Genomic DNA, 1,153,433 nt, shown 5'->3' on the forward strand with positions numbered 1-1,153,433 from the left:
AATTTTATAAACTTCTTATCTCAAGGTGAATGGGAAGAATTTCTAGAAGACAGGAAATAGCACTTACTAGCCTTTATGTCCATTATTATGTATTCCTCAGTACTTCAAAGGATCTATTAACTTTGTCATTTAGAATATTCATTCCATTCACATACATCACATTCCCTCAGTGCCTTCTAATATTGTGATTATTATTTATTTTCTTTAAAAAATACATAATTGATTTATTTTTACATATATGAAGTCATCTTTATACCCTTTTAACAGTTTATGTCTCCTCTTCTTTCATTGGATGCAGTACTTATCGTTATATAAAGGTATTGAATCCACTTCCATTAAAAGTAAGAACAGATTGTTATAGAAACACTTGTAATGCTCTTGTAATTCTCCACTATTTGTTGTCTTCTGGATTCATATTCAAATATGCTTTGTTTGATTTTGTTTACTTGGCTTTGCTTCTCTGTTGGTAGATTAGTAGTGCAAAGTATAGAGTACTGAGGGTAGAGTCAGGAAGACCTGTGTTCAAATCCAGACTCAGAAACTAAATAGCTGTGTGATCCTGGAAAAATTACTTAACCACTGCCTCAATTTCAGTGATTGTAAAATAGGGATAATAAAGCACCCATTACCCACAGTTCTGGAAAAAAAATAAAGGGAGATAAGGCTTATAAAGCCCTTATCACATTTTCATTTTAGGTACTGTATAAATGGTAACTATTATAATAACTTCCCCCTATACTTTTTTTTTTTTTAAGTAATACTGCTTGTACTATTCTTTCAGTATTGTATCTTATATTTCTAAATGGGCTTGTATTCTAAACTGATATCTTTGAATGCCATATTTCTCTGATTACCACAGAGATAATGTTTGTAGCATAAATGGTTGGGTTTTCTTCCCCTAATTATAGTAATTGTCATACATAATTAAGCATTTCTAAAAACTGGTGACAGGCATATTCTTTTTTCATTTCCATTTTCCATTTCCTATTTTTCAATGTCAACAATTTGTTTAAATGGCTTTATTGGTGTTGCATTTGCATGTAAAGGTTTTTTCAGCTTTACTCTTTCTTTGAAGTTTCTAAATTTTTACTTCTATAAGACCTGAAAAATTTGAGAGGCAACTACTCTGAAATAAACTCTTTGAGTAAAAACTTATTTCTTGTCTATTAAAATATAATCATTTTCATTTTTGGTGGTATTACTTAATATTTACCATGGCCAGAGAGGTTGATTGCCCTTGTAAATATCTTTCTAAATAAGATGTGATCCATACTTAATAATAAAGCCAGAAGAGGAGTGAGTATAGTTACAATAATAAAGAAGTCTTCCTCTGGATCTTTTTGAATTTGAATGCTATCAATACACTGTTTGTTCAGCGCATCTGTGTACTCTCGATCCAACTTCATCATATTCCTTCATGCTTTCTCTCTCATTTTTTCCTTAATAATGTCTATTACACTATTCCTTGGATTGAAATGCAAAGTGTACCAAAAGTTTTAATGCAGTTTAAGGCTTTAATAACTTCATCAATACACATATTAAAAACTTGCAAAATTGTAACTTTACTCATTTTATTTTGTACTTGTTTATTCTTCTGAGTTTTGAAAAATAATTTTGAATTCTAATTTTAATGAGATAGGATGCCTGGTCATGGTAGCTTGTTTTTGTGCCATAACTTCAGGATGACACTTTCTGAAACAGTTGATATATAGAAGAGGTTCTCTGGCATATTATCTGCTTTGTTTCCTTACAAATTTTTTGTGGGATCACCTTTCAGATATGCTTCAACTATATATGTTTCTCATTCTTTAGTTAATAAGACTAGATTCCATTCAGTCAGTGGATAACAGCAAATGAAAGTTTTTACAATATTTGGGAATTAACCAGAGTGATATAGCATAAAGCAGAGATTATATTGATAAGTAATACATCAGTGTTTTAAATGTTGATGAATAACTAAATATCAAATATTTCAAGTGGTTCTTTTTGTAAGTTTGTGACCTTTAGTCTTCTCAGAGTATTAAAACAGCACTAAATCTTTTGGAACATGCTGTACTCATTGTTAAAATGCTGTAGCCTATTCATTCCCAAACTATTGGCCTTTCTATTTCTGTTTCCATTCTTTTTATATTTTATTCTTCTAAATAATCAATATATCAGGAAACTACACTTCTTCATATATTTAATTACATGTAGAAAAAAACCTCTGTTTAAGAGATATCCCTTTACATTTTGATTTTTACACTGACATGCATTTACATTTTGATTCTTTTCTTTTCAAGCCTCTAATAATTCCTATGGGTTCTCTCAATTCCCCTCCTATCCCACTGTGAAGCTGCATATATTGCTACATTAAACTGTATGTGTGTACAATCTTCCCCTATATTTTCAGTTAAGAATGAGATGCATATGATGCTTACTTCCTTACCCACCCTTTACCTCACAACATATTGCTCTCATGTGCCCATAATATGTGAAATTAAGAGTTCTGCTTCCTTCTTTCTACAATAGTGATTTTTTTTTTTTTTACCATGTCTTCCCTTCTCACTCTAACTCCTCAAAACAACCTCATTCTCCCTTTGGAAATTCTGGGGTTTTCATTTTATTTAACTTGGAGATAATAGAGTTCTCTCTCCCATTAGAATATTAGTACAGCAACATCATTCAATATCTTCCAGTTGATCAAGTATATATAAATATATAGTCTTCTAGATTTTTTTCAAGATTCTTGGATTTATTAGGTAGACTAGTTATGAACTGATCCAAACATTCTGGAGGACATTTTAAAATCATGATCAAAGGATTATGCACACTTTTTGACTCAGTAAAACCACTAATAGATCTATATGCTAAAAAAAGATTTTTTTTTAAAAGGACTTATTTGTACAAACGGTTTTTGGGGGCTCTTTTTATATGGTGGCAGAGAATTGAAAGTTGAAGGGATCCCCATCAATTGCTGGAAATTATTGAATAAATTGTAGTATATAATTGGGTCAATCTACCATTAGATTATCAAGCTGTAAGAAATACAAGCAGAAATGGTTTCATAAAAAGCTGGGAAGACTTTAATGAGCTCATCTATAGTAAAGTGATCAGAAGCAAAAAGACGTAAACAATGAAAGCAATGTTTTAATTATTATCAGCTGTGGAATGCTCAGCTATTATTGCCACTCAAATCTTTGACCCTTGTAAATGGTTCACCATTAGAATTTGATATTTAATCAAAGAGGTATAGAAGAAGAGGCATTAAATATCTTCTTTGCTATTGTACCCTAAAACCCCTTCTTCTTTTTCATCTGACTTCAGGCTAAACCTTTCCTTATATTTTTGTCCCTCCCTTTAGAATGTAAGCTCCTCAGCTGGGATGACAGGAAAAGATAATGATAAATGTTGGAAGGGATGTGGGAAAACTAGGACACTAATGCATTGTTGGTGGAGCTGTGAAATGACCCAACCATTCTGGAGAGTGATTTGGAACTATGCTCAAAAGGCTATCAAAATGTGCATAAGCTTTGATCCAGAAGTGCCACTTCTGAGTTTGTATCCCATGAAGGTCATAAAGGAGGAAAAAGGACCCACATGTACAGAAATGTTTGTAGCAGCCTTTTTTTGTGGTAGCAAAAAATTGGAAAATGAGTAGATGCCCATCAATTTGGGAATGACTGAATAAGTTGTGGTATATGGAATTTTATAATATATACATATAATATGTAATATTATAAATGTATTTTTAATAGTATTACAAATATAAATATCATTATAATAAATATAATAATGGAATATTATTATTCTATTAAAAATAGTATTGTTCTATGAACAAGCTGATTTTAGAAAGGCCTGGAAAGATTTACATGAACTGATGCTGAGCAAAACAAGGAGAACCAGGAATATATGGTACACAACAAAGCAAGAATTTGTGATAATCAACTATGAGACTTACTTCTCCTCAGTGATTTATTGATCCAAAGCAATCCCAATAGATTTTGAACAGAAAATGCCATCTGCATCCAGAAAAAAAATAATTAAGGACACAATGTAAATTAACACATGCTATGTTTACTTCTTCTTCTTCTTCTTTTTTTATCTCTCCCATGGTTTTTCTTTTTTGCTCTGATTTTTTCCTCCCAATATGATTCATAAAGCAATGTATATTAAAATATATTTTTTAAAAAATGCAAGCTCCTTGACAGCAGAAATTATCTAAATTTCTACTTGTATCCCCAACACAGAATACAATTTTCAATGTGATGAGTGTTTAATCCATGCTTTATTCATTTACTTTTTCTTTTCTTTGGCAAGTTTTCTCTTCTAATTAGAATCTCTAATTCTCTTCTAAAATCTTGCTTCAAGAACTGTTATTTCAAGGACAGCTAGATGGTATGGTAGATAGAGAACTGACCCTGGAGTCAGGAGGATCTGAGATCAAATATGACCCCAAGTACTTAACACTTACTAACTATGTAACTGTGTGACCCTGGACAAGTCACTTAGCCACAATTGCCTCAAATAAAAAAAAAAGAGCTGGGTTGTTTGTTTTTGTAAAAAATTTTCAAATTTTGTAAAATTCTTCTTTCATTGCTTCTAGGTATTCATGTAGTTTTTTTTTAATTTCTTTTCTTTTTAGTGGAATTATATTTGCAATAATTTTCTATACTAGAAGTCATTTTCTTTTATTTCTTTTCCAGTTTTAGTTCCTGGTCTTAAGCTTGGTGCCAGCACCAGCTTCACTCCCTCTTCCTTTTTGATGGAGTTAATTGTCCTTTACCAGTCTCCCTGGATCGTTGTCTATCAAAGCCCAGAATTATTAAAGTTCTCTCTAGTATTGTTAGGGATCTCAGGACACTATCCCTGACCCCTGGTCAGGTTTTAGCATTAGTGCAGTTTAATCTGCTGGCTACTATTTTGGTCACTGTCTGTTTCCATCCTTGAAATTTCCAATGTTTCTATACTAGGGCATTTTGACCACCCTGGGATATCTCACAGAATCCTTTTTCTCATGTTTTCTCCATATACAAAAAGTTACAAATGGCTTTATTAGTCTCAAGTTGAGCTTCGGGCTACTCTGTACTTAAGGTTGTTACTACAGATAATTCTGTGACCCCAAACTCTCTTAATGTTGAGATAAAATGTGGTACTTGTGAATCATTGAACAAAGGTTAATATTGTTCAGACACAACAAAGATACTATGACACAACTTCTCTGAACACAGTCCCTCAATGATTCCACTTATTTCCATCTGTGAATATATTTGTTCAATATGTCATCAGGATGCAGTAACTAATCTGGTTTTAGGCACCCACCCATTCTTAGAGCAACCTAGGACCATTTATGCCACTAAGACTAGGAAGCCAGAGCCATTTAGGTCCCATTAAGTCAAGGAAATCAGGAATACTGCGTTTAAAAAAATTGGTACTATCACAGTATCTTTTCTTGATGGGGGTATGATGACAGAATACTGATGTTTTGTGCAGTTCTTAGGTAGAAGAGGTCATTCTAATTTTTCATTGGATTTCAGGATCATTAATTGATCTGCTAAAAGCATCATGATTTTTCTATATTAGTTATATGAGAACTGGGTAGTCTATTTCCATTCAAAAAGCCTTCTTGGCAGAAAGCCCAATCTGTCTTTAACTGCTTTTAACACACCATGCCTCTGTTTCCTCTCTTTATTGGGGATAACAAGATCTGCATTACCACCATGTAATAATAGTGAGGGCCACATAATAACTATCTTTGAAAACTTAAATACCTAGCAGATAGTAGGAGCACAGCTAGGTGGCACAGTCGTTAGGACTCAGAACCTGGAATAAAGAAATCTATATTCAAATCTGTTCTTTTTTACAAAAAAAATAATTCTTTGCAATGCCCATGTTTGGTGGGAAATATAAATGGTATCATCTCTAATCTTACACTTGAAAACATTGAGGCTTAGAGAGCTAAAATGACTTGATGGAATTTTCTAATTATTAATATATGAATCAAGATAGAAACCCAACTTTCTTGGTCTAAATTAACGATTTTCTATGTCATAATATCTCTTCTCACAGTTCTTTGTAAATCTAGATTCTATAACTAAAGGCTCAAGGATGGGGGAAAATAAGCAGATGATTATATAATACATGTTCATTCTTCAAGGACTTTTAAAGGTGGTCATGAACATAAATATATTGAATTTAAGATTCTTTTATATTTCAGTCACTTTAAACTCAGCCTGTATCACTACTTTAAAAATTATGGAAAGAAAAATGCCTTCCTTAGAAATCTAATCCAAATTTAACAGTAAGGATTAATTGTTTCAATCAATGTTTCAATACAATATTTAGAATCTGCATCTCAAAGAATCCCTACAGATAAGGTTCAATGGATTAGGTATAAATTTCAATTTTCCATTATTGCTAATACACAATTAATAAAAATGTGACAATTAGACTAAACTTGGAAAAGGAATCTTTTTTTAAGATAGGTAACATTATTCCTCCAGACTTTCAAGATAGCTAGAGTTAACAAAAGGAAGAAAAGTACAAAAGGAAATAATTCTTTTAAGAAAGATTTTGAAGATAAAAGAAAAGTTAGAGAGAATAATCCCATTGGTAAATTGAAAGGGCCATGCAATTTAAAAAATAGCAGGCCTTTATAAAAGGAATAATATAAAAGGAATTAAATAGGTTATGAGAACTTTGCTGCTGAGAAAGAATTGATATCCAAATAAATTCCTTAAAATTTTCTACATCATACAAAGTATTAGTCCTAATGATAAACAATCATTAAATGAACACTTTCTGAAGATCTAGGGAAAGAATAAAAGATTGGGGGTGGAAATCAAGTATAGTCAAAATTCCATACTGGTAATCCTTAAAATCTGATTACTGAAGGTTAGTGGACAATACATAAAAAACTGGTATAATGAAAATAAAGAGATGAAGAATGAGAGGATATAAAGAAAAATGGAAATCAGAATGAGTAAAGATAAATCATGATCAAAAAACAATTCTTTGATCTTGTAAAGGTAAATCATACCACATATAATAAGTAGTTTGTGATTTATTTTCTCAAGCATATAAGCAAAAATTTTATATACTGATTCTGAAGAGTAGATACATCATTAAGTATTTGATTCATTATGTTCTAAAATGCTTTCCTTCTTACCATTCCATAATCCTAATAAGTTTTATGTCTAGTATTAAATTTTTATTAATAAAGTATTAGGTATATGTTTTATTTTTCCAAATTTTATCTCTAAAATTAATATTTTATTTTCTGGATGCAAAAAAAATCTTTGATTATGTAAAAGACTACACATTAAGGAAGGAAAATTGAAAATATATCACTTAATCATGATGATATGACACTGAGATGACAGTAGAGGGATCTCTTCACATATTTTGAAATAAGATATCAGCAGTACTTTTAGAAATTATTTTAAAATGTCACAAATATTTTGCTCTTTGATGTATACCATGATCTAATAACCTTAATATTTTTGCTCTTTTAAAATTAATGTATTTAAGTTAAAATTCTGAACAAAGACACAAATGCATGTTACATAATTTTAATCTTACTGCTACTATAGTGTGTTCCTTTTTAACCAAGTAAACTACAGAATAAACAAATATCCATAGAAATAACCATTTGAAGTAGACATATGTTGGCCAGGAAATCCAGGAATAAAAATAGTTATGATGATAATGCTTTTCATATAGTATTTTATATGGAATACAGGACTATTAAAAACATACAAGAGTATCAAGTGGAAAAAAAATCACAGATGACATAAAGTGCCATATAATATAACAGAACTATAATTATCATGTTCCTTCCATGGCAACGCATAATATCTATGGCATAGCCTTTTTATATTGTAGAAGAGAGGTATTCTATATGTAGGAAATGTGCTCCAATTCATAGTACAGAAAGCTATATGATAGAACAAAATGCAACGTATTCGTGTGTAATGTTTTTTTTTTTTTTTTTTTTTTTTTTGTTTTTTGGTGTGTGTATGTATGTTTAAAATCAAAAGAAAGAAAAAGGTAAGCAAATACCAAGAAAACAGATGATTTTCATTGTCAAAAGATATAATGTGAAATTATTTCAGTTGGGTGCTTTATATAATGCATTTTCTCAAAAGAGATCCTTAAAATGACATCATAGAAACTATAATCAAAGGGGGTGGCTTTACAACTTGTTCATAAAATGTCAAAGAATGAAGATAAAACCCTGTTATGTCTGTTGTATGTGTATATGTACATACATGCAATGTATATTTTATGTTTGTGGGGAGTATAATTGCCATAGGAATAATGAGGTTGAAATTGTGGAAATATAGATTTGTAGATCAAAATATATATGCATATGAATATATAGATGCCTTATATAAATATGTTATAGATTAAATACAAATATACATATTACTTATACTAACTCTACTATTTTATCATTATTTTCTATTTTGGTAGACCTAGTAATGATACTGGGTTTGAAATAAAATCTGTAACTAATCACACTGATTATGAAATTCTTATCTTGGTGAGTCATTTCTACTTTTACCCATCAAAATGTTATTTTTAATGATTTTTTGATGTTTTTAAAGCTTGAGAAGCTTTGCTGAGATTCTTCTCTGTTAATCATAAAATCAGAGGAAGAATGACAAATCTGCAGGGGGACAGTAGAGCAAAAGGGACAGATAGAAGACTCCCTTAAGCAAAAAGAAAGAATAGTATGAGAAGAGACAAGAAATTCTATTATATCACACTGAGAGCCATGAGAGTCTTTAAATCCCAGGATTTTTCTAGTTGATGCAAGAAAAAAAACCCAAGTTATCCAGTGGTGTGATGTTCATTTGTTTTGTTTCCTTTCATTGTGTTTGTGTGTGTATGTATTAGGGAAGAGATGAAAATGTAAAAGATGAAAATGTAAAAAGATTGGAGACAAGAAGAGAAAACCAATGAATATATTAGTATTTTAACAAAATATTTTTATGATTTTTGGAATTTTGGAAGATGACAGTCTTTCAATTCAGTTTGAAACTCATCTTATCTGTAAACCAACTTACTTCATGGAATATTAGGAACTGGAAAGACCTGAAAGTCAAATACTGTTCAAATAAACACCCACTATGTCCCAGGTAATGAGCTAAAATTTAAAGATACAAAGAAAAGGATGATTATAGGCTTACATTCTATTAGAGGAAATCAGATTTATGTATTTATTAATCTATTAAATATGTAGCAAAATAAATAAAAGATAAATTTGTTCTCATATATTAAACTTCATATGGAAATAATCTGGGAGAAAGATCCTATTCTTTTAATCTTTTTATTTAATACTCTACAAAGGGAATCTGGAGAGAGTACATCTAGAGAGAGTGCTTAGAAGTTAGTGATTATTGAAGAGTTAGAAGAAATAATTATGGTTGAAATAAGTATTGGAGAGGTAGAGCCAAGATGGTAAAGTACTGACTGGGTCTCAGTTAAACTCTCTCAATATTCCCATACAAACCTTTAAAATAAAGGATCAAATAAAATTTTGGAGCATTGGAGTCAATAAAAGGTCCAAGGCAAATATTTTCCCCGCCTAAAAGAACTTAAGAGGATAACAAGAGAGGTCTGCAATACTTTGGTAGACACAGGCTCACAGAATAGCAGAAACACTAGCAGTAGGTCTGGGAGGTAGTCATGATGACAGCAATAACAGCTTCATGACTTCTCAATATAGAGATAGTAAGAGGGGTAGACAACTACCGGGTCAGGAAGAGATTACAGAGGAACCATTACTGGCATTAATTTTAGCTGCTATGATTGTCAAATCTATTGCCTATAAGCAGTTCACACCACTTTGGATTTAAAGATTTCTAAAACTAACTCTGAAAATAGCAGTGCAAAAAATCCTGGAGCTTGGCATAGTAATTCTATAGTGTGAGCAGATTCAGCTTTAACATAAAGTTGAAAATGAAAACAATATGAAAAAATGAGCAAATAACAACCCAAAGTAACTTGACTACTAAAAATTACTATGGTGGCAGAGAAGACCAAGTCATAACCTTAGGAGAAGGAGGTGATAGGAAAATAGCTATAGGTGAAGTCTTAGAGAAAATAATATTAATTTGACCCAACATCAGCAGGAATTCCTAGTAGATTTAAAGAGATAAGAATAGTAGAAGAAAATTTTGAGAAGAAAGTGATACAAGAAAATTATGAAAAGAAAATTATCAGCTTGGTAAAAGAGGCACAAAATATTGTAATAAAATACCATCTTAAAAAGCAAAATAGACCAAATGGTGAAGGAGGCATAAAAATTCACTCGAGAAAAGAACTCCTTTAAAAAAAGAATAGGCAAAATTTAAAAGGAGATAGAAAAGCTAACTTAATAAAATAATTCCTTAAAAATTAAAATTTGGTAAGTGAAAACTAATGATTCTATGAGACACTGGTGAAAAATAAAACAAAATCAAAAGATTAAAAATATAAAAAAGGTAAAGTAACCCCTTGGAAAAACAACTGATATTGGACACTGAAAAAAAACAGATCAAGAAGAGATAATTTAAAAATTATTGGACAACCGGAAAGCCTTAATCATTAAAAAAAAAAAAAAAAAAAAAAAAGCCTACACATCATCTTTCAAGAAAGTATCATGAAAACTTCTTTGATATTTTAGAACTATAGGGTAAAATATAAATTGAAAGAATCTATCAATCACCTCCTAAAAAAGATTCACAAAATGAAAATTACCAGAAATATTATAGCCAAATCCAGAGTCCCCAAGTAAAAAAGAAACATAATATGAAGCCAGAAAGAAACCATTCACATAATTATACAGCCAAAGTCAGTGTCATACAAGATTTGGCAACATCTATGTTAAAGGAGTTAAAGGAGGGCTTGAAATATAACATTCTGGAGGACAAAGGACCTAGCAACAACCAAGAATCACCTACTCAGCAAAACTGACTATAATTAATCCAAGGAAAAATATGAATATTTAATGAAATGGAGGATTTTTAAATATTCCTGGTGAAAAGACCAGAGCTAACTAGAAAATTTGACATTTCAACAAGCCTCAAGAGAAACATAACATGGTAAACATGAAAAAGAAACCATAATGCATTCAATGGAGTTTAAGTGTTTACATCCTTATATAGAAAAATGACATATGATTACTAAGAATTTTGTGCTTATTAGATAAGAATTTAAAATGACAGAGGGTTTAGGTATGAGTTGATTATGTTGGGATCATCTCCATAAAAAAGATGTAGAAGTGAAAAAGAAAGATGATGCACTGGGAGAAGAGGCAAGAGAGATAGAATGGATGAAATTTTCCAACAAAAAGTCACACAAGGAAGAGCTTTTATAGTGGATGGGAAAATGGAAAGATAGAAGATAGTGGGCAATTATTGAACCTTACTATTATCACAACTTGTTCAAAGTGGGAAGAGGATATACACATACTAAGTTTGTTATAGAACTATTTTTCACAATAGGGAAATAAGAAGGGAAAGAGGAATAGTGATATGGGAGGTACAACAGAATAAATTGGGGGAGGTAGTGATGAGAGCAAGACAGACTTTTGAGAATACTTAGGATAAAAAGAGAAGGATAAATAGAGGAAAATATGAAGAAGTAAGTGCCTCATTAATTATCATACCAGTGAATGTGAATGAATATATAACAGAATAAATTGGAACTCAAAATCCAACAATAAATTGTGTAGAAGATACATCCTTGGGACACAAAGATATATACTTAATTGAAATGAAGGACTGGAGCAAAATCTATTATATATCAGCTAAAATGAAAAGCTCAGGGACAGAAATCTTTGATGACCACATATTTAAAATCAGCCAGAGTCAGGAATTTAAGGGAAAAATCTTCAATCTTTATTCTCAGTAGAGGTAAAGAAGGAATGCGATAGCAATATGGGCAGCTGCGACAGGAAGCCAGCCAGCAGAGGTGAAGGGGGATTGCAGGTGAAGGGGGATCGGAGGTGAAGGAGGGTCAGGATAGCAACGTGAGCAGCTGTGTCAAGAAACCAGCCAACAGTCTCTCTTTCTGCTTCCCTTTCCACTCCCCTGCCTCCACCCACCAAAATCGTCATTTCCTATACAACACATCAGGACTTGCACAAAGAGTGGGTGGGGCCATTCTTTCTCCAAGATTATATATTAATAGAGTATGGTCCAATTACTATTTAGCCTCACATGCTTGGGACCTCAGTGCATCAATTTGAGCCTCAGCCCATTACAGAAATCATCTCAAATAAAGCAAAACTAAAAATAAATCTATTTGAAAGAAAATCAGGGAAATATCATTTTGATTAAAGATAGTGCAGACAATGGGGCAGCTAGGCTCTAGTCAGGAACACTTGAATTCATATGTGGTTTCATACACTTACTACTTGTGTGATCCTGGTCAAATCACTTAATGCTGTTTGCTTCAGTTTCTTCATGTAAAAATGAACTAGAGAAAGAAATGACAAACCACTCCAGTATCTGCCCAAAAAACTCCAGATGTGGCCATGAAAAAAATAGCATGTGATTGAGCAGCAGCATAACCAACAGCAATAGTAGCATGTACAATAACAATAGCAACAATCTCTCACCAAAAAAGAACTTACTTTCATTATTTTCCCTTTCCTGTTTTTGTTTTATCACCTTCAAAAATAGCAATTATATTTTTAATGAAGATCTAACATGGAATCTAAACTTTAATAGCAACAATAACTTCAACACAAGTCAAGACAAATAAACTAGCATTTGTCATATTTTATACAAGTAATATGTATCCTCACTAAGAGAAGTGAAGTAGATTTCTGAGAGCAGGTCTACGCAAACAAGCGTATTTGTTATTTGATGAATGTGAATACTAATGGATTTTTGCATTGTTTTGCTTTTAACTATTGTTAACAACTTTGTATATATGCTCTTAGTTCTGATTTAATCATTCTGTGCTAAGTAATACAACTTTTTTTTTATTGTCATATATTAAGAGCTGGAAATAATTTCAAAAGTCAAATAGTTGTGGAAAGAATTCTGGAAGATGAGTAGGTCAGCAAAATTCTAAACTCTGTAGATTTACCCCCCAAGCAAAACAAAATTTTACCTCAGGGCAAACATTGATAGTGATAAACAAATAAGAGTTGGGGCAGAACAATGGTCCTCCTAGGATATCCAGAGAAGATCGAAAAAAACATAAGACAGAGGTCTGGCCTGTACAAAGTGTAAATACCTCAAAGCTAGTTCCTTTGAAACAGTCGGTGATAAATTCTGAAGTTATCTGGGTTCATAGGTACTGTCAGCCCCAACTACAGGAACTTTTTTATCTCCAGGACAGTATGGGAGTCAAAAGCCTGAATCTAGGAAGATTCCATATACTGAATGCCAAGCCCAAGTGTACTGCTGAGATATGGCTCTGGGTGCAAAAAAAACATACCCACTGTGTGTAGAAGCCATAGGGCAGGGAAGCTGTTGGCTGTGGGTACTTACAGGAGTGTGAAGTTATTGGTTAGGGGTTTCAGGCCAAAAGGGAAAACTAAAGAAACATCTGAAACCAGAGGAATGCCCCACCTCAACCCCAAAGCTGGAGATAATTACACTAATAAGCTCTTTTTTTATTTTTTTAAATGGGCAGTAAAAAGAGAAAGAATCCAACTAGATAAGTTACTGTGAGAATAGAGAAGAGCTGGGTTCATCTTCAGAGAAAGATACTGAAGTATAAAAAAGACCTTTCTTAATCCAAAATGTAATGTCATTTGGTTGAGTGCCCAAAAAGAATTGATATAAGAACTCAAAAAAGACTTTAGAAATCAAATGAGATCTATTTAAAACCAGCAGTAAGCATTATATGTAACAGGGACAAACTGCAACCATTCCCAATAAGATCAGGAGTAAAACAAGGTTGCCCACTATCACCGTTACTATTTAATATTGTATTAGAAATGCTAGCTTTGGCAATAAGAGTTGAGAAAGAGATTAAAGGAATAAGAATAGGCAATGAGGAAACCAAATTATCACTCTTTGCTGATGATATGATGGTATACTTAGAGAACCCCAGAGATTCTACCAAAAAGTTATTAGAAACAATCTACACCTTCAGCAAAGTTGCAGGATATAAAATAAACCCACATAAGTCATCAGCATTGTTATATATCACTAACAAAACCCAACAGTTAGAGTTACAAAAAGAAATTCCATTTAAAGTAACTACTGATTGTATAAAATATTTAGGAATCTATCTGCCAAGGGAAAATCAGAAACTTTATGAGCAAAACTACAAAACACTTTCCACACAAATTAAGTCTGATCTAACCAACTGGAAAAATACTAAATGCTCTTGGATTGGGCGAGCAAATATAATAAAGATGACAATACTACCTAAATTAATCTACTTATTACTTATTACTATATTAATCTACTATACCAATCAGACTCCCAAAAAACTACTTTGATGAATTAGAAAAAACAACAACAAAGTTCATATGGAAAAACAAAAGATCAAGAATTTCAAGGGAATTAATGAAAAAAAAATCAAATGAAGGTGGCCTAGCTGTACCAGATCTAAAATTATATTATAAAGCAGCAGTTACTAAAACCATCTGGTATTGGCTAAGAAATAGACTAGTTGATCAATGGAATAGGTTAGGTTCAAAGGACAAAACAGCCAATAACTTTAATAAGATAGTGTTTGACAAACCCAAAGACACCAGTTTCTGGGATAAGAATGCATTATTTGACAAAAATTGCTGGGAAAATTGGAAATCAGTATGGCAGAAATTAGGCATTGACCCACACTTAACACCATACACCAAGATAAGGTCAAAATGGGTTCATGACCTAGGCATAAAGAATGAGATGATAAATAAATTGGAAGAGCATAGGATAGTTTACCTCGCAGACCTGTGGAAGAGGGAGGAATTTATGACCAAAGAAGAGCTAGAGATCACTATTGACCACAACATAGAAAACTTTGATTCTATCAAATTGAAAAGTTTTTTGTACAAACAAAACAAATGCAAACAAGATTAGAAGGGAAACAATAAACTGGGAAAACATTTTTACAATCAAAGGTTCTGATAAAGGCCTCATTTCCAAAATATATAGAGAATTGACTCTAATCTATAAGAAATCAAACCATTCTCCAATTGATAAATGGTCAAAGGATATGAACAGACAATTCTCAGATGAAGAAATTGAAACTATGAATAGACATATGAAAATATGCTCCAAATCATTATTAATCAGAGAAATGCATATTAAGACAACTCTGAGATACCACTACACACCTGTCAGATTGGCTACAATGACAGGGAAAGATAATGGGTAATGTTGGAGGGGATGTGGGAAACCAGGGACACTGATACATTGTTGGTGGAATTGTGAACACATCCAGCCATTCTGGAGAGCAATTTGGAACTATGCTCAAAAAGTTATCAAACTGTGCATACCCTTTGATCCAGCAGTGTTTCTACTGGGCTTATACCCCAAAGAGATACTAAAGAAAGGAAAGGGACCTGTATGTGCCAAAATGTTTGTGGCAGCCCTGTTTGTAGTGGCTAGAAGCTGGAAAATGAAAGGATGTCCATCAATTGGAGAATGGTTGAGTAAATTGTGGTATATGAATGTTATGGAATATTATTGTTCTGTAAGGAATGACCAGCAGGATGAATACAGAGAGGACTGGCGAGACTTACATGAACTGATGCTGAGTGAAATGAGCAGAACCAGGAGATCATTATATACCTCAACAACGATACTGTTTGAGGATGTATTCTGATGGAAGTGGATCTCTTCGATAAAGAGAGCCTTAATTGATCAAAGATGGACAGAAGCAGCTATATCCAGAGAAAGAACACTGGGAAATGAATATAAACTGCTTGCATTTTTGTTTTTCTTCCCGGGTTATTTCTACCTTCTGAATTCAATTCTCCCTGTGCAACAAGAAAACTGTTCGGTTCTGCACACATATATTGTATCTAGAATATACTGCAACCTATTCAACATGTAAAGGACTGCTTGCCATCTGGGGGAAGGGGTAAAGGGAGGGAGGGGAAAAATCGGAACAGAAGTGAATGCAAGGGATAATGCTGTAAAAAAATTACCCTGGCATGCGTTCTATCAATAAAAAGTTATTAAAAAAAAAAGAAATCAAATGAGAGATTGAGGAAATTTTTTTTTTAAAAAATAAGAAGAATCCAAGAAAAATGAAAAGAAAGTCAACCAATTAGAAAAGGAGATTCATAGCCTTAAAGAAGAAAATCAATCTTTAAAAATTCGAATTGAATCAGGGGAAACTAGTAAAGTTATGAGACCAAGAAATAATAAAAGAAAACATAATGGAAAAAATAGAAGAGAATATGAGATAACTCCTAAGAAAAACAATTTATGTAGAGAACAAATAAAGAAGAGAAAATATAAGAATAATTGTACTACTTAAAATATATGACCAAAAAAAAAAAAGAACCTTGTTACAATAATACAAGAAATAATTAGAGAAAATTGTCTTGCAATGATAGAAAGAAAAGTAGAAATACAAAAAATCCACCAATCATCAACTGAAAGATATCCTACAAAGAAAACCCACAGAAATATCATTGCTAAATTCCAATCCTCCCGAATTAAAGGGAAAATTTCACAAGCAACAACAACAAAACAAACAAACAATTCACATATGTTGGAGCTACAATTAGGATCACATAGATCTAACAGTGAATTATTGTTCTTCTTTTCCCTGTTTTCCTTCTCTTTGGAAATCATTGACTATATTTCTAAGCACATTAAACTTTGACTTGTTTTCTACCATAATCCTGTTTATTTCCTATATTAACATTTTGATCTTAATTTCCAACATTTCATTGTTTTTATTTGGTTATATGATTTCTTTGGCCTACAGCATTAATAAAATTTTCTTATTAATGTTTTCCTTAGGAGGACAGAAATTCTAAGATTTTTTTTTCAAATTGCTTCCCTATAAAAAAAATAGAGTTCTCTAGTGATCCTCTAGTATTTTTGTCTTTTTTATCTTGTCCTAATATTCACCACTCTTTAATGTTCTAATTCTATTATTCTAGTTGTGAAATGATACAGTGCTTCGTTATGATTCCCCATTGTCTATTAGGGGAAATTGATTCCATTCTTTAGAACAGTAATTTTTTTTTTTCCTATATCTGCCTTTCTAGGCATTACATGACCTAGATAGCTATGTCTCTGATTCAGGAAGTTACAAAACAACAAACATTAACTACCTGCTATGTTGAGCACACAGTACTAAGCACTGAGGAGATAAAATAAAAAAAACAACAACCAAAAAGTTCCTGCTTTTGAGAAGACAATAGTCTTATGAGATAATGTGCAGTTATGTACAAACAAGGAATAGATAGATAAATTGTAGATGTTATTATAGGGAAGACACTGAGATTAAAGGAATTGGAAGGGGAGAAGGGGACTTCTGGCAGAAAGTAAGATTTTAGCTGAGACCTGAAGGAAATAAGGGAAGATAAAAAAAAAAATAGGAAGCCCACTGGATATGACTAATTAATGAAAATGTCCAAAGGTAGAAATACAAATATTATATGTAAGGAGTAGTATAGAGCCCATTGTCACTGAATTGCAGGGTTTAGGAAAGAGAGTACCGTGTAAGAAAAATGGGAAAGCATGAAAAGACTAGATAATGAAGGGTCTTAAAAAGCAAACAGAGGATTTCCTGTTTAATCTTGAAGATAATAGTGGACCATTAGAAAATTCAGAAACATATATCCAAATTCTCCCCCAGATATATATATTACTTATGAGATCATATAAAGGTTATTTAACTTGTGTCCCAAGTAATTATATAAAATCATAAGCCAAAGACCATGACATATTATCCAAATTATCATGTAGAAAGTTCCATACAGGCAAAATCACAGGTCTGAACTGAAACAAATAAATTAGAATATTCCATCAATTATTTTATCAGTTTGTAAGGAAACTGTAGGTGTTCTTGCATTTTGTTTTTTCTTGTTGGAAAAATTAATTATTGTTATAATTATATTAGTTATCATTTTATTGCAATTTCATGTTTGCTTAATTTATTTCTTCAATTTTCTTCACTGATTTTCTTTGAAGGAAGGATTTCCCAATGAGGATTTCTTTGCTCTTCCTCTTTTTCTTTCTATTCTCCTTTTACATTGTCTCATTCATTCATTGATTTTTCTGTCATGGTTTTATCCAGGATTACAAATGACCACATATTCAGCTACATTACAAAAAGGATATCAGATTTTAATAATTGAGTAATGGAATGGCATCATTACCATTCGTTTTTGTTCCCTGAAGCATTTTGTTTATGGTGAATTAAGGTTGCAACATCAGCAATATGCAATATAATAGCCTCATTGCAAATAATAATAATAATTCTGTGTATGGAATTCCAGTGAATTATTATTATTAAAATGCAACAGAACTATTTCTCAGTTAGCTTAGGGGTCTAAAGAAAGTTCCTGAAACTTGATGAACAAATATGATGGCAAAATCATACCACAAATGCGAAACTGATTCTTTTCTTTGGTCTATAGGAAAGATTTGCTGTTAGTAAGGTTTCAGTTCTAACACTGAGAAAGTAAATTACATACAACTATCTTGAAAAATGTGGTTTCTCCTTTTCTAGGATATACTGGGTGAATACCATGGAAGATGTATGAATTGCCACTTCCATATCATACAAGTTATTTTCATTCATAATGCTTTGAATGCCTCTTATATGATAGCTCATTTTGCCAAGTAGGAAAACTGAAATCTTCAAAATAACTTGGATCCACTTTTTAAGTGTAAAAGTCTCCAATTCAATACCTTATGGATATGATATGCCCTTGAAGTGAGGAATTATTAAATTTGAGCACTAGATTTAGAGTCAAAGGATCTGGGTTAGAATTCTAATTACACCACTATATAGTTCAAATGCATCCTTGAAAAATTCCATTGCATTCTCTGGGACTTAGTAGCCTCATAGTAAGATGAAAGGATTGAAAAATGATCCCTAAAATCCCTTGCAACCTGAAGTCTGTGTGCATTAATTCTTAGGCTATTGGAAAAGACTGATTTGTGTACATTTATTCAGCAGAAACACTATCTTACACATTGAGGAGTAACAATCATTCTTTTGTATAGGCCATGGCTTAGATTAATTGGGGAATATTAATACATTAAATTTGGGAAGTCATTACATTTTTAGTCCTCTATAGGATGTGGAATGTAGGAAGGATAAAAAAAAAAAAACCTGCTTCTTATACAAGCTTCTTCAAAATAAGAGAGAAGTCTATGAAAAGTCCAAAAAGATTCAAAATATTAAAAGAAGACAAACTTTTGTCAAAGAAAAAAAGGTGCTCTTTTCATTATAAGAACAAAATGGGGGCATTTTAAGTTTTAAAGGGGTTGATGGTCTGTTGGCAACTTCACAGAAAATTTTTTTGAAGACTTATTTTAAAAAGCTAGAAATCACTGTAAAAGAACTGACTCATTGGCAAAATATGGAGGATATTGCTTATGTAAGAAAAGGTCATAGGGGAATATTAATTATAAAATGATGTTAAAAGCATTTTGTCACTCAGCATAATATATATATCAACACTAAAGAATCTGAGAAAAATGGCAAATTTTTAAATAGTTATGATTTAAAATTATTGATTTTTTTTTACTTGAAAACTGTTTCCTCCTGCTAAGATACACTTACAAAAATCTAGAGATTAAATCAAATAAAAATAGTGTGGCTTCACATTTGGTATGCTGAAATTATACCATTTACTAAAAGAACAGGTGGGGAACGTATCTGATCCTGAATTTAACAGATTCATTTTAGCTAACTAATTAAAAGGAGGAATATCAGTATTTTAAAAGGCCCATTCTGTCTTATAAAGTAGAAGCAACCAAATTTTTCCTTGGATCTAGTGAAAGAGTTTATCATTTCTTTGGGAACTACTCTAATTTTAGTGATTGGGACCCACTTAGCAAATTCTCTAATACAATTTTACTAGGGAATGTCTTTGAAAATACTCTAAGAAACTATGCCCAATGCTTTTTATACATCTGTTGAGATAATCATATGTTATTTGTTAGTTTGATTATTGTTGTAGTCAATTATATTAATAGTTTAACTAATAGTGAATTGGCCCTGCATTCCTGCTTGGTCATGGTATATTATTTGGGGGATAATTTGCTGTAATCTCTTTGCTAATACTTTTTTTTAAAGACTTTTGCACCAATATTCATTAGGAAAATTGGTCTATAATTTTCTTTCTCTGTTTTGACCCTGTCTGGTTTAGGTTTCAGCATTTCTGGTCTTATGAAAAGAGGCTCTAAATCACTATTGATCAGAGAAATGCAAATTAAGAGAAGTCTGAGATACCACTACACACCTCTCAGATTGTCTAAGATGACAGGAAAAGATAACGATGGATGTTAGAGGAGATGTGGGAAAACTGGAACTCTAATACAGTGTTGATAGAGTCATGAACTGATTTAGCTGTTCTGGAGAGCAATTTGGAACTATGCCCAAAGGACTATCAAATTATGCATAGCATAATTTTGATCTAGCAGTGTCTCTATTGGGCCTGTATCCCAGCAAGATCTTAAAGAAGGGAAAGGGACCCACATGTGCAAAAATGTTTCTGGCAGCTCTTTTTGTAGTAGCAAGAAACTGGAAACTGGGTAGATGCCCATCAGGTGGAGAATGTCTGAATAAGTTATAATATTTTAATGTTATTGAATATTATTTTCCTATAAGAAACAATGAGCAGGATGATTTCAAAGAGAGCTGGAGAGACTTAAATGAACTGATGCTAAATGAAATGAGCAGAACCAAGAGATCATTGTACATGGAAAAAGCATGTGATTATATGATGATCAATTTGGTTGGATGTGTCTCTTTTGAACAATGAGATGAGAGAAGCAAATAATACTGGATTACTTGTTATCTAGGGGAGGTGATGGGGGGAAGAGAGGAGAAAATGTGAATACAACATTTTGCAAAATTGAATGTTGAAAATTATCTATGCATATTTTTTGAAAATAATAATTTTAATAATAAACAAGAATTTCCACAACCATAACAAAAAATAAATTATGTCCAAAGCCCTATAAAACTGTGCATACCTTTTGATCCAGTATTCTCACTACTAGGTCTTTATCCCAGAGGAAATATAAAAGAGGAGAAAAAAACCCTTGCAAAAAGGGGGAAAAAACCCTTTCAAGGGGAAAAAAATGTGCAAAACAATTTGTAGCAGATCTTTTTGTAGTGAAAAGGAACTAGAAATTGAGTGGATGTCCATCAGTTGGAGAATGTCTGAATAAGCTGTGGTATATGAGTGTAATGGAATATTATTGCCATATAAAAACTGATGACCAGAGTAATTTCAGAAAAGCCTAGAAAGACTTACATGAACTGATGCTGAGTAAAATAATCAGAATTAAGAAAATATTGTATATAGTAACAACAAAAATATGTGATAATTGTGATGGAGTTGGTTCTTTTCAACAATGTGGTGATTCAAGGCAATTTCAATAAACTTGGGATGGAAAATGCCATCTGTATGCAGAGAGAGAGTGCTATAGAAAATGAATGTGGATTGAAGCATACTTTTTTCACCATTTTTTGTTGTTGGTTTTTTCTTTCTCATTTTTCCCTTTGTATCTGATTTCTCTTGTACAACCTGACAAATATAGAAATATGTTTAAAATAATTACATATATTTAACCTATATCAGATCACTTGCTGTCTTAGGGAGAAGGAAGATAAAGGAGAGAGGGAGAAAAATTTGGAACATAAAGTCCTTCAAAAATAAATGTTGAAAATTATCTTTACATATATTTGCAAAAAAAAATGAAATACCATTGAAAATTTAAAAAGATAAGAAAAGACTACAAGAATTCAGTACTAATAGAATTCTCCAAGACCCCCAGTAGAGATTTCTCTTTGGTTGGAGATGGTTACTCTATGCTACTTTAGCATAAATGTCATCTGGATAGCACCATTGTGAAATAGACACTATCTCTCACTTTACCCGGTCCTACAAGTGAATATTTCTATCATGTATGAACTTATATGCCTCTCTCTCATTGAATTATTGTGACCTCAATAATCCTTGTGCAAATTTTATCTTTTCTATTTGAGGGAGATAGTCTTGTTAGAAATAGATAAAAAGAAGTGCCATTTTCTATGTAGATTTTCAAAAGGGAAGGTTGAAAGTTTTGCTTGAATTTTTAACATGCATTTTAATAAACCTTCTCTAATTCCTTCTTGACTTTCTAAGAAGACAAAAACATTTGGGAGTAAATGGAATGCTAATTAATCAGTGCAACGCTCCATTGCCAGGATAAGCAAAATAGTTATAATGTAGGAAAATCAAGAAACCCATTTCTACCTACCCCCTTAATTATGCAGCCTTCCTTTTGTTTATTATCTTCATTTTTTCCTAAGCATATCTTACTTGTAGATAGGTATTTATATGTTGTTTTCCTCTTTATACTGTGAGCACATTGAGAAGAAATTGACTTCTAACTTTTTTTGTATTCCTGCCATTTCCTACAGCATTGGGCACATGGTGGATGTTTAATAAATATTTATTAATTTATATGTGACTTCATAGGTCCTGAAATATTTTTCCATATCCTTAATCAGAAGTCAACTTCAGATTCTTAAAAATGATCAGAAAAGCAGTAGAATTCTGTCACTATCATTACATTCTGATCATAAGTAAGAGTCTGGTAATGTGTTGTGGTTGAAACAGAAATATACTCCGCAGATAATAAAAACTGGATCCCTGAATGGCAGGTGACTCCTTGGTTTGAAGAAAACAAAATAAAATCTGACATAGATGTTAGAGCTGTCCCTGGGAAACATGGCAAATCAAAACAAGAACACTAAGATAGTCACACAGGGACATGTGTGGGAGACAAAGACATCAATAGAATCAAACCTCTCCAAAACAATGACAGACATTGAATGCCAGCTCTGAGTTACTAATAATACTGTAGAGACTGGAGTCTTTATTTAGCACTTTGATGGATGCATTAGCTATTCTCTTATAATAAACTTGTTAAATGCAGTTTAGCATTCATTTTGTGACTCTCTGCTAATCTGCCCACCAACAGAGATTTTTTTCCTATTAGAGATGCTATTTAAATTGTTCAGAGAAGATCTACTTGAACTTGAAAAATGAATAAAATATAGATTATAAAATTGTATATATCAAGTATTATTCCAAACATTCAAACATACTACAATGCATAAAAATAAGAAATTAATCTCTGCATAGAAATGATCAAAGATTTTTTTCTTTGAAATTACTATACATTTGTAAGTAATAAAAATGTAAATGACTATGACAAAAAAAATCACAAACTAGGCAAAATACACTTGAATGGAAAAAAAAAAGTATTATCTACTTTATATAATAAAATCCTCTTAAAATGAACCAGGGGAAGTAGTATAATTCCCAAAGTTCAAGAAGAAGGTTTTTTTAAAGCACCTATTATGTATCAGACAGTAAGATCAACTGAAATATTAGAGATCTCTCGCTAGATATTTTGCTTTATATTTAGCAAATTTAGCAAATCTACAAGGATGACAAATATCAATTTCACCCCATGCATGTGCCATCCAGGCAGTTAGAAAGTTAAGTGAATAGAGCATTGATCTTGATGTCAGGAATGCCTGAGTTTAAATCCATCCTCAGACAAATATTAGCTGGGTGATCTTGGTCAACTCATGGACCATATTGTCCATGAGGTAAAAGAGATGGTCACAACTGAATAAATGAGCATTATTAACATGATTATCTTCTATCACATTCATATTCAGAGACTATAGATTCATAAGACAAATGGCAAGAAGGTTATTTTATGGTAGTTAATTTCTTTATTTCTTCTCACCTAAATCCATGTGTCTTGAACTCTGATTATCATACAAAAATCTCTCTCACAAGCATGTGAACATATATATTATTTCAAATAAATGTAAAGAAATGGAAGAGGGGGAATGTGGTGAGCTTTTTCTTCTCAAAGCACAGCCAGGTGATAAAAGTTCAGATCTTTTATTATCTCCAACATAGCCCGGTTAGCTTAGAGGTCTATCTCTCTGCTTGGTTCCAAGAGCTCCCTCCGAATGTCACCAAATCCAAAGCTTTTGTCCTTCAGCCTCTGCCTCTGCTTTCTTCAGCCTCCAACCAACACAGAGATGGAATGAATCTCTTGTCTCCACTTGGGGCTCGGCTAGCTTTCTGGTGAGTCTTTCAGACCATCTTGGTCTCAGTGGGGGGCGTGCAGGAGCCCAGCCACCTACCACAGTCGTGTGAGATGAAGATGAATCTGGTTGTCCACTGAACTCTCGACTCGTAGCGTCTTCCTCTGAAAACTCTTCTTCTGCCACCAGCCAGCCAAGTGGAAAATATTCTGCCTTGCCTCGGAGAGAGGGCTTCTGGCGTAATTCCGCTGAAATCTCGACTTGTAGCTTCTTCACTTTGAAGAACTTCTTTGACTGGCCCATTGAAGCTCTATTTATGCTCCTTCAAGAGAGGGATTGTGGGTTTTCTCCCATAGTGCTCTCTGGCCCAAAGAGCTTCAAGGGAGGTGTGAACTCCCTTGAAGTTACAAAGTTTACTTTATGAAGCTGGCATACTTGTGAACTCCAATGAGTAAAGGTGTGAACACAAGCCTTGTATTAATTAGTTCTACTTAGTACCTTGTTTCAGGTTCTGGCCAAAATCTTCTTGTAAGATTAGATCAACTCTAATTAGTTAGCAGTTAGTAAGGATTCCAACAGGGGAAGATATTTCTTTGCTTCAAGCACTTTTTCTGAAATGCTTAAAGCAAAGAAACCTTTCTGTGTGGAGTTCTTAACCTAGCAGATGAAGACAATACTTGCCCTTTTCCACTAGATTCATGCACTTTGATTAGCAATTTATTCTGGGGTTGAAAGATGAAATGATCAGCATTTACCAGTTGTAAGATCATGGTTATTTTCTTAATTCCTTGGGCCTAAGTTTCTTTATTAATAAAACAGAGATATGCTAGTAATATTTATGCTACCAAGCTTTGTAAGTTAGCTCACAAAGTGAATGTAAGTTGTTATTATTATGGTGTTAACAATAATTTTAAAAATCTAGGGGATTGGAGCCAAGGTGGTGGAGAATAAACAGATCTTTATCTGAGCTCTTCCTTGAATCACTCAGATCAACACCAGATCAAACCTCTGAATTGGTTTTAGAGTTCAGAACCCACAAATATTTGGAGTATAACATATTTCTAGCAAAAGATATTTTGGAAGAACTTCAGAAAAGATCTGTTTCAGTCAGGCATGGGGGAGTTAGCCAAGTACAGATGCAGGGCAGTGTGGTGTCCATGCTGGGGAATTTACCAGGATGCTCTTAGCCAAAATACAGCAGCATTGGTTATTCTGTCCTGGTTCAGAAGCCAGGAGAGAAACAGATTAGCTGTGAGACATCGAGTGCAATCACAGTGAATTTGGCCACACCCATCCAACACCAGAAGGAAGTCAGCAGCACCAGCCCAGGGCAGTGTAACTTCTGGCATCTGTAGAGGAGGCTTGGAATAGTCTTCCTTTTGCCTTAAAAGCAGATCTCAACCATTAAAAAATTAAGCAAAAATAACTCTGACCATAGATAGCTTTTATGGTGAGAGAGAAGAAATCGCAAACGCTCAGGACACTAAAGATAAATCATCTCCAGATGAAGCCCCAATGAGTGATATGAGTTGGTTCCCCATCTCACAAGACTCTCCTGGAAGAATTTTTAAAAATCTTAAAAGAGATTTAGAAAACAAATAAGGAAAGGAAATAAGAACTTTGCAAGAGAGTTTGGAAAAAAAAGCAGGGAAATTATCTGAAGAAAACTCCTTAAAATAGATTTAGTGAAATGGAAAAATCATATAACTCCTTAAAAATAGATTTGACAAATTGAAAAAGCATATAAGTTCTTACAATATAGGTTTGAAAAAGAAAACAACTTACTGCAAACAGAATTTGTGAAGTGGAAATAAAATTTCAATGAACAAAACCTTTCATTCAATAGTTCAATTGGCCAAATACAAAAGGAGACAAAAAAACTAATTGAAGAAAATAATTCACTAAAAATTACAATTGAACAAATGGAAATGAATGACCCCATGAGATATCAAGAATCAGTCAAAACAAAAGCAAACCCTCCAAAAAAAATTGAAGAAAATTTTAAATACCTTATAGGAAAAAGAACAGATATGGAAGATAGATCCAATAGAGCCAATCTAAGAATTATTGGAATACCTGAAAAACATGATGAAAAAAGAGCCTAGATATCATCTTTCAGGAAACCATCAAGGAAAACTGCACTGGTGTCCTAGAACAAGAAGGTAAAAAAAGCCATTGAAGCACCAGTCACTGCTTGAAAGATGATATGTTTAACTCTTGAGAACTGGTATCTCTGTTATGGATATACTTAGACAGTATATGTAAAAATTGATTTTGTTGTGATGATATAAAAAAGAAACTAGAGATGGAAAGAGGATTGTACTGGAAGAAAAAGAAAATGAAGTTTAAATGGGGTAAATTACAACTCATGAGGAGGCAAAAAAGACCTATTACAATTGAGGGGAAAAGAGAGGGGAATGAGCATTGTGTAAATCTTATTCTCATCAGATTTGGCTCAAACAAACAATATAAGGTATATTTAGCTTCATAGAGAAACTTATCTTGCCCTATATGGAAGTAGGAGGGGAAAGCAGAAAGGAAAAGGGAGATAAATAGAAGGGAGAACAGAAGTAGAAGAGGAAAGATAAAAAAAGGGGAAGAGTTTTAAAAGGGAAGGGCTGTTTGAGGGAGGAGGTGTTCAGAAGCAAAATATTGGGGAGGAAAGAAAGGGGGAAAGGAAAGAAGACATAAGTTGGAGTAAACAAGATGGCAGGAAATACAGTAATTTTAACTATGAATGTGAATGGTATGAGCTCTCCTGTAAAACAGAAGCAGATAGCAGACTGGGTTAAAAACCAGAATCTTATAATATGTTTTTACAAGAAACTAAAAACAAGAAACACATTTAAAACAGAGTAAAGGTAAAAGGCTACAACACAATCTTTTATGCTCCAGCTGATGTTAAAAAAACAAACAAACCACCACAACAACAACAACAAAAAACAAACCCAGAGGTAGCAATCCTGATCTCATATCAAACAAAAACAAAAATAGATCTAATTAAAAGAGATAAGGAAGGAAATTACATCTTGTTAAACCACAGATAATGAAGTTATATCAATACCAACCTTATATGCACCAAGTGATATAGCATACAAATTATTAGAGGAGAAGTTAAGAGAGCTATAAGAAGAATCAGGCAACAAAACTATATTAGTGTCGGATCTTAACATTGTCCAGAACTAGATAAATCAACCACAAAATAAATAAGAAAGAAGTTAAGAAGGTAAATAGAATTTTATAAAAGTTAAATATGATAGACCTTTGGAAAAAGTTGAACGGAGACACAAACAAATATACTTTTTTCTCCATGGTACATGGAACCTACAGAAAAATTGGCCATGTATTAGGGCATTAAAACCTCAAAATCAAATGCAGAAAGGTAGAAATAGTAAATACATTTTTTTTTCAGATCATGATGCAATAAAAATTTTCATGCAATAAAATGCCAGGGGTAAATAGACCAAAAATTAATTGGTAAGTAAATAATGTAACCCTAAAGACTGCCTGGGTGAAACAACAAATCCTTAGCATAATATATAATTTCATCTAAAAGAATGACAATAATGAGACATCATACAAAGATTTTTGGGATGAAGCCAGTGCAGTTCTTAGGCGAAGTTTTATTTCTCTAGATACTTACTTGCATAAAATAGAGAAAGAGAAGATCATTGAATTAGTCATGCAACTAAAAAAGCTAGAAAAAGAACAAATTAAAAACCCAATTAAATAACAAATTTGAAATTCTGAAAATAAAAGGGCAGAATAATAAAATTGAAAGTAAGAAAACTATTGTACTAATAAACAAAACTAAGTGTTGGTTTTATGAAAAAATTAACAAAATAGATCAACCTTTAATTAATTTGATTAGAAAGCAGAAAAAAAATCAAATGATTAGTAAAAAATGCAAATAGTAAATTTTTCACCAACAAAGAGAAAATTACAACAATAATTAGGAGCTATTTTGCCCAACAATATGTCAATAAATCTGATAATCTAAATGAGTATGATGGATACTTACAAATATATAGATTTCCCAGATTAATAGAAGAAGATAGAAATTATTTAAATAATCCCATTAAAAAATTGAACAAGATATTAATCAACTCCCTAAGAAAAATCTCCAGAGGTAGATGGATTTACATGTGAATTATATCAAACATTTAAAGTATAATTAATTCCAGTACTATGCAAACTATTTGGAAAAACAGGGAAAGAAGGATTCCTGCTATATTCTTTTTATGATACAGATATGATACTCATACCTAAACCAGGTAGGGTCAAAGCAGAGAAAGAAAATTATAGAACAATTTTCCTAATGAATATTAATGCAAAAATCTTAAATAAAATATTAGCAATGAGCTTATAGCAAGTGATTCCCAGGATAATACATCTGGTCTCAGACACAACAAACAAACTGGAAACTGAGTGGATATCCATCAGTTAGAGAATCCCTGAATAAGTTATGGTATGTTAATGTTATGAAATATTATTTTTCTGTGAGAAATAATGAGCAGGATGGTTTCAGAGAAGTCTGGAGATATTTATAATAACTGATGCTAATTAAAGCGAGCAATACCAGGAAATCTTTGTACATGGCAACAGCAAGACTATATGATGATCAATTCTGATGGACATGACTCTTTTGAACAATGAGATGATTCAGGCCTGTTCCAATGGTCTTGTGATAAAGAGAGCCATCTGTACCCAGAAAGAGGACTGAGGGGACTGAGTAAGCATGACAATATAGTATTATCACTCTTTTGTTGTTGTTGTTGCTTGCTGGCATTTTGTTTTCTTTCTAATATTTTTTTTTTCCTTTTTGATGTGATTTGTCTTGTGCAGCATGACAATTGTGGAAATACATATAGAAGAATTACACCTGTTTAACATATATTGTATTATTTACTATGGGTGGGGTCAGGGAATGAGAGGGAAAATTTTGTGGTACAACATTTTGCAAGGGTAAATGTTGAAAATTATCAATGCATGTTTTGAAAATAAAAAGCTTTAATTAAAAAAAAATCCAGATTATAACCTGTTCCTCCTTCTATTCCCTTTCTTCTCCCTTTTCGTGACTCATGAAATAGTTATGAGTTGCTGGATCCCTGTAAGGACAAATTGGAAAAAGGACTAAGAGAGAAAGAGAGAGCCCCCCAAGTTTTGAAGCAAAGACTGTGAAAGAAAATATGCAAAAGAAGGAAATTTTAGGTCAGATAGGAGGAAGTTATGTAGGAAGTTGTAAGATTTCAAGAAGGAAAAGAATGGGGGAAATAATAGTACTATAATAAAAATACTACTATACCGCCATAGCTCCATCCCCATCATAAGCCTATAATAATATGGTTGATTTCTGAGTCAAGATCATTATCAAGAGCTAGAAATAGAAATATATCAGTAAAGCTAAAGTTAAAATCAGAGCAGAGGTACAAGTGGTGAAGACAATATTGTTTAGAGAAAGAATGAATGTTACACCAAGGTTTGTACTTTCAATCAACAAGTTGTTTTTGTAATCTGAGCATTCAAATGTGAATTTTGTTGAACTATTGGGTTTGGGTGGTTTGTAAACAAAAAGAAACTTCCTTCTGATCATCCAAATAATATTTCTTGATGTTCTGAAGTTTTCTGCTTCACTTCAGATAAAGGAAAGCTTTTGAATCTGAGATGAGCTACAAATTTCAAGAACACCATTTATCGTGTCTATGTGTATGTGTATTTTTAAAATATTTTTATTCTTTATTTCTTTCATTTTTAAAAATTTATTTTACATGAAAAAAGAGTAAGAGAAAAAGAAAAAGAAAGAACAGAAAAGGAATACAAAACAAAATGAAGCAAAACAAAAGAGAACATTGTCATGGGCCCAGAAGAACATCAGGAGGATTCAAACAAAATATATAATAACAAATTACCAGATCACAAAGTATGTATATTAGTAGAGGAAATTACATTCACAAATGTCCATTTTTTTCTTTACTTCCTTATAAATTGTTCTTTTGCTCTTTGTACCTTATATACTTTATTCTTTTTTTCTCTCTTTTATTCCCCCACCCCCAAGCAAGCTGCAGTTAAGAAAGACATATTCATGTATACATTGTATAGATATATACATACATTCACACACACAAATATAACACATACTCACCCATCTTTCCTATCCCTGCTGACTCTTTAATTAAATTCTGCTCTATAAATTGCCTTGCTATTACTTATAACATGATTATCACTTAACTCTGTCAATCTTTCTTTTGAGCTGCCCTATTGTTGATGTGAATCTTAAACATATAAACATGTAAAAAAAATAATTTATCGATGTTTAAATAGTTTAACCCTTCTGAGTTCCTTTAAAGTGATCTTTGATATTGATCTTTATATGTTAAATTGCCTGTTTAATTTGAGTTTGATTGATAGAAAGTTCTAAAAATCTAAAAGTTCATTGAAAGTCCATCTTTTCTTCTTCAAAATTATAAATAATTTTGCTGGATGTGATATTTTTGGCCACAGGCCTAGTTCTTTTGATTGTCAGTAGATATAATTCCAGGATCTATCATCTTTTATTGTAACTGCTGATAAAGCTTACACTGTTGTAATTATAGCTCTAGCATATTTGAATTATGTTTTTCTTGTTTCTTTCTCTTTGAATCTGGGGGTTTCTGAATTTGACGATAATGTTCCTGTGTGTTTTTCACAAAGGATCTCTTTGAAGTGGTGATTGGTGGATTTTTTTCTATGTCTACTTTCTCCTCATGTTCTATCACTCCAGGATAATTTTATTGGATTATTTCCTGCATTATTCTGTCAAGGCTCTCTTTTTGGTCAGAATTTTCAGGCAATCCAATTATTCTTATATTTTCTCTTCTTAATCTCTTCACATTTTTCTTATAAAATGTTTCACATTCTGTACAAATTCTGCTGCTATTACTACTTCCATTTGAGCAAATTATTTAATCAAACTGGATTTCAATTCTCTGATATGTGATTGAAGGAGTTGAACTCTTATCTCTGCATTTTTTTTTTACCTTAGTTCTTTAATCAACAAAGCAAGGGAAAGTATTTTAGGCTTATTCCTTTAAAATTCAATAATAATATATACATATATTATATTTAACATATACTTTAATATATTTAATATGTATTGGTCTACCTGCCATCTAGGGGTAGAGGGTAGGGGGAAAGAGGAGAAGTTGGAACAGAAGATTTTGAGAGGGTCAATGCTGAAAAATTACCTATGCATATGTCTTGTAAATACAAAGCTAAAATTAAATCAATCAATCAAACAATAAAGAAAGAAAAGAAAAAAGCAAACAAAAAAAGTTCAATATTAAGATGTTACCAAAATAAGTAGGTCACACTATATCCTTATCATTCACAACAATATGTAAAGCTCTGAGAAATGCCAGTTAATTATAAGGATTGTCATTGAGTTTGTGGTCACTGAAGGCTAATCTAGGTCAGTACAGAAAGGCCTAATATTGCTGATTTTTTTTTAAAAGTAAAGACTTGGTAGGCTATTTGAGTTGCTGGATAAAATTATAGTTTTATTGATTTTCACATTCTATTGTCAGATGATAAACTTACTATCAGTGTAAAGTATAACCAAAAGTAGGATTCAAAGGAAGTAACATGATATATGAAGGAGGGGAAAAAGAGAATGCTTACTCTAAAATCTCTGTCTTTGATGTTTATTATGTGTATTTGGACAAGTCATTTAACACCATAATTCCTCAGTTTTCTCAGCTATAAAATGAAAAGTGTAGTCTAGTTGGAGTAGTACTCAGAGTTTTTCTAAATCTGCATCTATAATACTCAGGAAATTCACATTGATACAGTCATAGATGTTTTTAAGTATTACAATATTGATGAACGATACAAAAGATAACATGATCTAATCTCAGTCCAATTTGAAGATTGGCTATCTTTTTATTTCCTGTTCTGCTGATTCTTCTTTGTTTATTGATTGTCAGGTCAGTATTATTCAGTGTTCTTCTACACTACCAAACACTTAACCTAAGTTATGAGATATTGATTTAAAAAACAATGTATTTGGAATATATATATATATATATTTACTAAATATGGACTGTGGTCTTCTCTTCTTTTGTATTATATGATGGTTCTCTGGGAGCAGGTTTCTTGGGGAGGTTTTCTGGAGGCAGCCTTAGTTTCAGTTCAGAGTAATAATCAACTCAAATGCAGCCAGGGATTTAAGTACAGTCTTTTATTGTCTCTTCCAAAATAGCCCAGTTAGTTTTCTTAGAGGCCTATCTCTCTGCTTGGTTCCAAGAGCTCTTGCAACTTGTCCTTTGTCACCTTCAGCTCTCTCTGAATCTTGGTTCTACTCCTCCTTCGTTCTGCTGTACTGTAGTCTCTAACTTGTCAATCTCCCAAACTGAACTCACTTCACTAACTCAGCTCTTTTTATCTTCTTTTAGAGGTATAAACTCAAAGGTTGACTCCTCTTCCGAGAGTGGGATTATGGGAGGTGTGAATTCACAAAGTTACAAAATTAACTTTGTGAATCTCCAGTACTTGTGAACTCCAACATGTGAGCTCTAATGTGTGACCTCTAATGTGTAAACTCTTAAAGGTGTAAACATTGTTTCTATCAATTCTAGTGACTTAATACCTTGTAAAGATTCGCTCTAATGTGTGAACCAATGAGCATTGTTTCTATCAATTCTATTGAGTTAACACTAGGATTCTAACAATGGACTATCTGATTTGTTCTCTATTTCAAAAGCAAGGAGTCTACTTTAGTGTCCTCCAAAATATTTGTGTGCCTATTTAAGAATTACCAATTCTTCACATTTGTAATATAAGATGGGAATGGTAGAATATATTAGAAAAAAAGCCCTGAAGATCAGAGTTTTAGTGTAAGCTCCAACTTCCCTTTGATTCCAAAAATTGTATCCTATTACTTAGTAAGGTAGATTACTCTATCATATTAATGCATATACAAATGCATGACATTGCTTTTCAGTTTTTAACAGACCAAGTATTTATTGAGGACCTATTAGGTTCATGGATTTTTTTTTATTTATTAATGAATATACAAATGCATGACATTGCTTTTCAGTTTTTAACAGATCAAGTATTTATTGAGGACCTATTAGATTCATGGATTTATTTATTTATTTATTTATTTATTTATTGTTATGATTCTTTAGAGATCACAAACTCAATGACGATCTTTATAACTGATTGATACTTAGACCTTTACATTCTACTGTAGAAGATTAAAGCGTTACCAGAGTTAACACGTTAATATGGAATTTTAAAGGAGTGAGTCTAAAAATATTTTTCCATTGCTTTTTTTGTATATACAGGATCAAAGAGTTAAGGTAAAAAGGGATTGTAGGGATAATAGTCCAACTCCCTCAATTACATGTCAGAGAATTGAGACCTACATTGATTACTTACTCAAAAGGAAATAGTGACAGCAGTAGAATTTGTTTATAGGCAATTTAACTTAAATCCTTCACTCTTTCTGTTATATCATATTGCCTGAGACATTGGAAGTGCTACCCTCAAATTTTTGATCATTACAATCTACACCCTTTTATTCACCTTGTGTTACTCATCTATAACTTCCCATGAGAATTCCACAGGAATATTGAGATGGGATGAGATTCCTTTAATTAGGACATTTTGTGTATGCTAATGGATTAAATATATTATCCATTGATTATCTCTTGGATTATTTTAATGGATATCAGTATATTTTCCTTTCTACTCATAAATCTTGATGACAGGAATCTTTCTTTAACCAAATAAGAATTATTGTTACATAATAAATAGAATATCAAACATAAGAAATCTGTCACCATTTACAAATTCAAATTTATTCAAGTATTCACACAAGAATTACTTTAACCTTTGGAAAAACAAAAAGTTTCTCTTTTTATGATTAAGACATGTCAAAGTATCTATTTAAAAAGGGACTTAGGGAATTCAAGCTTATTTTTATGTTTGGATTATCTTATTTATCCTCTTTTCCCTTTTAGGTATTTACTTATGGATAAATATTATTATTGTCATAATTTTATATCTGTCATTCTATATTTCATTCATTTCAACAAACATAGATTAGGAATCTTATAAGTAAAGTACTGTGGTAGATTCCTGGCATACAAAATTATTTATTTTTGTTTGTTTATTTTAACACATGAAGCTTTATGAATTATGTTGGGAGAGAAAAATCAGAACAAAAGAGTACAACCATGGGAGAGATTAAAAAAAGAGAGAGAGAGAGAGAGAGAGAGAGAACATATCATGTGTTGACTTACATTCAGTCTCCTTAGTTTTTTTTTTTTGTTGTTGTTGGTTTTTTTTTTTTTTTTTTTTTTTTTTTTTTTTTTGTAGCTGCAGGTAGCATTTTCTGTCCAAAATCTATTAGCATTGCTTTGAATCATTGAACTATTGAGAAAAACCAAGTCTTGCTGTTATTGTATATAGTGTATTCCTGGTTCTGTTTGTTTTGCTCAGCATTAGTTCATGTAAATATTTCCTTTCTAAAATCAGCTTGTTCATCATTTTTACAGAACAAAAATATTCCATTAACTTATTCAGCCATCAACCACAACTTATTCAGCCATTTCCCAATTGATGGGCAACTATTCCCTTTCCAATCCCACAAAAAAAAAAAAAAAAAGAGCTGCTATAAACATATTTGAACATGTGGGTCCTTTTCTCACCTTTATGATTTCCTTGAGATTCAGAACCAGTAGTGGCACTGCTGAATCAAATAGTATGCACAGTTTGATAGCCCTTTGAGCATAGTTTCAAATTGTTCTCCACAACAGTTGGATCTTCTTGTAACTCAACCAATAATGCATTAGCTTTCCAGTTTTCCACATCCCCTCCAATATTTGTCATTATCTTTTTCTGTCATCTTGTCAATCTGAGAGGTGTGAGATAATACCTCAGAATTGTTTTAATCTGCATTTCTCTAATCAATAGTGATTTAGAACATTTTTTTTTCATATTACTATAGAAGGCTTTAATTTCATTATCTGATAAGTGTTCATGTCATTTGCCCATTTACCAATTGATAAATGACTTGTATTCTAATAAATTTGATATAGTTCTTTATATATTTCATAAATGTATTTCAGAATTTATATATTTATCAGAGACTGTCTGTAAAGATTTTTCCCAGCACTGTACTTCCCTTTTAATCTTGTTTCTGCTGGTTTTGTTTGTGCAAAAACTTTTTAGTTGTTTTTAAATATGTCCATTGTGCCTTTAGTAATGTTCTCTATTTCTTTTTTGGCCATAATTTCCTCCTTCTCCAAAGATTTATTATTTAAATTATCTCTTGTTCTCATAATTTTTTTTTATTGAATCATCCTTTATGCCCAAATCATGTGCCCTTATTGACCTTATTTTGGTATAGGGTATGAGATATAATAGGTCTAGCCTGAGATGCTGATATTTTATTTTACAATTTTCCCAACAATATTTGTCAAATAGTGAATAGTTCTTATTCCAAAAGCTCAAGTTTGGGAGTTTATGAAATACTAGATTGCTGTATGCCTCCATTATTGTGTCTTGTTTATCTAATCTATTTCACTGATACCCTACTCTATTTCTTAGCCAGTACCAAATAGTTTTGATGATTGATGCTTTATAATATAGTTTTAAATTTGCATTGTTAAGCCACTATCCTTTGTATTTTTTTAAATTAATTCTTTTGATATTCTTGACCTTTTGTTCTTCCAGATGAATTTTGTTATTGTTTTTTCTAGTTCTATAAAATAATGTTTTGGCAGTTTGATCGGCATGGTATTGAACAAGTAGACCAATTTAGGCAGAATTGTCATTTTTATTCTATTTGCTTGGCCTAGCTGTGAGCAAATGGTATTTTTTTCTGTTGTTTAGATCTCACTTTATTTGTGTGAGAAGTGTTTTAAAATTGTGTTCATACAGTTCTTCTATTTGTTTTGGCAGGTAGATCCCGAAATATTTTATTTTGTCTATGGTAATTTTAAATGGTATTGCTCTTTCTATGAATTATCTTACTGATAGGCTTTGTCAGAAATACATAGAAATTCTGATGATTTGAGTTTATTTTATATCCTGTAACTTTGCTAACACTGTGAATTGTTTGCAATAGGTTTTTGGATGATTTTCTAGAATTCTTTAAGTGTATCATCATGTCATCTGCAAAGAGTGATAGTTTTATTTCCTCATTGCCTGTTCTAATTACTTTAATTTCTTTTTTTTTTTTTTCTTTTCTTATTGATAAAACCAAAATTTCTAGTACAATGTTAAATAATAGTGGTGATAATGGGTATTTTTTTTTCATCCCTGATTTTATTGGGGATGCATCCAGCTTCTCTCCATTACAAATAAAGCTTCTGTAGGTTTTAGATAAATATTGCTTATTAAAGCCCTCTATCCCTATGCTCTCTAGTGTTTTTAGTAGGAATGTGTGCTGTATTTTATCAAAAAAGCTTCTCCTGGATCTATTGAGATGATGCTGTAGTTTATGTTGGTTTTATTATTGATATGATCAGTTATGGTAATAGTTTTCCTGACACAAAACCAGCCCTAAATTCCTGGTATAAACCCCACTTGGCCATAGTGTATTATCCTGATGATAAGTTGCTGTCATCTCTTTGCTAATATTTAATTAAAATTTTTTTGCATCAACATTCCATAGAGAGATTGGTCTGTAATTTTCTTTCTCTGGTTTATCTCTTCCTTTTTAGGTAACATTATCATATTTGTATCATAGAAGGAATTTGGCATGATTCCTTCTTTTCCTATTTTCCCAAACAGTTTACCTAGTATTTGAATTACTTGTTCTTTAAATGTTTGGTAGAATTAACTTGTGAGTACATTTGGCCTTGGAGAATTTTTTCCTAGGGAATTAATTAATGGCTTGTTCAATTTCTTTTTCTAAAATAGGAATATTTAAGTAATTTATTTCCTCTTCTGTTAACCTAGGTAATTTATATTTTTGTAAATATTCATCAATTTCTTTTAGATTGTCTTGCTGCCATACAATTAGGCAAAATATCTTCTAAATCTTGCTTTCATTTCTTTTTCACTGGTGATAAGGTCACCCTTTTCATTTTTGAAGCTGGTGATTTGGTTTTTTCTTTCCTTTTTCTGATCAATTATCCTATTTTGTTGTGTTTTTTTTTTCATAAAATCAACTCTTTCTTTTATTGTTTAGTTCAATAGTATTCTTAGTTTCATTTTTATTAATCTTTCTTTTGGGTTTCAGAATTTCTAATTTGGTATTTAATTAGTTTTTTTCCTTTTTCTAGATTTTTTATTTTCATGCTTAATTTATGGATTTCCTATTTATATATTTTATTCATGTAGCTGTTTAGAGATATGGAATTTCTCCAAAAACTGCTTTGTCTGCATCCTAAAACTTTTGGTATATTGTCCCATACCATTTCTCTGCTGAAAAAAAAAAAAAAAAAACAGTGTATTCATTTCTGTTTCTATTCAATTTTCTCCAGAGATCTATGTTATCTAAGTTTTCTAAGATCTTTTTAATTTCCATAGGTTCTTTATTATTTATTTTGTGGTTAGATGTGTCTTATTCTGAGAGGGGAAAGTTGAGGTCCCCTACTAAAAGAGTTTTGGTTGACTATTTCTTGCTGTAACTCACTTAAAATTTTCTCTAGCAATTTGGCTGCTTTACCAATTCATGCATACACATTTAATGTCATCGCTACTTCATTATATTTATTAACATGTACTTTTTTCCTTATCCCTTTTAATAAGATCTATTTTTACTTTGGCTTTATCTGAGATCAGAATTGCTAGCTCTGCTTTTTTTTTTTTTTTTAACTGCAGCTGCAATATAATAAATTCTGTTTCAGCCTTTTACCTTTATGCTGTATGTGTCTGTGTTAATGTGTTTCTCATAAACAACATATTGTAGGATTCTGCTTTTTAATCCACTCTGCTATTTGCTTCCATTTTGGGAGAGTTCATCCCATTCACATTCACTGTTATGATTACCAGTTCTGTTTTCCCCTCCATCCTATTTTCTCCCCTGTAGATTCTTTCTACTCTGTCCTCAATCCTGTTTTTTTTTTTTTTAACCCTCCACCTACTATTTTATCTCCTATCACACCTTCCCCTTCTTGTGTTTTTTTTTTTTTTTTACCTACCTCACCTACTTCTGTATCTAGCCATCCCTCTCCCTATTCTTAATAGTATTTTTTTTTCTTTCTCATTTCCTTTTTTTTTTTTTTTTTGGCTGAGGCAATTGGGGTTGAGTGACTTGCCCAAGATCACAAGGTTAGGAAGTGTTAAGTATCTGAGACCAGATTTCAACTCAAGTTCTCCTGAATTCAGGGTTGGTGCTTTATCCACTGTGCCACCTAGCTACCCCCTTAGTAGTATTTTTTAACCCACTCTACCTATTACTTTCTATTCTATCACCCAGATTTTCCCCTTTTCTTACCATTTTTTCCTAATGTTTCCACCCTCCCTTCTATTTTTTCCCTCCCTTTTCTTTCCTCTTTCTCCTTCTGCTATTTTATAGGGTTAGATAAATTTATGTACCCAACTGAATGATTAAGTTATTCCCTCTTAAAACCAAAACTGATGAAATCAAGCTTCAGACAACACTCACCCCCCTACTTTCTCTCCATTGTAATAGGTCTTTTGCATCTCTTCATGTGAACTAATTTTTCCATTACACCTCCCCTTTCTTCTTTTTTTCAGTACAGACCTTTTCCCACAACTTAATGTCTTTTTCTTTGATGTCATAACATCAGAGTCCATTCACAACCACACCTTCAGTCCATGTGATGCCCTCCCTCTGTCTTACCCAGTGACAGATAGTAACTCTTAAGATACAGATATCTTTTTTTCATCTAGTATATAAACAGTTTCATCTTTAAATAATATATATATTTCTTGATTTCCTTTCTATGCTTCTCTTGCATCTTGTGATTGTAGATTAAATTTTCTGTTTAGTTTTGTTTTTTCAATATAAGTGATTGAAAGTCTCTTACTTCATTGAAGCTCCCTGGCCTTCCCTAAAAGATATCTTGCTAGATAGTTAATTCTTGGTTATTATCCTAGGTACTTTGCCTTTTAGAGTATGGTACTCCAGGACCATCAGTTCTTTATTGTAGAAGCTCCCAGATCCTGGGTAATTATGATTTCTGCTCCTTGATATTTGAATTGTTTCTGTCTGACAGCTTGTAATATTTTTGCCTTGAGGTTGTAGTTTGGAGTTTTTCAATAATATTCATTGGGGTTTTCCATGTGGGATCTCTGTGATCTATGGATTCTTTCAATAAGTATTTCCCTCTCTGTTTCTAGAATATTAGGACAATTTTCCTTCACAAGCTCTTATAAAATATTATTCAGGCTCTTTTTTTGATCATGGTCTTAAGGTAGGCCAATTAAATTTAAATTGTCTTTTGTGGATCTATTTTCCAGGTAGTCTATGTTTCTGATGAAATATTTTATATTTTCTTCCTTTTTTTTTCTTTTTTAATTTGTTTGACTGATTTTTGTCTTACAAAATCATTAATTTCCATTTGCCCTACTGTAGTTCTTAATGTGTGATTTTCTTTAGTTAGCTTTAGTATATCTTTTTCCATTTGGTTAATTCTAGTGTTTAATTCCTTTTCCAATCTGTTGACTCTCCCATGAATATCTCTTATTTCCTTTCTCATTTTTTACTTCTTCCTCTCTTATTTGTCTTTTAATGTTTTTTATGAGCAATTCCAAGAAGGCCTTTGGGCTTGAGACCAATTTATATTATTCTTTGAGATTTCTTCTGTTGGTATATTGTCATCATCTGAGTGTGTGGTTTGGTCTACCCTGTTACCATTAGCTTTCTATGGTTAAGGTTCTTTTTTGGTTCTTGGTCATTTTCTTTCCTTTCCTTTTGGTATTACCTTTTTTTTTTTTTTTACTTTTAAGGTGGAGTTCTGCTTCTAGGGTAAATGGGGCACTGTCCCAAGCTTCCTGTGCAGCTTTGAGCCTTAGCTTTGAGCACAGGGCCTCTTGTGTTTAAAAGGAGTCTCTTTGCTCTTTTCAGGAAACAACCTGGTTTCCCAGAGTTTATGAAATGTGCCCCACTAATTTGCTCTTCTACTAAGTCAGGAACAAGGATCTTAGTTGCTAATTTGCTCATTAAGACTTTCTCACTGGCTTTCCCACAATCTCTCTGAGCTGCACTGAATACCCTTTTCATTACAGTAAGACTGACCTTTTTTTTTTTTTTTTTGAAATTTTTCCATTCTGTCTTGAGCTGGAAAGTGGTTTCATTCCATTAGACTGTTCAGAGGTTGGTTTCATGTTGTTTTCCAGGGAAACTGGGAGAGTTTGTGCAGCTTCCTGACTTTAGTCTGCCATCTTCCTGGTATACAAATTTACACAAAGTTATTGCTGCAGTTAATGTGTATTGTTTTCTTAGCTCTACTTATTTCACTTTGCTTCACTTCATATAGATCATCCGTGCTTTTCTGTATTATCACAGACATTTCCTACTACATTCATATATCACAATTTATTTAGTCATTCCCAAATTGATGGATATCTGTTTTGTTTCCAATTCTTATCTGTCAAAAAGTATTATTATAAATATTTTGGAATACAGGGGGAGTTTTTTTTTTGTTGTTGTTGTTGTTGTTGTTGTTTTTTCTTGGTGATGGCTTCTTTGGGGTAAGAGTCCAATACCACAATCTGTTTCAAAAGGCATGAGCATTTAAGGCACTTTATTTGCATAATTAAAAATTGCTTTACAAAATGGATCTACTATTTCACAGGTCCCTGCATAATATATCAGTGTACCTATTCTTTCACAACCTCCTACACTGACTCATTTCTGTATTCATTTTTGTCAATTTGCAGAGCATGTACTAAAACCTCATGATTGTTTGGATTTCCAGAGTCTGGATAATTATCAATAGAAAGAGATTAGAAAAATATGGAGGTAGTTTTACTGGAGGAGAGGTGTGTGAAATGAGGACTCTTTAATGTGTTTAATTTTAGGTGACTATTTTGGCTTGAAATGTTAATATAAAAATTAAATGAAATATAATATTACACATACACATACACATACATACACACAAATTCATATAGTGTATGTATGTGATACTAGAGTTATATAGAAGAAAGATGATACTTTTCTAGTGAGTTTGGGCACATGAATATATGTTTTATGTTAGTAAGTTTTCAACATAATTAACTGTTCAACTCTCTATTTTTTTATTTTTTTTCTATTTTTTTATCTATTTTTTTTTCAACTCTCTATTCAAATGTAGTAAATGGATTCCTATGTACAATTAGGTATGATTTATGTAAAGGCCCTCTATACCTAATTCTTTTCTATTAATTTGAAAAAAATCTGTTGACTAGTTTCATTTTGAAGTAATTTCAAAATCATTGCTATTATGCAGTATATATTAAACAAGTAGGAACTGATTTTTTCAAATGAATAACTTTTGGTATTTTTGATTGAGAATAATTATTTCTCAGGTATTATTTTTGGCAAGTTATCCTAACTTATTTTTATATACTTGAAGAATTTAAAATGGACCAGATTTTAAAGCTGGGTTTTCATTATATGATAATTAAAATGTCTTTCATCATCATAGTGTTGAAATTCTATTTGTCATTGATTATTTTTTCTTAATTAAGATACAATTGAAATGCAAGAAATCAAACACAGAGATACCTTCAATTCTTCCTGAAGCATTTCAAGTGAAAAAAAAAAGTTATATGGCAAACCTGTTAAAATTACATTTTCTTTTTTAGATTGTGCTACAGATATTAGTTATTTACTAAATTTCACATTGTAGCTTTAAGATATATTTAAAAATAGTCACTTTTTTTTGTAAAGAATAAGTCCAAGCTGTTTGAATTATTCAACAAGGCTTACATGCAATAGTCTTCAAAGGTCCTCACTTCATATTCAATTAAATATTTCTACATTAGAAAAATATTTTTAGAATTATATATTTCACTATATTACTGTAAGGCAGTGGATATGCATGGGAAAAAAATCCTAGTGTATCCAGAGCTACTGGAATTTTTTTTCTTGATTAGGCCTCTATGTATGTGAAACATTTAATTAAACATGTATTACAAAATTCATGGGCCTCTGTTAAATATACTGATTTATTGATGAAGCCTTAGAAAAATAACTATTCAACGACAATAACAAATATACACATATATATCATTTATATATCTTGGAAATTAAAACTTTTTCAGAGAAATTTGATATAAGTAGTTCTTCTCATTTGAACATTTCACTTCTTAAGTACATTATGTTTTTCAGTTTCATGTCTTTAATTTCATTTTATCTGCTTCATATTGTATAATTGCCAATATCTTTTGTTTGATTAAGAATATATCTTCTCTTAAAGAAGGGAAAAGGAGCTGTATATACAAAAATGTGGCAGCCCTTTTTGTATGCTAGAAACTGGAAATTGAATGGATGCCCATCAATTGGAGAATTGCTAAATGAGTTGTGGTATATGAATGTTATAGAATATTATTGTTCTGTAAGAAATGACCATCAGGATGATTTCAGAAAGGCCTGGAGAGACTTACATGAACTAATGCTGAGTGAAATGAGCAGAACCAGGCAATCATTATACACTTCAACAACAATACTATATAATGATCAATTATGATGAACATGGCTCTCTTCAACAATGAGATAAACAATCAGTTCCATTTGTTCAATAATGAAGGGAACCAGCTACACCCAGTGAAAGAGAACTGTGGGAAATGAGTGTAAACCACAACATAGCATTTCCACTCCTTCTGTTTTTGTTCACTTGCATTTTTTATTTCCTTTTCAGGTTATTTTTATCTTATTTCTAAGTACATTTTTTCTTGTGCAGCAAAATAACTTTATAGATATGTATGCTCATATTGTGTTTAACAGGTACTTTAACATATTTAACATGTATTGGTCTACCTGCCATCTAGGGGAGGGTGTGGAAGGAAGGGGGGAAAAAGTTGGAAAAGAAAGTTTTGCAAGGGTCAATGATGAAAAATGCATATATCTTGTAAATGAAAAGATAATTTAAAAAATGTAAAAATAATATATCTCCTACAAATGTGTTATAATTATGCCTATCAAAATCTTTATAACATGGTAATTTTCAAAACTAACAACTAGATAAGAAATTGAGTTGCAGAACTTTTGGGATAAATAACATACACAAGACCTAACAGTAAATGACTATGTAATCTAGTGGGATACTTGAGATAAAAACTAATTTTTTGACAAGAACTATGGAAAAAACTGAAAAACAGTATAGCAGAAATTACATATAGACCAACATTTTATACAGAATACTAAGATAAGGTTTTTTAAACTGGGGAAATGAGTTGGTCATAAAAGGTGATACCAGGAAGCAAAATGCGAGAACATGGAAGAGTTTACTTGTGAAATCTATGGAGAAGATAAGAATTTATGACCAAAGAAGACATTAAGAGCACTTCAGGAATGTAAAATGAATAATTCTGATTATGTTAAATTAAAAAGGTTTTGCACAACCAAGTCAACCAAGATTAGAAGGAAAGCAGAAAGCTGGGAAACAATCTTCACAGCAAGTATCTCTGATGAAGGTTTCATTTATCAAATATTTAGAGAACTGAGTTAATTTTATAAAAAAAAAAACAATAGTTACTCCCCAATTGAGAAATGGTCAAAAGATTTGAACCAGGTGTTTCCAGATAAATAAATCAAAGAATGTATAATCATAAGAAAAATGCTCTGATTCAATATTGATCAGAGAAATGCAAATTGAAACAAGTATGAGATATCATCTCACACCTATCAGATTGACTAATATGACAGAAAATAAAAAATGATAAAGATAAGAAAGGATGTGGAATAATTGATACACAGATGTATTGTTGGTGGAATTATGAACTAATGCCATTCTGCAGAGCACTTTGGAATGGCACCCAAAAGGCAATCAAATTGAGTATATCTTTTAATCCAGCAATACCACTACTAGGTGTGTATCCCAAATACATCTTTTCCAAAAGAGGAAAGTATCAATATGTATAAAAATATTTGTAACATCTCTTTTTTTGGTGAGTGGTGGCAAAGAATAGAAAATTGAGGAGATGTGCATCTGAATGGCTGATTAAGTCTTTATATATGATGTTATAGCATATTCGTGGAAAGGCTGACATGAATTGATTCTGAGTGAGGTAAACAGAATTAGAACACTATGTATAGTAAAAGCAGCACTGTGTGATCATCAACTAGGAAGGATTTAGTTATTCTCCACAGCACAGTAATCTAAGACAATTCCCAAGGATTGAAGAAGGAAAAAGTTGTCTAAATCCAGAGAAAGAATTGATGGAGTCTGAATTAATTCATACAATACATACTATTTTCGGGGTCTTAATTTTTTTGTACTTTTCTTTTTTCTCCTGTTTCTTGTTTCATAGCATGACTAATATGGAAATACATCTTGTATGATTGTACATTTATAACTATCATAGGGAAAAGGGAAATGAGACAAAGAAAAAATATGGAACTCACACTTTGCTTTTTAAAATTTATTTATTTTTAATACATATTGCTTTTGTATTATATATTATGCTTTATGAATCACTTTTGGAGAGAAAAATCAGAGCAAAAAAAAAAAACATGGGAGAGATTTAAAAAAAAAAGAAAAAGAAATGAACAAAGCATGTATTGATTTACATTTAATCTCCATAGTTCTTTTTCTGGATGCACATGGCATTTTCTGTCCAAAGCCTATAGATTGCTATGGATCACTAAGCCACTGAGAAAAATTAAGTCTTTCTTAATTGATCATCACACATCCTTGCTGTTATTGTGTATGGTTTATTTCTGATTCTCCTTGTTTCCCTCAGCATCGGTTCATGTAAATCTTTCCAGGTCTTTCTGAAATCAGCTTGTTCACTATCTTCATATACCCTCTTATACCACAACTTGTTCAGCCATTCCCTAATTTATGGGTGTCTATTCATATTACAATTCTTTTCTACCACAAAAGAGCTATAATAAATATTTTTGCACATGTGGGTCCTTTTCCCATCTTTATGATTTCCTTGGGATAAGGCCCAGTAACTGCACTGCTGGGACAAAGGCTATGCAAAGTCTATAGCCCTTTGGGCACAGCTCCAGATTGCTGTTCCATAATGGTTGGATTATTTCACAACTCAACCAAAAGCACATTAGTATCCCAGTTTTCCCATGTCCCTTCCAATATTTATCATTATCTTTTCCTGTCACCTTAGTCAATCTGAAAGTTGTTAGGTAATATTTCAGAGTTTTTTAATTTGCATTTCTCTAATAAGTAGTCATTAAGAGCATTTCTTCATAAGATTATAGATGGCTTTAATGCCATCATCTGCAAATTTTCTGTTCATACTCTTTGAACTTTTTGCAAGTTGGGAATGAGTTGTATTCTCTTAAATCTGACACAGTTCTTTATATATTTTAGAAATGAAACCTTCATCACAAATACTGGCTATAAAGATTTTTCCCCTAGCATTGCATTTCCCTTTTAAACTTGTTTCTGTTGCTTTTATTTGTGGAAAATCTTTTTAATTTAATGTAATCAAAGTTGTCCATTTTGCCTTTCATAATGTTCTCTAGTTATTCTTTGGTCATAAATTCCTCCCTTCTCCAAAAATCTGATAGGTAAATTTTCCCTTGCTCTCCTAACTTGTTTATGGTACCATCCTTTATGCCCAGATAATGTACCTATTTTCATTTTATTTTGGAATGGGGTGTGAGATGAAAGTCTATCCCAAGTTTCTGATATATTATTTTCCAGTTTTCCCAGCAATATTTGTCAGATAGATAGTTCTTTTTCCAGAAGCTGGAGTTTGGCTGTTGATCAAATACTAGATTACTTTAGGCCTTGATTATTCTGTCATATGTATCTAATATATTCCACTGATCCACCATTCTATTTCTTAGCCAGTGAGAAATGGTTTTGATGACTGCTGCTTTATAATATATTTTTAGGTTTGGTACTACTAAGCCACCATCTCTTGTATATTTTCATTAATTTCCTGATATTCTTGATGTTTTATTCTTCCAGATTAAATTTATTATTTTTTCTAGCTTTAAAAAATATTTTTTTTGCAGTTTGATTGGCTTGCCCCTAAACAAAGACACCAATCTAGACAGAATTGTCACCTTGTTCTATATTAACTCAGGCTACTCATGAATAATTGATATTATTCTAATTGTTAAGATCTGACTTTATTTGCATAGGAAGTGGTTTGTAATTGTGTGCAAATAGTTCCTGTGTTTGTCTTGGTGGGTAGACCCCCAAATATTTCATTTTTGTGTATAGTTATTTTAAGTGGAATGTCTCTTTCTATCTCTTACTAAGAGATTTTAGGTGACTATTTTGGCTTGAAATGTTAATATAAAAATTAAATGAAATATATAGAAATGCTGATGATTTGTGTGGATTTATTTTATATTCCATAACTTTGCTAAAGCTGTAAATTGTTTGCAATAGATATTTGGATGATTTTCTGGTATTCTCTAAGTATATCATCATATACTTTATAGCTAAAATATCTATAAAGAGAGACAGTATTAACTCCTCATAGCCTATTATAATTCCTTATTTTCTTTTTCTTTTCTTATTGCTAAATAAGAATAAAAGTGATGATAATGGTCATCCCTGTTTCATCCCTGATCTTATTGGGAATGCATCTAACTTCACTCCATTATAAATAATGCTTGCTATTGGTCTTAAATAGTTACTGCTTATATCTGAAGGAAAGCTCTCTTTATCCTTATGCATTTTTAATAGGAATGGGTGCTGTATTTTGTCAAAAGTTTTTTCTGCATCTGTTGAGATTAACATGATTTCTGTTGGGTTTTTTTGTTGATATGGTCAATTGTGGTAATAGTTTTCCTGATATTGAACCAGGCCTGCATTCCTGGTATAAATCCTACTTGGCCATAGTGTATCATCCTGCTGATAAGTTGTGGTAATGTCTTTGGTAATATTTTATTTGTAATTTTTGCATCAATATTACTTAGGAAGATTGGTGTGTAATTTTCTTTCTCTATTTTGTCTCTTTCTGATTTAGGTATCAGTATCATATTTGTGCCATACGAGAAATTTGGCAGGACTCCTTTACTTATTTTTCCAAATAATTTAGTATTGGAATTAATTTTTCTCTAAACATTTTTAGAGCTAGAAAAAAAATAGTAATATTCACTTGTGAATCCATCTAGCTCTGGAGATTTTTTCTTAGTGGATCCATTATTGGCTTGTTCAATTTCATTTTCTAAAATGGAGTATCTAAATAAATTATTTCATCTTCTGTTAATCTAGGGGATTTGTATTTTTGTAATTATATATATATATTCATTCAGTTATACAACATTTCAGTTGTAATTATATATATTCATGTCAGATTTACTGCAATAGAGTTGGGCAAAATAGCTCATAATTATCACTTTAATTTCTTTTTCGTTGGTGGTAAGTTCATTCTTTTCATTTGGATATTGGTAATTTGGTTTTTTTTTTCTTTCCTTTTTTCTAATCAAATTAACCTTTTCAGGTTTAACTGAATTTTTTAAAGGTTTAACTAATTTATTGGTTTTTCATAAAACCAATCCGTAGTTTTATTAATTTAATAGTTTTCCTAGTTTCAATTTTATTAATTTCTCTTCTGAGTTTCAGAATTTTTAATTTGATAATTAGATGTTTTTATTTTGTATTTTTCTAATTTTTTTTTTAGTTGCATGCCCAAATCACTGGACTTCTCTTTTTCTATTCTATTAATGTTGCTATTTAGAGATGCAAAATTTCCTCTAAGAAGTACTTTAGCTTTCTCCCACAGATATTGATATGTTTTTCATTATTGTCACTGACTTGGATGAAATTAAGGATTATTTCTATAATTTGTTGTTTAACCCACGCATTTTTTTACAATTAGGTTATTTAATTTCTAATAGGTTTTTAGCCTATCTTTCCTTGGCCCTTTATTGAATATAATTTTATGGCAGTGGAGTCTGAAAAGGAAGCATCTACTATTTCTCCCTTTCTGCATTTAATTGAGAGGTTTTTATGCCTTGATAAAAGAACAGTTTTTGTTTAGGTGCCATATACTGCTAAGGAAAAAGCTGTATCCTTTCTGTCACTATTTAACTTTCTCTAGAGGTCTATCATATCTAGGTTTTCTATGATTTTATTCTTCTAGATTCTTTCTTGTTTATTTTTTGGTTAGATTTGTCTGATTATGAGAGGGGAAGGTTAAGGTGCCCCACTATTATAATTTTTCTATTTCTTGCTGCAACTGGCTTAAATTTTTCTCTAGGAATATGATTGCTTTATCACTTGGCCCATACATATTTAAAACCATTACTACTTCATTATTTATGGTATTCTTTATTAAGATATACTTTCTTTCCTTATCTGTTTTAATAAGATCTTTTATTTTTTACTCTTGTTTTGTCTGAAATCAAAAGTTACCCCTGCTTTTGTTACTTCAGCTGAATCACAATAAATCCTCTTCCAGTCTTTACATTTATTCTGTATTTGTCTCTCTGTGTCTAACATGTTTCTTATAAACAAGATATTGTAGGATTTGTTTTTTTTAATTCATTCTGCTATTTGCTTCCATTTTATGAGAGTTTATCCCATTCACATTCACAGTTAGAATTACCATCTCTATATCTCCTTCCATCCTATTTTGTCTTCTGTATAGACTTTTGTTTTCTCTTTCAACCCTGTCCTTAATAATGTTTTTTTTTGCCCACCTCATCCACTACTTTATCTTCTATCACTCTTTCCCTCCTTCTCCATAGTGTTTCTTCCCTTCTTTCTATCCTGCTCCTTCCCTTTCTTTGCTATTTCTATTTCTATTTCTATTTCTTTATAGGTCCAGATAAATTTCTATACCCAATTGAATAATTAGGTTATTCCTTCTTAGAGCCAATACTGATGATATCAAGCTTCATACAATTCTCATTCCCCTCCTTTTTTCCCCTCCATTGTAACAGGTCTCTTGGAAGTGTGTTATTTAACTGTCCCATTATGCCTCTACTTTCCTCTTTTTTCCAATACAGACCTTTCCCCAACCCTTAATGTCTTTTGCTTTGGTATCATCACATCAGAGCCTAATCATAACCACAGCCTTAGTCCTTCTGTCTATTCCAGTGACAGTTTATCATTTTCCCATCTAGTGATATAAACAATTTACCCTCTAAATAATATATATATTTTCCTCCGTTTACCTTTCTATGCTTCTCTTGAGTGCTGTGTTTGTATATTTTCTGGTTTTTTTATTTTCAGTAAAAATAATTGAAAGTCTCTAACTTCATTGAAAATCCATTACCTCCCTTGAAAAATGATGCTGAATCTTGCTGGGTAGTCAATTCTTTTTTTTAAGCTTTAGATTTATTTTTTTTCATTTTAAGTTTATTTTTAATACACTGCTTTATGAATCACATTGGGAGAGAAAAAAATCATAGCAAAAGCGAAAAAAAAATCTTTTGAAAAAGAGATAAAAAAGCTAAGGGTTACAATCAAAAATTAACTACCCAGGAGCCAACATGGCAGAGTAAAATCAGGAAGCTGCTCCAGCTCTCCCTGTTTTCAAGGAAAACATTCTTGCTATTATTGTGTACAATGTATTTCTGGTTCTGCTTTTTTCCCTCAGTATCAGTTCATGTAAATAATATATTAGAGAATCAGCTTGTCCATCATTTTTATAATACAATAATATTCTATTACCTTCATGTACCACAACCTGTTCAGCCATTCCCCAATTGATGGGCATCTCTTTCCAGAGGTGATAGATGGATTCTTTCAATGAATACTTCACCCTCTGTTTCTGTAATATTGGATCAGTTTTCCTGAATGACCTCTTGTAGAATTCTATCCATTTTTTTTTGTGGGGGGGGGGGTAATGACAGGTAGGCCAATAATTTTTAAAATTTCTCTGCTGGACCTATTTTTCAGGTCAACTGTTTTGCCAATGAGTTGTTTCACATGTTCTTCCATTTCTTCATTCTATTTTGTTCATTTGACGTTTTTCTTGCAGTCTCACAATCATTAGCTTCCATTTGCCTTGTTTTAGTTTTTAATGTGTAGATTTTCTACAACTCTTTTCTATCTCTTTTTTCATTTGGCTTATTCTACTATTTAAGGAATTGTTTTCTAATCAAAACAGAAGTGAATGCAAGGGATAATGTTGTAAAAAATTATCCAGGCATGGGTTCTGTCAAAAAAAGTTATAATTATTAAAAAAAAATTCATGCCTACATCACAAATGAAACATATTTGTCATCTTGTCCTCCCAAGTCTGCTTCTCCATTACTTCCCTATATGTTCCTAAATATATGTCAAAGTTTAATTTTCTATTAATAGCACCAGCATTCTTCCTGCATAATTCTAAAAAGTTCAATTCCATAGATATTTATTAGGCAATTATTTTTTTATAGTGCTACAATATAAAAAGACTCAAAAAAGGTCTTACTCTCAAGAATTTGTTAATCTAATGGGGAGGGAGAGTAAAGATGCAAAGGAGACACACAAAGTGCTAAGAAAAAAAATGAAGGAGCAAAGATCATTTTTACCTGAGGTGAAGGTGAAAATGAAGGGATTAAGGAAAACTTCACGTAGAGTTTGAATGGTACCTTCATTGAAGGATTCCAAGAGAAGGAGTTGGTTTGGAGCAAAAAGAGAGAAATACATTGTAGGCATGAGGAGAGGAAGATGGCATAAACCTCCATAGAAAGAAGATAGCAGGACAGTAGTGGAAAATATTCTAGCTTTGATGAAATATAGAAATTGTGAAGTATTAACGTGTAATCAGTTAGTAAATAATGTTTTATTAAGCACCTAGTATTTCTCAGGCATTGTGCTAAACAATGAGAATATTAAAAAATGCAAAATTGATCTCAAGAAGCTAGTGATGTAATAAATGTCTCAATAAATAAATTTGGACAAGTCAGCTATATAAAAAAATAAAAAGAAAATAATTAAGACAGGAAAGATATTAGAATTAAGAGAGGTTTGGAAATGCTTCCTGCAATAATGGGATTTTAGTTGAGAATTGAAAGAAGCCAGGAAAGCTAGTAGGGAGGACTGAGGAAGGAGAACATTTCAGGAATGAATGACAGTTAGAGAAAGTTCCAAGAGCTGAGAAGTATGTATTTTGTTTATAGAAGAGCCAGGAGGCAAGCATAATGTGGCAGGGAGTAAGATATAAGTGGACTGAAAATGAGGGAAGGGGTTAAATTATGAAGGATTTTAAATATCAAATAGAACACTTTATATTTGATCTGGAAGTAATCGGGAGCTATTATAATTCATAGAGTAGGGGGTGTGAGATAGATGTGTGATGATTTAAGAAAAATAATTTTAGCAACTAAATGGAAGTTGGGTTGGAATAGAGTAGGACTTGAAAAAGAGAAGCTCTTATCAATAAATTTGCCAATAGGTTTTTATCAGTAGTCCTGTTGTGAAGTGATAAGGCCTTATATGTAGTGACAGCATCAGAAGAGAGAAGAGGATATTTTAAAGAGATGCTGCAGAGGTGAAATTAATAGGTCTTTTTAGCAGCTTAAATATGAAAGGGGTAGGGTACATAAGAGAAAGTGATGGCCTTTAGATTGCAAGCCTAAATGACTAGTATAATAATACCCTCTAATAGTGGGATTATGTTATAAGGTTATTTGAATATCAAAATCAAGATTTTATATGGCTTTTTAAATTTTATTTTTGGTTTTTTATTGATTTTTTTTTATTTTCAAAACATATGCAAGGATAATTTTTCAATATTGGCCCTTGAAAAACCTTGTGTTCCAATTTTCCCTCCCTTCCCCCTACTCCCTTCCCTAAATGGTACGTAATATGTTAAATATGGTAAAAATATGTTAAATTCAATATAGGCATACATATTTATACAATTATCTTGCTGCATAAGAAAAATAAAAAAAAATCAAAAGATTAAAAAAAAAAAAGAAATTGTTTTCAGACAAATTTTCCCTAGATTCTACTTGACCTGGGCTGAACACCCTTTTCACCCAGTGAGACTGATCTTTCTTGAAGTTTTTTAAAGCCTGTTTTGAGATGGAGAGTGGTCTCATTCCATTAAACTCTATTCAGAGACTTGATTTCAAGTGGTTTTAGAGAGAAACTTGGAGACTTTGCCATGCTGGCTTCTGGGCAGTTAATTTTTGGATATAACTTTTGATCCTTTGATCATGGTATTCCATGATATTGAATATAGTATTCCAGATTCTCTGATCCTTTATTGTAAAAGTTTCCAGGTTATCTTGACTGTTGCTTCTTGATATTTGAAGTGTTTTTATCTGGAAATTTGCAGGAACTCACACTTAAAAAAATAATAAAATTGTATTCACATAAAACTGAAAAAAATATTTTTTTAAGAGGAAGAAAAAAGAATCTCTCTTACCTTTAAGTGTGAGTGATATAAGATTTGCTTCTTTTCTATTTTTTGGGTACAATATTTACTATTATGGTCATGCATCCATTTAGAATATTGTGGAATTTGTCTTCAGATATTTAACTAATTACCATCAAACTACTTTCCAATTTTCCCTAGAATTTGTGCTATTGTTGTAATCAAATAAAGAATTGTTTTCTGATATAATTTTTCTTTTCAATTTTATCAGACATTATATTATTGAATTCTATTTGTCTGATTCTTCCTCATCTAGTCTTTCCAGTTTTTCTCTATTTTTTTTCTAAATCATAATAAGATGGTTTTGATAGATGGTATTTTATAGTATAGTTTGAAGATTGAAATCACTATTCTACTTTTATCCCCACTTGATATTTTACAACTTTTTTTTCTAAATGAATTTTGTTACTATTTTATCAAGTTCTTCAAAGTATATCCTTTGTCATTTCTTATAGCATTACAAGTATAAATTAACTTTGATGTTATTATCATTTTTATTGCTGAGTTCTAGCCATGAATAATGAATACTCAATTCAGATATTTAAGTGGTTTTTTTTTAAGAAAATTTTGCAACTTAATCTGTACAAGTCATCTTTGTGCTTTGGTAGACTGATTTCCAGAAATTTTATGTATGCTGTAGTTATCTGGAATATGGTTTTCCTTTACATTATTGCTTCCTAGATTTTATTAATGTCATACAAAATTGTGATTGATTTTTGAGGATTTCTTTTATGGCCTACAGTTTGCTGATGCTTTTAATTGTCTCATTTTGTATCTTTGTTGATACCCTAAGATTTTCCATCAAGTCATCAACAAATAGAGATAGTTTTATCTCCTTATTATTCTTATGCCTTTAATTTTTTTTCTTATCTAGTTACTGTTGTTAGTATTCCATATCTATCTATGGAATTCTATCCTCTCTATCTCCATTGATATTGGGGAGAGTGAGTATTTTTACTTTTTCCTATTTTCTTTTGATAAGTTTCTTGTGTATCTAAATTTAACATAATACTTGCTCTTGGTCCATGCATATATATTATCAATAAACAACATCATTATTGGTAGATTGCATTGTCAAAATAGTTTATTCCACTTTTATTCCTTCCCCTTCACTGCCTTTGTATCACCTTCAAAATTCATGGCCAAAGTTTATTGGCTGGCATATTCAGATGCTCCCTTATTCAATACCAATAAGGTATAGACCATTTATAATTTTTTAAATGTCTTACCATTTCGTGTTTAATAGATAATTATCATTTTCTTTATTAAATAATAATTGTTGATCTATCTACTAAGTAGTGATATCCTCCAAAATTTATATCCTGGGTCCTCCTCTTTTCTTTCTGCCCCCCCCCAGTTGAGCTCATTAATTTCTATTCAATTATCATCTCTAAACTTATGATTCCCAATTTTCTATATTCAGCCTATCTTTTCTAAGTTCTGACTCCACAATATAAATTTCTTCTTCAACATATCCACTACAGAAAAGGCTTATCAAACTGAACATATTCAAAATATAACTCATATTTCTTGTATGAACTATTTTTCCTTTTTCCTGTTTTTCTGGAGAGCCTGTCACCTTTCTAGCAACCTTGGGTTCATCCTTCACTGTTGCTTCTTCCTTAGTTCCCATATCCAATAACTTATCAATCTAATATCTTCTAAAACATAACTCTTTAACAAATTCTTATCTACTCCCTCCTCTCTATTCACATAGTCACTTGTACATTTCAGGTTCTCATCATCTTTCTCTTGGATTATTATGAAAACCTATCATTATGAAAACCTATAATTCATCCTATCATCATTTTATCCCCTCTCTGGTCTATTCTATATATAGCTGTCCAATTGATACCCCTAAAATAAATATCTGACATTATATACCTTATCATATTCTCTTTTAAAGAAGCTTCAGTGACTCTCTTTTGACCGTAGGATACAATATTACTTCCTTTCCCAGGCATTTAAAGTCCTATTACATGTTTACTCCCTCCATGCAACTTTTATTCTTATCAAATTGGCTTCGTAGCTCTCTTTATAAAAATTTAACCTTTTATTTCTATGTCTTATTCTTGGAATGTACTACATCTCCACTCCTCTCATAGATTTTTAAAAATTTCTTTCACCAAAGTGCCACCTCCTATAGTATTTGATTTTTGTAATTTGCATATCATGTTACATTTTATAATTTGTAATTAATTATACATCTATATGTTGCATACATTAAATAGAGTGTAAGCTCTATGAGGGCAGAAACTGTTTCTTTTTTTTTTCTTTTGCTCTTAATTCCTTTCATAGTACCTCTCCTATAATAGACAGTCAAAAGCTGCTTGAATTTAGTTGACTATGGTTTCTTACCATTCTTCCCATGAAAAATGCTTGATTTATCAGCCTAAGGACATACCAACACTTTTAGAGACCCATGTGTACAAAAACACTTGTGGCAACTCTTTTTGAGGTAGGAAAAAATGGTATGTGAAGGGATCAGTCATCAGTTGGGAAATAGATAAACAACTTGTGGTATATGTGATTCTCATAGAATACTATTGTGCTCTGAGAAAGGGTATTGAAGATAGTTTCAGAAAAACATGAGATTATTTATATGACCTAATGCATATGAAGTGAGCTAAAACTAAGAGAACATTGTATACAGTAACAGTACTATCATAACAATGAACTATTGGGAATGACTTAGATACTCTGATCAATACAATTCAGAAACAATTCCAAAGATTGCATGATTTAAAAAAAAAAAACTACTTCCAGAGAGAGAACTGATGAACTATGAGTAAAAATTTAAGCATATTTTCTTTCACCCTCTTTATTTTTCTTGTTTTTTTGATAAATATGTTTTTGAAAATATGTTTTTTATGGCTTCATATATACAGTGTATATCACATTTCTTTCCTTCATGTGTGTTTGAGGGATTAAAAAGAGGGAATTTTGGAACTATATTTTTTAAATAAGATGGAAAAAAACCCTCTTAGTATCTATAATTTTGTTATTATAATATTTCCTTCATAGATGTAGAGCAATTTAGTTGGTAGTTTTTAAGAGTCTTGACCAGAAATGATGGTGCACACTTATAATTCCAGATACTTGGGATGCTGAGGCAAGTAGATCTCTTGAACTCTGGAATTTTTAGCTACAGTTGAACTAAGTTGACGAGGTATTTGTATTCATTAATAAGATGAACTCACTAGAAATTGGAAGCTTGCCTAAGGAGTAGTGAACCAGCCCACTTTAGCAATAAAATAGGTCAAAATCCCAATTCCAGTCAGTTTTGGGATTAGTCTGTTGAGTATCCTCTATACTTCCTTTCAATTCTCTATATAACTCTATGACTATCAATCACAAAGATGTTATAAGCCCTTATTTGTAGAGAGAATTTGGGAAGAAAATGGAATCTCAGTCTCAAAATAAAGAAGTCTCTTTGGCACAAAAATTAATCATCCTCAGTCTACCCTAATGGCGAAATTCTATAACCTTAGCTATAATGGTCTTCAGATAATGAAAATATAATTTATCACTAAACCTATACTCAAATCCTTTCTTCCTTGGAAGGAACTATCACAGGTTTTACTCCTTTACAATAGTTTGGATCAATCCAGCTCCTTTCTAAATGATGATAAAACATTAGAGCAAGATGCTACTAGAAATGCAAGAAGGGAAAAAATAATTAATTCAACATCCTGGATAATTCTATGCTAAAGTTTAATTTGGTTCTATCTACAGAGCCATGGCAGATGGCTGGACTTAATTGATTTGACAGTATGGCTGAAGGGAATCTTTATTGATGTAACCATCCTTATGTTGGCTAAGACATAAAATAGTGTCACACCCCAGGAACCCAACACTTTTTTGCCAGAGCAAAATCTTTTTGGCCATTATTCCTGTGGCCTAGCAGAAGTACCATTTGGAAGAGGCAGTCCATATATGCCTTAAAGCATGGATAGTCTCACTTATAAATCCCAGTGCGATAGTCTCACTTATAAATCCCAGTGCAATATTGAGAAATCTTAGGTTGATTCACCCTTTGGACCTAGTGAACTCATTTTAAGAGCTATTCTCACTAGTATCTTGAACTCAGTATACCCTCTCCTTTCCTCATTTGTGAAACCTACCATGTGATCAAATCAAAATCATTAAAAATAAAATATTCCAGTTATTATGAAAAATCTTCACCTTATTCATTGACAGAGTTAAGTAGTTGTAGCTGGATTCTCTCCTTAATACAGCTATTCCAAACATTTTAGTGCCTCATCCTTTGATTTCTTACTTCCTGTTTTAGGTCCAAGGCTGCTTCAGTCTGCCTTTATCCATCACTGGGTCAACTAGAATAAACTTCTAAGACCTAAGAAAATTCAAATTCAAATAAATATATTTATAAGTGAAGAGAGGCTCATCACTAGTATAAGGTCTCAGTCATATATATTTCATCTATTTGACTGTGCCAGGCTTTCAAGGGAAAACAGAAAGAAATGTGGATAATGGAATTATGTTCTGTATTTATTACATAAAATATGAAACCTACATCTTTAGCCTCCTATCTTATACCACTGGTTTTAAAAAATGAGTATATAAGCTAAAGAATGAAGTTAAATTGAATTATTTAAAAGGAGTTCAATAAGAACAGTTGAACAGAGGAACTCGCTGTCAATCTACAGCTTTTTCTGCATCCTAGAAAATCAGAAATGGTAATAAATTGATGATGGAATTATGGTTAGGCTATTTGCATTTCAAAGATTATCTTCAAAAAGCTCCATAGGGTAAAAACCAAAAAGAATTCTTTAGCCCATGTTTTCATGACTATACTATTAAAGAGAATATTACAGATCCTTGAATTTCATTTCAGGATTTCATTAAACAGTACAATTCAGAGAATTTCAGAGCTGGGAGGACTTCAGTTGTCATCTATTCCAACTAACCCTAAATAAGAAAAGTCTGCATAATATATTCTGCTATGATGATTGTCCAGATCATCACATTTAAAGTCCCATCTATAGATAAATCCCCTACCTCCCTATATAGCTCAATTCATTTTTATATAGTTCTAATTGTTGACAAGTTTTTCTTCATCCCAAAATCTTCCCCTTTACAACTTCCCATTTGTCTCACTTCTGCTTTCAGACAGAAAAAGGAAAAATAATCAAATCTTTCTTCCACATGATCTTCCTTCAAATACTTGGGTATTATGCTCTCTCCCCTAATCCCTTAGGTCTTCCCCTCTCTCGGTGCTATAAAACAATCATTATACTGCATGAAAAGCACAATTCTATTTTCCTTCATATATATATTTTGAAAATTATAATTATACTTCCTAAAATACTTCTCACACTATTGAACAACAATGAACATTTTCCCTTCTTGGGAAGTTTATTTACATGGATTTGGACTTACTCTGGGATAGAGTATCTAGATTTAAAGGTAAGTACATTTTCAATACTTTTTGTACCTAGTTGAACCCATATTCCATATAGTGATCCATTCAATCAAGTCATCCACCTGGACACAAGTAGTTTAGCTAGCATAGATATCTTACCCTTCTATCATTCATAATTCAGCTCACTCTCAAATCTTCTTCAATTCTTTGCACCTCTGGTTCAAGGAATAATAATCTAATCAGTATTGCCATTTCTATTATTGAAAAGACATGACAATCTGCTGCACTCTTTTATTTCACAATTTTTATGACTTCCTAGAACAAAATGATTTCCCTTAGTTACCATTGTATTTTATATGTTGTATTCTCCAGTATACCTTAAGAACACTTTTGCATTTGTATACCCATCATAGTGCCTGACACATAGTAGATGCTTGATGAATGCTTGTTGATTGACTGATATAGTCTACCTAACGCAGAAGTCTTTAGATTCTTTTACTTGCCAAATCCTAGATGAAATAGTATTTGGTTTCTTAGTTATGATATTTACTGTCTTAAAATCCTTTAAAACCCCTATTTTTTGGATGACTTCTGTTCAACTGTATCTTCTTCATCTTATATTTGCATTTTTAATGCTAAGAGCTTACATTTAGGCTCATATCATTTTATCTTATTAAATATGTCAGATTTTTGAGAGGCACAAAATATGTTTTAAACTTGTCTTTAATCAGATATGTTATGGATCCCTCTAGGTTTGTGTACTCTGTAAATTTTATAAGCATTCCATCTATGCCTTTATCAAAGTCCTTAGTAAATATGTTAAACAATAGAAAGTCAAACTCAAATCCCTGGTGCACTCAAATGGAGAGATCTTACTGGGTTAATATTCAGCCACTGATTATTTTTTGGGTCTTAGACTTGTTACCAGTTTTAAAACTACCTAATTATATAGTGGGAAGGTCATTTCTTTTCATGTTTTTTCATAGTTACAGTGTAATAGACTTTACAATGTTTTCCCAAAATCTTATTAAGCTATAGCTAAAAAATTCTAGTGCTATGTCTCCATCAATAATCTACAAATCTCAATAATCTATAAATTGTTGCTAAATATTATAGGGAGAGATTCTATAGAAAAGTGAATTCTCTAAGAATTCTCCTAAAGCAGAGGTTCTTAAACTAGACTCTAGAAATCTGTAGGCCATGAACTTCAAAAGGAAAAAAGGCACTTTCATTTTCTTTTTATATTTTCTTTTTTAAAGATTATTATTTTCAAAAATATGCATCGTTTTCAACAGTTACCCTTGTGAAAGCTTGTGTTCCAAATTTTTTCTCCCTCCCTTCCATCAACCCCTCCACTAGAAAGGAAGTAATACCATATATGTTAAACACGTGCAATTCTTCTAATCATATTTTTACAATTGTCATGCTGCACAAGAAAAATCAGATCAAAAAAGAAAAAATGAGAAAGAAAAAAGTGCAAGCAAATAACAATAAAAAAGGTGAAAATATTGTGTAGTGATCCACACTCAGTTCCCACAGTTCTCTCTCTGGGTACAGATGATTCTCTTCATCACAACTCTATTGGAACTAACCTAAATCACCTTGCTGTTGAAAACAGCCACATCCATCAGAATTGATCATCATATAATTTTGTTATTGTTGAACATGTTCTCCTGGTTCTGATCACTTCACTTAGCATCAGTTCATGTAAATCTCTCCAGGCCTTTTAGAAATCATTCTGCTGATTGTTTCTTGTAGAAAAATAATATTCCATAACATTCATATACCATAACTTATTCAGCCATTCTCCAACTGATGGGCATCTACTCAGTTTCCAGTTCCTTGCCATTACAAAAAAGGTCAATACAAGCATTTTTGCATATGTAGTCCTTTTCCATTTTTTATGATCTATTTGGGATACAGGCTCAGGAGAGACATGGCTGGATCAAATGGTAAATCCAGTTTGATAGTCCTTTAGTCATAGTTCCAAATTGCTCTCAAGAATGGTTGGATCAGTTCACAACTCCACCAACAATGTATTAGTGTCCCAGTTTTCCCACATCCCCTCCAACATTATTTATTATCGTTCCCTGTCATCTTAGTTAATCAGACAGGTGTTTAGTAATCTCCCAGAGTTGTCTTTGTATTTCTCTGATCAATAGTGATATAGAGCATTTTCTCATATGACTAGAAATGGTTTTAATTTCTTCACCTGAAACTTGTCTATTCATATCCTTTAATGGTTTATCAATTGGAAAATGGCTTGTATTCTTATAAATTTGGAGCAATTCTCTACATTTTAGAAATGAAGCCTTTATAAGAACCCTGGGTTGTAAATTTTTTTTTTCCCAGTTTACTGTTTCCCTTTAATTTTGTCTGCATTGGTTTTCTTTGTACAAAAACTTTTTAATTTAATATAATAAAAGTTATCCAATTTGCATTCCTAATATATTCCAGTTCTCTTTTGGCCATAAATTCCTTCTTCTTCACAGATCTGAGAGGTAGACTATCATTTATTCTTCTATTTTGCTTATAATATCACTCTTTATGTCTAAATCATGAATCCATTCCAACCTTATCTTGGTATAGGGTGTTATGTGTGGGTCAATGCATAGTTTCTACCATATAAATTTACAATTTTCCAAGCAATGTTTGTCAATGTTTGTCTTTGGATTTATGAAACACTAGGTTACTACTGTGTCTTGTGGACCTAACCTATTCTACTGATCATCTACTCTATTTCTTAGCCTGTACCAAATGATTTTGATGACCGCTGCTTTATAATATAATTTTAGGTCTTTTATTATTCACCCAGCTTCATTTATGGATATTCTTGATCTTTTTTCTTCCAGATGAACTTTGTTATTGTTTTTTTCCAACTTTGTTAAACAATTTCTTGAGACTTTGATTGTTGTGACACTAAACAAGTAGATTAATTTAGGTAGAATTTTCATTTTTTGTTATATTAGCTCAACATACCTATGAGAACTTGATATTTTTTGACTTGATTAGATCTGTTTTAATATGGAAAGTATTTTGTAATTGTGATCATATAGTTCCTGACTTTTCATTGACAAATAGACTTCAAATACTTCATATTATCTACAGTTATTTTAAATGGAATTTCTCTTTGTATCTCTTTGCTGGACTTTGTTGGTAGCATTTAAAAATGCTGATGATTTATGTGGATTTATTTTGCAACTTTGCTAAAGTTGTGAATTGTTTCTAGATTTTTAATCGATTAAATTCTCTAATTATAACATTATATCATCTGCAAAGAGTGATAATTTGGTTTTCTCATTACCTATTCTAATTCCTATAATTTGTTTTTCTTCTCATTGCTAAAGCTGATATTTTTAATGCAATATTGAATGGTAATGATGATAGTGGGCAAACTCTTGATCTTATTGGCAATGGTTCTTATTTATCCCCATTACATATGATACTTGCTGGTGGTTTTAAGTAGATACCACTGATCATTTTAAGCAAAACTCCTTTTATTCCTATATTTTCTAGTGTTTTAAATAAGAATGAGTGTTGGATTTTTCAAGTGCTTTTTCTGCATCTATTGATTTTTGTTAGTTTGGTTACTGATATATTCAATTAGGCTAATAGTTTTCCTAATATTGAATGAGTCCTGTCTTCCTGGTATAATCCTACTTGGTCATGGTCTATTATTCTGTGGAAAACTTACTGTAATTTCTTTGGTAATGTTTTATTTAAGATTTTTGCATCAATATTCATTAAGGAAATTGGTCTATAATTTTCTTTCTCTGTTTTGAACCTACCTGGCTTAGATATCAGCATATATTTGTGTCATAAAAGGAATTTGCTAAGACTTCTTCTTTCCCTAGTTTTTCAAGTAGTATCCAACAATTAATTGGAATTAGTTATTCTTTAAATATTTGGATTAATTCACATATAAATCTATCTGGCCCTGGAGATTTTTTTAGGGAGTTGATTAAGGCCTTGTTCAATTTCTTTTTTCTGTGCAATTTCTTTTTTCTAAAATGAGATAATTAAAGTAATGTATTTCCTCCTCTATTAATCTAGGCAATCTATATTTGTGTTAAGTATTCATCCATTTCACTGAAATTATTATATTTGTTGGCATACAGTTGGACAAAATAGTGCCTAATTATTGCTGTAACTTCCTCTTCATTGGTGGAAAATTCCGTGTTTGCATTTTTGATACTAACAATTTGATTTTTTTTTCTATTTCTAATCAAATTAAGTAGAGGCTTGTCTATTTTTTGTTTTTTGTTTTTTCATAAAAAACAACTTTCAGTTTTGTTGATTAGTTCAATAGTTTTCTTAGTTTAAATTTTATTAATCTCCCATTTTATTTTTAGAATTTGAAATTTGATATCTAATTGGAGAATTTAATTAGTTTTTTTCTAGCTTTTTAAATTTTCATGCCCAATTCATTGATTTTCTCTTTCTCTGTTTTATATAAGTAACCATTCTGAGATATAAAACTTCCATTAAGAATTGCTTTGGTTGCATCCCATAAATTTTGGTATGTCGTCTCATTATTATCATCACTTGGATGAAATTATCAATTGTGTCTATGATTTGTTGTTTTACCCATTCAGCCTTTAGGACTAGATTATTTAGTTTCCAGTTAATTTTGGTTTGCTTTTTCCTGGCTCTTTATTACATGTAATTTTTATTGCATCATTATCTAAAAAATATATGCATTTAATATTTCTTCCTTTCTGCATTTGATTTTGAGGTTTTATGCCCTAATATTTGGTCAGTTTTTCTGTTGGCTCCATTTACCACTGAGAAAAAAACATACATTCCTTTTTGTGTTTCCATTCAATTTTCTTCAATTATCTATCACACCTAACTTTTGTAATTTATTTTGTGGTTCAATTTTTCTACTCATGATAAAGCAAAGTTGAGATCATCCACTGGTATAGTTTTGCTAACTATTTCTTCTTGCAGCTCTTTTAACTTTTCCTCTAGGAACTTAGTTACTATCCTGTTTGGTACATATATATTTAATATTAATTTTACTTCATTATCCATGGTACCATTTAGCAAGGTGTATTTTCCTAACTTATCCCTTTTAATTAGATCTATTTTTACTTTTGTTTTATCTGAGATCAGGATTGCCACCCCTGATTTTTTTTTCTTTAGCCAAAGCTTAATAGATTCTGCTCCAATCTTTTACCTTTACTCTCTATATTTCACTCTGCTTTAAATGTTTTTTTTTTCCTTGTAAACAGCATATTGTAGTATTCTGTCTTTTAATCTACTCTGCTATTCACTTCCGTTTTATGGGAAAGTTCATCCCATTCATATTCACAGTTAAAATTACTAACTGTATTTCTCATCATCTTCTTTTCCCCAAATTATATTTTTCTCTTTCCTTTCCCCTTCCCACCCCTTACCACTGTTTTACTTCTGACTACCACCTCCCCTTTTATAGCCCTTCTATGCTTTCTTATCTCCTTCCCCTTCTTCTTCCATTTATCCTTCTATTACTTGTCCCTTTCCTTCCCCCTTTCTCCTCCTACTTCCCTATAGGGTGAAACAAGTTTCTATGTCAAACTAACCATGTCTGATATTATCTCTTTGAGCCAAATTTGATGAGATTAAAGTTCGCACAGTGCTCATCCCTCTCCCTTCTTTCACTCAACTGTGACAGGTTCATTACGCTTCTTCATGTGATGTTATGTAAACTACTTTTTCTTCCCCTTTTCTTTTCTTCCAGTATAATCCCTTTTCCATCCATAGCTTCTTTGTTTAGATTTTTTCTATTAAATTTATTTATATTTAATACACATTGCTTTATGAATCATGTTGGGGAAAAAAAGAGCAAAAGTTAAAAAAAAATAGGAGAGGAAAAAGAACAGAAAAAAAAGAAGTGAACAAAGCATGTGTTGATTTATAATTAATCTCCTTAGTTCTTTTTCTGGATACAGATGACATTTTCTGTCCAAAATATTTTGGCATTTCTTTGGATCACTGAACTACTGAGAAGAAAAGTTTTTCATATTTGATCACCACACATTCTTGCTGTTGTGTACAATGTATTCCTTGTTTTGTTCATTTTGCTCTGCATCCATAAGTGTAAATCTTTCCAAGCCTTTCTGAAATCAGGTTGTTCATCACTTTTTAAAGAACAATAATATTCCATTATCTTCAAATGTCACAACTTATTCAGCCATTCCCCAATTGATGGGCACTATAGATGCCTTTAATTTTGTTGTTTGAAAATTATCTTTTCATATCCTTTGACAATTTATCATTTGGGGAATGAGCTGTATTCTTATAAATTTGACGTGGTTCTTTATATATTTTTGAAATGAGATCTTTATCAGAAACACTGGCTATAAAGATTTTTTTCCCCAGCTTTGTACTTCCCTTTTAATACTGTTTCTAATGATTTTGCTTGTGCAAAACCTTTTTAACTTAATGTAATCAAAATTGCTATGTTTACCTTTCATAATGTTCTCTTGTTCTTGGATCATAAATTCCTCCCCTCTCCAAAGATCTGATAGGTAAATTATTCCTTGCACTCCTAATTTGTTTATAGTATCATCTTTATGCCCAAAGAATGTACCCATTTTGACTATATTTTGATATGGGGTGAGATGTAAGTCTATACTGAGACTCTGACATATTATTTTCCAGTTTTCCCAGAAATTTTTGTCAAATAGTGAGTTCCTATTCCAGAAGCTAGAGTTTGAAAGATTATTAAACACTAGATTACAATAGACATTGATTATTGTATTGTGCATGTCTAATCTATTCCAGTGATTCAACTCTCTATTTCTTAACCATTGCCAAATGTTTTTGATGACTGTTGCTTTATAATATAATTTTAGGTTTGGTACTGCTAAATCACCATCCTTTGGATTTTTATTTCATTAATTTATTTGATATTCTTGATGTTTTATTCTTCCCTATGAAGTTTGTTGTAAATGGCAGGAACTTGGGAGAAATATACTTAAGCCTCAGTAAGATTGATTTAGTCCTACAAAAAGGTATTAACTCAGTGGAATTGATAAGACAATGGTATCTAGTTTAGCATGTGAGTTCTCTAGTTCAGTATGATTGATTTAATCTTATAACAAATAATAGTTCCCTAGTGATATAATGATTGGTTTATACTCAGTATACTATAATGATCTAATTGTAATAAAGTATATAAATAAGCTGGAGCTCAAGCTCTCAGACTCAGAGAGACATTCCATCTTCATCAGCCTCTTGGTGGCTCTCCACTTCCCCCACTGAGACCAAGGCTGGTCCCAAGTCCTCCAGAAAACTAACTGGGACATTACAATTTGTTATTATTTTTTATGATTCTATAAAATATTTTTGACAGTTTGACCATAGCTTCTTTTTTATATCATCAATAAAGTCAAATTATGCCTATGTCCTCTATGTATACTCCTAACAAAAATACAGTTCTTGAGTTAAACATGTCATCTTTCCCATATAGGGATTTTACCCTTTAAAAACATAGATTTTTTTTCCTTCTCTTTTTCCTTTTTATGCTTCTCTTGAGTTTTATATTTGTAGATCAAACTTTCTGTTCAGTTCTAGTCTTTTTATCAAAAATAAATGAATATCCCCTATTTCAATGAATGTCCATCTTTCCCCCTGAAAGTTAATGCTTAATTTTACTGAGTAGTTTATTCTTGTCTGTAGTCCAAGTTCCTCCACCTTCCAGAATATCACATTCCAGGTCCTTCAATCCTTTAAAGTGAAAGCTGCTAGATTTTTGCCAATCCTGATTGTGGTTCCTTGATATTTGAGTTGTTTCTTTTTGGCTGCTTGCAGTATATTATCCTTGATCTAATAATTCTGGAATCTAGCTACAATATTCCTTGAAGTTTTTATTTTGGGGTGTCCTTCAGGAAGTGATTGGTGGATTCTTCTTCTTTTTTCTTTTCTTCTTTTTTTTTTCCTGCAGCAATTGAGGTTAAGTGATTTGCCCAGGGTTGCACATCTAGGAAGAGTTAAGTGTTGGAGATCAGATTTGAACTCAGGTCCTCCTGACTTCAGGAATAGTGCTCTATTCATTGCACCACCTAGCTATCCCTTGGTGGATTCTTTCTATGGCTATTTTATCCTCTGGTTCTAGGACATCAGGGCAGTTTTCCTAAATTATTTCTTGTAAGTTGTCGTATAGTCTCTCTTTTTCATCATGGTTTTCAGGTAGTACAATAATTCTTAGATTATCTCTCTTAGATATATTTTCCAGATCACATTTTTTTTTTTTTTGCCAACATGGTATTTTACATTCTCTTCCTTTTTTTTTTTTTTTTTTTAGTTTTTTGGCACTGTTTGATTGATTCTTGATGTCTTATTGAGTCATTTTTTTTCATTTGTTCAATATCAATTTTTAGTGAATTATTTTTCATTTAGCTTTTTAAAAAAAATCTCTTTTTGCATTTGGCCAATTGACCTTTTAAATGAGTTGTTTTGTTCACTGTGTTTTTTTCCATTTCAGAAATTCTGTTTTTCAAGTTGTTTTCTTTTTCCATTTCAGCAAAACTATTCTTTAAGGAGTGATTTTCTTCAGACAATTTCTGTATTTTCTTTTCTAGAACTCTCATTTCCTTCCCCTCATTTTTCTTCTAACTTTCTTTTAAAATTCTTTTTGAATTCTTCTAAGAAAACCTTGTGAGATGGAGACCAACTTATATTTTTGGGGTTTCATTTGGACATGTTTTCCTTTAGTTTCCTCAGGGTTTGAGGTCTGTTCTTCCCTGCCTCCATAAACACTATATGTGGTCAGAGATCTTTTTTGTTTTTTTTGCTCATTTTTAAAGGTTGAGAGGACAAAGGGTACATTGTCTCAAGGTTCCTTTACAAGTGACAGCAGCTTCATGCTACCTTGGGACAGCTTATTTCTGGTGTTAGGTAGGCATGGCCAAGTCCTGAGCTATTTGCCTTCTGCAGTTGCATTAGAGGTCTCACAGCTAGTCTGCTGCTGCACTGGCTTCCGAATTAGGACAGAGTAGCAAATGATGCTTTGTTTTGCCCATAAGCTCCCACTAGATTTCCCCAGCACATGAAAACTTTTCTTTGCTGGGTTTCCCTACACTGCACTGTTCTGCAAGGCACCTGTGCTGACTGGCATAACTGCCTGATTGAAGATAGACCTCTCCTGAATTTCTTCCAAAATATCTTCTGCTGGAAATTTGTTACTTTCCAAATATTGTTGGTTCTGTCACTCTAAAACCTTTCAGAACCTTGAATAAGTGTTGATCTGAGGAAAGCTAGGAATAACTCTGTCATCTTGGCTCTGCCCAGGCACTTTCATTTTCACTAATCTTTTCTTTCTTTCTTTTTTTTTTTTTGTAATCCTATCCTGTTTCATACATTTAAGAACATTATTCTGAGTAGGGTTCCATGGGTTTCACTAATGTTATTAAAGGGGTTCATGGAACAAATTGATTAGGAACTTATAAATCCTGCTTGAGAGAATGCCTCATCTATATATTTTTATGTCTTGATGTATATATAGTATATATAATGAAAGTGTAAATTAATTGGGTGCAGAATTCAAAAGGAAAAAAAGAGAGTAAGTTAAATTACATTTGAAAAATTGTGCAGTCCTTTTGATCCTAAACTTCTCCCTGAAACAAAATTCTAACTTTTGACAGCAATATTATTTCAATTTCTCTGTATGGCTGCAAAACATTTTTGGAAATGAGAACTTACATAAAAATACAAAACTAAATATGAAAAATGTATAAATTTTTTTCCACATGAAAAGTTCAAATAGCAGCAGTTGTAATTGGGTTTTGCTAAGTCCTATTTGACTATGATAGCTTTCCAGTGAGAGAAGAAGTAAATAAAGACTTAAATTGAAAAAGGTGTGGAAAGTAGGAAGAAAAAACAAGCCCCACCCCCAAATGAATTGAAAATAAAAGTAACATCCTATTAAATACTTTAAAAACCTTATACTTCAAAAGTGGAAAGGCATTAGTGATAATATATAATTCTTTATCTATTCAGGGCCATTACACCAATATCAAAATAACCTATTAATGCATTACATCCTGATCTGACATGAATAAAAATTGTTTTAATGCTACATCTCTTATTATGTATACCATTAACGATAAATAGTTCAAGGTTTGAAAGTTCACATATTCAGAACATAGTTAAAATGTTTTCTTGGAATTTTATTTATTAGAGTTTAAATAGGGCACAAGATCTCAGACCTGGTGTCAGCTCCATTTCCTATATGCTTATTTATTTATTTGCTTTATGACAGTAGCATAAAGGGACAATAAAACATTCCTTCTAATAAAAAAATGAAACTATTAATTATTTCTATATTTATTTTTGTTTGCCAGCATAGCATTGTTATTCATTAAATATTTAAATCAAGCTAGCAAAAGGGTATGAAATGATCTGCTATGGAAATAATAATAAAAAATGTGATCAGGAATTTTTTATGTGTACCAATTAAAAGTTTGGTCTGTACAAAATCCAGTTAGTTTTACTTCTAGAGGAGAATGTGAAAACATTGGAGGGTTATCTCTTTTATCTAGACCTTGAAGGAGAATGAACTGTTCAGGGAAAAAGTGGAAGAGGTACTCAAAGGGCAAACTAAGAATCTGAAGAAATAAGGAATTTTTTTACATTGTGTTTGGAGGTAGAGAGATCAAAATATGGCAGACCAAAAAGAAGTTATAGAAGACTAAGAACCCTGGATACATTAAATATATAGGACACTCACTTAGTAAAGAATTTGACTTTATCAGGATAAAGAAGCTGCTTTTTCTTTAGAGTATGATAAGATACAGAAATTCACAAATATCAGCAGAAAGGTGATTCAAATCTTATATTCAAGCACCAAATTCTTAGCTAAACAGTTCATATTTTCAATATACTATTTCTATTTTGAAATTCCTAACTTTAACAAGTGATTTTAAAATAATCTGCATGTTATGACCCTAATTTCCTTAGTTTCTTGGAAGGACTTTTCTATCTCCAGGAATGACCCAGATTTGGGGGTTTCAATTATTTCCTTTGTAAAATAGAGGTAATAATATATGTAGTTTGTAGCAAAGGTACTTGTTAAGCTCAAATGAAATAATACATGTAAAGGGAAATGAAAAATTCAAAAAAGTTTTAGCAGACATAATTATGATTATGAAAATGGATAATATGCATGAAATCAACTGCTTATACAAAAATGCAAAGTAAAAAAAATGCAGTTAAAACTCTGAAAATTCACAACTTTTATTATCATAAAAATGAAAATTTAAAGAGTTAATCTATTTCCATTTGTTATCCATTAAAATGATATAGTCAAAGTATAACACAATTTATTACTGGCATGAATATGGCAATTATACTGTTTGGTGTAACAGTATAATTTATCCCTATGGATATCAGTGATACTTGGTGATCTATTTCTCATAACAGAAATAGTTATTAAATATCATACATCATTTAATAAGAATAGGTTAGATTACATAAAATGTGTAGTATAACAGCATTGTATATTAAGAATATATATTTCAATGAGGATGTCCACAAGAAAACAGAAGCATAGTGGTAAGCATTTAGGCTGAAATCTACAGAGTGAGAGGTGATTGTATCAACTAGTTTATAATATTTTATGAACGATAGATAGGAATTGGTATCAAGGTTTATGATCTCTGGGATTCATTACTCCCCTTTAAAATTTGAGACTTTTAATCTCTTTTTTCCCTTCTCTCTCCTTTATCATGGTCCCTCAAAGATTCTTCAGTGTTTCTGCAATTACATCTGCTAATTTGTTCAGTGTGTTGTGATATAATTCAGTTATCAAGGGATTCAAACTCAAAGTGAGCAATTAGATGTTTTGGTTTTTGTTTGTTTTAACTATCTGATCCATTCATACTTCTTGGGGTTAAAGTCCTTCCCAGCTATGTTTATACTTTTACATTGGAAGGTCATTGCTTCTTATAGGATGACGAAAACAAAGTGTGAATTTATCTCCATTGCCTCTGTCTTCTACTAATATTCTATTCTCATAAAAAAGCAATAGATACAGCCCGTTTTTTGATTTATCCTCATGTATATGTGTGTGTGTGTGTCATTTTAATTATCTTCAGAAAAAATTGAATTTATCTAGGCTCAGACCTTTCCAGCACTATTTAACAAATAAATTCTACTCCTTTCCCCTGATTTGTCCTTGATTTTATGTTTCTCTTTCCATCTTTTTATATGTACTTTTAAAAACAAAGCTCAAAATAAAGAGGTCTTATAAAATCATATTTATTTAGTTAATTTCCTCATATTTGTCTTCCCTCATAAGAATCACTTGCAATTGTACTGAAGAATTTCATTTTTCAGCTATCTTACCATTAGGAGTTTATGGCCATGAGAAACATCAGGAATCTCCTCACAAACGGATGTAGCAATCTATAAGTAAAGAGATAAAAATTAGAGTGCTGATAGACTATTGAACTTTTAGTCTGCTCAATATTGAAGAGGAGATTCTTTGCTACTTACCCTTACTCACTGAATGGGTATGGTCTCAGTCAAAATGAGACTGTGGCAGACCTTTACATTGTACTTGGAGGTAGAGGGGTCAAAATATGGCAGATCAAAAAGAAGTTATAGAAGACTAAGAACACTGGATCCATAAAATAGAAAGGCTAAAGTCTCCCATTGCATATAGAGCCATATCCAGTCATTCTTACCTGTAATGGGACAGTTAACCTAGATGGCTGGGGAGGAGAAAGTGAGGGAAGTGATCTTAACACAGCCCTGATCACGTAAATGCAGTTTAGTTGCATGTCATAGCATCATCTCCCTGATATCATGGTCCTCTTCAAGAATGAAGGAAAACTAACAAGACACATTTGAGTCTGGGAGTTATGTGTTTAGAGTTGATGTAAAAAATGTTGGACATTAAATTAGGCACAGGAAAGTAATCTTGTAACTCAATTTGTAGTCAGAGATAGTAGCAGATTGTAGAGGGCTGAACTTTGAAAAAGGTATACTTAAGACTCAGTAGAGTTGATGAGATAATAAATCTCTAGTTATTGATGTATTCATTCTAGTCAAATACATATACTTAAAATAATATGGTGATGTAATGACTCCCCACAGCTGGTGCAGACTCAATGTGATGTAACAAACATGAATTATACATGCAAGTAGTGATATAACAAACTATGAATTAACATGGTATTGTAAAAGATTTCCATAAATCCCAGAAAGAGGATATATAAATAACAATGACACTTATACCTTCTTCAGCAGCCACAAAATAGTCTAAAACAAATCTATTGTCCATTACTTCATGTAAAGGAATCCAAAGATTTCTATGAGTTTTAAAGTCCCACAATAGTCTCATCATGTTAGGGAATCCAATGATAGCTGAAGGTTTTCAAGTTCTGCCATAATCTTATCATGTCTCAGGGTATTCCTGAGGATTTTGATGTTCTGCAACAGTCTTATCAACGATTTTTGATGTTCATGAGTCAATTGTCATAATTGCCATGCTCTTTCAGTGTTAGGCAGTCAGAGATGGGACCACCCAATGTTTCTTGGATCATCTTCATTCCAAGAGCCTTCTCCATCTCTTTCCAATGGACTAGGCAAATATGGCTCATTGGCATCCATCTGATTCCTTCTCCATCTGTAGAGATACAAGCAAACCCTCAGCCCCAAGCAGTTAGTCTATCTGATCCCTTCCACTTTCTGAATCTCTCCACATCACCTGGAGATTATCTAAAGATAGTGTTGCTGCTCACACTGGACACTGCCCTTCCAGTGGGTTATATAATGTTTGTTACTTTTAAACTACTGCCAAAAAAATTAATAATGCCTCTTTATTTTCAAAATACATGCAAAGAAAGTCTTCAATATTTACTCTTGCAGAACATTTTATTCCACATTTTTCCCCTTTCCTTTCTTCTGCTCCTTCCCCAGACAATAAGTAATCCTATGCAGTTTAAATATGCAATTCTTTCAAGTACATTTCTACTTTTATCATGCTGCACAAGAAAAAATCAGATCAAAAAGGGGAAAAAAATGAGAAAAAAAAAACAGGGAAGCAAACAACAAAGAAGCTGAAATACTAGTTTGGGATCTAGCTTCCATTGTCTTACTCTTCTTTCTAGATGTAAATGGCTCTCTTGACCACAAGTCTTTTGAAATTGGCCTAATCACCTCAATGTTAAAAAGAGCCATCAGTCTTGATCATTACATTGTTTTGTTGTTATTATGTGCAATATTCTCTTGGTTCTACTCACTTTACTTAACACCAATTTATATAAAACTCTCCAGGTCTTTCTTGAAATCATCCTGCCAATTGTTTTCTTATACAACAATAATATTCCATTACATTCATATACCATAATTTAATCAGCCATTCCTCAATTGATGGACATCCACTTAATTTCTAGTTCTCTGCCACCACAAAAAGGGCTGCTACAAAAATTTTTGCACATATGGATCTTTTTCCCTTTTTAATGATCTCTTTGGGATACAGACCCAGTAAAAGCACTGCTAGATCAAAGGTTATGAACAGTTGGATAGCCTTTTGGGCATAATTCCAAATTGCTCTCCAGAATGTTTGGATCAATTCATACCCCAGTTTTCCCACATCCCCTCCAAAATTTATCATTATTTTTTTTCCTGTCATGTTAGTCAATCTGAAAGGTGTGAAGTGATACCTCAGAGTTGTCTTAATTTTCATCTCTCTATTCAATAGCGATTTAGAGCATTTTTTTTTTCATGTGGCTACAAATGACTTTAATTTCTTCATTTGAAAATTGTTCATATTCTTTGTTTATCTATTGGAAACTGGCTTATATTCTCATAAATTTGAGTCAATTATATGTACACACACACACACACACACATACACACACACACAGAGAGAGAGAGAGAGAGAGAGAGAGAGAAAGAGAGAAAGAGAGAGAGAGATTTGGAATGAGAACCATTATTAGAATCCTTTGATGTTAAATGTTTTCTCATTTTTCAGCTTTCCTTCCAATCTTGGCTGCATTGGTTTTATTTGTACAAAAACTTTTAAATTTAATATAACCAAAATCATTTGCACTTTCTTTTGCATTTCAGTTCTTCTTTGGCCATAAATTCCTTCCTTCTCCACTGATCTGAGAGATAGACTATCCCTCGTTCTCCTAACTTCTCCTAAGTTCTTTATAGTATCACCCTTTCTATCTAAATCATGAACCCATTTCAACCTTATCTTGATATAAGGTATTTGGTGCTGGTCATTACTAAGATTCTGGAAAACCATCTTCTAATTTTCCAAATAATTTTTGTCAAATGATAGTTTCTTATCCATGAAGTTAGAGTCCTTGAATTTATGAAACACTAGATTACTATAGTCACTGACTATTGTGTCTTATCAATCTAACCAATTCCACTGATGAACTACTCTCTTTCTTAGCCAGTACCAAATGATTTTTATGACTGCTGCTTTATAATGTAGTTTTAAATCTGGTATAGCTAACCTACCTTCATTTGCATTTTTCATTAATTCCCTTGAAATTCTTGACTTTTTTTTTTCTTTCAGATGAATTTTGTTATTTTTTCTAGTTCTATTAAGTTATTTATTGGCAGTTTGATTGATATGGCATTGAAAAAGTAGAATAATTTAGGAAGAATTGTCATTTTTGTTATATTAGTTTGGCATACTCATGAGTACTTGATATTTTTTCCAATTATTTAGATCAAGCTTTATTTATATGGCAAGTGTTTTGTAATTGCATTCATATAGTTCTTGGTATTGTCTTGATAAGCAGCTCCCAAATATTTTATATTACATACAGTGACTTTAAATGGAATGTCTCTTTGTATCTCTTACTGCTGGAATTTGTTGGTAATATATAAAAATGATTATGATTTATGTGGCTTTATTTTATATCCTGAAACTTTTCTAAACTTTTGAATTGTTTTTAGAAGATTTTTAGTTGATTCCTTAGGATTCTCTATAAGTATACCATTGTTGCCATGTGTAAAGAGTGATGATTTTGTTTCCTCATTACCAACTATAAATCCTTCAATTTATTTTTCTTCTCTTATTATTAAAGCTATCATTTCTGATACAATATTAAATAGTAATAATGATGTGGGCAACCTTGTTTTATTCCTGATCTTAGTGGAAATGGCTCTAGTTTATCCCCACTATATATGAAATTGCTGATGGTTTTAAATGTATGCCACTGCTCATTTTAATGAAAACTCCATTTATGACTATACTCTTAAGTCTTTTTAATAGGAATGGGTGTTGGATTTTGTCAAGAAAAAAAAGTAGATTCTCTTTCTATTCCCATTCAATTTTTTCCAAAGGTCTATTCTACTTAACTTTTCTAAAATTCTATTTACTTTCTTAACTTCTTTCTTATTTATTTTGTAGTTCAATCTATTTAATTCTGATAGAACAAGATTGAAATTCTCCACTAGTATAGTTATTCTGTTTATTTCTTCCTGCAAATCTCTTAACTTCTCATCTAGAGGAATACCACTTGGTGCATATTGGTTTAGTACTGATATTATTTCATTATCTATGGTATTCTTTAACACTATATAGAGTCCTTCCATTCCTTATCACTTTTAATTAGATATATTTTTTGTTTATGCTAGATCTCAGCCCATGATCATTACTCCTGCATACTTTCTTTTTTTCTTATTTTTTTTTTTACTCAGCTGGAGCATAATAGATTCTGCTCCAGCCTTTTACTTTGATTGTATCTTTGTCCTTCAAATATGTTTCCTATAACAACATTTTATAGGAATCTGGCTTTTAATCCTGTCTGCTATCTGCTTCCATTTTATGAGAGGCTTCATCCCCTTTACATTCACAGTTAAAATTATTAATTCTGTATTTCCTACCATCCTATTTCCCCCATTTATACTTTTCTCTTTCCTTTCCCCCTTTCTCTTCTTACCTGTGTTTTGTTTCTGACCACCACCTCTCTCAATCTGCCATCCTTTTTTTTTTTAGCCCCTCTCCCTTTCTTATCCATTTTCCCTTCTAATTCTGTTTTCCCTTTTATTAGCCTTTTCCATTACCCTCCTACTTTTCTATAGGATGAGATAAGTTTCTATTTTAAACTAACTAACTAACTAAATATATATATAATATTCCCTCCTTGAGCTAAAGGTTCAAATAATGCTGATCCCCCCACCTTTTTTCCCCTCAACTGTAAAAGGTATTTTTTGCCTCTTCATGTGATGTGATTTACCTCATTTTACCTCTCCTTTCCTCTTCTTTCAGTAGAAATGTCCTTTTCTACCCCAAATTTCTTTTTTATATGATTTCATTAAAGTCAACTTATAACTACACTCTCTAAGTATACCCCTAAAAAAGATACAGTTCTCAAGAATTGCACATATCTTCTTCTCATGTAGGGAGGTAAACATTTTAACCTTTAAAAAAAAACATAGTTTAATTTATTTTTTTCTTTTTACCTTCTTATGCTTTGTTATGAGCCAGAACTTGAAACAAGATAATAACTCACTGGAATTGATAGAAACAATGATTGAGTTTACACCTTTGAGAATTCACACATTAGCTCACACATTAAAGTTCACAAGTTTGGGAGATTTACAAGTCAGAAACCCACAATCCCACTCTCTCAGAGGAGAAGTCAACCTTTGGGTTCATACCTTTAAGAGATCATATATAAGGAGCTCCTGGAGTCAGTGGAGAAGAGGAGAACCAAGATTCAGAGGGAGCTGGAGATGACAAAAGACAAGCTGCAAGAGCTCTTGGAACCAAGGAGAGAGAGAGAGGCCTCTAAGAAAACTAACTGGGCCCAAAGAAAGAGATAAGACTTGGAAAGAGAAAATAAATGTTTGGATTTTATCAGCTGGCTGCATTTGAGATGATTATTACATGGAACTGAAACTAAGGCTGCCTCCAGAAAACCTCCCCAAGAAACCTGCTCCCAGAGAACCATCATATTATACAAAAGAAGAGAACACCACAATGCTTCTCTTAAGCTTTGTATTTAAACATCAAATTTTCTATTCAGCTCTGGTCTTTTCATCAAAAATAATTGAAAATCCTCTATTTCCTTCTTCTGAGTAGTTGAAGCTTAGCACCAGTCCAAGCTTCTTTACTCTCTGGAGTGTCATATTCCAGGCCTTTAGATCTTTTAAAGTGGATGCTGTTAGGTCCTGGGTAATCCTGATTGTGCCTCTTGAATATTTGAACTGTTTCATTCTGGCTGCTTGTGGTATTTTTCCTTGATATGATAATTCTGAAATTTAGTTACAATATTTCTTAGTGTTTTCATTTTGAATCTCAGGAAGTGATCACTGGATTCCCTCAATGGCTTTTTATCTTCTGTTTCTAGGATATCCGGGCAATTGTCCTTGGTGATTTCTTGAAAGATGTTGCCAAGGCCTTTTTTTTTCCCAGTGTGGTTTTCAGGTAGTTCAATAATTCTTAGCTTTTCTCTCCTGGATCTATTTTCTAAATCAATTGTTTTTTTTCCAGCGAAGCATTTTACATTTTCTTTTCTTTTTTATTCATTCTTTTTTTGTTTTTGTTTTTGTTTTTTTTTGTTTGTTTTGCTTCATGAATTCTTGATGTCTCATTGATTCATTCACTTCCATTTATTCATTGCTAATTTTTAGTGCATTTTTTTTTTTTGGTTAGGGTTTTTTTTTTTTTTTTTTTTGGCCTTCTTTTGCCTTTAATCAATTTGAAGTTTTAAAAGAAGTCTTTTATTCATGGATTTTTTTTCCATTTCACCAATTCTATTTTTCAGAATTATTTTCTTTTTCCATTTTGCCAAATCAGTTTTTAAGTGATTTTTTTCATTTTTTTTATTTCATCAATTGTATTTTTAAGAAGTTGTTTTTCTTCAGACAGCCTCTGTATTTTTTTTCCAAATATTCCTGCAAAGCTCTCATTTCCTTTTACCATTTTTCTTCTAACTTTTTTTAAAGATACTTTTTGAATTCTTCTAAGACAACTTTTTGAGTTGGAGACCAGTTCAATTCCTCCTTTGAGGTGAGTTCTGTTCTCCCTATCTCCATAATAGTTATGTATGGTCAGAGCTCTTTTTTTTTTTTCTTTTTTGCTCATTTTTTTAGGTTGAGGTCTGCTCTTAGGACACAGGAGAGATTGCCCCTAGCTTCTTCTACAGGGTGACAAGGGTTTTACACTGCCCTAGGCCATTGGTGTTCTAGACTAGGCAGGCCTGGCAGAGTTCTGACTGTTACCCTGGGATTTAAGGGTTCATGATTCACCTTCTTTCCTTGAAACAGTTAGTTAGCTTCTAAACCAGGACAGAGTAGCCAATGCTGCTGTAATTTGGCTAAGAATCTCCTTCTAGATTTCCCTGATGCAAGGTCTCTCCTCCCTGGGCCTTTCTGCATTTACACTGGGCTGCATCCCCATCCCCATCCCCTCTTGGATTGAGACAAACCTTTCCTGAGTTCTTCTAAGATATCTCATGCTGGAAATTTGTTATACTCCAAATATTTGTGAATTCTTTAACTCCAAAATCCATTCAGAGTTTTGATGTGGTATTGTTTCTGAGGGAAGCCAAGAAAAGCTCAGGCAAAGTCCTGTCTACTCTTCAACATCTTGGCTCCATCCCTGCAAGTCTTTTAAGCTACTTTTTGGACTTGATATTAATTCTTACTCCTCTTTGAGGCTTTACATGTAGGTATTTTGACATTGTGATACTCTTTTGAGTTTGTGTTTTGATCTTCCATGTTACCATGGTAACTTTTTATGGTTAGGTCTCTTTGTTGTTTTATTTTGTTTTTGTTTTGTTCATTTTAAAAAAGTTGAACTCTGCTCTTTGGCTTTAGGGGCAATATCCCAAGTTTCTTTCACTGGGATCCAGGAGTCTAGGCACTGAATTTCTGTGCTTGGGCCTCTAGAGTTTGTGGTTTTCTCCTTGTGCTAGGGTGATATACTCTAGTCATACCTGTTGTCCCTGGATTCTAGGGCTGACAGTTTAAATGATGTACTGAGATTGTATGTCTTACAGCTGGTTACTGTTAGCTGCTGAACCTGGAGGACGCTCTGGTTGCTATGTGGTTAAAAGCATCTCACTTCATTGCTTGGGCACTTCCTGTTCTGGGCTATGCTTTTCTTGGATCCAAGTGAGACAGACCTTTCCTAAAGGCCTTTCAAATTGTCTTGTGCTGGGAAATTGTTTGATTCTGTCTTTTTTTGTGGATTCTGTCACTGCAGAATTCTTTCTATTTATTTATTTATCTAAACATTCATTCATTTATTTTTATTATTACTAAAGGTTTATATTTTTAAAATGTATGCATAGTTAATATTCATCATTCACCCTTGCAAAACTTTGTGTTCCAAATTTTTCCTTTCCTTCTCTGCTTCCCATAAATGGCAAGTAATCCAATATATGTTAAACATGGGCAACTCTTCTATACATATTTCCACAATTATCATGCTGCACAAGAAAAATCAGATCAAAAAGGAAAAAATGAGAAAGAAAACAAAATACAAGCAAACAATAACAAAAACTGAAAATACTATATTGTGATCCACACTCCAGAATTCTTTCAGAGGCTTGATAGACAATTTCCTAACTTCTATCTGCCATCCCAACTTTGCCCCCAATTTTATTTGTTTGTTTAACATACATCATCTTATTATAATCCTGTAACAATCTTCTGAACTAAGTATTCCAGCTACCGGCTATTAGTTTCTCCATTTTTACAAAGATTTTGAAGCTCAGAGAAGTGAATTTGTACTAATCATCACATACCTAATAAATATTGGGAGGGGTCTCCAGTATAAATCATCCTTTTTATTATCATTCTTATAAAACAAAAAGTACACTCTGATATTGCATCTTGTCTTCTAATACAATGAAAGGAAAGAACAATTTTGGAAATTGAATTGTAGAAAATTTAAAGTCAGAATATCTTCTCTACAGTTTTAGCTATGTTATTTCCTGTGTTAGTAAAGTCACATGATTTCTCTGGGTCTTGGTTGGTTTCTTTTTCAGTATAATGAGGGGTTTAAGCTAGGTAACCTCTGAGATGCATTCCGGCTATAAGTACTATGCTTTCTCTTTGTCAAACCTTATTCTGACATTTCAATTAAGATTTTGGTTTCATGTGTGGCATCATAGAAAGGAAAATAATGCTGAATTCAGAGCAAAGATTCTTTAGCTTCTACTCTGGGTTTTAACCTCTGGGAATAAACAATCAATCTAATATGTGCTTTATATAAAAGACCTTCAAATAAGTGAACATAGTTGTCATGTTATCCCTGAATTTTCTTTAATCTAAACAGGCATATATTTAATGTGGTTCATGATCTTGGTTGCCCTTCTCTGAACCTCTTCAGTCTATCATTGTTCTTTGTAAAAAGTGAAATCTAGAACCAAACACAATATTGTAGATGAGATCTGAACAGGGCAGAGTACAATGGGATCATCTCTACTTTTTATCTAAGAGTATGAAGCTCTCTCCTATTATTTTTACCTGGTAGTTATTGAATTTACCCTCTTTTATGTATTTACCCACTCAGTACACACACACACACACACACACACACACACACACACACACACACATCCCTATTCTCTTACATGACATCAGCTTTAATATTTTTTCTTAGAATTTTTTTCATTCCCCTTGAATTTCAATTGAAATTTCTTCCCAGGGTTCATAAAATTAACTCTGTCTCTTGCCAGAAGTCTATTATTCTGGCCCAGAAAACCAGATAGTGTTTGACACTATCTATGTGGTTAGATGTTAACTTCTCATAACCTTTTTCTTCAAAAGACATGACCTTCAACTGAAAGAAGAGATGAAAACACCACCTATAGTCCTTATCCTTGAATGTCATAAACCATTAGTTCAATGTCACTAGAGATACATTCTGTATTTATTTTAGCAATATCTTCCACTTCCATATGAATCAGCAGAAAAATTGGTTAGGGTTTGATAAGAAATGACAGATATTCAGTCATATTCTGGATGCATGCTCCAAGAAGAGAGTATCTCTCTCAATTAGCAACATCAGACCCACATATGACCACATCTTTATTCCTTAATCTTAAGCTATAACTATATGCCCCTTCCCTTTATAGTAGGAAATAGAATTCCTCAAATAGTTAATAGCTGTGAATAATTACTATTCTGTAACACATGGGGTTCTACTGCTACTGCTTCAGCATGTCAGCCTCATCCTTTAAAGAAAGGGTTCTTAACCTTTTTTATAGCATGACTCCTTTAGCAAACAAGTAAAGCCTATGAACCCAAATCAGAATAATATTTAAATGTAAAATATAACAAATAGTATTGTAATTTAAATCAATTATGTTGAAATGCCTACATATGTGTTTATGTATGTATTTGTGAGTTTCAGATTTAGGATCTCAGGCTTTTGTGGCAAAACCTTCCTTTATAAGTCTTTTGACATAGACCTTCTTTATCCTATATCATATGTTGATACATGTCTATCTTTTAACAACCTATAGCACATACTATATTCCTGGTATTGAGCTAAGAACAGAATGTACAAAAATGACCAAAAATTCACACACATACACACACATACTCTCACAACTTTCTTTAGACAGTTCTTGCCTCTGAAAAGAATACAAATCTATAAGGATTTTTAATTTCTCTTTTGATAAACCAGCTTGTATTTAGAGCACAAAATAATAAATAGAACACTAGATTGTCTTCCAATAATCTATCCTACAGACAGAAATGGCAACAATGGGAAGTGTCTTGGCAACATGGGAACATCAGCTCTGCAAGTTCTGAAGCAGGACACAATTATTAGATTCTCCATCTAGACCCCATTGAGGTAAATGAAGGGAGTATGTGCTACAAGTTGATAAGATTATATGGCATTACTTTTATTAATTACTGGGAACAGCCACAGTGGCGATCAATAAATCAACAGCCAAATATCTCTTAAGGAACTTCTATGTTCCAGTCACTTGAATAGGTGCTGGGGAAACAAACAGCAATTGAAAGAATCCCTTTGGTGTGCTTTTGGGGATAGGAGGAAATCACAGATTCCTCACAGAAAACAACAGATGAAATGAAAATAGTCACAGATCTATCTACTTACAATTTAAGACCAGATTGGATAAAAGGACCAGGTGTAGGAAATCACCAGAGAGGCACTGATAAAATAGGTCATATATGCCACACTCTAGCAGCTCACCTGCAGAGTCAATACTACCTTTTGGTGGATGGATTTTTCAACTCTTCCAACCTAAGGGGCTGCAACTGTGATGCAAATTGGTCTTGACACATCTTCCTTTTTGTCCTAAAGATGAAGAATAGTCCTTTGATACACTACTTCAGTCTTCTCATATTTATTCCTTGTTCAACACCGATCCTGGGTATTTGTAGATACATTGCTGGAAAGGAGCCTTTAAATCATTTTGGCTACTCTCTTCCTGCAAGTCTCTGATAATATCAGAAGTTAGCAATCAGTGATTATTTGTGTGAGGTATCAGCTTATCCAAATAAATACTAAACACAGAGAGATGCTCTATTAGGATTTCTACAATAAAGTGATGGGGACCTATATCTTTATTTTGTATCCACTCCTATCTCAGAACAAATGGTATACAGGCATATCTTATGTAATATTAGTTCACTGAACATTATTTCTCAGGAAACTTGTAACATTATAACCAAACCACATCTAACATTCTAAAAGCCTTTTCTAAAGATCTTTCTATTAATTTTATTAATAACATGCACAACATTGTAACTAAGTAACCAACTCCCCCCCCCATGCTGTTTCACTTAATGCCATATTTTCAAGTAACCAATTAAGAGCATTATGTAGAAAATGCCTATAAACTGAACATATCAATAAGAAAACTTGTAGGGTAAAGTGGTGAAGGGACTACAAGGTAATAATAGAAATGGAATTTTAAAATTTAATGTTCTCATTAGTCAATATGTTATATAAATCCTTTCTGATAAAAAGTAGCATAACTTATTTTCCATTTTTTGATCACAAATGGCCTGAATGAATATAATTTTATTTAAGTTTTGTATTCTTGATTTGTTAGGTTATGTACTCATAAATATGTGATCTGTCTGACTGCATATTGAACTGTGACAATTAGTTTGCATCCATTTACAATCATTGACTATACACACAAATATGTGTGCATACATACATATGTGTGTGTGTATACATAATGTCCTGGTTAGCTCTCTGGAGGGCCTTTGAACCAGTCTTGGTCTCAGCAGAATAATCACCATGAAAATAATCAGAGATAAAGTCCAAAGTCTTTATTGTCTCCTTCACAGTCTGTCTTCTTTGCCTGGGGCTAGGCTAGCTTTCTAGAGGTCTTCCAGAATGGGTCTTGGTTTCAGTGGAGGAATGCAGGAGGCAGGAGAGCCACCACAAAGCCGATCAAAGATGGAATATCTATGGCTGACTTTGTCTTCAGTTTAAATACTCTATTCCAATTACAGCAACTGTAGAACTATTACATCACCATGCTAAGTACTAAGTATATGTAAATTAGATAACCATTGTCTTATCAATTCCACTGAGTTAACACCTTGTTGTAAGAATCCTTATTTCAAGTACATTTTTCCAGAGTTCTGGCCCATTACATCTCCCACTTTCTTTTGTTTTAGAACATAGGTGGTCATGCCCTCCCTGACTTCTCAGAAAGGGGGATGAAAACATCAAAAAGGAAGTGATCACACCCTCTCTGCTGTCTCAGGAAGGGAGGGGAAAACACCAAAGGGAAATGGGGAGTCAAACCAGATTTTGTTAGCAGGTTTCTGAAGGATCTCACTTGAAATAGGTATACATAAATCCATCAGCATGGAAGGTATTACATAAGCACATAGTAATATAACACAGGCTAGTAGTGATTGTAACAAACACTATGAATCAGCATGAGGAATTATACATGTCCATAAGTCTTAGAAATAGTCCAAAACCAATCTATTGTCCATTACTTCATGTGTCAGGAAATCCAATGATTCCTGCCGATTTTGAAGTCCTGCAACAGTTTCTGCATATATTAGGGAATCCAATGATTCCTGATGGTTTTCAGGTGCTGCAACAATCTTATCATGTCTCAAAGAATCCGATGATTCCTGTGCATTTTGAAATTCTGTAATAATCTTATCAACAATTTTTGATGTTTATAAATCAATTGCCATATACATTGGGTTAACAGTCACCCTTTTTAATGGCACATGGAGTCAAAGATGGAACCACCCAATGTTTCTGATGTTTCTTGAGTTTTCTCCTTATGGGTGTAACCACAGCTGCCATCAGGCCCCACTTGTTTTTTTTGCCTGGGTCCCTGGAGCTGGGCCCCACCTTTCATTTTCCTGAGTCAATCTACATTCTGATGTCCAATGGAAGCATCTGTTGCATTTTGGATATGGGGTTTGGGGTCTTGCTATCACACCCTGTCTTCTCACTTTATCTCTATGCCAACTTTACCACATTGAAAGCACTGACAAATCTCTCTGGAAGTCCCTTACTAAGAGGGACCCTGTCTTCCCATGTTCTGCATCATAGCCTGGGTATAAAGGGCATTTGTATTCAATGTGGCACAGCATTTTATAATCTCATCTAAAGGAGCATTCTTGTAAAGTCCTAATATAATTCTTCTACAAACCTCATTAGCATTTTCTCTAGCAAGTTGTTTTATTATTATTCTTGTTGCTGCATTTTCACCAAAGTTCTTATGACAGCTGTTTGCAGATGTCCCATGAAATCAGCAAAGGATTCATTTGAACCTTTCTCTATTTTCATGAAGGCTTCCACTCTATCTTGTTTTCCTGGGAGGGTGCCCCATGCTTTGATAGCAGCAGCAATTTGCTCATATGCTATCACATTTGTGTTACACAAATGGGTGTACATATAAAATGATTCATTCATTGGCTCTGCAGGATTCAGAATTGCATCATTCAGAGTTGTTTTTAAGACAAAAAACTTCTAATACCATAGTTATAGTGTTCAATATATGGTTAATATTACTTCCTCTATAATATCTCAGACTCTTTACTGCAATCATCTTAATCTTTCTTCTTGTTATTACCTGCATATAATACTTCTCTAAGCTTTTTGCATACTATTTATATGACATATTCTTTTTTTTTTGCCAAGTTATAACTTTTTTTCTTACTTTTTACATCAATAATCACTTTCTATTGTACATCATTTTATTGTTGAATCTGATCACCACATCATAAAAGTGATCTTAATTTTTTTTTTTTGTTGTTGTTGTTGTTGTTATTATTTTTCTCTCCATAAGTTGCTCTGGTTTTCTATTTGTTCATCCTTCAATGCTTCTATGAAGTGTCCAGGAGGCATTTGAATATGGAGTACCCAAATGTAGATTTTTTTTTCTTTTTTCAAATTGTTTTCTTTTTTAAATTGTGGTTATATACATACATTCTTTAAAAAAAAAAAAAAAACACCCATTTCCTTATGAATCATGTTGGGTGTGGATTTTAAACTTTAAAAAATGAATTTGTATTTCAACAATTTAGGTCCAAATCCTAACTCTTTTATTTATTGTCAGTATTACCTTGAACATGTCAGTCATTTATGATTTTTTTTTTTATGATTTGACTTTTGATTATGATTTTTTTTATCTCATTCTTTAAATGAGGTCATGAGGGTAGAACATATCATTCTATGACCCCTTCCAGATCAAAATTTTATAATTCAAATATTCTCTATCAAATTTAAGATATTACTTTCCATTCAAAAATAAATAGTTATGAAGAACATTTATACTCAAGTCACTTGAGAGGCAAAGACAAAAAAAAAAAGTACATGGTCTTTGTCCTCAAAGAATTTATGATTCAATTCAATTCAATGGGCCTTCAGTCTAAGAGCATGATATGGTCTATGTACAGATAACATTGATATAAGAAATATAAATTAATTAGTAACCTAAACTTAAATCAAATGAGGTACAAGGAGAAAAGATCTTTATTGTTTATTTTGAGAGAAAAGAGAATTTAAAAAAGAATTCAGATATTCTAGGGAGATATCATTTGATCAGAGTTTAAGAAAAGGATGCTAATAGATGTCAATGAAAAAAAACAGAAGTAGGAAAACATGGAAAATATTTGGATAACATTTGGCCTCATTTATGAAAATGATAAGGAAACGTGAAGGGATGCTATGTTATGGAAGGCTTAGGTGATTTTTTTTTAAAGGGGATGTTTGAGCTTTATTTGGTAAGCATGAGGGAGTCACTGGGGATTTTTGAGCAGAAGAAGGACATGACTAAATTTATGCTTAAGAAAAATTAATTTGGTTATAATATAAAGGAAAAATTGAAATGGAGAGAACAAATATTGGGTAATCCTTTGAGAGATTTTTAGAAAAGACCTGAATGATAACCCATCATAGGAAGAGGATAGGAACAACAAAGAGAAGGTGATAGATGAGGAAAATATTGCTTAGATAGAACTGATAGGATTTTGTGAATGATTGTTTTTGAGAATGAAAAAAGAAAGTATCATTTTGCTGAAAGAGCTACGCTTCTAGAGTTAAAGTACTGAGGTTCATTTTCACCTTTGCTCTTACCACCTTTGCAACCATGTATATATTTAACCTCCAAGGTTTTCACTTTTTCTTTTTTCTTTTTTAATTTTCATTTAATAATTACTTTATATTGACAGAATCCATGCCAGGGTAATTTTTTTTTTTTTACAACATTATCCTTTGCACTCGTTTCTGTTCCAATTTTTCCCCTCCCTCCCTCCACCCCCTCCCCTAGATGGCAAGCAGTCCTTTATATGTTGGATATGTTTTAGTATATCCTAGATACAATATATGTTTGCAGAACCGAACAGTTCTCTTGTTGCATAGGGAGAATTGGATTCAGAAGGTATAAATAACCCGGGAAGAAAAACAAAAATGCAGATAGTTCACATTCATTTCCCAGTGTTCTTTCTTTGGGTGTAGCTGCTTTTGTCCATCATTTATCAATTGAAACTAAGTTAGGTCTCTTTGTCAAAGAAATCCACTTCCATCAAAATATGTCCTCATACATTATCAGTGTTGAAGTGTATAATGATCTCCTGGTTCTGCTCATTTCACTTAGCATCAGTTCATGTAAGTCTCGCCAGTCCTCTCTGTATTCATCCTGCTGGTCATTTCTTACAGAACAATAATATTCCATAACATTCATATACCACAATTTACCCAGCCATTCTCCAATCGATGGGCATCCATTCATTTTCCAGTTTCTAGCCACTACAAATAGGGCTGCTACAAACATTTTGGCACATACAGGCCCCTTTCCCTTCTTTAGTATTTCTTTGGGATATAAGTCCAATAGAAACACTGATGGATCAAAGGGTATGCACAATTTGATAATTTTTTGGGCATAATTCCAGATTGCTCTCCAGAATGGTTGGATTCGTTCACAACTCCACCAACAATGCATTAGTGTCCCAGTTTTCCCGCATCCCCTCCAACATTCATCATTATTTTTTCCTGTCATCTTAGCCAATCTGACAGGTGTGTAGTGGTATCTCAGAGTTGTCTTAATTTGAATTTCTCTGATCAATAATGATTTGGAACACTTTCATATGAGTGGTAATAGTTTCAATTTCATCCTCTGAAAATTGTCTGTTCATATCCTTTGACCATTTATCAATTGGAGAATGGCTTGATTTCTTATAAATTTGAGTCAGTTCTCTATATATTTTGGAAATGAGGCCTTTATCAGAACCTTTAACTGTGAAGATGTTTTCATAGTTTGTTGCTTCCCTTCTCATCTTGTTTGCATTAGTTTTGTTTGTACAAAGGCTTTTTAATTTGATGTAATCAAAATTTTCTATTTTGTGATCAGTAATGGTCTCTAGTTCATCTTTGGTCACAAATTTCTTTCTCCTCCACAAGTCTGAGAGATAAACTATTCTATGTTCCTCTAATTTATTTATAATCTCGTTCTTTATGCCTAGATCATGGACCCATTTTGATCTTATCTTGGTATATGGTGTTAAGTGTGGGTCCATGCCTAATTTCTGCCATACTAATTTCCAATTATCCCAGCAGTTTTTATCAAATAATGAATTCTTTTCCCAGAAGTTAGGGGCTTTGGTGTTGGAATCCTTACTAACTGCTAACTAATTAGAGTTGATCTAATCTTACAAGAAGATGTTTTGGCCAGAACCTGAAACAAGGTACTAAGTAGAACTAATCAATACAAGGCTCGTGTTCCCACCTTTACTCATTGGAGTCCACAAGTATGCTAGCTTCACAAAGTACACTTTCTAACTTCAAGGGAGTCCACACCTCCCTTAAAAAGCTCATTGGGCCAGAGAGCACTATGAGAGAAAACCCATAATCCCATTCTCTCAGAAGAGGCAGATAAAAGGCCAGCAATGAGGGATCTATGGCAGAATACATTTTTTCCTCTTGGCTGGCTGATCGCGCTGGACTCGAGAGGAATGACTCTGGTGCAGAGAACACTTTGATGGATTTCAGTGGAGCTACGCCAGAAGCCCTCTCTCCGGGGCAAGTTGGTGGCTGGGCTCCCCAGAAGGAGATAAGAGAGACCTTCCATCTCTGTCTTGGTTGGAGGCAGAAGAAAGCAGAGGCAGAGGCTGAAGGACAGAACCTTTGGATTTGGAGACATCCGAAGAGCTCCAAGCCTCTAAACCGGCTTTGCCTTGAGAAGAACAGGAACTCCAACATTTGAACTCATAACCCTTTGGGTTTGTCAAACACTAGATTGCTATAGTTGACTATTCTGTCTTGTGAACCTAACCTTTTCCACTGATCCACTAATCTATTTCTTAGCCAATACCAAATGGTTTTGGTGACTGCTGCTTTATAATATAATTTTAGATCAGGTACAGCTAGGCCACCTTCATTTGATTTTTTTTTTCATTAATTCCCTTGAGATTCTCGACTTTTTATTGTTCCATATGAATTTTTTTGTTATTTTTTCTAGATCATTAAAATATTTTCGTGGAAGTCTGATTGGTATAGCACTAAATAAATAGATTAGTTTAGGGAGTATTGTCATCTTTATTATGTTCGCTCGGCCGATCCAAGAGCACTTAATATTTTTCCAATTATTTAAGTCTGACTTTATTTGTGTGGAGACTTTTTTATAATTTTGCTCATATAATTCCTGACTTTCCTTTGGTAGATAGATTCCCAAATATTTTATGGTATCAACAGTTATTCTGAATGGAATTTCTCTTTGTATCTCTTGCTGTTGGGTTTTGTTGGTGATGTATAAAAATGCTGAGGATTTATGGGGATTTATTTTGTAGCCAGCTACTTTGCTAAAATTATGAATTATTTCCAATAGCTTTTTAGTAGAATCTCTGGGGTTCTCTAGGTATACCATCATATCATCTGCAAAGAGTGATAGTTTGGTTTCCTCATTGCCTACTCTAATTCCTTTAATTTCTTTCTCGACTCTTATTGCCGAGGCTAGTGTTTCTAATACGATATTAAATAATAATGGTGATAGTGGGCAACCTTGCTTCACTCCAGATCTTACTGGGAAAGGTTCCAGTTTTTCCCCATTGCATATGATGCTTACTGATGGTTTTAAATATATGCTCCTGACTATTTTAAGGAAAAGTCCATTTATTCCTATGCTCTCAAGTGTTTTTATTAGGAATGGATGTTGGATTTTATCAAATGCTTTTTCTGCATCTATTGAGATGATCATATGGTTTTTGTTTGTTTGGTTATTGATATAGTCAATTATGCTAATAGTTTTCCTAATATTGAACCAGCCCTGCATTCCTGGTATAAATCCTACTTGGTCATAGTGTATTATCCTGGGGATGATTTTCTGTAATCTTTTTGCTAATATTTTACTTAAGATTTTAGCATCAATATTCATTAGGGAGATTGGTCTATAATTTTCTTTCTCTGTTTTCAGCCTACCTGGTTTAGGTATCAGTACCATGTCTGTGTCATAAAAGGAATTTGGTAGGACTCCTTCAATCCCTATTTTTTCAAATAGTTTATTTAGCATTGGAGTTAATTGTTCTTTAAATGTTTGGTAGAATTCACATGTAAATCCATCTGGTCCTGGGGATTTTTTCTTAGGGAGTTGATTGATAGTTTGTTCTATTTCTTTTTCTGAGATGGGACTGTTTAGGATATTTACTTCTTCCTCTGTTAGTTTGGGCAAGCTATATTTTTGGAGGTATTTTTCTATTTCATTTAAGTTGTCGAATTTATTGGCATAAAGTTGGGCAAAGTAACTCCTAATTATTGCTCTAATTTCCTCTTTGTTAGTGGCGAGTTCTCCCTTTTCATTTTTAAGACTAACAATTTGATTTTCCTCTTTCCTTTTTTTAATCAGATTTACTAAGGGTTTGTCTATTTTGTTGGTTTTTTCATAGAACCAACTCTTAGTTTTATTAATTAATTCAATAGTTTTTTTTTTTTTACTTTCAATTTAATTGATCTCTCCTTTTATTTTTAGAATTTCAAGTTTAGTGCTTGACTGGGGGTTTTTAATTTGTTCCTTTTCTAGCATTTTTAGTTGCAAACCCAATTCATTGACCTTCTCTTTCTCTATTTTATACAAATAGGCCTCTAGATATATGAAATTTCCCCTTATTACCGCTTTGGCTGCATCCCATACATTTTGGTATGATGTCTCATTATTATCGTTTTCTTGGGTGAAGTTATTAATTATGTCTATGATTTGCTGTTTCACCCAATCATTCTTTAGTATGAGATTATTTAGTTTCCAATTATTTTTTGGTCTACTTCCCCCTGGTTTTTTGTTGAATGTAATTTTCATTGCATCGTGGTCTGAAAAGGATGCATTTACTATTTCTGCCTTACTGCATTTGAGTTTGAGGTTTTTATGTCCTGATATATGGTCAGTTTTTGTATAGGTTCCATGAACTGCTGAAAAGAAAGTATATTCCTTTCTGTCTCCATTACATTTTCTCCAGAGATCTATCATATCTAACTTTTCTAGTATTCTATTTACCTCTTTGACTTCTTTCTTATTTATTTTGTGGTTTGATTTATCTAATTCTGAGAGTGCAAGGTTAAGATCTCCCACTATTATAGTTTTACTGTCTATTTCTTCTTGCAGCTCTCTTAATTTCTCTTTTAAGAATTTAGATGCTACCCCACTTGGTGCATATATGTTTAATATAGATAGTGCTTCATTATCCATGCTACCCTTTAGCAAGATATAGTGCCCTTCCTTATCTCTTTTAATTAGATCAATTTTTGCTTTAGCTTGATCTGAGATCAGGATGGCTACCCCTGCTTTTTTGACTTCACCTGAAGCATAGTAGATTTTGCTCCAACCTTTTACCTTTAACCTGCATGTATCTCCCTGCTTCAGGTGTGTTTCCTGTAAAGAACATATTGTAGGATTCTGGCTTTTAATCCATTCTGCTAACCGCTTCCTCTTTATGGGGGAGTTTACCCCATTCACATTTTTGGTTAGAATGACCAATTCTGTATTACTTGCCATCTTGTTAACCCCGGTTTATGCTTTTCTCCCTTCTTTCCCCTTTCCCCCCTTCCCAGTATTAAGCTTGTGAGCACCACTTGCTTCTCACAGCTCTCCCTTTTTAGTATCCCTTCCCCCGCCTTAGGGTTCCTCCCCCTATCTTACCCCTTTCCCTCCCAGTTTCCATATTCCCTTCCACTTAGCTTATTCCTTCCCTTTTCACTTTTCCCTTCTCACTTTTCAATGAGGTGGGAGAAGTTTCACCATAGATTGAATATGTCTTAAGATTTTTCACTTAAAGCCAATTCTGAAGGCAGTAAGATACCCACTATATTCATCCCCCTCCCTTCTTTCTCTCAGATATAATAGGTTTCCTATGCCTCTTCATGAGATGTACTATCCCCACTTTACCCTTTTTCTGGTACAATGTCCTTTCCACATCAATTTCTAGAACAAGGTATACATGTATTCTTTATACATCTAGATAGTCGAAATATAGTTCCCAAGATTAATCTTTACCTTTTTAGATTTCTCTTGAGTTCTATATTTGTAGATCAAACTTTTTGTTAAGTTCTGGCTTTTTCATCAGAAATAGATGAAATTCACTTACTTCGTTGAATGTCCATCTTCTTCCCTGGAAAAAGATGCTCATTCTTGCTGGGTAAGTTATTTTTGGTTGCATACCAAGTTCCTTAGCCTTTCGGAATATCATATTCCAGGCCCTTCGATCTTTTAATGTGGATGCTGCCAGATCCTGGGTGATCCTTATTGTGGCTCCTTGATACTTGAATTGGGTTTTTCTAGCCGCTTGCAATATTTTTTCTTTCATCTGAGGGTTCTGGCATTTGGCCACTATATTCCTTGGGGTTTTGGTTTTAGGATCCCTTTCAGTGGGTGATCGATGAATCCTTTCAATGTTTATTTTTTCCTCTGTTCCTATGACTTCTGGGCAGTTCTCTTTGATAATTTCCTGGAAAATAGTGTCCAGGCTCTTTTTTTCATCATGTTTTTCTGGAAGTCCAATGATTCTCAGATTGTCTCTCCTGGATCTGTTTTCCAAGTCTGTTGTCTTCCCCAGAAGGTATTTCACATTATTTTCCATTGTTTGATTTTTTTTGGATTTGCTTGACTGATTCTTCTTGTCTCCTCGAGTCATTCAATTCCAATTGTTCAATTCTGATTTTCAGTGAAGTATTTTCTTCACTCACTTTTTAAAAGTCTTTTTCTAATTGTCCCATTGAGTTCTTTTGTTCTGTGGAATTTTTTTCCATTTTGCCAATTTTGTTTTTTAGAGAGCTATTTTCTGTTTTCAGTTCACCAATCCTATTTTTAAGGATTTTACTTCTTTATCCACTCTCTTTTTAACTGACTTCTCCAGGCTCTTTTGCCAAGCCTCCCTCTCCTTTTCCCATTTTTCTTCTAGCTCCCTTGTGAGAGCCTTTTTAATTTCCTCCATGAGATTCATCTGTGCTGAGGAACAGATGCTCTCCTCCTTTGGGGATTCACCTGGGGACTGTCTGTTTTTAGTCTCCTCAGGATTTAGAGTCTGCTCTCTATCTGTATAGAAGCTGTCAAGGGTTAAAGTCCTCTTCAGTTTCTTGCTCATTCTGTCTAATAATCAAAGACAAACTAGCAAAGAAAAACAGAAAAAACTGGAGTCTTTCTTTGGGGGAGTGGCTGGGTGTGTTACCGAGCTTCCTCTCCAGACTGCGGGGGGCAGCAGTGAGGCACTGGCAGGACTGTGCTGCGCCTGCGCTCTGAGATCCCAGAGCATGCTGAGTCACTGTGGGGGAGGAAAGGGGGGGTGGCCAGGTCCCGGGAGACTCCAGCTGTTTGGGGTTGTATTCTTCACCCCCGGTGTTTTTAGCTTCTCTGCTGGGCTGCTGACTTGCTGCCGGAGCAAAGTATCCAAACCTGTAGCGAAGCTCTCCCCGCAGAGACGGCTGCGATCACTCCCCACCCCCTCTCCAGTCTGCTCCCGTGCTCTCACTGCCGCTGCCCGCCGCCTGCGCCCGATCTAAAACTGTCCCAGCCCTCCAATAAAGACAGACCTTTCTTGGCGAATCTCAAGGATGGCTTATCTTGGTAACTCTTTGTGGGTTTTTTTTCAGTCAAGCATTAATTCAGAGGCTTGTAATGAAATGGATAGTGAGAGAAAGCATGGAGCTTACACAACTGTGTGCCTCCTCTCTGCCATCTTAACCGGAAGTCCCACTTTTTCTTTTATAAAACTAGGGGCTGAACTTGACAGCCTTCAAAGTTCCTTTGAGCTAGATATCTAATATCCTTTAATCCTATAGAAAAAAACCACTGCATTTGTAGTACCGGAATCTGACCTTTTTCACCTACTTAATGTATATTTTTGTGCAACAATATCTGTTCTGAATTCCAAATCTTGCAGGACTTAGTTTCCTCATGTATAAAGACAGATTTGTGCTGGATGATTATTTAGATTTTTTTTCTAGTTCTAAAATCTATGAGTCTCTCCATAATTTCTTCCTGTTTTTTTGATTATCCATACTCTTATTTGTGACAGCATGATTGAAAATGTTAAAATATCACTATAGGGCTACACACAAAAACCTATCTTGTTCATTTATTTTCAGGGTCCAATATTTCAGTCAGTAAACATGTATTTTATGTGTAAAATGCCAGGGATACAAACAAAGGCAAAATTCACTTCTTTCCATGGAGGAGCTCACATTCTATTGGAGAAGACAAAATGCAAAAAACTATGTACACACATTATATGTACAGAAGAAATTGTAAATAACCAACAGAGAAAACAAACTACAATTAAAGGGTGATAGTGATGGAAAAGACTTCCTATAAAAAGTGGGATTTTCATTATGATCAAAGAAATGCAAATTAAAACAACTCTGAGATACTATTACACACCTCTCAGATTGGCTAAGATGACAGGAAAAGATAATGATAAATGTTGGAAGAGCTGTGGGAAAACTGAGACACTAATACATTGTTGGTAGAGTTGTGAACTGATCCAACCATTCTGGAGAACAATTTGGAACTATGCCCAAAGGGCTATCAAACTGTATATACCAGCAGTACCTGTTGGAATTTTTACAAATTATTAAGTCATTAGAGTTGATAGAGACAATAATTATTTTAATTTGGAAAAAATTAAAGATTTGAAAAAGGGTTATACTCTTTATGGGGTTACATCCTCTTATGTCAAGCTGTTACCAGATAATTTGTCTTATGAAATCTTAACCCTGAATGATTGGAAATCCATAGCAAGGACATGCTTAGAACCGGGATAAAATTTTTTGTAGCTTTTGGAGTTTCATGAATTATGCAGGATTCAAGCCCAATGCAATAGGCAAACAGGAGCTATTGGACAAGTCACTTTTGACCAGCTAGCTGGTGAAAGTCAGTATGCAGAGAATTCAGAACAGATTTATCATCTCATAACAGTGTATGAACAAATTTTTAAGGCTGCAATAAAAGCTTGGAATTCTCTCCCTGGACAGAAAGATGGAAGTAAAGCTTTCACAAAAATAGAGCAAAGTCCCAATGAACCTTTTGCAGATTTTGTGGGATGTTTGCAAATAGCTGTAATAAGAACCTTTGGAGATATTGCTGCCACAGAAATAACGACCAGACATCTGGCTAAGGAAAATGCCAATGAGGTTTGCAAAGGAATTATATGGGGACTAGACAAAGATGCTCCTTTAGAGGAGATCATAAGGTGCTGTGCCACAGTGAGCACAAATACTTATTATAATGATGAACATGGGAAGACAGGGACCCTCCTGGCAAGGGACTTCTAGAGAAAATCGTCAATGTTTTCAGTGTGGAAAAGTTGGACATTTGAGAGCTCAATGTAGATATGGAGATAGAGTGAGAAGACAGAGTGAGAGAAAATCCAAAATCCCATGTCCAAAATGCAACCAAGGCTTTCACTGGGTCTCAGAATGTAGATTGATCCAGAGAAATGAGAGGCAGGGCCCAGCTCCAAGGTATCAATCAAAAGACAGATGGGGCATGATAGAAGCTGAGGTTACACCCAGAGAGTTTTTAGAAATTCAGGACTCTGATGTCATCAACCAACAGAAAAGCAATCAGGATTACAGTTGGGGAGAATACAGGCCTTTTAACCCAACAAAACAGTATCCAGTGCAAACAGCTCCAATCTAATTGCCAGAAGATGAGGAAAAATCCCAAAAGTGGTAAATAGAAGGGAATTAGATAGGTTAACAGCTTGGGGAAGAGAGTTTGCTTGTATCTCCACAAGAGGAGAAGGAATCAGATGGGTGCCAATAAGCCGTATTCTCCTTGTTCATCAGAGAGAAACAGAAAAAGAGAAAAACCTCAAAACAAAGGAGATTTAGAAAGAGCATGGCTGACAATGAGACTGTTAAAAGAACTTTAAAATCTTCAGCTTTCAGTCCCTGAAAAGCCAGCAAGAATCATTGGATTCCCTGAAATGAAAAATTGTTAATGAGACTATTGTAGTACTTCAGAGCTTATTATTGGATCCCTGGCACATGAACTAATGGAAAATGGATTCCTTTTGGACTATTTCTAGGACTTATTGACATGTATAAATTCTCATGTTGATTCATATTATTTGTTATATTACTACTAGCCTATGTTATATTGCTATGTACGTATGTAATTATGTGTAATGTTATCCATATTGATAGATTTATGTGTACCTATTTCAAGTAAGACCCTTCAGAAACCCGCTAATCTGATCTGACTTCCTATTTCCTTTGGTGTTTTCATCTCCCTTCCTGAGATGTCAGGGAGGGTGTAACCACCTTCTTTTTATGGTATTTTCACTCCTTTTTTGAGCAGTCAGGGAAGGTGTGATTACCTTCTTTTGGGGGTTCTCACCTCCTTGAGAAGTCAGGAAGGTCATGACCACCTTATGTTCTAAAACAAAAGAAAGCAGGAGATGTTGGAATCTTTACAAACTGTTAAGTCATTAGAGTTGATAGAGACAATAATTATCTAATTTAGCATGGTTCAATATGATTGATCTGATCTTACAAGGAGATGTTATGGGCGAGAAGAAACAAGGTACTAAATGAAACTGATAGAAACAATGCTTGTGTTCACACCTTTAGAGAGCTCATATAAGCAAGAAGCATTTAAGTACTCATTAGAGTTCATAAGTATGGGAGATTCACAAAGTTAAATTTCTAACTTTGTGAATTCATACCTCCCTTGAAGCTCTTAGGGCCAGAGAGCATTCTGGGAGAAACCCATAATCCCACTCTCAGAGGAGATCATATAAAATAAGCAGATAGAGGCTCTCTCGGGGAGTATAGCTGAAAAGATTAAGAGAGGAGCATCAAATCAGTTAAGAGAGAAGCCCTCTCTCGGAGGCAAGAGAGTTTCATTCCATTTTCCAAGTATCTCTACTGGGCTTGTATTGGAAAGAGATCATAAAAAAGAGAAAAAGACCTATATGTTCAAAAATATTTGTGGCAGCCTTTTTTGTAGTTGAAAGAAACTGGAAACTGAATGGTTGTCTATCAGGTAGAGAATGGCTGAATAAGTTATGGTAAATGAACATTATGGAATATTATTGTTCTATGAGAAATGATAAACAGGATAATTTAAGAGATGTCTGGGGAGATTTACATGAAGTGATACTTGGTAAAGTGAGTACAACCAGGAAAACATTGGACACAGCAACAGCAAAATTATATGATGATCAGTTCTGATAGATGGCATGATATAGGCCAGTTCCAGTGGTCTTGTGATGAAGAGAGCCATCTACATCCAAAGAGAGGACTATGGGAACTGAATGTGGATCACAACATAGAATTTTCACCTTTTTAATTGTTGTTTGCTTGCATTTTATTTTCTTTTTCATTTCTTCCTTCTTTGATTTTAGTTTTCTTGTGTACCATGATAATTATGGAAATACATATAGAACTGTTCATGTTTAATATATTGCATTACTTGCCATGTAGGGGAGGAGGGGGGGAAAGGGAAGGAAAAAAAAATTGAAGCACAAGGTTTTACAAAGGTTAAAGCTGAAAATTATCTGTGCATATGTTTTGAAAATAAATAGCTTTAATCAAAAAAAAAGTGGGATTTCATTTGAGATTTTAATAAGCTAAAGAAAGTGTAGGCCAAGATGAGAAGGAATACTATTCAAGAATGGGGGATAACCAGTGAAAATACTCAGAGTATCAAAATGGAGCATTTTGTGTAAGAAACAGCAAGTTATAAAAGCATATACTCAAAACTGCTGTCGTTGGAAAAGATAGAAAAGAATGGTTTTGTGTTAAAGGACAGGTCAATTCTCCAAGAACCTCCACAGCTGTAGATCATAACATCTGAAGGAGTTGCAAGGCAGCCTTTGCTGACACAAGTGTTGTGGATGAGATAAATTGGAGGCAGAGGGAAGAGGAGAGAGGTCAGAGAACAGCAACTGCCTCTCAGTCTCCTTGTATCATCTTCTCACAAGAGGAGACCCGTTCTGGGTTGGCTCTCCAGCAACCACTGTCAAGTGGCTCCTGTATATTCCAACAGCTCTCCCATGTATTCCAACAGTTTTGAATAGAGACTTATTTGGTTGCAATCTTGGCTATCATTTTACAGCTCCAGATACAAATGTGTTCACTGCTATATAATAAAGAAGAAAAACCTCTGTCTAGATTAAAAAGTAGAAATTATCTGAGACACCACTCTCTTCTCCAAATCATAGCAAATAGCAAAAATGTAGGGTTCTAACAAATATTGCAAAAAATAATTCAGAGAATTAATTAAATTTCCATTTATTTACAGTAGACAAAAATTTCAGGTTACTGTGGACTAATTATTACATAGTTTATCAAGAAGTATTTCTTGAATTGTGTTCAAACTTCCACATCTCTTACTATGATTAAAATGTCTTTCTCTGATGTCTTGACAAAAGATCCCAAAGAATAGGATTCCTCTTCCTCATGTTAACTCAGTGACTATGAATTTAAATCTCTCCAAGTCCATCTGTTCATCATGGGATAATTTCATATAAAACCCAATAACTGACAGGGTAGGACAACCCTCTACGTCTGACCTTGTGTTCTTGGCAGAGATTAGTGGATTTAGTTGTATCAAATTTTTGTCTTGACAGCTGGACAATTGTTCATATTAGCCAAAAGAGAAACCTGTTTCAGGCACTAGACAGGCTAGATGAATAAAAATTTGTTTCTAAAATTCTCTAAATAGTTGTGAAGAATGTATATTATATTTTTCTCCCAAATCTTTCTTCACTTCCTTAACCAAATCTTCTTCACATATTCTATAGAGGTAGCCTATGGTTGTATCTAGAATTATTGAATGTTTTGAATTTTGTAACTTAATCATATATAATAACCTATATTCTGGGCAGTTACTTGATTAAAGTGGATATAATCCTGTACCTGATGTCAAGAAGACTTCAAATCTGTCCTCAGAAACTTACTAAACGAATAATCGTGAACAAAAATAACTTTTGTTTGCCCCTGTTTCTTTATCTGAAAAATGGGTATAATAACAGCATGTACCCCAATGGTGGCATGATAATAAAAGGACATAAAAATTATAAATTACTCTATACACATTAAATCACTACATAATTGCTAGCTATTATTATTCTGTTAATCTTGATAAGATAGATGATAGATAGATGTGTATATAGCTTATCCCTTTTTCCTTTTCTCCTGCACATCCTTTCTACTTTTTTCCCTTTACGTCTCATTCCACTGCATTCATTATGAGTTCAACTTCAACGTTAGAGTATCGTAGTGAACTCTGGATTCTTCTAAATGACAAATTTTTGTGGGGAGGAAGGTGATAGCATAAGTCAATTATTCTTGGCCCCTTACTATGCTCTTGAGAAGCCTACTCTGCTTGTTGAATCATTAGTTCCAAGTTTATAAAGGGAAACCAAGAGATTTAAAGCTGAATTCATCTCAGGGATTATCTAACTAGATATTATCTGGGCTGCACTTACTACAAATGGCATTAAGGAATAAGTTTAGTCTTTTCATTTCAAATCCAGAGCAAGTACAGAATTGAAGGTGTGTTTTATTTTTAATAGTATTATCTAAGTGAAATAAATCATATGTGAAAAGTTTTTCAATAAAAGCATTTTATTGTCTATGGTGTTTTTCTTCTTTAAAATATAATATATGATGGTTCTCTCTGGGTGAGGCAGGTTTCTTGGGAAGGTTTTCTGGAGACAGCCTTAGTTGCAGTTGAAAGTAATAATCACCTCAAAATACAGTCAGGTGATAAAAGTTCAGATCTTTTATTGTCTCTAATATAGCCTGGCGAGTTTTCTTAGAGGCCCATCTCTCTGCTTGGTTCCAAGAGCTCTTGCAGCTTTGTCCTTTGCTTCTGCCTCTGCTTTCTTCAGCCTCCCATTCAGCTGAACTCTCTTCTGCCACCAGCCACCCAAGTGGAATGAATCTCTCTCTGAGAGCCTCTGTCTGTTTCTTATATATGAGAGAGAGGAATTGTGAGATACGAGAGAGAGGGATTATGGGTTTTCTCCCATAGTGCTCTCTGGCCCTAAGAGCTTCAAGGGAGGTGTGAATTCACAAAGTTACTCCCATACTTGTGAATTCCAATGAGTAAAGGTGTAAACACAAGCATTGTATCAATTACTTCTACTTAGTACCTTGTTTCAGGTTCTGGCCCAAAACATCAACTCTAATGAGTTAGCAGTTTGTAAAGATTCTAACAATTGTCATTTAAAATTATTTAGTCTATATCTATCTCGATCTCAATCTCTACCTTTTTATCTCTCTATAGCTAAAACCTATTTGCAATCTCTGATTTACTTTCTTACTGAAAATGAATGCAAAATATACAGGCAGACTGTTCACTGGTGATATTAGGCTAGTTGTTAAAGAGTTTCAGTCTTAATTTGGCCTACCATCACCTTTCAGTATACTCATAGGGCATTATTAATATAAAGAGAAATTATAATTTTGACTTTGGAATTATATAGGAAAATAAAAATTAGAGCATATTTAACATGTAAAATAAATCATCTGTGGTATTTCCCCCCTTTTGCAAATTTTAAAAAACTGTAAATAAGGTTAGCAACTTATAGAGATTTTGACTAAACATATTTCAGTTTTCAAAAATTGACAGTGTCAAAACCAAATGCACTTATCCATCAATGAAATACCAAACACCAGCTAATATGACCTATTCTGTATAATTCTATATAAAATTCTGTATAAAATAAGGTTTGTCATCTAGTAAGAGAATCAGAATGAATAAACATAACCAAAAGATAATTATTTATAAAGATAAATAAATGGAAAATGAGAGATATCCATTGGGGAAGGCTGTTTAAATATATTTACAAATAATGTTATTTGGAGATTGAAATGAGAAACTTGGCCTATAATGTCCTTATGTTTATAATGAAGGAGTTAATTTCCCCTCCCTCCCAATTAGAATCCTTTGGCATTTGGTGAAACATGGAATCTTTCTCAGAAAAATGTTTTTAATTATATAAACATTACAATATTATAAATAAACCAATTATAATGAAATAGTCTTCAGCTTAAATTCATAGATACTAAGAGACATTAGAACTTGTTAACTCCTAAGAAGTAGAAATTGCCATTATAATTTCAAAAAAGCAACAATATAAGTTTTACAATTTAAAAAGAAAAATAAAAAAGTTACAAATGTTTTTAAAGATATTATAGATAGTACAATTCTATTATTATTAAATATATGTTTAATAACAGGTAGCATGTTAAAATTCTTAATGAAAAAAGCTGAATTACAAATATAAAAAAAATAGCAAACTAATAATTCTAAAAGACTAAATTTCCTCATTCAAATGTAGATAAATTTTAGAAAGATAAAAGAAAAAGGAAAACAGTTGTGAAAAATCAGTTTTGAAAAATGTGGTATTTATGAATGGAGATGCTAAAGAATATACATATTTCATGGCATTTCATAACAACAAAAATTATGTGCTGGAGTATAAATAATTTTAAAATGTAAAAATCAAAAACAAAATATATAGACCACAAAAAATAAAAATCATACAGAAGTTAAAAAGTAATCTATGTAAAAAAAAAGTGATTACAAATATGGACTAAGTAATTAAACCCTGAATAACAAACAGTTTTTTGAATATAACCATTAAAATAATTATATTAAGAGAATGAAAATTATATATATATAAACCTATAAATACATATGTACATATATGTGTGTGTGTATAAATTTGTAATAGTTAAAGGGATCCTAAGAATAAGATTGAACTTTAAAATAAATATATCTTAAGAAAATGGGGTAAGGAAAGATTTAATGGAAAAAGTGATTTTTTTTAATCTAGAAAATAAATTAAGACCAAAGCTACCACAAAAGAAAAAAAGAGAAATTGGAAAGTAGAGAATAAAGGGTGAAATTAAAACAAAACTTTATAGATATAACCATCAAAACTTAGAACTGTTTTTTTTTCTGAAGACTTACAAAATGTATAATCCATTAACTATCTATGAAAAGAGAGAATAGAAAATCAAATTGCCAAAATAAATGAAGTATTTTTAATGAAGGAGTAAATCATTCCAAGAACTTTTCTCCTTGATTACATACCAACAAAACTGAGAACTTATAGGGAATGGGTTATTATCTCCAAAATTATAAAATGCCCATAATAACAAAACAGAAATAAAGATATTAACTATATAGCAGAATGTAGCTTCAAAGAGAAAGATAACAACCAAAGCTAATCTAGATTATTTAACATTGAATCATATCAAATATTTAAAAATAAATTTATATGTAACAATTTATTTTAGTAAAGAAAATAACCAAAAAATGTTCTGCATAACTTTTATGAAACAATTATGTTCTTGATACACAATTAAAGGAAAGATAAAATTGTGAACAAAATCTATTCTACAAGTTCATTAGTGCAACTTGAAGCTCAGATTTCAAAGAAAATATTATTAAAGCTATTACACCAATAGGCATAAAATGTACACATTATGTTTATCTTGTACTATATAACTGTATAATAGCTAAAAAAAAAAAAAAAAAAAACTTAACAAATTAATAAGGTCAACAGACTACCAAAATAAATAAATAAATAAATAAGCAGCCTGAAAGTGTAGTCACCAAAGAACACTTCCTTAATAGGATGAGGGCTTTTATTACCTGTTTTGAAGAAATACTGGAACCTTCCTATTTAGTTCAAATACAAAGAAAAAAATCCCTCTCTCCTCACTATTATGTGAAGTAGTTTTAAAAAAATCTGTCTATAAAAATATATCAAAGGAAAAATTAAAATTTTAACTTCAGCAAAAATAAAATTGTCTTTTTTTTGCAGGTAAAGTGATATTTTACTTAGAAAATATCTACTTTTTTTTTTCCTTTCTACAAATTAAGAGAATATTTTAGTATATTGATTGTCTAATTATTGGCTGGGACGTTTATCTTTGGACAGATTCTCATTTTGGTCATCTTAGAGCTGTTCTAAGTAGCTATTCTGTTTCAGATTTGAAACACTGTATTGCGATGTCAAGGAGAAGTTAAATAAAAATGACTTTTCAGCATAAGATTTTATAAACATTTGCTTAAGTTTACCTTAGCAAAAATATCTTCTCTTTGACTATCTGAATTTTTTTTAAACCAATAAACCACATCAGTTAATTTAACTATTTTGAAAATTTTCAGATTATCAAAATCAAAATCAGGACTAACCGTCAAACTAAATAGAAACTAAATAAATTTAACAGAAATAATCATTGAAATGCTAATAAAACTGAAAATGTAAAGGGAAACAAAACAAAATATATGTCCAGATTTCTAATACAATTCTTATAGTACATACATTGTTTGGGGAAAAAATATCAAAAGGCATCTTATCAATATCCTTCTATGAGACAAATAGGAACTTGATTCCCAAACCAGCAATAGAAAAAAGAAAGAAATGAAACTATAGACTACTTATGGCTAATGATACAAAATTAACTAATTAAAATATTAGTAAAGAAATTACTGCAATAAGTTAAAATATATATCCAAAATGGAAGAGAATATTTCCATATTAAGGAACTACTAACATAATTAACATTAAACATAAAAATAATTCAGTTGGCTGATGAAAAAATTCTACAGCACTAGTTTATGTTACAATATGAAAAAAAACACAGTAATAAAAGTTGTTTCTTAATTCAAAAGCATCTGTTTGAAACAAAGAGCCTTCATTGTTTGCAATGAATAAGTATTAGAATGTTTTCCAATAATATGGGGTGAAGAATTTTATTTTGAATCAATATTATTTGACATAGAACTAGGAATAGTAGCCATGGTGATTGGAAGAGAAAAAAAAGGGGCACTAAGCATAAAGAAAAAAGACAAAATATTCCTACTTTCAGATGATATTATGAAAAGCTTAAAGAACGAGAAGGAAACAACTTGAATATTAGCTGAAATAATAAGTAGATTTAGTAAATTAGCATGATATAAATTGATAGAATAGTTAACCTTTTTCTATATTATTATCAAACCCCAGGAGAAAATAGAAAACAGAATTCTATCTAAGATGACAACAAAACATAATACATATCAGGAAGTCACCAGTACAAGACAAAAACATGTTTTGTAAATATCTCTAAGGAATGGATTTCTCCAAAAAATGAAATACAGCAATAAGTATTGCTACTGCATCCAAGAATATTGTATTTACTTTATCTGCTTATAAAATCTCTCTGCTCTCAGCAAAAGGGAGTTAGTGATGCCTGTTTATACTTTAAAAATGGCTTGAAATATAGATTTTTATTTATCTTTATAAAGATGATGAAAACCTATGGAAAATGATGAAATAGAATAAAAAGTGAAAAAGAAAAAAAGTAAAATATCTGGTATACAGTCTTGAAGGATTCTCAGATTAAAGGAATGACTTTAGAAGATAGATCTATCATCTAAATTTTAGATTAAATGATATTTAGATAAATGATAAAGCAGCAATAGTTATACTGCAAAAAATATATCATGTAAAAGGAGAACAATGACAGAGAATGGGAGGTGAGGAACGGAGAGAGGAATATTATATGAAAAGGGCAATGTCAATTGCACTGTAATCTACAGAGAGGTCAAGAAGAATGTGAAGAGGAGAGAGAATCAGGTGTAGCGGTTAACATCATTGATATTATTTAGAAAGTCTACTTAAAGAAGATTAGATATAAATCCTGGATAAAAGGAATCAAGAAGTGAGAAGGTGTGCAGGAAATGGAGAGTAGTAGTGATTTTTAGGACCTTGGCTTCTAAATCGTGATAATAAAAGAATGATGGTTTGAGGAAATGTCAGGATTGAATGAAGTGTTTTAAAGAGTTTCATAGAGTTGGCCATGTTTATAAATAGCACAGTAGAGCTAATCAATAGGGGGAGATGGAAAATGAAAGAAAAAGAATAAACAATGGGGCCCAAAGGAGCAAAGGAGACCAAAAAGGATAGAATTGAAAACATTAGTAAAGGGATTAGCTTTGAAAAGGGAGAAAGGTCATTTCTTCCTTAGAGACTAAACAGAACAAATAGTATGTAGGTCAATTAGAGCTATATAAAGAAAACACATTACAAGTCTAATTTTGACCTATACTCACTAAAGAGCTTGACCCTGCTTCTTTTATTGTCTTCAACAATGACCATCAATTGGCAATAGGCCTTTGTATAATTTGCTGATGGATAATGTGTTGTTAGGCAGAGATCAGCTTAAATCCGGTCTCTACCTTCACCCCAAATCTGTATTGAACTGCCTTTTTCATCATATTAGCTGTGAAATAGGACAAGCTCAATACCCATAAAGTTATTATGCATATAAAGTCCATAATCATGTGATATGAATTAATATATTGTAGAACATATTTAGTGACCTTTGTTTGGGGGAAGATATTTTCCCTTTTAAAAGTTAAATTTATAGATAGAAATAGTTAATATATATATATGTGTGTGTGTGTGTGTGTGTGTGTGTGTGTATTCCTTATATACTGATTATATCAACAATATGATTACCTTGAAACTTTTTTATTTGATATGTTGTCTTTAATATTAACCATTTATTTAATGAGATCCCATAAGAAACATTTTATGAGTATGTTAAAATTATTATCAAAGACTATAACAATTAAATTTTTTAGTTATCCCCAAATTTGACATTCATTTTTGAAAACTTTTTGGTTAATATTTCAAAATGGTTCAGAATCCCAAAAATCATCAATAGTTTTGATGAGAGATTTTTATTCTTTTTTGAAGAAAAGGATCCTTTTATAGTCTGGTAACTCTCCTAGACTCCTTAAAATAATTGCTTATTGTCTGTATTCATAATGGAGAGAAATACCAACTCTTATCTGCACATAATTTAAAAATGTGTAATTTTTCTCTATCCATGTTCATGAATCTCTTGAAATCTAATGGTTCTTTCATAGGCTGTTGTGAATGTTTGGGTGCGCTTATTTCAAGAAACTTATTGTTATTTTCATTGTGTTTTTTAAATGTTTTTAAGTTGGAATCTTCTCTTCACCTATAACTTTTTGCCAGTAGTTATTTCTTTTTTCTAAATACTCATTTATAAGTATAAGGAGCCACTTAAAAATAAATCACTTAAAAATTCAACTCTGAACTGACCAATACTAGTACAGATATATTTGGAAAAAAAATTACAAATTATGATTTTTCCCCCTTTTCATCCTACACTTGGAGCTTCCATATTTTTAATATCACAGATGGTAAGTTTTGGACCTTGAAAAAAAATGTTCATTGGTTAAGTAGCAGATTTATGGCTAATTGAATTGTGAAGTTCATCTGTTTTTAAGATGCTTCACACTTCTTAGACGTTTATTTTTGGCCACCAGTCCTAGAGGGAAAAAAAAAAAGCCAGGGAAACTCCCAAAGGAAATTGACTACATAAATTCAAAATCAGTATTTGATCAAAAATTTTGATTCCCACATGATTTCAAAATAACTAAGTCAATTCAGAGGAAGATATGATCTTTTCCATGAGGTTTAGTATATTTGTAATCATGGAAATATTTGAGATTATATATTGTCCTAAATATTGATAATGCTGAAATTAAGAAAGGAAATGATATAGTTGTGTTGAAATAACTAAAATTAAGGTGTTGTATGTTGTGGTTATACAACTTAAAATACTGCACCAACTCATAACAACTACTCATAGTTAATAGGGAAACTTTTTTCACTTGTGTAAATATTTTATTTTGTGATCTCATAGAAATCATAAACAATGAAATTTACTATATCACATCCTTGTAGGAGTTTACAGGTTCTAGAACTCCATGCAACCTATAAATTTCAGAGTAATGACTAATATTTTCAATAGAAACCTAATTGAGACTTCAGAAATATGCTTTAGTTGTATTTTTATTGTTTTAGTATCACACTGACTTAACACAGCAATCTCTGTTAACTTAAATATTAATATTCTAAATTTGAAATCTTTTTTTAAGGACCAAATAGATCTAAGTAGAGAATGGAAAGGAGAAAACTTAATAGAATTGCATGTAATTGGAACGCTGGCTCATTATGTCTCCTTAAAGAAGCTACTGGAATTGATTGCATTCTGAAAATCAAGGTGCCAAAGAATCATAATTTCTTTGGAAATTTCTTTATCTCTTCCATAGGGATATAATGACCATAATTAAAAATACTACCATAAATAAAATTACAAATTATCTTGTTATCTGTTCTAAATTTTGAAGAAATAGAATAATGCTATGAAGAACTTGACTGAATATCACATTCTTCAGAATCAAATCAACAATATAACTTAATAACTGGATGCAAAAGAAAACTTTACAAATAATATATCGGAAAAGATGCTTCATAATTAAGAACAGAAAAAAGCTAAAACCCATACAGATTCTTGTGCATTTTGTGACTCTTTTGTTTCAGAAGATAGTGGTGCTAGACATGAGGGAATAAGCAATATAAACATAAAATCGCCAATATATGAATCAGACACCTACTATTAAATACTTATTATTTTCCAGGACTAAGCTATGATCACTGACACAGAAAAGTGTATAGATATTAAAGGGAAAAAAGAAGTTCTTGTCATCAAGGAGAATATATCTTCATTTGGAATTTGGAATGTATATATGTATGCATTAAAAGATACATACAACTTAAGAGAAAGGTGCATCTCAAAGGGAGAAGACAGTGGAAGCTACAGAAACTACAAAAGGCCTCCAAAGCTACTTTCCAAAATTTGCCAGTGATCTCTTACTTGTGAAATTTAACTTTTAGCATTTGACTTTACTGACTATATATTATAGTGAACAGGACATAGCTGGCTACAAATACTAGACAAAAAGTCATAAAGCTAACAAACCCTAAAGAAAAAGAATCAGAACCAATACCAAATGAGAAGAAACTATAAAGAAGCTACTCTAATCTTACCCATGTAGCCTATTCAAACAAGATGAAATATGATAAAGTTTAACCAATATAAAACAATTGTCACAATAAAGAAACCAAAAGTTCTCCAAAGCCATTTTAGCCAGCAAACAGTTGATTTTCATGACAAACTAAGCCAAAGACAGTTTTTCCTTAGAACATAAATACATTTTCAAAATTTTATGGCTAAGGATTATAGAAGATTAGGAGCAGCATTGTCGCATAACACAGGGAGAAATAATAGTGAAGGAAATGAGTTTACAGAAAACTTGGCAGAAGAACCAGCAAAGCTAGATTATCCAACAAACATTTATAGATGAAACTGGAAGGGAGACAGCACATAGATTAAAGAGAAAAATAGAACAGTTCTACTAAGGTTTCTATGGTGATCTATTTTAATCATTGATGAAAGTGGAAATACCACATTTGGACTCTAGCGCCTCAATGCTCATGTATGCTATATGAGGAAATGGAAATGGAACCTAAGAAAATGAAGTCAGTAAGAGCACCAAGAGTAGAATTAGTATGCACAGAAGAAAGGCATCCTGTAGCCAAGGAACTTTTGAAAGCATTATGAGATGGTTTTTAAGAAATAAGAAAAAGGAATATGTTAAATGACTGAATCAAATCACCCAATGAATACGATTTTTTAAAGAGACTAAGAGGACATCAGTGACTACTGACCAATCTGTTTCCTTCTTCACCTTTATCTGTATACATGGACTGAATAAATTTTTTGATAAAAATATAAGAAAGGAAAAGAAAGGCTTTCAAGGATATCCTTAAATCCTTATTTAGGTCTTTCAAGAAATTCAAAATCTTCTCAAGATATTCAATTGCTTTGATTGTATACCTTTGGTACAGATCAAAATTAAGATCATTGCTATTTAAATTAGTATTTTTGGTATTTAAAACTTAGTATCATTTAAATACATTTGAATTTTTTCTCAAGAATAAAAGGAACTAATAATAACAGCATGTATATTTGCCTTTATTTTTCAGTCAGGACAGAATGTCTAGCTTTAAATCCTGCCTCTAATACTAAGTAGCTAGTCATTTAACTTCTATGAACCTCATTGTCCTAATCTAGGGGAAAAAAAAGGTGCAGATGGACTACAGAGTTTCTAAGATCTCTACCAGCTCTAAATTTGTTATTTAGATATGTATTATCTCATTTGAGCCTTAAATAAAAACTTGTAAGGTATATTTTTATCCTTACTTGGTAGATAAAAAAAGAAAGCCTAGTAATATTATGACTTTGATAGGGTCCCATAGCTAAGTAAATATTAGAGGCAAGATTCAAACATAGGTCTTAACTTTACATCTAATACTCTAGATTCTAAAGAATACCACCTTTAAAAGGCCAAGGTCTCTTATTTCATTCAAGGCCATCTCCATTTATTTTGATCTGTATCTTACCTTTAGCTCCAAATGGTCTTAAGTGACATAGTTGACTTTGCACAGCCCTCTCTCACTTAAATCCAATTCATGTGCATATCATGGTTTCACCTCCCTGATGACATAGTCCTCTTTGAAAACAAAGGACAAAACAATAACAATAACAATGGAAAATTAGTGGTAACAAAGTCCATAATTTTTTCTTGTTTTCCTTAGTAATTTAGAGTATCTAGGGTAAAGATGTAGAACAATAAGGTGATTAATTCTTAGGCCAATTGAAATCTTGAAATAAGGGGACGGAGCCAAGATGGCAGAGAGGACACGCATGTTTTTCTGAGCTCTTCTCTACCCTCAAACTATTTTATGAAATTCAGCCTCAGAATTAGTGCTTAACTGTCAGAACCCATGAATATTAGGAGTACAACACATTACCAACCGAAGATAATCTAGAAACTTACCAGAAAAGGTCTGTTTTTGCTTGTGTGTGGGGACAGAACAGCGCTAAGCCAGGTGCAGACACAGGCAGATAGGCAATAAGAGCACAGGAAACAGCTCACATCTGAGCAAACTGGAGAGGGGCAAAGTATGGTCTCAAATCTGCAGGGAGAATTCTACCACAAAATCAGCTACTGTGCTCTGGCAGCAAGCCAGATCAGTAGAGAAACTATAAACACAGGAGGTAAAGACTATAACCCCAAATGCTAGAGTCTCTCGGGACCTGGCCATACCAACCCAGCACTAAGAGGGACTCAACACAATCTCCACGTGCAACCACTGATACCAGAGCAGGTGCTGATCCCAGAACAGCCATTGCTGTCCTACTGCCTCTTTACTGCTACTTCCTATTGTCTGTAGAGGCAGCTTGGAAATACCCCACTATCCCATAAGCAGTCTGCAGCATTTGGGGAGGGGGGGTGTTGTTTTGTTTTGTTTTGTTTTATTTTGTTAAAATGAGTAAAAAAGGCAAAGTGGGCTCTAACTATACATAGCTTCTATACTGATAGAGAACAGATTTCAAATTGTAAGAAGACTAAAAGCAGATTATCTTCAGATGAAGCCCCAAATGATGATATAATCTGGTTTTCATCACACAAAGCTCTCATAGAATAAATTTAAAAGGCTCTAAAGAGAGCTAGAAGAAAAATGGGGAAAGAAAAGGGAAGCTTTGGAAGAGGGTCTAGATAAGTCATCCTACTCATTAAAAGATAGAGTGGATAAAGAAACCAATTACCTGAAAACCAGAATTAGTGAATTGGAAAAGCTAAACAACTCCCAGGAAAACAGAATTTGTGAATTGGAAAAGATAAACAATTCCAAGGAAAAAAGAATTTGTGAATTGGAAAAAAAAATAATTCTTAAAAAAAAAATTGGCAAAATGGAAAAAAAAATCCATAGAACAAAATGACTCATTAAAAAATTTAATTGGAAATATACAAAAAGACATTTAAAAAGTAAATGAAAAAATTCATTCATTTAAAATCAGATTTGAACAAATGGAAATGAATGACTCAAGGAGACACCAAAAATCAGTCAAGCAAAAACAAAAAAAAAAAAAAAAAGAAAAAATAGAAAAAAATGTTAAATATCTACTTGGGAAAACAACACACCTGGAAAATAGATCAAGGAGAGATAATATAAGGATTATTGTACTCCCTGAAAATCATGATGAAAAAAGATCCTAGACACTATTTTTCAGAAAATCATCAAAGAGAACTGCCCAGATGTTATAGAAACAGCAGCTTAAAATAGACATTGAAAGAACTCATCAATCACCTACTGAAAGAGATCCCCAAATCAAAACTCCAAGAAATATTGAGGTTAAATTCCAGAACTATCAGATGAAAGAAAAAATACTACAAGCAGCCAGGAAAAAAAAAAACAATTCAAATACCGAGGAGCCATAATAAGGATCACTCAGGATCTAGCAGCATCCACATTAAAGGATCAAAGGGCCTGTAATCTGATATTCTGAAAGTCAAAAGAACTTGGTATGCAGCCAAGAATAACTTACTCAGCAAAACTGAGCATTTTCTTCCAAGGAAAAAAGATGAGCATTCAAGGAAATGGATGAATTCCATGTATTTCTGATGAAAAAACCAGAACTAAACAAAAAGTTTGACCTCCAAATATAGGACTCAAGAGAAGCATAAAAAGGTAAAAAGAACTCTTGAAAACTGTATTTCTGTTATGGGTATACATAAAGAGTACATGTATAATTTGGTTTTGCTGTTATAATAATTTTTAAAAGGAACTAGAGGTAGAAAAGAAATTGTTCCAGAAAAAGGCAAAAGTGGAGGTAAAAAGAGAGAAACTACATCTCATGAAGAGGCAAAGGAAACTATTATATCTGAGGAAAGAAGGCAGGGGGCTGAATATAGTGTGAATCTTACTCTCATCAGAATTGGCTCAAAGAGAAAATATTAGACATATTTGGTTTACATAGAAACTTCTCCCTTCCCCCCCATTGAAAAGTGGGAGGGGTGAAAGCAAAAAGGGAACTGGAAGGCTAAATAAAAGGGAATACAGAAATAGTAAGGGAAAGGTTTAAGAAAAGGGGAGGAACTTCAAGGGGGGAAAAGGGATTCTAAAGAGGGAAGGCTGCGTGAGGGCAAGTGGTGCTCAAAAGTCTAATACTGGGGAAAAGGGTAAGGGGGAAAGGAAAGAGAAAAGCAAAATTTGGGGATAATAAGATGGCAGGAAATACAGAATTAGTAGTTTTAACCATAAATGTGAATGGGGTAACTCCCCCATAAAGTGGAGGCGAATAGAAGACTGGATTAAAAGTCAGAAGAATCCTACATTATGTTGTTTACAGGAAACACACTTGAAGCAGGGTGATACATATAAAATAAAGGTAAAAGACTGGAGCAGAATTTACTATGTTTCAGGTGAAGTCAAAAAAAGAAGGGGTAGCCATCCTGGTCGCAGATGAAGCAAAAGCAAAAATTGATCTAATTAAAAAAGATAAGAAAAGAAACTATATCTTATTAAAGGGTAATATATATAATGAAGAAATATCAATACTAAATATATATGCACCAAGTGGTATAGCATCTGAATTCCTAAAGGAGAGATTAAGGGAGCTGAAAGAAGAAATAGACAGCAACACTATAATAGTAGGAGATCTCAACCTTGTACTCTCAGAACTACTTAAACCAAACTACAAAATAAATAAGAAAGAAGTTAAAGAGGTAAATAGAATACCAGAAAAGTTAGGTGGGATAGATTTTCAGAGAAAAATAAATGGAGACAGAAAGGAGTACACTTTCATTTTGGCAGTTCATGGAAACTATACAAAAATTGACCATTTATTAGGACATAAAGACCTCAAATTCAAATGCATAAAGACAGAAATAGTAAATGCATCTTTTTCAGATCACAATGCAATAGAAATTACATCCAATAAAAAGCCAGGGGAAAATAGACCATAAAGTAATTGGAAACTAAATAATTTCATCCTAAAGAATGATTGAGTGAAACAGCAAATCATATACACAATTAATAATTTCACCCAAGAGAATGACAATAATGAGATGCCATACCAAAATGTGTGGGATGCAGCCAATGTGGTAATAAGAGGAAATTTTATATCTCTGGAGGCTTACTTGCATAAAATAGAGAAAGAGAAAATTAATGAATTAAGCTTGCAACTAAAAAAGCTAAAAAAAAAACCAAAACAAAAACAAAAAACAAATAAAAAAAAAACCTAATCAAGCACTAAACTTAAAATTCTAAAAATAAAAGGAGAGATCAATAAAATTGAAAGTAAAAAACTATTGAATTAATAAATAAAATTAAAAGTTGGTTTTATGAAAAAACCAACAAAATAAATAAACCCTTGGTAAATTTGATTAGAAAAAGAAAAGAGGAAAATCAAATTGTTAGTTTTAAAAATGAAAAGAGAGAAATTTCCACTAATGAAGAGGAAATTAGAGCAATAATTAGGAGTTACTTTGCCCAACTTTATGTCAATAAATTTGATAACAAATGAAATGGATAAATACCTTCAAAAATATAGGTTGCCCAGATTAACAGAGGAAGAAGTAAGTTGGTCAAATAGTCCCATTTTAGAAAAAAAGAAATAGAACAAGATATTAACTCCCTAAAAAAAAAAAAAAAATCCCCAGGACCAGAAGGATTTACATGTGAATTCTACCAAACATTTAAAGAACAATTAACTCCAATGCTATATAAACTATTTTTAAAAATTGGGAATGAAGCAGTCCTACCAAATACCTTTTATGACACTGACATAGTACTGATACCTAAACCAGGTAGGATGAAAACAGAGAAAGAAAATTATAGACAAATCTCCCCAATAAACATTGATGCAAAAATCATAAATAAAATATTAGCAAAAAGATTACAGAAAATTATCCCCAGGATAATATATCATGAACAAGTAAGATTTATACCAGGAATGCAGGGCTGGTTCAATATTAGGAAAACTATTAGCATAATTAACTATATCAGTAACCAAATTAACAAAAAACATATGTTCATCTCAATAGATGCAGGAAAAGCATTTGATAAAATGCAACACCCATTCCTATTAAAAAACACTAGAGAGTACAGGAATAAATGAACTTTTCCTTAAAACAGTTAACACCATCCATGTAAAACCATCAGTAAGCATCATATGTAATGGTGGTAAACTGGAAGCATTCCAAATAAAATCAGAAGTGAAACAAGGTTGCCCACTATCACCATTACTATTAAATATTGTATTAGAAATGCTAGCTTCAGCAATAAGAGATGAAAAAGAGATTAAAGGAATTAGAGTAGGTAATGAGGAAACCAAATTATCTTTCTTTGCAGATGATATTATGGTATACTTAGAGAATCCCAGAGATTCTATTAAAAAGCTATTAGAAATAATCCATAACTTTATCAACATTGCAGGATACAAAATAAATCCACATAAATCATCAGCATTTTTATATATCACTAACGAAATCCAACAGCAAGAGATACAAAGAGAAATTCCATTTTAAATAACTGTCGATTGTATAAAATATTTGGGAATCTATCTGCCAAGGGAAATTCAGGAACTATATGAGTAAAACTACAAAACACTTTCCACACAAATAAAATCAGATCTAAGCAATTGGAAAAATATTCAGTGCTCTTGGATAGGTCTAGTGAATATAATAAAAATAGCAATACTACCTAAATTAATCTATTTATTTAGTGCTACACCAATCAGACTCCCCAAAAAAACTATTATAATGACCTAGAAAAAATAACAACAAAGTTCATATGGAAAAACAAAAGGTCAAGAATTTCAAGGGAACTAATGGAAAAAAAAATCAAATGAAGATGGCCTAGCTGTACAAGATCTAAAATTATATTATAAAACAGCAGTTATCAAAATCATTTGATATTGGCTAAGAAATAGAGAAGTTGATCAGTGGAATAGGTTAGGTTCAAAGGACAAAATAGCCAATAACTTTAATAATCTAGTATTTGACAAACCCAAAGACCCCAGCTTTTGGGATAAGAATTCACTGTTTGACAAAAACTGCTGGGAAAATTGGAATTTAATATGGCAGAAACTAGGTATTGACCCACACTTAACACTGTACAGCAAGCTAAGGTCAAAATGGGTTAATGACCCAGACATAAAGAATGAGATTATAAATAAATTAGAAGAATACAGGATAATTTACCTCTCAGACCTGTGGAAGAGGAAGGAATTTATGACCAAAGAAGAACTAGAGATCATTATTGATCACAAAATAGGAAATTTTGATTGTATCAAATTGAAAAGTTTTTGTAAAAACAAAATTAATGCAGACAAGATTAGAAGGGAAGCAATAAGCTGGGAAAACATTTTTACAGTTGAAGGTTCTGATAAAGGCCTCATTTCCAAAATATATAGAGAATTGATTCTAATTTATAAGAAAGCAAGCCATTCTCCAATTGATAAAATGATCAAAGACTATGAACAGACAATTTTTGGATGAAGAAATTGAAACTTTCTACTCATAAGAAAAGATGTTCCAAATCATCATTGATCAGAAAAATGCAAATGAAAACAACTCTAAGATACCACTACACACCTCTAAGATTGGCTAAGATGACAGCAAAGGATAATGACGAATGTTGGAGGGAATGTGGGAAAACTGAGACACTGATACATTGTTGGTGGAGTTATGAACAGATCCAACCATTCTGGAGAGCAATTTGGAACTACACTCAAAAAGTTATCAAACTGTTCATACCCTTTGATCCAGCAGTGTTTCTATTGGGCTTATACCCCAAAGAGATATGAAAGAAGGGAAAGGGTCCTTTATATGCAAAAAATGTTTGTGGCAGCCCTTTTCATAGTGGCTAGAAACTAGAAATTTAATAGATGCCCATCAGTTGGAGAATGGTTGAGTAAATTATGGTATATGAATGTTATGGAATATTATTGTTTTATATGAAATGACCAGCAGGAAGAATACACAGAGGCTTAGAGAGACATACATGAAATGATGCTAAGTGAAATGAGCAGAACTAGGAGATCATTATACACTTCAACAACAATAGTATATGAGGATCAATTCTGATGGAAATGCTATCTTCAATGATGAAAGGATCCAAATCAGTTTCAACTGATCAGTAATAAATAGAACCAGCTACACCCAGAGAAAGAACACTGGGAGATGAGTGTGGACTACAACATAGCATTTCCATTCTTCCTGTTATTAGTTTGCTTGTATTTTTGTTTTTCTTCTCATGTTATTTTTACTTTCTTTCTAAATCTGATTTTTCTTGTGCAGCAAGATAACTATAAATATGTATACATATATTGTATTTAACATATAAGTTAAAATTTTTAACATGTATGGAACTACCTGCCATCTAGGGGAGGGGATGAAGAGGAGGGGGAAAATTGGAACAGAAGTTTTTGCAAGGGTCAATGTTGAAAAATTATGCATATGTTTTGTCAATAAAAAGCTATAATAAAATGGAAAAAAAAAAAGAAAAGAAATATTGAAAGGAAAGGAGAACTTTATGTTATATTATCAGGATGATTTTTTTCCCCCAACCACAATTGAGGCCATAGCTATTGAACCTACAAGCATTTTCAAGTAACTATTAAAAGATAATATATATGATTTGCAGTACTCAGTCTGTCAAAAATAGATAGTATAAGTTTTTAATAATTTTTATAGTCATAATACTTTTTATAGAACATTTTCCTTATTGTTCAGTCAAATAGTTCACTATATTTAATCCATAAACTTCAGAATATATTTAAGAATTACCTCATGATAAAAAGGAATGAATTTAGACAAATACAGTTTAAGTCTACAATATTGCCTCTTGTACAAAAACTAAATTGGCTTGTTTATATGTATTATTCTTTACCCTGTCATAATTTATAGTATTTTCATCTGAATAGTGAATAGGCATCACTTCTGATTAGATTGCAGATTTCAGGATTGTTATTTAGTGAATTAGTTGAGCAAAACAATTTACCTTATTAGGTCTTTACTTCATTCTGGACTCCAATTTCTCTCTACCTGAATATGACATGATTACATTCAAATTCTTTAAGTCATTTCCCAATAGGAAAAGGACAAGCCCAAATATAACAAATAGGCCAGTTTAATAGAAGCTGAAAGAAAAATCTTTCCTACAGAAGGAATATATATATCCAGACTATCCAAGTCTGGATTTAAAAGAGCGAACAAGGTACTATTTTAAGTCATCATAATTCTCAGGAAAATGCCAAAAGATCATATAGTAAAGGAGAATGCCATAGCAGCTCAACATGAGAGAATATTATGGGAGAATGGGAAGAATATTGATTCTAGAATCATTAGATCTTGTTTCAAAACCCACTTGGACCACTTTTTGGCTTCTGTGGCCATGGGAAAGTCATTCATTTCTCTAAACCACAGTTTTCTTAACTCTAAAATTAAGAGCATTGACTAGATATTTTCTAAGGTCTCTTTTATCTCTTAATTCTATTATCCCAAATCAGCATAGTCAAGGAGAATATTTTATAAAGAAAAGCAGTTAAGAATGGGCAAAATGAGTATTACTTATATGGCCTCTTTGCTGAAAACAACATTCTTTTATAGCAGTTATATGCTAATCATACCCACTATTGACTTTATAAATTGGCATTATTGAGATTCTGGCTAAAAATCCTCGTGTATAAAGAGGAGAAAACAAAATGATAAGAAACACTTAGGAATAGAAGAAAGGAATAAAGGGAGAATGTTTTTTTTTTTTTGAAGAATATAGACCCTCACCTGTCCATTATTTTTCTCTTTCTCTTCGTAACCACTAGCATATCTTGTATAATTATCTCTATCACTGTCTCTGTTTCCATATCTCTGTGTATCCCTGTCTATTGCTTCCTTTTATCTCTTCTATTATGTATTTCTATTTCTGGGTCTCTTTCTCTCTCACTCTCTGTCACATACACACAGAGAGATGTGTAATGAATAATTACACATGAGTAATATGTGTATATTGATGTATAACCTCAATATGATGAATAATATGACATATAACTTCAATGACTAATAACAGTTTTCACATTTCAATCCTATATCTGCAACTATTTTACTGCCTCAAGATTATGGCAAATCCTGATTGGACAGTGTGTAATCCTACAGTCAGAGTTGGAAAATATTATTTTTTAGATAATTTGTTGGCAGACAGGTTGGCACTAAGGGTCTATTTTGTTGTTGTTTTCATAGAATCAATTTTTAATGTTATTTACTAATTAAATAGTTTTTCTTTTCTTTTCTTTTATCTTCTTTTCTTTTCTTTTCTTTTCTTTTTTCTTTTTTTACTTTGGGAGTTCACACTCATTTTACAGAGGAATGCAAATACAGAAAACCACAAAAGGACCTATGACTAAATTATCCTGTGGTTCCCAGTATCTTATAGTCCCACCAAAACGCATATCATAGCTGACCTTTGCTTAATAGTTATTGTAAATCACAGGAAACTGTTTGAAATACATAGAGATCAGAGGTGGCTTTCTGACTATAGAGATGTTGGAATGGTTTCAGGAAAAATTGTTTACCCATGAAATTAACTCTGTTAGCATTTGTTTATATTTTAGTGAGACAGATATTTGAATAGAAGTATTTGCATCATTAATGCTATATCAATTTTATAACCTTTTGCCCCTTTAATCCCTATTCCAACCAACCTCACCAATTAGTTTGATGGGCAGAAAAAGTCAGTAATATGCAAAATCAATTAATATAAAAAGTTTATTTGAGACTTTTATTGGTTTAGATAGTCTTGAGGTTAGTGAGTGGCGTGCCCTTACCAGAAGTAATGATTCCAGTAATTTGATTATTATGCCTATGGTAACAGATTAGTAGTAGGATTTAAAAAAACAAACCAAAAAAAAAAGTATTTAGCCTCAAGCAGATTACAAGATAACTTGGGTGAATCACACTGTGGATGTGAAGAGGAAGCATATTCTGAAGTCTGAGGCCAGCTAGATATAATGGATTAAGCAAAATAGTTGGAATAGTTGGCTTTCCCTAGATAACTGCTGACATTGTCTGAGACTCACAATTGGAGTTGCAAGTATCACTGGATTAACTTCTCCCAGAAACCTGAGGGTATAAAGGGTAGAAGTAGCAGGTGCAAATGGTTAGGTACGGTGGGTAGGGTTCTAGTCTGTTGGAAGAAAGAAGTTTGATAATCAAATGTAATTTTATTTTTGACATATATTTTCTTTTCATGGAAAGCTCACCAAAATCAAATTAATCATTTGGTCTGTTTTTCAGTTTAATTCAGTTTGAATTCAAATTCAAAAGATTTGTTACCTGATAGATGATTATGACTATGTAAATCCCAGTAAGTCAGTTCCTTGCAAATAGAACTGATGGTTATATAAACCTTTATTTATTACAAATACTTAAATTTAAATATTCTCAGGCTGCTCTCCTGATCCTAGAATTAGTTCTTTCCAGAGTTTATGGTAGAATTGTCCCTCACAGACTTTTACATTTTGTTATTACAAAGCTATATCCTTCTTTTTTAATGGGGAGAGTTGTTTTTACTTTACTTTTTTGATTTTATAGCTTTCATGGAACTGGAACCATCTACATTATCTATTTCAATTCAACTCAGCAAATATTTATTAAGTATCTACTCTGTGTCTTCCACCTTCTACCTCTAAATAATGATGGCATGATAAATAATATTGTATGAATATTAGTGGAACACAGTGGTTAGCTATAGACTATTTGTACCCCATGCCTAGAAATTTTCAAAAGTGCTTTGTCTTCTTTATTTTGACAAATATGTAATTGAATCATCAAGTATTGGCAAAAGGAAGCAAAACTGTAGTTGTAGTAAAAATAGATATGTGTTTAAAAAGTAAAACGTGCAGTTTAAGTTTGAGAATACAGAGGTTTGTAAAAATCTACTTAATTGTTTTTTCAGGAAGCATTTTTGTTACCAATGAAATAACTAATCCACATCTCTATGATTTATTTATTTGTTTAAGAGAAAACTGTCAAAGATGATGATGACTAGTGATTTTTGCCTCCAGACATGTTAAATAGGACAGAAAAAAAAAAAGTAAAATTCACTGAAATGTTACTGAAGGACACACATGATGTTTATCTTCCTCATATACTGGACTCATACAATTCTTGCAAATTGGTATATGTCCCAAAGAATAACAACGCAACAGGCATGAGTTTTGAGTTGTCCTTCTTCAGACCCAAGCAATATTTTGGGGATATTTTGGCTGAGGATGGAAAAGACTGAGGAAAATCAAATCATGATTTATGCTTAATCAACATCATATTTTAAGAGCTCTTTCAAGATAAATGATTTATGTCATTCCAATTAATACTGCAGCTCATATTCTTGCCTAATCAATTATCATTTATCATAATGGGAAATTTGTTTTAACTTGAAAAAAATAATGCTCTATTATACTTTTAAACCTGAGGTTAGGAGTTGAGAGGGGAAAGAATGGAAAGCCTATATACTTAGGATTCGAATTGGAATAAAAGAAAAAGATGAAGCAAAATTTTATACATATGTTGATTAGAAATAAATCAGCATTTTCCATTTCTAGCTCCCCAAATTGCCTTTTGCAATTTGAATCTTTGTATTATTTATTATACTATCTTGATGGCATATTATAATAACTACTGTATCCCAGGAGAGCCACTTACTGCTTAATGAAATGACCGAGAAAAGAGAGAGAAAGAGAGAGAGAGAGAAAGAGAGAGATGGAAAATTCACCCACTCAGAAAATATTACTATGAGAAATTTTGTCTAAGTGTGCAGTACATTTGAACTTCATTTGAACTGTATGGAGTTCTTGGTATTTTATGACAAAGAAAGCAATTGCTCACAATGTATTGGGTTTGCCTTTGAAACAATACCACAAGACCATTGACAAAAGGCTCAACTAACAGAAAAGCTGAGATTAGATGCTGAGGTTATTGTTTCACTCAAATCCCAAAGCTATGTGAAATGTCAGTTAATTGAAAATGGTAATTATCCCACATAACAACATAAACTGTTTCATTCTAGAAAATGTGTTGCTTTTAAATTAATAGCCATCGATCTCCAGTTTTTTCACAATTCTTCCCCATCTTTTTCTCAAATTATCTAGCCATCACTCCTTGGGACAAAACCTATTTCGCTATTTTTATTGACCACAGTTTAATGAGTGACCTGGCATTCCTGTTTAGATAGACTGTAATAGGTCCATCCATCTGAGTGTCTGTCAGTTAGACTGAGCTCTATAACCTTTCCTGAACATCTAGCTTTGAACCAAAAGTTTTTAAAATAAAAACTACAAATGGTGTTACTGCAACTATTTGAATTTCTTTAAACACTGTTTGAGAAAAATTTTATTAATCACAACAGCGAGATATTGTAAAATCATGATATATAAAACAATACTCTTCCAAGCAAGTTATATATAATAGTGAGACAAAATGCTTGATTTATTTCTAACATTCAGTGTTATTGGACAGTTATGTGGAAATATATGATCTTGGATTTTCAATTATATATCTACATAGGCTCAGCAATTAAATTCTGTGCAAAATGTGGGAGGGAGCAATATGATTCAGTGAAAGGGGACTGGTTCAATGACAAAAAACAAATATTCACATCTCTACTTGTTTGACCATGGTCAAGTTATCTAGTTGCTTTGGGCCTTGATTTTCTCATGTGTAAAATAAAGTGTTGGTCTAGATCTGTTATGAACTCAAGATTGGGAAATGGGAGAAAGTGAAAAGCAAGAGTTAAAAATATGTATCAATCATAATATGAAATAAACTGCAAATAAATTTTATTCATAGATGGAAGGGAAAGAAAGGAAAGAAGGTCTGTGCTGTCTTTTTTGTGTTTTAACCCTTGTAGCTTGTCTTAGAGTGAGATTTTAAAAAGTGTATATTCAGTAAGTTATTCAAATATGGCAAAAATACTTGAAAGGGAAACTCCTTTTAGTAGCTCCAAAATGTGTTTGTCTCTTGGGGAAAATAAATGCCATAAGATGATAATATAAACCTGAGATGGATTTTGTAGAAGGGATAGAAATTCAAAAGAATGGCAAAAAGTTTCCTCCTTTAAAAAATATACAACAGTGTTTTATGTAGCTATTTATGGTTTGTTGTTTTCAGTGAATCTTTTATGTCTTACACATTTTTATAAAGTGAACCATAGATTGTCTACCATATACATTAACTTGAGTATGTATATGTTATCCATATTTGGGATCAGAATTAAGTTGCATTTGGAGATTTTCCTGTAATAGCTGAAATAAGATTTCTTAGAGGTGAGGATACTCATCTTTCTAATGAACCAAAGAAAGAAAATGGATAGTTCCAATTCTTGTGATGGGGCAGAGAAAAAAGAGTAGGAGAATTACATATACAAAAACAGTTCATGGACAATTTTATACTTTTTTTGTGAACTCAATGGAAAGTATGCTAGAAAAGTAATCCCTCTTTTCCCTTCCATAACCTGTTTTTGGATAGATTTTTTCCCTTAATTTATGTTGTAACTAGATGACTTTTGTGCAATCTGGCAAGATTGATTGAATAAAGTGAAGAGAATGGAAGCCTTTCTACTTTCTTGAGCATATATACACTTGGAATGAGGGAGTGACTAGGTTTACTAGTTACTCTTTCCTTCTTTTCTTTCCATCAGGTCAGTTCAACTGACTATTTAGCACTGCCCTATCTCCATTCTTAAAAAGAGATATCTCCTGAGTACATACAGAAAGAAAACAATACAGTAAGCAGAGAGGGTGCTTTAACAGTAATTATCTTTCCTCAATAGACAATAATGTCCAGTCAGCTTTTGTTGAAAGCAGAAAAACCGTGGAGAAGCTTAGAGACATTATCAAAATAGATAAATATTATTTGCTTTCATTTTGGTCCTTTGCCGTTAAGTCAGATGGTTTGTGAAGAGAAACACCCCTCCCCCAAATTTTTCATATTGATAATCCAAATAGATCATCTATTCTCTGTCACTTTTGGTATCCCAATACTAAGACTATTTTGCCACTATCTACTCCTAAATAAATCTGTAAAATTCAATATAATTATGACCAATCATAATTTTATAAAATAGTAAGCTTTAAAATACTAAGTAAAAAATGACGAATAGACTTAAAGAATAGAGAAATTTGGAATAAAATTCTGAGATCTGGGGATGGAGGGAAAGAAGGAAGGGAAATTAAAGCACTTTACTATATTTCTCAGATCTCTCAGAGAGAATGGCTCAGCAAGATTCAATCATTTCTAGCCATATGTTAAGTCAGAGTATCAAGAGATGGTGACAATAATTGAGGAAACAAGCTATTCAACACCCCAGTTTCTAGTCCCAGTATTCAGCCTTTTTTATCCTTTTTAACTCTTGCTCACTCTTGAAATTCTGCTACTCAACATTCTTTCTCCCAAACCAAAAGTGGTCTCCAACTCCAGCCACTCATATTACTAATATAGTGCTCTACCTACTCAGGCCCTTCAAACACAAGAAGAAATAGCACTTTCCATTTGAGACTTAGAAACTCACACAATTAGATTCTGAAAAGTTTTCACCAGAAACTCACACAATTATGTTCTGAAAAGTTTCCTCTCCCAGCAAACAATTGTCTCCAAAATCCTATCTTAAAGTTGAGTTTGAAATTGATTCCTGCTATGGAGTTAGCAGCTCATATAACAATGAACAAGTAACAAGATAACTATTGGCAAATTGCTATAAAAAGGAGTCACAATGGCACATCAGGGGAATATAGGTAACTGAGACCGCCCCCCCCACCAATTCTTTCTAAACTTCCCTTCCTATCAAATCAGTCACTGAAGCCTAGGAATGTTCCTTTCCAACTTGTCTATGGAGGGGAGACCTGTGATTTCATTGGTATGATCACTGAGAGTTTCAGAAATTTGCTCAGATCACATAGCCAGTATATATGTTAGAAAGAGGACTTCATTCCAGGTCTTCAGTAATACCAAAATTAGACCTCCATTTAAAACACTATATCTATCTGATCGCATTTGAATAAACTATCCTATACAATGTTTCTTATATCATGTTTGTTTTCAATAAAAATATATAGTAAACTATTGTTACCCACTATAGTAAGGGCAGATGGATCACTAAGAGAGTAGAAAAAAATCGCTATTAATTAAGGTATGCAAGAGTTTCAAAACGTTCCATCACCACTTAACCCACTTCTCTCTTTTGAAATTCCCTTGTGATTTTTGTTTTTGTTTTTTTTTAATATATATATATATATATATATATATATAATATATATATATATATATATATATATATATATATATATATCTTACATTGTATACATGGCAGATTCTTTGGTTCCGTATACCTTATTTTTCTGTGTTAGATCATCAAATCCCTAAGACAGTAACTGTTTGATATTCACTCTTTTTAACTTCTATTACTTGCAATTCTACTAGGTCCAACCAGAACAAATCTAATCTTCATTAGTCTTGCAAGCATTACCATGCTAAGCATACAGTAGTGGAATGATCCCTATGCTTGGCATTTGGAAACCGTGAGTTTGAATTTTTCCCCTGAATAGATCTCCACCCTTTATCAGCTACTCTAGTTAAAACTTCAGGATGCCAGATACTTCTAGATTAAGCTCATGCCCTCTGATCTCATAAGCATGCTTAAGACTTAAATGACTTCCCTCAGCCTCCTCTGCCTTTTGATTGAAGATCTGGAGGATAGAATACCAAACTCTTCCTAATGTCTTCCTCCATAAAAGTCAGGAATTGAACTTTTTGGCTCATTCTACTCTGCATCTGCTACTCTGCCTGGTTTCAACTCCACCAAAATATTGCCTCCTTTGCCAACTACCCTCTTGTCCCACTTCTGCCTTATATATTGTCTCTTCAATAAATTATAGGCTCCTTGAGGTCAGTGATTGTCTTCATTTTTATTAATTTCATCCCCAGAAAACAGCACAGTGCCTGACACTTAGTAAGTGCTTAATAAATTAATGAATTTGGATTGAGTTAGTCTTTGTTTCTCTAGCATCTAGCACAGTACCTGATGTTAAGGAGGTGTTTAATGAATGCTTGCTAAATAAAATTGATGCAGTCTTTGTTGGCCTGATATATATTTAGGTTTTCCCTAGTCTGATTATGGGTCATTCTATTGATTATCACTCCAGTGGAAAGGTTATCCTCAAATTATCCCATCAGAAAGTTAGTGTTCATTTCGAGCTTTGGGGGATTAAAATCACTTATGCAAATTCCTAAATCCTCAAAATTCAATTCAGATTATCTGAGCATATTTGAATGCAGAAATCTATATCACTCTGCTTTTGAACTGCCTGTACTGACAAGCCTTTTAAAGATCAAAGAGTCATTTTGAGCTTTGGGGCTTATTGTTTAAACCCTTACATTAACCATTAAAAGATGGCTTTTCCAAATTGTCTGTCTGTATAGTAGACCCAGTACAATAACATTAATCATAAAGATGAACAATTCACAAGGAGATTACAGCTAAAAGCTAAAGTGGCTAAACAAAATATAGTGGTGATGACTCAATTAAAACAAATTGCAGCCATATACAGTGTTGCTACAGAAAACATCAAAATAATCAGAGAAATAGCCTCTATCCAAAAGATGCTATTTAGTCAAAACATTTAAGACTACTACAAAGTAGTTTGGCTTCTATAAATGACTCAACTGCCAATATTGAACAATTACTATCATTGTACATTCCAGCAACTTAGAATATTTAGTATTTTGCATGCCATAGTTTACTGGAGAACTAAAAATTAAAGGAATATGGGTGGTATATAATAGTTATCACTTTTATACTATTTAGCCCCTCCAGACCCGGTCCCAAATAACATTACATATTATTTCATTTCAATGTTTTACAACAGTAATATCATATTAAACTGTTCTTTTTGTTCTGATTTTCCATTTCCTCCACAAATATAATCACATTTCAGCATCCAAAATAGACAAACAAAATTATGATCATGGTTTTGCTAAGCCCCTATTAAAATCATGTTTTCTTCAAACAAGTTTTTTTTTTTTTTTAACTTAGTCTCATCCCCATCATACTTCATCTCTCTCAGCAGGATATTGTGTTTCCTTTTCGAAGTTACATCTTTATTTTCCCCCATGATAATGAATTATTCTAGTTCTCCAACTTTTATTCTGACTTTCTATTCAAAATCATGGAATTTCAAACTTGGAAGTGCCCTTAGTGTCCATTAAATCAAATTCATACCCAGAAAAGCATCTACTCCTCAATATATCCCATAACTGTCAACTGTCATATAAATAGGATTAGGAAGTTTTCATATCATTCCTAAATTTCATCTAAATTTGCACTTTTACAAACTTCTATCTATTATTTATAGTTCTGCTAAGTCCAAATAGAACAAGATAAATCTTCATCAGTTTTTCAAAGAGTTTTGGACTTAGAATTTGGAAAACCAAAGTCTGAATCCTACCTCTAATATTAGTTCTGTGGCCTTATATAAATCATTTAATTTTGCTCAACTTACAAACAGTTTTGCCAAATGTGTTTATACATACACACACACACATTCTCACACACACACAAACATGCACATACATACACACATATAACACTTGTCAAAATGAAAAAAAAAAAAATATATATATATATACCCTGTATTATGTAGAGAGAATATAGATTCCATATATTCTCTCTCCATTTCTCTCTCTCTCTTTCTCTCTGTCTCTCTCTCCCCTTTTCCCTCTCACCCTACACACACATACAATCTCCCCCTGTTTTAGTAATATATTTTCAAAAATTTGGAGTAATTTTTTCATTCTAAACTTTTCTACTTTCCTCTTTAACAGAAAATCAATCATTGTCTCCTAGGGATTCTTCTTTCCTATATATATGTATATGTATGTATGTAATTCTATTACTTTATTATTATTCTTACTTGAAGACACCTCAGAGTTTCCCTAAAGCCTACATTTTTCTAGCATAAACATACTTAGTTTCTTCAAATGATTTTTGTGTATTATAAACTTAAGGCTTTTCATTATTCACATATCATTTATCTTATTAGGGTCTCATTTTCCTTATCTGATGAATTCTAATGTGCCTTCAAGCTATATGTATATGAGGTGATGACATATTTTGTCATAGGGGGAGAGGTAAACAATTCAATAAATCTGCTAATTAACTTGAAGACATTAGAGGTCATAGAACTTTGTATTAAGGGTCCCTATTTGTATTACCTTTCTGAAAAGGTTCAAGGAACTCCATTTTCTGAACCCTAATGATGAGGATGGCAGGGAAAGGGAAGTCATTTTCAAAATGATTGGCAAATGTCTTGGAATTTTTTTCTTCCTGCAATAAAATTAGATAATATATGGAAAATACCTTACAAAATTTGAACCATCTTGTAAATATTGGCTATTATTACTAACTGCAGCTGACTCTAAGGTCTTTGGACCTATGCTTTTCTTGACTTCTATTTTCTCTCTTTTAAAAATCATCCTCTCCCATTCCCACCACAGTTATACCTATGTAGATAGCCTCTCACTTGATTAACTTATTCTAGTTTCTCAACTTTACTTTTGGTTCTACCTTCTCAACTGTGTCATTTTCTTTGTCATGACTCACTGTGAGTTTTCAGACTAATCATGTTCCTCAAAGGAGCTAATAATCTTCCCTCAGCCCCAAATGAGATTCCTTTCCTATTTCCCCCTATTTTTATCAACAAAACAAGTCATTCTCAAAACTTTGGAAACATTTTTGAATCAAAACTTTCCTCCTTTCATCCTTCACAGCAAATCAATCACTGTCCCCTAGAGATTCTCTTTTCCAATATTTCTCACATTCTCTCTTCTTTATTCCACTTAGCACAACCCTGAGCTATGACCTTATCACCTCATGCCTACCATTGTTGACATTATCATGTAGCTGATATTTCTCACTTTTTTCTTCTGTATGACACAAGCAAATGCATAACATCTATTAATCTCTATATACTGTCTTCCTATAGTACAAATTTTGAGAATCACTTAATAAATTTTAATCATATACTTATTTTTCTTTGTTAACAATCATTCTATGTAGGTATAACCCTTGTGTCAGTGACTCATGAAGTAAGAAGTTCAGTAGTCTACAATATACAGAAACCAATTTCCTGCTACATGGTACATGGTTCATAATACTAGAGAATAAAATTTTAAAGAATAGAGGGAAAAAATCCTTGATAGAGTATCCATTGTCTCCCCACCGACCCTAATTTAAATAATTTGCCTGAATTACTTAAATTTGTAACTAAGATTTATTCTGAAATTCTCTGAAAAGAATGCCACACTAGTTCTATATAGGCCTTGAGGTCTTTGTTATTAACAATAAGAATTTTGTTTTGTATTTTTAGCAGGATCTTTGTCTTTTTAAGCTTCTACTGGTCTTTAAACACTTATAGCAGGGAGTCTTAAGCTTTTTCACATGTGGGACCCCTTTTTGCCCAAGAAATTTTTACAGGACCTTGGATATAAAGGTAAATAAAATAGGTATGAAAATCAAATATCTACTGATAATAAATCGTAATTTCATGACAGTTATAGATCATAACCCACATTTTAAGAAGCTTGCTCTATAGCATACAGTTTCTTAGATTCAGAGATCATTGAATTAAATAGAGTCTCCCAATCTTTAGTGTGGGACAGTGAAAACTGAGCTAGATTGTAGTTGAGACCATATGAATTTAAATTTTTGCAGTAGTGTTCAGTGTTTGTATGATCTTAACCAACTCACCTCACTTCTTGTCCTTGAATTCTTATCTGTAAATTGAGAAAAATAAGTTCAAACAGTAAGTCAAAAGTTCCTCAATATAATTTTCTTATTTTGGTTTTTCATCACTAGCAGCCCTTGAACATCTTGTGCTCTTGTTCTTGCCCTCTTCTCTCTCTCCCTCTCCTTTTCTCTCTCTCTCTCTTCTCTCTCTCTCTCTTTCTCTCTCTCTCTCTTTCTTTTTCTTTCTCTCCCTCTCTCTGTCTCTCTGTTTCTTGCTGTCTCCCCTCAAAGAAACTGTTGACTTTCCAGTGGGCAAGGAAAGACTGTTTTGTTTTATTTTTCCTTTATCTCTACCTCAGGGATTTGGTATAGTGCTATGAACAGAGTAAGTGATCAATAAATACTGAATGAATGAAAAATGCCCTTAAGTGCCATTGTCAGATTTATCTGTCTTAAACACCACTTTCATCATGTCACTCTTTTAATTAAAAAATCTATAGTGATTGCCTTTTCAAATCTAGTCCCCACTTCTCTGTGTAGTGTTCAAGATACTCCATAATTGGGTCCCACTTATCTAATCACATTTGTTTCCTATTACTTTCACACACAAATTCTTGCAGAAAGGTTTTCTTATAGTCTGTTTGATAAATGCTACACCGTACTGTGTTTGTTCAGGGAACCTCGACCTCGAATATACCCTATGATCATCCAAGACCTAGGTCAGCTTTTTTCCCCTGATGTTTCCAAACCATGTAGACTTCTTCCCTAATTCTTTTTGCATTTATTCTCAGTAATACTGTGTAGGATTTGGAGTTATAAAGAACTTTAGAGGTCAAGTCTTATTTTACAAATGAAGGAAAAGTGGACCAAAGAGATTAAATGTTTCAAATTTATCCAAGTAGTTCCTGACAGAGATAAGTTTATAATACAATTCTCTTTCTCAGTCAGATTCTCTTTCTCTCTCTCTCTCTCTCTCTCTCTCTCTCTCTCTCTCTCTCTCTCTCTCATATCACAGTATTATAATTCTCTAGGATTTTTGTTTTTGTTTTTATTTCTACAATTAAATTATGAGTGCTTTGAGAGCAAGAAGCAACATTATTTATACTTTTCTTGCATCCCACAGCATTGGTCCTTAAAAATGATTGCCCTAGTATGTACCTAATAAATGTTTGTTGGTTTAATTATTGACTTGATGGGAAAACTAGGTTTTTTCTTAAGAACCAACAATAAAGAAAGAGTTTTCACATATCTGGGATTGTTTAGTGTGCACTATTCTCAGAGGTTACAGATGAATTCCAAGAGGGGCCTTTAAGATCTTCTTCTAAAACAAGTTTATACAGGTAAAGCATGGAATTGAAAATCCATGTAGTCAACTTGATCAGTGTAGACAACCACTCTGGATCACTCAGGGTGAAAAATCTATGATGGGGCCAAAGAAGTTCAGATTGGCTTTCTATTTTGATCATATTAACTGGAGAAATATAATTATGGAACTATCTACTTCACTTTGTATTTTCTGAGAGTATCTTGAATGACTGCATCAGAGCATCTTAGTATAATGGGAGCATTTAATATGGTTGAGCCTGAAGTTTCCCTGACCTGATTGTCTGACCTGTCAATAAAAACTGACAGAACTCAATGACAGCTGAGCTCATTCTATTTTGACTGGCTTAGAGTTCCATAATGAGAAATATATTTTCCAACCCCAGTATTCTTAGAAATGAGTTCATGCAGCGGTTAGCACAACCATTTGTGGGTGTGCAATATGTGCCTGCATATTATTACTATAGCAATTATTTAACATTTACAGAGTCTAAATAGAACCGGATGCACTTGCAAAGGCATGATTCCTAACCTCTGGGACTTTTCTTGTAAGAAAGATGAACCACTCAATTGCAAACATCCCTAAATAATTTCGTGGTATGTTTTGGTGCCCCGAGGAGGTGAAATCAGAGAACTGAAGTGAACAATAATAATATGCATTTGTAGGGAACTTTCATTCCTGAAGGCCAAAACCCTGTGAGCGCACCATTTATCTTGTCACCAATTCAGTACTAAATGTTCATATAAACTTCCATGGAAAATTAGGTGTGGAAATTGAGAAAAAATACATGATAGATTATAGAGACACCTAATTGTTTGTATGTCATCTCCCCCTTTAGATTATGATGTCTTTGAAGACAAGGATTGTCTTTTGTCTTTGCCTTTCTAGGGAATCCCCTGTGCTTAGCATAATAATATATGGCTCATAAGTGTTTATTAAATGTTTATGATATGAATGGTACATATATACAAGTGTGTGAATATGTCTGTGCTATACATATGCATTAATATATGTTCACACATATAGAAGATTTTTCTCTAAAGTAATATACAGATATATAATTACATATTTCATATATTTCATAAATATATGTATATATTATCTATATTATATATGTTCTATATATGTGTTGTACATAGGTATATATTATGTATATATATACTGCATATATATACTTATACATTTATGTATACATATATGTATATGTACAAATATATATATATATATTTATATCTATACAAGTACCACTTACATATACTACTTAAAAGAAAATACAAGTTGAGTTGCATAGAAATCACAACAAGTTGAGAGACTTAATGAAGAAGACAGGCTATCAATAAAAAAAAAAAAGGTAAATAAATACTCTGACCCCTTAAACTCTAGAGTTTGAGACTTGTAGCTCATTATCATGATATCAAAAATTTTATGATGTCTATTTCTCTGTTCCTACATAAGAAAATAAATGCTATAAATATATACATACACATAAATACAATACAATTATATATATATATGTACATATATATATATATATATACATATATATATATTAGACATCAGAATATGTACACATGTAGAACATTAAAGATATAATTGCCAATTAAATTAACTTTAGTCCCAGATTAACTCCAGAAATAGATATTGAGAAGAATCTCAGCCAAGTTTTCCACTGGATTCTTTTCTAGTGCATCTCCTAAGAGTTTCAACAATGCACTAATGTCAAAGCCCAAGTAGGAGAAATCACTGAAGCAAAATTATTGTCACCAGTTTGGGGCTTCATCATAGACATCCCCAAAGAGTCTATCTGTACCTGAAAGTTATTTTTTCTGCTATTCTTGCCTCATGGATGAGCATCAAAGTTTAAGTGTAATATATATATACATATATGCATGTTCATGGAGGAGGAAGATGACATTTAGAAATTCAGAACTCAATGGGATTAAAATTAAAGTGCTAGATCAGAGAATATTTTAGAGTTAGAAAGGACTTCAGCATCTAGACTAACCTGCATATAATGGGGAAATATTTACTATAACAAAACAGCTACTTAAAGACTTGTTAAGGTGAGACTGCTATTTAATAACTTCATTTTTTTTTGGTAACTATTTAATTTGTCATTACAATTTGTATATTTTATTCATGATTTTGGCTTTTAGAACCAAACAAAACAAGTTTAAGACACTTACTTGACAACCTTTTGAATATTTGAAGATGTTTATCATGTATCCACTCTTCCCACTTCACTTCTTTCACAATGTCCATTGAGTCTGCTCTAAGCATCACATCTCTGTTCTTTCAACTGACACTCATGTGACATGGTTATGGTCTTGTGATTTTTTACTACCTGGGTTCTCACTCTTTGGACATTAATATTCTTCCTCAAGGGTGAAACCCAGAACTTAAAGAAATATTATAGAATCACCATTTCCCCCTTATTATATAGTAGAAGGCTTATAGAAATATTTTAACTATGTATATTCACTCTATCTTCATTTTACTTTTCCCTATAAAAGTCTACTAGAAATAAAGATATAATCTGAAAAGTTATGTAATAGTTGCTACATTGGTTAACTTATCATTGTACCACCTTAGTCAAGTAAAATTTCTGAACATGCTGACATGTCATGCTGACATGAAAACTATTCTATGTTTTGAAAGAAAACTTCAAAGTTCACTTTTTTGAAGCATAAAGCCAATAGATATAGAAAAGAAGGTCACGTCTGCTAAGTCCAGATTCCTGTTATATAATGATTGAATTGAGCCTGCTGTTCCTTGGGACTCATACTTTAATTCTTATCTTTGAATGGTGAACAATTGATATTATTTGTAGCAGTTAAAGTTTCTTAAATATGTACCTCAACCATAAGAGAAATAACAAACTTAGAAAATTGTATTTTATCTATCTGAAAACAGTTAAGTTCCCATAAAGTTTCATTTATATAATAGGCTCTTTATTTCATTCCCCACATCATATTTCCATAAATTTTCCATGAGTTTTCATGAATTTATTCAATTGTTTAACAACTGTTGGCTACCTTTTACTAACTGCCACATTTTTTCTTAACATGAATTCCTCATCTGTAAGAGACTAGAAAAATTCAGGGGTTCTCAAACTTTTTTAATAGGGGGCCAGTTCACTGTCCCTCAGACTGTTGGAGGGCTGGACTATAGTGAAAACAAAAACTTTGTTTTGTGAGCCTTTAAATAAAGAAACTTTATTACCCTGGGTGAGGGGGCATCTGGCCCACGGGCTGTAGTTTGAGGACCCCTTGTAGTCCTAGATTATCTCTAAGGGTTCTTATATTTCTGATATCTTAGTTATCTTTTGTCTATGCTATTTTTCCTTGACAATATCTGTTAATGAAGAGGCTTCATAGATGCAACACAGAAGTCATATGAATATAATTTTAACAAATTTGTGATATATCTGATAATTGATGAAATAATACATTTTCCAATACCATTGTATTTCTATTTACTATTAAATTAACAAAATTAAATAACAGACAGTCAAACATTTGATTTGCATTAAAATCAAATTCAGACAAAATGAGGACGTTTGCATTTCAGTGATGTATTCATTGTCTCCTTTTTCATAATTCTTTGTAACCATTGTAGGAAAAGAGAGTTTTATTGATCAAAATATGTAGGTTTTTGAGATTTCAAATTCTTCTCCATTCTTTATGTCCCAATCCCATGCTGCGACCATCCACAAGTATTGCTTTTCACATTGCCGATCTAGAGGATTGAAATTTATGTTGTTTGGCAGTTCCATAAGTCTGTTTCTTGTTCTTGGTGTTAAATATGTTTATATTTGTTGGCACTTCTCTAGTTAATTTTGATTAGATTGCCTTCACTGTCATCATTCCCTTATAAGGTTGTGAGTCTGAAAAAGGTTAATGCACAATGTTTTCAACTAGACAGAATGCCTGCTTTCAGTCTTTTTCTTGTTTTTTATCCTTATGAACTGGACTTAACAGAGTAGAAGGAGATATACAGAATTGTTTCTAGTCTTCTTTTGACTTAAAATCTTTAACAAGCCTAAGCAAATAAATCACTATTTTTTAACATCATCCTGATTTTAGAATTCATCCTGACTTTTCTAAAGTTTCAGTATTAAAAGCTACTTTCAAGCAAAATGCACTACCCAAGATCCTAAAAGCTCCTGTCTTATACTATCCAAAGATACTTCTAGCTTAAATAGATGGACATCTTCATATATTTAGTATATGTCTATCTGTGTATATATATGAATACTGTATATGTATACATTTATATATATGTGTGTGTGTGTGTGTGTGTATATACATAATTGTATTTTGTATGTGTATATTCATTATTCCTCCCAAAGGCCTCAACCTCTGATTTTGTAAAGTCTGCAAATAAAGAAATACCTGACACTTCTTATATTCCCTTTCAGTTCAATTCAGCAAACATTTATGTTTGTACCTCCTGTGTTCAAGATATTGTGTGAGATACCTGTGATATAAAGATTCAAAAAACCCTTTTCTTCTTAAGGAGCTTAGACAGCTTCTATGATGTTTTCCCCCATCTGCTCATAGATTTTCTTCTTTCCAAATTTTTCATTATGATATCATTTCTAAGAGGATTCCTTCAATCATGTGTTCTTCATTTCTATCTTTGGCGGTTTTTCAGGACTCCTGAAGAATGTAGGCTACTTTAAGAAGAATAAGAGACTTTAAAAATTTTTTTCTTCTGGTTCTTTATTGGTTCTTCTTCCTCCTCCTAATTTTACTTTAGGCACAATACTGCTCTTTGCTTCTAACTTTAAACATACTCTCTCAACCTTTTTTCAAAGGGCCACAAAATATGTTATTCTGTCTTATTGTTAAAACTTTTAACTTCTCTCTAACCTATAGCACAGTGGAATGGAGTCTGTTTCCCAAAGGCTGTTAGAGTTGCTGGAGATTTTAATAAATCATTTCCAAGTATGAATTTGACCATTAGCAAATTTCACATTAAACCCACCTTTTTATTTGGCTATTATATTATTTGGCTACATTATTGGGTTTCAAGCATAAATTGTCTAAAGCTTTTGAGATACAAAATGAGAAGTCCCCAGTTTCCCAAACTAATTTATATTAAAACTATCATTTTATTGAGAGAATTAGGTTTATGCCTCACTATGCTGTGATAGAATGCTAAGTAGTTTCTATTCAATGCTTACTTCAGAGCCACTTCATTTCCAAAATGTCACCAAGGCATAAGTTAATTAAATTACATAAATTCCAGGCAGTGACGGGAAAAGTAATATTTGATATAAGTGGCTGTGAGTCCTTACAGAAATCCCTATTTTGCAAAGTGTGGTGATGCATCATCAGTGTAATTGCTAGCTTTTTATATGTCCAAGGGGAAGATACAGCAAAAGTAGGGTTGTTATCCTCAGCTTCTAAAGTAGGATGGTTTAATACTCCTGTAGGGTAGAGCTCATTCACTAGTCAGACAGAAAATTTAATGATGTACAGTCGAGTGTTTATGGTGTTATCTACTCAGGGTTCATGGTAATAGTGTGTCATAGGTGGTAGCCTCCTGCAGGTATTTCATTCCACTTGATTCATGATAATGATTTGAGGCTCCCAAAGTGGAAGCTGCTAAAAATAATTCTACTTTGTGAACTGCCCTCTGGAATACCGGTGGTATCTCTGTGTATAAAGGCAAGGAATGATAAAGGTGGCATTGAATTCTTCAGAAAAACTCAGAGGTTGCTGACAGTGACCAGATGCACATTAAGAAATGCCTTTTAAAATAATGGTTTTAAAGTAATACAATTCAGTTGTTATTGATGAAATTAAGAATGGTACAGAATTTCTATCCAACTGTCCAGAGATACATGTTGGTAGCAATAATTTTGTCAATTATTATTTTTCATAGATTTACTAAATATTTTAGGGTTAACCATTTCTTTTATTTTGCTTTTTGTCTGTTTCTTTGATCAGTAAATTAGGAGAAGAGAATATGAATGAGGCAAAATTCAAGTGGATTGTGTATTCTGGGTGCAGTTCTAATAAAAAAAAACATAGAGAAGTGGGTCTTTAATTATTGGCAAAATAATCATCATTTTAAATTTATCACCAAAGTCTCATGTTCTTCAATAAACTACAAATTATTGAGAAATAATGATAATAATAATAATGTATATATACATATGTGTATATGTATGGACATTTACATATACATATGTATATATCACCTTACATATATTATCTCTTTTGATTTTTATTTGATATTTTTGTGATATCTTCCTTTTGAAGAGTTTAATAGACTCTCACAATATGATGACAAGTATGGATAAATAAATATCATCATTCTTTGTCACTGGTGAAAAAAAGAGGGGGAGGAAGCAAAAAAGAAAAAAAAAATATTTGTCATTGGCATCATTGCTGAAATACAAATGTAGCTTCATTCATTTCCAAATCAGTGTTTTTTCTAAGTGACTATTTAAGTTAGAAAGATGGAATATATCTGAAAACATACAAAAAACCCATTACTGTGTCTGTAAAACCAAACTATACTGTTAATTAAGGGCTAATAAAAAGAAAGTTTCTTGGTGAAATTCAAAAGTTGCTTGCTACAATAAAATAGATTATTGCCACTAAAAATGCTCAGAATGAAAATCTAAATTTATGAGTTCAGGATACATATGGCAATGAGTAAAAAAACTGAGACTATAATCTAAGGATTATATTTAGATTATAACTGCCACGGATTATGCCAGTAGGCTTAATGTTATTAGGATTATGCATAGAGTTAAATTTTAAAACATGATGAAGAAACTAAAATAATATATAGATGTGAATCTGCGAATGTGTTAGGGAAAAAAATAAAAACCTATGTATTGAGGAAAATAAGAGACCTTGTAATAGATCTGTGTAAATAAAAAAAAAAAAATGAGACTTTATGATTTTTGTAAAAATAAAAACTGCAATGAGATTTTTTTTGTATGATTGTCTCATCTAATCCAAATATCCAAATGTCAAAGACAATCAAAGAGAGAAAATCAAATAACAGAGGAAATAAAGGAAATTTAGAAATTAGGGCCTAATAAGCTTGCTAGGTTTCTTAGAGTAACTTATGAGACCTCAGATGCATCTATAAGACATTGTGTAGCCCTTATAACAAAGTGTTGGTGAAAAATAAAAGACTGATATCCCTAGACAAATTATATTAATAGACATTTGTTATCTAACAATGATATATAATATTCTCTAGTAAGAACTGAGATTATATTAGATTTGTATGACTTTAAAATGGAAAATTCAAAGTTGAAAGGAACAGACAGGACTATGATTTTGTGAGATTGCAGCCAATTGAAGCCATAGTATAGCTTGTTTCAAAAGGGCCTACATAATCAAAGGCAATTTAATGTAGAAAGTTGTCTTTTAAATTGTATTTCAATGAAATCCATCTTATCAAACTACAAAGTAGAATAAGGCCCATTCTTTTAAAAGGGAGGTCAAATTTTCAGTAGACAGAAATAGTGTCTGAAGGATACATTTCACATCCTTCAGTACCTCAATATTTCAAGGATCCATGATTTCATTATTATGAGTACTGCTGCCATGAATGCAAAATAAAAAGCCTCTATGCCTCAGTAAAGGAAGTTCATGAATTGCCACAGGGGATGGGATCCTGGATCAGTGATTTAATTTGTATTCAGAATTCCCACATATAAAAAAAAAAGCTCCTCCTACAATAAGTTAGTACCTTCTCTATTCTCTGTACCTTTTAGTCTCAGAAATTTTTCTAGAGCACTAAGCTAAACTCCAACCCAGGTCATTCTTGTTTCAAGATCAACTCTCCATCCAATATATAACACATTTTATTCAGATGATGGCAAAATTCTGCTAATTAGCCTTTAAAATTATATTCTTTCAGTTGAGAAGAAGTTACCAGGTAACCATTCAACTTGTATTACCTGGAATAGATTTGTTTTTCAGAACTCAGGATAGCTTCAATGTCATGAAGGGGCATCTAAGTATGGCACTGATCTATCATGATTTATATACACATTCATGCCTCTTTGTACATTCTCAAGAAAAGCTGAAGGTAACTGAGTTTTAAAAGACTTGCTTGAGGAAACTAGTTCACTTAGGTTCTACCATAATTAAAAAAAAAAAACAAAAAAAACTAGTATGCTCTCAATAATGACTACAATCTGAGTGTCATTCAGCAAAGGAAAGAGATATGTACATATCTGCACATGTAACTTGATACATGATACAGATATACATATAACAATTCTATACATACCAATTTGTTATTCACCTACCTATATACACAATGTACATGTATATATTTAATATACACATATGTTTATACCTAGGTACATTTACCTAGGCATAAACATTTGTATATGTTTTTGTAAGTATTTTTGACAGGGAATACAAAGGAACAATAAATTGGGCACAGATTTGTTCCAAAAGAGGTAGCTAACTGGTTTAACTACAGAAGAATTAAGAGGAAAAACATGCTGAATTTACTTTAGTAAATTGCCAATTTTTTAAAAAATAACTCCAAACTTCTCCCTGAAACATCATTTTTATTCACCCAGTTAATGTTATATTACTATGAATTATGTTGCAATACTGTTTTAGAGGACTTAAATGAATATAACTAAGTGAATAGAAATTCCATCATGGTAGTGAGAAACCAGTAACATAAGAAATAACTAGAATAATAGATAGAGTCAAACTTGTCATAAATTAAAAAAACAAACAAACAAACAAAAAAAAAAAACTATGATTAAGAGGTGGATAGACTGCTTGCAAGACAAGGATATTATATAACACATGGACAGCCTATGTATTTTACAAGTATCTTTGTGATGTTATGGGGGAATCAAAAAAAGCACCAAATATATTATTTGGATCTCTTTGTGAATTTATGAGAAGAAATGAAAGACTCACACAAGACTGGCAAGAGTAGTTGTTAGAAGGGACTTGTATCTCAGTAAAATCATAGAACCATTTGGGTATGAGTGTTTTTGCTAGTAAGTGAGATTAATGACTATAAATCATGGTTGTCCCAATTTTCTTTGAAGAATTAATATTTTAGAAGTAATAAAGGTTGTGGTTCATTACCAATTGAAAATCACTCACCAAAAGTTGCATGTTCTGTCTTCAACAGTTTATCATTTAAAAAAATATATTATTTATAATGTTCTCTTGTGGTGACTAAGAAAAGAAAATTTAAGGAATAATCTTCAATTGAGGAGTGGCTGAACAAATTGGGTTGGAATATTATTATGCTAAAAGAAAGGATGAGCAGGATGGTTTTAGGAAAAAAAAACTGAGATTTATATGAAGCAATTCAAAATGAATTAAGCAGAACCAAGAGAACATTGTACACTGTAAAAGCAAAATTGTAATGATGATCAGCTGTGAAAGACAGCTTTTCTGATCAATACAATGATCCAAGACAGTTCTGAATGCCTGAAATGATGAAGCCTGAATGGAGATTGAAATATATATATATATTTACTTTATTTTTCTTGCTTTTTCTGGGCAACATGGCTAATATGAAAATGTTTTGCATGATTTCACTTGTATATGATATCATATTGCTGATGGGAGATGGACTAAAAGAGGATTCAAGAATCACTTTTTTAAATGAATGTTAAAAATAATAAATTTGTTTTAAAATATGAAAAATTATAATTTCTATTTGCTATACAATATATTAAGGTAAGCCTAAATAATGTATTTTTTATTTTTATTTTTTCAATTAAAGTTTCAAAGGAATGGCTTTTTGTTCTACTCTTCTTAGTTTTAGTGAGCAAAGTTCAAATTTACCTTATCTATCTCATGTGTATGAGTTGATTTCACTACTATATTTTCTTTTGCATCATTGTTGTAGTTTGAAGATAGTTTGTTTTTTGTATTACTTCTTTAAGAGTAGCCTCTCTCCCCTAATTCTGGCTACTTCTCTCCCATCCCTCACTGTACAAAAGGTATTTTCTATATTTTTGGGGGTATTTTTTTGGATGGTTTCAAGTCTGCTAGCAAAAGTAAAACAGTTGCTTTAGGGAAATATGTTGCTCAGAGGGTAGGGAGGAATATTGTTGGTTTTTTGTTTGTTTGTTTGTTTTCTCTTCAGATATTTTAGCAATGCTCAACTATGCAAAGTTACCTGCTTGATATCCATTAATGTATTTTTTATTTTTATTGTTTCAATTAACTCATCCCCAATCTCTGCTTTATTCTCTTTTCTTCATCCCCTTAATATTCTCATAAGTAGGCTCCTTTCCTCCTTCCTTTGCTGGAAAGATTATTAATGGATTAGAGATGGTTAGCCTGGAAATAGGACTATCATTCCATCTTATTCAGGAGTTTCCAAGGTTCTAAGGCAGAAATGGGGAAACTCCAGTCCACAGGTCATATAAGGCCCTTGAAATCATTTGCATAATCAATCACAGGCTATCTGTGAGCTGAAAGGTAGGTAAAACAACCTCCTATTGATTGAGTTCTATAAGATGATAATTCTATATGATCTTCTAATGATGTTATAAATATCCAAATGACACACACACACACACACACACACACACATATATATATATATTTTTAAGTATCACACTATATATTTGTTTCCCTTTACAGAGAAAACTCCCACCTCCAGGAGTGTTTTCTGGGTATTCCCTCCCTTTCCTACCTTCCCACACCCCGCCCCCCAAACATACACAGGCCTTTCAGTGTAGGGCTCCCAACAAATATACACATACTTTCATCCTCCTTGGAATCTAAGAAATTCAAACATTTTGTCCGGGTGCATCAGATCTATTATTGCCTCTCACTCAATCACCATTGAAAATCCCTAGCAAATATTTCGTAAGAGCAGATATAATTATTTTTGTAAACATTTTTTTCAAATAAACCTGTATTCTTTATAAAAAATAGTTTTCTAGATCTTAATGTTCACAGGTTTTATTCAGGTTTCATTTTTGCTTATTGTTTTACTTTCAGGATCTATTCTAAAGATGTTCAAATGTTTGCTGGCCTTATTTTTATAGCAGTATACTGATGTGTTCAGGACATGAGGGTTATTAAAGAGAAGAAAACTATGTATATATGGCTTCATGGAATGGAAGGTATTCTACTGGGGAATTTCCAGGAGTATCTTAGAATAAGATATGGTTACAGGGAAACAAATATATAGTGTGATACTTTAAAAAAATGCTCAAATTCACTAGAAAAAACAGGTGAATATAAATGAATAGTCAATGTTTTCTTGAATAATAACGATTCATTTCTGAGATACAGTGAACAGAGAAAGCTTTACCTCTCTCAAGCCCTCTGAACACACTTGTCCAGCTTGTTATTCATATCTACAAGTAGAAATCTCCTTGACTTTATATGAGTAGGACAGGAAATCTTGTTCCCTGTCTGGTAGTTGTTGAACAAAGCTACTTCACCCTGCGTCTGCCTTTCACTGTGTCAAGCAAATGAGTGTTCTTCCACAAACAGATGAAAATAAACCTGCTGGTGCCTTTTGAATTCTCACAAACCAGGCTCCCTTCTAGTTCCCCAAGTGTGCAGCTGTCCTCTTATCCTACTGATTTCACTGAATCACAGTATGACGTTTTTGATATTATGTACAAGATTAATTTTTTTAAAAAATTTTTGTTCATATGCCACATTTTGAAGCAAACTCATTTTTAAATAGTACTTTCTCCTCAGTAATAGAGATGAATAGTTACTAGTTAAATCTTTTCATATATTTCCAGTTTGGTGGGGAAAAGAAAGTTTAAACATATGTAAATTTAACTACATAGTACTGTGAATTGGGAGGGGGAGTGGTATTTAAAATAAATCATATCCATTCTTTGCTGAGAGAAATTACTATTAATAAGGAATTTTGGAAGATCCAGAGTGTCCCTCTTTTTTCTAAAGTTTTAAATTTAAAAGTTCAGTGTCCTGAAGGACATAGCTGATAATGAAACTGGAGTCACATTCCGTCCAGATGGGGATGCCATTATACCCTACACAAGTTTAAGTGGGGATGAATTCTTTAAATGTGTTGCTCAAATGGAGATAACTTAAGAAGTAAATGACATAAAGTTCAGGTCTAGCCCCTTATTGTAATATTCATTTTCTCATTAATTCTTAACCACTCAGAATTGATTGCCACCTTAGAGAACACTTGTTTTCTAATGGATATATAATCAGTGAGCTTGCAGTCATGATTGTCATTGATCTAAGAGATAACTAAATCATCATTCTTTTATTAATAAGTATACTAGCAATATTAATAAAATGTTAATTATCCAGAAATTATGTCTCTTGAACCTTTTTTAAATGTCACATCTTAACCTAAATCTAACCTAAACCTAAAACATTGGTTAATTGTCCTTTTCAAAAATTATGCACAACACTAGCACTTCATTTTTTAATTAGGCAATGAGAAAGGAGATGTCCACACAAAAATGACCAAGATGATGAGAAGTTTTGAATCTTTGCCAGAGGAAAGATTATTAATGGATTAGAGATGGTTAGTCTGGAAATTAGGAAGAAGAAAGTCTTTTTTCACTTGTTTAAAGAATCATCATATAGAAGTAAGGTTACATGTATTAATTCAGTTTCTTAAAAAAAAATATGTTATTAATGTTGTAAAGTAAAACACATACAAGAAAAAATAAGATATAAAAAAGTATGCTTCAATCTATATTAATTCCTATCAGTTCTTTCTCTGGAGATGCATAGCATCTTTCAATATATACATTTTTCAGGTTTGTCTTGGATCATAGTATTGCTAAAACTAAGTAATTCCCAGATGATCATCATATAGTATTGCTGTTACAGTATATAAAGTTTTCCTGATTCCGCTCATGTCACTTCCCATCAATTCATGTTAAGTCTTTCCAAGTTTTTCTGAGAGCATTCTGCTTATCATTTCTTATTGAACAATAGCATTCCATCACAATCATATAAAACATCTTGTTCAACCATTCCCCAATTGATGAACATGATCAGTTTCCAATTCTTTGCTACCACTAAATGAGCTGTAATAAATATTTTTACATGTGTAGGTCCTTTTGGTTTTGGTTTTTGTTGTTTTTGTCTTTGAGATATAGGCTTAGTAATGGTATTAACACAAATTCAAAGAGCAAAAATGGGAATTAACTAGTAAAAGCTACAGGGAAGCAGATATATCTAACTTAAAAACATTTATAGTATTAGAGCTACTCTGCTTATGCTTCAATATTTCAATAGATCCGTGATCTCAACCCATTAGAATTTCTAATTCTGTGTATTTTTGTTTATGTCTTTATATAAATCTCTACAGAGGATTTATTCAATATGCTCAAAGACATCTTCTGGAGTTTTGCTTTTTTTCATGAATACCAGTGTAATATTCAGGTAGTCCTCTAGTTATCTTTTGGTCCTGAACTTCCTGACCAACCTACCTCCTTTTATAGTCATATAAAACATGAGTTTGATAATATCTTTTATACATTTTTGTCCACATACCATCACAATCAATATGCTACAATTTTATTATATTCAATACAAATATTTCCTCTTTTCTCTGGGTCATTTGCATTGTGATTCCTATGACAGGTTCACCTTTCTTCACTCCTCTTATCCATTGGGATGAAGGTACCAATGGCATTGTAAAGGGAAGAGATCACTTTTTTGAGCCTTTTCTACTAAATTTATTTTGTTTTTTCTCTGAGTTTCACAGCATAAAAGTAGTACTGGACTCTAGTTGTTTTCTGGAAGGTGAAATAAAGACAGAGTGGTTGCATCAAAGCAATGATTTATTTAGCAATTCATGAGGTTGTAGAAGCAATTCAGGTCCAAGGCTTTTGGCTTTTGGTTCAAGAAAGACACAAAACCTTGGTTTCTAGACAGTTTGTTTATAGTTAAAAGATTAAAAAACAGAATGCAAGGATTGAGCCACCTTTTTCCTTATTGGGGAAGAGGATCAGGAGATGCTGAGGTATGTGTGTGGGGTAATTTTGTGACTTTTCTGTGTTCAGATAACTTACAACTTGGAAATCAATTTCACAAAATAACTGATAAAGGCAAGATGGATTTTCTCAGGCTATTTTTAATGTAACATGGTCAAAGTTTCCCAATATACAGTGCATTAATAAGCATGATTTATCTGCACCTTCCTTTTAGATTCTCTTTTTTTTTCCCCCCCTCCTTCAGGTCTTTTCAGGTCTATGTCCTTTCTGCTACAATTTGTGATCTTATAACTCTTTTTTTTTCTAGCTTGTTCTTCACTGTTTTATTACAATCAACTAATTGTCAAAGACTTTTCCCTCTCATTCTCCTTTTACCACTTCTAGAAATGTCTTTATCACCCCCTTCTTAATCTCAAACCCTTGCTCTTTACCTTCTTCAGTCGTTCAAGAAAACATTTTTCAAGTAAAATATTTATCATCAGATTTTTTTTTTTTTTAGAGCTTTCTTTTTGCTCTAACATCTTTCTCATTTCCCACAATTTCTTCTCCACAGGGGCCGGATACTTGTAATCCTATTCACTCACTCTTCAATTTCTCTTCCTGGGTATGTTTAACATCTTTTTATCATATTCAGGGGTCAGGCATGTCCAATTGACTTTGATGGTGGTAGACACTGCTAATTTTAATGCTTCTTATTTTGCACAATAGTGATAGTTCCCTTTCAGTGATTCTGGACTCTCATTGCAGCTCCCTAATACTGACATGTTTGCATGGAAATGAATTCATAATCTCATATCCACAGAATCTTCACTCTGCTACCAAAAATCCCTTGCCGAGATTAAGGGAGCTCATAAATTTAAGATGGTTTAAAAAAAACACAATTATATCTTTCTTTTCAGTAACCAAAAATTAGCTTTTCCTTCAACTATGAATGTAGGCACAAACCAGAGCTTTAATGCTTAAAAATAACTTTATCATCTGTAGGAATTACATATATTTTATATAATATTATATTTGTCTTAGATACCCTAAAATATCATTCATACTTGTCATTACTTTGGCACAACTATTGTAATTAGAAATCCTGCCATTTTATGTATTATGTTATAATTTTAAAAACTGATAACTATTTCAATATAGTTACTTTTGTAATACTATACAAAATGTTGTTTTGAGAAAGAATCCATAGCTTTTATCAAGTTTGCCAAAAGAGTCCCTGACACAAGAAAGATTAACAACCACTGGAATAGAGTCTTCTCCCTCAACAGAGCACAACTCCTGATCCTTGTATTGCCATTTGCATTCAGCCTTTCCAATAAGACACTAGACCTCCAAATTTTCAATGATCTCTTACATTTTGTCTCTCTTCCCATTTTTCTCTATACAAACATGCTCTCCTTCTTCAGCTTCTTTCTGTCCACTCAGGGCTAGTCTCTCTGCTCCCTCTCATACCTCAAACTCTGACAGAGAAAGTGCATCCCATTGCTTCTTAAACAAACTCAGCACATAACTGACCACTGTGAGCAGCTGTGTGCCCTTATCACTTTGCAGAATATTTACAGACATTCTCAGAGTTTATTTTTAGACACAGAACACAAAGCATTTGAATCAAATTAAAATCAAGGAAAAATAAACAGTGCACAAAATTACAATGGTTACCTTAATTCAACAAATAAAAATAAATATTTGTTAAGTGCCTTATATAGTAAAAGCATTGTGTTAGGAAAAAATGTTCAAAGATCCTGTAGAGGAATGTGGTAAGAATACAGATGAGAAAACAGAAAGTGAGTAGTAATGTAGGACAAGGAGAATATACAGTGAAACTACTTTAGACAAATCTGAGGAGAGGTAGAACAATTTTGACATGGGGAATGCATCAATCAAGGAAAACTGAATCTTGATGGGGAAAAAAAGATTTTGAAAGAAAGAAGGAGCACATGCAATCAATCAAAAAACATTCATTAAGTGCTTACTACATGCCAGGCACAGTGCTAAGTACTAGAGAGACAAAGAAAAAAATTTAAAAAGCATTACCCACATTTAAGGAATTGTTATTCTCCTGGGTAAGTGAGGGAATCATTTCATTGATACAGAGAATGTCAGAAAGAATAAACTCATTTTTCCTACCCAAATCAGAATTTTTTCTGCTCTTGGAATACTAGCAACTTGCTAGGTTAAACTGGCAACTTGCTGTTTAAAAGTTGGTTAAAAGTTGCACTTGAACCTAGATCTTTCAGTCTTTTAGAATATTTCTTCATCCAGAGATCCAAGTGCTAGTGCAAGTACATTGCTGGTATTCAGGAGTTCTGAGTTCTAATGGGGCTAAAACTTGTTACAAGTTTGGAATCTAAGTAGTGAGGTCCTTGGAGAGAAGAAGGGGGCAGCCTAAACAGGAGAAAAATGGAGCAAGATTAGAAATAGAGTAGGTCAAAGCTTCCAGATTGATCAACATTCTGGGGCCACTACTCTTCAGTCTGAGCAAGATATGGAGATTTGCTTTAAATAATATTTGAAAAGGTTTATTTTTAAATGTATGCATCATGCATTAATCATAATAACCTTGAAAGAGAGATAATGCAAGTTATTATTATTATTATTATTATTATTATTCTCTGGAGGGGAAAATTGAAATTAGAAGAAGTTAAGTGACTTGGATTGTAAGCTCCTTGAGGGAGGAAATTTCTTTGGCCTCTTTTTATATCCCCTGTGCTTATTGATTGATTGACTTGCTCTGCACCATAGAGTAAATATCTATTAGATTTTAAATGGCCTGACAAGTCTATCAATATTCAAAGTTCACCTCATTGGAGATCTTCAAGTAGAGTCTAGATGGCCATTGTCAAATAAATTGTAGGGTTCTATTTCAGGCATGTTTTGAACTAGATAATTGCTAAGATCTTTTCCAACTTTAAAATTTTATGATTCTGTCATCTGATTCTCCTGGCATCAAGCTCAGTGTTCTATCTGCTACATCATTCTGCCAGCCTATAATCTAAAACTGTCTTTTTAACCTGTTTTGTTTGTTTCTCTCTTAACTATGTATTTTTATTGCTATAACCTACTACTAATCACGAGCTCTAACCCAGCAACCAGACCATCAACTGGAATGTCAAAACATCTCGAAAGCCCCTCATAAACATGTAAAGTTAAAGCACTCTCTGATAACTTTAGCTAAGCAAAATAAACTGAGGAAATTCTCTTCCCTAAGTCTTACACATAAAGAAAAAAAGAAAGCTTCAGGCATTTAAAAGGGAAATATTATTTCTTTTATAATTCCATAGCAAAAATTAATGAAGTTTGATTAACTATGCAAAAAAAAAAAAAAAAGGAATTAAGTTCTAAAGAAAGGAGTCAGGAAATTGGAATGCACTTGCTAAAATAACCAGTGATCAAAATGTAAAATTTAGGTTGCCTCCCGGATCTCTTAGCCAGCAGAGGAAACAGTCATTTTTTCCCCTTAGATCAAAATCACAGCACTAGAAAGCAAAATAAACATTAGAAGGTCTCAGACATGACTGCTCAAATATAACTCTCAGTTATTCTTATCTGAACTAAAAAAGACTTTGTATATTTTCAAGGGCCACACCAGCTTCATACAGTGAACCAACCTTTGCTCACCTTGCTTTGTGTCTCTTGGAAATATGGAATGTCTATCAAAGTAACTTATCATAGCTTTTTTCTTTGTCCGAGATCTTCAGACAGGCAGCTCTGGGGAGCAAATCCGTGAATCTTCAAGGTTTTGATGAGTTTTTGTTTCTTTTTATTTTACTAATTTATGAAAGTCTTAGTTGTTTAAGAGTCTCAGCTGTCTAGATTCTGGTTAATTGGTATATCATACTTTAACAACAGGAAGAAGAGGTAGTAAATTGGAAAATGGATTAGGCTTGGAATTAGGAGACCTGGTCTACAGTCCCTCCTCTGCCACCATCTGAGATGGTGAGACTATTGTTTGTCCTTTGTTCTCGAAAAGGACCATGACATCAGGCAGAAGATGTCACAACATGCAAGTGAATTGATTTAAGTGAGAGAGGGCTGTACAGTTGCTAGCTTCACTTCTTCCCCAAAACCTTTTGGATTCAATGGCTATATCATACAAAGAGACAAACAGACATACAGACAGACAGCTAGAGATGATCCTGGGTATACTGGGATATACTTTTTAAGCTAAGGTCTTTAAAAAATCTCAGTTTGAGTGATGGAAATGAGCTAATAATAAAACCTAGCACAGAAAGGAAATTTAAAGACCAGCAACTCCAAATCTCTTTATTCTATAGGAATTTGAATTCCAAAGGATGAAAGTGATTTGCTCAAGTCACATCCATAGTTAAAGACCCTGAAATTGAATATAGGTTTTCTGTGTTTTATTCTCTTATTTCCACTGCACCACTCCTTGTGACTGCTTTGGAAAAACTATTTAACATCTCTGGACCTTAGTGTCTTTACCTGGAAAGTAAGATAGTTGTACTGCATGATCTGGAGAATTCCTGTCAGCTTTAATATTTTATATTCTCTATAATACCTATGGAACTACCATCTCTCTTATTTTTCATTTTTTACCCCTAGGTAAATAGGCAGCACAGTGGATAATATTTTGTACCTGGAATCAGGAATATCTACATTTGAATCCTGCAATAGAAGTCTACTAACTCTGAGGCCCTGGGCATTTAACTCTTTCCTAGCCTCTATTTCTTCATTTGTAAAATAGGCTATGATAACACCTACCTCATAGGATTCTTTTGAACTCAAATGAATTAATATTTGTCAAGTACTAGGCAAACTTTAAAGTGCTGCATAAATGTAAGCTGTAGCTATTACTGTTATTATAATTTATTTTAAAAAAACACTTAATGGTTCAGAATGTAGTAATGGTGATAACCTTTCTTTTTTCAATATTTTAATACTTCAATTTTCCATGATTCCCCTGGGTGGATAATCTGTCTATACAGATTGGAGCCACTGTATGAAAAAGCTCACCATCCTTCTATCAATAGTCTTTCTGAACTTATTTAGACTGGTTTTGAATGACAGAAATACAGGGAATCATCCTGTTGGTAGGTAGACTTTTCTAGTTTTGTAGGACCCACTAGAGATTGTATGTTGCCAACACTATCTTCCCAAACTCAAAATCACTTCTATACTATGATGAAACAATAGACTAGAATCAGAAAAACTAGTGCAATTTTTAGATGTGTGACCCTGGGCAAGTGACTTAATCTTTCAGCCTCAGCTGCTTCATCTGTAAAATGAGATGGTTAGACTTAGTACCCTTCAAAATCCCTTCCAGATCTAAATCTATGATGCTGAGTCCTTTGTCATTTCCTTGAATTCTGTCTACAAATACACCTACATCTTCCCTATCTTTAAAAAACCTCACTAAAGCCTGTAAGCTCTTCAATTTATCACTGTTTATCTCTCTTATTCAGCTACATTCTTTGAAAAAGTGTTCCAAACTCAATGCCTCCTTTTCCTCTGTTTTCACTCTCCTCTAAAACTCTTTTCTGAAGTCATCATTCAAATGAAACTTCTCTACAACTTTAGCAATGAAATTTTCAAGTAATTTTATTTGTTTTTGTTTAGCTCTTGAATAACCTACCTCAGAGCTCCGGGCACTGAGTCTGAGATCTTGGCTTACCCTCATTACATAGATTCTATCCTGGTCACTTGCCTGTAGGTCAAATTTGTGATCTTGTACTTGAAAAATTACCCATTAAAACTTTATTTTTTGATTGTCCTACATTACTTGGTCTAGTTTTCCTCTTCAATCATTGTTCTAATAATTGTGAAAAAAGGTTTACTCTGTTCTTACTCCCACCCAGCTATCTTGAGTATGTCTCCACAGTGACCTCTTTATTGGCAAATTGAATTGGCTTTTATTATTTCTCATCCCTCTTGACCTCTCTGCAACCTCTGAAATTGCTAAATAGCTTCTTAGCTTAGATGCTTTCTTTTCTCTGGGTTTTTGTGATTTTTTGCTGTCTTAGTTCTCCTCCTACCTGTCTTTTCTTTCTCTTTTTCAGAATCAATTGCTAAAATTTCATCTATGTCAGGCCCACTAATTTTACACACTCCTCAAGCATTTATCTTTGGACTTTTCTTCTTTCCTCTTTATGATATTTCAGTAAGTAATCTCATCAAATATCATGGGTTTATTTAGCACTTTTATAAATAATTCCCAGATCTATGTCTAGCCCTAATCTTTCACTTGAGTTCAAGTGCTATATTAAAAAAAAAAAATAAAAAAAAAAAACAACTTAGCTAATGGGCATTTAAACTGGATGCCTATGAGATAGGCTTCTCAAACGCAAAATGTCTAAAAATACGTGATTATCTCTTTTCTCCTCCCCACCCAGTCCTCCAAACCTTCCCATTTTCTAGATTCTTTTCATCACTGTCAATAGCACCAGAATTATTCTAGTTACTCAAGTTTATCTTTCATATATCATCCTCAATTCTTCATTTTCACTCACCAACATAGCCAATAATTTGCCAAATCTTGTTAGTTTTTTTTTTTTTAAACAACATCTAGCATATATATTCTCTTCTCTCCATTTCTCTCTACTCAGATAGTCACTATCCTATACAGGCCATTGCCATTTTTGGCCCAAACTGTTGCAATAGCCTCCTAATTATTCTCTTTTTCAGATATATCCTTTCATTAACCCATTTTCTAAAAATATTGCCAAAGTTATTTCCCCAAAGCACAAATATGATCTTCTTTCTCTTTACCTCTTTATTCAATAAATTCCAGTGCAAACCTATTATTTCTAGGATTAAGTTTGAACTGGTCAGCAGTTTGAAATTTTTTACAATGTGGTCTCTTCCTACCTTTTTAGTGTCTTTATATATTATTCCCTTTAAATAAGTTCTCAGATTCCACCCATCTGACCTATTTTCTTTCCCCCATACATAATGTTACATCTTCCATCTAAATAAATGCCTTTGTACTTTTTGTCTTTCTGAAATACTCCATCTCTCCTCATTGTCATCTCTTAGAATCTTTGGCTTTTCCAGTTCTTCAAATATTAGAGTTTTGTTTTTTTGTTTGTTTGGTTTTTTTGCCTTAAATTTTTCCTTCTATCTTGTGCATTTTTTGTTTATACTTATTCATGAGCATGTGATCATCTCCATTCAAAATAAGTTTCTTGACATCAGTAATTTTTTTTTTTGGCCTTCTACATCTAATGCATAGTTTCTGACACATGGGTAAGTACTTAGTAAATGCTTAGTGATTATTATTTGGTTGACCATCTTTCTTGTTTGTTTGTATGTATGTGTGTATACATATTTATATTATATATTTTTATTTACATACAGTAAACAGATATATAGCATTCCCAAATATCTTTTTTTTTTCATTTTAAGAGCTTAAAAATTTTGCTAAAGTTTTTTTTTAATATTCTACATGTTAACATAAGTGTATGTATGTATATATAAATGAGAGTGCGTATATGGAAATGCCTAGATGACTGGATGAATAGATGGATGGATTTCCCACAGTAAAAGTTTAATTGCCAAATCTAGTAATCGTTTCTCCATTCTCATTCTTCTTGACTTTTCCGAAGACTTTGATACTATCAGTTACTATCTTTTCCTTGATACTCTTCTCTTCAAGTTTCCAGGATACTGCCCTAAACTAATTTTCCTTTTACCCATGTAACATCTCAATCTCTTTTGGTTGCTCTTCATCCAGGTCACGCTCACTAACCAGAGGTATCCCACAAGGCCCTCTTATCTAGAGATATTACATCACTTAGTAATATAATTATCTCTCATGGATTCAATTATCATCTACATGGTTGCAATTCTCAAATCTACTTGTTCAGTCTTTAACTCTTAGCTATCTTAACTATCTGGCATCTTCGACTGCCTACTGGACATCTGCAACTGGAGTTTCCATGGTTATCTTAAGTTTAACATGTTCAAAACTGGGCTCATTAATCACTCCCCCAACCCCATACATCTATGTTGCAAAACCTCCTTACTACTATGAAGGGTATCAATATCCTTCTAGTCACCCAGGCTTGAAATCTAGTTGTTATTCTTGACTTTTCACTGTCTCTAACTCCTCATATCCAATTTGTTAGAAAGACCTGTCAATCACCTCTGCAACTTCTCAGGCATATGTCCCCTTCCTCCAATACTGCTACCACCTTGATGCAGTTCTTCATCGCCTCAGGCTTACATTATAGAATTAATTTAGTGATAAATCTGCTTCAAGTCTCATCCCTTTCCCTAAGTTTCATTTGACTGCCAAAATGATCTTCTTAAAATACATATCTTATTTTGTCAAACACACACATATACATTCTGTCCCCATTCAATAGACTTGCTGCCACCTCTTAGATTAAATATAAAATATTGTATTTGATGTTCAAAACCCTTCATAACCTAACTCTCCCCCACAGTGCCTTTCCAGTTTCCTTAAATATTACTCTTCAATTTTTTTTTTTATAATGCAGTGACACTTAACACTGACTGTCTTACTATTCTTCAAACAAGGCACTCTCTTTCCCAACTCCAGGGATTTTTATTGGTTATCCACAAAATTGAAATATTCTCCTTTCTCATCTTCTGCTTCCTGGCATCCCTGACTTCCTTCAAATCTCAACTAAAATCCCACCTTCTATAGGAAACCTTTTCTAATCTGTCCAAATTCTAGTGCTTTCCTAAATTGAGTATTTCCATTTTATCCAGTGTAAGGTTTGTAAAACAGTTACTTGAATATTATCTCTTCATTAAATTATGAACTCCTCAAGGGCAGAGATTCTTTTTTACCTTTCTTTCTATACTCCACACTTAACATGGTGCCTCTATATAGCAGAAACTTAATAAATGTTTATTGGCTAAGTGAATGAATGGTAGAATACTGATAAGATTTGTATAGGTTTGGCAGGCATTCCCAAGTTGCTGAGTATATGACTTTAGGATATTCCCACATCAATGTAATTATAGGCACAAGGGAATATTAGAAAGAGACTTTCATAATGATTTTCAACAATCAGAGGAAAAATATGCCCAGGGAATTTCTTGGCAGCCACAACTTCCAAAAACAAAGTAATAAATTGAATTTAAAGGTATACTTTTGCTACTTGAAATTTTTAGGGAAAAACAATCATGTCACAATACTTTTACACAATATTAAATAGAAATAGTTTTACTAGCTTTTAAATGCAAAAAAAAAAAAAAAAGTGGTGAATGATCTCTTGTATGGGATAGTCAGATTTGCGTTTCAGGCATGTCTCACTCTTCATGACCCTATTTGAGATCCTGACCTGTTTCAATCTGTTTTCAGGTACAATCAGTTATTTCTCTGCGTTTGATGATGATCACATGATGACTACTTCAGAGTAGTCATGGATGATGATACTACTGAGACTAGGAAAATCATTCATAGCTGGTCATCCCAGAACACTGCTATTACTTTATATACACTACATTTCACTTTGCTTGAGTTCATGAAGGACTTTCCAGATTTTTTTTCTTCCTGAGAGCATCCTGCTCATCATTTCTGAACAACAATATTCCAATATAAACACATACCACAGTTTATTGAACCATTCTCCAATTGATAGGCATCCCCTCAATTTCCAATCTTCTGCCCTAAGAGTATCTTTTGTACATATAACTCATTTTTCCTTTTTTTTTTCCTAATCCATTTTGGCATTCATCCCAATTAGTAGTGTTTTTAGGTCAAAGTTCATGTATGAATTTATAGCTTTTTAGGCACATATCATATCATTTGGTCATTCATCAATTGGGGTATTCCTCTTATTTTTTATATATTTGACTCAGTTCCCTCTCTGTTTGGGAAATGAGATCCTATCAGAGAAATTTACTTCAAAACTCTTCCTACAACTATCATTGCAAACTGTATTTCCCCCCATTTATTATGTCCTTTCATTCTGTCTCTCTCCAAAAGTGTTTTGGTACTGACCACTCCTTTCCCTAATATGCCTTCTCCTCCATCACCCTCCCCTCTTTCCTTATCCCATTGCCCTCCCATTTTTCTGGAGGGCAGGATAGATGCCCACATCCTATTTGAGTATATATGTTATCTCCTCTTTGAGCCAATTCTGATGAGAGTAAGGTTCACTTTCTCGCCCTCTCATGTGCCTCTTCCCCTTCACTGTAAAAGATTTTTTTTTCCCCTTGTCTTTTTTTTTTTTTAATGGCAGATAATATGCACCATTCCACTTTTCCTTCCCTTTCTTCTAGCACATTCCCCTCTCATCCTTTAATTTCTTCATTTAAAAAAAATAGTATACTTTTATATTCAACTCACACTTGTACCCTTTGTCCATATATACTCCTAATTGCCATAATAGTGAGAAAGTTCTAATGAGATTCAAGTATCATCCTCCCAAGTAGGATGTAAACAGATAAATCATAAGTTCCTTATTTCCTGATCACTTGTCCTGTATTTGAAAATCAAATTTTCCATTCATCTCTGGTCTCTTAATCTCACATGTTTGAAAATTCTCTATTTTATTGAATGACCACCTTTTCCTCTAAAAGAGTAGTTTTTCAGTTTTGCTTGGTAGTTGATTCTTGGTTGTAATGCTGGCTTTGGTGCTCTTTGGAATATCATATTCCAAGCTCTCTGGTCCTTTCATGTAGAAGCTACTAAATCATATGTTATCCTGACTGTGGCTCCACTAAACTTGAATTGTTTCTTTCTAGATGCATGCAATATTTTCTCCTTGACCTGGGAGTTCCAGGATTTGACTATAATAAATTCTTAGGAGTTTTCATTTTGGGATCTTTTTGAGGAGTTGATCACTGGATTTTTTTCAGTTTCTATTTTACCCTCTAGTTCTAGACTATCAGGGCAGTTTTTCTATATAATTTCTTGAAAGATGATGTCCGTGCTCTTTTTTTTTTTTGATCATGACTTTCAGGTAGGCCAATAATTTTTAAATTATCTCTCCTAGATCTATTTTCTGAATCAGTTTGTTTTTCTAATGAAATATTTCACATTCTTTTCCATTTTTTATTGTTTTTTGTTTTGGTTTATTGTATCTTGATTTCTTATAAAGTCATTAGCTTCCATTTGCTCAATTCTATTTTTATGAGGAATTTTTTTCTGCAGTGAGTTTTTATATCTCCTTTCCCAATTGATCAATTTTGTTTTTTAAGGCATTCTTCTCCTCATTAGCTTTTTGTATTTCCTTTTGCACCACTCAATTCTTTTCCTAATTTTCCCTCTATCTCTCCTACTTGATTATCAAAATTTTTTTGAGTTCTTCCAAGGTCTAAGCTCACTTCTTATTTTTCTTGGAGATTTGGATATAGAAGCTTTGACTTTGTTATCATCTTCTGAATGTGTATTTTGATCTTCCTTGTCACCAGAACAACTTTCAATGGTCATAACCTGTTTTTGTTGTCTGCTCATTTTCATAGCCTATTACTTGGCTTTTAACTCTTTGTTAAAATGGGGCTCTGTTTCCAGGGTGGAGGCTGCAGCTCTTTCCAGAGATCCTTCCAGGAACTTGACTACAAACACTCTATTCTGTCCTGGAGCTCTTAAGAGTGTCCATGTTTTACTGTACCATTGAGTTCTGTTTTGCTAATGGTCCCATTTGGGATTGGGGCTGCATCTTGCACTAGCACGACCTGCACTGAGACTGCATTGGGATTATACACCAGACTTTTACTCTGTTGCTATAGACATTCTCCACTTTCCTTTTGAGTCCTTCCTGATGTTTCCGGGGCCTAGAGGTCCAGAAGCCTATTGATGATTCAGAGTCCTGCCTCACTGATGCTGGGATTCAACTGAGGCTGGGTCGGACCAAGCTGTTTCTAGGATTGAGGCTGAGGCTGAGCCTGGGGTTGTCCTGGTGCTGACTTTCCAAGTCTTTTATGGTGTCTCCAAGCTGAGAGTTTGGAAGCCACCAGCACTACCACTGATTTAGAGGTTGAGCAGGGGTGGGGCCAGTACTAGGGCTGGGGCTGGGACTGTGTCAGGGTAAACCAGATGCTGGACTCCCACCCTAGTGTCACAGACTTTTCCTGCTGACCTTCTAAATTCTTTTTGGCTGGAAAATGTTCTGGTCTGTCTTTAGTGGTATTCTGATGCTCTAGAATCTTTTTAGAGTCATTATTTAAGGTAATTTGGAGTGGTTTGAAGGGAGAGGTTAAGCAAGTTCATACCATCTGCCATCTTGGTTCCATCTCTACTGAAAACTTTTAAATGAAGTTTATTAATAATATTAAATAGCCACAACTTATTCTACTGAAGTCAAATTGAAATGACTTTTCAATTCCTTTCATGTATCTATTACTTTAAAATAAATTTCTACAATATATTAGTTTATTAAGAATATTTTTAAATAACATATACTTATCTAGAATTCTATGGCATACCAAACGTATAGTGTTATACCCATTTTTCAACTGAAGAAATAAGATCTTCATTTGTGAGATGTCCAAGTGGCTTTGATCTAGATAAATGGCTAGAAACTAGTCATTCTGAGATGTAAACATTTTTTTTTAAATCTCTAATTTGAATATTGCCTTTTTTTTTCTCTGAATATCTAGACCATATGTGCATGTATTTAAGTCTGGGACTAGGATTGGTGGAAGTGACACTGTGATTTGAAAGCATCTTAAAGGCTACTTGCCCAAATGTATCTTCCCTGCTAAATAGAAATACTCATCATTAGGATCCCATTTATGGGTTAGATATTTAATAAGTGGGTAACAATTAGTCCCCAAATGTATGTATGTTACCTAGACACAGATTTCTAGTCCTTTCCATTATTATATTAGCTAAGATTCATTGAACACATTTTAAATTTATATTTTGGTCCCTGATGAGTTTCAGTAAAGATATAAGGTGAATTAAAGTGGTGGCTGGACTACAGCCAAAATTATAAAACAGTCAGGATAGTCTGGTGGGTTAAATCAATCAGTTTTCTGTGCTACATACAAATAGCTTTATAGTGTTGGTGTAGGTTTTCCATATAGTAAAACTTCATGATTAATTCTATTACTATTATGTATGAAGATGCACGATCTTCAGAGCATTTATTGTCTGTTTACTGTCAAAAGTTTTGGAAGATTTTATAGAACCCAATTTGACCAAACAACTAGACTTCCTCTTTCTCCTCCAAACTACTTACCTGCTTGCCTGAGATTCTTTCACACAAATCTCTGCCTATTTGAGATAGTTCCAATAGATGTGATAGCTGTTCTTTTCAACAATTATTAAATGCATAATGCATTTCCATTAGTTTGTTTTGCCCTATTTTCAACATTACCACTACTCCTTTTTCTTCTATTAGTCTCTCAATGAATGCCACAAATGATCAGTAATATCTTAGTTGATATCTTACTTTTTTAAATAAAATCAACCTGTCTGAACAAATGTTAGATTAAAGATTAAAAGTGAATGATACTATCATCTATATGGAATGCCTAAAGTAGTTTTTAACATGTGAGATCTCAAGAATTATGTGAGACTAAAGAATCAAAACCCTTCAATATACTCAAAAACCAGACTCCTGACATCAATGGATGCTCTACTGTTCACCATTATGCAAAGAGCAGCAAGAATTCCATCTGGTTCACTAAAACCTAAATGAAGTAATCTCTCGGCTATCTAAATAACTAATGAAAAGTTGAGTAGATAGTGGAAAAGGAATTGAAGGAGAAAGGCAATCAATGACATTGTTGGGCAAGAAAGGAGAAAAAATTCAGAGAATTAGAAGATTTTTCATTTGGTATGGAAAGGAGAAAATGAACTTAATTTAGAGCATTTCAACATCAAATAAAAAGGTTTTCTGAGTAGCTAAATGTTCAGTTCATATGAATCAGTGAGTATGAAAAGGTTAGGGTTGTATTTCATTTCAGGTAAATAAAAGTCAAGATCTAAATCCAAAATATAGTCTGTGAATAAGAAGTAGGGTCATTTTGCTAATCCTAGGTCAATAACATAAAAGCAAAAGAAGTAAAGAAGACAGGAGTCTTCACAGGAGTGAAAACACACACACACACACACACACACACACACACACACACACACACAAAACCCCGAAACAATTCCACATACCAGCAGAATCTGGCTTTTTTGCAGCCTTTAAATTTCTACTTTGATTTAAAAATTAACATTACTTCCTCTCCTTTAATAAGTAGGAGTACTCCCTAGAAGAGCTCTGATAAGCATACCTAATTTCATCTTTTAGTCAAATCATGGCTACTCTTCACTGGTTTCAGCACCCAAACCACATCACAAAAAGAATCACTCCCCACCTCATGGTGCCTGTTTAATTGCAAAAATCACATTTAATTTCACCTTTTTTTCAGTGACCATAACCAACTAATTGAAAGAAAATATTCATAAGACCTAATATAATAAAGTGGGGTCATCAGAAAAATGAGGACATTAAAAATAACCATTGTATAAAGAACTTGACAAAAGCAATATCCCTAAGTGTACAGATGTATTCCTGAAAGGCTATAGAAAAATAGTTGTTCCTTGTTTGTTTGTTTTTTTAATTGGTTAAGATCATTACTTAAATTATGATTTTTCTAATCATAATTTAAATGGTGAGAATGGTAAAGTTTTCTGTAGGGATTTTCTTTATATTTGGCATGACTGTTTATTTGTATTTCCTAGGATTCTGGAATTTACAATGAAAAGAAAAAAAAATATCATCTCTTGTGTCTGCCTTCCTCTTCTGTTCTTCCTTGTTTATCTGTTCTATCACCAAGTGCTCTCCCTCACAATTTTCTCCCATAAATGCTTTAAATAAGAGAGCTGACATTTGTCCTGCTTCTGAAGTATAAGGACACAGTGATTCCCAAACATTTATGAATCATTTCTGCATTTATATTACATCATTCTTAATTAGGATGGTGAGAGTCAGTTGTAAAGGGCATTTAGTCAACTAGTCTTAAGCCTCTGGTGTTGAAAGGTTCATTTTGCTTCTTATCACAAGAATCTTGCTTCACCAGACTCCTGTCATTAAAGCTTTGAGAGTTTCATTTTGTTCATAAACTCTAATAAATGGACATAAGCATGTAGACATGTCATTTGTGGGCTTGTTTTCATATGCCAATTGTTTTTTCCACAGATGTTCAGGTGTATCTCCAAATAATATGTGTGTGTGTGGGGGGGTGCACTTCTACCTCTGTACTGATGGTTTGAGAGGGGAATTGGGGAGAAAATTACAAATGCAAGATATTCCTCCTGAAACCAAATCTTCCTGTTGCTCTGCTGTGGGGAGTAAGGGAAACAGCAGGCATTTTATTCCAAATAATATAAATCAGCAGGAATATAGCACTTTTCATGTTCAAAGCTCCTCACAGTAAAATTTAAGAATCAATGACAGGGTACTTAGTACATTAAAAAAAAAAACATAGGGGAAGAAATAATTCTTGTCTAGTTGGTGTACAAGGTGAAAAGGTGAATTTATCATAATCATCATTGAAAGCATTTATTAGGCACTTATTCACATGGAATGGTGTGATAGTTGTCATACTGAAGAAATTAAGCATCCACCCTGACTATTTCTCCTCTCTCTGAGACTTTAAAATATAAGGAATTTATTTTAATTTTTTTTCATAGTTCTTTTTAATCATATCATGACAAAAGAACTGAAGGCTTTAATGAAAGGATAGGATATTAAGCATATGAGCATAACAAGTCACTTAATTTGTTGGGCAGATGGAAGAAGAAATAAGTCACTTTACGTCTCTAAGGCTCAGTTATTTTATCTATAAAATGGAAAGCTTAGACTGAGAGAGCTCTAGATGCCTCCCAGATTTAAACTTAGGCTCTTATAAATAAATGATCTCTAAGATTTACTCTACCCATTTCCTAATGTCTGTTCTCTCTGTGTCCCTTTCTCTGTCACTGTTTCTGTCTCTCTATCTCTCCATTTCTCTCTTACACATACATACACATAGCAAGTCTCAGTCTCTTTGCTGATTATCTGATCTCCTGGCCTCAAGTTTAAGAAACAAGATCCCATCTACTATATGAAAATATCAGAATTAAGGTTTCTATCATTCCAAACTAAACCCTAGTATGTAAAAATCCTTTATTCATAATTTATTCTTGAAGAGAACCAATGACATCAAGAGGGTGAGATCCTGGCCTATAAGTAAATTGGATTTAAGTGAGACAGAAATGTGTAGGATCACCACCCTCACTCTTTCCTATGAAGTCATAGGAGTCTAAGGGCAAGACATAGATCAAAATGGCTATGGCCCCTGATACAATGGGGGAACTCAGCCTTTTTGATCTAATGTTTTTCCAAAATTTCAGTTTGTCTGGGGCAATGATGCATTCAGTAATTAAAGACTAGATAAGAATTCAGGCAAAAGGGGATAATAAATGGTGCGGTGAATACAGCACTGGCCCTGAAATCTGAAAGATCTGAATTCAAATGCACCCTCAGATAGTTAACATTTAATGGCTGTGTGATCTCAATTGCCTAGCCAAAAAATAAAAAAATAAATAAATAAAGAACTGAGGCAGAAATTGATACCACTCATCCAGGTATCCTCAGCAGATGTTCACTATCTCCACAAAGGTCCACTACCTCCTGAAGATCTTCTACCTCAGGAGTTATTAAACTTTTCCCATTCACTACCCCTTTTCTCCCAGGAATTTTTTCACCTGTTCCTTGGTATATAGATATATAAAACATGTATACAAATCAAACATTTATGGATAGTAAATCATAATTTCATCACTCCCACATTTGGATAAAAGACCCCATATGGGATCATGAGCCACAGTATAAGAAGCTGAGTTATACTTGAAATATTTAAACTCCCATATTTCATAACCAGTTTCTAAGAAAATTTAGAAGACAATTGTAGTGGTGTTCCAGTGAGATATTTTGTTCCATAATACTGTTGTTGTTTTTGTTATTTAATCATTGTAGTTGTGTCTATACAATTTTACTGCAACCCCCCCCCATATATATATATTCTTTTCTTTTTCCGTAAAGTTTTTACTTTTTTTGTGATCCCATTTGGAATTTGCCTAGTTAAGTGATTTGCTCCAAATCAGACAATGTCTGAGATCTGATTTGAACTCAAGTATTCTTTACTTCAGCCTTTGTGCTTTATCCAATGTGCCACCTAGCTTCTAAAAACATAGGAATTAACATATCAGACATTGAAACAATCCTATATTCTTTGTCTCATGGATGGTCCAAATAATATAATAGAAGAATAGTAAGTTTACCTTCTGTAACATTAACTTTAAAAGTATAAACATGTATCTGAGTTTATAAAACTCCACATTCTTTTCAATTATATATTCTTGTGCCTGAATGAATACAATGCAATAGATTGTACATATAAACATATACATACACAAATGTGAACACATATATGTGTCTATGTGTATATACATGTATCTGTGTGTGCAGACATATTATATATATATACATATATATACGTATATATATACGTATATATGTATGTGTGTGTATATATATATATATATATATATATAATATATATATATATATATATATATATATATATATATATATATATCTTTGTACACAGATGCATAGACAAAGACAAAGAGATAGATCTAGGATCAGAGGTAGATCCTGTGTGTGCTAGGAAGTGAGCCTGGAATTCCACAAGGTATCTAGCAAGCAGGGAGTCCCTTCCCTGGGGATACCACCTAAGCAGAACCCAGAGGCAAAGGATAAAATGTCATGTAGCGAATAGTCTACAACACATTCTCCCTGGAAAGGAGTACGCATGAAAGGGAGTAATATGAAATAAAATGGGCAAGGTAAGGGAAAAACGTTATCATGGAGAGCTATAAATGTCATGTTGAAGACTTTGTATTTTATTTTAGTGACAAAAGGGAACCACTAAAGATCTGTGAGTAGAGGAGTGTTTTTAAAATATTATTCTGCCAGCTGAGAAGAGGATAGATTAGAGAGTAGAGATACTAAACCAGAAAGATCAATTAAGAGGCTCTTGTACTACTTCAAAAAACAAGGAGATCCTGAGCTAACAGAGAGGTTATGTGAGTAGAAAGAAGAGGAAGAAGGCAAAACTTGACAAACAGTAGGATTGGAAAAGGAAGAAGGAAAAGAAAACATAAAAATGTGATCAAGATAGTGAACCTGATTGGCTAGAAGTATGGCAGTATCCACAGAAATCAAATTTAAAACCTGTCCAAAAAAGTGAAGACTTGGGATAGGAGGGGTGATGCTAGTGAAGATAACAAAGACAGCATAAAACCTTTATAGAAAAAAAAAAAGATAGGAGCAATATTTTTGCAGTAAAGTTGTGTGTCATTCTTCAAAGTGTGTATTTTTAGCACAGCGCAGGAGCTGGAAAAATGACACATATTATGTGTGTTGTCCTGAACTTGAATTACATCTTTATCAGTTACTTAATTGTGGCAATTTAGATAAATTGCTGGCATAGTTTCAGAGAGGCATAAAATCCCTTTAATGAATTTATGAACCCATTCCTATTTCATGGACAATATTTCTCTGGGCTTTAGAGGCATAATGCCTTTTGTATAGTATACAATTTTGTCTTACCACAAACCTTATTTTCACTTTAATGACCTAGGGTTACTTTTAAAGAATATCGTATCATGTTTGGTATCATCATCAACAGGTTGTTAAAACTCACCAAAATCACCATGATCAAAGTATTATTAGCTGTATCAGAGCCCAGAAATACAAAGCAAAAACAGAAGATAAATGATAATATCTCTCTCATAACCCTCACTGACAAGAAACAGTATAAACAAAAGGAGATGCAATATCACCTTGAACCTCACTATTCAACTACTCAGCAACTCCCCTAAAATGAGGAATTCTGGGAAATGTTTGCCACTAACTGATCAAACTGGCATGCAAAGACAGAGATACGATAGCTCGCTTTGAAAAAAGAGATTATCATTGATCATTTCAGCCTGCAAGACCAAGAAATACAGTTGTACACAGCAGCAGCCTCCCTAAACAGCAGCTCCAACAAAAGCTTTCTTCAAGGATCTATGATATCATTGATGTGGTACATCCCCTCCCACTGATCCTGATCACAATTCTCCCCTCTCTACTTAAATAGATGATCTTTTTAAGAATTTCTGCTGTAGCTGAAAGTAACAATGCATCACTTAAAAGCCATTCTTTTGATGGACTTCTCCAAATTCAGTCAGGCTACTCCTCTGACAACAAGCAAAAGATCAGCCTTCAAAGGTGTAGCAGGAATGACAAACATCTCCCCTTCTCCCAAAACAGCTTATTCTGCACCTCCTTACTTTCTTTTGGAGATCTTTCCAGAGCTAACCTGAATGTTCAAATTCTTTCACATTTGAACAAACCACCTCAGTGAAAGATAAGGATGGAAAGAGAGAATCAATCAATACACATTTATTAAACATCTACATTGCAATGGGGATGCAAGTACCAAAAATAAGACAATTTTTACTCCGTAATAACTTACTTTCTAGTGGGACAGACATATAAATGCTATATGTGTATATCAATACAAATAGCACAATTTCTTATACACACTAAGCCATTACTTTCTTAGCCACCTATAAATACAAAACAGCTATGTGCATATTTGTATCTATGTGAATATAATTATACAAATAATTATATGTATATAAAAGAGAAAATTGTCTACAGTATCTGTATTTATAAAACAAATATACTTCTCATACCTTCTAAGCCTCTCACAGTACATTTATAAGAAGAATATGTTAACTCATTCATCTTGAATCTTTCTCCAGGCTCAATTTAGTTTGTGGTGATTATTTGACCTTCTAAGTGTTCTAGCATATAAATCTAGCATCTGCCTCTGTCTCTGTCTCTGTCTTTGTCTCTGACTCTCTCTGTCTCTATAGTTCTCTGTCTCTCTCTCTCTTTCTCTTTCCCTCTCTCTCTTTCTCTCTAAAAAAGAAACAGGCACAGAGTGAGAGTGAGTGAATAAGTTTAAGACTAAGGGGAAGGTGTACACACTCTTAAATTTTGGCCTTGTACAATCTTGTTTAGTCAGCTACTGTCCTGAGTTAGTTGTAAAGAGTATCAAAGATTGTGGAAATGTTGGAGGTTGAGTTTTATCTGTGAGGAAGAACTGAATTTAAGAAAACAGCCAATTTGATCTATAGGAAATAAGAATATAAGGAGAAGAGAGATGAAAAGTATATTAGCCAATATACTTTTGGGAGTTGAAAAAGGATACACTGGAGTGGAAAAAAGGATATCAATGGGAACATATATTTTGAGGTGGAAATCAGGGATATGACAGAAGCATCAAGTGATATGTCAAACCTAAAACATATCAAAATATATAAAAAGTAAGCAACACAGTTCAGATAGACAAGTCTTAGATGGCAGATACTATATAAAAAAATCTACTTTTATCTTCTATATGGCATCCCATCCATGAAAGTACTTTAAGTTATAGAAATAGTACACATCTCTGGGGTTGAATTATTCCCTAAGAATTATAATCACTTTCAGTAGGCTCAGATAAATATCATGTATTTCAGAAAAAAAAATCTTCTTTTGAGTTTTGTGAGATCATATGCTTTTAAGGAGAGCTGAGCTCATATTTTAATTATGTAGAAAAGAATAATAATTTACATATTCTTGTTCTCTGATCCTTCTGCAACTGTGGCATTCCAGAGTCATGAATTAATATATAAGCAATAGAGATTTATGAAAGTAGTTGATTGAACCCATATATTTAGAAGCTATGGGGAAAGGAATATTGCACCTTCTTATTGTAGGCCATTATACTTAATTAAGCCATGTAACCATCATTGCATATACTTAGAATACTGACTGGTTTCACCTCCCCTTCATTTCTGTAAGTATGTAGTCCTACATGTCTCAGCCATTTTGTTTTGCTTTTTTTTTTTCTACTTGGTCAGGGCATGCTTTGGCACAGTTTGTACTTGACCAGTCTAAGCTACATGGGGCAAAAAAGTCTTCTGCCATCCTGACAGCAATCTTACTGGGCTTGCCTATTAGTAACTTTGTGCATTATTAACATTAATTTGATCCCTATTGGTCTGGTAATCCAATGCTCTTTTGTGGTATAGTTTCCTTCCTATTTCTCTTCTAACAATCCAGCCGAGTCATTTTTTTAAGGCTCATGGCAATATTAAATATTTGGGGAAAATAATGAGTATGTACATTGCTAATGATGAGGGAAAAGTTAGCATATTCTCATCCTTGAACCTGAAGCATCTATTGCCCAGAATCTTTCTTCCCTCTCAATGTTTTTCCAGTAGACTTTAGCTTGTGGTGCTTAATTACTGGCAAGTTTAACCTCTTAGCTACAGTATTATGCAGTAGCTTTACCTTAATATTTATATAAGCAACGTGTCATTGAGAAAACAACAACAAAACAAAGACAATACCTAAAGATATTTGTTGTAAAGGCAGATAACAGAATGTTAAAGAAAGTGTCAATAAGGAAATAAATCTGAAAAACTCTTGTTCCTCTTTTGTGACAAATAATGCTAGATGGTTAGGTGCATAAGATCTGATAATCACCTTCTCAAAAGAACAAAGATTTATTAGTGCCTGTCAAATGAGACATGCCAATTTATACCATTAATCTTTGTACTATGCTTGAGCCAAAATTGTTGTCTAGGTTGTTACAGTTCAAAAGCCCTTCTTTTTTTTAAGCCCCATGTTGAGATAAATCCAGCTCTACCCATAGCAGCTTTCACTCAAATTTCCTTCAGTATTCATACTGGATGACTTCATTTTGGCCTTACAGCCTCACTAAAGTAGGTGTTTTCCCTGCTATTATTACCAGTTTCTTTTAGCATAACTAACACACTGTGTAGACTTTACAACATTTTCTTTGTGTATTTTCTGTCTGAGATATTGATAATGTAATTGTGAGTTCTATATCATAAGTGGAAGCTTTTGAAAACTGTCATCATGATCTTCATTCAGAATAAGCTTGTCAACCTTACTTTCATAAGATAATATGAATCCTTTTTTCTTTCTTTTTTAAGTTTAAAGTACTATTTCTATTATCACGTCATGTTCATTTAAAGTGGTCCTTTTTTGTTTCAAATAAAATCTGGGTTTTTTTAATTTTTATTTAATAATTACTTTATATTGACAGAATCCATGCCAGGGTAATTTTTTTTACAACATTATCCCTTGCATTCGTTTCTGTTCCGATTTTTTTCCCCCTTCCTCCCTCCACCCCCTCCCCTAGATGGCAAGCAGTCCTTTATATGTTGGATATGTTGCAGTATATCCTAGATACAATATATGTTTGTAGAACCGAACAGTTCTCTTGTTGCATAGGAGAATTGGATTCAGAAGGTATAAATAACCCAGGAAGAAAAACAAAAATGCAGATAGTTCACATTCGTTTCCCAGTGTTCTTTCTTTGGGTGTAGCTGCTTTTGTCCATCATTTATCAATTGAAACTCAGTTAGGTCTCTTTGTCAAAGAAATCCACTTCCATCAAAATATGTCCTCATACAATATCGTTGTCGAAGTGTATAATGATCTCCTGGTTCTGCTCATTTCACTTAGCATCAGTTCATGTAAGTCTCGCCAGTCCTCTCTGTATTCATCCTGCTGGTCATTTCTTACAGAACAATAATATTCCATAACATTCATATACCACAATTTACCCAGCCATTCTCCAATTGATGGGCATCCATTCATTTTCCAGTTTCTAGCCACTACAAATAGGGCTGCTACAAACATTTTGGCACATACAGGTCCCTTTCCCTTCTTTAGTATTTCTTTGGGATATAAGTCCATTAGAAACATTTTGGATCAAAGGGTATGCACAATTTGATAATTTTTTGGGCATAATTCCAGATTGCTCTCCAGAATGGTTGGAGTCGTTCACAACTCCACCAACAATGCATTAGTGTCCCAGTTTTCCCGCATCCCCTCCAACATTCATCATTATTTTTTCTTATCATCTTAGCCAATCTGACAGGTGTGTAGTGGTATCTCAGAGTTGTCTTAATTTGCATTTCTCTAATCAATAATGATTTGGAACACTCTTTCATATGAGTGGTAATAGTTTCAATTTCATCCTCTGAAAATTGTCTGTTTATATCCTTTGACCATTTATCAATTGGAGAATGACTTGATTTCTTATAAATTTGAGTCAGTTCTCTATATATTTTAGAAATGAGGCCTTTATCAGAACCTTTAACTGTGAAGATGTTTTCCCAGTTTGTTGCTTCCCTTCTCATCTTGTTTGCATTAGTTTTGTTTGTACAAAGGCTTTTTAATTTGATGTAATCAAAATTTTCTATTTTGTGATCAGTAATGGTCTCTAGTTCCTCTTTGGTCACAAATTTCTTTCTCCTCCACAAGTCTGAGAGATAAACTATTCTATGTTCCTCTAATTTATTTATAATCTCGTTCTTTATGCCTAGGTCATGGACCCATTTTGATCTTATCTTGGTATATGGTGTTAAGTGTGGGTCCATGATAAAATCTGTTTTAAAATAAGAATTAAAACCAATAAGAAGAAGAGATACAGTGACAATATCCAAGAATTTGATTTAGTCAATAAGCATTTAGTAAGTATTTAATATGTGCCAGACACAATGCTATATTCTGGAAATACATAAGACCACACACACACACACACACACACACACACACACACACACACAAGCTGGAACAAAAATAGTCCTTACTCTTATGGAGCTCATGTTTTAATACAAGGGAACACATGCAAACAGCTATGTACACACAAGACAGGGAATGGATGACAGCTAATTTCGGAGGGAAAAAACTAGTGTTAGAGGAGACTGGAAAAGTGTAATATTCCACCCAAATAATCCACTGTTCATGAGGAAAAGGCAAAAAAACATATTTGTGTTCATAATATGTAAGATATGTTAAAGATATAAACACAAAAACAAAATAATCCCGACTCTCAGAAAGCTTACATTCTGTTATCCTAGCTAGGACTATAACCACAGAGAACAATTTGCGAGGTTTATCTCATTCAGTTGATGCATTTAAGAATGTTATACTAGTGCTTCTGGGGTGGAACCAGATTGGCAGAGTGAAGTCAGGAAACTGCTCCAGCTTGTGTGGGGTACAGAGACCCTAACCCAAAATGACTACTTGGAGGTCTCTCAAATTGAAGGTAGAAAGGTTTTGTTAGAATCTCTTAAGAAGCAGGCAGTCCTTATCTCTGGAAAGTCTAGAAGGAGGAGGCTGAATTCACAGAAGGAGAGCTCAGTTAAATAAACAATCACTATCTGACCCCTCCCTCAAGTCCCCTTATGCAAAGCTTTTAGTTTAGTTGGCTCTTGCAGTTACTTTTCCCTTATATGGTGGATGGGGTAATAATGAGCTTACTAGAGATGAGGTAAGTACACAAAAAGTTTTATTTCTTCAAGGTCACAAAGAAAAAGCAAAAAGCTTCTCTTACTTCAACAGACAAGTTTCTGAGAATCCACATTGCTTGCCCCACACAATCTCTCCTCTTCTATACTTACTGAAGTGTCTCATTAAAATTTTTCAACATTCTTTCACATTCCTTATCCTCAAATAATCGAAGCTTATTTTCACAATGTCTCTCTAAGTCATCGATTCCTTCTGGTTCATCCCTTCTGGCGGCAGGTACTGTTTCCCAAAATGATTCCTCAAATCAAAAAGCCAGATAGAAATCTGCACACAAAGTCCATCAATCTCCTCCCAAAATTAGTGACTCTTTGTTTTCAAATGTAATTTCAATTCTTCTGTAGGGTCAGGTTCTACAATCCATCTTTTTGGAGCATCCACAGGTCCTGTGACTCAAGTGTGATGAATTCACTCACATTCCTGGGTCCTTACTGTGGTGAATGAGGTCAGAAGGACTTGGAAAGGTGCTTCCCAGGTTGGGATCAATTTTTCCTCCTTCCAGGTTTGGATCAGGACCCAGTCTCTGGGCTGGTATTTATGCATGGCAAATCCTAGAGGTGGGGTCTGAGCAATAAGTCCTTTTAATTATACTTCATGTAAATGCTTAACAAGTTGTAAGACATATTTTCTAATAAACAAGTCTTTAGTGTCCCATATGGGGTCTACACCTTTTTATCCTCTTCCTCCAGGATATGGATGTCTGTATAAGAGTTCATATAGTAACAATCCAATATTCTTCTGAGGTTTAGTCCTAATTCTAAGCAAGGCAAGGGGAAGACATTTGGTCCAAGGTAACCCAGTTTCTAGGCCCAATTTAGTCAGTTGCCTCTTTATTTCCTGATTCATTCTTTCTGACTTGTCTAAAGAGGGAGGATGCCAAGAGGTTTGAAATTCCCAAGAGATCTCCAGGGCCTACACTAGACTATGGAGAACTCTTGCCATGAAATGGGTGTTCTAGTCTGAATCAATGCATTCCACCATCGCATACCTGGGGATTATATTTCCCAATAAAATTCTGCTCTGCTTAGAGGCAGTAGCCTGGGACAAGGGAAAAGCTTCAATCCATGAGGTCAGGTGGTCCACTATGACCAACAGATATTTGAGGCGTCCCACTGCAAGCAGCTCAGTAAAGTCCACCTGTATTCTCTGAAATGGTCTCGATCCTGGGGATCTCCTTCTGGCTTGCATATGGCGTGAGTCAGCCTTATTTGTCCTTCAATAGATCAGGTATCCCTCCACCAATTGCCAGGCTAATGTGTATAACCCAGGAATCACAAACAGTCAGCAAGCATCACACAGGTTTTGGACATCCCAATGGCTGCCTTGGTGTAGATGACATAGAATTTGTCTCCTACCTGCTTTGGTCAGTACCTCTCTGCCATCTGGAAGAAACCATCATCCCATCTCATCTTCTCAGGCGCCTAAATCATGGGCTTTTACTTTTTTCTCCCTGGTAAAGGATGGGGAAGATGGATTGGGTGACAGAGCAGGCATTAAAACCATCATTCCTTTAGTAACATCTCCTTCATTTCTAGTTTTCTTTACCTCTTCACCAGCAAGGTTACCCCAGGCCTCAAATGTGTTCCCCACCTATGTCCTTTGACATGTACAATAGCAATAGCTTTAAGTAGTGAGGGACATGATTTCTTTAAAGTAATTTTACTTCAGGTAACTGTCCTAATTTTTAACAATTCCACTTTAAAACTTTTTTTGTTATTATATTCCTTAAACAAGGAGGCCACTATACACTTAGATAAACATTCAATCAATTAGCATCATGTAAAAGTAAACTGTCTCTTTAAATAACAAAAGTGCTTTCTGCCTGCAGTGAGTCAGGGAGTTGATTTCCATTTCCAAAGAAGCATTTGAAAGTAGTGGGGGGAAGAAAGGGAGGTGAGTTAAATTTTCACCTTGAAGCCAAAAGATCCTTTTCTGTTCCACCTTTCTCCACTCAATTTCTCTTTATAATTAACTGTTAGGATGGCAAATCCTTTTCAGGATTTAGTGTATTTTTCCCTATCCAGACAAATGGCAAGTTCATTAAAAGACCTGCCTCTTTCTTTTTTTTTTTCTTTTTCACGTCCTCTTTCCATTTGTGATCTGCTCTTTCCTTCTTTATACTGTCTCTCTCCTATCTAGACCTTGCTTCCTCCTTTTTCCCACACTATCTCTTCCCCTGCCCCATCTTTATTTCCTCCCAATCCCTATGTACTCAATCCTTCTCTGATATACTTTAAACACACTCCCAAACCAATAATCCTTTTAACTAAATGTTCCATTTAAACTATTAATTGCTTTTTCAAATCAATCTTTCTTGTCCCTTGTCTTCAAATCATTTTTTTTTCTATAACTTTAAACTTTAAGATTCACAATTAAATAACTTTGAACCAAATTTCATAAAACATACATATATCCAGTAGAGCTGACAAATTTTAAAGCATAACTCATCATGTTTACAAATTACCTAATATATGTTGAAGAAGATAGCATACTTCATCTAATTTTAAGGAGGTATTTGACCTCTTCATATAAGTTATCAGGATTTTGTTTTAATAAGCTATTGTTAAACTGAATTAAATGCAGCTTATTTTTTTTTCTTTCAGTATTAAAGGTCCAATATTCAAACAAATTCCTAAGATCACATACCCAGAATACCCAGATCTAGCATGCACAAGGCAATATATCTCCCACAATTTCAGAATCACAGTACCACATAAAAATGAAGTTCTCAAAATTCAGTAGAACAGTAATCCAAAAGGATATGGTTTTAACAGCTAAATTTTTTCTCTGTTCCTTTGTCTTTAAAATTAGTGCAAACAGGTTACAAACAAGTCCAATAAGAAGTTAAAAACTACAAGATTTTTTTTTATGCCAAGCACCTTTACAATGTTAACTAATTGTCAAATTTCTTAAATTCCCAATAATACAGAACTGCTTTTTCTATCATATCTCAAATAACAAATTTCACTAAGGTGATTAAACATAGTTTCTTCCTCTCCCTCTGGCTCCACATGGCCTGATGCAGTCAGGGAATGAGGAAGGAAAAGAAAGAGACCATCTTCACTCTTTGCATAATCCTCCCCAATTTAATTGAATTGCTTTGGGATTTTGAAATGACCAGTTGCCAAATTCCCCAACAATTATTCCCAATGGACTTTCCCTAAAGCTCCAACTTTGCCCAGAATAAAATCATGAGCTCTTTCTTTCTTTTTCTAGCTCACAGAATAAACATGACAAAGACATTCTGTACAGAAACAAACACACACAAAAATTACATGAAAATTACACTTTTCCACATACAATAGAAATACCCAAGTGGACTTCATTTACTTATCTATTTTGCTCCTGATTTTGGGTTTTGGACTGTGCTTTCCCCATAATTTAGCAAGGACTGCCCTTAGAACTCCTCTATATTCCAAATTATTCCGACAGAGATTGCCCTTCTGTCTGCAGTTACCCGACAGTGTTCTCAGAGAGTCACTTCCCTGAGGTCATTTGCAGTCCATTTCATCACACAGTTTATGTGAGAGGCTCTTCCTCTCAGGTCTCTTTTGACTCAGCCAATTGACCACCAAACTCCTGAATGCTTACCTTCAGGCTACATGCGTGTAGGTTCTCCTGACTGCAAGTTCAATCAACATCTGCACAGGAGCTTTGGATCCCTCTCTTTCCTTTCTCCTTCACTAAGTCTCTCCCTTTGGGCACTTTTCTTAGCAGAGAGAAGAAACACCACTCACTGTCAAGATCACAGGCACAAAGTGTCCCATGGGCACCTGCCCCCAAATAGGGGTAGTGGTCATTTCCCACTGAGCCACATGATCCCGGATGAGCCCCCAAAACTGTGTGGAGCACACAGATCTTAACCCAAAATGACTACTTGGAAATTTCTCAAAGTGAAAGTTAAAAGGTTTTATTAAAATCTCATGAGAAGCAGGCAGTCTTTACCTCTGGGAAATTCAGAAGAAAGAGGATCACAGAAGGAGACCTCAATTAAATAAACAAGCAGTTCCCGATTCCTCCCCCAAATCCCTTTATGCAAAGCTTTTAGTTTAGATTGGCTCTTGCAGTTACTTTTCCTTTATATGGCAGGTGGGGTGATAATGAGCTGATTAGAGATGAGGTAACTACATAAAAAGTTTCATTTCTTCAAGGTTACATGAAAAAAAAAAAAAAAAAAAAGCAAAACTGAGGCCTAAGGCACTCTTCCAATTTCCTCAAAAATCACATAAAACCAAGGCTCTGAACAGAGATTGACAGATTGAAATCATTCTTCAGTTCAAGATTGCTTGGGAAAACTTTAAGAAAGGTCTATGTCACTGGGGTGAAAAGGGTGTTCAGCCCAGCTCAGAAAGACTCTGGGAAAACCACTGAGAGGGTCTTAATCACAGCAAATCTCCAAGACACTCAGTCTTGTTTCAATAGAGGAGAAAATCAGTGAGACAGCCCTCAGTCCCAGCTCAGAAGGGAAACTCTTTCCTGAAAAGAGCAGGCAATGCTGAACCTTGCAAATAAAAAAGATGCCTGTCCTCAAAGCCAAGGCTCAGAGTTGCCTGGGAAGTTTGGGTCAGCTTTCCCTTTACCCTAGGAACAGAACTTAACCTTAAAAGTAAAAAAAAAAAAAAAAAAAAAAAAAAAAAAGAGGAAATACCAAAAGAAAAGGAAAGAAAATGGGGCAGCTAGGTGGTACCATGGATAGAGTAAGGATCTGAGTTCAAATTTGGTCTCAATCACTCAACACTTCCTAGCTGTGTGACATTAGGCAAGTCACTTAACCTCAATTGCCTCAGCACACAGACACACACAAAAAAATTTTAAGGAAATGAAAAAAAAAAAAAAAAAGAGCAAGAAACAGAAAAGAACTTTGATCTTAGAAAGCTACTATGGTGACAGGGCAGACCAAAATACAAACTCAGATGAAAACCATACATTAAAAACTAGAACAGTAAAATGGAAATTAATGACTTTGTAAGATAGCAAGAATTAGTCAAACAACCTAAAAAGAATGGGAACATTGAAGAAAATGTGAAATGCTTCATTGGAAAAACAGCGAACCTGGAAAATAGATCCCGAAGAGACAATTTAAAAATTATTGGCCTACCTGAAGGACATGACCAAAAAAAGAACCTAGATAGTCATTATGGAAAACTGCTCCAATATTCTAGAAACAGAAGGGGAAGTACTCATTGGAAGAATCCATTGATCACCTCTGGAAAGTAATTTCACAAGGAAAACCCCAAAGAATATTGTTTCAAAACTCCAAAACTATAATCTCAAAGAAAAAAATACTGCAAGCTGCCAGCCAAAATAACTCAAATATCAAAAAGCAATAGTCAGAATTACCCAGGATCTGGCAGCTTCTACAATAAAGGAATAGAGGGCCTGGAATACCATATTCTGGAAGACAAAGGATGTGGAGTTATAACCAAGAATTAAATACCTATCAAGATTCAGCATCATCTTTTAGAGGAAAAGGTAGAATTTAAATGAAATAAGAAACTTTCAATCATTTCTATTGAAAAAAAAAAAAAAAACAGAAATAAACAGAATCTACAAACACAAGACTCTAGAACAAAGAAAGTTAAATAGGGGGAAAATATATTATTTAAGATACATCCCTAGATAGGAAAACTGTATCTGTTACTCTTGAGAACTGTATCTGTCACTGGGGCAGACAGTGATATCTGTGGACAGAGGATGTAGTTGTGAATGGACTCTGAAGTGATGACATCAAAGAAAAAGGTATTAAAGGGGTGGGAAAAGGTTTGTAATTGAGAAAAGGGGAGATATAATGAAAACATTAGTTCACATGAAGAGGTGCAAAAGACCTACTACAATTGAGGGAAAGAAGGCAGGGAGATGAGCATTGTCTGAAGCTTGATCTCATCAATTTTGGCTCTAAGAGAGAATAATTATTAATTATTTAATATAATTAATAACATTAATTATATAATATAAATTAATCATTCACTTGGGTGTAGAAATTTATCTAATGCTATAAAGAAGTAGGAGGGAAAAAAGGAAAGAAAAGGGAGGGCAGAAACACTTAGGGAAAAAAAGATAAGAAGTGGAGAAAAGGGTTGAAAGAAAAGAAGGTATCAAGTGGAGTAAGTTAAAAAAAAAAAACTACTGAGAAGTAGGGAGGGGTGGTAGGAGATAAGGTAATAGGTAGGGTGAATAAAAAAAAAAACAGTAGTAAAAGAAAGGGGAAGGGTTATAAGAGATAAGGTAGTGAGTAGAGTGGGTAAAAAAGCACACAAATAAGGACAGGGTGGAAAGAGAGAACAAAAGTGTATATATAAGGGAGAAAATAGAATGGAGGGAAATACAGAGTTGGTAATCAAAACTGTGAATGGGAATGGGCTGCACTCTCCCATCAAACAAACAAATAACAGAGTGAATTAAAAAACAGAACTTTTACAATATGTTGGTTACAAAAAGGGATTCGACACAAAGAAAAACATATAAAGATAAAAGACTAGAACAGAATTTATTATGTTTCAGCTGAAGTTAAAAAAAAAAAAAGCAGGGACAGCAATTCTGATTTCAGATAAAGCAAAAGTAAAAATAGATCTTATTAAACAAGATAAGGAAGGAAAGTATGGCTTGATAAAGGGTACCATAAATAATGTAATAATAATACTACTAAATGTGCATGCACCAAGTGGTACAGCAGAAAAATTCCTAGAGAAGATTTTAAGCAAGTTATAGGAAGAAACAGACAGCAAAATTATTCTAGTGGGAGAACTCAAACTTCCCCTCTCAGAATCAAATAAATCTAATCACAAAATAAATAAGAAAGAAACTAGGGAGATTAACAGGATCCCAGAAAACTTAGATATGATAGATCTCTGAGAGAATTGAATAGGAACAGAAAGGGAAACAGCTTTTTATCAGCAGTAAATGGCAGTTACACAAAAATTTATCACATGTTAGGACAGAAAAACCTCAAAATCAAATGCATACAGAACAAGTAAACGCTGCCTTTATACACTACAATGCAATAAAAATTATATTGAATAAAGGCCAAAGAAAGATAGACTAAAAACCAATTAAAAATTAAATAATTTAATGCTAAAAAATGAATGGGTCAAAGAACAAATCACTGAAACAATCCATAATTTCATTCAAGGGAATGACAATAATGAGCCAACATACCAAAATGTATGCAGCCAAAGCAGTTCTTAGGGGAAATTTTATATCTCTAAATTGTTACATGAATTAAATAAAAAGGAGATCAATGAATTAGGCATGCAACTAAAAAAGCTAGAAAAAGAACAAATTAAAAAGCCTTAATTAGAAATTCTGAAACTCAAAGAAACTAAGAAAACTATTGAATAAATAAAACTACGACTTGGTTTCATGAAAAGACCAACAAAATAGATAAACATTTTGTTAATTTGATTACAAAAAAGAAATAGAATAACAAATGACCAGCATCAAAAATGAAAAGGGAGAACTTTCCACAAAGAAAGAGAAATTTAGAGCAATAATTAGGAGTTATTTTGCCCAATTATATGTCAATAAATCTGACAATCTAATCAAAATGGATGAATATTTACAAAAATATAAATTGCCCAGGTTAACCAAAAAGGCAATAAGTTACTTACATAGTCCCATTTTAGAAAAATAAATTGAACAAGTCATTAAGGAACACTCTAAGAAAAAAGCCCTAGGGCCAGGTACATTCACAAATGATTCCTACCAAGCATTTAAAGAATAATTAATTCCAACACTAAGTAAACTATTTGAAAAAATAGGGTAAAGAAGGAATCCTGTCAAATTCCTTCTATATAACAAATATGGCACTGATACTTAAAGCAGGAAGAGCCAAAAGAAAGAAAATTAGAGAATAATCTCCCTGGTGGAGTTGTGAACGAATCCAGCCATTCTGGAGAGCAATCTGGAATTATGCCCAAAAAGTTATCAAACTGTGCATACCCTTTGATCCAGCAGTGTTTCTATTGGGCTTATACCCCAAAGAGATACTAAAAAAGGGAAAGGGACCTGTATGTGCCAAAATGTTTGTAGCAGCCCTGTTTGTAGTGGCTAGAAACTGGAAAATGAATGGATGCCCATCAATTGGAGAATGGCTGGGTAAATTGTGGTATATGAATGTTATGGAATATTATTGCTCTGTAAGGAATGACCAGCAGGATGAATACAGAGGCTTGGAGAGACCTACATGGACTGATGCTAAGTGAGATGAGCAGAACCAGGAGATCATTATACACTTCGACAACGATATTGTATGAGGATGTATTCTGATGGAAGTGGATTTCTCTGACAAAGAGACTTAACTGAGTTTCATTGGATAAATGATGGACAGAAACAGCTACACCCAAAGAAGGAACACTGGGAAACGAATGTGAACTATTTGATTTTTGATTTTCTTCCCGAGTTATTTTTACCTTCTGAATCCAATTCTCCCTGTGCAGCGGGAGAACTGTTCGGTTCTGCAAATGTGTATTTTATCTAGGATATACTGCAACATATTTAACATATATAGGACTGCTTGCCATCTTGGGGGGGGGGGGGAGGAGAGAGGGAGGGGAAAAAACGAAACATAAGTGATTGCAAGGGATAATGCTGTGTAAAAATTATCCTGGCATGGATTCTGTCAATACAAAGTTATTATTAAATAAAATTAAATTAAAAAAAAAAAGAGAATAATCTCCCTAATGAATATTGATGCAAATTTTTAAATAAAATATTAGCGAAGGGATTACAACAACTTATCAGCAGACTAATACACTTATGACCAAGTCGGATTTGTATCAGGAACACAGGCCTGGTTCAATATCAGGAAAACTATCAGCATAATCAACCATATCAATAACAAAATCAACAGAAATCATATGATAATCTCAACAGAACAAAAAATAACTGTTCATGACTAGGCCAAGCTAATATAATAAAAAATGACAATTCTGCCTAAATTGGTCTACTTATTCAGTGCCATACCAATCAAACTAACAAAACTTTATTTTGTACAACTTGAAAAAATAATAACAAAATTCATCTGTTAGAATAAAAGATCATCAATATTGAGGGAATTAGTGGGGAAAAAAAAACCAATGATGGTTTAGCAGTAACAAACATAAAACTACATTATAAAGAAGCAGTAATCAAAACCTTTTGGTATTGGCTAAGAAATAGATTGTTAGGTCAGTGGAATAGATTAGATACACAGGAAACAATAATCAAGGTTAATAGCAATCTCATATTTGATAACCCCCCCAAACTCCATCTTCTTGAATAATTTGACATTATTTGACAAAAATTGCTGGGAAAATGGAAAATAATAAGTCAGAAACTTGTCACAGACCTATATCTCACAGCCATGCCAAAATAAGATCAAAATAGATATATGATTTAGGCATAAAAGATGATATCATAAACAAATTAAGAGAACAAGGTATAATCTCTATCAGATCTTTGGAGAAGGGAAGAATTTATGAAAGAACTAGAGAACATTATGAAAGGTAAAATGGACAACTTTGATTGCATTAAATTGAAAAAAATTTTTTTTTGCAGAAACCAAATCAAAAGAAACAAGATTAAAAGGGAAGTACAAAGCCAGAGGAAATATCTTTACAACCAGTTTTTCTGTTAAAGGTCTCATTTCTAAAATATATAATGAACTATATCAAATTTATGAGAATTCAAATCATCCCCCAGTTGATAAATGATCAAAGGATATGAATAGACAATTTTCAGATGATGAAATTAAAGTCATATATGTTGACATATAAAGAAATTATATGAAAAATGCTCTAAATTATTATTGATTAGAGAAATGCAAATTTCTTACCTCACACCTCTGAGATTGGCTAAAATGACAGGAAAAGTTTGGAGAGGTTGTGGGAAAGCTGGGACACTGATGCATTGTTGGTGGATTTGTAAAATAATCCAACCATTCTGGAGAGTGTAATGGGCTGAGACTTGAGTTGATGCACTGAGGTCCCAAGCACATGAGGCTAAATAGTAATTGGACCATACTCTATTAATATATAAGCTTGGAGAAAGAATGGCCCCCCGCCCACTCTTTGTGCAAGTCCTGATGTGTTGTATAGGAAATGATGATTTTGGTGGGTGGAGGCAGGGGAGTGGAAAAGGAAGGGGAAGGAGAGACTTTTGGGATTGCCTTGCCACGGTTTGCTCAGCTCACATCTCTCTCTGTTAGCTGGCTTCCTGTCGCAACTGTCCATATTGCTATCACAACCTTTCTTGCCTATATTTGCTATCGCAATCTTTATTTACCTCTTCACTTCAATAAATATTGAAGATTTTCCCCTTATCCTGAATTCCTGACTCTGGCTGATTTTAAATACGCGGTCATTACAGGAGAGTAATCTGGAACTATGTCCAAAGGCTATAAAACTGTGTCTACTCTATGATCCAGCAGGGTCATTACTGTGTCTATATCCTAAGAAAATCATAAAGGAGGGGAAAGGATCCACATTTGTAAAAATGTATACAGCAGCTCTTTTTGTGGTAGCAAAAAATTGGAAAAAGAGTAGATATTCATCAATTGGGAAATGGCTGAACAAGTTGTGGTATATAAAGGTAATGGAATAGTATTGTTCTATTAAAAATGATGATTAATCTGACTTTAGAAAGGCCTAGAAAGATTTATATGAACTGGTGCTGAACAAAACAAGCAGAACCAAGAATATATTGTATGCAATAATAGCAAGAATGTGTGACGATCAATTATGAAACACTTGGTTCTTCTCAGTGGTTCAGTAATTTAAAGCAATCCCAATAAACTTTGGAAAGAAAATGCAATCTGCATCCAGAAAAAAAAAAAAAAAAACTAAAAAACTAAAAAGACTTAATGTACACCCAGACATTCTCTGTTCATTTCTTTTTTTCTTTTTCTTCTTTTTTTTTAATTTCTTCCATGGTTTTTCTATTTTGCTCTCATTTTTCTCTCTCAACATGATTCATAAAATGTCTTTAAAATGAACTAATAAAATTTTAAAAAGAAAAAAAAGAGAACATTATAATCTAATTCTGTTTTGCTTTCTCTTGTTTAACCCTTTAAATTCAACCATGTCAAATGTCATTAATTTCAATTCTTGTTTTCATATTTCATCAGAAGCAGTGAATTTTAGATTTTATTTGAATTTAGTATTTATTTAGATCTTTCTGAATCAAATTAAATATCATGCTGTTTTATTTTACTTTTTAATCAATTATGTAACTTTTCAAACTTTTTGAGGAAGTCAAGATTTTGGGGATTGTTTTTTTTTTTTCAATACTATGTCTGTTAGTTTACTATATAAAGTTACTCTAGCAGGAGAAAATGAACTCTATTTTGTTTTGTTTGTAATTTTGATTGTCAATTCAAATAAAGAACAATAGCTCCATGAAATGTTTCTATGTTTTATATTGATGATCATAAAAGTAACTTTAATTTGGATTTTCTCATTTTTGAAACATGTATCACATATTTACAACTGGAAGGTATAGTAGAAATCCCAGGACCAGGATCCTTTATTTAAAAATGAAATAACTGAGGCAAAAAAGGCTAAATGACCTATTTAGACTTAACATGGCTTGGAGATATGTGAGGCAGCTTTTGAACTAAGCTCTTTCTGAATCTAACTTCCCCTTTCTATCTACACTCAAAAATATGAACTTTATTTTAAGATTTACCAATCAATTGACCAATAATTTTTACTTTACAAGCCTTGTTTGCCTATGTATCTAATAAATGGTTGAAAATCTATACTTGTTTAGGCAATTACTATTGCCTTAACTGACTGAAGAGTTAACAAGATTTTGTTATGTTTTAGGACCACTGGGTGCTGAGTCAAGAAAATTTATTTTCTTGAGTTCAATCTGGTCTCAGACACTTATCAGCTATGTGATCCTGGGCAAATCACTCATAAAGATGAATCTTCTCTATCCATTGTCTGTCTCACCTGTCTCTGTAATTTCCTTAACAGTAACAATTCTTAATTTCTTTAAGTGTCTCCCTTAAATGAAGATATCTTTTTGGAATTCATAGGTAAATTCTGTTCCCATTTACATTAGTTATTTGTTAACAACACTCTTCATTTTATGCATTATTTTCTTGTCTGTTTTTTTTTTAGAAGATTTTTTTCTCTTCATTAATCACTGTCTCTCTTTTATTTATTTTTATTGCATTTGTCATTCCAACATCATGGATCTATACTTCTCAACTGAGGCTTTTGGAAAGAGTTTGTCAAAGATAGCTCCTCACTAACAAGTAGAACTGGGGATGGAAGTCAGGAGAAGCAGAAGTCTACAGTCCTGGGTTTATCCCTAAAATATCTTTTAGAGATTGAGTTGGCTACCATAGCCAAGAAGGTTTTCTGATCCAGAAATAAAGAGTCTTACACTTTTTATTACTTACAGAGAAAAATTCTGAGCCATCCTAAGAGTTTTAAGTTAGACCCTAAAACTTTCACTGCATATCATAGTTGTTTTCTTGAAAATCTGTATGAAAAGTGAATATTATTTTCCCCTCTAACTTACATAGGACTTTCAGAGACTTTTTAGTGTCAATCTGATCAAGCCTCAGGTGGCAGTAACTTCTGATTTTTTTTGGTTAAATTTTTGTTTCCATTACTTCTCTTTAATTCCCTCTCTCAAGGAAAATTATAACAAATAAATATAAAATATACTATTTAAAAAAACCTTTATATGAAAAGCTTTTGTAAAATCATATCTCTGTGTGTATATACATACATACAAATATATGAATAACTCACCATTATAACAGTTTTACAAACTTAAAATTCTCCACATTGTTTTCTTGAGGTACTGCAATTACTTGGCATTCCTTGAGCTCTTTGATATAAAATAAAAATGAATGTTTTCTTCCACATTTAAGAAGAAAAGATATAAACAAGGGAAGTATTTGATAAATTATCATTCTTTTTTTTTTTTTTCCTTTCACAGTATATCATGATATAAAAAGGATATTTTTCTTCAGTCTAGTGATAGGGATTTGCCAACTATTTTATGCATTGAACACCTGTAGGTAGTTAACAACTTCTCTATGAAGCCACTGTCACTTCATTCAATAATAATTACTAGCAAATAATAATGAAGAACTAATCAATAACTGCCATTCTCATTTGTAAATTGGAGAAAGAATTTTATTGAAGTTGATAATCTCTGATTATAGGAATTCATCATTACCAAGTGAAATGTTTTTAATTCACTTCAAATAAAGGATCTATGAAATGAGGTTAAAAAAAAAAAGATTCATTTGGGCAGTGTCAGCTCTGTGACATTGGCATAAACTATAAGAACATGCCCATTTTGATAAGAGAATGCTATTCTAAACCTGCCCTTCTGCATTTCTGTTATTTGGGAATTATTAAATCTTGGCTACTAGTCCTCCAGATTTTGGAAAAGAACCTTGACTGACTAATTTTTGCTAAATGACATAAAGTCATTACCAAATGGAAAGAATTTTCTGAACTTACAGACTCCTACTGTGCACAGTGTATTGTAGCATCCTATTGGGAGAGAGAGAGACAGAGCCTACATGCCAGAAAAGTCAAATTCCAAAATCTTGGATTTTTCTCTTTGTGACATTTAATAAGATTGATGATCTAGACAATTGATGTGATTTTCTCAGCTCAGAATCATACAATGTCTGGGAAATTAATTCATCATTTCAGAAACACTGAAAATCTAAATTCTTACATGAACATCAAAACTGTTGATAGAAAGGCCATCTCTCATCCTCCAAAATTTAAATTAGCTTGTCCCACTATGATATACAATATACATTTCATTAGTATAAAATGTATTCCAGAAAGGAGGGCTATTTGGAATGGAGTGTAAAAAATGTTCTATACTTTATTATAGCACAGTAAGAAACATCTGATTTAGTACACATTATTTTTGACAGAAGCAGTTGGATCTATCTGAAGTACCTCTTTTAACAGTGTTTGAAATTGTTCTTCAAAAAGGCTTTAGTCATAATAAGGCATCTCATAATGTATTGTGACATAGGCCATGACTAGCCATTGAATTGACAGAAATGAGAATGTTCTCATGACTAGAAGCTTTGCAGCCTTAAAGAATTTGCATGAGAGAATTGCTCTGAGAAACCATGAGAACTAAAGTGAAATGTAGTTTAAATGAAAGCTGTAGCATTACTACTGGCCTGCTGTGAAACCTCTTTGTTGTAGAGAATAAAATATTACTGTGAGTTCATTATATATTTATGTTTCCTTTTCAAGTTGGAAATTCAAACCCCAAGGAAAGTTGCTATTCCAGTTTGTTTAGAAAGAAAAAAAGGGCCAGAAATATCATGGTCAGTTGTAATTGAAAATATTTTAACTCAAATTTACAGTATTTTAAACTTTATTGCTTATACTTCGTTGTAAATTTTTTTTGTAAGTCTGTGTCTATCATAAATATGTGAGCATCAACCTTGATGCCAAATAATTTAAAGCCATAGCCCCAAGGGTCTAAAATCAATAATTCAAAATAAAATAAAATAAAATCAGTAATGCATAACTTTGAAACAATAATTAGGAGAGATACATAAGGAATTTACAATATTCCCATAAAACAGCTATCACTTTAGAATTAATTGAAGCTTTACGATGCAATTTTATAATGGAAAAAAAAATCAGTAAATAGTGGAGGGAAATCACTAAAAAACTTGTTTTAAGCCCATGTAAATGTGTTATATAAAAACTTAGTAGTAACAGGAGAATTAATAAAATCTAGAAAATATAATCAGATAACTCACAGGAATGTATCACAGTATAAATTCTGTCCAAGTGGTAAATCATTTTTCATGATTGAGCTTTACTATATTATTTTTGAAAAGGTTTCTCATAAAAAGCCTATGTCATAGGCAGTACGATTGTTTATTACACACACACACTATTTTCTTTGCTAAGTGCTTTATAAATCTTATATCATTTGTTTCTAGGTTCTACTCCTACCATACCCACTTCTTCCACTGGTAGCTCTGGATTTCGTATTTCTTAATTAACTAAAACTTAAATGAACATAAAAAATGAACTAAACTTAATAAACTTAATGAACTAAAATAAAACCAATGAACTTAGTTCATTCTGTACCTATTTCTCTGCACCCCTTTCATTTGTAAGCTCTCACTAAGCCCTGACTTTTCCTTGATATTACTATTTGCCAGATCATCTCTCAAGCACTGACAGTGCTTTCCCTTATACTCCATTTATCACAACCAATCCTAAAATGATTATTTGTATACTCCTTGTTCCCCATTTCTACTTCCCAAATTCCTCCTTACAACTATTGCTTAGCAACCTGTCTTCTTCTGAAGTCCACTTAATCAAAATCTACCATATAATCCATTGCATGTTGGCTCCATAGCAGTCCAAGAAGTCTTTTCCCCTTCTGTCTCAAGGGGTTTTACATCTGGTTCACAGTTTCCTTTCCTTCTTAGTTCCTGTGTTTAAGCTTCAACCTTTACATGGATTCTCCCTCAAACTAATCTTCCAATATATCTATTTCTTTAAATCCCATGATCACTTCCTTCATTTTATAGCAGGCAAGCCTAATCACACACATTGGATCTCACTGCTACCAATAAGTATTCTGTTTTAATTAAAAACTCTGACATTCATCTAAACAACAAACTCCTATTATTCTTTTGCCCTATACTTCACCTCTCCTAAATCTATTGTTCATTCTCAACAAAATTTCCAATTTGTGTTGCTCTCAGCAATATCTCAAGTTATTAATTCTTCTTTGACTTCATTTTCCTCACCTTCTGATCTTTATCTTATACTATCGTTTCAACTCTATACTTTCCTCAAACTCTTGAATTGCTTGTCCTATTTGTCTTGTCAAACTTGTCCCTACAAGCTCCTTTCACCTTTCAGTTCCTCCAATTCTACTCACCAGCTATTATAATGGAATTACAATAACTATACAACCATGATCCTTAGGTACATCATACTAATTATCCAGATGTAACAAATTCTCATTTAATTGAAGTAATTGGTTTATTCCTCACCCATATAAATTTCCCTTTTCATTCCCCTAAAAACTATTTAAAACTTATTTCCCATTCTCAATCATTCCCATACTAGTTTTCTACTTTGTTTCCTAAGAAAACTTCAGTCATGCAATATAAGTTCTATTTTCTGCCATCATCTGCATTTTAATACACCTTGACATCATCCCCCTCTTGCTTTCTCTCTTAGATTTCTGTCAATAAAGTAGGCCTTCTCTATGCCAAGGTTAACCTCTCTATGTGTGCCTTTAAACTAATGGTATAATGTTTAACATCTGGATCTCTGAAAATGCAAGAAACACTTTAAAAATTAATTTGCATTACTCACATTTTTCTCTATCCTTTTCTTAAGTCTAGAAAATCATTAAAACAATAAATCAGGACTTATTTTTGTAATGTTTGCTATTTTCTGTGTTGTAAATGCTCATTCTGAAAAATTTACAATCAGCTAAGCCAGTATAAGCTGGATCCAGCATACCCTTCCCTTGAGCTCATTTTCTGCCATATTCTCTATCAGACTGCAACCTCAATCATTTTCACTCTCTTGTCCTCAATGGTTCCTTTATACTGGTCTCTTCCTTATTGCTTACAAATATATTGATGACACTCCATCCTTAAATCTCTCCAATAGATCCTACCATTCTCTAAAACTAATTACTCTTTTATACCAACCATTTATCAGCAAATTTCTCTTCTCTCTCTATACTTGCTAGTAAATTCAACAGGTCCCTTTGAATTCATTGTATTTTCTATGCAAATAAATCATAAATCTATATATCCATCCCTAGTCTTTCTCCTGAGCCTCAATCTCATACCAAGTGCTTATTATTTCAAACTGTATGTCACAGAGAAATCCCAAATTCTGAATTCTGCTAATTAAGTATATTAAACCTTAAACCTTCTCTTCTTTCAAAATTCTTTATTTCTATGATAGGTACCATCATCCTTCCAGTCTCACAAATTTGTAACCATCACATTAACAGCAACTCTTTATTCTCCTCCCCAAACGTTGAATCAAGTGCCAAAAATAATTGTTTCTATATCCATATTTTATATCTTAGTTCTTCTCTTTCTACTCACCTACCACTTTAGTTCAAACCCTCAATGCAGCTTTCCCTGATTTTATTTCAACAGTTTACTAACTGCTCTGTTTCAATTCTCTATCCAACTTAGTTAATGTTATTTTTTTCAGTACAATAGTATTCTTCTGTCACAATCATTTACAACTTGTTCAGCAATTCCCTATCTGATGGGCATTCTGTCAATTTCCATTTCTTTGCTACAACTAAAAGAGCTGCTATAAATATTTTTGTATATATATATGTCCTTTCCCTTTAAAAAAATCTATTTGGAACACAGATATAGTAGTGATATTGCTGGATCAAAGGATATGCATGGTTTTGGGATATAGTTTCAAGTTGCTCTGCAGAAAGGTTGTCAGTTTACAACTCCACAGTGAATTTTCCCACACCCCTTCTAACATTTGCTCTTTTTCTATTTGAACTTCAAAACTTAATCACAGATTGTCTTTCAAGCTTCAACAGATGCTGCATTATATTCTTCTCTATAACCAAATTGGCCTTTTCTCTGTTTCTCACATATAATACTATGTCTTTTATTTCTATGCCTTGCCTGGAATGAATTTCCTCCTCGCTATTTCATAGCATCTTTACTTTCCTTTCAGATGCTGCTCAATCTGTACATTAAGCCTTTTCTCTTGGTTATTGTCCTTCATCAGATAGTATCATCATTCCCAAACTACCTTGGATAGAACTACTTTGTATTTGTTGTCTTTATATTTATTATTTGCATATTTGCAAATACTAGTCTCTTCCATTAGCATATAAGCTCCTGGTAAATAAGAATTGTCTAATTCTTCATAATATCTTTTAAAGTGGAAATGTGGTTCAATGCTTGGCATTCCTATCACTTTTCTACTTGATTTATTTAATAAAACAATAGCTTTATATAGAGGTAACACTTCCAACAGCTTTTAAATAACAAATTCAGGACTACAGGATTTTTGGCCTCCAAATCAAAAGCTCTATTGACTGCACATGCTACAAAACAAATATCACTTGGCTATTTACACAGTATGAAGTTAAGAGATGCTTATACAATAAAACCAAATATCTTCCAAATATGATTTTTTTTCTTTTGAAAACTTCCTTACTTTTTATGAGTCTCCATATAAGTGTATATTTGCAATTATTTCCTGTAGTCTTCTCTTTGTGCTGTAAATTATATCCACAGATTTTGTCCTAGGTAAAAACCTTTAAAAAGAGCCCATTGTTAGGTAATTCACAAAATCCAAAACAAGGTGAAATTGATTGTTTCCTTGTCACTGTGAATAAGGAAGCAAATATGAAAATGTACCTAGCAATCCACACTTGCATAATAGGAGAAGCTTTCCACTGGAAAAAAAAAAAAAAGCAACATAAATATAAAGAACACCCTTTGGGGAAATAATAAAAGGAACCATAAGAAGATACCAAGTACACTATGTCAGTGTTATTGTGTATCTTTTGAAAAGAATATCATGCAGTGCTATACATCACCATTCCCTTCACTTGTCAGAACACATGAGGATTGCAAAACTGAATTGTTAGCAGATACAACTGTTGCTAATAATAGAATGCCTTCGCATACAGTAACTAGTAGTTTCTTTCTTTAATTTAAACTCTAAACCACTATATATAGATTATTCTGTTGCCTATATTTTGTTAAAAAGGTGTTCCTGCTCTATCAGTATGCTGGTATGGCTGAAATTCTATTTCTTAGGCAACTATTATTGTGAATAAAGGCAATGAATTTCTTGGAGAGCCTTGTTTTAAAAATTAACAATTCAAAACAGCAATAATAATGGAAATAATCAAAGCAATATCCCAAAAGAGATAGCACCTTAAGTCATTGTTAAATTATTATTATTATTTTTTTTACAGAGTAGCCTATTTCTTAAGAAGAGTTCTGAGGTTTATCCAAATGGGACATTTAGTTTTGATAAAAGGAAATTTATGAGATTAAATTGAGGTTACCTAGCATTATGGTCAGAGAGAAAATAGAAGTAGGTGAGAATATGGGGAAGCCAGGGGTCAATATCAGATTTCCAATAGAGTACTAAGCCCTGGGATCAATAAGCACAATGGGGAACACTGAAGAGTAGTGAAGAACATTGTTTTCTACTCTATGATTTAGTGATAACTAGTCCTGAATTTAGTATACTTCACAGATTTAATCGAAACAAGGGTATAAGATTTCCTGTTTGTTTGTTTTACTGCTTACATTTATGTTATTATAATAGCATTACAATTTACAAAGGGCTTTTGTTGGAATCCTTACTAACTGCTAACTAATTAGAGTTGATCTAATCTTACAAGAAGATTTTGGCCAGAACCTGAAACAAGGTACTAAGTAGAACTAATTAATACAAGGCTTGTGTTCACACCTTTACTCATTGGAGTTCACAAGTGTGCCAGCTTCACAAAGTAAACTTTCTAACTTCAAGGGAGTTCACACCTCCCTTAAAGCTCTTTGGGACAGAGAGCACTATGGGAGAAAACCCATAATCCCATTCTCTCAGAAGTTTCACATATAAGGTGAGAGAGCCATTCCAGAATACATTTTTCCTCTTGGCTGGCTGGTCACAGAGGAGAGTTCAGCTGGACTCGAGAGGAGCGACTCTGGTGCAGAGAGCACTTTGACGGATTTCAGTGGAATTACGCCAGAAGCCCTCTTTCCGAGGCAAGGCAATTCCACTTGGCTGGCTGGTGGCAGACGAAGAGTTTTCAGAGGATAAAGCTACGAGTGGAGAGTTCAGTGGACAACCAGATTCATCTTCATCTCACACCACTGTAGCTGGTGGCTGGGCTCCTGCACGCCCCCCACTGAGACCAAGCTGGTCTGAAAGACTCACCAGAAAGCTAGCCGAGCCCCAAGTGAAGGAGACAAGAGATTCATTCCATCTCTGTGTTGGTCGGAGGCTGAAGAAAGCAGAGGCAGAGGCTGAAGGACAGAACCTTTGGATTTGGAGACATCCAGAGGGCTCTATGCTAAACCAGCTGTGTTTTGAGAAGAACAAGAACTCCAACATTTGAACTCATAACAGGCTTTTTTTTTTTTTTTTTTTTTTATCTGACCCACCACCAATGGTACAGAAAACTTGCTCCAAATCTAACTTTAACCATAACTTGAATGATTTCCCTAAAATTACATAATACATTACTATAAAACAAGAACTTGAAGCCTGAATTTCTTGACTTTTATCCAATACAATATCAAAAACACTTATATAATATTTCAACATGATAAAATATACAAATAAAGTGTAACTGTAGCTTTCATTTCATTAAAAATACCATAATTTTTTAAAAAATCAGAATTTCAAGGATTGGAATAGAATGAAAAGTTAAATTAGTCCAAACTAAACAATATACCCTCATACAACATCATCAAAAAACATTTATCCACATTGTTTAATGACCTCCTTTGAGAGGAAATAAAAAGGGTAAATTGTTAAATCAGAGCATAAAGACTGAGTTGAGGCTTTTTGTGAAGAGGAGAGAGCTAGATGCTCTGAAGTGGAATAAATTGCTTTTCCTCCCCAAAATGATATAGTAGAATCAGAGCTGACAGAATATCCCTTAAAGAGTAAAGAAATAAAGAAAAGTCATAGTAGTTTAATATCCTTCCTAGAGGTACTAAGCAATTATTTGTTAATCTAATAATTGGATCCACTAAAATTTTTTGTTAGCTGATCCCAATTTTGTCTTCAAGGCAATCTTTTTATGCCTCTCTAATTGATTCACTATCCCACTCTACATGGCAGCTCTTGCAAACCTCTCCTTTTCTTCTCAAACTTCCCACAGAACCTCCTCCTTTACTATCTCAGCCAAAACACTTGTCTCACTTCACTGAAAAAAAACTGAGGCCATTTGCTGTGAACTTCTCATCTCACATCACTAGTTTTACCTTCTTCCACTTTATCCTCCTGTGCCCTGGTCATATCATATCATATGAAGAGGTGATCCTTCTCTTTGCCAAGATTAACTTTTCTAAAGATACAAGTGATACCATTCTATCCTGTCACCACCAGCAGATTGTCCTCTCTGTCATTTTTACTCTCTATTTCAATCTCTTTCTGTCCATTGACTGCTTTCCTACTGTTCACAAACCCAAGTTTTCCTGAGCCTCAAAAAAACCTCACTGTTTCATCAGTCCTTCCTGCCTAGTGTCTTATACATCTTCACTCATTTCTGTCTAAGCTCCTAGAAAAGTCTATTAATTCTAATTATTGCTAGAACTTCCTTCTTAACTCTCTGCAGTCTGGTTTCCAACTTCATATTCAATTTAAACTATTTGAGTTTTTAATGATCTCTTAATCATAAAATATGGCTGCTTCAAACTGCTTGACCTCTTAGAAGCTTTTCATGCTGAAGTGGATAAAGCTTTTCTCTTCAACACTCCCTTTTCTATGCATTTCCATGAGATGATTTTGCTCTAGTACTCCTCCTTATTAATTACTCTTCCTTCTTAGTCTACTTTGCTCAATATTCATCCAGGACACAACTGTTAAACACAAGGTTCCCCAAAGTTCTGCTTTCTCTTCTCCTTCAATAATATTTCACATAGTGATGTGTCAGCTTTATATTCAATGAATATATGCCCCAAATTCTCAGATTAATTTACCCAATCCTAATCCAATTTTACATCTGAACATTTTAAGCTTCTTATCTTTTCAATATCATAAAGCCAACAACTCCAAACTTTAACTTATTACCTCCCCCAAAAAAACCTTCTCTATTTCCTTTTTACTGAGGAGGCTAACACCATCCTTCCATTCATCCATAATCACAATACAGATATCATCCAAGACTTTTCACACTTTTTCTCTTATCCAACATGTTTAATCGGTTTCCACTTTATGTCATTTTTATTTTGACAGAATTTCTTATATATTCCCCTTCTCTTCTCTTACACGAATTTATTGCCAGTCCTTGCTTCATAGCTAGACAATTGCTATAGCATGCTTTTTTGCCTTCCTTCATCATATCTCTCCCCACTCCTACCCATCTTCCACTCAGCTATCCAACTGACTTTCCCAAAGTATACATTTGACCAAGTCACCTTCACCCCTCTCCTTAATTCAACCAGCATCTTTGGTTCTCTAAAATCCTCTGTTTAGCTATGAAATCCCTCCATAATATAACCCCTTCCTAATTGCCAGCCTTTTACTCTTTTGACTTCTCCCTTTCCCATAGGCACTGCAATCTTGTGACACTTATCTCTTTGCTGATCTTAGTTCTATGCTCCCTGTCACCTGACTTAAACCATTTTCTCTTAATTTTCCTCTAAACTTGAAACTCCCTCCTTCCACATCTCTCCATTCAAACTTTCCTAACTTCATTCAAATCTCAGCTAGTATCCATCTTCTATAGGAAACCCCTATTCATACTCCTCAGTGTTAGTATTTCCCCCCTCCTTTTTTTTCAATTATCTTGTATTTATCATGTTTATATATCATGTTTATCATATTATAAACAAATATATATAACATATTTGTTTGCATGTTGTCTCACCCATTAAAACTATGCATTCCTTAAAAGCAGTGATTATCATATCTTTCTTTTTATCTCCTATCTACTAATGTTTAATAGGTAACTATTACCCTAGGGTAAAAATATAAGCTCTTTTAGTGTTCTCTATTTAATATGACTTCTACCTACCTTTCCAATTTTATTTCCTATTATATCCCCCCTCTCCATGTACTGTGGTTTGAAATATCAATTCTCCATATTTATTGAGACTTGTGCCCCAACAATCCCCATACTCCTAAAGGCTAAGTGTTCACCCAGGTTTCTGTCCATTTCTAAGGATTTGCTGCAAATAGAATAATTTTCTTTGGATTTCTTTTGGCCCCACCTAGGAAAATTTTGGAGAAATCTATGGAATAAATTTTAAGCATAACTAGTTTCCTTCCTCATTTATCCTTCTCTATTCCTTCCCAAATTTAGAAGCTGCTCTTCTGCAGTCTTTCTTGGTCCTTTCAATTAAACGTGTTCTCTCCCTCCTCTAATTTTCCTGGTTTATTCTTTGCTTTCATTCTTATATCCCTAGTTTGGATTACTTGCATCTTGAATCTATTGTAGTAGGATAGAAGTTTCTCAAGTATTAAAAAAAAAAAAAGTCTTTCCAGTGCCTAACACATAATAGAAACACTTAAAAAAGTTTACCAAATTAAATTGTAACAAGAACTCATAATGAAAACTGTTGAACTCTAAATGCACATTGAAATATATTTTTTAAAATATTCTTCATTTTTCTTTTTATTTTGCAACATAGTAATTATATAAATATATTTTGCAAGACATGTGTATAATGGGTAATGAGTGACATTATTTGTCTTCTTAGTGGGGCAGGAAAGAGCCACAAATGTGAGAGAATTTGGAACTCAATTTTTAAATGATTGTTAAATTTTTTTTAATTGTGTGTGTGTGTGTGTGTGTGTGTGTGTGTGTGCTTGTAATGAAATGAATATATACAATTCTACTGTAAAATGATATACTGATGCAGGAGTTATAATTACATGCATTGGGACGTAATGGTATGGAAAAAGAAGCAAATTCAGAACAGAATTCTGAGTAAGCTTCACTTTGTCACAGAATTACATCATAGGCTCCAAAACACACTGCTCTTGTATTTATTAATGGGATTATTTATGACTTAATGACCTTGCATTATACTCCCATCCTTCTTTGTTATCAGCCTGGTTTGTTTACAGAATGGCTTGGGATTTCCTGTAATGGTCACCTTGCCATGACAGTTAAATAGAAGCCCAGTCCTGTGTGGTCTATTCATCTAAACTCTTTTTCTTTTAGACCACTAAGGTATTGTGCTAGGTTAAAAAAAATTAAATTTTAAAAAAAAACAATTTTAATTAAATGACATTCACTTTCAAAGATATTTGGACCACTACTACTATCATGGCCTGACTGTTACTGGCTGGCTATGTAACCTTGAACATAACTTCTCAGTGAGATAGGGAACTCTCTAAGACTATAAGTTGCAGGGAAATTTCTGACCTGCTTTGATGAAAAGAGCTTCCTTATCTGGGATTTCCTTATATCAATGACTTGATCATAGATCAAGTCTCTATCTTGCATTTCCATTTTGTGAAAAAAGTGCTCATTTTCTATTATATAATTATAAAAGTTTTCTCCTATTCTTACATGTCATTTAATTGTGATAGGTTATTTCTTTCCTTTTCTTTTTCTTTTTCTTTTTTTTTCTTTTTTTAAATTTTTATTTAATGATTACTTTATATTGACAACATTATCCCTTGCACTCGTTTCTTTTCCGATTTTTTTTTCCCCTCCCTCCCTCCACCCCCTCCCCTAGATGGCAAGCAGTCCTTTATATGTTGGATATGTTACAGTATATCCTAGATACAATATATGTTTGTAGAACCGAACAGTTCTCTTGTTGCATAGGGAGAATTGGATTCAGAAGGTATAAATAACCCGGGAAGAAAAACAAAAATGCAGATAGTTCACATTCATTTCCCAGTGTTCTTTCTTTGGGTGTAGCTGCTTTTGTCCGTCATTTATCAATTGAAACTCAGTTAGGTCTCTTTGTCAAAGAAATCCACTTCCATCAAAATATATCCTCATACAATATCGTTGGCGAAGTGTATAATGATCTCCTGGTTCTGCTCATTTCACTTAGCATCAGTTCATGTAAGTCTCGCCAGTCCTCTCTGTATTCATCCTGCTGGTCATTTCTTACAGAACAATAATATTCCATAACATTCATATACCACAATTTACCCAGCCATTCTCCAATTGATGGGCATCCATTCATTTTCCAGTTTCTAGCCACTACAAATAGGGCTGCTACAAACATTTTGGCACATACAGGTCCCTTTCCCTTCTTTAGTATTTCTTTGGGATATAAGCCCAATAGAAACACTGCTGGATCAAAGGGTATGCACAATTTGCTAACTTTTTGGGCATAATTCCAGATTGCTCTCCAGAATGTTTGGATTCGTTCACAACTCCACCAACAATGCATTAGTGTCCCAGTTTTCCCGCATCCCCTCCAACATTCATCATTATTTTTTCCTGTCATCTTAGCCAATCTGACAGGTGTGTAGTGGTATCTCAGAGTTGTCTTAATTTGCATTTCTCTGATCAATAATGATTTGGAACACTCTTTCATATGAGTGGTAATAGTTTCAATTTCATCCTCTGAAAATTGTCTGTTCATATCCTTTGACCATTTATCAATTGGAGAATGGCTTGATTTCTTATAAATTTGAGTCAATTCTCTATATATTTTAGAAATGAGGCCTTTATCAGAACCTTTAACTGTGAAGATGTTTTCCCAGTTTGTTGCTTCCCTTCTAATCTTGTTTGCATTAGTTTTGTTTGTACAAAGGCTTTTTAATTTGATGTAATCAAAATTTTCTATTTTGTGATCAGTAATGGTCTCTAGTTCCTCTTTGGTCACAAATTTCTTTCTCCTCCACAAGTCTGAGAGATAAACTATTCTATGTTCCTCTAATTTATTTATAATCTCATTCTTTATGCCTAGGTCATGGACCCATTTTGATCTTATCTTGGTATATGGTGTTGAGTGTGGGTCCATGCCTAATTTCTGCCATACTAATTTCCAATTATCCCAGCAGTTTTTATCAAATAATGAATTCTTTTCCCAGAAGTTAGGGGCTTTGGGTTTGTCAAACACTAGATTGCTATAGTTGACTATTCTTTCTTGTGAACCTAACCTTTTCCACTGCTCCACTAATCTATTTCTTAGCCAATACCAAATGGTTTTGGTGACTGCTGCTTTATAATATAATTTTAGATCAGGTACAGCTAGGCCACCTTCATTTGATTTTTTTTTCATTAAATCCCTTGAGATTCTCGACTTTTTATTGTTCCATATGAATTTTGTTGTTATTTTTTCTAGATCATTAAAATATTTTCTTGGAAGTCTGATTGGTATAGCACTAAATAAATAGATTAGTTTAGGGAATATTGTCATCTTTATTATGTTCTCTCGGCCGATCCAAGAGCACTTAATATTTTTCCAATTATTTAAGTCTGACTTTATTTGTGTGGAGACTTTTTTATAATTTTGCTCATATAATTCCTGACTTTCCTTTGGTAGATAGATTCCCAAATATTTTATGGTATCAACAGTTATTCTGAATGGAATTTCTCTTTGTATCTCTTGCTGTTGAGTTTTGTTGGAGATGTATAAAAATGCTGAGGATTTATGGGGATTTATTTTGTAGCCAGCTACTTTGCTAAAATTATGAATTATTTCTAATAGCTTTTTAGTAGAATCTCTGGGGTTCTCTAGGTATACCATCATATCATCTGCAAAGAGTGATAGTTTGGTTTCTTCATTGCCTACTCTAATTCCTTTAATATCTTTCTCGACTCTTATTGCCGAGGCTAGTGTTTCTAATACGATATTAAATAATAATGGTGATAGAGGGCAACCTTGCTTCACTCCAGATCTTACTGGGAAAGATTCCAGTTTTTCCCCATTGCATATGATGCTTACTGATAGTTTTAAATATATGCTCCTGACTATTTTAAGGAAAAGTCCATTTATTCCTATGCTCTCAAGTGTTTTTATTAGGAATGGATGTTGGATTTTATCAAATGCTTTTTCTGCATCTATTGAGATGATCATATGGTTTTTGTTTGTTTGGTTATTGATATAGTCAATTATGTTAATAGTTTTCCTAATATTGAACCATCCCTGCATTCCTGGTATAAATCCTACTTGGTCATAGTGTATTATCCTGGGGATGATTTTCTGTAATCTTTTTGCTAATATTTTATTTAAGATTTTAGCATCAATATTCATTAGGGAGATTGGTCTATAATTTTCTTTCTCTGTTTTCAGCCTACCTGGTTTAGGTATCAGTACCATATCTGTGTCATAAAAGGAGTTTGGTAGGACTCCTTCGATCCCTATTTTTTCAAATAGTTTATTTAGCATTGGAATTAATTGTTCTTTAAATGTTTGGTAGAATTCACATGTAAATCCATCTGGTCCTGGGGATTTTTTCTTAGGGAGTTGATTGATAGTTTGTTCTATTTCTTTTTCTGAGATGGGACTGTTTAGGATATTTACTTCTTCCTCTATTAGTTTGGGCAAGCTATATTTTTGGAGGTATTTTTCTATTTCATTTAAGTTGTCGAATTTATTGGCATAAAGTTGAGCAAAGTAACTCCTAATTATTGCTCTAATTTCCTCTTCGTTAGTGGTGAGTTCTCCCTTTTCATTTTTAAGACTAACAATTTGATTTTCCTCTTTCCTTTTTTTAATCAGATTTACTAAGGGTTTGTCTATTTTGTTGGTTTTTTCATAGAACCAACTCTTAGTTTTATTAATCAATTCAATAGTTTTTTTACTTTCAATTTTATTGATCTCTCCTTTTATTTTTAGAATTTCAAGTATAGTATTTGACTGGGGGTTTTTAATTTATTCCTTTTCTAGCATTTTTAGTTGCAAACCCAATGCCTTCTCTTTCTCTATTTTATACAAATAGGCCTCTAGAGATATGAAATTTCCCCTTATTACCGCTTTGGCTGCATCCCATACATTTTGGTATGATGTCTCATTATTATCGTTTTCTTGGGTGAAGTTATTAATTATGTCTATGATTTGCTGTTTCACCCAATCATTCTTTAGTATGAGATTATTTAGTTTCCAATTATTTTTTGGTCTACTTCCCCCTGGTTTTTTGTTGAATGTAATTTTCATTGCATCGTGGTCTGAAAAGGATGCATTTACTATTTCTGCCTTACTGCATTTGAGTTTGAGGTTTTTGTGTCCTAATATATGGTCAATTTTTGTATAGGTTCCATGAACTGCTGAAAAGAAAGTGTATTCCTTTCTGTCTCCATTACATTTTCTCCAGAGATCTATCATATCTAACTTTTCTAGTATTCTATTTACCTCTTTGACTTCTTTCTTATTTATTTTGTGGTTTGATTTATCTAATTCTGAGAGTACAAGGTTAAGATCTCCCACTATTATAGTTTTACTGTCTATTTCTTCTTGCAGCTCTCTTAGTTTCTCTTTTAAGAATTTAGATGCTACCCCACTTGGTGCATATATGTTTAATATAGATAGTGCTTCATTATCCATGCTACCCTTTAGCAAGATATAGTGCCCTTCCTTATCTCTTTTAATTAGATCAATTTTTGCTTTAGCTTGATCTGATATCAGGATGACTACCCCTGCTTTTTTGACTTCACCTGAAGCATAGTAGATTTTGCTCCAACCTTTTACCTTTAACCTGCATGTATCTCCCCGCTTCAGGTGTGTTTCCTGTAAACAACATATTGTAGGATTCTGGCTTTTAATCCATTCTGCTAACCGCTTCCTCTTTATGGGGGAGTTTACCCCATTCACATTTATGGTTAGAATGACCAATTCTGTATTACTTGCCATCTTGTTAACCCCGGTTTATGCTTTTCTCCCTTCTTTCCCCTTTCCCCCCCTTCCCAGTATTAAGCTTGTGAGCAGCACTTGCTTCTCACAGCCTTCCCTTTTTAGTATCCCTCCCCCTGCCTTAGAGTTCCTCCCCCTATCTTACCCCTTTCCCTCCCAGTTCCCGTATTCCCTTCCGCTTAGCTTATTCCTTCCCTTTTCATTTTTCCCTTCTCACTTTTCAATGAGGTGGGAGAAGTTTCACCATAGATTGAATATGTCTTAAGATTTTTCACTTAAAGCCAATTCTGAAGGCAGTAAGATACCCACTATATTCATCCCCCTCCATTCTTTCTCTCAGATATAATAGGTTTCCTATGCCTCTTCATGAGATGTACTACCCCCACTTTACCCTTTTTCTGGTACAATGTCCTTTCCACATCAATTTCTAGAACAAGGTATACATGTATTCTTTATACATCTATATAGTCAAAATATAGTTCCCAAGATTAATCTTTACCTTTTTAGATTTCTCTTGAGTTCTATATTTGTAGATCAAACTTTTTGTTAAGTTCTGGTTTTTTCATCAGAAATAGATGAAATTCGCTTACTTCGTTGAATGTCCATCTTCTTCCCTGGAAAAAGATGCTCATTCTCGCTGGGTAAGTTATTTTTGGTTGCATACCAAGTTCCTTAGCCTTTCGGAATATCATATTCTAGGCCCTTCGATCTTTTAATGTGGATGCTGCCAGATCCTGGGTGATCCTTATTGTGGCTCCTTGATACTTGAATTGGGTTTTTCTAGCCGCTTGCAATATTTTTTCCTTCATCTGAGGGTTCTGGCATTTGGCCACTATATTCCTTGGGGTTTTGATTTTAGGATCCCTTTCAGTGGGTGATTGATGAATCCTTTCAATGTTTATTTTTTCCTCTGTTCCTATGACTTCTGGGCAGTTCTCTTTGATAATTTCATTAAAATTATACAGCTTTTAGCTTTGTTTCAATACTCTTGTCAGTTCTATTTTTACATTCCTGTCCAATAATATAGAAATGTTATCAATTCTTTCTATTTCATACTGCATCTGTTCATGTTTTCCCATGTTTCTCTAAATTCATTGTGTCCAATCACAAGTTGCACGCTCAAAGTCTCTCTGTCATGGCAGAAATAATAGTTTAAACTATATTAAACTATATTAAATTGACAACCAAAGGCTTAATACAAGACATTCAGGTAGAGCAATGACATCAAATAGGTTTCTGCTTAGTATGCTGAACCATACAATTGGGTGTTCTATAGAACAATATTAATCTATGATTTTCTAAGTGAATGTGTTTTATTCAATGATCCTTACCTTGATTTAATGTCCCCTACCTTTATATTTGAGTTTGATACTATTGAAGTGAAGAAGGTAATTGTATGTCTTTGAATTGCCTATAGCATTGTAGCTTGTATGTAATAGGAAATTAGTAGGTATTCTTTGAAATAAATTAAATCAACTTTGAGGTTTTTTTCTATGTATAATATACTATGCTATGGGAGATACTTCAGTTGCAATCCTGTCCTGAAGATACTTAACTAGTATTAGAGAGAAAGTGATATACAACTATATACAACCAACTATAACACAAAGCAAAATAACTACTAATGTACTAGAGCAAATGTAGAAACAAGGTATTATGGGAATCTGGAAAAGGAAGTGACCACTCCAAATGTGAAGGAATTTCATTTGAAGGAAGAACTTCTTATTAGAACTAACATTTGAGCTGGGACATGGTGGTACTTTCTATATTTTCATAGTTTTTTTTTAGATGGGCTGAGCTTACTATTTATGAGAAGACATATCTGTCCCTTTGAGTTTGTCTCTACTGTAAAAAAGTATTCTGAGAGCTGCAACCACATTGTGAATTCCTATGTATTAAAAGGAAGGGCCTCTAAAGCATGATATATTTCCCTTTTAAGTGAATAATATATTAAAGGCAAATAGTTCAAGTTTATATTCCAAAGCTTTGTTAAAAGAAAATAAAATCCAGGTATATTCCAAAAGTAGACTTTCAGTGCTACAATTGACATAGATTCCTGTGAAGATAATTTATGAAATCTAGAAATAATTGCAAACCCTTCAGAAAGGTTATTAAGAAAAACCTTTTTATCTGTGACTTAAACAAATATTTCACATTTCAAAGATAGTTCTAAGTATCCTGTATAGTTTAACTGATCAATTAAATGAGGTAAATAACTTCTTCAAGGAAGCTTCATTTTTATGTGATTTGATTTGCTCAATGAGTATAAATCCTATTTCTAGACCTAAACATATGCATACTCTTATCTGAATTCCTGAATTCCAGCTATCTGGTAAAATATGATCATGTCACTAGCTTCTTTCATGTAGTGTTTATCATCATCTTGCTGATTGCCTAATATAAGTTTACAACCAGTCTCCTAGGTGTACTAGTATATTACAGCACTCCCACAGACATCATAAACAGGGACATCTTTGGTAATGAATGTCAGAAACAAACTACCTTTACTATGCACTATCTATCTTCATGACTCATTGCCAAAATACCAAGTAAGAATCTTATTCTAAAGTTCTTACAAAGACATACCTTATTAACCAAAGGATGGGGTTGCTGGTGAAAGGGAGGTATTCTATGTTGATAATTATTGGTATTAATAATAATTATTTGGGTTCTCAAATATAATTTCTCCAAAAAATTCTATTTTCTGAATTTTGTCCCTCAGATTTTCCTTTCTTCTACAATTCATTTCTAGTCAAAAATTCCATCCCCCTTCATGTTTTATTTTATCAATTTTGACTTCATTCCTTAGAATATAAGCCAGCAAGTTGACTCTCAATTTAGGATAATTCCTTTTATTTATTTATTTATTTATTTATTTTTATTTTTTTAAACTTTTTATTGACAGAATCTATGCCAGGGTAATTTTTTACAGCATTATCCCTTGCACTCACTTCTGTTCCGATTTTTCCCCCTCCTTCCCTCTACCCTCTCCCCCAGATGGCAAGCAGTCCTTTATATGTTAAATAGGTTATAGTATATCCTAGATACAACATATGTGTGCAGAACCAAACAGTTCTCTTGTTGCACAGGGAGAATTGGATTCAGAAGGTATAAATAACCTGAGAAGAAAAACAGAAATGCAAGCAATTTATATTCATTTCCCGGTGTTCTTTCTTTGAGTGGAGCTGCTTCTGCCTATCCTTGATCAATTGAAACTGAATTACTCTCTTTATCGAAGAGATCCACTTCCATCAGAATACATCCTCAAACAGTATCATTGTTGAGGTATATAATGATCTCCTGGTTCTGCTCATTTCACTTAGCATCGTTCATGTAAGTCTCGCCAGTCCTCTCTGTATTCATCCTGCTGGTCATTTCTTACAGAACAATAATATTCCATAACATTCATATATCACAATTTACTCAACCATTCTCCAGTTGATGGGCATCCATTCATTTTCCAGCTTCTAGCCACTACAAACAGGGCTGCCACAAACGTTTTGGCACATACAGGTCCCTTTCCCTTCTTTAGTATCTTTTTGGGGTATAAGCCCAGTAGAAACACTGCTGGATCAAAAGATATGCACAGTTTGATAACTTTTAATTTAGGATTTGCCTTCCATCAAAGATCACTTCAGGCACCATCTTCTACATAAAACATTTTCTTATTTCTCTCAGTCATTAGTATTGTCTTCTTTGTAGATGTAATTAATATGTATGTATGTATGTATGCATGTATATGTGTGTGAAGTGTATAAATATAGATATATTTGTGTTTATATATATATATATATATATATATATATATATATTATTTGTTTGTGTAAAATATTCTTGAGTATTGGAAAAATTTCACTTGTTTGTGCATCCCTAGCACCTAATGTATTATCTTGAAAACATCAGGCACATAATAAATCTTTGTAGAATTGAATTGTACTGAATTAAGCAGTCAAGAGAATTTATAGGAAAAACATCCTGTATTAGATATGTCAGTGATCATCATGGGTTTACCTGCACTCTGGTTATGCTGAAGAACTGGATTAAAATAGCTATGACAGCATTGTATTATTAGTACAGTCTTGAACTTGGGATGTAAAAATTCCTAGTTGAATGTCTGAACCATCTGAAACTCAAAGTAACTATCTGACTTTGCGCAAGAAATTTGTTTTGTCCACTCCTCAGTTTTCTCATCTATAAAATGGAGAGAATGGTATATGTACTACCTACTCTAGAAGATTATCTTAAAGAAAGTGCCACGTAAGCTACAAAGTGTTATATAAATGTTAGTTATTACCACAGCATATGTTAGGCATATGCAAAAACTGGTCCATTTGCAAATTGGCATATGGGATCTTGTTAACAGATGCTGCAGTGTTTGGAAATCATTGCTGGGGTATTTGAAACTCTTAAAATAAATTCCAAGAAGCTCAGTTGCTACTAGACAGCATATGAACCATAGGGGAGAGAAATCCCATCTCTTATTGAACCCCTAAGCATCATTAGAACTAACTCATCTTAATGAGATATCAACATGTAGGCAGGTAGGCTGAACATTTATTTCCCTATTTTCCCATTCTTTAATTGATGAGATGAGGGAGTTACCACCCCTTTCCTTTGAGAGTTCTCATGAAGAATTTCTGCTTCTGCTAAGCATTTTTCCCACCTGCACATGCTGCTGACCTCTCCTATTCTATATATGAGAAGGAAAGTCTTGGATTAAGATCTATGCTTTCTTGTATTATTTTAAAGGACTACTTGCATTTCTTTGAGGGATGATCCTTGTGTTGATTAATTATCAAGATTAGTGTGAATCTTGTAGTCTAGCTCCTCCATCATTATTAAAAAGAATGCTTATAGTAATATTTCAGTTCAGTACTTCAAGGATCTATGATTTCAGCAATGCGGGGGCTCCCTTCACTGATGCAAAACCCTGTTACAATTAAGTAGATTCTTTGTGAGAATTGCTGAGGTGGAAACCTTCATGAACCTCCATGAGTATAAATAGACTAGTCTTAAGATGAGAGACATGCACTTCGTGGAATGATAGTCTCAGAGAAGGAATAGATCCCAGGGGTCATCTCATTTGAATTCCCTTGTTTTTTTTTAGTTGGGAATAGAGAAACTCTGTGAAGGTCAGTAGCCATGGTTACATAAGTAGCTGGTAACACTTAGGATTAAAACCTGGATTTTTTTTACTCCAAATTTTGTACTTTTCCAAATCTGGAACTGTAGACAAACAGTTTTCTAGCTGATAGAATTTGTCAGAATTATCAGCAATCCCAGGTCACTTCAAAACCTTGATGTCATCAGAGGAGAACTTTAGAGTAAGGTATAAAAATAATTTGAATCTGAGTAACATTTTACAATTCACACAGGGCTTTCTTCATTCCTGCATAATAAATAATGGCGCTATTGAGATTCGTAGGAACTTTCCCTTGTTTGACTATTTCTGTGTCACTCTTGATAATCTTAGTGGGTGGTTAGAAAAGCTATTTAGGGTCAAATTGCCATAGATTTAGAGCTGTAAGGAACCTTAGACACTATCCAGTCTAATAATCTCATTTCACAAATGAGAATCTGAAGACTAGAGAAGAAAGATTATCCAGGAAGACAAGGTTGCCAGTAGTTTAATTATTTTTGCCACGGGGGGATTATTCCCTATGACAAAATCATTCCAAATTGAAATTATAAAACCAGAACTGTTTTTAACCTAAAAGCATGGATATGCTAAAACCAACTGTTAAATATTGTATGAACATTTATACCCCAGAAATTTGCAAATTCTATAAATCAAAGTTGATTTATTATTTTATTGATTTCTAGATTTAAAAGGTGATGGAAAAATATTAGAAATGTAGATTAAATTTAAAAATAAAAAGCATATAGAAATACTTATGTATATATATACATACATGTTCATTTAAACAAACATAGGAGAACCAATCGTTGAACATTTATCAGCATAGCCTTGCAGGAAAGGTGTCATCAATTTTTTACTAGCTAAATTCCTTGATTTTACATTCAAGAAATGATGCCCAAAGCATTTAAATTATATCTGTGCTTAAGAAAATGTAACATGACAATTCTCAGATGAAGAAATTGAAACTATTTATAGACATATGAAAATATGCTCCAAATCATTATTAATCAGAGAAATGCAAATTAAGACAACTCTGAGATACTACTACACACCTGTCAGATTGGCTAGAATGACAGGGAAAGATAATGGGGAATGTTGGAGGGGATGTGGAAATACAGGGACACTGATACATTGTTGGTAGAATTGTGAACACATCCAGCCATTCTGGAGAGCAATTTGGAACTATGCTCAAACAAGTTATCAAACTGTGCATACCCTTTGATCCAGCAGTGTTTCTACTGGGCTTATACCCCAAAGAGATACTAAAGAAAGGAAAGGGACCTGTATGTGCCAAAATGTTTGTGGCAGCCCTGTTTGTAGTGGCTAGAAGTTGGAAAATGAAAGGATGTCCATCAATTGGAGAATGGTTGAGTAAATTGTGGTATATGAATATTATGGAGTATTATTGTTCTGTAAGGAATGACCAGCAGGATGAATACAGAGAGGACTGGTGAGACTTACATGAACGATGCTGAGTGAAATGAGCAGAACCAGGAGATCATTATATACCTCAACAATGATACTGTTTGAGGATGTATTCTGATGGAAGTGGATCTCTTCGATAAAGAGAGCCTTAATTGATCAAAGATGAACAGAAGCAGCTACACCCAGAGAAAGAACACTGGGAAATGAATATAAACTGCTTGCATTTTTGTTTTTCTTCCTGGGTTATTTATACCTTCTGAATTCAATTCTCACTGTGAAACAAGAAAACTGTTCGGTTCTGCACACATATATTGTATCTAGGATATACTGCAACCCATTCAACATGTAAAGGACTGCTTGCTATCTGGGGGAAGGGGTGGAGGGAGGGAAGGGAAAAATCTGAACAGAAGTGAATGCAAGGGATAATGCTGTAAAAAATTACCCTGGCATGCGTTCTATCAATAAAAAGTTATTTAAAAAAAAGAAAATGTAACATGCCAGGCTAAAGATGAACTATAGAATTTATAAAGGAGGCATAGTCTTATAATATAATAATGATTTTTACTTACATAAAGTTTTGCAGTTTACAAATTACTTCCCCTATAATAGATGTTTGGTTGGTAATGTAAATATTAGCATTCCCTTTGGACAAAGGGATATGTTGCAGGGAGCATTGTACCCTTTTGGTTAGGGAACTTCCTATACGAATGCAGATTATTAACTGTTCTGAAACAATTTTAAGAGAGTTTTCTGGTAAAACAACAAGTGACTCAATTAGATAGACAACCAAGACTTGATTTGAAACCAGGTCATTCTGATGCTGAATCTGGCTTTCTATACAATATGCAATGTCATTTCACCCTTCCATGGATGATGAAAATAAGCCTAAGAAGGTTAAATACTCACCAGAGTGTGCAGTGACACAAATCACTAAGCTTCACTAAGTGGATTCAGCATACTCTAAGTATGTTGTAGCTGATAGAATTTGTCAGGACTATCAGCGATCCCAGGTCACTTCAATACCATGATGTCATCAGAGGAGAATTTAGAGTAAGGTATAAAAAGATGTTTAGTTTCTCTCTTCTAACTCACTCTTTTCCTGCTACATTAAAAAATGCTGAAGTCCATCTTCAGTACAATACTCTTTGAAGTCCTTGAAGACCATGGCTTTTTCATCTTCCTCATTGTCTTTACTGACTGATGACATAATTGGCACGTTTTATGTACTTTAAGAAGTCATTGTCAAATTGATCACATTGGATTGCATTTTTTAAAAAATTCTTCTGCAGTAGTAAATTTAAATGCCATTAAAAACAAAGTTTAGAGAGGAGGGAAAAGAATAAAGGTGACTTTCTTTTTTTGTCTCTAAGGAATTTGTTCAACTCCTCTAAGACTTTTTGTTGCTATGATATTGTGTAAATCTTGTAGTCTAGCTCCTCCACCATTATTAAAAGAAGTGCTTATAGTAATATTTCAGTTTAGTACTTCAAGGATCTGTGATTTCAGCAATGCAGGGACTCCCTTCACTGATGCAGAGGAAAATTTCAAATTCCAGGTGGTTCAGATTGATCATGACTATTCTAAGTAACCATATTTGAGAACAGGCAAAAAGAACAAATGATGTTTGTTTGTTTGTTTTTTACAGATACTATCCTTCATACCCAGTTTTTAAAGTTGACCATTATCAATCAAACCAATATTACTACCTACTTATCAATATTATGTATAGCTAGTAAAGAGATATGATTCATAAGCAATTAAGCTAATGTTAATCTTCCCTGATTTTTTCTCTAAGACTAATGCTAAATCATAATTTACTTTGTGGTTTCCAAATTAAAAATATTATACCCTTGTTTCATTTCGTTTCATTTTGAGCTGTAGATCTGAAGACAGCTTAAATGCAAAGCAAAACAATAGAGCTATGAGTATATGTATTAGAATTGGCATGACTGACTTCAGAACATTTAATTTAGATTCAGAACAACTGAATTAAATAAATTCTCTGTCATTACCTGCATGACCTAGGGCAAGTATTTTTTAACTTCTTTAAGCCTCAGTTTCCCTACTTGTAAAATGAGTGAGTTGGATTACATGGTCTCCTAGGTCACTTCCAACTCTAAAATCCTAAGATTCTAAAGTCTAGTTCCTCTTGCTTTTTAGGAAATTAAACATTTTGTCATATAAACATTCAGAATAGCTGCATTTTGTTGATTAAAGGAAAATTTTAATATACTCCGAATACGGTACTAAAAAGTAAGTGCTGAGCCAAGAACAAAGAATCATAGATAACTCAACTTTAGCAGGGGGTGTTTTTGCACCTTGCTAAAGAAGTTTTAGACTTTTTGAAAAAATGACAAGGGAAAACTTCACTTATTACTAAAAATTAGATTACTAAGGTTAGATTACTAAAATTACTAAAAATAAGAAAATGAATTTCTACCTTTTAAAAGAGTATTGTGTCAAGAATATTTACTGATTATAGAAACCATCAGTTTTAGTAGGAACAGAAAGCAATATTTAAAATGCCCCAAAATGTGTGTGCATTCATTCTCCTCTCTCTCTCTCTCTCTCTCTCTCTCTCTCTCTCTCTCTCTCTCTTTCTCTCTCTCTCTCTCTCTCTCTCTCTCTCTCTCTCTCTCTCTCTCTCTCTCTTCCTCTCCTCCCCCTCTTTCTTTTCTCTTTTACATACAGATAGACATTATTATTTCTACTCCTCTTCGACAACATGTCCACTAAGATTTTTTCAACTCTAATTCTCTGACACAGATTTTGTTGAATTTAAAACAAGATATAGAAAAAGTAATTTTTAAGTTTATAGCTATAAATTTTATTTGTATTTTATTATTTCTATTACTTTTTTTTTTAATGATCATCATTGTGTCTTATCCTCCAATAAATTATAGTTCATCAGAACAGGAAGCCATGCCTTGTTTAATCTTGTTATCTCAGCATCAAGTGCTTCATGGTAAACATAGTCAGTACTTAATGAATATTTAAGTCAATAAAAATGATAGTTATAGCTTCACACTCACTTATTTTATCTTTTATTCTTGACAAACTCTTCCACTCATCTTGGAGGCAATTTATTTTGTGCACTCTTAATTTGCTTATGATGTTGCCTGTTATGTATATGGACCTGTTCTGTGTTTTTCTCCACATATGGTGTGAGATGATGATCTATACCCATTTTTCTAACAAACTAATCTCCAGTTTTCCCAATTTTTTTCAAATAATGAATTCTTCTTCTAAAATCTGGACTCTTTGAATTCATGGAATATTAGACTTCTATGATAATTTGCTTTTGTCTATTGTGTACCTAATCTGTCACATTAATCTAATTCCTCCATTTCAAATTGTTTTAAGGACTATGGCTTCATATTGTAGTTTGAGGTCTGATAGTGACTGGTTCCTTTCCTACTATTTTTTTCCTTAATTCCCCAGGTATTCCTTTAATAAAGGATTGATAGGGCACTGATTAAGTAAATTACTTTAAGTGGTATCACCTTTTTTTATATCGACTCTGCTATCCATGCTCAAGTAACATTTCTCTAATTGCTTATGTCTATCATTTTCTGTATGGAATATTTTATAATTATGCTATAGTTCCAGTTCTTGTCTTAGCAGGTAGACTTACAAGCATTTAATACTCTATATAGTTATTTTAAGTGACATTTCTATTTCTATTTCTTCCTGCTAGATTTTGTTGGTAATATGTACTATTTATTTGTATGGGTTTATTCCATAGACTACTACTTTCCAGAAATTGCAAATTATTTTCATTAGGTTTTTAGCTGACTCTCTAGAATTTTTTAAGTGCACCATCATATCATTTGAAAAGTGATACTTATGTTTTTTTCTTTATCTGTGCTTATTCCTTCAATTACTTTTTTTTATCTTCACAATACTTGAATAGCAATAATTATATTTGCTTTATTACTGATCATATTGAAAAAGCCTTTAGCTAATCCCCATTACAAATAATGCTCAATATTGTTTTAGATGCTACTTCCCATCTTAAAGAAAATTATTTTTATTCCTATGATTTTTGTGTTTTCAAGAGAAATAAATATTGTGTATTGCTCAAATTTTTAAAGTTTTTTTCTATATTTATTGATACAACATATGATTTTTGTTATTTTCATTATTTTCTTATTAATACAATCAATTGTTTATAGTTTTCTTGATATTGAACTAGCACTATATTCCTACTACAATTCTAGCCTAATCATTGAATAAAACTTTCATAATACAGGCTGGTCTCTAGTTTTATTTGTCTGTTTTGACTCTCCTTGATTTAAATGTCAAAACTATATCTGTGTCATAGAAGGAATTTTACAAAATCTGTTTTACAAAATCTATTTTTAAAAATAGTTTATTTAGTGTTAAAATTATTTATATTTTAAATGTTTGGTAGAATCTGCTTGTAAATCCATCTAGACTTTTTAAAAAGTTCATTGTTGGCTCATTTATTTTATTCAAGATAGGATTACTTAAGTAGTTTGTTTTCTGGTCTATTAAATCAGATAAATCTACTTTTTGCAAATGTTCATATATTTCCTTTACTTTGTCAATTTTATTGGCATGGAATTGGGCAAGATAACTCCTAATCATTTATTTTGTTTCTTTATTAGCTGTGAATTTTTCCCCTTTGATGAGGATATATATTTTTTCTTTTTTAAAAAAAAATCAAGTTAGCTAACAATTTATTTAATTGTTCTTTTAAAAATTAACTTCTAGTTTTATTTATTAAATAACTCATTGCTGGTTTTGCTTTTGTTTTATATTTTGTTAATTTCTTCTTTGATTTACATTGAAGTTTTATATCATTGGAGTTCCCAGGTTTAAAATCTATATTTATCAAAAAAAATGGGAACAGGTACTAGACCTTTTGATATCAGGTACAGGAAAATACCAGAAGAGAAAATAATCTACTCTCAATGCAGGCCAGCATATCCCTTATAATTTATAATCTTAGCAAGAGTTGCCTAGACCTAGATCACTGAGATGTTAACTAACTCACACATAGGCATTCAGCCAGAACATGTTGTAAGCAATATGTGAGCTTTAATTAAAATTCTCTACCTACTATGTCAAGATAACTTTCTAATAAATAGAATTAAGCTAGCATCTGTGTTGAGTACATACATATGAGAAGAAGTTGACTTCTAATGAGGTCTCTTAGGTAACTCAATAATAAAATTGCTCAAACAGGAACCTAAGAGGCTCACTCTTCATTGAATTGCATTTTTTTGATAATTATTCAGAAAAGATTATATTATATGATCAAATTTAATTATGTGTTTCTTTCCCCCTCTTGCCTAAATAGAATATTCAGAATTAAATATAAGAACTTCAGAACTGTACAAATATGATTATAGGGTTGAAAGTAACCTTGAAAATCCATTGTGGCCATTTTTCTCTGTGAAGACAGAATATAAAATCTTTGAAGCCAGAGATTATTTCATGATGTGTTTATTTGTTTGTCCTTGTATCCCGAAAGCCTTGGATAGTACCCTGATCATGGTTTGTATTTAATAACTGCTTGTTGAAATGTAAATGGAAAGAGCAATTTCAAAATACTCAGAAACAAATACTCTGAAATTTCAGTGACCAAGGTTGTTTCCAAAGAAATCAGTAGGTATGTCCCCCCGATTTTTTGATAAGTGGGGCATTGTGGGTAAGAAATATTTTACATAATGAAAGTCTTTTTTTGTTGTTACTTACTTTTTCTGACCTTTTTTATTTCTTTGTAATTATTTCTTTTTATAATGGAAAGATTTCTGTGTTGGAGGTAAGTGTAGGCATAGGAATATTGGTGATGTGGGTGTTGTCAAAAGAAACTATAATTTTTTTTTTTTTTACAAATAAATGATACTTTAATTATCTATTTTGCCACCTTTATTGAAAAAAAAATTTTCTGGATTCCCTTTCCAGTATTTGTCAGTCTTTCTGTACACTAAACTATTTTATTGAATCTAAATATGTTTTCTATACTAAGTGCTTATTATGAACTAGTGCTAAGGCTGGGATATACAAGGATAAAACCAAAAGAGTTCTTATCCTCAAAGAGCTTACATTTATTATACTATAACTTAGCTACATCATAATTATTACTTTGTTCTTTTTCTTTATCTTAATAGCATATGAATCATAGCAATGATTCTGGGTGAGTCATTATTCTGTCATCATTTTATGTTTCATTAACTGTGATCAAGTGCATTTAAAAAAAAAAAACTATTGATTTTTGTAGTTGAGTGAAAGCAGTGGTTGCATTTTCATCATCACTAGTCAACAAATAGTCACTGTCTTACATAAAAAATTTCTAATGCATATTTTAAAACTGACAGTAAATGTTTCCTCAGTCTTTTTGTTATCTATATTAAATAACCATAATTCAAAGGGAATTATGACTAAAAAAAGACCAAAGAGTATTTTCTACTCATTAGAGTAGGCCTTGTTTTCCAAATCTTCATTTCTCTCTCTGATTTTCCATGAGGGATATTTTCTCTATCCTTCCAAAAAAATGTAAAGCTGTAAAACTAAGATTGGATGTGAAGCACAATTATAATATCAGAAAAACTTTGGAACATCACTTCTATTGATTCCACTTTTTGTATTTCCCCAACTCACTGGCATGCTCTAGTTTTGCTCATCTTTTCTTTGAGCTCAATTTTTAAGATTACTGAATTAGAGTTAGAAGTCATCTTAGAAGTCTTCCAGTTAAAATCCTTCATTTTTACATATGAGGAAATTGAGGCTCAGTGAGGTTATGTCACTTGCAAATGGTCATTTAGCTAGTAAATATTTTAGGTAGGATTTAGACCCAGATTTTCTTAATACTAACCCCAACAACCAAGCTCAACAACTTTTTCATGTGCTTCTTAAAATTCCAGCTTGACTTGAAATGAGAATGTAGACTTTTTTTTTCTTCCTTCCTTCCATTTTTGAAAATAGTAAACAGCATTCATTTATTCATATTAAAGAGCTGTGCTGTTATTGAGATATATGTGGTTAACAAGTGAAAAGGGAAGAATTTAGGATTTAAGTTTATGAAGGTTTGTGTTTATTTGGGTTTTGGGGGAGGAAATAATTGGTTAGTACTTGCACTCCATTAATAACTTTGATATTTGAATAAGTATCAGAAGGTCTGTGAAATTGAATGGGAAATTTTTATGTCAGCATTTTTTTCTATTGTAATCCTCCATATTTCATCTATTTAAAAATATAAATGCTCCACTCTGGAAAGGCCTCCATAGATTTCAACATACTATCAAAGGAATACATGATACACATTAAAAAAAAAAAAAAGTAAAGACCCTTTGATTTATACTTACTATTAACTAATAAGTAGGCCTTCATTTCTCCTTGTTTTTCTAGTTAATTCCCTTCCTCTACTAGATTTTGTCCTTGACATCATTCATAATAATTTTTTCACCTAAATCATTCACCAATTTATAGCCATTGGTTTTATATTTGGGTTGGTTAGCCAATGGTTTTGTAATGGCATAGCCAAATAAGTCTCAATCCTTCAGGATTCTTAAATCTGGATGCATGAATCTGTATCCAGGAAATACATATTTTTTTTTCATTTCTCCCACCTTTTTGTCAGAGGAACTATCCTCCATTCCTTGTCAGTTCAACTAGAATGGAGTGTTCATATTGTTCCCTTGACTTTCTAGATGAGAACATACTTTTCCTTTTTTCCCTTGGGAATTAAGGCCAAGAGAACCTTCTTATTACCTCCATCACCCTTTTTGGAGATATTCAATCACTAATCTATTGATTTAAAATGTTTTGGCTAGGTTAGTATAATAGCTAGTCTTGTTCTTTTCACACACACACACACACACACACACACACACACGTGTGTATATAGAAATACAATGTAGAGATATTTTTTAAATCATCAGAGTTTTTTCCAATGTCTTTCCTCCTTCTTTCTTTCATAGAGCCATCCTATTTAACTATATTTTTAAGGGAAAAAAAAAGAAAAGAAGAGAGGAATAACACATCATCCAAACTAAGCAATCAAGAGAAAAAAAAATTCTGAATATATATATGGAATGTTCCACAACTATAGACCTCCCACTTCTGCAGAAATTTGGGTAAAGGAATCTTCCTATATCTTTTCCTCCCTTCCTGTTCAAATTCATGAACTTGGCCTCTGTGCCCTATGATTCTAAAATATTAATTAGATTTTCTCTTCTTTGAATACCACATGATTCAGATCATAATATTCCTCATTCCCTATACTCATTTCCTTCCTAGTGATCCTATTACAAAGCCTTCATACATGCATCCATTCAGCCATCTATGTAACAGATCTATATTATGCATTATTAGATTCAAAATACTCCATTTTACAGGGAACAAAGTTTAGTTAAGAGAAAATTCCCTCCCTTATGGAATTTAAAGTCTACTTTCTGTTTCAGACTGAATATATCTTCCTAATACAAATAGTGATTACAGGTGAGGGCTTCTTGTTCCCTCTCACTGGGGACATGAAGATCATAGAAATATTTTAGGATAGTAAGCAAAGGTTTTACAGCAAAATGGAGGGAAAAGTAGCATATGTCATATATCTAATACAAACTAGTTCCTACTCTTCAGTGATCAGGGTATGGTTATAGCACCATTAAATATATTTAGACATTTGAATCTAGTAGAGATGATATTCTTATATCAAGTAAATAGCTTTTCTTCATCAAACTATTTTCCCTCTGACTTTCTCTAAATTAAGAGTCGCAAGCTTATTTCAAAAATGAAAAAAGATGAAACAATATAACTAGCTATACCTGTCCGTTGAAAAGCTCATCTCCTATTGAGGTATTCTCAATGTACAAAGACCTGAGAATTAAATGTAAATTTCCTGAACAATAGTTCAGGTCAATAACAGTAAACCAGGAAGTTGGTGCTTCTCTAGTACAACTCATTTTTGTACAGTTTAATTACATATTCTGCTGTGCCAGATGAAATAGAAAGCCCTCTTTATAGTTCTGACGCCGTGAGGTCTAAACAGTATATACTTCCTAAGGAAGAACTTTTCTTCTTTTTGACTGCAATTAATAATCTCCATTTATGCAAAGCCAAAAGGTGTTCACCTCTTTACAAGCTGTTTTCTCTGTGGGCTTGAAGATGAGATTTGGCTTCCCTTGGAAAGCTTGAACCAAGGCCAGGCTACTTTAAATTTTGCCCATTCTTTATGCAATATATATTATGTCACCTAATAGTTTTGAAATAACTAAAGGGTTATGTTGACTTCTATGATATGCTAAAATATTTGGATTTCTAATGTTCAGCAAATGGGAGCAATGATACAACAAAAAGAATTCTGATTACTCATTAACAACTGCTATAAAATTAAGTGTGCCGCAACCATTAATGTGCTGCTTCTACTTTACACCTGGAGCTGCTCGATAAACAGCTTGTACTCTCCTTCACATTTGATTATCTGATTCAAAGTACCCCCTGATGAAAACAATCACCTTGAAAAACAGGTTGTTTTTATCCTTTATTTATTTCTTTTTGTCAAATTTCTTGAGAAAAGTCCTTTCTTGTGTTTCTTAGCCCAGAAGGGTTGACGCAGCAATTTCTGTACAAAATGAAATATTACCAGCACTATAATCAAAGCACACTGTGTTTTCCCCCTCTCCTATTACCAAAATTGTTATTCAGAGAGAAGGCAGAATTTCAACTTTCATAAATGTCCTATTTTACTTTTAGTGTATTAAACCAATCGTCTTTTTTTTTTTTTTTAACACAAACTTCATGCCTTCTATGATCCTATTGGGAAAGATGTACAGTTCATTAAAAGAGCTTATGTAAGCAGAAACAAATAAGAATTTTATCTCTTGTGTTAATCCATACTTAAATGAATTGAGCTAAGAAACATTATTTATTTATTTTCAACTTACCTTTAAGCTATCCTTTAAGAGCAAACTCATTTACCTTATAAAGTAGATCTACCCTAGACTAGTTAGCTGATGAAGGACAAATGTTTTACCTGATTAATTGAGGCCCATTTTAGAATAGAGTCATAAACTATTTAGAAGGTTGGTAATTTAACATAAAGTAGATGGTTACCAGGATAAGAGGACAGATTTGGCCTTCAATTTAATTTTGTCTAGCTTACAGAATTAGTTCAGGAGGTAAGATTAATTATTTATTATTTAATCATTATTTAATTGTTTTTAAAAGGTAACCACATAGTATATTATAGTAACATATTTACATGTGGTATTATATATATGGTATTATAATTATAGTAAAGAATTTATGTATAGTATATATAATACATGTAGCATTATGTATTATATATCTAATATACAGTATTATAATTATAGTTACATTTAAATATATAGAGTAATGTTTTTTAAAGGGTATAAATAATTGTTACCATATGAAAAGTAGTTTTTTCCTTCAATAAAATGAGATAAAATACTCTTTTCACACAAGAAACAGAAGAAAAGGGTTTTTCCCCCCCTCTATTGAAAAGAAGGAATTGAAACAATTTTAAACACAAAGTATATCTCCATACAGTTGCCTCTCAGTAAATATTTGAAATGGTGATGAAGATGAAGTATATATTCATTTTTGTATCTTTTTCTCTTTTCCTCTCTTTTTATTTTCCACAATATATTTTTTTTTTCTTTCCCTGCCTTTTTCTGTGTCTGTTTGCCTAAATCAGTTTGGCTTTCTTTCATTGTCTATATTTCCATCTTACTTTTTGTGTTCCCCTTTATTTTTTCTCCTTTTATCTAGATCTCTTTCTTACTCATGCATAATACTGAAGGGAAAAATAATTACATTTTATTTCTGTCTGTATCAAAAGCGTATTGCTGACCAGAAAAAATGTAAGGTGATCAAAAAAAAAAACATTTTGTATTTATCTTTTAATAAAATTTTAGGTTTGTTTGTTTTTGTTTTAATTAACCTGAGATTTTTTGCTGGTTTGCTAAAAGTCAAATAACAACTTTAAATCCATATTTAGCTCTTCCCCCTTTTAATTGATAACTCAGCATTAACGCAAACATTTCTATATACAAAAATAAACACAAAAAAATATGAACCTCTGTCATGAATAATTGTTTTCAAAGTGTAAATACAGATGTATATGAATTTTATCAATAAAAATGGAGATAGAGATATCAGTCCCATATGATTGTAACAATACTAATTTTATTTGGGTTCTTTCCTGTCATTTAAAATGTTTTATTAACTTGTGAGTGTGTATCTCTGAATAGCCCCTAATCTAGCACATTACTCTTTGTGTGAAGTACTAGCCTTTTCTTTCAGTACATTTATATAATCCAGTGAAACAAATCAACATATGTTTTATGTAGATCCAGAGCCACTCCATTTTGAAAATCACTCCATTTTGTTCATGCATTGTCTTTACTCTACCATTACTGTTTGCAAAATATAGTGACTTAATATAATATTAGTTATGGTATCATATACAACCTCTTCTGAGAAACAGCCTATTTCCATGTACCCTGTGATGCACAAATCCCTGATCCTGAAATTGGGTAAAAAGGACTTTGACTATTATACTATTTTCTCTTCCCCATTCTTCTCCAGCTTTATAAAACCATTCCTCCATGAGTAATACAATTGCCTAAAGATGGAAGCAACCGTCATTGGCCAATATAGAAATATTTGCCTTGGTTTACAAATTTGGTTTACAAAAATTACAGGTCCAGTTACTTGATTATTCATATCTCCCAACATTTAGTTTAAACTTCAATGACATCATAATGTCATTATAAGCAAACTCTTTTTAGTACTTTCATATCCTAGTTAATTATTGACTATGTCCTTCTATAAAGCTTTCACAAAAGACTTACCTAAATTATTAGAGACCTTTCAGTAGGACTTTCAATATTTTAGGATTGCTATACATCACAATGGCTGACCTGTTATTCTTCATTTGATGCTCAGTTCATATTTTTGTCACGCATTATCTAATACCACTCCTTTTAGAAAGGTATTTGTTTTAAGTTAAATAAAAATCCATAATTATGGATGATGACTGGGGTTGGGGCTGGAGCTGGGGCTGAGTCCAGGGTCAAACTGCCTGCATAGGGCTTACATGCTGGATTCTCACCTTGGTGTCACATACTTTTTCTGCTGACCTTCTAAATTCTTTTCAGCTGGAAAATAGTCTGGTCCGTCTTTTGGGGTGTTCTGACTCTCTAAAATTTGTTTAGAGTCATCATTTAAAGGAGTTTGGAGTGCTTTAGGAGAGAGGTTAGACAACTCCTACTTCTACTCTGCCATTTTGGCTCTGCCTACTATTCATGTAAATTATTCTTGACAATGTGCTTTTGCTTTTTTACACCTACCATATTTTTCCATTGTACTTTAGATCAGCATCAATTTTGATCCTTCAAATATTACACTATTCTTTGAGTCACAGTCAAATAGGATCACTGGCAGAGGATTAATAGTAAAATCATGGCTTTTGAAACAACAATTTTGGTTTAGATAGATCATATCTGATCATATCAGCCCTTCTGTTTAACCTTGGGTCAACAGCATGTCCATCTTAGGCAGAAAAAATTCACAAGAATTCCTTATCTCACTTAGCTAAATAATTTCGCTCCATCATATTGTAAAATTAAAAAGATATTAAGAATAATTAAATAAATATTAGCACTAATAGATACAAATATGAAAGTTATCCAAAATATTAATATAGAAGCATAGTGAGGAATTTTAAGTTAACTAAGAAAATTCAAATAATTAAAATGCTCAAATATGAAAATTAATGAGGCAAATTTGACTCAGATTGTTTCCCAGAGAAAGAATTCTTTGGGAAAAGCAAGATGATCTGGGGAAGGCAAGATGACGTCATGAAAAAAAACTGCTAACTTTGAAGTCAGGGAATATGACTTTAAATATTAGTTGTGATATTTATATCCTTTGTAATCCTTCACAAATTATTTTATTTTCCTGTGCCTCTATTTCCTCATCTATAGAGTAGAAATGTCGGATTTTATGTCCCCTGAAACCTTTTCTAGCACTAGACTTCTAAATTTAGGATTCCTGAGATTTTTCCTGAAGAGCCAGTTGAAATAATTAGAATTTATTTGTTTGTAAGAGTTAAGGTGAGGAAGAACAGATCACTTAGAGTTTTCAGAAGAGAATTCTTAAAAAGGTAGACAGGAAGAAAAGATGATCAGAGAATATCAGTACAGTAAGGAAGGAAGGAAAAGAAGACACACTATTAGTAATTGTTGTTACTCTTGGTTCATAGTTTAAGGTTTGTTTTTTTAGTGGAGAGAAGTGATAGGATTCTTGTGAGAAGAGGATAGATGGAACAATGGGACAAAGAAAAATTCATAGCAAAGATCAGATTTATGAGTAACATCAACAAATGCTCTTGTGAAACGTGTTGTCAAAATATTAGAAATAACTCAAAGAGATAATACAAAGATATGCACAGTGATTTCAATTCTAAAAATGAAGGAACATGATATACAATTCTGAAATGAAGCAGTACATAGTTTATTTGGGGAGAGAGAAAAAGTCATAAAGAAGACTATCAAAAGAACTTTATGATGATCATAATTGTTTATGTTCTTTCCCAAACAGAAGTAGCAGGAGACAATTTGTTTGGTAAGGTTACAGGAACAGTATAAAGTGTAGGATCAATCAGAAGTTCTACAGAATTCATGCAGGAACATCAATATCCAGATGTGCTATAAACTTATAGGATGGCAGGAAATGAATTGCAGTATAAGCATAGTCTTGAAGAGTGGGGCATCCCAGAAAGAATTAAGTCCCTAATTACCTAGAGTTTCCTGAGCTGATTTCTAACAATCAGGCTTAGTGACCATGGTTAAGATTCTTGACTCACTTTCTTTTGATCTAGAATTTATCATTTAACCGTATTATAGTCAGTGAGAATGGTTACTATTAGTCACTCTAAATTCAACTTTCTTTGTGTCTAATATTAGCTCAGCAATTTATAGTTAATCATAGTGTTAGGGAGTTAGAAGGGAAAAAATCCTCAACAAGGAGTCATAAGCCTTTAGTTTAAGACTTAACTTAATCATTTACTTCATAGGTAATTTTGAAAAAAAAATACTTAATTTCTTTGACTATTTTCCTAATTGGTAAAATGAGAGGGCTGAACTAGATGAATTCTAAAGTATCTTCTAGCTTTCTTCCTTTTTTTTTGGCTTTCTAGATAGTATCAATGACCTGATATTATCTCATAGCTAAAATGAAATTAATTAACTAGTTAAACAGCATTTTATATGTGAATAAGTTTATTTCATTATTTGTGATATTTGACATAATTATCATTAATATGAATTGAAATAGGAAAATATAAAGCTGAAGTATTTTGAGAGATTATATCTCACCATTTGAGAGATTATATCTGTCATGAAGAACTTTGAATTTAAGGACAAAAGGAATTATACATAAATGGGTTATTTGCTTGATATACATAAAGTTATTTTAAGAAGATGCAAAAGTAACACTTTTTCCTTTGGGGCAAGAAAATATTTGCATACTGGGGAGAAACTTGGTAAATTAGATTCTATCCTTAATGAAAACTAGTCTGACAGGAATATAAAGATTGAATTGGAAGTTAAAAAGAAGGATGTGTGAAAAGGGAAATTCAAATTTATTTTAGTGTCCATGTGAGATTGGAATCTAGTCAAGGAGAGACAGAAAAGTTGCAGAGAGACTATCTCCAAATATATAAGAATTCCATTAGAGGCTCACTAAGTAATTTAAATTATCTTAATTTGCTTTATGACTGTGGACAAGTAATTTGACTTCTATGAACCTCGATAACTTCATCTGTAAAATAAGGATAACATGAGCATCATCTGCCTTATTGTTAACAGGAAAATATTTTATGAAGTATAAAACTGTATGAAAAGTGATTTTTTTCAAGAAGGTATAGGAGGTAAAGGAGGACAAGAAGAAAGGAGAAAAAGAAGGAGAGGAGGAAGCAGCCTTAGTTTTAGTCATGGTTATAATGATAGTGGTGCTTTGGGAAATGAAAGAATGGAATAAAATGAGAAAGGAGTATAGATAGAGAGTATAAATGCATAAAAACAAAATAAAATGTATTCAGAAGATAGCATAAGTGAATTTTTAAGACTAAAATAAGAATAGAGAAATGAATTAAAGGTGCTTAGAAAAAAAATTTGGGCTCATGAAAAATCAGGAATAGCAATAGTTTCAAAGAACAACTGTGTTCAACCTTGTTATTCTGAGTATTTTAAATCCTCAAATCAGCTACAAATGACTTATGAAGGCAGATACTATTTACTTTCACAAAAATGAATTGTTAAATAGAAGTATGAGATATGTAGTTTTACATATATTATTTGTCAAACGGTGGCTTTTCTTGTATGGGATGGGGAGGAAGGGAGGAAGACAGTTAAGAACTTAAAACATAGTAATGAATGAATAAATAAAATGTTAAAAAGAAATGGTCAGGAAAAGAAAAATTTTTTCCCCACAGGAGTATGCCTTGAATAAAACATTCATTTCAGAAAACAAAAACACAGAAGAAATTTGCTAAAGTTTAAAATATTGAAGAGAAAAAAAAATTCTTCCTTCCATGGATTTTTGATGGTAACCTAGCTAGTATATCGTCATAGGTGAGACCTGGAGTCAGGTCTTTCTGACTACAAAGTTGCCTCTTTACTTATTATCCACACTGCCTCTCAACTGCTTGGTAAATTCCAAAAAAAAAGTTTGTTTGTTTTTTTCATCCATTTGTATATTATTAGGATGAACTCTCTGAGTAATTATATATCTATATTGCATTGTCTTGAAAAAAATCAGTATTGTGTAATTTAAAAACAAAATCCAGTAGATTACATATGTTGGGAAAAGCTCTTCCAATTAGACACTGTCACACACATCCTTCTGGCAGCTAGATGGTGTAATGGATAAAAATCCAAACCTGGAGTCAAGAGAACATGAGCTTAATTCTGTCCTCAGATATTTAGTAGCTATACTTACTTGGGGAAGTCACTTTATGCTATTTGCCTCAGTGTCCCCATTTATAAAATGAGCTAGAAAAGGAAATGGCAAACCATTCTAGTATCTTTGCCAAGAAAATGCCACATAGGGTCATGAAGAATTGGACACAACTAATCAGCACAATAAAATGTATATTCTTTAGAATAGTCCTAAACATCCTTAACATGTATATGTTAACCTGTCATACTTCACTTGGTATTATCAGAGAGCTATCAAACAAGATTATTTTTGCTACAACATCATGTGATTTTTCCATATTTATGGAAAATCCTTTAAGGGGGCACCTATCAAATGCTTGCTCTCTCCAAACAAATTTTTAAAAAATATAGTCAACAAAATAGGAGCATAGTGAGATGCTATAATATTCCTTGTACCCTTCAATATTCTCTGAAAAGAAACAGGAAAAGCAAAAGGAGACTTAGGGAAAACAGAAATGGAAGAGTAAGAGAAACTTCTGATTATAGCCAAGCAAAGAGGTTGTTTATGTGTGCAATTAAAATAAGGGATATCAATGAGGTGATTCCAGCCATTTCCAATAGACTTGTGATGCATCCAGAGAGAGGATTATAGAAACTAAATATGGATCACAACAGTATTTTCACCTTTTTTGTTGTTATTGTTTACTTGTTTGTATTTTTACTTAACAATTTTTCCCTTTTTAATCTGCTTTTTCTTGTGCAGCATGAAAAATGTCAAAATATGTTTAGAAGAATTGTATGTGTTTAACGTATATTGGATTGCTTGCTGTCTAGGGAGAGAGGAAGAAAGGAGGGAGGGAGAAAGATTTGGAATACAAGGTTTTGTAAGGGCAAATGTTGAAAATTATCTTTGCATGTATTTTGAAAAATAAAAGGCTATTATTAAAATAAGGATGCTAAATATAAATAGTTTGGTTTCTCAGAACACCCAGAAAATAGTTATCATAAGTTTTTTGAGGGCAGATTCCATCCCCTTAATCAAAGAAACTAGATAATTTGAAAATAGAGTACAAAAGTGGTAAGGGAAAGTTTAAATAAAAGTTTTTGGATAAATTTGTCTTAGAGCAAATCATTCATATCAGTTTTCCTTATGGGTAACTGAGTGGCACAGTGGATAGAGCACCATGCCTAGAGTTAGGGATTACTCATCATCTTCCTGTGTTCAAATCTAAACTCAGATATTGAGCAAATCACTTAACACTGTTTGCCTCAGTTTCTTCATCTGTAAAATGAGTTGAAGAAGGAAATTGCATCTATAATAGTGACATCTACAAAATTTAGAATGAAATTCAAGAGAATTTACTGAGGATCTATTGTGTGTATATAGCACTGTGGTAGATCCTAGGAGTGATAGAAAATTAACAAAATGTTGGAAATCAAAGCAAATTGGCAAATCTTGCAGACATTAATATTTGTCATAAGCCAAATATGATTAGTAAATCATTTTATATGTCAAATTGAATTGTTTGTTTCTTTTTTAAACTAGGAAGTTATTTGTTTGAAAGTATACTGTCATTTTTATCCTTTTCATTAACAGAATAGCATTGGTTCAAGGTAAAATGTAAGGTTTAGTGTTTAATCATAGGATGCAGTCATATAAATAGCCGCCTGCCCAAAATGAGAGAATTAGCTGAAAGTATAATTCAAAACTTTGGTGTCCCTTTCTTATTTATTAGTTGCCCAAAAATAACTAAAATTGATTATGAATTTATTTGAAAGGCTATCTAAGAATTTATCTACTAGGTACATATTATTTAATCTCTAAAGTCACTAAAGTAATTTCTAAAAAAGATACATTTTGATAGATATAACAATGGGGTACAGAAAAAAATAACTGCTGTAAGATGTAATAGCTAGATTTTTGTTTTTTGCTTTTTGGGTTTTTTTTAGTTATGTCTTTTAAAAAGGTTAGGAATTTCAAAACTCAGTCAAGTAGTGAAGGTGATCTGAAGGATAAATAAGCAATTGTCAGTAAAGGAGGAACAGTGAGTAATTTGCTGTGAATGCAAAAAATTCTGTGGGAAGAAAATCAAATAACATCTAATTCACTTGGTATAAATGATGGGGTTAAGGATAGCAATACTTAGTTCAAAATAAATACATGACAAATTCAAAATGGCCATTCTATTTATATTAAAAAGAGCCAAAAATGAATGTTGCAGAAAGAGCAGTGTATCCTACCTGCTAACATTTCTGGGATATCCAGAAAGTATCTTTTTCACTTATCAGCGGATGCCCCCAAATCTATACCTATTCACTCGTCTTCTCTAGCCTGTTTCAGTCATAACATAAACATATACATATACATATATATGTGTGTGTGTATATATATATACACACACACACACACATACATTCATACAAAACAGTAGTCTTTTTTTTTCTGCTGTCATTTAAAAAATTTTTCTGAGTTACATGTAAAACTAATTTTTACATTGTTTTTACAACTTTGAGCTCCAGGTTCACCTCTTTCCTCCCTTTTCATCTCTTTCCCCATTGAAAAAGAACATGTGGAGTCATGCAAAAGATTGCTATAAAAATTATGTTCCAAAAGAAAATATAGACACCCCCCAAAAATTCCATCAAAAAATAAAGTATTAAAAAGGAAACTTCATTCTTTATTTAGACACAGTCAGTTCCTTCTCTGAATATGTATGTCACTTTTCATCATAAGTCCTTCAGAGAAGTCCCAAATCTTTGTATTGCTGGGAATAGCAAAGTCATTTTCAGCTGATCATTCCACAACATTGCAATTACATTGTATACAGTACATTTAACTTTGTATGAGCTCATGGAGGACTTTCCCAGAAGCAAAATGTTTATCATTTCTTATAGAACAATGGTATCCCATCACAATCACATACCACAATTTATTCACTCATTCCCCAATTGATGGGCATCCCCTCAATTTCCAATTCCTCTTCCTGAGAAAAGAGCTGTTATGAATACTTTTGTACATACAAGGTCTTTTCCTTTTCTTTTTAAAAAAATCTCTTTTTGGGACATATGCCTAGCAGTGATATTGTTATCTTGAAGGGTATGCATAATTTCATAATCCTTTGGGCATAGATCCTATCTTTTGATCATTTATCAATTGGGGAATGGCTCTTATTTTGTTTTTCATAAATTTGATTCATCTCGTTATATGTTTGAGAAATGAGGCCTTCATCAGAGAAACATACTTCAAAATCCTTTTTACAAGTATGCTGACTCTATTTCCCTATTTTCTGTCTCCTTTCATTTTGTCCCCCATCAAAAATTTAACCAGTGGTGTTGAAAATATTTTGCAATTTCAATTTTTCACAAAATCAAACTATTTTTCTCTAACCTATCTCCCAATTAATTTTAGTTAGTGTGATTATACAAAAAAAGAACATTTAAATGCTTTTTTATTTATTAAAGATAATATTACAGGAAGGTTCAAATAGGTGAATACATCTACAATTAGTGCACTAAAAAAGTATCGTACCTTTGGAATCAAAAGACCTAAATTCATCCTAGACTCTTAATATTAATTATGGTTTGGGATGATTCATTTTATTCTCTGGACCTCAGTTTCCTAATCAGATTAATATGTTTACTTCCAGCTCTAATTCTATAATCCTATATCTCCTTTGACTAAAGACTAACATTCTTGTATTCATTCTATTAAGACATACATACCTTTGTTTTATGGAATTGTAGATTTAGAACTAGAGAAAACCTTACAGGCTATTTAGTTCAATCCTTTCATTTTGCAAACGAAATCCTTAAGCACAAAAAAGTTAAATATTTGCAGATAAATAAGACAATTCAATTCAAACCCAGGTCCTTTGATTTCAAATATGTTATTATATATGTGTGTGTGTGTGTGTGTGTGTGTGTGTGTGTGGTTTTACTAAACCTCTTGAAGATAAATATAATGTCTTATTTATATAACCTTCTTTTAGGTCAGCTATCCCCAGAGGCAAGCCAATTTATCTTTAAATAACCCCCAAGAATTTAATACTGCCCATTATATGTGGTGGAAGCCTTATAAGTTTATTCATTAACTGCTACTCCACTATCAGAGAACATTGTCCTCTTTTAAGAAAGAGGACCCTTTGAGTAGTCTATGAAGAAGGGGATACCAATGAAAATAGCTTTAACTAAACAAGACCTAGACAAAAGGTTTAGTTAGACTGACTCAGATCCCAGAAGTGAGGAAATAAAAGAAGTGTACTTCTCTGCCCTTTAAACATTCAAAACATAGACATTTGTCCCTTTATTTGTGATATATATCAGTGGGTGAGTATGAACTAAACAAATATTTCAAACAAAAATCGTGCTCAAGTCTTATGAATGTATGGGAGCTCAGGGAAATCAGTAATGCACTCGCTGAATTTGTTGCTTGTATTTCCTAAATACACAACTGTCCTTACTGTTTATGCTATAAACTATAATTTTAAATAAGCATAATCATTTCAAGACTTTTACATACAGAAGCTATTAATGACTGGTGACTTCTTATTAGTTTATTGTGTTCTATTCTATGGCAAGACAGAGTGATACAAATAGTGCTTCAAAAAGGTTTATTTTAGTGAAGGCCAAACCAAAATTGTGCTCTCATGTGATTTCCCTCGTAACAACAGAAAAAAAAAAAATAAAAGGTTATAAATACCCCATCACCTGTGGGTAGCAGGCCATGTCATTTTTCATCTACTACCTTAAGAGAAAAGTGGAGCTAGTATGAGAGATTCGGCAGAGTAGCGGCATGCAGCTTAAGTAATTTCAATTCTGTCCCCTTCTGTGTTTCAATTTTGGAATTTCCCTTTCCTCTAAGCACTTCAGAATTAGCACTTCAACATAAACTGTTTCTCAGTTGGGAACACCAGCTTCTGCCTACAGTGAATGATGTTTGCAGCAAAGAGCCCAACAAAAGGCAAGCTCTCTTATTTTGGTCCCCTCTGTCTATCAATGTAATTCCCTTTAAAGATGTGGCTGAGGAGAAATAGCTAAATGCAAAGGAAATCAATCACTTTCTCTTAGCTATGCTGATCACCAGGATTAAATTGTAAGGGCTTGTTTTTATCTGGCCAAAAAAAAAAAAAAAATCTGTTATAATTTGGCTGTCAGTGCAAGTACTTAATACATTGATAATTTAATCTGGCCAATTTAAATTAGGTTTTAATTATTTGCATAAATTAACTTTTAAAGAATTATCACTTTATAAAACCACAGACCACAAAATGGGAAGGCTCCTTAGAGGTCTTCCAAGGCAATTCCACCTCAAAGGATTGACTTCACCTCTCAACTAGACACCATCTCAAACTAGAATCCTCTACTCTCTACTTGATGCTTTTTATTTCCTTCCCACTATCCACAAACTCAGACATTAGGCAATAAAATCCTTTCTTATTTGAAATAGTAACTGTTTCTCTATAACTTTAACCTGTGCCTAGGACTTTTTCCCAATGTGAAGGAAATGGAGGTGAGTAGGACAAGATGAAAATATTTGTAACTTCTTTCATATCTTTTAAATAAAATAATCATAAAGTCAGTACAGATAACCTCTAAGATCTTTCTCTGAGAAACTTTCTCCTCCCACCCCCACCCACAGGATAAATGTAAATTGTTCCTTAATGAAGTATTTTATCTTATGCTTTTGAGTTCTCTCATCTTTCTGGGAGCCTTAATTTGGATTTACTCTAGTCCATGCTGTAGGAACTCCAAAGTTAAGTGGAAATTTTCTAGATGACTTAGTCTGACCAATCTTACAAATCTCTTTCATCCTTCAGTGGTTTATATTATCATAATGTTAAAAAAAAAATGAGCTTGAAGTATACTAAAACATCAACATCTTTTTTTTTTTTTAACTATGATTGTAAGTTATCTATGCATCTTTTATCCTTTTATTTAAAAATATATATCCTGTATAAATTTTTTTTATATTATGTATATGTGCATTACATATATATGTGTGGAGATAATATCAAATATATCAATATTTGTTTGTATATATATATATATATATATACTTACATAGAATTTCATTTGGATTATTCTTTAAATTCAAATAAATTTTCTGTTGAATATTATCATTCTTATAATAATTACTGTTTTAGATCTATTTAGTAATATTACTTAAGGTAATACCTTTTGTATTATCATAAAGGGCAAAAATAGTTTAATAAGTTTCTAATTCCATAGTAATTAAATTATATAATTTATTTTTTTTCATGATAGGAAACCTTTCATTTAAATGCATGTATGTATGTAAAAGTATGTAAGTTCTTGGACTGCTTATTTGATATATCTTCTACTAGCCTGAAAAATAATCTAGTTGAAAATGTGATCTTAGTTAAGTATCTATTGATGTAAAGTAATTTTGTACCATTTTTTATCTTTTCTAATTAACAATGAGTAATTTATCATGAAAATTTAATATGATATAGGGATAGATTTATAATTCTATATTTGTTCTATAATATAATTTCTATTTCTGCCCATATTACAGGGAGAAGCTAGTCTTACAGACACAGTAAATACATTTACTGGGTCATATAAAGGCTTTTTAAACCTCTGTGCATATTAAAAATGTTTACAAAGAGTTTGTTGTTCAAATGTTATTTGGGAGATAATAAGTTCCACTTCTGTAGGAAATAGAAATCCAAAGGAGTCTATTCTCTTCTCAAAGTTAATCGGTATAATGTGTATATCTGTGGAAGAAGAGACCTCTTCTTAGTTGTCTGTGTCCTAGATAACAAAATTACAAAATTATACCTTTTCTATTAGCTTAGCTTTTCACTAGCCTAGTTAGAATCTAGATAGTAAAAATCATTTTAATGTGACAGAGACAGCATCATTATCCTGAGATTTCAATCATTTCAAATAAATTGAGTTGCAGTCCCAAAGAGGAGTCAGTCTTTCTTACCCATTCTGATGAAAACCATAGGGATTCTTTAGAGAATTGGTGGGCAGATTAACAACAGTAAAATGAATCATAAAATATAGACAACCATCCAGTAACCCAGATAAATGCAGGATATTCATCTTGGAGAGCTTCATGGTATTAATTGTTGTAGATAACAGAGAATGGTAGACACTAGGTGATGTGGTAGGCAACAAATGTTAAGGGGTTCGGCCATGTGAAGAATTTACAATGGTGGCCATTCTCTTTGGCAAAAGGTAGGCTTATTTAGAAGAAGAGGTTTCAGACAAAATGATGGGGAAAGTAGGTACCAGAAATGGTAAATATAGCAGGAGAACATATAAAAGACAATTACCCAGGAAAAAGGGAATACCCCCTGAGGTTGAACATTCTCTTAGCTGGCAGGCTAAATCCTGAAAGGGACTTAGTACTCTAAAAGAATTAGTTAGCTATAAAGAAACAAAATGGGATTGAAAAGCATAGTAGGATTAGGGAGAGACACCATATGGCATGGAAAAGGGGAAAGGGGAAAGATACCATGAAGCAGAGTACCATGGCTACCTAACTCAAAGGAGGGGCAGTGGCCATGACATAGGTCACAAGCAAAATTATAAGGGAAATTTAACTTCAGGGACATAACTGGGATTTCTGATAAGGCATAACAAGGTGAGACTATCCATGACTATGACTCCTCCCAATGATGGTCCTTAGAGGTTTGACATCAGTTTCATTTTTGATTGGATGACCACCCAGAAGGTGGGACCACAGCAATAAATTGATCTCTAACAGAGTCTTCTCCCTGACTGCCCCAAGATTGATTTTATCACTTCCTCAGTTGCTCTCATTGTTCAGGATCTCATTATCTATTCTAACAACAGAAAAAAAAAATTAAGTCATGCTCAAATGGGTATATGTTGTCCTATATATATTTTCCCATGAATGCCCATTGAAAATATTTATATTATTCAAAAAAAAAGTTTTAAACTTTTTTTTTTCATCTGAAATATGAAACTGTTTAGAACAGAATGTTTCAGGACTACTAATGTAGTGATATCATTGCCTCTCTCTAACTTGATTTGTTGGCATGGACTTTGTCATACACTAAATAAGTATTTTAAAATGCCTTCTATTTTCAAGAGATAACATGAAACACAGAATTGATTTTCGTTTTTGTTGTTCAAATATTTTTCAGTCATGTTCAACTCTTTGTGACCCCAGTTTGGGTTTTCTTAGCAAGAATACTGAAATGGTTTGCCATTACCTTCTCCAAGTCCTTTTACAGATGGGATGGGGAAACTAAGGCAGACAGGGCCCAAGGCTCCTACCCAGGGCCAAACAGCTTTTAAGTGTCTGAGGCAAGATTTGAACTCAGGAAAATGAGCTTTCTTGACTCCAAGTCCAGCACTCTTTATACCACCATGATCACATTGACTTTAAGTTTTCTAGTATATTTGAAATGTTCTGCAAATGTTAAAGCTCTTGATGAATGATACTTCTTGTTTGTGGTTTAGCATTACTGTTATTCTAATTTTTATTTTTATTTTGACAAATGAAAAAATTGTGACAGAAAGAAAAATAGATTTGTGCAAATTCATATCACCATTAAATCTCAGAAGTAGCATGTAAGCTAAGGCCTGTTGGCTCTTAAAGTTGTTCTCATTTTCACTGAGCTACATAAGACAAAGCATATGCATTAAAAAAAAAAAAGACATAATATGAAGTATAAGAGGAAATGCATTTTACAAGACAGAGTGCTAAATTTGAAAGAGGACTTACTTAGCATAAATCCTGGCTCTTGTAATTACTGACTGCACAGCCAAGAGGGATCACAGTATAGCATCAGGAAGACCTGGGTTTAAATTTAAATTCAGACAATTAACAATCATGTAACCTTGGTCAAGTCATTAACCTCTGTCTGCCTCAGTTTCCCTAGAATGGGAATAATGAGACCTGCCTTATAGGTTTGTTATAGGGATAAAGAATATAATTATTATAAAATACTTATCATCATACCTAACACAAAGTAAGTGCTACTTAAATGTTGGCTATCATTATCACTATCATTATTATTATTATAAATTCTTTCGAACACTATATATCTCAAACAACTCTCTAGAACTTATCTACTAAGTTATAGATAGGTGATCTTCATTTAGAGAAAAAAAAATCTGTAAGGGAAATTATATGTTAAAAAAAAAAAAAAGCATAGGCTTTTTTCACATTCAATATGTAATACAGAGAAATCCAAATTGACCAGTCAGGGAATGGAGCCAAGATGGTGGAGTAAAGTTAGGAAGCTGCTCAAGCTCTCACAGTTTCCTTAGAAAACCACATGAAACAAAGCCTCTTTACAGAGTCTGACAGAATGAAAGCATTCTCCAAATCAAGATAAATTGAAAAAACTCCAAGAAAGATTTGTTTTACTGAGGTGAAAAGGGTGTTCAGCCCAAGTCAGATAGACTCTGAGAAAGTCACCGTGAGGTTCTTAATCCCACCAAATCAGCAACTAAAATTCTCAATCCTGGGTCACTAGAGGAGCAAAACAGTGGGGCAGCTTCCAGTGCCAGCTCAGAAGGCAAACTCTGAGAAACCAGACTGTTTCCTAAAAAGAGAAGACAAAACTACCCCCTACAAACATAAGGAGTTCCTGTGCTCAAAGTTACCCTTCAGAGGAAGCTTGGGACAGCACCCCCTACACCAGGAGTATGTGTATTTCACCATAAAAGTAAAAAGTAAAAAAAGAAAAAGAAAAAAAAAGAGGAAGAAACAAAAGAAAAGGAATGAAAAGAGCAAGAAACCAAAGAGAACATTGACCATAGAAAGAGACAGGTGACAGGACAGACCAAAACACAAACTCAGATGAGAACAGATTGTCCACAGAAGAAATCTCAAAGAATGAGATAATTGGTTTTAAGCCCAAAAGAGACTTCATAAGATTTCAAAAGGCAAATAAGAGAGGCAGAAGAATAAATGAGAAAAGAAATGAAAGGTATAAAGAGTTAAAAACTTGGAAAAGGAAGGAAAAAAATTGTCTGAAGAAAACAACTACTTAAATAATAGAATAAACCAAATGGAAAAAAAAAAGATAGAAAAGATAGCTGAAGGAAACCAGACATTAAAAACTGGAACAGGGCAAATGGAAGCTAAGGACTTTGTGAGACAGCATGTAACAAATAAACTGAAAAGAATGAAAAAAAAAAACAAAAAACAGAAGAAAATGTGAAATATTTCATTGGCAAAATAGATGATCTAGAAAATACATCCAGAAGATTAATCTTTGGTTAATTTGATAAGAAAAAAGGAAAGAAAAATACCAAATTGCCAACATCAAAAATGAAAGGGATGAACTTACCAGCAATGTAAAATAAATTAAAACAATAATTAGGAGCTATTTGGCCCAACTATATGTCAATAAATCTGACAATCTAACTAAAATGGATGAATATTTACAAAAATACAAATTGCCTAGGTTAACAAAAGAGAAAATAAAATACTTAAATAGTCCCATTTTAGTAAAGAATTTGAACAAGTCATTAATGAACTCCCTCAAGAAAAAAATCTTCAGGACCAGATGAATTTGCAAGTGAATTCCACCAACATTTAAAGAACAATTAATTCCAAAACTATGTAAAATTCCAAAACTAGTAAACAAATTTACTGTGTAAATCCTGTGTATGGAAAAATAGGTAAAAAAGTAATACTGCCAAATTCTTTTTATGGCACAAATATGGCACTGATACCTAAACCAGGAAGGGCCAAAACAGAGAAAAAAATTATAGACCAAATTTTCTAATGAATATTGATGCAAAAATTTCAAATAAAATATTAGCAAAGAGATCATAGCAACTTTTCATCAGGATAATACACTATGACCAACTAGGATTTATACCAGGGATGGGAAGCCCATTCAATATCAAGAAAACTATTACCATAATCAACCATATCAATAATAAAGCCAACAGAAATCACATAATAATCTCAATAGATGCAGAAAAGGTTTTGGACAAAAGACAGCACCTATTCCTATTAAAAACACTAGAGAACATAGGAATAAAGAGAGCGTTTCTTAAAATAATAAACAGTATCTTTCTAAAACCTACAGCAAGCATTATTTGTAATGGAGAGAAACTGGACACATTCCCAGTAAGATTGGGATGAAACAAGGATGCCCATTATCACCATTATTATTCAACATTGTGATAGAAATGTTAATGTTAGCAATAAGAAAAGAAAAACAAATTAAAGGAATTAGAATAGGCAATGAAGAAATAGAAACTATCACTCTTTGCAGATGAAATACTTAGAGAAGTCTAGAAAATCATCCAAAAACCTACTAGAAATAACGAACAGCTTTACCAAAGTTGCAGGATATAAAATAAGCCCACACAAATCATCAGCATTTCTGTATATTGCTGATAAAGCCAGTCATCAAGAGATAGAAAGAGAAATTCCATTTAAAATTGCTATAGACAAAATAAAATACTTGGGGGTCTACCTGCCAAGATAAACCCAAGAACTGTATGAATCCAGTTACAAACCACTTCTCACACAAATAAAATCAGATCTAAACAACTGGAAAAATGTTAATTGTTAATGGCTAGCCCAAGCTAATAAAATAAAAATGACAGTTCTGCCAAAATTGGTCTACTTGTTCAATGCCATACAAATCCAAAACCAGAAAATATAATAACAAAATTCATCTAGAAGAACATTAAAAATCAAGAATATCAAGAGAATTAATGAAAAAAAAAAAACCACAAAAGATGGTTTAGGAGTACCAAACCTAAAACTGTATTATAAAGCAGCAGTCATTAAAACCATTTGGTACTAGTAAGAAATAGAGTAGTGGATCAGTGGAATAGATGGCACAATAATCAAAGCCTATAGCAATCCAATATTTGATAAATCCCCAAACTCCAGCTTCTGGAATAAGAATTCACTATTTGACAAAAATTGCTGGAGAAACTGGAAAATAATATGTCAGTTACATCTCAGACCTACATCTTAGACCCTATACCAAAAAAGAGCCAAAATGGATACACGACTTGAGCATAAAGGATGATACCATAAATAAATTAGGAGAACAAATGATAGTTTAAATATTAAATCTTTGGATTAGATAGGAATTTTTATCCAAAGAAGAACTAGAGAACATTATGAAAGGCAACATGGACAACTTTGATTACATTAAATTTAAAAGGATTTGCACAAAGAAAACCAACAAAAACAAGATTAAAGGGAAATACAAAGATGAATTAAAAATCTTTAGAGCCAGTATTTCTGATAAAGGTCTCATTTTTAAAATATATAAAGAACTGTGTCAAATTTACAAGTCATTCCTCAATTGATAAATGGTCAAAAAATATGAGCAGACAATTTTTAGATGACAAATTAAAGCCATTTATAGTTATATGAAAAAAAATGCTATAAATAGCTATTGATTAGAGAAATGAAAACTGAAACAACTCTGAGGTACCACTTCAACAACTTTCAGATTGGTTAAGAGGACAGGAAAAAATAATGATAAATGTTGAAGGGGATATGAGAAAACTGGGGCACTGATGCATTATTGGTGGTGTTTTGAAATGACCCAACCATTCTGGAGAACAATCTGGAGCTATGCCTAAAAAGCTAACAAATTGTGCATACCTGTGAACCAGCAGTGCTATTCCTGGGTCTGTATCCCAAGGAAATCATAAGGGAGGAAAAAAGACCTACATGTACAAAAATGTTTGTAGCAGCTCTTTTTGTCACTGCAAAAAATTGGAAAAGGAGCATATGCCCATTAATTGGGAAACAGCTAAACAAGTTGTAGCTAAACATAAAGGTAATGGAATGTTATTGTTCTATAAAAAATGATGAACAAACTGATATAGAAAGAAGATATAGATATAGATTATAGATTTACATGAACTGATGCTGAGCAAAACAAGCAGAACCAGGAATACATTGTACACAATAGTAGCAAGAATGTGCAATGATTAACTATGAAAGATTTGATTCTTCTCAGTGGTTCAGTGATTCAAAGCAAAACCAATAGAATTTGAACAGAAAATGCCATCTTCATCCAGAAAAAGATCTAAGGAGGCTAAATGTAAATCAATACTTGCTATGTTTATTTCTTTCTTCTCTCTTTTTATCTCTCCCATAGTTTTTCCTCTTTCTGATTTTTTGCTCCCAACATGATTCATAAAGCAATGTGAATTAAAAATAAATCATTTAACTGAACCAGCTACACCCAGTGAAAGAACCCTGGGAGATGACTAAGAACCATTACATTGAATTCCCAATCCTTATATTTTTGCTTGCCTGCATTTTGGATTTCCTTCACAGGCTAATTGTATAATATTTCAGAGTCCGATTTTTTTTTATACAGCAAAATAATGGTTTGGTCATGTTTACTTATTGTGTATTTATACTTTAATATATTTAACATCTACTGGTCATCCTGCCATCTAGGGAGGGGGTGGGGGTAAGGAGGGGAAAAATTGGAACAAAAGATTCGTCAATTGTCAATGCTGTAAAATTACCCATGCATATAGCTTGTAAATAAAAAGCTATTTAATAAATAAATAAGTCATTTATTACAATTAAAAAATATATAAAACACAAACAAAATGCACAGGAACCTTGAAAAGAGAGTTGAGTTTTGGCTGAGAAAGCCAGAAATAGGTTTTTCACAAAGGAGGTGGGTTTATGAACTGAAATGAAGAATGAGAGGAATTTGGAGAGGAAGAGCTGAGTGGAAATACAAAGGGAGCAACTTTGAATATGAGAATTTGTGAGATATGTTTAGGGTTAAAATATAGGGTATGATTGTTTCAGAATAACAGATAGACAATTTCTTAGTGATTTTCTTAGGTCTACCCCTTTTTGAGGACAGAATCATATACGTCAAATGTTTGGTCGCTTTCAGGTGAGTACAATAGGGAAAAGGTGACAATCCCTACATAAAGGAAAGAAAGATCTAAATTGGCACCAGAGTAACCACAGACCAGCCTGGTATACTATCAGGGTTTCTTCAGATTTCAAAAATTCAAATATTTAGATAAGAGGTGAAAATGTTTGAAGAGTAGAGATTCAAAAATAAGAGGTCGGTACTAAATCAGGTAATAAAATTAAGGGCATGTGAGAGAAGTCATCCATATGTTTCACACCCTAAAATATTATATTATTCTTATTCCTATTCTTTGTTTTTCCATTCCTGCCCTGAACCAATGTATTAACCCAGTTCTAAGTCAGAATCCACTGTGCCTTTCCCTGACTTAATTATACTAGGTTGAACTTGACACCATTTCTTCCTTCAGGGATCTGAATGCTATTGTTAACTAAACAATAGTGGGATGTCATTGATGAACATTCTTTAGCAAATTATTTGCCAGCTTTCTACTCTTTTCCTTGCATACCTACTCCAGTGAGTTGATAAGATAGGCATTAGAGATCTCATTATTTCTATGAATTAATTTCTTGAACAATTATCTTTTGGCGCCTGATAATATACAGAAAGTTTATTCTATACTTCTACACCTGCAATTTTCCTAAAGTTATTGTTTAATTACTTTTTAGCTGATTCTTTAAGATTTTCTTTCTTTTACTTTTCTTCCTTCCTTCCTTTTTTTTAAGACAATCAGAGCTGAGTGACTTGCAGAATCACACATTTAGAAAATAACTATGACCATTTTGAAACTCAGGCTCTTCTGACTCCAGGGCCAGTGTTCTATTCACTGTGCTACCTAGCTTCCCCAAAAGTTTTCTTAGTAAACTATCATATACAAAACAAGTGGTCATACATAAGACAGAAGACACAGTACAAAAACATGCCTGAGGTCTCTCTGAAGAATGTCAGTATTGATTGTGAGACATAGCAGACATTGTCCTAGGCCCATGATGTGTTTGCATGAAAGAAGGTGTTGTGTTCTATGGGCAAAGAAGAATCACAGTAGCACAAGGGAAACTTGAGATGCACAAATCTAATGACATATATGTCCCAAATGTTCAGACTATTTGTGCCCAACCTGTGGTAGGGATTCAAAGCTTATATCGAACTGATAGTTGAACACACTGTATCTTAATTCAAACACTGTGGTATCATTGTTACTCTTCTAATACAAAGAGCAAACAACGTTATTTATAACGTTGGTCTTTGCTTTTATATAGATTTTAATTACCATACTAAGGAAATATATATTTATTTTTATACTTTTTAGTGCTTTTTAATAGATATGGGTATTATATTTTGTCAAAAGCTATTTCTACATCTCAGTATAAATATATAAATGTTATTTCTTGTTCTTAATATTAATATTTATCAGTCAGTCAACTATCATTTATTAAGTATTTGTTTTGTGCCAAACACTATGTCAAGTCCTAGGAACACTAATATAGTTAGAAATAAAGATAGTCTCTGCTTTGAAGACCTTATATTCTATTGAGGGAACAAAAGGAAGTTGAAAAAAAGAGATTATAAATGTCTTTGGCCTAGAAGCATGCGAGATACTTCCAGAATATAGTCGGGGCTTCTTCTTAAATGGAAGTTCTTTTGGGGCAGTTTCTTAAGTGGAAGGAGTTATCCAATCAAAGCAAGAGATCACAGGGAGGAGGAAGACCTTGAGAATGATAAAAGAAGTTCATAGTACAGCTTAGTGCAGAATAACAAATAGCTGCCTTGAATGTCTTCCTTTCCTATAGGCTTTATATGTTCTGTTATTGAACAATTTATCCATCTCACCTCTCCAAAACTGGTGGTGATAGACAACAACTTAGAAGATGTAGTTGATCTTGAAGTGAGACCAACATAAACAAAGAAAAAACAATATTGACAGAATATAGGATAAATGTCGAAATCACAAAAGGTAACATCTGAGTGACACAGAAACAAATGATTATTTTTTCTGTTGATTTCCTGTAAATTTGATTGATATATAATGGACAATAGTTTGACCCAGCTATCTTGATAGTCAGAGATGTGGTACTAGTAATGCTATTATAGAGTTCAATTTTTGCATTCTATTTACTGCTAGGATTCATAGAGTGAATCTTTATTTGCTTTATCATGATTTGATACACTTCAGAAAAATGAGATAAATGTAGATCTTTATCAGAGGTAATCTTAAAGAAATGAGATATAAATTCTTTACATTAAAATATTTCTTGAAAGCTACAAAGAATTATTCATTTCTTTCACACTCTAGTAATATGTTAGATATTGGAAATATATCTCTATTGTTTAGCTTTGGATTAAAAATTGGTAACAATTAGAATTCTAGCCCTTAGGGATAGCTACACTATATTCTTTCTTTATGATAGTCTACAACTAATGTTAAAACTATATAAGTTTCTCTGAAGCTCTAATAGAAAAAATTATCTAATAGAAATAACCTTGTTTTAGGCTACTTTGATCAATAGCAAGCAAAGCAAGAAAACATGGAGACATTTGCTTGCCAAAGTAATTCTCCACTGTCATTAAAGAGATCCAGAAGTCCAGATTGAGAAGGGGGTCACCAAAGTTATCACCTGATGCCTGTCTTTGCTGATAATAAATTGTTCTGATTACATGAACACTAAGAAAATTGTAGAACTTCATAGAACCATAATAATTCCAGTGTTTTATCTAGCTATTCACATAGTAAAAACCAAACGGATAAAAAGCAGCTGTTCACCAGATTATGTTATTCAATTGAAGAAAGCCTATAAATCTTTTCTCAGGCCCCAAAATGGTCAGTAAGCTAAACTAAAAATTGAACAGTAGATGAAGACTGAATTACTTTTGGGACACTGCAAAATTCTTTCAAAATTAATAAGCTTCTCCCTGAAACAGAAGTCTATTTTTTTTGTAACTACATTCTCCCCTTGATATTGTAGGGCTATTAGATATAGTACACAATGATCTCCAAAAAAACCAAAACTGATAATCATCCAAAGGGCCATAGAAAAATGGATGGTTGTCATTAACAAGCTATGACACATTACAAAAGAGTAATTGTGTAGCAAAAGAATAATATTTTACAGAACTTCATCTAGAAAATTTATGCTAAAAAAGGGCAGCTAAGTGATGCAGAAGTTAAATTGCCAGGCTTAGAATCAGGAAGATTTATCTTCATAAGTTCAAATCTGGCCTCAAAAAACCATCAGCTATGTGACCCTCAGAAAGTCACATAACTCTGGTGGCTTCAATTTCCTCATCTGTAAAAATGAGCTGGAGAAAGAAATGACAATTCCAGTGTCTTTGCCAAGAAAATCACCTCAAATGGGCTCATGAAGGGTCATACATGACTGGACTTAAAAAACAAGATGGGCTAGTCATGTAGAAAGTCAAAGATATAATGCATGGAGAGATGATAAACACCATGAACCTGTGGTTAACATACGCGATATCATAAGCAATAGCCATACAAGATGGGCAGGAAGAATTGGGTTATGATATTCTTTGATGGGAGGAATATCTCTATATTCAGGATCACAGATCCATTTGAATATCTGAGTTATGATCAAATGAGGAAGATTTAAGTCTGCAATTTCCAGTGTAATTATTGTCTTCATTTGAGGTATTAAATTGAGCTGCATTTCTAAAGCAACTGAGTCCTCCTTGTTCAGGACTGCTTGTAGCCATCTGTTTGAAATGATTTTCAACATCTGTTTTTAGGAAATTGTATTGCCTTTTTCCTAGTTGGTGCAGGTAATATTTGAAAACTATAAAAGCAGTACAGAATTGGAGTAAGCTATAAAACTCAAAGGGAATCAGCCTTTATAAAGACATGTTTAAAAGCCTTAGGATTAGAAAAGCTTATAGCACACCCTTCTTATCTCTTCTAAGGAGAAATATGTTTTGCAAACAAATTTCATGTGTTAAATAATATAAACATTTAGGAAAAAATTGTGACCTATGATGAATTTATATTCATTTTAGAGAGTTTCAAAAAGATTAACATTGAACAAGTGAAGATGTCATTTTTTATTAGTTTTTAATACATGAGCTTCAAAATTGAGGGGGGAAATGAAAATAAATTATTCTACATATTCAAAATCCTGCTCATACTCTCAAACCCAAACCCTTCAGATTGGTGTTATATAAAATTAAATGTGAATGCTTTTAGCAAAATAGTTTGTTGTTCCAAAAAGTCTGTCTGTTTTTTTTGTTAAAAGTTTTTATAATTTACTTAGTCAAAATAGTTAACTTTTATCTCATGGATACAATTTTTTAAAAAAAAGTAATAGCTTTATATTTTTTTCTGGAGGTGGAGGGTGGGGATGGGGAGAATGTAGTGTCTTTGTTCTAGATCAAGAAAATAGACTAAAAAAAATCCAATACATTGTACATAATTCAACATTGTGTGTGGTTCCAAAAATAGTTAACTCAATTATTCTCAGGCAATTAATTATATTAAAATTTACTTGTTAAGAGCTCTTACCATAAAATCAAGAAAAATACAAAATGGTTCTTAATCCTATGGAATCTCCTACTTCCACAGTGAAGGTATCAGAATCACAAAAAAGAAGAAAGCTGATACTAAGAACCATACTATTCAAAAACCATAGAGGAAAAAGAAAGAGGTTGTAATTGAATTGAAAAATGGCTTTCAAGTTCTCCTTTGAGAAGGAAATAAATGAATAGGTAGAATTGGTTCTCTTATACACTCAAAGGCAACAAGAAATATTTCTGTGAAGCAATTGCTATTTCATATTACGGTACTTATGATCACTATTTGTAAAAAGAGTAGCATGAATACATATCAATATTTATTGTACAGCATAAAAACACAGGGAAAAAAGCTTGAAAAAAGTTCCAAATTAAACAAATCTACACTTTTATTCTTGACTACTGCCTTTGAAAAGTAGGGAAATAAGTTTAAAAAATGAAGGATGATATTAAGGAACAAGAAAAGTCAAAGATTTATAAACTATATAAAAGTTACATGCAGCTACAACATGGATATTTTCTTCAAGAAAAGAATCAATGGGTTCTGGAAATAGCAAGAGAGGAAAGCACAAGCACAAGCAAGAATGATCTATTTAATTGACAAGAAAAAAAATCTATTACTGATGTGAGAGCAATTTTTGAATCAGCTATCTATATCCAATTTGCCCCATGACCTATTAGGTTAAAAATCAACATTAAAATGAAGTTAGAAAAAATGAGAAAAAGCCATTACATTCAATTGAAACAGTGTAATCTATTGAAATTGTCATTGACAATGAAAAATAGGCAACACATATTAGAATATCCATATAACGCAATAAATTTATATAGTAATTAACTGCTATAAATTAAATATCATAGCATATCAAAAGAACCTAAAAACATTTTTGTCAGCAAAGACTTGATGTTCTTGCTAAATAAAGAGTGATGGTTTCCAAGTCCAGCACCAGTTTGGCATATAAATTTGTAAAGAATTTAATGGCAAAGGATAACAGAAAATTCTGGGCAAAATATTCTAGTAAAGCACAGAGAAGGAATGTAGGGCATAGCCTTTTAAAAATGGGCCTGCATATGAAAATAGGAGAAGGATAACAAATCAGTAAAAATATATTAAGTGCTTACTATGTGGTAGCCAGTATGCAAAACTCTTTGAATTAAAAAAAAAAAATCAAGAGTCCCTTCTGTCAAGGGACTTACATTCTATTGGAAGAAAACATGCACAATGAAAGTATATGAAAAAAATATATAAAACAAATATTACATAATTTTAGTGAAAAGCACTAGCAATTAGGAGGAAAAGAGGTAAATTCCAGAAACACTTCTTGTAGGAGATGATATTTTTGCCAAGTATAAAGGCAGCTGGACATTTTATGAGAGATAAAAATAATAAAAAAGATCTCTAAAGATTTTTATAACAACTTTTATCACCATCAAGGATTATGAAACTACTACATGCAGGCTGTAATGTCACTAATCCCAAAGTGTACTTTTGGGTTTTTGTTCAGTTGTTCAATCATTTCCAATTCTTCATGATCTCATTTGGAGTTTTCTTGGCAAAGATTCTGGAATAGTTTGTCATTTCTTTCTCCAGCTCCAGCTTTACAAATGGGGAAACTGAGGTAAATAAGGTTAAGTGAGTTTCCAGAGTCATACAGCCCATAAGTATCTCAGTTTAGATTTAAACTCAGGAAGATGAATATCCCTGACTCTAGGCTTGCCACTCTATCCATTATCACCTAGCTGCTTATAAAAGTGAATTAAGGGGAATCAATAGTAGTGATGATCAGAGTAGACCAAATGCACACAAAGAAAGAAAAGTTACATTTCTATAGAAGATACATTTATGAGAATCTAAAGGGATTGACTCAAATGGTTTCTCATGGATGAAAAGATAACAAAGTTATTTCAGATCTTATTGAAGCCAATAATAATAATAATAACCTAGAGCTCAATTGCAAACCATATGCTTACTTTTTCATTAAATTTTACAGTAATCATCTACACATGCATCAAAGGCATTTTTAAAGCAGCATTCCACAGTGAACCATATCTTTACTGTCACAATTCACTGGAACAAAAGACACCACTGTATTAATTATATTTTCAAGTGATTCAGGAAAGCAACTCATAAATTTAAAGGCTCTTATAAAGCCTGCTCTCCCCCCTTCCCTTTTTTATACATATGTCAATGTCATTCATGATTCCTTGAAAGATATGAGAACCTTTGTAATGACTCTATAATAAACATGTAATGACTTGTAATAAACATCAGTTGTTAAGGTATTAATAAGTCAATATATGTTCATCAAAGGTATTTACCACTATGGTAAAGGAGATCTAAGCAGAGTTTAAGTAAAAGCAAAATTTCCTAAGGATAGTAAGGTCCTCTATACATTTCAGATGATATAACTGACTTCATAAAACAGATATATGACTATTTATACATTGAAATGGCCATCTATTGAGAAAAACAAAAACAATTATAATAAATATGCTTTATCCGATTATGACAATTGAGTAGATGCAATAGGTTGTCAGGTCCCCACTCCCCTTGCTGCTTCCCCAATATTCACAGAATAGTTGTTGCTAGTGGAACAGTCTAGTTTCGTGTCAGAAGGTCTTGAAACTATCTTTACTTCTTAAATGAGTCAAAGCACTAGAGAATTAGGCTATTGATACCACTCCCTGATACTTCAGGTCAAAAAAAAACCAAACAAACAAACAAACAAACAAACAAACAACAACAAAAAAAAAAAAAACAAGGAACACTAGCCTTTCTCTGAAGCTTGGCCAGCAGACCAGCATGGGCAACTCGGAGAGGAGAGCCACAGTTAGCTAAAATCAACAGTTCTTTTCTTATTGCATAGCATTGTTTAAAATTCTATCAATTTAATTCTAATCTTCAGATAAATGAAAATTAATTACTAGGCACTGAAGGGCATATCATGGTTGTGTGCCAGCTACAAATTTTAAGAAATTTATTTTTTAAAAGAATAAAATAAAATAAAATGTCATGAGAGAAATGTATAATCATAACAAATGAACTTCTAGGATAGAACCAATATCTATCAGAGCTCCTCTCTGCATCCTTTAAATGGATTTTTAAAAGGGGATGAAGTCAAAAATTAATTGGCCAAGAGGTTAGGCAAGGCTCAAGTTGTGCCCCACTTAATGAGTTTTCTGGTTGTGTCTGGCTGTGTTGTCTTCATGTAAGGAAATTAAAAGTCCTATTTACATAGGATCACTACCTCTCCTATATTGTAGATTTCTGAAAATCAGGTAAGTCTCCATATCTTGCTCTCCTGATTAAATATATTTCCATATGGTTATACTGGTCTGCAAAAGTTAAGGGCTATTCTATACTTGTTGAATATCCATGCTATGTTAAAATTAAGTGTAAAAAATAACTATTGAATTCAGGAGGGGTGAAGTTAAAAGTCCATTTTACTATGCAACTGCATCAGTAGGTGTCTTAAAGAGTAGATACACTTGGGGTTAATAGACATCTCTTTTAATACCCTTTCAACCAAGATGCAATTCTTCCCAATTCCCCATTGATGGGGTACTATAGAAGTCACAGCCTATCTGGAGCATCTTATTCTCTCATATGAGTATAAAGTCCCATTCCAGATTTCCCCTTGGTGTTCCCCTTATTTAGAAGTTCAATTCCTTCCCTCATTTTCTTTTATCTGGGCATTTCAGAAGTTAGTCTATCTAAAGAGCTTAAATTCCCCACCTGAGTCTCCATCCTCGATTACATCTCACAATATGTTTCTTATTCTAATTTATAGTTTCTCTCCATAAGTTTTATAACTTTTAGGTTTCAGTTTTGTTTCTCTGATTTATTTCATTTTTTTACATTTCTCTACTTTAAGTTTCGCAATTCTGTGGAAACTAAACACTTATCCAATTCATACAGTAATCATCATATGAATTGTTTTTTGAAGGGGTCATTTTGAGACAACATTGAACTGAACTAACTAGCTAGTATCAGGCCAGTCCTTATCATATGGCAAAACTAAGAAGTAACAAGTCAGCGCTCTGGAATGTTCCACTACTATTTCCATAACACCATGAGAAAAGAAGGAAAGAAGATCTATCTAGAACTTTGGATAGTCTCCCTAAAATGAAGACTAGACAAGAGTCAAACAAAATAAAAAGGAAATCCAAATTGATGAGATCCTAGCTCCATTTTATGATTGGAGAATATAAAATTAATTCCATAAAAATTAGAAATGGAATTTTTAAGACTATTCATCATTTCAGTTTCTCTATCCACTTCTTGTTACTCATGTGGATAATCAAGATTTTATTGAAATTGAAATGAACTTTATTGACAAAAACTGACTTTATCCACTTTACATTCCTGAATTCCTCCCCAGTTTTTGTGAGAGGAAAGATGTAGGCTGTAGGAAATATTTTTATATTAATGATTGCAGGAAATAGTTATGGGACATATTAAAATATAAGTAACCTGGAGTGGAGCAAGGGAACATCCCAACATAGAAAAGATATCCTCAAATTGTGACAATGCCCGATATTCCTGAGTTTAGTTACAAACCAAGCAACAATGTGATGTTATTAGGAAGGAAAGAAATATTGCTTTCTCAATGAGTTTATATAACTTATTAAAGGTCTTAATGAAAGTTATAAGAAGTTAATCATATATGAATTATGTGACTTATAAAGTGTTCAGGTTTTGATTAAGAGATTTAGAAATAAACCTGATATACATGCAAGTCTCTCTATATAAATATATAAATAAACATATATAAATATGTTAATTTATTTATAGTCCTATATAAAAACAACCTGGTTAACATTTTCTTCAAGTTAAAGTATCTCTTCCATCTGGCAAAATGGGATTACTACTTATTTCTTCATTTGTAGTAGAGATATTGTAAGCTAATAATTGAAACTCAATGCACACTACTTTTTTTTTTCTTTTTTTCTTAAGTCTTCTTGAGTTTGCACTTCATCCTACATACTATGCATATACTACTCATCTGTGATGACTGTGTATTTAAAATCAGCCGGAGTCAGAAATTCAGGTTAAGGGGAAAATCTTCAATCTTTATTGAAGTGAAGAGGTGAAAAAGAATTGCAATAGCAATATGGGCAGCTGAGACAGGAAGCCAGCTAGCAGAGGGGGATTGGAGATGAAGGGCCGCCGCAATATCAAAGCAAGCAGCTGTGACAAGATGCCAGCCAGCACTCTCTCCTTCCTCTTCCTTTCCACCCCTCTGCCTCCACCCACCAAAAACGTCATTTCCTATACAACATATCAGGACTTGCACAAAGAGTGGGCAGGGGCCATTTTTTCTCCAAGCATATATATTAATAGAGTATGGTTCAATTACTATTTATCCTCACATGCTTGGGACCTCAGTGCATCAACTCAAGCCGCAGCCCATTACACTCATCCATGTTGTATTCTATTAATCTTCATTTTTGTTGCTTTTTGAAACTTATTTTCACTTTTGGTTTATGTTTGCTTGTTTGTTTTTTGGAAATGCTTATACCAAGCTGCAATTCTGGCATTTTGTTAAAGAGCAAATAATAATATCACACTTGGAACCTTTTATTATTTTATGCTCCGGGTTTAATGAGAAAAATAGTTTTGCTTTAAATGATGTGTTCTTTTAAAGAGCTGTGATTTCATGAAGAGATTTCTCCTAATCTTCACAAGTTCTTATAGTTAATTTTTTCATGTTCTATTGCCCAAATCCCTGGTAGTACACTTAGCTAAGTTGATCCTTTACTGTCAGACCTATAGTCTATCATTGAATTCATACTCAAATTCTTTTTAGCTTGGAAAGAATTTTATTTTTATTGTGACGGTATAGCTTCCAAACATCCTAAGAATCATCTCTGAATAAAGATTTGGAGACTTCATTTATCTTCTGTGCCTACAAATGGCTATTTTGTGTACCATGCCAATTTCTATACTAGCAAATGAAAAAGAACTCACATGTAAAACATGTATCTGAAGCCAAATTTATTGAGACTAAATTTTGGAGTGAAATTGGCTGATCATTGGTGTCAAATGGATTTCCATCCACATGGCTATTGATGACATCCAATGTATTTACAATTTACAAATATTCACATATATATATTTTAAAGTATTCTTTATCTTTCCCTGATCTCATAACCCTGCCCTAATTGACCTGATTTTCTTCCACACTATTGGGGCTATTTTCTAAAAATAAATTCCCTGCCCCTCCCAAGATAATTTGCTAAACAAATTTGTCTCAGTCCTTTAAGGCAATTCCCAATTAATCCTCCATAAAAGATCTGATTTGGCTATTTAACAATTAGTCTTATTAACTTGTTGTTAATAACACTTCATCTAATATATTTATTCACCATCAATAGGAATTCTATAGGAGCAGCTAGGTGGTACAAGGGATAGTAAATTAGGTTTTGATGAGGGGAACCCCAAAACTCTTTCTCTTCCTCTCTGACTTAGGGGGTGAGCCATGAGATAAAGCACGTAAGAAGCTCCTTGAAGGAGAAAGTCTCTTTGAATCCTGGCCTCTGTAAAGACTGCACCCAGGGAAACAAGACAAACAGCTTTATTCTGTTATTTAGGTGGGGTTAGTTAAGTCCAGAGTTGGAGATTCTCACCCCATTGAAGAGATAGTCAAGAAACACTCATTCACCACCAGCACCCATCAATAGCAACCCCAGCTTGTAGCCAATATTTCTATTATAAAAAAAGCCAATTTTAAACTCAATCCTTGCAGAAGACATAATATGCCATGACATGACATGCCATGTCATGCTATACCAAGGAAACCTCTACCTGCTGAATTAACATTCTCTTTCAGCATTACCCTCTCTTTATCCTCACCTATTTCCCTAACAAGACTTTATATCTCTCTGTCAGGACCTTGCCACTAAGGAATTCAATCTTTCTATTCATGCATAGCAAAGGCTTGACTTCCCAATGCCAATAATAAACTTATTTTTAATCAGTCTAGCTTTTTGGGTTCAGAAATTCCTTTATAAAGGACCTCTGCACTGTCAAAAGGGGGTTCCTACAATTCCCTTCCTTGCGTGAATCCTAAGGGGATTTAAGCTTCTTCATTTGGTTCCCTGAACCCCAAACCTACCACCAACCTTATTATTTAACTCCCTGACTACTAGGAACCCTAATCTCATCATTTTGTTTCCCTGAATCTAATTTCATCAGTTTGAAATTCAAATATGGCCCAGACACTTTTTTATCTGAGTGACACTAGGTACATCACTTAACCTTTTGGTCTCCTCATTTGTAATAATGAACTGGAGAAGGAAGTGGTAAATCATTGTAGTAACTTTGCCAAGGAAACCCCAAATAACATCACAAAGCACTGGATACGACTGAAACATCTGAACAACAACAAATGACTCTATGCTACTTCATAGAAAGAGAAGAAATATGGTATTTAAAATTTGACTGTCCCTGTTAGGTTCTTCCAGATTAAAGGCAAATCTATAAAAATGAAGATCTTACCTAAACTTTGCATTTCTTCAGTAATTGTCATATTATTCAGGAATTACACATAGCAATCACTAAATATTTGTTGAACTGGACTGAATTCTATTCCTTTAAAATTTGAAAGAATCCTCTATCATTTTCAATCCCTACAGAAATGGCATAAAAGAAAGAAAATCTGTAAATACTTTTCAGTGAGATTTTCAAGCAAAATTAATAAAAGTTAACTATATTTTCCTTACTGCTATGTAAAGAAGTTGATTTTTCATTTTTAGAAAATATATTTAAATGACAGTCTGTTTTCCCTGACTTCCAACACAAGAGTTACATTTAATCTTTCTTAAGATTATGAACTCCAGCCCTAGTACAACCTCATAATAATATTCCAAATCAGTGGGAACACAACATTCAGAGTAGACTAGTGGTTAGAGACACTTGAGTCATTCTAGGCTTAGACATCTTCCATTGAATAAAAGACCTACTTTTTATTTTTTTAAATTAATAACTTATTTAATATACATTGCTTTATGAATGATGTTGGAAGTGAAAAATCAGAACAAAAGGGGAAAACCATGGAAAAGAAAAGAAAAACAGAAAAAAGAGGTGAACATAGCATATTTTGATTTACATTCGAACCTACATGGTTTTTTTTTTTGTTTGTTTGTTTGTTTGTTTTTGTTTTTGTTTTGTTTTGTTTTGTTTTTTTCTGGATGCAGATGGCATTTTCTGTACAAAGTCGATTGGAATTGCTTTAGATTACTGAACCACTGAGAAAAATTAAATCTTTCACAATTGATCACTGCATATTCTTGCTATTATTGTGTACAATGTATTCCTGATTCTGCTTGTTTTGCTCAGCATCAGTTCACATAAATCTTTCCAGGCCTTTCTAAAATCAACTTGTTCATCAATTTTTATAAAACCATAATGTTCTATTACCTTCATAAAACGCAGCTTATTCAGAGATTCCCCAATTCATCGGAGTTTATTCATTTTCCAATTCTTGTTACTACAAAAAGAGCTAATACAATATTTTTGCACATGGGGGTCCTTTTCCTTCTTTTTTAATTTCCATGGGATACAGACCCAGTAGAAACACTGCTGGATCAAAGGATATGCACATTTTGATAGCTCTTTGGGCATAGTTCCAGATTGCTCTCCAGAATGGTTGAATAGGTTCAGAACTCCACCAAAAATACTTTAGTGTCCCAGTTTTCCCACATCCCCTCCAATATTTCTCATTATCTTTTCCTGTCATCTTAGCCAATCTGAGAGGTGTGAGGTAGTACCTAAGAGTTGTTTCAATTTGTATTTCTTTAAGCAATAGTGATTTAGAGCATTTTTTCATATGATTATAGATGACTTTAATTTTGTCATCTGAAAATTGTCTGTTCATATCATCTGACCATTTATCAATTGGGAAATGACTCATATTATTATAAATTTGACAAAGTTATTTATATATTTTAGAAAGGATTACTTTATGAGAAACACTGATTATAAAGATTTTTTCCTCAGCTTTGTACTTCCCTTTTAATCTTGTTTCTGTTGATTTGGTTTGTGCAAAACCTTTTTAACTTAATATAATCAAAGTTGTCAATGTTGCTTTTCTTAATGTTCTCTAGTTGTTCTTTGGTCATAAATTCCTCTCTTCTTTGAAGATCTGATAGGCAAATTATCCCTTTTTCTCCTAATTTGTTTATGGCATCATCCTTTATGCCCAAGTCATACATCCATGTTGACCTTTTTTTTGGAATGGGGTGTGAAATGTAGATCTATGCCATGTTTCTGACATATGTTCCAGTTTCCCCAGCATTTTTTGTGAAATAGTGAGTTCCTATTCCAGAAGCTGGAGTTTGAGGGTTTATCAGTGATTAGATCACAATATGCCTTGATTATTGTGTTGTGTGTATCTAATCAATTACATTTTCTGGTTTAAATATCAGTACTATATTTGTATCACAGAAGGAATTTGGCAGGACTCTTCTTTGCCAATTTTTTTCCCCAAATAGTTACATAGTATTGGAATTAATTGTTTTTTAAATGTTTGGTAGAATTCATTTGTGAATTCATCTGGCCCTAGAGATTTTTTTCTTAGAGAGTTCATTAATGGTTTGTTCAATTTCTTTTTGTAAAATGGAACTATTTAAGTTATTTATTTCCTCTTGTATTAATCTAAACAGTATATATATATATATAGATAGATAGATAGATAGATTGTTTTTTTTTTAATAACTTTTTTATTGACAGTACATATGCATGGGTAATTTTTTACAACATTATATCCCTTGCACTCAATTCTGTTTCGACTTTTCCCTTCCCTCCCTCCACCCCTTCCCTTAGATGGCAGGCAGTCTTATACATGTTAAATATGTTATAGTATATCCTAGATACAATATGTGTGTGCAGAACCTAACAGTTCTCTTGTTGCACAGGAAAAATTGGATTCAGAAGGTAAAACTAACCTGAGAAGAAAATGCCAAATACTCATTTCCCAGTGTTCCTTCTTTGCGTGTAGCTGATTTTGTCCATCATTGATCAATTGGAACTGAATTAGGTCTTCTCTTTGTTGAAGATATCCACTTCCATCAGAATACATCCTCATACTGTATTGTTGCTAAAGTATATAATGATCTCCTGGTTGACAGTTTATATTTTTTTAAATGTTCTTCCATTTTGGTTAGATTGTCAGATTTGCTGCCATAAATTTGGGCAAAATAACTCCTAATTTGCTTTAATTTCTTTTTCATTGATGGTAAGTTTCATTTTTGAAGCTGATGATTTGTTTTGTTTTTTTTTCCTTTTCTTTTTCTAATCAAATTAACTAAAAGGTTATCTATTTTATTGGCTTTTTCAGAAAACTAACTTAGTTTTATTAATTAGTTCAATAATTTTCTTCATTTCAATTTTATTAATCTCTCCTTTGAGTTTCAAAATTTCCAATTTGGTATTTAATAGGAGTTTTTAATTTTTCCTTTTTCTAGCTTTTTTAGTTGCGTGTCTAATTCATTGATCTCCTCTTTTTCTATTTTGTTCATGTAGCTATTTAGAGATATAAAATGTTCCTTAAGAACTCTTTTTGCTGCATCCCATAGGTTTTGGTATGTTATCTCATTATTATCATTCTCTTGGATGAAATTCTGGATTGTTTCCTTGATTTGTTGTTTGGTCCACTAATTTTTTGAATTATTTAATTTCCAATTGTTTTTTAGTCTTTTTTTCTAGACCTTTGTTACATGTAATTTTAATTGCATTATGATCTGAAAAGAAAGCACTTGCTCTTTTTATCTTTCTGCATTTGATTATAAGGATTTTTTGTGTAATACTGCAAAAAAAAAAAAGAAAAAAGTATATTCCTTTCTATCTCTACTTAGTTTTCTCTAGAAATCTATTACATCTAGGTTTTCTAAGGTCTACTAATCTCCCTAATTTCTTTCTTGTTTATTTTGTTAGATTTGTCTGATTCTAAGCAGTAAAAGTTGAGATCCTCCACTAATATAGTTTTGCCCCTATGTCTTCCTATAACTGACTTAATATATTCTCTAGGAATCTGTATGCTCTACCACTTGGCTCATACATATTTAGTATTGTTACTGCATCATTGTTTACAGTACCTTTTATCAAGATGTACTTTCCTTCCTTATCTCTTTTAATTAAATCTATTTTTCTTTTCCTTTTTCTGAGATCAGAATTGCTACCCCTGTTTTTTTTTTTTTTTTTTTTTGTTGTTGTTGTTGTTGTTGTTGTTGTTGTTGTTTTTACTTCAGCTAAAGCATAATAAATTCTCTTTCTGTCACTTTGCTCTTTATGTGCCTCTATGTGTCAAATGTGTTTCTTGTAAACAAAGTATTATAGGATTCTGCTTTTTAATCCGCTCTGCTATTCACTTCCATCTTATGGAAGAGTTCACCATATTCACATTTATAGTTATGATTATCAGATATGTAGTTCCCTCCATACAATTCTCCCCTGTATATAATTTTGTTCTCTCTTTCCACCCGGTTCTTAGTAGTGTTTTGTTTTGTTTTTAACCCATCCCACCCATTACCTTGTCTTCTGTAACCTCTCCCCTTCTCTTCTTAGTGTTTTTTTTTAAACCCATACAGTCCACTACTTTTTCTATCACCCTCCCCCATTCTCTTACTTTTTTTCCTAGTGTTTCTGCCCTTTCTTCTATCCAGCCCCTCCCTTTTCTTTCATCTTTCTCCTCCTACTTCTTTATAGGGTTAGATAAATTTCTATGCCCAATATAATGATATCATTGCCTCTTACAGCCACAACTGAAAAGATCAAACATCAGATGATACTCATCCCCTCCCTTCTTTCCCTAGATTGTTATAGGTCTTTCTGTGCATCTTCATGTGATCTAATTTGTCCCATTATGTCTTCCCTTTCCTCTTTTTCCAATACAAACCTTTTTCCATTTCTTAATATCTTTTTTTTTTTGATAGAGTCCCTTCACAACCATACCCTTAGTACATGTGATGCTCCCCCTCTTATTGACCCAAAAACATACAGTTCTCACGAGTTACAGATATTGTTTTCTTATCTAAGGGTGTAAACAGTTTAACCTTTAAATTATATGTATTTTCCCTCTGTTCACCTTTCTATGCTTCTCTTGAGTCCCGTGTTTTTAAATTAAATTTTGTTAATTCTGTTTTTTTCAGTAGAAATGATTGAAAGCCTCTTACTTCATTGAAGATTCAGATCATCTCTCTTGATTTCCTGCTCCATCTCACTAGGTAGTTAATAATTAGTTGTAATCCCAGGTCCTTTGCCTTCAGGAGTATGGCATTTTAGACCCTTTAATGCTTTATTGCAAAAGCTGCCAGATCCTGGGTAATATTGACTGTTGCTTCTTAATATTTGAATTGTTTATAGATAGCAACTTGCAGTATTTTCTCCTTGAGATTGTAGTTTTGGAGTTTTGTAACATTGTTCTTTGAGGTTTTCCTTGTGGGATCTCTTTGTCAAGGTGATCATTGGATTCTTTCAATGAGAATTTCCCTCTCTATTTCTAGAATTTCTAGTTTTCTTTGATGATCTCTTGAAGAATGCTATCCAGAATCTTTTTTTTTTTCTTTTTTCTTTCTTTCTTTTTTTTTTTTTTTTTTTTTTTGGTTAGGGCCTTCAGATAGACTAATAATTTTTCAATTGTCTCTTCTAGATTTCTTTTCCAGATCAGCTATTTTTCTAATGAGTAATTTTACATTTTCTTCCATTTCATTTTTTTTTTCAGTTTGTTTGACTGTTTCTTCATGTCTCATAGAATCATTAGCTTGCATTTGTCTCATTCTAGTTTTTAATGTTTTCTTCAGTTAACTTTTGTATATCTTTTTCCATTTTGTTAATTCTACTTTTGAAGGTATTGATTTCTTCAGTGGATTTTTTAATTTTTTTTTTTTTTTTGCATTTGGCCAATTGTATTTTTTAAGGAATTGCCTTCCTTTTCCAAGCTATTGACTCTCTCTCGCATATTTCACACTTCTTTTTCTCATTTTTTTCTTTTACCTCTCTTATTTGCCTGTTAACATCTTTTAGAGCACTTCCAAGAAGCCTCTTTGGGCTTGAGATCCAATTCATATCACTCTGAAGCTTCCTCTGTGGACATTTTGTCTTCATCTGAGTTGGTGTTTTGGTCTTCCCTGTCACTACAGTAAATTTCTATGGTCAAGATTTTTTTTTGTTTCTTACTCATTTTCTTTTGGTATTTCCTCTTTTTTTTTTTTTTTTTTTTAAACCTTTATAGTAGAGTTCTGCTCCTGTGGTAAAGGGGGCATTGCCTCAAACTTCTTTTGCAGCTCTGAGCCTTGGTTTTGACCACAGAGGTCCCTTGTATTTTCAGATGGTAGTTTTGCCAGCTATTCAGAAACAGCCTGGTTTCCCAGAGTTTGCGGTCTGAGCTGGGACTAGAGGCTGCCCCACTGATCTGCTTTTCTACTAGCCAGGACCTATGGTCTCAATTGCTAATTTGCTGCAATTAAGACACTCTCACAGGCTTTCCCAGAGCTGAGCTGAATACCCTTTTCATCCCAGTGAGAAGAATCTTTCTTGAAGTTTTTCCAATCTATCTTTAACTGGAGATTGGTTTCATTCCATCAAAGTCTTGATTTCACGTGGTTTTCAAGGAAAACTGGGGAGTCCAAGTAGCTTCCTGGCTTCTCTCTTCCATCTTGGCTCCCTCCTAAATCTACAAAAGGCCTACTTAAGAGCAAAAGACTCACTTAAAGCTGAAATGATCCTATCACTATTCTTTCATGTTTGACTTAGGGAATAGCTAGGCTTCTAGACTGTATATAATAATTCAGGCTCTCTATAAAGGCCCATCTAGCTATCTTGGACCTCATGAATAATAATTGGCAAAGAGTGGAAGTGGTGACTAGAGAGGAAGAAGTAAAGTAAAGCTTATTTGGAGATTTCCTGAACTAGGAGCAGGAGAAGTGGTCACCAATCAGGAAAGCCATGATCCAAAGGATCAAAGTCTCTTCTTAATTTCTACTAAGTAGGGTACTAACCAAGAGAGTTATTAGTTGCCATTCCTTTTTGTTTTCTTTAATACAAAGGTCTTTTCAAGCAAAAAAAAAAAAATGAAAATAAAAATTAGTTTAGACAAAAAAGGCAGGAATGAAAAATTTCTTTATTTCCCTTATTGGGAAATGAAAATGGAGGCCAATTTATAGTTCTTGCATTATTCAGCAAAACAAAGATTTCTCTACAAATACACACCTACACCCACACAGAGTCTTTCTTTGTATTTTCAGGGCTAAGCACAGTGCCTAGAGTTCATTTAATTTCATGTCATTAATTCCCAAGCATTTATCAGAAATCTATTTTGTGCCAGAAATTGCTAAGTGTTGGAGATACAAATACAAAAGTAAAACAGCCCTAGACCACAAAGAACTTATATTTTTCAAGGAGGATATAGCATGTTCACAGATACATTAATATGGAACATAATTTATGCAAAACAAGTACATCATGACTGTGGAGAATAGAATTAATAACTGAGTAAGTCACAAGGTCTCTTGGGTCTAATGAGCAACTAGGAGTTTTAAAAGGTTCAGGTAAAGAAGAATATTCCAGATACAGGAAATAAAAGCTAGAATGATAAAAGCATCTATTTTTTTTAGTCCTGTCCAGCTTCTTGTTTTTAAAAGTATCATAAGAACTCCCTTCTTGATGATTATCTTTTGAAAAAAGAGTAATCAGTGATAACCACCATCTTAGAAAATGGAAGATTGTTATTTGGTATTCCTTCATGATGTTTATATTAAACAAAATTTAGTACGAGAGAGAGAAAAAAAAGCCACAATTCATACTAATTACTGTTGGTAATTAAATAATTAATAAGTAAAAAAAAAAACAATGGAAGGAGTTTATTTTGAGAGAAATTATCATCTGAAATTAGAAAAAAAAAGAGTAAATGGAGATTTCTTCACTTGATAACAAATTACCATTTTACAGATGAGGAAACTATGATTAAAACATACTAAATTACTTCACCAGAGTCATAGAAGTTGTAACAATATGCCTTACTAAGAACTCCACTGACTCGCTAATGAATCCAGGAAAAGGTTTTATTTCCCTTCTTGCAAGAGTGGGTGTCTAAGCTAGTAGGCATAAACTTGAAGCACAAAAGCACCTTCTTTTATTCTCTATCCAATAAGGCACGTCTCTCCCCTGCTTCCCTGATTGATTGGATACTACAGAGATTAGAATCTACCCAAAGCCCCTAATTTCCCTATATGGATCTCTAACCTTCATTAAACTTCCCCTTGTCCCCAACTTATTTGACATAGCTGGGTCTCTATCTTGATTCTCCATTAGCTGGGAACTATAGAAATTACAGTTTATCTAAAAAGCCTAATTTCCCTATGTGAGTCCCCACCTCTAATTACATTTTTTTATTTGAATTTTCTTATTTTCTTATGTTTCTTACTCTAATTTTTGTCTTCCCGCCATAAGTTTTGTTTCCCCTTGTTCTACATCAGCTTAACCTTTAGATTCCATTTCTTAAGTTTCAATTTCTTTCTTTTTTCTTTTCTTTCTTTTTTTTTAAATGATTTGTTTCATTTCTCTCTGTTTCTCTAACTTAAATTTTTTAACTTTGGAAACTAAAACTCTCATTCAATTCTCACAGGCATGATACTACCTGAAGTGGGATTTGAATGTAAAAGAAATAACTAATTCAAATATTAATAATAAACTATTAAGATTAAAAATTTCTCTTTCTATTTACTCACTGCATAATCAACCCATTGTAGGTTAAGACTGAATCTGAAGGATATTGCTGCTGATAGATAATATTGCCCAAATTCTGTTACACATGTTTTTCGATCTTTCCATCTGCAGACTCCACCCACTGGGAGAAGCATTGTTCTTATTAAAGAGTAAAAGAGTAAAAATTTATCTAAGTAAATTCTAGCCCATTTTGTTCTATCCAAACAAGTTTGGTAAAGGATAAATCCTTTTGCTTAGATCCTCCAGGCTGGGGGTGGTCTGGAGTTAAAGTAACATAATCACAATCATAGGACTGGAGCATTTCATTAGAATAAGTCCATCTCACATTCATTTTCTTATTATTTTTTTAAAATTTAAGTTATTTAAAGAAAAAGAAAAAGAAAAGGAATGCAAAACAAAAGGAAAAGAACCAAAGAGAACATTGTCATGTTCAGAATATCAGGGAGGATTCAAAATATATAAGAAATACCAATTCGAGACAGTATATATATATTAGTAGAAGAAATTATATTTATGAATATCCGTCTTTTGTTTACTTCCCTATAAACTGTTCTTTTATTCTCTGCTGCACACCTTTTTTTTTTACTTTATTCTTTATTCTGCCTTTCTTCCTCTCCTCCCCCATCTCCAAGAAGGCTAGTTAAGAAAAGATATATTAACCCCGCACTGATTTCTGCTACTTTAAATGTTGGGTGGGGTAAGAATCTTTTGTCTTCAAAGGTGAAGATTAAACTCACCCTCCAATGCTCTCTGCTACTTCAAGTATAGAGCATCTAGTTAGCCTGGGTTGCAGTTTAGTTAGCCTTCCCTCCCCCCTGCCTCTTTGGAGGTGGAGTGGGGGGAAGGGCAACCATGTGGAATTCTCTCCTCCCCCACTCCCAAACTGTTCCAGCCATTTTTTTTTATCAAGTTGTAGCCACCTGGTTCTTGGCTAAAAGGAGCAAATTGATTTATATAAATATAAGGTTATCATAAATATCTGTTTAGGATTTATCTGAAACTTTGGTTAATGGGATTTGTTATTGGAGGTAAAATTTCTTGGGTTTGTAGTTTATGTGTCACTGCATTTTTTTCCCTCCTATAACTGATTTCTATAATCAGAGCAATGGTCAATAAGAAACTGTTAATGCAATCCAATTATGACATACCTTGCTGTTTCCAATCTGGCTATTTGTAATCATTATACCCTAAATACTTGAGCAAATAAGTATTTACTTTGGTCATCTATCAATTACTAAATATTGTGCCTGGATATTCAAGTTTTGTTTTGTTTTTTATTTGTTTGTTTGCTTGTTTGTTTTTAAGATTTATAACTAATGAGAGGCCACATCTTGTAGCAGTCCTTGTGGATCAGTCTTTCTATCTCAGACTGTTCTTTATTAGATTTGTTTTTGTTTCTAGATTTGGTCAAATTACAGATATATTGACTTGCTTCTGAGACCTAGATCAGTTTTGATTGTCAGCACACTACACTACACCCATTCCGCTCCCTGGACTGAGCATCTCTGCCCATCTTCAGCCTGAAGCAGCTTTTGATGTAATTTGGACTGATATGGGAGAGTGAGAAAGTTGCTGAATTGTTAAAATTTTAACTGTATTATTGTGTTTAAGGCTTGGGATGGAAATTGTTAAATTTGTGTAACTATTGCTGTTATGTTTGAGGGATTTTTAGTCTGTTATGTTTATGTATATGTATATGATTTATATGTGGGATGGTTATTTGATAATTCCTTTCTGTGAGAAAAAAAAGGGAAAAAGAAATAGGAAATTGGGGAAACTGGTGTATTTTTTTTAGGTACTTCTGCCCCACCCCCTATCTTACTAGTTCAGATTTAATTTAAAGTCCTTTAAACAGTCTTTTTCATATTTTACTCCTTGCTTAAATTTACTGGAGTATGATTTGCTGGTTATGCTTTAACTTTGAAATCCCTTGATTCAGTTGGAATTGCCCTGGCAGACTCAGTTTTGGGGATTATTTTTTTAGAAACAACCAGAAATCAAATACTTGTCTTGGGACTGGCAGTCTCTCTGATCTGTTTCTCCATTCCTGTTACCCCAGTTCCTTAATTAGTATTTCAGCATACTTAAAAGGACCTTGTAGTTGATATCAGACCTCTAAAAGTTTGGGGTTTGCCTGCCTTGGTCTCACTGTGCATAATTTGCTCAGAAATCTGATCCTTTCTGCAGACCTGTCTGTTCCTCTGGGCGGGGACAGGTGGAGCTACTCCAAGCCTCACTCTTCTCCCCTGGAGTGGGTTGTCCCTCTGAATGGGCAACACAACTGGCTTAAGTCCTGCTACTCTGTAAGCAGAGGTCGAGTCATGCACAAATGACCACAGATCTAAATCACAGTGAATTGTCCATATACTCCCCAACTGCAGAGGACCTGACATGATTGCAATGAGGGGCTTTGTATATTGCTGGTTAACTCTGGAGTTATCAGGGAGAGACTTGCCCTTGCCATAAGTCCTTGCATTGTTCTAGCTTTATTTTGGTTTTTATTTGGCTTATTTATTTAAGATAGGATTGTTCAAAATTGTTATGCTAAGACCTTTTAGAGGAAAGTAATTCAATGATTTGAATGCTCAGAAGAGAGAGCGTGTGGAATGTTGGGCCACAGTTCTCTTTTAATGTCCTGACCCAATTTCCTTATTATGTTATTTCCCCATTATGTCATTGTTCTTATTACCCTATAAAAGAATCTTGTATTTGACATTTGCTGCTGGATTCTTTGAGACAATAGTCTCATTCAGCCCTGGGACCAAACCATGGATCCATTTGGTCCCAGTAAATCTCTCCCTTTCAAATAAATTATTAAATTGTTCTCTAATCTCTATCTTGCTCAGTTTCTCTGGCATTACAACCTGAGTGAAAAAAATATATATTCTCATTCTAATAGTTGTGATCTCACCAATATGATTATTCTGCCCATTAGTATAGATTATAACCTATTCATACCTTTAAAACTTCTCATGACAAACACACCATCAGTTGTGTTTATATTCTTAAGTTTTTCCACTTTGGGAGTTCTCAAAGCTTTTATTCTACATCATCTTCAAAAGTCCAGGTCACCTTCATGCCACAATTAAGCATGAAAGTAGGTCTTCAGCAGTTTAGAAGATGGGAGAAATTGTATTATTTAAATTAAAAGTAATTTCTTTTCTTCAAACATGAATTGGTTGTTAGCAAAATCCTTATAAACTGCTTGAAATATAATACCATAACTGAAGATATAAAGGTACATTTTCTTTTTTATACTTCCATACTCACGAGGAATAGAGCACAAATAAGGTAAATTTCTTTTGGAATGGCACTTTGTTTTTGTGTTTTGTTTCTTTTCCAGATTTTTCCTTATATCACCAACTAGCCATATGAATGGAAGCAAGTCTGTAGGTTTCATTTCATTTCCTTCTCTGTCAAATGAGAGAATTGGACTAGCTTATCACTTCTAGATCTACAATTTTTAAGATTTATGATGTCACGTACAACCAGAAGCAAGAGAGATTTGTCAGGATGATAAAAGCATGCATTGCCCAAAGAGAACATGGAATCTCTATTCCATGTTTTATTTCTTTCCATGAAAGCATCAAAAAGGAAATGAATATTTATTTATCCTATATAATTTAGCTTTCTGAAAGCAGTGGGGCCAAATGAACTCTTGAGATTTCTTTCTTTATGATATTCTGTTTCCAAGACAATATGATTAAACATTCTCTTGAATCTAGTTTTGCTGCACAGTTTACAATTTTATTTTTTTAAGATATCATCTATGTCTCTTGTAGTGACAAACTATGGCAGAACCAGGTTGGCCAAAAATCATTAGATTACAGATCAAAGGAATCTCTGAGGTCAGAATAGGTGCTTAATAAACACTGTTGCAATAAACTAATTAGTCCAAAATTCCCATGTTTCATGGATTAGAAAACTATCTCAAGAATTAAAAGGATGACAATGGATCACAAATCACAAGAGAATTGATCAAGGTCCTCAAATTAGTACCATTTCCACAATTCAATCAAATTAAAGCACTTGAGCAAGTGATGACCAGCTATAATTACCTAGTTACTTATGTAATAGCAGAGAAACTGGGGCAGACAGAGATTAGTTTTTAATCTCTAACGTGCAGAGTTTAGGCTAGCCAACTGAATGGGACTCTAGTCCAAAACATTTGGTGCAGATTAACCAAGGCAGGGAGCTCATATAGGGTTTTAGCTAACTAGGCTTTGCAAACAGAATACATAACCTGAGTATACAATCTTATAGGGAAAACAAAGGGAGATAAGCAAGGACACTGAGTGGGTGGACAAGCCATAATTCCAGGAAAGGATCATAACTTAAACCTGAAAAAGGATAGGGGTCAAGATAAGAAGGTCAAGGGCAGGAGACAGCAAGGGAAGGGGAAATACTCAAATGGAGGGGGAATTATCCTAGCAAGGATCAATAATGTACCTGGAGTTTATGACACAATGGTATGTAAAGGTGATTGAAGCTCCAAGGTTTTTCCTAACTCAATCTTCCTAGTCCAAATGGAAAGGAAGGGGAGGTGGCTATGACCCCAATATATCCAGCGCCCAACCTTTACTATAGGAATAATAAATGTCTGCACTGACCAAAAGCTATGGCATATATACACATGGCATATGGTGTATATATCTACACACATATATGCAAATATACATAAAAGAGAGTGAAAGAGAGAAAGGCAGAGAGACAGACACAGAGGGAGAGAAAAAAGACAATCAGAGAGTGAGAGAGGGAGAGTGAGAGCGAGAAAGAGAAGGGGGGGGAAGAGAAAGAGAGGGAGGAAGGGAAGGAAAGGGGAGAGTTTTTGTAACATTTTTTGCCATTGTACCTTTTGAAATAGGCTATTTTACATGACCAGTTATAAAAGGGAATTTTTTCTACCCTTTCTTACCTCTCTCATAATTCTATAATTAGTCTCTGTAATTAGGGTATCTAAAATGGAGTCAACATGGAACAATGAAAAAACCCTCCTTGTGTAGTTCAGGTTAAAAACCCTGCCTCTACAACTTATTAACTAGGAGTCCTTAACACACTGTAGCTCTCTGACCTTAGGCAAATCAATTAAATTTCTCTGGATTTCCATTTCTTTATCTGTTAGTTGGGAATAATATTTACACTATCTACTCCCTAGGGCAATAGTGAGGATCAAGCAAGATAAGGAGTATTAAAAATATTTATAAGGCATTAAGTGCTGTGGAGGATAATAAATTAGGCAGTTAGATGGCACAATGGATAGAGTGCTAGAATTGGAATCAGAGAAACCTGAGTGTCCCTCTGGCTATATGATCTCAGGGAAGGGAGGACTCCTTTAAGCTATAGTTTCCTCAGTAAAATAGAAATAATAGTAGAACCTATCTTACAGGTTTGTTGAGAGGATCAAATGAGAGAATGTGCATAAAGTGCTTCAGAAATTTATAATGCTGAATAAATTCTAACTTGTTATTGTTGTTGAAAGAAGGGACCTAAGACACTATCTGATCATTTTATAGTTAGGATAACTGGCCCCAAATCTTTCAGTGGCTTTCCTAAATGTACATAAGTTGTCAGTATCAAAGATGGTTTGAAAGAAAGATCACTGAATTCAGAGCAAGTACTCTTTCCATTATATCATGTTGCCTTCCTAGAAGCAATACCACCTCGGAATTATTATCATAAACTGTGGGATGAATGTCAGAAACATGGAGGAAAGTTTGGTGATTTTGAGTTTTCCAATTTTTACTCTTACTTTTCATTTCTGTAGTCTTTGTATGAGGGTCAATTCTGCAAGGAAAGGCATTTTTAATTGAACATACAATGGCTATTATTTTGCTGGCTTGTTGAATAAGAAAAGATTTTGAAACATTTGAATACATTCTGTTAGCATTTATTCAGCAAGGCTCAAGCATTCCCTCAAGCCTATCTTCCTCAATCTTGTTCTGACTCGCAGACTTTAGCTGTTTAACCTTTATAGATTCAGATTTAGATATGGAATCAGATTCAGGAAGTGTTTGGCAAGAAAGCTTGAGCATTTTTCAGACAATTGTAGGGCTCAATATTTTTTATGAGCAGTAATTAAGAGTGACTGGCTTGACAATTGACCTTCTCTCTATCATCAGTCCCTTTGCTAACATCATTCACTCACTCATGATTGACCCATACACACATTTCTGAGGGGAGAAACCTATTTTTTTTTCATTTGTGTGGTTTCACAAGGTCCCCTCTGAAGGATCTAACATGCATTTTAATTTCACTCAAGATGAGTATAAAGCAGTTCTCTTTAAAAGGCTAATTTTAAACTTCAAAACCTTTAGAGACCTAAATATGTTTTACAAAATCCTCTTCCATTTCTTTCCTCCAGCAAAGATCACACAGTGTTATGTTTCTGCCTGTAAAGGATTGGGTATGTAAATTGAAATAGGATATTTGAAGGCAGACACTATCTAGAAATAGACAAAAATGGTCACAAGGGTTCTTCTTCATTAAGACATTTTAGAATTTAGTACTCAGTATGAAGCTAATTTAAACTGAAAGAATTTTTGTACCTTGCTCCTAGAATAAGTTGTCTATAAATGCATAAAGTTTTACAAATGAGATGTGTGTGCTTCAGATATAGCGAGGTGCTCAGCACTAAGGGTACAGAACATTCCTTAAATATCTTCTTTGATGTTAGTTCCTGCAAATTAAGCATTAAAAATGAAAATACTGGAAACCCTAAGAAAAATTAGAGCAAGTAAAATATAATTTAATGAATCCCCATGTGTCACAAATGGTAGTTCAAATAATTTGATTTTTTAAAAAAATAAAATACTCTATGTCCCTTATTCCTAAGATATGATTCAAGCCAACTCAAATCCCTGTTCCTCTAGTTTCCACAAGTCACATTGATTTCTCTTCCTCTGACACCCAAAGAACTTATTATCTATTTCACTTACCTTGCAACTTAATTCTAAATTATCTTTAATTACTATCTAAATTATTTCATGTACATGCACATATGCAAATGTTTGTTTTTTTAATTCATAAAGTCAAAAATCTCAAGCTTCTCGTTTTGTAGATGAAGAAATAGAAGCGAAGAAATTTACCCAAGATCACAAAGGAAATGGCTATAAGAAATGAGATTTGAAGCTGAACAAACTGTCAAGCATATCATAGCTCCTAGACTATACTATAGTTATTTCAAAGATATAACATAATAAAGATAACTGGGTGGTAGAGCATACAAAGTCTTGGGCCTGGAGTTAGGATCAGAGATCAAATCCAGCTCAATAAACTTACAAACTGGATAATTCTGGCCAAGCCATTTACCTTCTGTTTGCCTCAGTTGTCTCAACTGTAAAATTGTTGTAATAACAGCAGCTACCTCCCAGGATTGTTGTGAGAGTAAAATGAGATATTATTGTAAAGCACCTAGCAAAATTCCCACTACATGGTAAACAATATATAGTTTTTAGTTGCTAATGCTGCCGCTGCCGCCGCCACCACCACCACCACCACTGCCACCTGTTGTTCAGCCACTTTTTTTTTGTATACTATTGTTCATAACTCTATTTGGGATTCTGTGTTTTGTTTTGTTTTTGTTTTTGTTTTTTTTTTAGCACAGATACTAGAATGGTTTTCCATTTTCTGCTCCAGCTCATTTTACAGATGAGGCAAACAGTATTAAGTGATTAGACAAGGATCATACAGCTAATAAGAGTCACATTTGAACTTCTTTACTTTATGCCTTTCACTATAACTACTGTGTAACTTAGCTGCCTACTACTACAGATACTACTATTATTACAAGTACTACTACTTGTAATAATAGAGTTAAAATCATGATGGAATTAAGAATTTAGAGTTAAAATCATGATGGAATTAATTATAGAGTTAAAATCATGATGGAATTAAGAAGTCACTTGGTCCAAAGACTTCATATTATAGCTGATACTGATACACAAAGAGGTTATATAATTTTCCCAAATTCATATTGCTAATAGATGGCCAGGTTTTGAACACATCACCTGTTACTTCAAATTTACTGTCACTTCCACTATACAGTGGTATATTTCCTTCTGTGTTGTGCATCTAATTTAGCACTGTGTTCAAGGAAAAAAGGTAACCAATAATATTTGTTGAATTTAAATCAATTGAATTAATAATTACAATGTAAAATGTGTTAGATACATTAGGAACATTTAAATCTCTAGCAATGCAGTAAGAATCATGACTCATACTGTCAGTCACCCATAATTTTTAAAAAATCACAGAATCTTTTGAGTCAGGTTATCCTCAAAAATAAGAATCCTTCTGCAGTGTCACCCTCTTGAAATCTTTCCTAATTTTTGGTCTCCTATGACCATGAAGCAGAATAAGCAAAAGAAGACTTATACTGCTTTCTGCCCATTAAATTTGTTTTAAAAGAAAAGAGTAGTGTGGAGAGAGGGATGACTTAGATGATAATTAATGTCCCTTACAACTCAAACATTTTATATTTATGAGGTTACCAAGCTGCCTCTTATTCAAAAAAAGAAAGAAACATCACCACCCCCAAATTAAAAATCTTTCCATTTTATTTTAAAGTGAGTAAATCTTAATCCTATAATTCAAAGTCCTTTGAGAACTCCATTAGAGAAACATTTTTAGTGTTATGGTTATTGCCACTTTAACCACTAATTGCATAAATGGCATATATTGATTTTATTGTGAAAATCAGTGAGTAGAAGAGAGCTTGGTAGCATTTGAATAAAGCAGTTATCAGTCAAATGGTTAAGTGAATAAGATATGAAACTATGGGTGATAAATACCTATGATTAGAAAGAGGAAAAGGGAGAAGAAAACCCATATAATTTGGAGAAAGATAAAATTGCTATGTGTTGTATTTTTTCATGATTTTTTTTATTCAGAGAATTTGAAAATTATATAATTCTTAGTAGTTATCAATAAGAGTTAATAGTATGACAACTTATGACAACTTATGACCAATGCCATGTAACATAATATCATTAATTTTCCTGACTCCCTAAATAAAGTTGTTTGAGGATCTTCAAGTGGGTTACTTGAAAGATAATGTTAAAAAATCCAATATAGAATATACTTGTGTGTGTGGCTTTATGCATATACTTTTTGGGAAGGTGGAGAGGAGAAAGGTCTATGATTTCATTGGTATAAGGATTCCTGTGAGAAACCCCCTGCCAATGAACCTTGGCAACTCCTCTACAATATTAACTTAAGAGAGTTACTTAGTTGTTAATTATCCAGATTTGTATAAACAATATTTTTAAATATAAGACTTGAATTCAAGTCTTTAATAATGTCCCTCTTTATTCATATACATATTTGTGAATATCCACATAGAAGTATATAGATGATTAGCCAAGCTGTCTTTATGTCAGCAATGGTTATCAAATACTGCCTACTTCACAGAAACATTTGGAAAGCATGATTTGCCTTTTGGGTTCTTTCATTAGCCTCTACTAAAACTTTTAGACATTAATCCAAATATAATATGCATGTTTTTTGTTATAGTTTAATATCAAATCTTGGCCTGTAGGGAGCAATTGAAGCTGATGAACACCCACTGTTAAACACTTTCCTTTAAAGACAGATCATTTATAATAGAATATCATTGGAATTACTACGAAAAGCTTTAAGCCATTGATAAATAAGAAATACACAGTCATGGGTCTATTTTTAAGGACTTATAAACATTAAATCATATATGATTCTTAACAGTTTACCTAAATTTATTTTTAGTAGCTAGAGAGACAATTCAAACTCTTAAAACAGTGGACACAGATGGTTCATCTGCAAAGGAATAAAAGTAATATCTCAAGTCTTTTTTTAATTTGTTTTACATATTTCACATTTTTAAAAAATGTAATTCTTAAAACTGCACTGCAAGGTAGATGACTTTCAGTTATGTTCAATTGTTTTCACTTGTGTCTGACTCTTCATGACCCCTTTTTGGAGTTTTCCAGATAAAGAGACTTAACTGGGTTGCCATTTTCTTCTCCAGCTGATTTTTACAATTGAGGAAAGTGAGGCAAACAGGGTTAAATGTCTTACTCAAGGTCACAAAGCTAGTAAGTGTCTGAGGCTAGATTTGAACTCAAATCTTGCTAACTCTAATCCTGACACTTTATCCACTGGGCCTAACTGCCCTCTGTGGAGTCAGTAATATAGGTCTAATTATTCCCAATTTAGACTATACACACTCCTTCCTATCTGAACCTTGTTTTGTTTTGCAAGCATTAGCAGTAGCACCTAAAGTATAGATCTTCTGGCTAAAAATGGCATACTATTTACCCTCCCAATTTGCCCAAAATTTTCCAACACCAAACTCTTTCTCACATATAGCTTCCAAGAGATGTTCTTAACTCACAGTCTTATGCCCATTTACTTGGTTGATCAAAGCCCTTTGATGACTCTTTCTCATATATAGCTTCCAAGAGATGTTCCTAACTCACAGTCTTATGCCCATTTACTTGGCTGATCAAAGCCCTTTGATGGTTTCTTATTACCTATATAACACCTCTCCCTCCTCATACCTCCTCTGTTTCAGAGTATTCTGTAACTCCACATTTATTCATGATGGACTCAACATAGTTTAGGAGCCTTCACTCATGTTTACATTTATTCTCTAATCAGTCAAATGATACCATTACTTCAAAATAAAAATATTTAAAAGAACATAAGTACATCTACAATAAAATATTTCCCCTTTAAATGCAGAACTCACAGGAAAAAAAAAATACATACCATTAATGGGGAAAAGGAGAATATCTAGACCACGATAAGTGGTCCTGCCCCTGAGATTCCAGGATCTGATTATAAACAAGCTTTCAACTTATCTTGCCTAAACCAGGCTTCTAATATCATTTCCTGGCCATGTCTAGATCCAGGTCTCCTTAGATCTCTAGATCCTCTCCCTCCATGCACACACTTTATGTATTATATTCTCTCATAAACTCCTTTTGAGTAGAGTGTTGGACCTGGAATTAGGAATACCTGAGTTTAAGTCTAATATCATAAACTTACAAGGCAGGGGAATGACTTAACTTCTTTATTTATTCATCTATAATTTAAAATAATATATGATATATTTACATATTTATTATCTATTTATATTATATATTACACATGTTATATATTAATTAGTATTGTATAATATATTGATTAATAATTATACATTTACAACATAGTATAATAAATATTATATATTTATAAAAACATAAAATTTTATTTATTCAGTTATAAGATGAAGATAATAATTGCTCCTATATCCCAGGGTTGTTGTGAGGACAAAATGATTTGAAATTTATAAACTTTGCAAAATTTAAGTCTCTGTATAAATAGAGTTCAAGGACTGTCATGTTTCCTAGTATTTGTATATCTAGCATTTTACACAGTGCCTGACACATATTAAGCACCTAGTAAATATTTTCAAATGTATTCACCCTTCTTGACAGGTCCACTTAAGCCATCTCACACTCAGTCTTCTGGAATAGTATGACTTCTTTTTAGTCACAGTAAGACTGTCCAACTACCAGAAGTGACAACATTTGAAGTCTCCCCTATGATGGTGCTCTTTCAGTAACCACCACTTGAGGTCTCCTCATCTGGCTCCAAATGACTTTTTTTTTAAATTTTGTTTCACATGACTTCCCTTCCTGTATTCTATGTTACAACCAGTATTGTGACTTGTACCTTGATATCTTATATAGAAATGTTCAATAGTTCCATCTGCCAAATGCCTCTTTTTTCAATGCCCATTTCCAGTGCCACATTGTCTATGAATTATTTCTAGATATCATAAATTGAATGGGACCTCTTCTGCCTCAATTTCCCTAATGTATTTTTCTGAACATTTGCCTTTAAATATATGGCAAGTCTCATTGGAATATTAACCCTTAGTGTGCAATGGCAGTGTCCTTTTTTTCTTCTTTGTGTCCAAGAATAGATCCTTATATGTGACAGGCAAATCATACATATTGTTGAATTAAACTTTATATCATTATTTTATGCTCTTAATATCACAAGGATCTATTATTTCATGGGGCCCATCCTTTAGGGTCACAGATAAAAAACTTTTCTGTAATCTTTTCATCAGATCTGTACAGTCATTTAAAAACTCCCAGTAAAATAGTTGTCTTGATCATCCATTTCAGAATGCATATATCACTAATTAGTGCCATATAAATGATATATTAGATGATGATGCTTTGAGAGATAGCAATAGTCAGTGTTTCAGAAGGAAAAATAAGAGATTACTAAAGCTCTATTACCAAAGTACTGGCTTGTGTGGAGAAGATAGGAATTCTTCACCAACAAGAAAATAATGATCATGTAGTGAAGAGAGTGACTTACTATTGAATGGAAACTCCTCTGATGCCTAGCAAAGTGCTTTGCAAATACCAAAAGTTTAATAAATGTTTCTTGATAGAGGTGGTTGTGGTGGTGGTGAAGTGAAATCAATCTGAAAATGAATAAAGGTATTGACCATGGAGAAAACCAAGCTTAAATCATCATTGACCTAAGTAGCTTTCAGGAAAGGAGTCTTGTGATACTATGTCAAATGCTTTTACAAAAAATCTTACCAAAGAACTAAACAGTAGATCAGGTGTGAAAAAGTGAAAAAAAAATTATACACAGATACATTTGCCAATGACACTCCTTCAAGTCTTAGTTATCACCCCATTTTTTAGTATCTTTCAATGCTCAATTAATGCTTAGAGGCAACTATGCAGCATATGGTCTTGAGTAGTACTCACAACAGATTTCCCTTCTGCTACCTGCACAGAGCAGTGGAGAATAACTGAAGCATCTCCACACTCACCTTGAGAAGACAGTTCTAGTGTTAATCGTGCTTCAATTTTCTTCTTCAGACAGAACTAGCAAATCATTAGACGAGTGCAGTTAAGAAATAAATGCATTTCTATGTGTTAATACTGCTTTTAGAATCTCTTTGCGTTTCTAGTGTGGGAATGAGTATTCTGTTGTTTTAGAGCAGTTAGTTTCTCACACTATTTTGCAAAGATATGAGCCCCAGCTGCTACCACGAAAATGCAAGCAGACATGAGCTCAGTTTTATTTACTTTATTTATTTATTTATTTATTTATTTATTTTTATTTTAATAGCAGACAAGTTGATTTCTCCTTTACCCATCATGGCATTTCCAGTGAGTGGAGAAATAATTTATGAGCTTTTGCAATGATGGCAAATGAGTTGTCTACCAATCATAACAAACATTTCGCTTTCTGGATATTACATGGCAAATTCCATAGCCAATTTCATGCCATGAACAAATAACTGTAGGGCAAGATAATTAAGTTTGTGGTGACTTAATAAAACTCTTCCCTAGTATGAGACTGGTAGAATTAGAGAACAGTCAAAACCATTATGATTTAGTATTGCTTTATGCTAGAGAAAACGTTCTATTCATCATTTCTGTGTACATGAGGTATTTCACACAAGTTGTTAAATCAATAAGAATTATGAGGACTGCTATTATAGAATATACATGGTCTACAAAAAATGAAATTAATTCTTGCTATGATATGAATAGAAAGACTGCTGGATTTGTAATTTTAAAATCTATGTTTGAATCCTACTGCTCCCAGTTAACTTTGGGTCTCTGTTCCTGTCTGTCTCTCCAAGATGCTTAGAACTGAATAGCATTTTGAGAATGCTAAGTAAACATGGTTAACACAGAGATATTCATGTTTTTATAGCATACCTTCAATCCATATCTTAATAATTATGGACCAACTTGCCTAACAAAATCAGTCACCTTTAATATTTCACCATCATTATATTTCCCCTTCTGACTTCTACTCTCCCTTCTAAAACATTCCAGTGCTCAAACCAGCTACGTAATAGTCACCATCCAAACTGCTATAAACTTGCTGCTCATTCAATGTCTATTAACATCAACTCTGAAATATGGAATATTAAATATACTAAAACTTTTAGAGATTCTGTAATGAAATGTTATGTTATACAATTTGATACTTGAGATCCTTAGTAACTCTAAGATTCTCTGATACAAATCCTACACCAATTTGGATAGACAGATAGACAGATAGATAGATAGATAATTTTTGGGGTATTTGCATGTAAATTAAGAAAATAATTGAAATATTTGAATTAACTACAATGAGGGAACCAGGAGGAAATTCATAATGTTTTTGAAGTAACATGAATTTTTCTCTAATCTCTTTGCTTCCTTTTATCTTCTTATAGTCAAGTCTTTAGCAGTGCAACTAGTCGTTTTGTTCTCATCCATTGGCACAAACATACACAGTTTGGATATACAAACTACTTCAACCATCTTGAGTGATTGATTCTATTGCATAACTGATTATTTGACACAAATAATTATTTAAGCAAGTAGTCATCATGACTATATTTGTTTAATTTTATGTAATTGAAATTACCCAATTTACACCTATCTATGTCTCTCTTATTCATAAATTGTTCATCTATTCATGAATGATAAATAATATATTTCATGTTCTTCTTTCTTGCAAATCTTTTTATATATAGGTCATGTATCAGTTTTGATCTTATTTTGATAAATAGTATGAGTTATTGGTTTATGCTAAATTTGTGCCATAGTGCTTTATACCTTTCCCAACAATGTTTTACCCAATTATTTACCAAAATTTTAAGTCTTTACACTAATCAAATACAAGATTATTATATTTATTTGCTATTGTAAAATGTGTAACTACTCTATTCCATTGATCTACCTATTTTTAACCAATACTAGATAGTTTTGATAATTACTGCTTTATAATGCAATTTAAGATCCAGTACCGCTAAACTTCCTTCCTTTAAAGTTAAGTAGTCAGTGAATAACGAGTCAAGCAAAACATTCAACCTTGTTTTGCTTACAGAAACACAGCCGGAGTTTATAATTTTGAATACTCCTTTATCAAATGTAATATTCAATATTTGAATAACGGTCTCACATCTCTGTTCTTCTCCATACCTGACACCATTCTTGACATTTCCTTCATTTATTTTCTCTGCTACTAGCTCTGAACAGAAGTTGGCCTTCTTTTTTATATTTGTAACTCTCACTCCAAAGTCAATCTGAAACATTTCTTCTCTTCTAAAAAAATCATGTTAAATTCCTTTAACCCTGATTAATTGAACTTGAAGTGCCAAGGCCAGTCTTTCCCACTCAAGAATTAAAGAACACTGTATAAACAACATGACAGTGAGGACACAAGAAATAGCAAAATATTTTTTACCAGTAAATCATTTCTTATGCTCAATGCACCATCACATTTGAATGTTTTATAATGAGATGTGTTTTTAGTAGTATATAATTGTCATGCTTACATTTCCTATTTCAAAATACATTTGATTTTGAAGTGATTGTTATAGTACAGTGCCATGTGTATCTCTCTGCTTCTTAATATGAATAAGAAGGTCTCTGTTTTCTAACTCATGATTAAAATTTAGGCCTGTAGAAATTCAGATGAATTAATACTTTCTACTATCTCATTATTTATTGGTACCTTACATATTTACTCTATCAAAAAAAAAACAACTCAGTAGTATTACAATTTAAAATTTTCTTATTTCCATCACTTCTTCCATCCTCTTCAGATGGCCAAAATGCTTGAAAAAAAAACTCTTTCAAAATTATATGGCTTCATATGTCAATATACATACATCAACAACTATCAGAATATTTAAAAGGTTGTCTAGAACAAATATATATTTCCCTCCCTTTAGAACAGTTTGGATACTAATGGAAGTTTTATAACATAACTTAGAAAACTGCCACAGAAACAATTTTGGGGTACTTAGACCTGTAAAACATATATGGAACTAGTTAGTCTATTGGTACCTTCAAAGAAATTTGTTTTTGTTTTATATTACAGTTATTTGTAGAGGTGCTTTTTATTCTCTATTGGATTATAGAATCTTTGAGGGAAAGAATGATATCCATTCATCTTTGTATTTGTCTAAGTTATTAAAGTGTTCTGCACAAAGGTAGACAAAGATAAATACATAATGCATTTATTAGGTATTTGGCTGGAGCCAGGATGATACTAAATGCTTGGGATAGAAAAATAAGCAATATAGAACCTGCCCTCAGGTAGCTTATATTCTAAAGGAAGAAGCCTTTAAAAAGAGAAGAGGAAGGAAAGTTACTTGGTAGTCTCTTTGAGTGGTGATGAGGTAAATGCTAAGCAAGATAAGCTAAAAAAATTCACCTATCTGAGGCAGGCTAATGAGAGAGAGAATCAAAGATGAGGATGGTGGCCCAGATTTATAATGAATAGTGAGGAAAAGGCTAGGATTTACATAGTAAGTAATAAATATATAATGAGTTGAATTGAGGTCAGGAGGTAGTTTTCACCCATTGTTACACTAATAAGTCCCTTTAGTGATCTTTGTGCAACTTTTTTCAACTTTCATATGCTTTTCTTCCTCTTATTATAAAATGGAATACATCCCTAGAAGCCTATACAAAATTCTCAGAGGTTTGAGAGATGATGCAAAGAAATTATTATAGATCAATGGCAAATTTTCCATTAAAAATTATTTGTATTGCAAAATGTCAACCATTTGTCTCCAAATTTATACTTCAATATCTACTGTTCATTATATTTCAAGGGTTATCCCTAAACTCTAAACTATATATATATATATTCCTTCATTGATCCATTCACCAAAACTTTATTAGGCTTCTAATTTAAGAAAAAGTATTCAGCACTGGTATATGCAAAGGAAGATGAGATACATCCAATTTGAGATTGAGAAGAGATCTCAGAAACCAAATAGTCCAACTCCTGATCTTACAAGTGAATTTAAGTAACTTAAGTGTTCGAGTCTCAGAGACAGGATTTGACCCTCCATCTTCTGATTCTAAAACTAGGGCTATTTCAGTTGAACCACACTTCTTCTTTAGCCTTGTACTCGATTTTCTTCTAATTAGCATTGTGTAACCAAGTTAAAGAGACTGGTTTCTCAAATCAGATGTGAAAATTAATCTCACTTATCTTTAGTCATGCCCAAGTTTAATAAAGATAGAGAGCAAAATACCACAATCATTTACATTTATTTAAGAGGAGGATAGTTATTCTGGAAAACCCCAAACTCAGCTTACCCCAAAATACCCAAAATGAAGTAGAAGAATTCATGAAAGTGGGGAGTTGTTCAGTAAGAATCCACAAGTCAGACTATCTTTGAGTCGAGGTGCAAAAGCTTTATTATGCTGTCATAAGGACAACTAAGATGTCCTTAGTCCAACTATCATTTTACAAGGAGAAAGTGAGGATCTTTTGTAGGAAAGGACTCAAAAGCAAGTTATGCTAATTATACTAGTTGCTGGCTTCAGAAAGTCAACTGGTAATTGAAGAATGTTTATGCAAAATAAACTTGGGAGTTGACATCTATAGCTTGGCCTTTTTATTAGTGTAACTGTGGGTATCAGTTAAAGATAACTCTATTTGCACAGAATAATCCTGTCAATAGAAGAAATTTGACAAGGACCCATTTAGTTGGGGCCTACCTAAAATACAGGGTTGCTACAGGAGTATGGTCTTTTGCTGGGATCTATTCTATTCATCAGTGTGAAATGGAACTTTCTGATGGATTTTGGGAAACATAATGGGTATAAATCAACTTTGTCATGCAGCTAGATGACCCAATGGAAAAAGTACTGGGACTAGAGTCAGAAAGATTTAAGTTCAAATTTAACCTTAAATATTATCTAAGTGACTCTAGGCTTACAGTTAAAAAGACCTGAGCACAAATGTAGCTTTAGACACTTAGCTATTTGTCTATGATTTTGGGCAAGTCACTTGATTAAATTTCCTCAAATGTATGATGGGAATAATGATATCACCAACCTAGTAGAGTTGGTTAGAGTGTCAAATGAGATAATATTGTAAAACTTAGCATAGTCCCTGTCACATAGGAAGGCACTTAATAAGTGTTTCCTCTCTCCCCCTTCCTTCCTTCCTCCTTCCTCCCTTCCTTCCTTCCTCTCTTCCTTCTTCCCTTCTTTGCTTCCTTCCTTCCTTCCTTCCTTCTTTCCTTCCTCCCTTCCTACCCAACAATCATAAATACACTCTATAAAATGTAAAATATTTCTCAGGGTTGTCAATTAATAAACATTTATTAAGTGCTTACTATGTGCCAAGTTCTTTGCTAAATGCTAGAGATACAGACAGTCCTTACCATCAGGAAGCTCACAATCTGATGGGGAAGACAATATGCAAACAATGTATCCAGAGTTATACACAGGGCAAAGAGGAAATAATTAACAGAAGAAAGACACTAGAATTAAGAGGGGTTGGGAAATGTTTCTGTAGTAGATGGCTTAAAGAAAGCCATGGAATTTAGTAGTCAGAAGGTAATATGAGATATTTCTAAAGCACTTTGCAAACTTTAAAATACTATATAATTTCTACTATTGTTATTACTAGTAGTATTAATTTTAGTACTATTGGAAAATCATAATAACTCACTGTTTTTGTGGCTACAAGCAAATTAACATTTACTTGAATGGCCATAAAATGTTAAGAGCTTCCTAGTCATATCTTTAGCCTTATCTCCTGAGACCATGGCTTTTATGCCTACAAATGATTTCAACACAAAAGTGGCAAGAAAAAATAGCTTCTAATGCCCACTTGGGGGACCAGTCAATTGCAACAAGGACACTTACTTCCCTACAGATTGAAGACAGTCAGGAGCCAGACAGTTATTTTATCTCCATGATATTTGACTAACTCCCTCCTCAGAAGAGGCTCTAAATGACATTTTCGTCTGCCAACCCTCCTGGTTAAAGGTTGAGTTTATCAAATAAACAAGAGGAAAATCAATTACATTTCACACAGAAATTGCTGAATGTCTGTGTCATGAGTAGGAGACTCAGAGGCCTAGGCTGTCAACCTTCTGCCCAGAGAGAGTAAGGCAGTGTACAGGGATAACAGGTGTTACAATTATTCTAAATATTTCTGAGGAAACACACTGCATGGCAGTCTCATTTTCACCTTATTGTATGAGATCTGAAGGAAACTTCGCATTAGGAAATGATTTAAGGAGAGGAGAGGAAAACTACAAAAACTAAAGCAAAAGACTAAGCCCTATAAGATGATGAGCTTCATATTAAGCCCAGGACAGTTTTCCCACAGTCAGGCAGCCCATTTAAGCCATTTTACTCACTTCTTTGTAAACCCTGCTTTTTTTTTTTTCTTTCTTTCTTTCTGGATGCTGCACAGTAGGTGCTAAAGAGCTATGGCCCCTTTAGAGTTAGATCTGAAATGCAAGTACATCAAGGCCCATCTGAAACCATAGGCCCAATTATCAGTCCATTCTCATAGCATGCTGACTGTTCAGGTCAAGGTGCCCAGCTTCTCCCTGCCAATACAATAGGCAGCTTATCTAAATTTAGCTTATCTGAGCTTACCTAAACAAGACAAGAAGTCAATTCTTTTCAAATCGAACTCTAAAGATTTTACCATTAGTGAATCAGACTCCCCATCCTCCATTCACCACCCCCTTCCCCTGAGAAGGAAAATGCTTCAAAAATAACCACAGAGATTCATGTTATATGAGCCCTAGCAGCCTCAAGGAATTTTGCTTAAAATTGTTTTTTAATTAAGTGTCACAGTCAAGAAAGCTATGGAACATGGGATGCAGAAGAATTTAAATCTTCCTGAGCAGGTTCAGATATATATATAAATATATATATGTATATGGTTGAGTAGATTTTTTTTCCAAAGTGTCTTTTATCTACCTGCGCTTTCTAATTTACTCTTTATTAACCTTGTTACTTGCTAAATCTCCCAGAAACCCTTTGACCTCATTTTAATGGGATTTGGATTCATTATATAGATTTCTGTAGTCTCTTCACTTATCTTCCTTTTCTCTCCTTTTATTTTTCTTTCCTTTTTGATACATTGAATATTTGTAGACTCCATGAAAACATGGATAAGCCAAATTATGGACTTGTTGTTGGGAAGATAAGTTAATATCAGTAAAGTATTAAGGGCTACTTTTTGTTATTTTTAACACATACAAAAAAAATATTATCAGCTAGTCATTTACCCAAATTCCCAAGAAGAAGAAAACAATTCTGGTCATGGATTTGTCCAATAACAACTAGAAGATTAATACTAGGAAAATATGCCAGGAAAATCTTTATATCCAGAAACTATATAGACCTAAATATCAAAGGGAAAAAAATGATTTTAGATTTGCTCAGTGTTGCATTGGGTGTCAAATAACAATTAATGTTCCAACACTTCTCAACCAGTTCTTCATAATGCTTCAAATATCATTCTTTAATGAAGCTATAAATACTAATGATTTCCCATCACTACTATCAAAATGTCTCCATCTTTGCACATTCTCTTGCTCTCACACACATCAGAAAAAAACAACTTAAAAAAAATCATCTTCCTTTCCAAAAATTGCTAACTTTTTTTTTCACTACGACCAATGATCATGGCCTCTTCTGCCTTGTTTAGGGTTTTAATCATCAATTTAATTGCTCCCCTTAACTCATACATCTTCAATTTCTCTTTTCCCCAGCCCCATAAATTTATAGTATGACTGGAATTCCCTTATTTTAAAAACAAACAACGAGCAACACAAAATGCCATGCTTTAATTTTATCTTTATATCCCTTTAACTTTCCAAATGCTTGAAAATATAGTACACAGGCCATTAGATTCCTTGTTTTGTTTTTGTCATTCCTAATGTTAAACCATAACTAGACCTCATTAGAAGTCTTGTAAAACTACTTGAGAACCAGACATTCTCCTTATCTTATACTCTGAAATGGAAATCCAATTTTTTTTTCAGATATCACCCTCTTAACTAGCTATTCTCCTTTTATCTTTTGAAGCCCAGATTTTCCATATTTAAAAAGTGATGAAAATACTCCCTAACTCCTTAAGGGCTTTACTTTCTTTCTAGGATTACATAATCAGCATCTTTGTATTCTGGATAACTTGTTGTAGCATCATTTACTCCCACATTAAGCTCCAAAAGTAGTTAATGAATACTCCTCAATCTTGTGAAGTTTAGTTTCTTCTTTCATCATGCTGATGTTGTTGTTCATCTTTTGTTCTAAAAGAACCAGTGACATCACAGAGATGATGTCTTGATACATGCTTTATTTAGATTTATGTAAAGTAGAGGTACCCAAAGTCAAAAACATCAATTGTTCCCTTACAGTCATGGAAGTCCAATGGCAAGACAAAAGTCAAGATAACTGGTGATGCAGTGGATGACCTGGGCCTCTGAGGCCAACTTACTATAATGACAATCTGTTCACCTACCCTGATAATTCTCTCCTGAAATCCATCAATAACTTATTTACTAAATCTTGTGGCCCTTTCCTTAGTTTTCATCCTCTTTGATTTGATGCAGGATTTGACAGTATTAATTACCTCTTCCATAAAACTTTCTACTTAATAATCCTGATATTTTAGGGTCTCTATTGAGCAGTAATCTTTTTTTTTTCTTGGTATAGACTATAGAGAATACCATAACCACAATATCAGATCTTTCTCCCTATATTGATTGTTCCTTAAGTGCTGTTGATCATATTTTCACCTTCCAGTTCTTGAATATCCTCAGTGAGAAGCCCAGATTTTTGATATTTAACCAGTTCCACCCTTTGACTGTTATACCACTCAATTTCCATGCTCTAACATGGGTAGCATTTTTAACTGTTGCATACTGAAGAGTTTAAAGATTCTTTTCCTTACATTACAATGACTTTTTCATTTTATTTCCTATCATCATCATCTTTATATGTAGAAATATGTAGGGATGAGTAACATTGCTGACTTCTTATTGGAAGTTTCCTCCTTGTCGACTCTTCTAGCTTTGTTCTTTTTCTCTTCCTACAATTATCTGTGGTATCTGATGTTTTGGAGGTAAATTCTGACTTTTCTCAACTCCCATTCTATGAGTGAATTCTGTAGATCTCATTTATTATTAGATTAATTTCATCCATCACTTGTAAAAAGTCCATCATTTATATATCTGTGTTCTATTCAACAAGTTTACATTTCATTCTCAAATCCCATTTTCACAACCAAATGATCATTTTTCAAACTTGTTTTTCTTTAGAAACCTATGTCCAATCAATGGCTATGTTAAATGCAAAACTTTGTATCCAAGTTATATGTTTCTTGCTGAAGAAGTTCTGATCCTCATAAATCATTTCTAGATTCTCACTAGCAGTATCTTTTTTTCCTAAATGAATAGCCAGAAGTATAGTTTAATGGGATTTGGATTCATTATATAGATTTCTGTAGTCTCTTCACTTATCTTCCTTTTTTCTCCTTTTATTTTTCTTTCTTTTTTGATACATTGAATATTTGTAGACTCCATGAAAACATGGTTTGACCACTCTCAAGAAATTCCATCATACATAGGATAAACTCCCTGAGTACAGGATACAACTACCAAATGATTAAAGGTGGCAAAATGGTCGAATTAGCTATTCACTCTTCTCAGCCACATTAAATAAATGGGGGTGGTACCTAATTCACATATATATTGTTAGCATCAAATGAAATAAAATAAGGTAAAACAAAACTTAAAGCTTGATATAGATGTGGACAATTATTGTTAAAATCACATTAATATGCTCTCAGGATTGTAGATTTATAGCCAGAAGTCATTTACTTAGAAGGAATTCTGGATAGAGTGTTGGAGTTGAAGTCAGGAATACCTTAATTCAAATCCTGCCTCAGATACATAGTTGTATGTTCCAAATATCCCTTCTACAACCCAACTTTTTCATCACATTTTTGCTATATTTCAGGACAGCATAAGAAGTTATATAGAAATTGGGGTGGGGAGGTTTGCAACAGCTACACATGACTTTCAATGACCAGATTTAAAATTCATGTCTTACTATTATGCCATTATATCAGTTCTAATTAATTGGTAAGTTTACACCCTTCCCAGACAGCATATCCTTGATGTGAGGGAATTTCTCCTGAGAGTGGTCAAACCTGATGATGATTCATGAGAGGAAAGATGATTCTGCTAAATCATTGGGCAAGTCAGTTTTTCTCAGTCTTATTTTCTTCATCTGAAATATGGAGATTTAAAACAATACACTTTATTATATTGTAAAGATCAAATAAGAAACTTATTTTGTGCTTTGCATATCTTTAAATGCTGGCTATTATTATCTAGTCCAACTATACCACTGAAGCCTAACATTGAGGCCTATGGAAGTTAAATGACTTGGCTAGATTTGTATAAATCATTAGAGACTGCTCAGTCTTATAATTATAAGTCTAGCTTCCTTTCCATTGAAGTTATCTAAACTACAGCTTTTCTCACTGGCTGTATTGCCCTCATCATGTATACATATTGACAAGATCTATCTTTTTATAGTTTCACTTGTACTGCTACTCTCTCCTCTGGGAGCACCTATGGATTCTCCTCATAATTTTTAGGAATAAGAGAAGCTGTTCTTCCCCGCCCCCCCCCCCAAAAAAAAAAAAAAAAAGAGTACAGATTCACCTGTTCCAGGATACTCATACTTTCAAATAGATTGAGAAATTCAATGTCTCTTCTCTTTTCCTTTCTTCTTTTTCATGTCCTTCAGTTCCTTGACCCAGGGCTATAGATAAGTATTTCCTTCTCCTGATTCAGATTATATTTCCTTTCTGCTTCCCCATTGAAGTACTGCTTTCCCCCTTTTAGAGTATTTTGATAATTGCTTTGCAATTTTCAATTGCTTTTGAAATCTTTCCCTCCCCCACCCTTGTGCAGAATAAAGAGCTATTCATTCATCTTTTTCATTTAAGAGTGAGACAGATTTGACAACATTATATGATATGAAATGACATTGATGAGGTCAGTGGCAATACAGAGAGTTGTGGGAACTCCTCCTTCATCAGTTCGGGTCTAATGTAAAAGAATTCATGAACCCAAAATATTAGACTGGCAAAAGGAAGTTTATTGTTGGCACTACAGAAGCCAGCTTTTGCTAGGAAGACTGACTTTCGAGTGACAAAGTCCTGGCAGAGAGATAAAGATCCTAGCAAAGGAATCCTGGCAGAGAGATAATAAAAGGTTTATCACTGAGAAGAGAATGGCTCTGCACAGCAGGCAGGGGTCCTGGTAGGCAGCTGTGACAAGGGGAGAGAGGTCCCTTGGTATGGCATGAATTCTACTTCAGGCTTTCTGTGAATTATGAGTTTAAAACTGCATGTTTTTATAAGGAATCTGAGGCCAAGATTTCAATTGAATGAGATTCCTTCAATGTTGTCACTAATCCCAGGCCTAGTTTTCCAGCTGAATGAGACCACTTACTGGGAGTAGTCCTGAGCCAATTTTCAGCTCAATAGAGGGTGCAGCTAGACCCACCAAGATAACAGAATGAAGCCACTTTATCTTGATTCCCTGAAGAAGGCCTCTCCCAGAGGAGAGTTTGTCCAGAGTTTAAGGGGAGTTTCTCCCCACCAAGGTCAGAGGACAGTTTCAGGATCCCCCAATTATTTCCTCCCTTTCAAGCAGTCACTCCCACATTCATTTGGGGTAAAGAAGCAAAGGTCTCTTCTTCTCTAATTGCTTCAAACTGGCAAGGGTCATAGAGATGTCACTAAGTTCACTTGGGGGTTCAGGCCAGGAGGGGATCTGAAAACAGCAGCAGAACATCTAAGGAATGTTGTGTGTCCCAGTCAGGCATCCCATGATCTGCAGGCTGGAGGGCAATTGAAAATTTGAAGCTTAAAGCCTAGAGAAAACAGATCTCAGGAGCAGATTAAAAGTGAAGTATCATCCAGGGTTGAAATGATGACATTTGGGAATGGGGCCTTTTACAAAAAATGCATCAGGTCCATCTATAGGCTGCCTTAAGAATGTTGATAGCCCACCTAACAATGCTGAACAACCCCCACTGCCCACAGAGCTCCCTAGCTGAAAGTAGTTAAGAAGTTAATTATGCTAAAAGTTAATTGCTGGCAGGGGCATAGAATGCCAATCAAGAAAAGTGGGAGAGAAAATGCTAGGAACAAAAAAGTTCTTATCCTTAGTAAAAGTTTTAAGTAGCCTAGTCTAGGGTGTCATTGAGAGTCACCATAGAATAATCTGTCTTTCTGCCTTTTTTCCCCATTTTCAGGAAAGCTAATTTTTCCTATTTGGGTAGAGTCAGGGAGCAGGGTGGTGGGATTAAGGGTCCCAGAGAATCAAGTCAGGTAGGAGACCCTGATACCTAGTAGTCCTTCCACCAAACCACTGATGTCCTTTGGCTTCTAAAATGCTGTGAATCCCAGGGGTTAAACCCAGGGTTAATTTTGAGGCTTCTTCAATTAAAAGGGCCTTGGCAGCCACTGCTCTAAGGAAGGGGAAGTAGGTTGCTCCTGTGAGGCAGAGTCTGGAGGATGGCATGGCCTTGCCTGTCAGGGCTACAGATCAAGATAAAACTGCCTGCAAACTTCTCAGGGTCTCCTAACTGTAATTAAAAATCTGTGCTTAAAAAATATCTCTGGAGGTCTGAGAAGAGAGAGTTGGGTCCCCATTCTCACCATTAAATTGTGCTAGCATTTAAATGACAAGTCACCAAGCTGGCGAGGCAGAGGAAAGATCTCAAGACATCCCATCTTACAGGCCACCAGATGTTGGGCTGTCGTGGTGGGATGAGGGGAAACTTGACCAAGCCCCAAATTCCTGCTGGAGGACAGGACATTGGGGGGCGGCTCCACCTCTGTAGGCAGTCCCTCCAGTGCTCCACCTGCTAAAACTTAGGGCAAGGACTGGGGAATCTCCTCAGATGATTTTCATGACACTTAGAGTACAAACCTCTGGGGTCCCCAGAGATAGAAGCCAAGAGCAGAGACCCCTCTCTCCTCAACATGACTGTGTGTGTATGTCTGTGTATAGTTGTTACATTATCCAAATCACAAAAAGTTTAATTTCTACAGGTGAGAATATAATAATCCCTTCCACATCATGTCATTCCCATCATTGTTTCACTATTTTGCAGGATAACATAAGAAATTAAATGGAAATTTAGGGGAAGTTTTGCAAAAGTTACAGAAGACACTTGAAAAGCCAGCAAATGACACAGAGCCTGTAGCCAAATACTTTTGGCCCAATTTTACAATAAAGCATTGCAAATGCCTCATAAAAGAAAAAAAATTCCGACTTCTTTCCTGATAAACAGAGCAGGCCAAAATTTTTACATGGATTTTCCGGGTTGTCAGGGCACAGTTTCTAACCACTGCAATGTGGAAGGGATAACAGTATTCCCTTTTCCTTCTTTACTTGATGAGATGGCTGTTTTGAATTCTGTGTTCTTATTGCTGGCTATATGTCATGGCATATTGATTATTTGCCACACCCCTTCACCATACAAGGCTCAGTCACTGGGGCATCTTGACAGAGATTTTACTCAAAAGTTTTCTCATCTTTGCGCCAGATTTGTTTCCTCTATATCTCATCCCCTACAAGTGCATTTTTCTGCAATTAACACATTGTGCCCATTCTCTAATCTGAAACAAACAATAGTTGCCCTCAATTGTACTTGATGTTGAGGGTATACTTCATTTTTCTCTTTCCCTTCTTCTTTCTTCTCCCACCAAGTGTTGAAACTGCAATAAGAGATCTTTGTGCTGGCATTTTCTGGCAGAAAGTTTGAAAATATTTGTTTTATAAAACATGAGATTCTTGTACTTTATTAATTTATATCAAAAAATATTTACCAAAAGAATGCTAGAAAACAGAAATGTTACAGAGATAGATTTACTTTTAAATATAGACTCATTGCAGCACACAGGGGTAGAAAATGCAACAAAATGTACATTTAAAAATACAAGGCCACACAAATTGAAGAAGGTAAACTACATAAACATCAGCCTTCAGCTGTTAGCATAAAGAGTATTGCTTTGAGAAACTGAATTAGTAGGCCTTGAATTTAAAAGACAAATAAAATAGTTGGATCTTTTTTTGTTTGTTTTCCATTATAAAACAAGTTTTCCTATGGCAGATTTAGCCAAGCATATTAAAACTGGATCATCATATAAATTAGGCTCATGCTTCACTTCAAAATATATGTATGTGTTATTTATGATGAAGAACTTAATGAGTGATATAAATTAGCTCATCAGAAACAACTTTTCAACAAACATGGTTTTGTATGTGAAATGTCAAGATCCAGTAGCTTTTTATGCAGCAGAAATTGTTTTTTAAAATTTTTGATAAGTGTATTTCAATATAATTTATTTTCTTTGTAATATTATGTACTTTATTCAATGCATTTAAAAACATTATTCTGCAACAGAGTTTATTTTCTTGTTGTTATTGTTTTACCAGATTGCCTGAGGTCTCAGAAACCAGGCTATTTAGAGGCCATTTATGTTAGCTTTATCATAGAACATAGACAACACTAACTCTGAATTATATTCATTTATTTTAAAGAAATTTGTATAAAAAGTAAGATACATGTATGGTGAACCCTAATTTTTAGAAATCACTTTCCTGACAAGATACAGTAAGGAATTTAATATAATACATATTTGTTCCCACTTTACTGATAAACAGACTGAGTCTCAAAGCTAATTATCCAAGGTAACATTCATACTATTTGCCACACAATGCAAATATTGCTGTTAGCAGGCCAAAAAAAAAAAAAAACCCTTTTTTCTAGTTAGCTATTCATCCACATAAATAGCTTTGTTGGTGTTTTGCTTTGTTTTTGTAGAGAAAACAATGTTATAAGAAACCTTGGTGGCTTTTCATCACGGAATGTAAGTCTATTCAGGACAAAAAGTATTCTGGGTCCTTACAGCATTCACTAAATGCCAACAGCACCAGGAGCCCCAGGACATTTCCCAGGCGTAGCTCTGAATTATTGAACACACACAAGACTGCTTTGCAACCTTGATTAGAGAATTGTTAATCAACCCATGATGGTATGTAGGTCAAAAACCAATTAAAATACTGTGACTGGAATATATGATTAGGAAGCAATTAAATACATAGCTTAAAAAAGCAGAATGGAAGCAGCAAAATTTAGACTTCAGATCTATACTTTTTGAAACTGGATGAAGAAGCCTAAACATGCTGATGATCGGATTTATAAAACTAGAGTTAGTTTTGCCAGCTGAAAACTTTATTCCTTTTTTTTTTTTTTTTTTGGCAAAGACTTTGCATGTCACTATAATTTATTTTATTTTATTTTACTTTAAAAAGGCCATTGTTCCAGCACTAGCCTGAATTTTATTGTGTTTTCCCTTTAAAATAAATTATGTATAGTGTTCTAGGCAGGCTTTGAAGTTCAATCAGTTTTGGCAAAACAGTGGTACTTTGCAAATAGTGAAATTAGAATTCTGCCTATAATTTATCCCTTTGAACCATTTCTGCATCAGCGGCCTAAAAAATAAATGAGCAGCTGTATTTGCTAAGTTTTGCAAAATATGCTGTTAGGACAACAAGGTGGGGAAAGTTTAGCTGGAATTTTTCCCCAAAAAAAGTTTAGTATGAAAAGGAAGGGGAAAAAATTAAATGTGATATCAGAGATTTAATCAGCAAAGGAAAAACATCTGGTATGTCATGGTCAAAGAAGTTATCTTAAACAAGATTGAATGTAATTCACTGTGGTGAAAGTCAGGGAAAATTGAGGCTTTGCTACTCAAATATATTTTCTTAAATTTAAATTGACTTCTTTACATATCAGTAAGGAAAATATGGTTAGCTTTTATTAATTTTGTTTGGAAGTCTCACTTGAAAAGTATTTACAGGCTTTCTTCCTTTTAAGCCACTTCTGTTGGAATTGAAAATAATAAAGGACTCTTTCAGATTTTAAAGGCACAGAATTCAGTTTACTTCAGATTTAGTGACTGCTATGTGCATGACATTATGATAACTACAGAATAGAGGCAAAGTTTAGGTAAGATCTTCATTTTTATAGATCTGCCCTTTAATGTGGGAGAACTTAACAGGGACAATAAGATCTTAAACACTATTATTTCTTCTCTTTCTATGAAGAAACAGAGAATTCATTTGTTGTTATTCAGTTATTTCAGTCATGTCCAATTCTTTGCAACCTCATTTGGGTTTGTTTGTTTGTTTTTGACAAAATAACTGCAATAATTTGTCATTTCCTTCTCCAGTTCATTTTTACAAATGAGAAACTGAGGCCAAAAAGTTAAGTAACATGCCTTGTGTCACGCAGCTAAAAAGTGTCTGATGTCAGATTTGAACTTAGGAAGATTCTAACTTCAGGCCTGATACACTCTCCATTGTACCATCTAGCTGCTCCTATAAACTTCCTACTGATGGTAAATAAGTGCAGTGGATGAAGTGTGACAACAAGGTAACAAAGGCAGCCAAATTCAATCTTTTATGGAAGAATAATTGGGAAGGACTGAGACAGATTAGTTTAGCAAATTTTCATCTTGGGAGGGAGAATTTATTTTTAGAAACAGTATGGAAGAAAATCAGGTCAATTAAGGCAGGGTTATGAGAGATCAGGGAGAGACAAAAAATACTTTAAAAAAATACCACGAGATGGAAATCTACCACCAAAGGCAAGAACTGAAGGCAGATGACAAAGCAGACAAAGGCATGGTCACCAAGCTGCGTCAGAACTGGATAGAATATGGCAGCTAGATGCTTACTGAATGGAAACTGTAGTTGAAATCCCGCCTCAGGTCACTTGTGACTATGGGCAAGTCATTTAACTTCTCCCAATTTTAGCTGCTTCATCTTTAAAGCAGGGTAATAATAAGACCTTTGTTGCAATATTCCTGTGGGATCAAATGAAATAATAAATATTTTGCAAGATTTAAATTATAGCTTATATTAATTATTGTTATGGGATGATGGCAAGATATGCAGGATTATGAAAAAGTTGAAGATGACAGATGGGATCTTTGGATCATAAGATTTAGAGCTGGAAGGGATATAAAAGATCATTTAATCTTACTCCCTGATTTTACAAAAGAAAGCCAAGGCCCAAAGGGTTGAAATGACATGTCCAACTTTATATAATTAATAAGTAGCAAAGCCAAGATTCAAATACAAATGTTCTTACTTTAAGTCCAATACTCCTTCCTCTTCACAAAACTGGAATACTTCCATCTTTTTAAGAAAGTAAACTGTTCTTAAGAGGATTCCTGGGAGCTATTATCCTTTAACATGAGATCTCTCGTTTTCCAGGTTGCAAAGGTCTGTCTTGGCCTTAATGAACCCACCTCTGTCATCTAAAGATATCAGGGATATGCTCAAGCAATTGGCTTATCTCTCTTCCTCCCAAATTCCTCCAAAGAAAGGCCCTAGATGTAGTATGACATTCTTGTAATGAGCAAGATGTTTTTTCTTTGACTAGGATAAACATAAATTTTAGAGAATCCATTTAGTCTTGATTATCAGATTTATCTCTTGATTATCAGAAATAGCGAGTTATCCAAAATGTAGCCCCAAGCCTTGACAAAAATGGAATCATTGATTTCCCTCCAGTTTTCTTGAAGGCTAAAAAAGGGAAGTAAGCTTTTCAGTTTTCTAGATTCAATAATGCAGCATTATTTTAGAGTTTTTTCTCACCAATCCTGTACCTATAAAATCAGTTGCCATATCTTGCCATTTTCCTCTTTATAGTACTTCTCCCATTACAACACCTTTTCTCCACTCCCACAGTTACCATCTTAGTTCACTCTTATCACTTCTCATCAAGATTATTACAGTAGTATTCTAAGTGGTCTTGCTACTTCAAATATCTCCTCATTTAAGTTAACCCTGAACACTATTCCCAAAGTAATTTCCCTTAAGCACTGATCTGTGTCTATAACTCAATCAACTCCAGTGTTAACTATAAGAGAAAATATATTGACTATTGATTGTAAAATAAAATATAATCTCCTCTCTTTAGCTTTTAAAACTTTATGTAACTCAGCCTAACCTATCATTGTAGCCTCATCAGACATAGCTTCTCCTATACTTTTGTGATCCATCACAACTGATCTCTTTGTTTTTCATATTCCATCTCTCATCTTCCTGTGATTTATTGGCTTTGCTTCATACTTCTCTTCTTTTAAAAAAATTATTAAAGCTTTTTATTTTCAAAACATATGCATGGATAATTTTTCAACATTAGACCTTGCAAAACCTTATGTTTCAATCCCCACCCTCCCTTTCCCCAACCCTTCCCCTAGATGGCAAATAATCCAGTATATGCTAAACATATACTTCTTTTAAGATGAAATCTAAGCACCATCTTCATGAAAACTAGTCTGATTCCTCCAGTTTCTAATGTGAAATCATCCAAATTGCCCTGTATGTAACAATTTTGTATTTCTTTTTATTCACTGTATATTTTTATGATGTATATTTCCTATATATTTATCTTTCCTCTTATAAGCTAAGCTCATCAGAAATAAAGATAATTTTATTTTTTGTTTGTGTATTCCCAAGTTCTATCATAATTCCTGGCACATACTTGTTAGTTAATAGACTGAAAACAGTTTTGCCAGATGCTGCAGGGACCATAATGGTGAGTAAGATACAAACTCTGCCTTCCAAGAATTTATACTGTAGTTGGATGATACAGTAGGAACCCAAATAAATATTGTGCAAATGACAATATGAAAAGTGAGGTGTTGGGTATAAGCAAAACACTCTGAAGGTGCTGAAGAATGAAAACTAATGTCCATTTCCCTGTAAGAGATGGAATTTGAACAATACCTTGAAGATTCTGCAAGCTTTTGCAGACAGAATTGAAATAAGATGTTCAAATAGGAAGAAGAGGCATAAGATGCATTTGTGTGTCAGTGAAATATCCAATTTTGCAGGAGTACAATATATGTGTGGTATGATAGATAGGTGAGAAATATAATTTAGGGATATATTGTTGTAACAAGATACAGAGATGAGTTGAAAAATATTAATTTTAATTGGAATTAATTGAAAAATTTGACCACAATGTTTAGTATCCAAACACTTGGCCCTGAACAAAAGGGTATAGGGCTTTTTATAGGCTTTGATAGAGACCAGAAAACAGATAAGTCTGCTTCCTTATCTGTTTGTTAAGGGGATACATCAAAGACAAGGGCAGGAAGACAGCAGTCTTCTATGAGATTTCTGTTGCAATTATTATGCAGGAAGGTTCTGATAGAGAAGGAGACAAGGGTCTTTTAGTTGTGCAAGAGCAGGTTTGGGATTGCTGGGTCATTTTGAATTCTCAAATACAGTTTTCCTAAGGGTTTGGGGTTATGGTTCTAACAATACTATTTGAAGAGTTTCACTTTATTCTGTAGGAAAGAGGAGTCCTTTGAACAAAGAAGCAATGCAATCACAGCTATACTTAGGAAGATTCATTTGGTAGTCATGTGTATAATGAATTAGATAAGGTGTTCTATGTGTTTTAATTCCTACCACCTTTTTAAGAAAAATAATTGAGATCATCCACTTAGATTTTAGAGATGTAGAGACAGATAATTCCCCAAGCAAAGTTGAAAGTTGTACATATCTCTTAGACAAACTATAAAAGAATTCCTTAGTAAGGCAGAAATTGGATTTTTATTGTATTTTTTTAAACCATTCTTTTAAAATAAATCACAAAGTTCTTTGAAATGAGGAGGAATCAAAGGCTATTTGCAACTGTCTCATTTCAACTAAGTATATAGTGGCTACTTTTCTATTCCCTGGGGAAAACATATGGGGAAGACAAATGTCAACAAAAGTCAACATATAGCAATTAGTGTGGTTGACTGAGTTGTGTCCTTGTTTATAGAAATACAGTGGGTGATACATACTAAATCTGATTAAATGTTTATTGATTAATAGAATAAACAAAAAAGATTTGTTCTAAAAATAATTATCCCTATATTTTTTGTTTAATCCAATAATTAGTCGTGATGAGATTCGGCTCAGGGTAGAGAGTTCTGGTCGGTTTAAGTCCTTTGTAAAAGAATTTACAAATCCGGCAAAAAGAAGTTTATTGACTGGGAAGTCAGCTTTTGCTAGGAGGCTGACTTCCTTAGTGGCAAGGTCCCAACAGAAGTAAAGATTTAGCAGAGAAATCCTTGCAGAGAGAGAGAGATAAAGTTCCTAGCAGAGAAATCTGGACAGAGAGGTAAAGAGGGGTGTGGTCCTGTTAGAGAAATAAGGGAGAGAGATAAAGAAAGGTTAACCCTGAAAAGAAAATGTCTTCTCAGCAGGTAGAGGGTTCTCAAAGGCAGCTAGACCAAGGAGAGAGAGAGGTTCCTTGGCATGTCATGTCCTGCTTTTGGCCCTCTGCAAGGAATGAGGCCCAAAGTTGCTCTTTTAAAGAGATCTGAGACTGAAATTTCAAATTGATGAGATTACTGCCTCCAGGCCTAGATTTCCAATAGAATGAGACAGCTTATTGGGAGTGGTCAAGTCGATTTTCAGCTCAATAGAGGTCCATAGAAATCTCGATCTTCAGCTTGGGCTGAGTAGGAGTGGTCCTGGACTCAACTAATACCACAAAGATAACAGAAGGAAACCACTTTATCTTGATTCCCTGGGGCAGGTCTTTCTCAGGGGAAAGTTCAAGAAGTTTCTCCCCTTAAAGGAGTTCTCAAGAATTTACTTCATAGTCTTCCCTCAAGTCAGGACAATATTGGGGTTATATCAGTCATACTACACAGTTATAAATTAGTATAGAAGAGTGCCATATCTCCTAAGAGGAATACCTGGAAACAGGGATGGGTTTAAATAATGAACTAAGAAGATGTAAGTAAGAGAGCAAGTCAAATCAGAAGCCAAGATCTGCAGTACCAAAATGCAAGAAATTGAGATGGAAATCTGCAAACTCAAAAGTGGAGCTGAGGTTTAAACAGGGAAATCAGTAAAGGTTCAGGACATAAACTACCAATAGTTAGTCCCCATTATTTGGTTTATTCTGCCTACTAAAATGCTTCAAGTTTTTGTAGTTTTGTTTTGTTTTATTTATTTATTTTTTTGGGGGAAATTTCATGTGTGAACACTCTCTTAAATGTTGATATATCCTGCTTGGATATATCAATATGTTAACAAGTTGATTCTGCCTTCCCAGCTCCCAATTCAGCCATTCCAGTGAGGTTTTGTGCTCTCATGGAAGCATCTGTGATAATCAGAACACTGTATCACTTAAGAAACCACTGTTAGATTGCAAAATTTGTCTGAAGATTAGTTAGAATAGTTTTTCATATTGTTCTTAAAGAAAAGTATAGGAGTACAATCCATAAGCTTTGACTATTATGAGGAAACTGATTGAGGGGGAGTATAACAAAATATAATTGAAATGACAGAATAAGGCTCATATGACAGATCTAGAAATCTGAAAAGAATTCAAAGGTCAGTTAGTCTAATCCCTTTGCTTTTTTGAGATAGGCTTAGAGAAGTTGCACTGTTATGTAAGATCACAGCACTTGTGAATGGTCACAGAGACAATATGTGTTAGAGACAGGATTGAATACAAATCATCTGACTCCATGGTCCTTTTTGTCTTTGCTAGGAATAAAAAGACAGACATTCTAGGTGGGACTCCACCAATGATTAGCTATGTGACCTTGGGCAAATAACTTTCCCTTTCTGAATCTTTGAATTCTCATCCATTAAATAAAAAGGTTGAACCAGATGACCTTGGAAATGCTTTTCAGGTCAGAAATCCTACCTAACAGGGAACCTTGGTTTGAGTATCCATAATTGTAATGAATCTTTGTAGACTTTATTTAATTATGTTCTAATTCAGTTTTACTGCTTCTAAAATTGAATGAATAATGATAGGGCTTGATAAGGTTCTCTCAATTCCTTCGAGTAAAGTTGCCATAGTCTGGAAAAACTATATGGCCATGTGAGTGAAAGAGAGATTAAGAGTGGATGAGCCTGTGGGTCAGCAAAATTAGTAGAATGATATTAATATGAAAAGCTAAAATACATTTCACATTGGTTATTCCTATCATTTTATTTAAGACAATTTTAGAATAAAAGACATGACGCTATCTTCCCATCCACACAAATTAATAAATCAAATGATATGGTATAATCAAGCATTTTGCGAAGGCTATATATGAATACTAGAGATTTCAGGTTTACTATGATATAATTGGCATTAGCTAGATAAAAGTCCACTGATTTTCAAGCTCTGATAATTTTCTCTTCTACTGCATGCAACAAATACAGAAGAACAAGATGGTCAGCCTGAAGTCTTAACTCAATAAACATTTACTTGCTTTCCTTTTACCATTCAAAACTTACATTTTAAAGAAAGAACCTAGTGATCAGACCACCTGAATGTAATGGACTTGAACTAGTTCGAGTAATGAAGTTTGCCCACCTGCAGTGCCCCGCAGCCCTTATATTCTCAAATTCTACAAGATAAAAGAATCTGAACTTTGAGTACATTTAATCAATGCCTTTTAGAAAGAAAAGCATTAGATTTAAACTCCTTAGACTATACTAATATTGACAATCAACTTCAAAGTAAAACAACCTTAGCATTTCTTTGGGTATAATTTAATTGTATGTTTCAAATAGTAAGCAAAAGAAAACAATATCATTTTTGTTGCACTCTGAAAGTCTAAATCAGAATTAGTAACAAGAAAAATGAACTTTCTAGTCAGTTTCTACTAGACATTTTAGCATTTAAAGAAAAATCAGCTTCTTTCAAAGGATCAAAAATACAGAGCTCAAGCAATTGTTTTGGCCAGTGCAATTAATCCAGTCTCTTCAATGCTTTTGAAAAGTTTTACGATTCAGCTGCCATCCAGTTAATCACATAGCTCAAAATTTCTGTAATGAAACTATAATAATGTTCTCTAAATGTATTCCATTTACAGCTAAAGGAAATATCAAAACCAGGTCTCCCATCTAATTTTAAATATTTCTTAATGACAGTGCTAAAGCATTATACTGGAAATCAGTTCCTTTGCTTAACAAAAGAAAGCTAATCCCTCATGGTATTCTTGCTATAGAGTCACATTGAGACAATGTATATGCATGTCTAAATTTTGACTGTGTTAGTCGAATATTCAGAAGTATTCCTTGTATATTGGTGAGGAGGCATAAAGTGGGGAGAAAAAAGGAAGAACAAAAGGAATAAAGAAAAGGAATGTGAAATAGGGAGAGTAAAAGAGAGAAGGATTGGGGAAAGTAAAAATAGAGGAAAAAGAGAGAGAAAAAAATAGTGGGAAAGACAAATGGAGAGGAAGAAAAAATTAAAAAGGAAGAGGGAGGGAGGAAAGAAAAGTGAGACTATAAGAAAGATAAAAAGAGAGAAAAGAGGAAAATTAAGAGAGAAGAAAGGAAGAAAACAAGAAAGGGAGAGTGAAATGGAAAGGGAGAAAAAATGAAGGGAGAAGAGTCATATAAAAAGGAGAAAAGAGAGAAGAAAGAAGTAAAAGATTAAAAAATCATAGAGGGAAAAGTAAGGATGTAAATTCAACCTTTCTTTTCAGTGAAATACAGTTCTGGACCATTGGATATCTTCTTAAATAGAATAATCTTTCTGTAACAACAACAAAAAAAAATATGGCAGTGCCCAAACTCGTTTAGAGCCCCACATTACTGTCTTAAATAGGCAGGTGGATATCTGCAGGTCTGAAATGATGATACAGTGTTAATAAAATCAGGTTGTTTTTTTTTTTTTTTTTCATTTAAAGGAATAGCCAGGGTTGGGAAGAACAGGGAGCTAATTCAGACCCACCAGGCTTATTTAAAATCTAGTTTCTAGCCTAAAAACAAATATTAGTCATTATATAAGCACAACAACCATTCTACACTAATTCCAATACTTGGCAAGCTGCTTGTAGTGGGTGCTTTCTCTGCTGCCCTTAGGAATGAGCTGCTCCCCAGTGGATACATGTGCAGAGGTTTGATATGCTTTTCTTGCCACATCATCTGAAACCTGCTGCTGAGTTTCAGACCAAAGTCTATAAAAACAGATGGAAAAGTTAAGGAGATTATCAGTATTTATATGGTAATGAAGAAATCTTTTTTGAATATTTTTTCTTTGACTACAATCAACTTCTAATGAGCTATGAATTCATAGCCAAGGAGTATAGCTCTTGAAAATTTCCAAGATGGAAAGTTTTGTGTTCCTTTTTTCCTAACATTATTTCATTAAGCCAAGATTCTTTTGTCTTCATAATTTTTTTAAAGAAATCAGAATCATCTAAATTTTATTTTAACCAGTATGCCTTTTTTATTAAAGTGTTTTGTCAATATTTGTAAAAAAACATTATCCCTTTATAGAAAAATTGGTCAAAAGATGATAGAAAAGGTATATATCTTCTCTAACCTTTCTATTTCCTCTAGTACCGTTATAATTTTCTGCATCTGCTGTTTGTCACATGTATTTAAGTTATTTCCCAGGGCTCAATTAAATGCTTAAAAAAAAAAAAAACCCTCTGGAATATAATCATTATTCATAATAATTGTAGTCATAGCTAGATTTGTGCAACATCTGCCAGAACATTTTACAATTCTTACCTTATTTGACCCCCAGAATTATCCTTGGTGGCAGGTATTATTATTATCCCCATTTTACAAATTGAAAAAAAAAAATGAGGCAAATAAAGGTCATGTGACCTGCCCAACATCACACACATGCAGCTAAGTGTTAGAAGATTAGATTTGAACTCAAACTATATGAGTGCAATATTGTTATCATCATAATTTCTTGGTTTTGTTATGTCTGACTTTGTGACCCCATTTGGAATTTTCATGGGAAAGATACTGAAATGGTTTGTCATTTCCTTCTCCAGCTCATTTTACAAACGACGAAATGAAGCCAAATGGGATTAAGTGATATATCTATAGTCACAAAGCTAATAAGTATCTGAGTCAAATCTGGACTCCAGATTTGAACTCAAGAAAATTAGTCTTCCTGATTCTAGGATGGGCATTTTACCCTACTATGCCGTCTTGCTGTCCTATTAACATTATTAGTGACATCTAAAAATGACTTGGCTTAATAGATAGAGAAATATCCCAAATCAGGAAGCTATCATGTCAACCTTTGTTCCCTTCTGATATCTAGCTCCTTGCTATATGATTGGAAACTAATCCCTTAAACCCTTAATGCCTATATTACTAAAAATCTTAAATTGTGGAGTAGTTGTTAGTTCACTGTGGTAAAGGAAACATTTTTAAAAATTTATTTATCTTTTATCTAGTTGCTTCCTATATTGTAAAAATCCCAGATCCAGAACAACAACAAATATTGGTCTTATCTAATGGAAGCAAAATGACTTTCTGCTTCCCAGGATTGGCCTTTGAATTTGTCCTGGTTGAGGGCAGCTAGTTAGTGTGGTAGATAGAGCACCAGTCCTGAAGTCAAGAGGACTTGAGTTCAAATGTAACCTCAGAAACTTAACACTGCCTGGCTGTGGGACCCTGGGCAAGTCACTTAAACCCAATTGCCTCAGGGGAAAAAAATTGTCCTGGTTCAGGATAGTCTGTTGTTTTCTTCTAATATGAACAAACAAGAAACTTTCTAGAATTGCATATTTACAAGATTAAAGATTTCAAAGAAGGATCTCTAAAGAATTTCATGGTAGGCTGATTTGCATTACAGAAAACACTATTAGCTCAGTTATTTTAGATATAACTGGATTAGGATAAAATAGATGCTCCATGAGTGTATATGAACTTTTATGACATATGATAAAAACAAAAAAGGATTTCTAATTAAAAAAAAAAAGCAATATTGTATCTGAGCAAAGATTTTTTTTTTTTCCTTCTTTGGATTAAGCTATTTAACAGGCATTATTGTGTAAAAGTCTATTACTATTCATAAAAGCCCAAAAGTTGGTAAACAACAAATAAACCTAGTGAAAATAATCTAATTTCAATATCAAAACTGCCATTACTCAGTAATCAGAGCAAATCAAGGATTTTTCTATTATCTACATCTATTTAATTTTCCATAAATATCAAATTTTAGCTATTATTTTTAGCATTATTGTTATATGCTTTTAATTTTGGATATGGGACAATGTTATTTATTCTTTGTACATGAGCACATTTTAACCATTATCTTCTCAATTTAAAATGATTTAAAATATATATTTATCAAAGAAATATTAAATGACAGGGAAAACCTGCCTCAAACCAAATTTTAAAATGGAGATAGCTTCTATTTAGAATTTCTAACCTCTCTTATTAGTAATCCTCCTCTACTTCATGGCATTCCAGCATTGTCTCATCAGGGTCCAAAGCTCTGCTCCCATTTTGGAGAACAGTTTCTCTTTTTCTCCACTAAAGTCTGTCTTTCTGGATGATACTATCATTATTTAGACAAAAGCTTCTTAAACTATGAATTGCAATCTCATATGGGGTCATGTAACTGAATGTGGGATTGTGAAATTACGATTAATTATCACTAAATGTTTTGTTTGTATACTTAATGCCTATATATTTAGGGTTGTGTAAAAATTTTTCAGTGAAAAGGGATTCTGAGTGGAAAAAGTTAAAGAAATCCTGAATTAGATAAAGTACCTGTACTCCAGTTTCTCTTTCCCCAAGAAATATGTCGTCTAAACCAACCCCATTCTATGTCCTTTTTTCTCGAGGGTTTGCTTTCAACTGACTGTTGAAATCAGAAAATAATAAGATTAAAATTACATATGACAAGTGAGACTACCTGATGAGCTAATTTATTCGAGAAATTTTAAAGCACATATTCCATGGCTTCTTTAGTCAGGACTTCCATTACATTAATTCCTCTCAGTAGGGGCTTTCTTTGATTATTCAGATCAGGCTCGAAAAAAATCCATTATGCAGAATAGAGCAGTGGTTTTATTAACAAACCTAAGAATGACCACAATACTCTGAAGACTTGATGTAGCTTTTATACCAACATAACATGTTAATATTTTATACTTTATATTGAAAATGATCAATGGACCAACTTCAGCTAGCCATCTCTCCTTTAAAAAAAAAAAAAAAAACAGAGCAGTATTTTTAAAATGCCTTGTTTCAATTTGATTTAGTAAATAGTTTTGTCCATAAATGGCATCTTAGAAGCTATTATACTTATTCATTAAGACTGTATTGTATTCTGGGTATGGGAGGAGGGAGATATTGTCTTTAGTAAAATGTAGGAAAAACAGGTAAATGAAATCAGGCTATATTAAGAGGATCATTTATTTATTTATTTTTCCTTTCATTTTTAAATTTCATTTATTAATTTTTGACATTTAGTTTTATAAGATTTTGACTTCCATTTTTCTCCCTCCCATCTTCCCTAACACCCCCTTCCCCAAGACAGCATGATAAATGATAAAGGTTATACATTTACAATCATATTAAACATATTTCCACATTATTCATGTTATACAAAAAGAATCATGACAAAAGGGAAAAATTATAAGAAAGAAAAAATGTATTTGGAGAGCAATTTGGGACTATTCCCAAAGGGTTATAAAACTGAGCATACCCTTTGACTCAGCAGTGCCACTAACTAACTATGATTTCCAAAGAAATCATAAAAAATGAGAAAGGACCTACAGTACAAATATCTTTGTATGACCTTTTTTTGTGGTGGCAAAAAATTAGAAATTGAGTTGATATCTATCAATTGGGGAATGGCTAAACAAATTGTGGTATATAAATATAATGGGATATTATTGTGCTATCAGAAATGATGAACAGGTTGATTTCAGAAAAAACTTGGAAGGATTTACCTGAACTGATTCTGAATAAAGTGAGCAGAAGCAGAAGAACAATGTACACAAGTAAGAGCAACATTGTGACATTAATAGACTTTGTTCTTCTAAGCTATACAGTGATCTAAGATAGTAACAAAAACTTCTGATGAAAAAAATGCTGTTCACATATAGATAGAGAATTACCGAAATATGGAGTCTGAATGCAGATAGAAGCAAATTGTTTTTACTCTTTTTTTTCTTTCTCATAGTTTCCCCCTTTTGTCATGATTCTTTTTGTATAACATGAATAATGTGGAAATATGTTTAATATGATTGTAAAAGTATAATCTTTATCATTTATCATGCTGTCTTGGGGAGAGGGATATTAGGGAAGGAGGGAGGGAGAAAAAATGGAAATTAAAATCTTATAAAACTAAATGTGTTGGTGTTACAATTGAGGATCATAAATTTAGAGCTAAAAAGAAACTTAGGAGTCATGTAGTTCAACTTGCGCATTTTATACTAAAGAAAGGGAGACTCACAGAAGTTCAGTAACCTCATAATTGCTATTGTCAGAATTGAGTTTGAATCCAGATCTTTGTGCCTCTGAATCTAGCCCTCTATCCATTGCCTCATATTTCATATTTGTATTAATTTGTGGATTGCCCAAGACATTTGGTATTAAAGGATAATACTGCATCTATTTATGTATTTATTCGTGGTGCAGCTAGGTCATACAGTGAATAGAGCATTGGGTCTTGGACTCAAGAAGAAAGACCCAAACTTGGCATCAGACTTTGGGCAGGTCACTTAACCTCTATCTGCCTCCTTTCTTCATCAATAAAATGAAGATTAAAAATAGTATTTATATCACAGAATTGCTATCAAAATAGAATGAGATAATATTTGTAGTGTTTAATATAATGCCAGATATATATTAGGCATTTAACAAATGTCTGCTTCTTTCCTGTCACTCAATAAATGTTTAAGAGCTTAGAGGGAATTAATTTTTCCCCTTTATCATGAAACCTCAATTATGTGTGTACTGATATGATCAAAATCAAATTTGTGTTATTTAATATTGCATTTTCATAAATTGTTGATTGTCATCAGTGAACCAAGTCCACGGCCACATTTTAACTAAATGATCCTGATGATCCTATAACCAGAGTCCAAACTAAAAACAAGGAAGTTAGATTTCACTATTCATTGGGAGAAAGTGGATCATTGTCTGCTTTGGCATGGGATAGCAGACCTGGGTTCAAATCTGAATTCTGCCAGTTCCCTGTGTGACATTAAGTGTAACTCATTATGTCTTACTTTCTTTACCTATGAGGGAAGAGGGTTGAACAAGATAATTCCTAACCCCTTTCACTTTTAAATCTTATGAAATTCTATGCAACACATACTTTGTTTTTGGATTGCCTATTTATTTGTTTATTAGATTGATTATGTATTATTTGATGTTTTATCTCATATATATATGTATAACAGGATATATCATATATATATGTATATATATATATCTCACATATATATCAGGAAAGGGGTGTGTGTATGTATTTTTATTTCTTTTATTTGACTATTTTTCAAGTAGTCAAATAGAGTATATCATCACTGGTACTAAATAATGCTAGAAATTAATGTTATACAGGCAGTTTTCAAATGAAGAAATTCATCTATAATCATATGAAAAAATGCTATAAATTACTATTGATTGGAGAAATTAAAATTAAGACACCTCTGAGGTACCATTGCACATATATCAGATTAATGTGATCAAAAAGGTAAATGATAAATGTTGGAGAAGTTTTGAGAAAATTGGGACACATACATTATTGGTAGAGTTGTGAACTGATCCAATCATTATGAATAGCAATTTGGAACTATACACAAGGGCTATATACCCTTTGATCTAGCAATACCATTATTAGTTCTACATCCCAAAGAGATCATAAAAAGGGAAAAGAGCCTACATGTACAAAAATAATCATAGTAGCTCTTTTTGAAGTGTCAAAGAATTTGATGAGGAGATGCCCATCAGTATGGCTGAACAAGCTATACCATATGAATGCAATTGTGATATTAGAAATGATAAGCAAGTGGATTTCAGAAAAACCCAAGACATACATGAGCTGATACCAAGTGAAATGAGCTGAATCAGAAGAGTATTTGACACAATAACAGCAAGATTGGGTAATGATCAACTATGATAGACTTAGCTCTTCTCAGCAGTAAAATGATCCAGACAATCCCAAAGGACTCATAATAGAAAATACAATCCACATCCAGAGAAAGATCTATGGAATCTGAATAAAGATTGTTTCATATTATTTTCATTTTTTTTCATGGTTTTCCCCTTTTGTTCTGTTTCTTCTTTCATAACATGACTAATATGAAAATAGGTTTAACCTGATTGCATATATATATACATACATACACACATATACACACATATATATACATACATACATACGTATGTATACACACACACACACACAGACACACACATATATCGCCTATATCAGGTTGCTTGCCATATTGAGGAAGCAGGAGGGGAGGGGAAGAAAGGAAAAAAAAATCTTAAATCAAAATCTTTAAAAATGAATATTGAAAATTATCTTTAATGTAATTGGGAAAGATTGAAATACTATTTACAAAAAAGAAATAAATTAATGTTTTATATATACATAAAGTGTTGTCATAAATATCTTCTAAAATCAATGATATGAGGAAGACACATGACTCATCCTTTTTCTATCCTTTTCTGACTCCCAACATTAAAAATAGTTTCTTCTACTGTCTAGTCCTCTGCATTCTTATTTTGATATCTTTATATATCATCTATCCTATGTCTCACGCTTTTTACTTATGATAACTAACTATATAACACCTTCTCTTCTTCCTCATCACCACTTTCATTGGTCATACACATATACTTATTTTTTACTCCAATTCATGAAATTGTGTTTCCACCATTTTGTGTTTTTTTTTCTTCTTATATTAGCCACATACTCATCTCTTTTACACTAGTTTGAATGTTTTAATATCAAATGAATTTTATTTTAAGTGATATTTCCAGTGACATGACACTACTGTACTTACCTCCTAGCTCTAGTATTTAGGAAGTGAGTCAATTTAGTGTTTTAAATTTAGACATCACAGAACACACCAAAGTATTTGCAAAGTCTTAAAAGCAAATAAGATGTAACTCCTTAGTTATGTATAGTAACTAAGTACTCTTCCCACAGTGCTTGCCACAGTGAAATTAATGAAAACTTGTCATGCAAAGAGTGCACAGTGGAATTAGGAATAAAATCTTGGCCCCTCTACAGCCTTTTTGTTTCTGACTGTTATTAAGCAAACTGGAAATTAAAACAGACTTCCTTGGATGCCCTAATTATACAGCATGCTGCACAAAATGACCATTTTAAAGATTTTATTAACTTGTTTCCTTTAGGCTAAAAACAAACTAGTATTCTTTCCTTGGTCAGTGAACTCCCCATCAATAAACTAATGCATACCTTTATGCTTTAAAGTTTACTCACATGATCATGAAAACAATGAATATAGAGATAACTTACCTTTGGCAATTTCTTAACATAATAGAAATCATGGAAACTAAAATATAGATAGCTAATTATTCATAAGGCATTTTGTAGAGCATAATATATAGTAGAAATCTAGTTGATGAATTCATAAATGATTGTATTCAATTCATTGAATCTTTAGTAAGTGCCTATTATATGAAAGGGACAAAATAAAAAGACACAAAGCATTCTCTGAAGGTTACATTTGATTATGGGAAAAAGAGAGTAATGCAACATATACCCATTCCATTGTGGAAGAGACAAGGGCAGTAGTTCCCAAAGAGGGGTCCATGAACCTCTAAATGGGACCCAGTGAAGTACTTCAACACTCCAAGAAAGAAAGTGAAATAGACTAAAGAAAGTTCATGGAGGGATCCAGAGAAAAGATTCTGGGAATGCTTGAACCAGGGGAAAAAAAACCCAAAAACTTGAGAATTGATCAGATGAAATTCTACAATGCAGTTGGCATGTGAATGATTGTCTGAATGAATGATGGGTTGATGGAGATCTGAAATGGCATGTACAATTAAAATATGCATATAATTTAAAACCAATAATGTCAACACTATACTCCCTTATTAGGTTTTTTTTGTTGTTGTTGTTCAACTGCATTCTGAGAAGAAATAGAAATGTATTTCAAATGTTCTCTACCAATGTTTTCAAAGAAGTGTTAGTGATCATCTTAATTCTGTTATTAGATGAGCATAATTCCCACACATTGTGTGGGAAAACAAAAATAGTATCCATGTCCTGAATAAGTTAGTTGATTGAATTTATGCTATTGTTCAATAGAAATATGCTAATTAAAACCCAATACTTATTCTTTACCACTACTGATACCTCAAGATTTACTAAATACTTTTCCATATGTTTCTTTCCATATGTCATGCAACTAGTAAATGGCAAAGTTTAAGTCAAGGTGTCTTGATTACCAGTACAGTGAGTATAGTATTATATCAAAGCTGCTTACTGTGAAATAAATGATAAAGTAAAAAAAAAAAAATGATTCATTATAAACATTATTTGGTTATTGTATGTTCCTATGAAATTATTTACATCTGTTTCCAGTTTTTAAATATCAATAAAATTTAAATGTCAGAAAAATACTCATTGCCATTTGTATTAAAGTTAGATTATATTTAGTGTTGCAGTGGGCACCCAAGAACAAAATTCATTCTATTCATCATTCAGTAACAGGTAATATATGATTGTGTTAAATCAAAATTGCCATTTGTAATGGGAAATATAAAAAAAATTAATATATTGTCATTCACTTTGTAAACAGAAAATTACTCAGCCTATATTTTGGAAAATATTTAAGTGCACTAATTTATTAGGAATTGGGAGTAAAGATCAGTTGTAATGGATTACAAATCATAATCAATGTGCTTTTTATATTTTAGAAGTGTTATATTTTATTCTCAATGTTAAATTAAATACTGGTATGGCACTGATAACTACAATTGTATTGTGAATGACTCATGATATAGAAAATGGTTTTAACTAATTACTACTTGAAATTTATTGATATTTTCTCATAGAACTGTAATCATTTATGACAAAATTAGTTATTTGAAGTATAAATTAATATTTTATAGTAAAAAAAGTCTATAATTATAAAAATAGTCACCTGCCCCACATTTCTAGTGTGTCAACTTTTCTCTCCTAAGAACTCCATTTTCACTCATTTCCCCATGCCAAGCATACATACTCTGATGTACTTCATGTTTTGTTTCCATCGAGGTCTATATGACATGTTCAAAAATGACATTTAGGCAACATGAATCTCTGACATTAAAAGAGAACTGATTTATTATTTTTTTGGGGGGGGGCAATTCTTCAATTGAAGCCTCTTTTATCTACCAGACTTTGGTTGATTGTTATGCAAATGTAAAATTGCTTTCTATATAAAGAATCATGATTTCTTTTTAAAAGTGAGATAACTCATACTTACAGGGAAAGGAAATCTTCACAATTAGGTAGGGCTAGTAAATGGAAACCATTTTCCAGTTAAGAAGAAACTGAATAAATTGTTTCCAAGCATTGTTTATCTGCTTATGAGTTTCTTTTCTGTAATGTCTCTCTTTTTAGCAAGTTTCTTCTTAACTATCAAGTTTAAGTCTAATGAATAGGTTCTTTTATTCAATTTCAAAACTTGTCCATTACCTACTCTTGAATGCTAAAATCTTTACTATTAGTTGTCTTTACCCTCCTTTCTTAATTTGCAGTATGTTGTTTTAACATAACATTAGATATATAAACCAAGCTTGATAAAACCCTTTTGGTCTAGAGAATAATAAATTCAGAATTAAAAGGGACCTGAATGGTCGTGGAGACCAATACTCCCTTTGTTTTACAGATATGGAGACTGAAGCACAAGGAAAGAAAATGAACTGGCCCAGAGAGCCACAGAACTGGGATAGGAATACAGGTACTTTAACTACAAATGTAACTTTTTTTTTTCTACTTTGCCATGATGACTCTAGTATATGTCTTTGCCATTGCGTCCTGTTGTTTGCAGGTTAATGTGGGCAAAGTTATTTATGGCTATATTTAATATTCTTATAAATTTTAAACTTCTCTCTTCATAAAAAAATCTTAAGAGCTTATCTTTATTCACTCAACAACTATGAGCAGAGCATAATTCTTAATACAAAGAATAAGATAGCTCCTGACATCAAGGAGGAGTAGGAAAGATAAGAAATATAAACTAAATATATCATATATCTTGCTTTCTCAGTGGGTAGGACAGGAGGAAGAGAAAGGCAGAGAATTGGGAGTTAAAAAAATTTAAAATACCATTCTGCAAGTCATACCATAGAAATTCAGTGAGAGGGGCAATGGAACTACAGTAGCTCAGGAGAGGGAGAGATTACTTCCTGCTAGGGGAATCATAAGCTTTATTGGTGTAATTCTTTCAATAGATTAAGGTCCATGGAGAGTGTGAATTTAATTAGTGGGCAATCAACAGTGTTATCTTGAATTAAAGTTTATTAATACACATTTTAATCAAGTAAAGGAAAAATGTATGTCTCTATAAATTACCAAATAAATTTGAAACTGTCCCTTACCACTTTCAGAAACTTGCAGATTATCAAGGGAATCCCATGGCCATATAATTTTTGAAAGAAAAAACAGGCCAGAAATGATTATTTTCCTTCAAAAATTGATCAAGAAATACAATTAATATATGAAATGTATCAACCACTTTAAAAAGAATGAATCATATCTGTCTCAAGTTTATATTTAGCGAACATAATTCATTTTTAAGTGGTATTCATCACAATGTTAGAAATATTAATTCTTGCATAGAGAAATTCCCATACTTCTCATTGAATAAGGGAAAAGGGAGTTGAGAAAGAGAGAGTAATTATGTAGTTATATATTTACTCCTTTGGGTATATAATAAATGTCACTGAGGATATAATTTTACTAGTCAAATATATAAAAGAAGAAAATGGTACAATTCTGAAGCCTGTTTTGAAAAAAATATATTCTTAATAAATTTATGCAATGTTAAAAGTAGTATCTAAAGCTAAAGTGGTTGTCAAAAGAGTAATTTTACTTAACAAGTTAGGAAGCAGTCCTAGTGTGATAAATACAATATAACTTAGAAATCACATTAGAATCCATAATTTTTAATTTTGTAGTTAATAAGTATGTGCAAATGAAGCTTAATCTATAGAAATATAATTTTTCCAAGCCAATTTGTTAACAACTAAGTATAAGTGTGCTACAAATTTTTTAAAAATCCATAAGAAATATAATCTTTTCTTTTTTCTAGTGTTAACTCTAGACTTTCCTGAATTGTGGCATCTTTCAGGAAAGAAACTTATAAAGCCATTTTATTATAAGCAAGTTGAAATTGTGTGGTATAGGAAAAAGAAGACAGAATCATAGAATCAAAGAATTTGAGGATAAGGGATCTCAAGAGACATCTATTCTACTTCTTGGACTGAGTAAAGAGATCTAGGTTTGTTCAACATTATGGAAATAGCTTCAAATTATTTACTTTCTTTTTGTTTCAATATCTTATTTGTAAGCTGAAAGGGTTGAGTTAGATGATTTCCAGGATTTTTTTTTTCAGCTTTAAAACCTAAATTTCTTCGCTTCTATAAACAATTCTCATTTTAAAAAAAAAAATGTGTTGAAGAGGAACTTGGTAGGATATATTGGACCAAAACTTCTGTAATGATAGGAAACTGATTTTGGAAAATATATTCCCTTTACCACATCATATTATTATTATTTTATTATTTTTGAATACTGATGACTAAGGCCTACGTATGAAAAAAGAAAAAACTTTTCTCCCTAAAGGGTGGGAGACTATGTTTATGGAATATTGCTGTTTATAAAGAAAAATATATAAAACATATTAAAAAATTATGGAGCTAGAAGGAACATAGTAGTTAAAATCATTCAAACCCTTCATTTTACAGAGGAGGAAATGGTGTTAGTTTGCTTAAATTTATATTTTTTATTACAAAGAAAAGTTTCATAGGAGTTAGAGGAGGAGATATATTAAATAAAACACTGATATTTCCCCAAAATTCACTAATTTCTTTTAATTCATAAAGTTTAAATTCATGGAAGCATTATTATTATTTATACAACATATTGTGGTATTCTAAAATGAAAAATTCTGATCTTCATTGTTGCCACCAGTTTACTCATTCTTGGTAACAAGGACAACAGGCGGATATAGGGATTTCATTTACAATTTTACCAATTTTAGGAACTCCTAGATAAGGGAGCTCTTTCTACTAATTTAGACTGTTATCTTCTCAGCAGTTTATAATTTAAAGAATTGCCTAGAGCACCGAGAGGTTTTGGTTCATGATGATCTAGCCTGTCTGCTAGCACTACTATCCATTATGCTGCATCTATAAAGAAAACAATACTGCTAATAACAGAAACACTAAAGCTTGATTGCTCCTTTAGGTGATTAAAATCAGACTTTCATAAATAAAATCATTCTTTCATATAGAAAAGATAGGTGACAATCCATATGGGCAATATTTGGAGTTCTATAAAATTGTCTCTATCCTCAAAGCATCTTTCATTGTCTAAAAGTAAAATTCAATTCAGAGATTCAGGCATTACATCTTGACTCTACTTTAAAATGAATATGTACCTATTTTCAGCTTTCAGCATCTTAGCACACATTATTTAATCACAAATTCTTTTTAAGACCAAAAATTATCTAAAAATATAAACATTTGCTAAGAGGTCTGGAGGTCAGTGACCAATTTAGTTTGGTTAGTCATTTGAATTTGGAGTAGAGACTCAACATAAGCAACATCAGTGGTTTACAAAACAAACACATTAATTAAATGAAGACTAAAAAAATCCATTTCCTAATCCAGTTTTCTAAATTTTAGCTTATTTTGCTTTATTATTCAAACTTCTTACAAAGAACATAAAGTAGACTTTTCATTTTTCTTCCTGGTACCACTCTAGAATCAAAAATATGTTAATCAACTAGTTTCATTATGTGATCAGATATTTAGCTTATAAAAAAGAAAAATCTTTTAAAGTCATTCAAAATTGTAATAATTAGGTACAGAAGACAGGGTTTTATTTTTTGGATTTAAGTGGCAATACCTAGTTTTCTCAACAAAGCTATTCCATCATCATATATATTTCTGAAATAATGATCCCTGTCTGTAATTCCTTATTCAATATGGTAGCCATAATTTATATAGAACATAGATTTTCTTTATATTTACACTGTAGTTTATATAGAATAAAGATTTTTCTCTTTTTATAGAAATCTTGGGGATACATAGCTATAGATATGTGAGTTTATATGCATATGAATATATATATATATATTTATATTTGATATTGATTGAAATTACTGAAATTTGAAAATTTAATTACAATATGGATTTATTTAACTGATTTGTTTTCTTTGTAAAGATTTATATATATATATATACATATCTAATTTTATATAGTTGTAAATATATTTGTATATATATATAAAGTTACATATATACACAGATACACACAGATATATATATGTATATGTATATACTCTTATCAAGTCTCAAGAACTTCTGTACCAAATCTAGAATATAGGATGTGTGTAACAATATTTAATTACCTATCACCTTTTGTGTTGATGTGAGTGGCTATTCTTGACTGATTATGTTCTTAAAGTTCATTTGTAGTTTGATAATCAGAAGATATTTTCTTTTAGCAAAAATGCAAATAACAAGTTATTTAGATTCTTGACTTACCTAAATAAGTCTTTATGACACATATTATAGTAGAACTAAAATAAATATACTACTATAAGTAATAGAAAATAAATATAAGTAAAATAATCAATATAAGATCATAGGTTTAAAAGTTAAATGGTCCTTAGAGTCCCTCTAGTCAATGTCTTTATTTTATAGATGATAAACTGTGACTTAGAGAAATTAAGTTTCTTATCATGTTCACATAACTACCAAGCACCAGAGGTTAAATTTGGACCTATATATATTATTCTACATCCACTTTTATTACTATTCTGCTATTCTGCTTCTTTTAGAACCTAACTAACCTTATCCCATTGTCATTATGGGAAATGTTTTAAGAATCATAATTACATATTCTAGCATCACATTTTCTACCTTTTACTCTCATTATAGTGGAGTCTCCTGGCAATATTTTGCTTTTCATATCCACAATGACTTTTGTTTAGATGTTACACTGCTATTATTCCATAATTATTTATTGATACTTTTTATATTCAAAATTCTCTGATATTGCATGGGGTATATTATCTATCTATCTATCTATATATATATATATAAACATACATAAAATATTATAAATTACGTGTATGTTGCTAAATAAGTCACCAGAGTACTACAACTGTAGAGTGAAATTCTTGACTTGGAACCTATGGTACACTTTCCATTATGTCAATTTTATTTTATGTATGTTACTAAGACAGGTGGTGACAATATTCAAACAAGTAAGTTTTAGGGAATTATATGAAAATCTTGAAGACAAAGTATGAAATAGGGTACAAAAATCAGGGAATTGAATTAGAAGACATAAAAAAAAGTAGAAGGGCCAAAGGGGAAAATAAAACCTAGAAGATCAAGAATTGCCAGAAGAACCAGAAAAATGAAAAGGAATAAGTAGTGAAATGATAATATCCATTATTACATATTTATACTGACCTAGTATGTATTCCATTTTCTATTAGTCACTGTGTGGTATGTAAAAAGATAAAAAAATCATAATCATGTTCTCAAGATGTTTATGAGTTTTAGGTACAGAAAAAATGCAAAGTACAATTAATTTCTAAATTGTATGAAATAGCCTAAAAACATAGAAAAGTTTCAACTAGTAATTAAAGAAATAAAATTCTACCATCACAAAGTAATTTCACTAATCTCTAGTTCCAATATTTGAATTTTGTCCTCTAAAACTCCACCATATTTACATGAAAGAATGAATTCTATGCAATAATTTAAAATAAAATAATCAATAAAATAACATAATGAGAAAAAATCAAGAATCCAGTCAAAAGATCATCTCTTTTTAAGCATTTTATTTAACATATGTGGAAACTTGGAGTCAGCAAAATTGAATGACTTGCCCAGGACAAAATAGTATCATTTAGTATCATATGCTAGACTAAAATCTGGTCTCTTATTTCCCTAATACATTACTGTTTCCTGCCATGAAATTTGTTCACAAAAGACAATCAGTTCACATATGATGATATGTGAACTTTTGGGTGAACTTATTACAAGATAAAAAGAATAAACTTCTATATTCCCACAATAGGCAAATAATATTGTTATTGGACATGTCTCCAGTAACACCACTATTAGGTCATTATGCCAAGCATATCAAAGAAAGGGGGAAAAGAGCTATTTGTACAAAAAAAACAAACAAACAGGTTTTTGTGGTGACAAAACATTAGAAATTGAGATGATACCTTTACTAGAAAATGGTTAAAAGTTGGGACATATGATTCTTATGGAAGATTATTTTTCTTTCTTTTTTTTTTATTAAGTTTTTATTGATAGAACGCATGCCAGGGTAATTTTTTACAGCATTATCCCTTGCATTAACTTCTGTTCCGATTTTTCCCCTCCCTCCCTCCACCCCTTCCCCCAGATGGCAAGCAGTCCTTTACATGTTGAATGGGTTGCAGTATATCCTAGATACAATATATGTGTGCAGAACCAAACAGTTTTCTTGTTGCACAGGGAGAATTGAATTCAGAAGGTAAAAATAACCCGGGAAGAAAAACAAAAATGCAAGCAGTTTATATTCATTTCCCAGTGTTCTTTCTCTGGGTGTAGCTGCTTCTGTCCATCTTTGATCAATTAAGGCTCTCTTTATCGAAGAGATCCACTTCCATCAGAATACATCCTCAAACAGTATCATTGTTGAGGTATATAATGATCTCCTGGTTCTGCTCATTTCACTCAGCATCAGTTCATGTAAATCTCGCCAGTCCTCTCTGTATTCAGGAAGATTATTTTTCTATAAAAATTAATGAGCAGAGTGACTTTAGAAAGCCCTGGGAAAAGTTATTTGAACCCATGCAAAATGTATGCATAACCAGGAGAAATATGTATACTATAACAATATATAAGGATGACCAATTGTGAAACACTTAACTACTTTGATCAAGACAATGATCTAAGACAATTCCAAAGGATCCATTATGAAAAATACTATCCACTTCCCAAAATAGAACAAACTTTGAGTGTATATTTAGAGCTTTTCCTTCCTTTGATTTTTTTTTTCTTTTTCAACATGGATAATATGGAAATGTTTTGCATGACTTCATGTATCGAATTGATATTAAATTGTTTAGCTTTGTCAAGAAGGAGAAAGCATAAAGTGAGAAATGAAATTTGGAACTCAATTTTTTAAAATAATAAAATTGTGTACATATATTTGATAAATATTTAACATAATTAATAAAATATATTTAAAAATAAAAATACATTTTAAAAAATTTAAAGACTCTTTGCCACAAACAATCTTATTTGCTTAGAATTTTGGTATAACCTGTGCTCTCAAAAAGTCAAACAGACAAATTCAATTGCCCTCATGTATATTCACAAATATGTGTATCTGTATATACATACATTTGCATGTATATATATACATATATAGATGTATATGTGTGTATGTGTGTTTAAAGGCCAGAACCTTGATTTTATTGTTATAGGAAATTCTAAGTCTAGAAACACTTTCTATCAATATAAATTAGTCTATTTTTTATAATACTGTATTTTTCTTGTATGTATTTATTATTGTATATGTTTATTAAAGTTTTAGAAAATTGATAGGGCATCATGCCAACATATCATACAACCAATATATTTGAAAGGCAGAACTTGAATCCAGCTATTTTTGATTCTAAAATTGATTCCTTATCCATTATACCAGGTTGCAACATTAAAGTTGATATCAGTCATTTATAAAGGGATGAACATAAAAGAATTATAGCTAGCAAATTGCATTATTACTTTAATCTTCCCCTATTTTTGAATCCATACTTTCTCGTAAGCCAACTATGTGATGAGTGAATAATATTAATTAAGATTCTCTTGAATAAACACAGATATGTCTTAAGATTAGTATCTTGAGCTCTAAAATTTTGCCAGTTTTAAAATAAGCAATATAAACATATTAATAGTAACTTCCTTTAAAAGCTAATTATCTATTTGATTCAATATTCTAGCTTCTATCTCATAACAATGACAGCTTATTTTTTCACCATCCATTTTTACGTCAACTTTCCTCTTGCTTGATCAACATAACCTATCTCAATATATTTCATCATTATGATGCAACTGCATAGCATTTTAAGCAGATTATATTCTTTTGCCTTGTAAAAACAATATTTTATTTTGATTCTTTTACCTCAAGGTCTTGCAGGACACCTTGCTTTATAAAAGTGTTTTCTTTCTTTGGAAGAACATGGTCATATTCTCAAAAAAAAAAAGCATATGAAATTATAGCTGTAATACATGCAAAGTGAAGTGAAAACTCATTACTCCAAAAGGTGGTTTAGAATAAAAATGAAAACACTCTAGTTGCATATTGTTTATTCAGCATTATAATAGGGTAATGAGCTATGCCTCCTTCTGTCAATTTTCCAGACAACCAGAGCTTACCCCAGTTATCATTCAAGATCAAAAATGAGATCCTCTGACACTGCAATTTCTGCTGTAAGCATTCCAATATTCTCACACCTTTCTCCTCACTTTATAACTTATCATCCAATAATGTTGCCCTTCTGGTCAGTGTTAAGCAAAAACATTCCATTTCCAGATTGTCTTTTAACTAGTTTTTCACTATCCCTGGAATACACTTGTTCTTTTCTATCTTTTGACTTCTTTGGATTCCTTCAAATCCCAGCTAAAACCCTATCTTTTTCATGTTGTTTTTCTCAATCTCCCTCAATTCTTTCTTTCGATTATCTCCAGTTTATCCTATCTATAATTTGTACATAACTATTTGCATATGGTATAAACAATATGTTTTTTGCATTAGACTAAGTTTCTTGAGAGCAGGATGTTTCTTTTCTCTTGCATAGCAAAGTGCTAGTGCTTTATAAATATTTATTGACTTAACAAATTTTCCAAAAATGGAGTTTCCTATAGTACATATTTCCCTGCTTTCATAAGCAGAACAAACTCGATATAATTTAACCTTTTTATTAATGGCATAAGACACTGTCATTAGCATTAGTTGTACTATGTTGATAACCTTGAGGTTCTTTAATCTGCTTATTCCAATGCAAATTTGAATATACTGCACCATTTTCTTTTTTCTATTTTCCTACTACATTAACTGTGAACAAGTCCCATCTTTTGGCAGAGGACATCTTTCTCAAACAATTCCCTCTTCTTCTTCCCGTTGGTGTTTCCAATAGTTGTCTATGGAGAAACCAAATGATTACTTTTTTAAAATGTCTGTCATTTTACTTTTACTTTTCCCCTCCTTGTAAAGGAACTTCTCTCATCTGATTACATACACATCTTTAATTAGTACTAAGTTGATTTATACAAAAAATCTTAGCATCTTTACTAAATTAGAACCTTTTGAGATCAGATTGAGATTAGAACCTTTGAGAGATAAAAAAGATATGGTTTATCTTTACATCTTTTTTCAGTGTCAGGAAGTACATTGATTGTAGGCATTTAATAAATATTTTTTGGAATAGGTGAATGAATGGCACTATTGTAGATGCCTTCCCTATGAAATTATGTTTATAAATTTCAGTGCAAAGATACTAAAGAGGACTCTCTTCTTTTTTTTTACATTCACACTTGTGTCTTAGAGGGTTAAGTCTGGCAGAAACCTAGTCTCAAGAAAAGTGAATTAATATCATAGCTTTAAATGTTTGAAATAAATTTATGTATAAACCAACTGTAGTGAATTTGTCAAAAGAAACAAAGATGTCACTTACATTTGAAGATGACAACAAGTATGACAAGATCTTCCCCCAGGATTGTCAATACTACATCTTCATTCTCCAAAATTTGATTCCCTTGAATAACAGTATAATTTATCATGTTTCTTTAATGAAATATTTTAGTATTCAAAAGTGACACCATTGAAAAAATTTTTTTCAAAAAGGTACATTTTCGCTTACGCATTAACCATAGAATAGCATGCATAGTAACTATCTTTTAAATAGAATTTTATAACATCTTAAGTTTCTACGGGGACTAATATTCACTAAAAGAGAAAGGTATAAAAAGTAAAAATGATTAGGTGTTTTATTTTTATTGTTCGAAATGATGTATTAAGTAATGATGCTTGTTGTTGCAAAGTGTAAAAAATCTATTGACAAATTAACATTAGTCAATGTTAATGTGTCACAAATTTCCTTGTGATATAAAACAATTGTTTGAACTGTATCATTGAATTCACTAATAGATAAAGTGAATGGAGAAATTCACTAATGGTATTCTGAGGTGTAATGCAAAAGAAATCATCATTTATAAGTGGTGATATCATTAATATAAAATCAAGAGGATAAGCAGAGTCAAAATGTAAGACATTTCCCAGTAAATTTTTCTGTTTCATCTTCATCATATCTCCAAAACTATGACCTACTACTTTCTTGATTTTCATTATACATTAAATATCATAATGGAAAATAGTCTTTAAAAGTACCAGGGAATTTTAAAAAAATATATTTATTAGGTGAGATTAAGTATAGATTAAATTAAAAAATGGAAAATCAAGACTCACAGATGCTGAATCCTGTCCCAGATATATAATGGACCCTAAAATGAATTTAACATTTCTTATTCATAGTTAAAACAAAACATTCAATTATTAACCTCTGATATTCAGAGAATAAATAGTTTGAAAAGATAAAATGGTCTATAAGACCTCAGTAGAAATCCTTTCCCCACAAATCAACTATAGGCCAAATTCCCAATGATATGGAATTAAGTTTTAACTAGTTTTAATAGGCCTGGTGAGACCACTAACTAAAACTATTTCTAACAGCCTTATCTCTTTATCAGCCATGGCATCTAATGATTTTTGTAATCCTATAAGCAGGTGATGACGATGCTGATGTCTAACATCTATAGTACATTAAAGTATGCAAAATATTTTACAAATATTAACTCATGTTATCTTCAAACACCTTGGAAAGTAAGTACTATTTCCTCATTTTACACATAAGGGTAGACAGATTTTTCAGGATCATGTAGTTAATAACTGGACAAATTTGTAGGTCTTCTTCTACAGATGCAGATCTCCATCCATTGTACCACTTAGATTCTTATGGTACTAAGTCATCAAATCTTTCCAGACTTTCTCTTCCTGGTTTGACTCTAACTTGCTGAACTCATTTGAATTTGGTAAGATTAGGATGGTTACCTGAAACTATAACTATGGAGTTATAATTTTCTCTCAGGACCCTAGAGTTAAGCCTGATGTGAAAGAATATAATCTTATTGTATTTCTGGGTGCTCTCCATCTTAGTGAGCTTCTCAGCTATACAAATTAATCAAAATTATGCCCTTATCTCTTAAGAATTAAATATTATCCAAATCCTCATTTATGTGAGATGAAACTAAAGCTCAGAAGATTAAATGATTAATTCTAAATCTACATTTTTGTCAGATATGACAGTGAATATATAGGACATAGTGTATATATATATATATATATATATAGTATAGTAGAAAATATTTGAGACTTTACCATCAATAATCTTCAAAGTCCTAAAAATAGTCATTTGTAAATTATTTGCTGCAAACAAAGAATCAGAATTGTTATCATTGCCACCAAATACTTTTTCTTTCTAATCTTCTGAAATCTTCATATGTCTCTTCTTAGGCACCTTTTCTTAGGGATTTCCTCTAAGGTTGTCTCAATACTGTTTATGTTTCTTCTTAAGTTGTTTTCTCTGTATTTTGCAATATATATATATATATATATATATATATATATATATATTTTACTGTCCCAAGAAATTCATTTTTGGTTATTTTATATTTAACTGACAAGTAGTACATTTGATTATATGACAGTGTCTAGAATACAGGGTCCTTGCTCTGTTGAGAAACCAGCCTCCAGGTTGGCTCCTTGCTGGGTTTGATTATTGTGTCTATTGCCAACCCTCACATAGAGGGCTCTTAGTGTCTCTTCTAACCTCTGGATGCAAAGACTTTTAAAGTTATATTATGGTAATTTTTGAAATGTAAAACTCATATAATGAAAAGCTCTTTGGGGGCCTTCAATAAGTTTTAAGAGTGTGAATGGCTTTTGAGACCCCTCCCCCCCCCAAAAAAAAAGGTTTGAAAACTATGCTGGAATAATTTTGCCCTTCAGAAGATGAAAAAGTCAGAAGAGGAACTGTTATTCGGTACCTGATTTTGACAATTAAAAAAAAAAGTAGTGAATGAAAGAGATTAAATTAGCTTCTGGATATAAAGCCAACTCTATTTCAGATGTCATGGTTAAGAAGGAAAAGAAAACCAGAGGTTGTTTTACATATATCTTAGATGTTGAGAAACCATATGTCAAGAGGATCAAGAGCAATAATAGACAGGATGTTAAAGGGCTAATATTTTGTAGAGGAAATTAGTCCACCAGGTATAGAAAGTACTCAAAAATGAAATTCTGAAAACACAAATAATGTTGATTTTGTAAAGGAGTTGACTAATCAGACTGAAGTAAATACCCAGATTTGGGTTTTTTGTTTGTTTGTTTGTTTTAGTTTTTTGTTTGCTTTTTTTTAAAAGAGTTTTGGACTCTAAAACAACATTTCCAATCATGATAGGAGTCATATAGTGAAATGGCATTTGAACAAAAATGGGGAAAACAGCCCAACTATACCAATGTGTAAAAGAGAAAGTTCATGCTAGGCATTTTATATTGAGGAATCAATCATTAATGTTGCTGAAGAAAATATAAACAGAAAAATTTCAGAGTTATTTTACAAAAAAAGTAAATTGGTAAATATCAGTTACTGATCTATATGATTTTTACTCCCTCCCCCTTCCTTCCTTCCTTCCTTCCTTCCTTCCTTCCTTCCTTCCTTCCTTCCTTCCTTCCTTCCTTCCTTCCTTCCTAATTCCTTGCTTTCTCCATTCCTTCTTTCTCTCCTTCCTGCCATCCCTTTCTTCCTTTCCTCCTTTTTTCTTTTCTACTTTCCCTTAAATTTTATGAACATAATTAATACAATCAGGAGTATCTTCAATAAGGGTATTAGAAGGGAAAAGAAAGAACTTTTTTAAATCATGTTCTACAGCATACTACATCCTTATGATCATAGTTCTATGATCATAGAACTAGTTTGAAAAAACCAAAATACTATTTTGTATATTATTTATTGACTTAAAAATTATATATGGTAAGATGAAACATTGTCTTAAGAACCCCACCAAAATAAGTGTCTCATTTCTATGTCAAAATTGTGGGAAAAAAAATGCTTAAAAGAGATAATCTTGTTCAATCATCTTTTGATCATTAGTAGCAGACAAGAATTAGAATAACTTCGCCTATAATATTTAAAAGTATTCACCATGAAAGAGATTTTGCATAAAGTTCAAATTGCATAAAGATTCTGTAGTTGCTGAGGTTCTCCAGATACTTTTGTTTATGGATGACATTATACTGGTTTCAGTAAGCCCCAGACCACTGCACAGCATCATGGTTAGCATCTATAAACAATTAAGGGAGTTAATTCTGGATATCTACATAGGAACTACAATGAAGACTGCCTAACATGCAGACTATGATATTCAGTTACTCATACAACAGCTAGAACTTATCTCTCTGTATATGTACTTTTTTTTTTTTTCTGGAGAGAAGTGGGAGTGGGAATAAATAAAGGTGAATCCTATTATTTCTACTGCATGTAGTATATGCATGCTGTATAGCTGCAAGCCATGGAACACTTTTTTTCTAATGAAATGAAAATGAGTATTACCAGAGGGAAGTAAAGAGGCACACAGTGAGAACAAACTGCAAAAACATTATAAACAAGAAATTTTGAAGGTAACTTAGACTAAGATGCCAGCAAAGAAACATTTGAGTAAAAACAAAAAAAGGATTACCACATGATGAGAGCAAAGGGATAACTTGTATCAGCTGTGTGTATTCTAATGTCTAATAAAAGCAAAGAAGGCACATTTTATGAATCTTCCATGAACATCTAATGGGAGAGTATAGACAAGATTTATACAAGCTAAGCAGCCAAGAATGTGTTACAGTGTGTACATTGGAGAGAGTACTCACATAGAAGAAATCACAAATCCATGTGAATAGTTGAAAATGTATTCAAGATAAAAACATGGTTCAGTAACTGAGGATGAATAGAAAAGTGGGTAGAATTCTATAATAATTTTATGAGTTGTGCTACTTGGCAATGAATATTAAGAACAAAAACCAGAGCAGTGTAGGAGGCTTTTTACAGAGCTGTCTTAGGGGCAAGATCAATATCAAAGAGAGAGGACTGTGGCTCTGAATGAATGTGATAATGATAAGAAGACAGCTACTAACAATCATTTCCTGATATTTTCTCTTCATTTATAGCAAGAAAGATTGAACAAAAATGATTAGCAAGAAATGGAAGTCCTCCCAAAAGTGAAATGACCAGATGGAATTTATTTGCTTTCAATGAATTAAAATCATGAAGTCTGAATGTACTTCATCCTAGGATATATAAACTGCATTTGCAGCAGATTTTTTTTTTCCTTTAGCTTTCACAGTTATATAAATATATTCCATTATTGAAGCACAGAATGTCCACAAAGAATGGGGTTAGGGATGGGTAAAGGAGGGAGGGAGACTAGATGAAGTTCCATATTTGGGTATTAAAAATTTGCTACACATAATCCATAAAGTTGACAATTCACGTAGTCATAAATTAGAGTTGATATGTTTCTGAAGCTCATAGTGTAGCATTCAGGACAAAAAGGAATAATTTGCAAAATAGAGGTGAGAACTCAGCATGAGAAGCCATAAAATAACACAAAGCTATTGAAATAATTGGCAGAAGTGATTGCTAGATTACACTGGGTGATTAAAAAAAAAAAAAAAAAAACCTTGGAGGATGGGATAGGAATCAGTCTCTTCCTATTACTACTTTATCATCTATTGCCTCCTGTGGGCCTAGCCCTAGGCTAGTTGCCATAGGGTATATAAAAGGAAAAGCTTACAATGAAAGTGTGAACATAAGGCTGATAGACATGAAATAATCAGAGAAAATTGAAATGTTATGTGATTGGTAAAGGTGCAGGAATTGGGTTGAGAAAATCTCAATTTGAATTCAGATATTTCATTAAGTCAATTTGCTTTTCTAGAATTCAGTTTTCTTGTCTACAAATGGAAGAGGGGGTATTAAATATGTTGGGCTTTAATTATCCTTCTAATTCTAAACCTATGTGTAACAATAGATAAAAATGTAATTTCAACCCCATGAGCCTTCGAGATGCCTTAGCTGTGAATTGTTATAATCTGATTAAAGACAGAAACTCACAGTGATGAATTTATTATTTCTTTCACTGGATAGCACTTACTTTGGGAAAAACAGAAAAAACAAAAGAACAACAAAAAAAGAAAAACTAAACTAAACTAAACTTCTTCAAGCTCTAGTTGTTTTGAGTTATAATACATTCTTCACTAAAATGAAATAGCTGTTTTCCCAAACTGCTTCATATTGCTATTTTCTGCCACTTACACTGAGTTTTCAACACTATTTTGTAAATTATTCCTTCCCCCCCCCACCCCAAAAACCTGCTCTGTGAGCTTGAGAAACATATCAACATATAATTTATGACTACGTGAAATGTGAACTTTATGGATTATGTATAGCAAATTTTGAATCTCCAAATGTGGGATTTAATCATGTCCTCCTCTTTCCTTTTCCAAACCTTATCCCCATCCTCTATAGTCAGTCATTCTGTGCTTCAATAATGGAATATATTTTTATAGTGTCCAGAGCTAAACAAATCTGCTGGAAATACCTATAATACATTCCAGAGCCAAAAAAACAAAACAAAAAAACCCTCACATTTTTCTTAATTAGCCACCACTGGAGTGCCTATGTCAGTGTTCCTCTCCATTACCATGAATAATCAAAAGTTGATTATACTAAGAACTCCACAGTGCATTCTTTTTACATTCAATTCACTATTTAGTCATAATTAGGCTCCAGTTTATGGATCTAGGGAATTTTGTTCATACTCATATACAGTACTGTTTGTCTTTCATGATTTGCACAAATGCTTGGTTTCCCATTCTAGAATAGTTATACCTTGCTATCAAAAATACATGAAAGATTTATGTAAAATTCTCTAGAGAATTTTAAGTGTTTCTGAAATGTCTGAGATATCACTAAATGATTAGTACTACCTAATGCAAGTCCAATAATTAGGCACATTTAATTTATGATCAAGAACACAATCACGAATATATATGCATATGTATTTGCATAAATACATTATATACATGTGTATATATGATTATATTTGATTGCATTAAACTCATATTTTACTTGTCTCAGTTTCCTTATTTGTTAAAAAGTGCATTGGTCTGGCTAATTTTAAAGGTCATCCTAGCATTACATTCTAATTTGTGAAAGAAAACAATGAAAAGAAGTTTTAAGAAAGAAAAAAATCAACTTTGTAATATGACTAAATGCAAAGGTCATAAGCAGTGTTTAGTCCTTTGATGTTTAGTTATTTTTCAGTTGTACTTGACTCTTCTTGACCTCATTTCGGATTTTTCTTGGCAAAGATACTGGAATATTTGCTACATTCTTCTCTAGCTCATGCTATATATAAAGAAACTGGGGCAAACACAGATGATTTGCCCAGAATCACACATTTAGCACCTATCTGAGGCTAGTTTTCAATTCATGAAAATAAATCTTCCTAAAACTAATCCTGGCACTCTATCTATTATAGCACTACCTAGCTACCTTGTCTTTTAATCTTCTACGAATATTTCTTTACCTTTTCAGAGTCATCCTGACATAATAGATAGAGAATTGGCTTCAGGAAGACATTGAGTTCCATTCTTATTTCTAATATACACTGGTTGAATGAATATGCACAAGCCATTTAATTTCTCTCTGAAGTTGGCAGCCCTCTTAAGTTATCATTTATAGAAAAGATATTGACCTATATTATTGATAGAGGGGGCCTTAGTTACTCTCCCCTCACACCTCTCATTCTCTCACCAACTCTTTTCTCTAGACTCTTTTTCTATTGACTGAGCTTTTTGCACTGTAGGTTAGACAATATTCTATCTTAAGGGAAATAAGTGGTGAAATAGTCCAAAGACTCTGGACTCAGGAGTATCTGAATTCAAATTCTCCCTCAGAGACTTACTAGCTTAACCTCTTAAATTCTAAGGTGTTTATAGGCTTTAGTTTCCTCAACTATAAAATAGGGATAAAGATTAAATTAGATAATATTTGTAAAGTAGCTGATATGTAAGTACTTTTTCTCTTACCTCCTTATTCCTCTTATTCTCAACTGTTATAAGATGTGTTCATTGTCTTTTTAAAAAATGCGTCTGCTACATTACAGGTGTTAAAGGATAGGAAAATAGTATTTGCATTTGACTAAAAGATCTCTTCTGCAATATGAAGTTTCAGAATTGAGAGATGGTGTAGCATGGCAGAATAGAAAGGCTCTGCAAGTCATAGAACTTAGGTACAAATTATGCTTTTGATGTTTACTACCTGTTTAAGCTTGAGAAATTCATTTAAATTTCCTGGATTTAGCTTCTTTATATGAAAGCTCTTGTCTATGACCCTTCTGCGTTATTCTTTGCAAGAAACTCTTCATTGTCTTCCAAAGGGTACTCTCTTAACATTCCTAATTCATTTACCTGAAAGTATAATTTTAAAACGAATCATCCCTTAACTTCAAAAGGCCTAGTCTTTAATTTTTTTGTTGTTGTTGTTGAATTGGGTAGGAAAATGGAAGATGTCTCCACAATAATCAAAGTTTGTTTTACTTTGTGGCTAGGATAATTTTACTATTACTATTGAAACAACATAGAAGGAGGCAATAATGTGACAGAGATAGAAACTAGATTTCTGAAGGAAAGTACATATCATGCAGATCATAAATATCTCATTGAGTTATAGAAGTAGAAAGTTGCTTAATACACTAAGTGGGTAGTGTGATTTGCCCACGGTCACATTCAATATGTATCAGGGAAGATTTGAATTCATATCTTCCTAATTTTGAAGATAGCCCTCTACTATGCCATGCTTAATACAAGGTATACTTGTAGATATCACTAAATTTTACTTTTTACTTCTATTGTCATTGTCATGCCAAGAAAATAAAATAATACTTACACATATATACCATTTTTGTCATCATTCAGACAGACATTAAAAGCTTCCACAGATTGCCATGGTCAAAGCCATTACCCACTTGCCAAGCTTACTACAATATTTATCTTGTCATTTACTTAAAGTGCTTACAAATCAGTTACTGGGATTAAAAAAAAAAACACACACACACAAACTTTTCATTTGTATGTCACTGGCAACACCTTCCAAATCATCCAGGGTCATCTTAGTGCATCAAAGAGCCATCAGTGCAGAATGGATATATTTACCAAAAAGTAATGGTAATGAAAATAAATCTGATTTTATTTTCCTTCCTCCTTTTTTTTTTGTAAGATAGTTTTAGATTATCTTACTAAAATAGACTAAATGTTGTTGGTATTAAGTGACATGAAGTTAAAAGTCATGTGCAGAGATATTTGTGCCCTTGGTAAACCCACAATAGCTATAGTACTTATAAAAATATACGTGTGGTTGGAGAAAAGGAGAATAAAATCTTTCAGTTAAAGTCAAGGCAGAATGAGCATAACCCATGTAAAAGGTTTAGATAAGCCTCAATACTGAAACCTTAAATTAGAGGAAATTTCTTCTAAAAAATGTTCAGTAATCCTGGGAATATACTTAGATCCTATTAGATTTTATATTTTAAATTTCCTTATTTCATTAATTCTCATCACCTGGGGTATTTCTTTAAGTACAGAAGAAAATACACTGCTATTGTAAATCCTTTATAACTGTTCATGTTTTTCCATAAAACCAAAACAACCATAAGGGGTCTATCTGATGTATTGGACACATGATCTACCTTCTTGCTCTCCTGGCATTATGTAGATAAAAAGAGTATGCTGTATGTTTTCTAGTTATTCTTTACTCCTACTGGTGACAAGAACATTTTTTCATGCAGATATACATTTCACTAATGATGTTCATTTGTTTTAGTTGTGTCCAATTCTTCATGATCTCTTGGAAAAGATACCATAATAGTTTACCATTCTCTTATCCCATTCATTTCATGATAAGGAAACTGAGGCAAATAGGGTTAAACGATTTACTCAGGATCATACAAAGTATCTAAGGCCTTCTCTGACATTGAATCTTCCTAAATCCAAGCCCAGCACTATATCTTCTCTAATTATTCTTCACTCCAGTACATTCTTTTTCATTCATTCATATATATATATTTCTCTGTTGACATTCTTTGTAATTTTAGAGTCTATAGTAATATAGAATTTCTTAAATTTTAGTTACCATATACCATTTATATTTTATAGTTATGGAGTTAGATCACAAGCCAAAGAAACTCTTCCTTCAGTCAATACCCAGATGTTATCTTTTAAAACATCACATTTATGAAGATAAATAAATGATATTTGTCTTATGACTGATGCTATATCTTATTATTTCATATAATATTTCAAATGTTATATCATATCCTTTATTCATCACTACTATATTATTATTTTGATGTCACTAAATAATATTCAATTACTAATTCAAAAGATACTCCCCTTTTCCCTCAAAAAGAAAAAAAAGTTAATATGTGGTAGAAATTTTTTTCCCACTGGCTATATATTATATATCTATATATATCTTTTCTATAGAACAAAAAAAAAAAAAAAAAGGAAGGCGAGTTCTATTGTAGCAGCATTTTAGAAGCAAATGAAAAGAGGTATTTTCTCCCTTCTCTTAAAAATATTCTTCACTAATTACATTACATTTTTTGAAAAATATTTTTCAGCCATGAGCATCAATCTAAATATCATTTAGAAGAAGATTAAATTAAGGAATTTCCCTAAAGTGCAAATCCAACTATATTACTTCCCTACTCAGTAAACTCAAATGGTTCTTTCTTACTTTCAAAATCAAATATAAACTCCTTTTTTTTTTTTTTTTTTTTTTGGCTCTTAAACCTACTTAAAAAAAAAAAAACTTTTATTACACGATAGTCTCTTTCACAAATAATGTAGTTCACCAATTGGTTTCTTGCTCACCTTTGGAAATGGAACGTTATTCCTCACACTGGCTGTGTTCCATGTCTGAAAAGCAGATTCTTCAATTTTCTTCAAAGTTCACTTCAGGTTTTATCTTCTATAGAAGGCATTTTCAGATTCCTCCAATGCTAATGTCTTTCCATCCAAACCTCCTTGTGCATTACTGTATTATTTATTTATATAACATGGCTTTCCTTGTTTAGAATAGAAGATTCTTAGAAAGAAAGATTGCTTTTCCTTTTGTCTTTGTTTCTACAATATCTAGTACTTAGTATGTACTTTAAAAATGCTTGTGGACTGATGGGCAAACAATATTATTTAATGGAGAGAACCAACTAAAATTAGTCCTTGCCTAGATTCCTCCAAGTTCTCTAATACTCCTCCAAAGCATAATACTAAGACAATCCAAATATTGGCTTCCTAATATTTGTTTTCTCCAGGAGACAAATTCATAAGGAATAGAGCATGGGAAGGATGTTTTACTTGAATGGTATAGGAAATTGAATTCTAGCATTCTAGAAATTCATCTTATTTCAGATCATAGAATTTTAGATTTGAAAGGGAATTAGTATCTAATCTAAATTATTCATTTTATACTTAATTTTGCTCGCTCTCTCTTGTTTACTCATAAATTATTCACTTTTCCATAAGTCAAATAAACAATGTTTTATGTTCTTCTAGTTTTTTGGTAAGATTTCTCTTTTTTCTATTTCTATATTTATATATAGACATACATCAATGTTACATATATGTATTTTTAAATATATCTGTATTTTAAATAGTGTGAGATATTGGTCCATGCTCAATTTCTGCTATGGTTCATGACTTGGAACCAAGATTATAGATATATTTGTGAATTTTAACCTACTTTAGGATTCTAGATTTATAGGTTAAAATTGGAAGAATTTGACATCATATTTTTAACTTTTCATTTATTGTAAGAAATTGCTATATCTTTGAAAAATGGCTATTGACCATACCTCGGACACTTTCAATGACAAGAAAAATACTGCTTTTATTAAAGCTGTTACTAATAGAAACTTCCTTATAATAAGCTGACTTCCAATAATTTCTATCCATTGCGTGCTCTTTTGACTTCTGAAATTTTACACAATTTTAAAAATTACTTTTTCTTGATTATACAACAAGTATTTGCATATATCTATATTTGTCCTATATCCTCTATTTAAATAACCTTAGCTTTTTTCAATTTTTCAGTTCTTTAGGATTCCGGTATTTTTTTCAAAATATTTTATTTAGATCTAACCATAATATTGTAAATGGCCTGAATAGTGAAGAATATAGTGGAAATGATGGGGTGAATAAGACCACAGCAAAAGGCAATATACCTGCTAGCAACCCAATGTATAGATGAACTATAGGGACAGGTATTAATAGAATTATCTTTTTTTTAATTATAAATTTTTATTGACAAAACCCATGCCAGGGTAATTTTTTACAACATTATTCCTTGCACTCACTTCTGTTCCGACTTTTTCCCTCCCTCCCTCCACCATCTCCCCCAGATAGCAAGAAGTCCTATACATGTTAACTATGTCGCAGTGTATCCTAGATTTAAGTTCTCTTGTTGCACAGGAATAATTGGATTCAGAAGGTAAAAATAACCTGGGAAGAAAAACAAAAATGGAAACAGTTTACATTCATTTCCCAATGTTCTTTCTTTGGGTGTAGCTGCTTCTGTCCATCATTGTTGATAGAATTATCTTGAGCCCACTTTATCCTGTACTTTATTACAGTTACTTTATTCAATCAGGAAACCAAGCTATAAAAGTCAACCCTTGAAATAATTCATAATTTTAGCAAAGTAGCTGCCTACAAAATAAATCCCCATAAATCCTCAGCATTTTTATACATCACCAACAAAACCCAACAGCAAGAGATACAAAGAGAAATTCCATTCAGAATAACTGTTGATACCATAAAATATTTGGGAATCTATCTACCAAAGGAAAGTCAGGAATTATATGAGCAAAATTATAAAAAAGTCTCCACACAAATAAAGTCAGACTTAAATAATTGGAAAAATATTAAGTGCTCTTGGATTGGCTGAGCGAACATAATAAAGATGACAATACTCCCTAAACTAATCTATTTATTTAGTGCTATACCAATCAGACTTCCAAGAAAATATTTTAATGATCTAGAAAAAATAACAACAAAATTCATATGGAACAATAAAAAGTCGAGAATCTCAAGGGAATTAATGAAAAAAAAATCAAATGAAGGTGGCCTAGCTGTACCTGATCTAAAATTATATTATAAAGCACCAGTCACCAAAACCATTGGGTATTGGCTAAGAAATAGATTAGTGGATCAGTGGAAAAGGTTAGGTTCACAAGACAGATTAGTCAACTGTAGCAATCTAGTGTTTGACAAACCCAAAGCCCCTAACTTCTGGGAAAATAATTCATTATTTGATAAAAACTGCTGGGATAATTGGAAATTAGTATGGCAGAAATTAGGCATGGACCCACACTTAACACCATATACCAAGATAAGATCAAAATGGGTCCATGACCTAGGCATAAAGAATAAGATTATAAATAAATTAGAGGAACATAGAATAGTTTATCTCTCAGACTTGTGGAGGAGAAAGAAATTTGTGACCAAAGATGAACTAGAGACCATTACTGATCACAAAATAGAAAATTTTGATTACATCAAATTAAAAAGCCTTTGTACAAACAAAACTAATGCAAACAAGATGAAAAGGGAAGCAACAAACTGGGAAAACATCTTCACAGTTAAAGGTTCTGATAAAGGCCTCATTTCCAAAATATATAGAGAACTGACTCAAATTTATAAGAAATCAAGCCATTCTCCAACTGATAAATGGTCAAAGGATATGAACAGACAATTTTCAGAGGATGAAATTGAAACTATTACCACTCATATGAAAGAGTGTTCCAAATCATTATTGATCAGAGAAATGCAAATTAAGACAACTCTGAGATACCACTACACACCTGTCAGATTGGCTAAGATGACAGGAAAAAATAATGATGAATGTTGGAGGGGATGTGGGAAAACTGGGACACTAATGCATTGTTGGTGGAGTTGTGAACGAATCCAACCATTCTGGAGAGCAATCTGGAATTATGCCCAAAAAATTATCAAATTGTGCATACTCTTTGATCCAGCAGTGTTTCTTTTGGGCTTATATCCCAAAGAAATACTAAAGAAGGGAAAGGGACCTGTATGTGCCAAAATGTTTGTTGCAGCCCTATTTGTAGTGGCTAGAAACTGGAAAATGAATGGATGCCCATCAATTGGAGAATGGCTGGGTAAATTGTGGTATATGAATGTTATGGAATATTATTGTTCTGTAAGAAATGACCAGCAGGATGAATACAGAGAGGACTGGCGAGACTTACATGAACTGATGCTAAGTGAAATGAGCAGAACCAGGAGATCATTATACACTTTGACAACGATATTGTATGAGGACATATTTTGATGGAAGTGGATTTCTTTGACAGAGACCTGAGTTTCAATTGATAAATGACGGACAAAAGCAGCTACACCCGAAGAAAGAACACTGGGAAATGAATATGAACCATCTGCATTTTTGTTTTTCTTCCCGGGTTATTTATACCTTCGGAATCCAATTCTCCCTATGCAACAAGAGAACTGTTCGGTTCTGCAAACATATATTGTATCTAGGATATACTGCAACATATCCAACATATAAAGGACTGCTTGCCATCTAGGGGAAGGGGTGGAGAGAGGGAGGGGAAAAAAATTGGAACAGAAACGAGTGCAAGGGATAATGTTGTAAAAAAAAAAAATTACCTTGGCATGGATTCTGTCAATATAAAGTAATTATTAAATAAAAATTAAAAAAAGTCAACCCTTGAGATTATTTTATATCCTATAAAAAGTTCCCCTCTTTCCCTTGTTAATTGCAAGTTCATTAGAAACTTTGTCTGCCTCATAGTGTCATAATAAAGCATTTTGCCCCTTGACTGGAAGATGGCCTGAATGTTTGAATTCTTTCTAGACAACTCCCCACCTTCTTGACTTTTTGAATCTTATCATGACTTCCTAGTATCATTTTGTTTCCTGGCAATCTATTTTTATTCATATTATATAGGATTATATTAGCTCCTAAGGAAGTCATTGTACCCTGATGACTAATTTTGATCATGGAGTCTACAAAAAGCCAACTGCCTAAATCATATGAACTGCTTTCAAGCTAAATTTTCTCATCCAGCAATGATCATTGAAGTTTTTAATTTCATTATCATTTGTCTCTGTAAAATTGCATAATTTTTAGTTTCAGTTCATTGTTCCAAACTGTAATAATCTTTTAATCTTGATTTCACTAGACTCCACAAATATATGTACATATATATGTGTATGCACTTAATTTCTCTGAAGTGTTATATATTCAGATAAAACCATATCCTTTTTTTTTTTTTTTTTGAGGGAAAGTACTGCAGAGAGAGGAGTAGCAATTGGAAATTCATTTATACATTTCTCCCTCCCCTGCCTCAAAGAGATCTGATAATGCAAATATAAGATGATCAAATTAAGTGAGATTTGGGTTTTAAATAGTATGGAATTTAAAATCCCTCTATCTTTACCTTTTTGTTGCAAGTATATAAAATAAAATTTTAATTTACTAAACCATTTTTTGTGTATAGCTTCAGCATTAGTCAAAGCTTAAAAACTTCTAATTCTACAGAAGTTTTTAAGATGAGGAAAGTGAAGGTTCATAAAGTTATTTACTCAAATTTTCCCAAGGAGAACAAAATCAGGATTTGGACTTATGCCCTGACACAAAATTCATTGCTCTTTCCATTAGATTAATATGATAAAGTTGTTAGTTAAGCATCATTTTCAGGATTTTCTATGGAAAAGTCACACTATTATCTGAGGTGCTATATACCATATTATTAAAAATAAGACTGAAACTCTATCCAGATTTTATCATCATGACTTAATTGCCTTCTCGGCCTGCTTCATTCCTCAGCACCTGGTATCTTTTCATTCTAGAATATCACTTGGTCATGGATTTCTCCAACAGGTGACTTTCTTCTAGAATCTTCATCTGGGAATTAGCCAGGGACCCAGACTGATCATAATTCATTTATTTCCTGGTTGTGCTTCTGACTTTCTCCCTGGGCTTTATTATAAACACCAATCCCCTCTCCCCCATGTATTACTGTACCCATTCCAATTCATACACACCTTTTTTTTTTCCCCAACTCCCTTTCATGTGCTCTTGGATGTTATCTCTTTGAGAGCAGCATCTATCTTTCTTTTTGCTTGTATTTCATTCCCAGGGTTTAGCATAGTACCTGGCATATAGTAAGTGTTTACTAAATGTTTATGAATTATTACCTTTAAAACTTTTTATGAGTGATATCATGGTCCTGAATTGTTTATATATTTAGTGGGACTTCTTCAGATCATAGGATTCAATGCTGAAAGAGACCCTTTAACTTATCTAGTTTAATTTGATTGTTTTATAGGTGATGAGACTGAGGGTCAGACTGGTGATTTATTCAAGGTTATATGGAAAAGAGAAAAGACAAAATTTAGTTCTATATCTTCACTCTAAATTCAATGCTTCTGTTGCATAAGAAGATGGTGGAGATAAATAACTAAATCTATGTGGAAATCACTTGAAACAAATCCTGGTATTATTGTTTTATATTTTTATAATTCGATTGAATCTAGCTTAATCTCATGATAACAGTAAAGTCATCCATCAAACACATTGCAGTAATCTATCATTGGGGCAGAAATTTCCCTGCAATATGTCAAGAACCATTTTCTGAATTATTATTAAAATGGGATAAGTCCCTAGTTCCATAATATTTTTAAAAGTATATATGAAATTTGTTCAGCTACCAAAGTGTTAATTGACTTTCCTTTCAGGTTACTCAATTTTCCCCATTGCACTTTAACAGGTACCAGAGAATATTTGGTTGTATTTTCTTTTTGATCTAGTTTTATTCATTTTCTCTACTTAGTTTCATTTCATTATTTATTTTGTCTAGTAGCATAGTTCGGATTCCTTTGTATTCATTGCTCTACAATTATTTCTTAACACATTCCTTGGTTCCTATTTTTAGCACTGAATTAATACTTTCAATCATCACATTGTGAGGGCCAATGAGTTGTGTATAATCTTAGAAATGCATTTTTTTCATAACCTACTATAATAAAAATGATGCTATGGAAAAGCATTTTCTTCCCTGGGGGAACAAAAACAAAAATTAAATCCTGCCTTCCCATAAGGAGTTTTAATACTACCACTACTACTACTACTAATAACTACTAGTATTTATATAATGCTTTTGTATCAGAGATTATGCTGTATACTTCACAAATATTTTTATCTCATTTGATCTTCACAACAATCTTGGGCAATAGCTGTTATTATTATCCCTATTTTATAGTTGAGAAGATTGAGGCAGCTAGTGGTTAAGTGACTTGCCAAAGTTACACAGCCAGTAAATATCTGAGGAAATAATTAAATTCAAATTATCTAGGCTCTTCATCTAGTGCTCTATCCATTGTACTACTAGCTGCCTTTCTTGGAAGACAAAATGCATATACATGATAATTTGAGAAGAGGGAAAATACTAATAACTAAAGGATCTGAAAAAGACTTTCCATATCAGCCTGGATGTGATAACCTGAATTTCTTTCATATACTTGTAATTATTTCATGGTTATACTACTCTTCTAAATTTGTTTCTTTGGCATCCCTTGATTCATCGTGGCTTGTTGTGTTTCTTCTATTATTCTTCAAGTGATCTGTTCTGGGCATCCCATCTCTCAGAGCTCTGGATATTGAGTCTGTTGATCATTCTCCTAGGAAATGATATATTCCTAGGCTGGAGTTGAGGGGTTGAGACCCAGATCTTCTTCTTATCCAGGACTTTGAGCACTGATTCCATGTTTGTAACCTCTGTTTTCCTAGACCAGGATGGGATTGAGTCCATGGACAATGTTGGTTGTCTTTGCATAGATGCATAGATACTCTAAGCAGTACAACTTTGACCCCAGTCCATCCTTGTTTCATAGTCCCTGCCATGGCCACTTCCCTTTAAATTAGATTTGTGACCTTAGGCAGGAAGAATGACCCATTTTGGCTTCCCTTTGGTTTGCTTCCCATTTAGCTTTACTAATTTCTACTTCCCAAAGCAATGGACATTCCCTTAGTATTTAATCTGATTCTTATTTTATATGAAATATCTCTTTCTGGTTTTTTCCATACTATGTTGCTTCCACTCTGTTTTTCATCCCCATTTCTCCCATACCAGAACCTTGTACTGAATTCTCATAGATGTTATTATTTTGCTCAGGATGAAATCTCTATGTTACTTCCTGACCATTTCTATATTATCATTTGCTTGTTCAGCTTCATTTTATGTGCTGCCTTTCCCTATTAGAAAATAAATCTCTTGATGGCAGATACTGTCTTGCTTATACCTATATCCTAATACTTAATATGTGCAAATCACATATGAAGTACATAAAAATGCTTCTTCATCCACTTAGCTAGCTTGCTTCTATGTCATTGACTACTTGGGCTTATGCCTGTTGACTGTCCCAGTCCTTTACTATCAATAAAAATAATCATAAAAATGGTTGTCAGTGAAAACATTTGAGTAACTCTATGGTTTCCATCTGAATTTTGCTTTGTTTACTTTCCTTTATCATTCTATAATTTTTCTTCATCTTTCTTTAGCTTTATCAAAAGCATGTGTGTTGGGATAGTGCCAGTGTTCAATTTCCAATAAATTTCAGTTATTCTGAAATTTAATATTTGCTGGCATTTATTTTAGATCTATTTAGAAGTTTTCTTTCACAATGATATGTTCCTCATTTGGGACATAATGTTCATTAAATCTCAATCTCATGTTAGCTTTATTCATTTTTTTTTATCACTCTGTAATTGGGAGGCTTCAAAGTTCACTTTACTTATCCATTTCTTAAACTTTGTTGAGCAATCTCAATCCAGTAATTTTTTCTATCCAAACAATTCAAAGACTGCCATGTAAAGATTGTCATTTTTCCTTGAATTTTTATGAATTTCATTTTAATCTTATTAAAGCCTGAGTATTTAGTAGCATTTCACTATTAAGTAAAATTGGAATGAACACTAGACCTTAAATCAGCAGACCTGGGCTCTATTTCTGGTTTTGAGATTATTTGTGTGATTCTGCCTCAATTTCCTCATACATAAAATAGACATAGTAACATTTTATTGCTTACTTCACCAGTTACTGTGAATAAGCCTTTTCAAGCTTTAAAGTGATACATAAATGTGATTTAGCATTAGTTTATTCATTCAACAGGTAATTATCAATACTGTAAGTTTACCATGCTAGATTAAAAAAAAAAAGACAAATATCACCCTTTTTTATTATTATGGAGAATTTTTTTTGGTAGAGATATTAAGAATGTGTCTTAATGTATCTTCCCAGTTATTTCTTTGGTGCAAAAATGAAATATTTTATGAATAGATTTTTCAGCATATTTTTATTCCTGTTTGCCTCAAGGAAAGATTGGAAGAAACTTTATCATAATTATGTACTTTATTATCATAAAATAAATAGAATTTGCTACTAATGTATATGGAAATATCTGAGATTGAGATTTCATTAATTTTCTTTAATCATTTTCTGCTCTACCTATATAAGTAGTGTCTTTAATATTTAGAGATTAGAGATTTGATCCTGATGTATCAATTATAATTAACTCCTGTTTTACAACTTATCATGTGATTTCTGTTTTACTGAAATATTATTAAGGAGTAAGATAACAAAGAGTAAGAAAGGACAATAGTTTTGGAGTCCAAATAAGGAAATGTTTTCTCTTTCTTACTTTTTTTTTTATATGCTTGTCTTTTCTTTTCCTCCTCTTACCCCTATGGCAGTTGTGCTGAATACTGATAACATAGTCTTTGGTCAATTCACAACCACAGGCAGTCATTCCAGAATAATTAATTCAGGAAACAAACAGTTGATTGCCACTTTTCAGGTACCAGGAGACTTAGGTACATACTCACCTCTGGACATTTAAAAAGATTGCAGTGTTAGTGGGTATTTCAATTCCAACTTTCTTTTGTTAATACTGCCAGTTTGCATTGAGCCAAATCAGTGCTGACAGCTGGCCAGATGCTTCCAGTGCCAGTCAGCAGGACTTCATTCTCTCTAGAGCATCTGGCTAGCTGGGAGTTTTGAAGTAATTCCTAGGACAACCTCAACTTTAAAAAGAAATATGACACAGGACATCAACAAGGGCATTTGCTCACTTTTACACTGTGTCCATTAACCATCTCCTAAAAAAAATATAGGTAGCCTTGATGTGTGAATTAGGCATTTGATTTGTTAAATCAACAGGGATCTCTTTATTTAAGATGTTAATTTACATATTAAATAATAACTATATATATATACATATATATATATGTAACTCTTATAATACTTCTTTAAGGACTTTTTGTACAAATACTGTGCAATAACAACTAAAATGTTAGAGTTAAAAGAAGTCTCATCAACCATTCATTTAGTACTTAACTAAGTAAAGGGAATTCTCACTATGCCTTACTTGACAAGAAGCTATCAAGCCTCTACATGATAACCTCCAACATGATTTTCTGGAATAGTCCATTCTATTTTTGGTTGGCTCTAATTGTTAGGAAAGTTTTATGTTTTTATTTTTTTTCTTAAGTCAAATCTAAATTTGCCTTTTTGTAATTTCTACTCATATATTACTTATAGTTCCTCATAGCCCCTTCACTTCATCAATCAGAGGAAAGATTATTTCTTTTCAATACAAATTGCTCTTCAAATGCTTCAAGACTATCATCTGCTAGTTCTTAGTTCAATCAATAATACCATTCTCAAAGTCTTTCACTGCCTTTTTTGTGCTCCCCCTTCTAGATTCTTTATAATTCATTGATGTCTTTCCTAAACTGTAGGACTCAAAATTAAACAAAATATTCCAGAAATGACTGGACAAGGGCATAGTGGAGAGATTTTCATCTCATTATTACTAGGAGACATGCATCTCAATGCAACTCAAGATTTTGTTTTGACTGCACCATCACATTGCTGACTCACATTTGGCTTTCTTTCAGCCATAATATCTGTAATTTTTTTTTTCAGATTGCTATTCAATCATGTTTTAATTCAGACTATATGGCTGCATTTGATATTTTTAGCAGCTATTTTTGTGGTGGCAAAGAATTGGAAAATGAATAAATGCCCATCAATTGGGGAATGGCTGAACAAGTTGTGGCACAGGAAAGTAATGTAATATTATTGTTCTATAAAAAAGTGATGAACTAGCTGATTATTAAAAGGCCTGGAAAGATTTACATGAACTGATGCTGAGAGAAACAAGTAGAACCAGAAACACATTGTACACAATAACCATAAGAATGTGCTATGATCTACTATGAAAGACTTGGTTCTTCTTAGAAGCTCAATGATCCAAAGAATTCCCAATAGACTTTGGACAGAAAATGCCATCTGCCTCCAGAAAAAGAACTAAGGAGACTGAACGTAAATTAACAGATGCCATGGTCACTTCTTCTTTTTTTCTTTTTTTTTTAATCTTTCCCATGTTTTTTCCCTATTTCTCTGATTTTTCTCTCCCAGCATGATTCATAAAGGAATGTGTATTAAAAATAAATAAACTTACTACAATAAAAATAATAAAAAGGTAGAAAAAATAGAAAAAATTATAAAGAGTAGAGCAGGGAGTGCTACTTTTGGATATAAAATATATAATCCTGAACAATTTAATTGAATTATCATCTCATCTACATTTGTCCTTTTCTCAAAAGAATAATATAAAATACCTACAAAAACTTTGTGTTCTGGAAAAAAATATATATTACATACATGCATACAACATTTTCCTTTTCTACTTGTATTATTCCTCTTAAAAAACAAAATAAAATTATTCTGTGCAAGGCTGTTTCAATATTAGGAAAACTATTAGCATAATTGACTATATCAACAACCAAACTAACAAAAATCATATGATTATCTCAATAGATATAGAAGCACATGACAAAAAACAACACCCATTCCTATTAAAAACAGTAGAGAGTATAGGAATAAATGCAGTTTTCCTTAAAATGATTAGTAGTATCTATTTAAGGCCATTAGCAAACATCTTATGTAATGGGGATAAATTAGAACATTCCCAATAAGATCAGGGGTGAAACAAAGTTGCTGACTATCAACATTAGTATTCAATATTGTATTAAAAATGCTAGCATTGGCAATTGTGAAGAGAAAGAGATCAAAGGAATTAGAATAGGTAATAAGGAAACAAAATTATCACTCTTTGTAGATGATACAATAGTATACTTAGAGAATCCTAGAGAATCAAGTAACTATTAGAGACAATTCACAACTTTAGCTAAGTTGCAGGATACAAAACAAATGCACATAAATCATCAGCATTTTTATATCTTATCAACAAAGTCCAGCAGCAAGAGATACAAAGGGATGTTTCATTTAAAATAACTGTAATAATATAGAATATTTAGGAGTCTGCCTGCCAAGACAAAGTTAGGAATTATATGAACACAACTAAAAAACACTTTCTACACAAATAAAGTCAGATATAATAAATTGGAAAAATGTCAGGTCCTCATGGGTAGACAGAGTGAATATAATAAAACTGACAGTACTACCTAAATTAATCTACTTATTCAGTGACATACCAAACTCCCAAGAAATTATTTTATAGATCTAGAAAAATAACAAAGTTTATCTGAAAGAACAAAAAGTCAAGAATTTCAAGGAAATTAATGAAAAAAAAGGCAAATGAAGATGGCCTTGCTGTACCAGATCTAAAACTACATTATAAAGTAGCAGTCATCAAAACAATTTGTAATGGCTAAGAAATTGAGTAGTTGATTAGAGAAATGGCTTAGGTTCATAAGACAAACTAATGACTATAGTAATCTAGTGTTTACTAGAAACCCAAAGATCCCAGATTTTGGAATAAGAACTCACTATTTGACAAAAACTGCTGGGAAAATTGTAAATTAGTATGACAGAAACTGGGCATTGACTAAAACCTAACAGTGTATACCAAGATAAGGTTGAAATGGACTTATGATTTAGACATAAAGAGTGATATTATAAGCAAATTAGAAGAACAAAGTATAGTTTAACCTCTCGGATCTGTGGAGAAGGAAGGAATTTGTGGCGAAAGAAGACCTGAAGTTCATTATTGATCACAAAATAGATAATTTTGATTATATTAAGTTAAAAAGGTTTTATACAAACAAAACCAATGCAGACAAGAATAGAAGGGAAGCAATAAACTGGGGAAAAAAATTTTTTTAACATTCAAGAGTTCTGATAAAGGCATCATTTCTACAATATGTAGAAAATTGACTCAAATTTTAAAGAATTCTAGCCATTCTCTAATTGATAAATGGTCAAAGGATATGAATAATTTTCAGTTGAAGAAATTGAAACCATTTCTAGTCATATGAAAAGGTGCTCTAAATAACTATTAATCAGAGAAATGCAAATTAAGGTGCCACTACATACTTTTCATATTGGCTATGATAAGAAAAGATAATGATGATGTTGGAGGGGATATGGGAAACTGGGACACTAATACATTGTTGGTGGAGTTGTGAACTGATCCAGCCATTCTGGAGAGCAATTTGGAACTATGCCCAAAGGATTATTAAAATGGGCATATCTTTTGATTCAGCAGTGTTTCTACTAGACTAATATCTCAAATTGGTCTTAAAGGAGGGAAAGGGACCCACCTGTGCAAAAATGTTTGTGGCAATCCTTTTTGTAGTGGCTAGAAACTGGAAACTGAATGGATTCCATCATTTTGGAGAATGGCTGAATAAGTTATGGTATTTGAATGTTATGGAATATTATCGTTCTATAAGAAATGACTAACAGGATGATTTCAAAGAGGCCTGGAGAGATTTACAGTACCTGATGCTAAGTGAAATGAGCAGAACTTGTACACAGCAACAAGAAGATTATATGGAGATCAAGTCTGAAGGATGTGGCTCTTTTCAACCATGAAATGATTGAGGCCAGTTCCAATGATCTTGTGATGAAGAGAACCATCTGCACCCAGAGAGAGGACTTTAGGAATTGGTTATGGATCACAACATAGCATTTTCACTCTTTTTCTTGTTGCTTGCTTGTGTTTTTCTTCTTTCTCATTTTTTCCTTTTTGATCTGATTTTTATTGTACAATGTGATAATTGTGGAAATATGTATAGAAGAATCACACATGTTTAACATATATTAGCTTACTTTCTATTTAGGGAAGGGGATAGGAGGAAGAAGGGGAGAATTTGAAACACAAGGTTTTGCAAGGGTCAATGTTGAAAAATTATCCATGCACGTGTTTTGAAAATAAAAAGCTTTAATTAAAAAAATAGAAAATAAAATTAATCTGGCATGCCATTTAATCAATCAGTGTTCCCTAACCACTGCTTTTACTGATTTCTTTAGATATTTTCCCAGAAATTGAAATAAAGCTTTCTGCCTTACTGTTCATTTGGGCCAGGTAACTTGAATTCATCAGTGGTAGCAGAGATCTAATTATCTTCTTATTTATCTTGAGCATCAATTCCCTATAAACCATTTCCTCCTTCATTTTTATTGTAGATGTCATTATTGCCCCCCCCCAAAAAGAAGCAAACAAATAATTCCTCTGCCTCTCTTTACTTAGATATCATCATCCCATGTTACCCTACCCCTACTATCAGTCCCTTTGTAGGTCTTTCTCTTTTCTTTTCTCTTTCTTTTTACAGAGCACACAAGAATGTGCGCATGCACACACACACACACACACACACACACACACACACACACACACACACCCTTCCAAATACTTTATCTTTCTTTGATAGCCTCCTGATTTGATTTGATTTGATTTGATAGTTCTACTGATTCTGTTCTTATAGTCTGTGCCATACTTTCCCACTGATCCTGCTTTGTCCTTGCACTGGCTTACATTTCTCTACATCAGTTTAAAAAAAAAATAGATGTTTTTTGAGTGCCTTATCTGTTCATATTAGCTTTTTCAGAAAATATCCATTTTTCCTCCTTACCAGATATTTTACTTTGTGCCTATATGATTTGATTCTTGATAACTCCTCATCCCTCCTGTAAAGATAGCCCATCTAGACTCCAGTCCATGGAATCCTCTTATCTTTCTTATTACTTAAAATCTTGAAGGGAATGATCAAACCTCAACTTCCCTCTCCCCCAGTAATGTAACCATCATTTTTTATCTCAGTATCCAGTTTTTCCTTATGAGCAAGAACCAAACTCAGAATAATCTTGTTCATTACCTTTTAAAGGATGAAATTACCATTAAGGTAGGGAAAAAAGGTATTAGATGGTCTACTTATGTCCATCATTACTCCATAACATCTCTAGAGCAGGCTTTTAGTCTACTTTATGAACTTCTCATCTAGTTTCAATGTCTATCCAAGTTGCAGAGATTCTTAAACTTTTTCAAGTTGTTGACCCCTTTTTTGCTTAAAAAATATTTTGCATGACCTGGGCATATAGGTATATAAAATAGATATACAAACCAAATGCTGATAGCAAATTATAATTTCATGACCCTCACATTCAGTTACGAGTCCCTATTTGAGGTTGCAAACCATAGTCTAAGAAGTTGTGTGTTTTGGAATACTCTGATGACAAAATAACTTATCTTTCTCCCTCTACTGATGTTTACCCAAATTTTCACTCCACAATCACCTCCTCTGGTTGCTGAGTATCTTCAGATAAATCTGACTCCATAATATGCATTGTTCCTTTCCCGCCTTTTAATTTGCCTATTAGTCTCATTCTCTTCACAATATAGTGATGAATTCCATATCCTTAAATTTCATTGATATGTATTGTCAAATGTCTCCTTTCAGTAAGATTTCTTGTACCTTTTGCTTTTCATAAATTGATTAAAACCTATTTTTCATGTATCTTTTTATATTACTGCCCCTATTATATTGTACATTCCAGGCAAACCAGCTTTCATGTTTCTCTTCCGACACAATAATCCAGTTACCACCTTGAATCTTTCTTGCATGGAATATATTACTTCCTCACAATCTATGCCTCATGCCTGGAATGTACTACCTCCTCACATCCACCTCTTCTAATCCACAGCTTCCTTTGAAACTCAGTTCAAAGGCTATCACATTTATTTACTTTTTGTTTTCTGCATCCCCAACTAGTGACCTTCCCAAAATTGTCTTGTATTTATTGTGTATGTGCATACAAACATATATATGTACACATATATAAATACACACACATACCTACATACATAGTTGGTATACATGATATGTCTCTCAATAGAATTTAAGCTTTTTTGATTACAGAGACCATTTCAATTTTATCTTTCTATTCCTAGCACCAGTCATAATTTGTGTTCTTTGGTGGGTGATACATAAATGTTTTCTAATTAAATCATTGATTACTTGCTTTAATCTTCTCTGATCTTCTAGGAAACTCATGTGATATTATTCATTGTCACTATTCTATACTAAGGAGCTTAATGAAAATACATAAGGTTTTACATAATACGTACATACATACATACATGTTTTATCATATAATATCTATTGACTATAAATTTGTTTTTAGGAGTTGAAGTTTAGAAGTTGAACTTACACATACTATTTAGAAGTTTAAAGGTATTCTCTGGAAAAGAAAAAGCCAGTATAAAGGCAATTTGGTCTAGAGGTTCATATGATGATTTTGAAATGAAGAAGTCTTGATTTTTAATTATTATCTGGGTGATCTTAGGTAAATCATTTAATATATATACACATATTTATAAGCAACAGAGTGAGATTTATATGCTAATCCATATGTGGAAACTATATCAATGCAGATCACAATTCATTAATGGATTGTGATCTGCATTGATATAGTTTCCACATATGGAATCCCAGATGCTAACGAAATCATAATCTGTACCTGGTAAATGCAGATTACTTTGATGATCATGATAGAATTTAATAATTATAGCCTAGTATCAATCATTTGAGAAAAGTGACTAAATGTTAATTGAAAAGACTAGGTCAATCAAAACTTTGAAGCTAGTCTGTGAACATAGATTTTGCTTAGCATATTGACCATTATAGACAATATTTGATATATGCATCTTTGCCAAGTGAATTAGATAAAAATTCCAAAGGATTAGGAAAATGGTAAGATATCAATAAGTTATTTAGAAAATAATTATCATCCAATCAACAAGCATTTTGTTTGGTGTTTAATAACATTGAACCTATTTTAGTTAACTTCATAGTTGGTATATTTTCAATACACATAGAAAACATAGACCAGACAAAAATGATAGATCATTTACTTGAGGTCCCAGGACTAATTCACAGAGCTTTCCCACTTAGGAACATCAACAATATGGGGCATCTAGTTTGGCATAGTGAACAAAGCCACCAGCCCTGAAGTCAGGAGGACTTGAGTTCAAATTTGGCCTCAGACACTAAACACTGCCTAGCTGTGTGACCCTGGGCAAATCACTTAACTCCAATTGCCTCAGCAAAAACAAAACAAAACAAAAAGGAACATCAAAAATATCTACGAAGTAGTAAATATTGCTCTGATGGAGAACTACATTAATAATTAAAATTTCTGGAAAATATGAAATGGATATTTCAAGTTTCACAGTACTCTCCAAGTATAGCAGTCACTTACATTCTCTAAATGTTACTGAAATCTATGTACACTTATTGAGAGATTTCAAGAAAAGCAATAAAGTCTAAATCTTCTGAGTTGTATTTCTTTTTTTTTCTTTTGTGCTAGTATCAATCATGCCTGAGTAAACATATGTCCACTCACTTAAAATAAATTTTTGTTATTCTTAGAAGAAATTTTTTATATTTCTAAACATTTGATACAAATATCTCACTTTTAACTTCATAGTAATTAGAAAGATATCATGATCCCTTATGCAAAATGAAGTACAACCAGAATAATATTGTGCATAGTAACAGGAATATTGTATGATGATCAACTGTGACTGTATTAGCTCTTCTCAGCAATGATCTAGAACAGAAAAAATGACTGATTGAGTCTAAATGAAGATTGAAACAAACCCTTTTTATCTTTATTTTTCTTGTTTTAGTTTTGTCTGTGTTTTCTTTCACAATATGACAAATGGGGAAATGCTTTTTATGGCTACACATGTTTAACCTATTTTGAATTGCTTGTCTTCTCAATAAGGGGAGAGAGGAGAAAAAGAGGAAGATTTGGAACTTGGCATTTAAAAAAATGTTCAAAAATTTTAATATAAATAGAATATGTATGTGTGGTGTGTGTGTGTGTGTGTGTGTGTGTGTGTATTTGTGTGTGTGTGGGAGAGAGAGAGAGAGAGAGAGAGAGAGAATAAGAGAGAGAAAGAGAGAGAGAGAATGAGAAAGAAAAAGCGAGAGAGAGAATGAGAAAGAGAGGGAGAGAGAGAGAGAGAGAGAGAGAGAGAGAGAGAGAGAGAGAGAATGAACGAGAACGAGAACTAAGCATTAGAACTAAGGCTTGAAGGTTGGATAGGACTTTCCTTGATGGATATTGCGAAGGAAAAGAAGCTGGGAAGAGAATATTCCAAGAATGATGATGATGATGATGATGATGATGATGATGATGATGATGAAGCATTTATATAGTGCCTTCTTTGCACCAGGAATTATGCTATATGGTTTATAGACATCACCTCATTTTAGCCTCAAAAAAACCCCACTAAAAATAGGTGCAGCTGAAAAAACTGAGGCAAATAGAAATTAAATGACTTGGCCAAATGAACTCAGATGTGAGCTAAGGTTTTCCTGAGTCCAGGCTTGTTCAGGGAAGAGTGCACAATTCACACTATTCAAAACATGGTATCTATATGGAGAATTAGCAAGAGATAATCTTTGAAAGGTAAGTTGGAGCCAAATAATAGAGGATTTTGAATGCCAGTGTAAGGCAAAAATGAGATTTTTGACAATGGAGTTTTCTGGATAAGGGAATAAAAGCAACTAAAATGCTACTTTTAGATTATTCTGTTGGTGTGCCAAATAGATTAGTGGAGGAGAGACATGAAAGGAAAATAGGAAATAGGAGAAAGCTCTAAAGAACAGAGGCAACAAGGAGATGTTTTTGTCTTTGTTGTTAGGATTGAAGAGACATATTTTCAAGAATCAGAAAGTCAGAGAAGAGAGAGTCTCAAGATGAAAAAAAGAGGAAGGGGATAATTGATGGAACTAAATCCTAAAGTGAGATGGGATGAAAAAACATAGGTGGGAGGTTAGCCTTAAAAAGAAAATATATATATATATATATATATATATATATATATATATTATATATATATTTTCCCCTAAGGAAAGAATAAAGATGCAGAAATATTTTAAGGCCTGTGATGATGTGATGACAAGGAAACAAGCAAAAAGCTCCCTCTGGATGAGCTTAATCTTCTGCACAAAGGGAGAAATGTAGCTCATGAGTATGTGTACATGAGTGCTAGAATGTAGACATTCACCCAAATCCCAAATATCTCATTATAACTAAACTTTAATCTTTATTCCCCTTGACATTTAAAAAAATCTTTTGCAATTAAAACATATGAACATCTGAAGCCCAGATGTTCATTAGTACAGAAATTCAAAATGTGTCTTCTTTATGTCTTTCCAACAAATAAAGGAATTTTAACATTAAAATAATAACTCAACAACATTGTTAGGGCAGCATAACTTAATCCAGAAATGATGATGACATCATCTAACCAATGATAAACATCAGTCTAGTTGCCTATACTATTTTAAAATGCCAATTCTTACTATTTTTTTATAATTCAGCAATCTAAAACTACTTGGTCCTACTCCACAAATCTTAATTCCCATATTTCCAATTGGACATCCTGCTAGTATTTCAAGCACAACCTGCTCAAGGCCAAACTAATCTTTTTTTTTTTTTCCTTTCTCTCAAAACCTGCTCCTTCACCTGATTTCTTGATTTCTCTTAATGATACTACCACTCTCCCAGTCATTCAAGTTCAAAATCTCAGCATTGTCTATAGCTTTTTCCTGTGTCTTGTCCCCATATTCTATCAGTTACTAATTCCTGTTCATTCTACTCCTACAATGCCTTGTCTAATCACTCTTTCCTTTCTATTCTCATTTTTCTTTCTCAGGTCCACATTATTTCTTGACTGGTTTATAGTAGGATCTTCATATAACAGTTTTTTTGACTTGGGTTTTCCCTTATCTAATCAAATTATCTTTTTAATTTTTTTATTTTTAATATACATGATTTTTGATCATGTTGGGAAAGAAAAATCTGAACAAAGGGAACATGGGAAAGAAATAAAGCAGAAAAATAAATATAAATAAAGCAGAAAAAAGAAGTGTGCATAGCATGTGTTGATTTATATTCAATCTCCATAATTTTCTCTGTGAATATAGATTGTATTTCCCCATCTAAAGTTTATTGAGGTTGCCTTACTGAACCATTGAAAGGAACCAAGTCTTTCATAGATGATCATTGCTCATTCTTGCTGTTATTATTATTGCTGTTATATTCTTGGTTCTGCTTGTTTCTCTTAGCATCAGTTCATATAAATCTTTCCACGTCTTTCTAAAATCAGCTTGTTCATCATTTTTATAGAGCAATAATATTCCATTATCTTCATATATCATAACATATTTAGCCATCCTACAATAGATGGGCATCTACTTATTTTCCAATTCTTTGCTACCACAAAAATAGCTGTTACAAAATTTTTTGCACATGTGGGTCCTTTTTTCTTCTTTGTGATTTCATTGAAATATAGACACAGTAGTAGCACTGCTAAATCAAAGGATATGCAGAGTTTGATAGCACAGATAGATGCCTATACTTTGGGCATAGTTCCAGATTGCTCTCCAGAATGGTTGGATCATTTCACAATTCCACCAACAATGCATCTAATCAGACTATCTACTGTTGCTATGATAAAGGTATTTTATTGCACCTCAAACAGAAATTATTGTAGGCAAAATGTTATGTAAACCTCAAAGTGCTATATAGCTTATATTTCCCATCTTTCTCAGGGGAATAAATTTCATTTCTTCAGGTAATGTTTATTTGGTTCATGAGAAAAAGAACTAGACCAAAGATTTCAAACAACAATTAATAAACTGAAGTTTAAGTATATCATTTTAATCTACTAGCCTGAAAAGATTAATAATAATAATAATTATAATGCTACAGTAAATACTTTACAGAGAATATTCTTGTTCATTTTTTGTTGTTGTTGTTTAATATGTAAAACAATTCTTTCAGGGAAATAATATGGGAATTGTTCCCATTTTACAGATCCAGAAATGGAATCTCAGGCGATAAAGTATAATTATCCACAAATTATGCACAAAACTTAAGTTTTCCAACTGCTAATTCATTGCTCCATAAACTAAAATTGTAACACCTTCTTTAATATTAGTATATGTCTAGCTTTATCTGAAAACAAACTAGACTTGGAATCAAAAATTGATCGATTCTATCTGTCATGAGTACATGAATAATTTTGGTTACAAATGATTATTCCAGAAGTTTCTATCTGTGGTATTGGTTGCATACCATGATTTTCAGTATATAGGATGGCATAAAACTTCAATTAAATTTGTTTGTTTTATGTGGACATTGTGTAAAGCAGAGGAAATCTGACTCATTGGCTTATATGCCAAGTTTAAGTATATAGACCTTGTGAAATGAAAGCAAATAAACAGTGTGGTGTTTTTTAAAAGCTGTGTAAAGAGGGATAGACCATATCCCTTTATACAACATATTGAAAATTTCCCTTAGTATGTATTTCTTTCTCTTCCAAACCTAATGTGGAAGTATTTCAGATGTAAGGTGACATATATTTCCAATACTTTTCCTCTTAAGCCCTGAAGTATAAGCACACATTATTTGAAGTAAGCTCAGCTGATTACTTTTCTATACTATAAGTGTAAATGCAGCTTCTCATGTACAATTTCACATAGCACACTGTAGAAAATGACAGTATGTGAACCTACATGCTCATAAAAACAAATGCATATGCTTATTGGAGCTGTGTATTAGATTTGCTTTATAACTCAAGCTACATTCTTTTGAATTAGAAAGATGTAATATTACTTTGATTGTCATTTTGAAATTAAATTCTTATTCTAATAGTAAATTCTTAATCCTGAATCTGAAATATCAGAAACTAATTTATTTCAGTATTTTCAGATATTTTACAGATATTAATAAAGTAAATAAATATGAATCCATAATTATCCACACAATCTAAGTTTTCCAACTGCTAATCCATTGCTTCTTTAACTGCAGCCATGATGTCTTCTTTATTGGTAGTAATACTCTAGCTTTATAGAAAACCAGACTAGATTTGGAATCAAAAGTTAATCTGGTCAATCTGTGGTGAGTAAATGGAGAACTTTTGTTATGAATAATTATTTCTGAAGTTTCTATCTAAGGTACTTTTGAATGCTAAATGCAAATTGATTTGCAATTAATAAATCAAATAGATTTTCAAGCTTTATCCTGAATGCTTTCTATAATGTTTTATATGAGATTTCAAAGACTTTGGAAAAGCTTCCGAGTCTTAGTTTCTTCAAATCAAAGTTGAGACACTTCATAAATTTCAAGTTATGTAAAGTCCCTACAGGTTATCTAGTCTAACCACCCATTTTACAGATGAGAAAACTGAGATCTAGAAAGGTAAAATGATTCCATTAGATTGCAAGATCCCAGCACTTAGCCCCAGTGCTTGATATCTAGAACACACATCCCAAAATTATAAACAGTAACTTAACTGCCTAATCAAGATCATGCAATTAGTAAATAACATAGGTAGCATCTGAACCCAGTTCTTCTGATTTGAAATTTAGTCCTCCTTCTACTGAAGAACTCACAACTAGATTAAGTTTAAAACCTCGGGGGACAATTCTGGGAAGATGGTAGAATAGATTAGTAAATTTCAAGCTCTCCTGATTTCCCTCACAAATAGAAAAAAAAAATTGCACCTCAGGGAGAACACAGAAAATCAAGAAGACTTGGTTCAGAACTGGGATCCTCCTGATACAATCCAAGATCTGGGAAAAAAAAAAAACTGGGCTGGAAATTAATCTGTTTGAAGTGCAAATACCTCCAGGCTAGCTCTGTAGAAGTGGGGATCCCTCAGGCTAGCTAGGTGTGACTGGAGCCTCTGCAGGAACCACAGAGACTTCCACCACCTGGATTGTTTGTGGAATTACACTCGATTCCAGGAAGGCTGAATGAACTTTGGCTGACTGGAAATGCAGGCCCAACTGTGCAGTTGAGGGATGGCCCTGGAGAAGCACCCAGCACCCAGTGAGTGCAGCAGCAGCTGGTCAGGGAGGCTGCTGGCTGTGGGCACTTGCAAGAGAGCCCCTTGATTTGGGGTTCCTGGTCAGAGGGGAAAGCTGAAGAGAAACTTGAGGCACCATCTCCTCCACACCATGATTAAAGGTGCTTACACTAATGCCTCTTATGAAAAAAAAAAAAAAAAGAATTGGCAAAAAAGAAAGACCTCACCATTGAAACATAATGGGAAGAGGGAAGACCAAGATTCATCTTCAGAGGACACTTTAGTCAAAAAAAAATGTCTACCCCTAAGAGTAATGTTAAATGGCTCCCCACCCAAAGACAATTTATAGAACTCAAAAAAGAATTTAAAAATCAAATGAGAGACATTGAGGGAAAACTAAAAGGAAAAATAAAAAGCATCCAATAAAAACAAAAAAAAATATGAACAAAAGTTAACCAACTGGAAAAGGAGGTAAAGAATCTCAAAGATGAAAATAGTTCTTTGAAAATTAGATTTGGAATTAGAAAGAGAAGCCAGTAAAACTATTAGAGACCAAGAAATAACAAAACATTATAAAGAATGAGAAAATAGAAGAAATTGTGAAACATCTTATAAGAAAACAGACAGATCTGGAGAACAGATCAAGAAAATAAAATATAAAAATAATTGTACTGACAGAAAGTTCTGTCTAAAAAGAGAACTTTGACACAATAATGCAGGAAATAATCAAAGAAAATTGCCCTGGAGTGTTAGAATATGAGGGGAAAGTAGAAATAGAAAAAATCCACCAATCACTATCTCAATGAGTTTCATTGTGGAAAACATATAGGAATATTATTGACAAATTTGAAGACCTCAAGATCAAAGAGAAAATTTTGCAAGAAACAGAAAAAAAAATTCAATACAAAATTCAATAAGCTACACTTAGAATTATACAAGACTTATCAGCAGCTACAATAAAAGACTACAGGTTCTGGAGTCATATATACTGACAATCAAAAGAGCTAGGCCTGAGGCCAAAAATGTCATAGCAAAATTAAAAAAAAAAAACAATTTAAATTATAATTTTGAAGGAGAAAAAATGGATATTCAATGAACTTGCAGATTTTCAGGACTTTCTATCAACCAAACTTGAACTTAACAGAAAATTTAATATATGAGCCAATATGAACGATCAATTTTAAGGAATTTAACATGGATAAACTGTTTAAACATGGAGAAATTATTTGTTTTTTAATATATGCCTATGTATATATGTTTGATTCACATCACAATAGCAAAGCTCAAAAGAAAGATTGGCAGATTTAAAATAAAAATAGTAATCATGTTAAACAAAGGAGGTACAGAGGAAGAATAGACTCAGAGGCATTAGAGGAAGGAGGAGGGCTTGTAGTTCTGAAAACTTACTCACATCAGGAATGGGTTCAATAGGCAACACTACATATATACAATGAAGGGTATAGCACCCTCCAAAATCTAGAAATAAGTAAGGCTGCAGGGATGGAAGGATGGGGAAGCAAAAGGTGAAGAAAGAAGACAAGGAGGGATCCTTGGATGGGAGGAGACTAAGTAATAGGCAAGTTAGGAAGCAGAATTTAATTAAAGAGTCAACAGGGACAGTAAAGACATGTATGTGTATGTGGGGTATATGTGTGTTTCTTTTTTCCTCTTTCCTCCCTCCCTTCCTCTCTCTCTTCCTTCCTTCCTTTCTTCCTTCCTTCTTTCTTTCTTTCCTTCCTTCCTTCCTTCTTCTCTTCCTTCCTCCCTTCTTTCTTTCTTCTCTCCCTTCCTCCCTTCTTTCCTTTTTCTTTCTCTTCCTCTCTCCCTCCCTCCCTCCCTCTCTCTCTCTCTCTCTTCCTTTCTCTCATTTTTTCTCAGTTTTTTTTTTTTTCTCTATGATGACTGCACTTTGAACTTTGGTCCAATTTTTAAAATTACAGAGTTCATAAGATTGTAGATTTGGTGTTGGGTTGGACTTTAAAAGACAAATAATACCAGATCCCTTATTTTGCAAGTGAGAAAGCTGAGGAAAGGGTAAATAATGCCAAGTTCACTCAAACAGCAAACATCAGAGATGAGATTTGAACCCAAGTCCTCCAACTTCAGAACCACTTCTCTTTCACACAGTACAAATTTTATAAACATGTACCAACATTTCTAATACAGAATATTGGAACTTCTTCCAATAATAACAGGACTAGGAAAAAAATATCTTTGGCCTTCACAGATTAGACAAGCCAACAATTATATTTCCATAAATTTGTGGGAATTGAGATAATATTTTTCACATGAATAAAAATTATTCCACCATAATAATGTTTTTAAAGGAAGTTGGGTGGCATATTAGATAGCATGTTTAGCCTGTAGATATAAAAATTTGAGTTCAATTTAGTAGTAATGAGACCATGGACAAATCATTTAACATCTGACCAATATGATTTCCTCAACTCTAAAATGCAAATAATAATAACTTTTGCCCCCTATGATTATAATGAGGATTAAAAAAAGCATCAATAAGGAACTTACCATAAAGCCTGGAATATAGTAAGAGTTTATAAGTATTTTTTTCCTTCTTTTAAAAATTTTTGCCTATATTTCTGACTATGATCTCGCAAGATTACATGGTGACAAAAAAAAAAATTTAGGATCAACATGTTTTCTGTCCTACCTGACTTTGTTTTCAAATTATGTTATGATTAAAGAGGATGAAGAATGTAACAAAGGCAAATTCTGAAGTGAAATCTATACTCTTTAAAAAGGACAGGCCAATATTTGTAGTAGAATAGTCATTAAACTGAAAATTTGAGGAGTGTGTAAAATATCTTGGCACTGCCACTTATTGATTATATGATTTGGGACCAAGATATAAAATTTTAGTTCTTACTTTTCTTATGCTTAAAATTAAAAAAAATTCAATTTGATGATTCCTAAAGTATCTTCTAGCTTTAGAAATTTTAAAGTGTCAAAATGCCTGTGGAAAATGTTTGTTTTGCCTGAAGGCCAAGTTGTATGAATTTTCTGGAGACTTCAGGGAAGTATGTTTTGGGTGGGTTTGCAGAGAGCTAGGTCCCTCAGGAGAGAAAATCATTGCCAGAAGCAATTTTTATACATTTATGCATATAGTTCCAAAAACCCACAATTTTTTGTACTTGACATGAATCTATATATTTTTTCAAACTTCATGGGATTCTTTCTAGTACAGAGTCTAAAAATACAGAGGAACATGAAATTCAACCCAGAAATAATTTCTTAAGTATATACGCCTTTTTAAGGAGACTTGAGAATTGTTTGAAGTATTTCTCAGACCTATAAATGGTATTTGCTGCAACATTTTTCTTTGAAATTGTTTCCTGTAGGCTTTGGTTTCTTTCATTTTCTTTCAACCTCCTTCTTCCTTCTCCTCTGCATGCCTATTTGCTTGAACATCTTTTCACCAAGAGAATAGTGAGCTTTAAAATATGAATAGCTAGATTTATTTTGTTTGGATATAATATATGCTTCTCAAAAAAAAAAAAAACCTAGTAATTCTTTATAAAGTTCATTTTAAAAATGAAAACAAAATTATTAACCAAAAGGCTGAATGTGCCTTTGTAGCTTTAATAATAACTGTAATTGATTTTACCAGTTATGGGCCTCATCATTTTGATTTTATGCTTTCTATAAATTGCACTATTTGCATATAGTTTATATTACATCTATATAGTTTCAGCTCTGGTATATGTATACTATTCCTTTGATTCTTCTTTACTATTTCATTTGTGGTCTTTCCGTATTTATCTGATTTGATAATATTCCATTAGTTTTGTGTACCATACTTTAAAATTTTTTCCCATATTTTGCATCCATCTTTAAATTATCAAAAACAATATAGCTGTGATTTTTGTTTTGTACATAAGGAAGTTTTCTCTAAATAACTTCCTTGATATATAGTCCCAAAGGTGTGGTTCTCTGGATCAAAAGGTATGAACAATTTATTAAGTATACTTACATAAATCCAAATTGATTTCTAGAAAATTTTAACCAAGTCACAGCTGCAACAGTGAATTTGTGTGTCTATTTTTTCTAAAACTTCTCCCACAATGAACTTTCCCATATTTTAGAAACTTTGCTAGTTGAATGAGTTTGAGGTAGTACCACAGAATCATTTTACTGTTAATTTCACTGATTTATTAGTGATTTTCAACACATTCACATGTTTATTGATTACTATTTTTTTTCCTTTTGAAAGTAATTTGCTTATTTTTTTTCCACTACATTTGAATTAGGAAATTATTTTATAAAATTATCCTTTTTTTTTAAACCAAACTGCTGTCCAGTTTTTCCAACAGTTCTTGTCAAATACAGTATTATTTCCCTAGTTGTTTCTATGCCTGGGTCTATCAAACTTTAGATGACAGTGAACATTTATTTTGAAACTGTTCTTACTTTTTTTTTTTTTAATCAGTAACAGATATGTTTGAAAATTATTACTTGGCAGTGCATTTTCTGATCCAGTATCACCAACTCTCCTTGTGATATTGTTTTAATTATATATATACCACCCATGACTTTTTATTCCTCCAAATTCATTACTGTTTTGTATAATTTTCTTATGTATCTCTTTGATAATTTGAATGGCAATTAAAACTATAAAATTATTTGGATATCACAAATTTTATTTTCTCAGTGGGATTTTTTATTTTATGGACATTAAGTATGTTTTCAAATGATTAGGTCTTGATTTATCTTTGTAAAAATTGTCTTATAATTATTTTGCTTTAATTTTTAAATGTATCTTATTCTATTTAATTTGCTTTTAAAAATTAGTCTTTTTGCTTTAAGTATCCAGTTTTGTTGCCATATAATTGGGTATATCTCATGATAGCTTTCCTTATTTTCTTTATATACATTATGAATTCTTTTCATTTTCTTAATGTTATTTTTTCTGTCAAATATTATTTAATATATTATATTATTCAAAAAGGATAACATTTTACTTATCAATTTTATTGGTTATTTTTAAAACACTCTTATTTATCTGTTAATACTTTTTTCTTTTTTATATTCAACATTTTAATTTTCATTTAAGAATCAAAGAACAACAGAAATGCATTTTGATCTTTAACAATTTAAGTGTATTCACAAATTTTATACACTGTTGTAAAGAAGGAATTATCATTATCGTGCCCATTAGAAAACTGAAAGCCATATGAGTTATGTGACCTACCTAACCTCACAAATCTACTAAAAGTAGATTTAAAACCAGAAAACAAATATCCCAATTTCAGATCTAGGAAACTTTTTTTTATTATTTCAAACTATCTCTCCAGTATATTTAGAGGGAAAATGTGACACCACCATATAAAATAGGGCACAATGTTCAACAATGAAGTACCTAATTCAATCCTGTCACTTTCAGATTTGTATTTTATTTTAAATGAAAGAATTGTTGGCATTGAAATTGCCTGGGACTGTTGATATGTCTTTCAAAAATTTCAGACTTTCTGAAAATATATTCCTTTTTTATTTTTCATTTTTCATTTTCTTTTCCTTCTGAACAAACAAAATAATACTATTTTTGACGTTGAAGGTTGAAAACTATTAGAAGCAGCTTGGTGGTACAATACTTAGAGCACTAGATCTGAAGTCAGAAGACTTGAATTCAAAATGCCTTTAGAAACTTTGGCAATTCACTCATTGACTGTTTACCTCGATTGTTTTTTTCTCTAAATAGAAAATAATAACAGTATCTAGTTTCCAAAGTTGTGGTGAGGATAAACTAAAATAATAGCAATACAACACTTTGAAAATCTTAAAGTTATATAAATGCTATTATAGCTTTTATTAGTATTAATGATATAGAGTATTTATTTTTCATTTTAAAATCAAGATTTATACACACATATATTTTACACATTTTTCCATTTCTCTGGTTTATTACAAATGATTTAAAAACTTGACCCAAAGTTCTTTGTTATTCCCAAGATTAATTTAGAATGCTTCAAAAGTTTTTCAATCAGTATCTAATTTCATTTGAAATAATATAGATTCCGTAGAGTTGGGGAACACAAGGAAAGATGAATGGCTTATGAATCAATAACTGCTGATGCTGCAAGCAAAATCATGTATTAATTTGTCAGACACTTAGAGTATCTTTAAGTATACTTCCCAGAAAAGAAAAGGCCAATACTATAACCTAATACAAATCTTTTTTTCCCCCTAAAACTTGAAAAAAGAGCTGTAATATTTTTTCAGATGCAATATTCATATATGGAAATAGATTTTTAATCTCCTTTTGGAGATAGTGAAATTTTTCATACAATGTGGATTTCAACCTTTCCAAACCCTCCCATAAATTTACTACATGGAATTTGCCTAGATTGTTGTGGGTCTTTCTCATTTTCTCTCCCTGACATTGTAAGACTATAAGTGATACACTACAACCAGCTACCTCCTGTGAGGTATTATCTCATGAGATAAGCATGGGATAACTTTCTCAGTTTTTTACTCAGTTCTTCTTTTTGTTATATGTTTTCTAGTTGCTCACAATGATAATGTACTTGCTATGGATTTTTATGGATTTTTAATTCTTCAGAAATTGCAGTGCTCAATATCATCTAGTCACATGGCAGCATCAATACAATACTGGCATTAAAAAGGTGGACCTTTCTTTGAGAATTTTGAAGTAATTCAGTTTTGAAATTCCCTAAAATGCCATTTAACACACATTCTTACTCCTGGCCCAACTCATTTATTTGAACTATTTACTACATATGGCATTTATGCATGCATGTGTGGTGATTTTTGTGTGAAAACAGACATGTGTGAGTGTCTGTGAGTATGTTATATGTAGGAAGAAAGGAAACAAGCATTAAGCATCTATATGTCATGGTCTATAGTAGGCACTTTATAAATATTATTTTATTGCCTCATTTAATCTTCACAATTTGGGGAGAAAAGAGCTACTATTATCCCCATTTTCTAGTAGAGGAAACTGAGGCAGAGAGAAGTTACCTCTATTTATTGCCTAGATCCCACTACTAGTGTCTGTGTGGAATGAGCTCAGGTCTTCAAGGTTACAGATCTAACACTGCTGATTTTGAATTCACTAAGACCTGTTTTATATCTAATTCTGACATATAACTTTTGTGCAACCATGGTGAAGTCATTGAACCTCAATATTCTAGGCAATTTTCTAAGACTATAAGTTGCAAATAAATTGCTATCCTGTAGTGGTAGTCAACAGATATTTCCTTATATCAATGAAATCATAGTATTCATCAATGAAATCATATGCCCATGTTATATATGGTACACACATATATACATGCATGTATACATGGAGAGATATATACATATATGTAGAGATACCTACATCTATCAGAACCTAACATATTTTTCCTTTCATATCTGTTGCAAATCTCTCTCTACATATACATACATGTATATATATGTAGTATGTGTGTATCTCCATGTGTATATATACACACACTAACAGATAAACTCTATTAGTTGTCTATATATTTATGTCAGAATCTGGGGAAAGCCTTCATCTTGTTTTCCTGTGTGGATGATCAGGCAAAATTCTTTTGCATGGTTATGAATCACTTCAATGAGATTCTGCAATGTTCTTGGGCTTAATCCAATCGGTTGAAGGTCATTTCTAAGCAAAAGCATGTGCAGGACTTTAACCATCCATAGGGAATTGCTCTTTTACTAAAACTCAATATTGGATTTCCTCCATCACATTAACAAATACCTTTGAAGAACGTTTCACTGTTATATGTCTAACCTGGTAGTTATGATTTAAGGTCATCTCTGTTACACTTTTTGAGGAATCATTCATTTAGGATATATTGATAATATCAAACATATTCTAATACTTCATTTGACACACTTTGAAACAAGTGATTTTTTTGTTGTTGTTAAGAATACTCTGTACCTCTTTAGAGGGTCTTCATAGAAGATTATAGCATCATAATTTGGGAGCTAGATGTGACCTTAGAAACTATCTAATTTAATCTATTTATTTTATAGATCTAACTCAAAGAGAAATGGAGACATCTTTTCATACATACTGGTCTTTGAGCTCCCAAATAATGATAACCCTCTAAAGAGGTACAGAATATTCATAACAAAAAAAATCACTTGTTTCAAAATGTGTCAAATGAAGTATTAGAATATAAGTTTGATATTATCAATATATCCTCACCAGGAGGATATAAGAAAACTTTCCAGGTTAGTTGAAATATTTTGAATTTAATAGTCATTCATATGGCTTTTAAGAAACCTAATCATCACTTTCATACCATGAAAAAGCATTGAAGTGAAACATTTTAAGGAAAACTTTATTACTATTGTTGATTTAATATTCTATAGGCCAGGGAAATTTGTATAATTATGGATATTTAAAGGAATCTTGAGAGACACTGTGAGTTCATTGGAATTCAAATTCAAATTGCAATTTGAAGTTAGTAGCATAAATTCTCATCATATTATGTGTATACACACATACAATTTTTCTATCCATCCTCTCTAGAAGCTCAGTGGCCAAGGGCAAACCCTTAATCTCTCAGTCAAATCTCCAAATCCTAAACAATTCTCTAACACAGGATTGTTGTTTTTTTTGTGTGTGTCACAGAGCCTCTTTGTTAATATGGTAAACACCCTATATTTCTTCACAGGATATGTGTGTGTGTGTGTGTGTGTGTGTGTGTGTGTGTGTGTACTTTAGAGAGAAATACGAAATTTTAATTACATATTAGTCAAAAAACAAGTTTAGTGAAAATAAAAGTCTGATTTTTTTTTCTGCCTGAGTTTACAGATCTCCTGAAATCTACTCATAGATCCTTGAGAAGGATCTATGGAAAACAGATTAAGAACCTGATTCTAAGTCTACAAATTACAAATGACCTGGGTCAGTAGAGTGAATTTCCATACCAGGAATTTCCACTCTGATGAAATCATGAGTCTATCATCACTATCACCACCGAATCCTAACCAAAATAATTACTTTGAGGAATTTATTCTGATTTCTGGATCAAATTCTGAAGTATATATGTTACTCTGTAATCCATATTTAGAATACTCTTTTATTGGAGTACTTCTTAATATTTCTCAACAAAAGTAACAAAGGTTACTTTTAAATAGTGTTTGAGAACTCCCAGTGTGTTTCATCTGGATCCCCAGTGCTTAGCAAGGTGCCTGACATATAGTAAGTACATAATAAACATTTATTCCCTACCTGTGGCCTGTTTCCTTGATTTGAACTTCCCAACAATTTTCTATAGTAGGTGCTATTCTCATGTTTATTCTACGTATACTGATATCAATGTTCAGGGCACATAAGTGACTTGTACTGGGGTCACATAACTAGTTAGTATATAAGGCAAGAAGATTTGAACCCAGATCTTCCTAACCCTGTATTCTGAATTTAATGTCATCTCATAGAAATAGTATATACTTAAAGCAGGACTACTTTTGTGTGGCCCCAGATATACAGATATATTAAAGAGGCATGCAAAACAAACATTTCCTGATAATAGATTATAATTTCATGACCCTCCACATTCAGTTACGTGATCCCATATGGGATCACAACTCACAGTTTAAATAGCTTTTGGTCTTTGTAAAATATATATATGTATAAAATACCCAGCCTTTTTACAATGGCAGGAGGCACTGTGCCACACACATTCTTGTCCCCTAGTTGGTCAGGCAGATTATGGTTGGCACTTGTACTAAGTACACAAGATGATTTAGTTCATAGAGTCAACCCCAAAAGGAAATAAAGCTTTCAATTAAATATTTATGGTCTTCAATTCACAGAATGTACATTATAAACATTTCCTACTCAACTTTCTACAAAATTCCATATTGTCTTAGGCCACAGCTGCAGCTCATTCCAGCTGAGTGAGGAAGTGGCAAGTTCTTTATGTGAAACAAATAATTAGTTCTTAAACCCTGTGCTTCCCTGTTTGTGTTATTTTCTGGATTTTGCTCTGTTCAGACCCCTTGGCTTTGGCCCTGTTGTTTCTGGAATCAGACCACATTCTCCTGCCTCATCACTTCGATCTCTATTACCCTCCTGGATTTCTGGCTTTGGTATTTAAGATTGTTAGTGTTTATTCCCTTTGATCTTAGATTTCTGGAACTTAATTTCCTTCTTAGATTCTCTTCTTCTGCCTAGGTTGCTTGACTCTTTTCACCTGTTAATCACTCCCAAATTCCTAAACCACACTGGCTTTTCTTCCAGTCCTTTCATTTTATAAAATGTTGGGGAGGAGAGTACATCAACTTAAAAGAAAGTAAAACAGTTTTTTTTCCCTTGATTTAAAATTCTTATAGATTCATCAGTAAAATCAAAGCTATAGAACTAGCTGGGAATTTTGATCCTGGAGCTTTTCCAGTTTCTTCTGTCTTGTAAAAACAAATATGTACTTTCTATTTGAACATATCACCATTAAATCTAGTCTCATTTTAACCATAGTAAAATAATATTTCTCAGGTCTCTATTTCATATACTGGTTGGCTTGTCCTAGGGCAAATAAGTGGCACAGTAGATAGATTACTGGATTTGGAAGTCAAGAAATTCATCTCCCTGAATTCAAATCTGGCCTCAGACACTTACTAGCTGGGACCCCTAGCAAGTTCTTTAACCCTGTTTTCCTCATCTATAAAATGAACTAGAGGAGGAATGGTAAATAACTTTTCAAATAAAATCCTCAGAGAGTCATAAATGACTTAAAAAGTAACTTTTTTTTTTAATAAGACCAAGGTAGCTGATTAACATCATATCTTTAGAATGGAAAGGGACTTTAAAGGACATCTAATCTAACCAAATTGTTGTCCAGATTAGGAATTGAGATCTTGAGAGATTAAGTGAATACCCAGGACAAACAGGTAAGTAAGCAAACTTTGAGTTGAACTCAAATCCTTAGATCTAAATTCAGTATATTCTTACCTATATATACCATGTCACATAATCAATTTGTGATTTCTGATGACTCAATTATTTATACCTCATCTGTCATTCCTTCACAAATGATGATCTTAATTCTATCTTAATAGATTAGTGCTTTGTATACAGTAAGCAATAAATAAATTTGTTGAATTGATTTACTCTTTTCCTCCATGTAATATCTCCAAGAAGTGGACTAATTCTATAATGATAATCAGTTAAGCAACAGTTGTAATACTTGTTGGCATTTAAATAGTTTTTGAAGTTTATGAGGTAAAATGTAAACATACATATATTTTCATATACACACATTTATATGTGTGTACATATATATGTACACACACAGATGTATATCAAGTGGCACAAAAAAATCTGTATATGTAGGTTCTTGAGGTATTTCATTTGATTTGAGAGTCACAATAAGCATATGAAACAGATCCTATTAGTATTAGAAACTTGAGAGAGGTTAAATGATTTACCAGCATCATGAAGCTAGTAAGTGTCTGAGCTATGATTTAGATTCAGGTCTTCCTGTCCTATTCCATTCAGATGTAATGCTCTATTCATTCCATTATCTAGTCAAAGCCTTGGTGATGTAAAATTACTAAGGAGTGCTGACAGAGCCTACGGGAACTTTTATCCCTTTGAAAATGAAAAAAAAAATCATTGCTTTTTTCCTAAAGACAATGACTTTAAAAAAAACATTTTTCTCTAGAGCAGAGATATTGAACACAAACCCAGATTAAATTGTATTTGGGAAATTAACAAAATAAATTCAAATACAATTGAACATTGATAAGGTTAATGTCATTTTCTAAATCAATATGCAGCCCTTAGGGATCCTTATACTGTAGTACCCCTCTAGTACCATTTATTATTTTGAGTTTGATAGAACTGCTCTAGAGAAGTCTGACTTTGCCTTTTCTATCTGCCATTATATAGCTTGTCCTTTCAGACTGTCCTTTCATGCCTTCAAAGATTAACTTCACCTGCATCTCTATGTATGAGAACAACCTTTTATCTATTCATTCTTGTAGTTCCAAGTAGTAATGTCTGCTTGTTCTGGCATGGAGAATACTCCTTGGTTAGATCCACATTCTGGTAGTAACTTGCTATGCAACCCATGAACTACCAGTTTGCCCTTGAGCAAACTTAAAAATAAGAACCCCTATAGCATGGCACAGAGGTGTTCTGAGTTTTAACTAGTATTTTTAAAGTGCTTTGCAGATGCACAGATGAAAGTGGCAAGAAGTAAAAAATAGCATTATTTATTGAACAGTCTTGCCAGAAGGGCTAGATCTTCTCAAGTCAATACTTTCTGTCCTATACATTAATAAAAACTGTTTGTGAAAACAGAATTGAATTTTCTGAAAGAAAATACAGAATAAACAAGACCAGCCTTGGGTAAAGCTCTTACAATACACCTTTTTTCGTACTATTCCCATTTCAGGGGCTTGCACCAAGAAGAGAGACTCTCCTGGAGTTTCTTGCATCCAGACAAATTTTGTGCCAATGACTTTTCAATGCAGACACTCCAATCTCTTTGCAAACATTCAGGGAAATTTGTTGTTGTATGGTCTCTCCACATTCCCCTCCTGCTATTTCTTTGTCAAATTTTCCGTCTGTACATTTTTCTTCAATACCAGTTATTATTTTCACTGTCACATATTTTGTATAACAATAGTAGATATGCTAATAATAGATTATGATATATGTAATAATTTCATAATAATAGTAGCATTTAAATAGCGATAGCATTTAAAGTGCTATAGCACTTTAAGGTTTGCAAAGTACCATATACATGTTATTCCCTCTTTTATCTTCCAATAATCCTGTGAGCTATGTGTTACCAGGATATCCATTTTACTTTTAAGAAAAGTAAGGCACTAATTGATTTTGTAAGTTGCCAAGGGGAAGTATATTAAGTTGGAATTGTAACATAGGTCTTCCTAACTCTAAATCCAGTATTTTACCACTATACCAATAAAATTATACAATCTGAAATTATTAGAAATATAAGATAAAGCTAGTTTCAAGAACTAAATGCCAAAAGAGGAAATTTATATCTTATGTTTGAGGCAGTTGGGAGCCACTAAAGATTATTGAGGGACATGATAAAGTAATTTTTAAATTTATGAACTGTTCTTTTGATAAAGACTATATCTATGAATATCTAGTTAGTTGAAGTCATTTAATGTGATTTAATAATAAAGTGGACAACTTGGGGTCAGAGAAACATATGGGTTTGTGTTCTCTTTCTGTGAACCAAACTTCTCATCTAATTCTTCTTATGCAAGTAGCATGTAGTATTATTGCTCTGTTTCTATTCTATTCATCTTTATTCAAATGCTATTTCCCATGTTTCTCTCTTCATTTTCCTCATAAAAGATGTTCTAAAATAAGTATTTAGTCTTGATATACAAAGCATCATTACATCTTTTATCTCTTCTGCTACTTTGGGCTAAAATACATACTTCCAGAACCAAATTTCATTCATCATTTCCATCCAACTAAGTATTAATGAGATCTATAAGGTCAAATTTGCCTCCTTGCAGTAGACTGACTACTCATACTTTGTCCTTATGCAAACTAAAAAATTTTGGCATATTGTTATGCTATGACTATAATGTTATAACTATCGATTCTGTAATATTAGGCTAGTAGATGATTATATCTTTCCATTTGGTTTTAGTCTCTTGATTGTATTAATATAACTTTAAGAAAATATACTTTTACAAATCCATGTTAAGTGAATTCCATCCCTTAAGAGTCCATCATTCTTACATTTTATGCCATTATTCTGAAATGTAAATCTTACTTTCAGTTACTGTTATTTTAGCCAGCTGTTTACTTTTTATGAATGTCTTTACTAAGTAATCCTATTTTCACTCAGTAATTGTGATTAAAAATATATATTCATATGCCACGTTACAACACATTATAATTGTTATAGGATAAGATCATCACAGATGTAGAGTTAGAATGAACATTTGCTGTCACCTGGTCCAACATCATGATTTTTGTTTATTTTATACTTCCATGGTATCATGATATCAATGTAACTCAACCTCATAGGAACATTATGAGAATAAAATGAAATAATATAAAATACTTTGAGGGAATGATGCTATGTAGATTAATTAAATATCTTACTATGTTTCTATAAGCCTATTAATCAGCAATTATTGTGGGTCTTTAGAAGTCAATAGATAGCTGGTGTCATAGACAGGAAGATCTGAGTTCAAGTCACTTACCACCTGAATAACTCTACAATCTCCTTTTTCCATTCAGAAAATAATTCTGTTAAACAACAAAATGCAATGAAAAATTATCTTAATTAATTGAGGAATTTCTTTAAAATGGTCTTCATAATTTTGGTAAAAATAGAATAATAAAATAAATTATATGCAAAAGATTGTTTTAGACATTAGAGTATACAGAAAATATAGTTCTTTATCCCAGGAACTTACAGTCAAGATAAGAAAGCAAAATGTAGGATATAAAATAATGTTAATGATATGTGATATCAAATGGAAAGTTCCAGTTCAAGACAGTGCTTTATAAGTTTATAGGAAGAAAAGATCTCAGTGTTTAAGGAAATTCTCTAAGATTATATGTGGAAGAGAAGATGCCAAAAAGATTTTTTTCCAATATATGAGATGATGTTATCCTGGATTATGGTAGTAAAGACAGTCATTACTAAGGAATTTTATAGATTTATAGTCATAGAATATTAGGTAGGGAGATAGTTAATATAACTCCAAAGACAGGTAAAATTTTGTATTAACATTAAACCATTTACCATTTACCCCTCATATAATAATAAAATAATACTCCCATGACTAATAAATGATATAGCCAGGATGTGAAATCAATCCTTCTTATTCCTAATCCTATCTTCTTTCTGCTATGTAGACACAATATTAGAAATGGGGATTTAGGGAGCAAGGACTAAAGAGGGCTCTGATAAATATAACTTTCACCTTTAGTTTCTGACTATTTTCAGTCTCTTCTGTCTCTCAAAGATTTCTCTATCCTTTACCTGGATGGTCAAACAGCTTCTCCCCCCCATCCCACCTCCCCCAATGTATCAAGCATGTCTTCTGCTTTCCTGAGATTCTATCTTATCTATGTCTCCCTTTGTGACAGATTTGTCTAGCTTCCATTCCACTTTTTTAAAATTTCTGGTTTCCATATTATTCCATTTCCATATCCCTGCTCACTTTTTATCATTTTTTTCTCTCTCCAATGAATTAGCCAATCTTTCCAACAATGCTATCATCTGATATTTGTCCTTCATGGAATCCTCCACTGAATACTTCATGAGAATCTCCTAGTGGTATTGCTAGGATCTGTTGCTTTGCTTCTTACCTTAACTAAAGTTTACTTAGAAACATTTAACTCCACAATAGGCACTGAAACATTGCTTTCTTTCATCTAATATCAGAGTTTGCCAGGTGCAAGGTCTATAAAAGGCATTTAATAAATGCTTGTTGATTGATTGGATGTTTTTATTTTTATTATTATTATTATCATTATTATTATTATTTTGCTTAGATGACAGGTTCAATAGCAAATTTCAAAAAAATTAGAAGCAGGTCTAGTGATTTGATGATTAAAAGTTAAATTATATATATATATATTAAGTTTAAAATGAGAGTGAGGAATTAAAAGGCAGAAACTGCAGCTTAAGAGGAATATAAGAGATAGAGACAGATTTTGGAATCACCTCATAGTGGAGCTATTAATTATATGGAAGAAAAAATATGTACATTCTAACCTCCTTTAATGTTGACGAGCCTAGGGACTTACCTTACAGATATGGCAGCCTTCTCAAGTTGTATCTTGGATACTTGTTAGATGTAGTCTAACAAAGGGTAATTACTTCATACTGCATTTCACATTAGAGGAGAGAATACGTTGGGTAATTCAATTATATGCAAGTTTAGAAGCAGCATGGCAAAGTGGACAAAGAATCGACTTCAGAGTAAGGGTAGAACCTGGATTCAAGTCCTATTTCTGAAATGTACTGGATGTATAACCACGCTGGGCAAGTCACTGAATCTCAGGATGTCTTTAGACAACTCTCTATGATTATAAATTACAAAATAGTTACTGATGTGCAGTGGTAGAAGGAATTTTTCACTGAAATTTCCTTATACATGGAAATCAGATTTAGAAAGCAAACATGTAAGGCCCTATGTGTAATTTTTGATTAGAAATAAAAAGATGGGGAAAAAAATTCATCCTCTGTCCTCAAGGATCTTACAACCTAATGAGCTTAAAGCACACAACCAATAAGTATAGTACATTTAAGTTTCTGATATTCTGACAAGATAGTTTGTGCAGTATCTTTCTTCACAGACCACATTTTTAAAAAATTCTAAATATCAATGTTGTCAATCCTTGACACATTGTTATCATTAAGGTTAGATAACAAATATTAAGAAATACAGAAATTCAGCTTATTTAGATACTTAACTTCCATCTGATCAAATTCATCTATATTTCCTGCTCTTTAAAAGTAGTTCCAGAAAAACTTATGCTTAGTGCAGGGAATTGTACATTTCTTTTGGGAAGAGGTTATTATTTGCTTATGAAAAGCAAAAACTGAGCAGTCTTTTCAAAAGCAAAGATATCTTGCAAATGAGAAAAATTGGTTGGACTTGTCAAGGCTCTTCTACATTGCAAAAGAGTTTTTCAATGAATTGTGCTTAATTGTGCTGCTGGTTTCTAGTTCGGTATTTTCTGCATTTTTATTCTAATGAGGAGTAGGAAACACCTGATAATGCCTGACAGTCTGCAAAGGTTTTATTTTTTTAAATTTAATTTTTATTCTCAATTAGAGAGAATGATAATTGTAGTTAAAAGGAAAATGAGTATATTATTGTAAAGGCAAAACCCAAGAAACTACTGACTTCTCATTGTTTTAAGCTTAGATATCTACTTGCAAGAGCAGTATTACAATATTAAAGTAATTTTGAAAAGCACTTTGAATTTCAAAGTATGCTCATTAATTAATCCTTAAGACTTTCATTAATAAAGAAACTACTATTCTATAAGCTCCTCCTATGTCTGGGACATTGCTCATTTATTCGGATAAAGTAACACACATAGTAGGTTTTGTCCTCAAGGAGTTTATATTCTAAATAACAATAACAGTCGTACTTTATGAGTTAAAAAGTACTTTTTAATCATCGTCCCATTTTATCCTCACAACATCTCTGGAAGATAGGTGGTATTTTTATTTCTTCTCATAGATGAAGAAATTGAGGCAGAGTGAAGTTAAGTGACAGCTAAGCAGGAACCAAGAAGGGATTTTTAACTCAGACAGTTCCTGATCATGTAGAACTCTCTATCTAATATACTACTCAGTTACCTCTGGATATAGATAGATTACATGGTATATGAAAGGTCTCACTGAACATTACTGGTGTTCATGAAATATTAAATGAAAGAGATGTCCAGAGTCCTGATTAACACTCTTTATGGATCATAGATGTAGGACTAGCTGGCATGTCAGAAGCCTGCTTCCCCATCTTTATTTTATACTTGGAGGAATGGAGGCCCATCATTGTTAACTGATTTGCCCAAGACCATACAGATAATTGATGTCTGAAATGGGACTTAAATTTTAAAAACTGTGACTAGAACCAGTACTTGTTCTGCTGGATTGCCTTAATCACAGGATGTTACACATAAATAAAAAGAATTTCACTGGATAAGACAGTATGAAAGGGTTGTAAAACTACATACATAGAGTTTGTATGTACAGAAATACACATTCTTATATATATATATAAGAATGTGTATTTCTGTACATACAAACACATTCTTATATATATACATGTATATACACACATGTATGTATACATATATAAGTATATCCATATGATAATACGATGAATCAAAGTATAAGTTGCTATTTTGTTGTTGAATTATTTTTTTGGAGGAGGTTGCTTTGAAAAGGGTATAATGGAGCAAAATAGCATAGTAAAGAAAGTATTAGACTGGGAGTCAGGAAAATTCCTCTTCCTGAGTTTAAATCTGGCCTCAGATACTAGCTGTGTGACAATGGGGAAGTCATTTGACTCTATTTGCCTCAGTTTCCTCATCTATAAATTGAGCTGGAGAAGGAAATGACAAACCACTCCAGTGTCTTTGCCAAGAAAACCCCCCAAAAAGTTAGGTACGGATGAAATTGACTCAACCACATAATGGGAGGAACTTAGTATTTCATCAGTGTAGGGAACTCCAAGAGCAGAAATTCTTCCATTGATTCAAGTAAACTACTCTGTAAACACTAGAATCATAGAAAATTGCCTGGGGCACTAAAAAGCTGTGACTTGCCCATGATCATACTTCTAGAGTATGTGAGTTACCAGGCTTGAATTAGTCTTCCGTATCTGCAGAGTCCTTCTGTAATCCTATATCTTTCATGCTCTAATGCCTCTCGAAAATATAAATATCATCAACAAAGGACTAGGAATAAATACCTAGATTCTCTTTACAATTCATTTGGCTGTCCTGTTTTTCTGCTCTACATTAGAGCAGTAGACTCGGATTCTACAAGGCATGAATGTGAATCCAGTCTTAAGCACTTACTAGATATATCACTTAATCTCTACCAGCCTCAGTGTCTTTATCTGCAGACTAAGTGTAATACTTCACTCTGTATTTATGAAGACTAGAGGAAAATACACACATATACATACATATGTCTGTGTATATACATATATATTTACTGTCTGTCTCAGTTTCTTTATCTGTACTATAAAACAGGAATAGTAATCTCCCTGAATTATAAGGATCAAGAGACAATATTTGTGAAAATGATTTCCAAAACTTACCTTATTTTTAAAATATACTAGTAACATCTACATATAAATATACAAATGTGTTATCTATGTATATATTATACATACATGTATGTTATATATTACATATATGTATATTACTTAAATGTTAGTTATTTTTAGTAAAACCAGGTTTCATGCAGGATAATTGAAGCATCATGTATAGGTATTTTCTCCAGCACTTTGAAATAAAAACATATAAAATACAGAACAAGAACCACAATTAATAACAATTCATTGGAAAAATCCCTCTTCATGAAAGAACATCTTCAGCATTTGCAACTTTTTTCCATTGGCCTTTCGGTTTCTTGTTGCTGAGCAACATGCTTAGTCCATTGCTAGGTCTAGTTAGCTTCCTATTTCATATTGTGCTTGGATCAGTCTGCCCAGTATTTTCTTTAAGCTTAGTTTGTATAAAAGTCAATTTGATGAGCGTGGCAGTAAAACCAGTTGTTGCACTGTGGGGTTTGCTTGCATGAAAAACTGATGAAAAGATACCAGCTTGCTCAGTTTGTGCTTGATAATGAATATTTGAGAACACTTTGGAGAATATAATGAGAATGAAAACTACTTTTTATCAAAAAATATAGAGCAAGGTGGATCCTATGACAAAATTGTGGTCAGTATATGTCTTATGACAACATAACTATAAATTAAACCTTACCATGTTTTTGTATTAGTCAGTTAAATTTAAATTTAGAGTAGGAGAGTTCCTTAGAAATTATCTAGTTAAGTGTCCTTCTTTGAGAGATCCTTTCCTCTCGGAGTTTATATCCTATCCATTTGAAATTCCTCAGGAAATTAGTCATCAAACTCGTCCCCACTCTTTTGTGGGTCTTTAGAGTTTCCTTCTCCAACAGCTTCTTTATTTCCACCTTCAAAAATTCTGGGGGTGGGGAGGAAACCTATCTTAGAACTACTCCTTTGTTCCCTATGAATGGCTCACAACTGCTTCTAATTCTTGACCACTTCTTGACCATTCCCTTTTTAAATTCCAGAAATTTTCCTTTTGCTCCCACCATTCTATGAAAATATAGAGGATCACTTTGTATTTATCTTGAGGAAAAAAGTCAGATAACTAAGAGAGGGCTAAATGATAGACAGTGAGGAATGAGTTTGCTTCTACCTCATATGTACTCACATTTATAGGATCATTCTCCGTACCAGGAATTTACTCTATCATCAATCCTCATATTTCAAAGTCCCTTTCTTCTTTCAGGACTCTATTGATTTACAATATTCCCTGTGTTGCATTCCTTGACCACCATCATTAGCTAAAAAAATATTTTTTTCCATTCACAAATACTCCTTCCTTGTAGAACACCCCAAAACCCCAAACAAACAAACAAAAAAAACCCAAACAAAAAACTATGTCCTTTACCCCATTATTCTTGCTTTGCATTATAATTTATTCTATCTGGTCCTTCATTGAATGGTATTTTCCAATTAGAAAGAATCTAGAACCAGGGGGAAAAAAAGAACTTTGTTGGGGTGGGAATGTATATGAAGGGAGTGCAGATACCCAACAGGTAATGATGTAAAAAAAAAAAAATGATGGATTCAATGGAAAATGAAAGGCATACTACCAAAATGGACCATAGATTCAAAATAAGCATAAGCATGTAGAATCAAGCATGTCTTATTTATTCAGGAAAGAACTGGCTAGCTGGTACTTGCTATTTGCCTAAATGTTCCTATATCTATGGAATTGATTCTTTTTTTTTTTTTCACTTCTTCCTATCTCAATTGTGAAGCTAAATCATTTAGGAGTGTATTGTGTCTTCCCCTGCCACCTTTCCCACCTTTGCCTATATCCATAAACTTTAGCTAAAGCTGAAACATCATATATTGTTCTATCAGATGACAGCAGATAATGATTTATAGGCTAGATTCTCTTCTATCAAAGCATTTATTCTCTGCATGTCTGTAGGCCTGTCATTATTGGAAATTATAGTATTCATGAAGAGGGGGGAAAGGAATGACCATGAAGGATTTTTATAAAGGGTTTTGACCAAGTTAGGAGTCCTGCTTGCTCTCATAAAATGTCAGTTTAGTTTTATAAATTATTTGATAATTATCTCAAGGAGAGTCCTAAATTTTAAAATATAAAACTCTGTGTTCACTTACATTACACTTTTAAAAATGAACTTACTGAATACAAGACAACCAAGACTATATTGGTCTGTATTAGGAAAGGAAATTCTTTGTTGGAATCTCCTGACAACAATGAAATTGCAGCTGTGATCTGCAAAAGGGTGAGAATACAGTTCCTTCAGTCTGCCCTTTTTACTCCAACTCAGAAGCAGAACTAGGAGGGACTAGGTAAAGAGAGTCAAATAACTAAGCAGGTTCCAAAAGAAATCGGTGATATTTCTCTTTCTCTTGGTCCCATCCTTTTGTTATTGAGAGAAAATTAAGGAGAGAATAGATCTCTCTTTAGTAGTATTATATCATTGTTCATTAGAGAATATTGCTTCATAATTTTCTTTTTCAATGTTGATCCTTACTGGTTTATATATTAAGACCACATTTGTATCATAAAAAGAATTTATTAGAATTTCTTCTTTAGCTGCATTTACAACAAGCTTATACAATATTGAAATTTATTGTTTTTAGAAATTCGATTGGGGCAACTAGGTGGCGCAGTGGATAGAGCACCAATCCTGAAGTCAGGAGGACCCAAGTTCAAATTTGACCCCAGACACTTAACATTTCCTAGCTGTGTGATCCTGGGTAAATCACTTAACCCCAATTGCCTCAGCAAAAAGCAAAAAGCAAACAGCAAAAATAAATAAATAAATAAATAAATAAATAAATAAATTTACTTGTTAACCTATCCAATTAATATTTTTCCCCTTTGAAAATCCATTAAAAGCTTGAAAGCTTATTTTCTTCCTCTTTGTTATTCTTGTTGTTTTATTTAGGATATTTTATAGTTTTATATTAATATTACTGTATTTCACTTAAGTTTTTGGTTTTATTGGGATATAGTTGAACAAGATAGTCTCTAATAATATATTTTATTTCTTTTTCATTTGTTTTAAATTCTCCTTTTTCATTTTTGATATTGGTTATTTGGTTTTCCCTTTTCTCTTTTTAAATCACATCATATAATCATTTATTTTATTATTTTAAAAAGATATTAATTTTATTTTTTTTGTTTTGTTTTCAATTTTAAAATTTTCTATTTTGATTTTTAGAATTTCTCTCTTGATATTTAATTTGGATTTCTGGATTTGTTCATCTATTCCAAAGTATAATCTCCTCATTATTGCTATTATATATTCTATCTCTGATTGTAAAGAGGATGATATAACTTGTGATATATCTTTAGTTAGTATATTTGTTTGCCTTTTTACATTAGTTTTTTTTTTTTTTTTTTAATAATTATATAACTTGCTTCTCTGTTTTAAGATGCTTTGTCCAAGCATGTTAAGAGGGATGTTTCTCACTTCATATGATTTCTATAGAAGCACAGTTTTATCACTTTCTAATACTTAGATAACTAGTTTAAAGACAGGAGAAGAGCAATAAGTAGGGTGGAATGTACTGCCTGAGCAGTTTTACTCATTAATGAAGAAATAAATAACTCATCTCTCTTTTGAAAACTACTTTTGAATACTGGCTCATTTTTGAAAACTAGCTAGCTGAATATGCAGTTCTCATTTTTAATATTTTAGTCTTTAGGTTTTTTTTTTGTCATTTTCATCAATCAAACAAAAAAATAGTACTTGCTTCTTCCTCCTTTCACACTTCTCTAGCCACTATTCTAGCTATTACATAATACTGACAAGTTTTAGGAATTTGAACCTTTGTCTAATGGCCCATAAGTGGGGGAAATTATCAAGGATCTAGTTAATTTTTTTCTCCTCTAAAAAGCAAATGTACTGAGTAGTAGATATATGGTATAGAGACCCTTAAAAATATTCACAGTTCTAGCCACACCAAACCATAATGCCAAATAATTTCAATCATAATACCTTTGTTTTAATCACTATAAAATTAATTTCTGCAAAACACACAAACAAGAGTGAATCTCCAATTATGCTTTTGCCTGAGATATGTTTACTAAGTATCAGTTAATGAAAAATATTTAAGAAACCCATTTTCCCTTGTGCTTTGTATACTTGTTAATAGTTAACATTAGTTATACTAAGCATAATAATAATTATACAAAAGAAATGTCTTGTTTATAAAATAATAAGTTTTGTTTTGACTTATTTTTTCCATGAATCATTTTCATATATACCTCAGCACCATTTAACAAGCCTGAATTTTAAGGAAAGAAGTACAATTTATCATAACAATAGACACTGAATAAATCTGATAGTTTTGGCAACTTTTCATACCCAGAGTACCCTACCTGGCTTCTGAAAGGTCATATTCTTCATGGACAAAATTCGTCATCTACTTAAAATTCAACTTTATTTTAATGTCCATTTTATGTTCTGTTTGTTCATATTGTCTCATATCAGATAATTCTTCCTTCATTTCTCTGAATTGTTTATATTCCTTATATTTAAAAAAATTCAGTTTCCAAAGTGTTAAAGCTATGGTTTCTTTAACCATTCTCAATCTTTGGGCCTCTACTTTGTTTTCTTTACTTTTTTTTTCCTTTTTCTTTTTGTTACTATCACAAAAGTGCTGCTAGGAAAAATGTGGTACATCTGTAATGTTTTTTCTGTCTTTCACCTCTTTCAGATTCATATTTTCAAATAAATGCACACTTACACACTTCAGATTTCTGGGTCAAAGGATATGAAAATTTTAATTTTTTTTTACCTTACTATATTATAATGCTTTCATCCTTCTACCAGAAACAAAGAAAAAATTGTCATCATGCTCATTCGATTTTCACCTTCTTTTCCTTTTTGTAAAGCAAGTACATGAAATGAAAATGACATTTTAAGTATAGCCAAAATAGACAGTTGTCCAAGACAATGGTTCCCTAACTGAATCTTACAGTTTACTTAGCACATACATTAAAGTCTATGTGACAGGAAGCTGCCTACATGTGTCTGGTATATGGCTGTGTCTATAATGGAAAAAAGCAGGGAAATATCAGGAAGAATAAGTGCTCTGGCACCTTGCCATGAATAAGCAGAAGGTGTTTCTGGGACTGTCCAATTGATTTGCACAAGGTGTTTGTTAGGAATGGCTGCTGTCTTTTCCACATTGCTAAGTGTGAACATTTACCATATGCATTGGTCCTGAAGATTATTTTGAGTTTTCACAGTACAGCATGGATTCCTTCATGGAATGACTGCCCTCAGTCTCTAAAGCAGATGGTGCCATTTTATTCAAAGTTTGGGATTTCTGGAGCCTCACCAGTTTCCCTGTGCATTAAATTGCTGGCCTTGTATTACTTCCAAACAGGTATTATATTTGCAAGAAAATGTGGCCTCTGTATCAAACTTTTGAAAATCTAAGTGACTGAAGTTCAGATACCTAAGGACAAGTCATTGTGTTACTGGAATCAAGGTACACCAGAGTGTGCAAAGTAATAACAATATCATGAAGAGCTTTCTGTTTTTACTTTTCCAGTATAGGACAAAGACTCATGTCTATAAATATGAAGCAAGCAACATTCCATTTTGTGAATAATCTGAATCTATTCCTTTTGGGATGTCTTCTACACATATTTTACCTAATTGTCATTAGTACAAAACATTACTTTTTTTATATAAATAGAATGAATTTATTATAATTTTTAAAAGATCGGATATTTTAAAATTTATTCATGTATCTGATAGTATAGTAAATATATGTACATATACATATATGTATATATATACATATATATATTTACATTCATAGAAAAGTTCTTGGAAAATCAATCATCTTTAAGAGTATAGAGCTGTTCTCAATAATTTCTGAGATCAAAAGATCTTATAGTTCTCTGTATAAATCACAGACTTGGGCAAATACAACTAGGCAAAGCAGAGCTATAAATGAATGAGCAATTTGTTTTTTTTTTTTGGGGGGGCACAATTTTTAAAATCTCAGGGGAGTGGAGGCAGAATCTAAGTGTAAAAGGGAGGAGTCGGGGAGGAATAAAGGAGGAACCAATTGGAATCCACCTGGATGATTAGTTCCCACACTTGTTTAAAGATGTGCCAATCAAAAAAAAAAAAAACCTAATTTCCTTTTTATATGCAATTATGATTGATAGATTTCACTTTATGACTGTCTTAACTTATGAAAATAAGACAGTCTAGGAAAACTAATTCCCATCAAGGTTGCCTTAAAGTTAACATGTTGTGTGTCTCTCTTTAAAGACGTTAACTAGACAGTCTGATTTTGATTCTCAGTTTAGCTTTAGTTAACTAGACCATCTCATTTTGATCCTCATTTTAGCAGTTCCTGAGAATAAACTGGTTTAGAGTTTACATCATATAACGTGAAGAGAAAATGCCAGCTTTCCTTGATGGGAGGTTTCTATACCAAAGAAATGTAAATTCTTTGTTTTCCATTGACTGTTCTACTTGGTTTTAATTTTTTTAACATTGTGCTTTCTCCAGAAGAAGTTGCTGTCTTAAAAATCTTTTTTTTTCTGGAACACTTTTTAAAGCTTTATATTTTCAAAACATATGCACAGACAGTTTTCAACATTCACCCTTGCAAAACCTTGTGTTCCAAATTTTTTTCTCCCTCCCTTACCCTCTGCCCTTCCCCTAGATGGCAATTAATCCAATGTATGTGAAATGTGCAATTTTTCTATACATATTTCTACAAGTTTCATGCACACAAGAAAAATCAGATAAAAAAGGGAAAAAATGAGAAAGAAAACAAAATGCAAGCAAACAAGAAAAAAAGTGAAAATTTTATGTTGGGACTCTGTTGTGACAAAACACTACTTTTACTGATGAAAACATTGCTATACTTAAAAATCATAGGATGCTTACTTTGTGCTGTAAAATCTTCCCCTCAAAGACAATGAAACAATATTTTATTTACTAACAGACTATTGCATGGGAAAGAGATAGAATTTTCTTTTCAAAGTAATGTGATACAATGTTCCTGGAATATGCTGTCTTCTCACTTCTGTTTTATCAAATCTCTTTTATCCTATAAGATAGAGCTGAAGCACCATATTCTTTGTGAACCTTTTCCCAATCCCTACAACTGCTAGTGTTCTCCTTTCTAATTAGATTGTATTTATTCTGGATATATTTATTTTATATATGTATTATTGTCCCTCATGAATAAAAGGCAAGCTTGCTGAGAAAAGGAATTCATTTATTCATTGTTTTTGTATCCCTAGAACCAGGTCATAATATCTTCCAAATCATAAATCAGTTATTATCTTTGTAATTAGAGTTACTTCTCTCAAACTAACCTTAGTGATATCCTTTCTTTCTGGTGCTATATGCCACCATTTGGGGGGACAGTTTAATCTGCAAAGACAAATACTTATTCCTTGAGTGCTTTGAGGATCTGTGATTTTAACAGCCACATGTGCACATTGAGAAGTGATGTCCTTTTAGAGGCCTTGATTTCCTATAAAGCTTAGATCAAATAATATTACTTACATGTTTCTAGTCAAGATTATTCTATGTCTGATTTCTGTGAATCTTTTATACATTTATACACATACATGTGGTTTTCCTTGACAGATTGTAATCAACTTGAGAGTAGGACCTGTTTCATTTTTGCCTATTTATTTCCAATATCCAGGATACTACTTGGCTTAATGAGATAATAAATAGATTACTTTGGGTGAAAATGTCATTACCCAACCTGGCAATAAGCCTTCCCCAAAATGTAGCCTATCCCTGGGCCTGAATATCATTTTTTACAGCTTGAAAGTGCCTGACAGAATTTTCATTCTGCAGGCATAACTCATGGTAATCCATGATTACATTCATGAAATAACAACTAGTATTTTAAGGAGATACAAATACTTGAAAAGAGAAAAATATGTATTTTATAGTGAACAATGTGAAAATAATAACAGTGCTATTATTCTATCTCCGTGGCTCTCAAACTTTTGTTCTAAGTATTCCTTTACACTATACAAAATTATTGAGGATCTGTCCAAGGAGTTTTTGTCTATGTGAGTTAAATTTATAGATATTTATCATGTTGAGATTAAAAACCAATTTTGGATGTTTAGATCCTTTGAAAGGTTTTCAGAGACCTCCATGATTTTCTGAAACATACTTTGAGAACTACTCCTCCATCTGATATGCTGACCTTCATGACAAGTTTTAGTTTTACCTGGTGCAATCTAATTTTTGAAGAAAAATGATTTTATAAAAAGGGTCTAAATAATTAGGTCTCATCTGTGATTATGTCAAATTACATAAGATGATTATAGCCTGTAGACCAATATAGATATATAGATATATATATAGAGAGAGAGATATAGATATATATGAAAAGAAAGGGAGAGGGAAAAGGAGAGAAGGAGAGAAAGATAGAACTGAAAAGGAGGAAGGTACAGTTAGGTGGTGCAGTGATAGAACACTGGATCTGTAGGTAGGAAGACCTGAGTTCAAATTTTACTTTCAAACACTTAGCTTGAAAATCCTGGGTTGAAGCCTCAGTTTCATTCTCAATAAAATGAACATAATAATAAGCATCTACCTTTTTAAGTTAGGAGGGTCATATAAAATCATATTTACAAAGAGTATCTAGCATCATGTTTAACACATAACAAAACCTATTTAAATTAATAAACTAAAATAATAAAAATTCTTATTTCTCTAGCTATTTATTTTAGATAGATTCAAGATTTTGCTGGAGTCAACTTATACAGGCTCATACGAGCTGATTATTAAATTTTGAGTGGGAGCATTTACATCTTAAATATTATCAAATGTTACAATTCATTGATTGATGTATTATTTTTCTGGTTTTCCAGATGTAAGAAAATGATGTAGAAAATTCTATTAATATAGACTAATCTTAAAAGTCATGGTTTTTTGGAAAGGGGATGTTAAACATTATTAGTAGCAGACTTCCGGTTAAGATGGCGGAGAGGAGGCTCACAGTTGCATAAGCTCCGCGCTTTCTCTCACTATCCACTTCATTACAAGCCTCTGAATCAATGCTTGACTGAAAAAAACCCACAAATAGTTACCAAGAGAAGCCATCCTTGAGATCCGCCAAGAAAGGTCTGTCTTTATTGGAGGGCTGGGGCGGTTATAGATCGGGCGCAGGCTGAGGGCAGCGGCAGTGAGAGCACGGGAGCAGAGCTGAGAGGGGGTGGGGAGTGATCGTAGCCGTCTCTGCGGGGAGAGCTTCGCTACAGGTTTGGAACCTGCAGCAAGTCAACAGCCCAGCAGAGAAGCTAAAAACACCGGGGCTGAAGAATACAACCGCAAACAGCTGGAGTCTCTCAGGACCTGGCCGCCCCCCCCTTCCCCCCCCTCAGTGACTCAGCACGCTCTGGGATCTCAGAGCGCAGGCGCAGCACAGTCCTGCTAGTGCCTCACTGCTGCCACCTGCAGTCTGTAGAGGAAGCTCGATAACACACCCAGCCCCCCCCCCCCCCCCAAAAGAAAGACTCCAGTTTTTTCTGTTTTTCTTTGGTAGTTTATCTCTGATTAATAGACAGAATGAGCAAGAAGCTGAAGAGGACTTTAACCCTTGACAGCTTCTATACAGATAGAGAGCAGACTCTAAATCCTGAGGAGACTAAAAACAGGCAGTCCCCAGGTGATTCCCCAAAGGAGGAAATCATCTGTTCCTCAGCACAGATGAACCTCATAGAAGTGATTAAAAAGGCTCTCACAAGGGAGCTAGAAGAAAAATGGGGAAAGCAGAGTGAGGCTTGGCAAAAGGAGAGGGAGACTTGGGAAAAGGAGAGGGAGGCTTGGCAAAAGAGCCTGGAGAAAGTTAAAGAGAGAGTGGATAAAGAAGTAAAATCCTTGAAAAATAGAATTAGTGAACTGGAAACAGAAAACAGCTCTCTAAAAAACAAAATTGGCGAAATGGAAAAAAATTCCACAGAACAAAAGAACTCAATTGGACAATTAGAGAAAGATTTTAAAAAAGTGAGTGAAGAGAATACTTCACTGAAAATCAGAATTGAACAAGTGGAATTGAATGACTCGAGGAGACAAGAAGAATCAGTCAAGCAAATCCAAAAAAATCAAACAATGGAGAAAAATGTGAAATACCTTCTGGGGAAGACAACAGACCTGGAAAACAGATCCAGGAGAGACAATCTGAGAATCATTGGACTCCCAGAAAAACATGATGAAAAAAAGAGCCTGGACACTGTCTTCCAGGAAATTATCAAAGAGAACTGCCCAGAAGTCATAGGAACAGAGGAAAAAATAAACATTGAAAGGATTCATCGATCACCCACTGAAAGGGATCCTAAAATCAAAACACCAAGGAATATAGTGGCCAAATGCCAGAACCCTCAGGTGAAAGAAAAAATATTGCAAGCGGCTAGAAAAACCCAATTCAAGTATCAAGGAGCCACAATAAGGATCACCCAGGATCTGGCAGCATCCACATTAAAAGATCGAAGGGCCTGGAATATGATATTCCGAAAGGCTAAGGAACTTGGTATGCAACCAAAAATAACTTACCCAGCGAGAATGAGCATCTTTTTCCAGGGAAGAAGATGGACATTCAACGAAGTAAGCGAATTTCATCTATTTCTGATGAAAAAACCAGAACTTAACAAAAAGTTTGATCTACAAATATAGAACTCAAGAGAAATCTAAAAAGGTAAAGATTAATCTTGGGAACTATATTTTGACTATATAGATGTATAAAGAATACATGTATACCTTGTTCTAGAAATTGATGTGGAAAGGACATTGTACCAGAAAAAGGGTAAAGTGGGGGTAGTACATCTCATGAAGAGGCATAGGAAACCTATTATATCTGAGAGAAAGAATGGAGGGGGATGAATATAGTGGGTATCTTACTGCCTTCAGAATTGGCTTTAAGTGAAAAATCTTAAGACATATTCAATCTATGGTGAAACTTCTCCCATCTCATTGAAAAGTGAGAAGGGAAAAGTGGAAAGGGAAGGAATAAGCTAAGCGGAAGGGAATACGGGAACTGGGAGGGAAAGGGGTAAGATAGGGGGAGGAACTCAAAGGCGGGGGGAGGGACACTAAAAAGGGAGGGCTGTGAGAAGCAAGGGGTGCTCACAAGCTTAATACTTGGAAGGGGGGGAAAGGGGAAAGAAGGGAGGAAAGCATAAACCGGGGTTAACAAGATGGCAAGTAATACAGAATTGGTCATTCTAACCATAAACGTGAATGGGGTAAACTCCCCCATAAAGAGGAAGCGGTTAGCTGAATGGATTAAAAGCCAGAATCCTACAATATGTTGTTTACAGGAAACACACCTGAAGCGGGGACATACATGCAGGTTAAAGGTAAAAGGTTGGAGCAAAATCTACTATGCTTCAGGTGAAGTCAAAAAAGCAGGGGTAGCCATCCTGATCTCAGATCAAGCTAAAGCAAAAATTGACCTAATTAAAAGAGATAAGGAAGGACACTATATCTTGCTAAAGGGTAGCATGGATAATGAAGCACTATCTATATTAAACATATATGCACCAAGTGGGGTAGCATCTAAATTCTTAAAAGAGAAACTAAGAGAGCTGCAAGAAGAAATAGACAGTAAAACTATAATAGTGGGAGATCTTAACCTTGCACTCTCAGAATTAGATAAATCAAACCAGAAAATAAATAAGAAAGAAGTCAAAGAGGTAAACAGAATACTAGAAAAGCTAGATATGATAGATCTCTGGAGAAAATGTAATGGAGACAGAAAGGAATACACTTTCTTTTCAGCAGTTCATGGAACCTATACAAAAATTGACCATATATTAGGACATAAAAACCTCAAACTCAAATGTAGTAAGGCAGAAATAGTAAATGCATCCTTTTCAGACCACGATGCAATGAAAATTACATTCAACAAAAAAGCAGGGGGAAGTAGACCAAAAAATAATTGGAAACTAAATAATCTCATACTAAAGAATGATTGGGTAAAACAGCAAATCATAGACATAATTAATAACTTCACCCAAGAAAACGATAATAATGAGACATCATACCAAAATGTATGGGATGCAGCCAAAGCGGTAATAAGGGGAAATTTCATATCTCTAGAGGCCTATTTGTATAAAATAGAGAAAGAGAAGGTCAATGAATTGGGTTTGCAATTAAAAATGCTAGAAAAGGAACAAATTAAAAACCCCCAGTCAAACACTAAACTTGAAATTCTAAAAGTAAAAGGTGAGATCAATAAAATTGAAAGTAAAAAAACTATTGAATTGATTAATAAAACTAAGAGTTGGTTCTATGAAAAAACCAACAAAATAGACAAACCCTTAGTAAATCTGATTAAAAAAAGGAAAGAGGAAAATCAAATTGTTAGTCTTAAAAATGAAAAGGGAGAACTCACCACTAACGAAGAGGAAATTAGAGCAATAATTAGGAGTTACTTTGCCCAACTTTATGCCAATAAATTCGACAACTTAAATGAAATAGAAAAATACCTCCAAAAATACAGCTTGCCCAAACTAACAGAGGAAGAAGTAAATATCCTAAACAGTCCCATCTCAGAAAAAGAAATAGAACAAACTATCAATCAACTCCCTAAGAAAAAATCCCCAGGACCAGATGGATTTACATGTGAATTCTACCAAACATTTAAAGAACAATTAACTCCAATGTTATATAAACTATTTGAAAAAATAGGGATTGAAGGAGTCCTACCAAACTCCTTTTATGACACAGATATGGTACTGATACCTAAACCAGGTAGGCTGAAAACAGAGAAAGAAAATTATAAACCAATCTCCCTAATGAATATTGATGCTAAAATCTTAAATAAAATATTAGCAAAAAGATTACAGAAAATTGTCACCAGGATAATACACTATGACCAAGTAGGATTTATACCAGGAATGCAGGGCTGGTTCAATATTAGGAAAACTATTAACATAATTGACTATATCAATAACCAAACAAACAAAAACCACATGATCATCTCAATAGATGCAGAAAAAGCATTCGATAAAATCCAACATCCATTCCTAATAAAAACACTTGAGAGCATAGGAATAAATGGACTTTTCCTTAAAATAGTCAGGAGCATATATTTAAAACCATCAGTAAGCATCATATGCAATGGGGAAAAACTGGAACCTTTCCCAGTAAGATCTGGAGTGAAGCAAGGTTGCCCACTATCACCATTATTATTTAATATCGTATTAGAAACACTAGCCTCGGCAATAAGAGTCGAGAAAGATATAAAAGGAATTAGAGTAGGCAATGAGGAAACCAAACTATCACTCTTTGCAGATGATATGATGGTATACCTAGAGAACCCCAGAGATTCTACCAAAAAGCTATTGGAAATAATTCATAATTTTAGCAAAGTAGCTGGCTACAAAATAAATCCCCATAAATCCTCAGCATTTTTATACATCACCAACAAAACCCAACAACAAGAGATACAAAGAGAAATTCCATTCAGAATAACTGTTGATACCATAAAATATTTGGGAATCTATCTACCAAAGGAAAGTCAGGAATTATATGAGCAAAATTATAAAAAAGTCTCCACACAAATAAAGTCAGACTTAAATAATTGGAAAAATATTAAGTGCTCTTGGATCGGCCGAGCGAACATAATAAAGATGACAATACTCCCTAAACTAATCTATTTATTTAGTGCTATACCAATCAGACTTCCAAGAAAATATTTTATTGATCTAGAAAAAATAACAACAAAATTCATATGGAACAATAAAAAGTCGAGAATCTCAAGGGAATTAATGAAAAAAAAATCAAATGAAGATGGCCTAGCTGTATCTGATCTAAAATTATATTATAAAGCAGCAGTCACCAAAACCATTTGGTATTGGCTAAGAAACAGATTAGTGGATCAGTGGAAAAGGCTAGGCTCACAAGACAGAATAGTCAACTATAGCAATCTAGTGTTTGACAAACCCAAAGCCCCTAACTTCTGGGAAAAGAATTCATTATTTGATAAAAACTGCTGGGATAATTGGAAATTAGTATGGCAGAAATTAGGCATGGACCCACACTTAACACCATATACCAAGATAAGATCAAAATGGGTCTATGACCTAGGCATAAAGAACGAGACTATAAATAAATTAGAGGAACATAGAATAGTTTATCTCTCAGACTTGTGGAGGAGAAAGAAATTTGTGACCAAAGATGAACTAGAGACCATTACTGATCACAGAATAGAAAATTTCGATTACATCAAATTAAAAAGCCTTTGTACAAATAAAACTAATGCAAACAAGATTAGAAGGGAAGCAACAAACTGGGAAAACATTTTCACAGTTAAAGGTTCTGATAAAGGCCTCATTTCCAAAATATATAGAGAACTGACTCAAATTTATAAGAAATCAAGCCATTCTCCAATTGATAAATGGTCAAAGGATATGAACAGACAATTTTCAGAGGATGAGATTGAAATATTACCACTCATATGAAAGAGTGTTCCAAATCATTATTGATCAGAGAAATGCAAAGTAAGACAACTCTGAGATACCACTACACACCTGTCAGATTGGCTAAGATGACAGGAAAAAATAATGATGAATGTTGGAGGGGATGCGGGAAAACTGGGACACTAATGCATTGTTGGTGGAGTTGTGAACGAATCCAACCATTCTGGAGAGCAATCTGGAATTATGCCCAAAAAATTATCAAAATGTGCATATCCTTTGATCCAGCAGTGTTTCTATTGGGCTTATATCCCAAAGAAATACTAAAGAAGGGAAAGGGACCTGTATGTGCCAAAATGTTTGTAGCAGCCCTGTTTGTAGTGGCTAGAAACTGGAAAATGAATGGATGCCCATCAATTGGAGAATGGCTGGGTAAATTGTGGTATATGAATGTTATGGAATATTATTGTTCTGTAAGAAATGACCAGCAGGATGAATACAGAGAGGCTTGGAGAGACCTACATGAACTGATGCTAAGTGAAATGAGCAGAACCAGGAGATCATTATACACTTCGACAACGATATTGTATGAGGACATATTTTGATGGAAGTGGATTTCTTTGACAAAGAGACCTGAGTTTCAATTGATAAATGATGGACAAAAGCAGCTACACCCAAAGAAAGAACACTGGGAAATGAATGTGAACTATCTGCATTTTTGTTTCTCTTCCCGGATTATTTATACCTTCTGAATCCAATTCTCCCTACGCAACAAGAGAACTGTTCGGTTCTGCAAACATATATTGTATCTAGGATATATTGCAACATATCCAACATATAAAGGACTGCTTGCCATCTAGGGGAGGGGGTGGAGGGAGGGAGGGGAAAAAAAAATCGGAACAGAAATGAGTGTAAATATAATGTAATTATTAAATAAAAAAATTTAATAAAAAAAATTATATAATTTAAATAATAATAACAAAAAAATTAAAGAAAAAAAAAAAACATTATTAGTAGCTCCCTGTCTATATTTACTTTGATGGATAGGTAGCTGGCTATCTTGCTATCTAGCTATAATCTGGATGAAGAATTCCATGATGGAAAAGAAGGAAGAAACAGAATCTTCCCCAAATTCAGGAGCCTCTTTTACAGTATATTTGACAGAAGGTAATCCAATCTCTGAATTGCCTTCTGCTAAGGAATTAAATAATTTATAAAGCAATCCATCTCATTATTGGATAGTTCTAACTTATTTTTTTCTTTCTTTGCATTCTTTTTAAAAAGTTGGTGGACTATGGATGTAAAATGTTTCATTACTTGGTCACTGTCAGTTCATTTTACTTAACCAACTTCTCCCCAAGGCTAAACTTGCCCGTTTTCTTTAAGAGATCTCCATATGGTATGAACTTGTGATATTTTAGCACCCGACTGTCCCCTTTCAGAACTTAGTTTAGAATCTAACCATCTCTTGCCTAGACTTTTATGATCTCCCTGACTCAAGATGCTCTGTATTCTGATATAGCCCTTAGAAGTTGTCAACATTATTTTTCCTTAAGTATACTTATGACCAAGTTGCCCTTTCCATTCTCATATAAAATATAAACACCACTGTTTAATATTTAAAGTCCTTTATAATCTGACTCCAATTTACTTTTCTAGATTCATTGTATATTACTCCTCTTACAATCCAGTAGTAATGTCCTCCTCACTGTTCTTTATACCTGATAGTCCAACTTTCTTTTCCAGACATTTACCTTTGTTATTCCATATGCCTGAAATATTTTCATTAAATCCCTCTCATGCTATAAACATATATTTTATCTGAAACTTTTCCTAATCCCTAAAACTGCTAGTGTCCTCCCTTCTAATTAGCTTGCATTTATTCTGTATATTTTTATTTTATTTTTTTATATATGTACAAGTTGAACAAACCTGAGCTCCTTGAGAAAGAAGATTCCTTCATTCTTTGTTTTTAAACACCAGTTCTAGGCACAATGCTTTACAAACCTTCAGTATTTAATAAACATTTGTTAAGTTTCTTTTCATTAATGGAGCTTACTGTAGTCCTTCCAAAAATATGTTACCTAAAATTGAACAAAATAGTCTAAACTATGGTCTAACTGAGATAAAATAATGTCACTGCCTTTAAAATATCTTTATTTATTTATTTACTTATTCAGCCATCTATCCATCCATCCATCCATTCATTCATTTATTTGTCAGACAATTAGTTAAATGACTTGCCTAGGGTCACATAATTAGGAAGTATTAAATTTCTGAGGCCAGATTTAAATTCAAGTCTGCCTGATTCCAGAGCCAGTGCTCTATTCACTGCACCATCTAGCTGTCCTGCTCTTAAAATATTTAAAAGCAATTAGCAAGTCTTCCGTTAGCCTTTTTTTTTCCTCTAAGCTAAACATTATCAGTCTCTTCAATCATATTTTCATAACATATTCATTCATCAAACATTTATTGCAAAGCACTGTACTAGTCTGTTGATATCGTTCAGTCATTTCAGTTATTTCACTTTTGTTTTACTCTTCATGACCCCATTTGGGATATTCATGGTAAGGGTTCTGCAGCGGTTTGACATTTCCTTCTCTAACCCATTTTATTATATTCCTCCCCCCCCCCTCCCCAGGGAAACATTGCATTTTATTAATAGTAACATGTATATTATTAGTAAAGTAGCTATCACTTGCACCTCAGCAAAAAAAGGACCTGAACATGTTTTACTTTTTTTTTTCATAATAATATTTTTTTTATTTTCAAAACACATGCAAAAATAATTTCCATCATTCTTCTTTGCAGAACTTTGTAACAACACATTTTATGGAAAACAAACTGAGGCAAACAGGGTCACAAGTCACTTAACCTTTATCTGCCTCAGTTTCCTGATATACATAAAAGGAATAATAATAGTATCAATAAAAGCATCAAATGAAATAATATTTGTAAAGTGTTTCATAAATCTTAAAGAGCTACATAAATGCCATCTATTGTTATTATTCTGTTAATGTAGGATGTACCCCCTTTATGGTTTTGTGAAATCTATAGATCCCTTCTAAGAAGATTTAAAAACACGCCAAATAAAATACTTAGGTTTAAAAAAGAAAAAAAAATCCTATTAAAATTCAGTAGTCAAACTTTTTTAAGTTTATGAGCCCCAGACTGAGCTCCTCTGTAAAACAGCCTCTAAAATCTTTATACCTTCAAATTTTTGACAACTTTAATAAGGCCAGTTCTTGACATATTCTTTTCGTTCAAATAACAAGTTAAAATATATCTTCTTATTACTCTGTGTATGATTCTGAAGAGGCTCTCAACCTGCTTCATCAATGTATTCCCATATTTCTTTAGGACAGCTGCAAACCAATACCCCCTTTATCAGGTTGAAATAACCTCTTAATTTCACTAACACTTCAGTTTTATGATATAATAGTTTTTTTTATCACGATTCTTATTTAAGTTATGGAGATAGTCCTAGAAAGTTACATAACCCATATTTTAATAAAAGTTCACTTTCATGGATTGTTTAAATCACTATATTGAAAGACTTTGAAGAATGGCTTAGTTTTACTAGTACTGAATTATAGGAAGCCACCATTTAATCCCTCCCAAGTGCCCTACTCTAGTAAAGCCAGATGCCACAGTGTAGGGGTTTTTCCCTTAAAAAAAAAATCATTCTATGTAAGTGAATGAATATCCCCTTCTCTCTAATTAGTTCAATTAATGAATTTCAGAAGCAAAAGATTATGCATCAATGTGATTTATTTTGTGAATATAATATTTTAGGTTTTCTGAGACCACCAGGTATCTGGCTTCATCACATCACAATATTCTGCAGAAAAGGGAAAATAGTGCAATGTTAATGAGCCTTAAGCACAGCCTAGCTTTGGCTCAAGTCCTGAGCTGTCATTAAAGCATTCTGTTAGCCTAGTTGTAGTGCTGAGAAAATTAGGATGTTTGAATACAGCCCTGGGGACATTTGAGATCATCCCACAATTTCTCAGTTAAACCAAACATCAATTAAGCATGGCAATGCAGAAAGAACCACCCAGGATGAGCTATGTTAGGGGCCAATTCTGATTGTCCCTATTCCTCTTTTCCATCCAGATTCTGTCGATTACAATTACTATACATGTACATACCCTTTCTCTTTGTCCTTCCCAGAAACCCCAGTCACATTAAAAAAAAAAAAAAAGTTTTGCATCATGGATGTTTTTGTAATTATATTCTCAGCACATAGAGGTCAGAGCTTTCTATTTTTCAAAACTTAACCTTATGCACATTGAGGAGTCATTGGTCAATAATCTATAAACTTTTTTCAAGTCTATCAAATGCCAGGTATAGGGTTAAATACCAGGAAACAATAATACAACATAAAATGACAAGGTAAAAGTTAGTCCCTGCCCTCAAAAAGTATACAATCTAATGGGCTGGGAAGATAAGCAAAAGAATTTTTTTGGTTATTTGACCTTTGTTCTGGAAGAGGACCATGATACTTGGGAGGTAATGACCTGACATGCAAGTGAATTAAATTTAGACGAGGGAAGTTTGTGCAAAGTCACCTGCCTCACTTTCCCCTCCGGAGCCATCTGGATCCAATGGCCAGATACAGATCAATAAGACTGGAAATGGCACTACCCCTCACAAACAAACTACTTAAAGGCAAAACCATCATTATTGACTTTACACCCCTAGCTTCTGGCTCAGTGACTAGCACATACTAGTTGTTTTTAATAGAACTTTGTCTATTGAGTGATAGCACTATGTGTTTTATGGACCTTTATGGAACTGGAAGAAAAGATTGGAAAAAAAAAAACAGAAAAAGTTTTATACATTTTCTGGAGATATCTATTGCATATATGTATAAGACTATTGGGTAGTACAATGAATAGAGTTCCACACATAGAGTCAGAAAGACTTCATTTCAGATCCAGTCTTAGACATTTACTAGTTCTATGACCCTGGGAAAGTAATTTTCTTCATCAGTAAAATGGGGATAATAACACCCTTTTAAGTTAGTTGCAAGGATTAAATGAGATAATAATTGTAAAGCATACAAGATGTAGCACTTAGCCTGTCTTATAATAATTGCTATATAAATGTTGATGGGCAGCTAGGAGATATAATGGATAGACTACTGGGCTTGGAATCAGGAAGATATTTTCTTAAGTTTAATTCAGTCCCAAATACTTCCTAGGCTTGGGAACCTGGAAAAGTTATTTAATTCTGTTTGCCTCAATTTTATCTTCTATAAAATGAACTGGTAATAGAAATTCACAAATCATTTCAGTGCCTTTGCTAAAAACAAAGCAAAACAAAACCCAAATGGGCCACAAAAAGTTGAAAATCAGTGATAATACAATATGTAAATATTAGTAATTATTGTTAACTGTTTGCCTAAAGTCAAATAACTAAATTAACTTTGCTATATAAAATACTGACAATACAATATGTAAATATTAGTAATTATTAACTTTTGGCCTAATGTCAAATAACTAAAATATATAAAAATAAACTTTGCCACATAAAATGGAGACTTTTTTAAGTAGGAAAATTTATATGTCTGTTAATCAGGTATATGCAGTATAAGTATATAGGCGACATCAGAGACTGTCAATTACAATAAGTGAGTTAGTTGGTTAAATTAGTCACCATTGGCCTATGCATATACATGACAGTACTATCAACAATTATTGATATTTCTGGCCATCTGTTATACTTTGTGCTGTGTATATGACTCCTATAATGATTGGTAGAACTGAAAGTCCCTGTTGGAATCCTTCTGTAAATGTTCTATTGTTGCATATATAAAAATAACCTTAATCAAGAAAAGCCTTCTTCTGTGAAGACAATAAATTCAGTATCTTCTATGAGCAACAGAAGATTCACTTTTTTCTTACCTATTGTTACTCTGAAAAGACTGTATTTATGGCTTCATAGATGAATTTGGTATAGTACATGTAATAGGAGCCCTGCTGTTTCTTCATAAGTGGGTATGATAAAATATTCATAGTTGCTTATGTTCTGTGATAAGCTATATGTGGTAGAACACATTATTATACTCTTATTTTTAAGAGAAAGTATAAATCAAAGGATTGTTTTTGTTAACTATTTTTCATTTAAAAATTTTAAATTAAAGATGCTTAATTTATTCATTTAGAAGATAATGGCATTACAAGCCAATAATATAATAGAACAAATCATATCAAACTACGTTCCAACAGAATAACTGAATTCTTGGGAAATGAAAACTAAATGGAATTGCTGCTATTTAGTCATTTTCAGTCTTTTCTGTCTCTTTGAAATACCTTTTGGGAGTTTTCTTGACAAACACGCTAGAATGATTTGTTATTTCCTTCTCTAGCTCACTTTAGAAATGAGGAAACTAAGGTAAATAGGGATAAGTGACATGCACAAGATTACATAGCTAACAATTATCTAACTTTAGATGTTAGTTCTAGATTTCATCCTGTGCTACCTAGCTACAAAATGGATAAGATGATTTTTATCGTATCATATGCACAAAGTAGATATGATTATTTTAAATGTTAATAAAAAATGATTAATCTCACAAATTTTACTTTCAAAAAATGTATTTTCTTTATGTTATTTTAGGAATCCAATACCAAGATTAATTATACATAATATCTTACTTTGACAAGGATAAAATGTAATTGGACGTTTGAATCTTTGATATTAAAATGGCTACAGATCATAGGAAGTAACTTTTTAGACTAATTCCCTAGTCTTCAAACTAGAATTTTCATTCAATTATTCATTACCTAAAGATTTTTTTTTCTTTTAGTACTTTAAAAGCACAGAATAATATATATATATATATAGTTGTTTTTAACATATATATATATATATATATATGTTAAAAAAAAAACTATAGAAATACAAAGTTCAGATCATGAGGCTGGTAGGGAAAGCAAACACAAATACAGGCAATTATACAAATACACAATCATTCATAAAAAATTCAACAAACTATCATCTAAACTTGAAGAAAGAATGTAATTGTCATTAGGGAAACCAAGAAAGCATCATAGAATAAGGAGTATTTAAACTGGAAAAAAATCAATAGATGTAAGAAAAAAAAAAAGACCATTATGACCAAAGTGAACATTGTAAATGAGTCATAACAAGAAGAGAATTTACTCGAAGATTAGGCTTCCAAGATGGAAGTAAAATAAAATAAAGACAAAATTTCAGGGATGGGAATAGGTTGCAAAAATCTTGAATACATGCAAAAGGAGATTTTGCCTAACAAACAGTACATGGCTTATAGATTTTTGAGCAGAGCAGTGACATGGACCTATCAGTGGATGAGAAGAATTATTTTGGTGATGATATCAAAAATGAATTAGAGAGGAGAAAAAATTTGGGTAGGAAGATTTTTTAAAAAGGTTCTTTCAATAGTTCAGGTACTTAAATTCCACAATATTAACAATGGGAGTATAAAGAAATGGAAAGAAGTGAATTTTTTTTTCAAAATTATGAGAGATGAAAGAGAATAAATAAAAAATTTTATGTGGAACACAGCATTTAAATAGATCTCTTATGATGGTTTGCTAGCATGATGATAGAAATTGAAAATATTAACATTGTCTAGTAATTAGACTCCACCATATTGCTATTAATTGTCTTGGGAATCATTCTGTCATATGAACATTCCATTTATATAGTTATAACTCATGACTATGAACACCTAATAGTTTTGTGGTAATTTAGAAGGAACTAATGTATAGGGATATTGTTAGAGTAGGAATACTTTTCAATTCAAAAGCAAAATATGAATCTTAATGTTTTTTGGCAATACCCTTTTATAAAAGAAGGATAAAAGTAGTCTTATAAAGATGAGTGATTTTCTAAGTGACTGTTAATTAAGAAAGCTTTCAGAGCCTTTGAGTTCTTAATTCTTTCTCTCTTACTCAGCTCACCAAATGATGTCATCCCATAATAAGGATGAAATTAAGGCAAGTGTTTTTAGATAGTATTATATTCTGATCATATTCAACACTAGGAAATGGAAACTACTGGGATATTTACTAAAGAATAACACTCTGATTGCATACATATAACTCAGGTTAGATGTCATGTTAAAATATTTTTTCTATCATTGGTTATGAAAGTTCAGTTTTGAAAACAAAAGGAAAATACTTTTTTTTAGAAAATGTTAGGAAGAAAAATATTCTTCTGTTTATAGTATAATTGCAAAGTGGCTTCAAGAAAATATTATTTAATAATATTAGGTCAAAATAATTTTGAAGAACTGTTACCAGTATATTATATTCTGATCATGCCAAAGAAACACTGTCCCAGGAAACACTAGCAATATTAAAACTTAAAGAAAGAATTACCACATATTTCAATAACTCAAAGGCCTGTTATTTCATCGAAAGCCATTCTTTCCAAAGAACCTACAACCACTTCATTCTTGATAGACTATGTCCATAATTTATTGTAGCCTGACTTTCTAACAACTAGCAGATAATTTCCCAACAATGAGCCATTATGAATTTGGATAGGTTAACCTTGCTGGGTTCTTTCTATCTTAAAGAGTTTCTCATTTGATACCTATCAGAGTTTGCACTTTACTGGAATGCCTCTTAAGTATCTAGACTCATTTCTGCATCATGACACACTGAAGTAGGACTTTAACACATACTTTGACAAGATATTAAAAGAAAACAGGTTTCTATGAACATATAGTAAAAAGTGTTAATAAAACTTGTATTTAAAGTATTTATATAATGTAAAAATCTGTGACTATATCAGAAAAATTACTCAAGTAGATATTGACTTTTAATGGCCAATAAGGGGGGTTGCAACTCTCAATTATAAATACAGAAAAGTCCCAGTTGTAACCTAAGCCAAACATAAAAGATATTTTTGAATATGAGAATATAAGGAAAAGAAAAAAATTTGTTCCAAAATACAAAAGCTTAATAATATGTGATGTCAAATTGTTCTGTGCCCTCAATTCTTTCTGATTCATAAAATCATAAAAACTCATAAAAAGTACCATGTCTTAGTCCCTTTAAATCATATTATTTTCACTATAGGGATTAATTTGTAAAGAAAAAAATAGAAAAAATCTATTTGGTAAAGAATTTTCCTTTATACTATCTGTTTTAAATCATAAACTTGCCAACCATATGTCATCTTGGGGAGGAACTGTTTTGGTTAATATATTTACTCTATACACCATTAAAAAGTTAACAGTTAGAATTAGAATATAATACAGTAAAATTAATAAGGAAACTATAGAAAAATGTTTTATTTATTCTGATTTTTAACAACCTCAGGTCATTACAAACACAAATTAATATCAAAAGTAATAATTAGAAATTTTAGGACCTGGAAGAGCAAATTATATCAAATTGGACAAACAGTATGGGATGTGCCCTCAAACCAACTTTATAATTTCTGATAGGAAAATGATATAAGAAGTAATTGAGATAAATTCATTTGAAAGGGAGTGAGAATGTGTTGCTATAATGATATAGGTAATGGGAAATAAGAGTTGGAAGGGACCTCTTGGAATCGATTTGTTCCAGACTACAAGACTGGTATAACCATGTTCTTTTTACTCCGTTAGAGAGAGTCCCTCTCATACAATTTGGATGGGAGGTAATGCTGGAATTATTGCTTGGGATGAAATGAGAGACCATGTAATGCTATTTATGGTGGATTGGAGTAGATACAAAAATAGGTTTGTTTCACACGAAAAGGAAGGGATGAAAGAAAAAAAATAACACTCTGCTTGGAGGTAGAATGGACCTTGTCACCAAAACCTGAAAATCTTTTTTTTTTTTTTTTCTTTTCCTCAGCCAGCAACTAAACTTTCTTCTCCTTACTTTTTTCTACTTTGCTGAAGGAGTGTATGTTTTAAATCACTGCACCATCTAAATTTCACATCTATAATAAAACCTTGGTAACTCCAGGCTAGTTATAGTTCTTATTATCATTCCCCTAGTGAAGGCTGAAAATAAGAAATAATGATGAAATTTCTGTTTAATTGAATGTTCACTAAATCAGATTTGCTATGCTATGATCAAATCATATATCGTTAGTCATTATTTTATATTAATGTAAATAAAAGTACACTAAGTAAACAGACACATTTTGCTAAAATATTCAAAAGTACCAAGCCATAGGTTTAAAACAATGGGAAACCTTGCTATTAATGTACTATTAATGTTAAAACACATGAACTTCCTTTATAAAAAATAAAGAATGGTCAGTTGAAGTCACTTTTTAAAATTTTTTGTTTGTTTAGAGGAAATATACTTTGTTGGAGATTTCTTTGCAAGTTTATTTTGGATTGTTTCTTATGCCAAAACAAAATTTATCATTTACATTTTAATTAACTCTAACCTTGATTCCTATTGGTAAATCAATTTAAATGCATGGCAAAATTCTTTTCACTTATGAACATCATGTAGTTTATAAAAGCTACTTCATATTACACACCTTTTTATGTTTATATAGGTGAGCTAGCTTACATTTATATATCTTTATAAATTTAAAAATATTTCACATACATTATCCTAATTATACTCCTAATAACAGTATGAGGAAGATGCTACTATTATTCCCATTTTACAAATGAGTAAACTCAATCAGTAAGAAATTAGGTGATTGCATGAGTCACACAGTTAGAAAATAGTGGAGATGGGCTAGGAAACCAGGTATTCTATCTCCAAGTTCAATGTTATATCTATCTGCTCTGTATCCAAAGATTTTATTTAAAATGTAAGTTTTATCCAGAAAGTAAAGATAATTCTTCAAACTCCTACCTTTTCTGTTGAAAAATGTCATTAGGTCACCATATAGAATAGTGGTTCTCAAACTTTTCCTTTCAGTATCTTTATCCTATTAAAAATTATTGAGGATGTCTCCAAAGCGTTTTTGTTTATCTGAGTTATATTTATAGACATTTGCCACATTGGAAATATTTTTGAATTTGTAGACTCTCTAAAAGGATTTCAGAGATCCCCAGGATTCTCTAGACCATACTTTGAGAACCACTGATATAGAATATAAGTTCTAGAAAAACAGAGATAATATTTTATCTTTTCCCCCCTCATCCAATCAACATTCTGATGTTCAGTACAGCATATGGCATATAGCAGGCTATCATTGAATTCATGTTTTATCAATGGAACAAGGAAGTTTGGTAATGGAAGTCACTCTGATGGGAATCTAGGACATTTTCTCCTTTTCTGAAGCCTGCTTGTGATTCATGAAATTGTTGAACATATCTTCAGAAAACAAGCATCTCCATAAATAAATATCTACAATTATGTACATATGTATGTATGTGAATATACATATTTATATATCTATATATACATATACATATATATACATATATGTATATATACATATACATATATATGTATGTATATATATATATATACATATATACACACACACACATACATACATATATATGTAAATGGCCCCCAATTTTTCTTCCCCATTTACTGTTGCTTACATTAAGATAATGTTTTGCTTATAAATCTCACTACAAGTACTTCCAGGACATCCCATTAGGAGATGGTCTGTAAAAAATTCCCATATGTCAAGAACAAATGTTTGAATACAAAGTTTGAGAAGAGAAAGAGACTATGAAGCCCTGTCCCCCATTTATAGTCTGCAATTGTTCTAACATTCATTTACCACAAATTCGTTTAGCTTCTGATTGAAAAGTTCATCTTTTTTTTTCCCTTCCTAAACATGAGCTTCCCTATTTGGCACACTAGTAGGATGTCAACTCTCATCTTCTACCCCTTGTTACCTGGTGATATGGGTAATATTGGCAATGGCGGTTCATAATGAGAATGCACTTAGAGATCTTTTCCTCTAAATGTCAAAGATTCACAATGCATATATGTATTCATGTCATGAGAGAATATAGTTGTTGAATATTTAAGTCTGAGCTCATCTACCTCTAAATAAACAGCTGTATTTATTCCATATGTTGGCCAAATTCTGAAATTGAAAGAAATTTCATATAGGTTCCTGAAAAAAGTTGAACCTACAAAGAGAAAGAATGGAAGATGACCATCCCTTTGCTCCTTTAATAAGAAACATAGTTGTCTTACTGATCCAGTGTTTGCTCCTCTACAATAATCTGTTTTCCCTGATGTTTTTCCAGCTGTTCTGGAACAGCTTGACCACTAACAGAGCAAATGAAACAACAGAGACCAGAAGAGTAGCATGGATTTGCTATGTGACAGTGTAGAAACAATGTGTTACTCAGCTAAATGGAGAAACACAGCTAGCTCTAACATGTACTCAGGTTGGGAAAAGTACTTTGTAATTATTCAAAATGCAAGTTCCTCACCACTCTTCAGTATACATGTGTACTATCTGGCTATGGAAAGAACTCCTCTGGTCACTCTCTCACCTTGTTCCAAGTTAGCCCAGAATTCCTAGACTGTCGGGGTAGAGAGATGAGGAATGTGAAGGATCAGACCCAAGTTATGGTTCTCAGTGGCAATACGATTTGGAATAACCAAATGACAGTGAAATCCTGGATTGACTAAGTGCCTATTCCTACACCTAAGTCTTAAATTGAATAGATAATTTGACTGTGCCATAATAATATGATGAAGCAACAAATAGTTAATCACAGTTTAGAGATTTAAAAGACTTATGGAAGGGTGATCTAGCTAATTAAGAGTGACCAGATCAGTACGGCTGTGCTTGCTGGTTCAAGAAAGTTTTAGGTATGACGGGGAATGAAATTTGGCCTTAGAATGACATCTGAAAGCAGTCATCAAGAACATCAAGGTATATTTGAATTAGCATGACATTTGTTCTACACTATTTCATTTTCAATGAAATAAAAAAAAATAGGAAATCTCATTTCACTAGTTCTTACCGTGGAACAAAGGTATAATGTAATGTGTGAGATTCATGTTCTTTCTCAAATAAAGGGAACAGTTCTTGATATTGGCATTTTTTCAGTGCTTCTCTTAGTGGTCCAGTAGCTTTCTTTACTTTTCATAAAGTTGTGATGGCAGCAGGAAAAATCTCTTCCTTATAATGTTCTCCAGGACTGAATTGCATCTTACACACTATGAAGTACAATAAAGCACTCCAAATGTAATTGCAGCCTATGTCAGTTCCCTTCCCCTTCTATTACTGACATACATACATTGGAAAAGGACCAGTTAAAATAAAAAATGTTAAATGTTATTAGAAAGGCAGGGAGACTTAAAGGAACAAATGTGTGTGCATGTGTACATATGTGTGTACTACAAATGTATGCACTTATCTAAAGGACTTGTCCAGATCACCTAAGGATAGATATATATAAAAAAAAATAAGTATTAGTATAAGTTAGCAAGGAGGAGGGGAAGAAAAAGAAGTTCTTGAAGTCAAATGACAGTTAAATAAATAACATCATAAAGTGCACACATCATAAAGATATTAGCTGTGACTATGATCAGTAATGGGGTACCCCCAGGTATTTTATTTACTGTTGTTACCTAGGACAAACACATGAAAGAACATAAAACCATGTATAATGCAATCATGGGAGTCTGAAATGACTAAAGTGGGGGTAGCTATTTTCTGAGCTCCTAACAGAAAAACCCTTTCTTGAGAGTCTAATAAATGTTTTTCAAGTCTGCTTATTAAGCTATGAGATATCATCTCCACTGTTCAGCCTTGATTTAGATTGATGAAAAATATCCAATTAAAAATGGCTCCACTTAGAGTATACTCGAACATGATAATGTACCATTTTTTAATGGTACAGCCAAAGGGCAAAATTAAGGAAAGTGTTTACTGGGAGGGAGGGAGGGAAGGGGTTGGGGAAATGTAGTAGGAATGGAAGAAAGAAAAATTTCCCCCCAAAAAATCTGAGATGCCTCTTCCCACAAATATACACAATGTTAGTGGAAATAATCCATGATCATAGGATTCATGAATCAAAAGATTCATACTTTGATAATATACTACTCCATTAGGAACTTCATTGTTTAACTACAATTATCACTTAATGAAGATTTGCTGACACCCTAACCTAGGGTACCACTATGTCTTTTCAGATTGATCCAGAATCTGCATCCTAGAAAAAAAATTAATCATTTCAGGTTTTGATTCCATCATCTCTGAAGAATATATGGTATTATAGTACCATATGCATCCAATTCCTCTTGTTCCCTGAACCAGATTCTCTCAGAGGTTGACTCTTACTTTCAAACTCTCTTATACAGTTTAAGTTTTGAGTTTTGTTTCCTCCATTCTTTTTTTTTTAATTACACTACTTTGCTAGTTTGTCAGATTTTGTTTTAAGTGGTCTCTTCAGCTCCTTATGCCTTTTATTAGTTGTTTTATTAGGCCTTCCATTTATTCTTGGAGTCCCTGTGGCCAATCCATTCTCTTTTCCTGATTTCTGATTATAGCTATTGCATATTTAGTTTGTTCTTTTGGAGTTGTGTCTTTCTATCTTCCATTTACCCCACAGAGTCTTTTTTTTAACATTTAATTTATTTTTTAAGGTTATACATGAATTCATTTTTTACATATTTCCATATGAGTCATGTTGAGAGAGAAAAAATCTGAACAAAAGGGGAAAACCACAAGGGAAAAATAAACAGAAGAAAGAAAAAAAAAAGATGAAAATAGCATGTGTTAATTCACTTTCAGTCTCCATAGTTCTCTCCTGGGTACAGATGACATTTCCCATCCAAACTTTATTGGGATGGCCTTGGATTACTGAATTGCTGAGAAGATCCAAGTCTATCATAATTGATTATCACACAATCTTGTTGCTGCTCTGAACAATTTTTTCCTGATTCTGCTTGCTTCACTCAGCGTAAGTTCATGTAAATCTTTCCAAGTTTTTTTCTAAAATCAGCCTGTTCATTATTTTTGTAGAACAATTATATTCCATTACTTTCACATGCAATAACTTATTTAATCATTCCCCAATAGATGAACATCTACTCATTTTCTAATTCTTTGCCACAACAAAAAGAATTGCTATAAATATGTTTTGAACATGGGGGTCCTTTGTTCTGTTTTATGATTTCTTTAGGATACAGACCCGGTAGCAGCATTGCTAGACAAAAGGATAAACACAGTACACATTACTCTCCAGAATGGTTGCATCCCAGAATTTTACTTCCTGATCATGTTGAAGGGTAGAAGATTCTGGCTGAATCATTATCAGGATGTTTCTTTTTTTTTTTCCAGGATGGTTGGTAAAGACCTCAAGTGATGGTCTACCCACCTGCTATATTATTAAATGACTCTATAGAACCCAGTAGGGTTGAGGGGGAAGCCCAGAATAAGCTGGCACTGTCTATTGCTTTCCCAGTTGCAAACAAGTTCAGGAATAGAGTTACTACCAATGGAGAATCTTTTAACCAGACATTCTTATGAGAAGCAGATGTACTCCCTAATGAGTCACACACCAAATACAGAAACAAGAGCAAGTTTTATACTATTAGTTTAGTTCTTTATCCCACCCTTGAAGGCACAGATTGGTCTGAGTTATATTCTGAATTACAAATGGATTGGGTTCGCAATCAGATTTATAACTGGTTGGATTTACCATCCAAATTATTATTGGTGAGATTCACAGTCCATGTTACAATTGTTTAGATTCAAAATCTGAGTTAAAATCCCTCTTTTCCACCCCTTCCATCTGCCAGAAAATGGTGGCAGTTTCCTTTTCTGGAAGAGTTTTCCCACTGTTTTCTTGCTTAGCATGAATAAATATTTGGGAATTTGAATTCTTGTAAAGGTTATAACATCAAACATTCAAGCAATTGGCACCTTGGAATTGCCACTAAATGATTTGCCAGGAATTTAGGAATTGAATAAGAATGAAGAATTTCAGAGAAATTAGAATTAAAAGATAAAATTTAAAAAATGTAAAAGGAAGTTCCATAAAGACAGTTTTCTATGTGTCATGTTGAAAATTGTTCTGTATCATGTAGAAGATAAATGCATAATAAAAGTGTCAGAAGACAAAATATCATATTGCCTATTATATTTAAAATTTGTAACAGCCTTTTATAGATGAAAAACATTTGGAAGTCAGGAAGAGGGTCTCAAATTATTGATATGTAATATATATTTATTGCTATCCATTGTGGGTTTATTAAAATTGTGAAGAAGATGATAAGACAATAGCATGGATTTAATTTTCTCTCTCCGTATATACCTATAATATGTGTATATACACACATATATACACATATGCATACAAAAATATATATTATATATATGTATTTCTTATTTCAAAAGCCCCCAAATCAGTCTACATTATGAAAGTTATTCATTGTGTCCTAGTTTTAGAAAGTATTTAGAAAAAGCAAAATTGAATGATATGAATTATTCATATAAATGAATATGAAAACTGTTACATATGGATATTAAATACTTTTGAATGATATAGCAGATGGGTGTTTTTCAGATAACAGGACATTAGCAACTGTGTCCTGACATTTGGTGAATGGCCATTCTAAAGGATCAAAAGGAAATACTTCAAGCCAATCTAAGAATTACAAGTAAAAGGATCCTCTGTTAATAAGGTCACAGTTATTTGCATAACATTTTACCACACAAATCCATTCATTAAGAAGTTAGGTTAAGATGGTGAAAACCCTCTGAGCTTTAAATAAACTCCCGAAAATTTAATAACTATCCAACTTTGGAAATTTCCTTAAAATTATAACTAATAAATTCTAAATGATGGATTTCATAGTACCCCATTTTCTTTTGCTTTAAAATTTCTATAAGCCTTATAAATGTAAATATTTCATGCTTTTTGTGCATTTTAATTACAGATTTTTATTCTTTTTTTAGTTGCCTTCATTCATAGTAGTCTCATATCTACACAAAGAGGAAGTTTCAAAATATAGGAATACAATAGGACTCAGAAAACAAAATGTTCCTATTTCATGCGTGTTCAATACATGCTATTTTACAATAGTAATTTACAATTTACAATTGTCAATTTCATAATCTTTATCATCATCAAAAACTTAATCTTTTCATCATTTTGTAGCAATGCTTCCTGTGTACCTAGAATTCAAAGATGAAAAGAAAAAGAAAAAAAAAAAAAAAACAGTCTCTGCCCTCAATGATCTTACCACCTGGAGAACAAATTAAATCCCATATACAAAGAATCTAATAAAGCATAAGACAGAATATAAGAAATGCATACAAGTGATATAAACAAAGTTCTCTATAAGCAGAAAAAGAAGAAATTATTCTTTAGGGAAATCTTCATAAAAGAAGCTTTCTCTTCTTTGAAGAATAGGTAGAATTCCAATAGAAAGAAATGATATGGTATCTGAGTTCCTCAATTCTTACTAGAAAATAAATAGCATATAATTAGATAAAAAGGGTCTTGATTTTGCCACTGTATTGGCAACATTTATATATGGTAAAATAATCATAATTTGGTGAAGTCACAGTATGAAGGAAGAAATAGGAATAGATTTGGGGGAGAGTGGAAAGAGAAAAGATGCTTCTGCAGCTTTAACAAGATATCATATTAAAAAATATCATGAGTGTGAAGATTGCAGTATATTACAAGCAAGGAATTAGTAAAAAGGACAGGAGTAAAGAATGGCATCAAAGATATGCATGAGTGAAAAAGGATAGGCATATGGTAAAAGTGACAGATAATTAATGGATAAACAATATGTTCCACTTGTATTCTGGTAGTGTCAAGAAAAACAAGAAAGGCTCTGGGAATGTTGGGTGGACCCACAGAGACAAATGTTCAGGAGAACGTGGACAAGAATTTCATGATATAATGAGGCATGGATAGGCTACAGGCTGTGTCATTGGAAAGAATAATCACATATCTAAGAATATATTAATTTAAATATTTGGGCATTAAGTAGTTTTAATGATTACTTTTTAATAATATAATTTGAGACCTAGGAATGATATATCCCTTTCATTCATATTTTTCTTAGATTATTTTTCTTTGGGATTTTAGAATTCCAGGGTTTTTTCCTTAATTATTACATATAGTGCAATAAAATATTACTTAGTAGTTTTAGTATAGCACTGTATCTATGAATTAATTTTGATAACATTTTATGATATTGGCAAGGCCCAATCCTGAATACTAAATATTTTTCTAATTACTTGTTTTTCTTATACTATTTTCCTTTCCCACTATTTTAAAAATGAACAGATTCTGCAGTTTGTTTTGCTTATATTAATTTGATCCCATTCTTTTCACTGATAAATATTCCCCATTACCCAAGCAAAAATCAGGTTCTCTCTTCTCTGTGTGTGTCTATATCTGTCTCTTTCCCTCCTTCCCCCCTCTTCAATTTGAATAAAAATACAGTAAGAAATATGAAACTTCCAACTACATTCTGTCTCTTAATTTTTAAGATATTAATTATCAATGTCTCTTTAGAACAAATCTTTTTATTCTATCTTGCAGCTTACCACTTTCCTCCCTAATATACTGGACTCTAGAATCTATTCTCTCATTCATAGACATTCCATACATGATCTTTCCTTATTAACTCTATGGCTTTAATAGTTGAAGCATTAGATAACTATAAACTTTACTTTTTCAACTAAGTAGCATACCTGTTGATAAGTTAAAAAATGAAATTGTAGAAAAAATTTTCACATGATTATATATAAAAATCTTAAATAATTAAATCTATGAAAAATTATATTGGGATTTCTTTACAAGTAGTGAGTTTCCTGTTACTAGAATTCTTCACAGAAAGGATAATTAACTATTAGTTAGAAACTGTTTATTTTAAATGTGGATTATGTGGGCTTTGAAAATCCAGAGTGACTTTATATTCTACATGAAAAGGATAAACTAGGTGAAGACTTTTTATACTTTTTTCTTCTTGTGACCCCTTTTTTCCTGAGAAATTTTTTTATATAAGTATATAAAAGAGGTATACAAATCTATTATTTACTGATAATATATCATAATTTAATATCCTTCACATTCATTTATGAGACTTAATAGAGGAGTCATACTATGGTACACTTCAATGACAAAATAACTTGTCTTTCTCCCTGTACTAGTCTTTATCCAAATTCTCACTCCATATGTCACTTCCTTTGGTTTTCTTGAAATTCCACAAGCTTGGATGCTAAATTCAGATAATGTACATGGAGTGAATAAAAAAGGTTTAGAAAGTGAAATTAATTACATCTGTTCCTGTCCATAAAATTTTTTATTCTTTATAATCCCACTTGGGATTTTCTTAACAAAAATAATGGAGTAATTTGCCATTTCCTTTTCAAGATCTCCTTACAGATGAAGAAACTAAGGCAAACAGGTTTATGTGACTTGCTTATAGTCACACAACAAATTCTGAGGCCAGAATTGAACTCCTGATGTGAACTCAGGAAAATGAATATTTTTGACTCCAGGCTGGGCATTCTTTCCAAATTACCATTCCACTGGCCATTCTATCCCCCCTCTATTCTGTTGGTTTCTTTAACTCTATACTAGTCTCTACTCTCTAATGTTATCTTGCTGTATTATTGATCACATCTCACCAAACCCCTAACTGTCTACCATCCATGATCTTCACTCCTAGTGATATGCTGCTAAACAAGTTGAAGAAAATCCTTAATTAATTGTCTATTGCACTCTTCAAACATCTTCGTATTTCTGCAAACCTTCAAGGACATCATTGTCCCCACCTCAAGTGAGACCCTCTTCTGAAAGAATTGAGGTTATTTGATTAACTCTCAAGTTTTTGCCCACTCAGCTGTCCTATCTTCCTTGAGCACAGGTCTGATCAAGTCACACCCTATTCAGTGAACTCCAAAGGCTCTTTATCATCTCATAGATCAAACACAAAATATTCTATATAATGTTCAAAGTCCTTTTTAACCTAACATCTGCCACCTTTCTAATCTTATATGTTACTGCCCCATATACTCAGCCACAACAGCTTTCTTGCTCTTCCTCTCACAAAATACTTTATCTTCCAAATCTGTATTTTCACTGATTATTCCCATGAATTTTTTTTTTCTTCATCTCAATCTTCTGCCTTTCTGACGTAAGTCCCAATTAAAAATTCAATGACAAGAAGTTTTTCCCTCCTCTTCTTTGCCCCTTAATTTCCCTGGCTTCCTTCAAGACTAAGTTCAGCTACTACTTTCTACCAAAGGCTTTTCCTAATGCTTCCAGATAGAATTTCTTTTCCTGGGAGATTAATTTCTATCTACTCACTGTCTGTGTTGTATGAGGCTAAGTATTTTCATATGTCTTTTCTGTTATAATTTGAGTTACTAAAGGCAAAAACTATTTTTGTCTTCCTTCCTGTTCCTAGGGTTTCATATAGTGTCTGGCATCTCATATATGCCTATTGACTGACTGGCCAAGCTCTTTGTTATAAAAGATAATTTGATTAATACATCTCTTGTTAGCCAAGGAAACAAAGCATAAATGATTTAAAAAATGAACTGACTTAATTTGATATTAGTTATGACCATATCAACTAAATGGAAAGTTTAATTGATTTTTATACAATTTTCAAATTTATTTTCTCAAAGGCAGAAAGATTTTTTTTTTTAATTTTAGCTCTTATTATACAATGGTGAACATTATCCTTTGAAAACATTATATAGGCACAGATATCCAGACTCTCAAATTTAAATGCAAAGAGAAAGAACAAAACAATAATTACAGGAAATATATGTCACACTAAAGGAAAAGGATTTAGAATAAATAAATATATTATTGGTTTAGAGTTTTCTTTATTAGAATATTTTAATATCTTGAAATTAATTTCATTAATTAATTTCAATTAATTGAAATTATTTAAATTTATTTATTTATTTATTAATTAAACTATTCAGAACTAAACCCTAAAAATAACAAAAAGCTGATTATATTCTCATCATATCATATATTTAAAAACTTCTCAGCTTCATCTTACTCATCTATGTGTGTGCATATATGTGTTTATGTGCTTATATTTTTGTGAGTATTATAAAATTTCACCTAAATTGAGAATATTTTTGAAAGGAATGACTTTGAATTGTTGATTTTGCAAATAAATGAGGATTCCATGGCATAATTTTATTATTTATTTTGTCATCATCAATCCTCAAAGGTTTTAAATACTTCAAATACTTCATTTAGAAATGTTTTGTTGGTATATTTAAAACATGATACTCATTTCCTAATAAATTCCTTACCCTTACATACTCACACTTTGTAACAATAAGTAAAAAAAGAAAGAAAAACAATTAAATATATCTGACCAGTGCAATATTTGTCTGTTAGCATATGTGACTCTTCAAAGATACTTACGTCTGAATTAAAGGGAGATCATTTTATTTACACATCATTTAATTATATCTTGTTGTGATGGTAGATATTGTTTATGACATTATAATCAATGTTCATTTGTTGTTTTCCTAAGTTCTTCTAATTTCACTTTGCATTAGTTCAATTAATGCTTCTGCATTTTTCATACCATTTCTTATGTAATTTCTCATAGCAAAGTTATAAGAGACTTGTATTCATATAGCACAAATTGTCCTTTTTTTCCTATAAATGACCATCTATTTTAATTCAAATTTATTGCTATGGCAGTATAACTACATATTTTTATATGTAAATTTTATGTCTTTCTCCCTTTGACCTTCTTAAGGCATGTCCTTAGCAGTGAAGTTTCTGTGTCAAACATGTGGAAATTTCAATTACTTCCTTCACTTAATTGAAAATTGCTCTCTAGAATTATTAGAAAAATTCAGAGTTCGACAAATATATTATCATGACTGTCTTCTTGGAGCTTCTCTATTCCATTGCTTGTGATCTTTGTTCATTTCCTAGCTATTATATGAATTCTCTAGTTGTTTTAATTTACATTAGTGATTTGAGGAAATATATAGTTGTTTACAGTTTACAGTTCTTTTAAGAAGAGTTTATTCATTTATCTAATAGAGAATGATTCTTTTTTTCTTTCTCTTTTTTTTTCTTTTCTTTTCTTTTTTCTTTCTTTTTTTTTGCTATTAAAGCCTTTATTTTCAAAACATATACATAGATAATTTTCAACATTCACTATTGTGAAATCTTGTTTTAAATTCTTTTTCCTGCCTTTTCCCCACCCTCTTCCCCACACATCAAGTAATCCAATACACTAAACATATGCAATTCTTCTATGTATTTTTCCACAACTATCATGATGCACAAGAAAAAATCACATCAAAAAGGGAGTAAAACAAGAAAGAAAACAAAATGCAAGCAAACAGCAACAAAAAAAAAAGTGAAAATATTATGTTGTGCCCATACTCAGTTCCCGCAGTCCTCTCTCTGAATGTAGATGGCTCTCTTCATCACAAGACCATTGGAGCTGCCCTGATTCAGCCATTCCCCAATTTTGGGCAGCCATCCATTTATGGTTTCTCACTCCTACAGAAAGGACTGCTACAAACATTTTTGCATATTTGGGTCCCCTTTCCTTTTTTATGATCTCTTTGGAATACAGACACAGTAGAGACACTGCTGGATTAAAGGGTACACACAGTTTGATAGTCCTTTGGGCAGAGTTTAGGGAATGGTTCTTAGTTGTTTTTGTTTTATGTTGACACCTTGTCTTTAGAGCTTTCAGCAATGTCTAGCGACTTATCTGTCATGTACTTTCACAGAGTCATATATACAAAATGTCTTAGAAGTTGAACTTGAATCTTGGTCTTTGTGGTTCACAGACAAGTTACTATGCTATATTGTTTCTCTAATCTTATATATTTGTGTTAATTCCTCATAAATCTTGGATACTGGTTATTTATCAGATAAACTTGATACAAGAATGTTTTCCCATTTCCTTTGTTTTATCTTAGTTTAATTCATGCTTTTATTACCTTATTAAGTTTTGCTATTCTTGTAATTTTTATTTTCTTTCTTTTGTATGGTCAAGAATTTTCCCCTAAGTCATATTAGTGAAAGGTACTAGACCACATTCTTTTCTATTATTTTTTTTAAATGATGTGACTATTTCCAAGTTCTCTATCCATTCTGAGCACATTGTTTATTGTTATATATAGCTGAAGATGTTGATCTTACTTTCTTACAAACTACATTTTATTATCCCAAGTTTTCATCAGAAAAGGAATTCTTCTGTGTGGAGTTTACTCATGTTCTCAAGTTTTTAAAATAGTAATTCTTTGAATTCTATTAGTGTTATCTTCTCTTCATTCCTACTTTTTTCATTATTTTCATTGAGTGTCTAGATATTTTGTTTCCTTTGAGGGAATTTTGTTACCACTCTGTTAAGCTTTCTAAGGTATTCTCTTAATAATTAGAGTGATAAAGCTTCAAATTTGTAAATTACCAGAGGTAGAATAATTTTTGTAATTTTGGAGTGACCCAACCACGAACAATGCATATTTCTTCAATTATTTGTCATTTTTAAAAGAATATTTTTAATTGCCGTTTTATATCTTGTGTCACTTAGACTAGTTGCAAATATTTTATGCATTTTATAATAATTTTTATTGGATTTACTTTCCTATCATTTCCTCCTTGATTTTTACTGCAAAGTATTATTCCCATTTTACAATTTTCTAACTTAAGGTCATATTTATAATCCTTGAGTTTTTTTCCTCTTATTCCTGGCAGACTGAGTTTTATTCCCTCCATTTAAGTGTTAACATTCTAATCTATTCTAAATTAATGTTGCTTAAGTCAATTTGATGCTTATTCTATTTCTATAGATTCTCCCTACTTCCATTTAACTGAAATAATCCAATTACCTTGAGTTTACTTGAAAGGTTGTGTCTTTTTTTTTTAATTTCATGAATTATATATTTTTTCAATCCCTCTTGCAACTCCTTTTTTCCTAGCCCCAATATGCCTGTAGTTCAAAATATTCTTTCCCTACTCATTCAAATTCTTAGTTGAATTAATATTCTTTTGTGGTGTCCTTTTACAAGAAGTATTTCTTTTCTGGTATGCATATAAGGTACAGCAGAATCAAGTACAAAAAGAAACTTACATTTTTGCTACAGAAAATGTCCCCAATATCAGTAATACACTCAGTGATTGACACCAACAATTGGAGAAGTTCATTAAGGCTTCTGAAAGAAAGTGACATAAGGACGAATTAAAGAAAAAAGAGAGAAAAGAAAAGAAATGCATTTTTTAGAATGGGGAACATATTATGCAAAGGCACATGAATGGGAAATAGAATGTTACTAATAAAGAACATGTAGGCTCACTTATCTGGGAAAGAAAGAGTATGTGAGGGATGGTGATATGTAATTAACTTAGAATGATAGGCTGGTATCAGAATATGAAGAGCTTTCAATTCCAATAAAAAAAGATTTTATATAAACTTGTAGAAATGGAAACTTCTGAAAGACTGCAAGCAGAGAAATAACATACTCTGATTTGTGCTTTAAGAATAACAGACCCACATAGAAATACTTCAGGATCTCTAATGACAAAGTGAAGATTAAGAAAATAAAAGTTGCTAAAGGTAAATTGAAAATGAATCACAGAATATCAAGTGGGCTATCTTTTGTTTTTGCCATAATGATAGGGAGTTATCTACTTTAATCTGTCTTAGTTTTCTTTTTTTTCTCTACTCTACTTAGACCTCATTTCAGAGTATGAGTCAGACCATGACTAGGTACTTATGTAAAGGCATTGTATTTGTTCTTTTAATAAGCTTATCTGGGCTTATTTGGGACTAAACCTGTGATTTTATTGCTAAAGGGAATGTTCAGAGAGTGAATTTCATCTCAAAGCTTAGCCATGCTAGTTCTTAGATGTCAGAAATATAAGATGTTGCAGAAATAATACTGAAATCCTTCCCAACTTGTTAGGGCCTACCCAAACATATGCTCCCTTTTTGTTATGATGAGGTATTAGAATAAAGTAGAGTGAAAGTATTATTCCCATTTTACAGATAAGAGATTCAGATTTCAGAAAGTAATTAGCACTTGTGGAGCTTTACATAGATAATAATAATGGTAATCAGGAGATAAATCCATATTGCCAATGTCAGGTAATAGCCTGACATTTTTTTAATCACTCCAAGTTGTCTCCCTTTATTGCTATCTCCATAAAGTGAAATACTATTTAAAAGTATGTTTCTGAGATTTTTCCAAGATGACATATCTTTCAGTACTTTTTCCCTTCTAATTTTTTGGGATATAAAATTAAATATTTGTAGCCTATAGCAGAAGGATTGTTAGTTTAACATATTCCAAAGATTATTTTATATTTAGTGAACCTAAACTTGTTCATTTTAGCAACCACACCCAGAGAACTTTTTGACCCTTATCAAAGTCCACTGAATAATAATTAAAATATTTAGTGATATAGAAACAAATCATTACCTGTATGTAGTTTCCAAAGCTTGCAGACAAATACTCAATTTCATTACTCATTTTAGCCACTTAACTTTTTATTTCTATTATAGAGAATTTTAGGATTACTTCATTCCTTTTTTAATCCCTGAAGCAATAAGCCAAAGTTACAGTTGATAGAAATAGTTTTTACTTTTTCTCTCATTTTTTCTGTCTCAGTTTTCATTACTACATGTGTAAATTTATTATATCTTCACTTGTTTCTTTTAGGCAAGTTTTGAAAATATTTTGCTGTAATAACACAGCATTTAAATGAAGCAATACATATATGCCATGTATTATTAATCACCATTCAGAACTTTTCCCTCTGAGGTCTGGTAGGGACAACAACAACAACAACAACAAAAACCTCATTGTTTGACTTCATGCATAGAGCATTGAACTGCCTTAGAAATTAACCTGTCCTTGATTTACAAAAAATGTGTGATAATTCTGTTTTAATAATATTGGTTTACATTTACATAGTACATTGACATTTTTATAAAGCACTTTTCTCATAGCACTGTTGTAATATTGATTATAGAATTAGTCTTATTTGATAGCCAAGAAGATTGAGGCTTATGAAAGTTTAAATAATTAGTATTTATATGTTAATATAATGTTTGTAAAAACACTGGACATGCATTATTTTAGTTGAGCCACGCAACAACTCTATTAGGTTATTTCTAGAGGTATCATTGTCAGCATTCTATAGATTTTAAAAAAGAACATAGATTTAGAGAACGTTTGTAATATCACTAGCAAGCTTCAGGGGTAGGATTTGAACCTAGGTCTTCTTAAGAAAAAGATTAGCCTTCTTCACAGATAATTAGTTGTACATCTATGCATCCAGTTTCTCTCATTTGTCTCCAAATCTTTCAAAAAAAGGATCTTTGAGATTGTCTAGTACAACCTTTTTCTTTTTTAGATAAGATAAAACCATAGAATTTAAGTGATTTACCGCAAAGCTCACAGCTACTATGTAGAAAAATCAATATTCAAATCTATTAAAGGATCTAAATATGAATAACAAAACTTTCCCAAACTAGTAAAGGATTATTTATTCATCTTCCTAATTCCATAATGCTATTCCAAATTTGGGGTTTAAATTAATTTCTATAACATGATTCTGTTCAAATTAAATGCTGTTAATTAAATATAAATATAAAATATTGCTACTTCAAAATTTCCCAAACTAAGGAAGGGCTTATTTCATTCATATTAATAAAAATTAAAAGGAGAAATATTACTGAATTCAACTAGGTTGATTCCAAACTACTTACTGATGGTCCAGAATATTAAAATATCATTCCAAGATGTTTCATTTCATCAGGTTTTGCTAGCTCTTTTAAAGACCAAAGTTTGGAGCTAAAATTATAGGTATGTTAGTTGGAGACAGGAAACAACAAGAAGTAGAGAAGTGCTGTTATGTTGGATAGAATTAGAATCAGATGGTCCTGGACTTAAATTCTTTCTCTAACACTTGTAACACTTGTGAATGTAACTAATTAGATCTTAAAATATTTTGGTTTTTCAGGTTTTAATTTAATCCTGAAACATTTCATATTCATTTTTTGAGTGACAGGTGAAGTCATTTCCAGCATAAATACTTGTATTATCTACTCAGTAGAGCAATTGCAGATAAAATATGTTTCACAAGATTTAGGAATGGAAAAGATCTTGTAGATCCTTTACTGTATTTTTATTGTGATTCAATCATATTACCCTCGCTCCCCACCCCAACACACATTCCTCAATAGCTTATGATTAAGGAATTCAACTATATTTAATAATAGTGTGAACAAAATATAATTAAGAAATTAAATATAAAATAAAAACCACACAGCAGAGAACAAAAGAAAACCTATGTTTTCATGAAGTGAAAATTTATTGTCACATATTTTGAATCTTCCCTGATATTTTGCTGTGGGCACATGATTTTTTTTTTCTTTTTCTATTTTTTTTCTTATTTTTCATTTAGGTTTTAAATAAATAAATATATTTAAGAAAAGACAAAAAAATTAAGTTAAAAAATGAAAAACTTACAATAAAAAAAGTTCTAAATTGTTATGAGTTCAAATGTTGGAGTTCTTGTTCTTCTCAAAGCACAGCTGGTTTAGAGGCTTAGAGCCCTTCGAATATCTCCAAATCCAAAGGTTCTGGCTTTCAGCCTCTGCCTCTGCTTTCTTCAGCCTCCAACCAACACAGAGATGGAATGTCTCTCTTGTCTCCTTCTGGGGAGCCCAGCCACCAACTATAGTGGTGTGAGATGAAGATGAATCTGGTTGTCCACTGAACTCTCCACTCGTAGCTTTATCTTCTGAAAACCCTTCATCTGCCACCAGAGTCGCTCCTCTCGAGTCCAGCTGAACTCTCTTCTGCGACCAGCCAGCCAAGAGGAAAAAATGTATTCTGGAATGGCTGTCTCGCCTTATATGTGAATCTTCTGAGAGAATGGGATTATGGGTTTTCTCCCATAGTGCTCTCTGGCCCAAAGAGCTTTAAGGGAGGTGTGGACTCCCTTGAAGTTAGAAAGTGTACTTTGTGAAGCTAGCATACTTGTGGACTCCAATGAGTAAAGGTGTGAACACAAGCCTTGTATTAATTAGTTCTACTTAGTACCTTGTTTCAGGTTCTGGCCAAAATCTTGTAAGATTAGATCAACTCTAATTAGTTAGCAGTTAGTAAGGATTCCAACATCTCCCCCTTTCTTTTGTTAGATGAAAACACCAAAGGAAATAGGAAATCTAATCAGATTAGTGGGTTTCTGAAGGGGTACACATAAATCCATCAATATGGGCCAGAACTTTGTAACAGATATACATGGTATACATAAATCCATCAATATGGGAGGCATTATACACAATTTATATAAGCACATAGCAATATAACACAGGCTAGTAGAAATGTAACAACATGAATCAACCTGAACATTTACACATGTCCATAAGTCCTAGAAATAGTCCATAAGGAATCCATTGTCCATTAGTTCATGTGCCAGGAATCCAATAGTTCCTCTAAGCCCTGAAGTACTGCAAAAGTCTCATCAACAATTTTTCATCTTAAGGAATCCAATGATTCTCACTGGTTTTTCAAGAACTAAAACAGTTTCATCTTGTGTTAGGAAATCCAATGATTCCTGAAGATTTAAAAAGTCTTTTTAACAGTCTCTTTGTCAGCTATGCTCTTTCAATGGTGAGCACAATCAGCAACAGAACCACCCGATATTTCTTGGGTCTTCTCCTTTGTTTCAAGGGTCTGCTCCATCTCTCTGCAATGGACAAGGAGAATGTGGCTCGTCGGCACCCATCTGATTCCTTCTCCACATGTAGAGATGCAAACAAATACTCTCCCCCAAGCAGTTAGTCTATCTGGTCCCTTCCATTCACCACTTTCTGGGTCTCTCCACATCACCTGGCGATTATCTAAAGATAGTGGAGCTGCTCGCACTGGACACTGCTCTTCTGGTGGGTTATAAAACCTGTCTGCTGGAGCCAGTGCATCTTTATCAAAGGTTAAAAAATTAATGGTATAGAGAACTAAATTTAGAAGTTCTCTAGGGCTACCCGTGGCTCCCCCTTTCTTTTGTTTTTGGAGGAGTGTCTTAATGTCCATGTTTCTTCTTTCTACTATTGCTTGACCTTGAGGATTGAAGGGTATGCCAGTAGTGTGTAAAATCTTATACTGTGCACAAAAGTGTTCAAAATGTTTGGAGGTATATGCCGGTCCATTATCTGTTTATATTTCTTGTGGCACACCCATAATTGCGAATGCTTGAATGAGGAATTCAGTGACCACTCGGGCTGTCTCTTTTGCTGCTGGTATGGCAAAAGTGAATCCTGAAAAGGTGTCTACCACAACGTGGATAAAAGACAGATGACCAAAAGATTTATAATGGGTCATATCCATTTGCCAGATTTCATTGGGTCTCAAACCATGAGGGTTCTTCCCTGGAGGCAGTGTAGGAGCGTGGAAGGGAAGGCAAGCTGTACAGCTTTTCACTATGCTCCTAGCTTCTTCTTTTGTAATCCCAAACTGTAAGCACAAAGCTCGAGCAGCCTGATGGTATTTAGAGTGGGATTCCTGGGCCTCCTGAAATAAAGGCATACTAGCCAACATAGTTAAAAGGCTATCTGCCTTTGAATTTCCATCAAAAATAGGACCTGGAAGCCCACTATGTGAGTGGACATGCAGGATATAAATTTTTCCTGGATGCTTTGTCACTTGCTCTTGAAGTTCCTTAAAGAGCTGATATATATTAGAAACTGCAAATTTTATTTGGGCTGTGGCAATTCTTTGTACCACACCTACTAAATAGGCTGAATCAGATATTATGTTTATGTTGCCTGGGTAATAAGTGAGAGCTAGCATGATCGCATATAATTCGTTCTGCTGAGTGGCCTGAAAAGGAGTTCTGATTACTCTTTTTACGGTTAGATCATGAGAGTATACAGCACAAATATTTTGTTTGGCTGCGTCTGTAAAAATGGTTGGTCCTTCAAGAGGAACCTTAGAAACCTTCTCCTCAAAAATCCATTGCCAATTATGCAGTAGTCTGGTTATCTTTAATGGAGATCCATGTGCAAAATTTGGAGCCATGGCCAATAAAATTTGCCACTCTCGGATGGTTTCACAGCATACATTAATTTGTGCATTTGTATAAAAGGTGTACATCTTGTCAGGTCTTGTCCCAGATAATTGTACTGCTCGCTTAATGGCCTTTAATAGAATCCTAGCCACAAGCACTGGGTAAGATGTAAGGCTTTGTTCTGGTTGTGCTGGGAGATTCACCCACTCTATCACACTGTCTCCTTGATGAAGGACTGCTGTGGGTGCTTCTTTCATAGCAAAAACTGATATTTCCAAGGGTTTTTGAGTTACTCTTTCAACTATATTGGATAAAGCCAGTTCAACTTCTCTCAAGGTTTCTTGAGCTTCTTTTGTAAGCCGGCGTGGTGAATTTAAAGTAGTGTCTCCCCTTAAAATGTCATATAGGGGTTGCAATTGATTGGTAGTTAAACCTTATACTGGACGCATCCATTGGATATCTCCTATTAATTTTTGGAAATCATTTAAGGTGTTCAACCTCTCTGTTCTTAAAGACAGTTTTTGTAGTGTAAGTGCCTTAGGATATATTTCATATCCTAAATATTGAAAAGGAGCATGTCTTTGAATTTTTTCTGTAGTGATATGAAGTCTGTAGTATCTTAGTGTTTCTATGGTTTTTTGTAAACATGCTTCTAGCATTTGTTCCTCAGGTGCACATCGAATATATCATCCATATAATGTAATAGCATAACTTTTGGAAATGCTTTTCTTATTGGAGCAAGAGCAGCAGCAACATACATTTGACACATAGTGGGGCTGTTCTTCATTCCCTGTGGCAAAACCGTCCATTCATATCTTTTATAAGGCTCAGCTAAGTTAACGCTGGGCACTGAAAAGGCAAATCTCTTCATATCCTCCTTATCCAGAGGAATGGAATAGAAACACCCTTGTGTATGATAACTGAAAGGTTATTTTTCTCTTCAATTTATTCCTTGTGTTTATTTGCAATTGTATGTGATTTCAGCAACTAAATGTTATTGCTTCTAATTGTCATAAAATTAGCTCAAAATAAGTAGGAATTACATTTATTTACACAGTGGTGATCTTATCTTGTGAAATTGAAAAATGAGATCAAATGATCATAGTCCACCATATCTTCCTCTAACAGTAGACCTTGTAAATAGCCTCCAAATAGAAGCATTTGGGACCCATTAAAGTATATGCTACTTAACAATAATAAAATTGCCCATTGCTAAACTAAAAAAAAAAAAAAAAAATCGAAGCTGGTTCAAATGAGAAATGGATATTGTTTGTAATACAATTTTGATAGAATTCACAGTGTGATTCCCCAACTGGACCTTGTGTAATCAGTTGAAATATCTCATTCTTTCACCATTTATTCCCTCCAACTGCTTACTAATTGCCCATTAAAGGATCTAAACATAAAATATTGTTCTTCAAAACTTTTCCAAACTAGTGAAGAATTTCCATTCAAATTGTTAAGGTTAAAAAGGAAAATATTACTAAATTCATCTAGTCTGGTTGCAAACTACTTATGGATGGTCCAAAACATTAAAGTGCCATCCCAGAAAACTTCACTCCATCAGTTTTTGCTAGCTATTCTAAAGATCAAAGTTTGGAGTTAAAATTATAGGTATATTGATTGGAAGTATGAGACAACAAAAGGTAGAGGACAGCTATCATGTTGGACAGAATTAGTTATCTAGTCCTGGATTAAAATCCTTCCCCTGACACCTATAAAATCACTTAGTTTCTAGATTTTTCAGGCAACTCTCTAAGTCTTTGAAGTTATAAATGGATCAGTAATAAGATTACAAAATGAAAGATCTATTTTAATTATAGTTAGATGCACAGTTGAAGTAGATCCAAAATTTAAAGCTAACATTTAAATAAATGTGAACATGCTTGTTTCCACCATTAAATGCTTCTAAATGAGCAGAAAAAGCTTTATATAGATTGGGGTTTGATTAATAAAAATGCAAAAATGAAATCAATTGGTATCTGAAAAACTTGGGAAGTCCTCTTCCCAATATTGAAGATTTTTTTTTTTTTTTTTTTTTTTACTGGCCATAGGAAGACACCAAAATGCCTTCTTCAAATACCAAAGAGCACTTATTATTCTGTTCTTGAAGCTGCCCCAGCAATCACTGACCTGTTTGGGATCCTGTGCTGACAAACTCCACAGGTGTCCTGGCTTTATGTTGCTCTGGAGGACTTTTACTAGATAAGCATACTTTATCTAGTCTGGCAAAGTAAAATAAGATAGGCAATCAGACAACCATCTTTGCTAGCTTGAGCTGAATACTTAAGTCAAGCATAAAGAAAACAAACTTTCTATTGTAGTGCCCTCAGATGTCACTGGAATATTACCCTTTATTTTTGATTTATTTATTATATGGGCACAAGAAACCCAGTGTTTTATACAAAGTAGAAAAAAGAAATATTGATTGAAAGAGGCTTTAGCCTATAGGATATTAAGCAACAGCAATGTAAAAACATCAAAAAAAAATACCCTAGTTTAATACTAAATTCTCTGCTTTTATTATTTCTGGCACATCCCTGATTCCCAATTGGTAAAAACTTTGGCTAATGAAATTTGTACTCAAGTGTATACGGAAAATAAAACCATTCCTGCTCTTTTTATAATTAATCTTGGAGTTTTATTCCCATGTTGTTGCCAGTAGCATTAAATGGCACAATGGGGGAAAGACTTTTGGGAAATCATGTATCTATCTTCAGATATATTTTAAAATGCAACTTGTTCATCTTTTTTTTCCAATATGAATACATGCTGCTTTTACTAAATGTTTGTTGCTATTACCTGATAGAGTTGAAAATTAGCATTTGAAATAATAGCTAATATTTACATAGCACATTACATAGGTTCTGTTATTTGATCTTCACAAAACATGTAGGTAATACATACAAGTATTCAAGTATAATTATCTTCATTTTACAGATGTGGAAACTAAGGCACAAAGAATTTACTTGACTTTGGGTCACCCAGTTTCTAAGTAGGGCATTTAGGATTCATTTCTGTGGCATTTTTTTTTAAACTTAAATCTGTGGGTTTATTTATATGCACTTCATGTTCAATAAAGTTTAAAATTGCAAACTCAAATCCTATCTTTGTTTTATCTTTGTAGTCAAGCTAAACATAGATAATTTAGGGGCAACTCTCAATTGATGTGACCACCACAACATGGGGAAGGTATGATTACATTCACATGATAAATAGTGAGGAATAATAATAATTCACATTATACTGTTTTATAATTAGAAAATACTTTCCACATAGAACTTCATTTAACAATCACAAATTCATGCAGTAGGTAGTATCAGAATTAATATGACCACCATTAACAAATGATGAAATTTAGGGGCATCACGATAGTTTATATTAGGTAATATTGGTAATTGGTAAAATAAACTATTACCCAATATTCCACAGCTAGTGATTTCCAGAACCAGGAAATGGATATCCAAGGTCTTCTGATTTCCCATTTATTGTTGTTCTAGCTATAAAATGTTGGAGTAAATGAGTTGAGAGCAATGTATTGTCTATTTATTAGCAACTTTTCTCACATTCCATATTTATGATATAATGGAAAGAATTTTGGGGAAAACTTAAGTGACTTGCCCAAAGTTATGCAAGGAATGGAAAAGCAAAGATTAAGACCCAGCCTCCCTAATTTCACATAAATTATCTTCTGCCCTGTACAATACTACACTCAATAATCCAACTAAAACATGACTTTAAATTAGAGATGGCAGATGCAGCTGAGAGAGTTGAAAGTAGACAGGTCTTTGTCTGAGCTCTTCCTAGTTTCTCTCAGATCAATACCAGATCAAGCTTCTGAACTGATTTTGGAGTGACAGAACCCACAAATTTTGGAATGTAACAAATTTACAGCAGAAGATATTTTGGATGGTCTGTTTCAGTTGGGCATGGGGAACCTGTTGAACAGAGGTAGAGAGTAGGGACCCAGGGTAGTATGTGCTCATGTACCAAAGGAACCTATTGAGAAGCCCTTAGCCAAACAGCAGTGTTGGCTCCTCTTTCCTGGTTCTAAAGCCAGTGGATCAGCAGACTATCTGTGAGACATCCAATACAACTCCAAAAGGGAAATAGTGAGCCACTGAACCCCTGAATACTGTGGGACTTTGCCACACTCACCCAACATAAGTCAGCAGCTCTGAGCCCAGGGCAGCATAAAATCACTGTTGCCTGTAAAGGAAAGTTGGGAAAATCTGTTTGATCTAAGAGCAGATCTCAACCTTCAAAAATGAGCAAAAAAGCAAAAAAAGAACTCTGAACATAGTTTTTATGGAGACACAGAAGAACAAACCTCAAACCCTGAGGACATGTCTCCAGATGAAGCCCTAAAAGGTGATATGAGTTGGTCTCCATCTCACAAAACTCTCTTGGAAGAATTCAAAAAGTATCTTAAAAGAGAGTTAGAAGAAAAATGAGGAAAAGAAATGAAAACTTTGCAGGAGAGTTTTGAAAAGGAAACACAGAAATTATCTAAAGAAAACTCCATAAAATAGATTTAGTGAAATGGAAAAAGCATATAACTCCTTACCAAAAAAGATGTGATGAAATGAAAAAAAGAAACCAACTTGTTGAAAAAAGGATTCGTGAAATGAAAAAAAAAAAAAATCCAACAAATAAGTCATTTAAAAGTTTAACTGACCAAATGCAAAAGGAGATAAAAAAGCTAACTGAAGAAAATAATTCATTAAAAAATTAGAATTGAACAAATGGAAGTGAATGACTCAATGTGATATCAAGAATCATCTAAATAAAAGCAAAAAAGTTTAAAAAAAATAAAGAAGAAAATATTAAATACTTCATTGGAAAAATAATTGACCTGAAAAATAGATCTAGGAGAGACAATCTTTTTTTTTCTTTCTATTTTTTTCCCTTTATTTTTATTTATTTATTTTTTAAAATAACTTTTTATTGATAGAACTCATGCCAGGATAATTTTTTACAACATTATCCCTTGCACTCACTTCTGTTCCGATTTTTCCCCTCCTTTCCTCCACGCCCTCCCACAGATGGCAAGCAGTCCTATGCATGTTAAATAGGTTACAGTATAGCCTAGAAACAATATATGTGTGCAGAACCAAACAGTTCTCTTGTTGCACAGGGAGAATTGGATTCAGAAGGTATAAATAACCTGGGAAGAAAAACAAAAATGCAAGCAGTTTATATTCATTTCCCAGTGTTCTTTCTTTGGGTGTAGCTGCTTCTGTTCATCCTTGATCAATTGAAATTGAGTTAGATCGCTTTGTCAAAGAAATTCACTTCCATCAGAATATATCCTCATAGAGTATCATTGTTGAGGTATATAATGATCTCCTAGTTCTGCTCATTTCACTTAGCATCAGTTCATGTAAGTCTCACCAATCCTATCTGTGTAGAAAGAAAGAATTTGTGACAAAAAAAAAAAAGAATTAATGTATATTATGAAATATAAAAGGAATAATTTTGAGTATGTTAATTTAAAAAGGTTTTGTAGAAACAAAACCAATGCAGACAAAATTGAAAGGGAAGCAATAAATTAGGAAATACAAAGGTTCTGATGAAGGCTTCACTTCTACAATATATACTTTATTCAAATTTACAGGAATTCAAGTCATTCTCCAATTGATAAATGGTCAAAGTATATAAAGAGAATTTTCAGATGAAGAAATTAAAACAATTTATAGTTATATGAAAAATGCTCTAAATGACTATTGAACAGAGAAATGCAAATTAAGACAACTCTCAGGTATCACTACACACCTTTTGGATTGTCAAAGATGATAGAAAAAGATAATGATGAATGTTGGAGGGGATGTAGGAAAACTGGGAGACTAATACATTGTTGGTGGAGTTGTGAACTGATTCTGGAGAGCATTCTGGAAAGCAATTTGGAACTATGCTCAAGGGGCACCCTTTGATCCCGCTGTGTCTCTACTGGGCCTGTATCCTAAAGTGTGGTGTTCTTTTTCTTCTTTAAAATATATAAGATAAGATGGTTCTCTCTGGAGAAGAGCAGGTCTCTTGAGGAGGTTTTCTGGAGGCAGCCTTAGTTTCAGTTAAAAGTAAATAATCACCCAAAAATGCAGCCAGATGATAAAATTTCAGATCTTTTATTGTCTCTAATATAGTTCAGTTAGCTTAAAGGCCTATCTCTCTCCTTGGGTCAAAGAGCTCTTGCCGCTTTGTCTTTTGCTTCTGCCTGTTTTCTTCAGCCTCCAGAGCCAGCACCAAGTTGAATCTGTCTTGCCTCTGAAAGAGCCTTCTCAATCTTCAGCTGAACTCTCACCTCGTAGCTTCTTCCTCTGAAAACTCTTCTGACTGGCCCCTTTGAAGCTCTATTTATTTGAGAGAGAGGAATTGTGGGATGAGAGAGAGAGAGAGAGAGAGAGAGAGAGAGAGAGAGAGAGAAAGATTATGGGTTTCTCCCATAGTGCTCTCTGGCCCTAAAAGCTTCAAGGGAGGTGTGAATTCACAAAGTTACAAAGTTTACTTTGTGAATTTCCCATACTTGTGAAGTCCAATGAGTAAAGGTGTAAACATAAGCATTGTATTAATTAGTTCTACTTAGTACCTTGTTTCAGGTTCTGGCCCAAAACATCTTCTTGTAAGATTAGATCAATAATTTATCAGCTCTAATGAGTTAGCAATTTGTAAAGATTCCAACACTAAAGGGATCATAAAAAAGGGAAAAGAATCCACATGTGCAAAAATGTTTGTAGCAGCCTTTTTGTAGTGCCAAGAAATTAGAAACTGAGTGGTATTCATTAGCTGGAGAATGGCTAAATCTATTATGGTATATGAATGTAATAGAATATTATTACTCTATGAAAAAATGATCAGTGATATGATTTCAGAGAAGTCTGGAGAGACTTATATGAATTGATACTAACTAAGTGAAGTGAGTACACCAGTAGAACATGGTACACGGCAACAGCAAGATTATAAAATGATCAATTCTGATGAACCTGGCTCTTTTCAACAGCAAGGGGATTTATGCCACTTCCAATGATCTTGTGATGAAGAAAGCCACCTGCACCCTAAGAGAGAACAGTGGGGACTGAGTGTGGGCCCCACCATAATATTTTCATTTTTTTGTTGTTGTTGTTTGCTTGCTTTTTTTTTTCTTTATCATTTTTTTCCCTTTTTGATCGGATTTTTCTTATGCAGCATTATAATTGTGGAAATGTTTAAAAGAATTGTACATATTTAACATATATTGGATTATTTGCCATCTAGGGGAGAGGGTTGGGAGAAGGGAGAGAAAAAAAAATTGGAACACAAGGTTTTGCAAGAGTGAATATTTAAAATTATCTATGTATGTTTTGAAAACAAAAACCTTCAATAAAAATAAATTGAAAAAATAAGTTTGCTACAAAAAATTTTAAAAATAAAGAATGACAACTATTTATCTATCCAGATAGACATAAATGTGCCTCTAGAAGAACTTATAAGATTTACTAAAATAAAGATGAGTATAAGAATATTCTCAAAATCTCTGCTTCTTGGCTAAGACCAGCACCACTCAAATGACAAAACTCCATTCTTATTCCAAGAGCATTGAGATATCCTAGGAAACATTTCTTCCCTACCCCAAAATATTTAAGGATTAATCTACTCAATCATTAGTGACCTAGGGTGGTAAAGGAAGGAATTTCAGAGTAAAGGATTAAACACTGTATCTTGATGTAGAGGTTGTATACATAATTTGAGATTCATATTATTTCAGGTGAAATGCATTCCAAAATGATAAATTAAGCCTACCCCTCATTCAAACAAGTTATTAAGATCCTGCCTTTTGGGCTTAAGCAATGGTTGCTCTTTCTTTGAAAGTTAATGAAGCAGGAGAAGGGAAAAAATACCTGTCCTTTTTAGGGGGTCATTTCCACTTCAAAAGTATCATTAAATACCCAGTTCAAGGTTAAAGTTAGAAAATAGCTAGCTTGAATAATTAGTTAGGTGATTATTAAATGAACTATATTCTCCTGAGTTTGAGTTTAGTTCATTTTCTTAGGAATCCACTCACACACAGTCCTTCCAGCCATCCATCACTTTTCATTTTGTTCTATTCATGATGCTGAAACAGTCTATAAATCCTTACCTTAGGATCCCAAGGATTGAAATATGTCCTTTTGCTAGAGAATTTACAAATGGTACTCAAGGAAGTAAGAGTTCCCAGTAATTTTTTAGGGTAAAAAGTTGAAAATAGTCATATCCTTTGAGATATATCTTGTTTTCGAGTAACTTTGAATCATTTGTATGTGATAGGAGAAGAAGAAGAGACAAAAAAGTTTTTCCAGTAGTATCTTCAATATTTACAAGAAAAACTGCTGTGAGAATAACCCAACCCATGTATGGATTATTTCCTTACTCCATTCCTTTTAAAAATCAGTGTATACTTAAAGCTGCTCTAGCCAATCTTCAAGAAAATAGAAGATAGAAGGACCTGACATACTATGGTTCATGGGGTCACAAAGACTCTGACATGACCGAACAACAAAGTATTTAGGAACTGCAGGTATTTAGGACCCTTATAAATCATAGTCTAATTCCCAGATTTTACAGATAAAAAAAATTGACATTTAGAAGGGTCATATAGGTAGTGTAGTTTCAGAGGCAGAATTTGAATCTAGTTCTTCACAAATTTTTACCTACTCAATCAATCAAGCAATTATTAAACGGCATTTATGTCTCATGTTCTATGCTAGGTGACATAAATATAGCAGGGGAAATGTGTTAAAGTTTTCATTTTTCGGGCTGGGGTGCTTTCTTACAAATCTGGTCTCTTCCACCTACACACTGGCTTTCTTGCCCCTTGTTACAAGTTAAGTAAAATTTGAAATACTAAAGTTCAGTAGAAGTAAACACTGGGTGCCCAACAAAGGAGAAAAAGTAGAACAAATCAGCTTTACTAAGGGGAGACAATCAGTAAATAAAGGCAGTCCTGGTGCAGATCTAGTTAACTAGAAATCCTGAGTAGAGCTGAGAATCCCAACCAGTAATATGTATTTAATTTCTGTGGGTTGAACAGAACCATGAATTAGAGGAAAAGAGCCTGACTATCAGGAGTGATGCTGATTCATGCTATTATGGAAAAGAAGAGGAGAGAATCCTGAGGAATTTGTGGATAGTTAATATTCAGAATTCCACAGGGCAGAAGAGCTCATCTTATTTTGTCTCTGTGACAGAGAGGATGTGAACTTCCTTCTTCATTAAGCAGAGATAGAAATGGTACTAAATTCCATAGATCCTTCCATCTCCCCTTCATGTGTTATCTTTCTTCCTCCATTAGTAATATAAGCTCATTGAGAATTCAGGACCATTTGCCTAGCATTTGGCAATGTGCTAGACACATCCATCCATCCACCCTCTGCTCACTGAACAAATCTCTGGCTATTGGTTGAAGTCCATGTGTGTTACTTGAATGATACAGAAGATTCCAGATATGCCTAATGACAAGGACTTGTGTCGAAACTGATTGTTAACTGGAGGAGACAGGGTGGTAAGAATCAAGGAACTTATGTGTTTATGCTCTATCAATCATCCCAGTATATTTGCTTCCATTGGATCATTGCAGAGAGAGGGACTGCTCCTTCCTTGTGGAGTATTCCTTCAAAAGAATGAGTAGCATCTATGGGTTTGATTGATTTGAATCTTCTAGACCATTGTAGAATATAGACTATTGATGAAATGGGGCAATACTGTTAGACAAGACTTCCATAATATTGCCATTAAATGAATGAACAATTTTACCTTGATAGAGCAAATCAAATTTGTATAAATATGTCTAATAAAAGAATCACATGAATACCTACTTTTAAACATAGAATATGACTCATCTTAGTTAAGGGTTAACAATTTGCAGGAACAAAATTCAACCTTTCTGATTGATTTCATCAAGCAGGAATATCCATTTCCTCTCCATGAAATGATGCTCCCTCCTACTAATCTCATCACAACAATTGCAATTCCTGGTTTTTTCAAACTAATCTGGTATCTATAATTTAGTCACTCTCCCATGGCCAAAGCTGGCAAAGGGTCACAATATAGCTCATTATTTCTTACTATTGAAAATAATGGTTTGCACTTAACAGTGATTCAATCTGACACACAGGAAGTCAAGTACATTTGATGCTTCTGTAACTCTAGATCTTGCAAGACACACCTTTAATGTATCAAATTCACTAAAGAACATACATACTGGTCCCCCAGCAATGTCCTATGAACATTGTTGCTCCTATTTGTTACAAAGAAGAGTGCTGACAAACCTAAAGTGTATTTGATGCTAAAATACATTTACTGCGGAAAAAAGACTGCTTTGTTGCTTCCTCCTTTCTTTTTCTTTTATCTCAGTCATGCTGCTGCTCCCATACATGGTAACGGGGCTAGCATGTCTTGTGAATTTTTTTTTTTCTGCTTAGATATAGCTGTCCCTTGTTGCATATTTGCTTCCAGAATTGTAAAATGTTAGGTCAACTTGAGGTCAGACTGTTGTATATCTTGCCTGGGATCAAACTCTACCATATGGTGAAACTCTTTTATTGTATGATAATTAAGGGATAACAGACCACCTTGGGGGGGAAAGTGTTCTCATTTATTTTTTTCCCTTTCTTGCCTGGAAGTTTTTAGATAGAAAAGTTTGACTTAATTTATCTGTCCCCCCTCTGTTTTGGAAACTATGGAATTAAAGTACTTTGAGACTAGTCAAAAAGAGAATAGCTAGAATCCAGTAACTTGCTATTATTGGAAAGTTGTTTGGTGTCATGAATAAAACTTGTACTTGGGGTAAAAAGCAAAACAAAACAAAGATACTTGGTAACTTGACTAAAGTAAAGTGAAAATAATATGCTTTAATCCATATTCAGTCTCCATACTTTTATTCCAAGAGGTGGATGGCATTTTCCATTCCAAGTCCATTGGAATTATCTTGGATCATTACAGAGGAAAATTAAGTCCATCATAGTTGATCATCACATAAACTTACTATCACTGTATACAATATTCTCCTAGTTCTGCTCTCTTCACTCAGCATCACTTCATAATATGTCTTTCCAGGCTTTTCTTATAAAAGAGTAATATTCCCTTACATTCATATATCCTAACTTATTCAGTTATTCCCCAGTTGATGGACATTCATTCAATTTCTAATTCATTGCCATCAGAGAAACAATTTCAATGTTTTTGTACATGTGGATTCTTTTGGTTGTTTGGGCCATGGGCAAAAGCAGGGAATCCCAGGCTCCCCCCCTTGGATGTAGAAAGGAAGGAAGCAAGGAAGGAAAAAAGGGAGGAAGACATGTCACCACTCACCCAGGCTGCAGGAGCTCAGTCCTGTGTGGGAAAAGTGCCTTTCCATTGAGATGCCTTAATCCTAGACAAACTGGTAATAGGGAGTTGGGGGTAGGGGAGGAGTGGTGGAATGGAGGTGGAGAGAAGAAGGCAGAAAAAGATCCCTTTGGATACATACTTAGTACTGGTTCTGTTGAATAAGTCCCATAATATTTCAATAGTTTGGAGATAAGTGATTTTGATAGTGCATTTATGCACTAATGCAAATTGCAGCTTCTCCATGACTTCATAAAAAGTCTTTGAGGTTTCTCAAAGAAAATTTCATCATCCTCTGGCTAAATTCCTGGTGAGCCTTTACAAACTTAGTGCTCTTAACAAATAACATGCCTGCACTTATAAACTCTTATTCTCAAAACCTATTCCATTTGGAAGGACTTGGTAGAAATTATTTATATTTGTCTAGTTTAGTCTTTTATAATCCAGAGTTAAAGGGAGGAATCAAAGGATAAATTTAGCAGAGAATCATTTATATTATGCAAATTTACAAATATTATATTCTTTCAGAAAAAATACAGTTGTATGATTGCCTTTATGAAACATAACTTTAGGGGTCCAATTAGTTATGTCATTATGGTCAAGTCTTTTTTAAAGTTTCAGCTTTCTTAACCTTTTTAATAGAGATAATAGCACATCCCTTACCAACTTTACAGAATTCTTGCAAGAAAAGTGCTTTTTAAACACTTAGAGTTCCTTAAAATTTGAATTATCATCAAAATTGATGAAAATTGTTATAAAGAAAAAATAATCAAAATGTTTATCAGAAGTCAGTTAATGTTTTCAATAGCCACAGTATTTAGATTTTCTTTTAACTCGTCTTATTCATTTGTTTTTCTAAATTATATATTACATTTCTTCCTTCTCTGGGCCATTATACATCATCTATTATTTAGGAAAAACTCTAGAAAAATCAGAAAAAATCATTTTGTAAATGTACATTTTTCTAAGTAAACTGCAATGTTATTTTCAGAAGTAGAATTTCTTTTTTTTTTTCAAAGGAGATATTGCCATTTAGTTTTCTGAAGTTATGATACCCTGGGTACAATAAAGTGAAGATATGAACAAGCTAATTAATACATGGGAAAATTCATTAAGTTTTCTTTGTGTACATTATGCAAAATATTTTTCATACATCTTAGAACCCAGCTAAAGCTAAAAAAAAAATGCTATACTTCAAACACATTTTTCCATATGTATGGAAGAACTACATAGGTTCTCAAAAATCTGAGCACACATTTTAGTTTTAATAGCTTAAAAGAGCAGTAAGAGTTTTGGGACACCATATGAAAAGTCTTTTTGTATACATAATATATTAGCCTATCAGGCAGGTGTTAGTTCAAACCCTATAGAGGTGAAATAGTTCCTTTGATTTAACATTCCATTGAAGTTTTTTTTTTTTCTTTTTTTGAAAAGCTAGTATTGAAGCTGAATTTGTGCTTACCCATGATCTAAACATATAATCTCCCTGTAAAATTTCTTCTAAGCAGTGTAGTGACACAAACTATCTAAACAGAATGAGTTATTATCTTAAAGTGCCTCTGTTATATGTCCAAGTCTCCATTCATTTTGGGCATTTCAGTGATATCCACTTAGAAGCATATGACTCATTCTTGTGTTCAAAAGAGAATGAGCAAATTTTCAGTACCTAAAAAAATAAATCCTTTAGCAAAACAAATAAATAACTTTAACCATGCACTCACAATCTATAGTGATCAAAAAATGGATGCCTAGTGAATTCTACTTAAGGACTTAAATCTAGGGATTGAATAAAAATTTCTGGGCAAATTTTGCAGTGACTGGTCTCTTGGCCAAAATTAAGCCTCTTTGTTTGATTTCTAGTCTTTCCCCTAAAGAACCCAATGTGTTGCATGGATTTTGTTTTTGAATGTTGTAACAATTACCTACCTACCCTTTCTAAAAGTGTTTATCTTGTAGAAAAAGTATGTATGTTCTCTTAAAATACAAATATATTAGATTTCTAAAGCTGAATTCCCAAATATACATTTTGAGAAAAAATATATTCTATGACTAGCATAATTTAAAAGAAGGGAATATACATACACACACAGATGTTGTATGAAGAGAGAGATGTAGATATCTATCTATGAATGCTGTTATTGATGTTATATACAGGGGCAGCTAGGTGACACAATAGATAGAACACCTGTAGTATATACTATTATCCCAGTATATTTTAGGAGTTAATTCTACTTTATAGGGGAAATACATAGACACAAAATACAAAAATAGTGCCTATCTTGAACAGACTTCTATCATGGATATTAGGGAAATAAAAATTAATGGTAATGAACTTTGTCCTAAAGAATCTTAGCTTAGTAAGAGAATGAGACCAATTCAAATAATAAAAAAATATATACATTATTCTATGATAAGTGTATCAGATGATTAAAAAAAAACAACAAACCAAAGTGCTGTTTGATGTCTTAAGAGAAAAGTCTGTACATATCATAGAATAACCGAATGAGTTCTAGAAGTTTCATTTCATAGATATGGAAATTGAAGGCAGCCAGGGAGAGAGTAAGAGACTTGTCCAATACCACAGCATCAGAGCAAAAATATGAAGCAAGTGTTTTTTGTTTTTGTTTTGTTTTGTTTTGTTTTTTTGCTTAGTGTCCCCTCCCCTGTTCTCCACTGATTGCTTAGGGAAAATTTTCTGAGAAAGGTAACATTTGCATGCCTTCTTTTTGGACCTTCATTCTTGAAGAAAACCACGAGGAACTTGAAGAGGATCAGGGAGGTGATGTCATGACATGCAAGTGAATTGGATTTAAGTGAAGGTGGGCTGTGCAAAGTCACCAGCCTCACTTTCCCCTCCAGGGCCATCTGGGTCCAGTGGCTAGTTATAAACCAGTATGACTGGAGGTGGCCTTGGATGCTGTGGGAGACCTTGACCTTTTTAAGGTAAGGGTTTTTTTTTTGTTGTTGTTGTTGTTTTTGTTTTTTAACAGGTCTTTTTGTCTGTCTGAAGCAACACCCAATCAATGATTAAGACTAGATAAGAAACTGGGTAGAGAATGGCACTCTTTGGTTTTAGTGTCTATGGGCATTTTCAAATATTTAGTGACTAGTTATTCTTTTATTATCTTATCACTACAGTTAAGTCCTGGTCGGTGTAAATAATGAATTTTGTGAAGTGGCCCCATTATTGGAATGTATACAGCAAAATCTCCACTGGGCTGGATTAAATTATCATATTTTACTAAATTATAACTTCAAATAGTCCAAATTTTGAATACCTGCAACCACTTCATAGGATTCATGATTTGCAATAATCTGGACCTAATTCTGTTTAATTAAATATGAATTCATAGACTGATCAAACTTTTCCTTGGAGTAAATTAACTGTTTCCTTTCTAATCATCATATCACATTAATATTACCACTTATGACTTCTACCATGTATATGAAAACATCTGGCCAACTGGTTATTTTCAGAATTAGGAGTTCTGGAATAGTTAAAACATGAATGAAACCTCTCAAAGTTCAGCTGTAGCCTCTTTCCCCATGAAATGGACTATAATAGAGTCAGTCTTTTTTTCCTCCTTGACACTCAGACACAGTTTGTTCTCTTGTGGTTTCAGTATATGTTGCTTTATACTTTATTCCAAGTTATGAGTTAAGTGTTGGAAGCTATCCACAAGGTCAGTGAACCAAGGAAAAGGCTAAGAAGCAAGTTTCCTTAGTAGTTAGCTTTCTAAGACCACCAGCGGCAACCAGAAGACAGTCAGAGTGAAGAGTTATATAAGTGAATGTTTCTTTCCGAATTTCTTCAACAATTAATGTGTGGATATTTATTTAGGGAGATGGTAGGAAAGAAAAAAAAACTTCATAAAACAAATATAATTCCCAAGGAGAAAGCTGTCATGAGCAATCTCAATGATTACAATAACATTAAATTCATATCTATTGGGCTCTCTAGACAGTGATAAATAATTTTATCCTTTTTTTTTTTAAATCATGGTTAGAAATAGATGACATGTGGACATTCAAGCAAGAGTAGCTTTAGCTTAACACAATTTGTAATGGCCATCATTAGGAGTTTATTCAGAGGCCTGTTTTATGTCAGCTTCTCTAAGATAGATAATTCTGTAAGCTAGTTGTGTTTCTGTAGCTGGTTCCATGCTCTTTGAATTGTATGCATAAACAGGCACTTTGCCCATGTATCTATTTTGTCATTTGCCCTCTCTTTTAAAGCATGTTGGGAAACTTTACCTAATCTTTCCTGGTCAATTCAAACATTTTCACTGCATTCAGATAAATGTAACCCAAGCCAGATGTGGTTCTCTTTGCCGAGAGAGTTTGGTTAATGTAAACACATCTCTACCTCTTTCATTTCTCTTTTGGATCCAGATGTTGCCATTGCTCCCACTGTTTGTGATTTCAGCATGGTCTCAGACCTCCCAGAAATCTAATCATTCCTTACTAGCTAATCTGGGTCTGTATATTGCTCTACAATAATGCTTGTGGTCTTCCCTAATGACAGGTAGAAATACTAACCTATTAATCTCTTCAATCTTAACTCTCTTCTTTAAGATTCTCAATCCAGTAGACATTTCTTCAGGCTTCATTTGCCGCTCAAAATTCTGCTACCTATCTTTTCACTTGTAAAAAGATATATGCTTGTAATGGATTCTGCAGAATTTAAACTTCCCCCTTTTTCTTTTATCTTTATTTCAAGATCCTAGTCTCTGAAGGTTGACCTAATCTCTATACAGACCCAACCCAAGTGGGTTCTACTAAGGTCTGGGTGAGAACAAATTCTTTGAAAAGATTGTCCAAAGGTGGGGCTAACTTAAAAGTAACTCACAGAATCAAGTTCAGATCCAGCCCCTTGTATCATTCATTCTCTTATTAATTATTAGCCTATCAGAGTTGATTGCCATTCTCAGGAACACTTCTCTTCCAAGAGGTTATATAATCTGAGTCTGCCTCCATGATTGTCTTTGATGTAATACAGAGATGATCAAATAACCATCATTTTATCCTGGCATTATTAGTAAAATGATTAAATTACCCAGAAATTAAGTTTCTTGAAACTTTTAAAAATCACATCTTTTCCCATGATTTTTCCCCACGTAGAGTGTTGCTTACCTCTGTAAGGGCTTTGTTTTTGATATGTAATTTTCTAAAAAGTCATTCTGGATTACAAGTCACCTCCTTATGTCATGTCAATTTTAAAGAATGCTGTTCTCTAACATCAACTGCTCCTGACAACCTCCATTGCTCCAACTTCTCATTCCTGTTATGATCACGCTTTCACTAAGACCAAGAGCCTGGAGGTAGTTATTTCTTCCTATTCGAAGTGGTTACAGGAAAGATTGATGAACAGGTTTTTTTCTTGAGGGAACTCCAGTTGCTTGATGAGCTTGATCTGCTCAGATCCCACTTTGGCGTTAAGTTCCCTTTCAAATTTCCCCAGAGTTCCCTTCTCAACATTACTGTTTCTAATGCAAATACACAGGTTGGAATTACATGTGGATTTTGCTATTGACTGTTTTTTAGCCAATATACTATTTTCAGCTTTACTTCAAAAGAATGATTTTTTTTTCTTTTTAAAGTAAAAGGCTTTTTAATTTTTTTTCCTTTTAATTTAAGAAAATCTCTACAGCAAGTAAAATGGAGAAATAAGGATCACCCAGTTATGAAATGATCAAATTTATTGCCTTTTTCAAAGAAGCAGCATAATTAATCTGAAACACTATTGAAGGGTCTAGGTTCCAAAAAATTTGATTAAATGAAAATCATGCTTAAGATTCCACCAATATTAACTCATTAAATAATTGTCCTGTTCTATATTTTACACAGTTCCTTAAGAACTGTGTATATGAGAATAGTAGGTTAGAATAAATTAGAATTTTAGTTTTAAAAGAGACCTCAGAGACATTTAAAGCCAGGAGTCCTTAACTTTTTTTGAGCTCAGGAATACCTTTGGAAATCTGGTTAAGGCATTGTATTCTTTTGAAGGCCATGTATCCCCTTCTTAGAATGATTATATTTTTATACATAGAATCACAAGGAGAGAGGATTGTATTAAGGCAGCTAAGTGGGACAATGGCTGGAATGTTGGGCCTGGAGTGAGAAAGATCAGAGTTCAAATTTACGCTAGTAAATATCTATGTAATCTTAGGCAAGTCAGTCAACCTCTATCTGAGGTTGTATCATTTGTAAAAAGGCAATAATAATAGTACCTTCCTTCTAAAATTGTTATGAGAATGAGACATTGCTGATAAAATGCTTTGCAAATCTTAAAGTGTGTGCATGTGTAAGTGTGTATAAACAAATTCACAGACCTCAGGTTTAGAAACTCTTCTCCAATCCTCTATACAATTCAAGAATTGCCATTACAGCATTTCTGACAAGCAGCCATTCAGATTCTGTTTTGAACACTTCTAGATTCTGTTTTGAACACTTCTAGTGATGTTATTACATCCTGAAAATATCAATGTGTTTATTTCTTAAAAGTTCTGATACAATTTTTCTCCATTAAATTAAACTGAAATCTGACTCATTATTTTCTACTCATTATTTCCATTTATAAAGCTAGTCTCTCTCCTTCTTGACTTCAGTTCTTCAATAGATTTGGTGTCTCACCAAGATAGATACATCCTCCAGAGCTTGAGATTGCCACCCAGTTACAGTTTATCACATAATTTCAACTTTGCCAGTGAGATGGGATCAGACCAGTTCTATGATTTCATTCCTGATGAAAAAACTTGATTTAACAATGCAGATAGACATATTTACTCCTTATAGTCTTCATATTGATATCTCTGGGGACATTATCGATGCTTTAATCTCATACTTTATTGGTGATATTTTATAAGCAACTGGGATACTATTTTTTTAAGGCATTTGGAAAGATTACTTTCCTCAGTAAAACACAGAGTGTTTTGGAGGTGAAACTTTACATATTCTCTCCAAATCTTCCCTGGAGATACACTATTTGTGCTATGAATTCTAAATACTTTCTAAATTTTACAACATTGCCTGGATAGCAATAGAACATGTGAACAGTTCATTCAATATTCCTGAATCTTGCCACATGATTGGCTTTTTTCTTTTCTTCATATAGATCTCTGGTGACACGTTTTTAGTCATCACATTTATTATAAATTTCTTAATTAGTGATATAGCCAGATGGGATGTAATTTTTTAAAATTGATCCTATTTATATTATGATATTATTCATGAGGAACACCCAGCAGCAACACATATTGAAACTACTTATGCAATTTATAATTTTAGAGTGTTGTTTGTGACATATTATCTCTTCAGAATCATATTTTGAGCTACTTGGCATTGCTAAACAAGTAACAAATATTGAACTTTGCAGAATGTAGATAAATAGGATGGAGGAATACAACCTGTTGTATTCCTAGCAGAAAACATAATGTCATATATTATGGAAGCTATCCAGCTGAAAACCAAATGGCCATATGGCCATATGGAGAGAGTCAATGGACTCATAGTAGAGAACAGCACAAGATGCTGGTGGGAAGGCAAGATAGGTGCTGATGGTAAGGCAGTACAATATCAAAGAAACCTCTTTGTTGGTTGTTTATAGTACTTGGTTCTATGTAGGTTGGCAGCCATCACCTCTGAGCTAAACATCTAGTTTGGCTAATATTGCTCATGTTTGGGTGTTGGCTCCACTGGCACATGAATTTCTATCAACACCATTCCTGTGGCTTCCATGCTTTGAGTATTGACAATAGTAGTTACTGTGGCACAGTGAATAGTATGCCAGATTTCAAATCAGTAAGACTTGGGAATGAATCTGTCTTCAAATACTTTAGTTGTTTAACACTGAACACATTATTTAACCTCTGTCATCCTATTTCCTAATACACAAAATTGGTAAAATAATGACATTTATATTATAATTGTGCTACTAATCACATGGAGTATATATTTACATAAAACACATTGTAAGTATACATAAATTTGTTTCATAAACATTAGTTATCATCATCATCATCATCATCATCATCATCATCATCATTATACTGTCTTTTTGGATCTCTTCTCTCCAAGTTAAATATTTTAGTGCTTTTACTTAATACTATGACATGATGTTGTCTCCCTACCATTCCAGTAAGCCATTTCATTATGAGCTCCAAGTTATTCCATGTCCATTTGTATACTTAGCATATAAAATTAAACATGATATAAGAGTGCCCAAAGCAGAGAAAACTATGAAACTATTTTCTTCCTTATTCTAAATTCTAGATTCATAAGGCATAATATCAAATGAGCTTACTTTGAAAGTCATATTCCATTGCTCATTTTAAAAATAACATCCAGAAACATTACAAGATATGCCCAATCTCCCTGGATAATTAATGACAGCCCTAGGAGTAAGCCTCACATCTTGTGACTATCAGCAGAGTGTTTTCTTTCCACCAAAATATGGTAGGATAATAGGCACTATCCTAATAGCTTGTCTACTCTTGCTATAATATGCAACTTGACTCAATTTATAGAATCCTAGGAGTTAGACCTGAAAAGTGGTAATAAACATGCCTCCATGTCTGGAATACTGTCCCTTTTTAACTCCCTCTCCTGGCTTCCCTAGCTTTCATTAAGTCCTGGTTAAAGTCAAAGCTTCTAGTGAAGTCTTTTGTAATTCTTAATTTTAGTGCTTTCCTTCTATTGATTATAATATACTATTGACTACATAAACTATATTTATCTTGTATCTCATTTGTAAATATCCTCATGAACATGTCATTTTCCTTTTCTGTCATATAAGCCAATCTGATAAATGTGGGATGGTAGCTCAAAGTAGTTTTAATTTGCATTTCTCTAATCAATAATGACTTTGAGCATTTTTATATGACCATAGATAACTCTGATTGATGTAATAGACTATCAGTGGAAATAAAAATATAAAAAATAGACACAATAATGATAATATACAATCAACATTAATCACCAATCAAACTCTGATTAAATGTAATGACCAATCTTGGTACAATAGAACTAATGATAAAATATATTTGCCTCCTCTTAGGAGACAGGTGGTAAATAATGGGTGTGGAATGTGGTATGTATACATTGTTACTGATTTTGCTGGGGTTTCTTGAATATTTTTTCTTTATAAGAAAAATTTAGATCAAACAAAAATTATTTTATAGAACTAGAAAAAATAAAGAATTCTGGAAGAACAAAAAAGCAAGAATATCAAGGAAATTAATGGAAAAAAAAAATACAAAGGATGGAGGCTTAGTAATGCCAAAGCTAAAACTATATTATAAAGCAATAATCATCAAAATCATTTGGCACTGGCTAAGAAATAGAGTGCAATAGTTTAGATTCACATTACACAAAAATAAAGGCCTATAGAAATCGAGTATTTGATAAACCCCCAAACTCCAGCTTCTGGAATAAGAACTCACTATTTGACAAAAGTGCTGTGAAAACTGGAAAATAATGCCAGAAACTCAGCATATATCTACATTTCACACCCCTTACCAAAATGAGGTAAAAATGGGCACATGATTTCAGCATAAAGGATGATACCACAAACAAATTAGGAGAACCTATCAGATCTTTGGAGAAAGAAGGAATTTATCACCAAAGAAGAATTAGAGAACATTATGAAAGGTAAAATGGATAACTTTGATTCCATCAAATTAAAAAGGTTTTGCACACACACACACACACACACACACACACACACACAAAAAAAAAAAAAACAATAGAAACAATATTAAAAGGGAAGTACAAATCTGGAAAAAAAATCTTTACAGCCAACGTTTCTAATAAAAGTCTCATTTCTAAATTGTATAAAGAACTGTGTCAAATTTATGTCATTCCACAATTGACAAATGGTCAAAGGATATGAACAGACAATTTTCAGATGATGAAATTAAAGTCATCTATAGTTATGTGAAAAAATTTTCTAAATCACTATTAATTAGAGAAATTCAGATAAAACAACTCTGAGGTATCACCTCATATCAGATAAAACAACTCTGAGGTTTCACCTCATACTTCTCAAATTGTCTGAGATGACAGGAAAAGATAATGATAAATCTTATAGGGGATATGGGGAAACTGGGACACTAATGTATTTTTGATGGAGTTGTGAAATGATCCAACCATTCTGGAGAGCAATTTGGCACTAAGTTGAAAGGAATATAAAACTTGTGTATACCCTTTGACCCAGTAGTGCCATTACTGAGTTTGAATCCCAAGGAAATCATAAATGAGGGGAAAGCATTCATAGGTGCAAAAATGTTTGAAGCCATTCTTTTTTGTAGTAGCAAAGAACTGGAAAATAAGTAGATGCCCATCAATTGGGGAATGGCTGAACAAGTTGTGGTATATGAAAGTAATGAAATATTACTGTTCTCTTAAAAATGATGAACAAACTGATTTTAGAAAGGCCTGGAAAGATTTACTTGAACTGATATCTAGCAAAACAAGAAGAATTAGGAATGTATTGTACAAAATAACAGCAAGAATGTGTGATGATCAATTATTAAACTTGGTTATACTTAATGGTTCAGTGATCCAAAGCAACCCCAATAGATTTTGGACAGAAAATGATATCCGCATCCTGCAAAAGAACCAAGGAGATTAAATGTAAATCCACACATTATTTCACATTTTTTCTCTTTTTTCTCTCTCTCATGGCTTTCATCTTTTGCTCTGATATTTTTCTCCTAACATGATTTATTAATCAATGTGTATTAAAATAAATAAATTTATTCAAAAAAAGAGAAACTTAGATGAGAAAGAGTGCTGTTTAAAAAGAGTAGCTGGTGTTCACAAAAGAAAAAAAGAGTATAATAAAATTAAACAATAAAGATAAATATCAAAGGAAAAACATTTCCCACAGACCCTAAAAAAATACCAAGGATTGGAAAACAAATTAAACACTTATAGTAAACCCTTACTAATTTTGCAAGTCATTGAAGAAAATATCATTGAAAGAAGGGATTCTTTAAAAAATTATTTTTTTTCCTTTAAAGTATATAGATTAACTCAAGTATGTTAGCAGTGTTGCTTAAAACAATGGGTTCCTGCTAATAAAAAATTAATGTTTAAAGATGACTTGTAATTAACATATGATTAACATAAATGTGCAGTTCCAAAATGCTTGAAGGTATTTTGAAACTTTGGGGTTTTATAAGAATTTAAAATATTTCCTCTGCAATTTTTCTTATAACATTGCTATGTGCTTTATTAAAAAAAAAAAAAAAGCTTCACTAAGAAAAGACAAAGTTCAGTGTAAAAACTGCTTAGATCCTCATACCCACAAATAGTGATTTTGAATTAATAAAGTTTCAGATTAATAAAATACCTATGCAGCAAATATTGTGCCCAATTTATTTTTAGTATATCAATATACTTAGATGAGAAAGAGTGGTGTTTAAAAAGAGTAGCTGGTGTTCACAAAAGAATCATTCCTCTGAATACATAATATGCATTTATAATAATGCTTATAATGATGGGAAAGGAGACTCAAAGTTATTTGTTTTTAATCTTTTTTGGTATGAGCTAATTGCCCTGCTGTGAATGATTTTCCTCTTAAACTCCTATAGAACTTAGCTTATTTTATAATAGGGTTAACATAGTCTAATAGGTTAAACTACTTTTTAGCATGTCTTATATCCCTTACCAGGCTAGAAACTCATTCATGAAAGAACTGAGCTCAGTCAGTTTTGTTTTGTTTTGTTTTGTTTTTACCATCTAATACAGTACCTTATACACTTAAGAAATGTTAGCTGTTGAATATTAATGGAATACTCAAATGGTGGTTAGAAAGAATTAATATATTCTCTTATTACCTTTCTACCTAACAATTGTTTATCATAAGAGAAACTTCTATCAGAAATATTGAGCCTGGTAGATAACAAAAATATGTTAAGGCATGTATTTGATATAAGTTTTCTTCCTCTGGCTTTAATTCAATCCTAGTTATTTTATTTATTTATTTTGCTTTAAGAATTTGCTATGTAAAGCATTTTCCTCATTATATTTGAACTTAATCTTTTATTCCTATTCACTTGCATTTGAGGGGATTGAATTGTTTTATAAAAAGTGGATCATCTTTGTTTTCAAATTTTTTCCCCTTCTCCCCAGCCCCATTCTTTGGCACCAAAAGTCAGGAAGTTAAAGCTGCCATGGTTTCTCAAAATCATTCATCCATGACTTTGCAAACATTGTCCTTGTTAAAGCACTAGGGTTAAGACAGTCTCTGAGCTGTAACCTACATCACTTTCAGCTGAATTGATTAAAACAAGTTGTATGGAAAATTAAACACAAGCTATATTTACATAATGAATAGAGAATATAACAGAAAATGACAATCTCTCCAATTTCAAATGGAAGAAGTACATTCTCCATTCCAGAAAAGTTCATGGTTTTCTAAAATATCTAAGTTCTTTGTTTCAGTACATCTGACGTGTATCTGCAAAAGAATTTGCAGTATATCTGTGTATATATTTCTCATTTAATCACTTAACATTAAACCATATTTTCTTTAATATTTCTACTTTTTTCCATCTTTAAGAAGAGTCAGCTCCATAACTCATAGATCTATGCATTTGAAATTTTGATTATTCCTTCCAGTGATTCAGAATTCAACTATTCTTCAATTTAACAGGTGCCCATCATAAATTACTGTGATCAAAATATTCATCACCTTATGATAAACCTATTTGGATTTGGCAAACTTGACAGATAATGACAAAAATGTGTTGAGTCCATCACAGTGTTCTGGGAAGCTTTCTGGCTTAGTAAGATCTTTCAGAAAATGTATTGGCCTAGCATTTTTTAAGATCTCAGTTTTTTCTCCATAATAATATATCTAAGGTAGAATGAAGATTATGAATAACATTTTATTATTGATAAAAGTACTTAGAAATAGTTATTAAGATACAAAAATAAGTTAAATGGTCCACTTAAAATATATGTGACTATTATTTTCTCTACTCTATAATTATTAAGCTTTTCATAGGGATACTTTATTGCCCTGCTAAAGCATTTCTTTAAAATGTTAACTTAGAGTTTGGAAAACTTTAAATATCTCAAATTCCTGAGAATTTTACATTCAGATCAAACTGAAAGCCTTCATCTTCCTATCTCTGGTCCTTTCATGTCCAATCAAATGATAAGTCCTGTCAATTACATAGAGAGATATATAGATATTATATATAGATATATTATATTGATATATAGAGAGATGTGGATATATAAATCTCTCTTTTCATTTATCTATCTACTACCTATCTATGTATTTGCACATATATATATTTCATATAGCACTTTTTTACAATTGCCACTTCCATAATCCTTGTTTATGGTCTAATTATCTCACATCTATATTATTGAAATACCATCCTATTTATTCTCCTTTCTGCCAGTAATCCCCCTCCTATCTGTTTGATACAGCTGTCAAGTTACCTTCATGTGTATGCTTTTTTGATCACTTCATTACCTGCTACAAAATCTTTAGTGGCTTCTCACTGCTCACTGAATACTGTCCAAATTCCTTTGGCTGTTATTCAAGGTCCTCTGCAATCTCAAAACAATTACTCTTTCCAGCCTTACCTTACAAGAGCTTCAGCACATGTTTTAAGCAGTAAGCAAACTGAACTATTTTCCATAGCTCAGATGTGCTTCATGCTTTTCCCATGTCTGTTACTCACTATTCCTAATTATGATATATGTTCTCCATTTTACTGCTTCTTCTATCTTTGTCTATCAGTGCTGTACCTATCCTGTTAAAATTTGTTAAACGGTAACTTCCCCACCAAGTTTTGGGAATACACTGGGATTTAGTGTCAGCACTTGATTTGCATTAAGAGCCAAAACTTGATCTCACCAATTAATACTTTTGAATCTTGGACAAATTACTTAACCACTGTAGGCCTCAGTTTTCTCATCTATAAAATAAAGAAGTTGAAGCAAATGAAACGTAAGGTCCCTTGCAGCTCAAGATCAATGAACTTCTGATTGCTCCAAAAAGAACTGACCTCTACTTTCAATACAGTGTCTTATATCACTTTTACACACTTATGATGTTTCCAGTTGTATTATTGATTTATCTATGAGCCTTTTCACCCATACTAAAATTTTGATTTCTTAAAGATCTGTAAATACTTATTAAGAACCTACTCTATGTAGAGTATACTATGCTAGTCACTGGGTAAAATATAAAGACTAAAAGAATTGTCCTTGCCATCAATGAACTCCCCCGTCTCATAGAACTCTCATAGAACTAAATAAATCATCCCTACTCTCTAAAACTTCACACTGACATATCTTTTCCCTCCAAAAAAATTAGTTCTTGATTATTTATGATATAAATTATAGGAATAATGATTCAGAAGACCTGAATTTAGGTCTCATCACTGGCTCTAAAAATATTGTGTATTTGGGCAAATTATTTACCTCCATGGACTTTAGTTTCCTTTTCTGGAAAATAGAGAAGTTTTTTTTAATCTTTAGGTATTTTAAAGCTTTACTGAATTCTACTAGCATGCTTTTGAACTATCTCTTTCAAGAATTAGTTAGATTGTACTGAAGGAACAAAAATTCATTTTAATATTAGCCTGAGCCAAACATAATTAGAAAGGTAAATCTTCCATGGGAAAAAATCCCACTAGAGAATAAATTCCAAAATGAGAAGGAACCTTTGTTTTATAGTTAGAAACTCAATTTAAAGAATAATTAAAAAATGCCTATTTTTTAAAATAATGAAGTTTTTCCATGCTCCTGTTGACAATTCATACAAACTCTGCTTTCTAATATAGATTGAGTAACTGCTTTTGAAAGACAACAAGAGATGTGTTCATTCTGTTCATTTAAAGGAATATCTGTTTATTAAAATACTGGTGATCTGATATATAATTCATTCATTATAGTTATCTCTCTGTGTCTATATATATTAACAGTACATATTTTCAAAATGATGCTGTTATAATATCTGTAAGTTTCTATAAATTAAAAGAATTTTTATTCATTCATAATCTTGTCAGACAGGGAGGTAATGTGATAAATAAAAATCTGAGAGAATTTCAGGATAATTATTAAACAAATTATTAAATAAGCTAGAAATAAATCAGTAAATTGAAGGTCAGTGGTTTCTCTTGTTAACCAAAAAACCAAAGGAAGCCTTGAAAAGCCTTAAGTCTCTTCTAAAAGGGAACTCCTCTGACAAGTGAAAATCAACTGACAATAGTGGATATTTAATGAGAAAATGGGATAAAAGTCTTCAACTCTTCCTGATGAGAAGTGGCTTGAACAAGAGATTTAACAGCCTCAAGGCATCTGGACAGAAGAAGCCATTCCCATCCGCACATCTCTGGCTAGGTTTTTTGTTTGCTTTTTTCCTGCATGAGCTCAGGGAAGACTAACTCAGCAGCCAAGTTATATGCTTGATCCAGCCTAGCAGTGGATTGACCTACACAGCATACATAGTGAGAAGTCAACCCAGAGCAGAGCTCTGATCTGCAGTGAATGTTGTAAGGAGCCAATAGAGAAAGAAAGGACATTGAGGTTCTAGAGTTCTGGAGCTATGAGCTGCCTTTGATATATCTTCCCAATATTTATGCCTCATTTTCATTGTTCATGCCCTACAGACTGTGTATATATTTGTAGGTTAGTGAACCTCAGATTTTTAAAGGAATATTATTTTGTAACCATCTTTCTTGCCATGATGTGTGAGTAAATTCCCTTGCTAAAAATTAACTGAGTTCACTGACTTTCCTCCAGGAGAAGTACTCTGGTGGCAGCTCCTGAAGTTCAGTGTTAGGTGGATAGTCATGTAGAGGATTTCCCCTAAAAACTTAAGAGGAGTTTAATGCATTCTTCTGGGGACATACTCTTCCAGTACCCATGCTAGTTGGAGGGGTATGTCTAGAAGGGATGATATTTTGCAAAAGAATCTCAAAGGGAGAACTCTAACTACTAGAAGGGACAAGAGAGCTCTTCCTTAGGAAAATTAGCCCTCCAAAAAACTAGGGATTCTAAGAAGCAAAAATGAAAAGGAAGTAAATTTCAGGCATAAGGGATAAAATGTTAAAGGACATTTTCATTCAGAAAATGAATGAAATATTGTTTATATAGAGCAAGTCATCCAATTTTGCTTTAATAAAGGATGTGAGATGGAAAACATTATGTATGGAGAGATAAATTAGAGCTAAGTTCCAAGTGGCTTTATATACCAAGCAGAGATATTTGTATTTTATCCTATAGGCCATAAGGATCCATTGATGGTTCCTTAGGAGAGTCCTGACAAGATTAGAACTATGTTCAAGGAAAGGGAATTAGAGAGCTATTTAGAGGGGGAGAAACTAGAGGTTTTATTGTTTTGGTCGTGATTTCTGTCCAACATTATTGCACAATGTGTTTTATCTTGTGATCTTCACTAAGGCATATTTTTGTTTTATTCATGTTTTTACCTAGCACTTTCTTTTCACAGAACTATCATATGAATGAAATATTAGTTATGTTCTGTTTGAACCTAATTATCAGATCTGGGACCAAAAGATAAAAGTTATAGGTTGGCTGGAATGTTTAAAAAAAAAAAGCTTCATAAATGAGCAGATCCAGGAGATCATTATATACCTCAACAACGATACTGCTTGAGGATGTATTCTGATGGAAGTGGACCTCTTCGATAAAGAGAGCTAATTCAGTTTCACTTGATCAAGGATGGACAGAAGCAGCTACACCCAAAGAAAGAACACTGGGAAATGAATATAAACTGCTTGCATTTTTGTTTTTCTTCCCGAGTTATTTATACCTTCTGAATCCAATTCTCCCTGTGCAACAAGAAAACTGTTCAGTTCTGCACACACATATATTGTATGTAGGATATACTGTAACCTATTCAACATGTAAAGGACTGCTTGCCATCTGGGAGAGGTGGTGGAGGGAGGGAGGGGAAAAATCGGAACAGAAGTGAGTGCAAGGGATAATGCTGTAAAAAATTACCTTGGCATGGGTTCTTTCAATAAAAAGTTATTTAAAGAAAAAAAGCTTCATAGAAATAAGAAGTCTTTATAAAATGTAACATGTACATTATAAGTAATGAGATCTTGGTCTTTGTACGTACTCAAGCAGAAGTGAAATATCTTCTTAGGGAGGTGAACTTCTGGTAAGAGTTTAATTATAATATTTCTTAGATTCCTTTCAATGCTAGAAGATTGATTCTATGATAGTAACTATAACAATAACAACAATTATAACAACAAAAGAAAAGCGGCAAGCAGACCCATTCAAACTTTATGTAATCACTAGCATCTTTAAAGCTTCCAACTAACTCTACTTTATACATATTATTTCATTTGATCCTCATAATGGCTTTGAAAGAGAGGTGCTATTATTATCTTCAAAGTAAGGAAACTAAAAGTAAAAAGTGATTTGCTTAGGGTCAAACTTCTAGTAAATGCCTGAAGTAGGATTTGAATTCAAATTCCAGTACTCTTTCTCATAGCAATCTTAGGAGGAAGACACTGCAGGTATTACTAAACCTATTTTGAATCTAAGGACACTGAGTTTTAGAGAGGTTAAATTATTTTTTCATGATAGAACTGGCAGAAAGTTTTAGAGTAAAGTTTTAGAGAAAGTAAAGTTTCAAGTAAAGTTTTAGAGAAAGTTTTAGATTGGGGTCATTTTTGTTGATTCATACAAGCTACTTCTTCCTATAAAAATTGTTGTTGTATAATTATTGTTCAATTGTTTCAACCAATAATGTCAGACTGTATCTAACCAATTTGGAGTTTTCTTGGCAAAAATGGTTTGCTCTTTCCTTTGTTAGATCATTATAGATATGAGTAACTGAGACAAACATGATTAAGTGACTTGCCTAAGGTCACACAGCTAGTAAAGTTTGAGGTCACATTTGAACTTAGGAAGATGACTCTTCCTTATTTCAGTCCAGATAATTATCCACTGTGCCACCTAGCTGCCCCTACATCTTAATGATAAACAGTCTTTATTTGTACATACTTTTGCTGCTAATTCAATATGCACATATAAACACATGCTTCACAAAATCTGTTATTTTCCTACTAACACTTGATACTTATTTAACATAGAAAAATAATCACTAAAAAGCCATGCCTATGAAATGAATTGAACTTCAAAATGAATTGAATTACAAAGTTTACTAAAGATCTTCATTTGCTGTTCATCTCCATGATAGCATAATGTCAGACAACCTAAAGTACTCTTTAAGCCCAAGCTCATTCATTTGCGATTTGTCAAGGCTATTCTTTCTATTCTATATCAAAAACAAAGAAGGGAAAAGATAATTCTTTATTCTCCTCTCACCCCCCAAAAATCTTTAGTAGTGGGGAATGTGTTCACTATATACAAAGAAAACATTTTTAACTTCATCATTACCACCGTCATTGCCCTCATCATAATTATTATTTAAGTAATCATTTATGAAATGAATGAAGAGTTTAAAAAAACTTCAAGTGAAGTTCAACTTACCCCTTGAAGGAAATTCCAATATTTACATTTTTGACAATTATTCATCATAATTGTACTTCAGAAATTTTAATATGAAAGAACCTTAAGAGTATGGAGAAGTACACATCTCTGTAGTCTAGTATTTCACCTCTTACTATAGTCATTGGTTTCCCCGAAACCTTCATTATGTTCATCATATTGACAACAAAATAAGAATTTGCTTTCTTGTAACACACCCGCAGTAAAGTAAAGGGACTGAATATTTACAACTATGTAGTTTACCTTAGGAAATTACCCTTGTTTGACAGCAGCATTATACTGAAACCCCAAAGTTAATATGCATTTTTATTAAAATTTCTTAATTCATTGTATAAATAATTCTGAGTTATTTTGCATCATTTAACAATCATCAAAGAGTCTAGATTTTCTCTTTAATTTGATTTTAAAGTCTAGTATTAGAATATTGGAAGAAGAGGAGTATCTTAGAATTAGGACCCTTCCACTTCCCTAAGGGAGTAGATAGGGGTAGCAAGTTTCAACCACCACCTCTCCTCCCCCCGCCCCCCAGCATATTAGGCAGGAATTTTGTTCTTTTTCTGGGTTTTTGCCAATCACAATTCATTAATCTCATGTGAACATTCTTAGCTGGAATGGGGCTACTTTGCTTAAGTTCTTTTCCTTAGGATTTCCCCAGAATTTGATCTCACCAATCTTTCTTCTAAGAATATGGACCTATTCTGTGCTGCTAAAATTTTCATGGGTTCCTTTTTCTTTCTCAAGGATATTCTGAAAACTTATTTATTTATTAATTCATTTATTCAACAAATAGTTATTAAGCATCAACTATTTGCCAGGCACTGTATTAGTCCCCAAGATAGATTCACTGGAAATGAAGCATTCAAAGACATAAAATGGATGAGCACTTCAAATAGATGAGCATTTGAAGTCTTCACCAGGGAAAACTGGGAAAATCAATGAGGGGAAAAGAGTAGGGAGTTGGTATATAGAAGAGAAAAGAAAATGAGAAGACAAAAAATTTAGTTCTGGCCATAAGATATATTTTCCAAAGTGAAAATTTCTTTTGCAATATAAGGCTATTGGGAATTAGCTGAGATTTTTGTTTCTTTTATAACCTTGAGAATCTGAAAGGAGGAAACCTTTGATAACTAACCCTTAGTGTTTATGCAAATCGATTTAGCACTGAGGGTGATCAGTTTCTCTTGACTATTCAATCTGCTGTCTTTACTACAATATTTGCATAACTACCTTTAGGTATTACCTGAAACTCTAGCCCCAATAATACCAACAGCAATAACCAAAAGAAGTGATTCAGCTTCACAAAAGAGAATCTACAAGTGTGAACTGTCTGTCACTAGGTTTCAGCCTCAGTAATCCCAGACACTCTATACTGTCAAAAAGACACTTTGGGTGAATCCAATCATCTGTCTTGTCAAGAATGGAAAATGCTCTTGATTCGACAATCCAACTGAGGTTTCTTCTTCTACTTTTAAAAATGAATTCAACATAGAGAATAGGTCTTCAGAATTGAATGATTTGAGAGAATGTTTGACTTTTCAATTCAATGTATATATGGTATTATGTAGATATGATATAAAACTCACAGTATCATATTCTGGCAAAAATTTGGGTTGTTTATTTACACTTGAACCTTCAACATGTTAGCAATATTCAAGCATGTGCTCTACCTTAGGGAAGTCAAGTGACTGTTTTTTGAAGGTTAGGCCAAAATTTCCCCCATAATGAACCAGATCAGGTTTTCTTAAAAGTAAGATTTTTCTCATTTTTCAAAATATATGTATGTCACCTCCAGAATATGTTGATTCAAGTACCTAAGGAATAAAAGCAGTGAGCAGCTAGTTCCCTTAACTACCTTGCCAAAGTGTCAACTGTTTGACAGGATAACATCTGACAAAGGCATAACAGCCAAACAGAAATCCTTAGGCATTATGAAATATGTTGAACTCCTTTTATTCTGTTATTAATCTTTAGTGCAAAGTCAATTATTAGACAAGTTTGAGACTGATGTCAGCCTTTCTTCTTTTTCAAAGAAAAGGGCTAAAAATTAAGGCGTTATATTTTTCAATCTCTTCCTCTTGATCTGAAGACATTTAAAACTGCCCTAATTTCTCATAGTTAATGATAATGTAAACACTTTATTTTCTTTTAATATACTATTAATGATCTATTTCTAAAACATGCAATTTGAAGACCTAATATAAATAATAAACATCAGGTACATTTATTGTATCTAATTGTATTTTTGTTCTAAGAGTTATATTTAAAAGTATTAGTTCAAAGAATTCCTTTTAACCTATGGCTGTGTTAAATTTTTCACCATAAGCCCTGCTACAGAGTTACCTACATTTAAATCATTCTAAATCCAAACACAAAACATGTCAATAGTCTGTGACTTCATAGATGAAGTGAGGTTGTTCTGGTGTTTTATATTACATTGCACTACATTTTAGTAGAATAATAGATGCAATGAGTATATTTTCATAAGTAAAGCCTGATTTTCTGTTAGAAAACGATTCCCCTGCTCTTTTATTTCTAGTTATAGGATTACTTTAAGTTAACAAAGTACAGTTATTTTGCAAGCAACTATATTCTTCTAAATAGAACATATTATGTAGATGGCATACATATATTGTGAAAAATAAGAAGAGTCTTACTTTTAAGAAAACCTGGTCTTATTCATTATGAGGGAAACATTGGCCTAATCTTCAAAATGAGCTATCTAGGAATATGCTTGTGTATGTGCATAGATAAGTTGTATGATAGGCAATGCAGCTCAATAGAGAGAGTTCTAGACTTGGAGTCAAGAGCATAGGTTCAAATACTGCCTTCATCAAAATAGATGTGATATTATCCAAGTCATTGAGCTTCTATGTGCTTTCTACAAAACCTAAGTCTGCCTTACTAAGTCATAGGAGGGATTTGATATATAGTGATAGAAGGTATTTTCAAAAATAAAAGATATTTGTATATTCACCATATACATGTAAAATACATTGTAATATTACTACTTGAAATCTTCCAAAGTAAATTCAGATTATCCTATTGAATTTGACCAAAGAATAAACTTCTTAACTCAAGTAGGAAATTAAAACCCAGAAATATTTTTAAATGAGGATATTTAGAGATGAGTAAAAGACAGCACACATATATGCCCACAAAGTTCATGTTCAGAATTTCAGTCATGATTGAGAATTAAAAATCATATATAGTTTCTGAATAGAGGAATAATAATAGTAAAACTATTTTCAGACTGAATTTTGGTGATGTAGGATATATTGAAGTGTGTACAGAAAGGAGCACCTATTTAGCAAAGTAGATTGAGGTCATGAAGCAGGGGAGAGAGCCAAGAAAACATGAAGAAAGAAAAGTGAAAGAATTTTTGTCATGAACTGTACATGGCAAGAGTTTTTTTTTTTTTTTTTAATTCAAATCTGTGGTGGTGGTGTTATTTTTTTCTGTCATTGCTATAGGGCAGAAAAATGAAGTGGGGAAATGTTTAACAAAATGTTAAAAAAAAAAAAAACAGTACAAAATGAATAATGTCAATTTGTGGTTTTCTAAGTCAGTAGGTAGTCTTCATCATTTCTATTTGAATTTAACACTAATAGTGTAATGAACTAAGAAAGTGGACTCCCATATCACCCAACCAATGAAGAGCAATAACTAGTTTGTAACTTATACTAACTGACTTTGCCTATAGTCACACACAGCTATTATATGTTAGATATAGTCATTGAACCCAATTTCAAAATCAGTCCTGTATCCATTTTACCATACAGCATCTTGTAGCAAAGGTAGGTAAATGCTTCTGAAAATGCATGTCCATATGAGGAATGCATTTTAAATCCATGTATTCCAGTTTGGCTTAAATTTAGAATTCATAAAGATGACTGATAAAGAATAAGGCTGAAGAGTGAGATGTGAGCAAATTTTGGAAGGTCTTCAATGACATAGTAAGAAGTCTAATAGTACCAATAGGAAGAAACTGAATATTTGTGAGTAAAGAAGGTACATGATTTTTTTTTTAATTTCATAGTTTTTTATTTACAAGTTATATGTATGGGTAATTTTACAACATTGACAATTGCCAAACCTTTTGTTCCAATTTTTCCCCTCCTTTCCCTTATCCCCTCCCCTAGATGGCAGGATGACCAGTAGATGTTAAATATATTAGAGTATAAATTAGATACACAATAAGTTTACATGACCAGTTATTTTGCTGTACAAAAAGAATCGGACTCTGAAATATTATACAATTAGCCTGTGAAGGAAATCCAAAATGCAGGTGGACAAAAATATAGGGATTGGGAATTCAATGTAATGGTTCTTAGTCATCTCCCAGAGTTCTTTTGCTGGGCGTAGTTGGTTCAGTTCATTACTGCTCCATTGGAACTGATTTGGTTCATCTCATTGCTGAAGATGGCCAGGTCCATCAGAATTGATCATCATATAGTATTGTTGTTGAAGTATATAAGGATCTGCTGGTCCTGCTCATCTCACTCAGCATCAGTTCGTGTAAGTCTCTCCAGGCCTTTCTGAAATCATCCTGTTGGTCATTTCTTACCGAACAATAATATTCCATAATATTCATATACCACAATTTATTTAGCCATTCTCCAATTGATGAGCATCTATTTAGTTTCCAGTTTCTGGCCACTACAAAGAGGGCTGCCACAAATATTTGTGCACTTACAGATCCCTTTCCAGAAGGGACATAATTAAGCCTATGCCTTAAGATTATTTTTGCAGCTGTGTGGAAAATGGTTTGGAGAAAAGGAAAAATTGAAAAAAAAAAGACCAATTAGGATATTTTTCTTAAAAGTATCCAAGTGGAGGTGATTAGGCCTTTAAATAGATCCTTTTCATTCCTTTTCAAATATATTTGCCCATTTTCCTTACATTACTATGTTTGAAAGAACTGTTTTAGCTCACAGTAAAAATGATATTGTGCTTTTATATTATGGATACTTGTTAACCAATCCTCATTTACTAATACTCAATTAAGCTACTCAAATCCTATCTTCACTTTGGTTTACCAAAATAACATATTTTCATGAATTTTACACTTCTAGTTCCTTTGTCTAATCAATAAGCATTGTGGCAACTTGGTAGAGTGGTTAGAGTGCTATTGGCTTTGGAGTTAGAAAGACCTACATTCAAATCTCAAGTCAGATATGTATTATCTATATGACCCTGGGAAAATCACTTTATATCACAATGCCACAATTTCCTACTGTCTAAAATTAGATAATTTAACTTGTTGGATTGTAATGTCTTTTCTAGCTCTTAATCAATGACTGTCATTCTTGATGACATTATAATCAAAATGGCTTTGGTACAAAGAAGTAGGTTGATGACCTCAACTCAGAATTGTGGGTTCCACTTTTATCTCTCTTCTCACTGAAGTTTTCTTTTTAATCGGAGCCTTATAGTTGGACTTGATGGTTGCAATAATCACAAATTCTTCATATTTGTGTATTCCTAAAGTCCCACCACATTGAATGCTTTTCTAAAGAACACCTGGTTCCTTTGAAAATATTAAGTCACAACAGACCAACTCTTTTGTATTCCATTTCTCTAGGATCATTGGTGCAGAAGGTCTCTGGGTAAAGCTTAGCTCTGAAATAATTGCATGTTTCTTCTCATAATTTGGACTCACATGCCTTACAGAGATTTGGCATGGTCCCGAGACCTTCCCTCTAGCCAGACTGCTACTCCAGATGGCATTGCCTTTCTGTCACAAGCTCTATCCTCTGGTCTTAGTTGTGGAATAGGATTTATTTATAAATCCTTGGCTAGTCTTGCCTATCACTCTAATTCAGTTCGTTGATCATGAGTACACCATATTTAACTCTTAATATTCCTGTAGCTGCTATAGTCACTCTATAAAGTTTTAAGAACTATTTATCCCAATGAATTTGTAATATGCTACCTATTCATTGATTCAAAATAAAAATTAAAGAACATTTTTTTTTCAGTGTCTATTCACATTTGTTCAGTTATTTCTGTCATTTCCAACTCTTCCTGACCCTGTAGGAGGTTTTCTTGGTAAGAATATTTGGAGTAGCTTACCATTTCCCAATTTGCCTCATTTTATAGATGAGGAAACTGAGGCAAACAGAGTTAAGTAATTTGCCTGGGGGTTCACACAGCTATTAAAATGTCTGAGGTCAAATATGAACTCAGAAAGATGAGTTATCCTGAATTCAGACCTAGTACTCTATGCTTGCACCAAGCTGCTCCATCTATTCACAGGAAAAACTACCAAAGTTGAATTAACCAGATATGACACTTCTCCAAAGTTTGTAATATAAGAACTTTAAAACATTTTAATTCAATATTCTCTTTGAAATATTTTTTTTCTATATCTTATAGACTTGTATTGTGCAGTTATATATACCAATTTTTGTAAGGTATTTTTACTATGGGCATCTAGATGGCATATTGGATAGCATATTGAACTTAAAGTAAGGAAGACTCATCTTCCTGAGTTCAAATGTATCCTCAGGTACTTATTAGTTATGTGATATTGGGATAATCCTGTTTGCCTCAATTGAGCTGGAAAAGGAACTAGCAAACCACTTTAGTATCTTTGCAAATCCCAAATGGGGTCATGAAGAGTCAGACCCAAATGATAAAAATGACTTTACCAGGTACCAAAAATAAATTTTAGAACAAGATAATTTAAATTAACCTATAATATATGTTAAATTGCATTTTATTTGTAAATTTCATCATCCAGTTTTGTTCATGTATTGTCCACATACAAAATAATTGAGTTCCATCTCTTCATCTAATTATATATCCTTGAGAAGAACATGGGAGATGTCAGACCCACACTTTCAGGAAAAAAAAAGCCTAATGAGTTAATCCAGTAAGTTAATTAGGCTAGTTTTTAGCAGTTGCCATCACCATTAGCAATTTGATTAGCTCAGGAACCATCCATAGCTCATTTTTGCTAATTAACATAGACACTTTCCAGTCTCAGCTAGCTCCCTCCCCTTCCCTAGTAAGATTTCAGTTTTCCCCTTGTCTTCTTAGTGCTATTCCCTAATAATGTGACCTAAAGAGAAATGTGAAGTCCTTTAAAGAACCAATGACAAAGGGATCTTAGTGAAATTACATGGAATAAATATCACTGCTCTAAATTCAACCAGCATATCTACTCTGCAATAACCTCTCTCAGCATGTTTAGTTATTCCAAAACATTAAGAATGGGCAAGTGAGAGATACTGACAGCTATTCTAACTATTCCTATCTGAGGAATAGTTGCTGAGATACAATATTTTATCCAGGTTGTCCATGACACTACCTTCAGATTGCCAACTCTTAAGAAACAACAGAATGAGTGAGTGAATCAATTGAAAATACAATTACTAAATGTTTATTATGTATAAACCACTTTACATACAAAAAAGAAAAACATTAGATATTTCCTACACTCAAAGAGTTTGCTTTTTAATGTGAAAAATAAAACATGTGGAAGGTTTTAGCTATGAATCAGATGGAAAGGTCATATGGTCCTTGGGGTGCAGTGGTAAAGTAGATAGTAAAACCTCTACTTTAATGTCTTCTGATAAAATGATATCACTTTCTGATGTTGCCTCAGTTTTCTCATTTGTAGAATAAGGATAATAATTGCATCTCTCTTGGAGGGTTGCTGTGAGGTTCTGAATGAGGCGATTCATAAAGCATTTAGCACAGTGCAAAGTATATATGTTAGCTGCTTTAAAAAAATATCATTTTTAAATCATCATCATGGTCACTAGTTAGTGTTGCTTGCTGGTGCTACTGAGGAAAGCAGGCCATTGCTACAAATTTACATTTCTTCTCAATGACAGCTATGGGGACTGAGCTGGAAGCAAGCTATTGTTTTGGATTGAAGTGCCCAAGACTCTTAGGTTCAAGGTGTTGATCTTTTTCCATCAGGGATTACTCAATTCTAATTGGTTGGTTGATATAGTACCAATTTTGTTCTCAAGGCTGATTGAAGAAAAGGATGTGTGCTTTTAATGTTCCAGGCAAATTGTTTTGACTATAGGAGAAAATAATTTCTATCATTTTCTTAAATATTTAACATTAGTTCAGAATTTAGTTCTTCTAATTATTGTTTAAGTGATTTGATGCATATATATTTCAAATTCAGAAATATCCACAATTATATTTGATAATTTGCAGTCTTCTACAATAGATTGAATCACCAACCTATAGAACAAACTTTCAATTGCCAGATTTTTTCAGCTTGCAGATTTTAAACTCACAGAGATAATGGCAAAATTTTATTTTCCAAGTATATGAAAGGTGATATTTTAATGAGTATCTTTTTGTTTTAATTACATTAAAATGTAGTAATAATTATGTACAATGAAGACCAATATTATCAGTCATCCTAATATTCTTTTTGTTTGTATTTTTCTCAATAGTATTTTATTTTTTCAAATATATATATGTGTGTGTATATATATATATATATAGTTTTCAACATTCATTTTTGTAACACTTTGTGTTCCATTTTTTTCTCCTTCTCTGACCTTCCCGCTCCCCAAGACAACAAAAAGAAAGAAAACAAGTGTGAAAACACTATGCTTTGATCCACTTTCAGTCTCCATAGTTCTCTTTCTCTATACAAATGACATTTTCCATACTAAGTTTATTATGATGTCTTCAATCACTGCATTGCTGAGTAGAGCCAAGTCTCTCAGAGCTGATCATCACATAAACTTGCACTTACTGTGTATGGTGTTCTGGTTCTATTCACTTCACTCAACATCAGTTTCATGTGAGTCTTTCTAGGCTTTCCTGAAATCAGCTCATTATTTCTTATAGAACAATAATATTCCATTATATTCAGATACAATAACTTGTTTAGCCATTTCCCCAACTTATGGAAAGGGGAACCATTCAACTTCCAATCCATTGCCACTACAAAAAGAGTTGCCACAAACATTTTTGTACATGTGCATCCTTTTCCCTCTTTTACGAATCTGGATCAAAGGGAATGTACAATTTTATAGCCATTTGGGCATAGTTTCAAATTGTTCTCCAGAATGTCTGGATCATTTCACAACTCCACCAGCAATTTATTAGTGTTCTGGTTTCCCCACATTCCCTCTAATATAAACCATAATCATGTCCTGTCATTTTAGCCAATCTTAGAGGTATGAGGTGGTACCTCAGATTCTTTAATCAATAGTGATTTAGAGTATTTTTTCATATGATTCTAAATGGCTTAATTTTCTTCATCTTAAAACTGTCTGTTCATATGCTTTGCCTATTTATCATTGGGAAATAGCCTAATATTCTTGATGAAGATACCAGTATATGCCATAGATTTCTCACAGTTTGTAGTCCTATCTTTCAGTTTATCAATGATTTTTTTCACACTTGTGTACCACTGGGTAAAATAAAAGTCAAGATTTGAATTCTTTCAGTTGATTAAAACAGTGTACAATAACAGCAGATGGGGAAGAACTGAAGGAAATATATAGTACATGTAAACAGGTGTATTTTCTTCTGAATTTGATGGAAAGAAATTGTGTATAAAAGATTCAAATATTATTTTCTGGATCCATGAAACATTATTCTACAGACAAATTAATATCCTATTGGATTTCCCTTTTTTATATTTTAGGTACTATTTTCATGTTATATTTTTGTGTGCCCGATTTAGTTTCTTAGATTGTATCCTTAGAACACATTATTTAAAAAGGAGATCAGCTAAAGAGGAGGGAGAAGAAAAAAAAATAGCTCACATGAGAAAGAAAATGAAGATTTTTCAGACAATGAGTAGTTAATCTCAGTTTTTTTGTTAAAAACAAAATATTGGAGTCACTTTTTACTAAAAAAAAAAAAAAAAGCCCCACAATACTGGAAAATAATAAGCAACTCACTAGGGTGTACATTGACCTACTCCTCTCTCTTTCTATAAATGAGACTGAACACTGGTTATGGATTGTATTGATCATATTTTAAAATGACAGATGGCCTCCACATTAGCTTGCATACCAGCTTCTTAACAAAATCCACTGTAACATGTCATTGGCAATGTAAGAATTGAAGTAGACATTGATGGACAAGACCTTCAACTCACTGTTGAAAACATGTAGATTTTCCTTGATTAAATTGATGCTTTTGCCTTTAATGAGCTACTATTGATTGGGTGTTTACTGCTATAATATATTACCATGTTGATGTTCACAATGCTATGGTTAAGGGGATGGTAGCATCTCTGTGATAAATCTCCATTTCTAGAAGCTCATAGTTCAACTATAAAATATATCAGTGATTTGGTTCTTACCGCAATAGAGTTTGGCCCTGACAGTAAATGATTTCTCACAATTAAAAGTTATATATTTAGTAACTTCAATATTCTGAGTTAACAACAAAAACCCCCACAAACAATGAGTAGCTGAACTGGCCTATGAATTATATGAATATATAATGAGGAGTTTTTCTTGGTGGAGAGAAGATTTAATATGATATGCTTTGCTGAATCACCTCATAAGACCATGCGAAAATGTCCTAAAAATTGTCTATGGAAAATGTCTTTTGTTTAAGTTTCTGCTTCAGTTTAGGAAACAAGGAACCAAGCATTTATTAAATGCTTACTATATACTAGGTATTCTGCTCAGGACTGAAGATACAAATATAAGAAAAATGATATCAATGACTTACACTTTAACAGGGGGAGACAATGTACAAAAGTGACTAGAACAAAAGATGGGGAGAGATAATAGTGAGGAAGGAGAATGAAGGGTGGTCAGCCTAAGCCCTCTTTATAAAATGGGGACAATAGGAGAAACCCACCCATGGGAGGAGGAAGGCATGACAGAGGCATAATTCAGGGTGAGAAATTCACAGAGGTTGATGGATGTTCTAGAGTGAGAAGTGCCAAGTCCCAAGACTGCTGAAAATAAATTTTGTTTAGACAATGTGAGTGTCTCCTCTTCACTATATGAGTCCTTATTATTAAAGAAATCCCAAATTACTGATACAATGATTATTCCAACATAGAAGTACGCTAGTATTTGCCATTTATCATTTTTAGTTGAAGTGATTTAGTAAAAATTGTCTAAATATTTATAAATAATATATGAATATATTTCTCTTGATTATATTTTCTCCAATTTAAACATTCTCCAATTTAAAAGATTATTACTGTATTTTAACTCTTGAATTATTTTCAATAAACTTTAACAGTTTGAAATTTACGAAGGTATGAGTGTTTTGTTTTTTCAAGAGAATCATGATTTTGTACCTTAATTTGTAATGAACTGACAAATTCACTCAGAAAACTCTCAGCTCACCTTATGAAAACTTGAGTTGTGCTCATATAGTACCAAACAATTGGTCACTTTTAGTCAAAAGCAATCAAATCAGATCACTCCATTGGAATCATGCAACCTCCCAAGAGTAGGTCATTAGTAGGATATTCCCTTCCTATATTATAGACACAGCTCTAATAGCAGTACCCTTTTAGTTCAATGTTGGAACACAATGAAGCACTCATAAATTACTGATTGCTTAATAAAGTTTTCCTTTGCTGAATCACAACAAATCAGGATATGGTGATTTGCATGGTCTCAGGAACTACTTGGAGAGTGCCAGACTACATGTAATCTGATCTTTTTATATCTCAAAACTAGCTGGGCCTAAAGGAAACTGTCACAAATATTCCCTATTTTTCGCCTTCAAACCACTTGTACCAGCTATGGTCATTGTCTGAGTTACTTACCAACTGACTAAGACAATTTAGGGGCACATTCAAGAATAGAAATAATGTCACTGTCATCATCTAGATGCCCCAAGTTCACCAATCTGATGATCTGTGTGGTTATTTATTACAGATAGTTTATTTCAGTGTGCCAGTCTAATGATTAACAAGGACACAACAGCAAACTCGCACCAAAATTAACTCATACTCAAATGTCCATGTAGTGCTTAATATACTCAAATTATTATGTTGTTTCTAAGTATGGTTTGATGTTGAAGCTATGATTACAATTACAATACAGTCATTTACCAACTTCTGCTCAAAATCAATTTTTTAGAACTCAGAACACAATTTTCAAAAGTAATAATATGTGTCTATAATCTAGTGGTCTGTTTCACAGGCGATAACATAAATGTCTATTTAACCATTCACATACTGAAAAGTAGTATATTATTATTGCAGTAATAAGTTTATTATCCATCTTTACCAACACACATAATATCTTTTTTTGCAGGGGGAAAAAAATCCCCACATTTCCAGTTCTAACCTTGTTCAATTTTTCCTGTCACTGAGTTGGAATTAGGGAGATAGTCTGGGATAGGGGCTTCAGTTAAGCCCATGAGCCACAGTGGAGGTGAAGGATAAGAACATTTAATATTTTAAATTTTGTAAAATGTTTTGTTCTGTTCAGATGAAATACCCCCAAATTCAGTTTAGATCCAAGCTTTAATAACTTCAGAAATATAAATGATACAAACTTACAGTATATATCATTTATTTATATTCTTTTAAAACTTATTTAAGAATTTTCAGTAATATTTTTATTTTCATTTTAACTATATATGGCATCATGTCATTATGTAGAGTATGTAAAATAGATAAGGAGTTTCTGTTGCTTGGTTACCTGATTTACCTCCATCAGGCTTTTTCTTATGGGTCATATCAAAACAGTTATGAAAGAAGCAACACCTCATTCTTTGGATGATCTTAAGGCAAAAATTACAAGATTAATCTTTTCAGTCTCAGAGCAGTACCTGATAAAACTGTTTTTACAAAGTTTGAAAATTGATTTGCTTAATATATAGCCCAAGATGTTGGATATTTTGATTATTAATAGGAAACATCAGTATTTTGAATTTTTGAATAATTAACCTTTCAAATATTGTCTTTTATAAGTTTGTAGTATTTATGTTCTGAAGTCATTAAAAATTCTAACTGCACTAAGACTTTTGGAATGTTTTACTATGCATGTGTGTGTATTTTTGTGTACATGTAGATACATACACACATATATATAAAATTTTAAAATTTCTATTACAATAATCATTTTCATGGAATAGCAAGCTGTACATAATAGAGCTGCAGTTTTATGTGCAACCTTCTTATTTATTCCACTTTATTCTGAAAAATTTTATTTCTTACTTTCAGAATAAAATAAATAAATAAACAGAAACATTCCAGTAGGAGGACATAATTCGTAAAAAGGACCTGGATATTTTGGGCAGGAGTAGGGAGATAATTGTAAAAGAAAAATCACACCATAACACTATTTTACTGATGAGAAAATTGAAACTCAGTTGGATTAAGTAATTTAGCCAGAGGACACATAGTTAGAAGGTGTCTTGAGTGAGGATTTGAATACAGAATTTTCAGGATCTGACTCCAATGTGTAATTTTCACTCCTTAAGGATAAAGTATGAGAATAGACTCTCCAGGAAGTTAACAGGAAAAAAAAAAACTGATAAAGAGTTGGTATCTCCTATCAGTCTAAACCCTTAGGCCAATTTGATTCTCTCTCTGGTACCAAAGTTAAGGAAAGACTTCCTTTTATTTCCACATCCAACATTGAACTTAATCTCTCTGACATCCAGTCCCATCCCCTTCATTAAATTCCTTGAATTCAAGGAATGTTTCATTTATATCTTCATGTCTTTTCAAAAAAAGTACTCACCCCTGAATGGGTCCTCTATCTGTAGAGATAACAACATTTAGAAACGGAAGGTACTCTAAAAGTTGTAATAATTAGTTCAATTACTAACTTAACAGATGAGAAAAAAAAAAGACACACACACACACACACACACACACACACACACACACACACACATACACACATTTATCCGAATTCAAAAGTTGGAAGCAGAAGAATCAGAATTTCATAACAGAATGTCTGATTTAAGAGCAAGTAATTTTTCCCATTGCAACAGTTATTGTTAATTGGGGGGAGGGAAGAATAAGGAATCATTTGGAGCAATTGTCATATTTGGAGATGACCAGAATACAAGTCACTTTCCCCTTTTTTGCCACTCCCAACTAGTTGAGTTTTGCAAGGTAAATAAATATTTTGGGGAATTATTAGTATGAAGTTCTTCCCTTCATCTCTATCTCTACCTCCATAATTTTACTTTCTCCTCCCCCCATTCCCGTACAACCTTATTCAATTCCATGAATTCCCAGGAATATAGAGAACATACATAAAACACCCTCATTTCACAGATGTTGAAATGAGACTTAGGAATTTAAAAATGACAACTTGCCTAAAGTAATGAAACTGGAACACAAATGAATTATTGAGATACTACATATACAGCTCTTTACACTTAGGTGCTGAATAACTCGTACTCGTACTACAGTAAGTGTGATTTAGGCAAATTTCAGAGGAAGGACCAGCATATTAATGTTTCTCAGACAATTCCTTCATAAGAGCTGAAACAAGGATTCGAGAGTAAATAATTCAATTGAGACTTGTGAGGAGTAATTGAAAAAAAAAAATTAGAATTGAGGTTTGTTTTTTTTTTGTTTGTTTTGTTTTCTTTTGTTTTTGATAAAATTAGAATTGAGGTTTGTTGTTTGTTTGTTTGTTTGTTTGTTTTGTTTTCTTTTGTTTTTGATTGATCAGGTCATTGATGGAGTTGGAGAAGTCAGAAGATCAGTAAGGTGATAAGATAATGTTTTCAGTTTTCTTCTTTCTTTTCTTCCCCCTTTTTTCTGCTTTTGTATTTTACAAGTCTTTTCCCAGCCCCAGTGAAGAAGTTGAATTAGAAGATTGCTCTTAACTTACTGAAGTGTTTTTGTGCTCATTGTCACAGGACAACTTTTCCTTAGGGGAATACAATAGTATTGCGTGACTCTCCAAACAAGAAGCATCTAAGGCAACATTGTTCATCTGGGTCAAAATTAATGTAGGTTCAAATAATACAAAATTTGATTTAGCACAATTTTCTAGGGTGTATTTAATGTGCACCAAATTTAATTAATGTGATAGATCTGAGCTAGTGGAGATATTTTAACAAGGCACTACCTAAGTAGTCTGCACTTGCCTGCCATGCATGGAGATGTGATATGCTGTTGTGAATACACACAAACACACACACTTAGAGTAAAATAAATATTTGGTGTGACTGAATGGTATAAACATGGTCATAGTGACTAAAATAAGATGATGATCTGGAATTTTATAAATTACAGGTAAAATAAAAGTAAAAGACAAAATCGCATCACCTTTTTTGTGGTTTGCAAACAAGTTTGAGGAATAAAAATATTATAGTGATATAAACAGAACATCTTTTAGCTATATGCATTGAAGAACTACATATAGAAATATGTTTTTCCTAGCAGAGCAGCTATTCAGAGAAAAATCTTTAAATTGAAGTCAATGAAAGAAAGTGGGAATGAAGTGGATAGTGAAGAAACTTTTACTACAAGTAATAACCATTTGATTTACTTTAAAAACTGAGTTCAATTACTTAATGTTGATATTGCTGAAGTGACCAGTACACTTTGGAATGCAGCAACTTAATTTTCAAATATTTTGAAGAAAATGAATAAGGTACAGTTGATGATAAAATTTAAGAATGCATTAAGTTAATTTTCAACCCTAATATATATGAACTATTTATATTGAAATTCATAAACATATGCATCAATAAAATAATTGCATCTACTTCACAGATTTGTGAGGGCCAAATGAGATAACATTTATAAAGTGCATCCTACAAGATTCTGATTATCTGACGCCAAAATTTTTATCCTAAAGATGTCTTGCAAAGCAGGCACTTTAAGGAAAATAAAATTTAGGTTCAAGAAGTAATTAAAAACCTTGACTCCATGTAATAACTGGAGCCACTCAGGCTTTTTCATTAGATGAACACAGGATCTTTCAGGGCTTCTACCTCAATCCAAGGCTCACCTATTCCTAGTCCTTGAAATCAGACTCTCAAGCCCCCAGGTATTATGTATCTCCTGAATGAAAGTCTCAGAAATCTTTGAAAGTTTTTTTTTTTTTTTCCCTAAGGCAGCTGGATATTCTCAGACATTCCTTTGCCATTCTGGAGGCAGCTGAAATAATTTATGATTGTCTCTTTTACCCTGAATCATTGACTTAGAAAATGAAGTACCTGAGGGGTTAAATAAGCAATATATAAAGTACTTAACTACAATTCACTCCCAAAATTTTCCCACTGATATTGAAGATCAGTTGGCTCTCACTATGTAATCCAGCAATCATACATGATTTAAGAGAAAATGAATTTTTACTTTCAGTATTAAGAAATAATCTGCATCAAATAACTTTGTGCTTTATGCAGTTATATCTCCTGAATCTAAGCTTTCTCTTTACAGAATGTGTTTAGGATAATCAAGGAGAAGTTGTGTTTAGGACATTTTGTTTGTGGGCTTACCCTAGTTTTAAGAACACAAATGCCTATTAGCCAGATCTATTGGTTTAAAGTAAAGACAGTGTTGTAAAGGGAAAGCTTGGAAAAGAATTTTTAAAATGGGTTCATCTAAATCTTTTCCTTCCTTGCCAGTGTCTTAATGCTCATCATCAAAGAATAAAAATGGAAGTGATGACTATACTATGAACAACTTATCCCACATGGATTGAATACCATCTTCCCTTGATACCTTACTAAATGAAGTAATTGGAAGGCACAGTTATAGAAAATCAGATTTATAGGGAGCATACAACTTAGTCCCAATATAAATGGATAATGAAAATAATGCAATCTGAACAAATAGCAGTTCAGTATTTGTTTAGATTGTATTTTAAGGGATTAGTATGTTGTTGTTGTTGTTTTTTCCTTTATAGACATTCTTATCTAATCAGTGGGATCATATGTATCTGCATACTATGGTTTTGTAAACTTTCAAGTATTATATGCTTGTTACTATTGTTATCTGTTATTGGGATACTGTCTGGTACGAAAAATTCCTTTACTACCATCAGATATTTGCTAAATTGGAGCAGTATTGAAAACTAGGACAGAATGCTTATGGAAAATGTAATAGACAGAATAGTCCATATTTTTAAAGTCAATAATAAAAGGACTAACATCACCATAAAATGACATTCTATGCTTTGAAGAGATTACTTATTAGCTATTAAATACATTTTGATGATTTTTAATTGAATGAAGTGATTTTTAAAAAATAATGATTTGGAACTTCTATTCTGTTTATTTTAAAATAACTTTTAAAGGACTTGATTTTTATGACATAATTTGGCAAAATATATCTGAGTTTCAGACTTTGGTCCAATCTGACTTCTTGAAACAAAATGAAAGTCAATAAAAGTGTTTAAATAAGTATGTCTTCCCTATTACAATTTCAGTAAAATATAGTTGTATACATAAATTACAGTAATAGATGATTATCAAAGTTCATATTTCTGCCATGCTGAAATTAATGAGGACCCCACCACACAAACCTTTTAAGCCTATTTTTAAACCTAATTTTGCTATATTGATCACTATGATTTTATAATTGCAATGCAATTGAGTATTCTTCCAGCTCCATATATGTTTTCCTAAAGTAGTGTTGAATTAGATTTGCATGTGTCACATATGGGAATGTGTTTATATTCACAAAATGAACATCCATAAGGTGAAATAGTGAACAACTTTTGCAAAATTAAGTTTTGAGGCTTTCTTTTATTTTTCACAATGTTAAAAATTTGAAAAGAAATAGACATTAAAACATTGTATATCTCCCTAGACCACAGTAAAGAACTTTTCCCTCAATTATTTTGTTGAATACAAAATATTCAAATCCTATCATCTTTACCCTTGAGATAATAATCAGCAGACCAATTCACTTCCCTTTGAATTTTTTCTTAATATTTTGTATATCATTTCCAGTGTCAGTCTGTATTGTTTGCTAGATAGTTTTGCTTTCTGTATTTAAAGCTATTGAAATACTGATAAGGATAAAAGAAAATCATAGACCATATATTAATACTAAAAAAAAATTAGTCCAATACCCCATTTTATAGATGATGAAACTAAAGACCAGTAAGTTTAAGTGATTCTGTCCCTTGGTTTGTACTTGGCGGAGGCAGTATTTGAACTCAAGTCCTCTTATTCTCTTCAGTCTATCACAATGAGAGATAAGATGACTACCACCTGCTCCCTGTATGATCTTGCATTTCCCCTATTTGGTTGTATGTCCTTATCAATAAAATGATTGTTTGAGTAATAGGATCTCTGTAATCCCTTTTCCTTAAACTTCCATAATCCTATGTTGAAAAGAGTGGAGAGGGGGGGGGAATTCAAAGAATAAAGAATGAAGAAAACCAGAAAAAAATGTTTATTTATAGAGGAAAATACACATTTCTAGGAAAAGATTACATAGATGGTGAGAAGACCTTAGAACAAATGAAATAATTTTCTTCTTAAACTTTTCCTAACCTATTACATTCTTTAGACCTTCCCAACTATTTTGTTTTGATACTGAACCTCTGGTCAGTATTTAAAACTCATTCTCCAATGAAAGCCTTGTCAATGTTCACTTAGATTATGTATTAGAGATATGATCTTTTAGTTGGGCTGATTATATCTTAAATCCAATTAATTCTAAATTAAGTCCAGCTGCCAAAACAATGGAGGCAAAGTAGAATTTGCTGCTCTGCTTGGAGTATAATGTTAATGCAGTTTCATATCCACAGAGAGCTCAGTCATTAGCAAAACCATCTCTTCTGTTGTTTGTAGGCAAGCATAATGTGTAGGTTTCCTGACCTTCACAAATGTAAAGCCCATAGTACTAGCATACTGAAAACATTTCTACAGAACAAGAGAGTGGGAAAACACCTGTGAGTGGTACTCTTCTATTACACGGTCCTAGTGTTTCTGTTATTTTCATGAGTTGCTTAAAATAGGTATGCTTGTAATAGGAAACCACTTCTCTCAGTTACAAGGAAGTACACGGTGTACTTTGCCTGGAAAACAGATAAATCACACCAATCACTTCACTAAGTTTTAACACAATCCCTCATTTATTAGAAATGCAACCGAAACTTTGGAAATCTTACTCACTCCAGACCTGATCTCACACATTCTAAACAGCATCAGGGAAAGGCAAACACTGGCTGGCTAATGGCTTTTTTTTTTGAAGCATTGACTTAGGGCCCCATCCATGTAGTGACTGTCTGTCCTTAGGAATTACCTTTTACACCCTGGTGATCAATGGCAATAATGTTCTTTTTTATTTTTATTTTCTCCACTTACATTTAAAACAGCATGTTTTTTTCATTATACATGCACATTCATTTTTAATATATTTCCATATGAATATGTTGGGAAAGAAAAATCAGGACAAAATGGAAAAATCATAAGACAAAAAAAAAAAAGGAAAAAAAGTCAACATAGCACATTTTTTTTTTTTAATAACTTTTTATTGATAGAACTCATGCCAGGGTAATTTTTTACAACATTATCCCTTGCATTCACTTCTGTTCCGATTTTTCTCCTCCCTCCCTCCACCCCCTCCCCCAGATGGCAAGCAATCCTTTATATGTTAAATAAGTTACAGTACATCCTAGATACAATATACGTGTGCAGAACCGAACAGTTTTCTTGTTGCACAGGGAGAATTGAATTCAGAAGGTATAAATAATCCAGGAAGAAAAACAAAAATGCAAGCAGTTTATATTCATCTCCCAGTGTTCTTTCTTTGGGTGTAGCTGCTTCTGCCCATCTTTGATCAACTGAAACTGAATTAGCTCTCTTTCTCGAAGAGATCCACTTCCATCAGAATACATCCTCAAACAGTATCATTGTTGAGGTATATAATGATCTCCTGGTTCTGCTCGTTTCACTTAGCATCAGTTCATGTAAGTCTCGCCAGTCCTCTCTGTATTCATCCTGCTGGTCATTCCTTACAGAACAATAATATTCCATAACGTTCATATACCACAATTTACTCAACCATTCTCCAATTGATGGGCATCCATTCCTTTTCCAGCTTCTAGCCACTACAAACAGGGCCGCCACAAACATTTTGGCACATACAGGTCCCTTTCGCTTCTTTAGTATCTCTTTGGGGTATAAGCCCAGTAGAAACACTGCTGGATCAAAGGGTATGCACAGTTTGATATTTTGAGCATAGTTCCAACTTGCTCTCCAGAATGGCTGGATGTGTTCACAATTCCATCAACAATGTATCAGTGTCCCTGTTTTCCCACATCCCCTCCAACATTCCACATTATCTTTCCCTGTCACTCTAGCCAATCTGATAGGTGTGTAGTGGTATCTCAGAGTTGTCTTAATTTGCATTTCTCTGATTAATAATGATTTGGAGCATATTTTCATATGTCTATAAATAGTTTTAATTTCTTCGTCTGAGAATTGTCTGTTCATATCCTTTGACCATTTATCAATTGGAGAATGGTTTGATTTCTTATAAATTAGAGTCAATTCTCTATATATTTTGGAAATGAGGCCTTTATCAGAACCTTTGATTGTAAAAATGTTTTCCCAATTTATCAACATAGCACGTATTGATTTATATATGCAGTCTCCATAGTTCTTTCTCTGCATGAAGATCCATTTTCCGTCTAAATTTTCTTGAGACTGTTTTGGATCACTGAATTGCTGAGGAGAACAAAGTCTATCATAGTTGATCATCACACAATCCTACTGTTGTTGTAAACAATGTTTTCCTGGTTCTGCTTGTTTCATTCAGTATCAGTTCATGTAAATCCAGGCCTTTCTAAATCATCCTGTTCATCATTTTTTTTTTAATAGGACAATTATAGAACAACAGAATATTCCAAATATATTCCATTACTTTCATATCATAACTTATTTAGCCATTCCTCAATTGATAGGCATCTATTCATTTTCCAATTCTTTGCTACCATAAAAAGAACTGCAAAACAATAACATTCTGACTGACCTTAATGCCATCTCCCTCCACAACTCCTCTTGCTTGATAATATTGGAATCTTTTGCCAATTATTGAATTTAAAAATATATATTTTATTACCAAGAGGAGAATGTATGCAGCAGTACAGTTGGCAAGCAGAAAAGGAATATGTAAGCTTATGGTATGTAAGAGCATGGAAGTGGCATTTAAAAGGCTCTTACAGATTTCAAGTCCATTTTCTTGATTTCATACAAGAAGAAACTGACTCACAGAGGTTAAAAATCAAAGTCAAAAAACAAAGTCAAGCTAAGTCAAAAGAACAAACATTAAAAGACTAGGATTCTAACCCAGATTTTCTGAGTCCAAATCCTGGCCTTTTTCTACTTCATACAATCTCTATGGCTGCCAATTGATACTAAAGAAGTGAATAGAAAACAGACTGGCAATGAAATTATACGCCAATTCCAAAAATAGCTTTCAAATCAATATGATTAACTGAAGTCACCTAGTGCACATTATTCATAGGAATTCTTAGGAATCATTGACTTAATTTAATACATATTTTAAAACATGTTATATACAACATACTAAGTATTAGAGACAGAGACAAACTCTTACTCTCCAGGAACTTATAATCAAATGCTAGAAAAAATACATATACAAAGAATACTATGGAAAGTTCAAAGGACATATCTAGGCAAAGAAATTTAAAGAAGTGATTGTCATTTTCAATTGAGAGACAAAGGGTCAAGCAATGCTTTGAATCAGAAAAGTTGCAATTGATTTGAACTCTGAATGAATGCAAGAGTTTTACCAGATAGTGAAGGTTAAAAGAAGAAAATTCATTTCAGAAATAGAATATTTTGTAAGCAAAATATTGAGCAGCATCAGAATGGAATGGTAGAAAATAGTATTATTTAGTTGAAATAGACGATATAAAGAAGAGTAGTCAGTCAATAAGCATTTATTAAATACCTATAACACATAAGGTACTGTGTGAGGAAGAAAAATAAGGCAAAAGAAAATCTCTGCTTTCAGGTTGGAGATGACATCATGAAAGCAATTATGTATGAAAATTATATAAACAATATGAATTGGAAATAATAAATAGAAAAAAAGGCACTGGCATTAGTAGAGGGATTGGAAAAATATTTCCTGATAAAGGTGACATATTAAAAGGAGTCCAGAGAAGGGCAGTAATGGATAAGAGGAGGACTAATATTCTACACATGGAGGAAAATGCCTTGAGTATGCAATGGAACATCTAGTACAAGAAATAATAAGGCCAGTGTCATTGAATTGTAGTGTGTATGGTGAGAGAGAGGAGGATAAAAGAACTAGGAAATCTGGAAAGGCCCAGAAGATGGAAGTTTGTGAAGCTCTTTGAATGTCTAATAGGTAATATCATATTTGATTCTCAGGACTAACACTGTAGTTTATTGAATTACAGAGTGACTTGGGTCATTAGTATAAAATAAACCTGAAAAGGAAGGTCTAAATCAGAAAGTAGATGGCCTTGTATTCTAGGATCCAAGCAGTTGTATTTTATTTGTTATACAGTGGAGGTTCACAGGGAATTCTGATTAAATTAATTACATGACTAAAAGCAGTACATTCAAAAGATTAGTGCAGCAATATTATAATTATAGAGAAGACACACTGGATGTATGAAGACTATTTAGGAGGGTCTTATAATAGTCTAGACAAAAGAAGTGACTCTTCTTTCTCATTATCTATTCTCTTCTCAACTGTTTACATTTGGTCTTCAGTTATAGTCAATTTGCTGAAATAAAGTCACTCATAATAACCTAATCCATTCGTCTAATTTCAACACTTAAACTCCTTTAAAGCAGGGGTGGGAAGCTTTTTTTTTTTTTCCTGCCAAGGGCTATTTGTATACTTACAACATCATTTGTGGGCCATACAACATTATCAATTTATAACACCCAAACAGTTGAGATTGTTGTACCTAACTTTTAGCTCATCATTGCCTTTGGTTGCCTTAGCATATGAGTTTGCTGGAGTTATATGGTCTGTGGGATGGATGTTCCTTATGCCTGCTTAAAAGCATCTGAAACTCCTCACTTCCCACTCCTATATTTTTTTTTAAACAACTGCTGTGTTTCATTCACAATCACCTCATATTCTTTATGTTTGAGTTTATCAAAAATCTTTCTTTGCCTTTTATAAGTTATTCTTATGGTTCCAACTCCTACTACACAGAGGATTCTCCAACGTTTATCTCTAGCCCTGACATTCCTTATGACCTCCAGGCCATCATCTCCAATTACCTACAATCCCTCATCTATAAAATGAGGGAGTTGAACCAGGTGATATCCAAGGTTCATTGTAAGCCTACATCTATGATCCTATAATCTCTCTGTGGATATTCTGCAGAAATGCCAATCTCAAAATAGTCAAAAACAAATTAATAATCTTTATCCAAAGCATGTCTCTCCTTTAAATTTTGTGATACTGTCACACACAACATTTCCAATACTGTGGTTCCTTGATATTTTTACTTAACTGTTTCCTACTTCTAATATTCAATCAGTTGTGAACTTCTGCCCTAAACTATTTCTCTGCTCCAGCTAGATAAATGTCTATATTTGCTTCTATTGGGGATCCTGGGGTGGTGAATATCCTGAGTTCAGGAGTTTTGACTTGTAGTGAGCTAAGGTTATTAGAGTTCAGACTATTGGGGGATCAAGAAGATTTGTGCAGAGCGAGACAGAGAAAACAGAGTGATAAGGGGAGGTCAAAAAGACTAAATCACAGAAGAATCAGGTCAAAGCCTTCATGCTGACAACTAATGGAATTTCTCTGTTAATAGACCCCACCTTTAGAGCCTAAGTGATATAGACAGACCTAGTTTAAAAATAAATAAATAAAATAATGTTATTGTCCTGTATGGATTCCAAACAGCACTAATCAATTCCATACTTTCTCATTTTCACTCATCAAGAACATGTACTTTTGTAGTACCTATCATCTTGATCTTGTTGTCTCTATCTCTTCCAAGGTGTCCTTACCACTGCCACCATAAGAATAATTCTCAAGCATAAATATGATTTCTTCCCTTCTCTACTTAAAAATCTTCAATGTCTTCCTCTGTAAACTTACTCTGTAAACTGCAAACCTCACTTCTTAATATTTAAAACTCTAGTTTTAATTATCATCTTGGTCCCCAGTCTTATATTCTAAAATATAGCAAAACTTTCTCTGCCTCCTGATTTGTGGTCACTCACCACTATTTTTTAAAACTGGAATACTCTCTTTCACCATTCCTTTCTACCTATCCTTAATGCTTAACTCAAAAACCACCTCCTCTAGAGATCCTTCCATGCATCTCCATCCCCCTTTCAAAAGTAATGTTCCTCCTCTGAACTCACATAACACTGTTTTCTAACTGTAATGGCAATAAAGCTGCAATGTAGTGAAAAGTGATGTGATTTCGTAGCTAGAAAGACCTTCAATCTTGCATTTGACACATATTGACTATATGATCCAGCCATTCCTTTAACCTTTTGGTGTCCTCAGGCAATTCTGTAACATTTGGGGAGTGCCAATCTGCATTGGCAGAGAAAGCTCCATCATGAAGAGTTCCTTGTAGCAATGAGTTTACAGGAATAGCTCCCCAAAATTGCACTCATTACGTAATACTGTGGATTTTAAGTAGGTGTGTTGGTTTCTCTTAATCTCCCATTGGATTATAAAATGCTTGAGGGAAAAAGCTTTAAAGCTTTCTAAGCTTTGGATCTTCCTCAACACCTGTTATAGCATTACAATATACAGCATGCACTTAAGAATTTTTTAAATTATTGTTTAAGAGATAAAGTCCCTAATTTTGCAGAAAAAGAACTGATTCTTATTGCATAAGGAAGAAGGAGAAAAACAAAGGTGAATCTGAGATTATGAGAGTAGGTGACAGGAGATTGATGCATACAAATGGAAATTGCTTCATAAATACTTATTAGATTTAATTTAACAGAAACAGTAAGGAAAGGGGTTCATTTAGGGAGAGAAAAATTAGTTGAAATTTAGATATATTGAGTGTGAGAAGCTGGTGATTCATGCAGAGGGTGCTATCCAGAAGATAAATTATTGAATTGTATTTGTCGGGATGCATTACAAATACAGTCCAAAGTGAAGTCATGGATTATATTTGAAATCTCCACTAAACAAAATATAGAGAGCATGCAGAACCTGAGTAGAAAAAAAGCTCAACTTTTCAAGGCTAGAAGGATGAAAAGAAGTCAACAAAATAAACATCAGAAAGAGTAGTCAGAGAGAAGGGGGGAAATTATTAAGAAGGAAATGGGATATACGATCAAATGCTTCTGAGATGTCAAGAAGGTTGAGAAGTTGAGGGGCATGAAATTATTAGATTTATTTTATTAACAAGTCGTTGGTAACTATGGAATAAGTCACTGTTAAGATGATGTATAAACAGTTATACTACAAGGAGTCAGGAGTGAATGGGTAATAAGGAATAACTATAGACTACTCTTTTCAGAAAGTTACCAGTGAAAGGGAAGACACAACAATAACAACAATAGCTAGTATAAGGTACTTGTTTTTTATTTTCTTGTTTCTTTGTTTTAGGGTTAGTATAGTTTTAGGATAAAAGAAAGAAACCAATAGAGAAGATAGAGAAAATGTATAATCAGTTAATCAACACATGTTCATTAAACATCTACTCTCAGGCACTGTGCTAAGTGTTGATCATACAAATACAACGAATAAAATATCCCTATAAGTAAGAGGATAAAAAATGAGAGAAAAGTTAAAAAGCAGTTGAGAGGGAATAGATTAATGGGGCAAAAAAAGAAGGCTAATTTTTGTCAATGAAAAATTCCATTTCATCTTCTGATAACAAGGTAAAAGATGATAGGTGAGAAAATCAAAAAAAGGTAGTCATCCTCAAAAAGATAGAAAGTGAGGTTCTTCATTAGCTTATTGAGATGGCATATAGAGTTGGAGACTTAAGGAGAGAAGACATGACTGGGAATGTTTATTTGAGGGAATATGATAGAGTCAATAAAAAATTAATAAAATGATTGACACGTCACAAAAAGGAACCATATTTTGTTAGATGTCATCTATGCAGATGCAGGTATATTTTTAACTCCCTTCCAGAAGAATTTAGCAGTTATCAGTAATAACAGAGGCAGAAAATGTAAGGAGATAGCCATATTTGAGAATAAGAAGGTTAGAAACTGTGGAAATAATGGAATATCAAGGAGAGAGGCAAGAGATTCAGGAAGAAAATAAAGCTATTTTTAAACTTACCAATCAGGAGTAGAGAGAAAAATAAAGGAAGAGAAGAGTTGACCATTTGAAATAATAGGAAATACTTTTGGGACCCCAAATCCCCAAGAAGACAAAGAATATTGATGTGAAGAATAAGAAGAGGACAAATGATACAGTCAGAAAAGGGAGTTTAAGAACTTGGGATCTCAGTAATGAAGCAGTTTAATCTGATGGAGAGGATATGGAACGGGATTGGCCTGAAGTTGAGCAGATGTAGAAATTCTAAGAACTGGATTCAAGAAATTATTAAGATAGAGGTGCTTGAATTTTTTCAAGGGAAGGAATAGAGAGCAACAGTGAATCAGATGTCATAGCCATGTCAAGAAAGTCAATAGGGGAATAGGAGACAGGGAGATAAAATCAGACAAAGAGATACAATAAGAAACAGAGACAGAGATTGAGATAAACAGAGACAGAGAATGAGTATATTGGTCAAAGATTAAAACTGTAAGAGGCAGTGTGGATAAAGGAGTAAGATGTTTCCAACTCCAGAACCTTTGAGGAAGAAGGACAAAGAAGCTGCCTAGAGATGTAGAGTCCTTAATGGAAAAGCAATTTTAGATAAAGCAGAGTAAGAATGTTTGTGGGAAGAAAATGGTTGAAAATGAAGGGGAATTTAAAGAGAGAATAGGGATCCCAAAAGATACATTGGAAGAGATTAGCAATGTAGGATATAGGGGAGCTGGCTAAATAGGAAAGAGAGAATAGCAGCAGGACAGGCTTTAGACAGGCAAGGGGATTCAATTCAAAAATAAGAATTAGGTGAGCAGAATTATGGGAAGTGAGGTGGGAAATAGCAAAAGTACATCAGAAAGAGAAATTTAATGCTCTAAAATCTACAGATCATAGTGAAGGACCATGAGCATAAGTCTGTGTTAAGTAAACATGTTCATAAATTGGATTCCAATATTTTCGTGATTATTACTCCTTATACAGATTTCCTTCTTTTTATTTCCCTTGCCAATAATATTAGTAAACCATGTTCCCTTTGATTAAACAAAATTGGGGAGGGGTGTTAAACTCAAAATGAATCTTGGTTAATTTTGTGTCCTAAAGATCTACAACTTAAATTTTTTTTCTTCACAGTAAGTGAGGTGATTTCAATCTTTCTTTCTTTTTTTTTTTTTCTTTTCAAGCTACAGGAAGAGAGCACTTGAATTTAACATGAAAAGACAGAGACCACACACTTTGCTGAGCTTAATTGCAAAATCACACTGATCCCTGTCTGGCCATATTCCTATATTCTCTATTTTGATTAATTTCAAGTTTTTATTTCCAGATTTCTTTTGAGAGTTAATTGTTGGGGATGAAGAAAGAGATTATCTCTATGTCTTATGAGAATGAGAAGTGGGATGGAGTGGGTGACTTTTTTCCTATCAGGGGATCTAAAACTCCCATTAGATTAATCACCTACAAATGTCGAACCCCAGTGCTTAGGTATGTTCCCTATGGCATTCTTATTGATTCTGGTCCAGACATATGTTGCATGCAGGCTGATGAATTCAAGAACAGATCTAATGGCTGCTTAATGTAGCCTTGAAAACAGCTTTCAAAAGTCATTAGGCCTGCAAAATGATAGGGTTTACACCCTTGAGACGTTTCTCTGCAGACAAATAGATTTCACTTTGAATGCTCTTTCTTAATTCGTTGCAGGTTTGTATGAAATTCATTAGTCCCAGAAAAAAGTGTAGTTGGCCTATCAATGCCAAATTGTCCCCAACTCATATTTATCCCTGCCTCAACTCCCTCAACTGCCTCCATACCTTCCCTTCTCTCTTCTTTTTTCCATAAACAAAATTTAAAAATTCAAGCATCTACTTTTAGCCAGAAACTCAAAGTTTACTTCCAAATACAGGTTTTCCATGAAGACTAAGCAAAAAAGAGACTAGTCAGGAGAGAAAGAGAATATTGATTTCCTTTAGGCTTGCCTTGATTTCTTTTAGAGTATCATTAAGTGTCCATTTTCAGAGGAGCTTTATGCTTGGACCAGGAAGGTTTTTTTTTTTTAATCTATTTGGTATAATAGTCACCAGAAGCATTATTTCTTTTTTGGGTATCATAAAGTCTACCATGAAGCAGCATGAAATGAAGCTTTCAGCACATACTAAACATGCATGTGTTTCTAGATACAAATATGACTAATATGCATATGTTATTATCATAGGCAATTAATTAAGTTGCTGTTAGATTCTGAATAAGACATATTTTACCCAACCAGGTGGGAATAGAAAAACAGAGCTCTTCTTCAATCATTTTCCATCTTAAGTAAAAACAGGGAGAGTGAGAATTAGTTAAATCAATTCATTTGCTTTTGCTGTGAGCATGCCTCCCGCAATTAATTCAATTGACTAGTTTAATTTCTTTGTACATTGATTAAGGTATCAATGGGGTATGATTATTCAATTTTAAACACTTCTTGGATTCTGTTCTCCCCAATCCCCAGTGCACCAAGGTAGCTAGCCAGTCATGATGTGTTATGCCAGAGAATGACAAAATTTCAGAGTTCTAAAGGACCTCAGAGACCATACCAAACCAAAAAAATAATATCCCCATCACTACAACACATTTGACAATTGGTCATTCAGCTTCTAGTTGAAGAATTCCAGTAAGAATCCTACAACTGCCTTTGCTAGTTATACTCTCTGTGAAGAAGACAGATGTACTGTACTTGAAATTTATGGAATTATAGAGTCCTGGAGTTTGAAGGGTCTTCAGTGACTGCACTGATCAGCAATCTCTTCAACAATATCTTTGAAAAGTGGTCATTTGACTTCTAGTGGTAGGAAATTCATTACCATCTGAAACAATATATTCCACTTTAGAATGGCAATAGTTATGCTATGATGTTCTCCATTCAAGACTATCTATATCTATGTGTATTCTAATCATTCCACAAGATTTAATCCAATTGATAGACCTTCAGATATTTGAAGATAGTCATCACATCATTCCTGAGATAGAAAAGATCTGTTTACAGAGGGTAAGTAGCAAGTCACAGCTTTAATTCTGGACTACATAGCATATATGTTGAATAATATTATTGCCATAAGAGGCCAGTATTGAAATGCCTGGGTATGAGGCCATAAGAAGCACTGGGAACAGTCTTTCTTATCTCTTTCTTTTTTATATATACACAAAAGCTTGTCTGATATTCTTACCCCAGATACTCATGCCCAGGATTGTGTTCTTCCTAATTTTTCTCTCTGTTTGTATATATAACAACGAAGCAAGAAAAACAGTAATGACAACCATCATCTTTTAGACCTTAGACAGCCAAACAGAGGCAGGATTGCGTGCTTCTTGATGAATCATTAACAGTTTGGTTCTCATACATACAGAAAAAAATTTAGTTTCACTGACATTTCCCAACAGAATGAGTTTGAGTTCATCTTCTCAGAGTTCTATAGGCCTGAGCTCAAAATTAGCATTTACAAATAATATAAAATGAGGACAATAATCCATTGTAAGTCACAACATAACTATAAATGTCAATTGGCATTAGTATTATCAATACCATTATTTCTCTTCTTCCTCCTCTTCTACAGTCAAACTGCTGAGCTCACTGTTATGTGTGTATTTCCCTGAACTAGATGTCCAGATGATAATAAAATGCCTTATCCAAAGGTAAACATTAAGATGACATTTCATTTCTGCTGTCTAGTCTGTTTGCTTTTTTCACCTATGAAGAAATGAGGATATTACCATTCCTCAAAAAAAAAAAAAAAAAAAAAAAAAAAAAACCACAAGTAAACTATAGAATGCATTGTAGGTTTTGCATGTTTTAAGTAATCATTGATATCTTGAGCTTTAAAAATTCTACTTAGGAGCCTGAAATGATGGATTGCTTTTCTTTAGCAAATTTATAATTTTCATATACTTTACTTTGTACTTTATGGGCCTAATTTTTCAGGGTTCATTAATTCTCTTTCCTCTGCTGGCTGTTATATATTGTTTGGATTTCTGCTCATGTCATTTTTGTCCTCTAAGCTGTACAACACTGCTCAGAACTTCTTAGGACTGATTGATCTCACTTCTTTTTTTTTTTTTTTTTCATTTTCTCTTTTTATATCATTGAAGTAGAGACACTTTTATTACAAAGTGATAGTGACAGACAGAGCAATAGGCTTTGAAGCACAATAACAATAATAACTACTATTACAAAGTACTTTATAATCATTGATTATTATTAGTCATTAATCAAGTAATCATAATTCATTACATTTATACTACAAGGACCTATGCAAACAGATGTAGTAGTGAGACATTCCCTACCCTCAAGAAGTCTACATTCTAATAGAAAAATAAAACAAAATAAAACAAAAATAACAAAACAAAAAAACAGCATCCACATACAAAAAATATATGGAGAAATATTTTTAAAATCAATATAAGGGAGCTTTAGGAAGGAGGGCATTAGCTACTGGTGGCTCCAGGAAGGTTTTAGATAGAAGGTGGCATTTTGTAGGTTATCAACTATTTTTCCCCTTCAATATTGTGCTTTACAATTTATAAAACATTTATGCTGGTTATTTTACATGCATCCAGTAGATTTATATTCAAGTTTCAGCTTTTGTTTTTACTAGCTATATAACTTAAAGAAAACCGTTAGTTTCTATGAACTTTGGCTTCCATATTGGTAAATAAAAAGGTCACAAAAACGGAGTTAATGACAGAGCAATGATTGCCATATAAATCTTCTGACTGTTGGTCTAATGCTTACTTTACTAGGACGTTGAGAGAATCAAATAAAGCATTGTTTGTGAAGCATTTTTTATATTTTTACATGTTATAAAATCATAATTTGCTTCCTTAGCTAGTTTCATTTCACTATTGAAAATTAAATTCATTAGCTTTCCTTCATCATTCCCAAACCACTTATCCTTGAAAATTTTCTTAGGTCTATCATTACTTTTTGAAAGGGAATGAGGAAGGTCTCCCTGCCTCTTTTCTTTCCTTTGTTACCCATCTCTGAAGAGTCATCAAGTTTCAGACTTGTCACTTCCTCTCCATACTTGTTCTCCACTCTTAAGAATTATAATAATGGCTCCAACTATTAAAGCATCTACAATAAGGCCCCATGGTGAAGGTAATTAAAAGCTACAATTACTATATTTCTCATACAACATATGATTATACTCAGAGAATTTTCATAAAAATGATGAAACTTAAAATAGTAATATTGAGAAATAATTAGATTTTTGATAGAAATACATTCCTGTTTCTTTTCCCCACAACCCCTAGTGAAATGCATGTTTCAGTAAAGAAATAAAGCAACTCTTCAAACAACAAACAAACAAACAAACAAAAACAAGTGAAAACAACAAAAACATCTGACTGGGACCCTGGTGTTAAGACTAAGGAGAATATTGGTTCATGTTCATGCTATATTGATCTATGTGATTATCTATTAGCATAGTTTACTGGGTTTTTGTTGTTGTTGTTGTTTATTTGTTTGTGTTTTTATTTGATTTACCACTGAAAATTATCCAGATTAGACAGGAATTGATAAAGATCTAAATTAATCAGACAGATTAATGAATGTAATGAACTATTTGATTTAAATCATCAACTGAATTTTAGATACCAAGCTCAGCACTGAAGAAATAAAAGTAAAAACCAAACAGTTGAGCTTTTCTTTAAAAATTTCCATTTTACTGTGAGAAAACACACACACACACACACACACACACACACACACATATATTTCATATATGTTGTTTTTATATATTACATATATAAAGTATATGTATATAATTAACATTATAATTAACTTCAAATCTAGATATAGATGTAGATCTGCATATATCTAGGTAAAGTCAAAGTAATTTCAATGGGGAAGTAGTGTGGATTACTAAAAACAAGTGGGGGAGTCAGAAAATGCCTACTATAGGATAAAGTCTAGGAATCAAGTCAAGAAAAATCAAGAAGAAACATGTAAGTCTTCACAGTCATGAGATCAAATTTGTGAAATTCTTCCTTATTGTTATCCTCTTAAAATCATAGAATATTAGAGTTAAAAAGAACCTGAGAATTCATAACATGTTAATTCTTCTGATAGAATCCCAAAAAGATGGGGCTGTTTCACACAGCCTGGCAAATGAAAAAGGATCATTGATTGATTGATAACTAGACTTTGAGAATGTGGAACTGACAGCTTAATAAATGAGGCACAATCTAGGCTGGAGGTTATAGTAACAGAGGCAGGCCAGGAAGAACAATAAACCTAGAACATATCATTGGGCCAATTGCCTTCTAAGACATAGACAATTTATATATATATCCTGTTAGACACAGATGTAATCTTAAAATGTGGGCAGAGCCAATCCCCAAGTAAAGACAAATATACCAATCTGACTAGAGACATTGGAAAAAGTTGTGGGGAGCTAAGCAATTCATGATACTGAAACAAATTTATTCTCTTTGGACTTCTTTAGATATTCTACAGGGATATAGCTACTTCATTTATTAGAACACTGAACATTAATTACAAGAGATTTGCAATACTTTCCTTTCATCATAGGAAAATACTATATATATACATATATATATATATAGTCCAGTTTTTATTCTGGAAGGCCCGACTTTCTAATTTTTTTTTAACCAAGCTAATAATTCATGTTTCCTAAAGTTATTTTCTTTAGTACAAAAATATTTTGGTTATCCCTTTATTATCTTTACTATAGCTAAATATCAACTTTGTTTTCAGAAGACTTTCTGATGTTCAAGTTGGTTCTTTTCTATAATAAGAAAAAGAATAAGAATGATTCTGATTTGTTAAAGATTTGTACATATACAAATGTTATTTTATTCTCTTTAAAGTCACTGAACTTTCTTTTTAAAAAGAAATTGCTGGAAATCAAGACCCATTCTAATATGCCTTTTAAATATTAATTATAGAAAAATAATGCATTTCTAGACTAGAAAAGGCAGTTCATAAAATACTTCCCCTTTCAATGAAATATAAATTATTTGCAACACATTAGCATCTGGTGAGTTTTTATAGTGGTGCCCACTCATACATCCACCTACACTGCTTTTTAAAGCAAAATAATTATATTCAATTTATAATTTTATGTACAAAGGTGCTAACGGGGAGGCAGATGACTTGGATTTGGAAGACCTAAAACTTCTATGTACATCCTTGGGATTTGTAACAATATTTCTCCTACAGTCTTCACATTTTTATTATTTTTTAAGAACTAGAATCTGCTTGTAAATCATATTTTCAGACAAGCAATGGGATTTCTAGCTTTCATTTATGGAATGGCTCAAATATCATTTCCTCTGTAGATGGATGCCCCCATCTCTTAAGCTCTCTGTAGAAAAGGTCTTCCAATCTTATAATACTTTGTACTTTTTGGAATTCTGTTATTCTGTTTTCTATTAGATTTATATATGTATATATTTTAGATGCAACATATTGAAAGTACTTTGAAAGCCAACCTGAGAGTGAAAAAGCCTTAAAGTTTCTACCTCTGGCATGGATTATTATTCATATGACCATAAGTAAGTTGCTTATCATTGCAATCCATCCAGAAAATTCCAGACTATAAAATTGTCTAAAAGATGCTATGGTTAGTTGCCAATCTATATGAGAAGGACTTTCTATATATGGAATTTCTCAAAAGATACTTTCCGATGATCATCCTAAATCTTTAATATTACACATAAAACTCACCAACCGATTGATAATCCAATAGTCGATAAACATTTAAGTCAAGAGATGAAATGTCTTGATCAAGGTATAATATAGAAGCCAGTATCAAAATTCTCTTCTCATAACAACTGTCCTTGGCAAAAATATGATTGGATAATCCTGTCAGTTTATCTTTTTCAAGATAAGAGAATTTGTTTCTTCAGTATATTGAGAAATATTTCTAAAATATCTCATGTATAGTTCAATCCAAAGGAACTTTTGAAGACAAAAAAAAAAAAGTCATTTTGTCCAAAATATTTTTTAAAATGTTTTAGCCTAATAGATGAGCATGTAGAAAAAATAAATAAATAAATAAATATATTTCTGCCCTGTTTGGTATTGCTGGGTCTTTCCCCTGCATTGAAAGGAAAACAACACCTACTTCCCAGCCATACATTCCTTTACTTATATTGAAAATTAGAAATGTGCTAATCTATCCAACAGAGTTCTTAATGACGCAGATCGTTGGAGGCTATGGTCTGAGTAATATCAGCTGTTTATGAGTTTGTCCTGCAGGTGTTGCACTTTGTAAAAGATAATTTAAACTAAGGTAAAGCGCAACTTGTTAATGGACTTTACCTATTGAGTACAACTAAGTCATTTAAGGAAATAATTGCCTATCACTGAATCAAATAAAAGGGAGATGTACTTTTCCTCAAATCTCAAGGAAGCCTAAAAAGTAATAATCACAGACTGAATGCACTAACTAGTGAAAACAAGGCTTTGTCCTTGTCCTAAATACAACTGTTTCCAATTCATTTTTTCCTTATGATGAGAAATCTGATTCACGAGAGAATCTTAGCCAGATTTCCTTTTATGTTTTTTTTTTGTTTGTTTGTTTCGTTTTGTTTTTCTTAATTAAACTTGAGGTTAATAAAGTTAACAGTAAATTCTGATGTAAGATAAGAGACATGAAACCCATGTTACCTAGATCCAGGAAGTTCTAATAGAACTTAGAAAAAAGCAAAAGTAGAAATTGAATATATGACAAAAAAGGTCAAAATTCTTGAACAATGACAGCTAGCAATGACATAGCATTTTACAATTACAGACAATTTGATATTCAGTATTTCAGTTGAACCTCACTACAAATCTAAAGGTGGATGAAATCTGCAGTATTATCCCAGTATACAGATTTGGACACTAAAAGTCAAGAGAGTTTCAATAATACCATACCACAGCTAGTAATAATAGAAGCAAGAATCAAATACTATTGTGGATTCAAACATATTCTTTTTTTTGCTATTTGAAAATAGAGAAAATATTTTATAGGAAATAGGTGAGAATTATTAATATAATACTATTCCATTATAATAGAGGCAGTGTAGAGATGATGAATAGATTGCTGGATAGAGAGTCATAAAATTCTGGGCAAGTCATTGAACTTCCAAGAAATGCCCTAATATATATTTAATAATTTTTAGATGGGTTGTGATTTGCATTAGGGGATTTCTCTTATCTTCTAAATCACAAGTTTTCTATGTATTGCATTATGATGCTACATAGTGAAATGACTTTTAAAAAGTAAATTACTCATGAAGTCAGAAATCATTTTGGCCATCTACATATAAACATAAGTTTAAAAAATAGTCAAATTCAGTAGCCATTTTTAGATAATTGCTAATTATGTTAACATAATTTCAGGGAGCAGGTCTACAAAATGTGATTAATGAGAAAAAAAAAAAATCAATTCACTCTAAGGTAATCAGACCTCAGGGATTAACCCTAATCAAAAAAAGAAGAAATTTACTGTTTAAAAAGATTGTCAATTTTTGAATGAGAAATATAACAGCCATTTTGATCAGAGGATGTGTATCATTTCACCATAACCCCACACCCCTAACATTTCCCATTAGAAAGGCCTGCTTAAGAAAAAAAAAAAAATGACAAAAAAAACTTCTCCGCATAGCATCATGAAACTACAATAACATACCTTTCTCTCTCCAGTTCCACTTCTATTGATTCTACCAAATAATTTAATGCATAACTGACCTGCCAAATAGACCAAAAATTTTATGTTGACAATTCAAGTTTTTTTCTCTCTTGGACATGCTTATAAAATATTCTTCTTCTTCATGTAATTATGGTCAGTTGAATGAAAGGACATTTCCTCATTTTGTCTTGAAATTTGGGGATTTCAATTTCTTTGGGGGTCAGTAGCTCTCTATTCACTGACTATACCTACTTATCAATTAATAGACAAAATCACAAAAATGACATGGATAATAGAATATCTGGAGGGCTCAAAGATATTTTCAAAATTTGGAGGCTTCATTAAGATATACCCAAAATTTAAAAGAAAGAAATTTTTTTGAACTAAAGAAAAACTTTATTGTTTGATATAGCTTTTGTTGCTTTGTGGGGGAAGATGATCTTTGTTAGTAAAAAAATACAAACATCATTTATATTTCCTAGCCATATTTTTTAAATCTAACTTCTTCATTCTTTTTGGCCATTTCATCTCTGTAAATAGAGAAAATATTAGTTGAGACTAGAAAAAATAATACAGCTCTAGCTACATAAAATTAAATATCTATCTACCCATTTTTACCTCAAAAAACTTATGTCAATTCAGATAGTGACTTTTTTTTAGCAGAATAGACATGTTAAACAAGATTAAATGATCCTTGCAGTGGAGAGCTATCCAGTTAAGACAGTGAAGTAATATCTCAAACCAAGACCTACCCATTTTAATCTTCTGCAGCCAATCAGAATGCTGGAAATTCAAGAAAAAAAGATTATGTCACCACACAAAGATCTGAAAAAAATCACACATGAACTCCTGTAGCTACTTGAATTTTGCTTTGTTATTTAAAATCAATGCAGTAACCAACTTCAGAACCACATTCACACACACAAAAAGAATTCAAATTCTAAAATATTCAGGAAAACCAACTGCTTAACAGTCTCTTGTTTGTCTTCCAGTTCTTTATTTTATTTTATTTTTGTTTATGCATACCCAGCATGCACAATAGTGTGATAAATTACAAAGTTAATAGTGCTCTCTGGATAGCCAATAAGTCTTTCCCCCAAACACTTGCAAATCTATTCATATATTCAATGACCAAGCTTTATGGGACAAAACTTGTCCTAGGATCTGAATATCTTATTCAGAAATATAATAGGCACTTGAGAGATGGTTTTTATTTATTCATTTGTAGGTACAGTTTTGTTTATTAAAACTTCAGGTGACACAAGACAGTTTTCTTCAAATAATTTCCAGGATGACTTTGTATGCATAGTACTTATGAACTAAATGAGAAAGAAGGATGCCCCTGAGTGCTTGACTGATCCATTTGTAAATTAACCTTTAGAAAGTATATTCTCTTGCTGATTCCTACACACCTCAAAACTGATTCTTTCTACTTACCAATGAAAGATTCATAAATTTCTCCTTTATTTTAATGCATCATTTTATTAACATTGAACACAATGAAAGGTCCCTTTTAACAAAATAAAAACAATTAAAAAAATAAAGTGACCTCTTCTGAAGATGGATGCCACATTGCACATTTGTAGCACATCCATACCTTTCTATTCAAATATTTGTATGTATATGTATATATACACATGAACACACATATATGTACATATGTTATGGGAGCAACCTGCTAGTGGCTACTGGGGATCTAATTCTGACCAACAGAACAGATCATGTGAGAGGATGATAACAATAGAAGGAGACCTTCTCGGACCTCTCTCCCCTTCCCTCTTGCCTCCAATTTATTTCATTCCCAATTCACAAGCAACATCTGTATCAATAAGGGCTAATTTGCAATTCCTTCAAGTGTTTTATATTCACAGCTGTGGGGGGCCTTGGAGAATCAACCTGCCCCTTCACACTTAGGTATAGTTGTTAATAGACATAGCCACAAATCTATTTTGTATTCCTCCCTCCTTCCTCTTTCATTCAAAAAGAGAAAAAAAAATATCCCCTTAACAGATATACATAGTCAAGAAACATGAATTCCCTTATTGGTTGTCCTGTACAAATATGTTTCATCATACATTCTGAATTTATATATCTCCTCCCTCTGGTAGGAGATGGGTAATATGTTTGATCACCAGTCTTCTAGAATTGTGATGGCATTGTATCCTCATTGTACCTTTCAAATTTGTTTGTCATAATGATGCTGTTATTGTTATATGAAATATTTTCTAGTTACATTCATTTCATTCTTCATTATTTATAAATGTTTTCAAAGTTTTTATTGTTATAATATTGATTCTATATTATAAATTGTTTATTTGATTTTGCTTACTTCACTTTCCATCAGTTATATGAGGTTTTTCTTCCCCTATCTCTTTGAAATCATCTCTTTCCTCATTTCTAACATCACAATAATATTCCATCACATCTGTATACCATAACTTATCATTATACTTCTCTCACCTGTGGTAAAAAGCACGACTGCATTGAAATTATTTGGACTACCAGTGCCAATGCCAAGAACATATCACAGAGACAAATTACTCATCTCTATTCTCAATAGGTTCTTTTGCTAATATATAATTATTAACTATGTGAAACATAATAGTATAATATGCATGACGAATTCTGAAAATAAAATTTCACAAAAGAATATTTTAGTATGCAAGAGCCCTGGACACATGAAGGGACAGCCATGCTTTCTTGCACTGAAAAGATCTTCTTCATTAAACCATAATCCAATATAGGGTTTTTCTCTGTGGCTTCTAATTTATAGATGAGAACAAAAAGTAAAATAATGGAAATACATACTGATTTGCTTATTAATATTGAATACAGTTTCAGAAACATTAATCATCTGTTTCACTAATATTAAATTGCTATCCATATAATTTGTAATTACTCATAGCCATACCCACCCATACATAAAGCACAAAAATCATACATTGACAGCATTTTTGCATAACCAAACTTTATAGACAATATTTTATTATGTTTCAACAACAATTATATACTCTTATTATATAGTATTTTGTTACTAGGAAAGAACATTCTAAGGAGCCAAAGATATATTTAAAAAATCTGACTAAGTGATTAATATCCAAAGGAGATATTTCATTTTTTTTATGAACACTGTTTAATTGCACAAATAATTTGTGATTTCAATAACTGGAGGGACCCATGCTATACAAATTCCCTCCACTGATCCATTTATTAGTTTAGTAGAATAATTCTTTTGTAAATTTTTTTATTGTTAAAGCTTTTTATTTTCAAAAAAATGTGCAAAGATAATTTTCAACATTCACCCTTGTAAAACCTTGTGTTCAAAAATTTTTACCACCCTTCTCCCCACCTCCTTCCCTAGATAGCAAGTAATCCAATATATATTAAACATGTGGAATTCATATATATATATATTTCCAGGATTATCATGCTGCACAAGAAAAATCACATCAAAAAGGGAAAAAAATGAGAAAGAGAACACATTGCAAGCAAACAGTAACACAAAAGTGAAAATACTATGTTATGATCCACATTCACTCCCCACAGTCCTTTCTTTGGGTATAGATGGTTCTCTTCATCACAAGATCTTTGGAATTGACCTGAATCATCTCATTGTTGAAAAGAGCCATTTCCTTCAGAATTGATCATCATATAATCTTGCTGTTGCCATGTACAATATTCTCTTGATTCTACTCACTTCCCTTAGCATCAGTTCATAAAAGTCTCTATAAGTCTCTCTCAAATCATCCTGCTCATTATTTCCTATAGAAAAATAGTATTCTATAACATTTATATACCATAACTTATTTAGCCATTCCCCAATTGATGGGCATCCATTCAGTTTCCAGTTTTTTGCCACTATAAAAAAGGCTGCAACAAACATTTTTGCACAAGTGGGTCTCCTTCCCTCCTTTTTGATTACTTTAGGATACAGAGGATACAGACTTAGTAAAGATACTCTCTATCAAAGGATAGGCACAATTTGATAGTTCTTTGGACATAATTCCAAGCTGCTCTCCAGAATAATTAAAGCAACAATGTATTAGTGCCCCAGTTTTCCCATATACCCTCCAACATTCATCTTTATCTTTTCCTTTCATCTTAGCCAATTTAACAGGTGTGTAGTTGTCTTAATTTGCATAGAAATTTCATTTCTATGACCAATAGTGATTTAGAGCACTTTTTCATATGACTAGAAATAGTTTCATTTTTTTTATCTGAAAATTATCTGTTCATATTCTTTACCATTTCCATTGGAGAATGGTTTAAATTCTCATAAATTTGAGTCAATTCTCTATATATTTTTAAAATGAGACCTTTATCAGAACACTTGAATGTAAAAATGTTTTCCCAGTTTATTACTTCCTTTCTAATCTTGTCTGCATTAGTTTTCTTTGTACAAAAACTTTTTAATTTAATATAATCAAAATTTAGTTACTTTGTGTTCAATAGTGAGGTCTAGTTCTTTGGTCACAAATTCCTTCCTTCTCCACAGTTCAGAGAGGTAAATTATCCTATGTTCTTCTAATTTGCTTATATCACTCTTTAAGTCATGAATCCATTTCCATCTTATCTTGGTATATGGTGTTAGGTGTAGATCAATGCCTAGTTTCTGCCATACTACTTTTGAATTTTCCTAGAGATTTTGTCAAGTAGTGAGTTCTTATACCAAAAGCTAAGGTCTTTGAGATTGTCAAACACTAGGTTACTATTGTCATTGACTATTTTGTCCTGTGAGCTTAACCTATTCCACTGATTGATTCCACTATTTCTTAGCCAGTATCAAATGGTTTTGATGATTGCTGCTTTATAATATGGTTTTAGGTCTGGCACAGCTAGGCCACCTTCATTGGCATTTTTTTTTCATCAATTCTCTTGAAATTCTTGACTTTTTGTTCTTTCAGAAGAACTTCGTTATTATTTTTTCTAGATCTGTAAAATAATTTCTTGTGAGTTTGACTGGTATGGCAGTAAATAAGTAGATTAATTTTAGGAATTATTGTCATTTTTATTATATTCCCTCAGCCTACTCATGAGCATGTGATATTTTTCCAATTGATTAGATCTGACTTTATTTGTGTGGAAAGTATTTTTAGTTGTGTTCATATAGTTGCTGATTTTGCCTTGGCAAATTAACTACCAAATATGTATCCGCAGTTATTTTAAATGGGATTTCTCTTTGATCTCTTGCTGCTGGACTATTTTGCCCTCTGACTCTAGGACATCAAGGTAGTTTTTCTTGATGTTTTTTTTTTTTCTGAAAGAAGATGTCTAGGCTCCTTTTTTCATCACGGTTTTCAAGTAGTCAAATAATTCTTAGATTGTCTCTCCTGGATCTGTTTTCCAGATCTGTTGTTCTTCCAATGAGGTATTTTACATTTTCTTCTGTTTTTCATTTTTTTATTTTTTGTTTTGTTTGACTGATTCTTGATGTCTTATTGAGTCATTCATTTCAATTTGTTCAATTCTCATTTTTAGTGAATTATTTTCCTGTTAGTTTTTATTATTATTATTATCAGCTTTTGCACATAGCCAATTGAACTTTCAAGTGAGTTGTTTTGGTCATTGCATTTTTTTTTCCATTTCACAAATTCTGTTTTTCAATGATTTGGTTTCCTTTTCAAATCTATTTTGTAAGGAGTTATATATTTTTTTCATTTCATTAATCTATTGTTAAGGAGTTTTCTTCAAATAATTTCTGTGTTTCTTCTTCCAAATCCCCCTGCAAAGTTTTCATTTCCTTTTCCATTTTTCTTCCAATTTTCTTTTAAGATCTTTTTTGAATTCTTCCAAGAGAGCCTTGTGAGATGGGGATCAACTTGTATGTAATTTCTTCTGGATACAAATTGCCTTTAGTATCCTTAGGGTTAATGTTCTGTTCTCTGTCTCTATAAAAGCTACCTATGTTCAGAGTTTATTTTCCTTTTTTTTTTTTTTTGAGGTCTGCTATTAGGCAAAGGGGAGATTATCCCAAGCTTCCATCAAATAGAGGTGACAGCTGGGCCTGTGCTGCTGACTTCCTTCTGGTGTTGAGTGGGCATGGCCAATCCTGTGTTTTTCTAATGTTCAGGGGCTTTTTATTTGCCTTTTATACTTGCATTGGATGTCTCATAGCTAATCTGCTGATCCACTGGCTTTTGAACTAGGATAGAGTACCCAGTGCTGCTATATTTTGGCTAAGAGCGTCTCTGTAGGTTCCCTAGCATGGGGTCATCTCATTGCCCTGGGCCCTTGTGATGTGCTTGTGCTTGGCTGTCTCCTCCCAATGCTCAATTGAAAGAGATTTTTTTCTGAAATTCTTCCAAAATATCTTCTTCTGGAAATTTGTTAAACTCCAAATATTTGTGGGTTCTGTCACTCCAAAACCAGTTCAGGGGCTTGATCTGGTATTAATCTGAGAGATGCCAGGAAGAGCCCAAATAAAAACTTGTCTACTCTCTGCCCTCTTGGCTTTGCCTAGATGCTTTCCCAAGCAAATCAATGTCATCTTATTGCTTGCATTTAATACAAAATAATTAGATGCTATTGAGAATATAATTGTTTTCATCTATTGTAGCTCTGATGCTTGAGTACCTGGGTCTTAAACTTTTGGGGTTTTGTTTTGTTTTGTGTTTCACAATTTGAAGAGCTAGCTACTCTAACTGTAATGACTTTCACAAACAAATTGAATTTCATGATCTAAAATGTGTTTCTTGAGGGGTAGGGAGTAGAGAATAGTTCTATTTGGGTTTTTTGTATTCCTACCACTTCTTTCAGTACCTAGACCATACTGGATTCTCCATAAATGCTTATTGATTTATGGACAGATTTTTGCAATTCCTGGCATAAAGTTGAATCTTAATTTATTTTTCTTAAAATATTAGAATATAAAGTCCTTGATTTTTAAAATAATCAATATGACTCTAGAGAACCCTAACCTCTACATTTACCATAGCTTTTTACCATTTTAATTTTAATGACATTTTGTTTTTAATTTATTCTGTGAAAACATTCTTGAAATACTTTGTCAATGGTTCTTCTGTGTAATATATACTAATGTTGCATTCTATTATTCAATGTCAAACTAATTATTAATATCAAGTGAGAAATAAAATAGGAATACAGATGTCAGCCTGTCAATACAAAAGTATATCAAGTTTTTATGAGGACTTATGCATCATGCTAAGTATTAAGAATACAAATAATGAAAAATGTTAACATCATGCTTGACCCATGAATTCTGCCTATTACAGACTTTTGAATTTGAGCTGAGTTTTGAATGAAGCCAAGAAAGAAAGGAAGTTAGGTGAGAAGGGAGAGATTTCTTGGTATGAGTGACACACAACACAAAGGTAGAGTCAGAAGATAGAAGATAATATCTGAAGAACAATAAATATGCTATTGAAGATCTTATTTGTAAAAGGAAGTCAACTATAAGAAGACTGGTAAAGTGTTCACTAATGTCATAGAAGAGATTGAGCAAACCATCAAAGCTGAAAAGATTTTCTATAGGTGTTGAATTACCTCAGATGCCCTCATTGTTTTTTTGAAGATAATGGGGAACATTGAGCCATTGAAATAATTCCTAAATGAGTTTTGTAATCAAAATTTTGATTAGCTATCCATAAGGGGGAGACTGTGTATGAAGAATGCCAAGTGATCACCTATAATATCTAATTTGATGGATCACCTATACAACTATCTTATCAACAATGCATATTGGACAGACATGAATTAATAGAATGAATAGCATTCACAGTTAAACAGGAAAGGGAAAGCAGACTGGATTGCTCTTGGAATATTTCAAGATTACATTAGTATTACTAGTCAAAAAAATTGCAATCTCTGAAGAATTAAAGTTGAAGATTATCCAATAAGAAATTATGGATATCATGATGGATAAAAATAAACTTTTATATTTTACAAAGAATGGATTTTATGTAATATTGAAGAAAGAGGTGACTTAATATAATGGCTAATTAGTCTAATTGATAGAGTATTGACCTTGTACCTAGGAAGACTTCACTTAAAATCTTACCTCAGATACTTACTAGATAAGTAATCCTAGACAATGTACTTAGATATTCTCAAGATTCAGTCTCATTATCTATAAATTACATAAAATAATAGCACCTGCTTCAGAGGGTTGTTGTGAAAATCAAATAAGATAATATATATATATAAAGTCCTTTGAAAAACTTTGAGTATTCTATGCTATTATTATCATAATGTATGTTGATGAAGAAATATATTTCTGAAAAATAATCTGGATTAGTAATATAATTGCAAGGAATAAATTGGACACTGTTCATATGTTCTTGAGTATGTTCATGTAAAAGAAAGTAAGGAAGGCTCAACATATGGGGCAGACTCCTTGTGACAAATTATAAAAAGACATGAACAAGATTGAAATGGGATTAGCAGGAATGGATGAGTTAGATATCTGTCAGTTTCAAAGAGAAAATTTGGTCAGTTAGCCAGAATTTGTTGCTCTCATTATAAATCTGTGCTAAGGTTTGAATTTTAACCAAAAAAAAAAGGTTAAAATTGCTTTGTAATATTTATAAAGGGATGTCTATTATTTTAAATGAGTGCTGTTCTTTAGAGAAGTTACCTCGAGAGCCCAGAGAATAATAATAATTGCTCAAAAAAGTTTGCAAATATTCCAATAGATTTGAGATGTCAAATACATCCACTTCCAGTGAGAGAAGTATAGAGACTGAATGTCGATTGATTGAAGCATTTTCACCTTTGTTGTTGTTTGTTTACTTTTCTTTCTCTTTATTTTTTCCCTTTTTGGTTTGATTTTCTTGTACAACATGACAAATATAGAAATGTTTTAAAGAATTGCACATATTTAACTTACATCAGATTGCTTGCTGTATTGGGGAGGGAAAAGGTAAAGGAGGAAGGGAGAAAAATTTAGAATAAAGTCCTACAAAAATGAATGTTGAAAATTATCTTTACATGTATTTGTAAAAATAAAATATTGAGAGGAAAAAAAAATTGTTGCGGCTTCACTGCAAGAATGGCCTCTGGGTAGTTTCATTGCATTATAATCACATCATGTTTTTGACCAGAAATTTTATTCCCTTGTTTGATCTCTTACTTTTTATCAGATATAATATTATAAAAGAATAAACTTTTTTTTAGGTTCCTGTTTTTTGATGATCCATATAGTACATAAAAAACAAAAGAAACAGGCCAAATAGAGCACTGTCTTGTCCTCAAGAAATTCACATATTCATAAAGTGATGATATAATAATACAGATAATTTCTACATGAAGCATAGGGTTGTAGATCTGGAGCCTGAATGAATGTAAGAAGTTTACTAGTCTTAATCTTTCAGTTTACACTTTATGGACTATTTTAGGGTGGTTAAATGAATTATCCAAGACTTCACTTTGAGTTCTGAGCCAGTGTTCTTTCCCCCTTAATTGTGGGGAATAGGAAAGCTTTCATTAGAAGGTAGCATTGGAATTGGCCCTTAAGGACAAACAGTAAAATATATATTTTGATTGCTTTTGTTGTTGTTTATAATATTTATGATCTTATCCATTCTTTCTTTCTTAAAATATCTAGAAAATTAATCCCTAAATATGCTTTTAAAATATACCACTTTAGTGATAGATTTTATAAGATTTAGCACAAGGGACCTTAGAGGCTATCAAGTCCATCACTTTCACTTTACAGCTGAGGAAACTAAGGCTAAAACTTGCCAAGACCTACAAAACAAGTTAGTGTCTGAGATGAAATTTAATGTCAGACCTTTCTTACATGAAGCCCCATACTCTACCCACTGTGATACACCTTGTTTCTATTTGGAATGCATGTGGCTGGGTTAAGTTACTCTTCTCACCTTCTTTTTAAGAATCATTTTTACTTTCTGATATAGTAGTTTTTAGATATTGCCAAAGATAGGAATAAATTGTTGGAGAAATGCTATTAACTTTATTCTATTTCATGTCTTGGAGTTACTCTCCTTCCAATTACTTCCTTTAATCTAGAAATGCTCTTAAAGATGGTCAGATTTATCTTGAATTTGACACAACCCTTTCCACGGGATCAATTTCTCTTCACTCTTTCCCTGCTTTTTGAAACACTACTGACTTTATTCTTTCATCTTCTTCTTTCAAATATATTTTACAAATGAAATTGTGCTTAAAACTAGCATTCCTCTTATCTTCCACATCTCTCTGATATGTAAAGGAAATCAAGTTTTAAGCTGGAAAAAAAATGGTTTCTGTGCTCTTTTGGCCCAATGGTCTGGTAACTTTTGCAATAGTTAAACTTCTTTCACATATTATAATAAATAATAAATGCCTTTTGCTTTCATCCACTTTTCATATTCAGGGTCAAGAATTTGTTTAAATATGTTAGGTTTGAATTTCTCTAATCATATACAGTATCACCTCATTTATATACACTTTTTCCAGTTTTGTATTTATCTGCATTTGTTTTTTTTTTAATTAAATAGTATTTTATTTTTTTCCAATTACATGTAAAAATAGTTTTCAGCATTCATTTTTGTAAGATTTTGAATTCCATTTTTTTCTTCATCCCTCTCTTACCTCTCCCCTCCCCAAGACATCAGTCAGAAATACATGTACAATAGTTTTAAAATATTTTCATATTAATCATTTTGTGAAACAAAAATTAGAAAAAAAGGGAAAAAATAAGAAAAACAAACAAAAAAGTGAAAATATTACACTTTAATCTTCATTCAGTATCCATAGTACTCTCTCTGGATGAAGATGGGCTTTCCTATCCCATGTATTAGAATTGTCTTGGATCAATGTATTGAGAAAAGCCAAGTCTGTCATAGTTGATCATCACATAATCTTGCTGTTATAGTGTACGATGTTCTCCTGATTCTGCTCACTTCACTCAGCATCAATTTATGTAAGTCTTTCTAGGCTTTTCTGAAGTTAGCCTGCTCATCATTTTTTTATAGAACAATAATATTCCATTATATTCATATGCCATAATTTATTTAGTTATTCCCCAATTGTGGGCATCCACTCATTCCAATTCCTTGTCACCCCACAAAGAACTGCTATAAACATTGTTGTACATGTATATTCTTTCCCCTCTTTTATAATTGGGATACAGTCCTAGTAGTAACACTTCTGCATCTGTTTTATAATTCAAAGTGCTGAATGCACAATTGATTAATTCCTGCTAAAATAGACAGCTTTTTTTTTTTCCATGTTGTTAAATGCTTGCCAAACATAGCCATTTCTAACTCCTTTTGAGGAATGTATTTAGGCTATGGTTTCAAGTCTTCAAAGCTGTTTTTAGTTCTTTGGCCTCTTTAATTTCCTAATCCTAAAGCACAATAATCAAAATAGTTGTTTTGCTGTCATCCCTGTGATCAACTTCACATTGATGCTATTGAGTATCAAGCTATATGTCCATTTAATTTGGAGGATTAGTTTAAATGTTTCATATCATTTTTCCACTTCTTTATTTTCTGCAAAAGGTGCTGGTACATAAGATGCAATTATCTCCATGGTAGTCTGTTTGCTCACAGTGATCCCGAGGATTCCAAGAGGTAAAGACCAGATGTCTCATGATATTTCTTGTTGCCTTTGACCACTTCATGAAAACATCTCAACCAATTATTTTTTTAAATCATTTTTCTGAGGCAAACTCATAAGCTATCCTTTCATTATAGTGGAAAATTTTTATTTTCTGTTGATTATTTACAGTGAAAATGTCAATATTTTTGTGCACATCTGACGAGACAAAGATTTCACATTTCAAAGACAGATGCATAAATTCATGTTTGGAGAAAGAGCTAGAAGTTTTGATATTGATGATTCTCTGCCTTCTTTATAGCATCTCTTGCTCTCACTGCAAGCTCTGAGTTAATAATTAACTCTTCTATGAATACTGGAAAGAAACAAGGGAAATGTGCATATTATCATGGAAAATTTATTTTTAATGGGGGAAGGAGACAAAAGGCATGGCTTCCTAAAAAGTGTAACATTTGATTTGGATTTTAAATGATGGATAGCATTTTAATAATTTGATAACAGCATGAGCAAAGCCATAGAGGTTGAATTTTTTCAGCATGTACACATGAAATACAATATGGGATCAAAATATGTGGAGGGAAAAGGAAATAAGACTGGAAAATATAGAATGATATAAGATTATAGAAGGATTTGAATGCCAGACAAAGAAATAAATTAAAACCTTATAAGGCAATAGGGAGTTAAATAATTTTACAAGAAATGGTACAAATAAATATATGTGTGTGTGTGTTACAATTTATATATATGATGATTACTACAGTAGTGCTATATAAATGATGCTCTAGGAGAGGGAAAAAGAAGATTGGAAAGATTAGTTATTGAAGATACTGAATTATTTCAGTTGAGTACTAAAAAGGGAAATTGTAATAAAGGGTGATAGAAATATAAACAGAAAACAGGGAATTATTAGAGTGATGCTATATCCCCCATAATTTGGTTGACACCATTGTGTAATGACTGGATTTAGAAAATGAATTAGAGTGAAAAAGTAGAAAGATATAAGACTGTGATCAAAATATGGTCTTTCAAAGTTCTCATTGTAGTAAGTTGTTTGTTAGCTATATGGTTTGCTAACTCTCTAACAAAACTGATGAGTCAGCATAATTGAGATACAGATAGATGTTGTTGGATTAAGAAAATTGAGGAATTGTGTAAATGAGCCACTAAAGAGTTGATCATCATGTATATTGATTTTCCATTAAATGTGAGGTTAATGGTAAGTGATTGTATAAACGAGACTATAACCAGTTCTCTAGTCAAAGAGAAAGTTAAGAGAATAACCTGAGGACAAAACCCATAAGTACAGGGAAAACATGGAACAAAAAAATTGAATAAACTTTTAAGGAACAAATGTAACTGAGTGATGTTGGAGGAAAAATGTTTTAAAAACAGTTGTGGGGATCAAAAATTAAGACCCTAATTATTGGCCCTATGAATTGGAGAAAATTGGAGAGGTAGAGAGTTGTAAAAAATTTTAAAGAGAAAAGTACATTTGATTAAAGCAAGAATGTGGAAGGAATGTTTCAGTAAAATGTTAGGACTTTCGAAAAGATAGTACCAGGCTATCACTCTTGCACCTAATGTGGTGGGAGTAGTTGAGGAAGGTATTTTAAATAATTTGCCCCTCACAGGATGGATACCAGTTCAATTGATTCTCAGATGCTCATATGAAAAACTTCTAGAGGATTGCCTTAAATACTTCTCTCAAAGCAGACATTCAGACACAGAATTTGATGGTCTATCACAGTGGTATCAAGCTCAGTTAGAAACAAGTCATTTTCTATGTATAAGAATACCTTTGGATTATATGTTTATTTACTTTTGAGATGTTATTATCTATTTTTATATATTTTGCTAAATATTTCCTAAAGCACTCAGGTGTCAGTATATACCAGATTCATGGTGTTAGCAAGATTATTTTCATTTTTTATGGATATTTTATTTTTTACTATCCAGGAAAAGTCATCTGGGAACTGAACCTCATGCACAAGAGAAAAGGACTTGGCTATATTGAAGTTGTTAGTCAAATAGTTGTGTGTTGTCTGTAGAGATATTTGCATCCAGGTCAGTAGACTTTAAAATGCCAGGAAAATATGCAATTTAAAATTCTCTCAGTTGTTTTTTTAAACATGTAATTTTGCATAGATTGGTATAAGGAGTTTTCATGGAAATTTTATTTTTTATCTCCAAGTCTGAATTTGCCATTGAAAAACTATCGAACTAGAAAGTGAATGTGTAGAGTATGGAATTTAGAATCAGAAAGGCCTCATTTAAAATCTTGCCATCATCATTTAAAATGGTATAGGGCATTCTTTTGCTTTAAGCTAAAAATTCGATATTTAAATCATTATTTTTTTGAGGAAAGAGTTCTTATAAAAGAAAAGTAGGTGGAGCTTCTTATTAACCTTGTGTGACAACATCAAAGCAAATGGGGGAAGGATTTCAATACATTCAAAATAAGAATACTGTCATAGCTACACTTGAGATTTTCATATCTGTTATTAATTTACCTGAAAATTACATATAAGAAAGTATAATTCATTTGTCACAATCTTCTAGACTTCTTATTTCTCAAGAGATTGATCACTGATCACAGATCAACATTCAATTAAGATCAGGAAAGAACAAACAAAAAGCTATAATGGCTAGGGATATAAGGCAGTTACTATTGCCTACTTTTTTATCTAAAGGTAATCTATAACATTATTGACAATCTCAATGGAGTGATCAAAAGATGTTAGGGGAGTTTCCCTTTTTACATACTGACCAAGTTCAGGTTCATTAGCCCTCAAGTCATCATAGCAGCCATTCTGAATATATCTTATCATCAAGCAATCCAAAATTCTCAATCATGCTTAGCCAGAAACATACTCCCAAAATCTAGATGCTGGCCAGATTATTTTCTTAAAGACCACATCTTAAACCAAAACCAATCTGATACTCATTGGCCACCAATAAATCCTAGGCTAAGTCCCATTTGATCATTGTTTTGGTCTTGATTAACTCAGATTGAATATAAATAGCAGTCATTTCTGCTTTGGCCAGAAACGCTGAAGGTCTTTTCCTCCCAGATTCATTCATTCATTTAAATTTTTTGAACTAGGTGAAAGAAGAGATTCTTTGCCTCAATTGTTACCTAGTCCTGATCACTGAATGAATATGACTTCAGTCAAACTGAGACCTGTTGAAGATCTTAACTTAAAAAGATCAAGATTTCCCATTTCATCTATATTTAATATGTAGATATGATTTCACATATAGAAATGTACATTATATGTATAGATAGATATGTATATATGTATATATAAATAGATATGTATAGATAGATAGATCTATATCTAGCCACTGGACCTAGATGACTCTGGAGGGGAAAGTAGGACAGCCCTCCCTCCCTCAAATCGAATTCACTTGCATATCATGGCATCACTTCCCTAATGTTATGGTCCTCTTAAAGAACAAAGAAGAAACAATAACAGTGCTAAAAATAGTAATTGTTCTATTCCAGTTTGTGTCTTTTCATTATACTTTTCCCACTTCTATCTAGAAATGTTCACAAGATGATCAAGTTGAATCTCATGCCAATTTCTCTGCAAGGCAATATAGCTCTCCATGACTTTTGGTTCTTTATGAGGTTATTTTGCTCATAATTTTTAGTCATGCTACTATATGATATTTGGCAGTAGAGCTCTATTTTTTAGGATAGCTTTTCATTGCTATGTGTCATTGTTTGTTCCAGATAATAAATGTTTCCTGGCAAAGGTGGTTTCTGAGTTCTTTTAGCTTCTTCCCTGGGTGACTTCTATGAGTTAAACTTTTCAAAAAAATGGTGACGATGTCTTTCATTTTGTTATCTGTTTCAGTGTTCATGTTTTGCTTAAACAGGTCAGGTTGGAGCTACCTCATATTAGCCCAGTCCTTTTCTCTTATCCATGATGGTCATTTCCCAAATGACTTTTCCTGGGTGGTAGGAAGTGAAATATCCATGTCATGATCATCTGAAATGAATTGACCTGTTCCCATCCTTTTAAATTCACTAACACTCAGATGTTGATGTTTAAACTTTCTGTCTTCCACTTGACCATATGTAACTTATTTTACTTCACAAAAGTTACATTCCATGTTCCTATGCAATCCTAATCTTTATAGCAGCAGGCTTCTTTTGTCACCACAGACATATGTAGATGAGCTTCCTTTTGGCTTTGGCAAAGCCATTTCATTTTTTCTACAGCTATTTGTAGTTGTTCTCTGTTCTTTCCTAGTAAATTATTGGATACCCTCTGATCTGAGGGACCCATCCTTCAGTGTCATATCTTTTATCATTTTAATATTGCCCATGGAGTTTTCTTGGCAAAGACATTGGAGTTGTTTGCCATTTCCTTCTCTACTGGATCTGGAAGGACAAATACTGAAGCTCAATCTTAAATATGTTGGGCATATAATGAGAAGACAGGGCTCTTTGGAAAAGACCCTGGTATTGAGAAAGATTAGGGAAAAAAGGCAAAAGGATAGATAATGGCATGGAAATAATGAATATGAGCTTAGATTTCAGGAAACAGTAGAATATAGAAGGGCTTAGTATGCTTTGGTTCTATGGCATAAGGAAGTGTTAGACATGACTGAATGAATAAACAACAATATTCAGGTAAGAACCAACAATGAAAGCAGGCAGAAAAGTCGAATCACTCTACTTCCTCCCCTTGCTTTGTCCATATTTCCTCTAACAAGTAATGGTCATTTCACCCCATATGACAAGGAAAATTCTGAAGTTTTGTTCAAATATGGGGCTGTCTGTCCACAATGAAAATACTAGTGGAGGAAGTGACTAAGGTATTTCCAAACTTTTCTAAGAATTCAATATGCAAACTGGTGAGCCACAATCAGTGCATTTTCCTGAGTCTGACTACAATTTCAGGGACTAAATACCTCTAGGTCTCTGACAATTATCCCCACCTAATTAAATAGTCATAGCTTAATGTCAGGTGAATGATTGAATATTACAGATAAAATCAATCATTCAGAGGGAAAAATGCTTTACTGTATGTGTAGAAGAAGCCATGGAATTATAGAATATTTGAGTTGGAAGTTGAGAAACATACCACTCATCTTTCTAATATATGAAAATTGAGGTTTCCAAAGAACTAGCATGTCGTGTCCAACGTCATACTATTAGAGGTTAGAGCAAAATAAGAACCTACTTTAATTTCCTCATAGACCAAAATTCTTCCCAGGAATAGTAACTTTTTCTTTATTTAAAATTAATGTTTCCTTTCTCAAGCAATAATAATTCAAAACATCTTATTCATTTTATAAACACCTTATTTTCTAGATTTTGAATGATCCTTGTAAATCTCTCCATTTGGCATCCAAATAAAAACTGTTCAATGAAGGTAAAAAAAAAAAAATCACTTATACATTTTTAAATACACAAAATAAATCCTGTTTTCCTCTTGTGCTCTTCACATTACAAAAAGATAGTTGAAAAATATTTCAGTATATATGTACATATGCCAATCACTTATACATAAGTAGTTTTACAATTAACTAATATAGTATTTATCAGTTATTTAGATAACCAATGAATTGTTATGTCTCTTGACTTGATTAAACTCCTCCTGTGGCCATTTCAAAATCCTTGAGAATTGAGGGGAAAAAAGTTCAAGCAAGTTCATATATCCCGAGAACAAGTTTTACTGTTACAGAACAATTTTATTGAGTTATTTAAAGTGTCAAACCCAATGATTAACATGGAAAAACAGTTTTCCAGAATGTTGGCCTGGCATATTCTAAATTTTGAGCTCATCCCAAGGATATTTTAAAAAATGCTTTTGGAAAGTGTCAGGGAAAATACTCTCATTCATTACTTTGAATTGCCTGGGATTTCTTCCCAATAGGTTGATATTTATTTAAATAACTATGAAAACCTTGAGTCACTGTTCCTTGTATGAAACATGAAAGTGATTCTCAGTAAAGGGTTTCTTTTCTGAGAAAAAATATTAATACTCAAATGACATTTTCATAAAGAAAATGTTACATTGAAAGAAAAAAATAGTACTGCATCATAATTATGTTTTCTTTGAAAATAAATATAATGAATCATTAAGTGACAGAGCATATAGTCATGAACCTCAAAATGGCATTTGGCTGAGTACCTAACCTCCAAAAAATAACAGAATAGAATACTATCTGATTGTCTTTTTAGAAGATCTACCTGGGGGACATTTTCATAAATCTTCACAGTAATCTTTTCCCTTTCATGTTTTCATTTAAGTTATTTCTTACATACAATAACCATTTGTACAACTAAAGCTACATCCTTTTAAGTTTGGCTGTCTTCAAATAATATGGGAAAGTTGAATTCATCCTTGAAATAACTCTTTATATTTGGAGACAGTAATTAAGTCTTGTCAAGAGAAGCCATCTGTTTTACAAGTAAAATAATTCACCTTCTTAAACATGTTCTTTTAACTGTATTTTATATTCCTCTCATGATTTTTATTTGCTATTCTCAAAAAGTATTCCAGTTAATCTATATATCCATTAAAAGGACACAGGACCAAACCTGGACACAATTCTATTTAGATTGAATTTGTATTTTGCCAAAACAGCCATTTCACTACTCTTAATGATGGTTCTCCATATCAAATTGGTTAATTATTTTTTTTTTCCTTTTAAAAGAAGATCAATGTTTATTGATTTTTTTTTTTTGCATTACTGTCATTTCCCAGTATTTGCAACAAAGTAGTACAGTGACACATAATATTTTATTGGCTATGTCAGATAATGTATGTCTTATTTTCACCTATAATTTACCTACTTTTTGCTGAAGAGGAACAAAGTGTATTTTACCATAAGTCTACAAAAGTCAAGATAGAGCAATGGTTGCATTGTTTAAAGTTTGATTCATTTCAATGTCTCCTCCCTTTATGTTATTGTGATTCTGTTCATTCTATACTGTATCATTTCATAGAAATTGACTTCTCAATTTTCTCTGCTTTAAAAAAAATCATTAAGATAAATTACAGTCTACATAGTTCTACGAAGAATTACTATTTGTTTATGTAATAAAAGCCATAAATTAATTGAGGTACACCATATTTTAAGTTCAGGCAGCAAAACATTGAATGGTTAATTTATGTCCAATTACTTGTTTTTTTATGTAAAGAATATTCTGTGATTGCATTCTTACTGTCCTAGTATACCTTGAGAGTTTAACTCTCAGACTTGTACTTGTGTATTAAGTTCTTGTCTTCTTTTCTCTGTCTTTTATTTTAATTTTTTTCTTTAAATTGACAAAGACTTAATTTTTGATTTCTTTCTCACTTCATTAACTCTTAGAGATGGTGATATTATGAAGGGGAAATATTACCTCTTACTCTCAAAATGAAAGTACTATATCTTCATTTTAACCTTTTAATTTATTTGAATATGTTTCCCCTCCCTCCCCAGGCCCCTTTTATTTGGGGGGGGGGTTGAAATATTTTCTCAAGCTATGGCTTTATCTTTGAATGTCAAAATGACTTTTCCCTATACAGTAAAGCTCACCATTGTAGATCTAGGTATTCTTGAATGTAAACTTTTTTTGCACATAGTAATTCAATATTTTTCTATCCCTTCTTGAATTTGCTATGTAATTTTTTTTTGACTAGTGATTTATCTTTCTGGAAGCTTCCAATATTTTTATTTGACCTAGAAATTCTGAAGTTTAACTATCTCAATTCTTAGTTTGTTAAATTTGTTTTTTTTTTTTTCTTTCAACTGGTACCTTATATATCTAATGCATTTTCATTTTGCTCTCTGCTTCCAATACTTCATGGTAGTTTTCTTCTGCAATGTTGAATATGCATTATTCTAGTTCATAATTCTTTGTGTATATCCAAAGTTCTTAAATTATGTCTCTATAATATGTCCATATGTTGGTTATCTTTTATAGTAGACATCTCACACATTTTTATTTTTTTTTTCAGGCTTTTGATTTTACAATTAAAATATCTTCTTGTATCATTGACATGATGAGTTCTGTTTCCCTTATTTCAGGATGTCCACGAGTTTGGTAAGGTTTTCTAGTATATTACTAAGCTGTTCATTACTCTTCCATGTTTTTCCTCACATTTTTATTTCAATCCTTATCCTTTCCTTCATTTTCTAGAAGATATCTGATCCATTTTTAAGATCATGTGTTCATGAATTTTATTTCTTAAGGTTTGACTCTAATAATTATTTTCTAGAGTTTTATTTGTCAATTCACTTAATCATAAAATTTATTACCTATAATAGGAGGTTCATTTTCTGTGCATTAATTCCTTTAGTCTCTTTATGATTAGTGGCTAGTGAAACCTCATTTGGCATTACTTTAATTAAATTGTATTAGAAGAGATTGTGGTTACATGGAATTTTTATATCAATCTTTATTGTATATCTTCAATTAATTATAATATCTTCAATTGGTGAAAAGAAGAGAAAAAATTTAGTGAAACTGATCCAAAATATCTTATATTCATGCAATTTATTAACCTTGAAGATACCCCTACTGAAATAATATAATTCGGGAGAGAAGATGACTTTTCATATCTCTTCATTGGAACCATGTTTATTCTTTGTCATTTTGTAACCTTTGCCTTTTTGTCATTTTTTGCATTTATCTTAACTAGAAATATATACCAAAATAAAATTATATTTATTTTCCTAGTTTTTTTACTTGACTTTGAATTAGTTCATCTAAGCCTTATCATTCTTTTTAAAGTTTATTTTTATTAAAGTAATATTTCCTTACATCAGTGTACTATAATTTGTTTAACAATTCCAAAATCAAATAGCTATGTTCTTTGTTTCTAGTCTTTCTTATGACAAAAAGTGTGATTATAGAAATTTTGGCATGTGTGGAGTCTTTCTTTTTATCAATGAGAAGTTTGGTGAGATTTAACATGGAAAATTCTTTTCTGTTGGGAAAACACCCACAGAATAAATGGTACCCAATTTGTAGCTTAAAAGAAGAAAAGTATTTCATCGTCAGGTTTTTAAAAAAAGTAATTGTCTTGGAAAACTGTCATTGCAAATGTAAGAAAGAAGAAAAATCAGGAATAGATCAAGAATACTTGACAGACAATTGAGTTTGCACTTTACATAAAGCTGATTTTTGGAGTCCTTAATATTTCAGTCATTCCATAGTTTTCAAAGATATAGTTTATGTTACCACAAGCATAAATAGCATAAATTAGTTTGAGGTAAAGTAAAGTTTTTTTCCAAGGAGACCAGTAATGATATTTTATGGAGGGAATGGAAAGATGTGATAATTAAGTATGACTAGAATTAAGTTATCCTAAAGTCTAAACTATAATTTGGCCATGTATTTTCTCTAGTTCAAATATAATTCACTCTAGCAGTCCCTTTGTACATGAGAAAAAATATATAATATATATATTCACAGAAAGTGCATTATAAATATTCTTTATGAGTACATTTTCCTTTCAATTGTTTCATTTTACAGTTGAACTCTTTTCAGAAATTTATTTCCATAACTATGTTGGTAATCAAAGTGTTACTAGGGAGGGGAGATTCTACCAAATAGTATTTTTCATTGACCAATGTCATCTTCCATAGTTTGTAACACATTGCTTCAGACAAACTGAGACCTGGGAAAGATCTTAATTTAGAAAGGCCAAGCTTACTTATTGCAACCTCAGCCATTGCCAGTTATCTGTGTCTTATGTGGATTCTGAAGGTTCTGAAGGAGAGAGTGGAGGCTGATGACTTTGCCTCAGTTTACTCCAATTTACATGCAAGTCAAGGCATTATCTCATGATGTCATTGGTCTTCTATGAGAATGAAGGCTAAACAACAACAGAAGGCATTTTAAAGAAAACAAATACTTTCAGCAAATAGATTGAGATTATCTACATTGTAAGTAGTCTGTAGCCCTGTTTTATGAAAAAGAAGAAGAGTTTTTCTAAATTTTGAAGCGTGAAATAAATTACTGAAATCCAGATTAGAGTTGAGTTGATTTACTTTCAAGTTGCTTAACTCTCTGATATCAGTTTTGGGCAAGATGCCTTGTTTTATTCTCCTGGTGTTTTTTGGCTTTGAATTATTTTGCCTCTTCATCAAAATTCAGTGCTGACTATAGGAAAGCAATCAGCATTTGTTTTTTCTGGCAAAGTAAACTGATAGGCGGTTGACAAGTCATGTTGTTGTTTATGGAACAGCACTGAATGAGTGCAAAATCTGATCTTTGGTCTATTGTCCCATTAAAACAAATGAGAAATTGAAATTGGGGAAAACTAAAGCTATATTATTAAATTATGCTGACAAATAGGAATTTTTTAAGAGAGCTACTTGAAATGTTAATACAACTCATTCGTTTGCAAATAAATGATGTTATTATCATTATTTATAAACATGTAATACCAGACAAGTGATTTTGTTCATTTCTGATTGAATGAACCAATTATTTGACAGAATTAACAATCTTAATTCACCTGAAATCATTAGTCATAAATATATATATATACAAACTGTACACACGTGCATATACATATATACATATATGTGTACACATATATGTATATATGTATATATTATATACCTATGTGTATATATACATATACACACACATATATAATGTGTCCATGAGGTCAAGTTCATTTGAATTAAGAAAATTAACAGCAGGAAGATGACATATGAATGTTTATTCAGCTTACCTTTTACATTACACAAGTTCTGAAACAAGTTTGAAGATCTCACTAGTAACAATTGGACAGGCCTATTATTTCAATATTGACACACATATGTATAGGATGCACATGTGTATACATCCATGCATGTATTATGCATATATACAGTATATATCCATATATACAGTGTATATACATATATGTATATATGCATGTATAAACTTTTGAAACCCAAGGTGAAAGAAAATATGAAATATAACATTTCTCATTTACTTATTTAACTTAATTTTCTTTAGGCTGATTTTAATTAATGTTTAGTGCTGAACATATCATAATAGTCTTGGTTTCCTAGTTCTTTTTGTCTTCAGAAGGAAAGTTGCCTTGGCCATAGTGAAAGGATTTTATATATATATATATACATATATATGTAATCCTTTTTAATATATATATATATATATATATTCTTTCAAAGAGACTTTGAAAACTTCATTAGAGGATGGTAGATTCAGAGCTGAAATGGGGACATGGACATCATTCCCCTTATGAGGGACTGAGGCCATGAGAAGCTAATTGACTAAATAAGGATCACTAAATTAGATGATTATTATATTTGACTTTAATTAATCTAACTCAATTTCAAATAGTTCATATCCAACATCAGCCTTCATTAGAAATGTTTATCTTAACAAATTACAACATAAAGGATTATTTAAAGAACTATAAGATTTCTTAATTAAATTTACTAGAAACCTATTCCTTATGTTTGTTTGTTTATTAAAAGGTCTTCAGATATAATCATTGATTAGGTTATATAAGTTCACAGTTTCAATGGTATGATAGGTTTTTTATTTTTTTTTACTTTGAAAAAAGTTGAGAAGATATCTTTTGTACATATTTTTCTACAGAATGTCTTGTATTATTATAGTATTAAACACATTCAGTTTTGATCTTTGAAAAAATCATAATTTTCTCTTATTAACTCCAATTTTTAAAATTCTAACCTTATTTTAGGTATTTAATACAAATTTACTTTTCATAAACATTTTTATATATGTAATAACTTTTTCACTTCCAGCTTACTGAAGAGTACTAGCTACTCTTACTTAAAGTAAGTACGTCTAGTACTTTAAGTTGAATCAGATGATTTGCTAAAATCTTATCCTTGCATTGTTTTAGTTATTTTATACTTCAAAAATGCTTATCATCAAGGAGTAAACTATTCCATTTAAATACTTAATACAACCATCCAGAAAAATAAACAAAAAGAACTAGAGCTTTAATATGCTTTTAATAATTTAATGCTAATAATTATCCTTCTTTACTATGTATGACCCAACATAGAAAATTCACAGAACACTTGTCTAGAAATTCAGACTCTTAATTCTATTTTTTGTTCTGTTTCTAGTTGTATGAATTGGGTCAAGACACTTAGAAAAGAATCCTTCTGAGGAAAAGGCAGTCATTCATTGAAATAGAGGATATTAAAACATTAGTGATGAAAAGACCAGAGCTGAATAGAAAATACTGATTTTCAAATATAGGACTCAGGAGAAGCATAAGGAGGTAAACAGGAAAGTGATATAAGGGACTTAATAAATTTATCTGTTTCATTCTTACATGGGAGGATGATATTTGTAACTTATTATAACTTTTTCATTATGGCAGTTTGAAGGGGGAAGAGAGAGAAAGAGATAGAGAGAGAAAGAGATAGAGAGAGAAAGAGAGAGAGAGAGAGAGAGAGAAACAGAGAGAGACAGAGAGATAGAGAGACAGAGAGGGAGGGAGGGAAAGGGGAGAGAAAGGAGAGTGGGAAAAGGAAAGAGGGGGATAGAGAAAGAAAGAAAGGAAGAGGAGGAGAGGGAACCAGTACAGGTATGAGTTGAATATGAAGGAATAATATCTTAAAAATTATGAAATTAAGTAGGGAGAGAGATTGTACTAGGGGAAAGGGAAAAGAAGAAGAAGAGTGGTATAAATCATCTGCAATAAAAGAAAGAGGGAAGAAAAGTTTTTACAGTGGAGGGCAAGAAAAGGAGAAGAGGGTGAGTGAGTGAACCTTACTCTCATCAGAATTGGCTCAAAGAGAAAATAGCAAACACATTCAATATGGGTAAAGAAATCTATCTTACCTGGCAGGAAAGTAGCAGTGGAATAGGATATAGGAAGTTGGGAGGATGATAAAAGAGATGGCATACACTTTTGAGGATGGACAGGGGAAAAGGAGAGAGAAAATAAAACAAATGGGGGTGGGAGGAAGTTAACAATAGCAATTGTAAAAACCTTGCAGCAGGGTTTTATATTCATATATCTACTGATGAGGGAGGGCTGATATAATTTTTATCCTTGGGATTAGAGGGAAATATAAACATCATATTAAGATGACTAGCTCCTTTCTAGGAAGTCTGGGATACCTGAATTCCTTATTAAAGGTAAGATAAGTATTGTTGTTGTTGTTGTTAAATTGCTTATAGAAGAGAAAAAATAGAATTTGGCCAGTGTAATATTTGAGGAAATGGATAAATATTTTTTTAAACTACAAAATTCTCTTTGTCCTATTTTTTTTTTGCTTCATTACTGAGTTTGAATTTGAGAATGAATTATATAAATTACTATTTCTTTTTATTATTTAATTAAAGGCAAATTGACTCTTTTATATATGAAACAAAGCACTACTATTATGACCAAAAGGAGTTTATTTCTGCAATGGGGAAAACATGGCTATATGTAGTCCTATAAGACTAAGCTTAGGTGGCTCTAACTGAAATTCAAAAGTTGTCAGACATTTTTTATATTCTTATATCTGAATAGTATCTCTAGTAGAAGGAAAGCAAATAAGCACATTTGTGGAATCTACTATATGCCAGGCACTCTGCTAAGCGCTTTAAAAATCTTAACTTATTTGAGCTTTATAGCAAACCTACAAGGTAGATACTGATATTATTTCAATTTAAACTTAAGGAAACTGAGGCAAACAGGAGTTAAATAATTTTCCTAGAGTCATACAGCTAATAAGAGTCTGAGACCATATTTGAACTCCAGTTTTCCTGACTCCAAACCAAGAGCTCTATCCACTATACCCATATTGTTTAGCACCATCTACAAAGATGGGAAAAATATTTATTTTGAAGCAAAACTTCAGTAAAATATATATATTAACTCATATCCCAGAAACATAATTCTTTCTAGTTAATATCACATTGAGTGTGGCTTATTTTCATCTTTTCCTGCTTCATCCAAGCCCTTTTTTCAACAATCATCTTTTCAGTCACTTCTATTGTGATCCCTTTCTGTTTCCTTATGAATATATTCATATCTCCTTAATTTCAAGATATCTTTCCCTTGAGCCTTTCATCCTTTCTAGATGCCCTCTCCTATCTCTTCTCTCTCTCGTGTTGTCTATATATAATGGCATTGACATCTTTACTTAAATCCTTATCACCCAGCACTCTACAGAAACTTTTCTTAAATATCTCTAATTACTTCCTGTGGTGTTCTCTTCTTTAAAATATAATGGTTTTCTTTCCCAGTAAGATCTGGAGTGAAGCAAGGTTGCCCACCATTATTATTTAATATCGTATTAGAAACACTAGCCTCGGCAATAAGAGTCGAGAAAGATATTAAAGGAATTAGAGTAGGCAATGAGAAAACCAAACTATCACTCTTTGCAGATGATATGATGGTATACCTAGAGAACCCCAGAGATTCTATTTAAAAAGCTATTAGAAATAATTCATAATTTTAGCAATACTTTGCTGGCTACAAAATAAATCCCCATAAATCCTCAGCATTTTTATATATCACCAACAAAACCCAACAGCAAGAGATACAAAGAGAAATTCCATTCAAAATAACTGTTGATACCATAAAATTTTTGGGAATCTATCTACCAAAAGAAAGTCAGGAATTATATGAGCAAAATTATCAAAAAGTCTCCACACAAATAAAGTCAGACTTAAATAATTGGAAAAATATTAAGTGCTCTTGGATCGGCCAAGCGAACATAATAAAGATGACAATACTCCCTAAACTAATCTATTTATTTAGTGCTATAACAATCAGACTTCCAAGAAAATATTTTAATGATCTAGAAAAAATAACAACAAAATTCATATGGAACAATAAAAAGTCGAGAATCTCAAGGGAATTAATGAAAAAAAAAATCAAATGAAAGTAGCCTAGCTGTACCTGATCTAAAATTATATTATAAAGCAGCAGTCACCAAAACCATTTGGTATTGGCTAAGAAATAGATTAGTGGATCAGTGGAAAAGGTTAGGTTCACAAGACAGAATAGTCAACTATAGCAACCTAGTGTTTGACAAACCCAAAGACCCTAAATTCTGGGATAAGAATTCATTATTTGATAAAAACTGCTGGGATAATTGGAAATTAGTATGGCAGAAATTAGGCATGGACCCACACTTAACACCATATACCAAGATAAGATCAAAATGGGCCCATGACCTAGGCATAAAGAACGAGATTATAAATAAATTAGAGGAACATAGGATAGTTTATCTCTCAGACTTGTGGAGGAGAAAGAAATTTGTGACCAAAGATGAACTAGAGACCATTACTGATCACAAAATAGAAAATTTTGATTACATCAAATTAAAAAGCCTTTGTACAAATAAAACTAATGCAAACAAGATTAGAAGGGAAGCAACAAACTGGGAAAACATCTTCACAGTTAAAGGTTCTGATAAAGGCCTCATTTCCAAAATATATAGAGAACTGACTCAAATTTATAAGAAATCAAGCCATTCTCCAATTGATACATGGTCAAAGGATATGAACAGACAATTTTCAGAGGATGAAATTGAAACTATTACCACTCATATGAAAGAGTGTTCCAAATCATTATTGATCAGAGAAATGCAAATTAAGACAACTCTGAGATACCACTACACACCTGTCAGATTGGCTAAGATGACAGGAAAAAATAATGATGAATGTTGGAGGGGATGCGGGAAAACTGGGACACTAATGCATTGTTGGTGGAGTTGTGAACGAATCCAACCATTCTGGAGAGCAATCTGGAATTATGCCCAAAAAGTTATCAAATTGTGCATACCCTTTGATCCAGCAGTGTTTCTATTGGGCTTATATCCCAAAGAAATACTAAAGGGAAAGGGACCTGTGCCAAAATGTTTGTAGCAGCCCTGTTTGTAGTGGCTAGAAACTGGAAAATGAATGGATGCCCATCAATTGGAGAATGGTTGGTTAAATTGTGGTATATGAATGTTATGGAATATTATTGTTCTGTAAGAAATGACCAGCAGGATGAATACAGAGAGGCCTGGAGAGACCTACATGAACTGATGCTAAGTGAAATGAGCAGAACCAGGAGATCATTATACACTTCGACAACGATATTGTATGAGGACATATTTTGATGGAAATGGATTTCTTTGACAGAGACCTAACTGAGTTTCAATTGATAAATGATGGACAGAAGCAGCTACACCCAAAGAAAGAACACTGGGAAACGAATGTGAACTATCTGCATTTTTGTTTTTCTTCCCGAGTTATTTTTACCTTCTGAATCCAATTCTCCCTGTGCAACAAGAGAACTGTTCAGTTCTGCAAACATATATTGTATCTAGGATATACTGCAACATATCTAACATATATAAAACTGCTTGCCATCTAGGGGAGGGGGTGGAGGGAGGGAGGGAGGGGAAAAATCAGAACAGAAATGAGTGCAAGGGATAATGTTGTAAAAAAAAATTATCCTGGCATGGATTCTGTCAATATAAAGTAATTATTAAATAAAAATTTAAAAAATAAAATAAAATAAAATATAGTGGTTCTCTGGGATTTGGGGACGTTCTCTGAAGGCAACCTTAGTTTTAGTTCAGAGTAATAATCACCTCAAATTTAGCCACCTGATAAAATCCAAAAGTTTATTTTCTCCTCCCAAGTCTTGTCTCTTTCCTTATCTTCCGAACTGACTGACTGACTAACTGACTGAAGCTCTTTTTATGCTCTTTTAGAGGTGTAAACTCAAAGATTGACTCCTCCTCTGAGAGTGGAATTACGGAAAGTGTGAATTTAGATATCTCATACTGAACCCTGAAATCTCCCAAATGTGTGAACTAATGTGTGAGCTAATGTGTGGACCTCACGTTGGGTGCCAAAATGTTGTGTTCTCTTCTTTAAAATATAATGGTTCTCTGGGAGCAGGTTTCTTGGGGAGGTTCTCTGGAGGCAACCTTAGTTTTAGTTCAGAGTAATAATCACCTCAAATATAGCCAGCTGATAAAATCCAAAAGTTTATTTTCTCCTTCCTTGATGCCAAGAGCTCTTGCAGCTTGTCCTTTGCTTCTGCCAGCTTCTGCTTCTAGCTCAACTTTGGCTCTTGGCAATATTTTGAACTGACTCACTGACTGAAGCTCTAAGAGCTTCTTATATATGATCTCTTAAAGGTGTGAACCCAAAGGTTGACTCTTCCTCTGAGAGTGGGATTATGGGTGGTATAAATTCACAAAGTTACAAAGTTTTGTGTATCTCCCATACTTGTGAACTCCAATGTGTGAGCCAATGTGTGAATTCTTAAAAGTGTTAACTTAATCATTGTTTCTATCAATACTAGTGACTTAACACCTTGTAAGAATTTGCTTTAATGTGTAAACCAATAAGCATTGTATCAATTGCATTGAGTTAACACTAGGATTCCAACATCTCTCACTTTCTTTTGATTTAGAACATAAGGTGGTCATGACCTCCCTGACTTCTCAAAGAGGTGAGAACCCCAAAAAGAAGGTGATCACACCTTCCCTGACTGCTCAAAAAAGTGAAACCACCATAAAAAGAAGGTGGTCACATCCTCCCTGACATCTCAGGAAGGAGATGAAAATACTAAAGGAAATGGGAAGTCAAATCAGATTAGCAGGTTTCTGAAGGGGCTCACTCTTAAAACAGGTATACATAAATTCATCAATATGGGAGGTATTACACATAATTGCATAAATTACATAAGCACATAGCAATACAACATAGGCTAGTAGTAATGTAACAAATAACATGAATCAACATGAGAATTTATACATGTCCATAAATCCTAGAAATAGTCCCAAAGGAATCCATTGTCCATTAGTTCATGTGCCAGGAATACAATAGTTCCTGCAAGCTTTGAAGTACTGCAATAGTCTCATCAACAATTTTTCATCTAATGGAATCCAATGATTCCTGCTGGTTTTCAAGAACTGAAATAGTCTCATCTTGTGTTAGGGAATCCAATGATTCCTGAAGATTTTAAAGTTCTTTTAACAGTCTCATTATCATCCATGCTCCTTCAGTGTCAGATGCTTTTTAGATCTTCTCCTTTATTTTGAGGTTTTTCTCTCTTTCTGTCTCTCTCCAGATGTTCATTGCCACCCATCTGTTTCCTTCTCCATATGTTTCCTTCTCTATCTGTAGGAACACAAGCAAACCTTCTCCCCCGGGCAGTTAACCTATCTAATTCCCTTCTATTTACCCCTTTTGGGATTTCTCCTCATCATCTGGCAATTACATTAGCGCTATTTGCAATGGACACTGCCCTGTTGGATTAAAAAGCCTCTATTCTCCCCAATTGTAATTTCTTTGTGCCATGTGATTACTTTTAGACTGATTGATCACATCAGAGTCCGGACCTTCTAAAGACTCTCTGGGTGTAACTTCAGCTGCCATCAGACCCCACCTTTCTTTTGATTGATATCTTGGAGCTGGGCTCTGCCTCTCATTTCTCTGGGCCACTCTACATTCAGAGGTCCAGTGAAAGCTTATGATTGCATTTTGGACATGGGGTTTTGGATTTTATTATCTCACCCTATCCTTGCATTCTATCTCTATATCTACATTGAGCTCTCAAATGTCCAACTTTTCCACACTGAAAACATCGATGAGTTTCTCTAGAAGTCCCTTGCCAAGAGGGACCCTGTCTTCCCATGTTCATCATAGTTTGGTTATAATAAGCCTTTGTGCCCACTGTGGCACAGCCCCTTATGATCTTCTCTAAAGGAGCATCTTTGTCTAGTCCCCATATAATTCTTTTGCAAACCTCATTGGCATTTTCTTTAGCCAGATGTCTGGTCATTATTTCTGGTGTTTCTGCCTCTCCCCCTCCTCCTTCTCCCTCCACCCATGAAGGATTAATTGAGGGGGGAGGGTCATGAGATGAGGAATGATCTAATTTCTCCTTCTGTGAAGTATCACATTCAAAATTGTATTTAACTCCATTCTTATCTGATTCTTCCTTCTTTTCACCTAGTTTAGTTGGCACCTCCCCCTCGTGCTCTTTCTTCTTTTTCCTTGTTCTAACACTTATATAATTTCCTAAAGCCAGTTGTATTAAATTATATGTATTAAGTGTGTCTTTGGAAATTGAGTCAGGTCCATTTTTATTGTAGAATTGACAAAGATCCTCTCCTACTAATTTCCACTCCTCTAGATCCAATTCTTTTTCCATAGAAAAACAAGGACATATGTGCTTTACAGTTTCTAAAAGTTCAGTGATCTGCTCCAAAATTATAATCAAACCTTGGCTTTTTGTAACCTTGACAATGCTCTCTAGATATTTTCCTTGAACAGAAGCAGAAGGCTGTTTTCTAAATATCTGTCCCATCTTAGATGAAATTCTACTTTAACTCTTTTAACAAAATTTCTTTGTTGTACTCATCCTAATTTCTGGGTTGAGGAGACTTTCCCCCTGGATTCATGATGAGAGGTTTTTCCACTGAGATCAGGATCGGAGCTTTTCCACTGAAATCAGGGCCTTGTCAGTCCCACATTCAGGCGCCAAAATGTGGTGTTCTCTTCTTTTATATAATATATGATGGTCCTCTGGGAAGCAGGTTTCTTGGGGAGGTTTTCTGGAGGCACCCTTAGTTTCAGTTCTGTGTAATAATCACCTCAAATACAGCCAGCTGATAAAATCCAAACGTTTATTTTCTCCTTCCTTGATTCAAAGAGCTCTTGCAGCTTGTCCTTTGCTTCTGCCAGCTTCTGCCTCTAGCTCAACTCCAATTCCTGGCTATATTTTGAACTGACTGACTGACTGAGATATATAAGAGCTTCTTATATATGATCTCTTAAAGGTGTGAACCCAAAGGTTGACTTCTCTGAGAGTGGGATTATGGGAGGTGTGAATTCACAAAGTTACAAAGTTTTATGTATCTCCCGTATTGTGAACTCCAATGTGTGAGCCAATGTGTGAATTCTCAAAGGTGTTAACTTAAGCATTGTTTTAATCAATACTAGTGACTTAACACTTTGTAAGGATTTGCTCTAATGTGTGAACCAATAAGCATTGTATCAATTCCATTGAGTTAATACTAGGATTCCAACAACCTCCTATTGTCTGCATCCAAGGATCATAAAGTTCTTGATTACTCTGGTGTTTCAGTACAGTAGGACTCTCCTTCATCTCTAACTACTACTTCATGCTTGTCTTTTTAGAAGTCTTTCTTACTTTCTCAGTTCTTTAGATTTTTAGCTTTACACATCATATGTCCACCTGGATATCTCATGAGCAACTCAAATTTATTATATCCAAAGTCAAGATATCTTGGGGTTTTCTCACATTTTAATAAGTCCAAGGAAAGCCATCAATCAAAAGTGAATGTGTGAGTTAACAAGAAATTTGAATTATATTCCATACTCATCATATCTGACCTACCTGAGCAAAATGGGTCTCAAAGCATTTTCCTAATATGGGGAATGAAAAAAATCTCATGCTTCTAAAGCTACTAATTATAGCCAGAAGCTATCAAAAAACTGTAACTTCATTAATTACCTCTTTTATGCTGTAAATATTGGAAAGAGAAAACATGTTTATACAGTGAGTTCTTAGTAAAGAATTAGTCTTCTATTATAAATAGCTAGGCCAAGCAAAATTACATGAAAGATAATCTATGTAAATAAAGCAGCATAGCATAAAAGTAAAAAGTCACAAAGAAAACCTTAATCCCAACAGTTTAATTTAGAAGAAAACTGGTGAGATATGTATTAAATTTTATTTTTATGTAGTCATCAATTTATATACTCAAAACATGAACAGAAAATACTCAGTTTCATCAAATCAGAGAACATTCTAATGACGCATTTGTTAAAGACAATAAATGAGGAAAATTCCCAAGTTGTTCATAAATGAGTTGCTAAGGAAAACCAAATTTAGAAAATATCTTTCTAGAACTTTTTTCATACTATTACTTCTTTATATGGTCTATAGGACTCAACAATTTGAGATATCAAATTTCTGCTCTGGTGCCCTGGTGTCCTAATTAATCAATGCCCAATGTATCTAAGGAAGACTATAGGTATATTTTATTTTTCTCCCATCTTCTAGGGAGGTACTTTCCCAGCTATATTGCTACTTCTTCCCTTCTTGAACTTTTTTCTATATCTGTGTATACTTTGAGTCTGTTCTCTACTAGGTGGACTATTTTTTATAATCATATGTTGCTGTTCACCAGAACATCTGAATCATTTCACAACTCCACTAATAATGTATTTGTGTCCCAGTTTTCCCACATGCTCTACAATATTTATCAATATCTTTTCTGGTCATCTTAGTCAATCTGAGAGCTACCTCTGGGTTTTTTTTTTAATTTGCATTTCTGTAATCAAAAATGATTTAGAGCATTTTTTTCTTATGATTATAAATGGCTTTAATTTCATCATCTGAAAACTATCTGTTCATATCCTTTGACCATTTATCAATTGGGGAATGACTTGTATTCTGTTGAAAAGTTCTTTATATATTTTAGAAATTAAATCTTTATCAGAAACACTGGCTGTAAAGATTTTCCCCAGTTTTGTACTTCCCTTTAATCTTGTTTGGTATTGTTTGTGCAAAATTTTTAATTTGATGTAATCAAAGTTGTTCATTTTGCCATTCATAATGTTCTCTAGTTCTGTAGTCATAAAATCTTCCCTTCTCCAAAGATCTGGCAGGTCAATTATCCCTTCCTCTCCTAATTTGTTTATGGTATCATCCTTTAGATCCAAATCAAGTACCTATTTTGACCTTATTTTGACTTTATTTGGTGTGAGATGTAGCTCTATGCCAAGTTTAAAGACATATTATTTTCCAATTTTCCAGCAATTTTTGTCAGATAATGAGTTCTTGTTCCAAAGACTAGAGTTCAGAAATTTATCAAATACTAGATTTCTATAGCCCTTGATTATTGTGTCAAATGTATTAAATCTATTCCATTGATCCTCCACTCTATTTCTTAGCCAGCACCAAATAGTTTTGATGACTGTTGTTTGACAATTCTAAAAAACTCATGTTGGAAAATGCTATCTACATTCAAAGAAAATAGTATGGAATCTGAATATGAACTAAAGCATACTATTTTTACTTGTTTTGTTTTGTGGTTTTTGTGTGTGTTTGTGTGTGTGTGTGTGTGTGTGTGTGTGTGTGTGTGTGTGTGTGTTTGTTCTTTCTTTTGGTTATGATTCTTTTGTTCTGATTCTTTCACAACATGACTCATATGGCAATATGTTTATCATGATTATATATGTTTAATTTTCTTGGGTAGTGGGGAGGGAAAAGAGAGAGAAAAAAATTGTTACTCAAAATCTTACAAAAATGAATGCTGAAAATTATTTTACATATAATTGGAAAAATATTATTAAATGCATAAATAAGTCATAGAAACTCGGAAAATCCCTAAAGCTACTCAGTGCTCAAAAAGAATATTAAAAAATTAGGTTTCCTTACTCTGTTCCAACAATTACATTTTATCTTTGGTACCTGAAATTGTTAAGGAACTTGGACAAGTTTTTTTGGACTCATGCTATAACAGGGCAAACAATCTAGATATGCTCATGATAAAATAAAATAAAAATTACAGCATTCTTCAAGATATAGTGTCAGGTGCTAGTAGCTTAGAGATGCAACATTTTTTATAACTTACATTAGCTACTATCCACTTAAAGGATGCAGTGACACAACAGATATCAGGACTTAAATATTCAATATAGCTACACATACATTTTTTTTCAAAGCAATTGGTCTACTTGTAAAAGAAACACATCAGAAAATTGTCCCATTACAGGCTAAAACACTACTTTTTTTTTTTTTCTCCATGGTAACCCATGATCCATCTCCCCAGGTGGACATCTCATATGAAAATTTTTCCAATGGATTTTTTTCAAATGCATTGCACCCCTGATATGGATTCCATATCAGTCCCAATGTATCATCACCTAGCTCTCTGTGTTTTTCCTACTCTCCCACTGAAATCACAGATCAGAACTCCTAGGGAATGATTAAACATGTTCAAAGTAACTGATGTGTCCCCACCTAAAGCCATACTCACGAGTCTTTACTAATGTACTTTGCTTTAATAGTCAGCCAAAATGTACAATAAGCTCAAAGTTAGCAAGTTTATAGTAAAAACAATAGCAACAAAATATTTCCCCTTTGGGCCAAATTTTATACATACTCACATGCATACATCTATATAGGTGTATATATAGAGAAATTTATAAGTTATAAATATATTCAGTGAGAAAAGTACATGTTAGCATTTGGAACTTCAGAATTCTAAAGTAGAAAATCATATGGATAAGGAACCCATGTGGTCATAACAAAAGGAAGGAGGCACAATTCATGCTTTTGATGTGTCAATGCTTGATACTGCTTCACTGTTAAATTGTCTTTGTTAGAGTATCTAACTTACTAAAAATACTGGCTAAAGATATTGCTATCTAGTTCTTGAAAGGACTAGAGTCCTAGATTAGTCAAAATATCTGCTCTTTGGCCTGCCATTTCTGGAGCAGAATTTATGATCAAGGCACCAGATTCTTGACTCTTCTCAGTAACTTGATTCCACAGCTGAAATCCTCTACCCTAGATACTACTGTGTTCCAGTAATCAATGTAATATGGAGTAGGAGAATAAATTCCATTCCACCAATCTTTCTGTATTATCCAAAAGAATATATATATATATATATATTATATATATATATATATATATATATATATATATATTTTTTTTTTTTAATTTAGTGTTCACCTTAAAGAGAGGATGACTTTTTACATAGGTAACAAGTGATATAATTGGTATCTAATTTTAGCATCAAAGTCAGTGGAAAAAAAATTAAGATGTTCATAACAGAAATTCATCTTGCAGTAGCTTGTATAGCCATACTATTGTGAAATATTTCTCTGTATCATGACTGCAGCAATTCAGTTCATTCAATTAACATTATTCCCTTAGGTAGAGGCAACTGTGATTGCCATGGGGAAACAAAGACATAATCAAATAAATAATATCTATTTAACACTGACTATGTGTTACATATTATATTAAGTGACAGACATGACATAAATCCTTTTCTCTATAGATTTATAATCAAATGAACAAAAAATATAACTATAGAAATAACAATTATAACAAGGCTATAAGACATGTGCAAAAGAAAAGTGCCAAAGTTCACTGTAAATTTTTATGAAGGAAATAATATTGTACTGCAGAGTAGGAGGTTGGCAGGCCTGTCTTCAGAAAAAGAATTGTTATCTGAAAAAAGGAAGGACTTCTCTAGATAAAGATAAGGTGATGAAAGCAATTCTTGTCAAGCAGAGCAGTGTAGATAAATAGAGATAAATGGAGATAAGAAAGGGCAGAATGAGGAGAGGTATTTTAAAACCCTCTCATTTGATTATAATGTAAAATATGGTAGCATTGCCAAAGAGAGGACATATAGCTCTTTGATACTGGAATAGTGATCAGGAATGAGGAAGTTCCATAAAAGCAATGTGGTATTCAGAGTAATGGATGTTATCTCTGTGACCTGTATGTATATGTGGGTATAGCTATATAGTCCTAATTATTTATATGTACACATACAGATGTACATACACATACAATAAGGATAGATAAGTACATATAGACATAGTACTCATACAAAGTAAAAACCATGAAGAAAGCCTTCACTCTTTTAAACAGATCTTCTATGGAAATTTTTGAGTAGATACAGACAAGTACAAAGGAGGAGAAAGAATGGAGGAGGTGGAGTAAATAGAAGAAAAAGGAGAACAGAATAAAAATTAATTTATGGATAGCCAATGGATGTCTAGCAAGACTTGCATTCATGTCCTGCATCTGACAAATATTGACATTTAAAATGGACAAAACACATCTCTCAGGGCTATTTTTCCTGTGGGTTTTTTCCCAATAATTTTTCTCTTCTTATGAGTACCATAGTATTAAAAGTCAAGTCTTTAATAAGGAGGAACTTGAGAATATCTAAATAACTTTGTAATCCATTGTGTTCTTTTTCTCCCATTTCATTTTTGGCCAAATTCATTGTTCATTTAAACATTCAGTGAAGAATATGGTTAAGTGGATGATCTTCACATGTTGCCTATCTAAATACATATTATATCTGAACAATCCACATTTGCCATTCACTTTGTTAATCTGTGCATGGTTTGATAAAAATTTTTAACCTGGTTATGGATATTATCCAAGAAGCTTAACAATATAATAGAAGCTGCTAAGTGATAAAGGATAGTCAGGACCTGAACTCAGATCCAGGACTTGTAGTCAAGAAGATCTGAGTTGGTCTCTGACCATAGACACTTTCTGGTTGTGTGACTTTATGTGAATTATTTAATTTCTGTCTTTCTCAATAATTTCATATGTAAAATGGGGATAATAATAACACCTACTTCTCAGCATTATAAGGATTAAAATGAGATATATTTGTAAAATATTTTGTAATCTTTAAAGTTCTATAATGCTAGTTTACTACTACTACTACTACTACTACAATTACTACTACTTCTACTATTGCTACTGCTGCTGCTGCTGCTACTACTACTACTTGATGAAAATCATTGACCAATAGGATCATCTTGACAAATTCTTTCTGTAAGAAATTGTTCTTTGCCTAGGATCCTGAATTATAGCTCCACCATGAAAATGGCCAATACCTTTGACAAGACTATGTTTTCCTTTTTATTTTATATAACATAATATTAATGATTGAAGGGGCACCAAACAAGTTTATGCTTTGTCATGTTGTTTTTAAAGGAATCTTTTATAGCTTTGGTATATAAATGGGAGACATTTTATTGGAGGAGATTTTTTCAGGGAGAATTTTGCTCTAGTGAATGAAATGCATTTTTATAGCCAGCAAACAGTTTGCACGGTGGGATCTTATATTCTGTCTTTAAATCAGTTCTCTGATGGCAAAGATGTAATCTTCTTTAGGTTATCACTTGCAAAAGCTGGCCTGTTCCCTTCTAATACACTCATCAAGGGTGCCCTGAATGCATGTGTGGATTATTCTCATAAAAACATTTATATAAATGGGAAAGAACCATATGGCATGGGAAATAAAAAATGTCAGATCTTTTACCACCCAAAACTAGTGATATATTTATATTCTAACAGTCGCTAAAAAAACTGAAATTTTGTATCATCTGTAAAGAAATGGAGAGGCATGTACATGGTAGGTGAGAATAAGTTACAAGATATTACAAAGAAATTTTAAAAGGCAGTCTTGGTATAAAAGATACCTTCAAAAAGATGCTTGATTTAAAAGAAAGTTGTGTTGGACTTGAGATAAGAGCAGTGGATGAGCATACAAAAATCACCAGGTATCCACACTCTACAGAGCAATGACAATCCCAAGAATGTTAGATATATCACTTGTGATACATGGGATCACATGAACTAGAATAATGCAAAATATTCAGGCAGAGATCTACAGCCTTGGAGGGAATACCCACGTTGATGAGATCACTATTCTAAGTATGTATTTAATACATCTTTGTTCAACAAGGTAATGAAGTTGTAAACAGAACATATTGTCAATTAATTAAATACAGCAATATCTCACATACCATTGCTTTAACCAATGTCATTTCACAATGACTGGATGATGATAATATAACTACATTCCATCGTAATGTCTCAGCACTTGTAATAATTTTTCAGTCTTCATGTCAGGAAAACTTTGAATCTGCATTACTTACACCTATTACAATAGAATCAAATGACATTTGAATAAAATAATTTCCACAAATGTCATGGTTTCATGGGGCATTAAATGTAGTATGCCTGTAAATCATTGTACTCCAAATTTCACTATGGCCTTAGGGTGATTTAGTGGAACAATCCATGGGATCCACTAGAATCTAAAAAATTGGACTCAGAATTTAGTCTTAATTAATGACTGCTACTTACAACCTCTGAGTCTCTCAAATCTAACACCTCATTCTAATCCAGTCCTTCCTCTTCACAGTTACTAAAATGATTTTCATAAAGTATATCACCACATCATTCACTTAATCAACTAGTTTTAGTCACTGCCCCTTTGTCTCCAAGATGACCTATCAATTCTTTACAATGTGGTTTTCAATTTATCTTGTCAACCTTATCACATACATATCACACATCTCATAATCTAGTCTTACTTGTATTCTTACTGTGTTTACTCACAGCAGTAATCTGCTGTTTTCATGCCTTTGCTTTGGCTATCCCTAGAATCTCTCCTCATCATATTAGATATTCATATTAGACATCATATATTAGAATACCTAGTGTCTTTTAAGACTTAGCTTAAGAGTAACCTGCATGAAGCCTTTTCTAAATCCTCCAATATCCACCAGTAATTAATGTCTCCTTATCCTTGCCCACCTTCTAAACATCAATATTTATCAGTTTTGCATGCCCACACACACACAAACACACAGATTCCCTGAATGTAAGCTTCTTGAGATTATTGCCTAATGTAGTGTGCTGTGTATAATAGATGCTCAATACATACTTCTTTTTCAAGTGACATATATAACATTGGAAGCAATGATATTTTGGTGATTTAGTAATCTCCTTTAGGGCATCTAGGTGGTAGCAAAGAAAATTGGAGACCAGACTTGGAGTTAGGAAGATCTGAGTTCAAATTCAGCCTTAGATATATACTAATTCTGGGACCCTGGACAAGTTATTTATCTCTGATTGCCTTAATTTTCTCATCTGTAAAATAAATTAGAGAAGGAAATGGTAGTTTCTTCCAGTATTTTTGAAAAAAAAAAAAACAAAACAAACAACCCAAATGACTCAGAGTTATACACAACTGAAACAACTTAACAACAACAACAACAAAATAATCTCTTAAAAATGCTCAATAATCTTTAAAGTGTCTCCCAAATTTGTGACTTAAAATCTCTGGACATTTGAATTTTTCATTAAAAATTAAACATATCAAGACATAGCCAATTTAAAAGATACATGTTTATGCTTCAGGTTTGTTGTTGTTTTAGTTATTTTATGTGTGTTTATGCTTCAGGTAGAACAATGTTAAATCAATCTATTCAGCTAAGATTCCAATTCTTTCCTACTTTTAAAGCTTTTTAGACTAAGAAATGCCATGACATCTTAGTAACCTTCTCTGTCAAAAACATCTTACTTATATCTAGAGATAAATCTCTTGCGATATGTTTTCTCTACAGTAGAGATATAAATTCAATTTTTTTGTAATAAACTCAAAGAAAACTAAGTAGACTTTAGTTTTACAAAAAAACTATTTTAACCCTAAAACTTCCAATTACATTTATATTAATGACATGTGCTTTGTACTTAGTTTAACTAATTAAGGGGAAAATACAAGAATTTTTTTTTTTTAAAAAAAGAAGTGCAAACTGTGGTCCTTCCTGCTTGGGAAAAGGCAGCACAGTGAATTCGTTATGGCAGTAGGCTTAAGAGAAGAAAATAGGTTTAAAGTCAAGCTCTGCTAAATATACCCTACTAACCTTAGGCAAGACCTCTCTTTAGATTTCATTTTTGTCATCTATAAAGTGAGAGATTAGAACTAACTATTCTTTGAGGTCCCCTCCATCTCTAAAGTGTACAATCCTTCAAGGATCTTGCAATCTATTTTGGGAAACAAAAGAGAAAGAGAGAAGAAAGGAGGGTGGAGGCAAAGAGTTCAAGTTGGAAGCTATTCTAGTAATCCAAGTATAAGGTGATGGTGGCCTGTATTTTAGTGCTAGAAGTTACAATATAAAAAGAATGTTATTCTTCTCATTCACTTCTGACATTTAAACTATTTAATGTTTGCATTATGAGTACACTAGTATCATAAATTATGATTAACATTTTTATCTAGAAAAAAATGATGTATATGGAATTATAAGGGTTACAAAATAAACTTTAAGAAACAAATGGACTTCCTGGCCAAATGAATAGTAATCTCAAGTTAAAAATCTAGAAAACATTCTCACCTAAATTATACTACCTAAAACTGATTAACTCTTGGATTTTATATGATATGTTTCTCTTAATTTATTTTTTCTAATCACTGTCCTTATGGTAATTCATAAGCACAGAAAGCTTGTTATATTTTAAAGTTTTGCAAACCATAGTAGAATACAGCCAGCCAATTTTTATTTGTTCAATTTGAGTTTATATCTACATTTATCATTATGCACTTTACCATACTGCAAGTAATTCAGCTTTCTACACGTCTTCTAGTTATCAAAATCATTTTAATTGTGTAATCTTTAAATTTTTGTCTAATATCCTTATGACATTCATCATCTCAAAATTCATTCCTCTTTTCTCCACAAATTTAGCTGTTAGTTTATAAAAGAAAATATAAAAGCAATATCAATCTCAGTTTTATATTTTCTGAGATTTAATGTAAAAATATTAACATTGTTGCATATGTTTTGGTTAGAGTACATTTTCTTGACTTTTAAGTTTTTCTTCAATGCCATAAGTTATATTAAATATATTCATTGGGAGAAAATCAAGGCTTTTTGTTTGTTTGGTATGTTTCCCCCACTCATAAGTGCAAATAACATAAGTTCCTCATAGACCCAAAATATATCTCTCATAGTTCATATTTCATAAGTGTTCAATTTGTTAATTATAAGGATAATATCTTATGAAATTATAGCATTTTGTGATTTTCTACCATTTTCTGAAATAGGAAGAAGACAGATATGATATTTCTGGAAAAAATCAAACAAAAAAGTTTTTCATTTACTTAACTAATACTTAAAATGTTTGATGGTTTTATTATTAGTAAAACTAATATCCCATCAGTAATTTGATAAACTTTTTTAAATAGAAAAAATAATGTACACAAAATTATAAAGATCTCAATATAAAATTTAATATTCATATAAACATCTAAGGAAAATCTTCATTATGAAAGCAAAATTTGTTCATTCTTGTAACTAAGCATCTATGACATACCAGGTTGTTTTTTCTTCTATGAGTCTGATTGCTTTGCTACATCCTTTACTGCCTTCTCATCTTCTTCCTGGATCTTTTGGTTCTTTTTCACAATAAATTCTCTCCCTCAAAAGAGGTCTTTTATTCTTATTCTTCCAAATATCTATGAGTCTCCAACCTCCTGGGAGCTCAAAAGCAGGACATTTGTCCTTTGTGCTAACACAAAATAAGCTGACATATGTTTGATAGAAAATAAATATGGCCATAAGGAAGTTGACACCCTTTCCTTCCCTACCCCCCCCCCCCCAAAAAAAAAAAAAAAAGAGAACTTGACACTGATCACCAGGACCAGATATACTGTATCCTTGAGTATTGAAAAAAACACTAGCTTCAGAATGCCAGCTGAAATATAGTAAGTTAGAGAGGTACAAAATAATGAAAATGGTCAAATATTGTTGTGTGGGTTTATGTTTGAGAAAGAGACAGAGACATGTGAAAATGAGGATAACCATGATGCTAAAAAGGGTCTAAAGCTTCGGCCATATGAGAATTAGTTACAACAAATGCACATGTTTAGTCTCTAGAAGTAAGGACATGACCATTATCTTCAAATATATGAAGTCATAAATGAAAAATAGAGTTTAGACTTGTTTTCCTTGGCCTCGGAGGGCAGAGCTATGAATACTGGGTAAAAACATCTAAGAAGAAAATTTAAAGAAAACTGACTCAAATTTATAAGAATACAAGCCATTCTCCAACTGATAAATGGTCAAAGGACATGAACAGGCAATTTTCAGATGAAGAAATTAAAATTATTTCTAGTCATATGAAAAAATACTCTAAATCACTATTGCTGAGAGAAATGCAAGTTAAAACTATTCTAAAGTACCACTACTCACCTCTCAGATTGGCTAGGATGGTAGGAAAAGTTAATGATGAATATTGAAGGGAATGCGGGAAAACTGGGCCACTAAAACATTGTTGGTGAAATTATGAACTGATCCAACTATTCTGGAGAGCAAGATGGAATTAGGCCCAAAAGACTCTCAAACTGTACATACCCTTTGATCCAGCAGTGTCTCTACTAGGTCAGTGTCCCAAAGAGATCACAACAAAAGGAAAAGGATCCACATACAAATGTTTGTAGTAGCCTTTTTTGTAGTGACAAGGAGCTGGAAATTGAGTGGATGCTCATCAGTTGGAGAATGACTGAATACTTATTATGAATGTTATGGAATGTTATTGTTCTATAAGAAATAATCAGCAGGATAATTTCAGAGAGACCTGAAGAGACTTACATGAACTGATGCTGAGTGAAGTGAGCAGAACTAGGAGGTCATTGTACTCAGCACAAGATTATATGATGATCGATTCTAATGGATGTGGCTCTTTTCAACAATGAGATGATCCAGGCCATTTCCAATGGTCTTGTGATGAAGAGAATGATTTGCACCCAGAGAGAGGATTGTAGGGACTGTGTTTATGGATCACAAAATAGTATTTTCAGTTTTTTGTTGTTTGCTTACATTTTGTTTTCTTTCTCATTTTTTTCCCTTTTAATCTGATTTTTCTTGTGTATCAGGTTAATTGTGGGAATACATATAGAAGAATTGCTCATGTTTAACTTATATTGGATTACTTGTTGACTATGGGAGTACATGGGAGGAAGGGAGGGAGAAAAAAAAATTGGAACCCAAGGTTTGCAAGGGTGAATTTGAGAACTTTCTATGCATATGTTTTGAAAATAAAAAGAATAAAAAGGAAGAAAATTTAAATGTGATACAAGAAAGAAAAAAACAAAGAAACAAATGTCCTCATTAAAGAGATGGGTAAAAATTAAAAGGCCTGCCTTAAAAAATAGTATGGTTCCCTTTACTAGAAATTATCCATTGTATCTGGATGACCCATTTTCAAGAGAGAGGGTTCTTCTTCTCATAGACAGTGGATATGGTAGTTACTAAATTCTCTGGTAAAGGTCAAATACTGTAATTTTCTGCCTTTTATTGATTAAACACTAATCGGTTGAGGGTCTTTCCTTCCCAGATTGATTCACTCATAAATACAAACTAGGTCATCTTTTGTCTCAATTATTACCTAGCCTTTAACTACTGAATGGGCATTGCTTTAGACAAACAGAGGTTTGGGGAAAAGCTGAGCTTAAAGGCCAAAGTTCTTCACTGAATCAGGCTAACGTTAGTTGTCCTGACCTATACTTTGCCACTGGACTCAGATGGCTCTGAAGGAGAGATTGAGGCTAATGATTTTGCAGAGCATTATCTCACTTAAATCCAATTCACTTGCAAGTCCAGACATCACCCTGCTGATGTCATTGATTCTTTTCTTTTCTTTTTTTTTTTTTAATCACAATTCTTTACTTTTGCACTTGACTCTGTAACTTTCTTTTTTTATTATAGCTTTTTATTTACAAGATATACACGTGGGTAATTTTTCAGCATTGACAATTGCAATACCTTTTATTCCAATTTTTCCCCTTCTTCTCCCCATTCTCTCCCCCAGATGGCAAGTTGACCAATACATGTTAAATATGAAAGTATAAGTTAAATACAATGTATGTATACATATCCATACAGTTATGTTGCTGTACAAAAAGAATCAGACTTTGAAATAGTGTACAATTAGGCTGTGAAGGAAATAAAAAATATAGGCGGACAAAAATAGAGGGATTGGGAATTTTATGTAGTGGTTCATACTCATTTCCAAGAATTCTTTCGCTGGGTGTAGCTGATTCAGTTCATTACTGCTCTATTGGAACTTATTTGGTTCATCTCATTGTTGAAGAGGGCCACATCCATCAGAATTAATCACATTCTTTTCAAGAAGGAAGGATAAACAACAATCCTGTGATTTGATGGTAAAAAATAATGATAACATACCTAATTCATGCTCTCCTTTGACTATATTTTTTTACCCTCAAATTCTTTAGATGTCTTCACACTTACTGCTTCCGTGGACTTGGCCAAAAATGAATTAATGGAATTGTTTATTTTTTAACTGCTGGGTCCTGTTAAGTGTAGCCTGACTAAAAAGTGTCCTCAGACTCTTTCCAGTTGACATTGGTGATGAGTTTATACTATTGACACCTCTCTTTACTCTGTTCAGACTGATTTCCTTTGTATCTCATAAAGACATTATGGTTATTTCTTCCTACATGTTTTTACTTTATGATGTTCACCTTACCACTTTACTTACATCAATCCTTTCTTCCTTTATGGACTAATTTTAGTTCTACTTCTACTATGACATTTCAGATTTTATTAAAATCATACACAACATATGTGTATGTATATACATGCAAAGCAGTTACAATGTGTGTAGATATGCATAGTTAATGTTCTAGGAAATATCGTATGATACAAACTCTTATTTTTAAATTTCATTTTTAATTAATATCTTTATTTTACCTTCATTTTCAACTACATCTCTCATCCTTCTCCTACCTAGGGAACCATCATTCCTTATATAAGATAAAAACAGAAACAAAGATTTAAAAGTGTGGTAGCAGGAGTGGGGTATTTAATTCAGCAAACTAACCAATGTATTGACTGTATAATAATGTATTCAATTTTAAATTTATCTGCATTCTACAACTATAATCTCCTTTCCCAACAAAGAGAAAAAAACATACATTTTCTCAGATCTTTTCCAGAACCAATTTTAGTCAATATATTTAGTAAATTCTGTTTTCCTTTTTGTTGCATCCACCTACAATAATGGAATCATTGTGTATAGTATTTATGTGGCTTTCCTATTTTTTTTCTTCACCAGTTTATATAAATCCTTCCATTCCTCTCTAAATTCATCACATTTATTGATTCTTGCCATATTGTAAAATTTCTTTATATTCAAGTACCATAAATTGTTCAATAATAACCAAACTAACACCTAATTTTATACTATCTTATTCAATATTCTTTCTGGTATACTAGATGATTCTTCCTAACTCAGATACTTAAGCATAAATACTTTTTATTCAGAGATATCTATGTCTCATAAACCTGAGCACATAGCAACTATTTGTTAATTGATTTCAAAATATAATCAAGAAATTTATGTTTTTTTAAAAAAAAAAACAATATCATGTTTGAGCTGCAAGGAATGATCTTGAGGAATCTATATGCTCCTTTCAAATATAATACATTACCCACTTAGCAATTTGAATTATCTCCTATTTGTTAAATCATAGAATAGGAAAATAGCATTTTCTATAACAACATATGCCAATATGAAAATCATCCTTTCATCCCTAAACCCCTCAGTGGTAGTTGCCATTTTCTCTTCATTTTCATAACCTTCATTTTGAGAGAAATTTTTCAGAAGGAAATTGCCAGGTATAAAATACAGAGCCAAGTCCAAGGCAAATTTCTCATCATAAGTAGACCATCTCAGACTTTTGGTTTGTACATCTGTATTGCTACGTAGGCTACTCCTCGTATTGTTAGTCCTGATTCTAAAGTAATGGGCTGTGTGTAACTTTGCTTCCAGGGTGGTAGTATGGGAATAATCCTGGATTCAGTCAGGAGATAGAACTTTGATTCATCACTTCTCCACTATCCTTTTGACCTAGCAGTTCTGAATCTATAAATTTGAGGGGAATAATGGATTAGCTTATCAGTGTCAAGGTCAAATCCCTTTTGTCTGTGTATTTATTTAAAAAACCAAAAATTAACTATACATGTTCCATTTTAAAAAGGAATCCCAATTACATTTTCATCTAATTGGTGCTCGCTCAGTTTTGCAACTGCTATTGGCACCTGAAGGCTTCAAGTTTCTCTAGATTACAAAGTCTCTAAGATCCCTTTCTGATCTAAATCATAAAATCACAGAATTCATTCTGTTTGTTATTAAATGTTTATGATAGTTTAAGTCATTTTGCCCAGTGAAAGCTGAGAAGAGATGATCAATATTCTTTATATAAATGGTCTCATAAGGCCATGTCTTTCTAATGTTAGAGATGTAAAAAGCACAAAAATTCAAAGTGGTATTGGAGGTGAGTGGGAGATACAGATGTGATGGGTCAGCAGAGACCCTGATGCTATGTAGCAAATCAAGTAAAGTTCTTAAAAGGGACTGTGTCATAACAGGCATGCCTCAGGGCAGGGAATTGCTAGGGCTGAGTCTGAAAAGAAAATGTAAAGAAGATAGGCCAAGAATAAGTACCCCCAAAATCCAAAAAAGACAGAGGAAATAAGATTTGGATCTCAGAGTCCAGGCAAGGAAAATCCTAAAAGCAGAAAACTCAGTCAAGGCTGCAAGTCACAAATTAGTTTATAACTCACAGAAGGGTTCAGGAAACAAGTTCAGATATTCCAGGAAATGGACTAGTTTAATTGCCTAGTTTTCTGGTTTTATTTTGGAATTTTTTTTAATGCAAGTTTGGCTTCTGCCCCCTCAGACACAATGCATCTGAAATATGTTATATCTTTTACTGTGGTTTGGGCCCAAACAATAGATTGTGCCCCACCCAAGGGGAAAAAAGGGTAGTGGTGATGTTGGAATCAATTTAACCTTTGTTTTTATTAACTGGATGCACTTAAATCAATTTGTGACTTGGGCTTTATACTTTCATCTTCATTCCGAATAAATTCTAGTTCCTCCTTTAAGGAATTAATCTTTTGTTAGAAGACTTATTTCCAACCCTTGGTTATATTTATGCCTTTCCACTGAAGCCTCTCCAAGTTCTGTAAATTCCCATTTAGTTACAGTATACAGAATTGGACTCTGTTCCCCTAACAGTCTGAAAAAAGAAGGCTGAATCATATGGGAGAGTCATCTCAAATTTTTTATACACTATATTCCTATGTACATGCATTCTAATTAATACAATGTTAATTTATTATAAGACCTTCATCAGAGTATAGATCAAGGATAAAAGGTTTTTCACTTTTTTGTGTTTTTCTGAATATAATAATCTGACTGGAAAGGTTATTCTCCCATAGCAGAATATTGTGATTTAAAATTCACATTTCCAGCAGGTGAATTGTGTGTCCCAAATGCTTCTTTTCCATCATGTAAAATGAGCTTTTGTGTCCACATAGTTAGTACTTGCACTTTGAAAACAATGGTCAGAGTCCCAATGTACCAGATATTCCTTCTAACTAGAAAATGGGATAAAATATAAGAATAGGTCCTTCTCAGACTCAGTGAGAATTCCTATTGTCCCTTCTGAGTTAGCAAAGGAAAGGCAAGATAAATAAGAATAATCAGATTGATGGTGGCAGGGGTTTAACAGTTGGTTCAAAGTAAACAAACTGCAGGGATAGAAAAAAAAAAAGTTCAGGTTTCCAGTCCATTTCTTTTTGGGGAAAAAAAATCTCACTCCAATGTTCATTATTCAGATTGGTTTGTACCTGGCAAAGAATTTTTTGGCTGTATTTTTGTGGAATATCTGTAGGAAATGAGTTGAGAAACTTGACAGGAACAGCTTGAGGTATTTGATGAATAATAGAGAACTTCCACCATTCAAGTGTCTGACTAGAGCAGAATGAGAAATATTAGGGACTTGGAAAAGAGGAAAGATTGATTCAAAAATAATGCACTTCTCTGGGCCACTGGCAAATACGGTCCTTTCTAAAGCACTGCAGATATATCACATAAACAAAGAGACTAAATCACATTTCCTTAGGTTCGTCTAGAATCTTTCCATCTTTGTTGCTTGTTACCTTGTTCTATCATTAATAAATAAATAAATAAATAACTCTAGAGAAAATGTCCAAGTGTTAGGAGCATTTTCTCTTATTAAAATGAGGGACTATCTATTTTCTATGCCCACAATACATATAATGATTTTGTTAAGGGGCATTGTTTCCAAAAGCATTAAATTCTCAGGAGAGTTTAGAGTTTCATTTCACATTTGTAAGGAAATAGCCATCAAGAAACTACCTCTCTATATATAGCCATTTTGATGAGAAAGTTTTTTTGAGGGAATGATTTAAAATGATTTCACCATATTTGTATAAAGAGGAATAACTAAAGACCTACTCCTAGTAGATTATTCCATTTAGTTTTAAAAAGAATAAAAGAAAAGAAAAGAAATATTGTCATCATGTGTAAAAATTTTACAAACCTGGATTTTTTTCCTCCCCAAAATAATGGCAGACTTTAAAAGAAGGATTAATTGATAATAAGTTATAAGAGGGAAATAAGTTAGGGCAAATTGCTTCAATTATTTTAGCCTTCATTTCCTCCTGTAAAAGAAAGGATAGATATAGAAAATCTGCCTGCACCTTTCCAGATTAAGCCTCCAGCAACTCCATTACTGAAAATTTATGCATAGTAACAGAAGATTGTCTCTTAAAATCTAATATTTTTAATTCTCTATTAGAGATGCAAAAAAATTAAAAATACTGATTATGTTGGCTAGAAATTATTAGAACTTTAAGATTTTCAAAATGTTTTAGATATGTTATCTTATTTAATCCTTACGAAAACTTATAATTATCTCCATTTTAGAGATGAGAAAACTGAGGCTGTTTGAGAAGGTTAAGTAGGTTGCCCAGCTACAGTTATATAGCTAATTAATATCTGAGGTAAGATTTGAATTTAGGTCTTTCTGGCCCCAAGTTTCAATTCACCACCCTTTGCTCAAGGAATCTATACTTCAATGAGATGAAGAGAACAAAACTTGTGCAAAAGTAATTATGATGCAAGGAAGTTATTTTTTACTGACAAAGAGAATTTGAAAGTGTTATGAGAAATTTGAGAAGATAAAAGATTTCATAAAAGAATTGGCATAAATTCTTCTGTACCCAGAATTCAGATTTATCCATACTATATTAGATACTGTTATTTTATGTTGCCCAACATTGTTTATCTCGCAAACGTTCCCATGTAAAATAGGGAAGATGTTTGAGAGTGAGCTTTCTAATGCTAGGAGTTTCCATTCTGCTCTCACAATGAATGTTCACAGTGGAATAATCACTAACAGCCTTCTAAGCATCTTTGTTCTTTTGACACACCATGGAATCAAGCATTCTCAAGACACATTACCCTGATTGATACTTTTCAGTCTCTACCTTCTGGTGCCCTTTGACAAAAAAGGAGAGTTCCAAACTACCAAATTCATCCATAACCACTGTCTAGTCTCATGCCCAAATACTCTCGTTTGTTTATATTATTTTTTCCATGCTACTTAACTGGTAGTACCTTCTTTGGCTTCCAGAAATCCACAATTTAGCATATACAAGCTTTCTGTCAGCTTCCTGATTCCAACCACATGATATAGTGATAAAAAGCCATTTTCTTTTGTAAACCTCCAAACCTCAACTGTCTAAAAGTGAGGCAGAACTCCTCTGATGCAACTAGCTAGCCACTCAGGAAAGGCCTGAACATTTTGAACAAGACAAATCAGAAATTGTTGTAATCAGCTGGGTAAGAGGTGATAAGGGTTTGAATTTAGGTGTTTATAGTATGAATGGGGGGGGGGAGTATGAAGGTGAGAAAGAAAATTTTAAAAATGATTCTCAGGTTATTAAAATCAGCTCAACATTCTAGCATGTCAGCATTTTTTAATTCTAGAAGGTCAAGGCCAAAGTTTTAGAGATCAAAGGATAGGAGAAGAAGGATAAAGAATCAGAGAAAGAATAGTCACTTGAAATTAGAACTTGCATCAGACCTTCCTGTGAAATCTCACCTACTATCCCAGCTGGAAGTGATCTTTTTTTTTTTTTTTTGGGAGTTCTTATAGTTCAGGTCTATATTTTAGTTATTTTTGTATATTTCTTATCTTCCACTTTAGATTACAAACTCTTTTAAGGCAGACAGCATCTGAATCTATAACTTTGAATCTCCTCACCTCATACATGTAGCACATATGAAAGAATTCAATGACTCTAGACAGAGTAAATGAATCAATCAATCAATGCTCACAAAAACTTGCATAAAGTGTTACAAGGTATAGAGTGCCTCAAATGAAAATGAATATAAAACATAATTTTTCCACTAGAGCACCCAGTAGTATAATTTATCTTGCATGTGGAACACATCCAGAGAAGTTGTACTTTGTAAAACAATCTTTTTGTGAAAACCATAGCTCAGAAGCCTCTACCAATGTGCCTACTTGTATTTATCAGCCAGATAAGATAATGTAATGTCAGTAAATTTAAGAGCATGACATAGCAAATAGAATAACAATATTACCTCTGATATCTTAGCACAGTTCTGGAAAAGTACATACACCTAAGGAACACACATGAAGTCATACTTAAGGATACTCATATCTGTGATAAATATATGAAAGGTATACATCCAGCTATATGTGTATATATGGAATTCAGTTCCCCTTGCACAATGCTTAACATACAGTAAGTGATTAGTAAATGCTTATTGCCTTGGTGATTTTTATGCAGCAAGATCTCTCATGACTTTTGATGAAAACTTTGTGATACTTCCACTGGACTGATCTCACATAGTATACATTCTCTGTTTGTACCTCATTTCTACTTGGTTTTATGCTTTGATGATTTTGTGTGGCCATTGCAATTTACTGCAAGTTGTGACTCCATTGGTATATAGATGATTTCTTCATCTAGCTTCTGTCTTCTCTTGAAGACCTTTGTCCCATAAAAGCTACAGTGAGTTCTGGAGTCTTTCTTTTAGATTAAAATCAAATGCTTACAGCTAAAGGTCTTAGGAAATTAATAGGTGCTTTGTCTTTTTTTTTTTTTTTCCTTTTTTCTCTACAAGGAAAAATCTGTGTCCTTATAATCTCAATTGTGATAGACTAATTATGAATTAAGTACTCAACGTAGCAATTTACTTCTTCAGAACACAGAGCTTTGATAAATAGTGCCAAAAGTATTTAAGTTTGTTGTTTTTTAACTTCATTTCTTCCTTACCAAGGATTTTGTCTCTATCCCAAACCTCTTTTACCACAGAGTATGGAAATCTTGTAACATCCTACTTAATCATCAATTGCCAAATTATATCCATTCAAAATAATTTGAGGGGATTGCCTTTCCAAGAAATGAACAAACAAACAAAGCTGTTTTGACTCTGAGACTCTATTTGCTAATGGTCTGATCTGGGACAGGTTATTTAAGCTCCTAAACCCTTGTTTCCTTATTTGTTAAATAAGCAGCTTGTATTAGATGAGATGGGACCTTTGATTACTAATGATCTTTCTAACTCTAAACAAATCCTTAGATGGAGTTATTTCATGATATTAATTTCCACCTCAATCCTTCACCTCAAATGTCCATATCCATTACATAATGGATTATGTTTACATATTACATATATATGCATAAAACAGCAAGTCTTTCCAGTATTTCAGCAGGATTTTACCCAGATATACAGGACTTTGTCACAATTAAATTGTGGTTCACATCAGTTGTTTTTGTTTGTGGGTTTTTTTTTTTTCCTGAGCTGTTTTGGAAAGCAATCATGGTTTACAAAATTGTACACTGGAAAATTCCCAATCAAAAACAATTGACTTGCAGACACAGAGAATACAATCAACTTCTAACTTGAGACTGCCTATACTTATGTCTCTTCAAAGAATGTCTATAGGAAAAGGAAACAAATTTGAAAGAGAATGAATTTTACCTACTTGTGTGAGCTCTCTAACATGGATGTTTGTATGGAAGTATTGAAAAATTATAATGCCAGATGCTCCTTCCCATAATTTGCCATCCAAGTTTATTTGGTTCAAAATTTGTCTAATAGGGAAAATAGCTGTTACTAAAGGGCTTAAAACCATACAAGTGTGGAAACAACCAGAATATCTACAGTGAAAATAAGGTTTCAAGATGAACAGTATGCAATAAAGTAGAAATTGAAGTAACTAAGGCCCTCTGGTGATCTTAAATTTATAACAAATATTGAGGCATACTGTAGAGCTTTAAATCGATTTCACCTGTAAAGAACAGCATGAAGCAAATGTGAAATGAGGATCTTAGGAGATGACTGCATTGTTTCTCAGGGCAACAGAATTATGTGCTTGTATACAATACCTGAATTTTAGCTTCAGAGGGATAATAAATTAATAATTGAAAAATGTGATTGTCCTTGAACTTTAAGAAGAGAAACACATGTTACTTACAGAATAAAAAATTCAAAAGAAATGTAAAAGTTCATAAGGATCATTTCATTAATCTTGTGCTATAAAAATATTGTCTTTACTAGGCATCAAAAATGTAGAGGATATAAAATAATACCAGTTGTTACTTTTTAAAAAGCAATAATAACAGTAATAATAGAATTATTACATATATATGTATGTATATGTATAATACATAATAAAAATCTCATATTTTTATAATAATTTAATGCTTTTCTTAGAACACCCCCATGATAAATTCATTACTTAAAGGGAGATGTTTTAAAAGAAAAGTATTTTTGATGATTATGGGATGTTAAGGTTATGCAATAAATAGCAGGACCAGGGACAGATTATTTCTTCCAACCCCATCCTCTGAAGATGTGTCCAATGATGAAAGATAGCACAGTAGTTGTGTAAGATATGACTAGAAGTCTAAAAGTTAAAACAAATATTTAAATTATTTCCCCAATAAATTCCAGACTGAGGCTATCTCTCAAGAGGGAAAAGGACAAAAATGACTACCTGATAGGAACAAACCCATTTCACTTTGAAATTAAACTGTCACTCCAGGTGTGTCTACAGTTACTACAGACACTTTAATTCAGAATTGTCAAATTTATCAAGTCTATAGAAAATAAATGAATCAGTAGAAACAGAAGAAAATTTGGTCATGGGGTATATCTTTCATTTGAAAAAGAAAAGTTATAACAGCTAACAAGCTGTATAAATAAAACAATTTACAGTAAAAAATTCCTTTTTTTTTTTTTACAATAAAATACAACCATAGAACCTCAGATTATCATTAGAAGGAGCCTTATAATTTATCTAGCCCAGTAATCACTAGATAATGAATGGTAAAGTACTTTGAAAAATACAAAGAACCAAAAAAATGCAATGGGATTATTATGAATTCTTTATATTCCTGAGATAGCAAAATATAGTGGGAGAATCACTTGGAGTGAGGAATATCTGTTTTCAGATCCTCTCTCTGATACTTTCTAGTTATAGGACCCTGCAATTATCTAAGACCTAACTCGTAAGATCTATCATCAAAGGTCTAATTGTGGATGTTGCATAGGTAGAAGTAGTTATCAAATCCAAAATGATAGATCTTTGATTAGCTTGGTTTACCGTAACCTAATAAAAAAGAAACTTTTGCTTAGGCAGCTACATTCAATCATGAGAAGTCAGCTAAAAAAAAAATCTAATCAGAGAGATTAAATATTGTGGCATGGTATGGCGATTGGATGTTTAATACTGGCTCATAATGGAATAAGCAGCAGCATTTAAAAAATAAAATCATAATGAGTTGACTCATCTCCAAAACACGAATCATCCTCAGTATTATTGTCTTCAGTAGGTAACTAATTAAACACTTATGCCATCATCATAGAATTTATATAGCATTTTAAGTTTTGTGAAATGCTTTACATATATTTCATTTGTTCATTTACTAAGCTATACTGATCATCAAGTACTTAAAAAGCTATATACTAGGTGCTCAAACATCAAAAGTAACTGAATATGTTTATCCAATATACCTTCCTCTCTCGATTTCCTTTTCTCTCTCAAGGATAGCATCCTTCTACAAGTCTATGGAAACGTTAGAATACTTTTTGATTCATTCCTTCTTTTCATTCCCCATATAGTTTTAATCTTTCATTGGTCCATTCTCCATTCTTATTTCTATCACACTGATCTACCATCATGCTTGTATTACTACAATATCTACTTGATTGATTTTCTTGCCACCAGACTTTTTTTCATTTCAAATCACCCTTTATATTATTACTTGACTAATCTTAATTACTACTTTGAATTATTTCACTAATCTTTTTAGAAAACTTTACCAATCAACTATTTTTCTTAAATTATGTCAATTCTAAACTCCTTTATTTGCTTGTTTATTTGCTCTCCATATTCCACCTTTGGCTTCCCTAGATTTTTGCTGTTCTTATTACTACCCTATAAATACCTTCTTTAGTCAGACATACATCCCCACTGTCCTAACACTAAGTCTATCCTTCCATACTCTTTCATACATGTAGTTCTTTTTTATGGAATAAACTTGTGGAATTAGAGGACCAAAAGCTGAGATGGAACTCTGAGACTATCTACCCAATTGGGTTATGTATCCAATCCCATCTACAACAATTCAGGTCACTTTCAGTTCTAAATTTGTAATTTTTAGGAATTAAATGTGGCCCATTCATTTTTTTTTTCACTATTCTAAGTATTTGAGAATTTTTTCTTCCCCCTTTTCCTTACCCCTACCTACTTATGCATAAGTAGGGACCTTCATGAAATTATTTCAGGCTACTCTGTCCCTTATTAAATTAATCTCTGAATCCTTAGCACATCTATCCAAGGTTAAATATTTTATCTTTAATCCCTACCATTTGTTTTATACTTTGCATTTATATATATCATCTATCCAACTAGATTATAATTTCTTTGAGAAGAGAGATAATATACTATGATTTGGACCCCAAATAACACAGCATGACATTGAACACTTTTTTTTTTTGATGAAGTCCATTTCCTGATTTTTAACTGCTTCTATCAATGCTAGGCAAAACCTGCTCGTCACCTGATAGTTTCAGAGACTTGAGTGGGCAAATGATTAGACAATTCTAGGTCAGAGAAAATTGTGTCAGAAGGATGAACTGACCTCAGTTCTTCCTGACTCTGAGGTTAGGTCTCAACTGACAACATTGCAAACATCTAATAAATACTTGCTGGTTGGTTATTTCTTTTTCCTTTGTAGAGCTTACATTCAATGAATTTAATTTAATTCAACAGAACACCTGTTATGTGCAAGACATTCTGTGATAGATATAGAAAATTATAATAATGATCACTCACATATGTAACACTCTAAATTTTGCAAAGCATTTTACATAGAGTACAACACCAACTGACTGAACACAAGTTGCAAGAAAATAAAGTTTGCTTCTCTTCCTACACAAGCTATTAGATGTCTGCCCTAATAAAAATGCTCTTTCCATTTCAAAATTATTTTGTACTTTGGATATATTTTCTGCTTTTTTATCTTTGTATATTATTGCATTACCCCAATACAAATGGCATATCCTCAAGGTGACAAACTTTTTGTTTCTACCATGTGTCTGGCACATATTAGGCAATTAATAAATGTTTATTAAATGAACAAGCATTTATCATAGCATCAAGGATCTGGAGATCTTAGAATTTAAACTAATTCAATCACTTCATAATATAAATTAAAAAATAATATAGAGAGATTGAATAACTTGCTTAAGATAACAGAAATAGTAACAAGCCCTAAGTCTTCAAATTCAACACTTCTTTTACTGTATTAAAACTGAACTTCAATATTAGAAAATATTAGAAAATTATTGAGTCTGTGTTGACTTCAAAGATACATGTATTATTAGAATATATCATTACATTAGATAAATAGTATACATACTTCTCCTCAATGATATTCATCTGTTCAAAATGTGAATAATTCTTTTTAAAACTTCTATATCACTATGGATATTAAGGGGGGAAATTTGGAAAATCAATTTACTTTTTTAACTTTTCATCTAGATATGTTGATGTAGAAATATGGATCTTAAACAAAGTAGAATAAAAGCTTAGTGATTATTTTTGTTGGCTTCTCTGATCAATACTACTCATTAAACTGTGTGATTTAAGACTGCAAAAGCACAACAAAGAAGGGAGGGAGCAGATGTTAATCACTATGATTCTTCACCAAATATGAAGAGTCCTATTCCCATGAAATTTCCTTCTATGAGGTACAATCACAAGGCAATGAAATTTCTGAATTGCCTTCCTTTTTCACTTTCCAATTGAAGAAAAAATTATTAAGAAAGAAAAAAAAAGTGAGACTGTAGGACATTTCATGATTTATGAGGCATATAGATTTACATTTAATTTTAAAGGACACCCAAGGTGTTTCTAAAATTTAAAGCATGCTGGAGATTGAATTCAGTCAAAAGGTCTATCTAATCCCCAAGCGAAAGGAGAAAAAAATGCTGATAAAAATATTATCAGAGGATAAAAAAGAGCAAATAACTTATTTTTGCATTGCCACATGTTATCTAACATGCAAAATTGACTTTCCAAGTCCTTCATGGTATTTTCCTTAAGTATAACGATATATTCCTCCAGGACTTTAGAGCCTAAAATGATTGCCTTTTAAAATCAAAAGAAAAATCAAAGATCATTGAGTTTTTCCCTTTATTTTATAGAAGAGAAAATTGAGACATAGAGAGGGGAAGCAACTTGCTTAGACTTGCCTATAATAAGCACTGAATAAATTTTTGTTGACTGACTGACTTCTGGAGATTTTGGTGGAATGGCCTACTCATCGGCTTTTATTCTAGTGAAATTTAAGATTTCCTAGCTTAAATAAGAACCAAATAAACTACTTGTGTTCTATATCTGAGTCTCAGTAACACATTTTAATAGCAAAAGACTACACTAATACTTTTGGCATACATTGTAGAGATTATCAGTTTTCCTAACTGCAATAATCTAATTTTGAATTGGTAGCAGCCTATGTTCTCAGAGTTGTAAGATTTACAAAGCACCTCCATTAAAAACATCCCATAAAGCAGATAATGTGTATATAATTTCCAGTTCCATGTTACAGTTGAGGAAACAGAGACTTTTAGAAATAAATTGATTTGCCTAAAGTCATATAGCTAAGGAGCATCAGATCTAACATTCAGATCCAGAGCTCCTAATTCCAATACTAAAAAGATATATTTTGGTGAGTCTGTTTGCCTCGTCTTAAACTATACAAAACACAAAATATTATATAATAGACATCCCCCCCATAATCCTATTCTAATATTGTTTTTTTTTTAAATCACATAGTGAGAAGTTACTGCTTAACTATGTATTGTCTTCTTTTATCATGCTCTTTGAATGTCTATTCATGACTTAGATCTTGTATTTTTTTCTCATAATCAGCAAATAGAATTGCTTAGGAATTCTACAATATATTAAGAGAGCACTATGCTGGATACTTTATTAAGCAAGTAGAGCAGATCTTAGTCATAGGTAATGTAAATGACTGAGGAAGTAAGATCCCTACTTATTCAATTTTTTTTTTCCCAAGTAAACCTGCTTTGTTGCTGTCCTCTTACCTGGGCCTAAAATTCCTAGCATTAGAATCATTAATTTTGTGTGAGGCAACAAGTCTAAGAAATTTTCTAGATTTAAATCTCTAAGATAAGTAAGATGTAGCATTATTTTCTATATGTGTTAAATGAGAGAGTAAAAAGTAGGAGGTAAATCTTAAGAATACTTTTACACTGAATAGATTATTGAATTAATTAAATCACATTTTTGGAAAACAAACAAATCTTTGTGAGAGATTCTATAGAAATTTGGATTAGTATTGGAGAGGAAGTGCAAAGAGAATTAAAAGAGAAATCATGGTTTAAAAAAATAGAGGTAAAATTTGATGGAGGTAGAAATAGAAAAGATATTGACATTGAATAATATACTATGGACTATCTAGACAAAAATAAGAATTAGATAAGAAGTTCAGGGAACAGATAACAATACTTGTAGAAAGATACAGTGAAGTAATGATGGCCTTTGAGATTCCTCCTGAAGGAGTATAATTTCTAGGGGAACAGCAGTAAGGAGTTCCTTACTACCACCTTAGAGTGCATCTGTTCTAACAATCTGTCAATGATTCTAAAGTCTTCTGTCTTTAGAATCAGTGATTCCAAGGTCCTCTCAACTTTAGAGTGCTATTGTTTTAGCAATCTGTCCATCAAAGATTGTAAAAGTCTTCTGGCCTAGGAATATAATAGTATTTCTTCCCTTAGAATTTAGGGAAATATATTAGTGATCATGAGACTCTCTAACCTTATAATACTAATTGCTCTAACAATCTTTCTGTCAATGATTCTAAAGTCTTCTGGTTTTAGGATAGTCCTAGATCTGCTGGTCAGTAATAACCAAATTCCTGAGACTGCTCCTCAATTCTACCTCTAGGCCATAAAATTAGCATGTCAATGACATGAAGATAGATAAATTTATCTCTTTTCTCTTCTGCCAAATTCTTTTGGAATTTAGCCCAGTTCAATTGGCTTTACAATTACAATAAATTTTGCCCTTTGACTTGAATATGGGCTCAAACCCACAAATTCTTTTAAGATACCTCTAAACACCCATCTGCATACCCAACCTTTTGGGGTCCCTTTTGAATCTCAACATTTCTAATTTAAATGTTTTGTGATTCTGGGTTTGGGCCCAACTGAGTAAGACACTTTTGAGGGTTTTTTGGTCACTGAGGGGATAATTGTAAAACATTTTCATTGTTGGGTTATCTGGAGATAGGAATAGCACTGAAAATAAAGCTCCAGAAAATAAGCTTCTCCATCCAAATACAAAAACCCCTTCTGGAATTTATAGCCAAACTGTCTTATTTCTCCTGTTTTCTTTAAATGAAAGTGCTTCTAGGAACAACTTAGCTCACTGTTTCCCCACATAGATTTACATTTCAGTACAGAAGAATCCTAGCAGAACAGAACCACCACTGAAAAGTAACTGTTCTCAAATCCTAATGTATCCTTAGGAAAATCATAAAACCATGGCTTTCACTTTGGAAAGTGATTGTCATATCCATATTCATATTCATTCATATTCAAAGACTTCCTCTAAAATTTCAGAAGCACACCATTAAATTAAAATGTGCTTTTGGGAGACATTCCATAGTGATAGACATACCATCACCAAGTGTCACTTCCCAAGATCCTCCAGAAAAGTAAATGCAGTTAAAATCAATATCCCTTGGTTAAGCTCAAAGGAGATAATAGCACTCAATGTACATATTATAATCTAGCACCAGGAAGCTGAAAGAAAAGTTTAAAAACAAGAAATCAATGTATTATCTGGGGAAGTTTTAAGTGACAGTGACGTGGCTTGTAGATAGGAACTGGAAAAATAATTATGATCTTGGTGGGGGGAAAACTGTAACCAATTTCCTTGGACCTGACTTTGGCCAGATACCATAAGTTACCTTCATAACAACATCAGAGAGCATAGGGGTCTTCTTGTATTATTTAATACAGCAACTCACTTAGCTATTTACATCTTTTCTGTCAGAAAAACAGTACAATTCATGGGAGAAATAATTAAGGGGTCATCCCTTTTGTTATTAATTTTCTGAACATGGACATGGACAACTCCCCAGAGGAAATATATATTTATTTTGTTGTTGCTGTTGTTGTTGTTTAAACAGAACTGTACTCAAAGCACAACCCCCTCAGGAAAAGTCTTCAATTAGGATAAATAGAACAAGTTTCAAAGAGGTGAATTCTTAATCTGACACTATTTTCAGCCATTGCTATCAGGGAAACAAAGTGCTCATGAGACTGGGTTCTTTTTTTTTTTTTTTTTAAATGACTCTGATTTAAGTTTAGTCCCTTTGATATCACTCTTGGTGCTGTATGTCAACTAACACAACAATCCAGTCTTTGAGTTTTGTTCCCATCTTTTATTATCCCAACATGAAACAAATTAGAGAAATAAGCAGTTGGAAGATAGGAAGAAAATGTTAATAACTTAAAATAAAGAATCATATTGTTTTATTTCATGTTTTATTTTTATTTTAAGTAGTTTTGGTTTGTCTTTTAATTAATCAATAAATAAAGTATGTATTATGGGTGGACAGAAACAAAAAATGAATTGGCCTTTTTTTAAATATAATTATAGCTTTTTATTTTCAAAATATATACATGGATAATTTTTGACATTCATCCCTACAAAACTCTGTGTTCTATTTTTTTCCCTCCTTTCCCCCCTTCTCCCAGTCAGCAAATGATCCAATATATGTTAAACATGTGCAGTTCCTCTCTATATATTTCCACAAACATCGTGCTGGACAAGAAAAATCAGATCAAAAAGGGAAAAAAAATGAGAAAGAAAACAAAATGCAAACAACAAAAAGAGTGAAAATACCATGTTGTTATCCATACTCAATTCCCACTGTCCTCTTTCTATGACTTTTTTCATCACAAGACCATTGGAACTGGTCTGAATTACCTCATTGTTGATAAGAACCATGTCCATCAGAATTGATCATCATATAATATTGCTGTTGCCATGTACAATGATCTCCTAGTTCTGCTCACTTCACTTAGCATGAGTTCATGTCTCCAGGCCTTTCTGAAATCATCTTGCTGATCATTTTTTATGATGTAACAGTAATATTTCATAACATTCATATACCATAACTTGTTCAGCCATTTTCCAATTGATGAGCATCCATTAAATTTCCAGTTTCTTGCCACTTCAAAAAGAGCTGCTACAAATATTTTTGCACATGTGGGTCCCTTTCCTTCCTTTATGATTTCCTTAGGATATAAGCCCAGTAGAAAAACTGCTGGATCAAAGGTCAGCCTCTGTTCTTAAGGAACTTACATTCCAAGGGAGAATAAGCAAAAGAGATAATGTACAAAATGACAAATATGTGTAAAATAAATCCAAAGTAATTTTGAATCAGAAGCTTATAGCTAAAGAGATCAGAAAAAGCTGTACATACAAGGTAGCACTTAAGCAGAGTTAAGAAGGAAATATATGATTCCAAGAAGAAGTAGAGTATATCTGCCTTGGGATACAACTTGAACTGAGGCCCAAAGATGGGAGGTGAAATGTCACACCTGAGAAAAAGCAAGAAAGTATTTTTAGCTAGACCTTAAAGTGAGGAAAAGTAATTTATGTGAAATATTAAGAAAATTTGTGATTTCTTCTGTAATGCCAGAGAAACTGAGGCAAGATAGAGATTAGAGAGTTTTTAATATTTTATTTGAAAGGGAGACATTTATTGGGACCAAATGGATCCATGGTTGGTCCCAGGGCTGAATGAGACTATTGTCTTCAAGAATCCAGCAAAGCAAGGTGAGTTCTCGATGATATATATATTCACGTGGCTCAGATACAGAGAGTAGACAGAGACAAGGGCAGGGTCAGAGCACTGAGAGCAGGAATGCAGGACTAACAATCCGGTTCTGATAGGGTTGGGGGAGTCATGGGGACTAATTGGGGTTACAGAATGGGGAAAGGCACCCACCATTCTGATGATATCTAAGATAGAAGGTCTTTCTCCTTATCTGGATCATCACGATTAGAAGGGAGGGTTGGTGTTGCAGTATTGATCAGAACAATTCAGGGAAACCAAGGCAGGACAATTTAGGAAAACTGAGTCAAGACAATTAGGGAAACATTAGGATATAATGATTACATATAAGCAGATTGAAAATAGCAAGGTATGACATAATTGAATTTCATTAACAGTCCAGTCACAGGAGGAAAAACTGCAGGGACATAACTACAACATAACATGAGCAGTTAAAATTCAACCTTCAGCACATACAGGATAAAATAGCTTTAATCCATTTTTACTCCAGTTAATTGTCCCACTAACTGCCAGAGAGTGGAGCTTTAAAACTCCCAAATAGCATTAACTAAAAGCTCAAGAAATTTTACTTTTTTTTAAAAATTTTAATAGCTTTTTATTTACAAGTTATATGCATGGTAATTTGTCAACCTTTTGTTCCAATTTTTCCTCTCCTTCCCCTACCCCTCCCCTAGATGGCAGGATAATCAATACATGTTAAATATATTAAAGTATAAATTAAATACAAAATAAGTACACATGTCCAAACTGCTATTTTGCTGTACAAAAAGAATTGGACTCTGAAATATTGTACAATTAGCCTGTGAAGGAAATCAAAAATGCAGGCAGGCAAAAATATAGGGATTGGGAATTCAATGTAATGGTTCTTAGTCAAATCCCAGGGTTCTTTCGCTAGGTATAGCTGGTTCAGTTCATTACTGCTCCATTAGAATTGATTTGGTCCATCTCATTTCTGAAGATGGCCAGGTCCATTAGAACTGATCATCATATAGTATTGTTGTTGAAGTATATAAGGATCTGCTGGTCCTGCTCATTTCACTCAGCATCAGTTCGTGTAAGTCTCTCCAGGCCTTTCTGAAATCATCCTGTTGGTCAAGAAATTTTACTTTCAATAACAAATCCCATTAACCAAAGTTTCAGATAAATCCCAAACAAATATTTTCCATAACCTTATATTGATAACAGTAAGAAATTTGTCCCAGTAAGTTCACATTTTATCTTTCATATCTTAGACAGTTTCACAAGTGAACATTATACATACAAATCATTTTGCTTTTAAAAATACCTTATACTTAGACAAATATCCCAAATTGCATATTGTCGACAAATAATACATTTTCAACAGAAACATTTTCAAAAGGACAAAGAAAAAAACTATTTTTCCAGAGGCCTTTTAAATGATCTCAGGATGACCCAATACACTCAATTAAAACTTATATAGAATAACATATACAGAATATCCTAATACCACATAAAAGAATCCAAGAGGTTCTTAAAAATATTAAACTTTTAAAAATAATCCTACCAAAGTATGGATCACATGTATGAACATATACTTTAACCAAGGAAACCATTATGTATGAAAAGAAACAAATATTCAGTCAATTAACTTAAAAGCAGGCCTATCTCTTGAAATCATTTGCCAAAGCCAAACCTCTGCAGAAAGTGGCTGGAACATACTTAGTAATGGCAGGGGAAGGGGGGATTCCATGGGACCACCCTTGCCCCCACTCCATCTCCAAAGAGGCAGGGGGAGGGAAGGCAAGCTAAACTGCACCCCTGGCTAAAATTGCTCCATTGCTAAAGTAGCAGAGAGTAGTGGGGGTGAGTTTAATCTTCACTTTTGAAGACAAAAGATCCCATTTCTTCCTACCCCACTCAACCTTTTTCCACATGCATCCTTCTAGTTTCTCCTAAATCACCTTCAAAACTATTAAGATTCACAATACAGTGGATAGCTAAATGATTCCACAAAACCCACATGTCCAACAGAGCTGCATTTAAAGCATAATTTATAATGTAAACAAATTACCCAATATTTCAGAAGTAACATACTTTACCTAATTATAGGCATGTGACCCCTTTCAGGCAAGTTAACAGAACTTCTCTTTAACAAGTTCTTAAAATCTTATTCTCAAAGATAACTAAATCTAGCCTACATAGGTAACAGTAAAATTATTTCCCACAATTTTAAAATTGCCCAAAAGAATATTCAGAACAAATCTGGCACATGCAGGCAATAGTAAAATTATTTCCCATAATTTCAGAATCATCCTAAAATGTCTAATCAAATGTTTTCTCCTGCCTGAGTTTCAATCAGATAAGGTTTTACAACAGGTTAAAAAGCTTAAAATCACAAGCAACACTGAAATAACCAATTCTTAATAATTGTTCTTATACCTTTAGCAGAGCTCTTTAACAGACAGACAAGCCACACAAAACACAGACATAGACTGCACGGTTACAACATTAAACAAAACATTTAACACATATAACCAGAGAGTGCCCCCCAAAACGTTCAGAGTCAGATCAGACCAGATGTGTCTTTTCCAGCATCCTATTGATACCCTTCTCAGAATTTAATGCCTGTCAGCATTTTATCATTCTGAGAATCCAGATGCTAGAACAGACAGACCAGGTGAACAGATCAGATTATGTCCTAAGACAGGGGTCCTCAAACTTTTTAAATAAGGGGCCAGTTCACTGTCCCTCAGAATGTTGGAGGGCCAGACTACAGTAAAAACAAAAACTTTGCTTTGTGGGCCTTTAAATAAAGAAACTTCATAGCCCTGGGGGAGGGGGACAATTGTCCTCAGCTGCTGCATCTGGCCGTGGGCTGTAGTTTGAGGACCCCTGTTAAGACATCCAGACTTACTCTTCTGTGCCGAAATGGAGTGTCCACCATCAGGCATCAGGCATGGTTGTGGCTGAAAACTGCTCTTTCCCAGAGACTCTGGGAAAAAAATCCAGAGGGCCAGCCTCTCCAGGCCAGATCTGAAGGTCTCTAATCTCTAATCCTGTTCTCACTTTCTAATATCTCATTGGGGCCTCCAAAATATAATGCTGAAGAAACTGAGGCAAGATAGAGATTAGAGAGTTATAATATTTAATTTAAAAGGGAGAGATTTACTGGGACCAAATGGATCCATTTTGGTCCCAGGACTGAATGAGACTATCATCTCCAAGAATCCAGTAGAAAATGTTAGTTCTCAATGATATCTATAAATATATGTGTGTATATATATATACACATACATATATATATATGTATGTGTGTGTGTATATATATACACATACATACACATACACACACACACACACACACACACACACACACGGCTCAGATACAGGGGGTAGACAGAGGCAGGGGCAGAGTCAGAGCAGTGAGAGCGGAAACATGAGACTATTTAGTTCTGACAGCATTTGGGGAGGCATGGGGGACATCTGATAATTGGGATTACAGAATGGGGAGAAGTACCTAACATTCTGATGATCCCTAAGATAAAAGAAGGTCTTCTTCCTTATCTGGATCATCATGATTGGGAGGGAGGGGTAGTGTTGCAGTATTGACTGAGGCAGGACAATTTAGGAAAACCAAGGCAGGACATTTTAGGGAAACTGAGTCAGGACAATAAAAGAGAACTGTGGCATAACACATCAATGTAGATGTTCCATACCATAATTTATAGGACAAACCTTCCCTACCCATTTATCTCATGCTAATATTCTCAATTTCTTTCCATAAGTTCAACAGAGAGATTTACCCAACATACATTCTTGTCATCTCAGGGATCAATTGACATGTTATAAAAAAACTTACCAATGCACTGATATTTTAATTCTGAATCCAACAATGAATTTTTAAAAACTCAAATCCAAATCCTTAGGGCATCATACTGGCCATATCCTCACAAAATCTCAGAGTGAGAAGGGACCTCAAGGACTACTAAGTCCAGACTATACCCAATCATGAATCTCCTCCATAACATCCCCAATAAATAGTCTCTCACTCCCTGCTTCAAGACCTCTGAAAGAGACACCTATTTCTCAGTGTCAAACTGCCCTTCTAAATTATTACTGATGCTTTATCCTGTGGAAATGAATCAGGGTTCCTCTTTTATGTCTCAAATAAGTTTAACCATTTTCCATGTTTCATCCCCAGCTTAAGTCTGCTTGGTGTGAGCCAAAAGTAAATTGAAATTGGATGTGCTGGAACTGCTTGATATTTATCCCTTAGTCCAACAAAGCTCACTTCATGACATTTTTTTTTTACATTTCCAGATTTTTTTTTTCCCTATAGGATGTTCCAGTGGTTTGGTCAGAATTAATACCCTGTCAGGATTCTAGTTCTATGAACTTGTTACTTTATGCATTCATGACTGACAGTTTCCCAGCTGCTGAGGGTCTTTCAAAATATAGTCCCTCAAAAGAATGATACCAGGATTCTATATCAAATTCATTTCTTTTACAATTCCAGAATAATCATGGAAACATGCCATACTTGAAGTAGCCAAGTCTATATTTAAAATGTATGTTCAGAACACTGCTATTTAAAGTGATAATACATTTTTGCATATTATGGGACATTTCAACACTTCAGGCAATTACAATAAAAAAGTTGTATAAATCTGAGAACTTTAAAAAAACTCATAATTTCAAGATTATTTCTTTTCAGCCATCCTTGGAATGCTATTAAAACACACACACACACACACACACACACACACACACACACATTTTGAGGCTACTGATATCACAAGAAAATTTTGTAGATTACAACAACCTTTTTTTTAAACACCTGTAAATAATTTTAAAATATGGTCAAGTCATTTCAGTGCAAAGTGAAAATAAATCCTGTCAGAAGTGGAACATATTTAACTTGGAGAAAGGAAAACTACTTTTTAAAAAAAGTGTTTAAATAAGAGTTTTCTGTTTCATAGCTCCGGTACTTGGCTGTTTCAAAGTAGGTCTGTTTGATTACAAATCCAAAGAAAATTTTCAGACTAGAGCCACTTGTTTGCTCTAGGTTTAGAACTTGATGTAAGCGTCATTCTGCTCGTGAAGGCTCACTTTAGTCGAGATCTTGTGTTAGCAAATAACACCAGGAAATGATCCCAGTGTGAGAATTACACAAAGTAGCATTCATGGCTGTTTGGCTTAAACTGGCAAAATGAAATTCCAGGCACAGGGAGTTTGGTGTGCTGCAAATTTTAAGCATCTCATGGTAAGAGAAAAAAAAAATGCCTCCCTTAGTTTCACAGAGACACATCTTCATAAATTATAAACTGAATCTGGCATCTTTGAGCATGTGGCATAGCTATCCATTTTATAATATCATAGGATTTAAGAGTTAGATGGGATCTCAGAAATCCTCTTGTCTGACCAGAAAATCTTTTCCAAATATATCACTTCCAAGAGGGAAGAGCACATGAGATTCTGTCATTCAGATTCCTTTAGGATTTGGCCTCTTTATATTTTTGATTTTCACTTGTAAACTGGGGTTTGAATCTGTAAAGCAACAACATGCCCATATATTTAATAGTCTTTTACATATAATGACCTATTTACTGATCTGGGTTATAAAGAGAATTACAAAAATCAATTACAGACATTCCATCAATAGAGGATTTGTCTGCAGCAAATACTAATTATTTTTCTTGATCTTTAATACCTCTTTATTATGTTTTCAAGTACTTTATATTAGTACATCTTTACATGTTGGTTATGGCAATGCTTTATAACTAATTCCAGAAACATTGCCTTTGTTTGGTATCTTATTGGACAGGATATTACAGCTAAAATAGTTGGCATAAATATAGTTATTTTATATAACAGCTGATCACAATATTCTTTTACTGAATTCATGCTTCTCAACATTTGTATGTATCTATATTCTCAAAAAATTCACAGAATATTAGAAATGTAGCAGTTATTTAATTTTCTAGCCCAGTCCTTTTTTTTTATTCTAGATATGGAAATAATGCTAGAGATGGTTAAATGAAATTTCCAATGGTACACAGCTAGTTAAAAGGAAAAAAAAAACAGGGTTTAAATCAAGGTTTTCTGATAACCACTATTTTTCTACTTGATTTTCCCAATAATGGCCTTTTAACAAATTGGCATGGTGTACAGGGGTCCTCAAACTTTTAAAATAGGGGGCCAGTTCACTGTCCCTCAGATTGTTGGAGGGCCGGACTATAGTAAAAACAAAAACTTTGTTTCTTGGGCCTTTAAATAAAGAAACTTCATAGCCCTGGGTGAGGGGGATAAATGTCCTCAGCTGCGGCATCTGGTCCGCAGGCCATAGTTTGAGGACCTCTGGAAGACATGGAATAGAACAATGACTTACAAACATTTTTTTGGTTTCCCAAATAGTATTCTTTGCAAAGAGAATTACAATACATCATAGGAGATTTTTTACTTAAATGTGTTGTTTTCAGTGTTCTAGAGTGCTGATGAAAAGTACTAGAGCAAGAACTTTGAAATTCTTCATAGGTACTATATATTTAGAAGTGGCTAGAATAATTAGAGGGTTATTTAGGCTTTCATTTTATTTACAAGAAAATAAAGGACCAGAATTTGGAGGTTACTTACTTAACTGATATAGATAGTAAATGAGAATGAATAGCTTCTGAATCCAGAGAGATAGAACTTCCAGGATTTGAAGTGATAATCCTGTGGGGGACAATCCTCCTAAATGCTAATTTAGGAACTAGCACCAGTTTGCTTCCCAATTTACAGGCTGACTGTTTTTAACCAAGCAGATTCAGTTCTTTAACGAAGACATTTAATCAAATGACACAGCAAGAACTACAGTTACAAACTCCCTTGTCTTCCCCACTCCCAAATATTAATGGAACATTCCATCACAAATATAACCAGAGCAGAAGAGGAGGTAAAGAGCTCAACACAAAGTCGATGAGGGACACATATGTGGGACAAAGCAACTCATTTGAAACTTCAGAAACTGAGTCCTTTCTGTCTCCAGAGAGTTTTCACAAAGCTTACCATGAGCCACCATCCCTCAGCTTTTCCTCTGGCCTAGTTCTTTGCATCTCAGCTAGGACTGATCCTCTTAATATGTTTTAATCTGCTGTGGCTTGATCACTTTGGTTGCTGTACTGCCTCCTCATTAGCCCCCCTTGCTATTGACCAGGGCCAGGTAGTCTTCCCAATCAGTGGCTGCCAGATTACATTAGGAAGGCCATTGAGCGATAGCTTTCAACTAGACCAAACTGATTGCTCAGCTGCTGGCCTCTACATGGTGTGATATCTCAGTGATCAGCTGGTCTCTTGGGTTTGTTTTTCAATGAAAAACTGCCTTTTTTTTCCCTACCTTCAGTAACTGACTTGGCTGAATAATGTTACATTCTCAGAGCCTTAACTGTGAGGTTGATTTGAATCTTCCTGGAAGATTGAGGGAGGATGCTTATTTATCCTATGAATAAATTCTTCTTTGCCCCCTAAAGCCCCTTCTCTCTATAGATTGCCTGGGTTTGATTAGTTTCAGTTCAGTTATCTTTACCTTCTATACTCATTTAGGAATCTTATGTAGATAAATGACTAGGGACTGGAGGCACTCATTATTTTTCAGGTCTTTTCATATACAATTAAGGTATTTAAGCCTGTCTTCTTTTCTGGAGTGAGAGATATCTATTTTGTATCTGAAAGCTTTCTTCTTCACCTTTCCATGTTTCTGTCCTATAACCTGAGCAGATTTCTGATTTTGCTGGTCTCATTAGAATACCTGACTCCTTCTCCCATTTATATACACTATACACACACACACACACACACACACACCCACACCAATTGAAGGAAACTTCTAGGTGTAGAACAAAGATGAATCAGATTAGAGAGTCCTTGAAATCCAAGGTAGATCTAAGATTCTATGATTTTTATCAAACAATATCAATAGTTGACTCAGTAGCTAAGTTCAAATGTGATTGATGCCACATACTAGAAATGTAGCTTTGAGGAAATCACAACTCTTTCTTGGTCCATTTTTCTCATTTATAAAATGAGTCAATTGTATAAATGGCCTTCAAGGGCACCTTTCCCTCTTAATTCAAGCTTATTGTCCATCCTATGCTTCAGATAGGATATTCTACATCTGATCTCCTATCTCTTTAACTTTGAACTTCTTCCCTGTCCCCAGCTACCCAAAATACTTCTAAGTACTTGACTGTTCCTACTATTTTTTAAGATCCTCCAGGCCTTACTATGTGACCTGCCTTTAACACCTTGCAAACCGCTGACACTATAATCTGACCAGCTGATGATATCCAAGAAACTCTGCTCTATTTACATAAACATAAGATTTCTACACCATCCCAGCTGCCTTGCAATTAATTTTCCTTTTAGGAGTAGTCTTCCTAATTAGATTGTGAACTTCTTGAAAGCAGATGTTTGATTTTTTTGTTTGTTTGTTTTTATCTTCTGCACTGAATATGTATAGTTACTTGCCACATAGTACAAATTTAAAGACTTTTTCATTCATTCATTCATTCTTTTCTTTATAATTGTCTGTCCCCTTACCTAGAAACAGGTAGGCAGTTTAGGGAAATCAGGCAGAACTTAATCCAAATCAGATCTCAGACACTTACTAGCATCTGAATCTCAAGAAGTCATTTACCTTTTGCCTTATTCAGTTTCTTCATTAAATAGAAAATGGGGATAATAATACCACTACTTACCCCCTACAGTTGTGAGGATCAAATGAGATTATAATTGTAAAACACTTCACAAAGTATAATAGATTAAGCATTTTACATCTGCTTCTTTCTATCCTTCCTTCCATGCTTTTGGGGAAGCTTTTCTTCCTTATGTAAATATCTTGGAATCATTGGCTCTCTCCAAAATTCAGTTCAACATCAACCTTCTTCAGGGAGCCATTTCAGGTTCTGTCAAATCCCACCTGTTATCTAATTGCTTTTCTCCCTAAAGTTACTTTCATTTTTTATATATACATGTTAAATCCTGATTACAATATAAGCTCCCTGAGAAGAGGTTTCATTTTCTTGTTTTCTTTGTATCCCCACCTTACAACATCTGGTCTATAAAGACAGACCTTGTACCTATGATTTAACTATTAAAGGGAACTACTCAAATAAGAAAATTTCTTCTTCAAATGAAAATTATAGTTGTAAAAATTGCCAACACTGAGATGTTAAGTGTCTTGTCTATGGTCCTCAGAGGTGGAACTTAAACCCCATTTTTACTATCTCTAAGGTCAGTCCCCATCCACTATGGCTACTCTACTTCTCCACATAATATGTACTTAATAAATACTCATTGACTGATTGATTGATTGATTATCATTCTAAACAGGCAATTCTAGTATCCTGCAATTCAGAACAAGAATAAATTCAGAGAAAATCAAAAGCATAACAAATATTAGTTTTGGGAGACTAAATCCTGGTAAAAAATACTCATTTTTCCAAAGTTCTGAACATTTTTCTCTTCTTTTTTGATGATCTTGGAAAGATAGAATCCTAAAATAACTCACACACCTGAAAGGATAGATCACAAAGAGCCAGCAGATCAAAAGAAAAATGGAATCCTGCATTATATTATGTCTAAAAGAAGAAAAGGTTTCTTAGTTCATTAACCATACATCACTCATTACCTCAAAATATTACACATCTCTGACATCTTCCTCATCCTTGAAAAAACAGCTGCAATTGGTCTAAGTCTATCATCAGTATTTCTAAATGCCAAGTGAGAAGAAAGATAAAAACTGTGTTGGTTGATGAAGTTAAATAACTAGCCCTTTCTAATGTCTTTTATAACTGTAGTTCTTACTGAATAATAAAGAGCTAGAATAAAATTACTTTTAAATTTTAATTTAAAAATAAAGAGAAAAAGATAAATAAAAGATAGAAGGCAGTGAGATTCACCAATGATCATCACTTCCTTCCCTCCAGATAATGCATAGGAAAGTATAAATGCTTGACATCCCTCTTCTTCTTTGGGTAATCCAATTCCTTTGTTACTGTGTGTAATTAATTATCATTTTAATAATAATTTAATAATTACATTTTATAATGTTTTAATAATGCTAATAATAATGCAATTCTATGTAGATCCTGTCTCCATTGTTCTAGTTTAACAACAACTTTCCTATACTATAGGAAATATATATATATATATATATAATATATATATATATATATATATAATATATATATATATATAGCTATACTATATAAATATTGTAGAACTAGCTTTATATATTGTTGAAAGACCAACATTAACCAAAAGACTCAATTTCAAGTACTGGTTATAGCATATTGGCTGTGTGATTCTGAGTAAGTCATTTAAATTATCAGTGGCTAAGGCTACTATCTTAAGACTGTAAATTGAAGAGAAGATGCTAATATGCCATTGGTAAATAGGGTTTTCTTATTTAGAAGTTCCTTATATCAAAGATATCACAGATCTAATTCCTGTCTATTTCCTTAAGAGATATGTCCTTGTCAATAATAATATCTAACATTCATATAATGCTGAAAAGTTTGAAAAGTGCTTTACAAATACCCTACTTTATTCTCATAACAATCCTGAGAGGTAGTTGCTAATATTGTCTGCATTTTACAGATGAAGTAAATGAAGCACATTCATAATTATAATTACTATTTGTGCATTTTCTTCTATCTTATTTTTGTCCTATTCTTGTTAATTTATTTTCTCCACCTCCCCTCCCAGGAAGGGGCAAAAAAAAAAGAGGGAGATGAAATTTACATGATAACATAGTTGTATATTTGAATGAAATAGCAATTTGTACAGAGTAGATTTGCATTTCATGTGCAATGATCTTTTTTTATTAAGATGTGTTATGAAAATACATGGTTTGTTCTGCAAATTGAAAGTAAAATTAAAAATAAAGAAACTGAGGCAAACAGAGATTGATGGATTTGCTCAAGATTATCTAGCTTATAAGTGTCTGAGGTTGGATTTAAATTCAAGTCAGGAAGACTTGTCCTGTGTTCTATCAAACATATCATCTGGCTATCACACCATAATAAGAGTAAGGGTTGATGATGCAAATTAGATTTGAGTACTGAATTTTTTGCACTACAGTGCTATCTCTTAATTATACAATACCAGTCAAAATTCTTCATCTCTTGGGAGCTGGACTGACTAAAATCTTCCAGCTCTAAACCACTATATGACTTCAGGGCTAATTTAGAACATGTAATAAAGACATTTGAATTTAATCTACAAATATAATCTTTTTTGGTTATTTGCATAAACAAAATGTCAGATTTAACATAAGATTTGTTTGGTCAGTTAGAGTTTTTAATATGGCTTTCACTTTGATTCTTATCTTTCATTTGAATAGGAGAGATACAAATTGATGGGCCCATATCTAATTATGCTGACAACTCATTTTCAAGCTTACATTTGTTTGTCTTTTTGAAAAAAATCCTTTTCATTCCTACCATAAGAAATTATTTCATTATAAAGTATAATATTTCCTAGTAATCAGGTTATCTATTATCTGAATTCTAAGGAAAGTATCCATTTGTCAGTATTTTGGTTCTCTCACCCAATATCAGGAGTTTTTTATTCTTTCACATCCTCAGCAAGCAAAGTAAGAATACCTTGTTAAGTCTCCAAATTTTTATTAATGATTTTGAACAGAAGAGACATAGATTAAGAATGGTAAAACTTTTTGAAAATTACATGTAAAGGGCAGATGTAACAACATAACAATTACTGTTATATATTATATCTTACATAGGGGGCTTCAATTTTCTGACCATCCTTTGGAATTGTCTCTCCAAGAAAAAGAATGGAGATAATTATTTGTGCTACTAATGATAAGTTTCATTCTTCCAAAATTAGAGGAACCATTTTACACTGTGGACATCTCTTTTGTTGTAGGTACATCCTCTAAAGAAAAAAATATCTCTATTCTGGATTCTTATTGTTATTATTATTCCATGACTTGGAACTCATTCTACTTGTCTGATCACTCCTTATTAGTCTCTCTTTGCTGTCTCATCATCCATAACCTGTTTTATAATTGAGTAAAATACAAAGTTCTATCATAGGTTTTTTCTTGTTTCTACATATAATCTCCCTCAGTGATCTCATTAATTCCTATAGGTTCAGTTGTCACGTCTATATGGATGAATTTCAGATCTCCAATAGAGCTTTTATGCAAGTTTTATAAAGTGTCATTGCAATTGGGCCAGATAAAAACCGATTTTCCTCAAACTATACAATTTTTTTTCTTATTCTCTTGAATATCATCTGACTGCTAGAAGTCATATAAACAACATTTATACCATAAAGAACATCTAGAGGAAACATTCATAGAAAATGTTTCATTTTAAAGGGAAATTTTTTTAAGTGTTTCCTTCCTACAAAGAAGAGTATGAAAAGGACTAAAAGATATCAAAAAGTTAGATATTGGCATATAACTATGTATAACTACATTCAAATCAAATGGGAGATCCTAAAGAAAAAAAAATCAATCATATACCAGGTGAAGCAGCAAATTATACCAGTGAGGCTAAGGTTTCATTTTACCCTATTGAAATGCAGAAATTTTGGTTAATTTTATTATAATAAAGTAGATAATCAAATTAAATAGGAATTGGTTAAAAGGCTATAGCATGTTAATGGGGTTAATGGGGAAGAACCTATAGAAGTCATCTAATCCCACTCCTTTATTTTAAATAGAATAAGGCACTACACAGAGCCTTTTGGAACCTAGATTCTGCAAATATTTCCTCCCTCCTGTTATTCCCAAAAAGTAAATAAGTTGGAAAATTTAGCTATAATAAAGTTATGGTCAGACATCAGTGAAAAAAGAGGGAAATTTATGTTGAGTTCTCATGAAGTCTATTCTCATTAAATTTCTTCTCAGTGATTTCAAGCATTTAAAATGATATAAAGATATAATGTGATAAAAGTGGTAATTTTAATGGGATTTCATGTAGCTCTGAGCCTAGAAGCAGTGGGTTTTATTACTCCTATATTAGAGCAGTTATGCTTGTACAACCCCAATGTCTCAGGTATAAAAATCAACTCCCTGCTGTAACTTGGCAGAGTAGGTCACCTATAAAACCTAAATATGTATTTTTAATTTCCAGAGGTAATGTTTAAAAAGTAGTGGAGTTTTATGTTCCTTTTTTTGTTTTCTAAGCAGAATGTTTGGAATTCTACAAATTTTATATGAATAAGAAAATAACTCTATAATGAAAAAATATTAGAATTGCCATATTATATTTAGTTGCTAATTCTCAAAAATAAATTCATCAAAACACATGCTTGTCCTCAGTGTTATGATAAGGGGAGAGATAGATAGTCAACCATTCATTATACTCAAAAGTTTCAACATTTCAAGAGTTTTCTAACCAAAAGCCTATATGAGCTCCTGATTGAAGTTTAGAAATATATATCAAATGGAACTTGGCCTTCTAATTTATAACCATTAGATCATAATGTCCAAGGAGGAGCCATTTGGACCTAATAATCTAAATTCCAAAAATAGATATGATAGATATTTATGTAAGATTTTAAAGAGTAAATAATTGCTCATTTTTTTAATGGCCAAGAAAAGCACTGAAGTAGAAGATAGAATGCATAAATTTCTAAATAGATGATCAAATATATCATTGTTTATTCCTCTTCCTATTTAAAGCCCCTCAATTCCAAACAATTAAGAATATATAAAAATACCTGGCAATATTAGAGATTTAACAAATGTTTTTTGCTTAAGTTAGAAAAATGAGGAAGAATTCTTGTACTTAGAGTATGGTGAAGCTCTCCCTATATACCATTTTGCCCTTTAGTTTGAATAAATAGGCAGGAGCCATATGTCTTTATCTTTACCATCAACTTTATAGCTCTCATCCTCCCCCCCCTTCACTACATCAATAATAAAATAATTTGAATATGAGTGCTCAATAAATAATAATGCAATTTTGCATAATGATGGATGGGCCTACATATAATATTAGCTGAAAGAACTAGAAATGTTTAGTCTGAATAGCTATCTTCAAGTATATGATGGGCTGTCATATTGAGTTTTGCCCAAGAGGGCTGAACCAGAAGCCGTGAATACAAGTGAATAAAAATAAAGTCAACTTAGGCATAACAGATGGAATGAAAATCTCTATTATAGCTGCCTAAAAATGAAATTGACCACCTAGAGAATGGAGGATATTCTCTTCTTGGACATCTTCAAAGAGGTTAGCCATTCATTTGTAGGGTGTGCTATAAAAGTAATTTTTAAAATCCATGGCATTGGATAAATTGGCTGTAGATGTCATTTTAAGTCTTAATTTATGTGATCCTGTGGAAGAAATAGTGATAGACCTAGGGATAGGGTCATAAAAAAGTTTCTTATACTATATCACCAGTTTTCCTTGATTTTTCATGAGCAAAATGACAGGCACCAATTAGAGGAAATAATGCAATAAAAATTCTATTTGAGTACAAATTTGACATTTTCAAAGGATTCATCATCTTCTTAATTTAATTTAATCTTGTTATTTCTGATTTTTTTTTAGTATTACCTTCCATAAACAACTGCTCTTCTGTTTACAAACAATAAAATGAGTAAAAGATAAAATATTGAACATCTCAGTACTTGTCAGACTGTGTCATAGCTCCACTATTATATAAACATGTTAATATTAGTGATAATGTTATGAAAGACCTTTATCATGTGCATAATGTGTACCATCTGGTTGCAAATGACAATCTTCATACAATAAATTTGGTTTGCCTAATATTTAGAGAATTTCTAAAAGTTTTATCTTCACAAGCTGCTTTGAAATTTGCTGCACAGTTCCAAGGCAATTTTAGAAAACAGAAGTGTGTAATTATCTACCAGAAGGCATCGGTACTATATAATGTTATTTAGGAATAGATAGTAAATCCTTCTTAAATTTTTTAAGAAAAAAAGTCATCTACTCTAGGATCTTGTATGCTTGTATCAAATTAACAAGTTAGAAATGCATACTAAAACTTACTGTTTCAAGCAAGCCAAATGCCATCCCTCCTATTCAGATGCTGTCGTTCTACAATAGGATTGACAGAAAATTGACAGCCAGAGACCAATACAGAAGTTAGATTTGTCTCTTCAAGGATCAAAAGTATTGTATAAAAATTTGTAAAAGAGGGCTAACATGGGCCAAAGCAGTTCAAATATAGATTCAGTTTTCAGTTTTCAACAGGAAACATATTGTAAAATTCAGAAGAATGAGACAAAGACCACACATTATATATATTTGGAGAAGGGGCTAAAAGGTATCAAATAAACTCCAGGAAAGAAACAAGTGAATTAAAAAAAGGAAAGCAACCTAAGCCACCTGAAAACACTCCTAAGTTACCTATTCAGGAAGTCTGTCATCAAAGCCAGAATGAGACATGACATTAGCAGAGATGTTGATTTTGAAGCTTTGGTACTGGCTGTACCAGTATCAAGAACATTCCCAAAAGACAAAATCAAAAAAAAAAAAAATTGGTATTCTAGAATCAAATAAGAGGAAACAGAAAAAAAAAAAAGTGGTTCCTTGCAAATAATTTAAGCAAGACCTGAACTTAATCTGTGCTTAAAGAAGAAAACCAAAAACCCACTTCAGGATCATGTAGGCCATGTTTAATTGCTTCAAAGAATTCTTCACCAGGGGACATACTACTTTTTTCAAAGCAGATCATGGTAACTCTTTCCTTCTAACCCCATCATGAGATAGACAGTCTATAATATGTAGTAGGACTACTCTGCTTCCTAAACTTTGGTTGCTCATACAATAGGAAACTCAAATCTACAGGGAACCTTATCTGTTTTGTCTCCAAATTTGTACTCTCACATATATATCTTTGGCATTAGTAAAAGCAATCGAATCAATACTGGCACTTAAAGGGACAAGTCATAAGAACTATAAAGTTCTATTCATAATCAACTCCTGCAATAATTCAGTATTGTGTCTCCCCCCCAAAAAAATTCTCTGTTCACCTTTCCCTGCTATTTATATGTATATGTATATGTGTGTATATATACATACACACATACACACACACATATATATACACACACATATACACACACATATACACACACATATATACACACACATATATATATACACACATACACACACACACACACACACACACATATATAGTTTAGAGCATACTGACGATAAAAGAAAAAAAACTGCTTATGATTAAATGAAAAGATTCTCCACTCTCATGCTGATATAGCTGCTGCTAGGGCTTACACCTGAAGACTATAAGCTTCCCCCTCTTTTTTTAGTCTCCTTTTGTGAAACTGTGGCTGTTGCAATAATTCTAATATGCTCCTTACTGATGAGGACTATACTTCCATAGTGGATAGTTAGGGAAATACAGTTTATCTTCAGACTGATGGCGCCAATAGATAACACCTTCCACTACATGAAAGAAAGAAGATGTCTACAGGGATTTATTTAAGTGGCATCTACAATTCCATTCTACTTGATTTTTTTTCCTCCAAATCTGCTTACAGACCTAATGTCTGTTGAGCCCACTAAAATAGCTTCATGTAACATTAAGTGTAAGTTACTCTGAGTGTAGTCTGATAAGACATCTGAAAAATCAATTTTTAGTAATAGTTTTTATAATGACATGGATGATAATATCTATCCAAGATGCTTCACTGCCAATGTGGTATATACTTTGAGTGGTTTGTAGGTCATAGTGATGGACTGTGAGAAATAACACATACACACACACACACACACACACACACACATACACACACACACTTTAGCATTCTTATGGTGAATGGCACACATTAGCACAATTGGCCAATGGAATGAGGTAAGAATTAGTTCTTTGACTCTTGAGTAGAACTTTTCTTTGGCAATACAGCTTGGAATGGAAATCACAACCAAGTATTTTAAGCCTAAAATGAAACATGTAGAAATTAGAGGTGGGCTAAAAATAATATAGGTAGCAATCATAAAAAGTGTGATTTGTTCTGAAACTTGTTATGGGATCAGGTGGGATCATGATGTCATAATCCTATGACAAGGAGAAACTAATATTGGACAGATTACAGGGTGAGTGCTGGCCAAGATACCATAGACGGAAGGGTCTGGAAAGGATGAAACAACAAATACATAAAAGAAAAAGCTGGGCATTTTAAACAGGGAATATTATAATTATATTTAACCCTTGCCCCACAGAGACTAAAGTCCAGCATACATACACTGAGCAAAAAACTTGGCAAACTATTTTTTTTTTTTTGCTTTTTGGGGTTTTTTAGGATGTGGAGTTAGCCTTATAATTAAGTTACCTAGGAAATTTCCAGTATGGCAGCTCCCTTAAATGGTATAGATTGGTAATTCATCTCTACCTTATCATAGACATAAAGTTCAAAGAGATTTTAGAGAGAGTTTAACCCAATATCATAAAGAAACCAAGACCCAGGAGAGGTTAAATGTCTAAATATACTTAATATAAGTAGTAAGTAGCGAAACCAGTATTCAAACCCAAGTTCTGCAATTTTGAAGTTAATGTTCTTCCACATCTTAGAAAATTACATAGATCACATGAGTCACATGATTTGCCCATAGTCACATAGCCAGTATATGCGAACAACTGGACTGGAATCATGAGCATCCTACTCCAAGACCAGACAGTGTATCTTCACGTAGAGATGTTGCAGAGAATAACCAATGGACAAGAAAGTTTCAATTACTCACTTATGAAAGTTCTGTCTTGTGTTCCGGGGTCATTATTTTGATTAATTCAGTTGGTAATTAGCTTTTCTTAGGACAGGTATAGCCCCAGAACCTAGTGCATAGATATATTGAGAGTGGAGGTGGTAGAGTAGAAATTATTCTAGGATCAGAGAAAACAGACCAAAATGTGGGAAATAAAAGTTATAACTTTAAAGAGTTTCCATTTAATGGGGACAGAATAAGACAGACATAGCCAAATACATATACAGATGCACCAGGCATATAATATGTAAATTATTTTACATCTAGGAAATATCAAGGAGAAAATATGTATAGAAACAGGAGGGATAAATTTATCAGTATTGTAAATAGGAACGTGGGAAGGATAAGATCAGAGTGGCCAATGTTGGAAGCCTGGGGCAATTTTTATTAAGGGAAAGCAATGAAATTCATTACCATGTAAAATATAGGAGTAGATGTTAGGAGAAGAGGGAATTGTGTGTATGGGAAGGATTTGAGAAAGAAAAGATGTGGGTGGCATATTTTTTTTCCAATAAGAGTATAATAGGAAAACAGAAGAATTACCCTATTGGGTCAGAAGAAGTGATGGAGTCATTTTAAAAATTAGTGTAACTCCTCTTCATTCAACCTAGTTCCATCCTCTTCTAACACATGGACCTTTTATTTTCAAAATGTTTTGTAGACTGCAAAATACAGTAAATTTTAACCTAAATACTGTTACAAATCCCAGCCTATAAATGTCTTTCCAATTAAGGTCACAGTAAGGGCAGCATCACAGTGAATTGAGGAATTTTTTTAAAAGTACTTTTGAAGTGTCTATGACTTTTAAGGTACCACATACAACCCAAGAACTCATCCTCATGTTTATTAAGGTTGACCCAAATTTTCAGGAAATGACCGTTCCCTACTGGTGCTAATGAAATTGTCCTTATCAGGACTGATCACATTAACTGATTCTCAATAGCCTTTTGGAAATATAACTTGGCAATCACTGAAATTTCTTCTTAACACAAAGTGTTAAGAAGGTTGAGACAGAGAAATCAAGCTAAATACACTGATTTAGAATTCAAAAGATAAAACCCATGTGCAATGCAAGATAATTGATTTTTCTTTAATATTAAGGTCTAATAAGCCCCACATTCTCTCTTGCACAAAATTCTTAGAATTTTTGACAAATTTTCAGCTCTAAGGATTAACTGCTTAATACATTCTTCATTAACTGGAATCTAAATGAAGTAAAACAAAGCCAAAATTTTATTAGGGTAATTACATATTTCATTCTAGGAATAGATAATATCTTGTCAGTGCTCAGGTCTCACTGTTGCAAATTTATCCCAAAAAATAATGAACTGAAAAATATAACCTCTTTCACCAATGGTCATCCCAGAATCTGTGTCATGAATTGCTGAGCCCCAGGAAAAAAAAATTAAAAGAAAACAAAATATATCACTATCTACCAATCTCTATCTATCTAATTTATCTGTCATTCTAAAGAGTAGGGTCCCAATTTAAAAGTAATACCATTTTCTCAACTTTCTCTCTGTTATCTGTCTCTCTGTCTCTCTGTCTGTCTCTGTGAATCTCTCTCTCTCTCTCTCTCTCTCTCTCTCTCTCTCTCTCTCTCTCTCTCTCTCTCTCTCTCTCTCTCTCTCTCTTCCTGGCTCTCTTACTGTATCTATGTCTAATTCTATCTCTCTCTCTTTTACACACACACACACACACACACACACACACACACACACACACTCTATTGCTAAGCCTTTGGTACATTAATTACACTTTTCAATGTGAATTTGTTATATAATTTACAACCTAAGTCAGGCAAGAGAATCAATAGTATCAGACTACTCTGATGGACATTTAAATATTTCCTCTCTGGCTATGATATAGTTTAATTCTTTCACTTTAAAAATCTTCAGATAGGAAACAATAATGATCTTCTAATACTAGAAATATCATCTTGTATTCTGGAAACTTATTCAATAATCACTGTGGAAGTAGTCCTATGGCATGGTGTTGTGTTTTTTGGGGGAAACAAAGGGTAGTGGATATGGATTGGACCTGTGATTTCTTTCATTCATATAGGGATATGCTAAGTAAGAAAACATACTTTGTCAATACAGGTCAGGTCCTTCTCAGAAATTGATTATCTTAGAGAGCTGCCTAGAATAGAGCTTCTTAAAGTTTCTCTGCTCACCACCTCTTTTCCTCCAAGAAATTTGTATGTGACTCTGGATACATAGGTATTTAAAATACATGTAGATCAAAAATTTACTGATAATAAATCATGAAGAAATTTATTTTAAAACAAATCTTTGGTGTTATATAGATATAAATTAAATTTTATCACTAAAGATGAAATCAAATGTGAATACTGATGAGATAAATGTGCCTGTTTATTTTTACATAAAGAATTAAATTCTGGCAGATTTGATACCTTTTATTGTTGCCTTTTTTTTTTTTTTTACAGTTACTTGACTCTATGTGGGATCACAATCAGTGGTTTAAGAAACTTTGGCTTAGAGCACACAGTAAAAGGACTTGAATTTATGTTTATGTCATATTCCTCAACAGAAATTAAGCTCCATGAAGTAAGGGACAATGTCTCAATTTTGTATCTTTCATAGGAACAAGAACAATGCTTTTCGCACAGTAAATACTTAATAAAATGTTTGTAAAACAAAGGAATGTGTGATGTTAGAGATAATGATTTATTTTGAAGACAGTTGTGATTTTAGGGAATTCAGGTGCTAGTTTTCTAAGTAATAAAGATGCTATTAATTAGGATCATAATAGCTTATTGTTTATAATAATGTATCATTTAAGAATTTATAAGGACTGTCACATACATTATTACATTTGATCCCCAGAATATTCTTATGAATTAGATAAGGCAAGTATCATCTCTATTTTACAAATGAAAAGAAAAAAAAAAAACTCCAAAAAAGTTGTGTGACTTTTTCAACATCACAGAGCTTATAAGTAATGAAGCCTAGACAGCTATTTAAGTCATTATTTCATATGGTTTAGTCCTGGAAAAGGTCTTAGAAATTATATATCTGACACTCTCCCCATTTGAACAGATAAGGGACCCAAGCTTCTTAGTCCAAGCCCAGAGCCCAAATGAGCATTTATTCAAATTATTCAACTGGCCATTTACTTTTCACTGAGTCTTGTGCATCTAGCCACAATAAGATAAATAATGTATCTCAGTTTGCAAAAAGGACTTCCTACATATATAATATATCAACTTTTATGGACAAAATTATAGTCATTATGTGTCTGTATGCTAGTTATGGAAGTAAAAGATGGCAGAAATAGAATGAGAGCACTTAGGTAAATTCAAGAAAAATTCCATCCAATTCTCACTGTATTTCATCATGCAGGACATAATTCTCTGCCATTTGTTCAGAATTCACATAATTGCCTTGTTATGGGAATTTCAATCCCTCAGAACTTCTAGGAAAGCCATTATGGCTGGTTATTTTCTTTTTCTTCTGAAGACTAACAAAATTATGTCAATAATGTGCTAGGAGTTCCTCAGTTAAAATTGATATTGGAAATATAAAATGCTCCAGCATGTGTTTACCCACAGAACAACACAGAAGAAATGTGGTACCAAGTGAAATGAATGATATTAACTAACATAAGTGATTCCAGCATTTGTTTGCAGGGAAATATGGAATAGGAAGATAAACTACCAATAATTGTCCCTCTTTGCTTGTAGAGACTCTTTTGTATATATCTTCTAAGATGAGCAATAAGCCAGTGTTCTTTTATTCTGTATGATAATCTTCTATCTCTTTTTCTTTATTTACTGCTTGGATTTCAAGTGGGAAGAATAATGAGACTATGGCATGATTTTAACCACCAATTATGATAACAATAGTTTCTTATACTAGCAAATCACATTTTAAGGCCATACAAATATACAAGTCTTGTTAACTGTTGAAATAGAATTCTTCTCTATTGGAAGATTTCTATCAATGCCAAGGAAATCAGACTTTCAAGTTGGAGGACTGATTTGAGGGAAAATGTACAATAAAGGATTTCTTTCTGTAATATTAGTTGCTCTATCTCCACTGTCTAAGGACTAGATATATTATAATTTGCAACCCTCAAACAGAGTTTAACTGATCTTATGAAGTACTAGCCTAACTCCCCAATTTACCTCCTTTATACAATTTTTATCTTTAAGAACATTAGGGTTATTAGATTCATAGTATATCTCAGTTCCTACATACCATTAGTCCTATCAAATTCAAAACCTAAATCTCACTATGCTAGCATTTTGCTTCTTAGGACATATATCCATCAAAAAAGGTTAAATTCCCTGGTTTATTTCTCTGGGCCACATGACCTAAAGGAAAAAAGGCAGGGTAGCCCTCATCCCTCCCCCTAACTCCATGGTGTCATGGGCTTGAATATATAAATCATCTATCTTCAGAGGAAAATTCAGGGGAAAAGGCCAGACTGTTTAATCTAGTAATTTTAAAGACAATATTCTAGTTATATAGCCAATGGGAAAATGCTTCTCCCAACCACAGATTACCCACAGCTTTGGATTAGCCTACCAAACTGTCTATACAAGAATCATTTCTCTTATATCCCAGAAGCAGATCTATCAACATTTCTAATAAGGGTGACTCAGTTTTAGGTGGTCTAAACATTTAACCAAACCTCATTATACTCTCTCCTCAATTGAAAATGTTCCCATCTTTATCAAATGTGTTAGGTGCATTTTTAGCACACCATCCATATTCCCAATCAAGAATAGTCCTCTGGGGTCTTTGATAAGAATTGTCCTTTTATTTGTTTCTCTGCTATCATGCAGGAAAAAGTATCAAGCACATGTACAAAGAAAAATCAGAAATAATTCTAATCACAAAATTTTGCAGAACATTTCCCAAATTTTATCTAAGATTACTTCTTATCTACTACTCATCTTGCTTGCTTTTCAACTATCTTTCTTCAATCCACAAGCACAAAAAAAGGAAAGAAAATCAATTCCTATCTGTGTTTTGAGGTGATTATTACTTTCAACTGCAACTAAGGCTGCCTCCAGAAAACCTCCCCAAGAAATCTGCTTTCTCCCAGAGAGAACCAATATTTTAAAGAAAAACACCACAGAGAGGGAAATGGCAGATAGCTCTAATATTTCTGCTAAAACAAACAAACAAACAAACAAACAAAAACCCTAATGGGGTCATGAAGAATTGGACACAACTGAAACCAAACAACCAAGACAATACTATAAGAAAGCAGAAGATGGGCAAAAAAGCTTAATCACCAGAAGTGCACAGAGCTCAGTTCTAATATTAAGAAGAAGACTGGAAAGATGAATGAGCAAACAAAAATTAATCCCAACATAAAGAGTTATTATGATGACAGAGAAACTCAAAAAACAAAATCAAAAGAGTATGACTCCAAAACTTAAACAAGTAAAGTCTCAAAGTCATACCCAGCTAAGGCATAAACCAAATTTGAATTTCTGGAAGAAATGATACAAGAGTTTAAAAAATCTAAAATATTTTTTAAAATTTAAATCTAAATGAGAGTGGAAAATAATTGACAGCTGTGGAAGATTGATACAGAGAGAGAACTAATGATTTGGCACCAGTAATAGTCTAATCAATTAGAAGAAAATGTAAGGTACTTCACAGAGAAAAACAACTAACTTAAAAAAAAAAAGATTAAGGGGATATAAATTAAGAATCATTATGCTACCTGAAAAATATGATCAAGAAAAAAGTCTAGACATCATAGTTCAAGAAATCATGAGATAAAAGTGGATATAGAAAGATTCAAATATTAGCATAATATTTCTATTAGCAACAATTAACTCCTAGTAAGCTCGTAGTATGTTCTAAACACTGTGGTAAGCACTTCATAATTTCGGGGGGGTGGGGGGTGGAGGGGAGTATAAAGTATGTTTAGATCCAGAAGTTGCAAGGAAGGCAACGTCAACATGTCAGAAGTGAAGGGAAAGCAGGGAAGAGAATAATCATTTATTAAATATCTAGTGTGTGTTAGGCACTATGGCAAGCATTTTCCAAATTTTTTCTCATTGAATCTTCACAACAACCTTGATAGGCAGGTGCTATTATTATCTGCATTTTAGACAGATATCACACAAGATTAAGTAGCCAACAGAAACAGAGAAAAAAAACTTATGAAAGGAAAAAGATATAGGCTTACAATGAAAAACAACTTAGCCAACAAAATTAAGCAAAATCCTCCAGGGGGAATGGATATTTAACAAAAAGTAAAACTCCCAAGCTTTCCTGATTTAAAAAAACAAAAGAAAAGAAAAAAAAACTAGAATACATAAGCTTTGACATACAAACAAAGGAGTCAAGATAAGCATAAAAAAGGTAAGCCTAACTAGCAATTCTAAGGATCTGTACAAGGATAAACTATTTACATCTTTATAAGAAGGGATGATATATGTATTTCCTCAGAACCCTATGATCACCAGGATTACAAAAGAAGTTGAATTAGAATGAACAAAAGTAACTGTTTTGATTATCTTAAAAGAAGAATGAAAAAAGAGAGAAATAGAAATACATTGGGATTGGGAATGGAGAAGAATGGCAAACATTATTTCACATAATTTGGATATGCAAAGCAGAAATCCATACAACAAAGTGGTGAAGGAACAATCTTTAAATCTTATTCTCATATTAACTCATCCAAGGAGGTATAACAACCCCTCTGTCTCCCCACATAAACACACACATCTATATACACTCATTTAGATTTACACAGATGACCCTGGGCAAAATATAGAAATACTTTTGATAAATGACATAGAAATAGGAAAGAAGAGAATTAGGGGGAAGAGAGAAGCCAGAGTAAGGGAAGAATTAGAAGGAAATTTTTTAAAGAGTGAGGAAAACAAAAAAAAAAAAAATAAAGAAAAGAAAAAGAAAAAGAAAAAGAAAAAAAAGGAGGAATATAAAATACTTTGATAAAGGAAATGTATAGAATAACTTTATAAAATGGAAGAGCATAGAAGAATGGTTTAGAAACCACAATATGTTGTCTTCATGAAATATAATTCAAACAGAAGGATACAGAGGATTAAACTAAGGAGTTAGAAAATAATTTATTAAGCTTCAAATGAAACAAAAACAGCAGGGTAGAAAGTGTGTTATCAGGTAAAGCAGCAGGAAGAAAAACTTGAAAAAAGATAAACAGGGAAATTACTTTTTTTGCTAAGAGAAACAAACAATAAATTAATTTCCACACTAAACATGTATGTAATTAATTGAATATCATCTAAACATTTAAAGGCAAAATAACATGAATTGCATGGAGAAATAAAATTAGAATTATAATAATGGGAATCCTGGATTTACAGATCTCAATCAAACAAAATAAAGGAAAGGAAAGAGAGAAAAAAGGAAAAGAATTTAAGATACTGAACAGAACTTTAGAACAACAGCTATGATGGATTTCTTGTGACTATTGTGATGACTTCATAAATATTAACTGTAGTAAAGCATAAAATATTCACTAATGTAGAAAAGCAGAAATATGAAATGAATCTTTAACAGATCACAATTTTAAAATATATCAACATTAAAATTAAAAATTAAATGGAAACCAATAACAAAAATATTAACGAATTGATGGATCAAAGAACCAATGATTTCATTAAACATGATATTAACGAAACAACATATCAACCAAAGCAGTCGTTGGGGGGAATATACGTGTCAACACTTCCATTAATTAAAGAGAAAAAGAGCACATGAATAAACTGATAACGAGGAAAGATAAACAATAGATGAAAAACTCTCCAATTAAACAGCAAAATAGAAACCCTAAAAATCCAAAAAGGGATTAGCAAAAGTCTATGAATTGCTAAATAAAATTGGGATTTTGATTTTTAATAAAATGTCATTGGAAAACTTGATTAAAAATATTCATAACAAAAATTTAAAAAAATAGATTCACCACCTACAAAGAAAAAAATAAATTATTAGGAATTATTTTCTTTATATATAGGTCAAGAAAACTGATAATCTAAAAGGAATGGATGCTAATTGATAAAAAATATATATAAGCTATTCAAAAAAATAGGAAATGCATGGCTTAAGTCTAATTAGGGAAAAAAAAATTGAATAAACTTGACATAACCCCCAAAGGAAAAAAAAAGAAATAAAGTAACGGGGGTCACATGTATTTAAAAACAAAAGCAAAAAACAAAAACAATAATTAATTTTGGTGCTTGATAAAGTATTTGATAGGAAATGGAAGTGACACTATCAAATTCCTCGCATAAATATGGTCTTGATAACTAAAACTGGGAAAATAAGAATCAAGAAATAAAATTACAGATTATCTCCAGTTGATCAACAGTTGATATAAATATTTTAATTAAAATATTAGGGAGAAGGTTATCATCCTATAGCCTTGCTGGATTTATGTTAAAAGCTAGGTTAATTGAGTCTTAAGACACTGTAGACAAAGAACACCACATTATAATAAAAACAACAAAAATCAACATGATTGTGTCATTACATGCAGGAAAAAAAAAACTTTTCATAAAATACAATATTTATTCCTGTTAAACAACAACCTCAACCACAACAGAAAGTATTGAAATGAATTTTCCTTTAATATGAGAAGTAGCATTACCTGAAATTAAAAGCCAATATTATCTGACATGAGGGTAAAATGGAATTATTTCCAATTACATTACAGATTAAGCAAAAATAACCATCTTGCCATTACTATTCAATATTATTTTAGAAATACTAGCAATAGCAATAAGATAAGAAAAAGGAATTGAAGGAATAAGCACAGGAAAAGAGAAAAACTATCACTTTTTGATAAGATGGTATACTTAGAGAATACTATGGAGTCAACTAAAAACTAAATGAAACTATTAACAACTTCAGCAATGTTTTGAGATATAAACATGAATAATCAGCACTTCTGAACATTACTTATGAAATTCATAAAGAATTAATAGAAAGAAAAATTTCATCTAAAGTAACTCTAGACAATATAGAATATTGAGAAATCAACTTAAGACACACACAGGAACTACATGAAGAAAAACATATAATACTGCATACACAAACAAAGACAGATCTAAAGATCTTGATGAATATTAATTATTCAAGAATAGAATATTATCAATGACAATACTAATATTAACTTACTTATTTGGTGCTACATTAATCAAACTACAAAAAGATTACTTTACAGAATTTTTAAAAATCTTGTCACAAAATTCATCTGAGGAAGAAAAGGCAAAGACATAAAAGAAATTGGTAGCAAAAAAAAAAAAAGTAAGAGCAAAAAGATCCTGGCATACCAGATCTCAAATTTCAGTGCACAACAATAATCATATTTGGTACTAGGTAAGGAATAGCTTCATCAAGAGGAAAAATATACAATATGCAAAAATAATAGTGTAGTAGGCTAATGTCAAATAAGTTCAAAAATCCTTACTACTGAAGCCAGAGTTAACCATTCAATAAATGTGTTGTAAATATTTTTAGGTACACACATGCTTTAAACAAAAAGTGAGATGTAAACAAATTAGAAGACAAGGAATAAAATACTTGTCATATCTAGGAAAAGGAATAAAAGATGAATATGTGTTAAAGAAGATGTGTCTTTCCATACAACATTCTGTAAATACCATAGATTCAGTAAATATTCTCTGATGAATAACAGATAACTTAAAAACTGGCAAAAAAAAAAAAAAAAAAACCTCCAAAGTTTTCCTATTTTTATTTTACAAATTACTTGCCCCACCCAAAAATAAATTTTGATGAATTGTGATTTATCAAATAATCTGGCAGATCCACAATAAATGAATGATAATATTTACTAGGATCCAGAGTAATAGTATGTACTTGTTAGTTGCTTATTAATTAAATAAGGATACATTTAAGTATTTAGGTTCAATTATGTTTTGTTATCAGATCTTCTTTTATTTTTTTAAGGCAGAACAACCTTTGGACATCTAAATTTCCTCTTTTATCAGATTTATTGAAGATTTATTGCTTGTCACACTTCATTTCACTTTCCTATTCTCTGTGATTATACTTCTAAGAATTTGAGTGACTATAATATTAAGAACTCCCAGTATACTTTCCTTTTGGGGATTAAAAATTCAACAGAGTTTATGTACTGTTGTGATTATTTTCATACTTGGGCTTCTCTATTATTATGGTGATATATTCTTATCTAAAGAAATAAAGTTGTGGAAAATATTATATGATCATTATCTTCATTGGGTTTCATTTATAATTATAGAGATTTTAAATAAACTCTAAGCCAATAGCACCAGTCTCATAAACTTTAGTTCATATATCAACAAACATATTGCACAATATTTTTAGAAAAGAAATTGCTTTTTTACCCTCAGAGACTTAGAAAAAGAATGGATATTATAGGTCATTTAATATTCATTTGGGATTATCTTCTCTTAAAATACCTTAGGAAGTCAGACAAGTTATAGAACCTAAAGAAGAAAATGGACATTAGGGATTATCTAATATAAACTCCCAACCAAGATACGAATACTATCTATAACATCACAGATGGATAATAAGAGTTAATATTTATTAACACTTTCTGAGAGTGACTCTTTGAGTCATGTGCCAGACCCTATGATATGCAAAGTGTGTGCAAAGAAAGAGAAAAGATAATTGCTGCTCTAAAGGAGCTCACAGACAAACGAGAAAGACAACATGAGACTAGCCATTGCAGAAAAGATATATATAAAACAAATCAGAGATAATAGATAGAAATACAACACTAGGATTATAGCCATTACAACACTCCCATCAGAAAATAGGATTTTAGTTAGATTTGGTAGATGGGAAGATGAAAATAGAGAATGATCCAGTGATGGAGAGCAGCCAGTAAAAATATTTAGAATCTATAGATTGAATGAGATAGAATACTAGATAGATATTAGATAGAATTAGATAAATAGAACGTTAATAACCCAATTTTATAGATGAGGAAATCAAGGCTCGTAGAAATTAAATGATCTGCCCATGTCCACACAAATAGTTAAGGATCAGAGCTAAGATATTTGACTCAATTAAATTCAACAGAAAACTTATTTAGTATGTGTGTGTGTGTGTGTGTGTGTCTGTGTGTGTCTGTGTGTGTCTGTGTGTGTTATGTATGTATATATGTGTATACATATACACATGCATCCATATGTGTCTATATATTTATGTGTGTTATATACATATCATACACAAAGAGATAAATACATGTAAAATATAAATAAGGGTGGGGAAGAAGTACTAATAATTGGCAAAACTGGTAAAAAATATAAGGGGTTTTATTTGAGTTAAACCCTCAAGTATCAAAAAGGAAGAGGAGAACATTTGAAGCATGGAAGGCAGGCTTTTCAATGGCAAAGAAACAATGTAATCAACAAGAATATTTGTTTTGCCTGGGATTTAGAGTGTGTAAGAATGTACAATGTGAATATAATTTCCAAAGAAAAGTAGAATTCTGATTTTGAATCTGTAGCTTCTGATTCTACTTTCAGAGTTTTTTCTCCATAACACTTAAGATGATTTTATACTATATATATATAGATTATATATATTCATATGTATGTACATATAATCTACAGAGAGGGATTATATATATACATATAGGTATATATAATCTATATAATATACATACTATATATATAAATTTTTATATACTTATATCTCTCTAAATATTATGTGTATATGTTATATGTGTATGTATGTATGTATATATATTTAATCTATAGGAAAAAAGTTCACTTCATCATGGGGCAACCCTAGCCATTCAATGTTAGAAAGTTTAAATTATTAGAATTATCTTTATAAGAATCATAAAACTACTATGGCCATGGAGATATGAAACACTATAGAAAGTCACTTACACAAACCTGACTCTTCCCTTTTCATGTTTTCATCTCTATAGGTAAATAAATCATTTTAATTAAAAATTTTAGAAGATGAGGATTGATGTACATAGGTCAATAGAGTTAGTTATAGCTTCTTGATCACCTGTTCCTATTTTTTCATTATGATAAGCATATGTGTATGTATGTACAAACATACAAATACATGTGTACATACATGTATAAACATGAACATATGCATACACACAAATATAACAAATCATTCATCCTCATCTCTTCTTTAAGGTAGCTCAAAACTTGGTCACTCAGAACTTTACAAAGTTGTCTCTTAGATTTCTCCTTATATACTTGATCATCATATTATGCGTCTTTTCTACTTGCACATGTAATAGAGTGAATCTTGAAGTTTTAGCATTCAAATGAGAACAGATTACTGTAGAAATACTGGCGAATAACCCTTCATTTTCACATAAGTTTGTGTTCTAGTTTTATCTATAAACGGCCTTTTGGTGATCAGCCTGAGCTTAGTCTTTCATTTTCTTCACGCTTATTTTCCTTTCTACTCTTTTACAATGTTTCTGTGAAGTGATACTGACTGGATGAGCTATACCCAGAATTCTGAAAGAACCATCAGATGTCATTGCTGAGTCAATCAATGATCTTTGATAATTTGTAGATAATGAGAGATGAGCCACAAGCTTAAAGAGAGGCAAATATCCCAGGGATGGGGGAAGAGGCTAAGTTTTCAGTAAGTCAGCAGCAATATTGAATATGGGTCTTAGCAAAATTATTAAATGGATAATATTATCATTTAGGAAGGAAATCCTAATCACTAAAGTCAATATGCCTTCTTCAAGATGATGTTAAGTGAACCACTTTTCTTTTTTCTTGGAAGGCAGAGAAGCTTACATTTAAGTTCTACTCACATGATAGTGCACAAATAACTTTGATTTCTTCAAAGCTATGAATATGGAGCACAATCTCTGCAAGATCTTACCAAACTAGAAAAAACTTCTAATAGAAGTTCAGATAAGTTCATAGGAAGTTATTACAACTTTTGTATTAGGGTGATGAAAATTTCCAGCCACTGCAGTTTCCAAAACTACATGTAGTATCTAAACCACGGATGGTAAAGGACTGCTAGATCAGTAGGACACTGTAACCATAGCATCTACATACATTTTGAGAAAGCATTTGCAAAAGGCTTATGATTTTACTTGTAGGAAAGAAGGAGAGAAATGACTTAGATGATATAATAGGTGTATTGATTCAGAACTGATTTAAACCAGATCCCCAAATAGTGATTAATAAATCAGTTAAATTTAAGGGTTTCTCTTATGGAGAGTACATCTTTTATAAAAGGGATGTCTCTTGTGCACCCTGGATCTCTCCTTATCTAGTCAATATGTTTATCAGTGGCTTGAAGGGTTAGATGACATCTTGTAAAATTTACAGATGAAATAAATTTGGGAAGAATAATGAAAACATTAGAAGACAAAAATGGAATGCAAAAAGGTCTTGACAATCTAAAACAATATACAAATAATGAAACATACCTCCTTCCTCTCTGTAGAGAAATAACTGAATATTCAGTATAGTATATGTCATCACATATAGACATTGAATCTATTGGTTTTACTTAAATTATTTTTCTTTGTTTTAGAGAAGGTCTAATGGTAGTAGGAACATTAGTAGTTTTTAAGGGGAAATGAATGTAATAAAAAAAGTAACAATAAAACTCCAAAAAATAAAAGTAGTGATAAATCTAGAAGGAAAAAACTCTTCATTCAGAAAATTGTCTATTGCTATATTTGGTTTAAAAAAGTTAACTGTACAAGGACAAAACAGAGAAACAATTTACTAAATAATATTAATTTTAAAAAAGGAATTTGACCAAATATGGGTCATGACAATCAAAAGCTTTAATTTAGCATTAAGATGCAATACTGGTTTAATAGTATATAAGGTTTAAAAAAATGTGATTGTTCTGCTCTATGCATTCTTTGGATTAGACCACATCTGAAGTATAATGTTCACTTCTGGCCACTTCACTTTAAGAAAGATGTTGACAGATTGGAATAGATCCAGAGGGAAATGACCAGAGCTAGAGTATTTTTTTTAAACACCTGGAAACCATGATGAATGATTTCCATTAATGAAATTGCAGATGTTTAGCCTGGAGAAAATTTGGGTACATGATAGCTGTCATCAAGTATTTGTATCAGAAATGGATTCAATTTGTGTTTTGGGGCCTCAGAGGACAGCACTAGAAGAAGTGAGTAGAAACCAAGGAAGTACAGATTCCTGTTTTACGTAAGAAAAAACTTTAGAGTTATTATTGTCTAAATCTCGTTGATCTCTAATAATGGGTCTGAAAGTGACAATACTTATTTTGCCGCCAATCATATAAATCATGGAGCTGATTTTGTACATACAGTTTTCAACAATCCAGCTACTTCTAACTAGGCAAACCCATGATGATAGTCATCTCTAAATGTCTAGAATTTTTGTTGTTGTTATTATTATTTTGGTAGACTAGGTATTTCATTATTGGGTAAAGGAGAAGACATTAACTATTTAAAAAACTGCCTCTCTCAATGTAGATGAGCAAATAGTCTTTCAGAATTAATGATGGGTAGGGGGAGGGTGAGAAGTTAAATGATTTCCCAGTATCACAGACATTCCAAACTTCAGGATTAACCAATTATTACTGCATAATAATAAACTGTAACAACAACTAACATTTATACAGTTTTGCTAAGTGCCAGAGACTATGCTAAGTGTCTTACAATTGTTACTTCCTCTGATCCTCACAACAACCTAGGGAGGTTAAGGTACTATTATTGTTCTTATTTAGAACTATGTAATTAAAATGAATATGTTCAGAAGCATTCTGTATTTTTTAGGATTTCCTACACAGCTTAGACTTTTTTATTAATAGGAATATTGAAGAGAAGACAAAAAAATCTATATCTAAAATTATCTTAATCCCTGCTGAATTGTAGAACACTCACAAGGCCAAAGGGACTTACCATTCACTAAAATTCATCAGACCATTTTGAATGTACCCAATTTATTTTCTAGTTGCATTTTACTTAGGCAGGTAATTTTGGTAAATTCTGAGCAATTACAAGTTGCTTAATAAATCTGAAATCCCAATCACCAGCTGTGCCATCTCAATAATGACAGAGAAGAAGGAAATGAAAAAAAAAAGAGTTTTACATAACAGGTCTTCTGGGCAATGCATTTGATTTTATTTTTTCTCATTTTAAATACATCAAGAAAGTACTAGAATGAGCTATGTATGCATTCAGTTCAGAGACCATCTCCCACTGCTTAGGAGGGAAAAAGAGAATTTTTAAGAGCAGAAAGCCTAGTAGTTACCTTGAAAAATAAATTTCCTAAGTCCCCATAGATCCTTGTTAAAGCTCTAGCTTATCAAGGTATAAAACCAACACTAAAATATTTATATATTACCATAGTTCCTATAACCCAATGAATCATTAGTTTATTCATTTTTCCTAATAACACAGAAGGATGAAACATGTACCCAAACAATGAATAATAATGTAGCAACTCACATTGTAAAATCAATATGTCAGATTAGTAGAACTGAACTTCTTTATAATGTTCACATTCCTGGATGCAGTAGAGCTTACCTTCTGAATTATATATATGTATTGACCTAATTACATAAATATTGACTTTTCTTTATATGAACCTTTTTTTTATCCTCACTGTAATTACAATGTCAATATTTGTTGCTTGTAGTAACATTGAATTTAAACTTGTTAATTTTGATTGATAGTATCATACCATGAGATATTCTCATGAAAAATCTTCATACCAAAGGAGCAAGTTTAGACACATAGTTAATAAATAACAATAATTGCAAATTATAGTTTTTGATACCAAGTGATATATGTTTATACAGATATCAGTTAAGTGAATGATAAGTATTTTATTATTTTCCAATAAGAAGCCTAGTTTTTCCTCAACTCTTTTCTTGCCCATTAAATTTGAAATAAGTGACCAAAAGCTTCTCCCCTATCCTTTTGAAATCCATAGTTGTAGTTCCACATAGTTTGCTTTTTTTCTCTTTAGTTAATTGCTTTTGATACAACCATATGTTTCAGCCATTTCAGATACTTTGTAAGTTTATGGATATTATTTTTCTTTTCAATTACTTTCTATGTTACTAAAGTAACAATCCAAAGATGAATGTTTACTGTTAAAATGTTACTTGGAACTACATCTTAAGGGATTGTCTTCTCCAATTCAAGCCTTATGACCCATTGACTGAGAAATTGAAGTTGAATGATACCACTTATAGTGACTTGCCAAACATAAATGTTCTCTGTGCTCTATATGCTGAGATTGTTCTGGATGCATCATGTGATTGATAATGAAGATGGCATCTATTACCTTATATTTTCATTCTTTTTTGCCTCCACAGGGATGCCAGATGAAATGAACCTTAGTGACGTCAAGCAAATCCATCAAACAGATGGTGGAAGCACTTTAGACTCAAGTGGATCAGGACGCTCGGCAGTGACTGTTCCTATGATATTTACTCTGATTAGTGTGGCAACATTCATATTCAGTCTTTGGTAACAGAATAATTCTGGCTCAATTCATGTGTCTTGTTTCTATCTTCATTCCCCCTCCCTCCCTTCATAAGCCCAGAATAATAAATCTGTTGAATGTAGAAATTATATGTATGGTAGTATTTATCTTATTAACCTCTTAGACACTAGATTTGAATGTTCAAAAAGTATCTGATTATCGCCTTGCTTGAAAATAGGAAGGTTATCTTTAAATTTAAAAAAATCATTTCTTTTGTTTGGGGAATAGACAACACGAAAAATATTGCACATCCCTCCTGCAAATATAAACAGCATGAAACTGTTTTAAACAAAATGAATATATTGTATGTTTTAAAAATATATTTTAAGATTCTTGTTTTTCTGAAGGAAAGCCCTAGTAAATTTGAATTATAAAGTTTGTAAAACAATGGAACATTTCATATCAACCACTAAAATAGAAAAAATTCAAATCCTACTATGTCATTCACATATTTCCAATTATTCTGCCAACAATCACATTGGCTACTTTATGTTTCTTGTAAGTCATATAAGGAAAAGCAAACCTGGGCTAAAAGATGACATTTCATATTGTTACATGATGAAATTTAGTTGATTTTTATCCATTCTAATTTAGCTATTAATAGTTCTTATAAATGATTGTTATGATTGTGACTGACTCACATTCCATTACACCATAAGTTTATCTTGAATATTCCTGTACACTCATCTTTCCCCTGCTTGCCTAATAGATTTAGGTATTCTACATACCACATACAGACTATACCTTAGGAGTATATCTACTCTAGTGATTGATTTTTATGTGGAAAAATACTTTAAGGAATATCAGTCTTTTTTTTTTTTGGCCAAATAGATACATAAATCATTCATATTTCAAAAAATAACCCAGAATATTGTTAGATTTTTTTAAGTCCTAAACTTCCAATAAGAGTTGAACATCAATGAATTTCTAAGATGACTCTGATTAGCCAAAGAAAACATAATTATTAACAGTCTAAAAAATATGGACATTAAATTTATACTTTTTCTTTTCCCAGTATATTAGGAAAGTTGCTGATCTGCAATCCCCTGATTTCCCAGTTCTGATAAAATGTCCCAGCATACAATGATTAGGTTAAGTCTATGACACTACATAAAGAGGAAGAGATAAGTCAGATTTTATTAAAGAGTGTCGCATTCAGTCAATGGCCAATGATTATAATTAATGTGAATTGTCATACTAATAAAGAGAAGTGCTGAGCCTCTTTTTTATAATGACTTGAAAGGACATGGAGCGACCTCTGACAAAACAGCCAAAGAGGACTCAGTCAACAGCAAAAAGCACTGAAGTAAAATAGTTGTTTCCGTCATAGGGAATAGTCTATCAATAAAGCATGTTCTTTCCAAAATCTATACTAAATTAGAATCACACACACACACACACACACAAACACACACACACACACACTATCCTTGCTGAAAATATTTTTGGATCATCTTCTTTGAGATTGCCTTCAGATTCTAGGATACATTCTCCAGCAAAGCCCTCCTATAGAAGGACAAACAATTCTACTTTGTGGTGAAAAGATCAGATTCCCTATATACTCAAGGATTTAATCAGACTGTTACCTCTCTTGTAAGTTAAATGTTAGAAGAAACAGAAAGAGGAGGATATTGCTAAGGAGATAAATTAAGTGGAATTGATAAAGGCAATATGAGATAGAACTGCTTGTTGATTAGGGACTCCTAACCCCTGTAGTAGGAAGTAATAAATAGATCAGGTTCTGGGAAAAAAAAATTGAGGAGAGTTTAAGACTGATAGAAATACCAGGAAACTACCAGATAATATTCTTATGACCCTCTCAGGCATAAAGAAGGAGGCAATAGCATTTTGCAAAGCTTTCTTTTATTATTCTCCTTAAAATTTCAATATCGATTAAGAATATATTAGTCAACCGAATTCAGTTGATATATGTAATTCTACGTATGTACATATATGTAAGCATACATACAGTAGTTCTTTGGAATGATATAAATTACATCAATTTTCAGTTGGCATCTTTGGCTTTGTGAAGACATAGACACAATTCTGTTCATTTTGTCAAAATGGCTTCACATTATTTGCACAAGTATTGCTCTGTTCATTTTTAAAATATCCTTTTATACCTCCAGCTTCCCCCAACAAATACTAATCTCTACATGGTAGCTATATAGCAATGAATAAGATTAGAATATCTTTAAAGAGCAAAAATCTTTCAGATGTTCCAACAATGGGCCACCTTTATCAAATAGAAGTCACTATAATTATATATATATATATATATATATATATATATATACAAAAAAATGTAATAGTAGACAGTTTCTTAGAGATGATTATAGTATGAATTTGCAGTATTTATCCCCAAACAATGGCCAATGACATAATTTATCCTGAGTTAAAAATCTAAACTTCTAAATAAATAATTCATAAATATGTGAAGTTAAAATGTTAATTTGTCTATGGGAATGTGTTTCATGTACCAATATAGCAACCCAGAATATTCTCAAACATATTAGAAACCAATTGACAGGATGGTTTTTTAACTTTAAACAGATGAAAATGAAATTTATGTTTCCACCTTATGCAAGAACTTTCATCCTCACCCTTCAAGATAACATTTCAATGTTGTAAGCAATAGCTTTGCTGCAGGCAATATGAAAATTTTCAAACATATATCTGTCCTTTTAAATATACAACTATAAAAAACAAAAAAATGCAAATAAAAAAAACTAATAATCTATATTACTCATGAAAATGAGACAGTTTCTCTTCTATTTCCCTTAGAGGGATCAAAAGTTCTAAGAGGATTGTCAACAGATCCCAAAAAGAAATTGGCAAGCAAAGAATATTATGTGTGGATCTGGACATAAAAATCACCTAAGAGACATTTCATGGCCTGTTCTTTATTCTTCCAAAAGGAGATATATATATATATTTAAAACAAAATGTTGGAATTTTCAAATATACTGTGTAATAATTGTTGAGATCTATTATTCAATAATTTTCATAACAAAAATTTCTTAACAGATATTGTAATGTTTCTTCTAACATACTATTTAATTTACAGGAACCAGTCAAGGTTAAAGGTTTTTGTTTTTGTTTTTGTTTTTGTTTTTTTTTTAATGTTTCACCTGTAAAACAAGTTTCCTGGTATTTTGAGTGAAATTAAACAGGCAGAGATATTTATGCTTATTTTAGTCCACAGGCAATGATAACCTATAAAGTTGTGCAGGTTGATTAAAACCACAAAAATTTATTTTTAAGGCTATTTAAAAATGTCTATGATGTAGACAATATCAAGTTTTTTCTTTCAATATTGCATAATGTATGTCCATCATTGTTAATAAAACCAGTATGGAGAAAATAGAACTCTGAAGTGTGCTTTCTTTGGCTATAAATAAGTACCTTTTTGTAATTAAATACTGAAGGTGAATTACTTTCATTATCTTCACTAGTTCATGGATGACTGGATCAATCAACTACTCACAATTATTTCATCCAATCCTTACCTTATACATGGGGTATCAAATCAAGCATTTTGGTTTAAAAATAACAACAAGTAAAAACTTTTTTGGGTTTAAAAAATGAACATTATGAGTAACTTGACTACAGGAAGCACCACTCTAAGGTGGAAAGAGCCTAGAAGTAATAGGATATACAGACCTAGACATCTAAATATCTAGGGGATTAAATAAGAGGTTTGGAGCAGATGGTTTCTAATGTCTTTATAACTTTTAGAGTTTATGTTGAAATTTTCTATCAAAAAATAGTAGTGTCCTAGCTTCCAGTGGCCTCTCCTTGTTAAATTTTGAAATAATCATTGAGAATCTACAATGACTCACTCATAAGTAATGATTAATAAAGTTTGGGTATTCTTTTAAGATTAACCTGAATATCTTGGTTATTCTGTTAAATAGGTTTAAATGTGTTTCTTTTACTTGGCCACTCATAGTGGAGAACTATATTTAGAGGGCAGAAATTATAGGAAAGCAGATTATTTTTTTCAATAATAAAAAAATGAAAATTTCTATTAATTGGAACCATATAGAAGATTTATTTTGAAATTATTTTGCATATATCTTTATTAGTACATGTTGTCTAATACAATAAAATGCAAATTTATTGAAAGAAGGGATTATTTAATTTCTGTCTTTATATATCAAATGCTTGGTATCTGACAAAGTAAAATAAAAAATAGTTATTTGAGAGATGATAGATAATATAGCATGCAAATCTCTAAAATCCCTTGGTTTATTGAATTTTCTATGCCCAAATATATTTATGGGTATAGAAAGACTATCAAAGATAGTTGTTGAGTTTTGCTCAACAATCTTTGAAAAATCATGGCAAACAAAAAAGTACCACAAGATTGGTGATGGATGAATTCCATCTGGTTACATAAAAGAGAGAGAAACAGAGAGAGAGACAGAAACAGACAGAAATAGAACTATGCAAATTACAGGCTAATTGAATTTGAACCTGATTCTAACATAATTTAATCATGCATCTTTAAAGAGAGAGTTTGTGAACATTTAGAAAGCAATCTTTCAGATCAAAAGAGCCAAAACAATTTCATTAAGAACAAATCTTAGTAGACATTTCCTTTTTTGATACTAGATTGATAAAAGAGATAGATGTGATATTCCTACATTTCAACAAAGCTTTTAATAAAGTGTTTCATGCTATTCTTTTTTGAAAATAAACAGATCAGACAGTAGAACAGTGAAATGGATTTGGAATTGTTTGGATGCTCCCAGTAAAAGATCATCTTGAAGGAGGTCTCCAGTAGAATGCCCTAGAAATCTGTGTTTCTTTCCTGTTCTTTAACAATTTGATCAGTACCTTGAATAAATGATATACATAGAAGTTATAAACTTCTTTATTACATCAAATCTGATGTTGGATGAAAAAGTTAAAATACAAAAATTGTATAAATCTAGATTATTCTAGTGAATTATATAAGAAAATCTAATAGGAATAAGTATCATCATAGACTTGGTTTTGAAAATCTACATCATTAAAAAAAGGCATAGCTAGACAATAGTTATTCTGAAAAAAAAAAAAAAAACTTTGTATGTTCAATAGACCATACCTTAACATGTTGATACTGTAATATGGCGACTATAAAAACTGATACAAATTTACAATATGTTAAGGGAAGTAAAGAGGAATCCCATAATACCCTTTCCTGACCAAACAACATCTATAGTACTATTTTAAATTATTGATGACATAGGGAAAGTTAAGTGGAACAGTGATTAGAGTACTGCACTTGGAACCAGAAGGACTCATCTCCCTAAGTTCAAATTTAGCCTCAGAAACTTACTATGTGACCTTGGACAAATCACTCAATCCTGTTTGTCTCAATTCCTCATTTGTAAAATGAACTGGGAAGGGAATGAGAAACCACTTGAGTATTTTTGCCCAAGTGGAGTCAAGAAGAGTTGAACAAGTCACATTTTAGGAAGTTCATTGATAAACTGGAAAATATTATGAAAAGCACAATTAGGAAAGTGAGGGACTTTGAAATCATGCTGTATGAACATTGTAAACATGGTTAAATGACATAGAAAAGTCATTTAAGATCTGTTTTCTAGGCAACTCTCATAAGATTATAATTTCAGAGAGGCTGTCACTTTACATCGATGGACAACTGTTTCTTCATACCAACTGGGGAGAAATGTTTACTGACCTTCCAGATCTCTTTCAGAGCAATGTTCATGATAATCCTGAAAGACATAGATGGAACATGCTTCCATTTCCAAAAGGGAAGAATACTAGTCAAATGCAAATATACATATAACCCACAAGTTAAGAACCCCAAAATCTAGAGGGCAAAGCCAAGACGGCAGAGAGAAGCCAGGACATTGCCTGAGCAATCTCTTCTTTGTGATGGACTGAGGCTCGAGTTGATGTACTAAGATCCCAAGCACATGAGGCTAAATAGTAATTGGACCAAACTCTATTAATATATATGCTTGGAGAAAGAATGCCCCCCCTCCCACTCTTTGTGCAAGTCCTGATGTGTTGTATAGGAAATGACTTTGGTGGGTGGAGGCAGGGGAGTGGAGAAGGAAGCAGAAAGGGAGACTGCTGGCTGGCATATTGACACAGCTGCTCACATTGCTATCATGACCGCCCTTCACCTCCGATTCCCTTTTCACCTGCAATCCCCCTTCACCTCTGCTAGCTTCCTGTCGCAGCTGCCCATATTGCTATCACAATCCTTCTTCACCTCTACTGAGAATAAGGATTGAAGATTTTTCCCTTAAATATGTGGTCATCACATTTGGCGCTCAAGCATAGGAACCAAGGACACTACTTTCATTGAAAAAGTCTCCAGTGACGAGGAACTTAGGTGAGTATAATAGACAAACAGGGAACTTATTTTCTTAAAGACTAAACTAGTAACCTTTTTTGGCTGAAATGGGACAGATGCTAGCTAAAAATTCTTCATCCCCCATCCCAATCCCCCAACCCCCACCCAGGAGTGGCGCTATAGAAAGCATGCTTAAGTTGATAGAAGATCAAGGGCTACTTATAACTTGGGAAATGACAGCTAGACTTCTGGGTACATTAAAGGTTCTTAGAGGAAGAGCAAATCTCTCCAGATAATTGGACATTAATTGGGCAACAGCTCTCTGCATATTACAACAAAAACAGTCCTCATTCAATTTCTGTCAAGGCATTCTATTTATACAATATAATACAGTTGGCCTTAAGAAACCGTATATATACGTTATAGAAAAAAAAAAAAAAAAAGCTCTAAAAACAGCCAAATGGGGAAGCCTGAGATAAAGGAGGAAGACAAAGAACAGATTAATGACCATATCCCCATAGGGCATGGAGACTTAAGTGAGGCTCAAGGGTGTGGTGAATCTGAAGCAGCTTCAGCCCCACCTAAGAAGCAGGTAATTGACTCTCCTCCATCAACTCCACCTTCCGGGATAGAAGGAGGAGGAGGAGTAGGGGGTGGGGAGTGGGGGGACGCAGTGACAGCACCAGCACCTCCCCCAACCAGCATCCAGCTGCTCCTATGACTAGATTGCAAAAGGGACTAATTAAGGCCAAAGCAGAAGAGAGAGATGTATCAGAATTTCAACACCACATTTTTCCAGTAATTCAACAGTTTAATTCTTCAGGTCAAGAAAGTAGAAAATATGCTCCTTTTGATATAGAAATCCTCAAAGACCTGAAAAAGACTTGCACTCTTTATGGGGCTACATCAGCTTATGTTAAGATGTTATTACAGAATTTGGCTTTTGAAATCTTGACCCCCTAATGACTGGAAATCTATAGCAAGGGTATGCCAAGAACCTGAACAAAACTACTTGTGGCTTTCTGAATATAGTGAGCTTTGTAGGATACAAGCCCAACAAAATAGTCAAAGTGGCGTTCATGCTGCAATCACCTGTGACCTACTAACAGGTGTAGATTTCTATGCAGACGTCACAGTACAGATTAATTATTCCATAGCAGCATATGAGCAAATTGCTGCTAATGCTATCAAAGCATGGGCTTCTCTCCACAATGAAGATGACAAGGGTGGGGCCTTCACAAAAATAACACAAGGGCCAAATGAACCCTTTGTTGACTTTGTAGGACGTTTGCAGACAGCTATCACAAGAACTAATGAGGAAAATGCAGTAACAGCCATTTTGATAAGGCAACTTGCTAAGGAAAATGCTAATGAGGTTTGCAGAAGAATTATACTAGGACTGCACAAGGATGCTCCTTTAGAGGAGCTGATAAGACGTTGTGCCACAGTGAGCAAATGCCTTTTATAGCCAGGCTGTGGTACAGACTCCCCAAAATCCAAACATGGGGAAACAGGGTCCCTTTTGGCAAGGGACTTCCAGAGAGACTCATTAATATTTTCAGAGACAGAATGAGAAAACAAGGTAGGAGAGCAAGACCCAATACCCCATGTCCAAAATGCAACAGAGGCTTCCATTGGGCCTCAGAATCTAGAAAGATTCAAAGAAACGGGATGAGGGGCCCACCTCCAGGGCCCAAGGCAAAAAACATTTGGGGCATGATGGCAGCCAATGGTGCACCCAGAGAGTGCCTAGAAGTCCAGTACCCAAACATGACCAATCAGCCAGAAAGCCATATGATGGGAGAATTACACAATCAACCAGCCAGGAAGCAACCTGATGGGAGAAAGGAATTACAATTTGGGGAGAATAGAACTGTATGCAGTTGGGGCAACTGAGATATTCCCTGGAGAGGAGAAATCTGTTCCTCTCCAGCCTATGGATCCCTTGCCTCCAGGCACAGTAGGCTTGACCATTTCACCTCCTTTTTGTATGTACAAAACAGTGTCCATCCACACACTGATGTGGGAAACTGGGGAATGTGTAGATACTATCCCAGTCACTAAAACAGGTAGACAATGTATGACTTATCATCCAGGAGAAGTAATAGCCTTAGGTTTACTCATACAGAATCCTAATAAGCAACCTGGTGATAGTCGCCCAGATTTTGACTCCAGACCACAAAACCAGGAATATACTGGACAGCAGCAGTAACGGCTGACCAACCTATGCTCACGATCTATATAAATGGCCTACCATTGGAAGGATTGGTAGAAACAGGTGCAGACCATACAGTCATTAGAGGTGCCAATTGGCCCAGTCACCGGCCAAAGATTAAAGCAGACACCTATGTCTGAAGTAGGAGGATCAATAGCAGCTGAAGTTAGTGCTGCCCCTATGAGATGGACTTTTGAAGGCAAAACAGGAGTTTTTACTCCTTTTATAGTTGAAAAAATCCCCATCAATCTGTGGGGAAGAGACGTTTTACAGCAATAGGGTTAAAAATGAGTACTTCGGTTTTTTAAGCAGGGCTGCTGTTGAAGGCCTGCCAACACTTTCACCTGTTCCTATCCAATGGAAAACTGACACACCAGTGTGGATAGAACAGTGGACCTTAGGTAGCGATAACATTCAGGCCTTATTAAATATAGTACAGGAGCAGCTTGAACAAGGGCATTTACAACCTTCTCTAAGTCCTTGGAATTCCCCAGTGTTTGTGGTAAAAAAGAAATTGGGAAAATGGAGGATGCTCACTGATTTAAGAAAAGTGAATGAACAGATGGAAACTATGGGAACTTTTCAGCCTGGACTTCCATCTCCTACTCAATTGCCTAGAGAATGGCCTCTTTGGGTCATCGATATTAAGGATTGTTTCTATTCTATCCCTCTGGATAAGAAGGATATGAAAAGATTTGCCTTTTCAGTGCCCAGTGTTAACTTAGCTGAGCCTTATAAAAGATATGAATGGACAGTTTTGCCACAGGGAATGAAAAACAGGGGAAAAAAAAATGAAAAATGTGTTAAATGGATGTTGCTGCTGCTTTTGCTCCAGTAAGAAAAGCATTTCCAAAAGTTATGCTATTACATTATATAGATGATATATTGGGATGTGCACCTGAGGAACAACTGTTAGAAACATGTCTACAAAAGACCATAGAAACACTAAGGAATTACAAATTGTACATAGCTGAAGAAAAAATTAAAAGACATGCTCCTTTTCAATATTTAGGATACAAAGTATACCCTAAGGTGCTTGCAGTATAAAAACTATCCAGAAACTAAACACCTTAAATGATTTTCAGAAATTGATAGTAGATATCCAATGGATGCGACCAGTCTTATGCTTGACTACCTATCAGTTACAACCATTATATGACATTTTAAGGGGAGACAGTGCTTTAAATTCATACTAACTTACAAAAGAAGCTCAAGAGGCTTTGAGAAAAGTTAAACTGGCTTTATCCAATGTGGTTGAAAGAGTCACTCAGAAACCCTTGGAAATATCAGTTTTTGCCACACAAGAGACACCCCCAGTAGTCCTTCATCAAGAAGACAGTGTGATAGAGTGGATGAACCTCCCAGCACAACCAGAACAAAGCCTTACTCCTTACCCAGTGCTTGTGGCTAGAATTTTATTAAAGGCCATTAAGCGAGCAGTACAATTATCCGGGACAAGACCTGATAAGATATACACCTTTTATACTAATGCACAAATTAATGTGTGCTGTGAGACCATCTCAGAGTGGAAAATTTTATTAGTCATGGCTCCAAATTTTACACATGGGTCTCCATTAAAGATAACCACACTTTTACATAATTGGCGATGGATTCTTGAAGAAAAAGTTTCTAAAGTTCCTCTTAAAGGACCAACTATCTTTACAGATGCATCCAAACATAATATTTGTGCTGTATACTCTCATGACTTAACTATAAAGAGAATAGTCAGAACTCCTTTTCAGTCCACTCAGCAGAATGAACCGTATGCAATCATTCTAGCTCTTATTATCAGGAGACATAAATATAATATCTGATTCAGCCTATTCAGTAGGTGTGGGGCAAAGAATTGCCACAGCCCAAATAAAATTTGCATCCTCTAATATATATCAGCTCTTTAAGAAACTTCAAGAGCAAGTGAGAAAGCATCCAGGTAAGATTTATATCTTGCATGTCCACTTTCATAATGGACTTCCAGGTCCCATTTTTGATGGTAATTCAAAGGCAGATAGCCTTTTATGTTGGTCAATACTCCTTTATTCCAAGAAGTCCAGGCATCTCATTATAAATATCAGGCTGCTCAAGCTTTACGTTTACAATTTGGAAAACAAGAGAGGAAGCTAGGAGCATAGTAAAAGCCTGTATGGTTTGCCTTCCTTTCCACGCTCCTACACTGTCTCCAGGGAAGAACCCTCATGGTTTGAAACCCAATGAAATCTGGCAAATGGATGTGACCCATTATAAATCTTTTGGTCATCTGTCTTTTATCCACATTGTGGTAGACACCTTTTCAGGATTCGCTTTTGCAATACCAGCAGCAAAAGAGACAGCCCGAGTGGTCACTGAATTCTTCATGCAAGCATTTGCCATTATGGGTGTGCCACAAGCAATAAAAACAGACAATGGTCCTGCATATACCTCCAAACATTTTGCACACTTTTGTGCACAGTATAAGATTTTACACACCCTTTAATCCTCAAGGAAAGGCAATAGTAGAGAGGAGAAACAGAGACATTAAGATGCTGCTCCAAAAACAAAAAAAAAGGGGGAGCCACAGGTAACCCTAGAGAACTTCTAAATCTAGAGCTTTATACTATTAACTTCTTGATTTTTGACAAAGATGCACTGGCTCTGACAGACAGGTTTTATAACCCACCAGAAGGGCAGTGTCCAGTGCGAGCAGCTCCACTATCTTTAGATAATCACCAGGTGATGTAGAGAGATCCAGAAAGTGGTGAATGGAAATGACCAGGTAGGGGGAGAGGGTTTGCTTGTATCTCTACAGGTGGAGAAGGAATCAGATGGGTGCTAATGAGCTGTATTCGCCTTGTCCATCGCAGAGAGATGGAGCAGACTCTTGAAACGAAGAAGACCCAAGAAACATCAGGTGGTTCTGTTGCTGATTGTGCTCACCATTGAAAGAGTGTGGCAGTTATGGCGTTTGACTCATGAACATAGAAAATTGTTGGACTTCAAAACTCTCAGGAATCATTGGATTCTCTGAGACATGATAAGATTGTTGTAGGACTTGAAAATCCTCAGGAATCATTGGATTCTTTGAGACATAAGACTTGAAAGCCTTCAGGAATCATTGGATTTTCTGAGACATGATAAGACTGTTGTAGGACTTCAAACACTCAGGAATCATTGGATTTTCTGAGAAATGATAAGACTGTTACAGGACTTCAAAATCTGCTGGAATCATTGGATTCCCTAACATATAAAAAGACTTTTGCAGGACTTCAAAAACTTGGGGGGAATCATTGGATTCCCTGACTTGTGAAGCAATGTACAGTAGATTGGTTTTGGACTATCTCTTGGCTGCTGAAGAAGGTATATGCGTGACTGTTGTTTAACTACCCTGCTTCTAGGACTTCTGGCAATCTTTTACAGCACCATGTTGATTTATATTGTTTGTTACAGAGTTACTCATGTGTACAATTCATGTGTGTTACACCACATCAAGCCTGAACTGAATGTGGGGAGAGTCATCACTAATAGCCTCTGTTTTATTGCTATGTGCTTGTGCAGTACCTCCCATGCTGATGGATTTGTGCAGAATAAGACCCTTCAGCCCAGAAACACGCTAGCAACCCCCACTTCCCTTTGGTGCTTTTCATCTCCCTTCCTGTGAAGTCAGGGGGGTCGTGAAGCAGAAAGGGGGACTGCTGGGTGGAGTCTTGACACAGCTGCTCACATTGCTATCATGACCGCCCTTCACCTCCGATCCCCTTTTCACCTGCAATCCCCCTTCACCTCTGCTAGCTGGCTTCCTGTCGCTGCCTATATTGCTATTGCAATCCTTTTTCACCTCTACTGAGAATAGAAATTGAAGATTTTTCCCTTAACCTGAATTCCTGACTCTGGCTGATTTTAAATATGGGGTCACCACACTACTTCCCTCAGAATCAAGGCTATATCACATGATTTTTGGGGGTGGAGCCAAGATGGCTGAGTAAAATTGGGAAGCTACTTGAGCTCTCCCAGTTTCCCTTGAAAACCACATGAAACCAAGCCTCTGAACAGCATCTGAAAGAATGAAATCACTCTCTATCTCAAGTTAGAGTAAAAAAATCAAGAAAAATCAGTCTCACCGAAGAGAAAAAGGTGTGCAACCCAGGTCAGATACTCTGGGAAAGCTGATGAAAGGGTCTTAATCATAGCAACTAAGCAACTGATCCCCTCAGTTCTGGCTCTATAGGGGAGCAAATCAGTGGGGCAACTTCCAGTTCCACCTCAGAAGGCAAATTCTGGGAAAACAGGCTGTTTCCTGGATAGCACAAATAAAGCTACCCCTTACAAACACAAAGCCTTTGTGTTCAAAGCTAAAACTCAGAGCTGCACAGGGATCATGGAATAGTGCTGCCTTTATCCCTGGAGCAGAGCTCTATTATAAAAGTAAAAAAAAAGAATAAATGCCAAAAGAAAAAAAAAAGAAAATAAGCAAGAAATGGAAAAGAATCTTGACCATAAAATGCTACTAGGGTGACAGTGTGGACCAAAACACAAACTCAGATGAGGACAGAATGTCCATAGAAGAAATTTCAAAGAGTGAGATAAATTGGTTTCAAGCCCAAAGAAGCTTCTCCAAAATGCTCACAAAAACATAAAATACTTCAAAAGGCAAATAAGAGAGGTAGAAGAAAAAATGAGAAAAGAAATAAAAGGTATGCATGAGTCAAAAGTTTGGAAAAGAAAAGGAAAAAATTGAAAAAACCAACTCCTTAAAAAGTAGAATTAACCAAGTGGGAAAAGATACAAAAGATAACTGAAGAAAATCACACATTAAAAACTAGAATAGTGCAAATGTAAGCTAATGACTTGTGAGACAGCAAGAATCTGTCAACCAAACTAAAAAGAATTTTTAAAAATGGAAGAAAATGTGAAATACCTCATTGGAAAAACAGCCAACCTGGAAAATAGATCCAGAAGAGACAATTTAAAAATTATTGGATGACCTGAATGCTATGGTCAAAAACAAACAAACAAACAAAACTGGGTAGCATTCTAAAAGATGTCATTAAGTAAAAATGCACTAATATTCTAGAAAAAGAGAGGGAAATACTCATTGAAAGAATCCAACAATCCTGCCTGAAAAGAGATACCACAAGGAAAACACCAAGAAACAATGTTGCAAAACTCCAGAACTACAATCTCAAGGAAAAAATATTGCAAGCTGCCAGATGAAAACAATTCATATATCAAGAGGCAACAGTCAGGATAACCCAAGATCTGGCAGCTTCTACAATAAAGAATTGAACGGCTGGGAATACCATATTCCAGAAGGTACAGGACCTGGGATAACAATCAAGAATTGTTCTTACATGGACTGAGGATGTGGCTGTGAATTGTCCCTAATGTGATGGTATCAAGGAAAAGACATTCAAAGGTGGGGAAAAGTCTGTACTGGAAAAAGAGGAAAGGGAAGGTATAATGGGTTAATTATCTCACATGAAGAGGTGCGAAAGACCTATTACAATTGAGGGAAAGAAAGGAGATTGAGTATTGTCTAAAGTTTGATCTCATTAGTTTGGGCTTTAAGAGGGAATAATTTAATCATTCACTTGGGTATAGAAATTTACCTATCTGTATAAAGAATTAGTAGGAGATAGAGGAAAAGAAAAGAGAGGGACAGGATAGAAAATAGGGCAGAAACACTAGGGGGAAAGGTAAAAGAAGAGGGGGAGCAGTTAATAGATAATAAAATAGTTGGTGGTGTGGGTAAAAAAAGGGAAAAACTAGGATGGAGGTAAATAGAGAATAGGTCATTATAACTGTGAATGAGAATGAAATGAACTCTCCAAGAAAACAGAAGCAAATAGCAGAATAGCTTAAAAAATAAAATACTACAAGATGCTGTTTACAAGAAACACATTTAACACAAAAAGCCTCATACAGAGTAAAGGTTAAAAATCTGGAGCAAAATTTATTATGCTGAAGTAAAAAGAAAAAAAAAAAAAAGCAAAGGTATTAGCTGTGTGACTCTAGGCAAGTCACTTAACTCCAATTGCCTCAGGAAAAAAAAAAGGCAGGGTAGCAATTCTGATCTCAGATAAATAAAAGTAAAAATGGATCTTGTTAAAAAAGATATGTAGGGAAAGTACATCTTGATAAAGGGTTTGGTAAAAAATGAAGTGTAAAGATACAAATAGTAAAGTGGCAATAAATTCCTAGATAAGATTTTAAGACAGTTACAGGAAGAAATAGACAGCAAAACTCTTCTAGAGGGGGACCTCAATTTTACCTTCTTATAATCAGACAAATCAAACCACAAAATAAACAAGAAAGAAACTAGGGAGGTTTCCTTGAGAACCTAGATATATGATAGATTTCTGAAGAAAACTGACAGGAAAATACAATTTTTTTTAGCAGCACATGGCACCTAGACAAAAATTGACCATGTATTTGGGGATAAAAACTTCACAATCATCAATTGCAAAAAAGCAGAAATAATAAATACTTCCTTTTCAGACTACTATGCAATAAAAATTATATTCAACAAAGAGCCAGGAAAAGATGAACTAAATGCCAATTGTAAATTAAATAATCTAATTCTAAAGAATGAGTGGGTCAACAATAAATAAAAAAAATAATAATTTCATACAAGAAAATGACAATCATGAGATAACATACCAAAACCTACGAAATGCAGCCAAACCAGTTTTTAGGGGAAATTGTATACCTCTAAATAGCTACATAAGTAAAATAGAGAAAGAGGAGATCAATAAACTGGGATTGCAACTAAAAAAGATAGAAAAAGAACAAATTAAAACCCCCAATTAAGTACCAAATTAGAAAATTTAAAACAAAGGAGAGATTAATAAAATAGAAACTAAGAAAACTATTGAACTAATAAATAAAACTAAGAGTTGATTTTATGAACAAGCTAACAAAATAGATAAACCTTTGATTAATTTGATTAGAAAAAGGAAAGAAATAAACCAAATCACCAATATCAAAAATAAAAAGGGTGAATTGATGGTAATTAATAAAGAAGGAATTAAAACAATAATTGAGAGCTATTTACCTAGTTTTATGGCAATAAATCTGACAGGGTAAGTGAAATGGATCAATATTTACAAAAATATAGATTTCCATATTAAAAGAAGAGGAAATAAAATACTTAAATAGTCCCTTTCCTAAAAAAAGAAACTGAACAAGTCATTAATGAACTCCCTAAGTAAAAATCTCCAGTGCCAGATGGATTCACAAGTGACTTGTACCAAACACTTCAAGAACAATTAATTTCCAAACCATGTAAACTATTAGGGAAAAAAAGAGTACTGCCAAATTCCTTCTATGACACAAATATGGCAATGATATCTAACCACAAAGAACCAAAAAAGAGAAAGGAAATTACAGAATAATCTCCCTAATAAATATTGATGCAAAAATTTTAAATAAAATATTAGCAAAGAGATTAGGGCAACTTATCAGCAGGATAATACACTATGACCAAGTGGAATTTCTAACCAGTAATGCAAGTGTAGTTCAATATCAGGAAAACTATTACCATAATCAATCATGTCAATAACAAAACTGACAGAAATTATATGAAAATCTCAATAGATACAGAAAAAGCTTTTGAGAAAATAGAGCATCATTTCCTATTAAAATATGAGGGAACATAAGAATAAAGAGAACTTTCTTTAAAATAATAAGCAATATCTATCTAAAACCAAAGCAAACATTATTTATAATGGAGAAAAGCTGGAAGCATTCCCAATAAGATCAGGGATGAAAGAAAGATGCCCATTATCACCACTATTATTTAACATTTACTAGAAATATTGAGTTTAGCAATAAGAAAAGCAAAATAAATTTAAAGAATTAGAATAGGCAATGAGAAAGTAAAACTATTGCTCTTTGCAGATGATATGATGATATACTTTAGATAATCTTAGAAAATCATCCAAAAACCTATTGGAAACAATTCACCACTTTAGCAAAATTGCAGGATATAAAATAAACTCACAAAAATAATTATTAGCATTTCTATATATTACTGATAAAGCCCATCAGCAAGAGATATAAAGAGAAATTCCATTCAAAATTACTGTAGACAGGGAGCAGCTAGGTGGTGTAGTAGATAGAGTACCAAACCTGAAGTCAGGAGAACCTGAGTTCAAATCTGACCTCAAACACTTAACACTTCCCAGATGTGTGACTGTGGGCAAGTCATTTGACCCCAATTGCCTCAGGAAAAAAATTACCATAGACAAAATAAAATACTTGGGTTCTACTTACCAAGACAAACCCAAGAACTACTTGAACACAATTACAAAACACTTTTCACACAAATAAAATCAGATCTAAAGAACTGGAAAAAAACAATTGTTCATGGCTAGGCCAAGCTTACATAAGAAAAGTGAAAATTCTGCCTAAATTGGTAGACTTGTTCAGTGCCATAAAAATCAAACTGCCAAAGCATTATTATATAGAACTATAAAATGTAATAACAAATTCATCTGGAAGAACAATTGTCAAGAATGTCAAGGCAAATTATGAAAAAAAATACAAATGATGAAGGTTTAGCAGTTCAAAACCTAAAACTCTATGTAACAGTCATCAAAACCATTTTGTACTGGCTAATAGAGTGGTGGGTCAGTGTAATAGATTAAATACACACAACATAATAATCAAGGCCTATAGCAATCTAATATTTGATAAATCCCCAAACTCCAGCTTCTAGAATAAGAACTCATTACCAGACAAAAATTGCTGGGAAAACTGGAAAATAATGTGTCAGAAACTAGGCATAGACTTACATCTCACACTCCATGCAAAATAAAGTTAAAATAGATATGTGATATGGTCATAAAGGATGATACTATAAACAAATTAAGAGAACAAGGGATAATTTATCTATCAGATCATTGGAGAAGGGAGGAATTTATGACTCAAGAAGAATTAGAGAATATTATGACAGGCAAAATGGATGACTTTTATTACATTAAATTAAAATATTTTTGCACAAACAACACCAACAGAAACAAGATTAAAATGGATGCATAAAGCTGGAAAAATATTTAACATATTTCAGATTACTTGCTATCTAGCAGAGGGGATAGGTGGGAAGGGAAAGAAATTGGAACACAAGATTTTGCAAGAGTTAATATTGAAAAATTATCCATGCATACCTTTTGAATATTAAAAAAAGCATTTAAAAATTTTATAAACTGGGAAAAAAAATCTTTACAACCAGTATTTCCAATAAAGGTCTCATTTTTATAATATATAAAGAACTGGGTCAAATTTATAAGAATACAAGTCATTCCTCAATTGATAAAAGGTCAAAGGCTATGAACAGACAATTTTCAGATGAAGAAATTAGGAAAAAATGCTCTAAATCACTATTGATTAGAGAAATGCAAATTAAAATATCTTTGAGGTACCACCTCATATCTCTTATATTGGTTAACATAAGATAATGATGTGTATTGAAGGGTATGTGAGAAAACTGGGACATTAATGTATTGTTGGTGTAGTTGTAAAATGATCCAAACATTCTGGAGAACAATCTGGAACTATACTTAAAGGGCTATCAAATTGTGCATACTCTTTGACACAACAATGCCATTGCTAGATTTGTATCCCAAGGAAATCATAAAGGAGGGAAAAAGACTCACATGTGTAAAAATATTGATAGCAACTCTTTTTATGGAAGCAAAGAATTGGAAAAGGAATGGATGCCCATCAATTGGTGAATGGTTGAACAAATAGATTATTATTGTTCTATAAAAATGTTGAACAAACTGATTATAGAAAGGCCTGAAAATATTTACATGAATTGATGCTGAGTGAAATAAGCAGAACCAGGAATACATTGTACACAATAACAGCAAGAAAATGTGATGATCAAGTATGAAGGGTTTGGTTTCTCACTAGTTTAGTAATCCAAAGCAATCCCAATGGACTTTGGAGAGAAAATGCATCTGCATGCAAAAGAAAGAACCAAGGAGACTGGATATAAATCAACACATGCTATGTTCACTTCCTTTTTCTATTTTTCTTATGTCTCCCATGGATTTTCCCTTTTGCTCTATTTTTTCTCTCCTAACATGATTCATAGAGCAATGTGTATTAAGAATTAGTAAATTCATTACAATAAAAGTAAGGAAAGTAGAAAAAAATATATACAAGTTACCAGATGTCTGTAGGTTTCAATTACCTGGTCCATTACAAAAAGGTATTTGGAAAAAAAAATGCTACATCAAGCCTCAGAAGATTTTTGAGTGATAAAACCCGCAAACTTTCAAAGTATAATAATTTTTCAACTTAAGATATCTTTGAAGGATGTCAGCAAGGTTTTAACTGGGAAGAAATATGGCCCAGTGCAGGTGTTCAAAGGCCATGTGAGGGGAATCTAGCCTAAGGCTTTTAGCTAAAGTTCAGCAGCCTGCACTACTCTGTCCAGATTCAAAAGGTTATGGATCAGTAGACCTGCTGTGAATCTTCCAACACAACCATAAAAGGCAAGTTGTGAGACCCTAAACCCAAAATGATAGGCAGGCCTTTGCCAGGCTAACTCAGTGCAGTAGGAAAGACCCACAACAACAGAAAATTAGTGATGGTACCTGTGCCTCTGAAAAAGAAGCTTGGGATACTTTCCCCTGTGCCCTAGGAGAAGAAGTCAGCTTTTTTTTTTTTTTAAATGAGCAAAAAAAGCAAAAAGAGCTCTGCTCATAGAAAGCTTCTATGGAGACTGGGAATATTGGAATGCAAACTCAGAGGAGGATAGCAACGGCAAAATGCCTACAAGTAAAGCTTCAAAGTGGGATATGAACTTGTATCAAGTTCAAAAGCTCTCTTGAAAGAGTTCAAAATAGATCTTAAAGAGAGACAGGGAAAGATGAGGACAAGATAAGAGACCTAAGCAAGACAAAATTGGGGAAGAAGCCACCTTTGAAAAAAAAGCACAAAAATTTATTGAAGAAAACAACCTCCTTAAAATAAACTTAGAGAAATGAAAAGAAATCTACTGAACAAAACAAATCCTTTAAAAATACAATTGGCTAAATGCAAAAGGAGGTAAAAAAACTAATTATAGCAATCTGGAATTATGCCCAAAAAGTTACCAAACTGTTCATATCCTTTTATCCAGCAGTGCTACTACAGGGCTTATACCCCAAAGAGATACTAAAGAAGGGAAAGGGATCTGTATGTGCCAAAATGTTTGTGGCAGCCCTGTTTGTAGTGGCTAGAAACTGGAAATTGAATGGATGCCCATCAATTGGAGAATGGCTTGGTAAATTGTGGCATATGAATGTTATGGAATATTACTGTTCTGTAAGAAATGACCAGCAGGATGAATACAGAGAGGCTTGGATAGACTTACATGAACTGATGCTAAGTGAAATGAGCAGAACCAGGAGATCATTATACACTTCAACAATGATATTGTATGAGGATGTATTCTGATGGAAGTGGATTTCTTTGACAAAGAGACCTAACTGAGTTTCAATTGATAAATGATGGACAGAAGCAGCTACACCCAAAGAAAGAACACTGGGAAACGAATGTGAACTATTTGCATTTTTGTTTTTCTTCCCGGGTTATTTTTACCTTCTGAATCCAATTCTCCCTGTGCAACAAGAGAACTGTTCAGTTCTGCAAACATATATTATATCTAGGATATACTGCAACATATCTAACATATATAGGACTGCTTGCTATCTAGGGGAGGGGGTGGAGGGAGAGAGAGGAAAAAATCAGAACAGAAGCGAGTGCAAGGGATAATGTTGTTAAAAAATTACCCTGGCATGGATTCTGTCAATATAAAGTTATTATTAAATAACATTTAAAAAAGATTTATCAATAAAAAATTATCAGAAAAAACATAAAAAACTAATTATAGAAAATCAGCAAAACATAATCAAAAATGAAAAAAAAAGAAAATGTAAAATACTGCATTGAAAAAACAACTTTAGGAAAATAGTTTCAGCAAAAATAATCTAAGGATTATTGAACTATTTGAAAGTCATGATGAAAAAAAAAAGAGCTTGAAAAAACATTTTTCAAGAAATCATCAAGGAAAATTTCCCTGATATCCTACAACCAGAGAATAAAATATTCATTGAAAGAATCCACTGATCAACTCCTGAAAGAGATGCCAAAAATTAAAAATCCAAGGCATAGTGAAGCTAAATTCCAGAATTATTAGATCAATGAAAAAATACTCCGAGCAGTCAGAAAGAAATAATATTAATATCAAAAAGCCACAATTAGAATTATACAGGACCTAGCATCTTCCACATTACAGTGTAGGAGGGCCTGAATATAATATTATATTTCAGAATGCAAAGGAGCTTGAACTACAACCAAGAATCAAGTATGCAGCAAAATTGAGCATTATCTTTCAGGAAAAAAAAGATGGATATTCAATGAAATAGGGGATTTTCAATCATTTATGATGAAATGACTAAAGCTGAACAGAAAAGTTGATCTTTAAAGATTCAAGAACATAAATAGGTAAATAGGAAATAGGAAAAAAAAACTTTTTTAAATGTTAAAATGTTTACATCCTTACATGGAAAGAAGATATATAAAACTCTTGAGAACTCTATCTGTTTCAGGGCAGTTATAAGGACTATACTTAGTGGGTATAGGTATAAGATGACTTTAATGTGATAATATAAAAAAAAAATTAAGGGGTAACAAAAGGATTGTACTGAAAAAGAAAAAGAAGTTACATTACATAAAGATGCACAAAAGACCTATTACATTAGAAGGAATAAAGGGAGGAAAATGAGCACTGTTTGAACTTTAATTTCCTCAGATTTCATTCAAAGAGGGAAAAGTGTGTGTGTGTGTGTGTGTGGTGTGTGTGTGTGTGTGTGTGTGTGTATGTATGTGTGTGTACATATATATATTTAGTTTGGTATAGAAATTTGTCTCATCTCAGGGAAATGGGAGAGAAAAAAGAAATGAAAGAAAAGAGGAAGGCTAATAAAAGAGTGGGCAGAATTAAAAGGAGAAGAAGATATTAAAGGGGAAATTGATACAAGGGAGAATAAATTGAGGTGGGGATCAAAAGCAAAACACTAGTGAGAAAGAAAGTGAGGAGATAGAAAAGTGTAAATGGGAAAAAAAACAGGAGACAGGGAAAACAGAGTTAGTAATCTCAATTGTGAATGAAAATGGAATGAAGTCTCCCCATAAAATAGAAATGTATAGCAGAATAGATTAAAATCCAGAATTCTGCAATGTTCTGTTTCCAAGAAACACATTTGAAGCAGAGAGATAGACAGTAAAGATAAAAGGTTGGAACTGAATATATTATTCTTCAATTGAAGTTTAAAAAAAAAAAAAAAAAAGCACAGGTAGCAATTCTGATCTCAGACCAAGCCAAAGCAAAAGTAGATCTAATCAAAAGGGATAAAGAAGAAAACTAAATCTTACGAAAGAATACCATAAAAAATAAAGTAATACCAATACTAAACATGTTGGTTTAGCTACCAAATCTTAACTGTGAAGTTAAGTGATTTTTAAGAAGAAAACAGCAAAATTATACTGGTGAGGAATCTCAACTTCCCTTAGATGAATCTAATCACAAAATAAACAAGAAAGAACTTTAGATGAATAGAATTTTAGAAAATTTAAGTATTAAAAAAAAAGAAAGAAAATTTAAGTATAATAGATCTCTGGAGAAAACTGAATGGGAGCAGAAAGTGATACGTTTTTCTCAATGGTATATGACATCTACACAAAAATTGAGCATGTATTAAAGAACAAAAATTTTACAATCAAATTCATAAAGGCAGAAATTATAAATGCACCTTTTTCAGATCATGTTGCAGTAAAAATTACATATAGTAAATGACCATGGATAAAGATTAGAAATTAAGGGGAAACTAAATAATCTAATCCTCAAGAATGAGTCAAACAACAAATCCCTGAAACAATAGCTAATTTCATTAAAGACAATGTACAAAAACATACCAATACTTATGTGATGCAGCCAAAGAAGTCCTTAGGGGAAATTTTATATCTCTGGATACTTACATGAGTCAAATAGAGAAAGAGAAGCTCAATGAATTAAGAATACAATTACTAAGAGAAGAACATTTTTTCTTAAAAAGCAATTAAATACCAAATTAGAAATTCTGAAAGTAATGAAGAGATTAACAAAATTGAAAGAAAATAAACTAATAAATAAAATTAAGCTATTGTTTTGAAAAAAAACAAAACAAAATAGATAAACCAATATCAGGAAAACTACTGCCATAGTTGAGCATATCAATAACAAATATAACAGAAATCATATGATTATTTTAATAAATGCAGAAAAAGCTTTTGAGAAAATACATCCATTCACAATAAAAACACTTAGCATAGGAATAAATGGAGTTTTTCTTAAAATGATAAGTAGTATCTACTTAGAACATCAACAAGCATTATATGCAATGAAAATAAGTTAGAAGTATGCTCAGTAAGACCAGGGGTGAAGCAAGGTTTCCCATTATCACCACTAATATTCAATATTGTACTAAATGTTAGCTTTAGGAATAAGAGAAGAAAAAGAAATTGAAGGAATTAACATAGGTAAGAAGTAAACAAAACTATCACTTTTTTAGGTGATATGATACAATATTTAGAAAATCAACTAAAAAACTTCTAAAATAATTAATGACTTTAACAAAGTTTCAGGATATAAAATAAATCTACATAAATAATGTTCATTTCTATATGTTACCAACAAAGACAAAAAGGAAGAGGTAGAAAGAACATTTCCATTTGAAATAATCAGACAATATAAAATATTTGGAAGTCTATCTCCCAAGACAAATCCAGGAACTATATTAACAAAATTGCAAAACACATAATACAAACAAATTTAGGTCAAAATGGAAAATGTCAGGTACTCATGGGAAAGCTGAGATAATATGATAAAAAAGACAATTCTACCAACAATAATCTATTTATTCAGTGCCATACCAATCAAACTGCCAAAAATTAACTTAGAGAGCTAGACAAATATCAAAATTAACCTGGATGAACAAAAGGTCAAGAATATCAAGGGAATTAATAAAAAAAATGCAAAGAAGAGTGGCCTAGCCATACCAGACCTAAAACTATATTAGAAAATAGTGATCATCAAGAATGGTTGGTACTGATTAAGAAATATATTGGATCTTAGAGGCTACACCATTTGGTGCATATATGTTTAATATTGATATTGCTCCATTATCTATGGTACCCTTTAGAAAGATATAGTTTCCTTCCTTATCTCTTTTAATTAGATCAATTTTTGTTTGTGCGTGATCTGACATCAGAATGGCTACTCCTGCTTTTTTTTACTTCACCTGAAAAATAATAAATTCTGCTACAGCCTTTTACCTTTACTCTGTATTCATCAATCTGCTTTAAATGTGTTTCTTGTACACAACATATTGTAGGATTCTGACTTTTAATCTAGTCTGCTATCTGCCTCCACTTTATGGGAGAGTTTACCCCATTCACACTTACAGTTAAAACTACTAATTCTGTACTTCCCGCCACCTTATTAACCCCAAATTATACTTTTCTCTTTCCTTTTCCCCTTTCCCTCCTCCCTAGTATTTTACTTATGAGCACTACTTGCTTCAAGCAGTCCCCCCCTTTAAAGACCCTCCCCCTTTCTTATACCTTTCCCCTACTGTTTCTGTGTTCCCTTCTATTTAGCCTACCCCTCCCTTTTTTTCCCTTTCCTGTCCCACTTTTCTATAAGATGAGAGATGTTTCTCCATGAAACATCTATATATCTAATATTCTTTCTTTGAGCCAAATCTGATGAGAGTAAGATCCACACAATATTCATCACCCTCCCTTCTTTCCATCAATTATAATATGTTTTCTTTGCCTCTTCATGACATGTAATTTCAATTTCCTTCATTTTACCTCCATTCCCTCCCCCCCCTTTTTTTTCCTGTTACAATCCCCTTTCTATCTCTGGTTTCTTCTATCATAATAGATTATCCATATACTCTCAGTGTATACCCATAACATAAATACAGTTCTCAAAGTTATTTTTTGTTTTTTGTTTTTTTTGTTTTTTTACCTTTTTATGCTTCTCTTATTTGGAGGTCAATTTTTTTGTTTAGCTCTGGTCTTTTCATCAAAAACTAAATGGAATTCATCAGTTTCATTGAATTTCCATCTTCTTCTCTGAAATAAAATGCTCATTTTAACAGAGTAATTTATTCTTGGCTGCATTCCAAGTTCCTTCACCTTTTGCAATATTAGATTCCAGGACCTTTGATCCTTTAAAGTGGAAGCTGCTGGATTCTGAGTAATCCTTATTGTGGCTCCTCGGTATTTAAATTGTTTCTTTCTGGCTGCTTATAATATTTTTTTCTTGATCTGATAGTTCTCAAATTTAGCCAAGATATTCCTTGGAATTTTAATTTTGGGGCCACTTCCAGAGGCATTTGGTGAATTCTTTCAATGGTTATTTTACCTTCTGTTTCTATGATATCCAGGTAGTTCTCTTTGATGATTTTCTGAAAGATAGTGTCTAGGCTCTTTTTTTCATCATTTATTTCAGGGAGTCCAATAATCTTTAGATTCTCTCTCCTAGATCTATTTTCCAGATTGGTTGTTTTCCCAATTAGGTATTTTATAATTTTTTTTTCATTTTGGGGGCTTTGCTTGACTAATTTTTGTTGTCTCATTGAGTCATTCATTTCCATTTGTTCAATTCTGAATTTTAGTGAATTGTTTTCTTCATTTACATTTGTTACTTCTTTTTGTATTTGTCCAATTGAATTTTTAAATAAGTTGTTTTATTCTATGGATTTTTTTTTCCATTTCACAAATTTCATTTTTTAAGGAATTATTTTCTTTTTCTGTTTCACAAATTCCATTTTTGTGAGTGTTTCATTCTTTTTCCATTTTACCAAATCTATCTTTTAATGAGTTATATGCTTTTTCCATTTCACTAAGTCTATTTTGTAGTGAATTTTCTTCAGATAGATACTGTGTTGCCTTTTCCAAACCCTCTTGCAAATTTTCATTTCCTTTCCCCATTTATCTTCTAACTCTCTTTAAGATGCTTTTTAATTTCTTCTATGAGAGCCTTGTGTGATGGAGACTAGGTTATATCTCCTTTGGGAGCTTCATCTGCCTTTTGTCTCTTCAAGGTTCGAAATCTGTTCTTTTGTTTCACCATAAAAGCTGTCTATTTTTAGAGTCCTCTTTATTTTTTTTTTTTACTCTTTTTTTTTTTTTAAAGTTAAGGTCTGCCTTTAGGGAAGGGGAGGTTTTCCAAGTGGCAGCAGCTGCACTGGGTCAATTCTGATTCGCTCCAGAGATTGGGTGGGCAATGCCAGGACCCATGAGATTCTGCCATTTTGGGGTCCACTATTGATCTTTTGTGTTTGTGTTGGATGTTTTATAACTTCTTTGCTGATCTACTGGCTTGCAACCAGAGCCCACTGCTGTATATTCCTATAGATTCCTCCCTGTAGATTCTCTGCCATGTGGAGTCTATACTACCCCAGAACTCTGAGCTGTTTGTGCTGGCATTTGTACTCAGCTGGTTGGCTGGCTGCCTCCCTCCCATTTCCAATTGAAACAGACCTTTTCTGGTGATCTTCAAAACTATCTTCTGCTGATAATTTGTTGCACTCCCAATATTTGTGCATTCTGGTGGTCCAGAGCTAAATCAGAGGCTGAATTTCCTAATTAGTGTGAGGTTGTAGAGAAGGTCAGAGAGAAATGTGTGTCATCTCCATAATTATGGCTCTGCCCCCCGGAAATATGTATACACAGTGGTACACATGTATACAGTGATGTAGCATCTAAATTCCTAAAGGAGAAGTTAAGAGAGTTGCAAGAAGAAATAGACAGCAAAACTATAACTGTGGGAGATTTCCACCTTGTTCTCTCAGAACTAGATAACTCAAACCACAGAATAAATAAGAAAGAAGTTAAAGAGGTAAAGAGAATACTAGAAAAACTAGAGATGATAGATCTTGGAGAAAATTGAATGGAGACAGAAAGCAGTATATTTTCTTCTCAGCAGTTCATGGAATCTATACAAAAATTGACCATATTGACATAAAGACTTCAAAATTAAATGCAGAAAGGCAGAAATGGTAAATGCATTTTTTTCAGATCATGATGCAATAAAAATTACATTTAATAAAGGGCCAGAGGAAAATAGACCAAAAAGAAATTGGAAACTAAATAATCTCATCCTACAGAATGAATGGGTGAAACAGCAAATCATGGACACAATCAATAATTTCATCCAAGAGAATGACAATAATGAGATGGCTTACCAAAATTTGTGGGATTCAGCAAACATGGTAATAAGGGGAAATTTTACATTTCCAGAGGCCTACTTCCATAAAATAGAGAAAGAGAAGATCAATAAATTGGGCTTGCAACTTAAAAAGCTAGAAAAATAACAAATTAAATCCCCTGTAATCAAATACCAAACTTGAAATTTTAAAAATATAAGGAGAGATCAATAAAATTGAAACAAACAAACAAACAAAAACTATTGAATTAATAAATAAAGCTAAGAGTTGGTTCTATGAAAAAAATAGATAAATCTTTAGTTAATTTGATTAGAAAAAAGGAAAGAGGAAAATCAAATTGTTAGTCTCAAAAATGAAAAGGGAAAACTATCCACTAATGAAGAGGAAATTAGAGCAATTACCAGGAGTTACTTTGCACAACTTTATGCCAATAAATTTGAAAACTTAAGTGAAATGGATGAATACCTACAAAAATATAGATTACCCAGATTAACAGGAGAGGAAATAAATTACTTAAATAGTCCCATTTTAGAAAAAAGAAATAGAACAAGCTATTAATCAACTCCCTAAGAAAAAACCCCCAGGACCAGATGGATTTACATGTGAATTCTAACAAACATTTAAAGAACAATTAACTCCAATACTATATAAACTATTTTTTTAAAAATAGGGAATGAAGGACTTTTACCAAATTCCTTTTATGCCACAGACATGGCATTGATATCTAAACCAGGTAGGACAAAAACAGAGAAAGAAAATTATAGTTCAATGTCCTTAATGAATATTGATGCAAAAATCTTAAATAAAATATTAGCTAAGAGATTACAGGTAATCATCCCCAGGATAATACACTATGACCAAGTAGGATTTATATGAGGAATGCAGAGCTGGTTCATTATTAGGAAAACTATTGGCATAATTGACTATATCAATAAATTAACAAAAAAAAACAAACATATGATTGTATCAATAGATGCAGAAAAAGTATTTGATAAACTCCAACATCCATTCCTATTAAAAACAATAAATAGTATAGGAATAAATGGACTTTTCCTTAAAATAGTCAGTAGCATCTATTTAAAACCATCAGCAACCATCATATGAAATGGCGATAAACTAGAACTATTCCCAGAAAGATCAGGGGTGAAACAAAGTTGCCCACTATCACCATTGCTATTAGAAATGCTAGCCTTGGCAATAAAAGAAGAAAAATAGATTAAAGGAATTAGAGTAGGTAATGAGGAAACCAAATTATCAGTCTTTGCAGATGTTATGATGATATACTTAGAGTACCTCTGAGAATCAGCTAAAAAGCTACTAGAAATAATCCACAACTTTAGGAAAGTTTCAGGATGCAAAATAAATCCACATAAACAATCAGCATTCTTATACATCACTTACAAAACCCAATAGCAAGAAATACAAAGAGAAATTTCATTTAAAATAACTTGATAATATAAAATATTTGCCAAGGGAAAGTCAGGAAGTATACAAGCAAAACTACAAAACAACAAGACTATATGACAATCAATTCTGAAGAACATGGCTCTCTTTAACATTGAGATGATTCAAACCATTTCTACTTGTGCAGTGATGAAGAGAGCCCATCTATACCCAAAGAGAGAACCATAGGAACAGAGTGTGGAACATAACATAGTATTATCACTCTCTGCTTATCATTTATTAAAGACTTATTTAATCATTCCCAACTGAGTAGTATCCATTCAATTTCCAGTTCCTTGCTACTACAAAAAATAGCTGCCTTAAATATTTTTGTACATTATCTTTTTGGAATAAGTTATGACATATGAAGGTAGTGGAATATTATTTTTTTTAAATAAATGATAAGCAGAATGATTTCAGAAAAGCTTGGAAAAACCTACATGAACTTGTGCTGAGTGAACTGAGCAGACTCAGGAAAACATGGTACCCCAGTAATATGAAGATTATGTGATGACCAATTTTAATGGTCTTGGCTCTTCTCAACATTGCAGTGATTTATGGCAATTCCAATAAACTTGGGATAGAAAATGCCAGTCACGTTCAGGAAGAGAACTATGGAGTTCCAACTGTGGATTGAAGCATAGTATTGTTTCTTTCTTTTTCAAGGAATTTTTCCCTTTTGCTTTGATTTTTCTTTCAGAAAATGACAAATATAGAATTATGTTTAAAAGAATAGAATTTGTTAAGGGACAGGTCAATTCTCTGAGAGTTTCCACAGCTGTGGATCATAGCATTTGAAGGACTTGCAAGGCAGCCTTTGATGACACAGGTCTTGTGGACTGGGAATGAGATAAATTGGAGGAAGAGGGAAGAGGAGAAAGGTCAGACAATGCAATAGTCTCTCAATCAGAGAGATCAGAGAACAACAGCAACTGACTCTCAGTCTCCTTGTATCATTCTCTCACAAGAGGAGATCCATTCTGCACATATGGGTTGGATCTCCAGCTGTCACTTTCAGGTGGTTTCTGTGTATTCCAAAGCTCCCCTATTACAAGAACTTATTTAAGTTATATCAGATTGCCTGCTGTCTTGAGGAGGGAGAGGTGAGGAATGGGGGAAGGGAGAAAAATTTGGATCAGAAATTTTTACAAAAATAAATGCTGAAAACAATCTTTAATTGTTTTTGGAAAAATGAAATACTATTGAGACTAGGAAAAAAAGAACCCCTCATCTAGATGGCTTCTAATTACCTTTATAGTTCTACATAGTCTATCCAGGGATGTGTTGTAATGTTTAAAAACTGGTTCTCTGAGACAAAAAAAAATTGTGTATGCCTCACAAGGTTTTGGTTTTTTGGTTTGTTTTTTGGAGATAGTTGGGGTTGTCTTGCTCAACAAAATTCAAGGATCAAACCCTGAAGTATAGTTTTTGCCAGTTTCTGAAATTTAAATGTTTGTACTTGAAAATTCAATGGTCTACCCAGTTGGTTCCAGCTGGCCCCAGAACATCATTGATTCTATATATCTCCCCAAGACAAGTTTTTTCGGATGAATGTCTCCTACATTTAGGAAAGAATCAGAATAGGTGACAACACCAAGTATCAAGTTTAGCCTCTTACTTGGTTGTTCTAAAAGACAATCAAAATATATTCCCTCATATATAGGAATACACATTATTATTTTATCTATTAGCACTGAGTTAATACATCTCAGTTTATTAAATAAATTATAAAAGAAACATTTTTTCCATAGGAAAATGATTGCAGGGCCCTTAGTTTTAGGTTAAATAAATAATGTGACATGTCCCAATTTGCCAAAAAGTGTAACAAATAATACAAAGACATTTAAAATTTCAAGAATTGAGCAATTGTGAGAAGGCTCACAGACAAGAGTGACCTATAATTGCAACAGCTTATTTCTCAGTCCAACAATTCAGTTTTCACAGAACATCAGTCAAAGTCCATTAATAATTCCCTTTGGTTTATTTTTTTTAATTCTCTTTATGATGTCCTCCTCCACAGGATGAGATATACTGAGTTTTCTCAAGAAAGGACACTTTAGATGTTTTTTTCTCCTTGACAACTCAGTATCATAAAGTTCTTCAAGTCATAAGCTTCTGTGTGTCACCTACTTGGAGGGTATGTGAGAACACTGGAACACCAATACATTGCTAGTGCAATTGCAAAATGATCCAATCATTCTGGATAGCAATTTGGAGCTCTGCCCAAAGAACTATAAAACTGTGCATGCTTTTTGATCCAGCAGTGCCACTATTGAATCTGTAACCCAAAGAAATGATAAAGGAGGGAAAAGGACTCACATTTGAAAAAAAATATTTATAGCAGCTCTTCTTGTGGTGGCAAAGAATTAGAAAATGAGTAGCTGTCCAAAAATTGGGGAATGGTTGAATAAGTTATGAATATAAAAATAATGGAATGTTATTGTTCTATAAACATGATGAATAAACTGGTTAGAAAGGCCTGTTAAGATTTACATGAACTAGTACAAAGCACAACAATCAGAACCAAGAAGACATTGTATAAAGTAACAGCAAAATTGTGTAATGAAGTATTATTATTCTATAAGAAATCATGAGCAGGTTTATTTTAGGGGAAAAAAAATACCTGGAAGGACTTATATGAACTGATGCTGAATGAAGTGAACAAAACCAGGAGAACACTGACCAGTATAATAACAAGATTGTGTGATAATCACTTATGGCAGACTTAGCTCTTCTCAGCTATACAATTATGAAAGAAAATTCCAATAGACCTCGATGGAAAAATCTAATCCTCAACCAGAGAAAGAATTGTGGAGACTGAATGCAGATATAGCATACTATTATCATTTTTTTCCTTCCTAGTAGTTTTTATGTTTGTTTGTTTTTATTTTGCTTTCACAACATGAATAATCTGGAAATATGTTTTAAATGATTGTATATGTATAACTTATATCAGAACTCCTTGCTGTGGGGAGGGGAAGGGAAAGAAGGGAGCTAGAAAAAACATGAATTCAAAATCTGACAAAAATGAATGTTGAAAACTTTCTTTACATGTAATTGAAAAAGATAAAATATTATTAAGTGGAGAAAAAAGACATAGCATGGATACCTACAAGTTAAAATACTTTTTAAAAGTCTGTGGTAACCACATATTTTAAAATCAGCCGGAGTCAGAAATTCAGGTTAAGGGAACATCCTCAATCTTTATTCTTTATGGAGGTGAAGGGGGATGGCAATAGGAATGCATGCAGCGGCAACATGAACCCAGCCAGCAGTGTTTCTGCCTCTCTCTCCACCTACCAAAACCGTCTCTACGTCATTTCCTATACAACACATCAAAACTTGCACAAAAAGTGGGTGGGGGCCATTCTTTCTCCAAGCATATGTTAATAGAGTATAGTCCAATTACTATTTAGCCTCACATGCATCAACTTGAGCTTTAGCCCATTACAAAAGTCACTTAAGTGAACTCAGTTTTCTCTTGTACAAAAATGGGATGCTTTTACCTGCACTATCTATCTTCTGGGATAGTTGTGAGCAAAATTATTTATTATACTTAACATGCTATATACATTGATCTTCTAAACTTAAAATATTATGAGTACTATGGTTTCTTGGACAAATTAGAAAACCTTCTCATGTGGGCAGAAGACACTGTTTTCCTTAATAACAGTGTTTTCTAAATATCAAGAAAAGTCTGAAAAACAACAATGGAAAAATCAGTTTTTCACATATTCTATGGGATCTTTTTAAATCTTAAAGCTTTACAGACACATCTATTATTATCCATATGTCTAACACCTTCACATTATATTAGGAATGTAGCTTCATTTTTTATTCTATTTGATAATAATGTTGCCAAAGGTAAAGGGAAATATGTCTAAGGCTTTTTTCTTTCAATTTAATGGATAGATCTGTCTCCTTGGGAAGTAGAGAGCAAGTATTCCATTAAATATTTAGGTACTAATTGCCTGCTATCCTAAACTTGAAGGCAGGTAACATCACTAATTCAAGTATGGCCAATCAGACTATTGAAAAGGCTAGGATCATTTTAATACAGACAATGACACCATTGTCAGACAACAGGGGAAAGGAATATTAAAATAATAATAATAATAATAGATGTGGGAAGGTATTTTGAATGAGCTTCTACTTCACACAGGTTTTCCTATGACATTCTTTGAAACTGTCTCTAACAAATGTTGTTGCCCTGATGATTTATTATGAGACAAGCTGACAGTGCATGCAAGCATGTTATCTGGCCTTCTTTAAATGCAGAGAATAATTCAGTCAATGCATAATGACCAGGTGTAGTTCTTGGGGCAAATACACTATATCAATCAATAGACAAACAGATGGTGTCTAGGGATACATTATTTACTTCAAGGGACCCCTTTCAAATATACCCTGTTAGTATTTTTTGAACACATTATGCTTTGTTCATAAAAATTCTTAACAGTGTCTTACCTCTCAGATGAGAATGAGAGAGTTGTCAGATTAAAAGACTAAGTAAAAGGATTCTATTTGTCTTTCTTATATCTTAATTATTATATAAATATTCCTAATGATAAATGTTTAGAATGATTGTTGAATTATTATCATTATTCATTCCTTTTTCTCATCAGTGTTCTCTGTTTCCATATGAATTTGGCAGATCAAAAAGCATCAATGGTAAATTAAATAGAAAATCAGTCTATGGTAAATAATTTAAAAAGCTAAAGTTGCTCATCTTCTTTGAAGCTACCATATTAAATAGGAAGTGAAATTTATGGTTAGATCCAATAGATCATTTTTTGGTACAAGGGAATGTTCAGATATAAACGAGATCCTTGAACAAAAACTTCTGATTCAAATAGAATTTTAATTTGATGTTTTGTGAACTCTCCCTTTCATATTATAATGGCTAGTTATCATAGAGGTCAGAAGCAATTCATGCTTTGGGCATGGTTACAGAGAGGTTGTGGTTAAAGGACAGGATTTGAGTGAAAGAAAGATATGATTTTGAATCGAACTCAAACATCAATTGTGTGACAATGAGCCAGTTTCTTAAACTTGCTTATCTCAGTTTCCTCATTTGTAAAAATGAGGATAATAATGACACCTGACTCTTAGAGATACTGAATTGAGCTAACATGTATGAGTGCTATATGATATAATAGATGTCTTCTGAGGTCTTTTTACAACTCTGAGTTTCTGTTTTTTAAAAATTTCTATAAGCATTGTCCTTGAATACAGTATAAATGCTTATTCCCTTAAATAAATGCCCTGTAAATATCCTTATTTCATTTTCTTCTCTTCTATCAATGGTCCCTTATTAAAAGGACAATTGACATTGAATCTTTCTATTGAAAAAAAAAAACTTTGTTTTTTAAGAATTGAAAAGAACACTAGTCAACAATAGCTGTTGCCATGAACTGAAATGAGAGCCAAAGAAAACTGGTTAAGCACAAGGAAAAAGACTACTCAGCAGCCAAACAAGATACCAATGAAGGTCATGAAACCTTAATTCCTATTCATCTTTAAAAATACTCCCTTGTTTTAGTAGACTTAGTTTTCAACCACAGGGAGGTAGAAAGAGTAGGATCAGAAGAAATCCTTAAAATTTCTTTAAGTTCAAATTCTGAGTCTCAATAAATTGTGAAATCAATGTATATATACATCATTGCTAATAGAGCCTAATATCTAAGAAACATATTTTATTTTTTTAGTAACACTAGAAATTTATTTCTTAATTATTGGCTTCAAAACTTTAAGAATCTGTGATCTCACAAGTGTTAGAAAGCAGCATACTGCAAAGCAAAGAATACTAAACGGATTTATGGGATCTGAATTCAAATCCTTGCTACCTGCTTAACACTGGGAAAGTGATTTAACACCTTTAAACTTCAATTTTTCTTAAATGAAAAATTAAGGTGTTGGGGTAGAAGTCTTGAGAAGTTTCTTCCTGCTCTCAATTCAAGATACTCTAATCTTAGGGATACTTAATGAATATGCATCATAATCCATTCCCACATATTATTTTGTATATTTTTTACACACATATTCCATCAGTTCTCTAGAGGACAGTTCAACTTTTTCATGATGTTTTTTTTAATTTTTAAAATATTTGGGGGACAGCAATCCAACATTCAAGCTGCACAATGGTTATGCCTTGCTTTCACTACATGACTGGCCTGCTTCCTTTGATAGTCATACTTCTCCTTGATAATACTGCTTCTTATATGGAAGTCCTTATCAATGACATATTATAATCTATTCATATCAACCCTGAATCATTTCATTGACTTTGGGGTCACATGGCATTGTGGTGCTCTATGATTCATCATTTTTTTACCCTAGAAGATCACTAGTATTAAAATGATGGATTTTTGAGATAGCAGGGGATTTTAAGCAGGAACATTAAGGATGTTAAATTTCCAATATTAAAATTTGCTTGATTTCCATTCTTAAAGATGCTAGACAAGCACTCAATAAGAGATACTGGGACCCCCATCTTTAGACATTAAAAACACTAATACTTAATATATCTTCCAGGACCTTTCGGGCTATGATGAAAGACATTTTTATTTAACTTTTAATTTGTTTGGTCTTAGACTCACTTTTTTTATTATTTGCTATTAGAATATTGTGATCCCAGGATATATAAGCATTTGATTGATTCCTTTTTTGCCCTAGCTTACAGTTATCTCATATCTTAGAGCATAAAAATCAATAGAGCTCTGTAATATTTATTCTAATTGCAAGTGTTTTGTCATGATTTTGACTAATAGTAGTTTATCTTTCAATAGCATCTTCTGATGATCCTAAAGAGCTTTTTGTAAATCTTTTCCAGTCCTCTTAATCTCCTCTCTGAAGGATGACCTCAGTCAAGGAGAAAGAGCTGACTATTTCAGTCAGTTCCAATGAAGGGCAAGAATACCCAACAAAGCAATATTCTAAGTCAGGGTCACTTGTCAGACTTTTCTTTAAATGACTAATATCTTAGTCATTTAAGGAAAAATAATTTTTATTCTGGGTTTACATTTATAGACTGTGATATAAATAATTTTAACAGGAATGAAAAAAAGGTATGAACTATTTTATGTCAGCTATCTATTCAATATAAGGACCTAAGCCTCTGATGGAGAAGAAAGCACCGGTATGCTGTTGTGGGGAAAGTTATGGAGGTACTCTTAACCTTAGATCAATGAATCATGATTTTTGATGAGTTTATATATTTTTGGCCAATATCAGACTGTCCCATCAGCAATCCACCTTGGTCTGGTACCTGATAGAAAATCATATGGGCATGGACCATGAGGATTTGCAGATTTACTAATCAAGCGTTTCTAACCTTTTTTGGGAGAGGAGGGTCATGAAGCCATTAAGTATCCTGCATTTCTCAGAATAATGTTTTTAAATAAAGTGATAAACCAGTTAGAGGTCAGTAAAAAATAAATATGTATGTGTATAGACACACATACATACACAAATACACACATACATATATATGTATGTATCTATGTGATTTTTTCCATCTAAGTTCACTAATCTCCTGTGATGTATTCATAGACACTTTGTGGCTACATGGATACCAGATTAAGAATTTCTAAAATAGGTGAATAGTTTAGACACCTCTGGACATCAGGATTTCTCAAATTTCTCATGGTTAGAGGGAGATTTCTGGTGAGCATAAGCTAGCAGTTGAACATCAAATTACATTTCCATGGACTTTCCTTATGCATATGCATCTTAAAAGGATCTTTTAAATTTCCTCTATTCCATCTTTGCGAGGGAAAAGTTTGGAGATGAGATCATAGTAAGAACTAAAAGGGTCATATGGGCAGGAAATATCAGAGATAGTATTTGAACTCAGATCCTTTGATTCAAAATCCAATTTTCTATCCACTAAATCTTAATATCTCCCTAAAAATACACAAGGTCCAAGTCACACTTAGGGTACCAAGTTTCTTCAGGCAATAAAGGTCTGAATTTTTATGACTTTTTAAAATATTTGTCAAGTCTGATAAAAATTCACATATCTATTGTCTTAAGATTGATAAGGGGACTTACTGAGCCAAGATAGTGAAGTAAGACAGGAATTCACCTGAGCTCTCCCCAAATATGCTCAAAAAAACTTTAAAATAACACTTCTCAATGAATTCTCAAGCAGCAGAACTAAAAAAAGAATGGGGTGAAACAATCTTGCAGCCCAAGAAAACTTAGATGATGAACAGAAAGGTCTATATCATTGAAGTGACCATGAAATGTAATCTAGTCCCAAGTCCAAGTAAGCCAACAGAGAGATCCCATACCCTGATGCAAGCCAGCACTAGAACCTACCCCAGAAAACTAGTATAAACCCAGAGGGCACTAAATCAACAGGAGTGATTCAGGGAGTTCTTTGCCCAAAAGATAGTAAGAACACCAGACAAGTGGTCAGAAAGAAATTATAGGGGACATTATGAGCACTGGCTGCAAGAGTCTGTTTTATTTCCAGATGGGGATGTGCTTTACAGACCTAGGTCACAATTGCAGGATAAAAAGGAACACTAGCATATTAAAGCATATGGTCACAGATTCCGAGTGAACAAGAGTTCTTGAGGTTGCTCCAGACCAGAGTATAGGCCAGGAAAGCAGTGACTGCATTTGTTTTTAGGTCATACCACTTTGGAGGAACCAAAAACTTACAGCTGCCCAGAATTAGCTCTGAAAACATCATGTAAAACCTGAAGCTTGAGACAATGCCTCGGTACACTCCAGGAGCAGATCCCCAAGAATAATTTATCCAGCAAAGTTGAGTATGAATAGGGAGAAAATGAAATTTTTATGAACTGAAAGACATTCAGGTATTAGTAACAAAAAGACCAGAACTCAATATAAAAATGCAGAAAAAAACATAAGAAAACCATTAAAACCTAACTATAAAAAGATCAAACAATTTACTTATTATGTACAAAAATAGTGTAAATATTAGTAATAAATAATGTTCTTAAAACTGTCATTTGTCCTAAGAGGGTTTGAAAGAAAGTTTGGGGCTGTGTTGCTTGTGATTATAAAAAATGAAATTGGGTAAGAAAAAGGTTAAAGGGAGAAATTATCTTTTAAAAATAATTTTTTTAAAAAAATTAAAAATCATATATTAAAATAATTTTAAAAATAAAAAAAAATTAAAAGTAAGAACTAACCCAAAAGAAGAAAATAGAGATGGAGGTCTGATAATAGTGGAACTTTATTCTTATGTGAATTAAAAAGGGGAAATACATATCTGAAGATGTTTAGAAGTCTTCTGAACTTCTAAAGAGGTGAGAAAACTAGAAGATTAGGTAGGAGAAAGGATTTTTAGAAGAGTATTGATGAAGATTAGGAGTGTGGGTTAAATAGAAAAAGGGGGAAATTTTAAAAGGAAGTAAAATAAGAAATAAGAGATTAAGGGGAAAAAGATAAAGTAACAGGGATGAGTGAAAAGAAAAGCTTAGAAGGAGGGAAATTCACAAGTAGTAATTATAACTTTGAATGTGAACTGAAAATTAATACAATGACAATGATTTTTAGAAAAACATGGAAAGAATTGTACAAAATAAAAAAGAGCAAAAAAAAGCAGAAACAAGAAAACATTGTATATTGTAACAGTTTTAAGAATGACTGAAAAATAAGTTTTTTTGTTTATTATAAATTACTAAATTAACTATAAAGAACATATGAAGAAAAACTGATAAATTGAAGTATTTATAAAATACTGTGTGTGTGTGTGTGTGTGTGTATGTGTGTGTGTATTTGTGTCTAACATAATCCCTAGGGGGTAGGGGAAGGAAAACAAAAAAGAAATTTAAATAATAATTTTGTTATAGATTTAAAAGAAAGGGAAAGTTGTGAATAATGGATTTGAAGTTTCATATACATTTTTAAAAAGTGAACTATGTTATGGAAAGGCTTGTCTTATTACATAAATTAAAAATTAAAACAAACAAACAAAAAAATGTTAAAATTATTTTTACATGCAATTGGAAAAAATAACAGATTATTTTAAAATTTAAAAAAGTTGTTAAGAAAGGATGAAGAAAAGAAGTATTTATTAAGTGTCATAAATTCAGATGCTCCATATCCCCACTATACATGAGCCTCAGAGCATGCTAGCTTTGCATACTATATATGAATATCCCTAAATATTAATCCAGTTGTGGCCCCTTTTAAATCTGTGCCCTTAGATATCATGAATTCTGCTTCTTCTTTATATTCAGAATAGAATTAAACATTTTGATTCTCCTAGAATCAGTTGAAAGAATTTCTGTCCAGTGGTTTATAGTCAGTTGTTGATCTACAGAAAAAAGACTAGTCCCCAGAGCACTGGTAATCTTGTTTTTGCTTAAGGAAAACTGGGTAACAAATTTTGGTGTAGGGAAATGGAGAAACTAAAAATTTGGATACTCTAAGAAATGGTCAAAAACAAAGGTTTCATGATACTGTTCTCTAAAATTACATCAAAATGAAGAGGAGTCTATCTCCTTCCCTCTCCTTGTACCTGTCACTGAATCTTTATCTCTCTGTCTCTCTGGCTCTCCCTCCCTACTTTCTTCCCTCACTCATTTCCTTACTACTTACCTTTTATTCTCTATATCTTATGTTAGAGTCGAGTTACAGTGGCTCTGATTGACATCATTTTAGTCCTGTTCAAAAATAATCAGCCAACCTGTATCTTACCCCTCTCCCTTTCTCTCCTGTTCTGTTCCCCTTCTTTCCCTTCTTTTTCTGTGTCTTGTTCATAAAACTAAAATGAAACTAAGAAATTTGTGCTACACATTGAGTTCATCCTGCAATTCCTGATAAATTGTGCTCATTTAATACTCTCGTTAAAGAAAATAGGTCTGAATAAATAATGTCAGTTAATCAAATATTTTTTGAGCACCTTCAAGGTGCTGTAAACACACATGTAAGGTTCTATGGCAGTTTCTGGACATGGGAACTGGAAGGGAATTTAGAAGCCATCACGTCTAACCACTCATTTTTTTTTATTATAGTTTTTTTATTTACAAGATATATATATATGGATAATTTTTCAGCACTGACTGAATTTTCAACAACTTTTTCCTTCCTTCCCCCCACTCTTTTTGTACAGCAAAATAACTATTTAGACATGTATACATATACTGTATTTAACTTATACTTTAATATATTTAACATGTATTGGTCAACCTGCCATCTGGGGGAAGGGGTGGGGGGAAGGAAGGAAAAAGTTGGAACAAAAGGTTTTGCAATTGTCAATGCTGAAAAATTACCCATGCATATATCTTGTAAATAAAAAAGCTATTAAAAAAAAAGAATCGGACTTTGAGATAGTGTACAATTAGCCTGTAAAGGAAATCAAAAATGCAGGCCGACAAAAATAGAGGGATTGGGAATATGTAGTGGTTCATAGTCATCTCCCCGAGTTGTTTCGCTGGCTAAGCACTCATTTTAAAGATAAACTCTTAAGTCACTTGTTTAAGGTCCCATAGAAAATAAGTGACAAAAGATAGATTCCTGAAGTGAACAATGGTTGGAGATTTTATTTTGGACAACTTCATAATTTTTGATATATGAACACCAATCCTGCCTACCTAAATATTGTGATTGTCACATCCATTTGAATTTTAGGCCTCTCTAAAGAAAGCAGGAGTGGATTTCTAAAAGGAAAATCCATTTCCAGGACTTCTTTGTTGAGGAAATTCATAGAACTTACTAGTCAGTCATCTTAGCCAATCTCCACAGCCAGTTTCTTTTTAAAGAGTCTCTCTCCCTCTCTTTTTTTTTTTTTTTTGAACATAGTCTACTTCTAAAAACATTCCTTTAAAAGATCATTTTGTCCTAAGATTTTGGCCATATCTCCTAAATACCACTTTATTAAACTCTGGGTCATGAATCTATATATTAACTGAATCTATTAACTATTAACTGAATGTGGGGGTCAAAATTTTATGATTTATTATTGGTAAATATTTTATTTGTATACCTATTTTATATATTTACATATCCAGGGTCACATAAAAATTTCTTGGGTGAAAAGGAGTCATGATTGGAAAAAGTTTAAGAAGCCCTGTCCAAAATAGTCTTTTTTTTTTTTTATCATTTTACTCATTAATTCAGAAAGGTATTGAATAGTGGACCACCATTAGGCAGGTATGACAATCTTCAAGAACAAATCCATATATAACAGATCCCATATAAAGTCCAAGGTCAAAGCCCAGCTCAGCAGATTATTTGTGATTGTCTTGATAAAGCATTAATAAATGAATAGTTAACATTTATTTCTCTCACTTTTGAAAGAATTGATCAATCTAAGCATTAAGTCCCATAACATACTTCATAGGTTAAAATTGTTTTCCTGCACAAAGATCAGCATGTATCAATGCAATCTTGAAAACCAAAATGTTTCTTTTCTCTTTTCTACCATTGAAGATATTAATTTTTCTTTTATTCATTTTTTTTAGTAGCTCTTAGCTAGACTGTGAAACCGACATTGCCCCAAGTTAAATAATGTTGGTAAAAAAACAAAGTCTGTGACATTTTTTATTATTATTTACATCCTCAAAAGCAATAGTGACAATATGTAATAACTTGCAGTAACATGCAAGGAATATGCCTGTTTTAATTTTCCAAGAAAACATCAAAAAACCACTCTCTAACTCTGCTACACACAAAATCTATCTTTCTTTTCCTTTTGTACCACAATATGGATCAAAGCTGATGAGTAATGAAAACAGCATTTTGCTACATTGACTCAATTTGCAGTAAAAATGAATGATATAGATCCCCACATCGTTTTCTCCGAGAACTGTTATGTATAGTTGCTAGGGTGTATTACAGCTTTGGTTCATCAAAAAAAAAAAAAAGAAAATCTCCATAAACAGAAAGGCATCCCTGCCCAGGAGATATTGTGCAGATACAAAAAACTAGATTCTGGAAGACTAGATTCAAAAATAAAGATAGCAGCATTTTAATTTGTTCTACTGGAGTATGCTAAGATAATGTACTATCACTTAAGACTGACCAGGAGATTCTGCAGCATTGCTCAATAAGTATATTCATATGTCTCATGATCTTTATAATCTGGAAAGTTTCTATAATAGATGCTGTAAGCCCTCTCATTCCAATTCCTTCTGAGTGACAAAAACTTGCAGTAACCCTTCATATTTCCTAAAACTCTCATTTTTCATGTCTTATTCAGACTCAATAACCTCACTTTTTAAAGCTTTCCTCCATGCCCTCCCCGCCATTTTTTTTCCTAAGGCTTTATTGCTTGGGTTATTCTTCTCTGGACCATTCATTTCATCTATTTGTCTAACACATATTTGTCAAGTCTGAAAATAATTCACACATATAGTCTCATAGAGTTGATAAGAAAGGATGAAGGAAAGGGAGGAAACCACATTTATTAAGTACTTACTATGTGACAGGCACTGCACCAAGAAATTTGATTCTTACAATAGCTCTGGGAGATAGATGCTATTACTGCCTCTTTTTTACAGTTAAGGAAACTGAGGCAAACAAATTAATTATTTGCCCAAGATCACAGAACTAGTAAAAGTCTGAAACTACCTTTTCTCAAAACAACCCTAGAACTGCAAATATTATCATCCCTGTTTTACTAATGATGTCCTAGCTAGGAATGAAGGGAAATTGAGAGGAAGAGCTCAAAAAAAGTCAAATGACATGAACAGTGATACACCTATAAAATGTCAGTGTTGGGAATTGAGCTCATGCCTACTGGATCAGATCTCAATGGATTTTTCAGATTACAAACTCTGATGGGAGCTGTAAGAAGTAACAAGAAGAGACAAAAAGTCCTCTAGTTGGATAAATAAGACTTATGCAGAGGAATGTTTAAGAGACAGAAATAATAATGAAAGAACTGCCACAAGATATTAAATGATTACAAGTGACCTGTGAGTAATAAAGACAATAAATACTATCAGTTTTGAAAATACTGTTAACCCACTTCTCTTCTCCTGGACACTGTCTCCTTCCTTGGCTTTTGTGTTTTCATCCATCCCTTTCAGGTCTCCTATCCTAGATCAACATCCATTTCCTCATTCAAAGCATAAATGTTCTCCAAGACTCTGACCTCAGCTTTCTTGTTACTTTTCTCTGAACTCTAACTCTTACTGTTTTCATCTACTATCATAAGCACAATTATCACCTCTACGTTCCCACATCTTTATATTCCTTCCTAATCTTTGTATTGAACTCAAATTCCATAACATCAAATACTTACTAAACATATAAGTGACAAAAGGCTCCATTGGCATCTTCAACTCAACAAATACAAAACCAAACTCATTATTTCCCTCCCTAAGTCCACCTTTGCTCTTCTGAATTATCTTATTTCTGTCATCAGAAATTCTCTCATCTAGATTGACATATTTTAAATTGTCTTTGACTTTTTTCAATCCTATTACTTATGAAGTTTCATCAGTTTCAGTCCCATATCATGACTCACATGTGACTTCCCTACTCACATATAGAGCACTTTTTGTATCCCCATCACCTCTACCGAAGTCATCTTCTGATTTTTATCTCTGCTTTCTACCACCACCATATCTACTCCATTTTTTTTCACAAACTCTCAAGATCATCTTCTAAGGTGCCTATATGATTGTGTCTTTCCCTCTCAAACTGGCCATAATTCTTTATTTCTTCTAGGACAAAATTCAGATTCCTTAGCTTGTTATTTAAAATCCTGAAAAATCTGGTTTCCAACCTATCTTTCAAGGCAGATCCTACTATTCACCTTTCTGAATTCTACAATAGTCAGATTAGTCTATTAAGCTTTCCCCAAAATTCCGTATTGTATCTCTTGCCCCTATGTATTTTACAACTTGTTCCCCTTATCTAGAATATATACTTTCCTCTTTGAATTCTTATCTTTCTTCTAATCTCTTCAGTAGTAAATGTTCTCTCCTACTTACCTATTTATGTGCCTCTCTTACTAAAATAGAAATACCTCGGAGTCAGTGTCTTTTTTTCTCTCTCTCTTAGTGCCTAGAATAAGCATTTTGTAAATGCTTGAGTTGAGCTGAGCCAATTTGAGTTTAGTTTGGAGGAGGGTGAGATTATTGTGGGCTATAATGGTCATGGAAGACCTTATAGTTGAAGTGACATTTGAACTAAGACAGATAGATATGGTTACAAAAATTTTTTAAAAAGCAAACAAATCCAAGGAATGGAAACAGCATAAACCAAGTTTTGAAATAATAATATATGGTGGACAATAACAGACCAGCTGGTCTCTAGCAGAAATCCTCAAACTTTTTAAATAGGAGCCAGTTCATTGTCCCTCAGACTGTTGGAGGGCTGGACTACAGTAAAAACAAAAATTTTCTTTTGTGAGCCTTTAAATAAAGAAACTTCCTAGCCCTGGGTGAGGGGGATAAACTTCCTCAGCTGCCACATCTGGCTCACGGGCTGTAGTTTGAGCACCCCTGGGGAGATAAAACTTTCTATTATTTCCAAACATTCTTCATCTCAAACCTTATTTTCTAATTCTTCTTTCTAACATCTTGGAAATCTGAGTCTAACCCTTTACTCTTCCCAGTTTTGATCCTATAATTAACCAATTCAATTTAGCTAGCTGGAGCAGGACTAGAGTTCTGGGGACCTAAGCTAAGGAATTTGAATTTTGTCCCAAAAGCAATAAAGATGTATGGTCAATTTGGGAGGGAAAGAGATTGTCATACAGGCTCTTTTTGAAGAAGGTCTTGAGAATTTTTGAAAAGGATGAAATAAATATGGTTATGATAAGAAACAGACATAAGAATCAGAAAGATTCTAGTAAATGTCTGAGGCTAGATTTGAACTAGCCTCAGACACTTACTAGATGTGTGAGCTAGGCAAGTCACTTAAGCTTGTTTACCTCAGTTTTCTCTTCTGTAAAATTAACTGGAAGAGGAAATAACAAACTACTTCAGTATCTTTGCCACAAAAATCCCAAATTAGGTCACAAGGAGCCAGACCTAATTAAATTGACTGAATATTTTTTTTCAGACTCAAATTCTTTAGTTTTCACCACTGATGCCTTGCCAAACTTCAACTCTGAAGAAACTTTACCATAGATCCATTCTATTCTTATTCACATACTCCAAAATTGCTGAATAGGTCCACCATTAATTTAAGTTATTGATACTCAAGGCTGCCTTCACGATCAAAAAGCAATCTCTTTATTCTTCTAAATCAACTATCACATCACCCTTAACATTAGGTATAAACCTCTCAAATTTAACATGTTGTTCTTCATTCCTCCCTCTCAACAGAAGTTCTCACATTCTCCTTTATAAAGGAAACAAAGACAATTTTCTCTTATATCTCTTTTATCCTGCCATCTACTCGTCAAAACTCATTAATATCACCCTTCACCATCCTCTTTTGCGTCTGTTTCTGATGAAAGGGTGGCTCCTCTCCCCACCTCTGACAAAAGCAATTTCTCTACTTATAAACTTGATCCTATCCCTTCTATGTTCTCCAGCATATTAACTATCTTAATCATTCTTCTACTCTCTCAACTTCAAATCTCTCCTTAATTACTGTCTCTTTCCTTCTTGCCTAGAGATATACAGCTAGGTGTATTCTATGGCTAGTCTTGGAGTGAGAATGAACCAAATTCAAATATGGTCTTAAAATCTTACTAGCTTGTGCCCCAAAGAAAGTCATTTAACTGCTATTTCTCTCAGTTTCCTCTTCTATAAAATGGGCATAACAATGGTACCTATCTTTCAGCACTGTTACAAGGATCAAATGAGATAAAAATCATGAGGGCTTAGAATGGTGCTATATAAATAATAATAAGTGCCATATAAATATTAGCTAATAATATTGATGAGGTTTAGGTTTGGGGTTTCCCTTTTAGGGTGTTGTGCCACAGTTCCCTTTCAATGTCCTGACCCAGTTTTCCTAATTGTCCTATTCATAATCTGCCTCAGGTTATAACCATTCTCTCTTAATGTTTGATAGGATAAAGGTCTTATATCTTAGACACCATTAGAATATCAGGAGCTTCTCAGGTACTTCCCCCATTATGTCAACATTCTTATTACCCTATGAAAGAATCTTGTATCCAACATTCACTGCTGGATTCTGGGAGACTATAGTCTCATGCAGCCCTGGGACCAAACCATGGATCCATTTGGTCCCAGTAAATCTCTCCCTCTCAAATAAATTATTAAATTGTTCTCTAATCTCAATCCTGCCTCAATTTTTCTGGCATTACAAGGGAACCAAATGATGAGGTCTAGATTTAGGGAACCAAAATGAGATTAGGGTTTCTGGTGGTCAGGTAGTTAACCCTGACAAGATCTAGTGACAGTTTCAGGGTTCAGGGAACCAAATGGAGAGGTTTGGCTCTCCTATAGCCCCCTTGGGATTCAGTGCAAGGGTAGGGAGTTTTGGGGAACCCCCTTCTGGCAGTGCAGAGATTCTCTGTAAAGGAATTTACAAACCCAAAAACCTAGATTGATAAAAGAGGTTTATTATTGGCATTGGAAGTCAGCGTTTACTATGAAAGAATAAAAAAGCTAAATTCCTTAAAGGCAAAGTATGACAGAGAAGTAAAGTTTCTAGTAGAGAGATCCTGACAGAGGGCATAAGTCTCATTAGGGAAATAGGTGAAGGTAAAGAGAGGATAGCACTGAAAAAGAATATAATTCCAGTGGGCAGAGGCTTCCTTGGCAAAGCATGGCATAGAATGACATGTTTAGAACCTCTGCTCTGAGAGTCTTTCCCAGGAGGCAGAAGATGCCCTGAGGAGAAAAAAAGAGCTGGGAGTCTCAGGTTTTCGTTCAGGTGAGAGATAGTTTAAAAAAAAAAAAAAAAAGCTGTTTGTAACAGCAGAGTAGGAGAAACATTGAGTGCTAAAAATGGGCTCCTCCAGTTTTAGCCTTTGTATATATTGACCTTGCACCCCTGGAAAAGTTGGGGGGGAAGGGTTCAAGGATTTTCCTTAGCCTGGGAGGGGTTTCTTTAACTGAGACACTTCCACCGGGTGTGTCTAGGCCAGCCTCTTCTGTCTGAGGGCAGAAGTCAGAATCAGTCCCAAGATTTGAAAGAAAAAAGAAGACACTTTAAGAGTGCACTGAGATTTTCTCCTTCAAGGAGTTTAAGAGTTTCAGGGTCCCTTCTTCAATATTAGCATTAATAGCCTAATTTCCCCCAACATGCTCAATGCAAAACAAAACAAAAACCTTAAAGCTACCATCCCTTCAAAGTATATTATATTCCAGCCAAATGGAATATTTTGGAATAATCTTTCTCTGATGTCTGTAACAACACAGCCTGCTTCCCATATCCAAATTCATTCTCTTCTGGTTTTTGCTTTAAAACAGTTTTCCTTCAAATATCCCTTTGAAAGCCATTGCCTACAAGAGATCTTTTCTGAACCTCTTAACTTTTATTGTCTCCCTGACATCATAAGTGTTTTGTATTCATACGTATTATTTTCCCTTTCATTTACATTTAAGACAAGAATGACTTCCTTTTTGTTTTATTTCACCATCATTGCACACAATACCCAGATCAGAGGAGATGCTCAACAAATGTTTATGGATCTTTTTTTTTTTTTAAGGACTTATAATTTTGCAGCCTCATCCCACTATGTTCCAAGTACTTTCCAAAAGTAGAAAAGAGGAAAACCATGACTAAAGGCTTGGGAATATATTGTGTGGGTACTTTACACATTTAGTATTTGCATTTTTTTTCTAGGATAAGATAAAGACAAGGATGTAAGGATAAAGACAAAAAAAAATTTCAACGAGCAAAATCAAACTAGAGCATAGTAAAAGTCCTCATTGCCTGTTATTTATTATAAATACAAAATCACAAATCACTGAAACCTTTGCTTACACTTGCTGCATTGCTTGTGGATTGTTGATAGAGCATTGCATCAAAAGGCTGTCTCTGAACCACTTTCTGTCTCTGCTACATGATGTATGGGCACTACATCTCCTGTTCATATACAGAGGTTAAAAAGAAAACCCTTAATTGCTGACTCAGCACTGCCTGGGTGCTTTGTTTTCTTCACTGTCTACTACCTGGAAGCATACTCAATTTTTGTTGTTGTTGTTAAATATTGATTCTTTCTGAATGAAATGAAGGATTCTCATTTCAAATACACAAAATATATATCATTATCTCACTAGACTTTTATTTATTCCTTTCATCACTGCTATTAATGAGTAAATACAGATAGCTATTTTCCTAATGGAGTAAGCCACTTGTAAATATGGAAGTAATTATTGATTGGTGACAATGCTTAGCTAGAGGAAATACATAATATGCATTTGCATGAGAATTTCATGTAAGAATATAGTACAATTTGAAGATTATATTCTCTATTTATGGATGCTATGGGTGCTTCTTGCTTTGACTTTTGAGTGACACTTTTCATGACAGTTGATTAATTTGACATATAGATAGCTTAAACTGGAAATTATAATGTGCTTTCTGATCAGGAACTATCTTAATTTTTTTTTCAATTCCCATTTTATACCTTAAATCAACTTAATAGGTTTTAAGCCTCAAGGACTTATTAATAATAGGAATTAATAATAGGAATAAAAGTCAGTTGTTGACTGTCAGCTATAATATCAATAGAAAGGAAGCACAGACCAGTACTTTCATAGCAATCTCATACCCAAACTAGATGTGGAGTTTCTAATCCCATATTAAAGGTTTTTGCAAGGGTATCAATACCACTAATATCCATAATATTACATATATAGAGATAGATACATTAAAAATATACATATATATTGGGTATATCTATATCCAGATATACATACATATATTTATATGCATACATATATAGACATATAGGAATATATGCATACACATATATGTACATAGAAATGACACAGTTATGTTCAGTTTGGAAAAATCAATCAACAAAAAAATTATTAAGTTTATATGCTAGATAGGTGTAAAAGAGTAGAGAGCATGTGCTTTCAAGTCATCAATTCCAAGGTTCCTAAGATGCCCCTGACAAATATTAACTAGGTGAGCCTAGGCAAATCTTTTAATCTCTCAGGAATAGAGAAAACTCTTCAAAATTATAAGTTACAAAGAAGCTTCAAGTTGCATTTGAAGTCAGGTCACAAACATTTTTAAAGCACTAATTAAATTTCAGGCTCTGTGGTGGTGGTGGTGAGGAATGAAAGAGGAGAAAGGGAAAGAGGAGAAGGAGAGGGAGAGTGAGAGAGGGAAGGAAGAAAGAAGGGGAAGAAGTCAGGAAGGTAGAAAATCAGGAAAGAAGGAAGAAGGAAGGAAGGAAGGAAGGAAGGAAGGAAGGAAGGAAGGAAGGAAGGAAGGAAGGAAGGAAGGAAGGAAGGAAGGAAGGAAGGAAGGAAGGAAGGAAGGAAGAAGGAAGGAAGGAAGGAAGGAAGGAAGGAAGGAAGGAAGGAAGGAAGGAAGGAAAGAAGGAAGGAAGGAAGGAAGGAAGGAAGGAAGGAAGGAAGGAAGGAAGGAAGGAAGGAAAGAAGGAAGGAAGGAAAGAAGGAAGGAAGGAAGGAAGGAAGGAAAAAAGGAAGGAAAGAAGGAAGGAAGGAAAGAAGGAAGGAAGGAAGGAAGGAAGGAAGGCAGGCAGCAAGAAAATGAGGAAAGCAGGAAGGAAGTGAGGGAGGGAGGAAGGAAGATGGAAGGAAGAAAGGAAGGAAGGAAGCAAGGAAGGAAGGAAGGGAGTCAGTTAGATAGAAGATGGAAGGAAGGAGGAAGGAAAGAAGAAAGGAAGGAAGAAAAGAAATGAGGGAGGGAGGAAAGAAATGAGGGAGGAAGGGAGAAAGGGAGAGAAGAAGGGAGGAAGGAAGATGGAAAGAAGGAAGAAAGGAAGGAAGGAAGAAAGGCAGGGAGGGAAGAAGGAGAGAAGAACAGAAAAAAGAAAATGGAAGAAAAGAAGGAAAGAAGGAAGAAGAGAAGGAAGAAAAAAGGGAGAGAAGAAAGGAGGGAGAAGGAAAGAAAGAAGGAGGGAGGAAAGGAGGAAGGAAGGGAAGGAGGAAGTAGGGAGGAGAAGAATGGAAAGAAAGAGAAAAAATGCCCCCAAAAATAGCTTTGGGCCTCAAAAGCTCATATTATCACTGGATAGATACATGCAAAGAATGAAGTATATACATTATATATAGAGGGAATTGGAAGAAATCCTAATGGGAATTCCCTGCTCTGAGTGATGCCTCCTTTATTGCTGACATCACAGGCCTAGCCCTTATCTGTAAGATATATGATATGTTGGAAACTAGTGGAGTACAGATGTGTTGACTTTCAATCCTAGCTCTGCCATTTACAACTTCTGTGATATTGAGAAAGTCACTAAACCTCTCATGTTCTTAGTTTCCTCACTGGTAAAATTAGGTTAGCCCAGATGGCCTCCAAGTTCCTTTGCAATTCTAAATCCATGTTCTTATGTAGAAAACAGTGTGATGAGCTCTGTGGGGAAAATAAAAGATATAATGTATGGTCTCCAAAATTAGAGGGTTTATATTCTAATTGACAACATAACACACACACACACACACACACACACACACACACACATACACACACACACACACACAACACACACACAAACAGAATATCTAAATTATATATGAAAAGATCCTCCTACAAATGACTCCCTAGGATGCTATTTCTTTAAAGATGCATAAATAGTATGCAATGTAACAGCAGAATGAGAATGAGCTACATTGACAAGAGATCCAACCTTAAAATAAAAGTGAGCTAACTAAAACCTCTACTTTTTATCCATAGTAGCTATGTGATCCTGAATGGGTTACCTAGTTTCTCAGTTCCCTTAGGACTTGAGGACTATAAATTGCAGAATAGATGGTGAACATTGACAGAAGGAGTTTCCTTATGGGAAGAACCCCAAACCAATAAAATCACAGGTCCAGATAAAACAAAACAAACAAAAACAACATAGTAACCCTTCTCTTTCAAATACCTTTACTGATGAAGATTTTATTCTCTTAAATCCTTGCTGTTACAGTCCTATTCACCCTTTATCTTCTTTGCTTCCCCACTACAAAACAGATCATTAACCCAACAGGACTCATCAACTTCCCACTCCTAGAATCTGCCCTCTTCTTAATACCCTGTACCCAAACCTTCACCTCTTTATACAACCAAAGTTCCTAGACATCAATGGTCCCCAGTTCTTGAGACTCCTACACTTCCCTAGTCCCTACTTATTGTTTGGCTCCTGAAGACAAATCTAGAGAGTTTGGAAAAAGAATCCTTTCTCCCTTTGTTTTCAAGGGAGAAGTTTACTGACCTCTACAACCTGTTTTATGAATTTCCACAAAGGGAATTATGTTCATATCATTCCATGTTAGTTTTTATATGCTTTCCATAGAAAAATATTATGATGAAAATAATGAATAAATAATGCAATAAAAATAGTCCTTTGTTCATGGGCCATAAATAAAAAATAGACTTAAATGAAAACTTAAAAATGAAATCTTTATCACAGAAACAATAATTATATGAAATAAAGTGAAAATGATGAAACAACATAACAAATTTCTGGATATAGCTAAACAAGTCCTCAGAAGAAGAAAAAAAGTCATATTGCTACAAATATTTATCAACAAAATAGAAAAAAGAGGATTAACAAACCAAAAGGACATTTAAAAATTAGAAAGCCAAAAAAAAAAAAAAAACACACACACACAAAAGAGAAGATATTAAAAATTAAAGGAGAAACAGACAAAATTGAAACAAGAAAACTCAAAGGATTTGCAAATAAAATTAAATACTAACACTCTGAAGACTTTAATAAAATTGATAAATCTTTGGATAATTTGGTTAAAAAGAATAGGACAGAAAATCAGATCAATAATATAGAAAACAAACAACAAAACTTGAAAAATATCAAGAATAGCAAAAACATCATGAAGTTATGTGCTAATAAAACTAAGATCACACAAGAAATAAAGAAATACCTTAAAATATAGATGAAGGAAACTACTGAAGATCAAACAGAGATATTAAATAACCCAATCTCAGGAAAGGATCTGTGTTTAACTATAAAGGAACCACCAAAAGAATGAAGAGAGGAAGAGAGAACAAAAATCAAACAAGACTAAGAGCAACAAAAATGATGATGATGATGACAAACTCCTGGTTCTTGTGAACACTTTGGGAGAATTAGATCAAATGTTAAAAGAATGAGCAGTGATTAGTACCCATATTTTGTTCATATAAGTGTGTGTGTTTAATATATGTATGTATAGGTGTGTGCATGTATGTGTGTGTATAAAACTAAATACAAAATAAGAAAAAAAGAGTTAAAAAAAAAAACAAAGACAGAAAAGGAAAATAAAAAACAAACAATAAACATTTTCATGTACCCAGGAGAACAACAGGGATGATTTAAAATATATAACAATATATTTTCATTTCAAGAAAACATAAAATAACAGAAGCGATTATATTCATGAGTAGCCATCTTTTTATTTTCTTTCTTATAGATTATTCTGTTCTCTTGCTGAGTACATTTTCCTTTATTCTTTTTTTCTTTAAATCTCCCCAACTCCCCTAACTAGGCTATAATTAAGCGCACAGGTATGCGTGCATGCGCGTACACACACACACACACACACACACACACACACAGTCTTTCTTGCAGTCTCCTTGAGTTGTTCCAGGAGGACCCCTCTTTTGCCCCAAGTTGTCTTTGTGTTTCACCAGTCTATATTTAGCTGAGGCACAAATTTGTTCTGTTTGTGAGAGAAATCTGGAGAGATTCACATTTACTGATCTACTTCACCATCTTCTTTGAATCCTCTAATATTCATATTTTAAAAATTATTCTTAAAAGTTGAGAAATCCTTTCATGAAATAGACTCACGATATCTAAATCAGATAAAGATAAAATAGAGGGAAAACTATAAGGTGAAGGGGAAAAAATGGAAAATCTCAAGTTAATATCACTTATGACTAGTTATTTTAAAAAAATTAAACAAAATCTTATCAAACAGCAATTTTTCCAAGAAATAATTCATAATGACCAGGTGGGATTTATATTAAGAATTCAAGGATGGCCCAGCATAATCAACATGACTAATATTAAAAACTAAAATATCCAAACCACATGATCATCTTAATAATACAGAAAAGCCTTTGACAGAAGTATAACACTCTTTTTTTTTTATTTTGCTAAAACTTTACCCCACAAAACCCAAAAAGATATAATGGTAACTTTTTAAACACCATAAACCTCTATTTAAAACCAAAAGCAAATATCATATATAATGGGGGTACACTAGAACCTTTCCCAATAATAAAGGAGTAAATCAAGAATGTTCTCTCTCAGGACTATTAACACAGTTAATTAACTCTCTTCTCCTGCATTCTCTCTTCTTTCTAGAATTCATGATATTACTCTTTCTTGGTTCTCCTTGTACCTGTTTGACTTATGAGTTCAATCATCATCTGTATGCATATGATTCCCAGGTCTCTATAACCAGTCTCAGCCTCTCTCTTGAGCACCATGCTTCCTTAACCACCGTCTTTTGGACATCCCAAACTGGATTACAGTAGATATCTTTAACTCAATAGATCCAAAATGAAACTCATTATCTTTTGGCCAAAACCCTGCTCTCTTCCCAACTTTTCTGTTACTGTCAAAGGCAACATAATCTTTCTGGTCACTTAGGTTTATAGCTTCAGTGTCATCCCAGTTTTTCAACTCATACTCATTGCTTTACCACAGATCCAATTTATTATAGGTCCTTTCTTTCCTATCTTAGAAGTTTCTGCTATATGAGCCCTTCTCTCCATTCATTCACACAGCCATCACCCTTGTACAGTTCATTCATGCCAGTGCTATTACAATACTTTTCTGACTGGTCTCCCTAATGCAAAACTATGCTCACACTCACTCAGCTGCCAAAGTGGTTTTCCTGAACTACAGACTAGCTATGTCCATTCTCCTCCTTTCACTCACTTAATAAATTTCATTAAATTTCTTCTATCCATGACATCTAATATAAAATCATCTGAAGGGCTTTTAAAACCTTTCAAAATCTCTCCAACTAAGACCCTTCAGTCGAGAGGGAATCTGCTAACAATGTCTGTTTCAGCTCCCCATTTGTCACCCCAACTTGGGGGCTCTAGAAAGCAGGACATAACAGCTTTCCCTTCAAATTGGAATCCTCCCCTTTACCTTTACTTCTAGTTTCTTTATCTTAAAATTTCACTAAGACTTCAGGGAACTGTGGGTGTGTGTGTGTGTGTGTGTGTGTGTGTGTGTGTGTGTGTGTGTTACAGTTACAAAGTTATATTCATGTTTCCCCCCCTTAGAATATTAGCTCTGAAAATTAGAACCATGATTTTCCCTTTGTTTGTATCCCCAGCACTTAGCACAATGCCTGATTTACAAAAAAAGTGTAAGCAATACTTGCTGAGTGACAGATGGATACTCAAATAGAAATAAATATGTTAGGAACAGGAATTTGAGTGTGAAAAGTACATAAAGTATTGTGCATTTCATACAGCTAGGTCCCACTTTTTGTTATTGATAATTACCTTAGCAAATAATCTCAGGCTATTACAGGGCTTTATCTCCATTTGTCCCCAATTCTAAGGAAATTTAGGGCTTACAAATTTTTAAGAAAAATGAAATCAGTCTAGAATTGTTGGAGCTGTTGCTCAGTCTTTTTTTTTTTTCAGTTTTGTCTAACTTTTCATGACAGGATAAATAATAATATGTGAGCCATTTCATTATTGGACATTGATGTATAAGCATCTCATAGATTATATCAAATTGTGTTGGTTTTCAATCATTTCAGTCATTTATGATTATATCCCCATATAGGGTTTTCTTAGAAAAAAATATTTTAGAGTGCTTTACCATTTCCTCCTCCAGTTCATTTTACAGATGAGGAAACTGAAGCAAAGGAGATTAAATGATTTGCCCAGCTAAGTGTTTGAAGCCAAATTTGAACTCATGAAGATGAGTCTTCCTGATTCCAAGACCAGTGTTCTATCCACTTCATCACCTAGCTGTTCAAAATACCTCATGCTACCTCATCTGTTTACTAGAACTTTGAAATGGAGAACATATGAGTACAGGATATATACATTCACCATTATGTAATTAAAAAAAAAAAAAAAAAGGTCTGACTGAAGAAATCAGAAGATACCAAGGAACCTTCTTTCTGCATTAGTGGAAAGATTACTGCTTCACTGGTAGAAAACAATAATATTGAAAAATAATTCTATAAAAAATTAATCAATCAAACAAGACTTACTGGAGTGCCTGCTCTTTGGAACAGCAAAGCACACTATGAGATACAGAGTGCAAGGCAAAGATGAATAAAACACTATCCTTGAGTTCAAGATGCTCACTAATAGTAATATGAACACACAAAAACACATTTCAAAAATAAAGTTAGAATGTGTGTTGAGGATTTTCTTCATCACACCTTTTATGGATTGTCATTAAAATGTATTTATTCACATTTTTAAAACAAAACAAAAACATGTCCCTCTTTTAAACACCTATTTTAGAGCTTGGCATTATAGAATTGGTTTCAAAGCAATATTTATCTGCCTTTTTCCTGGCAAAGATTACTCTATTACGTTTTAAACATTGTTTGAAATGTGAAATTATAAAAAAAAATGTTTTCAGCTACTAGCATCTCCTAAAAAGGTCTATTCTTTGGATATATTGTCCTGAAAAATCACACTACACTTGTTTGTGTGGTCCATAAAACTGCCTCTATTAAAATTCTTTTTAAATTTAAATGTATTGTCATATTGAATATACCCAAGCGTGATATAATTCTGGTCATAGAAAAGTAAGGTTTCAGTGTCTGTTCTTCTTTAATATGGCACCAATATTTCTGATCCATAAAAATGCATGAGCCAGAAGTTGAAAAAGAAATAAGTAAAATGCCAAAGTGAATTTCTTACCCCTGAAATTGGAGAAGCTTGATTTCGAGCAATTTAATTTGCAACTGAATTATTATAAATTTTTGGATACTGTAGAAAATGACCTTATAAGAAATTCCAAAACCCATTTCCTACCTTCTCCCCAAATAAACTATATAACATATTTGTATTTTCAACAACACAAGGAAAGCAAGGTAAACAAGCCATAAATTATTTTAAAGGATTTTCTGACAATAGTAAGCATCATTCCATATTTTTTAAATGATCAATTTAATGTGTGACTTATTTGTTCATTTTAACCTTCTCTATAGTTTTAAGGTTTCTAATCTATAAGCTTATTGTGTCTGTCTTAAGTATAAAAAAGCTTTCCACAAAGAAAGTAGACACAATTTCCTGTGGCCCTTTTTACCCTGAAGCAGGTTTATGCCTGACTTCTGAGAAAAAAACAATCAGCCAGCTGCTTGTAGCCTGATGTGGCCAGTGGCAAAGGAATGCATTTTCACAGTAGGTATGATATGACTCCTGCCAAGGAGCACACTGGTAGATGTTCTATAGATAGGAGAATTACTATAGCCATTCAGCTGCTGTTCTGCTCTTAAATACCCAAGCATTCTCCATTTTCAGGTCAAAGATAAACCCAAATTTGAGATACATGGAGCTATATGTACAGAGTAGTAATACTTTGTTTTAGGAAGATGTATGTTCCCTTCAGGAAGCTAAGGACCTGGGGTCCTGTGAGCTTGTTCTTTAAATGGTTTGATAATTGCATTTCAATCTAATTGGTTGCATTTATGACCCAAAATATTTTGGTTTATACACATAAAAACATTCTAAGGAGTCACTTAGTTTTGCCAGATTGCTAAAGGGTTACCCCCTCCCCCTTCTCTGTCTCTCTCTGTCTCTGTCTCTGTCTCTCTCTGTTTCTCTCTCTCTCTCTCTCTCTCTCTCTCTCTCTCTCTCTCTCTCTCTCTCTCTCTCTCTCTCTCTCTCTCTCTCTCTCTCTCTCTCTCTCTCTCTCTCTCTCTCTCTCTCACTCACACACACACACACACACACACACACACATTTAGGAACTCCTGTATTAGAGAGTGATAGACAGAGTTTGTAGGGGAAAAATGAAAAAAGAAAGGACAGATTCAACACAGTGGCATTTATTTAGACTGACTGAAAACAGGCACTTAACTAAGTCCAAAAAGGAAGAACTCAAATTCAATATACTTTCCACAGTGCCAAGTTTCCTTGTTATCTATATAGTTCTTTAGAGCTCCTTTTTTGATCTTCTGTTCAATAGTTTTCTTAGTTGCTCAAATGAAGACAGAAGTGTCTATCAAATATATGTAGTTTTAAAAGGATCAAAAATAAATTAATAGCTCACATAAGCCATAAGAAAAAAATACACGGTGGAAAAACAATGCAGTTTTTTAGTCTCATGGTAAATACTTTCTGAGGGAAATCCCTCTTGTTCCATTTCAGTAAAATATTTATAATGTCTTTTTGCTTTATTCTACTTAGGTGGAATGAAAAGAGAATCTGAGAGAAGAAGGGACCTGTGATCTCCTCAGGAGTTTACTACAAACTGTTCTGGGACTGTGGTTCAGACCTCTAATTTGGAAATTTTCACCTGGAGTAGGAAAAAAAAAAGGTGAGCAGCATAGAGAGGATCACCTGGCCTATCTTTGCTAAAAAGGAAAGGGGGATAAGACAGGATGAGGCAATGAGGAGATAAATTGAGTTCAGTGCTAAATCCAGTAAATTTTCTAATTCATGGGGGTGGGATTCTAGGGGAAGAAACAAAGTCAAGGACAAGGGTAGGACTCTGTAATGAAATGGTCAGGAAATATAGGTATTTAGATGGATAGAAAGTTCAATTAGTACTGTTCATGTTCTCTAAACTATCCACCCCAAGCAGAGGTCCTTTTTCAATTACAGCTCTGTCTTGGGCACTGGGCAAGTTATTTTACTTCTTAATTATCAGATGCTATTAATATAAAATGATAGAATATTTCTAAGGACCCTTCTAGTGATGAGGAAAAAAGACAAGGAGAGAGAAGAAAGCAAAATCAATTTTCCCCTAATTCAGTATCCTAGAAATCCTGCAAATAGGCTTAAAGATCCTCTGACAGCCCTAGAAAAAACTAACTACATGGCCTCAGTCATCATTCATTAGCTCATAAACCCAAGCATATTTGCTGCCAGATAAGTACCAATTACTATTAAAAATAAATGTAAACATGATTTTTAACTGAATATCTATGTCAGGTTTATTATTTCACAATTAATTGTCCATCATTGAAATATATGATGCTTAGAAATTTCCTGTAAATATATTAGTAATATTCAAAGTATTTATGGGTTTCAGGGGAGGGATAAACCAATAAGCAGTAAAGGGCTAAGTGGGAAAGAAAAATCTAATTGTAAAATTTCCAAGTGAATTGTTTTTAGTTGCTTAAGGGAGAGAAGAGTTAATGGCTTGTCAGCTTGAAACCATAGCAGCTCTTCTGCAAATATTGCTACTAAAATATCTCTTAATGCTCAAAGGGTAAACAAGATAATGCCTACAGTGATACAAGTGTTCTGTCAAACACACTATCTTTATTGATGGAATTGGTCTTATTAAAATGAGAAAATTGCATTAGAAAGTTAATGGAGAAGTTCCATTGTATGGAACATTTTGTGCTCTTATAAAAAACATGAAACTTTTTAAAGGTTTCTGTGTAATTTAGGTAATTAATTTAATGGCATTATCTGAAATGTTTAACTTATCAAATGATTGAACAACAAAGTTAAATGACAAATACCTGAGTTTCTTCCATCAAAATATCTTAGTCCTATGTAAATTTTATATCAATATCATAGATGACAGCAAGCATATTCATTTCACTCCTCCATCTGTCATTTTTGTTTGATTTGATTGAGTGAATTATTCTTTCTATTTTTGAAATCCAGAGGTAAGTTTGTTTTATGGGATAATCTATATAGAGCAGAATTTAAACTTTTTTTTTCACCCCCGACTGCTTGTCACCTGAGGAATTGTTACCTGACTCTGCCTTAAATCTATGGGAAGGTGTTTCTGGCAATAAATGCAGTACTAAGTGGGTATGTTTTATATTCAGAACTGGAGGGAAGTTGCTTGATGCGCCATGGGCAAGTGTTGCCAGAAACACCTTGGATTCATTATACCTTTGATTTTAAATTAATTTTTGTTCATTTGGTATTCAGAAACCTTTTACTGCTGCCAAATTTTCTGTGACCCTCACATTCAGTTACCTGACCCCCAGGGGGTTGTAACCCACAGTTTAAGAAGCTTTGATATAGAGTAAAAATTAATGGTTGAGGTTATCTAGTCTAACCCCTCTCTTTAAACAGATGAGGAAAATGAGACCCAATTTGTCCACTGATATACTATTAATAAATAAGAGAGCTGGGATGGGAACTCATATTTTTCTGACTGTAAATAAGCATGCTTTCCACTGTACCTCATTACCTTCTGTAATCCACATGAGCTTTCTGACTTCATCCTTAACTTTCTTTTGTTCAACATTTTTCTCAGTGACTTAAATGAAGGTGGGATGGATTGCAAATTTCCGAGTGGCATAAAGTTCATTGGGATAAGAAATATCCTGATAGAATTAGGACAGGCTATCATAGTAGGCTGAAACTAAATAGAGATAAATTCAAATTGGCACTTTAGTTAAAAAATATTAACTTGTGCAAATATAAGATGAGAAGAGATGCCTAGAAAGTAATTGATACGATAAAAGACTAGAGGTTTTAGAAACTACAAGCTGAATATACATCAGTATGATGTGGTAAAGAAAAACAAACAAATAAAATGAATTTATGAGAATAAATGAATAATGAGAACTTTGATTTCTTTTACAAGCAAAATATTTGGGGCAAAAGACATGGTAAGTCCCTTGTACTCTACACTAATCAGACCATGTATGTCTTCTTTTTTCCCCGTCTATACAGTGAACCCCTTGGTACAGGTCTTCATTACTTCATGCTTGAATTATTGTTGTAAAGCCTTCTGATTTGCTTTCCTGACTAAAATCTATTCCCATTCTGGTCCATCCACAATTTTTAAAGCACAAATCTAATCATGTCATTACCATACTCAACAGACTTCAATCTCTCCCTATTGTCTTTAAGATAAAATATGAAATCATCTGTTTGACTTTTAAGGCCCTTCAAATTGTGTTCTCTTTCTACATTCCTACATTTCTCATCTTCTTATACTTTACACTTTCCTACATATTCTATAACCCAGTACCACTGGCTTTCTTGCTATTCCAAATACACAATGAACTATCAAATAAGATAAAATTTGGCTGCCTATCAAAGTGTATGGCAGAGAGTAGGTACTTAACAAATGCTTATTCCTATTCCTTCTCTTTTTTCTTCCAACTCTGTCTTTTTACTGGCTGTCTCCCATTCATGGAATACTCTTTTTCCTCATTTTTTCTACCTGGCTTTTCTCAAGATTCACCTCAAGAGCCTTGTTTTGCCCTTTCCTCTGCTAGTACTTTTTCTTTGAGATTGCCTCCAATTTCCTCTAGTGTGCATCTTCCCCATCAGAATTCAAGTTCAAGTTCAAGGTACTATATACATATTTTTTTACTTTCCTTTGTTCCCTGTTGCTTAGCCCAGTACTTCTTGTATTTGTCATTCAATTGTTTCCATTTGTTTCCAACTCTGTGACCCTATTTGAAGATTTCTTGGTAAAGATACTTCAATTGTTTGCCATTTCTTTTTATAGTTCATTGTTATAGATGAGGAAACTGAGGCATCCAGAGCTAAGTGACTCATCCAAAATCACACAGCTAGTAAGCATCTGTGGCTAGATTTGAGCTCAGGTCTTCTTGACTCCAGCTAGACACACTTTTTACTGTTATCACCTAGCTTCTCCACCTCATATAGAATAAGACTTAGTAAGTACATGTCAATTGACAAAGCAATGTGTTGAGACTGTAGGAAAACAAAATCCATCTCAATATATTAGAGGGAAATGTATCAAGAATCTAGGCTGTGTAAAATGAAATGGGTTTCCTTTAAAAGTACTATGTTTTGACTAATATGGAAATGTGTTTAAAAGATGGTATGTACATACCTGTATATATATATATATAACCTGATGAGGTTCTTCATCACTAGGTGGGGTTGGCAGAAAAAGCCTGAAGTACTGATAAGATTATTTCCACCCTCCACAGAGGTCTTGTCCAGTCTGCAATCCAAATTAGGTCAATTTTCTGAGGTTAAATGACTCCTACAAATCTGCCCATGGCCCACACCATCTTTGCTTAATCCCTTTTGGATTTGCCTATTACATTATCTTTGCTCTCATTCCCCCACCATGACTCATGGTGTTTCTCCTTATAGCTAACTAACTCTTTTAGGATGCTAAATTCCTCTCTTGATTTAGCCTGCCAGTTGATGACATATTCACACCTCATGCCATATTTCTTTAATGAATTTTTCTAAACTCTTTTTCTTGGTAATTCTATTGCTCTCCAAAATCTATTTCACATTTGCCATTCTTGGTATCTATTGTACTTCTTCATTTTGTCAGTAACCACTTCTCCTATATAAGCCTACCCTGTTGCCAAAGAGAATGGCCATTGTAAATTCATCACATAACTGAACCCTAACAACTGATACCAAATCCCCAAATTTGATGCTATGTGCTCTCCTAAATCCCATCTTTTGGTGTCTGAACATAAATATCATCTGAACCTCAAACATATCATAATCTATCTATAGAGGATTGCTTGCTGTCTTGGGAAGGGACAGGAGGGAGGGAGAAAATTTTGGAACTCAAAATCTTACAAGATGAATATTGAAAAGTATCTTTACATGTAATAAGAAAAATAATAGACTATTAAGTGAAAAAAGGTAGTATAATCTCTCTAAAATCAGAAATTTTTTGATTCAATTCAGTTCCATAAATATTTATTAGCTACCTACTATGTGCAATCATGCTTGCAGTCTATTGGAGGAAGACAATACACAAAAGCAAGCAGGAAATTGGAAATGGAAGTGAATCAGAGGATACTCAGAGGAAGGCATCTTGTTCTATGGAGTTCAAACCAAGCAGAGATGAAGATAGAAAATAGAGTGGAGGCTGAGGAAGTAAGGAAGCTATTGAATATCCAAAGCTGAATTAGTAGCATGGTGATAAGGTTCCTAGTGATCAGCTTATCATGGGAAGGGCATCTTGTTCTGGGGAATTCAAACCAATCAGAGCTTTAAATGGAAAGTGGAGAGAGAGACAGAGGCAGAGGCTAAGCAGAGACTAGTTGCCCAATTGTCAGGGAGGCTGAAGCCAGCCATTATGTTTTGGGAAAAGTTAAGACAATGATGATGATTCCTTTCCATTGTAGTGTTCTTTGATTTTACCTCTCTAATCACCAGGTCATTTTTTCCTAATGAATGTTTTGGCCATTAAAAAAATAATAATAACAGCTCCTTCTTCCAGGACATATCAGGAGACTGATACATTTGCTAAAATAGAAGTCATAAAGAATATGCTTAAACCATAAAAGATCCCCTCTGGGGAGTTTGCCCAGAAAGCGTATCTGTGTTTTAAATGTCCAGAGATGCACTTTGTGCTCATATTGCACAGCTCCTTTTCCTGAACTGCTTTAAAATAATGATAAAATTCTCTAGCAAAGTTAATGAAAAGGAAGCGAAAAGGTTGATATAAATCATACCAATAAAAGCATTTATATGTGCACTACATGATGTTTTAATAAGGAAAAGACACACATATGTAGCCACTCTCAGGTGAAAGAAAAATCTCTTCTGTTTTCTCCAGTCTCCTAAACAACATATCAGCACCACTTTCCCATTTATTTGAATAATAGCCTTTAAAACCTTTGCAAATCCCCTAGTTTGTATTTCCTGCATAAAGTGTTCCGATAAAAGCAGAAGCTACATGAGATAGCATGAAGGATTTCAACACTGCCCTCTATTTCTCACTCTTCCCTTCACCCCTCCTCATCCTCCTGAAATGTCTAGAGATTCCTCTGAAAGGCAGGGGTAAGTGGAGATCACAGTCATGATTGAAAACATATTGAGGCATAATGAACTACCTGGACATGTATCACAAGTGACATTGGTGAAAAATTTCTCTGAAAGCCCTTGTTTCCCTCGGGTAGCATCAATTGCATTGTTGGTGCTGGTCAGTGTACTTCATTTCATCTACTCAGTGTGCTGTGCTTCTTGGAAAAGCCAAACTGCCATATGGCATATTCAAGATCCCTCCTGATAAATCTAGCTAAGCATACCTTGACTTCAAGCTAATCTGCCTGCTTATCTATCAAACTATCCATCTATAAATGTATGGACACATACATATATATTATAATAGCTATACACACATATATAGTATATACATGAACACACATTACATATAGTATAACTACATATATGTAGGTATATCTGTGTGTATGTGTGATTAATGTAGTTTATTGGTTGTTGGAAACATTTAGACCAAAGACAAACAGGAAAGTTCATATTGTACACTGAACTTCTCGGTCCCTATTATTTGCATCATTGAGTTTCAGTGTTAGAAAGCATATTTTCCTGCTGATGTGTAGCTGTTTTTATGGAATCCTGAAGAAATAAAATGTCCAATAAGCTGTATTATTGACAAAAAAGGGAGATGAGTAGTTGGAATTTTTTGTATCCTCTTTTTCTTATAGATATATGATGATATGGGAGGGGAGAAACATCTTGTGATCATGAAACTGGAACTGAAGATTAAGCACCAACTACAGGCTTGTAAATTAATAATAATAATAAATATCTGGTACATTTTGAGGTACTGATATGCTTCTCGAATGCCGAATAATAATAATAATAATAATATGTACATGTCTACAAGGCTTGAAAAAATAGATGATTAGTTGTTTTAAATGCACATTTCTTTATAGCTAACTTCTGTTATTAATAAAGAAAAACAAAGCTGGAAGAGCTCTGGTTTAGATGAGGTTCACCACAGTGGGCAGTATTAAAAACTACTGAAATGTTTACATTGTGATGCTTTGTTATGAAAAGCAAGTAGTATGAAAGAAATTATTCCATCATGGAGAAAAGAATCTCTTCTTGTTCCTTGAAATAGAGAGATAACAAACCATGGATTGGATGGGACTGCTCATTGGATGTTGATCAAATGAACATTAGCAAGGGAACTTGTTCCATCTGAATTAGCTTAGGATCACACTAAAAAAATAACTGAGAAGTCACTTCCTTGGTCTTGGTATTTTTTTTTGTTTAGGAAAATACTGCCAATTGGTCAATCTCTCTTTGAGATCCCATAAAGCCCTCTACCCCTTTCCATTATTGTCTGATTCAAAACTAAATCTGAGGGGCTATCTTTGAAACTTCACAAAATTTCAAAATCTGTTGTCAATCATGCCCTATTTTGGACATCATTTTTGTAGATCTATATATAAATCTATCAGCTGCATATTGACTTACCACACACACACACACACACACACACACACACAAACATACACACACATTTTCTGGCCCTGAAATTTCACACCTCAGTGAATTTTTCTACTGATGCATATCTGAAAACTATTTTGAAACTTTAGTTTTTTACAATTTAAAGAATTTCCTGGAATATTAAGAGACAAAATTACCTGCCTAAAGTCACACAATCAATGTAACACTGAGGCAGAACTTCATAGAAACTATAGTTGAGAAAGACTCAGAGACCATTTAATCCTATCTCCTTATTTTTAAGAATGAAGTCATTAAGTCCTGGGAAAATTAAAAGATTAGACCAACGTCACCAAGGAAGTTAGTTTTGGAAATGTCTTTGAACCTAAGACTTTTGATTTTAGAGATAGTATTCCTTTACCATCTTCCTTCCTAAATCTTCTTGACATGATGGCTGGTGTTCTATCTACCACATTCTATTGTCTCTGATGATCAAGATTAAGGATGTCATCTTAAAGTACCTACTTGAATTTCATTGATAAACTGAAAAGTATTCAAAGGAAAGCCACTGGGATAGAAGGACAGAATTTAGAGAATTAGAGTAAAGTTTCACACAGATAAATTTAAGATTGGAGTAAGGGAAACTTCCTGTTAGAGGCATTCAAAAAAGTTGAATATTGTGGCACATGAGGGAATGAGTTTGTCCTCCGTGAGAATCTTTGAGCTAAAGGTTGGATGACTATCTCTGGGGTTGGCTGGGAAGGAGAGCTCTTTATAAGGCAATAAGAGATTGGTTCACCCCTAGCTCTAGAAATCTTAGGTTTCATGACTTCACATGCTGCAGCTTTCAGTTATCCACATGGAGATTATAAAGGAAGATTCTAATCCCTCAACTTTTTTTTTTTCAATTCCTTATAACAACTGACATTTATGCTGTACTTCCCTAGTGATTATATATTATCTTTCCTTTTTTAAAATGTCATTTGATATTCACAACTCATTAAAGTAGTGGAATGCTTTTAGTAATAGTGGCTTACTAATCAAATAATAATAGTCTAATACTCTTTCCAAAATAAAATCTCCAAATGCACTACTAGTAGTTTAAAACTATGAAGCCTCTTTATGAGTCAAATCCAAAATAAGGTTTATCCCAGGGCACTGATATCCAATAGTTATGCTTCTTCCCTAAAATAGTTCTTTCACTGAGTGAGACTCCATGCTCCCTAGTAGATTGGTTCAGTGATGAGAAATAAGCTGAGGACAGTATTCTCTGGAGAGATGCTTCCCCAGAATAAATTTGTCCCTGGAGACAAGAACAATGCAAATCTCAGTTAGGTATAAATAATGGACTGGGGAAAAGTGTGATGACAGTTTACCAACCTTGTCTCATGAAACATTTCAAAGACCCAGTCACCCCAAAGACAGGGGCAAGAGATCTTCTTCCTCCCATCACATTCATTCTGTGTAGAGAGACATAGCCAGTAATAAAAGATTGGCAAGTGTTTCTTAGATCAAGACTAGGAGCTGACTAAGTCTAGTACTCTGGCAGTTGAGATTTTGAATTGAAATAAAATGAGATAATTTTAGGGCATTCACTAGTTAATAAACAGAGTTTTACTTAACCATTAAGATAGAAAGAATAGACTTCCGGTTAAGATGGCAGAGAGGAGGCACACAGCTGTGTAAGCTCCGCGCTTTCTCTCACTATCCATTTCATTACAAGCCTCTGAATTAATGCTTGACTGAAAAAAAACCCACAAATAGTTACCAAGAGAAGCCATCCTTGAGATTCGCCAAGAAAGGTCTGTCTTTACTGGAGGGCTGGGACGGTTTTAGATCGGGCGCAGGCGGCGGGCAGCGGCAGTGAGAGCACGGGAGCAGACTGGAGAGGGGGTGGGGAGTGATCGCAGCCGTCTCTGCGGGGAGAGCTTCGCTACAGGATTAGATACTTTGCTACGGCAGCAAGTCAGCAGCCCAGCAGAGAAGCTAAAAACACCGGGGGTGAAGAATACAACTTCTGGAGTCTCTCGGGACCTGGCCGCCTGCCCCCCCCCCTTCTCCCGCCCCCCACAGTGACTCAGCACGCTCTGGGATCTCAGAGCGCAGGCGCAGCACAGTAGGGCTAGTGCCTCACTGCTGCCCCGCGCAGTCTGGAGAGGAAGCTCGGTAACACACCCAGCCCCCCCCCCAAAGAAAGACTCCAGTATTTTCTGTTTTTCTTTGCTAGTTTGTCTTTGATTATTAGACAGAATGAGCAAGAAACTGAAGAGGACTTTAACCCTTGACAGCTTCTATACAGATAGAGAGCAGACTCTGAATCCTGAGGAGACTAAAAGCAGACAGTCCCCAGGTGAATCCGCAAAGGAGGAGATCATCAGTTCCTCAGCACAGATGAACCTCATAGAAGTAATTAAAAAGGCTCTCACAAGAGAGCTAGAAGAAAAATGGGAAAAGCAGAGTGAGGCTTGGCAAAAGGAGAGGGAAGCTTGGGAAAAGGAGAGGGAAGCTTGGCAAGAGAGCCTGGAGAAGTCAGTTAAAGAGAGAGTGGATAAAGAAGTAAAATCCTTGAAAAATAGGATTGGTGAACTGGAAAACAAAATTGGCGAAATGAAAAAAAAATTCCACAGAACAAAAGAACTCAATGGGACAATTAGAAAAAGACTTTTAAAAAGTGAGTGAAGAAAATACTTCACTGAAAATCAGAATTGAACAATTGGAATTGAATGACTCAAGGAGACAAGAAGAATCAGTCAAGCAAATCCAAAAAAATCAAACAATGGAAAAGAATGTGAAATACCTTCTGGGGAAGACAACAGACCTGGAAAACAGATCCAGGAGAGACAATCTGAGAATCATTGGACTCCCAGAAAAACATGATGAAAAAAAGAGCCTGGACACTATTTTCCAGGAAATTATCAAAGAGAACTGCCCAGAAGTCATAGGAACAGAGGAAAAAATAAACATTGAAAGGATTCATCGATCACCCACTGAAAGGGATACTAAAATCAAAACACCAAGGAATATAGTGGCCAAATGCCAGAACCCTCAGACGAAGGAAAAAATATTGCAAGTGGCTAGAAAAACCCAATTCAAGTATCAAGGAGCCACAATAAGGATCACCCAGGATCTGGCAGCATCCACATTAAAAGATCGAAGGGCCTGGAATATGATATTCCGAAAGGCTAAGGAACTGGGTATGCAACCAAAAATAACTTACCCAGCTAGAATGAGCATCTTTTTCCAGGGAAGAAGATGGACATTCAACGAAGTAAGCGAATTTCATCTATTTCTGATGAAAAAGCCAGAACTTAACAAAAAGTTCGATCTACAAATATAGAACTCAAGAGAAATCTAAAAAGGTAAAGATTGATCTCGGGAACTATATTTTGACTATATAGATGTATAAAGAATACATGTATACCTTGTTCTAGAAATTGATGTGGAAAGGACATTGTACCAGAAAAAAGTAAAGTGGGGGTAGTACATCTCATGAAGAGGCAAAGGAAACCTATTATATCTGAGAGAAAGAATGGAGGGGGATGAATATAGTGGGTATCTTACTGCCTTCAGAATTGGCTTTAAGTGAAAAATCTTAAGACATATTCAATCTATGGTGAAACTTCTCCCACCTCATTGAAAAGTGAGAAGGGAAAAGTGAAAAGGGAAGGAATAAGCTAAGAGGAAGGGAATACGGAAACTGGGAGGGAAAGGGGTAAGATAGGGGGAGGAACTCTAAGGCGGGGGGAGGGATACTAAAAAGGGAGAGCTGTGAGAAGCAAGTGGTGCTCACAAGCTTAATACTGGGAAGGGAGGAAAGGGGAAAGAAGGGAGAAAAGCATAAACCGGGGTTAACAAGATGGCAAGTAATACAGAATTGGTCATTCTAACCATAAATGTGAACGGGGTAATCTCCCCCATAAAGAGGAAGCGGTTAGCAGAATGGATTAAAAGCCAGAATCCTACAATATGTTGTTTACAGGAAACATACCTGAAGCAGGGAGATACATGCAGGTTAAAGGTAAAAGGTTGGAGCAAAATCTACTATGCTTCAGGTGAAGTCAAAAAAGCAGGGGTAGCCATCCTGATCTCAGATCAAGCTAAAGCAAAAATTGGTCTAATTAAAAGAGATAAGGAAGGGCACTATATCTTGCTAAAGGGTAGCATGGATAATGAATCACTATCTATATTAAACATATATGCACCAAGTGGTGTAGCATCTAAATTCTTAAAAGAGAAATTAAGAGAGCTGCAAGAAGAAATAGACAGTAAAACTGTAATAGTGGGAGATCTTAACCTTGCACTCTCAGAATTAGATAAATCAAACCACAAAATAAATAAGAAAGAAGTCAAAGAGGTAAATAGAATACTAGAAAAGTTAGATATGATAGATCTCTTGAGAAAATGTAATGGAGACAGAAAGGAATACACTTTCTTTTCAGCAGTTCATGGAACCTATACAAAAATTGACTATATATTAGGACATAAAAACCTCAAACTCAAATGCAGTAAGGCAGAAATAGTAAATACATCCTTTTCAGACCACGATGCAATGAAAATTACATTCAACAAAAAACCAGGGGGAAGTAGACCAAAAAATAATTGGAAACTAAATAATCTCATACTAAAGAATGATTGGGTGAAACAGCAAATCATAGACATAATTAATAACTTCACCCAAGAAAACGATAATAATGAGACATCATACCAAAATGTATGGGATGCAGCCAAAGCGGTAATAAGGGGAAATTTCATATCTCTAGAGGCCTATTTGTATAAAATAGAGAAAGAGAAGGTCAATGAATTGGGTTTGCAACTAAAAATGCTAGAAAAGGAACAAATTAAAAACCCCCAGTCAAGCACTAAACTTGAAATTCTAAAAATAAAAGGAGAGATCAATAAAATTGAAAGTAAAAAAACTATTGAATTAATTAATAAAACTAAGAGTTGGTTCTATGAAAAAACCAACAAAATAGACAAACCCTTAGTAAATCTGATTTAAAAAAGGAAAGAGGAAAATCAAATTGTTAGTCTTAAAAATGAAAAGGGAGAACTCGCCACTAATGAAGAGGAAATTAGAGCAATAATTAGGAGTTACTTTGCCCAACTTTATGCCAATAAATTCGACAACTTAAATGAAATAGAAAAATACCTCCAAAAATATAGCTTGCCCAAACTAACAGAGGAAGAAGTAAATATCCTAAACAGTCCCATCTCAGAAAAAAAAAATAGAACAAACTATCAATGAACTCCCTAAGAAAAAATCCCCAGGACCAGATGGATTTACATGCGAATTCTACCAAACATTTAAAGAACAATTAACTCCAATGCTAAATAAACTATTTGAAAAAATAGGGATTGAAGGAGTCCTACCAAACTCCTTTTTACCACACAGACATGGTACTGATACCTAAACCAGGTAGGCTGAAAACAGAGAAAGAAAATTATAGACCAATCTCCCTAATGAATATTGATGCTAAAATCTTAAATAAAATATTAGCAAAAAGATTACAGAAAATCATCCCCAGGATAATACACTATGACCAAGTAGGATTTATACCAGGAATGCAGGGCTGGTTCAATATTAGGAAAACTATTAGCATAATCGACTATATCAATAACCAAACAAACAAAAAACATATGATCATCTCAATAGATGCAGAAAAAGCATTTGATAAAATCCAACATCCATTCCTAATAAAAACACTTGAGAGCATAGGAATAAATGGGCTTTTCCTTAAAATAGTCAGGAGCATATATTTAAAACCATCAGTAAGCATCATATGCAATGGGGAAAAACTGGAACCTTTCCCAGTAAGATCGGGAGTGAAGCAAGGTTGCCCACTATCACCACTATTATTCAATATCATATTAGAAACACTAGACTCTGCAATAAGAGTCGAGAAAGATATTAAAGGAATTAGAGTAGGCAATGAGGAAACCAAACTATCACTCTTTGCAGATGATATGATGGTATACCTAGAGAACCCCAGAGATTCTATAAAAAGCTATTAGAAATAATTCATAATTTCAGCAAAGTAGCTGGCTACAAAATAAATCCCCATAAATCCTCAGCATTTTTATACATCACCAACAAAACCCAACAGCAAGAGATACAAAGAGAAATTCCATTCAGAATAACTGTTGATACCATAAAATATTTGGGAATCTATCTACCAAAGGAAAGTCATGAATTATCTGAGCAAAATTATAAAAAAATCTCCACACAAATAAAGTCAGACTTAAATAATTGGAAAAATATTAAGTACTCTTGGATCGGCCGAGCAAACATAATAAAGATGACAATACTCCCTAAACTAATCTATTTATTTAGTGCTATACCAATCAGACTTCCAAGAAAATATTTTAATGATCTAGAAAAAATAACAAAATTCATATGGAACAATAAAAAGTCAAGAATCTCAAGGGAATTAATGAAAAAAAAAATCAAATGAAGGTGGCCTAGCTGTACCTGATCTAAAATTATATTATAAAGCAGCAGTCACCAAAACCATTTGGTATTGGCTAAGAAATAGATTAGTGGATCAGTGGAAAAGGTTAGGTTCACAAGACAGAATAGTCAACTATAGCAATCTAGTGTTTGACAAACCCAAAGCCCCTAACTTCTGGGAAAAGAATTCATTATTTGATAAAAACTGCTGGGATAATTGGAAATTAGTATGGTAGAAATTAGGCATGGACCCACACTTAACACCATATACCAAGATAAGATCAAAATGGGTCCATGACCTAGGCATAAAAAACGAGATTATAAATAAATTAGAAGATCATAGAATAGTTTATCTCTCAGACTTGTGGAGGAGAAAGAAATTTGTGACCAAAGATGAACTAGAGACCATTACTGATCACAAAATAGAAAATTTTGATTACATCAAATTAAAAAGCCTTTGTACAAACAAAACTAATGCAAACAAGATTAGAAGGGAAGCAACAAACTGGGAAAACATCTTCACAGTTAAAGGTTCTGATAAAGGCCTCATTTCCAAAATATATAGAGAACTGACTCTAATTTATAAGAAATCAAGCCATTCTCCAATTGATAAATGGTCAAAGGATATGAACAGATAATTTTCAGAGGATGAAATTGAAACTATTACCACTCATATGAAAGAGTGTTCCAAATCATTATTGATCAGAGAAATGCAAATTAAGACAACTCTGAGATACCACTATACACCTGTCAGATTGGCTAAGATGACAGGAAAAAATAATGATGAATGTTGGAGGGGATGCAGGAAAACTGGGACACTAATGCATTGTTGGTGGAGTTGTGAACGAATCCAACCATTCTGGAGAGCAATCTGGAATTATGCCCAAAAAATTATCAAATTGTGCATACTCTTTGATCCAGCAGTGTTTCTATTGGGCTTATATCCCAAAGAAATACTAAAGAAGGGAAAGGGACCTGTATGTGCCAAAATGTTTGTAGCAGCCCTATTTGTAGTGGCTAGAAACTGGAAAATGAATGGATGCCCATCAATTGGAGAATGGCTGGGTAAATTGTGGTATATGAATGTTATGGAATATTATTGTTCAGTAAGAAATGACCAGCAGGATGAATACAGAGAGGACTGGCGAGACTTACATGAACGGATGCTAAGTGAAATGAGCAGAACCAGGAGATCATTATACACTTCGACAATGATATTGTATGAGGACATATTTTGATGGAAGTGGATTTCTTTGACAAAGAGACCTAACTGAGTTTCAATTGATAAATGATGGACAAAAGCAGCTACACCCAAAGAAAGAACACTGGGAAACGAATGTGAACTATCTGCATTTTTGTTTTTCTTCCCGGGTTATTTATACCTTCTGAATCCAATTCTCCCTATGCAACAAGAGAACTGTTCGGTTCTGCAAACATATACTGTACCTAGGATATACTGCAACATATCCAACATATAAAGGACTGCTTGCTATCTAGGGGAGGGGGTGGAGGGAGGGAGGGGAAAAAAATTGGAACAGAAACGAGTGCAAAGGATAATGTTGTAAAAAAAAAATTACCCTGGCATGGATTCTGTCAATATAAAGTAATTATTAAATAAAAATTTAAAAAATAAATAATAAAAAAAAACATAGAATAGTCAAAAAGGTCACTATAGTGCTTTGGATAAAGGTACTTCCACATCCCTTACTCCCATATGGAAATAGGTCTGGTCAGCTACACAGAGTTTAGTGATTTGTATACTTTCAGAGCATCAACAAAATCAGAAGAGGCCCAATAATATTTGGGTAAGCTTTCTTATGCCTTTAGAATATAGATAACCACATATTTGCATGACTGGGGGCACCAGAAATCTGTAATAAGTATATAGCTTGAGTCTTTTAGGGTCAGGGATTTTTCACTTGCTCACAGAAGCAAAGAGTTGGACTAGTTTTTTTTCCCCTTATAAAGGATCTATAGTTAATTTTTTTCAAACAAAATTGTCAAAAACTCTGGCCTTTTTCTATGCATGGCTATAAGTGACTTCCTACAAACATGATTATTTATTCTTGTCACTAGAATTTGCTTAGCCATTTAATTTTTTTTATTATGTAACAATGATCAGTAAATGCTATGACCTAACATTCTTTGTTTATTCGAACACATTAATTTCTAGCTTTGGGGATCTTATGACATGACAAAAGCTGAATTGTTTTAAGAAAATTTAGGGAAAATCAAATGGAGTCTCTCAGGAAAGTCAACTAGAAAAGGAATCTTATGTCTAAAATGGTAACACAAGACAATGTCTAGTAGATGTACTATGGTTAAAGCACCAAATTTTGTCATGATTTATGAGAATAATTCCTGGTCACCAAATGATGAAGTTGTAGACTCCAAATATTAGGGTTCAATCACTTGAAGAATTCAAAATGGCCATTCTTTTTGGTAAAACGTAAGTTTATATAGGAGATGATCTTACACACAAAATAAAGAGATAAAAGACACCACGAGTGGTAAATATAAAATAGAATTGGGAGAGTTTATAGTTAGCAATGATAAGGGTTTTAACAATTAATAATGAAAAAAAAACAGATTAAACGGCAAAAGAGATTTAGCACCTTAAAGAGCTATAAGAAGGAGAAAACCATCACAAGGCATCGTGGGGGATTGAGAGGAAAGAAACCATGAAGCATGGTAGCAGGAATAGAAGGGAGACACGATATAGCAGAGGCAGAGTGCCAGTGAGCTATAATTCCAAGAGATATTTGGCAATGCTGGCATGAACCATGGATAAATTAATACAGGAAATTTAACCTCAGAAGTTTGACATAACTTGGATTTCTGACCAGCCATAGCAAGGTGGAACTTCCCATAAGTGAGGAACCTCCACAAAAGGTGTAACCAGGAGACTAAACTGATATCTATCAGTGCCCCTTCCTGCCTGCCCCTGCCCCTGACAGTGCTCCAATCCCTTTCTGCCAACTGCACCCAGTTACTGAGGACCTCCTGAATTCTACAATTGATTTGGGGGCTTATAATTGTGGAGTTTAGAAAACATTCAACCATATTTTCTCTTTTTGCATATTTACACACGTGCTTAGAAGGAATAATTACTAATCACTACAGAAGTATATACTGCAATTCATATAGCTCCTCCTTCACAGTACATTTGAAACTTGGTTCTGAAGTAGAAAGTGTATGGGAATAATTGATCCAACTGATCATTCCAATTTGATCCAAGCAAAGTCAGATAGATACCTCACATACTACCCCATTTGACTGGTCTTTTCTTACTAGAAAGATTTGGTTAAAATAAAATTTGAACAAATTTGTTGAAAATCCTGACCTTCCCCCACTCATAGTTATAAATGACGTCCTGTAAATGTGATAATTATCTTTTTCACCAGCAGTGAAATCCAGTAAACTTTGTATGAGACAGGTCAAGCTTTTAGAATTTTTTTTGAGCTTTGTTAAATTGAAAAGAGTGAAAAATAAAACTGTTCAGAGTAAATAGAGGGGTAACATTTTCTTGGTTGGGGTGGGAGGTTCAATTAATCAATAATTAATAAATATTTAGTAAGTGCCTACTATGTGCTAGGCTTTGTTCTAAATGCTGGGGATACAAAAGACAATTCATACCCTAAGAAGCTTACAATATAATGGGGAAAGACGACACTTTAACAAATATATCCAATACAAGCTATATATAAATTAAATAGAAAACAACAAAGGGATGGCACTGCAATTAAGAGGAAAGTTGATTGTAGAAGAAATAGTAACTTAAAGGGAGGTAGTGTGGTCAGTAGTTAGAACAGAGGATGGAGAGAATTCTAAACATGAAATCATGCCTCACTTGTAGCTGGCAGCTAGATTTTTGTCCTTGCCAAGTATATCAGCATGGTTTATTTTGATTGATTAAGGAAAAGATTCAATGTATTTTGGCCTGAGAAAAAAAGTAGTCTCATGTTATTTTTTGTTGTTGCTTTATTTTCTGTCCATGCTCAGGTGAGCAGCATGGATCCAATTTCATCTCACAGGTTTTTGCCTCTGTGTGTGTGTGTGTGTGTGTGTGTGTGTGTGTGTGTGTATGTGTGTTAGGGGGTTGTGGGGGAGAAGGGGTGCTCACCACACTCCAGAAAGTAAGTGAATGATTAATAACACAATAGTTGTCTTCCTGCTTGAGCAGGCGAGAATGAACGGATGGAAAGAAGAAAGAGTTGTCAGGTTTTAATCTTAAGTGTTACATATATGGAACACCACACACGAGCTGATTTCTGCACAGCACACGGTTGTTATCAGATAAATGAGATGCGGCTTCGACCAAGCTGTTCACTCTCATTTAGAGGCAGCTGGTCTATTTTTGTATCTTCAGGCACAGGTAGGTAAAAATCAATCCTGGTTTTGCATCAATGGAACCCCACTCTTTTAACAGTCAAATTTCCTATCTTAATGAGTTGTCTTCTGTCATTTTTCTGTCTCTTATTATGAAGTGTGACCCTGATGTTTTGTGATAATAAGGACTTTCAAAGGCTATGCAAAATGACCCCGAATTTTGGATAGTCTTTTCAACCTGGAAAAGTCTGACAATAAACTAAATGTCTTCTGTATGAGAATCAACAATTTATATTGGCAATCTCATGACCAAAGTTTGACTGCGGGATTATTATCTTTTCTAGGGAGGAGGCACAAAATCTCATGTAACTATGAAAAAGCAAGGGAAAATGATCTGCCCAATAATCATGGCAATACTGTCACAAAGCCTAGGTTTCTTCAATATTTTTGGAAGAGTTCTTATATTTCTGTCTATGCTTAGAAGCAAAAACACTGTTTGCAGAATCCAAATCACTCTAAGAATCAATAAGCATTTATTCAGCCCTCACTTTGGGTTTGGCACTTTGCTAAGCAGTAAAGATATAAAGAAAGTAAAAAAAAAAAACCAGTCACTGCCTTCAAGGAACTCACATTCTAATGAGGGAGAAAATATGCAAATAGTTATATCCATATAAGATATATGGAGGTAATCTCCAAAGAAAAATACAAGCTAGCAATGAGGAAGAAGAAAAGAGATTGGGGGAAAATTTTTATAGAAGGGAGATATGAGTTTAAGATTATATTAGCTATTCATAGGGAGAAGCAATTCTGAAGAAATACATATAATTAAAATGTAACACTAATGTTCTTTCAATATTAACCAATTAACCTAAGAATACATTTCATTTGTATACAAATTTATCATGTGATGTGACTAGAAGATCATGTCCTTGTCCTACATACTTCAAAAATAGGGGGCTATTTTTAAATTTTATTTTAGGAAGTCCTAAACTTTGAACTTGTTATATTTTGATAGCTATATTTAAAAATAGTTTCCTTTGCATTTTACTCTGTGCCTTTAAAAACATGATTTTACAAAGGAATTCAACTTTATCAGACTGCCAAAGGGATCCATTACACACACACACATACACACACAATAAAGCCCTGTTGTAGGTTGCTTTTTAATGTTTAATTTATTTTTAGAAATAAAAATAAAGTTTAGGAAAGAAACATATCCAGGAACTTACAGGTACGAATGTGCACATGCATGCAGGCACATACATCTCTTACAGAGTATTGGTACCCTAACTCTAACTAAAGGAAGTTCCCATTTTATTAGGTAATTTATATTAAAATACTTCAGAAGTTAGGAAAGAAAAAAAGATCTCTAACTTAGAACATATGATGTAGGAAGGTCAGGAATTCACCCAATTATCTGAACAGAAACTTTTTTTTTTCAATAAAATGCAGGCTTCCTTACATTTGTATAGCGCTCAGGAGTGACTCCAAATGTTTTGTATATAGTAATGATCCTGAAATACTTCAAAACCATTTCTTCCTGAGGCCACAAGGATGTAGGAAGCATCACTGTAAACAACACAAATTTGATAATTAGTCACATATGAGCATATGAAGAAAGTTAATCTAGATTGTCATAGCAAAAGTAACTAAGCTGTCAAAATGCCATTAGGACTGGCATCAAAATACACACTTCTTGAGTCAAAGCTTTAAGAAGTCAGAGATCTGGAATGGTCTTTTCCCAAAAATAAAATTTAGATAAATTCCACTGAAGCACAACAGCTAAAACTTGACAATTAGATGGGTGTGATTTGAAGGGTATAGCTAATCTCATCTCTAGCACCTCTTTATTGGCTTTTAAAATAGCTCCTTTCTTTTCTGTTGGTCTTTAGAAACAGCCCTCAATTTAAAATAATATACTTGTTCTAGGAGAAAAAAGAGATATAGAATACCATTATTTCCCAGTTCCATCTTTTCTCTTACTTCATTCAGCTGAGCAACAAACAGGATCTCAAGTTCCCCCTGGAATACCCTGAATTTGCAAGAATTGGAGAAAATAGGAAGCATAGGAATTAATGTGAAGAGGTATTCTCTGTGACTTTGCAAAGGCTTTACCTGTTATTAAGAATTCACTCCTTATTCATTTCTGCCTCTACAAGACTTCCTACTCCTTTAATTTCTCTGTATCTATTATTTCTCTGCCCCTCATTTGTATAACATGATTACTATTTTTACATTAACATTGCCAGTCTTTCTTTTGAGTACCATATTGTTAATGTGAATCTTATATTAAAAAAAAATAAATAAACAATTTGCTCATGTTTAAACAGTTTCTCCATGTTGAGTTCCTTAAAATTGATCTTTGGTTTTTGGATCTTATATGTTAAATTTTCTATTAAGTTCAGGTTTGGTTGATAGAAAGTTCTGAAAATCTGCAATTTTAATGAATGTCCATTTTTTCCTAATTCAAATTTATAGATAATTTTGCTGGATATGATATTTTTGACCACAAGCCTAGATCTTTTGATTGTTGGTAGATATGACTCCAGCACCTGCAGTCTTTTCTTATAGCTGCTAAGAAGTATTATACAATTCTAATTGTATGTAGTTCTAGCAAGTTTGAATTGTTTGAGTGTGAGTGTTTGTTTGTTTCCTGAAAAAAAAAATTTCCTTTGATAAAGGGATTTCTAAATTTATGTGTTTTTCACCATTTCACTGAGGTGGAGATTGGTGGATGTTTTTAGTTTTTTTTTTCCTATTTCTATTTTTTTTTATGTTCTATCACTCCAGGACATTTTTCTTAGATTATTTCCTACATTATTGTGTCAAGGTTCTCTTTTTGGTTATAACTTTCTGATAGTACAATTATTCTTATATTTTCTCTTCTTTTTTCCCTAAATCTGTCATTTTTCTTTTGTTTCATATTCTGTTCTATTTTTTTGTTCTTTTATTATCTGTTTTGTAATTATTTTTTGATCTCTCATACCTTCACTGGCTTCCCCTTGCCCAATTCTAATTTTCCCAAGAATTTTTTTCATCTTTGAGAATCTATATCTCCTTTTCTAGTTGGTTAATGTTTTTTTATTCATAAGCTTTTTGTTTTTCTTGATTTTTTTTTTTGCTTTGCTTTGTTTTGTTTCTTTTAGTTTTTCCTCAATGTTTCTCATCTGATCTTTGAATTTTTTTGAGTTCTTCTATAAATTCTCTCTGAGAGGGGAGCCATTTCATGTTACTCTTTGTGGTAGAAGCTCTCTCTCTCTCTCTCTCTCTCTCTCTCTCTCTTTTTTTTTTACTAAGGTGTCTTCTTCTAAAGATGAATCAGGTCTTCTTCTTTGTTCCCATAATATGTTTCAGTGGTGGGATTCTTCTTTGCTAGTTCATTTTTTTTAAATAAGAAGTATTAGTGTAAGCACCTCCACTTGTGAGATGGGGGGCTGGTGTTTCTAGCTTCCCTTCAGCTCTCTACCCTGAGCAGGAACCCCAAACCAAGAGATCCAATCTCCTGGAAGTTCCCACAGCAAGCAGTGTCCCTGCCCTGCTACTTCTACACTCACTAGGTGTAAAGTACAGCTCGCTCCCTGGAGGGCCTGGGGTCAGCCAGAGTCAGGATAAATTAAAGTCCTTGTCTTTAAAAGGAGAAGTGAAGGAGGCAGGCAAGCAAAATCCTGGATTCTGGAGTCCAGAGTCACCAGCCTTCTTCCCCTTCTCCTGCAGCCCGGTGACTTGCTCTTCTTCCCCCTCCCTCCAATTCTTGTCTATGATTATCTTAACATCAAACATTCAGGAAGCACCAGCAGTGAGAAGAGCCATTTACCCAAATATATGCTAATAGAGTCATTGTCTCACATGGAATAGATGATTAGCCTTAAGTGCTCCATTGTCTGGTTGAAGCATACTTTTTTGGAGTTTCAGACCTCTACAGATAGGTACTCGTGTCTTCTCACCCAGGGCCACACCTCAGCAGCACAGCTGGAATTCTTGATCAGCTGAAGTTCACTCAGTCTTCCTGGACTAACTTTTTTTATTAAAGCTTTTTATTTACAAAATATATGCATGGGTAATTTTTCAAATTGACCTTTGCAAAACTTTCTGTTCCAAATTTGTCCCTCCTTCCCTCCCCTCCCCTAGATGACAGATAGTCCAATACATGTTAAATATGTTAAAATATATGTTAAATCCAATATATGTATACATATTTATATGATTATCTTGCTTCACAAGAAAAATCGGATCTAGAAAGAAAAAAAGCTGAGAAGAAAAACAAAATGTTAAGGACCATGCCTAAGTGAAGGGGCAGGTCAATTCTTTGAGAGGCTCCACAGCTGTGGATCATAACATCTGAAGGACTTGCAAAGCAGCCTTTAATGACACAGGTGTGTCTGAGAATGAAATAAATTGAAGGTAGAGGGAAGAGGAGAGAGGTCAGGTCATAGATAAGCAACTGCCTCTCAGTCTCCTTATATCATCATCATCATCATCATCATCATCATCATCCTACTCTCACATGAAGATATCCATTCTACAGGTCTCAGTTAGACTTACGGCAACCAGTGACAGGTAGCTCCCGTATCACAACAATAAAATGCAAGCAAACATCAATAGAAAGAGTGAAAATGCTATGTTGTGGTCCACACTCAGTTCCCATAGTCCTCTCTCTGAGAATAGATGACTCTCATCATCATTGAACAATTGGAACTGGTCTGAATCATCTCATTGTTGAAGAGAGCCACATCCATCAGAATTGATCATTATATAGTCTTGTTGCGGTATATAATGATCTCCTGGTTCTATTCATTTCAGCATCGGTTCATGTAAGTTTCTCCAGGCTTCTCTGAAATCATCTTGCTGGTCATTTCTTACAGAACAATAATATTTCATAACATTCATACACCATAATTTATTCAGCCGTTTTCTAATTGATGGGCATCCATCCACTCAGTTTCCACTTTCTTGCCACTACAAAGAGGGCTGCCTCAAACATTTTTGCACATGTGGGTCCCTTTCCCTCCTTTAAGATCTGTTTGGAATATAAGCCCAGTAGAAACACTGCATGATCAAAAGATTTGCACAGTTTGATAATTTTTTGAGCATAGTACCAAATTGCTCTCCAGAATGGTTGAATCCATTCACAGTTCCACTAACAATGTATCAGTGTTCCTGGACTAACTGCACAAACAATCCAGGGAATGAAAGTTTCTGTGGTTCCTGCTGAGGTTCCAGCCATACATTCCATCCCCAGAGGTGTTTGCACTTCAGGCAAGTTAACCCTCAACACAGTTCTTCAGATCTTTTTGGCTCGTATCAGGAGAACCCCTTGTCTGCCCTAAGTCTTCTTGACTTTTCACCAATCTATGTTTGCGCTGAGGCACACATTTGTTCTATTTCTGGAGGATATATTGAGAGCTTGAAATTTACCAATCATCTTCCTAGAATCCTCCCTGAATTTATTTCACATGAACATACATATACAAGGTAGTATCCTTTTCATATTTGTGCAGTTTGGTTGCTGTCAGGAGAAGGAAAAACAAAAAAACTTCTGTACATGAAAAACTAGTAAAGTCCATGTATACTAGAAACACAGTTTTACTCTTAAAACATGAGGAAAGATACATTGTTAAGAGTACTCAATGGAGAATTGCTTTTGTACTGAATGGTCTCAGACCTGTTTGAGTAGGGAAAACAAAGACTAGGGCTTCAAGGGACTGTAGTCATTTAGTATATTTTTATGTGACTGTTTTTAGAATTTAAGAGGTTAAAATTCACAAAGTAGTAAACCAAATAACTGTTTAGAGAGTACTTGCTTAACTGTCAAAAATATGTGTTATCATGAGTTTTAGTTTACAAGAGAAGGATGAGTCACTGACCTTCAGGAAATTCATATTTGAGCCAAAAGAGGAAGTTAAGAAGCTGTCATGACCACTGCTGAAGTTGTTAAGAAGACAACATGAGCAGTGAGTAAAGCAGCGAGCTATGAGAGAGCTGAATTAAGATGGCAATAAGAAGAATGGAGAAAAGCCAAAAAGGAATGGTTTCATGGGAGATAACATTGCTTTTGAGATAGGTAGGAAATAAGTCTGACAGCCTAGTGGTTAGAAAAGACCTGAACTCTGTTACACATGAAGTATTTCTCACTGTTGTTTAAGAAGTAATAGAAAGGGAGAATATAAACTTTGCAGCTGCTTTGCTAATATGCATAAGATTGAAGCTGATTGGATGAAATAGAATCTCATTCATCCAAACTTGGATTGGGTAGGATTGGGTTTGTTTGTGTTGCTTAGAGACTAAACCTGAAAAATCATCAAAGTATCTCTTTATTAAGAAAAAGGTTTGTGATTACAATAACATAGTACATAGTATATCCCTTTTAAGGATGATTATAAATTAAAAGAGCTTGTCATTGTTTCATCAGTTTGAGTAAGAGAGTAGAAAGGGATGGTCTAAAAATCAAGTAGTTTCATGTGCTCCATTTTTTTTTCCTGCTGAAATTCTTAATGACTTTAGAGATTATAATTCAGAATTGTGTGTTGCTCCTGAACACAGTGGTTTTTTTTACTCATATGCCTTCTTTCTAAATATTTGGGTATGATGTTTCTTTGTGATAAATACTACTTGTATGCTGAAAAAGTGTGACCCAAGCCTGATTTATGCGTGGAAACAATGTTTTGATTACCTTTAAGAAAATGTTTTCTAACTGAGTAGATGCCCATGAATTAAGAGAATGGCTGAATAAATTGTGATATATGAATATTATGGATGTTAAATAGATGTTAAATATATTAACATTGTTAATATATTTATTGTTCAGTAAGAAATGACCAACAGAACGATTTCAGAAAGGCCTAGAGAGACTTACATGAACTGATGCTGTCTGAAACGAGCAGGGCCAGGAGATCATTATATACTTCAACAACAATACCATATGATGATCAGGTCTGATGGACCTGGCCATCTTCAGCAATGAGATGAATCAAGTCAGTTCCAATGGAGCAGTAATGAACTGAACCAGCTATGCCCAGCGAAAGAACTCTGGGAGATAACTATGAACCATTAAATAGAATTCCCAATGCCTATATTTTTGTCTGCCTGCATTTTTTATTTCCTTCACAGGCTAATTGTACAATATTTCAGAGTCGGATTCTTTTTGTACAGCAAAATAATGGTTTGGTCATGTATACTTATTTTGTATTTAATTTATACTTTAATATATTTAACATCTATTGGTCATCCTGCCATCTAGGGGAGGGGGTGGGAGGAAAGAGGGGAAAAATTGGAACAAAAGGTTTGACAATTGTCAATGCTATAAAATTACCCATACATATAACTTGTAAATAAAAAGCTATTAAAAAATGAAAAAAAAGAAAAAAAGAAAATGTTTTCTAGTTGCCTGTTAATGTCATACATTTCCACGTATGACAATGATCAGCAATAGGAGTATTACCATTCTCTTCCTCCCCTTCCAAAAGTTTTTAGAAACTGGAAGTCATAGTCAAACAGTAGCAGCCTTTCTCTGGGAAGTCTAGTCACAGATAAATTAGGACAAGTTAGGTAAAAGAGCCAAGTTCAAGAAAGTAAAAGCTATGACTATACCTAAGGAGCCACTTCCTTATTATAAGCACAACAATACACAACAGCAGTAGCAACAGCAACAATAGTAACAGTATTAACTACCATTTTTAAAAACCACTGATTATGTTCCAGACAATGTGCTAAGAGTTTTACAAATATTATTTCGTTTAATCTGTACAAGATGATAATGACTTATGTAGTGGTCCAATGACAGATTCTATGTCTAATTGATGAAAATGAATATATATATATATATATATATATATATATATATATGTATGTGTGTGTGTGTGTGTGTGTATTGCTTGCTATATAAGATATATGTATGTACATATATACAGAGAAACATTTGTTCTTAACTATGTTAATATATAAGATCTTTTTTAGATCTTTGTGTGGTGAGAATTTATTCTTTTTCTCTTATGAGTCTTTAGAATTCACATATAACATCTCCCTGGAAGTGGGGGTAAGGGGAAGAAAAAATATAAATAACTTTAAACGATCTTTGATTCCTCACCTAAGATTACAATTCCATTCTCCTGGAAAATTTTTGACTCCTACTTCCTACTGTCTTTTACTGACTGTCACCCATACCCACAATGTTATATTTCTTCACCTCTGTCCTATGACTTTCTTACTTTTCTCAAAGCCTTGGCTCAAATCTCATCATTTGCAAGAGTTTTTTTCCCAGTCCTCTCTTCCCCTTGTCAGTGTCTCCCTTCCAGCTTACATCTTATGAATCTTGTAGGCACTTTTTCCCCCCATATTATCTCCTTCAGTAAAATTTTATTTTTTTTTCCACTTGAGGATAGGAACTCTGTGTGTATGTGTGTGTCTGTGTGTTCTAATGCCACTTATATTTCCACTAATTTGTACTGCCAGGGATTTAGTAATTGCTTGATAAATTATTGTCCACTAATTTATGATAATTTGCATACAACTTGTATTAATTGTCTTTGCTTTAGCTCTTAAAACAGCCCTGAAAAGGTCTCACCATTTTATAATTATTGCACAGATAAAATGCCCATTTTGGCTCACATGGATCTAGCACCTGGCATCACAGATAAAATCCTCCATATCCTCCATGTTAGCCAAGTTCCTCATCTTCTTCCACAAATGACTGGGTTTAAACATCCCAAAGAGTAACTATGGAAACAGAGGTAGCAGATAACACCTTACTCCCTACCAATGACCATCTGGAATCCCTGAAAAGGAGGGACCATTTCTAACACATGGCAGAAATGGAACTTTTCCTCAATAAAAAGACAAAGCTGGCAATATTTCTCAGGAGCTGCCAAATTACATATATCTAGGAAGCTGATATTCCGACCCAATCTGGATGCGGATTTGGAGGCCTACATCACTACACTCCTGTTTGCAGCCAGCTGTTAAAAAAAAAAAAAAAAAAACCTTTAATAAATATTCTTTGGACACATGCATTTTATTTGTGGGTTTCCTTTTCACCTCTTTAGTGCAGACACTTGAGTTACCACATAATCATTCATTTAAAGATGCATTTGCCACCAAATGAAAGGATTGAAATGGGTAGGGAAAATTGATCATGTCCTCATTTTTACTTTCTTTGAACCCAAGAAGCCATCATTCCAATTGGTATGGCGAATGGCTCCATTTTACTTTTGCAAAGTGTTGGTTGTTGTTGCTGCTTTTATTGTTGTTATTTTATAAGTAGCCATTACACAAAGCTAGGAAGACTATCTTGGCTAAAAGAACATCTTCCAATTGGTGTAGTGAATGGCTCCATTTTACTTTTGCAAAGTGTTGGTTGTTGTTGCTGCCTTTATTGTTGTTATTTTATAAGTAACCATGACACAAAGCTAGGAAGACTATCCTGGCTAAAAGAACATCTGTTTTGGTAGGGCTTTAGGATGAGTATTTATGTAACTATAAAAGCTACCTTTTTTGCTCAAACAGCATTCAGCTCCACACACAGAGGGAAAACTAAAATTGTTCTGTTAGAATAGTGACCTTGACCCCACCATCCCCCACCTCCTCTGCTTTTAATGGCATGAAAGCTTGCTGTCAGAATGCGAAAACAATATAAAAGCATTTTCTGTCTCAGACATAAAACTTTTTTCAGTGCCCTCGTGAGTCTAATGACAAACTTCTTAATCCAAACTTTCAAAATTTAGTTTAAGGGAAACATTCCAAAATGTGGCCTTTCCTAATCCCCCAGTTTCTGGTATTTTCTCTCTCTAAAATGCTTATTTTCCATATAGTTTATACATACCTATATACAACATGTCCTAAAAGATTTTGGATACATCATGGTGTCAAATTCCCCCCTCTCCCAAAAATGTAAGCTCCCTGAAGACAGGAACTATTTTACCTTAATTTTTATGGTCCCAAGCATCTGACACATATGAGATACTGAATCAATATTGTTGATTGATTAGGTAGCACCAGCAAATAGTTATTTTCAAGGTATGAAATGGAGAATGGAATGTAGGGCACTATTGTATAGCTGGTGCATTCTAATCCTTATTTATTTAACTGATAATGGAGTTACCAATTTGTTTTGCTAGAACAGTCAGACATCTCACAGTTTTGACATGTTGTAAACAGGAGCAAAGTGACCAGGATAAGTATCTAGAGACTTACTTTTCTTTTTGTTCTCCCTTACTAATGGGAAGGGAAAGAGAAGAGGTAGCAAAAAAGTCAAGTTTATCCATGAGAACACAGGTTTCTCTCTCTCTTTCTCTTTGGTTAGGTCAAAAAGGCTTTGACTTGGGGCATTACTTATTTCAGCAGAAAGGAGGGCTTACTATGGTAAAACATCAACCACACTTTCAACTTCTGATCCTTAAGCCTTTCTTATTTCTGAGACACTGCCTTGGTACATGAGCTGTTGAATTAATAACTCCTCAGTTTACCCATTTCCACTGTACATGACAAAACTCTTTGATCCTTTTGGCAGGTCCGCCTGATAATTCCCATTAATCTACTTGTAATAGTTGTCATCACAAGTGTGAGGGGGCAGTAGGTGTCCTAGTTTTAAACATAGAAATAGCAAAAATAATGAATTCCCAATAGGAGGGAACAGTTAACCATAAATTAGTTCAGAGCTGTAATACTCTCTACCATGAGAAATCAAAACCTGGACCTACCCTGAAGCACACACACACACACACACACACACACACACACACACACGGAGTCTGAATGTCAAAGTATCTACCTGTTCAAAAAATAACAAGAAAATATGCTTAGAAACAGAATAGATGATGGTGGTCTTGGAAATGTGAAACTATCTAACAGGAAAAACACATCCAGAAAGTTAGAGTAGAGAATAAAATATATTAGACATGTAAGAGACTTTAAAGACCAATGATTATAACTTCTTTATTGCATATGAGGAAAGTGAGACCTTGATAAGCCTTTCCCTTTGTGGCAAAATCATTCTCTTATACTTCCCTTTGGAGACTTGAGCAATTATTTCTGTCTTACAATAGAGGATGGAAAAAATTACTTTTTTTTCTTTTACATATTAAGTATATTTGTTTAAGATTATCAGAGATGAGGTATTCCAAATGGGGTAATTTTTTAAATGAAACTTATTTTCTCATAGGTGAATACAACACAAAACAAAAGCTGATAAAGTATTTTCTGTTTCTTTCTCCCTCCTTATTATTTCTGTCTGACTTTATTCTTTGTATGTCTCTGTTTGTCTCCTGGTTCAAGAGTAAACACATGAAAAACTTCAAAACAAGATAACCATGACTTCAGTTTTAAAGGCCTAATACAAATTAAGCAACCTAATTAATAGGTGGTAGAAAAGCCCAGGCATAAGAATAAATAATAATACAATAATAAGAAGAAGAATACTATGGGTCAGGTATTGTGCTAAACAATGATTATCTTATTTGATCTTGAAATTCAATAGCCTCATAGGTGGAAGAATAACCTGGGCAATTGGAGTAGCAGTAGCTAGGATTGCAACAACCCTGATAATAGTTACTAGCATTTATATTAGCTTCAATTTGCAAAGCACTTAAAAATTTTTTATCTTATTTTATCCTCACAATAATCCTGGGAGATAGATGCTATTATTATTTCCATTTTATAGGTGAGGAAATATAGGTTAAATAGTTTCCTCAGGATGATGCTGACTTCAGTCCTGTAATCTATCCACTTCTACTTCTTAAGGGTACAGTTATGTAGTAAGGTCAGTAAGTATTCTGCGTTTGCAGACAAGAGTATGTGGTCAGGAAAAAGCAGGAAAAAGGAATGCAAAATTCTGGAGAATAAGCTATTAACTTTAAAGAGGTCACTCCTTAGATTGCTTTCCTCCAGACATCAAGTGAATATTAAATACTTAAGAGATATATTATTGTGTGATATGGATTCCAAAAGGAAAAAAAAAAAAAGAAAAGAAGGAAAGTTTTTAAGACCTGCAATGACTACCACAGAATTCACAATTGAAAATGTCTTGCTTATCTAATAGATAGCTAATATTCCTAGGAAAGTATATCAATGGATCCAGAATTTATTAAACAACTGTCCAAGATAGTCACCAGGTTTGTTTGTTTGTTTTTTGCTGAGGCGGTTGGGGTAAAGTGACTTGCCCAAGGTCACACAGCTAGGACATGTTAAGTGTCTGAGACCAGATTTGAACTCAGATCCTCCTGATTTCAGGGCTGGTGTTGTATCCACTACACCATCTAGTTGCCCCAGTAATCACTTTTCTAAAAGCTAAATTTACAAATTTAAGCAAGCAAGAAAGCTTCTCATTTGATGTTCGACTTTACATTGTTTAAAAAAAAAAACATTTTTTTTAATAAATTAAATTTAAAACCTACATTAAGGAAAGCTAGCAAAGAAGGAAAGATCAATCATCTTGGCATGGTGTGAAGATGACCTGGGATTTGCATACAGGCCAGAATACAGGTCGAATAAGCCAGAAGTACATCTATCAAAACTAGAAGAACCAAAAGTGGAGTCAAAGGTAGCAGTGTGAATGATCTGAAGATGCTGGCTTGAAGCCAGTAAAATGATGAGAAGGATAAGAGGAAAGCTAATTATTTTAGTCTGTGGAAGAGCCTGTTTTAATTCAGTCATTTCAATAATGTCTTATGTGAGCGTGATCCCATTTGGAGTTTCTTGATAAAGATATTAGAATGGTTTGCCATGTCCTTCTCCAGCTCATTTTACAAATGAGAAAACTGAGGCAAACAAAGTTAAGTGACGTCCCCATTCAGAGTTAGTGAGTGTCTAAGGCCAAACCTGAAGTCCAGTTTTCTAACTCCAGGACCTTGTGCTCAGTACTTTGTGCTATTTTGCTACCCCATGGAGGAGCCTAGACCTTCTATAAATACAGCTCATAATGTTCTAAAAATGTACCAGATAGCAAAGAAATGGAAAATGAATAGATGCCCATCAATTGGGAAATGGTTGAATAAGTTGTAGTATATAAAAAATAATGGCATATTGTTGTTCTATAAGAAATAAAGAACAAGCTGATTTTAGAAAAGCCTGGAAAGCTTTACATGGACTGATACTGAGTGAAATAAGCACAATCACGAATACATTGTACACAATATAAAGCAAGAATGTGCAATGATCACTATGAAAGACTTGATTGTTCTCAGTGGTTCAGTGATACAAAGCAATTCCAATAGACTTTGCACAGAAAATGCCATCTGCATCAAGAAAAAGAATGTAAATAAATACATGCTATGTTCCAAATAAATAAATAAAATATACAGAATTACAAAAAAAATAATAATAATGTACCAGAATAGATTAGATTAACAGGACAAAATAGTCAATGACTATAGTAATCAAGTGTTTGAAAAATTCAAAGACAATTATTGAATTAATTCAATTCAATTGAATTTTTTGAAATAAGAACTAACTATTTAACAAATCTGCTGGGAAAATTGAAAACTAGTATGGCAGAAACTAGGCATTAACATTGACATAAGATAAGATTGAAATGTGTTCATTATTTAGATAAAAAGAGTGATATTAAAAGCAAATTAGCAGAATAAAAGATAATTTACCTCTCAGATCTGTGGATAAGGAAGGAATTTGTGGCCAAAGAAGAATTTGAGAATATTACTGAAAGCAAAATGGATCATTTTAATTACATTAAATTAAAAAGTTTTGCAGAAATAAAACCAATGCAGACAAAATTAGAAGGGAATAAATAAACTGGGCGAAATTTTGCATTTAAGGATTCTGAAAAATGTCTCATTTCTAAAATACATAGAGAATTGACTCAAATTTATAAGAATTCAAGCAACTCTTCAATTGATAAATGATCAAAGAACATGAACAATTTTCAGTTGGAGAAATTAAAACCATTTCTAGTCATATGAAAAGGTGCTTTAAATCATTACTGATTAGAGAACTGCAAATCAAGACAACTCTGAGATATCACTACACACCTCTCAGATTGGTAACATGAAAAATAATGACGAATGTTGGAGGGGATGTGGGAAAGATAGGACACTAATACATTATTGGTGGAGTTGTGAACTGATTCCACCATTCTGAAGAGCAATTTAAAGCTTTGCCCAAAGGGGTATCAAACTGTGCAAACCCTTTTATCCAGCAGTGTTTCTAATATTGTAAAGAGATAATAAAGGTGGGAAAGTAACACACATGTGCAAAAATGTTTATGGCAGACCTTTTCATAATAGCAAGAAACTAGAAAGTGAATGGATGCCCATCAGTTGGAGAATGGCTGAACAAGTTATGGTATATGAATACTATAGAATATTATTGTTCTATAAGAAATTATCAGCAAACTACTGGGCTTATACCCCAAAGAGATACTAAAGAAGGGAAAGGGACCAGTATGTGCCAAAATGTTTGTGGCAGTCCTGTTTGTAGTGGCTAGAATCTGGAAAATTAATGGATGCCTATCAATTGGAGAATGGTTGGGTAAATTGTGGTATATGAACATGGAATATTATTGTTCTATAAGAAATGACCAGCAGGATGAATACAGAGAGAACTGGTGAGACTTACATGAACTGATGCTAAGTGAAATGAGCAGAACCAGGAGATCATTATGTACTTCAGCAACGATACTGTATGAGAATGTATTCTGATGGAAGTGGATTAAAGAAATCTAGCTCAGTTTCAATTGATCAGTGATGGATAGAAGCAGCTACACCCAAAGAAAGAACACTGGGAAATGAATGTAAACTGTTTGCATTTTTGTTTTTCTTCCTGGATTATTTCTACCTTCTGTATTTAAGATATACTGTGATATATTTAACATATATAGGACTGATTGCCATCTGGGGGAGGGAGTGGAGGGAGGGAGGGGATAAATCGGAACAGAAGTGAGTGCAAGGGATAATGTTGTAAAAAATTACATTGGCATGGATTCTGTCAATAAAAAGTTATTAAAAAAATAAATTATCAGCAGGATGATTTCAGAGAGGCCTGGAAAGATTTACATGACACTGATGCTAATAAAATGAGCAGAACCAGGAGATCATTATGCAAAGCAACAGCAAGATTATAGAATGATCAATTCTGATAGACATGGCCTCCTCAACAATGAGGTGATTCAGGCCAATTCCAATGATTTTGTGATGAAGAGAGCTATCTGCACCCAGAGAGGACAGTGGGAACTGAATGTGGACTACAATATGGTATTTTTCCTCTTTTTTTGTTGTTGTTTGCTTGAATTTTGTTTTCTTTCTCATTTTTTTTTCATGTTTGATCTGATTTTTCTGTGTAGCATGATATTTGTGGAAATATATAGAGAGGAATGCACATATGTATAGAGGATCACTTGCTGACTGGGGGAGGGAAAAATTAGAACACAGGGTTTTATAGGGGCGAATGTCAGAAATTATTCATGTATATATTTTGAAAATAAAAAGCTTTAATTTAAAAAATAAAAAAATATATACTACAAAGGCTCTAAGTCAAAAATTGTATGAAAAGAATTCCAGAATATTTCAGAAAATAGGCCCACATTATTATCCACACATCCTGGACCTAAGCAAAATAAAAGGCCAGAAAAAATTGTAGAGAAGGTAGTACTGAAGAAAAGGGGCTTTCTTCCCCACCTAATATATCAGAAGAATGATTTAAGTTTTTCCTTACCCCTCTATTAAATGATATTGCTTTTTAACAAGTACCTAGTTAAAGCTCACAAAAGTGGTGGGGCATTGATATGAAGGGAGAATTGAAAGTAAAGGAAATATAATAGCATATAACTAGAGGTGGAGAAAGGGGAAGAAGATTAAGTAAAGAAGTACAATTTAATTGAGTCATTTTTAGATTACAAGTATCAATCTAATTCTTCTCTCATCATTTCTTCTTCATTGTAAATGGGGAAGGAAAGGAAATTGGAATAATTATAAGAATTCAAGTGGGGAAGAAATCTTCAATTAATAATTACAGCAATGAAGATAAATGTGATGAATACTCATAAAATGGAAGAGCATAGATGACTGAATTAGAAAGCAGATTTTGTTTATAAGACAAATACTTTTGTTTATGAAACAATATTTTCTTTGTAAGAAAGATTTCTAACATAAAGATTGACAGAATTCAAATTAGAGATTGGATTAGAATTTATTTTGCTTATAGATAACTGAGTAAAGTGAGAAAACTGCTCCAAATCTTCCAGTTTCCCTCAAAAACTACATGAAACCAAGCATCTGAAAGAAAGTCTGAGTAAAGGGGAAGTACAATGAAACAATTAGTTCACATGAAGAGTTGTAAAGGACCTATTACAATACAGGGAAAGAAGGGAGGGAGGTGAGGATTGTATGCAGCTTGATCTCATTAGTTTTGGCTTTAAGAGGAAATAATTTAATCATTCAGTTGGATATAGAAATTGTCTAACATTATAAAGAAGAAGAGAAAGAGGAAAAGAAAAGGAAGGAACATTATAGAAGGGAGGGCAGAAACACTAAGGAAAAGATAAGAGAAGAGGGGAAGGGTTGATAAAAAATAAGGTAGTGGGTGGAATGGGTTAAAAAAAAAAAACCACTAGTAAGAGAATGGAGAAGGGCAAAAGGAGATAAGATAGTGGGAGGATTGGGTTAAAAAAAACAAAAACAAAACAAAGCAAAACAAAACAAAACAAAACAAAAAAAAAAGACTAAGGACAGAGTGGAAAGAGAGAACAAAAGTATATACCGGGGAGAAAGTAGGATGGAGCCAAATACAGAGGTGGTAATCATAACTGTTAATGTGAATGGAATGAACTTGCCCATAAAAGAGAAGCAAAGAACAAAATGGATTAAAAAACAGAATCCTACAATATATTGTTTATAAGAAACTTATCTGACACAGAGAGACACACATAGACTGAAGATAAAAAGTTGGAATCGAATTTGGTATGCTCCAGCTGAAGAAAAAAAAAAAAAAAAAGCAGGGGTGGCAATTCTAATCTCAGATTAAGCAAAAGGAAAAACAGACCTTATTAAAAGAGATATGCAGGGAACGTATTTCTTAATAAAGATTGCCACAAATAATGAAATAGTGAAGATGGTAAATGTGTATACACCAAGTGGTAGAGCAGGCAAATTTCTAGAGAAGATTTTAAACCAATTACAGGAAGAAAAAGACAGTAAAACTATTCTAATGGGGGACCTCAAACTTTCTCTCTCTGAATCAGACAAATCTAATCACAAAATAAATAAGAAAGAAACTATAGAGGTTAATAGGATCCTAGAAAACCTAGATATTATAGACCTCTGAAGAAAAGTGAATAGGGATAGAAAAGAATACCCATTTTTCTTGGAAGTACATGGCACCTATGAAAATTAGGGCATAAAAACCTCACAATTAAATAAAAAGGATAGGAATAGTATATGTTTCCTTTTCCGATCACAATGCAATAAAAATATATATTCAATAAGGACCAGGGAAAGATAAACCAAGTAGAAATTAAATAATCTAATTCTAAAAAAAATGAGCTGGTCAAACAACAAACCACAGAAACAATCCATAATTTCATGCAAGAAAATGACAATAATGAAACAACAAATCAAAACCTATGAGATGCAGCCAAACCATTTCTTAGGGGAAATTTTATATCTCTGAGTACATGAATAAGATAGAAAAAGAAGATATCAATAAAATGATTCATTTCATTGATTCATTTCAGTTTCCAATTTCTTGCAAGTACAAAAAGGATTGCCACAAACATTTTTTGCACATGTGAATCCCTTTTCCTCCTTTAAGATCTCCCTATAAGCCCCATAGAAACATTGCTGGATCAAAGGGTATGCACAGTTTGATAACCCTTTGGGCATGGTTCCCAATTGCTCTCCAGAAAGGTTGAATCAGTTCACACCTCCACCAACAATGTATTAATGTCCTAGGTTTCCCAGATCCCCTCCAACATTCCTCATTATCCTTTCTTCTCATCTTAGCCTATCCCAGAGACATGTAGTAGTATCTCAGAGTTGTCTTAATTTGCCTTTCTCTGATCAATAGTGATTTGAAGCACCTTTTCAGATGACTAGAAATGATTTCAGTTTCTTCATCTGAAAATGGTATGTTCATCTACTTTGACCATTTATCAATTTGAGCATGACTTGAATTCTTATAAATTTGAAACAATTCTTGATATATTTTAGAAATGAGGCCTTTATCAGAAGCTTTGAATGAAAAAAAAAAGTTTTCCCAGTTTATTGCTTCCCTTCTAATGTTATCTGCAATAGTTTTGTTTGTACAAAAAAGTTTTACTTAATATAATCAAAATTATCTATTTTGTGTTCAATAATGATCTCTCGTTCTTCTTCAGTCACAAATTCCTTCTTTCTCCATAGATCTGAGAGGTAAACTATCCTATCTTCTTCTAATTTGCTTATAATATCACTCTTTATGATTAAATTATGAATCCATTTCAAACTTATTTTGGTGTACAGTGTTAGACATGGGTGAATTCCTAGTTTCTGGCATACTAGTTGCCAATTTTCCCAGCAGTTTTCTGCCAAATAGCAAGTTCTTATCCCAAAAGCTGGTGACTTTGGGTTTGACAAACATTTGATTACTATAGTCATTGAATATTTTGTCTTGTGAACCTAACCTATTTTACTGATTGACTGTTCTATTTCTTAGCCAGTATCAAATGGTTTTAATGACCGCAATAATAGTGATGATCAAATCACTATTGATCAGAGAAAGGCAAATTAAGACAACTCTGAGATACTACTACATGTCTCTGGGATAGGCTAAGATGAGAAGAAAGGATAATGAGGAATGTTGGAGGGGATCTGGGAAACCTAGGACATTATATATTTTTTATAATATAGTTTTAGGTTTAGCACAGTTAGGCCACTTTCATTTGCATTATCTTTCATAAATTGCCTTCAAATTCTTAACCTTTTGTTCTTCCAGATGAATTTTGTTATCATTTTTTCTAGATCTGTAAAATAATTTCTTGGGAGTTCAATTGGTATGGTATTAATAAATAGATTAATTTAAGTAGTATTGTAATTTTTATTATATTTGCTTGGCCTATCATGAGTACTTGATATTTTTCCAATTGATTAGAAGTTTTTAATAGTTATGTACATATAGTTCCTGACTTTGCCTTGGCATATATCCTCCCAAATATTTAATATTATTGACAATTATTTTCAATGCAATTTCTCTTTGTATATCTTGCTGATGGACATTGTTGGTAATATATAAAAATGCTGATGATTTATGTGGATTTACTTTGTATCCTTCAATTTTGCTTAAGTTGTGAATTGTTTCTAGTAGTTTTTTTAGTTTATTCTCTAGGGTTCTCTAAGTATACCATCTTATCATCTGCAAAGAATGATAATTTGATTTCCTCATTCCCTACTCTAATTTCTTTAAACTCTTTTTCTTCTCATATTGCCAAAGCTAACATTTCTAATACAATACTGAATAGTAATATTGATAGCAGGCAATTTTTTCACCCCTAATCTTAATAAGAATGGTTCTAATTTGTCCCCTTTACATATATGCTTGCTGGTGGGTTAAAATAGATGCTACTGATCATTTTAAGGAAAAGTCCCTTTATTCCCACACTCTCTTGTAGTTTTAGTAGGAATGAGTGTTGTATTTTATCAAATGCTTTATCTGCATCTGAGGTAATCATATGATTTTTGTTAGTTTGGTTATTGATATGGTTGATTATGCTGATAGTTTTCCTAATATTGAACCAGCTCTGCATTCTTGGTATAAATTTTACTTGATCATGATGCATTATCCTGGGGATGACTTTCTGTAATCTCTTTGCTATTATTTTATTTAAGATTTCTGCATCAAAAGAGAACCATTTTAGAAAAAGAAATTGAACAAGGTATTAATGAACCCCCTAAGAAAAAAAAATCTCCAGGACTAGATGGATTCACACAGTAAATTCTATCAAATATTTAAAGAACAATTATTTCCAATATTATTTAAACTATTTGGAAAATATATACAGAGGGAGTACTGCCAAATTCCTTCTGTGACATAAATATGGCATTGATTCCTAAATCAGGAAGGGCCAAAACAAAGAAAGAAAATTAAAGACCAAATCCCCCTAATGAATATTGATGAAAAAAAATTAAATAAAATATTAGCAAGAGATTAAAGCAATTTATCAGCAGGTTAATATACTATGACCAAGTGGGATTTATACCAGGAATGCAAGGCTGGTTCTCATCAGGGAAACTATTCCTATAATCGACCATATCAATAACAAAACCACAGAAATCATTTGATAATTTCAATAAATGTAGAAAAAGCTTTTGACAAATTACAGAACCACTTTTTAACTAAAACACTAGAGAGCATAGGAATAAAGCGAGCTTTCCTTAAAATAATAAGCAGTATCTATCTAAAATCTACAGCAAGCATTATTTGTAATGGAGAAAAATTGGACACATTCCCAATAATATCAGGGCTAAAATAAGGATTATTCAACATAATAATAAAAATGTTGGATTTAACAATAAAAAAGAAAGGGAAATTAAAGGAATTAGAATAGGCAATGAGGAAATAAAATTATCACTCTTTGCAGATGAAATGATGATATACTTGCAGAATCCTAGAAAACCATCCAAATACCTACTGGAAATAATTCACAGATTTAGCAAAGTTGATGACTATAAATCCTCACAAATCATCAGCATTTATATATATTTTTGATAAAACTCATCAGCAAAAGATAGAGAAATTCAACTTAAAATTACTGTACACAAAATAAAATATTTGGGGGTCTACCTATCAAGACAAACCCAACTTTTATATGAACCCAATTATAAAAAAAAAAAAAAAAAAAAAAACTTCTCACACAAATGAAATCAGATCTAAACAATTGGAAAAATATCAAATGTTCATGGCTAGGCCGAACTAATATAATAAAAATGATAATTCTTCCTAAATCAGTCTACTTGTTCAGTACCATATGAGTCAAACTTCTAAAACTTTTTTATAGAATTAGAAAAATAATAACAAAAATTCATCTGGAAAAACAAAAGTTGAAGAATAACAAGGAAAATAATGAAAAAAAATACAAAAGACAGTATCTTAGCAGTATTAAACCTAAAACTATTATATGGAATAGCAGTAATCAAAATCATTTGATACTGGCTAAGAAATAGAGTAGTGGATTAGTGGAATAGATTAGACAAACATGACACAATAATTAAGCTTTATAGTAATCTAGTATTTGATAGCCCCCAAACTCCAGTTTCTGGAATAAGAACTCATTATTTGACAAAAATTTCTGGAAAACTGGAAAATAAATCAGAAACTCAGCATACAACTACATCTCATACTCCATACAAAAATAAGGCCAAAATGGATATATAATTCAGGCATAAAGAGTGATATCATAAATAAATTATGAGAACAAGGGATAATTTATCAATCAGATCTTTGGAGAATTAGAGGACATTTTGAAAAGCAAAATGGACAACTTTGATTACATTAAATTAACATGGTTTTGTACAAACAAAACCACCAGAAAGAAAAAAATATAGATTAAAAATCTTTATAGCCAACATTTCTGATAAAGGCCTCATTTCTAAAATATATAAATCAGCTTTTTTTTTTAATACAATGGAACAATAACATCCCATTATCTTCATGTACCACAACCTGTTCAGCCATTCCCCAATATGGGCATCCACTGCTTTTCCAATTCTTTTCTGCCACAAAGAGAACTTGTACAAACATTTTTGCACACGTGGATCCTTTTCCCTCCTTTATGATTTCCTAAGGAAATAAATAATAAATAAATAACTAAATAAAACAAGCTGATTTTAGAAAGGTCTGGAAATATTTGCATGAACTGATGCTGATCGATACAAGGAGAACCAGGAATACATTGTACAGGATAACAGCAAGAATGTGCAATCAAATATAAAAGAATTTGTTCTTCTCAGTTGTTCAGTAATCTAAAGCAATTTCAATAGACTTTGGACAGAAAATGCCATCTGCATCCAGAAAAAAGAATTGCAAATAAACACATGCTATATTCACTTCTTTTTTCTGTTTTTTTTTTTTTTTTTATATCTCCCATGTTTTTTCCCATTTGCTCTGATTTTTCTCTCCCAACATGATTCATAATAAAATGTGTATTAAAATTAAATAAACTTACTACAGTAATAAAACTAAAATAAAAAAAAAATATAGAGAGAGATTCTCATCTTGCCCAGAAAAAAAGGGACAGACAGCAATCAATATCTCAGACAAGGCTATAGTAAAAAAAAAAAAAAGTCACAAGAAGAAAAAGTAGGTAAACTCCATTATGCTTAAAGGCATTAGAGTTATTGATCAAATTTCTTTGCTTAATTTATGTGCACCAAACAATATAATATCTAAATACTAAGGAAAAACAATCACATTTCAGAAAAATCTAGACAATGAAACAATAATTAGAGGAACATCAATGTGGCTATTTCAGACAGACAAATCTAATGGAAAGAGACTCAAAGAAAGCATTTAAAGACATAAATAAAATATTAGAATACCATACAAATGATAACTGTTTTTTCAATACTAAATGGGAATAAAAAGACATTTACATAGCTATGCATGATGCTTTTAAAATAATTGAACACATATTAAGGTAATAAAATCTTCAAAAACTAATGTAAAAAGCATAAATATTAAATTATTTATTGATCATAATGTAATAAAATATATTAAGTACAAGAATTTTGCAGAATTTTAAAGTAAATAGCAATATTAATGAATCAGTGGATCAATGAACAAATCACAGAAATAAATTGAAAATTATATCTAAGAAAATGACAATATGACAACATACCAAAATTTATGTGCTATAACTAAACAATCCTTAAAATAAAATGTATATTTCTAAACACTTCCATCAACAGTATAGAAAAAGAATAGTTTAATTGATTGGGCAAATAAACATTCATTTGATAAATAAAAGAAGCTATGATTTTAAAAAAATAGTGTCTTTGAGTTTTTAAAGAGAGAAGAAAAACAAATTTTCATATGAAAAATGAGAATTTATAAATGAAGAAAAAGACAAAGATTTTATCAGACGTGATCTTTCCTACTTATATGCCAACAATATTGATAAATTTGATAAAATGAATGAATGAATATTAAAACAAAAATGCTCATTTCAATAGAAAAAATAAATCATTTGGATAATAAAGTTTCAGGTTAAAAAAAATTCCTAATGAGAAAGTGGGGACCAGGATTTGCCAATTAAATTCTCAAGGATTACAAAAAATATAAAACACAGGAGTGGGAGAGATACCAAATATAAAATTCTTTCTGTGTCATGAATAATGCCTTTATATTTAAACTGGGGTAATTTAAAGTAGATTTATAAAACTATAAACCAATATGGTTTTGTTTTGTTTTCTTTTTTAATTAATATTTTAGTTTATTTTATTTAATAATAACTTTATATTGACAGAATCCATGCCAGAGTAATTTTTTTACAACATTATCCCTTGCACTCGTTTCTGTTCCGATTTTTCCCCTCCCTCCCTCCACCCCCTCCCCTAGATGGCAAGCAATCCTATATATGTTAGATATGTTGCAGTATATCCTAGATACAATATATGTTTGCAGAACTGAACAGTTCTCTTGTTGCACAGGGAGAATTGGATGCAGAAGGTAAAAATAACCTGGGAAGAAAAACAAAAATGCAGATAGTTCGCATTTGTTTCCCAGTGTTCTTTCTTTGGGTGTAGCTGCTTCTGTCCATCATTTATCAATTGAAACTCAGTTAGGTCTCTTTGTCAAAGAAGTCCACTTCCATCAGAATACATCCTCATAAAATATCATTGTCGAAGTGTATAATGATCTCCTGGTTCTGCTCATTTCACTTAGCATCAGTTCATGTAAGTCTCTCCAAGACTCTCTGTATTCATCCTGCTGGTCATTTCTTACAGAACAATAATATTCCATAACATTCATATATCACAATTTACCCAGCCATTCTCCAATTGATGGGCATCCATTCAATTTCCAATTTCTAGCCACTACAAACAGGGCTGCCACAAACATTTTGGCACATACAGGTCTCTCTCCCTTCTTTAGTATCTCTTTGGGATATAAGCCCAATAGAAACACTGCTGGATCAAAGGGTATGCACAATTTGATAACTTTTTGGGCATAATTCCAGATTGCTCTCCAGAATGGTTGGATTCGTTCACAACTCCACCAACAATGCATCAGTGTCCCAGTTTTCCCGCATCCCCTCCAACATTCATCATTATTTTTCCTGTCATCTTAGCCAATCTGACAGGTGTGTAGTGGTATCTCAGAGTTGTCTTAATATGAATTTCTCTGATCAATAATGATTTGGAACACTCTTTCATATGAGTGTAATAGTTTCAATTTCATCATCTGAAAATTGTCTGTTCATATCCTTTGACCATTTATCAATTGGAGAATGGCTTGATTTCTTATAAATTTGAGTCAGTTCTCTATATATTTTGGAAATGAGGCCTTTATCAGAACCTTTAACTGTGAAGATGTTTTCCCAGTTTGTTGCTTCCCTTCTAATCTTGTTTGCATTAGTTTTGTTTGTACAAAGGCTTTTTAATTTGATGTAATCGAAATTTTCTATTCTGTGATCAGTAATGGTCTCTAGTTCATCTTTGGTCACAAATTTCTTTCTCCTCCACAAGTCTGAGAGATAAACTATCCTATGTTCCTCTAATTTATTTATAATCTCGTTCTTTATGCCTAAGTTATGGACCTTATCTTGGTATATGGTGTTAAGTGTGGGTCCATGCCTAATTTCTGCCATACTAATTTCCAGTTATCCCAGCAGTTTTTATCAAATAATGAATTCTTATCCCAAAAGTTAGAATCTTTGGGTTTGTCAAACATTAGATTGCTATAGTTGACTATTCTGCCTTGTGAACCTAACCTTTTTCACTGATCAACTAATCTATTTCTTAGCCAATAGCAAATGGTTTTGGTGACTGCTGCTTTATAATATAATTTTAGATCAGGTACAGCTAGGCCACCTTCATTTGATTTTTTTTTTCATTAATTCCATTGAGATTCTCGACTTTTTATTGTTCCATATGAATTTTATTGTTATTTTTTCTAGATCATTAAAATATTTTCTTGGAAGTCTGATTGGTATAGCACTAAATAAATAGATTAGTTTAGGGAGTATTGTCGTCTTTATTATATTCGTTCGGCCTATCCAAGACACTTAATATTTTTCCAATTATTTAAGTCTGACTTTATTTGTGTGGAGACTTTTTTGTAATTTTGCTCATATAATTCCTGACTTTCCTTTGGTAGATATATTCCCAAATATTTTATGCTATCAACAGTTATTCTGAATGTAATTTCTCTTTGTATCTCTTGCTGTTGGGTTTTGTTGGTGATGTATAAAAATGCTGAGCATTTATGGGGATTTATTTTATATCCAGCTACTTTGCTAAAATTATGAATTATTTCTAATAGCTTTTTTTTAGAATCTCTGGGGTTCTCTAGGTATATCATCACATCATCTGCAAAGAGTGATAGTTTGGTTTCCTCATTACCTACTCTAATTCCTTTAATATCTTTCTCAACTCTTATTGCACAGGCTAGTGTTTCTAATATGATATTAAATAATAATGGTGATAGTGGGCAACCTTGCTTCACTCCAGATCTTACTGGGAAAGGTTCCAGTTTTTCCCCATTGCATATGATGCTTACTGATGGTTTTAAATATATGCTCCTGACTATTTTAAGGAAAAGTCCATTTATTCCTATGCTCTCAAGTGTTTTTATTAGGAATGGATGTTGGATTTTATCAAATGCTTTTTCTGCATGTATTGAGATGATCATATGGTTTTTGTTTGGTTGGTTATTGATATAGTTAATTATGCTAATAGTTTTCCTAATATTGAACCAGCCCTGCATTCCTGGTATAAATCCTACTTGGTCATAGTGTATTATCCTGGGGATGATTTTCTGTAATCTTTTTGCTAATATTTTATTTAAGATTTTAGCATCAATATTCATTAGGGAGATTGGTCTATAATTTTCTTTCTCTGTTTTCAGCCTACCTGGTTTAGGTATCAGTACCATGTCTGTGTGGTAAAAAGGAGTTTGGTAGGACTCCTTCAATCCCTATTTTTTCAAATAGTTTATTTAGCATTGGAGTTAATTGTTCTTTAAATGTTTGATAGAATTCACACGTAAATCCATTTGCTCCTGGGGATTTTTTCTTAGGGAGTTGATTGATAGTTTGTTCTATTTCTTTTTCTGAGGTGGGACTCTTTAGGATATTTACCTCTTCCTCTGTTAGTTTGGGCAAGCTATATTTTTGGAGGTATTCTTCTATTTCATTTAAGTTGTCAAATTTATTGGCATAAAGTTGGGCAAAGTAACTCCTAATTATTGCTCTAATTTCCTCTTTGTTAGTGGCAAGTTCTTCCTTTTCATTTTTAAGACTAACAATTTGATTTTCCTCTTTCCTTTTTTTAAATCAGATTTACTAAGGGTTTGTCTATTTTGTTGGTTTTTTCATAGAACCAACTCTTAGTTTTATTAATTAATTCAATAGTTTTTTACTTTCAATTTTATTGATCTCTCCTTTTATTTTTAGAATTTCAAGTTTAGTGTTTGACTGGGGGTTTTTAATTTGTTCCTTTTCTAGCATTTTTAGTTGCAAGCCCAATTCATTGACCTTCTCTTTCTCTATTTTATACAATTAGGCCTCTAGAGATATGAAATTTCCCCTTATTACCGCTTTGGCTGCATCCCATACATATTGGTATGATGTCTCATTATTATCATTTTCTTGGGTGATAAACCAATATGTTTAAAGAAGATTGATAAAAATAAATTTTAGAAAAGGGACTATAAAGATAAATTGAAAAGTTTGTTTGTGATCAGATTGCATCAAATCAGGAGTACAGGATTTGTTTAATATTAAGAAACGATAAACATAATAAAGCACATTAAGAAGAAAAGCAATTTTTAATACAGTATTATATTAAAAGACAAAAAAATGGCTTTTTACCAAAATCTAACTCTTGTTTCTATTATTATAATAAAACTAAAAATCACAGAAATAATATCATTTTCTTTGAGATTATAAGTATTACATATGGAATACACAAAGCAAACATTATATGTAATGGAAAAAGATTGAAAGCCTTTCCAATAAGGTCAGGGTGAAAGCCATTATCACCATTACTGTTTATCATTGAAAAATGTTAAGGCAGTTAGGTGGCACAATTAATAGACTCATCTTCCTGAACTGATATCTCTTTTTGAACATTTACTAGCTTTGTGACCTTAGGAAAGTCATTAATGCTGTTTGCCTCAATATCTTATCTGTAAAATGAAATAGAGAAAGAAAGGCAAACCACTTCAGTATATTAGCCAAGAGAATCTCATATGAGGTCACAAAGAGTCAGACACAACTGAATAGCAACACCTAGAAATCTTTAATTGACAAATTCTAGTCCTGGAGGATTTTTTCTTTAGGAGTTCATTTCTTCAGTATTAAAGCTAAATCATGTCCACAATGATGAGATTTTAGGTGATGGGCTTATTCTAAAGGAGGAATGATGATGATGATGATGATGATGATGATGATGATGATGATGAAGTGATTGATGAAGAACTAATAGTAGATGTCAATGTGTCATACATACCTTTTTTGTTGTTGTTGTTCACTTTTGCTTACATACACTTTTGCTGCAGTGTATGGTTATTTTGTAAAAATCTTTTAAAATCAACTTAGATTTACTTCAGTTAAAACTATATAATGGGAACCCATAAAATTGACCTAGTACATGTCATAATACATTAAAAATAAACAGACAATTGAGAGCAACTATGTCGACCTCTATTACAGAATTTCTGTTCATCCTTAGACTATCTCATGAAATACATGAAAATATTGAACATATTCACTATAACTATATAATCAATACAGAAAATACTTAGGGCTATTTTGACCAAAAAATTCTTAAGAACTATGTGGATATAACTACAAAACAAAAATTAGGAGGAACATTGATTATTCATGAACAGATCTATACAATGTAAAAAAAAGTATGTAACAAAAAATTTTAATTTAACTTATTTTGCTTATTCAACATTATACCAAATTACCAAAGGGCCACTAATAATAAAATCTATCAGATATAAGAACAAACTGAAAGTGCCAGAATCAATTAATAAATGGGATTATTTTCTTATTTTTTCATTTGAAAATATAAATGAAAATTATATCATTACTCTCCAAACCCTAATGAATTATTTTACACACTCTATAGAATACATGCAATTCATTCTGAGTTCCACTACTTTAGGCAACTCTCTTAAGATTTAAAAGTATTCGATAATTGCTTGTCCATGTTGATAGAGAGAGGTTATTTTGCTTTGTTTTGTTTTGTTTTTGTTTTTGTTTTTAGGTGTGCTTTATATCAATGAAATCCCAAATCTGGATTCTCATCTAATTCTTTTCACCCCCAATAAAAATCTAATTGTGGCAGGTGTGAGATACTATAAGACTACCATATTTGTCTAATATAAAAAATGGTATTACTACTATCAAAATCTATTCATTTCTACCACTTGGGCATATAATTTGTAATAGCTTGTTTCTATTACTTTTATGGAAGGTTATTATTGTAATTTTTCAGTATATTATATAATTTCTATTACATATAATGTAATTGAATCACAATATTTATAATTTTTAAATAGCTATAATAATGATAATGATAACAATATCTTGCATTTAAAAGGAATTTTAAGGTTTATAAAGTGCTTAACATGTTATCTTACTAAGAGTCATCCATACAGTTGAAATAAATTCCCAGCCAACAATAAACTTGTTTTTAAGGTGCAAAATTCTAGGGCTCTAAGTAGGGCACTTAGCTTTTTAAAATATTTTAGCATCCTTCATCTCATAAAATTGAATAAAAGTGCTTTTTCATGCTAGAAAAAACAATATACATTATTTGCCAATTGCTAAAGTTAGATTAATAAAGTGTGAGCATGTGTGTTGTAAGACACCAATAATGTAATGTATTTGAGTAATCAGCAAAAAAATGTGTTCAAGGACTTTCTCTGTGAGAATTGGTGGTCTCTCATTTATTTCTTCTTCAGGCATAAGATGATGGTTAACTTGAGAGTTATAATCACTTTCCTTCTTTCAAAGGAATCATATTGTGCTGTGAGTCTACTGGAGCAATGCTCCAGTCTGATTGGTTTGTCCTCAGAAAGGAAAGAGGAAAGATTAAAGGGAGAAAGGGTTTAACAATTGCTTTTATTTGGACTCATTGTTTTGAGGAAGTGCAAGGCAGGTAATATAATGAAGGCTGGACTGAAAGGGGTAATTCACTTTTTATCAGAGTGTGGATAAAGAGACAGAAGGAACAAATCTACTACCCCTGTCTCTTGACAAATCTAGAGTACTGACAGAATCCCATTGGGAGGGGTGTAAGATACATCATAACATGAATTCATCTTACACATATCTGAAGTATCATGGCTTTTATAAGAAGGAACAGGCCCACAGAGAGCACCGTTCTTTAGTTCTCACTATAAATCAACATTTTCTGGCTGCTGTACAAGAGGCAGTCTGACATTTGTCTGTAGCATTAAAGGCCAAGTATTTAGACTATCCTGCCATGGGTTATCCTGCAATCTAACCATCAGTGTGATGGAAACTTTTTTCTTTTCCTTGGTTCTTGTCTAATGATTTTTAAATATATGTCATTATCTTGAAGTTTCCCAAACTTTTCTTTAGATTCATGCCTGAAAAGGAAGCTATCCTATCATCAATATAATATTATGAAGTGAAAGTGTCCAAATTCATGAGTAGTATTTTATAATTTATACATCACCCTGAGAGAGTTAAATAGCCATTCCAGCAATATTCAAGTCTCTCAGTCATGTTGCTGTTAAGGAAAAAACTTTGTCACTTTTGTGAGTATTGAAGAAAAAGATCACATGTTGCCATCTTTGTAAAGACTAAATCTGCTTTATGGTCATTTTGATAACAGGTCTCATAATTCAAGTATTGAATCTTTGGAAATGACAGAGTTCCCTTCTGGGTGTTACAGAGAGATTTCAGGCAGAATCACAACAGTGTGTTATCTGCCATTAAAAAACAGCATAAGGAAGCTGCAATTAAGAGGCATCTCATTATTTCCCCCAATCTTTACAATCCACAAGAACCATTTGCTCCTACAGCTCATTGGTTTTCTCACCCAGAAATCTGAAGGTTATTTGAAAAGAAACAGACAGACAATTTGTCATCTCAGGAGGAATAGATTAGAGAAACAGTGAAGAAGAGACAAATTCTGGAAGCAACTGAATATCAGCTGAGTTGGACATTTGAAAAAAAATTGGAAATTGCTTTCAGTGACTGCTTCTAGTCTCTGATTTAAGCAGTGCTAGTAGTGAATGTCAGCTAATAAACATGAGAGTTTCACAAGGGAGCCAGGAAATGGTAACACAAATAGCTGGTAAATACTTTTCAGAAGGAAAAAAAAAATCTGTAAAGTTCCAAATTCATAGATTTTTAACTATTATAAGTAAACTCACAAGGTGCTAAATTATAACATTTATTCAGCCCTATATGAGAAGAGCTGGTATGTTCAATGGACTTAGTATCCTTTGAGAACACTGGCTTTGAAGGGTGAATTTTAACTCCTAAATGCCATATCAGGCATATGATTTGGATCATGCACAATCTCTCTGAATTTCAGTTATGTTAGCAGGAATTGGAGGATTTTGGACTGTATAGTTTTTGTCATTGTTGTTCAATCATTTGTGTCTGATTCTTTGTGATTCTGTGGACCATCATATGACAATACAATATATGGGGTTTTCCTGACAAAAATATGGTTTGCCATAATACTTCTCTAGTAGATTAAGGTAAACAGAATGCTAAGTGGCTTTCTCAGGGTTACATGACTAGTATCTGAAGCAGAATTTGAACTGAGATCTTTCTGACTCTGGGCTCAGACCTCTATCTACTAAGCAAACTGTCTAGCTGCCTCCTGAACTGGATGATCTCCAGCTTGTAAATTTAGGACTTTATTTCAAGCTTTTCTAGGCTTTTCCACAATGATTTTCATTACTCACATAAAGATTCTATCCCTATTAAATGAATACCTCAGTATTAATACTTTACCCCCAAAAAGTCTGGGACAATAATACTTGAAACTCTAGAACCTAATTTTTCATCTATTTTTTGCCTTATGTTGAATGGTAATATAAAAGTTCCATCTCAAAGTGAATGAGATACTCTCCCATTCTTAGAAAACTATATGTTATTAACAATTTCACACAGACTATTCTTCTTTGAAACCAGGTGATTCAAATCATATCACACAATCCATATTTCATTCCAAAAAATTAGTGTGGGAAATTTAAGAAAGTGAGAAGCCTACACTATAAAATATAAAAATATAATTTTCATGATCCAAGAATATGGACACTATGGTATCATGTTAATTCAGTTGGATTTTTGTAATCTAAAAAATAATTCTATGTATTTTTAGATTTATATCCAAAGATGCTTTAAAGAAAAACTATAGACTGATTAAATTGTGGTCAACATAAGAACCTCAGGTGTTATAGTAAAAGTCTCAAAATATTTATATATATTTCCACAAATTAAGGTCAATATTTTTCAAGGAATGTTTCAGATATTGAAAACAATCAAACATCAGTTATTATGATAGTGATTGCTTTACATGTAACATGTGGAGATGCTCACTCTTAGTCAACATATATGGGCATTTGTCATTTATATCAGAAGACTTTTTTATAAATTAGTCACAGAAAAGTGGAATCTAGAACTGGGAAACAGTAATTTTTCTTGTTTATCTTAGCTGTTTTCTCTAGTTTTCCCCTGAAGAAAATTTAGAACAAGGGTTTTTCAGACTTCATTTTGTGCACCCAAAGGAATTACTAATTATCTTAATCAGTCCCATAGTATTATAGAAAAATAATTTTCCTATCCTCAAAAAACGTATTGTGATATTCCCAAGTGTTTCAGCAATGTACTTTTCTCAGAATAGTTTCTGTTGACAATTCCTACTCATTTTTCAAGCTGCAACAATGTTGTCTCTTTTCTTCATTTTTAAGTAAGTTTTTAACCCTCCTCTCCTTCACTTCCCTGTTTTAGGCTGTGGCCAAACAATGATGTTGTTTATTTGTCCTACTTTTCTGAATTAGTAAATAATAAGAAGATCATTGGTATTGTTTTGAGGATCAGCAGGATAGCATCAAGGTAAAAGAAGAAAGAGTGACCGAGAATTAAGTCTTGAGTCATTCTAATATCATTATTACAATTCAAGACCTAGATCTTTCACTAATAAAATTAGCTGTGCAGTCTTAAATAAATTGCTAATCCTGGATTGATAATAGTTCCTTCTTCTTTAAAACATAGAGATTTAATTTAATTAATTAATTGTCATTTTTGGATCTAATTTCAATAATAATTATTTCATGATATAAATAAATTTATCTAAAACTGCTGCTTATTTATATTGAAATTAGATTAATATTAATCTATTTTTATAATAATCTAATTGAAGCATATAGATATAGACAACAATAGCAATATTGATATAGGCAGATAAAGACATAGTTTATATAGATAACACTCATATATATGGTCATAGATTGATATAAATCTATATCTATGCATTCAAATAATATATTATTCAATATAATTATTTAGTACTTATATGTAAATGTATATAAAACCATATTAGCATTTATTGTTCATTCATCCTATCTTTCTCTTATTTCCTGTCCATGAGCTGTTTAGTTATTAAATTCACGTTTATAATGTGACCCTAAACAAAACTAAAAGATGTACAACATAGAATAATGGAAAAAGTGATGGAAGGACAACTAAGTTTACATCCCATCTCTGCTACTTATTAATTTTTTACATTAGACAAGTCATATTTTCTCTTTGGAAGTTAGTTTCCTTAGGTGAAAAATGGAGTTGTTGGACTAAGAATATGTAAAGCCTAACTTTAAATCCTCTGAACTTTCTCCTTTCTTTTTCTTGTTAGGTCCACAGAGAGGATCAACAAACTTGTGATTTTATTGGTATAGGCAACTAATAGTGAGGGAAGTCCTACCAATTTAAATTGAAAATTACCATATAGTTGATAATCTTATAGAATTTCACAGGATCCTAAGTTTAAATGATTCATCCAAAGTCACAGAATATGTATTACAATCAAAACTTAAGCCTGTCTTCCCAAAGCCAAGGCTACTTCTATGCCTACTACTCATGCTGCTTCTTAAGATGTATATGAAGGACTGACCACAAAACTTAGTTTTCTGCTATTCAGTATGAATTGTCTTTATTGTATAGTGTGGTATGTAGCTGAGAATTCATTTCCTTTCAGAATCATAAGAGGAGGTAGATTATATATACCAATCCACATTACAAGTATATTACATTCATTTGAATTCCGCCCTGGTGAAATTGTCCTTTCACTGCTATAGACAAACCCCATTTCCTTTAACATTTCCTGGATTTTTTGGCCTGGATTATCCTCAGATCGTCATAGCACTAGCCCTGAACTTATTTGTTCTCTTCAGAATACTGATCTAGCTATGATTCTTCCATTTCTGTTAGCTCTCTCTGGGATAATAATTCTGATTCCCTGAATATTTCTATAGTTTTATATACTTGACCACTGTCTCTCACATATGTTTCAGGGTGTGATGCCCAGATCCCTGTACTGTGAAACAAACAGCTGTTCCCTGTTTGTGCTTTCTGACCAGGAATTATAATTCCTCCTCATTAACCCCTTACTTTTTGTGCATTTGTCTTCTGGTGATAATATGTGACATAGTGTGGTAAGAATTAGAAAACAATATTTCTGATCTTCAAACAGAGTCAAGACACTTGGCAAATAGTTTTATCATATTCTGTTAAGCATTCCACATTGGTTCACCAGTTTCATAGACTGCCCATTTCTAATTTATAGTGTTCCCAGAGAATGCTATTTTCCTAATTTACTCCATTCCAAGACCACTATCTACCACATCTATGAACCCAGGGGATAGATGATCAGAAAATATTATTTTTAATGACATTAATGATGATTTCTTAGACTAAATTCAATATATTTGCAATGCACTTTCCTGCTACTTATTAAGGGAAATGGCCATAATCTTACTGAAACATTTACACAGTAAGTATGAAAAATCATGCAAATATGAAAATGTAGAAGAGTGGCTCAAACTTTCATGTTTACAACCCAGAATGAATTTTTGGTATTATAAACTTTTCTTCTGTTTCATGAAATAACAACAACAACAACAACAACAACAACAACAACAACAACAAAGAATAGTACAATATTTCCTTGTTTTTAAGATGAGGAAACTCAGGCTCCAAAAAAGAAAACAGAGAAAATGATCACATGATCTGAAATTTCACTATTCTAGGCATTTTCAAAGTACATTTATAAGATATTAAAGAAAATGAAATGTAATGTTTTATTTCCAAGCCTCATTTTTTAAAACTAAAAACTGGGATATTATCCAATTTGATTGCCCTGTTTTATTCATTTGAATGTGAATGACTTCTACTGCTTTTCCAAAAATGAAATTCAATCTTAATAAATATATGTTACTATTAAGGTGGGTTCATATGGCTAATTAATTCCAAAAGGCTTTTGTGAGAGCCACCCATCAGGATTCCTTTAAAAATACCTTTTTTTTTAATTTTAAAAAGGATGCTATTTATAAGGCAACCACAAAGGCCAAAACATATTTTGAATTTTCCAGGTACACATGCTACCATTGAACACACCCTAATCCTTAACCCTATAAAAGAAATGTGTCAAAATGAAATATAGCAGTAAATATATTACTTGTTTAGCAGTGTCACTGATGTATTGCTAAATGATCCCCATCCTACATAGAACAAGATGTTTTACCAAGACTTAATGTAAAGTCTATATGTCCAATGAATATGCCTTAATCAAAGCTATGCCTAATTAAAAGTGTGAAAAGTGTCAAATACTAATAATGTAGAAGATATGTTTTATATATGTATGTATGTTATATACCTGCCAATAAAAAATACCAGAATACCTAAAATGGAGATCAAGACTTGAAAATCAAAGATTTATTTCCCTGGGAAGATTTAAATAGCAAATACAAATTGAGTTATTAGAATTCTACTGCCTGTATTCACAGAAGCCTTTCTTTACATTACAGATCAGGGAATATTTATACATTACCCTGATGATGTGACACTTAGGGTCCATGATATAGGTAGTCCTGTATCATGGGACCAGTCAACTAGGTAAAACTAGTTAACTGTGAAACATATTTTCTAGTCCATGATTGAATAAAAGTATGCATCCAAAGGCACAGAATTATGTTTTTAATGTTATTTTGGTAATAAGAATAACACAATGTTTCACTACTAAAAAAGATCTTGAAGATAATAAGTTTGTTATTTTGAAGTAAAATTTTTGGCAGGCTTTGTACTAATGCCTTTTCATGATTGAAGTGCCATGAAGTAGATTCTAACCATCCCAAATATGAGGATTTTTGAAATAATGTTTTCAAAATAACACCTTCAGGCAATTCCAGGAATTAAAAAAGTGTTTTAGAAAATGGCAGTGTCAGTGGAATCACTATACAGCCATCCAAAATTATTCCTTTGAATTTACTTTGGTAAATATAAGCTCTGAGATTTTCTCTTCAACTTCAATTACTTTATAGTTCTATCTCTTTTCTAAATCAGAAACTACATGTAGTATAAGTCCACATAGCATCTTTTTTTTTTTAATAGCCTTTTATTTACAAGTTAGATGTATGGGTAATTTTACAGCATTGACAATTGCCGAACCTTTTGTTCTAATTTTTCCTCTCCTTCCCCCCACCTGCTCCCCTAGATGGCAGGATGACCAGTAGATGTTAAATATATTAAAACATAAATTAGATACACAATAAGTATACATGACCAAACCGTTATTTTGCTGTACAAAAAGAATCGGACTCTGAAATATTGTACAATTAGCCTGTGAAGGAAATCTAAAATGTAGGCAGGCAAAAATATAGGGATTGGGAATTCAATGTAATGGTTCTTAGTCATCTCCCAGAGTTCTTTTCCTGGGTGTAGATGGTTCAGTTCATTACTGCTCCATTGGAACTAATTTGGTTCATCTCATTGCTAAAGATGGCCACATCCATCAGAATTGGTCATCATATAGTATTGTTGTTGAAGTATATAATGATCTCCTGGCCCTGCTCGTTTCACTCAGCATGAGTTCATGTAAGTCTCTCCAGGCCTTTCTGAAATCATCCTGGTCATTTCTTACCGAACAATAATATTCCATAATATTCATATACCACAATTTATTCAGCCATTCTCCACTTGATGGGCATCCTCTCAGTTTCCAGTTTCTGGCCATTACAAAAAGGGCTGCCATAAACATTCATACACATACAGGTCCCTTTCCCCTCTTTATGATCTCTTTGGGATATAAGCCCAGTAGTAATACTGCTAGATCAAAGGGTATGCACAGTTTGATAACTTGTTAAGCATAGTTCCAAATTGCTCTCCAGAATGGCTGGATGGAGTCACAACTCCACCAACAATGTATTCGTGTCCCAGTTTTCCCACATCCCCTCAACATTCGACATTATCTTCCCTGGTCATTCTAGCCAGTCTGACAGGTGTGTGGTGGTATCTCAGAGTTATTTAAATTTGCATTTCTCTGATTGATGACTCCACAGAGCATCTTAAAAGAGATAGCTAAATGATGTTGTTGAGTAATCATTTGATCAATGAGGCATAAAATCTAACTTCACTGAATTGTAATAATATCCATGTCATACTACCACACCAAATATATTTTAAAGGTGTTTGATCAATTTTCTAATATGTCTACAAATTAGATCTTTTCCTGTTGTTTTTTCTAGGCCAGAAATTAAGAGGCTCAATAACTTAATTTTTATTCTCAAAAAAGTAGCTGAGTATAATTTTGAAATCTTTTTTCTCCCTGTGTGTGTCTATATTCATATCTATCCGTCTATACATATATATATACCTATGAAAACACTCCTGCATAAATACATATATACATATATATTTTTACCCATTAGTCTTAAAGTGCAATGAACTGCATTTTATTATTAGATTTGGCCTTCACCCTCATTGTTATCCTGAGTAAATATCTTTACTTTGGAGATTTCTATTTCCTCATTTATGAAAAGACAATAATACTATCTAATCTATTGGTAGAATTTTTTATTGCATTTTTCAATTAACAAAAATGTGTTTTCTCTTCCTTCTATATACCTCCATTAAAAAAGAATAAAATCAAAATTCAAAACTCTCATTATACACACACATACACACACATACACACACACACATATGAAATTAAGCAAAACTAATTACCATATTAGCCATATCAGGAAATCTATGTCTCATTCCTCATTGAGAATCTGTCAGGAGATCCCAAAGGCATCATAATGGATCATTATGCTGTGGGCTCACAGTACCAAAGGATGATGATAATCAGTCAGAGTCTGAGTTAAAATTCATAGCCTATTGATAATAGAAGAGGGAAGGGAAAATAAAAGATTATCAGAGAAAGTAGCAATGTTTCTTAATGACCTACTAAAGTTGCTAAACTTGTTGAAAATGAATTTAAAAAAAGAAATTAAATTTTCTTCACAAAGATATTTCTATAAGTAGTTTGGGGCTCAGGTTCATTTGCATAAAATTCTCCTTATTGATAAAAATTAATTATTCAAGGCCTGTATCTATGTGAGGAGCAGAGTTGTTGAAAGTTTGGAAAAAAAGAAAAATTGAGAATGAGATCTTAGTTCTGATTTTCATCTTTGATAAAGGAGATAAATCCTTCATGAAGTTCCTAGAGGAGAAAAACTCTTGGAAGAAGCCAGCAAGTAAAAAGGTCAGCACCTCAATCACATCCTTCTCTCTGACTTAACATGCTAGATGGACACTTCCAGGAATTTCCTCTCATACAATATCTGGAACTCATATTTCTGATTTAGCTGGAATGTTTTTCTCCCAATGAAAGATCTCATCTATTCTCTTTACTATCTGGGATATTCTCATTGGTATCACTTCTGTAATTGCTAGCTGCTCTCAGCATGGATAGAAGAGTGTGTTTTTTATCTACTATATATCTTTATGTTATATATGGATCCTTTCATCCTTTTAAGGAAGGATACAACAGTAGATTGGTGCCATAAAGTTACAACTTGTGTCCCTCAGAGAAAGGATACTAAACTAGAATTTTAAGGATATCTTCCTGGCAGAAAAGATTGTTAGTCACAGGGAGAAATCTTTTAGATTTAAATCCTGGCAAGACTTACATGAACTAAGGCTAAGTGAAGTGAGTAGAAACAAGAGAACATTGCACACAGCAACATCAAGATTATGTGATGATCAACTGTGATGGACTTGACTCATTTCAACTATGAGATAATTCAAGGAAATTGAATAGACATGTCAGAGAATAATTCAAGGAAATTGAATAGACATGTCAGAAAGAGCCATCTACATCCAGAGAGGGAATTAATAAAAACTAAATGTGGATAAAAGCATAATGTTTTCATCTTTTTGTTATTATTGTTTGTTTGCTTGTTTTTCCCCCTTATCATGATATTTTCCTCTTTTGATCTTATTTTTCTCACACAGCAGGACAAATGTGGAAATATGTTTAGAGGAATTGCATATGCTTAAACTATATTGAATTACTTTATCTGGGTGAGAGGAGAGGAGAGGGAAAAATTGGAACGCAAGGTTTATCAAAGATGATATGTATTTTTAAAAATAAAAAGCTATTTTTTTAAATACACTCCTGAAAGTTATCCCTTAGCTGGAAAGAGTATTTTAAGCTATATATCCAAAGGCTTTCTGTCTTTCCCCAAAAATGTCAATTACATAAAGATCATTGTGCTTAATTGTATGCTCTTAGAAAGAGCTAAAAGTATAATACATCTAATCTTTCTTATTTAAGAAACCCTAGTCCAGCTAATTCATAAGGGTTTTTCTTGTTTCTTTTGTTTTTTAAGTTCTTAATATGTAATTTTGCTAAGTATTTTGGGTTACAAAGAAAAGCAAAAACAGTCTTTGCTACCAAGGATCTCATATTCCAATGGCAGAGACAACACATAAATAATATATACCTATCTATATTTACACACAAACACACAGAGAGATATCTATATGTGTATATAACCTTTGCCCCCATTTCTCTTTGTTTTTTGTACCTATCCCTGCCATACAACTCTTCAATCCAGGAACAATATTCTTCCTGTTCCATAAGCATCTCTCAACTCTGGGAATTTTCTCTGGCCATCACTTATGTTCTAGAATGCTCTCTTTCTTCCTCTCCACAACCTGACTTCTCTGACTTCCTGCAAGTTCTAACTAAAATCTTATCTTCTGTAGGAACCCTTTCCCACCCTCTATTAATTCTTTCTTGTTTTAATTATTTTCCCCTTATCCTATAGGTAGTTTATTTCTAAATATGTATTTGTTTGCATTAGACTATGAGTTCCTTGAGAACAGGGACCATTTTTTACCTCTTTTTGTGTTCTGAGTGCTTAATCTGGCAAATAGAAAGTGCTTAATAAATGCTGATTGATTATTGATGATAGATTATAATCTCCTCAAAAGCTCTTCAGACTAGACATAGAATCAAATAATTTCTGAAATATCTCATGGGGTTACCTAGAATAACCTATACCTGAAGAAAAATTCCCTCTACAGAATAATGACAAATAGTGTCAAGACATTAGAAAACATATTTTTCCAGAGTTAATGCCCAGAAAATAATTGTGGCATAACAATAATCCTTTGAGCTCACCCTCTGGATGATCTCACCCTCTGGAAAAATGTATTGCTTTGACAAGTATCAGGTGTACTCTGAAGATTTTATGATTTTCAAATTAATGGATAACTATTTAAATTTGTTGGAATTTCCCTATTTCCTAAGAACCTGAGAGCCAGAAGCAACTGATATGTTAAAGCAGAGTTATCAATTAAATCTCCTGACACTCTGAACAATTCCCATTTGCATAACTGATCAGTGCACCAAACCAAAGTTGCACTCCTGTTCCCAACAAGTTGACTCTCATTCTGTACGCCACTGAATGATCACTAGGCTCAATGATCCTTAAGAACTTGAGGTAATCAAGTGTTGTCCCTGAACCTAAGAACCTAAAATTGCCCATATACATAGGTTTGACATAGGAACTCTTTACTCAAGATCTAAAAATCACTGTGTTATATTCCCACCTTTTATGGTTTTCATCCTTAAAAGCCCTACTCCTGCCACAAGCTACAAGTCCTTCTTCCCAGGACTTTGATTCATAAACCTTTTTTCCTCCATTTGAAATTAAACTTTTGTTTGATTCCTCACTTTCCTATCTTTAGCCTATCAGCCACCCACATGTTAAAGATCTGGTCTCGTTGACAAGAATAATCTCACTTTTACAAGAATATTTTAAATGAGAAGAAACTTCCTACTTGGAAGATAATCCATTATAATTATGTGTGCTTAATATTTTCAAGATTCCCCCCCCTTAAATTAAACATATATTTTCTCTTTGCAATTTCCAAACATATTCTTCCTAAATTTGCTATCTAGAATTAAGCAGAAAGAATCTAATCCCTCTTCCCATGACAATCTTTCATGTACTTGAAGAAAGTTACCATACTGCTTCTAAGCTTTGTCTTCTTCAGACTAAATAGGTGAATAACCTAGAATCAAGGATTTTCATCATCCTGGTCTCTTTTCTTTGAATATTGTCCAGCTTATCTTTCCTAAAATGTGATTTACAGAATTGAACACAATACTTCTGTGCAGATGAAGGGGAGCAGAGAAAATAAGGATTATCAATTTAATCCAAGAAACAATGCCTCTTTTAATAAAATTCAAGCTTTTAGTAGCTTTTTGCATTGCCATAAAGACTCTCCACTTCAATAAAATCTTAGAAATTTTTCAGGTAAACTGTTCTTTAACCATAGTTCCTCCATATTATACATTTGCATAATTAATTTATTGAATTCAAGTATAATATGATACATTTAGCTTTATTAAATTTCATTAAAGTAAGTCTAATTTTTAGCTTATCAAAATATTTTGGAGTCATACATTCTTTCATCCAGTATGTTAACTATCCCTTCTAGCTTTTTTTCATAAATGACAAAAATACAATTTATGTTTTTTATCTAAGTTATTGGTAAAATTTATTAAATAGCCCAGGTCCAAGCACAGATCCTAAAAATTTCCAAACTAAGACATCTGCACTCTGGGTCATTCCTTCATTTCTTCCTTTAGAATTTGTACTCTGCTTCTGGCAACCAGGATTCTGATGAATAAGCTTTCATTATAACTTGTACCAAACTGGATCATCATTCCATTTTCCTGCCATTTCCAAACTATGCTTTTATGTTTCTTTACATCTTGACCTAATATGGATATCTTTCTTTACATCTCCTTTTAATTCTATATTTCCCCCATTAGAATGTAAGTTCCTTGAGGGTAAAGACTTGCTTGTTTGCTTGATATGCACCCCAAGCACTTTTTTTCTTTTTTCTTTTTTTTTTTAATTTTATTTTTTCCTGAGGCAATTGGGGTTAAGGGACTTGCCCATGGTCACACAGCTAGGAAGTGTTGAGTGTTTGAGACCAGATTTGAACTCAGATCCTCCTGACTTCAGGGCTAGTGCTCTATCCACTGCACCACCTAGTTGTGGTGTCCATTTCCCCATAAAAATAGCTTGAAAGATTTAATCAAACATATCGCTAAACTCTAGGTAAACAATATTTATAAGATGCCTGTCAAAAATTAATTTAATCTGGCATGAATTCTTTTTGATGATTCTCTCTTGTTTGTTTTCAGTCATTATTTCCTCTAACTGCTCATTAACCACCTCTTTAATAATTATTTTGTAATTTTCTCAGTAATTTTAAAGTCAATTTCACTGGTCTAATTGCTGATGATTTTTTCTGAAGAATAAGAAGTCATATTTGTTATAAATGTAAAATTGATATTTGTACATAAGTGTAAGATTTTACAGTATCCCTATTTTAATGTCATCCTATTGGAATTATATTGATATTTTAGCCCCCTTTGATCTTTTATCTTCCATGTTTATTATCCTTTCTTGCTTTTTGTCATCTAAACATTGGATAAGCACAGATTCCTGAGACATTCTATTGGTGACTCCCTTCCAAGCTGAATACCTGATGTTTCCATCATGTTATTTAAACAGCTCTACCATGTAGTAATAGTTAATAATAGTAATTAAAATCTAAATAGTTCTTACTATCTGTCAAGTACTGTGCTAAGTAAGTGCTTTAAAATTTTTATCTCACTTGATCTTCTCAACCATGAACATAAATGTTATTATTATCCTAAATGTTTCTATAGATGAGGAAACTGAGGCAAATAGAGAGTAAAGTGACTTGACTACACTCACACAGAAAGTGAGTGTGTGAGACCCAACTCCAAGCCTAGTACTCCATGCACTGTACCACCTAGCTACACTAATAATCTTTTTTTTTTTCATTTTTTAATGGTAATGGCAGGACTGGTCAATGAGAATTCAATCATTGCTTGCCTAATAATGTGTTACAAAGGTCTCTGATCTTTACATCAAAGAATGCAAAGTCTGACTGTTTCTAGTCTGCTGAGCATATGGTGAAGACTCTATTTGTTCAATTAACTAATATGCATTTGAAATACCCCTGGGGGAAGCCCAAGTATTTTTCCTGGTGATAACTAAGGTAAGAATTGCTATATGCTAGATACTTGTCTCTTCATCTCAGTTCTCATAAAGTCATAAGCATAAGGACTTTGCTATCACTTCTAATCTTATATCTATTCTTTTATGTCTTAGATAAAGAAGCACTGGAGATATGAGTTACTGAGCTTCAAAAAGTTGGAAGAGGGTTGTTAAGGACCATACCTAAGTGAAGGGGCAGGTCAACTCTGGAAGTCCAGTAATGGGGAGCATTTGAAGTTTGGGAACAGAAAAGTGACCTTCTTGGCCAGCCCATAGTTAATCAAAATCATGGTTTCTGCAGACAAAAGAATGATCTCAACATGCCTCATTTGGGAGTGAATTTGGAGCAACCACTATGAATATGAACTTATTTTCTCCAGTATCACAGGAGGGGAGAGGAGATTTATCTCCTGGTTTAGGGGGATAGTTTGTACTTATATTCTTACTAGAATATACCCCTTTGTAAAAGTCAATTGATTAAATGATATTGGAGTGTTAATCATTGAAGTTAATCAATGATATGAGGAAGATATTAGCTGTAACTGGCAATTGATATTGAAGAAAAGATAACAGAATAAAGGCTCAAGCAAATAACATTTGAGATAACCATACTCACTGCCTCTTAGTGTATCCTTAGAACCTTGAAGGGAATATACAGTTAGCAAGTTTTGCTCTGAGAAATCTGTTTTATCATTGTAAGTAGGAGGTAGAATAGGAATCCCCAGAGTGTATACAAGCTACTTGTTGTTGTTTTGTTGTTCTTTTTACTGTTGTTGTTGTTTGCCCTTTGTTCTCACTGAATTCCACTGTTGATCAAAGGTAGTCTTGATCATAGTCAGATCCAGGCACATCAATGGGCCAAATCACTCACTGTGGAAACCATATCCTGGAAATTTGCCAAGGAAAACAGAATGTGTGAGGAAAAGAATTTGGGACAATTATGACTCAAATTAGGAGTTATCAGTTTACCAAGTAAGTCAGAATGAGATCAATAGTTATGGGTCAGAGAATTAAAGTCAGAATCAAAAAATGGACAAAAATCTATAAATCCCAGAAAAGACACAAGCAAAGCAGTCAAAATGACACTGATCTTGGATTGATGAATTATTGTTCTTCTCATTAAATGTGCTTTTGTGGAATAGAAAATCTCCTTGGCCCAGGCTTTCTCACTGGGGACAATGAATCAGCCTATATACTAGTGAATATATTGTTTCCTAATATCCATATTTGTTAACTTAAATAAATGCTTTTTCATTGTAATTGAATGAAATTGTCTAATTCCTACTTAGCTTACCTCTTTGCAACTAGAAATTTCTCTTTAAGTCATCTTACAGGTTATAGTTGTCTAAAGGCTTCCTGGAATTTGGATTAAGAATTCTAGCTATAAAATAGAATATTATTGGGGGGGGGAGGAAAGGATTCTAGCTATTTTGTCAATAATTTTAAAACCTGAAAATCAGATTAGTTATATAAATAGAACTACACATGCTTGTGTCTACTAATTCTAACCATCAGGATATGTGCTTTCTTATTGGTGAGTCTGAAATATCCCATTACGGTGAAACTTATGATTCAGCAGCATTCATCCAGATGCCATCCTTTTGAATGTTTTGTGATCATCAAGTGACTAACACAAATCTTGACTGACTGACTGACAGATGTCAACTTCCATGGGTATAAAAAAACCACACCAATGTTTAAGCCCAAAGTCAGCCACTATAAAATTGAATTCACTAGACACAGTGTTCACCCTTCAGTGCCCTGGAACTTAGTCTCTGTCCCCTCAGGATTTTGTATTAAGACAGTCCATCAAAGATAAGAAAGAATTTCAGAGAAGACAATTTACAGAACACTTCAGGTAAGGTCTTAATACTTATCTGCCTTGGAATGAGAATATCTCTGCTACCTTGTTTTTTCTTTCTAATACAATGAAGTCATAAAACCATATTTTTGATATGATATTTTAATTCAAGGTAAATAATAGCACAATGACATTAATTGATATTAATTTCATGTGGAATATTTTTACAGAAGTCACTCTATTCTAGTTTTCTACGTATGTTAGAATGAGGTAATGGTTTTCACATCACCAGATGTAACTTTGTGACAGCTTCTATGCCATAGTGTCAGGAAATAGATAATGACCTTGGATTCTCTTATGAATAAAATGAGGCACAATAAAAATAAACATTTCACAATGGCTATTCCAGCTTCCTTTCTTCTTGTTATTTGTGGTATTAGTCTTGAAATAAACCTTATGTCAAAATATCTAGCTAGTACAACAGTAATTAGTGTCATTAAAAGCAAATAGGTAGGGATAGATTAGAAAGAGAAGAAATAGATAATAAGTTGAAAGCTAAAGAGACTAAGGAAACATGTCTTTTTTTCACTATTGTTCCTATTATTTTTCCACAGTACTTGAACGACTTCCCCTGACAAATTAATATAGAATATTAGCATCTCTACTCAAATTAATATCTATTTGAGGTTAATTCTTGACTGCACCAATATTGCAATAATTGTCCTCAAACAGTAAGTTCATTAATGGTAAGAAAATGTTTTTCACTTTCTCTTTATATTGCTCAGAGACTATAATAATTCCTGGTAAATCATAAGTATTTAATAATGCCTTATTGAATTGACTTAAAATGTACTGAGAACATCATAGAATATAATAGTCTGGGATTTTTGTACCCTGGGAGGATAATTTGTCTTAGGATCAGAATATCTAGAGTTCTCAACATATCACTTTTCCTTGCATCAGTTTCATCTTTTGCCATAAAAATTTTTGAAAAGAAAGTATTCTGCAAATATTAAACTTCCATGCATATGTGTATAGATTTCATTATTTTTGTGAAAATTAAAGTTTACCTATGACTTAACTTCTTTCTATTACTTCTATGGGACAGGATCCTAACTTCATTAGTGAAGTTCAAGTTTTTTTCACTGATGCAGGTCAGCAACTTATTTGGAACTTAAAGACTTAGAGCACTGCACAGGACACTGAAACTCATTTATCCATGCCTAAACAAAGAATTGCAGTAATAGGTGTGAATGGCAAAAGCAAACTATTATCCTGACTTCATGGCAAGCTTTTCATTCACTATACCATGTGGACTCTAGTTTTTATTTATAGTTTTGGTATTCATCAATTTGTCCTAATTTTTATAGATATACATACATATGTATAACACACACACACATACACATATATGCACGTAGATACCACAGAATTTTAGAATTTGTGCAAATCTTTTATTATTCAGATGAGGAAGTGCAAGCAAAGAAAATAATTCATAAATTTAAAAAAAATGGGCAATCAGTAAACATTTCTTGAATTAAATGTAATAGTCAAAAATCACACAGCTACTTTGCTGATTCTTTGAAAATGAATTCACATTGTCTGCCATTATGATCTTCTTGGACTATCAGAGAACAAATTGGTCATTCCCAGTATGTACATATACAGAATTGACCTCTCATTTAAAAAAAAAAATGAAAAAAAAAAAACAATTGTGTACCTATATGTATAAGGAGGAGGTAAAACAAAAGAGGAAGAGTGGTATGGGAGAAGAGAAGATGATATTTTAAGAGATTTCAAGAGTTAAAAGATGGAATTTAAGCCTTGAATGCATTTGAGAGAGACAGGATATATAAAAATATATCAGCAACTGTAATCTTTATTATTACCTAGATGTCAGATCATGGGACACAAAAGATCAATTTCATATTAGTTCTGAAGAAAGAGAGTTCACCATAGATGGTAATAGAGAATGCTTTACCAAAGGACAAGGATTTATGCTAGAACTTATAGAATGGGTAAACTTTAGTAAAAACATGTGGCATAAGAAAATACTCTGACTGAGGTCAAATCACAAAATACTGAATGTCAAATAAAGGTGTTTATCATTGTAAGAGTTTTCTTTTTTTAATGTGATATTTCTATTAGCTAAGTTGCAAACATATATAGTGAAATATATTTCTAATTAAAATCAATTCTAATTAAGGTTTTTTTCCCCTCCCTATCTCATCATCCTTCTCAGTTTCTCCTTATTGGTAAACATTAACTTCTTAGTCAAGTTCTAACATTATAGTCTGAATTTCTTCTTCACTTTCATAGCCATGATACTGGCTTGTTGCCAGTTTGCCCATTGTAGATCTTGTTGCCCACTGTAGAAGCATTTTTCTCCTTTCTGCTTTCTTTGTTTTTTTTTTTTTTCATATTCTTGTATTTTTTCTTCTCAAAATAGAACCATCAAATACATAACTATTTTACTATTTAGAGCTGGAGATCCTCTCAAAGGTATTCTATTCCAACCATTTCATTTCACAGAATGAGGAAACTGAAGTTGAGGAAGATGTATAAAAGAGAGAGAAAAAGAGAGAGAGAGAGAGAGAGAGAGAGAGAGAGAGAGAGAGAGAGAGAGAGAGGTAATTATACTTTGTGTCAAGTATACAAATACAAGCAAACAAGATAATTCTTACCTTCATGGAGTTTACACATACCAATGGAGGAAAACAACTTCTGAAATGAAATTGGGAAAGTAATGTGTGGGGGCTTCATGGTTTGGAGCTGGTGACTAAGAATGAGATAGAAGTTAATTTGTGTCTGAGATCATCGGTATAAAGTCACCTATTAAAACCAGAATGGTTCTAGGGATAGAATTCAATGTTACTTTGGAGAGCTGGTGATGAATTTGGTAAGATGCATAGTTTGGAGATGTTACGCAGAAAAGTGAGGAGACTTGCCCATTATCATATAGGTAGCAATCTCAGTCACAAAATATGCCTAATAGAAGGAGCAAAGAAATGGACAAAGTCAATGCTCATAGATTGGAGAATGGCTAAAAATCATGGCAAATATGAATAAAGGTAATCACAGGAGGACTTAGATGAACTACTACTAAATGCAGTAAAGAGTCAGGAAAATATACATAATATCTGCAATAATGTAAGTAGAAAGGAAAATCATAAAACAAACTGCAAAATTAAGTTGCAAAATTACAAAGAACAAACATATCTCCAAAGAAGAGATAGGACCCTACACAGAAGTTCCTGACATGGCTTGTTGTTGTTCAGTCGTATCCAACTCTTTGTGATCCCATTAGGGAGTTTCTTCTTCACAAAAATTCTAGTGCAGTTTGCTATTTCCTTCTCCAGATATTTTTTTACAGATGAGGAAACTGAGGCAAACAGGTTTAAGGTGCTTGCCTAGGGTCACAAAACTAGTAAGTATCCAAGGTCCAATTTGAACTTAGAAAGATGAGTACCAGGCTCGGCACTCTATCCTCTGCACTACCTAGCTGCCCATAAGAGTAAAAAGACTTGGTTTCTTATATTGACTCATCCACTTGCTTAATCTCATTGCCTCATTTTCTCATCTGTAAAACAGGACCCTGACAACAAAGAATTCCTTTGAACTATCAAGACTCTGATTCTGGGGGTTCTTCACATATAAAGAAAAAAATGGCATTTTCTAGACTTAGATGGAAGCTAGAACTCCTTTCTTCCTCAGTTTTATGCTGACTACTAAGGCATGGTAAGTACCTCTTTGTTTATTCTATACAGCTTTTAGCACACCGCCGGCATTCATTAATATGTCATTATTAATACTAATGATGATAATAACAATATTGCTGTGTCTATAAAAAGCATTTACAAATTAAAAAATGATAAATTAAGAATTTTTTCTCCTAAGAAACTATGCCTATATGTTTTTTTTTAAACAGCATTAATGAAATATAGACTAACAGCTGGTAATAAAGCATATAAAACATAGTTAATGCAAATACAAGAAACAGAATAGGTCAAGCAATTATAACCAAACCATTAAAAGTGGAAAGAGTAGTTCCCTTCATTTATAATATGGTTATAAAATTGCCTATGCCAAGGATTCAGAACTTGACAGGACCTCAGAGATGATCTAGTTCAATCTTCCTATTTTGCCCTAAGAAACTTGATTCAGATAGATTTCATCATTTCTCCAAGGACATATAATAAAGAATGGAATCAAGAGTAAAATCAGTGTTTTTCTACACACTTTGCTTCTTGCTCTGTTTCCTCACTGTAACAGGAAGATTACCTTAATTATTGAAGGATTTGTGAGCAGATCACAAGCTGTAATATAGAAGTATCATAATACCTTTATATAGCCTGCAAAACACAAGAATGTGACCTGAATCAGATTATAATGTAATTTGGAAATGTTTGACAAAATAAGTAAAAAAAAAAAAAAAGACAAAAAACAAAAACAAAACAATAGCGTTATTAATGCCCAATCATGTCCAGCTTTTCATGATCCCATATGGGATTTCCTGACAAAAATATTGAAATGGTTTCTTTTTCCAGATCATTTTTATAGATGATAAACTGAGGTAAATAGGGTTGAGCAATTTGCCTCAGGTTGTATAATGACTAAGTGTCTGAGGCCAGATTCAGTCTTAGAAAGATGAGTCTTCCTGATTCCAAGCTTGGCACTCTATCCATTGCATCACCAAATTGCCCTCCCAAGAAATAATACCACATAAATATTGTTAATTTATGGTTTTCTAAGAGTCAATGTGCATCAACAGGAATGTTTATATTTGAGTTTGTCACCACTGCTCTAGCAGCATCAACTTTTCTGGAAAGAAAGTCTTTGAGGCTTTGTCCAGTGATGAGCTGTATTCTCATTATCCAACTATCTCATCTAGATATGTTGAGATAACCTCTGTTTTCAAATTAGCCTTAAGGTGATGAGCACTTTAGCCACAATACCTTTCAGGTTCATATAAAATGCTTTAGAAGTGTTTCATTCTGAATTGGCAGAAGGGGTACTGAAGCCCACAAAACCACACAATTTGAATGTACTGAAGGAGCAATTTTAAATACTATGCAAGATAATAAAATGTTCTTTCTGATTCCACTGAAATATTAGAAATTGATATGTTAGTTACAAAGTAATGAAATGGGAATGTCATAACCATTTACAGGCTATACTGAAGAACAACAACAAAAAATACTTCCAAGTGCTACTACCACCACAGCACTAGCATCCCCAACAACAACAATATAACAAGTACAACCAAGCAAAAGATTACTATTATAGGCCCATAGCTGTGACAATGAGAAGAATGTCTTTTCGTTTACTCTGGAAATGTATAAGTGGAAAATTGCTGTGCTATCTCCTGAATTAGGTAAACATGGCTACTTGTATAGTACTGAAACTCATCATATGCACAGCATGCTACTAGTTTGTATCACAATGAATATTGAACTAATGTAAACATGTTTGTGGGGAAGAGCACATCAAGAATGATTCACTCATTCTGTATTGCTAACGTAAAAAAAAAATGCTGCTAATGAAAATAACAATGAAATGAGATCAATTCACTCATCCATCAGAGCAGCATATTGATAGTATTCATTTTATCTCAATTTGTGATTCAGGAAAAAGTAGGTAACTCAATATAAATGTACAGATATGCTATAGCTAGCTATTTCACTCCTCTTAGAATGATTTCATTTTCATTATTATAATACTTTAAGGATCATTCTAAGGCTATATCTAACACCAAGATATTTGGTCACTTTGGTCAATGTTTATATTTTAACTACAGATTTAAATTGATAAATCTAAGTTTAATTGTGTTTCAATGTATTCAAGAAAACTTTAAATTTTGATTAGAACTAACTACAAGTAACTGATTTGTCTTACATGTTTTGTTCTGAGTTTTTTTTTTTTTTGGTTTGTTTTTATTCTTGTTTTTGTTTTTTGAGGAAGGTTACTTATGTAGATCTAGTATGTTCTGCACTACTTAAAGTAAATTGTTCTATTTTTCTTACTAAGCCAGATTCCATTAGGAATAAACATGTGATTATTATTAAATTAATGTGATTTTCAAAGGTGCTTAAATTATTCCCAAAGTACTAGACCTTAAAGATTTATTCCCTGAATTTCTAAACTAAAATTGGCCTGGATATAATCCTTGAAGGCCGAGTTGACCATCTCTGTGATTCTAGTTGTGATTCTGGGAACTACTAAAAAAAAAAAATAGGTATGGACTTTTATTTCATAGGAAATGAACACTCATTTTCATTATCATAGATTGGCCCATAGAAGGGACTTCAATGGTCCTGTAGCCCAATCACCTTATTTTACAGATATATCAGCTGAGGACAAGGAGACCAAATTGCTTGCTTACAGTCATAAAAGTACTAAGTGTCAGCAGTGGAATTCCTCCTTTCTCAATCCTTTGACCCTGAGAAAAAGATGGTGATAAAAAGTATGGTATTGAATATAGAAATGATTAGCCTATCTCTTATGTTTTCTATGCTTCCATACTAAGCTAAATGTGGTTTTCCCAAATTTTAATGTTTGGTCATAAGAGATAATTACTGAGGTAATACATAAGTATTCACTGCTAAATATTCATTACAAAAGCCCTTTCCTGAACTAGATTCTTCAAATACTAACTACCACAACTACAGCACAACTGCTAGAGAGTAATAGAAAAAGGATATTCAAAAAGAAACATTTAGGCTAATTATTCCAGGATGACAGCATTAACAAAGTTGCAGAATGAGACTTTTCTGAAAGCAATAATAAAATATGCAACTACTAGTTCTGTCTGAATTCATATAAAATTGCAGTTTTATCTCAATGAAAACTTAAGGTTCTCCTTATCCCAATTTTTAATGAGGCCACTTTTCCTGTTGATGAATCTTCTTGACAATGTCTTGGTTCCCACCAGAAATAGTCTTATGAACATTAACAAGTGAATAGGGATTACTTGTGTTCATCTCAGTGATCATTTCCAACCTTATGCAGTGCCTCTAAGCTTTGTTTCATTTATTATTTTCTTCCTCCTTCACACTTAATTCAAAAAACTTTGATTTCATTATTTTGAGAAATCCACAGGCTAAAATTGCTGCTTTAATAAACAACATTCATGAGTTTCTGTAGTCATAAATTATACATCTACCGGCTAGCCTTGTGGTAATGATCCTCTCTAATCTGAGCTAAATTCTTCCTTAAGGAAAAAATACACAATTCAGAATAGGATCCCTAAGTGTTTAAGCTAAATACAAACATTTGGGTTTCACTCCACTGGCATAGATTTTAAGAATCCAGGGATCAATCAACTATATAAGAAATAAAAGACTTTAGTGAGTGATTAGCACAATAGATGGCAGAGAAGCAAAAGATCTTAAAGACTGCCTGTAATAGGAGTACCTAACCATTTTTTTTTTTTTTTTTTTTTTTTTTTTTGCCACGGAGCCCTTTGGCAATATGGTGAATCCTATAGACCCTTTCTCAATAACATTTTTAAATACATAAAGTAAAATATTTAGGATCACATAGAGATAATCATTTATAATGAAAACAAAAATTTAATTGTTTTAAAATTCAAGACCCCCTTTTATTTTATCCAAGGCCCTGAAGAAATGGATATGTAGAAAGGAAGAATGCCTTAAGGCAGTTGGGGCTTAAGCCCCTGGCTCCTGACCAATTTTTATTTATTTATTTATTTAAATTGAGCCATAACTTTCCCCAACTCTCTACTCATTCATTCATTAGATATATTTTATATTCAAAGCGCTACAGGAGATAACAAAGTATAGGATATGATTCCGTCTCTTTAAAAATCCAACATAATGATGCAAAATGTTACCAAGTTTCAGGAATGGTTTTAATTATCATCTGTTCCAGTTTTGTGCTTAAGTCCCACAATATCATTTCAGCAAAGACATGGTGTCCCTGCAATATTTATTTCTAGTCATTCTGTTTTCTCTTTTTCTCTATTCCCTGGGTTTCTAAATATTTGTATTTCAGTTTAAGGCCTCTGAGGGCCTTGCAACAATACTAACAAAATAACATAGTATTTAAATCTCTCTATACACAGGTATAGACCTAAGTTGAAGGAAAGAAAAATATCCATCAATACTTAAGTATTTCCTCTAACAATAATAGTTTTCCTATTAAAATCAATTACAATATTAGCAATTCATCTCTAGGTATCTTATTACAGGAAGTATCAATTACTCTTATCAGAACCTTAGATTTATAATATTTTTTGTTGATCCAGTGTTTCATTGAATAATTCTCTCTGTGTGTAATGAATGGATTTACTTGATTTTGACAATATATTTTGCCATGGCATATCTAGTTCTACAAAAATCACCTCTAGCTCTACAAAAGAATAGAAATTCAGGGAGGGCAAACCACCAAAAGGTACATAAACAGGCATGCAGCCACAGAAGAAGCTAAGTATTCTTTTGCATTCATATTAAAAAAAAAAAAAAAAAAAAAACTACAAAGTCAGATACTTCAGGCTCATGTACTTTGGCCCTCTTCCCTAAATTCTAATGGTTTGAGATTAGCCTTTTTCTAGGCATTTTAAAAATTATTCACTCAACCCTGTGGCTAATACCGTTAAAATTACCATGAAAGATTCAGATTGGAGCCTGAACGGTACCTGTAACCATAGTTACAAGCCCGGGTAGCTGTGGGTGCATAGCTGAGCTATAACACCTATCTTCTCAAACTTTAGTCAGGACAACATGAATGTTTAAGCAGTCTGCAAGGCTAGACGTTTCATCAGAAATCACTGTATTCTCCTGCCCTTGGCAGGAAAGAAAAATTAATTCTTGAGACATAGTCACTAGTATTTGCTAATGAAATAAAAAACAAATGGCACAAGTTTTCCTCATTATGAATAGTCACGGACTCTTTCAAACTAGAAAGATGTTCATTACCCACCCGTACAGCATTTATTCCATACACTTATCACTAATGAGAACAAAAAGGCACCTCATCTATTCTACTATTTCACAGGTTAGTTTTTCCTTCTATAAAATGATCCTAGATAACTAGAGCTTTCCCTCATCCTTCAGCTCCTCAAATGAATTCTTGTCAAGAGCATGAAGCTTCAAGGCTACATGTTCTTCTGTTTTGCATGTACTGTCAGAAAATGTTAAATCTAAGCAACAAATGAACAGTCATGCCTCTGACTGCAAAGAGATAGAGGGACATAAACTGGGTTGAGATGCTGCCCAAATATTTAGAGGGAAACAGAAAGATATCCAAGTATTTAGTCTATACAATGTCTATATCCTAACTAACTAATGGGCTTTATTTTCAATTTTCATGCAGATGTGTAGATTTAATAGTAATGTTGTTCAGCTGTTTCAGTCATTGTTCACTCTTTATAACACCCAAATGGGGTTTTCTTAACAAAGATATTGAAGTGGTTTTCCATTTTCTCCTCCAGATCTTTTTATAGATGAGGAAACTAAGGCAAATAAAGTTTTGTTTTGCTCAGGATCATACAGCTAGTAAATATCTGAGGCCATATTTGAACATCAAAAGATGCCTTCCTGACTCCAGGCCTGGAAATCTATCCATGGTGCCACCTAGCTACCCTTTCAGAGCAATAGGCTCAAAAAATCAATAAATAAAATACACATTTGAGTATTTAATATAATTTAAGGAGATGGAGATGTGTGATAATGAAAGCCTCTTTTCTTCCAACCACAAAAACCATATGGCTTACAGACAGTTGCTTAAAGCCTTTCTATGGGAATATATTCTAACTGGACATTATTTTATTTTTTATCTAGAAACGACCTTATTAGCTAATATACTCACTGAAATTATTTTTATTAAATGAACCCATTATTTAATTTTGTTAAATTTAGTTAAAAGGTAAGGGGAAGCCAAGCAAAGTCCTTTTGTTAATGGGACATCACAGTAGGGAGATCTAGTCATCCACTGGAAAGAAAGCAGAAGAGTACTGAATGTGCAATGTGATCTGAGGATGAGAAAAGGGCATCACAAAAGCAGGAAGATAACTGTGATAAAGGCAAACTTTGACACATTTACAATTTGGCCTAGTCTAAATCCTGGATGTTAGCATGTAATTAAAATCTTCAAACTTTATCAAAATGCAAGGCAAGAAAAATGTTTCAATGCACCACAAATTTAATGTTTTATTACACTGTGAATTAAGTGCCAACATTTATATAGAATAGAAAGGACAGTTATCATACACTGAATACTTAGTGATTAAAAACACATTTGTTGTGATCAAATTTTGTGACAGCTAGGACTCAAATTTGGCAGTTGTGCAACTTTAGTAGATATGGTTTTAATAATGAATTGTCTCATTTATGGATTTTTCATATCAGATTGTTTAATAGTTAGTATCTATGTTGGTGAGATACGATCATACTGGAATAGTGGTTTGGGGTGTTTAGAATATTTTGTTCATTCATTTCATCCAGAATGAAATTCAAAAGACTAAAAACCTGTCAGCCATCTTTTGCAAAGTCACATTCCACATGTTTCTGAGATTGTAATCAATGGGGCTATTAAATAAAACTCCAACTCCATATCTGTATTACTTATTTCTGTACAGTGGAGGGGGAAGTTTTATGCTATGACATTTTTTGGTGTAATTTAAAAGTATAATAGTGAGCATTTCTGTAATACTTTAAAGTTTGGCAAAGTAATTTGATATGATTCTCAAAACAACCCTGAGAGTTTGATGCTATTATTATCTCCATTTTACAGATGATTAAATGAAGCTAATAGAAGAAAAAGAAGAAAAATCATGGTATATTTGTATTAAAAGATAAAATCAAAAGTTTAAAGTGTTAAGATAAGGAATAATAGGAAGGACAATTGCTATTTAGGAATGTTTACAGCTACAGATGATTTCATAATTAAAAATAATCTTCCCTAAGATTTGATTGTAAGGATTTGCCTGAGATGATACAGTTAATACAGGATTATAATATAAGGCAGGATTCAAACTCAAATCTTCCTGACTTCAATTGCACTATTCTGCCCCCTAGATATCTATAGTATTCTACATTATTTGTAACGGATTATGTTCTGTCCACTATCCAGTATCTTTTCCCTGCTCTCAGGATAATATTTTGCATGATAATTTGTTAGCCAATCACTTCTTTGCATAGAGTTCATTATCATAAAGATCTTAGTAAGAAATCTTAGAAATTATCAGTTTCAACTTCTCCATTTTGCAGATAAGAAAATGAAGGTTTAGACAGATTCAGAGAATTCTTGAAAGTCTCAGACAGAGTAAATAAAGCATCCCTATATTTTGATTCTAATTTCAATTCCTTTTAAGAACTTTAGTATAATTTAAAATTGTGGAGACAATATAATGCTTTCTGTCATTGGGCTGAATGCTTTGGGAAGATATCCATGACAATTGTGTATAATTTCATTGAAAGATAATACCATGACATTCTTGGTCAAGAGAAATAGGTACAATCATAGAATCGAGGAATATTTGAGCTAGTACATTACAGATTAACTTCTCCAACCCCCTCATTTTCCATATGAAAAAACTGAGTCCCAAATGGAGGAATTGGTTTGCCCAAGCCTATTCTAGATTTGACACCATTACTATATGATGGTGAATTAATGTGATAAAAAAAAAACCTCAGTTAATGTATTAATTATTAGTGTAATAAATAATAAATATATTATGTCATTTATTCCAATATGATTCCAGAAATTGAGATGACTCAAAGAATAACAAAAATCTACATGTGGGTATAAGCAAGTTGCAACATAATACAGCAGAAATGTTAAATTTAATATATATAGAATTCTATAGGACTACTCAGATGGTGTAAATTGGAAGCTATTGGTTAAATCAGAGTTTACAGTTAGATAACTAGATCTGACATTCATGAGCATAAAAAGGGATGATAATTGAATCCTAGGGAGTGATCTTCTATTTCTGTAGTTACCATCCTCAATGTCTGGAATGCATTTCCTTCTCACATCTGCTTTCTGGGACCCTTTATTTCCTTCAGAACAAAACTGAAGTATTACTTTCTTCATGTCTTTAACTGCTATTTAAGTTTCATTATTTGTCACTCTGTTTAGATTGTAAACAATTTGGAGACAAGAATTGTTCCTTATTCAATTCTATTCCCCATCCCCCCCCATAGCAACTAGTTCAGTATAATGTCTTGCACATAATAAGTAGTTCATGGACAAATTTGCTTCCAAAATGAATAAACAAACAACTTGAGTCACATGAATTTATTTATTAAATTAGGATTCCTAGGGAAATATACTTAGGACGGGTATATTCTGCTATATATAGAAAGGAAAATGAGAATAAGAGAATCAAGGGGTGGTGATAAAGAGATAAAGTCTGGACCATTATGTTTTCTCTCCATGCTGAGGAATTATTTGCCACAAGAGTGACTTAAAGCCAATCAAAAGATTATTAGGGACTCTAGAGAAGGAGAGTGTTGAAAAAATGAGTGCTAAGGGCAATTTCAAGTATTCCAAAATTTGGTTGAATCATGAATCAACTCAATCTAACTTCCACAATACAACTAAATAAGATTAGGGTTCATTAATTATTTGATGGAGCTTTACTTCAAGCACTAACAACTAGATTTTTCTACCACTTGGGAAAACAAATGATACAAAACTTTAGAGAGAAAAAAAAACTGTTTAAATGTGGGTCAATAGGTTTCTTATGAAGGATTCTTTTTCTTTCTGAAAAAAAGCCAATGATGTCAGTTTGATAGAAAAGGACCAAGAAGAACACTAGTTTCTTGCTTCTGCTAATTATTCATAGCACTTCTATTTTATTTCTGGTAAATATAAGCAATTTGCTAATCTAAGCAATGATTTAAAAATTCTCACTTTCATCATTAATGGAATTAGATCAGTCAAATATCAAGTATTTGTATCTGAAAATAGGGAATTTTTAAATGGAAAGCTGAAAACATAATTTCAATCTCATCTTTCCAAGACAAAAGCCCCTAATAACCACAGAAGTTATATACAATTGAACTTAGTCTCATCAATGCATACTTATAGTGCTCACAGCTGTTTGAAGTTAGAATTTTAACAAAACACCAGTCTCATAAAAATCTCATAAAAATTCAACCTGCAAAGGAACCTAATTTTTTAAGGTTTTTTTTTTCCCATTCTCTTTAGTTAGAAATAATGTTAAAGAATGGTCGGAATAGAGAAAGGTAAAAATCAATAGAATAGAAATAGAATAGAAGAACCAACTTTAGATGAACTCTTCTAATATTCCCCCTCCATACAACTTCAAAATAATGCTTCAAATCAAACCTTAGGATGTGATGCTATTTAACAACTATTACTCATATGCAGTTTTAGTGAAGAAAGGAGCACTAATACTAAAAGGCATTGAGAAGATTTGGTCACAGCACTAGCACTTATGGCTTCAGAGATGAGGCACCCTTTCTGGATAAGACCAGAACTTATACCAGAAAATCAGTGATCATAACTCTTTCTGGATCACACCATATTGAAAACACAGAAAATATGCAAATTCCCTACTAGCTCTGAAAACAGAAGCACCAAAACAGAAGACAAAAAGTGTCTAAAACTTGAGAGATTGTCTTCTCACCCCTAGATGAGCAGAGTCCAATTTTAACATAAAGTTCAAAGCCAAGAAATAGAATGAAAAAATGAGCAAACAAGAACAAAGAACTTGACCATTTAAAGCCAGATGGTGCCAAGGAAAACTAAAATATAAATTTAGAAGAAGAAAACAATGTGAAAATAGCTATAAAGTCTGAAAGAACTTGAGAAAAAATGCTAACTGAACACTTACCCAGCAAGAATGTCTGGGAGAGATAAGGAAAAATATGAGTGTGGGAGAAATAAAAAGGGAGGAATAGAAATGAAGGCAAAACCCCAAAATCATGAAAAAAGAATTAACAGCTTAATAAAAAGGTACAAAAAAGGAAATAATGCCTTAAAACCACTTGGTGGAATAATAAAAAGAGGTACAAAAATTTACTGATAAAATCCCTTAAAAGCAGAATTAATCAAATACAAAAGGAGCTACAAATGTTCACTGAAGAAAATAATTCTGTAAAAACTAGAATAGGACAAATAGAATGGGAAGTTAACAATTCTATAAGAAATACAAAGACAATAAAAACATCAAAAGAATGAAAAAATTAAGAAGAAATTATGAAATATCTCATCAGAAAAATAAAACTAACTTTTGAAAGTAGATAATGGATTCAAACCAAAGTATAACAGTATATACTTGAAATAAAGAACTAGACACAGAGATAAAATAAGGGTATGCAGCAAAATTTATTATGGTTCAGGGTGAAGTTAAAAAAAAAGAGAGATAACAATTGTGATTTTTGACAATGAAAAAGCAAAAATAAACCTAAATAAAATAGATACGAAGGGAAACTACATCTTCCTAAAAGAAACCAAAGACAGCAATCTTTTTTTAGTATCAATACTAAACATATATGTACCAAATGTTAGCACACAAATTCTTTTTAATGATTTCTTTTTTTAACCTTTTTTTATTATAGCTTTTTATTGACAAAATATATGCATAGGTAATTTTTTAACATTGACCCTTGCAAAAACTTCTGTTCCAACTTTTCCCCTCCTTCCCTCCATCCCCTCCCCTAGATGGCAGGCAGTCCCATACATGTTAAACATGTTCATATTTGTACAGTTATCTTGTTGCACAAGAAATATCAGTTTTAGAAAGAAGGTAAAAATAACCTGGGGAAAAAAAACAAAAATACAAGCAAACAACAATAGAAAGAAGCACACAAATTCTTAAAGAAAATTTAAATGAATTATAGGAGGGAAAAGTTGGGGTATTCAAAGTTCCCCTTTCTGAGCTAGACAAATCAAACCATAAAATAAATAAGAAAGTATTAAGGGACAGGTCAATTCTCCAAGGGCCTCCACAGCTGTGAATCATAATTTCTGAAGGAGCTGCAAGGCAGCCTTTACTAACACAGGTGTTGTGAACTGAGAATGAGATAAATTGGAGGCAGAGAGAAGAGGAGAGAAGTCAGTCAATGCAATGGCCTCTCAGTCAGAGAGGTCAGAGAAAAGCAACTGCCTCTCAGTCTCCTTGTATCATCCTCTCACAAAAGGAGATCCATTCTGCAGGTCTGGGTTGGATCTTCAGCAGCCACTGTCAGGTGGCTCTGATATATTCCAACAGCTCCTGTGTATTCCAACATATGGCATAAGAAGCATAAGAATTACAAGAAGAACCAGAGGTGTTCGTGAGAAGGATCCTTCCAAAATTCCTTCTGTCAGTAACCCACAGGGAAGGAAAGGAATAAAAACCCCAGTAAGACTTTTTTAGTCAGGGTAATTAAATGGGCCAACACATCAAAGGGCCAAGGCAGGAGATAGATAAGAGACTTAAATGCCTATTCTGATTATAGTCCTCTTCTCTTTTTGAAAGTTTGCCTTCATGATAAGATCAACACCTGCCCAGAGGTGATAGTGCTGCTTGCATTTCTCAGTGTGTGGACCATCTTGTGGGGCGAATATAACAGTTAAAAAAACAAACAAAAAAACTGGAAATTGTTAAGGAATAGTCAATTCTCTGAGAGCCCCCACAGCTGTGAATCATAATATCTGAATGAGTTGCAAGGCAGCCTTTGCTGACACAGGTGTTGTGGACTGAGAATGAGATAAATTGGAGGCAGAAAGAAGAGGAAAGAAGTCAGTCAATGCAATGGTCAGAGAGGTCAGAGAAAAGCAACTGCCTCTCAGTCTCCTTGTATCATCCTCTCACAAAAGGAGATCCATTCTGCAGGTCTGGGTTGGATCTGTGGCTCCTGTGTATTCCAACAAGAAAGAAATTAAGGAGATGAATAAAATCTTAGAAATTTTAATACGGTAAATCTCTGACAATGGGAATAGAAAAGCATATAGATTAAAATTATTTGAAGACTAAATAATCTAATCCTAAAGGAGGAGAGAGTCAAAGAAGAAATCATAAAAAAAATCAATAATTTTCTGATAGCAATGAAATGACATTCCAAATTTTGTTTGATGAAACTAAGACAGTACTCAGGAGAAAATTATATCTCTAAATACATACATGAATAAAAAATAAACATTAAAAAATGGGCATTCAACAATAGCAAAAATATTCATTGACTCTCAAGTTGATGATTATCTTTCTATCTTTTTAAAAATTACATTATTAAATTAATTTATTTTTACTATACATTGCTTTATGAATCATGTTGGAAGAAAAAAATCAGAACAAAAGGAAAAAAAACATGGGAGAGGGGAAAAAAACAAAAAAAAAAGATAGCATGTGTTGATTTACATTGAATCTCTATAGTTCTTTTTCTGGATGCAGATGAATTTTCTATACAAAATTTACTGGGATTGCCTTAGACCAAACCACTGTGAAGAACCATGTCTTTCATAGCTGATCATTGGACATTCTGGCTGTTATTGTGTATAATGTATACTTGGTTCTACTTGTTTTGCTCAGCATCAGTTCATTTAAATCTTTCCAGGCCTTTCTAAAATCAGCTTGTTCATCATTTTTACAGAATAATTATATTCCATTATACACATATACCACAACTTATTCAGCCATTCCCCAGTTAATGGGCATTTACTCATTTTCCAATTCTTTGGTACCACAAAAAGAACTGCTACGAACATTTTTTTTTTTGCACAAGTGGATTCTTTTCCTTTATGATTTCTTTGGGATATAGACCCGATAGTGGCACTGCTGGGTCAAAGGATATACACAGTTTAATAGTCTTTAGGTATAGATCCAAATTGCTCTCCAGAATGGTTGGATCAGTTCATAACTCACCAAACAATGCATTAGTGTTCCAGTTTTGCCACTTCCCCTCCAACATTTATCATTATCTTTTTCTGTCAATCTGGGAAGTGTGAGATGCTACCTCAGAGTTGTTTTTAATTTTCCTTTTTTTAATCAGTAGTGATTTAGAACATTTTTTTTCATATAACTATAAATGGCTTTAATTTCTTCATCTGAAAATTGTCTGTTCATCCTTTGACCATTTATCATTTGGGGAATGATTTGTACTCTTATAATTTTTACAAAGTTCTCTATATATTTTAGAAATGAGAGCTTTATCAGAATACATGCTGTAATTTTTTCCAGCTTTGTACTTCCCTTTTAATCTTGCTTTTGTTGATTTTAATTTAATGTAATTGAAGTTGTCCATTTTGCCTATCATAATGTTCTCTAGGTCTTCTTTGGTGGCAATTTTTTTTTCCTCCTTCAAAGATCTGATAGGTTTATTATCCCTTGCTCTCCTAATTTCTTTATGATATCACCCTTTATACCCAAATCATGTACCCATTTTGATCTTATTTTGGGATGAGATATAAGATATAGATTTATGCTGAATTTCTGACATATTTTTTTTCCAGTTTGCCCAGCATTTTTTTTTCGTCAAATACTGACTTTTTATCCCAGAAGTTGGGATTTAGGGGATTATCAAACACTAAATTATTACAGTTATTGATTATTGTGTCATGTATATCTAATTTATTCCACTGATCCCACTACTCTGATGATTATTTTTCAGGTGAAATATCAACCTATTAAAAATCTTGCTAGCAATGTGATGCTGTACATCAAGTCTCTGAAAGATGTTCATTCCTTTTCTACTCCACTGTTGCCAACCATGTGTTAACTCAATTTTCCCTCCAAATTAGCAACAAATTGTTCACAATTGGATGACCACTCTACTCTGTTGACATTAAGATTTCTAGCATTCATCTGCATTGGTATCACCTTTTTTCTTTTTGAATGGTGCTCTAAGTGCAAATTCTAAGTGCAAATTGAAATATAATTTTCTCATTTCATTTTTCTTGCTGGTTTTTTGTGTGTTTGTGAAATGACCAATATGAAATGATTTCACATGTATAATTTATATAGTGCTTGCCCTCTCAATGGAAAGGAAAAGGATGTGAAGAAAGGAGAAAATTTACACCTAAAATGTGAAATATAAAGAAAAAGTAACTAATTAAAAACAAAAACATAAGACTGGTTAGAGCAACTGCTCTGAGTTGTTAATAGTTAATTGTTTATTAAATAATTGTTAAAAGTAGAAGAGAGCAAAAATGTAGAGGTGATTTATTATTGTTCTTTATAAAACATCAGAATACAAACATTAATTTTAAAGTTATTATTAAATATCATATTATTAAACAAATTCTATTAAATTTCTTTTTAATCTATAAGAAATCCATAGATGATTTTCCATTGTTCAGAAATATCAGAGAGACCACAAAATTCCTGTTTGGTATTTAAAATGAAATTTGGAAATATTTTACAAAATAAATAAAAATAAAATGGAACAAAGGGTAACATTGATATGTTAGGTCTGTGTGCATGGACATGTATATGAATTATCTGACATTGTTTATGTACTTTCCTCCTATATTAGTGTTCATAAAAATTTAATATCAAAAATAATTTATTTTTATTCTGGCAGGTAAAATGAAAATCTCTCCAATTCTTAAAGAACATTAAATAACATATTAACCTAGAGTTGGTAGTTGCTATATTTCTTAATAATGAATATTGATAAATTCTTGAGTTCAGGAGCAGATAGTTTGGTTTTTGTAGGATTTTTTACCTTTTAAATGTTTTATTGATGCTTAAAACACACACATACATTGTTGCCATTTCCCAATAGAACCCTCTCATAACAAAGAAGTGTAGTTAAACAGCACAAACCAACAATTGATCATATGTGACAACATAATGCTTCATTCCAAACTTGCAAACTGCCCTCTCTCTATAGAAAAAAGAAGTATGTCTCCCTATCAGTCCTCTAGAATTATTGTTCCTTGCATTGATTTATCTGATCACCATTAGTGTTGTTTTTCTTGACATCATTATGGAATTTGTATTTGTTGTTCATTCGATTGTGTTTACTTCAATCTGAATGAATGCTTTTTCCCCCTGAAGCTGCATATGCTTTGTAGTTATTTTTCCTACCCCCACTGGACCTGGCAGGTTGGATACTCAGAGTTTAATCACAAGTCCCCAAAAAGCCCTAGGGATATTACTGAGGGATTGGAAGGGTTGTTTGTCTAATTCTACAACTCACAAGTTCCCATTGTGCTTCCTGCCATGATTACCAGTTGGTATCAATTAGTCAGTCAGACATCCATTTTTTTTTAGAATGGAGTATTTACTACTAATAATCAGAAAAGCTGGTGCAAACTATTTCTCCAAAAGTTTCTGACACACACACCTAGAATTAATTACAGCATCTAGAGAAAAGCAGGTTCAAGTGTACAAAGCACATATAGAAATTCTTTTGCTGGAGTCCAGAAGATATATCTCTTAGGTATGGGGTGTTTTTTTTTTCCTTTTCCATAATCAGCTTTTTATAGAGTTTTCAATCAGTCTAGTCTGTCTTTGGCTTCATTACAAACACTGTTTTTAGGTATTTTGGAAACTTTTGTTAGGGTAAAGATGAGAAGATGGTTAAGTCCAAATATCCCTGACTCTTAAAAGGTTCTTCTCCAGGTATAATATTGAAAGGAGAGTGAAACTAAGAACTAAGATCAACAATTCCCCACCTCCAATCAATTCCTTCTGAAAAGTTCAACAAGCCATACTCTCTTTTCCATTGCTTGATACTTGGATCTCTCAGATGCAAAGCAATTTGATATCATACACCCACCATGAACAAGTTTTGGGCAAAACAGAGTTCCTATGCAAAATATGATTCCCAGTAATAAGGTATTTCCTCTTCTTACTTTCTTTTTTAGTCCAAAGCTAGTTATTGATAGATTCAATAGAGAAATGTGTTCTCCCCCCACACCATTTTGGAATCAAGGCAACATTTTAATTTTTACTCTATATAGAAATAAATGATTTGATTGATTCACTCAATCTACCACTACCTTTAAGCAATTTTTTTCTGAATTTGTCATATTTATCATTAGAGAGTCAGAGTTGCATGCTGAATAGAGCACTGAATTGTGTGTGGGATAGAGACCACTAACCCAAAATAATTCAACTAGACATTTCTGAGAGCCAGAACAGAAAACAGAACTTATTCAATTTTTGCATAAAAGGGTGTTGCTTTCACCAGAATATTCTAGTGAAGTGAGGCAAAAAACAGGCAAGAGACCAGTTTTTATACACTAAAATGAATTTTTTGCCCCATCTTGGGCCTCAGCTGTATCAGGGCTCATAATCTATCATGGGAATCCACTCCTACCTCAGCTAGGATTATTATTAAATATCAGTAATACTATTAAAAGAGTTTTAATAGAAATATATAACATATATAACACTGAAATAATCTTTCGCCATTATTTCTGTAAATTTTGGTTGAGTGAACTCTGAAAAAAGAGAGAAAATAGCTCCCCTAATTCAAAATTTTTTTTCTGCACTGAGTTTCTAGTCTGTCAAATGTGAAAAAAAAGAGGAGGAAGGGAGAAAATCATTAATGTTTCCCTTGATTACCTATCATTTTCTCTAGGACTCTAACCTAGGTAGATGGGTAGCGATTTCAAAAAAAAAAAAAAAAATTTAGGAATGTACTATGTATACATAGTACTATATGCTAAGTAAGCACTACTACAAAATGCATAGAATTTTTTGCTTCTGATGAGAAAGAATTGAGTTTGAATTCATCTTAGACATTTTATTTACCTGCTATGTGACACTGGGCAAGTCATCTAACATCTTCAGTTTCCTCATCTGTTAAATATGGATAATGAAGAGGAATACCTACTTCACAGATTACTGTGAGAAACAAACAAAAAAAAAATGTGTAGTTTTACATAAATTTTACCAGTCATTACTATTATTAATTTTATTTGATGTAACTGGATATTTTCACCTCAGCCTAGAGCACATGTGGATGAAAGATTAATAGGAATGTTGAATGAATCTAGAAAAGTGAGTTGGAAGGGGATCAACTTATTTGATAGTAACATTCATACTGTGATCCATGTAAGATTGGGACTTGAGATTGAGGATTTTTTTTTTATCTAAACTAATTTTAGGATCAAATATAGTGTTTTCCCAGTGGGCACTTCCCCAATGCAGCTTCCCTTCATCCCTTAGTGACTTATTAGATACTCTTAGTTTTATCAATACTCAAGCACAATAATTAACTTCAAGGTTGTCTTCATTCCTTTGGGGCCACAATACATTTAAATTCCTATATACCTTTCAGTCAAGCTTTGTGGAGTTTCATTTTCAGCTTCCTGTTCATAGAATTAGAGGTTAAGCTGCTTTAATTGTCAAGGGAGACTATACTGGAAAGGGGTCAATGGCGAACAGGTTTTTTAAGCCTAACTTTTATAGCCCAGAAATGAAAACTTACTGATTAGGGTTACTTCTGTAGACACAGTTAGTTTTACCTCAAAGCTTTTGATGTCATTGTTTAGATTTTTCCAACACCCAAGTGCCAATGGATCAACACAAACATGAAAGGGCTAATTAAGAGATTCTAACAATAGAACAGAGGAACCTTGTAAGAGATAATAGTCTCCAACTCCAGAGGCATTGCTCAGATTTATTTTAAAGCCACAAATATTGATTCTGGGATATGTTCTGTTATACTGAGCCCATATTGGCTTCTTTCAAAGAGCTTATTAGACCAGGAAGAACAAATAACTTAGCTTATTTTATTCTATATTGATGACAAGCAACATGAAAGTATAACAGCAATTAGTTAGTGATTTAAAGTTGGACTTGGCCTGAGAAGGCCATCCTATTTAACCCTTAAATTTTAAAGATACAGAAAGAAAGGTTAATGTTCAATCTTTAAGATTAAGTTGACATTGCTAATATGTGGCAGTAAAGGTTCAAATATAAGTCTTTTCTCCCTAAATCCAAAAATTTCCCCATTTCTCACACTTAAATCTCCACACAGGAAGATAAATAAATTCTTCTTCCTTTTCCTCCCTCTATTTAGGAGTATGACATCAAAGATAGCTCATACTGGATTGAAAATTAAGAGAACTGGAGACTTCCGGTTAGATGGCGGAGAGGAGGCTCACAGCTGCATAAGCTCCATGCTTTCTCTCACTATCCACTGCATTACAAGCCTCTGAATCAATGCTTGACTGAAAAAAACCCACATATAGTTACCAAGAGAAGCCATCCTTGAGATCCGCCAAGAAAGGTCTGTCTTTACTGGAGGGCTGGGGCGGTTTTAGATCAAGCGCAGGCGGCGGGCAGCGGCAGTGAGAGCACGGGAGCAGACTGGAGAGGGGGTGGGGAATGATCGCAGCCGTCTCTGCGAGGAGAGCTTCGCTACAGGACTGGATACTTTGCTCCGGCAGCAAGTCAGCAGCCCAGCAGAGAAGCTAAAAACACCGGGGCTGAAGAATACAACCCCAAACAGCTGGAGTCTCTCAGGACCTGGCTGCCCTCCCCTTACCCCCCCCTTCCCACAGTGACTCAGCACGCTTTGGGATCTCAGAATGCACGCACAACACAGTCCTGCTAGTGCCTCACTGCTGCCCCCTGCAGTCTGTAGAGAAAGCTCAATAACACACCCAACCCCCCCCCCCCCAAAAGAAAGACTCCAGTTTTTTCTGTTTTTCTTTGGTAGTTTGTCTTTGATTATTAGACAGAATGAGCAAGAAGCTGAAGAGGACTTTAACCCTTGACAGCTTCTATACAGATAGAGAGCAGACTCTAAATCCTGAGGAGACTAAAAACAGGCAGTCCCCAGGTGAATCCCCAAAGGAGGAGATCATCTGTTCCTCAGCACAGATGAACCTCATAGAAGTGATTAAAAAGGCTCTCACAAGGGAGCTAGAAGAAAAATGGGGAAAGCAGAGTGAGGCTTGGCAAAAGGAGAGGGAAGCTTGGGAAAAGGAGAGGGAGGCTTGGCAAAAGAGCCTGGAGAAGTCAGTTAAAGAGAGAGTGGATAAAGAAGTAAAATCCTTGAAAAATAGGATTAGTGAACTGGAAACAGAAAACAGCTCTCTAAAAAACAAAATTGGCGAAATGGAAAAAAAATTCCACAGAACAAAAGAACTCAATTGGACAATTAGAAAAAGATTTTAAAAAAGTGAGTGAAGAGAATACTTCACTGAAAATCAGAATTGAACAAGTGGAATTGAATGACTCGAGGAGACAAGAAGAAACAGTCAAGCAAATCCAAAAAAATCAAAACAATGGAGAAAAATGTGAAATACCTTCTGGGGAAGACAACAGACCTGGAAAACAGATCCAGGAGAGACAATCTGAGAATCATTGGACTCCCAGAAAAACATGATGAAAAAAAGAGCCTGGACACTATTTTCCAGGAATATCAAAGAGAACTGCCCAGAAGTCATAGGAACAGAAGAAAAAATAAACATTGAAAGGATTCATCGATCACCCACTGAAAGGGATCCTAAAATCAAAACACCAAGGAATATAGTGGCCAAATGCCAGAACCCTCAGATGAAGGAAAAAATATTGCAAGCGGCTAGAAAAACCCAATTCAAGTATCAAGGAGCCACAATAAGGATCACCCAGGATCTGGCAGCATCCACATTAAAAGATCGAAGGGCCTGGAATATGATATTCCGAAAGGCTAAGGAACTTGGTATGCAACCAAAAATAACTTACCCAGCGAGAATGAGTATCTTTTTCCAGGGAAGAAGATGGACATTCAACGAAGTAAGCGAATTTCATCTATTTCTGATGAAAAAACCAGAACTTAACAAAAAGTTTGATCTACAAATATAGAACTCAAGAGAAATCTAAAAAAGGTAAAGATTGATCTTGGGAACTATATTTTGACTATATAGATGTATAAAGAATACATGTATACCTTGTTCTAGAAATTGATGTGGAAAGGACATTGTACCAGAAAAAGGGTAAAGTGGGGGTAGTACATCTCATGAAGAGGCATAGGAAACCTATTATATCTGAGAGAAAGAATGGAGGGGAATGAATATAGTGGGTATCTTACTGCCTTCAGAATTGGCTTTAAGTGAAAAATCTTAAGACATATTCAATCTATGGTGAAACTTCTCCCATCTCATTGAAAAGTGAGAAGGGAAAAGTGAAAAGGGAAGGAATAAGCTAAGCGGAAGGGAATACGGGAACTGGGAGGGAAAGGGGTAAGATAGGGGGAGGAACTCTAAGGCAGGGGGAGGGATACTAAAAAGGGAGGGCTGTGAGAAGCAAGGGGTGCTCACAAGCTTAATACTGGGAAGGGGAGGGAAGGGGAAAGAAGGGAGAAAAGCATAAACCGGGGTTAACAAGATGGCAAGTAATACAGAATTGGTCATTCTAACCATAAACATGAACGGGGTAAACTCCCCCATAAAGAGGAAGTGGTTAGCAGAATAGATAAAAAGCCAGAATCCTACAATATGTTGTTTACAGGAAACACACCTGAAGCGGGGAGATACATGCAGGTTAAAGGTAAAAGGTTGGAGCAAAATCTACTGTGCTTCAGGTGAAGTCAAAAAAGCAGGGGTAGCCATCCTGATCTCAGATCAAGCTAAAGCAAAAATTGATCTAATTAAAAGAGATTAAGGAAGGACACTATATCTTGCTAAAGGTAGCATGGATAATGAAGCACTATCTATATTAAACATATATGCACCAAGTGGGGTAGCATCTAAATTCTTAAAAGAGAAACTAAGAGAGCTGCAAGAAGAAATAGACAATAAAACTATAATAGTGGGAGATCTTAACCTTGCACTCTCAGAATTAGATAAATCAAACCACAAAATAAATAAGAAAGAAGTCAAAGAGGTAAATAGAATACTAGAAAAGTTAGATATGATAGATCTCTGGAGAAAATGTAATGGAGACAGAAAGGAATACACTTTCTTTTCAGCAGTTCATGGAACCTATACAAAAATTGACCATATATTAGGACATAAAAACCTCAAACTCAAATGTAGTAAGGCAGAAATAGTAAATGCATCCTTTTCAGACCACGATGCAATGAAAATTACATTCAACAAAAAACCAGGGGGAAGTAGACCAAAAAATAATTGGAAAATAAATAATCTCATACTAAAGAATGATTGGGTGAAACAGCAAATCATAGACATAATTAATAACTTCACTCAAGAAAACGATAATAATGAGACATCATAACAAAATGTATGGGATGCAGCCAAAGCGGTAATAAGGGGAAATTTCATATCTCTAGAGGTCTATTTGTATAAAATAGAGAAAGAGAAGGTCAATGAATTGGGTTTGCAATTAAAAATGCTAGAAAAGGAACAAATTAAAAACCCCCAGTCAAACACTAAACTTGAAATTCTAAAAATAAAAGGTGAGATCAATAAAATTGAAAGTAAAAAAACTATTGAATTGATTAATAAAACTAAGAGTTGGTTCTATGAAAAAACCAACAAAATAGACAAACCTTAGTAAATCTGATTAAAAAAAGGAAAGAGGAAAATCAAATTGTTAGTCTTAAAAATGAAAAGGGAGAACTCACCACTAACGAAGAGGAAATTAGAGCAATAATTAGGAGTTACTTTGCCCAACTTTATGCCAATAAATTCGACAACTTAAATGAAATAGAAAAATACCTCCAAAAATACAGCTTGCCCAAACTAACAGAGGAAGAAGTAAATATCCTAAACAGTCCCATCTCAGAAAAAGAAATAGAACAAACTATCAATCAACTCCCTAAGAAAAAATCCCCAGGACCAGATGGATTTACATGTGAATTCTACCAAACATTTAAAGAACAATTAACTCCAATGTTATATAAACTATTTGAAAAAATAGGGATTGAAGGAGTCCTACCAAACTCCTTTTATGACACAGACATGGTACTGATACCTAAACCAGGTAGGCTGAAAACAGAGAAAGAAAATTATAGACCAATCTCCCTAATGAATATTGATGCTAAAATCTTAAATAAAATATTAGCAAAAAGATTACAGAAAATCATCACCAGGATAATACATTATGACCAAGTAGGATTTATACCAGGAATGCAGGGCTGGTTCAATATTAGGAAAACTATTAGCATAATTGACTATATCAATAACCAAACAAACAAAAACCACATGATCATCTCAATAGATGCAGAAAAAGCATTTGATAAAATCCAACATCCATTCCTAATAAAAACACTTGAGAGCATAGGAATAAATGGACTTTTCCTTAAAATAGTCAGGAGCATATATTTAAAACCATCAGTAAGCATCATATGCAATGGGGAAAAACTGGAACCTTTCCCAGTAAGATCTGGAGTGAAGCAAGGTTGCCCACTATCACCATTATTATTTAATATCGTATTAGAAACACTAGCCTCGGCAATAAGAGTCGAGAAAGATATTAAAGGAATTAGAGTAGGCAATGAGGAAACCAAACTATCACTCTTTGCAGATGATATGATGGTATACCTAGAGAACCCCAGAGATTCTACCAAAAAGCTATTAGAAATAATGCATAATTTTAGCAAAGTAGCTGGCTACAAAATAAATCCCCATAAATCCTCAGCATTTTTATACATCACCAACAAAACCCAACAGCAAGAGATACAAAGAGAAATTCCATTCAGAATAATTGTTGATACCATAAAATATTTGGGAATCTATCTACCAAAGGAAAGTCAGGAATTATATGAGCAAAATTATAAAAAAGTCTCCACACAAATAAAGTCAGACTTAAATAATTGGAAAAATATTAAGTGCTTTTGGATCGGCCGAGCGAACATAATAAAGATGACAATACTCCCTAAACTAATCTATTTATTTAGTGCTATACCAATCAGACTTCCAAGAAAATATTTTATTGATCTAGAAAAAATAACAACAAAATTCATATGGAACAATAAAAAATCGAGAATCTCAAGGGAATTAATGAAAAAAAAATCAAATGAAGGTGGCCTAGCTGTACCTGATCTAAAATTATATTATAAAGCAGCAGTCACCAAAACCATTTGGTATTGGCTAAGAAATAGATTAGTGGATTAGTGGAAAAGGCTAGGCTCACAAGACAGAATAGTCAATTATAGCAATCTAGTGTTTGACAAACCCAAAGCCCCTAACTTCTGGGAAAAGAATTCATTATTTGATAAAAACTGCTGGGATAATTGGAAATTAGTATGGCAGAAATTAGGCATGGACCCACACTTAACACCATATACCAAGATAAGATCAAAATGGGTCTATGACCTAGGCATAAAGAACGAGATTATAAATAAATTAGAGGAACATAGAATAGTTTATCTCTCAGACTTGTGGAGGAGAAAGAAATTTGCGACCAAAGATGAACTAGAGACCATTACTGATCACAAAATAGAAAATTTCTATTACATCAAATTAAAAAGCCTTTGTACAAATAAAACTAATGCAAACAAGATTAGAAGGGAAGCAACAAACTGGGAAAACATTTTCACAGTTAAAGGTTCTGATAAAGGCCTCATTTCCAAAATATATAGAGAACTGACTCAAATTTATAAGAAATCAAGCCATTCTCCAATTGATAAATGGTCAAAGGATATGAACAGACAATTTTCAGAGGATGAAATTGAAACTATTACCACTCATATGAAAGAGTGTTCCAAATCATTATTGATCAGAGAAATGCAAATTAAGACAACTCTGAGATACCACTACACACCTGTCAGATTGGCTAAGATGACAGGAAAAAATAATGATGAATGTTGGAGGGGATGCGGGAAAACGGGGACACTAATGCATTGTTGGTGGAGTTGTGAACGAATCCAACCATTCTGGAGAGCAATCTGGAATTATGCCCAAAAAGTTATCAAATTGTGCATACCCTTTGATCCAGCAGTGTTTCTATTGGTCTTATATCCCAAAGAAATACTAAAGAAGGGAAAGGGACCTGTATGTGCCAAAATGTTTGTAGCAGCCCTGTTTGTAGTGGCCAGAAGCTGGAAAATGAATGGATGCCCATCAATTGGAGAATGGCTGGGTAAATTGTGGTATATGAATGTTATGGAATATTATTGTTCTGTAAGAAATGACCAGCAGGATGAATACAGAGAGGACTGGCGAGACTTACATGAACTGATGCTAAGTGAAATGAGCAGAACCAGGAGATCATTATACACTTCGACAACGATATTGTATGAGGACATATTTTGATGGAAGTGGATTTCTTTGACAAAGAGACCTGAGTTTCAATTGATAAATGACGGACCAAAGCAGCTACACCCAAAGAAAGAACACTGGGAAATGAATGTGAACTATCTGCATTTTTGTTTTTCTTCCCGGGTTATTTATACCTTCTGAATCCAATTCTCCCTATGCAACAAGAGAACTATTCGGTTCTGCAAACATATATTGTATCTAGGATATACTGCAACATATCCAACATATAAAGGACTGCTTGCCATCTAGGGGAGGGGGTGGAGGGAGGGAGGGGAAAAAAAAATTGGAACAGAAACGAGTGTCAATATAAAGTAATTATTAAATAAAAAAAAAAAAAAAACAATGAGGTAATCTAAGACAATTTTAAAAGACTTGTGAGGGAAAGTGCTATCTGCATCCAGAGAGAGAACTATGAAAACTGAATGAGGATCAAAGCACAGTATTTTCACCTGTTTTTATTGTTGTTTGCTTGTATTTTTTTTTCTTTCTTGCATTTTCCTCTTTTAATCAGATTTTTCTTATGTAGCATGACAAATATGAAAATATGTTTAAAAGAATCACACATGTTTAACCTATATCAGATATCTTGCTATCTTGGAGAAGGGGAAGAGAGGGATATAGGGAGAAAATTTTGTAACACAAGGTTTTGCAAAGGTGAGTGTTGAAAACTTTGCATACATTTGGAAAAAATGCCATATATAAATTGCAAAAAAAAGAATGTTAAAATTGCTTTCATATTTAATTGGAGAAAAGATGAAATATTAAATTTTTGAAAAGCTAAAAAAAAAAAAAAGAAAATTAAGAGAACTGGGATTCAAATCCTGCCTTGAACAGCTCTTTATCTGTCTGGCACTAGGGATGTCATTTACTTTCTGCTACTTCATAAGTAAAATGAGATGTTTGGGCTCAAGCACTTTTAAGATCCCTTCCAATTTTAAATTTATGATATTATAACTTCATGCCTTCTAGTTCACTTGTGAGACACAATTCCCACCTTAAGGGAAGTTACAGCCAATATAGATTTATTTCTATGGGATATTATGTCCATACTGTCCAACTGAATCAATGAAGTTGTGTACCTACAGGTTACAGCTTTCATTAACCAAAACACTGAAAAGAAAGATAGAAACAAAGTTAAATTCAAGATAAAAAAGTATAAACAATCTGGTATTGATTTTCCACAAGGCCAATTTAGGGTCTATTTGTCCATAATTAGAACTTCCAGTAATCAGATAGGAAAAGAGTTTTTGAGTTGCATTTCTTGAGAGAATCCTGGTAAACTTTCTCTGGGAATCTAATAAGCATCTCTTTGGGTGGTAGTAATTCAGTCATAAGGACTAGAAGTACATGACATGCTTAAAATCTGAATAGGTCACAAAACTGGAAGAATCTGCTGAGACACTAAAAAACTAAGTTTGGATCTCAAAGATCAATAAACTAAACCAATAAACCTAAAACAAGACTCTTGTTTTTTTCTATCATAACCCACCTTCGGCAGTGTAGAGAAGCCCATAAACACTTCTCAATACAGTTTTTAAGTAAAGAAAATAAATTCCATAGTATTACAAGGGAAAACAATTCTTTTGAATTAAAAATGGGTGGAAAGACCTTTTTTTCCCCATCCAACTTCATAAAAATCTATGCCTAAAGCAGCCAAGTTAGTTACCCCTGGTCTAGATAAATCATATAGTCTAGGAGGACTGTATTCAATGAGGGACAAGGGTAAAATATGGTACTTCACTAATAATATTATGCATAAGAAAAAGATACTTTTATTGGGAAGCAGTGAAGAAGGATGATCAGCATTCTTCTCTAGGACCAAACCTACACTAGGTTATAGGAAAAAAAGAAATAATTTTATCAAATCATTGTTTTCTGATAAGAGATGTGGACTGAAAAGTAAATGAAATCAGAATGTGAATAACAACAGGAATCAGCTATTCTCATTCTTCCCTCACATGAGAGTTGGTTCTTTTTAAAGTAAACATATACATTCCACAGCATGGAGCATAAATAAATATAGCACAAACTGTGATTGCTGGCATTGAAGGTAAGATGAGTTGATATGTTTGCAGGATAGATCTGGGATTTATAGAATCTCAGAGGAGGAAAGATCATCAAAGCAATCCATTCCCTTGAATCAAAAAATAATAATAACAATAATTCTCTCTCTGATACACCAACATATCATGGGATTCTGTGTTCAGTTTTAGTCACCACTTGAAGGACATCAACAGGGAATCAATAAAAGAAAAGTCATCTAGGATAACAAAAGACCTTCAGTCTTTGTCATGAAGTGTGATTGAACTGATTGGGGTCTGTAAAGCTTTCAGAAGAAAAGATAGAGAACAAGGGGGACATAATAATTTCTTTAAACATTGGAAGATCAATTACGTAGAAATGGTATTAGACTTATTCTATTTGGCCCTACAAGGCATTAACAAAGCAACAGTTAAAAGTTGCAACGAGGAAATTATGGACCTATCCCATCACTGGCTTCAAGAAGGATTGAATGATCCTTGGTAGTGTATATTGTGATGGAAATTCATTTGGGTTATGATTTGAACTGCTTCCTGAGATTCTTCAAACTCTGAAATTCCATAATTCTCTGCTACTTCTCATAATTATTAATTCACCTTTGTTTAAAGATCTTTATTGAGGGAGGGTAACTTACTACTTATAAGATAATCAAATCCACTTTTGAGCAGCTTCAATTTTTAGGAAGTTTTCCTTATGAAAGGAAGACAAAAAAGTTTGTTTTAAGAAAATCTTTTTTAAATTTATCTGTGAAGTTTTCAGATAAACTGAGTGATTTGACTTCCAAAAAGAAGCAGAAAGTGAATTACAGTATAAATAAAAATATCTAAAGAACCTCTTAAATGATACAGGTTTTATATTTTCAATTGGAATGGTAGAAAATAAGAACTTTATTAAACATTATAAAATGTAAGTGAAGGAACAGTATCTAAGGATGCACTATTAAAAAGGACTACTTAGAAGATAACAGAATAGACTTTGGGGTACTATATTCCTTGAGTTCATTTATATTTAATTGTTTTTAATGATGAAAAAGTTAAAATTCAAAAAATGGCAAAGTGAATATTTGGGGTCTATGAAGATTAAGTAAGGGCTGTGTCAATGTCTATTAATTTATCCCTTTCCCATTTTCTAGTATCAACTTCTTTAAATGGCATGGTGAATTAGTTTTAAATACACATCATAACATCAAATTTGTATTCTTCCAGTTGGTATTTCAACTCTGCTCTGACAAACTTTAATTATTCAAAAACAAGTGATTTGAAAATGACTGCCCTCTCAATAAACAGATTATCCCTGACAGAACATAACTAATTTCTCTTATTTAAATGTTATTCAGTGTCTACCACATCTTGTACCTCTCTATTTTCTTCTTAGGGAAAATATTTATGAAACAGAGATGTGGGAACCCTGTCTGCCAATACAGTTATTACTTCTAAAATATGTTTTTTAGCATATATTACTGTCCTCGCCATGACCACTTATAAAGTTATTGATTATTAAAGTATATATTGAATAAATTTAAAGGATTTGATAGCATTATTCTAGAATTTCTCTATACTTAATGTATAAAAATGTTTTCATCTAAATTGCAATGGTTTTATGGTAACCTTTTTACAAGTGTTTGTCATGAAAATTATAATCATTGAAATTATCAAGTTTTTCATGAAATGATGTCTTTTGTACTCTTTGGACAAATAACCAAATCAACTTTGCCAACGTCTATACATACCACATATAAGGAGAGGCTATTAGCTATCTTTTTATTTAGCTCTGGTTTCCTTTTATCTTCTGGTTTCATTTATATCCAGAGGATCAAAGTTAATATGATTAATTTCTTTGAAGAGTGTATATATTCTGTAGTCATTGCCCAAGGAGCTCACATTTTGATAAACTGTACCAGCAGCTAAAATCTGTTTAATTCATAATATATCTCTCCCTGCCTTATGGCTTAATCTTCAGTATTATAAGGGGACTTCATGGGACTGAGAGCCATTTTGTGTTTTTCATTGTTTTATGTGTTGACATTCATATTTCACAAGGACATAAAAATTAAATTCCTAAAAAGAGAAGTTTATGTTAGTCCCTTGCTCAATAACCTTCAATAATTTGGTTTTAATCAACTCTCCCAAACTTCTTTCATATCATAGATATTATATCCAATACAAATTTGCTTCTTCCCCAATACCTACTTCCCATCTCTCATCTCTGAGCATTTGTCTTCAATATTATAATATTCAGTTTTTAGTTTTCTAACTCTTAAAAGTCTTTTATTATGGCAAGAGCTGGAAAGGGTTGAAGGGACCATTCTAATTCAAGCCCTTTATTTTACAAATGAAGACCAAAGGACATTAAGGGCCTTTTTTACATAAATGATAAATGTGCTACAGATGGCAAATGCTTATAGAGTTCTGTAATAAAAGATCATTTGGAGCTTAGATAGTTAAAAAATGTTTAAGGAAAGAGGTACTAATTGAACAAAGTTTAAAAATGGGTAGAATATAAATAGAAAAAAGGAGGACATTTCAGGGGAGGGGAATGAACTGAGTGAAAAATTCTATTGTTGAAAAATGCAAATTGTTTTCAGGGCATTCATTGTTTTATCTGTTCAATTGTGTTCTATTCTTCCTGACCCCAATTGGGATTTTCTTGGCAAAGATGCTGTAGTGCTTTGCCATTCTATTTTCCAATTCATCTTTCAAATGAGGAATTGAGGCAAATAGGGTTCAGTGACTTGCCCGGGATAGCACAGCTACTAAGTTTCTAACACTGGATTTGAACTCAGAAAGATCCCTGATTCCAAGTTCCTCAACTAGCTGCCTCTCTTTAGGGCATAGCAAATTCAGCTAATTTGTATTTCCTTTTCAATTATTTTCTCAATTTTTGTTAAAATCATTTCTTTCTCTTTTTCTTTTTACTCTGTTAACCTCTGTCTGGTTTTCTGACCAACAGGTCAAAATCAGGAAGTAATGAATATGGAAAGAAAAAATTATATGGTTTTATGGGAAAGTGAGACAACTATATTCTTCTGCCTGTAGCACTAGTCAGGTGGAATTTTTCCCATCTGTAGCTCTGGAAGAAATGCTAGGCCCCTGCAGAGTCAAAAGAGAAGTGGATAATTTCTGTAAAAAAAAAAAAAAAAAAACTTTTGGTAGTTATGTATTTTAGAGATCTTTCCACTAACTTTTTTTTAGCTCTTATATTTATGAACAGGCTTTTAATTTTTCCCCCTGCTGGCTCTTTTCCTGGCTAATGCTTGGCCTGTTGTAGCACTTTATACCTAGAAGGAACTGGAAAGCTGCAGATAAAAACTGACTAGCATTCTGATCAAGTTGTGAAAGCTACAAATATGGCATCTTGATATGTTGTTTAGCTTTTTTTATATTATTTTCAATTAGTTCTCTTCAGTTTTTTGCCTATGAATGTTATTTCTGATATCCATGTAATTTTCTATTGCACATGTACATTCCTTAACTAATTCATCTTTTTTTTTTTCATTATTTTCTTTCTCTCCCTTATCTCCAGGCATATATGTCACCACTGGTGTCTCTTTGATGAGCTACATATTGTTTGGCTCCTTTCCATACTTACTATTTTAATGACCCTCTATAAAATGTCTTTGAAATTAAAAAAAATCTTTAATAACTACCTTATGAGTTAATGAGTGCTCTATTATTGGAGATGCTTAAGCACTTGCAGAGAATGTTGTATAGGACTTCTTGTTGGATGGTAGATTATACCAAAGGAAGACTATTGTCTTCTAAGTTTAAAATGCTAACATCATCTGGTTCTGAATTGGTCAATGTCTTTGCATCAACTTTACCTTATTGATCTTATTACTCACCTTTTTACCTATTTTTCTTTTTTATATCTGATGGTAGTTTCCATCTTCTCTCCATTCCCACTCCAACTATTTTTAGCACATGGAGGATATTGACCATTAGACAATTAGAAAATGGGCATATATTTATCTCCCTTTTAACATATTTTTATATTTCCACAAGTTTATGATGTGAAAATACACCACATATTCCCTTTAAGATGCCCAATTTTTACAACCATAAGAGCTCTCCAGCTTCACGTGTATCTATTTCAATTGAAGACTATATGACCATTAAGTCATGACAACCATAATTATAGGCACAGAATATGTGTTGCTTCCATAGTTTGGCTTTTTTTTTTTCATGTGGATTTATGAATGTCACATGACCACAAGGAAGCAAGATTCTTTAGAATCACCTCTCTCCAAACTTTTCTAAAGGAGACATATTCCTGCCAGGAAAGGAAATTGGGAATTGATGCTGTGTGGCTATCTACTCAGTTCTCCTCAGAAAGAGGGGGTATTGGGCTAGACTTATATCTATTGACCCACACACACTTTAAATATTATTTATATAGGACAATCAATTTTTATATTTATGATAATTTCTAATACTTATGTCATATAAGAAAACAAATTCCCAAATTATATATTCTTATCTTGATTCCCTTTCCCAAAAATTCCAATTTCATAAAAAATAGCAAATAAATGTTATCCAATTCTATAAAATAGATATCAGAGAAGTTATATAGATGAGAATATGCCACATAATATATAGAATGAATGAATTCTCCCACTTAGTGAGATTGGCAGTTCAACCAAGAAAGAGTCCTAGATTTCACCTAAGGGAAAATTCCCCAAAGTCCATAGAATGTTAAGATGGGAATAAGTATGCATCATCTTCTTCCTAGAATATTTCTCTCTATCCAAGATAATCCCCATGAATATAAATTAGCACAAAACAGTCTTTTCTTTTGAAGCTGGAAGCCAGAAGATAAGAACCTCTCTCCTCCAAAGCACTTGCCATCTATACAACCTCATAAAGGTAAGAGGGCATGAAACAATCAGTTTCAGCCAATGAGGACAATCTTATGCAACAATAGTTGAGTCTCAAGATCACCCAAAATCAGTAACAAGCACAAATCTAGATATTTTACCCTCAAAGAACTTCAATTCAATATGTGAAAATAAGTCAAAGCACATCTTGCCTCTAAAATCTACCTATCCCCCCCCACACACACACACACACATACACAAAGAAAACTTTTTTTCTGTGCTGAGAATTTGCTTCTGTAACCTTTTGGTACCTTTCTGCCTCATCAACACCAGTTATCTTATCTCATTTGAAAAGCACATAATTTTTTTGTGCCCTAAGACTTATAATGATCACGGCAGTACAGTGGAAAATTTGCATTTATGTTACATAAAGCCATTAGTGGGGCTGCAAAAGGTATGTAGGTTAATTGTTCCAAAGCCCTAGTTTAAGTTGTGTGAATGTCTAAATGATGGAAATGTTTTAAAATGTGTTATATATCTAAAAATCCCAAAATAGTCTTTTCAAACCCAGTTCTTTCTTCATTTGGGGGATCAGAGTTTTAAATTTTGGCTAGATGTGTGATGTTGAAAACTGCTGCAGACTCTAATTCTGTCTTATTGACCATTTATACCTCCATCATCTAGTTTATTATCCTGTCTCTTAGTCCATACTTTATTCTTTCTCCCTTTTCCTACTGACCATTCATTAATATAGTGACTATGTGACTCTAAAGATAGGGGGAATCTCTCTGTTTATCTACTCCTTCTTTAGACCTTAGCTATATGAAGGCCCCCTAGCTCTGAGTAAAATACATGCTCAGATCAGAAAGAATAGGGGCAAGGGAGAAATGATGAATATTCTCTTTTGATTATCCTACAGGAATGATCAGCAACTTATGACGAAAATGTCTGCAACTAAGACAATAGCTTCTTTTAGTGATTAGTATAGCAAATAGAACCAAAGTATTGAACTTGGAGTTTGGAAGATCAAATACTACTTTAGAATTAAGCTTAATAATTTTGTAGGACTGGGTAAGTCACTTCTGCCTCAGTTTTCCCATTGATAAAATACAAATTATAATAGTATCAACATCAGTACTTAATTATGAGAAGAAAGTAAGATAATATGTGTAGAATTCTTTGGAAATCTAAATATGCTACATAAATCTAAAATATGAAAATGGTGTTGGGGAGAAGAGGGAAGTTATTTTCTCTTACACATTGGTCATTCACTTTTAAACATGAATGGATTTATTTCTAACTCCTCTATCCCTCCCTTCCATCCTAAAGAATGATTTCAAAGAAGTAGTTAACTTCAACATATGGAAGAACCTTCCCCCATGCAGATCTGCAATTCTTTTGCTAACATAAAGTCTTAGAAATCTGCATAAGGCATTAAAAGATTAAGTAATTCACAAGATTAGTATGTGTCAGAGGCAGGAATTGAACTTTATTCTTCCTGACTAAAACAAGTCCTTTATTTCCTTGTACCTTTATCAGTCCTATAAAAATGTTAAGCTTACTAAACTGTACATGGGAAATGTATTTCATGCTTGACAGGAAATTATCTGCAAAACAAAAAACAAAAACTCTCCCTTGTGAGTAGAGATCTGAAAGATTGGATGGCTCAAAGTCACGCATCTATGCCAGCTGTCATGAGCCAAGTCTTTCCAATGTGCTTCCACTGAGGTTTGGGACAGTGGCTAGCATTGATCAGATCTTTGAATTTTCTATTAAACATGCCAACTCATCATTGGCTGAGATATTACAATACAGTGGGAAGAATATTAGCACGAGAATCAGAAAAAATGTGTCTGAATCCAATGTTTGACATTGACCATGTGACCATGAACAATTCATTTCAATCCTTTATTCCTCAGTTCCTTTATCTGTAAAAGGAAAGTGTAGAACAATATTCCTCCTGGTTCTAGATCTATGAATCTAGAATCCTTTAAGCTAACAATAGTGTGCTATCTATTTAACATACTTAGATATTTACAGTAAGTAGCCAAGAGGGGAATCATCTTGGAGTTTCTTTTATTCACCAGAAAGGAATCAATTCATTTACTATCCTGAATTATTGCACATGCTTTCCTTAGGGCAAGTATGAACCAATGCTTTTTGGATGATGATAAATACAACTTTAGCACAGAAATTGACTTTGTAAAACATCACTGAGGAGGTACAATATTCAATCCTAAGAGAATGAAACTAAAACATATATATATATATATAAAGCTCATTTGGTTTATTCTCCCTATGCATAAATTAACTATATGGCAAGTTAGGGGACAATTCAGTAGAGCAGCATGCTTAAAGTTCTTGAAAAATTATGATAAGGTAAGAGACTGAAATCGGTATTAAACAATGATTAAATGGAAGCTCAAGGGAAAAGAAATTAAAAGAAAAATACTAAGAGATCCTCTTAAAGACCATTGATTAAAGTATAAATTAGATTCTAAAGGTTACAGGTGAATTTCATATAGCAAAATATATAGCATATTTTATACAACATTAGAAAATTTCCACTAAATCTGCTTATGAATTATTCTCAGAGAAGGCAGCAGCAGGGTTATTATTGGGAATGGCCCCAAAATTAAATTGAACAATTTGGTTTTATGTGAAATTTCTAAATGTATTGAGTCATGTAAACTTTTTGTTATTTGAAGATCTCCAATATTACATTTATTTTGTTTTGGATTTTGCCGAATACTGAATTTATTTTAGGAGACAGGAATTTTAAAAATATATATCATCTCAATTCTTCCTTTCATTAACCCTCCCTAAGAATCAACATTTGCATACATGTATAACATTTGCATACATACATATATATATATATATTTTTTTATATATATATGTATGTATGTATATATATACACACACATACAGAGAACACAATGTAGCATAATATATCAGAATAAAGTACAATAATTGATATACAACATAATTCTATTTAAATAAATAAAATGATTGAAAATAACTGCAGAGTATAGCAAAGGTGGTAGAATATAGAGAGCAACACAGCTGAATTTCATAAAGATTCCCCTCTAAACAACTTAAAATTTAGTTATCAAATCAAAATTTGGAGCAGCAGAATAAAGAGAAGTTCAGAATGATACATTTTTTCAAAGGATATGAACAGACAATTTTCAGAGGATGAGATTGAAACTATTACCACTCATATGAAAGAGTGTTCCAAATCATTATTGATCAGAGAAATGCAAATTAAGACAACTCTGAGATACCACTACACACCTGTCAGATTGGCTAAGATGACAGGAAAAAATAATGATGAATGTTGGAGGGGATGCGGGAAAACGGGGACACTAATGCATTGTTGGTGGAGTTGTGAACGAATCCAACCATTCTGGAGAGCAATCTGGAATTATGCCCAAAAAATTATCAAATTGTGCATACCCTTTGATCCAGCAGTGTTTCTATTGGGCTTATATCCCAAAGAAATACTAAAGAAGGGAAAGGGACCTGTATGTGCCAAAATGTTTGTAGCAGCCCTGTTTGTAATGGCTAGAAACTGGAAAATGAATGGATGCCCATCAATTGGAGAATGACTGGGTAAATTGTGGTATATGAATGTTATGGAATATTATTGTTCTGTAAGAAATGACCAGCAGGATGAATACAGAGAGGACTGGCGAGACTTACATGAACTGATGCTAAGTGAAATGAGCAGAACCAGGAGATCATTATACACTTCGACAACGATATTGTATGAGGACATATTTTGATGGAAGTGGATTTCTTTGACAAAGAGACCTGAGTTTCAATTGATAAATGACGGACAAAAGCAGCTACACCCAAAGAAAGAACACTGGGAAACGAATGTAAACTATCTGCATTTTTGTTTTTCTTCCCGGATTATTTATACCTTCTGAATCCAATTCTCCCTATGCAACAAGAGAACTGTTCGGTTCTGCAAACATATATTGTATCTAGGATATACTGCAACATATCCAACATATAAAGGACTGCTTGCCATCTAGGGGAGGGGGTGGAGGGAGGGAGGGGGAAAAAAATCGGAACAGAAACGAGTGTCAATATAATGTAATTATTAAATAAAAAAATTAAAAAAAAAAAAGAATGATACATTTTTCCAACCTAAAATTATTTAGGTGGTCAGCAGAAGAGATAGGAACAGGCCCAAAACATTGCAAGAGCAATAGCAGAAAGCACTGGATGATACTGTAAAGTGATAGTTGCCACAGCTATCTCTACTTTTCATTGTTCATTGCTTGTTTTCTCAATTTAAATCCTAAAACATAAATAAAAAATAATGATAGTGTTATATGGTAGTAAAATAGTAGCAACCACTTCTAGAGCTCTCAGCATAGAGACAGTAAGGAGGTTGGGAAACTAGTCAGAAAGATTACATGGGACAATTGACTGGCAGATTCAGCCGGCACTTATTGGCAATTCTATTCCTCATAGAAAGTTCTAGGTCACAGTTCCAGTGTGGAGAGGAATTCTTATGGTCAGCCATAAAGGAGCAGTTGTCCTGGTAACAGAAACAAGATACAGAGAAGTATTATATGCTGCTACAGAGGAACAGCACACTTTCTGAGTAAAACCCAGATTGCATACCAAAAGAACAGTGACTATACCTCTTCCTGAATCATAACATCTTGAAAGTACTATCAACTTGAAGACCTTTGGAGCTAGTTGTGAAACCAATAGCAAAAAAAAAAAAAAAGTCTGAAGCTTAAAAAAATTATTTTTCCACTGCCAGGTGAACAGAGACCAATTTTAACATTGAATACAAAGCCAAGAAATAGCTTGAAAAAATGAGCAAACATCAATAAAAAAGAATTTGTCTATAAAAAAGGTAGTATAGTTTTTATATATGAGATATAAACTCAGAAAAAGGAAAGAATGTGAAAATAGCTACAAACAAAGCTTCAGAGAAAAATGTTATTTTAAATACAAGAATTCCTTGAATTGTGCTTATTTATATATATTCATATACATATATGGTTTAGGAAAAATTGAGAAAAGAAGTCAGAGTGATGTAAGAAATTGTGAAAAGACAATTAACAGCTTGGTAAAAGAGGGACAAAAACTAATACTTTAAAGTAATATTGATCAAATAGTAAAAGAAACACAAACATTTCCTGAAGAAAAGAACTTTTTAAAATCAAAATAATCAAATCAAAATCAAAAATAATCAAAAAAAATTCCTTAAAAATTAGAATTAGACAAATAGAAGCTAACAAATTTGTGAGTCATCAAGAAACAAAACAATGTCGACAGAATTTTTTTTAAGTAAAAGAAAATGTGAAATAGCTCATTGGAAAAAAAAAACTAGATAAATAGATAAAACAAAGATAATTTAATAAATGTTGAACTATCAGAAAATAATGATCAAAAAAGATTCTACCTATCATATTTCAAGAAATCATCAAAGAAAATGTCCTGATACTTTAGATTCAGAAGGTGAAATAGAAATTGAAAGAATCCACTAATCATCTCTTGAAAAAAATCCCAGAAGGAAACTCCCAGAGATTGTATAGCCAGGTTCCACAGTTCATAGGTCAAGGAGAAAATAGTGCAAGCATCCAGAAAGAAACAATTCAAATAATATGGAGTCAGAGTCAGAATCACATGAGATTTACTAGCTTCCATGTTAACAGAGAATATTATATTGCAGAAGGCAAAGAAATAGAATTGAAGTCAAGAATAACCTACCCAACAAAAACTGACTATAATCCTTGAGGGGAGAAAAAAAAAATATATATACACATATATATATATATATATATATATATATTTAATGAAATAGAGAATTTTCAAGCATTCTTGACAAAAAGATCAGAGCTGAATAGAAAATCTGACATTCAAACACAAGACTGTCAAGAAATATAAAAGGTAACCATGAAAAAATGATAAAAAGATTCAATAAAAATAAACTATGTTCTTTTACATATATGGGAAAGTGATACAAGTAATTGCTAAAATCTTTATTCTTATTAGGACAGTTAGAAGGCATATACATAGGTCTAGTGTATGAATGTGAGTGTTTTTCACACTGCTGGGTCAAAAAGTATACACGGTTTCATATCCTTTTGAGTATAGTTCCAAATTATTTTCCAGAATGGTTGGATCATTTTACAACTCTACCAACAATGCATCAGTGACCCAGTTTTCCACATCCCCTCAAGCATTTGTCATTATTTCTTTCTGTCACCATAGCCAATCTGAGAGATAAAAAGAAGTACCTCAAAGTTGTCTTAATTTGCATTCAATAATGATTTAGAGCACTTTTTCCTATGACTATAATTGGCTTGAATTCCTTCATCTGAGAATTGTCTGTTCATATCCTTTGATCATTTATCAATTGGAGATGGCTTGTATGCTTATAAATTTGAGTCTATATTTTTAAAATGAGGTCTATAGCAAAATCCTTGGATATAATCCCCCCCCCCCAACACGCCAAGTTTTCTATTTCCTTTCTAATCTTGTCTATATTGGTTTTGTTTGCACAAAGCTTTTTAACTTCATATAATCAAAATTATCCATTTTTCATTTCATAATATCTTCTAGTGCTTCTTTGGCTATGAATTCCTCCTTCTCCACAGATCTGACAGATTGACTATACCTTGCTCCCCTAATTTGCTTAAAATATTACCTTTTATGTCTAAATCCATGCATTTCTTTTTATTTTATCTTGTTTTAGGATTTTAGATATTAGTTAATGCCTAACTTCTGCTATACTATCTTTTAGTTTTCCTAGCGATTTTTGTGAGTTCTTTATTCCAGAAACTGTAGTCTTTGGGTTTATGAAACTCTAGATTAATATAGTCATTAGTTTTATTCATTAGTTCAATGATTTTCTTATTTAACATTGCATTAATCTCTCCTTTGATTTTCAGAATTTCTAATTTGGTATTTAATTGGGGGATTTTCTTTTTTTTTCCTAGATTTTTTTTTTTTTTAGTTTCATGCCCAATTCATTGATCTTCTCTTTATTCTGTTTATCTAACTATCTAGTGATACACAATTTCCTCCTGAAAAGTGCCTTGGCTGCATGTAATAAGTTTTGGGATGTTATCACATTATTGTCATTCTCTTGGATGAAATTATTGATTATTTCTATGATTTGTTTTTTGACCCAATCATTTTTAGCTTTAGGTTATTTCATTTACAATTAAGTTTTGATCTATTTGTCCATAATCCTTTACTATAATATTTTTTGCTGCATCATGAACTGAAAAGGATGCATTCAGTATTTGTCCTTTTCTGCATTTTATTTTGAAGATTTTATGCCCTAATATTTAGTGAATTTTGGTGTAGATGCCATGTACCACTGAGAAAAAAAATATATATTCCTTTCTATGCCCTTTCAATTTGCTCCAGAGGTGTATCACACCTAACTTTTAAGAAATTCTAGAGACTTCTGGTTAAGATGGCTGAGAGGAGGCACACAGCTGCATAAGCTCCGCGCTTTCTCTCACTATCCATTTCATTACAAGCCTCTGAATTAATGCTTGACTGGAAAAAAAAAACCCACAAATAGTTACCAAGAGAAGCCATCCTTGAGATTCGCCAAGAAAGGTCTGTCTTTACTGGAGGGCTGGGACGGTTTTAGATCGGGCGCAGGCGGCGGGCAGCGGCAGTGAGAGCACGGGAGCAGACTGGAGAGGGAGGTGGGGAGTGATCGCAGCCGTCTCTGCGGGGAGAGCTTCGCTACAGGTTTGGATACTTTGCTCCGGCAGCAAGTCAGCAGCCCAGCAGAGAAGCTAAAAACACCGGGGCTGAAGAATACAACCCCAAACAGCAGGAGTCTCTCGGGACCTGGCCGCCCCCTCCTCTTCCCCCCCCACAGTGACTCAGCACGCTCTGGGATCTCAGAGCGCAGGCGCAGCACAATCCTGCTAGTGCCTCACTGCTGCCATCCTCAGTCTGTAGAGGAAGCTCGGTAACACACCCAGCCCCTCCCCCAAAGAAAGACTCCAGTTTTTTTCTTTTTTTCTTTGCTAGTTTGTCTTTGATTATTAGACAGAATGAGCAAGAAAATGAAGAGGACTTTAACCCTTGACAGCTTCTATAGAGATAAAGAGGAGACTCTAAATCCTGAGGAGACTAAAAACAGACAGTCTCCAGGTGAATCCCCAAAAGAGGAGATCATCTGTTCCTCAGCACAGATGAATCTCATGGAGGAAATTAAAAAGGCTCTCACAAGGGAGCTAGAAGAAAAATGGGAGGCTTGGCAAAAGAGCCTGGAGAAGTCATTTAAAGAGAGAGTGGATAAAGAAATAAAATCCTTGAAAAATAGGATTAGTGAACTGGAAACAGAAAATAGCTCTCTAAAAAACAAAATTGGCGAAATGGAAAAAAATTCCACAGAACAAAAGAACTCAATGGGACAAGTAGAAAAAGATTTTTAAAAAGTGAGTGAAGAAAATACTTCACTGAAAATCAGAATTGAACAATTGGAATTCAATGACTCAAGGAGACAAGAAGAATCAGTCAAGCAAATCCAAAAAAATCAAACAATGGAAAAGAATGTAAAATACCTTCTGGGGAAGACAACAGACCTGGAAAACAGATCCAGGAGAGACAATCTGAGAATCATTGGACTCGAGAAAAACATGATGAAAAAAAGAGCCTGGACACTATTTTCCAGGAAATTATCAAAGAGAACTGCCCAGAAGTCATAGGAACAGAGGAAAAAATAAACATTGAAAGGATTCATTGATCACCCACTAAAAGGGATCCTAAAATCAAAACACCAAGGAATATAGTGGCCAAATGCCAGAACCCTCAGACGAAGGAAAAAATATTGCAAGCGGCTAGAAAAACCCAATTCGAGTATCAAGGAGCCACAATAAGGATCACCCAGGATCTGGCAGCATCCACATTAAAGGATCGAAGGGCCTGGAATATGATATTCCGAAAGGCTAAGGAACTTGGTATGCAACCAAAAATAACTTACCCAGCAAGAATGAGCATCTTTTTCCAGGGAAGAAGATGGACTTCAATGAAGTAAGTGAATTTCATCTATTTCTGATGAAAAAGCCAGAACTTAACAAAAAGTTTGATCTACAAACATAGAACTCAAGAGAAATCTAAAAAGGTAAAGATTAATCTTGGGAACTATATTTCGGCTATAAAGATGTATAAAGAATACATGTATACCTTGTTCTAGAAACTGATGGAGAAAGGACATTGTACCAGAAAAAGGGTAAAGTGGGGGTAGTACATCTCATGAAGAGGCATAGAAAACCTATTATATCTGAGAGAAAGAATGGAGGGGGATGAATATAGTGGATATCTTACTGCCTTCAGAATTGGCTTTAAGTGAAAAATCTTAAGACATATTCAATCTATGGTGAAACTTCTCCCACCTCATTGAAAAGTGAGAAGGGAAAAGTGAAAAGGGAAGGAATAAGCTAAGAGGAAGGGAATACGGAAACTGGGAGGGAAAGGGGTAAGATAGGGGGAGGAACTCTAAGGCGGGGGGAGGGATACTAAAAAGGGAGGGCTGTGAGAAGCAAGTGGTGCTCACAAGCTTAATACTGGGAAGGGGGGGAAAGGGGAAAGAAGGGAGAAAAGCATAAACCGGGGTTAACAAGATGGCAAGTAATACAGAATTGGTCATTCTAACCATAAATGTGAACGGGGTAAACTCCCCCATAAAGAGGAAGCGGTTAGCAGAATGGATTAAAAGCCAGAATCCTACAATATGTTGTTTACAGGAAACACACCTGAAGCAGGGAGATACATGCAGGTTAAAGGTAAAAGGTTGGAACAACCTCCAAAGATTTTGGAGCAAAATCTACTATGCTTCAGGTGAAGTCAAAAAAGCAGGGGTAGCCATCCTGATCTCAGATCAAGCTAAAGCAAAAATTGATCTAATTAAAAGAGATAAGGAAGGGCACTATATCTTGCTAAAGGGTAGCATGGATAATGAAGCACTATCTATATTAAACATATATGCACCAAGTGGGGTAGCATCTAAATTCTTAAAAGAGAAACTAAGAGAGCTGCAAGAAGAAATAGACAATAAAACTATAATAGTGGGAGATCTTAACCTTGCACTCTCAGAATTAGATAAATCAAACCACAAAATAAATAAGAAAGAAGTCAAAGAGGTAAATAGAATACTAGAAAAGTTAGATATGATAGATCTCTGGAGAAAATGTAATGGAGACAGAAAGGAATACACTTTCTTTTCAGCAGTTCATGGAACCTATACAAAAATTGACCATATATTAGGACATAAAAACCTCAAACTCAAATGTAGTAAGGCAGAAATAGTAAATGCATCCTTTTCAGACCACGATGCAATGAAAATTACATTCAACAAAAAACCAGGGGGAAGTAGACCAAAAAATAATTGGAAAATAAATAATCTCATACTAAAGAATGATTGGGTGAAACAGCAAATCATAGACATAATTAATAACTTCACTCAAGAAAACGATAATAATGAGACATCATAACAAAATGTATGGGATGCAGCCAAAGCGGTAATAAGGGGAAATTTCATATCTCTAGAGGTCTATTTGTATAAAATAGAGAAAGAGAAGGTCAATGAATTGGGTTTGCAATTAAAAATGCTAGAAAAGGAACAAATTAAAAACCCCCAGTCAAACACTAAACTTGAAATTCTAAAAATAAAAGGTGAGATCAATAAAATTGAAAGTAAAAAAACTATTGAATTGATTAATAAAACTAAGAGTTGGTTCTATGAAAAAACCAACAAAATAGACAAACCTTAGTAAATCTGATTAAAAAAAGGAAAGAGGAAAATCAAATTGTTAGTCTTAAAAATGAAAAGGGAGAACTCACCACTAACGAAGAGGAAATTAGAGCAATAATTAGGAGTTACTTTGCCCAACTTTATGCCAATAAATTCGACAACTTAAATGAAATAGAAAAATACCTCCAAAAATACAGCTTGCCCAAACTAACAGAGGAAGAAGTAAATATCCTAAACAGTCCCATCTCAGAAAAAGAAATAGAACAAACTATCAATCAACTCCCTAAGAAAAAATCCCCAGGACCAGATGGATTTACATGTGAATTCTACCAAACATTTAAAGAACAATTAACTCCAATGTTATATAAACTATTTGAAAAAATAGGGATTGAAGGAGTCCTACCAAACTCCTTTTATGACACAGACATGGTACTGATACCTAAACCAGGTAGGCTGAAAACAGAGAAAGAAAATTATAGACCAATCTCCCTAATGAATATTGATGCTAAAATCTTAAATAAAATATTAGCAAAAAGATTACAGAAAATCATCACCAGGATAATACATTATGACCAAGTAGGATTTATACCAGGAATGCAGGGCTGGTTCAATATTAGGAAAACTATTAGCATAATTGACTATATCAATAACCAAACAAACAAAAACCACATGATCATCTCAATAGATGCAGAAAAAGCATTTGATAAAATCCAACATCCATTCCTAATAAAAACACTTGAGAGCATAGGAATAAATGGACTTTTCCTTAAAATAGTCAGGAGCATATATTTAAAACCATCAGTAAGCATCATATGCAATGGGGAAAAACTGGAACCTTTCCCAGTAAGATCTGGAGTGAAGCAAGGTTGCCCACTATCACCATTATTATTTAATATCGTATTAGAAACACTAGCCTCGGCAATAAGAGTCGAGAAAGATATTAAAGGAATTAGAGTAGGCAATGAGGAAACCAAACTATCACTCTTTGCAGATGATATGATGGTATACCTAGAGAACCCCAGAGATTCTACCAAAAAGCTATTAGAAATAATGCATAATTTTAGCAAAGTAGCTGGCTACAAAATAAATCCCCATAAATCCTCAGCATTTTTATACATCACCAACATAACCCAACAGCAAGAGATACAAAGAGAAATTCCATTCAGAATAACTGTCGATACCATAAAATATTTGGGAATCTATCTACCAAAGGAAAGTCATGAATTATCTGAGCAAAATTATAAAAAAGTCTCCACACAAATAAAGTCAGACTTAAATAATTGGAAAAATATTAAGTGCTCTTGGATCAGCCAAGCGAACATAATAAAGATGACAATACTCCCTAAACTAATCTATTTATTTAGTGCTATACCAATCAGACTTCCAAGAAAATATTTTAATGATCTAGAAAAAATAACAACAAAATTCATATGGAACAATAATAAATTGAGAATCTCAAGGGAATTAATGAAAAAAAAAATCAAATGAAGGTGGCCTAGCTGTACCTGATCTAAATTTATATTATAAAGCTGCAGTCACCAAAACCATTTGGTATTGGCTAAGAAATAGATTAGTGGATCAGTGGAAAAGGTTAGGTTCACAAGACAGAATAATCAACTATAGCAATCTAGTGTTTGACAAACCCAAAGACCCTAACTTCTGGGATAAGAATTCATTATTTGATAAAAACTGCTGGGATAATTGGAAATTAGTATGGCAGAAATTAGGCATGGACCCACACTTAACACCATATACCAAGATAAGATCAAAATGGATCCATGACCTAGGCATAAAGAACGAGATTATAAATAAATTAGAGGAACACAGGATAGTTTATCTCTCAGACTTGTGGAGGAGAAAGAAATTTGTGACCAAAGATGAACTAGAGACCATTACTGATCACAAAATAGAAAATTTTGATTACTTCAAATTAAAAAGCCTTTGTACAAACAAAAATAATGCAAACAAGATTAGAAGGGAAGCAACAAACTGGGAAAACATCTTCACAGTTAAAGGTTCTGATAAAGGCCTCATTTCCAAAATATATAGAGAACTGACTCTAATTTATAAGAAATCAAGCCATTCTCCAATTGATAAATGGTCAAAGGATATGAACAGACAATTTTCAGAGGATGAAATTGAAACTATTACCACTCATATGAAAGAGTGTTCCAAATCATTATTGATCAGAGAAATGCAAATTAAGACAACTCTGAGATACCACTACACACCTGTCAGATTGGCTAAGATGACAGGAAAAAAATAATGATGAGTGTTGGAGGGGATGCGGGAAAACTGGGACACTAATGCATTGTTGGTGGAGTTGTGAACGAATCCAACCATTCTGGAGAGCAATCTGGAATTATGCCCAAAAAGTTATCAAATTGTGCATACCCTTTGTCCCAGCAGTGTTTCTATTGGGCTTATATCCCAAAGAAATACTAAAGAAGGGAAAGGGACCTGTATGTGCCAAAATGTTTGTAGCAGCCCTATTTGTAGTGGCTAGAAACTGGAAAATGAATGGATGCCCATCAATTGGAGAATGGCTGGGTAAATTGTGGTATATGAATGTTATGGAATATTATGGTTCTGTAAGAAATGACCAGCCAGGATGAATACAGAGAGGACTGGCGAGACTTACATGAACTGATGCTAAGTGAAATGAGCAGAACTAGGAGATCATTATACACTTCAACAATGATATTGTATGAGGACATATTTTGATGCAAGTGGATTTCTTTGACAAAGAGACCTGAGTTTTAATTGATAAATGACAGACAGAAGCAGCTACACCCAAAGAAAGAACACCGGGAAACGAATGTGAACTATCTACATTTTTGTTTTTCTTCCCAGGTTATTTATACCTTCTGAATCCAATTCTCCCTGTGCAACAAGAGAACTGTTTGGTTCTGCAAACATATATTGTATCTAGTATATACTGCAACATATCCAACATATATAGGACTGCTTGCCATCTAGGGGAGGGGGTGGAGGGAGGGAGGGGAAAAATTGGAACAGAAATGAGTGCAAGGGATAATGTTGTAAAAAAATTATCCTGGCATGGATTCTGTCAATATAAAGTAATTATTAAATAAAAATTTAAAAGAAAAAAAAAGAAATTCTATTCACTTCTGCAATCTCTTCCTTCTTTATTTTGTTGTTAGATTCATCTAGTTTTGAGAGGGAGAGGTTGAGATTACCCACTAATATAGATTTGCTCTCTATTTCTCCTTGCAACTCATTTAACTTCTCTAATAAGAATTTGGATGCTATATCACTTGGTTGATATGTTTAGTATTAATATTACTTTCTTATCTATGGTACCCATTAGTAAGATGTAGTTTACATCCTTATCTCTTTCAATTATATCTATCTATCTATCTCTCTATATCTCTATATGTATAGAGATATAGATAGATATATACTTTTTTTTTTGCTTTTGTTTAGTTTGAGATTAGGATTGCTACACCTGCTTTTTTTTTCACTTCTATTGAAGTCTAATGTAATGTATTCTACTCCATCCTTCTACCTTCACTCTGTTTGTGTTTCTCTGTTTTAAATGTGTTTCTTGCAAACAACATATTGTACAATTTTGGCTTTTAATCCTATCTATCTGCTTCTGTTTTTTGGGTGAGTTCTTCCCAGTCACATTCACAGTTAAGAATACTAACTCTTTATATCCTCCTATCCTATTTTTTCCCCTGATTATAGTTTTCTCTGTCCTTTCATGCTTTCCTACTTGATTCCCAGTCTGGAACTCCCCACACTGTGACTGCACTGAACCATGTTCCCACTGTCCCTACTCAATTGAGACACATTTCTCCTGAAGTCCTTCCAGGTTATATTTAGCTGGAAATTTTTGCACTCTGAATATTTGGGGGTTTTGTCACTCCAAAATCTGTTCAAAGACTTGATGTAGCATTGATTTTGAAGGAACCTGGGGAGAGATCAGACAATGGCCTAGCTTCTCTCCATCATATGGTTTTGCCTTTAGAACAGGGCTTCTTAAACTTTTTCCACTCATGACCACTTTTCTTCCAAGACATTTTTACATAATCTTAGGTATATAGGAATATAAAATAGGTACAAAATCAAACATTTACTCATAATAAGTAATAAATTCATGACCCCCAAATTCAGTTATGTGACCCCACATGGGTTACAACTCACAGTTGAAGAACCTTTATAATGTAGAAAAACTAATAATAAAATTAGTTATTATTATTATTATTATTAACCATCCCCATCCCTAGCAAACCTTTCCACAGATCAGTATCTTCTTTCTAATAATCCATTTCCTTAGCATCATTCTTAGAGACTTCTTTAAACCAGAATGATGACAGAAAGGTCTTCTAATACCCTTTCCTTTCAGTGTCTTGAATTCTTTGACCTCAGTTTTGATTCTGTTTCTGCCAATTCATCTAAATGGTCATATCTTAGATCCTCTCAGTTTATCCTTCTCCAGTCCCTTTGTCTTCTGAAATATAGATGATTTTTACTTCTATCTGTTTAATGTTCTGCCTTTCCTGAGCTTGTTCAGTTCCCATCCTCTGTATTAGCTTAAATTGTAAAAATTATGCCAGAGGAAATTATAGAACCTTTCTGTCTATATCTAGCACAAATGAGTGATAATTTTTTTTAATTAAGTTTCTTCTGGTAGAAGGCAATCTTTTTGTTTCTTTTTTTTTATTATTATTATAGCTTTTTATTTACAAGATATATTCAGGGGTAATTTTTCAGCATTGACAATTGCAAAACCTTTTTCCAATTTTTCCCCTCCTTCCCTCAACCCCCTTTCCCAGATGGGAATACATGTTAAATGTGGTAAAATATCTGTTAAATACAATATATGTATACATGTCCATACAGTTGTTTAGCAGTACAAGAAGAATCGGACTTTGAAATAATGTACAATTAACCTGTGAAGGAAATCAAAAATGCAGGTGGACAAAAATAGAGGGATCAGGGATTCTGTATTGGGGTTCACACTCATTTCCCAAAGTTATTTCACTGGGTGTAGCTGGTTTTATTCATTACTGCACTATTGGAACTGATTTGGTTCATCTCATTGTTGAAAAGAGCCAGGTCCATCAGAGTTGATCATCATATAGTATTGCTGTTGAAGTGTATAATGATCTCTTGGTTCTGCTCATTTCATTCAGCATCAGTTAATATAAGTCTCTGCAGGCCTTTCTGAAATCATCCTGCTGGTCATTTATTTACAAAATATATTCAGGGGTAATTTTTCAGCATTGACAATTGCAAAACCTTTTTCCAATTTCTCCCCTCCTTCCCCCAACCCCCTTTCCCAGATGGCAGGTAGACCAATACATGTTAAATGTGGTAAAATATCTGTTAAATACAATATATGTAAACATGTCCATACAGTTGTTTAGCAGTACAAGAAGAATCGGACTTTGAAATAATGTACAATTAACCTGTGAAGGAAATCAAAAATGCAGGTGGACAAAAATAGAGGGATCAGGGATTCTGTGTAGGGGTTCACACTCAATTCCCAAAGTTATTTCACTGGGTGTAGCTGGTTTTATTCATTACTGCACTATTGGAACTGATTTGGTTCATCTCATTGTTGAAAAGAGCCAGGTCCATCAGAGTTGATCATCATATAGTATTGCTGTTGAAGTGTATAATGATCTCTTGATTCTGCTCATTTCACTCAGCATCAGTTAATATAAGTCTCTTCAGGCCTTTCTGAAATCATCCTGCTGGTCATTTCTTAAGAACAATAATATTCCATAACATTCATATACCACAATTTATTCAGCCATTCTCCAAGTAATGAGCATCCACTCAGTTTCCAGTTTCTACCCACTACAAAGAGGGCTGCCATAAGCATTCTTGCACATATAGGTCCCTTTCCCTTCTTTAAAATCTCTTTGGGATATAAGCCCAGTAGTAATACTGCTGGATCAAAGGGTATGCACAGTTTGATAACTTTTTGAGCATAGTTCCAAATCGCTCTCAAGAATGGCTGAATGTATTCACAATTCCACCAACAGTGTATCAGTATTCCAGTTTTCCCACATCCTCTCCAACATTCTGCATTATCTTTCCCTATCATTCTAGCCAATCTGACAGGTGTGTAGTGGTATCTCAGAGTTGTCTTAATTTGCATTTCGCTGATTAATAATGACTTGGAGCATCTTTTCCTATGGCTAGAAATAGTTTCAAATTCTTTGTCTGAGAATTGTCTGCTCATATCCTTTGACCATTTATCAGTTGTAGAATGGCTTGATTTCTTATCATTTAGATTCTTTATCATTTATAATTCCCTATATATTTTGGAAATGAGGCCTTTATCAGAACCTTTGGCCTTAAAAATGTTTCCCAATTTATTGCTTCCCTTCTGATCTTGTCTGCATTAGTTTTGTTTGTACAAAAACTTTTCAATTTGATATAATCAATTTTTTTTTATTTTGTGATCAATAATGATCTCTAGTTATTCTTTGGTCATAAATTCCTTCCTCCTCCATAGGTCTGAGAGGTAAACTATCCTATGTTCTTCTAATTTATTTATAATCTCATTCTTTATGCCTAAATCCCGAACCCATTTTGATCTTATCTTGGTGTACGGTATTAAGTATGAATCAATAACTAGTTTCTGCCATACTAATTTCCAATTTCCCCAGACATTTTGGTCAAATAGTGAGTTCTTATCCCTAAAGTGGGGATCTTTGGGTTTGTTAAACACTAGATTATTAAAGTTATTGACTATTTTGTCCTTTGAACCTAACCTATTCCACTGATCAACTAGTCTATTGGTTTTGGTAACCACTGCTTTATAATATAATTTTAGATCTAACACAGCTAGGCTACCTTCATTTGATTTTTTTTTCATTAGATCCCTTGAAATTCTTGACCTTTTATTTTTCCATATGAACTTTGTTGCTATTTTTTCTAGGTCATTAAAATAGTTTTTCAGGAGTCTGATTGGTATAGCACTAACTAAATAGATTAGTTTAGGTAGTGTTGTCATCTTTATTCTATTTGCTCGCCCTATCCAAGAGCACTTAATATTTTTTTCCAGTTGGGTAGATCTTATTTTATTTATGTGGAAAGTAATTTGTAGTTTTGCTCATATAGTTCCTGATTTTCCCTTGGCAGATAGATTTCTACATATTTTATACTATCAGTAGTTACTTTAAATGGAATTTCTCTTTGTAACGCTGTTAAATTTTGTTAGTGATATATAAGAATGCTGATAACTTATGTGGGTTTATTTTGTATCCTGCAACTTTGCTAAAGGTGTGGTTTATTTCTAATAGCTTTTTAGTAAAATCTCGGAGGTTCTCTAAGTATACCATCATATCATCAACAAAGAGTGATAATTTAGTTTCCTCATTATCTACTCTAATTTCTTTCATCATTTTCTCAACTCTTATTGCTAAAGCTAGCATTTCTAATACAATATTGAATAATAACTGTGATAGTGGGCAACCTTGTTTCACTCCTGATCTTATTGGGAATGGTTCCAGTTTATCCCCATTACATATGAGGCTTACTAATGATTTTTAAATAAATGCTACTGATTCTTTTAAGGAAAAGTCCATTTATTCCTATACTCTCAAATGTTTTTAACAGGAATGGATGTTGGATTTTATCAAATGCTTTTTCTGCATCTATTGAGATGATCATATGGTTTTTATTCATTTGGTTATTGATATGGTCAATTATACTAATAGTTTTGCTAATGTTGAACCAACCCTGCATTCCTGGTATAAATCCTACTTGGTCATGGTATATTATCCTGGGGATGATTTTTCTGTAGTCTTTTTGCTAATATTTTATTTAAGATTTTAGCCTTAATATTCCTTAGGGAGATTGGTCTATAATTTTCTTTCTCTGTTTTCAACCTACCTGGTTTAGATATCAGTACCATGTCTGTGTCGTAAAATGAATTTGGTAGGACTCCTGCATTCCCCATTTTTTCAAATAGTTTATATAGCATTGGAGTTAATTGTTCTTTAAATATTTGGTAGAATTCACATGTAAATCCATCTGGTCCTGAGGATTTTTTCTTAGGGAGTTGATTAATTGCTTGTTCTATTTCTTTTTCTGAAATGGGACTATTTAAGCAATTTATTTCTGTTACTCTGGGAAGCCTATATTTTTTAAGGTAGTCATCCATTTCATGTGGATTATCAAATTCATTGGCATAAAGTTGGGCAAAGTGACTGCTTATTATTGCTCTAATTTCCTCTTCATTGGTGAAAAGTTTTCCCTTTTCATTTTTAAGACTAACAATTTGATTTTCCTCTTTTCTTTTTCTAATCACATTTACCAAAGGTTATCTATTTTATTGTTTTTTTCATAAAACCAACTCTTATTTTTATTTATTAACTCATTTTTTTACTTCCAATGTTATTAATTTCTTTTTTTAATTTTAGTATTTCAAGTTTAGTATTTGATTGAGGGTTTTTAATTTGGTCTTTTTCTAGCTTTTTAAGTTGCAAGTCCAATTCATTTATCTTCTCTTTCTCTATTTTATTCAAGTAAGCCTCTAAAGATACAAAATTTCCTCTTATTACCGCTTTGGCTGCATCCCACAAATTTGGTATGATGTCTCATTGTTGTCATTTTCTTTGGTGAAATTACTAATTGTGTCTATCATTTGCTGTTTCATCCAATCACTCTTTAGGATGAGATTACTTAGTTTCCAATTACTTTTTGGTCTATTTACCTCTAGCTTTTTGTTGAATGTAGTTTTTATTGCATCATGATCTGAAAAGAATGCATTTACTATTTCTGTCTTTCTGCATTTAATTTTGAGGTCTTTATGTCCTAATATATAGTCAATTTTGTATAGGTTCCATGAACTGCTGAGAAGAAAGTATACTCCTTTCTGTCTCCATTCAGTTTTCTCCAAAGATCTATCATACCTAATTTTTCTAATATCCGATTTACCTCTTTAATTTCTTTCTTATTTGTTCTGTGGTTTGATTTATCTAATTCTGAAAGTACAAGGTTGAGATCTCCCATTATTATAGTTTTGCTGTCTATTTCTTCTTGCAACTCTCTTAACTTCTCCTTTAGGAAGTTAGATGCTATATCACTTGGTGCATATATGTTTTGTACTGATATTGCTTCATTGTCTATGCTATCCTTTAGTAAGATATAGAAAATTACATATATATAACAAGTAAGACATTCCTTATCTCTTTTAATTATATCAATTTTTGCTTTTGCTTGATTTGAGATAAGGATGGCTACCCCTGCTTTTTTGACTTCACCTGAAGCATAAAAGCCTTTTACCTTTACTCTTTATGTATCTCCTTGCTTTAAATGTGCTTCCTATAAACAACACATTGTAGGGTTCTGACATTTGATCCAGTTTGCTATCCACCTCCATTTTATGGGAAAGTTCATCCTGTTCACATTTATGGTTAAAATGACTAATTCTGTATTTTCTGACATCTTATTATCCCCAGATTATGCTTTTCTTTTTCTTACTCCCGCCCCCCACCCCTTACCCTTTTCCCCAGTATTAAACTTATGGGCACCACTTGCCTCACACAGCTCTCCCTCTTTAGAATCCCTCCCACCCCCTTTGAATCCTTTCCCCTTTCTTGTATCTTTCCCTTATTAATTTTTCCCCTTTGCCTCCCCTACTTTTTAATGAAGTGAGATAATTTTCTCTATAAACCAAATATGTAAATTATTTTCTTTTTGAGCCAAATCTGATGAGAGTAAAATTCACACAATGTTCCTCACCCTGTCTAAATTCCCTCAGATATGATAGGTTTCTTTTGCCTCTTTGCGGGATGTGGTTTCCTTCTTTTTATCTCCCCTTTTCCATTTTTCTGATACTATCCCCTTTCCATTTCTACTTCATTTTTTATTTTATATCAGTAAAATCAAATTATACATGCACTCTTTATGTATATTGATAACAGAAATACAGTTCTCAAGAGTTCTCTTTACCTTTTTCTGCTTCTTTTGAGTCCTATAGTTGGAGGTCAAATTTTTTGTTTAGTTCTGGTTTTTTCATTAAAAACAAATGAAATTCATCTGTTTCATTAAATGCCCATTTTCTTCCCTGGAAGAGAATGCTCAGCTTAGCTGGATAGTTTATTCTTGGCTGCATTCCAAGTTCTTTTGCTTTTCAGAATATCAGATTCCAGGCCCTTCGATCTTTTAATGTGGAAGCAGCTAGATTTTGTATGATTCTTATTGTGGCTACTCAATATTTGAATTGTTTTTTTGTTTGTTTGTTTGTTTTTTTGTTTTTTGTTTTTTTCTGGCTACTTGTAATATTTTTTCCTTAGTCTGATAGTTCTGAAATTTAGTCACAACATTCCTTGGCATTTTTATTTTAGGGTCTCTTTTAGAAGGTGTTCGATGAATTCTTTCAATGTCTATTTTACCTTCTAATTCTATTACATCTGGGCAGTTCTCTTTGATGATTTCCTGTAAAATAGTATATAGGCTCTTTTTTTCCATCATAATTTTCAGGAAGTCCATTAATTCTCAGATTATCTCTCCTAGATATATTTTCCAAGTTTGTTGTTTTTCCAAATAAATATTAACCTTCTTTTTCTATTTTTTCGTTTTTTTTTTTTTTTTTTTTTTTTTTTTGGTTTTGCTTGACTGATTCTTAAGGTCTTAATGAATCATTCATTTCTATTTGTTCAGTTCTGATTTTTAATGAGTTATTTTCTTCATGAGTTTTTTTTTTCACTTCTTTTTGTATATGTCCAATTGAGTTTTTAAATGAAGTGTTTTACTCTATGGAATTTTTTTTTCCATTTCACTAATTTATTTTTTTGTTTTACTGAGTTATTTTCATTTTCCAATTCACAAATCCTACTTTCCTGGGAGTTCTTTACCTTTTCCAATTCACATTTCAGGAAGTTGTTTTCTTTTTCCACTTTATCAAATTTTTCTTTAAGTGAATTATAAGCCTTTTCTGTACTCTCTTGCATAGAGCTTCTCTTTCTTTTCCCCATTTTTCTTCTAGCTCTCTTTTAAGATTTGTTATAATTTCTTCTAAAAGAGCCTTGTGTGACGGGGATCAGGTTGCATCCTCCTTTAGTGTTTTGTCTGGAAACTGTCTGCTATTAGTCTCCTTGGGGTTGAAAACCTGCTCTCTTTGTGTATAGATGCTATCACTGGCCCATTTGCCTTTTATACTTATTTTTTTAAAGCCCTTAGGATCTGCCTTCAGGGCAAGGATATTACCAGCTTACTGTGCAGATCAGGGATAGATATATGGATAGTAATTGTCCTGCAAATGGGCTGCTAATAGCTGCAGAGTTGCGGAAGTGCCCTGGGAAAAGCCCCACACCTGAAGTGTCTTTCTCATTTTTGCCAAGGGATACAGCCAACATGTATATAAAATAAGTAAATACAAAATAAATTTATGTGGAAGAAAGACTAAGTGCAAATTAGAAAAACTTTCAAGTAGTATCTTCTGATCTAAATTTTAAAGGAAACTCTCACAGCTAGCTAGAAAATGGGGAGGAAAACTCTAAATTTTATTTTTACTAACTTTCAGTATCTTTATAATGACATGAATTTTATTTTATGCATTTTAAAATAATTAAAACATTCTGAAAAGTGGTCTATAGGTTTCACCAAACTGACAAAGTAATTAGTGGCATAAAATTTTTTGATGTAAGCATGCTGCCTTATTTTTTTTAATAACTTTGCCTTGCACTTATTGAGCGTATTGTGCCATCTTTTTTCTACTAAGTTGTAGAATTATGCTTTTCTTCATCATTGTTCAGAATAAAAATGGGTAAAGACTGAAGATTTGTAGAAATCCAAAGCACAAGAGAATCATGAGTTAAAGATAGGACTAGAAAAGTAAGTTAGAACAAGCCTGTAGAGCAAAGTCCTGGGAAAGTCGCAAGGAAAACAGGAATGAAATGACAGCAAAGGATTAATCTAGAAAAATAGTAATGATATCATATTAATAACAATAATAATAACTGGCATTTATATAGAGCTTTAAAGTATAAAAATTTGTTAGAAATATTATCTCATTTTATCTTCACAATGAATCTGGTAAGTTGGTGCTATTAATGTCCCCCAATTGTATAGACAGAGAAACTGAAACAGACAGAGATCTTAAGTATCTTTGGCCCAATTTTTATTCATGCCTTCCTACCTCTTGAGCTCTATCCAGCATTGAATCTCTTTCTGCCATTATTTAGCGAGTTACCTTAGCCTTGGAGATTAGAGCTAAAGGATAAATAGAAATTAGTGGGCATAGTGAACAAAGAAAAATTCTGAAGTATGGAAGGGAAGAAGGAAGAAGTGATTTTAAAACTTCATAGTAGATATCCTTAATTTGCTTCTATTCCCTTATTTGATCTCCCTAACTCAAATCTCTTCCTACTCCAAGATGTCTTTCACAGAGATTTTCCTAAAGCAAAGCATGCCACATACTTCTATCCACAAAAGATAAAACTCCTATGATTCCTTATTGTACCTGGGATCAAAAATAAAAACTCTCTTTGGCATTTAAAGTTATTTGCAACTTGATCCCTTACTATCTTTCTAAGGTTTCTTTCAAATTATTCCCTTGATTTTTTATAATGGGCTAGTCACAATGTCCTACTTGCTATACTGCACACAAGAGATATTACCTCTCATTATTATGCCTTTGTACTTGCCATCCTCTGCCTGGGATGTTCCTCCTTCTCTATTCACTTCTTGCTATTTTTATTTTCCTCCAAGACTGAGTTCAATCATCACCTTCTGCAAGAGGCTTTTCTCATCCTTTAATATATATTCCCTCTAAAAATAACCCATATATCTTTTATATGTGTCCTGAATATACTTATCTGTGTACATGGTGTGTTCTGGATTAAAATATAAATATGTTCCTTGAAGACATTAACTTTTGGGGTTTTTGTCTTTGTAACAGCTAAACATATCATCTAGCAATAGGGAGTAAGTTAGCTTGTGAGAAAGGATAGTTAGGGACTTGAGAAGAAAGTGTGAACAACTATTGTGGTACATATAATATAGGGAATCAATAAGATATGAATGAATGTATTTGCTTCACGGCAGTTAGAAGTCCCTTGAGATTAGATATCAAAAATGTGGACAGAACCCCTGTAGTAAAGGGTTTTAAATGACCTTTATCCAGGAGTGTTTAAAACAAGACAATCGAGTTGATAAGCATTTATGAAGTCGTTGTTATTTGCTTTGCACTAGAGGTAGAAATGCAAATTTCCTCTCCACAAAAAAAAAAAAAAAAAAAAAGTCATTACCCTCAAAGACCTTGCATTTTAATGGGGAAAATACTATAAAAGGGAAATGAAAAAGGAGGGCACCACATTGGGTGATGTTGCAGAAGAAACAGAGGACAAGTGGTTTATTTGTGATATTTCTGCAACATCTTTAGAAGTTAGGAGTACAAGGAAAAGTCAGTAGAATGACAAGTAGGAGAAGTGGAAGAGGGGGAAAAGATCAAGAGAAAAAATAATTCAGTAATAAAGGACAATAACTTATTTTTTTTCTTTTTCTTGTTCAAATTAAATTTAATTTTTTATTAAAGCTTTTTTTATTTTTAAAACATATGCATGGATAATTTTTCAACATTGACCCTTACAAAGCCTTGTGTTCCAAAATTCCCTGCAGATGTCAATTAATCCAATATATGTTAAACATGTTAAAATTTTATGTTGTCCAATATATGCATACATATTTATAAAATCTTTTGCTGCATAAGAAAAATCAGATCAAAAAGGAAAAAAAAATGAGAAAGAAAAATAAAATTCAAGCAAACAAAAACAAAAAGTGAAAATGCTATGTTGTGATCCACTCTCAGTTCCCACAGTCTTCTCTTTGAGCGTAGATGGCTTTCTTCATCACAAGATCATTGGAACTGGGATCTGAATCATCTCATTGTTGAAAAGAACCATGTCCATTAGAATTGATCATCATATAATCTTCTTGTTGCTGTGTTCAATGATCTCCTTATTTCACTTAGCATTAGTTTGTGTAAGTCTCTCCAGGCCTCTCTGAAATCATCTTGCTGATCATTTTTTATAGAACGATAATATTCCATAATATTCATATAACCATAATTTATTCAGCCATTCTCCAACTGATGGGCATCCACTCAGTTTCCATTTTTTTTTTGCACATTTTTGCACATATGGTTCCCTTTCCTCCTTTAAGATCTCTTTGTGATATAAGCCCAATAGAAACACTGATGGGTCAAAGGGTATTCAGAGTTTGATAGCTCTTTGGGCATCATTACAAATTGCTTCAGATTAGTTCAATCAGTTCATAACTCCACCAACCATGTATTAGTGTCGTAGTTTTCCACATCCTTTCCAACACTCATCATTATTTTTTCTTGTCACTTTAGCCAAGCTGAGAGGTGTGTAAAGGAATCTCAGAGTTGTCTTAATTTGTATTTCTCTGATCAGTAGTGATTCAGAGCACCTTTTCATATGACTAGAAATGGTTTCAATTTTTTTCTTCTGAAAATTGTCTGTTCATATCCTTTGACCATTTATCAATTGGAGAATGGTTTGAAAAAAAAAACTTCTTTCATTCTGAACTGAAGAAATAAAACAAACATTTCCAAAATATAGTAGAATTGAAAAAAAAAAAGATCACAAACCTATCATGTACAATTTGCTATTCCTTGATATGTAATAAAATTATTGTGTAACTTCCTTTTCTTTTTCTTTTTTCCTCTTTTTTCCTTTCCCCTTTCTAAAGGTGGCTACCATGAGATGTGAATGTATTTAAATATGTGTGTGCATGTCTGTAAAACCATTTTATATATACTTCTTTTTATTAGTTCTGTATCTTTTAAAATTGGTTCACAAATGAGAAGGGAGGAAATGAACAAAAATGTTAGATTAAGAAATTAAGGTATGACTAAGACATATTATAGGAGAAAGAGGAAATCTAGCAGCATTACTCAGTGGCAGACATAGAAATGACAGGAACTTTAAGTTCAAAGTCATGGAATTTGCCAGATAGGTTCCTAACTTAACTTATGATATAAAATTATATTCATTTAATGTTTGCATATTGGGGAGATTGTTATGATCAATCAACAAACAACCACTTATTAAGCCCTTACTATGTGCCAGATATTATATTAAATGGTTAGATATAAGGATTAAATCAAAGAGTCCTCACTCTTGATTAAGTTACTGTCTAGCCGGGGGAATTAACTGTCTGTATGTATGTGCTTATATACATGAGTATATATACACATATAGATACTTACATATACATAAATATATACATATATTTACCTATGAATAAAAATGTGTAAACATATCTCTGGGCAAAATCAATAAAAAAAATACACAGGAGCACTGAGGAAAGAGTGGGGAGGTTTCACATCTGTGGAAGATCAGAAAAAACATTCTGCAAGTTTTCTGGACTGAAATAAGGGTGAGTGTCTATTGTATTTATATTTATGAAGTAATCAGATTAATATTCATGTATTGGACATGGGCTCTGATTCTAAATAGGGGAAAGACCATAGAATCTTGGAAATGGAGTTGGAAAAGACCTTAAAGGTTATCTTGTCCAGCACTCTTAAATGAAGAACTGATGCCTCTGGGCTTTACTTTAGTAGTTTCCATATGTCACACACATAGTAAGTTGAAAAGAGAGCATTTCATTATATCATTTAAGTGCCCCAAGAAAGGACATATTAGATATAAAAAAAGAAATGAAATAATATTTAACTCTGTCTATACTGACTTATTTGAAAGAGAAAAGGCATAATATTGAAAAATCTATAAGGGCACATATATTAATCAGCAGAGTTTAGATATCTAAGGAAGATATGAATTGAAATGGAACAAACATGAATACATATATATGTGTGTATGTGTATATACATATGTGTATATACACATATAGAGCGAGAGAGAAAAAAAATAACTTAAACATAATTCTGTCAAGTACAATGATTTACAACCATAGAATTTAAACTCTTTGAGATCAGGGATACTTTCATTTTTGTATTTATATCTCCAGGTCCCTTTACAGATGAGGAAACTGGGACAAATAGGGGTAAGTGATTTGCCCAGAGTCACAGATCTAGAAAGTATCTGAGGCCAGATTTGAACTTATGAAGATCAGTCTTTCTGACTTTAGGCACAGCACTTTATTTACTATATCAGGGCTTCTTAAACTTTTTTTTCATATCTGACCCCTTTTTGTTGGAGAAATTTTTATGTGACCCTGGGAATATATGAATATAAAATAGATATACAAATCAAACATTTATTAACAATAAAGCATAAATAAATTTATCATAAGATAATTCTTTAGTATACATACAATTTTACCATTTATTAAAGATGAAAACAAATTTGCATAATAATGAGATAGAGTGTTTATTTTTATATTAAAATGGTAAAACATTTGACACTATACAATTATCAAATTTTTCATGACTCCCACATTCAGCTATATGACCCCATGTGGGATCACAACACACAATTTAAGAAGCTTTGCACGACACTACCTAAGTACCACCTGGCACATAATAAGATATGTAATGAAACTTGTTTGACTGATCACAGTCAAAGATTAAAAGGATAAGCATTTGTGACATGATATACAATGTTATAACCATTCATGGATTGCTATGTAGAGTTAAGATTGGCACTAATGTGAATTTCACAAAATTCAGTCATGAGACAGAATATTTGTTCAATTTGTGGTTTTAATTCTTAAAAAGGGGGGATTCATTGTGCTGAAAAAAGTGCAGTTAAGCTTTTTTGTTTTCCAGTTTTTAACAGGGAATGCTTATGAGTACTGAACAGTTGGAGGTGATGAGATAGGAAGGCCAATTTCTGCAAGTCATAACAGAAAGGGGATAATTATCAGCATCAACACAACAATAAGTTATGGCCTGCAGAAAACAGTCCTTCCTTCTCCCCAGATCCTGCTGGATAAGATACCCTAAAGAATTCTACCAAGGAAAATCAATGCTCACATTCAGGCTATGTTTTACTAAGGGGCATATATCCCTATGAAAATAGGAGAGCCTTTTTGCAGTTTTTAACTCCTCTGCAGAAAAAAATAATCATAAACTATATAATTAGTTAACTGAATTCACAAAGTTTAACATTATTTTTCAATGGATGAAACAATTTGGCCTGACTCTTACTTTTATATTTGCTCTTGCCGAGACTTTGAATCCATTGGATGCACTTTACTTAAAGAATTACTTTCTTTCATCAGTTGTAACTATTTTTCTCCTATCCTCAGTATATAAGTATAGCCTTTCCTAATCCCAGTTCTCCCTTCCTCCAGTGATAGTAATTACTCAATATTTATTTCTTCTCTTTTCATAGTAATAAATATTCTATTGCTTTTTTTTTGCTTTTACATTGCCAAGATTTCTATTCCCATCACTCTTTCAGCTTATCTTCCAAAGATCTGTGCCTAATAACAAATATTTTTTTTTTAATTCATCAAAATTAAAATGCATTAAAACACTGATGTTAAATGCAAGGTTCTGTACCTACACACACACACACACACACACACACACACACACACACACACACACTCAACATTTTTGCAACATTCAGTTTTGATTATATTGTTATTATTTTTCAGAAAGACAAGAATTTTTAAGCATTAGTGATGTGTCAGGCACCATTCTAAGTGCTGGGGATAAAAAATGGGAGGGATCCCTTAGACAACTCGGGAATCTAATAGGGGAGACAGTAGGGAAACAACTAAGTTCAAACAAGACATTTAAAGACCAATTGGAGATCATCGCAGAGGAGAGACGCTAGAATTAAAGTGGGATAAGGAAATATTTTTTTGGTAGAAGATGGCATTTTAGTTGCAACTTGAAGGAAGTCAGCAATCAAGGAAGCAGAGATGAGGTGAAAGAATTTCAGGCAGACAAACAGTGAAAATGGTTTAAGTTGGAAGATGGAGTGTCTTATGTGAGGAACAGCCAGGAAGCTAATGTCAGTGGATGGCAGAATACAAGCAAAGTGTAACAAGACTAGAAAAGTAGTGAGGGACCAATTTATGATATGCTTTGAATATTAGACAAAGGAGATGATAGGAAGCCTCTGGAATTGAGGGAATAAAGGATGGGATGACATCTTGAATCTTAAGTTTTTTTACAAAATTAATTTGACAGTTGATTGGAGAATGGACTAAAATGAGGAAATATTTAAAGCAGAGACCAACCAAGGAACTACTGCAATAGTATAGACTTGAGATTTTCAGGGCCTACAACAGGGTGGTAGAAACATCAAAAGAAAGAAGAGAGTATATAGAAAAATATTACAGAGACCTTGGCAATAGTTTGGATATGGGGAAGTGGAGAAAAAACAAATACAGAGAAAGAGAGAGACAGAGAATAAAGAGTCTAGGATGATACCTTAGGTTTAAGCCTGTGTGAATGAAAGGATATCAGATCCTTTGAAAATAAGAAGGAAGTTAAAAATACAGGAATATTTTGAGAAGGAAAAGTTTGGGTATGTTTAAGATGCCTAAAAGACATCTAATTAGAGATGTCAGAAATAAAAGTTTGGAGGTTAGGAGAAAAATTAGAGTGAAATGAGTGGATCTGAGAATCATTGTCATAGAGATAATACATAGAAAGTGATGAGAACACTTAGTGAAATAATATAGAAAAAGAGAAGAGGGTCCAAAATAAAATCTAAAGGGCCATCTACTTTTAGTGGTCATGACCTGGATGGAGATCCAGAAAAAAAAAAATCAGACTAGGACAAGTAGAAGAACAAGGTTAGAGTAGTTTCTTAAAACCTGGAAAGAAAAGTCAGTTGCATGCTGTTTTGTATTCTTTATTTTTCATCCTGTAAGTTTTATTATTAGTATTATGTTCATTATGTATTACAATCCAGTAATATTCCATTAAATTCACATACCTCAATTTGTTTAGTCATTACCCACTCAATGGACATTTACTTTGTTTTCAATTCTCTGCTACCATAAAATATTTTATTTTTTCCTTTTATTATCTATTTTTATTCTTAACTTTCCTTCTCTTTCCTTCTTTTCTTCCTCCTTTCTTCCTTCCTTTCTTTCTTTTCTTTCTTTCTTTCTTTCTCTTTTTCTTTTTCCTTCCTTCCTTCCTTCCTTCCTTTCTTTCTTTCTCTCTTTCTCTTTTTCTTTTTTCATTTCTTTTTCCTTCCTTCCTTCCTTTCTTTCTTTCTCTTTCTCTTTTTCTTTTTTCTTTTCTTTTTCCTTCCTTCCTTCCTTCCTTCCTTCCTTCCTTCCTTCCTTCCTTCCTTCCTTCCTTCCTCCCTTCCTTCCTCCTTCCTTCCTTCCTTCCTTCTTTCCTTCCTTCCTTCCTTCTTTTCTTTTCTTTTCTTTTCTTTTCTTTTCTTTTCTTTTCTTTCTTTTCTTTTCTTTCTTTCTTTCTTTCTTCTTTCTTTCTTTCTTTCTCCCTCCTTCCCTCTCCCTTTTCCTCTCCCTCTCTCTCTCCTTCTCTCTCTCTCTCTCTCTCTCTTTTTCTGTCTCTCTCTGTCTCTTTCTCTCTGTCTCTCTCTGTCTCTGTCTCTGTCTCTGTCTCTTTCTCTCTGTCTCTCTCTGTTTCTGTCACTCCTTTCCTTAATGACCTCCTTAAAGAATATGCCTATAGTGGAATTTTTAGGTCAAAGAATACAGACATTTGAGTCTCTTTATTTAAATAATTCCAAAGTGATTTCCATAATTACTGCCCCAATTCACAGACTAACCAATGGCATTAGTGTTCATGTTTTTATATAGTCCTTCCCCAAACATTAATTATTTCCCATCTGCCTATACTGATTTTTTGGGTGGGAAGTAAAACCTCAAATTTGTTGTGATTGCACTTCCCTTATTATTAATGATTTGAAATACTTTTCCACATGTTTGTTAACATTTTGCAACTCTTCTTTTAATTGTTCAGGTCCTTTTAGAGAGTGGCTTTTTTTTTTCTTTTTAGCCCTCTAGATATCTTTGATAAAATATTCTTATAAAAGATATTTGATGTGGTTATTTTCCGCAGTGTCCTCTTTTCTTCTTATGTGATATATTAATTTTTTATCAAAAGTTTTCTGCTTTCATGTTATCAAAAATTATCTTTTTAGGATTTCCTCTATTTTGTATTTGGTTGAAAGTTCATCTCAGATTTGTAGATATGAAAAGTATTTGATGACTCCCCTCTAGCATTTATGAAACAAACTCTTATATCCAAATCAGAAATCCATTTTGGATTTATTGTGGTATTTGGCAAAAGATATTGTCTAAACATAACTTTGGACAGAATGCTTTCCAATGTTCCCTGAAGTTCTTATTAAATAGAGTGTTCTTTCCTTATAATTTATGTTTTCAAGTTTATCAAACTCTGAGTTACTAAGTTCCATTATTTATGATTCTCCCTTGTCTACTTTTTTTTCTGTTAATCAACTTTTCCATATATATTTTTTTGCTTAGGCAATTGGGGTTAAGTAACTTTGTCCAGGGTCACACAACTAGGAAGTGTTAAGTGTCTGAGGCCCGATTTAAACTCAGGTCCTCCAGATTCCAGGGCTGGTGCTCTATCCACTGCATGACTGCAACAAAAATTCAATAACAAGTAATTTTTGCTGATTGATGCTTCAGAAAAATGGTGCCCCATTCTGTAACTGGCCAATCCACTTCACATCTCTGAGACTCACTTTCCTCATCTTTAAAATGAGAGTACTGAATAGAAGATCTATGAATTCCTTACTAGTTCTACTGTCCAAGGAACTTAGTGTTATAAAAATACATTTGACAATAAATCATTCTGAACAATGAAAGAATAATTAATATTTTAGAACTCAAAGAGACATTAGAAATAATATAATTTTACATTTTAAAGATGATTCTTGGTGAATAATTTAAGTTTTTGAAGTAAAGGAGTGGGAGATGAATGACATGGGTTATTTGTACTAATAACATTTAGGAAAGGGATCGAACAGTTCCCTGAGAAGGAAAATTTTCCTCTCAAGTGAAAAACATCTGGCCATTTCATATGCATGAGGGGGAAAAAGAAACACTTTTTCTAAACAACTTATACATTTTTTATTTTGGTGGGGTTATTTTCCTCCCAAAATATCCTGAAGATCTTTGACAGGAAAGACTAGACATATGGAAAGTTTCAACTTTTAAAGTTCACTCAAGTTGTTATCCAGAAACAACGTCAAGAAAAAATAGCTCTGTTTTTAAAGTTTAAAAAAAGTAAGTTCTATATTCATATTCAACAAAACTGAACATGTTCTAACCTATTTTGATCAAACTTTCCAAAAATTTGCAGACTAATACCACGATCAGAGAAAATACAAATCACCAAAGAACTCTAAAAATAGGAATGTTAATAAATTTAAACAGATACATTTTAATTAGATTTATAGACTTAATCATAATATTAATATTAATAATAGGTAAATATAGAACTTTACTATTAAGAAAGTTACTAGTATGTGCTATCTCATTTGATATTTATACTACACAATGAGCAAAGTGTGGCGGACACTATTGTCCCCATGACAGATCAATGTCAATTCCAGTAGATTTATGATGAAAGGTACCACTCATATTCAGAGAGAGAGAACCTAGAGACTGAAGGTATATCAAAGATGCTATTTTCCTCTTTTTTCTTGTTGTTTGTTTGTTTCCTTGCTTGTTTTTTTTCTTTTTTGTGTTTTTTCCATTTTGATTTGATTATTTTTGCATAGCATGACGGATTTAGGAATATGGTTAGAAGAATATGCATTGCTGTCTTGGGGAGGGGGAAGAGAGAGAAAAATTTGCAACATAAGGTTTTGCAGAGATAAATGTTGAAAACTATCTTTGGAAAAATAAAATACTATTTAAAAAGCAGGAAACTAGTCATTATCCCATGATCATATAACTAGTATGTATGAGGGTCTGGATTTAAACCCACACTTTCCCAACCCCAGGACACCATGCTTTCTCTAGCATCTCATTGCTTCTTATAAGTGCACCTGTGCTCTTTATATGCTTCGATGGAAAAAATATGATGCCTTTCATAAATACAAGATAAATAATTATTTCTAATTATGGTACTCAACTGATTAAAAACTCTTCAATGATCCCTCTTTGTCTACTGATATTCCATACCCTTCTAAATCTACTTCAAACTGTTATCTTATATTATTCCCCTGTATGGACTCTAAAATTTAGACTTGAAAAGATTATTTTTCATTGTTCTATATATCATCTGTGTTAAACAGGAGATCCATGGGCCAGAGTATGAGATTACAATGTAATTAGAACAATTTGACACAATAAATAAAAATAAAATAGAATATAGACTGATAATATCTAGTTTTGCAAGTCAATATGTGGCCAGCAGAGATCACTAGATATGGCTTAATAGTTCTCGTTTCTAATTGAGTTTGACACCCTTGTTCTATTTCATTTTTCAAGGTGCATTCTGCATCCCTACAGTTAACAGACCACAAAATTACCTGAGAATGCATAGAAAATATTGATGGTCACAAAGAGTCCCCATGATAATGAACCTCTGATGGTAAGGCAATAGTATTATAATTTAAAAGAGAGTAGAGGCACCCATAGACTATAGACCATAGAAAACTTTTCCCTTGCCTTTCTTGCAGGAAAGGAATTCTTAGAAAAAGAAACTAGAAAAATCAACTATACAAAAAGCTGAAGAGATTAAAAATAGTCCAGGCTAAGGATCAGGGTCAGGAGAAAGAAGAAAAACCCAGAACTGAAGATCAGGTTTGAGTTTGAGATGTGGAGCAATGAGGCCATTGGAACTTCTTTTACAGTAAACACATCATATTTTGAAAGCCTTAAATGACAGCATTTCCTTCAGGACTTTAAAGGTGTTCCAATTTGTTTTTAATACCCTATAATAATTTATCAACACAAACAGATCCTCTACTTTACCATGTCTGTTTTTGTGCATGCTGTTCTTTATGGCCAGAATACATTTCTTCATCATTCTCACTGAAAGTCTTCATTTTTCAAATTTTACCTCTTTCACAAATATTTCCTTGATCCCCCAGCTCAAAATGTCTTCCTTGGCTTAATTCTCAGCTTTTGTTTTGAACTATTGATGGCAAATAATATTTTGTTGTTGTTATTTTAGAATATATCTTCCATTCTCCCAATAGATTTTTAACTCCTTAAAATAAGGAGTATATAGTTTAGACTTATAGAGAACTCTGTTTACAAAGTGTTTTAGGTACATGATCTCATTCAATCCCCAGAGCTATCAGAGAAACAGCTAAGGTAAGTGTTATTATTTCCATTTTGCATGTGATTATAATATACTATTCCTGGTAATACCATCACCACTACCCCCAAAATATAGATATAGAAGCAGCTACAAAGATGGGAATTATTTGTTCGGTGTGCTAAAACTCTTAAGGGTGATCTATGATCATATTCACCTCCAAATCATAAAAATAGAAACAGCCACAAAGATGAGAATTATTTGTCCAATGTGCTAAAATCTATTAAGTGTCAGAGCTAGGATTTAAAATCAAGTACTATAACTCTAAATCCATTGTTCTTTTTGTATGTCAAAGATGCTAAGCAATATTGATATGACATTTCAAGGTTTATAAGCTAATTTCCTAATAAGAACCCTGTGACCTAAATAGTGAAAATATTATTAGCTCCATTTTCACATATGAAAATACTGAAGTTCAGAGAGCTTAACTGATTATTCCTAAGGTCATATAGCTAGCAAATAGGAGAGATGATATTTTGACTAGCTTCTGGCTATAGCGTCAGTATTCTTTCCACTATACTAACAGCTTTATATATCTTTCTGAGCCAGTACCCAAGATTTTTGTATGGATGAATAAATTAATCAATAAAATACACAGATGCTGAGATAAGTATCTAAAAGAAAACTCCAATTTATCTTTCACTGTGCTGTATATTCATTCTCTCCAATTGTTCTTACTCAGATGTTGGCTATAAATTTATATAATTTATAATCAAGATCACAAATCAGTAGGACATATAGCATGAATAAATATGATTTATTTGACAGAAGATTGAACTATAAATAAAGGGTTAAAGCTGAATATTTCTTCTTTACATTTTGCAATTTTTAATGAACTTATCATTACATCTGTGAGCTCATGTTCTTAGCAAAGCCATTTCAGTCCTGGCCTAAGAATTAGATTTACTCATTACTCATACCCATTAATTGCTGGTGCAAAAATGATTCTGAAAATCTAACATTGCCTTTCATGGCTCCTATTTTTCTATGGCCCAACAATTCTATTATTCCATATTTCTCCATATGTTTAAGAGGTAAGTCAGAGTTTCGAGGTATTATACAGAATAAAGAAAGAAGAAAAGGTGGCCTTTCAAATGAGACAAAACAGACTTGACAATTAAGATAAAAATAGAGAGAGACAACGAAAGAAAAATTTCTCTGGGATAATAGTTAGAATTTGACTTTGTTATCAATGATTTGCAGAGCTGGTCCAAGGCTTCTGTTGCCCTGGACAGAATCACATGTAGGCAGTTCCTGATCTTCAACTTGGCATTCTACCATGTTGCCTTTGTACCCTTATTCCCCCCAATTGGCTAGTTTCCTGAGCAGCTGTCTCTCTAACAGCACTGCTCCCTGTAGTGATATATAAACAAAGACCTCCTTACACTATTTAATAAATATCCCATTAGGCAGTTTTCTTCAAAATTGGTATCTTGCCTTGGACAATTTGGATCTCTAAATTAAATTGCTAGTTTGATAGTAATTTTTCCTGTTTGTCCTAACTCTCAGTGAACCATTCAGGCATGTCATTCATTCAAAATGGCCAGCAACATTTTACTTATGTATCTCTTAAATTAGTGGTTCTCTTATTCTTTAAAAGGCTTAGGTAACACTTATAAAAATTTCTACAATCCCATGGTCATTGTCCCCACTCAGAAAACTTGGGGATCATTGTCATATAGCATGTATCAAATTATTATAATCAATGCCCTTTTGAGCAAAACCCAGAGGAAAAACAAACCAAAAAAAAAAAAAAAACTTTTCTTAAGTTTGAAGAAAACAATTAGAACTTGTATCAAAGCTCATGAAAACACTGGCTTGTCAATGAGTAAAGTATCCCCAGAGACCATTCAGCAAATATTGTATTTAACATCTAGCACCATTTTTGCTACAGATCTCCATGGTCACCAGCAGGTGGCACTTGCCACTCTTCCTAAAGTTCACAGGAACTCATTAATCTTCACTCTTTCTTTTGTTCTCAATCAGCATATTTACTTTCTGTTGAGAAATCTGAACTTTTCTATAGTTCTCAGAAAGCAAATGAATTCTTTAAATTGGAGGCCTGGTCTTATGCCTGACCTGTCATAGAGCCTTCCAAGACTATATTGAGCTGATCACCCACAATTAAACACACTGTACCTTGTGCCCAACATAATGATTTTTATCTTAATCCTTTTTTAAACATGACAAATAACAACCAGCAATTTAGAGCATTTTTCATATGACTACTGATAGCTTTGATTTCTTCTGTGAAAACTGCCATTCTTATCATTTAATCATTTATTAGCTGGAAATGGCCCCTATTTTTATAGATTTGGTTTTATCAGAAAAGGAATAGGTAGAAAGCTGTAGATAAGTATCATGACTGTAATCAAGAAAACCCAAGTTCAAATCTGGCCTCAGACACTTTACTGTATGATGTTGGGCAAGTCACTTAATCTTGTTTGCCTCAGTTTCCTTATCTATAAGATGAGTTGGAGAAGAAAAGGGTGAACCACTTCAAGAAAATAGGTTCCCAAAGATTCAAACATGTAATTGAACAGTATCCGAGAAATATTCGCTATAAAATTTTTCCAGCTTCTTATAATTTTGGCTCCATTAGTTTTGTTTGTGCATAGCATTTTTTAAATCCCAGTAAACAAAAACATCTATTATATTATCTGTAATGTCCTCTATCTTTTGTTTGGTCAAAAACTCTTCCATTATCCTTAGCTTTATTTCATTTTATTTTATTTATTTTTATTTAACATGTAATATATATCTAAACCATCTGTCTATTTTGAACTTGGAATATAGTATTAGATGCTTATCTAGGTCGATTTTCTGCCAAATTGCTTTCATATTTTCCCATCATTCTTTTTTTGTTAAATAGCAAGTTTTTGACAAGAGAGTTTGAATCTTTAGGTATATTCAAGACTAAATCACTGTGGTCATGTACTACTGAGTATTATGTATTTAATATATTTTTACTGATCCACCATTGTATTTCTTAGCAACCACATTATTTTTATGTTTAGCACTTTGTAAGTCTGTTTAAAATCTGGTCACCTTTCTTCATTTTTTAAAAATTGAATCCCTTGATATTCTTGATCTTTTGTTGTTCCATTTAAATTTTGTTTCAATGTTGGGCACAAGGTACAGTGTGTTTAATTGTGGGTGATCAGCTCAATATAGTCTTGGAAGGCTCTATGACAGGTCTGTAAGAATAGAAAGGGGACAAAACCTGGTCATATAGATAATTACACAAAAAGAAAGAACTTGCCTGTGCATTCTGAAGCACTGAGAAGATTTTGGTAAATATTTAGTGATAGGCTCACCAAAAATCAAAACAACAACAACAATAATAACAACAACAAATACACACATACACACAAGCATTCATGTATATACATATGTCTGTCTGTATATGTGTGTGTATGTGTGCGTGTGTATACATAGCATATTTTTATGTTTGAGCCACAGTACTAATGTTTTCTCCATGATTTTCTTAAATCTAAACAATAAGTAAAATAATAAATTAACTTATTTCTTGTAGAATTTGCCGATTTCTTATTTGTTCAAAGTGAAATTTGAAACTGGGCTATCCTAAGCAGTATAAGATAATACAGCACATCACTAAGAGCCACAGAAAAAAAAAAGGAGGGGGGGAGAAGACAATTCAGGGAATGGGTACCTATATCATATGAATATTTGGAGTGGAAAGTCTCTAAATTTGTGCATCAAACATTTTTTTCTTGAGAACACAATAAAGATTTAGATGTGATAATGCCATGCTAGGTGACCCTCCTCCATGTCTTCTTTGTCTCATAAATTAATTCCAGAGTTCTTCAGAAAGACTTTGAGAGTGTCCTTAAATCACTTCTTTTGACCTCTATGTCTTCTGTGACTTTGTTGTAAAATTATCTTTTAGGAAAATATACATCTGCCCTTTGGATAACGTGGCCAGCCCATTTGAATTGTACTATCTTTGGATGCATAGCAGTTCAGAACAAGAAGTTAGTATCCAATACCTCTATTTTCCCAGGTGAACCCTTTCCTAAGATAATAATTCTAATGGAAGTGATTCAGTTTTTTGGCATGACACAGGAAAACTGTCTAAGTTTCATGGGTATAGAACAATGAGTTTAGAACAACTGCTCTGTAGACCCACAGTGATTGGTAGCTTATTATGCCTTCTCTCCCAACTTTTCCTTTGGAGCCTTCTCAATATTGAGCTCTCTCTGTCAATATGTATCTGCATTTATAGGATCAATGATGCTGATCATTTCCCTAGCATTGAACCATCCCTGCATTCCTGGTACAAATCTACCTGATCATAATGTGTAATCATTTCCACATATTCTTGTAATCTCCTTGATAGTGTTTTATTTAGAATTTTTGTATTGACATTCAATAAGGAAACTAGTCTATCATTTCCTTTTTCTATTTTTGTTCTAACTGATTTAGATATAAAAACCATTTTTATTTCATAAAAAGTATAAGACTTTTAACTTTTTTTCCAAATATATTGGTATTAGGTATTTTTTGAATGTTTGAGAAAATTTACTATGAATCCCTCAAATCCTACAGATTTTTTAGGGAGCTACTAATGACTTGTGCAATTTCTTTTTTTTTAAGATGGAATTATTTAACTATTCAATTTCCTATTTGGTTAATTTGGGGAGTTTATATTTTTATAAATACTTATTTATTTCATTTAGATTCCCAATTTTTTTTCTGACAAACAACTGGGCAAAATAACAACTAATTGCTCTAATTTCATCTTCATTGGTGGTGCATTCACCTTTTTCATTTCTGATATTGGTGATTTGGTTTTCTTTTTTTATTATTATTACATACACTTTTGATTTTGCTGTGTCTGAGGCATGATTGCTACCCCTGTTTTATTTGCTTCATTTGAAGCCTAAGAGATTCTTCTGCTCCTGCTACTTTTCTTTACCCTCTGTGCATCATTCTGCTTTAATTGTGTTTCTTGTAAATAATGTATTATAGGATTCTGGTTTTCAATTCATTCTGCTATCCACTTTATTTTGTGGATGAGTTCATCTCATTCACACATAGAGTTATAACTATATTTCCATATATGTTATTTTTTGCTTTTTTATCTCATCTCTTGTCTCTTACCTTTCCTTCCTCAAAAATGTTTTACTTCTGATAACTATCTTCACCAATCTACCCTCTCTTTGCCCCTTTTATTATTCCTATCCTATTTTACTTCCTTATAAGGTAACACAGATTTCTATATCCAAATGAGTATGTATGCTATTCCTTCTTTGAATCAATTTTGAGAACAGTATGGTTCAAGTTTAGCCCACCATTACTCTCCATCTTCCCCTCCATTATAAAAGCTTTTTCATACCTCTTTTATGTGAGATAATTTATTCAATCTCTGACTTCCTTCTTCTTCCAGTGCAATTTTTTCCACTTATTTATTTAATTTTGAGGGGCATCATCCCATCAAAGTCACCTTATAACCACACCCTCAAAATACCTATACTCATTCTAATTGCTCTTATAGTTTATAAAATAATTAAGGGAAACATAAAGCTATTAAGAATTACAGATTTTAATTCATTATATAGCAATGTAAATACTTTACTATTGAATTTCTTATATTTTCTCTTTCTTGTTTTTTTTTTTTTTTATATATATATACCTTTGTATGTTTTCCTTTTATATTGGATGTCAACATTTTTATTCAACTCTGGTCTTTTAATGAGAAATGTTTGAAAGTCTTCTATTTCATTAAGTATCCTTTTTTCCTGAGCAATTATATTCAGTTTCCCTAGGTAAGTGATTCTTGGTTGTAAGCCTAATTCTTTTTTTCTTCCAGTATAAAATATGCTAAACCCTGTGGTTCCTTAATGTGAAAGCTGCCACATTCTTTGTTATGCTGACTATAGCTTTATATTTGAATTGTTTCTCTTTGCATGCTTGTATTATTTTCTCCTTGATCTGTGAACTCTGGAATTTGGTTGCAATGTCCCTGGGAGTTTTTCTTGGGGGATCTCTTCCAGATGGTGATTGGTGAATTATTTCCATTTCTATTTTGTCCCATGATTCTAATACAGCATGAAAATTGTCTTTGATAATTTCTGGAAAGAAGTCCAACTTTTTTAAAAATCATGTTTTTCAGGTAGTCCAATAATTCTTATATTATTTCTCCTGGAGTTTTCATTTTTGTTTTTGTTTGAGGGGATTTTTTTTTTTTTTTGTTGGTGAAGCAATCTGGATTAAATGAGTTGCCCAAGATCACACACTTAGTTTCAATTGTCTGAGGACAGATTCAAATTCAGGTCCTCCTACTCCAAGGCTGGTGTTCTATCTACTGTGCCATCTACCTTACCTCTGGATCTATTTTCTAGGGCAATTGTTTTTCCAAATGAGAAATTTCATATTTGGGTTTTTTAAACTTTTGATTTTATTATATCCTGATGTATCATAGAGTCACTAGTTTCTATATCTTCAATTCTAATTTTAATGAAATTGCTGTCTTCAATGAGGCTCTGTACTTCCTTTTCTATTTGGCCAATTCTATTTGTAAGGGATCTATTTTCTGAGTCAATTTTTTACATCTCTTTTTCCATGCTATTGATACTTTTTTATGATTTCCCTGTAATATTCTCATTCTTCTTCTTCCCCAATCTTTCTTGTATTTCTTTTATTTGCTTTTTTAAATTATTTGTAAGCTCTTTCAGGAATTAATTTTTGAGCCACAATACATATTTCTTTGAGGCTTTACTTGTAATCACTTTGACACTACTGTCCTCTTCTAATTTTCTGTCTTTTTCCTTCCTATTACCCCAGTTACTTTCCATAGGCAAGCTCTTTTATATATTTTCCATACGCAAGCTCTTTTATATAGTTTTACCATTTTTTCTGCCTTTTCTTGTGACATGGTATTTTTTTGTGAAAGTTGGGCTCTGGTCTTTTCGAATTGGGCCTCTGGTTCTTACTAATAGAAACTTCACTAGGCTTTAGGATTTAGCTGTTTGAATTCTTTGGAAAATACATTTTTGGTTTGTTTGTTTTTTTTTAATTTTTTTGGCTTGAATAAGGAAGTAGGGCATTTCTGTTAGCATCCCTATGTATAGGGAGTATATAAGAGTTTGCTTCTGATCTTCTTCATGAATGTGGTCCTGCAGCAGGATTGCTACAAGCAAAGACTCATAGAAATATACTCACTTTTTTTTTTTTTTTGCGTTTTTGAATGTAGGTGTTTTGAATTCACTGTTTTCTGCTGAATTTGTGTCTTAATCTTCCTTGTCACCAAAGTAGCTTTTTATGATAGGTTCCTTTTTTTTATTGTTCTTTATTAAATTTTCCATCCATTTTTTTAAAATTTGCAACTTTGTAAATTTTAGCTCTTTTGCCAGCATGGGCATGAATGGACACTATCTCATGCTTAAAGTATTTTTACACTACTATTTCTAGGATTTTAGAAGTTTCCTGTTCTTTCAAGGTAGTGTGATCATTCTGGCTTGAAAACTTTGAAAGCTGCTTACTTCTGTCACTTCCACTTAGGCCCACCACTGTTGTTTCATTCATGTAGGCTCTGGGCCAGATTCCTTGCATCACAGATTTCTTTCTGACGTCTTTTGCTGTCTTGCAACAGAAGTACTTCTCATTCTAAGTTTTGGTTAGTTGTCACATCAGAATTTAAGTTGAGTTATTTTAAAGCAATTTGGAGGGAAATGTGGGGAAATCTCTGCTTAGAACTTTTCTGGCTCCCACATCTGGGCTCTCCTCCCAGAAGTTTTCAAATTTTGTTTTTTAAGGGGAAAAATTGGGAGAAGAAACAGTTTTGAATAAAAAGTTGAAAATATTAACTGAATTGTAAACACATTGAAACATAGAATAAACTAAAATCAGTATTCAAAAAAAAATCCAAGAAACAATAAACAAAAATAAAATAAAATTAATAGAAAAAAAAGATGACAATATAAAATATAAGGCAGTAAAAACAATTGGTATGAAAAATAGGTCAAGAAAAGACAATTTCAAATGCTTTAGACTCCGTGAAATCACTAGCAAACACAAATTGGTGATGCTATGCAATTCAAGTAATCACAAAAGAAAAAATGCCTAGATTAGCAGAGGTCAAAGCAAAAAGTATAATATTTACACTAAAAACTTCATAAAAGAAACCCCCAAAATGAAAACAGGTAGAATGTTACATCTAAAAAACCCAGTTTCCATTCCAAAGGGGAAAAAAAAAGACAAGCTGCTAGAAACAAAGTGTTCAAGCAATAAGGAACCACATTCAGGATAATAGATGCCTTGACAACTATTCTTATAAAAGAAGTAAATTTGAAATAAGATATTCCAATGATTATAGAAAGAGCCTTATAACCAAGATACTAAGTATAATCATATAGAGAGGGAAATGAAAATCTGTTAGAATGAATGATTTTCAGATATTTCCAATGGAAAGACTGATTAGAAACACTAAAATGCATGCATAAGAGTAATGGAAACATGGTATCATATTTTGTTCTAATAGTTGTACATTTGTTCATTTGTTATACTTTGTTTAAATTATAATGAAGTCTTTATATTCTTATAAGGAAGAAGAAATAAGTATCTTTAAAACCTTAATATTATCAAAGAAAACAGAGAAAAATTAATAGAATGAGATTTTATTGATGAGACCAAAAACATGGGGAGAAAAAAGAGTACCTTAGAAACAATTTAGATAAAAGGTGAAAAAAAATCATCATTTTTTCTTAAATGAAGTACTCAAGAAGATGATGCAAACATAGAGAAATGGAGTTATTAAAAAAAAAAAAAAAAAAAAAAAAAAGGAAACATCCCTTGAATCTCACTTTTATCTACATTGTCTAAAGGACAGCTGAATTCATTTGCACGCACATATTCAAATGGGTAACAGGGAAAGGCAGAAAAAAGAGTTGTAAAGGTAATGGTCAGAGGAAGTACAATAACAATTAAAACAAACCTCAACTTTGGATGATGAATCATAAGGGGGAAAAAAGTGGAAAAAAATTTGATCAGAGTTTAGCCAAGGGAGAAGGAAGAGGTCCAGTGGAGTAGAAGCATTGTATTTCACTTATAAATTAGTAGTGTTGACAGAATGCTTTACCATTCACCACCTTTTTCTTCTTTTTTTAAGTAGACAGGAAAAAAAAAAGAGAGAAAAAAATTATAAAAGTTTATGAAGGGGGAAATTCACAACTAATAATCCTAACTAGGATCATAAATAGAATAAAACTATGGATAAGGTGGAGGAACATAGTAGAATTTTTTAAATATTCGATAATGTTTTTTACAAGAACACTCTGAAAGCATAAAGTTCCATGCCAAGTTAAAATGAGGGGATGATGTTTAATTTATTATGCTCCAGGCAAACTTAAAAAAAAAAAAAGCAAGAGAAGCATTCATACATGGCAACCATAAAAATAGACTTGATTAAAACAGAAAAACAGGGAAACCTCAATATGTTTAAAAGCAATATAGAAAAAGAAAAATATCAATGCAGGTATTGTGTCTAAGAACTTAAAAGAAAAAAAAATTGATTGAATTAGGAAAACAGATAGCAAAACTATAATAATTTGGAGTCAATATTTGCAACTTTCAGATCCAGAGAAATCTACCAAAAGATAAACAAGGAATAAATTATATACCTAAACTGTTTTTCAAAAGATTAAATATAATAAATCTAGGATGATTACTAAATAGGAATTGAGAGTTCTCAATTATCCATAGTGCCTTTGTGAAAACTGAGCATCTATAACAATTTATAAATAAATACAGTAATCCAGAAATGTTAAAGATTTACTTTACTAGCCACAATGTAATGAAATTAAAAGTAAAAATGGGAAATGAAGAAAGAATTCAGTAGATGGCCAAGAAGCATGACTTCTGTACACAAAGATATTTACATGAAAATTTATTGTAGTAATGAAAAACAAAAAGGATACTTATTATTTGGGAATGGTTGAATAAACAATGGCATTAAAAAATAAAGAAATATTTTGTAATGTTGAAATGATGAAAGAGTTTTAGAGATATCTATTGCAGAAAAATTCTAACTCCAGTGTGTTCTCAGATGATTTAAGTATAATATAAAAAAGGAAAATAGACAGTCATTGGTCATTCAACAATTAATCAAAGGCAGTTTACTTAACCATACAATGAAAAGCTTTTGTCTTTAAGTATATTATACTTCCAAAGAAAAATTTGAGACAGAAAATTTTTTAATGAATTCTAGGAACCTTGGAGCACTGAAGAAATTTGAAGAGCTCAACTACATGTACAAAAGAAATATTTTATGACATTAGATGACAAAGAAATCCAAAACTTAGACTTTTTTCCTCAATAGTATTTTATTTTTTTCAAATACATGTAAAGATGGTTTTCAGCATTAATTTTTGTAAGATTTTGTATTACAAATTTTATTCTTCCTTCCTCGCTTACCTTTCCCTTCTGCAAAACAAGAAGCAATTTAATGTAGGTTATACATGTGCAATCTTTTTAAACATATTTCCATATGTGCCATGTTATGCAAAAAAAAATCAAACTAAAAGTAAAAAAAAAAAAAACATGAGAATAAAAAAGCAAACAAACACAGAAGAAAACAAAAAAAGATGAAAACTTTGTGCTTCATCCACATTCAGTCCACATAGTTCTCTCTCTGGATGTAGATGGCATTTTCCAATCGTAAGACAGACTCGAGACAGTTATATATAAAGGATAGTTTTAATGTCTTTCTTCCTATGATATATGGAATGAGTTTTCAGGAAAAGCTACCTTAGTACCCACAGAAGAGGTCTCTGGTAAATAATATTGTCTCTACCATGCCTAGGAAAATTTCTTTTTTGGGAAAAAAGATGCTTTTTGCTTTAAAAAAAAAACTGAATAGAAGCATGAAAAGTATATTATAAAATGCAAAATGGATAATTTTTATTATATTAAGTTAAAAGTTTTTGTGCAAACAAAACCAATCCAAACAAGATAAGAAGGGACCCCAGAGATTCTTCTTAAAAGTTATTAGAAATAATCCACACTTTTAGCAAAGTTGCAGGATACAAAATAAATCCACACATGTCATTAGCATTCTTATATATCACTAACAAAATCCAACAAAGTTACAAAGAGAAATTCAATTTAAATTAACTATTGATAGTATAAAATATTTAGAAATCTATCTGCCAAGGGAAAATCAGAAACTTTATGAGCAAAACTACAAAACACTTTCCACACAAATTAAGTCTGATCTAACCAACTGGAAAAAATATTAAATGCTCTTGGATTGGGCAAGCAAATATCATAAAGATAACAATACTACCTAAACTAATCTATTTATTTAGCGCTATACCAATCAGACTCCCAAAAAAAAACTATTTTAATGACCTAGAAAAAATAACAACAAAGTTCATATGGAAAAACAAAAGATCAAGAATTTCAAGGGAATTAATGAAAAAAAAAAATCAAATGAAGGTGGACTAGCTGTACCAGATCTAAAATTATATTATAAAGCAGCAGTTACTAAAACTATCTGGTATTGGCTAAGAAATAGACTAGTTGATCAGTGGAATAGGTTAGGTTCAAAGGACAAAATAGTCAACTTTAATAATCTAGCGTTTGACAAACCCAAAGACCCCAGTTTGGGAAATAAGAATGCATTATTTGACAAGAATTGCTGGGAAAATTGGAAATTGGCATGGCAGAAACTAGGCATTGACCCACACTTAACACCATACACCAAGATAAGGTCAAAATGGGTTCATGACCTATGCATAAATAATGAGATTATGAATAAATTGGAAGAGCATAGGATAGTTTACGTCTCAGACCTATGGAAGAGGGAGAAAATTTTGACCAAAGAAGAACTAGAGATCACTATTGACCACAAAATAGGAAATTTTGATTATATCAAATTGAAAAGGTTTTGTACAAACAAAACAAATGCAGACAAGATTAGAAGGGAAACAATAAATTGGGAAAACATTTTTACAGTCAAAGGTTCTAATAAAGGCCTCATTTCCAAAATATATAGAGAATTGACTCTATAAGAAATCAAGCCATTCTCCATTTGATAAATGGTCAAAGGATATGAACAGACAATTCTCAAACAAAGAATTTGAAACTATTTCTAGCCATATGAAAAGATGCTCCAAGTCATTATTAATCAGAGAAATACAAATTAAGACAACTCTGAGATACCACTACATACCTGTCAGATTGGCTAGAATGACAGGGAAAGATAATGTGGAATGTTGGAGGAGATGTGGGAAAACAGGGACACTAATACATTGTTGGTGGAATTGTGAATACATCCAGTCATTCTGGAGAGCAATTTGGAACTATGCTCAAAAAGTTATCAATCTGTGCATACCCTTTGATCCAGCAGTGTTACTACTGGGCTAATACCCAAAGAGATACTAAAGAAGGGAAAGGGACCTGCATGTGCCAAAATGTTTGTGGCGGCCTTGTTTGTAGTGGCTAGAAACTGGAAAATGAAAGGATGCCCATCAATTGGAGAATGGTTGGGTAAATTGTGATATATGAATGTTATGGAATATTATTGTTCTGTAAGAAATGACCAGCAGGGGATAACTGGAAATTAGTATGGCAGAAATTAGGCAAGGACCCACACTTAACACCACATACCAAGATAAGATCAAAATGGGTCCATGACCTAGGCATAAAGAACGAGACTATAAATAAATTAGAGGAACATAGGATAGTTTATCTCTCAGACTTGTGGAGGAGAAAGAAATTTGTGACCAAAGATGAACTAGAGACCATTACCAATCACAAAATAGAAAATTTTGATTATATCAAATTAAAAAGCCTTTGTACAAACAGAACGAATGCAAACAAGATTAGTAGGGAAGTAACTAACTGGGAAAACATCTTTACAATTAAAGGTTCTGATAAAGGCCTCATTTCCAAAATATATAGAGAACTGACTCAAATTTATAAAAAATCAAGCCATTCTCCAATTGATAAATGGTCAAAGGATATGAACAGACAATTTTCAGATGAAGAAATTGAAACTATTTCTAGCCATATGAAAAGATGCTCCAAGTCATTATTAATCAGAGAAATACAAATTAAGACAACTCTGAGATACCACTACATACCTGTCAGATTGGCTAGAATGACAGGGAAAGATAATGTGGAATGTTGGAGGAGATGTGGGAAAACAGGGACACTAATACATTGTTGGTGGAATTGTGAATACATCCAGTCATTCTGGAGAGCAATTTGGAACTATGCTCAAAAAGTTATCAATCTGTGCATACCCTTTGATCCAGCAGTGTTACTACTGGGCTAATACCCAAAGAGATACTAAAGAAGGGAAAGGGACCTGCATGTGCCAAAATGTTTGTGGCGGCCTTGTTTGTAGTGGCTAGAAACTGGAAAATGAAAGGATGCCCATCAATTGGAGAATGGTTGGGTAAATTGTGATATATGAATGTTATGGAATATTATTGTTCTGTAAGAAATGACCAGCAGGGGATAACTGGAAATTAGTATGGCAGAAATTAGGCAAGGACCCACACTTAACACCACATACCAAGATAAGATCAAAATGGGTCCATGACCTAGGCATAAAGAACGAGACTATAAATAAATTAGAGGAACATAGGATAGTTTATCTCTCAGACTTGTGGAGGAGAAAGAAATTTGTGACCAAAGATGAACTAGAGACCATTACCAATCACAAAATAGAAAATTTTGATTATATCAAATTAAAAAGCCTTTGTACAAACAGAACGAATGCAAACAAGATTAGTAGGGAAGTAACTAACTGGGAAAACATCTTTACAATTAAAGGTTCTGATAAAGGCCTCATTTCCAAAATATATAGAGAACTGACTCAAATTTATAAAAAATCAAGCCATTCTCCAATTGATAAATGGTCAAAGGATATGAACAGACAATTTTCAGATGAAGAAATTGAAACTATTACCACTCACATGAAAGAGTGTTCCAAATCACTATTGATCAGAGAAATGCAAATTAAGACAACTCTGAGATATCACTACACTCCTGTCAGATTGGCTAAGATGACAGGAAAAAACAATGATGAATGTTGGAGGGGATGCGGGAAAACGGGGACATTGATGCATTGTTGGTGGAGTTGTGAACGAATCCAGCCATTCTGGAGAGCGATCTGGAATTATGCCCAAAAAGTTATCAAACTGTGCATACCCTTTGATCCAACAGTGTTTCTATTGGGCTTATACCCCAAAGAGATACTAAAAAAGGGAAGGGGACCTGTATGTGCCAAAATGTTTGTAGCAGCCCTGTTTGTAGTGGCTAGAAACTGGAAAATGAATGGATGCCCATCAATTGGAGAATGGCTGGGTAAATTGTGGTATATGAATGTTATGGAATATTATTGCTCTGTAAGGAATGACCAGCAGGATGAATACAGAGAGGCTTGGAGAGACCTACATGGACTGATGCTAAGTGAGATGAGCAGAACAAGGAGATCATTATACACTTCGACAACGATATTGTATGAAGATGTATTCTGATGGAAGTGGATTTCTCTGACAAAGAGACTTAACTGAGTTTCATTGGAGAAATGATGGACAGAAACAGCTACACCCAAAGAAGGAATACTGGGAAATGAATGTGAACTATTTGCATTTTTGATTTTCTTCCCGAGTTATTTTTACCTTCTGAATCCAATTCTCCCTGTGCAACAAGAGAACTGTTTGGTTCTGCAAATATGTATTGTATCTAGGATATACTGCAACATGTTTAGCATATATAGGACTGCTTGCCATCCTGGGGGGGGGGAGGAGGGAGGGAGGGGGAAAAAACGAAACATAAGTGATTGCAAGGGATAATGTCGTGTAGAAATTATCCTGCATGGATTCTGTCAATGCGAAGTTATTATTAAATAAAATAAAATTTATTATAAAAAAAAAAAAAAAAAAAAAAAAAAGAAAAAAAAAAAAAAAAGAAATGACCAGCAGGATGAATACAGAGAGGCTTGGAGAGACTTACATGAACTGATGCTAAGTGAAATGAACAGAACCAGGAGATCATTATATACTTCAACAACGATACTGTATGAGGATATATTCTGAAGGAAGTGGATTTCTTCGACAAAGAGATCTAACTCAGTTTCAATTGATCAATGATGGACAGAAGCAGCTACACCCAAAGAAAGGACACTGGGAAATGAATGTAAATTGTTTGCATTTTTGTTTTTCTTCCTGGGTTATTTCTACCTTCTGAATCCAATTCTTCCTGTGCAACAAGAGAAATGTTTGGTTCTGCATACATATATTGTATCTAGGATATACTGTGACATATTTAGCATATATAAGACTTCTTGCCATCTGGCGGAGGGGGTGGAGGCAGGGAGAGGAAAAGTCAGAACAGAAGTGAGTGCAAGGGATAATGTTGTAAAAAAAAATTACCCAGGCATGGGTTCTGTCAATAAAAAGTTATAATTATGAAAAAAAAAAAAAAAAACAAGATAAGAAGGGAAGCAGAAAACTGGGGGTAAATTTACATCCATGGCTTCTGCCAGACCTAATTTTTAAAATGTATAGAGAATTGACTCAAATTTATAAAAATACAAGCCATTTTCTAACTGATAAATGATCAAAGGATATGAACAATTTTCAGATGAAGAATGCTCTAAATCCTAGTGATCAGAGAAATGGAAATTAAGACAATTCTGAAATACCACTACACACCTCTCAGATTGGTTAAGATGACAGGAAAAGATAATGATGAATATTGTAGGGGATATGGGAAAACTGGGACACTTATACATTGTTGGTGGAATTGTGAACTGATCCAATTATTCTGGAAAGCAGCTTGGAATTATGCCCAAGAGCTATCAAATTGTGCATACCCTTTCATCCAGGAGTATCCTACTGAGCTTGCATCTCAGATAGATCAACAAAGGGAAAAGGACCCACATATTCACAAATATTTGTAGCAGCCTTTTTTTTTTTGTTTGTTTTTTTTGTTTTTTGTAGTGGCAAGGAATTGGAAACTGAGTGAATGCCTATAAGTTGGACAATGGCTAAATAAGTTATGGTATATGAATGGTATAGAATATTGTTATTCTATAAGAAATGATCGGGAGAATGATTTCAGAAATTCTGGAGAGACTTAACATGAACTGATAATAGGTGAAGTGAGGAAAACTAAGAGAACATTGTACATGGCAACAAGATTATACAAAGATTAATTCTGAAGTACTTAGTTCTTTTCACAATGAGATGGTTCAGGCCAATTCCTATAGAATTGTGATGGAGAGAGCCATCTGCATCCAGAAAGAGGACTGTTGGGACTGAATATGGATCACAACATAGTTTCACTTTTTTGTTGTTGTTTGCTTACTTTTTGTTTTTTTCTCATTTTTGTTTCCTTTTTGATCTGATTTTTCTTGTGTAGCATGATACTTGTGGAAATATATATAGAAGAATTACAGATATATTTAAGATATATTAGATTACTTGCTGTCTAAAGGAGGGGGTAAAGGGAAAGGAGGGAGAAAAAAATTGGAACACAAGGTTTTGCATGAGTGAATGTTGAAAATTATCTATGCATATACTTTGAAAATAAAAAGCTAAAAAAAGTAAAAAGAAAATTAGTTTATTGTTCTCTTTCTCTGCTTTGCCTCTCTGGTTTAGTATCAAAACAATATTTATGTCATGGAAGGAATTTACATAATTTTGAAATAATTTATATAGTATTGAGATTAATTGTTCTTCAAATATTTGGTGGATTCACTTGTGAATTTATTGGATCCTGGTGGCTTTTTTTTTTTGGAGGAGGTGCGGTCCCTTTAGGGAGCTTATTGATAGCTTGTTCAGTTTCTTTTTCTAAGACAGCATTATATTTTGTTTTCTCTTTTGTTAATATAGACAGTTGATATTTTTATAAATATTTATCCATTTAACTTAGTTTATCAATTTTACTGGCACATAATTGGAGAAAATAGTTCCTAATAATTTCTTTAATTTCATCTTTATTGGTGGTGAATTCACTTCTTTCACTTTTGACACTGGGAATTCTGTATATTTTTTCAATCAAATTAACCAATTTATCAATTGTTTATTTTTTTCATAAAATTTCTTAGTTTTATTTATTATTTCAATAGTTCTGTTTTACTTTCAACTTAATATATATAATTATATATATATATATATATATATATATATATATATATATATATATATACATAACACACACATAAATTTAGATATATCTTGGTGTTTGATAGGGGATCTTTACTTTGTTTTTTGCTATTTTTTGTTTCATGCTAACTTCTGTTTGTTCTCCTTTTTATTGATATACATGTTCAAAGATATCAATTTTCCACCAGGTACTGCTTTGACTGCATCCTACAAAATTTGATATGTAGTCTTGCTGTCATTCTCTTTAATGGAATTATTAATTGCTTCTATGATTTGTTCTTTTACCTGGTCTTTTACCTTTAGCATTAGATTTTTTAGCTCTCAATGAAATTTTAATCTTTGCTTACACAGCCTTTTATTGAATATAATTTCTATTGTACTATGATCTAAAAAGGTTCATTTAATATATTTTCTTTTCTGCTTTTGTTTTCACTGTCCTAAGTTTCAGAGATTGTTTTCATTTTTTGTTTTCTTGGTTTTTTGCTTTGTTTTGTTTTGTTTTGTTTTTTACTATTGATTATAGAGCTAGTTTTAGGGGTCTGAAAGTTTTCAAAGATTATATGGTGCTGTGATCTGGACAGAGGCATAGTGACTCCTTTCCTGACCAAGAGCCTGGTCCTCACCTTAGAGCAACTCCTGATTCTTTGGGAATGCCATACTGTTCCTCAAGGCCCAAACTCCTTTGGGACCAGAAATAACACTTCTCTTCAAGGTCCTTGCTCCTTCTTGACTGAACATGATCCTCTCTGTCTTTGAACTGTGACTAGAAGTGGATATAAGCCAAACAGTGTCCAGTGCTAGCACAGAAGTACCCTGTAATATTTCTCCTCACTGCCTTAGGCTTGAAAGTTCTGAAAGCTGCTTGCACCCATTCCCACTACTGGTGTTTCATCCAGGTGGATTCTAAGCCAGATTCCACTCCTGTGTCACATATCTCTCCCTCCAATCTCATAAGTTGTCTTCAATGGGAAGAATATCCCAGCCTGACCTTTTGTCACTCAGCATTGATTTGAGGAATTTTTAAAGTTATTTATAGAGAAATAATATGTGAACATTGCTGAGTCCTTCTCTGCTGGCTTAGCTTAACTCCAAACATCCTACTCTTTTATTTTTTTAATCTATGCCAAATGATTTTGATACAGTACAAAATCTAGACATACTATTCCCACTTTATGACTAACTTTTTCATTATTTCTCTTTTGTTTTGTTATTATGTTTAAATACCTATTGTGCTAAGCACTAGAGTTCTGAAGCAAATCCTAAAAAGATAGTCCTTGTCCTTGACCTCAAATTTAATTTCAAAAACTACATACCAATAGCTATCTACAAATAGATGATAAGATGAACTGGTGATAATCAATAGAATTTAGAATTAGAAAAGGTTTCTCTAGAGGGAATCAAGGAAGTCTTCTTATAAAACATGGGATTTTGGCTGAGACTTGAAGGAAACCAGGGATGTCAGAAGGCAGAAAATAAAAGGGAAAGAAATCTAGTTTTGGTGGACAACCAGTGAAAATATCCAGAATTTGCCAGTGGAGTGTCTTGCTTGAAAAATACCAAGAAGGCTGGTGTCATTGGATGACAGCATACATAGAAAATGCAAGAAGACTGGAAAGGTAGAAACAATTGGGTGAAAAAGGACTTTGGATGATTGGAGATTTTATATCTGGTTTTAGAATAATACAAGCAATAATAGCTTTCATATGACATTTAAAGGTTTACAAAGTATATATATATATATATATATATATATATATATATATATACAAAGTATATATATATATATATATATATATATATATATATATAAAATCATGTGAGCCTCATAACAATCCTATGAATTAAGTGTCATTATTATCTCCATTTTATAAATGAATTGATTCTGCAAATGAATTTTGTGATTATTTTGTTGAGTTTTGTATCGTATGTTTCTGATAGTTTGATTAAAAAGCATTTAAATGTAAATTAACTGGTAATATCACCATTTTATTATACTGACACAATTCAATGAATATCTTTATATTCATAAGGGCACAAAACCAAATGTGGATTCTGTGAAGCTATCTTAATCCCTTTAGTCAGTCATGACTCTACTTGACTTCAGATAACACTATGTTTACACCTGTCTTAAAGGCTTTATTATGTAAAATGTGCATGCTAATTTTCCATCTTCTTGTCTATTAGTCAGTAAGTTTCATGAGGTCAGAGACTATTATACAAATTTTTTAAAATCTCTTCCCATTAAACTTTATCCCAGTTCTACGTACAAAGTAAATGCTTAAATAATGTTAATTGAATGAATGAACAAATGAAGCACATTATTGTCAGAATATTTGGAACAATGATCAAATGCCTTCAGAACTGTTGGAAGTGAATCAATTCCAACTGCTATAAAGTCAAGTATAAATGCTTTTTTCAAAGAGCAGCAGTAAAATTCTTCGTAATATTCACAATATCCCCAATTTTTTTTTCAGTGGCAATAGTTTTATAAGTCCCAAATACTGGAGTTTATTTTATGTAAAATAAAATAAGTGACTATTTTTGCATTGCTAAGAAAACAATGCATTATTTCCTTTTTACCCCTACCTCATGCACATTTTTCAGGTTCATGAAATATATATGTGTAAGAATCTATATGTATATGAGTCTATGTATATATATATATACAAAGACACACATGCATATATGTATATGTTTATAATTGTGTGTTTGTGGGTATATATAATCTAGTGATTCCAGAACCGGTTGTAGATGGCACCAAGGCTGCATTTGTCACCTGAGTAAAGAAGATATAAAGGGCGTTGTTTTTTTTTTTTTTTTTCTGACTTTCACTGCCAATTCAAGTAATGTTGTTTGTTAAAATTTGCAGATCAGCAGCAATTATTCAAAATATCATAAATTAGTTGAAGAAAAGTTTTCATTGTTTCAATAATATTTTGTTACAGTAAAGGAAGCCTACAAAAATAGTTGATCTACATATTTTGTAAACTAAACATACAATTAATAATGAAACTTAAGCAAAGTTGCTAAAATGAAAATTTGCTTATAAGGGAATATATAAATTTTACATTAGGCCCCTTTTCTTAAAAGGAAGTAAAACTCAACTTTCAAATTAAATTTTATGCCACTCTGTAAGGGTGGGGAATCAGCAACATACACAAGATATTTAGAAGGAAGAATCCCTTAAACATCACAGAGTACAGGTAGAAAGCAAAAATCCCTCCCTTTTTTGCTCCCCCAAAGCAACCATGAAAACCACATTGCATTATGTTAATGATTAAAAATAAATGTATTTATACAGAAAATGAAAAGCATTTTCCTTACAATGCTAGCCTTATTCATTACTAAATTTCACCCCTCTACTTGGTTAAAAAAATCCCATCTTATGATTCAGTCCATTTCTGAAAGTGATTGGTGGATTCTTTCAGTGACTATTTCCCCCTCTGTTTCTAGAATATCAGGGCAGTTTTCCTTCATGCTCTCTTGAAAAATGATATCCAGGTTCTTTTCTTTGTTGGTTATGGCCTTTAGGTAGACAAAAAATTTTTTTAAATGTCTCTTCTAGATCTATTTTTCAGGTTGGCTGTTTTTCCAATGAGGTATCTTACAGCTTCTTCCCCCTTTTCATTCTTTTTAGTTTATTTGATTTTCAATGTCTCATAGAGACATTAGTTTCCATTAGCCCCATTCCAATTTTATTATTTGATTTTTTTTTTCAGTTAGCTTTTGTATCTCTTTTACCATCTAGTTAATTCTACTGTTGAAATGTTTGTTTCTTCAGTGGAATTTTTTGTTTGTTTGTTTGTTTTTGTTTTTGTTTTTTTGCATTTAATCAATTGTAATTTTTAAGGAATTGCATTCCTTTTCCAATCTGTTGATTCTCTCTTACATACCTCCCATTTCTTTTCTCATTTTTCCACAAGGAAAACGGCAAGCAATGTTTTTACAAAAGTCCAAAACTACAATCTCAAGGGGAAAAAAATACTGCAAGCTGCCAGACCAAAGCAATTCAAATATCAAGGAACAACACCCACAATTACTCAGGACTTGGCAGCTTCTACAATAAAGGATCTAAGAACCTGGAATACCACATTCTGGAAGGCAAAGAACCCAGGGTTACAACCAAGAATTTACTATCTAGCAAGACTGAGCATCATCTTTCAGGGCAAGCAATGAATCTTCAATGAAACAAGGGACTTTCAATTATTTCTATTAAAAAAAAAAACAGAACTAAACAGAAAATCTAATATTCAAACACAGGACACAAAAGAACCATAAAAAGGTAAACACAGAAGAAATATATATCATTTAAAGCTTAAATTATTTATATCCCTAGATGGGAAAATGTTATCTGTAACTCTTAAGAACTGTATTTATTAAAGGGGCAGATAGAAGAAGGCATCACATGGATGGAGGGTATGTTTGTGAATGGACTCTGATGTAATTCTATAAAAGAAAAATACATTAAAGGGTGCAAAGAGTACTGGGAGAAGAGGAAAGGGGAGACACAATAAGACACATTAGATCACATGAAAAGGCACAAAACACCTATCATTATCCAGGGAAAGAAGGGAGGAGGATGAACACTGAATTTGATTTTGTCAGTTTTGGCTCAAATGGAAATAATTTAATCATTCAGTTGGGCATAGAAATATATCTAACCCTATAAAGAAATAAGAGAAAGAGGAAAGAAAAGGAAAGGGTAGAAGGGAGGGAAGAAAGACTAAGAAAAATATATGAGAAGTGGGAAGGAATGATAAAAGATAAGGCAGGTGGTGGGATGAGTAAAACAAAAAAAAACAAACAAACAAACAAAAAAAAAAAACAAAAAGACCATTACTAAGTCAAAAAAAGGGAGCAAAAAAAGTGGGTGGAAAAAAGAGTAAAAACATATAAAGGGGAAAAATAGGATGGAGGGAAATACAGAGATGGTAATCATAATTGTGAATAGGAATGGAAATAACTCTCCCATAAAATGGAAGCAAATAGCAGAGTGGATTAAAAAACAGAATCCCATAATAAATTGTTAACATGAAACACATTTGACACAAAGAGACACAGCTATAGTAAAGGTAAAATGCTGAAGCAGAATTTATTGTGCTTCAGAGGAAGGAAAAAAAAAAAATCAGGGGTAGCAATTCACAAAAAAAAAAGTAAAAATATGTCTAATTAAAAGAGATAAGGCAGGAAAGTACATCTTGATGAAAGGCACTATAAACAATGAAATAGCAAAAATATTAAATGTATATGCACCAAAGCATAAAACGTACAAATTCCTAGAGAAGATTTTTAAGCAAATACACAGCAAAACTACATTAGTGGGGTGCCTCAACCTTCCCCTCTCAAAATCAGACAAATCTAACCACAAAATAAACAAGAAAGAAACTAGGGAGGTTAATAGGATCCTAGAAAAACCTAGATATGATAGATCTCTGGAGAAATGTGAATGAAAGGAATACACCTTTTTTTTTTTTTTTTTTTCAGCAGTATGTGACATTTACAAAAAACTGACCATGTATCAGGGCATAAAAACTTCACAATCAAATGCAGAAAGGCAGAAATAGCAAATGCTTCCTTTTCAGACCACAATGAAATAAAAATTATATTTAATAAAATGACAGGAAAAGATGGATTAAAAACCAATTGGAATTAGATAATCTAATTCTAAAGAATGAGTGGATCAAAGAATAAATCACAGAAGTATTCCATAATTTCATCCAAGAGAATAACAATAATGAGGCAAAATAACAAAACTTATAGGTTGCAGTCAAAGTAGTTCATGGAGAAAATGGTATATCTCTAAATAGCTACATGACTAAAATAAAGGAAGAAGAGATTAATGAATATGGCGTACACCTAAAAAGCTAGGGAAATAAAAACAATTAAAAATCCCCAATTAAATACCAAATTTGAAATTATGAAATGCAAAGGAGAGATTAATAAATTAGAAACTAAGAAAACAATAGAATCAATCAATCAATAAAATTAAGTGTTGGTTTTATGAAAAAAAACTAACAAAATAAATAAACTTTTGATTAATTTGATCAGAAAAAAGGAAAGAAAACAAAATCACCACCATCAAAAATGAATGGTGTGAACTCACCATCAATGAAAAAGAAATTAAAGAAATAATTAAGAGCTATTTTGCCCAACTCTATGGCAACAAATCTGTCAATCTAACTGAAATGGATAAATATATATAAAAATACAATTGCCCAGGTTAATGGAAGAGGAAATGAAATACTTCAATAGCCCCATTTTAAAAAAGAAATTGACAACCCATTAGTGAAATCCCTAAGAAAAATTCACCATGGCTCCATGGATTCACATATCAATTTTACCAAAAATTTAAAGAATAATTCATTCCAATACTATGTAAAGTATTTGAAAAAATATTTAAAGAATGAGTCCTGCCAATTTCCTTCTATGACACAAATATGGTAGTGATATCTAAATCAGGAAGAGCCAAAACAGAAAGAAAATTACAGAACTATTTCCCTAATGAATTTTGATGCAAAAATATTAAATAAAATATTAGCAAAGAAATTACAGCAATTTATCAGTAGGATAATATACTATGACCAAGTCAAATTTATACCAGGAATGAAAAGGTAGTTTAATATCAGGAAAACTATTACCATAATCAACTATATCAAATACAAAGCCAACAAAAAGCCTATGATAATTTCAATAGAAGCAGAAAAGCATTTGACAAAATTCAGCACACATTATTATTAAAAACACTAGAAAAGCATAGCAATAAAGGGAATTTTCCTTAAAATAATAATTTCTATCTAAAACCAATAGCAAGCATTATTTGTAAGGGAAAGAAGCTGGATGCATTCCAAATAATATGAGGGGTGAAACAAGGATACCCATTATCATCATTATTATTCAGCATATACTAGAAATGTTAGGTTGAGCAATAAGAGAGGAAAGAGAAATTAAAAGAATTAGAGGAGGAAATGAGGAAACCAAATTATTATCGCTTTTTGCAAATGATATGAAGGTATACTTAGAGAATCAAAGAGAATCGATTTAAAAAAAAAAAAAAAACTACTAGACAGAATTAACAGCTTTAGAGAAGTTGCAGGATATAAAATAAACCCACACAAATCATCAGCATTTCTATGTTATTAACAAAGCCTAGCAGTAAGAGATAGAAAGAGAAATTCAATTTTAATTTAAATTAGACAATTAGACAAATTAAAATATTTTGGTGTCTACCTGCCAAGACAAACCCAGGAACTATATGAACATAATTACAAAACACTTCTCACACAAATAAAGTCAGATATAAACAATTGGAAAAATGCCAGTTGCTCAGAGATAGGTTTAGCTAATATAATAAAAATGACAACTCTGCCTAAATTGGTCTACTTCTTCAGTACAATACCAATCAAAATGCCAAAAAACTGTTTTATAGTTCTAGAAAAAAATAATACTAAAATTCATCTGGAAGAACCAAAGTCAGGAATATCAAATGATTTATTGACAAAAAATACAAAAGATGGTGACTTAGCAGTACTAAATCTAAAACTGTATTATAAAGCAGCAATCATCAAAACCATTTGGTACTGGCTAAGAAATAGAGTATTAGTGTTTATTGCAGGAGTGGAACCAAGATGGCAGAGTAAAGTCAGGAAGGTGCTCTAACTCTTCCAGTTTCCCCTGACAACTACCTGAAAACAAGCCTCTGAATAGAGTCTGACAGAAAGAAATCACCCTCTAGCTCAAGATAGACTTGGGAAAAAAAAAAAAAAACTTTAAGAAAGGTCCGTCTCATTGAAGTGAAAAGGGGAGTTCAACCCAGATGAAATAGACTATGGGAAAGCTGATGATAGGGTCTTAATCATAGCAAATCAGCAACTAAGATCTTCGGTCTTGACACAGTAAAGGAGCAAATCAGTGGCATAGCTTCCAGTTCTAGCTCAGAAAACAAACTCTGAGAAACAGGCTGTTTCCTGAAAAGAGCAGGTAAAGCTACACTCTGCAAATACAAGGAGCCCCTGTGCTCAAAGCCAAGGTTCACATCTACACGGAAAGCTTGGGAAGCATCCCTTATACCCCAAGAGCAGAGTTTGACCATAACAGAAAAATAAGGAAGAGATATCAAAAGAAAAGGAAAGAAAATAAGCAAGAAATGAAAATAATATTTACCATAGAAAGCTACCATGGACAGGGCAGACCAAAACACAAACTCAGATGAGTACAGAATGTCCACAGAAGAAATCTTAAAGTGTGATATGAATTGGTCTCTAGGTCAAAGAGGCTTCTTGGAAGTGCTCATAAAATACTTCAAAAGACAAATAAGAGAGATAGAAGGAAAAAAAATGAGAAAGGAAATGAGAGGTATGCACAACTCAATAGCTTGTAAAAAAAAAAAAAAGGGAAAAAATTGTCTAAAGGAAACAACTCCTTAAAAAGTAGAATTACCCAAATGAGAAAAGAGATACAAAAGGTAAATTTTAAAAATCACACATTAAAAACTAAAATAGGGCAAATGGAAACTCATGACTTTGTGAGAAATTAAGAATCAGTCAAACAAACTAAAAAGAATGGAAAAATTAGAAGAAAATTTGAAATGCCTCATTGGAAAAACAGTCAAAATAGAAAATAGATCTAGAAGAAACCATTTAAAAATTATTGGCCAACCTGAAGGCCATGACCAAAAAAAGAGCCTGTATAGCATTTTATAAAAGATCATTAAGGAAAAGTGCCCCATATTCTAGAATCAGAGGGAAAATACTAATTGAAGGAATCCATTGATCACCTATGGAAAGAGATCCCACAAGGAAATCCCCAAGGAACCTTATAGTGAAACTCCAAAACTGCTTAAGGGAAAAAAAAAATAATGCAAGCTGCCAGATAAAAACAATTCAAATATCAAAGAGTAACACTCAGGATTATCCAGAATCAATAAAGGATCAGAGGGCCTGGAATACAATATTTCAAAAGGTAAAGGACCTGGGGTTACAACTAAGAACTAACATCCCAGAAAGACTCACCATCATCTTTCACGGAGGAGATGGATACTTGAGTGAAGTAAAAGGCTTTCAATCATTTCTATTGAAAAAAAAAACAGAATTGAATAGACAATTTAATCTACAAACATTGGATGCAAGACAACCATAGAAAGGTAAACAGGGGGAAATATATATTTAAAGGTTAAATTATTTACATCCCTATGTGGGAAAACAATATCTGTAACTCTGGAAAACTGTATCTGATATTGGGGCACTTAGACAGGACATCACATTGAGTGAGGGTATGATTATGAATGAACTGTGATGTAATGGCATCAAAAAAAAAATGACATTAAGTGGTGGGAAATGATCGGTACTGGAAAAAAAAGGAAAAGGAAGGTATAAGGGAACAATTAGTTCACATGAAGAGGTGCAAAAGATATATTGTAATAGAGGAAAAGAAGGGAGGAGGGTGAGTATTTTCTTAATCTTGATCTCATCAGTTTTGGCTCTAAGAGGGAATTGCTTAATCAGTCAGTGGGTATAGAAATTTATCTAACTATAAAGAAGTAGGAAAAAGAGGAAAAGAAAATGGAGGGGCAGGATAGAATGGAGGTCAAAAATACTAAGAAAGAATGTAAAAAGGGGGAGAATGGTTGATAAAAGATAAGGTAGTGTATATGGGGATAAAAAAAACACACTACTAAGAGAAAGGGGGAGATAAGGTAGTGAATGGGGTGGGTACCAAAAAACTCATTATTAAGAACAGAATGGAAAGAAAGAATAAAAGTATATACAGGAGAGAAAATAGGATGGAGAGAAATACAGAGCTGGTAATCATAACAGTGAATGTTAATGGGATAAACTCTCCCATAAAATGAAAGCTAATAACAGAATGGGATTAAAAAAAAAAACAAAAAAAAACAAAAAAAAAAACAGAATCCTACAATATAGTTACTAGGATTCTAGAAAATCTAAATATAATATACCTGAAGAGAAAATTGAATAGGGACAGAGAGGAATACCCCTTTTTTTTCTTGGCAGCACATGGAACAGTGCATGGAACCTACACAAAAATTGACTATGAATTAGAACTTTAAAACCCCACAACCAAATGCAAAAAGGCAGAAATAGTAAATGCTTCCTTTTCAGACCACAATGCAATAAAAATCATACCCAATAAAGTGTCAGGGAAAGACAGACAAAAAAAATTGAAAATTAAATAATCTAATTCTAAAGAATGAGTGGATCAAATAACAAATCACAAAAGCAATCCATAAGTTCATCCAAGAGAATGACAACAATGAAACAGATATCAAAACCCCTTGCATTCAGCTAAAGTAGTTGTTAGGGGAAATTTTATATCTCTAAGTAGCTACATTAATAAATTAGAGAAAGAGGAGACCACTGAATTAGTTGTGCAACTAAAAAAGCTAGACAAAAAATAAATTAAAACCTTCCATGAAGTACCAAATTAGAAATTCTGAAACTCAAAGGAGAGACATAAAATAGAAATTAAGAAAATGATTCAATTAATAAATAAAACTAAGATTTGGTATTATGAAAAAAAAAACTAAAAAAATAGATAAAGCTTTGGTAAATTTGATCAGAAAAAGGAAAGAAAAAACCAAATCACCCACATCAAAAATGAAAGGGATGAATTTCACCAATAGTGAAAAAAAAATAAAGCAATAATTATGAGCTATTTTGTTCAATCTAGTATTTGATGAACCCCCAAACTCCAGCTCCTGGAAGAAGAACTCACTATTTGACAAAAATTGCAGAGACAACTGGAAAATAATAAATCAGAAATGCAGTATAAATCTATATCTCACATCCCAAACCAAAATAAGATCAAAATGATTTAACCACAAATGATGATATCACAAACAAATTAGAAGAACAAGGGATAATTTATCTATCAGATCTTCAGAAAAGGGAAGAATTGATGACCAAAGAAGAACTAGAGAACATTATTAAAGGGAAAATAGACGACTTTGATTACATTAAATTAAAAAGGTTTTGCACAAACAAAACCAACAGAAATAAGAGTAAAAGGCAAATACAAAGATGGGAAAAATCTTTACAGCAAACAGTGGTTTGCCAATCCTTTTCTAGTTCATTTTACAGATGAAGGAAGCAGGCAAACAGAGTGAAGTTATTTGCTCAGAATCACACAGCTATTGTCTGAGGTCAAATCTGAATTTTAGAAAATGAGCCATCCTGACTTCAGATCTCATGCCCTATCCACTTTGTTATCTAACTGCCCCACTGTGAGGTAGGTGAGTTCATCTCAATTTTACAGCTGAAGACATCTGTGTAATTTCTGATTAAAGTCTCATTTCTATAATATATAAAGAACATTATTAAATTTATAAGAATACAAGTCATTTCTCAACTGATAAATAATCAAAGGACATGGACAATTTTCAGATGATGAAATTAATGCTATCTATTGTAAGATGAAAAAAAGTTCAAAATCACTATTGCATAGAGAAATGCAAATTAAACAACTCTGATACACTAAGATGACAGGAAAATATAATGATAAATATTAGAGGGGATGTGGGAAAACTGGGACACTGATATGTTTTTCGTGGATTTGTGAACTGATCCAACAATTCTGGAGAGTAATTGAAAACTATGCCCAAAGAGCTATCAAATTGTGCATACTCTTTAGCCCAACAGTGCTACTACTGGAACTGTTTCCCAAGGAAATCATAAAGGAGAGAAAAGGACCCATATGTGCAACAATATTTGTGGCAACTGTATTTATGGTAGCAAAGAATTAGAAAACAAGTAGATACCTATCAACTTAGAAATGACTGAATAAGTTATGATATATGACAATATTTGCATATTATTGTTCTATTAAAAATGATGAACATAGCGATTTTAGACAGGCCTTGAAATATCTACACGAACTGATGCTGAGTGAAACAAGTAGAATCAGAAATACCTTGTACACAATCACAGCAAAAATATATGATGATCAACAGTGAAAGACTTGGTTTTTCTCAGTGGTTCAGTGATCCAAGAAAATCCCAATAGGCTTTGGATAGAAAATGCCAAATGCATCAAAAAAAAAAAAAAAAAAAAAAAAAAAAAAAAACAGAACTGTGGAGTTTGAATGTAAATCAATACGTTCTTTTTTTCCTGTTTTTTGTTTTTTTTTTTTGGTTTTTTTTTTTTTTTTTTTTTTTTTTTTTACTATGGCTTTTCCCTTTTGTTCTGATTTTTCACTCCCAATATGATTCATAAAACAATGTATATTAAAATAAGTAAATAGATAAACCAAAAAACAGAAAAAAAGAAACTGTTCTCCCCAAAATTGCTACTGATCTCTTATTTACTAATTCAATGTTCTTTTCTTTTTCTTTTTGGTGAAACAATTGGGTTGTGACTTTTCCAGAGTCACACAGCTAGAAAGGCTAAATGTCTGAGGCCAGATTTGAATTCAGTTCATACTGACTTCAGGGCTGATGCTCTATCCACTGTGCTACCTAGCTACTCACAACAACTTTTATTCTCCTTTACCTCTCTGAAGCCTTTTAAAATTTCATCAAACTCTCTTCCTTGATACTGTTTTTAAAAGGGTTTTGGGACGTCATTTTTCTTATGATTTTCTTCCTGAATATCTGACCACTAACTTTCTCTGTCTCTTTTACTAGATTGTCCTCTAGATTAGGTCTTCTAATTATGTGTCCATTATGGAGCCTATCATATACCCTCTGTACTTTTTCACTTGATGATCTCATTGGTCATAGATTTAACTAGCATTTCTATGTTGCTTATTATTAACTGTACCAATCTTGCATCTCCTAGTGCTTTTTAGACACTACAAACTAGATGTCCAATAACAATATTGAACTTAATATACTAAAAACAGAACTCATTAGTCTTCTCCCAATCCCTCTCTCAACCACATCTTTCCAATTATTGTACAGAGACTCAAATTCTAAGATTGATCATCATATATTCCTTGCTTTTTCTTATTCCCATATCCAACCTAAATCACAACAATTTCACCTTTCTAAAATCTCTTCAATATACTCCCATCTCTACTCTGACATTGCTAACAGTCTAGCAAAAACCTTTATTAACTCAAATCCTGCTTATTACTATAGCCTACTATGAATCTCCCTGCTTCAAATTTTTCCTCACTCCACGCCATCCGCCAGTTCACCAAAGCAATTTTCCTAAAATGCAAACTTAATCATGTCACCTTTTGTACTCACTAAAATCCAGTGGATTCTTATTGCCTACAAGTGAAAATATAAATGCTATATTTGGCATTCAAATCCTTCCTAATCTAACTTTCTCCTATCTTTCCATTACAACTCCCTCATTGACATGTAGGCTTTGAATCAATTGCATTGGCTTCTTATCTATCCCTGAAGAAGACAATCCATTTCTTAGCTTTGGCCATTTTTTCTGGTTGTCCCCCAAACTTGTAATACTTTCACTACTGTGCTCTGACTACTGTAAGACAAAGAAACAAAAAGGCCCACAATACCTGAAATTTGAGGTTTAGGAAGCACAGGCTATCTGAACAAAAAATATACAGCTCATTTAAGTGCTTCTCCTGAGATGTGCCATCATATAAATGCTCTTATTCAGAAGTGTACCTTACCTTTCCTTTTTGATAAAACAAGGTTCAACTCAATATTCTAAACCATTAGGATCCTTTCAGACCCAGATCTCATTTATTTTTTGTATTAGCTATTGTGCTATCTTTCCTTCCTTCAGCTTTCAATCCCAAATAAAATTCTGCCTTCTACAGGAAGGTTTCCCCAACTCTTCTTAATTCAACTGCCTTACTTCCATTAATTCTTTTCAATTTATCTTATTCATAGTTTATTTCATATATACTTCTTTGCACTTTATTTCCCCCATTAGATTAGAAGCGCTTTCAAGGCAAGGACAATCTTTTACCTCTTTTTTTCATCCTCAGCACTTAGCACAGTACCTGGCAAATAGTATCCTCTTAATAGCAGGTTATTGGTTGACTGATTGAAAGTTGGATGACAATTCTTCCATTTTATAAATCAATAAAATGAGTCTCAGTATAATGTCTTGCCATAATTGCTCATAATGATTTTTATTTGAAAGTATATAACAATTTCGTATATATTATCTCATTAAAGCCCCACAGCAATCACAAGAAAAATTTGGAAAAAGCATTGGAAGATGACAACTAACAACAACAAAAACAGTTTTTTCAAGCTGCTCAACTTTTTACTTTACACCTATTTTTTCCTTATAAGGAAAATGAAGTTTGGATTAGCAAAGAGAGATAAAATATGGCTACTAGAAAGTTAATATCCAAGATAAGTAAAGAGATCAAAGGAGGGCAATATGATTAATTCAAGTCTCCTCAGGCTCAGTTCAACTGCATCCTTGAGTACTAAATGAAAAGCTATGAATGACTGCTGAGCCACAGTTGGTAATATCTGAAAGATCACGGGTGATGAAAGCAGTCCCAAGGAACTAAAAATGGATAATATTGTCACAATGAAAAAAAAATACAGCATTTATAAAATACGACATGATTTTCCTTCCTGAGAAAATTGTACAATGAATCATTAAAGAGGCACCTTTAGTCAATATCTAAACCAGGTTATAATCTCAAATTGATGATCAAAAAATATTTCATCAAGAACATGTCAAGAGAGATCAATCTTAGTACTTTTTTTTCAAGGTTAACTTGTAGATCAGGGGAATATGCTAAATATAATTTACCTAAATCTTAGCAAAGTGTTTGATCAAGTGCTATAATGCAATTCTTACAGGGAGAAATGGAGAGATATGTACTTAATGATAGTATAATCAGATGGATTCAGTGCTGATTAGATGACTGGATTCAAATTATAGTCATCATGGGTTAGATGTCAACTTGGCAGAAGATTCCCACAGAGTGCTACAAGGATGTGTTTTTGGCGTCATGCTACTGAACATTTTTTTTTCAGTGTCTCAAAAAGTAGCATAGATGTAATGCTTATCGAACTTCCAAATAATGCAAAGCTAGGAGAGAGAGGTGGAGATTACAATAGATGGTGGAATCAGGCTCTGAAAGGATCCCAAAAGTTTAGAACACTGAGTTAAATCTGAATTTACTACCTGGGAAAGTAGAGGCACATCTTTGATTTGGAGCATTTATGCAATGGCATCTCTCAGGGAAAGCTTCTAGTGAGATGTATGTGTTTATCATGATTACCTGAGATACTAGATCTCAAGTTTCTGGTAGAGTGAATCTTTTTTTTTTCTTGTCTGAACACAAGTCATAGAATATATTTCCTGATGATGGCCTAACTCTTCCCAAGTAGCCAGAGCATTGATAACATTCCTTCAGACACACACTGCAAAGGTTGACAAGAGTCTCAATAAATACTGTTTAAGAGGATCCTGAAAATGATACTTTATTAGTCTTGAGGGTTACCACATAGGTAAACACAAACTGAATAATTTTTAAAAGATTGAGAATTTCAAAGTTGTAGTATTAGAAAAAGCTTCTTAGAGAGAAATTTCTGTAAAAGAATGCATCTTTGAAAAGAAAGATCAGTACCAACAAAGGATATCTGAAGCTGAAGATATAAAATCATACCATTTTATGATAAGAAATCTAAAGCTTGTCAAACATTATTGCCCAGCATTTGCCATAAGCTTCCATTTCTAGCCTACTTTCCATTCCTTATACATGATACTCTATAGCTCATTTTCATAATCCATATTGCATAGGCTGTCTCTCACACCTAGAATTCAAGGCCCCCAACTTATCTCCACCATTTAGAATCTGTTATTTAGCTCCAAAGTTCTTCTCAACTATATTTTTCCATGTAGGCCAGTCCTGAGTCCCTGAGTAGCTAGTGCCTCACCCCATTGCAATTACATTGCATTTATTGTATATTGTTGTATTTTAAGTGTTTTTTGACAAATATTGCATGTTTGTATTTATGTATGTTCATTGTATTTGTTTAAATGTGCATATATGTTGTTTACCCAATAAAAAGTATAAGTGCTTTAAGGGAAGGAAATATTTCTTTGGGTTCACTTTATCACCAACATCTAGCATAACATTTGGCACATGACAGGTGCTTGATAAAAGCTTATATATTTTTATGTATGTTCAAAAGGAATAGTAAGTTGTGCAGTATCATGTGCAATCATATTTTTAAATACTCTATTGTGGAAATATTTATTTTATTCCATAAATTAAAAATAAAATAACCCCCAAATGCTTATTGAATGAATAGATTGAATAAATTATTATAAGATTAAATATGTGGGGATAAATATAAAATCTTAGGCTTAAATTTTAAAATTATCTCTGACTTACAAAAATGGGGAAGACAAAGTTAAATAGCACTTTTAAAAAATTGTGGAAGTTTTAGTGGACTGCAAGCTTCCCTGGTGTATGGCAATTTTGGGGTTCTAGTAAGAAAATCACAGTTCCAGAAAAGTACTATGTCTTGTTCATACTACACATGGAGTATTATGTTCAGTTCTGGGCACCACACTTTAGGAAAAACATTGATTAACTGGCAATGTTTGATCTTGGGGAAACATCATCAATTATTTTAAGAGCCAAAATACAGCAATGGGATGAGATTTACTCAGTTTGGTTCCAGTAGAAAGAACCAGAAATGATGGACATAAGATGCAAAAAGGAAAATGTAGGTTTTATTGTCAAGAAAATCTTTCTAGCAGTTAGTGGTATCTAGAAATCAAAAGAACTAACTTGGAAAATTTCCCCTAGAGACTTTTTCCTTCACTCAAGAAGTTCAAGTAGAAACTAGATGATCACTTAGCAGATTTGTTATGATAAATTATTTTTCAGGAGTGAGTTAGACTAGATGACTAATATAAGGGCACCTCCAATTCTAAAATTTTGCAATTCTATGAATAAATGGTGATGTTTGACATAGCATTTGACACAGCATTGCCAGAACCCTTGAGTACAGATCCCACACTCAGGGCCTGTAGTTAGTGACAAGTATATAGAATGCTATGTATATTAGCAAATTGATTCTGTCTATAAGTGGAATAATTTCTGCTTTGACCAAAAACTCTGATGGTCTTTTCCTCCCAGATTCACTTATTTAGATTTTTTTCTTTTTTTCTTTTTTAACTAGATGAAAGGAGATTCATTGCCTCAGTTTCTATGTAGCCTTAATCACTGAATGGATACAGCCTCAGTCAAACTGCAACCAGTTAAAAACCTTAGTTTAAAAAGGCCTAGATCCTCCATTTCATCCAGAGCCATCTTCAAATGTCCTGATCTATATCTTGCCACTGGTTCCAGATGGAAAGTGAGACAAGTGATCTTGCACAGCCCTCCCTTACTTAAATCCAATTCACTTGCACATCATGGCATCTCCTTCCTGATGTCATGGTCCTCTTCAAGAACAAAGGGCAAACAACAAGGACCAATATCAACTCCTTCAATCCTAATCCTACACCAAACACTTACAGATTGGTTCAATTCCTTGATGCTTGCTCTCTTGGAATGTCTTTCCACTCCTATCTGCTGAACTTCCTTGATATTATAGCCATGAACCAGAAGTGTTACAGTAGACCTTTGGTGCTAAAATACGGAGCTTAGAAATATTATTCTCCCAGAACATTCTTGTTCATTTTTAGCAATACAAAGTGATGAATTTGAGCATTTTCCAACTATATCTTGACAAAATTTAGCCTGGTAAATAAAGTCCTACAGTAGGTTCCCTACAGATTATAAGATTAAGAACTGAAAGTAATCTTAATATCACTAGCACAATTCTATCATTTAATAATAAAGGAAATTGAGTTCCAGGAAGATTGTGATTTGGCAGAATTCAAACACAGATTCTTTAACTTAAAATCTAGTGCTTTCCCCACTGCAATTCCTGTCAGTTCATTCTGTAGATGGAAATCTTAAGAGCAGCAAGATCGGTCTCAGACAGGGAGAGCCCTATAGACTGCTGCCTGAGCTAGAGATTAGAGTACCCACTTTTCATCTTAGTCAGCTCTACTCACATAGGCCTGAAAGACAATTTTAAGTAAGTTTAGGAAGAGAGGAAAATGAAATGGTCTCCAGTCAATGTAGGAATTTTTGGATCAAGAGAGTTTACCTACCATTCTCATAAATCCTACCAGAAACTATGAGATTCAAAAAGAGAGACAAGGAGACAAACATGGGAGTGAGGTGGGAGGGAGACAAAGACTGAGACAGATAGAGAGAGTGTAAAATGCTTTGTCTTATCTTTAGGAATGTTTTTATTACAAATTTAAGTCAAGGTTAATCTCTTTCCTTTTTTGAAATTCAGGATATCTACCTTTCTCCAGTACCTTATTACCTCTTTTATTCTCCATGATCTTTAATTCCTTCCTTCTTTCCCTTCTCCCTCCTTCTTTCTTTCCTTCCTTCCCTCTTTCCTTCCTTCCTTCCCTCCTTCCTTCCTTCCCTCCTTCTTTCCTTTCTCCTTTCTTTTTTTCTTCCCTCCTTCCTTCCTTCCTTCCCTCCTTCTTTCCTTCCTTCCTTCCTCCCATTCTTCCTTCCTCTTCCCTCCCTTCCTTCTTTACTTCATTTTCTTATCCCTCTTTTGTTTATTTTTCTCCTGAATTGTCTTGCCCATGGTCACATGAATGGCAAGTATAAAGGTGATATTGAAACTACCCCATTATAGCTTTAACTAGGAATGCTTTCACTGATTCCTATTTAAATGAACTATTCTTGCTAACTGGGTAATGGAGTCCCTTGTTCCTAGGTTGCTGATGATCTCAAAGCCACGTAGTCTATGAGTACCTTCAGAATCCTTGGATGGATTTTTTGTTGAGACACCTCCCTATTTATCTCAGTCTGTATTATCCTTTTTTATTCTATACCCTTTATTCAAAAATACAAGCCCACTGGCAGAATAAAACAGAAGAGTTAAAACAATTGCCCACCTAAGTATTATTTTCATCACTCGTTATCACTCTGGCATTTGTTCCAAGAAGTAATACTATCCCTTTTTTGACTCTTTGATCTAGGAGTGATCTACATGGAGAGAATAACTGAACTCATAAAAACCACTAAGATCAACATGATCTACATGGAGAGAATAACTGAACTCATAAAAACCACTAAGATCAACAAGTGAGAACACAGAAAAGAGCCCTGGAAAATAATTGCAGTGTGAAAAAAAAAAAGATGCAAAAAAAGAATCACAGAAAGATTAGACTAGAACCCAGTAAATAGCATATTATGTATAATACAATTCAAGCCTTATTAAGATAATGTTTATTTGTTTTGTTGTTTTTTGGTAAAAACTTCTAATTAACCATTTTATGCTTTGCCTGTCCTGAGTGCAATGCCATAAAATACCTGATAGGATTTTCTTTCCAATGTTCCCATCTTTCTCTCCAATAAATATTTTTTTTAAAAAATTGACATTAATTAGCTTCCATATCAGAAGACATTGCCATTTCTCACCAGTACTTCCAAGATTTCTAAGTATTCACTAGGTTAATGCTCAAGAAAATAAATGCATATTTATAAAAAAAAATTAAAGAACGTGTCAAAATAATGTAAATGCAATGATATTTTATATAAAATAAGTGATAAGAATGAAAAGTAGTTAAGTTTTAAAAGAATTTTAAAAAATAAAACTATAAGGTTTATCGTATGTCAATTAATTTAATGATTTTATTTCGTCTCAGTTATTTGCTACCCTTGGTCTATTCTCTCTCCCAAAAGTACATTGGTATTAAAAGAAGGGTTAATATATTCTTTCTCATTTTTTTGGTGCAAGGACAGCTCATATATCAAAAAGATTCTTTGATCCTTAAATGTTTAATAAAATTCACTTGTAAATTTGTCTGATTCAGTAGTTATTACCATCCCCCATTCCTGGAGCTTATTTATGATATTCATTTTTTCTTTCTGAAACTGGGTTTTTTAGCTTCTCTATTTCCTGTTTTTTATTTGAATATTTTAGTTTAGAGATATTCGCACATTTCATTTGTTTTCACTTTTGTTGGCATATAATTGGGTATACTAGTTTCTGATAATTTTCTTAATTTCCTTTCCATTCATTTTGAATTCTCCCTACTTTAAAGTTTCCTACAATTACTTCTGTATTCATCATGCCTTTAGTTTGCAGCTGGCTTTTCCTTTAAGTATTTAGATGGAATATTTTGAGTGCATATATTTTTACATTGATATTATTTCACTTTATGTGTGACCTTGGACAAGTCCTTTAACCTATATATGTTTCATTCAACTAACTACAGATTATTTACTAAATCACAAGTGAATTGAATATTATAAACAGTTTACCACAATGATGAAATCAGAGATCCTTCAAATATGAAAATGTTTTTTCATTACATTTCATTTTATATTTGTGGTATCTTGCAACATATTGTATTTAGCATGCTCCCCAGTTTTGAATGTCAATATGACTGAAAAGAAAGGTAAAAATGGCATTGTGGATAATCACTGACATAGAAGCCAGGAAGACCACTAACACAGAGTGGTTATGTGACCTTGTAGGGGTCAGTTAAACTGTTGGTAGAAGGGATTTGTTCACCATTAGGGTTATTTTACACCAATAAAACCATCAGTCTAGGACCTAATCTTTCTTGTGTTAAATAATTACGGCTACTCTTGTTTCTTTTAATATCCATCTAAAACATAATAATTTTAATTCTAGCCCCACACTTTAACTTCTTAGGTTAATCATGTTCTTTGTAGTAAATTATTGGATTCTAAATTTTAATCTATTCTTCAGCATTTTTCCCACTTAGACCAATTTTAAGCTTACAGTTTTGCTTTCTTTCCATTAAATCCTACAATTTGCCACAAATTGGTACCAGGTAATGGCAATTTTTTTTTGACTTAAAACAATATGATACCAGTATCTACCTTCATTCAGAGAAATATTGATTCTCTCTAACTCTCATTCTTTTCTAGCCTGACCTAATGCTTACATTAACTATAGCCATGATATGCATGTATGAATACACACACACACACACACACACACACACACATATATATATGCACACAAATATATCATCACTTGTTAGTATACCTAGGAATGAAGCATGAGAAAGCAAAAATAACATTCTACATAGCAAGTTATCAGTCAAATACAACATATAATTAAAGTATGTTAGAATTAAATATGAAGCCTATATTACTCGCACTCCAACAATGGACATTGTCTGAGTATCTGGTAAGGGTTTCTGTTTCCCCTAAAGTATCTCAATTAAGTAGTGATTGACAATTCCATGACCTTCAATCAAACCTTGGATTCTATTTTTACTTATAAAGATAAAGATTAAATCTATGGGTTACTTAGTTTAGGAAATTCTTACAAACACAGAGAAGTCAAAAAATTGTCAGTAAATGAACTATATGAGATTACCCCATAAAAGTAATTATTTTCTTTGTTGTCTCAATTATTCTAAAATAATATAATTTTCAATTAATTCCTTTCTCTTTACCACTATAAATACACATATTGTACCATCACATAATTATTTTATACCATGGAAACATGATGCTTTTGTTTCTTTTTTTTTTTTCTGTCTGCACGTCAAGGGTCCTGTTTTTTCTTACAAAGAGTTATTGGAAGTCTCTGACAATATTGAAGTTCCCTTTTGTTTTCATGAAAGAATATGCTTAGTTTTCTCAGCTATTACTTTAGTTTACAAACCAGTTCCCTTTTCTTGCCATCATATTATATCTTCCATTTCTAGACATCATTGGGAAGTCCTACATGATCTGCACTGGTATTATTTGATAGCCTAATCTTTTTCCCCTTGTGGGATACAATCTTCTTTCTTCTACTTTGGAACTCAGAAACATGACATTTACATTTCAATATGATTTAAGCAGGAATTCTTCTCTACTGAAATCTTGTAGATTTTCTTGGACTATGATATGTTTACTGTTTCTGATGATTCTGTATATCTTAATGTGATTTTCTGGAATATGACATTGAATCTCATTATATAACTGAGGTTTTTAGGGTTGGAATGTTTTATATTGCTCAAAAACATTTATTTCTAAGTCAGTTTCTATGAGTTGTCAAGACTCAGGAGTATTTACAATTTCTTTTGATAAATAGGTTATCTGTTTTGTCTTATCTTTTTTGTGTTACTTTTCTACCATTCTCATTTTTTCAGTGTCCATTGCTTTATTAAGTTTTTCTACCATAAATTCTCCTCTTTGTCTTTCAATATTCTCCTTTCAAGTTTCTAGTTCATGGATTTAATATCTTCTTTGAATTTATTTAAAAACAATTCTTCAAAGTAAATGTTGATGTTCAGTTTCACTTCAAAGGATCTAGTTGTTATTGGAGTATTGTTTTTGTTTGTTTGTTTGTTTTTTGAGATCTTCTCTTCTTTTACCACCATAATTTTTATTTCTTATAAAAGAGCTTCTCTTTTATTCATTCATTCCACTCATCTTTCTATTAAATTTCCTATCAGTTTTTCTCCACTATGACTATTCTCCACTTAGTGGTCTTTTAAAATAAATTTTATTTGCTAAGTACTGTGTAATTTTGAGACAATTAAAGGGAGTTGGACTTTTACTTGACCACTCAGTCAATCATTTGTCATAAGTCTCTTAAATTTAATAATGAAGACAAGATATCAATGTATATTATTTACTAGTATCATTACACATATAAAGAACTGGTTGAATGGCCCAACTCAAAGAATAGTCATTAGTGGTATAAAGTTAATTATATACATAGTAAGCACTATAGCTGTTTGTTATTATTATTATTACTTTCTATCTCTTGCTCTCATTCACTTTATATGTAAAGTCACTTGCCGTTGTTTACAATAACATCTCTCAAATTCATAACCTTCACCCTATTTATATGGTAATTTCCCCAAATTAGGTTTTTATCATCTCTCATGTGAATTCCTATAACAGTCAGCTTTTAGTCTCTCTAAAAGCTATCTTGATAACCCACATAAATCATTAGCATTTCTATATATTATCAAAAAAACCCAGCAGGAAGACATAGAAAGAGAAATCAATTTAATATAACTATACATAATATAAAATACTTGGAATTTTACCTGCCAGGACCTCTATGAACACAATTAAAAAACATTTTCACATAAATAGAATTAGACAATTGGAAGAAAATCAAGTGCTCATAAGTAGGCTGAGCTAATATAATAAAAATTACAATTCCACCTAAATTATGAGTCAGTGCCATACCAACTAAACTGCCAAGAAATTACTTTATATAGCCAGGAAAAAAAATAATAAAATTCAAGTGGAAGAACAAAAGGTCAAGAATTTCAAGGGAATTAATGAAAAAAAAAAAGTGCAAGGGAAGGTAGCCTGGTTATACCAAACCTAAAACTATATTATAAAGCAGCAGTCTTCAAAACTATTTGGTACTGGTTAAGAAATAGAATAGTGGATCAGTGGAATAGATTAGGTTTACAAGGCACAATTGTCAATGACTACAATAATCTAATGTTAAATAAACCTAAAGACTTCAGCTTTTAGGATAAGAATTCACTATTTGACAAAAATTGCTGGGAAAATTGGAAAATAATATGACAGAAACTAGACATTGACCACCATCAAACATCCTATACCAAAATAAGGTTGAAATGGGTTCATGATTTAGAAATAAAGGGTGATATTATAAGCAAATTAGGAAAACAAGGGAGTCTACCTCTCAGATCTGTATTATTATGTTTTCAGATGAAGAGATTATAGCAATTTCTGGTCATAGAAAATGTTCAAAATCACTATTGATTTGAGAAATTCAAATTAAAACAACTGTGAGGTACAACTTCACATTTTTCAGATTGGCTAAGGACAGAAAAAGATAATGATAGTTGTTGAAGGGGATGTGGAAAAACTAGAACACTAATGCATTGTTGGTGGAGTTGTGAATTGATCCAACTATTCTGGAGAGCAGTTTGGAACTATGTCCAAAGGGTTATCAAACTTGATCCAGCAGTGTCTCTGCTGAGTCTATATCCAAAAGAAAATATAAAAAGGGGAAAAGGACCCATATGTGCAACCATGTTTGTAGCAGCAAAGAACTGAAAACCGAGTGGATGCCCCTCAGTTGGGGAATGGCTGAATAAGGTATGGTATATGACTATATATATATAAAATGTTGTTTTATAAGAAATGATGAGCGAGGTGATTTCAGAAAAGTCTGTAAAGATTTACGTGAACTAATGCTGAGGGAAGTGAGTAGAACCAAGAGAACATTGTACACAACAAAAGATTATGTGACAATCAACTGTGATGGACTTGATTATTTTCAATAATGAGGTGATTCAAAGCAATTCCTAGTAGACTTGTGATAGAAAGCTCCATCTACATCCAGAGAACTATGGAGACTGACTATCAATCAAAGTATAGTATTTTCACCTTTTGGTTATTGTTGTTGTTTGCTTGCTTATTTTTTTCTCATTTTTTCTTTATTTCAAATTTCAATCTGATTTTTTTTGTATAGCATGATGAATATGGAAATTAGAAGAATCGCATATGTTTAATTTATATTGGATTGATTGCTGTCTCTAAAGTGAATAGGAGAAGAGAGGAAGGAAAATTTGGAACACAAGGTTTTGCAAGGAAGAATACTGGAAATTATTTTTGCATATATTTGAAAAACATAAAAAGCCATAAAAATAAAATAAAAGATATCCTAACTATAATCTATCTTCCACACAGTTTTCCCTAAAATATAAGTCTGTTAATGTCACTCCCTATTGAATGAAAGACTCTTAATAGCTGTCCATTACTTTTAAGATCAAATATAAATTTCTTTTCATATTTAACACTTTTTACAACCCTACTCTTTCTATTCTCCATTCCTCACTTCCTAACTCTGCATTACAGCCAGAATATATATATATATATATATATATAATATATATATATATATATATTATATATATATATATATATATATATATTGTGTTCATACACATACACAAGAGCACATGTAGGCATGAATGCATAAACAAATACATTCACAAAAATGATCTCTGCAAATTGGAAATTAATGGGTTCTAAGTTTATCAGTCATATTCAGTCAATGAAGCCACAGAACTCAATGAGACTGTCAAAGTTGTGTGGTGAAAGAATAATAAAATTAGGTTTCTTGAATTTAGCTCCAAGGTCAAAATCTTTCTCTCTCCATCACTAGCTTCCCTGGGTTCTTTCAAGTCTCAGTTACAATCCAACATTTCACAAGAAGCCTTTCCTAATATTCTTTGATGGTACTGTCTTACCATTATTTATTATCTCCTATTTATAATTTGCAAATCCCACTTGTAGATAGGTGTTATCATTTGTCTAGAGAAATCAGGATTTGTTATTTGTCTTTCTTTATATTTCAAGGACTTTGTATAGTCCCTGGCACACAGTAGGCCAATGGTAATTGACTGACTCTGTAACTTAGCATTTTCACTATATTTATGTGTGTTGTAATTAAACAAATTTAGATATTGAAAATATAGGAAATGGATGGAGGAATGGATAGTGGTATGTTAACCATATCCCATAGAAATTTGAAGTGTGATGTAGAATTATCCAAAGATTCTTAATAGGCTATTTCACATCCCCAAAGCAGAACTGTACAGAAACAGCAATGTAAAAATATCCTTAAGGTTATATGTACATATGATGGGAAAAGGCTATGTGATGGTTACATAGTAAAAGTGAGAGGAAGGATAGGGGAAAATTTTCTTAAATGCATACTTTGTACCCTTTGATGCTTGCACCATGCTCAGCACTTTTACAAATATAATTTCATTTGCTTCTCATAATAACCTTGTGAGGTAGGTGCTATTATCATCCCCATTTTACAATTGAAGAAACTGAGTTGGACAGAGGCTAAATTCTTTGCTCTGGATTTTACAACTATTGAATGAGATCAAATTTAAATTCAGGTCTACCTGACTCCAGACCCAGCATTCTATCCATTATGTCATATAATTCCCTGACCAACATAAAACTCTTCCACTCTGGTGATAGCTTTATCATGTCAAGAGATCTACCAGATCTAAAAATACCTCAACACATTGGGTTTGGGAGATAATAGACCATAATAGATGTGATTAGGACTTAAACTCAGAGTGTATTTTGGTCAGGAAGAAGGATGAGAGATAAAAGGAAACATTTGAGAAGCTGTGATGTTGGACTTGAATAGATTTAGCAACCAATTGGATGGAGAGTAGTGTATGGAGAAAAAGAACCAAAGATGAGATACTATCAAGAGACATAAGAAAATTGGTATAAGAGAAAGATAGTGTCTACCTAGTAAATAATAGACATTTAGCAAATATTTCTTGAGGAAGTAAATATTCTAAGTTCAAATTTGACATTTTAAGTGGTGGAAATGGCACAACATCCAGGGGAACATATCTTGAGGATAGTTAAATCTATTGGACTATGGGAGACAGGGGATTGGCATATAGATTTGGGAGCAATTTGAATCAATGAAAGAAGTAGATCACCTCAAATAAAAGGTAATACAAAGGAATTGTAGAGTGATTGATATAAGAGGATAAAGAATAGCAAATTAACAAGGGTACAATGAATATTGCTTTTCCCTTACTTATTTCACAGTGTATAATGGACATGTAATATCTCTTTAAGCTTTTCTTTGGCTTACCTTCCAAACTGATCTGGAGAAGAAATGTCATTTTTTTGTCCCTTATATAAGACATAACCATGTTCCTTTGTTCCTCCTTTTAAAAGAATGATTTCAAATATTATCTAATTCACCTTACCATGAATCCTCCTGGCATGCTTCTGTTTCTATACCCAGAGATAGTTCAACATCTTCAAAAAGAGCTAGAACAGAATGCTACACATCCAGCTTCCTTTGTATCTTTCCTAGAGTAAAAAAGCAAGATAAAACCATTAAGGCTGTTGAAACACTTGAAAAGTTGTTTTTTAAGATTCTTCCCTTACCTTTTGTGAGATCAGAGTCATGCCATCAGTAGGACATAATAACTACACTAAGTAAATGATTTTTCTTTATTTTGACATCAAGTAAAAGTCCATAAGAACTAAACTCCAAATGAATGGATCCTTTCTTGGTCACCGTGGTGACTGTGAACTTAGAGGAAGAATTGGCAACTTGAAGCCTACTTAATTTCTGTGTTCCTAAGACCTCCTAACCATCTTACATTTTGCAGCATTTTGAACATGCAAGAAAAATCCAAAGAGCATAAATCTTTCTGTGACAAAGAAAACAGATGCTTCTGTGGGCTTAAAGTTTTAGCTAATTTCAATGTAGTCCTCTATGAAAAAACTCTCATATTGCTACTTATTGCTATCATTCTTCCCATTACCCTGAGCCCAGCTGTTTCTTTTGTTAAAGAAAAAAGTAACATGAAATAATTCCTAAATAATCTGGTACTGTCTTGTACTCTGGAATGCTACTTGATGTGGTTTTCCCAGATTCCTGCAATGATTTACATTTTGGGGAAAATTAATGTGCATGTGAGTGAACAAGAAAATTTAACTAAAACTATAGCTTAACTGGAGGTAGCTGGTGTAGCAAAAGGAAATTGATTCTAAATTCCTAGGACTTGGGGTCAAATCTTGCTTTATTTGCCTTTGTTATCACCCTACTCTAAAAATACACCTCTTCTAAGCAAAAGGGACAATATAATAACCTGATAATCCACTTAACTTTCCTTTTCTTTGCCTTTAGAAGATTTGTTTTAGATAAAAACTTCAGAGTTCAGTGACAATCTCTTCCAAGGCTCCAGTGAAAAAAATTCCTAGCATTTACACAGAGGTTGTGTTCTCTGTCTAAGCTTACATTAATATCTGTCTTTATTTAACCCTTTGTCTCTGTGTTTGAGGTAAAAGTCAATTTACTATTAATATTTGGGTAATAAAGCAACATATTATATTGAAGGGGGAAGTGGGGAAAGAATTGACCTTTTCTTCTATCATCTGGGTCATTCACTCTGAAATTACTACAGATTCAATGAATCTTCTAAATATCTGCATTTTCTTCTTGTTATATCCTATCATTACTCCTAGACATATTCTTCTTCCTACCTTTCAAAGCCAGATTCTCACAGTCTTTCTCTATTTTTTTTAGATAGCCTCCTTTTATACAAATTGCTTAGGGTGTGACCCAATCACACGATATTTGTACTTGATTCAATGAGGTGTATATGCCCTAGGATTTCTGAAATACAGTTATTTGTTCAAAATAAGTTCTTATTTAGTTAATTATTAAAGCTAAAATGAGATAATTTCAAAATTACCTTTATAGTTCCATCCATGAGACCTTGGGCAAATCAATTCAGAAAAAGGGAAGGAAGGAAGGAAAGAAGGAAAGGAGAAGGGAAAGAAGGAAGGAAGGAAGGAAGGAAGGAAGGAAGGAAGGAAGGAAGGAAGGAAGGAAGGAAGGAAGGAAGGAAGGAAGGAAAGAAGGAAGGAAGGAAGGAAGGAAGGAAGGAAGGAAGGAAGGAAGGAAGGAAGGAAGGAAGGAAGGAAGGAAGTGAGGGAGGGAGGGAGGGAGGGAGGGAGGGAGAAAGGGAGAGAGGGAAGGAGTCAAGAAAGAAGGAAAAGAGGGAATTAAATGCTGTCAATTAAATGACATTGCTTTTCTCCTTACTAAGTCTGATGGGTTCACTAAGAGTCAATGGCTATATTACATGCAAGCTTATGAGTTGTCTTTGACTCTTACAGTGGTTAACAAACACATTCTCGTATGCATTGATTTTCTTTAGACTTTGGCTGTTGTGATGACATATGTGAACACAAAGCCTCTTGCTCTAATTCTATAGCTGCATGGCACTGCAAATTACATCTTTATTTTCCAGTACAATATAAATGGCACAAAGAAAAACAATTTATTTGGATGGCACTGAGTATTGTATTTCGAAAAAAAAAAAAAAAACTAGTGATAATCATGTTTATATACTTTAAAACTAGACTTATTTAAATGAGTTGTGTTTTGGCATATAGAGAAATGATTTTCTGTTATGAAGCTCAAACAAGCTGTTAATGAATCATGGAAATCAGATGCAGAAAACTGCCTTATGATACCACATTTTAGAAGAAGCCTTTGCCCATACCCTTTATAGGAAGAACACCAGGATATCCAGAAAACAAAAGCCTCAGTCTTACTAAGATGGAATCTAGGAAATTCTTACTGTATATTGCTTATATGAATAAATAAGTTAAATGAAACATTCAACAAGCTAAAAATTATTTCCTGAAAGACTATTTACCTTTTTGACTGAAGTCATAAAACAAAACATAATTAAATTTCTTGGTTCCAAGGATGGGCTTCACAGATGAAGTCGAAACTCCAGGTCTGAGTCTGACTACAGACACAAAAAGAGATTCTGATGGAGAAAATCTCAACTACTCAATAGCCTTCACAACCCAATTGTCATAGCTGTCTACATTCCTGATTTGTCAGCTCATTAGTCGAAGCTCCCTATAGTGGTAGCCTTTGTTATAGATGCTAGATTATTCTGTAATTATATAATTAACTCATATTTAGAGCTAGAAGATATGTTATAAATCATCAAGTTCAAATTGCTTATTTTGTATGAGTCAATTGGTGAACAAATATTTATTAAATATCCACCATATGGCAGATGCTATGCTAAGTGCTGAAGATATGATGAAAGGTAAAATATAGTCAGCGCCTGCTCTCAAGGAGGTCTAATGGGGTCATTATAGTCTAATAGAGAAACTACAATACAGAAACATGAATTCTCTCAAGAATCACCTGGCAGTCAGGACTAGAATGTAAGTTTTATAATTCCAGTCAAACTATTTGTGCAAAACTAAACTATTTTTGGACTATTGTAAATTCATTCCTTTAGGTTAAAATTTTCTCTTGATTAAAATGAAGGTATGCCTTATCAATAAACTTTACCTTAGTGTGACTGAGTTGAGTATATCATTTATTTCATGACATCAAACAATGAAAGGCTTGCAAATTACTTTCATGTCTTTTCCTCTGGTTTCAAGCTCCCAAACAAGCATTTTCTACTGGTTCCATATCATAATATATTTAAAATTTAACTCGTGTTCTCCAATATTCTGTTATTGCTTCTGCCTTTCCTACCACAATATTGCCATCCTCTCAGTCCACTCTGGTGTGAAATCTTAAAATAATCTTTAATTTGTCCTTCCTCCACCCACTTCCTTTCATACCATCAGTCTCTAAGTCTAATTACAGATATTTTCTCAATATTTTTACATAGATGCTCAGTTTCATTTGCTTTGTTACTAATCTAGTTTAGCCCCAACTCTTGAATGGAACCATTCCAATCACTACTTAGTAGTTTCTAGTCTCCAAATCTTTCCCCAATATTACTTCTAGACTTAATTTCTTAAAAGAATAGCTCTGATCATTTTAATCTTTGTCTTCTTTTCAACTACCCCTATGCTTTGGGACCAACTTTCTTTTCAGAGATTATTTCCCACTCTTCCCCTTCACACATACTAGTTATTAAGCAAACCCAACTTATAATTATACAAATGGGCTCTTATCAATGACCTGACTCCGGCTGCACCCCAAAAGGAAGACAATGCTTTAAACAAACTATACTCACAAAGGCATCAAGCAGTTAAGTATAGGGGTACTTTTGCATCATAGTTGGACTAGCTCTTCTCCTGGTAGTTACAAAGATTATTTATATGGTAGCAAACATGCAAGAACACTACAAAGTCTTTCCTAGCACACGCCATAAAAGTTTAGACACAGATATGTCCTCTGGCTGCCATACTAATCTGATTAAATGCCCTGGGAGGTACAAAATTTTTCTATATGAAGATTGGAGAAAGCCAGACTCTATCTATTTCTGCACATCTGGAGGGATTCAGCTCCCCTGTGTCTCTAGGGATTAGTTCACTTGAAACTAAGTTTCTACAGACTGGCAGGAGTAGGGGGGGCACACTTCTGCCAGGCCTTTTATTCTATAATCTACAAATAATCCTCATCCTCATGGAATAGAAGCTCCTGCAACTTCATTTGCAGTTGTGGATCATGGTATAAGAAAATATTATCCCAATATACCACAATTAATGACTATTCTGCTTCTCTGGAATTAAAGCAGCTAATATCCAACATGCCTTTGTAGTGCTTGGGGCTCCCATATCTAAAACCATTTACTTTTCTTCTTTTCCTCTTGATTTATCTGGCTTTCTTCAAATGCTCAATTTTACTCCAATGCTCATTTCAACAAAAAGCTTTCCTGATCTAGCTGCTAATGCCTCCCCTCTTTAGATCATTTTCCATCTACTTTGTGTATATTTTATATGTATTTAATGTATTTAATTATTTTCTTCCCTATCTCCATTAGAATGGAAAATCCCTGTTGGAGGGAGCACATTTTTGCCTTTCTAAATATTTCCAATATTTTGCACAGTGTCTGACACATAGTAAGCATTTTTTACATGCCCATTAATTTCATGACACTCTCCTGTATTCCTATCTTGATTCATTCTATTCCTTTATTTGGAATATGAATTCCAAATTCCAAATTAGGCTTAGCTCTAAAATACTTATCTACATTTTGAGGTACAACTTACATATTGTGTCCTCTATGAAAATTTTCCTGAGTCTTATGATCTTCCTTTGAACTATCCAAAAACTTTGTAGCTCTCATTGCTGACAAGCCATGCAAGTGTTTGTGCTGTGAAATGTGTGGGATACTTCAAGACCCAGTGATGAGGAAGAGAAGTACTGTTTGTAAAGAGATGAGACTACTAGCTCCTTTGCTACTGACACATTTTGCCACCATTGTGAATTTTTTTTTAACTTTACGGTCTACCATATGCTGCAATAACTTTTCTTTTTAAGATTAAGTTGCAAAAGCTAGTAGGAAATCTCAACTAAAATAAGTTGAGCCTAAGAAATAAAAGATGCAAAACAATTCATTCAATAACTATGAACCTACTGTACATGAGAGTTACATAGCATATACAGAAATAAATATAACACTAAATAATATATACACATATAAATGGAGGTATGAACAATATATTGTGAGTTGTGAAGAGAACATGATTCATTATAAAAGGAATTGGGAGCAGAGATCTCAGAAGATGTTACATTTCATTTGATCTTTTAAAGATGGATTGGAATTCAGTAGTCAGATATAGGAAGAGTGGCAAAGAGATGGAAAGGAAAACTAAGAACAATAATTAGTTCAGCTCTGAAATTCATAGAATTCATGGAGAGAATTAATATGAAATTAGACCCAAAAGGCAAAAAAAAAAAAAAAAGCCTTGAATGCCAAGGTAAGGAGCATTCTTTTTTTTTTTTTGAAAATTTAATTTTATTTAATAATAACTTTGTATTGACAGAATCCATGCCAGGATAATTTTTACACAGCATTATCCCTTGCAATCACTTATGTTTCGTTTTTTCCCCTCTCTCCCTCCCCCCCCCCCCGAAGATGGCAAGCAGTCCTATATATGTTAAATATGTTGCAGTATAACCTAGATACAATACATATTTGCAGAACCGAACAGTTCTCCCGCTGCACAGGGAGAATTGGATTCAGAAGGTAAAAATAACTCAGGAAGAAAATCAAAAATCAAATAGTTCACATTCATTTCCCAGTGTTCCTTCTTTGGGTGTAGCTGTTTCTGTGCATCATTTATCCAATGAAACTCAGTTAAGTCTCTTTGTCAGAGAAATCCACTTCTATCAGAATACATCCTCATACAATATCGTTGTCGAAGTGTATAATGATCTCCTGGTTCTGCTCATCTCACTTAGCATCAGTCCGTGTAGGTCTCTCCAAGCCTCTCTGTATTCATCCTGCTGGTCATTCCTTACAGAGCAATAATATTCCATAACATTCATATACCACAATTTACCCAGCCATTCTCCAATTGATGGGCATCCATTCATTTTCCAGTTTCTAGCCACTACAAACAGGGCTGCTACAAACATTTTGGCACATACAGGTCCCTTTCCCTTTTTTAGTATCTCTTTGGGGTATAAGCCCAATAGAAACACTGCTGGATCAAAGGGTATGCACAGTTTGATAACTTTTTGGGCATAATTCCAGATTGCTCTCCAGAATGGCTGGATTCGTTCACAACTCCACCAACAATGCATTAGTGTCCCCGTTTTCCCGCATCCCCTCCAACATTCATCATTATTTTTTCCTGTCATCTTAGCCAATCTGACAGGTGTGTAGTGATATCTCAGAGTTGTCTTAATTTGCATTTCTCTGATAAATAGTGATTTGGAACACTCTTTCATGTGAGTGGTAATAGTTTCAATTTCTTCATCTGAAAATTGTTTGTTCATATCCTGTGACCATTTATCAATTGGAGAATGGCTTGATTTTTTATAAATTTGAGTCAGTTCTCTATATATTTTGGAAATGAGGCCTTTATCAGAACCTTTAATTGTAAAGATGTTTTCCCAGTTTGTTGCTTCCCTACTAATCTTGTTTGCATTCGTTCTGTTTGTACAAAGGCTTTTTAATTTGATATAATCAAAATTTTCTATTTTGTGATCGGTAATGGTCTTTAGTTCATCTTTGGTCACAAATTTCTTTCTCCTCCACAAGTCTGAGAGATAAACTATCCTATGTTCCTCTAATTTATTTATAATCTTGTTCTTTATGCCTAGGTCATGGACCCATTTTGATCTTATCTTGGTATGTGGTGTTAAGTGTGGGTCCTTGCCTAATTTCTGCCATACTAATTTCCAGTTATCCCAGCAGTTTTTATCAAATAATGAAATCTTATCCCAAAATTTAGAATCTTTGGGTTTGTCAAACACTAGATTGCTATAGTTGACTATTCTGTCTTGTGAACCTAACCTTTTCCACTGATCAACTAATCTATTTCTAAGCCAATACCAAATGGTTTTGGTGACTGCTGCTTTATAATATAATTTTAGATCAGGTACAGCTAGGCCACCTTCATTTGATTTTTTTTTTCATTAATTCCCTTGAGATTCTCGACTTTTTATTGTTCCATATGAATTTTGTTGTTATTTTTTCTAAATCATTAAAATATTTTCTTGGAAGTCTGATTGGTATAGCACTAAATAAATAGATTAGTTTAGGGAGTATTGTCATCTTTATTATATTCGCTCGGCCTATCCAAGAGCACTTAATATTTTTCCAATTATTTGTCTGACTTTATTTGTGTGAAAACTTTTTTGTAATTTTGCTCATATAATTCCTGACTTTCCTTTGGTAGGTAGATTCCCAAATATTTTATGCTATCAACAGTTATTTTGAATGGAATTTCTCTTTTTATTTCTTGCTCTTGGATTTTGTTGGTGGTGTATAAGAAGGCTGAGGATTTATGGGGATTTATTTTGTATCCTGCTACTTTGCTAAAATTATGAATTATTTCTAATAGCTTTTTAGTAGAATCTCTGGGGTTTTCTAGGTATACCATCATATCATCTGCAAAGAGTGATAGTTTGGTTTCCTCATTGCCTACTCTAATTCCTTTAATCTCTTTCTCGACTCTTATTGCAGAGGCTAGTGTTTCTAATACAATATTGAATAATAATGGTGATAGTGGGCAGCCTTGTTTCACTCCAGATCTTACTGGGAAAGGTTCTAGTTTTTCCCCATTGCATATGATGCTTACTGAAGGTTTAAAATATATGCCCCTAACTATTTTAAGGAAAAGTCCTTTTATTCCTATGCTCTCAAGTGTTTTTATTAGGAATGGCTGTTGGATTTTATCAAATGCTTTTTCTGCATCTATTGAGATGATCATATGGTTTTTGTTTGGTTGGTTGTTGATATAGTCAATTATGTTAATAGTTTTCCTAATATTGAACCAGCCCTGCATTCCTGGTATAAATCCTACTTGGTCATAGTGTATTATCCTGGGGATGATTTTCTGTAATCTTTTTGCTAATATTTTATTTAAGATTTTAGCATCAATATTCATTAGGGAGATTGGTCTATAATTTTCTTTCTCTGTTTTCAGCCTACCTGGTTTAGGTATCAGTACCATATCTGTGTCATAAAAGGAGTTTGGTAGGACTCCTTCAATCCCTACTTCTTCAAATAGTTTATTTAGCTTTGGAATTAATTGATCTTTAAATGTTTGATAGAATTCAGATGAAAATCCATCTGGTCCTGGGGTTTTTTTCTTAGGGAGTTGATTAATAGTTTGTTCTATTTCTTTTTCTGAGATAGGAGTGTTTAGGATATTTACTTCTTCCTCTGTTAGTTTGGGCAAGCTGTATTTTTGGAGGTATTTTTCTATTTCATTTAAGTTGTCGAATTTATTGGCATAAAGTTGGGCAAAGTAACTCCTAATTATTGCTCTAATTTCCTCTTCGTTAGTGGTGAGTTCTCCCTTTTCATTTTTAAGACTAACAATTTGATTTTCCTCTTTCCTTTTTTTAATCAGATTTACTAAGGGTTTGTCTATTTTGTTGGTTTTTTCATAGAACCAACTCTTAGTTTTATTAATTCAATAGTTTTTTTACTTTCAATTTTATTGATCTCTCCTTTTATTTTTTGAATTTCAAGTTTAGTGTTTGATTGGGGGGTTTTAATTTGTTCCTTTTCTAGCATTTTTAGTTGCAAGCCCAATTCATTGACCTTCTCTTTCTCTATTTTATACAAATAGGCCTCTAGAGATATGAGATTTCCCCTTATTACCGCTTTGGCTGCATCCCATACATTTTGGTATGATATCTCATTATTATCGTTTTCTTGGATGAAGTTATTAATTATGTCTATAATTTGCTGTTTCACCCAATCATTCTTTAGTATGAGATTATTTAGTTTCCAATTATTTTTTGGTCTACTTTCCTGTGGCTTTTTATTGAATGTAATTTTCAATGCATCATGGTCTGAAAAGGATGCATTCACTATTTCTGCCTTACTGCATTTGAGTTTGAGGTTTTTATGTCCTAATATATGGTCAATTTTTGTATAAGTTCCATGAACTGCTGAAAAGAAGGTGTACTCCTTTCTGTCCCCATTACATTTTCTCCAGAGATCTATCATATCTAACTTTTCTAGTATTCTATTTACCTCTTTGACTTCTTTCTTATTTATTTTGTGGTTTGATTTATCTAATTCTGAGAGTGCAAGGTTGAGATCTCCCACTATTACAGTTTTACTGTCTATTTCTTCTTGCAGCTCTCTTAATTTCTCTTTTAAGAATTTAGATGCTACACTACTTGGTGCATATATGTTTAATATAGATACTTCTTCATTATTCATTCTACCCTTTAGCAAGATATAGTGCCCTTCCTTATCTCTTTTGATTAGATCAATTTTTGCTTTAGCTTGAGCTGAGATCAGGATGGCTACCCCTGCTTTTTTTTTGCTTCACCTGAAGCATAGTAGGTTTTGCTCCAACCTTTTACCTTTAACCTGCATGTATCACCCCGCTTCAGGTGTGTTTCCTGTATACAACATATTGTAGGATTCTGGCTTTTAATCCATTCTGCTAACTGCTTCCTCTTTATAGAGGAGTTTACTCCATTCACATTTATGGTTAAAATGACCAATTCTGTATTACTTGCCATCTTGTTAACCCCGGTTTATGCTTTTTTCCCTTCTTACTCCCTTACCCCCCTTCCCAGTATTAAGCTTGTGAGCACCCCTTGCTTCTCACAGCCCTCCCTTTTTTAGTATCCTTCCTCCCCTCAGAGTTCCCCCCCCAACTTGCCCCTTTCCCTCCCAGTTACCGTATTCCCTTACACTTAGCTTATTCCTTCCTTTTTCAATTTTCCCTTCTCACTTTTCAATGAGGTGGGAGAAGTTTCACCATAGATTGAATATGTCTAAAATTCTTCTCTTAATGCCAATTCTGAAAGCAGTAAAATACTCACTATATTCATCCCTCTCCATTCTTTCTCTCAGATATACTAGGTTTTCTTTGCCTCTTCATGAAATGTAGTACCCCCACTTTCCCTTTTTTCTGGTACAATGTCCTTTCCACATCTAGTTTCTAGAACAAGGTATACATGTATTCTTTATACATCTTTATAGCCGAAATATAGTTCCCAAGATTAATCTTTACCTTTTTAGATTTCTCTTGAGTTCTATATTTGTAGATCAAACTTTTTGTTAAGTTCTGGCTTTTTCATCAGAAATAGATGAAATTCGCTTATTTCGTTGAATGTCCATCTTCTTCCCTGGAAAAAGATGTTCAATCTCGCTGGGTAAGTTATTTTTGGTTGCATACCAAGTTCCTTAGCCTTTCGGAATATCATATTCCAGGCCCTTCGATCCTTTAATGTGGATGCTGCCAGATCCTGGGTGATCCTTATTGTGGCTCCTTGATACTTGAATTGGTTTTTCTAGCCGCTTGCAGCATTTTTTCCTTCGCCTGAGGGTTCTGGCATTTGGCCACTATATTCCTTGGTGTTTTGATTTTAGGATCCCTTTCAGTAGGGGATCGATGAATTCTTTCAATGTCTATTTTACCTTCTGTTTCTATGACTTCTGGGCAGTTCTCTTTGATAATTTCCTGGAAAATAGTGTCCAGGCTCTTTTTTTCATCATACTTTTCTGGAAGTCCGATGATTCTCAGGTTGTCTCTCCTGGATCTGTTTTCCAGGTCTGTTGTCTTCCCCAGAAGGTATTTCACATTCTTTTCCATTGTTTGATTTTTTTGGATTTGCTTGACTGATTCTTCTTGTCTCCTCGAGTCATTCAATTCCAATTGTTCGACTCTGATTTTCAGTGAGGTATTTTCTTCACTCACTTTTTTAAGATCTTTTTCTAATTGTCCAATTGAGTTCTTTTGTTCTGTGGAATTTTTTTCCATTTCGCCAATTTTGTTTTCCAGTTCACCAATCCTATTTTTCAAGGATTTGGTTTCTTTATCCACTCTCTCTTTAACTTTCTCCAGGCTCTTTTGCCAAGCCTCCCTCTCCTTTTGCAGAGCCTCCCTCTCCTTTTGCCAAGCCTCCCTCTCCTTTTCCCATTTTTCTTCTAGCTCCCTTGTGAGAGCCATTTTAATTTCCTCCATGAGATTCATCTGTGCTGAGGAACATATGATCTCCTCCTTTGGGGATTCACCTGGGGACTGTTTGTTTTTAGTCTCCTCAGGATTTGGAGTCTGCTCTTTATCTGTATAAAAGCTGTCCAGGGTTAAATTCTTTTTCAGTTTCTTGCTCATTCTGTCTAATTATCAAAGACAAACTAGCAAAGAAACAGAAGGAAAAAAAACCCTTGAATGAAGGCTGCTTTCTTTGGGGGAGGGGCAGGGTATTCATGAGGCACGGGTCCTACTGTGCTATGGCGCCTGCGCGCTGAGATCCGAGTGCTCTGAGATCCGAGTGGGCTGAGACACTGTGGGGGAGGGGTGGCCAGGTCCCGAGAGACTCCAGCTGTTTGGGGCTGTATTCTTCACCCCCCCCCCCCCCCGTGTTTTTAGCTTCTCTGCTGGGCTGCTGACTCGCTGCCAGAGCAAAGTATCTAATCCTGTAGCAAAGCTCTCCCCGCAGAGACGGCTGCGATCACGCCCCACCCCCTCTCCACTCTGCTCGGCTCTGAGCTGCTTTCTGTGCTCTCACTGCAGCTGCTGCCCGCAGACTGCTTCCGATCTAATAACCGTCCCCGCCCTCGCGCAAAAACAGACCTTTCTTGACAAGTCTCAAGGATGGTTTCTCTTGGTAAGTATTTGTATGTTTTTTTTCAGTCGAGCATTAATTCAGAGGCATGAAATGAAATGAATAGTGAGAGAAAAACACGGAGGTTACACAGCAGTGTATTTCCTCTCCGCCATCTTGGCCGAGGAGCATTCATTTTACTCAGAAGACAACTTTGCTCCTTAAGCAGCTTTATAATTAAGAAATATTAGTATGACAATGAATTGGAGAGCAAAGAAAATGGAGGCAGAAAGTAATTGCAATAACTTGGCTAACTGAAAATCTAAAATTGAGTAGTGACAAGAATAGAAAAGAAAATGCAGACAAAGTGAGAAGTGGTAGACTTAGATGTCAGATTGTTATATATATATACACTTTGTGTGTGTGTGTGTGTGTGTATATATATATATATATATATATATATATATAATATATATATATATACCCACACATACACATACACATGTGCATGCATATATGTACACAGATATATATTATATGTATATACATATATGTATATACAAACACAAAGAGACATCAATATCTACATACACACATAGCCAACATAGTGTCTGTTTTGGTGCCCACATTTGTGACAACATTCTTGTTTTTGTTTTCCAATGGGTAAGAGGGAAATAAAATATTTGTATGTTAATTTTTTTAAAAAATCAATATTTTCTAAAAGAAAAGAGAATAAATATTGAAAGGTATCAAGCTAGGGAGCTAATTCATGTGTACCTACTTTGTCTGTGACCAATTCTGATGAGTAGTTATTTATGACCAATATATTGTTTAAAAATAGTACCATGATTTATTTTACTCTATTCATTTTACATTCCAAACTCTGTTGGAAAGAAAGGTTGATAAAATATTTGTATAGGTTTAAAAAAGCTCTGGACTAATTTACAAAAATAGAGATATAACTCTCTCTCTCTGAAAAACACACACACTTAAAAGCAGCTTACATTTCATATTATGTTAAAACTTTTATGAAAATTGCCAGCTCCATTAGCTATCTTAATAATTTAATTTGTGTGAGAATTATATTGTCCTACTTAATCAAAAGTATGCCAATAAATTGATTTGAATGACCTCCCTGCATTGCAAAGCCCCCATCTACAAATAAGCCCAGTAAGATTTTATTTCAGGCAGCCTCATGACTGAATTCATTCTCCTTCAGATTACCAGTCTTGTCAGAATTTTTTACTCTAGGCTGGAATTTATTTACTGAAGAAATAGAGCTCACTCTTCTCATCTTACACAATTTCCTATTACTTGTGCTGTTTCTTTCCAGGAATTGTTAACTCTTTTCTTATCAAATATAAAGCTCATAAACTAAATCCTTCCAGACAGATGACCTTGTCTATTTTATCATATTTTTGAATGATTGGAAAGCTTCAAATAGATTTGGATTACAAGCTCAGAGCAAATAACTCTCTTGCCCTTGTACTGTTACATGCACATTTTTTGATCTCTCACTTATGAATTTCCTAGAACACCCTAAGTGGCCCAAAGGAAATGGAAGCTGAGTTTCTATAACTACTTACTCTCTGTCCCTTTTTTAGTCACTTTTATCACTTCTTATCTATCCATGGCTGAATTAGAAAAGCATGACTTTGGGGACCAGAAAACCAAAAATCTCTTGAGAGCAAGAACTATATTCCTCATTTTTGCACTTGTATCCTCAGTATCTAACATAATACCTGGTACATAGTATATTCTAAATAAATGTTTGTTTACTGAATGCTCTAACTAATTGATATCTCTATTCAGATCACTGACCAAGAGACTCTAGTGAGTCTTTTTTGACAGCAGTACCTAATATATTTTTGGTATATCATAGTTGAGGAATGTTAGCAAAATGACAAAAATCCAAACTTTATTTCTTTCAATTATAAAAAAAAACAAACAAAATTTATGAGACAAAAAAAGAACTATTCAGATTTCTTAAATTCATTTATTAAACATATCTTATCAGTGGCACTTCAAAATGTTATATAAATAACTCATTTTATCCTTTATGATCGTGTCTAATGACATCATCTTATTTTGAATTCCTTAAAGAAGCTGATTATACTTTTATTAGTCAATATTCTAAATTCACAAGCACACAAACTACTACAAAGAAAGAACAAATACTAATACTATATTAGAGGAGCAAGGAGCATTTTAAGTGGTCTGAAAATTCTGTTTTCCCTTCTGAGTGTTTCTCCTTTACCATCTGATATGAGGCAGAGTAATTTGTGTTTTTCCAGTGTCCCATTGTATAAAAGCTCAATGTCTAATTTCAAAATCCTTTAGGCATATTTTCCAAAGTCAGTATCAACAAATTATCTTCCTTGAAAATTCTATCTCTCATACCAATTTGACACTAATGCCCTCTCGAGGATAAACAAAGACCACAAACATAAAATGCAAAATTTTAAATGTTGTTACAATTGATCCTGGGAAAGAAAAAAAAAATTACTCCTATCTCTATTATTTTATTTTAAATATTTTAAATTAGGAAGCATTTTGAAGTAAAAGGAAGAGAAAAATCCTTAACAAATAAGTAAGAACTAATTAGAAATTAGAAATCATTTCAATCTTTTTCTATGTACAAAACAAATCCAGTTAAGTTTCAGCAATCGTTTCATTAACATGGTCATCTAAATCTTTCTTCCATATACATAAAAAATATTTAAGAATGTCTTCTTTATGGTTAAGATTCACAGTAAAAAAAAAAAAAAAAAACCTCTGTCCTCTCATCCTTTAAATCCTTGGAAAAGTGCATACTCAAATGATGCTCAGTAAAGGTGAAATATAAAATGTTTAATAACCATATGCTAAGAAATATGGTTGCCTCCTAAATATTTAAATATCAATCTCCCAATGAGCTGTACTAGTTGAAATAAGTTAATAATTCTTTAATACATGACAGGATGTTTTTTATTCTTGCAAATCTTTTTCTCTGTATGTATAGGGGGGAAATTGCCCCATCCTTGACTCCGATTTGTCTACTGAGGACAGAAAGTTTTCTTCTGTTTGTCATAATCCTGCCTTTGCCCCCCCCTCCCATGCATAATTGTTGGCTAATAATTTGGTGAACCATTCTGTTTCCTCTTGATATATAAACAGCTTCCTCCTGACTACATGAAAGTATCTTTGTTTAATGTTGAAGTACTGGAACATAATGTTGAAGTACTTGATAACATTTCTAGACAACTTTAACTTTTGCTCCAATGGGCTCCTCTGGATGCCATCAATCTGCACTTTACCCAATGTTTCTATATCTTCACAATTTTCTCATTTTTAACTTATTTTTATACATGTACATTAATTTTCTTCTTTACATTTTCCCCTTATGAATCATACTAGGAAAGAAAAACCAAAATAAAAGAGAAAAATCATGAGAAAAAAGAAAATAGAAGGAAAAGAAAAAAAAAAAAAGCAAACATAGCATGTGTTGATTTACATTTAAACTCCATACTTTTCTCTCTGGATGTGGATAGTGTTTTCCATCTAAAGCTTATTGGGAGTGTTTTGGATCACTAAACCACTGAGAAAAACCAAGTCTGACATAGTTGATCATTCCACAATCTTGATGTTACTATGTACAATATATTGTTGCTTCTGCTTGTTTCATCCAATATCAGTTTGTGTAAATATTTCCAAACCTTTCTAAAATCAGCTTGTTCATCATTTTTAATAGAAAAATAATATTCCATCTCTTTCATATAACTTATCCATCTATACTTTTTTTTCAATTCTTTGCCATCACAAAAAGAGCTGCTATAAACATTTTTATACATGTGGGTCCATTTCCCTACTTTATGATTTGTTTGGAATAGAGACCCAATAGGCAATGCTAGATCAAAGGGTATGCACAGTTTGATAGTCCTTCAGGAATAGTTCCAAATTGTTCTTCAAAATGGTTGGAACAATTCACAATTTACCAAGAATGTATTAGTGTAACAGATTTCCTACATCCCTTTCAACATCTATCATTATCTTTTCCTGTCATCTTAGCCAATCTGAGAGTTGTGAGATGGTAATTCAGAATTTTTAATTTGCATTTTTCTAAACAATAATGATTTGGAGGATTTTTTCATATGACTATAGAAGGCTTTAATTTCTTCATCTGAAAATTGTATTAATTCTTTGATCACTTATTAATTGGGGAATGACTTTTATTCTTAAAATTTTGACATAGTTCTTCAATATTTTAGAAATGAAGCCTTTATCAAAAACATTGATTGTATGCCCCCCCCCCCAACTTGGTGCTTTTCTTCTACTCTAGGCTGTGTTGACTTTGTGCAAAACCCTTTTTTAATTTAATATAAACAAAGCTCTCCATTTTGCATTTCATAATGTTCTATAATTCTTCTTTAGCCATAAATTCCTCCCTTCTCCACAAATTTGATAGGTAAACTATCCTTTTGTTTATAGTGTCAGTCTTTACATCCAAATCATGTACCAATTTTGTCCTAATGTATTTTTCTGTTTAGCTTTCTATGCTTCTCTTGAGTTCTGTTTGAAGATCAAAATTTCTTTTTAATTCTAATTTTTTAAATAGAAAAGACTGAAGATCTTTTACTTCATTGAAGATCCTTCTCCTCCCCTAAAAGATGATGCTCAGTCTTGCTGGGTAGTTGGTTCTTCATTGTAATCCCATTTCCTTCCTTCTGCACTACAGTATTCTGGGTGCTCTTATCCTTTACTGTGGAAACTGCCAGATTCTTGATAATCCTGAATATGGCTCCTTAATACTTGAATTGGGGGGGGGGGCAGCCTGCAATATTTTTTCTTTGAAATAAGATATCTGAAGTTGTACAACAAACCTTCTTAGGATGTTTCTTGTGGGATCTCCTTCTTTCAATGACTATTTCATCCTGTGGTTCTAATATATCAGGACAGTTTTCTTTGCTGATCTTTTGAAGAATAGTAATGAGGCTTTTTTGACATGGCCTACAAGTAGAGCAACAATTTTTATATTGTCTCTCTTCAATCTATTTTCCAGCTCAACTGCTTTTCAAAAGAGATATTTTAAAGTTTCTTCCATTTTCCATTCCTTTTAGTTTTTTTTTTCACTGATTCTTGATGTTTCATAGTCATTAGTTTCTACTTGCCCAATTTCAGTTTTTAAAGTGTGATTTTCTTCAATTAGCATTAGTATCTCTTTTTTCCATTTGATTAATTCTACTTTTCAAACTTTTTTTCCTCAATGGATTTTTTTTTCATTTGGCCAATTGTGATTTTTAAGAAATTGTTTTCCTTTCCTAAGCTATTGACTCTCTTGCATGCTTCTTATTTCTTTTCTCATTTTTCCTTATCTCTCTCTTATTTGCTTTTTAAAATCTTTTATGAGCACTTACAAGAAGCCTGTTTGGGTTAGAAACTAATTCATAACACTCTTTGAAATTTCCATGTGGGTATTTTGTCTTCATCTGAGTTAGTGTTTTTATCACTGAAATACTTTGTATGATTTCAGTTCTTTTCTGTTTCTTGCTCACTTTTTTTTCTTTCATGTTTTTCCCCTTTATTTTGTGATTTTTAAGTTGATCTCTACTCTAGGAGCTCAGGAGTCACTGCTCCAAGCTTCTTGTGTAACTATGAACCTTGGCTTTGAGCACAGGGGGCATATGTTTAGTGTCTCATTTAGAGCAGGGGCTAACTCATCTGTTCTTTCCAGACAACAGCCTGATTTCCTAGACAGGCAATTTGCCTTCTGTGTTGGGACTGGGGGCTGTCCCACTTGTCTGTTACTGCCCCAGGACTGAGGGTCTCAGTAGCTGATCTGCTATGATTAAGCCCCTTTTACTGTCTTTCCCAGACACTGTCTGAGCTGGGTTGAACAACTCTTTCACCCCAGTGAGACTAACCTTTCTTGAAGCCCTTCTGATCTATTTTGAGCTGGAGAGTGGTTTCATTTAATCAGACTCAGTTCAGAAGCTCGGTTTCATGTGCTTTTAAAGAAAACTGGAAAGTTTGAGAAGCTTCCAGGCTTCACTCCACTATCTTGGCTCTATCCCCAGAATGGGACAATTTTCATATATACTTTCTTGGATATGATTTTCAGCCTTTTACTTCATTTTTGTTTTTATGGAAAACCAGTAATTTTCTTATTGTCGTTGAGATCTATCTTCAATATCAGTTACTTTAAATTTTAGAGATCTGTAGTAATCTTTCAATTTCACTCTATTTTGACCATTCTAATCATTATATTTTTACATTTTATCTTGACAATTCTCTCCTTCTTGATCTATCTGTCTTTCTTTTTGTCTCTGGTTTTCTCTGTATCTTTCTGTGAAATTGTTCTCCCTATTTTGATCATTCTGGGAGTGCTCACAAGATGGATCCCATGGTTGATTTGCACAGAAGTTTTGATCAATAAGGCCCTTTTTAGGTTATTGGCTCTTTGTTTCCAGCATCTCATCATATTGGTGCCAAACTTATTAATTAACAAGTTTTAATACTTTTGCAGTTCAAAAGTCTTGACTCAAGTAATCCTCCAGTCTCAGCCTTCTTACTACCAGGGTTTTCACACAAATGCAATGTTACATGTGTGCTATTTTCTATTCTTTTTTTAAATATCCATTTTAATAAATTTTAATTTTCTTGAACAGATAATACAGGAAATATCATATCAAAAATCTCTTTTTGGTCAAAACTTTTTGGCAGTCCAATGAATAATAATTATTTAATAATTTAATAATTATTCTTTAATAAAAATTCTCCATTTGCTTTAAACCACTAAAATTTCAAATTTTTCTTTTTTATTTCGAGATGTTAGAAATTTTATAAACACTAAATATTTGTTATATTTATAGATACTAAAATTTTAAAGCTCTAATTTTGAACCTAACATATTGTTTGCCCAAATCTTTTATTAAGAATCTCATTCACAGTGGAGGATTCTGGGAAGATGGCAGAGTAAGTTGGTAAATTTCAAGATCTCTGGATCTCCCCCCAAAAAGAATAAATCAGCACCTCAGGGCAAGCATAAGCTGGTGAAAAATCAAGAAGGCTTGAGAAGAACAGGGATCCTCCTGATAGAACTTGAGAAGATCTGAAGAAAGACACAGGGCTAGAGAGTTAACCTGTCTGAAGGGCAAACAATTCTGGGTTAGCTCCACAGAGCATCAATTGGACAAAGCGGGGACCCCTCTGGATAGCTGAGTGTGGTTGAAGACTTCACCGGAACCACAGAAACGTTCAACTCCCAAACTGTTTGTCAAGTTGGGTTTGTGTGAAGGAAGACTGAGTAAAGATTGTCTGATTAGGAATGCCAGGTCCAGCTGAGATATGGCCCTGGGTAAGAAGAAACCCGCTCCTGGGGAGTGCAGAGGCAGTGGGCCAGGGAGACTGTTGTATATGGATACTTGTAGATGGGAGGAGCTCTTGGTCTGGGGTTCCTGATCAGAATAGAGAGCTAAAGGGGAAGTTGAGACACCACCTTACCATCCCACAATTATTTACCATCACACTAATATTTCTTATTTTAAAAAATGAATCAGCAAAGAGGGAAGAACCTCAGCATTGAAACATATTATAGGATCGGGGAAGACCAAGGCCCATCTTCAGAAGAGGACATTTTAGTAAAAAAAAAAAATAGTCTTTATCCCCAAAAGTAAGAAGAAATGGCTCCCTGCCTAGAGAGAATTTATATAACTCAAAACAACTCAAAAATCAAATGAGGAACTTTGAGGAAAAACTAAAAAACAAAACAAAAATATCTGAGAAAAACAAAAAGCTTATAGAAAAAAAGTTAGCCAAGAATGAAAAGAGGAAAAAATTCTTTGAAAATTATAATTGGAAAAGGGAAAGCCAATGAATCTATGAGAGACCAAGAAATAACAAAATACATTACAAAAAATGAGAAAATATACCAGAATGTGAAACATTTTAAAAGAAAAAAAGATAGATCTGGAGAATAGATTAAGAAGTGAAAACATAAGCATAATTGGACTGCCAAAAAGTTTTGACCAAAAAGAGATTCTTGCCATGTATTTCCTGTATTATCTATTCAAGAAAATTGTCCTGAATGAATTTGTGGCCAAAGAAGAACTGGAGTTTATTATTGCATGCAAAAAAGATAATTTTGATTATATTAAGTAAAAAAGTTTTTGTACAAACAGAATCAATGTAGACAAGATTAGAAGGAAAGCAACAAACTGGGGAAAATGTTTATATATTCAAAGGTTCTGACAAAGACTTCATTTCTAGAATATAAAGAGAATTGCCTTAAATTTATAAGAATTCAAGCCATTCTCCAATTGATAAATGATCAAAAAATATGAACAGACATTTTTCAGATGAAGAAATTAAAACCATTTCTAGTCATATGAAAAGGTGCTCTAAATCGCTATTGATCAATGTTAATTAACACTGATTGTTAATTAATTAATAAGAGCTAAGACAACTCTGAATTGTCTTCAACTTCACACCTCTCAGATTGGCTAAGGTGACAGGAAAAGAAAATGAAGATTGTTGGAAAGGATGAGAGAAAACTGGGACACTAATACATTGTTGGTGGAATTGTGAACTGATCCAATCATTCTGGGCAGCCTTTTGGAACTATGCCTAAAGTTCTATCAAACAGTGCATACCCTTTGATCCAGCAGTGTTTTTACTGGGCTTATGTCCCAAAGAGATTTTGAAGAAGGGAAAGGGACCCACATGGGCAAAAATGTTTGTGGCAGTCCTTTGTGTAGTAGCAAGAAACTAGAAGCTGAGTGGATGCTCATAAGTTGGAGAATGGCTGAATAAATTATGGTATATGAATAATATTATGGAATATTATTGTTCTATAAGAGATAATCAGGAGGATGATTTCAGAGAGACCTGGAAAGACTTACATGAACTGATGCTAAGTGAAATGAGCAGAACCAGGAGATCCTTATACATGGCAACAAGAAGATTATACAATGATCAATTCTGATGGATATGGCACATCTCAACAATGAGACAATTCGACCAGTTCCCATGATCTTGTGATGGAGAGCGTCATCTACACCTAGTGAAACGACTGTGGGAACTGAGTGTGGATCATAAAATAGCATTTTTACTCTTTTTGTTGTTGTTTGTTTGCATTTCTTTTTTTCTCATTTTTTCCTTTTTGACTTGATTTTTCTTGTGCAGCAAGATAATTGTATAAATATGCATGCATATATTGGATTTAACATATATTATTATCATGTTTAATATGTATATTGGATTACTTGCTATCTAGGGGAGGGAGTAGGAGAAAGGGAGGAAATTGCAACACAATATTTTTGATTAATGTTGAAGGATTAATGTTGAAAAATTATCCACATGTATGTTTTGAAAATAAAAAGCTTTAATAATAAAAAAGGAAAAAAAAGTTTTTAAAAGTCAATAATAAAATCTAGCAATTTACAAAGAAAAAATTTTCTTAAATTCTGTTGGATCATCATGAGTACCATGTAGAGTGGAAACCAAAAGAAGAATATTTAAAGGGCTTAGAGAAAGGATGTTAAAATGATGACTGCTATAGTTCTTTGCTCTTATCCCACTTAGTAATGGTTAAAGAATCAGAATGTAAAAGGGTTAAAATGAATGACTGCCTGGACAGGATGAATTTCCATCAACTAGAATTATAACACCTTAAATTTTAGGACACAAGATTAGACTGGCTGACTCCAAGGATAATATCTAGAAGAAAAACTTAGAACAGCTTAGGAGGAAAAAAAAAAAAGGAATAGATCCAAATATAATTAAGCCTTGTTTCCAATAAGACAAATACATAAATAACCAGTAGTAACCGATGAGATAATTGTAAACTTTATAATATCTTCCTTTGCTTTTCTAAATAGTCTATATTTTCCTACAGAGTTAATAAAGTAAAGCCTTAAATACAAAATAATTCTATTCATTAGTTTTGGAAAGCAGGAAAAGGGAGAAAGAAAGGTCTGTAACCACTTTCATTGACTAAACTGAATAGAAAGGAAGCTTGGTTCATTGTAAAAAGGTGGAGAAAGCTAGCAACTACTTTGGCTTACTAATAGTATTTAAGAAATAAGGAGAAAAATATGGTTTAGGAGAAAAAGATGAAGGAGAAAAGGACGGAGAAGTAGAAGAAAAAAGGGAAGGAAGCACAGTATATTAGTAACACCAAGAAGGAAACATGGTGTATTAGTAATACCAAGAAGGAAGCAATGCATGAATTACTCTGGCTAGGGTAGAGGATTACTATTAGGGCAGAGCTACATTATTGAGTATTCTTTTTTTAAATTAGCAACATAATTGGGACCATAATGTGATGACCACATTAGCACCCTGGATATCTTAGAATATCCAGGATAAGCAAAAGTCCTTGGCCTTTATTCTTGGTCTTTAGGGGTAGGATTAAATTAGACAGAAGCAGAATTTCCCCGACCTCCTTCTTCTTCGTCTACTGCCAAAGTGACCCTTGCTAGTCTTCCTTCACTCCCTAGTCCCTCCTACAATGCTCTGTATACACCAATTATTGAGCCAGCACAGGATAATAGGAAGGGCCATTCCCTAAGCATATGCCCATAGAGTATTGTCCAATTTGTAGTTAGCTTCAAGTGCTCGAACAGACCTCAGTGCATCGACTCAAGAGTTTCAGCCCTCTACATCATAGGAAGTTGTTGTTTTGTTTTAATTTGTTCTGGATTTGGGAGCTGAGCAGCAGGATAGCTCAGTGCATAGGTTGTTGGCCCATAGAAAGGAAGGACTAAATTCAAATCCAGCATCAGTCACTTACTATCTTTGTAAACCTGGGCAAGGTTTTTAACCACTGATTGTTTTAATCCACTGGAGAAGGAAATGGCAAACTACTCCAATAACTGCCCAAAAATTGGACAGAATGGTCCACAGAATCATGAAGAATCCATAGTCACGCCTAAGGGACTGAACAACATGGAAGTTTTTTGTTTAACTTTTCACTCTTTTAAACTATGGAAATAACTTTAGTATTATTCTAAGAAATGAGAATGAATTATAAGAGCATTCTTATCATTTTCTCTTGCATCCTAACAACAATAATAATTTAGGGTTATTTTTTAAATGAACATGGTATTCTATATATTCCCTAATTTCACATGACTTTTAAAGTGGTCCAGTGGTAGGTAATTAAAATTATTTCTATTTTTAGCTAACTAAACTGAGAATTTAATGACCTGCACACATTTATTCACATGGACAGTAACTGACATAGATAGGATTTGAATCCTGATCCCTTCAAATTCTTTTCCATTACACTACTGCTCTAATTAAGTTATAATTTTTTTAAAGAGCTTCTATTGACTGTGGTTATGATAGAACATTGTGCAGCCTGAGGATCTGTACTGGATAATAAAAACATGTTCTTTGGCACTGTCAGTGTACCCGTTTCTGAAAGTTTTATTCTAAGAGGAAATACCTGATTAGATACAAGTGACCAAAGGCAGTGACTGAAAAGTTCATGTACAGTTTCTAAGATTTTTTTTTTCTGGAAAGACTTTGCTTTTACCTATCTGATAATAAAGATTATCTACTCTGATTTCTCTGATCTACTTAGGTCAGATCACCATGGTGACAGGTTTGCTTTTTTTTAAATGTCCTGTTTGTTTCCATTTAGGTATATATGGGGCTGCAAAAGGATCTGGTAACCATTACAGTCTAGATAACATCAGTACTAGTCTAAATTTGTACTTTCAATGAAATCTAATAATGTTCTAGTACATGGATTTAAAACAGGAAATAAAATCACTTGGAATCTTATTGGAGACAAATATGACAGAGAAAAGAAAAACAGGACAAATCCCATTTGTGCTTCTCAGAGAAAAATAAGAGGATTATCCCTCTTCCCCTCCTACCTCTAATCATTAACCCCAGTGAAGAAATTAAAATGAAATTACAAGGATGATCCAGATTAAGGAAGTAGTATGGCCCCATTTTCTATTTTTTAAATACCACTCTTTAATTATAAATGTAGTCTACTAGATAAATCACTCATTTTTAAAACACACCTATTTTTTCATATACACCTGAATTTTAAGTAATCATTTTTTAATACTTGCTCAGGCTCTAAAAAGAAAAAAAGACATATATTAAGAGAATTTGAAGAGATTAATTAAAGGAACTGTGTGAATGTTTAGCCTGGAAAAAAGAAGACTTAGTGGATAGGAAACATGAAATAAATCTTCAAGTATTTCAAGGACTAATATACAGAAAAGAGATTAAACTTGTTTGCCTTGGCCCCAATATGTAGAATTGAAAGAAAGGTATGGAATTTGCAAAGAGTTCGATTTAGTGTTGATATAAAAGAAACATTTCTATTCTTTTTTATTTCCCATGAAGGCAAGAACACATCAATCTTTATTAGCCTCACAGAATGTTACAAACAAAAGGGCTCCTGCATATAATTTACACTAACATTCATTTTACATGTGATGAAATGATAAAATGAACTGCCCAACTTACATAGTAAGTTTGCAGATTTGGCATATTTTTATTTATATAATGGTACTTTTCCCATTATATGGAATTGGTTCACTTATTTAGATGAAATGATGATGTTTCATTGAGAAATGTATCTAACAGAAATTTAAAAGAATCATGTATTCTAACATATTAATTCCCATAACTTTATGCCAGCTAAAAATGTTAACATTAAAATCAATTGAGCAAATTTTTGTTAAGCATTGATCACAAGCAAAGGAGCTTACAGACTATCAGTTTAGTAAAGAAGCTCCCCTAATTAAAGAACTGAGAGGAAATGTAGGTTGGTGTAATGGACAGAATATTAAATGGTGAATCAGGAATTCTGACCTAGAAAATGTATATAATGAATCTTCAATGATTTGATAAGCTCTGACACTTACTGCTTATGTAATTATAAAGAGGAGACTTAAGCCCTCAGCCTCAGTTACTTCATTTTTAAAATCTAAGCAACAATATTTGCAACCCTCACTGCACAGCATAAGACTAGCTTATTTTAAATAAAATTTTTTATTAAAGCTTATTATTTTCAAAACATATGCACAGATAATTTTCAACATTAACACTTGTAAAAACTTGTGAAACATTTCTCCTAAAGTGAATAAAGGTGGTAATTTCTCCTCATTACAGCCTTCAATCAAAGAGTGGATCACTACCTATCAGCTTAGTTACACATAGAACAGATTCCTCTTCTGTGTTGGAATAAGTGACTTCTTTTAACTCTTATAGTCTGATTCTAAGAGATAAACTATTTTGGTTAATTTTCTTTTTTTCTTTTTTCTTTTCTTTTATTTAATAATAACTTTATATTGACAGAATCCATTCCAGGGTAATTTTTTTTTTACAACATTATCCCTTGCACTCGTTTCTGTTCCGATTTTTCCCCTCCCTCCCTCCACTCCCTCCCCTAGATGGCAAGCAGTCCTATATATGTTAGATATGTTGCAGTATATCCTAGATACAATATATGTTTGCAGAACTGAACAGTTGTCTTGTTGCACAGGGAGAATTGGATTCAGAAGGTAAAAATAACCCGGGAAGAAAAACAAAGATGCAGATAGTTCACATTCGTTTCCCAGTGTTCTTTCTTTGGGGGTAGCTGCTTCTGTCCATCATTTATCAATTGAAACTCGGTTAGGTCTCTTTATCAAAGAAGTCCACTTCCATCGGAATACATCCTCATACAATATCATTGTCGAAGTGCATAATGATCTCCTGGTTCTGCTCATTTCACTCAGCATCAGTTCATGTAAGTCTCTCCAGGCCTCTTTGTATTCATCCTGCTGGTCATTTCTTACAGAACAATAATATTCCATAATATTCATATACCATAATTTACCCAACCATTCTCCAATTGATGGGCATCCATTCATTTTCCAGTTTCTAGCCACTAAAAACAGGGCTGCCACAAACATTTTGGCACACACAGGTTCCTTTCCCTTCTTTAGTATCTCTTTGGGGTATAAGCCCAGGAGAAACACTGCTGGATCAAAGGGTATGCACAGTTTGATAACTTTTGGGGCATAATTCCAGATTGCTCTCCAGAATGGTTGGATTCGTTCACAACTCCACCAACAATGCATCAATGTCCCAGTTTTCCTGCATCTCCTCCAACATTCATCATTATTTTTTTCCTGTCATCTTAGCCAATCTGACAGGTATGTAGTGGTATCTCAGAATTGCCTTAATTTGTATTTCTCTGATCAATAATGATTTGGAACACTCTTTCATATGAGTAGTAATGGTTTCAATTTCATCATCTGAAAATTGTCTGTTCATATCCTTTGACCATTTATCAATTGGAGAATGGCTTGATTTCTTATAAATTAGAGTCAGTTCTCTATATATTTTGGAAATGAGGCCTTTATCAGAACCTTTAACTGTGAAGATGTTTTCCCAGTTTGTCGCTTCCCTTCTAATCTTGTTTGGATTAGTTTTGTTTGTACAAAGGCTTTTTAATTTGATGTAATCAACTGATGCATTGTTGGTGGAGTTGTGAACGAATCCAGCCATTCTGGAGAGCGATCTGGAATTATGCCCAAAAAGTTATCAAACTGTGCATACCCTTTGATCCAGCAGTGTTTCTATTGGGCTTATACCCCAAAGAGATACTAAAAAAGGGAAGGGGACCTGTATGTGCTAAAATGTTTGTAGCAGCCCTGTTTGTAGTGGCTAGAAACTGGAAAATGAATGGATACCCATCAATTGGAGAATGGCTGGGTAAATTGTGGTATATGAATGTTATGGAATATTATTGTTCTGTAAGGAATGACCAGCAGGATGAATACAGAGAGGCTTGGAGAGACCTACATGGACTGATGCTAAGTGAGATGAGCAGAACCAGGAGATCATTATACACTTCGACAACGATATTGTATGAGGATGTATTCTGATGGAAGTGGATTTCTCTGACAAAGAGACTTAACTGAGTTTCATTGGAGAAATGATGGACAGAAACAGCTACACCCAAAGAAGGAATACTGGGAAATGAATGTGAACTCTTTGCATTTTTGATTTTCTTCCCGAGTTATTTTTACCTTCTGAATCCAATTCTCCCTGTGCAACAAGAGAACTGTTCGGTTCTGCAAATATGTATTGTATCTAGGATATACTGCAACATGTTTAGCATATATAGGACTGCTTGCCATCCTGGGGGGGGGGGGGAGGAGGGAGGGAGGGGAAAAAACGAAACATAAGTGATTGCAAGGGATAATGTCGTGTAGAAATTATCCTGGCATGGATTCTGTCAATGCGAAGTTATTATTAAATAAAATAAAATTTATAAAAAAAAAAAAGAAAAAGAAAAAAAAATAATTTGATGTAATCAAAATTTTCTATTTTGTGATCAGTAATGGTCTCTAGTTCATCTTTGGTCACAAATTTCTTTCTCTTCCACAAGTCTGAGAGATAAACTATTTTATGTTCCTCTAATTTATTTATAATCTCATTCTTTATGCCTAGGTCATGGACCCATTTCGATCTTATCTTGGTATATGGTGTTAAGTGTGGGTCCATGCCTAATTTCTGCCATACTAATTTCCAGTTATCCCGACAGTTTTTTATCAAATAATGAATTCTTATCCCAAAATTTAGGATCTTTGGGCTTGTCAAACACTAGATTGCTATAGTTGACTATTCTATCTTGTGAACCTAACCTTTTCCACTGAGCCACTAATCTATTTCTTAGCCAATACCAAATGGTTTTGGTGACTGCTGCTTTATAATATAATTTTAGATCAGGTACAACTAAGCCACCTTCATTTGATTTTTTTTTCATTAATTCCCTTGAGATTCTCGACTTTTTATTGTTCCATATGAATTTTGTTGTTATTTTTTCTAGATCATTAAAGTATTTTTTTGGAAGTCTGATTGTTATAGCACTAAATAAATAGATTAGTTTAGGGAGTATTGTCATCTTTATTATGTTTGCTCGGCCGATCCAAGAGCATTTAATATTTTTCCAATTATTTAAGTCTGACTTTATTTGTGTGGAAACTTTTTTTGTAATTTTGCTCATATAATTCCTGACTTTCCTTTGGTAGATAGATTCCCAAATATTTTATGCTATCAATAGCTATTCTAAATGGAATTTCTCTTTGTATCTCTTGCTGTTGGGTTTTGTTGGAGATGGATAAAAATGCTGAGGATTTATGGGGATTTATTTTGTAGCCAGCTACTTTACTAAAATTATGAATTATTTCTAATAGCTTTTTTAGTAGAATCTCTGGGGTTCTCTAGGTATACCATCATATCATCTGCAAAGAGTGATAGTTTGGTTTCCTCATTGCCTACTCTAATTCCCTTAATATCTTTCTCGATTCATTGCAGAGGCTAGTGTTTCTAATACGATATTGAATAATAGTGGTGATAGTGGGCAACCTTGCTTCACTCCAGATCTTACTGGGAAAGGTTCCAGTTTTTCCCCATTGCATATGATGCTTACTGATGGTTTTAAATATATGCTCCTGACTATTTTAAGGAAAAGTCCATTTATTCCTATGCTCTCAAGTGTTTTTATTAGGAATGGATGTTGGATTTTATCAAATGCTTTTTCTACATCTATTGAGATGATCATATGGTTTTTGTTTGTTTGGTTATTGATATAGTCAATCATGCTAATAGTTTTCCTAATATTGAACCAGCCCTGCATTCCTGATATAAATCCTACTTGGTCATAGTGTATTATCCTGGGGATTTCTGTAATCTTTTTGCTAATATTTTATTTAAGATTTTAGCATCAATATTCATTAGGGAGATTGGTCTATAATTTTCTTTCTCTGTTTTCAGCCTACCTGGTTTAGATATCAGTACCATGTCTGTGTCGTAAAAGGAGTTTGGTAGGACTCCTTCAATCCCTATTTTTTTCAAATAGTTTATTTAGCATTGGAGTTAATTGTTCTTTAAATGTTTGATAGAATTCGCGTGTAAATCCATCTGGTCCTGGGGATTTTTTCTTAGGGAGTTGATTGATAATTTGTTCTATTTCTTTTTCTGAGATGGGACTGTTTAGGATATTTACTTCTTCCTCTGTTAATTTGGGCAAGCTATATTTTTGGAGGTATTCTTCTATTTCATTTAAGTTGTCAAATTTATTGGCATAAAGTTGGGCAAAGTAACTCCTAATTATTGCTCTAATTTCCTCTTCATTAGTGGCAAGTTCTCCCTTTTCATTTTTAAGACTAACAATTTGATTTTCCTCTTTCCTTTTTTAAATCAGATTTACTAAGGGTTTGTCTATTTTGTTGGTTTTTTCATAGAACCAACTCTTAGCTTTATTAATTAATTCAATAGTTTTTTTTTTTTACTTTCAATTTTATTGATCTCTCCTTTTATTTTTAGAATTTCAAGTTTAGTGTTTGACTGGGGGTTTTTAATTTGTTCCTCTTCTAGCATTTTTAGTTGCAAGCCCAATTAATTGACCTTTTCTTTTTCTATTTTATACAAATAGGCCTCTAGAGATATGAAATTTCCCCTTATTACAGCTTTGGCTGCATCCCATACATTTTGGTATGATGTCTCATTATTATCGTTTTCTTAGGTGAAGTTATTAATTATGTCTATGATTTGCTGTTTCACCCAATTATTCTTTAGTATGAGATTATTTAGTTTTCAATTATTTTTTGGTCTATTTTCCCCTGGCTTTTTATTGAATGTAATTTTCATTGCATCGTGGTCTGAGAAGGATGCATTTACTATTTCTGCCTTACTGCATTTGAGTTTGAGGTTTTAATGTCCTAATATATGGTCAATTTTTGTATAGGTTCCATGAACTGCTGAAAAGAAAGTGTATTCCTTTCTGTCTCCATTACATTTTCTCCAGAGATCTATCATATCTAATTTTTCTAGTATTCTATTTACCTCTTTGACTTCTTTCTTATTTATTTTGTGGTTTGATTTATCTAATTCTGAGAGTGCAAGGTTTAGATCTCGCACTATTATAGTTTTGCTGTCTATTTCTTCTTGCAGCTCTCTTAATTTCTCTTTTAAGTATTTAGATGCTACACCACTTGGTGCCTATATGTTTAATACTGAAATTGCTTCATTATCCATGCTACCCTTTAGCAAGATATAGTGCCCTTCTTTATCTCTTTTAATTAGATCATTTTTGCTTTAGCTTGATCTGAGATCAGGATGGCTACCCCGGCCTTTTTGACTTCACCTGAAGCATAGTAGATTTTGCTGCAACCTTTTACCTTTATCCTGCATGTATCTCCCTGCTTCAGGTGTGTTTCCTGTAAACAACATATTGTAGGATTCTGGCTTTTAATCCATTCTGCTAACTGCTTCCTCTTTATGGGGGAGTTTACCCCGTTCACATTTATGGTTAAAATGACCAATTCTGTATTACTTGCCATCTTGTTAACCCCTGTTTATGCTTTTCTCCCTTCTTTCCTCCTTATCCCCCTTCCCAGTATTAAGCTTGTGAGCACCACTTGCTTCTCACAGCCCTCCCTTTTTAGTATCCCTCCCCCCGCCTTAGAGTTCCTCCCCCTATCTAACCCCTTTCCCTCCCAGTTTCCATATTCCATTCCACTTAGCTTATTCCTTCCCTTTTCACTTTTCCCTTCTCACTTTTCAATGAGATGGGAGAAGTTTCACCATAGATTGAATATGTCTAAAATTCTTCTCTTAATGCCAATTCTGAAGGCAGTAAGATACCCTCTATATTCATCCCCCTCCATTCTTTCTCTCAGATATAATAGGTTTCCTATGCCTCTTCATGAGATGTACTACCCCCACTTTACCCTTTTTCTGGTACACCACATCAGTTTCTAGAACAAGGTATACATGTATTCTTTATACATCTATATAGCCGAAATATAGTTCCCAAGATTAATCTTTACCTTTTTAGATTTCTTTTGAGTTCTATATTTGTAGATCAAACTTTTTGTTAAGTTCTGGCTTTTTCATCAAAAATAGGTGAAATTCGCTTACTTTGTTGAATGTCCATGTTCTTCCCTGGAAAAAGATGCTCATTCTAGCTGGGTAAGTTATTTTTGGTTGCATACCAAGTTCCTTAGCCTTTCGGAATATCATATTCCAGGCCCTTCGATCCTTTAATGTGGATGCTGCCAGATCCTGGGTGATCCTTATTGTGGCTCCTTGATACTTGAATTGGGTTTTTCTAGCCGCTTGCAATATTTTTTCCTTCATCTGAGGATTCTGGCATTTGGCCACTATATTTCTTGGTGTTTTGATTTTAGGATCCCTTTCAGTAGGTGATTGATGAATTCTTTAAATGTCTATTTTACCCTCTGTTTCTATGACTTCTAGGCAGTTCTCTTTGATAATTTCCTGGAAAATAATGTCCAGGCTCTTTTTTTCATCATACTTTTCTGGGAGTCTGATGATTCTCAGATTGTCTCTCCTGGATCTGTTTTCCAGGTCTGTTGTTTTCCCCAGAAGGTATTTCACATTCTTTTCCGTTGTTTGATTGTTTTGGATTTGCTTGACTGATTCTTCTTGTCTCCTCGAGTCATTCAATTCCATTTGTTCGAACCTGATTTTCAATGAAGTATTTTCTTCACTCACTTTTTAAAAATCTTTTTCTAATTATCCAATTGAGTTCTTTTGTTCTATAGAATTTTTTTCCATTTCGCCAATTTTGTTTTTTAGAGAGCTATTTTCTGTTTCCAGTTCACTAACCCTATTTTTCAAGGATTTTATTTCTTTATCCACTCTCTCTTTAAGTGAGTGGGATGACTTCTCCAGCCTCTCTTGCCAAGCCTCCCTCTCCTTTTCCCATTTTTCTTCTAGCTCCCTTGTGAGAGCCTTTTTAACTTCTTCTATGAGGTTCATCTGCGCTGAGGAACAGATGATCTCCTCCTTTGGGGATTCATCTGGAGACAATCTGTTTTTAGTCTCCTCAGGATTTAGAGTCTGCTCTCTATCTGTATAGAAGGTGTCAAGGATTAAAGTCTTCTTCAATTTTTTGCTCATTTTGTCAAAGAATCAAAGACAAACTAGCAAAGAAAAAAAAGAAAGAACATCTAAATGGAGTCTGCTTTTGGGGGGGGAGGGGCTGGGTGGTGTTACCAAGCTTCCTCTACAGACTGCAGAGATAGCAGCCAGGCACTAGCCAGACTGTGCTGCGCCTGCGCTCTGAGACTCTGAGAGCGTGCTGAGACACTGTGGGGGAGCGGTGGCCAGGTCCCGAGAGACTCCAGCTGTTTGGGGTTGTATTCTTCACCCCCGGCGTTTTTAGCTTCTCTGCTGGGCTGCTGGCTTGCTGCCAGGGCAAAGTATCCAATCCTGTAGCAAAGCTCTCCCCTCAGAGACGGCTGCAATCACACCCCACCCCCTCTCCAGTCTGCTCCCGTGCTCTCGCTGCCGCTGCCCTCAGCCTGTACCCGATCTAAAACCGTCCCCACCCTCAAGCAAAAACAGACCTCTCTTGGCAAGTTTCAAGGATGTCTTCTCTTGGTAACTATTTGTGGGGTTTTTTTTCAGTCAAGCATTAATTCAGAGGCTTGTAATGAAATGGATAGTGAGAGAAAACACGGAGCTCACACAGCTGTGTGCCTCCTCTCTGCCATCTTGGCCGGAAGTCGGTTTATTTTCAAAATAGTGCCACATTAAATTTTTTATCAAATGATCCACCTGACAAAAGAAGCAAATAGAGTTATAAAAATTTAGGAAAATTCTCAAATTCTTATTATTTATTACTCTTCAAACCAGTTAAAGAGATTCCAGATTCTCCTTGTTGTACTCAAGGACAGAACTAAGTACTGTATTTTTTACATTTCTTGTTTACTAAAATATATTTTCCAATATTAAAGTAGCTATTTGTCCCTCTTACTGTATAATAATTGCTCCCTATATGTGCATAATCTCTGTAGTGGAAAATATCCACAATAAGACAGCAAAAATAATTACCCATGCACTTTTGCCAACATGATCTCATTCCAGTGCCACTATAGTACCATAAGTAAGATACCATGGGCAAATTTATTTCCATTTTACAGATCAGGAAACTAAAGCTGAGAGATGAGAGTTAGGTCTCAAAGCTAGTAAGTATCCAGGACAAGATTTGAACTTACCTTTCATCTAATATATATGGCTAGAAAATTTTACTTTTCTCTGATATTAATTGATTGTGCAACTGTGGAAGAGAATGGAATAAATATTCATTGAATGACATGAATAGAAAATAAAATCAAGTATAAGGAAAGGGTGAAGCACAGGAAATGTGGCCTATCATCTGTTTTTTTTTTTTTTTGAGCCAATCCTTTTTCAGTTCAATAAATAAATAAATAAATAAAAAACAGGATTATATAATAAGAATGAGAAGGAGTCTTGATAACCATCTAGTCTAACCAAAACTTAACATTCACTGTACAACAGCTAATATGTGGCAATTCTGTGAGAAAGAGGTAACTGTGAGCCTTTCATTATCTTCATGGATAGCTCTAATCATTATTGAATTTTCTGACAGTATGTTTCATGTAGATTTCCGGTGTAAAAATGGCAGATTAAGAAAGGAGCTCTCTAAAGCCCTCACAAATTTCTCTCAAAAAAAAAAAAAAAAAACTAAAAGAGAGCCTCACAATTGATCTAGGAGCAGGAAAGAAGCTAACTAGCACAAGAAGGAAGGTCTTTTTTATTGGGATGGGAGAAAAGGGAGGACCAAGAACAGGAGCAGTGGCAGAAATAGCCAAAACCACCATAAGTCTTAAAGCAGGGGACCTAGAGCAGGGCTGCAAACCTAGAGAAATGCATCAGTAAAGCCCTGCTCTCCTGTAAATTAGCAGCCCACTGGGCAGTTAAGCAGTCTATGGACCACAGCAAGGCCCCACCTCTAATAGAAGATAACAAGGGAGGCACTGACATCCTAATTGATCGACTAAGCCAGAAGGGAAGCTTACCTTCCAGAGAAAGCATGCAGCTAATTCTTGAAGTCCTGTGAAAGTCAGCAATAAGACCCAGAGTCCCAGCAGTAAAAGCTTGAGATTATGGAGGACCAAAGGCCAATTCTCATATAAAAACATCAAATTACAAAAAACATAGAAAAAAGAGCAAAATATCCTTTGACCCAGCAGTATTACCACTGGGCTTATATCCCAAAGAGATCTTAAAGAAGGGAAAGGGACCTATATGTACAAAAACGTTTGTGGCAGCCCTCTTTGTAGTGGCCAGAAACTGGAAACTGACTAGATGCCCATCAATTGGAGAATGGCTGAATAAGTTGTGGTATATGAATATTATGAAATATTATTGTTCTGTAAAAAATGACCAACAGGATGATTTCAGAAAGGCCTGGAGAGACTTACATGAACTGATGCTGAGTGAAATGAGCAGGACCAGGAGATCATTATATATTTCAACAACAATACTATATGATGATCAATTCTGGTGGACCTGGCCATCTTCAGCAATAAGATGAACCAAATCAGTTCTAATGGAACAGTAATGAACTGAATCAGCTACACCCAGCAAAAGAACTCTGGGAGATGATTAAGAACCATTACATCGAATTTCCAATCCCTATATTTTTGCCTGCCTACATTTTTGATTTCCTTCACAGGCTAATTATACAATATTTCGGAGTCCTATTCTTTTTGTACAGCAAAATAATGGTTTGCTCATGTATACTTATTTTGTATTTAATTTATACTCTAATATATTTAACATGTATTGGTCATCCTGCCATCTAGGGGAAGGGGTGAGGGGAAGGAGGAGAAAAATTGGAACAAAAGGTTTGGCAATGGTCAATGCTGTAAAATTACCCATGCATATAACTTGTAAATAAAAAGCTATTTAAATAAAAATAAATAAATAAACATAAAAAAAGAAAAAGAAAAAAGAGCAAAATCATAGTATTATAAAAATTCAATAAGTTAATAGGAATGATCAAAGCATAAAATTAGAAGAGTACAAAAAGTGTCAGCATAGCTACATGTGAAGCCTTAAGAAAAATGTAATTTGCTCTCAGGCTGAAAAAAACTTCCTAGAAGAGCTTTAAAAGTATCTGTAAAAGAATATTAAAGATGTGGGAAAAAACTGGGGAAAGGAATGAGAGTAATGCAAGAATATTCTGAAAAAATCAATATGAAAAAAATATGAAAAAAAATTTACTGAGGAAAATAGCTCCCTAACAATTACAATTTCCCAAATGGAGAAGTATAAAACTAACTGAAGGAAATAATGCCTTACAGATTAGAATTAATAAAAGAGAAAGTAATGACACAATGATTCATTAAGGTACAATAAAATAAAATCAAAATTTTTTTTCTTTTCTTTCTTTCTTTTTTTAACTGAGGCAATTGAGGTTAAGTGACTTGCCCAGTGTCACACAACCAGGAAGTGTTAAGTGTCAGAGGCCAGATTTGAACTCAGGTCTCCTGACTTCAGGGTTTGGTGCTCTATCAACTACATCAAATAACACCCCCAAAAATTTCTTAATAAAAAAAAAAGTCAAAAAGTTTCCCTGGAAAAACAACTGTCCTAAAAAATAGATATATAAGAGATAATGTAAGAATTATTGGACTACGTGAAACACAAGATTTAAAAAATCCTAGACAACATGTTTCAAGAAATTTTATTTAAAAAAAAAAAAAAACAATCTGGACATATTAGAACCACAGGGCAAAATAAAAATTGAAAGAATCCACACATCCCCTTCCCTTCTTTCCCTCAATTATAATAGGTCCTTTGTCACTTTAAGAGATGTAATTTCCCTTACTTTATCTCATTTTTCCTCTTTTTCCAGTACAATCCCCTTTCTGCCTCTAGTTTCTTTTTCATATTATTGTAATAAAATCAAATTTTACCCGCACTCTCTAAGTATACCCATAACAGAAATATAGTTCTCAAGAGTTCTTTCCTTTTTACCTTTTTATGCTTCTCTTGAGTTCTATAATTGGAGGCCACATTTTTTGTTCAGCTCTGGTCTTTTCATCAGAAATAAATAAAATTCACCTGTATTATTGAATGTCCATCTTCTTCTATGAAAGAAAATGCTCAATTCATCTGGATAGCTTATTTATTTACTGTAATCCAAGTTCCTTTGCCTTTCAGAATATCAGATTCCAGGCCCTTTGATCCTTTAAGGTGGAAGCTGCTAGGTCCTGGGTAACCCTAATTGGGACTCCTCACTATTTAAAATGCTTCTTTCCAGTTGCTTGCAATATTTTTCCTTGGTCTGATGGTTCTGAAATTTAGCCACAATATTCCTTGAAATATTCATTTTGGGATCTCTTTCAAAAGAGACAATAAAAGGATTATTTGACTTCCTGAAAACCATGATGAAAAAGAGCATAGGAGCAACTAGGTGGCACAGTGGATAAAGCACCAGCTCTAAAGTCAGGAAAACCTGAGATCAAATCTGACCTCAGACCCTTAATACTTCCTAAGTATGTGATCCTGGACAAGTCATTTAACACCAACCGCCTCAGGGGAAAAAAAAAAAGAGTCTAGGCATTATCTTTCAGGAAATCATCAAAGGAAATTGCCCTGATGTCCTAGAGTCAGAAGATAAAATAGCCATTGAAAGAATTAGCAGATCACCTCCTAAAAAAGTCCCCAAAATGAAAACTCATGACTAAATTTCAGAACTACTTGACCAAAGAAAAAATAGTGTAATCAGCCAGAAATTAACAATTCAAATACCAAGTAGCTACAATCAGGATTACCCACGACCTAGCAACTTCCACCTTAAAGGATCAAAGGGTCTAGAATCTGATATTTTGAAAGGCAAAGGAACTTGGAAATGCAGCCAAGAATAAACTGCCCAGCTAAACTGAGCATTTTCTTTCAAGGAAGAAGATGGATATTCAATGATATGTGTGAATTTTATTTATTTCTGATGAAAAGATCAGAGCCAAACAAAAATTTGGTCTCCAAATATAAAACTCAAGAGAAGCATAAAAGGATGAAAAAGAAAAAATTCTCGAAAACTATGTCTCTGTTAGGGGTAGCCTTAGAGAGTGCAGATATAATTTTATTTTATTGTCACAACATGAAAAAGAAACTAAAGGGAAAAATGGGATTGTACTGGAAATAGGGGAAAGTGGAGGTAAAATGAGGGAGATTTCATCTCATGAAGAGGCAAAGAAAACCTATTATAATTGAGGGAAAAAAGGGAGGGGGATGAACATTTTGTGAATCTTACTCTCATCACATTTAGCTCAAAGAGAGCATGTTAAACATATTTGGTTTCATAGAGAAACTTGTCTCACCTTATAGGGAAGTGGGAGAGGAAAGGGAAAAGGAAAGGGGGGAGGCTAATAGAAGGGAAAACAGAAATAGTAGGGGGAAGGTATAAAAAAGAGGAGATGCTATAAAGGGAAGGTTACTTGAGGGAGGTGATGGTCAGAAACAAAATACTGGGGAGGAGAGAAAGGGACAAAGGAAAGAGAAAAGTATGATTTTGTATAAATAAGATGGTGAGAAATTAGAATTAATTATCTTAACTGTGGATGTGAATGGGGTGAACTCTTCCATAATATGGAAGCTGATAGTCAACTAGATTAGAAGTCAGAATCCTACAACATGTTGTTTACAAGAAATACATTTAAAGCAGAGTGATATATACAGAATATAGGTAAAAGGCTGAATTAGAATCTGTTATACTTCAGGTAAAATTTAAAAAAAAAAAGCAGGGGTAGTGATTCTGATGATCTCAAATCAAGTAAAAGCAAGGATAGATCTAATTAAAAGTGATAAGGAAGGAAACTATATCTTGCTAAAGGGTACCACAGATAATGAAGCAATAACAATATTAAACATATGTACACCAAATGATAAAGCATCCTAAATTCCCTTTTTTTTTAAAATAAAGCTTTTTTATTTTCAAAACAAATGCATGGATAATTTGACAACATTGACCTTTGCATAGTCTTGTATTTCAGATTTTCTTCTCCTTCCCTCCAACCCCTCCCTAAATGGCAAGCAATCCAGTGTATGTTAAACATATTAAAATATATGTTAATTCCAATAGGTATAAACATATTTATACAATTATCTTGTTGCACAAGAAAAATCAAATACAAAAAAAGTAAAATACTAAGAAAACAAAATGCAAGCAAACAACAACAAAAAAGAGTGAGAATGTTATATTGTGATCCACATTCAGTTCCCACGGTCCTTTCTCTGGGTGTAGATGGCTTTCTTCATCACAAGATCATTGGAACTGGTAGCAATCATCTCATTGTTAGAAAGAATCATGTTCACCAGAATTGTCTTATAATATGGATGTTGCTGTGGAAAATGATCTCCTTGTTTTATTCATTTCATTTAGCATCAGTTCATGTAAGTCTTCCCAGCCTCTCTAAAATCATTATTTTGATAATTTCTTATAGAACAATAATATCCCATAATATTCATATACCATAACTTATTCAGCCATTTTCAAACTGATGGGCATCCACTCAGTTTCCATTTTCTTGCCACTATGAAAAGGGTTACCACAAACATTTTTGCGCATGTGAGTCCCTTTCCTTTCTTTAAGATCTCTTTGAGATATAAGCCAAATAGAAACACTGCTGGATCAAAAGGTATGCACAATTTGATTACTTTTTGAACATAGTTCCAAAGAGCTCTGGATACATTCACGGTTGCACCAACAATGTATTAATGTCCCAGTTTTCCCACATCACCTCCAACATTTGTCCTTATCATTTCCTTTCATAGTCAATCTGAGAGGTATGTAGTGTATCTCAGAGTTGTATAAATTTGCATTTCTCTAATCAATAATGATTTAGAACATTTTTTCATATTATTAGAAATAGTTTTAATTTCTTCATCTGAAAATTGTCTGTTCATATCCTTTGATCATTTATCAATTGGAGAATAGCTTGACTTCTTATAAATTTGAGTCAATTCTCTATATATTTTTAAAATGAGGCCTTTATCAGATCCCTTAAATTTAAAAATTATTTCCCAATTTATTGCTTCCCTTCTGATCTTGTCTACATTTGTTTTGTTTGTACAAAAAAAAAATTAACTTCATATACTCAAAATTATCTATCTGGTGTTCGGTTATGCTTTAGACACAAATTCCTTCCTTCTTCACAGATCTGAGAGGTAAACTATCCTTTGTTCTTCTAATATGCTTATATTATCACTCTTTAAGTCTAAATCATGAACCCACTTAGATCTCATCTTGGTATGTGGTGTTAGGTGTGGGTTGAGCCCTAATTTCTTCCATACTAATTTTGAATTTTCCCAGCAGTATTTGACAAATAGTGAGTCCTTATCCAAAAAGCTGGTGGGGGGAGGGTGTTGGGTTTGTCAAACACTAGATTGCTATAGTTGTTAACTATTTTGTCCTGTGATCCTAATCTATTCCACTGATCAACTACTCTATCTCTTAGCCAATACCAAATGGTTTTGATGACCACTGCTTTATAATATTGTTTTAGGTCTGGTACAGCTAGTCTACCTTCATTTGCATTTTTTTCATTAATTCCCTTGAAATTCTTGACCTTTATTCTTCCAGATTAACTCTGTTATTTTTTTTTTCTGGATCTGTAAAATAATTTCTTTTGACTTTGATTGGTATGGCACTAAATAAGTAGATTAAAGAAGTATTATCATTTTCATTATATTTGTTCCTCCTACCCATAAGCATTTGAAATTTTTCCAACTGATTAGATCTGACTTTATTTATGTGGAAAGTGTTTTGTAGCTATATTCATATTGTTCCTCACTTTCCCTTGGAAGACAGATTCCCAAATATTTTATACAAACAACAGTTATTTTGAATGGAATTTCTTTTTGTATCTCGTGCTACTGGACTTTATTGGTAATATATAAATATGCTGATGATTTATGTGGATTTATTTTGTATCTTGCAACTTTGCTAAAGTTGCAAATTGTTTCCAGTAGTTTCTTAGTTGATTCTCTATGTTTCTCAAAGTATACCATCATATCATCTGCAAAAGAGTGAATATTTGGTTTCCTCATTACCTATTCTAATTCCTTTAATCTTTTTTTCTTCTCATATTGCCAAAGATTTCTAACATTTCTAATACACTATTGAATAGTAATGGTAATAGTGAGCAGCTTTGTTTCACTCCTGATATTATTAGGAATGGTTTTAGTCTATGCCTATTACATATCATGGTTCCTGATTTGTTTAAATAGATGCTACTGTTTTAAGAAAGAGTTCATTTATTTCTATATTCTCTAGTGTTTTTAATAGAATAGGTGTTGGATTTTACAAAATGCTTTTTCTGCATCTATTGAGATAATCATATGATCATTATTAGTTTGGTCATTGATATAATCAATTATGCTAATAGTTTTCCCAATATTGAACCAGTTCTTCAGTGCTGGTATAAATCCTACTTGATCATAGTGTATTATCCTGAGGATGACCTTTTGTAATCTCATTGCTAATATTTTATTTGAGATATTTGCTTCAATATTCATTAGGAATATTGGTCCACAATTTTTCTTTCTCTGTTTTCACCCCTGGTTTAACTATGAGCACCATATTTGTGTCATAAAAGGAATTTTTTAGAACTCTTTTTTTCCCTATTTTTTCAAATAGTTTATATACTATTGGAATTAATTATTCTTTGAATGGTTAGTAGAATTCACATGTAAATCCATCTTTCCCTGGAGATTTTTTTCCTAGGAAACTGATTAATAGTTTCTTCTATTTCTTTTTCTAAAATGGGACTATTTAAATAATTTCTTTCCTCTTCTGTTAGCCAGGGCAATCTATTGTTTTTATAGATATTCCTCCATGTTATTTAGATTATCAAATTTATTGCCATAAAGTTGGGTAAAATAATTCCTAATTATTGCTCAAATTTTCTCTTCATTGGTGGAAATTTCTTCCTTTTCCTTTTTGAGACAACAATTTGATTTTCCTCTTTCCTTTTTCACATCAAATTAACTAAACATTTATTTATTTTGTTGGTTTTATCATAAAACCAACAGTTTTATTTATTAATTCAATAGTTTTTTACTTTTAATTTTATTAACATCCCCTTTTATTTTTATAATTTCAATTTGGTATTTAATTTAGCGTTTTTAATTTGTTCTTTTTCTAGATTTTTTAGTTGTAAGCTCAATTCATTAATCTTCTTTCTCTATTTTATCCAAATAAACATCTAGAGCTATAAAATTTCATCTTATCACTTTGGCTGATCTTACAAATTTTGGTATGTAGTCTCATTATTGTCAGTGTCTTGTATGAAATTATTACTTGTGTCTATAATTTGCTGTTTCACCCATTCATTCTTTAGAATTTGATTAATTAATTTCCAATTAATTTTCGGTCTGTTTTCTCCTGGCCTTATATTGCATGTGGTTTTTATTGCATCATGATCTGCAAAAAAATGCATTTACTATTTCTGTCTTTATGCATTTAATTTTGAGTTTTTATGCCCTAATATATAGTCAATTTTTGTATAAGTTTCATGAACTGCTGAGAAGAAAGTGTTCTTTTCTGTCTCAATTCAATTTTCTCCAAAGATCTATCACACCTAACTTTTCTAACTTTTTATTTACCTCCTTAACTTCTTTCTTATTTATTTTGTGGTTCTATTTATCTAGTTCTGAGAGAGCAAGGTTGAGATCCCTCACTAGTATAGTTTTGCTATCTATTTCTTCTTGCATCTCCCTTAACTTCTCCTTTAGGAATTTGGATGCTATACCACTTGGTCCATATATATTTAGTATTGATATTGTTTCATTTTCTATGGTACCCTTTAGTAAAATATAATTTCCTTCCTTGAGTCTTTTAATTAGAGATATCTTTGCTTTTACTTGATCTGAGATCAGGTTGCTACCCCTGCTTTTTTTTTTTTTTTTTTTTTTTTTTTACTTCACCTGAAGCATAATAGATTCTGCTCCTTCACTCTGTATATATCACTGTGCTTTAAATATATTTCTTGTAAACAACGTATTGTAGGATATTCTGGCTTTTAATCCAGTCTGCTATCTGCTTCTGTTTTATGGGAGAATTCATCCCATTCACATTCACAGTTAAAATAACTATATATTTCATGCCATCTTATTTACCCTAAGTTATGCTTTTCTCTTTCCTTTCCCCCTTTCCTCCTCTCCAGTATTTTGCTTTTGATGACCAGGTCCCTCAACCAGCCCTTGTCCTTTAGAGTGCCTCCCCCCTTTTTTATACCTTTCCCCTTAATACTTCTGTTTTCCCTTCTATTAGCCTTTCCCCTTCTTTTCCCCCTTTCCTTCCCACTTTCCTATAAGGTGAGACAAGTTTCTCTGTGAAACCAAATATGTCTGATATTCTCTCTTTTAGTCAAGTCTGATGAGAGTAAGATTCACACAATGCTTATCCCCCTCCCTTCTTTACCTCAATTATAATAGGTCTTCTTTGCCTCTTCGTGAAATGTAATTTTCCTTATTTTACCTCCTTTTCCCTCTTTTTCCAGTATGATCCACTTTCTACGTCTAGTTTCTTTTTCATATTATCATAATAAAATAAATTATACCTGCACTCTCTAAGTATACCTGTAAAAGAAATATAGTTCTCAAGAGTTCTTTCCTTTTTACCTTTTTATGTTTCTCTTGAGTTCTGTGTTTGGAAATCAATTTTTTTGTTCAATTCTGGTCTTTTCATCATAAATAAGGGAAATTCACCTATATCATTAAATGTCCATCTTTTTCCTTGAATGATAATGCTCATTTTAGCTGGATAGCTTATTCTTGGCTGTAATCTAAGTTCCTTTGCCTTTTGGAATATCAGATTCCAGGCCCTTCAATTCTTTAAGGTGGAAGCTGCTAGGTTCTGCGTTATCCTAATTGTGACTCTCTGATATTTAAATTGTTTCTTTTGGGCTGCTTTCAATATCTTTTCCTTGATGCAATCGTTCTGAAATTTAGTCACAATATTTCTTATGGATTTAATTTTAGGGTCTTTTTTAGGAGGTTATCTGTGAATTCTTTCAATGGCTATTTTACCTTTTGATTCTAAGATATCAGGGTGGTTTTCCTTTATGATTTGCTATAAGATGATGTTCTTTTTTTCATCATGGCTTTTGGGAAGTCCAATAATCCTTAGACTGTCTCTCCTAGATCTGTTTTCCAGGTCAATTGTTTTTCTTAGGAGATATTTCATATTTTCTTCTATTTTTACTTTTTTTTTTTTTTTTTGGTTTGACTAATTCTTGAAGTCTTATCATGTCATTCATTTCCATTTGTTCAATTCTAATTTTTAGCCTATTATTTTCTTCAATTACCTTTTTTAGCTCTTTTTGTAATTGACCAATTGAATTGTTTTGTTCATTGCAGTTTTTTCCATTTCACAAATTTTGTTTTTCAGTGAATTGTTGTCTTTTATATATCAATTTTATAGGGTATTATATGTCTTTTCATTCCTTCTGTCAATGATATTTCATTGCCCCATTTTTCTTCTAATTCTCTTTTAAGATCCTTTATGTCATCTTTCAAGAAAGCATTGTGAAATGGGGGCCAGCTCATATCTCCCTTTGGGGCTTCATCTGGAGTTGCTTGGCCTTTAGGAACATCAGTATTTGAAATCTGTTCTCTCTCTGAATAAAAGCTGTCTATGGTCAGAGTTCTTTTTAGTTTTTTACTCATTTTTTTAAAATGCTTGAGGTCTGCTCAATGCAAAGGAGGGACAGCTGCTTTAATTTGCCCTGAGGTAGTTCCACTGATTTGACTTATGGTGCTGCATTATCATGGATAGGTCCCAAGTTCTTCTGGTGTTCAATAGTTTACAACTTGCATTTTGTAGTGAATCTACCAAACTACCTGCTTGCAACCAGGACAGAGTAATTAAGTTACTCTTAATTGTGAGTTAAGAGGCTCACAGAAGATTACCAGGTGCATAGAAGATGCAACACTTTGACTCCCTTTCCCAGCTTATTGCCCCGTCTCCCTGTGCTGAATCCTGGGTTCAGCAGACTGACCCCCTACCCATTTGAAACAGACTTGTTTTGAAGTTCTTCCAAGGTATCTCCTTCTGGGAATGTGTTGTTCTCAAAATATTTTTTTTTAACTTCAAAACCAGTTTAGAGCCTTAATCTGCTGTAGATTTGAAAGCAGGTCAGAGGAGGTCACAGAAAGTCACGTCTTCTCTTCGCCATCTTGGCTCTGCTCCTTCATCTAAATTCTTAAAGGAGAAGTTAAGAGAGCTACTAAAAGAAATAGACAGAAAAACAACAATAGTGGGGGATCTCAAACTTGCTCTCTCTGAACTAGATAAATAGAATCACAAAATAAACGAGAAAGAAGTTAAGGAGGTAAATGGAATATTAGAAAAGTAGGTATGATTGATCTTTGGAGAAAACTGAATGAAGACAGAAAGGAGTACACATAATTTTCAGCAGTTCATGGAATCTATATAAAAATTAACCATATATAGGAACATTAAGACCTTAAAATCAAATGCAGAAAGCCAGAAATAATAAATGCATTTTTTTTCAAATCACAATTCAATAAAAATTACATTCAATAAAAGGTCAGGAGAAAATAGACCAAAAGTTAATCGGAAATTAATTAATCAAATCCTTAAGAATGAATGGGTGACACAAGCAATAATTTCATACAAGAGAATAACAATAATAAAACTACATAACAAAATTTGTAAGATCAGCCAAAGCAATAATAAGATGAAATTTCATATCTCTAGATGTTTACTTGGATAAAATAGAGAAAGAGAAGATCAATGAATTGGGCTTACAACTAAAAAATCTAGAAAAAAAACAAATTAAAACCTCAATCAAATACTAAATTTGAAATTATAAAAATAAAATGGATAATTAATAAAATTAAAAGTAAAAAGTTATAGTAAATAAAACTGAGTTGGTTTTATGACAAAAGTAACAAAATAAATGTTTAGTTAATTTGATGTGAAAAAGGAAAGAGGAAAATCAAATTGTTAGTCTCAAAAAGGAAGAACTTTCCACCAATGAAGAGAAAATTTGAGCAATAATTAGAAGTTATTTTGCCCAACTTTATGGCAACAAATTTAATAATCTAAGTGAAATGGAGGAATATCTACAAAACTATAGATTGCCCAGATTAACAGAAGAGGAAATACAGGACTTAAATATTTGGACTTTAGAAAAAAGAAATAGAACAAGAGATTGATCAACTCCCTAGGAAAAAATCTCCAGGGCCAGATGAATTTGCATGTGAATTCTACCAAAAATTTTAGGAACAATTAATTCCAAGATTATATAAACTATTTGAAAAAATAAAGGACTTCTACCAATTTCCCTTTATGACACAGATATGGTACTGATACCTAAACCAGGTAGGATGAAAATAGAGAAAGAAAATTATGGACCAATATTCCCTAATAAATATTAATGCAAAAATCTTAAATAAAATATTAGCAAATAAACTACAGAAAATTGACTCTCCCCAGGAATGCAGGACTGGTTCAATATTAGGAAAACTATTAACATAATTGACTATATCAATAACTATAACAAACATTATGTAATCATATAATAGATGCAGATAAATAGATACAGAATAGATACAGAAAAAGTATTTGATAAAACTTAAAACCCATTCCTTTTAAAAACACTAGATAGTATGGAAATAAATAAATGGGAATTTCATTAAAATGATCAGTAGCATCTAATTAAAACCATCAGCAAGTATCTTATGTAATGGGAACAAAGTAAAATCATTTCCAGTAAGATCAGGGATGAAATGTTTGCCCACTATCACTATTACTATTCAATGTGGTATTAGAAATGTTAGCTTTGGCAATGAGAAGAAAAATAGATCAAAGGAATTAGAATAGGTAATGAGGAAACCAAATGTTCACTTCTTGCAGAGAACTTTGAGAACCCTAGAGAGTCAACCAAAAGACTACTATAAACAATCCACAATTTTATCTAAGTTGTAAAATATAGAATAAATCCATATAAATCATTAGCATTTTTATATATTACCAACAAAGTCCAGAAGCAAGAGATACAAAGAGAAATTCCATTTAAAATAATTGTGGGTAATATAAAATATTTGGGAGTCTATCTGCCAAGGGAAAGAGAGGAACTATATGAACACAACTACAAAACATTTTCCACACAAATAAAATCAGATCAAATCAATTGGAAAAATAGCAAGTGATCATGGGTACATTCGGCAAATAAAATAATAAAGACAATACTCACTAAATTGATCTACTTATTTAGTAGCATACAAATCAAACTCCTAAGAAATTATTTTACATATCTAGAAAAAATAGTAACAAAGTTTATCTGGAATAAGAAAAGGTCAAGAATTTCAAGGGAATTAATGAAACAAAATGCAAATGAAGGTGGCTTAGCTGTGCCAGACCTAAAACTATATTATAAAGCAGTACTTCTCAGAACTATTTGGTACTGGCTAAGAAATAAAGTACTTGATCAGTGGAATAAGTTAGATTCACAGGACAAAAAAATCAATGACTATACTAATCTAGTATTTGACAAACCCAAAGACCCCAACTTTTGGGATAAGGATTCACTATTTGATGAAAACTGATGGGAAAAATTGGAAACTGGTATGTCAGAAACTAGTTATTGACTCACAACTAACATTATATACCAAAATAAAGTTGAAATGGATTCATGATTTAGTCATAAAGAGCAATATTAATAAGCATATTAGAAGAACAAAGGATAGATTACCTCTCAGATCTGTGGAGAAGGAAGGGATTTTTGACCAAAGAAGAATTGGAGTTCATTATTGAACACAAAATATATAATTTTGATTATATTAAGTTAAAAAAATTTCGTACAAACACAATTAATTCAGACAATATTGGAAGGGAAACATTAAACTGGGAAATCACTTTTATATTTAAGGGTTCTGATAAAGGCCTCATTTCTAAAATATATAGAGAATTGATTCAAATTTATAAGAATTCAATCCATTCTCCAATTAATAAATGGTCAAAAGATATGAACAGATAATTTTAAGATGAAGAAATTAATTTTTTTTAAATTTTTAAAAAGGCATATCAATTTAATGAAATATCCAACAAACAATAAGATTATTACAAAATTTAGAAATAAATTGATCAAATAATTCAAAGCAAAAAAAGTAGAGCTATAATCATATAGGAGGAAAAGTGAATAAGAATGACTAGACAAAACTTTCTCCTAAAAAACCCATGAGTGAGGCAATCGGGCTATTTTATGCATTCAAATTCTTACTCACTAAGCAATTCAAATGAACTGTATTGATCATAGCATTACATTTTTAATAAATAAAATGTTTTTTTCAGCAATAGGAAAACAAGTTTTATTGTTGTTGTTGTTAATTTTCTTTTTCTTTTTTTTTTAATTTTTATTTAATAATTACTTTATATTGACAGAATCCATGCCAGGGTAATTTTTTTACAACATTATCCCTTGCACTAGTTTCTGTTCCGATTTTTCCCTTCCCTCCCTCCACCCCCTCCCCTAGATGGCAAGCAGTCCTATATATGTTAGATATGTTGCAGTATATCCTAGATACAATATATGTTTGCAGAACCAAACAGTTCTCTTGTTGCACAGGGAGAATTGGATTCAGAAGGTATAAATAACCCGGGAAGAAAAACAAAAATGCAGATAGTTCACATTCATTTCCCAGTGTTCTTTCTTTGGGTGTAGCTGCTTCTGTCCGTCATTTATCAATTAAAACTCAGGTCTCTTTGTCAAAGAAATCCACTTCCATCAAAATATGTCCTCATACAATATCATTGTTGAAGTGTATAATGATCTCCTGGTTCTGCTCATTTCACTTAGCATCAGTTCATGTAAGTCTCTCCAAGCCTCTCTGTATTCATCCTGCTGGTCATTTCTTACAGAACAATAATATTCCATAACATTCATATACCACAATTTACCCAGCCATTCTCCAATTGATGGGCATCCATTCATTTTCCAGTTTCTAGCCACTACAAACAGGGCTGCTACAAACATTTTAGCACATACAGGTCCCTTTCCCTTCTTTAGTATTTCTTTGGGATATAAGCCCAATAGAAACACTGCTGGATCAAAGGGCATGCACAATTTGATAACTTTTTGGGCATAATTCCAGATTGCTCTCCAGAATGGTTGGATTTGTTCACAACTCCACCAACAATGTATTAGTGTCCCAGTTTTCCCGCATCCCCTCCAACATTCATCATTATTTTTTCCTGTCATCTTAGCCAATCTGACAGGTGTGTAGCGGTATCTCACTTAATTTGCATTTCTCTGATCAATAATGATTTGGAACACTCTTTCATATGAGTGGTAATGGTTTCAACTTCATCATCTGAAAATTGTCTGTTCATATCCTTTGACCATTTATCAATTGGAGAATGGCTTGATTTCTTATAAATTAGAGTCAGTTCTCTATATATTTTGGAAATTAGGCCTTTATCAGAACCTTTAACTGTGAATATGTTTTCCCAGTTTGTTGCTTCCCTTCTAATCTTGTTTGGATTAGTTTTATTTGTACAAAGGCTTTTTAATTTGATGTAATCAAAATTTTCTGTTTTGTGATCAGTAATGGTCTCTAGTTCATCTTTGGTCACAAATTTCTTTCTCCTCCACAAGTCTGAGAGATAAACTATCCTATGTTCCTCTAATTTATTTATAATCTCGTTCTTTATGCCTAGGTCATGGACCCATTTTGATCTTATCTTGGTATACGGTGTTAAATGTGGGTCCATGCCTAATTTCTGCCATACTAATTTCCAATTATCCCAGCAGTTTTTATCAAATAACGAATTCTTATCCCAGAAGTTAGGGTCTTTGGGTTTGTCAAACACTAGATTACTATAGTTGACTATTCTGTCTTGTGAACCTAACCTTTTCCACTGATCCACTAATCTATTTCTTAGCCAATACCAAATGGTTTTGGTGAATGCTGCTTTATAATATAATTTTATATCAGGTACAGCTAGGCCACCTTCATTTGATTTTGTTTTCATTAATTCCCTTGAGATTCTCGACTTTTTATTGTTCCATATGAATTTTGTTGTTATTTTTTCTAGATCATTAAAATATTTTTTGGAAGTCTGATTGGTATAGCACTAAATAAATAGATTAGTTTAGGGAGTATTGTCATCTTTATTATGTTTGCTCGGCCGATCCAAGAGCACTTAATATTTTTCCAATTATTTAAGTCTGACTTTATTTGTGTAGAGACTTTTTTATAATTTTGCTCATATAATTCCTGACTTTCCTTTGGTAGATAGATTCCCAAATATTTTATGGTATCAACAGTTATTCTGAATGGAATTTCTCTTTGTATCTCTTGCTGTTGGGTTTTGTTGGTAAGATGAAGAAATTAAAACCATTTGTAGTCATATGAAAGGATGCTCTAAATCACTATTGATCAGAGAAATGCAAATTTAGACAACTCTGAGATACCACTACACACCTCTCAGGTGGCTAAGATGACAGGAAAAGATAATGACGAATGTTAGCAGGGATATGGGAAAATTGGGACATTAATACATTGTTGGTGGAGTTGTGATCTGATCCAATCATTCTGGAGAGCAATTTGGAACTATACTCAAAAAGTTATCAAATCATGCATACCCTTTAATCCTGCAGTGCTTCTAGTGGGATTATGTCCCGAAGAGATCTTAAAGGAGGGAAAGGGACCCACATTTGCAAAAATGTTTATGGCGGCCCTTTTTGTAATGGCAAGAAACCGGACTGAGTAGATGTCCATCAGTTGGAAAATGGCTGAATAAGTTATGGCACATGAATGTTATGGGATACTATTGTTCTATAAGAAACGATCAGCAGGATGATTTCAGAGAAGCCTGGAGAGACTTACAGGAACTGATGCTAAGTGAATTGAGGAAAACCAGGGCATCATTGTACATGATAACAAGAAGATTATATAATGATCAATTTTGATGGATGTGGCTCTTGTCAACAATGAAATGATTTAGGTCCATTCCAGTGATGTTGTGGTGAAGAGAGCCATCTACTCCCAGAGAGAGGACTGTGAGAACAAGTGTGGGTCAAACATAACATTTTCACTCTTTTTATTGTTATTTGCTTGCATTTTATTTTTTTTTCTCATTTTTTTTTCTTTTTTGATCTGATTTTTCTTGTGCAGGAAGTCAATTGTATAAATATCTATGTATATATTTGATTCAACATCTATTTTTACTATGTACTATATACTAACATATATTGGATTACTTGCCATTTAAGGGAGATTGTAGGGGGAGGGGGAGGAGAAATTGGAACACAAGGTTCTGCAAGGGTTATTGTTGAAAAATTATCCACTCATATGTTTTGAAAATGAAAAGCTTTGATAAAAAAAAAGGAAAAGTTAAAAAAAGAAAATAAAGAAACAAGGTACATGAACTGATACTGAGTGAAATGAGCAGGACCAGGAGATCATTATATACTTCAACAACAATACAATATGATGATAAATTCTGATGGACATGGCCTTCTTCAACAATGTGATGAACCAAATCAGTTCCAATAGAGCAATAATGAATTGAACCAGCTCCATCCAGCCTCGTCCCACTAACCCTCTTCATCTATTCAGGACAAGAAGCCACAATTACCAATTGACAATGATTCTCAATAAATACCTTTAATCTAACCATAAGCTTCAAACTAGACTACTTCTCCATTATCTTCATCCCTATCTCACTGTACATCACAACATCACATGATCTATCCTAGAATTCTCAACATTGTATATACACACAGACCCTAACATCCATCACTTCTTTAAATATTAATCACCTTCCTATTTATCATAATCATTTTTGTCTCTGCAAACAACCTATTTCAACTTTTCATCAGATGAGAAGAACTCTGGTGAATAAGTATGAACCACTACATAGAATTCCCAATCTCTCTATTTTTGTCCACCTGAATTTTTTTATTTCCTTCACAGGTTAATTGTACACTTTGGTCTGATTCTTTTTGCACAGCAAAATAACTGTATGGACATGTATACATATATTATGTTTAACATATACTTTAACATATTTAACATGTATTGGTCAACCTGCCATCTGGGGGAGCGAGTGGGGAGAAAAAGGGGAAAAATGGGAACAAAAGGTTTTGCAATTGTCAATGCTGAAAACTTATCCATGCATATATCTTGTCAATAAAAAGCTATAATAAAAAAAGAAAAAAGAAAAAAAACAGGTATGTCTCAGTATTCTCATATCCACTCCAATATTTTCCTGCCATCTTTGCCAATCTTAGAGATATGTAGTAGTAACTCAGAGTTGTCACAATTTGCATTTCTTTGACCAATAGTGATTTAGAAAAATTTTTCCATGTGACTAGAAGTGGCTTTAAATATTTCCTCTGAAAATTGTCTCTTCATATATATTGTTCAAAAAATGTTCATTCTTATAAATTTTAGTTCTCTATTTATTTTAGAAATGAGACCTTTATCAGAACTCTTGAATGTCAAAATTTTTCACATTTTTTGGCTTTCCTTCTAATTTTGTCTGATTGATTTTGTTGATACAAAAACTTTTTAATTTAATGTAATACAAATTATTGATTTTGCACTTCATAATATTCTCTAGGTCTTCTTTGGTCATAAAGTCTTTCCTTCTTCATAGATCTTAGAAGTAAAGTATCCCTTGTTCTCCTAATTTGTTTATATTTTATCACTCTTTGTGTGTAAATCATGAGCCTATTTCAAACTGGTCCTGATATAAAGTATTAGGTGTTGGTTAATGCTGAGTTATTATTGTGCTATAAGAAATGACAAGCAAGATGACTCCAGAAAAATCAGGAAAGACTTACATAAGTGAATACAGATTGAAATATGCTACTTTTCCCTTTCTTTTTTTTTCTTTTGAGACTAATATGGAAATGGAAATGTTTACATTTAAAAAGAAGAAACTCAACATGTTTCGAGTTAACTTTCTTGGGAATTTTTACCTATGATTTCTAAATCTGTTTTCTAAACCCAATCCTGATAAATTTGAAGTCTTTTACATAAGGAAATCTTTTACAAATTTATCATTTATAACAAACATCAATTACCATGATCCACTGTTTGTTTTTCCTCACCATAAAATAAGTCCAGTGTCTTCATCTAATCCTCATTTGATAAGCATCATTTGGACATATTTCAGCTTGTGTGTAACCTTTCTATAGTGTCATGTACAGTGGTATAATTTGGAAAAAATATTGATTCTTATCTTCTCTACCAATATTACAATTTTCCCAGAAAAACACATATACATTTTTCCCCTTTCCTTTCAGTTTACCTATACTTTCTTTCTTAGAATAGATATTTTCTCCTATTATCAAATTTGAATGAACATGATTAAGTCATGCCCACTATCATGTTAATAGCTCAATTAGCATTTGCATTTTATCAGGAAAATTTTCTGAATACTATATCTTTGATGGAATTTAGAAAGACAAATTATTTTTAATCAGGGACTTCCCCATGCCCTTCAAATTACAGCATCTTAGTAGCTAACTAACTATTTATACAAGTAAGAAAAGCAATTGGATCAATCTCCCTCTCCACTCCACACAAAAAACACACATCTCCTAGGGTAAAAAGGAGCATCAAACAGAATAATTTGTACTTCACTGTCACATCTCATCACCTTCTAATCAGGACGACAAGGAGGGCATCTCAGGTTTATGGTTTTATGTTGTCAGACCCAGTGGGTCTCCACAAATCCAACTCATCATGAAAGACCTACCAGTTCACAAAACTTTCCTATTTTTTCTGACATGAAATTAATTTGTATAGAGAATACAAACCTCCAATCATTTCTCACAGTTGGAAGCATTATTACTTTTTGAGGGAAGGACAACAGAAGATAAGATGATTATATAAATCTTTCTAATAGTTCAACCTGAATCACTTATTCTGTATTCAGAACACAAAATATTTTGATTTAAAAGGGATAGACACAAATAGCTATTTAGCAAATCAATTATTTAACACATTCTCTAAAACTATGAATAAATAGGGTAGCATAAAGTACCTTAGTTTGCTTCAACAATTTCCCAAATTTAGGAGGCAAAATTGAATTAATTTTATATGTTGCCTCAGGAAATACATCTAAATGCCTAAGAATACATAGATAGGTAACTTTGCAACTCCAAAACAATTATATAAAGTGAAATTTGAAGGAGTTAGACATTGTATATTGCCTATATGTTTACAATTTGGGGAATTGGAACATGAATGATTTATTCCAGAAATCTCGAAATTTATTTGAGTTGAGTTTCTTCTAAATTACTTGAGCGTATATTTCTGACTATAATTCTAGATATTCTCTAGGCATTTATTAAAATTAACCACATTTTTATTTCTTATGCTAATAAAATTTCCATCATGATTTAGGTTACCTAAAAATCTGATATTATTTTGAAGCATATATTCTATTAGAAATATTTTACCACTAATTTGATTTTACTAATATTTTAAAATTAATTTTTATTCCAGGAGAAAAAATTAAGTATACATGAATAAAATAATAGATCTCATTATACAAAAAATCTACAAGTAGACTTCTGATAAATATAGCACATAAGTGTCCAATAAAGCTCAGTTATCTATAAAAATTACCTCAAGAAGCATATGAAGCTATACTAAAAATTTAAAAGAGCTTATCCAACAAAAGAGATTAAAAATTATCTATTGTAACAAAAATCCTCTTGAAAAAGAAAAAAGAAAAAAAAAAAAACAAGCAACTTATACTATTACCCTAAACAATCATTGCCAGGCTCATTCTGAGCCCATGCTGAGGAAGAAGGTAAATGGCTATCGTCTCCTGGTTTAGAGCCTAGACCCATTTTAAGCTGGTGCTTAAATAGTTTCTATTTCCCCGCTTGTTCATGAAAGTCCTTGCTCAAAGATAAATCCAAGAGAGAAGAATGGCAGTTATATAATTGTAAAGCTAGATACCTCCCTGGCATCAGCCCCATGGGAACAACGAATGCTCAGAGCGCTACATGATTTCTAACAGTTCTGTACCCTCATCTTGAGGTCTGATCTGAGGAATCTCTATCGTTATTATTCTAGTAATTACAGAGCCAAGAAAAGTTCAGAAGCAGCAATTAGACAAGAATAGGGATGGGAGAGCTGAGGGGAAGAACCATCATCAACCACCCATAATAAAGAAATAAGCAAACACAAGAAAAACCCTAATTTAATAAAGAAATAATAGGAGTTAATAAAACCTTGAGATGAAAGTTCAAAAGAGTAATTTGAATATAACTACAAGTATATACAAGAGATCATGAAAATGAAAGTAAAGTCTTTTCCTCACTCTATTCTCCTGTTAGTTGTCTTCCCCATTACATCATAAGGTTCTTTAGAGTAAGTGTTCTCTTTCTTTTTTTCATATTTATATGCTCAGTGCTTACTATAGTATATGTCTAATATGTGTTTATTATATAGTAGCAAACAAGGCTTGCATTTTCAGACACAAATAAGGGAAGGATCTATAAAAGATAGGGGAGTCACAGAGAGGTGGCAGAGATGTAAACCAAGAAAAGAGAATTCAAAAAAAATTAAATTAAAGAAGATATGAAGGAAGAAAAAATTATTCAAGGTAGAGCATTGGAAGACAACTGTGAAGAGAAATGAACAGTTTAGAAATGAAGTAAAAATTTACCAAATTGGTGGGCATATTGAAAAATAGAATACAGAAAATTCAGCTTAAAATGTAAATAATTGACACAAGGATTATTACACAAAAGTCAAAAGATTAAAAAAATCAAAATTTCTACCAAAAATAACTGAGTAGGAAAATAGAATGAATAGAAATAATATAAAATTATAAATATAAAATATAACAGGGCTTCCTCAAAATTATGATGAAATAATCTATTTCAATATATTTCAAAATGAAAATGACTAAACAACATTTAGTTTCTCTCCCTTTTCCCATCATTTTTAAAGGGGGAATCAAGAGGAAGTGATATTTTAGGAAATTATATTTGAGAGGATCTGGAGATTAGGGTCTTCAGAATCATAACCATGAATATGAATGGGATGGATTTACCCATAGAACAGAGAAGAGTGGGAGAATGGATTAGACAGGAGATTCCAATAATTTACTGTTTAAATAGAATATACTTAAAATATAAAGTTTAATAAAAATATAAAAAAGTGAGATTGTAATAAAATCTTGAATACTTCTTCAGAATCAAAAAAAAGCAAAGTTAACAATCATAAAAAGGAAGAGAAATGGAGAAATTACAAAAAAGTTTAAATATACCATCGGTAATAAAACAATACTAATTGTTTTTCTACTAGAATCTAGGAAAAATATTGGGCACTCTTGCATATCCTTTGAGTCTAGACAGATTAGCAGAAAAAAAAAAGAATAACAAAATGAACAGGAAAGATGTTAAGACTTTGAATGGAATCTTAGAAAAAATAATTTTATGATTATTAAGTAGAAAAGTTTAGGGATGTATGCATTTTACAACTTTATTTGAAACTTTATGAAAAATGTACATATGTCAGAACATAAAGAAAGCAATGCAGAAAGGCAAAATATTAAAGAATGAATATAACATTATAATAACAATATAATAATCAATAAGGGAAATATGAAAAGATTAGGACTTGGAGGCTAAATAATCATAAAACATTAGGTCAAAAATTACAGGAAAAACTAATTATTATTTCAAAGAAAATTATAGCAATCAATACATAGAATTTCATGGAACCGGTTAGTCAATTAATTAATAAACATATGTTCATTTCATACTATATGCCAAACACTAGACTAAATATTTAGTATAAAAGGAAAATGAGGCCCTTAAATCTAGTAAATTTGTGTACACCTTTGATGCCTCCATGCTTTAGATAAATGACAATGGGGAATAGGGATTGAAAGAGGGAAACCAACAAGAGAAGTGAAGAGCTCTAGGACTAGGACAATGGCTGTGAAAATGGAAATAAAGGAATATATATTTATATATGCTTTAATATTGTGTGAAATAATAGATTTGGCAGTTGATTAATCCTATGGAGTAAGTGAAATTGAAGAATTTAGAAAGACAATGAGTTTGCAAACTTCAGTGACTGGACAGATGGTGGTGCCCCCCAACAATAATAGTTATGTTTAGCATAGAAGTAGGTTTTATAGTGAAAGATAATGAATTATATTTTGGATATATTTAATTTGAAGGACCTTTAGGAAATGAATGTTTCATTCATTCAGTTTGAAATGTCCAGTAGTCAGTGATGTAAGATAGTAGTTCAGAAAAGAAGTAGGACTAAAAATATGTTTTGGGTTATCTGCATAGAAATGGTAAATGAAATCATAAGAGCTAATGAGACTATCAAGTGAAAGAGTATTGAGGGGAAAATGCCCAAGACAGAGCCTTGGGGTACACAAAAAGTTTGTACCATCACTCTTGGTCTAGAAACCTACATGTAAAAGTAGGAGCAGGCAACCTCTAGTAGCATAGGATTACTTATTTAACCCTTTTTGACAGTTACTGGTCTTGTATTCACTACTGCAAGACATTTCAGATGAAGTATTGAAGAGTTGTAATGACAACAGGTAACTTACAAAGTGAGACAAAATCCATCAAAGAATAAGGTAAATTTACTAAGTTCATCTTTTCCTCTCTCTTTTTTGCTTCAGTGTTTGCCTCTATTTCTCACTAGAGGCAATTTCTCACTTTCTTCCTCTCCTTTCCTATTAATATCAACTTCTCCTCTTTATCCTTCCTTTTCTTTCTCTTCTTGATAACTCTTATGTGCGTCTTTTGCTTTTATTCTGTTGTTATATGGAATAGATTTTTCAGATTGGGGTTAGAGTGGATAACCTCAGGGGTGCCTTTCAATTTTAAAATTCAATAATTCTCTCATTATGAAAAGTATTATTCTATATCATACTGGGTGAATTAAATTTATATTCTTTCTTCTTAATTTTCAATAGAGCTGAGTTCAATCTCAAGAAAACATAAAGCTATTTTCTGCTTATGTATACCTGTAAAGTTGTGTTTTTTTGTTTTTTTGTTTTTTTAATTCTTTGAATTAGTGCTTTTCGGCACAAAAAGAGTTTCATATCCATGAAACAGAGAAAGTAGTACCATTGAGGAAAATAACTTACTATTTCATATGGTTATGCAACTGGGATCTATTATTCACAATTGAAATATATCAATGTTCACATTCTTTGGTGTTTGTGCTATGATTATTCATTTCTGACTATACACCTTGAAAGGAAAAAAAGGTGAAAATTGACATTGAAAAGCAATTACGTTATTTAGAATAGACAGAAATAATTTGTTTAGAAGATAACTTTACATTAGTTATGAAGCCAGAAACTTAGTACCCTGCATATTTTACAGGAAGCATAAATACATTTTGGTCTCAAATGAGAGAACTAAATTTTATCTATGGGGGTTTTTAAATCTACAGCATCAATTTATATAGTAACTCTAATCTAAGGTAGTTCATTTTTTGTATGTATGGTAATTACAATCAATTTGCCACAGAACTTTTTTAGACTCTCAATGATAGCAAAAAAGTGTCTCTGTAGTTTACGACTGAAAATCAAATAATGATATATACCATTATTGATTTCATCCTATACATTCTTCTTTTCAATCACTAATTTGTTAAGGTAACATTTAGAATGATAAGGTCTCAGAGTTTCAAGATCTGAAATTTTCAAGGAGAAACGATGGAGATAGTGAATGATCCAATATGGTGACAGTCCTATGTCATTTTCAGCAAAAATGCTGACAACTAAAAGCAAGTCAATAGGATTTACTGAGATAGCTGTCTGGAAAATAAAATTTTAAAAGTTAACATTGCCTGAGTTCACATTCAACAATGTCCATTTCTGTCATTTATCAGCAAAATGAGCCAATTTTCACAGCCAGTTATATGCCATGGGCTTTGGGGGGGAAAGTCAATGGTTTCTATTAGATAATAGGAACATTACAATTATTATACTAAATAAGGAGAGAGTTTCCAGTTAGGTAATCAAAAGTATTTTGTTCCAAATATCAGATCTATAAATGCCAATATTTACTCCATCATTATTTGGTTGAGAAAAGCAAAATATATGTATTGTATAATCTAAAACTAAATGTGTTAAAGTTATTCCCTTAAATTTCCATGTGACTCTTTAGTACAAATAGCTACACCATCCTCAGTTTCTGCTCCTTTGAACCACATCCTTGATCTTTCTGATCTACCACAATGCCTAGCAACAAATACCCTGAAACACTTTTCTTTTGATTCATAATGAAAGCCATGGAGGAGTTCTCTTGTGTGATTTCTCATAAAATAGTTTTTTTTAAGTCCCTTGTAAAGATGTTGATTTAAATTTCACCTCTCCTTCTATTGCCTTTCTAATATAAATAATTGATATCAGTATGAGGGATATTTTCTCAATTTAGTAACATGCTATAATGACTTTAGCCACATACCTGGGATTCAAAGACTAGTATAAAATAAGAAAAAAAGCTTAGAAATTACAGTGGAGTATATATATATATCGAAAATGCCCATGTGTCTATGTGATGAATATAGAATGCTTAGGGCTTAGCTTGCATCCTTTTCTAATATATAACAACAATGATTTTGTTTTTACTTAAATTGTTGGTATAAATGATCATATATTCTGACATGTTAGAGAGTTCCTAAAATCCTATGTTAATCTCTGATAGAAAATTAAATATTGTAGAGAGATTGCTTTACTTATTTATGTAAAGCCTGAAAGAGAAAAATAATTCATAGTGTTCAGTTTTTTGTTTTTATTTTTTAAATAAAAAAATAATTTCTGTATGGAATTTTAACTTGCCATGTATGTATGTATGTATTAGATAATAGATAGATAATACAAAGCATGTATTAGATACTCTGAATATTATCTTTTCATTTAAATAATCAAAATTTATGCTTTTAGAATCAGACATAACATATATGTGCGTAAATATGTGCAAGAACCACATGTAAGCTGAAAACTAATATTTCTTTCCCAATTTATAATTTAATGCTGGCTGATGGTATACTTGTGTTTTCTTGGTGTTAGTTGTTCCACCAAAATTAGCACAAACTGCAGAAAATCAACCCACACTTTGTTGCATTTCAGCTTCAGAGGCTGGGCTGAGTGCACAATTATCTGCAAACAAAAAAACATACACCAACACTCCCTTCACTTTAGTTTTGGCTTCAAGCCTTTTCAAGTTGAAGAATTTACCTTCAGTGTGACAGCTGACTCTGATTCCAAGTTTGTCCCCATTGAAGGTGACAATATGGATGAAAACATGCAAAAAGCATGGCATCAGGCACACAGCCTTGCTTCACACCATTGGCGAGTGGAAAAGCTTGACAGCACTATTTTTTCAGAACCTAAGCAAGGATGCCATCATGAAATTGATATACTATATTGATAAACTTTTCTAGGCAAGAAAATTTTTACATAATTTTCCATAAGTACTCATGACTGACAATATCCAACATCTCAGTCAGATATGCAAATGCTGTAGATAGACCTCTGTCCTGCTCCTGACATTTTTTCCTGGAGTTGTCAGATAGGAAACACAATATCCAATATTCCCTGATTCCTTCTGAAACCACACTGGCTCTCTGGTGGTGCCAGGAAATGGAATCATTTCCCTTTAAATTGTATTAGGAAGATTCTGAAGATCACCATCAGGATAAGGTACCAGACACTGAGGTCCTTTTTTGAACTAAATTCCTTAGCATTCCAATTCTACTGCAGAAAGCACATCTCTTTTGGGGTGGCCACATTGTTTGAATGCCAAATGTATACTTACCAAAAATAATATTTTATGGAGAACCCATATGTGGCAAGTGCTCAAATGGTGGTCAAAAAAAGCAATACAAGTATGCTCTCAAGATCTCTCAAGAACTTTAGAATTGATTGTATGACATGGGAGACACTGGCATAAGACAGCTCAGCATGGTATGCTCTCATCAGAGAAGGTTCTATGCTCTATGAGCAAAGTAGAATTGATTAATTTCAGAAGAAATGCGAGATGTGCAAAGTTAGATCATCAACTCTAAATGTTCACAGGGACTATTTGTGTCCAAGCTGTGGCAGAGCATTCTGTGCTTGTATTAGATAAGCCACAGTTGGAAATACTATAATTCAACTCTAACATAGTGATGTGATTTTGTTCTTTTTTTGAGAACAAAGGATGAAAACCAACAAAATAACCATAACCAGGGTCTGAGGCAGAAATAGAGCCTAAGTCTCCTGATTTTTCATCTAATATAAAATGTCAAACCCCACCTAAATTTAGGAACAGAATAGATGAGAGTTATAATAACTAGTGAAGATCACTAAATATAATGTATTTTAATTTTAATGAAGCATCTGATGCTGTCTCATTAAATGGTACTTGAATTTAAACTTGTTTTCACATCAAAAGGTATTAAAATAAATTCAAGAAATATTAATAATGGGCTGGGAGATAAGAATTAACCTTTTGATTTGATTGATATAGGTGACTCTAGATTAAAGTTGGTAACTTATAGTATCAAAGTATTTCTTAGAAAACAAAAAAGTTAGGTGAGTTGCACTAATATGGAACAAAGATAAAACCAGAACCTAGCCTTCTTTGGCTCCAAGGTTAATTCCCTATCTAGGATGCCATGCTGACTCTCAATGATAGCAAAAAAATTAACATTAACCTTGCCTTCTCTGGCTCCAAGGTCAATTCCCTATCTAGGATGCCATGCTGACTCTCAATGATAGCAAAAAAATTAGCATTGTGTGTATATTTACACATACATATGTGTATACTTATATGTTAGCTGTACAGCATAACATTCTTTCTAGAACTACATTTTTTAAAGCATGGAAATTGTTGGTGTAACTAAACAGAAGTCAATTTTCTCCTTTAGAACTTACTTTCTGATCTATAGGATCATTATCTGTGGTGTCTTTTAGCAAAATTTAGTTTTCCTAATTATCTCTTTTAATTAGGTGTATTTTTGCTTTTGCTTTGTTTAAGATCAAGATTATTATCTTGACCATCTTTTTCTCAGCTGAAGCATGAAAGGTTTTGCTCTAACATCTTATTTTAACAAAGTGTGTGTGTGTGTGTGTGTGTGTGTGTGTGTGTGTGAGAGACAATTTTGTTTCTGTGTTTTTAGTAAACAACATGTTGCATTCTAGTTTTTAGTGCATTCTCCTATCTATTTCTGTTTTATGGGTGAGTTAATTCCATTTACATTTACAGTTAAGATTACTGACTTTATTTCTCTCCATCCTACCTTATTCTGTTTATCCTACTTTATCTCTTTTAACCTTGTCCCTCCTCAAGAGTCTGTTTTGCTTCTGACTATTATATTCTTTAATATACCAACCCTTTTATTGCCCTCCCTTTTCTTTTGTTCGCTTTCTCTCCTCTTTCCACAATGGGTGATAGATAGATAGAAGGATGCCTAAGTAGATAGATAGATAGATAGATAGATAGACAGACAGATAGATGGGTAGATAGAGATAGATAGAGATAGATGTTGTTCCTTTTTTGAACCAATTTGGAAGAGTTTGAGATTCAAAAATTTTCTACTCCCTGCATTTTCTCCTCCAGTGTAAAAGCTCTTCCTTGTGTATCTCTTTTATCTAAGATAATTTCCCCCAATTTTACTTTATCTTTCCCCTCTCCCAGTGCATTACTCTTCTTAAACCAATAATTATTTTGGAGATCATCTCAATAAAATCAACATATATTTATCTCCTTTGTCAATGTATATTCCCCACAGCTCTAATAATAATAATACTCTTAGTAATTACACATGTTATCTTTTCTTTTGGGGATGTAAATAGTTTAACTGTAAGTCTATTATGATTTCTCTCTTTTTTTAAATACCATTTTTATTTTTCTCCAGTTATATATCAAAGAAAATTTTTAATATTAATTTTTACAAGAGTTTGAGTTCCAAATTTTTCTAACTCCTCTTTCAAAGATGATAGGTAATTTGGATATTATATAAAATATGATTCCATATTCATCACAGTAGTAAAGTGACCAAAGTATATAAGTTTCAGCTTCACTTTCCAGGTGGCTTTCTAGTGAGTAGCCTAAATTAATTTCTTTAAATTGATTATTTTACTGCTTTGCTATCTAAGGGACTCTCAAAAATCTTCTTCTGTACTCATTTTTTCAGCCTACTTCTTTGTTTTTTAAAGCTTTTTCTTTTTAATTTTCAAAACATATGCATAAATTTGGGACTATGCCCAAAGAGCTATCAAACTGTGCATACTCTTTGATCCAGCAGTGTTTCTACTGAACTTATATCCCAAAGAGATCTTAAAGGACGGATAGGGATATGTGCAAAAATATTTGTGGCAGCTATTTTTGTAATGGCAAGAAACTAGAAACTGAATGGATGCCAATCAGTTGGAGAATGGCTGAATAAGTTATGTTATATAAATGCTATGGAATATTATTGTTCTGTAAGAAATGACCAGCAGGATGATTTCAGAGAGGCTTGGAGAGACTTATAGCATTTGATGCTAAGTGAAATGAGCAGAACCAGGAGATCATTGTACATAGCAACAAGAAGATTATGTGATGATCAATTCTGATGGATCTGGCTCTTTTCAACAATGAGATGATTCAGACCAGTTCCAATGGTCTTGTGATGAAGAGTTAAGAGTGTAGTAACTGAGTGTGGATCACAACATGGCATTTTCACTCTCTTTGTTGTTGTTTGCTTACATTTTATTTTCTTTCTCATTTTTTCCAGGTTGATTTTATTTTTCTTGTGCAGAAAAATAATTGTATAAATATGTACACATATATTAAATTTAACATATATTTCTATCATGTTTAACATATGTTGGACTACTTGCTATTTAGGTGAGAGAGTGGGAGAAAGCAGGAAATTGGAACACAAGGTTTTCAAGGGTTAATGTTGAAGAATTATCTATGCATGTTTTGAAAAATAAAAAGCTTTAATAAAGAAGAGAAACAAAAAATATGCATAGCAAATTTTCAACATTCACCCTTGCAAAAAGCCTCTTGTTCCATTTTTCTCCCTTCTTTCCCTCCATCCTCTCCCCTAGACAGCACATAATCCAATATATGTTAAAACATGTGTAATTCTTCTATACATATTTCTACAGTTATCATGATGCACAAGGAAAATCAGAACAAAAAGGGAAAAATGAGAAAAAAAACAAAATGCATGCAAGTAACAAAAAAGTGAAAATATTATGTTGTGATCCACATTCAGTTACCACAATTCTCTCTTTGGGAGTGGATGGTTCTCTCCATCACAAAACCATTGGAATTGTCCACCTATTTCTTGACTGTGAAAGTTATGGTAAAGTTAGGCTTTGCTCAGCTTGGAGTGGAGAAACTGTCCCAAGCTTTAGGCTTTCTCATGTTCTTATTTCCAGAGCTAGTTCTTTGAGTTTGCAAATTTTAGGGCTTCCAAGATCTCGTGATCCCAGGAAAGGTCATTACTGCTTTTCTGGCATGTGCTATGGTCTTTACCCAGGAATGGCCCTTTCTTTCTTGTACTCGTCTCTGCCTGAAAGTGTAGGTCGTTTTCCTTTATGACCACCACAAATTCTTCTCTCTGCCCTGGAATAGAAAATGAAAAATAAGTAAGAATAATGAGGTGACAAACAGCACATGGTTCTGTGCCTAGTGTTAAATTAGGGTCCTTTATAATCTCTTTCTGACCAGTTGCCCAATCCCATTGTTATTTCTGTGTTGAGAGCTTTCCAAATTGTTGCTGTTACTGCTACTACTGTCATAGTATTTTCAAGACCAGTGTTGCCATCTTGAATGATCAAGCTCAACTCCATGCTAGTGTCACAGAACCATCCTGCCAAACTTTTGGGTTGTTTTTGTCTGGAAAAATGTTTTAGCCTGGCCTTTTGTTGGTTATGTTTCTTAAAAATTTGATTTTATGTGTTATTTTAAAGTTGGTTGGAGAGTTTGTCTGGGTTGCTATCTTGATTCTAATTCTTCATCAGTTTTCAATATACCAGGAAGTAGATAATTTCCTGAAGAAGTCAATTTACTATTCAAGATAGAGTTTTGAAGGATTTCCTCTAATATTCTACACAGGGAATCTGCTGATATCCCAATATGTTTCTTAGGATCTTTCTTGTTTTACAATTGCCTTTGTTTCTAGATACATACCCAAAGCTAGCACATTAGGGAGTTGGAAAAAAAAAAACCCTTGATATTTATTCATTCATTTCAATTTATAATATATCATATAATTTCATTGGATGTAATTTCAGTTTAATGTCCACTTATCAAGTATTAAATAATAGCCATTTCTTTTGATTATATGTTGATTGTAGATCTACTGAAGTGGTTTCCTATTCTATGGTACTTTGATTCTGTGATTTAAGGGATTGAGGTACTCTCAGCAATACTTCTATAAAAATATTATTCCATTTCTTTATTGACTGTTTTTATTTGATAGATGGGACCTGGAGACATGTATCCTAGTACCAGTCATCTACTTACTAATTATTTGACCTAAAACTAAACTCTTCATCTATTTAGGCCTCATTTTTTTTCATTCATAAAATAAGGACTTAGAATAAATGATCTGCAATTCAATTCAATAAACATGTATTAAGGCTCTACTATGTGCCAGCCAATGGGTATACAAATAAGAAAAAAAAAAAAAAGTATTCCTTGAGAGCATCACAAGTAATGTGAAATGAACTGAAGGTCATAGTTCTACCCTCTGCAAAAGAAGGTTATTGAGAGAAATTCAGTACATCACCCACTAGCTACTCAAATCAGGGGAGAGGGGAGGTTTAGGGAAGTGGCCTTGAATTAGCAGTATGGTAATGAGATTAGAGGTGATGATCTTTTTTTTCTGTGAGGGTCATCTCATTAGTTGAAGATGAAATCAGGCAGAGCAGCAGGTGAAAAGTCTATGAAATTTGCCCCTATCCTTTTTCATCTACTTTTCCATTTAACTCATCGTTTTGGAGCTCTCTGTAGGACTGGAAATAGTTCTGAATATGGGAGTCTGAGCACAAGTTCAAACATGTCATTTAACAAGACTGTTAAATTCTCTAGATCTCCTTAACTGTAAAATGAAAGTCTTGAATTATGTCCAAACTCTTATGAGTCTATAATATGTATCATTGCATTTATTCATTTAATTGCTATCACCTATTTCTTTCTTTCTTTTTATCAACTCAAATAACTTTTAAATTGTAAAAACAAACAAAGCTAAGTAAAACAAACAAAACAAAAAAAAAAGTTTCAAACAAAATTCTAGAAAGGAGTTTCTAAGCATTGAAAGATCATTGTTATCCTGCCACATAACATCCAGGAGGGGAGGGGTGTTTCATGGAATTGAATATCAGTTCATATATTAGGTCTTTATTTTCCCCCCTCTAATCCTGTAAACTATTGTTTCAAGCATGAACACCTTTCCAACCCTATTTAAGTATTTTTTTCCCTTTATCTAACTTTAATATCTTTCCTTAATCTTGTGATTTTTTTCAGTGTATAGCAAAATCACCCAAGGATCACCATCTTTGTTTTTGTAAGAAAAGTAAAGACAACTTCCTCAAACTTATCTTTGTTACAAATTGTGGTTTAAAAAGTGTTACAAAATTCTATGAACTGAAATTAATTTAAATGTGCAAAATTACTAATGATATTTAATTATATTGAAATTCAATATTATGCTTCTAATAAAACATTTCATTTTTTTGTTTGTTTAAAATTTCCTTCAATGGATGAAGAACCCTGAATATCACAAGTATTCTGAATATCCAAGTCAATACATTCCTGATTTTGTCACATAATTCATAATTTAGTGGCATTATGATTGTTCTCTTCTAATGAAAAATTTTAAAACATGGAAACAAGAATAGTTCCAAGGTCTCTCAAATCTTTTCTCTACCCAGCTTACTACATGATTCCATCTTCCAGTTTGAATTACCATAATTTGGTTAAAAGCTCTATAAGAATTATCATGGACCCATTGTGGCTGGGTAATTCCAGGTGAATGATATTCATAACTAAGAAAACATAGATTATTAGGTTTAGCAAAATGTCATATCATGATTCATTTTTGTTCATTGTGAAATGCTTCAAGGGGGATTGAATTAGCAGAAGGAAGACCTTTTAAGGAGTTCAGAGAGAAAGAACTTAGGAGTATAAAATTGGAATGAATGAGATCATTTGTTTGAGGATCTAAATAAGTACATCTGAGAATTAAAATGATTAAGAGCCACCACATAATGCAGCAGCAATTCAAGAAGTAAGAGAATGATCTTGCTGCTTGAAAGACAATAATGAAGGTAAAAGTAATTGATTATGACACAGGATGATTAAATCTTTACAGTTAAAGTCAAGTAGGAGATTGACATGATAATACAGAAAATCAGAAAGAAAAAAACTTCTCCCCCCAAAAGCTATTCACCCAACATTAATTTGTTTTACAATTTCTGTTTACTTCTCTAAAAATGCTTATGTCTTAATTTTTTTTATTTTACCTTTTAATGCTTTCCTACTTCTTTAATGGACCTAAAATAATAATATATGTGTTTATACATGAGTTTACTCCAAAGAGAAATGATGTAAGCACATATATGTATTTCTGTTTTTATTACCATTGCCATTCTAATTTTTGAATCAAATTCATTTGATATGACTACATTATTTCTTATATGTTCAAAGCCCTAGTATAAACTTTAAACTTATCTAATTTAAAAGTTTGTATGCTTTTCATATACTAAGTTCAATTATGTAAAACATAAATAAAGAAAAATACATACTATAGATTTATTATTAACAAGAACTATCCTAAAGGAAACTCTGGAATTTGTTTTTCACCTAAAGCCTTAAAACATAGCATAACTGGAGAATTCACTGTTGTATATACCAGATTTAAATGAAGACTGATGTTAAATACTATACCCAAAGATCTATTATGGAAGTTTATATTTTAATGAACCAAAAGGTTTTGTTTCACATTTTATTACACCAAACATGAGTGAATCATGAGACTGATTCATTAAAACAAATAAAACAAAGACTGGGCAAATGAATGTAAACATAAGGGTATGAAATGCCAAAAGAGTATCAAAGGCTTTTTTAAAAATTATTCCTTTCCTAGTTTTAAAATGGTAATTTCTGTTGTGATTCCCAGAGCTCTTCTGCCACGCATACTATTTCTGTAAGATGAATCTTCTTTAGGACATGGGCTGCCCTTTTATGTTGACTGTGTGCGTGTGTATGCATAAAATACCACATTTCCAATTAGTTCTCCATATACTCAGTAAGGAAGACATATCAGGACTGTCTGTCCTTGCAACAAAAGGGGAATCTATCTCTAAAGCTATTCAGGGCAAGATTGAGGAACTTATTATTAGTGGCCAATACTTTCTGATTTCCTATAATTCAGAAACCAATGCACATCTTTAGCTCGATATTGTTTGTGGATTCATTGGAGAAATAAAATATTATTTATTTACCTTCATAAGTTTTTTGGGGGGAAGTTATATCTTATTCCATGATGATATATCCCTTGTTGATTCTCAATATGGATCAGTTTCAAACAATTTTAGCATATCTCTTCCTATATAAAATGTATTAAATATTTTACTGGATAGAATTACTTTGTACAAAAAATTAGAATTCTTTCTGCACCTTATCACTTGTTTGTCTTTATTTAAGAATCAACAGTCTTGCACATGAACATATCGCAATATCATTACGTTATCTGTGAATATTGAGTCCATTTGGTAGAATGACATAAAGGTTAAGAAAACAAAAAACTGACACCTCAGAAAAGTAAAGGAGGCAGCATGCTATGGGAGAATGCACACTTAGTAATTGCCAGAAGAGCAATTTGAATCCTGTTACTCTGATTCCATTGCTAGTGTTCTTTCTCCCATCTTGAAGAATCATTTAATTTTCCCATTCCTTTTTTTTTCCTCTATAAAAACAGGAAGTTGGAATAGATAGCTTTTCATGTCCTTCTCAGTTCTAGATATGACCTTATAATAGCATATGAAATAGAATTCTGGTGTCAGGATACATAAGGCTCTTTCTCTGAAACATTTCCTTTTCAAATGTCTATACTCCCCTATAGGCCCAAGAAATTCAGTGTAGAAGATGATGAAAATACAAGACTGGTATAAAACAAACACAATGATTATAAAAGAATATGAACCTGATTAAAAATGCTGTACTCAAGCATCTGTAATCCAAAGTTTGGTTATTTATTGCCATAATTGCAAATTCATAATGATTCAATTATATTATCAACCAAAAATTGTGAAAAAAATTGTAATATATCAAACTGATATATCTGGTATTGCCTTCTTATTGTCCACTAGAGTTCTGTACAATATGGTCTTAAGCTCATTTGGTACAATTATCAAATCTCTGTAACTCCAGAAGTTATTTATAAGGTTTTGGGGTTCATAAAAAAATCACCAAGTTTATTTTCATTACCACAGACAGAATTGCTCCCAAATTATCAAGTTTATTTAAATAATTTTTGTTAAATATATACTTCATGCTAGATGTTATGGAGAAACATAGAATTTAAAACCAATCATGACCAACCATGAAGGGATTATAACATGAGGGGGTATTACACATATACACATTAGCCATAACACACAACAGTGTGTATATGTGTGTGTATATATATATATATATGTGTGTGTGTGTGTGTGTGTGTGTGTGTGTGTGTGTATACACATATATATATATATATATATATATATATATATATATATATATATTAATGATAGAGACATCAAGAGTCTACTGGGAAGAAGGCTATTATCAAGTGGATAAATTAGAAAAGGATTAATGGAGGAGATAGCATTTGAGTTTGACTTTAAAGAAAGGGTAAAATTCAACTCATAGTAGGAAACAAGACATTCTAGGAACAGGAAAAAAAAAGTTACTCAAAATCTGTAGGCAGCGCATGGAGACAGTCACAAGGATGATTAAAGGGGAAGCATATGAGTTAAGGGGGAAAATTATAGAGGCTCCATATCATAAGAGACTATTGACTGATAGGTAAAATACTTTAAATTTTTCTTGACAAACAATAGGGAGTGACAATGGCACTTTTTTTTCATAGGCGTGAAATCAATTAGATGATCATTTATAGAAGATGAATTATTTGTAGTAAAAACAATAAAAGAGGGTAACAGATTGGGAAGTGACTTAAGCTTGCAATTTACCCCAAGGGAAAGGGGAAGATAGAGGAATTTCTTAATAAGGGAAAAGCTATATCTGCATTTTAGGAAAATCATTTTGGCAATTGTATGGTGCATGAAGGAAAAGATGACATTCCAGGTAACCAGTTGATAGACTATTGCAAAACAAATAGTTTTCTTCTTGTGGTAGAAGAAATTGGAATTTGGATGGTAGAAAGAATTGGAATTTGAGGAAATGACCATAGATTGGAGAATTGTTAAACAAGTTATGGTATAAGAATGTGATGGAACAATATAGTGCTTTAAGAAAATGATGAAAGGAATGGTTTCAGAAAAAACCTAGGAAGACTTGCATGGACTGATGGACAGTTAAATGAGTAGAATTAGAAAAGCAATGTATATGGCAATAGAAATATTGCAAGTAAAACCAATTGTGACTATTTGTAACTCTGATCAATACAATGATCCACCATTGCCTCAAAGATCTCTTGATGTAAAATGTTTTTGTTTTTCAGCTCCAGAAAGAGAATTAATGGATTCAGAGTGCAGATTGAAACTCCACCCCCTCTCTCTCTCTCTCTCTCTCTCTCTCTCTCTCTCTCTCTCTTTCTCTCTCTCTCTCTCTTTCTAACTTTTCTTGCTTTCTCCTGGGGAACTAGGGAAGAACATGGCTAGGATAGAAATAAGTTTTCCATGACTGTCCATGGGTAATGTGTATGATATTTCTTGCTTTCTCTGTGGGGAGGAGGGAGAGAATATGGAACTGAAAATAAAAATAAAATTTCAGTTATAAAAAGAGGGAACCTACTGTAATACTTCAAATAAAAAATGATAAAGTTCTTACATAAATTGATGGCTATGTGAGCAGCAGAATTGTAGATATGAGAGATATTGTGGATGTAGAACCGATAAAACTTTTGAACTTATTCAAAATAACTAGCATTCATAAAGTTCTTTAAGGTTTAAAATACACATTACATGTTATCCCATTTGATCTTCATAACCCCAAGAGGTAGATACTATTATTATCCCCATTTTACTGATGATGAAATTGAGGTCACAAGAGCTTAAATGACTTACCCACAATCACATACCTAGGTAATTGTCAGCAGTAGGATTTAAATTTAGGTCTTCCTGAGGGTAGTCTATAACTCTGTCTGGGTAATTAGAATGGAGAGTTGAAAATGATTCACCAATTGTGAAACTAGGTGCCTGCATGAATAACTGTTCCTCTGATAAAATGGGAAAACTAAGGAGCAGTGGTTTATAGGAAAAGACAGTAAATGCCATTTTGGAATTGGTGGACTTTGGCAAGTCTGTGGAACTTTCAGTTATATAGAAAGGGGAAAAAAGTAGTTAGATCATTGTTCTTTGAGTCAGCTTTATCAACTTCCTAGCTGTGTGGATTCTGGGTTGGTCACTATTTCTCTGGACCTCTATTTCCTGGTAGCTGCATTACCTACTTCATAAGGCTATTGCAAGTAAAGTGCTTTATAAAGCTTAAAAGTGCTAGATAAATGTCCCTATTGATAATTATCATGCCAGTACTCAGCGGGAAACTCTCCCTGATATTGAACTTAAAAGTCCTCATGCTGCCATTGACATTCTTTCCCACTAGCTTTCTTCCTTTGAACTAATTCTTTTGGAGCAGGACTAAAGTGATACCTACCTTTAACACTGATAAAAAAAATTCTCTTTTTATTAAAGCATGGTTATATGAAGTTATTATTTTTGTTTTCTCTTTATGAAAATTGAATGGGACATAGACATAATTTTTTTATTATTTCCATCTATTTGGGGGGAGAAACTGAGATACAAGGAGATTAAAATGAATTTCAGCTGGACTAAAAAAAAATCATCTGTGAATCAGGGATTTTGGGTAATTCTAGCTTTGTGCTTGTCCATTAACATACTATACCACAGGGATCAAGCTATCCCAAGCATTAGCTCTTAAAAGCTGTAGTTTTATTTAAAGATTAGTAAAAAATAATTTGTTAACCCAAGTGTAGCATACAGCATTTTTGTTTTCTGTTTTCTGAAGTGGTGTTAATATGCAGTTTTGCTTTATAAGATATTCATGCTTTCCTCCTGGGTTGACTGGAGCACAAAAAGAGATTAAATGACTTGTCCGAAGTCACATCACAATTTAGCAACTCAGTTCCAATTAGAAGCAAGGATCGTAGCCCTTTGCTCTAAGCAATAGACCGCATAACTTCCCATGTTCATAAAACAACAATTTGCTCAGTGGAGGAGGGATAGGGTAATTTGTCCTTGCTGTGGGTTGATGTCATTGATTAACTTTTATTTACTCCTCCATCTTTATGCTTAATTATTGCAGAAGGATGTGCAGTCGGGGGTGAGATTCTACTTTGTTTTAATAAAAAAAATGTTTATGGCAACACTTTATTCTAAAGAGTAATTTAGTTTTTCCACTTGGAGAAGTATATTTTATTGCTATCACTGAACACATTACTGATATATAACATTTATTTAACTCACATTTACAAACCACTCCACACAATAATCCCTTGTAGCACATAATTCTACCCATTTTACAGATAGAAAGGCACAGAAGTTAAGGGACCAACTTTGAATTATACATACAGCTAGTAATTAATGGAACCCACAATAGAATTTATTTTTTAACTATAAGTTCAGTATTCTTTTCAATGTGCCATGCTAGTTTGTGGAATGGGAGGTCATTGCTTCTCCAAGCAATCAATCAGTATGTATTTATTTACTTACCCTGTATTCACAGCATGCTAGGTATTCTGGAGCACAGGCACATTTTACTCTTTATCCTTGCCCTCAAGGAGTTTATAGACCAGTTGGAGAAATAAAATTAATATGCCTGAAGCAATAGTGAACAGCACAATAATAGCTTAAATTTAAATCACTTTTACATTTACAAATCGCTTTCCTCACAAAAATTCCTTTGAAGCAAGCATTACATTTCTTTATTCTCTTTATGATTTTTCTTCTCTTCCAGTCTATTTTCTAACTCAAAGCATATTTCCTTATTTGCTCCTTCATTAAACTCAGTTTTCCCATCATAGGAATATAATTTCTGAAACTTAGGTATGATTTCCATTAGATTATAAGCTTCTTTTTTGTAACTGTAGCATTTACTCCAGTATCTAGCATATAGTAGTACTTAATAAATATGTGTTTATTAATTGGACTCCTTTGTCTATTTCATTTCTATGCTATGGTTAATAAATCTTGCCTTGACTTTTTTTTTCTATTGTGCCTTAAATGAGAAACATCAATTTTTAATGGATATAATATTAGATAGGGTAATGTCATATGGTAGAAGTTACAGTGTCCCAAATCATGCATGTCATTTCTAGTTTTATATTTTCCCTTTTTCTGCTACCTCTCCCCACTTCTCCCTCCTCTTACATCTTCACCGCTACAGGAATAAGTTCATACCATATATTTTTAATAGAACAGTAAACTGAGCCCAGACACCCATAATCTCATATAGAAATTGTTCATTCAATGCAATAATTCTCCTGAGATTAAAGGTAATTCCAGTTCTTCATTTTGTCCATAAACCCTTATTTTGTTCCCCAAGGCAACATTCTTTATGAAGAACTCCACTTTGGAGTAAGATCTTCTTTCTTTTTTCAGTTCATGAACTTTCCTTTTCTCCCACAGCTTTTCCTTTTTTTGCCTAGATTTGCCTAGATTCTGTATAAGACAATGTTTTTCTCAGTATTTACCCATGGGCATGGTGGAAGGTATCCCTCTTTATATAACTTTATATATCTTTTCAAGACTTTCACTTTTTCTTCTACTGATTCTTTAGTATCTACTTAAATCTTTGTTACATTGTAGCCCTTTTTGCCTTTGATTTTCTTTGTTCTTTATTTAATCCCAATAGGTCCTAATAATTCTTTTTTTTATCCTTAAATGTGAAATAATTATATTTTTATACCTTTCTTGGACTCCTGTTATTTGAAGTGTTTATGAATTAAATATTCTATTGACATGTTTCTTTTAGGAGACTCAAATGAGTCTTCTTTTGACCACCTATCTTTTTGTTATTGGTAATTATTACACAGTTTACCCAGATATATCATTCGAGATGCACACTAATCTTATATGCTTATTAGACTATATTATTCTATTCCCTTAAACGATTTCTCATAAATGCCAGATATTCCTGTGTTCTTTGAAATTCAGTCACTTCATATTTTAAAATCTTTTTCGTTGCCTCTAAAAATGTATTATTCATCTCTGAAATTATTGGATTTAACCATTCTATCATGGAGTTTAAAGCATTGCTTTTGTTTTCTTAAAGCAATCTGTAGAATTTTTCAATAAAGGTATTAGTGCCTATATTTAGAATTTTTGCGTACTTTCCTGGTATCTTTTTCTGAATTCTAGTGTTAATGGTTTAATTTGGTGTTGTTATGTTCCTGGTAATGAACAATTCCTAAGTTATCTCTCTGTGAATTGTTTCCAGAAAGTCACTTCAATTCATATAAAATTCATGTTTTCTTGTAACACTGTTGTCTTTTGATGCTCTTTGGTTATATTTTCTTCTGCTCCAGTATTTTTAATTTCTGTACTCAGAGGTGTACTGGTAAGTGTTTAACAACCCATTCTTTGAAAATGCACATACTTTTAAGATTAATATTAATTACTAATATTTTCTCCATCAGTTTCTTAAGTCTATATAATCAATGAAACAATAAAATAATATTTGTAATTTCTGAGTTACAAATCCACACTATGAAAGTTTAACAATCTGCTCTAAGGTGCAGTCCAAATTGGTCCCAGCACAACAATGTAAAAAACATTCCTATTCTCAATCAATCAATTAATATTTATTAAGCACTATGTCCTAAAAGGTAGGACACATTTTTTTTTTTTAGGACACATTTCTTTAAAGAAATCAAGCATCATACAATGTTGTGTTCTGAAATTCTTCACTGAGAGTTCTTTTCTGTATATACATTAAGAGTTCTAATTTATGACCTATATTAATTCCTAATTTATTCTTTTATTAATTTTATTATACTTTTGAAATATATTCTCTGGGAATGCAAAGAATTCTGTCTTTCATCAGTAACTATTGATTCCATTTCCTCCACCTTATGATATTCGCTAAATAATCTTTGGATTTTCTTTGAGATTTTGTCTGTTTAAAAAGAGAGAGAGAGAGAGAGATTTTGTCTGTTCTTTCTTCTATTTTTAAAGCCATTTCTGTTGGCTCTTCTTCCTAATCTTCCAATCATGTATTTTATTTAATTGTTTTTCTTAAGATCTTTGGTATTTTAGCTTTTTTTCCCTTGTGTTTCAAATTCCAATGGCCTATGTTGGACTATGCCACTAGATATGCCTTGGACATCTTAAACTCCAAAACTAAACTCAATCTTTCCCTGAAGACCTCACTTCTTCACTGCTCTGTTATAAGTTGTGTCCAATTCTTTATGAACTCCTTTGAGGTATTCTTGGCTAAAATACCAGAATAATTTTCCATTTTTTTCTTCAGTTCATTTTCAGGAAACTGAGGCAAACAATATTAAATAAATTTCCCCTCACATCTAGTGTCTGAAGCCAGATTTTAACTCAGAAATATATCTTCCTCTGTCTGGCCAGCACTCTATCTACTGAGCCACCTAGCTGTCCCACTCCTTTCTAACTTCCCTGTTACAATCAACATCACTCTTTTATATTTCCTTCTTTCTTCTAACACTGCTACAACCCTTGTTTGGACTACTGTTAAACTTTCAGGATGGTCTCTCTTACTCAGGTATCTCTTCACTGCAATCTATCCTCCCTGTAGTTGTCAAATTGATCTTTCCCAGGCAAGAACTGACTACTTCCCATCCCTACTAAATAATTGTCAGTGACTCCCCAGTACTTACCAGATCAAATATTAAATCCTCTGTTTGTATCTTGATATCCCATTAATAAAACACTCCAACTTCTTTCTCATCTCTACTTTCTGGCTTCCTTCAGGTCATAGTTAAAATAGCTAAAATCATTCACAAGAAATTTTTTCTGATCCCACCTCCATCTTAGTTTATCTCCAATTTATCTGTATGTATCATTTGTGTCATTTTTGTTATGTTGTTTCTCCCATGAGAATGTAAGCTTCTTGACAATAGTAATATCTTCCCCCCCCCATTTTCCAGTACTTAGCATAGTGCTTGGTATATATTAGGTGTTTAATTGATGCTTGGCGACAATGTAATTTGATCAACACTCTATGGACTTTTTCCTTTAGCCAGCAAACAGTGTCCTACGCCTTGAGGTTAGGCTATAAGCCTGCTTCAACAATCTCACACTGGAGAATATAAAGCTTGTTCAACTGAGTCCCTTCTCTTAATCATCTCTAGGGAGATGGCACTTTCTCCAGAAAGATTTCAAGTCTTCTCTCCAAAAGGTAAGAACTTACCAGAAATACTAGCATGCCTATTGAGCTTTTTCTTTACTCTTCTTCTTTTACTTAGCCAGTTACAACTAATTCTGTTACATTTTATGGGATGGCACGATGTTTAGGAAGAGTCATTGAAAGTACAGGGAATCTGTCCTTTGTATAATATCTGGAGACAATAAAATTGACCCCATTTCAATTGCCTTTCATCATTCCCTCAGCACCAATATAATCATCCATCACATTCCTCCTTTCATTATCCTAGAATCAACAATAAATTTTGTCAAGGTGATACCATATTCAGATATGTACTTCATTATTTGAAGGTAGTGGAATTTTTTGTTGTTGTTCCTTCACACACACATATTCAGACACAAACACACAGAACAATAACTGAGCAAGTTAAATATCACATCAACTAGAGATCATTTGTAGTTGCATGGCATTTTGCTATAAACATTAATATCAACTAATAGTGTGAGAATCTAAATCTTCACAACATTTCCCTATATTTCCAAGTAAAACTTTTATTATTATATTTGCTAACTGTAACATGGGAATCCCCACAATTGATTCATACATGTTTGCGGTACTATGAAGTAACAACATAGAACAAAGAGTAGAATGATAGAATCTTGAATTAGGGAATTTAGATACCATCTGCTATTCCCACCCAGTATAGGCACTCCATGCATAACATGCCTATCAGATGATCATCTAACCTCAGATTTACTACTTCAATTGATAGGAAACCTATATTCTTCACCACTACCCCTGCTGAGTTTCCCTATCTCACGCAGGATGGAAGTGCTACCTTTCTGACTTTTTCCATTATTTCCAGTCTAAGCTGATTTTTGCCTGATCAACATAGAATCCTCCTCTTCTCCCTCTCCAGTTCCTTATAAATCAGAGATCCAAATTCTAATAGATCACTTGGCTTCACACTCCCTAGCAGCTGAGTTCAGAACACAGAGATAATCCTTTCATTCCCTATTACCTACATTATAGAAAAGAGAGGAAGCACAATACAGTGGATGTTTAAGTGATTATATCTTCCATTATACTATTCCTGGTAGTTTTATAGTATCTGCAAGACAGAGATACCTGGGATGGTTTTCAGCTAAATATGCAACTTTTTTCTTACTCTGTCATTAATTTATTTTTCCCTTATAAAAACTTAGCCAAATGTAATATGCTGCTTTCTATTTCAGGCTCTTAAAATAGTTCAAAAGGCATCTTAGATTGTCATTTTGATCCACATACATGTGTCTACAATTGGATTAAATGAATGGAAATTCATGAAAATGAGGCACAGCTAATCTCTTTCATGCTCTTGTTTCTTATTAAGAAATAATGTAATTTTGTCATGAGATCATGGTGTCCTGGTGCTAGACAAATACTTAAGCCAACTAAAGGCTTTTATCAAAAATTAAACTTTGACTTAGAGCCAAGAATTTTGATTTCAGTCTAAGATTCATGGCTTCTATGGCAGCTTTGTAGTGTTTGGACTAATTGCTCTTATACATAATTATTGACGCAGAAGCCTCCATTTCTTTTTAGTCTGGTGGATATGGATATTGAAAAAGGATGCTACAAAATATTTCAATAGCACATTGTGACAGGCATGCCAGACATTTCTGCACTCCAGAAATAAGCATGCCCTGTACTTCTTCATGTTTCTGCACCCACATTTTGGCTCCCACCAGCAATATAGCTTGGGTTGTCAGTATTTGACATCTGGTAAATCTAATTCTTACTGGCCCAGAGAATTTACTAATTATGTTCCACAATTAATTAGAAACCAACTATTCACTGTAGAACAGGTGATTGAGTTCATCAATGAAAACACTGTTTGAATTTAACTTTGAAATTCTGAAGATAAAGCAAAATGAAAAAGATATGGTGGCCATTCTTAAAGAAGAAAAGGGACTATTAAATGAGTAAAAGAAATGAGTGAAAGTATTAAAGAAGGCTTGATGTGATTCTTAAAATTCAGATAATCCATATTTGAGAGTTTTTAGTTTTCATTTTATTTATTTGTTTGTTTGTTTGTTTTGCTGAGGCAATTGGGATTAAATGACTTGAATCATACAGCTAGGAAGTGGTTAAGTGTCTGAGGTCATATTTGAATTCAGGTCCTCCTGACTTAAGGGCTGGTGCTCTATCCACTGAGTCACCTAGCTGAACCATGAGTTTTTATTTTTAAAAGAAGAAATATGCTACTTACATAGGTACAATCAGAGCAATGGTTTTGTCCATATCTTAATTTCATTGATGGTAGAGTGGGGAAATTATATTTACTGCTGTTTCATTAATAAAGTAAATAATATAGTCTATGTGCATACATTGATTTTATTCAACATTTATCTCATTAATATGCTATATTGTTATATCTGTCATTATTTGGGTTTAATTAAAGAAAGTACCTCACAGGATACTTGGAATTTCCCATGGAAATTGATATGCCACAATTCTAGATCATGTCTAAAATGATGAAAATAAAGAAATATTGGTAGGATTCATTTGATTATGTAGTCATCTTCACAACTAAATTAGATCTAGATATGTCTCTCTATTTTAATTTTGGAAATAGGGTATGTGTGAAGATGAAGAACATGCAAAGAAAAGAAAATATGTAATTGTTCATTGAAAAAAAAATAAAATGTAGTTAAATTGGATATCTGCATTGTTAAGCATATCAACTGGCAGATCAATAGGACTAATCACTAAAGATATTGAATATCCTCATGCCACCCCATTCATCATCTACCAGTCATTCTACTGTTTCACTCTCTACTATTTAGAGTTGTTGCAGGTAGTGTGAATAGGAGATCAAGTTCTTTGAATTCCTTGATATAGAGGACTTCTAAAGTAGAAATTTCCTCCCCTAATCAAGACTGACAATTTTTTTCTGCAATATTGTCATAAGGATTAGTTAAAAATCCAAAGAAGTTATTTAAATTACCAATAATTATACAACTGTAATCTAGTACCTATTAAGCTTGTTATTAATTCATGCTAATTGACTGTTTAGCTATAGTATAGTTTGCAAATAGAAACCGAATTCAGATCTTATTGGCTCTAAGGATATTCCTGTATCTACTACACCAGGTAGCCTTTCTCATCTCCTTCATAATATTTACTAATACACAAATGTGCTATGTATGAATCTTTAGTCAATAAACCTAGAAAAGAACTAAGGTGTTCTCGACTGGGATTCCATTCCAGGCATCTCCTGAGTCACTATTTTAAATATTCACTTAAAGGGAGATTTTTTAAACTTGCCTGCAATAGCCGGCAATAGCCCCTCTCAGGCATTTTGCATAGTTTAATTAGCTGTATCCTTAAGTACTAGTGGTATTGTTCCCTAGGGTAACAAATACCAATTAAAAATATGAGGAATCACAATGTGGTAGACATTCTGCAGTAGCCTGGTCACTTAAATAGGACACCAATGACATAAAAACCCTTCTAAGAATTTTCAACTAGGGAATTCAAGGTGAAATTGTGAAAGTAGATCTGCCCTAGGAAGTTGGTTGTACATTTGAAGGAAGCCATGAAAAAAATCAACAAGAAGTTTATAGATATTGAAATTTATTTTGATAAGTGGCAATGACTACATTTACTCAGAAGGAACCAGAGGGTTATTTTGCTCAAGAGATCCAAAAGGAAAGAAGAAATGCTTTTGGAAATAGACTAAGGATCAGGAAATAAAATTTAATTTGGACTCACTCAACTATTAGGCCAGAAACTACAATGTAATGTCTTGGTGGGCTTTATAGGAGATAGCCTTTTCTATGATGCAAGTCATCTAATGAATTCATTATAGTATAATCCCTTCGAAAATTTTTTCAGTTTCTGCATCCTCACTTTCTTTGCTGAATTTTATTTGTCTTTAAATCACATCCTTGCCCCATTCCCATGCTGAAAGCAGTGTTTCCTACTTATCTCAATCTGTTCTTGACACCTGAACCTGACACTAAAGTCTGTTTCAATTATTTTTTACTATACTTAGCTGAATGATAAACTATTGGTGATAATGATGCAGAGCTATCCAAAGCAGGGGAGATTAATTTCCTCCACCCTCAAAAAAAAAAAAATCGTTTCAACATGTGAGGCTAATCAGAGCATGGAAAATATTTAATTTCATTTCATTTTGTACACAATATTGGAATTTAACTTCATTCTTTTTCTTTGAAACTTCTATCCACATGAATTCTATTTTTCTTATCTACTCATAGCCCCTTTTTGTTAGAATCATACTCCTTAGTATAACCTGAATCTTGACATACTGTCCTATAGTAAAATAATACAAGCACTAGTCCATTGTCTATATGGTGTTGAAGACTGTAAAGTATATGAATAAATATATTCATATCTTTTAAAAATCTCTAAAAAATCAATTTCATAATCTGAATATTAATCAACAACTACACTAACATAAGCATTCTGTATTTCTTTATTTTCCTCTTTCTTTCTTCCCACCTTTCCCTTCCAAATGTTTGATAAAATTTTAATTATTATTACTATTTTTAATAACTAATCACCCAGCTTAGAAATTGCAGGGGATACTCTGGGACTTATGATTAATCATCAAGGGAGCTTTGACCTGCTCTTCTTCTGCTTTCAGTTAGTTATTTGACCTACAGATCAGCAAAACCTCCTGCAGCTCAAAATTGCTGAACTCAAGAGATCCTCTAGCCTCACCTTCCCTGGCAATAGAAATTTGCACAAAAAATCCTGGTTTTGATAATTCAAATAAATACAAATTTACTTTAAAATATTCCTATATCGATTTCTATAGGACTTAACACAATCATCAAATTCTCTAGTCTTTGGAATCATGAGTTTCTACAAAAAAGTTCTAACATCTCTAAGCTCATAGCTTTATATCAATAAACAAAACTATATCAATACTTACAAAAAAAAACAAAAGAAATTTTCCACAGTCTTATTTTGTATGCATCTTTTTTTCAGTCAATATGCTGCCCTTGATATTGTTATTAACTGGCACACTACAATCCAGGTCACTTTTCAGTGGCAAGTTAGTAGCAGGGAATATTCTTCCAGCAAACAGCAGGGAGAGAGGGCAGCTGCAGAAGAAAATTCACTGTCTATATATTGTATAAAAGAAGCAAGTAGGTATTAAAACAGCATATTTGGTATCACACAGGTAAAGGTAAATGTTTTCTATTGAAAACAGTAGAAGGTGCAATTCATACTTACAGCCTTAAATTCATCTGTTGCAAGGTAAATGTGATTATATCTTTCTCCCTCCCTCAATAAATAGCACACAAAGGTACTTAATAAAATTTTTACTGAATTGGTGAAAAAATACAAAATGGGGATATGGTCATAATTAATTAACAGTGAAGAGCTTGGGGAAAGATGGATATACTAATGTATTGTTGGCGAAGCTGTGAGATGGTTCAACCAAATTGGGACATCAATCTATTGTTGGTGAAATTGTGAACTGATATAGACATTTTGGAGAACAATTTGGAACTATGCCCAAAGGGATATCAAACTGTGTATGCACAGTTGTGTTTCTACTGGACTTTTATCCCAAAGAGATCTTAAAAGAGGGAAAGGGACCCACATGTGCAAAAATGTTTGTGGCAGCCCTCTTTGGAGTGGCAAGAAACTGGAAACTGAGTGGATGCCCATCCATTGGAGAATGGCTGCATAAATTAGGGCATATGAATGTTAGGGAATATTATAATTTTGTAAGAAATGACCAACAGGACAATTTCAGAGAGGCCTGGATTGACTTACATGAATTTATGCTAAGTGAAATGAGCAGAACCAAGATTTCATTCTACATGGCAACAAGATAATACAAGGATTCTGATGGATGAGGCTCTCTTCAATAATGAGATGATTCAGACCAGTTCCAATGATCTTGTGATGAAGAAAGCCATCTATACCCAGAGAAAGGACTATGGGAATTGATTGTGGTTCACAACATAGCATTTTCACTCTTTTTGTTGTTGTTTGCTTTCATTTTATTTTCTTTGTCATTTTTTCTGTTTGATTTGATTTTTCTTGTGCAGCAAGATAACTGCATAAATATGTATGCATTTATTGGATTTAGCATATATTTCTACCATGTTTAACACATATTGGATTACTTGACATCTAGAAGAGGGGGTTAGGAAGGGAAGGGAAATTTGGAACACAAGGTTTTGCAATTGTTGAAGAATTATCTAGGCATATGTTTTGAAAATAAAAAAAACTTTAATTAAAAAAAAAACTAAAAAAGAAGAAGTGTGGGATTGTGGTAAAGAGGGAAAAAAAAATAACCATTTCTATAATGCTTAGTATGTGACAGATATTGTGCTAGACTATTTACTAATATTATTCCATTTGACCCACAGCACAAGAGGACAGTTTTTTTTTTTTGATGTGTTAGTTTCTAAATTATTTTTCCTTTATTTTAAAATTCCATGTTATAAGTGATGACCTTCAGAAGGGGAAAAATGAAAACATATATTGGGAAATATAGATGATATAAAAACAAAAGATACTGAGAAAAATGTATTTTTTTAAATAAAGAACTATCTAAAGGTAGAATGGTCAACCTCAGGAGATCTTCATGCTGAATTAACTACTTGTATGGATATTGTAGCACAGATTTTCCTTCAGGAATGGTTTCTAATATCAGCTTGATAACTCTAGATCCATAATTCTAAAAGAACTAAGTAGATAGACGTAAAATAAATGCATCATTTTGAAATCTTCTTAGTTGAAATTCATGGTCCTGATGAATTTCAAATCATTGAGAAAAAGAAAGAAACATTTCATAGTTGGGGAAAAAACATTAAATCTTGGAGTCATAATTCTAGATTCATGTCCTAACTCTGATTTTTATTAGCTAGGTGACATTGTCACATCATTTTAACTTCTCAATTGCCTAAACTATATTAAAACTTATTAAACACACAATCTAAGCTAATATGACAGAAAAGGAAAATAATAAATTTGGAGAAAATGTGGGAGGAAATGGAACACTAATTTACTATTGATGTCATTGAAAACTCATTCAATCTTTCTAGAGAGTCATTAGAAAGTATGGCCAAAGAATTATAAAACTGCACATAATTTTTGATCCAGCAATACCACTACTGGCTCTATAACTCAAAAATATCAGAAATAATGGATAAGGACCCATATGCACAAATATATTTATAGCAGCTCTTTTTTTTTTTTTTTGGTGGACAAGGAATTGGAAATTGAGAGAAAATTGAGCCCATCATCTGAGAAATGGTTAAACAAGTTGTGGCATATGTATATAATAGAATACTATTAGTGCTACAGGAAATGAACAGACAGATTTCAGAAAAAAACTGGAAATAGATATATGAAATGCTGAGTGAAGTAAGCAGAACCAGACAAATATTGTACACAGTAATAGCAACATTGTACAGTGATCAACTTTGATAGACTGTGCTCTTTTCAGTAATAAAATCATCTAAGACAATTTAAAAAAGAGAGAAATGATTTAACAATTTTGACAAAGTAATACAATTATATATTAATATGTTGTAAGAAATAATATGATACATACAAGGAAGCATGGGAAGATGTATAAACAGATATTATATATAATAGATATATACAACAGATATAAAGTGACAAGCAGAACAGGAAAAAAGAATACACAATTACTACAAAAATATAAATGAAAATAATAATGTTAGAACAATTGAAATCGAATGCTGCAAAATTATAATGCTCAACCTTAGGCCTAGAGAATTATGATATGATATAAGAAAATATAATAAGATAGCTTGGTGGCATCATAGAGGGCTAAATTTGAATCCTCTTAGACATTTGTAGATATATGAGCTCAGAGAAGACACAATCTCTCAATATCAATTTCCTTATATGTAAAATGGGGATAACAATAACATCAAATTTATAGGAGAGTTTTAAGGATCTCATAAGATTTTACACACATATACACACATCACATTACAATGTAAATATTAGCTATTTTTTTATGATAAGAAACATCCTTCTTGCTTCTTGGCAGGGATAAGAAGAATGTGATGTAAAAAATGCATATAATGTCAGATTTTTTCAATGTATTTCAATGAACTATTTTCTCCCCCCCTCGGTGCCTCTCCCCTCTCCCGCTTTTTAACAATTTTTGTGAGGGATAGTTCTCAGCAGTGGGAGGGAAGAAGAATAGATAGATACATTAAGAATTATAGAAGATAAAAAAAAAGATATTTATATTTTTCAAAAGACAAAAGAAAAATGTGTAAAACCTTTATTTAGTATTCATAAGATTAAAAGATCTTAACATTTAGAGCAGAAACTAAGGTTAGCGATATATAGAGATTATCTAAGTAGTGCAACTTTGTAATTTTGTTGGGAGTTGAATAGGTATCTGTTTTTGCAGTGTTAATATATAATGTGTTGTATCTAATTTGATGTTTTCCCAAACCAAAATATCGAATGTTGCTCCTATGGAAGTTGGTGTCATTTTATTCCAACAATAAATAAAGATTTTCTTTAAAGTCACATTTTTTATTCCTGTTATTTCATTAATGTTGTTAGCAACTTGTTAAGGAAATTCACTCTTCCAATGGAGATGGGAAAGTCCCCTACAATTTCTATTGTTAGTGTGTCATCTAGAGCACAAAGAGTAATGATGTGGTACCCAAATCTTAGTCTTCCTGACACCAAGGTCAGTTCTTTTTAACCATATTCTCACACTGTTTTTTCCAAACCATATTATACAAAAGATTACTTTGGATCTTTAAAATGAAGGAAGGGAGGAAGCGAGGAAGGAAGAGAGGAAGGAAGGGAGGGAGGGAGGGAGGAAGGAAGGAAGGAAGGAAGGAAAGGAAGGAGGAAGGAAGGAAGGAAGGAAGGAAGGAAGGAAGGAAGGAAGGAAGGAAGGAAGGAAGGAAGGAAGGAAGGAAGGAAAGAGGAGGAAGGAAGGGAGGGAGGAAGGGAGGGAGGAAGGGAAGGAGGGAGGGAAAGAGGGAAGGAGGAAGGGAGAGAGGAAGGGAGGAAGGAAAGAGAGAAAAAAGGAAGAGAGAAAATACGAGAGAGAAAAAGATACAAAGAGAAAGAAAAAGAAAGAGAAGGGACGAAACATTCTTTAAATAGTTAGATGATATGAGACTAAGATTTTTTTAAAACTTAATTATTAAAATAATTACCTGGAAAGAAAAAATAATATTTTTGAACCAGTGTCACAATGGACTTCTGCCTACTTAAGTTGGACATGTTTTGATTCTCACAGAATTTAGGAAGACTTTCAGAAGGGAAATGTTTTTTCAGTGACTACAGTACCTTCATAGTCTTCATTTTGCTGTTTGGCAATCATCTAAAAATAGAAATATGACAGTAGGGTGTTAAGATGTCAAGTCTTTACAATGTGATTTTTCACTTAGTAAAAAACATACTTGTAAAGAATAGTTATATTATTATAATTGCACCAAAGGCTTAGAAAAGGAATCTAAAATGACTTGCTTATACAGAGCCTCATCATAACTGCTAAGATTTTTTATCTTTAATTCATTTAACTTTTTGATCTCACTGTACAACATTGGACTGATGAGTCACTGCTTCCAGGGAAACTCTGCCTGAAGGAACAGAGTTCATGGCTCAGCCAAAAGCCTGTAATTAAACTATCCAATGATCTGGAGCTTTTACCACAAGCAAAGGTTCAGGAAATTAGGAGCAGCAAATCTTGGAAAAAATAAGGAAAAATGAGACTGGAAAAAATAAATTATATATAAATTCAACCGTATTATTTGAAAGAGACTCATAAAATGACTGCTACAGACTTTAATATTTTTCTAAAATGAAGAATACAACAATGTCAAGAAACCAAAAGGAGAAAATTAAATATTGAAACCCTTTTGGGATGAGTATACTCATTGATGTGTTCAGTTTTTATGACAAGTATTCTAATAATTGTAACCTCAAGAGTATTCTAACTAATGGTACTCATCCTATGCTGATTTTAAACCTAAAACATAAAAATTTAAATAATTTAAATGGTACAATTTAGTCAAACTATTTACCAATATTTGATTTATGAAAGTAGAACTTACTCCTCCTGAATGGATTTTTCAACTAGATAAATACAGATAATACTTCATTCATCAAAACATTCACCTTTTTTCACCATGTTAATCAAAAGGAGGTCATATCAGTCATTATCTACTTGAACGGATCAGCAGCTGGGCAAAATAAATCTTATGTATTAATGTGAATTTCAAATATAAGTCAAAAGGCTTCCTTTGTCATAAACATAAAAGTACCCCCAGCATTACTGGCAGCAAGAATAACTCACACTTTTATGATGCAATATGCTTTCGTCATCACATACCTTTCCTGAGTGTGACTATGCAGACAGCGATGTCAAGATTGCATGAATTCTCTGACCTTTCAGCAAATAGGTGGGAAATAATGATAGGTAAAAAATGCTGCTCTGTTGACTAACATGGGCAGTTTTATGGATTTTGAAGACTGAAAAATGGTCTTTGCAGATCTTCAACAATATATTCTCATGCTATTTCTGCAAAGTCAAAGTACTTTGGATTAAATATCTTCTTGTTGCTATTATTTGAATTTTCTTTCAATGAAAAAAGAAGGGAAATATCTGTCATTTTGCTTCAAGTAAAATAACAATTTGCTTGTGATTATGACTAGGTTCTTTTCACTTAAACTCAGATACTTTCCAGTGCACACAGTGACAACACAAGCTTACACTTCTTATTAAAGCTTTTAATAAAAAATATAGTATCTCTAAATCAGAGGTTCTTGATTGTTTTTATGCCATGAACCTCTTTGTCCATCTGGTGGAGTCTAGGAATCCCTTATTTGAATAATGGTCTCAAAATGCATAAAATAAATAAGATTACAAAGAAACCCAAAATTTAATGAAAATAAATATATAATTATTTCCTATTGAAATTCAGGGACTCATTCAGGGTTTATGGAGCAGAAATTAAGAATACCTGCTCTAGAGACAATGCTTAAAATCACTAGTTGTGAAGAACTAGTTCTTCAAAACCCCTAAAGAGCACCCAGAAGATAAAATAAAATAATAATAATAATAAATCACAATTAGACATGGCAGACCAGAAAAATACAAGCACATAACAGCCTACAAAGTAAAAAAGACAAGAGAAAATATAACTCCTGTAAATATTCATTTTAATTCTAGTAAGTTCAACAATGATCATATGTAAATATTAAATGATTTCTGTGTATAAATAGTAAATTGTTCCCATGTAGCCTAAGGAGGGCAATAAACTACTTAATTAGTTATTGTACTTTTTAAGGTAATCCTGGATAAATTATCCAGATTTATGTGAATGGAGTGCAAGCTTTGACAAAACTTTGCATAATGGAGGAATATATAGGCTTGATGATAGATTAGATAGTTCTCAACCAAGAACCAGCCTATATAAGTACAGCATGGGTTACCTACAGAATGATTTTTTGTTTCCTATAATAACTCATAAAATCTGAATATTAAAGCATGAAGTGATTGATATATATATATATACACTATATGCCAATCAAATCACAGATGGCCCTGAGTTTTAAAGTTAAACACTTAGAATTATTTGGTTTTATTGCCTTTGCCAAAACTTGTTCCCACACAAAATTTTAAAGCAAGTGATGATTTTTTGGACTTCCCCTTATGTCTTTATCTTTTTTGTGTTATTTAATGTCTATAAGCTATCAATGCTATCACCTGATTGCTCAGATTTCTACCTGGGGGCATCCCAATCTGTACCTGCCATCCTGAATAGCACTTAATTATCTGGTAAAATCTATCATTAAAAATATATATATATATTCTCATACCTGAATCCCTCGGGTTCCAACTACAAGACTGTCTTGCTAATCTGAAAGATTAATTGGAACTAAGGTATTAATGTCTGACATTGGTTTAATATATTACCCCATGGGAAATATTTACATTTTATGTCTTAATCTGAATTTACTAAAGCAGAAATCTTGACTACCAAAACAGGGCCATGGATAAAGGAATTGTAAAGAAAAGGATTCTTTCAGTACGTTTTCATATCAAATCATGTACTAGCTGTTACATTCAAAGTCAGTCATGTATATTTTTCTAATTGATTTACAGATTGCTCATCTCTAAATTGATGCTCATCAGTTGGAAAATGGCTGAACAAATGATATTATAGGAATGAAATGGATTATTATTGTGGCACTAAAATCATGACTGAGGAATTCAAAGAAGCAAAGGAAAACTTATATGAACCAATGCAGAGTAAAGTAAGCATAATCTAACATATATGTGTGTGGGTGAGATATATGATAAATATATTATATATGTGTGAGTAATATATATGATAGATATTATATATGTGCATTATATCTATGTAAAATCATTTTGAAAATGTAAATAAAAACTTCAAATACCACCCAACTCTGATTAATTGCAATGTCCAACAGTAATTTAGGCAAGCAGGTGATGAAATCATTTTCCTTTTCTTTGTGTAAAGTAAATTATAAAAATTTTTCATACTCTATGAAGCAATTGAAATTATCAGATAGAAGGCAGAAGCAAAATGGTAGAGAAAAGGTAGGGACTTGCCAGAGTTCTTCTTCAAACCCTTCCAAATACTTTTTTAAAATGACTCTAAACAAATTTTAGAGCATCAAACTTCACAAAATGACACAATGAAACAATTTTCTGGCCCAAGACAAGGTCAGCAGGAAAGATCTGCCACAGCAGGGTGTGAGTAGAGTACTGTCCAGCATAGACCATACCACTGCAACCTTGGCTCCAGCAAACCAGGAGCCAGTCTTGAGAGATATTGAATCAGCAGGAGCAACTGCCAGAACATTTAGCCCCACAGAGGTAAGTGGACTGAACAACTGGTCAGAAGGAGATCACAGAAGTCTCTTGCTAGCACTGAGGCAGGACTTTACTACTTTGCCCATACTCAAATATGGGTGGTAGTCCTAAGAGGCCATCATGGGCCTAGGAAGAGCAGTAGCACATGAAGCTTGTATCAGGGACTCTCCTCACAGTTCCAGGGAAGGAAAAAGTACTTGTGGTCACTCACAAACCTGAACACACGGCAGGAAAGTAGTAAAACCTCTTCTTAGATCATACTACCTTGGAAGAACTGAAAACTTTCAAGTCCCTGGATGTATTTCTGAAAACAGCTGCACAGAACTCTGAAGCTTGAGATAATTGACCTCCTTCCTGGAAATAGAGGACTACTTCAACAAAGAGTTAAAGTCAATTAATAGGCTGTAAAAATGAGCAAACAACAGAAAAAGACTGACCATAGAAAGTTGCTATGACAAGGAAGATCAAAGCACGTGCTCAGAAGATAACAAAGTCAAAGCTTTTATATCCAAAGCCTCCAAGAAAAATATGAATTAGGAACAGGTTGTGGGAGAACTAAAAAATAGATTTTAAAAATCAAGTAAAGAGCAGCTAGGTAGTGTAGTGGATAGAACACCAGTTCTAAAGTCAGGAGGACCTGAGTTCAAATCTGACCTCAGACATTTTATATTTCCTGGCTATGTGACCCTTGGCAAGTCATCTTAAAAAGAGAGTAGGCCAAATAGTAAAGAAGGTTCAAAAAAGAAGCCAATGAGAAAAAGGGGTGCCTTAAAAGGCAGAATTGGCTAAATTGGGGAAAAACAATGCATTGAAGAAAACATCTCCTTTAAAAGTAGAAATATATAGATGGAAAAAGAGGTACAAAAATTCACTAAAGAAAATAAGCCTTTAAAAATTAGAATTCATCAAAAAGAAGCTAATGTTTTTATGGGAAATCAAGAAACAATGAACAAAACCAAAAGAATGAAAAAATAGAAGACAATGTGAAATATGACATGGGAACAACAACTGACTAGGAAAATAGATCCAGAAGAGAGAATATGGAAATTATTGGGCAAAGTGAAAGCCATGATCAAAAAAAAAAAAGTCTAAAAAGCATCTTTCAAGAAAATGTCAAGGAAAACTCTCCTATTTTTGGAGAATCAGAGGGTAAAAGAAAAATGGAAAGATTACTCTGATTAGCTCCTGAGATATCAAAATAAAAATTCTCAGGAATATTATAGCAAAATTCCAGATTTCCCAGGTCAAGGAGAAAATATTTCAAGCAGCTAAGGAAAAAAAAAAAACAATTCAAGTATCTTGGAGTCATAGTTAAGATAATTCAAATTTTAGCATCTTCTACATGAAAGGGTCAGAAGACTTGTAATATGATATTCTGAAGGGCAAAGGAGTTAGGACTATAACCAAGAATCACCTACTCAGCAAGACTGAGTATACTCCATTAGGAGAAAGGTGAATATTCAATAAAATAAAGAATTTCCAAGAATGTTTGATGAAAAGACCAGAGTTAAATAGAAAATTCGACTTTCAAATAAAAGATGCTGGAGAAGGCAGAAAAAGATAAACAAGAAAGATAAATCATAACTTCTTTAATAAGATTAAACTGTTTACATTCCTACATGTAAAGATGATATTTCTAACTCAGAGTTTTCTTATCCTTTGAGCTTATAGGAATATACACACATATGTGTGTTTGTGTTTGTGTGTGTGTGTATGTATATATATATATGCAAACACACACACACACACACACAGAGATGGAGACAAAAGGGCACAGGTATCAGGTAAATGTGAGGGGATCCTATCTAAAAGATAATATTAAGGGGTGAAAGAGGAATGCTCTGGTAGAAAGAGAATAAAAAAAGATAGAATGGAGTAATTATATATAAAAGAGGCAAGAAAAAGCTTTTACAATGTAGGAGAACAGGAGAAAGGGTGAGGAAGTGAGGGAAACTTTCTATCATCATAATTGGCTCAAACACAGAACAACATACACACTTGATTCAGCAAAGAAATCTATCTTACCCTGCAAGATAGTAGGAGGGGAAGTGGATGGGGGGGAGGGGTGACAGAGGAGAATGCAAATTGGGAAAAAAGATTGTCAAAAGCAAAACATTGAGGAGGGACAGGATGAAAGGAGAAAGAGAGAACTGAATAAATGGGGAAATACAGTTAGCAAGAATAATTATGAGGAAAAAAAATTGAAGTGTTTCTGATAAAAGTCTTATTTCTAAATCATATAGGAAACTGAATCAAATTTATAAAAATTAAGGTCATTCTCCAATTGCTAAATGATCAAAAGATCATGATTTTTAGATGGAGTAATCACAACTATCTATAGCCCTAACTCACTATTGATTAGAGACATGCAAATTAAACCAATTTTGATGTACTACCACATACCTATTACATTGACAATAGGACAGAAAAGGAAAGTGACAAATGTTGGAGGGGAAGTGAGAAAAATCAGACAGTAGTACGTTGGTGTTAGAGCTATGGAATGATTCAATCATTTTGATGAGAAATTTGGAAATATTTCTGAAGAGTTACAAACCATACATACATTTTGACCTAGCAATAGCACTAAAAGGGAGGTGAAATAAACCTATGTGTAATATATAGATTAGATATAGATAAATAGGTACATATCAGTTTTTTCCTGTATGCAAAAACTTGGAAATTCTGGGGATGCCTATCAATTGATCAATGGCTGAATAAATTATGGTATGTGATTATGAAGTAATACTATTATTGTGCTATAAGAAATGATGAATAGATGATGTCAGAAAAATCTGGGAAGAGTTCCATGAGTGGATGAAAAATGTCATGTATTTTTACAAAATAATAACAATATTCTATGATGATCAACTATGAATGACAGTTATTCTCAATTGTACAATAATCTAAGACATCTCTGAAGGATTTATAATGAAAAATGCTATATCTATCCAGAGAAAGAAATGATAGTATCTGAATTCAGATTGAAGCATACTTTTTTTAACTTTATTTTTCTTGAGTGTTGTCTTTTTGGGAGTCAATTTATGTTTTCTTTCACATTATAACAATTATTGAAATGTTTATAACCTATATTAAATTGCTCTCATTCTCAGTTAAGGTGGGGAGTAGAAAGGAGGAAGATAAAGAATCTGGAACCCAAAATTTTAAAAAGTGAATGTAAAAAATAGTTTTCATGTGTAACTAGGGAAAATTAAATTACCAAATGAAAAAAATAAATAAATGATCAGTTTGCACTAGCTGTTTTTCTTTGTTATAAGGGAAAGTTCAATGACTGGTTTTAGAAAACATTTTAGAAATAATAATTTAATAATAATAACTTTTCATAATTACTTTATCTGAAATTACATACTTTAGACATATGCAACCCTTTAGAATTTTGATGCAATCATAAAGACATTTGTACACATGACATTTATATAGAAATGCTTTAATAACATTTGTTTGTCAACAAGTAGGTAGTAAAATTATTTTACTAGCTATCCTGTAAAATATTTAAGCTCCTCAATTTTATTTAATATGTATTTTCTGAACACCTATGATGTTTCTCTTTGAACTGTTCTGATAACCATGAAGTAAATTACTTTTGGCAAGGGGAAAAGGAAATGTCAAAAACACCATTCCAATGGCCAACATGGACTACTTGAAGACAGGAAGAGAATTTCTTTTGCAAACACATACAGAAACAAAGATGCCGAGTTTAGCTTTCCTGGAGATATGCTTTCCAGGACATGTAACCTTTGAAATGAGAATTTTCTTATTCTGCAAATTAATAACAGATTGTTTACTGTCTCAGGGAAGGGAGAGGCAAAAGAGTAAGAGAGACATATAATTTGGGACTCAATTTTTTTTTAAAGGGAAATGTTTAAAATGTGTTATATGCAATTTAGGAGGAAATTAAGTGTATTAAATAAAAAGAAATATTGGTTGAATGAATGGGAATTTTCCTGGCTTGCACAGTTTGATAATTAAATAAAAAAACAGCTGATCAAATTCATGCACTAGCTTATATATAGGCTTATAGCAAATGCTAAGTAAGCCCAGTATGGCTAGTGCTTCCTTCAAAGTCAGATACTCACATTAAGATAAGAAAATTTATGGAGACAATGGATTGGAAAAGGAGGAAAACTCTTTGAACTTTTGCTTTGGTTTCCATAATTGTAGTTCATTAACCAACAAATATTTACTATATTCTGTGATTAATTAAAAAAGAAAAAGACCCAGAAAATATAAGTCTAAGTGTCAACAATTTACAATCAATCTAAATAACTTAAAATTAATATCTGTAGCAACTAACTCATTATTGCTATGAGTATCTTGGTATGCTGAAGAAGAAATTCCTGAAATGAGTAAGAAGATAATATGCATGACCTGTAAGACCTCTTTTACAACTTTGGAATTCTTTGATTTTATGACTACTTATAGGACTGTTTGATTTAGCTAAAAGTATGAAACAAATTCAACCACTCTTTTGTTATTACTTGTAGAAAAGCTGAGTCATGCATATTTTTTTCAGGTAACAACAGTAAATACAAAATTAATATATATTCAATCTATTCATTTAGAATATTTTTGAGGAGGTGAGTTTCTGGTGCCCACTGGTGAATGTTAAGCAGAGACTGGATTTATTGGGTACCTAGAAATAGGGATTCTCTATAGAATTTAGAGGATCCCTTCTAGAGTAGCTGAAGTCCCATTAACTACTCATCTGTGATTCTGTAAAATTAGATTTAGTTTGCAATTAAAGTGTTCCCTCTTGCACTTCCTTCTATACATTAAATACTATATGATTTGTCTCTGAAGCTCACTTTAATCACAGTGTGATCGCTTGGCTTTTTATTCTAAAAGACAATAAACCAATAAACATACAAAAAGCAAATAAAAAGATAAACAGAAAAATAAATAAATGAACAAGAAAACTATGTTGTTGTACGAAAAGTAAAGTCAGAACAATTATAAGACCAAAGTAGAAATCAGTAGCTGTCAAAATACTCCTATATGACAAGAGTGAAAATATTGTTTTTAATAATTGAATCTTTATCATATTTGTCTGATAAAACTTGTCATAACATAGTCTAAACTCTGCAACATCCTGTTTTCTGAATCAAATAAAATATATATAATGAATACCTATGAACAAAGCATAGTAGTGGGATAAAAAAGTATTATGTTTTCATCACTGCCCTCTAAAAATTTAGCATTTACTTGAGACAAGACAAAAATATATAATATAGTTAAATAAAACAAAAGTAAACAAAACAACACAGGTAATTTAGTTGGGTGTGGAGTCAGAGACTTTGGGTTCAAATCCCAGCTTTTCCTTATATTAATTATGTCATCAGAGGAGTCCTTTTAATTCTTTGGCCTTAATCTCATTTCTTTGTAAAATGATCAGTAAACTAAACAACTTCTCAGGTTCCCACTAGTTCTCAATGATCAAAAGAGCTACTTCAATGTAGCAGATGCATAACTGTGAAATTTTTGACAACAAATGTTCTAAATTTAGAGGAAGGAGAATGACTTTATGAAGTTCTAAAGAATAAGCAATGGAAATAGCCCCTGAAGGATGGATAGGATTTGGCTAAGAAAGAAGCATTATGGGCAAATAACCAAAGTGAAGAGAAAAGAGAGGAAGGAAAAACTCAAGACATGTTAGGAAACTGAATGACCATAAATCTCCAAACTACACTTTTGACTCTACTAACATTATTTTTATAATGCCCCAAAAATTTTCCTTCTAGCTCCTGGAGTTCACACAATAGGCATATTCCATCCCTGAAGACCCTATTTCTGACAAGATGTTCTTCCAAGAATTTCTCTTTTAAAGCAGGATGCCTAGGTCATCTATCTTCATTCTTCAACATCCTACACTCCTTACTCTCCTCCTTCTGTCTTCACATTTCCTGTGTTATCATCCCCCTCCATTATTCCCAGTTCTTAGCATAGTTCATGGCACATAATAAGCAATAAATACTTGTTGACTGATTGGGTAAAGTTAATCTTGCCATAATAAAGGATTTTGATAGGAGAATAATGGAAAAGAAAGATAAAGTTAACTTGCAACACATTATATTGCAATTGAATGCCAAGTTAAGAAATTTTTTTTTTTTTTTTTTTTTTTTTTACATTTTGAATTCCAAATTCTTTCCTCTGTCATTGAGAAAGCAAGCAATTTGATACAGGTTATGCATGTGCAATCATTCAAAACATATTTTCATATTGGTCATGTTGTGAAAGAAAAAAGGACCAAAAAAGAATTTCAAAAATAGTTTGCTTTGATCTACATTCAGACTGCATTTCTTTCTCTGGAATTCGAGAGAATTTTTCTTCCATTGAAAATCTTTCAGAATAGTCTTGTATCACTGTTAAGCCATTAGCTAAGTCATTCACAGTTGTTCATTATATTATATAATATAGGTGTTATTGTACACTGTTTTGCTAGTTTTTCTCATTTCCTTCTGCATTAGTTTGTGTAAGCCTTTCCAGATTTCTTGAAAATCCTTCTTATTACTTGTTATAAAATGATATAATTCTTAAATTAATTAGAATTCGATCATTTCTAAATTGATGGGCATCTCCTTTAAAAAGTTGCTATAAATAACAAGTAAAAAAAGTAAAGGACCTTTACCTTTTAAAAGTGGTATCTAACGATTTTTAGTCCTTTGCGCATAGTTCCAAATTGCTCTCCAGAATGGTTGAATCAGTTTACAATTCTATCAACTATGCTTTGGTGTCCCAATTTTCCCACATCTCTTCCAAAATTTGTCATTTTCCCTCTGTCACTTATCATTTTCCCTCTCTGTCATATTAACTTACTAACTAATCAGAGTTATTTTCATCTGTATTTCTCTAATCAACAGTAATTTAGAGCATCTTTCCATATGACTATAGAAAGCTTTTATTTCTTTATCTGAAAACTGTCTATTTATATCCACTGACCACTTATCAATTGGAGAATGAATTGGATTCCTTCGCATATGACTCAGTTCTCTATTTATTAAAGAAACAAGGTCTTTATTACAGAAAATTGCCTTATTTTCCCCCAAAATTATAATTATTAATTGCATATTCTCTCTCTTTTACTCTATACCTCCTCAAAAGTATTTTGTTCTGATTACCATCTTTCTGAATACATTAGCTTATTTTTAATTTCTTCCTCTTATCCCATTTCCCTCCTACTTCCCTACAGAATAAGGTAGATTTCTCTACCCAACTGAGGGCTTAAATTGTTTTTTATTTGAATCAATTCCAATGAAAGTAATGTTCAAGTGTTACCCACTACCCCATGCAAAAACTCTGTTGTAAAGCTCTTTCCCCACTTTTATATGTGAGATAATTTACCCCATTCTGTCCTTACCTAATTTCTCTTACTGCATTTCTCTTTCAAATCTTTTTTTTTTTTTTTTAAGATTTCATCCCATCATAGTCAATTTACCCCCTGTCCTCTATGTATAGTTCTTTTAATTACCTCAATAGTAAAAAAAGTTCTTAGGAGTAACATGTACCATCTTCCTGTATAGGAACATAAAGTCTAACCTTAATGAATCTTTGATGATTTCCCTTTCCTGTTCACCTTTTATGCTACTCTCAATTCCAGTATTTGAAAGTCAATTTTTCCATTCAGCTTTGATTTTTTAAGCAGGAATGCTTGAAAGTCTTCCATTTCATTAAATATCACTTTTTTTCTCCCCAAGGGATTATGCTCATTTTTGCTAGGTGATTCTTGGTTACAATCTTAACTCCCTTGCCCTCTGAATATCATATTCCAAGTCCTTCAACCTTTTATCATGGAAGCTACTCAATACTGTGTTATCCTGATTGTGAATCCATGATACTTATTTTTTGACTGCTTGCAATATTTTCTCCTTAACCTGGAAGCACTGGAATTTGGCTATAATATTTTTGAAGCTTTTTTTTTATTATTGGGGATGTCTTTCAGTGGATTCTTTCAGTTTCTATTTAACCTTTGCATTCTAGAAAACCAGGACAGCTTTCCACAGTGATTTCTTGCAATATGTCTGTGTTCTTTTTTTCATCATGATTCTCAGATGGTCCAATAATTTTTAAATTACCTTTCCTTATTTTCCAGATCAATTGTTTTTTTTCCAATAAGAGATTTAATATTTTCTTGTATTTTTTCATTATTTTGATTTTATTTTAGTTTTTCTTAATGTCTCATGGATTCATTGACTTACACTTGCCCGAGTCTAATTTTAAGAAATTATTTTCTTCAGTGAGCTATTTTGTACATTCTTTTCTATGCAAGATAAGAATTCTAGGTTTTTTTAAGGTAATATTTTCTTCAGTATTTTTTTTCAACTTCTTTACTAAATAGCTGATTCTTTTTTTCAGGATTTTCTTGCATCATTTATTTTGTCTCCCTCTCCCTCTCTCTTTCTCTCCCTCTGTCCCTATTTCCCTCCTTCCCTCTCTCTTTCTCTCTCTCTCTCTCTCTCTCTCTCTCTCTCTCTCTCTCTCTCTCTCTGTGTGTGTGTGTGTGCGTGTGTGTGTGTGTGTGTATGTGTGTGGGGGTGGTGTTTGTCTGTCTCCTTTTTAAACTCTTCAAGGAATTCTGGGGCATAGGGGTGGATTTGAAGCTTTTAGATGCAGCTATTTTGACTTTGTTGCCTTTTTTTCTGAATTTGTGTTTTGATCTTCCTTGTCACCATACTAACAGTCTATGGTTAGGTTCTTTTGTTGTTGTTGTTTGCTTATTTTTCTAGACTATTTCCTTACTTTTTTACTTAATGCTAAAGTTAGACTCTGCTTCCTGAGTGGAGGGGCCATGTCCCAAGTTTCAGGTTTTTTTTCATGATGCTTTTGTTAGAGCTAGTTCTGGGGTTTATTAATTTTTCAGTTTTTCCAAGGTTAAATGTTCTTACCAAAGGTGTAAGCACTATTCTCCTAGTCTGTGAGTTCCCATAAGCACTCTGCACTAACCTGAAACTGTGACCAGGGTCTCTGTATCACTATAACCACTCTAATGTTCAGAATCCCCCACTCAATGTCAATGAGGAATACCTTGTAATTTTCTGTCCGAGTTTTCAACCCCTTCTGTCTGTGGGCTAGAGCTCCAGAAGTCACTATTACCAATTCAGTTCCTCTCCCCAAGGCTTGCTGCTGGCTAAGTCATAGGAGCTGTGGTCAGATGAAGCCTTCAGTAGACTATACTTAGCCACTCTCATTCAATGAGACAGATGTTTGCTTTTGACCTCCTAAGTTGTTTCACCTCATTCATTTTTTCTTGTTGTTCTGCTACTGTAGAATAAATTTTGAGATATGATTTTAAAGTTGTGTGGAGAAGAATTTGGGAGAGCTCAGGAAAGTCCCTATGTTTATTCTGTCATCTTGGTTCTGTCCCATAAGAAGTATTTCGAAAGATAAAGTGATAGACCTTGGTAAATGATTGGTTTTTATGCTTAGTGATTAGGAAAAGTGTTGGAAATTTAACACAGAGAAAAGAAGAGAGGAAGTTAGTTTGGAAGACATAGTAAAGAATTTAATTTTAGCTATTTTGAATTTGAAATGATTGCATAACAACACTACTACTACTAATAGCTGATATTTCTGCAACATGTTAATGAACACAAATGATGACAATGTAACATGTTAAAGATCAATGACTACTACCTCTACTTATTTTATGTATATCATCTTATTGAACATTGACTTAGAAGTATTCAGTAAATAGTACCCAGAAAATCACAGAGCAGGGGCCTTGGAATAAATTCAGGGTTGGAGATAAAGGTTTCTATTTGGTGGTCATAACTGAAGCTACAAGTCAAAAAGAGGGATAAACTCTCTAAGCAAAAGCGCACATGGAGAAAAAGATGTATTACTAAGAACTGAACTTTGAGTAATGCCAACCATTCCAGATGAAAAAAGAGAAGAAATGGGAAATGAAAAAAGAAGAGCTAGTAAAGCAAAGGAAAATGTAGCCACACAGAGAAAAAATTTTCAAGATTGGAAAAAAAAATCATCAATTGTGTCAAAAGTTTGAAAGAGTAGGAAATTAAAAACTTAATAAAGACCACTGGCCACAGAGATTAAGTCACTGATGAATTTTGAGAGGGTAGATTCAGTCCAATAATGTGTATTGGAGCCAGATTTTACGTGGTGAAAAAGAAAGGGAATAATGAAGATGTAGAGACAATTAGCATTGAGTATTTATTCTATGAGTGAAAAAGAAAAAAAATATAGAGAGAAACAGGTATTTTTTCTTATATGAATTTACTTAAAACTTAAATGCAAAATTAAAAAAATAGAAAAAAGACAGAAAAAAGGAAAAACAAAGCAAAAAAAATTGTCATCATGTGCCCAACAAAAGATTCGGGAGGATTAAAAAATATCATGATAAATTTCCATCTCAAAAAAGCATATATGAGGTAACTAGGTGACACAGTGAATAGAGCACCAGTCCTGAAGTCAGTAGGACCTGAAATCAAATCTGTCCTCAGACACTTAACACTTCCTAGCTGTGTGACACTGGACAAGTCACTTGACCCCAATTGTCTCCGGAAAAAAAAAAAAAAAAACATATATGATGATAGAAGAAACTGCACTCATAATTGTTTGTCTTTTCTTTGCTCCTATGTAGTTTTTTTCTGTTCTTGCTCTACACTTCTTATTCTCTTCTTTTTTTCTACTTCTCTCTCCCCCAAGCAGGTTGCAGTAAAACATGCAAATATTTATGTATTCATATGTATTTAGAAACCAGTACACTCTTAAACACACATACATACATGTATGCATTTACCTACATACATATAGACATATGCATATACATACAGCTAAAATAATATTGATAAGGTTGACATAATGTAACTTTCTTTTTTAAGTGTATCTTTTTGAAGTTTGACTTTTTCTAAGATCAATGACTACTATCTCTATTTAGTGTCTAATAAATTCTACTCCTGATTATTATTATGTTTGTGTATATTTATTTCCTATCCCTGCTAACTCTTCTAGTTTACTTCTACCTGTTAACTTGCTTTAGTATTATTTAATCTCCCCAACTCCTCCCTCCCTCACCATAGATTCTTCTCTTATTTTGTCCTCCAACACTTTCCCTCATTTTTATCCCAGTACTATTAATCTACACAATTTATACTACTTCTATTGTTAATCTAAACGCTCTTCTCTAATCTACCTTATCCTGTTCCTTCACTCCTTATTTCTTTATACCCACCTTGGTATATGTGTGTATATAAAACATATCTGTATGTATATATGTGTGGATTCCTTTTTGACCTATTCCCAATATAAGTAAGCTTTCAGAATTTCTTCCCCCATCTAATGCTTCTGTGTTGGTTGTTATTATTATACTTCATTGGTACAACATAATTACTTTTTTTTTTTTACCTTTTTTCTAGACAGCTTTGTTTTTTAGAATCACATCATACTCAGCTCTACCCTAATCTTTCTTCTGGAATACCCTATTACTAAATATAATCTTAGATACATTTCCGTGTATTAAGCTTAAACAATTTACCCCTACTGAATCTTAGAAATAAGTCATTGATGTTGGCATTTATATATTAAATTTTCGATTGTACTCAGATTTATTTGAGATAAAATTCTGAAAATATTAGTTCATTGAAAAATCTATTTTTTCTATTCAATATTACTTAATCTTGCTGGAAATAGTATATTCGCTTTCAATCCTAGTAATTTTGATTGTTGATATATAATATTCCAGAACCTACAGTCTCTTATTGTAGGTGCTTATAAATTCTATGTAATTCTTGTTGTAGCTCCAGCATATTTTAATTTTGTAATTATTGTTGTAAATTTTTCTCTTTAATCTGGGGTTTTTGAAATTCAGCAATGATATTTCTGTCTTCCTTGTAAGATCTCTTAAGGAATTTCCTCTATTTCTACTTTCCACTCTTTTTCTATCACTTCAGGACAATTTTCCTTGATTATTTCTTGTACTGTTATATCAAGATGTGCCTTATTGGGAGAGATTCCCTCCATCTCCCCAGACTCTGACTCCTAATCCCCAAGCAGGATGGGAGATGAAAGTTTGTGCTTGAATATGAAGGCAAGGTTTTCCCAGTTAGTCCCAGGGCTCCCAACTTGTTTCAGTGGATCTATCCTGGAGTTGTTTACACTTCATCTGAGTTAATCTCTCATCTTGGAGTTTTTCTTCAGTACTTCTCAAATTATCCTAGAAGGACCCCTGTTCTGCCCCAAGTTTTATTTGTTTGTCAATGGTATAAGCCCTTAGGTACAATTTTGTTTTCTTTTTGAAGGAAATTTAGTGCTTGGAATTTTCCAACCTATTCTTCCATGCAGGTATTTTGTTTTTAATGACAAGCAAGATACTTTTCTGTAGGATCTAGTATAGATTTTTTTTTCCTGACAAAGGAGATGTCTCAATGTTTGAAGATATGACCAAGGAAACTAGTGGAGTGTAAAACTTGCAATCATTTGTACAAATGAATGAAAGAAGATCTCAAATGCTTTGGAACACTCTATGGAAGATTTGTGAGAGGACATGAATGATAATTACACACAAAGAAATATAAGTAGGTTGCGCTAAGCACAAGTGATAGGAATCAATCAGGTGACTTCCAGGGAGGGAACCAAGATGGCTGAGTAAAGTGAGGAAGTTGTTTGAGCTCTCCCAATTTCCCTCAAAAATCACATGAAACCAAGTCTCTAAATAGAGTCCGATGGAAGACAACCACTCTCAAGCTCAAGATAAACTGAAAAAAACTTCAATAAAAATCAATCTCACTTGGAGAAAAAGGGTATTCAGCCCAGCTCACATAGATTCTGGGAAAGTTGGTGAGAGAGTCTTAATCACAGCACATCAGCAACTAAGAACTTGAATCCTGGATCAATAGAGGAAAAAAAAAAAATTAGTGAGGCAGTTTCCACCCTAGCTCAGAAGGCAAATTCTGGGAAACCAGGCTATTTCCTAAAAGAACAGATAAAGCTACCCCATGAAAACACATTATTGGGCTCAGGACTCAAAGCCAAGGTTCAGAGCTGCAAAGGAAGCTTGAGACAATAACCGCTTTACCCCAGGAGCAGAGCTCAACCATAAAAGTATTAAAAGAGAAAGACAGACCGAGAGGAGGGAGGGAGGAAGGGAGGGAGAGAGAGAGAGAGAGACAGAGAGAGAGAGAGAGAGAGAGAGAGAGAGAGAACCAAAAGGAAAGAAAATGAGCAAGAAACAAAAAAGAACCGCGACCACAGAAAGTTACCATGGTGACATAGCAAACCAAAACACAAACTCAGGCAAGGATAGAATATCTACAAAAGAAATCTCAAAGAGTAGTATGAATTGGTCTCAAGCCCAAAGAGGCTTCTTGGAAGTGCTCATAAAATACTTTAAAAGGCAAATAATTGAGATAGAAGAAAAAATGAGAAAGCAAATGAGAGGTATGTATGAGAGCCAATAGCTTGGAAAAAGAAAGGAAAAAAAATTGTCTGAAGAAAACAACTCTTTAAAGAGTAGAATTAACCAGATGAAAAAAGAGACATGAAAACTAACTGAAGAAATTCACTCATTAAAAACTAAAATATTTTATTTATTTTTAATATTAAAATTAATATTTTTATTAGGAAGCTAATGATTTTGTGAGATAGCAAAAATCAGTGAAACTAAAAAGAATGAACAAAATGGAACAAAATGTGAAATACTTCATTGGAAAAACAGCCAATCCAGAAAATTGATCCAGAAGAAACAATTTAAAATTTATTGGCCAATCTGAAGTCCATGAACAAAAAAGAGCCTGGATAGCATTCTACATAAAAATTGTTTAAATTTTAAATAAAATATTAACAAAGAGATTATAGCAATTTATTAGCAGGATAATAAACTAGGATTCAGTGGAATTTATACCAGTACTGCAGGACTTGTTCAATAACAGGAAAACAGTTACCATAATCAACCATATCAATAACAAACCAACAAAAATTATATGATAATCTCCATACATGCAGAAAAAACCTTTTGACAAAATAGAAATGAATTAGGTAACAGGATCATAGATTTGAAGATGGAAGAACTTCTAGACATCACTGAGTCTAACCTCATTGTGTACCTGATAAAGCATCTGAATCTCATAGAAGGTAAGTGACTTTAAAAAGTCACAAAGTCAATCAGTGTAAGAGGCGGTTTACAAACCTATTTATTCCTGACTGAGTTTAACATTCCATCAACTTTACCATCTGTCTTAAGGTACCTTATTGATAATAATATAGATTCTTCAAATAACTTGAAGTATAAATTAATGTGAGTTAAAATTCTTTAGATACTTTAGATTCAACACCACTTAGAATGGATACAAAGTAGATCATTTGTTCTCAAAGTGTGGTTGGTTGTTGATCTGTGTTCTTGAAAAGAACTAAAATGATATGACTATTTTAGAGTCGAGTTACAGTGTGTCTAATTGTGGCTGATCAGACTCATACAAGCTCAGAATGCTCTGCCACAGTTCAGACACAAACAATCGCTATGAATATTTGGGGTGGACTCTAATTTTTGTCATAGATTTTTTCTGAATTCATTCAATTTTGCTTTGCTCATAGAGAACAGTACCTTCTTTGACAAGGGCACACCATGCTGGGCAGTCCTGTGCCAATGTCTCCCATGTCTCCCATGTCATGAAATCAATTCTAAGACCTTGAGAGTGTCTTTGTAGTGCTTTTTTCTGTCCACCTTGTGAGCGCAGTCTGTGAGAGTTCTCCAATAAAATAATCTTTTTGGCAAGCATACATTTGGCATTTGAACAATGTGGCCACCCCAACAGATTTGTACTCTCTTCAGTAGAATTGAAATGCTTGGCAGTTTGGTTTGAGAAAGGACCTCAGTGTCTGATATCTGTCAGGTGATCTTCTAAATCTTCCTAAGACAATTCAAATGGAAGTGATTCAATTTCCTGGCATGGTAGGGGAATATTGTCCAGGTTTCACAGGAATAGAACAATGAAGTCAGCATGACAGCTTTGTAGACCTTCAGTTGGTAGTCTAATACCTTTCCTCTATCACACTTTCCTTTGGAGCCTCCCAAATACTGAGCTAGTTCAGTATGTTAATCTTAATATCAATGTGGACATTCACTGCCAAGGAAAGTGAACTTATCTATAGCATTCAAAACTTCAAAATTTCCTATAACTGATGGTCTTACATATGGATGATATGGTCTGACTGATGAAGTACATGTATTTTCTTGAAGTTAATTGTTAGCCCAAAATTAGCACAAAGAGCAGAGAATTGATCTATATTTTGTTGTATCTCAGCTTCAGAGACTCTGTTGTGTTCAGCAAAGACTAATACCTCTGGGATGAAGGCAATTGAGCTTTCTACAAGGCTACTTTCCACTTTTGGTGTCCATTTGATCCACTTCTCATTCATAGCTGCAAGAAGCTATAGCACACACAGTGGCCATACCCCAGTAAATCTGCAAGTGTGGTCTGGGGATCCCAAGAGCATTTCAAGGGTTCATGAGTACTAAAAGAGTTTAATTTATAATTCAGGAAATATTTTCATTATAACCCACCTAAACAAAAACTTTCTGGAGTCCTCAATACTTTTGCAAAGTATAAGAGATCTTGAGATTGGAAAGTCTGACAAAAACTCTTCTAGTCCAACTCTCTCATTCTACAGATGGGCAAACTAAAACAGTAGGTTCAGGTAAATGTCCCAAATGATAGAGCTAGGTGATTGTCATTGCAGAACCAGAAAATGCCTTTGTAGTGTAATGAAAAACAGTATATGTCATTAACAAATTTACTAAACAAAGTAATATTTAGAAAAAAAAAAGTTGAGAGAGTTGTGCACAGGTATTAGATTTGAGGCTATGCTGATTTGTCTAACTCTTTCTTTAAAAGTTAATTATTACTAATTATGATGGACTAATTTGAACTTGAAAGTTTTCTAAAACAAACTCAACCATATATATACTTAACTATTTATGAGTTGATTACTGAATATGTTTCTCCACTTCCTGATAAACTATACCAAAGACACAATTCTCACTTCACTCTTAAGTCTCCAAGGATTGGGATTATTTTTTTTTATTTTAAATAGAGTGAGCTAATTCTACTGTAAATATGGATTTCAGGATCTATACTGAATAAGTATCTTTAAATAACAGCTTAAATTTATTGCTTGGTCATGAATAAAAGAACTTGTGATTTTAATAATCAAAATGAAGAGCTAGAGATTTCTCCTTTCTATAATTTTAGTTAAATTAAAGTCAGTCTATATATATTTTTTTTTCATTTCCATGAGTTAACAATGTCAAAAACATATGTGGTAAGTTAACAGCCAGAATAATTAAAATGTGGGATTCCTGGCTGCCAGTAGAACACCACCAAATGCAGGGAGCTAACTAAAGGTGTCAGTGATTCATTATCAAAATATAAAATTGGGAGATGGGTAGCTAACCAACCAGCAACAGCCAATTACTGGAACTAGCTGAGTGAGCTTGCCTTTGGCTGCAAGGAACTGCCAGCCAACAGCTCCAATAGTCGCTAAAGTTGTGTATGAATGACTAGCAGCAGCCAATATCCTCCATGGAATCTAATCAATTCTAATGGATCAGTTAGTTGTTTCTTTCTTCACATTACTCACAATAGGTGAAATCTTCAAGGCAAAAAGCAAGCCAACCCACAAAAATGTTCCCCTAAAAATGAAAATAAATAATCATACATAGAATGATCAATATAGCACTAGAAGGTCTTGCAGAGACCATTTAGATTTAGCTTAATCTAATCATTTTACAAGACCCTTAGAGCCTTAGGCTCCCTAGGTTCTTTGAAAAAAATTGATTGTTTCATCTTTGCATTTGCATTTCCAGCATCTAAAAAGGGTCTGGAACGTAGTAGACACTGAAATATCTGCTGATTGATTAAACAAAGTCACTGCAGTGGTAACCATCAGCAGAAGATACATTTGAATTCAGTCCTGTGAATCTAGAAGCAGTGTTCTTTTCCATAAAACCACCATTTTCATTTTCTCATAGGAACTTATATTGGTATTGCATTTAATATTTTATGAAAAAGTCAGACAAAAATTATCCCATTTGGATTTCAAAACAATCGTATTTTGAAAGGGCTTTGGGGATTTAAATACATTTTTTCCTAAATAAAAGTTCAGTTTTTCCATAACTTATATAACTCTAATATTTATATATATGCCTTATTTCATTTGATCCTAATACAAAGCAAATATCAAACCTATCTCTTTGATTCCACACATTTACTCTAGTAAGAAAAGATGCTGCTTAAACAGTAGAATCATAATTCTTATTTGTTGCCAGGACTTAAACAATAAACAAGTAGATGGATTATTACATGATCCATGAATTAAAAAATGATCCATAATTGAGAAAGCATTAAGAAAGGGATTGATGCCATAGGTGACGACAAGAGAAGGTATGCGGTATCCATGTGACTTGCCTATTATTAACAATTAAGTTGTTAAAGTGAGGGCAAAGGGAACATAGGATTCGAATGTAGAGGAAATTTAGGAGACTATGAATTGATTAATATAGGAATATAAAAATCTCTGTAGAACTAAATTATAAAACCTAAGGCTCATATAAGAATGTGTATGTATATAGTATGTGTGTTTGCATATATACATACAGACACATCTATACACACACACACACACATACACACCACATAGGGGAGGAAGGGAAGTGGAGAGAGAGAGAGAGAGACAGAGAAAGAGAGAGAGAGAGACAGAGAGAGAGAGAGAGAGAGAGAAGATCACATCATCTGGAGTCAATATGGCAAAAAAGATCCAAGAATTACAATTTGCTTTTTGCATGGATCAAAAAGAAAAGAAAATATAAGGCAAGATGAGAAAGCAATCTACCAAATGAATAATCTAGAAATCTCAGAATAAGGGAATTGCCAAGTTGTAATACCAAAGAGGGAGCCTTAGGTCCCATTTAGATATAAGAACAAGTTGCCATTACACCCTAGTGTTGTTCCCAGTATACTCAAACTGAATGTGGAGGAATGTATTCCATACAGGCATAATCAACAACCATGCGAGTGACCATAACACAAAATTTTATTTATTTGAATCTTAGATTTACTTAACAGGATAAGGTATGTAATCAAATTACAATCAATTCCTGATAAGTCAATGGAAAAACAACTTCATGGATAGAATCCTTCTGTTTCTCACTGATTGACCACCACTAGGTCCCAGACCAAGCCCTATTTGGTCATTGTTTAGGTTTTACTTGAGTCAAATTGAATGAGAATAGCAATCATTTATGTTTTTTCTGCTCAAACCTGAGTGTTTGACTTATTTAGGTTTTTGTTTGTTTGCTTGTTTTGACTAGGGGAAAGAGGACAGTCTTTGCTTCAATTGCTACCAGAACTTAATCACTGAATGGGTGCAATCTCAGTCAAACCAAGACCTACTGAAGACTTTAGTTTAAAAAGGTCAAGGTCTCTTGTTTCATCTAGGGCCATCTCCAGTCATCCGGATCTATCTCTGGCCACTGGACGCAGAGGCATCTGGAGGGGAAAGTGAGGCAGGTGACCTTTCACAACTCTCCTTCACTTAAATCCAATTCACTAGCATGTCATGGTATCACCTCCCTGATGTTATGGTCCTTTTTCAGAACAAAGGGCAAATAACCAATGGGGAAAAGGAAAAACTTTTTTTTCAGCCAAGAGGAGAGAGATAATAAATACAACTCACATTCCAAAACAAAGGATGAAGGTGACCTTTGGTTGCCAGTGAAACTAGAGTACAACCTCCTTGGCTCTTCAGGCAATCAGTCAACTTCCACTCCTTTCTCTTTTGCTGCTTCATCTCTGCCTTGCATTCTGCTAATCTCAGCTAGCTTTGCCGCTGTCAGACATTGCTGAGTCCAACTGCTATAGTTTTCTCTGGAGAAGTTTTGCTCTGATCTCTTCTCTACTATCTCTGCTTCTTATTAGTGTCCTTTCCATTTTAGACTTCCCAGCCTACATGCCCAAAGGGCTTCTGCTCATTCTGAATCCAACTAGTATTCTAGTCTTCTAGAATCAGATCTTGAGGGCCATGTGTCTGGAAGCCATTTATCACTTTATTTGATGTCTTTTTCATCTGCCTCACAGCAACTCCTAGGTGATATCCAAAGAGGCACTTTAAGCAATTGCTATGCAATTCTCCTTCACAAAGGGAAAGATTCTCCAACTCTAACTCCTATCAGGGTCAGGGTAATTTTTTTTAAAACATCCTTCTCTACTTAGAAGAAAATAGACACATGTTTCTACATAATCTATATATGAAACTCTGAGGCTGAGAAGAAATGCACAAATCTTTATTTAGTACTTTCCACTTTCATCATTTTCAAAATTTCCAAATTTTCCTGAAATGTTGATATGCCTTAAATCTTTGCCAATGCCCATCTGGGAGGTAAGGAGAAAAATGAGAATCACAAGCAATGAGCCTTCTGCTGCTACTCTTCACAACAGAACATTGTCCACTAACTTAGAAAAGAATTTTTTTTCCTTGGAACAGGACAAAGAAGATTTCTGCTGAGGCCAGAAGTATCCCAATAAATTATGAAGTTAGGAGAATGTAGGAAAGAAGTACTTAATTGGGGCTTTAGATGCCCACATCTATCATTGATATTTATATGAGCATATTCTATAAGTCTGATGTGCAGAATCTTAATTACACAAACCCAAATTCTAAAACAAAATGAAACAAAAAACAAACTAGAATTGAGCCAACTACTGGGATACTTAATCCCAAAGAAATGATGAGGATTAAAGCATAAGAATTCTCAGGGCAGGCAACTAGATGGTTCTATGGATAGAGCATCAAGTTATATTTTACTTAAATGTTTTCCCTGCAGCACATTGTAGTAATTGTCTCCTTCCTTAAAACCTAAAAGATGAGTTGTCATCACTAGGTAAAAATAGAAGTATGGGAAATGGAATCATTAAATAATACTTTAGAAGTATTTAGAAGTAAGAAGAAGAAATGAGTCAGCTAGGTGACTCAGACCTATGCCTAAAGTCAGGAAGACTTGAGTTCAAATCTAGATTCAGAAACTTACAAACTGTGTGACTCTGGGAAAGTCACTTAATTCTGCTTGTCTTAATCCACTGGAGTTGAACAGGGCAGACCATTTTGCCAAGAAAATCCCATGGACAATATTAAATGCTATGATCCATAGGGTTATTAAGAATTGGACATGTTTGAATGAACAGCACTAACATTTACTCTATTTGTTTCTTTCCTTTTTTTTGGTTTTATTTGGCTAATGCTTTGTGTCTCCTTGAACTATTAACTTCAATTTGCCAAATTCTAATTTTTAGTGAGTAATTTTCTTCAGTTAGCTTTTCTAACTCTTTTTGCAATTGGCCAATTATACTTTTAAAGGAATTGTTTTATTCCTTGGATTTTTTTTCTATTTTATAAGGAGTTGTTCCCTATTTCCATTTCACCAATTCTATTTTTCAAGAAGTTTTCTTTTTCCATTATGCCAAATATATTTTTAAGAAGTTGTTTTTGGAGAGGATTCTGGGAAGATAGTGGAGTAGCTCAGCAAATTTCAAGCTCTCTAGATTTCTCCCACAAACAGAACAAATTTGCACTCAGGATGAACACAAATTGATGAAAAATCAAGAAGACTTGGGGCAGATACAGCCCCTGATACAGCCCAAAAAGACCAGAAGAAAGACCCTAGATTGGGCATAATCAGTGAAGTCCAAAAACCTCTAGGCTAGCTCCACACAAACACCAACTGGAGACCCCTAGGGCAAGCTAGGTTTGGCTGGAGCCTCAGCAAGTAACACAGAAACTTTTATCTCCTACATTGCAGGTGGAATTGGGATTCTAAGTCCAATAATGCAGTGAACCTCAGCTGAATAGGAATGCCAGGTCCAGCTATGCTGCTGAGACTGTCCTGGGTGAGAAGGAACCAGCACACTCTGTGAGTGCAGAAGGCGTGGATCAGGGACCTTGTTGGCTGCCAGCATATACAGGAGGGGGGAGCTCTTGGTTAGGGTTCCAGGTCAAAGAGGAATGTGTATGTGGGAAGGGGCAGCACTACATATATACCATGAAGGATTTAGCACAATTTATTTAAAAAAAAGAAAAAAGGGAGGGATGGATGAAAGGAAGAAGATAAGGGAGGGATCCATGAAGGAGGTTAAGTAACACCGAGGCAAGTTAAGGAGTAGAATTAAAGCAGAATTAGCAGCAATAGGAAAAATGTGTGTCTGTGTATATGTTGGGGGGTCAGGGGTATATATGTGTGTGTGCATATATATGTGAATATAGTCTTTCCTTGGATAAGGTAAGGGGGAAAATGAATAAAGTAAAAAAGATGCACAGCAGAGAACAAAAGAACAATCTACAAGGAAATAAAGAGAAGATGAACACTCATGGACATAATTTATTCTATTATTATATATCCTTTTTTGAACTGGTAATATATTGTTACATATTTTGAATCTTCCCTGATGTTCTGCTAGGCACATGACAATGTTTTATTTTTGTTTTGTTTTGTTTTATTTTGTTTTGTATTACTTTTTTTCCTTATTCTGTTTTTTAAATAATTTTTTAAAGTTTTTTTTCTTAAGCATATTTTTTTTCCATTTCACCAACTATATTTTTAAGGAGTGGCTTTCTTCAATTAGTTTCTCTGCTTTCTTTTCAAACTTCTGCAAATTTCTCATTTCTAACTCTTTTAATATTCTTTTTGGACTTTTCCATGAAAGCCTTTTGAGATGGAGATCTTTGAAGTTTCACTTGGAGTCGGTTTGCCGTTAATGTCCTCAGGGTTTGAGGTCTGTTCTTCTCTTTCTCCATAATACCTACCTTTGGTAAGAGCATTTTCTTTTTTGTTTTGTTTTGTTTTGTTTTGTTTTGTTTTGTTTTGTTTTGTTTTTGCTTTTTTCCTCATTTTAAAAGATTGAGTTCTGCTCCTAGGGCACAGGAGAGATTGTCAGGAAATTGAGGCAACAGGGACTTTCACTGACTGCCCAAGGGCTGGTGGTACTACAGGCTTTCCCACTGCACTAAATGGGCCTGGACAAGTCCTGCTTGTTATGCTGGAGTTTACAAGATCACTATTTGCCTTCTGTAAGCTGTTAGAAGTCTCATGGGTAGTTTACTGATCCACTGGCCTTCTGAATCAGGACAGTGTAGCCAATGCTATATTTTGCCAAAAAACCTTCAATTATACTCCCTTGCAGACTTCTCCACTCCAGGCCTCTCTCCCCACTTCTGTGCTGGGTTATATTCCCCAACCCTACCAAAAGGAGACAGGTCTTTCCTGAAGTCTTTCCAAGATATCTTATGCTGAAAAATCATTATACTCCAAATATTTGTGAGTTCTGTAACCCCAAAATTCATTCAGAGGCTTGAACTAGTGTTGCTTCAGGCAAAGTCTCCGGCATCTTGGCTCCATCCCTGAACAACAATAACACAAAGAGAGGCACTTGAGTTTATGGAATAGGGGGGTGATATGGCCAGCCATATGCTCTAAGAAAGTTACTTTGACAACTGCCTATATGATGTATTGAAAAGGAGAGAGAATCAGTACACAGAGACTAATTTGAAGGCTATTGCAATAATATATGTAATGAACACCTAAAGTACAGTGGTGGCTATAAGAGAATGTATGTGGGAAAATGTTGTAGAAATAGGTATGTCAAAATATAACAATCAACTGGATTTTGGAATAAAGGAAATTTAGGAGCTGAAGCTGACTCTGAAGTTATTAAACTGAATTATGGGAAGGATTGTGATGACTCCACAAAAAACAGGAAAGTTCAGGTAGTTTTGTGGGGAAACAGTCTGCGGAACTATAGTTTGAAATGTTGTAAAGACAAGATTAGAAGAAGGACTAAAGAAAGTGTTAAAAGTCAAAAAATAATAAGGACTTCTGGGGGTGGAGCCAAGATGGTGGAGTAAAACCAGGAAGATTGATATTAATTGGTCTCAAGCACAAAGAAGCTTCTTAGAAATGCTCATAAAAGACTTTAAAAGGCAAATAAGAGAGATATAAGGGGAAAAAATGAGAGGTATGCAAGAGAGAGTCAACAGTTTGGAAAAGGAAGGGGAAAAAATGACTGAAAAAAACAACTCCTTCAAAAAAACACAATTGGCTAAAAGAAAAAAAAAAAATCCACTGAAGAAAACACCTTCAGAAGTAGAATTAACCAATTGGAAAAAAGAGATTCAAAAGCAAACTGAAGAAAATCACTAATTAAAAAGTAGAAAGAGGCAAATGGAAGTTAAGGGAAAGGTGGATGATTATTATCTGAAGCTTGATATCCTCAATTTTGTTAGAAATAAGCTGATTATGAAAATAAGGTAACAAGGAAATTTTATTGATAAAAGTCCAGAGGAATTGGACATTTCAGACTCTGATGAGAAGAGGGAATAGTAGGTATAGAAACAGATAAATGTTATGGTGTTAGTTCCTCACAGTTCCCTCTCCCCAAAAAAATGGATTGGTCAGTTCCCCTTAAGGTTACTTCATTTCTTATATGCTACTCCTAAACATGTTTCCCCTCCCTTGTCACACATAAAATGTTCTGTTAATGAGGTTTTAATTTTATTTAGGATGTGTCAGCTTATATGCATGAGGCTTATTAAGCAAGCACAAGAAATAATTAAAAAAAAAAAATTCCCCTGTCCTTGAACCTGGTCAGTTTAAAGCAGTTTCTAGCCTAGATATCTTTTATCAAAAGTTGGAAACCAATGTGCTCTTCTCCTGAGAGCACATTGATGACAGGCTTACAACAGGGAAACTTAGCTTTTTCAGTATTACTCATTGTCTCACTGATCTTTTCTGGGGAATTGAGTTTTAACTATCCTGTGGAAACTGAACCTTAATTTGTCTCTCACAGTTTAGGCCTTAAAATCATTCAGTTGAGTGTAGAAATTTATCTGTTACTCCCTTTTAGAGTCTAAATGTGAGATTAATTTAGAAAACAACTACTTTTGTATTTTTGATAAAAATGTATTGGCTAGAAACTGCTTTAAACTAACCAGATTCAAGAATAGGGCAAAAGTTTTTTCATTATTGTGCTTGCTTAATAAGCCTCATGCATATAAGCTGACACACCCTTTATGTATCTAACCCTATAAAGAAGTAGAAGAAAGAGGAAAGAAAGAGGAAGAGCAGAATAGAAAGAGGGCAGGAATACTAGAGAAAAAGGTAAGAGAAGGAGGAGAGGAGAGGGTGATAGGAGATAAGATGCATCAAGTGGTAGAGCAGCCAAATTCCTAGCGATTGTACAGGAAGAAATAGACAGCAAAACTATACTACTGGAGAACCTCAACTTTCCCCTGTCACCATAATACAAATCTAACCACAAAATAAACAAAAAAGAAACTATAAAAGTTAATAAAATACTAGAAAACCTAAATATGAGAGAATTCTGGAGAGAAATGAATAGGTACAGAAAGGAATATGTCTTTTTCTCAGTAGTACATGGCACCTACACAAAAATTGACCATGTATTAGGGCTTAAAAACCTCACAATCAAATGTAGAAAGACAAATAGTAAATGTTTCCTTTTCAGACAACAATTCAATAAAAATTATCTTCAATAAAGGGTCAAGGAAAGATAGAATAAAAATCAATTAGATATTAAACAATCTAATTCAAAGAATGAGTGGATCAAACAACAAATCACAGAAATAATGGAGCTTTTGACAAAATACAACACCCATTCCTAAATAAAACACTAGAAAACATAGAGATAAAGGGAGTTTTCCTGAAAATAATAAGCAGTATCTATCTAAAATCAATAGCAAGTATTATCTGTAATGGAGAGAAGCTGGACATAGTTTCTCTAAGATCCTGATCCTAAGATCAGGAGTGAAACAACAATGCCTATTATCATCACTATTATTCAACATTGTACTAGAAATGCTGGCTTTAGGAATAAAAAAAAAAGAAATTAAAGAAATTAGAATGGGCAATGAGGAAATAAAAACATCACTCTTTGCAGATGATATGATATACTTAGAGAATCCTAGAAAATCATCCAAAAAACTACTGGAAAAAATTCACAGCTTTAGCAAAGTTGCAGTATAAAATAAAACCATACAAATCATCAACATTTCTATATATTAGAAAACACATCAGCTAGAGATAGAAAGAGAAAATTCATTTATTTTTCCTATTTTTTAATTCTTTTTTGTTTTCTTTCAAGGCCTTTCTAAAATCACTCTGTTCATCATTTTTTACAGAACAATAATATTCCATTACCTTCATATACCACAACTTGTTCAGTCATTACCCAATTGATGGGCATTTACTCATTTTCCAATATTTTGCTACCACAAAAGGAACTGTTGCAAACATTTTTGCACATGTGGGTCCTTTTCCCCTCCTTTTTGATTTCCTTGGGATACAGACTCAATAATAGCACTTCTGGGTCAAAGAATATGCATAGTTTAATAGTCCTTTGAACACAGTTCCAAATTGCTCTCCAGAATCCTTGTATTATTTCACAATTCCACCAACAATGCATTTGTGTCCCAGTTTTCCCACATCCCCTCCAACATTTATCATTATCTTTTCCTGTCATCTTAGCCAATCTGAAAGGTGTAAGGTGGTATCTCAAAGTTGTTTTAATTTGCATTTTTTTAATTACTAGTAATTTATACTGGTTTTATATAATTATAGATGATTTTAATTTTATCATCTGGAAATTGTCTGTTCATATCCTTTGACCACTAGTTAATTGGGGAATAACTTGTATTCTTATGAATTTGACACAGTTCTTTATATATTTTAGAAATAAGACCTCTATCAGAAATATCACCTGTAAAATTTTTTCCAAGCTTTGTATTTCCCTTTCAGTCTGGTTTTTGTTGTTTTTGCTTGTCAAAAAGCTTTTTAAATTTAATATAATCAAAGTTGTCCATTTTGCCTTTCACAATGGATAAATTCCACTTAAAATAACTGTACACATAATAAAATATTTGGAGACCTACCTGCCTAGACAAACCCAAGAACTATATGAACACAGTTGCAAAACACTTCTCATACAAATAGTCAGATCTAAACAACTGGAAAAGATAACAAGCTCATGCATGGGTAGATCAAACTAATAAAATAAAAATGATAATTCTGCCTAAATTGGTCTACTTGTTCAGTGCCATACTAACTAAACTGCCAAAAATCATTTTATAGAACTAGGAAAAAATAATAACAAAATTCTTCTGGAAGAACAAAACATCAGGAATATCAATGGAATTAAAGAAAAAAAAATACAAAGCACCAAACCTAAAACTATATTATAAAGAAACAGTCCATTTGATACTGGCTAAGAAATAAAGTGGTAGATCAATGGAATAGGTTAGATACACACAATGCAATAATCTAGGCTTATAGTAAATTCATATTTGATAAACCCCCAAACTCCAGCTTCAGTAATAAGAACTCATTATTTGACAAAATTGCTGGGAAAAAAGAAATATAATGTCAGAGACCTACATTTCATACCCTATACCCAAAATAAGGTCAAAATGGGTACATGATCTTGGCATAAAGTATGATACCATAAACAAATTAGGAGACCAAGGGATAATTTATCTATCAGATCTTTGAAGGTTTTATAACCAAAGAACTAGAGAACATTATGAAAGGCAAAATGAATAACTTTGATTACATTAAAAATTAAAAAGCTTTTGCACAAACAAAACCAACAAAAACAAGGGCAAAAGGGAAGTACACTGGTGGGAAAAAAAATCTTTACATGTTTCTGATAAATATTTCATTTCTCAAATATATAAAAAAGTGTCAAATTTATAAGAATACAACTCATTCCTGAATTGATAAATGGTGAAAGAATATGAACAGACAGTTTTCAGATAATGAAATTAAAACCATCTATAGTCATATGAAAAAATGCTCTAAATCATTCTTGGTTAGAGAAATGCAAATTGAAACTATTCTGAGGTACCACCTCACCTTTCAGATTGGCTACAATGACAGACAAGATAATGATAAATGTTGGAGGGAATGCAATGGAAGTATTGTTGGTGAAGTCGTGAACTGATCCAAACATTCTGCCAAGCAATCTGGAAATAAGCCCAAAGGGTATAAAACTGCATATCCTTTGACCCAGCAATGTCATTTCTGGGTCTGTAACCCAAGGAAATTATTTTAAAAAAGAGAAAATAACCTGTATGTGCAAAAATATTTAAAGTAGCTCTTTTTGTGATACAGAAAATTGGAAAAATGAATAGATACCCATCATTAGCAAAATGGATGAATAAATCGTGATATATGAAAATAATGGAATATTATTGTTCATAAAAATGATGAAGAAGCTGATTTTAGAAAATCCTGGAAAGATTTACACAAACCAATGCTAAGCAAAACAAGCAGAATCAGGAATACATTGTACACAATAATAGCAAGAATGTGTGATGCTCAACTATGAAAGACTTGATTCTTCTCAGTGGTTCAGTGATCCAAAGCAATTTCAAAAGATTTTGGACAGAAAATGTAATCTGCATTCAGAAAAAGAAATACAGAGATTGAATGTAAATCAACACATGCTATGTTCACTTCTTTTTTCTGTTTTTCCTTTCATGATTTTTCCCTTTGCTCTGATTTTTCTCTCCCAACATGATTCATAAAACGATGTATAATAACAATACATGAATTTTAAAAAAGCAAGCCTAAGATAATAAGGAATTTGGCTTAATTTAAGTCTCTTGTCCTACATCATATGGAAGTATACCCACATTTTCATTTACAAATGTGAATTTACAAATTTGAAAACAGAGTTTCAAAAAGGTAAGTGATTAGTTCAAAGGGACAAGGCAAGTCAAAACAAGGACTAAAATTCAAGTATTCCACCTTTTAGCCCAATATTCCTCTTACTAGTCTATTCTAGTATTTAAGTACAAAAACAGGCACAACAAATCATATCATGGATTGGAATTCATTTGTTCATATGTTTGTGACATGAAAACCATTGACATAGGAAAGAGCTCTGTTGACACCATTTATATTCCCATGGGCGTTGGGGGAATTACAAATTGTTAAAGTTTTATTTCAAATGTCATGACTAAGAGCCCCAAACTATTGTGCTGTCATCCAGCACTCCAGCAGGCAAAACAGAATAGCTTCTAATGCCTATATTTTATTACAATGCTCAGCTCCCCACATCATAAAGTGAAAGTGGGAATTGCCTATTATTTCTTTTATTTAGGTTGTTCTGACAAGGTAGATAAGTCAAAATAAAATAATGCACAAATCATTTTGAGACTTGAATTATCTGGATTCACAATGTACATTGATGAACTATACCAAATCATATCTCAATTTTCCCCTTTATTTATTATTCCCAGAAATAGTTAGCAACTTTCATGAATAGGAATTTAGCTGAAGTAGTGCAAGCAAACCTTGTGATCAAGAATAGACTGCCACAGGCATCTATATAGATAAAAAGATTTCTGTTATCAACTTCTTTCAATGACTTGAAGCAATATCATTAAAACTTCTATCACATACTATTAGAAGGATAAAAAGATGGAGGAAAACCATCTCTGAAAGCTTTTTTGTCTACTTCAAATTTTCCAATTAAATTAATACTTTAAATTATATAGAACTCCCAATATGATGGTCCAAATAAGAAATAGAAAGTATAACCAATCAGTTGAAGCTTTTTGTCCAGTCTCACTTGGTCTAAGGGCTGTTTTCCATGGTAGTATTGAGCCTCACAGTATAATGAGAAATGATTGGCTTAGACCATAGAGTACTCAGAGGCACTAGTAAGTCAAATAGTAACTAAAATCTAATGGTGAGAATTTAAAGGTTTATTTGTCAGGTATTGGGGTAAGTTTGATACTACGTCAATAAAATGTCATTCAGAAGCAAATTTTGCAAAATCCAGGCAAAGACATTATATTGTAATAGAGTAATCAATATAGAATCAAAATTGGGGTTCAAATGCCATCATTGACCATTACTATTTGACCACAGGCAAATCAGTTAATCTTGCAGCTTCAGTTTGGTCTTCTGTAAAAAGACTAGGTTGAACTAGATGATCCCAAAAGCAATTTCCAAGTTTAAATCTAGATAGACAGATAGTTGATACATAGATAGATATATATAAATACATAGATAAATTTATGCTCCAGTAAATTTCCTGATAAGGAAAAAAAAAAAAAGTAATTACCTATGTGATTGAAAAGGCTCCGCTAAAACTAGTGTTCTGGACAGAAGCAACTTCTCAATAAGAACAGCTAATGCAGGTTCAAAGGCAAAGGTTTCCAGAATGTCAACAGCCAACGAAGTGATTTGTTTTCATCAGTTTGCTGGATCACACTACTGCTCCTCTAAGCCACAGAGTAGGGAGCCAGACATATCTTCCTATTCTGCTTGATGGGCTACAGCTGTGCTGTCACAGAAGGCAAGTGGACTCTATTCAACACAGTGGCAGACATTTGTATACCTGGAAACATCAACCACATTTTTCAAATTTCATCCAAGTTTTAGCTGTCATTTAGCTACAAATTTGTAGCCATTGGGGTCATGTCTCCCAGGGTGTGCTAACTACCTCAGAACCAGCAGGATCAGGCCTTTAATCTTAGTGCCCATATTCTAAAAAAAATCCCAGGATTACTGTATTGTAGTTTTTAAATATTTGTAGTAATAAACAGATGGTCATATGCTAAGCCTATTATCAGTTTATTTTTTAAACACCAAAATATCCTTTCAGCAGCTACTAAGCATGTTTGCTTTTAAGTAAGAAATTTTCAGTCAAAACAAAGTAAATCAGATACAATATATGTTGGTACTGAACTCTGTTGTTGACAGAGTTCTACACATTATTTGCCTGGAAATCAAATGATTTGTTGGCTATAAAGATGAAGTTTTCTTAGCTTCTTTAAAATAATTATATTTCCCATCTTTTGAATTACATTTTCCTCTACGGTTCAAATTATATATTTTTCCTCAGTAATAATAAACATCTCTACCATATAGCTATAGGAGATTTAATGTTTCTAACGAGCTCTCAGAGCAATGACCACTGGCTATCCAATCCAAATATACCAGTTAAAAATGTTTCCTGAGAGGTAGGCTAAACTAAAAAGCTTTTTCAACATTCCCTGGCTTGGCTTATTCCAATGCCCTAAAAATCAACAGGGTTATTATACAATAATTGATAAAATTGATGCTTTTAATGTTTATGTATGTGTGTTTTTTAATATCCCTAAGATAATAGAGCTAGAGCTAGAAGAGAACTCCAAGTAATACCATTCAAATCTCTCATTTTTATAAATGAAGAAACTGAGACCCATGGAAGTTAAATGATTTGCCCATCCTCACTCAGGTATTTGACCTTAGAGAAACTAGAGGGAATGGTGAAAAACTAGCTATGACCCAAAGTCCAACTCATAATGTCAACAAAATGGCATTTTGGTATTAAATATCATGGTGGCTTCAAGGTAGTTCAGTGGATAGAATGTGGGGGCTGATATCAGGAAGATCTGAGTCCAAATTTGGCCTCATATACTCACTAGTTATATGGTCCAGAGTAAATTATTTAACTTAGCTTATCTAATCCACAAGAAAATAAAATGGCAAATCATTCTTATTATCTTTATCAAGAAAAATTAATATGATATCACAAAATTCATATGATATCACAAAGAGTCAGGTACAATGGAACTGCTGAACAACAAAATTACGTAACAAAAGTCAAATTTGAAACTTAACCTTATTATACAAGAAGAAGCACTCTTTCAACTATTCTGTTTTAGAGCATGGCATGGAAGATGAAGATCAAACTTTAGAGTCAAGAAGAATCTGGTTCAAATCCTTACTGACACATATCAATTGACCACAGTCAAATCATTTAACCATTTTCATGAGTACTTAGAAATTTGCTATTTTTTTCTAATGTACTATTTAAGACAAGGAGAGTGATTTATATACCTATCCCCTAGTCTGAAGTCTCTGTAACCCTCCATCTCACACCTTTTTGCCAAGAAACTTGTCTGAAGGCATAATTCAGATATGGTTTTAAAGTGTAGGGAAATAACATTTAATGATTTCAAATGCCAAGAAACATCAATTTGATTGGCAAAACCCCTAAAATTATAGTATTTTTGAATAATTTTATTATTATGATTGCTATGATGATTGATTGATTCTAGTAAAGAAATACAATATTAAAAATTATGCATATTCTCAATCTTTTATTCAGACAACTGAATGTATTATATGTTATTTTCTTTTGAAATAAATGTGGATACACCCAACATCATTTTCAATTGATTAAGTATATAAAACCCATTTTTCCCCCAGGTATGAAGTTTGCCTCCTTCTCTCTCCTTTATATCCACAAACACATTTGAGGAAGAATTTAAATAAACTGTCATTTTAAAGTAATTATAAATTCAATATATTTTGTATAATGCATTAGACATTTTTGCCTTTACATACCCCGGATTATTAGTACTATGTTTTTCTGCTGTCTGAGTTATATACAATATAATCATAATTTTTCAATGAAAATATTTAGAGACTTTATGCATGAAATCCTCTATTGCATATGATCTAGAATTACAGTTAGATGATAAGCTGAAGAAGAGAGAAAAGAGAGCTTGACATGATCTGTATGACAGGGAAAACCATTTAAACTCTCAGTTGCAGTGTCCTCATCTCTAAAATGATAGGCTGGGCTATGTAAGCTCTGAAGTTCCTTCCAGTTCTAGAGTGATATACTTTGATACTCTATAATACACCTAACACATTTATTTTTCATATGAAGATTGAACTTTGTTAAAATTAAATCAATAGGAGCCCTGAGGGCAGAACCAAGATGGCAGAATGAAGCCAGGAAGCTGATCAACTTTCCCCAATTTCCCTTGAAAACCACATGAAACCAAGCCTCTGAATAGAGGCTGAAATGACAGATCCCATAAAGAGACAGAATGAAACAAATGAGATATTTTCTCTTTCCAGCTCAAGATAGACTGGAAGGATTTCAAGAAAGATCATTTACATTGGAGTGAAAGAGGTGTTCATATCAGCTCAGAGAGAGTCTGGGAAAACCAATGGGAAGCTTTTAATCACAGCAGATGAGCAATTGAGATCCTCTGTCCTCTCTCAATAGAACAAATTGCTAGCCCAGAAAAGCAGGCAATAGGTAGGACTGTGTTTGAGCTAACCCAGGATTATGAGTAACACACCAAGCAGAAAGGGCCAATGTGCTCAAAGGCAAGGCTCAAAGCTTCACAAAAAAAGATTGAGACAGAACATCCTGTATTATAGGAGCAGAGTTTCTTTAAAATTAATAAAATAAGAGGGAGAAGGAGAGAGGACGAGGAAGGCAGAGGGAAACAGAGGGAGAGAAAGAGAAGAGAAACAGAGACAGAGAGGGGGGAGAGACAAAGACAGATAGAAAGAAGGAGGGAGGGAGAAAAAAAAGGGAGGATGGAAGAATAGGGAAAGAGGAAGGAGGGAGAAAAAGAGGGAAAGAAAGGAAAAGAAAAAAGGAAGGAAGGAAGGAGGGAGGGAAGGAAGGAAATCGGGAAGGAGGGAAGAGGGAAGGAAAGAAAGAATGGAGGAAAGGAAAGAAGAAAAGAAAGAGGGAGGGAAGGTAGGAAGAAGGGAGGGAAGGAAGAAGGGAGGTAGAGAGGGAGAGATGGAAGGAGGATGAGGAACAAAGGAAGGAAGGAGGGAAGGAGAGAAGAAAGGAAAAGAGGGAAGGAAGTTAGGAAGAAAGGAAGGAAGGAAGGAAGAAAGGGAAAGAGGAACAAAATGAGCAAGAAACAGAAAAGAACCTTTACTATAGAAACCTAATAGAGCAACAGGAAAGACCAAAACACCAACTTAGAAGAAAATAAAATGTCTACATGAAAAATTTCAACTGGGGATATGAATTGATGTCAAGTCCAAAGAATCTTCTTGGAAGAGCTTAAAAATTATTTTAAAAGTCAAATAAGAGAGGTAAAATAAAAATAAAATTAAAAAAATAGATGTCTTCCTTTCTGTCTCAATTCTCTTTTCACCAGAGGTCTATCATATCTAGGTTTTTCTAGGATGCTGATAAAATCCCTAGTTTCATTTTTATTTATTTTGTGGTTAGATTTGTCTGATTCTACTACAGTTTTACTGTCTATTTTACTGTCTATTAAACTGGTTTAATATATTCTCTAGAAGTTTGCATGCTCTATCACTTGGTGCATGTACCTTGAGTATTTCTTCTATGTCATTGTATCAGGAATTAGGAATTGAATTAGGAACTAGGAATTCTGGACTTTCCTTCCTTATTTCTTTTAATTAGAGCTATTTTTACTTTTGCTTTATCTGATATCAGAATTGCTACCCCTGCTTTTTTTTATTTCAACTGAAGCATAATAAAATCTATTCAAGCCTTTTACTTTTACTCTGCATGTCTCTCTCTCTCTCTATCAAATGTGTTTTTTTGTAAACAACATATTGTAGCTTTCTGTTTTTTAATCCATTCTGCTATTTGTTTCTGTTTTATGGGAGAATTCATTCCATTTATGTTCACAGTTAAAATTACCAGCTCTGTATTTCTTGCATTCTATTTTCTCCCCTGTATATACTTTTGTCCTCTTTTTCCAACCTCTTCTTTTGTATAGTTTTGGGGTTTTATTCACTCTATTACTTTTTTTTCTGCCACCCCCCCTTTTCTTACCTCTTTTCCTAGTCTTTTTGCCCTTCCTTTTGTCCTGGCCCTCCTTTTTCTTTTCTTTCTCCTCCAACTTCTTTATAGAGTTAGATAAATTTCTATACCCAACTGAATGATTAAGTTATTTCCTCCTTGTGCCCAAACTGATGAGATCAAGATTCAGACAAATCTCATCCCTCTCCCTTCTTTCCTTTGATAGTAATAGGTCTTTTCCACCTCTTTATGTGATTTTATTTGTCCCATTATACCTCCTCTTTCCTCTTCTTTTAATAGAGAAATTTTCCCATCCCTTAATATCTTTTTCTTTGATAACATCACATGAAATTCCATTCACAACCACACCTCCAGTCCATGTTTTGCCCTGCTTTGTCTGCCCTAATAAAAGATATGATTCTTAAGAATTACAAATATAATTTTGCTATCAAGGGTTGTAAACAGTTTAAGCTTTAAATTATATCTATCCCCTTGTTTACCTTTCTGAGTCTCTTGAGTCCTGTGTTTGTAGATTAAATTTTCTGTTTATTTCTGTTTTTTTTTTTTCAATAAAAATGATTCAAAGTCTCTTCATTGAAGTTCAATCTTCTCCCCTGAAAGATTATGTTGAATCTTGCTGGGTAACTAATTCTTGGATGTAATCCTAGCTCCTTTGCCTTCCAAAATATGGAATTCCAGGCCCTCCAAACCTTTATTGTAGAAGATGATAGATCCTGGACAATCCTTACAATTGCTCCTTGATATTTGAATTGTTTTCTCTGGCAGCTTTTTTTTTTCTTTAAGATTGTATTTTTGGAGTTTGGCAACAATGCTCCTTGGAGCTTTCCTTGCAGGATCACTTTCTGAAAGTGACTGGTACATTCTTTCAATGAGTATCCCTCCCCACCACCCACCTCTGTTTCTAGAATATTGGGGCTATTTTACTTGATGATCTCTTTAAAAATGAAATTCAGGCTCTTTTATTGGTCATGGCCTTCAAGTAGGCCAATAATTTTTAAATTGTCTCTTCTGGATCTATTTTCCAGGTTAACTGGGATACGTAATAAGGCCTTTCACATTTTTTTCTTTTCCACTCTTTCATTCTTTTTAATTTCTTTGATTCTTCTTGTCTTATATAGTCATTAGCTTCCATTTGTCCCATTCAAGTTTTTAATGTATGGTTTTTATTTGATTAGCTTTTTGTACATCTTATTCCCTTTGATTAATTCTACGCTTGAAGGTGTTGTCAGTTTATTTTTTTTTCATTGGCCAATTGTATACTTTAAGGAATTTCCTTCTTTTGCCAAGCTGTTGACTCTCTGGTTCATATTCATTTTCTTTCTTTTTCTTTGGGTTATTCCCCTCCCCCCCCTCCTTTTTTTTTAACTTTTATGGTCAAGCTCTGCTCCTGGGGTAAAGTGGACACTGTACCAAACTTCCTGTGCAGTTCTGAGTCTTGGCTTTGAGCCCAGGACCCCCTTGTGTTTGCAGGGGGAAGCTTTATCTACTCTTTTCAGGAAATAGTCTGGTTTCCCAGAGTTTGTATTTTGAGCTGGAACTAGAAGGTGCTTCATTTATCTGTTCCTTTACTGAGTCAGGACCAAGGATCTTAGCTGCTGATTTGCTGTGATGAAGACCCTCTCACTAGCTTTCCCAGAGTCTGTCTGAGCTAGAATGAACACCCTTTTTGCCACAGTGAGATTGACATTTCTTGGGGAAAAAAAGGAACTATTTGCCACTAAGAAGACTAAATATAAATTAACACATGCTATGTTCACTTCTTTTTTTTTAATCTTTCCTGTGGTTTTTCCCTTTTGCTATGATTTTTCTCTCCCAACATGATTCATAAAGCAATGTGTATTCAAAATAAAATTATCACAATAAAAAAGGAATGATTTTATTCAACTGGATGGTAGCAAATCTAACAACCTAACTGAAATAGATGAATATTTACAAAAATATAGATTGTCCTGATTAACAGATGAAATAAATTGCTTAAATATTCTCATTTTAGAAAATGAAATTGAATATGACATTAATTAACTCTCTAAGAAAAATCTTCAGGGCCACATGGAGTCTACAAAACATTTAAAGAACAATTAATTTCATTAATATGCAAACTATTTGGGAAAATAGATAAAGGAGGAATACAGCCAAATTTCTTCTAGAACACACATATATTACTGATACCTAAATCAGGAAGAGCCAAAGCAGAGAAAGAAAATTACAGACCAATCTCTCTAATGAATTTTGATTCATAAAAATTTAAATGAAATATTAGTAAAGAGATAACATCAGTTTATCAGCACAATAATACACTATGACCAAGTTAAATTTACACCAGGAATGCAGGGTTGATTCAATATCAGGAAAACTAGTGCCATAATTGACCATATCAATAAAACCAACAGAAATCATATGATAATCTCAAAAGGTGCAGAAAAAGCCTTTGAAAAAATACAGCACCCATTCTTATTAAAATCACAAAAGAGCATGGGGATAAGAAGAACTTTCATTAAAATAATAAGCAGTATCTATTTAAAACCAACAGCAAGCATTATTTGTAATGGAGAGAAACTTGGTACATTCTCAATAAGATCAGGGATGAAACAAGGATGCCCATTATCACTACATTATTCAGCATTGTACTAGAAATGTTGGCTTTAGTAATAACAAAATAAAAAGAAATTAAAGGAATTAGAACATGCAATGAGGAACTAAAAGGTTCACTCTTTGCAAATGATATGATGATATACTTAAGCAATGCTAGAAAATCATTCAAAAAGCTACTCAAACAATTAACAACTTTAGCAAAGTTGCAGAATATAAAATAAACCCACACAAAATCATCAGCATTTCTATGTATTACTAACAAAGCCCATCAGCAAGAGATAGAGATGTTACATTTTTAAAAAAGTAAAAAAAATAAAATATTTGCATGTGTACTTGCTAACCAAACACAAAAACTATATGAATACAATTACAAAAAGATTCTCACACAAATAAAGTTAAATCTAAACAACTCAAAAAATATCAATTGCTCATGGGTAGACCAAACTAATATAATAAAATTGACAATTTTGCCTAAGTTAATCTACTTCTTTAGTGCTATCTATACCAATAAAACTGCCAAAAAATTATTTTATACAACTAGAAAGAGTAATAACAAAATTCATCTGGAAGAACAAAAGGTCAAGAATATCAAATAATAATACAAAGGATGGTGGCTTAGCAGTTCCAAATGTAAAACTATATTATAAAGCAGCAGTCATCAACTCCATTTTGTACTGGCTAAGAAACAGAGTGGTGGCTCAGTGATAGATTAGATACAGGCAACACAATAATCCAGGCCTATAGTAATCTATCATTTGATAAATCCCCAAACTCCAGTTTCTGGAATAAGAAATCACTATTTTGAAAGCTAGGTGGCACAGTGGATAGAGCACCATCCCTGAAGTCAGGAGGACCTGAGTTTAAATCTGGTCTTGGATATTTAACACTTTTAGCTGTGTGACCCTGGGCAAGTCACTTAACCCCAATTGCCTCAGGAAAAGAAAAATTGCGGGAAAAGTGAGAAATAATAGGTTAAAAACTGGGCAGAGACCTACATTTTACACCCCATACCAATAAGTTCAAAATGGGTATATGATTTGAGCTCAAAGGATGATACCATAAACCAATTGAGAGCAAGGCATCATTTACCTATCAGATCTTTGGAAAAGGGAGGAATTTATGACCAATGAAGAATTAGAGAATATTGTGAAAGGCAAAATGGACAACTTTGATTACATTAAGCTAAAAAGGGTTTGCACAAACAAAACCAACAAAAACAAGAGCAAAAGGGAAGTACAAAGCTGGGGAAAAAAATCTTTTACACCCAGTATTTTTTATAAAGATGTGCTTTCTAAAATATACAAAGAATGATGTCAAATTTATAAGAATACAAGTCATTCTCTAATTGATGAATGGTCAAAAGATAGGAAAAGATAATTTTCAGATCACATAATTAAAACCATCTATAGCTATAGGAAAAAATGATCTGAATCACTCTTGATTAGAGAAATACAAATTAAAACAACTCTGAGGTTCCACTTCACACCTCTTAAATTGGCTAAGATGACAGGAAAATATAATGATAAATGTTGGAGGAGATGTGAGAGAATTGGGACAATAATGCATTGTTGGTGAAGTTGTGAAATGATCCAACCATTCTGGAAAGAAATCTGGAACTAATATGACCCCAAAGAGCCATCAAACAGTACACACCCTTTGACCTAGCAGTGCCATTACTGGGTCTATATTCCAAAGAAATCATAAAAAAAGGAAAAGAACCCACATGTGCAAAAATGTTTGTAGCAGGCCTATTTGTGGTGACAAGGAAATGGAAAATGAGTAGATGCCCATCAACTGGGGAATGGCTGAATAAGTTATGGTATATGGCATATTGGCGCATTATTGTTCTATTAAAAATGATGATCAGAGCAATTTTTAAAAGGCCTGGATATATATTTACATAAATTGAAGATGAGTGAGACAAGCAGAACCAGGAAAACATTGCACACATCAACAGCAAATTATGTGATGATCAATTATGAAAGGCTTCTTAGTGGTTCAGTGATCTAAGGCAATCCCAATAAACTTTGGATAGAAACTGCCATCCACATCCAGAGAGAGAATTATGATGTCTGAATATAGATCAACACGTGCTATTTTCACCTTTTATTTATTCTGTTTTTCTTTCCCATAGTTTTTCCATTTTGTTCTGATTTTTCTCTCTCAACATGATCCATATGGAAATGTGTAAAAAATGAATATGTATAACATATATGTATATGTTGTTTTTTTTAAAGCAAATGGGGAAAATAAAAAATAATTTTAAAAAATCAGTTCATTAATAATATATGTTAAAGATGACTATCATAGAATCTAGAATTGACAAAGACTGCAAAGATCATCTTAGTACAATTAAGTTTAGAGATGAGGAAAGTGAGGTTCAGAGAGAAATGATTTATTCTCAGTCAGGCAATTAGCCGCAGAAGTATGACAAGAACCCACCTTTGCTCTCCTGATACAACACAAATTTCTCTTTTTGATAGGTCTTCATTTGAATAGTATGATCCATCGTCCATCTCACTTACAATCTTGTTGAATAAAAAAGTCACATGTACACACACACCAAAATCTAGAAAATATATGGAAGAAAAAGAGACAGAGATAGAGAATGTTCATATACATATGTATATTATGTGTGTATTATATATACGTGTGTATGTATGTATATATGTATATTATGTATGTGTATATACATATATATTATATTTAGGGCCATATGTACAGATGACATTGATCATCTCATGAGCACATGGTCAAAATCTCTTCCTCTAAGTAGCAATATCCCATGATTAAAGGAGTTTGATCTTTCTCTTTGTAAATTGCTTGGGAATACTAAATAAGTTAAAGAAACTTTTCAATAAAATCTAGCAAAATTTAACTTTGGATACTAGGGGATAAGTGGAAACTTGCCAGTTATGTCAAAGCAGGAGTTATAGTATCTATAACAGGACAAGAACTATCTCCAAAGCAGAGAAATGGATTCCTTTGTCAACTGTAACTTCATCTTGCTTTCCTGTTCCTCTAGCAAATCTCTGTCTGCCTATCTTTGTTCTTAGATTCAGCCTTCTGGGGCCAAATAGGAAAAAAAAAACTTGATTCTTCTTCTATACAAGTCATTCAAAACACATGAAAACAACTAAAGAAATATCCAAATTAATTATAAAAATAAAACAAAATGGCATTTGTGGACAAAAAAAAAAAATGAAAGCAATAACCATGTCCCTATAAGTCTTTTATCAATATCCCTTATCATGTCAGTTCTATTATTATCCACTTCTATGAATTGAATATCTTTCTTTGGACAGTCTCTGGACTTGTCAGGCCCTTCCTAAAATATAACAGCCACAGTTAAACACAGGGTATCACATGTATTCGAATCAGAGCAAGTACAGGAGGACTCTTAGTCCTATTCTTGGAAGCTGATTCTTAATGCAGCCTAGGATTGCATGACCTTTCTTGTCTGCTGAATCATACTAATGACTCTATTGTATATGTAGAGAGATTTTTATAAGATAAATTGTGGGTTAGCCATATCCCTACTCCTTGCACTTAAAAATGTAATGTTTGAACCCAATTATAATACATTATATTTGTCTCTATTAAATTTCATGTTCTTTTCACTTTGGACCAATGTTATAGTAAAAGAGGTGTCCTGAGAACTCCTAAGTACAACTTAATCAAATTAAAATGTAATTGAAAAATATTTAATAAAGTAAATAAAAATATAATGCTACATGGATAATGTTAATTTGTGGTTTTCTAAGCCAATATGTGGTCAACAGAGATCCATTTCTATTTGAACTTGACATACACTGGCCTGGATCATTAACATAAGGTTATTATATTTTCATCATACATAATATAATTCTGACATATCATATTTGGGCCTCTTATTATAGAAAGTAAAAATCAAGAAGGATCCCACAATCACATACAAAAACAGGAGACAAAACAGGAAATTAAGGGCCATGACCTCTTATATTATGTCCGCAAAATCTTCCCTATGGAGATTGGATTCTTGGCAATGCATTATACCATCACTTTGTAATAATATTTAGATTATCTCAGTGGATATATCAAATGTACAACTTTTTAACTATTTATGTATAACTTCAAAATTATGTTGTGTGTCATGGAAGATTCTTTATAACTCTGAAATGCCATAAAATTTAACTCACCACTAGATTTCCAAATAAGTATTTTAAATACATTCTATATTCACGAACCAAATTTGAATGAATAAGTACAAATTCTTTCATTGGTATATGCATATCTTTCTCCCCCAAAATTGTAATGCAGCCATGTCATGTTTTCCCTGCTAGCAGAAACTATATTAAATATATTTTTTAAATCTGATAAGCCTCCTTTTCTATGGTATTTTCCCATTCCCTGGACTACTGTGATTGATATTTAATACACTCAGAAAACTAAATGTCTCTTCATATTCTTTGTACTTAAACCTGATAGAGATTTGTGAAAACATGATATAAATTTAAAAGTTATGCTCAAAAGCTACTTTTCTGTTACTATAATAATGAACATCTTCGGTGATGTGAAAATCAGAACTGCAAGGTTTATGAAATGGGGCACATAAGAGAGTCATTAAAGCAAAACAGAAGTTTTCTCCTTGGTTCTACTTCAAGTAATCACATAGAAGCCTAAGGTGAGCTTACTTATGGCCATGATGATTCAAGGATTTGTACTGAATGATGTCAAAGCTTTCTTTAATTGTTGAAGTGAGAAGGATTAATCTAAGAGGGTTATGGAGCTGGAGATCAGTAGGTTATAGGAAGAGACACTCCTTTCCTTGTTAGGATCTTCCTTTGCTTCTGCAAAAAGACAGGATTATTTTAAGCTAGTCCCTTGGTCTTAGTTGGGGGAAGGATGCCTCCCCATTGCATAGCAGGCCATGATTGCTATGAACATAGCTACATCTTTAAGTTTGTTCTTTTCTGAACTTAATTAAACAATATTCCATGATGAATGTGTTCAGTTGAATTTAACATTTTAGGAAAATTGGTCCAAAAGCATTTATTCAGTACCAACTATCTTCCAGTTACTGTGCTAAGTCCTGGGGGTCGCAAAGAAAATTTTAAAAATGTCACATGTCAGAAGATTCTGGTGGAGGTCAGAAAATTTCAAGCTCTCCAGATTCCCCCACAAACAGAACAAATTTGTGCCTCAGGATGAACACAGACTGGTGATAAAAAGATTTTTAAAAATTGGGGCAGAACAGGGGTTCTCCTGAGACATCCTAAGAAGAAAAATAGACCCCAGGTTGAGGTTTAATCAGTCTGAAGTGAAAACACCTATAGGCTAGCTCCACAGAAACAGCAAATGGGGAACCCTGAGGCTAGCTGGGTTCAGCCCAAGCCTCAGATGAAACCACAGAAACTTTCACCTCCTGTTCAGCTTGGGAAATGGAGGTCTGAGATCAGGAAGACTGAGGGGAGTGTGCTAACTAGGAATGAGGCCCAGCTTTGCTATAGAGACACAGCCCTGAGTGAGAAGGAACCAGCACACCCCTTGAGTGCAAGACAATGGGGCAGGGATGCTGCTAGCTGCAGGCACTTGCTGGAAGGTGGAGCTTTTGGTTTGGGGTTCCATGTCATAGGGGAGAGCTAAAATGAAGCTAGAGAAACTATCCCCGTAAAACTAGGATTAGAGGTCCTTACACTAATAGTTGTTTAACTAATAGTTAAAAAAGAAGAAGAAGAAGAATGAACAAGCAAAGAAGAAAGATCCCAACTATAGAAACTTACTCTGGGAAGAGGGAAGACTGAGCTTCATTTACAATGAAGTAAACAACAACAACAACAAAAAAAAAAAAAAAAAAAAAAACCTCGTGTCCCCAAAAAGTAATATTAAATAGTTACTTGCTCAGAAAGAATTTATAAAGGAACTCATCTAAGACTTTAAAATATTAAGTGAGAGAGATTGAGGAAAAACAAACAACAACAAAAAAGAAACATCCAAAAAAAATAAGATTATGGGAAAAAAGTTAACAACCTAAAAAAGGAGATACATAATCTTAAAGAAGAAAATACTTCTTCAGAAATTACAATTGGGCAAGAAGAAGTCACAAGAAATCAAGAAATAACAAAACAATACAAAGAAAGAACAAAGAATGCTTACAACAAAAGCAACAGATCTAGACAACAAACCAAGAAGATAAAATATAAGAATAATGGGACTACCTAAAAATTGTGATGACAAAATTAAACTTGATGCAATAATACAATAAATAATCAAAGAAAATTGTCCTGTATTGAAGGAACACAAGAGGAAAGTGGAAATATAAAAAATCCACCAATCATGACCTCAAAGAGATCCTAAAGGAAAACATATCAACAAATTTCAAAATCCCCAAATCAAGTGAAAATTTTGCAAGAAATAAAAAAATTCAAATATGCTAGTTTCAATTAGAATTATATAGCAATAATTAAAGACCTCAGAATCTGGAATAATATATATCAGCAATCAAAAGAAATTGGCCTGCAACCAAAAATATTTTATTCAGTAAAATTATTCATAATATTAAATGAAAAATGGATATTCAACAAACTTGCATATTTTCAGAACTTTTTCTGAACCAAACCCAAAATTTAACATATAACAGCCAAAATCAAAAATTAATCTCAAAGAACTCAACAGGACAAATTGTTTATGTTTTTTTTTTTAACATGCAAATATATACCATATATTTAAGAGTGACATCAATAATGAGGTAGCTCAAAAGAATTATTGAGGCACAGTTGAGTATGATATGATTTTAAAAAGAAAAACTGTCTAGAAAAAAAAGTTAAAAATAATAATTATGTTATACAAATGAAGTGCAGATAAAGAACTGACAAAGATACATTAGAGACAGGAGGAGAACTCATAGTTCTGAAAGCCTATTCACATTTGGAATGAGTTAAATAGGAAACAATATATGTATGTACCATGAAAGGTGTAGCACCCTCTGAAATCTATAAAGAAATAAGGGAAGAAGGAATAGGATAAAGTGGGATATAGAAGTTTTTGTAGATTTATGGCAGTGGAACAAGTTGTGTAGATTAATGGGAAAGGGATAAAAAGGTGGGGAAAGGGTGATGTAGAATAAGGTGATATACAGGAGGGTGTTTCAATGAATAGGAGTGGGATAAGATGTGTAGATTAATGGGAATGGGATAAAGAGAGAAGAAAAATGTAGGGGGAGAAGACAAGAGATGGTGGAGGGAAGATCAAGTAATAGCAAGACAAGTTAAGGAGCAGAATCAAAGTAGAAGAGTTAGCAGGGGTAGGAAAAGAATGAGATATACACAAATACTACAATAAGGACCACGAGTAGAATTTCTAAGGAAAAAAAAAGTAGGGCTTATAATTATTGATCTTAGATGATAACGAAGATTAAATCAAGATATAAATATATATTAGTCATATTAATATTGTTTTAGATGCATGTTTACACATAGGAAATATGTATGTTATATATAGGGGAGTATATGTGCATAGATGCATGTATTACGTATATAGATATATGTAGGGGGAAGGGGAATATACATAGACTGTGTGTGTTTGTGTGTGTGTGTGTATGTACATAAAATATATCTATGTCTTGGGAGCCTGCTTGGGAGAGATGAGGAAGATGAAAGGGGGAAAAAGAATAAAGTTAAAAGTGTGCAGCAGAGAACAAAAGAATAACAGGAAGAAAAGAATATATGGACAGAAATAAATATAATCTTTTCTATTACTATATATGCTTTGTTGAAATGGAAATATATTGCTATATACTTTGAATCCTCCCTTATGTTTTGCTGGGTACACAACAATTTTTTTTTAATTTCCCTTTTCTGGCTTTCTTTTGTTTATTCTGGTTTTTTTCCTATTTTGTATTTAGTTCAATAAAAAAGTGGAAAATGTTCACATGTTCCCAGATCTCAAAGAACTCACACTCTAATGGGGGGATTGTAATAATATAATGTAAAGAATTATACATATATTATGTGACATACATAGTGTAAAAGATAGGTCTCAGAGAAAAGACACTCTTTGTGGGATGAAGAAGACTCCTGAAGAAGATGGGATCTGAATCGAGTCTTGAAGAAAGCTAGTAAATCTAAGTATCAGGAAAGAGGAGAAAAGTAATTGTAGGCACAGAGGAAATCAGTGAAAAAGTAAAGAATTGAAATTGGAGAGTCATGTATGACAAACAGAAGGCTAGCATCACAATTACAGAGTATGGATTAAGAAGAAAAAGATGAACAAAAATGAAATTTTGATAGTTCTTACAAGAATAAACAAGGTGTTAAGAGAAAGGTGGTAGTCTTCTTAATAGTACCAGAGAAGTTTAGAAGATGGGGGCTTATTGGTGAATATGAATCATTTAAGACATAATTAATTTAAAATAACTATAGGATATCCAATTAGAGATGTCCAAAAGGCAGTTGGTGATGCAATATAGGAGCATAAGAGAGAAACTAGGGCTGGATAAAGAGAGAAGAGAAGAATCTGTATAGAGATGATCACAGAACTTATGGAAGTTAATGAGATCACAAAATAAAATAGTATAGAGTGAGAAAAGAACATAAGACAGAAATCCAGAACCCATCATTAGTGGATATGACCTGGATAAAGATCGGAGGGGGGGGGGGGGGGGAGCGGGGAGCGGCAGGGAGGGGAACTGAAAAGGAACAATCAGACAGAAGAACTTAGAGAAAGCAATATCAAAAAAAAAATCTGGATAGGAGAGAATATCTAAGAGAAGTGAAAATCAGTGTAAATAGAAGCAAAGTGATCAAGAACTGAGGGCTTTGAGGAAAGGTCATTAGATTTGGCAACTTCTAGATCAGAGGTTAAAACTGGATGCCAGCTGCAGCTACAAAATTCAGCAAAATGTCATTGCTGAGAGCAGGAGAAGCATCTATAATGAGATCAGAAAGACATACTGAAAACTAATGGATGCTGAGCAAATTCATCTGAAGAAAAATAATTTTAGGTGACATGATCCTTCCTGAAAGAGAGAACTATTAAATTATTATGAGAAAAATATTTTTAATTCTTTGGAAAGGTGTCCAGTTCCCTAATTATCAAAAGTGATGCTGGAAAGAAATATAATATAAGGAGTACAATTCTGAATTCAAGTCCAACCACTTGTCACTTTTTAACTGTATGTACTTTTCAAGTCATTTAACTTAATTGGACTATATATAGTTTTCTCATCTGTAAAATGAGTAAGTTGCAACATATGATCTTAAGTTTTCTTCAAACTCTAGCTCTATGGTCAGATGATGCTTCAAACTCTCTTCCTTCCCTCCATTCAGTAAGCTTTAATTGCTTGTCTACTTTGTGCCAGTCACTAAAATTTAAAAAAAAATAAGGATGTTTACTTGGTATGATTGCAAGAAGACTATCAGATGTGAATTGGGTACTGGCAGAAGCTTTTCTTCATGGCAGCAAGCCATTTTTCAGTTGGCTTAACTGACAGTCTAATTACATAGGTAAAGGGCTTTTATTTCCTAAGTTTTCATTTCATTCTTTTTTTGGATATAGAATTCTTTTTTTTTCTTATCTACTCCTTAATTTTTATATTCAAAAAAACAATTTAGAAATATTTATCAATTATCTAATAATATGCTTGTGAAAAAAGTTTGAAAATTAGCACTATAAGGCTAGAAATAGCATAGTTAGAGATATAACATCTGGGACAAGATGCTCATCAACTGAAAGAACTTTCATCACCAGGAGGATTAAGTAAAGGCAAATAAAATAATTGTTCTTTCTTAATGCAGCACCTTAGAAATGTGGTCCACAGAGAGAAGATGTCATGACTGCAAATAAAACCATGGAGCATAGCTTAAAGGCCAATGATGGAAGTGAAATAAAAATGAGCATTATTTGTTTTGGTAAATGGACATACAACCACTGTGGAACAAAACTGATAGGATGTAGAGTATCAGGATTCAGCCACAGCATCTCAAAGGAATATTACCTTGGAGCTGTGAGTTTTATATTTTATGAGTCAGTTACCCCCAGCATGTTACAAGCATATGTATACGAACTACTGGAGTATTTAGTTTTGTAATTGGTTGACAGATATAAAGAAGACATATTATTGTACCTAGACGATGTAATTGTGACTTTTAGAGGATACAGTTTTGTCTTGGTTATTTTTTTTGTTTTTTACAAAATCAATTTAGAAAAATGTATCAGATATCCAATGATGATATTGTGAAACAAATTGAAAATATAACATAACTATCTTACAAATAGTACTGTTAGACATATATCTTTTGGGGATAAGATAATCAATAACTACAAGTTCTTTCATCACCAAGGAGGCAATGATTGTCAAATTGGAATGAAGTCATTATAAAATGTATAAACTTTATACATATAAAAAGGTGTCTATTTGACCTTCTTATATTTAGCATTCTTGTTAATAATGTATATCAAGTGTTATATTTATAAATGTTATATTTATTAAATTAGGGGAAGATATTAAGCTTAAATTTTACCTCAAAGAATCAAGATCTATACAGTTGTCTAACGACTAAAGAAATTACATAAAATTTAAGAATAATAAATACTATGTTCTCCTTTAAAAGAATTCTATGCTTTATGATTTGATATATAGATTGAATTTTTTTTTATTTAATGGTAAAATATAATGCTAAAATCCTAACTATTTCTATGTACTACAACTCTGCTAAGTGCAATAGATATATATGAGAAAATAATAGAAACCTAACTTTAAAAACCTTACATTCTAGTTGGGAAGATAATACATAAAGGAGAACTGGAAATGTGACATATAGAGTGGTCCAAGAAATGGCAAGTGGGTCAGTTCCCTAACAACAAAGGGCAAAATCTGATTTACATATCTAAGAAACAGGAGATGGAGTTAAAAAAAAGAAGAAGAAATGGTGGTGATACTACATGTTTGACTGGTGTAGCATAGAGTTCAAATAAATTTTCAATTATAAACTATATGTATTACTTGAGGACTAACCTAGCTAAGTAAAGAGAGGTTTGCTAATAGTGTCATAATCATGAAAGAATGAATTCTTTGACCTTAGCAGTCCATGGATCAAAGCATAAGAAAATGGACCTCAGTCTTATGCTGGTGATTTAATAGTAATAGTGAATAAATAATCTACTTGACAATTTATTATCCTGATGACTTTCTAACACCACTTTTTTTTTTTTTTTTACTCTCAGTGTCTCAGATTAGGTTGTCAGCGACTTATGTTTATATTCTGAAATAAAACTCAAGAAATCTATTTATGTCAATAATGGATGTATCATTCTTTATTTAATCTTAAATTCTCCATAAAAGATATTTGATTTGTAACATAATTAGTTTTATTTTAATTAGTTTAAAACTTTTTAGGTTCCCATAAAAGCAAGTTTAAATAATGCTCAAATAAAATTTTTGAGTAACATATAAGCCTTTCCGGAGTGCACATAACAGCAGCACCAATGGTAGCATTTGGAGGCAGCTGTGACACTCATAGCAGCAATTTTAGGAGTTATCTAAGAAATGACAAGAGGGTCAGGCAACTGGACAGAAAGAGATTGCAAGGGACTTTTGGCTGACTCTAGATACATCTGGCGCTAGCTGGCAATTCCATTGCCCATATATAATCTTCAGTGGCATTTTCAGAGTGGAGATGGGTGCTTCTGGATAGTCACAAGAGAGAAGGCATCTTGTTTGAAGATCCAAAGCAAAAAGACTGTAGGAGAACAGGGAAATCTGATTACAATTCCAGGGCCAAGAATTAGCACTTGCAGCTGCAAGAAATCAAGGGTCCTTCTAGGATAAAGGGCACAGTTGAAATCAGGAAAACAGTGAGCACACCTTTCCCCAGATAACACAACCTTGGAAGCATTGAAAAAGTTACAGAATCCCACAACTAACTGAAAACAGCAGCACAAAAAGGCTGAAGCTTGAGAGGGTATCCCCCACTTGAGATGAAAGGGTTCAACTTTATCATACTGTACAAAGTCAAGAAATAGGCTGGAAATACAATCAGAGGAACAGAGACAGAACCAGAGACACAGAGAGAGAATCTGACCATAAAAATCTACTGTAGTGCCAGGGAAAAACAAGATAAAATTTCAGAAGAAGACAAAAATCTGAAAATCACTACAAGCAAAGCCTTAAAGGAAAAAAAAATGCAAATTGAACATAAACTTAATAAGAATTCCACCAAGAGTTAATATATATATATATATATATATATATATATATATATATGAGTGATAGAGGAAAAATTGGAAAAAGAAACGAGTGATACGAAAATATTATGAAAAGGGAATTAATAGGTTGGTAAAAGAGGCAGAAAAAAAATTGAGGAAAACAATACTTTAAGAAATAAAATTGGTAGAATGATAAAAGATGAGCAAAAGTTCACTGAATAAAATAACTTTTTTCCCTCTATTAACTTATTAGTTTCAAACACATTATTTTATGGATCATGTTGAGAGAGAAAAATCAGAGCAAAATGGAAACATGGGAGAGACCACAAGAAACAGAAAAAAGAAATGCATATAGCATTGTTGATTTACATTCAATCTCCTTAGTTCTTTTTCTGGATGCAAATGGTATTTTCTGCCCAAAATCTATTGGGTTTGCTTTAGATCACTGAACCACTGAGAAGAATCAAATCCTTCATAGTTGATTTTTGCACATTCTTGCTGTTATTATTTACATGTATCGCAGATTCTACTTGTTTTGCTCAGGATTAGTTCATGTCAATCATTCCAGGCCTTTATAAAATCAACTTGTTCATCATTTTTTATAGAACAAAAATGTTCCATTAGTTTCATATAGCACAACTTTATCAACCATTCTTCAATTGATAGGCAACTACTCATTTTGCAATTTTTTTGCTACCACAAAAAGAGCAGCTACAAACATTTTTGCAAATGTGGGTCCTTTTCCCTTCTTTATGATTTCCTTGGGGAAAGAACTTCTTAAATAGTGGAATTGACCAAATGGAAAAAGACAAAATTCTTTAAAAATTAATGTTGGAAAATGAATGTTGAAAATTACCTTTGCATGTATTTTGAAAAATAAAGTTATTATAATAAAATAAAAATTAATGTTGGACAAGTGAAAGCTAATGAGTCTATGAGATATCAAGAAACAATAAAACAAAGTAAAAAAAATTAAAGAGAAGAATATTAAAATATTTCATCAGAAAAACAATAGACCTAGAAAATTGATAAGTAAGAGAGCATTTACAAATTACTTACTGAAACACACGATGTGTGTGTGTGTGTGCGTGTGTGTGTGTGAAAGAGAAAGAGAAAGTGGGGGAGGGAGATAGAGAGGGGGAGAGAGAGAGAGAGAAAGAGAGAGAGAGAGAGAGAGAGAGAGAGAGAGAGAGAGAGAGAGAGTTTATATATCAAATTTCAAGAAATATAAAGAAAGCCTGCCTGAAGTACAACCTTATACCTATCAGATTGGCTAAGATGACAGGAAACAATAATGATAAAGATAAATGATGGAAGAAATGTGGGAATGCTGGAACACTAATACATTGTTGGTGGAGTTATGAACTGATCTAGCCATTCTGGAAAGCAATCTGGAACTATGCCCAAAGAGCTGTAAAACTATACACACCCAAAGATCCTTTTGTGCATTGCTTATCCAACAATGTCACTCCTGGGCATGTATATGAAAGAAATCCTAAAAGAGAGAAAAGAATATTTAATGTGAGGTAATTTCCCCTTCTCCCTCCTCCTTCCATTCAATATAATAAACTCACACAGATGCCTCTGTGTATGTGAACTCTTAATTGTCCTAATAATGATAAAGTCTTTGGAGAGATAGATAGATCATCTTCCCATATAAGAATGCAAACAATTTAACTTTATTGAATCCCTTGTGAGTCCTCTTTCATGTTTTTCTTTTTATGTTTCTTTTGTATCTTATGTTTGTACAAAAATATTTGTAGCAGCTTTTTTTGTGGTGGCAAAAAATTAGAAGTTGAGTGTCTGCCCACCAATTGCTGAATAAGTTATGGTATATGAATATAATAGAATTTTATTGTTCTAGAAAAAATAATGAGCAGGCTCATTTCAGAAAAACCTGGAAAAACTTACATGAACAAAAACTGAGTAAATAGAGCACAACCAGGAAAACATTTTACATAGCAACGGCAAAAGTGTGTGATGATTAACTATGATAGACTTGGCTCTTCTAAGCAATTGAGTGATCTAAGGCAATTCCAATAGATATGTGATGGAAAAGACCATCCACATTCAGAGAAAGAATTACGGAAACTGAATGAAGATCAAAGCAAATGATTTTCACATTTTTTCTCTTTCTTGTGGTTTTTATCTTTTATTTTGATTTTTCCTTCACAACATGACTAATATAGACATACCTTTAAAATGATTGTACATGTATAAATTATATCAGATTGTTTGCTGTCTTGAGGAGGAGGAGGAAAGGAAGAGAAGAACAAAAAAGTGGAATTCTTTACAAAAATAAAAGTTTAAAATCATTCTTGCATGCTAATGGGGAAAATATATACTATTAAAATAAAATTTTAAAAAGAATGCCTGTTTGAATATGTTCAATCTAAAAAGATAAAACAGAAATTGAAAGAATCTACCAATCATTTCCTGAAAAATATCTCAAAATGAAAACTTCTAGGAATATTATAGTCCAATTTCAAAGTTCCAAGATCAAGAAGAAAATATTGTTAGGAACCAGAAAGAAATAATTCAAATATCATGGAAACACAATCAGGATTCCACAGGATTTAGCAGCTTCTACATTTATCTACCTATGTAGATAAATAGATATAGATATAGCTACGCATAAACACACACACACACACACACATACATTCACACACACACACACACACACACACACACACACACATTTATTAGGAAATAGAAATCTATCTGATCCAACAGAGAAGTAGGAGGAAAGAGATAAGAGAAAGTGAGATAATGAAATTGAGGGCAGATTAAGGGAGGTAGTGGTGAGAAACAAAACACACTTTTGAGGAAAAACAAGATGAAAGAAAAAAAGAGAAGGATAGATAATAGAAGAAAATAAAGTTAATAATTCTTTGAATATGAATGGAATTGGCTCACTCATGAAAGAGAAACAGTTAGTAGATGGGATTACAATTCAGACTTCAATAAGAAGTAATCTATAAGGAATACACTTGAAATATAAAGACAAACACATAAAGTTAAAATAAGAAATTAGAACAGAATCTGTTATATTTCACTTGAAGTAAAAAAGGCAGAAGTAGCAATCATTATCTCAGACAAAGCAGAAGCAGAAAAAGATCTAACCGAGGAGGAGATCAGGAAAACATTTTATTAAAATGTAGCAGATAATTAAGAGATAGCAAAATGTTTACAGCAAGTTTCTCTGAGAAGGGCTATAGTACTCAAATTTGTAGGAAACTGAGACAAAATTATAAGAATACAAGTCATTTGCCAATTAATAATTGATCAAAGGATATAAACAGTTTGTTTCCAGAAAAAAAAATCAAAGCTATTTCTAGTCATATAAAAAAAATATTTAAATCACTAGTGATTAGATAAATACAAATTAAAATAACTGAAATTCCCTCTCACACCTTTTCAAAAATGACAAATGTTGGAGAAGATAAGGAAAAATAGGTACACTAACAAACTGTTGGTAGAGCTATAAAAAACCATGCTGGAGAATAATTTGGAACTATGGCCAAAGGGCTTTAAAACTGTTCAGACCTGTTGACTCATAAATACAACTATTAGGTCTGTACCAAAAAAATCAAATTAAAAGGAAAAGAATCTGTACATACAAAAATATTTATAATAACACTTTTAGTGATGGCAAATAGTGATGGAAATTGAAGGGATGTCTATAACTTGATGAACTGCTAAAAATGTCATGGTATATGATTGTTATAAAGTACTACTGTTCTATAAGAAATGATGAGGAATGGTTTCAGTAAAAATAGTAAGACTTATATGAACTGATGCAAAATTAAGTGAACAGAACCATGAGATTATTTTATATAATAATAGTAATATTATTAAAATACTTAATTGTTAATGACTTAACTGCTCTGATTTATACAATGATCTAAGACAATTTCAAATGACTAATGATGAAATGTACTATCCATCTCCAGAGAGAGAACTGATAGATTCTGTGTACATATTGAATTTTATGTGATATTGATAATATATAAATGGTTTGCATAATTTTACTCACATAACTGACATATTCCTTGCCTTCTCAATAGGTGAAGGGTATAGATGAGAATTAGAACATTTAGAATTCATAATTTCGTTTAAAATGCCAAAAGAAACAAATGATAAATTAGGGAAACAAGGTTCTTTTTCAGAAAAAAGTGACAAGGAAATAAAATGATGGATTACAATGCCTGACAGCCATTCTTACCTCAATCACTTCTCTGCTTTTAAATAGACCCATTATCAGTATATTCATCTGAGGGTCAATGATCTCATCCTAACAGTCCATTTCTCTCCTCAACATTTTACCTGAGAGACTATATATCTTTATAACTTTATTTAATCCTTTTTTTTCTTTACACAAAAATACTTTTCTGTATCATGCTACTAAGACTTCTCATATCTAAAAAGGACAATTCTTTATATTATTTTTAATTAAAAATGGTTGGTGAAAATCTAGAAAAGGAAGTAGTGATCACATAAAGCCAGCATGGCTTCATGAAGAACAAGTAATGCTATTCTCTCCTACATTACTTTTTTGACATGGTTACAAACTAATAGATCAAGATAACCTTAGAGATGCATATTATCTAAATTTTAGCAAAATGTTTAAAAATTTCAGGCTGCTTCTCTTTTATGTTTTCTTCATTTGATCTCTAGCTCTTAATCCTCATACTGATAGGTAAAAGTTCAGTGTTTCTAATAGTCTCCAAACAATAAAAAAACACTATCTACTGTACATAAACACTCTCCCCTGCCACATCTCTCCTGCCACATTCTCCATCTAAATAGTAATTAAATCAATAATAGCATTAATTCTTGAAAAAGTCAAGACATTTAATTATCCTATAGCTACTCCCAACATTTCTGTAACTATATGCTTTCCCTATCATCAGTATTCTGTATTCATTTTCTCTACTATTTCTCTACTACTTTCTCTATGGGCAAAGACTACCAAAGAGTTCACAATTCAGTGTTTAACATAGTACAATATTAGTAAATTCTTCTTTTTTCATTCTTTCATTAGTCCATTCCTTTGTATAACAAATATATACTGAATGGTCAAACTATTTGGAGTTGACCTTAATTTAGAAGGCCTCTTGTAGAATGTTAAAGGTTATTATAAAATTTAGCATTTTTATCTATGACTTGGAAAATGGAAAGATGGCATCCCTATCAAATTTTCACATTACACAAAACTAAATGGTTAGATTACATACCAAATGATAGAGTCAGGCTCCAAAAAGAAATTGAAATAAACATAATTGGGTAAAATTTTATATAAGAATAATAAAGTTTTATGTTTGGATTAAAAAAAAATAATCTTTATAAGTACAATATGGGAAAAGCATGGTTAAACAACCTCTATCTGTGAAAGGAAATCTGGGAATTTTAGCAAACTACTAACTCAATATGACTTGACATTGAAATATGGCAGCCATCGGGACTTCCGGTTAAGATGGCGGAGAGGAGGCTCACAGTTGCATAAGCTCCGCGCTTTCTCTCACTATCCACTTCATTACAAGCCTCTGAATCAATGCTTGACTGAAAAAAAACCACAAATAGTTACCAAGAGAAGCCATCCTTGAGATCCGCCAAGAAAGGTCTGTCTTTACTGGAGGGCTGGGGCGGTTTTAGATCGGGCGCAGGCGGCGGGCAGCAGCAGTGAGAGCACGGGAGCAGACTGGAGAGGGAGGTGGGGAGTGATCGCAGCCGTCTCTGCGGGGAGAGCTTCGCTACAGGTTTGGATACTTTGCTCCGGCAGCAAGTCAGCAGCCCAGCAGAGAAGCTAAAAACACCGGGGCTGAAGAATACAACCCCAAACAGCAGGAGTCTCTCGGGACCTGGCCGCCCCCTCCTCTTCCCCCCCCTCAGTGACTCAGCACGCTTTGGGATCTCAGAGCGCAGGCGCAGCACAGTCCTGCTAGTGCCTCACTGCTGCCCCCTGCAGTCTGTAGAGGAAGCTCGATAACACACCCAGCCCCCCCCCAAAGAAAGACTCCAGTTTTTTCTGTTTTTCTTTGGTAGTTTGTCTCTGATTAATAGACAGAATGAGCAAGAAGCTGAAGAGGACTTTAACCCTTGACAGCTTCTATACAGATAGAGAGCAGACTTTAAATCCTGAGGAGACTAAAAACAGGCAGTCCCCAGGTGAATCCCCAAAGGAGGAGATCGTCTGTTCCTCAGCACAGATGAACCTCATAGAAGTGATTAAAAAGGCTCTCACAAGGGAGCTAGAAGAAAAATGGGAAAAGAGCCTGGAGAAGTCAGTTAAAGAGAGAGTGGATAAAGAAGTAAAATCCTTGAAAAATAGGATTAGTGAACTGGAAACAGAAAACAGCTCTCTAAAAAACAAAATTGGCGAAATGGAAAAAAATTCCACAGAACAAAAGAACTCAATTGGACAATTAGAAAAAGATTTTTAAAAAGTGAGTGAAGAGAATACTTCACTGAAAATCAGAATTGAACAAGTGGAATTGAATGACTCGAGGAGACAAGAAGAATCAGTCAAGCAAATCCAAAAAAATCAAACAATGGAGAAAAATGTGAAATACCTTCTGGGGAAGACAACAGACCTGGAAAACAGATCCAGGAGAGACAATCTGAGAATCATTGGACTCCCAGAAAAACATGATGAAAAAAAGAGCCTGGACACTGTCTTCCAGGAAATTATCAAAGAGAACTGCCCAGAAGTCATAGGAACAGAGGGAAAAAATAAACATTGAAAGGATTCATCGATCACCCACTGAAAGGGATCCTAAAATCAAAACACCAAGGAATATAGTGGCCAAATGCCAGAACCCTCAGATGAAAGAAAAAATATTGCAAGCGGCTAGAAAAACCCAATTCAAGTATCAAGGAGCCACAATAAGGATCACCCAGGATCTGGCAGCATCCACATTAAAAGATCGAAGGGCCTGGAATATGATATTCCGAAAGGCTAAGGAACTTGGTATGCAACCAAAAATAACTTACCCAGCGAGAATGAGCATCTTTTTCCAGGGAAGAAGATGGACATTCAACGAAGTAAGCGAATTTCATCTATTTCTGATGAAAAAACCAGAACTTAACAAAAAGTTTGATCTACAAATATAGAACTCAAGAGAAATCTAAAAAGGTAAAGATTAATCTTGGGAACTATATTTTGACTATATAGATGTATAAAGAATACATGTATACCTTGTTCTAGAAATTGATGTGGAAAGGACATTGTACCAGAAAAAGGGTAAAGTGGGGATAGTACATCTCATGAAGAGGCATAGGAAACCTATTATATCTGAGAGAAAGAATGGAGGGGGATGAATATAGTGGGTATCTTACTGCCTTCAGAATTGGCTTTAAGTGAAAAATCTTAAGACATATTCAATCTATGGTGAAACTTCTCCCATCTCATTGAAAAGTGAGAAGGGAAAAGTGGAAAGGGAAGGAATAAGCTAAGCGGAAGGGAATACGGGAACTGGGAGGGAAAGGGGTAAAATAGGGGGAGGAACTCTAAGGCGGGGGGAGGGATACTAAAAAGGGAGGGCTGTGAGAAGCAAGGGGTGCTCACAAGCTTAATACTTGGAAGGGGGGGAAAGGGGAAAGAAGGGAGGAAAGCATAAACCGGGGTTAACAAGATGGCAAGTAATACAGAATTGGTCATTCTAACCATAAACGTGAACGGGGTAAACTCCCCCATAAAGAGGAAGCGGTTAGCAGAATGGATTAAAAGCCAGAATCCTACAATATGTTGTTTACAGGAAACACACCTGAAGCGGGGAGATACATGCAGGTTAAAGGTAAAAGGTTGGAGCAAAATCTACTATGCTTCAGGTGAAGTCAAAAAAGCAGGGGTAGCCATCCTGATCTCAGATCAAGCTAAAGCAAAAATTGACCTAATTAAAAGAGATAAGGAAGGACACTATATCTTGCTAAAGGGTAGCATGGATAATGAAGCAATATCTATATTAAACATATATGCACCAAGTGGGGTAGCATCTAAATTCTTAAAAGAGAAACTAAGAGAGCTGCAAGAAGAAATAGACAGTAAAACTATAATAGTGGGAGATCTTAACCTTGCACTCTCAGAATTAGATAAATCAAACCACAAAATAAATAAGAAAGAAGTCAAAGAGGTAAATAGAATACTAGAAAAGTTAGATATGATAGATCTCTGGAGAAAATGTAATGGAGACAGAAAGGAATACACTTTCTTTTCAGCAGTTCATGGAACCTATACAAAAATTGACCATATATTAGGACATAAAAACCTCAAACTCAAATGTAGTAAGGCAGAAATAGTAAATGCATCCTTTTCAGACCACGATGCAATGAAAATTACATTCAACAAAAAAGCAGGGGGAAGTAGACCAAAAAATAATTGGAAACTAAATAATCTCATACTAAAGAATGATTGGGTGAAACAGCAAATCATAGACATAATTAATAACTTCACCCAAGAAAACGATAATAATGAGACATCATACCAAAATGTATGGGATGCAGCCAAAGCGGTAATAAGGGGAAATTTCATATCTCTAGAGGCCTATTTGTATAAAATAGAGAAAGAGAAGGTCAATGAATTGGGTTTGCAATTAAAAATGCTAGAAAAGGAACAAATTAAAAACCCCCAGTCAAACACTAAACTTGAAATTCTAAAAGTAAAAGGTGAGATCAATAAAATTGAAAGTAAAAAAACTATTGAATTGATTAATAAAACTAAGAGTTGGTTCTATGAAAAAACCAACAAAATAGACAAACCCTTAGTAAATCTGATTAAAAAAAGGAAAGAGGAAAATCAAATTGTTAGTCTTAAAAATGAAAAGGGAGAACTCACCACTAACGAAGAGGAAATTAGAGCAATAATTAGGAGTTACTTTGCCCAACTTTATGCCAATAAATTCGACAACTTAAATGAAATAGAAAAATACCTCCAAAAATACAGCTTGCCCAAACTAACAGAGGAAGAAGTAAATATCCTAAACAGTCCCATCTCAGAAAAAGAAATAGAACAAACTATCAATCAACTCCCTAAGTAAAAATCCCCAGGACCAGATGGATTTACATGTGAATTCTACCAAACATTTAAAGAACAATTAACTCCAATGTTATATAAACTATTTGAAAAAATAGGGATTGAAGGAGTCCTACCAAACTCCTTTTATGACACAGATATGGTACTGATACCTAAACCAGGTAGGCTGAAAACAGAGAAAGAAAATTATAGACCAATCTCCCTAATGAATATTGATGCTAAAATCTTAAATAAAATATTAGCAAAAAGATTACAGAAAATTGTCACCAGGATAATACACTATGACCAAGTAGGATTTATACCAGGAATGCAGGGCTGGTTCAATATTAGGAAAACTATTAGCATAATTGACTATATCAATAACCAAACAAACAAAAACCACATGATCATCTCAATAGATGCAGAAAAAGCATTTGATAAAATCCAACATCCATTCCTAATAAAAACACTTGAGAGCATAGGAATAAATGGACTTTTCCTTAAAATAGTCAGGAGCATATATTTAAAACCATCAGTAAGCATCATATGCAATGGGGAAAAACTGGAACCTTTCCCAGTAAGATCTGGAGTGAAGCAAGGTTGCCCACTATCACCATTATTATTTAATATCGTATTAGAAACACTAGCCTCGGCAATAAGAGTCGAGAAAGATATAAAAGGAATTAGAGTAGGCAATGAGGAAACCAAACTATCACTCTTTGCAGATGATATGATGGTATACCTAGAGAACCCCAGAGATTCTACCAAAAAGCTATTGGAAATAATTCATAATTTTAGCAAAGTAGCTGGCTACAAAATAAATCCCCATAAATCCTCAGCATTTTTATACATCACCAACAAAACCCAACAGCAAGAGATACAAAGAGAAATTCCATTCAGAATAATTGTTGATACCATAAAATATTTGGGAATCTATCTACCAAAGGAAAGTCAGGAATTATATGAGCAAAATTATAAAAAAGTCTCCACACAAATAAAGTCAGACTTAAATAATTGGAAAAATATTAAGTGCTCTTGGATCGGCCGAGCGAACATAATAAAGATGACAATACTCCCTAAACTAATCTATTTATTTAGTGCTATACCAATCAGACTTCCAAGAAAATATTTTATTGATCTAGAAAAAATAACAACAAAATTCATATGGAACAATAAAAAGTCGAGAATCTCAAGGGAATTAATGAAAAAAAAATCAAATGAAGGTGGCCTAGCTGTACCTGATCTAAAATTATATTATAAAGCAGCAGTCACCAAAACCATTTGGTATTGGCTAAGAAATAGATTAGTGGATCAGTGGAAAAGGCTAGGCTCACAAGACACAATAGTCAATTATAGCAATTTAGTGTTTGACAAACCCAAAGCCCCTAACTTCTGGGAAAAGAATTCATTATTTGATAAAAACTGCTGGGATAATTGGAAATTAGTATGGCAGAAATTAGGCATGGACCCACACTTAACACCATATACCAAGATAAGATCAAAATGGGTCTATGACCTAGGCATAAAGAACGAGATTATAAATAAATTAGAGGAACATAGAATAGTTTATCTCTCAGACTTGTGGAGGAGAAAGAAATTTGTGACCAAAGATGAACTAGAGACCATTACTGATCACAGAATAGAAAATTTCGATTACATCAAATTAAAAAGCCTTTGTACAAATAAAACTAATGCAAACAAGATTAGAAGGGAAGCAACAAACTGGGAAAACATTTTCACAGTTAAAGGTTCTGATAAAGGCCTCATTTCCAAAATATATAGAGAACTGACTCAAATTTATAAGAAATCAAGCCATTCTCCAATTGATAAATGGTCAAAGGATATGAACAGACAATTTTCAGAGGATGAGATTGAAACTATTACCACTCATATGAAAGAGTGTTCCAAATCATTATTGATCAGAGAAATGCAAATTAAGACAACTCTGAGATACCACTACACACCTGTCAGATTGGCTAAGATGACAGGAAAAAATAATGATGAATGTTGGAGGGGATGCGGGAAAACTGGGACACTAATGCATTGTTGGTGGAGTTGTGAACGAATCCAACCATTCTGGAGAGCAATCTGGAATTATGCCCAAAAAATTATCAAAATGTGCATACCCTTTGATCCAGCAGTGTTTCTATTGGGCTTATATCCCAAAGAAATACTAAAGAAGGGAAAGGGACCTGTATGTGCCAAAATGTTTGTAGCAGCCCTGTTTGTAGTGGCTAGAAACTGGAAAATGAATGGATGCCCATCAATTGGAGAATGGCTGGGTAAATTGTGGTATATGAATGTTATGGAATATTATTGTTCTGTAAGAAATGACCAGCAGGATGAATACAGAGAGGCTTGGAGAGACCCACATGAACTGATGCTAAGTGAAATGAGCAGAACCAGGAGATCATTATACACTTCGACAACGATATTGTATGAGGACATATTTTGATGGAAGTGGATTTCTTTGACAAAGAGACCTGAGTTTCAATTGATAAATGACGGACAAAAGCAGCTACACCCAAAGAAAGAACACTGGGAAACGAATGTGAACTATCTGCATTTTTGTTTTTCTTCCCGGATTATTTATACCTTCTGAATCCAATTCTCCCTACGCAACAAGAGAACTGTTCGGTTCTGCAAACATATATTGTATCTAGGATATACTGCAACATATCCAACATATAAAGGACTGCTTGCCATCTAGGGGAGGGGGTGGAGGGAGGGAGGGGAAAAAAAATCGGAACAGAAATGAGTGTCAATATAATGTAATTATTAAATAAAAAATTTAAAAAACAAAAATAAAAAAAAAAAAAAAAGAAATATGGCAGCCAAAAAATCAAATCAAATGCTCTCTTGAATTGCATTCAGAGAAATAGAAATCCCAGGAATCAGGAATCAATAATTCTATTGTATTCTGCTCTAATGAGAATACATCTCAAGTACTGTGTTCATTTCTGGTTGTCATAAGTTAGGAGGAGACTAGATAAGTTGGATTATGTTCAGGTTAGTTTAATGGTCAAAAGCCTTAAATCCATCCCAGATGATGACTGGTGGAAAAAATATAGTAATGATCATCCTGAAGAAGAAAAACTTGGAAGGAGCATGATAGCTGTCTTCAAGCTCTTGGAACACTGTCATGTGGAAGCAAATTAAAGCTTATTATATTTGGCCCTAAAAACAGGATCTATGGGTAGAAACTATTAAAAAGGCAAATTTAAACTTTATGAAAGAAAAATCTTCTTAATAATTAAAAATCTTCAAAAGTATATAATATGCTTTTTTTTTTAAGAAGTAGTAGTTTGATTCTTATTGGAAGTTTTTGAGAAAGGGTTGCAACTTATATCATAGCCAGGACTTTTTCCCCCCAGTATTAGTTGAAATCCAAATTAAACACTGAAATGTGGTAACCCTCTGCTGCTGTATGCTGACTAAAGATGTAAATTTTTGTCATGGAGGTTGGTTAGTCCATGGTCCAAATGGAAAGATCCTCCCAAAACTAAATGATTCTCAGGATGATCTGATTTGCAAATTATATTATGCTGATTAAACTAGTATTACAATTATTCAATTGCCTAATTATGATATATTTATTCAAAAATAAAGCTTTACTATCCAAAAAAGAGAAATATGGAGTAAAGATTGCCTATTATTATTTAGACTATGAGTTGCAATTGAGTGGATAGTCTGCAGAGGTAGTCTTGTCAATGTTTAGACAATGAGCTGAGCCAAGAACTGAAAAGAAAGAAAAGATAAAGCTGTATTACATTTGGAAAACTGTGCAAAGCTTTCAGAACCTCCCCATTTTTAACTCTAACATTCTTCCAGTTATGCTTTATGATTATAAGTCTATGAAGAATCATAATTGCAGGAAAACCAAAAGTCAATGAAAAGATTCAAGGTCTACATAAACAGTCTGCAACATATAAACAAAGACAGATTGCATGGGAGCAAGTTGCATAAAAGAGTTAATATCATGGTGCAGCTAGGTGGCACAGTGAATAAAACACCAACCATGAAGTCAGGAGGATCTGAGTTCAAATCTAGCCTCAGACACTCAACCCATCCTAGCTGTGTTACTCTGGACAAGTCACTTAACCCCAATTGCCTTAGCAAAAACAAACAAAAATAAATGCAAAAAAAGGAAAGATAACAAGTAGGGATCACAGATGAATATAACTTGTGTTACTTTGGACAACATAAAGTTAAGATACTTAGAGAAAACCCCCCAGTACAGATTCCCAATATTTGTTGGAGGACATGAACAAGAATCATATAACATATTATATTCTACATAATTAGAAGAATAATTACATTGGATGAAATCAAATGCAATCATCCTTTTTTTATAAAAAAATTTCACAACTACAAAAATATGGGAGATGTGATTTAATTTAAGTAACAAAAACTTAGACATTTTAGTGGAATGCAATCATAATATGTCAGTACTATGATATATCTCAGAAGACAAAGGAAGAATGAATAAGCATTTATATAGTATTTATTCTATGCCAAACACTTTATAAATATTATCTTCTTTGAGACTCACAATGACCCCTATGACAGAGGTGCCATTATTGTCTCCCAATTTACAGCTGAGGCAACTGAGGCAAATAGAGGTTAAGAATTTGCCCAGGCCACACAGATAATAAGTCTAGGGTGAAATTTGACCCCGAGTCTTCCTGACTCCGGACCTAGTGTTCTATCCTCTAGACCATCTAACTGACTTTGACCAAAAATTCTACTGTGATTTTAGTGAAAGAGGGTGTGATCTTAGTGAAAGAGACTATGATTCCAAAGACATAGTAAATGCACAGGGGAGGAAATTCCTTCTACTAATATATGTTAGCAACTTCTCTCTATTTCATAATCTGAGTGTTCCCCACAATCCTGAAAAGTCAAACAATTTGTCGAGCATCTGACAGGCTTTCTGTATCTAAGGACAGACTTCTATTTGCTACATATATTGGCTCTATCCTATGATTGTAGAACCAATTAATCAATATGTTAGGTATATGAATGTAATAGAAATTTCTGTAAGAAATAATGAACAGGCTAATTTCAGAAAAGCCTGGATAATCTTACATGAACTAAAGCTAAGTAAAGTGAGTAGAACCAAGAAAAAACTGTACACAGTATAAGATTATATGATGATCAACTGTGATGAACTTGGTGCTTTCCAACAATGATGTGATTTCAAGGCAATTCCAACAGACTTGTGATGGAAAGTACCATCCACATCAAGAGAGAGAATTATGGAGACTGAATGATGACCAAAGCATAGTATTTTGTTGTTGTTTTCTTAATCTTTTCCTTGTGTTTTTTCCCTTTTAATCTGACTTTTTTTGTGTGTGTGCAGCATTATGAGTATGGAAATATGTTTAGAAGCATTGCACTTTAACCTATATCACATTAATTACTGTCTTGGGAAGGAAAAAAGGGTGAGGAAAGGGAGACAAATTTAGAACAGAAGGTTTTGCAAAGACATATATTGAAAACTATCTTTCTATGTATTAAAAAAATAAAATACTACTAAAAAATGGGGAGAAAGAATCAAATAACCTACCCACTACTCTGTAGTGCCTCATTGTAATTTTATGATTTGAGATAAGAGTATAGTTTTAAGAGCAAGAGAGATGGCAGCCTGATTGTACTCTGCCCTAACAAAATCACATATGGAATATCATATTCTCTCTAGACGTAAGATTTTAAGGACAATGGCTAAATGTAGTTCAAGCAGTGGAAGAAAATTAGAATGGTGAAGAGAATGCTAAAATGGTTTGTTCCTTTCTTATACAGTAACCCTCTCAATATATAGTAAGTATAGCGTTCTACACACAGTAAGCTGGTAGAATTTAATCAAACATTATTCAAACTATTTCCAAAGTATTTACCTGTATTGTCATGTAGTCCACATCTTTTCATTTTATCCCTGAGGATACTGAAATAGACTGTCAAAAACCTTGATGAAATCCATGTATACTGTGTTTACAGTATCTCTGTGAACTGCCAGTCTGCTCACCCTGTCAAAAAGGAAATGAGGTTAGTCTAGCATGACTTGTTCTTAATTAACCCATACTGGTTCATGGTAATTTTTCCAGGAACCGACATCAAGCTCACCAGCTTATAATTAGAAAAATCCATCATCTTCACATTTTTGAAAATTAGAACAACATTTGCCCTTCTTTAGTCATAGGGCACATCTCTGGTTCTCCATGTGTCATCAAAGATCACTGACAGTGGTTTTGCAATCAAATACAGGCAAATTCTTTCATCACCCTGGGGCTTAAGTCATTATGACTAAATGGATAGCTGGTGGTAGTTAAGTGGTCTCTTATCTGCATAGTTACATTGGGTTTCAATTTCTTCCTAACTATTCTTGTATTTTCTTATCCATTCTCCCTGAGAGAGTTTTCAGAAGCAAAATAAAATTAAAACTGATGTTTATGTAACATTTTATAGACCTCATAGAAACCTGTTTCTATTTACTGGGATTGTAACCCCATTTTACAGAATATGACAAGATTAAACTAGGTATGTTGCAGCATCCTTGGTAGAGAGTTGAATAGGACATAAAGCATTGCCTGAGACTAGTGAAATATAGATGTTAGATAAGTTTTCACCCATATATTCAATAATCAGGACAGCTAAATCCCAGGGTAGAGTTTCAAAACTTAGTAGATAATTAACTACTCTTTCCTGGCATTTTGAGACCATGTCAGATGACCCCTATCATCCCAATTTACCCACTCTATCCCAACTGGATCTGGTGTGAGGTCTCATAAATTAACCACCCTCTATGAATGGCTATTACATCAGTAGCAATTATCCTTAAGAGCAGTTTACCTCATTTTATCCCAAAGAAATTGCCTTTTTTTTGCTTTTACTTAACTTTTTTTCCCTTCATTACTTCAATGATTGTTTTATCATCCTTTCCTTTCATGCCTAATTCTGTTCTTCCCTTTACTTTTTATTCCTTCTCTTTTCATAATTCACTTTCCTCCCATACTCTTTCTGACCTGTCCTTTTCTTCTCTAACTTTTCTTGCCATTCTTTTTACTTTCTTATTCATTAGTTAAAGACTAGTTTTCGGGGGGCGGAGCCAAGAAGGCGGAGCAGGCACACGACTCTCTAAGCTCCTCTCATTCCCCTCATAACCAACTATTTAATGCAGCCTCAAAAATAACTCTTCACTGCTTAAATTCATGAAGATTAGAAGCACTACAACTTACCAGCAGATCCGGAAGCTTGCCAGGAAAGGTTTGTCCTGAGGGGCCAGGAACAGACTAGCACAGGCGGCGAGAGGCTGGCGTCCTGAGCAGACCAGGGGCAGGGGTGATCTCTGTGGCTAGAGAAGTTATAGAGACGACTCTGCTATAGGCTAACTGCTCTGCCTTGATTACAAAGCAATACACGGGCAGAGAAATTAAAGTCTGAAACAGAGAGTCCTCTAAAAAACGCCAGAACCTAATGAGATCTGGCTGTAACCCCTCAAACCCGGAAGTGACTCAGGCAGACTTTACTGCAGCCCTGCGGTCACATCCGGCAGTTAGGGGCTTTTGCGGGGGCAGTTACTAATCTGCACAGCAGGGGGGCACAGCCTGGGCAGCTTCTGATCGGCAGAGTGGGGGGCTCGGCCTGGGGCAGTAGAATCTCCCCAGCTGTTTGCTCTTCTCTGGCAGACAATTCCGGTCCCTGCAAATCCATTCACTGCTCAATTGCTAACACCCATAGCCCCAGGGCAGTCGTTATCTCACACAGCCAGGTTCTTTGAAAGGCACTTTCCCAGCCCGGCACTGCAGGCCTGAGTTACTTTCAGGTGGGGAACTCTTTCCCAGAGCACTCCAGTACCTGGCTGCTTTCTGTAGCCGGTTGGCAGAACAGCTACCCGTCCATATACCTTTCACTGCTCTGCAGAGGAAGCTGATAACCTCCTGGCTCTGAAGGCAGACCTTACAGGCTTTAATGAAATGAGTAAAAAAAATCAAAAGAACGATTGATAGGTTCTACACAGAAAGAGAACAGCTTTTCAACCCTGAAGAGACTAATAGCAGACAATCTCCAGATGATTGTGGGTCTCCAATACAAAAGGCTCTCCTAGAAAAGACTATTAAAAACCTTAAAAGAGAGCTAGAAAAGAAATGGGGAAAGGCACATAACTCACTAAAAGAAAAATTTGATAAAGTGGAAAAAGAAAACAACTTCCTGAAATGTGAATTGGAAAAGGTAAAAAACTCCCAAGAAGTACAGGGAAACAGAGTTTGCAAATTGGAAAAAGAAAATAACTCGCTAAAAAAAAAAAAAAATAGTGAAATGGAAAAAAATTCCATAGAGCAAAACACCTCAATTGGACATATACAAAAAGAAGTAAAAAAAAAAAAAAAAAAAAGCTAATGAAGAAAATAACTCACTAAAAATCAGAACTGAACAAATAGAAATGACTGGTTCATTGAGACATCAAGAATCAGTCAAGCAAAACCAAAAAAAATGAAAGACTGAAAAAAATGTCAAATATTTACTTGGAAAAACAACAGATCTGGAAAATAGATCTAGGAGAAATAACCTGAGGATCATCGGACTACCAGAAAATTATGATGAAACAAAGAGCCTAGATACTATTTTACAGGAAATCATCAAAGAGAACTGCCCAGAAGTAATAGAACCGGAAGGGAAAATAGGCGTTGAAAGAATTCATTGAACACCTTCTGAAAAAGACCCTAAAATAAAGACTCCGAGGAATATTGTGGCCAAACTTCAGAATTTTCAGACTAAAGAAAAAATTTTACAAGCAGCCAGGAAAAAACAGTTCAAATACCGAGATGCCACAATAAGGGTCACGCAAGATCTGGCTGCCTCAACTTTAAAGGATCGAAGGGCCTGGAATCCAATATTCCAAAAAGCAAAAGAACTTGAAATGCAGCCAAGAATAAACTATCCAGCTAAGCTGAGTATTTTTTTTTCCATGGAAGAAGATGGACATTTAATGAAATAGAGGAATTCCATCTGTTTCTAAGGAAAAAACCAGACTTAAACAAAAAATTTGATCTCCAACAACAGGAATCAAGAGAAGTAGAAAAAGGTAAAAGGAACTCTTGAGAACTGTATTTCTGTTGTGGATATACATAAAAACCATATGTATAATTTGATTTTACTGATATAACATAAAAAAAGGGAAGTAGAAATGGAAAGGGGATAGTGTCAGAAAAAGGGAAGAGGGGAGATAAAAAAAAGGGAAACTACATGTGACAGTGAGGCAAAGGAAACCTATCATATATGAGTGAACTTAGAGAGGGGGAGGAATATTGTGTGAATCCTACTCTCATCAGAGTTGGCTCAAAGAGGAAACAATTGACATATTTGTTTTACAGAGATTCTTCTCTCACTTCATTAAAAAGTGGGAGAGGAAAAGGGAGAAGGAAAAAGAGTAATAAGGGAAGGATACAAGAAAGGGGAAGGGATTCAAAGGGAGGAGGGGGGGGATACTAAAGAGGAAGAGCTGCGTGACGTTAGTGGGATCAATAAGTTTAATACTAGGGAAGAAGGGAAGGAGGGCAAGAAAAAGAAAAGTATAATCTGGGGATATTAGGATGGCAGGAAATATAGAATTGGTTATTTTAACTGTAAATGTGAATGGGATGAACTCTCCCATTAAGAGGAGGCGGATAGCAGACTGGATCAAAAGTCAGAACCCTACAATCTTTTGTTTACAGGAAACACATTTAAAACAGGGAGATACAAACAGAGTAAAGGTAAAAGGCTGGAGTAGAATCTATTATGCTTCAGGTGAAGTCAAAAAAGCAGGGGTAGCCATCCTTATCTCAGATCAAGCAAAAGCAAAGATTCATCTAATTAAAAGAGATAAGGAAGGAAACTATATCTTGTTTAAGGGTACTATAGACAATGAAGCAATATCACTATTAAACATATATGCACCAAGTGGTATAGCATCTAACTTCCTTAAAGAGAAGTTAAGGGAGTTGCGAGAAGAAATAGACAGCAAAATTATAATAGTGGGAGATCTCAACCTTGCACTCTCAGATTTAGATAAATCAAATCACAAAACAAATAAAAAAGAAATTAAAGAGGTAAATAGAATATAGAAAAATTAGGTATGATAGATCTCTGGAGAAAACTGAATGGTGACAGAAAGGAGTATACTTTCTTCTCAGCAGTTCATGGAACCTACACAAAATTGACCATATATTAGGACATAAAGACCTCAAAATTAAATGCAGGAAGGCAGAAATAGTAAATGCTTTCTTTTCAGATTACAATGCAATAAAAACTACATTCAACAAAAAGTTAGGTGTAAATAGACCAAAAAGTAATTGGAAACTAAATAATCTCATCTTAAAGAATGATTGGGTGAAACAGCAAATTACAGACACAATTAATAATTTCACTCAAGATCATGACAATGGTGAGACATCATATCAAAATTTATGGGATGCAGCCAAAGCAGTAATAAGGGGAAATTTTATATCCTTAGAGGCTTACTTGAATAAATAGAAAAAAGAGAAGATCAATGAATTGGGCCTGCAACTTAAAAAGTTAGAAAAAGACCAAATTAAAAACCCTCAATCAATTACTAAACTTGAAATTCTAAAATGATGAAGAGGAAATTAAAGAAATAATAAGGGGTTACTTTGCCCAACTTTATGCCAATAAATTTAATAACTTAAGCGAAATGGATGACTACCTCCAAAAATATAGGCTTCCCAGATTATCAGAGGAGGAAGTAAATTGCTTAAATAGTCCCATCTCAGAAAAAGAAATAGAACAAGCTATTAATCAACTCCCTAAAAAAAAATCCCCGGGACCAGATGGATTTACATGTGAATTCTACCAAACATTCAAAGAACAATTAGCCCCAATGCTTTATAAACTATTTGAAAAAATAGGGAATGAAGGAGTCCTACCAAATTTCTTTTATGACACAGACATGATACTGATACCTAAACCAGGTAGGTTGAAAACAGAGAAAGAAAATTATAGACCAATCTCCTAATGAATATTGATGCTAAAATCTTAAATAAGATATTAGCAAAAAGACTACAGAAAGTCATCCCCAGGATAATACACCACGATCAAGTAGGATTTATACTAGGAATGCAGGGCTGGTTCAATATTAGGAAAACTATCAGTATAATTGGCCATTAATAATCAAATTAACAAAAATCATCTCAATAGATGCATAAAAAGCATTTGATAAAATCCAACATTCATTCCTATTAAAAACTCTTGAGAATATAGGAATAAATGGACTTTTCCTTAAAATAATCAGTAGCATCTATTTAAAACCAACAGTAAGCATCATATGTAACGGGGACAAACTACAACCATTCCCAATAAGATCAGGAGTGAAACAAGGTTGCCCACTATCACCGTTACTATTTAATATTGTATTAGAAATGCTAGCTTTGGCAATAAGAGTTGAGAAAGAGATTAAAGGAATAAGAATAGGCAATGAGGAAACCAAATTATCACTCTTTGCTGATGATATGATGGTATACTTAGAGAACCCCAGAGACTCTACTAAAAAGTTATTAAAAACAATCCACACCTTCAGCAAAGTTGCAGGGTAAAAAATAAACCCACATAAGTCATCAGCATTCTTATATATCACTAACAAAACCCAACAGTTAGAGTTACAAAAAGAAATTCCATTTAAAGTAACTACTGATTGTATAAAATATTTAGGAATCTATCTGCCAAGGGAAAATCAGAAACTTTATGAGCAAAACTACAAAACACTTTCCACACAAATTAAGTCTGATCTAACCAACTGGAAAAATATTAAATGCTCTTGGATTGGGCGAGCAAATATAATAAAGATGACAATACTACCTAAATTAATCTATTTATTTAGTGCTATACCAATCAGACTCCCAAAAAACTACTTTGATGAACTAGAAAAAATAACAACAAAGTTCAGATGGAAAAACAAAAGGTCAAGAATTTCAAGGGAATTAATGAAAAAAAAAAATCAAATGAAGGTGGCCTAGCTGTACCAGATCTAAAATTATATTATAAAGCAGCAGTTACTAAAACCATCTGGTATTGGCTAAGAAATAGACTAGTTGATCAATGGAATAGGTTAGGTTCAAAGGACAAAACAGCCAATAACTTCAATAATATAGTGTTTGACAAACCCAAAGACCCCAGTTTCTGGGATAAGAATGCACTATTTGACAAAAATTGCTAGGAAAATTGGAAATTAGTATGGCAGAAACTAGGCATTGACCCACACTTAACACCGTACACCAAGATAAGGTCAAAATGGGTTCATGACCTAGGCATAAAGAATGAGATTTTAAATAAATTGGAAGAGCATAGGATAGTTTACCTCTCAGACCTGTGGAAGAGGGAGGAATTTATGACCAAAATAAAACTAGAGATCACTATTGACCACAAAATAGAAAATTTTGATTATATCAAATTGAAAAGTTTTTGTACAAACAAAACAAACGCAGACAAGATTAGAAGGGAAACAATAAATTGGGAAAGCATTTTTACAATCAAAGGTTCTGATAAATATATAGAGAATTGACTCTTATTTATAAGAAATCAAACCATTCTCCAATTGATAAATGGTCAAAGGATATGAACAGACAATTCTCAGACAAAGAAATTGAAACTATTTATAGACATATGAAAATATGCTCCAAATCATTATTAATCAGAGAAATGCAAATTAAGACAACTCTGAGATACCACTACCCACCTGTCAGATTGGCTAGAGTGACAGGGAAAGATAATGTGGAATGTTGGAGGGGATGTGGGAAAAGAGGGACACTGATACATTGTTGGTGGAATTGTGAACACATCCAGCCATTCTGGAGAGCAATTTGGAACTATGCTCAAAAAGTTATATACCCGTTGATCCAGCAGTGTTTCTACTTGGGTTATACCCCAAAGAGATACTAAAGAAGGGAAAGGGGTCTGTATGTGCCAAAATGTTTGTGGCAGCCCTGTTTGTAGTGGCTAGAAGCTGGAAAATGAATGGACCCATCAATTGGAGAATGGTTGAGTAAATTGTGGTATATGAACGTTAGGGAATATTATTGTTCTGTAAGGAATGACCAGCGGGATGAATACAGAGAGGACTGGCGAGACTTACATGAACTGATGCTAAGTGAAATGAGCAGAACCAGGAGAACATTATATACCTCAACAACGATACTGTTTGAGGATGTATTCTGATGGAAGTGAATTTCTTCTATAAAGAGAACTAATTCAGTTTCAATTGATCAAGGATGGACAGAAGCAGCTACACCCAAAGAAAGAACACTGAGAAATGAATATAAACTGTTTGCATTTTTGTTTTTCTTCCTGGGTTATTTATACATTCTGAATCCAATTCTCCCTGTGCAACAAGAGAACTGTTTGGTTCTGCACATATATATTGTATCTAGGATATAATGTAACCTATTTAACATGTAAAGGACTGCTTGCCATCTGGGGGAGGGGGTAGAGGGAGGGAGGGGAAAAATCAGAACAGAAGTGAGTGCAAGGGATAATGTTGTAAAAAATTACCCTGGCATGAGTTCTATCAATAAAAAGTTATTAGAAAGTGAAAAAAAAAAAAAAAAAGATTAGTTTTCTACCAGTTTTCCAGTGGAACTCAACCACTAGGTTTTCACTGTCACGTCTTACTGTTCCGACTGGAACCAAGCCTAACTACAAATTATTTCACTTGAAAGTCTCAGTAGATCATAACTAATAATGAGGAGGAGGTGAAACAGGAGGAAGAGGAGGAGGAGAAAGATGTAGAAGAAGAAAGGGAAGGAAGAGAAAAAGAAGGAGGAGAAAAAGAACAGAACAATAATAAAAAGACTACAATTTAGATAATGTGAGCATTACAATCCCTATTAAAAATGGAAACACTGAGAAAATGGAGATATGTTACTTGCTAAATATTATATGATGACTTAGTAGCAAAGCCAGAATTTGTATCCAGGTCTTTGAATTCTAAATCAAATTGCCTTTTCCAATACACAAATTTTCTTTAATAATCTATACCAAGATTGGTATAACATTTTCCCTAGCTCTTAAATAAATAAAAGCTTGGGTATTTATTACTCCAAATCATTACTACCATGTACATTCAGGAAGTGTATTCTATATCATCACTATATTATGAATTGGGACTGTCTATTTTGATATTATTTGAGCATTGACTATAAACAATTTATTTAAAATTTGAATTTTTCACTATTTTGTTCTATTATCATTAGCTTACATTAGAAATGTAATCCCATGATAAATATTTTATCACTTATGGATAAAAACTAAATGTAATAACAGGAAATGTAGCTAAAAATTTCTCTAAAAGGAAAAGTATTGGCATTTTTGTCTCTCCAAAGTAAATATGCATATGACAAATATGTCATAGAATTTACTTTGGACCATCTATCTACCACATAGCAGTGGATTTAGAATAAAGGGTCATTTTTTTCACAGCAATCTTCAAAAAAATAAAAAAGAGCTTACCACATTGCTGTTTCCTTTTTTTTTTATTTTGCATTATAATTATATTTGTGTGTGTGTGTATGTGTATTAATTTTTGCCACTTTACTAAACTAAAAGTTTTAAAAGTAAAAGGATCATTTTTTAAATAATCTTTATTTTTCCTCAGTGCCCAATACAATATTCGATAAAAAGTGAGAGTAATTATCTATTAGCCCATTTTGTTGAAAGAACTCTAAGTCAAAGTGCTTAGTCAAGGTAAAATATATATACATAAAGTCAAGGTAAAATATATATATACAATAAGACAAAAAAGGAAAGAGGGGAAAAAAGACTTAATTCCAGGATTAGAAGGAATCAGAGAAGAATAAACTATAGAAAAGGCTGAGAAAACTTCAGTAACTGACCTTTTCTTCCCCAAACCATAGTTCATAAATTCATCATTGTACATGCTATACCCTTTGCTTCCTTTTATTTTACTGATATACAAAGGAGGGAAAAAAGCATATAGTTGACCAAGCCTGAAGCCCTGTATCTTGACTCATCATCTCAAAAATGAAAGATCTTAATCACAAAGAAACAGGAACAAAGTATGGATGACTTAATATCCACACTCAAATAGTTCTCTCTGTCTCTCTTCTTTTATGTGTAAATCCACATATATCATTAGCATTCCTATAAGTCATAAGCAAAAGTCTGCAAGAGAAGATAGTAAAAAATATTTGAAATAATTCTAGGTAGTATAAAATACTTGGAAGTATAACTGTCACTAGAACCTAGGAAATATATAAACAAGATCATAAAATATGCTTTTTGCACAAATAAAATAAGATTTAAGTTATTAGAAAAATATTAATAATTCATGGGTAAACATGGGCAATAATATAAAAATGACAATTTTACCCAAACTAATTTATATATTCAATGCCACCTCAATTAAATTACAAATTTTGTAATGAATTACAAAACAAAATCATAATGAAAAACAAAAAGTCAAGAATATCAAAGGAAATAATGGAGGAAATGCAAAGGAAGAAGGTTTAGCAGGATCAGATCTCAAAACTATATTATAAAGTAGTAATTAACAAAACTATCTGTTATTGGCTAAGTTATAGAAAGATAGAACAAGGAAATAAAGTAGACATAATTTACAGCTGCAAATAAATATAATAATCTTGTATTTGACAAGGGTAAAGACTGAAATTTTGAGATAAGAATTCATTATTTGGTTAAAAAAATGTTGAGAAATTTGTAAAGCAGTATTGCAGATATTAGGCATGGACTAATATCTCACATAATTTACTAAGGTAAAGTCAAAATGACTACATGACCTAGATATAAAAGGAGATTTTACAAGAAAATTATAAGAATGTGGAACATATTACTTTTCAGACTTATGGACAGGTGAACAATTTAAATATAAACAAGAGATAGCAAAGTCTGGTGTAAAAGGGATAATTTCAATTACATTCAGTTAAAATTTTTTGTACAAATAAAAGAAATATAGCCAAGATTAGAACAAAAGCAAAAAAAAAAATGGGGGAAACTGTTTATAGACAGTTTATCAGTTAAAAGTCTCATACCTAGGGAAAGGGACCTGTATGTGCAAGAATGTTTGTGGCAGCCCCCTTTGTAGTGGCCAGAAACTGGTAAGAATGTTTGTGGCAGCCCCCTTTGTAGTGGCCAGAAACTGGTAACTGAGTGGATTCCCCTCAATTGGAGAATGGCTGAATAAATTGTGGCATATGAATATTATGGAATATTATTATTCTGCAAGAAATGAGCAGCAGGATGATTTCAGAAAGGCCTGGAGAGACTTACATGAACTGATGCTGAGTGAAATGAGCAGGACCAGGAGATCATTATATACTTCAACAACAATACTGTATGATGATCAATTCTGATGGACCTGGCCCTCTTCAACAATGAGATGAAACAAATCAATTCCAATAAAACAATATTGAATTGAACCAGCTACACTCAGCCAAAGAACTTTGGGAAATGAGTGTGAACCATTATGTAGAATTCCCAATCCTTCTATTTTGTCTGCCTGCATTTTTTATTTCCTTCACAGGTTAATTGTACACTATTTCAAAGTCTGATTCTTCTTGTGCAGCAAAATAACTGTATGGACATGTATACATATATTGTATTTAACATATACTTTAACATATTTAATATATATTGGTCTACCTGCCATCTGGGAGAAGGGGTGAGGGAAAGGAGGGGAAAAGTTGGAACAAAAGGTTTTGCAATTGTCAATGCTGAAAAATTACCCATGCACATATCCTATAAATGAAAAGCTATAATAAAAAAGTCTCATATATAATATATGTAAAAAAAAATTCAAATCTATAAGAATATAAATCATTTCCCAGTTGATAAATGGTTAAAGGATGTGAATAAACAGCTTTCTAATGCAGAAATCAAAATAAATTATAATCATATAAAAAAGTTCTAAATCATTACTGATTAGAGAAATGCAAATAAAAACAACTTTATGGTATCATTTTGCACTTACCAGATTGGCTAAAATGATAGGACAAAATAATAACTGTTGAAGGGCATGTGGAAAAAATGGAATACTAATTCAATATTGGAAGAATTGTCAACTGATCCAGCTATTTGGGAAAGCAATATGGAATTACGCCCAAACATAAAATTACCTGTACTCTTTGACTAAATACTACCACTATTTCTATTTCCATAGATGATTAGGAAGGGAAAGAAAAAGAATTTATATGATATAAAATGTTCATAATAGCTCTCTTTCCATATAACTGGAAATTTCAGGGTTTCCCATCGATTGGGGAAATAACTGAACAAAATTTAATATATGACTGTGATGGAATAATATTGTACTATAAGAAATGATGAGCTAAATGACTTTAGAAAAATCATGGAAAGACTTCCATGAAATAATGAAGAATGAAATGAGCAGAACCAACAGAAGGTTTTATTGTTTTAAGAATGACTTTGAGCAAATAAGTTATTTTGACTATTATAAATATCCAAATTAGCTATAAAGGATATATAAAGGAAAAAAGTTCATGTAATTATTTTTCTTTATTTTTTCTGTTCTCCTCCTCCTTCCCTAATATATATATATATATGTATATATATATATATATATATATATATATATATATATATATATATACACACACACACACTATACATACTTCTATTTGGTACTTCTTACTCTGGAAGCAGATAGCAATTTTCTATTTGAAAGGAATAGCAAATTGCACACAGTTTACTTGTGGTTTCATGTGCCATTTTTTTATTATACTATGTTAAAGAAATGCTTCTTTTATAAATTAAAAAAATTAAATTAAAGCATAACTGATAAATGGTTAAGACCAATATCCATGTCATCTGCCTCGTCCTAAAGAATTTTCATTATTTTAGATGTAAAAATCAACAACTCATTCAGAAAAACTATGATTAGGTTAACTGATATTCTAAGACTTTTTAAACCTAGTTTGTTTATTAGGAAAAAAAAAAAAAAACACTGATCAATCCCATTAAACCTTCAACTGCACTTTGATAGTCTATTTTTCTTAGAGGCTATAAAGTTTACAAAGTAAATTCTTCCCCAAAACCCTTCCAACTTACAAATGAAGAAACTTGTTCAGAGAAGTTAATTGACCTTCCAAAGGACAACTTTCTGAACCTTGGTTAAAATTGTGGCATTCAAGGTCCAAGACCCATATTCTTTCTACTATTTCATACAGACAAACTGTCTCTATCAAATATATCTAGTGTCTAGATGCAGTAATATCTTAAATGACAAACAATTTTTTTCCCTATTTAATTACAATACTATTTTAATTCTTCACATAACAGCAAAAGTGAAGAAACCACAAATTTGCAAAAGGGACTTCAGTAGTTACCTCAACCAAACTCTTTATCTTTTAGGTATGAAACAGAGGCCCATGGAGGAGGTTACTTGCCCAAAGTTACAGTAAATGTTTTGAATCTTTTTTTTTTTTTGAGAATCAGGCAAATCAAAACTATTAATTTAAAAATAAAATACTAGTAAAGTCTTAACAGGACTTTTTGGCTTATCTCCCTATATATCATCTTAGTGATATTCTACGATTGTGATAAAATAGGGTTCTATTATTTTAGACTTATCTATAAATATCATCATCCATATATTACTGGTTTTAAGCAACAGAAAATAGAATCCTATTTAGTCCATTGGCTATTACTTTTGGCCTATAAAGTTTGGAATCTTACTAAAATAGTGCAAGTGTCCAGATTATTTTAAGGCAGCATGTTCAATTTGGAGAAACTATAGGAGTACTCATATGCAAGAGGTCTTTTGAGGTTTCTGACAATATCTGATGCAAATGGAACTTATCACAGAGCTATGGAAAAAAAGGGAAGTATTTTATATTTTCATCCCAATATAAACAATAAGGAAAATTAAATCTGTTTAAAATGATAACACGATTATTTGGTTGAGTGACAATGAGAGGTTGAAGTTCCATCTCCTAGCACCAAAACAGAAACCTTCCAATTTGACATTTTATTTCTTTCTTTTAATAATATTTTATTTTTCCAATACATGCAAATATAGTTTTCAGCAGTCACCTTTGCAAAACCTTGTGTTCCTAATTTTTTTCCCTCTTGCCCCTCCCCCCATCTTCAATACAGCAAGTAATCCAAAATAGGTTAAATATGTGCAATTTTTCTAAACATATTATCATATTCATCATGCTGTATAAGAAAACTAGATGAAAAGGGGAAAAACATGAGAAAGAAAAAACAAGCAAGCAATAATAATAACAACAACAAAAGATGAAAATACTATGATTTGATCCATCTTCAGTTCCATTGTTATATCTCTGGGTGCAGATAGCACTTTCCACCACAATTATCCTGAAATTGCCTTGAATCACCTCATTGTTGAAAAGAACCACTAAACTAACATTTTAATATTAAGTTCTGAATTTAGATTTTAAGATCACTAGTCCTTTTATACTAGTATAACAGTCTATTATATTTTTCTGAACTTTATAGCTCACAATTAAATTATGTTACCTAAAATCTGGATTGACTTTTACGTACTATTTTAAATACTATTGTGCTATAAGAAATGATAAGCTAAATGATTTTTTAAAAAATCATGAAAAGACTTACATGAAATAATGAATATCTTTTTTCATTTAAAAATTTTTCATTTGCAAAGACAATTTCTCATTTAAAAAAAAAAAAGGACTTTTGATAGATCTGGAATATATACCATAGGATCTGAATGGAATGGAAACTCTTTGAGGACAGGGACTGTCACAATTTTATATTCATATCCCTCAGGATCTATCACACAGTACTTGGCATATAAAAAGCTTGTTGATTGATTGTAATTTGCTTATATTAAAATTAGCTATTTAAATAGCTGTATGTGTGTGTGTTTTTCAAAGGTCAACTTTGACTTTTATGAGATTCTACTGGAATTCTAACTTTTTTTAAAGTTTAATTTCCATGACTCACATTGATATTCAACAAAGTAGGTTCACTCTCAGAATATTTTTAAAGTGTTAAAGGTGTCCCAGTCATGAATTTTATGAACAGACTGTTGTTTCAAGAGAGCAAGGGGAAGAAACCTCATGCTACATATTTTTGTGACTTTGAGCACATCAGTGAATTCCTATATTTGAAGTCCAACAATGCAGCTGAGAAAACATTTATTAGGAGTTTGCCATGTGCAGAGTACTATTGATAATACATCTCCGTTTTATATTTTGCAATGAAAAGTTACTAAAAATGATAATTTTGAATGAAAGTTGTCTATCACTGTAGGTCATATGAACAGTTAAATTGTTCTTGCAAATATTAACACATGTATGTATACATATACAGAGAGAAGAAATTAGAAGGCAGACCTAAATAATTTAATATATTTTGCCTCTATTTTCTAAACCATATCAAGTCAGTAAGATTGACTACTCTCCTTTGCTGTGGCCAGTATTGTGTTTGGGTGGTATAACAATATTAAGCACATAGGAACTGTTCAATAAATGAATACTTGAAATGAACTGGGAAAAAATAGAATTGGAAAAAAAAAGTGAAGATACAATCACTGCTCTACAGATTTGCAATTTCAATGAAAAGTGTATAATATAGTACATAAATACTTAATTATGGGTTGATTTAGATGTTCATAGACAATAATGCATAATAAAAAATAATAGTAACATAAAAATGTAGTTTAGAAAAGATATTTTTGTGAACATAAATACTTAAGGCTTTTAGAAGATGTAGCATTTGAAATGAGTTTTTAAAGGAAGTAGAGAATTTGAATTGTCAGGAAAAAAAAAAAACAGAGAAGTAATTTTAGCAAGAGCAGACTAATAAGAGCTAACACATGGAGATCAAATCCAAGTCTCTGTGTGTATCTGCTCTCCTCTCTATATCTCTCAGCTACTCTTATTTTTTTCTATTTTTTTCTTTATTAAAGTTTTTTATTTTTCAAAACATATGTGTAGGCAATTTTTCAATATTAGCCCTTGCAAAACGTTGTGTTTCAATTTCCCCTCCTTCCCTCACGCTCTCCCCTAGATAGCAAGTAGTCCAATATATATTAAACATGGTAGAAATAAGTGTTAAATTCAACATAGTATACAGATTTATACAGTTAGCATGCTGCACAAGAAAAATCAAATCAAACCAGTCTAAAAAACAAGAGAAAAGCAGCATAAAAGCAAAATAAAATGCAAGCAAACAACAACAAAAAGAGTGAAAATTCAGCTTTAGTTTTAAATAAATATCTTTGTCAGTCCCTTCTCGCTCTCTTGAAAGACTACATCCAAGAGCTTGGAGCCTAGATTATGAAATGACTTTGAATTAATTAACCATCTGTAATGTAATAATAATGACAGCAAAGAAGTAGCCAGCACAAGAAAATAACCATGTCAGGACCATATGTAATCCAGGAATTAACCATAACAAGGGAGTGTTATCTGGACAAAGAGAAACAGCTTTCTTTTAAACATAGATTATATGGAATAATATTCCATAAAAACTTTAAAAATCCAATAGAATGGCTGTATGTTAACAAAAATATAAAATGCTCAAAATAACAAAATAGCAAATAGAAACTTAATCTCAGAAAACAAATTGAACAAGTCATAAACTCCCAAGGAGGAGGAGGGGAACACAGACCAGATGGTTTTATAAGTGAATTCTATTAAACATTTAAAGAACAAATAATCCCTGTAGTACATAGGCTATTCCCAAAAATAGATAAAGAGGTCTAGAATATGAATCCTGGGAAGACAGCAGATTGAAAGTGAGAGGTGAAGCTTCCTCCTCTGCACATTAAAAAAAAAAAAAATGCACATACATACAGCCAAAACCCAGTAGTGTTAAGAAACAAATTGAACACATCCATAAGAATCTGGCTTATGAACACACACACACACACACATACACAAAACACAGAAAAAGAAAGCAAGAGAGTATCTCTCATATGCCCCATATGCCCCTCATAGAGAATTTTCTTTTTTTAGGAAAATAGAATAATATTTAGGTTTTTAGGTTTTTTTAAGAATGTTAGAATTTGAATAGTCAACTATAGCAATCTAGTGTTTGACAAACCCAAAGATTCTAAATTTTGGGATAAGATTTCATTATTTGATAAAAACTGCTGGGATAACTGGAAATTAGTATGGCAGAAATTAGGCAAGGACCCACACTTAACACCACATACCAAGATAAGATCAAAATGGGTCCATGACCTAGGCATAAAGAACGAGATTATAAATAAATTAGAGGAACATAGGATAGTTTATCTCTCAGACTTGTGGAGGAGAAAGAAATTTGTGACCAAAGATGAACTAGAGACCATTACCAATCACAAAATAGAAAATTTTGATTATATCAAATTAAAAAGCCTTTGTACAAACAGAACGAATGCAAACAAGATTAGTAGGGAAGTAACAAACTGGGAAAACATCTTTACAATTAAAGGTTCTGATAAAGGCCTCATTTCCAAAATATATCGAGAACTGACTCAAATTTATAAAAAAATCAAGCCATTCTCCAATTGATAAATGGTCAAAGGATATGAACAGACAATTTTCAGATGAAGAAATTGAAACTATTACCACTCACATGAAAGAGTGTTCCAAATCACTATTGATCAGAGAAATGCAAATTAAGACAACTCTGAGATATCACTACACACCTGTCAGATTGGCTAAGATGACAGGAAAAAATAATGATGAATGTTGGAGGGGATGCGGGAAAACGGGGACACTGATGCATTGTTGGTGGAGTTGTGAACGAATCCAGCCATTCTGGAGAGCGATCTGGAATTATGCCCAAAAAGTTATCAAACTGTGCATACCCTTTGATCCAGCAGTGTTTCTATTGGGCTTATACCCCAAAGAGATACTAAAAAAGGGAAGGGGACCTGTATGTGCCAAAATGTTTGTAGCAGCCCTGTTTGTAGTGGCTAGAAACTGGAAAATGAATGGATGCCCATCAATTGGAGAATGGCTGGGTAAATTGTGGTATATGAATGTTATGGAATATTATTGCTCTGTAAGGAATGACCAGCAGGATGAATACAGAGAGGCTTGGAGAGACCTACATGGACTGATGCTAAGTGAGATGAGCAGAACCAGGAGATCATTATCCACTTCGACAACGATATTGTATGAGGATGTATTCTGATGGAAGTGGATTTCTCTGACAAAGAGACTTAACTGAGTTTCATTGGAGAAATGATGGACAGAAACAGCTACACCCAAAGAAGGAATACTGGGAAATGAATGTGAACTATTTGCATTTTTGATTTTCTTCCCGAGTTATTTTTACCTTCTGAATCCAATTCTCCCTGTGCAACAAGAGAACTGTTCGGTTCTACAAATATGTATTGTATCTAGGATATACTGCAACATATTTAACATATATAGGACTGCTTGCCATCCTGGCGGGGGGGAGGAGGGAGGGAGGGGAAAAAATGAAACATAAGTGATTGCAAGGGATAATGTCGTGTAAAAATTATCCTGGCATGGATTCTGTCAATACAAAGTTATTATTAAATAAAATAAAATTAAAAAAAAAAAAAAAAGAATGTTAGAATTTAGAATAAAATAGAAAATAAGAAAATAGCTGAAGTTATGCTAGAGATAACTCAGCTTACAAGCCAGTTGTTAAATGTTCAGTGTAAGCTACAAATCAGAGTTTGATTTTTATTTTTTTTGATTGTCACAATTCAAGAAAATGATGAGAAAATGCAAATGATGCATTTTAATCTTAAAGTGTGTTGTTATTATGGAACACTTTGGAGGGACAGCCAACAATTTAAATTATTAAATCAAGGAATTGAAGTTGAGGTTGAAACTTGACCAGGATTATCTATTTTTTTTTAAGAATAGTTTTTTTTTAATTTTCAAAATACATTCAAAAATGATTTTCAATATTTACCCTTGCAAAACCTTGTGTTCTAAATTTTTCTCCCTCCCTTTCCCCTATCCTCCTCTGCTAGACAACAAATAATCCAGTATAGGTTAAATATGTGCAATTCTTCTAAATATATTTCCACATTTATCAAAAAAAGAAAAAAAATGAGAAAGAAAAAAAAAGCAAGTAAACAACAACAAAAAAGGTGAAAATACTATGTTGTGATCCTTTCTTTCTGGATGCAGATGGCTCTCTCCATCACAAGTCTATTGGAACTGGCCTGAATCACCTCATTGTTGAAAAGAACCACACCTATTAGAGTGGATCATCTATTTATTAATGTGTAAGACCAGGTTTCTGACTCCAGGTCCAATACTCCTCTGTCATGTAGCTGCCTTAGAGAGACCTATATTATTCCCACCATCTACCTCGTATGTTCCCATTCATTCTTGTGCTGTTGAATATATATGAAGGAAGTAATAAACCATACTAACTGTTTTCACTACAAATTTACATTATCTAATCTAAACTGGGCCTCTTTTACAGCAAAACAATTGTTTTTACTTGACCTTGATCAATTCTTCATAATCACATCAAAGAATCTGTTATAAAATTTCTATTCTCAAGATTCTGATGGCACCTCTTCCTCTTCTTCCTCAGTTGAGGTTCTCTCCTCATATTCACCAAAAATATCGAGACCATTCACCAAGAGGTTCCCCTTTCTACCTTTCTTTTCCTTTTGCATCCCTCTCTATGATCTCCTTTTTCCTAATCCTTTACTCCAGTCTCTAAAATGAAATGGTCCTTCCTTTTCACAAGATCAACCCTTCCACACCCACATTTAATCTTATCATTTTTAACAAACTTCATTTGATACTGCTACTCTTTCCCTGCCTATTTCCTTTTCTGCTTCCTAACAGCAAATGTAAGTCTCCTGTTCCTTAAAAAATCCTGACCAGATCCTACCATTCAATCTGGCTATCATTCTCTTTCTCTCTCTCTTTATTTTTCTTGGTTAAACTTCTTGAAAATGTGACTCCACTTGCTCAGCTTTTTACTCTATTCTAAACTTTTAGAGTGTGACTTTTAACCTGATCAATTGACTGAAAATGTTTTCTTTCAAATTATCAATTACAACTTCTAATTGCAAATTTAATTAATTTTCTCAATCTTCATTCTTTTTGAATCTTTGTAGATATTTGACACTATTGATCGTGTTCTCCTCTTGGATACTCTTCCCTCTATGGATGTTCATGACTGCTGCAAATCCTACCAAATCCTACCTGTCTGACTGTTTCCTCTCAGATTCTTTTGCTGGATCTTCATCAGTATTATATACCCTAATGCAAGGTGTCTTATAAGGTTCCACTGTGAGACCTCTCATGCTTTCCTCCTATGCTATCTCACTTGATCTCATTGAATACTATGGGTTCAATGATCATCTCTATGTTGAGGATTCCTAAATCTATAGATTCAGCCCTAGTTTCTCTTCTTCTGACCACTAGCCACACATCACCACCTGACTTTTAGACATTTTATAAACTGAATATAGCAAAGTTGTATTAAGCACAACATGCCCCTCTTCCCTAAAACATACATCTCTTTATCATTCTCTCATAATACAACTCTCTTCTGAACATCCCTACTTCTATCAAAATCTTGACTATCCTTCTAGTCAGTTGAATTCAAAATCATGTTGTCATCCTTTACCCTTACTCTTACTCTTTTTATATAGCCAATTATATAGTAAATCATATTGTTTCTATATTCACAACATCTTTCATATATATTTTCTTTTTTAATCTCATATCCATTTTCCTAGTCCAGATACTTGTTTCCTCTACTACTGCAATAGATTTCTACTAGGAAGCTTTTCCTCAAAGCTTTCTAAATTGTTACTTTCTTTGGCTTACAAAAGGAATTTAAATTTGATTCTGGAGTTTATTGAGTAGATTAGGACATGGTTAATCTCTTAGAATCATTGAGTTCTTTCAAGAATAAATTCAACTATTATATTTTACAAAAAGTCTTTCTCCCCTCTAAGGTTACCTGATATATTCTCTGTTTCTTCTATTTATCTATGTAGTTATATATTATTTTTCTAAATTAGAATTTAAGGTTTTTGCTTGCAAAGACAGTTTTTTTTCTTTTTAAAAATTTCTACCTCTTAGCAGAGTGCTTTGAAAATTCTAAGCACTTAATAAATGTTCATTGATATATTTGTTAGAAAATTTTCAGTACTAAACTCTTTCTGGTATTATTTACCAAAATTCTAAAAATAGCTATAGCAATAAGATAAGAGAACAAAATCAATGATGTAAACATTGGTAAAGGGACAAAATTATAACAATTTACAAATGGCATGATAGTCCCAGAGAACCAATGAGGGCACTAATTAAGATTATTAATAAATTTAACAAAGTTAAAAATTTTCTATATAATACCAGTAAAATAGGATGTTATGATAGAAAATTCATTCAGAATTGTAGAGGGCTGAAATTCTTGAGTCGATGCACTGAAGTCAGGACAGCTGAGCACTTGAGGCTAAGTACCAATTGGACAATACTCTGGGCATATGCTTGGAAAATGGCCATTCCCATTATCCTGTGCTGGCTCGATGATTAGTGGATACAGAGAATTGTAGGAGGGACTAGGGGGTGGAATAAGACTAGCCAGAGTCACTTTAGTGGTGGACGAGTAAGAAGGTAGTTGCGAAGATTCTGCCTCCATCCTGTTCACTTCTACCCCTAAAGACCAAGAATAAAGACTAAGGACTTTTGCTTATCCTGACTCCGGCTGATTCTAAAATATCCTGGGTGCTGAAGCAGTCGTCACACAGAACGATTATAAAATGAATAAAATACTTGAGAGCTTAAAAAATGCAATAATTAAAGAATAAAATTGCAAAACATTCTTGCAACAATTCTCTTTTTCTATAACTCTTTTCTTGATTCATTTAAAAAAACCATACTAGGACTGAATATATATATTGTCAAACATGAGCACTCTAGCCATATTTTTCTTGGTTAAAATGTTACATAGAAAGATTCAGTCTAGGTTGAATAGGGAGGGAAGGAACATTTCCTGAAATGACACTAAAGAAAGCAGTAATAAAGATTATTTTTTTAATAGACAAAAAAAAATCTATTGACTATTAATATAATCCTATTATCTAAACTAGGAAATGAAAAAAGAGAAAAATATAATTATAGTTTAATATCATTTATATTGATTTTAATACTGACTGATACTAATATTGATATTAAACAAAATATTTATGAAGACTTATTTAATCTATTAAATATTATTCATTATGAACAAGATTTATAATTCTGAACTTAGATGTTAAATAAAATGGGCATTTTCCTATATATATTATAACAAAAGAGAATTGTACTTGCAACTTCAAATCTCTAATAAATATAATTTGGCTTTATTTAAATGTAAAATCTTAACCTGACAAATTCAACATGTTTTCAAATTCATCCTACTTATCTGTTATCCTATTTTGTTTATTTATTTATTTTTGTTTCTTTGTCCTCCATTCTTTCCTTCCTAGCCCTATATTTTAAAATCAACATAAAGATCTTATAACAAATATGCATAGTTAAGCAGAACAAATTCTTACATTGGATATATCTGAAAATCAATGTCTTATTACAGATATTTTAAAAATAGATTTTACAAAGTATTTGATAATCTCACATACTATCCTTCTGACTACTTGGAGAGATATGGAGTGGATGGTAGTATAGTTAGCGATATTCAGGAATTAGTTAAATGTTGGTACTCAAAAAGTAGTTACCGTTTACTATAAAATGAAAGAGAAAAAAAAGACTCTAAGGAATTGAGAACTAAGCAAGGATATAACAGAATATAATAACATGACTCAAATCAAATGCATCCTTAGGTATGAAAGAGTAGTGGATGTGATTACTGAGTCATCATCATCTTTTTGAAAAATGAATTACAACAAGAGAGCCATGGCAGAATTAGAGAAAGGCAAATGTTGGATAGAAATGATTTATATCTTATCTTATAAGGAGATCATCATTGGAGTTTCCTAAGGATATGTCCCATGGTGCTCTAATGTAGTTTTATGATTGATTTGATTAAAATCATGGTTGTTAAATTTGCCTATAACACAAAATTAAAATAGTTAATATATTAGATTAGAAAGTTAGCACTCAAAATATATATTGACAAGCTGGGTACATTTACAAAATTTTATACTTGGATTAAAACAAGTCATTTCACAGGTATAAGCTACAGAAGACATGACAAGGCAATTTTTCTTCTGGAAAAAAGAAATACTAGTTTTAGTAGATTATAAACTCAACAATAGTCAACAATGTGATAAGTACACAAGAGAGTAGTATAATGCTCAGAACAAAGGAGAAAATTATTCTACTACTCGCTGCTTCCTTTAGATCACTTCTGGTTTACTGTGTTCAGGAACCTGGTCTTATACATTTGAAAGCATTTGGAACAAAGGTATCAAACTCAAAATATGCTCCTGTGTTGTCCAAAACAGATTAGAATATAATTGAGAAATGTTTAACAAAATAAGTAAAAATGCAGCTCAATATGCTGTTGATTTGTGGTTTTCTAAGTCAATATACAGCTGGAAAGTATCTATTTCTATATGAGGTCGATGCCACTGGTCTAGAGAATAATAACCAGGAAAAAGTGCCTACAATTCTTATCATGAGGCAAAAACAAATTGCCTTTTTAATTTCTGAAAGCATTTTTGCCAGGTGATTTCAGTTAAAATATACTTTATACATTGAATTATTCTAAATGTCTGTTGATCATGCCATAAAAAAAACATTTGGAACAGGGAATGATTTGCCTTGAGAAAAGAAGAAATGTAGCATGAGGAACACCATAATTATCTTCAAATATGTGAAAAAGCTATTACATTTATACTTCTAAGGGGACTCCTTTCCAAGATGTCTGCCTGAAGAGAGAGATACAGCCGTGTTTCCAGAAAACCACTCTAAACAGCCAAAATATCATGCTAGACCTTCCCCCCCCAAAAAAAAATGAAAAACAATTACAAGAGAATTTTTCACCACAGAACTACAAAGAAAGTTAGTCAGTTAGTCACCCTTCAATAGACCCAATGGAAAAAGTGGTCTCCAGCAAAGTCAGTACAAGTATAGGAAACAAGAAGGAATCCTTCCAACAGAATGAAATAATGTCCAGAGATATACATAGCCTGCAAAGGTTTGTCTCTATAGGCAACAAGGAAGAAAAAGGAATCATAAGAGAAAGTCCGTGGGTGCTTGCAAACACACTGTGCAGCAACAAAGCTACTGAGAGTGACAGCAACTTTTGCAGTCTAAGCCCTGAGTCACTTACTGTCAGGAACTCTGAGGTTCCTAGAACTTTTGGGAAAGAGCACACAGGACTTTGAAGATATATCATTAGGAACGTCAGGGATCTAGAGGTTGGAAAGTCCCGGGGAAAGAAGGGCAATCATTTCCTGTTCATCATGTTTGGTGTTAGATGACACACAGGTGGAAAAACAAATCTATCACACCAATCAGAAGAGTAGAAGGGAACAGAGCCAGGTTCTTTCAAGAAGTGCTAATTCAGGAATGAAGGGTAGAAATATTGGGGGGTTTATTATTGTTGTTTTTGTTTTCCCCAGGAGTCACTTGAGAATCTAACTCCAGAAGTTTGATCTTTAATTCAGAATCTTTTTTTTTCCCCAGTAAGTTAAAAAAAAAAAAAAAGAAAGAAAACGCACATTACTTTATGAATCTTATTGGAAGAGAAAAATCAGAGCAAAAGGAAAAAACCATGGGAGAGAAAAAAATAATAAAAAAAAAGAAGTGAACATAGTCTGTATTGATTTACACTCAGTCTCCTTAGTTCATTTTCTGGATGCTGATGACATTTTCTCTCCAAAGTCTATTGGTTTTGCCTTGAATCGCTGAGAAGAACCAATCTTTCATAATTGATCATCACAAATATACTATTATGTACAATGTATTCCTGGTTCTGCTTGTTTTGCTCAGCATCAGTTCATGTAAATCTTTTCAGACCTTTCTAAAATCAGCTTGTTCATCATTTTTTATAGAACAATAATATCCAATTACTTTCACATACCACAACTTGATCAGTCATTTCCTAATTGATGGGCATTTATTCATTTTCCAATTCTTTGTTACCACAAAAAGAGGTGCTACAAACATTTTGGCACATATGTTTCTTTTTCGGCTTTTATGATTTCTTTGGGATACAGACCCAGTAATGGAATTATTGGGTTAAAAGATATGCACAACTTAATAGCTATTTGAGTATAGTTCCAAATTGTTATCCAAAATGGTTAGATCATTTCACAACTCCACCAAACAGTGCATCAGTGTCCCAGTTTTCCAGCATCTGCTCCAAAATTTATCATTATTTTTTCCTATCATCTTAGCCAATCTGAGAGGTATGAGGTGCTGTTATCTCAGACGTGTTTTAATGTGCATTTCTCCAATCAATGCTGACTTGGAGGTGGGAAGGGAGGAGAGATTTGTAAAAAGAAGATACTAAAGACTATAAACAATTATTGCATACCCAGAGATATTCAAACATCAAACCTAGAAGGAAAAAGTAGCTCCACAGCTATAATCAAAGATTCAATAGGAAAAAAAAAATTGTTTGTTTAGAAATTGTAGAATTGTTTAGAAAAGAAAATGATAAAACTTACCTAAGGAATGGATTCCTTATTAATGTTGTTTTGTTTTGTTTTGTTTTACCCACCCTACCCACTACTTTAAATCAGATGACCCCTCTCCCCCTTTTCTTAGTAGTGTTTTTTTTTTGCCCCCACCCACTGCCTTATCTTTTATCATTCCTTCCCCCTTTTTCTCTAGTGTTTCTACCCTCCCATCTTTCTTCTTTCTCCTCCTACTTTATAGGATTAGATAAATTTCTACATCAAATTGAACGATTAAGTTTTGTCCTCTTAAAGCCAAAACTGATGAGATTAAGCTTCAAACAATGCTCACTTCCTTCCCTCTTCTCCCCGTTCTTCCCCCCACAGTGATTGTAGTGTCTTTTGAGCCTCTTGGTGTTAACTAATTGTCCCATTATACCTCCCTTTTTCTCTTTTTCCCACCACTTAATGGCCTTTTATTTGAAGTCCACACATCAGAGGCCATTCAGAACTACAACTTCTATCCATGTGACCTTCCTCTCTTTGCCCCAGTGATACTGTTTTTAAGAGTTATACATTTTTTTTTAATTTTTTAAAAAATAAAAAAAATTATTTTAAATATAACTTGGGAAAATATTAAATAAATAATTAAAGACCTCATTTCTAAAATTAAAAAAAAAAAGTTATGGATATTGCTTTCCCATCTAGGGATGTAAAGAATTTAATCTTTAAATAATGTATATATATATGTGTGTGTGTGTGTTTGTGTGTGTGTGTGTGTGTGTGTGTGTGTGTGTGTGTGTATTTTCCCCCCATTTACCTTTCTATTTTTCTCTTGAGTCCTATGTTTATAGATTAAATTTTCTATTTAGTTCTGCTTTTTTTCAATAGAAATGAGTAAAAGTTTCTTACTTCATTGAAGCTCCATCTTCTCCCCTGAAAGATGATGCTCAGTCTTGCTACATAGTTAAATCTTGGTTGTAACCCCAGGACCTTTTTGCCTTCCAGAATATGTTATTATTCCAGGCCTTCCAATTCTTCATTGTAGAAGCTGCCAGATCCTGGGTAATCCTGACAGTTGGTCCTTGATATTTGAATTTTTTGTCTGGCAACTTGCAGCATTTTTTTCTTGAGACTGTAGTCCTGGAGTTTTGCAGCAGTGTTCCTTGGGGTTTTCCTTGTGAGATATTTTTCCAAAAGGTGATTGATGGATTCTTTCAATGAGTATTTTCCCCTCTGTTTCTAGAATATTGCTGCAATTTGTGTTAATTATTTCTTGAAGAATGCTATCCAGGCCCTTATTTTATTTATTTATTTTTTTGGTCATGTCCTTCAGGTAGGCCAATAATTTTTAAATTGTCTTTTCTGGATCTACTTTTCAGGCTGGCTATTTGTCTAATGAGATATTTCACATTTTCTTCCATTTTTTCATTCTTTTTTTAGATTGTTGTTGTTGTTGTTGTTGTTGTTGTTTTGATTGATTCTTGCTGTCTCACAGAGCCATTAATTTCCATTTACACTGTTCTAGTTTTTAAATGTGTGATTTTCTTTAGTTGACTTTCACATTTCTTTTTCCATTTGGTTAATTCTACTTTTTGTTTTGTTTTGGTTTTGCTTTTTGCTGAGGCAGTTGGGGCAAAGTGATTTGCCCAGGGTCACACAGCTAAGACGTGTTAAGTGTCTGAGGTCACATTTGAAATCAGATCCTCATGACTTCGGCGGTAGGTGCTCTATGCACTGTGCTACCTAGCTACCCAATTCTACTCTTTAAGAAATTTTTTCCCTTTCTCTTGCATACCTCTCATTTCTTTTCTCATTTTTTTCTTCTATCTCTCTTATTTGCCTTTTAAAGTTTTTTTTATGAGCACTTCTAAGAAGCCTCTTTTGGCTTAAGACAAATTCATATCACTTTTTGAGATTTACTCTATGGACATTTTGTTCTTTTGAGAGTTAGTGTTTTTGGTTTGCCCTGTCATCAGAGTAGCTTTCTATCATCAAGGTTCTTTTCTGTTTTTTGCTCATTTTCTTTTGATATTTCTTCTTAATTTTTTGACTTTTATGGTCCTAAGGCAAAGAGGGTGTTATCCCAAGCTTCCTGTGCATCTCTGAACCTTGGTTTTGAGCACAGGAGCCCTTTGTGTTTACAGGGCATAGCTTTGCTTGCTCTTTTCAGGAAACAGTCTGGTTTCCCAGTTTTTCTTTTGAGCTGGGACTGGAAGCTGCCCCACTGATTTGCTCCTCTACTGAGCCAGGACTGAGGGTCTCAGTTGCTGGTAGACTGTGATTAAGAGCCTCTCAACAGCTTCCCTCAAGCTTGAGCAGGGATGAACAACCTTTTCATCTCAGTGAGACTGAGCTTTCTTAAAATTTTTCCAGTCTATCTTGAGCTGGAGAATGACTTCATTCCATCAGACTCTGTTCAGAGGCTTGGTTTCATGTGGTTTTCCAGGGAAACTGGGAGAGCTCAGAGCAGCTTCCTGGCTTTACTCCCCCATTTTGGCTCTCTAAGTAATGGATTCCTGAACTTAAAATCATAAAAGAAAATTCCTCAGATTTGCTAAAAAACCAGAGTGCAAAGTAAACATAGAAAGAATATACCAAGTACCCACTGAAAGAAAGATGGAAAGAAAAAGTTCTTGGAATATTGTTTCTAATACATTCTAGCTTATTAACTGCTCCTTACAACTTGTCTAAATTTGTCTTTTAATTTTTATAACCAAAACCAAACTAATAAATTCTTAGCATTTAGCAATACACCATAGCATAGCATATTTTTTTCCATTCAAATTGCTTCCAGTCCTTCAGGTTTTATGTCTCCTTTTGCTATCAGTGTTTGCCTGTAAGTTAAAAATTCACAGTCTTTCATCTATCTGCTGGATTGTTCTTGAATGGAATTGGCATGTGTTTATCAAGATGTCCCAACAACACTAAATTTTCTTTCTTGCCAAGTGATTTTACTTTAAAATTTTCCACACATAGAACATTTAAGATTTTATGACAAAATACCTATTTTCTCTAGTTTGGGGACCTGAGAGTTTGGAAGGTTTCAGCTAAATTTATAACACAAATATTCCATGATTTTTGCATGTGGGAACATTTTTTTCCTTCACTGGGAAAAATCCTAACTTAGGTCTATGGTTCTACTGATCTCTTTTTAGCTTTAGTTTTATCTTTTGTATAATAAGTATACACAGGATTGTGAAGTTCAAACAAATCAATATATGTAAAGTCCTTTGCAAACCTTAAAGCAGTATATAAAAATCTTTGTAGTTGTTGTTGTGAATGATGATATACTTTATGGTTTGGGAGTTCCTATTATTCAAATTTAATTAAAATAATTTATCTCCACATATACCCTTACTAATCAGTATCATTTTACCTCTACTAAGCATGCTGTCTTTTCATGTAATAGGTTTTGTATCAAACTTCATCCATTTCCTGAAGACAAAATTATATTTTTTTCCTCCTCATATCTCTTAGTTAACATTTCATATTTCCCAACATTTTCAATAATATATTATTTTTTAAAAATATTCAATACCTTTGTTTCTTTGATCAGGCCAGTGATATTGCTTTAAAAGCTCTCTGTGGTATACTAAGTGCCAGTAATTTAGTTGTTTTACATATGAACTCATATGAACCTTAATCTTTGGTACAATAAATCAATGAATAGGAACTGGAAACTGAGTAGATGCCCAACAGTTAGAGAATGGATGAGTAAATTATGATATATGAATGTTATGGAATATTATTGTTCTGTAAGAAATGACCAGCAAGATGATTTCAGAAAGGTCTGGAGAGACTTATATGAACTGATGCTGAGTGAAATGAGTAGGAGCAGGAGATCATTACTTCAACAGCAACAAAATTATACTCTGATTCACAATGATACTTTTCAACAATAAGATGATTCAGGTCAGTTCCAATGGTCTTATGATGAAGAGAGCCAACTATAACCAGACAGAGTATTGTGGGGACTGAGTGTGGATTACAACATAGTATTTTAATTTTGTTGTTGTTGTTGTTTGCTTGCATTTTGTTTTCTTTCTCATTCTTTTTTCCTTTTTGATCTGACTTTGCTTGTGCCACATAATAATTGTGGAAATATGTATAAAAGAATTGAACGTGTTAAACATATATTGGATTAATTGCCATCTAGGAGAGGGTATAGGGAAAAGAGAAGGAGGAAAAAAAATTGGACAGAAGGTTTTGCAAGGGTGAATGTTGAAAACTATGTATATGTTTTGAAAATTAAAAGCTTTATAAAAATAAATAAATTTAAAGATAAATATCAGTACTTTAATATTTAATGAGGATTATATCATAAAAATAGATAGGTTTGTAGAAGAAAAAAAGTAAAACAACAGAATTCTTTTAAATTTCTTTTTTTCCCCTTATTGTATCCGTGTGACCAAAAGTTTCTTAACTATGAGTTATTACCTCAGATGGGGTTATATAACTGAAAAAGGGGGGTCACAAAAAATTGGGCAACAATAAAAATGTATCAAATATTTCACCAAGAGTTACTTTTTTATATAAAAATAAGCAAGCACTGGAGAGACCTACATGGACTGATGCTAAGTGAGATGAGCAGAACCAGGAGATCATTATACACTTTGACAACGATATTGTATGAGGATGTATTCTGATGGAAGTTGATTTCTATGACAGAGACCTAACTGAGCTTCAATGGATAAATGATGGACAGAAACAGCTACACCCAAAGAAAGAACACTGGGAAACGAATGTGAACTATTTGCATTTTTGATTTTCTTCCCGAGTTATTTTTACCTTCTGAATCCAATTCTCCCTGTGCAACAGGAGAACTGTTCAGTTCTGCAAATATGTATTGTATCTAGGATATACTGCAACATATTTAACATATATAGGACTGCTTGCCATCTTGGGGGGGGGGGGGAGGGGGTGGAGTGAGGGAGGGGAAAAATCGAAACATAAGCGAGTGCAAGGGATAATGTTGTAAAAAATTACCCTGGCATGGATTCTGTCAATACAAAGTTATTATTAAATAAAATAAAATTAAAATTAAAAAAATAAAATAAAATAAGCAACCACATGTTAAGGACCATGTCTAGGTGAGGGGACAGGTCAATTCTTAGAAACCCTCCACAGCTCCAGATCATAACATCTGAAGGAGTTGCAAAGCAGCCTTTGCTGACACAGGTGTTGCTTTTGGACTGGGAATGAAATAAATTGGAGGCAGAGGTAAGAGGAGAGAGGTCAGACAACACAAAGGCCTCTCTCAGTCAGAGAAGTCAGAGAACAGCAACTGCCTCTCAGTCTCCTTGTATCATCATCATTCTCTCACAGGTCTAAGTTAGATGTCTAGCAGCCACTGGCAGGTGGCTTCCATCTCATTAGTAAGCAATTTTGTTTCATTTTTAATAAGTGATAAAATTATATATATATGTGTGTGTGTGTGTGTGTATGTGTGGATATATACCAAAGAATTGTTTTAAAGTAAATTTCTTTATTTTATCTGAAATAAAATTCTTTATTATCAGTAAATGTTTGATTTGTTTGTGTATTTTATGTGTATTTTTTACCCCATACATATGTATATATGTATTTTATACCCAATGTTTTTATGCAACATTTTCTGGCAAAAAGGGGTTATGAGTGAAAAAAGTTTAAGAAGTCCTGCATTAGGGCATCTGATATATCTCAAATGGACAATGTTTCCAATTTGTTTCCACCAATACAAAGATCTTTACATATGTTTATGATATTCCCACAAATGTAACACCTGAGAATCAAGGGCTCTACAATAAACACAATGCATTGCATGTGGTATATGCCACTTACTCCCTCTCCAGTCTTACTCTTGACATCATGTGGGCCGGGAGTAGAACCATCACTCACAATGGTCTGCTTTTATTTATATAAAACCAGCTATTCACAATGATTATACCATTAGCTCTTAAACATATCCACTTACTTAACAATAAATTAAAATCAATAATAATAAATCAGAGACAATCAATACAGAAAAAGAAGGAATAATTATTATACCATAGTTGAAATATAAATCTGGCACATACTTTCCCATCGATATACTCAATATCTGAGGGAGATACACACATAAAACTGGCGAAGAGGAAAGTAAGTGAAGAAATCTCTTGAACTTGACATGACTTGCAAATCTGGACTGCAGGTTTCTATACCATTGTTGCTGTCAGTGAAATCTAAATCAATCAAAAAAAACTGCTTTTCTAAAGCTGTTTCCTTTCTGGTCTTCAATGTTCTCTTGCCAAGCAAATCAGTTTCTTTTCTACTCTCAAAATGATGAACCATTTACAACTTCTTTTAACTAACAATCATCTTGATTCCCTTTAAGGCTGACAACCACAAAGCTCCTCTCTCTTGTGTGCTCATGCACGCTCTCTTTCTGTCTTGCTTTCTGTGTGTATGTGTGTGTGTGTGTGTGTGTGTGTCCCCCTATCTCTCTGTCTCTCTCCCTCCCTCCCCTCCTTTCTCTGACTCTTTTACTCTCTATTTCTCTCTGTGTGTGTCTATGTCTCCCTCTGTCTCTGTCTCTCTCACTCTCTGTCTCTGTTTCTCTTGCTGCCTGTGTGTCTCTGTGTCTCTCTCTCTCCGTGTCTCTCTCTCTGTCTTTCTCTCCATCTCTGTGTCTCTCATCATCTGTGTATGTGAATTGTGTGTGTCTTTGTCTCCCTCTGTCTCTCTTTTTCAGTGAAATCAATACAAATCTGCTGAAAACCCTCTCTTTTCTTTATGTTTCTCATAATAGAGAGTGCACCAGTGAGCAACAGACACTTCCAAGAGAAGATAACCCTCTCATATTGAAACCTGAACTAAAAGTCAATTCATAATATTTTCCAAAAAGAATTAGTCTTTTGCTTGTCAAGAAGGCATCTGGAGAGGGCCAGTCTTCTCAGACTATTGTCTTGTCACTGGATCCCAATGACTCTGGAGGAGAAATGAAGTCCTACCTTACTTAAATCCATATAATTTACCCTCTTGAAGTCATTGATCCTCTTTGAGAGAACAAGGACCACCAACAACAAAAAGTAATTAGAAGTTAAAGTATTCATATCAGCTGACTCTCTTGGTCTTTTCACAGAACTTTAACAAAATGGGCTTTTTCACTGTTTACTAAATACTTCAAAGAAAAACTCCCATTCATGTGTCCTAAAAATCAGAAAGGAGAGCCTTTTCAGCTGAGAAGATACTGAATTGAAGGCAAGGTGATGGCATAGTAGATAAAACACTAAATGGAGTCAAAAAGGCTTGAGTTCAAGTTTGACCTTAAATGTTTAATGGCTGTTTGACTGGGGCAAGTCATTTGAATGTCTTCCTTAGTTTCCTCAAATGTAAAATAAAGATTAGAAGGGGACCTACCTACAAGGTTGTGCTTTAAATCCTCATTTAAAGGATTAAATGAGATATTTTTATAAGTACTTTATGTTATGTTATGTTATGTAAACCACTGCTCTTGTGGTTTCCTGAATCCAGACACCAGTACCTGGAATTGTTATCTCTTCTTGTTAGTGGATGATGATGAAATAAAAAGACTGAGAGGATGTTCTCTGACCTCCCCAATGAAAGGCAGTTGCGTTGTCTGACCTCTTCCCTCTGCCTCCAATTTATTTCATTCCTAGTTCACAAGCAACATCTATGTCAGTAAAGACTGCCTTGAAACTCCTTCAAGTGTCACAATCCACAGTTTCAGAGACTCTCTGAGAATTGACCTGCCCTTTTACCCCGTCATGGTCCTTAACAACTTTACACTATATTTGGAACATAGTAGACACACTGAATAAATGTTTATTCCATTCCTTAACCTGTTTTGGGATTGTTCAAACCAGTTTCCTCTCCATGAAACAAGTTTCTTCACTTCACTTTGAATAGTTCAAAACAATACCATCTGGTACTCAGTTACTTATCTTTCTCTTACGAAGTAAAAAATAAATCTGACCTCCACATTTTTTTGGTTAAAGCCTTCAAAAATGATGCTTTTCATCATTTTATTACTTTTAAGAAGCATAGTATATAGATAACTTGAACAATAGAAGATAATGTGAGAATGAAGAATGTAAGTTTTTGATTGTGGAAGTAAAGTATTATATATCAAACATTTTCATATACTTTAATAATTGATCTCATGATTCCTTCCAAATTCCATAATCTGATTAATGATAGATTTAAAAAAATCAAAATGTAGTAGAAGGAAGCAGTGAATTTCTGCTCTTCCATAACTAATTAATTCAAAAAAGATTTTAGGTAAGAGCTAAATTAAATGGAGATCAGAAATCTAAGGAGAAATCACAGCAAGTTTTTTGGGTTTTTTGTTTTTTTTTTTTTTTTAAGAACAAATCACAAATTCTATTCACAATGATCAGAAATTGACCGGGATGATGGAGTTAGATAGTGGGAGCAGTGAACACAACATAGCCAAGTTGTTATTGGCTTTAACCAGGAAAGGGGAGGTCAGAATCCGATTTCAGGAGCAACCTAAATATAACACAAGATATGAAGATATAGCTCAGAAATATCCAAGAACACTTCCAGAAAGCAGAATTTAGCCCTAAAACAAACTCCTAATCTGAGAGGTGAGGCTGGGAGAATTAATATACCTTTATATCCCCACCTTCCCAGAAAGAGAATAGGGAGGTTATTATGCTAGGGATGCCAAGATACAAATATAAAGAACTTAAAGAAATTACTTAAAACAAAACAAAGTTAATGACTATAGGAAAGAAAAAACAAACCAAAACAATAAAAAAAATAGAAAAAATTGTTTCACAAAGAAAATAACTGAACAAATCAAGAAAAAATAGTTAAGAATCATTAGACTACCTAAAATTCACGAACAAAAAGCAATCTACATATCAAATTTTGAGAAATTATAAACAAAAAAACTGGCCAGAATATTCATACAAGAGGACAAAGTTAAAATTAAAAGTTACTAGTCAACTTATGGGAAAAAAAAATTCCTCCAAAAAGAAAACTCCCAGAAATATCATGACCCAAAACTTCAAAGCTTTCTGATCAAATAAATAATACTGCAAGAAGCCAGAAAAAAGAGTTCATGTAGCAAGGAAGCATGATCAGGCTCAAACCAGATTCTACTATTATGAAGGAACAGGAAGCATGAGCTATTATATTGCAAAAGGTGAAAGATATAGGCTTATTTACAACCAAGAATATTTGCCTAACTTCAAATCAAATCAGATCTAATAAATTTAAATAATATCAAGTGCTCATGGGTAGGCCAAGCTAATACAATAAAAATGACAATTCTACTTAAATTAATCTACTTATTCAATGCCATACCATTCAAACTTCCAAAAAATTATTTTACAGAGGTAGGAAAAATAATAACAAAATTCATCTGGAAGAACAACAGGTTAAGAATTTCAAGGGAATTAATGAAAAAAATGCAAAGAAAGGTGACCTAGCTGTACCAGATCTAAATCTATATTATAAAGCAGCAGTCATCAAAACCATTTGGTACTGGCTAAGAAATTCAGTAATCAATCAGTGGATTAGGTTACATTTAGAAGACATAAAAGTCAATGCCTATAGTAATCAAGTGTTTGATAAACCCAAAGATCCCAAACTCTGGGATAAGAATTCATTATTTGACAAAAATTGCTGGGAAAATTGGAAATTAGTATGGCAGAAACTAGACATGACCCACATCTAATATCTTGTACCAAGATAAGGTCAAAATGTGTTCATGATTTTGACATAAAGAGTGATACTATAAGCAAATTAGAAAAACAAAAAAGATTCTACCTCTCAGAACTGTGGAGGATGAAGGAATTTGTGGCCAAAGAAGGACCAAAGTACATTATGAAATGCAAAATGGGTAATTTTGATTGAGTTTTTTTAAATTGTATAAACAAAACTAATACAGATAAGCTTAGCTGGGAAGCAGCAAACTGGGGGGAAAATTTACATCCTAGGGTTTTGATAAAGGCCTCATTTCTAAAATATATAGAGAATTGACTCAAATTTATAAAAAAGCAAGGTATTTACCAATTCCAAAATGGTCAAAGGATATGAACAGACAATTTTCAGATAAAGAAATTAAAATCATTTCTAGTCATATGAAAAAGAAATGCTCTAAATCACTACTGGTCAAAGAAATGTAAATTAAGACAACTCTGAGGTAACACTACACCTTCAGATTGGCTAAGGTGACAGGAAAAGATAATTATGAATGTTTGAGGGGATGTGGGAAAACTGGGACATTAATACATTGTTGGTGGAGCTGGGAACTGATCCAACCATTCTGGAAAGCAATTTGGAACTGTACCCAAAGGACTATCAAAATGTGCATATCCTTTGATCCAGCAGTATCTCTACTTAGCCTGTATCCCAAGAGATCATAAAAAAAGAAAAGAACATACATGTACAAAAATGTTTGTAGCAGCCCTTTTTGTAGTGTCAAGGAACCAGAAACTAATGGATGCCCATCAGTTGGAGAATGACTGAATAAGTCATGGTACATGGAATGTAGTGGAATATTTTTGTTCTTTAAGAAACGATCAGTGTAATAATTTCAGAAACGTTTGAAAAGATTTATATGAACTGGTGCTAAATGAAGTTAGTAGAAGCAAATGAATATTGTACACAGCAACAAGAAGATTATACAATGATCAATTCTGATGGATGTGGCTCTTTTCAACAATGAAATGATCCAGACCAGTTTTAATGATTTTACGACAGAGAGAGCCACCTACATCCAAAGAGAAGACTGTGGGGACTTAACGTGGATCACAACATAGCATTCTCACTCTTTTTGTTGTTGTTTGCTTGCATTTTGTTTTCTTTCTCCTTTTTTCCCTTTTGTGTAGAGGGCAGGTATACTTAAAAGGTATACTTAAGGCTCAGTATGATTGATTTAATCTTACAACAAGGTATCAACTTGTAGAATTATAATAAGTACTAAGTATATATCATGTCATAGGGGGTGGACAAAGCTACTGCATGGGTGGTGCTGATTGTGTCACTGCCTTTCCCCCTCTTCCTCCTTCCTCCACCCCAATGGGGAAATTGAGGGGGGAAGGTCATGAGATGGGAAATGCTCTATTGGCTCCTGCTGTGACCCTATTGTACATGTTTCCATCTGGCTTCTGCTGTGAAGCATCACACTCCTTAATTCCATCAGCACTGTATTTAACTCCTTTCTTGTCTAATTCTTCATGCTTTTCCGCTATTTTGTCAATACCATCCCCCTCCTCCTCTTTCTTCTTTTCCCTTATTCTAAAATGTATGTAATTCCTTAAAGCCAACTGTATTGTGTTGGATATATAGAATGTTTCTTCAGGAAATGAATCAAGACCATTATCATTGTAATATTCAATTTTTGCTCTCCCACTGGGGCAGTGACATAATCAGCACCACAAATGAAGCAGCTTTGTCCACCTCCTATGTCATGATTAGAAAAGGCACTAATTAAAGCTATAAAAGGACAGGATATATCTGATTTAAGAATAAAAGCATATCCTATGATGGAAGAATTTGATTCTTCAGGTCAAGCCAGAAGAAGATACAGTCCTATTGATCCAGAAATTATCAAAGATCTGAAAAAGGGTTATACTCTTAATGGGGCTACATCATCTTATGTTAAAATGGTATTAGAGAATTTGGCTTTTGAAATTTTAACCCCTAGTAAATGGAAATCACTATACTCTGAAAGCCAAGAGAAAATACACTCCTTTTGATCTGAAAAAGGGTTGTACTCTTTATGGGGCTACATCATCTTATGTTAAGATGGTAGTAGAGAATTTGGCTTTTGAAATTTTAACCCCTAGTGATTGGAAATCTATAGTAAGGACATGTTTAGAATCTGGACAATACTTGACTAACTAGCAGTTAAAGGTCAGTATGCAGACACTTTAGCACAGATTAATTACCCTTTGACAGCATATGAGCAAATTGCTGTGGCTGCTATCAAAGCATGGAGTACCCTCCCAGGAGGACAAGGTAAAAGGGAAGCCTTCAGGAAAATAGCACAAGGTCCAAAGGACCAAATCATAGGAGGCTCTTCCTTTTAGTCATTGATGGCAATACTCTTGCCAGGGTCTTCCTCAATAGATTGACTCTTCACCTAGAAGATGGTTATCTACCTGAGGCACTGTGGTTTCAGAATGGAGATAGGAGGGAGGATTCTGGGAAGATGGAAGAGTAAGCTGGTAAATTTCAAGCTTTCCAGATTTCCCCACAAACAGAACAAATTTGTGCCTCGAGGTGAACATAGAATGGTGAAAAATGAAGAAGACTTGGGGCAGGACATAAGTTCTCTATACAACCCAAGAGGATCTGAAGAAAGACCTCAGATTGGAGATTAACCAGTTTAAAATGGAAACACCTCTGGCTAACTCAAGTGGGAATCTCTGGAGTTTGGCTGGAGCCTCATCAGGACCCAGAGAAACTTTCACCTCCCAGAATTTGAATGTTGTGCAGTCAGGAGTCTGAGTCCTGAAAGACCGAGGGACTCGTCTGATTAGGACTCCAGGCCCAGACATGCTGCAAAGATACAGTCCTGGGCAAGAAAGAACCAGCACCCCAGTAAGTGCAAAACAGTGGGGCAGGGATACTGCTAGATGCAACACTTACAGGAGGAAGGGAGTTTATGGTTTAGGGCTCCAGGTCAGAGGGGAGAGCTGAAGTGAAGCTAGAAGCACCATCCCTTTACCCCACCACCACATTATTACACATGGTTACACTGATACTTTCTCATTAAAAAAAAAAAAAAAAAAATGAGCCCACCACATTATTAGACATGGTTACACTGATATTTTCTCATTAAAAAAAAAAAAAGAGCAGCCAAAGAAGAAACAATCCAGCCATAGAAACATATTATAGGAATAGGGAAGACTGAAGTTCATCTTCAGAGGAGGATACTGATACTGAAGTAAAAAAAAAAAAAAAAAAAAAGCTTCTTCTATCCCAAAGAATGATATGAAATGGCTCCCTGCCTGGAGAGAATTCATCAAAGAACTCAAAAAGAATATAAATATCAAATGAGAGACATGGAAGAAAAACTAAAAAAAAAAAAAAAAAAAAAAAAACAAATAAATGAATAAATAAAATCCAAGAAAAACAACATGATTATGAAAAAAAAAAAGTTAACCAACTAGAAAAAGAGATTCATAGTCTTGATGATGAAAATAACTCTTTGAAAATCAGAATTGGACAAAGGTAAACCAATGAGGCTATGAGATCAAGAAATAACAAAACAGAATATAAAGAATAAAACAATAGAACAAAATGGGAAACAGTTCATTGAAAAAAAAAAAACAAACAGACCTAGAGAACAGATCAAGAGGCAACATAACAATAATTGGGTTATCTGAAAGCTGTGACCAAAAAAATTTACCTTGATAAATAATGTAAGAAATAATCCAAGAAAATTATCCTGGAGTGATAGAACATGAGGAGAAAATAGATCTAGAAAAAATGCACTGATCATCAACTCAAAGAGATCCTTAGTGGAAAATACATAGGAATATTACAGCCAAATTTTGAAACCTCAATACCAAAGAGAAAATGTTGTAAGAAACAAGAAAAAAATATGCTGGAACTACAATTAGAATTATACAGAATTTATCACAGTCACAATAAAATAATATATACTGGCAATCAAAAGAACTAGCTCTGTGGCCAAAAATATCATGCAAAATTCAATTAATATTGAATGGGAAAAAGTGGACATTCAATGAATTTGCATATTTTTACGACTTTCTTTCAACTAAACCTGAACTCAATAGAAAACTCAACAAATAAGAGCCAATATCCAAGAATATTTTCAAGGAACTTAACATGGACAAGTTTTTTTTGTTTTTTTTTTTTTTAAACATGGAAATAGATATCATATGTTTACAAATGACATCAGTAATTGGGTCATTCAAAAAGAAAGATTTATACAAATGAGGTGCAGAAGAATAGACACAGAGGCTTTGGTGGGGGGAGGACTCATAGTTCTGAAAACTTACTCAAATGAGAAATGGGTTAAATAGGCAACATTACATATATAACATGAAAGATAGTGGGGAGATATTAAAATATAGCAAGGCAAGTTAAGGAGCAGAATTAACGTAGAAGAGTTAGCAGGGATAAGAAAGAAAAGATATATTCAAATACTATAGCAAGAATCTGGAAACGAATTTATTAGAAAAAAATGATGGCTAGTAATCATTGATCTTAAACAGAGTCAAACTTAAAGATTCAATCAAGAGAAAAATCTACATTATATATCAGCCATAGTAATATGTGTTAGATGTATATTTGCATATGAGTAAATATGTGTGTATGTGTGTATCTGAGCATGTTCTATGTATGTGCATATATAGATATATGTACATGTGCATAGGTCTGTGGATGGAAATGAAGATTTTATATACACTATATATGTGTGTGTGTGTGTGTGTGTGTGTGTGTGTGTGTAAAGCTATTAAATATATTTGTGCTTAACTATAGCCTGCTTGTAAGGAGTGGAGGGCATACAAGGAAAAGAATAAAATTTTAAAATTTCACAGAAGAAAACAAAAGAATAATCTACAAGTAAGCAAAGATGGACATTCATAAATATAATTTCTTCTACTATTATATCTTTTCTTGAACTGGAAATCTATTGTTATATATTTTGAATCATCCCTGATGTTCTGCTAGGCACATGACAGTGTTTTGTTTTGTTTTCCTTTTCTTTCTTTTTTCTATTTTTTTTAAAATAAACAGAAAAGTTTAAAAAATTAAAAAGCAAAATGGGGTAAGAAATGGTTGATATGATATTGGCTTCTTGACAACTCTAGGAGAAATTCTAGAAATAGAATAGAGGTTTATATACAACATTTGTCAGAAAGCACAACTCTAATAGACTGGCCACATTGTTCTCATACTACCATTTTATGGAAAATTCACACAAAGCAAGCACTCTCATAGAGGACAAAAGAATTAATACTAGGACATTCTCAAAGTTTCTATGAAAAACTTTTGAATTGGCATTGGAAAAGGATCACCCAGAATGGTATACCCATCATTAAGGAAGTTTGATGCTCTATGAGCATAGAGGAATTGAGTATCTCACAAGAAATATGAGATGTACCAGAGATATCTCCACTTCAAATGTTCATAGGAACTATTTGTGACCAACCTATGTTAAAGTCATTTGAGCTCATGTTAGTGTGATCAGCCAAAGTTAGACACACTGTACCTTAATGCCAACATTGTGATGACATTTTTGTCCTCTTTAAGAATAAGGGATAAAAACAGACCAACCAAACTACTCTGTTTACAAAGAGATAAAACAATGCATAAGATAATTTCTAGACTCTTTCATTGTCTTCATTATGAAAAGAGGATTTTATATCAATTAAACTTTTTAATGGAATTATTCTAATTCTTGTTAATATTTTTTCCTCCCATTAAATACATTGTTTGTAGAGGTTATATTAGAGCTGTTTTACTTGCATTCATATTTTTTTCTCTTTTCAAAATGCCCTATTTTTGATCTTCATTGTCACTATTAAGAAGATATGATTTTACACCAATATGGCAAACACATGGCCGGCTGAATTGTGGCCCACAACACTTCTAAATGTGGCCTAAATAAGATTAAATTTGGTTAAGAAATATTTAACAGAATAAATGAAAATATAATGGAAGATGTGTAATATAAGTCTATATGCTGCTGTTAAGAATCCTTCTGTAGGCTTTAATGGCCCACATTTCTATTTGAGTTAGATACACTTGCTGTACACATTCAACTGATTTAGGAATCATCCATATAGTAGAACAAAATCTTTTACGTCCACTAAAATATAAGCATTTTAATTTTGAAGTTGATATTTAATTTTTATAATTTCAAAAGTAGAATGGGCTGCTTCAGGAGATACTGAGTACCCATTACTTGAAGTTTCAAACAAAATCTAGATTATCATTTATCAGGTATGTTGTACTCTGTTCAAGTATGGTACAGACTTAACTAATTGGTCTTTGAGGTTACTGTGTATTCTGAGATTCTGTAATTCTGGTAGTGACTAATACATACAAGGATGCATTAAAAAAAAAAAAAGAGGTCAGAAATTGGAATGCTCTCTCTTTCAGCAAGTTGCATCCATAGCTCAGTTCCTACCTTCCCCCTCACCTGCTTCCTCCCTATTATGTTTCTCTGATTTTTATCAGTTTTATTCTGCTTTCTATTTTGTCCTTAGTCTTTGCATCTCACATTTTGAGCCTTTTCCTGACTAATGAATTATCTGCCTTATTTCTCCAGTCCCACAGAGACACCTTAGCTGGTCTTTACCAAAGATACCAAATTCTATCTTCTACTACATTTTAGTTATATTCCAATAACATGCAAAAATAAAGATCTGAATTAGGAAAAAACAAAAGGAACCACCCCAAAACACAGCAATGGACTGGTCACAGAGGTCAAAGAAAAGCCAATAGATTTCAATATACTAAAAGCCAAGGGCAGCAATAAAAGTATTTTATGGGGGGGAAAAGGATATAGCCAACTCTGTCATTTGAAACAGAGAAGTTAAAGAAGACAAACATTGAGAAGAGGCCATTGGATTCTGGCAGATAGGGTAGAGGTCATGGTTATTTTTTAGAATTATTTCAATGATCTGATTGAGTAAACAGTAAGAGAAAGGTTAAGACTGGTATGTGTTTTGAAAAATTGGAGGTAGCAAGAGTAAACCACTCCTTCAATGATTGTGATGTAAAAGAAATAAAAGAAGTAGAATTATAGTTTCAAAAAAAAAAGAAAGGTCAAGTAAAGTTATTTTTTTAAGATAGGGGAAAACTGGGCATGGATTGAAATAAAATGGGAAAAAAAGTTGAAAAACTAAAGAATCTAGAGAAGCAGAGTGTTAGTGGTAGTATCAAATTTCTTTTTAAATATAGGAAGAGACAATATTCAAGGGAAAATGAGAATTACTAATTTTAGAAAACCAGAGGAGCATCTCTCTCCTAATACTGTATAACCTGAGAATGGCTGAATAAGTTATGGTATATGAATGTTATAGAATATTATTGTTCTATAAGAAACAATCAGGAGGATGATTTTAAAGAAGCCTGGAGAGACTTACATGAACTAATGCTAAATGAAATGAGCAGAACCAGGAGATCATTGTAGACAGGAACATCAATATTATATGACGATCATTTCTGATGATCGTTTCTCTTTCCAAAATGAGATGATTGATACCAGTTCCAGTTATCTTATGATGAAGAGAGCCATCTACACCAAGAGAAAGGAATCTGGGAACTGTATGAGGATCACAATATAACATTCTTACTTTTTTATTGTTGTTCACTTACATTTTGTTTTCTTACCCATTTACTTTTCTTTTTGATTTGATTTTTCTCGTGCAAGAGAATTGTATAAATATATTTTCACATATATAGCATATATTAGATGGCTTGCCATCTAGGGGAAGGAAGGGAAAATCTGAAACACAAGGCTATGTAGTTCAATGTTAAAAAATTATCCATGTGCATGTTTTGAAAATAAAAAGCTTTAATTAAAAAAAGACTGTAGAACCCATGAAAATAGAAGTACACAAAGAAGCAAATATGCAGACCTCTTTCAGTTAATTTTAAATTTCTCTATAAGAATATAAGTTAAAATAAGTTACTGATCTTCTAGAGTGGAACTCATTGTGAGTGCCTCACATACATAGTATTATAAGTATAGACTTCCCAACTCCAAAGAAATCCTTTTAATACATTCATTGATAGAACAACAGGGAATAATATAAATAGAACTGTGTAGAGTCAAAAGACATATGCTTTGGTCAATAGTAGCACTTTTAGCAGATTATTTCTTCTCTGTGTCTTAGTCTCCTTTTTGTTTTGTTTTGTTTTGTTTTGAAATATCATAGTTTTTTGTTTTTGTTTTTTTAAGACCTATGTTATAAAAACTACATTTCATCACCTAGTATTTTTCCAAACTTTGCTGTTTTTTTTTCCCCCTTGGGTAGATTAATACACTAAATTAAATCAATGTTCTTAAAGATTGGCAATATTCTAACATTCTATTTCTTAAGTGTTTTCAAACCACAAACCAAAAAACCAAGACCCTAAACAATCCAAAAGGTTAGCTGCTTCAAGTTACACCCAGAATCTGTAAACCATACATTAAATGCTTTTTTTTTTCTACAAGAATGGCGTTCTTTTTGTCAAAATTGCAACTAGTTGCTCAAAATTTCATTGGATATTTGGCTGTTGATGGTAAGGTTTTGAGTTTTTTTCTGAATTTCAGTATACAAGATGTATCCAGCTCCTCTCCTAGGATCACATTGAGGATAGGAGAAAAGGGGGAAATCACAGATCAAGTTCTCAAATTCTTTCAATCTCTTTGTGGCTTTTTTTTTTCTGGGTGATCTGTTCAAAACTTCCTCTTCCTATACTTTTAGACCTTCTATCTTCATCCTCTTAACTAAGAGTTCCTGCATTCTCTCCAATATCACTTTTTTATCTTCAATTTTCTCTTCAGTTTCTCCTTCTTCATCTCTTTTCCCCCTTTCCTCCTTTTTCTCCTCTTCCTCTTCTTTCCTATCTGGTTGAGGAGCTTCAGTGCATTAGTCTTCCTATACTCTGCAGTGCTGGGCTGTTTCTTTTCAGAACAGCAGAAGAAGATCACAAGGAACAGTAACAAAGTCACAGTGAGAATATAGACTATCCAAAGCCATGGATGTTCCTTAGCTGACTCAAGTATTTGCCCCATGACACCGGGCTCTGCAGCCCCATCAGTAGCTTTCTGAAGACTCTAACCCATCATTGGCTTAATTATCTGCAACTCCTTGTTCTGCACAAATAATAATGTTAAAAAAAAAAAAAAGATTCCTGAGGTCATGGACCACAGCTCCAGACCCACGACTTTGAAAGGTATCATTTTGAAAGGCTCTAGATTTTCAAAGAAGTCTGGATTCTTCCTGGGTTTCCAGATTCCCTGGTGGTTAGGACTGTCAAACATAGATGCTTTCCATTTGCCTTTGTAATTGGTATTGTTGATGGTAGGCCTTTGCCAGTCACCACAACCAGGGGCTGACTCACATTTCGGGTTTGCAATTTGGGAAACTTTCCATTTTCTATCCATATCTTCATTCCAATCCTCTGACTTCTCTGCATCTGGGTCAGATACATATTCAGGCTCATCATCTAAGCAGCCTTCAGGTATTTTAGCATCTTCTTATGGATTAGAGCAGATCCATTCATTGGTTTTGACAGCATCAGAATCTGGTATGTTGGGTCTCTCATCCCAATCCTGAAGCTTCTGGTCATTTGGGTCCTTAATTTCTCAGGAAGGATTTTCAGGAGGAATCTTATCATTCAGTAATTTCCCACTATTCACAACCATTTGATCAACTAATGTTTCAAATACTTTAGTATACAATGTGTTTGTATACTATGTATACAAATGTGTTTTCTTATCAGTAAAGTAGGCCTTCAGATCTGTGTCTAGTCTCTTAGCATGCTTCTCTGTGAGTTTTTATGCCTGAGTCCTCTCCACATTTATCAGGACCAAACATTGTGCAAGGGATCTCGTCATGGGAATGATCCAGATTTGATTCTGGGGTTCTTGAAAACAATTTCACATATTCTATTCCATTTCAGAAATTTACTTTATAGTAAATAAAAAGGGGCTTAGTGTCAAATATAAAGGGCTTGTTTAACCTTGCAGAGATGGCATGATGTTTGGCTCATGATAATAGCACAAGTGTTTAATTTCTTGGAAGTTTAGATTCCTTCATTTCTTTCACTTCCCATTTGCTATCATATTTGGCAGTCTAATTATCAGTATCATTCTTTTTGACTTTGGATAAAATCCATCAGCCCCATGTAGAAAGCATCCACAAAGTAAACTTCTCCTGTTTACACTGGGGCTTTGTAGGTAACCTTTGATAATGGAAGTGGAAGAGAGGTACTCTCCAGGCTTTGAGTTTTCTACTTCCTCAGTGCCATCTTCCAGGTATTCTTTTATGTCAATCACATATCAGCCTATTCATAATCATGTCTATCATATGGTTTGAACCACTATTCCAAGAAACATCAAAATTACAAAAAATCAACATTTTACACCGGCACCCACTTCTCACCCTCTCACCCTACATTAGTTTTCTATTCTAATGGGCTTAGCACCAGTCATTTCAAGCTCAAGGTTTTATTATTCTAATATGTGTGGATATATATCAACATTAATTAAAAATACATATATTAATTTTTTAAAAATTAATTATTTGCTGAGGCAATTGGGGTTAAGTGATTAGCCCAGAGTCACACAGCTAGGCAGTATTAAGTGGCTGAGATCAGATTTGAACTCAGGCCCTCCTGACTTCATGGCTGGTGCTCTATCCACTAGGCCATCTAGCTGCCCCTATAATTCTAATAGAATTCTTTATATTTTAAGACTATTTGTGATGACATAATAAAAAAAATTAATTAAAGTGATTATTTGAAACACTCCTGATCTTATGCAATCAAAGGGTAGGCTATTATTATTCTTTTCTTCAGAATTAGCTTCAAGCTAAAGGAAAGAAGGAAATTTTGAAGATTTAACTAGTATCTTGTTTAGAAATGAGTTTAGTAAGGAATTAGATTCTTGAATGAAGAAGATAAATTCTTAGTAATATTTCCTATAGAAACTGGATCTATTTTCTAGGACTAACTTTAAAGCCAGTAATGTTTACCAAGATACTATGAGAAATGAATGGAAACTGAAAGAAATGATAAAAACCATAGAAATTCTAATTATTTAGGCTGATAAGGAATGCCGTGGGTTTAGGATAATTGAAAAAAAGGAGTTGCACTGGCATTTTTTAGAAAAGTTTTACCTTATGGCATCAAAAACTTATTTCTGGTAAAATAAGGAAGCTATATTAAATTTTCCTGGGATAATTGCATGATGAAACAATATCCAACATGTTTATGGTTTATATATCATTTCCATTTAATTATTAATTTGAATGTCAGGACAAATCTATTCTCATGAGGAATCTTAGGAAATCTTTTTTATTTCATTAGCAACTAGAAACCATGATGCTTATTCCTTTTTTTTGTCCTGTACTTACAGAAATTCTTTAAATATCTTCATGGACAATTAGAGAAGACTTGATCCAAATAACTAAATGGGATTGGTTCAGAAGCTATCATGTTAGAATACACACTTTGAAACTAATGGGGAGACTTCCGGCCAAGATGGCGGAGAGGAAATACACTTCTGTGTAATCTCCGTGTTTTTCTCTCACTATTCATTTCATTTCATGCCTCTGAATTAATGCTCGACTGAAAAAAAACCATACAATTACTTACCAAGAGAAACCATCCTTGAGACTCGTCAAGAAAGGTCTGTTTTTGCGCGAGGGCGGGGACGGTATTTGGAAGCAGTCTGCGGGCAGCAGCGGCAACCAGAGCACAGATAGCAGCTCAGAACCGGGTGGAGCGGAAAGGGGGTAGGACGCGATCGCAGCCGTCTCTGCGGTGAGAGCTTTGCTATAGGAGCAAGTCAGCAGCCCAGCAGAGAAGCTAAAAACACCGGGAGTGAAGAATACAATCCCAAACAGCTGGAATTTCTCGGGACCTGGCCACCCCTCCCCCACAGTGTCTTAGCCCGCTCGGATCTCAGAGCGCTCGGATCTCAGTGCGCAGGCGCCATAGCACAGTAGGACCTGTGCCTCACGAATACCCTGCCCCTCCCCCAAAGAAAGCAGCCTCCATTCAAGGGGTTTTTTTTCCTTCTGTTTCTTTGATAGTTTGTCTTTGATAAATAGACAGAATGAGCAAGAAACTGAAAAAGAATTTAACCCTGGACAGCTTTTATACAGATAAAGAGCAGACTCCAAACCCTGAGGAGACTAAAAACAAACAGTCCCCAGGTGAATCCCCGAAGGAAGAGACCTTATGTCCCTCAGCACAGATGAATCTCATGGAGGAAATTAAAAAGGCTCTCACAAGGGAGCTAGAAGAAAAATGGGAAAAGGAGAGGGAGGCTCTGCAAAAGGAGAGGGAGGCTTGGCAAAAGAGCCTGGAGAAGTCAGTTAAAGAGAGAGTGGATAAAGAAACCAAATCCTTGAAAAATAGGATTAGTGAACTGGAAACAGAAAACAGCTCTCTAAAAAACAAAATTGGCGAAATGGAAAAAAATTCCACAGAACAAAAGAACTCAATTGGACAATTAGAAAAAGATCTTAAAAAAGTGAGTGAAGAAAATACCTCACTGAAAATCAGGGTCGAACAATTGGAATTGAATGACTCGAGGAGACAAGAAGAATCAGTCAAGCAAATCCAAAAAAATCAAACAATGGAAAAGGATGTGAAATACCTTCTGGGGAAGACAACAGACCTGGAAAACAGATCCAGGAGAGACAACCTGAGAATCATCGGACTTCCAGAAAAGTATGATGAAAAAAAAAGCCTGAACACTATCTTCCAGGAAATTATCAAAGAGAACTGCCCAGAAGTCATAGAAACAGAAGGTAAAATAGACATTGAAAGAATTCATCGATCCCCTACTGAAAGGGATCCTAAAATCAAAACACCAAGGAATATAGTGGCCAAATGCCAGAACCCTCAGGCAAAGGAAAAAATACTGCAAGCGGCTAGAAAAACCCAATTCAAGTATCAAGGAGCCACAATAAGGATCACCCAGGATCTGGCAGCATCCACATTAAAGGATCGAAGGGCCTGGAATATGATATTCCGAAAGGCTAAGGAACTTGGTATGCAACCAAAAATAACTTACCCAGCGAGATTGAGCATCTTTTTCCAGGGAAGAAGATGGACATTCAACGAAATAAGCGAATTTCATCTATTTCTGATGAAAAAGCCAGAACTTAACAAAAAATTTGATCTACAAGCACAGAACTCAAGAGAAATCTAAAAAGGCAAAGATTAATCTTGGGAACTATATTTCGGCTGTAAAGATGTATAAAGAATACATGTATACCTTGTTCTAGAAACTAGTTGTGGAAAGGACATTGTACTAGAAAAAAGGGAAAGTGGGGGTACTACATTTCATGAAGAGGCAAAGAAAACCTAGTAAATCTGAGAGAAAGAATGGAGAGGAATGAAAATAGTGAGTATTTTACTGCTTTCAGAATTGGCAGTAAGAGAAGAATTTTAGACATATTCAATCTATGGTGAAACTTCTCCCACCTCATTGAAAAGTGAGAAGGGAAAAGTGAAAAAGGAAGGAATAAGCTAAGTGGAAGGGAATACGGTAACTGGGAGGGAAAGGGGTAAGTTGGGGGGGGGGAACTCTAAGGGGGGGGAGGGATACTGAAAAAGGGAGAGCTGTGAGAAGCAAGGGGAGCTCACAAGCTTAATACTGGGAAGGGGGGTAAGGGAGGGGGTAAGGGAGTAAGAAGGGAGAAAAGCATAAACCGGGGTTAACAAGATGGCAAGTAATACAGAATTGGTCATTTTAACCATAAATGTGAACGGGGTAAACTCCTCTATAAAGAGGAAGCAGTTAGCAGAATGGATTAAAAGCCAGAATCCTACAATATGTTGTATACAGGAAACACACCTGAAGCGGGGTGATACATGCAGGTTAAAGGTAAAAGGTTGGAGCAAAATCTACTATGCTTCAGGTGAAGCCAAAAAAGCAGGGGTAGCCATCCTGATCTCAGATCAAGCTAAAGCAAAAATTGATCTAATCAAAAGAGATAAGGAAGGGCACTATATCTTGCTAAAGGGTAGAATGAATAATGAAGAAGTATCTATATTAAATATATATGCACCAAGTAGTGTAGCATCTAAATTCCTAAAAGAGAAATTAAGAGAGCTGCAAGAAGAAATAGACAGTAAAACTATAATAGTGGGAGATCTCAACCTTGCACTCTCAGAATTAGATAAATCAAACCACAAAATAAATAAGAAAGAAGTCAAAGAGATAAATAGAATACTAGAAAAATTAGATATGATAGATCTCTGGAGAAAATGTAATGGGGACAGAAAGGAGTACACCTTCTTTTCAGCAGTTCATGGAACTTATACAAAAATTGATCATATATTAGGACATAAAAACCTCAAACTCAAATGCAGTAAGGCAGAAATAGTGAATGCATCCTTTTCAGACCATGATGCATTGAAAATTACATTCAATAAAAAGCCACAGGAAAGTAGACCAAAAAATAATTGGAAACTAAATAATCTCATACTAAAGAATGATTGGGTGAAACAGCAAATTATAGACATAATTAATAACTTCATCCAAGAAAATGATAATAATGAGACATCATACCAAAATGTATGGGATGCAGCCAAAGCGGTAATAAGGGGAAATCTCATATCTCTAGAGGCCTATTTGTATAAAATAGAGAAAGAGAAGGTCAATGAATTGGGCTTGCAACTAAAAATGCTAGAAAAGGAACAAATTAAAAACCCCCAATCAAACACTAAACTTGAAATTCAAAAAATAAAAGGAGAGATCAATAAAATTGAAAGTAAAAAAACTATTGAATTGATTAATAAAACTAAGAGTTGGTTCTATGAAAAAACCAACAAAATAGACAAACCCTTAGTAAATCTGATTAAAAAAAGGAAAGAGGAAAATCAAATTGTTAGTCTTAAAAATGAAAAGGGAGAACTCACCACTAACGAAGAGGAAATTAGAGCAATAATTAGGAGTTACTTTGCCCAACTTTACGCCAATAAATTCGACAACTTAAATGAAATAGAAGAATACCTCCAAAAATATAGCTTACCTAAACTAACAGAGGAAGAAGTAAATATCCTAAACACTCCTATCTCAGAAAAAGAAATAGAACAAACTATCAATCAACTCCCTAAGAAAAAAACCCCAGGACCAGATGGATTTACATCTGAATTCTATCAAACATTTAAAGATCAATTAACTCCAATGCTAAATAAACTATTTGAAGAAGTAGGGATTGAAGGAGTCCTACCAAACTCCTTTTATGACACAGATATGGTACTGATACCTAAACCAGGTAGGCTAAAAACAGAGAAAGAAAATTATAGACCAATCTCCCTAATGAATATTGATGCTAAAATCTTAAATAAAATATTAGCAAAAAGATTACAGAAAATCATCCCCAGGATAATACACTATGACCAAGTAGGATTTATACCAGGAATGCAGGGCTGGTTCAATATTAGGAAAACTATTAACATAATTGACTATATCAACAACCAACCAAACAAAAACCATATGATCATTTCAATAGATGCAGAAAAAGCATTTGATAAAATCCAACAGCCATTCCTAATAAAAACACTTGAGAGCATAGGAATAAAAGGACTTTTCCTTAAAATAGTTAGGAGCATATATTTTAAACCTTCAGTAAGCATCATATGCAATGGGGAAAAACTGGAACCTTTCCCGGTAAGATCTGGAGTGAAGCAAGGTTGCCCACTATCACCATTATTATTCAATATTGTATTAGAAACACTGGCCTCTGCAATAAGAGTCGAGAAAGAGATTAAAGGAATTAGAGTAGGCAATGAGGAAACCAAACTATCACTCTTTGCAGATGATATGATGGTATACCTAGAAAACCCCAGAGATTCTACTAAAAAGCTATTAGAAATAATTCATAATTTTAGCAAAGTAGCAGGATACAAAATAAATCCCCATAAATCCTCAGCATTCTTATACACCACCAACAAAATCCAAGAGCAAGAGATACAAAGAGAAACTCCATTCAAAATAACTGTTGATAGCATAAAATATTTGGGAATCTACCTACCAAAGGAAAGTCAGGAATTATATGAGCAAAATTACAAAAAAGTTTTCACACAAATAAAGTCAGACTTAAATAATTGGAAAAATATTAAGTGCTCTTGGATAGGCCGAGCAAATATAATAAAGATGACAATACTCCCTAAACTAATCTATTTATTTAGTGCTATACCAATCAGACTTCCAAGAAAATATTTTAATGATTTAGAAAAAATAACAACAAAATTCATATGGAACAATAAAAAGTCGAGAATCTCAAGGGAATTAATGAAAAAAAAATCAAATGAAGGTGGTCTAGCTGTACCTGATCTAAAATTATATTATAAAGCAGCAGTCACCAAAACCATCTGGTATTGGCTTAGAAATAGATTAGTTGATCAGTGGAAAAGGTTAGGTTCACAAGACAGAATAGTCAACTATAGCAATCTAGTGTTTGACAAACCCAAAGATTCTAAATTTTGGGATAAGATTTCATTATTTGATAAAAACTGCTGGGATAACTGGAAATTAGTATGGCAGAAATTAGGCAAGGACCCACACTTAACACCACATACCAAGATAAGATCAAAATGGGTCCATGACCTAGGCATAAAGAACGAGATTATAAATAAATTAGAGGAACATAGGATAGTTTATCTCTCAGACTTGTGGAGGAGAAAGAAATTTGTGACCAAAGATGAACTAGAGACCATTACCAATCACAAAATAGAAAATTTTGATTATATCAAATTAAAAAGCCTTTGTACAAACAGAACGAATGCAAACAAGATTAGTAGGGAAGTAACTAACTGGGAAAACATCTTTACAATTAAAGGTTCTGATAAAGGCCTCATTTCCAAAATATATAGAGAACTGACTCAAATTTATAAAAAATCAAGCCATTCTCCAATTGATAAATGGTCAAAGGATATGAACAGACAATTTTCAGATGAAGAAATTGAAACTATTACCACTCACATGAAAGAATGTTCCAAATCACTATTGATCAGAGAAATGCAAATTAAGACAACTCTGAGATATCACTACACTCCTGTCAGATTGGCTAAGATGACAGGAAAAAACAATGATGAATGTTGGAGGGGATGCGGGAAAACGGGGACATTGATGCATTGTTGGTGGAGTTGTGAACGAATCCAGCCATTCTGGAGAGCGATCTGGAATTATGCCCAAAAAGTTATCAAACTGTGCATACCCTTTGATCCAACAGTGTTTCTATTGGGCTTATATCCCAAAGAGATACTAAAAAAGGGAAGGGGACCTGTATGTGCCAAAATGTTTGTAGCAGCCCTGTTTGTAGTGGCTAGAAACTGGAAAATGAATGGATGCCCATCAATTGGAGAATGGCTGGGTAAATTGTGGTATATGAATGTTATGGAATATTATTGCTCTGTAAGGAATGACCAGCAGGATGAATACAGAGAGGCTTGGAGAGACCTACATGGACTGATGCTAAGTGAGATGAGCAGAACCAGGAGATCATTATACACTTCGACAACGATATTGTATGAGGATGTATTCTGATGGAAGTGGATTTCTCTGACAAAGAGACTTAACTGAGTTTCATTGGAGAAATGATGGACAGAAACAGCTACACCCAAAGAAGGAATACTGGGAAATGAATGTGAACTATTTGCATTTTTGATTTTCTTCCCGAGTTATTTTTACCTTCTGAATCCAATTCTCCCTGTGCAACAAGAGAACTGTTTGGTTCTGCAAATATGTATTGTATCTAGGATATACTGCAACATGTTTAGCATATATAGGACTGCTTGCCATCCTGGGGGCGGGAGGAGGGAGGGAGGGGGAAAAAACGAAACATAAGTGATTGCAAGGGATAATGTCGTGTAGAAATTATCCTGGCATGGATTCTGTCAATGCGAAGTTATTATTAAATAAAAATAAAATTTAAAAAAAAAAAAAAAAAAAAAAAAAAAAACAGTTATTGAGACAGTTAATAGATGATATTAAAACTTATGAGAGAGTATTATATTTGGGATCAGATGGCCTGGGTTCAAAGCCTAGATTTGTTATTTATTACTTATGTGACCTTAAGTAATTGATGCCATTTATTATAATTTCATCATTTGTAAAGAGGAGGAGACTGAACTACATTATTTCTTAGATTCTGAATTGATGGAGCCAGTAGATTGTAAAATTTTCAAGGTCAGCATTAATACTTAGAAATCAGCAAACATCACAATTTAGGGCCTGAAATACTGTTTTAGTGATTGTCTCTACTTAATAAAATTATGAAAAAATATTGATAAAAAAAAAAAAAAAAAAAAAGAAACTAATGGGGAAATATAAAGATGTTCACAGATTGTCCAATTTATTTAATTGTAAATGAATTACATATTTTGGTCTATTTAAGAGGTCTTAATTTGTTGAAATAAGTTTACTGCCAATAAAATTACTTAGCACCTGTCTGCGAATATGACATTCCTTTTAAAAAAGTAAATTTTAGACTTTGATTGCAAAGTCAAAGTATCTCCTAAACAGAGCACTTTAAAATGAAGGGACCCAGTTTAGAATTGAATATAATATAGAAAAAGATTACAGTTTCTTACTGAACATGCCTTTGATTCCACAGTATCTGTCAACCAAGAAGTATTCTCCTTGCATCAATGAAAAGTGGATCAATATGTCCTCCAGGTTCTTAATCTCTGATTTTTCGTCACTCATCTTCCAATGACTCTATAGTTCAAACTAATTTATAGCCATGTTGCTGATAGAAAGTCCTTGACCTTTTCTTTATGGTAAACTAGCAATGTAATAATATTATTATATGCCAAAAATGCCTAAGTACATAAAATTATTGTATATTTGTCTCTGGGAGTACCTGTTGCTGTATAGAAATAGTTCATATCATTTACCTCAATCCTTTACCTTTGTGTAATACAGGCATTTATTTATTTATATTTAACAATTAGCTTTCCAGGGGCACAGTAATAAACAAAACAATAAGTCAAGTCCTGACTGACAGCATTTGCTGATTTCTGAGATGTAAATGCTCACATTGAAATATTTAAAAGCAGATTGTCTGGATCAATATATCCCTATGTACAGGAAACAGATTTTTTTTTAAAAAAAAGTTATTTTGCCTGTACATTCTTTAGCCCAATCCATCTCACTCTACAGATAAAAAAAGAGAAACTGAGAAATATTCTTAAATGTGGCTTAAATATTAAGCCACATGTTCCAGGTCAGACAGGAAATAAGTATCAAAGTTAGGATTTGAATCAGGTTTTTTGAAGCATATTATACCATTCTGCCTTACTAACTCAAAGAATAAAAATTAAATAAATAAACAGATGTGATTGTATATGACAAACATATATATGATATTCATATTTTTAAAACTAAATGACAGTGTTATTTTTTTTTTTTTTTTGCCATGCCCCTAGCATGTAATTTCATGTTGAATGAGGTAGAAATTCCTTCCTGGGTTTATCGATTTTATTTTTAAATGGTTGGCATAAAAAGAAATTTTTAAAAAACATAAAAAAAGATGTCAGTTGCAAAAGGAAGCAATAGGAAGATATAAAAATATAATGTCATGAAAATGTCACATTCTTATAGGATGACAGAACATGGCATTTTATGAAGTCTAGAGCGTAGAATATAACAGTTCTTTCTGATACCTTCTATGCTTAAGCTTTCAAAATATGACTATTTCTTGAGTTTCTATATGAGAACTATTTATTTTAAGTGACTATCTATAAAAAGTGAACATAAACTAAATGCAATTAGTTGTTTGAGCGTTATAGTGTCTTAATTTTCTCAAGAAGTTAGTTAGACATGCTAAAAAAATTTTCTTCTTAATTAGGAAAAAAGAAGTTTCCTTAAATTATAAGTGATCCTCTCACATCCAAAGCAGAAAACTTGTTTCCATAATTCTCCATTGGAGACTCACCATTGGAGATGGTCTATCTTCTAGTAGGAAATGTCAATTTCTATTGTACTAATGGAAGTACATAGGAAATATCTACTTCAAAGCTACATTCCCTACAACACCTTGCTCTGTTTCATGATATTAGCCAGGATCATTTGAAAGAAAGTTTTATACCCTGGAACAACAATCTTTTTAAAGTTTTTAAAGAAGGTGTAGCACAATGATTGGTAAACTCACATTAGAGACAGGAAGACATGGGTTCTAATCCAGCCTCTAACACATTTCAGCTGTGTGTCCCTGGGCAGGTCACTAAATTTCTCAGTTTCCCAAGCATCTCTCTAAGACTATAACTTTTGGTTAATTCCAATCCACACTGCTAGAGATTTTCCTCACCCAGGAATTCTGTTAATTCAATAAAATCACAGGACTAGATCCTTTTCCTATGGTACAGTATTGGAGAAAAAAGTAAATAAGTCTCAGTTGAGAATTCATTTACCATTTAGCAAATATTTATTGAACACCTATCATGTACAATATTGGAGAGAAAAGTCAGTAAATATGTATCTGTTGAGGATTCATTTATCATTTAGCAAATATTTATTGAATACCTATAATATTCCACACTGTAATCTAAACATCATTGGAGATACAGAGAAGATTAAATTATATCTTCAAGGAGATTGTAAATTGAGCAGATGCAGACATGTAGATATGCTGAGTTGTATGTGACAAGTCAACAGATCTTTGAAGCATAGATAGAATCAGCTTATAAGGAGCTATTGGGAAAAAGAACGGATCACTGATTAGAGACATAGGTAGGGGAATTAAGAGAGGACAGAGAGAAACCGTTTTCCTACCAATACTGAGGTTCACATTCACTCTCCTCTCTGCAATATGACTGATTCTGGTTTGTTATTTGCTCTTTTCTTGCCAAAACTGAGGAGGTCACTGTTTGTCCTTACAATGAAATGGTCAGAATAATATTTCTTGTTGTAGTTAAGAAAGATCATTAGTTTTCTTCTTACATAGAGATCCAGAGAACTACTCTTAACATGTAATAGTGCATTTTGTTGTCATGTTCAAGGCCAGAAAGGACACAAGGATGATCAGGGACAGGGTGTGATGGGCAAATATTAAGCAGTAACCAAAATAGGTAAGTTGGGACTGCAGGAAAATGAAATGAGCAGGAGTCATGTTGAGAAAAAAAATGTTGCAGAATTTGGGACTAGCAACTGAAGAAGCAGGTAATAACTATTCATGTACTTGTCCCTTCACTGAATCTTTAGCCTCTGCAACCAACCCAAGATGATATTTTAGTTATAGCCAGAGGCTGAGCTATAACTTAACCATTAAAGAAATAAGTTTAGGAGAGCCTGAGGCTTTCTCCCTCCCAACTAAAAGAAGGAAATGCAAGAGAAGTAGAAGGACATAGTACTCATTCAGGAATGTAGCAAATATAATGAAAATAATTGGACTTTGAAATTGGACTCACATTATAAGATATTCCTGAATTCATAATGATTCTACACTTATAAGAAAAATTTGCTTCATGCTTGTGACCTCAGTTAAAAAGCAAAATTTAATAATAATCAGTTAGGACTGGATCTCACAATCCTAAGATTGTAAGTGTGCGCTCTTTCTCTTTCTCTCTCTCTGTCTCTCTCTCTCTCTCTCTCTCTCTCTCTCTCTCTCTCTCTCTCTCTCTCTTTTTCTTTCTCTCTCTCTCTCTCTCTGTGTCTCTCTGTCTCTGTCTCTTTGTGTCTTTGTCTGTCTGTCTGTCTTTTTATCTCTCTCTCTTTTTCCCACTACATCTTCATGCCACAAGCAAATGGACATCTGGCAACATCAGGAGAGAATTGCCCACATATATTAATGATAAAATGCTATAAAATCCTGTAAGTGTATTATTTTGCAGAATAAGCTTAAGAAAAACACAAATATAAATAAAGCAAGAGTAGAACAGATTCTGCTCCCTAGTCTTCTCTATATCTGCTTGTTGTATCTGTGCTTTTGCTCCAAAGTAAATAAAGGCTAACAAAAAAAAAAAAATAGAATTCATGAGCATCTTCCAGTTTGTCCATTAGGTGAAGGATATCTCTCAGTTTTACAGAAGGGAAATGGAGATGTAGCAGGAACAGTTGCTAGTCTGGCCTCATGTTTTGGAATGGCCACCATTTCTTTAGAACCCAGGAAAAAAAATAGGGCTTGGGGTTATACTTTAACATTAAAGTACCTTCCTTTTTCCTTTTTTTAATAGGTGGGGTAGGTTTTTTTTGTTTGTTTGTTTGGTTTTTTTTGAGCTTGCATGAAATGCCTTTGTTTATTGAGTCTGAAAACCCAGGATATTCCTATAACTTATGGGGCACTATTATTTATGCAAACCAGTGTGATGGAAATACTAATTAAGCAACTTCTCAGTGCATATGATCAGACTTTATTAGTCAAAACATGCCAGCAATGCCCTATAAAAAGAAACCATTACCACTATGATATTTTAGAGATTGCAATAGTTTCTTCCTGATCTTACTCTGCAAGTTTCCCTCTCTACCAGCCAAAAGCAAATGTCTCCCTAAGATGGTCCCCTAGCAAGTGTCCATCAACTAATCAATACTGTCCAGGACTCACAAAAACTAGTTTGAGTATTAATTGTGAGGGAACACTCAAGTCACCATTTAGGAAGAGGTATATAGATGATTTGAATCTCAAGTGGGCTTTATAATTTGGTTGATCGTTTCTTTCAAAATTACTGATAGCTGTTTATATAGCATTTTTTTTCCATTGGTGCTTTGTCTTACCAGAGTGCTTACATATTTTTATCAGATTTTGGGGTTTTTTTTTTTGTTTGTTTTTTAAGGCTACCTACATGTTTTCTAACTGTCTTTGATGTTCTCCAGATCATAATTCATGAATTTTTTTTTAGAGTGTGCCATTATTTAGTAATCAACCTCTATTATCTGATTTTTCTTACATCTTCTGTATGTCTTTAACAAAATCTAAATTGATTGCTGAATTTTCATATAACTCTTCTTAATAAACTTCCTCTTTTCCTTGTCATTAAAAAAAGAATACCTACATGTTTTATCTGTATAGGATTATTTGCTATCTTGGGAAGGGGATAGAGAGGGAAGGAAGGGGAAAAAAATGGATCACAAGGTTTTGTAGAGGTGAATGTTGAAAGCTATTTTTGCAAGAATTTAGAAAAATAAAATACTATTTTTTAAAAAGAGAAAAAAAAGTACATAATCTGAAAAAAAAAGATCATGTACATGTTCCTTATATCATATCACATAAGTACTTATCTTATTATTGAAAAAAAATACTTTATAGAAAACCTGGACACTTTAGTCACAAAATGGAGATTTAAAGATAAATGGAATCAAATTTGGCTACTTTGACAATAATTATAAGATAATAGAACTTATTCTATTATCTAATAAACTAAAATTTGAAACTTACTGCAATATCTTAATGAGTACTAAAAATTTTTTCTCACTACAATTCTTTAAAGTTCAAGAACAGGAGTCAGACTTCTCTTCCTGATCTATTAATAACAGTGTGAACCTTGGGTAAAACATGTAAATTTTCTAGGTCTTAGTTTTCTCATCTCTAAGATGAGAAGATTGGATGTTCTGATCATAAGCTTCAAAGATTTTTTTTAACACATATTCCTTTTAGCTCTAACATTTAGTGATTTCATCAGGGAGCTGCAGGTGAAAAAAAATGCCTCCATTAGTACTTATTAAGACTTAGGAATCTCACCTAGAGGACTAAGAGATTAATAACTTATCCATGGTTGTACAAAAAGCACATTCTAGAGAGAGACTTTCTATTTACTATATCACACTAATTCTTCAGACATTATTTTCATATGAGACAAAACAATTAGCCATATTCTTTTCCCCCCTTTGCTCCTTGAATGGCTATGTTTCTGTATATTCTTCTAACTATCCAAGTTGCATGATATGTGTCTACATATCTCTAAATATCTGAAAAATGTCATCAATACCACTCATTAAATTATTTTTGGAATCAAAAGATATTCAAACTTAATAAAACAATATATCTAAATGTCTTATACGTTTTTACTAGACATGAATTGAGCAAGTAAAATAAATATTCAATCAGCAATAATTCAATTTCAGTTGTATTTCACAGACTAAATTTCATAAAACACCAAAAAAAAATCCTCTTGAAAATATTTCATTCAGGAAGAAAATAAGGATTAAGGACTTTCTGACTTAACCTGATTTCACATGAGATTGCATGATATATCACAATTCGTACTCAGTGGAAAGTATCTCCATCTCTATATTACTGCAACATTGTCCAATGCCTTTTTTGAAAACTAGAAGAATCTGTATAATTTGCACTGCAATCTACTCCATTATAAAACTTTTAGAGTAATTAGACTTAGTACCAAAACTGGGCCTGGGCCAGAAGCCTAGGAAAGCAGACACTAGTCTGTTATTTATCTGTTTCCCAGAAATTCCTGCTCGTGTTTTTTGTAATTTTTTTTTGTAATGTTAAATGCACTTCTTCAACAAGATTTTCCAGTCAAAAATTTGGATGCTACCAATTATTACAAGAACAGGTCAAGATTAGTTCAAACATGTGAAATGTTGCCTCACTTAAAACAACAAGCTCTTGGCATAAGTTGCACATCTTATAAAATGGTCCCATCTTGATTCAACTGAAAGCTGAACTCTCTAGTTGTAAAATGGGAGCACCTGCACATTCCTTTCTTATCTCTTTCCAACACAGGATCCTCATGATTTCTTGAACCATAAAGTTTTATCATCCTTGTTCTAAAAGGGTTTCTTTGAATTTTCATTCCAGAGCTCTCCTGATGATTCTTATTTGGATTTTCTAAATAGGATAGACATACTTATCACTAAGGGATAATGTGGTCATATTTTGAGTCCTTCAGGTTCTGAAACTCAGATAGTCAAACATACAGAAAGAGAATTGTTTTGAAGTGATCTCCTTCATTTATCTAAGCTTGCTGCTTTTGAATTCACAAGATAAGACAATATCATGAAATAGTAGGATGTGGGGAACAATGGTTTTGATATGAGAGTAACTAGATTTTAATTCTGGCTCTATCACTACTGTCATTTGGGCAATTCACTCAAGGTTTGGGGACCTCAGATTCTTTTATCTCTAAAATGAAGTAGTTGGACATAATGGTTCTTAAAGTCTCTATCATAACTCCAAACTCTCCAAACTCTCTAACTTGTAAGCCTTTGTTAGACCCTCAAATTCTCTCAACCTCAATATCTTTGACTGTCAAAGTAGGAAGTGATAGAGACAGAATTTAAAACTCTAATGATGATCAAATAAAGGAAGAATAAATTAGAGGAACATAGGATAGTTTATCTCTCAGACTTGTGGAGGAGAAAGAAATTTGTAACCAAAGATGAACTAGAGACCATTACTGATCACAAAATTGAAAATTTTGATTATATCAAATTAAAAAGCCTTTATACAAACAGAACGAATGCAAACAAGATTAGTAGGGAAGCAACAAACTGGGAAAACATCTTTACAATTAAATGTTCTAATAAAGGCCTCATTTCCAAAATATATAGAGAACTGACTCAAATTTATAAAAAATCAAGCCATTCTCCAATTGATAAATGGTCAAAGGATATGAACAGACAATTTTCAGATGATGAAATTGAAACTATTACCACTCACATGAAAGAGTGTTCCAAATCACTATTGATCAGAGAAATGCAAATTAAGACAACTCTGAGATATCACTACACACCTGTCAGATTGGCTAAGATGACAGGAAAAAATAATCATGAATGTTGGAGGGGATGCGGGAAAACTGGGACACTGATGCATTGTTGGTGGAGTTGTGAACGAATCCAGCCATTCTGGAGAGCAATCTGGAATTATGCCCAAAAAGTTATCAAACTGTGCATACCCTTTGATCCAGCAGTGTTTCTATTGGGCTTATATCCCAAAGAAATACTAAAGAAGGGAAAGGGACCTGTATGTGCCAAAATGTTTGTAGCAGCCCTGTTTGTAGTGGCTAGAAACTGGAAATTGAATGGATGCCCATCAATTGGAGAATGGCTGGGTAAATTGTGGTATATGAATGTTATGGAATATTATTGCTCTGTAAGGAATGACCAGCAGGATGAATACAGAGAGGCTTGGAGAGACCTACATGGACTGATGCTAAGTGAGATGAGCAGAACCAGGAGATCATTATCCACTTCGACAACGATATTGTATGCGGATGTATTCTGATGGAAGTGGATTTCTATGACAAAGAGACCTAACTGAGTTTCAATGGATAAATGATGGACAGAGACAGCTACACCCAGAGAAGGAACACTGGGAAACGAATGTGAACTATTTGCATTTTTGATTTTCTTCCCGAGTTATTTTTACCTTCTGAATCCAATTCTCCCTGTGCAACAGGAGAACTGTTCGGTTCTGCAAATATGTATTATATCTAGGATATACTGCAACATACTTAATATATATAGGACTGCTTGCCATCTTGGCGGGGGGGTGGAGGGAGGGAGGGAAAAAACAAAACATAAGCGAGTGCAAGGGATAATGTTGTAAAAAAATTACCCTGGCATGGATTCTGTCAATACAAAGTTATTATTAAATAAAATAAAATTTAAATTAAAAAAAAATAAAAAATAAAGGAAAAAGTAGAAAAGCCTTTGTCAACCCTAAGATGTTACAGAAACATGGACTATTATTATTATCATCACCCAAAGGTACATATCCCAAGCATGTCTCTTCCCTCCCCTTTGCCTTCTGTCTTTACTATATTATAAAAAAAAATTAACTAAAAATTGGAGGGAGGGAGGTGATTCAGTAGATAGAGCATTAGAGCCCAGAGTCAGCAAGACTTGAGTTCAAATCCAGTCTCAGTTTCTTTATTAGTCAGGTAAGTTGGATAAGTTTGAGTTAAGCTTTCTTTGCCTTACTCCACTGGAGAAAGAAATGAGAAATCACTCCAGTATCTGATTTGCCAAGAAAATACCACAAACAGTATGGTTCATAGGGTCATGAAGAAATGGACACAAATAAACAAATGAAAAATAACAAGAACAACAAAATTAAAAAGGAGGGGCTCTGTCTCACCCAGGTTTCTATTACTCAGTTCCTTATATAGAGGTGTGTGTATAATAGGTGCTAAATCACTGTTTGTAACATAAGTGAGTGAACTGGTAAGAAAAAAAATAACTTATTAAGATCTCAAGACAAGTGAAAACTAAATGAGACAGGGTACTACTGTAGGGATAAGAAAAAAAAGATAAGCTAACTCATCAAATGTCTTGTATAAATGTGAAAAAACTATCAATAATATCTTTTTTCTTTTTTAATTAATTTATTTTAATACACATTACATTATGAATAATGTTGGAAAAGAAAAATAAGAGCAAAAAGGAAAAATTATGGGAGAGAAAAGAAAAATCAGAAAGGGATAGCTAGGTAGCACAATCGATAGAGCATCAGGCCTGAAGTCAGGAGGACCTGAGTTCAAATCTGTTCTCAGACACTTAACACTTCCTAGCTAAGTGACCCTGGGCAAGTCACTTAACCCCAATTGCCTCAAAAAAAAAAAATTAGAAAAAAGAAGTGAACATAGCATGTGTTAATTTACATTCAATTTCTTTAGTTCTTTTTAAGGATGCAGATGGCATTTTCTGTCTAAGGTCTACTGGGATTGTTTTGGGTCACTGAAACACTGAGAAGAACCAAGTCTTTTATAGTTGATAATTGGACATTCTTGCTGCTATTATGTAAAATGTATTCCCGGTTTTGCTTCAGCATCAGTTTTGCTCAGCATCGGTTAGTGTAAATCTTTCCAGGTCTTTCTAAAGTCAGCTTGTTCATCATTTTTTAAAAATATAAAACAATGATATTTTCATATACCACTGCTTATTCAGCCATTCCCAAATCTATGGTCATCTACTCATTTTATAGTTCTTTGCTAGCACAAAAAGGGTGCTGCAAACATTTTTGCACTTGGGTGCTTTTCCCTTCTTTATGATTTCCTTGAGATACAGACCCAGCAATGGCATTGCTGGCTCAAAGAGTACACACAGGTTGATAGACCTTTCGGCATAGCTCCAAATTATTCTGCAGAATGCGTAGATCATTTTACACCACCAACAACAATGCATTAGTGTCCCACTTTTCTCACATTTATCATTATTTTTTTCCTGTCATCTTAGCTAATCTGAGAGATGTGAGGTGATACCAAAGTTGTTTTAATTTGCATTTTTATAATCAATAGTGATTTTGAGCATTTTTATATGACTATAGACGGCTTAAATTTTGTCATTTGAGAATTGTCTATTCTTATCCTTTGACCATTTATCAATTAGAGAATGACTTACATTTTTTTAAATTTTGACACAGTTCTTTGAAATGAGATCTTTATCAGAAACACTGGCTATAAAGAATTTTTTCCCAACTTTGTACTTCCCTTTTAATTTTGTTTCTATTGGTTTTGTTTGTGGAAAACCTTTTTTTAAAATTTAACGTAATCAAAGTTGTCCATTTTGCCTTTCATAATATTCTCTAGTTCTTTTTTGGTCATAAATTCCTCCCTTCTCCAAAGATCTGATAGATAAATTTTGCATTGCTCTCCTAATTTGTTTATAGTATTATTTTTTATGCCCAGATCATGTATCCATTTTGACCTTATTTTAGTATGGGGAGTGAGATGTAGATCTATGTCAAGTTTCTGAATAATTATTTTGTAGTTTTCTAAGCAAATTTTGTTAAATAGTGAGTTCTTATTCTAGAAGCTAGAATTTGGGAGTTTATCAAATATTGGATTTCTATAGGCCTTGATTATGGAATCATATGTATATAATCTATTATACTGGTCCACCGCTCTATTTATTAGCCAGCATCAAATAGTTTTAATGACTGCTTCTTTAAAATATAATTTTAACTATGGTGCTACTAAACCACCATCCTTTTTTCCCCCATTAATTCCCTTGATATTCTTGACCTTTTGTTTTTCCAGATTAACTTTTAAATATTTTTGTACTTCTATAAAATATTTTTTGGCAGTTTGGTACAACACTAAATAAGTAGACCAATTTAGGCAGAATTGTCATTTTTATTATATTAGCTTGACCTACCCATTGTAATGGGCTGAGGCTTGAGTTGATGCACTGAGGTCCCAAGCACATGAGGCTAAATAGTAATTGGTTCATACTCTATTAATATATATGCTTGGAGAAAGAATGCCCCCCGATAAGATTTTACACACCACTGGCATACCCTTTAATCCTCAAGGACAGGCAATATAGAGAGGAGAAACAGAGACATTAAGACGCTGTTCCAAAAACAAAAGAAAGGGGGAGCCACAGGTAACCTTAGAGAACTTCTAAATCTAGCCCTTTATAATATTAACTTCTTGGTTTTTGACAAAGATGCACTGCCTTCAGCAGACAGGTTTTATAACCCACTGGAAAGGCAATGTCCAGTGTGAATGGCTCCACTATCTTTAGATAATCACCAAGTGATGTGGAGAGACCCAGAAAGTGGTGAATGGAAGGGACCAGATAGGCTAACTGCTTGGAGGAGAGCGTTTGCTTGTATCTCTACAGGTGGAGAAGAAATCAAATGGGTGCCAACGAGCCATATTCACCTTGTCCGTTGCAGAGAGACGGAGCAGACCCTTGAAATGAAGGAGAAGACCCAAGAAACATTGGGTGGTTCCATCACTGATTATGCTCACCATTGAAAGAGTGTGGTATTTATGGCGTTTGACTCATGGACATAGAAAATTGTTGGACTTCAAAACCCTCAGGAATTATTGGATTCTCTGAGACATGATAAGATTGTTGTAGGACTTGAAAACTCTCAGGAATCATTGGATTCTCTGAGACATAAGATTGTTGTAGGACTTGAAAACCCTCAAGAAGTATTGGATTCTTTGAGACATAAGACTTGAAAGCCCTCAGGAATCATTGGATTTTCTGAGAAATGATAAGACTTCAAAATCTGCTGGAATCATTGAATTTCCTACCACATAAAAAGACTTTTGCAGGGCTTCAAAAACTTGGGGGGATCATTGGATTCCCTGATATGTGAAGCAATGGACAATAGATTGGTTTTGGACTATCTCTTGGCTGCTGAAGAATGTGTATGTGTGACTGTTTTTACATACCCTCCTTCTAGGACTTCTGGCAATCTTTTACAACACCATGTTGATTTATGTTGTTTGTTATACTACTTGCGTGTACAATTCATGTTTGTTACACCACATCAAGCCTGCACTGACTGTGGGGAGAGTCATCACTAATAGCCTCTGGGTTATTGCTATGTGCTTGTGTAATACCTCCCATGCTGATGGATTTGTGCATAGCTGTTTCTAATAAGATCCTTCAGCCCAGAGACCTGCTAGCAACCCCCATTTCCCTTTGGTGCTTTTCATCTCCCTTCCTGAGATGTCAGGGAAGGCATGATTATCCCCTTTTTGGTGCTTTCACCTCCTTTCCTGAGAAGTCAGGGAGGGTGTGATCACCTTCCCTTGGGGGCTCTGACCTCCCTGAGGAGTCAGGGATGGCATGACCACCTGTGTTCTAAAACAAAAGAAAGTGAGAGATGTAATGGGCTGAAGCTTGAGTTGATGCACTGAGGTCCCAAGCACGTGAGGCTAAATAGTAATTGAACCATACTCTATTAATATATATGCTTGGAGAAAGAATGGCCCCGCCCATTCTTTGTGCAAGTCCTGATGTGTTGTATAGGAAATGACGATTTTGGTGGGTGGAGGCAGGGGAGTGGAAAGGGAAGAGGAAAGAGACTGCTGGCTGGCATCTTAACACAGCTACTCGCATTGCTGTCATGATTGTCCTTCACCTCCAATCCCCCTCTGCTAGCTGGCTTCCTATCTGCCCATATTGCTATAGCAATCCTTCTTCATCTCTTCACTTCAATAAAGATTGAAGATTTTTCCCTTAACCTGAATTCCTGACTTCGGCTGATTTTAAATACACAGTCATCACAACCCATGAGCAATTGATGTTTTTTCAGTTGTTTAGATCTGATTTTATTTTATTCATGACAAGAAAAAGAAGTATTTTATAATAGTGTTCATGACATTCTTGGGTTTGTCTTGGCAGGTAGACCCTCAAATATTTTATTTTGTCTATAGTTATTTTAAATGGAATTTCTCTTTCTGTCTCTTGCTGAAGGGCTTTGTCAGTAATATATATATATATATATATATATATATATATATATATACACATATATATATATATGTATATATATATATATATATATATATATATATTAATGCTAATGATTTATGTGGATTTATTTTATATCCTGCAACTCTGCTAAAGCTATGAATTATTTTGAGTACGTTGTTGGATGACTTTCTAGGATTCTCTAAATATATCATCATATCATCTGCAAAGAGTAAGAGTTTTATTTCCTTGTTGCCTATTACAATTCCTTTAATTTCTTTTTCTTTTCTTATTGCTAAAACCAACATTTCTAATACAATGTAGTGGTGATAATGGACATCCTTGTTTCATCCCTTATCTTATTGGGAATTCGACTAACTGCTCTCCATTATAAATAATACTACTTGCTGTTGGTTTTAGATAGATATTGCTTATTATTTTAAGGAAAACTCCCTTTAACCTATGTTTTCTAGTATTTTTTAATAGGAATTGGTTCTGTATTTTGTCAAAAGCTTTTTCTGCATCAATTGATATTATTGGATGATTTCAGTGGTTTTGACACAGTCAAATAGTTTTCCTGATATTGAATTTATCTTGCAATCCTGATATAAATCCTACTTAATCATAATGTATTATCCTGCTAATTAGTTGTTGTAATCTCTTTGCTAATATTATATTTAAAATTTTGCATCAATATTCATTAGGGGGAGTGGTCTGTAATTATCTTTCTTTATTTTTGATCTTTTTGGTCGAGGTATCAGTACAGTATTTGTGTCATAGAAGGATTTTAGCAGGATTCCTTCTTTATATATTTTTCCAAATAGTTTACATATTATTGGAATTAATTATTCTTCAAATGTTTGGTAGAATTTGCCTGTGAATCCATCTGTCCCTGAAGATTTTGTCTTAAGGAGTTCATTAGTAGCTTGTTCAATCTCTTTTTCAAAAGTGGGGCTATTTAAGTAATTCATTGCCTCTTCTTTTATCTGGACAATTTATATTTATATGAATATTCATCAATTTTGGTTAGGTTGTAGGATTTACTGCCAAACAGTTGGATAAAATAGCTCCTAATTACTGCTTTAATTTCATATATATGGATGTACATATTTTTCCCCCATTTACCTTTCTATGCTTCTTTTGGGTGCTGTAGTTTGTAGATTAAATTTTCTGTTTAGTTCTGTTTTTTCAATACAAATGATTTAAAGTTCCCTCCTTCATTGAAGGCCTTTGTCTCCTCTGAAAGATGATACTGAGTCTTGTTGAGTAAGTAATTTTTGGTTGTAACCACAGGTCCTTTGCCTTCCAGAATATGGTATTCCAGGCCCTCTCATCCTTTATTGTAAAAACTGTCAAATCCTGTGTAATCCTGATTGTTGCTTCTTAATATTTGAATTGTTTTTGTCTGGAATCCTGCAGTATTTTCCTTGAGACTATATTTCTGGAATTTTTCAACAATGTTCCTTGGGATTTTTCTTGTAGCATCTTTTTCTAAATCTGATCAATGGATTTTTTTCAATGACTATTTCCCCCTCTGTTTCTAGAACAGGCATTTTTCTTTAATCATGTCTTGAAGAATGCTATCCAGAATCTTGTTTTGGTTATGGCCTTCAGGTAGGCCAATAATTTTTAAATTTCCTCTTCTGGATCTATTTTCTAGATCAGCTGTTTTCCAATGAGGTATTTCACATTTTGTTCCATTTTTTTTCATTCTTTTAAGTTTGTTTGACTAATTCTTTCTGTCTAATAGAATCATTAGTTTCCATTTGCCACATTCTGGTTTTAATGTGTGATTTTCTTCAGTTAGCTTTTGTATCTCTTTTTCCATTTGGTTAATTCTACTTTTTACAGTGTTATTTTCTTAATTGGATTTCTTTTCATTTGGCCAATTGTATTTTGCAAGGTGTTGTTTTCTTCAATCATTTTTTTTTCTTTTTCCAGGCTGTTGACTCTCTCTTGTATATCTCTCATTTTCTTTCTCATTTTTTCTTCTACCTCTCTTATTTGCCTTTTAAAGTCTTTTATGGGTCTTTTCAAGAATTCTCTTTGGACTTGAGACTAATTCATATCACTCTTTGAGATTTCCTCTGTGGACATTTTGTCCTCTTCTGAGGTCTTCCCTGTCATCATAATAATTTCTATGGTCAAGATTCTTTTTTTGTTTCTTGCTCATTTTCTTTCTTTTTCTTTTGGTCTCCCCCCCCCCATTTTTTTTTTTTAACTTTTATGATTGAGCTCTGCTCCTGGAATAAAGGGGGCATTGTCCCTTCCTGTGCAGCTCTGAACCTTGGCTTTGAGCACAGGGCACCCTTTGTGTTTCCCACCTTGAGCTGGAAATTAGTTTCATTCCATCAGACTCTCTTCAGTGTCTTGGTTTCATGTGGTTTTCAGGGAAACTGGGAAAGCTCAAGTAGCTTCCTGGCTTTACTCTACCATCTTTGCTCCACTCCCAGAACTAATAATATCCTATTCAACAAGAACAATGTCTGTTTGGTTCTATTTTCATTCTTATTTTCCTTGAATTCTCTGTAGTATTTGATCTCCTACAATAGAATGTAAGCTTTTTGAGGTAACATTCCTTTTTGTCCTGCATACTAAGCACAGTAGGCAACTACTGGTAGGCTTAATAAAAACTTGTTGAGTTGAATTCAAATCACCTTTGTTACATGTGACCTCTTTCTACTTTGGCCATCCTCCTCTTCAGATTCTATAAAAGTATATGGTTCAATTTTTTCTCCTACTCTGATCACTCTTTTAGTTGTCTTTTGCTGAATTCCCTTTTTCTTCAGCCCCTTAAGACTATTTATATTCCATTCTTGCTAGCTCTTCCTGTCTCTGTCCCTCTCTCCTTCTCTCTCTTTACTTCTTCTCCTCCCTCCATCTTCTCATATTTTACACTCTATATGAATATATGAAAGAAAGCTCAAGAATATACATTTATGTGTATATGCAAAACTTACAGAAATGATTCAAGAATATATGTATAATAGAAAAGAAGATAATCAATAACATCTTTGTGATAGAATGTTAAAAGAATATATACAAATATGTGTGTGTGTGTGTGTGTGTGTGTGTGTGTGTGCGTGTGTGTATGTATTCCCTCTTGGCACACTACAAGATTATAAATAGAGCATTCTGGAAACAGATCGGAAAATTTCAAGCTCTCCAGACTTCCCTCACAAACAAAACAAATTTTCTCCTCAGGGTAAACATAAATTGGTGAGGAAAAAAAATTAGAAGAGTTGGGACAGAACAGGGGACCTTCAGAGACAACCAGTTAGGATGAGGTTTAACTGTTGCAAAATACAAACACCTTTAGACTAGCTCCACAAAAACAGCCAATGGGGCAACCTAGAGTTAGCTGAGTTTAGCTAGAGCCTCAACCAGAACCTTGAGAACTTTTACCTCCCAGACATTTTAGGAGATAAGTCTCTGAGTCTGGGAGACTGCAGAACCTTTTTCTGTTTTTTTTTTTTCCTTTTTTGGAATTTGGCTTACTTGTTTTTGTTTTTGTTTTTGTTTTTGTTTTTTTTTTTTAATAGCCTTTTATTTACAGGTTATATATATGGATAACTTTACAGCATTGACAATTACCAAACCTTTTGTTCCAATTTTTCCCCTCCTTCCCCCCACCCTCTCCCCTAGACGACAGGATGACCAGTAGATATTAAATATATTAAAATATAAATTAGATACACAATAAGTATACATGACCAAACCATTATTTTGCTGTACAAAAAGAATTGGACTCTGAAATATTATACAATTAGCCTGTGAAGGAATTCAAAAATGCAGGTGTGCAAAAATATAGGGATTGGGAATTCAATGTAATGGGAACCCTTTGATTAGGTACTCTTGGCCCAGCTGTGGTGCAAAAGTGATAAGGAACCAGCATATCCAATGAGAGAAAAAGCAGTGGGCAGAGTCGCTGCTGACTGTGAACATTTGCAGGCGTTCAGAGCTTTTCATTTAGTATTCCAGGTCACCTAGAGAGCTGAAGTGAGGTTACAAGCACCATCCCCCTGCCACACCCCATGATTCAAGGTGCTTGCAATAATACTTCTATTTTAAAAAGAACCAGCAACGAAGAAAGAACCCAACCATAGAAACTTATGGAAATAGGAAAGACTGGGATTCATCTTCAGAGGAGGACACTGAAACTATAAATTAGTTCAACCATTCTTAAAAACAATTGGAATTGTGAATGATGTCATGAATCCAATGATACTTTATACATATAACTCAAGGATACAAAATAAATACAAAAGCAAAGGTCCTGTGTATTCCAAGGTATCCATAGCAATGCATTTTGTGCTGGCAGAAAAAAAAAAGTAGAAACAAAATAGATACTTATAAATTGGAGAATAGTTAAATAAATCTTTATGGTAATTGAATACAATGAAATACTATGAGGCCATAAGAAATGCAGAATATGAGAAATTCATAGAAACAAGGAAAAATTTATATGAATCAATGCAGAGTGAAGTAAGCAGAATCTGAAAACTATACATAATGACAACAATAATAGAAATGAAAGTAAAAATAACATAAGTCATACTATGTAATTATAAAGAAAAATATTGATTCTAGAGAGGAGATAAACATATACACCTTCCTCTTTACAATAAAGAGTGATATTATGTGTAATGGGCCAGAACTCTGAAACAAGGATTCTTACAAGGTGTTAACTCAGTGGAATTGATATGACAATCATTATCTAGTTTAGCATGGTGATTAATAGTTCTCTAGTTCAGTACATGTACTTAGTACTTAGTATATATCTACAAGATTGAAACTTATTCTACAAGATTCACATCTACGATGATGTAATTATAATAGAGTATATAACAGCCAACAAGGACTGGACTAGAGACATTCATTCCATCTCCCACCTTTGTGGTGGCTAGAGGCTGGAGCACAAGCTCTCAGACTCAGAGAGACATTCCATCTTTGATCAGGCTCCTCCTGGCTCCCCTTCATTTCTCCACTGCAACCAAGTCCTATCTAAAAGCCCTCCAGAAAGCTAGCCAGGCCCCAAGTGAAGGAGACAGATTTTGAAAGAGATAATAAAGAATTTGAACTTTATCCCTGGCTATTCTCGTGGTGATTACTTAGTTGAAGCAAAGGCTGATGCTAAGACCTCCAGAAAACCAAGCAGAACACTATAATTATGGATAAATGTTGCTACCATGTCAGTTGCCTCATTTTAACTACTGTTTTTATATGAGAAGATGAATGGTAGTAGAATTAAGTATAATGGAGAATGTCTGTTTAAAGAAATAAGGAAAGTATACCAATAAAAAAAAAATCAGAATAATGGCAGGACTATATATTATTGTAGCTAACCAGAGCCAGAATTTTGTTTTTCATTTTCATTCATTAAAAAAAAAAAGACTTAGGAATTATGGGGAAAACTATGATGGTATGGACATTTAGATGCTCAAGAGTATTCGTATTTGTGATCTCATAAATTCAGAAGTTCACTTCACATTAGCTCATAATATACCTATAACTGTCTTTTCTAAACGACTCCTGTCTAGAGCTTGACATAAGTTATCATAGAATGATAACCCAATGTTCTTGTGGTGTTTTTAAACTTCTTCTTGACATAAAGGTATGAGCAAACACTCTGTCTAAAGAGCACTGCAATGATTGTCATCATAGATTAATTAATCTTAGATTGTACTAAGAGAGGAATAGTATTCAGAATGTAAAAGGAGATACTCCTGTTTTCTGCCTTGGTCAGATAATATTTAGATGTTATACTTATTCTAGGTAGCACATTTTAAGAAAAACACTATGATATATATATATATTATTCTCAAACTCATAAAAGGTTCTTGGAATTGCTCATAAAAGACTTTAAAGGCAAATAAGAGAGGTAAAATAAAATATAAAGAAAGAAAGGAGATGTATGCATCAGAGAGTCAAAAGCTTGGAACAGAAAGGAAAAAACAATTGCCTGAAGAAAACAACTCCTTAAAAAGTAGAATTAACCAAATGGAAAAAGAGATATGAAAGCTAGCTGAAGAAAATATCTGCTTTACTCCACCAATTACTCTTATGGATATATGCATGTCTGCATATAATATGGATCAGGAACATTAATCAGTCCATTGTCAAAACTTCATTCCACTCATCCTGTTCCATTTTCACACTCAAAGGTATATTAAATCATGTAGACGGTCTTGTTCCAAATATAAAATGCAAACTCTAATTCCTCCTATTTCACTGTGTGATGCCCATGAGAATTTGTTCTTCAGTAGGACCTTTCCTCCCGACTTCCAGTTCCTCCCTGCTTCCTCCCTCTCTCCCTAGACCTCCCCCTCTTCCTTGTGACTTTAAACATCCCAGAAGCAGTTTGTTCAGTCCTGATTCAGCGTTGTTTAGTAATATTTGATGTAACCCAACAGGCTTGTTGGTGAGAAGGTATCAACAATGGTTATAAGATTAAGAAAGCTCTCGGCCAAATAAATAATATAATGGTAATGCTTAATGGTAGATTGTTATTCAGAGAAAGACTCTGCCTCCACAGAATTGACCTTTCATTTATTAAGTCAAAGGAATTGGGAATATTTAGCCTGGAGAGGAGACTTACAAAGAAGGCAGTAATTAATAACATGGATTATGTAACCCATTTTACATAATAAATCTGCTGTGATTCAATATATAGGTATATAATGTAGATATACAAGTCAAACAAAACTGATATTAAATTAAATCACAATTTCACTACCACACTCAATTTCAAGATCCTATGTTGGGTTGTGACCCATAGTTTAGGAAAGATATGCTCTAAATCACATGTATATACATATATACATGTATATGTATATACATGTGATATGCATGTGCTTGTATATGAGCATGTAAACTTTTTTGAGTCAGAGACTTTTTGGCTTTTGTCAAGAGTGAGTCCACATAAACTTATGCTAAGTGAAACAAGCAGTGCCAGGAATACATTGTACACAATAACAGCAAGATTGTACAATGATCAATTATGACAAACTTAGTTCTCAGTGGTTTAGTGATCCAAGGCAATTCCAATAAACTTGGGATAGAAAATGCTAATTGCCTCCAGAAGAACTATGGAAATTGAATGTAAATCACTACATGCTATGTTCACTTCTTTTTTCTGTTTTTCTTTTTCTTCTCCATGTTTTTTCCCATTTCTTCTGATTTTTCTCTCCCAAAATGATTCATAAATAAATGTATATTTAAAAAGTTAATATACATATACAGCCACAAAACAAAAAAACAATTAATAAAATAAAAAAATGAGCCAGTGACTAGACTACAGAATGAATGAATGATCATTTATTAAGCACTTATAAATTATGGTACTAATTAGTATTACATTTACTGTTCTAAGAACTAGAGACACAAATATAAATACACAAATGAAAAGAGTACAAAAATTCTTGGAATTCATGTTTTAATAAAGGAAGGCAAAACATTTAGAGGAGTGGGAATCAAAAAGAGGTATTTTGGTTAGAAAAAGCCCAGGAATAGTAAATAGTAAAGGAATCAAAATCCTTTCCCACAACAATGACAGTTTTGATTTAATGATGTTTCCATAACTGTAAAGCCAATGTTGCAGTGTAATAGAGCCTATGTCCTTGCAGGAAGATAGTTTGTGAGAAAATGTGAGAGTTCTAGAGTTTAAAAGAATTCAGGACAAGGTCTACAATCAAATGATGACAGGCCTGTTGGTGAGAAGGTATCAACAATGGTTATAAGATTACGAAAGCTCTTGGCCAAATAAATAATATAATGGTAATACTTAATGGTAGATTGTTATCCAGAGAAAGACTCTGACTCCGTAGATTTGACCTTTCATTTATTAAGTCAAAGGTATTGGGAATATTTAGCCTGGAGAGGAGACTTACAAAGAAGGCAGTAATTAAGTATTTACAAGGCTATTGTGAAAAGGAAGTTATTAAACTTCTTATACTTGACCTCAAAGGGCAGAAACAGGAAGAATGTTACCAAGTTTCCAGGAGGCAAGTTTTAGCTCCAGGTAAAGAAAAACTTCCTTAAAATTAGAGCTATTCAAAACCAAAATGAACAAGCTTCTGTAGGTTATAGGCACCTCCTTATTTAGGGATCTTTAAGATTAAATGATCACTTATTAGGGTTGTTGTAGATGAGATTCCTATGCGATTACAATTTGGACTAGATCAGCACTTCCAATGGAGATCTGATTCCATTTTTTGGTTCTTCTACTAATTACCTTCACAACTAGATCATTTATCCTCTCTGGAGCTAAGTTTTCAAATAATAAAAATAGAGTTCTAGTTTAAAATCTCCAAGATCAATTCCATTTTGATACTTTGTGAAGGAAGGAAACACACATTTTAAAGCTTCAACTATATATGAGGCACTTTGCTCAGAGTTCTGTAAATATCTCATTTGATGCTCACCACAACCTTGTTAGATAGGAATTATTATTACCTCTATTTTACAATTGAAGAAACTAAGGAAGAGAGTAGTTAAATGACTTGACCAGGGTCAAAAACTTATAGTAGTCTCAGACAGAATTGGAACTCCTGTCTTCTTGACTCCAGGTATCATCTACTGTTCACTGTAACACTTTTTTTTTTTTTTGCAGCTTTGATTTCTCTACCCTTTCCACCATTAATAATATATGGTTGTATCTCTATTCATTATGTAATGTTATTAATAATGAGAAAAAAGAAAAAAAAATGACATATTTCCTAAAAAGAAAAAAAAATTAGCACTAAAATGTGAAAATACTCTTCTGCTAAAAATCAAATTACAAATAATCATACTCAACATTTCCCATGTAACACATTAATTTGCCATAATTTGCAAGAACAGACCCCCAAATTGAAAAATATTTAAAGAGAAATTTAGACTTCTGCAGATTGAGTCAAGATAGAGAAGTAGGGAAACACACAGGCAAGCTTTCCTAACATTCCACTTCAAACTACTTTAAAATAATGCCTCAAATCAAATTCTAGGATGGCAAAGATAAGAAAAGATCAGAGTGAGATATTCTGCCAACCCATGGCAATTAGGGAATCAGAAAGAGAGATTTGTGGCACAGAGGAGGAAGCTGACTTTAGATAGATGAAACACTATTGGTGGGACTGGACAATGATGGCAGAAACAGCAGCAGCTTCATAAGCCATCAAGTCAATATGATCATACCACATTGAAAGCACTAAAAACTTTCAAAACCCCAGAAATAACTTTTAAAATAGCAATGTGTGCATGAAGATTAATACAGAGTCTCCTATCCCAACATTGGTAATAGAGCCCAACATTAACAAAAAGGTCAAATTTAGAAATAGGGCAGAAAATGAATAAAAATTATAACCATAAATAATCTTATCATAAAAAACCACTACTGTGACAAGGATTATCAAGACACAAATTCAGAGGACAACAAAGTCAAAATAGATACAAGCAAAACATAAAAGAATAATGTGACTTGGACACAGTCCCAACAAATAAAAATGGTAGAGGAAAAATTAGGCAAAGATGTAAAAATGAAAGAAGGATTTCATGAAAAGATGATTAATAGCTTAGTAAAAAGTCTCAAAAAACACTGATGAAAATAATGTTAAAATGGAAAAAAGGGATACAAAAGTTCACTAAAGAAAATAATTTATTAAAAATTCTAATTGGGCAATTAAAAATTAATGACTCTATGAGACACTAGGAAACAGAATATAATAAAAAGAATGAAAGAAAGTGAAGAAAATGTGAAACACCTTATTGAAAAAACCCAACTAACCTGCTAAATAGATCAAGGAGAGTTTGTTTAAGAATTATAGGATTATCTTTAAAATGTGATCAAAGAAAGAAGTTAGACATCCTATTTCAAGAAACTATCTAGCAAAACTGCCCTGATATTCTTGAACCAGAAGGAAAAATAGAAATTGAAAAATGCCCATTGCCTCTTGAAAGAGACCTCAAAACAAAAACTCTCAGAAATATAGCCAAATACTAAAGCTCTCAGGTCAGAGTAAATAGTTTAGGCAACCAGACAAAAATTATTCAGATAGTGGACCAACAGTCAAGATCATAAAACATTTAATAGTTTCTATATTATAAGATCAGCCTTGGAATATGAAGTCATAGGAGCCAGGATTATAAACAAGAATAGTATTGCTACCATGATTGAGCATAATCCTTCAAGGGAAAAAATGGATTTAGTGAAATAGAGTACTTTCAAACAATCCTAAGGAAAACATCTGAATGGAATACAAAATATGACCTAATAAATTATTCAAGAGAAGCATGAAAAGGTAAACAATAAAACAAAATAATAAGGGAATCAATATGGTTAAATAGTGTACTTTCTATATGGGGTGATATTACATATATCTTAAAAGAACTTCATAATTATTGGGAATGTTAGAAGGCTTCTACATAGAATGAGGATATAGGAGTAATTTTATTATATTGCTATGAAGTTAAAAATGGAAAGAAAAGCAAGAGAGATGTCCTGGGACAAAATGGAAAGGAAAGGAAGAATGAAGGAAATTATCTCACATGAAAGAGGCCCATAAGGAAGAATCTCTATGGTAGAGGTAGAAATGAGGTGGGGGGGGGTAGGCAATGCATAAACCTCATTCACATTTAAATTGATTCAAAAAGGGAATACATATATGTATATCAACTGGTAATAGAAATCTATTTTATTTAACTGGAAATAGAAAAACAAGGGATACAAAGAAATGGAAGGAAGTTGATAAAAGGAAAAACAAATAAAAAAGGCACTGGTCAGAAGGAAAGCAGGCTTTGGAGGAGAAATAGGATAAAGAGAGAAAAATAAGGGTAAATAGAAAAAAACAAGATGGAGAAAAATATAGAGTTAGCATTCATAACCATGAATGTTACCTATAAAATGGATGGGGATAATAGAATGGATTAAAAACCAGAATCTAACAATGCACTTTTTACAAGAAACACATTTGATACAGAGGGACACAGACAGAACTAAAATAAGGGATTGAAGCAGACACAATTGTAGTTCACATTAAAAAAAAAAAAAGTAAAACTGAAGTAAAAAAGTAAGTGATAGTAATCATGATACCAAATAAAGAAAAAAAATATATAATTAAAATGGATAATCAGGGAAGCTCTATCTTCCTAAGACAAGATAAGGATAATGGAGTACTATAAATATTAAATATATGTACCAAATGAATAACATACAAATTATTAAAGAAAAAGTTAAGTGTATTACAGAATGAAATACAATGGAGCACTTAACCTTTCCCTCTTAGAACTTATCAAGGAGAAATCAAGGAGATAAAGAGAATTAAAGAAAAGTTAAATATGAGAAAACTCTAGAGAAAACTAAATGGAAATAGAAAAGAATTTGTCTTTTTTTCTCAGTTGTTTATGTCATCTTCACAAAAATTTACTTTAGGGTACAATTATCAGGGTACAAAATTAGGGTACAAAAACCTCACAACCAAATGTAGAAAAGAAGAAATAATAAATACATTCTTTTCAGATCATAATGCAACAAAAATGGCATTTAATAAATAATTTTTTTTCAAATTTAACTGGGGACTAAATAAACTAATCCTAAGAATGAGTGAGTCATAGAATGAAACGACCACTCTCGCACTCAGGACACCCCAGAATCAGGCGGAATCAGGATAAGCAAAAGTCCTCAATCTTTATTCTTGGTCCCCAGACTCAGGATTGAACATGGAAGCAGAATCTCCTCGACCACCTCCCCTCCTCACTCAGAGTGTGTGTGTCTAGCTAGCTTTACTCCACCCCCTAGTCCCTCCCACAATCCTCTATACACCAATCATTGAGCCAGTACTGCTAGTGGAAAGGACCATTTTCCAAGCATATGCCCATAGAGTATCGTCCAATCAGAAGTTAGTCTCAAGCACTTACAATCCGGGAAGTCCCGATCTCAGTGCATAGTTACAGCCCTCTATTTGTTGTAAAACAAATCATAGGAACTATAAACAATTTCATTAAAGAAAATGACAACAATGAAACAATAGTCTAAAATTTTTAGGATGTACCCAAAGCAGTACTTAGGGGGAAATGAATATCTATATAAATATGTATCAATGAAAGAGAGAATGAGCAGATTGATGATATGGACTTGCAACTAAAAAACTTATAGAAAGAACAAAAATTAAATCCTCAATTAAACAGTAAAATAAAAATTTTGAAACTCAAAGGAGAGACTAATTAAAATTAATTAAAAGTAAGAAAATTGTTGAAGTAATAAATAAAACTAAAATTTGTTTTTATTTTAAAATATCATAAAAATAAACCTTTGGTCAATTCAATTCAAAATAAGAAAAAACTAAGTTACTAATATCATAAATGAAGTACTACTATACTACTACTAATAAAGGACATACTAATATCATAAATGAAGATGAAATTATAATAATATATGAAATTATAATTTTAATTTATAATATAATTTGTTATATTTATTATTATATATTATATATTTGTATTATATTTATATAATTCATAATGTAATAATTAAAATTATTATATATGTGAAAATGAAGTTAAAATTACTAATAGTTATGTTTCCCAATTATATGCCAGCAACACTGGCAATTTAAGTGAAATTAATTAATATTTATAAAAACAAAATCCATATAGATCAACAATAAGAAATTAGAAAAGCATTAGAAAAAGTAATTGAACAAGTCATAAATGAACTCCCCCAGAAAAACAAAACCAGATGAATTTATTAGTGAATTCTATCAAAAATTGAAGAAACAATCCAAATCCTATACAAACTATTTGTAAAAAAAAAAAAAAAAAATCGATAATTCCTTTAATAACACAAATATGGTTTTGATACCTAAACTAGGGAGAGCAAAAACAGAGAAAGAAAACCATTTACCAATTTTTGATAAATATTGATGCAAATTTTTCCTATTTATTTATTTTAATTTATAGAATAAAATAAACATTTCAGTAACATAGTATGACAAAAATATTGTTGCACGTGAAATTGCTATTCTATTATTTATAACTTGCTATGCTTTTTAAATCTATAATAAAGTTATCATATAATTTTACTTTTTTCTTCCTCTTTTTTTCTTTCCCCCACCCACCTACCCTAGAGATGCTACCATTAGACAAAAATAGGTATCTATATTTTTGTGTGTATGTTTATGTATGTAAATACATACACATATATATGTAAAAATTTCTATATATATTTACATATATATTTCTCTAGATGCAGATATAACATCTTTCTTCATATGTCCTTTACAGTTAATTTGGATATTTATAAGTAATAAAAACATTCTCTCAGAGTCATTCTTTAAAATACAAAAAAAAAAAAAATTAAATAGAATGACAGCAAGGAGATTACATTAAAATATCACAAAGATCATCTAGTATAATCAGATAGAATTTATACCCAGAATGCTACACCAGTTCAGTATTTGGAAAACTTTTAGAATAACTGACCATATCAATAAAAAGGACCACAAAATACACATTATATAAATAATTGTAGAAAACATCCTTGACAAACAAAAAACTACTACTATTAAAAATACAAAAAAGCATAGGAATCAATGCAATTTTTCTTAAAATTACAAGGAGTCTCCATCTAAAACCAAGAATAAATATTATTTATAACAGAAACAAACTTGAAGCCTTTTTAATAAGATCAGGAATAAAGCAAGGATGTGTATTATCACCACTATTATTAGAATGATATCAATAAAAAAAGTTAGTTATACCAAGAAGATTAGAAAAATAAATTGAAGGAATGAAAATAGGCAACAAGAAAACAAAATTATCACTCTTTGCAGATAATATGATGGTATACTTGGAGAATCCTAGAGAATCAACTAAAATTGACTGAAGCAATTAACAACTTCAGCAAAATTGTAGGATGTGACATAAGACCACATTTATCATCAGCAGTTCTATGTACTACCAAAAAAAATCAGCAGAAAGAGATAGAGAAATTCCATTTAATGTAACTTTAGGCAATATGAAATATTTAGGAGTCCTGCCAAGACAAACTCAGGGATTATATGAATACAATTATAAAAGTCTCTTCACACATAATTGGAGAAAATTGGAGAAATATTAATTGCTTATAAGTGGGGCAAGCCAAAATAATAAAAAATGCCAATTTTATGTAAAGTAACTTATTTATTCAGTAGTATGACAATCAAGCTACCAAGAAAGTATTTTAAAGAGCTAGAAAAAAGAGGAATAAAATTCATTTGGAAGAACAAATGTTAAGAATATCAAAGGATTGAATAAAAAAAAAAGTCAAGAAAGGAAGTCTAGCTGTTCCAGATTTAATTTAAAATATTATCACAAATAGGTAATCATCAAAACATATTGCACCAGTTAAGAAATAAAGTGATAGGTCATTGAAGTAAATTAATACACAATTCATGGCAGTAAATGGCCATAATAATCTAGGGTTTGATAAACCCAAGATCTACTTCTTAGGGATAAGGACTCACATTTGACAAAAATTGCTAGAAAAACTAGATAGCAGTTTAGCAGAGGCCATGCACAGACAAACACCTCATACTTTATATTAAGGTAAGGTCAAAATTAATAAATGATTTGGACATAAAGAGTGATATAATAATTAAAATAGAGAGCATGAACAAATGCACTGTTTCCCCGAAAATAAGATACTGGCTTATTATTTTTTTGGACAGAAAAACACCAGAGAGCTTATTTTCAGGGGAGAGCTTATTTTAATGAACATTGACAGAAATTTTAATAAACAGGTAAATATGAACAAAAAAAAGTACCTTTATTCAATAATGATCATGTCATCTTCTTCAACAACATCGTCATAAGTGTCCATACCCTGAATTCCATCCTGGATGTCTTGCGCCTCTATTTCCTTCAGAAGAAGTGGACCCAATCTGTCATGTCCAGCAATATAGCTCCCTTTAAATGAACATGTCTTGTCCAGGTAACCTGCTCATAGGACACAGCTGTCAGTAATTTTATCCCATGACTTCTTCACCCAAGTCACAACTTCTTGCAGACAGGGCTTCACAAAGTTTCCACACTGATTTCTTTCCATTCTATTTTCAATGTAGTCATTGACTTCCATGTGCAAATGGTCCTTGAATGGCTTGTTTATTGCAATATCAAGAGTCTGGAGATAGGCAGTCATTCCTGCAGGAATCATTACTTGATCTATTCTTCTCTCTGCAAGGAAGTTCTTCATTTTTTTAGCACGATGAGTGCTGGCTGAGTTCTTCTTTTATCCTCCATCATGCCCCCTGAGTTCTTCTTTTATCCTCCATCATGCCCCTTTTATCATCCATCATGCCCCCTCACTCCCACTTACATACCGGGTTTTTATGTTGTCCTGCCTCAGCTCTCCTTCGCGGCACTGCTCTCAATGGCACCAGCAAGCAAATCACTGGGGAAGAACAGGATGACGCGCTCACTGCTGCAGCTCTGATTGGATGCAGCTCGGAGCGCTGCGTGCATTTCACCTGGGGGGGTGGGTGGAGGGGAGACAGGGACGGTGCATACAGAGGGTACCATAATGTAGTATGTAGTGCAGGGGATTACCTTCACTTTAGTAGCAATCTCAATAGGGCTTATTTTCGGGGGAGGGCTTATTTTAGAGGAATCTTACACAGTAAGGAGAGGGCTTATTTTCAGGATAGGTCTTATTATCGGGGAAACATAGTATATATCAGATCTGTAGAGAAGAGATATTTATGACTAAACAAGAGTGAGAAAGGAGATTACTGTAAGTAAAACTGATAATTTTCATTGCATGCAGTTAAAATTTTTATGTGTAAAAACACATAAAATACTAATGCAGCCAAAATTCAAAGGAGAATGGAAAATTTGGGGGAATTTTTTATAACAACTTTCTCTAATAAAGCCTTTCTTTCTGAAACATATATAGGAAACTGACCCAGTTTCTTTAAAATGAGGATTCCCAAGCTGATAAATGTAGAAGGATGTGAACAGACCATTTTTAGAATAAAAAATAAAAATCTATCAAGAATCACATAAAAACTCCTAAAATATTAGAGAAATGGAAATTAAAACAATTTTGAGATACCATTTCATATCTGTGAGATTGAGTAACTTGACCAAAAACAAAGAAACAAACAAACCCAAAAACCAAAAAAAAAAAAAAAAAAAACAGAAAATGATAAATACTGTATGATGTAGGAAATATAAAAAAATTAGGACATTAATGCATTGTTGGTGGAGTTGTAAAGTAATTCAACCATTCTGGAGAACAATTGAAACTATGATCAAAAAGTCATAAATGTGACGTACTCTGACTGAAGAACATCACTTCTAGATCTCTTATCTCAAAAGGAAAAAAAGAAAAGGAAAAGGAAAAGGACCTATTTGTACAAGATTGTTTATAGCATCTCATTTTGTGATAGGCAAAGATTGAAAATTGAAGGGATGCCATCAACTGGAGGATACCTGAACAAGTTATATAATAATGATGGGATACTCTTGTGTCATAAGAAATGATAAACAGGATGGTTACTGAAATTCCTGTGAAGACTTGCATGGAATTGTGTAAAGGGTAGTGAGCAGAACCAGAATACTGTACATAGTAACAACAATGAATACTTGTAAAAAACTTAGCTACCCTCATCAAGATAATGATCTAAAATAATTTTAAAGGACCTGTGATAAAATTTGCTATCTACTCTAAAGAAAGAATTGATGAACTATGAATGCAGATTGGAGCCTACTTTTTCCCCTTTATTTAATTTTATTATTCTCTTTTTAATGGGGCTATTATAAAAATGTGATTGGCATGATTTAATTTACATGATCAAAATCAGTGCTTGCTTTCTTAAGGAGTGGAGTTGGGCAGGAAGGAAAGAGAGAAAATTGGAATTCAAAATTGCCCAAAATGATTGTTAAAGTTTTTTACATGTTACTGGAAAATATTTAATAAAATAAAAATAATTTTAAAAATGCATTTGGTAATTTGTCAGAGGTGAATGTCAGAAAGGGAGAGGTTCTCTCTCCCTCAGTTCTGTAAGATTTACATTGTACAAAATCTTGACAAAATTATCCACATCTAAGTCACATACATATTATCACACGAGATACACAGGAATTACATGGAAAAAAAAAAAAACCTAAAACCCAAATTTGTATAGACCATAAATAAATCCTACACATGGTAACTCAAAACAAGAATCTTTTGGGTAGATTCAAAAAAGAATTCAAAATTTTTTTAGAGTTACTAAAGTCAGGTGACATTCTGCGCCCCGGGAAGTTCTAATCACATAAAGTTGGAGTTAACCAGTATTTTTTTTTTCTCAGCACTATGATAAATCATTTCCCCCATATCTCCATCTTTGCTTTAAAACATAGTTGCTGCCAATGAACATAGGAGGCACTTTATATGTGTTTATTTAAATGAATTCAAATATCAACTGGAAGAGGCTTCAAGGACACAGTGCTCCCAACCCTACTTATATGGTTTTAAATGCAAAAGAAAATCATTACTTTCAAACTTTCACCTAATGAAATGGAAATGACATATTGAAAGTATTATAATGAAACCAGTTTGCAATATGAATTGTATTTTAAGTAAAGTTCAGTATCACTCTCTTCCTTATTCCAAAAAGATAATTTTAGAAAATAAACAACATCATCTCTGATCCTGTAGTTTCAAAGACAGAGTTTCCAACACCTAACAGATATTGCCATTGGGTGTGGAGTAGACATCAGTATTTATTACAGAAAATCTCGACTTCCACATCCATAGCATTAAACCTAATAAAACAGCTATTTGATAGTGTCAAATCTACTATACTACTTGCAAGGACATAGTGGGAAAAGATGGGAAAAGTACAAAACCTAATAACATGCCAGAAATTCTGCATGAAAAACAAATATTCTAGTGTCAATCTGACTCCTAGAATTCAAGGTTGAAGGTACATACTTACTATGATGTCATGTCATTCTTCTACAGAACATTTGAGACAGAACAAAGTTAGCTTTAGTTTTTAAATGAAACAGGAATAAAAATGAACAATAAGTAAGATTCTAATAACAGAAGATCATGGGTTGTTTTTTTGTTTTGGTTTGGTTTTGTATGGGAAACCAAAAGAATGTTATATTCAATAACATATTTAGGAAGAAAAGCTTAAAATTGCACCTGAAATTAACATAAAACTCAGCTTTGACTTTCATATATGATAAATATGCTCATTCAAAGATATTAAAATTAATTTAGATGTGAAGTATCATGTAACAGAAAAAGCTATTTGTGTGCCAGTTCTATTAACTTGCTAGTTGTATGACACTGGATATGTCACCCTTTAAGTCCAGTTTTACTCAGCTATAAAATGGAAGGTGAAACTAGATGATGTCTAGAGTCCTTTCTAGTTCCAACATTCCGTATATGCAGAATTTATAAGTGTAGCATGAGCCATTATATAATTCAAAGAATTAGTTATGTAATTTCAGACTCTACAATCCACTTCATTTGCACCCATAATTTCAAATTCAAATAGAAACAGAGGCTACTAAACTATGCAAAAGAATTCTTCCAGGCCAAATATTGACTTAGAAAACCACAAAATTAATATATCCATATATTTATGTTTATTTATTTTCTTAAACATTTCCCAATTTAATTTTAATATGTTTCAGGCTGTACTTGAGAATATTTTAGGTGACATGTAACTCACAGGTCATGAATTTGACACCTCTGATCAAAACAATGGATGTTTCTATGCTTCAATAATGTATTATATCTTAAACACTGAATTTGGAATTTTAAAAGTTTCAGGTCAATTCCTATCTCTGACACTTAATATCTATTGAAACTTGGCCAGATGTTTTATTTGTTGACCTACCCTGAATTCTGGTTTCATTCATGAGGATAATTCCTGGGGTCAAAAATTCACCCACTGGTGCAACTCATCTGTGGAAATTTCCTGGGCATTCAAGAAGTTAATATAACTTCTTTCTGGTCTTATAGGAGATTTATGTCAGGGGTAGATCTTGAACCCTGTCAGTTCTACCTCTAAAACATCTAAGGCTAGCCACCTTTCCTTTCCACTATGGCTATTTGCTTAAATTTTATAAATGACTTCTTCCTGGTAACCCTATGAAGAAGGTGATGCAGGTATTATATTTGCTTTCAAAAAAAAAAAAAAAACATCTGGAAAAGCAAGGTCAGCTCAACAGAGGGCTATTTATTTTTTTCTAAGTGCTTTGCCTGTCAACTTGGTAGGAGCCAACATATAGTACCTCATGGTCAAAAGAAAAGCTCAATGGTGAGGTTATTGACCAGTTAATCTTCGATCTGTTAGGAGATTATACAAGCAATTTTCATGTATAATTTCTTGATTGTCATTCACATATTAAACTTTAATCACTGACTTGTAAACTTAAATTAAGATACTATAAAAGGACTTTTAAAATACTAAAATCTATGTTCAGAGGGAAATCTCCAACCTACTCTCCAATTACAAATGGTTTTAATTGCTATTTTCAATAAATCTTTATTAAATGACTACTATGTGCAGTGTACACACACATACATATATACTCTGTAAATATATATATATATATTTATATATATATATATATATATATATATATATATATATATATATATAGTAAGTTCAGGGCATTAAAAATGTATCAAGGTATCATTTGGGCTTTAAGGAACTTAAAATCTATAAAGAGGTTAGAAATATATAATGGAAAATTTAAATTTAAATCCAAAAAGGATGGTAAGATTGGAAGAAAGAAAGATTAGCTTTAATTGGAGGCATTTAAGTAGCCCAGAATTTCTGGGCTGAAATAGCAGCCCAGAAACTTGAAGTAAGGCTCAGATGTTCAACTTAATGGCCAGAGAAAGGAATGGAAGGGTAATTGTTAAGAAAATCATCTAATTTCTTTTTTCTCTCCTTTGCCACTAACCTTCTTTTAAAAAGCATATTAATAAAAGAATTGGGAGAAGTTTTATTTTGGACCACATCTCTCTTCAGAATTCCTCAGGTGTTTCCTTTGAAAAATCTTAAAACTGAAAAAGTAGTAGCTCTGAATGGCAGTTATTATCCTCTTACTGAATTGACTCTGAGATACCCTGTCCCCTATAAATTTTTCTTTCACCTTCACTTTCATAACAGTAATCGCTCCTCTTCTTATTTTTCCTTAAACTGCATGTATACTTCAAATTTTACTTCTTTTCTGCTCTCTCAATCCTGTATTTATCCATTTCTGATATATTACTTTCAGTAGATTTTCATAGTCATAGAAAGAACAGAAAAGGACCTTATATATCATCTAATCTAATTCAATTAATCCTTATATTTTGTGATGTGATTTACATTAGTAACTTTGTTTGCATAACCACCAGCATGTTCCAAGTCCTCATTACCTTAATTCTTACCTTGACCCCTGCAAGAATTTTAAGGCCTTCATTGTTTTTGTATTCCATTCTATACATAGTTGCCAGAGAAGTTTAGATCAAACACTGTTTTCCTCAGGAAATAATGAAATCACCTGCAGTAGTTTATTCATGCATAGAATACCAACAATTAAAAGCTATCCATCAGCTGCTTCTCTTCACTTTATGGCTTAATCTCTTACTACTCCCCACCACTGCTGCATTTAGGTCAATCTGATTATTGTTCCATCTCACTACCTTTGTTCATTCCATTCACTTCAAATGGAATTCTTTTCCTCCCTCTCCCCAATTATTTCCTTTGAGACCTAGCTAAAAATTAATCTCCACTAAAAAGACTTTTTCATTAACCTTATTCCATTCTATACAAGCAGTTATTATTATACTTTCTCACTCTTATCAAGGGGTTGTTTTGCACTTGTTCCCTAGTGATTCATGAATTTGTATGTTATTTTGTCTCCCACACTTGATATTAAGCTCACTAGGGAAGGGATTGTGTTTCGCAGTTCTTTTATATTCTCACCAAATTTAGTACACCAGAGACACTCTGCTAATCCCCCAAACTGAATGAATAAATGAGGGAAAGAACAAAATAGATGAATTCTTAACTTATTTCACAATGTGTCTGATTGCCTTAGTGTTCTTCAACAATTTTATTTTAAAAATTTGTGATAGTAACTCCTTTGAAAACTAAACATTCTATACTGTACACATCAAGGAGGGACCACAATGGCAAGCTATGTTGTGACCGAAAATATCTTTTGAAAGGATTAACCAATTAATATAACAAGACCTGAAAAAATACAAGATTTGGAAACAAATCTCATATCAAATTGTCTAATACCTCCCCAGTCAAAAATGAACAAAACAAAGGAAATATTTACAGATCAACGTTCGTACCAATTTGCATATAACATAGTATTATGGAAAAATTTAAATATATTATCTGTGTCCTATTGGGTTATGCAAAAGATAAATATGAAAGGAACATTTGAAGAAAATTGAAAATATTTAATAAAGGCACAAGCAGATAGTATAAGTATTTACATTATACATACATCTTGAGGCATGTGGCTTAGAAATTTAGGCTCTGTCACAGATCAAGTGTAGCACAAAAAGATCCTCTGATACTTCATAAGCATTTCCACTGTAATCTTTTTTTCATGACTTATGCTAGACTTTATGGCTTATGGCATGATGTTCACATTACAAAACAAAAAATTCAATTTTCAAAATATTTCTACTTGAAAGACTTGCATAGAAATTATCCATAAAGTCATCAAAATATGCATTTATAATGAAATACCTTGTCTAATATTGCTTCAAAAGATGTAGTATAGTTATATACTACAGAGAAATAAAGAGACATAATTCCGACATGTAGTTCTCAGAAACAGAATGGTTTATCTGGAATAAAACTAACAGAAAGTACTAGGAAAACTATGAGCCTGAAAAGCCTAATATAAAAAAGAACTGGCTATTTTTAAAGTTAGTTGAGTCAATGGTTTGGGGGCTGTTGTAGGGATAGGCTAGTGACATAGTTATGTACAAAGAAGTGGAAGACATTATTCTATGGAGAATTACCAACCATCTTAGAATCTAATGCAAGGGATGAAAGCAACAAAATTGAAAATGGGCAACAATGCACAGACAAATATTCAATTTATTTTAGCATTTAAGAGATGGCCAAAGCCACAAATATGATCCCTAGATAATCCAGTTGTCCTATTTTATATTTGATTTCAGATAATCACTTCACAAATGTGTGCCTTTGATCATGAGGTAGAATGGACACAACAATGTGGATAGTCTGTCACTGCTACTAGAAAACAAACACTTTAAAGTAGATGTACAAGTGGTATCAAGTTTTGCATTTTCATATAAGGTGGAGTGGTCTGTGTCAATAAAAATAAGTTAAGAATGTCTAGCACAGTACTTGAAAAATGCTTATTGCCTTGACTTGACTTAATGTTATTATACAGATTAAGCTAAATGAGGAATTTTGAAAGTAATATATGATGGTTATTTGATACTAGCCACAAAAAAATGTATGAGATAATATCTTCATTCTACTTATATTTCATATTTTGATGGGATGTAAAGCAATGATACTGTTTATATAGATGAATTAATGGAACCAACTTTAATATATTTACATGATTGAAAGTTGACTGTTGTCCCAAACATCAGTGTTAGCTAACAATTTCAAGCTCTTTTGTAACAAATCTTTTTTTTTTTTCATCTTTAAAAGAAATATTTATTTTTTCTTATTTTTTCCTTTTTTTAAAAATACATTTTTATTGACAGAACCCATGCCAGAGTAATTTTTTACAGCATTATCCCTTGCACTCACTTCTGGTCTGATTTTTCCCCTCCCTCCCTCCACTTCCTCCCTCAAATGGCAAGCAGTCCTTTACATGTGTAACAAATCTTTTACCAGACATACTAACAAATAATTATACATTTACAAGTCAGTTTAATTTCTTCTTTTATCTACTACAGTGCTCTGCATATAGCTTAAAGGAATAATTCTACATTCTCACCCCAACTGGAGTTCAGAAACCATATCACATCCTGATAAGCATGATGCTAGTAATAGGTTAATTGACCTACCTGGATAACTGCTGTTCTGGATAATTTTCTCTCTTTCTGTCTCTGTCTTTCTGTGTTTCTGATTCTCTCATCCTCAACCCTCCCACAATTGTGTGCAATATATTCCTTTAGTGGTATGGTCAAACTTCTCAGAATAAGGTTTCAAATTATGAAATGCATACAATTACAAAAGAGGTTAGTTTTATTGAGGCACCTTGTCAAAATATTTAAAAAGAAGTTCAAGATGCTCTAGTTAAGGACCCTTGTAAATAGTTAATTTTTAGTTTGTTTTGAAGATAATTTCATCTATCAAATAATAATAAAAGAGGAAGAGTTCTTCTAGACCAATTTCAAAAACTGACACAATAGAGGTGTTTTTTTTTTTTTTTGAGAGAGTGAACTGACCATTGCATCAAAAGTTTGTTTAAAATAGGGCAGCATTACCTCAGTTGTGATCCATTTATTCTCACTTGTACTCTTTTCTTTTCCCAAATATTGATTTGGGATTTTAAATATTGATCTAAGATAAATGGTCTGACTATACATGAGTAACTGATTTAAGAGAGAATTTTTTTCTTGATAATGAGTCAGTTTCTATCCGAATATGGTATATTTCATTTTTGTGGTGTTCTTCCTACACTGATGTTATTCAATCAATGAACATATAAAAATTAACATACCTTGCACTAGGTGATAGAGACATAAATACAAAAGTAGCATAAATTTTAAACTCAAGTAGTTTGTATCCTACTGGAAGGATTTTCATAGATAAGAATATAGAAACCATAAAAAAGTATTTCAATTGAGAAAGTACCTAAAATTAAAGAAAACAGATAAAAGTTCTTCAAGGAGTTGGTACTTAGAAAGGAGCTAGAGTTTTAAAAACAGATTGCATTCTAGGCATAGGAAAAAGTCCAGGCAAAAAAAAAGATTTAGTGAAGAAGAAAGTTGATAAGGCAAGAGAAAAAAATACACAAAGTTGTGAGAAATCATTTGAGACTGAATAACACAAATTTATCATGGACTCAGTAACACAATTATGCAACATCCACAGTCTTAGAGTAGGAGTAGATGGTAATCGGTAGAAGTGATCTTAGTCAAAGATTTGAAGACAGAAGCAGAGATAACATAATAGGGTTAAGTGTCACATTGAACTGTTTAACACTTCATCTCTCTCCTCTAGTTTTCAAGATGAATATATATATACACATATTACATGTATGAATACATACATGATGGTTGATTGTTGCCTTTTGTTCTTGAAGATGGCCAAAATGACATCACTGTGTCATTACTGTGTGTCTGACTGGCTGACCTTGGAATACTCTGCCACAGGTTAAACACAAAAAGCTTCTCTAATTTTGCACATTTCCCATTTCCTTTGGGTTAATTCAACTCTGCTTTGCTCATAGAGCACAACAACTTCTCTAAAGAGGGCACATCATGCTGGGCAGCCCCATGACAGTGTCTCCCATGTCATAAAATCAATTCTAAAGTTCTTAGGAAATACATTGAGATCCTTGTATCACTTTTTCTGTCTACCATGTGAGTGCTTGTCCTATGTGAGATCTCCATAAAACAGTGATTTTTTGGCAAGTGTACATTTGAACACAAAGTGGCCAACCCAATGGAGTTGTGCTCTCTGCAATAGAGGTAGAATGCTTGGCAGTAGAGTTCAAGAAAGGACCTTGGTGTCTGTCTGATATTTATTGGTATTGTACCTCACATATATAGGCATAAGCCTACACGATATTTTTTTTTTTACTTCTGAAATGGTTTTCCAAAATAGTTTTTCTGGCCTTCCCTATGCTCACTTTTGTATTGTAGTCATTAAGTGTAGTCAAATAGTTTTTCCAGACATTGGTTTTATCAATAGTGGAAATGCCTGATGAGTAATTCTCTCTACCATCAGCACCTTCTCTGCAACTTTTGGTGTTAGAGTTACTTAGAGCAGGACTTCTTAAACTTTCTACTCATGACTCCTTTTTTTGTCCAAGAAATTTTTGCATGACCCCAGGTATGTAGGAATATAAAATATGTATACAAATCAAACATTTACTATAATAAATTATAATTTCATGACCCTCATTCAATCACTTGATCCCACATGGGGTCATGACCTATATTTTAAGAAGCTGGGGAATAGAATATTAGAGTTGCCTAAGTGATTTGTGTAGTCTCATAACCAATCATGTCAAAAGCAAATCTGAACCCCGATCAAAATCAATCACTCTATGCTGCTGCTCTACATTATAAAATGTATAAAGCAATCAAAAATGTTTACTCAATGCCTGTTCTTTGCTAAGTACTCTTCTATGTGTTTTGGGTATAATAATAAAAAAGCAGAAAGAGACTACCCAGGAATAAGAACTGTTCTGATTTTATGTTTTATTATATTTACTTTCATGGGTTGCCATGGCAAAATAATTGATCAGTTTGTGGTCAGCCTGATGGTGATGAACCTCTTAGAATTTAACTATGCTGATCTTTGGAAAATTGTCAGGCTATTGGTATGGTGTGGAGGTTTTTTAACATCCTACACATCCTACCAGGGTTAGCCTTTGCTGATTTAACACAAAGAAATGATAGTCAACCTCATGCTATGATGAGTCTTTGGAGCAAAAGACTTCATAAAAGTCTTTATCCAAGATGAAAACTCTCTCCCTATAAATTGCACTCATTTTTTTCCTGTTTTTACCCTCAATTTCCTTAAAGGAAGTTGAATCAATTTTCTAATTGTCAACTTTTCAAATATTTGAAGATAGTTATATTCCCAATATGTATTCTCTAATCCAAACCTTTCTAATTATTTTGTTTTATATTATATTAGGAGATGGTTTTGAATATTTCTACCATTCCATTCACTTTTCTCTAATTGTATCACATTTTGTTTATGACCCTCATACAATATTGTGCCCATGAATGAATACAACATTAAATGTAATAGTCTGTCTTACCAATGCAGAGTCAGTGGAATTGTCCTGGACTCAAAATAGTTAATTTTTTGTCTTAACTTGGGCAAAAGAGTTTATAATTATTCATATTAAATTTTATTTTGTTGTAATCCTATTATTACAATCTGTTAAAGATTTATTTTTTTGCATCCCAATGTTGTTATCCAGTGTTTTCTTCCCAGTTTGATATCATTTTGTTTTAGTTTGATATCATTTGTAAAACTCAAAGGTATGTCACTTATGTCTTTATCTAAGTCATTGTTAAAAACATATTAAACAAAACAGAGCTCAGAAATGAATATTAAAGCATACCACTCAGAACCTTTAGTCAAGTTAACTTGACTATTAATCAAATCATTGAGTCTTGTTAATAATGATGATAATAACATTTGCATTGAGTCAATTATATGCCAGACACTGTGCTAAGCATTTTACAATTATTCTCTTATTTGAGCTGTGTAATAGCCCTGAGAAATAGATGCTATTATTATCCCTATTCTATAATTGAAGAAAGTGAAGGAAACAGAGAGTAAGTGATTTGTTTGAGCTAGTGTTTGAGATCAGATTTGGACTCAAGTCTTCGTGATTCCAAGTCCAATCTTCTATCCACTGTGCCACCATGTTGTCTACAATATTATAATAATTAAAATCTACCAACTTTCTTCGATTCAGATGACATTCTTTGTTTTTCTCACAGACATATCATGAAAGTTGTGTCAATTGCCCCTATGCAATCCAAAGTTATAATATCATTATTACTTCTGATCTAACTCTATGAAAATCCAATGTATAAAATTTTTTTTAAAGTGCACATTTAGGGTTAGTGTATTATTATACAAGTTTAACATATATGGGATTACTTTCCATCTAAGGAAGAGGGTGAAGAGAAAGAAGGGAGAAAAAATAGAAACAGGTTTTGCAAGGGTGAATGCAGAAAACTAGTTATGCATGTGTTTTGAAAATAAAAACTTTTATATAAAAATTTAAAAGCATTATACAAATTTAAGGCATTCTTAGATTGTCTTTCTCCATTTCTATGATAGCACTAATTCAAGTTGCAGGATAATTGGGCAGAAGTTTATCTGGAGATGTTTTATAGTAAAATTTGTACCTCAACATCTCGCATCCAAATTGAGAACACAGACTCAAAAGACCAATGGATATTATAATTTCAAATTTCATTCTCATTTATCATTGCTTGTGAGCAACAACATTCAATGAAATACCATTACTTTTATGTTGTATTTATTTTAAAATACCAGAAACTGTGATATATGCACATACATATATGTATACACAAATATATATACAACAGTGTGTGTACATATGTATGTGTGTATACATTATATAATTTTGGAAACCTAGGTTATACTTTAGAGGAAGGAGAAGGTAAGGTCATTGTCAAGCCAGTGGTTACTTCTATTACATCATGTTAAAACTTCGGGGAAAAGAATACACTTGTTTTTTAAAAATGTGTTACAAGTCAATTAAAAAAAGTTACAATTGACTTGTTCCACCTACTCATTCTCCTGGGATCACACTAGCATGACAATATACATATTGGTAAAGGTAAATAAGAGACTCTATCTTCTGGAAAAAATGTTCATGTTTGTTTAAGATATGTCAACTTCATGCATTAATTGGCTTACCTATTATTCTAAAGGCAAAAGCTGAAATTATTATTTGGTTGAACTTTCATTTGCAAACTGTTCTGTCCTTTTGCATATTTGGATACAATTTGCATAAACAGTATAATTACAATTATCAGCTTTCCCAAAAGATTAAGAGGGAAAACTACTAATTAATCTCATTTACATGTGGATAAGGTTAATTGCCAAGGCCTATTTTTATTTTTTCCCTTGCTTAGCTATAATAAATGCTGTCATGCTTATTAAGATACAACATGAATTTTATACTATGCATTAAATTAAATAATGATGATACTCTTATGTAATATTTTTCATTCATCGATTTTTCCTGATTAACTTCCTACATAGGAAAGTTTTAGGAAATACATTACTCAATGACAGGAAGGTTTTCTCTTAACTACAAGGTCATGTTCTACCTTTTCCCCAACTCCATGGTTTCTATGGTTTTCTGCTCAATGTTTAGTTTTCCTATTCATGTTGAGTTTTTCCTATCCTTTCTTACCTTCCCACCAAAGAAGTAAGCAGGTCACTGAAACTAATGTAAGTATTATGAAATATTTTTTTTAAAAGAAATGCAATATTCTTGTAGGTCTTAGAGAGTGAGTATATCTTTTTTAAATTTATTGGTTCACTAAAGAACTATGTATTAAGTGACTGAAATCCACAATTTATTAGATACTGAGGCAGGATTTATTTTTTAAAAATGAGGTATTCTTCTTTCCTTCCAAGAGTGTACATCCTAATACTTGGATATGATAGTTAATTAATAATGCAAGATTATATATAAATAAGTGCCAAAATAAGGTTAGATAATGTGTTACCCAAATTCAGAAAAATGGGGAGATCACTGCAAGGAAGTGGAGATGATTTGAAGAAGAGTTAAAATTTGACCTAAGACTTAAAATATTGGGAGGTCCTAAAGAGATGATTTTTTTTAATAGACTCTATACATGGGAAGAACAGTATGGGATGTACTTGGCAAAGTAAATAAATAGAAATGGAAGCAAAGGGTGGGGTAGAAAAGGTAAAAAAAAATGGCAAGGGAAGGACAAGTTGAAAAAACTAAAGCAATTATTCATAAAAATTTTTCTGGAGTTTGTGAAAAAAAATGAACATAGACTGTGTCAGTTTTTATTAAAGAAGTGGACATTAGAATATGAAGATTATATAAGTGTGTATATCTGTGTATGTATATACATGAGACTCTGTGTGTGTGTGTGTGTGTGTGTGTGTGTGTGTGTGTGTGTATGGACCTTCTTTATTTCCAGTTTTGTCAAATTATCCTACATAAGACTATTTTCTCGCTTTCTAATAAGGTAATATATTTGACCAAACTATGAAGTAACAAATGATTAATTGATACAAATAATAGATAGGATGCTAGAGGCAAAGTCAGTTAAGATGGGTTGAAATCCCCCCTCTGAGATATAATAACCATGTGGTCATTGGCAGCCACTTAATCAGAATGAGCCTCAGTTTTCTAACTTGTAAGATGGAGATAGTAAAATTATTTTTACCTGAACATAGGAAAAAAGGTTATGAGAAATATGTGAAAAAAAATGAGCATAATCCTCTATAAACTTTAAACTTTCTTAGAGTACCAGTTATAATTTATAAGTTATTCTATACTGAATTTAAAAAAAAATATGGAAAGAAGTTGCTTTACATTATGAAGAATGGAAATAATATAAAAATAAGAATCTCCAAACATGGTAGAGTAAGAGGAGGGGGAGTGATGACTAGCAAGATTATCAAGATGGCACAAGATGATGTTAATTTCTGGAATAAATTTATAATTATTTGAGGAGAATTAATAGTACCAATCATGCATGTTACCATCAATATGCAAAAAATAACAAATAGTGCCTAAGCCATTTCCTTAGGGATAGAACTAGTAATGTTTGTATCATTGGTATTCAAAATAACTCCCTGAAGCACTTTTAGGGAAATTAAATTATTTATTTTTCAGAACGAAGCAACTATATTGCCCAAATTTTTCAGAAGAGTAAAAAAAATAGCTGCAGAGGACTGTGTTTTCTAAAATTTAATATATTGAGGGTTTTAACTTTGCAATTTTAGAAGTTCTCTACAGGAGAAAATTTATACTGTTCACTTTCCTTATCAATGAGAAATACCTCATAGAATCAAAGAAAGTCATCTAGAATTAGAAAGAATTAAATCTTAGATGTTAAATTTCCTAGTTTTAATTACTTAGTGTCTTCATAATTTAGTAAAGTTTCATATATAAAAAAATTAAAACATCAAGCCCTCAGAAAATAATTCTTGTGGTATGAGAAAAAAAGTATGTATATATGTGTGTGTGTGTCTCTGGGGTGGGGTGAGGGGGGGCATGCAAGTGTATGAAAGGGAATTAAACAGAAACAAATCAACTGATCAATAAACATTTATTAAGTTCCTCTTATGTATTTACCAATTCTTACCAATAATTATTTACCAATTACCAATAAAAAAGGGGCAATAGACAATCTCTGCCCTGAAAGAACTTACAATCTAAGAAGGAAAACAATATGCAAATAAATATGTACAAAGTAAGTTATATATAAGATAAATAGAAAATAATTAACAGAAGTTAAGTACTAGAATAAAGAGTGTTAGGAAAGACCTCCTTTATTGATATAGCTATAATTATACATACATTTATATGTGTGTATATATACATACACATCTGTATATACACATGCATATCTACATATATATGACATATAGGTCCATGTAGGTATGTGTATATAAACACATGTATATGAAATACAAATCCTTGGGGCACCTGCATATTCATGAAAAGAGAACATCAAAGAAAAAACATTATGTCCCTATTTATAACAAAAATATTTTGAGCTTTATAAGAAAAAATATTTTGAGATTTAGCTTGTGCAAAATCAGGAAAAAACCCTCCTATAATCCTTAAAAGTAAAACTTTCTGCTGTTTTTATATTTCTCTAACTACCTCTTGTGTATATGCCTGTTATGTATATGTAGCATTCACAAAAGTAAGAATATAAGTAACCCCTCTGGGACAGTGTATTAAGGCTGCATCTTTGAAAAGATGCTGATGCATAAGTTTTGGTCAAAATCTTTAACAGCAGCAATAACATTTGCAGAGATATCTTGAGGGCTCTTAAGCCCAACTACTTGTAATAAGTAATACATCTGTATTGCCATCAATTTCCTTTATAAAGATCTAACTGCCCTGGTGGAGTTTCCTAGGGTTTGTATTTACATTGGCACATCCATTATTCAATTCCTGACACTATGACAGCAGGCTGGTTCAGCTGTCAATATCATTGAATACTCAAGTTTTATTAAAAATATTTTGGGCATCTAAACCACCAAAAAGCTAAATTAACATTTTTCTTTACTTCCATAATTTTCGGGATTTTTTTGCTAAGAAAATATTTATGTCTATTGAATCCAAATCTCTTACTGCCACTCAGCGCCATTTTCAAGCATAGACAATTAAGTTCTTACATCATTTGTTTTCAATATAAACTTCTTTTTAGTTTGTACATATGATTCTATCAACATGAAGAATTCTCTATGTATCTTTAGGAATATAAATTGAATGCAAATAAAAAATTTTCACAAATTATGAGAGTTGACTAAGGTATACTGAGATGTTGTGACCTGCTAAGGATATTGCAATATTATATGTCAGAGGCAGTATTTGAACATATATATGTTCTTGAGTGTGAAGCCAGATTTCTGGCTCTCGGATATAATCCCTGTCCCAAGGCTATTGGCATGGGTCTCTCCATATATTGTTAGAGATGAATGACGTGAGGGGCTAAAAATAACTCTACTTTGTGGAATATCAGAGGGTAATTTTTGCTACTTTATTTTCAAATTGTTTGTTGATAATAACATCCTAAAGTGTTTGCAACTCCCCATACTTAAAGGTAAGGTTATCGCTTCACTGTAGTATACAAAGGACAAATTTTAACCCAAATCAGCCTATAAAAATGACAAACTAGGTGAGTTAATAAACAACACAGAGTTAAAGATAATTTTGGGGTTTTTAAAAAAATAATAGCTCTTTATTTTCAAAATATATGCAAAGATAGTTTCAACATTCACCCTAGCAAAACGTTGTGTTCTAAATTTTTCTACCTCCCTTCCTCCCACCTCTTCCCCTAGACAACAAGTAATCCAATATATGTTAAACATGTGCAATAAAAGAAGACAATTTTATTCTGTGTCCCCATATAGGCCTACCCTTTTACCTGTTTTCCATTATTTCTTTTATTCTATCCTTTTATTCTCTTATTCATTTAAATGCTGATACAGTAATTATGTATACACTTCTGGTTTAGTCAATTTAATCCTGTTTTTCAGAGGTCTACCCAGTTTTTATATGTTTCATATTCACCATTTACTGATATTTAAATATCTCAAATACTTGAAAAAAGAGAAGTTGATTACTTTGGATATCCTCTGCAATGATGAATATCACAATCCATCTATTTCTGTCCACCTTACAAAATTCACATTCATATGTTCCATAGGGTCGCCACGAGTTGCCGAAGCCTTTCATCAGCTTTCCTTAATATTTTCATAGGTACCAGTAGAGCAAGTGGGATGTCAATCATATTTTTCTGATAATGCAAATCTCTGATGTCATCCTTATGTTGAATCTCTGAAGTTTTCATTTGCTGTTATTTGTTTCCTACTCACACACCATGTGCTTTTCTGTTACCTTCAATTAAGTTTTAAAACCTCAGGGACCAATATTCTATAACCCATAAGTATATCACAATATCAATGAAATATTGATATTAAAAAATTGGATCATTCAGAAGGAAACATTTTGGTAGCATGTTATTCCTTTTCATTATTCAAATGGATCTGTGATCTCACTGATTTTAATATCTCCTCCAGTTATATAGACTTCAATTCCCTTATATCTCCCCTTCCTATTCTCATATTATCCATGTACTCTCAAATGTTTGTAAAAGAATGCACCTAATTGGCTGGAGGATTTTTTTCCAGACTTTATGAAGATAGCAATAGAATATTGGAGCTGTCTACCTGTCATACCTTGACCTTGACACATGACCAATTAATATTTTCTTCCTCCTACATGTCTTTGCTGACATCTTTTACAGATTGAAAAATGTTGTGGAGAAAGAACTAACAAGACATGGCAATTGTTAGATATGTAAAGTGAACAAATATGAATTAAAGATCACTTTAAGGTTTCTTCTGAGTAAGTAGAGAATAGTAGTATCCTCAACAGAAACAAGAAAGTTTAGAAGAATAATGGGCTTAGAGGGAAATGAATAGTGTGAACATGTATTATTAATCTCACATATATGTGTCAATTCTTTAGAGATATTTTAAAAGAATATTTGTGGTAGTTTTATTTGAAATAATAATAGTGGCTTAACATTTTTCAAAAAATTACTTCAGGAACTAAGGCTGAGATGTGCGAAAAAGGCAAGGAGATTTTAAATTCTTCTCTCCATCAAAAATCTGTTGTAGATGACTGTTCCCATTGGTTATGCCTATTATCAATTCCCACACCAGGTTTTTCCAAGGTTCTAATTATCTCCTCTCTACTCAAAAAATCTTGAAAAGCCTACTTTTTATTGTAAACATTATTTCTACTATATTGTCCACAAAATCCTTTGTTCAAATAAAGGAAATCTTCAGCTATCTCAGAGATGAAACTCTGACTTGTCTTCTCTAAGGCAAATATTAAGTTCTTTATAGTTCCCTCAGATAAGTACATAGATCTCTTCCCACCTACTGATATATATCTTTTGTTTTATTCAGTGAAAAGAACACAACTGAACTGTCTAGAAGCAAGGCCAATTTGGAGCAATGGAGGGGTACATTGGATAGAGTTCCAGGCAGGAAATCCCATCTTCCTGAATTCAAATCTGTTCTCAGACACATATTAGCTATGTGATCCTGAGCAAGTCAATTAACCCTGTTTGCCCCAGTTCTTCATCTATAAAATCAAGGAAGGAGAATGAAATAGTAAACTGTACCAGTATCTTTACCAAGGGAAACCCAAATGGGGCCATGAAGACTTGGGCATAATTAAAATGACTGAGCAACAAAGAGGCAAGGATCTTTCAAATGTCCTAAATATATCTCTCTGGGGATTGATGATTATATGGGTTATGAGACCTTAGATCTGTAAGGTGAACCAATATGAGTTAGGGATCACTCCAACTTTGTAAACTTAAGTAACCAGAAGGATGATAGTGTTCCAAAAACATAAGGATATTAGATGTGGAACATTGTCCTCAGTAAAAGACAAGCTTATTGCTTATAGTTATTTGTCTAATGATCTAGTAGTCCTATTGAAAAAGAAAAAGAAAAAAAAACAAAGAAAAAAAGAAATAAAAAAAGAGATTCCTAGTGGAATTCTATTAAGGATTCAAATTAGATTTATTGGACAATAACGTTAAGATCAGTCTCTTGCCCTTTCCTTGCCCCTTTTCCAAAGATCTGCATTACTCATCAAGTCTAATCCTAAGGGAAGCTGTAAGCAAAGTATTTTTTTTTCTTTAATGTCCCTATTGAGCCTAGGAATTTTCTGCATTTGAAGGAAAATAAGCAGTCCCATAAACTTGCAACTCTCTCCTTCAGAGTTCTACTGTCACTTCTTTTGGGTCCAAACATTTCACTCTAAATATTTAATCCTTAGAATTGTCAGCCATTGCTCCTTTCTTCTGTCTGGCAGTAGCCATCATCCCTTTGACTCTGAAATAATATATATTTGTACAATTCAACAGAAGCTATTAGCTCTGGAGTTAGAGAAGTTCAATTCTTATCTCTGATACTACCTATGTGAATTTAGGTAAGTCATTTAATCTTTATGGGCCAATCCATACCTTGGATTAAATGGTTCCTAATGTTTTTTCTAATATCTCCAGATCTATGAACTTTATATTCTTCCTGCTACTCAAATTCCCTAGTCTAGGTTAAGAGTATTAGTCTATCTCTTAAATGATATTTGTAAAACACTTATCTTAGTTCCTGTCATATAACAGGTGCTTAAATAAATGTTAGTTATTATGATAATAATTATTACTTATTATTTCTTCCAGGATATTTCTGTTTCCTACCTGCAACTCTTCCTATGCATTTAGCTTTAAAGATATTAGTGTAATTTAGTGAAAAATGTAACAATCTTTGCATCCTGAGTTCAAGTTCTCCCTGTTACAATTAACCAGCTGTGTAACTATAAATAAGTCACTTAACCTCTCTATGTCCATTCCCTCAGTTGTAAAATGAAGACTATCTGAATGTTGCCCCCAGAGCAACCCAGTCCAAATCTGTCTCCTTCCCAAACCCCACAGAAATCCTTAATTACTCACTAACAAGTAGGCCAGCATGCTTTGTAACCACATCCTCTGGTTTAGATATACCTTATAAATCAACCAATAAGAAAGTAGCAGCAACAGGATACAGAGCAGAATATTAGCCTACAAAACACAGAAGGTACTTTCCCCAATATAATGTTTGCAAACTTTCCTTACTTTGCTGTCCTTGGGAGAGCTTAGGTTAATTAAATAATAATAATAATATAATATGTTAATATCAAAAATAATTATTAATAAAGAAAATATAAGAATGATAATTAAGTTATAATATTATACCTAACATACAGACACACACACACACACACACACACACACACACACACAGAGACCACCACTTGGTGGCTTTTTGGTATACATTCTGGGTAATCTCAAGTTTTACTTCCCAGGATTTAGGACCATTCTATTTTAGAAAACTAGTCTTCTAACCTCAAAATATCCATATTGTGTGATGTAACTATTATCCTTTCCTCTATTAAAATTAAAATCCTTGTCTTGTTTTGTGGGGCTGCTGACTGTTTCAAGGAGCTCAGCCCACCCATGGAGTATGTAAGTCTCATTAAAATGCCTTTGCTTGGGTTGGAGACTGTCTGAGCCTGAATTCTTTCAGAGAAAACACTACAATATACCTTGTTCCTGCAACTGTAACTATTTTGCAAATTTTTTTCTAAGTAGCAAATAAGATCTTGTAGGCAAAACGTTTTGTAAGTCATGAAACATAAAATATTAACTGTTAGTATAAGCTATTATTATATTATTCTAAGTTATAATTATAAGAATTTATATTTTTATAACCTTGCTCCCATTCTTATTTCTTGAAGCCATTTTTTCCCATACTTCTTTATACTAACTCTCCATTTCAAGACTGGACTCTCCATGAGTCTCAACACTGCTCTATTTTGCTAATGTTAATCAGAAAAGCACTGTAGAAATAGAATTAATGACTAATAAATTAATAAACTTACCCATTGCCAGGCACTATGCTAAGTACTGAGAATTCAAAACCCAGCAGAAATACAGACAGTTCAAAGAGCCTTAGATTCAAACATGAGAAGACAACAAACAAAGGAGAGCTTGAAAGGGAAGGAAAGCAATCTACAGCACAACATGGAAAGGAATAGAAATGATATAATAGTACCTTAATTCATTACCTATCATAAATTATATTTACACTTTGACAGTTAACTCAGAAGTAAGCAGAATGTCAGGAACACAGAAGGGCAATTAAGGGAGTTATTCTGGAAGTAAGGAGGAGAATTTTTCATTATTACCTCAAAGCTTATTAATATTTATTCAACTTACCTATCAGTTCAACAAAAAATGTCAAAATTCATGTTCAAGGATATGTATGAACATATATGTGTGTGTGCATATGTATATGTACACATACATACATACACACACACACACACACACACATATATATATATATACACACACACAAACCATACACATATGTGTCCAGCTATGCTGAGCTATGAGAGCAATGTATCATTTAATCTAGTGAAAAGATGAGGGAACAAGGTAGACTAGATATTTAGAAATATTTCTCCTCTTGACATTTTTGAAAAGATTGCCCTTTTGGACAATGGATGTGTTTTGACACCTATGTGTCTTCCTTCTCAGCATCACTTCTGAGTGATGTCTGAGTATCTTGACAGAAATGAGACTTCAGCTTTTCACCTATCAGTACCTTATTGGATAAGTAAAATCGAAAAGAGTAAACTAGTTTTTTTTGCAAACATAAATTTGGTTTATAATGCCTAACTGTTTGTGCTTAAAAACTGCACTCTGTGGGAAATGATTTGTCTTTAAAGAGTGCCCCATGAGTACACAGTAATTAGAAATAAAAGAATCAAAACCAAGAAAACATGTCTAATGGTAGGGGGGAAAGAATCCTTAGTTATATTTTCAAACTATGCTATAAATCTGAACATCCAAATTCAGTATTTTCAAGATTTTTATAACTATTTTGAAAAATGGCCTTGCTCCTTAACTGACTAGATAGGGGGAAAGGATTCCTAATATTAATTAATACCTTTAGTTACTGTAGTTTACAGCAGAGTAACCAGTTATTACAGAAAACAGCAAAAGCAATTATTTGGCAAATGATACACTGAAGGACTAAAATGTTCGATTTTCAACCATTTGTTCTGATATTGTGGTAAAAATTGAATTTGTCCTGAAATTCTTTTAAAAAATCAAAATGACTGCCACTAAGGAAATAATTGAAGAAAAATTTGGACTGGGAACAGGGCCGACTGGATTTGGGGAAAAGAGTATTGATGGAAAAACATATGTTTAGTCCACATTCACTGTCTACTCTTTTTCTTTTGGCAATTTAACCTTTTGAAGACAGGAAATTTTTTTATTGTCTTTCAGTCATATCCAACTATTTGTGACCATCTTTTTTAGTTTTTACTAACAAAAATATGGAATGATTCGCCATTTTCTTCTCTAGCCTATTTTACAGAAGAAGAAATAGAGGCAAATACAGAATTAAGTGATTTGCCCAGGATCAAAGAGCTAGTAAATATCTAAGGTCAGATTTGAACTCAGAAAAATATGTCTTCTTATCTACACATTGGTTTCTTTATCTATTACATCACCTAGTTGCCTGTTGGTGTTAGGAAGACCTAATTTCATATCTGGTATCAGACATTAACTAGCTATTTTAATCCTAAGTCACTGAATCACCTTCAATTTTAGTTTCTTCATCTGTAAAATGCAGATAATAAGCTAGCTCACTGGGTTATAGTAAAGATTGAGTGACAAAATATATGTAAAGTACTTTGCAAACCTTAAAGTTTTAGACAAATACTAGATATTTTTACTAATCTTTATCCTATTAGCCTTCCTGGCTCTCATTCCCTTAAGGCTCTGATTTCTAAAATAAAAATACATAAAATGAGAAATATTAAACATTAATCTGATACATTAATCCCCACTGCTGTGCTAAATAAGCAAAGCCTCACTCAAGAACCCTAATTACTAAGCCTTTTGTGTGATGAAAAGTAGTAACAAATAGTTTTCTCTGAAGATTAGTCAAAGAGGTACCAACATCACTGACAGAGGACTGAGGTTTTCAGCAATAAGAAGGAAACGTAAATTTTGCAAAGAAAATCCTACCTCTGTTTCTATCAGTGGCAATTGAAAATAACATAGAAAGTACAGGTTGATCTTCCTGTCAGAAGAAAATTATTTTTCAGGTCTTTATTGAGAATGGAGTGTTCCTCAAATGAATAGAAGTGAGACCAAGAAAAGAAGAAGAAAAACACAGAAGAAAAATAATCAAATAAGTTTGAGGAAAATGTTCACTCATGTCAGTGAGTTGAAGAGTAAAAGAATATGCTGGAGAAAGTAAAATGAATTGAAACACCACTAAATATTTGAAGAAATGTAATAAGTATGAGGATCTTGGATTCAGAGTCTTCTTTTAACTTATGCTAATTGTGTGACCACAAACAAGTTAATCTCTCAGTGTCCTAAGCAGTTTTCTATGAATACACTGTAATGTGATATAACATGATGATCTACATTGTAAAAGAATTTCTATACCAGGAGTTACTTGTTTCAAGGATTTTAGGTTTAGATCAAATATGAAAATTTTGAAGAATGGATCTGGTCCATCTAAGGAGAAATTAGTCTTATATGTTCTGAGAAAAGACTCTGTAGATCTATAGCTGTTAGTAGATCAGAAAAGGAAAAATAGTGATGGAAACTCCTTTCTAGGGAATATTGAAGGAGATAAATGAATCCTAAACAGAGAGGGACAGACTCACCTGATAACATTCAATAAATATATATTTTCCTGAACTTCTGTGAATCTTATCAAAAAGGTTTAAAGTGAAAAGGAAGAAGAAAAATACTCACCACATATATCTGACAGGCCAGGTACAACATAGGAAAACAAATATTGGCAAAGAGACTGTTAAACCATAGAGCACAAAACCGGTAAAAATCAGAAATAAAAAGCAGAAATTTTAAAACAGTGTGTGTGTGTGTAAATATTATACTCACACACAATTTAGATGTCACAAAGTAAAATGAAAAGTAAAAAAAAAATTAATACAATGAAGAAAATGACCTCAGAAAATCAGAAACTTTTTAGAGGTGGACTAAAATGCTAAATTAATAAAATAGATGAAAAGTTGAGGGGAAGATGACATAGTACTTATTAAGAGGATATACTTTCATGAGAAAATTCAAGAGCCTAAAGTGGAGGTCATCTGAATGTGAATCAATAGGGGGAGTAAATTACAGACTACTCAGACAGAAGTAAATATTAGATAATGAGTAAAAACACAAATCTGAAACAGAGGCATGTTATCATAATAGTGGAAATGGGAGGGGCAGCTAGTTGGTGCAGTGGATAGAGCATCAGCCCTGAAGTCAGGAGGACGTGAGTTCAAATTTGATATCAAACACTTAATACTTCCTAGCTATGTAACCCTGGGTAAATAACTTAACCCCAATTGCCTCAGCAATTGTAAATAAAAAAATAAACAAATAAAAATAATTGAAATGGGAAGAGGGTTCTCAAAATACATAGACATCTCCTGGATTTTTGTTTCAACCATGAATAGAGAAGCTAATAAATTACTGACTTCCTTTAATGGTACTTTTATAAGTAATAATAAGAGAATTGATCTCCTCTAATACATTCTTAGAAACTTTTTTTTGTTTGTTTGTTTTTTTGTTTGTTTGTTTTTTGTTTTTTGGGGTTTTTTTTAGACTTTAAGGTACTCTTGGTACCAAATTGATATAGAGGTTAACATGGAATATTGGATAAAATGCTGGCTTTGTATTTGGGTGTCACAGTTTCATATCCTACCTTTGACATCACTGAGTGACTCTAGACAAATTATTTGATTTCTGAGTATCTCGGATAATTCCCTTGGGCTTATCCAGTAAGTCAAAAATGACTTGTGACCTATGTTGGTAAAGGATATTCCAACACTGGGAATTCTCCAATGAGAAAATCACAGATCCTTCACACATTCACATTTAAGACTAATGGATCGGGGAAACCGTAGATATAGAATACTTAAATTTCAGCACCAAAGGAATGATCAGCATGATCTTTGGAAAAGAAATTCAGACTGAGACCATGCTTGGCATTTGGTTAGATTTTGCTCAGTAGAAGTGGTTTAAACTAATTCATCAGCAGGCTTACAAAACAGCTAATATCACAGTGAGACTTATTATTCACCTTCCAAATGATTGTATTAGTAGTAATGTACCTCATTCTGTAGTAAAAATTCTATGATTATTGATTAGCATTGTACATTGGATATCTAAAAAGAAATCCTTCCTCGGATAGAGGGAACACTTGATTTCTTTATTCCTTAGTTATTATTGTTTTATACAAACAATATGTATTCAAACTCATAATCATTTTTAATCAGTAACAACTTACTCCCAGAGGATCCTGGGTTTGAGTGAAGCACCAATAAATGTGAAAACTGTGAAACCCAATGAGAAGCCAAAGGCACCACAGCAAGGAGTGTAAGACAAATCTTGCTGAAAGGTAAAGGGCAAAAGAGACCAGTGAATACCAACAGCTTATGTGGCCTCATCCAAGAAGTACCACTGTATGTGGATAAAAGTTAAGGAGGATAAGGAGATGCAAAAAATAATAATAATAATACTCATAAAGTTTAAATTCTTCTACAGCCAAGTTTGAAAACGGTAAAGAGAGAAGAAAATGTGAGATTGTTTGAACAAGGACAAAGCCCTAACACCTAGCAAACATCTCTTTTAAGAAGATAGATAGAAGGAATCAATGTTTAGGTGGGAGATGAGGTCTTCTTTATTCATGTTAGCTATCTTCAAATATCTTATTTGCCATTTTAAAGGGAAAATAAACCTTGTTTTGCTTGGGACCAGATGGCAGAATAAAGAAGAAAAAGTATAGTTATCAGACAAGCAGAATTTTATGCACTATCACAAAAATACAGCTGTTCCAATATGGGTTGGGATACTTTTGGTGCCCTTTATGCAGGTCATCAAAAAGAAACTTTATTAAAGACATTAAATCTCTGTAGGAGAGATTTTTGTTCATTGGATACATATCCTCTGGATTTTTGCAATTGTCTTTCAACATCCTTGATTCTGAGTTTTGGAAATTAAAGTAGGTCAAAGTTACTCCAATAAAAAGACATTTTAGGTACTTCTTGGAAGGCTATTGATGGACAAACTTTTTATTATATTGTTGGAGGATGTTTATCAGTAGTCCTCAAATTGTTCAGCTATTGAGGGTTTTTTTTTCTTTTTTTTTTTTTTTTTGGCTGTTGTTCTCTTGTACTTTTTCGATGTTTTTTAAAATCCTCCCCCCCAATCAAGATAATTTTCCATCCAACTTTGCCAAGGATTTAAAGATAATAGAAAATAAAGAATGTTATTCATTGAGTACATTTGTATTAAGTCAGCAATCATAGAATCCCAGAATTTAGAACCAGAAATTACTTTAGACATTTATTTCTATCTTGTTATCAATCAACAAGCATTCATTAATCATTAACTATGTGTCATGTACAACTTTAAGCATCAGAACTGCTACCCAAGAAGTTTCTGGACTATGAAGGGACACATTATGTTATATAAATTTATAAATGTGTATAATCATTTATATGAAATACTTATATATTTTATATATGTAACATTATATGTAAAATATTGCATATAGAATATACATGTCATATATATAATTACATATTTATGTACATATATAAATGTTGTACACACAATATATAGAAATACAATATAAATGGTGGGAGTAGGGGAACATTGCCTGTGAAATGAAAAACTAAGGCTCAGAAAAATTGAAATTAACAAAGGTTAGAAAGCTAGAGAAGTAGGAGATCATAAACTAAATATACATCTCCTGACTTCAGCATAACATTTTTTTCAACTATACTAGAATCTATAAAATAGTTGAGTTTATTGAGTTTCTGCTGTATACAGAATACTGTATTCACCTTACTAGCTTTTTATGTTGCTTGATCTAGAAAGCTTTGTGGGTAACTAAAAAAATCAGATATTTTTCTAAATTCTAAGGCTGAATATTTTTGCAGATTCTGTATTATGCAAATAGCCCATTGATAGCCTCAGTTTTTGACTTATTGAATGTTGTTATAAGGATGTAAATGAAATTCCATTTTAAGATATGCAATTTGCCATGGGGTTTTAAAGGAAATTATTGAATTATATTACTGCACTGTGTTGTCCTACATACTTTGTTATCTTCTCTCTCCATTAGTGAAATCAACTTGAATGGCCAATGAATTATTTCAATAAGATTGCAGAATTTTAATATCAGCTAATTAAACTAATTTCTAAATTCACCTACTTGCTTTTACCAAGGTCATTTAACCAAACAGCATTTCTAAAAAATTAATATTCTATCTCCTTTCTATTAAATCAACTTTGAGGGATTAGCAAAAGGAGCTGTAGAAGAGCAATCTGGTTATATCTTTTAAATCCTCCAAGTCTACTTAACTGAATACACAGTATGCTGGTCTTATCAAAAAAAAAAAAAAAAAAAAAAAAAACTGACAAGCTGTGTAACCTATACAATTCAGTAAAGGAAAAGAGAGTTATAAAATTGTTAGAGCAACTCTGTTGATATAGTGTTTATCTCTTCAGCAGCAACTTGCTTTAAATGATATTTTTTGTACTCCTGATTTGCTCACATTTTATTTTTCATGAGAAGTTATTAAAATTCAATTTGTATTACTTCCTGCATAGTACTGTTTCTACATCCTCTACTTTTTTGGTTAATTACAGCTATGAAATACAATCTTGTATAAAAACCCTGTCCTCTCCTATGGGAACCACTATCAAAAGGTCCCAAAACACTTGATTCAAGATATTTGACAAGATAACTGACTAGCTTATCTTTTTCTTTACACTTTTTCAGATATTATTACTTAGTTTGGGATTTGCAGCTGGGAAGACTTCCTTCTAAGCTCCTGTCTATATATTCAGAAAATTAAACTATCATTTGTTAAGGCCTCCAGAGCCTTATTTTACTTTCCCATTTAAAATATTGAATTTGTCTCAATAGAAAAAAGAAAAAAAAAACTAAGTCATTTTGAATCATGAGTTATATGTATATTAATGTTGTTTTGGATTAGATTTTGATTCTATTGAACAAATTACCTTGTATTTGCATAAACAAAATTTCCTCACAACCTCATTGATTTCAGCTGAGATTTTCCTTTAGGAATTTTTATGAATTGTCTTAAAATTCAAAATAAAATGTAACCAACAATTCAATTAACCTCAATGTATATTTAATAAGTCCTTACCATATACAAGATACTATGCCATGAGAATAAAACTAAACTCTCTTCCCTTTAGAACTCTACATTCTACTAGGGCATGTAAAAAGAGAAATAAATGTAGCTATAAAAAGAAATTTTAAGAGGGGGAGAAAGAAAGAAGCCCCCAAATTGATATTTAGGAAAGTTATTAGACTATGCTTTGAAGAAAATCAATTGCTAAGAGATAGTATGAAGGGCATGTAGTTCAGATAAAAGACATCGCTGTCACCAAAACAGTTAAGTGTGAAACAGTTATGTATGGAGGCCAACTAATACAAATAATCACTTAAAACAGAAGTGAATTTAGAGACTAAATATGACTCAGCTGGAATATTAGCTGGAAGCCAGATTCTGAAAGACTTTAAATCGCAGCCTAAGAATTTTGTTCAGAATAGTATGTCAATTATGTATCTCATTAATATTTTAAAAATACATATTTCATCCCTGTGCATGCTTCCTGTACCTATTTGGCTATTAACTATTGTATTCCAAATTTGCATGAAACACTGTACCTGAAAAAATGTAAAACTTAAAGGCTATTGAAATGACGATCTCCAAATTTTGCCAGTCTCAGTCTTGAATGACAGAAAGATAGTTCAATCCAGGGCCATATTCTAAGCTTTTTACTGTCTAAGGACCTGCTGGAACTTTCCATCAACTAATCTTCAAGAATCCAGTGATACAATTCCTGATACGATGAAATATTAGAGGTGGAATTTATAATATTAGAAGAATTTTCCACTAAGTAATAAAAAAGAAAACCATTTATTATAATAGTAGTCCTGACATATCTCTAAATGTTTATTCCAGTTTACAATGAATTGGTTTTATTATCAAAAGATTAAATAGATATTTTCCTTACTGAAGAGCTTAAATGCTATGAATAAAGCCAATATTAGTGTTATGAAGTTTTTATATGTAATGCAATTTTATATACATATGCATATATGCATTACAAACATATGCATATGTATATGTAAATTTATGAATCAAGTTAAAAAATTAATAGCCATAGGAAACTTCTGCTGGAGAAAACCCTGCTTCTTCCCTCTGTACCTATAAATTAAGATTGTCACTTCTTCTAAAGCACATAGTTTTTGAGAGCAGTAGTTGGGACAATGAAAAGTTAGCTGTCTTGTCCAGAATCACATACCAAGTATGTGTCAGAGGTGAGGCTGGACTCCAGGTATTTTTGCATATATGTGTGTGTGTGTGTGTGTGTGTGTGTGTGTGTGTGTAAACATGCATACATATAATTGGAAACATTTTTGACAGAATATTTTCCAATCAACATTCAAAATAGATTTGCTGAAAACAATTAAGCAAAATCACCTAATAGCATAATTGTAACTGTACATATTTGTAGTTTACCCATTAGTGATGAAAAAGAGATGTTTACTTTAGCCAACATATTTAACCTCAATTTTATTGACTTGTTGTTCAGTAGTTTCACTCATTTCCATTATTTCTGAAACCCTAGGACTCCTTTTGAGTTTTTCTTGGAAAGATTCCAATGTGGTTGACATTTCCTTCAGCTAATTTTATAGATGGGAAAATCGAGGCAAAAAGAGTTAAGTGATTTGCTCATTCACGCAGCTATTCACTACTAAAACAGTGTAAATAATCATGAAGCTAAGGTGCAGCTAAATGATGCAGTGGTTAGAGCACTGACCTAGAATGAGGAAGACCTAAATTCAAAAGTAGCCTCAGACATTACTAGCTGGACAAGGCACTTAACCTTTGTTTGCCTTAATCTACCGAAGAAAGAACTGGAAAACAACTCCAGTACCTTTGCCAAGAAAACCCCATAGAAAATATTGGTAGACTACAGAACACAGAGTCATGAAGAATCGGACGGGACTAAATGATTGATTTTGAATCTGTTTTCTCCAATGATCATTTATTACAAATCTTTCCATATTTCTCTGCATATTTATCATTCCCCATTGTACAATAATATCCCCTTATCTTCATATGTAGTAGTTTGTTCAGTTAGTCCCTCAAACATTTAACCCATATTTTGTTCTTGGATTTTTATTAACATAAATAATTCTATGACAAGTATTTTTTCTAAATAAGGATTTTTTTTTTTTACTGTTACTAACATCCTTGGAGTATAATGACAGTCATGGGATTGTTGCTCAAATTAGTAATATTTCTTGGATAATTCTAATTTTTTTTGTCATAATGGTTAACTCACATTTCAATCAGTTGTGTTTTAGCATGTCAATATTCCCACAGTCTTCCAACATCATTTTTTACATCTTTACTAATTTAATTATCTGTATTAACTTAATAACTGTGAAGTAATAGTATCTATTTCTTTGAAAATTTAATATTTTGGTTACTTGTATGTGGAGAAAGCATACATAATCTTATATATTTGGCTTAATTCCCTATAGATCCAATCTTTATCTAAGATGTTTAATGTGACTATTTTCCAGGCTGTACCATTTCTTTTAACTTTAGATGCACTGATTTAATTTCTATGAAAACATTTAACTTTTTATATAATGGAGACAACTTATTTTATTAAATGACTAAAACATCAAGCAGATCAAGTCTTTCCATTATTTAGAAATATCCATTGGATCCTATTGTTAAATAGGAAATATAATACTCACCTTAGCTTTACATATAGAGTTTTAAAACCTGGCTCTAACCTGCTTTCTCATGCATTTTTTCATATTACTTCTCTTCCTAGATACTCTGTTTCAGCTAAACTTACTTGCTATGCAGTTTCCTAAATCCAGCATTTCATATTTCCTTCACCATGCCTTTGAACAAGTTGAACCTCATTCCTAAAATGTTCTGGTTCTTAAAATCCCCGTCTTCCTTTAAATCTCAAATCACATACCATCTCATAAGAAAGCCTGTCATGATCTTCCACTCATGCTGAAATTGTTGGCACTCTCTTTTATCACATTATCATGTATATACTTACATGTACGTATATTATATTCCACGGGTAGACTATAGTCTTAACGTTTTAATGGCTTCTTTCCATAATCAAATCCTTAATCCAATTAGAATTCACTTTATGGTGTAGGATATACTTTTCCATGTCACTCTTTAATTTTGCAAATGATGTTTTTTAAAAGAATAATTCTCCAATAATTCTGATCCTTAGATATCTCTATTTAATTCAATCTATATTTCATTCTTTTTGTTAAACACCACCTACTTTGATTGAGCTGTGATTTTATTTGTTTGATCTATAACAATGTACTAGACAACTCATCCATGCTCTTCCATCTTGAAAACTCTTTTCTGAGTCTTCCCAGAAATTTGCTATGGGAGTACGCTAAATATCTTGAAGGTCTTTTTTCTAGAGTTGGAAGGTACCTTTGAGATAATTTTATAGAATTCATACCTGAACAAACACAATTGCTTCTACTAGATTTCCAATAAATCATCATCCAATAAATCCAGATCTTTATTTGAAGATCTCTAATGATAGGCCCCCATTCCCTTAAGTGGCAATCCACTATACTTTTGGACAACTTCAAGGATTAGGAAGGTGGCTGTTACATCAAGGATAAATTTGACCCTTTCCAATATCTACTCATTGTTTCCAGTTCTCCCTTCTAAGACCATGCAAAACAAGTCTAATGCCTCTTCATGCTTTAGCCTTTCAAATATTTGAAGATAAATATCATGCCTCTCCCACTAAACCAATTTTTCCAAGTCTAAACATTCTCAATAGTAACCTTAAATAACAAATCTTCTTATATTCTTAGCATCTTCTTACTCTCCTCTCTTCCTTTGGATATGCTCTATTTTGTGAATGTCTGTCATATAATATGATTATATATATGATATATAATATGATAATATGATATTTTAGCTGTACAGATGTACTCTGTAACTCTGACTAAACAGAGAAGGACCTTATTTCCTTCCTTCTGGATACTATGCCCCTAACAATACATCCAAATATTATTTTGTCATTTTTTTGCTATTTTGTTACACAATTGATTCACATTAAGCTTGTAGTCCATTAAAAACTTTAAAGTTTTTCTGCATAAATTGTACTAGTACAGTTGGATTTTAAATTTATTTGGAGATTTATATTTATACCTATTCAATTAATCTTATTATGTATCAACTATTATACTTGCCTCTTAATATCTTTAGATAGCCTGTCATTCAACAAGGTAGCTACTCTTGTCAGATGTGTATTAACTAAAATTGATAAAGACGCTTTGACCTCATGGTCTTTCTGTTGTACTATAATGGGTCCTTTTATAGAAATTCTAAAATTTAAGAAATGCTAAAGGAACATGAAAGCTGTCCATCGGTACCTTGTCTTTTTGTTGTTGTTTCAGTTGAAATGAGATGCAACAAAAAGTTATTGTGGTTGAGAAGGCTGATGAATTTTGTAGTAAGTTTTTTGGGATCATTAAGATGAATGTCCCTGCAGGTATCTGTAAAGTTTTAAATGGAGGAAAATGCTAACTTCATTGCAAAAAGTTAGGAGAATTACCTGGGGTTTGAATGAACCTCAATTCATTTCAACAAACATTTATTAAAACTTAACATGTGCAAGAGACAGGGCAAGTGACTGAACATAAAAAGGAAAAAGAGTCAAAATGGCCCCTGCCTTCAAGTAGCTCCCCCTCAAAAAAGTCATAAAGAGATACAAGAGGCAGGACAGAAAAGTAAATAGAGAGCTAGCAATAGCAGCAGGAAAAGTCCCACTTCTGACACTTAATGGATATGACCCTGGACAAGTCATTGCTGTAGGTAATTTTGGGGTATTGACTGAAAAATCTGAGGACATAGGGAGTTTATCAATCATGAAGCAGAAATGCCAAAGAGCATAGCAAAATTGGATTGTTGAGAGAACTTGGCTGCAGTGGACTAAGGAAAATAGAGGTCATTCAAATAGATGTTAGAATGCATAACAAAGTCACATAGACGAATTGAGTTCAGACCAATTTATAGTTTGTCAGTGGTTAAAGGAGACTCTATTAAGGCAAGCAAACAGTTATTAAATTTTACAGCATCTCTATTTGTAAGAGACTAAATATGGCTAAGAATTTGGAATTTCTATATAGATGGTCCTTCAAAGACATTTTCAAACTGAGCCATAGTGTACATTTCTAGCGACATATTTATGGTAACAATTAAATTGTTTTAGGAAAATTCTGAAAATTACTTGGCAAGAGAAAGTACTGGACACTGAAGTCCTTACTCGAGCTAAACTGCCAAGCATTCAAACTCTACTTCAGAGAACATAACTCTAATAGGCTGGTTGCATTGTTCTATTTTATAGAGAACTCACACAAGTCAAACAATCACACAGAGGTCAAAAAAAGTGATGCAAGGACACTCTCAAGATTTTTGTGCAGAATTTTGGAATTGATTGTAAAACAAAGGAGTCCCTGGCATAGGACTAGCCAGCATAGTGGGTCCAAAGAAAGTGTGCTCTTTGAGAAATGAAAAACTGCAAAAGCTCAAACGACATGTTAAAGGCAAAAATTTAGAGACATCTTCACTCTAAATGTTTGCGTAAGCAATTTATGCACAACCTGTGGTAAAAACTTGAGCTAATACAGGTCTAATCAGTCACTGCCAAACATTCTTTACCTTGATTCCAACATAGTGGTGTTATTTTGGTACAACTTGAGCACAAAGGCCAACAGTAAACTCACGGTAGCTCATGTCCACAATGATTATTTATCTATTATTTCATGATTGTTTGTAGCCACATATACATGGATTTAGATTTGAATCCTTACCTACTGGGGTGTTACTGGCAAGGATGGGATCAAGAAGAATCATAAGTCATAAACATCTTATCTCAAAAAGAAAAATGAATACAAAAAACTTCTCATCATCTAAGACCATATACAGTATTTACTAAAGCAGGAAGGACATTAGCTGGCAAAAGAACCTGGTCTTACTTTCACCACTCTGAATTACTTCAGATAGAGTAAGATGCTCAGTAATTCAACAATCCTTTGTTCTAGGGACTGAACTTTTTACCCCTTTTATTTGCCCTTTAGCTAAACTTTATTTTATATGCTGTCTCCCTCAGTAAGAAGGTGAATACCTTGAAGGAGAGATATTTTATCTTTCCTATTTTTATTCACAGAACTGGGTAAATAGTAAGCATTATTACGAAAGTAAGTGCTCTTTCATTCATTCATGTACATGCTAAATATATAAAAAGAAAAGGAAGACAGTCTGTTACCTGAAGAAATTTATACATTAAAGTATTTTGGGGATCAAGGTAGACTCAATAAAGAAAAAAGCACTTGAGCTGAAAATCAAAGGAAGTTATTAATACTAAGAGGTGGCAATAAGATGGGACCATCCTAAGAGACATCTTATGGAAGATCTAGGTGGAACTGTCCCCTCAGGAAGCTGAAGGTGGGTGACTACAGTTTTTGAAGGAAATTAGATATGTAGATATGAACGCCTTCACCACAAAAATAATATCTGAACACATTATAGTTGGTGAGAATATTAATAAAGAGAAGAAAAGAGGACACCTATATGAACCACATATGGAAGTCAGAATATAGATGACAGAATAAGAAAATGAGCAGGACCAGTTATATAGTTGGAGAAAAAACCAACATGGAGCTCTTTCACAAACTCAGGAAGAGAGAAATTATCTAGGTAGTAGGGATAAGTATCAATAGTGTCAGCACACTAGAGAGATGTCAAGAAAGATAAAGACAGAAAAGTTAATTTGACTGAGCAAGCAAGAGATCAATGTGAAATTTAACATCATTTTGATAAACATGATGATAATGATGAAGATGATGATGATGATGATGATGATAGCATTTATATAGTACTTACTATGGCTCAAGCTCTGTTTTAAGTGCTTTACAAATATCACCTCATTTGATTTTCACAACTCTGAGAGGTTAGTATATCGTTAATCCCATTTTATAGATGAGAAAACTAAGTCAAAAATTAAGTGATTTGCCCAGGGTCACTCAGGGCAGGTGTCTGAGATGAGATTTTATCTCAGGTCTTCTTTATTCCTAGACCAGCACTCTATCCACTATGCATTTTAGCAGCTGAGGTGAGCTGTTTCATTTGAGTGGTGACAGTAGAAATCAGGCAGCAGCTGGTTTACAAATCAATACATGATGACATGTAAATGAAAGAAGGCAGCTCTTCTCTAGGATTTAGGAATCATAATGAGGAGAGTTTTATGGTGACAGGTTAAGAAAATGATTGAGTGAAATGAATTTTCAAAAGCTGATCAAGAATTTTTTATTAAGCATTTATTATATATAGGCACTTTGCTAATTATCAAACATATGAAGAAAAGCAAAAACACTGCTCCATTATCAAGTACATCACATTCTAAAGAAAGATACAGCATACAAATTCTAGATCTATACAGTATAAATAGAAGATAATTTTAGAAGAAATGGATAGTAGTGGTCTGGCCATTTTTATAGGCAATAGGAAAAGATTGTCAATGAGAAGAGATGGAAAATTAATTAATTAGTAATAGAAAATAACTCATAATGAAACTCCCAGAAGAGATCTGGGGGAAAGGAACCAGCGATACAAGAAGAAAGGCTGGTATTGGCAGGGAGAAGGAACACCTCTTCATGACTGGAACAAAGGAGAGAATAAGGGAAATATATTGAGGTGACTTAAATTACTTAAAGTGTGCAATTGGAAAGAAGAAAGAGCTAAAAGGATAGTCTTTAACATTTTAAATAAAATATGAGATACTTTTGAGAGAAAAAGAGTGGGGGGAGGGTCAGTAAATTAGGTAACTTGGAGGGAAGAGAGAACAAGGAATTTTGTAACAAAGGTAAGAATTGGTTTTAAGACTGACTTTTTTGCCTTTGCCTTCCTTTTTAGCCCTAGCACTTAATATCAGTCCTTGAATCATAGATAACGCCTTTTTATTGACTAACTTTAACTTCTTTTTTACTCTTTTTACTCTCTTCTTACTACTTTAAAAATTATTTGCTAATTTAAATTTTATATTTAAACACAATTAAACTTTATGTTCCCTGTCATTTAAATATATACATTCCTCTATTTTCTAGTAATATTAAAATATTCTTAAAATAGATCATTAAAGAAAGCTATTGTTCATATTCTATAATTTCAAAGAGTGAGGAGGAAAAGGAAAAAGTAATTTTTCCTTGTGAGGCATATTTTGTTAGTGTATGACTACTTTAGAAAAAAAACCAGGCAAAACATGTTAACACTTTTCCACGTCTATAATGATATTTGATGCAACAATCTTTGAAGTACTTTACAAATCCATCCCAGTTACTTCACACCAACAGCTTTTGAGTTAATTTCTAGTTCACCCTAACTGAGGTGACATAACTGTATTTCAGCAGCTGTTTGCAGCAGCTGTTTGCAGCAGCTGAATACTAACTTAACTAAGGGATATTTTAACTCTCAGATAATGGATGTTTGGAAGAAAATATATTTATAGATCATTGAATATGATTAAAGTACTAATCGTTCATCTTAGCTATTTAACATGTAGTCATGACTGATCTATCATGCAGACTAATTTAAATTTCTTCCTTCAGTGTGGCTTGACAAGTTTTCCCTTTGCAAATGGAAGGTCAGATTGAATTTGAGCAGACTTTTATGGGCCTAATTGTAAATTAGGTCCGCAAGAAATAGTATTATAGGAATTTCAAAGGTAATTGTGGATTGGAAGAATTTTAAGAACTGATAACATAACCACAGCGTTAATGTTCTTCAAAGGTAAAAAGAAGTTGAAGAGTATATTTACTTCATTTTCAAAAGTTATATATGCTGAGTATGAGACAATGAATTAAAATATACCTTTTATTTATATGATAAGAGTACAAAATATGACTACCACAATAGCTACAAATGCAGACAATGATTTCAGTGTCATTCTTTCATCTCACTTGTTATAGGATTGGGATTCATGTGTTTTCTTTTCTTTGAATAGATGCTTTGCAGGGAGAGTCACATAAAAGCACCTCAAAAGTGATGTCTATTATTGCCTCCATAATAATGTAATAATCTTATTTCCATGTATTAAAAAAGTAGTTACAAGCTTATATTTTAATCTTAAAAATAGGAAAATACATATCACAAGCTGAATGCCTTTTTCAGCAGCTGGAAAATTATGTTCTGACTCAATAATATTATTCTGCCTCCCCCAGAATGTTTTGGCTCTGAGAGCTCATGGAGAAGAGACTGCGGTGATAAAAACACATCCCAGCAATGAATTTATTAGAACAGCATTTTTATTGTAAAGACATTGTCAAAAGAAAATGGTTTATGATGTTGCTGATTTTAAAAACATGAATATCTCTCCTCCCTCTTTTTTAGTGAAGCATGGTAAAAGATGTTTTCTAATACCAGCTGGAAGTGCAGAATTATCTATTATTTCTTTCTTGACCATTCATGAACATCAGACGCAGCTTTTAGATTTTAAAGTATATTTCATTAAAATAATTCTTACCAACCACATTTTCTTTTTCTTTGAAGAAAGCTCCCTTTGTACCTTGTGGTTATTTTTTTAAATGTTCACTTTTTCTTTCTTCCTAAAAACTGAAACAGCGATATAGATAAATCAACTGGTTATTTCTAAATGAATAAACTGGTGTTATGTTACAAAAACAATTTATAGACTTACTTTAGTAATTTAATCTAAGAACTTAGCTTTCAGGAAGTGGTTCAAAAGTCTTGAAGCTAAATGTTATTTCAAGTATATCAGAATCTTATTCTAACACAATGCATGATAATATGGATATATCATGAGTCAAATAGTTCTTGAAACACATCCGCATATACAATCATATAAATAAAGTGGGTTAATACAACAATATGTAACTGTAAAAAATTATCATAAAGTTTTTCACCATACATTTTCCTTGCTACTTTAATTATTACTAAAGTAATGAAAGCTCATTTCAAGTAGGGTTAATTTTTAAAAATATATTTTGTACTTGTGCCCTGTGAATCTAGCATGGAGCCTGACACATAATAAGTTCTTGTTTCTTAAATACTTGTTGGGTAATTGATTGATTTAAACTACAAATTGTTTAACTTCTCTGCCTCATTATATAAAAAGAAGAATAGTGAATAGATCCATTAAAGTAAGATTTATGCTTTTCATTTTGTAACATTTTGGTCCGTCAAGGTTTTCAGAGATTGGCATAATGATCTAGTCATTAAGTCACTGGCCATGATATTAGAAAGATTAGGATTCAAATCCTGCCTGTGATAATTAATCTCTTTGTACATTAGTTTCCTTGTTTGTAAAAGGTAGGGTTTGGATTAGATGACCTCTAATTTTTTTTTCTCTATTTGAATCTTATACTCTTCATATTATTTAATAATGGACTATTTTTACTACTGTATCAGAAGTCCCAATTTTTTATGCCCCACTTTTCTTCCTATAAACATGGCTTTTTGCTTGACTCACTGAAGGCTCTTGCTGATTTCTAGTTGCTACTATATTTTTTGGATTGATGTCTCTTGACACACAGATCAACTTGTATGGAAGAACATGAACATTATTTTGCATATCTTCTTAAGCATGGCATGTTTAGGTATTTTAAAGGGTTTAATATCAAATATTAGATGAAAACACACAAGGTTACATGTGAAGTAGTAATCAAGTAATCAACAATCCTTTATTAAGTACTTTCTGGGTTCTAAGAACTGAAGATACAAAGTTAAAAATGAAACAATTCCTTTTTTCAAGGAGTTAATTTCTACTGGCAAAAAGCAACAACAACAAACAGACAAACAACAAAATGTTTTGGTTATTCTACATTTTCACACATAAGTATATTGAAAATAAAAACAAGATAATAATAGGGGGCAGAGGAAGAAGTGAATGATTCAGCAAACACCTCATATGAGAATTGACCCTTAAAAAGACTTTTAAAAGAAAACTTGGGTTCTAAAATATGGAGACAATTTGGCTTGTGAGAAGGTACAGAGATAGAAGATGAAATGACATAAAAGAGTCCCAATTTCTCTGGGCTCTAGAATATGTAACAAAGAATAACAGATAAGTGTGAAAAGGCTTTAAATGTCAGAAAAGTTTGTCTGAGGCAGTAAGGTAATACAGTTAGATAGAATCCTGGACTTGGAGTCCTCAGTTTCTTCATCTGTAAAATGGAAATAAAATAAAACCTACCTCACAGGCTTATTGAGAGGATCAAATGACATCATATTTGTAAAGTACTTGTAAAACCTTAAAACACCATATAAATGTTATATATTAATATGCCTGATCCTAGAAGTCATAAAAGTTAGAGTTAGATAAGGTCTTAAGAGATCCTTGAATCCAAGAATCTTATTTTGTAGATGAGGAAACTGAGCCCCAAGGAAGAGCTGGTCCAAGATCACATTGCTGGTACATGTTTGAGGAGAGATTTGAACCCATTTTTTCTTGATCTGAAGCCCAGAATCCAACTTCTATAGCAGACTGACTGTCAGACAATAAGTACCTACTAGAGTTCATACATTCAAATAGGAAAAGTTATAAAATTATGGAGGGTTTTTTTCAGTCAACCCTTTTTAGACTTCTAGGTGCATTTACAGGGTTCTAGTCAATCCTTTGTCTTGGTTCCTCCTCCTTCCCAGTTGCTGACCCTTCTTCTCAGATCTCATATTTAGAGACAGCTGGCTAGATGTTATCTTAGAGCTCAGTCTCTAGGCAATGGATCATATGTGGAGCAGCTGTGATGGTAAAAAGTGGTGACTGCTACTTGACTATTGGTAGTATAAGTAATTATTGGAGTTGTCTGACTATCACTAGATACTGTCTTTGTGATATCTACCCCCCTACTTTCCACCCCAGTCGCCTGGATTATTCCTTTAGCCAGTACACTGAGCCTTAGACTTAGTTTTGTCAGTAATTGTGTGTTTTTTTTTAATTATAAGTTTAATAACCTCCTTTCCTTTGATTGCTTAGTGTGTGCCTGTTTCATTCCTATATATAAGCCTAAGGGCCTTACCCAGAGGCTGGGGCTTAGACCCTAATCTTTGAACAGGACTGTTCTGTCTCTCTTCTTAGGGAGTCCATGATTTCTTTGATGAACACTTGAAGATCCCCTATGTGTCTCCTATGTTAGGAGTTTCACACTTCCCTAATTATACTAACCAGCATAGATCATTCATGCTGTACCTTATTTGACAGGCAGCGTAGAATGAGATTTGAACACACAGAATGTAGGATGATGTTCACAGATTATTAAAATAATAGCACATTTACTCTATTATGTTATATTAGAGCTAAATTTTAAACCATGTAAAGTTATGGAGGAGTGCCATAAGAGTCCTGGCTAAATTAGAGCACCCATAACCTATTCCCTATGGATAGCTACTAGTAACAAGATCTGTTTGGCCTAATACTTAGCAAAAAGACTTTTTTCATAAGGAAATTTTTTTGAAAGATGGCATTTTAGACTAGTGATTGTTTGTTGAAAAACCATTCAAAAAGCACAATGCTACCAGAGAAATTATTCCATCCCATGAACACTTTTGTGATATTGATGGAACCAGTTGTCATAGGGAGTGCCTGTCAATTTATATCCTGGTAGATGGCAATGAATCAAATCCCCTTGGCTTTAGGCAGACTACAAACAGGTTGACTGTTCTTACATGTGCTAATTCCATGGGTCTCCGTAGAATAAAACCTTTGGTGACTCAAATTTCTCTTGTCAGCCTAAAATTTTCAGAAATTTGAGCATTTGTTGAGAATTTGTGGGAATTTATCAGTCATTTACAGAATACATGAATGAACAAACACCTTTTTTCCAATCTGGTTCCTTCGGGTCCCAGACTCCTAGGTTTAATTAAGGATAAACAAGTCATTTTATTGAGAGGAAATGATAGATTTCATGTTGAATGAGAAGGATATCTGGGAATTTTTGTAAACATCATTCAGTTCTTGATTTTTCCCTTGTTGTGTCATCCAGACTTTTATATGTAATCACATGCTATTTTAGAAGAAATTTCATGAGAAAGTTAATACATCAAAGGAGTCATTATAAAGATTCTCAATTTTTGTACAACATTTAAAATGCAAATGTGAATATTACCTATATCTTGAATCTTGTTAAAAGTGAATCATTAAGGATATCTTAGTGATAGTTTTCACAATATTTTGGAAGTTCAAGTCTCCTCTTCTGAGAGTAATAAAGAAGTATGCCTCTAAAACTCCCTGCTCCAAATAACTGAATATGAAGAATAGTTCTTTATACTCAATCAAAAACTTTATTTCAAATGATATAGAATAAGTAGTAGTTCACAGGAAGGCAATTCTCTTTCAAGACTAAATAGAAATAGAATAAGTAATGTTTTGAATGGTCCTGATAAAACAAAGGATACTTACAGCAAGGGATAATGAGGTACTAGTTAGGAAAATTATCCAGAAGTACACTTTAGCTTCTGATTTGCTACTCAGTTTTACAGAAAAGCAACTATATTAAATTTCTCAGTAAACCATGCAGTTGACTCTGTTTTACCTTTTTTCCCTCCCTACCCAAGTTAGTAATCTTGGGATGTGATCACAGATGATGAGGCATTGAAACATGCCATTGCTCCTTTATTGTATATGAGCACCTTTCTAACACATTGATCCCTCATTTGTGGCCACATCATATAATTGAATCTACTGAGCTGGGAGAAGAATCACATATTCTTCCCTTACTTGAAAAAGAAACCACCTCTCTACAACTTCTACTTTTTTCATCTCTAAACTGGCATATAAACACAGTATCAACTTTCCAGTTTGTGTTGTGAGTTTTATAGCATTATATGGAAGTATCAACTATCATGATCACAATCATCATAATTAGCAGACATAAAGGAAATCAGAGCACCACAAGCACCACTTAGTTTTTTCTCAGCATGGCACAGTAAAAAAAAAAAAAAAAAAGCACTTGTTTTGAAGTCAGATAACCTGATAACCCAGTTCTAACACTTCCTACTTGTCTGATTTTGGACAAATTGTTTCATCCTCTTTAGGGTTCAGTTTTCTCAATTTTAGAATGAGGGCTTAGACTACAAGTTCTCAGAGGTGGTTCTCAGCTCTCAATCTACAAGTCATCATCTTTTATGCCGACTATACCTACAATTAAATTACAGCTGTATTTCCACATCAACAAAATAGATGTTTTTAATATTGAATCTGAGCCATTAATCGAACAAATAATTGTTGTTCAATAGAGGATACTTAAGTAGTAGATTATAAGTGTATTTTAGATATATTTCTATTTAAAATATTGAAATTTCATACACTTGGGACTCAAGATAATCTTTATTTTTGTAGATGCTCCATAAATTACAATATTGGATGATATTCACAGGTTCCCTTCAAATTCACTGCACTAGATTTGATTTATATGTGTCCCCTAAATATTATATTCAAATGGAGTTTTGAAGGGAGTTCAGATTTAAAAAGGAAGGACTAAGGAGAGCGACAAACAGATAGAAAGAAACAGAGACATACAGACAGACACAGTTACAGACACAGACATTCAGAGAGACAGAGAGACAGCAATGAAACAGAGATGAGAGAGATGAAAGAGTGAGCAGGAGGGGGAAAAGAGAGAGAAGAGAGACTTCCAATCATGAAGTGCCACAAAATAAAAGCACAGAGAAAGGAAAGGAATATTAAATATGATAAACAGCATATAGGTTTGTTTGTTTTATATATAGAAAATATAAGGATGTAAGAAAGAGTCATTTGTAATCTGTCCAGAAAGATAGACTAGAGTCAAAGTGTGAAGATTTGAAAATGCTAGAAAAGTTTGTACTTTTATCTCAAAAGCAATAGATGAACACTGAAAAATCTTGAGAAGAGTAGTATGGAAGATTTTGTACTTTATTTGGAATATCATTTTTGCAACTGCATAGAAAATGGATTGTAGAGGTGATAAATAAAACCACCTAATCCAAACTCTCATTTTTAGTTTGAGGATTTAAGAACTTATTCCATGCCCCTGAATCTGCCCATCTTTCTAGACAAAACAGTGCTAACTGACTTACTTGGTTACTTGGTGACAGTGAAGGGTATCTGTTGAACAGATGTCAATCCATCTGGGTCTAATCAAGGGCAAATTAACCAATCAAACTAAAGGAATAAATTGCATTTTCCCCTGATAACTTGAAACGTGTGAATGAGTGCCCAGGATTGTTTAATCATAATTTTTATCTTAACTTGTCTCCTTCCTACTATAAAGGAACAATAAAACAAAGTATTGTGAACAAATACAATATTTTCAGCTTTAGAGTTAATCCTTTACATTTGTCATTTAAATTGCTATATTTGTTAAAGAATAATTCTGGTATTACCAATTTAATTCACTTACAAAATCAAAAGTTCTTATGTTGGTCCACAATATTCTTCTGAAAATAGCAGATAGAAGAGGATTCTGAGAAGATGAGGGAGTAAGTCAGTAAATTTTACAATCTCCAGATTTCCCCCACAAACAGAACAAATTTGCACCTCAGGGGGAACACAGACTGAAGAAAAATCAAGAAAACTTGGGGCAGAACAGGGTCTTCCTGGTACAACAAAAAAAGATCTGAATAAGGGACATAGGTTAGGAATTAATCAAAGTGAAGTATAAATACCTCCAGGCTATTTCTACTGAACGAGCTAGTGGGAGCCTAAACTACAGGAACTTTTACCTCTGGGTCAGCATAGGACTTCAGGACTGAGTCCAGGAAAATTGAGAGAACCTAAGCAGATTAGGAATGCCATGCTCACCTGTGCTACAGAGACATGGCCCTGGTTGAGAAGAAGTTAGCACATGAGTGAGTGCAGAAGAAGTGGGACAGGGACACTGCTGGCTGCAGGCATTAGCAGGAGGGGGGCAGTTTGTAGAAGGCCTGAACTGTGAAGAAGTATGCTAACAACAAGGTGTTAACTCAGTGGAATTGATGAGATGATGGTTCTCTAGTATACATATACTTAGTAGCATGGTGATGTAATGGTTCTCTAATTTCACAGATAATCAGTATGCTGTAATGATATAATTACAATAAGGTATACAAGAGCTAAGAAGGACTAGAAATGAGACATTCCATCTTTGACTAGCCTCGTGGTGGCTATTCTTCCTTCATCACTTCTCCACTAAGACCAAGGACTTGGGGTGATCCTGAAGACCTCCACAAAGCTAGCCTGAACATTACAGCAGCTCTTGGTCTGTGGTTTCAGGTCAGAAGGGAGAGTTGAAATAAAGCCAGTGACACCATCCCCCATCGCATTATTATAAGTGCTTACGCTAATATTTATCATTCAAACAAAATAAATAAAAAGGAATTCAACCATAGAAATTTACTATGGGAATAGAGAAGACTAGGGTTTATATTCAGAGGAGAACAGTGAAATAAAAAGCCTATACTACCCTAAAGAGTAACATTAAATATTTTCTGCCTAGAGAAAATTTATAGAAGCACTCAAAGAAATATTTTATAAACTAAAATGAGAGACATGGAAGAAAAACTTTTAAAAAATACAAGAAAAACAAGAAGATTATAAAAAAAAAAAAGTTAATGAACTTTAAAAAAAGTAATCCTTGGAAAATTAGAATTGGGCAAGGAGGAAACCAGTGAAGCTACAAGAGACCAAGAAATAACAAAACAGAATATAAAGAATGAAAAAATAGAACAGATTGTGAAACATAAGAAAAATAACAGGTTTGGAAAACAGATCAATAAGAGAAAAATTAAGAAAAAGTGGACTATTTGAAAGCTAGCTGAAAGAACCTTGACACAATAATGCAAGAAATAATATAAGAAAATTGTACTGGAGTGATAAAACATGAAGGGAAAGTAAAAATAGAAAAAAAAATACACCAATCACCACCTCAAAGAGACCTTTTGTGGAAAACACATTAGAAATATTATTATCAAATTTTGAAACATCCAAATCAAAGGGAGAATTTTGCAAAAAATAAAACAAAAGGAAAAGAAAAAAAAAAGAAAATTTCTTTTGAAAAGAAAAGCTAGGCAGCTAGCTAGAAAAGGTAGCTAGGTGGTGCAATGGTTGGAACATCAGCCCTAAAGTCAGGAGGACCTGAGTTCCAATGTGGCCTCAGACATTTAACACTTCCTAGCTGTGTGACCCTGATTGCCTCAGTAAAACTTATAAATTAATTAATAAATTAATAAAACAAAATAAAAAAAGTTAGTCTATAAATTATAAAACAAAACAAAAAGAAAAACAATTCAAATAATTCAAATATGGTGAATCTACAATTAGAATTGTACAGGACTTATCAGTGGCCAAAATAAAAAAAAAACTATAGATCCTGGAATCATATATACTGGCAATCAAAAGTACTATCTTGCAGCTAAAAATATCATGTTCAGAAAAATTATCCATAATATTGATTGAAAAACAAATGGATTCAATGAACTTGCAGATTTTTCAGGATTTTGTCTCAACCAAATCTGAACTTATTAGAAAATTAACATAAAAGATCCAATATCAAAAATTAATTTCAATGAACTTAACATGGACAAATTGGTTTTTAAATGGAAATGTATATCACATGTTTAAGATTGAGGTCAGTAATGTTGCTCAAAAGAAAGATTAGGACAGAGTTGAATATGAGCTATATCTAAAAAGCAAAACTATCAAGTAAAAGGTAAAGACAGTAATTATGTTATACAAATGAGGCGCAAAGGAAGAAAAGACACAGAGGCATTAGAGAGGGTAGGAAGGCTCATAGTTCTGAAAACTTATTCATATGAGGTATAGATGTAGTATGCAACACTACATATTTACCATGAAGGGTATAATACATTCTAAAATTTATAGAAATGGGGGGAGGAGGGAATAGGATAAAGTGGGGTAGATTTATGACAGCAGGATGAGGATATACATTAATGGGCAAGGGATAAAAGGGAAGATGGCATAGAATAAAGTGGGGTCTACAGTGTGTTTAGATTAACAGAATGGAATAAAATGTGTAAGTTAATGGGAATGGATTGAAGAGAAAAGGAAAAGGTGGGGTGGTTAAGTAATAATAAGGCAAATTAAGGAGCAGAATTAACATAGATGAGTTACTAGATATAGGAAATAAGAGATATACACAGACATTACAACAAGGATCAGGAGTAGAATTTATTATTAAAAAAAGTAGGGCTACAAGTCATTTATCTTGAAGAAATTCAAACTTAAATTAGTCAAGAGAAATTTACATTATATGTCAGATATATGAATATTGCTTTAGATGTATGTTTACATATTGATAAATGTGTATGTGTGTGAGTGTGTGTGTGTATGAAAATAGCAGATAAAGTTTTGGGTTGTACTTGGAATATGATTATCTTAAAATAGTGATATCATTCCACCATGATGCTTCTGAATCAAAATTCCTGTCATACTTTTCATTCAAGAACCTGACAATTTTAGATGCTGCATATATAGTAACAGTCAACATATAGGTGTTCATTCTGAACTTTGTTGGCAGGGAACAAATGGCTTCCAACACAATTAGAAAGAACCTTTACAACAATAAACTTTTATAATGGGAATAGTTAATAAACTATCTTGCTGATTTTATTGGAAATATTCCTGAGGTTAAAATAATGTTAATCTAGGAGTAGAAGTACTTTGTGAAGGTAAATATGTAGTCACACATATAATTATTTATCCTTAATTAACTAAAATAAGGCAGTTTGATGCAACAATGGATAAAATTACCTGAATTAAAATCCTGCCTCAGATACTTACTAGCTGTGTGCCCAATGGCAGATTCCATAAACTCTGAGACTCATTGTTCTTGTCAGAAATGTGGGTTATAATAGTATCTATCTCATAGGTTTGCTGTGAGGATCAAATAGAATAACATTAAGTTAGTCTATAAATTATAAAATTAGGTGTTAATGTTTTTTTAATCAACATAAAAATAACCTTGCCCTCAATAATCCATTAAGTCTATGAAAGATTAGTTAGGAGGGATATGCAAATGAACCAATAAACACCACTTTCTCCATACCTGTACTATTGTGGCACTAGGGACAAGATCTAAAGTTGGTGATGAGAAAACACACTTGAAGTGCCTACTCTGGTGACTATTAAGTCTCTGTCCTAAACTTACTTTGGAGAAGACATACAAGAGTGTCTCAGCTGTGTATAGCCTCACAAAAATGTTGTATATACTAATTAGAAGGAAAAAAAGTTTTATTCCTTCAAGTAAAGTGTGTTTATGTGAGTGTAAATGCATACAATGTGTTTATGTATGTGTGTGTAAGAGAGAAATATAGTCACTTATGTTTCATGGATTGAGTAACCCATTGAATTAATCCACCAATTTATAAACCTTGAATGGATAATACCAATGGATGGTGAGTTAGGAGCAAAAATGCCTAGAAGGAGGTGATTAGATTGGCTTGTTTTTAAGAATTATGAACACTTTCAATAATTCTAAGGGGCTTTTTTTCTATAAAATAACACAAGTATTCTCATGAGAATGTTATGTGACAGTGAATCATGGGATGCTATACTCTCAGAAGAATCAAAATTGTAGGTGACAGTAGAAAAAATACATAGTGGGTATAAATAGGTTAGTATTTCACTAAAGATGATATATAGGACATATGAATGAAAAAGCATCACTGAAGACATTTTTGACTGGAAAAGGAACTAGCCTAGTCATATATTGAAGCAGACATTAGCCTGAACAATACACTGGCATTCTTGAGATATACAAATAACTAAAATAATTTTTAGGGCATTAGGTAGGAGAATTTATGGAAATATGGGGAGGATAATGACATGGGATCAGAAAGCATAAAGAAGTTACGATTTATAGCCTCTTTATTTATCAACATAATTATAAACCCTTCTAAATATTTGTATAATCAATATTTTAGCTGTGTTGATGGTAAGAAAAGGGATGGACCTGAATTTTGGTGCAGAAAGCATAATGACAATAGATGAAGATGAAAAAGCTGAACTTCTCAACTCAGCTACTTCTTTCTCTTCCAAGGAGAATAATGTTCAGTCCATTGAGAATGGAATAAATATGATTAAGAGACAGTTGAAACTAAAAATATCTGAAGAGATGATAGGGGTGAATCTAGTTACCCTCAAAAAGTACAAATCATTAGGGGTACATGAAGTAGGATACTAAAAGAACTAAATAATGTAACTGCTGAACCATAGTTAATGATCTTTAAAAGGTCCAAAATGGGAGAATTGCCACAGGATTCAGAAAGGGCAAATGTTAACTTGAAATTTAAAACTTATGGACCAGTGAACTTTACTTCAGTTCCTGGGAAAAAATCTACAACACTTGGTTAGAGGCATAGTTTGGAAGTATGTAGAAAAGAAAGCCAAGATCACAAAAAATAAGCATGGTTTCATCAAGAACTGGTCGTGATGTTTTATTACTCTCTCTGAACCTTCTTTTATTTTCTTATTTGTATTTTAATAGTTTATTAATGTTTTGTACTTTAAAATTCATTTTGTCTGATATCTCTATCACTATCTACAAATTAAGCTTTTTTGACAGCCCTCCCTTAAACAGAATCCCTCCTTTGTTATAGATAAATTCCATTAAGACAAATAAATATATTGGTTATATGTGGGGGAAAAAAGTGGTCATGATGAACTGACCCAATTTCCTTTTTGACAGGTGAAAAGCTGGATACTTCAGAGAAATGCAGCAGACATAGTATATATGGACTTCAGGAAAACATTGATAAAGTCATTCTATCATTGGAGACAATATGAAATGCTAATAAAACATTTAGGTGTGAGAGTATATGAAATGGCAATAAAACATTTACTTGTTTTCAGCACTGTTTGAATGAGTGGACTGAAATGGATCAAAATCAATTTGGATTGAGATTTTCAGTGGAATACTCTCCTACCAATGACTTGCATAGAAGGCATAAAAAGCTTCCTTGTCAAATAAATGTATGTATAACACAAAATTGAGTAAAATTTAAAATGTTTTGGATAACCAAGTCAGGATCCAAAAAGTTCTTAACATAGTAGCATGGTGAGAAATATCATGTAAGATAAAGCTTAAAAGGAATAAATATAATGTGTTATATTTAATTGTAAAAATTTAGACTCACAATTTTAAGACTGGGAAGAAAGGAAACTACCGTAATTTCTGTGGGAAAAATACTGTTTTTATTTTAGGAAATATGATGTCATGTGAATCAATAATGTATTATCATAGAAAAAAAATCTAACAACCAAACTCCCTTTCCCCCCACCAAAAAAATAGCATTATTCTAAACATCGTTAAGAGTCATGTAGTTTCCATAATTAGAGAAATAATAGGCCCATGGTACTCGGTCCTAGTCACAACATTGCTGGATTACTATTTTTAGTACTAGACACTCACACTTAAAAATGATATTGATAGTCTGATCTACATCTAGAGAAAATAACCAAAGGAAACCAGGACAATAGACCATACCATATAAGGATTCATAAAAGGAACCAAGGATTCTTGGACAATTTAGGAGAGACAAAATAGCGTCTTCAAAGATTTGATTGGCTCTCATGTGGAAGAGAAATGAGATTCATTCTTCTTGGTCCTAGAAGTCAATACTAGATGGAATAGATAGGAAGTCAATGGATCTTTAATAGAAAGAGGCAACTTTAGGCTTGATGTAAGAAGAAATTTCCTGATCTTTGGATAAAATTTCCCAAACACCTGGAGACATGAATTTTGAAGGAACTTTCCAATATCACTGGTTATGATTTTGGGGGACTAAAAGATATCCTAAAAGTCTAAGTCTAGTTTTAAGCTTTTAAAGTTTTGGAGACTCTGCAGCTATTGCATTATCAATATTTAAAGACAAGGAACTTTCTGAAGGAGAATCATCATTTTGGTTACTTACTTTTCTATTTGTGATCATCACTAGACTTCAAAAATTTGAACTGCCGCATTTTGTCATTTTGCCCTAAAATATTAGAGAAAAGTATTTTATGACTATTAAAAATGGGAAAATTACATTGTAGAGAAAAAAAGCAGAGGGTTGGGGAGCAGTGATCTGTCTCTGGTCATAATATTTCCTTTCCCTGGAAGTCTGTAAGTAGAAGCAAGTTACTATTTTCCAGGTATATCTTATGTTCTCATCTCTCAGAAACTTTAGTCTTCCTTTAAGGATCTGCCCTGGAATGACTTCCTCCATGAAATCATCCTTGATTTATAGGCCCCCTCCAGTTCATTTTTTTTCTAAAACTTGAAGGGACCTCAGATGTTATCATACTTCAACTTCCTCATTTTATAGATATATAAACTGAGTCCTAGAGAGGTTAAATTACTTGCGCAAGGTTACACAGTTGATACCTAGCAAATGTAGAGCCCATGTTCCTTCCATTATAGAAGTCTTCCCTCTAATAAAATATAAATTCCTTCAGAGAAAAGTTTTGTTTTGGTTTGGTTTGGTTTTAGTGGTCCTTAGAACATAGCCTTTGTCTCCTCCTCATCCTAATAACCATCTCCTTCTTTCTTCTCCTCCTTTTCCCTTTTCCTATTTTTCCTCTTCTTCTTCATCCTCCTCTACTTCTTCTTCTTCTTCTTTCTTCTTTGCCTTCCCTTTCTCATTCTTTTTCTTCTTATTGTTTTTGTTCTTCTGTCACTAAATGACCACATGATAACTAGCAACTTTATTTGTGCATAACTGTTAACAAATTTTTCCATCAGATCCAGTTGATCAAGAATATCTTTTAAAGAATAGTATGAAATTTGACAAATTATTAAAAAATCAGCTTGTTAAAATGCGAAGTATTTTCATTATTAATATTCCAGCTCAATTCAAAGATGTTCCATACTTCTGCTGAATGCTGAAATATATGTGATTCATTAAGCTCTCATTCATTATGAAAATAGACTTGAAAATTATATCATTTGTAAATGGAATCATTATGGAAGCAATTTACAAAATATATTAAGCCCTTTCATGATCTTTCTAAAAGAATACCATATACTTTTAAGCACATTGCAGGACAATTATCATTTTAAAATCTCCAGCCTTATTTTTCATTAATTATTTTATGAAGTATTTTCCTCTACAGATATCTAAATTTGAGTATAATTAATACTTGATTCACACTTTACAACAGTTTGAAGAATCCATTTAACTATCAACACTGAATACAGTTAAAAACAAAAATTCAATTTTTAATTTGTAACCTGTTATTGTTCTCAAAATTTTTTTCTCCCATAAACATTTGTGGCTTTCAAATTTTAGTTCATCATCTTTATAAAGAGAATTTTTCCAGGAAGACTTGGGTTCAATTCTTGACTGATATATACCTAGATAACTCTGTGCAGCTCATTTAACTTCTCAGTGCTTTAGGCACCTTTTTAAAACTAAAAATGATAAAGAAGATGCTGACCTGAACTGGCAGAAAGAATTTCTTTACCTGGAATCTCCTTCTTCTAATGAAATTATAGATACAATCTTTATCTCCCATCCTTATAAATGTGTAAGACATAGAAGCAAGGCAATAATGCTGCATTAAATAAAATGTTTAATCCTCTTTAGAACTTTAAAATCAGATATCTGTTTGAAACTAAGAAGGAACTCAAAGTAGATTTTATGTCCTTCCTGTGCTGCATAGACTCACAATACTGTCCATTCCTGAGAACATGCCAGTACATGTTTGTTTCCCGGAAAAATAGAGGCCCATTCATTATTCATAGAGGACCTCTGGTACAGTAACACATTCATTCTCTCACAGCTTCATGACTAGGGTTTTGTGAAGCTGGAAGATGTTATTTTTGGAGGATAGTTTACCAATTAAAAGTAAACAGCACTTGATTGCTTAATAGTCTCCTTAACATTGATTGGCTATGACTGCAAATGGACATTGGGAGGGCACTAGTCTCAGTGCTGCCAGCCTGATTTCTCTATTTAAAATGAACATCTCCAGTGAGGACCAGTCTGGAGATATACCATATTTTCAACTTCCAAGTAAGAATTTTTAAGAACACTTTTTCCTTTTTATCCATAAATATCAATATTATTAATTGAGAGTTTTTATCATTCTGGTATATAATCTGTTCAATTAATTTACTTCTAATGTGACTGGTCCAGTGATTTTTGACCCAAACTATTTCTTTGGAACTGTTAAACTAAAAAACCTATTTCCTCTATATTACAGGAGTGGAAGACAATTGGATCCCAATTCTGGACTACTGCCTAAATTTTTTTTTTCTGGGTAGAGAGGCAGAAAAAGTTTCCAGTTTTTTAACTGAATAGAAAAAGTAAAATATTCAAAAACAGTTGACTGCCCTGTTGAAGTAAAAAGAATAATTGAGGTCCAACATCCTCAAAGAACTAGTCACAAGCTGCTAATTTCTTGAATCGAACATAGTGGCAATAAAAAAGTGCTGGCCAGAAATTTTAAGTTAGATCCATATTTATTCATTGCACTTTTGGCATAGAGACAACAAATAGAAATGTAAGAACACAAACAAAAGAAAATATTAAGATTTATTTTATGTTCCTGTAAACATAGACCTTACACACACATAAACACACAGAGAGAAACACATACATATACATCTCAGTTTATAATTTATAGCTTAACTCATTTTAATTGATACTATTGTCCTTAATACATAGCTGGAAATTATTAGAAAATTTTATATTACTCATGAATTATAGTAAAGAGTGTATTTGAGATGAGAGGACTTGAGTTCAAATTCAGTCTCAATGATTTACTAGAAGTGTGGCTATTAGTAAACAGCTTCCCATGTTTCAGTTTCTTCCTATAAAATAAGAAACTCAATACCCTTTAAGATCTCTTCCAGCTCTAAAACTATGATTTTATGATTCATAGCACACTTTAGAGTCAGAAAATACTTTTTTATATTTTATCCTACTAGATCTTCGCAACAATCCCACGAAGTAGGCAATAAAAGTATTATCTCCATTTTATAGAATAGGAAAATGACATTCAAATTAATTAATTTTTACCTAACATCAGTCATCCAGTCTGGAAGTAATAGACCTAAGAATTGAAGTCCTATGCTATTTCAACTTTGTATCCTCATTATATATTAAAAGCTTTAGTAATACATAACACTCTCTCTCTCTCTCTCTCTCTCTCTCTCTCTCTATATATATATATATATATATACATACATACATACACATATATATGTATATGTATGTATGTATGTTCATTCAAAACTTAGAAATATGGATTAGTGGATTTGGAGAGAGAATTCTGGAGTTTCTGTTCTCACTCTGACACTTGCTCTATATATGACACTGGATAGCCAATCAGTTTCCTCTATAAAATAAAAAGGGTTACTAAATTATCTTCATGGAACTTATGTTAACACTAACAAGAACATAAACCTATTATTTGGCACCTCGTAGGTACTGATGTTCACTGTATCATTGGGCTAAGAGATTAAGAAATTTTGTCAAACAAGCGAGGCAAACTTTTGGAGAAATCATCCAGCATTATAAACAAGGCAGCCTATTTGTATTTTCTGTTGAAATGGGGATATATGTGAAAGAATGAAAATTTTAAAAAATAACCCCTAGAGAGGCATATTCTAACATATTCACCTCGTAATTTTCATAGGCATATTTTATGAACTGAAAGGAACGTATTTCTCTGCTTATTTGTTCTGTTTACTGCCCCCACTAGTGGCTGAGCTGCTTCCTTTGAGTTTTGCTGCCCACATAGTCACACATACATAAGAAGCATCCTCATAGTTTGAAGAGATATAAGCTTAGACATTAGAGAATAGTAAGTTAAAATGAATTAATGACTTGCACACCAATTATTAAAATAATATTTAATTTCTGTAGTGAGAAAAATTAAAGTTATTGAAATAGAATAATGGCACTTACCCATTATAAGAAAAAACACTTTGAGTCTTCTTAGTAGCACTGATGGATTTGTGATGACTTATTTACATTCTTTTGCCATTTCCTTCTTATGTATACATTTCCCCAATAACTAGTTAAGTACCATTGATAGCCAAATAAGAAAAAAATAGAACAGATTTTTGGCCTTGTTAAAATAGCTCTAAATAACTCAAGTTATCAGGTTATAGGCATAAATTAATGCATCTTAATTGAAATATAAAGCCCAACTCAAAAATAGCAATTTGGGGGAGACAAATTCTACCCATTACAACCATCTTCCTTACACCCAACAAAATTATCCTAATTCTACTTTTCCTCCATGAATATGATTCTCAGTAAATAGCTATTTATCTTTTAAAACATCTTCCCCTCAACATATTATCCATGTTTTTTCTGGTTGTGTGGAAACATATTTTTATTTGTATATATATATATATATATATGCATATGTATACAAATATCTATATACCTTTACATGTGTAGATGTATACTTATAAATTGAATTCAATGAAGCATCTACTGTACAAAGCTCAAGAAAAGGCACTCTTTAAAGGAAAAGTGTAGAAAAGAAGAATGAAAAAATATGAATACATTTTTTAAAAATTTAGAAAAACAATTCACATTTTTTAATTCAACTCTAGAGTTAACTATTTTTATCCCAATTCATTGTAACTTCTTACCAAGTTATTGATAAATGAAGCCTTACTTTGAGGATGCTTAAATTCTACTTTTAAAAGATGAGTCAGATTTTAGAGCAAAGTTATATCTCTCCCTCAGATTTTTAGTGTTATCCCTGAAAGACTGGAATTTTCTTTCTCCATGGCCCCTGGCTCTATCCCAATGTGTTCTCAAAGTTAAGTGCCAGTGATTAATTCTGAAGTTTCATTTAACCAATTAATGTCAATTAACTCTTGTGGCAATGCGGCTAGAAGATAAAGACTTGAAACCTTTATTTGAATGCTTATGACATTCCTTGCCTACACACTTGGACAAAACTAGTCAGAAAATAAAAAAAGGCAGAAACTGGCTTGACCTTTTTGAACAGATACCAATTCTGGCTCTCAACTAATCAACAATCTTTCTCTTCACCACATGGTTAACAGGCTCGAACCAGTTACGGAATGTCTTGCTATTTCCCCAAGTTGAGGAGCAGGGTACTTTCATTACACATAATCAATCATGCTTTTCTGGAAGAGGGTTTCAAACTTTTTCCACATGTGATGGGAACAGACAGAATACATTGAGCATGTAGTTTATAACTCAATTGGTCAGACTTCTATTGCATATAAGAAACATAGTTCAAAATATGAACTAAAAAAAAGAGCATTTTAACCTTATGGTAATGAAAGTTACTTCCAAGAAGCTCATAATATAGGCTTTTATCCACCTGGAAATTTTTAGATTATTGGAAGATTTTGAGGGCAGGAACTCTTTCATTTTGTGTGTATATGTCTTGCCTTAGCTATAGGGATTGATTTAATTGATGTAGGTATCTCAAGGTGAAATTAATGACACATGGAGGTGCTTAATAAATGCTCCTTGACTTGAATTATACATTTTTTATTTTGTAACTTTGCTTGAGGGGCAACATGATATTCTGGATAGATATTTAGCCTTGGATTCACAAATGTGTGAATACAAATGCTACTTCTGATGTACGCCTACTGTGTGACCATGGACAAGTTACTTAATAGCTAACTCCTTATGACAAGGTTTCTTAACCAGAGGTTCATAGATAGATTTCCGGGATTCCATAAAGTTGGAAAAAATTTAAATTTTATTTCCATGAAACTCCATGGATTTTAAAAGAACATTCATTGTGTGAAAGCATCCATAGGTATCACAAGATTGCTAGAGGTAGTTTAAGTTTAAGAAATTTTTCTAGACTATAAATTAATGAGGAGCTGATTTACATTAATAGTTAGAGTTCCTTACAGGGAATGTCCTCCATCAATGAAATCAGATGTATGTTCTAAATATATTAAATAAGAATAACAAAACAAAAGGAACTTAGTGATCCTGGGTCTGAGAAATTCTTTATTAGAAAAACCCTATTTCTAAAATATTATTTCCTCTCTAATAAGACAAAGTGCAACAATCATAGTTGTAGCTATAGGAAATTGCTCCCAGTTAATAGCCCGGTAGAATAAAATCTTATTATCTCAACATATGATACTTCTATAGTAAAGATCTATATGGTCCTGCTCCATATTGAAATGATCAGCTGAGGTTCATCATCACTGAAAGCTTTCAAAACATTAGACAACTTTCATTGAAAAAAATGGAACATGATTCAGAAATGAAACTCAACAAGATGTGAATAGCAAGTCTGCATAATATAAGCATGTGAAGTTACTGGTCTTGCCCCTAAATTTACACTTCTCATCTGTCTCAAATTGAAAACTACCCAGAACTCAATGTACTTCCTTTGAAAGAAAGAACAGAGCCTTTTCTCTATATGTTTTAAATTTGTGGTTTAGACACATAACCATCCCATGCAAGATTAATATTTGAAATTCTAACAATTATTACTTACCTAAATAGATTGACTTCTAAAACTATTTTATACTTTTTATACTTATTTTACTTATATGTATTTATACTAAGGATGTCTGTATTATAAATATATTTTTATGCATAAGAATACTGATATACTTCTATATTTATTGAACTATTTTATATATATATATATATATATGATACATATGTATATAATATTGCTTCTATATGCAATTTTTATTTATTAATGTAATGGATTGTTAGAATTTATTTTGTTTTGACTTTTCATTTCTAATGAGAAAACATGAATCTTTATGGAGTTAAGATAATACAGTGGACAAGCGTGGTAGATTGAAGAATTTATTAGAATACTTTCTCTAGATCCTTACTAGCTAAGTCACCCTGGAAACTCATGTAGCCCCTTTCAATCTCAGTTTCCTCGCCTGTAAAATGGGGATAATAAAAGCTGCTACTTCTCAAGGTTATCTATGCACAATGCTTTGCAAGCTTTAAAGTACTGTATAAATGCTAGTGTGAATCTGAATTTCAATGAAAACAGTCAATGGACCAAAATTGAGGTCTTTAATAAGGGATTGTGAGCTGTGATTTGGATGCCACACTGCAAGTGCTAGAATATCCAAGGAAGAGGCTGGAAACATGGTGGCTAGGCTTCAGGTGGGAGGGATTTATCATCTCATAATTTCATAAGACAAATTGTTTTATACAACAAGCAAAAGCCCATAAAGAAAACTTGGGAAAATGGTCAAAGGATATGAATAGATCATTTTCAAATGACAAAATTAAAGCCATTTATCATCATATGAAAAATGCTTTAAATCATAATTGCTCAGAGAAATGCAAATTAAGACCACTGAAGTACCAATGCACACCTCTTAGATTGGGTAAGATGACAGGAAAAGATAATGATGAAGTTGGAGGGATGTGGGAAAACTGAGACACTAATATATATTGTTGGTGGAGTTGTGAACTGATCCAACCATTCTTAAGATTAACATGAAACTATGCCCAAAGGGCTATCAAACTGTGCATATCCTTTGATCTAGCAGTATCTTTATTGGGCCTATATCCTAAAGAGATGTTAAAGGAGGGAAAGGGACCCACATGTGCAAAAAATGTTTGTAACAGCCTCTTATGTAGTGGCAAGAAACTAGAAATTCATGGTATATGAATGTCATGGAATGCTATTGTTCTACAAGAAACAATTAATGGGATGATTTTCGAAAGGCTTGGAGAGAATTATATGAACTGATCCTGCGTGAAATAAGCAGAACCAGGAGATCATTGTGCATAGTAACAAGATTGTACAATGATCAATTCGGATGGGTGTGGCTCTTTTCAACAAAGAGCTGATTCAGGCCAGTTCCAATGATGAATGAATGCTAGGTGCCCCAGAGAGAGGACTATGGGGACTGAGTGTGGATCCCAATATAGCATTTTCACCTTTTTTTGTTGTTATTTGCTTGCATTTTTTCTTTCTCATTTTTCTTCCTTTTTTATCTGATTTTTCTTGTACAGCATAATTGTGGAAATATATAAAGAAATATTGCACATGTTTAACATATTGGATTACTTGTCATCTAGAGGAGGGGTGGGGAAGAGAAGGAAAAAAATTTAGAACATAAGATTTTGCAAAAGTGAATACTGAAAATTATCTCCGCATATGTTTTGAAAATAAAAAAGCTTAAGTTTTTTTTTTTTTTTTTTTTTTTTAATGAAACTTAAGAATCTCTGGAAGAGAGAGCTCAAAGATTTATTAAATAATCCAAGGCTGGAAATGAAAATCTCTGGTCAGCCCTAGCCAATTTATTAACCTAAAAACAGAGACCAGGATAGCTTCAGTCATCACCACCACCATCATCATCATCATCATTATCATCATTATCAATAAATAAATTAAAAATGAATAGTGACTCAGAATACAGTTGGTAATTAAATTGTTCCTAAACACAATTTTTAAAATTAACCTGGGAACATTCCCAGCTGGTCATGTGATAAATGATGCACACTTAAGAGAAGTTGCAATAAGGTCTCTTCACATGAGGTAGAATTTATTTCAATGATTTGTAGGATAACATAAAAAAGGCATGTGCAAAAAAGATAGGATGGTTTGCACTCTGCATCACAGCAAAAAAAGTATTTTGTGTTAGACAACAGATTCATTGACTATCAAAATTCTTTGCCCAAAGGGATTTGATATAGGAAGAGGCAAAATTCTCAAATGCAGTCAATTAGTTAAATATGTCCTATTTACTCTCCTTATAGAAAAGTTTGCAATTATGTGTTGTGCAATTTTTTTCAGGCTGTAGAATGCTTTTATTGACTTGCTACTAGGATAACCAAAAACTAAACTTAATTAAATAATTACAGTTTTAAATTCTCTTGGCTAAACACTGCTATATCAATTAGGCAAAAACCTGATTCAACAGATGGACATCACCCTCCCCCATTCTGAAGGCAAAATAGAGTCTGGCTTCAGAGACTAGAAAGAACATTTCAAAGGCATGAACTACCTCTTGTCCCTTGGAGTTCAGCCTCCCCCCAGGGACCATTAGCAGCCCAGCTGGTTTTCAACTGCCCTAAAGATATAGTTTTAATTGGTTTGTATTTGCATTAGGTGAATTCTTGGAGCTCAATAAATGTTAAACTATCTACTAGAATCTGATGGAGGGAAATCTATGAAAAGAAAATGAGTCATTGTTTTCACCATTACCAACCATCATTCACCTAAATTTACCTCTCTTTTTTCATGTAACTTAGTAACCCACTCAGTGCCCATTGTGGGCACCTGGATGCATTGAACTTTTAAAATTTCTGACAGCTTTTTCATTACAATATCTGTTTTCAATAGATTGGTTAACAGTGCCATTTAGATTTGTGACAAACTAAGATTTTTGGATACTAAGAAGTCCAGTCTTTCATTTTCAGAACATTTAATTTGAATTGATTTATCCTACTTTGATCAAAACATATAAAGAAGAAATTAAATTCACAGTGCTTCTCATTCATATATCAGAACAACTACTAAGCCAAGGGATAGCTAAAATTGCATGCCTATTTTGCAAGTATTTTCTTTTCTTTTTATAAATGTTTTCATGCAAAAAACATTATTACTTTATCCTAAAAATTGATTGGTATTTTATAGTTATCTGCTTTTTTTAGAGTAGCAAAGAGAAAAATTAGATATTAATCTGTCTTTGTAATGATTTTCTCATCATTTCCTCTAGTCTTAGAGAATGGGGGTGTTGTTCCTATTCTTAAAAGCTAGATGTTTCATTGCATCATTTTTCTTTTTTGGGGAAGGGGTACTGGAGAGTGAATTAGAGTGAAAAATAATTAGTTTGGCCTCTCTGATAGTAGATACACCTTGATCTTGAGCAAGTCTTCATCTCTCTTTGCCTTACTTACATATAAAATCAGAAAGAGAATTAAAGTAGATAATCCCCAGTTTCCCTTTTGATTCAAGTTCAGATTCCATTTTTTAATGGATTCATATTTCTCACCTTATATTTCTTCATTAGCATCTTCTGTTTTTCTCTTCTTCCAAAACAAACAAGTCTCCCTTATGAAAAAAAAAAAAAATCCAGTTCTACTCTTCTACTTAAGCTCCTAAGTGGTACAATGCAGTGAGTCTAGGATTTTAGTTAGGAAGACCTGAATTTACTAGCTGTTTGACCTTAAGGAAGGCACCTAACCTCACTCAGCCTCAGTTTCTTTATATGTAAAACTGGGATAATAATAGAATCTACTGTGGAGGGTTATTTTTGATGATCAAAAGAAGCAACACATGTAAAGTCTTTTGAAAAGTGGAAATCCCTATGTAATGACTAGCTAATAATATTCTACCTCTTCCTTTCCCTCAATTTTACTTCCAAATTACTTCATGTTCCATTGCTCTTTCCTTGAATCAAACTTCTCTATTAAGGCACCCTACTGGACAGACTTTCTTTAATGCACTCAGGAATTTTCTTTTCTTTTTTTTTTTTGAAATTTCAGCTGCAAATTGATACCATCTCCCGGTTATTAAAATTTTCTATTCTATTGTTTTGACATACCACAAAATCTGTAGTTTCTTCCTACATGTCCAATAAATTATTTTGTTTCTTTTATCCACTTTTTTTCTGCCAATCCGTTAACTGTACGTGTCTTCCAGCCTCAGACTTTATAGTCCTTTTCACTCTCATCCTTATTGATCCCCATATTCTCCTGACCTTAATTATGATGGTGACTCAAAATCTCTTGTTCTGTGGTGTCATCCAAACTGTTTTGTATCTCAAGTTGACTTTCACTCATCATCCCAAATTATCTATTTTGGAGTCAATGTGGCATAATAGAAAGAATGCTGCAATATAAATTTGAAAATCCCAGCATTTTAATTTCTGCTTTTGATACTTTCTAATCATGGACAAATTTTACTTTTCTGAGTCTTAGTTTCCTTATCTGAGAAATATATTGAAAATATGTGACATGTAAAAGACATCAGTATTGAAGATCAAAGGGGATATTATATATGAAATTATTTTAATATAAAATACCACATAAATATATATTTAAAAGACTACTTATAGTGATATCACTGCAAGGAGTTATTAAAAGGCAGCATTACTTCTCCCCCCCCCAATAAAGATAGGAGACTATGTTTTTTCATTTTCTTATTCCCTAAAATATCGAGTACAATACTTTGCATATCCAAGGCACTCAATTGTTAGCTAAATGTTGATTTGTTAATTTTTTAGTTATTTGGGCTCAAAATTATGGTGTTATTATTGATGCAGAAAGATTGTAGATAAACCACTGGATTTGAAGTCAATATGAGGTAAACTTTGCTTTAGGTACTTACTAGTTACATGACCCTACAAAAATTTTCCGCTTTTCAGCCTTTTCCCTCAACAATAATATGAGTAGGTTGGACTGAATAATATGTATAATCCCTTCAAATTCAAATTCTATGATCCTATAATGCCTGTACTTTATTTTCTTTACCCAGTGAGTATTAAGTTTCCTTGATTCTTAATTTGAAATGTATCTGTTCCTTTCTCCTTGCTATCATTTTTGTTCACTCCTCATAATCTTACTGATTGATGCTAATCTGACATTGATATGTAGAATAGACTTAAATTTTCCAAAGACAGAGCAATTTTCCTGATCAAGCAGACACTTTTCATGGTTTCCTATTTTCCAATGGTACTGAAAACCAAACCCCTTTCCCATTTTTCTTGGAATAATCTGATTACCTATCAGACTTCAAGCAATCCAATATATATTAAACATCAGCATTCACTTCTGCAAAATCTTGTATTCTGATTTTTTTTCTATTTCCCTTTCCTTGTGTCCCTAGACAACAAGCAATCCACTATATGTTAAATATGTGGAGTTTTTCAAAACATATGTCCATCTGTTATATTCTGCTAGAAAAATCAGATCAAAAGGGGAAAAATTAGAAAGAAAAAACAAAAACAAGCAAAAAAAACCATTATCAAAAAAGATGAAAATACCATGCTTTGATCTTCATTCAGTCTCCATAGTTTTATGTACAGATGTGAATAGCTCTTTCCATCACAAAGGTCCAAAAGACCCAAGTCCATAACATTTGATCAGTATACAATCTTGTTGTTGCTGTGTATAATGTTCTCTTGGTTTTACTCACTTTGCTTAGTACTCATGCTATTATTTTTGAAAATACAACTATGAAATTCATTGCAGTTTATGCGAATAATAAATCTTCAATGTCACCTACTTAAGTTATTGATAGAAAAATGTAAAATGAATGAAATATCATTGAAACAAATTAAAATATTTTTCTACAAAATCCTAATTGATGTAAATCAATTGCCATATGAAAAGAACACAAGAGTCTAGAAATCATGTAAGGCAGTGAATTACTGATCATGTTGCTGAAATTAAATAAATCTTTCAAAATAAAAGCTCACTGACAAAATTTTACGAGAAATGCAAATAATTATGAATTCTTTTGTCTCATTCAACATGAAAGAATAAAAGGAAAGGTTAAAGAAGCTTTGTTAAAGAGCCAATAAAAAAAGCAATCTCCCAAACTGAAGGATGACACTAAATGAAACTAACAAATAGAAAATAGAAAATGGAAAAGATCTGTAAAGATTGTTTTCCATAATGAACTTTAAAAATAACTAAGGACACATTTATAATCTAAAATCATAGTTGATGTGCTGCTAGAAGTAATAGAAATGGGTATAAAGAAAACCAGAACTGGAAAAATCATCAGAGTATATGAAATTAAATGCTCATGTTTACACAATTTGAAGTGTATCAAAGGAATAGATACTTAAGACATTTAAAAGTGAGAGAGTAAAAAGCAACAAAAAGCTTTTATTGTTGTTCAAAAAAGCAACTGACACATAGGTCTAATTTCTCATGTATACAAAAAAGTTTTATTGGAGTAACATATATAGTAATCATGACCCTTCTTGGTGCTGATATGAAGAACAGGTGAACTTTACAAATGGTATTCCATACAACTTTACAATGACATAATTGACTGAAAAATGTGAAGAGTACAAAATCTCACTATGCTTTTATGTTTGCAGACTACCAAAAAACATGACACAATGAAACAAAAGTCTGCTTTTAAAAATTCTTTAAAAGGGGGTCTTTCATGTATATGCCAAAATCAAATAAACTTATCTAAAATATGGAACAGACATAATTTTTGCCTTTTGATTATTATCAAGTCAAGAATTAAAGAAAAGAGGAAAAGTATAGAGACTAAATGAAGCAGACTAAATGAAACTTATAGATGGTGGCATAGCCCCAGATATTCTTGTTCAGAAAATTACTCTTTGATTTCCTCATACCCTGGAGAGGTGTTTTCTCCTAAATGAGGTCCACAATCACTAAAAAGACTTTGACCTAACTAAGCACAGCATAACAGTGTGAAAAATAAAGTACTGCATAGGAAAGTAGTAATACCTAGGTTCAGTTTATACTTCAGAAATTTATTAGCCATGTGAATTTTAGAGAAACCATTACTAAAAATAAATGGTGATGATGATAAACATTTATATAGTTATTTACTAATACTTCATTTGATTACTTAAATAACCCCAGGAGTCAGGGTCTATTATTATCCCCATGTTAAAGATGATAATCAAGATAGATAGAAATCATATGATTATCTAGGGTTACAAAAGAAGTGTTTATCAGATGCTGGATTTCAACTTACATCTTCTTGACTCCAGAACTAGTGCTCTATCAACTTCTACATTTATTTGTATGAAATCTGTAAAATAAGGAGGTTGGCCTTGATGATTTTTAATATTTTCTCCCAACTCTCTGATCCTAAGTTCTGAAAATTGATAAATAATTCCTATTGTCCAGAGTAGACTATGAATTTGAATCGAAAACCCATTGAACCAGTGTATGAAAACAAATATCTTGCCCAGCTGTCACAAATTGGCAATAAGTGGGCCTAGAATTCCACAGACTAAATGGATTGGGTGAGATTGCCTTTCAGAATTAGTACAGTAATTTTCAATGAAACCTTTCTAAACTTCTTGAAATAAAGACTTACCTTTTTTATTTTTTTAGAACTCCAATAATATTCTGTTTACATTTTATTCTCTGTGAGTCATGGAATATTATAATCTACTAAGAACCAGAATTGAAGATTTCCCAAAGGGCAAGAGAGAGTTGAAGGGTGGGTGTGAACAGATTGCAAAACATTAAAAAAAAAAAAAAAAGGAATTACACAGCAGAAATAACAAAAATGCCATTAGATAAATAAATGTATGACCAGGGGGAAAAAAGATTGTTTGGTCACATAGCAAAAATATCCATGCAATGTTAAGAAACTGTGAAAAAAGACCTCTGGCTCACTATATGTAGTATAATTATGACAAATTATAAATGGATTCACAAGATGAGTTGACATGGAATGATTGCAATATTAATCATTAAAGGAAATAGAAACTTGGATGTGATAATGGAACCATTAGAATAATTTTTAAGTGTGGATTTCAAAGCACTGTACCAGCATGACAATATGACTTCATATATGTTGATAAAGGTAAAATTATCTCAAATTAATAAATGAAGTAACTAAAAAGAAAAAAAAACTTAGCTTTTTTCTATTAGAGTAATTGAAAATGGCCCTATATTTCCTCATATGATTCAATAGGTTAGCTTTTCTACACCTTGATATTAAACTTTGACTTTTTAAAAATTATCTGGATGCTATTTAGGTCATTAACACAGAGGCGACATATTTATTATATAATGCATATTATGTTAATATATTTGAATAATAGCTTAATTACTGGAGCAAATTAAACTAATAAAGTTGTACAAAAGAAATCATATAATCACTGAATTGTCCATATTTGAGATAGCGGGAAGCAAATCAAATTAAAAAAAGAAACGCTGCAAATTGGGGAAGTATCTTCACTTCCCTAAATTTCAATTTCCTTCTTTCCAAAGGAAAGTAGATTGGATTAGATATCTTCTAAGGACCATTCACATTCTATGTTCTATTATTTTATTACTCTAACTAGTTCAACTTCTTCATATTTCAGACAAGGGTATATCAGGGAAATTAGGACATGTGACTAAGTTTCAGCTACAGAATTTTTTAAAAGTAAATTCAGATATAAGATTCTGTATATGTGTTATGTGTCTTCCAACATTAGGTGGTACAGCAGATAAGAGCATGGAGCTTGGAATCAGGAAGGCTCCCCTAGGAAAATTATTTAATCCTGCTTGCCTGAGTTCTTCATCTGTAAAATAAGCTGGAGAAGAAAAGGGAAAACCCCTCCAGTATCTTTGCTAAGAAATACCAAAATTATGTCATCAAATGACTTAATGGCAAATTTCCAAATATTAAATCATATTTATAAATCATGGGATCCATTTTGGAGAACTAAATCAAAAAGGCCTTAGGCATTAGGAAGGAGGTAGACCAAAAAGCAATGATGATGATGATTCGAATGACTCACAATCATTAGCAACATCAGCAAAACATTATTTGCTATGTCATTGTATGTATTGATTTTGTAGATGAACTCCAAAGATCCAAGTTTTTACTAGAAATTTTTGGTGTACAGTCATAATAACCTACATATTGTTCCACAAGTAAGTCTGTCTTACCTTAAAATTTCATTATTTTGTCAGTTTCAATAGAAGCAACCATTTCTGTATCCAAACTCCAAAATATCATAGCTTCATCTGTTTTAGAGACTATTGACTTACACAGTTCTTTTTAGGAAATTCAAGTTGCCCATTAGTTGAAGAATGTCAGTGGAAATTGTGATAAAATGAACTTTCCTTCTAATCTCTTTTTACATTTTTTTTGTTTGTTTGTTTTGTTTTTTGTTTTTTGGAATAAAAAGGAATAGTAAAGGAAGAGAGAGGATAACTTTTTCACTCAGGAAATCTACTGCAAAATTGAAGGAAAATGAAAGGTCTGTATGTGAGAACATCTGGAGAAAGCAACGACCTTTTAAAATCATCCATTACCGACTCTTTATACTTCCCTTTGCCTTGGGCTTACCATGGGCTCCTTCTTCCCCTTTGCTCTCAGAGTTCCCTTGGCACCTTGGAAATCTATTTAGGCGGATTGCTAAACTAAAGCTACCCACAGAACTTCAAGAAAAGAGAAAATTTGAAGTAAAGGACCAAAAATGGTAAGACAGATTGTTCCCTTGTCAAGTTCCCTTGGGGTTCTGCTGCCTGTGATAGGAAAAAAAAAGAAAAAGAAAAAGAAAATTATCACTTAAGAAGACTGCTCTTTTCCAGAGCAGTGTTTGCCTTATAATGTACATTTTCTCCTCTTCCTAATCAGGACCACACAAAAAAACTAAAAATCAATCTGTATTCTGACCTCTATACATGCAAAAATGGAGTTTTGCATAACAGTGTATATACTAGAATGATTCTCCATCTTCTGGTCCTGTAGTTTACCAGTTTCAACTCTTCCCCGTTTCTTTATGATATTTAATTCTTTCAACTAAGGTGGGAATTAGGAGCAGGGTCGGGAATGGGAAGAAAAGTGTACCAGGGAATGATAGATTCGGGCACGTTTCGTTTAAGCTCTTTGCCAAGTGAAGAAATCCACTCCAGGTTTTTCCTTCCGCTCGGCCTCTGTATTCCGGCTATGCAATGTGTAGCACGTTTCTCTCTCTCTCCTCTCTCTCGCCTTCTTTCTCCCTCCCTCTCTCACACAGTGTCTCCAGGATTTCTCTCTTCCTATTTCAGGAGGGCTCTCACAGACTCGGGCAGCCTGTGCGAAGCTGAGCTTCCCCTGGATCCTGTATATACACAACACATACTCACACGCACTCACACCAACAAGAACTATACGCACCGCGCACAGACCCGCTCACTCCAGTCTCTCCATCCTCCCCTCACGCCAAGGCAACGCGCGGTTCCCACCTTCACTCTCCCACGGGCAAAACCGGCTCGTGGGGAGTCCGGATTTCTGCCTCTCGGGAACTCGGATCGCAGCCTCGAACCCCTTATGCCTTTTCCCCCCCTCTCTCTTTTTTTCTTTTGGTTTTGGGGGATAGAAGAAAAAGGCGACTGCTTTCCCAGACAGCCTTGGTTGGCTGGCTTGCCATCTTCCATCTGGCTTATAAAAGTTTGCTGAGAGCAGTGCAAGAGGTCTGGGTTGCTCATCCCCTCCACTGGCGGCGGGGGGTGGGGGTGGGCAAGGGGATAGGGAGGTGGGGGGAGGGCACTGCTAGCTCCGGAGGCATCCCGACGTTTGGGACAAGGTGAAGACTGTGCCGGACCTGGGATTTTATTTACTGAGCTGGATTTGCATGCTACACCATGCCTTCTCGGATCGGGGCTCTGCTTTTCTTTTTCACCGGGCTGCTGCTATTACTTTCAGTCGAGGCGGATGTTAAAGCTCGTAGCTGCAGTGAGGTCAGGCAAGCTTACAGTGCCAAAGGATTCAGCCTGGTCAATATACCCTACCAGGAAATAGCAGGTAAGTGCTGGCGGGGAAAGGGGGCAAAGGAAGCTTGGAAGGGGGCTGGGGCTAGCCGGCGCGATCCTGTCCCTGGTCCCTGTTCTCCCTTCCTTCTCCCCTGTTGCTGAGTTGAAAGTGTTCACTTTCTACTGAGCCTTTTTCCTCCCGCACTCCCGGAGCCCCATAAAGGCGGCGGGGCTGCTCCTGCTAGTTAGTTGGGTCTCCAAGCTACCTCATTGTGTGCACATGCTCCCGAGTCTCACCCCGCACCCCGCATCCCCTCCCCACCCCCTTCCACTCTCCTCTCCCCGCTCTTTCTTCATTGTTGGTCATCTTCGGGCGCGAGCCGGGGGACTAGTGCGCGGTGGCAAGACGAAGGATGTCAGTCACATTTCTCTGGGGGCGGAGGCCAAACCCGAGCGACTGCCGCGCCAGACAGGGCGCTGAACTAGCACCTTGGAGTCCGGGCTGCCTTCGCCTGGGCAAACTTATTAGAACTACTGCTGCTGCTGCTAGTGCTGCTTTGCAGGAACCACAGTCTCGGTGGCGCCTTTCCCTGCTCCTAGGTCTCCGCGATGCCTGGGATTGGGGCCGAGGGAAGATGCACAAGGTCTACCCTCAGCCCTCATACTCTTTCCCTACCTTCTATACACATGTATCACTGCTCTTTTTCCCTCAGAGAGGGGAGCAGAGAGATTCCTGGACCAGGGTGCAGGAGAGGTAGGGTTGAGAAAGAGCGTACTCGCTGTTCTCCTGGCAGAGAGTGGAATGTTGTCCACTAGGGACTCCCGGCGCCCAGCCCCCCGAGACTGCCGGATGTCTGCAGTTTGGGGTTTCATTTTTTGGAGGGGGGAGATTTCTTAATGGAGTATCTGTTTCAGATCTTGGGCGGGATTTTGCCTGAATGTTTCTTTATGTTTTCTCCGATTGCGGTTGGTCGTTCGTGGTTAGGAAACACCCCAGCCACCCTCAGACCTGGCTCCGCACTGTAACGTGGGCACTCTGTCTTTCCTTGCTTTCCAACATGTAGGAAAAGAGAGCGAACTTGCTGTTGTGGGCAGCTGCAGTTTTTGTTTTTGTTTTTGTTTTTTTTCAGTGGGGGAGAGATGCAGCTTTCCGCCTCCCTTCAGAACCAGTTTCCCTGCCTTGTAGATTTCTCCACTGGGAGCTTGTTTCTATCCCCTGTGCCTTTACAGAGCTATGTGTAACCCATAGGTTCGAACAACTTGATCTGCATGCGTGCGTGTATTTTCCGGCTCTTAGCTCCAACCAAATCCGTGCATCTCCGGGGCTCAGTGAATGAAACGTGTCGGGGAGAGATAATCCTTTGGCTGGGAACAGAGCTGAGAGGGAGAAAAAGAGGGAGAGGCCAGGAGATGCTTGGGGAGGTGCAGTGGAGGCGCGGGCTGCTCAAATTGGTCAACTCTAGTCCTCAGTGACCTCGAGAGGGAGAATGAGGGAAGCTTTGATACTTGGCCAACGGCCTCTCCTAGTTTTACACACCAAGAACTGGGCGACTACGGGAACTCAATTTCAAATTGCTCATTTGAAAAGAGGGAAAACTCTTCTGTTTTCATTCCTCTTAAGACTGATTGATACCTTGTTATGGTTTTCATAGATTTAGTTGCATGAACGTTTCAGCCTCTCACCTAAATGAGCAAATTTATGTCAATTTCAGCACTTCAAAAAGGTGCCAATACATCAAGGTTGAAGCCTTGGTTCATTATATAGAGTAAGCCTTTACTAATTCAAAACTAGAACTTGTGGTGATTCAGGAGGCTGCTTTCTAATTCCCAGTCACTCCTTCATTCTTCTGTAGAACCCCTTACTTGTTAATGAATGAATGGAAAGCTACTGTCCCCCTGAGTCCCAGCTCCTTAAGTTTCTTAGTTCTACTTTCCCTTTGTTTACTGTTATTTCATTCTTTTTAATTAATTGATAAGAATCAGTTTATTTTCCCCCTTTAAATCACAGGGAATTCAAACTTTTAAGACTTGAAACATTTGTATCTCTTCTAAGAACTTTTCCCATCTAGTTATGCTTTTCCTAACTATGCTTTTATACATATATTTCTGCATGTGAATTGAGAACATGATGTTTTCAAAGATGTTCTAGGATTTAAAAACTGCTTCTATGTCCTGAAGTGGATAATGAGAGACTGAGGGACTCAGGAATGCAGTTCATTCCCATCAGAATGCAAATCTACTTAACAGTAGTAGAGACGGATTAACAGAGTCAATAATTCCCATAGCCATCCTTAACCAAGTGGAATGTTGAAAACTTCCAGTGGTTAATATAAATAGGTCAGTAAATTGTTAACACCAAAGGTTTCTTTTTTAGGTTTTCCATCTCTTTACAGTTACTTGCTAATTGACCATGGGTTTCTAGAATATGTACTCTTTGTTAAACTCTCAAACTTTCTAGGACTCTAAGTGCATTGTTGATTTTTCCCCCCCTTAAAGCTGCTGTCCTTTGATGATAGTGGACATAATCACCATCAGGTCGTTGTAGGGTCAGAGGCACATTTGATAAGAAAATAAATGCATGGAAAATAACTGCATTTTAAGGTAATTTCTTTTACATGTTGTAGAATGCTTTTATAATAATTACTTAGGAAAGATGGCCTATTATTAAATGGACACAGGTTCTTTGTTGCCAGATTCAGTTTTATAAGCCCTTGGAGATTGTTCTTTAAAAAAAAAAACAACCCTTTTTCCTTTTTCTCATTTGAATATTAATGGTTTGTTTAGTGGAACAATGTATGCATTATAATACTAATATCAGGCACATTGAATGGAGTCCCTGTGATTTTAGATATTTGAGTATCTGCCTCTAAAAAAAATGTAGATAGTTTGCATAGTAATAAATACATTACCTATGGTTATTTTGACATTTATGAAAGTTTCACATAGAATTTACAATTGTAAAATAGTGTTGCCCTTTTCTCTCTGCAGCATGAGAATTTTCTTCAAACTGAGCAGATGAGGGATAGTGTTGGGTAGTGTAACAAGTTATACTTTCATAGAACCTTTGGCACAGAGAAGACCTACATGGATAAATGTATCCTATTCATCTTCATGCAGAATAACAGTTAAATCACCTATGAGGAATTAGAATCCATTCCTTTTTTAGGCTTTTAGGCTAGAATTGAGACTATATCTAAAATTAAACCATTCATAATTCACTCATTTTCTTGTCTAGTCTTTAGGGAAATTGTCATCTTGTTGAATCCAGATTCTTCAGCTTTTCATATACTTTTCTCAAAGTTTTCTTCCACCCTGCCTCCTTCAACACTTTAAATAACTATATTTTCTATCTTGGCTTTATTTTTCAACCCATTTATCATTTTGGAAGTTCTAATTTGATCCCTCTTTAATAATGGAACCCAAATTGACAATAAGAATCTGCAAAGTTCTGTTTACACTGTCACTGTCATATGTTATCTTGGGTTTCTTAGTCTATGATTTTAGGCTTCTCAATATCAAAAATTTTATTTGTTGATTTGTCTCCTCCCTTCCCCTCCTTCAACAGTACTCTCTTTCTGTCTCATAGTCACCTAATGCAGTTTGTGGGCAATTTTTTGGTGGTAATATGTATGCATATCTAATTTATCATTGTGTGTCCCGTACCATAATCCTCTAAGTAGTTAAGAACATAATAAATATTTGTTGAATTAATAATACATAATCAATTTTTCCTTACCTTGTTTTTGTCCACTTTATTATTCTTTATTATTTATATTATCTTGCACTTGGGCCTTTTTGGCCACTTCTTTATTTATTAAGATAACTATTAATTCTGAGTTTATCTTCTAAGGTATAACCATAGATTGACTCCAAATGCTTCAGTTATACATTTTCCTCATTCTTACATGATCTAAATGTGTGCAATCAAAAAGAGATCAAAAGCCTGAATAGATAAAGCCAAGTAGTGTGCATCTGTGGCTTTTCTTTAATCTATTGGTTCTTTCCATTTGTTAAAGGATTTTGGATTAGTCTGATATAATTTATTCTTTAGGAAGTGATATAAAAAGTTGAGAGGAGGAGGAAGAGCTCATTTCATAGAGCTGCAGAAAATGGATAAATTTTGAGTTACTTCTCTGCTTCAAATGTTATTTTTTTTAAGTTGTCCCTTCCCAACTAAGTTCTTACTTCCTATCCTACCTTTCCCCTTTCTTTTAAGATGCAACGATAAAAGCATTCATCTCTTATGGTTTTGAGTGTCATATGTTATTAACCTTCCCCTCTCAGAGTATTCTCATCAAATATATCTATATTTACATAGATTTATAGCTGGATCTTTCTATCTATAGGTTTATCTTTATATCTCTTTTTAGGTTGTTTGCAAATGGCATCTTATTTGATGCTTTGGCTTTGATGATATTTGTACAACAAATATATACTTCCTTAGTAATTTGTCCTATGTTATATTTTCCTGAATGAAACACTTATTTCACAACTTTTATTTAACAGAGACCCTTTAAAGCTAACTATGTCCTTGAAAGGTCTCATTTTAAGATAAACAGACATAGAAACAGTAATTTGTGAATAAACGTAAGTGTATATATACACATATATGTGTATTTGTATGTATATATATCCTTAATTATTCAATAAATAATGAAGTGTATAAAATTGAAGGAATTGTTTAGAGCATAAAAGTTTTAATAACATAGTTCACTTTTCAGTTAAGCTCACAGAATTTCTATTTACAAAGTTGACTTTTTCCCCCCTGTCACCTTAAAACACATCTTATCTCAGAAGAGTTCTAGCAGCTCAGCAAGGGTAATAGTAGCTGCAAATTTGATTTTCTTTGACAATTTGACTGAAATTTAAAACTAGTTTTGACCTGATTAGCTTTTGAAAAGTTTTCAGGCCTACATTTTGCCATTAGATAGCTTTATTCAATTCTCAATTCATAGAGTTCATACTAATTTGCATGTTCATTGTAATGGACATTATCCCATTGGAGGAGGTCTTAGTAGAAGTGTATAGATATTCAAAAGGTTTTAGAGATCTTGTATAAGATTCTGTTTTGAAAATTAATAAATAAAGCAATAATTCTTTACTTTTTATACATCATGTCTTTTTCATCTTTTTTTTTTTTTTTTTTTTTGGTCTAATGTAGTTTTCTGTAGTTTATTTTCCAAAGGACTTTTCTAATACTAAATTTTTATTGACTACCTAAGTAGTGCCCAGTACTTTTCTATATTTTATGGAGTAATGTGGATTGTAGAAATGTGGAATGGAAGAAGCTTGCTTGACTTGAATTCTGAGGTAAGAACTAGGAAAAATAAATGGAAGGTCTGGAAAGGTAGACATAAGGCCATTCCTTTTTAGACTCCCTTAAATTGCAGAAATTTCTTCTTTATAACTCTCTGGAGTTATATCTTAGGGAGGTAAGTGAGGTTAGGTTTCAAAATCACTGTATAAAAATCAAATATAGCTAAAATTATCTTTAAAGTTTTCTTTTAAATGGCTACTTTTAAAATTCATTATTATTTGAAAATTTTTCTACTTTGATGAAAGTTTTTAGCAATACATAGTTTTGGGCAAAAGAGCAAGACTTTTCTTGCAAAGTTCTGATATTAGGCAAAGGGGTATGTTTCATATCTTGCAACCCCAAAATTTAGTACCTCTTCAATCCTCACCACATTTAATCATGTAGAAATGTCATCACTCACTCATTCAGTTGGAACCTAACTCATGGGGGAACATTTCTCTCTGTGATCAAAGCACAACACTGGAGAGTATGAAAAGTTTGAAGAAGGAGTTAAACTAAGAATTAACCTTCAAAACAAACAGCAGTCTTTCAGCTTTACCTGTTTTTGTCCTTTCCTCATAGAAGGAAACAGTAGCCTAAGTTCTTTTCCATGAGAAGGGAAGGTTCACAAGTGCTTACCATTTTTTCCATCATAAAAGCTCCAGCTGAGGCCCCAGTAAAGGGAATCTCTGTGTGGGGAGGAAATACAAATGCTCATAGTAGGAGTGTGATCAGACCTATGAACACATACTAAGAAAAAGAAAAGTTAAGGGACCTGGTGATTTTCCCAGGTGGCTAAGATCCAGGGATGTCAGTTCCTTTACTTGGTTGCTTTGCTCTTGGAGCACTATCAAGAAAGAGGAAGGAAAGGAAGGGGGTACCCCCAGCATTCAGATATCATTGGTTGGGTGAGCCATACATCTAAGGAGCCTCATAACTGAATTTCCCCAAGTTAAATTTGTGTTTAGAGAGCTGGTCTACCTCCATGTGACTGGTATCCATTTGTTTGATTCCATCTTCCAGAGAAATATAAACTAAATCTGGATAGGTCTTTTAATTATTTGAAGAAAGTTGTGATGTATCTTCTAATTATTTTCTTTTTTTTTAGGCTAAGCATTCTTAATTCCTGCAATTCTGACTTATCTAATATTATTTTGAGTCTTCTTATTTTTAAGCAGTAAATTGTATAGTGTTGACTATAAATATTTGCCTGGGTTTTTAACTTGGGTTCCTTATGGACAGATTTCAGGAGGTCTTAGAACTTGGGGGAAATGTTATTTTCATTGACTTCTAACTGAACTTTAGTTTTTCTTTCAATTAAAAAATATTCAAATTTCACCTGTCAGTGGGTTCCATAAAAGAAAGAGGTTAAGAACCCCTCATATAAATGAATGAAAGGATGAAAAAAAATTCAAAGTATTGTACTGTGTGCTATAGAGAGTACAAATAGAAAAATAGAAAAGAAAAAAAAAGAAATCGCCCCTTTTCTTAATGAACTCAGATTCTAATGGAGAAATAATATATGTGAAAAGTGGTCTTCAGGGTGGATGGCAAAGCATGGTAAATCTAAGAGTTACAGGATAAATGGTAAAAGCTGAAGGTCTGAATGGTGTTATTGCAGAGCAGGTGGCAGTGCTCTAGAAATGTCTGGAGTAGGAGATTTCAGAGGGGAAAAATTAATGTGAACTAGAGTTGTTGGGAGACTATGAAATCATAGAATATCTGAATTAGAAAGCGATTTCAGAGCCTTGCTTGGCCAACTTTTTCTCATCCACAATTCACTTAAAAATTTCTTGTAAGGAGCAAACCACTACTAAATTAGCTGTATCCCACTTTGTATAGAATATATAGACATGCATGCATATATATATATATATATATATATATATATAATATATATATATATATATATTGCACATATATGTTGCATATATACATTCTCAATATGTACATATGTAATATGAACATCAATAGATAACACACCTATCCAAATAATATATAACTTTTGTTTGTAAAATGGCATTAATCATATATGCCTGTACATTGCATAATGATGCATATTGATTATTGTATACTTTCAAATATTACAAATAAATTTATTAAATCTGAATTAATGATTGAGACTAATTGAATGAAACTTAGCAAATCTGAAACATAGTGGAAAATCACAGCAATATCAGATAAAAAGAGATAAAATAAAACAAACATCATTTTTAATACTCATTACTGGTTCCAATTAAAATAGATTTGAAGAGAAGAGAATGACAAAATTATTAGATAAATACAATGTAGGTGTCATTTGTAGTTTTCATTTACTCATGTTACTTTGAATCGAATTAGCAATAATAATGGACATCAGCTAAATGAGGGAGGCAGCTAAGTCAACTCTTTTGTTCATCTAGGCGCAACAACTTTCTGTGGAGAAAACAAAAAGGGGAAAGTAGAAGTTGGAGGTTAGAATGGTAAGGATTGGGGGAAAGATGACATCACCAAAATTCACATATATTTAATATTGCTTCAGCCTATACATTTTGAAGATGTATTTGAACATACCTATTCTACTTAGACCAGTTGCCCCAGGGCATTGTAATGTTGAAATCTGGTTTAAAGATTTTTGTCATTCCAAGGAATTAGTCAGAGATTGGACCACTCAGATGTAAGGTTGTAGCATACACATATATACGTATCTATTTACACATATAAATATATAAACACACATATATAGACACATGTAAATATACAAATACATCTATATGAGATACATATGTATGTTTATGGTAGGCGTGTGTGTGTGTGGGGGGGGGTATATATGTACATACATTTCCTTCTAATTCACACATTCCCATCATCTTATGCAGCTAAATGGCATGATGGACAAAATGTTGGATTTGGATTCTGGATTTCAAATATTTCCTCAAACCTGAATTGAAATATTGCCTCAAATATCTACTAGCTTTGATCCTAGCCCAAATTGTTTAACTATTTTTAGCCTGTTTCCTTATCTGTAAAATAAGGGTAAAAAAAGTGAAGTTAATCTTGATGTTTTAATTGTTCACTTAAACCAGCTTTAGTCACTAAAACTGCTTCCCCCATTTAGAACAATAGTGGTAGGCATTGGATAAATGAATGTTGAAGTATATTGGGTATAGATTGAGGAATCAGCTCCGTGTTGGTAACAGGGCAAGACATTGTCAATATCCTACCTCTTAATGGGAAGAACTTTTACAAAATAGTAATTTTATATAATGCTTATAATATAGAGCGTATGACTGCTTCAAAACCTCAAGAGATGTAGCACATAGAACAAGAGATGACCTGACCAGACAAGAACTTAAGGGAAGATGTCCCTTGTATATCTTTTTTTCTGTTTGTAGCTTTGTTCCCTTCAACTTACGTCGTATTTGATTTTAGCTTTCAACTCAGTGCTTTTTCCCTTTATTATAATTATGATCCTAGAAAAGATATCTTTCCCAGGTAGCATTTCTTGGGATTGTGAAGCATGTGACCCATAGACTGGTGTAATGGACTGAAGGTTATTCAGTAAAACAAGACACCCTTTTTCTCAAGGGAGAGTGGAGTCAGAATTTGAGGAAGGTATTTTATAAAGATTTGCAAGCAAATGGCCTTTCAAGAAAATGCCTAGCTCAGTATGAACATATACATTGTATAAATGAATATTTGTATAATTCTAAGATAATTATAAAACCACTAAGAAATAGGTTAGATTTAGATATAAATTGGTAAATGGGGAAGGTTGGGTGTAGAGGATGGGTTCAATGAGTTGAGATCACATATTATATATGATTAGCTCTAAATCAAATAGTAGAAGGAGAAAGATCTGCAACCAGGTCAGTGTTCAGCTCATCAGTTCAAGAGACTGACAGCATATTATTTGATGTTTCATCATCAACATTATCGTGTTTATCAAGTGTCAACTGACTTGACTAATGCTCTATTGCTGTATTAATGAGACCACAATTATAGAAGTATCTTTGCATAGACAAACTCCATTCCACAGGATTACCCCTAACCACAACCAGTCATTTTAGAATTATATGCCAGAAGTAAAAAAAGGATCATAATTGTACAAGAAAATAGAACTGTCCCACTTATTATAAAAAATATTTTACACTGAGAATAGATCATCTTCAAGTATTTAGAAGACTTGGATAAGGCGCTTAGCCTTTCCTATCATTTAACTCTGATCCATTTTCTTAAATATTTTCTTTTACTCATTGGATCCTGTGTGTGTGTGTGTGTGTGTGTGTGTGTGTGTGTGTGTGTGTGTACAAATACAAATAAGCACTTTGAAGACCTGGAAAGAAAGAGTGACAACTAACTTCAAATTATTATTTAGCTCTAACCCATTTTCTCAAATATCCACATTTGCCCCCTAGATTTCATAAGTATGTATGTGTGTGTGTGTGTGTGTGTGTGTGTGTGTACATATACACATAAATACTGAGGACATAGAAAGATTTTTTAACTAACTTAAAATTATTATTCAACATACTTGAAAATTTAATAAAACTTTAAAAAAGAATATATAAATGGAAAAATCACTCTGTAAAAATATAGAATATTTTAAAATGTCTTGGTTTTTCTTTGAGAAATAACTTAAAACGATTTGATTCTATTATAGAGTATTTGTCACATTCCTTCAAAACTCAATAACTTTGGAGTTTTGAATATTTCAAAAATGTTTAAGATCTATTTAAAAAGGATTAAGTCTTTTAAAACAGAATTATTATAAATTCTTGAAGTCACTATTCCCACCTCTCCCAACATGATAACTTGGACAGATAGCCTTGAGATTCAGATTATAATTTACATTGTAGCAGTAAATATTTCTGAAGCAGAGATTTGAAATGCAAATGCACTAATGATAAATGAAATGCTGGACTCCTGGATACCACATAGTTTTTTGTTACCTCTTTTCCTTGAACAGATTTGCAATGAACTCTACCTGGTAACATATTTCAAGCTACTTTTGCATTACCAAGTGCTAATGTGTTAAACTATTTTATTGCTCTTTTACTACACATTTCATTATGTAGTATCTTACTCAACACTGTTTCAGAGACATAAGGGTATCAGGAAGCCAGAGAGGTCAAGCACCATGTTAAATGTATAGGCCATTCTTTTTATATGATGGTAATAAAGAATATGTTCATTTCATTTATATTACTACATGACTCATAAAAGGCCAACTTCAAGTTGAATGTAAAATTGCTTGTAAAATGGCACATCGTGTAGCAAATAATCAACAAATCTGTTTTCTGAACAATCTCACTTTTAAATTACCACCTTTAATTTCTTTTGAAATCCTTGAGGATTGCAGTGTCATTTAGAAATCTCTATGCCTTAAGTTCTTCATCAGAGTATACATATATGAAATTCATTTGTGCCAACCTAACCTTCACTTAATAAAGGAAAATGATTTAATAATTAATATTAAAGCTTACAATTGAAATAATAAGCTTTGAGCATCACATTCGGTTATGATTGTACAATGCCTAAACTCATCATAAAAACTTAATTACATTTGTAAAGAATTAAAACTTTTTGTTACCCCTCATATGTGATGTTAATGTATTTACAGTGGGTATCGATTCTGATTTTGGGATGAATGATCAATAATATCAGGTCTATTTAATAATATAGTAAAAAAAATTACAGATACTATAGTTTAAAGAAAAAAAAGTCCCAAATTAGATATGTCTTACTGGCTATAAAAATAAACATTTCAATTTAAAGAGAGTAATACTTATCCATTTCTACTTGTTGACATTGAAGGATGATTTTGATTGTTCTGAATAGTAGTCAAGATTGATTTTCCATACCAAAACCAGTATGTTATTGTTATGCATTATTTTTTCTTCCTTCTAAAGAATTAAAAAAAAAAAAACCTTTTTAAACTTTTAAATATGACTTCACTTGTAATTTTAGCCTTTAGTTTTGAAACAAGTTTGCTGATGAAACCATTAGTCCTCAGAGATGTAGCTTGATTTCACTAAAATGCCCTTGTACTTCAAAAAAAGTTCAAAAAATGCTTCATTTCTTTGAAAGACTTTGAAACTGTTATTTTGGGGAGAAATAAGTATTCCTCACAATTACTGTAATCTATAAGGAGAGAAGAAAAGACAACAAAGTCCAACGCAGATTCTCCCTCCCTCTCTCCCCGTCCCCAATTCAGCATCTCTCAAAGCTAACTTGACATAGGTTGATAATTCTGAGTTTAATACACAGCACTGGTCTCTTGTGAGCTAAGTTGGAAAAGTTTTCTAAGAGGACCCAAGCTGTTCCTAGATTCCCACTTACCTTTGAAGAAAGCAGTGACTGCTCTCCTCTGGCAGGGACCGTGAATGTCCAGAAGGAGGCTCTCCTGCGTAACATCAGTTGGAAGGTGCACTACCTTAGGCCACATTTTAGCCTGGTAACTGTGGAATTGATTTTCACGGCTCATGACAGAAGCTGTTTTCAGCCCATGAAAAGGAAGTAGCTGGGGCTGATACTTCTAACACAAACAGCAAATTGCTCCATGGATTTTGAGGTCTGTTACCTTAAGGTTCTAATGGCCTTTTAACAGTGTTTCCAGCTGAGCAGCAGATGTAAGGGATACTGAACATTGAGAGCTGCTTGGTTGGTGCTTTTCCCCCCTCCCTCTCTGAAAGAAGCACTTTTACAGCCATTGTGCTAAGACGACATCTTTGAAACTATTCAGTCACACATATTAGGTTTGAAAATGAGAGAAAAAAATCTCACATAAAAAACCATTCTAGGCCAGTGTTTGAAATCTACTACTTGAATAAACTGTGTGCTCTCATACTGGATGATTTGTTTCTGGAAGCTTTATGATTCTTTGGCATTATACTTTAACTGTGACTATCTTTAGGCCCTTTTGGGGAAATCTGTGATTCATCTCAAAAATTTCATTCTTCCTCTCATTTATGTCAAAGATTTCTCTATGACATTTTCTGGAACTCATATGACAGCACAAATATTTTATAATATCATGTGAGGGGGAAATCATTTGAAGCCCTTCTAAAGACGGGAAATGTGAAATAGGTATATTTAAATCCAATTGATATTTATATGCCTGTATACATGTACACATATATCTATACAGATTTATATATTTTTATTTTCTGGCTTCTGAAAAATATCATATAAGTGTAGCTGGATATTTTAATTGTAGATAAAACTATCCTTATTTTCTATTTTTGCTTTTTTTAGAGTAGGTAGTGATCCCCTCATGGGAAGCACAGATTTATAAAAATTCTGTATGTGTGTTTCTTAGCACACTCAGTTTAAACTGAAAGTTTTGAAGATGTGAATTTAAAAAAAAAAAAAAAAAACAATGACTTCATCTTACATCCTATCATTTTCCTAAATTAGACAAACCTTATTATAAACAGTTTCATGATATACTGGAACTCTAGATATAGAGTTTCTTAAATATGAAGTAATATTTATATTTTATAATTTTAGTAATTAGATATTATATTAATGTATAATTATTAATATAAATTATTACTTGTAAATAGTAATATACATTTTAATTACATAATTTAATATAGTTTAGGGGTGGGTAGGCAGTGTAGTAGATAAAGAGATGAATCTGGAATCAGAAAAACCTGAGTTCATACTTCTCTTTAGAAACATATTAGCTGTGTGACTTTAAGCAAGTCTTGTTTGCCTTAGTTTCCTTATCTGTAAAATGAGCTGGAGAAGCAAATGGCAAAACACTCCAATATTTGTGCCAAAAAAATTTCCAGAGTTATAATAAAGTCAGATATGACTGAAAAAACTATTAAGAATAAAGTTTCATATTGTTATTCAGGATGAGAGAGTAAGAACTGAATAAGTTACATAATTATCCCACTTTCCTCAAAAAATTATCTCATTTATTTTGAATATATTTTGCTTACATTTATTTATGTACATGTTGATTTACATCATAGCATATACATTTCTTGATGGCAGGATTAGATTATTTTATTTTTGTTTTTGTATCTTTAGCATCTAGAACTATGCCTAGATTATATTTGTGTTTTGTTTTTCTCAGATTTGGCCTTATTGATGACATTTCAGGTAAAACTAACTCAAAGACTAAATTATGTCTTTTTTTTTCTATTCTTTTCTCTTCTGTTCTTTCTCTTTCTTCCTCCTTCCCTCCCTCTCTCTCTTTCTTTCTCTCTTCCTCCCTCCCTTCCTTTATTCCTATCTTCCTTCTTCCCCCCCCCTCCTTCCTTTATTCCTATCTTTCTGGCATCTTTCCTTTCTCCTTCTCTCTTCCTTTCTCCTTCCTTCCTTCCTTCCTTCCTCCCTCTCTTCCTTTCTTTATTCCTTTCTCCTCTTCCTCCTTCTCTTCCTTCTTCTCCTCCTTCTCTTCCTCCTCTCCTTCTTCCTGCCTTCCTTCTTTCATTTTTTTGCCTTCTTTTTTTTTCTTTTTCTTTTCTTTTTCTTTTTCTTTTTCTTTTTCTTTTTCTTTTTCTTTTTCTTTCTTTCTTTCTTTTTTTTTTAACCACAGTTATACTCACCATGGTACATATTTCTGTGTTGGGGGATAAATTGGTGAGGACATATTTTCTTTTTGGGTATTATCTTGTACCAAATCAAAGTTTAATCTTTGTTAAACATTTTTATATTAATTATAATTACTTTTGAGGAGCCAGTTTTTTATACAATTCCTTATATAAATCTTCATTCAAAATTCCTTGAGGGATTTGGGGGATTTTTTGGGGATCAGTTAATAGAACAAGATATTGGCTCTATCACAAACCTTATATGCAGAAATACTTATAATATGTTGCAGAAACTATTTTTAAACTGATTCTTTCCCATTATTTTTTCTCATTTCTTTTTAATTGATCTTCATATCTTAACTCTTATCCACATCCAATAAATCCAATATTCCACACACTGTTAGCAAGTCTTAAACCTGTTTTTATTTCAAAACATTCATTCTCAAAAGTCTTTAATGCTTCCCACTGCCTAAACTCTAAAACCTAGAATCCTTAGTTTGATATTCAAAGCCTTCAGCAATCTAACCAATTTATCTTTCTAACTATTCCAGAGTCCGGTATTGTCTCTTTTTTTGTGATAGAATCAAGTGAAAGTTTATTTTTATTTTTTTAATTAAAGCTTTTTATTTTCAAGATATATACATGGATTATCTTCAATATTCACCCTTGCAAAATTTTCCCCCTTCTAAATTTTGTGTTCTAAAATTTTTCCCTTCCTTTTCTCCTCCTCTAGACAGCAAGTAATCCAATTTATGTTAAACAAGTGCAATACTTCTATACACATTTCCACAAATACTATGCTGCACAAGAAAAATCAGATTAAAAAGGAAAACAAAATGCGAGTAAACAACAAAAAAGTGAAAATATTGTTATGATCCACGCTCAGTTCCCACAGTTTTCTCTCTGAGTGCGGAGCGCTCTCTTCATCACAAGACCATTGGAATTAGCCTGAATTATCTCATTGTTGAAGAGAGCCATGTCCATTGATCAAAATAGCAATTGATTATTGTTGCTGTGTATAGTGATCTCCTGGTTTTGCTCATTTCACTTAGCATCTTCCTGTAAATCTTTCCAGGCCTCTTTGAAATCATGCTCTGCTCATTTCTTGTAGAATAATAATATTCCATAACATTCGTATACAATAATTTTTTTCAACCATTCTCCAGTGACATCCACTCAGCCTCCACTTTCTTGCCATTACAAAAAAGGGCTGCCACAAACATTTTTATACATGTGGGGTCCCTTTCCCTCCTTTAAGATTTCTTTGGGATACAAGTCTAGTAGAAACATTGCTGAAACAAAGGTACAATTTCATACTCCTTTGGACATAGTTCCAAATTGTTCTCCAGAATGGTTGGATCACACCTTCACCAACAAAGTTAGTGTCCCAGTTTTCTCACATCTCCTCCAACATTGTCATTATCTTTTCCTGTCATCTTGGCCAATTTGAGAGTGTGTAGTGGTATCTCAGAGTTGTCTTAATTTGCATTTCTCTGAGCAAGAATGATTAAGATCATCTTTTGATATGAGTAGAAATGGTTTTAATTTCTTCATCTGAAAATTGTTCATATCCTTTGACCATTTATCAATTGGAGAGTGACTTGAATTCTTATAAAGTTGAGTTGCTTCTCTATAGAAATGAGGCCTTTATCAGAACCCTTGAAAATATGTATGTATGTATGTATATATATATATATATATATATATATATATATATATATATATATATATATATATATATATATATATATATATATATATATATATATCCCCAGTTTATTGCTTCCCTTCTAATCTTGTCTTCATTGATTTTATTTATGCAAAAACTTTTTAATGTAATATAATCAAAATTATATATTTTGCATTCCATAATGTACTTTGGTCCTTCTTTGGCCACAAATTCCTTCCTTCTTCTCAGATCTGAGATGTTCTTCTAATTTGTTTATAACATCACTCTTTATGTCTAAATCCTGAACCCATTTAGATCTTATCTTGGTATGGGGTGTTAGGTATGGGTCAATGCCTAGTTTCTGCAAAAAAATCAGTTTTTGTCAAAAAAATGAGTTTTTATCCCAAAAGCTGCGGTCTTTGGCTTTGTTGAATTCTAGATTTCTGTAGTCATTGATTATTTTGTCCTGTGAATCTAACTTACTCCACTGATTGGCTACTGTATTTCTTAGCCAGTACCAAATAATTTTGATGACTGCTACTTTATAATACAGTTTTAGGTCTTCATTTGCATTTTCCCATTAATTCCCTTGAAATTCTTGTTCTTTTGTTCTTTCAGATGAACTTTGTTATTATTTTTTCCAGCTTTACTCTAAAGTAATTTATTCGTAGTTTGATTTGTATGACACTGAATAAGTAGATTAATATGGGTAATATTGTCATTTTTTTAGTCCGGCCTACCCATGAGCACATGATATTTTTCCAGTTGGTTAGATCTGACTTTATTTGTGTGGAAACTGTTTTGTAATTGTGTTCATATAGTTCCTGACTTTGCCTTGGCAGGTAAACTCCCATATATTTAAATTATCTAAAGTTATTTTAAATGAAATTTCTCTTTGAATGTCTTGTTGCAGGACTTTGTTGGTAATGTAAAAAATGCAATGATTTATGTGGATTTATTGTGTATCCTGCAACTTTGCTAAAGTTGTGAATTGTTTCAATAGTTTTTAGTTGATTCTTTAGGATTCTATACGTATATCATCATATCATCTGCAAAGAGTAATAATCTGATTTCCTTATTACCTACTTTAATTTCTTATCTCTTTTTCTTCTCTTATTGCCAATGCTCATGTTTCTAATAGAATAGTGAATAGTAGTGGCAACTACTTATTTCATCCCTGATCTTATTGGGAATGGTTCTATATTATCCCATTTATTCTGTCTTTCTAACTATGTTTTGTGTGTTCTCTTTTTTTTTTTCTATCTTCACCCTTTCCTTCTTCATTTTTCAATTCAAATCTTATTCCATTTCAAGCCTTTTAGCATTATACAGCTTCTCTAGCACATTCCAACCCAGAGTTCAACATTTATATCATTATGGTCTGTGCTACTTTTTGAAAGTTGATCTTATTAGGTACATAATGTGACATCCCTCGTATTGCATTGAACTGTTTTTAATGTTTTGTATTCACTTTCATATGGTTATAATATGTCTATATATCCCCACATCAATTAGATTTTAAACATCTTGAAGACAGGGGTCTTCTTATATGTCTTAATTGTGTCTTGCATGGTACATATCGCTGAATATAGCAGATGCTCATTTGCTTATGCCCTTCCAAATAACTTTAAACAGCATGGCATTGTCAAGTTGTCAGACTACCAAGATAGAAGTTTTATTTAGTTTTGTTTTAAATAAATAGTTATTTAAACTATACTCCTTAAACTTAGTGGACAGCAGTTTGAACACGTTTGATAATTATACATTATTGTAATTCATTCGTGTTGAATATATTTTACTTTAAATTATTTATATTTCCTCCAAAGCAAAATGGGGCCAAATGGACCCCATTGTGTATGCATAGGACTGTCTCCAAAATTCAAAGTAAATATTGTATTGAAAAATATATTTTAATTAATAGCTGCAACAATTTTAAACATCTTGAAATTTAATAATACTTACTTCATGTTTAATGACATTTGCAAGAAGATTGCATTCAAAAAAGTTTAAAAGCCAGTAAAGAGATCATATATGTAATTATTTGTTTACAATGGAAATTTTGAGTAACAGCATGTGGTACTAATGGCTTTATAGAGTATATATATTAAGAACCAGCTGCCTTAAAATTAAATAAATAAATAATTTATCATCTTATCCTTTTTGAAATAACAATCAAATTGCACAAACAATGGCTTCCTGCTAAAATTTAGAGGGTTAAAAATATAAACAAATGTAGAAATCACTGTCATAGCCAATTTGTTTCTTAGCTGTATTGCTTTAATTTTTTCTTATATTTTCTTCATGTTATAAGTTAGCTTGTTGATATTGAGGACAATGAACTGCTTGTTCTGGATGTAAATTTGTGCTGCTTACCTGAGCTGTGTTTCCTACTGTTTTCTTCAACATCCAAATTACTACTCTGTAACTTACTATGGCTCACTGACTCATGAGGTTTTTCAACTTGCTGGCTTTTTGCTTTCAACTATCCTTTTTTACTAGTGTTACTAAAGAAATTAGCCAAAGTTCATTTAACTACTGGTGCAATTTACAACTATAATTTAAGTAAATAGTTCATAGGAATAGGAACTGCCATAATTTCATTATATTCACAGAGAACTCCTGGGCAAGGAATTTATTAAAAGAATAAATTAATATTTAATATGTTATAGCTATTATATTACATATACATTATACACACACATATATACATATTATATATACATTATTTATTATTATATATACATATACACATAAGTGCATACATGGATTAATATATAAATAGATAAGAATTACATAATTATATTGGAAATTCATAGTCTTAAGACAGGCTCCTACAGCATAGAGACATTAAGTTACATTGTCAATCACAGAATATGTCAAAGATGGATTTGAACCCAGAACTTCCTGGTTTTAAGGCCAAGTCTTTATTATATTATGCTGATATTGATAATACAGAGTACTAATTCTCTATGTTAGCAGCTAATTTAAAAAAAGATTCTTAAGAAGCCAAGTGGACTAATTTTGGAAAGTTTAATCATTGGTACTTTTGTTCAAGTAGACCTACCATAGACCTATATCCTTTGCAAATAATGTATAATTGTATAAATTTGATTTTAAGCCAAAATATGTACCTCTTCCATGTCCTCCATAAAAGTCATTGTGCAACTTTAAATTTTAATAAGGGCACAAAGATTTTGGGGACACTATCCAAATGATTTCTAAAGAGGAAACATTATAAATAGAACCACATTTATGTTATATTCATCCTTGTTACAAATTATAGGTTAATAGTCACATGAAAATTAGGATTCTATTTGCAAGCAACTCGTAATTTAATCAGTATTTATTTGCATTTAATTGTGGAAATTTATAAAGTACTTGTCAGTCATACTCTGCTGTATTTAATCTGGTATAGCAGATTTTATATATGTGTGTGTGTGTGTGTGTGTGTGTGTGTGTGTGTCTGTGTATACACACAAAAGTGCATAATGCATATATATAATATAGCTGATAAGAATTAGATAATTATATTATTTACATGCATAAATATGTGCGCGCGGACACACACACACACACACACATACACACACACACATATTCTTATACAAGAAATAGAATGGCACTAAAAGTATACCTGTTTTTGAGGAAAGCTTCAATTAAATTAACCTATGTCCTGAAGCCTTTTTTCTATCTTTATTAAGAACATTAAAGAAATAAATACAAGATATGTAATTTTTTACATTGAGTGGATATTTTTGTTGTTATTGTTGAAGCTCTTGAAATGAAGTTTTCTATTTTATACTTGTATTCTATACCTTATAAAAACTTAGACCTGAACCTTTTTATTCTGCCCTTTCTAAGCTTTGCATATGTGGATTTTTACCTGTGTCTTGCAAAACATAAAAGAAAATTGTAGAGGGTGCCCAAGTAACAAATTCTTTTTTAAATAAAAGCCTTTTCTCTCATTTGTAATGTGTTCTCTGTTAAAAGTAACAGCTGCAAAAAAGCAGGGAAGGCAGAACACACTAATCTAAGTTGTAAAATATGTTTTGGTGGCTCAACAGAGATTTAGCTGTTTCTGAGCAGAAAATCAAAATCTAATTTCAAAATGAAGGTATTTAAAAGCATGGCACAAGGGAGCTTTATTTATCAAATTGGTGAAAAGCCAGGAGTGAAGTATACTTTGACTGCTGCTGCTATAAGATAGTTTGTCATGCTGGCTATATTCTAGTAATGAGCATTGTTAATTGAATATCAAGCACACAAGTAGAATGCATTGCTTAAGTGCAAACACCTGTCTAATTCAGTATACCATCACTGAGGAAATGAGTGAATTACCAAAAAACATTTTTAAAAGGAAATAATTTATTATTGAATTTTATTTTTTAATTTTATTTTCAGAAATTAATAACTTTGTTAAATGGAAAGTTTTCTTCCATTTGGAATTAGAATAATTTTAATTTCTTGTGTGTAAAGAAAACATTTATCTTGGATTTTAGAATACAGGGCTTTTTTTTTCCTCTAAGGAACATAGAGTAGAGGGAATGTTTTGATTATACTCAGTGTAAATGATCTATAAAAATAATAATTTGTTCTGTGAGCTTAAATTTTTCTTAATTGATATACTAACTTTGAAAGTGTCATTTTAACCTAAACCAGAAGGTTCTATGGTTTTTATACTTCAGGGACCATGATTTTTAAAAATATATACATTTTTATATTCCCATGGACCAATACAACCAATCTATATATTATACAAGCTCAGGAAAAGTTTTGTGGAGATACTGATGATGATATTTATTTGAATTGACATATCTACCAATTATTCTTACATCACTGAAGCATTTAATCTGGAAATGACCACATTCAAAAGAGATTCTGTATCTTTTAGAGCAGTTAGCCAGACTACTAATTGCACTGCTTATTCCTTTCCTAAGATTGAGATTTCTTGAGATCTTTGTGTAGAAAAAATAACTGACCAACTGATCTTTCAAATGGATATATGAGACTTGGCAGTGGATTGCTAGAATAGAATCTTTACTTGAACTAGACTCTTAGAAACTCTTAAGGGCAGTTAGAAATGTATATAGTATGACATACATATTGGAGAAAGTTTAGGAGGAATTATTTTGAAAGACAGTTTAATTGTCAAATGGTAGGATTCAAATGAAATAATTCAAATGATGTATGCAACTTAAATGGTTAATAATGCAGTTCATGCTTTTTAGAACAATTTTTTCAACCTTAAAAGTCAAGCAAGAAATGAAAGAATGAGTAATATCTTTATTTTCATTTTTAAGGTATTATTTCAAAGACTATCAGCTTTATAACCCTACTGAGACTGATAGAATAATTGATGAATTCTTTGTAGGAGCATCTTTGTAGCAAGTTAATTAGTAATTTATAGTTTGACTTTACTTTTTAAAGCATCTCCAATTGGACATTGTAAATCATTGTCTAGAGAACAGTCTCTATGAGTGCAACAGTTGTACTTATCCATAACTTCTTTATATCTTCCATACCAAACTCTAAGTATTTAGAACCTAGAAATACAATGATACTTGTCCTTTTACAATAAATGACTTTAAATTATAATATTGCATAAACTTTTGTAACAAAACAAATAAACTTTTTTTCTGTAGTCATAACAGAAATCCTTGTCAGAGTGTGAATGATGTGTTGGAAGGGACTATGATAGATTTGAATGATACAGAGGCATGGACCTATAATTGCATTGATACAAGGAAGAATCGAGTAATGGAATACCTCTACTAATGCAAATCAATACTTTATTTCCATCTTACAGCGTTAGAGAACATTCTAGGGCATTAAGTGGTGGTCACTTTCCCAGATTTTACTAACCTGAATGTGAGAAGACTTGAACTCAGTTCTTCTTTGCTTCAAAGCCAGGCTTTCATCTACTACAATCTGCTAATTCTTTTAAATAGACTTTTAGTGAAATTGTAATAGATTTCATGTTATAGTGTTTTAGGGCAAACTGTGATATCAAATCTCCTTTAAAACTGAAGAGAATATTTATTGATGTCTTTTGTTTTTATTTCATTGATGTTTATGAAAATACCCCACTTTCTCTATATTCTCCTCCAATTGAATTCTCCCTGAAAAAGCAGAGTAACAGTTAGGCCAAAACAATCAAAAATAACCTCAAAATCCAGTACAACAACTACGTTTAATATTGCATGACAAATTTTTCCCTGGTAGTTCTCTGTCTTTTTGATGAGAGTATGTGTATCTCTTGATCTATTCTCTGAGCTGATTAGTTTAATTAATAGTGGAATAAAGGTTTTCTTTAATTTCCTTTTCATTTATAATCATTGAACTTACTTTTCATTACTTTTATGATTTGTTTTGTATTTTTTCTATTGATTAATTTTGCTTTCACATAACTATTTTGGAAGATAGCCTTATTTACCTAAAGTTAGTAGTATATCTGTATATTATTCAAATATTTTGGAGGATAGTATCTTGCATCTTCAAGAAAAATATACAAAAAAGAAGGTACAGAGAGAAGAAAAACTATCAGTAGCATTGAAATACTTCTAGAATCAACTGGAATAACATTCATTACATCAGTTATCAATCTGATATTATTATAGCAGCCCAAAAAGATAGAGGCGGCTAAGTGGTCAGTGGATGAGGTACCACATTTACAATTAGGGAGGTCTGAGTTTAAATTTTACTTGGTAGTTGTGTGACTTTAGATAAGTAATCTGACCTCTTTAAGGATCAGTTTTCTTATTTATAAAATTGACATACTACTAGCAGCTCACAACCTCATTTTAAGGATTAAATAATCAAATAGAATAGCATGTAAAATGTTTTAGATAGTTTAAAGTCCTATTTAAATGCTCGCTGTTATTATTCATTACCTTACTTGATTTAAAAAAAATATATCTCCATGGCTATTTTTGAAGGACAGTACTTATAATAATATTCTATATGACTTCAAAGATTTGAAAGGAATCTCTATTCCTAATGTTGAAATAACTACTTGTGGTCATTTTGTAAACTTATTCTCCTTCTTCATATCTGTGTAGAAAATGACTTTTCATTGATATCTACATTCATATCAGATATTTCTAAAATATTTATTAAGTTCTCCCATGTGCATATTTTGGTTCTGAATTATGTACAAGCTAGTAAAATATAATACTTCTTACTTTACATTATTCTGGTTATCAGTCAAGGTCTGTTACTATCTAAACTGGACTGAAGGAAACAGATGCAAAGTTGATTAATGATATTGTACTGTCATATGAATCATAGAAAATAAATCCAATGTGGCATATGTGACAAATTAGAATAATTTAAAATGATGTTCCTGATGATCTCTGTATTCAGTTTGCTAAATAGTCAAGTCTTAGAAACAGGTGAATATGGCGTTTATTTTGTAAAGTTTAGAAAGGACAGATAGAATGGAGAGGTTATCTAAAATGAGATATTCTTATTTCATCCTTATAATGTATTTGCATTGAATTCAGATAGGCAATGTTTTTCACTTATTTTCAAGTGTTTATGTTTATAGTACATGGAACATCTGAATGAAAGTAAAAAAAAATAGTCAATCTTTAGGATATGTATACAAAACATAAAAGTGCTTGACAAAATATTTCACTTTGTTATAAATGTTTTGTTATCATTTATATATAGCAGAACTTAGCTGAAAAGAAGTTGGTAGGTAAAATCACTTTCAAGAAAGGAATTTTCACAATCATTTTTTTCTATTTTTCAAAAGAATGTTAAATTTTTTGATGTAGCCTATCTGTCAGTATGCTCTAGATTTACATGAATTGTTTGGTTCAGTGTCACATGGCAGATAATAATGGATGACAGTTAAACCTCATTTGTCTTGAAACCTCATTTTGGCTGGAATCAGCTAAGATTATCTAAACATGGATTAGCACACCAGTTAAGAAATTTGCATTTGAAAATTAGAATCTTTAGTTGAAATTATAAAACAATTAGTGTGAAATAGCAGATAGAGTGAGAAAGTTAGAATTAAAATGACCTGTATTCAAGTCCAAATTCTAAATTATATGTCTATGTGATCCTTTGCCAAAATCACACAGGTAACTCTATAAAATCAATAGTTGATTATATACATTATTTGATTGAAAGAATTTCCTTTCCAAAAGATCCCCAAAGCAATTAAATGAAAGATCCAGGAAAAAAAATGAACAAAGGAATAGTGAAAAAAACACTGTCTACATATTTAGTCTATGCATAATGATTTTATTGCAAAGTAAACTGTATGGAGGAAAATATATGTGGAGATTCACTCTTTTATGAGTGAATATGTAGAAAATATCATTTGCAAAGCTAAAAGTTTCAGGAAAATTCAGTCATGAAGGGATTAAAACTCCACTGTCACACCCATCTCTCATTTAATATCATTTACAACAGGTGACCTTCTTTCTCTCTCTTTCTTGTTCTCAGTAGACACCAAAGAGGTTATGATAAGGGTTCCTCTCATCCCCCACTTCCTGTGCTGGATATAAATGTTCCTTCCCTGTAATTCCCATTCTTTGTAGATATGTCTTCATGCCAGAGAATATGTCTTATGACCTTAATAATATAATTTATACTATTTTTATGAATATGGAGGGACATTTATTTATATACCTTACTGTTTCTGTTTATTTATATATGTATTTTATATTATATCATATATTATTACATTTATATTTTTTCATAGATATATTTATATTATATATGCATATCATTTATTTATTTATGGCAAAGTGAACAACCTTAAAAAGTATCTGTTCAAGTCAATATGGCAAAAATTTAATCATTTAATCACTCAGGGATCTATGCTTGGTCTTGAACTATTTAAAAGTTTAGTCAATGTTTTGGACAAAGTCATTGATGGTATACTCATGAAATTTCCAGGTAATACAAGTAGAAGGAACAGCTAATATAGTAATTAATCTAAAAGTATTTTGAGAAACTAGAGCATTGGGTTAAACCTAATTGTGAGAATTAGTAGAGATAAATGTAAAGTCTTGCACTTGATTATAGAATTGGATATGGAGATATCCTCTGGGTATTTGGATATAAAAAATACAATTTTGCAATTAGATATGAATATGTGAGTGAAATTGGCATGTCATAATTGTTCTGAAAATGTTCTGGAAATTTTAGTGGGCTTCTAGCAATGAGATATGACAGTTGAATGAGCAAATGTGATCTTGAACATCAAGAAAATGGGTTGTTTTAGTGTAAATTGCTTCTCACACAATTTATTATGCAATAAGACCACAGTGCTCAGAATAAATATGTGAAGATTGTTTTTCCTAGTCCTTTAGATTTTTTTTTCCCCCTGAATCTTTGGTTTGATTAATGTAAGGATATTTTAGTAAGGAAATTCTTTCTACCAAATAGTACAGGTAACAAACTACTTCCAGAAAGAGGGAAGAGAAATTCGCCCAAAGTACTTTGCCTATATTGAACCTTATCTGGGGCAAAGAACATTGTTTAGGTGCCCCAAATTGGTAATATAGCTGGATAGCAGGTAAATCAGGATATTGAAGGCTCTTGAGTCTATATTATATAAAGATTGGTTAAAGGAACAGGGGTGTTAGCTTAGAGAGGAAAAGACCATGGAAGAACATGAGACAGCCTTCACATGTTTGAAGGACTGCATATAAAGATGAGATTAGATTTGTCTCTGAGAGTCAAATCATGAATTAACATAATGAAATTGCAGAGAAGCTCATGTAAGCTTGATGTTAAGGAAAAACTTTTTGCCTAAAAGAGAAGTGAGCTGCTTAGAAACTGATGACCCTTCTTGGAGGTTGTCAAGTCAAAGCTGAAATGGCTACTTTTGGTGTGTATTGTAGTGTTAATTTCTTTGGTATTTAATTTGGATTACATGGTTGCTAAATTCTCTTCTAACTTTAAAATTATGTGCTTCTATGAAACATTAGTGAGAGATTCCAAGTGAATTATAATGATTTCCTTTATTTTGTCTTTTTTTCATGCGTTCCTGTAATATACATTTCAAATTACAGGGAGGAATGAACAAGGGTAAAATTAATTTGTATAGGTCTGGCTATGTTTAATTTGGTGAAGTTTCTCTATATCATGTACAGAAAGGGTCAACTGAAAATAAATGTATAAAAATATGAAAAATACTAAACAGAATAAAAAGGCAAGTTGATAATACATATAATTTGTTTCTACTGTAATTGCTTTACCATTACTAGAATAATTTTCCTTAGAGAACAGTGATTCAATTTATTCTTCAAATATTAGTTGTTACAATGAAGTGTTTGTTATAGTAAATAACACTGAATTGTAACAGAGGGTACTTTTCTATACTGATAGGTAACAATTTTGGGGGAAGTACCACTATTAAAACTACACATAGGATATTTGGAACAAACACCTAAAAGTTTTATTTTTTTCCATTTTAGATAACTTGTTTTATTGATATAATTTGTTTCTTTGAATTATAACTCATTTTACTGTGCTCTCTTAAAATTACTAAAATTTGGGTCTGATGGTTCATTATAAGTATGCTGCTTCTTCAGGATCAGGAATTACAAGAAGTAATGCATTTAAAAATAATATAAATAAAATGGAAACAACTTGACATCTTATAGCTTCATTTGTTTGGAATTCAACTATGTCATATGTAAGACAACAACAACAAAAAAGTTTAGTAAAATGATTGCTAGAATTCTTTTGAGATTTTAGATTCTTCAGGCTCCATCCAACATCCAGATGAGTAGCTAAATTCTTCAACATAAGTTGTTGTTTAGCCTCTTTTTCAAAGATTCTCAGAAATTGAAATTAAGCAAATATAATTAAGGTAGTGTCTTATTCCAATCAACTTCCAGTCAATATGTTCTGCCTTATGTCCAATTAAATACTTTTTTGATTCAGTTTAAATCCATTTCTTTTTTAGTCCTTTTGTAAAGATGAGTACATATCTTCATAACCTAGTACATGTGTTATGGGAGAAATTGTTTTAGGCTCATTTCATCAACCTTTCCCATGTCTATTCTTAATAGCTTTCTGAGTTAAGGGTAGAGTGGTCCAAATAACATCATTTCATTTTTTTTAACATTCTGAAATAAAGTGAGCAGATGGTAAAGCATACAGAATGAATGTGTCACTATAAGATATCCCAGATTTATCACCCTGCTTTTTGTAAACCAGATCTCTTGGAAATTTTCTGTAGGTAGAGCTAGAATGAAGGCTCTCTTTTAGAATCAAAATTCTCACTCAGCCTTATTCTCAAGGACTTTCTGAAGAAGTCACAAAAAGTTTCTTTGTCAGTTCTCATCAGCCTTTATAAGGCCATTCCTCCTTGTGGCAGCTATGATAAGATTCATGGAACTCTATTTAATCTTCTGGTAGCTCATTTCACATAAAAACTAGTACTCAGATGGTATTTACTCTTCACAGGAATTAAGCTGATTTTAGATTAAAGACATGCCAGTGAAATTCTCCCCTTCCAACCCTCCCACAGTGTTCAGATGAAAGGACTCATCATGTAGTCTAAATTGTTGAACAATCCATTCCTCTAAAAATGTATATTGTTGTACAGATTGTGCATATTAGCTAGACTGCAGATGTTTCTGAAGTTGCCTTTATCATCAGATGCATAAATAAAACTCAGAGGAATATTTTACATTTACATCACTGGAGCCCTACTCAGTCATTTGCAGTCCCTGAGCTTAAAGTTCCACATTCCAAGAAGGCCATAAGAATTGCAAGTAGAATTAGGAGACAGGGTCTGGGCTTAGAGCAGCCTGAGTATTTCTGTAGTTCTTTTCTGAAGCTAGCTTTAACATTTTGCAAATTTGAATCCAGTATGTAATCAAAGCAATATGCTTTTTATTTTGGAAGAAAGTTTTTTTTAGGACTAGAGCTGTAGAGATTTTCTCTATTGTTTGGAGCTGTACTCTTTATAATTTCAAAGGAGAAATATATCTTCTATCTGTAGATAATTCTTTTTTAAAAGAAGTTGAGGTCTTTTTCCTGGTTCCAGGTCTTTATTACAAAACTTTATGGATAAAGATAATATTTGAAACCAAAAATAAATGGGATATGGAGAAGAATCATTTATGATCTGAAAATTTGTTGATAAACTCAAAGCTTTTTAAAAATAATATTTAAATCAATCATTCAACATGATGCTGCCATACTTATTATGTAAGTATGTAATAATGTGGCACTGAAAATTAAAATAAAATATAGAAATCCATATCCAGTCTGTTTGCTTATACACTTTATCTTGAGAACTTAATAAGAGAAGATTCAAAGAAGAACAGATTATGAAATTTATTTTAGACCTACTTCCTGAGCTTTTAAAGCTGGCTTGATTCCTTTTAGAAACTGAGCACATGGTCATAGCTAATTATATATTTAAAGTGCTAATGTATTTCACAAATTTTGATATTACTTTTGTTAAGGAAACAGGAAAGAGAATAATATGTTTGTTGATGTAGACCAAAACTACATCATATAGTCGAAAGGAATTGGCATAAACTGTCAATAAAATAGATTTTTACATTTTTGTCCAGTTTTCATGTCATGGTCCATGTTTAATATAATGGGCTGTATTCTGAAATTAGACCTTGACATATCTATTCCCAAATTTGGAGAAACTTTGATGACTGTTTGAAATTCTTAAGCTTTTTGGGATTATCAGACATGAGATAAATAGGACATACCTGTGCCTATCTGAGAGTTGTTTCTGCTGTCATTCTTAATAATAATGTTCAACAAACCTTTCCTTTATTAAATACCTTACTGAAGAAGATAAAAAGTTTGTTCAACAAATCTTTCCTTTATTAAATACCTTACTGAAGAAGATAAAAAGTTTAGACCACATCTTATCTAAGTTTTTGCCCAATTGGAGCTTGCAGTCTAATGGGGGATATGACATATATGTTAACTCTGAGACAGGAGTTACTTAAGAGAATTTAAGAGGGGACTTAAGAAAGAGGTTGTATTGAATCAGGAATCAGGTTTTCATCACAGACATGGCAAATAAATTGAATTTTAAAGGTTCAACACAAATTTAAGAAAGAAAGAGATTGTAAGGAACATGTGTCAGGTATAGGCAGCTGTGTGATTAGAGACAAAAGTGAATGAGATTGTAAAAGATCCTTTTGAGGAAATGATAGTAGAATAGCCTAAAATGAAGAAGATTATGAGAAAACTAGAAAAATATAGTAGAACTATATTGTATGAGATTATAAATAAATTAGAACAACATAGGATCATTTACCTCTCAGACCTGTGGAAAAGGAAGGAATTTGTGACCAAAGAAGAACTAGAGGTCATTATTGATCACAAAATAGAAAAAAATGATTATATTAAGTTAAAAAGCTTTTGTACAAATAAAAGTAATGCAGACAAGAGTAGAAGGGAAACAATAAACTGGGAAACCATTTTTATAGATAAAGGTTCTAATAAAGGCCTCATCTCCAAAATACATAGAGAATTGCCTCTAATTTACAAGAAATCAAGCCATTTTCCAATTGATAAATGGTCAAAGGATATGAACAAGACAATTTTCGGATGAAGAAATTGAAACTATTTCTAGTCATATGAAAAGGTGTTCCAAATTATTGTTGATCAGAGAAATGCAAATTAAGACAACTCTGAGATACCCACTACACACCTGTCAGATTGGCTAAGACTAATGTTGGAGGGGATATGGGGAAACTGGGACACTGATGCATTGTTGATGGAGTTGTGAATGGATCCAGCCATTCTGGAGACAATTTGGAACTATATTCAAAAAGTTATTCAGCTGTGGATATCCTTTAATCCAGCAGTGTTACTGCTGGGCTTGTATCCCAAAGAGTTATTAAAGAAGGAAAAGGGACCTGTATATGTAAAAATTTTTGTGGCAGCCCTTTTTATAGTGGCTAGAAACTGGAAATTGAAGAGATGTCCACCAATTGGAGAATGGCTGAATAAATTGTGGTTTATGAATGTTATGGAATATTATTGTTCTATAGAAATGACCAGCAGCAGGATGAATACAGAGAGGTTTGGAGAGACAGACATGGACTGATGCTAAGTGAAATGAGCAGAACCAGGAGATCATTATACACTTCAACAACAATACTATATGAGGATCAATTCTGATGGACGTGGCTCTCTTCAACAATAAGAGGATCCAAATCAGTTTCAATTGATCTGTAATGAACACAACCAGCTACATCCAGAGAAAGAACACTGGGAAATGAGTATGGACCACAACATAACATTTCTACTCTTTCTGTTATTATTTGCTTGAATTTTCATTTTTTCTTTTCAGGTTATTTTTACCTTCTTTCTAAATCTGATCTTCCTTGTGCAACAAAGTAACTGTATAAATATGTATACATATATTGTATTTAACATAAACTTTAACATATTAAACATGTATGGGAGAGGGTGAAGGGAAGGAGGGGAAAAGTTGAAACAGAAGTTTTTGCAAGGGTCAATATTGAAAAATTAAGCATGCATATGTTTTGTATATAAAAAGCTATAAAAAAGAACTACATTGTGGGGAAACATATATTTTAGGCAAATTATTGTGAATTTTGCTTAGCAAACAATAGAAAATTAAGATTTTGAGGAGAGGAGTATCATAAGTGAAATTGTATTTACAAGTAGTGGGGAGGAATGAGCTTGAGTTGGAGAAATGATAGAGCCATGAAAACCCATTAAGAGGATGGGGCAAAAGTCGAGGTAGAGAGTGATGCATGTCTTATTCTAATATGAAGTGGTAACAGATGGAAAGAGATTGACAGGATTTGGTAAAGGTAGTGTGGTATTCCGGAAAGAGTACTTTATTATGAGTAGGTTGGTATAGATTCTAATTTTTTTCTCTGATATTATCTTGCTATGTGATTTAGGGCAAATCACTTAATCTCTCTAAGGTTCGATTGCCTTCTCTATAAAATAGATGTAATAATACTTGAGACTTCTACATCCTCAAATCATGAGGGAAGTGATTAGCAAACATTAAAGTACTATTTAAATGAAAGTTATTATATAAAATTGTATATGAGAGAAAAGAAATAGGAATGACAGGTAATAAGATTTTAAAAAAAAAAAAAAACAGAAGATTGGCTGTGTGGTAATCCCATTGGCAGAAATCATGAAGTCAAAAAAAAGATACCAATTTGGGAGGGAAGTCAGTGGATTGAGTTTGGTATATATACAGTTTGAGGTGCATACTGAATACATAAATGGACATGTCCAGTATGTAGCTAGAGATGTAGGCTAGTAAAGTCAGAAAGAGGTCAATCAGGACTGAAGTTAATGATTTAGGAATAATCTGTATAAAGATGATAGTTGAAACTATGGAATTGAAGGAGATTGATAAGAGGAAATGGAATGATGGAGAAATGAAAAGAACCAAAAATATAACTTCAGGAACATTCACTTTGGTAAGCAGGGAAGACGGAAAAAGAAGTTATAGGAAGAGACATAGAAGAAAGATTTAAAGAGATAGGAGGAAAAACCAGGAGAATTTAGTAACTCTCAAACCCAAAACAAAAAAGATTATTAACAAAAAGATGTGGTCATCAGTCAAATGCCACAAATAAACCAAGGAAGATGGGGAATGAAAAGAGCTAGACATTCAGTAGAGTACCTGGTATATAACAGTCACTTAATAAGTGTTTATAAAGTCACGAGCCAGGCTGCATAGGGCCATAAGATTGTTTAGTGAAAAAAAGAGTTATTAAGTGTAGACATACTTTTTAAAACGTGATTTGTCTTCAGGGTACAAAGCTCTGTGCCATTATGTGCTAGGGATACATAGGTGAAAAACTGTACAGTGCCTACCTTCAAATAACCTTCAGTCCAGTAGCAGAAAGGAGGAATAGATGATTCTCAGTGTACTATAAGAAAGGGTATGTCAGAGTGGCACAAAACATTTGGGGAAGCTGTATCACTGAGGACATCAAGGAAGTCTTAATGTAAGAGATGACATCTGACCTGGACCTTGAAGAAGGAAAAAAAATTAAATAACTGGCAATGGAGGAGATGCCAATTCCAAGAAAAAATAGCCTGGACAAAGGCATGGATTTGGGAATAGGTATAACAAAATCAGGACTGCTGATAGTTTTTCTGCTAGTTAACTTGTATATGAAACAAAACTGAAAAGGTAAGTAATTAACTATGAGAATGAGGAATTTTTGGTTATTTTATAGATATTTGGAAACTCACAGAATGTTTTAGAGTAGGTGAGTAATAGTGATCAGATTTTGCAAAGGAAGATTAGTTTGACAATATTATGAAAGAAAGATTAGATTGGCAAAGAAGAGAATTGGAGGGCAGGTAGAAAACTGCTAGATGGAGATGCCATTTAATGTTAATTGGTTATATAAAAATAGAATATTATAAGAAGCAGTTATAGTTCAAGTTCAAGTACTAGTGTTGAGTGTTGATCATTTGTTGTATATTTTAGGTGATCAACCAACAGATGTTATTGAGGCTTTTTAGGGCCTTGTGGCAGAGTTTGGTTGTAATGTGTTCAAGATAAAAAGGCAGGAATTGAGGCTGTCGGTAAAAGTATACAGCATCACTTTTTAGGGAAAATGAGAACTAACACAGCATGATATGGTAATGGGTAATAAATGGAAGAGGTTGTATTAGAGAAATATTTCAGAAGCAGAAGCAACAGGTCATATAATTTGATTATATATAGTGGTTTGAGAAAGTAAATAGATTCAAAGATGTCTTGAGCCTGGATGATTGGGGTAAAGGAGAGTGACTTCAAGAGATAGGAATAGTTGTGATATATGATTCTAGGGAAAGATGTGAATTTGCTTTTGAACATGCTAAAGTTGCCTTCTAGGGAAGATATGGATATAATGGGCATTTGGAAATGTATGACTAGAGTTTCCATAAGAGTTCTGGATAGACAGAGATTTGGAAAGGCACATTCTCTGTGGCTTTCTGACCCTCACAAGGCAAGTTTTCAAAATCTGGTCATATCTTACTTCTAATTGATTTCATTGTTTGGTTTATTGTGATTATCAAAATTACAAGGTATTCCATATTTGCACCGATTTCTAGTTGGCTTAGATATGGAGAACACTTTTTTAAATAACAAAAGACAAGAAGAATGATAGAAATTATTTTAAAAATTATTTCAAATTAATACATTTTAGAGTACTCTTACATGCCATTCATTCTAACATCCTCCTGCCTCCTAATTTTATTAATTACCTTATTAAGAAATCTGGCTAATTTTGCTCATTTAATAAAAGTTAACAAAAATCTTTTGATGATCCAGTGTGGTTCATATGGTTGAAGCCTGTTAAAACAAAACCTTGCCTAGAGCATCTGGCTCTGAAATAGTTATTAATGGTATGAATTTTAAGTAACATATAGAGGGAGTATTAAGAATGTTTTCCCTCAAAATTGAAATAGGAAAGCGTGGCTGTTTTCTAGTCAAGTATAGGTGATACGTTAATAACTTGATCAGAATTTAGGAAGATAAACTATCAGAGTTAGGACTTTGCTGAGAAAGATCATTTATGAAAACCAGAAGTAATAGAGAGTGGTATATAGCCCTGCAGCTTTTGCCATTCTGTGTGTAGTAAAATGTGATTTACTGCTCTCTACTCTGTCATGTATTACTCAAGAGGCTCAAAGAAATGAAGACTTAGAATTCCTGTATGGAAATGAATTGAGAGAGGCATGTTTTCTGGATGTGAAAATAGACTGAGAACCATGATTCACATACCTTAGTTTACAACTTAGTGATCTATAAAGAAAATAATAAAATCAGGATTAAGCAGTAGCAGTGGCATTTGTTAATTTCCTAATAATCAAAGCTAATTAATATTTTAACCTTTTTATAAATTATAGAGAAATAAAAACATTTTTAAGCTTCCATCATTGCTCCAGGAACATGTGAACAAAACTTAGTTCTACTCCAGTGTTTAATTAAGCTCAAGTTTCTTTGTATTTTTTTTCAATGAAATCTTTGCTTTTGAGGATAGGAATCTTATATTGTATGGGTATACAAATCTTCCAAAGTAGGCATTTTTTTGTGAAAAGATGAAGTGCGTTATATAATTGGGCATTTGCACATCTGAGTCCCTTTACATGTACTCCAAAATCATTTTTGGTAGTTTTTATGTTAACATGACTTTTGATAGAATTAGTCATGAATATTAGAACTAAGCATAATAATTTATTAGGTTATTTGCAAATGTTATTTATAGAGATGTGAAAGAATCATCCAAGCCTCAAATTAAACAGTCTAGTAGGTGAGATAAGTAGTGATTTCTAATGTAATCTAGAGAATAATCTAAGAGGGATACCAAATACTATAGAGTCCCATATAAGAGTGGGATTGTTCACAGAGAAGACTTCTTAGAAAAACGTTGCACTTGATGTAAGCCTTTGAAGAATATGTAAATTTTATTTTTATAGAATTTAAAACTAGAATTGATACTAGGGAGGATGTTAACCTATTAATTTTTTATATGAGAAAACTAAATCCCAAGGGAAGTAAAATAAACTTAATCAGTGTTTCACACTTTGTAAACTTCAGATTCAAATGTCTAAATCAAGTTTTCTGGTCCTGGATCTAGTACCCTTTCCATTCCTTTAAAGCAAGCCCACTAGCAAAACTTCCATTGGGGAAAAAAAATGGAATCTTTTGTACTGTCATCCAAAGTACCTACTCACAACATGTTTTAAGTATTTCAGACTGAAATACAGTGTCTAAATATGACTTTGATTTTTATCTAAAACCAATAATGGTTCCCTGGCATCACATACTTGGCAAACGTTCTCCATATTACATATTGAAAAACTCCTCCATCTCTTGTCACAATCTGAAAAACTCATCCAATATGACAGATTGAAAATTTAAATACCTTAACGGCCTGATGTCTTTAAATTAATGAATCATAACTGTGACTCAGGCAACTTTGGGAAGGACCAGATCTATAATACAGGAACCCAGACAAACTAGTAAGGTCTAATGAAGGTCTGTGAACTAAAGATGGGAGCAAGGATAACTGATTTTTCTAGTAATAGATTAGTAAGAGTTGGATTCAAAAGAACATGAAGTTTAATATAGGCCCTAAATTGGCAAATAAGTACACAGAGGTAATTAGCAGATTAAGGTACAAATATACTGAGTGTCAGATTTGCTTTGAAATTCAGACTGTTTACTTAAACATGAGAAGAGTAATCAAGCTCCAGAATTACAGATGTGCAGGTAAACAGAGAACTCCCTTTAACCTCAGTCCTTCAACTCCCAGTTCAAAGTTTTTGCTTTTATACCACTTTTTGCCTGTCAGTTTCTTCCTTCAGTAAAAAATGCAGCATATAATATGATGCTAATATATTTTTAAGGGCCTACCTTTGTTAGGGTATCATTTAACTTTCAGTAGGAGATAACAGATTTTAAATATGATGTGATTCCTGACTTACAGGAATTTATTTTCTCAGAGATTAGGAAATATAGGACATATGTAGAGTAATATAGTATCACTGAAAGAATGTTGGTATATAAAAGAATGGGTTTTTATTTTATGAACAGTCAGTGTCACTGAAAGTACCAAATATTTTGCCAAATGCAATCATTTACTTATGATTTCATTTTCATTTTTGTTCTGTTTATCTAATTATTAATATACATTGTTCAAGATAGACATAGGTGGATTATCTTTCTAAGTAAGTATTAGAATATAGATAGTAGACATTTTTCATCAATGTAATTTTTTCTGTGTGCATTGAGAGGGATAAAAATTGAGAGAAGCTGACGTCTCAGTTGTTTTATTGTGTGTTGGTATTGCTACTAATAATTTTATCATATCTTACAGTTATCCTTTCCTCTTTCAGATATTTTGAGATTTGATCCTTAAATATTATCCAAGTTTTTGGCTTTAGAATGCACTTACCTGTGTATTCTTAAGCTGCTTCAGCTGACTAAATGAGATACCAACACAGACAGATACATTGTGTTCACAGGCATTAGTGACTTTTAAAGCAATGGAATTTGAAGAGAAAATTGTTATGGATCTGAAAGAATTTGGAGAAATTTGTTACCAAGAACAAAGTCTTAGTATTGACAGGTTCCCTTCAGCCTTCAAACTATTGCCCTTCCTTCCTTCTGCCATCAAATTACAAGATTCTAGGCATCCAGTTTATTTTCTCCATATCATTTCAGGAGCTAAGTTCCCATCCCTTAAAAACCTCTCCCCTTCTTTTAGTCTTAATATAGTAATGGTTTCAGACCAAATAACTTGATATATGCCATCACAGAGTTGAAGCAGCTTTGGGTGTTTTATCATTCAGTGTAACTAGAATTAATGTTTGAGCCAAACATATGCTGATGAAAGAATTTTCAATAAGGGAGAATATAAAAGAGGTTGAGCTTGGGAAGGAATGATGTTATAGCATAGGGAATAATAACTATAGAAAAACACTGAACTACAGTCCATTATTGGAGATATGATTTGTTTCAACATCATGGAATAGGATCTAGCAACTTTGTAATACATATACACATAGGTTATAAGTTGTGTGTATATGTATTTAGAAGCTTTTAGACCATTTTTATCAATGAATTACATCTCTTTCCATGCATTTGTTGAATAGTAGCAGGTGTGTTATAAACTTTGAGCTAATCAAATATAATATTGACTTTCTTTAATGTTCTGACGATGAGATCTGTTAAATTGTGATTAAATTTATAAACTAAGTTTGACATGTAATTTTTATACTTTTTGAAACTGTATTACCCGTATTAAAATAAAAAGCTAGTTTGTCTATCATTTTATCAATCCCAAATTCAACCATCGCTTTTGTGTTTATCAGTACAAAAATAATTTTTCATAAATACATTCCTTAGTTGTATATAACCTTGTAGTTATTCTTGAACCCTTAAAGAAAGATTAAACTAAGTGCTTTATCATTTCAGTGTCAAATGCATTTTAATTTCTAAGTTTTTAAAAATAGGTATACAATGATGCACAATATTTCATTCTCTGACCAAACCAAATACAAGTTTATAATAAAATTTTCTGAATGGCTTTAGTAATATTCACATGATCATTAATTATTTTTATTATCCAGCTCAGTTTACATTCCTGTGGACTCTTTGGATATGGAAGGAACTCTTAGTAAGGTTTTAAAAATATTATTAGACTTTCTTCTATGAGTAAACCTGATAGTTTAAAAACTTGCTGGTGGAGAATTTGCAGTAAGAAAATAAAATTAATTCATATTCAGCATATTCCCCCTTGCAATTTGCAATCACAGTTACTTCATTTGATGGAGAACCTACAGAAAGTTGTAAGTGAACGCTTCAGGGAAGAAGTGTAATTTGAGAGGAAAATAGAAGAATAAGGCAGAGTATTGTATGTGTTAGGTAGAAAATCATTGAATTATATGATTAGAATGGAAGAGTAGTATATGTATGTACAGAAAAATATATAACTTCAACTACAATACATGTTGTGAATATCTTAAATAATTCGTCTGAGGTATCAGAGTATAGCTTCTACAATTTACCCTAGTCTTATTCACATATAATATCTGTGAATGATTCAGTAAATGAGGCTATAAATATTCATCTATTTTATCACTAGGAACAGCTGAGTTTCTGAATAGACAATAGGGCTACAGAAGTCTGGATATTTCATGATGGGGTCCTTGCCCATTGATCTTTCAAATTTCATTACCATGTTAGATATCAACAGTTTAGCAAAGAAAAAAAAAAAACATAAGGAATAAAAAGAAATATTTGTGTTAGGCAGCCAGGAAATCAGAATAAGTAATAGGTTTTACTAATATTTGAGTAGTTACCTAGGTACTTTTAAAATGCTTAATGGCAATTATTCTTCTCTTCTTAATACATGCACACACATATATAATAGACAGCTTCTGTTTTGGGGGTAGATCTAATAGTTACAAAGTTCTTCATAACCAACTTTTATTGGCAGACTTGTAGGCAGAAAATAACCTTAAATCAAAATTTCAATAGGAAGGAATTCAGAATTTTTAATTATTAAAATTGTAAAACATAACATAAAAAGGTGAATATACCCAGAATAAACATAGAATTTGACATGAGAAATTTGTCAGATATAATTTATGGTAAATGTTACTTCTCCATCTGCACTTTCATGAATTCTAGTCCAAATGCCAATACTGTGCTGTTCTACAACTGGCATAAATATAGTTAATCATGAAAATAACAAAATCAAAAGTCTTTTAATCCAGGCATTAGAGTTTTTGTCACGAATCACAATTTAAATTTGGAAAAGTTGAATCAATTTAAATTGGATCATAATTGAAAGCATAAAAAGTATAAAATGTCCTGACTTTGGAATTGTTAACTATAGGAATTAATCATCAGATTTTTGAGCTTGGAGTTTCTTGAGAGCACTCATTGGATGAAGAGTTAGAAAGCCCCAATTCTAAAACTCTTTATTAGTGGCCAAGTTGTGTTGCATTAAATAATCTTTATTATTCTTTATAGTACTAAATATTTATTCTATGATCTAGTTTAATTCTTCATTTCCCATATTAAAGAACTAAAACCCCTATCTAATAAGGGGAGGATCAGAATTGGAATTCAGTTTTCCAGACTTCCAGTCTTACTATACCACATTGAATTTCAAATTCAGCTTATTTTTGAGAAAGAATATAACAGAGATATTTTAAAATTTATGCATAACTTGTGAATTTTACTCCATACCAGAGGAGTATGTGTACTAATGTGGTTTATTTTACATCACAACAAATCTGTGCAAACTAATAAGAAAGTGTAATTTCAATACACATTTAGAGTATCCTTTCTCTTACAAGAAATAATGATCCTCAAGACTTTTTCTGTGGCATCATAATATATTAAAGAATATGCCTATTTATACTTGTATGTAATAGGTTAAAAAACCAAATAGTCTCTTTTCATATCATTGTACAAAGTACATTGAGCAAAAAATTGTCAGAATATTTAGTCTCTGGATCAGCTACTAAATTTTTTAATCAGCATTTGTAATTCTGATTTTTTTCTGATTAATTAGATATATTTTTTAAAGGCCCAGAACTCCAGTTAATGAGAATAAAGTCTAATTTCAAACTTAATTTCAAACCTCCTAATCCTTTCCTCCCAGGCAACTAGCTCAATTATTTTGTTGTGTTTATGGTTTAGAGTTATTTTTGGTGGGGGAGAGGTATCTGGACTTATTTCATTAGTATCAGGAACTCTCCATGTGAAATTTTTTTCCTACTAATGCAGAGCAGCAACTGAACTAAGGGTCAAGTGACTTACCTATAGTCACACAGCTAGTAGATGACAGAAGCCAGACTTAAAAATACTTCCTGCCATGCTGACCAAATGTTAATTACTGTGGTTTATGTTGTGAACTATTCAACCTTTTACTTAGTTTATTTCTAGTTACTTTTTTATTAGCAAGCATTATTTCTCTCCCTCTCATCTCCTCCATCCCTATGAAATAAAAGAAAAAAATATTAGAAATTATTTTTGACATCACATCTCAATTTTTATCTTTACAATATTAAATTGCAGTGGCTTCTAGATCTATCTTCTGTGGCCAGATAGAACAAATTCTTTCTCTTTCCAAAGGGTAGACCTCCATATTTCAAAGTATTATGTCCCTCCACTACTACTCTGAGGGTTTCCTTCTCTATACCAAGCACACCACTTTTCAAATTGGAAAAGCAATCTAGAAAATTTTATATTTTTTATAATTCCTAGTTGAATGAATTAGGAAGAACTATCCAGGCCAAATTTAGAAGTCTAATGACTTTGAGTATAATCCATTTTGTCTTGGTGTTATTTTGTTTTCATTTGAATCTAAACAAAGAATTCTCAAGATGTAGAAATTGTTTTTTGTCTTATTAGCTTTACACATATTTTATAATGTATTATTAACAAAAAGTCATTTAGCCATTAATCATATTGAGGATAAATAGTACAGAGTATTATTAAACAATATAGGAAATAAAATATCAGTATAAGTAAATAGGGTACGAAGTTCTATTTTCTAATTCAAAATTAAACCTGAAAAAAATTATGTACAGTTAACATCTTAAGCTCACATAAGTTTATGCTTTTTCCTAGTTGCTAAATATTTTTTTCCTTCTAGGTTGGAGTGTTTGAATAGAGAATATTGATATTGTAATAATGTTCATTTCAGATAGTAGTAATTTTCCAGAGAACCACGCATTTATCTTATTGACTTTACAGTTCATCTTTAAAAAGTACTTACCTCCAAGGCCATGTTTTAGACAACCAGTCCCATAAGGACAAAACAGTCTATAAAATTAATTGCAATAAAAATATAGCACCAATTCAGATTCATTGTGTGAGGGGGAAATAGAAATATTTAAAAAAGAAAGACATTGATGTTATTTCCCCCTCCTACTTTTTTTTAGGGCTTAAAAACTTCACGGGAAATTTGAATCTTCTAGTTCCCAACTAAATCATCTGAATCCCAACTAAATAATGTTTACATATTTAGTATAGAAAATCTATAATAAGAAATTGCATTCTATCACTTATTTTTTCTGATTGAGTATAAGAAGACTTAATAAAAACACGTTTTGAAAAAGCTAAAAGATAAACAGAAACAATGTAAAATTGATATCATTAAATTTTGAGAAGAAACACCATCCTTCTTTTAAGTTTTTCTCTATAATTGTAATTCTAATTGTGAGTCCAATTTTATTTTAGATATTTTCTTTTAAAGACATTCATTCCAGGGTTTTGTTGTTTTGTATTCTGGGGACAAATGTGTTAATAGATTATTATGGATTATATCCATTTTTAGAGAACTTAGTTCAGAGTGATTATAGAAAAACTTCTCTACTTTATTTTCAAGTCAGTATTTAAAATCACAAAGTAGTTTGAAAATTAGTAAAAAACTTAATAGGGAAAGAACTTTACATACCAAACCAAATAAAGAATGATGGTTAAAAATTAAATGTAGTTAACCATTGATTTCAAACTGTACCTGTTTAGAGTTTTTTCACAGTGTACTCTGTTGAATTAAATTATCTAAAGATTTATTGCTTTTGATTAAAACCTGTCAAAACACAGATGCTGACATATTATTGACACTCCTTAAATTGCATCAAATTTTAAAGTCACTGAGAGTTGTAGACCAAAACTGTAGACACTGCAGGTGTGTCATAAGATATTCCAAAATTAATATCTTTTGGATCATCTCAAGGAAAATTTAAAACTCTGAGATTCCCCAAATAATCTGCAATTCAAATGTATTTGAATCATTTTTTACTGTCACATTTAGGAGAATACTTAATCTTGGATATACAGAGAACAAAATCTCATAGCATCCACCTTCTGATTACCTGTGCAAATGGTTTCTGCCAGTCCCATTAACAGGAAATGAGTACCAATAGCATCCCATTATCTCTTTAAACAACAGTCATATTTCTTCTCCATCGGAAGTAAATTTTTATTTGAATTGTTATCCAGTAGCATGCAGGGCTATGAAGGTTTCATGTTGACAGCTGAATGTGGAGATCTTTATTGCTTTAACAGAACAAGAGGGAAAGGGGTAAAATGTCAGTGGAGATTGATGATTCAGAAAAGGACAGCTTTATGTTGTGAAAAAAATGGAGATAGTGTGGCTACACAATGGATAGGAACAATAAGAAATTTAGGAAGTAACTGAAGACAAGGAGAACTGGTAGTAATTCACAGGGTAAAGTTATAGGAAAGTGAGGTAGAAATAATAGTCATTGTCTGATATTTTTGTATACCGCTACTGGAAAATGGGGAAAAAGTAAACAAAATGAAATGAAGATCTTCACCTAAGAAGAATATAACTTCCTATTTTATACTGAGATTTGGTAGGGTGGGAGTTATAAGTATAATGCAAAAATCTAAAAGTATATTTTTTTCTTAAAAGAAATGAACAGGGCAGCTAGATATTTCAGTGGATAGAGCACTGGCCCTGAAATCAGAAGGACCTGAGTTCAAATATGGCCTCAAACACTTAACACTTACTAACTGTGTGAGCCTGGGCAAGTCATTTAACCCCAGTTGCCTTAAAAAAAAAAAAAAAAAAAAAAAAAAAAAAAAAAAAAAAAAAAAAAAAACACCTAAAGAAATAAACAGAAGTGATTGTAGAGAAACATTGTATTTTAAGAACATATACATAGAGATACACATATAGTACATGAGATTCTTGTGTTATGGAAGTAACTTACAGAGTATCTGGTCAGAAAGAATTTCTGAGACTATCATAAAACCAGGATGGAAAGAGTATATAGTTTTGGTAAAGGAGTCACATTTTGGGGTACATAAACTGGATGTCTTTTTGTTAATAGCAAAGCTTTATGAAAAATATGAAAATGGCAAATTACTTCATTATCTCTGTGAAGAAAACTCCCAAATTAGATTCCAAAGAGAGTCATTTATGATTGAAAGGACTGAATAGCAAGTATTTCATTTGGTGTCATTATATTATGTTTCCAAAGTAGGGATCACAATATATAAAATACACAAGATTGGTACTTCATAATTGTTTTTGAATGACAGATATGGTATATACACATGCATATATATACATTTATGCATGCTTATAATACATGAATGTGTGTAAATATAGATAATCATATCTCTCTCTCTCTCTCTCTCTCTCTGTAATATAAATTCATTTATTTAATTATTTATGTGGTTATATGGCACAATGGATAGAGTTCTGGATCTGGAGTCATGGAGCCTCATCTTCCTGAATTCAATCTTAGATAATCACTAACTGTCACTAAGTCTCACCTAGTCACTTTTTTTTTATTTTTTTTTATTTTATTTTTTAAATTTTTATTTAATAATTACTTTATATTGACACTCGTTTCTGTTCCGATTTTTTTTTCCCCTCCCTCCCTCCACCCCCTCCCCTAGATGGCAAGCAGTCCTTTATATGTTGGATATGTTGCAGTATATCCTAGATACAATATATGTTTGCAGAACCGAACAGTTCTCTTGTTGCTTAGGGAGAATTGGATTCAGAAGGTATAAATAACCCGGGAAGAAAAACAAAAATGCAGATAGTTTACATTCGTTTCCCAGTGAGGTCTCTTTGTCAAAGAAATCCACTTCCATCAAAATATGTCCTCATACAATATCGTTGTCGAAGTGTATAATGATCTCCTGGTTCTGCTCATTTCACTTAGCATCAGTTCATGTAAGTCTCGCCAGTCCTCTCTGTATTCATCCTGCTGTTCATTTCTTACAGAACAATAATATTCCATAACATTCATATACCACAATTTACCCAGCCATTCTCCAATTGATGGGCATCCATTCATTTTCCAGTTTCTAGCCACTACAAACAGGGCTGCTACAAACATTTTGGCACATACAGGTCCCTTTCCCTTCTTTAGTATTTCTTTGGGATATAAGCCCAATAGAAACACTGCTGGATCAAAGGGTATGCACAATTTGATAATTTTTTGGGCATAATTCCAGATTGCTCTCCAGAATGGTTGGATTCGTTCACAACTCCACCAACAATGCATTAGTGTCCCAGTTTTCCCGCATCCCCTCCAACATTCATCATTATTTTTTCCTGTCATCTTAGCCAATCTGACAGGTGTGTAGTGGTATCTCAGAGTTGTCTTAATTTGCATTTCTCTGATCAATAATGATTTGGAACACTCTTTCATATGAGTGGTAATAGTTTCAATCTCATCCTCTGAAAATTGTCTGTTCATATCCTTTGACCATTTATCAATTGGAGAATGGCTTGATTTCTTATAAATTTGAGTCAGTTCTCTATATATTTTGGAAATGAGGCCTTTATCAGAACCTTTAACTGTGAAAATGTTTTCCCAGTTTGTTGCTTCCCTTCTAATCTTGTTTGCATTAGTTTTATTTGTACAAAGGCTTTTTAATTTGATGTAATCGAAATTTTCTATTCTGTGATCAGTAATGGTCTCTAGTTCATCTTTGGTCACAAATTTCTTTCTCCTCCACGAGTCTGAGAGATAAACTATTCTATGTTCCTCTAATTTATTTATAATCTCGTTCTTTATGCCTAGGTCATAGACCCATTTTGATCTTATCTTGGTATATGGTGTTAAGTGTGGGTCCATGCCTAATTTCTGCCATACTAATTTCCAATTATCCCAGCAGTTTTTATCAAATAATGAATTCATTTCCCAGAAGTTAGGGGCTTTGGGTTTGTCAAACACTAGATTGCTATAATTGACTATTCTGTCTTGTGAGCCTAGCCTTTTCCACTGATCCACTAATCTATTTCTTAGCCAATACCAAATGGTTTTGGTGACTGCTGCTTTATAATATAATTTTAGATCAGGTACAGCTAGGCCACCTTCATTTGATTTTTTTTTCATTAATTCCCTTGAGATTCTCGACTTGTTATTGTTCCATATGAATTTTGTTGTTATTTTTTCTAGATCAATAAAATATTTTCTTGGAAGTCTGATTGGTATAGCACTAAATAAATAGATTAGTTTAGGGGGTATTGTCATCTTTATTATGTTCGCTCGGCCGATCCAAGAGCACTTAATATTTTTCCAATTATTTAAGTCTGATTTTATTTGTGTGGAGACTTTTTTATAATTTTGCTCATATAGTTCCTGACTTTCCTTTGGTAGATAGATTCCCAAATATTTTATTCACCTAGTCACTTAACCCTATTTACTTAAGTTACATATGTGTAAAAAGTGAGCTGGAGAAGGAAATTTTGCCAAGACAACTCCATATGGAATCACGAAGAGTCAGACAGAAGTGAAAATGACTGAACAAAAGTGTTTTAGGAGGAAGGACATTAACTGTTGGGGAATCAAGAAAGGAATCATATAGAAGGTGGTGCTTAAACTGTGTCTTAAAGGAAGAAAGGTATTCTGTGAGAGATACTAGGGGGAGAACTAGTGCAAAGACATGGAGATGGATTTTGGAGTGTTTTTGGGAAGAGATTAAACAGCAGTTTGGCAAGATCACTGAATGCAGAAAAGGTAAGTTATGTCCAATGAGGCTAGAAAGATAGGGTGGGTCAAAGCTGTTAAAAGCTTTAACACATTTACTTTAAAATTAGTTGTGACTAAAGTACAATTGAGAGTTTTATTTCTTCTTAATTCTCTGTGGCTTCTATAAAAGCAAACAACTTATCTACTTAATTTGTGTTCTATCTCTGTCTTGGAAGTCATCAAATTTAGGTTTTTAAAAAATTTGTGCCAAATTAAAATTTATAGTATAGGATTTATTTAATCAGGGAAATGAAATTTTATTTTAAAAGCACATAACTTTACAATGGAAGAAAATAGTTGGCTCATTGAATTGAAATATCAGGAGAAGAAAATCCCTCAGGGTATATCCACAATGCAGTTAGCAATGATTTTAATTGGACACCCAAACCAAGCCAATTTCCAAATCATGTATATGTCTTACAAATAAGGTTTATTACATCATTTAAGTTCTTTTAGAAGCTTATGAAGATTTATACTACTAGTTAGCCATTTTGTCTGAGCTAGAGAGAATATTTAATAGTTTTCTTACAACTAATGAGCAGAAATGTCTCAACAAATGATATTCTTTAATATGTATATTACAGTCATTTGATATTCTTTAAGCTTACAGATTTTTAGCCATATTAGAGTAACAGAAAAGTATTTTATGTTGTCTCATATTTCACAGGTTGGGAGGTTTGTAATAACACTACAATATTATAACATAACTGCAATATTTTTCTTGCGAGACATTAATAATAGTATTCTTAACATTGTTTTTATTGATAGGATTCCAAACCTCAAGCCTTTTAATGAATGATTATGCAATTTTAAAGAGAAAAACAGTTTTAAAATATATTTGACAAGTGAAATTTTGATTTAAATCATTTAAAGATTACAGTGGTTCTTTATAAATGCCCATTCCCTCATGTTAATTTTCAGAAGGAAACTATAAGCTATAACTATCTTTAATGTCTTAAATAACTTAGTATTCTTTTAAAAACATTAATCTATTAAATCCCATGTTCCCTCCATTTCACCCTGCCAGTGAAAAACTGTTTAACAATCATATTTATTATAGTAGCTTGAATAATCCTGGAGTGGGAAAAGTTAGATGCAGTTGAAAACCTATCTATACAAGAAGCCAAATTTGAGAATGAAGATGATTATCTGAACAATTAAACTATACATAGAAAAGATGTTTTTCTTCATTTGGTTTTCTCATTTGGAGATTCACTTTATATAAATATATGCTACTTTGAATTAGTGATATAGAAAAATGTAGGGTTTTTTAGTGGATATTAATAATCTCACATTACAGATTTATAATTTGACTTTTGCCTTATTCAGTTTCACCTTCACCTTAGTTGTCCAATCATTTTTAAGTCGGTGGCAAAATAATAGAGTGGTTTGCCATTTCCTTCTCCAGCTTATTTCGCAGATTGAGGAACTGAGGCAAATAGGGTAAAGTGATGTGTCTGGGATGGCATAGGTAGTATCTGAGGCCATATTTGAAACCATGAAGAGGATTTTTCCTGGCTCCAGGCCCAGTGATCTCTCTACTGTGCTACCTATCTGTCCTTGCCTTAGGCACAATTCTCTTAAAATAATAAGTGTTTCCTTGTTATATTCACTTTTTTTTTCCTCCCATGGTTTTTCCCTTTTACTTTGGTTTCTTTCCAACATGATTCATAAAGTAATGTGTATTAAAAATAAATTTACTAGAAAATAGAATTTTATGTAGAATAATTATATATGTATGTATGTATATACATACTTATTATCTAATGGTAGCCATCTCTTGCACAGGGAATGGGAGAAAGAAATTTACATGTTAATTTTATGTATGTTTGAAAAGAAGTTGCACAAAGAAGATTTGTAGTTTCAAGTACAATCATTGTTTTGTTGTACTGTGTTATGGAAATGCTTGTTTTATTCCACAAATTAAAAAGAAAATAAATTTAATAAAAAATGTTTTCACTTCATTAAATATTGCTCAATGAAAGAAAAAATATATTTCTACCCATAGCTTAGTAAGCTATAATAAGCCATGGCACTGTTATTTATAAAACATATTTGCATACATCATAAACTCTAAGATTGGGTCATTGTGGTACTTACTCCATCACTGTAGACTGTGGCCTTGCTATATCTCAGCAAATGATTTTATAAGTTTCCTTGGCCAAAAACTTCTTGACCTGATTCATGGCTAAATATTTTGTGAAGAATCTCCTCCACATAAGGCAGCCTGACATTTGAATGACAATATTGCAAAGCCCGTATTCCATCTTGGTTGAAATTTCTCAGGATTAATGCTGCATTGCTACAGACTTTAAAACTCCCATATAGAGATGTGTGAGTCAGAATCTACCCTTCTTATCTCCACGTTAGTCATTAGCTGAGGTCTCCTGAGAACTATGACCAGTGTTAAAGTATAACCTAATTAGACTAGGCAGAATAATTTGGTTAGTTCAGTGGCCAGTGTTCTTTAGGGCAGGGACAATTAAGTTTTTGTCTTTCTATTCCCAGCACTTGACATTAAGTTTTTGTCTCTTTACTCCTAGCACCTAACAGAAAGCCTGATATATTGTTGGTGTTTCATAAATGCATATTGTGTGATTGATAATATTCTTGTTATAGCTTCTTGCTTTTGACATTATTGGAGTCAATGTGATTTCAACTATGTCACTTGCAACCCAGTGTTAAATGTTTTTATTTGAGATTCAGCCCACGTCTCTTGCCACTGTACTTCTGAGCCATGTTTGTGTTTATGTTATAAGAATATATATGTTATTTTATATGTAAGACATATATATATATACATATATATATACATATATATGATTGTATTGTTCATCAGCACATTCCTCTCTCCCCCTACAAATAATTCTAATTAATATTAACACATGAAAATCAAATAGTCTCAAGCATAGTTCTTAGTTCTCATTTTTTAAGAGATTAGATCTCTCTACCAAGGTGAAATCAAAGAGAAACATAAAAGATAATTTTTTATGTAATTCACCATGGTTCATCAAACCTCATAAAAGTAATAGAACTAGTGCTTCTGTCATGGAACTTCCATGTAATGGGTTTGAATCAAAGCATTGAGCTAAGCAAATTATTCTGCCTAATGTAATTTGGTTATGCCCTTTCTCATTAGTTTTTAGCTGATAATTGAGGTGTAGCTTAGGATTGATTCTGACTCACATCTCTATCCTCTTCCCTTTGCTGCTATAGATGTGTTTAAAACACATTAAGAAACAAACATAAGTGCCACTTTGTTATTGGTCCATTTTCTCCATAAACCTGAGGGAGAATGGGATGTTGACCATGGAAAAGGAATAAGAGCCCCTGAAGGGAAAGTTTATAGGAATAATTGACAAGGCAGAAGTCTATCATGAACTGACAATAGAAATAGGGTGAAATCAGGAAGAAAAGAATCTTTTCAGAAAACAGAAAAGTGATGATAGGGGTTTAGAAAGTTAGGATTAAGAGATCAGGTGGTTACTGAAAACCAAGAACATCTCTAATTGAATCATACTTCTCTTATCCCGTAATACTGATCTCTGTAAACTGACATTGTACTGGAACTGATAACTGGATATTTAACCTATATTTAAACCAGTGTTCTCTGTTATACACTGAATATGTGAATATGGCAGGTAGTTGACATAGCAGATAGTAAATTAGACTTGAAGTCAGAGAACTTGAGCTCAAATTCTACTTCAGATACTGCATGTGATTTGACAAGTTACAAAACTTGTGTTTGTCTCAATTTTCCCCTCTGTAAAATAGGAATAATAATAATACTTATCTTCCTGGTTATTGTAAGAATAAAATTAGATAATATTTATTTTTAAAGCTAAACTCAATTTCTTTTTTAAACATTCACTGTTATGTAAAATTTTCTCCCTTTGTTCTTCTCCTCTCCTAGGAGAGATATAGGTTGTTATAGGTTTATATGTGTACAATCACATAAAACACACATCCATATTATTAGTGTTGTGATAGAAGAAATAGAAAAAACATGAAAAAATAAAAATTTTATGTTTTAATTTACATTTAGACACCACCAGTGCTTTCTGTGGATATAGATTTTTTTTTCAATGTAGATTTCAGAAAATTGGTTCTGAGAGAGGGAGGACATTGTGTTCCAGGTCTGAGAAGTCATTCTCTCTTTTTAATTTGAAGTATATTAATAGCACTTCGCTATCTTCAAAAGAAAAAAATAACAGAAAGATAAAGCTGGCTTTTGTTGATAATTAGGGATGAAACATACTTTTAATTTACAAAAAAAAATCACTCTATTTTAAATACAAGAACATTATTAATAAAGTCCACAAAACATTTTGTTAATGTTTCCCCTTTTTATTTTATACATATTTCAAAGGAAGCAAAATTTATGTTTGATTAGTTTGCATAACTTATAAAAATACTTATTTATAAAGACTTTTATTCTTGAAGCATTTAAGGGCTATTTGCTTTTTTTAGACCATGCTTTTTGACATAAGCCTAAACACTCCAAAATTAGAATTTATATCATACCTTAAGTCTTACAAATGTTGATAATATCATTTCTCATGAGAAACAACCAGATATGCAGATCATCACAATGAGTAACTAATAATATTAGAGGATTGCCTTTTGGTTTGACATTTAAGCAGTATTACTGAATTTCATTAGTGTTAATGTGAAATGCAAATGTGTAAAAATCTTCTCAGACAATGAAATTCATTTGATTATTACTTATTATGAGATGCTTGTGTTCATGTGTTCAGAATTCATATTTCCATTATACATTCAATTCTTTGAATACCTTTAAAAATAATACACACATGCATATGTACATACTCACCCTATAGAAACACATTCTACCCTTGCCCTGTCTTAAGGCAAGAAGATTTTATGTTATGAAAAAAAAGCAGTTTAGAAATCAAAATGTAATTTGAAATCACCAATTGCCAATGTACAAATCTTATGCCTGGAATAATGTGATGGTATAACCAACTAGCAGCAGTATCCTGTTAACTGCAATTTAACAATCCTGTCCAGAAGATGAAAGAATAATAAATTACACTAATCAATCTAGATAGATTTAATTAATATTAACATTTTTCCTAATCTTTTTCCTAATCAAGGATCCTAATCTGGCAATTTATATCTGACTATGATGGATTTTTTTCCTCGAAAAAACACTTAATATTGTTCAAAAAGATGATAAAAATACAGCTTAAAGAAAGATTAAGACTACTTATTAAAAAGAAAACTGATCACTGAAATATTTAGGATCTTAATGCTTATGTATAAAAATCTTTTTAATTAATTTATATGAAAGAAACCTATTAAAAATATCAGTGGCTAGTCATCAAAGACCCTCTACAATGAGGCATTTGGCCAAAGACAAATTCTTTAATCCAAGATTCTGAGTTTTCTGTGGTAGTTCCAAATGGATAGTAGTATGTAGCTTGGTAATGAAATCCCATTTTTTAATAACTCATCAAATCGTGTCTTTAAAAACATATCTCTTTCTTCAGAAAACAGAAATAAGTAGAATAAATCAAAGAATAATAATCAACTACATTAGAGCTCCCAAATTGTGTCATCATGCAATTGTCTAAAAACTCAGCAGGACATTTTGGATGTCTACAACTAAAGCAAAATATAAAAGGAATCATGGCAATTAGACTGTTGCTAAGAGGCAGTTCTATTGGAGTGTTTTGTTTTAAACCATGCAAAGTACTTAAAGTTAGTGATGATCAAACATAATTTTTATTTAATTCTATAATATATCCATTTATATCTCGTGTTACATGGCTAGAGTTTAATGAATAGAGCACTGAACTTGGAGTTAAGAAGATATGGGTTTGAATTCTGTGGCAGAAAGGATTCTCTATCCTTATGCAAATCATTTAACGTCTGGTAGGCTCAATAGCTTCTTCTGAAAGATAGATATTATGATAATAATAGCTACCTAATAGAATTCTGTGTAAATCTTAAAGTGCAATATGAATGTTAGTTATTACTACTATAAGCACCAGCCAAACAGAAATAACTGTGTGTAGCATGGAATGAGAGTCAGAGTAACTATTCACTATCTGGTTATAATAATTTTTTCCTCTCAAAAATACTTAACTATTGATCAAAAAGATTGAGCACATCAGTCTTCAGATGTGAATGTCTCTATGCATATGCAAACAATTGAATTTTAATATTTTCATATAAAATTTTAATTGTATGGCTCCTTTAAAGCTTAAATAAAATGTTATCATTAAAATAGTTCAATTAGAAAAGTCATCATTTTGGAATGTAAAACATGTCACAGTGGAATCTTTCTTAAAGAAAAAGGCAGAAAGGTGGGATCCTAGTTTTCTATTATTTATTAGATTCCTGACCTTAGGTAAATAACTTTATTTTCATTGCTTGCTTTTTCCTTCTCTATAGTATGGATAGGGTAAATATTACCTGGCCTATTTTATTTCTAAGGGCTGTTATCAAAGTTAAAGAAATAGGCACATGAATATTCTGTGAAAAACTGTGGCTGACTGAGGCCTATCTGTTAATTTACTTTGCTGAAGTGCGGAAAAGGTACATAATCAAAGTAAACAGTTTTATTGCTGTTTTATTAAGTCATATATATGTATTTATACTTATGCCTAATTTAGGTTAATTTTAGGTTCTCATACTATATATTAATGGTAATACATGATTTTTTGAGTTGTTTTCTAGATGTCCTCTCCATGTGGTTCTAATTCATGGAAGTTTCAATCTATACTGAAAGATTTGTGCACATGTACTTTTTTCATTTTTTTAGGATCAAAAGGTGAGGAGCACTGTCTGAAAATAAGTATTGATACCTCTTTTATATTCTCTGGAGCCAGCTCCTTTTTCATTGTTCATTCAAGAGAGATATTTCAAGGAAATGTGACTCTTTTTTTTCTCCATAATAACCTATGTTATATGGGCTCACAAACAAAAGAGACATGTCCCATTAACAGTGTCACAGACTGTCTGTGTGCTTAACAGGAAACTAAATATTCTATTAGAATTTTTTCATTTGATAGGCGAGAATTTTTTGAATGTGTTTCATACAGTTAGGTCTGGTCTCATCTTTAAATTAAGCAGGAAAGTGAATATAATGAAGCTCAAAGTAATCATGCATAACCATTTGCTGACCTTACAAGGATTGAGTGCAAATTTGTCACATTGTCTAAATGTTCACCCCCAATAAGAAGTTCTCCCTTGTGGCTTATTTAAACCAACAGGAGAACTAAAGATACAAGATATGCAATTGTGTTGAAATCCAGTAAAAATGCATGAATTAACATGATGATGAAGATAATATTTTAATGCTTGACACATAAGAGCTAATTCTGCTATCTCTCCAATTGTACAATGATGACATTTACTATATAACAATTTATATATGTGTATATTTATATATATGCATATATATAAATATACACATATATGTTTATAAATGGAAATGGTTGAGAGTAAACTAGTAAGTGAATTTTGTTAATAATAAAAAAGTTATACAAATCATTGTCTTGTGATGTGGAGAAAAGAAAAATCTGGAGCTATGAGTTAGGGAATCTGAATTCTTTTCCTAGTAATGCTACTAGAGTGGATAGCTTTGATTTTTTTTTTTTCAGATGTAAAAATGAGAGGGATGCATTAGATTCATCATTTTTCTTCTAAATCTTAAAATTCTAAGCTCTTTTCTACACTAATAGTTAACTTCTGATACAACGCAGGACAGTGATACATCATTTTGGCTTCCTACTATATTGATTACCCATGATGCTGTACATAAAAAAAAAAAATTCTATTCACTCCTATGAAAATGTCATCTTAGTGAATTCATCATTCCATTACCCAGATGGATATATAGACATATATGTATTGGGAACTCCTAATGAGAAATGTCCTCTACAGATGCAGGTTGATACTTTCTCAGTAGCTAAAAGTTCTTGAAAATTACCTCGTCATAATTTGCGCATTTTCTCATGAGGCAAATGTTTCAGAGACGAGACTTGAATGTAAATCTTAATACCTTCAAAGCCAGTTCTCTAGCTACCTTGTGACTCTACATTTCAGGTTTTTGTAATAAACATTTAGAAAGTAAAATTTAAGGGTGAAGCAATTCTTCCCATAGATCATTAAAAGGTAAATAGTTTTGGATAATTCATCTTTGAGAGATCTTAAAATAAACTTATTTGGGGGCTTTATAATTATAGTCTTGACCTTTTTTTTAGGGGTACAGTTCATGCCCTCTCAGATAAATCAGTAAAGCAACAAGCATTTATCAAATAGTTACTATATGCCCTGCACTGTATACTTATGAAAAATGCAGAAATTAACATTAAAATATTTTCAAATATACAGTTTCATTTAGTACCATTTAATAAAATATTAAAGTGACAACCTTGCTTAAGAACCACAGTAGAAGATAAAATTTAAGTATTAGTGGCACAGTGTAAGGTCAATGGAAGATACTAAAGATTTAGGAAATAGAAGCAATTAGCTGATTGATAACTCAGAGATTAAAGATAAAAAACTAGATATAAAATGATAATTTCAAATACTTTTCAGAAAATACTAAAAATAACGCAAATAAACTTTAAATAGTAAGCATATTACTATCACACATTTTTCACAGATATTCTATTCTCATAGATATTACTTATATATAAATATATTCTAAGCATGCTCATTAATGCATGGTGAAGCAAATTTATTATAGTTTTGTGAATAAATAACTTATACAAAATGAATGAACATTCATATGGTAGAAATTAATCCCTTTTTCTACACTTAATTCTCAAAATGACTACTGAAAATGTATAATTAAACACTTTAAAGTATATAATTGCCATAATTCCATTTCCTTTAGTTAAGTATTTTTCTGAATCCCTTTCTTTAAAGATTTCAATATGCACACTAAAATATATTTTGAAAAATACTTTCAAATTTTACCCAAGATGCCCAATTAATGGGTTATGGCTTTATATATTTATATATATATGCAGGCACCTCTGTACTAATACTAGTCATAAGACAAAACAATGTTTGGCAACACTATTGCTTAAACGCACTTCTGAGTGCAAGGGCAGAGAGAAACACTTTTGGTCAAAATAGAATAGGAAACTGAGAAGTGTATCATTTCCAGTCCAAAGGGATTAGGGGCTAGGTAGAGTAGTAATGGCTGCAATTCCAAGCAATAGGGCAATGTCCCCAATCAGGGGCCTTTCCTAGGTAAAGACCAGAAAGTAGACTAGGAGATTAGAGACCAAATTTCTTCACAGATAATACTACCTTGAAAGCATTGAAAACTATCCCAGAATTTGTTGTGAGAACAGCAATGTGAAAAAACCTGAAACTCAAGAGAGACTTCCATCCCACCCAAGCCAGGAACAGAACACAACATTAACAGAAAGTTTAAAAACAAATAGCATGGGAAAACAAATAACAAGAAAGAGCCTGACCATAAAAAGCTATTGTAGTTATAGATAAGTGTGTAAGGCAACACACTTATAAGCAAAGCCTGAAAGGAGAAAAAAAAATGAAATGGATAGAAGCCAAACAAGAATTCCTAGAAGAGGTAAAATTATTTTCAGAATTAGAGTTATAAAGGGAAAATTAATTAAGGACAAGAGAGCAAGGGAAGAAAATTGTGAAAAGATGAAAAACAGCTGGATAAAAGAGGCAGAAAATTACTGAAGGAAATAATTCCTTAAAAATTAGAATTGTGCAAATGGAAACAAATTACTTGCTTTTCTATTCAGCTTTCATCTTTTCATCAGGAATGCTGGAACGGTCTTTTTTTCATTGAATATCCATTTCTTCCATACTCATTTTTGCTGAGCAAGTTAATCTTGGTTGTCATTCTTGGTCTTTTGCTCTCTGAAATTTCATCATATTCCACGTCCTCTGGTTCTTTAGAGTGGTGGTTGTTAATTCTTATGTGTTCCTGACTGTGGTTCCATAGTATTTGAGTAGTCTTCCTCTGTTGCCTATTCTCTCTTTGACCTGAGAGCTCTGGGATTTGACTATAAAAAGCAGAACCAGGAGAACATTGTACATAGTCATAGCAATATTTTAATAAAAATGAACTATCACCTCCAGAGAGATAACTTATGAACTTTGAATGTGGATTAAAGCATACTTTAAAATTATTTTATTTTTCTTGATCTTTTTCCTGTCTTTTCTTTTATAAGATATCTAATATGGAAATGTTTCATATGACTTCACATGTGCAATCAATATTAAATTGTTTGCCTCCTGAGAGAATTTGGAACTCATAATTTTAAAAATGACTGTTAATTTTTTTACATATTACTGGGAAATAGTAAAAGAAATATCAAAATAGTAAAAAAAAATTATATGAGAGGATTTTGTATTTTCTATAGGCGATAGATTCAGGATTTGGCAGGAAGATGACAGTTTAAAATTCTAATTCTGACATTTATTGATGTGCCCATTGCTGAATAATTTAATTTCTAAGCAGTAGTTTTATCATCTAGAGGATCAGAATAGTAACTTGAATATCCTAGAGACATCTTTAAACTGATATTTCTACATCAGAATTCATTATCTTCTACCCTAATCCCAACTCTTCTTCTAACTTCCATATTTCTAATGAAAATAATGTAATCCTTTCAATTAATCAGGTTAACAACTTTGGGATTGTCTGACTTTTTCTTCTTTCCTCTCATATCTAGTTCATTATCAGGTCTTGTTAATTAGCTATCCAAAACATCACTTACACAACTAATACTCAGGTTTCATCCTTTATCAGTTCTCACTTGCTGTATTGCAGTACCCCCTTTATTGGTCCAGCTATTATCTCTTTCCTTTCTCCAATCTAAGACCCTTGACAAGATAATCTTAGCATAAGCCTGATTTTGCCTTTCCCCTGCTCATGAAATTAGAGTGACTGTATTGCATTTGAGATGAAATTTAAACTGCTCAGTTTGCCACCTAAAGTCCTTCACTATCTATCTCTAGGCTAATTTTTCAGATTTATTTTATATTTCTCACTTTATTTACTTTGTATTCTAGCCAAATTCATCTGCTTGCTTTGAACTGAACTCAACATTTCATCTTTTGCCATTGTGTATTTGCTAGTCTGTTCCCTCTACCTGGAATGTCCTTCCTCTTAATCTATGTTCTCTTAGATGTTTTAACTTTCATCAAAGATCGGCTCATATCCTTCCTTATAAAGCAACTTTGTCTGATCTCCCTAATTGGCAGTTCTCTGTCTATTTCTCTATCTCTGCCTTTCTGTTTTTCTCCTCCTCCTCCTTCTTTTCTTTCTCCTTCTCCTCCTCTTGTTCCTCCTCTTCCTCTTGTTCCCCCTCCTCATTGTCCTCATTCTCCTTCTCTTCTTCCTCCTCATTCTCCTCTTCCTCTTCTTCCTCTTTATACCACTTCTTCTCCTTTCCCTTTGACTTTTCCTTCTCTTCTTCCTATTTCTTATCCTCCTAGAAGAAACTAATAAGCTTTAAATTTAGAGAACTAATTACACTAATTCACATTTCTTGAGCCTATAACTATTATCAAAACATCAGTTACAGAAAAGATGTAGAAATGGCTTCAATCTTTAAAGCGCTTACAATGTAGAAAAAAACCTAAGGATAATGAGAATAAATTACCCTTGAAGTAAATAGAATAAGAATGATCATATATAAACATCATAATTTATATATTATCTGAAGTTTTTTTTTCAAAAATCTTTTGTATTTAATTTTATTACAACTCCAGAATTTAGAGTTGGAAGCAATATAAGTGATGATTTAGGCCAATCCCCTGATTTTATAACTGAGTTGCAGAGAGGATAAAAGACTTGAACAAGGTCACACAACCAATATCAGACAGATTTAAACTCACAGGAGTCTATATACTAAGCTTTTCTATTTAAGAATGCTATGCTTTCTTTCTCTGTATTGCATTCTAGATGCAAATCTTCAGTTGTGTGGCTGTTACATTCTAATGTCATTTGTGGAAATATTACTAAAGTCTTATTTCATTTCTGATTAAATATCTTTTTTTAAAGTTATAAATTATATGTAATTAGTAGCACCAACTAGAGGAGATCAAGTATGGTTCTTCAAGCTCTAAATTAATCATAGGAATAGCTATTCTCTAAGCAGATATTGCATCATACATGTCCAACAACCTCTTAAAGTGCTAAAAATTAATAAAGCAGAGCAGACATTAATCAGGGATGGTATCTAACTGATTTACATAAATTAATTAACATCAAAAGTTACACCAAGCTGCAGCATATCAACTCTTGGGAACAGGATCGTTGCCAATGAAACAAAGTAGTAGGCTTATATGGGAAGTCAGGAGAGATTATATCTTCAAATCATACCAAGGGCACATAACCTAAGGCTTACATAACCCAAGTAATACCATGATAAGGACTTATGGCTTAACAGTGTGCCCCTCTAAAATACAGAGAAATAAGTGGTAGTAAAAATAAATCCATTGTGATTTCTTAGCCCTTAATATTATCATAATAGTAATGTCAACTCAAATACCAGATTTTCCATTTGTCCAGTATATTTCTTCTACATCATTCTCATTGTCTTCATTACTCATAAATTATATGAGTCCAGGGACTCTGCTTAGAGTTCTAGCATGGAAAAGTATTCATGGTCTATCACAGACCAGAAAACAGGCCAGGAGAGAATAGTGACCCCATCGCTTCTCAGATCATATCACCTTAGAAGAATTGAAAATTTGTAGACTTCTCCCCAATACAAACTAACTCTGAAAACAGCAATAGGAAAAACCTGAACTTTGGGACAGTGTCCCCTTATTCCCAGGAGTAGAACCCAACTTTCACATAAAATTAAAGGTCAAGAAATAAGCTCAACAAAAGAACAAACAATATCAATAAAGAACCTGACCACAGAAAGGTACTATAGTGACAGGGAAGATCAAATCAGAAGAGAACAAAGTCAAAATAGATCATGCGAAGGCTCAAAGAAAAAGTGAATTGTC

General features: G+C 32.9%; 1 protein-coding gene and 1 pseudogene across 1 annotated transcript in view; one reads left to right on the forward strand and one right to left on the reverse strand.

Moving 5' to 3' along the window:
* Positions 1-990,809: 990,809 nt before the first annotated feature.
* On the reverse strand, positions 990,810-992,605 carry LOC127557077 (calnexin-like; annotated as a pseudogene).
* Positions 992,606-1,095,717: 103,112 nt separating this feature from the next.
* Positions 1,095,718-1,153,433, forward strand: part of GPC6 (glypican 6) — a 1,241,410-nt gene continuing 1,183,694 nt past the window's right edge. The window contains exon 1 of the mRNA XM_051984004.1: positions 1,095,718-1,095,998. Coding sequence (XP_051839964.1) covers positions 1,095,839-1,095,998 — 160 coding nt within the window. The 5' untranslated portion in view covers positions 1,095,718-1,095,838. The remainder of the gene's footprint in view (positions 1,095,999-1,153,433) is intronic.

The sequence above is a fragment of the Antechinus flavipes genome, chromosome 3, assembly GCF_016432865.1.
Source record: "Antechinus flavipes isolate AdamAnt ecotype Samford, QLD, Australia chromosome 3, AdamAnt_v2, whole genome shotgun sequence".
Lineage (NCBI taxonomy): Eukaryota > Metazoa > Chordata > Mammalia > Dasyuromorphia > Dasyuridae > Antechinus > Antechinus flavipes.